The sequence below is a fragment of the Triturus cristatus genome, chromosome 8 (genome assembly GCF_964204655.1).
Source record: "Triturus cristatus chromosome 8, aTriCri1.1, whole genome shotgun sequence".
Lineage (NCBI taxonomy): Eukaryota > Metazoa > Chordata > Amphibia > Caudata > Salamandridae > Triturus > Triturus cristatus.
This window is the reverse complement of record NC_140591.1, coordinates 80,621,267-81,774,699: the sequence shown is the minus strand read 5'-3', so window position 1 is coordinate 81,774,699 and position 1,153,433 is coordinate 80,621,267. Positions and strand designations below refer to the sequence as shown.

The following is a 1,153,433-nucleotide window of genomic DNA, read 5'->3' as shown; positions in this document are numbered from 1 at the left end:
TGCTTCAAGTCATGAAACTTGTCCATTTTGTTTGACCATATTGTTTTGGGGAAGAGGACAAGTTTTTCTTTTCCTCGCTCTCTTGTTGTTCTTATTTATTTATTTACCTGTTGTGTCCACAACACTTCCCAGTAATCCCAAGACAGGGAAGCCATTTCGAGTCCCCAAGAAGTGGAAAGGCACCCCTCCACAATCTCCGACCCACACTGTGTTTCACGGCAGCATGACTCCAACTCCATGTGCCACTACACCACTGTGATGGTGACCATGGCAGGGTACAGTTGCACACATTACCTGTGCTGCTTCTCGTGGACTCACTCTGCACATTGGACTGGCCACTGGCCTTGTTGTTCACTGCTGTTTGAGTCTTGCCTGTGCAGCCTCTCGTGTAACTACTCTGCCCTTTGTGCTGGCCACTGGCCTTGTTGTTCACTGCTTGTTGCCCTTTGCCTGTGCTGCTTCTCATGGACTTACTTTGCTCAATGGACTGGCCACTGGCCTTGTTGTTCACTGCTGTTTGTCCCTTGCCTCTGCAACTTCTCATGTAACTACTCTGCCCTTTGTGCTGGCCACTGGCCTTGTTGTTCACTGTGGTTTGCCCCTTGCCTGTGCAGCTTCTTATGGACTCACTCTGCATATTGAACTGGCTACTGACCTTGTTGTTCACTGCTGTTTGCCCCTTGCCTGTACAGCTTCTGGTGGACACACTCTGCACATTGGACTGGCCACTGGCCTGGTTGTTCACTGCTGTTTGCCCCTTGCCTGTGCAGCTTCTCATGGACTCACGCTGCACATTGGACTGGTCACTGGCCTCGTTGTTCACTACTGTTTGCCCCTTGCCTGTGCAGCTTCTCATGGACTCACTCTGCACTTTGTGCTGGCCACTGGCCGTGTTGTTCACTGCTGTTTGCCCCTTACTTGTGCAGCTTCTTATGTAACTACTCTGCACTTTGTGCTGGCCACTGGTCTTGTTATTCACTGCTGTTTGCCCCTTGCCTGTGCAGCTTCTCATGTAACTACTCTGCACTGTGTGCTGGCCACTGGCCTTGCTGTTGTCTAATATTGGTGCATATCTGTGCAATATGTGAATAAAGACAGTTGCTCCTGTTGTCTGTTTTGTCAGTGTCCCTACTGATTAAAGTTTTTTCTGTGTGTGTATGGTTTACTGTGCCACATGCTCTGTATGCCACTTAAACATTGCCAATGGCTTGTCTCACTTTTTGTAGTTTTTACAGGGGTGACAGGGACTTCAGTGCTTCCTGACTCTGATGCTTTTGGGTGCAATGATGGTGGTTTTAGTTGAAATACTGTTGTCATTATCATACTTTGTTCATGTTAGCTATATTGTACACGTCAGGTTTGGAGGCACTGCCAGCAGAGAGTAGGATTCTATCCACAGGATTGCAGGCAGCCTGGCCAGGGTCATCATGTATGTGTGATCTCACTTTATGTGTTCCTCAGCGGTGTAGGTGTATAGTCATCTTGTGATGGTCAGTCAACCTAGTCACATGGGTTGCTTTCAATATGTGTACTTGGGTGGTCAAGAAGTGTGCAGTGTGAAGGGGGTGAATTTGTCGGGAGTGTTGAGCTGTGTGTGCGCTTGCAATGTCAACTACACACGTGTCACCTAGGAGTAGAGTGCCTTTTTGTGTGATTGTTCATCCCTGTGATTGTGTGCACATGTGTGTTGTATGTTGTGCACTGTGCAGTGTGTTGGTGTATCCTTACAGTTCTGGCTGACTCCTACTTGTTGTTATGGGCAATTGTGAGTATGCAGAGTATGTGACTGGCAAGTCAGTGTTGTGTTTTGTTGATCATCCCTGTGTTTTGATGCTGTTTGTGGTCACTGTGCATACCTGCTCAGCCACACTGACATTGTGGGTGTGTTTTCTCATACATTGCTGTCACATGGGGCTTTACTGCCTCCAGTATGGGATGTGGTGTCATACCATCCCCTATCTGTGCTTCAGATGCCTAGCCATTGTGAGTCTGCACTCCGTCTATTTGTGTATGGTACACTCCTGTCCTGTCCACTACTGACGTACATACCACTTCACTTTCATTTCAGCTGTCCCCTTGGGTTGCCTGTGTGTGTGCCTCCACATCACTTCATTTGTGACACTGTGCTCTGTGGTGCAGATCTTTACACAGGAGCAATGTGCCACTCAGGACATTTCCCCACATTGTTATATGCGATTCTCTTGTCCTGTGTATCAGTCATGCTTGTTCATATACAGTTCAACTGTTTGTGCTGCACAGTCCTCTGGTCAGGTTGTTTCCACTTTGGTGTCCCAGACTTGTGCATCTGTGGTTGTTGGGTTAGGTGTATGTGTGTTTGCTGAGGTACTGCTTCACTTCCTGAGTGTGATGTTGTCAGTGTGCTGTTTTGATTGTTGTTGTGGGTGTTCATGGTGTGTCACTCATATCTGTGTGGGACTGGTATGTTTGGTGTGCACACACTGCTTGGTGTGCATGCAGTGCTGTGGGTGTATGTTGTCTTGTCCTTGCCTGGTGTGCATCCCCTGATGTCCTGCTGTGTTTGCAATGTGATTTATTGTCATGTGCATCTGTTGTAGGTTTGATTTGACTGTGTGCAGTAATTGGGCTGTGTTGTCTCTTGCAGCTGACAGATGCTCTGTGTGTGGTGTTCTATTTGCATGTCAGTGTGTGTGTTTTGTTGGTGTGGTGTGTTTCGTTCAGATGTGTGTTGCCAGTGTGGTGTGCCTTACTTGTGTGTCTGTCACATGAACATAGGTCTATTCTAGTTCTCCTGCTTGTGTTAGGTGTGTCCTTGGTGTTTTCTCCTCTCATATCTGAGCTGTCTCTTGTCATTCTTGTGCATGCACAGGCATGTGGTACACTATGACTCCATGTTGACTTGATGGGTGGTGTGGTATGTATGTCTGTTTGCATTGTAGGCCCAGTTCTCCCAGTTTGTGTCCATGATTGTTTAGTGATGGTGCACTTCTTGTCTGTGTTGTGGTATGCTGTCTGTGCATTGTTCCTGATTGATGTGGCTGTGCACTCCTGTTCTGTCTGTGCTCCCATTCCCTTTTTCCACAGTTTGGCTGCACAGGTCATGTCTGGTCTTGTTGTGGTTCTGTGTGTGTTTTTGTTGAGTTATGTGTTTAGCTGTTGTTTTTGTGCAGACATTGGTTCTGGCATCCCTGTGTGTGTGTGTGTGTGTGATGTTTGTGGACACCTCTCAGGGAGTGTGATTGTTTGTAATGACTGGACATTATTGACACCCTTCTGTGTGTCTGACACTGGTGCTGTGTGCTGCAGGTGTGATGAAGGGTATATGTGTAGATTCCTACATGTATTTGACAGTCATGGAGTGTGTCAATGGGCCCTGTGTGTTGTGCTGCTGACATACTCCTGTCAAGTAGTTGTATACATATGTGTGGCTGTTCACTGTTTGACTTCAGGGCCTTCCTTTCATCCCTGTGCCTATACATGGGTTGCCTTGCTGTCTCCCTGAGTTGTTGCACTGAGGTGACTGTGGTTTGACTTCACTCACTGTGCCAGCCCTGTGTGATCTGATGGGCTGAGGGTGTTCATATGTGTTTCTTGTCTTGCATGTGATGTACACTTGCTTGGTAGTTAGCTCCTTGGCCTTCAATTTGTGGGCACCTCACTTTAGCTTTCCTATATGTTTTACTCCATTGCTGCTGGGATGTGGTCTGTGTATGTGGCTGTGTGTCAGTGTGGGTTATGTCTGTGTGACTTGGCAGGCTGTGTGTCCAGTGGAGTGTTGTTCATTATCTGTGTGTGTGTTCATTTTGTGCTTGGACTCAGTTTTCTTGCCAGGTGTGTGGTGTTGTTGTGGTGTGTAGGTTGCCCTGGCCCTGTGCTTCTGTGCTGTGTGTTCCTCTGCAGTCACACCTGCTGAGGCTCTCTCCCTAGTTGTTTGGTGTGTGCAGGGTGTGGCTTCACCTAGCTTGTTTTTGTACATGGGGAGCACAGGAGGGGCAAATGGCATGTCACTTCATGTTTGAGGGGTGGGGCTAGCGTGTGGAGGGTGAAGGTGTGGCCCTATGATCTTTGTTCACTGCCCATGCCTGGCGCAGGCCCTGCTTTCTGCATTGTGCGCATGTTTTCCCACGTCTTCACCGCTGCAGTGACGTGACCGGGACATTACATCCATATCGCGGTAGATGGGTGACCTGGATGCGGAGGGGTGATTTGGTGACAGGTAGAACATATGTGGGTACACTTGTGTGGATGTGTTTCTGTCCCCACCAGGGTGTCTGGTGTGGACAGGAACCCTATATCAGCCCATGAGTTGTGTGCTGTGATTGTGTGCGGAGTTGTGTTATTGCGTACCTGCGGCGGCGTCCGCGGCGGTCCATGAGTTGCTGGTAATGTATTAGAAACAGCACCGCAAAGACGTGTAGAGCTTGTTCAATTGCGGTCGGGACCGGGTGGAAGGGCCCGGGACTCTGGTTTCGCGCTCTGCTGTCGAGCTTCCACCGTCTCTGGTTGGGCGGTTTCTCCGCTGCGGTGCGACTGGCTATTTGGGGCATCCTGATTTGTACAGTGGCCGGGACGTCATTCCTCATGGTGGTGAGTCTCATTGGCTCCCATCGCCGCGGTGGCGGGCGTAATTTGATGGCGGTTTGCGTCGCACCGCGGCGGATGGAAAATGGGCTATGTTTGGCCATACTAATATGGCAGCCGTGAGGACCGCTGCCGGCGTGCAGAAAAAAAGCATTTTCCGCCACCGCCAGCACCGCCGTGGTGCCTCCGCCCACCATGCTAATATACCCCTTAGTTTGGCCATCACACTGTGCATCTGTTAGTTGCTGGAGTCATGTAAGGCGTGGCTGGAAGTAAATCGCAGTGCATATGCACTTTTTAGCGCTAACAATGGTAAGCACCGGCAGGACCTGGGCCAATTAAAGCTGTTGTTATTAAAAACTAAGTTAGAGCATTTTTTGTTTCTTTTTCTGTTGATGTTGTCAGGATTTGTTTTCCGTTTTGCCAGCGGACATGGGCAGAGATGCTGGAGTCATGTAAGCTGTGGCTGGAAGTAAATCGCAGTGCATATTCACTTTTTAGAGCTAACGATTGTGAGCACCGGCAGGACCCAGGCCAATTAAAACGGGTGTTATTAAAAAATATGTTAGAGCCTTTTTAGTTTCCTTTTCTGTTGACGTTGTCGGGGTTTGTTTTCCGTTTTGCCAGCGGACATGGGCAGAGATGCTGGAGTCATGTAAGGTGTGGCTGGAAGTAAATCGCAGTGGAAATGCACTTTTTTCGGCACCAGCTTTTTACAGCTAACGATGGTGAGCACAGTCAGGACCCGGGCCAATTAAAGCTGGTGTTATTAAAAAATACGTTAGATCATTTTTAGTTTCTTTTTCTGTTGCCGTTGTCAGGGTTTTTTTTCTGTTTTGCCAGCGGACATGGGCAGAGATGCTGGAGTCATGTAAGGTGTGGCTGGAAGTAAATCGTAGTGCATATGCATTTGTTTCGGCACCAGTTTTTTAGAGCTAACGATGGTGAGCACCGGCAGGACCCTGGCCAATTAAAGCTGGTGTTATTAAAAAATAAGTTGGAGCATTTTTTGTTTCTCAGAGACTTGGAGGAAGACTAGCGTATTTTGCACAGCCCCTGGGCACCAGGACCTGCACAGCGCACTTTGCACTCGGTCCCTTGCGGAGCCCTCATTTGCCCGGGCGAAGACCGGGCCAAGACGGGCCCGTCTTAGCCCGTCATAGCCAGGAGTAGGCTGGGCTGGGCCATAGACATTGGTTCTCCACCCATCGCTAAATCAATTTTTTACACACAAGTGCCCGTTGCCCTTTAGGTTATTATTTGTCTGATTGCGTGTATGTTAGAAGTTTCTGCTTTGATGTGGTTTTGAGGTGCACGTCCAACTGATTGTTGTTAGTCACACTTGTATCGTATTATCTACGTAAATACATTTAAATACACTTGGTCTGGCACCGTTATTCATTCAACTGTGACTCCCCTTAATGGTATCCTCTTCCTGCATTGCCTGATTTACTGCCCCTTCGCTTTTCTCCATTTATTTTGCTATAATGGTGAAAAGAAAAGCCTTAAGTTCACAGTCTAAGAAGCAGACGAAAGCAGGGGAGGGACCATGTGTTTCTATTTTAAACTGTCTAATGGGTGCTATGGGAGCCTTGGAGGAGCAAATCGTGTCTGTCGAAGAAGCCATCTCCCGTGATAACACGGTTGCCACAGCTTGCTCGGGGGACCCATCTTCAAATCAAAATAAGCAACCAATAGACAACCCTATTGCTGTCAGTAACGGGTGTGTCTTAGATATCTCAGATCATATCTCTTTTACCGATCAGGATGCTGAGTTTCAGCCACCCACTAAACAACCAAAAAATCTGATTTCAACTTTAGACATGATGGCAGAACCAACATCTAGGGCCAAGGTTACCTTACAGAAATCTGGTAATAAGGGAACTTACAAACCCCCCCCCCCCAAACCGAAAAAAGCGACCCGTGGTGCGGTGTCAACCCCCACTCATGTTTTAACCCAGACTAATGTACTGGCAATACAGACCAAGATAGAGGCAATGGACATCTTCCTCAGAGACTCCCTAAGTAACATTATTACAAGGCTTGGCGCGATCGAAGAGATATTATTTAAACATTCGAAACCTTCGACAACTACCGAAGCGCCATCACCTATCCCTAGTGCTCTTAAAACTAGGACAAATAAGGATCTGGTTAAGCCCACATTAAATCCAAGGAGTACCCAGTCGAATCCTAGACATCTTGACGACCATGCACCACCACCTCAGGGTGGTACCACAAGTTATTTACACTCTAGGCAAACTGCGGCGGATTGTTACATCGATGATGGTAACCGATATAATGTAACTCCAGCTGTAAACCCAGTGCACGTATCAACTGCCTCTTTTTTGGATTTACCACCTGCTGCTACGCCATATACAGTAATATTAACTAATGTCCCAAAACTGAGAGACGACCTGCATGAACCTTGGCAGGTGTTAAGAAACAAGTCTTTAGCTTGGCTGGGATCTAGGGTAGGCGAAACTGATAGGTTGTTTACGGAGTTTAAAATGGTAAGAAGGGGGAGCTGGGTGGGAAGAGACACCAAAGTTTTCCCTGGTGTCTGCGTGGTTTTGAATTACAAGACACCCCAATTTGTTCGCTGGATATTGGGTAGAATGGATTATCACTCATTGGCCCCAGGCAACATTGGTGTGGTTCCTCTGGGCTTTTTTTATAAGCCTGGCGCCCCGGAAACAAGAGTCTTAACTAAAGATTATGGCTATAAATATTTCATACAAACACATAACCGTTTTGAGCATCTACCTTCCTTAGAAGAAGTAGATTGACGCAGTATATCGGTCAAGCCAGGGGGCAATTTGGCTCAAGATCCTGGGGAAGTGCCATTTACTATGAATAATGAAACTTGTATGGCACAACCTGTAAACAATTTTATGCGAATTGGTGCTCATAATGCGACCAGGGCGAAAAGAAGCTGTAAGGCTTGTATTAGGCCTTCTCTCCCTGTTGGTATTGGTAGATTTAGTCCTGATCTTATGACCCCCAAAATCCCTCCTAAGGATAATAATACGACCTTGGGTTTGGGGTTCACTATTGTTCCCCAAATCCCCCTGTTTTCATTGTTACCTTCAACAACCTTGGGAACTGGGTGCGGGGGGAACAAGTCAAGAACAAGCCCCGAGGGACTTCAAATTGCTTATTGGAATGTCGCAGGATTAAAATCGAAGTTGCTAAATGACATATGGTTGGATTTTATACGGAATTTTGATATCCTTTGTTTACAGGAAACCTGGTTAGTGGAGACTGCTCATCTGGCAGGATATAGAACATTCTTCACTCCAGCAGTTCCGTCTCCCAGTGGTAGAGCGAAGGGAGGCCTTTGTATTTACATCTCAAACCTTGTGAACTATGACAAATGTAATTTTTTTGATGACCTTTATTATCAAGTCATTGGTTTAACTTGCGACCCACATGTGAAGTTGATTATTGTCAATTTTTATAACAATGTTCCACAGCCTCTGTTTGCAAGTATTCTGAAATCTTTATTAGACAGATTAGAGTGGTTCCAGGATTCAACGGACAAGTACGTAGTTATATTTTGGGGGGGAGATTTTAATTGTTCTTTATGTGAACACATAGGTAAAGGGATATGTGGTCTAACGTATGACAATAACGACGAAGATTGCCTTCCGCATTTTGCGCATACGACTCAAGGGGATCTACTTAATGATATATTATTAACATATGACATGGGTTTTTGTAATATGTTAACAACTCCCATGACAGTTTTCTCCCCAACTTTTAACGGTCGTGGTGCCTCGTCCATAATAGATTGTATTCTGATGCATAACAGGCACTCTTCTAGAGTTATGAAGTTTCACACACATGACTTAGCTTTAAGTGATCACTTTCCACTAAGCATAAGTCTGATGATGCAATGTCAAACCATTAGAACGAGGGGCAGAAACATTAATGATATCAATAACATCAAACTTAGTAGGCAGAATGGTTACGCATTAAGATGGAAACGTGTGAACCATGAAGAACTCTTGAGTAAAATAGTCAGAGACTGCTATAGCAACATTAAGTATTGTTTAAAAGAAGAGGGCGATCGTAGTGATATTGTGAAGAATTTTTCAATAATTGCAGCAACCATTAAGACGGCCCTCTTTGTTGAAACCAATAAAAGTAAACCTATGAAGCTTGGATGGTTTGACCACTCGTGTACTCAAGCTCACTCAAAGTTGAAGCATGTGCTCCATGCCGAAATTAAAAATTCACTTAACATCAGTAATGCCAGAAGGGAGTACAAAATTGCACTGAAAAACAGGAAATACGAGCTAAAAAAGTTAATGTGGCTAGCACTGCAGGAGGCAACCTTGTTGAAAGATTCGGCAGCCTTTTGGAAGGCTGTTAATGCTCCCTTCTTAATTAACTCGGACAGAGCTAATATAGAGATTACAATATCTGAACATGACTGGATTAGTCATTATACACATCTCTATGATTGCCCCATTGTTGCCTCGGATCCTTTAGGGCCATCAGTAACTGAGCCATTGCCCCAGGGACTAGAAACTCAAAAGCACTTGGTCTTTGAGCTTCAGGATGTAAATGAGGCCATAATGGCTAGTCAATGGGGCAAGGCACCAGGCCCGGATGGCATCCCTGCTGATCTTTTAAAATCTAATCTTGAACTATGGGGACCACTTTTAACTTCACTTTTTAATGCATCTACTGAGTATAGTCTTCCTCCAACCTGGCTAGTCTCTATTTTAGTTCCCATTTTTAAGAAAGGAGATAGAGCTAACCCGCATGCTGTCGCCCCATCTCCTTGTTAGATTCCTCTATGAAAATTGCCGGTAGAGTTATTTTAAACAGGTTACAAGATTGGGCAGAGGACTTGGGAATAATATGTGACATCCAATATGGATTTCGCAAGGGAATGGGGACTGTGGACCAGAGTATTAATTTAAACCTTTTAATCAATAAATATACAGTGGCAAAAAGGGGTAACTTATACCTAACTTTCGTTGATTTATCATCAGCCTTCGATTGCGTTGTACACGCAAAGTTATGGAAAATTCTAGAAGAGCTTGGTGTGGACACTGTTTTAGTTTATTTTCTTAGACAGCTTTATGCAGGGGCCAAGGCTAGGGTAAGGTATGGGGTAGAGGGCCAATGTACCGCTGATTTTAAGATAGGAAAAGGAGTGAGACAGGGCTGTGTTCTCGCTCCCTTCCTTTTTAACCTATATATTAATGGCCTAGAAAAACATCTAGTACAAAACTGTAGCGACCTACCCCAAATAGACTCAAGAACCATCCCGGCACTACTTTACGCTGACGATGCCATGCTAATGGCTCGTACCCCTCTTGCCCTGCAACGAGTAATTTCTTCATTTGAGAAATATATGTCCAACTTGGGGCTCACTATCAATGTCTCTAAAACTTTTGCTATGACTAGTGGCAGTAGCAATAGCAAGGGTTTAAAGACAATGTTTGTTTATGATAAGCCTATAGAACATACCAAATAGTTTGCTTATTTGGCCATTTTATTTGATAATAAATTAAGTTGGCAACAAGCCGTAAAAGCCAGGAGGGTCCTGTTTGCTAGAACTGTGACTGCCCTTCATAATTTCAGTAAGAAATTGGGTAGGAGGCCCCCGTCTGAGCTGTTAAAAATTTACAACGCAAAATGTGTTTCTGTTGCCACCTACGGAGCAGGTGTTTGGGGGATTGTTGATGTTACCTCCCTGCAGACGGTGGAAAATAAATGTTTACGGTTCTCACTGGCAGTCCCAGATTCCATCTCAACTTACATATGTCATGTAGAATTGGGAATTGGTTATCTAGAAGACACTATTAAAATACAACCAGTACTCGAATGGCATAGGATTTGGACCTCGGAAAATCTGGCCTTGAATCGCACTATTATTATAGATCTTTTAAAGCTGTAAGGGGCGTCAAGGATTAGATGGCTAACATATATTAAATCCTTTCTTTGTAATCTGGACCACTGTGAGTTTTATGATGACCCTACCTCCTTGTCCTTGATTGCGAGAAAGGACTTGAAAAAACTGTGCTTGGACTATTTAAATGATCGCAGACTGGCAACAGAACTGAAGAAAATTTCTGTTCAGGCACATCAGTTGATTTCCACTCATCTTTCAATCCAACCGTATATAACAACTGTTGTTGGAGATTTAGGTTATTAAGTTTTCCTGATCGGAACGATTGGTCTAAATCTTTATGTAATTGTCCGTGTGATGATATATTGACTCAATCTACACTACATGTTGTATTTTTATGTAAATTCTACACCATTCCCAGAAAAAGATGGATTCTGCCAGTTTTGAAATCCTTTGGTTTTAGGCATTGTCGACCTGCACTTTTAGCCCTGCAAATGTTAGACTCAGCCTACGTCGTAGCTTCTGTTAATGCATTCTTAAAATTCATTTTTAAATCAAGGAATCAATTGTTAATGTAGCTATGTTTATTGTCTTTTTATGCACTGTGTATTTTTGCTTTTATGATTAATGATTTTAATCGAATAAAGCTGTATTGATTGATTGATAGTTTCTTTTTCTGTTGACGTTGTCGGGGTTTGTTTTCCGTTTTGCCAGAGGACATGGGCAGGGGTGCTGTAGTCATGTAAGGTGTGGCTGAAAGTAAATGGCAATGCATATGCACTTTTTAGAGCTAACGATGGTGAGCACCGGCAGGACCCGGGCCAATTAAAGCTGGTGTTACTAAAAAATGAGTTAGAGCATTTTTAGTTTCCTTCTCTGTTGACGTCGTCGGGGTTTGTTTTCCGTTTTGCCAGCGGACATGGGCAGAGATGCCGTTGTCACGTAAGGTGTGGCTGGAAGTAAATCGCAGTGCATATGCAGTTGTTTTGGCACCAGCCTTTTAGAGCTAACAATGGTGAGCACAGGCATGACCCGGCCCAATTAAAGCCCTGTTCGTTGGTGTGATTTATACAACTATACCAAACAGTCAAACTTAAAAATTATATTTTAAAAAACACAGAGAATTTTATTTACTAATATTAAGCATTGCATGTTATAAAAAAAAAACTGTGGATCATTTATTTTTTCCTTTTTGTTGTTGTTGGGGTTTGTTTTCCGTTTTGCTACCACTGCTCTTTAATACTTTCACTGCTCTTTAATACTTTTTATATACTAAACTCCAATATACGGCGAGACCTATTGGCACTACCAATGCTTGTTTTGTTAATGGTTTAAAGTGACCTGGACTGCCACTGAGTCGCCTCGCCTATAAAACTATAAGGCCAGGGCAGGAGCTCTCTATGGGTGTGGAGCTGAAGAGGCCTGCGTGGGGTTCCTTAGCTTACCGGTCAAACTCGCGCGCCCGCAATCCTCTGCTCATGACGTCACATATTACATCACTCATGACATGGTCAGTGGCATCACTCATGACATCACTGATGACATCATCCTTGTGATAGAGTGGCGATCGCGCGAGTTATAGTTATCTCAACTAACTATAACGGGGGAATTTAATTGGTTTTTTACGAGTGAAATATCCACCTAACTATAACATGTGTGAAACCTATGGTTTTTTAAGTGAATTTGCAAGGTTTTTTAAATGGTAATTCCTAACTATAACGTGTGTGAAACCTATGGTTTTTTCAAATCCCAATTAATCTTCTGTGGGAACACAATTTTCTGAACCAATACAAAACATGCTTCTAAAAATGTAAACATACAGCCTAGTTTTATCTGTAAAATGGTTTGAATCAGCCAATGAGTTCTTTTTATTAAAAAAAAATATGTATGCCTCCATTTTACAACTGTCTTTCATTTCATATTGCCATTCTACTGAAAGACACCTCCTGAGTGCATCCAGATCTCCTTGGAAGATGTTCACAGTGTGGATTGTAGGTCACAGCTATGTCTTCTGGAGTGAAAAGTATGCAGAAAAAAGAGGTATGGTGAGAGACCTTGCTTTGCCAAATGTAGACATTAAATGGATTGGTCAGAGAGGGTTAAAGTGGCACCAATTAATGCCTTTGGTGAAATCTTTTCTACACCTCCAACAGCCTAACCCTATTATTGTGCACTGTGGTGGAAATGACCTAGGCACTTTAACTGGGGTAGGTCTGGAAATGCTTGTTAAGGACACCTTTGTGCAATTGATGTTGCTTTTTCCACAATCTGCCTTTGTATATTCTAATATATGCCAAAGGCAAAAGTGGAACTGGTCCACCCAATTTTGTCCACAGATTGACAAAGCAAGAAAGCACGTCAACAAATCTATTTCTGCTTTCCTCAGAGACTATGGTATGGGTTCTATATACCACAACAACTTGCGTTACAACATGCAAGGCATTTATAGAGGAGACGGTGTACATTTCACAGATGAAGGCAACAGAGTCTTCCTCTTGAACTTTAGACTCTGCATCGGTACTTACTTGTAGGTACCACAAAAAAAAACACTTCATAAACACAACGGCTCTTTTTAGAGCCCCCTAATATCTAAACACTTAAATTTGATTTTTAATTCTATTTTTTTTAATGATTTTTTTCTGCCGTGCGCGTACGGTAAGCTTACAGTACGCGCACCCCGCGATTTGAAAAAATAAAAATAAAATGTATTTTTCATACTTTTGGGTCCTTCTTGGACCCCCTGACAAACGCTAGGGGGTCTGCAACTCTCTTCGTTGCCCCCTTTTCACGTTCTCCACCTTTGTTTATCATTGTGAGACACACAAAATGGCGGCCAACACTTCCTGATTTCGACCGATTCGAATGTTTACAGTCATGTAACCACCAATCAGAATTAAGCTCGCGCACGGCAGCGTGCGCGTACGGTAAGCTTACCGTACGCGCTCGGAGCGCGCCTATAGATATATATATTGATTTAAATGCTATTTTCTCAGGAAATACTGAACAGATTTACACCTGACCTGCAAAAGGCACATCCCTGACCTGAGGACTACCTCTCTGCCAAATTTCAAGTAATTCTGTTCAGCCGTTCGGGCTGTAGCTTGGACTAAAGGTCCTATGGAAAAATGCATGGGGAAAACGTGTTTTGGGACCCCCCCTTTTTCTCAGCCCCCGCTTGACGAATCCCCTCAAGACTTTCAGGGAAGGAGCGGAGCGCCCCAGCTATTTTGAAAATTTCGCGAGGATTCGTCAATCGGCGCCAAAGTTATTCAAAATAGAATGTTGCGGATTTCCTATGGAAACACGATCCTAACTATAACTATCTACTGGCGACCGCCAGTAGATAATATATATATGTAAGGGGTTTCACTTTCCCGATAAATACTTAAATTTTCATTGTACAGGTATGTGTGGTAAAGGCATATGCATGGTAAAGACTTGCGTGGTAATGGCAATGCTTGATAAAGACTTGCGCTGTAAAGTCAATTTGTGGTAAAGGCATTGTGTGGTCAAGGCTGTGTGGTAATGGTAATGCGTGGTAAAGACTGCGTGGTAAATGTTGTTTCCCTCAAAATATCAGCAGGGATTTTCCTGAAAGGTGTGTATACTGCCTGAAATTTACACATTTAGTAACGCATATTGTATCAAAAAGAATGTAAGCATTAACCATCCAATGAGAATGCATAGAACAATAAAACTATATTTTTAGTAAAAAAAGTCAATAAAAAAACAAAGCCATTAAGTCGTGCTAACCCTGACACTAATGTGTTTCTCTATTTAGGAAGTGATGATCCATCTATGTATCCGCCTTGTGAGGAAAGCACCCTTGTTCCAGAAAGTCGATAACAATATTTTAAATGATGTGATCAAGAATCTTCAGTGTGAAATGTTTCAGGCCGGAGATATTGTTTTTTTGGAAGGGTCATTTGGAAACAAGATGTATTTCATTGAATATGGAGAGGTCCAGGTGGAAACAGATTTCTTCAAAAAGAAGCTGATGGATGGAGATTACTTTGGAGGTTTCTTTCTTTTTATTTTGCACATTGTTTGCAGTATGTCTTTTTAAATATATATTCTTCTTTGGTTTGTAGAAAATGTGTTAAAGATTGTGGAGCCGACTGACAAATGTTTGGTTATCTTAAATCTGTGCATTTGGTGTAATATACCTTTGTGTTGTGTACATTACACACACTTCAAGTACAAATTAAATTCCAAATCTAAACCACAGATTTGTGAATCACACATAACGTACATCACACTAAATTTTTTATAATGGCGATACCTAGCTCATTGTGCTTCTAGAGCTAACAGCTGCCTTTGATACAATCAGCCATGACCAACTTAGCACAACTCTTAAACATTGCTTGACAATACAAGGTAAACATTTGAATTGGATATCATCCTATATGTCAAGCAGACACCAACTGGCAGAAATCAGAGATCAGAAGGGACATTGCAAATGTGGGTCCCATGCTCACTTTGCCACTGGATTCAAGCTAGCCTGGCTGAAGAGGGGTGTTACTCCAAAACTGGTCGCAGGATGCTTGTTTCCGGTCCAGGGAAGACCTGGCTTGGCAGTTCAGGCTGGACTGTTCCTATGAGGAACAGGGCAAGAATGATTTACATATGGCTGGGTCAGCACTGGTGTGGCAAAGTGAGCTAAAGAATGATGATGGATTCAACCCAGATCTGTGACTGGGGGTGAGTGTCTGAAAGGTTTCAGCGCTCCATCCATCCTCTCCTTGTGTTTGCCTTGGTAGCCCTTTGTTGGTAGGGTATGCCTTGACGTAGGTCCCTTGCTTACTTTGCTACTGGATTCAAGCTAACCTGGCTGATGAGGGGTGTTACCCCAAAAACGGTCTCAAGAAGCTTGTTTTCAGTCTAGGGAAGACCTGGCTTGGCAGTTCGAGCTGGACTGTTCCCTTGAGGAACAGGGCAAGACTGATTTGCATATGGCTGGGTCGGAACTGGGCTGGCGAAGTGAACTAAAGAACGATGATGGATTCAACCCAGATCTGTGACTGGGGGTGAGTGTCTGAAATGATCAGCGCCCCATTCATCATCTCCTTGTGTTTGCTTTGTTTGCCCTAAATTGGCACGGTATACTCAGATGTGGGTCCCTTGTTTACTTTGCCACTGGATTCAAGCTAGCCTGGCTGATGAGGGGTGTTAACTCGAAATAAGTCCCAGGATGCTTGTTTCTGGTCCAGGGAAGAACTGGCTTGGTAGTTTGGGCTGGACTGTTCCCATGAGGAACAGGGAAAGACTGATTTGCATATGGCCGGGTCTCAACTGGGGTGGCGAAGTGTGCTAAAGCACGATGATGGATTCAACCCACATCTGTAACTGGGAGTGTCTGAAAAGTTTCAGTGCTCCAGCCATCATTTCCTTGTGTTTGCTTATCGTTCAGACTCCACCAAAGACCAATCTTTGGTCCCACACTATTCATTCTCTACATGGAGCCATTAAGTCTCGTCCTGGAAAGTTTTGATGCCTTGATCCAGCAATATGCCAAAAATACCCAACTGTTTCCAAAAACGACTTCAATTGAAGACATTAACATCCTAAAAAGATGTCTCTCCCTTTGCCGCTCCTGGATGCTGATGAACCTTTTTTCTCCGTAAATCTCAAAAATCATAATTCTTCCTGTTTTCATTTCTTTTCACTACTCAACTCTCTAAATCTAGGTGGGTTCTTCCCATTGACCACTCCCTCAGCTATATCATTTGGGTTCATCTTGATTCGGCTTTTACATTTATCCCACATATCAACAAAGTGGCTAAATCTGCAAATGTTCACCTGAATTCTATAAAGAAATCCAATCCCTTATTCCATTTGAACATTTCAAAACCCTTGTACATTGACTAGTAGTTTCCAAACTGGACTTTTAAGACGCCAGCCTGGCTGAGGTGGACCAAATCATACATCGTCCCGTCAAAACGATCCTTCACTTGGTGAATAGACTAGTAAACTCGACAAAAACTTACTCCATCCTTAAAGACCTACATTGGCTCCTGATCCCAACCAGAACACTATTCAAGTTGTGCTGCATAGTACACTACTCCAACCACAAGCAGAATCCACCTTACCCCGCTAACCTATTGACTAACTCTGGTTGTTCAAGCAGATTGCGAAGTTGAGACTCTTTCCTCCTGAAGATGCCTTTGTTAAGACCACCTCAGCCCACAAACATTCTTTTTCTGATACTGCGACCTCAGTGTCTTTTGTACAACCTGATATGGGAAAGCTTTTCTCCCTGACTACCTTCAGGATGCATCTAAAGACCCACCTTTTCTAACGATTACTGCGTTATTTTCCATACTTCACAGCAACGGTGCTAAATCTTATCTAGTCCTACTTCCTGAATCTACAAATCTACTTTATCACTACCTTTGTTTAAGTGATTTTGCCACTCCAGTTTTTGCCCACCTAACAATTTTTGTCACAGAAACCATTCAATTTGTTTTCTTTTTTACATCTCTTTGCACCTAATGTATTTCCTTCACGTATTGTGAAATGTTTTATTGTAACTGCTCATATATCCATTATGATGTAAAGTGTACCAATAACTCTTTGTCCTGGTGTGTCATAAAAAATGTCAAATACTAATAATGAGAATGGAAGCATGTTTACATTCAAAGTAAATTAGGCTTTAGCGTCATATAAGCTGGGAGAAAGTTTTGGAAATGTATCACTCTAGGTATGTGTAGGAAAGTAGGATCTGATTTCATGGTCACCCCCACTTTTTGCTGGTGTCATTACGTTTTCCTTACTAGTCTGACTGGGATCCTGCTAATCAGGACCCCAGTTTAGGTGCTTCTTCCCTAAAGAGGAATTGTTGAGTACCTAGGTACCCTCCAGATTGGCTACTGGTGTACCCTTATAAGTACCTACTATTTGGTGCGAAGGTACCCAGGGCATAGGTACAGCAGGGGTCTCCCAAGGGCTGCAGCGTGTATTATGCAACCCATGAGAGACCACTTAAATTGTGACTCCAGGTCTGCCATTGTGGCCTGTGTAAGTTGGTGCTAGTACCACTTATGAAAGATATAGGTTTCCCTATATCTGAGGTCACTACACTGAAAACCTATAAGTCACCCCTAGGGCATGCCTTGTAATCTTGAAGGCAGGGTGCTGGGTCCTAAGTGTGAGGGTGCCCCTGCATGAGCAGGGCACCCCTACAACCTGCGGATTCCATTCTCCTGGGTTGTAAGTGCAACAGCCATTAAGACACATAGAGTAGCCATGCATCATTACGCTGTGACCATCTTTAAACTGTTTGTAACGAGCCCTGTCATGTTTGGTATCAAACCTGTTAAAATCATACCCCCACACTGTAAACTTTGTGTGAGGTATGATTCCATGCACTGTAAAGCTCCTCCAGGAGGCCCTCAGTGCTCCCGGTACCAGTCTTCCTGAACTGACAGCAAGCTTGGGCTGCTGCCGGCCAAAGACATATTTCTGCACTCTTGCTGCTGAGCCAAGCTTGAGCAGGGAAAGGCAGAACAAAAGGTATTCTGTCACAGGGTGCTGTTACCACCTCCCAGACAGGATTTAGTGTATTGTGACAGGGTGGGGGCACTTGCCAGCGCCTCTGAGACTGTTTGAAGGGCACATTTTGTGCCCTCCCTGTATACACCATATCAAACCAGTTCAGGGAGCCGTTGGCTCCTGCCCTGGATCGAAACTGGACAAAGGACATGGGAGTATCCTCCCCACTGTCCAGCCCCTCCTCTGGGATTGACCCTGAATCGTCCCAACCCTTTCCTAAGGTTACTTAAGGGCTTACCTGTGGGTGGATCCCTAGATTCTTCGTGGGACAAGATTCAGATCTCATACCACTTTAACTTTGACTGTCTGGACACTCTGGACTTCGCTGGGCTTCACTTTGGGAACCGAGACTGCACTGGGGAAGATTCATGTTACTCCTGGTCTTGTCGTCCTGCTGATCTTTTGCAATATCTGTGCCCGTGCTCAATACAGATTCTTCACCAGGCCTGTGGACATCCAAGTCACCTGAAGGAATCTCCCTTGGAGTAAAGGAGTCACTCCCCTGTATCTGCAGGTACCGCAAAGCAGCTGACCAGTCTGTTGATCCTGGGCTCCCACAGACTCCGAAAGGCACAGCAACATGGGTGGTGGTTCTGCAACTCCCTCGAGGCCTGCACTGTCTTCATACCGAGTTCGAAGCCAGTATCCCTTGTCGGATCTGCTGTAACAGAACCCCTGTGCACCGCGTCGACTTGCTGTTGCCAAGGCTTGTTGACTCTCTCCTCCAGAGATCTTCGGGCTCCAGGAAGCTACAACCTCAGACAACTCCTTCAGCTGAGATCTTTGCCCTCATCACTTCCTCTACACCTTGGTCCTTCTTCATTGGTGAGCTGCTTGAGGTCCTCTTGCAACTACTGTGCCTTCAGCCCGGGTGTCCTCTTGAAGGTCTTCTTCAGCTTCAGTGGGCTCCTCTGCTTTCTCGGGTCCTGCTCTCACTTACCTGCTGGTGGTGAGTCACTTGGACCTTTCTGGTCCCAAAACTGCACCTTGGCCCTCGACATCCAACGTGGGACAGCTTGTGAACGGCTCCTAGTCTTCTACAGTGTCGCCTGGTCCACACAGCTGCAACTTCAAGGGCACCGTCAACCTTTCCTGCATCTCTGACATCGGTGGGCACTCGTCTTCTGTGTCTCCTGGTCACTCCTGTGTAGCATAGACTGTCCCCTCTTTCCTGAAGTCCTCCATTGTGGTCTACAGCAGTTACCGACGTCACTTGACACCTTTGTACCCAGCTTCCCTGGTGTAGGTATCCTGGTTTCTGGGGTATCCACGGGTTAGGTGACTCTCCAACCTTCCATCTTCCATGGGGTTTCTTCAGGGTCCGCTGGGAAGGTTCCTTCTTCTTTATGCCTGCAACCACAACTTACCTATTGACTAACATTGAGCACACAGTCATGTTCCCACTCTGCACACAACCTCCGTGGTTTTCCTAGAAACTCACCTTGGGTGGTTCCTTGTCTCTTGTACGTCTTCTGAGACCATTCTAGAATTGAGTCGTGGTTCGCATGTCACTATTTCGTATATAGTTTGGCCCCTGTGTATTTGTGCTACTTATGTGCTCTATTTCCTAGGTATTGTGTCTATTGTGTTTCTATCTCCAGGTAGGAGATAGTACAAATGTGTTAGTGAGTGTTTGCAATAAAATACATATTTTTATAACTACACTGTGTGATTCTTTTTCACGTAACCATACCATAAGATTAGGTGCTGGTAAAACAAGCTGGGGTACACTCCTTCTTGACTAAGCCTGAAAACTGCTCTCCACAGCTACCACTTAAAGAGCTTTCTATGGTTGTCTAAGACCACGAAAATCACCACAATGGTTGTCTGTATTAGTGCAGGGTGGTGCACTTACATAAGTGAGCACGATATACTTACCCCAGCCTCTCACAGTATGAGGACCTGGAAATATCAGTCAAGATGCTAGTTTCCTTTGCCATGAAGAGCACATTTTTGCCTTTCATGACAACTCAGCCAGAAGAGTGGGAAGCCAATTATCCAGTATTGGGGTATCTTTCATAGATTCATATGTTTGAATCATTCCCCGTCGTCAAGCTGTGAGTCCCACGGTAACATAATCAAGCATTATTTAAATATTGCCATTGGCTATAATGGCCCTGAGCCATGTTCTAAATAGCCTATGTCCTTTCTAAAAAAGGATCAAATGTTGAATGTGGCCAATCGGCTGCTAGTACCCTGTTTAACTCTCCCAGCAGAGGCAGTTTCCCTCAGATTTTCACTGCACGTCGTGTGAAGGGAGTCTAGCTGAATTCTACACAGTTCCTTCTTCAAACTTCTAGAATTTATTCCTGGATATCTTTTCTTCAGCATGTCTGATAAAAAAGGCCTTTTCCACCCATGTAAGACTTGTGGCAAGAAAAGGGTTTGTAGGAGAGTAGGATCTGCTCTTATGTTGCGCCCACTTTTTTCTGATGTTAACACTGGTTTCTGGCTATAGTCTGGCTGGGTCCCTGCTAATCAGGGCCCCAGTCTCTCTGTTCTCTCTAAATGACTTGGTGTTCATATTAGATGCACTAGTGATTGGATACTGTGGTACCTTATGAGCCCCTAGTATATGGTACCTTAGGTACCAAGGGCATGGGTACTTCACAGGCCTACCAGGGGCTGAAGCATGTATTATGCCACCCCTGGGAAGCACTCACAATCGGACACCACAGGCCTGCTACTGCAGCCTGGGTGAGGTAGTGTTAGCACTCCTCACTGAGGTATAGGTTCCCTATATCTCACCATACACACACATATAAACCTATCAGTCACCCCTAAGGCAGGCCCTATCAATCCTGAGGGCAGGGTGCTTGGTTTACAATGTGAGGGGGTGCCTCTGCATGAGCAGGACCCCTCTGCAGCTGGCAGAGTCCATTCTCTGTGGCTGTTTGTGAATGCGGTTAAACCATATACTCTTAAGTGCATTATAACCTCCCGGTAAATGCTAACTTTGGAATGACTGCATCAAAACATGTCGTGATTGGTGTCAAACAACTTGGAATCATACCCCCACACCAGTAACTGGTGTGGCAGTATTATCCCACCCTTCTAGAGGGGGCAACATGTACCCACTGTGGACACACGGTAGAAATCTGAAAGAGCCCTGGCATCACAAAATGGAAACTCGCAGTGGAGGAGGCCCAACAATAGGCATCCTGTCACAGGGAGGTGTCACTACCTTCCAGACAGGATTTAGTGTATTGGGGCTGGGTGGGTGCACTCCTAGAGTGCTTTGAAGTTCTGCACTGGGGGAGCAGTAGGCTCCTCTGTGCATATGCCAGCTCAAACCGGTTCAGGGGCTACCTGTCCCTGCTCTGGTGTGAAACTGGGCAAAGGGAAGTGGGTGTAACCTCCCCCTACCCTGACCCTCCCAGAGGAGTGGTCATAGAGCTAGTCCCTCCCCTACCTTTAGTATAAGATAGGGAAACGTTGCCATTGCAAATCAGATATCCCTGGACGACGCTCTACAAGAAGAATCCTGGCCCTTCGACGTTCCACTACCTTTGGAAGACTGAAGAATCTCCCTTGCAGTCAAGGAGTGACTCCCCTGCTTGGCACGCACCAAACATGGTCGCAAACTTTCCCGCTCCCGCTGGAGTCCGAAGTCCCTGCAGCCCCGGAAGTGGATTTCCTGACTTCTTGACGGCCATTGTGAGTCCCCAGCAAAGCTGTGGCGAGTGGACCCCACGCGTGACGAGGAACAGCAATACCCCGGTACTGTGCACTATTGTCCAGTGCAACCCTTTCACAACGTGCTACGAACTTGTGCATTGGACCATTTGTGGCCCAAGCCTTCAGCAGGTTGTGCACCGAAAATCAGAGGCCTACCCCATCCCGAGTGACCGTGGGCTCCTGTAAAGCATTTCCTCACGAGGCGTCTTCGCGATCCCTTGCCCGTTGACTTGTGGGTCCCCCGAAGACTTTCTTATCAAACCAAAGGGCTTCCCTGGTTGCTCCAGGCCTGCTCTCACTCACCCTCGCTGGGTGAGTCCCTCAGACCTTGCTGGTCTGCACCGCTGACTTTATTCATTTTCCGCGAGACGTGCTGTTGCCAAGGCTTTTTGGCTCCAATCCGGCTGCCGACACCTCAGTAAACTGCAGACATCGTGGGACACTCCGAATCCAGCTCCTGGTCATCGTCGATGGCTCCTGGACCTCGTGGGTAGAGAGTCAAAATATCCTTGATCACCTGAAATCACCCGACTTCCGTGGGCATCCATCTTCCTGGCCCCGGGTCACTGGCAAGTGACTGTGAACACTGTCCCTTCTGCTTTCAGGTCATCTTCATCTTGAATCCAACCTTGGATTCCACTGGACACTTCTACAGTCTTCGCAAGCAGCAAATCTTCATCGGCTTCCATAGAAAACGACGACGCGACCCAACACCAAAAGACACCTATGCACCCGGCTTCTCTGGGTGAGGTAACTCGTGCACTCCGGTGCCCTAGTGTGTGTTGGCCCTCGAATTACTTACCTTGTAAGTGGCTTGCTTTTAGACTTCCTCGAAGTACCCTAAAACTTTAAAAATCCAACCGCGACTTGCTCCATTGAAATCAATAGGGAACCCGTGGCTGTGTTCTCACACTGCACGCGTCTCCCGTGGGTCTTTTACTTACCTGCCTTGGGTGGATTAGTGAAGCCCCAGCGATTCTACAGGCCCTAGGCCTTGTCCCCTTGCAAGTCGACTTTCCTAAACCTCTTTTTTAGTATATGGTCTGGTACGCCCCTAGGGCCCCAGCCATATTTGTGCTTAACTTATTGTGAAACATTGATATTTGAATGTGTTCCTGACTTCTAATCTAATAAAGAGATTAGTAGAGTGTGTCTAGAAATAAATACATATATATTTGATATATATACCTGTGTGGTGTCCTTTTATTTGGTAATTCAAGAGATTATAAGGTAAGACAAGCTGCTTTACATTTCTCTGAGACTTAGCCTGAAGGCTGCTCTCCACAGCTACCACTAGGATAGCTTTCTTTAAAAGGTTGTCTTAAACCTATCTACCATAAGAGTCGAATTGGACTGGTGCAAGTTGCCACTATAACTAGTGACCAGCATATGCCAGGCCAACTTCTCACAGGGTTCATGTGGACGATCCTCACAAGGGAAAACCAAAGGAAATGATGGACGGAGTGTTGAACATTGCAAGCACTCACCCCCAGTCAACTGATCTGGGTTTAATCAATCACCGTTCTTTAGCCCACTCTGCCACCCCAGTTCAGACATGGCCATATGCAAATCAGTCTAACCCTGTGCCTCATGGGAACAGTCCAGCCCGAACTGCCAAGCCATGTCTTCCCTGGACCGGAAACCAGCTTCCTAGGACCGGTTTCTGGCATTTCAGCCGTCTTCAGCCAGGCTTGCTTGAATCCAGTGGCAAAGTGAGCAAGGGACTCACGTCTGAGCATACCCTGCCAACATATGGCAAACAAAGAAAAACCAAAGGAAATGATGGACGGAGTGTTGAACATTGCAAGCACTCACCCCCAGTCAACTGATCTGGGTTTAATCCATCATCGTTCTTTAGCCCACTCTGCCACCCCAGTTCAGACATGGCCATATGCAAATCAGTCTGACCCTGTGCCTCATGGGAACAGTTCAGCCCGAACTGCCAAGCCATGTCTTCCCTGGACCGGAAACAAGCTTCCTAGGACCGGTTTCTGGCATTTCAGCCGTCTTCAGCCAGGCTTGCTTGAATCCAGTGGCAAAGTGAGCAAGGGACTCACGTCTGAGCATACCCTGCCAACTTATGGCGAACAAAGAAAAACCAAAGGAAATGATGGACGGAGTGTTGAACATTGCAAGCACTCACCCCCAGTCAACTGATCTGGGTTTAATCCATCACCGTTCTTTAGCCCACTCTGCCACCCCAGTTCAGACATGGCCATATGCAAATCAGTCTGACCCTGTGCCTCATGGGAACAGTCCAGCCCGAACTGCCAAGCCATGTCTTCCCTGGACCGGAAACAAGCTTCCTAGGACCGGTTTCTGGCATTTCAGCCGTCTTCAGCAAGGCTTGCTTGAATCCAGTGGCAAAGTGAGCAAGGGACTCACGTCTGAGCATACCCTGCCAACTTATGGCGAACAAAGAAAAACCAAAGGAAATGATGGAAGGAGTGTTGAACATTGCAAGCACTCACCCCCAGTCAACTGATCTGGGTTTAATCCATCACCGTTCTTTAGCCCACTCTGCCACCCCAGTTCAGACATGGCCATATGCAAATCAGTCTGACCCTGTGCCTCATGGGAACAGTTCAGCCCGAACTGCCAAGCCATGTCTTCCCTGGACCGGAAACAAGCTTCCTAGGACTGGTTTCTGGCATTTCAGCCAGGCTTGCTTGAATCCAGTGGCAAAGTGAGAAAGGGACTCACGGCTGAGCATACCCTGCCAACTTATGGCGAACAAAGAAAAACCAAAGGAAATGATGGACGGAGTGTTGAACATTGCAAGCACTCACCCCCAGTCAACTGATCTGGGTTTAATCCATCACCGTTCTTTAGCCCACTCTGCCACCCCAGTTCAGACATGGCCATATGCAAATCAGTCTGACCCTGTGCCTCATGGGAACAGTCCAGCCCGAACTGCCAAGCCATGTCTTCCCTGGACCGGAAACAAGCTTCCTAGGACCGGTTTCTGGCATTTCAGCCGTCTTCAGCCAGGCTTGCTTGAATCCAGTGGCAAAGTGAGCAAGGGACTCACGTCTGAGCATACCCTGCCAACTTATGGCGAACAAAGAAAAACCAAAGGAAATGATGGACGGAGTGTTGAACATTGCAAGCATTCACCCCCAGTCAACTAATCTGGGTTTAATCCATCACCGTTCTTTAGCCCACTCTGCCACCCCAGTTCAGACATGGCCATATGCAAATCAGTCTGACCCTGTGCCTCATGGGAACAGTCCAGCCCGAACTGCCAAGCCATGTCTTCCCTGGACCGGAAACAAGCTTCCTAGGACCGGTTTCTGGCATTTCAGCCGTCTTCAGCCAGGCTTGCTTAAATCCAGTGGCAAAGTGAGCAAGGGACTCACGTCTGGGCATACCCTGCCAACATATGGCAAACAAAGAAAAACCAAAGGAAATGATGGACGGAGTGTTGAACATTGCAAGCACTCACCCCCAGTCAACTGATCTGGGTTTAATCCATCATCGTTCTTTAGCCCACTCTGCCACCCCAGTTCAGACATGGCCATATGCAAATCAGTCTGACCCTGTGCCTCATGGGAACAGTCCAGCCCGAACTGCCAAGCCATGTCTTCCCTGGACCGGAAACAAGCTTCCTAGGACCGGTTTCTGGCATTTCAGCCGTCTTCAGCCAGGCTTGCTTGAATCCAGTGGCAAAGTGAGCAAGGGACTCACGTCTGAGCATACCCTGCCAACTTATGGCGAACAAAGAAAAATCAAAGGAAATGATGGACGGAGTGTTGAACATTGCAAGCACTCACCCCCAGTCAACTGATCTGGGTTTAATCCATCACCGTTCTTTATCCAACTCTGCCACACCAGTTGAGACATGGCCATATGCAAATCTGTCTGACCCTGTGCCTCATGGGAACAGTCCAGCCCGAACTGCCAAGCCATGTCTTCCCTGGACCGGAAACAAGCTTCCTAGGACCGGTTTCTGGCATTTCAGCCGTCTTCAGCCAGGCTTGCTTGAATCCAGTGGCAAAGTGAGCAAGGGACTCACGTCTGAGCATACCCTGCTAACTTATGGCGAACAAAGAAAAACCAAAGGAAATGATGGACGGAGTGTTGAACATTGCAAGCACTCACCCCCAGTCAACTGATCTGGGTTTAATCCATCACCGTTCTTTAGCCCACTCTGCCACCCCAGTTCAGACATGGCCATATGCAAATCAGTCTGACCCTGTGCCTCATGGGAACAGTCCAGCCCGAACTGCCAAGCCATGTCTTCCCTGGACCGTAAACAAGCTTCCTAGGACCGGTTTCTGGCATTTCAGCCGTCTTCAGCCAGGCTTGCTTGAATCCAGTGGCAAAGTGAGCAAGGGACTCACGTCTGAGCATACCCTGCCAACTTATGGCGAACAAAGAAAAACCAAAGGAAATGATGGAAGGAGTGTTGAACATTGCAAGCACTCACCTCCAGTCAACTGATCTGGGTTTAATCCATCACCGTTCTTTAGCCCACTCTGCCACCCCAGTTCAGACATGGCCATATGCAAATCAGTCTGACCCTGTGCCTCATGGGAACAGTTCAGCCCGAACTGCCAAGCCATGTCTTCCCTGGACCGGAAACAAGCTTCCTAGGACTGGTTTCTGGCATTTCAGCCAGGCTTGCTTGAATCCAGTGGCAAAGTGAGAAAGGGACTCACGTCTGAGCATACCCTGCCAACTTATGGCGAACAAAGAAAAACCAAAGGAAATGATGGACGGAGTGTTGAACATTGCAAGCACTCACCCCCAGTCAACTGATCTGGATTTAATCCATCACCGTTCTTTAGCCCACTCTGCCACCCCAGTTCAGACATGGCCATATGAAAATCAGTCTGACCCTGTGCCTCATGGGAACAGTCCAGCCCGAACTGCCAAGCCATGTCTTCCCTGGACCGGAAACAAGCTTCCTAGGACCGGTTTCTGGCATTTCAGCCGTCTTCAGCCAGGCTTGCTTGAATCCAGTGGCAAAGTGAGCAAGGGACTCACGCCTGAGCATACCCTGCCAACTTATGGCGAACAAAGAAAAACCAAAGGAAATGATGGACGGAGTGTTGAACATTGCAAGCATTCACCCCCAGTCAACTAATCTGGGTTTAATCCATCACCGTTCTTTAGCCCACTCTGCCACCCCAGTTCAGACATGGCCATATGCAAATCAGTCTGACCCTGTGCCTCATGGGAACAGTCCAGCCCGAACTGCCAAGCCATGTCTTCCCTGGACCGGAAACAAGCTTCCTAGGACCGGTTTCTGGCATTTCAGCCGTCTTCAGCCAGGCTTGCTTGAATCCAGTGGCAAAGTGAGCAAGGGACTCACGTCTGAGCATACCCTGCCAACATATGGCGAACAAAGAAAAACCAAAGGAAATGATGGACGGAGTGTTGAACATTGCAAGCACTCACCCCCAGTCAACTGATCTGGGTTTAATCCATCATCGTTCTTTAGCCCACTCTGCCACCCCAGTTCAGACATGGCCATATGCAAATCAGTCTGACCCTGTGCCTCATGGGAACAGTCCAGCCCGAACTGCCAAGCCATGTCTTCCCTGGACCGGAAACAAGCTTCCTAGGACCGGTTTCTGGCATTTCAGCCGTCTTCAGCCAGGCTTGCCTGAATCCAGTGGCAAAGTGAGCAAGGGACTCACGTCTGAGCATACCCTGCCAACTTATGGCGAACAAAGAAAAACCAAAGGAAATGATGGACGGAGTGTTGAACATTGCAAGCACTCACCCCCAGTCAACTGATCTGGGTTTAATCCATCACCGTTCTTTAGCCCACTCTGCCACCCCAGTTCAGACATGGCCATATGCAAATCAGTCTGACCCTGTGCCTCATGGGAACAGTCCAGCCCGAACTGCCAAGCCATGTCTTCCCTGGACCGGAAACAAGCTTCCTAGGACCGGTTTCTGGCATTTCAGCCGTCTTCAGCCAGGCTTGCTTGAATCCAGTGGCAAAGTGAGCAAGGGACTCACGTCTGAGCATACCCTGCCAACTTATGGCGAACAAAGAAAAACCAAAGGAAATGATGGACGGAGTGTTGAACATTGCAAGCACTCACCCCCAGTCAACTGATCTGGGTTTAATCCATCACCGTTCTTTAGCCCACTCTGCCACCCCAGTTCAGACATGGCCATATGCAAATCAGTCTGACCCTGTGCCTCATGGGAACAGTTCAGCCCGAACTGCCAAGCCATGTCTTCCCTGGACCGGAAACAAGCTTCCTAGGACTGGTTTCTGGCATTTCAGCCAGGCTTGCTTGAATCCAGTGGCAAAGTGAGAAAGGGACTCACGTCTGAGCATACCCTGCCAACTTATGGCGAACAAAGAAAAACCAAAGGAAATGATGGACGGAGTGTTGAACATTGCAAGCACTCACCCCCAGTCAACTGATCTGGGTTTAATCCATCACCGTTCTTTAGCCCACTCTGCCACCCCAGTTCAGACATGGCCATATGCAAATCAGTCTGACCCTGTGCCTCATGGGAGCAGTCCAGCCCGAACTGCCAAGCCATGTCTTCCCTGGACCGGAAACAAGCTTCCTAGGACCGGTTTCTGGCATTTCAGCCGTCTTCAGCCAGGCTTGCTTGAATCCAGTGGCAAAGTGAGCAAGGGACTCACGTCTGAGCATACCCTGCCAACTTATGGCGAACAAAGAAAAACCAAAGGAAATGATGGACGGAGTGTTGAACATTGCAAGCACTCACCCCCAGTCAACTGATCTGGGTTTAATCCATCACCGTTCTTTAGCCCACTCTGCCACCCCAGTTCAGACATGGCCATATGCAAATCAGTCTGACCCTGTGCCTCATGGGAACAGTCCAGCCCGAACTGCCAAGCCATGTCTTCCCTGGACCGGAAACAAGCTTCCTAGGATCGGTTTCTGGCATTTCAGCCGTCTTCAGCCAGGCTTGCTTGAATCCAGTGGCAAAGTGAGCAAGGGACTCACGTCTGAGCATACCCTGCCAACATATGGCGAACAAAGAAAAACCAAAGGAAATGATGGACGGAGTGTTGAACATTGCAAGCACTCACCCCCAGTCAACTGATCTGGGTTTAATCCATCACCGTTCCTTAGCCCACTCTGCCACCCCAGTTCAGACATGGCCATATGCAAATCAGTCTGACCCTGTGCCTCATGGGAACAGTTCAGCCCGAACTGCCAAGCCATGTCTTCCCTGGACCGGAAACAAGCTTCCTAGGACCGGTTTCTGGCATTTCAGCCGTCTTCAGCCAGGCTTGCTTGAATCCAGTGGCAAAGTGAGCAAGGGACTCACGTCTGAGCATACCCTGCCAACTTATGGCGAACAAAGAAAAACCAAAGGAAATGATGGACGGAATGTTGAACATTGCAAGCACTCACCCCCAGTCAACTGATCTGGGTTTAATCCATCACCGTTCTTTAGCCCACTCTGCCACCCCAGTTCAGACATGGCCATATGCAAATCAGTCTGACCTTTTGCCTCATGACAACAGTTCAGCCCGAACTGCCAAGCCATGTCTTCCCTGGACCGGAAACAAGCTTCCTAGGACTGGTTTCTGGCATTTCAGCCAGGCTTGCTTGAATCCAGTGGCAAAGTGAGAAAGGGACTCACGTCTGAGCATACCCTGCCAACTTATGGCGAACAAAGAAAAACCAAAGGAAATGATGGACGGAGTGTTGAACATTGCAAGCACTCACCCCCAGTCAACTAATCTGGGTTTAATCCATCACCGTTCTTTAGCCCACTCTGCCACCCGAGTTCAGACATGGCCATATGCAAATCAGTCTGACCCTGTGCCTCATGGGAACAGTCCAGCCCGAACTGCCAAGCCATGTCTTCCCTGGACCGGAAACAAGCTTCCTAGGACCGGTTTCTGGCATTTCAGCCGTCTTCAGCCAGGCTTGCTTGAATCCAGTGGCAAAGTGAGCAAGGGACTCACGTCTGAGCATACCCGGCCAACTTATGGCGAACAAAGAAAAACCAAAGGAAATGATGGACGGAGTGTTGAACATTGCAAGCACTCACCCCCAGTCAACTGATCTGGGTTTAATCCATCACCGTTCTTTAGCCCACTCTGCCACCCCAGTTCAGACATGGCCATATGCAAATCAGTCAGACCCTGTGCCTCATGGGAACAGTTCAGCCCGAACTGCCAAGCCATGTCTTCCCTGGACCGGAAACAAGCTTCCTAGGACTGGTTTCTGGCATTTCAGCCAGGCTTGCTTGAATCCAGTGGCAAAGTGAGAAAGGGACTCACTTCTGAGCATACCCTGCCAACTTATGGCGAACAAAGAAAAACCAAAGGAAATGATGGACGGAGTGTTGAACATTGCAAGCACTCACCCCCAGTCAACTGATCTGGGTTTAATCCATCACCGTTCTTTAGCCCACTCTGCCACCCCAGTTCAGACATGGCCATATGCAAATCAGTCTGACCCTGTGCCTCATGGGAGCAGTCCAGCCCGAACTGCCAAGCCATGTCTTCCCTGGACCGGAAACAAGCTTCCTAGGACCGGTTTCTGGCATTTCAGCCGTCTTCAGCCAGGCTTGCTTGAATCCAGTGGCAAAGTGAGCAAGGGACTCACGTCTGAGCATACCCTGCCAACTTATGGCGAACAAAGAAAAACCAAAGGAAATGATGGACGGAGTGTTGAACATTGCAAGCACTCACCCCCAGTCAACTGATCTGGGTTTAATCCATCACCGTTCTTTAGCCCACTCTGCCACCCCAGTTCAGACATGGCCATATGCAAATCAGTCTGACCCTGTGCCTCATGGGAACAGTCCAGCCCGAACTGCCAAGCCATGTCTTCCCTGGACCGGAAACAAGCTTCCTAGGATCGGTTTCTGGCATTTCAGCCGTCTTCAGCCAGGCTTGCTTGAATCCAGTGGCAAAGTGAGCAAGGGACTCACGTCTGAGCATACCCTGCCAACATATGGCGAACAAAGAAAAACCAAAGGAAATGATGGACGGAGTGTTGAACATTGCAAGCACTCACCCCCAGTCAACTGATCTGGGTTTAATCCATCACCGTTCCTTAGCCCAGTCTGCCACCCCAGTTCAGACATGGCCATATGCAAATCAGTCTGACCCTGTGCCTCATGGGAACAGTTCAGCCCGAACTGCCAAGCCATGTCTTCCCTGGACCGGAAACAAGCTTCCTAGGACCGGTTTCTGGCATTTCAGCCGTCTTCAGCCAGGCTTGCTTGAATCCAGTGGCAAAGTGAGCAAGGGACTCACGTCTGAGCATGCCCTGCCAACTTATGGCGAACAAAGAAAAACCAAAGGAAATGATGGACGGAGTGTTGAACATTGCAAGCACTCACCCCCAGTCAACTGATCTGGGTTTAATCCATCACCGTTCTTTAGCCCACTCTGCCACCCCAGTTCAGACATGGCCATATGCAAATCAGTCTGACCTTTTGCCTCATGAGAACAGTTCAGCCCGAACTGCCAAGCCATGTCTTCCCTGGACCGGAAACAAGCTTCCTAGGACTGGTTTCTGGCATTTCAGCCAGGCTTGCTTGAATCCAGTGGCAAAGTGAGAAAGGGACTCACGTCTGAGCATACCCTGCCAACTTATGGCGAACAAAGAAAAACCAAAGGAAATGATGGACGGAGTGTTGAACATTGCAAGCACTCACCCCCAGTCAACTAATCTGGGTTTAATCCATCACCGTTCTTTAGCCCACTCTGCCACCCCAGTTCAGACATGGCCATATGCAAATCAGTCTGACCCTGTGCCTCATGGGAACAGTCCAGCCCGAACTGCCAAGCCATGTCTTCCCTGGACCGGAAACAAGCTTCCTAGGACCGGTTTCTGGCATTTCAGCCGTCTTCAGCCAGGCTTGCTTGAATCCAGTGGCAAAGTGAGCAAGGGACTCACGTCTAAGCATACCCTGCCAACATATGGCAAACAAAGAAAAACCAAAGGAAATGATGGACGGAGTGTTGAACATTGCAAGCACTCACCCCCAGTCAACTGATCTGGGTTTAATCCATCACCGTTCTTTAGCCCACTCTGCCACCCCAGTTCAGACATGGCCATATGCAAATCAGTCTGACCCTGTGCCTCATGGGAACAGTCCAGCCCGAACTGCCAAGCCATGTCTTCCCTGGACCGGAAACAAGCTTCCTAGGACCGGTTTCTGGCATTTCAGCCGTCTTCAGCCAGGCTTGCTTGAATCCAGTGGCAAAGTGAGCAAGGGACTCACGTCTGAGCATACCCTGCCAACTTATGGCGAACAAAGAAAAACCAATGGAAATGATGGACGGAGTGTTGAACATTGCAAGCACTCACCCCCAGTCAACTGATCTGGGTTTAATCCATCACCGTTCTTTAGCTCACTCTGCCACCCCAGTTCAGACATGGCCATATGCAAATCAGTCTGACCCTGTGCCTCATGGGATTAGTCCAGCCCGAACTGCCAAGCCATGTCTTTCCTGGACCGGAAACAAGCTTCCTAGGACCGGTTTCTGGCATTTCAGCCGTCTTCAGCCAGGCTTGCTTGAATCCAGTGGCAAAGTGAGCAAGGGACTCACGTCTGAGCATACCCTGCCAACTTATGGCGAACAAAGAAAAACCAAAGGAAATAATGGACGGAGTGTTGAACATTGCAAGCACTCACCCCGAGTCAACTGATCTGGGTTTAATCCATCACCGTTCTTTAGCCCAATCTGCCACCCCAGTTCAGACATGGCCATATGCAAATCAGTCTGACCCTGTGCCTCATGAGAACAGTCCAGCCCGAACTGCCAAGCCATGTCTTCCCTGGATCCTCACAAGGCCCACATTTATTGCTTTCACCCCATCCATGGGTGCAACATCTGTCACACTTTCTCTTCTAAGACTCTGTGGGATAAAGAGGGGAGGCTGCTTTTGAGGCTCCAGTCCACTAAGAAACCGAAATCATCTGAAGAGGACAGTGATGGATCATCAAGGCCTCAAAACAGAGCCATACCCCATGATGACACCTCTGGAGAGGGCAGGAAACATCTCAAACCCTCCCAGGAGAGCAAGAGCACTAAAAAGGAGAAACATCGTAAAGTCACCTCAGCCTACGTCACCAGTTCTCTTCACTCCTGTGAGAAAGGAAAAGGAACATCATAGACCCTGTTCCTCAGATTCTGAAAGGCACAGAGACAATAAATCCTTGTCGACATTATCGACAAGGAAAACCCCTAGATTGTCGACGATGACAAGTACCATTGTCACATCGTCGGCTGCGTCGACAGCAGAAACGACGCCAGCAGTGGCCATCCCCGGCCCTATACCATCGATGAGAATCTCGCTGGCACCATCATCGTCAACGTCGCTCCCTTTGACGTCCATCCAGTGGACGAAGGCTCGGTCGGTGAAGTCGATGAAGGCACAGTTGACAAGCATTCCTTCAACAAGCATCCCTTCGACGGCTACACGGTTGACGGCAACACTGTCGTTGACGGCACCATCAACGACTTACATTCCATCATCGGTGGTTATGATACCATCGACTCCACCATCGATGATGGGAAACATTACTAGGGTGACAAAGACATTTCTGCATCTGGATGTTTCTGCATTAAGCAAGATTTCCCATTGCCTCCTTCGCACCTGTTGGACCTGCAAGATTCGGGTGATGAGGACGAGGAAGGAGCATATGGAGTTGCTCATAGTCCATCTGAAATGCATGTAAAATGCAAAGAGGAAGAGGACAATGGAGATGAGCAGCAATACTATTTGCCATATCTGGCCCCACTGCACCATTTAAAAAAAAATAATTTTAACGGAGTTTTATATAGCGCAAACTTGACCCGGTATCGGGTATCAGAGCGCGTTACATAGCACCAGTTGTGTTACATGAGGACACATTCAATTTTGTTAGGCATGGGGAGATTAAGTGATTTGCCCAGAATCACAGGATGTTCAGCGTCATTGCGAGACTCGAACCCGGTTCCCCAGATTCAAGGCCGGCCGCCCTAGCCGTTAGGCCAACTCCCCTCCCCCATTACCAAATTTATGGCTCTCCTCCCGATCCCCACCCTAGAGAGATGGCAAATCTACCACTATCTCTAATTCAAGACCTTCAGACTATGCTGTTCGACTATAGACAGAGGTTTCCACCCCAATATGTCCAAAGAGAGCCACCACCCCCACAGCAGCAGCCCCGAAGAACCCCGGCTTTACCATGACCAGTGACACCAGCATTACTGCATCCTCCATTACAGGCACCTGATCAGGACACCCCTTCCTCCTCGAATGAGGAGAGAGAAGAGGGAGAGATCCCAGATCTTCACCCACCTTCAGATCCCTGGGATAATTACATCATTCAAACCCTCTCGCCTCTGTCACACCATCCAGCAGACTTGCCTCCAGAGGATACCGGGGGAAAGCAGGGGATCTGCAATTTAATATGGAGTGCTTCCACCAGATTACAGCTTCCCATTGCTGTAAAACATGCAGATTGTTTCCTGTAGGATTTCAAGGAGGAGGGTAGAAAATCCATCAGGACAATCCCAATAATTGATTATGTTTGGCAGATGAAAATTATGAAAACTCCGGCCATGATATCACCAGTGCTCCCTTGCATAGACAAAACATACAGGGCCAGAGGATTCCTCTTCTTGCCTGACGTATCACCCAAGGCTAGATTTCATCATTTCACAGGCGGCGCAAAGAAGATCGACCAGATCTCAACTCCCCCCTGATAAGAAGGGACTTAGACTGGATATTTTGAAGAAGCGTTTTTCCACCATGGCTGCAGTTACCATCAGGGTGGCCAACGCTTTGGCTATCATCAGCTGGTACGATCGTCAGATGTGGTCTGACATGGCCTCCATGCTAGACCTCATCCCTGAAGATAGGAAGCAAGAGGCTAGGAAAATCCTCTTGGAAGGAGAGTGAGCAGCTTTTGAGACCATCAACTGTGCTATGGATATAGCAAACTCAGGTTTCCGCTAGCTTGCAAGTGAGGCAGTGTTGAGGCGCATGGATTGGTTGAAAGCCACTACCTTTAGACCTGAAGTCCATGCCAAGATCCTGGATATGGCGTTTGATAAGTACTCTTTGTTTGGCAAACATATTGATGAGGCACAGTTATCCAAAAAGCTGACACTGATACAGCAAAGTCTTTCGGCACCCTCCAGTACAGAAAGATGCCTTTTAGAAGAGCAAAAGGACGTGGTTGCACCTCATACAGAGAAAGTTATCAGAAGGCACAACAATATCAACCCTATTGTAGGAAAGTATGATCTGCTTTCATGGTTACCCCCACTTTTTGCTGGTGTTATTCTGTGTTATTACTAGTCTGACTGGGATCCTACTGGCCCCCCTAAATTTGACAATGGTAAGTACTTTGGTACCTCTACAATTGGCTACTGGTGTACACTAGTATATGGTAGGGCATAGGTACACCAGGGGTCTGCAATTGGCTGCAGCATGTATTATGCCACCCATGAGATACCACTCAAACTGTGACTACAGGCCTGCCATTGCAGCCTGTGGGAGTGGGTGCTTGCACCCCTCACCACGGATGTAAGTTTTCTTATATCTGAGGTCACTACACTTAAAATATGTAAGTAACCGCTATGGCAATCTCTTCAGCCCTGAGGGCAGGGTGCTTGGTAACACAAGTCAGGGCACCCCTACAACCCCCTGAGTCGATCCTCCAGTCTTTGTAAGTGTGGGCAGCCATCTAAATCATATAGTTGACATCAAGTCATTTACGAGATGTCTCACTATATATTGGCTGCATCAAAACCGGTCAGGTTTGGTATCAAACATGTTGGAATCCTACCCCAACACCGATTCCAGTGTTGGATGTAGGATCTCATGTACTGGGGGGCTCCCCTAGGGTGCCCTCCTTATATTCCTGGTACCGGTCTTTCAGAGTCTAACAGCAAGCTAGTGCTGCTAACGACCACAGACAGGTTTCTGCCCTCCTGCTGCTGAGCTGAGCTCGAGCAGAGAAAGGCAGAACACTAGGTTTCCTGTCACAGGAAGGAGTGACCACCTCCCAGTCAGGACTTAGTGTATTGGGCTGGGGTGGGGGCGCTTGCCAGCACCACCAGACTGCTTTGAAGGGCACATTTGGTGCCCTCCTTGCATAGTTCATTTTGAGCCAGTTCAGCGTCCCCTTGGCTCCCGCTCTGGTGCAAAACAGGACAAAGGGCATGGGAGTATCCTCCCCTCTGTCTAATCCCTCCCCTGGGAGGGATCCCTGAATTGTTCCAGCCCTTTCCCTAGGGTAAATAACGGCTTACCTGTGGGTAGCTCTTGAGATTTGTCGTGGTACAAGATTCAAACCCGAAACAACTTCAACTTTGACCATCTGTGCACCTGGACTTCGCCTGGAACCGAGAATGCATCAAGGAAGACTTGTGCTGCTCCTGGTCTTTCTGTTCTGCAAGCCTTCTTCGTCATTTGTGCCTTTGCTCCTTCCAGGTTCCTTTCCAGGCCTGTGGGCATCAAGGACACCTGAAGTACAAACGAAGCTGACCGGTCTGCTGCTTCTGACGTCCCGCGGACTCTGAAAGGCTCAGCAACAAAGGTGGTGGTTCTGCAACGCATCAACAGGGGGGAACCAAGGGCAATGAAGGTCCAGCACACGTTCCCCAATTTATGAACTATAAACCACGAAGTGAGCTGCTCCTAACAATGGGAAAGAAGAAGGGAGTAGATCCTAAAAGGAGCAAGGGTCCTCACACACCTGTAAGGTGTCATTCTTCAACATAGGGTAGCTCCTCGTTGGGCTGGTGCTGCAATGCCCAGTGGGCCCCGCAGGGGAATCTTTGCCGGAATCTTTTTGTCCTTGGTCTTGGCCATCGATGAAGTGGGATATGTGGCATACATACAAGGTGAGTATGGTGTGTGAAATGTGTGGATTAAAAAGAACTATGGGGCATATCAACAAGGGCTTTATCTCTGCTTTTTTGGCTTTAAAAGCCAAAAAAGCAGAGATAAAACTAGCGCCCTATCAACAACAGGGTGCTAACACGCAAATTTGCATGTTAGCACCCTTTTACTCTACGCTTCCCCTTGCATCTCTAATGAGATGCAAAGGGGGCGTTCCAGAGTAAAATAATAGGAGAAATGTCGCTAAGCGACATTTCTCCTATTATCAAGAATGTCGCTAACCCTGTTAGAGACAAAAAAAGCAGCGCTAACCGCGGTTAACGCTGCTTTTTTACGTCTGCTAATTTTCAGACTTAGCCATGATATCCTATGGAAGGAGGATATCATGGCTAAGTTTGCCTGTCCCTATCAACAAGGTAACGTGTGATTATCGCTGGGTTTCCAGGGATAATCTCACGTTAGTCTGTTAGCGTGTAGATTTTTATCGCTATTGAGATAAGCGTTGCTAATAGCACGCTATCTCAGCGATAAAAATTCACGCTAGCCGGCGATAATTATCCTCACGCTAAAAGCGCTGAGCGATAATTATCGCTGGTTGTTGTTGATATGCCCCTATGGGAGCCCGCTGAAACAACTTTAATCGGCGGGTTCCATGTCATGATTAAAAACAGTAGTACTTGAACGTAGAGATCCTAGTAGTCTTGTCAAGTTTTTGAGTGAGGATAACATTCAACATGTTTCCTGCCATTGGATGTCAAAATGATTGTGAAATTTCTTCAGAACCCAGAAACTTGATACTCAAACAGGGTTGGTTCACATCTATATATAAGAATAGGTAACCATACCCTCACCAAATACACCAACTGCAGCGAGTATCCTCTTCAGTAGGGACCTGCACAAGAAATGGGGACAAAAAATTAACAGGAGGGGAAAAAGGAGGGGAGGAAATAATAGGGTGGGGTTCATTCAGAACAATAGTGGAAAATGTGTAAAGATGTCGTCTACACCGTTCCCTGTTGGTAGTTAGCTGGTGGAGCAACTCTCAACCCTCTAATCTTGCTGTGTCTACAATACGGAAACTTATACAATTATCCAGGAATTATATCAACATGGGTGTTTGTCATAATCTCTCATTTCTCATAAGTTTATAGATGGAAAATGCAACATCAAGTCACCCATAGGTGAGGTGTGGTCTTGATATTCAAGTGCTAAAATCCCCAATAGTGTCACAACCATGTCCTCTCTTATGTAACATGCTGGTCCCATACTGCTTCATATACATTTGATCCCCTGGGTGAGGCACATCCATTGTGAGTGGGGTGTGCCGCCAGATTCAGTATATCAGGTGTGATTCAGTATATCAGGTGTGATTCAGTATATCAGGTGTGATCATCAAGATGACCCTGAGACATGGCCAGGTAGTTCTTCAGTATTGAATCTTTCATAGATTCACTTGCTTGACTCTTTCCAGTCGTCATGTTGGGAGTCCCACGGTAACATAAGAAAATACAGTAATACAACATCACCATAGACCTCCATAGAACGAAAAAACTCACTTAAATAGCTTTTCAGCCTCATTTTAAAACATCCAAACTTCAGCCTATCACAGCTGAGAGCTCAGAGTTCCCTTCCCCACAGAGCCACCATACCTCAGATTTCTTACTGCATGTTGTGTTATAGGGAGGCTCCCTGAGCTCTCTCAGTTACAGTATATTCTTCTCAACTTTTGACCTCCAGTTTCAACTTTAGCAACTCTCAAGGTATTTCTTGGACTTTATACGTTTGACCTTCCTGCTTTTGAGATGCCAGAGCCTAAAAAAGGACTGTAAGACCTGTGGGAAGTGTAGGCTTTTCTCTGAAGACCCCAACAAACAGTGCCTATATTGCCTCTACCCTGACCACAAACCCAGGGAATGCAAGAATTGCCGCACTTTTTCAGCTAAAACCCTCAAAGATAGCGAGGGTAGGCTGTTACTCTGGCTACAGAAGAGAGAGGCTGCTTCAGATTCGGAATCTTAACCTGAGGAAAAGGCCCATTCTTCCTCAAAGAAAAGAAAGGAGGGCAGTCCCTCTTCACGTCATGGTGACTCTAAGAGATCTAAGTCCCAGGACAAATCTAAGCCTAAACACCACAAGAAACCTCAGTCAGAGGCTTCAAAACCCTCTTTAAACCCTCTTCAGCTCCTGCTTCTCTAACTCCTCTTAGAGACCAATCTTCTCAACCGTCGACGGCGTCGTCTTCGAAGATTTCACTCTCCTCAAGAAAACCAGAGGTTCCTGCACCATCGCAGGCTTCGTCAGCAATGACTACGACGTTGACGGCAGCAACGGCAACCGGAGCGTTGACGACGGTAACTACGTCGTCATCAATGAGGCCTTCACTGTTGACGTGAATTTCACCGTCGACCACAGGTTCATCGACGGTTCCATTATCGACATACCGACAGACGAAGGCCGTCTATGCACCGTTGACGGTAACACAGACGTTTGCATCAATGGTTGCACAGTCGTCAAGCCCGGCGACGGACCGTCGACGTAGGGAAAAATCACTCTCCTTCAGCCCAGGCAAATTCAGGATCTCTCCAAAATATCTCCTTTACTTCCTGCTTGCCTTCTGGACTCAAGAGTCAGAGGATGAAGGTATGTTTGGCCCTGCATGCAGTGCATCACACTCAAGGGTCAAGTGCCAAGATTCTGATGATGAGGACATTGAGGGCAATGATTCATCTTCTTATCTGGCAGGGGAATTTCCTTTTGCAGAAAGAGACACATCCGTCATGCAGAGGCCGGATTCCTTCCAGGAACGTTATCCACATGATGACAGAGAGGAGGAGCGCCATCAGTTCAGGGAACCATCAATGAACGTTCCAGTGTCTCTGGTGTCCGATCTCCATCACATGCCTACTGACTATTACAGGAGTTTTCCGGACTCAAATGCTCCTCAGAGGCCTTTACCTCCCCAAGAGGTACCCACTAATCTTCCGGGCCAAAGTACTCCCAAATCCACAAGGAAGAAGACCCTTCCTCCTCCTATAGTCATCACAGATGACACTCAGGTTGCTCAGGTAGAAGAAGGTGAGATACATACAGACACTGATGCCCATGATGTATGATATGACTACATAGCCCCTATGCTACCATCTCCTAAGCTCCTGCTGATATCGGGGGATTTCATGATCTTCTAGAGCATGCTTCCAAACATTTTCATTTGCCAATGCCAACTAAACAGTCTAAGTGTTTTCTATATGATTTTAAACCAGGCACTCAACATTCAGTGAGAGCAATTCCTGTAATTGACTTTCTATGGCAAGAAGGGCTAAAACTAATGAAAACACCTACCTCCGTTCCAGCTGTTATTCAAAAACTAGACAAAAAATACAAGGCCCCTGATGACTCGCCTGCATGCCTCATTGGTCACCCGAGGCCGGATCCTGTGATCATGCAAGCAGCACAGAGAACCGCCAAGAATCCAGCATCTCCCTGCACTGCCCCACCGGACAAGGAGGGTTGTCGCCTCAACAATATTGGCAAGAGGTTCTCGGCTCTGGCAGATACCTCCGTTAGAGCCTCTAATGCCATGGCCATTTTGGGGAGATATGCCCGGTAGATGTGGTCAGACATCTCTACTCTGTTGGAGTATCTCCCGGAGAATAAAAAGAAAGAGGCAAAAGATATTCTTTTGGAGGGAGACAGAGTGTCTTTGGAGCTCACTTAGATAGCTATAGACGTTTCATCCACTGAATTTCGACAGATGACAGGAACGGAGGTTCTGCGCCGCCAGGGATGGCTGAAAGCATCCACCTTTCGTCCAGAGGTCCAAGCCCGTCTGCAATTTCAGCAGCGTTACCAGCCATATCTGCAGAGTTTCTACCAGCCATGTAACCAGTCCTTCCAGTCCAACCCCGCTCAGTCTTATTCAACACCGCCAGGACGCAAGAGACAGCAATCTGCTGGAAAGTCCCAAGACTTCAATATGAGACAATGAAGCTCATCAGGCCCCTGCTACCATAGTCCCACACCACAATCACGTCTTCTCCTCATCCTTTCAGAAATGGAATTCCATTTCTTCAGACAGATGAGTTCTACACATTTTCCAACATGACCACATGCTAGAATTAATTCAGCATCCTCCAAATGTTCCACTGTGCAAAGTTCTGCTCCATCAACTTCCAGATCTCAAGAAGGAAATAAATTTGCTTCTTCTCAAGCATTCCATAGAGCAGTGGTTCCCAAACTTTTGACTCCTGAGGACCCCCATTGAGTCACCAGTGGAAGCCAGGGACCCCCAAGCAATTTGTCGGATTTAAATTTCAAACATTAAAACAGTAATTCGAAAAAAATAAACAGGTGTGTGCACACAAAACAAATACTCGAATTACTAAGGATTTTAGGGGCATACTTACAAGTCCCTATCGCCATGGGAATGTCACTTTTTGCGATGTTCCTGTGGCGACAGGAGCTTCGCCTTATTTACAAGGCAGCGTTAAGCCACTTATTGTGGGTTAACGCTGCCTTGTAAATACCATTGTAGGATGTCAGAGCACTTTACATCACACACATATAGAGATAATGAATCATACGTGTAAATCAGTGTATAGAAAATGTTACATAAGGCTAAGGGGACTACAAGGTGTAGGATTCACATGTCATTCATACTGGTAGGCATTTTTAAAGAGTGCTTGGTCTGGAGAAGCACAAACTCAGGATTCAGGACATAACACAGTGGTTAGCATTGACTTTAACAAGAAAAATGTATTTCCACTCTAATAAACCTTTTTAGCAGCATCAGGATAATGATAGACTGGGAATAAACATACGTTACTAACTTTTACCATGCAGTTTGCAAGCAGCTGTTTGATGACAGTTTAAAGGACACTGTGCTAGGTTCCGATTGTCCCTTATGAATTGCACAGTGACAAAAGAATCTCTGTGACAAAATCAGTAACCCACTGACCTACGCACATAAAATACTGTTTTTTAAAAAGCATTGTACACGTTCTTTGCAGTAGGTATATTAACCCTCTGTGTTACATCAGATAAGTCAAAGCTGCCACTGGACAAAACTCTCATCTCTCTCCAGCAGGTACATTAATCACTGGCATTTTCTTGACACTTTTATAGATGCTGGAAAACTGCTAATTTTACAATGAACTTTGCAGTGCTTTTAAAACTGCTGCCTGCAGACCCCCTGGGAATGTGCCATGGACCCCTGGGGGTCCTCGGACCCCAGTTTGGGAAACATTGCCATAGAGGAAGTACCCCTCAACCAGCAAAACCGGGGGTTTTATTCCAACTTCTTCCTCATCAAAAAGAAAAATGGGAAATGGAGGCAGGTCATGGACCTCAGAATGCTGAACAAGTTAATCAAGAGTCAATCTTTCAGGATGCTCTCTCTTCAGGAGATTCTTCTTCTCATGGAAAAGGGGTATTTTCTGGCTTCTCTCGATCTCCTCTACGCCTGTTTTCATATTCCCATTCACACTCAACATCAGAAATTTCTCAGGTTCAAGGTAGCAGGGCGCCATTACCAATTCAAAGTGCTCCATTTGGTTAAAGTCCGCTCCCAGGTTGTTCACAAAGTGCATGGCACCGATAGCAGCCTTCTTAAGACGTTCAGATCACCAGGTATTCCCTTTTCAAGCGGCAGAAATTTCAACGAGAGCCTGTCGGATTCTCTTCCAGTCTCTAGGTCTTCACATCAATGGGTAAAAAACGTCCATTATCCCAGCCAAATCATTGGTCTTTCCGGATGCACATCTCGACACAGAGCTGGGCAAAGCCTTTCCCATTCAGGAAAGAATAATGTGGATTATGGATAAGACAAAGCTTCTTTCAAGAAGTCATCGTCCTCAACTGAACAGTGAGGCAGTACAAGTCCATGCTGGGGATGATGCCCTCTTGTGTCATGCTTATTCCCAATTGCTGACTTCGCATGCGACCGCTGCAAGAATAGTTCGATGCGCAGTGGGTTCCGTCTCAAGGCTCATTCAATGACAAGGTTTGCATTTCAGCATCAATGACGGCCGCTGTTGCCTGGTGGATGGTAAAGGACAACCTGTCACAAGGTCTCTCTTTCATTCATTCTGTACCACAACTGGTGATGACCTTGGATGCGTTGATTGACGGACGGGGGGCTCACCTTTAAGAATTACAAGTTCATGGCAAGAGATCTAAACAGGAATCGGAGTGTCATATAAATATTCTGAAGCAGTGTTTTTAGGTCTAAAGGCCTTCCTACCTCGGCTCAAAGGTGTGTCAGTGTTCCTCAGGACAGCCAACAATGTTTTACCTCTGAAAGCAACACAGGGCACGATCTTGAGCGGTTTCCCTTCTTGCTCATCAGACATGGGAATGGCTCCTTGTCAACCACATCTCCTTGCTAGTGGAGCACATGCCAAGGATTCACAAGAAGGCTGACTCTCTCAGCAGGGCTTCCAAACCGTGCCACGAATGGGAACTCAACTACCACCATTTGAAGAAGGTTTTTCAATCCTGGGGTTTACCAACATTAGATCTGTTCACTACGTTCCTCAACAAAAAGTGTCCTCTTTTTGCATTAAATTTCATGGGGAGATGCCCTCCAGTTTTCTTTGACTGGGATGTTCGTCTTCATATTTCCCCCCGTTTCCACTCATTCCTGGGGTAATTCAAAAAATGAAGCAAGAGCCTTGTCGGATCATTCTCATTGCTCCAGGTTGGGCAAGACAGTTTTGGTACACCAAGCTGTATCCCCTATCAAAATGTGCTCTGATTCTCTTCCCTCCATAGGAGGATCTTATCTACATGAACCAGGGCCAAGTGGTTCATCCACAAATTCCCTCTCTTCATTTGTCGGCTTGGCTCCTCCCCACGCTGAATTTGGGGATTTGAGACTTTCCAAGGCGTGTACTAAGATACTACAGAAGTCTCGAGCTCCGTCTATGTTGAAATGTTACACAGCTAAATGGAAGAGATTCTGTGCTTGGTGTATCTCGCAAGCATTGCATCCATTCTCTTCATCTCCGGAGCAGGTGTTACCTAATCTCTTGCACTTAGCAAAATCAGGACTTTCTCACTTTTCCATAAGAGTTCACCTTTCTTCAATTTCTAGGTATAGAAGACGTTCAAATCAAACTTCTCTGTGGTCTAACTGACTCGTCAAAGAATTTATGAAGTGACTTTTTAGAGCTTTTCTGCCTGTTAAGCCTCCTACACTTTTGTGGCAATTAAACACCGCTCTGTCACAACTGATTCGTCCTCCCTTTGAGCCAATACACAAATGCAGATTAAAGTTCCTCTCCTGGAAAGTGGCTTTCCTTTTGGCCACTACCTCAGCCAGACGTATCAGTGAAATCCAAGCTTTCACTATAAGAGGAACCGTATCTGCAGTTTTTGCCAGACAGTGTTATCCATAGCACTAAACCTTCTTTTATACCTAAGATGCCTTCAACTTACTACCTCAATGAACCGATTATTTTACCAACGTTCTTTCCTAATCCATCCTCAGCAGTGGAAGGGGCGTTGCATTCTCTAGACATTAAACGATGTTTAAAGTTTTATCTGCAGAGAACAGAGACCGTCTGTAAATCCACTCAGTTACTAATCTCTTTCTCGGCACCCAGGAAAGAACAGGCCTTGACTTCGGCCAGCATTGCTCGTTGGGTCACCTCCACGATTTCCTTCTGTCTTGAAAAAGCTGGCCGTCGGAAGCACTCAGAGAGATAAATCTGGTTCCCTTCTAGCTTGGTTGGCTAACCCAGCAAAATGGTGAGGTTTGTTATAATCAGCAAGGCATCAATGAGTTCGTTCTTGAATATTATACCGAACTTTACAGGAGTAGACTGGCCGCCTACGAGGAAAAGTTAGATAGGTTTGTGGGGGATGTGGAGCTGCCAGTGCTGGAAGAGAGCGGACACCCTAGGTTGGGATATAGAAATCAGAGGAGCCATTAAAACCATGGTATTTAGCATACACTGACTTGTTAGCCCCCAGACTAGTGAAGCTCTACAACGACTCAAAGAGTGTGGGTCACCTGCCTGAGTCGGCCCGAGAGGCAATCATTATCCTACTTCTCAAATCTGGAAAACCGCCATGGGATAGGTCGATGTATCGCCCCTTATCCATGCTTAGCCTTGACTACAAGGTCCTGAGTCGCATCCTAGCCACCCGTCTTCTCCCTTACATGACAACACTAATACACCAAGACCAGTCCGGCTTAGTTCCCACCAGAAACACGGCCTCCATCATTCAGCGTGTTCTGCGGGTATTGGACGCAGCTACCTATAGGAAAGATGAGGCGACAGTTTTTGCGGTGGAAATAGAAAAGGCATTTAATAGCCTCGAGTGGCCCTATTTGTTTTGCGTGATGCTGAGATTTGGGTTGGGGGATCATTTTGTGGACTGGACAGCGCTTCTATATAAAAATTCCACTGCTAGAGTTAAAACGGGTGGGCTACTATCTGACACCTGCAGTATAGGTCGGGGGACAAGACAGGGGTGCCTACTTTCCCCCTCTTGTTCACCCTGGCCGTAAAACCGCTTGCAGTTAAAGCCAGAAAGGGGCAACACTATCGGGCCTTAATGTTCAAGGGCAGATACATCACATTGCGCTCTATGCGGACAACTTGCTGATGTTCCTGGCAGACTCGAAGGGAAGCATTTAACGGAGCGAAATAACTATTATATGATCTGGGCAGAGTAGCGGGGCTCAAGGTAAACTGGGCGAAGTCTTGTCTTTCACCAACAAAGGAGAATATAAGTGATCCATGAGATTCGGAAGGAGTGAGGTGGGAAGACAGGTGCTTGACATATCTAGGCACGCAAATATACCACACCCAAGGAGACCTGCTGGACGGTAATGTAGGTAGAGCCAATAGAGGAGCCAAAAGCAACTTTGAGTTCTAGAGGTCTCTACCATTGTCAGTAGCTGGTCGGGTAGCCTTACTTAAGATGTTTACTCTCCCAAGATTATTGTACTACTTTGGGTCGTTACCAGTCTGGATACTGGCAAAATACTTTGTTCAGTTGAGGACGATGATTTCAGGATTTCTGTGGGGCACTAGCAGACGGAGAGTAGTGTTGGGAATACTCATGATACCGAGGTTGGAAGGGGGCTGGCAGTGCCTGACTTTGAGGCCTACTATCTGGCGGCGCAGTTGCAGTGGCTCACGAAGTGGGTGGTGGCTCATCTCAGGGGCACAGGTGAAATACGGGGTGATTCCTCGACCTTAAGATCCCTATCTCAAATAATTTTAAGCCTTCCCGCTCGAACCCATTCTATTTCGTCAGAGCTAGATACATTACGGAAGTGCTGGAATAGGAGCATGAGATGAGCAACGCTTAAACACCTGTATGCCCCAGCTATCCCACTTATTCTATGTGAGGCCTTACCCCATGGGGGCAGCTGGCAGGGGATGGAGGCGTGGTGGGAGCGATGATTGTCTACGATGGGAGATTTGTGCGAAGAAGGTGCCATGATTCCCTTTAATGATCTGCAAGAACGGTATGATTTGCCTGGAGGAGACTTCCTATTACATTCTGCCCTAACTGCGACAATACGAAAACACTGGGGGAAGGGTCTTACTGAGTCACAACTGTCATTGGCCTGTGAATATGTGGTAATGGCGGCAGGTACCTTCAAAGCGGTCACGTGCTTATATAGGCGCCTGACGCAGGAAATGGTAGCGCCCCTGCCTGAGCTGCGATTAAAGTGGAAAGAGGATCTGGGAGTGGCTATTCCTGATAAAAACCTGGAGAGGTATAGTTGAAAGGGCATGGAAGAGCTCTAGAAATGTCAGATTTCAGTTGGTACTCTTTTATATATTACATAGAGCATATCTCATCCCGGAGATGATCAATAAATACTTCGATACTCAGACAGCAGCATGCCTTGCTGCCATAGGGAGGGCGCAGGATTCAGGCATATGTTCTGGGACTGTCCGCAACTGGGTATCTTTTGGGAGGAGGTTACCACGCTACTGGCTGACATTACTGATAGAGAAATTGAGACCTCTCGGGGACTCTGTCTATTACACTGGTTCCCTCACACAGCTAAGAACAAAATAACAAGTACATTTCTGGATCTGGGCTTACTATTGGCCAAAAGGGACATCACTTCACACTGGAAAGCAAAACAGGGTCCCAGTGTAGCTAGATGGGAAAAATAATTTGTTAAGTGGGCAGAATGTAAAGGAATGGTTAGAATGCAAATAGCAAAGAGAGTGGGGAGTGAGAGGGTGCTGGAGGCAGCGAGAGAATGGGAATCATTGGTGGTGTTACTTCGAGCCCCGGAGGATAGAGATGCTGAGGACTCGATAGAGGAGGCCCCTGCTGCAGAGGCCTAGACTATATACCCCAGACCACGGCTACGAGCTACAGAGCTAGTTGGAATTCATGACATGCTGCTGACTACCTGAATGTGGGTCCCCGGAGTACTGATGCGAGCGCCTAGAAAACGTGTCTAGAAACAGCCACGGTCTAGATATTAGCACTTTGACTATCAGTGACACGCCTGGTAGGAGGGTAGGGAGGGGGTTAGTTGTGAAGGGGAGGATACAGTTCTGGATTTTCAAGACTAATCGAAGCACACGCAGAGCATGCAGAATTGTATAATGTTGTTGTGCTCTGAGGAGAGGTGGGAGGGGTTCAATCTACCTACTAACTAGTTCATCTACTCTACTGAATTAACAACGTAAGCGGACTTGTTAACTAAAAATCTCCTGATCAATGATAACTGTGATGTATAGTTGGTGCATCCACCCATTGTAAAACTCAATAAAGTTTGTTTACAAAAAAAAGTGAAACAGCTGGCCATCAGGAAAGTTGGGCCTACCTTCGCCCTGTTTGTGTGAGCATCTCTCACGGACATTTGCAGGGCGGCAACGAAGCATTACTGCCTTGATGGTTGGAAAAAGGCAGATATCGCTGCTGGACAAGCTACACTCCGACGTCTCTTTGCTTAAGGTAGGCGGATTTTAGCCTTTTATGTTCTTTTACATGCTGTTTGTAAATTTGTATGCTTATTATTCTCTTCTTGGTTTCTGATGCCACAAGATTATGTCATGGTGGGATGGTTCGCCTGCCCACCACCTTTCTTTTTCTGATTCAAGCATGTGAATCTATAAAAATAATCAATACTGGAGAAAAAACTGTTTACTTACCTGTTCATTGTGGTTCTCCAGTATTGATATATTTTATAGATTTAAATGCGATCCTCCCTCCTCCCCAATGAGCTCAGAGTTTTTGTATACCTATACACTTGTGCTCGAAATCTGAGGTATGGTGGCTCTGTGGGGGAAGGGAACTCTGAGGTCTTAGCTGTGATTGGCTGAAGTTTGGATGTTTTAAAATGAGGCTGAAAAGTTACTTAAGTGAGTTTTTCTGTTCTATGTAGGACTGTGGTGATGTTGTATTACTGCTATTTCTCATGTTACCGTGGGACTCCCACCATGACGACGGGGAAGATTCAACTATGTGAATCTATCAAAGATATCAATACTGGAGAACCACAGTGTACAGGTAAGTAACTTGTTTTAAAAGTATCGCACCATCCCCCACAGCACAGTGCCCTTAATAATGCCCAGCATACAAATCGATATACATCCAGAGTGATTAGGTTGGCCCAGGATTGTGGAGGCACCTACCCGCAGCAGTAGAGAGAAGGAGCCAGAAAGCTCTGGAGTCACGGGATGCTCAGTGGCGTTGTGTCTGACTCCTGAAACGAACAAAGGGAGAATGCGCTATTATAGAGCAGCGCAGCTTCAGGTAAGCAAAAGTGTAGGGGAAGGTATCAGGCGTATACTCACTTCCGTTAGGTACACTGAGGGCGACTAACCGACACTCCGTAATTCTGGAGCGGTGTGAGGTCCATGAGGCTTCCAGTGGTTAAAAATGGTTCTGAGTACTGGGTTAGAGGACAACCTCTTCTAGTCAGATGCTAGAGCATTGACTGCAATGGTGCTGGCTGGGAGGAACGTAAAGCGGGCGCCATATTGGAACAAGCAGTACCAGAAATTATAAATATAAGCTCCAAGTGAGTATGGGGCCACAAAATTGGGTAAAATAAACTACCGCTGGTTCGTGACAAATACTGGGGAACTTGAAATGGACAAATAGAAAAATGGAGTAGGGGAGATTTGGCCATGATAATGATCAATATGCTGAATCCCAGTGCTACCTTATAAGGTGAGGCGCAAAGTGTCTTCTCTGTATCAATGTGGGCTCAATGGGGCATCAGGCAGGTGCCTTAATGGAAATGGTAGGAATCCTGGTGATGGTGCCCAAGACTAGAGAGGCGCCTCACAGCACTGGGTCAACACAGCTGGAAGGTCCAGACAGTGATGCCAATTAGGTACAGCTCGACAGTCAGAGCAGAGTGTTCTGACGGAGGACTGTCGATCTGATAGGAGCAGGGGGAGTGACCATTATGGTTACCAGTATGATATTGGCTATGGTCCAGTGTGGCATCTAGGAAGGAAAAAGGCACCGAAACAGGCACCAAATAGGTTTTAAGGGGCAATAATGATATAACATAACACTCTAACTAAGGATAGATAAGTAAACAGTGTAGGAATCTGCTGTTTTTCTAGGTCTCGCCTGACCCAGCGCATGCGCTGGTCTGGCAAGTCTTTTTGAGAGGGCTCCAAAAAGTGCTACCAGGCCAGCCTAGAGGTACAGTGCATGTGCGCCGCGCTTGACGAGGTTGCTTTCACTTTCGCAGCCGCTTTGATGTTTGATCGCGATCACTTTCGCGGCCGCACGCCCGCTTGTTTGTAATGCGTCACCCCTTTCGCATCTCCCAGCCTAATCGGGTATCTGGATTGGGATATAACATTCTCAAGTCCACCTTACTCTCATCAAATGTTCGGGGTCCCGCTACACCTAATAAGTCCATTGCTACCCCTTCTGTTCCTACCCTGCATTTACTCACTTCATCAAGGGTGTAAGGCTGCCTCTTTGCCACTCGCTGCCCTCCGATGTATCTTGGCATGCATTGCGGCTGCCATTATATTCCCTGGGTCTCCGTGCCTTTCTTCACCTCGTGATCCCTCTCAAACTCATATGGAAGCTGGTGTGAAAACCATATTGCATCCTAGTTTAACCCCGCTGCCATATTGGATTTCGCGGGCCATACTGAACTCAAAATAAAATAGAATATTACTAGTGATTTTACAATTGTTCAGTCCACACAAGTCCTACATCCGAAGGGCTCAACGATCCACTCTACCTCCTAATCCTCATAATCAGAGTCCAGCCCACATTTTAAAGCAAAAATTCACAGCACACCTAATGCTCACAGATCCTTATGGGTCATAATGCAGTCTCTCATGGCGTTCCACACCACTGCTATCCCTTGTGACGGTATTCAACAGAGGCTAATGAAATACAATTCAACTGGTGCCACAATATATATATATATATATATATATATCTCAACGCTCCAGAGGTTACCACACAGTAGGAAAGCACTCGGACAACAGGTAGGTTCACCTCTTAAACCTTTAATCTTTGGTACAGGCGGGTTCAGCAAGCAAGTAAAATAAAGCAGTTCCAACGCGTCGCCTTACGCGTTTCGAAAATCTCTTCATCAGAGGCTTTGGCGTGGATAGCGTGCAGTTGCGGACACTCCCCCATTGTTATGCTCGCATCCACATGTGATGCATTATGGGAAAGACAGTCCTCTTATTTCACCGTAAATCGTTGCACTTGTATTTTCTGCTGTCCTTAAAGGCTCTGCATGAGCCCCTCACCTGCCGGTCCGTCTTAATCCTCTGCCCGCTGTCCCACAACAGGACATGTATATCCAAGTCCCAAGTGGCCCCCAGTTATCGTGGGGTGGTGCCTTCCCTAAGGCGACGCGTTGGAACTGCTTTATTTTACTTGCTTGCTGAACCCGCCTGTACCAAAGATTAAAGGTTTAAGAGGTGAACCTACCTGTTGTCCGAGTGCTTCCCTACTGTGTGGTAACCTCTGGAGCGTTGATCTATAAGCGGCAGCCCAGCCGCTGGGAAGGCACCACCCCACGATAATTGGGGGCCACTTGGGACTTGGATATACCTGTCCTGTTGTGGGACAGCGGGCTGAGGATTAAGACGGACCGGCAGGTGAGGGGCTCATGCAGAGCCTTTAAGGACAGCAGAAAATACAAGTGCAACGATTTACGGTGAAATAAGAGGACTGTCTTTCCCATAATGCATCATATGTGGATGCGAGCATAACAATGGGGGAGTGTCCGCAACTGCACGCTATCCACGCCAAAGCCTCTGATGAAGAGATTTTCGAAACGCGTAAGGCGACGCGTTGGAACTGCTTTATTTTACTTGCTTGCTGAACCCGCCTGTACCAAAGATTAAAGGTTTAAGAGGTGAACCTACCTGTTGTCCGAGTGCTTCCCTACTGTGTGGTAACCTCTGGAGCGTTGATCTATAAGCGGCAGCCCAGCCGCTGGGAAGGCACCACCCCACGATAATTGGGGGCCACTTGGGACTTGGATATACCTGTCCTGTTGTGGGACAGCGGGCTGAGGATTAAGAAGGACCGGCAGGTGAGGGGCTCATGCAGAGCCTTTAAGGACAGCAGAAAATACAAGTGCAACGATTTACGGTGAAATAAGAGGACTGTCTTTCCCATAATGCATCATATGTGGATGCGAGCATAACAATGGGGGAGTGTCCGCAACTGCACGCTATCCACGCCAAAGCCTCTGATGAAGAGATTTTTGAAACGCGTAAGGCGACGCGTTGGAACTGCTTTATTTTACTTGCTTGCTGAACCCGCCTGTACCAAAGATTAAAGGTTTAAGAGGTGAACCTACCTGTTGTCCGAGTGCTTCCCTACTGTGTGGTAACCTCTGGAGCGTTGATCTATAAGCGTCAGCCCAGCCGCTGGGAAGGCACCACCCCACGATAATTGGGGGCCACTTGGGACTTGGATATACCTGTCCTGTTGTGGGACAGCGGGCTGAGGATTAAGACGGACCGGCAGGTGAGGGGCTCATGCAGAGCCTTTAAGGACAGCAGAAAATACAAGTGCAACGATTTACGGTGAAATAAGAGGACTGTCTTTCCCATAATGCATCATATGTGGATGCGAGCATAACAATGGGGGAGTGTCCGCAACTGCACGCTATCCACGCCAAAGCCTCTGATGAAGAGATTTTCGAAACGCGTAAGGCGACGCGTTGGAACTGCTTTATTTTACTTGCTTGCTGAACCCGCCTGTACCAAAGATTAAAGGTTTAAGAGGTGAACCTACCTGTTGTCCGAGTGCTTCCCTACTGTGTGGTAACCTCTGGAGCGTTGATCTATAAGCGGCAGCCCAGCCGCTGGGAAGGCACCACCCCACGATAATTGGGGGCCACTTGGGACTTGGATATACCTGTCCTGTTGTGGGACAGCGGGCTGAGGATTAAGACGGACCGGCAGGTGAGGGGCTCATGCAGAGCCTTTAAGGACAGCAGAAAATACAAGTGCAACGATTTACGGTGAAATAAGAGGACTGTCTTTCCCATAATGCATCATATGTGGATGCGAGCATAACAATGGGGGAGTGTCCGCAACTGCACGCTATCCACGCCAAAGCCTCTGATGAAGAGATTTTCGAAACGCGTAAGGCGACGCGTTGGAACTGCTTTATTTTACTTGCTTGCTGAACCCGCCTGTACCAAAGATTAAAGGTTTAAGAGGTGAACCTACCTGTTGTCCGAGTGCTTCCCTACTGTGTGGTAACCTCTGGAGCGTTGATCTATAAGCGTCAGCCCAGCCGCTGGGAAGGCACCACCCCACGATAATTGGGGGCCACTTGGGACTTGGATATACCTGTCCTGTTGTGGGACAGCGGGCTGAGGATTAAGACGGACCGGCAGGTGAGGGGCTCATGCAGAGCCTTTAAGGACAGCAGAAAATACAAGTGCAACGATTTACGGTGAAATAAGAGGACTGTCTTTCCCATAATGCATCATATGTGGATGCGAGCATAACAATGGGGGAGTGTCCGCAACTGCACGCTATCCACGCCAAAGCCTCTGATGAAGAGATTTTCGAAACGCGTAAGGCGACGCGTTGGAACTGCTTTATTTTACTTGCTTGCTGAACCCGCCTGTACCAAAGATTAAAGGTTTAAGAGGTGAACCTACCTATTGTCCGAGTGCTTCCCTACTGTGTGGTAACCTCTGGAGCGTTGATCTATAAGCGGCAGCCCAGCCGCTGGGAAGGCACCACCCCACGATAATTGGGGGCCACTTGGGACTTGGATATACCTGTCCTGTTGTGGGACAGCGGGCTGAGGATTAAGACGGACCGGCAGGTGAGGGGCTCATGCAGAGCCTTTAAGGACAGCAGAAAATACAAGTGCAACGATTTACGGTGAAATAAGAGGACTGTCTTTCCCATAATGCATCATATGTGGATGCGAGCATAACAATGGGGGAGTGTCCGCAACTGCACGCTATCCACGCCAAAGCCTCTGATGAAGAGATTTTCGAAACGCGTAAGGCGACGCGTTGGAACTGCTTTATTTTACTTGCTTGCTGAACCCGCCTGTACCAAAGATTAAAGGTTTAAGAGGTGAACCTACCTGTTGTCCGAGTGCTTCCCTACTGTGTGGTAACCTCTGGAGCGTTGATCTATAAGCGGCAGCCCAGCCGCTGGGAAGGCACCACCCCACGATAATTGGGGGCCACTTGGGACTTGGATATACCTGTCCTGTTGTGGGACAGCGGGCTGAAGATTAAGACGGGCCGGCAGGTGAGGGGCTCATGCAGAGCCTTTAAGGACAGCAGAAAATACAAGTGCAACGATTTACGGTGAATTAAGAGGACTGTCTTTCCCATAATGCATCATATGTGGATGCGAGCATAACAATGGGGGAGTGTCCGCAACTGCACGCTATCCACGCCAAAGCCTCTGATGAAGAGATTTTCGAAACGCGTAAGGCGACGCGTTGGAACTGCTTTATTTTACTTGCTTGCTGAACCCGCCTGTACCAAAGATTAAAGGTTTAAGAGGTGAACCTACCTGTTGTCCGAGTGCTTCCCTACTGTGTGGTAACCTCTGGAGCGTTGATCTATAAGCGGCAGCCCAGCCGCTGGGAAGGCACCACCCCACGATAATTGGGGGCCACTTGGGACTTGGATATACCTGTCCTGTTGTGGGACAGCGGGCTGAGGATTAAGACGGACCGGCAGGTGAGGGGCTCATGCAGAGCCTTTAAGGACAGCAGAAAATACAAGTGCAACGATTTACGGTGAAATAAGAGGACGGTCTTTCCCATAATGCATCATATGTGGATGCGAGCATAACAATGGGGGAGTGTCCGCAACTGCACGCTATCCACGGCAAAGCCTCTGATGAAGAGATTTTCGAAACGCGTAAGGCGACGCGTTGGAACTGCTTTATTTTACTTGCTTGCTGAACCCGCCTGTACCAAATATTAAAGGTTTAAGAGGTGAACCTACCTGTTGTCCGAGTGCTTCCCTACTGTGTGGTAACCTCTGGAGCGTTGATCTATAAGCGGCAGCCCAGCCGCTGGGAAGGCACCACCCCACGATAATTGGGGGCCACTTGGGACTTGGATATACCTGTCCTGTTGTGGGACAGCGGGCTGAGGATTAAGACGGACCGGCAGGTGAGGGGCTCATGCAGAGCCTTTAAGGACAGCAGAAAATACAAGTGCAACGATTTACGGTGAAATAAGAGGACTGTCTTTCCCATAATGCATCATATGTGGATGCGAGCATAACAATGGGGGAGTGTCCGCAACTGCACGCTATCCACGCCAAAGCCTCTGATGAAGAGATTTTCGAAACGCGTAAGGCGACGCGTTGGAACTGCTTTATTTTACTTGCTTGCTGAACCCGCCTGTACCAAAGATTAAAGGTTTAAGAGGTGAACCTACCTGTTGTCCGAGTGCTTCCCTACTGTGTGGTAACCTCTGGAGCGTTGATCTATAAGCGGCAGCCCAGCCGCTGGGAAGGCACCACCCCACGATAATTGGGGGCCACTTGGGACTTGGATATACCTGTCCTGTTGTGGGACAGCGGGCTGAGGATTAAGAAGGACCGGCAGGTGAGGGGCTCATGCAGAGCCTTTAAGGACAGCAGAAAATACAAGTGCAACGATTTACGGTGAAATAAGAGGACTGTCTTTCCCATAATGCATCATATGTGGATGCGAGCATAACAATGGGGGAGTGTCCGCAACTGCACGCTATCCACGCCAAAGCCTCTGATGAAGAGATTTTCGAAACGCGTAAGGCGACGCGTTGGAACTGCTTTATTTTACTTGCTTGCTGAACCCGCCTGTACCAAAGATTAAAGGTTTAAGAGGTGAACCTACCTGTTGTCCGAGTGCTTCCCTACTGTGTGGTAACCTCTGGAGCGTTGATCTATAAGCGGCAGCCCAGCCGCTGGGAAGGCAACACCCCACGATAATTGGGGGCCACTTGGGACTTGGATATACCTGTCCTGTTGTGGGACAGCGGGCTGAGGATTAAGACGGACCGGCAGGTGAGGGGCTCATGCAGAGCCTTTAAGGACAGCAGAAAATACAAGTGCAACGATTTACGGTGAAATAAGAGGACTGTCTTTCCCATAATGCATCATATGTGGATGCGAGCATAACAATGGGGGAGTGTCCGCAACTGCACGCTATCCACGCCAAAGCCTCTGATGAAGAGATTTTCGAAACGCGTAAGGCGACGCGTTGGAACTGCTTTATTTTACTTGCTTGCTGAACCCGCCTGTACCAAAGATTAAAGGTTTAAGAGGTGAACCTACCTGTTGTCCGAGTGCTTCCCTACTGTGTGGTAACCTCTGGAGCGTTGATCTATAAGCGGCAGCCCAGCCGCTGGGAAGGCACCACCCCACGATAATTGGGGGCCACTTGGGACTTGGATATACCTGTCCTGTTGTGGGACAGCGGGCTGAGGATTAAGACGGACCGGCAGGTGAGGGGCTCATGCAGAGCCTTTAAGGACAGCAGAAAATACAAGTGCAACGATTTACTGTGAAATAAGAGGACTGTCTTTCCCATAATGCATCATATGTGGATGCGAGCATAACAATGGGGGAGTGTCCGCAACTGCACGCTATCCACGCCAAAGCCTCTGATGAAGAGATTTTCGAAACGCGTAAGGCGACGCGTTGGAACTGCTTTATTTTACTTGCTTGCTGAACCCGCCTGTACCAAAGATTAAAGGTTTAAGAGGGGAACCTACCTGTTGTCCGAGTGCTTCCCTACTGTGTGGTAACCTCTGGAGCGTTGATCTATAAGCGGCAGCCCAGCCGCTGGGAAGGCACCACCCCACGATAATTGGGGGCCACTTGGGACTTGGATATACCTGTCCTGTTGTGGGACATCGGGCTGAGGATTAAGACGGACCGGCAGGTGAGGGGCTCATGCAGAGCCTTTAAGGACAGCAGAAAATACAAGTGCAACGATTTACGGTGAAATAAGAGGACTGTCTTTCCCATAATGCATCATATGTGGATGCGAGCATAACAATGGGGGAGTGTCCGCAACTGCACGCTATCCACGCCAAAGCCTCTGATGAAGAGATTTTCGAAACGCGTAAGGCGACGCGTTGGAACTGCTTTATTTTACTTGCTTGCTGAACCCGCCTGTACCAAAGATTAAAGGTTTAAGAGGTGAACCTACCTGTTGTCCGAGTGCTTCCCTACTGTGTGGTAACCTCTGGAGCGTTGATCTATAAGCGGCAGCCCAGCCGCTGGGAAGGCACCACCCCACGATAATTGGGGGCCACTTGGGACTTGGATATACCTGTCCTGTTGTGGGACAGCGGGCTGAGGATTAAGACGGACCGGCAGGTGAGGGGCTCATGCAGAGCCTTTAAGGACAGCAGAAAATACAAGTGCAACGATTTACGGTGAAATAAGAGGACTGTCTTTCCCATAATGCATCATATGTGGATGCGAGCATAACAATGGGGGAGTGTCCGAAACTGCACGCTATCCACGCCAAAGCCTCTGATGAAGAGATTTTCGAAACGCGTAAGGCGACGCGTTGGAACTGCTTTATTTTACTTGCTTGCTGAACCCGCCTGTACCAAAGATTAAAGGTTTAAGAGGTGAACCTACCTGTTGTCCGAGTGCTTCCCTACTGTGTGGTAACCTCTGGAGCGTTGATCTATAAGCGGCAGCCCAGCCGCTGGGAAGGCACCACCCCACGATAATTGGGGGCCACTTGGGACTTGGATATACCTGTCCTGTTGTGGGACAGCGGGCTGAGGATTAAGACGGACCGGCAGGTGAGGGGCTCATGCAGAGCCTTTTAGGACAGCAGAAAATACAAGTGCAACGATTTACGGTGAAATAAGAGGACTGTCTTTCCCATAATGCATCATATGTGGATGCGAGCATAACAATGGGGGAGTGTCCGCAACTGCACGCTATCCACGCCAAAGCCTCTGATGAAGAGATTTTCGAAACGCGTAAGGCGACGCGTTGGAACTGCTTTATTTTACTTGCTTGCTGAACCCGCCTGTACCAAAGATTAAAGGTTTAAGAGGTGAACCTACCTGTTGTCCGAGTGCTTCCCTACTGTGTGGTAACCTCTGGAGCGTTGATATATATATATATATATATATGTGTGTATATATATATCAACCAATCCCCCAGAACAGCTCCAAAGGATGACGACGCCTTGTCCTGGCTCAGACTAGTTTATTATGTAGTCAGCCGGTTGTACGCGTTTCGCCTGACCTGCAGGCTTGATCACCAACAATCAGTACAAACTTAGATTCGTCATTTACATATTTTTTCTTTCGTGCTCGTGACTGGTCACGTGATGTGACTACAGATGTAGTGTGTTAGAAAACAGACTCATAGTTTATCGGGGGAAGTAACCATTATGTTTTAGCCTTGTTGGAATTCAATCGTGAATGTGAATCATGATATGCTCAGTAAAATTAAATTCAAATCAACGGCCTGGCAAATATATTAGCTGGTCCCAAAATCATCAGTGCAATTGTATGCAAGTGCGTAATTCATTCAAACATGTGATAATTATATCACTCATTGATTGACTCGAATTAAATTCGGGCATATAAATAAGTTCTCCCACAATGTAATATTACATGCAAGTGCATGACATTCCCTCTTACATCGTTCACTGAATCGGGACTATACAGTTGAGATACACTGCCGTTGTATTATTCTCAAAACCCAAATGGGTTTTTCTTAACCTTGCATAAATAACTATCTAGCAGCCCGCTTACTCTAGCAGGCAGTTTCCACTATCAAACCCAAGTGGGTAAAAATTACATTTTCAAAGCAAATGTCACAATTCTCCCTTCACTACTTCTCACAAGTGAAATAAACAGTGCACAAACTTAACCATATTACAAAAACAGCTCATACTTAAAAATAATAAAGGGGGGGGGGGAAATTGGCTGCTATGCTCTTGTATATCTATACATTACTCAGGTGCTTACAAATGTGTTATTAGATCTTCCTCCATGTTAAGCCCTGAGGGGGTCCGTGTGTTGAGTGCAAGAATATGGCATGACTCAAGTTTTCTCAACTTTCTCTCTCGGTCACCCCCTCTAATGTTTGGCAGTATGCTGTCAATGACAAGATACGAAAGGCCTGTCTCTTTCTTCCCGTGATGGGATTCAAAATGGCGGGCTACGGGGTAGGACTTATCCCCATTTCTAATAGCCCTCAGGTGTTGCAACACTCTCTTATGAACTGGATGGATAGTACTGCCCACGTACTGCAAACCACAAGGGCATTGCAGCACGTATACAGGATAGTCCGTCGTACATGAGTAGCGTCCTACAATCTTCTTGGATCTTTTAGAGAGTCCTAGGGTATAGGAGGTGGTATTTTTGCCATGGCTACAGGCTTTACATTTGTTACATTTCGTAAAGCCTATTCTTCTTGTTAACCAAGCACTGCCTGTTGGACCTTGTTTTTTAGATGTTATCATATTAGATACCAGCATCTGCTTGAAAGATCTAGCCTTTCTAAAAGTCAGTGCTGGTTTTTTCTGTACAAGTTTACCCAATAAGGGATCATTCCGAATTAGATGCCAGTGTTTGGAGAGGATACTCCTAATTTGTCTGTGGCTTTGGTTGTAGGATGTGATCATCCGAATCTGGTTGCTTTGGATTTTTTGTCGGTTGGTTTTACTACGACTTTCATTAAAAAGAATGTCTTCTCTGGTTCTCTTTCTGGCTCTTGTTATTGCATGGTCAATAACTTCATCTGCATACCCTCTGGCCTTAAAGCGATTATGCATCTGTGAAAGCTCCTGTTCGATTACTCCCTCTTCACTACAATTCCGAATTGTTCTTAAACTTTCCCCGTAGGGGATGCTTCTGATCAGACTGTAGGGATGAAAACTCTTTGCATGTAGCAAAGTATTGCTTGAAGTGGGTTTCCTAAACAGTTTAGTATGTACTTTCTCATCTTTGATGTAAATAGTGAGATCAAGGAAATTAACTGCAGTTTTACTGATTGTACTTGTAAAACTTAAGTTTAGATCATTGATTTGCAGTTTGTCAATAAAGTTTTGTGCTGTGAGTTCCGACCCTTTCCAAATAACGAAAAGGTCGTCGATGTATCGACTCCAAAGCAGCACGTTTTCATCCCATTCTCTTTGATGGACGACTCTGACCACCTGCTCCTCCCACCAGCCCATATGCAAATTCGCATAGCTGGGGGCGAAGCAGGTGCCCATCGCCGTACCGCAGAGCTGGTGGTACAGTTGATCGTTGAAGAGAAAAAAGTTGTTTTTCAAGCAGGTCGAGATCATAGAGAGTAGCATTTGAGTATGTGACCATAATTTGATTGGGCGGCTGCCCAAAAAGTGTTTCATAGCTTTAAGGCCATCATCATGCCTAATGCTGGTATAAAGCGTGGCCACATCTATTGTGACCAGTAGAAGATCATCTTCCCATGGGAGATGATAGATTTTTTTTCAGGAAATCTCCCGTGTCTTGAATAAAGGCTGGGAGAGTTCGCACAAGGGGGCAGTAGGGGTCAGGTGCAGTGGTGGCTCCAGGCGTCGGGTTTCTTTGTCCTCAGCAGGCTTGGAGTCTTTCTTGGCTGTTTCTTTTGAACAGAGCTGCTGTTCACAGGAGATCCAGTCTTTGTTGAAGGCAGTCAGTCCTTCAAGGGTTCTGGAGGTCGCTGACTGCAGGACAGGGCGACTTCTGGCACGGGATGTCTTGAAACTGCAGAAGGGCCGGTAGGGCTGGGGCCAAGTCAGTTGTTCTCTGCAGTCTCCTCTGCTGGGCATCTTCTTTTGTCCTTCGTAGGTTGTGGTAATCTGTCTTCTTGGTTCAGGGCTGCTGACCTTAGGGTGACCACACCCTTGGTGTGCTCACCTAACGTGAGGCAGTGGGCACAATACCTAATCCAGATTGGGGAGTCCTGAGCAACCGCAATAACTGCCCCACAGGCAGGTTTTCTCGTAGAGCCTTTGGGTGAAAACTTTCAAATGATAGCAAGTCTGTTTGTGATGCACAACTGTCACCAATTCCCCCCATACAGTATCATGTTTAAATCCAAACAAGCATTGGCATAGGAAATAGGTCTCGCCTTTGGGACCCTATAAGTGTTTAGCCATGCAACTGTTGCATAACTAAACATTTATAAGGTCCCAAAAGCGAGACCTATTGGCTATGCCAATGCTTGTTATAAAGTGGTTTTGACATAACTCTCTAACCACAACTGACAATTTAACAGTGGAAGTGACTGCTGTCTTATAAAAAAGGAAACATTAGTGTGCCACTATTGCTGTAATCATCATAGTATTGGTCCTAATCAAAAGTAACATCACAGGTAGGATAGTGGGTGCATATGGGTATAGAATGTGGATTCACAATCTCATCTCATCAGACGACACAGACTACGCGGCTTGGCTACTCGTAGAAGTGCGGTGGCTCTTCATTAATCGGACATAGTATTTCAGTTGCTATTACAAACTTTGTTTTAAAACATTTTTAACAGTGCTATCTCCTACCTGTATTGCGTTATTTTGCACATTGCCTGTTCCTTCCCCGGTGTTAGTTTCAGCCCCAGGCACCCCGGTCCGTCACGGCAAGTGCCGGTTGAACGGAGGGTGCAGAGGAGGCGAGAGCGGACACACTTCCGGGCTGGGGGCATTTCCGCCGCTGAGCTGTCTAGTTGCTCAGCGCCCCTCACTTTAAAACGGTGGTCATAGCAAGCGCGAGTCAGACGACACAGACTACGCGGCTTGGCTACTCGTAGAAGTGCAGTGGCTCTTCATTAATCGGACATAGTATTTCAGCTGCTATTACAAACTTTGTTTTAAAACATTTTTAACAGTGCTTTCTCCTACCTGTATTGCGTTATTTTGCACATTGCCTGTTCCTTCCCCGGTGTTAGTTTCAGCCCCAGGCACCCCAGTCCGTCACGGCAAGTGCCGGTTGAACGGAGGGTGCAGAGGAGGCGAGAGCGGACACACTTCCGGGCTGGGGGCATTTCCGGCGCTGAGCGGTCTAGTTGCTCAGCGCCCCTCACTTTAAAACGGTGGTCATAGCAAGCGCGAGTCAGACGACACAGACTACGCGGCTTGGCTACTCGTAGAAGTGCGGTGGCTCTTCATTAATCGGACATAGTATTTCAGCTGCTATTACGAACTTTGTTTTAAAAATTTTTTAACAGTGCTATCTCCTACCTGTATTGCGTTATTTTGCACATTGCCTGTTCCTTCCCCGGTGTTAGTTTCAGCCCCAGGCACCCCGGTCCGTCACGGCAAGTGCCGGTTGAACGGAGGGTGCAGAGGAGGCGAGAGCGGACACCCTTCCGGGCTGGGGGCATTTCCGGCGCTGAGCGGTCTAGTTGCTCAACGCCCCTTGTCTATTTCAACTCAATGGCCCACCGAGCGCACAGCGGACGCGCGCAGCGGGCGCGCCACCAGCGCGCCGAAGGCGCGCTAAAGGCAAGCCCGTCTGCGCCCGTCCGCGCCTCGACCGAGCCCAGGGCCACCACACATACTCAAATACCATCAGTCCCCAGGAGCACAAGTTACACTAGTGGGTAATTGTTTCGTCTCAGACCCAAACCCCGCTGTCACACTTTAGCTGCAATAAAAGAAACCAAGCAATGCCCTAGATGTTTACTCACCTTCGATTATTCACACAGTAGAAGAGCAACACCGCTCTATAACCGCCCCATTAATCAAACTTATCAAACGTTTAATGCCGGGTTAATCAACGCACGTTCCTTAGTCAAACACAACACAGAAACGGCCACTCTAATAGAAATTCAAAAACTAGACCTTATTTTCATCACTGAGAGTTGGGCTGATGACGCCTCAGATACAGACTTATCACTAGCAATCCCAGAGGGATACTCTATCACGAGGTCAGACAGGAAGGGGAAACGGGGTGGTGGCCTAGCCATTATCTCTAGGAACGAACTAAGGACCATGGGCTCAGACCAGGGCAGTAATTCTGACTGCGAAACTCTCTTCTTCCAGATTAAAATCACTACAAACTACACATTTAAGGGCCTTCTGATTTATAGGCCACCTAAGGCGAGAACACCTCTGACACAACTACTCAGCGCATTCTTGGAATCTAGTGTGAAAGGCTCTGATTTCTCCATTTTGGGAGACTTTAACCTACATCTGGAGAAAAGTGCGGATTCAGGTACAGTTACACTGAGTGAGGCGATGGCTAACTTAGCTATGGTTCAGATTGTTAATCAAAGCACCCATACTGCAGGGCATACTCTCGACGGGATTTTCACCTCTAATCCAGACATTAACCTTTCAGACATCCTACCGGTCCCTTGGTCGGACCATAAGGTTATACTATTTACTATTAATGTCAGAAAAAACCCCAACTTAGTCGCTCACCCCACCAGAAGTACATCATATTATGACTGGAGCAGGCTAGACTCCATTAAACTAAACAACCAGCTTACTCTCACCACTCCTGAGCTGACACCTGATAGCAACACTGCTACCTGTCAAATCTCAAGCTGGATAAAGGAAGCCATTAAGGTACTAGTTCCTCTAAAAAAAAAAAACACTTCTAGGAGAAGAACACCTACCCAACCCTGGTTCTCGGACCTACTTAAGTCACTCAAACAACACTGCAGAAGGGCAGAGAGGAGATGGAGGACCAATTATGATCCTCAACTTAAAGCCGAATACAAAACCTCTCTGGCCGTCTACAAAAAATCAATACTAGAAGAAAAAAGTTAACATTTTGTTAAAAAAATAGACTAGGCAAGGAACTCGAATAAAGAACTATTTGCTACTGTTAAAAAACTGACTAAAATTGACAGTGACAAACAGGTAACAGTTATCTCTGATTTCTGTGACACTCTGGGCCAATGTTTCGTAGATAAAGTGACCGCAGTGTACGAATCCTTCAAATCGTCCGATAAGGTCCCTCTCACACAGTTACACACAGTGCCCAAAGTTGTTGCACACCCACTAGAGCAGGTCCCATTTTTTCATTTTGTCCCACCTTCTGTGGAACAAATCCTTCATGTAATGTAATGTAATGTTGTAGACTTGTAAAGCGCACAGCTACCCCAGCAACGGGGCGTCCCGGCGCTGTAGACCGCTGGGGAACCCGTCTTGGCTATCCCTGTGAGATGGTCCCTTTCTGGGTAACTCCAAGGTGAAACCAGGCATCCCCGGCGTCTGTGGGGGGCCGTTGTAGAGATGAGGCAAGCTTAATGTCCAGAGTTGCCGAGTGTGTTCCTGGTTAGAGTAGGTACCGAGGCAAGAATTATCGAGTCCGTTTTTTGACCCTGGTCCACGACCCTGCCGCGTCGGGAATTGAACCCTGGTCCCTGGCCGATTCTCAGCTTTCGGGTCTGCCGCCTCTAACTAGTGAGCCACACCTCTCCACTCCACTTCATACAATTAAGATGACTAAATCCGGGAGTCTAACGGACCCCTGCCCCCGAAGGTTATGCATCTCTTTCTGGAGTTAGCGAGCGAGCAACTATTCATTCTTTTCTCTCACATAGTACAATCCAGCCACTTCCCTGATACATGGAAAACCACTTCTGTATTGCCTCTTTTAAAAAACCCAAATCTGGATCCACAGATTCCTGCGAACTATAGACCCATTGCAAGAATTCCTTTTGCTGCTAAGGTTCTTGAGAAACTATTGAATAAGCAACTGTCCTTGTACCTCTCGGACACTCACGCCCTAGACCACTCGCAATTTGGCTTCCGAGAAGGACATGGGACGGAAACAGCACTGATCTCGGCAGTCGAGGAACTTAGGATGATCCTAGACGCCGGCGGGAAGGCCGCCTTGATTCTATTGGATCTCTCGGCGGCCTTCGACACGGTAAATCATTTTACACTGCTCACGCGTCTAGAGGAAGCCAGAGTGGATTCACCGGCCCGATCTCTGTTTGCTTCCTATCTGTCCAACAGAACATTTACGGTGGAGCTTGGGGAAGCAAAATCACGACCTTTCAGCTCGCCATGTGGTGTACCCCAGGGGTCTTCTCTAAGCCCCACTCTTTTTAATTTGTATGTTAAGCCCCTCGCTGCTATCATCAGGAACTGTGGTTTTACACCTGTCTCATATGCTGATGACACCCAAATAGTGGTGTCAATTAAAAATAATAATATCGGTGAAACAGCAGAAAAATTTCACAATTGCATGAGTCAAGTCAACCAATGGATGCAGAATAATTGTCTAAAGCTAAACGGAGACAAAAGTGAAGTTATGCTGCTGGGCACCGATATTGATACCTGGTCTCCTGAATGGTGGCCGCCCAATCTAAGCCACTGCCCACAACCAGTAAATAAAGAGAAAAATCTGGGTTTTATTCTAGACAACAAATTAACGTTTGAAGCCCAGTCCAACAAATTGCCATCAACTATGTGGTACATTTTGAAAATAATTAGGAAGCTCCTGCGTTACATCCCATTTGATTCTCGTAAAACGGTGGTAACAGCTCTTGCCTTATCCAGGCTGGACTACGGAAATGCTCTGTATGCAGGGATGCAGGCTCAACATCTAGCCAAACTACAACGCCTGCAGAACACAGCAGCAAGACTGATTCTTGATATTCCCAGGTCCGAGCCGTTTACACATAAATTAAGATCCCTACACTGGCTTCCAATAGACAAAAGAATAAAGTTCAAATCTGTCTGCCTGGCCTTTAAGGCCCTGCACGGGAGTGGACCTCAGTTTCTAAAAACTCATCTAAAATTATATGAGCCTTCCCGGAATCTTCGCTCTAGCCAAGCAAAACTAATTCAGATCCCAAGATTCAAACAGGTTAGGTGGGGAGGGAGAAGTTTTCTTTTACACTCGGCAAGGACCTGGAATCTTCTCCCAACCTCAATCAAAAACATTCCCTCTATCCTGTCATTCAGGAAAGAGTTAAAAACCTGGATGTTTACTTCCATTTAGACCTAGCCAAGATACTCTCCGGTAGTTCTTGTTTCTGTTACAGCACCATGACGCCTATGGGCGTGCGTGCGCTCTATACATTTTTAATCAAATCAAATCAAATCTCACTCCAGGGAATGTCATCGCTAAGTAGAATATGATTTCTGGACCTACAGCGCACATACACAGTATAATATAAATACACCCTGTCAAATTCAATGTGAGAAAATTTATATTTTATATTAATTTTGGAGTACATTAAATTTCTGTACAATTTAAAAAAGAACATTGAGAGGATGATGCCCTCTTCAATCAAGAAATACATGATATTTACACTTTTATAATCCTATTCTCTATTATGCATCCTGACACTGTGCTATAAATCTGTTTCCTGTCACAATGTCAACAATAAATATTGTCTATAGAATTAATTAGACATTCAGCACAGAGAAATTATATACAGATTCTTATTTCATTCATTCATTTCTAGCATGGCTCTGGAGAATTTAAATCATATGTGCGTTTCAGCTGTGTGCCTTCATCAGGAAGCCATGTACATTGACCATGAAAACCTCATCATATGTACTGAGTGCTTTGGCCTCAGGGTTGGTTAGACTTTATCAACACAATACTGACGTAGTACAGTGCATGCTCTAAAAGAGATGAGCAAGAGAATGGTTTCTGGCTAATCATCCGTCATCAGCCAGGCTAGCTTGAATCCAGTGGCAAAGTGAGCAAGAGACCCACGTCTGGGCATACCCTGCCAACTTAGGACGAACAAAGCAAAACCACTTTGGTTTTGCTATGTATTGTTTTTGGCATGAACACGTGATCATGTATATGCAATTCTTAGTGTTGCAATTCATGTGAGATGTTTGAGACCATGTGCTGGTGGAGCTCAATTGGATTTCTTTGGAAGGTTTTGTCATGTCGCACACACTACATCACCCATATGGGTAGTGTCCCTTGACCGGTGGGAGGCCCCAAAGTGTGTTGTTTTCAGTCCTGTTGACTCTTTCCGGTTTTGTGTGAACAATGTTGTCTCTCAAGTTTGTGGTGCGGCTAAAGGCAAAGTGTGGTATTGCAGGGGGCTAGACTTCCTGTGTGTAATAAGGGCCAATGTTTATTAATGATTTTTTTTTAGCTGGGTAGAGTTGGGAGTGAAGGATGTCATATATGTGAGAACATTATTTGCTGCTCGGTTCATTGTTTCCAGGAGAGCATCCCCATTATTATTCCTGTCTCTTTTGTACGCTTGCTCCACCACCTTAATAGGGTATCTACAGTTGACCAAATTGTTAGTTAGGGAAATTACCTGTTCTCTGTAGTCTTGGATCGTGCTACAGTTGCGGCAGAGCCGTAAAAACTGTTGAAATGGTACGTTATCCCTGAGGTAATTTGGGGGTGACTGTCATATCTGAGGAGGCTGTTACAGTCAGTAGGTTTTCTATAGGAGGTAGTGTGTGGTTTGTCCTCCTTGGTGGATATCAGTAGATTTAGGAACGGGATATGGGACTCTGAGATACTGCTAGTAAACCTCAAAAAAGGGTTCAAAGTATTCTCCCAATCACAGAATTGTTTACAGGTGTCCAGATTGCCTTTCCATAGGACGAGGATATTGTTGATGTAACGTCGCCAAATGATAATGTTGGCAGAGAAAGGGTTCTCATCTGTGAGGATACACAGACCCTCAAAATGTGCCATATACAAACAGGCAAGACTCATGGCAAAGGTACTGCCCATCGATGTCCCCTGTTTCTGATGGTATAGTTGTTCTTGGAATTGAAAATGTTTTCCTTTCGTGCTAGTGTGGCGCATTCTATAATAAAACTCACAGTAGTAGGAGGTGTCCAAGTCTCAGTGTGCATTGTCCTTTCAATTACCTCTAGAGTAGCGTCCTGTGTGATGTTGGTATAGAGGGCTTCTACATCTAAGGTCACTAATAGATCAATAGACACATCCTCCTCAAGGCTTTGTAGTAGGTTAAGTACGTCCTTAGTGTCTTGCAGAAAAGAGGGCGTCTTAGATACCAGTGGTCGCAGTAAGTGGTCACAGAACTGTGAGCGGTTCCAACAAGGATCCTGTGCCTGATACTATTGGCCTTCCTGGTGGAGGTAACAAATCTGTGTGTATTTTGGGCAAGATGTAAAAACAAGGGACCTTAGGGTGCTCTTGGATCAAGAATTCCCCTTCCTTCTTGCTGATCCAGCCCCGGGTCTCCGCAAAGAAGGCCAGTGACCCAATTTGGGTTTTGGGCCTTTTATTAGGGTCAACTGTGATGGGTGTGTAGTATGAGGTGTTAGCTAGTTGGCATAAGCAATCTGTCACATATTCATCAGTATTCATGATGATGATGATGATGATGATGATGGCTCCACCCTTATCTGCTGGGTTTATGGTAATGGAGGTATCATTTCCCAGGATTTTTATGACCGTCTGGACATATTGTTGAAGCATGTTTTATGGGGGAGATTATTGATTCCCTTCAGAATGGCTTGCTCGAATGTCAACACTTTGTTGGGAACCATACCAGAGGATGGCGTAAATGTGGACGGGTTATGTAGACCTGAGTCCGTCAACTCCATGTTTGGTTTGTCTTGGATGAATGCACGTAGACATATCTTCCTGAAAAAGCAGTGTAATTCTTGTGTGGTGTGGAATCAGTCATTACTTGGAGTCAGGACAAAGCCCAGACCTTTCTCTAGGAGCTTGATTTCTGTCGGAGTTAGTGATCTCGCTGAGAGATTAACTATCAGTTTTTCTTTGTCTGACTCCGTATTTGCTGTGATGTTTCTGCTGTTGACTCCTGCCATTGTACATATTTGGTTTGGTAACATTTTCCTTTTACTCTCCCTCTGCCCCAGCCTCTGCCTTAAAAAGGTTGGTAGAAGGGTTGTGGCAATGCTTGTGGGGTTCCTTGTTGGAACATCTGGTAATGGGGGTGCCATCCGATTGGGGGACCTTGGTACGCGAGTAACCCATATCCCATTAGTGGAGGCGGTGGTTGTGATTGGTGGGCCTGGCGGGAGTCACTGCTGCCTCTGATTCCGTGGCTGGAATTGCTGCTTAATGACGAGTTCCATCGGCGTGAGGTGTTACTCTTGTCAGAAGATAGGGATTCATCTCCTCGCACAAAATCTTCTTGTAATTACGGATAGATTTTTTCTTTTTCAAACTTCTTAATGTCCTTTTGCAACTTGCTGACTTTCTGTTTCAATAAGTGTTCTTTGTTCTCACTGATCTCGTTATTCATTTCTGATAGTTTGCCTAAAAATAGAGATTTGAACACTGCTTTTAAGCGCGCTTTCTGCCATGTTTATTTTGATGATAAGGGTGTCAGCCAGTCTTTTGGCAGTATTTATTATCAGTATCAGCCAGTCCCTGGTGCATTTCCATGCTTCCAGGGACCAGTCTTACTTGAAAATGGGGCCCTCGAGGAAGATGCATGGCATGTTAGTTACTATCAGGCCACTGGGGGCTATGTTAGCCTGTAAGTATTCTGTCAGTATTATCCTGTGTAAGGTTACTTTAATGAGTTGTCTTTTTAGAGACTGTAGAGATGTCCAGTTGTCATTATCGCTGCCAATTGCAGCTGACCCGTTGGCTCCTAGGAGGGTTGGTTCCTTCAAAATCTCATTGACCATTGCATCATCAAAAGCAAGACGAGGATGTCCGTAAATGTTGGTATGGATTGGAGGGTAACCAACTGAAGGGAATGGAGGTCGGGTGTGGAAATTAGCCTTTTTAGGGTCCCACCGGTGCAGGGCTTCACCCTTATCTGTCCACGGGTCCTTAAACCAACAAAGAAGAGATTGGCACTGAAGCTGGAATTCAAAGAACAAGTTTATTCACTCCTGAGTGAGACCACATCCATACAACACCCTCAAGTGTTCTAGGAGGTAATGGCTTGAATACACAGACCATGGGCCTTTTATACTGAGTTTTCTGCACTGGTAAGCATGTAGTTACAAATAGAAGGTACAGGCCTACACAAGAATAACTACCGTCAAATGGGAAATCACTTAGTCAGCAAAGTGGTAGGGAAGCAGGAGTGCTTATGGCAGCACTAAGAGATTGACAGTTGAGTCTGAGACCAGGTGTTCTGGCAGCTACAAACTCTTTAGCATGCAAATTGCTTTCAGCTGAGTCAGGAATTTAACTAAAATAGACAGCACAGGTAGGGAAAAAGATGAGCAGCAGAGGATGAAAGAATTACATAGCTGACAAAATGGATGCCACAAACAAGATGGCTTCAGCTTATGCTAACAGATTATCTGCGATTTCCACAGACGGCCCTTTTAGCATTAGCTGAAGACATTCGCTATGCAGTAGAAGAAACATGAAAGTTATCACCTATATCTATTAACATCAGTTTTCTTATTTCTTGGTCAGTTACTACTCGGGCATTTACATTCTGGACATTTCGTTTAGCTGGTATACATGAGGTACAGGTAGAAGCACAAAGAATTGGGCCACATTGCATACAGAGGCAGCAGGAAAAAAGGATCGCAGCAAATATACACAGAACCGACAATAACTTCCAGCCCCAAGCAGTAAACATAGTTCTTATCCATCCAGTCAAAGTCCATGTTCCTGAATCCTGATGGATTTCAGTGGGTATTTTGTACAGCTTAGAAATTGCCTCAAAAACTGAAGGGGCGTGGTCAGGGATATACATGCAGCAACTGCTCCCGATGATGCGGCATGCTCCACCACAGTCCGCAAGGACAACGTCGAGGACCATCCTGTTTTTGAGCACCACAATTCTCGCAATTTGTAGCTCTTCTGTGATGTTTCCAAGTGCCATTGCAACACGTGTCAAGCGCCTGATCTTTCTGCTGTTTAAGGCCGCACCAACAAAGAAGAACAGTCCCAAATTAAAGTCAACATATTGCTGCAGTGCAGTATCAGTCTTATCCACCTCATCATGATTTACTGTTCTCTTTGATCGGCACTTAGAAATGTCATTTGTACAGTTTAAAGTCTTTGTGGTAGGAAGCAGGTGCTAAGAACACAGGTGGTAGCAAAAAGGACACAAAACATGTACCCGACCAACTAATAGGTAGAAGGTAATATCCCTTATTCCCACAAATGAAATAGGTGTTGTGTGATGACAAAAAACTGCTATTGTTCACTCCAGTAATATTTAACACTAGAGTACAATCACTTTTCCCCACAGGAATACTGCCAATACTGTTCACACAAAGGTCTGCTCGAGCTCCAGTAACAGCTATAACAGGAGGTCCATTACCCTTGGCAGTTCGAGTATTAGGGAAAACATAGTGTGTGGAGGAATTTCCTCAGCGATACTCCTCCATTTCCCATACAGTTCATTTAGCTTGTGGATCTCCTTCCTCATTAGGGTAGAAAGCTCTGTTTAGTTGGGTATTAAGTCTTCCTACACCAAAGTCAGTGATGTTAGCAACATGAGTAACTCACAACAATGCAAACCAGGCTCTGCAGGAGCCGTTGTGTGAGAAGGACAAGGGAATAAAAGGCGTTCCTCCCTTCTTTTGATGAGCTGCCATCATTCCACATACCCAGCAGTTGGTAGTGTTCGTAGCGTTGTGGGTGTGGTGCAACATTTGAATAAACGTATGGTTGAGATAGGACAGATAGGATATAGGACAGTCTGTGCTTCTTCTCATGAAAAGGAAGGGTGAAGTAATGGTGCTCAATGGGGACAGGAGTAGTAGCAGTCAGTAAATTTCGAGCAGGGGCTATATCCTCTACAACCCATGTTATCGTAGCAATGATGATAACAACAGAAGGGAGTCCAGTAATGAACATAGTCTTTCAATCGATGACTCTTGCGGCAGTTGATTTCTTCTCCGTAGGCATGTTTATCTTGATGTTGAACAACAAAGCAGATGGGGCCCTAAGGTCCTGGGCAGCCATTGGTTTCTTCACCAAGGTTGAGATGGGTGTCACTAAAGAGTCCCCCCCCTTTGCTACTCAGACTTTCACTAACCCAGGACAGCTCAAACAGTTTTTTTCAACAATGAAGTGTCTTTCTTCCGGGGTTGCAGCTTGTATCGAGATGTACCAGGAATTGTGTGGTCCGGGAAGACTTCCTCAGATCCTTCAGATGATGCAGCTTGGCCTCTCTCGGTGTCCAGGATATTGTGGTGATCTTTCAGCACGGCAGGTTCCACCAAGGCGGACGGTACCCTCTTGCAGTGGGTAGAATGGACCCAGTTCTTCCGATTGGTCACTCGGACTGCAGTTCTGGTCGCTAGAAGAACTTGCTCGGGTCCCTGCCACCGAGGTTCCAGGCTGCTCGACCTCTGGAACACAATCACCATCACCTGGTCACCGGGCCGTAGATCATGGCCATCACCTTGAGACCTGTCAGGAAGAGCTTCTCTGACCTGTTGATCAATAGAAAGCAAACTGTCAGTCAGCTGTGACAAATAGTCACTCATCAACACATGGGGAACATCATGGATAGGGCATGGCTTTGAGACCCCCCAAATATTCATGGGTCTGCCAAAAACAATCTCATTAGGTGTAAGGCCAGATCGAGTATGGGGTATCAATCTAATGGAGAGCAATGCTAAGGACAGGCCATTTTTCACTCTAATCTAACAGGCACCAAAGACACAGCACCTGTACCATAAACTCTAGTCCTTCCCTAACTCCTGTGTTGCCCTGCTGGTGCACTGCCCTTTCGTTGGGCCGCAGATTGTACCTAGTGTGTCCAGGCACCTCCTTATCGGAAAACAAAGGTCCAGACTTGCATTCACTTGGGGACCGGGTCTCAGAGGCCTGACACACAGAAACTGGAGTATCTGAAGCAACCCTTGTTTCAGAGGGGGTCCCCATAGGCAAAACCTCCTTGCTCTTGTTATCGGTCTGTGCCTCTCTTAGCTAGGCATAAAAAAAAAGGAATAAAGCAAGGAATCAGCTCTCCGTGCTGATTTGTGATACCGTCTTTCACCCAAGAATTATCCGACAGTGATAGGGGTACACGTTTCTTCCAGCCTTCCACCATCACCGCTGTTATAGTGGCCGGCAACACCTGTGTTGGGTCCCTTCAACTCGGCTCTAAATTAGACTTGCGCTTAGTCCCCTGGTTGGATCTGATATCCTGGACCCTCTGGCAATGGTTGTAGGGCAGCAGATATCAGTTAGTGAACAGAACAGAAATCTTTAGACATAACATACAAATAATCAATCAAAAGTGGATATTCAATTTCAGAAACGCCCCAATATTATTCTTCTGAAGAGCCTAAAAACTTTCCTTGCATAAGAACAACCATGTTTTGCGCTTATGACCATGCTCTCATATTATAGGTGTAGCGGGAAACTCTAAAACTGTGAATGTAACAGAGATCCATATTACATGAATAACTGATAAATTAAACATAACCTAGTAGGTACATGAATTTTCCAGCAGAACTTGTTTGTGGCAGACAACAAAACAAGCAAAGAACATTTTGTTCTTAAAAATGTGTGCTAAGGGCATATGGGCATCTTTTCTAGCATTGGGAACAATATGCATCATACTTTTCACGATCCGGTCCATGTAATATCATATTCAGGGGAGCAACCTATTCACCAGCTCTAGCAAGGGCTGTCAGCTCGATTACATAGACTAACTTATGAGGGACTCGTGATGCCTCTGCGACTTATGTAGTGCTGTAATAACATAAACCATAATGGTGTTGCCACCTGGTAATTTGGAACAAAAACCACCAACATATAGTTCCCCTTAAAGGTCAAATAAGGGAACATCAGTATATTCCTCCCATCCTTTCATCATTATCCAATTCCAATTTCATCAGTTTACAGAAAGGAGGGGTAGTAACATGGCGTATTTATTTATTTATTCATTTTGTTAATTCTAACAATTTGTTCAAACAGTATTGCTTAATAGTCAATTTAGACGTGCACTGGTGAGGTGCTTTGTCTCTATTTATTCAAGAACATATTCACAGCATCCTGTGAAATTAATGACTAAAGCGAGCCCAACTGATTGTCTCATGGCCGTTCCTAGACAGCTCAGGCAGGCGAGAGAGAGAGTACATAACAACAAGCTGCCCTGCATACTTTCCACGCAGAATAGCTCACAATAATACACATAATAGGCACATAAACCAAGAAAAATGACACAATAATACATTTACCAAGCACAAAAACCAAAAAAACAGTGTGTTACTTAATTTTGCTTACCCTTAATTTGCCCAGGAGCTAGTCTCCTACCCCCCTTCGACAATAGGTAACCTAAGCAGGTGACCTCCTGTCGACAATACTTACCCCCTTTGGCAGCTGGGCACAAACAGACTTGTGGGAGGTAAATAGGTAGGGGAAACCACACCAAGGAGGCCATGTCCAATACTATTGGACTGTACCACTTGCTGTACATGCACATTGAGCTAACTAGAAAACATTAATCCAATGACCAACTACCAATTCCTTTAGCTATTGTGCTGTTTAACATGATGGCGCATTAATACAAACTTTATTTTATTGCCTCCTCATCTGGCCCTGGCACAGCAACCTTAAATAGAAACCATTATTCGATATGCATGGCAGAGCTACTCTATGTGTCAGAAGCTGCACATGGCCCACAGATGCTGCTGCCCCTCCTTCTCCCTTATGGCTTCACAGAACCTGCCTGGTCTTTTGCCAAAAATAATAAGCAGTGCCTCCCCTCTCTCTCTCTACGCCCTTGCCCCATCCTTCGGAATGTCTTCCAAGGTCGAAGTGTCAGAGCAAGCCTGCCAGAAACAAACCCTCCTCTTTCATAGAGGGGGAAAGCACATTCCTACATGAACTTTTTAAAATATGTGTCTTTTTAAGCACAGAAATAAACAGCACTATTTAATTTAAACACGCATTCTTCTTTACATTTTTCAAAAGTTGCACTTTTCCTATGTCAAAACAAATGTACATTGTTACTAGTATTTCTGATCAAACCATATTTTTGCTTATGTATTATTATTTATTCATTCTTCAAAATTTTAAGTGTAATTCTTCCAATGGCATCTGCAGAACACAATGACGACAACAAACCAAATTGAGCTCATTCCAGACATTTTCAAGAAGGGGCCACACACTCATAACACACATCACAGCTTGCTGAGGCAAGCCATCCTTACACAAGAAGCACAGTCGCTACTCACTCAAACAAGTACTTCACAAGCATCACCACCGGTGTCAGTCCACAAACCTCATAGACACTCAAACACACAATCAATCCACAAATCAACACCAGGACAAAAATAAAAGGCAGTCTAGGGGTAGGGTTTTTAGGTTCAGGAAGACTGGTGCTCAGACTAGTGTGCGTTGTGTAGATTGTGTACAGATTAAGCACGGTGCTGCCAGGTCGGGGCAATTACCCAATAACCCCCGTAAGTGTGTGAGTCAAGGAACCCACACTGAACAGATAACATCAAAACAACCAGCCGACACGTGTTTCGTCACAGGGAAGTTGACCTGTGACTCTTCAGGGCTGAATGGTGTATGTAGATGAGGAGCAAAAGGTCCCACAGAGCCGGTGATAATTCCAACCCGGCCCGGGGTGCGAGTTGAGCTTGACGGTGAGCCGATGTGCGGAGTGCAGGAGGCACTCGGGTGAGTGATGGGCACGTTACTGGTATGATATGATGGCGCTAAGTAGTAGGCTCTGTGGTGTGGTCACCAGGAACAGACTATGAAAGGTCTGGAAAAGTGATGCGGTTTCGCCGGAGCAGAGTGCTGCGTTGCGAATTGGTATAAAAAGGCCCACGGGTACAGTGTTCCACAACCTCCTTTGCTCTGATTACCGACAGGCGCACCCGCCCTTCGGTCTTCCCACCATATAGGATGGTGATCCCGTCAAAACGCACTGGCTTTTGAACTTGCCGCCACGGCACCGCCGTCAAGCATCTTACACTTGACGAACCCTCCCACACTGTACCTAGGCCTATTTATACCAATTTGCAACGCAGCACTCTGCCCCGGCGAAACCGCATCACTTTTACAGACCTTTGATAGTCTGTTCCTGGTGACCACACCACTGCACCTACTACTTAGCGCCATCATATCATACCAGTAACGTGCCCATCACTCACCCGAGTGCCTCCTGCACTCCGCACATCGGCTCACCGTCAAGCTCAACTCGCACCCCAGGCCGGGTTGGAATTATCACCGGCTCTGTGGGACATTTTACTCCTCATCTACATACACCATTCAGCCCTGAAGAGTCACAGGTCAACTTCCCTGTGACGAAACACGTGTCGGCTGGTTGTTTTGATGTTATTCTGTGTCTACCTAATTAAATGACTTGAACATTATACTGGTGTCGACCACAGCAACTTTGATCCTAAAAGAACTCTAATACTGTTGTTTTACCTTCACCACGTGTGCCCGGGACTGTGCAAACAAAAGGCAGCCCACAGACTGCACTCAAACCAAACCATTTGTAAATAATATTTACAAACAAAAGAGCTCTCAAAAGCAGTCCAGAGACTGCACCAAGACAAGTAAACAGCCCAAAGACTGTTCCATGTTCAAGAAAACAGGCTCTAGCCCCAGACCTTTTCCAAAATATGCCGAATTACCAGTTGGTCTGGCAGAGTGTTCACAAACACTGTGTGTCTTTACCAAATCATACTTATTCCAGAAGGCATGCCTATTACAGGGGTCTTCAGACCCACCCAAAACAAGATAGGGTAAAACCCCAAGCCTTTGCAAGAAGAGACCGAATTACCAATTGGCCTGGCGGAACACTCAAGAGCGCTCCGTATCACCACTTACAAATTTTACTAAATGCAGGCATGTTCTTCCAAGTATACCCATCAAAACAAATATCATAAGGAGAAAAATCCCCACATTACCTGCCTTTATTTATTGCAATAAATAAACAAACAATCAAAACCAGAATCTTGGCCAAGCAAATCCAAAATCAAGAGTGCCGCTTCAGCGACCTTATCAAACAAAAATCTCCAGCCTCCAACTGCCAATCTCTTGGTTGACCTAATGGTCACTGCAAAAACGTGCGCCAAAGGAAATCTCAGTCGGGACCAGCCACCACCTGGAGGGTCAAATCGGGAAAACCTGAAAAGTCACTTTGGTATGCAAAGACAAGGGTCTCCTCATGCAGGGTACCTTCTCAGCAATATTCCATTCCTCCATCAAGACCACTCCTTCAGGTGGCCGCGTCTCCGATGAGCCCCACGAGTCGGGCTCCAAACTGTGGAAATGAGCCTTTTTAGGAGCCCACTGGTGCAGGGGTTCACCCTTATCTGTCCACGGGTCCTTAAACCAACAAAGAAGAGATTTGCACTGAAGCTGGAATTCAAAGAACAAGTTTATTCACTCATGAGTGAGACCACGTCCATACAACACCCTCAAGTGTTCCAGGAGGTAGTGGCTTGAATACACAGACCATGGGCATTTTGTACTAAGTTTTCTGCACTGGTAAGCATGTAGTTACAAATAGAAGGTACAGGCCTACACAAGAATAACTACCAACAAACATGGTCAATTGGGAAATAACTTAGTCAGCAAAGTGGGAGGGGGAGCAGGAGTGCTTATGGCAGCACTAAGAGATTGACAGTTGAGTCTGAGACCAGGTGTTCTGGCAGCTACAAACTCTTTAGCATGCAAATTGCTTTTAGCTGAGTCAGAAGTTTAACTAAAATAGACAGCACAGGCAGGGAAAAAGACGAGCAGCAGGGGAAGGAAGAATTGCATAGCTGACAAAATGGATGCCACAAACAAGATGGCTTCAGCATATGCTAACAGGTTAGCTGCGATTTCCACACGGGAATGGGAGGAGGAGAGAAACACTGAAGAAAACAAGACTACAAGGCCAAGGTCCTAGTGGTCCGGGGCGCTCACTGGCTGCCTATAGATAGGGCCCCACAGCTATGTAGCCATGCTCAATGTAACGCATCAACAGGAAGGGGACCAAGGGCAATGAAGGTCCAGCACACAAGCCCCAGTATATGAACTATAAACCACGAGGTGTGCTGTTCCTAACAGTGGGAAAGAAGAAATGGGTGAGTAGCTCCTATAAGGAGCTAGGACCCTCACCCCCCCCCCAAAAGGTGTCTTGCTTCATCATAGGGCAGCTCCTCCTTGGGCCGGCGCTGCAATGCCCAACGGGGCTCTTTGCCAGAGAATGTTTTGTCCGTGGTCTTGGCTGTCGATGAAGAGGATGTGTGTGGGATGTGTGGTATATAAATAGAGTAGGGTGAATATGTGGATTAAAAAGAACTATGGGAGCCTGCTGAACTTTAATTGGGGGTTCCATGTTATGATTAAAAACAGTAGTACTTGAACGTAGAGACCCTAGTATTCTCGCCAGGTTTTTAAGTTAGATTAACGGTCAACATGTTTCATGCCATTGGATGTCAAAATGATCGTGGCATTTCTTCAGAATGCAGAAACCCTACTTGTTACTGAAACTGGGGTGGTTCACATCTATGTATAAGAATAGGTAACCATACCCTCACCAAATACACCAACCACAGCCAGGTTCCTCTACAGTAGGGACCTGCATATGATATGTGGACAAAAAACAAAAAGGAGGGGAGAAGGGAGGGAAGGGAAATTAAAGGGGGTGAGGGTTCATTCAGAACAATAGTGGAAAAGGTGTAAAAATGTTGTCTACACCGTTCCCTGTCGGTGGTGAGTGATTAGCTGGCGGAGAAACTCTCACTCCTCTAATCTTGTTGTGCCTACAATACGGAAACTTATACAATTATCCAGGAATTATATCAACATGGGTGTTTGTCTTAATCTCTCATTCCTCATAAAGTGATAGATGGACAATGCAACATCAGGTCACCCATAGGTGAGGTGTGATCTTGATATTCAAGTGCTAAAATCCCCACAGTTCTGTGACCACTTCCTGCGACCACTGGTATCTAAGATGCCCTCTTTTCTGCAAGACACTATGGATGTACTTAACCTACTACAAAGCCTTGAGGAGGATGTGCTATTGATCTATTAATGACCTTAGATGTGGAAGCCCTCTATACCAACATCCCACAGGACGCTACTCCTAAGTAATTGAACAGACACTGATCACTGAGACCTGAACATCTCCCACTCCTGAGAGGTTTATTATAGAATGCGCCACACTAGCACGAAAGAAAAAACAAATTCAATTCCAAGAGCAACTATACCATCAGAAACAGGGCACATCGATGGGCAGTACCTTTGCCCCGAATCTTGCCCGTTTGTATATGGCGCATTTTGAGGCTCTGTATATTCTCACAGATGAGAACCCTTTCTCTGCCAACATTATCATTGGGCGATGTTACATCGACTATATCCTCGTCCTGTGTAAAGGTAATCTGGGCACCTGAAAACAATTCTGCAATTGGGTGAATACTCTGAACCCTTTTTTGAGGTTTACTAGTAGTATCTCAGGGTCCCATATCCCGTTCCTAGATCTACTGATATTCATCAAGGAGGGCAAACCACACACTACCACTTATAGAAAAGCTACTGACTGTAACAGCCTCATCAGATATGACAGCCACCACCCAAAACATCTCAGGGTCAGCTTACCGTTTGGACAGTTTTTATGTCTACGCCTCAACTGTAGCACGATCCAAGACTACAAAGAACAGGCAATTACCCTGACTACCAATTTTGTCAACCATAGATAACCTACTAAGGTGGTGGAGCAAGCGTACAAAAGTGCCAGGAATAATAATAGGGAGGCTCTCCTGGGAACAAGGAACCAAGCAGAAAATAATCTTCTCACATGTCTAACATTCTTCACTCCCAACTCTACCTAGATTAAAAAGATGATAAAAAAACATTGCCATATTACACACAGGAAGTCTAGCCCAAGCAATACCACGCTTTGCTTTTAGGCGCACCACAAACTTTAGAGACAACATTGTTCACATGGACCGAAAAGCACTAACAGGACAGAAAACAGACTTTGGGGCCTCCCACCGGTCAAAGGACACTACCCATGTAGGTCATGTAGTGTGTGCCACATGACATAATCTTCCAAAGAAATCAAATTGAGCTCCACCAGCACATGGTCCCAAACATCTCACACAAATTGCAACACTAAGAATTGCATAAACATGATCACGTGTCCATGCCCAAAACAATACATAGGCATGACCAGCAGACATGTTAAGACGCGAATAACTGACCACCGCAGTAACATCAGATGCAAAAAGGATACTACCAAGATGAGCTCTCATTATAGAGAGAAGGGCCACTCACCAGACAACCTGAGTTGGACAATCCTAGAAGCCCACATACAAATAGGGCAAGCTGATTTGTTCCACAGACAACAACACTGAGTTTTCTGCCATTCGATGAATTTGACAGGCCTTACTTATGACATTCCCTGGAGTGAGATGAGATTGTGAATCCACATTCTATACCTACATGCACCCACTATCCTACCTGTGATGTTACTTTTGATTAAGTTCAACAAAATGATGATTACAGCAATAGTGGCACACTAATGTTACCTTTTTTATTAGACAGCAGTCGCTTACACTGTTAAATTGCCAGTTGTGGTTAGAGAGTTATGTCAAAACCACTATAAAAAACAAGAGGATTCCCACACTGTTTACTTATATATCCTCGGCTGGAATGTTATGTTATATCATTATTGCCCCCTTAAAACCTGTTTAGTGCCTTTTTCTGTCCTAGACGCCATGCTGGACCATAGCCAATATCATACTGGTAACCATAACGGCCACTCCCCCTGTGCCTATCAGATCTACAGGCCTCCGTCAGAACACTCTGCTCTGACTTGGTATCACTGTCTGGACCTTGCAGCAGTGTTGAGCCAGTGCTGTGAGGCGCCTTTCTAGCCTTGGGCCTTGGGCACCGTCACTAGTATTCCTACCGTTTCCATTAAGGCGCGCGCGTAAAAGAACAATTGATGGACAGAATGCAGAGCAATGTCATACCTTCACCATAGTACAGAGATCTGGGCCTAAATCCATAGTTTTGTTGCTCACCATGCCATTTCAGTTTGGACCCAGCCATATGCAAATCAGTCTTGACCCTGCGCCCAGTGGGAACAGTCCAGCCCGAACTGCCAGGCCACGTCCTCCCTGGACTGGAAACAAGCATCCTAGGACCAGTTTCGGGCTTTCAGCCCTCATCAGCCAGGATAGCTTGACTCCAGTGGCATGGAGAGCATGGGACCCACGTCTGGGCATACCCGTCCCACTCGGGGTGACAAATGCAAAAAGAACAATTGATGGACAGAATGCAGAACAATGTCATACATTCACCCCAGTACAAAGATCTGGGCCTAAATCCATCGTTGTTTTGCTCACCATGCCATTCCAGGCTGTTCCCATGAGGCACAGGGTCAAGACTGATTTGCATATGGCCAGGTCTAAACTGGGGTGGCATGGTGATCAAAAGAATGATGAATTTAACCCAGATCTCTTGACTGGGGGTGAATGTTGTGATTTATTCTGCATTCCGTCCATCAATTGTGTATCTTTTGCTCATTGTATAAGTTAGCACTGGGAACCGGCATATTGATCAGTATCATGGCCAAATCCCCCCCTCCATTTTTCCATTTGTCCATTTCAAGTTACCCAAAATTTGTCATGAACCAAAGGTAGTTTATTTTACCCAATTGTGTGGCCCCATACTCACTTGGGGCTTATATGTATTTTAATAATTTCTCCAAACACCGTATTAGTTTTTCTGGTATCCCCTGTTCCAATATGGAACCCGCTTTCCGTTCCTCTGAGCCATCGCGTTCTACGCTCTAGCATCTGACTGGAAGAGGTTGTCCTCTACCCCAGCACTCGGAACCATTTTTAACCTCTGGAAGCCTCCTGGACCTCACTCTGCACTGGAATAACGGAGGGTAGGTCAGTTGTACTCAGCGTACCGAATGGACGTGAGTATACACATGATACCTTACCCAGCACTTTTGCTTGCCTTAAGCTACGCTGTTCTATGATAGCAGGTTCTCCATTTGTTTGTTTCAGGAGTCGGACGCAACGCCACTGAGCGTCCTGTGAGTCCGGATCTTTCTGGCTCCTTCTCTCTATTGCTGCGGGTAAGTGCCTCCACAATCCTGGGCCACACTAATCACTCTGGATGTATAGCCTTTAGTATGCTGGGGATTATTAGGGGCACTGTGCTGTGGGGGGTGGGGCGCGAATGTTCTACCTGGCCATGTCTCAGGGTCATCTTGAGGATCACACCTGATATACTGAATCACACCTGATATACTGTACCTGGCGGCACACCCCACTCGCAATGGACGTGCCTCACCCATGGGATCGAATGAATATGAAGCAGTTTGGGACCAGCATGTTACATAAGACGGAAAATGGTTGTGACACTATTGGGGGGTTTAGTACTTGAATATCAAGACCACACCTCACCTATGGGTGAATTGATGCTATATTGTCCATCTACCACCTTATAAATAAATATATCTGTAAAACGCAAACTACTCACCCTTACGGGTCTCAAGGTGCTGGGGGCCATCATGGAAATTAAGTGAGCTATTGCCCTGAGTCACATGGTGCTGAGCTGCTGCCAGAGCCGGGGATCGAACCATGAACCATGTGTTCTGAAGTCAGCTTCCCTGGCCGCTGCACCACACCTCTCCAGAAAGTGACCTTATGAGTAATGGGAGATTAAGACAAACATTCATGTTGTTATAATTCCTGGATAATTTTATAAGTTTCCTATTGTAGACACAGCAAGATTAGAGGGTTTAGAATTGCTCCACTAGCTACCCGCTCACCACCGACAGGGAATGGTGTAGACAACATCTTTACACCTTTTCCACTATTGTTCTGAATGAACCCCTCTCCCCCCTTTTGTTTCCTCCCCTCCTTTTCGATTTTTGTCCCCATTTCTTATGCAGTTCCCTACTGAAGAGGAGAGGAAACTGAAGGAGATGACGGACAGAGCGCTGAAACTTTTCAGACACTCACCCCCAGTCACAGATCTGGGAGGAATTCATCATTGTTCTTTAGCTCACTTCGCCATCTCAGTTCGGACCCAGTTATATGCAAATCAGTCTTGACCCTGTGCCTAATGGGAACAGTCCAGCCCGAACTGCCAAACCAGGTCTTTCCTGGACCAGAAAAAAAGCATCCTGGGACCCGCTTCAGGGTAACACCCCTCATCAGCCAGGCTAGCTTGAGTCCAGTGGCCAAGTGAGCAAGGGACCCACGTCCGGGCATATAGCTGGGTCTGAACTGGGGTGGCGAAGTGAGCTAAAGAACGATGATGGATTCAACTCAGATCTGTGACTGGGGGTGAGTGTCTGAAAAGTTTCAGCGCTCCGTCTATCATCTGCTTGTGTTTGCCCTACTGAAAAGTAACCTGGCTGCAGTTGGTGTATTTTGGGAGGGTATGGTCACCTATTCTTATGCATAGATGTGAACCACCCCTGTTTGAGTTTCTAGGTCCTGAAGAAATGCCACAATCATTTTAACATCCAATGGCATGAAATATGTTGACCAATATCCTCACTTAAAACCTTGACCAGACTACTAGGATCTCTACTTTCAAGTACTACTGTTTTTAACCATGACATGGAACCTGCCAATTAAAATTGGTTCAGCGGGCTCCCATAGTTATTTTTAATCCACACATTTCCCACACCCTACACACCACACATCCCACACACACCCTCATCATCGACGGCCAAGACCACGGACAAAAAGATTTCTAGCAAAGAGTCCCCCTGCAGGGCCTGTTGTGTATTGCAGCGCCGGCCCAACAAGGAGCTGCCCTATGATAAAGCATGACACCGTTTGGGGTGTGAGTGGGCACTTGATCCTTATCGGAGCTACTCCCCCCTTCTTCTATCCCACTGTTAGGAACAGCACACCTCGTGGTTATAAGTGGTGCTGCAACTCCATCAAGGCCTGACCTGTCCTCACAGCAAGATGACAGCAGTATCCCTCATCGGAACCGCTGCAACGGAACCCATGTGTATTGAATTGACTTGCAGTTGCCAAGGCTTGTTGGCTCCGTACTCCAGAGATCTTCGGACTACAAGAAGCTCCAGCCTCCAACATCTCTATCTGCCAAGATCGTCATCCTCACCACTTCCTCTGCACCGTGGGCCAGCATCTTTCGTGAGCTGCTCGAGGTCTTCTTGTGATTCATATGCCTTCGGCCTTTGGGTCCTCTTGGGCTTCAGTGGGCTCTCCTGCTTGCTCAGGGCCTGCTCTGACTCTCCTGCAATTGGAGAGTCCCTTGGACCTTGCTGGTCCCAAAGTTGCTCCTTTTTTTGTTTACCACATCTGTTGCTGCTGCCAAGGCTTGTTGGTACTCCCGCCGGACACTGAACCTCTGGTTCTTGACTTCCGATGGGGGAGAGTGTGTGAACGGCTCCTGGTCTGTCACAGCATTGTCTGGTCCTCCCCGCTGCGACAACAAGGTCACTGTCACTACTCCTGCATCTTCCGTCATCATTGGTCATTGGTCTTTCGTGCCTCCTAGTCTCTACCGAGTAGCATAGACTCTGTCCCCTCTGTTTGCAGGTACTTCTCTTCGGGAATCCATCCTTGTATTCCACCGCACTCTTCCACCTCCCTCGCGGCAACTTTCCTGAATACCTCCATTGTGGTCTACGGCGGTTTTCCGACGTCACTTCGCACCTATTCACCCGGCTTCCCTGTTGTAGGTATCATAGTTCCTAGGGTATACACAGGTGGGTTGACTCTCTAACCTTCTGTCTTCCACAGGGTTTCATCGGGGTCTACTGGGAAGGGTCCTTTTTCTTCAAAACTACAACCGCAACTTCCCCGTAGACTTGCATTGAGTATGCGGCTGTGTTTCTACTCTACACACAGCCTTTTTTGGGTTCCTGGGTACTTACCTCGGGTAGTTCCTTGTGTTCCCAGCTCTTCTGAGTCTTCTGGTCCAATTCCAGATTTAGGTTGCAGTTCGTATTCCACTTTTTCAGTATATGGTTTGGTCTCCCCTTGGAGACCTCTGTGTAATTGTGCTTACTTACCTCTTTACAATTGAAGTATTGTGTCTTTTGTGTTGATATCTCTGGGTAGAAGAAATACCAATGTGTTAGTGAGTGTGTATTATAAATATACCTATTTTTATAACTATACTGTGTGGTTCGTTTTCATTTAACCTACAGTATATGATTAGTTCTGGTAAAACAAGCTTCTTAACACTCCTTCTGGACTAAGCCTGAAGGCTACTCTCCACAGTTACCACCTAGAGAGTGTTCTATGGTTGTCTGAGAACACTAAAATCACCATAAGGGTTGTCTGGATTAGTGAAAGGTGCTTCAGTTAAATAAATGTGCACCATATACTAAGCTAGCCTGCTACACCTATCCACCACAATACAGGCAAATCTACCAACCTGCCACTTACTGTCAGTCTTCAATGGCTGGTTTATCTCGTTAGGGGGCCTTCAAAAGAACACCAACCCAGGGCAGAGATAACGGAAGGAAACAATGGCAAAAAACTGGGTACCAGCTTCCCCACCATTTCTTCTCTCGTGGTTGCGAAGATCTCCAGTTTCTTTCAGCAATGCGAGAACATAACAACGGACCAATGGGTACTGGATCGGATTGCCTTTGGCCATATTCTAGAGTTCATGAAGAGACCTTCAACTACTTCACCCAAGGGAGCCTGCCCCCTCATCTTCACTTATTGCACAAGGAGGCAAAAATCATGCTCTCAAAAAGAGCGATCGAGGAATTTCCAACTCTGCAATGGGGGTCAGTGTTTCTATTCCCATTTTTTCTTAATAATGAAGAATACAGTGGAGTGGTGACCAATAGTGGCTCTCAGAAAGCTAAACAAGCGACCAGAACCACAAATGCTTGTCTTCAACTGTCCAACAAGTTGGGATTGACAGTGAACCTCAAAAAGTCTTCATTTATTCCCAGTCAGATAACACCATTTCCGTGAGCCAGGTTGGATACAGTCCAATGCAAAGCCTTTCTATCAGAAGAATGCCAGATCCGTCTACGACAGTTGGCTATGGCCATCTAAAAAAGACTGTCAGTTTCAGTAAGGAGGTACGAATCGCTCCTAGGAAAGTGCTCATCAGCAATAGACACTTTTTGTCGTTAGCCTGGCTCAAGATGAGACCTCTCAAGGAGGCACTTAAGAAACAGTGGCTGCAAACGTCAGAATCCTTCCAAGACATCCTTCGGGTCACCCCAGCCATGAAAATAGCAACACAATGGTGGTACCACAGACCAAACCTTTCAAAAGGACTCACTTTCCTGCTAGGGATTCCAGACTACATCCTGACAATAGATGCCTCCATGGAAGGCTGGGGAAGACACTTGCTGGACCTCCAAATTCAAGGCAAATGGTCCAACTGTCAAAACATAAAGCACATCAACAGCCTGGAGCTGAAGGCTATATTCCTCTCTGTTCAGGCCTTTCTACGAAGGATAGCAAGAGTCTCCGTGCTGGTCCATATGGACAATAAGACCAGCATGTTCTACATAAACAAACATGGGGGAACCAAATCTCTCACGCTTTCGAAGGAAGCTCAAGAACTATAAAACTGGACAACAGCGCATGGAATTTCTCTCAGGGCCGAGCACATTCCAGGCTTGCACAACACGCTAGCAGATGCTCTCAGCAGAGCTACAGACAATTGCCACGAATGGGAACCAGCCCAAGACCTATTTGCTACAGACATCAACGCCAAATGCCAGTCCTTTGCCAGCCGATTCCCCCTCCCGGGGTCTCAGTGCAGTGCCCATTAGATGCGATGGTCAGAGATATATGCCTAAGCCTTTCCTCCATACCATTAATCCCTACAGTATTGACTAAAATGTGAGTTGCCGCCTGATACTCACAGCGCCCAGGTGGCTCAGGCAACACTGGTTCCTGGAACTCCTTCATATTTCAGAAACCAGGCCCATATGTCTGCAGCTGTCCCCCTCTCTCCTGACCAGGGACAACGAACAGGTGTGCCATCAGAATCCGGATTCTCTGCACTTGCATGCCTGCCTCCTGAATTCCTGGAATTTAGGGACATGAACATCTCGCAAGAATGTAGAGACATCCTGGCAAAATCTAGAGCGGAAACTACCAACAAAACGTACACGCTGGAATGGAAAAGGTTCTGTTTTTTGTGCCAACGAAATGGCCTGCATCCATTTCAAGCATGCCAGCAACAAATGTTACCAAATCTCCTCTCTTTGGCAAAATCTGGTTTAGCTTTGGCCTCAGTCAATGTGCATCTAGCCTCCATCTCTCGTTATAGAAGAGCTTCCAGCGCCCCCTCTCTTTGTGCCTCAACTTTGGTAAAGCAATTTATGAAGGGTCTTTTCCACACTTTTACTCCAGTGCGATCACTTCCCCCGGAATGGAATCTTAACTTGGTCCTGGTCCAACTAATGAAACGACCATTCAAACCAATTCATAAAGCTGAGTTGAAGTTCCTCACATGGAAAGTCATTTTTCTACCGGCCAGAAGGGTGAGTAAAATTCAATCTTTAACCATCAAGAAGCCTTTTTTACTGTTCAAGAAAGATGCTGTGATTCTAAGGACTATTCCTATATTTATTCTTAAAGTACCGTCTCAGTTCCACCTTAAGGAGACGGTCATACTCCGTTCCTTCTTCCCATAACTATCAACTCCTGCAGAGCAAGCATTGCATTTGCTTGTGTTAAGCGATGCCTTAAATTCTACCTTCAGTGAACGAAGGACATTCGGCAAACCAATCAATTAATGGTGGCCTACGGCCAAGGCAGAGATGGGACTGGGATAACGAAACCCACTATCGCAAGATGGATTTCTGCATCGATACAGTTCTGTCACGTCAAGGCTAACAAGCCTTTAGAGAGAAGAACGAAAGCCCACTCCACCAGAGCAGTAGCCACGTCAGCTGCCCTCTTCGCTAGAGTGATTCTGGTAAAGATTTGTTGTGCTTCAACCTGGTAGAGCACTCAACCTTCATGCAGGACTTCTGCCTGTAAACTGCAGAAAATGCAGATGCAGCTGTGGGCGAGGTGGTGCTTCGTCACCTCTTCCATCAAGGGAAGCTTCTTTCTAACTCTTAGTAAGAGCCTTTTGTTCCATGGTGATTACATATGCTTACAAGTCCATGATTATGTAAGATATAACTGAATAGTTTGAATTATGTATTATGCTGTTTTTTAAGGCCTCTTGCTGCTACTCTGTACATAAGAAAGCGAGTATATGAGAAATAAGTTTAAAAAAAATTCATAGTAATATGTTCTGTTGATTTGTTGTCTTACATCCTTATATGCAACAGTAATAAAAAAAATTAAAAAGGGGGACACATAGACATCTTTAAGTGTATCTATTGAATTGCGACAAATGTTTGCCGTCAGTACACTTTAGATGTCTCCCACCATCCACAACAGACAAGATAATACTGGATGTTACTGCTTGCTATTCTGATTCAAGCATGTGAATCTATGAAAGACACCCCAATACTTGATCCAAAAAAAATAAGTTACTTACCTGTAACTATGGTTATCCAGTATTGGTATCTTTCATAGATTCACATGCAACCCATCCTCCTCCCCATAGAGTTTTTTTCTATATTGTTTGATGAGATGCTCACTTCTCACTTCTGCCTGGAAAATTAGAGGAAAAGTGTCTCTAGTGGGAGAGTTCTAGAGGGTGCTAGCAGCTGATTGGCTGCATTCAACATTCGGCCCCTTTTTAAAAATGACATAGATAGGCTATTTAATACATGGCTCAGGGCCATTATAGTCAATGGCATTATTTACATACTGCTTGATTATGTTACTGTGGGACTCCCATCTCAACGACAGGGAATGATACAAGCATGTGAATCTATGAAAGATACCAATACTAGATAACCGTACTTGCAGGTAAGTAACTTATTTTCTTCTCCTGCTATCAACTCAGGTCAAAACATCAATGATTACTGAGACATTATATGAGTGTGCACAGCCAAGATATACAAGTATGTATATACAATAACTTCCAAGTCAGCACCTTCATGCCTTCAAAACAAATATGAGGTTCCCAAAAAATGTACTATTCCTGCACATGTATTCACAGCCTGATTCTGTAAGTGTCATGGCATTTAATAAAGGGCTTTGTTGGCTTTCTCTACTGTGGTTCCACAGGAAAAGTCACAATCTTTGGGGAACATCAATGGTTTGACCTGCTGTGACACAGTGCTCTAGAATGCATGCAAAGATTTGTCATGAAGAAAGGAACCTGGCTCAAGAAGCCTTTTGGGAAAGAGTTCCTACTTTCAAACCAAGTCATCTGAACTACCACAGACCATTTGAAATTTTCATCCAATGGCTAGTCACAGACTACTTTCCTAAGAACATCTTCATTGCTTAGGCCAACTGTCTGCAAACCAATATTGCAGAATACCGTTTTAACCACTCTCACCCTCTTCTCCTCTGCTTCTTTGTTTGGTTCTCCAGTATTTGACATTTAATTGCTTCATATGCTTGAATCATTCCTGTCATCATAATGGGAGTCCCACTGTAACTTTAAGACAGCAGTGCAGTTTCATACCGAGCTTGAAGGGATATAAACATTTTCACTTTGTTAGCGCAGTCACACCTCATTAGAAAAGATCCAAACTCCAGCCAAATAAACACAAGCCCCCCAAGAGGCATATGCAGTGGCAGCTGACACGGATCGGGGGTGGCGGGGTGGGGGATGGGAGGGTGACAGAGTGGGGAGGAGAGGTGGTAAGTAGAAAAGATAATTCACTTACTTCTTCGGCCAGCCGCATCCCTCCTCCGCTTCCCTTCCAACCAGTGCGTGGCGGAAGCAGGAAACACACAGGCTCCCCCAAAGCCAATCATTAGGCAGCAATGCAGCGTTTTGATTCGTCTGAGCGCCGTGGTTCGGCGCACAGACAGGCTGTGGGAGTCTGTGCATGTTCCTCACCAGGCTGTGTATTACAGCCTGATGGGGAACATGCAAAATGCGCATGACTGTTTGGTCATCTCGAGACGGCCGGCCAAACCGCCATTTGCACTTAAGTGCTCACCACTACTCCGCCTGCTCTATGAGCAGCCTAGCCCCACCCCGTAAAACTGCTTCAGCAGGAAAAAAAATGAAATGATAACAACAGCGTCTTGTTATCACTTTATTTTTCCTTTTTTGCACTGCTGAAAGCAGTGGGGCGATGCTCCTCCACCTTTACGGAGGAGCCGCTTCTGCCAAGAGGCCACCATTCCCCAGATTTCTTTTTTTTTGTATTCTTTTTTGCAACACCATCAGTTAAATACATACAAATATATAGATACATGAGGAAATTCAACCAAGAGTAAATAAATTATAGAGGGAAAGATATAATTTCATATCTCACTGTAATAAAACTGCAATTATTATCGTTCAATATACACGATATTACCAACGATTCATACCAATTCTCAACCAGTATTGCTATCGTTTTTCCAGTTATAAATCGAGGCCCAGATACATTTTCCTACTTGTTTGCCATATATCCCCTTTCAAGATTAAAAATAGATAGAAGCTGTGCTAGCCATTGCTGTAAGGTGGAGGGAGCCGTGTCCAACCAGGCAGAGGAAATACAGATTCTTACCAGTGCCATAGACAGGAAGATGTTGATGTGCCCCTGACTGTCCTTCACTAGTGACTCCCTACTACATTAATTCCGTTGTAATCTTCGGGGAGTAAGTTAGAAAATATTCTAAATCCTTATTCAGGGTTGCTATGGTTGGACAGGTTGAAAACATATTAATAATATCAGCTTCTGTACTGCGACAACAGGGGCAGAGGACCCCTGATAAGCCCACCCTCACCCCCCATTGGGCAATCTTGGCCAGTGTATGATAAAGAGAAAAGATTGTTTTATAGTGTTGCGCCTGTAACCCGACCAAGCACAAAATTGAGTGCTTCTCTAGATCATGGAGCATCAGCTGGTTCAGCCCTCCATATATTTGACTAATAGTGCATTACTCATGATTCCTGATAGCCTCCATTATAGGGTCTTGACTAAATCCCCTTAAAGCCTTTTCTTCTTGGATAAAAACTCTGCACTTGCAAATATTTAAAAAAATCTTTCCAATCAACCCTAAAATTCAGCTGAACGTCCTCAAATTACATTATTCCGTCTACGTCAAGGAGATCCCTGATCTTCCCCACTGCAAGATCCTCCTATCGCGACATAACGCCATTGTGAAATATTTCCGTAATACTAGGTTCCTGAAAAACGGAGTTTAAAAATTCATCCTCCTTAACCCTAGTTTCTTCCTTATGGCCATCCATATGCGGTATGCTGCTGAGAGGGTTTTGAATCTAACCTTTTGTAATAGCTAGGTTCGTTATATTTCAAGAGCCAGTTATGATCCTCATTTCCTAATAATAATTTATTTATATCAGGGGAACCGTCGCTACTCCATTGATCCGTGACCTTCCCCCCAAGTAAGCCCCGCATAAACTGAAGTGCTGCGGCCCAGTAATACATTCTTAGATCCAGGACAGCCCCTCTCTCCCTAGATAATGTCATAAATCTCAGGGCCCTCCTGGTCTTCTCTCATACCCATATACATTTATGAACCATCTCTTCCATTCCCTTGAACCAATGTTTTTCAATCTCCAGGGGTATTTCTCTAAAGTAATAAAGAATTTTTGGGAGAAAATTCATTTTAATATTTTAATAATATTACACCGACCCACAATTGTGAGATGCAGATTGCTCATCCTATTGAAACCTTTCTTCCCTTTCTGGATAACTGGGGTAAGGTTTAATTTGCTCTAGCTCTGATGATATATTTACCCCTAGATAAACCACCAATTGTGTCACCCGAGAATCAAGTAAATAGACCCTACTGTTTATAACAATCTGCGTTTTATCATGATTATGTGAATAACCAGACACTCTCCTGAAGTCCCAGGCCTCTTTCTCAATTTCTGTTAAGGCTACATGAGGGTCTGATGTTACGACTGCAAGATCATCAGCATACCCCAAAATGTTGGTATCAAGTACTTGAAACCGGATAGGTTGAATTCTCAAGTTAGCATTGATTTTCCAAATCAGGGGATCTATATAGAATGAAAATAGGAGAGGAGAGCAAGGACAGCCTTGTTGTGTTCCCTCTATAATCCAGATGGGTTCAACTTGGCCTCCCATTAAATGAAGCTGTGCCAGGGGGGCTTTGTACATTACATGTGCAGCATTGATAAAGCCCTTATCTATCAATACACGCTTGAGAGTGGCCCACAGATACTCCCAGGAGACCCTATCAAACGCCTTTTCGGCATCAAGCAGGATCAATGCCACAGGGTCTCCAGACATTGAGGCAGCGTCAACTAATGTGACCACTTTACGGATGTGGTCAGTGCTTCCTCTACCTGGAATAAAGCCATGCTGCCTAGGGGAGATCACCTTACCTATAATAAGACTTAATCCCTTAGCTAACACCTTTGAAAAAATCTTAGCATCAATATTCATAAGTGTTATGGGTCTGTAGAACCCAGTCTTATATGTAAGCTTCCCCTTCTTCGAAAAGATAACAAGACTGGCCCAGGACCAAGACTGGGGAAGTCACCCCCTTCTGAGCCTGACAAAGCGTGTAAATCAAGTGGGCTCCAGAGTTGAAAGAAAAACTTTATAAAATTCTAGTGGTATCTGATCGGGACCCGCAGCCTTTCCAGAGGGAAAGTCTTTCAGAGCCTTATGTATTTCTTCGCTTGTGAATGGAACATCAAGGGATTCTGCATCTTTCTGGGAAAACTGTTCAGGTTGAATAGAACCTAAATAATCCTTAATCTCTTCCCTGAACGCCACTCCTCCCCATATAGGTTCTCATAGAATTTGCTGAATTCCTCTTGTATATCGGTAGAACCGGAGATTGGTTTTTCCTTGTCGTTTTTGATCTCCACTATTTCCCCTCATTATTATTTTAATCATACTAGAAACACCACAGATAATGGATTACCTTGGTGTTTTGAAGTTTTTTATCTTAAGACTCTTCCAGGAGAATTATCCTATTTGCTCCCTGAAACATTGTCGAACCCATCCTGGTTTTTAGGGACCAGGAGAAGACCCGATGATGAAACATGACACAAATAGGGTGTGTGAGAGGCAGCCTAACAATACCATGTTTGTTTTTCAAATGACGTGGGTTTAGCTTCACTTCATCTACACTGTCTTTTCCGCAGTACTCACAGGGAGAATAGCTAACTGCATAGGCTACCTTGTTGTGGAAACTGTTGTAGAGGGAGGACGCATCCAATGCTCCCATCTCTCATCGCCTTCGGATCACTATCCAGGGCTTTCCAACTTGGGTATAAACACGATCATATGGTGAGTCATGGCTTTGTACAGATGTTCCACACAAGCACAGTACCTTCTGACTGTATCCTTCCCATAATACTAAGATTTCCAGAAAATTCTCCTAAGAAATCTTCAAAGACAGGGTAATGTCTACTACTGTTTTGGCCTCAAAGATGCATGGCAAAAACAAATACCCTTAAGCACATCTGAAAGACCTAAAATAGGTTCTGGAGAGCATTCAGAAGAAGCTTCATATTTGTCAAAGTAACCTGCTCAAAAGGTTCCAAAGAAGGTGGAGAATCTTCAAAGACAGAGAAATGTCTACTATTGTTTTGGCTTCAAAGATGCCAGGCAAAAGAAACCCCCATAGGCACACCTCAAAGACCTAAATAGATTGTGGAGAGCATTCAGAAGAAGCTTCATATTTGTCAAATTAACGTGCTCAAAAGGTTCCAAAGAAGGTGGAGAAGAAATTAGCCAAAGATTGAAGTCCCTTTCCTGATTTAGTATGTGTCACCAATACCAATGACAGGTGTGTTAACGTTAAGAACACTGATGACAGCATCAATTATGAAAAGGCTATCATCAACATCTCCAGTGTTCGCGTTTCCACGTCTCCTGTAGGTGTCAATGAAGAGAAGTAAAGAATCACCAACTTGTTGATGAGTCCCCAAACATCACCTGCTGTTGGTGGCCCTCCATCAATGATCTTAGCACCATTGGAGAGATAAAGGAAAAACCCCAGCACGTCTTCCTATATAAAAACCTATATTTCATACAAAGATGCTTGGGTATGTATTTAATCACTCTAGAAGCTCAACCATAAGTCCCGAGAAGTGTCTTACATCAAACAAGATATTTGAGGGGTCGTCTCACCCACAACTTCTCGTGACATGCTTCATCATATGCGTCCCCACTCACTGAAGTAGGACAGTGTCATTTCAGTGGACTCAACCGTGAAGGCAGTTCTTGGGCAATGCACAACACTCCCCTCTGATAAGCATAAGCTGCTCAACCACGCTACCACAAATAGAGCACTTTGGATTATCAAAGTAGGCCCTGTAAACCAATAAGGGCCGTCTGGACATTTTGGATGGTGTACCTACATTGGTACACTACATAAAAAGCCAGCTTCCTACTGCACACATCATAGATGGACGTAAGGCTATTTGCCGTAAACACGCTCAAAGCTAATCGGTTTCTCAATAGTCTTAGCATCATAGGAGAAAAAGAGGAAAACCCAAGCAAGTTCTCCTTTATAAACCTATAGTTCACACAAAGATGCTTGTGTATGTATTTATTCACTGTAGAAGCTCAACATTAGGTCCCTAAAAGTATCCTACATTAAACAAGAAATCTGAGGTGTCACCTCACCCATCTTCTCATAGTATGCTTCATCACAAGCGTCCCACACTGAAGTAGGGCAGTTCCACTTCAGTGCACTCAACCCGGAAGGGAGTTCTTGGATATTAAATTATACAGGAAAATGCAGTGGTCCACACATAATTTAAAAATATCTAAGGGTATATCCAAAGCTTCCTTTTATTCCATGGTACCCTTGATATATTTAAAAAAAATTATAAGTAGTGAAAAATGGTTATGTGGTGACAACAATGAGTCAACTATCCATATTTACTGTCAACGTGTTTCAACCAAATTATATTGCTTGTAAGGTCAACGGTCTTTGTCAGGGCTGTGGAACTCCTTGCCTAGCTAGTGTGCATAACTCATGCAGAAAACTGTGAGACATAAGGATCTCATACCTGTCTACTGTTGTTCAACGTGAGCTTCCTGTGATTCAAAGATATAACATACACATAAAGTTACCACCTCTCTCATCAGAATAGAAAGATTCAGCAAAAAAGATGCATCCCCCGATTAAAAAATATACTCAACCCACTAGACACTGCAATCACTAAATAAATGGTTTAAGTGTTGTACATACATATTAGCTTTATGAAAACACTTGTTGTGTCATCTCATGCAGGTGCTTCTAATCTCTACACCTCTGTGACTTACCCATTTTGGAAAAGCCCAAAGCTTTATAGTCCTGATATGAGGAGTCTTCCCTGTTGTAACACACTGAGGAGAGTAATGACAATTAGCAAATCATCCTCATTATGGTAATTGTATGTGATCAATTCAGTCTAAAAACTGAATTTCTCCTAATTGCCCCTCCCAACCAAACAGCCACCATCCTTGAATGGATTAAGCCCATTACAGCACTCGATGGTCAACCTATCATCATTGACTCAGCTAAATCACTAGGAATAACCTTGGACAATAAGTTAAATATGCAGAAGCACATCAGCGCTGCAACCAAAGGAGCTAATTTCCAGATTAACACCTTGAGAAAACTGAAACCCTTCATACCGGCCAGTGACTTTAAACAGGCAGTTAAATCTCTAGTAATTCCCAAAGTGGATTATAGAAGTATTGCTCTCTGCGGCCTACCCAGATCAACGACCGCCCCTTTAAGAGCCACAATCAATACAGCCGCTAGGCTCATCACAGGCTCCAAAAGAAACAGCCACATCTCCCCTGACCTTCGTGCCCTCAACTGGCTTCCTTTTGAGGCCAGAATTCATTTGAAAATCGCCCGCATGACACATAAGGCCTTACATCACAAAACACTGAGATACCTAGCGGAGAAATTGGTACTATCAGGTGGTAACAGATCCACTAGGAGCTCCAACAATCTTCTACTTAAACCACAACGGTTCTCCAAGAAGAAAACATACTACCGCTCCTTCTCAGGAATGGCTCCCAGGATTTGGAATGCCTTGCCCCAAGAAACAAGACTTAATCCATCCGCAGCTTTTTTTAAAAAAGAAGTGAAATCTATTCTTCTAGCCAAATTCACTTGACTCATTGATATTCCCCTGTAAATACGTGCTATTTGTATATCCTCACCTTTACTGTATTCACCTATTTCACAATACCTATACGTTTTTTATGTTGATATCTCTGTACTGTAAAGCGCTCTGATACCTGCAAGGGTCTTGTTCGCGCTATATAAAACTGCTAAAATAAAAAATAAATAAATCAATTAGTTCATGCATACCATTGAAACCTCATTTAAAAAAATAGAATAAAAAACAATACTCTCCAAATTAGGAAGTCTAAAATGATGCCATGATTATACCTTCGATACACAAAAATGCGAGCTGGGAGTCAATACTAGCGCCTCATCTTATGGACCAATCAGTCATGTTTTCCCCATTATCATATTGTCGAAGGCGTCGGTCATGCTCACATACAGGTCAACTTTGAAATGCATGCAAACGGACAAGGACAACATACAGTCCCATAGGGTGCACATTTGCTCGTATGGACCTGGTGTTTTATGTGCTAATAGCTCCCTTATAACATTACGATTTGTAGCAACCAACAGGGATATCTGACCTACTCTGGTCTTTTTTAAGTGATCTGTCCAATAAAGTCGTTTATGCTTAAGGGACCTTGTCACTGCTGGTGTATATCTATGTCTGATGAGGTAGTTCCTTTCAGGTGAGGTCCCTATAGAATCTATTGATATGGCATAATGTCCATGTCCATTAAATAAAAAATATTTACAAATTGTGCACTCACTTTATCAAGGAGTGGTGTCATCTTGTTCACCTAAACATTTCCTACCACCGTAGAGCAGATACCGTAATACTGGCAACATCTGTGTTTTGAAGGCGGTTGGGCTGGCTGCCCGTAAAGCCTCTGCGTGCGGCCAGACATCATGGGAAATGTAATCCCAACACGTGCTTGGGAGCGGAGAGCTGCTTACGGCTGCTTCCTAAGGTCACCTGACCCAAGCGATTCCCACATATCTGAGTGCTTATCAGAAACGAACATATACTAGGATTATTTTTTTATCCTAATAGTGTAATGGGAAATGTTTTCTTGGGGCTATTCATTGTTTGTTTATTTTATGAGGGGTTCCAGGTCATCGCAGAAAGTGTAAAAGGAATATAATCCTACTTGGGGAGTTAAGTTAGTTTGCCTAACTTCCTGGGTTCCTATGACCATCGAGACTCTTAAACATTCAGGTGCATGAAGTCATAGGTAAAAGGAAGGTACATCACGTGACCTCGGTCACCTGACTAAGGGCTTATCTGCATGGCAGTTGCTTCGCGCAGCGGGCGCGCCAAAGGCAAGCCCGTCTGCGCCCGTCCACGCCCGACCGGGGCCAGGGGCCATAAACCCTGGTCCTCACCCTTTGCACCCTCTGGAAAAACGAACATTTACTTCAGAGCAACTGTTAGCCCTTCGTACTAATATTATGCCTGACTGCGCTCGCTGCTTAGCGATGAACGATACTACGGATACCTGTCCTGGATGCAATTTTTCTTTCACCAACTGCTCTTCACGCAGGAACACTACGACAGCCTTCTCATTCCTTAGTGTGAATTGTCGCTCGCTCCCAAAACATAAACTTGACATCTTTGACCTCCTCTATGATGTCAAGCCCGATGCCTTATTCCTCACTGAGACCTGGCTCCATGAGAGCTCAGGTCCAGACATCGCAGCAGCCTTACCTCCCAGCTATGTTATTACTAGGAAAGATAGGTTGATTTCTTCCGGCGGCGGCATTGCCATTATTCATAAAAATATTTTTAAATGTAAATTTGACACGGTAGACATTCCTCAATGTGAAGCCGCCTTATTCAAGTTAACCCTTAACCCCCACTTCACTTTCTCTGGCCTCCTTATATATCGTCCACCCGGCCCGCCTAACTCTTGGGCCACATCTTTTCCGGACTACCTTACCCCTCTGATCATGAATGCTAATAACTTCTCAATGCTCGGCGATTTTAATTTACATTTAGACAATCTTGCTAATCCCACTTGCAGCAATTTTATTTCCGATCTTGCCGCTATGAACATCTTTTTATATAACTCGGGACCTACTCATAAAGCTGGTCATCTCCTTGACCCCATCTTTTCCAACCTTCCCAGTCTTCATTGTGACCCAGCATTACCCATTCATTGGTCTGACCACTTCCTATCTTCATTCACTATCCCAATTCCCCTTGCATCCACATCTCTATCTCATTCTCTAAAGACTTCCAAAAGAGATTGGAAAAAACTTGACCTGAAGGCCTTTAATGACGCCCTACGCTTGAATAGTCCTCTACCTGATTCTAATGTTGAGTCTTTTTCCAATAATGTACATAACTGGCTTTTAACTGCCATTGATTCTTGCCTTCCTCCTACCCAGAAAAAATTCACCAACCACCGTCCTCCGGCGCCTTGGTTCAATGATGCTCTAAAAATCGAAAAATCAAAATGTAAATCCCTGGAACGTAAATGGAGGAGAGACTATTTGCCAGAACTTAAAACAGCATACATAAAATCAAAAAAACTTTATCACAAACTATGTAAATCCACCAAGGCTATGTTTGTCTCGAACTCTATCACCTCGGCTACTAATTGTTCCAAGACACTTTTCTGCATGGTCAAAAAGCTCGCCGGATCTGAAACCTAGGCTGATCCTCCCCCTCTGGGAAGTGACCAATGTGAGGATCTTGCTCACTTTTTTGAACAAAAAATTGAGAGGATCCACCTTGTTATTGCGAATTCCCATTCCGATAGCAGCCTTTCAACTACACCATTTCCTACTACTGCTCAGAACTCCCCGTATCTAGATATCCAGGAACAGCCTGCTGTTGGATCACCGGTTGTGCTTACTAAAATAGCTCCTCGTCTTGACACCTGGCCCCTTCTTAATATGGATTCTCTTAATTTAATTTTAAATAAAGTAAAATCCGGCTCACCTAACGACCCTCTACCTCCCTCTATTCTTAAACAGCTAGATTTTTCCCACATGCATATTGTTCTGAATGTTCTCAATGCATCTCTCTGCGAATCGGTAGTTCCAACTCTTTGGAAGCATGCTATGGTGACTCTCTTGTTGAAAAAGCCATCTGCTGACCCCCTCATTCTGTCCAACTACTGCCCTATTTCCCTTTTGCCAATTTTTTCCAAGATTTTAGAGAATCACATTCACTCTCATTTTTCCCATTTTGTTGAACAGAATAAAATCCTTCATCCTTCTCAATCCGGCTTCAGGCCCAACTTCTCCACGGAAACTACCCTCCTAGGCGTCACAGAGAAGATCCGCCACCATCTTGACTGTGGAGAAACCGTGGCGCTTGTTTTACTCGACCACAGCGCAGCGTTCGACACCATACTACATTCTACACTTATTAAAACTTTAAAATCCTTGGGCCTAGTACGCTCTGCTCTCGATTGGATCATTTCTTCCTGAATGGTCGCACTTTCCAGATTTTTTCAGCCACTCACAACTCCGACACTCACTTTTCCCCCCATGGGGTCCCTCAGGGCTCCATACTTAGCCCTCTGCTTTTCAATCTTTATGTAAGGCCTCTTGCAGACATAGCCGATCAAGCCGGCCTCACTCTCTTTTCTTACGTAGATGATTCACAAATTATCTTTTCCCTCTCTTCCTCTGATCCCCATTCAACATCTGACCTTCAACGTGGCCTGACTAATATCGCCGCATGGATGGCCAAACACCATCTTAAACTTAATGGTGATAAAACTGAGGTCCTAGTACTGGGTAAGGATAAAGACCTCTGGGGTCCCTCTCACTGGCCTACCGAGATGGGTACCCCCCGACACCCTCTAATCATGTACGAAACTTGGGCGTCTATATTGACGACTCTCTGTCTTGGCACCAACAGGCCGTCAGGGTCACAGCAACATGTTTTACCATCTTGAGATGGCTGCGTAAAATCATTTGGATGCTACCCTCTACCACTCAAAAAACAGTGATCCATGCCCTCATAACCTCAAGGCTGGACTACGGAAATATCCTGCTACTCGGTGCCAATAAGACTGTAACCCGCAAACTGCAGCTTATTCAAAACGCTGCAGTCAGACTTCTGTGTAAAATTCCTAGAAGCTTGCACATTTCCGGTTACATTCGTGATGTGCACTGGCTTAGAGTGGTTAGTCGCATAAAATTCAAAGCTTTGAGCTTTATGTTTAAGATAAGACAGGGCTTGGCGCCATCGCACTTGCGTACTCTTGTCAGCCCTTACATTCCTACACGTCACCTTCGCTCTTCTACGCTTGAGAAATTTACGATCCCTCGTTTTAGACTTGCCAGGATGGGTGGCAGGGCCTTTTCCTACCTCGGCCCCTCCCTCTGGAACTCCTTGCCACTTACCATTCGCAAAGAAACCAACTACTCTTGCTTCCGTAGATCCATAAAGACCTGGCTATTCAACTAATAATTGCTCCCGTGTACTTCATCAGTCTGTTTCACTGCCGCCCTGGCGCCGGGAAACCCTTTTTGGGTAGCTGTTGCGCCTTATAAATTTAACTATAAATAAATAAATAAAATAAATATGTGGCGACATTTTTCGAATTGAGGGCACTTAGATAGAGGAATGTATCATTTGATCAATATTTTTAAACAGTCCTTTCAAAATAAAGAGCAATGTGGACAACTATATCCCCGCCCCTAACAAGAATTGTACCCAGAGGTATTCGTGTTACCTTTCATATAAATACAATACTTTTGAGAGTGATAGAATTGTTTCTGTCACTTTGACAATTGTTTTTTAACATAACTCTGTGGCTGTTATAGAACACATTTTTTGTCAGACGTTATTTATCATAGTTATGACCACCATTATTCTAAGGAGGTTGGTAAACATTCAGAGTTCAATTGAGTCCATTTGACTTGATTGTTGAAACCTCTGGTTTATGTGCCCAGTCATTATATCCACATCTGTTGAATATTTAGGAGTTTCTTTTAGTTTAAGAAGCTTTATTGAAACATAACATATCAGTGACATACAATAAAGGCCTAGAGAATAACAATATGAAAAATAACATGTAAGCAAAGTATAGTAGGCAGTAAATTTAGAGAAGAAAGCTACTTTTTATTTTTTTAGGTATTTAGGGAAGAGGAAAGGAAGCGAAAGAAAAAGATGGGGTATAAAATATCTTTATAATCAAAAATACTGAAATAACATCAATCAAAACTCAAAACTATGCTCATAAGAAATTTAAAGTGTAAAGAACAAATAACTGTAGTGTATAAACATTGGCAAGTAATAAGAGAAGAGGAAAGATAATAAAAAAGAGGAAGGAATTCAAGGGGGTTGGAAATTTTCAGAACGTTGATGAGAAACGTTATTGATTGAAACAATATTTAAATAAGCAGTTAATGGCATCCAAAAAACATCTCTATTAACATGCGGATTACATTGGGAGGTAAAAGCCATATCTAACCTATGATATTGACATACAGTATTCCACCATGACCTAGTTGAAAGTTTAGTTAAACATTTTCAATTCATTGTAATTTGTTGAAATGCTAGAGCCAACATAAGATCAAACAACCCTTTTCCATAGGAAGGTAAAGGAATGGATTCTGAGAGACTTCCCATAAAGAGAAGAACATTGGATAATGTTGCGTGGAACTGAACAATTTTAGATAAACGAACCCAGATTTGTGCCCAAAAAAGAAAGAACAGGAGGACATGAAAAAAGGAGATGTGAGAGATCCGCTGACAGGAAGTCACAGGACCAACATTTCTTATTATCAATGTTGGTGAAAGTAGCTATTGAGACAGGGGTGAAGTATAATCTATGATAGAGAAAAAACATAGATTGAGTGGTGGAAGCGGATCTTGAAATCCTCAGCGACCAAGCCCAAATCTTATTCCATATATCAGTGCTCCATGGAAACCTTAGTCCGATTCCCAAGCAAGTTCCAATTTAGTCTTCTCTCTTTCTAGATTTGTGGAGTAAAAGAATTTGTAGATTGAGGAAGCTTTTGGGATTAATGTAAAGATTTTAAGAAGTGAGTCCTGAGTGGTGGGAACTTCATCAGAAGGGAGGGGATAACAAATGTTTAAAATTGATTCCATAAGTATGGAAAATTTATGCAAAAAAAGATCGAGGACACTTAAATTTAGCTTGAAAGTCAGGAAAAGAACAGGGAGAAGTGCCATCAAATAAATCGTTAACCCAAGAGATACCCTTTGCTCTCCACGAAGCCCAGTATATAGGTCTATTATTGATAGTTATGAGACGATTATCTGAAAAGAGGTGCCCCCTATAGTTTCGATTCTAGATCTGGGAGACGGAGAAAGTCAACAAGAATATAGCAGAATGCTCCCACGCGACCTATAGTAATTTAATTGTGGCTATCACAAGCTCTATAGGGCTCCCTATACTGTAGAAATCAGGATCTACTGTCAGCTTTTCATTTGAACATTTTATTCGAAACACATTTTTTTCTATTTAAGTCTTTTATTCAAGTCATATTTGTCTTTTCAATTCATATAGATATTTTTTTTAAATTATAATGCAAATTTTTTAGATAGTAAATATAACACATGAAAATACATCATTTTTATAATTGAAGTGAAAAAATCAAAACTATTACATATATACATTAAAAACCTGACAAATATGTGAACCACACATTTACCAGTTCAAATGACAATGCACATGGATAACATTATACCACTACATTATTTCTGCCCTACCCCTCTTAAAAGAGAAACAAACATTTCTATAAAGAGATCAAATTCTGACGGATACGAGAGAGAAAAGGTTCAAGAGAAAGAACAAACAAAAGGGGGGATAATGGGTAACCTTCCCTCACACCTCTATGAAGTGGGAATTGCTGCAAAATGTGACCATTAACAATAGTAGAAGCAGAGGGGGTAGAATAAAGAAGAGAGATAAGAGAAATACATTTAGTACCAAAACAATGCTATCTAAGAGATTTAAACAAATAGGACCAATCTACCCTATCAAAAGCTTTTCTGCATCAATGGAGATCGCCGCGAGCGGAAAAGATAGAGAAGGAGCTTAATTGAGAACATTGAAAAATAGACAAGAGTTATCAGAGGTTAGTCTACCTTTAACAAATCCATATTGTTCGGGGCCTATTAAATGAGGGAGGAAGGATTCAAGGCGTAATGCTAAAAGTTTAGCAAAGATTTTATAATCAACATTTATCAAGGAGATGGGGCGGTAATTTTTGCAGAATTTGGGGTCTTTGCCTTCCTTATGAATAAGACAGATAGATGCTTCCAGAAAAGTGCCACTTGCTGCACCAGTAGAACAAAAATGTTGGAAAAGGTAAAAAAAGTTTTGGTAATAATAGATTGGAAAAATGAAGATAAAATTCTACAGAAAAACCATCTAGCCCAGGGGATTTATTCTTCTTCAGAGAATTTAAAGAGGAGGAGATTTCTTGTAATAAAAGATCTATGTCAAGAGAGGTGAACTCAAGAACAGAAGAAGGAGGGGAGGGGATAGTACTGAGATAATCATCGATAAGTGTATCTATTGGGGGTGACTCAGGAGTGTATAGGGCAGTATACAATTTTGTAAATTCGGCTGATATGTCTTTATCTTTAAAAAGATGTTTACCATCAGTAGATTGAATAGATTCGATTAATGTTCTTTCTTTTCTAGATTTTAAATAATTAGCACAAAGTGAGCCAACCATAATACCTGGCACTGCTAGGAAGCATGGTGAAGGAAGCTCTATCAGTAGAGATTTTAATAAAGTCCATCTTAGCACGATTAAGTTGTTGTAGAGTGGAGTCTGATGAGGAAGCATAAAACTTGCGCTCTAAGAGTTTGATAGAAGTTAATAATGCTTTATACTTATTAGAAGTCTGCTTCTTTTTCTTAGAAATGAAGTCAATAATAAAGCCTTGAGCAGCTGCTTTTAAACTGTCCCACACCGAAACAGGAGATATAGAGGTATCTTCATTAAAAGAAAAAAATTCTTCAGCAAAAGAGGTGATGGAAGAAGAAAAAGCAGGATCTTATAAAAGATAGTTATTAAATCTCCACCTAGACATTTTAGAGTGGGAAGGAAGTAAATCGAAGTCCGCGACTACAGGAGCATGATCTGAAATCAAAATGGTCTCAATCGAGGAGGAAACAAGGTTTTGGGCCAAGGATTTAGAAAGAAATATGTAATCAATGCGAGATAGGGAACCATGTGGAGGGGAAAAAAGGAAAATTCTGATTGATCTGGGTTGCATAACCTCCAGGCATCAACCAGTTGAGTCTGTGTAATAGTATTAAGAAATTGTTTGTGGGTTTTATGAGGGATAAAACGTATCTGGGATTTGTGATCAATAAAAGGGTCTGTTGAGTATGGTTTGGGGGGTGACTTTGCTGCCCGAAGCCAAGAGATGCCTGTTGAACATCTGGGAGCCCACGGACTTAAATGTGAAAGGGAGGCTCTGGGTTGCACTCGGGCAGATGATTGCCAAGCGCAACATAGCGCAGGTATGGGGGGCCGCTGCACCACCGACACTGAGGAAATGAAAAGAGGACATGGATTGGTGTATGGCGAGAGAGAAAACAGTTTATGTAACTCGGGGGTGTCCTAAGAAATGGATAGCAATTTGGACTAAATGGAAAGTATATCGGGGAGGGCTGTGCGAGCCTCCTATTATCCCATCCCTTGATGAACACTGCACGGTATGAAACCCACTGCATGTACTGTAGATGTAAATATTGATAGCGGAAGCACTATACCGCTGCCTGTAAAGAAATTGTTCCTTGGAACTGTACGAAAGGCATAACTGTATTGCATGACCATTTTTCTTGTTCAATAAAAAGAGTTTAAAAAAAAATAAATAAAAGGGTCTGCGACTTAATTACAATCACCTCCAAGTATAAAAAAATCATCCTTATTTTGAAAAGATTTGTCTATAATTGTAGGCCAAAAGGAGGTATCAGGTTGAGTTGGGCCGTAGAGGTTAAACACAGTAACAGGGATGTTATTAATTAATAGTTTGACTAGAATCCACCTTCCTTCAGAGTCAGTATCTTGTGCAGCAACAGTGCACTTCAATTTTTTGTGACATAGAATTACAACTCCATTCTTTTTTGTATTGGTAGGGGAGATCAATACTGAGCCAACCCAATTGTGTTTAAGTTTAAGAGCTTCAACCTCAGATAAGTGAGTTTCCTGTAACAAAACTAAATCAGGATTATATGAGGCTAAATGTGAAAGGATTCTCTGCCTCTTTATAGGATTATTGAAACCTTTTACATTCCATGTAATAACTCTAAATGGAAAAGATTAACATTGTAGAAACAACAGTGTAATTTTAAGAAAATATACAATTGAAAATAAAATATAGAATGAGCAAATGAACATTTGGAAGAAATAGAGGACAGTAATAAGATGAGATAGTTAGGAATAAAGAAATAGAGTGAGAAAGGTGGAGAATTCAGAGGAAAAAAGACAGTAACAGATTTCTTCCAGCATCATTAAAAGAAGAAACAAAATATAGTTAGAGAGAAGAAGACAGGATATGAAGAAGAGAGAGTCAGGTATAGGAAGAAAAAAGAAGAGTATAAGGAAGAAGGGAAAAGGAAAAAGAAGAGAGGATAGCAAAAAGAGAAGACAGTACATATCCAAAAGGACGACTGAAAAAACATACCTGAGGGGACAAAGAACGAAAGAGAAACTGGGGCATGAACGACACATGGAAAAAATGAGATACCTGAACACGAGGGGTCCGGACCACATCGGGACGGGGAAAAGAAGGGAAACGAAACCATGATATGAAACGTGGACGGGCGGACCTAAAGAGGGGAATAAAGGAAAAACAAGAATGATAAGCATCAAATACATAAGACAAAGAAATTGCACGCTATATTAAATCTGAGAAAAATAGAAAGGAAAAGACCTGCATCACATTAAGACTAAATAAAAATAAATAAAAAAAGAGCAACGAAGAGGCAGCTGATGGACCCTGGGACAGATCAACATTGTGTGTTACATAACCAGAAAGGATTCCAAAAATTTAACTAAACCAACAGGATAAGTCATGTCATAAACACTTCAAATGTAATTGAAAAAATACCATTACAGTTAAAGAAATGTAATCTAATCAGCCATTAGAGGGGCCAGCAGTGTCCATGTTGTTTGCAGTTTGAGATTGGAGAAACTTTTTGAGCTCCGCTGGATCTTCAAAAGACCAAGTTCGATTTTGAAAAGTCACCTTAAATATGCAGGGATGGAAAAGACCATATCTGGCTCCAAGAGACCGAAGAGGCGGACGAAGACTTAGGAATTCCTTCTTCCTAGTTGCTGTGGCGTTGGAGACATCTTGGGAGAGAAATACCGTCTGACCAAGCCAAGTAATTTGACGTTTGGCTCTAGCTGCAGAGAGGACTGAAAGAAAATCCGTGAATTTTAAAAACAGGATGATGACTCCTCTTGGTTTAGCTGGAGACATAGAAAGTGAAGGACGGGGACCAAGCCTGTGCGCCCTCTGGATGTTGAGGGAAGTGGTAGAAGGCATGTTCAAGAGCTTCGGCAAGAAGGTTGTAAAAAAGGAGACAGGGTCGTCACCCTCCAAAGTTTCAGGCAGACCATAAATGCGTAAATTATTCCTCCTATTTCGGTTTTCCAAATATTCAGTATGTTGTTTTAAATTACAAACTTCTTTTTCTAAAGAAGAAAGTCTCTGGGAATCACCTTGAACCACCGAAAGTTGCTGTTCTACTGAAGATACTCTGGTTTCTATTGTAGACCATTTCTCCTCCAGGAATTGCATCTTGTTATTTGTTTCCTCCACAAACGGGCATAAGGCGCAAATTTCCTCCAACAGCAATTCCATAGAGATGGGAGAATACGCCGTGTCTGCAGAAGGAGAGCCTTGCTTCAGACGTTTAGAAGCTGAAGATGGAGGAGATGATTTAGAAGATGACTGTGACGAGGACAAGCGATGAGGCACATCCTCTACGTGTGAAAACAAATTTTGGCTTGCACAATAAATTCATATATAAGAGTCACCAAAGTGGTACGTAGGTCATTGAACGAGTTAACAATAGTGTTGGTATACAGGCTTTCATATGAGAGGTGAACGTTGGATGACCTCTAGGAGTGAGTAGAATATTGACCACACTTGTTATACAATGGGAGGTATAATGTGGTTTAGCTTATAGTTGGAAGGAACTTGACTGAAAACCACCAAATAATGATGCAAGCAGAATTGTATCAGGGAATGAAGAACAGCAGATTTCTGTCAGAATAGTTATAAAATACCATAATTTCTGTGGAAGGATGAAAGATATCTTGAAGAAAACGCAGCGTTTTATACCTTTTAGTAGAGCAGCTGACAGAGCATTGAGGTTAGAATGGAGGGTGCTCTGAGGTAACTCTAACAGCAGAGTAAATTCCACTTAACGCTGTGTTTAATATGACTTGGTGTATTTATTCATCAGAAAAAATGGTTGCAGATACGAGGGCAATAAGTTAATGGCAATGCGCTGTGATGAGGAGAAAATGCGGGCCTTTCATAGTCGAAGCTGTGGAGGAGCCGACAAATACCTAAGATGGCGGACGCTTTTGCAGGAAAGCCGTTCGCGGCTATAAATAATGAAAGCGCGATGCGCTTGAAACGGAAAGCTGCTCACCGGGGTCCGCACATCCTCCGATGCCACAAACTGATGTTTCCAAGAGAAAAGGGTGCGAAATAACGCACCCATGGATCCACCGAAATCCCGACGATACCGAGCCTTCCCCTCCGGCGGCCATCTTCCCCAGCGCCGAAACATTTAGGAGTTTCTTAATCCTCTGTGCAAGTCATGGTGACACTTTTTCAATGACTGCCCATGCTATACTGTTTTCAGAGTGACTCTCAACCACATAGTGCTGCATCAGTTGTATGTTTGTCCATTTGCACTGTATTGTGCTCCTATGTTCATTGATCCTAGTTCTCTCCTTCCTGGTTGCCATCAGCAACAGCATCAAGTATATATACACCTGCGGTGACAGGATCCCTTAAGCATTACAAACTTTATTGGACTGATCACTTTAAAAAACAAGCATTTGCAATGCAATAGGTCTCGCATTTATGCGAGTTTGAGCTATTGACATTGCAAATGACAATGCCTTTTATTTATGTTTTAAAAACAAAAATAAAAGGCATTGTCATTTGCAATGTCAATAGCTCAAACTCGCGTAAATGCGAGACCTATTGCATTGCAAATGCTTGTGACTATTGGGCTGACTATCGGGCTAGGCGCAGCTGGTAGACCTGCCAGCTCCAGTAGTCCTCCGCCACTGCTGTGGTGACTGACCTTAAGCTGTCATTGCGTGTCACCAGGCACGTCACTGCAGACGGCGCGGCAAAAGCCCACACAGACCTCGTCACACACGGCATGTCTTATTTCAAGGGCACCCACCGCTCCTCAACCCCTGATGACCTGACAGGGTACAGGTGCTGCTGGCAGCAGCAAAACGCCGACTTAAGGTCTTCCAGGGACTGCGAGCATATCAAGTTTAAGTCTCCCAAGCGTTCCATTGCAAATCAGAATTTCTCTTCGTTACTCTTTTCTCGTGTTCTGAAAGCATTCCATTCTCCCCAGTGTTGGCCCTCACCCCGCTTCTCCCTGCATGTTGTGGCAGGTCAACTAATGTTCAAGTCCTCTGACGTGCTTGTGCGTTCTGGAGGGCGCCCTCCTGGCCTGCATTATTTTGGTGCGTGTTGAGAGATGTAAAGCCGCAAAGCACTCGAGTTTTTCTTGGCCGCAGCTTACAGTTCTGAGTGGCTCGACCTCTGTCTCGCATAATATAAGCACACAATTACCAGGCACCGCTTGAGATAATGAGATGACGATTCCCAGATTTTGCGAGGGAGGGGAGGGATGACTGCGCTATACAAGCATTTGCAATGCAATAGGTCTCTCATTTATGCAAGTTTAAGCTATTGGTATTGTAAATGGCTTTGTGTTTCATTTATGTTTCAAAAACCAAAACATAAATAAAAGGCATTGTGATTTACAATGCCAATTGCTCAAACTAGGGTAATTGCGAGACCTTTTGCATTGCAAATGCTTGTTTCCGTTTCAAATTATGCCAGCAGTAGCATAATACACAAAGATATTTCTTTCGGATGTATGATGTAACAACGCGTACCATTACAACGCGGTATGTTACATCGTGGTTTTAACAACGCAAGTCGTTACATCGACTTGCGTTGGAGGGCGCTGGACATAGGAATAGTGTGAATTACTATTCCAACTCCAGTCTACGTACAGTAGGGAAGGTGTTGGAAAGTAATTCACACAATTCCTTATCCTACAGCGCCCTCCAGTGCAAGTCGGTGTAACGACTTGCGTTGTTAAAACCACGATGTAACCATACCGCGTTGTAATGGTTGCGTGGTAAAGGATGTTTCCCATTTCTTTCACGAAGGAAGGGTGCAGGACCAGGGACACCTAGTAACAGCCTGTGGTACTGCGCCCATTTCTTCGTGAAAGGAATTTCTTTGCGTATTATTATTATTTTTTTTAGGATTAGCGGTTATGATCAAATACGTTTAGATAATCCAGGGAAGAAAAGGAAACCGCAAACATAGGGAGCAGATGGATCGCTTGTGTGATCAGAGATCCCAACATGCAGACAACGGGAAATAATCGTAAAATAATGGAACTCCAGAGGTTAATTAGTGGAGAGAAAGACATGCTCCCTCAGTGGAGATGAATCCTAAATGAAGTATTGTGTAAATGTGAGCGATTGGCGTTGCAGATGCTAATTAGTTGTTTTCCATTTCAAAGTATGCCAGCAGTACGCAAAGAAATTTCTTTCACGAAGGAAAGGGTGCAGGACCAGGGACACCTAGGGACAGCCTGTGGTACTGCACCCTTTTCTTCGTGAAAATAATTTCTTTGTTTATGCTAATACTGGCATACTTTGAAATGAAATAAAAATTAGCATTTGCAATGTCAATAGCTGGTTTCCATTTCAAAGTATGCCAGCAGTACGCAATGACATTTCTTTGGCGAAGGAAAGGGTGCAGGACCAGGGACACCTAGGGACAGCCTGTGGTACTGCGCCCATTTCTTCGTGAAAGGAATTTCTTTGCGTATTATTATTTTTTTTTTTAGGATTAGCGGTTATGATCAAATACATTTAGATAATCCAGGGAAGAAAAGGAAACCGCAAACATAAGGAGCAGATGGATGGCTTGTGTGATCAGAGATCCCAACATGCAGACAACGGGAAATAATCGTAAAATAATGGAACTCCAGAGGTTAATTAGTGGAGAGAAAGACATGCTCCCTCGGTGGAGATGAATCCTAAATGAAGCATTGTGTAAATGTGAGCGATTGGCGTTGCAGATGCTAATTAGTTGTTATCCATTTCAAAGTATGCCAGCAGTACGCAAAGAAATTTCTTTCACGAAGGAAAGGGTGCAAGACCAGGGACACCTAGGGACAGCCTGTGGTACTGCACCCTTTTCTTCGTGAAAATAATTTCTTTGTTTATGCTAATACCTGCATACTTTGAAATGAAATAAAAATTAGCATTTGCAATGTCAATAGCTGGTTTCCATTTCAAAGTATGCCACCAGTACGCAAAGAAATGTCTTTCACGAAGGAAAGGGTGCAGGACCAGGGACACCTAGGGACAGCCTGTGGTACTGCACCCTTTTCTTCGTGAAAATAATTTCTTTGTTTATGCTAATACTGGCATACTTTGAAATGAAATAAAAATTTGCATTTGCAATGTAAATAGCTGGCTATTTTGAATAATACGAGAGGTTTTGCACTGTAAATCCTCTGAGCAGCCTCCTGTGTGGCTTCAGCAGTGAATATGTAATTGCGGCAGGAAGCAAAGAACAAACCTGCAGTTTGCCCAATATAAGTTAAAAGGTAGGACAAAGTGAAAGGAAACACGCATCCACGAGGTAAGAATCTAAGGCAGGCTCAATGGAAGTGAAGTATCTTCTGATACAAAGAAACAGTAGGCTGCAAAGACAAGCAGCCGGAACGAGGCAGAGTAGGCACCCCTCCCCCAACCAGATGGCACACTGCAGGCAATTAAGTGCGAGCAGAAGCGGAAGAAAACTGAAGTTAGGCGCCGCTGCCTCGGGACTACACGGAAGTGACAATAGGGCCAACAGCCAACAGAAATCAAGAAAACAACAGCAATGCTAAACATAAACCAATCACGAGGGGCAGGAGAAATTACACGGAGGTGAAGCCAATATATAAATTACTTTAAGTCTCGCTGAGACAGCGCATGCAGCGCATGCGCTGCCACACGCGAGACCTAAAGAACGGAAGTAGGTTGGATATCCTAGTTGGTTGCGTCAACTTAAAATGTTATAAGGGAGCTAATACCACATGAAATGGCAGGTCCATACAGGGAACTGTGTACCCTACGGGACTGTATGTTGTCTTTATCTGTTTGTGTGTATTTTAATGTTGTACTGTCTGTGAACATGACTGACGCCTTCCATAGTACAATAATGGGCCAACCTTGACAGATGGGTCAAGGCTAAGCATATATTAGAAAATAAAATGAGATGTCAGTACTGATTCCCAGCTCGCATTTTTGTGCATCGAAGGTATATTGATGGCATCATTTTAAACTCCTTAATTTGGAGAGTATTACTTTTGATTCTGTTTTTGCAATGAGGATTATTACAGTATGCATGAACGAATTGAACTGAATGAGTCACATGCACTTACCATAACAAGAACGATTTGCCAATTGTCATTACTCTCCTCAGTGTGTGAATACAGGGGCTGCTCCCGCTATCCAGACCATGAAGCCTTGGGCTTTTCCATATTGGGTAAGTCACGGAGATGTAGAGATTAGAAGCAGATGATGACACAAGTGTTTTCATAAAGCTAATATGTATGCACAACACTTACACCATTTAGTTATCAGTTGCAGTTCCAATAAAACACTCTGAACTTGAATCAAAGAAACAGCGCCCTTTGTCATTTATGCATTTGCTTGGCCTTCAGGCGCACCGGCCAGGAAAAGAAAAAAGGGGAGTTTTCACACCTCCGTTTTATCTCTGTGAAGCCTGGGAACGACGAGCATGCCCCTTGAGAGTCTGGGGGCTGGAGGTAGAAATGCTGCATGTGCGCACGTGCCAAGCATACAGGGAAAATAGATGGTGTAGTACTCCTACGGAAAGGAGCTGTGGAGTTAGTACCAGAGCAGCAATTGAGCCAAGAATGCTACAGCCATTACTTCCTTGTTCCGAAAAAGGATAGTGGTCTGCATCCGATCCAGTTTTTCAAAGAATTGAACTTATTCCTTGAAAAGGAAAAGTTCAAAATGCTGACCCTAGCTCACCTGTTGCTGGCGATGAAAGCTGGAGACTGGATGGTGTCAGTCGACCTAAAGGGAACGTTCTTCCACAAATTGATCCAGCGGTCATATTGGAGGTATCTGTGTTTTGTAGTGGGTCGTAGGCACTGCAAGTTTGTCGTGTTGCCGTTTGGGTTACCTACAGCACATTGAGTTTTTACAATGGTGATGGCAGTGGTTGTAGCCCATCTCTGAAGATAGAGCATACCATTTTTTCCATACCTGGACTACTGGCTAATCAAAGCCGGATTGCTGGAGGTGGTATCTTGTCATCTGCAAGTATTTCTACTAAATGACCTTCGATTCCTAGGTTTGATGAATTCTTGCACTGCAGTAGAAGTGTTTTGTGGGAGTAAGAGGCTAACCTGAATTGCTGGATGGTCTTCGCTCTTCATCCTGCTGTGGCGGTGGTATTGAGGGATGATTTTACCTCACCTGGAGGATGTGAAGATCAGAGACCTCTGGTCTCCGGAAGAACATGTTCTCCATTTAAACCTGTTGAAACTGCTTAGAATTTGGCTGGTGCTCAAGGCCTTCCTTCCCTCTATTCAAGGTCGATCTGTCCACATCTTGATGGACAACACAGCAGCAATGTGGTATGTCAACAAGCAAGGGGATGCAAAGGCTCACCTCTTTTGCCTGGAAGTGTTGGGACTGGGCTCTTGTGCACACTACCAAGGGATCTGGATCACTTCCAGTCATCTAGCGGTGTCTCTGAATTTCAGAGCTTACCTTGTTAGCTGGCGCTGTCTTGTTGACTATGAGGCGCATCTTCTATCTTCAAGACAGTGTTTTACCTCAGCCAGGTGAGTGAGTTGCAAGCCCTCAGTTCTTGTCCACCCTTCACCTCTTATCTATTCTGACAAATTGGTGTTTGGAACCAAGGCTGCTTTCTTGCTGAACGTGGTGACTCCCTTTCAGCTCAATCTATCACTCTACCATCCTTTTATCCCTCACCCCATCTCACAAAGGAGGAGGCGTGAGTGCAGGGCCGTTTCTACCATTAGGCAGGACTAGGCGGCCGCCTAGGGCGGCACAAGGGGGAGGGCGGCAAAATACAAGTTCTTTTATATCTAAAGAGGTGCTGCTATAATGCACCATTTACAGCGGCAGAGGCAGCGCGGTCCTCCTGACAGGCTTGGGGGCTCTGGCTCAGCTGCTAGAGCTCGGCCTGTAAAGTGGTACAAAGTAATTAATATACGTCACAGTCATAGTTGTTTCAGAAACAATAGGCGGGTCGTCGTGGCAGTTCTTCAGGGGCAGGTCTCAGGGCTCACAAACAGAGACTGCCAATCAGAGCCTGTCCCACACTACGATCAGAGCCAAGGCCGCGAGACCGTAGAGGCTTCCTCCCAGCCACGGCCGTCATGCCCCAGAACTGATACCCGGAGGGGGTGCTGATGATATCGCTGCCTGCGGCCCCCAGCGCGTGACCCTGCACTGCATACGAGGTGAGACGGCCCGGGAGAAGCCCCGGGTGGTGGCGAACTGGTGACTAGGGCCGCGGGGCTGATTATATTGCACCGCTTGCTTGCGGGCATTGGCTGAGCCGCTCAGAGACTCCTGCCTCGGGGCTCCTGGACTGAAGCAGGGGCCACTGCCCCAACTCTGTGAGGGGGGAAAAGGGGCAAAGCAACTGGTACGCACGGCAGCGGGGATAAGGTGGAGCATGGAGGCCACACTCTGCTTGGTCTCGTGACCAATAACCTGCGTGCCTGGATTGCAAAGCCGAGAGAGTAAGCAATGCAACGCATCTTGCCCCTCCGCGGTATCAGGGTCCAATACTGGCCATTCCTGTGATGGATTCGACCCGCCTCAAACCACCTGGCTCAATGCTACTGGCGGCGCACACTGGCCTGCTGCCTGGCAATGAATATGGCATTGGCAATGCAGCACCACATGCTAACATCCCATATCCTGCCACCGAAGGACCTAGCTGAAACAGTGTGTCTAGTGTGTTGTCCAGCTGAGAGCTCAGTGCCGAGCCAGAATTTCCACGCTGTGACTCGGGCGCCCAATGCCCATTGGGCTCAAAGGGCTTCAGCCCCCTCCCACCGCTGTTGTGTGTGGCAGCCCGGGCTGAGACATCTTCCTGGGCACACACACAGCTGCACCCAAATACTTCACAGGTCTTTAAAAGACCATTTGCTTGCTAACAAGGCTTTGTTGTTTATTCACCCCTTCTTAGAGCCCCTACATCTCCACTATACCTATTGCTGGAAGAATTAGCCTCCCCCGAATCTTTTATTAGCCCCCCCCCCCGAAATTTGGCTCTAGTTGCACCTCTGCTGTGACTCCATGCAGCCACCACGAGGCCCGCTAATTGCTGTGGCGCAGGTTCGCTTGCTGACCCACCTCCGAAAGAAGTAAGTGTGCCCTCAGAGCCCAGTATCTAGTTGCACTTGCTACTTGTAATGGGTGCTATAAAATTGGGTACATTCTGAGCTGCCTGCCGTGCCTCTGTAGTCTGAGAAGTGTGCAGTCACGCAGTCTTTCTCTGCTCAGTTTGAGCAGTGACGCGTTAGCGCTCCTTAGTGTAGTGTAACTGAGTCTGGGTAGGGTGCCTGTGCAGTTGACTAGTGCCTGCAATTCGCCTAGATATAGCGTCGTGTTCGGAGCCACACGCTAGACAAAACAATGATATCTCCAGCACCGGCCGTCCTGCCCAGCTTAACAGTATGATCAAGTTACAAGGGCACTACGTTAATGCCCTTACATTTCTGGTAATTTGCAACAATTTTAAGATCCTCTTAGAGTTTCTCGTTGCTCACATGGGTTTAATTTCTGATATTTATGTTTTCCTCGTTTTAATTGCTTGATTTTGCTCACGAGAATGTGTCACCCATAGTCGTTAAAATGTCACTCATAATTAGCCTGAAATTATGAAAATGTCACACATGGCAATCTGAAACCTTGGCAGCTTTGCCCGGCGCTTGACAGCTGAGGACCTATAAGGTGTGACATTGCATTTCAGTGCGGGGATGCAAACCACCACATTGAAATGCGTTAGACTAACGCCTGATGCGTGATTCTTGACAGGGCTGAGTGCATTCATTCTTCTAGCACGGATGACAGGGGGAGAGAGTGATCAGGCCTGAGAGTGATGGTAGTAAAAGGGAGGGGTCGGCATTTTTCAATTCTTGCCTAGGGCAGCAAAACACCTAGAAACGGCCCTGCGTGAGTGCACTGTTGTATCCTAGATGGGTGGTCAACTACTACCTGGATCATACCAAGAACAGACAACTGGATGATTAGCTCATCTTGGGCTTCTGTGGTGCTAAAATAGGCAAAGCATTCAGAAAAAGACCTTGTCCAGGTGGATCACTCTCTGCATTAAGTCATGTTATGCTTTTGCCAAGAAGGAACCTCCAGAAGGGATCAGGGTCCATTCCACCAGAGCCAAATCAACCACATCACTACACTCATTCGTCAAGCATTACGAATTGGATTAGAAAGTGTGTGGGGAGCGGACTCTACTAGATCCATTCTGAAGGATTCCCTCAATTAACAATCCATCAATCCTCTGCCTGGCCAGGGTAATGCTTTGGAATCTATTCTACAGGTGAGGAACATATAGGTAGAAGTATCTATCAGAAGAAAAAGTTACCTACTTGCAGTACCTATCTTTCTGGTGGATACTCAATCTTGTAGATTCCTTATTGACCTGCCCAAGTGTTAAAGGGAGAGCTAGTAGTATCCCAAATCTGTTCTGGTACTGCACCACTTTGTTTTTGTCAGTCTGTCCACTCGCCTCAAAGGCTGGTAAAATTAAATCGAAACTGCTGTTGCTGTTCCGGTGTTGGCGCTGTATTGACATCTACTGCCACTTCTGGCATTGACACAGAACCAGCAGCCCTACTGGCGATGTGAGAGTTTTAACGTTTCCAGATTCCGTCTGACGCCTTGGATTATTCTGCAGGGGAGGAATCTTCAGGTCCAGCTTCTTGGCAGCTCTGGTGAAAGAACTCCAACAAATGAAATAGACTATTATACTGGGTTCCATAGCCAGAAGTTCAATTGAGGCTTCAGCAGCTATCTGTTCCACAGTTACCTCCACATCCATTACGTAAACAGTTCCACCAGTACCGCAAAAACAGTTACTGATGATGCCTCAACAAAAGGTACTCCTCAAGGCACTCCCTTTGCCAACCTCACATATACATGAATATTGCCATTCTTTGAATGAAGGAGACACTAAGAAAGAAGATTCCGGAAGAGGGTGAAATATAAGAGGATGTTCTCAACTTGTCAGAAGCAGAACTCGATGACGACTTTGTACCAACCACCAATCATTCCATTCCACCAACTTCTGACTCACCCTCATATGGCATTGTGGTATTCCATTTCCTGCAAGAAATAGCAATGATGTGATTTTGCTGACTTCTTATCAGCAAATAGACAGGATATTTTCTGTAGGACTCTGGTGATACACATCGAAAATCATCAAACCCATTCAATTACATATCGTATATTGAGCACAACTTTTTGCTGCTGCTATACTGAGTAGGGATAAGAATTACACCTACAATAGATCTTGCACCACAGTTACAATAACTATTCCTCAAATTCAGCGTTAAGGCAATCCTTGTTATTTAGGTCTACAGATAGCGCCTTCAAGTGTCCCCCGTTTTTCCCTACCATGCACCATTAAATCAAGATAGAGTGAAGGTGGTGTACTTGATTGGTTGCCTTATTGGACCTAGTCTGGCCTGGTTAACACCTCTAATAACTACTTGATTTCTGTATTTAGAAGCATAGGATACCTTCCTACCTGCATTAAGGAAGATGTTTGATGTTCTGCTGAGGAAGCATTGTACAATAGTCAGCAAGGTAGAATGGCTGTATTTACCTATGTGATTCGATTTTGTCAATTAGTAGCTGAAACTACTTGAGTTGAAGAAAATAAAAATGTTTTTTGGGGTGAAAATGTTTAAGAAGAGATTAAGCATTATACTTCACTTTAGTGTCTCGTTTATTTCGTCCTGCTAAATGAACACAGTTTACAGGATAGAAGGAAGAAAAGAAGTCCTGAGGGAGTTATTCTAACTTTGTCAGAGTTACTTTATTTTATTGACCAGATGTCCTGGTGGACCAATTGCCTCAATAAAAACCTGTGCAAATAGGAATGGCTAGGGTCCTTTCACTAAGAGCAAAGAGGAACATTGGTAAACCGCGGGGTTTCGCTTCTGTTATTGTGATGCTGGACATTTAGGGCCACATGTACAAACTGTTGAATTTGCAATTACCTATTTGCGATTGTTAGTGAATCACAAGTAAGGTATTGCAAATCGGCATGTACATATAATCATCATAACTTTATTTTTGATCACAGAGATATTAAAAAGTATACCGCAACCTAATCCAAAATACATACGTTTGCCGACAACAGAATTATTTAAACTACTATAAATATGACAATTTAAATAGAAAAGCACTAAAATACCACATCAAAGATAGAGCTGTATATAAAAATACATAGCCAAGTAAAATATATTGTTAAATACTGCATACTAAAAATATTGCACAGGGCACTTTAAGCATCTATTCCATACTGCGCTTTGAGCGTCTGATCCATAAAGCTTGAAAATATTTTGCTAGGCTGAAAACAACTACCCTCCTAGTGTCTGTGCTCAGTATTCTTAACACCTCCAGATAATGGCCATGTCCAATGAACCTACACAATGGGGTGATGCACTTGGCCCTTAGGTTCTCATAATGTGGACAGAAGAATAGCAAATGGACTAAGAATTCAGGGATTCTTTTACAGGCCAGGCATATAATATCCTGTGGTGCATAGCTACTCCCCTTGCAACAAAACAGTTTTGTAGGGAGAGTCTTATAGCGAAATTGAAGGAACAGTTTCTGTGCACGTGGTGGAACAATTTCATCAACTGTGGTCTCAAAAAGGGGGAAGGGTTTGAAGGCTGCAAACTCTTGTGTTGATGTACCCATTTTGTTTGACACATTCTTCACCATAATGAACTCCCAATAAATAACCTTTACCCTACTCTTTGAGATCAAACATAACTTCTCCAGATTTTCCCAATATTCCTCCATCCCCAGTGACCTCAGTAGTTCCCTGAGGGAACAGAACCAGGGAATTTGGTTAATCCTAGACTGTATCATGAGATCCCTAACTGCCACTCGGTAGGGGGCAAGCTCCTCAGTTGACCCTAGGCGGTGCCAGACTAGTAAGTGCTTATAATCTATCTTATGCACTATTTTCTTTTGGACCAGGTCTAGAAAAATGGGGGTCAACGGGGTATTAGAAGGCAGATTAAGGAGGGATCTTATTAAACGGTGTCTAGTCTAGTCACTGAAAGACAATCAATATTCCCACTCCCCCATAATTTGGCACAATACGTGGCTGATCCTAGGACTTTTATGTTATAAATTTCTAACGCTGGAGTTACTTTCCTAGACACTGTGCTTCTGTGGATCATGGATATTTTGGCTGTCTGATGGATTAGAGACATGTGAGATTTCTCTATATGGGGAATCCAACACAAATTTGGGGTTCAAACGAGTCCCCAGATTGGTATTAGGAATGTCTCTGATTGGTTGGCGTGTACATTGTGGTCCACCTTGGATTTGCAGCACCTGACATCGAGTAAATCCACAGCCCAGTCCGTCCAATGAAGCTCAATTCATTGGTCCTGATTCACAAAGGTTTACTACTGTTTTGGTATTCACAAACTACAAGGGTCATTTTACTAGATATTTTATGACCGTGGAGGCTCAACACTCGAGGCTGAGACTCTGCAGTCGGGTTGGCGATGTCCAAAAATGTCCAAAGATAAAAAGATAGGGCAGGCAGAGGCATAAGACTCTGCACATAGTGCCTGATTCAGAAACTGCATTTTGTAGTACGTGGGTCCCGGGCCATTGGATTCAAGCTAGCCTGGCTGATGAGGGGTGATGCCCCAAACCCAGTCCCAGGATGCTTGTTTCCGGTCCAGGGAGGACCTGGCTTGGCAGTTTGGGCTGGATTGTTCCCATGAGGAACAGGGTCAAGACTGATTTGCATATGGCTGGTTCTAAACTGGGGTGGCATGGTGAGCAAAAGAACTATGGATTTAACCCACATCTCTTGACTGGGGGTGAATGTTTGATTTGCTTTGCTTTCCGTCCATCCTCTGTGTGTCTTTTGCAAGCCTTAAGCCTCTGCCTGTACTACCTTTTTATGTGCGGAGTTCTCTGCCCAGACTGCAGATTCTACATACACATAAGTATGGATTCTAGTAGTAAATGAGTGAGGGACACAGGGGAGTGGGTGGGAAAAGGGGCAAACTCAGTACAATGACGATTAGGAAGGTGTAAGGAGGTGTCTAGGGAGGGGCTTGGAGGGGTATAGAGAGGCATGTCACCCACCTAAAAAAGAGTTACGGCATTACAAAATACACACTGCACTTATATTGTCACTTCTAGGCAAAATAAAAACATGTAGTAAGTCGAGCCCCTTACATGGTGATATGCTAGAACTGCAAAAACATCATATATGGAATAGTGAAGGCATGTTTTTTGTTGTAAAGGTTAATATCTAAATATTAGTCTTAATATTAGTCTTAAAAGTGATTATAATCACTCTAATAATTATGTATATTGTGCATATTGTTTTAATAGAGCCAGGATACCCTTGTGGGTGATTGTGCTCTTTACAAATACAGATAACAATAGATGTTCACAGATATAATGCAATAAAATACATGGTAATGTAATTTTGCATTTCCATTTATAAAAAATAATATATATAGATATATTTATTTTTTAACAAAACTCTTGTTGCACAATTAATACTGAGTAACATTTTCTGTACTTTGTTGTCCTTTGTAATCTGTTCAAAAGAGCTGAATTCAGATCTCATATATCTAACATTGTTTAAAACACTTCCCACACATCTGGGAAATAAATTACAGATTTTTTCAAGTCCCTCACCCATCTCCAGCATCTCGTTACACCAATAGCCAATCACAGCCAGGCTAAATACAAAAGAAAAAGGGAACACACACAAACAAACACGTTCCCTGCTTTCACTATGATGCTTAATGTGTTTGTGGGATTGGCCATTCTTTTGTGCAGAAATTATACGAGGAGAAGGAGAAAAAGAAAGAGAGATAATAGGTAAAGTATTAATATCTTTGGGATGTCAATCAAGATGTGATTTCCAGATTCCACTTCCCACCTGATGTAATCTTGGACATGGTTTCTGAGTGGAAGCATGAGCTGGATTTAGATACAAGCTGTTATACTAGCCGATGTGAAGGTACTAGGTGCTGTCCATTAATTTGCCACTGAATCTTTCTAGAGGGTGTTCTGTGACATTGTAGGCATGTCAGAAGCAAGCCAGCCCCGATGCTTGCATCAGGTCCTGAGATGCATTAACTGAAGACTGCATCTCTACATAGGCATGACATAGTCATTGGGGAGAGGAGTTGGCCTAACTAGCTGTTAGCTAGGACGGTCGACCTCGAATTTGGGGAACCGAGTTTGAGTCTCTGCAATGACGATGAACAGTCTGTGATTCTGGGCAAATCACTTAATCTCCCTGTGCCTAACAAAAATCAATGTGTCCTCATGTAACGCAACTGGTGCTATGTAAAGCGCTCTGATACCCGATACCTTCGGGTCAAGTTCGTGCTATATAAAACCCTGTAAATTAAAAACATTTTTAAAAAATAGTCACTGGTGAAAAGGCAAATAGTTGCTACGGATTTTATGCATTTTCCCACTTATCCTTTGTGCTAGGTACTATTGATTGCACCTATGTGGCACTTCAGTCAACTCACCAAACATGCAGTCAACATGTAGGTTGTCAATGATGCCAGGGGCAGCATAACCGATGTGTTTGTGGTGTTTCCTGCCAGCACACACAATAGCTTCCTTTTCTAGTGTCTCACCTCTTGCACACTGTTTGGTTGCTGGTACATCTGGTGGCCTGGGTCATCTTGGTAAGTACTCACTCCACATACGAGGCTGGTCTTAATAGGTGTGGGTAACTTCTCCACAATAATACACAATTACTACACCTCAAGCAACATACATGACCCAGGCGCACACTGCATGTAGGTAGACATACATAATGCAGTCCAAATACTACAGAGTCTATTTAAATATAATTTAAAAAACAGGTGACGCTGGTTTTGCTCTCCTCATCTCACCCCTTACAGATGTCCTACCACAGTATCTCAGTGGAGATACGATAGGCCATACATTTGTACACTAGCCGTTATAGAATGCACTTTTGGTCGCCTTATGTCGTAATTGAGATGTCTTGACCATATAGGGGCGAGGGCGCTGGTGTAAACCCCTGCAGTTGTGTGCAAGATAACTGTAGCATGTTGTGTGTTTGCGACAAGGCCTACACATACCTCTGAATCCTCATTAACATTCAAATCCGGAGAACCAAGGTGTTATCCTGAACAGAGGGCAGGATATACGGGTGCATGATCGACTGGCCAACTCTTTTTTTCTCTTGAGCTGTTAGTTGGGTTACAACTTTAATGTGGTTGGACAGTCATCATCATCATCTTTATTCAGCAAATGCCACAAAAGAACACAAAATATATACAATTCATAAAATACAGCAATTCATTTTCACAATTTAGGCCATTAAAAATATAATTTATATGAAATTTACTGTTAATATTTATCATAAAATAAAAATGATCATATGACCCATAATGTTTCTCGATCCCAATAGTAACTGCTCGGGATGATGGACGGTGACCCATGCCAGGGAGGGCTCCTGGAACGCACTTAAGTTGGTAGAACTGGGACAGACCACCCCTGCCAATCATATGTTACGGGAGTAGGGCTTACCATCGGAAGACTAGGGGTAGGGGGCACACTGACAAGGGTGGAGGGGGAGGATGGGAGGGGAGGGGGGGCCCACACGGGAAGAGTATTTATGTCATTGTATAATTGTGTAGTCGTCTCATATGATACTCTCTTGTGACCTGTTGGTACCCTCGGGGGCCCTGGGGGGTTGTGTTGTTGAGAAAACAATAAAAAATGTTTTTACAAAAAAAAAAAAAAAAACATGTTTGTCGAGTGCTTAAAAATTGCAAATGAGCTATCCAATCCCATATTGTCTGGTATTTGTTGTGCGTAGGATAGGCACTAAAATATTCTGCCCTGGGACAGAATATAAAGTGCTAAATAATTGAAAGTGCACGGTGCTTTGATTAGAAACCATATAACATGGACACTTTGGGAGTGAATATGACCAGATTCTTTGTTCAGGAAAAGCAACTTCAACGTGCAAGATATCCAGGTGTAAGCGAGTGAAGAGGCACCTATAGGTAGAATTGGATATCACATCCAAGTAAGGTTGCTTCCCAGAAGTGGTTGAAACAGCTGTGTAATTTAACACTGACTTCGTAGAATGCTTCATGTTTCACTCGTTAAAACACCACCTATTTGAAGAAATGTAATGTGTTCTTTACAATATACATCTATATTAGAAGGATTCAAGAAGAGGTCTGGCCTTCCCAATATAAAACTTGTTTTTTCTCATGTACACTACCCAATGGATTAATTTGCTATTATGTATTTTTATACAATAACATGTGATCACGACAGCTTCTGGCTAGCTCCTTATATTGGTCCATAGCAGCAAATGAGCTGGGCCGGCTGTGTCTTCCAGAAACGTTAGGCCTAGCTCTGCGTGACCGATACAGGCAGCTGCACTGTGAGAGACAGATAGATGTCTACAAATAAAACCATTTTTTCTATCTTTTTCAGAGGTGCTGGATTGCTATAGCCTCAAATACCTGCCCCGTGGGGCCCCCACTGGCAGGCATTTGGTCAGATATATGAATCATTTCTCACACTGGTTTGATCCTTAACATAAAGGAGAATCGAAAAACGGCCTCAGTTGGACAGCCTGATGTCAATAATGATTGGAGGACATTTAACACACTGTATATAAGTTTCATCCTGAGATAACTCAGTTACCCTTGTATAATGGGTGTAACTTAAATGTTGTGCTAAAACGTCCCTTTTGTTAACCATAACTTATTTGTTTATCCCTAACAATTTCATGTTTGTTATGTTACACTTCATCCTAGCTTACATCACATGTATCATATGTCCTATACTTTCCTACTGTTTTACAGATACTCACATTTCTTACTGTGTATATACATGAGCGGTATCTCCCTACCCCATGTGGATCTCTGCTCAGGACATGGTGTAGAGACTCCGCAGTCGGGGTGGAGAACTCTGCCTACTAAAAAAAACAGGAAATGACACACAGGAAGAGAAGGTTGGCAATTTTTAATGTATTCTGAGCTGGCATCACCTCAGAGAAGCATCCTCCTCCATCCTGCAGCTCCTTGAACCAATCTTGCTCCCAGCATGGCTGAGGGACTTGAGGAGAAGGCCCTTCTTTTTACTGAGACTAAATTAAACATCATCAGTGTTGCGAAGAAACCTACTGGGGACTATACTGCGAGGATTTTAGGACGAGTGATTAGTCATTGAATATGACAATGGGTACCAGTGGGTATGATTGTACTAGATATGCAGCTCAGGTGGGTGTTTGAAGGCAGTATTGATTGCTGACTGTAATGTGTTTCGCATGCTCTTAAATGTTAATAAACATATTCTAAAAAAAAAAAAAAAAATCAGTGTTGCGAAGAATCCTCAACTATATGGATGACCAGATACCCAGATGAGTAATGCAGATAGGGACTAAATATGGAGGGACATCGCCACCATCTAAAGTGCAGTTGGTGTGTACAACCAGCAGGGGAAAGGTGTGTCATAATAACTGGGAGAACATGCCTCGCTGGGCCCTTATTTAGGCCTAGGACATTATGGGTGTGTTTTCCCAGCCACATACACCCAACTCCTGCATGACCCTCTGTACCGGAGGGTTCCCGTAGCTGCCTGGTTGACCAACCATCCTCAGCTGAAAGAGGTTGACCAGCAGATAGACGGTAAGTTCATGAATCTTATCATTTGTCAACTAGTTTGACGTGAGTTGTGAGAGAGATGTCCAGTCATTTTCTGTATTTGACCTTTAACATAACCTATGTCATAGCTGCCAAGTTTCCTAGCTCCATGTATTACTAATTTGTGCAGTTTTGCTTTTTTTCTAAGAATTCTGGGACTTGTAGTCCTTAATCAATAATGGGAACAATCAGATTACAAGTGCAAGTTTAATTAATGGGACTGGCATAACTAATCACACAAGGACGTTTTAAACTTTGAAGCTATGCAGCCTTATTTTCGTTACCATGTTTTATGTTATTATGAACGTTTGTGTTGTTACTATGTCCTAACTAGCATGTTTTTTGTTTGTTGTGTTTGTCTTGACTACTAACTGTCCTTTGTAATATCACAAAGGCTGACGTGTAATTTTACCTTAACTTCATACAATACATACATATCCATAGTTTAGTAAGTGCACACATTTAATGAAGCATGTGATGTACTTTATTCAACAACTTATATACAGCAGTACCTAGTCGTTTTCTATGCTTTGTAGTGTGCTACCAACATTAACTTTTTATTGTAAGGAAGAGAGCGCCCTGTACCCACTGTTTCCCCTGATACCCCTCGTGATGTCTCTTCCCATGTAGTGTCTTGTCCTGCACCGGCTAGCCAAATATTGTCCACAACTGAGGAGGACTTAAATATCACTGTAAAAACTGAGAGTAAGGGCGACCAGTGAATTTGTCCTCCAAGCCCAGACTCTTGCTTAAAGACTAGATGTGGCTGGGGTTTTCGCATTATTATTTTAATTGAGCGTGAACTCTTAGGTTTGTACTATGTTTTGACTTTGGGCAGATTTGATTGCCTCTAGGTATCTAGACTGATTCCCCTGACGGTTCCTGACTTTTTAATTTCTTTTGCCCAACTAACTCCAAGTTACCTTTCCCATTCTGCCTGAAGAGTTTATGTGTTCCTTTCTCCCACTTGTTATGACAATGTTTTTTAACAAAGTTGTACATGTGATGTTTTTTCCCATTTTCTGAAAGATATATATAAAGAGTTGTCATTTTTTTTTTTTAACTCTGTTTTTTATCGGGCATAATGTTTGCTGCATTCAATGTGGTTAGCCTTGGTATTTAGCATATGCTTTCAATATGCTGGATTGTAAATACAATTCTTAGGGGCTTATTGCGAGTTTGGCGGTCCGACTGCCTCAGAACAGCGTCTGTGTGGTTCACGCCACCGCTGTGCCAGTGATCTACCACCTGCCTTATTACGAGTTGTGCTGTTTGAAACACCGACTGCAGCTACTGTGGTCTATCCAGCCGGACCCTAGCAGTCTTAAATGTCAGTGGTGCAGCCAATGATTCCGCCAGGTTTGTGGTCCACCCACTGATTGTATTACGACTACATAGTTATACTTGCGGTGCTCAACAAACGGCGGTTACCCAACAACGGTTGACACCATGTAGTAAGAGACACAAAACACAACACAACAGCGACCATTGGATGGATTTGAAAACTACACACCTGATGTGCTTTGGCAAGTGGACACGCCTGCAAAACACGCTATAAAACACACCCCATCCCTGACCACAATCTTTTGCTTCCAAACTGCAGCACAGAAAGACAGCCAGCCATTTAATGCACGTTTTTAGATAAGGCTACCCTTTTTTCAGCTTCACATTTAGCACTCTCTCCCACCTGGAATGTTCTTTTTTTTGTGCACTTTTTTCGCTTTGTCACTTGTTTGTTCTTCATCCACATACTCATTCACATTTTTGTCTTGTTCGCAATGCCTGAAAAATAAGGCTAGCTTCACTTTGCAAGAGTTGAAAGTCATGGTGGATGAAATCATTACAGTAGGGCCACACATTTTGGGTCCCAAGTCCAGCATATTCCTCCCAGTAGGAAAATAGAAATGTGGGACAGGATAGCCAACAGAGTGAATGCTGTTGGTAACACCCTGCGCACTCATGGAGACATTAGGAAGAGACTCAACGACCTCAGGCTGAAGGTCTGTACCAAGTACAACAGCCACCACCTAGAGGCACAGAGGTCTGGGGGTGGCCCTCCCAGTGCACCATTACAACTCTTACCCTGAAAGTAGAAGCTGTTGGCCATGCTGCACACTGAGGGCTTGTCAGGAATAGAGGAGGGAATGGCCTATAGTAAGTTAAACTTCAATAATATCACTAAGTCCTGTTTGCTCTCAACTCTGCTCTTCTTAATCTGTTCTCAATCTACTTTCCTAACATGCAATACTCAAAGTATCGGATATCTTTGTTTGTCTATGGCAGTGTGTATTGTTGCATATAAAAGCACATGTATCCAACTCCAGGACATGTCACATGCTGTAGTGCTGACTGTAAATGCATTTCCATTACAATATCCATAAAGGACTTATGGTGTGTGTTACAATGTATATGTATCCCAAATGCATGTTGCCAACAGCTATGAAATACTGCTCATTTGTCAAGTGTTGGTAAAGTGACATTGAAGGGACTACAACTACCATGAGGCCCTGTGACTAGAATTCTAACCAATCTGCTACACTCCTTTTGACCCATCTCACTTGTCTCCCATATTACAACTGATGTTAACTTATCATACTGGTTACCACTCAAAAAGCTACCATTTCTACCACGAGGCACTGTAACTGGAACTCTAACCAAGATGCTACACTCCTTTTGCCCCTTCTTACTTATCTCCCATGTTACAAATTATGCTAACTGTTCATGCAGTTTACCATTACTCAAGTGTTGCCAAAGTGACACTGAAGTGACTACAACTACCATGAGGCCTTGTCACTTCAACTCTAACCAAGATGCTACACGCCTTTTGCCCCTTCTCCCTTATCCCCCATGTTACTACTGATGTTAACTGTTCTTGCAGATCACCATTTCTCAAGTGTTTTCACAGTGGCATTGAAGTGACTATAACTACCATGAGGCCTTGTCACTCCTACTCTAACCAAGATGTTGCACTACTTTTGCCCCTTTCACTTGTTTCCCATGTTACTACTGATATTAACTGTTCATGCAGGTTACCATTACTCAGGTGTTGCCAAAGTGACATTGAAGTGACTACATCTACCATCAGGCCTTGTCATTCCAACTCTAGCCAAGATTCTACACTCCTTTTGCCCCTTCTCACTTTTCGCCCATGTTATAACTGATGTTAACTCATCGTGCAGGCTACCACTTGTCAAGTGTTGCTAAAGTCACACTGAAAAGCTACCACTATTACCATGAGGCACTGTGACTGGAAATATAACCAAGCTGCTACACTCCCTCTGCCTCCTTCTCACTTGTCTCCCATGTTACAACTGATCTTAACTCATCATGGACTGTGCAATGTACAGACAATGCTCTACTCAGATATACTTATGAATACAGCTTAAAGGTGTCCTGGACCCATCAACTCAAGCTAATGATGGCATCAGTGACACCATAACAACGGTGTACCTCTAATTATGTGAGCTATGAAGGGAACTCTGCTGATCTGCAGTGTCAGGTGACCCCTGACACTGCACTTCCCACACGATGAATACATAACCAAGCTGGGTGTTTCCCTGTATTAGACACAATTGATCATAGGAATGGACAAATACACATTATGTTTGTGGCAGAGTTTCGGAGTTGCCAGGTCTATCCCTAAAGCCAAAATGCCACATATCTGGACAGCTAATAAGCTGATGAAATCGACTACATCTATTGAACATCTACAAATGTCTAGTAACCAACTTCAACTCCATGCAAATAGATAACAATACTAATCTCTAACTATTTTGTTCCATTTGAGGTCACCAGGTACCTTGACACAAACAACGTCGATGAAGATACTTCACCTCCAACATTAACAATGTTCTCTATCTCTCAACAGGGCCACCACTGCACCTGCATAGAGTTTGGAAACCAAACAGAATTCCTCTCCCCCACAGGACGAAGCCTTCAGTGATGACAACACTACCAAAGAGGTGTATGTGGATGATGGTCCTGGCCCATCTAGTCAGCCTGGACAGACGTCAACTGTGGGGCTCACTGTGCCCACTACAACACATCCGTCCACCGCTGAAACAACACAGCCAGCCACTGCCTCCCAACTTGTGCACCTAGCACAGTCAGTACTAATGTGTCAATCCCTGTCCTGGATTTGTTCGATGACTAACACCCCCAGTCACAGAGGGACCAGGATCCAGCATGAGTGTGAAATCTGTGTCAAGGGCCGTGGGGGTAGGTGACATTGGAGGATTTCTGTGGGCCCACAGAGTGGAAGCACTGAGGCCACGGTCAACCATGCTGCCATGAATGAATGAATGAAGCAACACTTTGAGAGCTCATAGCTACCCGGAGGCATCCCAGTGCTGAAGCGGTAAAGCTGAAGCCTTAAAAATCACTAAGGAAAGAGCCATGTTTTCAGCAGCTTACGAAAGGCCATGTGATTGGGTTCCTTTCGTAAATAAAGAGGGACGGAGTTCCATAATTTGGTGGTGTTGTACGAGAATAGTCGGCCACCGCTTCTCGCCCTTTTAATTCTGGGGTACAACGTCCAAGTATAGCCCGTCAGAGTGCAGTGCCCTATTCGCTCGATCGGGCTGGACCAACGATGAAATGATCGCAGGTCCTTTTCCTCCTATCATCTTATGGGAAAGGCATAAGGTAGACTCTCTCCCGTACTGGGAGCCAATGAAGGGATTTCATGGCCGATTTTGCAGACTGCTGGTTCAGTGTCCCCATGAGAATCCTTGCGGCACAATTCTGCACTATTTAGAGCTTGACGAGGACCGAGTTTGTAGCCCCAAGGTATAGGGTATTCCTGTACTCCAGGCATTGAAGAATAAGAGCCTGGACCATAAGTTGTCTTGCCTGGAAGGCACTTTACGAAGCATCCTTATGATGCCAAAGCAGGAGGCCACAACCTTCCTGGCCTGGACTTTGAAGCTAAGGTCTTGGTCCAGCCAAAACCCCAAGCTCTTTCTCTCTGGCTTAGGGGCAGGAGCGGGGCCCATTCAGGCTGGCCACAAGGTATCTGCTATAAAAAGAGAAGGGTTGCCAAGGAGCATGAGCTCAGTCTTGTCACCATTCAGTTTTAGATGTGAGTGTCTCATCTATTTGGCTATTTCTTCAAGGCAGGGGCAAAGACAAATGGAGGCCTTGCCTGGGTGATTCAATGCAACGACCAGTTGGGATATCGTCGGCATAGGTCAAAATATGTACTCCAAAGGGAAGGACGATGTCCGCAAGAGGAGCCATATAAACATTAAAAAGTGTAGGACTCAGGGACGATCCCTGGGGTACCCCACAGTGGAGAGGCAGAGATTTCGAGATAGCATCACCCTCAAATATCTGGAAAGATCTTTCCTCCAGGAAAGATTGCAGCCAAGTTAGGGCTACTCCGGACACCCCCAGATTTCTGAGTCGTTGGACCAGGATACGGTGATTAACCATATCAAAAGCTGCGCTGAGATCTAAAAGAATGACAGCAGAGGAACCTCCTGCATCAAGGATCTTTCTGGCATCTTCCACGACTGCCAGCAGAGCTGTTTCCGTACCTTGGCTCGGGCGAAAGCCGGTATGAAAAGAGTGGAGAAGGTTATGAGATCATAGGTACATGGAGAGCGCTGAATTGACATGCTTCTCCACTATTTTGCAGATCCCTGGGAGGAGTGAGATGGGTCGGTAGTTACCAAGACAATCTGGGTCCAAACTAGGTTTTCTCAGGAGGGATTTCATCATGGCTTTTTTCCACACGGGGGGACCACACCTGCGGATAACAAGAAGTTGACTAAGTCGAAGATAGTTGGACCAACTGATTCAGCCACCTGTTTCAGGATCTTGGGGGGGCAGAATCTCTAGGCGACACGCTCTTGACAAGTGCTAATGTGGCTTGGATTGCCTTGAGGTCCAGAATGGGAAAGGCCTCTAGGGAATGTTCCCTGCTACAGAGACTAATATCCTCTGATTGAAGAGTAGTATGACTGTCATCAGTGGCGAAAGACATATAGATCATTTGAATTTTATTATAAAAGTAGTCGACAAATTAATTGCAGCGTTGACCCGTTGCCTCAGGTGCATCAGGAGGAGAAGGGGCTTTTATTCATTTTTTCACTATGCGAAATGTTTCGCTGGGAGAGTTAGCTGCCAGAAAGATTTTTCCCTCATAGTACGAGGCCTGAGCCCTTTTAATTTCAATCTTGTATACTTTAATAGCACCCCTATATTCCCTTTTCGTGCTGGGGAAGAAATCTTTTCTCCAGATTCTTTCAATTTGTTTGCAAATCTACTTTAACTCTCGGAGTGTAGGGGAATACCAGGCCATACTATTGGGCCCTTTGTGTATCTGGATAATTTTCTTCGGAAGGACCTGGTCTAGTGCCCCCTCGATCCAATTGTTAAACACTTTGTTGGCCACAATCGGATCGGTCTCAGGGGGCGTCTTAGATCTTTCCAATACCGACACCCACTTTCGACCAACTGCGTGATGTTATTTGCGTTGGCCGTATTAAAGGGGTGACACATGTGGGGTACCAGAGAAAAAGAATCAGAAAATGGTCAGACCACGGAATTGGAATTGGTTCCTGACCGGTTAGATCCTCCAGGTTAGATAAAATAGGGTCTAGGAGGTGTCCTTTCAGATGTGTTGCATGTGATACCATCTGAATAAGCTGGAAGGCCGCAAGATCCTGAGATAACTCAGTGGCAGCCGTAGATGCGGATTCATCGAAACGAACATTGAAGTTGCCCAGCAGGGTTAAGTTCGAGACAGTACTTGCAAGTTTAGCAACTATCTCAGGTAGAGATTTACACAACTGGCCCATAGGTCCAGGGGGCCGATATATTAAAATGCCCGAAAGGGAAAGCGTTACGCCATCACCCAGGTCCTGGGAGTATACCAGGACTACCAAAGTGTCATGGACAGGTATTGGCCGAAATCCGGGGAAATGAAGGAGCCGCACAGAGACACATACCAGGTGGTTGCTGACATCTACACTGAGGTGGTCGGCATCCGCACCGAGGTGGTCTCCCTGCCTGGGCTGCTGCTGGACATTAACATCCCCCTCCGCAGGGCTTTGCCACCTACATCCACCCCTTCCTGTGGACCAGGGACATCCCCAACATAAACATCTGCTGCATATGCAGGAATCAAGGCCCTTCCAGAGGACGACACTCCTGCAAGTGCCCCTGTCGCAGCAGCTTGAGATCCCCGCTTTGGCAAAAAGATAAGGAGACATCCATCGAAAAACCACAGAGCTCAGGATGGCAAGACATCCACCACCAAGAGTAAGAAACTGTCCTCCTGTATGTGCTACACATTCACTTGTTGGACCTTGGACTCAGGAGCATTTGTACTCTATTACTGTGGTTTCATCCACCATGACTGAAGACTTGGCTTATTGTTTGCACTGTTTCATTTTATGTTGATTATTTGGCCTTGTTCACTTCGTTAAAAACAAACTTCACCAAAGCATTGTCAATGGTAATATACTACCATGTGAACTTTGCAATGTCAAAACTAGGGATTTCTGTAAGCATGGATATGCTGATTGTAAATAATGTTCAACTCAGGATCACTACCATGTCACAACAACAAATACATACAAGTGCCTGGGCTGAGAACATCTTTATTCCATTGTTCTAATCATAGGCTGACATGATGTCAGAAGACACACAATTGATGGACGGAATGCAGAACAAATCAAAACATTCACCCCCAGTCAATAGAGCTGGGTTAAATCCATCATTCTTTTGTTTGCTCACCATGCCACCCCAGTTTAGACATGATGTCAGAAACATAGAAAATAAGACATGACTCTGTCATTCTGGGTCAGTGATTACATCATCATGTGCAGACTTTCACAACATGGAAGGAGGGGATACATCTGACAATATCCTTCCACGCTAGGCAACAATCAATTGGGTCTACATCATCAGCTGGAGCCATATTGCCTACCTCACAAAAGGAATCCTATATCAAATAAACAGACACATGTCAGTACAACAGTTTCTGATCATAGGGTAATTTCAATCCAATGTTGCTTGCATCTGGTGGAATGTCACAAAGAAATGTCAGTGATGTGCTACAAGCACTTTGAGCTGCAATGAGGAGACACATCAACAGCTACATACAATTCACAGACAAGGAGTAACTAGCCATGGTGAAGGTAGGATAGCATGAATTGGGCCCAACACAACATTGCGCTGGATGACATGATGGCACACATATTGCGTTATAATCAATGCACCTCAAGGAACAAGTCCAATGAGAGCCATGTAACTTCCATCCTATTGCTGTGCAAGCTTTCTTGGTACCAGCTTTGTACATCTAAATTCTGAAACAGACATTCCCAGGATCAATCCAAGTCCAGTTAGTATATCAGAATAGCATCATATACCCACTAATGTCACAACTCTGAAATGTCCAAATGAAGACAACATGGCGATGGTACTTAAAACAGACCAACACGGAGAGATTAGGTAATAAAACATACATTTGGCACAGATCACATTGTCAGCTTCTGGAAACAACATTTACAGCTGAACAAAGCTACACCTATAAAACAAACACCTCTCCCAAGATTTTGTCAGACCTATATATTCCTAGTAAGTAGCAATAACATCCTCTGCACAACATCACTACAAGGGTTGCAATACTTGTCAAAGTCATCACATCTCACACCATACTTATACTCAGTAGAAATAGTTCTGGATGAGATCCTGATGTAAGTCAGCTCCTTCCTCTTCATCACGATGATTATGTTCATTTGCAATTCCAGGGTCCCCATCCAGGGGGTCCTCATGGCCTGCATCCTCTGCGATAGAAGGGATGTTCCGTCGCAATGCAATGTTGTATGCAGCAGACAAACAGTGATCGTACACACCTTCCCAGGCTGAGTAGAGGAGGGCTCCCCCAGTCCGGTCCAAACATCTGAATCTGGCTTTTAGAAGCCGAAAAGCCCGTTCCACTGGCCGCCGTGTCATTCCATTATCCTCATTAAAGTGGACTTCCCATGGCGTTGTACGATTTCTCAACAGTGCCAACAACCATGGCTGGTTCAGATCTGCAGAGTCTCCTAGATGGAAGATAGACAGAAGGGCAACATTTAGTTACACACTTTTAGATCATACTTCCTGAAATGTCACACCCAAAGTTGGGACAGATCACACTTACCTACAACCCAGGCCCTCTCCGGTAGTAGTTGTGACATCAACTGGGGTATGGTACTATTCCTCAGTATGAAGGCATCATGGGCAGCTTCTAGGGAACCAGGCACAGACATTTGAATCCACTAGGCCAGCGGTGTCAAACACAAGGCCCGCGGGCCGAATCCGGCCCGCCAGACCTCGTTATGTGGCCCGTGTAGGCGCCGCCGGCCACCAGCCTTTTATTCTCGCTTTTTATTGTAGAACACAAACTTGTAATTATTGTAATATACTACAGCCATCTGATACTAACAAACGCTTTTTATAAGCTAAACAAGAAACCAAAAGCATGTGTAAGCAATGAACCCCCGACGGGAGCTGCAGTGCCTCATATTTAACTCCAGTGATAAAAGTAACTAAAGGGGAAAAAAATGTGATCCATGCTCCGGACGGAGTACTTTTTAACATGGTGAATTCCTTCCAATGTTTTGACAGGGCCGTCTGACCGCCTTTGTATATTAGCTCAGTCACCCAAAAACACCGGCGAGGTGCATGCGCTATGACACTGTTTAAAAACTCTATTAGCTGTGTAATTAAAAACAGCTGCAATCTGATCAGGTGGGGCTCACTGTTACAAAATGTAGGAAGCCATTAGCAGGAAATGTTGTGGTTCGGGCAGACATCAAATCAGTTAAAAGAGATTGGATTTCACTGGTTTTATACACTTATTCCATTACTATAATGTAGTGCTCCGTTCAGCGACTTAGTGGCGTGCAGGTCCAGGAACACTTTTAAAGCAGAAGTGACATCTTTGTGGAGTAAATGGCAAAGCCGCCGCAAAAATTTTACACCGGTGCTTCGCCGAGAGCTGCATTTAGATTACACCCAGACTAGTGTAATACGAAAGCTCTTCGTCCTGCAGGCACTAAAGGACTGTCACTGCAGAGTTAACTTTTGCTGTTTGACGTCATGACATCTCCCTGAAGTGTGCGAGAGATGCGATCATTTCAGCCGGTGCTGCTCAGTGGGAGAGGAGTGGGTGGAGTGACGCGAGCTCCAGTGACTCGTGCGGCGATCACCCTCGCAGGAGCAGCACTTTCCCTTTGACCCCCCTCCCTCCCTCCCTCCCTCCCTCCCTCCCTCCCGCTCCGTGGCAGCCCATCTCCCTCCCTCTCCCGCTCCTCAGGCCGGCCGCCATGTTACTGGGGATAATGTAACTGCAGCTCCGAGGGGGACCTGCTGTCGCTGTCCTTCCTGCGGAGCTGGGAGCGCACCACGCACCGGAGAGAGGAGTGAAAGGAGGAGGGGCAGGAGGCGGGCAGGAAGGTGCCGCAGCCCTGGGAGCAGCGAGTGCAGCACGCGTCCCTCTGCCCTGCAGGGCCCCAGCCGGCGCTGACTCTGCCCCTTTGCTCCGCAGGCTCCTGGTCGCTGGTCTCGGCTTCTGCAGCCCAGGCAGCCACAGTGTGTCACTGTTTGTGTGGATTGTTGTTTAGCTTCTTGGCGCTGGCCGCGGGCGGACAAGCGGACTCCTCCAGCGGCGCTGTCAGGGAAGGCTGCGCTGAGATTTCCCCGGGCTGCCACTGAACTAGATCAGATGAGCTGACTGCCCCGTCCGCCCGCGCAGCGCCTTCCCGCGCCCCAGGTGCTGGCTCGGCTGAGCTTTCCCTTTTCATTTCCTGGATTGCGAGCTGTGATTGCCCCGCACGCAGGATCCCGAGGAGGAGGAACTTATGTGACCCCCGGCCCGGAGCTTGGATAACGCAGGTAAGCTCTCCCTCCTCCCCCGTGTCCCCTTGTTTCAGGAAATAGAGGGGTGCTGTCCTGTTCCTCACCCTGAGGGTTAGTGTTTGGGTTGCCTTCACTCCATTTATTTTTTAAACTGATTGCTTTTCTGATTGCTATTGTAAACTCAGTTAGCAAACGTATCTTGGTGTAGCTTGAAAAAGTCGCATGAGCCACTATTTAAAAGAGTTTTTTCGCAACAACTTCTTACTGTGAGGCCTTTGTACTGCCTCTTTTTTGGTTAAGTCTACCTATGGACAGTTTTCAGTGCATGCGCGGCCGCCTCTTCAGCGCATTGCGCGGCAGCCTCCAAGCCAGAGAACGTCTGCCTTCTAGCGCCTTCTAGCGCCGCCGGCCGTTCTACACAGGAAACCTCCACTTTACATGCATTGAGGAAACCTCCACTTGTTTTTATATTGAGCGCATGCCATCCTGTGATGTGACAGATCCAACGGCTGCCTGAACCCTTCTCTCCTGTACTGTAAGTACATATGATGTATGTGGGGGCGAGGGGGGGTCTGCTTATTATTCTGCTTAAAAGTCTGAGCGGTAAACTTTGGATATACTGACCACTTCCGTGTTACTTTAAAGAGTGGACACATACTCCTACAGATACAACCGGCCCTTTGAGGGTGACCAAACTGCTGATGCGGCCCCCGATGAATTTGAGTTTGACACCTCTGCACTAGGCAGACAACTTGCAGGTTGATAGAATATTTGTGCTTCCTGTTCCCGTACACTTGCTCCCTGTCGTGTGGTGGTACTAAGCCAATATGGGTGCCATCGAAAGACCCAATCACATGTGGGATGTGTCCAAATCCATAGAAATACATCTTCACCGTGGCTAAAACCTCACGTTTGGGGAACTGAATGTAGCTGCCCACGTGTCTCAACATTGCTGTAAACACTTCAGTGAGGACCCAACAGAACATCGGTTGTGACATTCCACCAGTAATAGCAACAGTGAATTGAAATGAGCCTGAGCACAAAAATAAATTAAAAAACTGCCATGAGTTTTACTAGTGGAGGTATTGATGTAGGATTATTTAGGGGAGGTAGGAGGTCAGGCTCCAACTGATGACAAAGATCCACAATTGTTTGCCTATTTAAGTGGGACTTTGTGATCATCGTGTGTAAGTCTGGAAATTGGTTGTACACAGGTGGCTGGCGTCTCCTCCTTCTCCCTGGGTACCTATGGAAGGAGTAACACCAAAATGTATTTTGATCACAATGTGCAGATTAACATATGTGAAGAGTAAGGCAAAAAGTCAAGTGTTTCAACATCAATGCTTCAAGGAGCAGTATGCATTTTACATTATCATTGTCAAATCTTAAATATCCACCTGTCCTCCCCAAGGTGACCTTCACAGGTCTGTAACAGAACTGTGCACATCATCAAATCAGATAATATTAAATTTCCATTATAGTCAGGGTAGCCGAACATGTAGTGTGAAAATGATGCCAACCACAGTGTACAATATGCAGAGCACATTTGGCCTTTGTACATTTTTCCCAACCACTAACATGGCGGCTGCCTGACCTCGCTAAAAGAACATGTGGAACGTTGGCCACCGGCGGAAGGCGACCGCGCGGTAGGCGGTTGCATGTATGGTAGTCACAGCCATAATCTAACATTGGGGTTAGAGACTGTCGCAGCCCAATGGCTGTGATCACCAATGTTGATGACCATGTACGCGGTGGTTGGAAAATAGCTCACTTGCCTCTTGACACTGCTGCTATGGAGACCTCCTCCATTGTAGCTGCTCTTTATAACTACCGGGAGCAAACATGGCACGAACTACAGGGGATAGAGCCCCTCTGTTCACTCCAGAGGAGCTGGAGACCATGGTAGATGAGATCCTTCACCTGTGTTCTCAGCTCCATGGCTCACCAGAGGGACACGTAACTATTTAAAAAACAGTTAATTACAATGTTCAACTTCTTCCTTTCTAGTCCTCTAGGCTACAATGCAGCTCTGAGTACAGTAGCTACAATGAGTTCTGAAGTAACTTCATGGTATATGTGAATTGTTAAGTATGGGTTCACACCCTGAGCCATTTCTGTATACTGTTGGAAGCATTTGAGCGTTAGCCAAGGGTACCATTCCACTTATCGCTCAGCCCATATCAACTTTGCAAAACAGTTGTCTGGGAGGTAGCTATTCCTCACAGACCCCTTCAGAATGCAAAACAATCATATGTTCACAAATGGAATGGCCAGGAGTTTGACATTTCTGTATTGAATTGGATGGAAGTGTGATGTTCATGTGGAAAAAGTAGCCTCAACCTGCAGAAAGCAAGGCCTGACATTGATATGTTGGCATTCTGGGCCATGGCCCAGCCTGGCCAGAGTAACTGTGACAGGAGAACTGATGCAGAGTAATGTCCTTGTAGGCCTTGCTGATCCCTGGATGTTCCCAGAAACAGTGATCTATCCCACTAGTAGCCCTAATAGCTGGTATGTGAATAATATGAGGCACAGTGACTGAGGTCAACCCCTGACCTGATACTTCTTTCTACTGAAACACAGTGTCAATGTGTGTCTGTCAGCGATGGCTGTCCCTTTACTAACACAGGTCTGTAGACACTTTTCTAATAGTGTTGGTTCCACTGTGCAGGCTTATTGCACATCTGAGACATGAAAAGTATAGCTAGTGGGTTACGTTTGAAGAGATTAAGAAATGTGATTCATCAGCTTGGATACAATATTCCCTATCACACAACACATGCAATAATATGTTGATTGTCATCCCTATAACAGTGCCTCGTGTGGCAAAAGGGGAGTCAGTTCATGGTTGTACATACCACATAAACTTATGTTGACTTTCTATGATACTCAAATAAGTAGTCCACATGTCCACACAGCCCCCACAGAGGTGGCTCTGAGTGTCTTACATACCAGCCCTTACCTTGTAACCTTAGTCTTAGAATGTTGTGCATACTATGCTTCTTGCTACTATGGACCATATGCATCAATGAAATGGAGCTGGCATGAAAGGCGCCTGGACAGTCATGCACATGTAGTTTACCCTTCAGAAGGTCCAAATGGTGTGTTGTGTGTCATGGTATCCCACATCACATTCCATGTAGGATGGGCTTCACCTATATGATGTTGGTGGGGTGGCTCAGCCAGTGTCGGTCATGAGCAGGGCTGAGATTAGTGATCAGATGACCACAAAAGTGTGTGTATCCATGCTTAATTTGTGCTTAGCATATGACATGAACACATGTAATATGTTGACCATTGAAGAAGGCTTGTGCTACATGGCAACGTGATGAGTATAGAGCTGACAGTTGTCCTCAACATTCCAGTTAAAATCTGTTTCTACATCTAGTGCATCCATATATATCTAGGCCCATCAGAAGAAGGTCATTTGGAAAGCCATCACCGGAAAGGTGCGGACCTTGAAGGTTTGCAACCGATGTAGTGTTCACTGCAGAAAGAGGTCCTGTGTGGCTGGACCTGGAAGATCACAGAGGTCCAGCTGGGGAAGTCCTCCCAACAGGGAAGGGGTGCACACTGGACCCTGACCCCCCTAATTGCCCGCATACTGGCAGTGGCCTACCCGGACCTTGATGGGCAGTTGAGGGCCTAACAGCAGCAACAAGGGGTGAGTCATGGCCAGAGTCATACTTGTTACACTGCCTGAGTGTAGTGATTAATCGTCTCATGTTCTCAGTAAATCTGGGTGACAATTGTATCACACAGACAACTGGTCATGCTTGTGTGAGGATTGATGTACCCTCACTACTTCCTCTCATGTGATGGTGGGCCTATTACATGTGACATGACATGAAGGTCTGAATACAAGCAGGGACAGTACAACAGTTCCCATTGGTAAGTACTATGAAATGAGTGTGCAAACATCACTAGTGCCATCAGCATTGGTGCCTACATGTTGGCCAGTTTGCATTTGGAAGTTGATGGTTCATCTGTAAGAGTGTGCCTAAACACTCATTCACTGACCGGTGATATGCATGAGGGAGTGAGATTTAGAACTGTGAGAGTCCTATGTGATTGTCTACACTAATTCTCACGTGGCAATCTGAGTATGCAATACCAAAGAGTGGTGTGATGTGCCTGCCCATTGTGACTCTAGTGATCCTACATCTTCATGTCATGGATGTTCACAGACACCCAAAACCTGCAAAGGTGTATTGACTTGTGGATATACAATCTATAGTGCAAAAAGGATAAGGCCTTTTGCTGGCGTGAGCGCTTTGCAATGGGCTATTCAAAAGCCATTCACTGTTTTTAAACAAGTTGCTTGGCGAGAGTCATAGCACTTGAAAAACGTTGTCTTCATCAAATCAATTTATTTTCAAAATGTTGCTTATTTTCAATGTTTTCAAATCAAAATGAAATGCTTATCACACTGGGAAAGGTCATCCAGTTAATTATCATCACAGCAATTCAACATTATACCCAATGCATTTCGGGTCCCGCAGAACCCTTCTTCAGGGGTATGTCTTAGGGTTGATACAACTAAAAAGAACACAAAGAGGCAATTAAATCACTGGTCCTCATAATCAATTCAGCATAAAGTGATGCGTGAGTCTATAAACGAAACGCAGTCATATGTAGCGCTACTACCACAGTGCTAAGAAAAATAATTACATGCTCGTCTTGTTAGAAAACAACCAAAGAAACGATAAAATCATCAGTGAGTGGCCATATTCACTTGTCGAAAACATGAAAAAGTGTACGTTATACCAAAGAAACTCCCTGGTCTACGTTCAAAATATTAAAAAAACTTAACACCGTGAAATTGACTCGCTACATAAAAGAAACGTGACTGAATAGTAAAGCAAAAGCCGCACCCGTGTGAAAATGAATCAAAAGCAAAGTGCAAAAATTTAACCCGTCAAGCTGACAAACAAGATACAAGTTGACTCCCGAAAGGATCCGTGAACGTACCCGGTAAGAAACTGCTAACGTTTCTGGCGGAACACACGTCAGATGGGAGCTGGCGTGTTTGCGTCAGACAAGAGATGGTTTAAGTAGTGGAAAGAAAAGACGGATTTACACAATGAGTGAAACATCAAAGACATAGAAACAGTCTGAATAACGCAAAGTAGTGTTACATTGCAAGCATTAATAAAGTTGTGAAAAACATTTACATGAGAAAGCACAAAATTTATAAAAAACAATTAAATTCAATCCGGTCATTAAGACCCAGGGGTTGCAGTGACTGCAGTTTTTTAGTCCAATGAAATTCTGCACGTGCGAGAGATTTTTGAGGATCAACATCAAACCTTGGTCTTTGTGCCTCCAATATGGTGAAACGAAGCTGAGAAATGTTATGCTTAGCTTCTACCCAATGCAGACAGAAACAATTCTCTTCATTATGATAGTTTCCATCAACCCACACTCAAGAAGCATTTACCTTTTTCACAGTTCATCCGATTAAAAAGAATGACTTCTGATCCACAGGACACAATTTCAATCACCAATCAATTTTGTGATCATTTTCTAAAACGTGGGTACCCATCTCAGATCTTGGAGGATGCTAAACGTAGACTGGATAACACAAATCGTAATAGCCTATTACAACGCACAAGTAAAAAACAAGATAAACCTCTGGTTTGTGTTCTAAAGCATTCTACTCAAGCCGACAACCTTAAATCCATCATCATGAAACATTGGAATATTATTCGCACTGAACCTGATTTACATGCTCTATTTCCTCAGAGACCGATCTTTGCCATGCAACGATCTAAAAACTTGAAAGAATTGCTCACCCAAGCTTCTGATATTCCCGAATTTTTTTTTAAAGGCATGCAAAAATGTCAGAACTGTGTTCACTGTAACAACGTAGTAATTGGTGATTGTTTTATCCATCCAACTAAAGGCCATAAAATCAAATTAAGGCATTCAAGCACTTGCGATACTTCAAACGTCATCTACGCACTTAAATGCCCTTGCGGCAAAATTTATGTTGGAAGGACTGAACGCAAAGTTAAAATACGAATAGGTGAGCACAAAAGCAATATTCGGATGAAGAACGAGAAATCTACAGTGGCAATGCATTGGGTAGAAGCTAAGCATAACATTTCTCAGCTTCGTTTCACCATATTGGAGGCACAAAGACCAAGGTTTGATGTTGATCCTCAAAAATTTCTCGCACGTGCAGAATTTCATTGGACTAAAAAACTGCAGTCACTGCAACCCCTGGGTCTTAATGACCGGATTGAATTTAATTGTTTTTTATAAATTTTGTGCTTTCTCATGTAAATGTTTTTCACAACTTTATTAATGCTTGCAATGTAACACTACTTTGCGTTATTCAGACTGTTTCTATGTCTTTGATGTTTCACTCATTGTGTAAATCCGTCTTTTCTTTCCACTACTTAAACCATCTCTTGTCTGACGCAAACACGCCAGCTCCCATCTGACGTGTGTTCCCCCAGACACGTTAGCAGTTTCTTACCGGGTACGTTCATGGATCCTTTCGGGAGTCAACTTGTATCTTGTTTGTCAGCTTGACGGGTTAAATTTTTGCACTTTGCTTTCGATTCATTTTCACACGGGTGCGGCTTTTGCTTTACTATTCAGTCACGTTTCTTTTCTGTAGCGAGTCAATTTCACGGTGTTAAGTTTTTTAAATAATTTGAACGTAGACCAGGGAGTTTCTTTGGTATCACGTACACTTTTTCATGTTTTCGACAAGTGAATATGGCCACTCACTGATGATTTTATTGTTTCTTTGGTTGTTTTCTAACAAGACGAGCATGTAATTATTTTTCTTAGCACTGTGGTAGTAGCGCTACATATGACTGCGTTTCGTTTATAGACTCAGGCATCACTTTATGCTGAATTGATTATGAGGACTAGTGATTTAATTGCCTCTTTGTGTTCTTTTTAGTTGTATCAACCCTAAGACATACCCCTGAAGAAGGGTTCTGCGGGACCCGAAATGCATTGGGTATAATGTTGAATTGCTGTGATGATAATTAACTGGATGACCTTTCCCAGTGTGATAAGCATTTCATTTTGATTTGAAAACATTGAAAATAAGCAACATTTTGAAAATAAATTGATTTGATGAAGACAACGTTTTTCAAGTGCTATGACTCTCGCAAAGCAACTTGTTTAAAAACAGTGAATGGCTTTTGAATAGCCCATTGCAAAGCGCTCACGCCAGCAGAAGGCCTTGTCCTTTTTGCACTACAGTTTGGACGTTTTCCGTGAGGCGCCATTGGACAGGCGTCATGGCGTTTTGAGCACAATCTCATAAAAATTACTTTTTATTTAACATTCACAAACGTGTGCACGTTGGCATTTGTTTTGTTTTTGATATACAATCTATGACTGGTGTCATCACCTGTACCAAGCAATATTGGCCATTTTCATATTGCTATAATGGAGTGTTGTGTTGTGTGAGTTTCAGAGTATCTATCCCCCAAATGTTAGGATCTCTATGTTTTCTGGGAACTTTATATGTTAAATGTAATACCCAGCTAAATTACATGTGTAGAAATTTCGATTTTGTTTACAGGTAGTGGTCAAATGATGTAATTTGGAGTCCAAAGTGTCACCAGTGTGCAATGAGCATTTGCATGTGACATGTCTGCCACTACAGTTACTGATAGTACATTGGTGTTCAACTTGACCTTCATGACATCATGATGTGTTATGAGGAATAGGTATATCTGTTGGACTCTAGGCCTTGTGTGAGCATTGTGTAAATCATAGCATTGTATCCATCCCATTTGGTTGTTTCTCTTTACAATGGTATATAACAAGTGTCAAAGTATGCAAGTTGATCAACTATCCGAGTACGGACATAAGGATGGAGTGTAGAGAATTCCATCCATGCACTTGGGCCGCTACTATGCCCTAGCCTTTCAGGGTTCTCTGATTGAGGCATAGCTATCCTACAGTGAGTGTTTCCATTGTGCCCTTAATATGGTTCTCACACTGATTCTATATACTCCCAATGACTGACATTGCCTTTTCATGTGGGTGATGTGTGAAAGTCTAATACAAAGTTGTAGCAGAGAAGGTGTGTGTGACTTTACTGACACATCTATACAGACATTTCTTAAAATCAAAACAGAACTTGGGATGTATGCCATCATGTGTGTGTCACATTCACTATCGCATCTTGGTTAGTTACATTCACAAGGCCTCATGGTAGTTGTAGTCACTTCAATGTCACTTTACCAACACTTGACAAATGATAACCTGCATCATGAGTGGAGATCAGTAGTGACGTGGTAGACAGGTGAGAAGAGTCAAAAGGAGTGTAGCTTCATGATCAGAGTACCAATCACAAGGTCTAATGGTAGTTGTTGTCTCTTCAATGTCACTTTACCAAAACATGACAAATTATCACCTGAATGATAAGTTAACATCAGTTGTAACATGGGAGACAAGTGAGAAGGGGCAAAAGGAGGGTACAATCTTGGTTAGAGTAGGAGTGACAAGGCCTCATGGTAGTTGCAGTCACTTCAATGGCACTTTACCAACACTTGACAAAGGATAACCTGCATTAAAAGTGAAGATCAGTAGTGACATGGGAGATAAGTGAGAAGGGGCAACAATTATGTGTGATAGAGATTAATAGGTGGGATCTTGTTGAGGAGGTGGAACGCAAAATAATGGACACATCACTATCACTGTATATACTTTGTAAATACATATCGATTTGTGTAAAGTGTACCTGTGAGGTACCAGTCTTTTGGCCTAGGAGGCCATCCTACAGATATTTTTTGGATGATTGATAAGAAACAATGCCAGGCATAGTCCCTACATATGTGTAAATTGCTTTGAGACACCAACTCTCTTGCCTGGTCCAGTGTGGCACAACGTTTAGCTGAGGAGTGTATGGTAACTGGTGGTTGTATGACTTACTGCCGATTTTATCCACGACGGACTGGGTTTTGAAGGTGGTCAAGGAGGTAGAACAGGGGCAGGACGTGCGCGATGGGCTCCATGATGCTAGAAGATAAATAAAGTGACTAGAGGTGTGTTTTAGCTTTATATCCCTCCCTTTCTGCTGTCTTAGATGTGGTGGTTAGACCGCCACGGCCACGCTGGTTGTGAAGCAACTCGTAATGGGGCAGGCGTATTTCACAGGTGGTCTGAGTCTCCCACAGCCTCATAGGCCTGCTCCGTAGCAGTCTTCGCAAAGCCAATTTGAGTAACTTGTAAATATGGCGGTCGGAATGCCGAGCTCACCAGGGTCAGACCGCCACCACTGATACAGAAGTCCACGGACCGCCAAGCTCATAATAAGGCTGTTGGTGTTCCGAATGTACTAAGCAGGAAAATCAAAATGGGAATATAGCTTATGCAACCAGAGAAAACATTACAAACGTAATCAAAGTCAAAATAGGTTTGCCAAAGTAAAAATTAAAAGGTTTAATTTGCTTCGAGGGGGTCACCTCCTAGTACTCCACCTATTCAATTGTGGGGAGTGAAGCTGTTTGTGACTGGGAGCGCATGCTGGGTGTTTGGGCATGTGGCAGAGCAAGTGGGTTAGGTAATTGAGTTGAAGAGACAGGTGGCTGTGCTTGTTGGGCAGGCCACTGTACTGGTAGGGCAGGTGGTTGTGCTGGTGGGGCAGATGGCTGTGCTGGTGGTACAGGTGGCTGTGCTGGTGGGGTAGGTGACTGTGTTAGTGGGACAGGTTGCTGTGCTTATCAGACAGTTGACTGTTTTGGTGGGACAGGTAGTTTTGCTGGTGGGGCAGGTGGCTGTGCTGGTGGTGGAAGTGGCTGTGCTGGCGGGGGAGGTGGCTGTGTAGATTTCTCTGTTATGTTGTCAGTGTTAATAGACTTTGCACACTTTCAACATTCTCTTCATCATCGTCAATGCAAAGGCATGGTATCTTGCACTCTCTTCCCTATAAAGTCATAGCCGATCCTGGTGCACCCCAGGCATGGGTCTGCCTGTCAGTCCTGAGGGAGTCCTTGAAGTGAGCCTGAAATATCAGACTTAGTAGACACTATTGCACGAATATCGTGCCGCACATCACTCTGTTATTAAAATTAATTTAGCCTCCCAGTGGCCCACATAAGCCCATTCAACATCTCCACCTGCAAGCGATGCCTTCTGATACGAACAGCAGGTCAACCAGCACGGAGATGGGTGGCACCTGGAAGGTTGTGGGGAGGAGATTTATACAAGGGGGGTACCTGTTTCTCACTAAGGATGGTCTCTCCTTCAGATGATGGAAAGTAGGCCTGAGATTCACCTTCATGGAAGGATTGTGTTGGATGTTATTGGTATGTGTAGGTGATGGTTGTGTAGCCCTCGGTACCCTCTGTGGTTGGGTGAATGCTATCCTCCAAAGTGAAGCTGGAGGAACACTGCTGCCCGCATGTGAAGTGGCCTTCAGTCTTTAGGGCACTGAGACAACAATGCCCTCTTCGTCGTCCCTGTCCTACTCTGTGACCAACTCCTACTGATCTTCATCCTCCCAATCATCTTCTTCTTGAGCACTGCTTGCTGAAGATATTGCTGTTTGGAGAAAGGAGCAGATTCTCTCCTCTGATCGACTACTGTCCTCCGCATGTAAATGGTTCAGCATCATCGGCCTACTCAGTGTCCACAGTACCTTAAAGAAGCAAACTGTAACAGATAAACTGCATCACATTGAAGTTTACATACTAACACACAACAGAATAAAGTAATACATCTTCACCTGTGTATAAAGTTACATTTTTTATGGGTTTAGTCCTACGTTAAGACAGAGAGTAGCAGGGATGAGATAATTAAACATGTCTGGCAGATTTACAAGAAAGTGACGCATCTGTAAAGATGCGTCACTTTCCCTGTGCCACCATGCAAAACCCTTGCGTCACCATGGATGCGCCGTATTTACAATACGGCGCACCATGGCGCAAGGATTGACAGATGCGTCAGAAATCCTGACGCATCTGTTGACGGCAAAGTCACGCATTGCTGGAGTTGTGTCGCAAGCATGGCGCAACTCCAGCAATGCGTGTTGCGGCCTATTCCCAATACACTGTGTCACTCCTTACGCCTGCTTCAATCAGGCGTAAGGTTTTGACGCAGTGGCGTCCTAAAAGTCACGCAGTGAAATCTTGTAGATTTCACTGCGTCACTTTTACGAGGCTTTCCTGCATGGGAACGCCTACCCTGCATACATTATACCTGAAGCAGGTATAATGTCACGCAGGGCTTTACAATGTGACGTATCTCCCTAGATGCGTCGCGTTGTAAATGGGCCGCAACTTTTACGCCGCCGATGCGTCACAAAAGTGATGCAACAACAGCGCAAAAGTGATGCAAGGGGCTTGTAAACCTGCCCCGTCATATGCAACTCAAACTCACCAACTTCAGAGACAGTTCTGTGTGGTTTAGAGATCCCCAATGAGGTCAGCTGCTTAACCTGGGTCCTAGAGGTTGGACTGGAGAAAGACTGCATTGATACAGCAGCTTAAAAATCAAGTTGTACGTTTATTAACTTTACCATATAGTAATAGGTCGCCAAGAATACAAAAGCAAATACCTGTATTCACAATTTGCTAAAGAGCATGAGTAACGATTTTTTAAGTCATTTTTTTATTGGTTTCAGTGAAGCAAAATCAATAACAGAAAGAATAGCCATCCGTAACCTCTTCACTTATAGGTACAAGAATACAGGTCATGCCACACATAAACACCGGAACAATACACCCATATTGAACCCCCGTCACTTCAGAAAGGATCACCATCATCAATCAGAATCAGTGGGCGAGTAAAACACCTGGGTGCCCGCTGGATCCACATATTTCAATAGGAGCTCTGCCCAGACTCCAGGTCTTCTTCCACCCTTTCATCAATTCTACATTGTTCAAATGCACCTCCTCAGCTACTGCCCATTCAGCCACATCCATGTCCCAGCGCTCCACTCTAGCGCCAACCTGACCCATCCAGGTGATCACAACTTGTCTCTTTGCCAGAAGCAACAACAAATGTAGAAATGTAAACTTCATTTTCCGGCCTTTCGGCTTTCAGACATCCCCCTGTATGCAAACAATCGGAGCCACTGAAACCAGCATTCCCACCACAGTAGCCACTCCTGCCACAACCAACGTCCAGAATGGATGCACCACTGGGCAGCTCCATGCCAGATGTACGAAAGACACCACATGAGCCTGGCATCTTGGGCAGCCATGGGACTTACTGAGATCCATTTTGTGTAGCAGTACCGATGTCACATATGTGTGATGCAGGTAACTAAAGTAGGTGCGTTTAAACTGGGCATTACCGGTAATAGTTAGCACTAATGCACAACTTTTCTTTCATTGTGCATCTTCCAAAGTGGTCCCCAAGTCACTATCACAAGCTGGCCAAGCTTGATGAGGGAGGCGCGGACAATGAACCGTCAAGGCCCTGTAGAAATAGAAGCTCAGGTGGTGGCTTCCACCCAACCCCAACAGAGCCCAGGAAGTGAGTGATGTGGCAGGAGCCGCAGGAAGGTGGGCCATATATCGCTGACTATGGCTGTTATACCGGCATGCAGGAGGAACTGCCCAGGCCCCACTCTGTAACAATCCCTGCCGCATTAAAAGAAAGGAACTCCCAGTTGGGGTTTAAGTCTCATAGGTTCTCGCAGTCACCACCCCGTGAAGCAGTCACGTCCACTGAGTCAGCAAAGGCTCAGAATGCTGGAAGATCCCAAGAAGTAAATTCCCTAGCAAAAGGAGCCCTCCCCAGTACCATCTTGACAGTTCTCTCCCACAGGGATGCCATGTGCCTGATAAGGTATGGCACCTGAGTCACATCCAACCCCCATGACATCAGCAGCTGCGGGAGAGACAAAACACGTGCCCCATCCGGTAGAAGCGATTTTTCCCAGTTACACCCATCAGTGAGCCAGTGTGCAGAATGCTGAATCTTGGAGGCCAAATAATAGGACTCCAGGCTGGGTACCTATAGACTTACTTCCCTCCAGCAAGAAGAGAAATAAAAAACGTCTTTGCTAACCTACTACTGCCCCCCGTCCTTCTCAGTATAGCGAGGAGGGAGTGTAGTCTCCAGAAGACTGCACAGGGAAGGGTATCACATGAGTGCTGCATGGCATACAGGCAACGTGGTAAAAACAGCATTTTAGCAACTGCCACTCCGCCCACATTTATTATGCATGCATTTTTGTGGTGTGTGGGCAATCATTACCCCTAGATAGTGGTCGGTCTCCCAGCTCAGAGGCAGTTTCGGGAGGGTGTTTGGCGCTTGAAAACCCAATGTGCCAAGGGAGAACATAGGCAATTTTTTATGATTCTTTTTAAGGCCTGACAGGTCCTCAAAGTCATTTAAGTGGTGCAATAGGAGAGGGTGCGACCTCCAGGGGGTGAGGGGGCAAGAGGTAAAAAAGGGTGTCATACGCATGAAGGGACACCTGATGATTAACCACCCCCACCCCAATTCCCCAGACGGACATGACCTGGAGAATCTTGATGGCCAGGGTTTCTAATACTATAGTGAAGAGAAGGGGGAATAAAGGGCAACCACGATGGGTGCTCCTACCCACCATCTCTGGGCATGAACACAGTCGTAACACACCAGAAACTCTGACTGGGGGGTCCAAGGATATAGATATTTAGAGACCTGCAAGAAGTTATACCCCTATAGAAATACACTCTGAACACAATTAACTTCTTGGGTCTGATACAGCTTGAAAGCAATGGAACAAAGAAAATGAAAGGAGTGACAAATGTGTCTCTTTAACTAAAGTCTAATAGGGGGAGAAATCCCTTCTTAGGACAAATGCCCTCCCTCACCAAAGGTGACATGCTTCATCATTTGGGCTTTCTCCTCCCAGTGGGAAAACCTAGTCCCACTGAGGGCTACAACCACCTCTCTAAGAGGAGGGAGCTCTGGGATGTTTTGTTGTTAAACCTCAGATATGGATGCTAAAATCCCAAAAGCGAGCAGTATAGTGATGCGAAGGTGCAGCGCAATAAATGAGTGAAAAAGTTTGAATCTAAAACTGCCTAGTGCAGATGAAAAGAAAACTTTATTGACTCATCTATACTGGCAGAGTTAAAACGCAGTGCTATGCAGTATGTATTAAAACTGCTAGGATGAAAAGAAGGTCGACATGTTTCAGCCATTAACCATCTGACAAGTATGTCTGGCTTTCTTCAGGACCAATAAACAAAGCTGCTGCTGTGAAGTGAAAAAACATATGTGTAAATCCTTAATACAAAACCAGTAATCCAAGTGCAGATTCGGTATCACTGGAATTTGTCTAAACAAAAAGAGACACAGAAAGACACAATTATTCTATTTTCATAGATTTTTCAAATGCTTTCTTTACTATAGGAGGATGACTCTCTATTCATTCCTCAGATGCAAGTCCATTAAGGTACTCTAAAGTATATTAACTCACCCAATTTGTAGGACAAGTGAGCCCACCTCAACCTGGTCACAACTCAGGGAAGGAAGCCCCGCTCTGAAATCACAAGCAAGCATCCAACATATAGTAAGCTAGTTTTGCTATGCTATTTCCAAATGTGTAAACAAAGATGTCTGAAAACAACTAACAAAAATGGACTTAAAGGTAAAAACGATAAAAGGTGGTACTCTTTCCTAGATAGATACTCTCATAATATTATCAGAGAGTTCTACTCAGGCTGTGTTCATTTCAAAATAATGCATGACTTCTTCTATAGAGGCTTTATTGCACTACAGCTGGCAGGCAACATTATGGTATTCTTACCAGAAAAATGCACTAATGATTACATGCGTCTTCCTACTAAGATAGTCCGGTATCTCATTGTGCCCCAACCACCTAGCTCTAACAAAGGTAGCCCAAAGCTATTGATACGTGTTATGCCGTACACTGTTGTTTTAATGGCACAAAATTAACGAAGAGATCATATCAGCCACTTCTTTGGAAAAGCAAAGCGGCAGTGCTTTTCAACAATAAGATATGAAACTACATGCATCGCACCCATTTCCAGATCTCTACAATAACTAATCTGGTTTTTGGAAATGCAAAAGGCAAGTTTGTCCCATCCGTAAAGTTAAATATAACGAGGGCTACGGAGATATCACACATTCCCAAATGTTTATAAGCAGCCAACATCCAAGGCTCCAACACTACTAGCTTGTTATACAAAGCACCATGATTTCGAAATAAATTGAAAGTCCTGCGAAAACTAAGCGTTGGCTCACTCTCCCAGCTCTCTAACATGAAAGTACAAGTGTCCATGAAAATATAAACCAAGTGACTTCATGTAGTTTATAATGAACTAACTACTGTTAAACAAACGTAATAACGATGTCAGTTCATCTTAATGATCCAACCTACTCACCTCTCTGTCGGTACTCCGTTGTAGTACAAAATTGTGACCGGAGGTACCGACGTGGGCGGCTGGAGTTCTTAAATATCAGAAGGAGTTAACTGCGCGGGAAGTAAGAGGACCCCCAGAGGTATCCCACTGAATCGCCTGTTAGGCTACCGCGCATGTGCAGCGGCTGAGTGTTCTATCTTGCGCATGCTCACTTAGTTTCTGTCTCTTCAAATTAGCTTTATTGAGCTAAACAGTTGTTTACAGTTGTTACAGTTTGTATGCTTATTCAGCAACCATGGTTTTGTAGTGCCAATATCCACCTCTGTCATGTGCATAGTCTGTGGGCACGCCGCGCAAGAACCGCACGGGTAATGCCCCACCACTGGTGGTAAACCCCATACTGATGTTTGATCAGAACTTTTCTGGTTCATTCTGGGCCCGGTATGCACGATCTGATCTTTAATGTTGGAACTCCTTTTGAAAGCAAAAAGAGGGGGGGTCAAGGGTTCCGCACCGATATTCAGAATTTTCCAATGTTTTAAGATACTCCTCTTGATTTTATTGGAGTAACTGCAAAAAGTATTGACACATGTCAGTCTATTAAGTTCTTCTTTGGGACCAGCCACTTCGATCAGAGCTTCCCTATTGTCATTTGCAGCTCGTTTGAGCGACCTACGAATTGTATTCTGTGGGTAGTTCTTCTCTTTGAGCTGAGCACTCAATATCTTAGCATGTTCGTTGTATTTTTCCATTGTGGAACAATTTCTCCTTATCCTGAGGAATTGCCCAAAGGGCAGGTTCTCTCGCAAGGCCTTCGGATGGAAACTATCATACGATAATAATGAGTTTCGAGCGGTAGGCTTCCTGTAGAGTTCTGTACCTAGACCTCCTCTTTCGGGAAAAATACGGATATCCAAAAAAGATAGACTAATGTTTGAATATTCCAACGTGAATTGCAGAGAGTGATTCTTCGTATTCAACGAAGTATGGAAAGATTCGATGGTTTCAGGAGTGCCCCTCCAAATGACAAAAACATTGTTGATGTATCTCCTCCAAGTACGTATATGTCCTATATACGGGTTGTCTTCTTGTAAAACGATGGTCTGTTCAAAGGCATGTACATATAGATTAGCCAGCCTGGGGGAAAAAATACTGCCCATAGATGTACCGGACGTCTGTAAATATATGTAATCTTCGAACTTGAAAATGTTTTCTTTCATCGCTAGCCGTGCACACATCATTATGAAATGAACTGGAGTTATACTTTCAACAGGTTTGGATGCCAGTAGAGACGCTATGGTGGAAAGGGTCTCATCCTGTGGTATTGACGTGTATAGAGACTCCACATCTAGAGAGACCAAGTAGTCCTGTTCATGATCAAAAGTAGTCTCATTTAAGAGACGCAATAGATGCTTGGTGTCTTGGAGGTAAGTCGGCATCTCCAGCACTAGAGGTTGTAGGAAATAATCAACAAAAGTAGATAAAGGCTCCAACAAAGTGCCTATCCCCGAAATAATGGGTCTCCCTGGAGCCGGTAGCTGTCCTTTATGTACTTTAGGCAGCACATAAAAATATGGTACAACTGGATGGGATGCTACCAAAAATGCTTCTTCATGATCTGTAATCCATCCTTTCTCCTTTACTTCTTCCACCATCATTTTGATTTCTCTTGTCAGACGTTTAGTCGGGTCCATTTTAAGTGGTCTGTACGCATCCCTGTTGCTGAGCTGTCTTTGACATTCAGCTCTGTAAGTAGTGCTATCAAGGATGACGATGGCACCCCCTTATCTGCCGCTTTTATGACAATGGTCTCATCGTCGGCCAGTTGTTGCAACGCACGTTGTTCTTGCTTTGGTAAATTATGATATTGCCTGATATCATGTTTGAACAAATAATCCACATCTTGCAGAACCGCTATTTCAAATGTTGCGATTTCTGTAGGTACCATATGCGATGGAGGATTAAAAGTAGAGCGTGGTCTAAGGCCTGTGTTTTTCATATCTTCAGACTGATCAATTGCGTCTTTGCCTTCAAAAAAAGCTCGCAGACGTATTTTGCGGTAAAAACTCGCCAACTCCTGTCTGATTAAAAAGGCATCACCTATGCAGGTTGGAACAAAGCCTAAGCCTTTCATCAATGCAGATGTCTCAATGGGAGTGAGGAGACGATTACTAAGATTCATGATTAAGTCGCATCTTTGCTGGTCCCTGGTTGTACTGGTGGTTGGACCATACTGCGTAATGTCCTGGATGCCACTGGTGTGTCCCAGTGTACTGAAACCTGGTTTCTTCTGCGACCCCTCGATCTTCTTGGGCCAAACCCTAAAAAAGGCTGCGGAGGGATCATATTGTTGAATGGTTGGAAGGGGTACATAGGAGGTTGGAATGGTGGTTGAGGATAACTGAATGGGCCCGAAGGCCACCATTGTGGCTGTCCCTGACTGTATTGACCACCACCCCGTTGTCCTCTGCTTCTTCCATAATTGCCTCTTGGTCTGCGGTCTTCAAGTGAGGCCAAGTCTGAATCTATAGACAAATCATCACTTGACGAGGTAGAATAATTAGAACCATATCTCTTACCCTTTTGGTTGAACTGCGGGGGCACAAAGGTGTCACTCGTGTATGGGTACACCTTTTCAAACGCAAACTTCTCGAGATCCTTCTTAAAGTTAGATATTTTTGTAGCCAATACTGAATCTTTGAAATCTTTGTTGTTCTTGTTTGTTTCCTCTGCCTGTTTTTTGTAGACAGAGTTCACCAGAACCGACTTTATCTGTGTCTCTAGTGTTTGTATTTCAACCAATATTGTATTGGCAATGCGTTTGGCAGTGCTAATTATTAAAATGAGCCAATCCCTGATGCATCGCCATGCGATCAGAGACCAATCTTTTAGAAACTGTTTGTCCTCCAAGAACAAACGTGGTGTATTGGTAACAATGAGGCCTGTTGGTGCACAATTGGCTCTCAAGTATTCCGTCATGATCACACCATGTATATATGTTCGTGAATGTGAGCGTTTAAGCACCAAGAGTTTGACCCAATCGTCAGTAGGTGTAGAGCAAACATTAGGTGGAATTCCTAAATTTGCTAGGTGTCAATAGAATGTCTCGTGCTACTGCCTCATCAAAAGCTAAACCCAAGAGTTCTGTCATTGTTCTGATGTTTCAATATCTCTAATAAAGTAACCACTCTGTTAGTTGTGTCCAAGACAACTGCACTAAACACATCAGAAAAAACAAACTAAGAAAAATAGTGCACCTGTGTGGTGGCCTATGAAAATAAGACCCGCGGCCGTAGCCGTTCAAAACTCGTAATACACCAGAAACTCTGAAGGGGGGGTCCAAGGGTATAGATATTTAGAGACCTGCAAGAAGTTATACCCCTATAGAAATACACTCTGAACACAATTAACTTCTTGGGTCTGATACAGCTTGAAAGCAATGGAACAAAGAAAAAGAAAGGAGTGACAAATGTGTCTCTTTAACTAAAGTCTAATGGGGGAGAAATCCCTTCTTAGGACAAATGCCCTCACTCACCAAAGGTGACATGCTTCATCATTTGGGCTTTCTCCTCCCAGTGGGAAAACCTAGTCCCACTGAGGGCTACAACCACCTCTCTAAGAGGTGGGAGCTCTGGGATGTTTTGTTGTTAAACCTCATATATGGATGCTAAAACCCCAAAAGCGAGCTGTATAGTGATGCGAGGGTGCAGCGCAATAAATGAGTGAAAAAGTGTGAATCTAAAACTGCCTAGTGCAGATGAAAAGAAAACTTTATTGACTCATCTATACTGGCAGAGTTAAAACACAGTGCTATGCAGTATATATTAAAACTGCTAGAATGAAAAGAAGGTCGACATGTTTCAGCCATTAACCATCTGACCAGTATGTCTGGCTTTCTTCAGGACCAATAAACAAAGCTGCTGCTGTGAAGTGAAAAAATATATGTGTAAATCCTTAATACAAAACCAGTAATCCAACTACAGATTCGGAATTACTGGAACTTGTCTAAAAAAAAGAGACACAGAAAGACACAATTATTCTATTTTCATAGATTTTTCAAATGCTTTCTTTACTATTTTATTCTACTATTTTTGTTAGTTGTTTTTAGACATCTTTGTTTACACATTTGGAAATAGCATAGCAAAACTGGCTTACTATATGTTGGATGCTTGCTTGTGATTTCAGAGCGGGGCTTCCTTCCCTGAGTTGTGACCAGGTTGAGGTGGGCTCACTTGGGTGAGTTAATATACTTTGGAGTACCTTAATGGACTTGCATCTGAGTAATCCTCCTATAGTAAAGAAAGCATTTGAAAAATCTATGAAAATAGAATAATTGTGTCTTTCTGTGTCTCTTTTTGTTTAGACAAGTTCTAGTGATACCGAATCTGCACTTGGATTGCTGGTTTTGTATTAAGGATTTACACATATATTTTTTCACTTCACAGCAGCAGCTTTGTTTATTGGTCCTGAAGAAAGCCAGACATACTTGTCAGATGGTTAATGGCTGAAACATGTCGACCTTCTTTTCATTCTAGCAGTTTTAATATATACTGCATAGCACTGCGTTTTAACTCAGCCAGTTTAGATGAGTCAATAAAGTTTTCTTTTCATCTGCACTAGGCAGTTTTAGAGTCACACTTTTTCACTCATTTATTGCGCTGCACCCTCGCATCACTATACTGCTCGCTTTTGGGATTTTAGCATCCATATCTGAGGTTTAACAACAAAACATCCCAGAGCTCCCACCTCTTAGAGAGGTGGTTGTAGCCTTCAGTGGGACTAGGTTTTCCCACTGGGAGGAGAAAGCCCAAATGATGAAGCATGCCACCTTTGGTGAGTGAGGGCATTTGTCCTAAGAAGGGACCCCCTATTAGACTTTAGTTAAAGAGACACATTTGTCACTCCTTTCTTTTTCTTTGTTCCATTGCTTTCAAGCTGTATCAGACCCAAGAAGTTAATTGTGTTCAGCATGAACACAGTCGACCAACTTTTTACCCTCGCCAATGGATCAGCGTGTAGGATGCGCGCCCAGACACAAAACCCCATCTTCTCCAACAGCCACATGAGGATTTGCCAGTCAAGCTGAATGCTTTGGCAATGTCGATGGAGACAACCTCCAACTCCTCATCCCTGCCCTCCACCCCATACAGAACATGCATCAGGCACTGTAAATTCATTATGGTGCTACGCCCAGGTTTAAACCCACATTGGTCATCATCGATTAACCACAATATAACCGGACGCAATTTAAGGTGCAGCGCCTTACATAGCACCTTTGTGTCTGTATTAATCATCGGGTGTGGGCGATAGGCAAATGGGTTCGGCGCATCAGAGCCAGGTTTCAATACCATAGAAATGCAGCTGTCCCTAGGGTGACCAGATTCTCAAAACAAAAAACGGGGACAGTTCATAGACATAGCAGTAGGACTACAGTTGACATAAAAGTAGGACTATTTGACAGCTGTCATAGACATGGAAAAGGGACTAAAATGACAGCTGCCTCCACAGACACAGATGAAGAATTACAGACAAAACATATGTGGGACATAGACTTAGCCGAGAGAGACGTTGAGGTTTCAGTGATCGTCACCCTGGTGACCCGCTAATTGCACGGTGTGATAGCCTTACTTGGTGACACTCATGGCTCCCTGTGGATTGCAAAGTATGACTCACTGCACAGCCTGGACAACACGGCCTGGAGGTGCGGATTGAGCATCAAACCCGAATTGCCCATACAGTGGCTCGCGGCCTGAGCCTGCCAGTGCCTGCAGCCTGGCCAGCCTTGGCAGAGTGTGTTACAGTCCAAGTAAGTTTAAGTTTTAAGCCTGGGTGCCAATGCGCGATCAAGCAGCTGCAGCGCCTGCGGTGTTACTCAAAACGGTGATGCAAGTCTGGCGCCTCGTGAAGTGTGTTTTATGTTGTTGGAGCCTCTCTGACATAGATTCCCTGTTGGGCCGGATCACTCACAAACGTCAGAGAGGGCCCCGAGTCCTGATATTCTCTTGACTTCAGTTTGCTGGGAAGGAGGGGGGCACCGCAAAGACTGGCAACCTTTATGTTGATTTTTCTGCTGGCCCATCCAACAACAGTAGCCACCAGAGTGTTGTTCGGGTCTCGCACATCTTTTTTGGGCTGGGTCCCACCTTGGAGAGAGGCACAGGGTCACTCATGTGACATCAGAGGGTGGCCTCGAGTCCTGATGTTCTCCTGACTTAAGTTTGCAGGGAAGGAGGGGGGCCACCACAAAGGCTGGCAATCTTTATGTTGTTTCTCTGCTGGCCTATCCAACAACCGTAGCTACCAGAGTGTTGTTAGCAGAGCCTCGCACATCCTGTTTGGGCTGGGTCCCACCTTGGAGAGAGGCCCTGGACTGAGTGATGCTCTCTGGGCAGCATCATTAATTATGAGGGAGGAACCAGGGGGTCCAGTATAAGTCAGCAAAGGCTGAAGGTACAAGTCTAAAAAAACAAACAACCACAAACATTTTTAAAAAACAGCTCCTGACTCAGTGTGCAGAGAGAGCCTTGATTTAATATGTTGTAACGTTGTTTCCTGATATTTGTTCAATTCTAAGTATATTTACTTAGACATGAGTATAAATGAAAGTTGTTTAACCATTATTCCTTATGCTTTGTAGCAGCTCAAGTAGAGTTTCTAGTTGCTCAAATGGGTGTCATATCTGATATTTATAAGTTTCCCTCGTTTTAATATCTTGATTTTGCTCGCAGGAAAGTGCCACTCATAGTTGTTAAAATGTCACTCATAATTACTCTGAAATTATGAAAATGTCACACATAGAAATCTGAAACCTTGGCAGCTATACATGTAACACTACACCTACAACAAGCCAGGACTATTCGCGTTGTCAGTTGTTCTTAGCTGCATAAGATAAATTAGCAACAAACTTGGGCTTCGTTGTACATAACATTGAAAATGCTTCAGTTCTGGGATAATGAGACTGTGAAAGAACTATAACGGGTCTCTTTGAAGGCAGTGAAGGGTGGTATTGCTGCAGCAGTAAGATTATTTTTTTCATCCAGAGGGCAAAAATGGACATCCCAATAGAGACCCGTCTCAGCACCTGTGCTAAGTAAGCAGAGAAATGTCCCAGTTTTTAAATAGTGTTTCAGTGCGAGACACTATTTAGAAACCGAAACATTTCTCCGTTTAACCCGGGCACAGCACAAAAACGGGGATATTTCTGTAATTAGGAGCAAAGTGTCGGGACACGGGGACACTGCTCCGAAAACAGGGACTGTCCGGGGAAAACCGGGACGTCTGGTCACCCAAGCTGTCCAGCATGGACGGAGGTAGCATTCCAGTGTCAGTTGCTTCTTGGTACACCTTTAGCAGTTGCTTTGTGAGTATGGTGGTGTAGGCCTGGTAAAATTCGGCAGAAAAGTCATCCCCACCCGGGGCCTTCCCCCTAGGCAGATAGGCAAGCGCTGCCTGGATTACTCCAGGGTAAGCAATGCACCCATATCTCCGGCTGTGGCCTCCCCTAGTCATGGGATTGGCAGGGTAGCTAAAAAGCCAGCACGTCGTACCTGGTCAGGTGGCTGAGTATTTCCATATACTTGTTCCAGGTGGGTTTTAAGGATATCCAAAATACCACTCGGCATCTAAACCTCGCACCCCTGTGAGGACGTGGTATGAAGTATAAGATGACAGGCCGCCTCTTGGCGTAGTATCCAGGCCAGGATTCGCCAGGATATGTTCCCCTCTATATGAAGTAGTTGCCGGTAAGATTTCAAGGTATATTTCTCCAGCCTATCCCACACAGTCACCACCTGTCTTTTGACCAACACTTCCCGTCTGCGGCCCTCCACATCATCCGGAGAGAGTTCTTGAATAAGCGCCAAGTCTCTTTACCTCTGCAGAAGCTCAGTCTGTTACATGTGTCGCACTCCACAGGAAAGGCCTATGCAGTGCCCTGTATCGCAGCTTTCATTGCCTCCCACTCCAACCTCCGGCTAGGCACAGTGGACCAATTAAGGTCAAAATAGTCTGTCAGACCCTCCCTAGTGGCTCTCTGCCCACTGCATTCTTCAATAGCTCTGAAGGGAACCTTCAAGTAAAAGGTAAGCAGACACCCCCCTTACCCCCCAATCAGTCAGACAGCATATAGGGGCATGATCAGAGAGAAAGCAGGACAAATACGTCATCTCCAAGACTTTAGGGCACAGCACGACTGTCAACAAGATGTGGCTGACTCTGCTGAAGGTACCATGGGGCAGATTTACAAGCCCCTTCCTCCACTTTTGCGTCACTTTTAACATGGGAAAAGTGAAGCATATATTTTTCCGAGGTGTGGTGTGAATCTGTGCCGTGTCTATCAAGGGTACCATCCATCATGCAATTAAAATCCCCAGCTCATAACACCCGAGAGTCCAGAGCAGGGGAAATAACATCCCGCAGGGTCACATAAAAGGACACATCATCAACAATGGGACCATATGTATTGGCCATAGCAATCTCCACCCCATCGTACCTGCCCTAAAGCAACAAATAACATCCCTCTATATCCACCTCCATGTAGGCCAAAGCGAAAGGTACCCCAGGCACAATCCAAATTAAAAAAGATGGGTAGTTGGCATAATACACCTTGCCCCAATACTTCCTGGCCAACTTCACAGCCTCTGCATTTGTAAGATGGGTCAATACCAAAGGGGATGATGAACGGAGCGTTTGAGCAAATCAAACACTCACCCCCAGTCAACTGGTCTGGGTTTAATCCATCATCATTCTTTAGCTCACTCCACCACCCCAGTTCAGACATGGCCATATGCAAATCAGTCTGACCCTGTGCCTCATGGGAACAGTCCAGCCCGAACTGCCAAGGCATGTCATCCCTGGACCGGAAACAAGCATCCTGGGACCGGTTTCGGGTTCATAACCCTCATCAGCCAGGCTATCTTGAATCCAGTGGCAAAGTGAGCAAGGGACCCACGTCTGGGCATACCCTTCCAACTTAGGGCGAACAAAGCGATACCAAAGGGAATGATAGACGGAGCGTTTGAGCAAATCGAACACTCACCCCCAGTCAACTGATCTGGGTTTAATCCATCATCATTCTTTAGCTCACTCCACCACCCCAGTTCAGACATGGCCATATGCAAATCAGTCTGACCCTGTGTCTCATGGGAACAGTCCAGCCCGAACTGCCAAGCCATGAGAACAGTCCAGCCCGAACTGCCAAGCCATGACTTCCCTGGACCAGAAACAAGCATCCTGGGACCGGTTTCTGGCTAATCAGCCGTCATCAGCCAGGCTAGCTTGAATCCAGTGGCAAAGTGAGCAAGGGACCCAAGTCTGGGCATACCCTGCCAACTTAGGGCGAACAAAGCAAAACAAAAGGGATTGATGGACGGAGTGTTGAACAATGCAAGCACTCACCCCCAGTCAACTGATCTGGGTTTAATCCATCATCATTCTTTAGCTCACTCCGCCACCCCAGTTCAGACATGGCCATATGCAAATCAGTCTGACCCAGACTCAGTTATTGACTACATCTTTATTAGCTTAGCATTGGGTGATAGGATTCACGGTTATTCGCCGGTTTGGTCACATTTTAGTGACCATAATCCAGTGGCCCTCAGTGTCTCGGACCTGATCATAAAGCCTGAGATAGCTAAAAATAGAAAGGACAAATCTGATATCCGTCCAACAGATTAGGCCCGTAGGATTAGATGGAATAGAGTCATACCGGGTGACTTTCATACTAAATTAAAAAGTGAGGTAGGATTAGAGATGGACATTTGTTTGAATTTGGAAGCAGACGATGCGGAGATTTTAGAGGTTTACTCAAAAATTTGTACCCAGGTCTCATTAGACCTTAGATGTACAGGGTTAGCCAAGGATCCTGCTGAAAAGGGGTGGTTCGATCATAACTGTTCGTCAGCCAATAAAAAGTTGAGGGCCGCCCTGAATTGTAAGCCAGTGAATCGGGCCTCAGTGGCCTTATTAAGGAAAAATTATAACCAAGCTCTGGAAACCAGAAGAAGGCAGATACGCGAGGATGCCTGGGAAGATGCTTAATGTTTTTCAATAGCTATGTATGGAGCGGACCTGTGGGGGTGGAAAAATGTAAAGGCTTTGCAAGTAGCAGAGGATAAGTTCTTGAAATCTATTTTATCCCTTCCCCAGTCAACACCTGGATATATTGTTCACCAGGAGTGCGGGGTAGATTATTTTACAGATCGTATAGCTTTAGCCCCGCTATTAAAATGGAGTTCATTATGGTTAAACCCTGAATTAGAGTTGAATCACGAGATTCTCAGGGATTGTTTAGCCCTTGAGCATGGTAACACTATTCCCTGGTTGAACTATGTCAAAAAATTAACTATAGAAATGGGTCGCCCAGAACTGTTTAATCACCCAAAAAAACTTATTAAAAGGGGATGTGAAATGGGTGAAAGACACATTTAAACAGTTGGCATATCTAGCAAGGGAGGAAATGGAATTATGTAAACCAACAGTAAGGGCTCACCAGTTGCTAATCACCTCCAGTGGTTTAGAACCCTATCTGAGAATTGTTAACAATATGAATCATAGATATTTGTTAACCAAGTTTAGATTGAATAAATTCCATCTCCTGCTTACTGATCGCCCAGGGTGGACGAAGGGAATGGATCTGGAGATTTGTTCCTGTGATAGTTTTTCTATTAAAGATACTGTGCATTTTATTTTATTTTGTAAACATCTACGCCCCATTCGTAAAAAGTTCATCATTCCTCTTATTAAAGATAGAGGTTTTAAACAAGTTAAACCTGCTCTTTTGTATTTACAGCTGTTGCAAAATTCTTGGGTGATTTTTAATATAGCAATTTTTTTATCAATATCACTGAGACTGAGGAAAAATATTAATTGGTTACAGAGTACATAGTGGGATATTATGAACTCTGACCAAGTCCCTTGCTTCTCTTTTTAAATATGTTTGTATATGTCCCTCATGTATATGTGGTCTACAGTTTTAACCAATGTTTTTAATAGGGTATGTATTGTAGGGATTCCTGACTCTTGGTCTGAATCTGTCATCATACCCATTTTTAAGAAAGGGAATAGAGGGGATACCCGGAATAGTAGTTGAAATTAGGGTGACCAAGCCACCCTTCGCCCTCCCCATATTCGATGGAACCGCCGGCATAAAATAACTGGAATATCCATCCAATGTCAGGATATTCCCTGAATCCCAAGTTTCTTGTAAGCCTATGATGTCACCCAGCCCTACAAAATCCCTCCAAACTGGATCATCTATTTTATGTTTAAGGCCTGCAATATTCCACGTTACCAGCTTTACAGATGTTCCCCTAACCCCTAAAACACACCCATCTACAGGGGAGACTTTTCTTACCAAAGTGCCTCGAATACAGGTACTAACCGGGGTAGCTGGGAAAGAAATATCTTCTTGACTCCACAGTCATTCAATATCCCCCAGACTTGAGAGAGTATCAAATCTGTTAGAGACTGGGACAGTGAATTCGTAAGGACCTCTCCCTTTAAATAGGTCACTGCTCACTGGCCTGATATTATGTGGGGGGTAGAAGAATCCCAAAGGGAGTACATTTACATACTCATTTAGGATTCTAGCTGACCCAAGCTGCCTCAAAACATTATCCACCAGCCTGGGGGATCTAAAGCTTATGACGACACAATTGCCATCTAAGCTTTTCTTAGTCCTACCCACCCACGGCACCCTTCTGATCATCAACAAATTATTATACAAGTGCTGTCCCATAACCGTTTTGTTGGATAAAAAATGGAGGGCCTTAATTTTTAATGAAGTCCAATGTTCATAATGTCCGCCCTCAATTTTGGGAACATTAGCAAGTATTATAGCATAGGGACAAGCCTCTGCAGGTAAATGTAGTGAGGATTCTTTCTCATGGGGCGGTACTAAGGAACTTGATCTTTCCACTGGGCTCCGGGGACCCTGTTTCTCACCCTGGGTGACTCCATTGATTCTTGGCACTGAAGATGGAACACTGGGTCCACCCCCCTGGTGATCAACTAAGGATACAGGTTGTTGGAGTGGGGTGATTATAGAGTCCAATAAGTTATTAACGGAGGCTGTAGCAACATTTAGTGAATGAACTGCTGAGGTACATGGCCCCATCTTAAAGTCCTTCATATTCAAATGTGTTTCGATAGACTTAAGACGTTCTTCTATTAATTCCAACTTAGCCATTAGGGGCGAAGTAAATGACCTAAGACGTGTCTACAAAATTTTAACAAAGTCCAGCATACTTCCCTCACTACTCTGTTCAATAACTGGATTCATACAATCATAACTACCCTCCCCACAATTCTCAATAGCTATGGGTGGAATTATAACTTCTTTTTGACCCAACCCAGATGCGGACTTACTATTTCTTGGCTGTTTAGCCTGTTGCCGGCTACCATGAAGAGTGTTTTTAGCCTTCCTTTTCATTGGGGCGATTTTACTGCGATTAGTTAATATACGAGGTCCAGCCCTCAAAAGCCTGGTACATGTAGCCACAGGGGAAGGAACTATACTGGTTTCGAGTGGGGGGGCAGGAGAAATTGTAGAACTATCAACTACTACTGACCCATTAGAAATCATATGAGGGTGCAACCGATCCAATGGGACGTCAATAGGGGCAGTTAAGGACGGAGAAACCAAATGGTTAATAGGATACAGGGACAATCTGCGCTCAACTAGATCAATCTCTCTGGTAACAGCCGTTTCTAACTGTTTCAGATAGCCATCAAGTGTCCCCATACCCATTGCCCTCATGCCTGTTTTGCTCTTAACTTTCGCCATACTGAACAGTTAATATAGACCAGCTAGTGTCTTACTCTCACGAACACACGCAAACACAAAGGTCAAAATATCTCTCACCACCCTACCGTGCAGAGCCAATAGGCAAAGTATGATCACGAAATAACAAGGGAGTGTCCCAGCCCAGCCTCCTCTGGCCTCTGAGGGCCTAAGAGGACCCGCCCTTTGCCTGGGCTTTGCCCGGCGCTGCCCGCGCGCGTCCCGCATCGCGGAGGAAGCCTGCTCGTATTTGGCGCCTCCGGGCGCGGAAGTGGGTGTGTGTAGGGGCGGGAACACTGCCGGGGATTCTGGGTGTTGAAGTCTGCTCCCTCCGCTCAGCGACCGCAAGAAACACCAGTAGCGGCAGCGGGAGGGAGCGGCAAGCCCAGCAACTAGCGCTCGCCTCACAAGTCCCACCAACAACCCAAATGTCACGACAAAGGTCCCAAGTAGGAACTAACACTGGTGCAAAAGTCAAAGAAGGCTCCCGCTCCACCGAGGGAGCCTGCTCGTATTTGGCGCCTCCGGGCGCGGAAGTGGGTGTGTGTAGGGGCGGGAACACTGCCGGGGATTCTGGGTGTTGAAGTCTGCTCCCTTCACTCTGCGATCGCAAGAAACACCAGTAGCGGCAGCGGGAGGGAAATATACATGTGTGAGAAAATCTTTTCAAAAGCGGAAACGCATGATTTTTTTTAATGATAAAAAGATGCTGTGCGCATGCACATAGGCGATTCCTCCACGCTACCTAAACGTGCACATGCTAATTGCCCTGACACTGTGTATCGTGATTTGCTAAGAATACCACGGTGGGGCATGCACGACTCACGAAGACAATTACACATGTACATTGAACTTACATCAGCAAGTGGATTGTTTTGCGAGCAAGGGAGTAGACAGAGAATTAAAACACCCCTCACTTTTAACCAAAGCTCTTATGGCATGATGCAAGTCACTGTGACCCTCCCCATAGGAGTTCTCTTGTCTCTTCCACCCAAGCATCTATCCTTTCATCCTTCCAGCTACCCACTAATATCCACCTTTTCACCTTTACATTCTGTCATCCATTCATTCTTTCATCTATCAGTCAGTCTTTCACCATTTTGTCTGCCCACTCACCCATCTCCAAACCTCCCCATCCATCTCCAAACCTATCCATCCTTTCTTTAAACCCTCCATCCACCCTTTCACTCATTCATCCATCCTTCCACCCCATCCATCCACCCACCCATCCAACCTTTCACTCATACATCCCCTTTCACTAATTCATTCATCCACCCTTCGCTCAGCCTTTTACTCTTCCATTCCTCCATCCATCCTTTCACTCATTCACCCATCCTTTCATTCATCCATCCATCTTTACCTTATCAATCCATTTACCCTTTCACACATCCATCCATTCTTTCACTCACTCATCCATCCATGCTTTGACCATATGTCAATCCATTCACCCTCCCTTTCATTTGCCCTTCCATTCTTTTACCCATGAATTCATCCTCCCTTTCACCCAACCATCGACTCTTTCACCGAGCCCTTTTTACAGCCATCCTTTCACTCATCCATCTTTACATCAATCCCTTCACCCATCCATCCAACCATCCATCCTTTCACTCATCCACCCTTTAACTCTGTCCATACATCCACCCATTCACTCAATTCATCCATCCATCCTCCCTTTCACTCATCTATGGACTCTTTCACTCATCCACACTAACAGCCATCCTTTCACTCATCGCGCTTTACTCCAATCCTTTCACTCATCCATCCATCCACTCATCCACCCTTTCACTCTGTCCATACATCCACCCATTCACGCTAGCCATCAATCCATCCATCCGCCCATCTTCACCTTGACTCATCCATCCATCCTTCAACTCATCAATTCTTACATTCATCCACTTTCATGCAGTCCATCCATCCATGCATTCTTCTATCCTCCCATTTACTGATCCATCCATTCCATCACTCATCGATCAGTCCTTCCACTCATCCACCCTTCTACTCCATTTATCCATCCACCAGTTCATCTGTTCAGCTATCTCTCCATCCTCTCTTTCTCTCATCCATCCATCCTTAATTTCATTCATCTATCCATTCGCTCATTCGCCCACTCTGTCACGCAACATATCCATCCATCCTCCTTCACTCATTCATCCATTCTTTCCCTCATCTAGCCATAAATCCATCCTTTCACTCATTCATCCATCTTATTTTAAAAACTTTTATACAGCGCGAACGTGACCCTAGTGGGTATCAGAGCACTTTACATATGAGTTGAGGAATCCATAGGTAGATAATTGTGGGAGAACAACAATGATATAACAGCCGGGAAAAAATGACAACAAAATGACATAAAGAGGCAGGCAATGGGACAATACAATTGCCAAGTAGGCCATCAATCAGCGGTACGTGATAGGACACAAAAGGACAAAAGTTTCTAGCTCAGCGCGGAGTTCATCAGTGTAGTTTTCACTTCCCTTTTGAAGACGAATATAGAAGGAATCAGTCTGGTTTCCGGAGGAAGGTAGTTCCAGATTCTCGGGGCAATACCTGAGAATGTACGATTGTAGAAATCCATCCATCTCCCATCTACGCTTTCACTCACCCTAATCCACCCTTTCACTCACACATTCATCCATCCCTTCAATATGCCACCCATGCACCCTCCCTTTGGTTAATGTTAATTATGAGCCTTTGTCTGCCGAGTTGCAGAAAGAGGAGGCCCATCAAGAACCCCCGCTGTTGCTGCAAAAGAGGGGGATTCACAACACCCCACTTTGCAAATGTGAATTCACTCTCTGTATTTCCAAAATGTGAACGTGAACTTATACATCTGTGTACATTAGATGGGTCTAAATCTGCTTCAATGGATGGCAAGTGAATGTTCCCTGTTGGGGGTGCCCCGGAAAGTCTATGTATACCCACAAACTTGTGAGTTTGTTGGCATTCACATTTTTAGGTCTCGCGCCTAGCGTTGCACTGCATAGCAGTGCTCGTGCAGCGAGAGTCCTTTTGTCCGGGGTTCAGAAATGGACCCTGGAATCGTACACGCTAGTGCTTGTGTTTTTTGTTTTGTCTTCTATTATTCGGCTTTTAGTGGCTGGATTTTTTAGACAGAGTACGCAATAGGCCAAAGGAGGGCGCATCGCTCCACCCACGGCCTATTGGTGTCTGTTACGCGCACTAAAGCCTATCTGGTTTCAATTATCGTGCCCAAACACGGGCGCGATAATTGAAACCATATGGCTGTCTGTGGCGCGCGCACCATTGGCGGCTGTCTCTGCTTCCAAAAGCGATTGCTTTCGGTTTCGCGATCGCTTTACTTGTGGCTTTGCTTTCAGTTTTGCGATCACTTTACTTGTGGCTTTGCGGCTGCAATACAGTTTGTTGCCTAATTGGGAGGAATGCGTGGCTAATCTTTACGCGGTTACAAGGTAAAATAAATGAAGGCGGATACAAGGCAAAGTAAATGAAAATATGCGGCAAATATTTACTTCGTTACAAGGTAAACAATGCGTGCCTAATAATTGCACTTTACTTCTCTTTTTCTAATGTCGCGTCAGGCTTACTGAAATAATTGACTGTATCTGCTTAGTTACAAAACAAGGACTCGGGGCTAAGTCATACTTTCTGACTGGACTGAAAACGTGGGATTTTGGATAGAGTTCTTTTTCTTTCCGTTACCCGATTCCCTTAAGTTGTGTGTGGTTGTGTGTGTGTGTGTGTGTTTGTGTGGGTGGCTGTGTGTGTGTGGTTGTGTGTGTGTGGTTGTGTGGGTGGCTGTGTGTGTGTGGGTGGCTGTGTGTGTGTGGTTGTGTGTGTGTGTGGTTGTGTGTGTGTGGTTGTGCCACATTATAACACAACACATAATTACACAGTACTCAATGCGACATAAATACACACCTTTCACTCAAGTTCGTGCTATATAAAAAAAACAACAAAAAAAACAATTGCAATGCAATAGGTCTCACATTACTGAATCTTTGAGCTGCTATTGGTGTTGCATTATTATTAGCAATGCCAACAGCTCAAACTTTAATAATGCGAGACCTATTGCATTGAAAATGCTTGTTTGACAGGAAGACAGTGCAGATGCACAAGTGCCAAGGACACTGATCGGCATTTGGGAATGCCCAGAAAAAGCTGTGCTGTCACATTTTGTAGGATCTTTTTCTGTAAATTGAGGGCATTACAATAATCTATTCTTGAAAGGACAAGAGAGGAGGTCACTGATTTCTGAAAATATTTAGGAATAAAACGAAATGTTTTCCTAAGTTTAATAGTGTGAAATGAAGTGGATGCGGTGGAGTTTATATGGCCCAAAAATGAAAGCTGGCTGTCAAATATTACTCCTACATTTTTAGCTTTAGAGGTAAAGTTCTGAAGTGTACATAACTTCAATGGGCACTGGGGCGGTAGTTATTTAAATTAGAGTTGTTTAACTTTGGCTTCTTGAGGAGGGGGAGGATTGATACCAGTTTCCAGTCAAGGGGTAAATAATAGGAGCTAAGTATCTGATTAAAAATATTCATGAGATTTGTGAGTGTAAAGATGTACACCATTGTACTCCAACTCCCCATCCTAAAATCCCACCCCACCGCTCAAAACAGGCAATGATCCATTGACAACTATGAAAAATTGAGTAAATATCTCCAGTGAAACATTGGTGTTACAAATAGCCAGGCACTCCCAGAAGGATGCCTTGCCCCCTGAAAGGGAGGTCGACCCCAGATGTGCAGGAAAGCAGCTCCCACCATGCAGTCGCCGGGGCAGGACCCAACATCTGACCACGACACACAGGGAGAGCAATCCCTCCCCCGGATCAACTGCCACTCCGTGCAATTAAAGAGCATTTCACAAGTAAGTATGCAATTAAGTAACCCTCCCATCCCTAATGAACAGCAATGCATAGGCCACCGCAGATCTGAGCACTACAAGTGTTCCCTTGTGGTGGTGGTACAGTGTCAGCAACAATGTCACTCTCGTGCGAGGGGCTGTCCAAGACCCTCCAATCCTGTGAAGGGTCAACCTGATGCTCCTCTGATATTCGCAGGAGCCCCAACACTGCAGCCACCATGGTGCCCTCATCTTGTATCAACATGAGGCCTGTAAACCCCCACCACATACACCCCTCCCCCCCTCTTCAGCAGACTTGGACTCACCCATGGAACAGAGACGGAACATGTGCCCCCCTGCATGCACCCCCAGGCCCAGGAGCAGCAGGGGCCTCTGACATCGTTTTCATGGCGGGCTCACTGCCATGAAATGGGAGGAGGACAGGCAACTCAGGGGGCACTAACAGGCGGCACAAGTTTTGGGGGCGGCGGCCGCCCCCCCTGCCCCCGCTCGTACCTGTGGCCGTAAGAATCGAACCCCCCCCCCACTCTTCGATTAGGCTGCCGCAGGCGGCTTACGCAGTGGCCACCATTGGCGGCTTAAGGCCTAGCTACGCCACCTACTCATAATTGGGCCCTAAATGCCATGAGCTGTTACGATATTAGACACATAGGAAGAACATTTCTAAAGCACATGCTTACCTTATGGGGTATCTTGGCACCGAATAACGTGTTTATTTATTCCCAATTCAATGGCACTCGTTCTATCGATCTTAGACGAATGAAAAGCCAAGTAGACCTACCATAAAGCAAATCTGAGATATAAATTCCTGGAAAAAAGGATGCATTAGTTATAGGTCTGATGACTCCAATGTTTATGATTTCAGAGAGAATACCCTTGGTAGAGAAATAGTATAACAATTTTTTTTTCTCACTACACTGAATGAATGTGATTCAATTATTTGCTACCAATGAAAGCTTAATGCAACAAAGGAAGTACACCGGATAGTAGTGATAACAAGTGGCAGAGGTAAGTCCTTAAGCTGTCGGAGAAACACAGGAGTGGGCCCTTAGTTGCTGCAATGGTCTAGGCACTACGTTCTCTTAATGAAAGTGTGTACATTTATGGGAAGAGGCTGCCTTTCTTACACTTGTTTACTGATCCCAACTTGTTGTCTATCTTTATTGATTCTAGAAATTGCCCTGCTGAAAAGGGTTGCACGGACAGCAACTGTAAGGGCTCTCACCCTGTGCAATTTGTTCTCGCTGTGCACTGAGAGGTTTGAGGAGGTGTGTGAAGCATACCCAGAAATGAAGAAAATAATTGCAGAAACTGCTGCTGGTCGTTTGGAAACGCTCCACGGTGAGAAAAAGATTAATACCTTTGAGTATAATTCCGTAGAAAACGATGTAGCTATTTCTAAAACTCTTAATACTAGGAATTAATTATAGGGCCCACTCTTTCTTAAATTCTGAAATAATATTTTCATTTATGTTTAAAACATTTTTATTTTGTGTAGATTGAAACAATAGAAAGCATAAAATATGTGCAGAGTTATCATTTCACAACTATGGTGGACCAAGGGCAAAACGTATCATATAAATCAAGCAATATATTTCTATACTAAAGCTTTCATTCCATGTTTGCCGTATTTTTAGATATTTCTTCATGCACCCAGTACCTCCTTTAAAAATTCTCAGGGTACATACACCAATTCGTTCCCGATGCCACATCTCTTCTATCTTCACTCCTAGGTATTGTACCAAGGTCTACAGCATCAGATTGATGCTGGGCAGTTCTATGTCTCTCTGAATGCCTAATGTCACCATACAAAGGATTACAAGTATCTCATCTGATAGGTCTGCATAGATAATGGCACCCACTTATTGCCAACAGCCCTGCCTCTGTTTACAATCCTAGTATTGTATTGCATCTCTTTACAACCGCAGATAATGTGAAGGATGCCAGTTCTCTTCTACATATGATACAGGTGCCGATCAGCGCCAGCACCTGCACCTTGCACTTTACTCTGGGCACTACATCCCCCATCGCCCAAAGTGCCAGGAGGCGTCAACGCATTTGTCTTTGCGCCGGAGGCTCATAAAAGCAACCTTGGGCTCCCGCTGCGCAGCAGTCCGTACCGGTCAGCGCCAGCACCTTGCACTTTACTCTGGGGACTACATCCCCCATCGCCCATAGTGCCAGGAGGCGCAAAAAGGCAGCCTCGGGCTTCCACGACATGGAAGCCCTTACTGGTCAGCGCCATCACCAGCACCTTTACTCTGGGGACTATATCCCCATAGCGCCAGGAGGCACCAACATGTTTCTCTTTGCGCCGGAGGCGCATAAATGCAACCTCGGGTTCCTGCGGCTGGGGACTGTTGTGTCCTGCTGGACACAGTCTAGTGTTTCTGCCAGCCACTCCCCCGAGGGCTGGCCCACACACACACCCCCTCACCCATCCAACACGGACGTCACCAGTCAGGTGACCCCGCTAATAAAAAGGGCCGGAGTGCACGTGCTCGAGGCTAGTCACCAATACAGTATTCCGGCGTCCGTGTGGTCCTTCCAACAACATGTGGGCCTAGGGCGCAGAGCATAACACTGGCGACGAGCGGGATTTCCCCGCGTGTGCAGCCTCCGTTTACACGGTGTGTTGTAAGGGTAATGTGTACTGCCCGTGTCAAGGGCACCCCCTGCAGAAGCTGAGCAGATCGCCGGGAGACCCGCGGGGCATGTGCAGAGCTCCGGGGTGAAGAAGATAAGCGGGAGCCCACCCCGCATGTAAGCTGCCTCAAAACCTGCCGGGCGTGAGGTGTGCCCGTGAGTTAAAGGCAGTGCAGCGAGAGAAAACACCCCTGCCTCACCAGCGTCACTGCAGAGGGCGACGATACCGCACCTACACGCTGGCTCTCCATTGCCGGCAGGAAAGGACAATGCACCAGTCACTGCGGCGCAAGAGGTATGATTTTCTTCCCTCTGCCTACTGAGGTGCCTGTCATTTTTCGCTGCCTGGCGCCATCTGCCGCGGAGTGCAAGGAGGAAGCGGCGCCCTCCCCAAGATGAGTGGCGAAACCCAGAGTGAGTGTGGTCCAAGCAAGAGCGTTTCCCCAGTGAGGAGCACGATCAGCGTAGATGTTCGCTGCCCGTCGTGTCTGCCGATCCCATGCGGAGGAAAAGAGAGACACTAATTTCCCTGCCGCGTGTGGTCATGTTGTCTGGACACATGCAGTCAATGTAAGGCCTGGTGTGCCCAGCCTCAAAAACAAAAATAAACTTACCGGCACGGCTGAGCAGCGACCACCAATCGACAGCATTCCCTTCTGCCTGCCCCAACGATGCCCCTGTGGGCAGAATGAAGTGCAGCAACAACGAAGTCATCGAGGTTCCATGGAAAGGGAAAACGGCCGCCGGCCGCAATAACATGCCCTGCAGCGCCACCTAGTGACCATTCCGCGTTACCGCACCCGCTAAGGAGGGAAAAGATAGAACACAGTACTTGACCAGGACGCACTGCTGGGTCACACAGATGCTGCAAAGGGAGACGCAGCCCATGGTCATTTTGCGAGGTGAAAGGAAAAAAAAAAAAAAAGTGAAATAAAGTGCTGCAGAGGAGAACCTGCACAGGGGAAGACAAAGTGGAATGAGAGGATGCCAGCCCCACCAATACGGCTTCCATACATAATACCACCTCACTTGAGGCAGAGGCTATGAGGAACAGCGAGCATAGGTGCTGAGAGCCTCACAAGCCCCTGGTGACCGACTAGTGCCACTGCTGCACTGGAACAGTGGTTTTACAACAATAGCACATCTCGTTTTGCAAAGCAGACTGCACTAGAGGCTGAAGCAGCAACAGCAAAGTACTAGTCAAAGGGGAAACACACCCTCACTGGGCCTTCCTAACGGTTGTAGAGGGGAAGAGACTGAGTCGTTACAGAGAGAGCCTAGATGCAAGGGATAGAGACAATGCATCCCTTAATGAATGGCACAGCACCAAGCAAGTGTGCAGCAACACAGGAACAGCTGCTACAGTTCTATGAGAAGAAAAGACAGCCAAGGAACCTATCCCAGCAGTGAAGAGGAAACTGACCGGATTAGGAAACAATAAAGCTAATGAAGACACAGCGCGCAGAAGAAACCCCCCAGGCTGGTGGAGAGAAGAAGAGACCCCCAGGCCAGTGGACAGAGTAAGAGTCCCCCAGGCCGGTGGAGAGAAGAAGAGTCCCCCAGGCCGGTGGAGAGAAGAAGAGTCCCCCAGGCCGGTGGAGAGAAGAAGAGACCCCGAGGCCGGTGGAGAGAGTGAGAGACCCCCAGGCTGGTGGAGAGAGAAGAAGAGACCTCCCAGGCCGGTGGAGAGAAGAAGAGACCCCCAGGCCGGTGGAGAGAAGAAGAGACCCCCAGGCCGGTGGAGAGAGAAGAGACCCCAGGCCGGTGGAGAGAGAAGAGACCCCAGGCCGGTGGAGAGAAGGAGAGACCCCCCAGGCCGGTGGAGAGAGAAGAGACCCCAGGCCGGTGGAGAGAAGAAGAGACCCCCAGGCCGGTGGAGAGAAGAAGAGACCCCCAGGCCGGTGGAGAGAGAAGAGACCCCAGGCCGGTGGAGAGAGAAGAGACCCCAGGCCGGTGGAGAGAGAAGAGACCCCAGGCCGGTGGAGAGAAGGAGAGACCCCCCAGGCCGGTGGAGAGAGAAGAGACCCCAGGCCGGTGGAGAGAGAAGAGGCCCCAAGCCGGTGGAGAGAGAAGAGTCCCCCAGGCCGGTAGAGAGAGAGAGACCCCGACCAGGAGGGAGAGAGACACCCTGATGCCACTACCAATGTCTTCAGTCAGAGAATTACTTACCCTGGAAAGCTGAAAGTGTAGTGAACCGAGAGAAGAAGCCACGCAACAGTGACAAGCTCTAATGAGAAATGCGAGCTTTGTGGCAAGTGATCACTACAGCGAAGAAAAGCAAGTATACAGCGCCACTGCTGCCAGAGCAGAGCCAAGGAAAAGAGGAGACGGAAGGGCGATTACCCGCCATCTACAAAGCACCAAGGAAATCCCCAGAAGGGAGAGGGGCCCTGTGTGGCCCGAAAGCAGGAGGAAGAGAGATTGTAATCACCCCACCTGCCCCTACGTCGCCCAGCAGTGGGCCACAGATTATTCAGAGAGTGCCCCCAATACTGCCTTACGACTGTGGTGTGCAACAGTCCGTTGCAGGCAGGAGGAGAGTCCAGCACTCCGAGTGGCGCGTCACCACTACTGACGCAAGAAAAGGGAGGTACTTACCTCCCACAGCAACCCTAAATTACAGCCGTAATATACGGATCCCTCAAAGCACGCCTACTTTCACTACCGTCCCTGAAATTGGCGGACGCACCTTTGAAGACGCCCCGTCCTCTCTGACAGGACTGGACCGGTGAGAGTTTGGTGGCGGGAGCAAATGCAAAGCTCAGAGAACAAGACGGAGTGAGTAGGAGATCCGTACCAGTTTGCCTGGCCTTCTCGCCACATCTTCAGAAAAGCTACGGAGTGGAGAAATATAGGACGGTAACGGTCCTATTACAAGAAAGCAGACGACAACTGGCGCGCAGTGGAAGTCAACAAAGGGACGCCGTTCACCAGAGTGCACCTTCTAACACACGCCAGCCACTGGGGTGTGGGGACGTCATTTTTCTCAGTGACCGTCAGCCACCTGTCGCCGGCTGCGTAAAGAAAAGGGCATCCCTGTTCTACTTACACAAATGCCTAATCAGAAGAGCTGCACCAAGTGTCCGACGAGTATCATGACTGCAAAAATCCACCAGTCATCCCTACTCACTGCCAGTCATCACTAAATGTTTTGCGAGTCGTCTCATGGCATCCACTCCATCATCTGTCATGTGCATCACTACCATCCTTGCGGCTGCGTAAAGAAAAGGGCATCCCTGTTCTACTTACACAAATGCCTAATCAGAAGAGCTGCACCAAGTGTTCGACGAGTATCATGACTGCAAAAATTCACCAGTCATCCCTACTCACTGCCAGTCATCACTAAATTTTTTGCGAGTCGTCTCATGGCATCCACTCCATCATCTGTCATGTGCATCACTACCATCCTTGGAGCATCAAGTGCAATAACTGGAGTCCTACACCACTTGCCAGAACAAGCGATGATCCGAAAATACAGTCACCATCTGTTTAACCGGCGCATGTCCTGATCCTGGTAGCGAGAGCATGTTTCTGACCAAGACACATCCACCCCTGAAGTTTGCACGAGTGGCGACACGGTGGCTCCACAGTCAGGGCCCATATGCAGTCCCGGGGCAACTCATCCAAGGGGCCTCCCAGAGCGTGAGAGATGGACTTTACTGTGCCCCACCAATGGATTCCAGGAAGTAGCCAGGCCATCCAACCGAGAATTTCAACAGGTCACAGAATGCCAAGACTGTCTTCAATGGATCAAGCGACACAATCGTCCGGTGTGTTACAATGGACTCATCTATACGCTCCTGATGCACCCATGTTTGAACAAAAGGACACGAATTGCATCACAGCAAGAGTACGCTGGACCGATGAACATCACGTAGGTGGACCATCCCTCAACTGAAGCGAAGCTGAAAGGTCCGGATATCATCATCACCGTGTTCGTCCCCAGATATACCTGGTTAAAGTATGGACATGTGCCAAGACGTCCGGGTGCTCCCAGCTGCACCTGTCCACCGCTGTCTTGCGAGCTACATCTCTGAACTGTGAGACTTCTTTTATTTTAGTTGTTTTCTCATTCCTTCCCATAGGTTGAACTTTTGTTTGTTATTTTTCGTTTTATTAAAATTTGGGAGGAATGTTGTGTCCTGCTGGACACAGTCTAGTGTTTCTGCCAGCCACTCCCCCGAGGGCTGGCCCACACACACACCCCCTCACCCATCCAACACGGACGTCACCAGTCAGGTGACCCCGCTAATAAAAAGGGCCGGAGTGCACGTGCTCGAGGCTAGTCACCAATACAGTATTCCGGCGTCCGTGTGGTCCTTCCAACAACATGTGGGCCTAGGGCCCAGAGCATAACAGGGACGAAAGCGGGCGTGCCCGGGCCGTGAACAAGCGAAGCCCGGGCCAAGGGCGGGCCCATCTGCGCCCGTCAGAGCCAGGAGGAGGCTGGGCTGGGCCCATCTTCTTTGTCTTGCTATTTTTGCTCCTGACTTTCGGCCTGTGGTGGTGCAATCTTGCCTTGCGAAGCAACGTGACGCCATAAGGTAACCCTATTATTTTACCCAATCTGTGCATACATAAGGCAAATTGTACCATAGGGAAACGGAGGCCTATGCCTGCCACAAAAACAACGGACACTACTCTAGATGGTTTCCTTTAAAAGGCGGTAGGGGCCATTAGTAAAGAAATTGAACGTGCTGAACGGAGACTCTCATTAGCACCAGTCCCTGAACCACCAATCCCTGATCTATGTGCCTCTGTTCCTGTTAACACCAATCTCCAGTTGGACATTCCTGAAATAATTATTGGCCATAGGCCCCAACCTCCAATCTCGCCCCCTGTTATAGTTTTGAGTCAGGGTGAACCATGTTCTACTTGGTACGAAGCTGAGCCTACCACCTGCTCAACTGTGGAGCAGATTGGACCACAGACTGTACCAGGCGGAAAGAGGATACAAACTGAGATGGCAGGGGTCGCACATAAATTAATAGGCCAGTCGCCAAGGACTAAGAGAACTAAACAAACTCATACATTAGGAAATGCGTGTTATTCTTGTGTAGGAGGTGGAAGAAGCATTGCAAAGGATGGGTTTGATACCCCAATTGGAAAATTTAGTAAACTAGTACAGGCGGTTTTGGCACCTATTCTATCTAGAGTGGGCAGTGTAGAGGAACAACTAGCCCGAGTTCTCCAGGAGTTAGTGGAAAATTTGTCATTAAAAAAAAAGTAGGCTGATAGGGTAATTCAATTAAGTGGCATAGTTGAAGGGCAGGGTGTTGTTCTTTCTGGTGCCCCTTCGGTTGGAGTGTCCCCTGTAATGCCACATCTATTTTAAATAATCTGACTCCCTTTCAAGATCCCACCCATAATATCGTAAATATTAACCCCCTGGTCATGATACCAAGGGATTTTGCGTCCCAGGGGAATGCCCTTGTGAATAGTCGAAACTTGGGACACTGGGTTTTGAATCAAACAAGATCTGACCCGGTGGGTGGGGGCTGACCTCCCCTTGGAGCTTCAATCGTAAACAATGGGCCACAAGGTTCATCAAGTGGGCAGGGGCTCAAAACATACTAAATTTCCCCCCCATCCTTAAAGTACACCTTACACCTTGATCCTTAAAGGAGTTCCCGCATTGTCCCCTGGCCAACAACAAGCTGTCAAAGTCTCATCAACAAATCAGCTTATTGGTATTCCAAAAAAACTCCCTCTCATTTAAACTGGTTTGAATATATTATCATGGCCAGGCGGGTGAGCTGGGTGGGTTCCACGACCAAAAGCATTCGTGCTGAATTTTAATGATGCTGAGTGTGTGCATATTGCTCTAAAACATCTCAGGTTCACCTGGCGAACTGATAAAGGCCTGCCCATTGGGTTTTTTCTATCCCCCATACCAGATTTCTACTGTAAGACAGCGGCCTGCACAACTAGGTCAAAATATATACCCCCCCCCCCCCCCCACTGCTCTTTTTTACCCACCCTAACCGCTTTAATGCCCTTTCAGGTTTGACTGAAATCGACTGACTGACCATACGATTTGGCCAGCCAGCCGATAAGAGAAATAGGGGTTTTCAACATATCCACCCACGGAGAGGTCCATATGAAGATGTATCTGGCCACATAAAACTCCTAGAATCCTCAGGCACGAATTCGTATAACTCCATCACTGTAAATGAGGACAAGAGTAACCCTGCAAACCGCTTCCAGCTGCCAAAATCAATCATCGCGGGTTATCACAAAGGGGAGGGTGTTCGGCCAAATAGCTCCTTTTTTTTTTTTTTTTTGTCCTCATACGCCATTATACAGATCCAGAGCTACTTTGTTTAATCTCTGCGGCCCCACAGTTCATTAGCACCAACAGAAGAACTCAGATCTTAATGGTTTGCTCTTTACACAGAACCTCTCGTACTGGTCAGTTCCTTGCCTTTATATGATAACCAACACACTGACCCGAGTGGTAAAGTAATTCTATGTAAGTGCATAATCATTGGACATATATAGTTCTAATTTAGAGATTGTCCAGCCACTCTATGCATGGTACCCAGAAGGCTTTCTTCTTGCTGTTTTTCCTAGATGCAGTATCTAATTTCATTACATACTTAACAGAATTTAGCCAGTCTAAAAATGTCGGAGTATTACTTTTACTCCAGCATTTACATATTTCTCGTCGAGCCAGTAAAATGAGAAAAAAGCATAATTTGTTGTTGTCTAAAGATAAATTTGCATAGTTCTCAAAAATGCCAAAGAATATTAAATAAAAGCTGACCTGAATGTCAAACCCAAATATGCCTTCCATACCTCTTATTACTGGATCCCAGAATCGATGTAATCTAGTGCAGCTTAAAAACATTTGCTCATCATTAGCTTTCTCCTGCCGGCATTTAGGGCAGCACGGAATAGCTCCCTTGGCAAAGCTTGAAAGGGGACCAGTATACTCTGTGAAGAAAGAAGAGGTGATTTCTTCTTAAGTTTGCAGTTGGAACTGTGGAGTATAATAAATCAAAGGATACTTGCCATATTGCTTCTGCATCGGAGCCCGGCAAGCACTCGCCCCACAGCTGTGATGGAAGGGAGAAGGCACCATCAGACAATTCAACCTGAAGCCAGTAGAGATTTGCCACTTCCCTCTTATTTCGTTGTCTTGTCCGTAAAGCAGTCTCTAAGTCATTTGTGTAGCCCACCTCCATAGCAGTTGCTTGTAACCAACTTTTTATTTGTAAGTATTTAAATTTAGATAGCTGGTTGTCCGTGATTGAATTGAGATGCTCCCAGGATAACAAAGAGCCATCAGGAATAAGATTAACCCAACTGTCAATCCCGGCATCTTTTAGCGGTGATACTAATGCATCCTTAGTCCATTCAGGTGAGCCTGGTGATTCCCAAATAGGTGCCATGGCAGAATAGTAACTGATTTTTAGGAGCTTCCTGATTTTAAACCAGGTATGTGCTAAGTCTTTTAAAGATTTCAGCCGTACCTTCTTGAAGAAACGTGGATCTCCAAATTTGTATATATAAGCGTTTTCAGCTCCTTTTAAACCTTGCAACATTTCCCTATACATATGCCATATATCTGAACTATTGGGCTCCGACAAAAGCATTTTACCAGCTCTGATCAAAAAAATCCATGCATATAAAATTATATCCGGTACACACAATCCTCCCTTATTTTTTCTTCTCCGAAGTTTTTTTCCAGGAGACCCTTATGCCCTTAGAGGCCCATATGAAAGAATTGATTTTTGCCTGGATTTTCCTCAACATTTTTTCATTGAAAGCTAATGGTATATTTTGGAATATAAATATCAGTTTTGGTAAGAGCATCATTTTCACTAAGTTGATTCTTCCAATTAATGATAGAGGTAAGTATGACCAACTTTTCATAGAGTCAACTAGTTCTTTATCTACTTTGCGTAGGTTGATATCAGGTATATCATTGATGTCCTGTGCAATTTTAATACCTAAGTATCTTATCTCTTTTTTCAACAAATGGGGACCGGCATTTAAATTCCAGGCCATACACTCAGTTTTGGAATGATTGATCTCATAACCTGATATATTGCCAAATTGATATGCTAGGTTATATATAATAGGAATAGTTTTCACCAGATTAGAAGTGTATACCATAATATCATCGGCATAAAGTGACACTTTTTTTTCCCAGTTACCACAACTGAAGGGGAAAATATCTTGGTGTCTCCTGATCCTTTCAGCAAAAGGCTAAGGCTCTATATAAAGATTAAAAAGCATTGGAGAAAGGGGGCAACCTTGCCTAGTTCCTCTTTGAACTGGGATAGTAGGGGAAAGGTTACCATTTATGAGTATCTTAACTGTGGGAGCTTGGTAGATAGGTGAAATTACTCTACAAAATTTCTCCCCTAAATTACATTTGCCCAATACTTGACCTAAGTAGAGCCAATTAACCCGGTCGAACGCTTTAGTTGCATCCAATGTAATAATTGCCAAAGGTCTTTTATGTAGTGTAGCAAGATCTATAGCGCCTATCAGGTTATAGGTAAGGTCTTGAATACCTCTCCCCTTAACAAAACCCTTTTGATCCTGATGTAACAGGTCTTTCATAACCCCATTTAATCTCTCTGCTAAAATCTTTACAAAAATTTTATAATCTAGGTTAAGCAGGGAGATTGGTCTATAAGAGTCACATTGGCTTGGTGATTTGGACGGTTTTAAAATCAAAGCAACTATTGCTTCGTCCCATGAAAGACGCATATTCCCACCCTTATCAAAGATGTGAGAAAAAAGTTTATCCAGAACAGGAATCAGGACCTCAGCTAGTGATTTATAAAGCTCGGCCGGTAGACCGTCCGGACCAGGTGCTTTACTTTTCTTCCCTGCTTCTATTGTTTTTCTGATTTCAAACTGACTAATAGAATTATATTTATTTTTAAAGGTTTCTGCACTGATTTTTTTCCCTCCTCACCCACGCACACAAAGCCCTACACGACCAAGGCCCGAGCTACCTCAACAGCCGAGTCAACTTCCACGCTCCCAAACGCCACCTCCGTTCAGCCAACCACGCCCTCGCCGCCGTCCCCCGCATCCGAAGAGCGACTACAGGAGGAAGGTCCTTCTCCTACCTGGCCGCCAAGACCTGGAACTCCCTCCCTACCGACCTGCGCCTGACCCAAGACCACCTCTCCTTCAGGAAGAAGCTGAAGACCTGGCTGTTCGAGCAGTAGCGGCACCCCCCCCCTCCCCCCAGCGCCTTGAGACCCTACGGGTATGTAGCGCGCTTTACAAGTGTCACTGATTGATTGATTGATTGATTGAATGGGAAACAATCAAGCCAGGATCGTACTGTTTCTTCCTGTGGATTTAGGTCTTCTTTATACACCTTTTCAAAATGCTTTAAAAAGCTCCTTCCATTTCTGCCGGAGCTTGACAGAGTTTACCAGTTAAACTGCAAACTACCTCCCCTATATTACTTCTAGCTAGATCTTGTCTTGTTTTCCAAGCTAAAAGCTTGCCACAACCTTCCCCATATTCAAAGTGGGCCAATTTGCTAGCCTCCCATCTCTTCTGTAACCTGGCATCCAAAACCGCTGCAAGTTCCATTTTAAGGGATAGTATTTTATCACTAATGATCCCTTCTGTTCTATCCCCTTGATCTATAAGTTCAAGCTCTAATGTTTGAATATTCTCCTCTATCTCTTCTAGCTCTATTTTATATTTCTTTTGTCTATCAAACTGTATAGAAGTAATGCATCCTCTTAGGAATGCCTTATAGGCATCCCACACAATCTCTATGGACGTACTAGCAATGTTGACTTCAAAATAATTCTTCGTTTCTTCCAGCAGCCTTGCTATAATTTTTTCCTCTGATAAAATAGATCTATCCAACGTCCATCTTTTGTTCTTTAAATTATTTTGGAGTTTCAAAATTAATAAAACCGCAGCATGATCAGATAGATGACCCGGTTGATGTTTTATTTCTGTTACTAGCCCCTTAAGTTCCGTGCTTATTAGAAAAAAATCTAACCTTGATCTATGACCATGTTTTTTATTATGAAAAGTATAACCTTTCCTGTCTTCTTTTCTTTCCCTCCAAATGTCCGTCCAACCTAGCTGTTTCATTGTGTTTTTTAATAATTTTACAATTCAACGAAGATCTACTATTTAAAGATCTATCCATCACAGGATCAAGAACTAGGTTGAAATCTCCTGCCAGAATTAGAGGGTCTCGAAATAATAGAAGTTCAGCATATAAAGCTCTTAAAGGAGTTGGATCGTCCAAATTAGGTCATAATAACCTGCTACCGTAAATTTGTAAGTGTGAAACCTTACTCTTGCTATAGCCCATCTACCCATCTTATCGGTTTTAGTGCCTTCAATTGATAGCGCTGGATTTTTTTTTATAAGTATGGCTACCCCCTTCGTTGTAGTCTGCTGAGTGGTGCAGTTAACCTCTTTAATCCAAGTTTTAGCTTTGCACAGGCTTCTCATCTCTTCTTCATTTAAATGTGTTTCTTGAAGGATAAAAATTTGTTCGGGATTGTCTCTTAAATATTGAAATATTCTCTCCCTCCTATGCTTTACCCTTAGCCCTTTTAAATTCCATGTAAGAATCCTCAAATATGATGCATGATCAACTGTGGGCTGTATCATTGCTTATATGGTGCAAAAAGTACTTCTTTTTAAGCTCTAATTGGCGATTAGGAAATTTTTTTTGTTTTGTTTTTTTCCCCTATGCTCCCCACCTAGTGTGCACCCCCATCCCCTCCCACCACCTATGAAAGTGCTTCCCCTGGAGAACCCCAACTAATTCCCTTATGGCCCTACCCTGGCCTTTAAGGCTCATCTCACGTCAGTCGGAGTGACAAAGTGATAAGCATAGCTAAAATATAACTTTTACTTAGACTAGCTCCTAAAATTTTGGCCATTATTTTGATTTTAAGAGACTCCCATTAGCTCCTTAAATGATAAGAAAGATAAGAGGTAAAAGCTTAAATAGATAATTCTATCCCCTTGTTAGCCTCTAGCTCCGCCTTTTTGCGTGGTAATATCCTGAAGAAAAGTCTCCGCCTCCTCTACCCGTCTGAAAACATGCATTCTATTATTATACATTACTTTTAATGTAGCTGGGAATTTAAGTTGCACTGACGCTCCTTGTTGTTTGAAAGGATCTAGTAGTTTTTCCCAGCTCCCATTGTTTAGATGAAGTTATTGACGAGACATCAGACCGAATCTGGAACGAAAACCCTTCTGCACTCAACATATTTAGTTTTAGGGCTTTGTTCAATATTTCATCTTTTATGTTATAAGTCAAAAAGTGGATCAGAATTTTCCTCGGTCTAGACTTATTCGGAGTTAATCTGTAGGGGTCCCTATGTACCCTTTGAATATCTGCGAGTAGAACTTGCTCTGAGTAATCAATATCTATGGTCTGCTTAATTAGCTTGACAACATAATCTTTAATGTTGTCCCCCTCAACCCCTTCAGGTATCTTAAGCAGGCGGAGATTATTCCTCCGTTAAGCGTTTTCGATAGATTCTAATTTGTCCTGGATGCCAATTTCTCGCTCCTTTAGATTAGTAAAATCCTTTGCGTTATCGTCTGTTCTTGATGTTAACTCGGCCACTGTCGTCTCCAGTGCAGCAGTTCTTGCAGTTAACATATCAAACTTATCTTCCATTTTCTCGCAAAAGACTTTTATTTCCGCCTGGTTATTCTCAGATATCTGGAACCTATTTCTCATTTCATCAGTTAAAGCCTGTAAAAGGTCAAAGGCTGTTTGATGCGGGGGCAGAGAAGAGCACTTTGCAGATTCATTTGAATTTTCAGAATTATCTTGCTCTGAAACTGCTTGGGGGACGGGGGAAGAGGGCTCAACTGTTAGTAGATTTAATTCAAAATCAGGATTATATACAGCTGCCATTTTAGAACCTCCTTGGTGCTTCTCTGTTGAAAGGTCTGCTAGTGGTTGAAATTTATTAGGGCTCAATATACCCTCCGAATACTGAAACATGAGAACATGGCGGCCGGCAGCTAGCAGGTCGTGGAGGCTCTCGCAGTTGGAGTGAAAGTTTTTTTTTCCGTACAAGGACCGTAGAATGTCAGAATTTTCATTGATGTAATATTGACGAGCGGACTATTCAACTTTAATACTCTTGGCCACTATATATTTTAAACTTTCACCCATAATCGTCGGAAAAGCAAGGAGGGGATACGGAATAGCAGGAGCAAAAAAACCAAAAAAAAACGAGAAACTTCACCTCTGTTTTCAGCGTCCCCGGTCTTCCGAGGTGGTTCTCAATAGCCACGAAAATCCAGCCTGGCTCAGCTGCACGGGCTCTGGAAGGGATTCGGTCCCAGCTGGAGGAGGTACGAGGACGGCGGTTCTTTTCCCTCGGTTCGGCTCAGGGTTTTGCTCGAGCCGGTGCTTCCGAGCACTGCACTTTCTGTTTCTCCCCGATGATTGCGGGTCGAGGTACTTGCTGACCGAGGATTGACATTCCCTTTCTGCGGCGCGGAGGGGGTGAAGTGGAGGAACTGGCGGAGGGTGATGTTTGCTCTCCCGATGCAGCTCTGATGGAGGTGCAGACGGGAGAGCCTGGAGAAAGTCAGGTCACGGGCAGCTCAGGGAGTGGGCGTAGGGCGGCGGCGGTGTGTCTGTCCGAGACCAGTAGGGGCAAAGGAGGCATTTCGGAAGTTACTCCAAAGTCAAGAATTGAAGTAAGTGTCACAGGAATAAATAAGAGTGGGTTAGGCCTATTAGATAGTGCTTTACCAAGAAACAAAAGGACAACGTACATCTGTCAATACACTGTCTCGATACCCCTTAAGAAGTGTGAAAAGGAAGCCAATTCTTGAGTCTGCGGAAAACGTGAATGCTCTGAGCAGCAAGATTGTTACATCTCAGGGTTCAAAAGGTCCAGCAAAAACTAAATTTAAAGGGAAAAAGAGGGCACTAACTCAAGACCACAAGAGAAAATTCAATTTGATACCCTCCCTAAAAAACTATTTCAAGTCAGTACCTAATATACTGACATTAAAACCATCGGATAATATGTCTGCTAACAGTGTTAATAGCTTCAGTAATCGCACTTGAGGTGAGAGACTTTTCAATTCTACATTCTTCTCTAAAAGAGACAAAAGCCTCTTTGACCCTTCCTTTTGTCTGAGGGCCTATGTCTTCGGTGAGTCAAAAAGGGCTCTCGGAACCAAAGTGTAGAAAACCTTTTTTACGTATTCCACCCATGGAATGGCATTTATGTTATCTAGTTTTAAACAGTCCCTCAGAACTTACCTAGAAAAACTGGCCCAGTCAGTGCGCAATAATTTTACCCATAATATTAAAGGGGCTATACAAGTATGGTCTTCAGGACCCCAGTCAGACTAGTTAAAAACACAAACTGCCAGCAGCAAAAAGTGGGGGTAACCATGAAAGCAGATCCTACTTTCCTACTGTATGTTTTCTTATGTGAACGACAACCCCTGTGAGAGTGAAATGGCGTGAGGATATGTCCAAAGCTCTGCCATTGGAAAGGCATTTGCTAAAAATTAAACACACCATAGTGAGTTTAACAGACAGCATTTTAAGCAAAACATTTTTGGGCCAGAAAACAAATATTTGAAGGACAAAATTGTCACACCACAATTGAAAGAGTTTTGGAAGCAGTGCATTGCAACATGTTACTCCCTTTGCAAGGATTGTAAGTCTTCTGTCCTCATCGATTCAAGCTAATTTTCTGTAACCTCACCACTATCGAGCTCTCCAGGGATTGAAGATCTGCCATCATTGAAATGGTACAAAAGGGGGTGGTGATGGACTGAACTGGGGTGGCAGAGTGGGCTAAAGAACGGTGATGGATCAAACCCAGATCTGTGGACTGGGTGTGAGTGTTTGATTGGTTCTGATGCTCCGTCCATCACCACCCCCTTTTGTACCGCTTTGTTTGCCATAAGTTGGCAGGGTATGCTCAGACGTGAGTCCCTTGCTCACTTTGCCACTGGATTCAAGCAAGCCTGGCTGAAGACGGCTGAAATGCCAGAAACCGGTCCTAGGAAGCTTGTTTCCAGTCCAGGGAAGGCATGGCTTGGCAGTTCGGGCTGGACTGTTCCCATGAGGCACAGGGTCAGACTGATTTGCATATGGCCATGTCTGAACTGGGGTGGCAGAGTGGGCTAAAGAACGGTGATGGATAAAACCCAGATCTGTGGACTGGGTGTGAGTGTTTGATTGGTTCTGATGCTCAGTCCATCACCACCCCCTTTTGTACCGCTTTGTTCGCCATATGTTGGCAGGGTATGCTCAGACGTGAGTCCCTTGCTCACTTTGCCACTGGATTCAAGCAAGCCTGGCTGAAGACGGCTGAAATGCCAGAAACCGGTCCTAGGAAACTTGTTTCCGGTCCAGGGAAGGCATGGCTTGGCAGTTCGGGCTGGACTGTTCCCATGAGGCACAGGGTCAGACTGATTTGCATATGGCCATGTCTGAACTGGGGTGGCAGAGTGGGCTAAAGAACGGTGATGGATCAAACCCAGATCTGTGGACTGGGTGTGAGTGGTTGATTGGTTCTGATGCTCCGTCCATCATCACCCCCTTTTGTACCGCATCATTGAAATGGCCTCACTTTTTCCGAGCAGTAAGTTTAGATCATGAGTCTCGCTTGGAACTCCAAGGGTGGATAGATCAATAGATACCTGGAACAGCAGAACAATTTTTACTACGGACAATGTTAGGCCTTGTCCAAAGAGGCAAAAGTGGTGACATATTTACTGAGTTCTTTGATGAAAGAATCACCAAACAAAAGTCCATCCGCCTTAACTCTGGGATCCAGGGTTACCAAATTTACTAGTTTGAGATCCAATTTCAAAAGAAGACCCTCCCTCCGTTCATAAGTAATGGCTGAACTGGCATTTCACAATAAACAAAAGGTTCTTTGAGTCCACATGAACAGTTCCTCTGTGTCAATAGTAATATTATCCAATCTGGCTAATTCTGCTAAGTCTAATTTGTGGGATAATGGTCCTAACATGTCCAACAACTTATCCTGGCAGCTAGACCCCATGCCTTATTTTTAGAGCTGTCAGCCCTAGGGTGGTCTTTTCCAAACATCCTGCCTGCTTGCCACCTTTTTTTGCTGATTCTTTTTGTTGGCCTTAGGGCTCTGGGCACTTTACCACTGGTGACCAGTGCTAAAGTGCATTTGCTTCTCCCCTAAACATGGTAACATTGGTGTATACACAATTGGCATATTTAATTTACTTGTAAGTCCCTTTCCAAGTAGTATACTATATACCGAGGACCTGTAAATTAAATGTTGCTAGTGGGCCTACAGCACTGATTGTGCCACCCACACATAGCCCTTTAAACATGTCTCAGGCCTGCCACTGCAGTGCCTGTGTGTGCAATTTCACTGTCACTTCGACTTGGCATTTAAAACCCTTTGCCATGCCCTAAACTCCCCTTATTGTACACATAAGGCACGTTAAGGGTAGGGCCTAGATAGCCCATAGGGCTGGGCACTGAGTAAGTATAAGGTAGTGCAACAGTGAAAACAAAGTAAGTCCCTAACCAATTTTATACATGTTTGGATCATGAGTTTCACACGTAACCTTGTATTATAACAATGGTTATATAATAGACAGTACAAGTAGTCAAATAAGAAAAGTACTTACAAACAAGGGATAAACTAAAAGTGACAGGTATATAAAAAATATTTTATTAAAATTACATCTGGGTTAAAAACATTTCCTATGCTTAATACATTGTTAATGATAAACATCACAAGAAAACTAAAAGTCGACGCAGCGTTTCGGTGAGATGTGTCTTTCACCTTCTTCAGGACAAAGTTTTCTAAGTGATAAGAAACAGTTTATTATTGTCACTTTAAACATAAAGTGCCTCATCAATCATCAAACAAGTATCTCCAGGACTAAAATATAAACAAATATACATATGACTACAGTTATTTATTATTCTGCAGTTCATAAAACCAGGTTGAAAACTATGCTTAACAACATGATCCGCAAAGATATCTTGCATTTAGTTATACAAGTTTATCACTATTTTTCAACAAATGATCCAAACAAATATATGGCAATATCAAATGTCATGACCTACCAAAAACACGGGGTATTATTTGCATTGAATTTGCTCAAAACCAGAAGGAGAAATATTCTTCTGTGGTGTTTTCATTGATAATGAACCCTAAAATAAGGTAAAAAAATAAGAGTTTGTCAATGGTAAAGACATGATGTCTGGCTCGTTGCAACCAAACAAACTTATTGCAAATCTTGGTATTGATAACCACTTAATGCGAGTTGTGTTCGTTGGTGCCACCGATAACTAATCACTCGGCATGCATATTAAAACATGAATCTAGGTAAAAGAATATGAGAAATCCTGATTAGATACCTAATGCGGTATATGTTTCCAGTAGGTATACCCTATACATAATTGGGCTTACAATATCTGAGCAATTACATTCATAGAGCAAACAGATGTGCCGTGATTAAATCTACAATTTTATGATGATCTGGGTAAATCTCAGTTTTCACTAATTGGTGAAGCAATGCTGCATTAGAAAAAGACATAGTTGATTGCTAGGCATCTTCATCTGGGTCACATGTATTTAGTTTATCACCGTAAATGACTATAAACTCGTCATAATTACCTGATGCAGTTGCTCTGAGAATGATGCAACAGGCGGAATTAAAATCTGTAATAAAAGAGACACCGTTTTACTCATATGTGTCATCAGGTGTTCAAAACTGCCTATCTAGTATAGATTGAAAGGCTTCCACAAAACTTAGCCATTAACGTTATTTCCGTTTTTATTGAAAAAAAATTGATTTATATTAATGGTGTAAGTTGAATGACTAGGGTAGTATCCCTCAATATACCAGTATTCTAAACGACTCCTACTTTTTGTAAATACAGTTATTTTTGCCTTCCTCGTTGCCAACGATATGAAATACGTCAGTAAAGTGCTCGAGTTTAAGCCCCAAATTTAGGATCTTCATCTCCTACTGGACTCTCTGTCTAAATGCATATATTGTACTATAAAAGAAAAAAAGAGAGAGAGGCCGGTGTGTACGATGCCGTCCTTTTGTATGAAACCAGTATACTCTCCAACTGCCTCACACGAATGAATAAAGCGTACCAGTTACGGTCCAACCAAAACATTTAAACGCAGCCTACATCTTACGTTAACGGCCATTATCCTAAAAGCTATTTCTATCAGCGCTTACATTTTAAAAGTGTTTCGGCCTCCCTGCTACCAACGAACAACTTCTGGGTCGGGATACACTTTTGTGTCGACCCGGAAGGTCGTTTATGTACTTTTTCTGACGAACCATGTGGTCCACGTTTGAAACAAATAAAACCAATAAAAAAAATTACATTCTATCGACTACTCTTCTCGTTTTAAACAAAACGGAAGATCGAATGTTATTTATTTATTTCGTAGTCTCTCAGGAAATCTATGAGTATAACTATAGGAACAAAATAATTAAAAATATTTGGGAACCGTGTATAATAGTAAACACGGCGGCCATGTTGGAAAGGCAAAATCAAAAACCTCAATCACCATCTTAGCCCATTTAATTTCCATCACTTTCTCATTTCTAATATTATTCATATCGTATTTGCCTAAATTTCTTCCTATCTTCAAATGTATTGAGCCGAAATTATCATCATAGTCACGAGGCTCTTATGACTAACAACTATATTGAGTAAATAGTCATGGAAAGTTCCTAGATTAAATACAAATATTAACTTTTTCTTAAGCGCCACACAAAAAATACCGCTTAAATTAGATTTTGAGATGTAAATATATATCTTTAGGGACGTTATTTCTTATTTTGACTTTTTGCATGGTAAGCTCTTAATACTCACTGCATTAACACAACTTTGCTAAGAAGTCATGTATAGATTACAGTCTATGTCCAGTGGATGAACAACACACCCAACAGATTCCATATGCAGGGGTGGTTTTTTACAAACAATGGCTCTGCTAAGAAGCTGTGGTTCCTCCCTCTTTTTCTTGATAAGTAAAAGGTAGGACATGTACTTTTAAGTTTTGCATGTTCTGGTAGTGAAAAATACCTAAATTATTTGTTCACTACTGTGAGGCCTACTCCTCTCATAGGTTGGCATTGGGAATTCCTTATTACACCTTGAAGTTTTAATTCCTCATTAGAAAGGCGTGGCATTTATCTCCCCGGTCCCGGGCACTGAGTCCACCTAATCCCAGTCTTGACCTTTTTCCCCCCCTTGCTACTCCTATGGATTGGTAGGGTCCCCCCCGCTAGGGGAGCACATGCTGCTGTTTCCGATTGTGGGTTGCCTTGTGGATTTGTTCTTTTGTTGTTATTTATATTAAAATGAAACCGTTATGTGTGCCCGGATGGTGTGGCTACCACCGCTTCTAACTCCTGTGCATTTCCCTTTGCCGCGGCATGTGCGCTATTGTTTGCATCACATGCTCCTCTTGCTTGCTAGCGGCCGGCCTGAAGGTTGTAGGCCCATCTCTGTATATTTTTTGAATTTTGTAATAAACGGTTTCAAAAAAAAAAAAAGAAAGGCGTGGCAATGTCAATTTTCATAGCTTTGGAATGGTAATGATAAATCCTCTTTACTGGTAAAGTTAACATGTCTCTACTCTTAAAGCTCTGTGTGCCTGCAGCCTGTCTCCAATACATGTCTGGGCTGGGTGACAGCTACACTTTGTGCATTCCCTCTAGATCGCCACAAACACAGGAAGGTTAGTTTTGTCTGAGTAGGAAGGGAGGGAGGGACTGACACTTACAGCTGAATAGGCAGTGTTCTCCAGTATTGAATCTTTCATAGATTGACATGCTTGAATCTTCCCCATCGTGATAGTGGGAGTCCCACGGTACATAAATAAGCTGTACTACTGCCTAATCACACGTCATGTGTGAGGGAGTCTCTCTAAGCTCTATTCACTTCTCTGTTGGTGAACTTTTGACCCTGCTCTGTTCCTCTCTGGAACAACTCTGCGGAATTCAGTTTAAGGTATTGTGTTTTATCTTCATCTACACTTCCTTTTTAAGATGTCAGAGGGATCTAAGAAAATACTTTTTAGACCTTGCATGTCTTGTGGGAAGGCAAGGCTATTTTCGGAAGATCCTCACAAAGACTGTCTTTACTGACTGTATCCCAAGCATACTGTTAGAGATTGTAAATATTGCAGAATCTTCTCTGACAAAACTCTAAAGGACAGAGAAGCCAGATTATTGTTATGGTTCCAAAGGAAGAAGACCAGATCAGAATCTGGTTCTGATGAGGAGGAAGGTCCCAGTCACGCAACACCTGACCGAAAGCGTAAAAATGAGGGCTCTACCTCATAAAAGGAGGACTCTAAAAAATTGAAGGATGTAAAACCATCTACTATAGAGAAGGCAGCCCATGAAGAGCCATCTTAAAGTTCTGCCCAAAAGAAACCTTCCACTTCTTCTGCACCTGTGCCTATAACTTAGCAGACAACGAAAAAGGCTCAGTCAACGGACCCGTTGTCGAGAGCAGCATCCAGATCACCGTCGATGGCCATCTCCAGTGCTGTGTCCATGACGACCGCACCAATGACGACACGAAAACAGTGACGACAGTCACCTTCTCGATGGCCTAGTGGACAGTATCGACAACGGCATCCACATCAACGCCCTCGTCTATGAGCTCAAAGACAGCAACCTCGTCAACGGTCACTTCACCGATAAGGGTGTCCAAGTCTCCAAGGAGGATTGCAGTCTCAACGACAATCTAAATAAAATGTCTTTCTTTGTCGAAGACGACAGCGCAGAAAAATGGCAATCTGCTAAAAAATCTCCAGATCTTACATTTCTAAGCAAGGTGACCCTCTATCTTATCTTCTAGATACAGAGGAGTCGGGAGATGAGAGGTTGTTTGGACCAGCTTACAGCCCTTTGCAGTTAAGGGTAAAATGTCAGACACTAATAATGAGGAGGAGGATCCTGTCCAGGATACCTTGGAATACATGGAAGGAGATTATTCTTTCACGGCTGGTCATCAGCCGCAACATTATGATTCTTTTCAGAAACGTTATCCATATGAGACATATGGGGAACAACAAGATCTAAGAGGCAATGCCATGTTAGTGCCAACTTCTTTGGTTATGGATCTGAGGCATATGCTGAATGACTATTATAAACGTTTCCCGGGCACTTATGCTCCAGTTCCTCGCACTCCAGGACGCCCTGGGATACAGGTTCCATCATCACTACCTGTTACTCCTCTGCCACCACTGGCTTAGGAAGAAAGACCAGCCCCTCATAGTATTACCACATGGGATGATTACATTGAAAGTGATCCAGATGATCAACCGAAGGAAGGGGAGCTCATTCAAGACCCAGGCATGGTTGGTCAGGAATGGTGTGCCAAGCCTTTCCCAGGAAGTTCTCATCCAAGGGGCTATATCGGAGGATTCCACAAGTTGCTAGAAAGAACATGTAAGAGATTTAACCCACCGCTCCCATACGATGCAGACCTAATGTTTCCTTTGCGATTGTAAGGACTCTACCAGAAAGTCTGACCGATCCATCCCCATAGTCAGTTACATCTGGGAGGAGGGGGTTGAAGCTGATGAAAAACCCAGCTTCGGTCACGGCTGTGTTGCAGAGAATGGGAAAGAAGTATAAAGCCCCTGATTCTGCTCCTGCGTGTTTAATTGGGAATCCTCGACTGGATTCGGTGATTATGCAGACAGCACAAAGGCACTCCAGGAATCTGTCAGCCCCTTTCTTGGCTCCTCCTGATAGGGGAGGAAAAAGGCTAGATAATATTGGAAACCGCTTTGCAGAAATGGCGGCTACAACCATCGAGGCTTCCAATGCCTTAGCCATTCTGGGGCGGTATGACCACCAAATCTGGTCAGATCTAGCACCTCTTCCGGACCATCTCTCTGAAGAAAAGAAAGAGGAGGTGAAAGTCATTTTGCAGGAAGGTGCCCGAGCATCTTCTGATGTAATAGATACAGCTATGGACTTGTTTTCCATTGCATTCCGACAGATGGAAGGAGCCTCTGTTCTCCGCAGACAGGGCTGGTTGATAGATATGTCATTCCGTCCTGAGATTCAATCGAGATCCTAGACATGACCTTCGATAAGGAGAATCTGTTAGAGAAACATGTAGATGGCGCTTTACTGGGGATTAAAGAGAACAATGAGATGGAACGTTCCCTAGGTACTCTCCAGCAGTGACGTTATATTCCTTTTGTGGGGGAAGAGGTCAAATCCAGCAGACACCTTCCTTCCAATCATATCGATATCAGCCCTGTTCTCAACAGAGCTATAGACCGCAGTTTTGAGCTTCCAACATGCCATACACCCGGCAATTGGCTCAACGCTGTCCTTCAGCAAGAGGAAAATTATAAGACACCTCCAGACATCAGTGACATTTTTCATCCACCAGCCACCTCCTATCATCACCAGCCTCATGAGATCCATTATCTGTCTGCATTTTACCATCAATGGAACAACATAACGAAGGACAAATGAGTATTGGACATTATACATCGAGGTCACACCCTGGAGTTTGTCCAAAAGCCACCGTGTCATCCACCTCACAAGAGAGCGCATCAACATCTTACTCTCTTAAAACAAGAGATTTAGGTGCACATGCATCAACATTCAGAAAAGCGATTCCTTATTAGCGATAAATAAGGAATCGTTATTAAGGAATCGCTTTTCAGAATGCATCAACAGATTCGCTAAAAAATAGCGATTCTTTAAAAATTGCTATTATTTACCGAATACACATTTGCGAGTAGTGAAAACACCGAATAGCAATTACCGAAATCGGTATTCGCGAATTCGCAAATACCGAAATCGGTATTAGCGAAATCGGTAATAGCGATTTCAAAATAAAACGGGTCGCTCGGGAACGTTCTGATGACATCACCACCAGGAAGTACAGCTGCCCCACCCTCATTCACTCGCCAGAGGAGCACACAGGAGGAGCAACAGGAGCAAGCCTGATCCCACAGATTGACCAGTGACAGGACTTCCACCCCACCCTCACCAGGATGGAGAAAGAAGCACTATCCAGCGCAGAAGCTGCACGCAAGAGGAAACGCAAGTTTTCCGACCGGGAGCTGGAGCACCTGATCGAGGGGGTGAGCAGCAAACACGATCGGCTGTTCTGGAAGCTGTCCCTAAAGGTGCCAGAGTCTGAGAAGCGGCGCATATGGCTGCGCATCCGAGAGAAGGTAAATGCAGTTGGAGTGACGCCCCGCAGCATTGACGATCTTAAAAAGCGGTGGTACGACCTGAGGAAGCGTGCAAAGGAAGGATTGCGGAGAGGCTCCGGGAGGCATCCAGAACGGGAGGCGGACCTTCCACAGTGCAAGCTAACACCGCCCTGGAGGAGCTGGTGGAAGGGACCATCGAGCCTGAGGCCGTCGTGGGAGTAACCCAGATGGATACCTCCGGCGCAGCCATGAGTGCCCAAGGTAAGATGCATGCCTGTGACCATACCCAGCATTGCGTAAATCCATTCCCAAGCCCTCAGCACGATCAGAGTGTGCATGCAGCTTTGCCCCACACAACTTTACTCATAACACTAGTGCATCATGGGAGTTGTAGTCAAGTCAGCCCGGTGTGCATGCACAGGAAAAAATAGATTTAAAAATCACCACATCAGTAGAAGCTGGAAATAGACTGTTTATTTAGTGGATCACAGAGGGACATGTATGTTTACAATACTACGTAGGTGTAACTATCCCACTAACCATGCACTGTTTCACACACAGATGCATCTCCTGGGGATTCCGACGACAGCGGCCGGCTGATCATTTCGGAGACACCAGCCGATTCGGATATGGATACAGCGCAAGATACGCATTCACCACCTCCACTAGCAACCACACCACCACCACCACCACCACCACCACCACCAGCACCAGCAACACCTGCTGCCGCAACAACTGCAACTAAAGAGCGGAGGCGCAGGTCACAAGTTCCACCCATGCAGGTGATGGAAACATGCCAAACACCTGCTACACCATCGGGTCAAAGTCTGCGGATCATCCCACCGCCTGCTGCACCACCAGCACGTGTCAGACCCCCACAGCGCCGCAGGTCTCTGCGCAGTTCACAATCCTCAGGCGACGTTGCAATCTCCCCAAATGGTGGCATTGAGGAAAGGATGCTGCGTGTGCAGCGCCTGCAGGGGAGACACATGGCTACAATCAGCTCTAACACAGTGCGCCTTGCCAAAGATATGCGTGCCATGACTGCGGCAGTGAGGGACATGACCACTGTGGTGGCAGAGGGCAATTGGTACCTGAGGGAGGACATACATGAGCTCACCCGTGCCATGAGGGAAGGCCATGAGAGCGAGAGGAGGAGGCACCGGCAGAACTTGGTCAGGTCCGCAGCCTCTACAAAGGCCATCACCAGGATGAGCAACAGCACCGCAGTGTTGGCACGCCGCTCGGTGTCACTGCAGGTGGACCTTGGACACTTTTGCGGGGATGTAGCCAGGGCTCTAGGACAGGTCACCGCTGCAGTAGAACACCTGCAGAGCGGCACATTCAGTGCTAGCGCATTGGGAGGGGAGGACGGCAGTGAGGCTGCCTCAAGTGTGAGCAGTGTTTTGGTAGCAGAGGCCAGCACCAGGCGGCGCAGTTCCCGTTGCTCCACAGGGACAGGCCGTGGTGAGGTGGAGGAGACACCTGAGAGGAGGCTTGGCGTTCGTGGCAAGCGCCACTAGACTAACTGACAGTCATACTTGACCGTGGTGGGGCAACCATGGTCCTCCCCTATTTGACGCTGCACAGCCGTGACAAAAACGGCCATTTGTTGTAACAGTTTATTTGGGGATATATTATTTTATTGCTTGTTTGGTCGCACATGCCTCAGTGCTCCTGTGCATTAAACAGTAGCACCACCAATAATTTGTCATCTTTCATTCTTACCTGGTTCAGAAATGATGTTGCATGATGTATGTCTGCCTCCTATGGCCCTCTGCTGTGTTAGGGACGTGTGCCTGTCGGTGTTGGGCGGGTGGTTGGTCATCCCGGTAGTCGTTAATCCTGTCCACCTCTATGGGTATCCCCATTCTGGTCGCAATGTTGTGCAGCATAGCACATACAGCTACAATCCTGCAGTAGGTATCAGGTTTGTATAGCAAGGCACCGCCAGTCTTATGTAGGATTCTAAAGCGACTCTTCAGAATCCCAAAGGTCCTCTCGATGACATTCCTTGTGCTTATGTGGGCCGCGTTGTATCGTTGCTCCTGTGGTGTTGCTGGATTGAGGTAGGGGGTGAGTATATATTCCCGCAGGGCGTATGCACTGTCACCTACAAGATAGAAGCAAAGACTTAGCAACGGTGATGTTCATACATGTGTGGTGCTCATGTGTGGAAGAGGTATGTGTACGTACCAAGCAGGAGTCCCTCTCCAAATTCTCCGTTGAGTAGACGCCTGTGGATGCCACTGTGTCGGAATATGTAGGAGTTGTGTGTGCTCCCCGGAAATTGTGCCACTAGGTCCGTGATGATGTGCTTGGCATCGCACACAACCTGCACGTTGATTGAGTGGTAGGACTTGCGGTTCCGGAATATGTACTCATTGGCAGAGGGTGGACAGATGGGGATATGCGTACAGTCGATGCATCCAATGACATGGGGGAAATGGGCCACCTGGTAGAATGCCTGTTTGTTGCGGTCCAACTGCTGTGGGGTTGTGGGGAAGCTGATGTGGGTGTGTATCATTGTCAGCATGGCATCTATGAATTTCTGGAAGAAGCGTGAGAGTGCGCTTTGCGATACGCCTCCGGCTACGGCGATTACCCCCTGAAAACTTCCTGAGGCCAGTAGGTGCAGGCTGCATAGGACCTGGACGTGCGCAGGGATTGCATTGGTCCGATGTGTCTGGTGCTGCAGGAGTGGTTCGAGGTCTGCAATGAGGCACATGATCATGGCACGATTCAGTCGATACTTGTCATACACCTCGTCCTCATTCTGTCCCAGCAAGGTGATGCGCACTCTGAATACTCTCTCCTGTACCCTTCTCCTGCGCTGTCCTGCTGCATTGATTCGCATCCTCCTTGCAAGCACGTAGAGGGCTGCCATTTTGTGCTAGCCAACAGGGTCTCCTGGGCCACATTTAAGGGTTTGCTGATTGGTACGATCTGTTGCACATGTGAAAAAATGTTTATGTCTTTCTCTTTTTTTTTTTGTTACTTTACCTCCAGGTTCTGATTCCCCTTAATCTGCTCATGCTAAATAGCGAATTTTGGGATTTTCGGTATTTGCGAGTTTTGTTGCATTGAGTAGCGATTCGTTATTAGCCATTGGCACTTGCCGGGAGCAATTTGTGATTTCTGTGATTGCGACTTCGGTAATTTGCGATTCGGTATTTTTGCGGATTGGTTATTTGAGATTAGTTATTTTTCCGGTATTTTTTTAGCGAATCTTTATTTTCTCACGATTTGGGTTGATGCATTGGGATTCGGTTTTTGACACTCGCTAACGGGTGATTTTACCGATTCGGTATTTTACCAACTGGATTTTTGCTTGATGCATGTGCCAGTTTGACTCTTCTGTTGAAGGGGGCAATAGTGGGACTCCCACCATGATGACGAGGAAGATTCAAGCATGTGAATCTATGAAAGATTTAAATACTGGAAAACCAGTGTACAGGTAAGTAACTTGTTTTTTCTGTCCCCACGCAAAGGACTGATTACCTCCACAGGTAGTCTGGAGCCAGGACTGGAAAGAAAGGGCTTCTGTGCACTTCAAAGACCATTCTTTGAAGTTACCCCCACTTCATAGGCATGATTGGGTATAAGTACTGGGTCGCTGACCCCACCAAATCAGACACTTCTAGACCTGTAACTGAACTCTGTTGGAAGGACATGCTGTGCTGCATCAAGGACTGTGACTCTACTAGACTGCTGCTCTGGAAGAACTGCTTTTTTGCAGTACTACCCTGCCCCTGCTGGCTGCTGCTCTCTGACCCTCCTGTGGCAGAGCTGGGCTCTGTCTTGCAGCTGAAGTGATCTCCATGGGCTTGTTGGCTTGCCTCATGTTGTTTGAGACTCAGGGCTATCAAACTCTCTACCGCTGCTCTTGTGCCTAGTTCATTGGAACCAGATACTTACACCAGAGAAATCAACGTATCTCCAGTCTGTGTGCAGCAGAACCGGCACATTAACTCTGTTCTGGGAGTAGAATCGGTGCATCTCTCTCAGAACCAATGCATCACCTTGAAAACCCAATGCATCGGTACCGGCATCACTGCCGCAGTGTGGAAAGATCTACGCATCCCCTCGTCTGCACGGAGAAACCCAGCACATCACTTTCAGAACCAGCGCCTTTCGATGCTTCGACTATGAAACCGACACAATTCCACCACTGTGGGAAGAAAATCAATGATCACCTCGACTTCAGGCCTGACATTGACGCATCGCTCATCTACACCCGCATCTTTCTATTGCGACCCAGGATCAAGGTACTCTGTTCACCGGGCCTGCAAGGCTCTTGTACCCGGCCAATGCAACATCACGGTTGGCTTGAACTGTTGACTTTGTCCCGATCCAGCACGACCAGATAACCCGCATAGGCACTTATTGCTTCTAGGCACTAGAAAGACCTTTATTCTTTAAAAATTCTTATCTCGACTTCTATTTATTGGATTTTTGTCTTTAGTGTTTTTGGTCGTTCTAATTATAAAATTATAATATATTTTTCTAACCTGGTGTTGAATCTTTTTGATGTTTTCATTGAGTTACTGTGTGTTGCTTTGCACAAATACTTTACACATTGCCTCTTAAGCTTAGCCTGACTGCTCTGTGCCAAGCTACCAGAGAGTGAGCGCAGGTTAACTTTTAGTGTGTATCTTACTTACCCTGACTAAGATTGTGGGTCCTGCTTGGACAGAGTCAATACCTCTGCCAACCAGAAACCCAATTTCTAACATTGGTTATGAGCGGTGAGGAATGCACTTGTGTTTGTGCAGTACCATACAGTAGCTTAGTGTACACTACCACTCTATACCTAAGACCAATTCAAACCCTTCTCAATTCTCTCTAAATGGCTTTTTTGTTGTTGCTTAAACCATGTCTGTATCAGGAGAAGAAGCAGCTGCAAAGATGGATTTTGAGCTAACCCAGTTGATGACCTACACTGTGGCCCAGCTCAAGGAGTTTTGTAAAAAGGTTGACTTGTCCACTAAAAGCTTCACCGGGAAGGTGGAGCTGCAGAAGGCCTGTAATGCAGGGGCTAGGATCACAGAAGAGGAGGAACAAGAGATTGAGGAGGATGATGAGCTGATCCTAAATACTAAAGTGGATCTGGGACTGCCTGTGGAGGGGACTTATGACTTGCCAGGAGCAGTTGATTTTCCTAGAGTAGGAAGTAGTGTCTCATTGAAGAAACTGTCCCCAGAGGAGCTGGGGAACAGGGGGAGGAGAGAAAGCTCAAATTGGAGCTTACTGAGTTGGAGAAGGAGCAGGCTCTGGCCGAGAGGAGGCTAGCTCTGGAGGAGAAGAAATTTGCACATGAGCTATGTAGGAAAGTTAGATCTGCTTTCATGGTTATCCCCACTTTTTGCTTGGTATCAGTATGTTTTTGATTAGTCTGACTGGGATCCTGTTAAGCAGGAACCCAGTCACTGTGCTTTTACCCTAAATTGACCATTGTGAGTACTTCCGTACACCCACAATTGGCTACTGGTGTACCCTTGTAAGTCCCTGTCATGTTATAAGGTTTTATTGAGTGCACATATCACCCAGAGGGGCCTCAAAGCGCTGTAGCAAAAACAAATGAAGAAGATTGATGGCTGACAGGGGGAGGAAAAGCAATTAAAAGAGACAGGTTTTAAGCTTCTTTCAGAACTTTTTAACGATCGGTGATCATACGAAGCTGTGTTGGAAGCTCATTCGAGAAAAGGGGAGCTAAATGATAAAATAATCTGCCACCATTCCTGGTGGTGCGGACCCTGAAAAGGGATAAGTAGATGTTTTGTTCCTGACCTAAGATTCCTGTTAGGTAAATATCAGTTAATTTTCTTGGCCAGGTAGCCTGGTCCATTTCCATACATGGTGTTATGTACCAGGCAGATAATCTTGAAACAAATGCGTTTCCTGATAGGGTTACCAGTGTAGCGTTTTTAAGCTGAGTGCAGACGGAGACCGCGATGGTAGATTTAATATCAGTCTGGCGGCAGTGTTCTACAATACCTTAAGTCTGGTGAATAACTCTTCATTGATGGAGGCCATCAGTGTATTTCCATAGTCAAGAAGACTGATTATTAAACCTGAACGGGTGGATTCTTTGATTCTACTTGAGTCCATTGGAAGATTTTCCAAAGACTTCACATTATGCCACAACAGGTGCCCTAGTATACAATACTGAGGTACCCAGGGCATAGGTACACCAGGGGTCTCCCATGGGCTGCAGCATGTATTTTGCCACCCATGGGGGCCCACTTAAACTGTGACTATAGGCCTGCCATTGCAGCCTGTGTGAGTTGGTGCTAGCTCCTCTCAAGACAGATATAAGTTTCCTTATATCTGAGGTCACTGCACTTAAAATCTATAAATCATCCCTATGGCAGGCTCTTCTGTCTTGAGGGCAGGGTGATTAGTTATAAGTGTGTGGGTGCCCTTGCATGAGCAAGACACCCCCACAAAACCCAGAGTCGATTCTCAAGGCTTTGAGCGCCCTTTTAATACATAGAGTGAACATCTGTCCATTACGAGATGTCTAACTATACAGTGGCTGCACCAAACCCAGGCATCTTTGGTATTAAACATGTTGGAATCAAACCCAACACTGATTCTAATGTTGGAAGTATGATGCCATGAACTGGGGGGCTTCCTTGGGGTATCCCCCCGTGCCACCAGTAACAGCCTTTCAGGGTCTGACAGCAAGCTAGTGCTGCTGCCGACCACAGGCATGATTCTGCCCTCCTGCTGCTGAGCCAAGCTCGAGCAGGGGAAGGTAGAAGAATCGGTTTCCTGTCGCAGGGAGGCGTGACCACCTCCCAGACAGGACTTAGTGTATTATGCTGGGGTGGGGGCCTTGCCAGTGCCACCAGACTACTTTGAAGGGCACATTTTGTACCCCCCTTGCATACTCCCATACTCCAGTTGGAGCCAGTTCAGGGAGCCCTTGGCTCCTACTCTGGCTCGAAATTCAACAAAAGACATGAGAGTGTTCTCCTCTCTGTCCAGCCCCTCCTCTGGGGGGGCCCATGAGGCGATCCAACCTTTTCCCTAGGGTACTTAAGGGTTTACCTGAGGGTGGTTCTGTAGATTCATAGTGGGACAAAACTCAAGCCTGAAACCTGGTAACACTTCAACTGTCTGGACACTTGTACTGTGCTGGATTTGGCCTGGAACCGGGACTGCATCAAGGAAGAATCCCTCTGCTCCTGGTCTCACTGTTCTGCAAATCTTCTTCGTCGTCTGTGTCTGTGCTTCTTCCAGGATCTTCAACAGACCTGTGGGCATCAAGGCCACCCAGAGTACTCTCCTTTGGAGTGAAGGAGTCACTACCCTGCATCTGCAGGCACCGCAATGAAGTTGACCGGTCTGCTGCGCCTGACATCCCATGGACTTCAAAAGTCTCAGCAACACAGGTGGTGGTTCTGCAACCTCCTTGTGGTCTGACCTGTCCTCTCTGCAATTTTGAGGCCAGTTTCCCTTGTTGGAACTGCTGGGACCATACCCCTGTGCACTGCGTTGACTTGCCGTTGCCGAGGCTTGTTGGCTTTGCACTCTAGAGATCTTTACTCTACAAGAAGCTCCAGCATCTCTTTCTGCAAAGTACAGCATCCTCACCGCATCCTCTGCACCATGGGCCTTCCTTTTTGGTGAGCTGCTCGAGGTCCTCTTGTGAGGGTCTTCCTGAGGGTCTTCTTCTACTCCAGTGGGCTCCTGTGCTTGCTCAGGGCCTGCTCTGACTCTCCTGCTTGTGGTGAGTCCCTTGGACCTTGCTGGTTCCAACGTTTTCTCTTCTTCGTTCTCCACACCAGTTGTAGCTACCAAGGCTTGTTGGTGCTCCCACCGGACACCGAACCCCAGTCCGTGGCTTCCGACGTGGGGCAGCTCATGCATGGCTCCTGGTTTTCCTCAGCGTTGCTTGGTCCTCACAGCTGCAGCGACCTGGTCACTGTCAACACTTCTCAACCGTCCAACATCAGTGGGCATTGCTCTTGCGTGCCTCCTGGTCACCTCCGAGTGACATAGACTCTGTCCCCTCTGCTTACAGGTTCTCCTCATCAAGAATCCATCCTTGGATTCCACCAGACTCTTGCACAGTCTTCTCCATCAGCATCTTCTTTGAAGTCCTACATTGTGGTCTACAGCGGTTTCCAACATCACTTCCCACCTATGCACCTGGCTTCCCTGGTGTAGGTATCCTGGTTCCTGGAATATCCATGGGTGGGGTGGCTCTCCAACCTTCTGGTTTCCTCAGAGTCCACTGGTAAGGGTCCTTCTTCTTAAAAACTGCAACCACAACTTCCCTGTTGACTTCTATTGGGCACGCAGCTGTGTTTCCACTCTGCACACAGCATCTGTGGGATTCCTGTGTACTTACCTTGGGAGATTCCTTGTGTCCCCAGCTACTCCCACTCTCCTGGCCCAAGTTCTGACTTCAGTCGCATTTCACATTCCACTTTTTTGGTATATGGTTTGGTCTCCCCCGGAGATCAATGTATTTTGTGCATACTCACCTATTTGCAATTGAAGTACTTTTGTGTATTTGCGAAGATATCTGCGGGTAGGAGATATTCCAATGTGTTAGTGAGTGTTGTGTAATAAATAGATATATTTTTATATATACACTGTGTGGTTCTTTTTCGTTTAACCTACACTACATCATTAAACTGGTAAAACAAGATTCTTAACACTCCTTCAAGTTAAGCCTAAATGCTGCTCTCCACAGCTACCACTTTGAGAGCTTTCTTTAGTTATCAAAGACCCCTAAAATTACCATAAGGGTGCCTGGATCAGCAAAAAGTGCATCACTTAAACAAGTGTGCACCATATATTAAGCCAGTCTCGTACATTGGTGTACATCAGTTGGGATTTAAGCCTGCACTTTTTTACCAGCTAAACTAGGTGTAGTTAGATGAGAAACCATCACTAGAGTAGGCACATATAAAAGACTTTTTGTAACTAGTAAGCTTTACTGAACTTTTTGGATTCGCAGTTAAGGGTCTAGTACAACACTTTCCACAATCTTTGGGAGTTTAGTTTTCGCTATGGTAGGTAGGTAGGTGCCACACCACACTACACCTAGTTACCATGCTTTAGTTGGGGAGCGCAGTGGGTCCCAGCCCTCTAGGCACAGTGGTCTGAGGTTCCAGGAACTCAGGATCCTGAGTGCATCTAGAAAGCTAAAGACAGGTAGTAACCCTAACAAAGAGCAACTCATAGAAATTCTCCTGCAGTATGATTATCGGAATCATGAAACGCCTGAAGGACAGGATGACTTGGGGATGAGTGGAGGCCGTAAGGGGGCATGGGTGGCTCACCCCAATGACACCATTCTGAGCCTGGCCAGGAGGAGGCTGATGACTCCACATTGGTGAACTCTGATCCCCCATGGAATAGGACAGATGGTACAGGAGTCCCTAGAAGTAGGTCCCCCTTTATTCCTCCTGGGAACGTGAAAAGAAGGAGCAGTTGTACCTTGATAAGGAGACCCTGGACGTTCAGAGAGCTGGTTAAGAATTTGGGACTAGGGTCCCATGGTGGCATATGTAGGATCAGGGAGTCTTCCTTTGATACTAGCAACCTGAGCAGTATAGTCTTTCTTTACCAGGAGGGGTATTATATCCATAAATGGATCACTGCTTTAGAGAGGGTCTGTAAAGGTAAGAAGGCCGCTCAAGGCCAGTGGGCAGCTATCCTGTGGCTCTCCTTTGCTAGCAAATGTAGAGACAGACTTCTCACTGTCAGGGAGGAAGATGCTGACAACTACTCAGAGTGCCCTCATAGATGGGTTTTGTTTAACCACTGAACAGTATGGGGTAAGTTTAGAGACACACAGAAGGCACACACCCAAGACTGGGTTGATTTTGTAGACAGTGCTATTAAGGCTCTGGAAGGATGGCTTCATAGAAGTAATGTGCATGACTAGGAGGGACTGCACAATTTATTGATGAGGGAGCATATCCTCAATAATTGTTAACATCAGCAACTGCACCAGTACCTGTTGGACTTTGATCTGACCTCTCCTCGAGAATTGGGAAAGAAGGCATACAAATGGGTCCAAACCATGGTCAAGCAGAAAAACCATGGTGGTGGTGGTGACCAGATGAAGCAAGATTCTTCTAAGGCCCAAGAAAAGGGTGGGGATAAAGGTAAAGACAAAAAGAAGTCTTCACAAGGTCCCCAAACATCTTCCTCTGTGGGTGGGTCTCAAACCTCCTCTTCTTCAGGCAAGAAGCCTTGGTGTTATCTCTGCAAAGAAAAAGGCCATAGGGCAAAGAAAGTCAATTGCCCTAAGTCTAACACCAAGGAGACTACTACTACTGCTCCTAAGGAAACTAGCACCAGTAAAAGTAGTAGTAGCGCCCCCCTAGAGATTAGTAGGGTTAACCTTGGGTTCTGAAGTGGGTTCTGGCCTAGTCAGAACACCCACGCAGGCTGTTCTTGTCTGTGAAAGTGGCATGGAACTTGTCACTTTACTTGTAAGTGCCACTAACTTAGGTAAATACAGACCGCATCCCCTGATTAATGGTCAAGAAGCTGTGGCTTACAAGGATACATGGGCCTGTGTCACAATAGTGACGGAAAAACTTGTGTCTCCGCGCACATCATTCTTGGTCAAATTTACCAAGTGACCAATGCAAGCAATGTCAGGACTGATCATTCCTCGGAAGTTGTAAATCTCAGCTGGGGAGGGGTATCTGGCCCTAAAGAGTTGTGGTTTCCTAGGACCTACTTGTGGACTGCCTGTTTGGCAACGATTAAGAAACTTCAGCTTGGTCTGAAGTGGAGTTCAAGACACATACAAAGATGATGGGAATCTCTGCCCGTGCCTTTGCTGCTACCAGGGCTCAGGTCAAACAGGCAGTGAGGGAGCTCTAGATTCTGGAAGAATGGACCAGCCATCTCCCAAGAGAAGGAGCAGGAAGGGTAAAGGTTTTTCCTACCAGTGACAATCAGTCTCCTGAGGGAGATGACCTCAGCCCCTTGTCCGACTGTAGTACTAACGTCATGTCAAGTTACACCACTGCTATGTGGAAAGAGTGTGGTGTAAACTACAGATTTACCATACCCTACCATCCACAGTGCAATGGGCTTATTGAAAGGTTGAACAAGACCCTAAAGGGTATGCTCATGGGACTCCCAGAAAAGCTGAGGCGAAAATGGGATGTTGTACTACCCTGCCTTCTCTTTACCTATACAGAGGTTCCTCAGAAGGGGGTGGGCTACAGCCTGTTTGAATTTCTGTTTGGACATCCAGTTAGGGGTCCATTGTGTTTGGTTAAGGAGGGATGTGAGCAGCTATGAGGAAAGCCAGCAAAAACCTTGAGGCCAGCCAGGAGCTTCAGAAAGCTTGGCATGACCAAGAGGCGGTACTGACTGTTTACCAGCCAGGATAGAAAGTGTGGGTGTTGGAGTCTGTGGCCTCAGCAGCTCTCCAGGACAAGTGGAGTGGCCTCTACACTATCCTTGAGAAAAAAGGTGAGGTCACCTACTTGGTTGACCAAAGCATTCCAAAATGTCTTCACAGAGTACTTCATGTGAACTGCCAAATGCTTTTTATTGACAGGGCTGACATACGCTTGCTCATGGCAACTGAGGAGGGACAGGAGGAAGAGAGCTCCTTGATCTCCTTTCTCAGGGTCCTGTTGATGGGTCAGTTGATGGAATAGCCTTGGCAGGCAGCCTTACTGACCAGCAGAAAGATCATTGTAGACAGGTTCTCAATCAGATTCCCAACTTATTTTCTCTGACTCCCAGTTAAACCACCTGGAGAACCCATGAAGTGGACACAGGTGACAGTCTGTCTGTCAAGAGTAAAATCTACAGACCGCCTGACAATTTCAGAGATTGCTTCAGGACAGAGGTCCAAAAGATGCTAAAGTTCGGGGTCATTGAACCTTTGATTAGCCCTTGGGCTAGTGTTGTATTCTTTGGGCCAAAACCTAAAGCTCACACCAAGGATGGTAAGAGAGAGATGAGGTTTTGTGTAGACTATAGAGGTCTCAGTGTAGTCACTAGGACTGACGCCCATCCAATTCCCAGCGCAGATGAGCTGATTGATCGACCCTTGACCCTGTCACTAGGCAGGTCGCTCCCCTCACCTCCACTCAGACCCCCTGTGTGCCCTGAGACTGCTGCTGCTGCCGCTCACATTGGTTGTGTCCCGCTTCATTCGCCTGCATTCCGATCTGCTGTATTAACTACAGTCTTTTTTCCTCTGTATTTTCTGTGTCCCTGCCCGTCTCCAGCACTGTTATCCTTCCCCCTTGTGCCCCCATTTTGCCCAGTGTCCCCTTTTGCCTTCTGTGACCGCTGCCCGCTCCCCCCTCTGTATCTCCCGCCGCTGCGTCCCCTGCGGCCCCGCCCCCCTGCTTCCCATTCGCCGCCCCGCTCCCGCCTCCCATGTGCTCCTCCCTCCCTCAGCCCCACATATGGAGGCCGCGCAGCGGTAGAGAGAGCGACCCTTGACCCTGTCACCAGGCAGGTCGCTCCCCTCACCGCCACGCAGACCCCCCTGTGTGCCCTGAGACCGCTGCTGCTGCCGCTCGCATTGGTTGCGTCCCGCTTCGTTCGCCTGCATACCGATCTGCTGTATTAACTACTGTCTTTTTTCCTCTGTATTTTCTGTGTCCCTGACCGTCTCCAGCACTGTTATCCTTCCCCCTTGTGCCCCCATTTTGCCCAGTGTCCCCTTTTGCATTCTGTGACCCCCGCCCGCTCCCACTCCGTATCTCCCACCGCTGCGTCCCCGCCCCCCTGCTTCCCATTCACCGCCCCGCTCCCGCCTCCCAGCTGCTCCTCCCTCCCTCAGCCCCACATATGGAGGCCGCGCAGCGGTAGAGAGCGACCTTTGACCCTGTCACCAGTCAGGTCGTTCCCCTCACCGCCACGCAGACCCCCTGTGTGCCCTGAGACCGCTGCTGCTGCCGCTCGCATTGGTTGTGTCCCGCTTCGTTCGCCTGCATTTCGATCTGCTGTATTAACTACTGTCTTTTTTCCTCTGTATTTTCTGTGTCCCTGACCGTCTCCAGCACTGTTATCCTACCCCTTGCGCCCCCATTTTGCCTAGTGTCCCGTTTTGCATTCTGTGATCCCCGCCCGTTCCCCCCTCAGTATCACCCACCGCTGCGGCCCCGCCCCCCTGCTTCCCATTCGCCGCCCCGCTCTCGCCTCCCAGCTGCTCTTCCCTCCCTCAGCCCCACATATGGAGGCCGCGCAGCGGTAGAGAGAGCGACCCTTGACCCTGTCACCAGGTAGGTCGCTCCCCTCACCACCTCGCAGACCCCCTGTGTGCCCTGAGACCGCTGCTGCTGCCGCTCGCATTGGTTGTGTCCCGCTTCGTTCGCCTGCATTCCGATCTGCTGTATTAACTACTGTCTTTTTTCCTCTGTATTTTCTGTGTCCCTGACCGTCTCCAGCACTGTTATCCTTCCCCCTTGTGCCCCCATTTTGCCCAGTGTCCCCTTTTGCATTCTGTGACCCCCGCCCACTCCCCCCTCCGTATCTCCCGCCGCTGCGTCTCCTGCGGCCCCACCCCCCTGCTTCCCATTCGCCGCCCTGCTCCCGCCTCCCAGCTGCTCCTCCCTCCCTCAGCCCCACATAGCGCCTAAAGCAAGCCCGTCTGTGCCCGTCCGTGCCTGGACCGCACCCAGCGCCAGGACCCCTGACCCCCGCGAACACTACGACGCCCGCCTCCACTACGACTCCAGCACCCTCCACGCACTCAACGCCAGACGATCACGCACCTGCTGCCTGGCCGCCCCAAAGCGCACCCAAGGACCCTTCTCCTGCCGGAACTGCAGCTTCACCAGCATCCGGACCTCCAACCCACCCACCGAAGAACCCAACTTCCTCAGATGCATCTTGCTCAACACCCGCTCCGCCCGCAAACACACGATCGAACTCTGGGACATACTCGACACCAACGCCCCAGACGTCGCCTTCTTGACGGAGACCTGGCTGAACCCCTCCTCGGCACCCGACCTCGCCATAGCCATCCCGGAAGGCTATAAGATCACCCGCAAGGACTGCACCAACGGAGTAGGAAGAGGAATCGCCATCGTCCACAGGAACACTCTCAAAGTCTCAACCAACACAGACGGCACCCTCAGCACCGCCGAACACCTGCACTTCCAGATCCACACCAACCCCAACACCACCCTGTGAGAAGTTGGCCTGATGTATGATGTCACTAATTCTAGTGTACACCTTATATCAGTCCAAATACCCTTATGGTGATTGGTTGTAAAGTCAACCTTATAGACCAGCTATCCTAGTGGTAGCATGGACAAGAGCAGTCTTAGGCTAAACTCTGAATGGCATGTGAAGCCAGCTGTGATACCATATATAATCCCTTGAATACCAAATGAAAGGACACCACAACAGATATATATATAAAATAAAGTGTATTTATTCTAGTCAAACCCTCAGCACTCTTTATGAGATTAGAGGTAAGTACAACACAGTCTTATTTAAGCATACATTAAGTCACACAGGTAAGTAATACAGTTAGGCCCTAGGGGCCACGCAAACCATATACTAAGTAAGTGGTATAAGAACCACTGTCACGGAAATAGAATAGGCCTAGGCCTAGGGAATCGCTGGGGCTACACTACACTAGCGTTAGTTAGGAAGTGGGAGGCCCACGGGATTCGTGTGCAGAGTGGAAACACTCACGCGTAATGCGTAAAAGTCAATAGCAATAGTACAGTTTAGAAAACAGTAGATTTAGGACACTTCCGGAGTAGCTAGGAAGTTGAGACTTGAAAACTAGACACTAGGATAGTCACTATCCTGATGAGCACCGGAGTACCCAAGTTACCTAGCCCACAGGCTGCGGGTGCATAGGGGTGAAGATGCGTCGTTTTCGTCGTCGACTCCTATGGATGCCTGAAGAAAGATGCTGACAGGCAGTCAGTGAAGAGTGTCCGGTGGATCCCAAGGCTGGGATCAAGAAGAGAGGAAACCTGCAAGCAGAAGGGACAGAGTCAAGGTCACTAGCCAGTGACCACGTGGAACCAGGAAGGAACCAGGCGATGTCGTGAAGATTGCAGGTGAAGGTGAAGCTTGTCGCTGCAGCCAGGAGGACCAGGAAGCGTCCAGGACGTCCAGGACCAGGAGGCGAGCTGTCCCACGAAGGCTCTTGCTGTCGGCGGCGTCGAAGTTGGACTAGGACTCACCAAGCCTTGGCAAGCGGAACCCACGAAGAACGGAGGACTTGCTTCTGGTGCAGACCAGGAAGGTCTGGGGTGCTTCTTCTTTGCAGAGAAGCGGGAGCCAGTCTGGAGGAGCCAAACCAGCGCAGAAGATTTCAGGGAGCGTCGTCACAAAGGCCACCAGCCAGCGGGCAAGCAACCGGACAGACGCGGCAAGCAGGACTCGTGGAGTGTGGGGGGCTGATCTTCGGCGCAGATGGTGCTTGGGGTTGGGGCTTCTCAATCCCCGGTGCACAACTTCGAGGGTGCCTCAGAAGCTGCGCTTTAAGTTACTAGCCACTTTTTCCAGGTAGCCGGTCCCACGTCGCTCGTCGCCTCCACGGATCTCAGCTTTGCTGTGGATCAGGGTCGGAGAAGTCTGGAAGTCAAGGCTCTGGTCGGGCTCTGCAGTCAGTTCCTCGTAGAACATGGGCAAAGCAAAGGGTAGTCTCTTGATGGTGCCTGTTTGCACAGGGTAGCCACTCCTTGGCTACAAGGGAGATTCTTCAGTCTTCTTCTTTCGTCGAATGTCGAAGGTCCAGAGTTTCTGTTCAAGTTTGCAGGTTCAGGATAATCTAAAGTCTTGAGGCCCAACTCCCACTCTTATACTAATCTGGGGGGCTGGGATACCTGCTAGGTCACGCCTTATGGGTGGGACCTGGGAGGGGGTGGTTACACCCACTTACCTTTGTCCAGTTTCGCGCCAGAGCTGGGGCTGGAGTGCCCCAGCGCCGGTTTGAACTGGACTATGCAAGGAACACCTTGTGTGTCCCAGGCATGTCTCATTCCTTTCAGCCCACCCTGCCCCAATACACTAAAGGCTGTCTGGGGAGATGCTAGCACCTCCCCAAGCAGGAAACCTATTGTCCAGGCCTCCCTGGCTGGGATCACTCCCAGCTGCAGGAGGTCACCTAAAGTACATAGTATTAATTTAGAGAGAGAACAGCCGGGCTGTGGGTCTGATTAGCAGGCCCACAGCCACATCTAAGTCGAAAACCAGTAAAGCAAAAGCAAAAAGTGGGGGTGAACATAGAAAGCAGACCCTACTCTCCTACACAACCCCCCCCCCCCCAAACTTAGGGACATTAAACTAACCTTGACCAGTTGAGTCTTCATGTTCTAAGTGGAAATATCTGGAGAGTCCATCTGCATTGGCATGGTCAGTCCCAGGTCTATGTTCCACTGTGAAGTCCATCCCCTGTAGGGAAATGGACCACCTAAGAAGTTTGGGATTTTCACCCTTCATCTGATTTAGCCACAAGAGGGGCTTATGGTCTGTCTGAATCTTGAAGTGAGTGCCAAACAAGTATGGCCTCAGCTTCTTCAGGGCCCAAACCACAGCAAAGGCCTCCCTCTCAATAGCTGACCAACGTTTCTCTCTAGGGGTCAGCCTTCTACTTATAAAAGCAATGGGCTGGTCTTGACCATCTACATTCAGTTGTGAAAGAACAGCTCCCACACCTAACTCAGAAGCATCTGTCTGGACAATGAACTCTTTGGAGTAGTCTGGACTTTTCAGAATAGGTGCACTGCACATGGCCTGCTTCAGGTCATCAAATGCTTTTTGACAGCTTACTGTCCACTGAACTTTCTTTGGCATCTTCTTGGAGGTCAAGTCATTAAGTGGTGTCACTATGGACCCATAGTTCTTAACAAACTTTCTGTAGTACCCAGTCAGGCCCAAGAAAGCTCTGACCTGAGTCTGGGTAGTTGGAGGAGCCCAGTCCTTTATGGTCTGGATCTTGCTCTCCAGTGGTTGAACCTGACCCCCACCAACTAGGTGGCCCAGGTATACAACCTTGCTCTGCCCTATCTGGCACTTAGTGGCCTTGATAGTGAGGCCTGCCTTTTGCAGGGCCTCTAAAACATTCCTCAGGTGGACCAGGTGATCCTCCCAGGTGGAGCTAAAGACAGCAATATCATCAAGATAAGCTGCACAATAATCATCCAACCCAGTAAGGACTTGATTCACCAACCTTTGGAAAGTGGCAGGTGCATTCTTCAAACCAAAGGGCATTACCACAAATTGATAATGTCCTCCTGGGGTCGAGAAAGCAGTTTTGGCCTTTGCACTCTCAGCTAGTCTGATTTGCCAGTAGCCTGCTGTCAGGTCAAATGTGCTCAAAAACTTAGCAGCTGCCAGTCTGTCAATGAGCTCATCTGCCCTAGGTATTGGGTGGGCATCTGTCCTAGTGACAGCATTGAGACCTCTGTAGTCCACGCAAAACCTCATCTCTCTCTTACCATCTTGGGTGTGAGGTTTTGGCACAAGAACTACAGGACTAGCCCAAGGGCTCTCTGAAGGTTCAATGACTCCCAGCTCCAACATCTTTTGTACCTCAACTTTTATGCAGTCCCTGACATGGTCAGGTTGCCTGTAGATTTTACTCTTCACAGGCAGACTGTCACCAGTGTCCACCTCATGGGTGCACCAGTTTGTCTGACTTGGGGTCAGAGAGAACATATGTCTGTAGGATTGCAGAACTTGTCTGCAGTCCTGTTGCTGATGGACAGTGAGGCTGTCAGAAAAGACCACACCATCAACTGAGCCATCATCAGGGTTCTGAGTCAACAGGTCTGGGAGAGGGTCACTCTCTTCCTCCTGCCCCTCATCTGTAGCCATGAGTAGCCCCATGTCTGCCCTGTCAACATATGCCTTCAATCTGTTGACATGAAGCACCCTGTGGGGGCTTCTGGGAGTCCCAAGGTCCACCAAGTAGGTGACTTCTCCCTTTTTCTCAACAATAGTGTGGGGTCCAGACCATTTGTCTTGGAGTGCTGCTGGGGCCACTGGCTCCAACACCCACACTTTCTGTCCTGGCTGGTAAACAGTCAGTACAGCCTTTTGGTCATGCCAAGCTTTTTGGAGTTCTTGGCTTGCCTCAAGGTTTTTAGAAGCCTTCTTCATATACTCTGCCAACCTGGAGCGGAGACCAAGTACATAATCCACTATGTCTAGTTTGGGTTGTCTGAGAGGTCTCTCCCATCCTTCCTTCACCAAACACAGGGGTCCTCTTACAGGATGCCCAAACAAAAGCTCAAAAGGGCTGTAGCCAACCCCCTTTTGTGGGACCTCTCTGTAAGCAAACAGAAGGCAGGGTAAAAGGATGTCCATCTTCGCCTAAGCTTGTCTGGTAATCCTTTTATCATTCCCTTTAGGGTCTTGTTGAATCTCTCAACAAGCCCATTGCACTGTGGGTGATAGGGTGTGGTGAACTTGTAGTTAACACCACACTCCTTCCACATTGCAGTCAAATATCCTGACATGAAGTTGGCACCTCTGTCAGAAATGACCTCCTTTGGAAAGCCCACTCTGGAGAATACTCCAAGCAGGGCCCTTGCCACAACAGGAGCTGTTGTGGTCCTCAGGGGAATTGCTTCTGGGTACCTGGTGGCATGGTCCACTATCACCAGTATGAATCTGTGCCCAGATGCTGTTTGTGGGTCCATTGGTCCTACAATATCTATGCCCACTCTTTCAAAGGGGACCCCCACCACAGGTAGTGGTATGAGGGGGGCCTTTGTGGTGCCACCTGATTTGCCACTGGCTTGGCAGGTGACACAGGAGCGACAAAACTCCTTAGTATCTTCTGACATATGGGGCCAGTGAAAGTGAGGGGCAAGCCTGTCCCAAGTCTTGTTCTGGCCTAGATGTCCTGCAAGGGGAATATCATGGGCCAAGGTAAGAAGGAAGCCTCTGAACTTCAGTGGTATGACCAACCTCCTGGATGCACCAGGCTTGGGGTCTCTAGCCTCTGAATACAGTAGCCCTTCATCCCAATACACTCTATGGGTACCTTGAGCATTCCCTGCAGCCTCAGCAGCAGCCAGCTGTCTGAGGGGTTCAAGAGAGGGGCAGTCTAATTGAGCCTGCCTCAGATCTGCCCTTGAAGGTCCCCCTGTCCCAAGAAACTCAACCTGATCAGGTTCAAGTTCTTCTAGGACAGTTCCTTCAGGGCTCTCAGAATCATCCTCCTGGGAGGGCTGATCCACCACCTGAGGCAGGGGGGAAGGCACAGCCTTTACCCTACTGCTCTTTCTCTTGGGTTGTGACTGGTCCATAGTTTCAGGATCCAGCACTTGTTCAGTGGTGCACTTTTTGGCCTGTGACCTGGTCACAGCAAGGACATGTGCATCTATCCCCAGCATTTCTGCATGGGTCCTATACTCCACTTCAGACCAAACTGAAGTTTCAAGATCATTGCCCAGTAAACACTCTACAGGAAGGTCTGAACTAACAACAACTTTCTTGAGGCCAGTTACCCCTCCCCAGGAGAAGTTAACAATAGCCACACTATGGGAGGTAGTGGCATTGCTAGCGTTGGTCACTAGGTAATTCTCACCTAGTATGATCTGTCCAGGGTCCACAAAAGCAGGTGTCACCATTGTGACACTAGCTCCAGTGTCCCTGTAGGCCTGAGCCATTCTTTGGTTGATAAAAGGTGTCTGTCTGTACTTGCCCAGGTTACTGGGGCCTACAGTAGAGGACAAAGCTAAGTCCCCATCACAGATCAGAACAGCCTGAGTAGGTACTCTGACTAGGCCAGAATCCTCCTCAGTTCCCAGGGTTAACCCTACTACACCCTTTTGCTGGGAACCACCACTTACAGCTGAACTAGGGGGTACAGTTGCCTTAGGGGCAATGGTGGCTGGGGGCTTATCCTTTTTGGTGCACTCACTAAACCAATGTGAGTTGGACTTACAATAGTTGCACCATGGTTTCTTTTGGCCATCTTTCTTTTTATCCTTTTTGGGACCACCCTCCCCCTGAGCCTTTTGGGGGCCTGGTGAAGACTTCTGGTCTTTTTGTTTCTGATCATTACCCTTCTGGTCTGCCTTTTTCTGATCACCGCCCTGGTTCTGGTTTTTCTGCTTAACTCTAGTCCTGACCCATCTATCTGCCTTCTTTCCCAATTCTTGGGGAGAAGTCAGATCAGAATCAATCAGGTGTTGATGCAATAGCTGGTTTTGACAGTTGTTAAGTATTTGCTCTCTCATGATCAAATTATACAATCCTGTATAGTCCTTAACCTTACTTCCCATTAGCCAGCCTTCCAGAGCCTTAGTGGCACAATGTACAAAGTCAGTCCAGTCCTGAGTCTGTGTCTTCTGGGTATCCCTGAACAACAACCTGTATTGTTCAGTGGTTAGGCCAAACCCATCAATCAAAGCACTCTTCAGGACAGTGTAATTATCTGCATCCTCATCACTAACTGTGAGGAGCTTGTCTCTGCCTTTCTCAGAGAAGGAGAGCCACAAGATAGCTGCCCACTGACTTTGGGGTACCTGCTGTACTTTGCAAGCTCTCTCCAAAGCAGTTATCCATTTGTGGATGTCATCCCCACACTTGTAGGGAGGGACAATCTTGCTCAGGTTTCTATTATCATAGTGCCTGTCTCTATCCTTAGGGATATTGCTGCCACCAGTGGGTTCTGACCCACTCAACTTTTGTTCTCTAGCCAGAGCAAGCTTCTCCTTGGCAAGGGCAAGTTCTTCCCTCTGAATCCTCAGATTAGCTTCCCTCATTCTGGCTTCATGCTCCTTTCTCTCAGGGGAAGTCATTCCCCTGTGGGAGGAAGCATTAGAGATGTTAGAGACATGGGAGTGGATGGATTCCCTTGAAGGGGATCTGTCCCTCCTGCTTCTCTGTGTAAGCCTACTTGGGGGTCTGTATGGGGGGACCCCATGCAAACTCCCATGTAAGCTTAGGTTAGCCTGGCTAAGTCTTCCTACTTGGGCCTGGCTGTCTACCTCTTCATCTGAAGTCCCATCTGACTCCTCTGTGGTGGGTAGACCCTCCTCTGTACCTAGGGTACCTGCCTGAGATGCCCTAAGAGTATCATACTCCTCTAGGAGTTGTCTTAACAGAAGGAGGGTAGGGTTTGCACCCTGTTTTATTCCTCTGGAGGTACACAAGTGTCTCATCTCCTGGAATGTTAAGGTATCATATCTAGAGGGGGTCTTTTGCAGACCTGCCCCTCCTGAGAGAGCATCTACTTGATCTCCTCTCAGAGACATGATCTAGTGAGGCTGTGGTGTGTGCACCTACCTACACTAGTTGTTTCTACTAAACCTCTCTAGTAGTTGTAGTCAGGGTGTGTTACTCCCTTCAACCTACAACTACTAAGTCCAGTAGGACTTAAGTATTATAATCTATGTTATATGTACCTAGACAATATCTGTGTGATCTTTCAATTTAGTATCTCAAGATTACAATGGTATTACAACAGCAAGCTCAGATCCCAACCGCTGCTCACCAATGTGAGAAGTTGGCCTGATGTATGATGTCACTAATTCTAGTGTACACCTTATATCAGTCCAAATACCCTTATGGTGATTGGTTGTAAAGTCAACCTTATAGACCAGCTATCCTAGTGGTAGCATGGACAAGAGCAGTCTTAGGCTAAACTCTGAATGGCATGTGAAGCCAGCTGTGATACAATATATAATCCCTTGAATACCAAATGAAAAGACACCACAACAGATATATATATAAAATAAAGTGTATTTATTCTAGTCAAACCCTCAGCACTCTTTATGAGATTAGAGGTAAGGACAACACAGTCTTATTTAAGCATACATTAAGTCACACAGGTAAGTAAGTTACCTAGGGGCCACGCAAACCATATACTAAGTAAGTGGTATAAGAACCACTGTCACGGAAATAGAATAGGCCTAGGCCTAGGGAATCGCTGGAGCTACACTACACTAGCGTTAGTTAGGAAGTGGGAGGCCCACGGGATTCGTGTGCAGAGTGGAAACACTCACGCGTAATGCGTAAAAGTCAATAGCAATAGTACAGTTTAGAAAACGGTAGATTTAGGACACTTCCGGAGTAGCTAGGAAGTTGAGACTTGAAAACTAGACACTAGGATAGTCACTATCCTGATGAGCACCGGAGTACCCAAGTTACCTAGCCCACAGGCTGCGGGTGCATAGGGGTGAAGATGCGTCATTTTCGTCGTCGACTCCTATGGATGCCTGAAGAAAGATGCTGACAGGCAGTCAGTGAAGAGTGTCCGGTGGATCCCAAGGCTGGGATCAAGAAGAGAGGAAACCTGCAAGCAGAAGGGACAGAGTCAAGGTCACTAGCCAGTGACCACGTGGAACCAGGAAGGAACCAGGCGATGTCGTGAAGATTGCAGGTGAAGGTGAAGCTTGTCGCTGCAGGCAGGAGGACCAGGAAGCGTCGAGGACGTCCAGGACCAGGAGGCGAGCTGTCCCACGAAGGCTCTTGCTGTCGGCGGCGTCGAAGTTGGACTAGGACTCACCAAGCCTTGGCAAGCGGAACCCACGAAGAACGGAGGACTTGCTTCTGGTGCAGACCAGGAAGGTCTGGGGTGCTTCTTCTTTGCAGAGAAGCGGGAGCCAGTCTGGAGGAGCCAAACCAGCGCAGAAGATTTCAGGGAGCGTCGTCACAAAGGCCACCAGCCAGCGGGCAAGCAACCGGACAGACGCGGCAAGCAGGACTCGTGGAGTGTGGGGGGCTGATCTTCGGCGCAGATGGTGCTTGGGGTTGGGGCTTCTCAATCCCCGGTGCACAACTTTGAGGGTGCCTCAGAAGCTGCGCTTTAAGTTACTAGCCACTTATTCCAGGTAGCCGGTCCCACGTCGCTCGTCGCCTCCACGGATCTCAGCTTTGCTGTGGATGTGGATCAGGGTCGGAGAAGTCTGGAAGTCAAGGCTCTGGTCGGGCTCTGCAGTCAGTTCCTCGTAGAACATGGGCAAAGCAAAGGGTAGTCTCTTGATGGTGCCTGTTTGCACAGGGTAGCCACTCCTTGGCTACAAGGGAGATTCTTCAGTCTTCTTCTTTCGTCGAATGTCGAAGGTCCAGAGTTTCTGTTCAAGTTTGCAGGTTCAGGATAATCTAAAGTCTTGAGGCCCAACTCCCACTCTTATACTAATCTGGGGGGCTGGGATACCTGCTAGGTCACGCCTTATGGGTGGGACCTGGGAGGGGGTGGTTACACCCACTTACCTTTGTCCAGTTTCGCGCCAGAGCTGGGGCTGGAGTGCCCCAGCGCCGGTTTGAACTGGACTATGCAAGGAACACCTTGTGTGCCCCAGGCATGTCTCATTCCTTTCAGCCCACCCTGCCCCAATACACTAAAGGCTGTCTGGGGAGGTGCTAGCACCTCCCCAAGCAGGAAACCTATTGTCCAGGCCTCCCTGGCTGGGATCACTCCCAGCTGCAGGAGGTCAGACTTGTGTCGTGGCAGCAGCATCCATTTTGTGATGCTGAGGCTTTGGTCAGAGGCTAACAGTTGAAGTATGATTTTAACATGTCTTTCCCTCTAGAAGGGGGGAATAATATTCTCATGTCCAGAAATGGCATGGGGGTATTATAGACACCTTACACGACATGTTTCGATAAAGCCAAACCATAGTTACCATAACCGTCTAAGATTATAAGGCACTTTAAGAGTATATGGTAGGCTATATCATAGAACAGCTATAAGGACAAGGTTCCGAAAGCTGCAGACAGGCTCAGCTCATGCTAGAGCACCATCTCACATGTTACCAAGCACTCTGCCTCCAGGATTGTTAAGGCCTGCCATAGGAGTGACTGATAGGTACACATGTGTCTATATGTAAGTTAGGTATAGGAATACTACACCTAAGCAAGGGGTGATTACACGACCTTGCCCCAGCTGAGTGATCAGCCAGTTGTGTCAAAATGGAAGGCCAGGCCAGGGGTGGCATAATACATGCTGCAGCCCCTGGTAGGCCTAGGGTACACCTATGCCCTGGGTACCTAGGGTACACTGTACAGGGGCCAATAAGGTGATCCTATCCAAATGGGTTATGCACCTAAAGTACATAGTATTAATTTAGAGAGAGAACAGCCGGGCTGTGGGTCTGATTAGCAGGCCCACAGCCACATCTAAGTCGAAAACCAGTAAAGCAAAAGCAAAAAGTGGGGGTGAACATAGAAAGCAGACCCTACTCTCCTACACACCCTCAGAGGCACCCTCGTCTAAAGACCCCCAGACCCCGACCGCAGTTCAGCGACTCCATCGCCGACTTCATCAGCACACACGCCCTCGCCTCCACGGACTACATCCTCCTCTGGGACCTGAACTTCCACCTCGAGAACAACAACGACTCCAACTCTTCCACCCTGATCGACAACCTCGGACTCAGACAACTCGTCACAACACCCACCCACTCCGCCGGCCACACGCTTGACCCCATCTTGTCAGCAAGCACCCATGTCTCCTTCAGCCACACCACCGAACTCCACTGGACCGACCACCGCTGCATCCACTTCACCTACCTGAAATCCACCACACACCACCACACCCATAAGATGCCTCGTCGCTACTGGATAGCAAGGTCACCGAGGACCAACTAACCACCGCCCTCAGCCCACCCGCAGACCCAACCGACCCCGCAGCCTCAGACAGTGGATCGACGACTGCGCCAACACCTTCGCCCCGCTCTGGAAACCCCCCAACAGCCACACCAGCAAGAGAGCCAGCTGGTTCACGAAGACCTCCAGGCCTCCAGGCGAACCTGCCGAAAACTCAAAAAGAACTGGACCCGTAAACAAACACTGGAAAGCTACACAGCTCACATGAACGCCACCCGCAGACACCACCACCTCATCAGATCCGCTAAAAGGACCTCCTTCAAAGACCGCCTAGACAACAACGCACACAACTGCAAAGAGCTCTTCAGCATCGTGAACTCTCCAACCCCAGCACCAACACCAACGACATCCCACCGTCTCAAGACCTGTGTGACTCGCTGGCCACCTTCTTTCATCGCAAGATCGCAGACATCCACGACACCTTCAACGCCGTCACCACTCCAGCAACCGCTGAGACCCCCGCTCCCACAACCACCGCCCGCACCAACCGCCTGCTGGCCTGGACCAACATCAACGATGACGACACCATCAAGATCATGAAAACCGTCCACTCCGGATCCCCGGAAGACCCCTGCCCACACCACATCTTCAACAAAGCCAGCAGCACCATCGCACCCCACCTCCGAAAACCATCAACATCTCCTTCGAGACAGCGACTTTCTCGGAGAGCTGGAAGCACGCAGAGATCAACGCCTTACTCAAGAAACCCAAGGCGGACCCCAAAGACCTCAAGAACTTCCGACCCATCCCTGCTCCCGTTCCCGGCGAAGGTCATCAAAAAGGCCGCCAACAAACAACTGACCAGCTTCCTCGAAGAAAACAACATCCTGAACCCGTCCCAGTCCGGGTCCTGCAGCAATCACAGCACCAAAACTGCCCTCATCGCCGCCACCGACGACATCAGGACCCTGCTTGACAACGGAGAAACCACGGCCCTCATCCTCCTGGACCTGTCATCCACCTTCGACACGGTCTGCCACCGCACACTAAGAACACGCCTCCACGACGCCGGAATCCAAGAGAAGGCCTTGGACTGGACCACCTCCTTCCTCTCCGGCAGAACTCGGAGCGTCTTCCTCCCCCCCCTTCCACTCTGAAGCCACCAAGATCATCTGCAGCGTCCCCCAAGGCTCATCCCTCAGCCCAACGCTATTCAACGTCTACATGGCACCGCTCACCCAAGTAGCATGACGACACGACCTCGACATCATCTCCTACGCCAACGACACCCAGCTGATCCTCTCCCTCACCAAAGACCCCCACACCGCCAAAACCAACCTCCACGAAGGAATGCAGGCCATCGCCGACTGGATGAGAAACAGGCGACTGAAGCTGAACTCGGACAAGACGGAGGTCCGCATCCTCGGATCCACCCCCTCGGTCTGGGACGACTCCTGGTGGCCGACTGCACTAGGAGCACCCCCTACACCCACCGACCACGCACGCAACCTAGGGGTCATCCTCGACTCCACCCACTCCATAACGAAGCAGGTCAACGCAGTCTCCTCCTCCTGCTTCAACACCCTCCGCATGCTTCGCAGGATCTTCAAGTGGATCCCCACCGAAACGAGAAGGACGGTCACCCAGGCCCTCGTCAGCAGTAGACTGGACTACGTCAATGCACTCTACGCAGGAGCCCCGGCCAAACTCCTGAAACGGCTCCAATGCATCCAGAACGCCTCCGCCCGCCTGATCCTCGACATCCCTCGCCGCAGCCACATCACACCCCACCTGAGAGACCTGCACTGGCTCCCCATCAACAAGGGGATAACCTTCAAGCTCCTCACCCACGCACACAAGGCACTCCACAACACCGGAGCAGCGTACCTCAACAGCCGACTCAGCCTCTACACCCCCACCCGCCAGCTTCGCTCCGCAGACCGCGCCCTCGCCACCCTCCCCGCATCCAAAGAGTGACAGCAGGCGGCAGATCGTTCTCCCACCTCGCCACCAAGACATGGAACACCCTCCCCATCCGCCTGCGGCAGACCGAAGACCTCCTAACCTTCAGGAGACTTCTCAAGACCTGGCTCTTCGAACAGTAGCAGCGCACCCCCCCCTCATGCCTTGAGACCCTCATGGGTATGTAGTGCGCTTTATAAATACTATGATTGATTGATTAATACTCTGGCCTCTGCCAAGTATCACAGTACATTTGACCCGACTGCTGGTTACTGGCAAATCAGACTCTCTGAGGATGCCAAACAAAAAAGAGCATCTTCAACCCCTAGTGGGCATTATCAATTTATTGTGATGCCTTTTGGCTTGAAGAATGCACCTGCCACATTTCAGAGGTTGGTGAACAAAGTCTGAACAAGTCTGGAAGGCTATAGTGCAGCATATCTAGATGATATAGCTGTCTTTAGCTCCACCTGAGAGGATCACGTGATCCACCTCCGGAATGTTCTGTAGGCCCTGCAAAAGGCAGGCCTCGCTATTAAAGCCACAAAGTGCCACATAGGGCAGAGTAAGGTTGTGTACTTGGGCTACCTTGTTGGTGGAGGCCAAGTTCAGTCATTGGAGAGCAAATTCGAGACCATAAATAACTGGGTTGCTCCCAAAACCCAGACCCCGATTAGAGCTTTCTTGGGCCTGACTGAGTACTACAGGAGGTTTGGTAAGGGCTGTGGATCCATAGTGACACATCTTAATGATCTCACCTCCAAAAGAAAAGAATGCCTAAGGAAGTTCAGTGGACAGTTAGCTGTCAGAAGGCATCTTGATGACCTGAAGCAGGCAATGTACTCGGCTCCTATTGTGCAAAGTCCTGATTACTCCAAAACCTTCATTGTCCAGACAGATGCTTCAGAAATAGGGGTAGGTGCAGCTCTATCACAACTTAATGCACATGGCCAGTGCCAACCAGTAGCTTTTATAAGCAGAAAGTTGACCCCCAGGGAGAAACGTTGGTTAGCTATTGAGAACGAGGCTTTTGTTGGGGTCACAGGCTTGTAGAAGTTGAGGCCATACCTGTTTGGTACTCACTTCAATGTTCACACAGACCATTATCCCCTCTAATGGCTTAAACAAATGAGTGTGAAACCCCCAACTTTTGAGGTGGTCCATTTACCTACAGGGGCTAGACCTTTCTGTGGAACATAGACCTGGGAATAACCATTCCAAAGCAGATGGACTCTCCAGATATTTCATCTTTGAAAATGAAGACTCAACTGGGCAAGGTTAGTCTCATCTCCTCTCATTGGGGGGGGCGGGGGGGGGGGGGGTTGTGTAGGAAAAAAGGATCTACCTTCATGGTTACCCCCACGTTTTTCTTGGTGTCAGTATGTTTTTGACTATAGTGACTGGTATCCTGCTAATCAACCCCAGTCACTGTGCTTCCTTCTTCAATTGACCATTGTAGCTACTTCTTGTACATCCACAATTGGCTACTGGTGTGGCCTTGTAAGTCCCTAGTATATGGTACTGAGGTACCCAGGGCATAGGTACATCAGCCCGCTTAAACTGTGACTACAGGCCTGCCATAGCAGCCTATGTGAGTTGGTGCTTGCACCTCTCACGACAGATATATATTTCCTTATATCTGAGGTTGGGGCATTTAAAACCTATAAGTCACCCCTATGACAGGCTCTTCAGTCCTAAGGGTAGGGTGCTTGGTTATAAGTGTGAGGGCGCCCATGCATCAGCAAAACACCCCTACAAACCCCAAAGATGGTTCTCCAGGTTTTGTAAGTGTGGTCAGCATTTGTTTTTTTTTCATCAACAAGTTTTACTCGGTTATTCATTTGAAAGTTGGGCAACAGCCCTACAATGATCTGTAGGAGAAAAAAGATTGACAAGTTCCGACATTTTGATCATTTTCCAACACCTGCCAAACATGCAGGTGGTACAACTTAAACAAACTGCAGACAGCACTAGATATCAGGACATGAGTATATGATATATTAACATAGTGATCTATTATCATACAGTGCTGGATAGTCCGGTCAATGAGCATTGGGAATACGGGCTAACTTATAAGGGGTCTATATAGTAGCTGCACCAAACCCAGTTATGTTTGTTATCAAACATGTTGGAATCAAACCCAACACCAATACCAGTGTAGGAAGTATGATCCCATGTAATGGGGCTCCCTTTGGGTACCCCTCTGTACTATCGGTAGCAGCTTTTCAGGGTCTGACAGCAAGCTAGGGCTGCTGCTGACCACAGACACAATTCTACCCTCCTACTGCTGATCCAAGCTGGACCAGGGAAATGTAGAGCAATAGGTTTTCCTGTTGCAGTGAGGAGTGAACACCTCCCATACACGATTTAGAGTATTGGGCTGGGGCTAGGGGCGCTTGCCCGCACCACCAAACCACTTTTGGTGCCCTCCATGCATACTCCAGTTTGAGCCAGTTCAGGGACCCCTTGACTCCCGCTCTGGTGGAAACTGGACAAAGGACTTGGGAGTATTCTCCCCTCTGTCCAGCCCCTCCTCTGGGATGGACCCCTGAGTCGACCCAACCCTTTCCCTAGGGTACTTAAGGGCTTACCTGTGGGTGGTTCCTTAGACTTGTCAGAGGACAAGAATTAAGCCTGAAACCACGTCACTCTCCGACCATCTACACACTTGGACTTTGCCTGGAACCAGGACTGCATCAAGAAAGACTCCTGCTGCTCCTGGTCTCACTGTTCTGCAAGCAGTACTCATTGTGTGTGTCTGTACTTCTTCCAGGATCTTCAACAGACCTGTGGGCATCAAGGACACCCAAAGTAATCTCCTTAGAGTGAAGGAGTCAGCCCCTTGCATCTGCAGGCACCACAATAAAGCTGACCGGTTTGCTGTTCCTAATGTCCCACGGACTTCAAAAGGTTCAGCAACACAGGTGGTAGTTCTTCAACTCCTTTGAGACCTAACCTGTCCTCTCTGCAATTCTGAGGCCAGTGTACCTCGTCAGAACTGCTGGGACCAAACTCCTGTACACCACGTCCCCTGCCATTGCTAAGGCTTGTTGGCTCTGCACTCCAGAGATCTTTGGGCTACAAGAATCTCAAACTCAAGCATATTTTCCTGCCAAGTATAGCACCCTCACCATATCCTCTGCACCACGGGCCTTCCTTGTTGGTGAGCTACTCGAGGTTCTCTTGCTACTCTTGTGCCTTCAACCTGTGGGTCCTCTTGAGGGTCTTCTGTTCCCCTGCTTGCTCAGGACCTGCTCTGACTCTCCTGCTTGTGGTGAGTCCCTTGGACCTGTTTGGTCCTAACGTTGCCCCTTCTTCGTTCTCCAGGCCAGTTACAGCTACCAAGGCTTGTTGGTGCTCATGCCAGACACCGACTCCCTGGTCAACGACATCCAATATAGGACAGCTCGTACATGCTCCTGGTCTTCCTCATCATTGCCTGGTCCTCACAGCTACAGCAACAAGATCACGGTCAACACTTCTGAACCGTCCAACATCGGTGGGTATTGCTCTTCCGCGCCTCCTGGTCATCTCCAAGTGGCAAAGACTCTGTCCCTTCTGCTTGCAGGTTCTTCATTTCAACAATCCACTCTTGGGTTTCACCGGACTCTTGCACAGTCCTCCCCAGCTGCATCTTTCCTGAAGTCCTCTATTGTGGTCTACGACTGTATTTGATGTTACTTCCCACCTATGCACCCGGCTTCCCTGGTTTAGGTACCCTGGTTCCTGGGGTATCCACGGGTTGGGTGACTCTCCAACCTTCTGTCTTCCAATGGGTTTCTTCAGGTTCCATTTGTAAGGGTTCTTCTTCTTAAAAACTGCAATCACAACTTTCCTGTTGACTTCTATTGGGCACATGACTGTGTTTCCACTCTACACACAGCCTCCGTGGGGTTCCTGGGTACCAAAATAGCTCACAAGGGAAAGAGTCTCATTCCCAAAATGGCCACCAGAAGAAGAATTACCCTGACAAGAGTCATCAGCCAAGACCTCCCAAGTACTACGAGTGTTTTGATTATGGGCACTAAGTGCCCAAAAAGAACACCACCTTCCAGTGGGGGAAAAGCCCCTGGGGTTGTGAGCAATGTTCCCCCTATTTCTTTTCCTCTATGTGCGGTAATAAAGGTGCTTTGTGCACTAGATAAGTAACAACTTAATATGCAAACATGTGCGGTGTGCAAGCTATAAAAATCAGTGGCACAGTAAGGGTGCCATTGGCTCTAATGCAAACCAGAGAGAAATTAACCTTCCTCCTCCCCCTATACCTCTGGGTTGGTATTAAAGACACCCATTACTGGGGTGTAGATGGCTCCTTGCATGTGTGCCACTACATCTTTTGCCCTATCATTCTACCTATGATTCGTCTCTATCTGCTATATCCATGCTACTCTTATCTCCTCCTCACACCTTTTCTTAACCCTGGCTACTTCCACTCGATCTCCTAGCTTGGCCTTATCTCCTTTCTCCCTTTTTAGGTTGAGCTTCGAGAGACCTGTTATATCTCTTCTGTGGGGTTTGGCAAACCCACCTATTGCCATTGGTTACTATCTGTGGCATTCAGAAATGCTGGCTTGCGATTGGTGCATTTGTGTAAATGCCCCTCCTTTGCATGCTTAGTTCCATCCCTGGCGATTTCACCTAGAGAACCTTTTGTTCGCCCATCACACAATACAGCGTGTGATGGCCCCTCCTCCTTGTTTTTTTTTCAATTACGTCTCAAATGCTTTTTTTTTAACCTGCGCTTTCAGTTTCATGGTGAGCACGCGGTTTTTTATGCATCTGTTTTTCTCTGATATCTGCCTTCAATGTTTTAGTTTTTTCTCATGCTGTCTATTTCTCTGCTGATCCTATTTCCCTGCTCTGTGTCTGGTTTCTGTGTATTTTGTCGATTTCGCCCTGTACTCTGCCCATGTCTCATCCGGGCTGTTTCTTTCCTTGGAACCCGACTGGCTCTTGTATCCTAAATCCCCCTCTCCACATAGGTCTCCCTTTCCAAGACATCTGCCTGTGTAACCCCCTTCCTAGTCTCTCCTCAGCTAGTGCTCTCTCTTCCCGCCCCTGCTTACCTCATCTTCGCATGTACCCTTCTTTTCAACCCCTAGTTTGCGTCTCTTCTTCGCCTTGCTTTCTGTCCTTTGTCTCGCGTCCTTCCAGACAATCTGTTGTTTTAGGGTATACTGCTTCAAATCCTGCCCGCCAGACTGTAGGTGAACGTCAGTATGGATTGTGGTGGACAAGCCAGCTCTGGCTCTTCTCAAGTGAGGTCACAGGACCCTTGAGAAGAGCCAGCTCTAGGGCGGTGCCACCGGTGTAACCTCACCGGGTGCTGACTTTGGGTGGAGGCATTATGTGTGCAAGTATATTATGGTTTTAAAAGTGCTTGTTGCCTCCTTCCTGGCCTCCAGCAATTTTCGGCAACAATAAAAATGTCATGATGACTCTGGTGATTAATGTTCTTCCTAGAGAGAAATCGTAATTTTGTCTAGTGGAAGTTTTGATTCATGGAAAGGTAGCTCAGAGGGTCAGTGGGCTACTTCTTTTGTCAAAGAGATCTTTTGTTACTTGCAGTTTATATGTTAAAATCCTAACATAGAACAGTGAACTATTAACTGTCATCTAAGAGCCTCATACAAACTGCAAGGTATAAATTAGAGCGCTATATTTTTCCCCCAGTCTTTGATTATCCTAATGTTGCAAAAAGTGTTTTTTTGTACAGAAGTCAATTCTGATTATTAAAGAGAACCCCCAACCATGGTATTACGTTTTAAATTCTGACTTTGTGTTTCTCCAGACCAATCACTATTAAACATACAACCTACTAGTATGGTTGTCATGTGACTCCTACACGTTGTAGTTCTTAGTCTTATGTAACATTTTCTATACAGTGATCTACACACATATTGATTGTCTCTTTGTGATGTAAAGTGCTCTGACACCCTACAATGGTATGAGTGGTGCTGTAAATCAAATTAAATGCATCTGATAGAGAGTGTGGGTATGGAGACTTGAGGGGCACTGTTAAAGGGTGGTAGTGAGGGAATCCATGGAAGAGGTGGTCATTGGAGGGCACTAACAAACATTAATGCACAGGGCACCACCAGTGCTAAGGCTGGCCCTGTCCTTGAGGCCAGTCTGCCTCACCCATAGGTACCTCCATTGACCTTGTTTCAGCAGTAGTAGCTGCAACTCACCAGTGATTGGCAATGCAGGATTTGCACACACACCAAACTAAGTTCACAAACCTCAGTCTCTCTGCTTCATTCACAAGCACTTTTAACATGTGTTGCCTACTGTGGGGCCACTGGAATAAATTATGCAGCAAAGGAGGACAAAGTTATGCCGCAGTGTTGACTAAATTATGCATTAAAAAAGGCTGCAGCTGCTGTAGAAAGTGACCATCTTGTACTGTACCACATCAGAATCCATGACATCTCTGCACGAGTCCGAATATATAACACGCTAATAAGACCTGACTGATTGTATGCAATGACCATCAGGTTTGATTGTGTTAATAAAAAAAAAATTAAAAAAAAAAAAAAGGCTGGAAAGATTTTGCATTATTAGTACCAGTGTAACATACAAATGCAGCAGTGAGACAGGTGATCAGTCAACCTTTGCAATAAGCCATCCACTTCGCAGCAACACAAATCACGTTTTTTATTAACTTTTGATACCTTTGAGCTATAAACAACAGAGCCTGAATAGCGAAGAACGGCAGAGAGCGGCTGGGACGTAGAGCGGATCACCCCCTGCTGTACTGAGCGGAGCAAGTTCCCCGCCGTACATAACTCCACGGACACGGCTGAGGTGAGGAACGCTTTCCGCCGAAGCGGACATGAGCGATTGAGACGCCCCTCCCCCATCGCCGAACATGGCGGCTTTGCGAGACGGGCCCCGCTTCTAGATTGCGGCCCGGGACGTCCGCGGCTGCCAGGAGCTTGACGGCATCAAGCCATAGAAACCGCACGCAGAGGCGTATAGCGGGGACGGAGCGGGAAAGTAGATTGGTGGACTCTATGTCCGACCTCAAGGCTGATTGATTGTCCCCAGCGAAGACCCCAATGAGGCACGGCTCCCTGTGTAGGGACATGACTGTCAAGAGTGGTTTCTGAGCCACAGGGGGAGTGGGCCCAGGCACGATCCAAGGGCTGGCAGGGGGTTCGAGATCGGCACTCAGCGGTTGTGCGCTGACGTTGTTGGCCCGTCGGGGTATCGGACGCACTAGGATCACGAAGCGCTGAGGGTAGGCGCGCCGGACTGCCGCGGAGCAGCAGCCCCCCGAGGTACATTACTGGCTTCTCCGAGTTTGTCGGGCTGGGTCTTCCTCAACGTTGTCGTGGAGACGAGGTGAGCCCACACTGCAGGCAACACTGAACTGTGTAGCGAGAGGCCCTTGACCCGCGGGGCGCTCACTGGAATATGGGTGGATGTGACCGCTGCCCACACCCGGAACGGGATGTAATGACCAGTAGACGGCCATCTTGCTACGAGAGTGGAGCATACGGACTGCAAATAAATTGATCCCCGAGCGTGGAGGCCGTGTTTAGAAGAAGACACTGAGACCATTGTGCACAGGGCGGGCTCAGGGACCTTTTCTCACGTGGTGGATGGACATTGGAACCGGCACGTCCCCCAGAGGTGACCCTGATCTGGCGCTCAAGCAGGGCAAGATGGCCGCTAGGGGCCCTGAACCGCAACTGAATCATGGGCACAACCAGGCGACGGTGCCGGCCGCGGATGGCAGGGCCCATAATGACTCGGAAGGCTCGGCACAGGAACGTCGCTTGAATAAACGGCTGGATGGAATACTGGAGGCGATAACCACGACCAAGGAGGCCTTGCATCAAGACAGCGCAGGTCGCCACTGGACTGGGCCTCTTGAGGCCGGATCATGCTAAACTTACAGATAGAGTGAAGGACAATGAGTTACTGCTTCAAGAGCTCAAACCGGCAGTAGTGACTGCAGAACACAAACTCGCTGATATCCTTGGCCGCCTGGCGACACTGGAGAAACGGGCAGAGGATGCCGAAAGTCGAAATAGGAGGAACAACGTGAGGGTAGTGGGCCTGCTGGAAAACATTGAAGGGGATGATGCGGTGGCCTATATGGAGAACTGGTTTACAACGATCGTGGCCCCGGAGGGTCTCTTCCCCCTTTTTCTCCCTGGAACGAGCGCACAGGGTCCCGGCCCGCCCGCCCATGCAGGGCCGCCCTCCCAGACCAATGGTGGTCGGACTATTGCATTACAGGGACAGAGATCTATTGATACAGAGGGCGCGCTCGGTGGGCCCCTTTCAGGTGGAGAATAGCTCAGTCACGGTGTTCCCCGATTATACACAGGAGGTCCAGAAAAACAGGGCTTCTTTTCTGGCTGTGAAAAAAGAACTGAGGGACGAGGGCATACAATATTCCTTGCTCTTTCCGGCAAAGTTACGAGTGATCTTGGATGGAACGACCCAATTCTTTCAGACCCCTGATGAGGTGTGGTCGTGGCTTGAGTTGTATCGTGCTGGCACGGACCGCAAAGGGAAATGTGAGAAGGAGAGACAGAAGCCGGTCCAGGTGCGAAAATCTCAACGCATCCGCAAACGTAATAAACTCAAGAGAGCGGTGCGGGACGCCCAGATGGCGGAAGACAGAAAGGGAGCGCTGGCTGCAACGGCGATCATCACGGGCTCACAACAGGAGAGGATATCGGTGGGCTCGGACTCTGGAGAGGATGGGGAAAGTCTGGCGGAGACATCTCAGATGTTGATAGTTCTGGGGGGCCGGCGGTCACCACACAGACAGCCGATGGCCTATTTAACGAATGACACTGGGAGTGAGGCCATATTCACAACTCCTGGTCTAGCTGAATATCATGGTGCTCTGTGGACTAGCAGGTACTGTGTTGAGACACCACATGGGATCATGGGCTCGGGGCGGGGGCCGGGCCTGCTCCGGGTCGGCTCTGAATCACCCTCTCGTTGCCCTTAAGGCCTTCTGTAGTGACGACTACAGAGTAGGGGACTGTGTGGAGTGTTGCAGGTTTGGATGGGGGCTGATATTGCATTATTGGGTCCTGTTCTGGGGAGAGGGGTGGGGGGAGTTTGTTGGGGTGTTTTGGTTGGGGGGTTACACTGCGATGCTGTGGGTGTCCAATTGACACTGGTGAAATTGTTGGGTAATGGCTGCAATGGGGACATTACCTAATTTGAAATGCCTCACATGGAATGTCCGTGGACTTCGAACTATGACAAGAAGATATAAGGTACACGCCCATCTGGTGAGGCGAGGCATCCAAATTGCACTACTACAAGAAACTCATTTGACCAAGCAGGAATACACTGCACTGCAGAAGAGGTGGCATGGCCAGGTGTTTGGCACCACGTACTCAGCGTTTGCCAGGGGGGTGTTGGTGTGGGTGAGAGCGGGGGTCCCATTCCAGGCCACGAACCAGCTAGTGGACCCTGAAGGCCGATTTGTGGCGGTGGAGGGGAGGCTATATGGTCAGGACGTGGTCTTGTGCAGTATATATGCTCCTAATATGGACCAGGCCCGCTTCTTTGCTAGCCTGACAGGCTCACTGGCACACTTCCTGGCGGGCCCTATCTTAATAGGAGGGGACTTCAACTCAATCACTGATGTTGCACTGGATAGGTCGCATCCACCATTGGCCGACTCCCCAGTGCGTCGGTTAGCAGCACACAGGGCAGACTGGCAAGAGAGGTGGGGCCTTATAGATGTATGGAGGGAGCAACATCCTGGAGTCAGGGACTATTTCTTCTTTTCAGCTTTACATGCGCTGCATGTTAGGATAGACTCCATTCTGTGTAGCGGACCCCTGGCTCCCATGATGGCCCACACGGAGTGTCTAACTAGAACTATCTCAGACCATAACCCATTGCTGCTGACGGTGCAGTGGCAGCGGCCGAGGTCAGCGGTCCCAACATGGAGGCTGCGGCCTGATACATTAGAAGACCTGGTGTTTAGTGATAAGGTCCTTCAGGGCATTGAGCACTACTTTAGGGAGAATGAGAGCTCAACTACCACGAGATCAATAGAATGGGATGCAATGAAGGTGGTGGCCAGGGGCATCTGTATGGGCAGATTTTCGAATGAACGGACGACGGTCCTGGCTGATCTGGGGAAGGCGGAATGTGTGCTGCGGGATTAAGAGCGGCGCAGGCCCGAGCGACCAGACTTACAGAACAAGCTGCTTGAGGCGAAGGAGTTAGTTGCGACTGAAACAGAGCGACTGCGGTGTTTTGATTATAAGTTGTATGTCACCAGAGTGCATGCGGAAAGTGACAAGGTAGGAACACTACTGGCTAAGCTAGCTAACCCAGAACCTAGAGGTTGCCCGGTCATGAGCATTAGAACAGAGACAGGGGAGGTAGTCTACTCGCAGACTGCGGTTTTGAAGCGATTCCAGTCGTATTATACAGGCCTGTATGAGAGCCAATTGGGGGTGGATGTCTCTACAATAGCCGACTATCTGGAGACTATTCATCTCCCAATGTTGGATGTCGTGACCGCGAAAGAACTGGGCGGACCCATAACGCTATCAGAGATTCGGATGGCCATCAAGCAGATGGCTAGAAACAAAACTCCAGGGGTAGATGGTCTACCGATTGAATTTTATGTGCAGTATATTGATGTTTTGGCGCCCAGGTTCCTGGTGGTCTACGCTGAAGCCATGACACTTGGGCGTCTACCCCAGTCGATGAGGGAAGCATTAGTGGTGCCGCTGCTGAAACCTGGCAGGGAGGCCTCCGATGTGACGTCGTATAGACCATTGTCTATGTTGACGGTAGATTATAAAATACTGAGTCGTATCCTAGCCACTAGATTACTGCCACACATGACCATGCTGGTTCATGAGGACCAAGCCGGGTTTATTCCCACCAGGAGCACATCTATAAACATTCGCCGCCTGGTTCGCATAATAGACAGCGCTTGGAACCTTGATCAGAAACCAGCAGTATTATCGGTGGATATCGAAAAGGCTTTCGACAGCCTGGAATGGGGGTACCTCGATGAGCTGCTAGAGAAGTTCGGTCTGGGAGATGGCTTTGGGCGTTGGACGAGGGTCCTCTACTCCTCTGCCACTGCCAGGGTACGATTGGGATCTGTTATATCCTCAGATTATCCGGTGTGCAGGGGGACGAGGCAAGGTTGCTCGCTATCTCCCCTGTTGTTTGCCTTAGCGATGGAACCTTTGGCGGCACAGGCGAGGACAGGGACGATGTACAATGGGATTGGCTGTGGTGAGGAGACTCATCATATATCATTGTACGCTGATGATCTCCTGCTGTACCTAGAAAATACCGAAGAAGCTCTGGTAGGGGCTGTGGGGATGCTGTCGGGCTTTGGCAGGCTATCGGGCCTCAAGGTAAACTGGAATAAAACTTGTGTTTTCCCGCTGCGGGCGGATACGCCGTATCCCCCTCCCACAGTAGATGTGGTCTGGGAGGATACATGCTTCACCTATCTGGGGGTCCGAATCTACCACAACATCGCAAACCTGTTTAGAAGGTAATATAGGGCGTTGTTTAAGGGCCCTGAAAGGGTGCATGACCTTCTGGGCCTCCCTCCCATTGTCGGTGCAGGGCCGAGTTGCATTGTTAAAGATGGTGGCTCTGCCTCGGCTGCTCTATTACTTCCGTACCCTGCCAATTTGGATCCCACAGCGGATCTTCAAAGACCTGAGGACGTTGATTATTGGCTTCCTTTGGGGGAGCGGACGGCGTAGGGTGGCCTTGACTACTCTGATGCGGCCCAAAATCGAGGGAGGGTTGGCGGTCCCTGATTTTGAACTATATTACCTGGCGGCACAACTACAAGTTTTAACGCAGAACGTTGCTAAAGTGTTTAGAGGGGGACCGGTATCCAGAGACACATTTTATCTTACATAGTCATGCAACAGAAACTGGATCTGAGAGGCTTATCCATAGAGGAGAGAACTCTTCGGCTGTGCTGGCACAGGAGCATGAAGAGAGCGAAAGCAGCACGACCGTATGCACCGGAGATCCCTCTGGGGATGCTGACGGCATTGCCGCATGGAGGCGACTGGTCCCCGTTGGCGGAGTGGGAAGAGTTGGGGCTGCAGATGGTAGGGGACCTCTATGTCGACGGGGTGCTTGCCCCCTTCGGGGTGTTGCAGGATCAGTTTGGCCTCCCGGATGGGAGTTACCTCCTGCATGCGGCGGTGATTGCAGCGATACAAAAGCATTGGAGGGACGGGCTGGTGGAACCTACCACAACCATGGCCTGCCAGTACGTGGTGATGGCAGCGGGAACGATTAAGGCGGTGACCTGCCTCCACTCTAGAATGCTACATGAGGGAATGGAGCCGCTCACAGCATTGAAGGAGAAATGGGAGGAAAGCATAGGCAAACCCATTCTGGACACGGTCTGGAGCCATATTCTGCGAAGGACGTGGAAGGGTAGCAGGAATGCCCGTTTTCAGCAGGTACATTTCTTCATCCTACATAGGGCCTATGTGACCCCGGGAAAGATTGGACGATACTTTAAGGTGCAGGATGCGGCATGCCCAAGATGCTTAGCGCTTGGGGCCGAGCTAGACCATCTACTGTGGCGGTGCCCGAAGCTAGGGACGTATTGGGCTGAGGTAGGAGAGCTTCTGAACGCAGTCACTGACCGGGAGGTAGAGTTCGACATGGCGACATGTCTACTGCTCTGGTTCCCTCATACGGCAAGGACGAAAGTAACGAGCAAATTCATTGACCTAGGTCTCATGTTGGCCCAGAGAGAGATTACATGGCACTGGAAATCCAGGGAGGGCCCATCAGTTAGGAGATGGATAAATGAGCTGTTGAAATGGTCTAGATGTGAAAGTGTGCTCAGAAGGCGACAGGCTGCCAAGGCGGGTAACGAGAAGGGCTTGGAGTTGGCGAGGGCTTGGGAGATGATAGTACAGGCTCTGCAAGACTACCTGCGGGAGTGCGAAGAACACGAACATTCGAAGGGCGGGGTTCCATGAGGCTTGGGAGACCAAATGCAAAACCCGATTAATGGCAAACTTTAGCGTCAGAACCCACAATTATAACCCACATCAGCAGCAGTTGGGGGGTGGGAAGGGTGGAGGGAGTTAATGGGGTATTGCCGTAGTGATCAGAAGAGCGCCTGCAGAAAGGATCTATGACTGATGACTACAGGGGAACGGGGTTCCAGAGCAGCGCTCCTTGGGTACATATAATGTGATTACCGATAGGCCTTAGGAACTGCCACCACGGGAGGGCACTAGTGTGGACCTGATGTTGTGGACACGAACAATACTGGTGCCAACCACTCTGAGTGGCTGACTATACTTGGCGGCGTTTTTGGGGAGGGAGTTTGATGGGTATAAAAGCAGATACTATATTATGCTGTTGACCTGACATCTCTATGAGGTGTTCACCATGATACTCTGAGTCACTGTACTGGTACGCCGCCCGGCCCCCGGGATGTGGGCTGAATGGCTGTGTGCATTTTTATAACGACGGATGTGCTTTGAGATGACATGCGTGTACAGGCTGACTTAATGGATGCCTTGTTTATAACTCTGCAATAAAAACATGTTTCAAAAAAAATAAAATGAGGCAAATATGGCAGAGCCACAATTATATAAAAATCATTTACAAACTAGGATATTTTGGCATTCATGTTTGAACTGCTGTTGTGGAAAAAGGGAGTAGTGCTGATGACAGAAACTCCATGGCTCGGAGACAAATGGCTTGTGCTTCCACATTTTATGGTATTTGGGACATTCTGTGATTAGAAGCATATCCCACTTTGTGAATGTGTTTTCATGTCAATAACTCATTATAACCTTAAATAATCATGTGTATCCATTGGTTGATTAAACTGGGCAGTGAAGTGCCAAACAAATATTAACATTCGGATGTTTGCGCATTCTGGCCACACGTCTGGCTCCCGCCCTCTGATTCTCCGCCCACAATTCCCCTACTTTTTTTCCCCCACTTTGACCACTGCCCATACTCTGCCTTTCCCAGCTCGTCACATTTACCCTCCCTCTCCCACACTATGTCGACCATATTTCTGTTCTTCCTACTTTTCTCCTTTCCTATCCAGTACCTTTTCTTACTTTCCAATCCCTGTTCTTATCTTTCCTCCTTTACTGTACTCTCCAATCTTCCTTTCCAATGTGTCTTTCCTATTTACTTGTTCATTTTCTTTCTGTCTCTCCTCTTCCTTTATTTTCTCTGCGTCATATGCTAGTCTCACCCCTTCATTCTTTCCCTCCTTAATATATCACCTCCAAAGCTGCCCTTCTCCTCCCAACCTCATTGTATCCTCCTCTATTTCTTTCCACCTTTTTATTTATTTTCATTTCTTCTGGCTTTTTGCCTCATCCATCAACTTCCACACCATCTCCTTGTCTTCTTTTCTACCTCATGATAAGCTCCTGTACAAACCCATTGACTAAATGTTTGGCCTCTGCTCCGCAATAGCCTCTGTTATGAGTTTTACCAGTGCCTGTCTGGGACAAGTTTCACTCTCTGTGGCAATGACCCTTCCCCAACCCCTGCCAGAGGAAGAGACCAGACAGAGCTAAACCCAGGGAGACACTTCAAAAGAATTCTTGTCAAAATCAGGGCAGAACTTTTACTGGGTTGCTTGTGTACTGGTTCAGAGAGGACTAGTCCGGTAAGTCCGGGTTCCGGGCCTTCCACAGCACCAAAACGGCACTACTGGAGATAGTCGATAACATCAGACTCTCCCTTGACGCCAGACAGCCCGCCATCTTAGTCTTACTAGACCTATCGGCGGCTTTCGACACAATCTCCCACAGCATCCTCTTGGGCCACCTGTGGGAGCTTCGTGTGGAGGGCCGAGCGCTAAACTGGCTCAGGAGCTACCTTACAGACCGCACATCCAAAGTCCAAGTAGGAGCTTTCACCTCCAGTAGCCAACCCATTGACAAGGGTGTTCCCCAGGGTTCCATACTAAGCCCTACTCTTTTCAATCTGTATCTATCTCCATTAGCTAAAATAATCAAAGCATACAACTTTGATACAGTGTCGTATGCTGACGACGCCCAACTGCTAATCACTCTCAGAGCAGATTCCACCTCCACTAAACTCAAATTTAAAACAGTGCATGGCAGACATCAATGACTGGATGAAAAATAATCACCTCCAACTGAACGCTGGTAAAACAGAGATTTTACTCTTCTGCAAGGCACAACAATTGTGGACCGATGACTGGTGGCCAGCCATTTTGGGCCCATGCCCTTCACCTAAAACGGCAGAACGTAATCTTGGAGTGATAATAGACAACAAACTCTCAATGTCGGATCACATCAACCATGTAGTACACACATGCTAAGGGCTAATGAGTAGCCTTAAAAAAATCTTTAAATGGATCCCATTGTCCTCACGCATGCCTCTAGTGCAGGGATTATTTATAAGCCGTCTCGACTATGGCAATGCCCAGGCCTTGCAGAACACAACAGCCAGACTGGTCCTCAAACTCCCCCCTCGCTCGCCTTTGGCCCCCAGTCTGAAGACCCTGCACTGGCTTCCAATCAGAAAGCGGATCACCTTTAAAATATGCTGTCTGATACACAAAACTCTAAACATAAAGGGACCTCAATATCTTGCACAGAAACTAATAAAATATCAACCAACAAGAACCCTTTGATCGGCAAGCAAACAACTTCTAACCACACCAAAGATCTGTACCATCAGGAATGGGTGCAGATCATTCTCCAAAATCGCCCCAACGATATGGAATACGATACCCTTACACCTCCGTACGGAAACCGACCAGAAGAAATTCCGAAGATCCCTCAAAACTCTGCTGTTCTGAGTCCCGGACAGCTTTGCTTTCTCTGCTCTCCCGGTTTCTGCACATGCTAGCGTTATATCTATGGGTGATATATACACTTAACAAATGACCAATAACAATAACCTGGCCTGGCAGTTTGGGCAGGACTGCTCCTATTGGAGTAGACCTTTGCATATGGTTGGGTCCAAACTGCGTTGGCCAGGTAGATGAAAACAATCAATTGTTTGGAATGCTACCCCGAGTGATTGCCAATGGTTATATCTACTGCAAGCATTCTGCCATCACCTTTTGTGAGACTTTTGTAATGCACTAAGTGGCCAAAGGTATGCGCATACGTGAGCCCCTTGCTCACGGTGCCACTGAAACCAAACTACACCCAACTGAAGGGTCCCAATCAGGGCAAAACCAGTCTTAGGTTTCTTGCATTCTGGCTCATGAATGACCTGGCCTGGTAGTTCAGAGTGGACTGTTCCTGTTTGAGCAGGTTTAAGAATGATTTGCATATGGCTGGGTCCAAACTGAGGTGGCATGGTGGGCAAATGCTACCCTGAGTGACTTCCAGTGGTTAGACATTGTAAACCTTCCTCCCATCACCTTCTGTGTCTCTGTTGGTAAATAAACTTCAGCCAGTGCAGAGAAGACTGGGCCTCTCTAATGTCTGGGCCGTGGTGCCTTTGCACTGACCCCAGTAACAACAGCCATGGCCTTGACTAAAATCACAAGTTAACATCACAGGTGGCACTTGTCTAACCTCCTAGATAATCCTCAAAAGGTAATGGGGCAGGCAGCCTTGGCCAGGCCACGTGCCACCACCCTTGCTACCACTAGCAGGCCTGCATCTGTACCTAACCACTTGTGACGGTATAGAACCGGAAAACTGATGGGGTTGTTTGGTCCCCTTGAATTTATATGCAAAAACAACAATTGATGGACAGAATGCAGAACAATGTCATACATTCACCCCAGTACAGAGATCTGGGCCTAAATCCATCGTTTTTTTGCTCACCATGCCATTCCAGTTTGAACCCAGCCATATGCAAATCAGTCTTGACCCTGTGCCCCATGGGAACAGTCCAGCCCGAACTGCCAAGGCAGGTCCTCCCTGGACTGGAAACAAGCATCCTAGGACCGGTTTCGGGCTTTCAGCCCTCGTCAGCCAGGATAGCTTGATTCCAGTGGCATGGAGAGCAAGGGACTCACGTCTGAGCATACCCCTCCCACTCGCTTAATACTCTGGACAAGGCTGTGAGTTATTCTTATTTGCCTTGTGATTCTGGACACCCTTTTGGACTGCATGGTTGATAAGGATGTTGGATGCAGTGCATCCTATATGGGAGATGTTGGGTGAGTGGCATGAAGTTTAAAGACATGATTCAAACATGCTTTTATGAACATCGCTGCAGGTAAATATGAGGTGCCGCAGAGAGTGAAAATGTACCTACCAGTTTGATAAAAACACTAATGTGAATTTAGTTTACTTGGTATAGCTGCATTTTTAGTCACCTCTGAAATGTTAGTTGTTTGTAAATTTTATGATTTAACACTCTGCAAGAACCATAACTAAATGATAGCTGTTGGAGCAAGTTTAGACCTTCTTTACAATACGGAACATGTCTACAGAAATTTGGAATGCTCAATGCAAACCATGTTTAGGTCTCTCCTAAGGAGCGCGCATGCGTTGCATAGGAGAGAGACCTTTAGCCATCGGCACAGCTTTGGAGGCAAAAACATGCACGCGTTGCATTGCTTGCAATGGCAACGCGTGCACGTCGGGCGATTCCCTTGCGGGAGCCATATGGTGGCGCCATATGGTCGCAATCATCGCGCCTTGCTGCATGCTCCTGCAAGGGAATCGCGCAGGCCCACTCCTGCCGCGCGCTTGTTTAACGTGGGCCTGCTAAAAGTAGCTGCGCCGCACAATCACAACCCCTATTCTAAATTGTGGGTACCTGCAGCAGAGTCTTGCCACGGCCTCGACCAGCTGCCAACACTGCCCGACCCTTGATTGACTCGACCAACATTTTGTACAAGTTAGATCAAAAAATGCCTGGAACTAGCAAACAGGCGTATTACAGGTCGGGCAGTATTTTACACACACCACTGAGTCCACAGCCAATAAATACTTGGAATTCTGTACTGTGCACTATGATTGGCTAAGTTTCAGCCCATGCTCCAAGCCATAGCTACTCTACTTAATACGAGTCCCTCCCATCCCTTGACAACTACAAAAGACAGCCATTGCGATTCATTGTCTAGTGGCCCTGAAGCACTAAAACAACTGCAACTATTATTTTGTTAAAGAAGCCAATCCCGGTTGTAAGGTTTAATTCACGGACTGCCCTTGTAAGTAGCAGACACGTGGTCACCTTAATGTTAGGGTGTTTGTGTCTCACCCTTCCTTAGATTATACTTTGTAAAACAGGTGCTCACTGCATCCAGATATGGGGAGGGCAGGGGGGAGGGTGTCACTGGGTTACTACTCCGCAAAGACTAGCGATACAGCACGTCAGAAATGCTCAGGCACTCAGTACTTTTGAGCCATTTTGAAAAGTTTATATAAAAGGGTTATAAGTGCTTAAATTATGTTATTGCTTAATATGCAACATTATGCAACATTTATGTGCCGATTACTTTTGATTAATTTTGTTGATGCATTCCTTCCTTCACATCATGTATCTGATATTGCCTTCGTTATTTCGTATAAAACTGTCCTCTTACGATTTTTCATCATATTCTGTTTGCTTTGTTTCCAGTTCTAAAGTGCGCTGCCACCGCAGCTTTGGTTTAAATGATTCTATATCAAACAACATAAAATAAAGACTGCAGGTGCCCTAGCCCAGTCTGCAACTCAGCTGAGCTTCTTTTAAAAGAAACGAGTACTTCAGCCAGTACAGCACTGTTGCTTGTCTGTATTAATAGCTCTGCTTTAACATCCCTGTTTGCCCCCGTTATTCCTCATTTATGGTTAGTGCTTCTGTAAGCCTCTGTCTCTCTAGAAATTCGAGCAGAGATAGCAAATCTTCACGTAATTCATTGTTAAGTCTTATAGAAAAAAACAGAAAGACAATAACGTTTATTTCTCAACCCTGTACAGCCGACTTCACCCATCCACCTCTAGCTCCAATGGTATAAGAAGCAGTATACGATTTAAGGCTAAGGGCTTCCCAGACATGACTGACAAGGAGTGTACAGGGGTGGCGTATGTGTAGAGGGAGTAAATTGTGATCTTATTGAGACGGTGTATTTTGTTTGTGGCGTTAGTTTAACACCCAATCCGCCCTTGCAGATGATTGGGTATGCCAGCAGTGACTCGACATATTTGGAGGCTTCCATTGGACATCGAAGTTCAGTCACCCATGTTAATGTGTGCCATCAGAAGTATGAATGTGTATATTCCTCTGTTGTGTGATTGTTAATGTCCAAGTTGCAGATTAATATTCTTGGTATTTGGTAGGTGAGGCTAGATGACAACCACATAAATGTATACATTTTATACATCGGTAGACATGCCCATGGCCTTACAGAACAATGTATGTCTTATGGCACTTTGTGAAAGCAAGAGTTGTTGGGTGCCATAATAGCTAGTTGTTGGCATATTTAGGCTTAGTCGCATGTATGTTAGTTCTGTCTTAATGCTTTCAATTTTTTCATAGCGTTTGGCGTGTCCTTGGAAAGATTGCTGTTGGTAGCACAATGATCATCAACTACAGGGAATATCTGTGGTGTGGAAGATGTGTGGACCTTGTCCTGTTTAACATATACTTTTGGAAGTGACTTGTGTGGATCATGAAAAAGGATGCATGCTGTAGTCAGTGCAACAATACACAACTGTGTGGCACATCTGTGCTGTTTCTGATGTTTGCTGTGTTCTGTCTACCATATGCAGGATGTTATACATCTGGCATGTAATTAAAAATAACTTCTTCAGTGAGTACGGCCATACATTACTACACGGCGCATCTGCTTTAAGTAGGCTACTTGTGCAGCGTTTTGTCTAATATGTCCTGTTGGGATACTTTGTGTTTCCCAGCCATTAGTTGTACTCTAAGCTTGTAGAGGGAGAGTTACAGAGCTCAAAATTTCTCCTTGCCCACTTGGAGTAGTTAGAAAGATCTATTGAAGTTTAGTGTTTTGAACTCTTTACTCAATTAAAGTGGTGAGTAAATTAATTTACCAGTTATAGATTACCTATGAATTTTTAGAAATTCTAGCAGGCCTGGAACCTTTGACACATGTCAAAAATTTCCTTTACACTTTTTTTGATGTAGCACAAAGAAGAAGCCTGGGTTAAGTACTGTATCCTAAATGCCACACTGGATTTATGATAGTAGATGTCACACTGCCACCTTTCAACTCTGCACGTCATTTCATGCGCAGAATACCCCTATAGGTTATTGCAAGCACAGGAACACCATACCAGGCAAGGCGGAAGCCCTCCTCAGCTTTGGAACTCGGTGGTGTCTTATAATCTTTTGGTTCTACCCTGCCCACAGGTATTGTTACAAATATAAATTTTACTCTCAAAGAAAACAAGGCCTATTGGAGATCTGATGGGCCTACTAACTTAATATTAAGTAACTCGAAATGAAGATCTTATAGCAGTGGATACATTTACAAAGACCTGGTATATCTGGATTTTGTCATATGTATGTGGACCAAACCAGTTCAGATTCCTGGGAAGCGTATGTGATGAAATGGGTGTAATCCACAGGGAGCGGTTCAGTTGTTATTAGACAATGTTTTAGAGGGCTTCCCAGATTATTCTATTGTCAAGCAAGCACGTATCAGATCTACCAAAGAAATGACCTACAAGCTTCAAAGCAAGATGCAGGTGATATTTTGTAGGGACTGAGCAAGACCCACCGGTATGTAATAACAAGCATTGGCATAGCCAATAGGTCTCGCCTTTGGGACCTTATAAGTGTTTAGTTATCCAGCACAATATCCTTGGTGCAACAACATTGACTGTTGCATGGCTAAACACTTATAAGGTCCCAAATGCGAGACCTATTGGCTATGCCAATGCTTGTTTTCTCATGCTTTAGAGTCCCCTTCTCTTTGGCATCTTAAATACCTCTGCATTGGTAATTTGGTAACCTTACATTAGCTTGCAATAACAACACAAATCATCCTCATAATATTGACAAGTACCAGTCTAGAGATTCTGATCCAGATTTATTAACGCTTTGCGCTGAGTTTGCATCAGAAAAGTAACACAAACCCAGCACAATGTTGTGGTGGGATTTACTTTCCAATGCAAATCATGATGTGTGTAGGAAAGTTTCCCACAGTAACGCAAAGTAGCACTATGCCCTTGATTGTGCTACTTTGAATCAAAGGGGTGTGCCATGGCTGTTCCCATGCAATCACCCATGGGTTTTAAGGGAATTCCCGATCTAATAACATTTATAGATGGGGATTTGAGCCAGAAAAGTATGTCTCCTCAAGGCAGGTGTAACAGTGGAGCAACTTTTAAAAGTCTCTATATTTCTCAAACTTTGCAAGTTTGATGCACTGTACAGCACACACACAGTGGGAAACGTCTTAAAGGATATTTTTACAACTGGGAAGACCTCCTTCCAGTACAAAACCTACGCTTGACAGAACACTAATGTCTTAGTACTAAGGTCAGAGCCCCTGGAATTATAAGATTGTGCGCCTGTGGCAATTCCACATAAATATAGATTTGCCACAGGTGCCACATAATCCATCATCTGCTATATAATTTTCCATTTTAACCCCAACAAATCGTTTCTAGCTTGAATGGATAAAATGTTACTAAAACCGGGATTACCTGTATTGTTGCAAAGTGGAAGACCCTTCGCAAAGGTTGACTGGTCACCTTTCTGTTGTTTATTGTTGTATTTAGGTGTTAAATTAGTACTAATGAGGTGAAACCTTTGCTCAGATAGTGTTCGCATGTGTAAAATGTCAAAATAATAAAGTAATACTATAACAAAATGTGCAGCATTACACCGCATAACTTGCCTTTCCTTGCTGCATAATTAAACTCTGCTGCATAATTTGGTCCTCTCCTGCATTATAATTCCTGTAGCCCTGACAATGGTGCAAGAAAGAGGTGTGTGAACCAACAAATTCATAGGGACAGCTGAGCCAAGGGTCGGCTCTGGCTCTTAAGCTGTCGTACACGAGCCAAGCCTTAAAAATATGTGACATGTCAATCATGCAGCACAGATTCCGTAAACAAGGAAGCACATCATTTTATTACATCAGGTTGCATGTGAAGTATTTATTGAAAGAAAGAGTTTTTAAACATGAACTGAGAATTTCCTAGCCCCCCCCCACCCGAACCCACCACATGAAAATGCTCTTAGTGATCCAAAAGGCAAGTCAGGGTTCATATAATCCCTAATGTGACCAAGGTTATAATTATGGATGGAGAAACTTTATATGCTATTAAATCAAACACAAGAGTTGCTTTGTACAGTGCAAAGCTTGAATTTGTGCATTCGAAGGTAACCACATTTGAGATGGTGAACAAAAAAGTATTTCCACTAAATAAAAAGTATTTGCTTGCTCTTTAAGGTGAAAGTTACATTTTTTTACAGTTTTCTGAGCAACCTCAACCAGAAAGTATTGGAGTGCTTTACTTGAGCATCAAGAATGGAACCTGTTTCCCCAGTTCCAAAGTCAGCAGCATTGCCCATAATGCCACGTCCATACTCTCTTGTGGAAATGTTCTTTTTAATGAGCACACCAGTGCAGGGGTCACCCTTCTCTGTCCATGGGTCCGTAGACCAACAAAATAGAGAGATTGGCACTGAAGCTGGAATTCAAATAACAAGTTTATTAATCACTCATGAGTGGGACTACGTCGACACAGCACTCTCAAGTGCTGCCTGAGGTAGTACATGGAATACATAGACCATGGTGCTTATATACAGAGTTTGTTGCAGAGTAAGCATGTAGTTACAAATAGAAGGTTCAAGCATGCACAGGAATAGTTACAGCCAGACATGAGCAGATGAGTAATCACTTAGTCAGCAAAGTGGGAGGCGGAACAGAACTGCTTACAGTTGCAAAACACAGTTAACAGTTATATCTTTAGCCAGGTGCATTCTAGCAGCTACAGACCTTTTCTTAGCACATACATTGCTTTGGCTCAGTACAGAAGGAGTTAACTAAAGCTGATGACTCAAGCAGAATAGAAAGGCAAACAACAGTTAAGACGGAAGAATTACATAGCTAACAAAATGGATGCCACAAACAAGATGGCTTCAGCTTATGCTAACGGGAATTATTTCCGATTTCCACAGACGGCCCTTTTAGCATCAGCTGACGACATCTTCCTATGTTTTCAAAGGAATACGAAAAATATCACTAACGTCAATTTGCATTAATTCACTAATTTCTTGATCACTTGCTAGTCGGGCATTTACATTCTTAACATTTTGTTTAGTCGGTATACATGAGGTACAAATAGAAACACATAAGGAACAAAGCATTGGGCCACCTTGAATACATAGGCAACAAGTGTCAACTGAGCATTTAATCCTCCTACATCAGCATAAGTAATATTAGCAACTTCAGAAGCCCACAACAATGCAAACCAGTCTCTGCAGGAGCCATTATGTGAAAACGGCAAGGGAATAAAAGACGTTCCTCCCTTTTTCTGATGAGCTGGCATCATTCCACATACCCAGCAGTTGGTAATGTTCGTAGCATTGTGTGTATGGTGCAACATCTGAATGAAAGTGTTATTGAGGTAGGACATTCTGTGCTTCTGCTCATGATAAGGAAGAGTAAAGTAGTGGTGTTCAATAGGGACAGGAGTAGTAGCAGGCAGTAGATTTTGGACAGGGGCTACTTCCTCTACAATCCTTGTTATTATGGCAACAATAACAACAGTCAAAGTAAGTCCAGTAACAATTTTTGTTCTTTTGATACAAACTCTTGCAGCAGTTGGTTTCTTCTCCTTAGGTATAGTCATTTCGTCGACAAACAAAACATATGGTGCCCTAAGGTCCTGGGCAGGCGTTGATTTCTTCACTAACATTGAGACGAATAGTCACCAAAAGACTACCCCCCTTTAAAGTCAGTCTTTAACCACCCAGGACAGTGGCTCAAACAGTCTTTTTCAGCAACGAAGTGTCTTTCTTCCTGGGTCGCAGTAGATATCGAGATGTACCAGGAATCGTGTGGTCCGGGAAGAGTTCCTCAGATCCTTCAGGTGATGTGGCTTGTCTTTTCTCGGTGACCAGAAGATCGAAGTGATCTGCCAACGCAGCTGGGCTCACTAGGTCTTGCAACACTTTTCGACAGTGTGTCGCGTGGACCCAGTTCTTCCGGTTCGTCACTCGAACGGAAGTCCTGGTAGCCAGTAGTACCTGCTCTGGTCCTCGCCACCTCGGTGTTAGGGAGCTGGCTCTCTGGAAGGACTTTACGAGCACAAAGTCACCAGGGCGCAAGCAGTGGCCCTCACCTTGCGACCTGTCTGGGAGAGTCTCCCGAACCTGTTGATAAATAGAAGACAAACTGTCAGTCAACGGAGACAAATAGTCATTCATCAATACATAGGGTACATCATGTATAGGGCGTGGCTTAGGAACCCCCCAAATAATCATTGGCCTTCCAAAAACCACCTCATACAGTGTGAGGCCAGATCGTGCATGTGGTATCGATCTAATGGATAACAATGCTAAGGGCACTGCATCAGGCCATTTCAAAGATGTGGAAGCCTGTATCTTGGCCAATTTTAATTTCAGAGTGGAGTTGTAACATTCAAGTAGTCCTGCTGATTGTGGGTGAAAAGCAGCATGAAACTTCTGCTTGATTCCCAATCCTTTCATGAGATACTCAACAACTTGCCCAATAAAATGGGGTCCGTTGTTACTCCACAAAATTCGCCTAACACGAATCGGGGGGAAAAAAACTCCTTTAGGAGCACCTTTGCGGTTCAAGCAGCAAGATGGCGGCCAGTCCTCTGGCCGAGTGAGCCGGTACTAGCGTTCTCTCCCCCCATCAGGAGCTGCTAACCCTTATGCTCCATAGCGCGGGGCCCCAGCCGGCGGTGGAAGTTCTTACCTGTAACCGCTGACGGATAATGCTTTGGCGGCTCTCTTGTTCACGCCGCAACCTCCATTACCGGATTTCGGCAACACGGCACTTTCCTGGAAGCAGCTTGTTCGCGCTCCACTTCGCTCAGCGACCTCAGCCTTGTCGGCCCGGTCAGTCTCCTGTCGGCCGAGCGATACCTCCGAAAAACCAATCAAAGATCCTTCCTCGGGCCGCAGCGAAGTCCATTGTAGTAACTCTGGCGTCAGCTCCAGCCCAGCCAACACCGCCAGTAGCACTGCCAGCTGCAGACGGTTCCAAAAAGACCCAGGCACCTACAATAGCCAGTAAAACGTCTAAGCCGGTTTTGGTCCCGGTACCGGCAATGTTTAAACCGCAGGTGAGCTCTACCGGTAAGGGCACTCAGAGCCCTGCTGTTGGGAGATCCTCTCGTCTTCCTCCTGCTCCCCTCACGGCCTTTACAGATTCTGCACCTGCAGCTTGTAAGACAAATGCTGTTTCTCCGTCTCCTTCTTCTGTTGCAATGTTTAAAAATATTGATGGGGGCACATCTTTAGCCATAACTCTACAAACTGAGGTGGAGCAGCCTGTTGACAATCTGATGGGGGTGGCTCCATGTACTGAGGCTGCTCTGGATCTGGGCTCACCATCAAGGGGGACGCTGGGAGATGTAGTCTCATTAGGCCTCGCACTCAGTTCCCAAATGGCAGCATCCCATGCCCCTCACACTGAATTGCTGCAGACTCCTGTACCCTCCGTAGGCGCTGATGTTGACACAGATGGAGATAACTTTTTTTCTCTGTCTGAACATAATCAATCAATCAATCAATCTATTTGTAAAGCGCGCTACTCACCCAGAGGGTCTCAAGGCGCTAGGAGAAGGGGGGACCGCTACTGCTCGAATAGCCAGGTCTTGAGGTGCTTCCTGAAGGATAGGTGATCTTGGGTAAGACGGAGGTGGATGGGGAGGGAGTTCCATGTCTTGGCTGCCAGGTAGGAGAAGGATCTTCCTCCCATGGTGGCTCTTCGAATGCGTGGAACAGCGGCGAGGGCGTGGCTGGATGAACGTAGCTGGCGGGTGGGAGTGTAGAAGGTCAGGCGGTTGTTGAGGTACCTGGGGCCCAGGTCATGGAGGGCTTTGTGTGCGTGGGTGAGGAGTCGGAACGTGATTCTCTTGCTGACGGGGAGCCAGTGCAGGTCTTTCAGGTGTCCGGAGATGTGGCTGTGACGGGGGATGTCCAGGATGAGTCGTGCGGAGGCGTTCTGGATGCGTTGGAGTCTTTTCTGTAGTTTGACTGTGGTCCCGGTGTAGAGGGTGTTACCGTAGTCCAAACGGCTGGTGACGAGTGCCTGGGTGACCGTTTTCCTGGTTTCGGTGGGGATCCATCGGAAGATCTTTCGGAGCATGCGTAGGATGTTGAAGCATGATGATGAGACGGCGTTGACTTGTCTGGTCATTGAAAGGGAGGAGTCCAGGATGAAGCCCAGGTTGCGTGCGTGGTCTGTTGGTTTGGGTGCGCTGCCCAGGGCGGGGGGCCACCAGGAGTCGTCCCAAGCAGAGGGAGATGGTCCAAGGATGAGGACTTCCGTCTTGTCTGAGTTCAGTTTCAGGCGGCTGTTCATCATCCACTCGGCTACGTCTTTCATCCCTTCGTGGAGGTTGGTTCTGGCGGTGGCTGGGTCGTTGGTGAGGGAGAGGATCAGCTGGGTGTCATCGGCGTAGGAGATGATGTTGAGGTTGTGTTGGCGTGCGATGGCTGCGAGGGGGCTCATGTAGACGTTGAAGAGGGTGGGGCTGAGTGATGATCCTTGTGGTACGCCGCAGATGACTCCGGTGGCCTCGGATCTGAACGGGGGGAGGCGGACTCTCTGGGTTCTTCCGGCGAGGAATGAAATGATCCAATCTAGGGGCTTCTCTTGGATTCCGATGTTTCTGAGGCGCTGTACTAGGGTGTGGTGGCAGACCGTGTCGAATGCTGCGGAGAGGTCTAGGAGGATGAGGGCCGCTGTTTCCCCGTTGTCGAGCAGGGCTCGGATGTCGTCAGTGGCTGCGGTGAGGGCGGTCTTGGTGCTGTGGTTGGCTCGGAAGCCGGATTGCGAGGGATCCGTTTGTCTCGAGGAAGGCGGCGAGCTGTCTGTTGACGGTCTTCTCAATGACTTTGGCAGGAAACGGGAGGAGCGAGAAGGGGCGGTAGTTCTTGAGGTCGGTGGGGTCTGCGATGGTTTCTTCAGGAGGGCGCTGAGTTCGGCATGCTTCCAGCTCTCCGGGAAGGTGGCGGTGTTGAAGGAGCAGTTAATGATGTCCCGGAGTTGGGGTGCGATGACGGAGTTGGCCTTGTTGAAGACGTGGTGAGGGCATGGATCGGATGGTGATCCGGAGTGGATGGTGTTCATCGTGTGGGTGGTGTTTTCGGTGCTGACTGGGGTCCAGGCGGGGAGGGTGGTGGTGGGGGGCGTCTGTTCGGTGGTTGGGTGCGTGGTCTGTGCGCCGAAGCTGTTGTGTATGTCGGCTATCTTGCGGTGAAAGAACGAGGCGAGTGAGTCGCAGATGTCTTGTGAGGGAGTGATGTCGTTGTTTCCGGCGCTGGGATGGAGAGCTCTTTGACGATGCTGAAGAGTTCCTTGCTGTTGTGTGCGTTGTTGTCTAGTCTAGCAGAGGTCTTGTGAGGGAGTGATGTCGTTGTTTCCGGCGCTGGGGTTGGAGAGCTCTTTGACGATGCTGAAGAGTTCCTTGCTGTTGTGTGCGTTGTTGTCTAGTCGTTCCTTGAATGCTGTCCTCTTGGTGGTGTGGATCAGCTCTTCGGTTGAGGACAATGGGTTGGACAAAGACTGGACTGATGACGAGGGCAGTGATATGGGAGACTGGCGAACCAACGATGCCTTGAATTCTATTGCCATCCCTAGAGGTCTCCCCACAGTCCGTAATGCATCTCAAGATCCTGGCTCAAATATTGGTTCGTTGGCCTGGGACTATTCATTTTCCGCTCAGTCAGTACCCCATGGCACTTCTCAAGACCTAGCGCCCCATGCTCTGGAACCTAATACTGGCTCGCCTCCTGGTGAAATGACACTGGCTATAATCTATCAAACAATAATGGCCCACCGAGCGGAGACGTGTCAGGAAGTAATTGAGACCTGTTCTGATATTGCATCTAGGGTCACGGAGGCAGAAACTCGGATTTCTACGCTTGAAGATGATCTAGTGACTCAAAAGTCCACCATAGATGCAATCCAGTCACAGAGGGTTGACATTCAAGGAAAACTGGTCGACATGGAGAACCGGGCACGGAGGAACAACTTAAGAATTTTGGTGGTTCCCGAGGGCACGGAAGGATCGGACACCCGTCAGTTTGTGATTGACTTATTCACAGAAGCGTTTCCAGAGGTGAAGGAATGGGACTGGCGGTTGGAGATCCAACGTGCCCATCGTTTCCCCTTCAAAGCAAAGCAGCGTTTGGGTCAAACAGACAACAGACCCCGTGCCATTTTAATCTGCCTACACAATTTTTTAGCTAGAGAAAGGATCTATGTTCTAGCCAGGCCTGATAGGCAAAGGTCTGGAAAAGGCTGTCAGTTTTTTGTTAGGCCGGACTTTTGTCCAGTCACGGTAGAGCGGAGGTGGCAGCTCCGCCAGCTTATTGCCCCTTTTCAGGGGGCGCAAGTCTTTTTGCTTTTTCCATCTAAACTTAAAATTATCCATCAAGGCCAGACTAGATTTTTTGAGTCTGAAATTCAGGCAAAAGCATTTTTGGATTCATTGTAATAAATGTAACTGTATGTAATTATATGTTCATAACGATATATTTTTTCCTCTTTTCTCTTTAGCTATTAGAAGGGTTAATGCTCTCTTAAGGGATGTATTCCAGTTCTTTTTTTTTTGCTAGAAAGTTTATTAGGTCTCTGGAGGGCATATCTCCTTTTTTTTTTGGGTATATTTTTGTGAAATTAGCAGCGACTCTTGGGGGGGGGTCCCTGCTCATACCAGCTTCTCCATCACTGGGACTACGGTCCCTGCCTTGCTTGGGGGGTGGTGCGGGCATGGGGGGGTCATGCAGGGGTGGGGGGTGGGGTTGGGGCGCATTCAAAAACATAAGCTTGAAAAATATTCTTTTTATCATGGTAATCATGGATTAAATCAGAGAATTATCATAATTGTGATGTTTATTCTTAAAATCCTCAATGGCATCGGGTAAAATATCTATTGCTTCATGGAATGTTTGTGGCCTGGATAATGGGAAGAAGCGAGCCTTATTTACACAGGTTATCCAAGCTCTTCACTTAGAGGTACTGTGTCTGCAGGAAACTCACTGGAATAATAGAGAATGTCTTAAAATTCCTGGGTTTGACCTAATAGTATGTTCTCACCAGACCTCTATGATAAGGGGGGTGGCTATTTTATTGAAACGTGGGGTAGGCTCATGCTTAAGAACCAGCCAAGATACCGGGGGGAGATGGGCAATTGCGGAGCTCCTGATTAACGGCTCATCCCTGACGGTTTGCACGGTGTATAGTTCAAATCTGGATGACCCTGTACTCTTAGATTATTTAAACGTAGAATTGGCCTTATGGCCCCAGCCTATTTGTCTCTGTGGGGACTTTAATATTAATTTATCAGCCAATTTCAACATAGTGGCAGACTTACGTGGGCCAAAAGCCTAGAGTTTATAGAGCTTTGCAAGCCCTCGTGCAAGAACATTTCATGATTGAGTTATGGTTTCATCATTGTAAGGATATAGATGGCTCTACATATTTCTCTGCTCCCCATAAGAAAATGGTCCGTTTGGATTATATCTTTGTGTCAGATCAACTGGCAGATACTACATCAATTGCTATTTCTCCCAGAATTATTTCCGACCACAATCTTTTGATTATTAATTGTACTGTAATGGGTGCTGTAAGAATCCCTAGACCTTGGACCTTTGAGAGAAAACTGTTACTTGAACCAACTTATTTAGACCATTTGAGACCTTGGGTAATTGAATTTCTGAACATTAATAATATAGTAATATAGTTTGGGACTCACTTAAGGCCGCAGTCCGCGGTGAGACCAAGGTGCCGATTACGATCCTGTAAAAACCGGGTACGAACCGTCGGACGGAGCATATTCTCCATCCGACGCGTACCCGGTCGTAACAATATACAAACATGGAAGTACTATTTCCGTACGAATCGTACAAAACCCCGACCGACCGACGAAAATAAACATACAAATGTGATCCGGGAAAGCGCCGACGTGACGTCGGGACGCACGCAGCCTGCCATTCACGAACCAGGAAGTACGATTCGCACCGACGTCATCCCGCAAGGAGAATATTTTCCGGCAGCCAAAAACTGCCGGGAAACCAGGACGACGCGAACAAGGAGTACCTGCACGCGACGGACAGACATGGACCTGAACCTACGTGTCATCCCGGCCCTCAAAGCAGTCGACCTCCTCTACAGGTTACGACGCAGACGCCACAGAAGGTCAGAACAACAAAGGGAGGGGGGAAAGGGGGGGGGGAGGGCAGGAGCAGGGGCAGGCCACAGAACCCCCACCAAAGTCACACAGCACACATGCCCTGGACATACCTGACCCCCAGGCCCTGGTCACCACGAGGGGGTGGGGCGTGTCCAGCAAAGCCAGCGTCCGCCACAACGGAAGTGGTTGACGACGCGAACCGGCAACACAACAATACAGGTACGTCCCGTACCCACGCCTTAAGAGCGTGGGTACGAGTCGTACCACCCCCACACCTACGTCACCCCAACAATGGCGGGACGGCTGTACCCACGTGGCAAAGGCATGGGTACGGCCCGCACAAGCATTCCACAGCGTGGGTACGGATATATACGGACCGTACCCCCACCCCCGTATGCATAGAGCGTACCCCCACCCCAACAGTGTATGTACGACCCGTACCCCCACCCCGTATGCATAGAGCGTACCCCCACCCCAACCGTGTATGTAAGACCCGTACCCTCACCCGCGTATGCATCGAGCATACCCCCCATGCCAACAATGTACGTACGGACCGTACCCCCACCCCGTATGCATGGAGCGTACCCCCACCCCAACCGTGTATGTACGACCCGTACCCTCACCCGCGTATGCATGGAGCGTACCTCCACCCCAACCGTGTATGTACGACCCGTACCCTCACCCACGTATGCATGGAGCGTACCCCCACCCCAACCGTGTATGTACGACCCGTACCCTCACCCGCGTACGTATGGAGCGTACCCCCCATGCCAACAGTGTACGTACGGACCGTACCCCCACCCCGTATGCATGGAGCATACCCCCACCCCAACCGTGTATGTACGACCCGTACCCTCACCCGCGTACGTATGGAGCGTACCCCCCATGCCAACAGTGTACGTACGGACCGTACCCCCACCCCGTATGCATGGAGCATACCCCCACCCCAACCGTGTATGTACGACCCGTACCCTCACCCGCGTATGCATGGAGCGTACCTCCGCCCCAACAGTGTATGTACGACCCGTACCCTCACCCGCGTACGTATGGAGCGTACCCCCATGCCAACAGTGTACGTACGGACCGTACTCCCACCCCGTATGCATGGAGCGTACCCCCACCCCAACCGTGTATGTACGACCCGTACCCTCACCCGCGTATGTATGGATCGTACCCCCACCCCAACCGTGTATGTACGACCCGTACCCTCACCCGCGTATGCATGGAGCGTACCCCCACCCCAACCCTGTATGTACGACCCTTACCCTCACCCGCGTATGCATGGAGCGTACCCCCACCCCAACCCTGTATGTACGACCCGTACCCTCACCCGTGTATGCATGGAGCGTACCCCCACCCCAACCGTGTATGTACGACCCGTACCCTCACCCGCGTATGCATGGAGCGTACCCCCACCCCAACCCTGTATGTACGACCCTTACCCTCACCCGCGTATGTATGGAGCGTACCCCCACCCCAACCGTGTATGTACGACCCGTACCCTCACCCGCGTACGTATGGAGCGTACCCCCACCCCAACAGTGTATGTACGACCCGTACCCTCACCTGCATATGTATGGAGCGTACCCCCACCCCAACAGTGTATGTACGACCTGTACCCCCACCCCAACCGTGTATGTACGACCCTTACCCTCACCCGCGTATGTATGGAGTGTACCCCCACCCCAACCGTGTATGTACGACCCGTACCCTCACCCGCGTATGCATGGAGCGTACCCCCACCCCCCTGTATGTACGACCCGTACCCTCACCCGCGTATGCATGGAGCGTACCCCCACCCCAACCGTGTATGTACGACCCGTACCCTCACCCGCGTCTGCATGGAGCGTACCCACACCCGTGTATGTCCTAAGCATACATATCCTGAAATAGGAGGGTTGGGTGCAGAGTCCTCCCAGCAGTGCCCAGTCATAAGCGGGGTGTGTGCAGAGTCCTCCCAGCAGTGCCCAGACACAGGAGGGGTGGGTGCCTGACACTCCCAGCAGTGCCCAGACACAGAAGGGGTGGGTGCCTAACACTCCCAGCAGTGCCCAGACACAGGAGGGGTGTGTGCAGAGGCCACCCAGCAGTGCCCAGACACAGGAGGAGTGGGTGCAGAGTCCTCCCAGCAGTGCCCAGACACAGGAGGGGTGTGTGCAGAGTCCTCCCAGCAGTGCCCAGACACAGGAGGGGTGGGTGCAGAGTCCTCCCAGCAGTGCCCAGGCAGAGGAGGGGTGTGTGCAGAGGCCTCCCAGCAGTGCCCAGACACAGGAGGGGTGGGTGCAGAGTCCTCCCAGCAGTGCCCAGACACAGGAGGGGTGGGTGCCTAACACTCCCAGCAGTGCCCAGACACAGGAGGGGTGTGTGCAGAGTCCTCCCAGCAGTGCCCAGACACAGGAGGGGTGGGTGCCTAACACTCCCAGCAGTGCCCAGACACAGGAGGGGTGTGTGCAGAGTCCTCCCAGCAGTGACCAGACACAGGAGGGGTGGGTGCCTAACACTCCCAGCAGTGCCCAGACACAGGAGGGGTGGGTGCAGAGTCCTCCCAGCAGTGCCCAGACACAGGAGGGGTGGGTGCCTAACACTCACAGCAGTGCCCCTGCAAAGAAAAGGATGCAGTACCCACAGATCCAATGCCCACAAATGTCAGTCAGGTGCACAAAGATCCTGCAGTACATGTACCACATGTGTGCGAGGCTGGGAGTATACACATGCATAGCGCCGAAAAGAAAACATGTCCACATGAAGCCATGACAACAGTCTACATACACAAGTACAGTGACCACCAAGGACGCCACGAATGATGCAGGTGGAGACATCGCTCAGCATGCATGGCCCAAGTCTAACGAGTCCGTCACACACCCAGCCAATGTAGACACAGCTCAGCACCACATATTGGAAAGACCCTGCAGGGAAGATGTCAGGTTACACAGAGGAAGGAACACACCTTGGGACGATGTCACCATGCAGTATCTGCTTACATGAACAAAGTTATGTAGCCAACAGCTTGTGATGGCACACAGATACCAGGATCCACCCTATGACCAGCACAAGACTACAATTCCCACACACCCAACACATAATCACCACCCAAAATAATGGGGCCGGTCCACCAACAGCAATACCAGACAGACAGTAGTGTACTAAGGAAAAAGAAATTGCTTTATTCAGCATCCAAAAATCTGTTTGTCCCTTGAAAGTTCAAAATGTACAATGCCCATAGGGCAATCCAAAGTTCAAATCCAGGTGGGGGACACAGTGGGACGCGTGTCCCCTAGCTTGCCTGCACAGTCAAACTCCTTCGTCTTCCAGAGGGGGGAGGGCATCATGTGGGGGGGAAGGACCAGGCACCGCAGGGACATGAGGGCGAAGGGTAGGCGTCGTGGGTGCAGGGACGGAGGACTCCACCACAGGGGGTGGGGCAGGGCCAAAGGCGGAGGCCAGGATGGCGCTGCACACCTTAGCAAGGTCCTCCAGCGACTCCCCTGCACCCGAAGGAACCACAGGCCCCAAGGAGGAGGGGGGGTCAGAGGGATGGGTCGCAGCGCCACTGGGGGAGGGTGTGGACAGGGGGGGGACTCAACCACCCTGACCGGGGACTCCCTTGACCGCTTGCGGGGTGGTGTCACTGTGGGGCTCAGGGACAGAGCGGCCATGAAGGAGTCTTTGCCGGATATGTGGCCAGGAGAGCTGAGAGGAGGGGATTTGGAGGGAGTGGATTTGGTGGAATGCGGACTCCCACTCTGGCTGCGTGTCTTACGTTTGCCCCCGACCCAGTGGGTGTGCCTACTTCACCCTGTGTGTGCGTGCCAGGAGGTGTGCGTTTGACCTTCCCTGCTGGTGTGGTTCCTGTGTCTGTTGTGGTGGGTGCATGCTGACGTCTGGGTGTACGTGGGACAGGCATGGGAGTGGGAAGTGTGGATGGGTCAGGGGTAGGGGGTTGGACAAAGCGCTGCAGGAGACCCACTGCTGCAGTCAGTGTCGAGTCAATGGACCTCAGCAAGTTGCGTTGGTCAGCCTGCGATGAGAAAATGCCCTCCAAGTATGCCTCCATGTTGTTCAGCACTTGGCTGTGGCCATGGGGGACATTAAGCATCGCAGCCTGACCAACCTGCAACTGCCGCTGGATGTCCACAGACTCGGCATTGGCGGCAGCAGTGGAGACAGGGGCAGGGGGTGCGATGCCTGGCAGGAAGGAGACATGCGGTGACTGGGCACGCTGGGAAGGGACACGAGCAAGTGGGAGGCGGCTGATGGCAATAGAGGGGGCGGGGAGAGATGTTGTGCCGCTGTCGGCTGCTGGTGCAGCCTCCGCCCACTCGGAGAGATCATCCTCGGACCCGTCAGCTTCATATTCTGTGGTGGCAGTGGACAGGTCCTCGGCCTCACTCTCCTCCGCCTCAGTTCCACTCGATGTGCCAGGCACGATGTCACCGCTGGCACTGGTGCTCGGTCCCTCCGCTCCGTCTGTGCTGATGTCTCCCTCCGTGTCCCCCGACGATGCTGTGGGCAAGGTGAAGAGACAGCAATTAATCATACACCTGTATACATATGTCACATGAGTCCAATCTACATAGGTTACAGTGCATAGCCTGAGAAGAAAGATGAGTAACATCTACAAAACAAGGTACATATGTAGGGCATGCAACGCACAGTTGGTTGACCCACCATGCCACTGAAAAACTATGGAGAGAATGACACAATAGCAAATGACATGAAATGGATTTTGACAGAGGAGCCAGGCCCTGGGGACAATCCAGCACTGCATCTGCACCACACAGCGTCGCCGAAAATAGGGATGAGCAGGGACCATATCCATGAACTTGAGGCACATGCTGCATAGGTAATACTGAAAACATGCCCACCATGACTGGCTCACTGCACCTTGAGTGTATGTCCAGACAAACATCACACACTGGCCAGACCTAGCAAGGAGATATCAGGTTTTGACATGTAGGCTTTGCCCGCACCAACCACCCCCTACATGAGACAATTAGTTGAGACACAGGAAGCACTTACATCTCTTAGTCTGGGTGAAATACACATGGGCTGCATAAATGCAAGATTGGACACTATATACCCAAGGTGCGCCTGTCCAAATAATCATGTACAAATGGTCATCATCGGATGATTGTAACAAGACACACAGGCACTGGCCACCGTGAGTATGAACAAGGAAAATCAGGTCAGGCTGTACAGTGGACACTTGTACTACATTTTACGTCAATATACATGGTGCCAGGGGACAATGGCACAGAGCACAACCTATGCTGTGGACACTGAGAGTGTCCACATTTTGTGATGACACACATGACACCTATGAAAATATGCCCCAGGGGACAGTAGTGGCCACACAACTCCATGGTCCTGAATGGGAATGACTGCAACACACGCCACCATCCCTGCACCATGCGTATCGCACACTCATGCACATCATGTCACAGGCCACAACATAGGACATGCGTGCTGTAAGGCATGACACTTGAGAGACTAACTCCCATGTCTGGAACCCACAAGTACTGAACTGGACAGGGCACAGGCAAGGTCCCAAAACCTGTTACACACCACCCCCACACATGATGCTACAGGCATTGTTCACGTGGATAAAGTGCCAACCTAGATAACCTTGTGAAGGAGTGACTACACAGAGACCAGGGAACACATTGCAAGGAGGGGAAGGGAGGCAGGAGAGCACCGCTATACTGTGGGTAACAGGATCTGCACAGCACCTTTAAACCCTGGCAGTGTATCCATGCAACTGTGCACTTACAAATGCTGGTGACACACAACAAACACACATGTACCTACCCCCTTCCTGCTGCTGCTTCTCTTGTAAGCGCCTGTCCAAGTCTGGAAAGACCACCGCCAGCACACGCTTGTGGATGTGGGTCAGACGGCGGCGCCCGCGGTTCTTATGGGTCTCAGGTGAGTCCCCCAGCAGGACCCGTGCGATCCTCCGCGTCCAGCACCGGATATCCTGCCAGCGTTTTCTCACCTGGGCCAGGCGCCGCTTGCGACCCTCCGTCCTCCTCACGGCACTGACGGCGTTCATCCAGATCTGCTTTTTGGCAGAGGCGCCTACCTGTGAGGATGAACAAGTGACACTACATCAATACACCTGGCACATGTCACAGAGACACATATTAGAACAAATTTGCTGTTTACAACAAGGCATAGTATGCATCCAACGCATTGCACCTTTGTCATAGGGACATGATCCTCTGGGGAAGGGCAAAAGCAGTACGTGCCATTGAAAGTACACAGGTGGAATGAGGGCAACGACACAATCAATGATCCAGGCTCACACTGTGCATCACAAGCTACACCAGGATTATGTGCAGTACCTCTAAGCAGTCACATGCCACAGGCCACTGACGCTACCTCAGCAGAGTACACAGACACACACAGGCACAGGACATTCACCTGCCATTGCCAAATGCAGCGACAAACCTCACTCTGCACATGTGCCACTAGACGGGGGGGCTCACAGGTGTGGGGCTGGCTCTGCACGTCAGACACACAGCACTGCTCCCTGCTCACATCAGATGGGCAGGGTATATCCATCCCTCATGCAGCCCGGGTGCTACACTCCACAAATGCACCCACCCACATGACAGGGGACTTACACACACACCCATGTCCAGGGTACGAACACATCATGTGGACACTCTCAGCACAGGTGCACAGAACTAACACACATCTGTGGGTACAGTCAACTGTCACACTGGGCTGACCACATAATCAAATGAGGACTGTAGAGGCTACATTCCCAGGAGGACAAGACAGGCAGAATGTGGCATGCACCATGCAGTGATAGTCACAGTAACACAATGCAAGTGAGGACGGCAGACATGCACCACAGCATGCTCTGGCTGGGAGACATCAGGCATTCCCCCCCCTGGGACCCCCACTACAGTACATAGCATGTGTGTCACACCTGGACACAATGCCAGAAGTCACAGTCACAAAAAAGGGACACAGTCTGTGCTATTAGACTCTGCACTCATCTGATACCCTGGTCGCCCATACAGCAGGGGGTACTGTGGGAGGATCACATCCAGCAATGCCAGGTTCTCCTCCAGGGTGAAAGGCTGTGCCCTCTCCACAGACCTTGACATGGTTCCAGGGAATCAGGAGCAGCAGCTGGGTCGTAGAATCCAAAGATGTGCAGGCAAGTGCTCCCTCATGGGACCTGGCTGCCTTATATCTGCCTTGCTGGCCTGTTTCATGCACAGGAGTACAGAGTGATTGGTCACTCACATTTGCATCCTATGTTTCCTCCAATCCCTTCAAACCTAGCACAGTCAGTGGGTTTTTATTGTTTTTTTTCATGAGCATGATGTCAACTCCAGAACCACATTGCAACAAAGTAGATTCATTCAAACTGACTTCTGCTGTGCACCTTCCGGAAAAAAATCAAACTTTAAACTTGGTCTCCATGACAACCAGCATGCATGTAGGCCTTTATACTTGTCCCTCATGTGTCCCCTATGTAATTTGGAGTTTCACACACAGGTACGGTGCGTACCGGGGCCCTAGGGCACCCCAAATGCATAGCAACGGCCCGTACAGGCGTGTGTACGGTCCGTATCACTATGGGTATGCATACGCGAGCACACCCATAGTGATAGTGAGCGTACAGGCGTGTGTACGGTCTGTATCACTATGGGTGTTCTCGCGTATGCGTACCCATAGTGATAGTGAGCGTACAGGCGTGTGTACGGTCCGTATCACTATGGGTACGCATACGCGAGCACACCCATAGTGATAGTGAGCGTACAGGCGTGTGTACGGTCCGTATCACTATGGGTGTTCTCGCGTATGCGTACCCATAGTGATAGTGAGCGTACAGGCATGTGTACGGTCCGTATCACTATGGGTACGCATACGCGAGCACACCCATAGTGATAGTGAGCGTACAGGCGTGTGTATGGTCCATATCACTATGGGTACGCATACGCGAGCACACCCATAGTGATATGGACCGTACACACGTCTGTACGCTCACTATCACTATGGGTGTGCTCGCGTATGCGTACCCATAGTGATACGGACCGTACACACGCCTGTACGCTCACTATCACTATGGGTGTGCTCGCGTATGCGTACCCATAGTGATACGGACCGTACACGCGTGCGTACGCTCACTATCACTATGGGTACGCATACGGCAGCACTCCCATAGTGATAGGGAACGTACACAGGCCCTCTGAGCGAATGTACGGTGCCTTTCACACATCACAGTGGTGACAGGCAGCACACAGGAAGGAATAGAGCTGACATACTTGTCCATGGATGGACATCAAGGCATTGTCTGGGCAGTACTACATGTGTGGGGCACAGGTGTGAAAGGCTGTGATGTGGCACATTACTCCTGAGTCGAGAAGGCAACAGATGTATGATGAGATGTGTACAGATGTTATGTGTGACGGTGCAATGTGTGCCAGGCATGCCCTTAACTCCTTTGACATGTGTGCATGTCGTACTGCACACTTGGGATGAGCGTCACTGGCATGGCGCAGTCAACAACACACGCAAGTGTCCCCTGATGCCCGCTACAGGGGTTACCACACCAGACATGTGACTACCCATGGTGCACGATGTGTCTATGTCATGTATGTGTGGGGTGTTCCCATTAGCTTGATGTTGGTGCTCCTTCAAAAGCATCAGCTGTTGCAGCAACCAACATGTGTCTGTATGTAGATGGACATGGCACACTGTTACGCACACCAGGCCACATGTGGTATCGGATGTGAGGTGCGTATGTATGCATGGGACACAGAGTAGCGTAACAAGGACATGTCTGCATCCTCTCAATGAATGTGTGGTGAGTCATTACATGTACACCTTATTGGCAAGGTGTGTGGCTGTCCTAGTGTAATGTCATGTGACCTGTGGCTCTAGTCTTCCGCTACCTGTCTCTGAAATCGACATCCTACTACTGCTGATGTGTTGATGTATGTCACTCCTGTGTTGCGTCTGGCTGTTCACTTACACTGGGACACAGCTAATCCCATGCCATGGCATGTGGAAGTTCACAATCTCCGTGTGTAGCTGGGTCTTGGTAGGAGTGTCACCTGGCAGCCATACTTGTCCAGGGCATGTGGCACATACCTGACTCCGTATGTAGCATATGTGTATTGACAGATTAACATGTGCTCAGTACAAATAAATTGTTGTTGTAGTGCACTCACTCTTCCTTGTCACTTCCAAATTACTGCAGAGCGCCGCCTCTTCCCCGACCAATTCCGGACTTGGCTGACATGCGGGAGAATGACTGTATACGGTGCTACCGCTTCCCCCAACCGTTGATTGAGGAGTTGATGGCAAGGCTGGCACCACACCTGCAACCGCTGCACAGGTATCCTACGGCACTGACACCCAAGCTGAAGGTAATGGCAGCCCTACATTTTCTTGCCACGGGTACCTTTCAATATACCATAGCTCATGTTGGTGGCATGTCCCAGAGCATGTTCAGCCGTGTGCTGCATGATTTCTTAGAGGCCATGTTGCTTCACCTGGATGAGTTCATCCATTTCCCAACTCCTGAACTGTTGACTGGGGTCAAGCGTGGATGCTATGCCCTGGGAGGGATGCCCCATGTCATTGGGTCCATAGATGGGACACATGTGACTTTGGTACCACCACAGGCACAGGAGGTAGCGTACAGGAATCGCAAGCACTACCACTCCATCAATGCCCTTGTGGTGTGTCTGTCCAACATGGTGATTTCACATGTCTGTGCTCGTTTTCCAGGATCAGCACACGATGCCTACATCATGAGGCGTAGCAGGGTGCCTGAAATGATGACGCAGATGCGCAACGAACGAGCATGTGTTGTTGGCGGGTACACTCTGTCTGTCCTGTATTTTGCGTAGACTTCCAGCACGACCGCTTCTCCTGTCCTACTTATGTCCATGTGGTTTCCATGTAGGGGACGCTGGCTATCCCAACATGCCATGGCTGATCACACCTCTCCGCAACCCCATCACGCCGGCCCAGCTCCGCTACAACACCGCCCATGGCCGGACAAGGCGAGTGATAGAGAGGACATTTGGCCTCCTGAAGAGCCGATTCAGATGCTTCCACAAGACCGGCGGCGCCCTCCCATATGCCCCGGCGAAGGTCTGCAAAATCTTCATGGTCTGCTGCATGCTGCACAACATGGCAGTTGAGAAAGCTGTGCCACTCATCCTGGATCAAGATGATCAGGACCATCCACCGGTGGAGGACGAAGGGCTTGGCAATGGGGCTAGTGATGTGGAGGATGTGGTTCCGCAAGAGGACATCCGGAGTCGGCTCATACGCGACTTCTTTGCTAAGTGGTGAGTACCAGTGTCTGTGTGTGCACGCATTGGTCCCCGTGTGGCATGTGTTGCGATGTGTGTGTCCATCTGCATGTATGCCACGTGAGTCAGAGGTGTGTGTGGATGTGTCACTGGAGTGATGGTGCCAGTGATGAGTGTATTTCCCCAGTCATAATTGTGACCTAGCATGTTGTCATCCTTACATGTGTCGAGTACATGCACATGCAAGTGGCTGTGCTTTTTGTGGCTGACTTCTTGTGTGTCTCTCATCCCCAGGTACTTGCGCATGCCGTCTGCTGGTTGCATTGTTGTGGCACTGCTATTCCTCATGGACACGTCATCGTGTGCTGACTCAGCGTTACACGCACGGACAAGTTTGGAATTCTCCTTAGGGTAAGGGATGCATCAGGGGTGTATTGGGTGTGGCAGTTGTTTACGATGTGTGCACACTGCCCCTGTCGATGTTTGGTTCCTCTGCAGACATGTCGCATCACCATGGGACACATTACATGTAGCTGGGTACACCTGACTAGATGCTCAGACTTGTTGACAGTCATCTGTGATGGGATAGTGGATTGTGATGATGGCATCAATGTGTGTAACACTGCCCTCGGACACATACGGTTTGCATTGGCTTGACATGGTGTGGGACTTCCACATCAGAGGATCAATGGTGTATGGCAGCCTCTCCGTGAGCATCAGGGGGTGTTCAGCTGTTAGCCGACACTTGTGTGCCAGTTCCATGGCTATCACGCATTTGTGCTGCAGAAGGGGGGTTCCATTGTTGGACCCACATGTTACTCCACATGACCTGTTTATGTGTACTCCGAGTTGCCTCTGCATTCCCGAATACATGAATTATAAAGGTGTCCCTATGCCTCCAAGGTGCCTATTCTCAGTCAATGCTGGTGTGTTGCCACAGTGCATCCGGCATGTCTGGCATGGTTTTCCGTGATAGTGGCTATGTGTCTATGTGTCGAGTAGCAAGATGCAAGCTGTTTGTGTGGGATTAAACTGTGTATTGTGCATGATGTCCATGACTGTGTGGGTATTGTGACATGTGCCATCCCCATGCATCCAACGTTGGCCAGGCCACCATTCTCTGCATCCACCTGACTCAAGCTTGCAGGGCATGGTTCTGCCACCTGTCCACACATACCTGGGTGCCCCCCAGGACACTCCACATGATCCCTGACCTCTGCGCATGGCTGTCGCTGTACTCAATATGTCTGTCGGCACGGTTGTGCGGCCACCCCCTCAGCTGGTTGGGCCCATCACGGGTGTGTATGGTGCTCCATGTCTGTCTTCCCTAATACATTGTGACCCATGTGTGTCATGTGCCAGACTCAGGCCCCAGGGTGTGGATGGTTGAAGTCAAATGAGAACTCGGGCATGGTTAGACTTTACAAGACACATGTAAGGTAATAATGCAAAATGTAGGCATCATCTCTTTATCGTGTAACTTTTTATTTTGGTTGGGGTACGGGGGGGGTATGACATGAGGGGCTTTCCGGGTGTGTGGAATCCAAAGTTCACTAGGGGAGTTGGTGTCCTTGCCATTGGAAATCCTCAGAGTCCATTACACAGTCTTTGTCAACATTGGTCAGACAGTGACCAGCAAGTCCATGTGGCAGAGAATGTCTTTTGCTGCTGTGCTGCTGTTGGTCCAGTGGGCCAGGTGCCAGGCCAGGTGTCCTGGGAGATGGTGCTGTTGCGCTGACCCTCACGGTCTTTTCCGTGGACGACCCGCCCTCCTGCGGGGACCCTCAGAAGCAGGCCGTGACGATGTTTGGGATGCTCCGTCGGATGTCTCCTCCTCCTCCTCATCCCTCCCTGTGGGTGGTGATGTTCTAAGCCTGGTGGCACAGGGAGGGTTGCCCATGTTGTCGGCTATCCGGCGAAGTGTACGGTGAATTCCCGTGAACACCATCACGAGCTCAGCCTGTCTGTCCTCCATCCGCCCTTGGTGTCGCAGTAGACAGGCATGTTGCTCCGCATGTTGCTGGGTCTGCTGGGTCTTGATCTCCTCGAGGATGGACACAACCTGGGCCATGCCCGTGGTGTCCTGCCGGTATGTGTCCAGGATGTTTCTGACATGGGAATATACCGGTTCCGCAGCCAACTGGTCAGGCTCGCGCCTCCGCCGTCCTCCACTCCCACCACCCCTGCCCACTTGCACCTGGCGTGAACTTGTGGGCACATCGGGTCTCCGGGACCCCTGAGGGGTGCCATTGGCGTTGTCGCCTGCCTCCTCCTGGGTGCCCGGTACACCGTGTCCCTCCTGGCCAGCCTGGCTGCATTGTGGTGGTGGGGCAGGGATCCTGGGTGTCTCCTGGGATGTGGCAGGAGTGGGGGTGGTGGTTGGCCCAGTTGTACCTGACGCAGGTGCTGCAGGTGGTTGAACACCAGAGGGGCCAGGTTGGTCGGGGTCGTCCACAGAGTGGTGAGAGTCGTCGCTGCCGGTGGGTCCGTCATCCTGCCGAGCCGGGTCCTGTGAGTCTTCCCCCCCAGTGTTGGGGGGTGATCCACGACGTTGACCTGTGTGTGAGAGAGACAATGTTAATTTTGTTCCATGCTACATCCATGTTTCATTCGTTTCTAAGTTGGCACATTTCCTCTGGGAATTTGGATATGTCTTGCATTCCACTCACAGTGCACTTGTGCATGGGTATGTCCCTTGGCCACAGCTTTTGCGACTTTACCTATGTGTGGCACAGTCTTACTTGCTGCGTCAATTGTGACTGCAGTCAGCAGTGGAGTGGGCAGGTGTGGCGAGCCATGCATTGGCGCCTTCTGTGTTGCACTGTACGTGGGCACATGGAGTTGTTCCACTCACTTATATAATGCAGGTAGCTGGCGTTGTGCTCGTGCACAGGTTGAGACATGGCCCAGTGTTTTACCATGGAGAAGAGAGGGGGATTCAGGCACTGGCCACCCTTGTCTACATGCACGCAGTCCACCTGCTGGCGAGCAGACATTCCCACACCCCCCAAGGCTGAATTGGTCTCCCTGTGTGTCCCTTTCTCACTCCCTCTCTGTCCCCCTCTCCCTCCCTCTGTGTGTCACCCTCTGTCACCTCAGCCCAGCTTCCTAGGCACACACTTTTTGCAGTTCTTTGAATGGCCCTTGGCTTGTTGATGTGAGTTTGTTTCTGATCTCCAGGCACCCATTGGGTGTAGTGTCTGTGTCTGCGCTGCTGCTGTGGTGGTGTGTGCTGCCACTCTTTCACAGTGTTGGCTGTTCATTAGCTGCTGTCATGTGCAAAAACGTGCCGTCACCCCCATGTCTTAATGCAAGGCATCCGCCATTTGCTGGCAAGTCTTTCCTGTGTGGGGACACACTGTTTGTCTGGCTGTGACCTAGGCCATATGGGCAGAGGGCATTGTTGTCTGCTTCTGAGTTGCACTATGTGATTTTTGGGGCCCACACTCCCGCCATCCGGCTTACCGTGTCTTGTGTTGGTGTTTTCTGTGGCCTGTGACTTGGCATTGTCCAGCTGGGTTCATGGGGCATGGTGGCGCTAGTGGCATGTGCGTGTTCATGGAGTGTGGTTGAGTCGTGCGATAGCTTGGGGTGGTTGCGTGCCTGATTGTGAGTTTGGTTGTGGATGACGTTCCCCCCATGTGAGGTGAGTTGTTTGTGTACTCACCCGGGTCTCGGAGTCCTTCTAATCCGTCCACTGACACCACCGGCAGTATGGCCATCACCCTCTCCTCCCAGGGATGGTATTGTACGGGTCTGCAGGGCGGCCCTCCTCCAGTGATGTTGGCCTGGTTGTGGTCGTCGGTCATTTTGGCTCGGACCCTCCTCCGCAGATCGTACCACCTGGCTTGGCATTCATGCCTGGTCCTTCTGGTGGACGCAACAGCATTCACAGCATCGACAATCCTCTGCCACATGGCTGTTTTTTCGGAAATGCTGGTCTGTCTGACCAATGTTCCAAAGAGGTGTGGCTCGACTCTGAGGATTTCGTCGACAAGGACCTCCAACTCTCGGCTAGTGAACTTTGGATTCTTGTTAGTGGGCATGGTGAGGGGTGTGGGTGTGGATGGTTGTGGGGAGTGTGGGTGTGGATGGTTGTGGGTGTGTGGGTGTGGTTGTGCAGGTGTGTGTGCGAATGTGATGAGGGGGTGTTTGTGTAGGTGGGTGTGTGAAGGTGTGCAAGTGTAAGTTGTAGTAAAGGTTCAAGTATGGTGCTGTAGGTTGTCTGTGGGGTCTGGCAGCAGTGAGTCTGTTGCAAAGGCTCATGGTTTGTGTCTGTGGGCCCTTTTTATTGGTCCATTGATGGGTGTGGCTGTGTTTGAACTTTGGGTGGGTGTGTTATAAGGAGTGGTTGTGTTCTGGGCCTCTGTTTGGGATTTTGGCAGTTGCAGGTCAGTGAATGTGTTGTTTTTGTGCTTGTTGGACATGTTTTGTGGCTTTGTGCCATTCGAATGGTGTATTCTTGTGTTGTTTTGCTTTGTCCTGGTTGTGTACGTGCGTTTTTAGCGTGTGTACGGTGTGTACTTCGGGAATTTTGTTGTACAGTGCTGTCCGTGTGTCTGGCTTGGTACGACTCGTACATGCACGATGTTGGGTGAAGGTGCTGGTGTTGGGGCCTGGGGTGCGCTCCGTACTTAGAATGTTGGGGTGGGGGTATGCTCCATGCATACGCGGGTGAGGGTACGGGTCGTACATACAGGGTTGGGGTGGGGGTACGCTCCATACATACGTGGGTGAGGGTACGGGTCGTACATACACGGTTGGGGTGGGGGTACGGGTCGTACATACACGGTTGGGGTGGGGGTACGCTCCATGCATACGCGGGTGAGGGTACGGGTCGTACATACACGGTTGGGGTGGGGGTACGGTCCGTACATACACGGTTGGGGTGGGGGTACGCTCCATACGTACGCAGGTGAGGGTACGGGTCGTACATACACTGTTGGGGTGGGGGTATGCTCCATACATATGCGGGTGAGGGTACGGGTCGTACATACACGGTTGGGGTGGGGGTACGCTCCATACATACGCGGGTGATGGTACGGGTCGTACATACACGGTTGGGGTGGGGGTACGGGTCGTACATACACGGTTGGGGTGGGGGTACGCTCCATGCATACGCGGGTGAGGGTACGGGTCGTACATACACGGTTGGGGTGGGGGTACGGTTCGTACATACACGGTTGGGGTGGGGGTACGGTCCGTACATACACGGTTGGGGTGGGGGTACGCTCCATACGTACGCAGGTGAGGGTACGGGTTGTACATACACTGTTGGGGTGGGGGTATGCTCCATACGTACGCGGGTGAGGGTACGGGTCGTACATACATGGTTGGGGTGGGGGTACGCTCCATACATACGCGGGTGAGGGTAATGGTCGTACATACACGGTGGGGGTACGAGTCGTACATACACTGTTGGGGTGGGGGTACGCTCCATACGTACGCAGGTGAGGGTACGGGTCGTACATACATGGTTGGGGTGGGGGTACGCTCCATGCATACGCGGGTGAGGGTACAGGTCGTACATACACTGTTGGGGTGGGGGTACGCTCCATACATTCACGGGTGGGGGTACGTCTCGTACATACACGGGTGTACATACACGGGTGGGGATTCGACTCGTACATAGGAGGGCTGGGGGGAGTGTTGGGCGCGTATGCGGGCACAAGTCTCCATGGTTGCTATGGGAGTTCGGTGCGGACGGTGTTTTTTCCATACGGTTGTAACATCGGACGCACGGGATGGATCGTACTTGCGCGGTCGGACTTCACTTTTCACATTTGCACGGTAAATCGTCCGGGGACGTGTCGGACACATTTTCCGACCCGAGGACGTGTGGGGAGTTATTCCCAATGCGAATCGTATGGACTTTTTCCCATGCGAATCGTACTTGGCAGTTTGTACGGCACTTGTACGATTCGTACGGTAAAAAGACCGGATACGAGTCGTACGGGGAAATTTTTTACAGGATCGTAATCGGCACCCAAATGTTTCTCATTCTTTCGTCAGAAGCAAATCCAGGAACAAATTAAGGCTCGGATTGATGAATTACGTTGTGCAGAGGTCCAGCTTACAAGCACGATTAGGGATGGTGGTGATATACTTCCCCTTCAGTTGCAGGTTGCACGAATCAAAGCCTCCCTGCTTGAGTTCTTTGGCCAGGATCTTGCGGCCAAATACCTGCAGTACCGCTCGACGATGTTCGAGTATGGTGAAAAATCCGTCCGGGTCCTTGCCAAGCGCTTCAGCAGCGAGGTTTAGCTAACCGTATTACTAGGATTCAGGACCCTCTGGGGGTTATTCGTGACAGTTTTCTCTGAATTTTATCGCTCTTTATATATTGAGGAAGTCACCGCTCACACTGTAGATTTTGAATTTAGAGCTTTTATTGATGAACTTAATACATTAAAAATTTCGGAGCATCAAAATGCGGTTCTTGCCGCGCCCATTGTGTGGGATGAAGTAGAAATAGCATTAAACTCATTGGCCAGCGGCAAGGCAGCAGGTCCTGATTCTATCCCTTTGGAATTTTACAGCACATTCCGGTCGGAGATTCAGGAGGACCTTTTAATAACCCTCAGAGACGCCCAGCTTGGTAGGATTCCAGACTCCTGGCGTATCACAACTATCATTTTGTTTAAAAAAAAAAGGCAAACCTGAGCTGGATCCCGCCTCATTTCGTCCGATCTCATTGATCAATACGGACAGCAAAATCTTTTCAAAAATCCTGGCGGCTAGACTAGCATCGGTGATATCCCCATTAGTTTCCATCTGGCAACACGGATTCATTCCCGGAAGGGACACGGCGGACCATGTCCGCTGTGTTGTAGCTCTTCTGGATTGGGCCCAAGCCACGCTATCTCCCCTTGGAGCAATCCTGTTGGACGCCGAAAAGGCGTGCGACAGGGTTGCTTGGGGTTTTTTGTGGAAGGTTCTCCATTGGAAGGGGTTTCATACATGCTTTACAATCACTTTATATCGCCCCTCAAGCAACTTTGTCAATTTCAGGGTTGTTCTCAAGGCCGTTTGATATTAACAGGGGCATTAGACAGGGCTGCCCCTGTTCGCCCCTGTTATTTGCTCTCTATATCGATCCTTTCATAAATAAAATAGAGCTTTCTTGTAATATTTTGTCTGTTAAGATCAATGCGGTCGACTTTAAAGCTTTGGCATACGCCGATGATATTATTGTCTTAACCAGCAATGTGTCATCTTCATTTTTGGCTATCAAGAACCTGGCGGAACATTTTGGCCGACTTTCAGGGTACAAACTTAATGTTCAGAAAACCCAGGTTATCCAATCGTCCGCTATGGGTGTGTCGGAGGCACCAGTCGTGCAAAATGCAATGTATTTGGGGGTTAAAATCACGGCTGCAGTAGAGCAGCTACCTGAAATGAATATTTTACCTATTATAGATATTGCTAACTCTACTCTGCGTAGGCTGGATAATCTACATCTTTCTTTATTTGGTAGGAGGAATGTATTAAAGATGTTGATTTTGCCAACATTTTTGTACATTTTTAGGACTATCCCCCTGGAATTTGCTCAATCTAGTCTTAATAGTGCAGAAAGATGTTGTAATAGGTTTTTGTGGAATTATCGTCTTCCCCGTAAGGCTGCTAAATGTATGCATTTACCATTGGACAGGGGTGGGTGGTCTGTCCCTAATCTGTTGCTGTATAATTGGGCCGCTTTACTGCAACATCTGGCTTTCCCACTTTTTGGCTTGCGAGCCTCACTCCCACCATCATGTAGTCCCTCTATCTTTGAGATCGGCTTAGGAGAAGAGGCTAAGGGGTCTCTTTTGTCGGTCTTAGAACCCAGTTACTATAAAAAAAACTAAGTTTAAGGTCATTTCAGCTATGCATTCAGTCTGGAGGAAGGTGCGTCGGAAATGGTTAATCCCCAATATTAACTTTTATACACCCTTGGCTGCCGCTAGGCTATTACCCTCCATTTTTCAAGACTCTGTTACAATTAGGTGGAGATCCCATGGTATTTTTATATTGGGGGACTTAGTTTATGAGGGCAATATGGCCTCTTTTGCATTTCTAAAAGATAAGTATGGATTGGATTCACATGAATTCTTCAAGTATTTGCAGATATAGACCATCTTCTCCATAATACCCCTACCGCGCTTACTAAAAATACACTCATGGATCTGATTTTGAGGAAGGCTCGAATAGGGGCCCTCTATCAAAATTTATTATCGGGTCTTCCCGATGATCTCTCCTCTCAGAATGCGAAATTAGAAGTTAAGCTAGGTAAGGTTGGTATAGATATTATTCAGGCATTGGACCTTTCTAATGCTGTGTTAATCTCCGGGAGCTTACGTTCCCAAAGCTATATGGCTTTGTTCGATTTGTACTTTACTCCCGCCAAAATATCTAAATGGGGAGGCAGTGGTGTTCAGGGCTGTCCAAGATGTGGCCTGCCGGCAGCCAATGATGTACGCATGTTTTTTTCTTGTGTTAAATTACACGTATTTCTTCAAGATGTCCAATCATTTATTAATAGCTCCCTTAACATACAGGTGGTATTTTCTTCCGAGTTAGTAATAACGGGGTATGAAACTGACTTATGCTTTGACAGAACATCTTACGAAGAACATCTTACGAGTCTGCTTTTCTCTGCATTGCAATGTCTCTAATTCGATTGTGTATAACTTCTGAATGGATTAACCCGGTACCTCCTACCTTCGTGAATTGGAGAGCAAGAATTCTTGCTCTCCACAACTTGGAATCAGCTGTGTTCTTAAGAGGGGGTAAGAGGCGGCGTGAGAAGGGGTTGAAAATATGGGCTCCCTTTATGCATTGGTTGAATAATTAACTTTTTTTTTGTATTCTCCCCCTCTCATGGTATCTTCCGATATGTGTGATTTACCTGACCTTGTGTTCTTGCTTATTTCATTATGATTCTCATGTTAAACTACATAATGTATTTACTTTCTGTATTGATTGCCATGATTAATTACTTGCCATTTTGTTTTCTATTATGTTATCAAGCTGACTAATAAAAAAAAAAAAGGAGCAGCTTTGCTGTCGTAAGAGCTGTATTATCTTTCGTAGCATATGCCTCCACCCATTTACTAAAGGCACAAACGCCTACCAAGACATACTTCAGGTTGTTACAGCGCTCAAGCTGGATGTAATCCATTTGCAGGACCTCAAAAGGTGCAGTAGGTATTGCAAACCCTCCTGTTGGAGTTCGTGTTTCCTTTCCAGGATTATACTGGAGACAGATCAGACAGGAATGGACTATTTTCTTAGCCATACCGACAATCTCTGGATGATCCCAAACTTGCATAAGTTGCTTTGCTATTAAGGATGCTCCAACAAGTGCCGGCCCATGTGCCATGTGAATCATAGGGTGTAAATAGGCTGTGGGTAACTTCCATGTTGTCATTTCTTTATTCTTCCAACAGCCCTCATCATCCAATGCTCCCTCCTTGGACCATTGGTCTAATTCATCAACAGAGGCAGATTGTTGCATGTCCAGCACCTCTTTCCTGGCATCATGCCAGCGTTCAGCCTGCAATTTACCTACATACATAGATGTGGTACTTCGCTGCATTGCGTTTTCTCAAGCTATATAATCCACAAAGGCATTGCCTGCTCCTATTTTATCGGTCACTTTCTTGTGTGCGCTACATTTACCAATTACCACTTTCTTATGATAAGTCAAGGCAGGAAGGAGATTATGTACTAATTCCCCATGCACTATTTGTGTCCCATGTGAAGTAAGAAAGCCTCTTTCTTTCCAAAGCTGCCCGAAGTTATGAGCCACGCTGAAGGCTTATTGGCTATCAGTGTAAATGTTAATAAGCAACTCTGTACTAAGCTCACATGCTCTTGTCCGTGCTATCAACTCGGCTACTTCAGCTGACTTCTGTGGGATACGAGCTGTCTCAACTACTGTCTGAAGTGTTGTAATTGCATATGCAGCAGATTGAGTGCCATCAGGCAATTTCAGGCAGGATCCATCAACCCTCAATTCCCCATCAAAACTAGAAAGAGGTGTATCTTGTAGGTCAATACGACCCTTTGTGTGTTCTTCAGTAAGGGATATACAATCATGTAGCTCTTGTCACTGAGGCTGGGTAGATGGAAGTGGCAATAATGTAGCAGGATTCAGAGTCAAACATCTTTTCAACGTGCTATGAGGGGCCAAAAGTGTCAATTCATATCCTGTCAAGCGAGCACTAGTCAGATGCAGTGTCTATGTTTGATTTAGCAAGGCATCGACTGAATGAGGTACTAACACAAACAATCTATGTGACAAGACTATTCCCTCACTCTGACGTATGGACACAGCCGCTGCCGCTCGAAAACAACCAGACAGCGCGGGGGCAACTGGATCAAGGACAGCTGAAAAATATGCACAAGGACGTTGTTTATCACCTTCCCTCTCATGTACATGGAGTGTGAAAGTCTTAGTGTAGTCTGGAGTTCCTAATACAGGTGCAGAACAAAGAGCTTGACGTAGCTGTTGAAAAGCATTCTGACATTCAGTAGTCCATGGGAGGGACATCGGAGTGTTTTTAGTCAAAAGGGCCAACAAGGGTTTAATAATGTACGAGAAGCTAGGGATCCACTGTCTACAAAAAGAAGTAAGGCCAATCAATGCACGGACATCCTTCTGAGTGCAGGGCACAGGAGTATCTAAAAGGGTCTGAATGGGGTCTGGTGTAAGTGCACCTCCTTCTTTAGACAGGAGGTGACCTAAATAGGTAACCTGCTGTCTACAAAATTGCAATTTCTTCCGAGAGACTTTGTGATGATGAGAGGCAAGGAATGACAATAATGACAGCGTACCTTCTTTACACTGGTCAGGGGTATTGGCAGCCAACAAGATGTCATCGACATATTGAATAAAAGCCGCCACTTTCGGTACAGGAAAAGAATCAAGCTGCGTTTTCAATGCCTGACTATAAATGCTAGGACTCTCTGTATACCCTTGTGGAGCTCTACAGAATCTGAATGATCTCTTTTTCAAAGTGAAGCCGAATAAATAACGGCTGTCAGGATGAACAGGTATGGATAAAAATGCATTTTTCAAATCCATGACACTAAATGTAGTGGCAGTAAAGGAACCATAGTAAGAAGTGTCTTGATGTCAGAGACTACCGGCTATTGGGCCACTACGATATTGTTAACCTCTCGTAAATCAATAATGAATTTGTAAATTTCAGTGTCAGTGTCTCGTTTCAAAATAGGAAGGATAGGGCTATTACAAATGTTACAAGGGACTTCTTCCACAACCCCCACCTTGATCAAATCCTGAACAATGTGCGTCAATGCTTCTTCGCCTTCCCGAGATATTTTATATTGGGGCAATCGAGGCAATGAAGCACCTTCCTTCACTTGAATATGCACTGGTGGAATAACCATTTGTCCCACATCGGTATCTGATGTAGCCCATAAAGTACTAGGTAACGATGCCAAAGCGATATCTTCTTTAATGAGACAAGACCTGTCAACCATTGGATAGTTATCATTTAAGATAACACGCACACCTTCTGGGGAACAATGTATTGTAGCACGAAAATATTTAAGCATATCGATACCCACAATGTTATCCGGCGTGGTAGGGGAAAGCAAAATTGGACATGCTGGAGTGAATTTATCAAGCAGGGACGGCTTTAGCGCTGGCGGCGCCCTGTGCGACAATGTTTGTTGGCGCCCCCCCCCAATGTCCACCTCCACCACGGATTCTCTCACTAGCACCCTTTAACAGTCTCCATAACCACACTCTCTCAGATGCATTGAATTAGTTATATAGCACCACTCATACCAGTGTAGGATGTCAGAGCACTTTGCATCACACACACATTACACAGAGACAATCAATCATACGTGTTTTAAATCAAAGTATAGGAAATGTTTACATAAGCCAAAGGACTAAAAGTGTAGGAGTCACATGTCATCCATACTGGTAGGCAGTATAGTTTAAGAGTGCTTGGTGTGGAGAAGCACACACTCGAAAAAGAAACAGCATAGTTGGGAGTTTTCTTTAATAATAAGAATCGATTTCTAGTCAAATTATCCCTTTATGCAACATCAATGTTCTAATGTATGCTTTGCAGTGTGTATGCCGGTCTATGATGAAAGTTAATAGCTCACTGTTGAATATTAGGACTTTAAGTTATAAATTGCAAGTAACAAAAGGATGTCTCTTTTAAAAGCAGTAACCTGCTGATCTGTTCACATTATATGCACTCTGTAATCAACTTGGTACACGTTCTTTGCAGCAGGCACATTAACCCTCTGCACTAACTTCACAGAGGTCAAAACCTCAACTATACAAAACGCTGATCTCTCTCCAGGAAGATAATTAATCACACGAGTTATCTTGACATTTTTGTGAGGCCGGGTAATTGCCGGAGGAAAGAAACGCTGCAGCAGGTGCTTCAAAAACATAATAAACTTGCAAACAGGGCGCCCCCAGGAAGCCAGCACCCGGTGCAGTGGCACCGGCGCACCGCTCTAAAGCCGGCCCTGTTATCAAGACTAAATGCAAGTGGCTGTGACAGTGGGCTAGATGTAGGTGTCCCATCGAATCCTATAGATGTTATCATTGCACCAGACAGTGGATCCCTAGGAACCAATTTTTTAGACAGAGCACTACGAGTAGCTCCTGTATCAACCAGAAACCGATCAGTAGAGCCCACGACATTTGCATCAGCATAAGGACCTTTCTGATCTACTGGAACCTCAACCGGTTCCTTACCCCATCCTAGACATTCCTATGCATAATCAGAATCCGCAAGACCAGTGGCCGAATAATCAGACATTTGGTATTGATTTTGTCTGTCAAAGGTATTAGAATAATTTGGTCCGTGTTCAACTGCCTCTAACCTGGGATGAGTTCCTATTCCTCCCCTTTGTCCTGAATTCCCTGGGCATCCTCTCATACTTCCTCTACCCCGTTGATACTGCTGACCTTGCAAAAGGGGACACTCAGAACGCCAATGTCCAATCTCTTTACAATAAGCACACTGATCAGAAGACAAAGTTGATCGAGAGAAAGGGGTACACCAGGTGTATATACTGCACGTCCGCCCCTTCCACCACCTCTAAATGGTGGACCATATACTTGAGCCAACATAACTTTCGTCTTTAAATCCTTAACCTTCTTATCCTCTTTGCCTTTTGCTTCCAATTCCTGATGCTCATAACACTGGACCCGCTCATAATACTGGGCCAAAGTCAAAAGGGAGACTGGGGAAGACGTAGGACTGCCCACTGAAGTCATGGAATATCTCTTCAAATCGTGTAAAGAAATCAGAAACTGACTCATCCGTTTCCTGTTTACAAGACTCTAACGTTGTCCAATCTATTTTCTTAGGGGTATGAGAGTTTTTAACTTAGTTACAATAGCTTTGGGAAGATCTAATATCTTCTGTTGTGGTTTCTGCGCAGGCTCTCTAGCCGCATCTATTTCTTCTAAATGTACCCAAGTATCACCATATGCTACATTATCATCTATTTTCCGAATTGTTCTCCACATATCAGGGGGCAAAATAAGTCCAAAAAACATATTGATATCTGGCAAGGTCATAGTGCAGGAGCTAATGGCTCCTTCCACTTCCTCATAGAAAGTGGCCGGATTTTTACGCGGGTCGGGCAAAGCAGCCTTAAGAGCCATAACATCTGCTCTACTCCAAGGAGTATAGACCCAATTATAGACAAAATATCCCATTGCATCATCTGAAGTTTTATCTTCATTTGTTCACGCACCCTTCGGAGGAACATACAGAGGTGCAGCTTCACGCATCTGTTTCACAGTAACTACAGTATCACTAGGGTCATTATCTGTCCCCGAAATGTCTTCTTTTTGCACTGGGGTCTAAACTGTTTGTGCGGTTGTAACTTTACCAGCTGATTTTTGCTCCGCTTTTAAACATAGTGTATCATGTCTTATTTTAACCACTCGCCTAATTAAATCAGGTATATTTGAAAAAAGGAAAGTTCCATCATTTAATTGTTTATAATCAGAATTGATATCAGTGGGCTCTAATTTGTAGAAATGTTCCTAAAGCGAAGTATTACTTCCCAAGTAAACTTCTCTGCAAAATATAACTGCTCTAAATCCTTCCACTGCTGAATCATCGCTAAAAGGTCTGGGGCAGAAGTAGTCCCATGAGCTTCTTTGCGAGCAGTGGATCTAATGGTGGCTTTTTCGTCAACAGTCAAAGTAGAGCGAGTCTGCCGCCCATCTTGCTTATCTATGTCTTTATCGTCTGAAGATAAATGTTCTTCTTCAGAAAGATCATTCTCAGGGGCAGAAGGAAATTTATACGGGGTGGAGGTCGATCTAACAAGATGAAATCATCCTGAGGTTTACTAAGTATGGGATAAATGGGGCGCCTAATAGGGTACTGGCCAGTTACCTCTAAACGACGCTCCCTCTCCTCTTTTTCTTTTATTGCTTTCATCTCTTTATTTTTTAATTCCAATGATTTTTGATATATCGTTTTTCTGCTATAGCTTCTTCTTTCCTCACTCTCCCTTGCACTTCTTTCTCCCACATTCGTACACAATCAAACATATCTTGTCGACTTTCTTTCTTGAACAAATACTGCTCTACATATTGAATCTTTTTAAAATCAAATGACCCATTCACAGGCCATCATAAATCGGGATCCTTTTTCGTATATTTGTTCCACAGTGTACTATACTTTACGGAAGAAATACCATATTTAATAAACATATGTCTATTAGATGTCCCCTCTGGGGGAGCTGGCTAACTTCTTTCTAAATCCATTTTGGTACCACCAAGACAACAACACAGCCTACGGAGTGTGCTGGAAACAGGCATGCTACCAAGTTTTTGTAAAATATTACTTTTCAAAATATTCAAAAGTAGAGAAAAATCTCCACATTACCTGCCTTTATTTTTTTGCAAAAAATAAATCAAACAAACAAAACCAGAATCTTGGCCAAGCAAACAAGAGTGCCGCCTCAGCGACCTTACCAAACAAGAGTCTCCAACCTCCAACTGCCAATCTCTTGGTTGACCTAATAGTCACTGCAAAAATAACGCCAAAGGATACCTCAGTCGGGACCGGCCAACACCTGGAGGGTCGAATCGAGAAAACTGGAAAAATCACTTCGGCTGCAAAGACAAGTGTCTCCTCATGCAGGATGTCTCCTCAGCAAAATTCCACTCTTCTGTCAAGACCACTCCTTTGGACGGCCGTGTCTCCGATGAGGACCCACGTTCGGGTGCCAAACTGTGGAAATGTGCTTTTTTAATGAGCAATGGGTCACCCTTCTCTGTCCACTGGTCCGTAGACCAACAAAATAGAGATTGGCACTGAAGCTGGAATTCAAATAACAAGTGTATTAATCACTCATGAGTGGGACCACGTCCACACAGCACTCTCAATTGCTGCCTGAGGTAGTACACGGAATACAAAGACCATGGTGCTTATATACAGAGTTTGTTGCAGTGTAAGCATGTAGTTACAAATAGAAGGTACAAGCATACACAGGAATAGTTACAGCCAGACATGGGCAGATGGGTAATCACTTAGTCAGCAAAGTGGGAGGGGGAACAGAACTGCTTACAGTTGCAAAACACAGTTGACAGTTATATCTTTAGCTAGGTGCATTCTATCAGCTACAGGCCTTTTCTTAGCACATACATTGCTTTGGCTCAGTACAGAACTAGTTAACTAAAGCTGATGACTCAAGCAGAATAGAAAGGCAAGTAACAGTGAAGATGGAAGAATTACATAGCTAACAAAATGGAAAATAGATGGCTTCAGCTTATGCTAACGGAAATTATTTCCGATTTCCACAGAGTAAAAAACACATTCATGAGTGTTTTGTCACACTGCCTGATATGGGCCTCTTAAAAGAAGCAGCCTCTATATCATTTATTTGATTTAGTAGGCCTCCTGGTTCACCGACAGCCACTAAAAGTGAAGTTTTCTCTTTAGTTATGTGTTTTGGTCCTCCAGGGGAGAGCGCTCTCCCAGAGAGTGTCTGGGCACTGTAAGAAGCAAAGCTGCATGTGTGTTAATGCACACAGCCTAGTGGGAACTTAGGTGGTGAGTGTAGTGCTGGGGAAGGAGTTTGTCCCAGTAAATGGGGGACGGGGGGAGTTCAGTGAAGTTACCCTAGTGTCCCTGGGTGACATTGAGATGGTCCCTAAAATCTATGTGCCTTCAAATACTATAAAGTATTGGCAATTGGTGACCATCAATGGGCAAGGTGTTGAGGCTCTGAGTGGCACAGGTGCTAGTATGACTTTAGTAAGGATTCGGCTGATATCCCCAGAGCAGTTGATACCCGATGCATTCCATCAGGACGTGGTGGCTGACAACAGAGAGGGTCAGTATCCAGTGCCCTTGTTTCATTATAGTTGGGGGGTTTCATGTCTTCTGAGAGTTGCAGTGAGCCCTGCCATGCCTGTGGACTGTTAGCTGACCTTGAGCACACAACATGGGAGGAAGTGGAGCTCAAGGCTCACCTGGAGATGTAAGGGTTACCAGAGTGGAATTTGCAAAACCACACGGTCCAGGGCTGCCCAGGATGGGAGTAAAAAATTGCTGGAGTCTGGAAAAATGCCCTAGCCAGCTCTCAAGAAGGGGAAAAGCAGAGGGGGTGGGAAACCTGCCCCTAAATGTCAGTCCCAGTGAGGTGAATGGGCACCTTCGGTGGCTGTCCAGGAGCCCACTGAGGTGGGCATTGCCCTCCTTGGTGACCTGCCAGAGCTTGCTGGATGGCTTGTGGAAGGAAGACTCGCCAAGGAAGAGTTCTGTAGGGTATAGAGGGAAGACCCTACCCTTAAGGGCATGAGGCAACATGCCAAAGCCCAAGCAGCAGGTGATGCCTCTTGAAATCATCACATTTACTGGGGGGACAATCTAATTTACAGTGAACCTAAGGCTCCTATGCATGGGACAGCAAGAGTTCTGGTTACCCCAATGCTACAGGGCCTTCCTGCTGGAGCTGGTTCACAAAATTCCCCTGGCAGAACACCTGGGTCAAGATAAGACCTTTGCAAGGTCGGTCAGCAACTTTATTTTTATAATCAATTTTATTAGGTTTTAAAGAGAACAAGAAATTCATTGGCAGTAAATCAGACACATTATTCACGCACACTGCAATCACTAAGGAATGACAAGGACTCATAAAACATTCAAGGGATGGGTATACCACCAGCTTATAAACCACCATGTACAAGAAGGACACAAAATCCTCAGACCCGCAGTAAGTTGAACCATTTGCACCAGATTCTGCAAAAAAGTTCAGGGCATCCCCGGGCTTCGAAAAGAGGCTCCTCCTGGGTGCCGCACCAGTCTACTCCCGTTCTCCATCTCCGTACTGTAGGGGATTTAGCTTGAGACCAGAGTGCCGCAATTGTTCGTTTTGCCACCGCCAATGCCGTCCCCAAGAAACTTTTATCAGCCTGGGATCCATCAAAGCCGTCGAACTCCACCAGGAGCAGGGCCAGCGGTTCATGGGGTACCTCCCACCCAAGGGCCTGTGTGAGCACAAGCTCCAACTCAAAATGGCGCAAGGGCGGTACATTGCCACACCATGTGGTAAAAGTCAGCTCAAGCCTGCTGGCAGCACGTGCAGGACGGGGAGGGATGCAGGTGGGCGCTGTACAGGCACGCGGGGTGAGGTATGCCGCATGGAGATAGTAGAGTTGGACGAGACGCAGCTTGGAAGAGGTCGTCAGCGTTTTGGGGGCCATAAGGGCGTCCCTCCAATCCGCGTCCTCCAGGGGACCCAGCCACCCCTCCCAGCGAGCGCAAAGTGGGTCTAGGGCCACGGGGGCGTTATTCACGAGGGAGTGGTAGATCCGCGACACCCCTCCCTCTACCCAGGTTCCCCATCATCACTTGGGCCTCCAGGGGGCTGGATTCCGGGAAGGATGCGGTGGAAGGGACGTAGACCTGAAGGGCATGCCTCAATTGTAGATACTTATAGAATTGGGAGGAGTGGAGAGTGTATCGGTGCTGTAGGTCTGCAAAGGATCTGACATGGTCCCCCACCCAAACGTCTCCCAAAAGCGAAATCCCTATGAGGTCCCACCTGCGAAAGTCCTGGAGAGAGGAGACCTCCGCCAGCCATGTCCCATTCCACAGAGGTGTTTGCCTGGTAAGTTTCTGGTCCCATTTTACATATCGTAGCGCAGCACGCCAGGCCACCAGCACCGCCCTGGTGACGGGGAAAAGAGCACCGGGCTCCCATACAGATGGACCTGGAGCTGCAAAAAATCTAGCGTCCTAAGTTCCACTCTGTACGCCGGATCGTACCAGCCGCCCGTGAGCCAATCGTGGATCACGATAAGCCGTTTGGCCAGGTAATAAAGGTGAAGATTAGTCACCTCCATTCCCCCGTCATGGGGGGGGTATGCGGCAGCACGCCAGGGACATTTGCGGCCTCTTTCCTCCCCACAGAAAGCGGGTAAGGACCCCGTCCAGTTCCCAGAACCAACTCCCTGGGAGATACAAGGTAACATTTTGTAGTATGTATAGGAAGCGGGTGAGGACCATCATTTTGGAGAGGGCACTTCTGCCAAGAGGGTTGAGTGACAGAGACAGTCCAACACTGTCTTGCCAATCTCAGGAGAGTGGTGTGGGGTACTTGTGTGAGACACTTAAAGGGTAGCTTGGTTAACACATGTGTGAGGCTCTGTGATTCGATTGTTGGAGAGCAAATTTTAAGTCCCTGTTTTCCAGAGCTATGCCAACAGCCGGTGGAGTGTGAGTTCTCTGACCCCAGGGAGCTTGCACTGGAGGCTGACCTTTTGGTGGATTCCAGAGGGTCTGAATTAGCTTTTTGGATTGATCCTGAAGGGGGTGGCTCAGGTTTTCCCCAACCCAGTGAGGTAGGGGAGGTTTGTGGTAGCCCAGATAGGTCCTGGAGTAGTGGGTGGGGTGTAGGGTCCCATATACTGTCTCAGAGGAGCAGGAGTGGGCTGTGTCCCAAGGTGCCTGAAACCCAGTCCCCGGGCCTGGTTGGTTCCATGAGTGAACACCAGGAAGGGAGCCTAGTCTGTACCGAGAGGCCATCCCCTGAGAGGGATCCCAAACTATCAGGTGGACTGGGGGGGGACTGCTGTAGTAAGCATTTCAGCAGTTCTGGTGTCTGGCTGCACCGCTCCAGTGGGGAGGGTGCATGAGTCCAGAGAAAAGGGTGAGGGGGACACTGTTCCCAATGGAAGGACCAGTGGGTCAGGGGTTGCCAGCTCTGAGATCAGAGCACTGCTGGACTGACCCTGGTGAGGCTACTTCTGGCCTGGGGGGTCTTCATGCTCTGTCAAGTGGACAGGAGGCTGGAAACCTGTGCCAGGCAGACTCTCGTACAACTCATGGGGGGATTGGTGTACTCCCCCGGAAGTCCTGGGTTGCCAGCGACAGGTCCAGCCTAAGGGTACATACCCTGGGTTGGAGGACAAGGTTCAGGGTGTCCCCCCTGATCTGGAGGAAGGGGCAACTGCTAGCAGTGCCCCTACCAAGTTGTCTTCTGGGGTTACCGCTCCAGGTCTGAGGGTGCAGAGCCCCAGGGAGGAAGAATCAATCAATCAATCATCGCATTTATATAGCGCGCTACTCACCCAGAGGGTCTCAAGGCGCTGGGGGAGGGGGGTCCGCTACTGCTCGAACAGCCAGGTCTTGAGTTGCTTCCTGAAGGCGAGGTGGTCCTGGGTCAGGCGGAGGTGGGTGGGGAGGGAGTTCCATTCTTGGCGGCGAGGTAGGAGAAGGACCGTCCCCCTGTGGTGGCTCTTCGGATGCGGGGGACGGCGGCGAGGGCGTGGCTAGTCGATCGAAGCTGGTGTTTGGGAGCGTAGAAGTTGAGGCGGCTGTTGAGGGTGTGGGAGAACCCACCCCAGTCTCTTGTCCAGCCACAGGGTACAGACCCTGGACTGGTGGGCCAGTGTCAGGATGCCATTCCTGACTTGGCAGGAGGGAGAGTAAAGAAAGGGTGCCAGGTACATGGGGCTAAAACCCCCCACTTTCTGACGCCACAGAGATTAGAGAGGCCTGAAAGGCATGAGGCCTGGCTCTCATCACTGACAGTTGTCAGTGGCCAATGTGGCTTGCTGTCCTGGTGGACAGAGTTGCCCCTGGGAAGGGGACAGGAGTCACACCCCAGGGGTGGACTGGGCCACACCACTGTGTTGGCCATGTGGGTACTGTCTGCCTGTTGGGACACATCTGTGAGCAAAGTAGGTTTAGGTACTGCACAGATGAGATCCACAGGTGAGGAGAAGGGTTCCCCATGGGTTAGCTTAGTGGACGCTGAGAGTATGAATAGAGGGATCCAACTAGGTTCAGGAAGACATAGAACAGGAATAGGCACCTACTGTTGCGGGCCAGGTTCCATGTTCTGTCACCCCAAGCAGGGAAGCCCCTCGAGGTAATGATTGGTCTACTCTGGCTTTAGGCTGAAAGGGGGTTGTGTTGGACCTGGTCCTTTTTGCAGGGTTATCCCCAGACTTTTTGCTTCTTCCTCCTATTTTTTTCCTGACCTGTTGTTGGTGGTTTTAGGACTCTGGGCACTTTACCTATGCTAATCACTGCTAAAGTGCATATGCTCTCTGTGTAAATTGTGAACATGATTGGTTCTCCCTGATTGGCATATTTGATTTACTGGTCAGTCCCTCATAAAGTGCACTGGGTGTGCTGGGGCTGGTAAATCAAATACTACTTGTGGGCCTGCCGCACTGATTGTGCCACCCAAATGAGGAGCCCTGAAAAAATGTCTCAGGCCTGCCACTGCAGAGCCTGTGTGCAGTTTTGTAACTGCCATGTCGACTTGGTAAGTGCACCCACTTGCCAGGCCCTAACCGCCCCTTTTTAGGTCGAGCCTAGCGTAAGACTGCGCACATGTGCAGTCTCACTGGCGAGATTTAATGATTTAGGGTCAGTGTCAGTATAGGGGTTTAAGCCCCGCCCCTCTTTCCCATTGGCTGGCGTCACCGTTTATGCTAAACGGCGGCCAGCCATTGGGAAAGAGCACTTACTGACTTACAGTTTTCTATATTTGAGCCGTCCCACTTGGACTGGCTCACTTGACTTACTGTCGTCGCAAAAGGTTTCTTATCTTTATGGGGTCATGTGTTTGAAACACATGGCCCCATAAAGAAAAGAAATCACCGCCGGGTGCTTCATCTGCTGTAAGGTCCTACGTCACCGCAAGCCGCGCTGGGATTGGCCCAGCGTCGCAGGTTGCCTAGCAGGCAGCGGACGGGGGGCTCGTCTCTTGTTCACCAGGAACCCTGGTATATTGCCACCAATTTGGCACATATTGCAGTTTTCACAACTTAAAAGAGACGGAGGCAGGTTTGTATGTGTTCCAAGGCACGACAAGTTAGCAGCTCTAATCAGAAGGCAATTTAGTTCACTTGCACTGAAGCTATGTTTAACCATTGCATGTAATTTAGTCACATAGAGCTTTGTTGTCTGTTTCTGTGTGGATGAGCCCTATCAATTAATTCCTTCAGCGCCTCTTAGCTGATATAAAATTGTCCTTCTGTTTCCAAAACCTGATCATCCTACCGCCTTACAAATGGATCAAGGCGCTTATTAGAACAAGCATTTGCAATGCAATCGGTCTCGCATTTGTGAGTTTGAGCTGTTGGCATTGTATATGGCAATGCCTTTTATTAATGTGTTTTGAAAGCCTGCAAGGAGCGCGTAAACACGCACTTTGTACTTATAGTTGTTGCTTACCAGTACCAAGGCTGGCAGTAACTGCGCCTCTTCTACTTCTCGTAAGCAATGACTACAAGCACAAAGTGCGTGTTTAGGTACCGCTTGCAGGTTTTCAAAACACATTAAGAAAAGGTATTGTCATTGGAAAAAGCTAAACCAAACAAAACCCCTATGTTTCAACTACAAAGCAGGCTAGAGAGGAGTCAGCTGAGGAGGCAAAGAGGGGAGCAACACAGTAGTAGTTGGCGTCCCGGTTGGCAGGGGGTGGTGATAAGGGATAAGAAAGCATTGGCAGGATAAGGGGAGCCCATCCAGGAAGATGGGGGCAACCAAAATGGTGGACAGGAGACAGGGAGGAGCCACAGCAGAATTCAGTGCTCCTGTGAATTATTGTAGGGGAGCGACAAATATTTGAGTGCCTCTCTGTGAATTATCGGTTACCTCATCCAGACATATCACACAATAAAAATAAACCAGACAAATTGGTGTTGCAAATGCTTGTTAGCAGTGATACAAGGTCTAAAAATAAAAAAATGATATTGTTGTGAATAAACAGAATAGACTTCAATGAAAGTAAAGTAAACTACTTAGCTCGGCCCCAGCACGATTTCCTTGGCAATGAGAGACCGCTCCTTACCAAAGACTATACGCCAGGCTTTTAAGAACCGCGTGGGGCAATACATCAAGTGCTGGCTACTGGTTTGCATAACCCCACAGAGACACAGCATAAAGTTGCACATAGAGGAGCTATTATTATGTTAGCATTTCGGTGTTGTTATGCAGACAGGAGCACTAAAATGCATTCATTACTCGAACCCCTGATGCTTTGTAGGGCAATAGTTCATGTTACAGAGGGATTAAGATGGGTCCAAAGTGAGTTGGGGGTCAGATCTACATTTTCTGAATAGCCTACTCTGTTCTTTTAGTTATATGTTTTGGTCTAGCTTGCCCCCTCTTACATGTCCTACAAATCTTTCACCTTCGTCTGCCACATACTATGTTAACTCAAGACACCATTGTGCAGTCAGTCATCCACATTCATTTACCCATTCATTCTTCATCCACAAGTCTAAGTACAACTCATTCACACTCTCAAGTATCCATTCATCCATGCACTCACCCACCCTTTCATGCATCCATGCACTCGCACACATGCATACCTCATCTACTTTGGCAGTCACTCAACTTTCCATTTCACCATCCATCCATGAACTCTCTCCTCTATTCATCTATGCGCACCAATTAATACATTCACAGAAACGTTTGCACGCCACCCCCAAAGATGCTCACATGTAAACCTTGCGAATCAATAAAAAAAAAACTTTGATTTAAATGGCAGGCTAATATGGTGTTTGTTAATACTTCCATTATTTTAATTGTTAATTTGAATATCACCACCATCAATCCCCCTTTGGGCTTGTATTGAAGCGCAGCTGTGCTTTTTGTTTAGGCAAAGACCTGTTGTCGGCATCTAGCATGTCCTATTTTGGAAAGCGGCGACTATGCAGAATACGCTCCACTTGGTCACGGCCATAATTTTTGCCAAAGTTTTTACAGGATTTAATAGCACGGAGAGCAGGGGTAGGAGACAAAGCCTAAAACCAACCGACCGACCCTTCTCTCGGAGAGGGGCATCCTGGCAACAAAGAAAGCTTTTCAGGAAAGAAGCTCAAAGTACTATTGCATCCGATCTGTGAACGACTTCTTTTTAATCAATCCGGGCGCCTAAGCAGCCCCTCAATGTACAAGATGGAATACAGATATCAGTGAGAGCATTTTAGACATTTAACTGTTTTTATACGAGCGCTCCAGTTGCTTCAAGCCGAGTATACGCCAAATATGAAACGAGAGAAGAAATGGCCGAACACTGTGCATGCATCAGGATGGTAACCCGAGGACAGCCAATTAAAGGCACCGCCCCCAGCCAGCTCCACACTGTCTGCCAGGTTCAGAATTGATCGCGTGGTACACTTGGCTTGATAACAATCATTCCTGACCATGCGGCGCCTACAGAGTTTGTTGCAGTGTCTTACTAAACAAGTATTCGCCACCCGCCACCCGCTCCCGGACTCGTATCTACAAAGCGCGGCTGGAAGCTTTTACCTGGGGGCTGCTCTAGCGGCTGACGCCTCCCTCCAGGCGGAACTCCGATGGGAGTTCTCCTCCTCCTCCTGCGGCGTGGCTTCTGCAGAGACGAGACTTCCTTCCTCTGTGTCTCGATGACGTGGCTACGAGAGTCCCGGTTGCTAGGCAACCCTCACTGCAACTCGGCTCTTCTGCGATCACGGACCCGGCCTCGGGCAGGCAGCTCGAGTAGCGGTGGTGATTTAAAAGTGAACACGAATCAGTCCTGGAGATCAGGGGCCGATGGTGATAAAATACCGGCCCTCAGTACTTCACTTCGGCCATGGGCCGGCGGCGGTGATGCACGCAGCGCTCTCGGTGCTCCTGGAGAGTTCATAGGCGTGTAAGCCAGGCAGGTTGCACGACGGCACCAGCGACGTCCTGGGGGGCACATAATTACCCCCAGAGACAGCAGCAGAGCATGGAGGCATGAGGGGGCGGCGAGATTCATCAGACTGTGGGAGGAGGGTTAGGGAGGGATGGAAAGAAAGTAGTCTGCAGTGAAGGGGCCAGTAGCCATGGAAGGATACAAATGACTGACACGGCTGTCATGGGCGGGACTAACAAGCTTAAAGCGAATCGGAAGGCAGCATTTGTAACCTAAGCCAATAAAGAAGATGGGCTGGAGAGTGGGCGGAGCTTCCAGGAAGCTTCCACACTATAGTGTATACTGCATGCCTCGCAAAGCGATGGCAGCACATTCGTGCTGCAACGCTAGGCGAGACCTAAAAAAAGGGCAATTAATGACATTGTGAGGAGAGAGAAAGTTGTGAGCCTTCCATCTTTCTCCACACAGATCTGAACTGGCGTATAATAAAATTCTAAAACCTTCTAGTTACTTACAAAGGGTGACTAGCCTTCCATGCAGATGATCGTGGCCGATCGTGCGAAGCAATGACGCAGCATTACTATAAACTCTTCAATGAAGGCCAGCGCCAACTTGGCTTTGTAGTTCGCTAATCAGGAATTGTAAAAAGCGCCCTGACTTCTGGCGGCAGGAAGCCGTTTTATATTTATAGTACAGTAACACGCCCCATTGTCCGGGCTCCTCTGCCCGACTTCATTACTATTACCATGAGAAAGAGGCGTGGCGTTCCCCGCTTCCTCTCGCCTCTCATACCCCCTCCCTCCCCCCCCCCGTTCCACCCTACCTCCCCAAACCCCAGCCTGCCTCCGTCTTGAATTTCACTTTGCTTCCCCGACACCTTGCTCCTCTCCCAGACGGATTAATTGCTGGGGCCTCAAATAAACGTTCCCTTCTTATCCCCGCACCTAGGAAAATGTTCTGTTTTGGGGGACTTACCGCATCCTTGAGTTTGTACTCCTCAGTTGTCATCATCTGCATGTCGGCGAGGCGTGAATAATGCAACTGTGGGGATAAGCAGAAAGTGCTATTAGGAAGGGAGGAACACTGTCAGGAAACAATCGACACTGACAGAAAGGAATCGAAGTTTAGTCAGCCCGGTATTTATTTCAAAGCGCACAGATACAGAAATAAAGGAAACGTCGACTCAATTCAAAGTGCACAGCTGCGTCTAATAAAACGGATACAGGGTAAAAAGACAACATATCTTAAATCCGCACAGCTGTGCCAAATAAAATGGATGCATGGTAAAAAGACAACACATCCTAAACAGCGATAAACATTTGCGCCTTAAATGTTCCGCATTATGTTGTATTTCAATTCATTGTCTTGTATTTGGCAGAGATCCAACACGGATAACTGGACGCACGGCTGTAGGAGAAATCCACATTGCCCCAGAGACTGGAGGTGAGTGGCAGAGTCTCGAACAGTGGGACGGGGAGTGGATGAAAAGAGACGCGGTGGTGTTGACACCTGCTCTGAGCACAGGAAAAGAAAGGCCACAAGCCGCCATCATACTTCAAACTGAAAGACAAGGATCTATTAAAACAGCTGGGTTGTGTATTGAGGCCCAGACAGACCACAGCCCCAATTTGAACTTTGGGTGTTCTACTCTCAAACCATTCATAACCAGAGACACTCCTCTGCTGGGGTTCTCTCTCCCTAAAGGAGAGCGGTATAGGAACCTATTTGTAATTTTTGTGCTCAAAAATGATAAGTCTGAACGGCATTATGTTGTGATTTAGCTGTATTTTTTAAAATTTTTATATGGCGCAAGCTTTGCCTAAGGGCACGAGAGCGCTTTATATGAGCACCAGATCACATTACATACAGCTAGATATACTGTTTTTAAGGCACTGTGAGAAAAAAATTAAGTAATTCGCAAAGAATTACAGGATGTTGAGCTGACGCCGGTCTGCAACCTGGTCCCCCAATTCCAACAGCATTGAAAATGCAATAGGTCTCGCCTTTCATTAAATTAAAGCCATTTGCTTTGCTATACAATACCATTAGGAAAGCAAATGGCTTTAACTTAATCAAAGGCGAGACCTATTGCATTTTCAATGCTTGTTGTACATATGGGACACCCCTATGGTAGGCCCAAGGTACCCCCCTGGGCAGGGTGCAGTGTATGTGAAAGGTAGGACATGTACTGATGTGTGTAACGTCCTGATAGTGAAATACTGCCAATTTTGTTTTTTCACTATTAAAAGGCTAACTTGCCTCATAGGACAGAATGGGGAATGTTTTGTAACATTTTACAAGCATATCTTCCCATAGGGATAAGATGGAAAAATAACGTTTAGGCTCTTTGAACTCAGAATTTAATAACACATAATTTACTAAAGATGGTTTTTAAATTGTGTGTTTGCAAATGCCCCTTTTAGAAAGCAGGCATTTTCTTGTTTAACCATTCTGTGCGCCTCTGCCTGTTTGTGTATTGACTGTTTGGTTTTTGAGTGACAGGGGCTGAGGAGGTGCATTCTCTCAGACAGCCACCAAGGAGGGGGTGTTGATGTGTGTCCTGCCTTTCCTGAATGAGTCAGAGCTGGGCTGAATATACCTGGGTTACATTCAGAGTAGAAGGGAGGAGGGGGAGGAGTTATCACTAGCACCTGAATAGGCCGGGTCTGCATTTAGACTGGTGGGAGGAGATTTCCTTTGCACCTGAATAGGGCCTCTCTGCCTTACACAATGCCGGGCCGCTGCACCAGAGTGGAAAGAAATGGTTTGGAATGGGCTCAGAAACCCTTGCACAAAGAGAACAAAGACATTTTGGGTTATAGGTATCAGACCCAAAACCCCTGAACTTTCGACTACTTCTGGAATCAAGAGGAACCTTTGCCAAGGAGAAGAGCTGGAGAATCTGAGGAGAAGTACTGCACTTGCTGTATGTCTGGGGTTGGCCTGCAGTTGCTGTTTCTGCCAAGGAAAGAAGAAGGACTTAGCTGTGTGCTGTGTACCCTGCTTGAGGAAAGTCTCCAAGGGCTTGAATAGAGCTTGCCTCCTGTTTTGAAGTCTCAGGAACACAAAGACTTCCCCCAGCTCTCCTGAACTTCCTTGCCGGGAGTTCTGACCTGCCAGGAGTGCCTGTGACTGTTTGGAGCCTCTGGAGGTTGTTTCTGCTGCTGAGAGCTGGAAAGCAATGCAACACCAAGAAAATCGACGCATCGCTCTTCATGCGACAGTTTTTCCGAAGCAACGCCGTGGTGCGAGAAGAATCTCCCCACACCGCCACGCCGCTGCTGAAACTGATGCAGCGCCTGTCGCCGCTACGAGGGATTGAGGCTGAAGAAATCGACACAGCGCCGCTGGCCGCATCGTTCGCCCACACATCCCGGATTTCCACGCATCGTCCCTGTCCGGAAAGTCTTCCCCAACGCATCACACGTGGATCAGAATCGATGCAGCGCTTCCCCCTACAGACCGGACCTGACGCACCACTGCCCTGTGTCCAGTGGAACTGTCGCTTCGCATCCACGAAGGTCTCAGGAATGGACGTATTTTTGTTATTCAACGCTTTTGATCGCTGCGGCTGTTTGGCTTGGTGAATTTTGTCACAACATCAGGTACTTTGCAAGAAATCACGCATCCCATAGTTGTCTATGGACTCAGTGGATAAACCTTTAGAAAGTAATTTGTCTTAATACTTGTATGTTGGATTTGTGTTGTTTTGGTCTTGTTAAGTTTAGATGAAGATACTTCTATTTTCTAAACTGGTGTGGTGTCCATTTGTGATTTTATCACTGTGTTACTGTGAGTGTTGGTACAAATACTTTACACATTGCCTTTGGGATAAGCCTGTCTGCTTGTGTCAAGCTACCAAGGTTGTGAGCAGGGGTTATCTAGAGCGTGCATCCCCTTACCCTGACTAGAGCAAGGGTCCCTATTTGGACAAAGGTACCTACCTCTGCCAACTAGAGACTCCTATTTCTAACACCTATCTTAGGGGTGACTTATAGGTTTAGAATTCAAAATGGTTTATTGAGTTTTCATAATAAACAATAACAAAGACAATACAAAAAATAGTATTGAAAAAATACCCAATACAATGGAGAGATAATGAGAACAGCATTAAATTACAATAGGCAAAAACAGTAGATATAATAAATCCTGGAAAAACAAAAAAGAGGGAGAGAGATTGAGAGCATCTACAAATATATTATAATATTGATGAAATAAAGCTAATATAATGTGAACATTGGATTATTATTGGAGGGCTATGCGAGATCCCGCCTCCACGTAGCCTCGGTGTTTGCTGCCCCGCCCCGTACCTGGAAACGTGGCTCTGAAGCACTGATGGCGGTTTGTGGTCTCGGCGTGTCTTTGCTTTTGCCGATTTTGGCTGGCGTTTTCCTTTAGTGTTTAAAGCTCGGAGCTTTGGAGTGCTGGGAGCTGGAGCCTGCTGCCTGTCTGGGGCTCGTCTGTCAAGGCTGTCGAGGCTTCATCTGAGGCTTCATCTGATGCCTGCAGTGGACGGAGCAACTCGAGTAGCTGGTGTTGCTTCTTCATTTACCAGTCCAGCTGCTGACGGCCCTACTGGGGGCTATCGCTGTATTGCTGGGTTCCATTGGAGGACTGAAGAAACAGGTAATTTGGTTGATTACAGCCAATTACAGGCAAATTATCAAAATTGGCTGTGTATAAGGGGGGGGGGAGGAAACCTCCACGTCAGTGCCGGACATAAGGATTGACTGAAAGGGAGTGGAAGGGAGTGGAGAGGAGCGGAGGCTGTTGTTTTTTTTTTTTCAACTCCAGAAAGGAAGAAAGGAAAAAAAAAATTAAAACCATGGGGAGACATAATAGAAATCCTGCTACCCCGTCTCAGCTAGGTTCTAACCCACCCTTGAAATCAAGAACTCGCAATACGCAATTGAAAATAAATCAGGGTATTTCAATAGCTGAGCAGGAGCGAGTTCAGAAAAATCGAAGAGGGTCTACCCCCATAGCTGATTGTTCAAGCTCTGGGGAGGAACTTACAGATCAAGGTGAAGCTGAAGGTGAGCAAGGATGGGTCGCAGGGAAAATTAGACAATGTTTCCCAGATTTCGACGAGCTCAATTACAACAGTTACAGAAAGCAGCACTGTTGGAACAGTTTGCGCTAGCAAGAGCCAAATGAATCAGGACAAAAGTCTTTTAACGGAAAATCAAGAGGACCCGTGTATAGACCCGTGTATAAACCCTTCCAGTCTATCGGCAGGCAAGAACAAGGAGTATTTGATCTTTCATCAAATTAAACCTTCTCAACCTTTAATACAGTCTCTACCTTCACCGCCGCAACAGTCTCCCAAGCTGGACACTCAAAGCGTGAGGACTCCCCAAGTTGATCAATCCCAGCCTCCCTCTCCTTTGCTAACCCTTTCTCGTGTACCTCCTCTGCTCTTCCGCCCAATGGGGCATTCCTCCCCTCCCGTTTTACCATTGGAGTTGGATAAACGTCCTAATCAAGTAGTTTTGGAACCAACAGGACCCGCACCAGGACCTGGGACTGGATCAACAAAAGGGTCAACAACAGAATCTGGATTCAGTTTCCAGTGCGATATAAAAAGCATGCTCAATTTAATTCTTGAGGAGATCAGAGAAATTAAAGTTACCCAGGCAACTGAAATTGCAGCATTGCATGCACGATTATCCAAAATTGAAGAGGTGGTAGGGGCTATGCCGATTCGACTACAGGAAGCTGAGTCTCGAATTTCCCAGCTAGAAGATCAGATGACCTCGAATCATCAACAGGTCTCAGAGGATAAAAAATTAAAGAACGCTTTGGAACTGAAACTGGAAGAATTGGAAAATCATGCTCATCGGACTCATCTTCGCCTGGTACGTGTTCCGGAGGGATGTGAGGGATCCCAACCAGTTCAATGGGTGCAGGCCTTCATAAAAAATACAGTTCTTCCTGAGTTCAATGGGGACCTTACGATCACCCGTGCTCATAGAGTTCCAGCTCAGCCCTTCCCTAACTCAAAACTTCCTAGAACTATGTTAGTGAATTTTTCAGATTATCGTATAAAAGAGCAAATATTGACCAGGGCTATTCAAAAAAAGCAATTTTCTTCATCTGAGGTCCCCCTTTGCTGTATTTTTTCAGATATGAGTGCTTCAGCGGCACGACGCCGAAAGAAGTTTGTTAAACTCCTTTATCTATTCAAGGCACAGGGGGCACAAGCAGCTATCGGCCAGCAGTCGAAACTGCGAGTCGTGGTCCATAGGAAGTTTCACTTGTTCTCAAATCTGGATGAAGCTCAGTAGATGCTGCAGCGAATCATGAAGGACAAGGAATTGGAATCAACAGCTTTTCATATTGTTATGAGCTGTCCTTTTCATTTTGTTATGTTTTATCTGGATGTTCTTTTTTTTTTCTTTTTTTCTTTCTTTCTAGGGAGGGGCGGGCAGCAGATCACTTTATGGTGCAATATCAGGGCACCCGCTATGCAGGGCTCCCAGGTGGGGCCAGCAGAGGGTAGGGCGGGCAATTCCCCTACTGCTAAGGGCCACGGGGTTCTTGGGGAGGGTTGGGTTTGGGTTGTGACACAGGGAAAGGGTGGTGGTGTAAAAAAAATGAATGAGCAGTATAGTTTATATATAGAAAGTAAGCTAAAAGAGAAAGGGAGAAGCAATAACCAGAATTTTGTTAAACAATATAATTTGAAAATGGGTATGTTTACTGGTGTAATTTTGAATAGTAAGCTGAAAAATGGGTACTAATGCTCGAATTTTTTCCGTTAATGTAAATGGTATTTCAAATAAGAAAAAGTATGGTGGTTTGATAAGATGGTTGGCAGCCTTTTCTCCCCAAATTTTATTTTTGCAAGAGACCCATCTCAAAACTAATCAACCCAAACTGTTTATTCCAAGATATTTTTCTAGGGTCTATTTTGCTTCAGCTCAGGCAGCAATTCGAGGGGTGGCTATCTATCTTGGACAAGGTTTAAATTGTAAAATTGTTCAAGTTGATAGAGATCCTTATGGTAGATGGATCTGGATGCAGGTAAAGATGGAGGGTAATTTGGTCAATTATTATGCACCCGTTGTGGATGACTCTGTGGCGCTCAAAAGTATTAATGATAGAGCAAGAACGGCGCTAGGCCCTATCATTTTAGGAGGAGATTTCAATTTTATTCAGGATCTGCAATTAGATATATCTAACAAGACTAAAAGGCAGATGAAACCTGGGACTAAGAAGTTGATAGATCTTATTAAACAGGATCATCAATTGGTGGATCCTTGGAGAAGGGCTCATGGTGCAGCAAAACAGTTTACTTATTACTCCAGCCAATTTAGGTCAGCTTCCCGTATTGATTTCTTTCTAGTATCACGCTCTCTGAGCTGCTCAAATACAGAGATCATGGCTAATTCTTTCTCAGACCATTCTTTAATAAAAATAGAAATTGATTTTGGATTGGGGGCTAGAGAGAAATCCAGGTGGCAGATTGATCGACTTCTCTTAACCAACCAACAGTGGGTAGGGGATATGAAGGAATGGATTGGGAATTTTTTTGAAATTAACAGAGGAACAGCGAGTTTTTTTTCAGTTTGGGGGGCGTTTAAAGCAGCAATTAGAGGACAAATGATAGCTTTTATGGCTGCGCAAGTTAGAGAGCGTAAAGCTCGAATTGAAGAACTCCAGAAAGCAGTGGAGATGGCTTTGATAAATAAAAGGAGAGGCTGCTCTATTAGGGGTCAGGTAACCGGAGAGGAACTTAACAGGGCCAAACGGGAATTGAGGGAATTTTTCATCATGGAAGAGATATCCACTACTAAAGCATATCAGCAAAAAACTTATGAAGAAAGCCAGATGGTAGGGAAATTACTGGCATGGTCAAGTAGGGTTAAACAAGAAGCGGCAGTAATTAATGAAGTGCTAATTCCTGGAACCCAGAATCTAGTTTCGGGACAAGATAATATTTCTAAAATCTTTATAGATCATTATAAAGACCTTTACTCAACTGACTACCAGGTAGCTAATCATGCTATACAGTTTTATTTTGAAGATCTAGCTCTCCCTCAACATTCAACAGGTCAAAAAGAGGCCTTAGTGGCCGACTTTTCGGTAGAAGAAATTTCCAGTGCTTTAACTTCGATGCCTGGAGGTAAGGCTTGCGGGAATGATGGTTTGCCGACCAAATTTTATAAAGTTTTCTCGGCACAATTACTTCCTTTTATGCTTGAGCTTTTTCACTTTGTTAGTGCAGGAGGGGAAATTCCAATAGCCTTTAAGGAATCATCAATAGTTAGCTTCGTTAAAAAGGGTAAAAATCCTAGGGAAGTTGGCTCTTGTAGGCCAATTAGTCTCCTAAATGTAGATTATAAAATGTTGATGAAAATGTGGGCAAATCGATTTACATCTATGGCTCAGTATGCAATTCACAAGGATCAATCGGGCTTTATAGCAGGCAGATCAATGTCTTCAAATACAAGTTTTCTTATTCAAGCAATTGACTATTTTAATACTCATCGAACTCCTGCAATAATAATGATGGTTTGTGAGAAGTTGGCCTGGCATATGCTGGTCACTAGTTATAGTGGCCACCTTGCACCAGTACAATTCGACTCTTATGGTAGATAGGTTTAAAACAACCTTTTAAAGAAAGCTATCCTAGTGGTAGCTGTGGAGAGCAGCCTTCAGGCTAAGTCTCTGAGGAATGTAAAGCAGCTTGTTTTACCTTATAATCTCTTGAATTACCAAATGAAAGGACACCACACAGGTATATATATCAAATATATATGTGTTTATTTCTAGACACACTCTACTAATCTCTTTATGAGATAAGAAGCCAGGTATACATTCAAATGTCAACAGTTCTCAATAAATTAAGCACAAATATGGCTGGAGCCCTAGGGGCGTACCAGACTATATACAAATAAAATGGATTAACAAAGTCGACTTGCAAAATGACAAGGCCTAGGGCCTGTGGAATCGCTGGGGCTTCACTACTGCAGTGTTAGCAGGTAAGTAACAAGCCCACGGGAGACGCGTGCAGTGTCTAAACACAGCCGCGGGTTTCCTATTGGTTTCAATGGAGCAAGTCGCGGTTTGTATTTTAAAGTTTTAAGGCACTTCGAGGAAGTCAACAAGCAAGCCTCTTACAAGGTAAGTATTTCGAGGGCCAACACACACTTGGGCACCGGAGTGCACGAGTTACCTCACCCAGGGAAGCCGGGTGCATAGGTGTCTTTTGGTGTCGGGTCGAGATGCTGTTTTCAATGGAGACGAATGAAGACTTGCTGCTTGTGACGACTGGAGAGGTGTCCACTGAAATCCGAAGGTGGATTGAAGATGAAGAGGACCTGAAAATTGAAGGGACAGTGTTCAAGGTCACTTGCCAGTGACCGGTGGCCAGCAAGATGGATGACCACAGATGTCGCGTTGATTCAGGTCGTCGATGGTGTTTTGACTCTTCGCTCACGAGGTCCAGGAGGGATCGACGATGACCAGCAGCTGTATTCGGATAGTCCCACGACGTCTGCAGCTGATGACGGTGTCGGCAACCGGATTGGAGCCAACAAGCCTTGGCAACTGTAGGTCTTGTTTAGACTGAAGATAGTCGATGATGCAGACCAGCAAGGTCTGATGGACTTACCCAGCAAGGGTAAGTGAGGGCAGGCCTGGAGCAACCAGGAGAGCCCTTTGAGTAGATGAAAAAGTCTTCGGGGGACTCACTAGCCAACGGGCAAGTGATCGCGAAGACGCCACCTCAGGAAATGCTTCACAGGAGCCCCCGGTCACTCAGGACGAGGTAGGCAGCTGATTTTTGATGCAAGACCTGCTGGGGGCTTGGGCCACAAATGGTCCAATGCACAACTTCGTAGGACGTTGTGTAGGGTTTGCACTTGACAATAGTGCACGGTCCCCGGGTATTGCTGTTCCTCGTCACTCGTGGGGTCCACTCGCCACAGCTTCACTGGGGACTCACAGGGGCCGTCGAGAAGTCAGGAAATCTACTTCTGGGGCAGCAGGGACTTCGAACTCCGGCGGGAGCGGGAAAGTTTGCAACCGTTGATTCAAGTTACTGGTGCCTGCCAAGCAGGGGAGTCACTCCTTGACTCCAAGAGAGATTCTTCTGTCTTCCAGAGGCAGTGGAACGTCGAAGGGCCAGGATTCTTCTTTGTAGAGCGTCGTCCAGGGTTATCTGAATTGCATTGGCAATGCTTGCTATCTTATAGTGAAGATAGGGGAGGGACTAGCTCTATGACCACTCCTCTAGGAGGGTCAGGGTAGGGGGTGGTTACACCCACTTCCCTTTGTCCAGTTTCGCGCCAGAGCAGGGGCAGGTAGCCCCTGAACCGGTTTGAGCTGGCATATGCACAGAGGAGCCTACTGCTCCCCCAGTGCAGGACTTCAAAGCCCTCTAAGAGTGCACCCACCCAGCTCCAATAAACTAAATCCTGTCTGGAAGGTGGTGACACCTCCCTGTGACAGGATGCCTTTTGTTGGGCTTCCTCCACTGCGAGTTTTGGTCAGCAGCAGAAGGGCAGCCCAGTGTCTGTGCTGGTGGCATCCATTTTGTGATGCCAGGGCTCTTTTAGATTTCTACCGTTTAGTACAGTGGGTACATGTCATCCCCTCTAGAAGGGTGGGATCATACTCCCACACCAGTTACTGGTGTGGGGGTATGATTCCAAGTTGTTTGACACCAAACAGGACATGTTTTGATGCAGTCATCCCAAAGTTAGCATTTACCGCGAGGTTATATTGCACTTAAGAGTATATGGTTTAACCGCATCCACAAACAGCAGCAGAGAATAGACTCTGCCAGCTGCAGAGGGGTCCTGCTCATGCAGTAGCCCCCCCTCACATTGTAAACCAAGCACCCTGCCCTCAGGGTTGATAGGGCCTGCAATAGGGGTGGCTGATAGGTTTATATGTGTGTGTATGGTGAGATATAGGAACCTATACCTCTGTGAGGAGTGCTAACACTACCTCACACAGGCTGCAGTAGCAGGCCTGTGGTGTCAGATTGAGAATGCTTCCCAGGGGTGGCATAATACATGCTGCAGCCCCTGGTAGGCCTGTGAAGTACCAATGCCCTAGGTACCTAAGGTACCATATACTAGGGGCTCATAAGGTACCACAGTATCCAATCACTAGTGCATCTAATATGCACACCAAGTTGTTTAGAGAGATCAGTGAGACTGGGGCCCTAATTAGCAGGGACCCAGCCAGACTATAGCCAGAAACCAGTGTATACATCAGAAAAAAAGTGGGGGCAACATAAGTGCAGATCCTACTCTCCTACATGGTTGACGCCGAAAAGGCATTTGACCTTGTGAATTGGGGAGCACTATTTTATGGTCTTGAAAAATTTGGTTTTCCAGATCGAATAATTACCATGCTTCGGAATATTTATCAAGGAGCCCAGGCCCAGATTAGGATAAATTCTAAATCTATAGGTCTAATAGATATAAAACGTGGGACCCGACCAGGGTGTCCCCTATCTCCTGTTTTGTTTACTTTCTTTATAGAGCCTTTAGCAGTAAAGATTAGGGAGAACTTAGATATAACAACTCCTATAGGGGGGATGTCCAAAATTAAATTATTTGCTGATGATGTGATCCTCTACCTTAAACCAGAAAAGCATAATGTTGATCAAATCTTGAAGGAGTTTGCTCAGTTTGAAGCAATTGGAGGATACAAAATTAACCACACAAAAACTGAAGTATTGGCACTTAGCGTTTGTTGTAATTTTCTTCCGGATATTTAGAAACAACAAGCATGCTCCCCTGAACCGATCTGCTATTTAGGAGTCTATGTATCAAACCGATATGCGGATCTTTATAAGCTAAACTATGAAGCTACATTGAGTAAGATCAAAGATTTATTGGGTAAATGGGGCTTCCTCCCTCTTTCCTTGATAGGACAGGTTGCCCTGATCAAGATGTCAGTACTACCGCTGTTAATTTTTCTTTTTTCCAATGTCCCGATTAAAGTTAGCGCAGCATATTTTAGAGAATTGGATAAACTTTTTCGGCAGTTTATTTGGAATAAAAAAGCTTCAAGAGTAAAACTATCAATTTTGCAGCTAGATAAAAGTTGGGGGGGGGGGTTGGCACTTCCCCATATTCGAACTTATTATAAGGCAGCATTTATGGATATTCTAGTTGGTCTGCTTGATAATAGGGTTCTTTGGATGGTTTTTTTATGAGGAAAATGGCTGATGCAGCAGGGACTCAGCTTCCGGTGTTTTTAAAAACAGCAAAATTGCCTAAAAAAGTAAGATATAAGACGCTACAAGAATTCTCTTCTAGACTTCGGTTGTTTTCTTTGCAAAAAGCAAAATCGACGGGATTTGAATATTTGGGGTTGTCAGAGGCTAGAAGTTTGGGCCTTTTTATTCATAGTAGTCATATTAAACTTTGGGAGTTAAAAGGTTTTAAAGAGTTAGGTCATTTTCTGTTAGGAGGCAGATGCATGACCTGGGAGGAGGTGCAGCCCAGATGTGGCACGCAGAATAGGCTCCTTTTTTTTGTTTCCTTCAGGTTAGATCCGGGATAAATAAATATGCACCCATTAGGTAATACAGGCACCCCTTTAGTTCTTGCGTCCGTGTTCAGAATTAAACTGAGAGGCATAGGAAATTGGTATAGAGTTTTTCAAAATCAAGGGGAGCCTTTGATTGTTACTGACTTCTTAGAAAAAACAAAAAATGAATTGGCCTGCAATCTCTCAATTAGAGAATGGCAAGCGATTTCGCAGAATGGCAACAAGCTACTCAGGGCTGCCAACTTTAAAAGGATGGCTTTTCTGTCTCGATGGTCGGCTTATTATACACCACAGGCCCTCCATAAAATCTATCCGGATGTGGAAAATACCTGTTTTCGATGTCAGCAAGCCGGTGAGGGCGGTTGGCTACATATTGCCTGTACATGTCCTAGTTTGAGGCAGTTTTGGCTGGAATTATGTGCTGGGCTTAGCCGTACTATCAGAACCATTGTTCAACCAGAACCGGAGGCAACATTATTTGGTTTATTAAAACAAAGATCAAATTAGGTGTTAACAAAAGGGGGTGAAATGTTTATATCAATTTCCTTCTTGGTGGCACGTTCATTGATCTTGCAGAATTGGAAAACAATCAAGACCCCAACTCTTATTGAATGGTATAAAAAAATGAAACGTGTGAGAACCTTTGAAGAAGCATATGCCAAAAGGGTGACAGCGACTAAGAAATTTGAGTTAATCTGGAAACTTTTTGATCAAATGGAAGGACATCTTCAGGGACAATTTGGTGTTGAATAATTATTTGGATTATGTTTATGATCAGTAAGAAGGTCCAGGGGTAAGGATCATTTCTGATTTTCTTTTATGAATCATACTCCCGGGTCATCAATGGTATTTTCATTTCCTTTTCTATGAGAATGGAAGTATATATCTGCACTTGCATTTGCACTTTACTTGATCATCTAAATTACACTGTCAAATGATATTTTTTTTACCTTAACTCTATTTTTTGTTTGCATTTTTTAGTACTAGAGAATGCTTGCACTTTAGTTTTGCTTCCTTTTCGGAGCATATATTTGTACTAGCACTGGCATTTTGTCTAATTGTTTAAATTATGCTGCTCAATGATATTCTCAGGGTTCTGAGTTTAACTGCATCTGCACTTTAAGTACTAGAGAAGGATGAAGATGATTACTCCTCTATAATTTAAAATGATGTATTAATTATATCATAATATATATCGATGTTAAGGGATGCTGACTTTAATGTATGTTGTTTTATTCTGCTCAATAAAAACAGATTAAAAAAAAACATTGGATTATTATTATAGCAATAAATAACTTTAAATAAATGCATATTTAAGAAGATAAATAGATATCAACAGGTTTCCAAAAAGAGTGATAAGAATTAGAATTATGATTAATACCATTCAAAGATAACTGAGCTCCTCTTCTAGTAAAAATAACCCATGACCACCAATCGTGAACAGATAATAATGAAACATCTTTTCAACATGTTGTAATGGATTTTAAAGCTGCTGATAGCAAAAAATTGAAAAGTTCACCTTCTAGATCTCTTACTTTCTGTGAAAGAACAGATTTGCATATTAACAGTTTGAATGAAACATCATCATGAACATTAAATATCTTTTTATAATATCCCAAACTTCTGTCCAAAATTTAAAAACCAAAGGGCAATCATAGAGTATATGTTGTAGTGATCCAGTATGTAAATTACGGTGCCAACAAGTTGAAGACGGAAGAAGTTTAGCTTGAAATAAACGTAATGTAGTCCATAAACAGTTATATAAAATATATGAGTTAGTTTGATAAAGTTAAATGGGTAACCAACCAAAAATACTGTTAAGCCAAATAACTTTCCAAGTATCAATAGAAAAAGAGGTTGAAAGTTAATTATTCCAAAATGTTGAGATCACATTAATGTTGGTTCCTTGAGAGATGGACATTTTTTTTAATATAAAATAGAAACACCATGAGGAGGAGTGGAAACAGTTTGAATATAAATTGATAAGTCTGATTTAACATTAGAAGTAATAGTATTAGGAAATGAATCTAGAATAGAATTACATAATAGTTCATATTTGAGAAAATCAGAGGAAGGTAAAATACATTTTGTTTGTAAAGCTTCAAATGATAAAAAAGCATTTTATAATAAACATCCTTAAGGTAAAAAATGCCAGCTTTAATCCATGACTACCAAAATCTAACATTTCTATTACGTTTTATGACAGGGTTATACCATAATGACATATCTTCGGTAGTAGATATAGGTGATTGAAAAATGTAATCAAAATCATTTAAAATTAGTTTAGTGGACTTTAAAATAACGGATTTATGAAAAATTGAGATTTATTAAATATAGCAAAGTAGGTAGTGGAAAAGGTTCTGTTAATTTTTTTTCAATAAGCCATGTAGGGTGATTACTCAAAAAAGAACGGTTAAACCAAAGAGAGCTTTGTTTTAAAATAAAAGCTTTGTGATGAAAAAAGTCTGGTAATCCAAACCCTCATTACATTTGGGTATTTTTAATTTTTTGTAACTGATACAAGATGACTTATTATTCCAAAGAAATTCGGAGAGGAGTTTATCTACAGCTTTATAAAACTTTAAAGGAAATTGAGTGGGAATCATGGCAAGGGTATAAAAAAAAATAGGTGCAATAGTCATTGTTATACCTCACCACGAAAGATGAAGTGAAGACCATTTGGATATTTTATCTTTATTGTAATTTAAGATGGAGTCACAGTTGAGCGATATTGTTGATTTCATGGATGAAGAGAACTCAATACCAAGCTATTTCAATGTATCTTTTTGCCAAATGATTTCATTCATGGGTAGCATATCAGGAGTACAATAAATATTTAAAAGGAAGAATTCAGTTTTAGTAGTATTTAACTTATATCCACAAACTGTGGAATAAAACGAAATAATTTCTAGTAAGCAAGGGAATGAGGATAAAGGGTCACTAATAAATAAAAGTACATCATCAGCATATGCTCAAGTTTTAATAATAACTTCCTTGATAGTGATACCCGTAATATCATCATTTTATAGAAACAAGTAAGGGTTCAATACCAAGAAGAAACAAAAGCGGGGAAAGGGGAGATCCTTGTCTGGTACCTATGAAAAGAGAGAATTGATTTGAAATCTGGCCATTAATAAATAAAGGAGCAGTAGGAGTTGAGTATAGAGCAGAAATCATACGGATAAACATGTCACCAAAATTAAATGATGATAAAGTAAGAAATAAAAATTGCCAGGGAATTTTATCAAAAGCTTTTTCAGCGTCTAATGCGAGAATTCCTGATGGTAGAGATAAATGGATCTTTGTTCAACAACAAAATTCTAGTATTATTGGCAGAATATCTATTCTTCATAAAACCAGATTGATCTGGATGAATAATAGAATCTATCACAGAGGATAATCTAGAAGCAAGTATTTTGGCATACAGTTTGCAGTCTTGGTTTATTAAAGAGATAGGACGATAGTTTTATACAAGTGTAGGGTCTTTATTAGGTTTGGGAAATACAATAATTAAAGCTTCAGTAAAAGAGCCCGTAGCAATTCCTGTAGAACCAAAAATGGGAAAAAGTTAAAATAAATGAGGAATAAGCTGTAGTTGAAATTCTTTATAAAACTCAGCGGGAATACCATTGCGACCAGGGGATTTATTTTGTTGAAGAGATTTTATGGCTAATAAAATTTCATCTTGAGTAATAGACGAATATAGTTCAACTTTATCTGTTTGGGAAATCTAGGTTAAACCACATCATGTTAAAAAAGAATCAATTGAAGAGGCATCGTCAACGTTAGGTTTGTTATATAGAGTAGTATAAAAATCTAGAAATTCATTGACAATATCATTTTGAGATAAAGCAATTTTACCGTTAGAGCCATGAATTTAATTTATTTGTGTTTTATCTTTTTTAATGCGTAAATAATTAGTTAAAAGTCTTCCAGATCTGTTAGCATTAAAACCAAATTTGGCTTTGGAATTTGAAAGCTGAATACCAGCTCTTCTGCTAAGGATTGAGTTAAACTCATATCTAAGTTTTTGTAATTGAATCTGTATTGAGGATCATTAGACGTAATAAAAAGTCTCTCATATATTGCGATTTGTTTATCCAAAGTTTTAATATTTGCAATAAAAGTTTTATTTTCATGGGCCTTTAGAGAAATAGTAGCACCTCTAATATAAGCTTTAAAGGCGTCCCATCTATTCACCATAGATGTAAAGCCTTCTATATTAAAAAGAAAGTAATCAGAAATAGCTCTTAAAAGTTTAGGCTTATTTTGTTCATTAAGAACAATACTAGTATTCATTCGCCATCTGGATTGCTTTGAAACATTAGAATTCAATTTCAAAACAAAAGAAATTAAGGCATGATCCGAAATATCAATATTACCAATAATAGGAGAGACAACAGAGTTAATTAGTTATTTGGAAATTAATAGATAATCAAGCCTAGAATGAGAATTGTGCGGGTTAGAAAAAAATGTAAACATTTTTTCTGTGGGAAAGTGTAATAGCCAAATATCAACTAGCTTTGTAGGGTGAAGAAATTATTTAAAAGCAAAAAAAGCTTTAGAAGGTCGAAATTTAGTAAGAGATAATCTATCTAATTAGGGATCAGATATACTATTAAAATCTCGTCCAACTATGAGAGGAACTTTACCCAACTTGAGCACTTCAGTTGCCAGAGTGGACCAAAAAATAGGATCATCAGCAGTAGGGCCATAAACATTTAGTAAAAACATAACCGAATCATGAACTTTAATTTTAGCTATAACATATCTTCCATCTGTATCTGAAAATGTACTCAAAATTTGACAATGTAGACTTTTTGCAAAAAGGATAGCAACACCATTTATTTTGCCATTTGCAGGAGAAGAGACAGTACTATCAACCCATTTTGTTTTCATATAATCTAAGATTTTGTCATCCATATGTGTTTCTTGTATAAAACAAATATCTGCTTTACAACTACCCAAATAATCTAAAATTTTCGAACGTTTAACAGGATGACGTAACCCCTTGACATTTAAAGAGACTATCTTTATATTATGAACACTAGCCATAGTAAAAAAGAAAGAAAAGGAAGATCAAGAAGAGGAGAAAAAGGTAAAGAAAGAGTGGGAAAAATAGTAGCTCCAAAAGAGGTGAAAAAGAGAGAGTAGTTAAAGGCGAAAACCAAACAAATCAAAGAAAAAACGACAAACATTGAACATTAATAACAGAAATGAAACGCACACACACTTTACAAGCATGACCGAAACCTTTGGAGCCCTATGTTAATGTAAACCAAAAAATTGTCAGAAATATGCGTAAAACTGATATTCAGGTAGCAGAGTCATGAGTATCCATTGAGTGCTGCGAATGTCGATCCAGGAACAATGTTAAATCTTCAGGTCAGTGGAAGGATTTAGAGAAATTATCTTTCCAAATGCGCATTGTTGATGGGTCAAAAAGACCATATTTAAATCCAAGACTTCTAAGCTGAGGACGAAGAGCAGTAAATTCCTTGCGAATTGAAACAGTATCTTTAGCTAAGTCTTGGTGGATAACATTTTTGTTTCCATTGACCATCAAAGACGGAATTTATTGTGCTGCTTTTCGTATCAAAACCAAATGATGATGACGAAGAACTTTAAAAATCATTTGTCGAGGCTTTGTGTGGTGAGGATTATGATGCGATGGAATCCTATGCTCCTTATCATTTTCAAATTTTTCTGTATTAATCTGTAATTGGAACCTTCAACATCCTCTGGTAAGTTGAAAATGTGCAAATTATATTGTCAGTTACGATTTTCTTAATCAAGAAGAAGGGTAGACATAGGAGAGATTTTTGCCACAAGTGGAGTAAAAGCATCGATTTTAACTTTATTGTCTTGTATTTTAATTGAATTATCAGAAATTTTCATTGACATATTAGCCATGACTTTGTGCAAATTTTTAATTTCTGACGCAATTGTATATGTATTAGCACGAAGTGCCTGAATTTCATCAAGAATTAACGTCAAAAAAAGTTCACTAGACTCTACCACTTTAGATTTAACTGGAGATGGCGAAGCCTGTTATTTCCTTTTATTATGTGGTAATTGCGCATTTTTATTTTCCATTTTTCTTTACTAAAAATTAATGATGCAGAGTAATGCAGAAGTATGGAAAAGGAGATTATTGTTGACAAACAATGCTTGAAAAACGGCTGGTGCAGCAGCTAAAACAGACTGTGGGAATGGTTAGGCCAATGCCAGGCCCTCTCTTGAAAGTTACTCCGCCCCCCTAACAGACAAGAGGGCAGTACCTCAATGCAGAGCTGGGCGAAGGAGCAGGAGGGATAAAAAAGTAACTTCCGTCAAAATAAATTCCTGGAAAAGTCACACAGCAACAGGTAAGGGCTTCGGAAGACAGCTACATCATTTTGAGGCTGGTTCTGACACAAAATTCGGCTTAATAAGGCTAAAAACGGGCTTAAAAAAACAAAGCTTACCGGGCGGCAGCCATCTTGTTTTGCGCGCACGCGCGAGTCCCTGGTGACTTATAGGTTTAAGTGTAGTGACCTCATATATAAGGAAACTTATATTTGTGGTGAGTGGTGCTAGCACCAGCTCACACAGGCAGCAATGGATGCATACTATTTAGTGGCTTAAAGGAGGGCCGTACAGTGGAATAACATAGAATGGAGTGGCATACAGTGGAGTGGCATACAGTGGAATAGCTTAGAGTGGAGAGGTTTAGGGTGGAATAACGTTAAGTATTAATAGCATCCAGGGTAGTGACCGAGTGGAGTGGAGCAGTGTACGAATATAAAACAAATATAAAACACCAAAAGTTAGAAGGTGAATTGCACGTGAATAAAGCTCGAAATCAACAATAATATTACATGAATCAGCAAAAGTGAAATGAAAGAGATACATGCACTCCCGCGGTTTCAAAACGTCTCCTTATGTGACAAATGGTTTAATACAGAAGAACGTAAAACAACAGTGAACCAAGGTATTCAGTCATAACAACTTAAACGAGAACAGAGCCCGCCTCATGGCAAAAAAATGTTGGGACCCCCTTGTGTCCCACTTGACCAATCACCGCAAAACTTTGTATCATCCGTCAATGTAAAAGGAAAAATAGATCTGCAAAGTTTTGTAGAGATTCGTAAATCAGGTGCAAATTTATTAATGGGGTAAAATCAGAGGAATTTCTGTCTCTGGTAACCTTAACTATAACTCCTGCTGCATGCGGGGAACTGGCTGGCGCTGTGGGAAATTTGGGGCTCCCACTGCAGCCCACAAGTGTATGGTGGGTGCCCTGGGTGGGCACCAGGAGACCCACCTTTAAGTAATAAGTGCCCCAGGGGATGAGGTCCCCTGGGCTGAAAACAGCACAGGGAGTGGGGCCACACGGCCCCACTCCCCTTTATTTTTATTAATGACCCTGGGGGATAGGGTCCCCTGGAGCCGTAGAAGGCTCAATGAGGAGTCCACGCCATCCCCTCCCCCTTTAATTGGAAAAAAACAGCCCTGGGGGTTTCTGTCCCCAGGGCCTATTAAGTCTCGAGGATGGGGGCCAGGCAGCCTCAAGATGCTATCAAAGAATAAAAGCATAAGGCAACTGTAGGATTCTAAAAGTATGATGTCAGGTTCTGTAATGGAATGTAGAGGGCATTTGTTCTGGTTAGCATCATTTGGCTGGGGCAACTGAACAGGACAGGCTGCGCTACCACTGCAGTTTAAAACATGAAATAAACATATTGTTTTCTACTCATGACTCCATTGAATATTACTACAAACAGATTGGCTACGAGCGTTACCTCAGAGACTGTACAGCTAAGGATCCCACAATGGTAGATGTTAGAGAAACTTTCTCTCGGTTTCCGTGTCTACTGGCTTCTAGCCTACAGAGGAACTTGACTTGTTGTAGACGAACCTGTGTGGTATCCTGTCCATGTTCCTTCAACTCCCTTCGAGTCAGCCAGTATTTGCCACCATTGGTCCAAGGAAAACGTGTGAACAGGTATTCAGTGGTCAGTGCGCATGTGTTACCTCAATTTTGGCAACACTGTCACAGAGACTAGCACGCAAAGCTCGTGTCACTCGCGCAAGTGTGCTGCTATCTTTGAAGCATGGGAAGTGTTTAGCAGGGCATGAAACACCGCCATCTTTGGAGTACTGCAATATGCTAGGCGGAGGCAGCGTTGCATGTTTTCTTACAACAAACAGGCAAGTAAGCTCATGTTAGACCTGCAAGCGTGCCACCATCTTTAAACAATTAGAGACAGCTGGAATTACATGGTGTTGCTACTGCCATCTTGTGAGCTGTATTCTTGCTTTTGATGTGTAAGCTGATGTACTTATTCTGGCAGTGTCTTGGCAGTGTCGAAAGCATGAAAGTTTGGCTTAAACTTCACCGTGATGTGCACACCTGACGGTATCTGTGTTTCTGGTGACACTCTTTATTTTGCATATCTGATAGAGACTTCTAGCTGCAGATTCCTTACCTTTGAATTTCCCAGGCATCAGGCAGGATCCAGAAACTTTTGCTCGAGCAATACCCCTAGCACGTGCCATCGGGTGGCTTCATTTGGCTCTGCGTGACGTCGGTAGCGTTGGTTATGACATTTAGGTCATCTATATAGGCACCACCCAGGCGTGTGGATGTCAGTTCTTTTCTTTCGGCACCAGTGTAGCGCTGATCTAGGAAGAGCTAGCGCTCTGTCACTTTTTGACAGATCTTTTTTTAACTTTTCGACAACTTTGAAATTTTTTCCAACTTCATGTGTGAGGATGTCTTCGAGGAAGACAGGGTTCAAGCCGTGCAGTGCCTGTCACCTTTTGATGTCTGTTACCGACGCCCACCTCATCTGTCTCTGTTGTCTTGAGCGTGAACACGATTCAATGTCATGCTCGGACTGTCTTGCTATGGCTCTGAAGGCCTTGAGGAGTGGGCTATGAAGCTCCTCGCGCCCCGGCAGTCGACACCATCCAGCAAGACTCCGCGGAGTTCTCGTTCCTGATTGAAGAAGAGGAGGTCGGGGGACTGCTCCTGGAGCCCAAAGTCCCCTTCATCCAACAGAGAGGCGGGGGGTTAGCTCTTTTTTATAAAATAGACTTAGAATGCACCCTATTGAAGGCTTCGCTACCTAATAGCGAGGGCGGTTTTTTCACAATAAAAGTAGGACCCAAAAACATCATCAACGGGCTACTTATATACCGCCCGCCCGGAGGGGTAGCCCAGTTCGGCGACCACCTCATAGAACTGATTACCCTGCCGGCACTTCGATATAAAAAAATTCCCATTCTAGGTGACCTAAACCTCCACTTCGATATTAGGGAGGCACAAGATGTGGCAGAAGCATTGAAAGCCCTAGAGCTTAACCTACAATCCAAATCCCCCACGCACCAATTAGGCCATCTTCTCGATCCCATCTTTGCCAATTGGGAGGGTGTCAAGGTCTCCCCCCCGATCAGAACTATTTGGTCAGATCACTTCATCATCTCGTTTGAAATAGAAAGTACTTCTTCAGAATCCAGATTTAACAAACCCCTACCCCAGAAACGTAGAGACTGGAAAAAAATTCAATCAGGAGACATTTAAACTTGCCCTACTTGAAAAATCCCCACCCCCTAGCAATACCTTACAGGAGGCGTGGAATAGCTATGAAAGATGGGTGTCCAACGCGTTAGACACGGTAGCACCCTGGACACACAAACCGCCCGCAAGACATACCAAAACTGCCCCCTGGTTCTCCGAGGAACTCAAAATAGCCAAAGCTAAATGCAAAAACTTGGAAAGACAATGGAGGAAAAATTACAACCAAAAAAGTAAGTGACTTTACAGAACAGAATTAAATAAATATCATAAACTTATAAGAACAGTGAAAGGCGCCCACTTTAAGGGTAGAATAGAATCCGCCGACAACCCCACCAGAGAACTCTTCACTATCTACAAAGAGCTAACAGTTCCAACCAGACTCGAAGCGCAAGACACCTACTCTAGCGAGTTATGTGACTCTATAGCTGATCATTTTGTTGGCAAGGTTGATAAAATCTATGCCACTTTTACAGACAACATTGATCCCTCTAGCAAACATGCGGAAGTCAGAGACAACTCCACCATTAAACCCTGTCTGACATGTTTCAAAGTACCTGAGAGACAGGAACTGCTGAATATTGTTTACAGCATACAATCTGGCTCCCCCTGTGACGTGTGCCCCCCAAACGCTGTAAGGGAGTCTTGGAAAGCATGATTGATCAGATTACTCATATCGTCACCCTCTCTTTCCAAGAATGCCATGTGCTTGATGCATGGAAAACAGCCCAGGTCATCCCTTTGAAAAAAAAAAACAATACCCACATCTCCCAACTTCAAAATCTTCGTCCCATTTCCCTTCTTCCTTTTTGCTCGAAAATAATCGAAAAAGTGGTCAACGGGCAACTCATGACATATCTAGAGGAGGAATTCCTTCTCCACCCCACCCAATCGGGGTTCAGAGACGGCTACTCTACGGAGTCAGCCGTCCTCTATACCACCGAATGCCTCAGACAGATGGTGGATGAAGGACAGACAGCAGTGTTGGTTTTACTAGATCTAAGTGCAGCTTTTGACACCGTGCTGCACACAACTCTGCTGTCTCGCCTCTCCGACATGGGAGTGGAGGGATCCACCCTTGCCTGGATAAAATCTTTCCATGGGCCATGGGGTTCCACAGGGCTCCAGCTTGAGCCCTACCTTGTTCAACCTCTATATGGAACCTCTGGCCCATATAGTCGAAGCTTTCGGGGTGGATATTGTCACCTATGCTGACGATACCCAACTGATGATCAAGCTCACGCTTGAACACACGGAAGATGCCACTAACTTCTCCAAATGCCTGTCATCAGTGGCAACATGGATGAATAACAACTGCCTGCGCCTAACTGGCAATAAAACGGAACTTCTAGTCGTTGGAAAATCCCCAAATGCCTGGTCGCACATGTGGTGGCCCGCGGAACTAGGAAATGTTCCCATTCCCGTCGAATCTGTCAGAAACCTCGGAGTAATGATCGACTCTGATCTCTCTTTCAGGTCTCAGGTTAGCAAAGTTACGGGTAAGTGCTTCAGCACATTAAAAACCCTCCAAAAAGTCCTTGACCTGCTCCCCATCAACGCCAGAAAAACACTCGTCCATGCCTTAGTCACACCCCATCTTGACTACGGCAACATTTTGCTCTTAGGTTTAAGTAAAAAAGGCTTGCACCGACTTCAGTGCGTTCAAAACGCTGCTGCTCGCCTGGTACTTAACCTGCCCCGTAGAGCATCTGGGAAGAATGCTCTAATAAAGCTCCACTGGCTACCGGTCAAGGAACGCATTAAATTCAAAGCCCTATGCTTCACGCACCGCATCGCCCATGGCAAAGGCCCAAGATACTTGCAAAAGCTCCTCACTATTCACCGCCCCACCCGGAATTTGAGGTCGTCCTTGAGCGATGCTGTTTAAACTCCCCCGCACTCGCAGAGCCAGAATGGGAGGATGTTCTTTCAGGAACCTGGATCCCAGGCACTGGAATGAACTACCGCTTGACCTCCGTATGGAATCTTCAGAAACCAGATTCCGTGCCAAACTTAAAACTCACCTGTTCCCACCCAACTAATTTCCTCTCTTCCCCCTGACCTCTACTTCGCTCTCTCTAACTCGCTGCCTCTTGTGATATAGCAACAATCCAGTGCGGGGACACACTATTTTTAGTGCAGCCAGGCGCTTTAGAAATGGCTTTATTATTATTATTATTATCCCACTCTTGGTTTTCAGGACACTCGAGGACAAGGCACAAGAAAAAGAAGTCAAAGCGGACTCCATCTTCGCCTCGACTGTTGTCCATCGGCGATCAAGGTAAGAAGCAGTGAAGCTCTAAGCATGGTTCTACGGAGCCGGAGCCAGGGTCAACTTCGCGCCTCCTTCGCTTTCCGGGAGCTGGAGTGACCCCCTGTAGGAGGCTGGCTTAGTATATGGTGCATACTTATTTAGGTGAAGCACACTGCACTAATCCAGATAAGCCTTATGGTGAGTTTAGTGGTCTTAGACAACCATAGAAATCTCTCAAAGTGGTAGCTATGGAGAGCAGCCTTCAGGCTTAGTCCAAAAGGTGTGTAACGCAGCTTGTTTTACCAATACTAATCATATAGTGTAGGTTAAGTGAAAAAGAACCACACAGTGTAGTTATAAAAATATGTATTTGTTATAAACACTCACTAACACATTGCAATATCTCCTACCCGTCGATATAATCACAATACACACAATATTTCAACAATAGAACAGGTAAGTAGCACAAATACACAGTGGTCTCCAGGGGGAGACCAACCATATACTAATCAAGAGGAATGCGAACAGTGACTGAAGTCATGACTGGACCCAAAAGACTAAGAAGAGCCAAGGACCCACCCAAGGTAAGTACCTACGGAGGCCATGTGCAGAGGGGAAACACGACCGCGTGCTCAATACAAGTCAATGGGGAAGTCGCTGTTGCAGTTTTCAAGAAGGACCCTTCCCAGAGGACCCTGAAGTAACCCCAGAACCAGGAACCAGGATACCTACACTAAGGAAGCCGGGTACATAGGTGTGAAGTGATGTCGGAAACCGCCGACAATGGAGGAGTTCAGTGAAGATGCCACTGGCGAGGAAGGTGAAAGAGTCCGGTGGAATCCAAGGGTGGATTCTTGATGAGGAGTACCTGCAACCAGAGAAGAGAGAGTCTATGCCACTCGGGGGTGACCAGGAGGCACGGACAATCAATGACCACTGAATACGGAAGATGCAGGAGAGATGATGGTGCCCTTTTCGCTGCAGCTGTGAGGATCAGGCAAAGCTGTGGATGACCATGAGACATTCACAAGCTGTCCCATGTTGAAAGTCGAGAGTGAGGGAGCCTGTGTCCGGTGGGAGCACCAACAAGCCTTGGCCGCAACAACAGACAAGGAAAGCAAAGAAGGTGCAGTGTGCAGACCAGCAAGGTCCAAGGCACTCACCAAGCGCTGGAGAGTCAAAGCAGAACCCGAGCAGGGGGGCCCACTGGAGCCAAAGAAGACCTTCAAGAGGACCCACAGGCCGAAGGCACCTGAGTCGCAGAAGGACTTCAAGCAGCTCACCAAGAATGAAGGTCCCCAGTGAAGAGGATATGATGAGGACAAAGACCTTGGTAGTAAGAGATGCTGGAGGCTGGAGCTTCTTGGAGCCCGAAGATCTCTGGAGGAGAGAGTCAATAAGCCTTGGCAACGGCAGGTCAACGCAGTGCACAGGGATACTGCTTCCACGTTTCCGATGAGGGATACTGACTTCAAACTTGCTGAGAAGACAGTGCAGGCCTCAAGGGAGTTTCAGAACCACCAGCTGTGTTGCTGAGACGTTTGGAGTCTGTGGGACGACAGGAGCAGCAGACAGGTCAGCTTGGTTGCGGTGCCTGCAGATGCAGGGGAGTGACTTCTTCACTCCAAGGGAGATTCCTTCTGGTGTTTTGGATGTCCACAGGCCTGGAGAAGAACCTGTATGGAGCACAGGCACAGACAACGCAGAAGACTGGCAGGACGACGAGACCAGGAGCAGCAGGAGTCCTTCCAGATGCAGTCTTGGTTCCCAAAGCGAAGTCCTATGAAATCCAAAGTGGTAAGACTGTTGAAGATAAAGTGGTTTTAGATCTGATTCTTGTCCCTCAACGAATCTGAAGAGCCCCTAAGTATGCTAGGGAAAGGGTTGGGACAATTCAGGGATCCCTCCCAGAGCAGGGGCTGGACAGAGGAGAAGATACTTCCAGGTCCTTTGTCCAGTCTTGCACCAGAGTGGGAGCCAACGGCTCGCTGAACTGGTTCCAACTGGAGTATGCAGGGAGGGCACCAAATGTGCCCCTCAAAGCAGTCTGGTGGCGCTGGCAAACACCCCTACCCCAGCCCAATACACTAAGGCCTGCACCTCCCTATGACAGGAAACCTATTGTTCTACCTTCCCCTGCTCGAGTCTGGCTCAGCAGCAGGAGGGCAGAATCGTGTCTGTGGTCGGCAGCAGCACTATCTGGCTGTTAGTGTCTGAAAGGTTGGTACCGGGAATGCAGGGGGGGGATTTCCAGTGTCGGAAGGCCTTGTTTGACATCCCAGTTTCTATCAATGATCTTGGCACTTTCTCTACTTCCTACCTGGATGAACTCTGCATACTGTTCGGGAAGATACAGTCTGGATTCCCTTTTGATTTGGCTCCCCCAACAATCCTGGTTCAGTGAACAGAATCTATTCCACCCAGGCTGAGCAAACTTTTCAATGTCTCTTTAACAACTGGTAAAATTCCTACCAATTGGAAGCATGCTATTGTGAAACCTCTCCTCAAAAAAACTTCACTAGATCCAATGCTTCCAGAAAACTTCTGGCCCATCTAGCTGCTCCCCTTTTTTCCTAAAATCACAAAGAAACACGTTAATGCCCAGCTGATAAGCTTTATGAGTATACTCTATGAATCACAACCAGGTTTTTGTGCCCAATTCAGCACGGAATTGAACGTACAACTGGCCTAGACTCTGCACTGACCAAGGCCAAACGGCTGCTCTAGTAATGCTGGACCTTAGTTTAGTGCAGTGTTTGATATCGGATCCCATGGCCTCTTGCTGGAGCATCTTAAATCTTACTGCATCAGGAGCCTAGCCCTAACATGGCCAGCCTCTTTCCCCCAGGACTGAACATATCAAGTGGTTCAGCCGCCATTTGCTTCAGAAGTCTCAGGGGGTGCCCCAAGGTTTTATATTAATCCCTACCCTGTTTAATCTCTATATGTACCCCCTGGCTGATGTCTTCAAACTACACAATGTTATCATAGTGTCATATGCAGAAGACACACAGCTCATTGTCACCCTCTCTCAGGAGAAGGAGGGGGCTACACCTCAAGTTAGATACTGTCTGAGGGACCTTGCAGAATGGATGAACACCGGCTGCCTCAAGCTGAATGCGTATGAAACGGAGGTGCTTCTTGTTAGGAAACAACCTTACGTCTTGTCATCAGCCTGGTGGCCCAACAAACTTGACCCTATTCCAGACACAAACCCAAAGTTAAAAACTTGGGTTTCCTGTTTGACTCCAAACTCACCTTTGACATCTAAGTATCCTGCGTGGCTGGGAAGTGCTTTAGCACCCTTAAGACACAGGCCAAAATCTTGGACCTTCTTCCTTTACCCACCAGGAAAACAGTTGTTCAGGCTTTGGTCATGTCCAAGCTGGACTATTGTAATATACTTTAAATCGGATCCTCATTAGGCTGATTAAACAAACTCCCCGAGTCCAAAATGCTACGGCCAGCCCAGGAAGATCTTCACTGGCTGCCGGTAAGGAAAAAAATCTCCTTTAAAACTATGAGTTTCTGCCACAGGATTTTCAATGGCAAGGGCCCTTCTTACCTTTTCCCTTTAATGAAATCCTACCCACCCAGCAGAAGACTTAGATGCACGGACGCCACTCTAGCAACAGTGCCCATCATAAAAAAAGCTTGTTCGGTTGGTTTTTATTTTGGCTTTCAGGCCTCTAAGTTATGGAATACTCTGCCCCTCTATTTGAGACAAGAACGTATTGAGAAAATCTTCAGGAAGAAACCTAACACCTGGCTGTTTAGGCTTGCCGAACTCATGATTCTTTGTTCTGGCCATTTTTAGCCCTCCTTTCTGTTCTGGGTTTTTCTTCCCCTTCTCTTCATTTTCTGATCACTTAGGCATCTCAACAGAATAATCCTAGTGCTGAGACGCTATGTCGGCAGCATTCATACGCTTACATTTTTTTTTAACATAACACAGGCTTTCCTTAGGCTGAATTGATGTTATCCGTGGTCCAGGTTTCTGTAATTAATAAAATATTTAGATTCAAATCAGTGAGAAGATCTCTTCTCTCATGTAAATGTTTTACCAGCAAGTCTGCATTGATTAGCACACACTGCAATAACAGGCCGCATATGGTTGCAATAGCAAGTCCATCCAACTGGACAACATTATCAGTGGATTAAACTACTGCCTGTTCTATGATCAAGGTATTCAGTTCTCTGGAGGACCATAGTTAAGGACCTAGAGTAGAATGAGAGTCCGAAGACCCTTATTGAATGATAGAATGAGGGAAGTCACTTAAACCCATAAATCTAAGTAATCTTCACCTTTTTCTTTTTTTACAAACGTGTCGCTAGCATATATTATATATGAATGTGGGATCCCGCTTGTTGGCCCCAGTGTGTAGATGTAAAATCCAATAGCATGGCTGGCACTGTACTTTTAAGGAGCGTGAAAAGTGTTGTCTTGGATAAGATCAACGTCCCCACTATGCGCTCCTGCTTGAATGTAAACAATTAGTTTCTTTGCTTAAAAGAATGTTAATGTAGTCATCAAAATTAGTAGTACAAGTTTTCATTTATTTCATTTCATTGTATTTTAAAGAATTAGTATTCATCGTGTTAAATCATCACACCCTGAGCTTTATATTCCAAGCAAATCCCAATGCATTTCGGGACAAGCCCTTCGTCAGGGGCCTTCGTCAGGGGAAAGAATCCTGCAATGTAATGAATAACGAAAGTTCAAATATTTGTTGAACCAAGATAACAGCCATTCTTAAAGTTAAGAAACCAGGGGGCATATCATCAACGAGGCGATAAAAAGTTATCGCCGCTTTTGCCTCCGTTTTCGGACGAAAAGCAGCGATAATTTTATCGCCTAATCAGCAAGGTCACGCTATCGCATGAAACCTTGCATTAGCGCCTGTATTCTGAACGCACAGCTTTGCATCTCTAATGAGATGCAAAGTGGGCGTTCCTGCCCTGACATAACTGGAAAAATGTTACTAAGCGACATTTCTACAATTATCAATGGGCACGCTAACCTGCAGAGAGACAAGCAAAGTAGCGATAACCTCTGTTATCGTTACTTTCCTTACGCCTGCTTTAAGACTGACTTAGCCATGATATCCTATGTAAGGTGGATATCATGGCTAAGTATGCCTTGCCCTATCATCAAGCTATCGCCAACCTTTGTGAGATTATCGCTGGATTTCCAGCGATAATCTCACATTTGGCAGTTAGCGCTTGGAATTTTATCGCTTTTGAGATAAGCGTTGCTAATAACACGCTATCTCAGCGATAAAATTCCACGTTACCCGGCGATAATTATCCTAGCGCTAAGTACGCTTAGCGATATGCTGGGCCTTGATGATATGCCCCCAAGTGACTACCGTTTTTAAAGGTATTAAAAACCGGGAAGAAGCCAAGTGTTAGTTAATTAAATTAATGTGAAAGTCACCCAAATATTCCTAGTAAGAGCGACGTAGCCAAATATTATAGTTACGCCAAAGTAAAGAAACTCAAGAAATGACAGTGAAAACCGCCAAAAAATACTAAACAACAAGTAAACACAATTAGAATGCAATGAACATGCTGACAGATGGCAATACAAGTGAATCAAAATGCTTTGTGCATTCTGACTCAAAAGACTGAATGTGAGCTGAAGATAGAGTGTTAAAAAATCAAAGAACTGTCACGTCAACAAAAGGAAACTGGGCTTTAGCACATAACTTACCGTTAATAGAAGGTGAATTCATTTGTGAAGTTTAATGCTCCGCGACTGATAAACGCACGGTTACAGGTCCTACTATTTAAAACATGTACAAAGTCAGTAAATAAAAAAATGACTATTGCGGAAGTGGCAGTGAGTATAGAAGTTATAGAGAGCACCATATTTAATGTGTTAAATGGTCACGCAAAGCTAATCATTTCTCAACAGACTGTAAATCATTAAAAAACGTTAATGGAGGGTGAATTTATTAGTACAATTTAGTGCTCTCGACACGGATTTACACGCAGTTACGGGCCCTACAATTTAAAACGAGTGCGGTTAGTTAATGAAAAATGAGAGCGGTCAGTAAAAGAAGAAAGGACTATAGTTGGAAGGACAGTGAATATCGAAGCTATAGTAAGCGCCATGTTGAATATGGAGTTAAGCATTTCTCAACAGACTATAAATCATTAAAACAAATGTATAAATGGATTTCTGAAAAATGAATGAAAAAATTATCGAGGTTCTTCAACCTCAAAGCAATGGAAAAGAAAAGTCATCCAATCCCATAGAAGTTAAATTCGGTAATGAACATGACAATCATAGCTAACATAAAAAAGAATCAACAGCATGGTGATCTCATGTAGAAAAAATCAAAGATAACAACTCAAGTCAAGGCATTTATTGAAGCTTTTTGCGATACATGACTCCAATTTATTGATCCAAAATGTTTCACGTTGGAGTAAAAATTTCTTATTATCTCTCCCTTCTTGGATCAATACAATTTCCAAAACCAGAAACCTCAGTTGACTAACATTGTGCTTGTGATTAGTAAAATGTACAGCGACCTGTGATCTTTCATTGTGATTCCGAATGTTACTTTTATGTTCAGTTGGTTGAATTTTGATTTTACGTTCAGTTTTGCCCACGTAGACGAGTCCACACGGACACTTCAACATGTAGATTACATTTTTGGAGTCGCAAGTGGCTGTGATGTGAAGCTTGATAGTCGTTCTGGGTGTTGCATTGTATTACCTTTAATAATAATATTACAATGTCCACAATTGTAACATGGTGTAGTACCTTTATAATTAAGATTGATTTCTGATTTTACCAGTCTGCTTAAACATTCCTCAAGGTTTTTAGTTCTTTGATAAGCAAAAAGTGGTGGATGATTAAAAATCCCTTTGTAACATAGGCCAATGGTTAAGAACAGCGCTCTTTATGAGGGGACTCCGGGTAGAACATTTTGAAACAAACATAGATCTTTTTGTGTTATTAGGGTCTTTTTGACTTGCCAATAGTAAATTTATATCTTTAGATTTAGCTCGCTCGATGGCTGTGTCCAAGAGGCTATCAGGGTACCCTCTTTGTTTGAACTAATTTGTTACAGTTTCTATTGTAGTATTCTTCATTGGTTGATACGCTTTTAATTTGGAGTAGTTGAGAATAGGGGAGATGTCATTTTAAATCTTTTTGATGACAACTATTGTAATGTAAAAGGTTATTTCTGTCTGTGGACTTCGTAAATACGTTAGTTTCAAGATTCTTGCCTTTTATAGTGATTTCAACATCCAGAAAAGAATTCTGATGTTTTCTCATGTTGTTGGTTAAACAAATACATGAGTCGACGTCATTCAAATTATGAATTACAGAAACGAGTTGGGATTCTTGACCTTTCCATATCAAAAATATGTCATCAATATACCTCATAAACGTGATCGGATTGTTAGACCTTTCTGAATGTTCTAAAATGTTATCTGGTTCAAAACGATGCATAAACAAATTTGTGTAGCGAGGTGCTGCACAATTCCCCAGAGAGGTACCGTAAAGTTGTAGATAGAATTCATTTTTCTATATGAATGTAGTATTTGTAAAGGAAATATTTTAAGGTCTTCGTTCATTCCATCATTTAACAAAAAGGATTCAACGGCGTGTAATCCTTTATCGTGGGGGTTTGAGCTATACAACGATCGTACATCAATGGTACAAAGTATGGGAACTGTGTGTTTATCAAATTCAATGGACTTAATTTTGTTGAGTAAATCAGTAGTATCTTTCAAATAAGTCGACATACATTGAACTATGGGTTGCAGATGCTTATCTATGTATCTTCCAATTGGTTCATGTATAGAGTTTCTTGTAAAAACAGTGGGTTGAAACAGTGGGTTCTGTACATCTTTATTGACTTTAGGTAGTATATATACATACAGTGTACTTGGATGTTCCTGGATAAGATATTGTTTATTGCCTTCTGAAAAGGTGCCCATAGAAAATGCCCTGTCCAAAATGATTATCAAGATCTTCAAGAATTCTCCTGTAGGATATGTACTCAATTTCAAATACGTAGAGGTGTCATTCACGTGGTCATCAACATTCTTTATGTAGAATTCAATATCTAAAATGACTATTGCTCCACCTTTGTCTGCTTTGCGCACATCATAGTAGAAGTGTTCGCAATTTGAAAGATGGCTCCACGTTCCTTCTCTGTTAAGTTTGAAATCTTCGGTTTTCTTTTTAGAAAATCTCATTCAACTCTTTTTGAACCACGATTTCAAAGGAATCCAAACCTTTATGACTCATTGGTGCAATAAATGTGCTTTTATTTTTCAAACCCAAAAGTGTTCCTTCATTTTTCTTAGAGCGAACTTCCATGATGTTTTCAAAGAAATGTCTGAGTCTTAAATTTCTCATACATTTATAGAAACTGATTTAAATTTCAAACTCATTGGAGTGATGAGTAGGGACAAATGAGGTGTCTTTTTGTAAACTCTTGGTTTGAAAAGAGGTCAATTTGCATTTAGAAATGTTAATAATTAGGTTCGACTTTGGTCGACTTTGGAATGGGTACTCCCTTTGTTTTTGTGGCCTTGTCCCCTCCGGGTTCGATGACCGTGTCTTGACCTCTCCTTAAAAAAGGAACATCAGAGGTAGACGAAACAAAAGTGATAGACAAACTCAAATTGAAAGTAAATGATTCTTGATTCAAATTTTACGTGTGTGTCTAACTTTGCCGACTGATTCATTTGAAGTAGAGCTTTCTCCATCAGTGAATCTGGTTGAAAAAGGGTTTTGTTGACGCCTCCTAGTATAGGTTTTGGCCCAACTATAGACTTCACCCAATTTGTAATCAATTGTGTGGCGCTTAAATTTGCAAATTTTTCTCTCATTAATTTCCTTTATGTATAGATCCAGCTGTTTATTTATGTCAGCAAGAGTTGTGTCCCATTCATCTTTAGACATGTTCGATAATTTTCACTTTAACTGACATTTGTTTATTGTGTTCATCTAATAATTTGGATAGCTCTTCAACAATCAACAAAATTAAGTCAAGGGTGCATTTATTTAATATTGCATACCGTGGTTCGGTGAATTTCGCATTGTTTTTGCATAAGGTGGATTTCAATTAAATTCGTACGCCCCTTGGGATCTGTTTCTCTTTATGATATTTAATAAAGGTGCTTGCATGCATACGTTGATTAGCTTCTCTCTTGGTGATGTACAATAGTTGCTTAATATTGCTTTGAATAGTTCCTGTGCTGGTCGTGGTTGTGTCAGTTTCTTGGATCAGAGAATATATCCATTGGGCTTCATCTGTAGAAAAGCCAAAGGTGTCGGCTCTATTGTCGGTTATATTTGAAATCTCTTCGTAGTTCTATTCATTCATTTAAGGAGCGCGGACAGGCGCAGACTAACTTGCATTTGGGGCGCCTTGGGAAGTAGTAGCCATCATTTGAAAGCAAAACTACATATCTCACAATGCTCTATGACTAGGCAGTAAACGAAACAGAAGCAAAACTTTCACTTAGTCTATAAATAGAGGTATTTCACATATCCGGCCTCTCTGGTCTTGCTGCTTTAAAGATAAGAGCATTCTTTGGCGCACCCATTTTACCCAACAGATCCCTTGTTATTCTGTGCGATTATTACTTACTGCATCTCTGGAGAACTAAGAGAACAGAAGCTAGCACTACGCCAAAAAGAAAGGAGATGGAGGCTAAATTACGCTCTTGAAGATAAGCTCCTCTATTCAGAGGTGCAGAAAGAATATTAAAAAGCCATTAGTGCAACAAAAGCTTTCCACTTTTCCACTAGAATGTTTAATTTCCGTAATAAATTGAAGGAAATTTTCTCAATCGTGAACGAGTTATCTAATGCCGATAGAGTTTCACCTACATCCATCCCTACTCAGGATCTTTGCGACACTCTGAATAACTTTTTTCTGGATAAAATTTCCATGATCAAAGCCAGAATTCCACTCTCTGACTCCGAGTCTTCCTCTGTCACATCTACTAACGCTCTATCGCTGGATCATTTTCCGGCCATTAGCACTCAGGCTTTTCTGGACTTATTGTCCAAAGTAATATCTGGTTCCCACATGGACTGATGCCCCCCGCACATTCTAAAAGAAACTTTCTCTGCCCTGCCAAAGTCTGCTATTTCCCTTTTGAATGAGTCGCTTTCACAGGGCGGCGTCCATAAAGCATTTAAAGATGCTATTGTGGTCCATCTCTTAAAGAAACCTGGAGCAGACTCATTAAATTCTTCAAATTACCGCCCTATATCCCTGCTCCCTTACTTAGCCAAAACCTTGGAAGCCCACGTGGCTAAATGCCTGTCTAATTTTATGGAGCACTCCGGCTACGTAGATCCACATAAGGCGGGATTTCGCCCCACCCATTCTACGGAGTCAGTGATACTGGCAGTTCTGGACGATTTGCGTGGAAAAGCGATAGAGGTATCCCAGAGGCACTGATGCTGCTGGATCTATCTGCCGCATTTGACACGGTCGACCACAGGATACTGAGGGACCGTGTCAGACAGGCTAGCATTAAGGGCCCAGCTTTTAGCTGGATTGAATCCTTTCTAGAGGGTCGTACTCAAGCAGTACGCTTGGCCACATTTACAGCACCCAAGCTAACTACGACATGTGGGGTCCCATAGGGCTCCTCATTATCCCCCCATCAGTTTAATCTTTACCTTCTCCCTCTGATTCAGTCTTTGAAGGAAAGGAATGTGACTACATTCAGTTATGCCGACGACCTACAGCTTACATTTACCATTGATAACTCCCCCAATTCAGTTATCGACTTCCAGGAACCAATGCTTTACATCCGCCACTGGATGGATCGTAATCATCTGAAACTCAACCCAGGCAAGACCGAATTGGTGCTAACAGGGAGGAGCCAGATCTTTTGGGGCCCACACTATTGGCTAGCAGAATTCGGCTCTCCCCCTGAGCCCTCCACCTCTGTAAAAAGCCTTGGGGTTATTATAGATAACGATTTATCACTAAAATCCCAGGTAGGCGCAGTGGTATCAACTTGCTTTTTTCAGTTACGAAAGATCCGAAAGATCAGCCATCTGCTCACGCATGCAGCGCAGATACAGGTGGTGATAGCTATGGTACTATCACACCTGGATTACGCCAACTCGATCTACCTGGGGATGCCACTCTTCTGACCAAACGGCTCCAGATGGTGCAGAACCAGGCAGCAAGATTGATCCACCAGCAACCCTGGTGGCAATCTGCTAGACCTTGTCTAAAAAAATTGCATTGGCTTCCCATTCCTCAACAGGCTGCCTTCAAGACAGGTTACCTAGTTTTTAAATCGTTACACAGCCAGAGCCCCAAATTCCTTACCAACCTGTTATCCAGGTATACTCCCTATCGTAACCTCCGCTCAAAGCATCTCCAGTTATTAACTATTCCTGCTTTCCAACGGAAACGGCAAGGAGGCTGTCGATTCGCATATCTGGCCTCACAACTGTGGAACTCGTTTCTCCTAGAGATCCGGTCATGCACGGAACTACTGAGATTTAGAAAGTTGCTCAAAACATGGCAATTTGAGCAAGCACACAACTAATCCTTTCCCCCCGGTTCTGACCAGTCCCAGATGAGCACCATGAAACCTCTTGGTGTACACATGCTTTATAAGTTCCTTATAACATTAACATAACATCTCTGAGGTTGCGCTGATGTTGCCTTAGCCGCTTTGAGGTCCATGTGGGCGTCTAAATACATTATTTCTACTTCCTTGCAGTTCCGTGACTTAGTCAGCATGTCCTGGTAAACCTGATAATTGGTAGTTCTGGGCCTGGCTATAATTGCATCGAGATGCTCTTCTAATCACAGCCCAGCAAGGTTTTCTTTTCTTTGTATTTCTTTTCTGTGTTGTTCTGTAAACTAAGACTCTGGCTTAGCTCTACAAGTGAACTTAGTTAAAAGCTCAAGCGATTGAATGTGAAAAGACAGGTTGTACCCTCACACAACCCCACTCAATACATAGTTGATGTGGTGTAAGTGCTTTCTTGTTTACTAACAGCCTCTAAACAAGGATTCAGGGATCCAGTGGTACTTTGAAAAGCTAGATTTTGTTCTTTATATTATCGTACACAAATCCTGCACTAGAAAAATACACTTTATTCTTAAAAGTGTTTCTTTCAACAGGCTCATCCTGTGAATTAGTATATGTAAATTAACCACACAGAATATTACTAAAACATCACTAATGCATGTTGCGAACAACGAAAGCAATACAAACATTTCTGCCATGGTGGAAATATCATCTAGCAACCTAACACCCTAAAGCCTACTTCTATGTGCTACAAGAGCATAGAGTGGCTTAAGTTGCATCTACAGTGTCTTAGGGAGAATCAACGCACTGCATACTTGTTTACATTAAGAGGCTGCAATTATCAGCAATCCGGGGAGAGTGTTCCCTCAAAAGGAAAACACACATCAGCCTCAGCTCCTCTCTTAACAGACTTGACTCTGCATCAGCTTTCAATGCAGAACAGGATGCTGCAGCATTACGGCAGTTTGGCAGTCTCTGTCAAGATCTTCTGTCAGTATCAATCTGGGGCAAAGAACGTCTCCTGCCTTGTTAACACTTGGCAGTTCTTTTATACTGTGGCTGTTCTGATATGGGGAATTTCTGACATAACCATAGGAAATTCTTACATAACCTGTGTGCATCAATATGCTAGCCTTAGATGCATTCTTTTCAACAAATAAGGTAAAATCATGTCAATTGAGACTACATTGCTTATGGTATTATTATTATCTGACCTTGAAATAGAGTTAAGAAGACACTTGTCCCAGAATGATGTTGTATCAGGTGTCTTATCAATGTCATTGTCTGAATGACTTAACTCTTACACATGTTCTTTGAAAGATAATGGCAGACCGTTGATCAGGCAAAAATAGAGAAAATGGAGTCTTGGCCTGCTGAATTTAGAGTCTGGTCTTAGGAACTTTATGTCATCATTACGTCTGAATATGATCAATTTATAGAGAAATCGATGCTCTCAAAACAGTGAGATATAAAACTCTATTTCTAACACATAGGTGTCGAATCCGATTCCATCTGTAAAACGTACCGACCGACACGGACCAGGAACGGAGACCGACTGACACGGACCGGCGCCGTACAACCCACTCGCACGGAACACGAGCCGAACGACCGAACCATACGAAAATCAGTGATTCGCCCGTAAAATGACCGGGAATCCTACCCACCGACACGCACCAGGAATTGATGCGACCGAAACGTAAGCGCGATGCACGAGCCGCTCAGTACGATGCAAAACGTGTGAATTGAGACCAACTCGCACGGAGCACGATCATGAAAACCGAGACGCACAGCAAATAGTGACTAGCAAACAACAGACCCCTCTGCGTCTGACACGTACGACAACATCGAAAACAGCAGAATGTCGGTGTGACAGACTCGGGTTACCCCGCGCGAGCCACTGGCAGCTTCTGATACGGTCAAACGAACGTCTCCATCATGCACAACAAAAGCAAAGGAAAAGTCACAAAAAAGCCCAAAAAACAAATGACAAAGCCAATAAATATAGGGAAAAAAAAGGAACAAAGACACACCCACAACTCCACCTATATAATGGCAAGAAATCCCTACCATAATCCTTTGCAAACTACAGGCATAGGACAGCAGACACCAACACCACATTGCAGAGACACACCACAACACACAACAACCTCACCATTTGTATCCCTTAAAAACTAAATCACATATTCACTGACAAACTCACACCCACCACACTCAAATACACCCCCATATCAATCCCCACAACCACCCAGCACCATGCCCCCAAGAAGAATCCAAAGTTCACAGATAGTGAGTTGGAAGTCATGATTGACGAAATACTCAGGGTAGAGCCACAGCTGTTTGGCACATTGGTCCAACAGACCCCCATGTCACAGAAAACCAAGATGTGGGAGAGGATTGTCGACAAGATCAACACACAAGCACCTTGTTTGCGCACAAAGGACGAGATACAGATCAGGTATTATGATGTGCGCAGGTGGCTCAAGAAGCTCATCGACAGGGAACACACCCTGAGCAGGTAGAGTGGCGGTGGCCCACCTGCTAAACCAACGCACTTCAGGTCCTGGGAGGAGAAGGTGCGGGCCATCCTACCACCGGAGAGCATACATGGATTAACAGGAATACCAGAGCCTGGTGAGTACACAACCAATTCACTCCAAATTGTGTGGCAACACACATATAGCACTGTCAAGGGAACTGTGAAACAAATTACCACCAGCAATGCCATAGCAATGGAAAGCAACTATCCTTTGATGTGTATATCAGTTACACAAACACAATACCTGCCATCCCACAGTAATATGCAACTACGTCCTAACATGTACAAACCTGAAGACCAATACTGCAAGGCATGACCATAAATAACCAACAAACACTGTCATCCATTTTTGCCGCCACTGTCACATCACCTCACAGGAAAGCTGAATCAAAATGAAGGAAGGTTGGGCTGCTGGGAATGTGCATGTAGCAGAAAGCATGATGGGAGTTGCAGTCACAGCCACCAGTCCCCCACCCACATGTCCCTGCAAGCTCACACTGAACCATGCTCACCTCACAGGGAGTGCAAAAGTACTGCCAAGATGGCTGACACTATGCCCTGCTGTGGGGAGCACAAGGCCTTGCTGGGTCGTGGCCTCTAACTGACAATAGGACACCAATGCCAGACATCCTGAAAGATGACTACTACTCCCTGACAATGGATGCATGGTGGGAGGTCTGGACTGGGGGAGAAGGACTGCCAGCTCTGACTACAACTACCAGCAGGCACTTGCACACACCCCTCCCCCCTTAACACAAACTACACCCAACCCACCTGGTCTAATGCATCCCCTCAGAATCCATTTGAATATCCCACAAAGATTGACCACACTGTGTTCTGCTGTTTGAAGGACATGAGCTTTTCAGAACTTGAGTGCAAACAAACAACAGGACGCCACTGCCTACCAAACTGTCAGCACAGGCACACCACCACATAGGTAAAAAGATTCACAGGAAGGAAGCTCAGGTATTGTGGGAAGGTGGGTGGAGCCAAAAGCATGATGGGAGTTGCAGTCACAGCCACCAGTCCCCCACCCACATGTCCCTGCAAGCTCACTCTGAACCATGCTCACCTCACAGGGAGTGCAAAAGTACTGCCAAGATGGCTGACACTAGGCTCTCCTGTCAGGAGCACAAGGCCATGCTGGGCCTTGGCCTCTAACTGACAACAGGACACCAATGCCAGACATCCTGAACGTAAATTGTGACTCCCTGCAATGGAAGCATGACACATGGGGGATTTGCTGGCCTTTGTGGGTGAAGGAGGTCCGGCAATGACTCCAAATGCCATCAATGCCGCCTCAAAGCACACCCCAGCCAGAACAAAGTGCACCCTTGGGACCAGTCATCCAAAAGTAAATGTCTTGGCAAGATGGATGACACATGGTCATGATGTATGAATTGTCTGCAAGTCACACCTATGCACTGGCCAACTCAAACACATCTACACTCACAGCCATTGGAACTGTAGGTATCCTCCCACTCTCTGGAGATGCAGTGTCCCTGTGGTGTCCCCTGACCTGGCTGTGAAGGTATGTCTTGTAGATGACAATTGGGGAGATGTAGACTTAGTACATAGCAACAAGTACACACAATATCACCTATACATCATTGACAGTGGACACCTGACAGTGACTAGAATGGACACACACATAGCTGACACTGTAGCATGGTGTCATTCAAAAAATGTGCAGTTGTGAGCTGCATTTCAATCCCACATCGGTCTGCGATGTATGCATCATTCATACAACACATCATTCACTGTCATGGAGACCCCAAACACAATGACTAACCTGGACTGCATCTGAGGAGGCATGCAACTCACAGCAGCTGAACTGTAACGGACACACCTCTGCCCATCACTGTAATGAGCATTGAAAAGCAAGAGAGCTTCTGTGCCCAATCCCTCTCACTGTGGAGGAATTTGACAAGATAGAAGGCATTAGCACATACAAAACTCAACACAGACAACAAATTAGTATCTCACATTGGATCTCAGGCATACTCTACTGCAACCATGTTACACAGACACACCAATGTGACGCACAGAGGAAAGAAAAGAATCACACAACACATACCCCAAGCTCGCCACATACCTCAATTGTAATTGTACATATGTCATTGTTAAAGCACAAATGTGGACAGGAATAATAGAGCAGTGTCAGGAATGTGATGGAACCTGAGTGGCAATGGGCATCTACAGACAATTGATCAATACATGAGCTGGTTATGCACACAGCTCGACGTGCATATCGAAATGCTCCAGGTTGCCATTACAAACTGCTCCAACAATATCAACCTCTGTCTGTCACAACTTAGGACAATGCAATGTACAGACTCTCATAATGATGTTTAGTGTCAAATGTCATGTGTGTGAAACATTGAGGTCTGTAGAAACATAACATACATTGTGTGTCTCCTCCAAACACAGGGGATGCTGGGGACACAGCAGGTCCTGAGGAACAGTCCCAGTCCCAGACTCTGGCGGACTCTGAGCTCGCCATTGTGGATCACTCTCCGTCCTCTTTGGACGACGACCTTGGCCGACCTGACACCTCCGGCGTGAGCCATCTTGCAGCCCCAGCAGCAGTAACATCAGCACCCCCCCCAACCTCTCCTGCCACATCGGACACCAGACAGAGTCCCCATGCCGACACAGACAGGCCCAGGCCCCAGAACAACCACGGAACAGGTACACAGGGCCCCCCGGAAGCAAGGGACAACACCACCGGCGCAAACACTCAAGGGGGCCCAGTGTCGGCTGGGCCGCCACAGCAGGTCCTGCCCATGTGGGTCAGGGCTGTGGGAGGGTGGGCAGGCAGAGGACACAGCCTGCCGAGGGGCTGGACTGCATGTTATGTTATGTTATGGTATGTTAAGTTAAAATAATTTTATAATGCGCACAGCTACCTAAAAAGGGTTTCCCGGCGCAGGATTAGGGTCAGAGGAGGAGGAAAGTCAAAGGTTTATTGATTATATAACCACGTTTCTTTACGAATCGTTATGGGAAGAAAGTTCCATAAAAGAGGGCCGAGATAGGAGAAGGAACGACCACCTATTCGTGCAAGCTTGATCCTAGGGACCACAAATTTTTCCTGAGTGGTGGATCGTAACAGGCGAGAAGGTTGATAGGGACGGACTAACTTTTGCAGGTAGTGGGGAGCAGTACCTGTCTTAATCTTGAACATATAGTTCAGAGCTTTAAATTTAGTCCGGTTTTCCACTCTAAGCCAATGAATCTCTCAAGGCAATAACGGTGGAAGTCATTCTAGGAAGTTTGCAAAGCAGTCTAGCGGCCGAATTCTGAACCACCTGAAGCTTGCGGACTTGAGAGGAGGGCACAGGGTGAGGACCCATTACGGTGGGCCAATGTCCGGGGCCCCATAGGACCTCGGTTTTTTCGCCGTTGAGCTTGAGAAGATTACTTTGTATCCAAGATGCAATCTTACTCAAGCCAGTTTGAAGAGTAGAGGGGCCTGCCTGCTTATCTGCTGAAAGGGAAAAAATGATTTGGGTGTCGTCGGCGTACGAAAAAAGAGACAGCCCAGCCTCTTCTGCAATTGTTGCCAAAGGTTGCACATAAATATTGAACAGAAGAGGACTAAGAATGGACCCCTGAGGCACACCATAAGGTGAAGAATGGATTTTTGAGGTGGCTCTAGAGGAAAAGACTTGAAAAGTCCATCCAGATAGAAAAGAGGACAACCAATCAAGTAACATGCCAGACACCCCGAGAGACTGCAAATATTTTATTAACACGGTATTGGAGACCGTGTCAAAAGCAGCACTCAAGTCCAACAAAACAAGGGCTGCCGTGTTACCTTTGTCCAAGTGTTGCCGCAACAATTCAGTAACCCCGAGAAGAGTCGTTTCAGTCGAAAAGCCTGCATGAAAGCCAGACTGGGAAGAATGCAAAAAATTTGAAGATTCGACAAACTCAGTAAGCTGTAAATTAACGTGTTTCTCTAGAATCTTGGAAAAAATAGCAAGTAAAGAGATGGGCCTAAAATTAGAGAGCTGAGAAGAATCAGCATTGACCTTTTTCAGGAGAGGTAGGACCATAGCATGTTTCCAGTCAAGTGGAACCATGGCCTCTTGGAGCGATGCATTAAGAAGCCTCATAATAATTTTCAACAATGGCAACCCAAATTGTTGAAGTCCAGAAGCCGGAAGAAGCATGATGAGCCACACCTGGAACGCATCATAGAAGCGTACCAGGACAGCACCGGAGGGTTTGGACAGGTCGTGGGGATCCTCAAGGAACTCAAAGAACAGCAGGCTGCCCATCATGCCCACTTGGACTCCCACATGGCCCAGGTGGAGTCCAAGTGGGACAAATTGGATGAACTAACAGCGGTGCATAGGGACATACTGACATGCCTCCGCCAGATCAGCACCAATCTGACCACACCTCCCTGTGCGCCCACAACATCTGTTGCCACAACATCCGCAACAGCCACAGGGAGGGAGGAGGTCTCTGGCGGAGAGTCCTTGGCACCGCAGCAGCCTGCACATGAGGGTCTCCCGAGAAAGAAGAGGGGTCGTCCGAAGAAGGGCAGTTGAGACGCTGATGGCCATGCATATCCCCCAGGCACCCAACACCTGCTCCTGTTAACGTCCTTTGTGTGCAAACCAGTTGACCTTGTTGACCTACATCCAAATCACCCACTTGACATGGACCAAATGACTGTGGATTCTACTCTGGACATTTCAACTACCAAGACTACCAACTCACCTGTGAAAACTTTGGATTAACATCACATTGTACAGCACTGCAAATTCCGTTCACCATCCTTACACGTGTTTGGAAATAAATTCACAGTCACACAATACTTGCCTCTGTCGTGATTCCTACTTGCTTTGTGCAATGGTGATGATGAGCTGCTAAGGAACACTGTGCATACAAACTAATGCAGCAATGCGAACACCGTAATGTGAGTCATGTGAATGTGACACATATGAGGGAGACACACCACTAGGGCAACACAACACATACTCACCGGGTCCCCTAACTCCTCGTCAACACTGATGTCAACAGGAAACACAGTGGAATGCACACACACAACACCCATCCTTGATCATTGGCAAGCAGCTCACAGGTACAGGATGCGAATTACTGTTGGATGTGTGGACACACACGGAGCACATCACAAAGTGAAGGGCAGGTTTATTAATTTAAATAGTCACATTGTGAGAATTCCACAACTGATGCACGTTAACCTCACGTGACAGTGATCAGAAAATTAAACATGTTGTGAACGATGAAAGTCCAGGGGTGTGTGGCACATCATTGGTTGGGACAACGAGTACTTGCACTCTGGAACAAGGATCTGTGTCTTGGGGTTCGGAAACACAGATTTACAGCAAACAACAACAATATACATGCCCAAAACAAAACACTAACTACCCAGACACATCTTAACAATCAGGTAAACACTGTTTGGTAGTACAGACTACCAGAAAGGACACATTACAGCAAGCATCCTGACAAGTAGCATAAAGCCACACTCAATCAGAACCGGTGCCCCACCAATATTGGTCATGCTGACACAATACTTTGACAACTCATACCTGTATACTGACATTCATGAGAAGAAGTTCTGGATCAGCTGGCTCCGAACATCACCATCACCCTCATCATCACTGGCATTATGCCCCAGGCCAGGATCCTCCATGGCTGGCGGAGGTTGGTCATCGTCATCCTGGATGAGAGGCAACCGCTTCCGCACTGCCAGGATGTGTAGCATGCAGCACACAATGATGATCCTGCACACCTTCGCAGGTGCATATGGGAGGGCCCCTCCTGTCTTGTCCAGGCAACGGAATCTGCTTTTCAGGAGGCCAAATGTCCGCTCAATCACTCTACTGGTCCGACCACGTGCCTCATTGTAGCGCATCTCCGCTGGTGTCACAGGGTTTCTGAGGGGTGTCAGCAACCATGGCATGTTGGGGTATCCGTAGTCACCTACAGAGAGACAATTGCACATTAGTTGAGAGTGAAAATAGGGTGCGAATCAACTTTAGCAAACGCACACAATGCTAAGCAGTCAGTACACACCGACAAGCCAGGAACACTGGTACTGCATCTGTGCCATCATCGTTGGGATGCGACTACTCCTCATTATGTAGGCGTCGTGCGCTGAGCCCGGGAACCTTGCACACACACGGGAAATGGTCATGTCCGCCAAACAAACCACAAGAGCATTTATAGAGTGGAAATGCTTCCTGTTCCGGTACGTCTGCTCATGTGCCTGCGGTGGTACCAAAGCCACATGTGTCCCATCGATGGAGCCAATGACATGTGGCATCTTGCCCAGGGCATAGAAGTCCCCCTTGATGTCAGCTAGTTGTTGTGCTTTGGGGAAATGGATGTACTGGTCGAGGAAATGCAACATTGCCCCCAATACATCCCAAAGCACACGGCTGAACATAGTCTGGGACATCCCACCAGCAGTAGCAACTGTGTGCTGGAAAGTACCGGTGGCAAAAAAGTGTAGGGCTGTCATCACTTTCACCTTGGGGTCAGCGCTGTAGGGTATGTCCGGCCAGGTTGCAGATGTGGGGCCAACTGCTCCGCCAAATCTTCCATCAGTGGCCTGGTGAAGCGGTACCGTCGCACGCAGTCACGTTCAAACATGGTTTCCAGGTCCGGGAACGGCCTGTGGACACTTGGTCTCCTGCAGTACATAGGAGAGCAAAGACAGTTTGTCATTCCCCCTATCTATGTGCCAGTGTACATGACAAATAGCACATGATACCACATTATAGGACACAAGAACATGATGTGTGTGCTGTTGGGTATGGACACACATATCAGATACATGCCCATCATCTGACATCTCAGCTCTACAGGGCCACACAGCAAGGTCCCTATTGTGCTGTGAGCAATCAATGGGCTCCGTTACAGTACATCAGTACGAGTGTCACATACCAGACATACACCACAGTGACTAGTGAGGACAGATGTCTACCCCACATCACAGGTTCCTAACAGACACACACAGGGACCGTGTGTCGCAAGATGGACACCATCATGATGTGGCGTCCCATATGCACAACAAAATGCACACATGACACACACATAAGGTGCCCCCTGATTTCATGCCAGCTCACACATGGATGTCTGTGACAAACAGACGCAACATCAACTCACATTGACAATAGACAGGGATGTTGTAAACGTTTGACATTGAGCACATTAAATCTGAGTCATCTCTGCATGGAAATGCACACATACTGTGGATGAACATCACATATGTGGCACTGTGACACCCTGTGGGGCACCTACCATTCCACTGAAGAGTCAGGGTGTATGTCACACGACATACACAATGTACACCAGGAACTGTGTACATGCCTCATGCACTGAAATGTACTGTTGTCAAACACAGTGGGTATGTGTCCAGCCAACAAATGTATCTGTCCCCATGACAACCTGCCCTGCCTGGGAGTGGGTGCCACAAAGTGAAACATACAAAATCACATGTTTACCCACATACACACACAGGTAATGCAGCCTGACATGCACTTTGAGTTACTGTGTCACAGTCTGTATTGTTGTTGTGCCCATGGGTCAATGGCAAGCTATGATGTGTTGCACGCCTTAAACAGTTACTTCTATGGTGACTAACGCGGGTGACCAATGTGAAAGACGCGTTGGACTCCTAGGGAAGGAGCTGCACACACGCCTTGCATGAACGCCTTGCACAATGTCTTCAATGGGAACTGACGCGGGTGGACGAAGCCGCACGCACGACTTGCACGCACGCCTTGCACAATGTCTTCAATGGGAGCTGACGCGGGTGGACAGAGCCGCACGCATGACTTGCACGCACGCCTTGCACAATGTCTTCAATGGGAACTGACGCGGGTGGACAGAGCCGCACGCACGACTTGCACGCACGCCTTGCACAATGTCTTCAATGGGAACTGACGCGGGTGGACGGAGCCGCACGCACAACTTGCACGCACGCCTTGCACTATGTCTTCAATGGAAACTGACACGGGTGGACGGAGCCGCACGCACGACTTGCACGCACGCCTTGCACTATGTCTTCATTGGGAACTGACGCGGGTGGACGCAGCCGCACGCACGCCTTGCACAATGTCTTCAATGTGGACTGACGCGGGTGGACGGAGCCGCACACACGACTTGCACGCACGCCATGCACAATGTCTTCAATAGGAACAGACGCGGATTTGAGGCTGGTACAAATCGGTTTCTTGAAAATCCGTTGGCTGCCTGCAACAATGTTTCAGACTCGTCATTGCAATGCTTTTGAATATTTCAAACAATGTGGAAGGCGTGTACGAGGTGTACAATGCGATAGATTGGCCAGATTCATAGGATGCAAACATGTTGGACCTATCGCTTTTGACACATGGGACTGAATCTGCCTCTGCAGCACAGATATAAGTATGTCTGTTCACCTGGGAGCTCACTTGCCTGCACTACATGATCAAGATTGACATCTCTGCTACCACAGCTGCTGACTCTGCATCCTCTGGCTCCAAGAATGGCACATACTGTGGAGTGGGCCCCAGCCTTCACAGAGGAGGAGAACAAGGCCCTGTTGGACAGCCTCCTTCCACAGTACATATATCAACAAAATGGGGTGACCCTGTGTCCCTAGGAACCTAGGTATTTGATATATAAAGAACAATGGTTCCCAGTGTTTCGTGAGGACTCCGTTTTACCAGAATACAATCATTTTTTGATCTTCTGTGCAATTCATATCACAGTTGACATCATGCTAGAATAAACCAAACACCTGCAATCAATTGCCTTGACCGCCCTTGAAATTCTAGGGCGGCCTCTCCTCCTCCACAGTCCTGATGAAGACCCGCTTGTGACACTCCACCAAGCGCCCATAGGGTTGAAACGTCGACGATCTATTTTGGCACAGATTGCAGGACATAGTCGCTATCAACTATAGAATTTGTTCAACTTACTTGTCACTGCTTCTTGAATTTGGCCCTCCAAAACAAACCGCATCCCCCCACTACCACCTCACTGCACTGTGTATCTATATCACCACTGAGCACCACTATCTCACCATTGTGTATCACTGTATAAATTTTGAAGTGCAAAAATTCTGCAATGTATTTTTGTTTTATGTAATTTGGTTCGCATAACGAATGCTATCAATTCTGATACATAAATTAATGAAAAACCCTTTTTCTGTGTTCTTGTTCCTTCCCCCATTTGCTTAAGAAATGTTCTGGTTTTCAGAAATGTATCATATGTTATGCTGAAGTAACTACGGCTAACTACAATACGCATCCTTCCACAGTACAGCAAGCTGTATGGGACACCAGGGCAGCAGGTGAGTGTGCACTCCACATCCTTTATTCATTGTGTATGTTGTCTGACTGCCACCAATGAAATTGTGTTCAACAGTGTCTATCATGCTCACTGAGTAGTTTATACCCCCAGGGTGTGTAGGTCCCCGTAGTGGACAGGTACTATGCATGAAAAGTGCATTTTCACACAGTTGTAATACTCAGGCAATTTTTTGCCTGTTGAAAATTCAGGACAACTGTCAATCACCATATCTGCACTACCTGTGTCCATCATATACCCTTGCGAGAAAGACATGTATATCCAACTGTGTGATGCACAAACATGTGGCATGTGTAGTAAAGTACTTTTTCTACCCTTGTCATCCTCACAGCTGATGCCCACCAGAAGCAGGAGATCTGGCTGACCATTGCCCAGGCTGTTCGTTCTGTGGGGGGCTACAGACACCGCATCCGCAATTGCCAGAAGAGGTGGCAGGACCTGTGTGGCTGGACCCGCAGGATTGCCAGAGTCCAGCTGAAGCTGTCGCCTCCTCGCAGAAGGGACGGACGACGGACACTGACCCCCCACATGCTCAGGATTCTGGCGGTGGTCTTCCCGGACCTGGATGGGCAGTTAAAGGCCAGACAGCAGCAAGGAGGGGGTAAGTGCATGCAATCTCTGTGTCCAATGTCTCACATGCTCTTTGCACTCCCACATCCTGGTTACACTTCCACAGATCTCCTGTCTGCTTGTACAGGATACACAGGTGTGCCCCTTTCAGTCTGTGACTTGTGTAACTTGAGTTGTGTGTCCCTGCTGTTGTACAAAATTAACGTTGTGAACAGCATCTGCGACCGGTGCATTGTTTTGTCTTCATGAGTGAGGCACATGATTTCCATGTGTCTGCACATTGCCAGAAAAAAAGACATGTACTTTATGGGCATCAGAAAAATGTACATCATGTGTTTCACACATGCATGTACACATGCCTGGTGTCAAGGGTAATCCCATGTTGCACATGTTCCTGGACAGGTATGCCTACTCCGGATAAGAAGTACACTCTGTTCCTCTACTCCTGTGTGTCAGCCTAACATTAGTGCATTGTGAAGTGTGCTATATGGTGTCTGCATCGGTGTCATTGTGAGGAGGCCTAGCCTCTTAGACTCCTGTGGTGTTGGTCATTTTGGTTTGTGCAGCTAGCTGGGGTGTGGCCAATGGATCATCACAATGGGTTCATGTATAGCTGTGGAATCACTTGACAGTGCATAATGTTGTATTGTGCATCACAGTGCAGGCAGTCTCAATTCATTCTCATCATGCTGTGATGTCATCATGCTTACAGATTGGTGCTTGCAGTCAGTCATCTGTTGCATTTGTATTACGTGTGATCATCAGATGCCTGAAGATGTGGTTAGTATTGGGTATACCTGTGCACTTGACATCTGCAGGGCTTCAATTCTCATACATGTTAATGGTTGTGACACAGTGCAGAGTGTTTAATTTTGGATGCACTGCCCCTGAGACTGAAGCCAGTGCTGGCTGCTTAGCCATACTGGGCCGTAGCATGGTATCCCACTTGCTGATGTGTATCCCGCAGTGATGTCCGTTGTACAGCATGCACTCTATTGTGGGATTGACCATCAAGACGTGCACATCATGGTGTCTTGTGAGTGAAGCATATCCATTTTACTGACAATGATTTTGGCCATCCCTTCTCATGACACATGTACTGAGTCAGTGGCAGGACATGGCATGTGTTAGTCCTGGCAGATTTAAATCACGAGTCCTGCAGTTCTGAGATATGTCTATGTGGTGCTTGTGTACACATATGAGAAGTGGCATACAACATGTCCCAGACAGATGGGTCCATGGAGGGGCAGGATATGAGGGGCATGGTACCTTGACTGGCAGACTGACAGGTGTCATTTCCCAAAAATGTCTCCACTTTTCGCAATATCTGGCACTTGATGCCAAGGCGTACTCTGTGATGTGCTGTACTGACTGTGATGTGTCAGGTGAAACAGGTGACTGATGTGGATCTGTTTATCCCTATTGATTGCAGATACATCTACGGCTACTGGAGGAGACAGCTCCACGGACCAACAGGAGCCGCAAAGCCAGACTGGGTCAGCTTCAGAGGATTTTGAGGGACCCAGTGGTACAGAGGGTGAGGGGAGCCACGCAGAGGAGACCTCAGCTACAAACACCTCTGCTGAGGAACACAGCATCTCCAGTGAGGACTCCCCTGTGGAGGCGGGTGTCAGCAGACCCCAGACAACACCTAGCGAGTCTGTCACCACCACCACCATCTCCACCCTCCCATCTGCTGCCATCCCAGATGTCCGTGGAGGCCCCCGTGTGAGGGGACATGTCTTCTTTGGTCCAGGCACCACACCCCCTGCCGCTGTCTACCCTGCTGCCCTGAGTGTGGAGTCTGTGGACTTACTGAAGCAGCTCCATGTAGGGCAGACAGCGATGCTGAGTGTCCTCCATTCCCACACCACTCTGTTGACTCAACTGGTGTCCTTCATGGAGGCATTTCATCCAACATGTCTGCCCTACATCGGACCATTCAGTCCATGGCATCCACACAGACTGCATCAGTGTCCCTCCTCCAACAGTCCTTCACCCCTCCTACCTCTGCCACACCCACAGTCCCCACTACCCTACCTGTCCAACGCACACACACCAGCACCGGCACGCACCACAACAGACCCAGGGAAGCGCACAATCACACAAGTCAAAATCAAAATCCACAGGCACGCACACTCCAGGGACTGATGGCACACACACAGGGGATGGGTCACAGATGCACAAACAGGCATCCACGTGCACTCCACAGACCTCAGATGCCTCTCCCTCCAAAAGCACTTCCCCTGCCTCACCTGCAACCCCCCCCCCTTCCAAGCAGCTCTTCCTCTGTGACCTTGGTCTCTTCCCCACCGATTCATCTGCTCAGACGCACAAGGGGAAGAGGAAGTCACCACACACCGGGGGGAGTTCCCCTGCCACGCAGACACCCTCCCCCAGGCGCCCGGACATTGAGGCCCCCATCTGCAAGTCCCCACGGAGCAGGAAGAGCTAGACCCCCCCCCCAATCCCGCAGCTCAAAGTCACAGTCTCCATCCTGCAGCCCCCAGGCCACCACTCCACATGTCCCCCGCCACACCCTGCCCCTGGTTCCCCCACACACCGATACCGCATCCCCAAAATGCTTAGGCCATCCCCTCCTGCCACATGCACTTCCACCCCCACCTCACATGCTCAGCCTGTTTCCTGCCACTGATGTGGGGACCGTATCCCCCCTCTGTCCTGCCAACCTCACCTGAGCCCCATGACACTCCCTTGGAGTTTTGCTCTGCAGTGGAGGCTCCGTCCCAACCATCTGACCTGCCCACTGCAGTGTTGCCGGTAACAATCCTGTCTGACTTGGGCCCTGCATTGGTGTCAGCACACACCCCATTGGGCTTTGGGCCCTGCTGTGGTGACGGCGCCCACTGTGTCAGACACCTCCGCTGCAGTTTCCAGTGACACTCCTGCACCCACCAGCCCTCCCTTGCCCCATTCTGCTGTCCCCTGATCTGGTTACTGCAGTGCCTGGCCTGCCCCTGTGGATGCCCCTCCAAGGGGAGATGTCCCCTGCCCGTAGCAGTGCAGGCAAGCAATGGTTGAAGACTTGTCACATCTCACCCTGTGAGGACTCCAGAAATGGACTGGCCATTGGCCTTTTGACATTGTGGTCTAAACGGTTTCAAAGAGTTATGTCCCCAATAAAGTCAATTGTTGTTATCCAGTGTTGTTGCATCAAATGTACATGATGTTGATGATGAGTGTCATGGACTTGCTGCTGTACAGGCGTTACAAAGGTATAACAGAATGATCTTTTGATGGGATGTACTCCATGTGGTCCATGTAAATCTGTGTACTTTTCAGATATGTATCCATGACATCCTCAGCTGCAATTTCAGGGTGTGATGTTGGCTACATGTTGTGGACCGGATTTTCTCTTTGGGGTTGCTACTTCGCATCTTTAGCATACACTGTTGCACATAGGTTGTGCTTACATTTGGGCACATGGAAAGATTCCCTGACTTGGACAATCTCCACTGGACAGGCATGTTTGTGCATCCATGATACACAAGTCATCTGTGTCATCAGTCCAACTTGGGCTTCATGTGTATTGCATATGTGCAGATGATTGAGGGAGGACTCCCGTACACAAGCTTCTGTGACCATAGCTTTTCTTGAGTTGTAATAGTTGGATCACTGGGCAAGTGTTGTGCTGGCATGACAGAAGCCTGCACAGACAAAATTTGGCACAGGAGTGCAATCTCCTCATGGCATTGTGTCATTCCATGACATTGCCTGGGCACATGGTGTGTGTTGTGTGAGCATGTCTGTGTGTGTTCACTTCACGTTTTTGGACGCAGCCTGTGTTCCAGATAGATGTACCTGTTTTGTGGACTTGCTGACTTGGCCTGTGTTTATCTAACTTCTTTGCCCTGCCTTTTCTGGGATGTAGGTGCATGATAAACTACTGGTAATTAGGCTGTCATCCTTGGCTGTTTCAGTAGTAAATTCCAGGGATGTTGTCCAACGCACGTGGGACACATTCTGGATTACCATTGGCACTTATGTGTTACGAACATCATGTTGTTTTCCCTATGTGGTATCTGTCATTGACAAGCTTACTTGTGTGTGTGTGTGACTACTCCCTATCATCAGGGTCATTGCTGCTATGTTGGAAGGTGTGGACATTTGTGCGTTGTGGCTCTCCTTTGGATCAACATTGGTGTAGGTGTGTGGCAGGGTTCCAAATGAATTATGTAGTTTTCACGTAATGTCAATGTGCCCCTTGCTGTGCAGTGTGGCAGACCTTCACAGGTGTTGTTGTCAGGCCATGTGTGAGGATTTGTGGATACCTTGGATCCCCCCACCACTCCTGGGATTGTCATGTATGCATGAGCAATATCACCAGTCCCTGTGTGCCTAGCTGATGCACATTGTTGCCGATCAAGGTGTGTGGTGTTGATGGTGGCAAAATGGGAGTTGTTTCATGTTTAGGCCCATAACTACATTTTGCCCATTGTTTGCAGGCCATGGCCAGTGATTTGTGTTTATGGAGGTGTGATGTGAGTTTGTGGTCCCGGACACATGACCCAGTACGCACATCTGACTGTGCTACGCAGTATGGGGAAAACCTAGCTTTATCATAACAGTGGGATTGGCGTACAGGCTAATGTCACCACAAATTATAGTACTAGAGGGTAGTGTTTGTTGGGTCTGTCTCTTGCTGTGTTGGTTGCTGTTCCACCCACCTTGTGTCACATGAATCTTTTGTGATCCCGCTTACCTGACAATGCCTGTTTGCCCCCCAAAGGTGTGCCCAGTCAAAAACGTACTTTTGTATGGCACTGTGAACACGTGTGTCATTGTAGTTCAGCCCACCGTCATGCGTTGTGCACTAGCCTGGGGACACTGCAACACACACACGTGTTGTATATGATATGCAGTGTGTGGCTGCCTGTCTGTGTTTGTGCATCTGCGCCTCTGCATTGGTGTGGCTTTACCATTCCATTGGGGGGATGTTGTTTGTGGGATTGTCCCTAGTGTCCATGCGTCTTGTAGGTCATCATCCTGCACATTGATCATGTTTGGTATGTCCCATTGCTGCCATGGTATGTGACTTTGTCACCTAACATCGACAGTCTCCACAGGATTCCGCAGTTTGTGTGTCTGTTTGTAGAGATATGTATGTATGCATCATGATGCTCACTTTTCACTTAGTCTAATTGCATACTGTTGGCATTGTCAGGTGTCATGGCCAACGCTTGTCTGCAAATGCCAGAGAAAGTTCTTGTGATACACAGCATTCTTTGCCTCTCATATCTATGTTTATAAGTGACACAAGCACCACATTGCCACTACATTGGTTGTGGTGTTGGGTGCAGTAGTCACAAATGCTGGTCTGGTGATGCTGCTCTTGTTATGCCACACTCACCTTTTGGTCACTGTAGTGATGGGGGTTTGGTACCCCATTACCACAATGATCTGACAATGCTGTTTTTTTGGACCCCACACTCACCTTTTGCTGACTGTAGTGATGTGGGGATTAGACCCCATTACCACAATGATCCTAGAAATCGTGTTTTTGTAACCCCACAACAACCTTTTGGGCAGACATGTGATGTGAGTCACATTGTATGTTCACTTTCGGGATCTGGGTTGTGGCCATTTTGCACACACAAACATATGATCTTGCCAAGATGTTAGGGGGATGGTTTGCATGGTCAACCTATGAGTGGGGAGGGGAGTGGTGCAGCACATCCAGCCCCCTATGAGTTGTGGGTAGTGGTGCAGGACATACAGCCCCCTATGAGTGGGGAGTGGAGTGGTGCAGGGCATACAGCCCCCTATGAGTGGGGAGGGGAGTGATGCAGGGCATAATCCCCCTATGGGTTGTGGGTAGTGGTGCAGGATATACAGCCCCCATTGAGTGGGTAGGGGAGTGATGCAGGACACCCAGCCCCCTATGAGTTGTGGGTAGTAGTGCAGGACATACAGCCCCCTATGAGTTGTGGGTAGTAGTGCAGGACATACAGCCCCCTATGAGTGGGGAGGGGAGTGGTGCAGGACATACAGCCCCCTATGAGTAGGGAGGGGAGTGGTGCAGGACATCCAGCCCCCTATGAGTTGTGGGTAGTGGTGCAGGACATACAGCCCCCTATGAGTGGGGAGGGGAGTGGTGCAGGGCATAATCCCTCTATGAGTTGTGGGTAGTGGTGCAGGACATACAGCCCCCTATGAGTGGGGAGTGGAGTGGTGCAGGGCATACAGCTCCCTATGAGTGGGGAGGGTAGTGGTGCAGGACATACAGCCCCGTATGAGTGGGGAGTGGTGCAGGGCATACAGCCCCCTATGAGTTGTGGGTAGTGGTGCAGAACATACAGCCCCCTATGAGTGGGGAGGGGAGTTGTGCAGGGCACACAGCCCCCTATGAGTTGTGGGTATGGGTGCAGGACATACAGCCCCCTATGAGTGGGGAGGGTAGTGGTGCAGGACATACAGCCCCCTATGAGTGGGGAGGGGAGTGGTGCAGGGCATCCAGCCCCCTATGAGTTGTGGGTAGTGGTGCAGGACATACAGCCCCCTATGAGTGGGGAGTGGAGTGGTGCAGGGCATACAGCCCCCTATGAGTGGGGAGGGGAGTGGTGCAGGGCATAATCCCCCTATGGGTTGTGGGTAGTGGTGCAGGACATACAGCCCCCATTGAGTGGGTAGGGGAGGGGTGCAGGACACCCAGCCCCCTATGAGTTGTGGGTAGTGGTGCAGGACATACAGCCCCCTATGAGATGTGGGTAGTAGTGCAGGACATACAGCCCCCTATGAGTGGGGAGGGGAGTGGTGCAGGACATACAGCCCCCTATGAGTGGGGAGGGGAGTGGTGCAGGACATCCAGCCCCCTATGAGTTCTGGGTAGTGGTGCAGGACATACAGCCCCCTATGAGTGGGGAGGGGAGTGGTGCAGGGCATAATCCCTCTATGAGTTGTGGGTAGTGGTGCAGGACATACAGCCCCCTATGAGTGGGGAGGGTAGTGGTGCGGGACATACAGCCCCCTATGAGTGGGGAGTGGTGCAGGGCATACAGCCCCCTATGAGTTGTGGGTAGTGGTGCAGGACATACAGCCCCCTATGAGTGGGGAGGGGAGTTGTGTAGGGCACACAGCCCCCTATGAGTTGTGGGTAGTGGTGCAGGACATACAGCCCCCTATGAGTGGGGAGGGTAGTGATACAGGACATACAGCCCCCTATGAGTGGGGAGGGGAGTGGTGCAGGGCATAATCCGCCTATGAGTTGTGGGTAGTGGTGCAGGACATACAGCCCCCTATGAGTGGGGAGGGGAGTGGTGATGGGCACCCCCCCAGGTGTGGTGACTGCTGGTAGTGGGGACCATGCTACCCCTGTGGTTTTGCTGTTGCTGGTGGAAGGGATTTCACCCCCCCCATGTGTGTGTAGCATTTCGCGTATGATCCGGTCATAGATGTACAGTACTAGGTTGAAATGCGCAATGGAATTCATCGTTGGTTCATCTCTTACCTGATGCTCGTTGCTCCGTCTCGTACACGTTGAGAATTGGTTCATCTCACAGCTGTGGATCGTGTTGTGGTGCGAATTGGACCTGATATGCAGCTCTCCCGGATGCTGTGACGTGCTGCTAGTGGCGACCCGTCCGGCGCGGATTTGTGCATCGTACTTGTCGGGACGGAAACTGCTGTGAGAACTGCTTCCGAGCGACTCGAATCGGCGTTCGGAGGTACGTCTCGTATGGGAAATGCTGCTGGAATCGCAGCCTAAGTGTCGCACGGAATTGTGTCAGTTATGCGCATCGTACTTCATCGCCCGGACGGACCGGCTCCCGGGACGAGTCGGTCGCAAGGTAAGGCTACGGACAGCTCTCGGAGGGCTGTCCAACCCAGATCGGAATCGACCCCATAATTTCAGAAGTTTTGCTATACACATATAAGACATAAAATTAATGTGTGTAAATGTAACATAATAAAATATAGTATAAACTTGCAAGAATGAATGTAGTAAGGTATGCATGAATGCTTTTCCTAAGCCGTGCATATTTCAAGCAAAGATTCAAAACCTTATAGTATATATAGAACATTATGCGGGTTTAATACGCTTTATTCGGCCGTTTGTGATAAAAGCACATAGAATACAAAGGTGCAGGACATTATCATGTAAACATATTATGCATTATGTAGGAGAGATGCTTTTTAGTGCTTAAACAGATCAGTCCTGATACTGAAAATGCCAAATCAAAAAAGACTTTAAAAAGACAAAAAAATTAAATAATTTGTTGAAATTCTTTTGCTTCACAACACAATCTTTGTAGTAGGTACAAGCTCGTGTGCACGTTTCTTGACAAATCGGGAGCTGCTTTTAGTCCTTTTCAGGGGGGATAATTTGACAACTTTAGACTCACACAAAGCATACAAGTGGTCCTGGAGAAAACCGGTCAAGGTGTGCTTGTTGTCATTAGTTCTCCAAGTAGAAGGACCAGGAAGAGGTTGCAATTCCAAAGCACTCAGTGATGTACTTCATTTGAGGTTTGTAATACAACAATGATCATTTGAGGTTTGAAATACAACAATGATCCTATCCAGTCCTCAGGAATCTCGTCAAAAAGTGTTACTGGTGGGAATGAGCCTTCTTAATTAGCATCTTGCAATATGGACAAATGCATTGCTGTACATTGTCTCTGGTGTAAAAGTAATGGTTGCAGGAGCATTTTTGCATCTAGGAAAGACATAAAGGCTGCTCCAGGTGTAGATCCAAGATGATTTTAGCTGAAATAGTCATACACTAGAAAACAGGTTTCACTTGTATAGAATCCATTTTACGAAAAGACAGCATCCAGTTTTCACTAAGGGCCCAATTCACAAAGAGACTTGCGTGTTAGTAAAGTTATGAGTCTGGAGTCTCCACACTCATCACAGAGTCTCGGCACTCGCGGCAGAATCTCCGCACTCGAGGTGGAAGCTCCGTACTGCATACTCTCCACCTTGAGTGCTGAAACTCCACATTTGTAATTTTACCACACATTAGTCCTTTTGTGTATCGATCCTAAGTTCAGAATGCCAAGCATGTCCCAGATAGCATGTTAGGGTTTTGCTGTATTTCTATTCAGCTGGATATGTTATCAATTTCTTTGTCAGATCAACAGTGAAATAATGATGGTGTCAGTCCAAACACAGCTTTAAATCCAGTAGACCACATCCAATGTTTCCTAAAATGTACACAATATCAGTTGTCATTGATGCATTAAAGACCCTATAGATAATATCAGCAAAGTGAGTCTGGTATTGCGCCTGTTACATCCTATGAATTTTCAAAGCAGTTCTGGCTGTTTGCAAGTTCTAAGCTTCTGCTGCAGAAGTCAAAGGGACTTTGTTTTTTAGTAACACAGCAACTATGGGCCTGATTTTACAAAGGTAAACTTACACCCTTTTAGATCATTAACAGAACTGTATTTAATAGCATGTTTACGACTGCAGAGACTCCATTCTCAGGGTGGAGAACTCCACACATAGAAAAATAGGCATGTCCTATCTTTCTATGCATGGAGTTCTCCGCCCCAGCAGTGGAGTCACTGCCGTATTAAACTTACTATTAAAATTAAAGATTTATATTTCTGACAGTCATGAAAATGAAAAGTTGTAACAGGCAGGTAAATAATGCCTTGTATTAGCCATGAAACAGGTGGATTATCATTAACTGAAAGTCATGTTTCTATAATTTGTTCAATACTCAACAAAGTTTATGTGGATGATTCTTTTTAGCCATTGTTTTCTGTGTCAGTGTTAGATCATAAGGTTAAAAAAAAAACTGTTTCATTCAGAAGTTGCCAGGGCACATAACCTATTAGAAGAGTTTGTAGGTCCCATGTACTCTAAAGGGAGCCTGGCCATGTTGGAACAGACTTAAGTCTCCTTTAGGAAGATCTAAGGCTGAGGACATGATGTTATTTATTGAATACACTCTTTTAGAAAGCATGTGCATAGCATTGCCAATAACTTTGAAAACTTTTTGCAGGCTTTCTTTATCTATCTGTTAAATTCTTTCTGCAGCTTCTTCTTCTGAGTATTTGTTCATCTGAGTATCATTTATTATAAACTACATTTATTACTGTTGCTACACATCACTTCTTATAGTGGGGCATTGCCCAAGAGGAAATCTGAAAAACCCACGCTGTTTTTAATTAAAAGCAAATGTTGCTTCACAGCCAAAAGGCTAGAGTGTGCTAACCAATGTTGACACAGCTTGCCCACACTATATGTGGTAATGACTACAGGAATGTGGGTGTTATGTTGCAGATCAGGGTGAAAGGGAAAGAAAATGATGCATGCAGGTATTGGAATCATGGGGGCATAAGGCTAAACCTTCTGGAGAGAATTGAGAGTAATTATAGGCTCCATTCTGAACATATAATTTATTTCATAATCTGAAATGTTCATTTGTGATTACCAATTAATGAACAAGGTTAAATTACCTTTTGGTATAAAGGGTTCCAAATCCCAGACAGGTAGTCTTCTGGATAGCTTTATAAAGAAAGATAATTTCTTTCAATATAATGCATGCTCAAAATAAGGCTTCTTTGCCTTGAATCTGCCAAAATGTTGTTCACCAAATGTATTTCTCATCAATATTTTCTTTCCACTACTCATATCTGTGTATTGCCAAATTCTGATTACATTTGTCTGAATAGATCAGTTTATTGGTAGTGATTATATTTATCTGGAGTTGCGGACATTGTGAAAAATAAAAAGCTGAGGGATGTCACCTGTTCCTACTCTGAAAACATGTTTCCACTGTCTATATTTGTATGTTTCTGTATAATAACTGGTTCTATGTATGTGATAGTGTGCAGAATGATGAAAATAATACATTTCGTTATAATATATTGCATTCAAATATGGGTCTTCATTGTATAATAGAGCATAAGCCTGTAAATCAGACATCAACTGTTTTACAGTCTCTGTATCCCAATCATCTGAAATAGAACCAGGAATTCATAGAACCGTCAACACAAATGATAATTGTCCCATAATTTGATAAAGAACCTTTTTACAAGCTAAGCCCTTGGGCACAGAATAAGCTGTGATGTTTGCAGCAGAGCGTTCTCATTGAACTTTGTTGGATGAGAGATGTGGTGAAAGTTCCCAAACCACATGTGTGGAACAATTTTTAGGAATCTAATGTCCTTTCAATACCAGTAGCACAACGATCATCGTTGTTACCCACGTGATGAAAAGAGATACTTCTGTAGGTATCCAAACATAGGACCAAGCTGGCATCAAGTACCTTTCACAAAACCGATGTTAGAGTGATGGAAAGTCCTCTGTGTAGAATTCAGATTTGTTGTCATAGATAGATGTTTCTCAAAAAGGCATAATCTCAATAGATGTTGACTCGTGGTAATTCATACTAAACCATGGCTTTATGTTGAACATTTGCAACTGCAATGATTGCAGCATTAGATTAATCTGTGAAATCCATTACTCTGTTTAAATTTGGAGACACAGTATGTTCAAATACCTCGTCTACATACTCAAGCTAGTGATGTTATTGTTGTCTTTTAGCGGTAATTCATTTAGAGTAAGGAGAGGCTAAGAGGTTCTACTCTGTTTCTTCTTGGTGTTCAGGATGATGTGCTGTACATACTTGGCCACATACTGCTTCTTCACATGGTTCATGGACACCTGTTGGTTTCTCTTTCAACCAGACAAAACAGGCGGGATCACAGGTTATTTGCTTTTTACGCCGAGAATGGAAACCAGTGATCTGTAGGATAGTTAAAAGGCCTGCTTGTCATGGATCTTATCTTGGTTTAGATCCCTTACTTTAGGGACCCACTCTTCAGCAGCTGTTATAACCTTCTCTTGACTAGTGGCGGCTTCGGAATGCTTCACATTAGACAACTTGCCTCTGACCTTTTGGACACTCTATAAGGTATTCAAAGGTTGTTCAAGGACACATTTTTCTCAACGCCACTTTCCCACTCTTATCTAAGTCAGGTACGTACATTAGCACTCCAACAAGGACCTCATATGAAGTGGTTTTTCCCAATACTACTCTAGGCAAGGTATTTAATGCTCTTTGGACTCCATAATGAATATGCTACCAACTAAGACCTGAACTTGGTACACTAGCAATCAAGGCTTGTTTGAACATGCCAGTAGCACGCTCAACTAATCCGTTAGACTGTGTTGGAAATGCATTGCTGAATTGCAGGCAAACTCCCAGAACTGACATAGCATCCCTGTAAGCGAATGCAAGACCATTGTCTGAATTAAATAAACAAGTTGCTCCCATGACACTAAAAATCCTTGACAACTGCTTGAGCACTTGCATTTCTGTGTGGCCACGGGAATCAGAATCAACAACATGAATAAATTGCTACCAATATATATTTATACTGGTGAACAAAGTTTATTGGGCCTATATGGTCCAAATATATCACCCAAAATGGGATATTGGTGACTGTGAGGGGAGGCTACAAAGTCTTCTAACAGTAGAAGCATTGAGTTGTTGACAAACATCTCATTGTCTAACATAATCAGTAGCATTGCTCTAGCGTTTCCACAGTTATATTAATCCCAGCATGGGAAGATGCCTATCCCCTGTGTGCTTTTCTGATTACATTTCATTTGGACAGCTTATTAGGACTTATCATGTCTCCTGGTATAGTAGCCACAGGAATTTTATCTGAATCAATGATGTAGGAATACTTAGGAGGAAAGCCAGCTGGAGGCATGCCACCCTTCACGGTTGCTTGTATTCTCTTAACATACCTGTGTTGAGATTTTGTTAGGACTGCTATTACAGCCCTGGCAGCTAAGTTGGCCGCAGTGTCCCATTCGGCATGAAACCCATCAAACCTATGGCCCAAAGTGTGCGTCACATGGCACAATGGAAGCTTATCTTCTAAGACCGCTACCTTCCCCAGAACTGCATATTCTTAATAGGTTTCCCTTTTCATTCAGTGGATCCATTTAGGTGCTAGTGTTTCAAATCTACATTGTGCCCTGCACACAGAAGGATGACTCAGACACTATTATTGTGAGAACTGACTGGTCAGTCATTGGTAGTGCTGGAGGAATGCTTCTTTTTCTTGTAGTTAGAAGGCTTTGAGCATGCACAATAGAGCTTCTGGTGTTGTAATAAAATGCAGATTCTCCTAGGTTAAGAGTGAAGGAAAGTCCTAAGACGGAGGCAAGCATCCCAGTGTTTATTTTGGTTCCCCACCCCCCATGTACGGAAATCTCATCTCTCTTGTTTTGTTTTCTTTCTTAGTTCCAGTTTCATCTATGCCTGCAACATCCTAATCGATCTAAAGGACAACCTGCTGAGAGGGGTGTTGGAGGTGCAAGATGTGGACATTAGATTGGTCACAGAGCATTGCAAAGGATGACGTTCTTCTGTCTCTTCTGGGGTTTCTCTTGTTGTTTATATTCTTTCATTTTATTCATGGACTATGACTTGCTAGCATCAAGAAGAGATGCCGGAGATGTAAAGGAGTTTCTATTTATGAACTATGTATTTCTTTTATTTCATTTTCCTGTCTAGTCAGGTAACTTAGCAGGATACGTATTTTTGCTTTTAAATGGTGGTTACTGTGAAATAAAGCAGCAAGGAAAGTTTGCATGATATTCACCTAGCATCTTTGATAAAATCATGACTTTCCTTCACTGTTAAGCTAGGATAATCTGCATTAAACCAAGGTTAAATGTTTTCCAGAGCTCTTTTAATGTTTACTTTTCTTGTATATTGTAAAGGCTGTCTCTGTCTAGAATCCATGCTAATCATCTAACCAGTTGCCCTCTTTCAAGGGGTAACAGAAAACGGAACGTGGTAGGGAAATTCTGCGCAGGGAAGTGACAATCAGTAACAATAAATGTCCTTCTAAATGCTACTGCTCCAGGTTTACCTTACAACAACCACCTCATGTCGTAATTGTAGGCAATGCCTACCAAAGCAATATAAATGATAGGTAATCTGAGCAAGAGCATATAAATAAAAGTAACAAATAAAGTCCAATTATCAATCTTGCATATATTCTTCTTGATTTATTTCAAGCTTGTCAGATTTTTCCAATTATTTTCCAACGTCTCAAACAAATGTCTTCAAGCCACAGAACTTGCCAAAACGTGTTTTGTCCAACTGACTATTAGTCATGGTCTTCATCAGGGCTAGAGACAAGATAAAATAACGCATTTGAGTTAAACAATCCTAATGCCACTCATTGCGTACTTCTAGTGTACGTACCTTACTCCCATAAGTGCACTAACAAAGCTTAATAGTGTACAATATAAGGAGACCACGTTTATCTGCATAGAATGAAATAAAAAGTGGGACAACATTGAGTAAGAATTTCTTTTCCATTAATTTCCTCTTGATATGTACCCCTATGCGGGTTTCAGATTGTCTTTTTAAATATGGAGCAATTATATTCGTCTGGTATTTATAATTGCACCAGACTAGCATGGACCAATATGCTATTTTCATATTATTTGTATGACAACAGTAGGTTGTCTGTCTCAACACGAGATATTTAGAACGTCGCTAATAATAATTCTTCTTTAATACTGTTTGACTTTACTTTAGTCACATCAATTTAGCATACTAATAAGGTTAGGTTTACCATCCTTTTTATAACGTGTTGGCAGATGAGTAACCTCTTTCGTTTGTAGACTTAGTCTGGTGTCCTTTAATCTTATAGGATCACAGAGTTTTTTCTTCAACCTTTACTTCGATATAGAGTTTTGAAGTATCGGTAAGTGTCAGCTATTTAAGCTCTATTACTATTGAGGTGCAAAGGTATGTTCGTGTATCTATCATTGAGCACTTCCTGATCATCTTTTGGGCAACTGCATGGTGTAATTTGTGTTCCCTCTACACAAGATTAGTATTCTTTCTTGATTTATTTACTTTTTTACACTGAGCACTTTGTTGGTTTCTAATTTTTTATCTCCTTTTTAACTCTTATGGTGACGGACGATAATTTGTGTTTGTCTTAAGGACACAAATAATTTCTTTATGTTGTCCCACTTTTTATTTCATTCTATGTAGATAAACGTGGTCTCCTTATATTGTTCACTATTATGCTTTGTTAGTGCACTTATGGGAGTAAAGTACGTACACTATAAGTACGCCATGAGTGGCATTAGGATTGCTTAACTCAATTGCGTTATTTTATCTTGTCTCTAGCCCTGATGAAGTCCATGACTAATAGTCAGTTGGACGAAACACGTGTTGGCAAGTTCTGTGGCTTGAAGACATTTGTTTGAGACGCTGGAAAATAATTGGAAAAATCTGACAAGCTTGAAATAAATCAAGAAGAATATATGCAAGATTGATATTTGGACTTTATTTGTTACTTTGATTTATATGCTTTTGCTCTTTCAAGGGGTATCAAGCTTTTCCTCATCTGAATTCCCATCCAAACATATAGCAAAACCCTGATGTTTGACTTCCACAAGCGGCCTAAAGATGTCTTCTCTCTTAACAGAATACATACTGTCAGCCTTCACCGCGGGTGTCCTAGAGCTGCCTTAGTAAGGCATGGGTAATGGCTCTTCTAAGTACTTTTATCCCTCTTCTGTCACTTATGTATACCATGAATGCTTCAAGAAAGTTCTGTTTGTAACTGTTATAAAATGTTTTTAAATTTCGAAAATATGTCATCCTGTATTTAGTAGCACACCAATTAATTTTTAATTTTCTATTTGTTCTCTTTTACAGATTCTGAGATAGAAAAGCAAACACTGAGTAAATAAAGAAGAAATTCTAATGCCAATATACACGCCATTTGGCAGTGATCTTAAATGCTATAAACGCTCAGATGAACCATACCAGTGCTTGTAAAGAGGCACTTCACAACCTCTGTGTAAATAGTTATTCTCTTCTTGCAATTTAACTGTTTAAGACAGATGCTCATAGATAGTTTAGAATTAAGCATATTTCTGGAGCAGTCTACAAGTCAATACGGTGCTGAAAGATAATGTGTAAAGAGTTCAGTATCTGGAGAGTTAAATATATTTAAGTCTGAAAACAAGACACTGTACGCCTTCAGTAGTATTGAGCAATTCAAATGATAGCAGCAGGCTGTCGCGAGTTTTGGTCTAGCGCAATCCTAAAAGTATAACACAAAGCGAATGCTAAAATGGGCTCTGTTAAGAATAGGTCTAGGCTTATGGATCCATAGAATAGTAAAATCTAGTCAGAAAGACAAATAAATGTGCACATAGTTACCACTAAAAATCACATGCGCATTTGCTTTGTACATATCCATTGTAGACGCCTGGAAGCCTCACTGGATTTTACTATTTGGTGAGTGGAAGAACTCTGACCTTATTAAGATAAAGGCATGGTCTCTTGATTTTACAGAGGAGGAGTCATTTGTAAAATTAGCTCTAAGAAAAGAAAGTTGATATGGTTGAGTGCATGATTGTTTATTATAAAGACTTCAGTATTTGGATGTGAAATCTGTGGGTTATTAGTTACATTTTTGATATTTGGTGTTTCACTTATAACCCTGCATGGAAATTCGATTAATATTGATGTGCTAGAATCTTTTGTTTACTACACTTTCAAGCCTTGCTGCAATTTAATTCTGAACTATTATACTCATCTGAAAATCTGTTGAATTGTCTTTTTATTTTCCTTATTAAAAAAGTGGCTGAATCACTAAACCAGTTCTTTATATGTATTCATTTAATGTTAGTTATACTAGTATTATGCTCACACGCATCATCTTAAAACTCGCTTTGTATTCTTGCAAATATGTCACTATTTTCCTCAGTGCAAAACACATATAATATTGATTCTCTAAAAAAAACAAAGGTTAAAGTGACATTATAGTTAGGTGCTAAAATGAGACACGAACTTAGGTTAAACAAAATTATAGCAGTAGTTTAGTCAATTAACTAGAACTTATGCCTCCATCATGCACTGCTTATGATCTCATGTGTTACCTTGGGGACCATTGTACTTATCAGTAATTTGAACAATATTGTTCTTTAAATATAATGAGTGATGTTATCAATGTCATAGGTTTTAACATGTCATGAGCGATGTAATGCGTGAGGTCATAAGCAGTGCATGATAGGGCCACAAGTTATAGTTAATTGACTAAACTGTAACTGAGGTATTTCAATTGTGTTTGTATTTTTTATTTTTCAAACCATGAAAAAACCTATACCGTCACTTTAACCTTTGTTTGTTTCATTAAATTTCTGTTTTCATTTTCTAAATTGGCCCTGTGCCCATCTCTCTGCAAGCAGCCAACCCCTGCAGCGCAAGGCTATAGGCCTAGCAGGGGTTGTCTGAAGAGCCTTGCCTCACGGTCCGGCCCTTTGCAGGCATCCAACCCATGCTGTGTGTGAGGTTGGCTGCAGGGTCTTAAGGCAAGGCCCTGTACCCATCCCCCAGCAGGCAGCCAACACCCACTGCACACAGCCTTTGGCCATACGCAGCAGGTGTTGGTCACTGGGACTGCACTCAATGCTCGGTGGGCATCCTTGTGCAGGTGCCCAACCACTGCTGCGCACAAAGATCAGACATAAAATCGACATCTGTTTCCTGCAGGAAACTCCCTTAGCCAAAGTCCTCTTCCCAGCCAGGTGACTTATTCCTTGACTTACTCTTAACTATGCGGGGGGGGGCAGCATTCTCATATGGAATGGTCATGTGTGGAAAACAGCTAACTGCGCAAGTGTTAAGGATAGACGCTATGTCATATTGGCAGGCACACTACATAATCATCCTGTAACATTGGCTGCCATCTACCGGCCTAACACTGATGACCCTGATTTCTTCGCTAAGATATGGCATCTGATTGCCGACTCCGGCCCCCAAACGATGCTATGGGGTGGCGACTTTAACGTCCCTCAAGACGACTCACTTGACAGAGCCGGCAGCTCCCGATGCCCCCACCCGCATGCGGCTAAAACCATTCATACACTGATTGCTGATAATCACCTTATACATATTTGGCGATCCACGCACTGTGTGGCTCGCGCCGGTACTTGCCTATCAATGCAACACAAGGTTTGGTCCAGAAACGACTACTGGCGAATTATCAGAGAGGTGCAGCAGTGGATATCGTCCATTACCCATCTACTTTACACGCTTTCTGATCATGCCCCAGTACAATTGACTATTTAATTGCCTATCACTCTCTCTTGTGCATTCTCCTGGCAGCTACCTTCGGGCACCTTGCGCAACGCTGTTTGCAGGGAAGAGGTTGGTACAGCCATTTTAGAGTATTTTGAGCTGAATACTGATTCGGTCAGTTTACCCTCCACTTTATGGGACACATTTAAAGTCATTATAAGGGGCATATGTATTTCCAAGCAGAATGGTATCCTCAGAGATATCTGGGGCATGCTCACGAGACTAGAGGCTGAAATTGCAGCGCTGGAGTCAAACTTCAGCCACTCTACTGATCCGGTCACGATGGCTGGTATCCGAAGCAAGATGTCTGAGTAACAGGAAGAGGCACTTCGTGAGACTAGTTACCTGGACAAGGAGCCTCAAGCTATTGGGAGGTAGACCGCCCCGGCAGAACTCTTGCTCGCCTGCTTCAAAAACTGCACGCCATGGCCCATGTAACTGAGTTATTAGATATGGAGGGCTGCGCTTGCTCCTCTCCCACTGACCCCCATGCAGATGAGGGCAACATTCTTTGCTCACCTCTACTCTACCACCCCAACAGCGGACGCTGCTGCCCTCGTATCTGAGACGTATCTGGATGCTGTGCAATTGGTCTGGCTATCTGATACCCATCCGGAGTTCTTGAACTCCCACATCACTATTGATGAAATACACCAGGCTATCGCCAGCACGCCCCCTGACAAAGCCCCGGGCATCGACGGGCTGCCTCCAGTCTTCTACAAGGAATACTCCCAGATCCTTCCCCCTAAACTCCTGGATATGTATCAGGATGCACTGGAGATGGGACAACTCCCCCCATCCTTACGGGAGGCCGTAATAGTTACCATCCTAAAACCTGATAAACCACCCAATCAATGTGACTCTCACCTCTATTTATCCTTGATAAACATAGACAATAAAATATATGCAAAAATAGTAGCAAACCGCCTGCGGTTATTACTGCCCATAATGGTACTACCCAACCAATCCGGCTTTATCTCAGGTAGATCAACGTACCACAACCTGCGCTCCCTCTTTGCAGTACTGCACCAATAAACATGCGCAGACCTTGGCCGCAGTCACTCTGTTGGACGCCACAAGTGTTTTATACGCTGGAATGGTATACCTCTTTCCCCTGCTACAGAGACTGGGCCTTGGCGCCAGGTTCCTCGCACAAATTTGGCTTCGGTATACCCTGCCCACCATGTAAGTGCATCTTAATGGGCTCATTTCAAACCCAATTTCAGTCACTAGGGGCACAAGATAAGTTTTCCCGTTGTCCCCCTTATCTTTTGCCATCACAATGGAACCCCTCACTGCTCACCTGCTTCAATAACATGCGGACAGGGTCTTGGGGTTCACGTCCCGGGGCCTTGTTGTACCTTTATATGCAGACAATAGCACTATATATGAGGCACCCACAGGTTAATCTGTCCCCTCTATTTTGCGAGGTAGGGATATTTTGTGGCCACTCAGATATATAGGTAAATTGGGCCATGTCTGTGCTCTTCACTTTAACTCTCTCCTCTGAATATTCACTGCAATAGACTTCCAGTCCAATCAAATATCTAGGTATTTGGATCAGCAGAGAACCTGAGGAGCTGTAGCGAGCCAACTACAGCCGGGCCGTGAACTGATTGGGGAATCGCATTCCAATATGGTCAAAATTGCCCCTGTCGATGGCAGGTCGCATTGCAACAGCAAAAATGGTTGTGTTGCCCAAATTCCTCTATTTATTCGTGAACATCCCAATCCCACTCACTGTCAGCATCTTCAGGCACCTGTGATCCAATTTAATATCCCTGGGGTGGGTGGATCGACAGCCTCGTGCCACAAATGAATTGCTCACCCTACCACAATCACAGGGTGGCATGGGTGCCACAGACCTACATCTATACGCATTGTGTGCTCAGGCTCACTTCCTGCATTACTGGATTTACCCCATGCCATTCCAACCCCACGTTGCAATTGAATTAGACAGAGCCACCCCCTGGCCTCTCACCACAGCCCTGTTCCTCCCTTCCAAGCTGCCTGGAGCGTAGATCGACACAACGCAGTGTGTACGCTGGGCATGGGCCGCACTCATGGGATGTGTGGGCTGTTCAAATCATATGCCCCCTCTATCCCATGGCCAAACACCCTTTATTGCCACCCTTGCAGGACAGAGGCGCAACTAGCCGTGCAGGTAGGTTAGGCATTTATGCATTTGCAGATATTTATCCTTCCAACCACTTTCTTGCTCCTCCGAGAGCCACTGACACTACTTCCGTTGCAATCTTAGATACCTTCTTGTATTTTCAGCTGTCGGCCACGTGACGCGCTCTTCATCATACCTTTCCCACACTCCCACAGACAATGATGGTCATGGACCAAATATATGCAACTTAATCGCAGCGAAAGCTGACAACGCGTCTTTATTGCATCATGCAACTATCCGCTCTAGCGACCAACCCAAGGGCGCGAGAGGAATGGAGCGTAGACCTCACCAACCCCCTGACTGAGGCTCAATGGCCATGACTGACACACAATAGACCTACTGTTGTACTCAGCTTGAAATGTTATCCCCTAATTACTGACTCCGTCTTATCCATTTCAAATATTTACATCTAATGTATATCGCACACCAATGCAACTGTTATGGATGGAGCTTCCATCCGATTGTCACTATCAACGCTGCCACACACCACACACAGACTTTCTACATCTGGCTTGGCATTGCCCGGTGGTTGCTGCTTTTTGGACAGAGGTCTTCTGCACGATTGCGGAAGTCATCAACACGACAATCTCCCTCTCCCCACTCACTGGCCTACTTGGCTATGTAAGGGATGCACCACGCAAGGTTCGCAGACTGATTGCCTTGATGGCCCTTTTTGCAAAGCGTAGAAGTGCAATTCATTGGGTTGGGACATGGGCTCCTACATCTCAAAACTGGGGTACAGACATTACATATTGTCACAAGCAGCTTTCTGCATACTGGGAGTTGACAACTCCTAGAGCTCGCCCCCGTGATATCTGGAAACTCTTCACTTCCTTTCTCCTTTGCAGAGATGTGATCCCGGACACGGGAACTGGACAAATCACACTTACGCAATAAGGTAGTCCAATACACATTATGCAACTATTTACTGCTCTGTCTGATTGGAATACAGATGATCATTTCATATTTATGTGTACCTGGCAATATGATCAAAAAGACGTTATCGGCTGGTTAACTTATGTACACAAGCTGGAATTGTAACCTGCGAGGCTCCTTATCTTATTTTTTTTTTGTTTGAATTTTTTTATTAGGGTTTTGCATACAACATTCAGTAATGTGCATCAGATATATCATTGACGAACCACTTTTTACATCATTGTGAAGTATCATTTCTGTTTACAAAGGGTGATTGTATTAGGTGCCTAGTCTCTGGAACATCTTGACACTGCTACAATCGTACGTCTACTACTGGTTTGTTCCACTAGGCTGTAGTGTGCCCTATTGCGACTGTACCGGTGTGTCACGTATTAGCTGGGGTTAGCTCGTTCTCCCTGTTTCTATCTGTGTAGCTCTTCCCTTATGACATATGTAATCATCTATTTCGTTTAACCAGTGCATCGGTTTTTGAACTGCCGATGGAATTAACTATGAACTGTGGGGAGGAGAGGAAAAGCGGTGAAAAAGGAAGGAAAAACTAAAAAGGGGGGAGAGAAATTAATAAGAGGAACATGAGGGGGGGAGAAGATGTAGGGTGGACAAGGTTAAGCTGTCCTGGTGGGCGGTGTATCGACTGAGTGCAGGTACGTTGAAGTTGTCCTGAGGTGATCTGGGGAGAGGGCGGGCCGCTGGAGCGAGGCTCCTTATCTTATAATGTGCATCACTGCCAGTACTGTAATTATGCTTACCATGCATTGTCAGTCAATGTTGATCACTATGTCAATTGTTACTGTACGGCCAGCTGTTTATAAAATAAAAAAATAAAAAAGCATGTAGTGTAGGTTAATTGAAAAAGAACCACAGAGTGTATATAGAAAAATATGTCTATTTATTACAAAACACAAACTAACACATAGCTCCAACCCAGGGATATGAACACAAATACACAATAATACTTCAATTGCAATCAGGTAAGTAAGCACAAAATACAATGGTTTCAAGGGGGAGGCCAAACCATATACTAAAATAGTGGAATGCAAATTGCGACCAAAGTCAGGACTTGGACTAGGAGACTCAGCGGAGCTGGGGACACAAGGAACCACTTAAGAACTCAGTAACCCCACGGAGGCTGTGTGCAGAGTTGACACACAGCTTTGTGTTCAATAGAAATCCACAGGAAAATCGTGGATACAACTTTTAAGAAGAAAGAGCCTTCCCGGTGGACCCTGAAGAAACCCTGTGGAAGACAGAAGGTTCGAGAGTCACCCCGTCCGTGGATAACCCAGGAACCAAGATACCTACACCAGGGAAACCGGGTGCATAGCTGCAAATTGACATCGGAAAATGCCATAGACCACAATAGAGTACTTCAGAAAAGATGCCGCTGGAGAAGACTGTGTAAGAGTCCGGTGGATTCTTGAAGAGGAGAATTTTAAAGCCGAGGGGACAGAGTCTATGCCACTCGGAGGTGACCAAGAGGCATGGAAGATCAATGCCCACTGATGTCCGACAGTTCAGAAGTGTTGACGGTGACAACCAGGCGATGCTGATGAAGACCAGGACCTGTGCACAAGCTGTCCCACATCGGAAGTCAAGAACCAGGGGTCAGTGTCTCGCAGGAGCACCACCAACCCTTGGTAGATGCAACTGGCATGGAGAACAAAGAAGGAGCATCGTTGAGACCAGCTAGGTCCAAGGGACTCACCACTAGCAGGATAGTCAGAGCAGACCTCGAGCAAGCAGGGGAGTCCACTGGAGCAGAGGAAGACCCTCAAGAGGACCCACAAGCTGAAGGCATAGGAGTCGCAAGAGGACCTCGAGCAGCTCACCAAGAAGAAGGCCCACGGTGCAGAGGATGCTGTGCTTGGCAGGAAGCAAATGCTGGAGGCTTGAGCTTCTTGCAGTCTGAAAAGCTCTTGAGATCAGAGCCAACAAGCGTTGGCAACGGCAAGTTGATGCGGTGTACATGGTTTTGGTCCCAGTAGTTCCGACAAGGGATACTGGCCTTAAAAGTGCAGAGAGGACATGTCAGGCCTTAAGGGAGTTGCAGAACCACACATGTGTTGCTGAGTGTTTCGTAGTCCGTGGTACATCAGGAGCAGCTGACCGGTCAGCTTTTCTGTGGTGCCTGCAGATGCAGGGGAGTGACTCCTTCCCTCCAAGGGAGATTACTTCGGGTGACCTTGATGCCCACAGGTCTGTTGAAGATCCTGGAAGAAGCACAGAAACAGATGACAAAGAAGACTTGCAGAACACCTAGACAAGGAGCAGCAGGAGTCTTGGTTCCAAGCGAAGTCCATGTGTCCAGACGGAAGAAGAGTGACATGGTTTCAGTCTTGAGTCTTGTCCCACAATGAATCTGAGGAACACCTACAGGTAAGTCCCTAAGTACCCTAAGGGAGGGGTGGGAACAACTCAAGGGCCCCTTGCCGAAGAGCTGCTGGACTGTGGGGAAGATACTCCTATGTCCATTGTCCAGTTTCGCGCCAGAGTGGAAGCCAAGGGCTTCCCAGAACTGGTTCAAACTGAAATACGCAAATGTGCCCTTCAAAGCAGTATGGTGGCGCAGGCAAGTCCCCCCACCCCAGTCCAATACACTAAGGGGCATATTCTCAAGGACTCATCGCAGAGTTATCAGCACTTTATTGCAGCCAAAGTGGCAATAAATTTATCGCCCTATTCACGAGCTGGTGCTAACAGCCCACATCACCAGTTTTCCTGCGATAGCAGCCACAGAAAATATCGCCACGAATGACACCGGCAACTAACGCTAAGGAGATGCAGAGTAGGCGTTCCCGTGCAAAAACCCGCGACAACACCACTTCGCAACATTCTCAACGACCAGCCAGATCTGCGATAAGATCACAAAACAGGCGATAAGGCGCGTTAGCAGCAGGGATTTAACACCTGCTCCTACCTGGTGTAAAGTCGGACGACAACCTGCACCATAAAAGGGAGCTCAGCCCAGAGCCACACCAGAAGATCAACAGATGACCTGGAGCTACTGATCATGCAGCTCGGAGCCCCAGGAGGGCCACAACACCCACCGCCACCACCCCAAAGCCCGCCAGCTCCCCCTTCCCCCCCGAACCACCTGTGCCCCCCGGACTACCACAGAGGCAGCTCAGATAAAAACAGCGAACCTTCAGAAAACACACCAGCCTCACAGACCTAACACCAGAGAATGTCATTGCCCACTACAGGCTCAAAAGGACAACCATCCTCCGCATCCTGACCATCATTGCCCACAGGCTGATGATACCAACACAGCGGACAACCAACATCCCACCTCAGACAAAGCTGCTGGCTGTGCTGCACATGTTGGCCTCTGGGACATTCCAACCAACAACCGCCAGAGTCGGAGGAGTCTCACAGCCAGCCCTATCCAAGTTCCTCGCACCTGTCCTGGATGCCATCATCAGCTTGGTACCCCTGTACCTTTGCTTCCCCCATACTGCGCAGGAACAGCTGGAGACCAAGCAAGGCTTATACACCATAGCAGGCTTCCCGCACGTGTTGGGGGCAATTGACTACACACATGTACTACTTGTGCCCACTACACACAATTACCGCAACAGAAAGCACACGCATTCCATCCATGTGCAGGCATAAGTGGACCACCGGGGACTCTTCACCAATGTCTTCGCCAACTACCAGGCAGTGTGCATGATTCCTTCATCTTCCGACAGTCCATCATCAAGCAGCGCTTTGAGGCTGGCACCTACGCAAATGCATTGCTTGTTGGTAAGTACCAAATGAACACACTTCACACCTCAACTCCACAATCATGCAACTCACTACTCTGGGAATGCACACGTCACATACAACATGCCAAACAACATGCCCACCTACCACACACGACAGCACAATTTACTGTGGTAACCCTATTTAGCCATGTACACAAGCCATCAACAGCATGGCACCTCAGCCACACAACAGCAGAATGTGTGGAGAGGTGGGAACCAGGCATGTGCGAAGGAGGCAAGTGACACACGAATGAGAAGGTACACAATGACAAGTGTGGCGTGGATGTGCTGGACAGACTGCAGTATGCAGACCACAGACATGCCCATGTCGACATTCACTGCTGGTGTCTGGAATGTAGTGAACAGTGGGCGCAACCATGTTACCCCAGACAGTGGGGAAGATTGCAGAAATGTAGCTTGTAACGTCCCCCCCTGTAAGTGTGAGCGGAGTGGTCTGGCCCGGCGTACGCAAGGCCAGCATAGGGGTGTGAATTAAAAGCCCGTTGCTCTGGGCGTGGTTCTCTTCCGCAATGGCCAATATGTCTGCCAGCGCGGCGCCTCACAGCCCACCATGAGGCCGACGCCATGAGCGGCGGTGCCGGCGATCATTTGCGCCTGCTGCACCCCAGGCCCCCAGACACATCTTGGCCGCCCCTGCGCAACCAGGCCACACCGCTCACCTGCCGACACCGGCGTATGTCAAACAGGGCCCACCACATGCCTGTGCAAGCTCCAAGCCCGAGGCCCGCAACCTTGGCAGCGTCCTCAGACCATCACGGTCTACGCGACACAGGCACCCAGCACTCCTTTTTCGTTGACGTACTCCACCGGCCTGCACTGCGGTTAAGTAGGTCACACATTTGGCACTGAGTCTTGATTATGCAATAGCAGAGTACACACTTTATGGCTGAGTTGATATCACTGTACTCCCTTCGATGTTGTGCCACCAACTCTGTGCATAGCATCCGAACAACACCTGTCTGTGGTCCCTTGCTGACTACTGCCTTCGGCCCACACTGCGGTCAAGTAGGCCACACATTTGGAACTGAGTCCTGATTTAATTGTGGCAGAGTTCATATCCTTGTACGCAAGGAGAGGAGTAAGACACGGTTCAGTCCGGAGAAAAAAAGGATCATCGTTACGGAGGTGATCGAACAGTGCCAACAACTGCTCTGGTGCCACTAACTCTGTGCATCGCAAGCCAACGACACGTGGCTGTGGGCCCTTGCTGACCGCTGCCTCCGGCCTACACTGAGGTCCAGTAGGTCACACATATGGAACTGAGGCTTGATTTCATGATGTCCGAGGTCATATATTAATGGCAGCCTTTATTTCACTGTACTCCCTTCGATCTGGTGCCAGCAACTCTGTGTATAGCATCCCAATGACACCTGTCTGTGGGCCCATGCGGACCACTGCCTCCGGCCTACACTGTGGTCAAGTTGGCCAAAAATTTGTATCTGAGCCTTGATTTATTTAGGGCAGAGTTCATAGTGCACAGGCCTCATCGCAGACTGCTTCCCCTTCCAGCTCTGGCGTCACTAACTCTGTGTCCTGAAATTCATGGACACTCTCTGGTTGGACTTTGGTGGCGTCTGAGTATATGGCCTGGGGGTTGTCTTCATCATCATGTAGCTGATATTGACTTGGTGTTAAGAACGAGTCTGTAGCATTCACCACCATATTGCCTGTTTCTGCTTGGTTCTGCCCTCTGCATCATGCCCTGGAAGAACACCTTCCACTGTCACCCGGAACACTTCGCGACATTCACCTTGGACATCGATGAGGACCCGCTCAGATCCCGTGGCCCTACCTCAGTGCACCGTAAGTCACCGTCCCATGGCGGTGTGCCTGTACCGGCCGTAGTGCCTCCGGGGCCACTAACTGTGCCGCTCAAGTCAGGGACACTTGCTGTTTGAACTTTGAACTTCTGATTGTCTGATCACTGTTGTAGTTCTTGCCAGCACCAACCACTTCCTGAGGGCTGGCTGACACTCACCCCACACCCATCCAGCACAGGCGTCACTGGACATGTGACCCTGGCAATAAAAGGGTTCGGGCGCATGTGCCAGTAGCCAGTTAAACAAACTATATAAGTGTGTCCGTGTGCTCATTATGTATGCATGAGGGCCCGGGCCCTACCACATTACATTGTGCTGTGTCCAGCGGATAAAATCATGTCCCCAAAGGCAGCGGGGTAGACCTGGGACATGTAGCTGCGTTGTACTCCCCTGTACGTGTATGCGGAGATGGACTGGCGTACGGCAGTCCAGAGTAGGGGTGTGGTTCAACAACCCGTTGCTCTGGGTGTGTAAAGTATTGGACTTGCCAAGGAAGTAAACAATGCGTGTGTCTCTGTTGTAGTGTCGGCGCTACCTGCCCAGCAATGGCCAATGTTGCAATGTAGCATGCCCATGGAGTGCGGGCTCGGGCGAAGCAGTAAATGAGGGAGCGCAAGCGTTCGGGGTCAGGGATCACATATGCCAACTTCTGTGTGTGTCGCTATTACCGCAGCATGAGCCAAAGGTCTACCCCCAACCGCATTGTGGGTTCAGCCAGCCATGAACTCCATATCTGTGTCCGCCCTAGCCTCACCATAGGCGTACACTCATGTGGCCGTCCACCTTCAACACACAACATCACAGTGTCGTTCTCAGGCTTGTGGACATGTACAGACAGGCAGGGCAATGATGTGTCATAGGAGTGCAAGTGGTGCAACCGCACAGCGCACACTAGTATATAGGCTCGGGGAGAGGGAGGAGCAGCAGTGAGGCTATGTAATACGTAGTGATGCCGCTCATTTGCTATAAGCAGTACATGTCAAACCGGATTCACTAAGTCACACATATCACACACCAATGAACTAGTGAGCCTGCCAACACATCATGCGGAACCAACTATTGACTCATGTCTCTCTGCACTGTCACAGGTGACCAGGCATATGCACTCTTCCCTTGGATGATGACACCCCTCCGAGCCCCGAACACACATGCCCAGAGGCAGTACAATGCGGCCCACAAACGCACCAGGGGCATCGTGGAACGCACATTTAGCGTGTTGAAGTCACGTTTCAGGTGCCTGGACATCACAGGTGGAAGGCTCCTGGACAGCCCAGACATCGTGTGCAAGATGATCATTGCATGTTGTGTGTTGCACAACATATGTGTACGCACCAATGCCCCATGGATACAAGTGCCAGATGCACCGGACAATGATGATGAAGATGAGACAGATGGACCACACCCCACTGCAGCCGCAGCAGGAATAGCTTGTAGGAACATCATCATTGCCAATTTCTTCACATGAGCACGTCACATTGTCAGAGTCCCTAGCAATCATGGGACAGTCATCAAAATGACAACAGGCACAGCGTGTGCAAACAAATTCATTCCAACACACATTCCCTGAGCGCATGTCACTCCTCTGTACAGGCATGTCACTCTGACAAGTGTAAGTGCAACATGTAGTGCTAACAGTCTCATTATTTGTAACCCTGGGAAAAGCACTACGCTACGCTCGCGTAGTTTGTGAAGTTTGCGCTACTTCGCACTACGCGAATTGAACGTAGCACAGTGCAAACACGCGTAGCGTAGCGTTGTGCAGCGGTCATTTTTTGCTTGCTCGCGGTCCTCCATGTCAAGTTGGCGACCGCGAGCAAGGAAAATGACATCCCGGCGAGACTTTTTCCTCGTTCGCGATCAGCAACATCAGGTTGCCGATCGCGAGCGTGGAAAATAAACCTCCCGGCGAGATTCTCAACGCGGGGAGGTCAGGTTTCTCATTGCGTGTGGTCACGTATGCTCGCGACCACTCGCGATGAGAAACTACCAGTCCGCATTGAGAAAGCTGCCACTCGAGTAAAAATCTACTCGAGCGGCAGAAAACTACAACTCGCACTGTGCAAGTTGCCGTTTTCAATGATTGCACAGTCCCGAATGCTTGTCCGCACTGTGCAATCATTGAAAACGGCATCTTGCACAGTGCGAAGAGGGTACTACGCAGTTCGCGAAGTGCTACGCGTAGCTCGCGTAGTGCGAAGTGCACTTTGCGTAGCTTCGTGTAGTAGCGCTACTTCGCGTACTACGCCCAGGGTTAATTATTTGAAAATAGATGGCGGGTGTGTCACCTCTGTACAGAGAGGCTGTTTGGGGTGTCACGTTTCCGTAATGCCATTTCTGTTAGTACGGAATCCCACTCATCAGCGTTTCACATGTGTACCGAATGATTACACATGGGCTGTCATTTGTGTCCTACAGTTGACAACACGCGTTCTTTTGGTGTCAGATGTGTACCACCATGATGCAGGGATGCACCCTGTGACTAAAGTACCACGACATGAGCAACAAGGAATGAGGGGGAATCACTGCCCCTACATTCGTCCAGGCTTTCATACTTGATTTGTCAGACATTGACCCTGCCGCGTCTACGTAGCCGGAGGAGAACGTCTGCACTACATTACCCAGAAGGTCTTCTGGGTAGGACCAAACACATTTAATCACGCACAACGCAAGGAGCGTCGTACGTGATTCTAGCAGGGTTCTTTTTCCTGGTATCAGAACGGCTGCTCTGAACCACATTGCTGGGAGCAGCCTTGTGGATTTGTCCGCGTCCTCCGTTCAGACGCGGGGCTACAACCCTGTGGATTGGTGTCCGGGCTCGTTGGGAGCCGCAGTGAGCGTTACGCTCGGCGGAGCGTGAACGCTCCATTTCCCGCTAGCGACCGCAGTGGGATTACTCGGGGCATCCGCCCCTCGTTTACCGCCATCCTTCAGTCTCCTTTGGTTCAGCGGCAACGGGGAGAAGAGGCGATCCGGCCATAGGAAGAAGCGCTGGAAGTCTGGGTAGGATCCCACTCGCTGCGTGAACTCGGCGCTGTTTACAGGCAGAGTCCGGTAAGCTTCCTGGGCTCCTGGAGGGGAGGTCTGACTCGAAGACCTTCTTACTCCTATTTATGTTACTTTCCCGGAATGACAAGACTATGAAGCTGGGACAGCTGATCATTCCTGGAATCTATTTTGTGGCCATTACATATACGTTGAGTACCGTTTGCATTTCTCAGGGAACAGAGACCTCCAGCGTTTCCTTTGTCCTCCTTGAGTGTCTTGTGCATTCTGTTCTGGTGCTAGAGTTGGCCTTATCATTTGGATTAAAGGGTGTGTGGCAGAGGGTATGTATGGAGAGCGATGGCGCCTACCTACCGTTAGGGTTTTGATGTTGGCAGTGTGTGTGATATCTCATTGTGCTTGCCTTATAGGTGTATGTGTCTTCCCTTCGGAGAGAGAACTATCTACCGGAGAAAGAGAGGAAGGGTCCACCTCAGGGGAAGTCTTGGTTATGGTATGTCTGGTACACTAGTGAGACTTATATGAGAGTAGAAAGAGAGTTATGCAGTATTAATCCTTTGTTTATGTTGTTACAGGTCTCCCTTTTCCACCGCTGTTCCTACCCTAAACCCATCCCTCGCTTGATTGCCTTTATACTCAGTATATATATAAACAGTCAGAATGTGGGGACGTCAGGAGGTGGACCTCCCTGAGCATCGTCCTGATCCTGAGGAGCTTGGTAGTCGTGACATGATTAATCATAGACATGACACATCTGTGTGGATTAGTTTGTATTATTCACGTTCAGTGTAGTGTTGAAGCTGTCTTAGTCTTGGGCCATGCAGACACCACTTTACAATGTTGCCCCATGGATTGCCAGCCGATGTCCTTTGGGATTGACAAGTTACTCGGAAGGGGAAGAGTCCAGCACGCAGGCTGATAGCTTTTTCATTGATTTGCAAAGAATATATGTCAGTCCACGTCGAGGTGCAAGGTTAGTTTCACTGAGCGTATCTGGGGTCATTGGAAGGGGTTAATCCAGGGTATGATGCAGAAGGCAGAACCAAGCAGAAACAAGCCATGTGGCAGAAGTTGGTGCTACTGCCTCCTTCTTACCACTAAGGCAGATTCATTCTCATCTTCGTCCTTTGAGGTTTCATGAGCCTCACATGTGGGTGGTGGGGTTTAGTCTGCAACAGTGTGTGACATTGACACATCAGGGGCTGGTGATGTGGATGTAGGAGTAGCAGCAGCATTCATCTGCACACTGTCTTGTGGCATCACTCCCATGATGAGGATATGAAGGGCCTGGGAGATCCCATCAACAGCTTTCTCGTGTGCAGCTGTGGTAGCCATTCTTTGCGCCTGCATCCGCTCCATGTTCTCCATGACCCTCCTCATGTTTCCCAAGTCACGGATGACATCACTGTGGCCACTCTGACTGGACAGTTGTTGTTGTCTCTGAGTCATGACTCCAGCGACGACAGCCATGGATTGTTGGAGGGCATGGGGCAGACTGTGGGTGTCCGTTGGGGAGTGTAAGTGGTCCATGATGGGACTTAGAAACCCAGGCATGGCATCTAGTTTGGCTGCCATGAGTCCGACCCCACCCGTACCTGGTCAGCTAGGTCCTTCGGGCGGTGTAACACACGGCGTTGGAATGCCATGTGTTCTTAGGTGAGGTGCTGGGAGCCAGACGTGGTGGTGGGTGCTTCCTACTGTGTGGTCTGTGCAGTGGGTGGGCTCACCTCGATTGTGCTGGGCTGCACTGCTACTGGAGGTGGGGTTTGGAGGTTGTCCATGAACCGTTGGATTTCGTCATAGTCGTTGTCCTGGGGGTCGTCTATGACATCACTGACGTGATGTGGAGTCTGCTCTAAAGGAGGTGTTGATTGTCCCTCTGCAATGTAATGGGAAGATGCAGTTTCACAGTGTGTTCCATGTATGTTTACGCATTGGCGAAGTTTACATACAGACTGCATGACAATGTACATTGTGGCTGTTTGTGAGGTGATGCCTTTTTGATGCGGCACAGTGGACATTTGTACTACATCACGGATGTGAGGTTGTACTCGTACATTGTCGCCTCACATTTTTTTTTCTCTGCTTTTCTGGTGCATTTTCCTGCATGACACGTGGGAATTCCAGGGCTGTCGCTGGTTATCGCTTGATTATGTTTCTCGGTTTGAGACATCGCCGCTTATTTTGCGTTCGTGTTTCGCGTTTTTAAGGCGTTGCATTATTTTTAACGCGTCATTTGACGCATTATCGTGGGACTATCGCATGGTACCGCACGGCTGTGAAGACTATGTTAACACGGCATTGTTTTCCCTCGATAGACTGCGATATGCAAAGTTGCGTTAGGCTAATTTTGCGATATTTATCACACGTTCTTGAGAATATCCCCCTAAGTCCTGTCTGGGAGATGGTCATATCTCCCTGTGACAGGAAACATATTGTAATACCTTCCCCTGCTCGAGCATGGCTCAGCAGCAGGAGGGTAGAATCGTGTCTGGTCAGCAGCAGCACTAGCTTGCTGTCAGACCCTGAAAGGCTGTTACCGGTAGTACAGGGGGGAACCCCAAGGGAGCCCCCCAGTACATGGGATATTACTTCCAACACTGGAATCAGTGACCGAGTTCAGTGCAGGCAATATATAGTTAGACATCTGGTAATGACAGATGTCGACTATATGTATCAAAAGGGCTGACAGCACTTACAAAGCCTGGAGAATTGACTGTGGGGTTTGTAGGGGTGCCCTGCTCATGCAGGGGCACCCTCACACCTATAACCAAGCACCCTGCCCTCGGGACTGAAGAGCCTGCCATAGGGCTGACATAGATGTTATGTGTAGTGACCTCAGATACAAGGAAACATATCTGTCATGAGAGGTGCAAGCGCCAACTCACTCGGGCTGCAATGGCAGGCCTGTAGTCACAGTTTGAGTGGTGTCCCATGGGTGGGACAATACAAGCTGCAGCTCATGGTAGAACCCTTGTGTACCTATGCCCTGGGTACCTTAGTACCACATACTGGGGACTTGCAAGGGCACACAATTAGCCAAATGTGGATGGACAACAGTACTTACCATAATCAATTTAGGGAGAAAGCATAGTGACGGGGGTCCTGATGATTAGCAAGATCCCAGTTAGACTAGTCAAAAACATATTGACAACAAGCAAAATGTGAAAGCAGATCCTACTTTCCTATACACATTATGCCTCTAATTACTAAAACCCCATACCTCCCTTCACATCTTTATGGTTTCATATTTGCATTAACATCTCAGTGGTCATTAATTCATCCTGCTGTTCAGGAAAGATGTTTAATTCAATTGCTCCTATTCCAACAAAATAGCGTTCAGGAGTGCCTCACTTTTATGTTGAATACAAAATGTCAGCACTCTAGTTGTTTTTTACAACTCCGTGGTAAAGATGCAGTTGATCACAAGGGAGTTAACTGCCTGGTGGGTGGTTCGGCTGTTATTGAGAAAACAAAAAAGACAAATTGTAAGTAATGCTCCATGCAAACAATTGTTTTAAATTACTGGGTGGCACAGTAACAGTACATTGCTGGTCCCCTGGGGCCATTGGAATTTATTTGATGTGATTATGATTAGGAGAGTCACAAGGCCAATTGTATGTTTTACCCATACATGTTGCCAAACATAAAAAAGCATTGACTGTGTGGTAAAAAAGTATTAATAGGCAGAAAATGACATCACAGGATTACAAAAAACTGTGATTTGATTGTTCTTTCTTCTAAAGGCTTTTCAAGTAACTATAAACAGAGTCAGACACTTGGAGTTGAAAAATAAATCTGATTGATGAGTACAACATTATGCACTGTTTGGGGTACAAGTTGTGTGTGGTGCTAAAATAATGAAGCCATTCTCATTGCTAGCCAGCAGCTGTGCTAGTTTGCTACAGTCTGCAGCTGAAGGTGAAAATTATCAATTTTTAATTCCAATGGCCCTGCTCTTTGCCAAATGCATTTAATTTCTCTTTCTACCCTGTCTCCAAAGAGTCAGATGAATAATAAATATGATACTACGTCAGTCACACACCTCATGTATGAAATGAGGATATTAATTTATTATCATGGATGCCGTAAGTAGACGTTGAGGAAAATGAATCTAATGGATTGCACTACAAGTAAAGGAACGGAGGATATAGATTTTATTGGGCACATTCGTCACTGTGTATCTCATTTGCCAAAAATGACATAAAATCATGCATTTACTCCCACTTTACTCTGTGGCCTCGCCCGCCACCACGTATTTCCAACAAATTCATTTGCTGGGCAGTAACCAAGGAAAGGAAACTTGATTTTCTCTACTGCAGGGGGAAGGGTAGAGGGACAAGATTAGTAGGGTAGAGCTTTTTTATATATAATAGAGGGGCTACTACACTGATCATCGATGCATCATCTTTGGCTTATTCATTCACAGTTTAATTCAAAAAGGAAAAATCTGAACAAGTGTAAATTAGTTCTGTTATGGGAAACCATAATATATGTTCTGAAATCACTTTGCATGGGTATTGCATGATTAAATGTGGCACATGCCAAGAATGGATTTTCCAATTTGGTAGGCTTGGATGGAAGAACTTTAAAAAATAAAGGAGTGAAATACTAATAGGTGACTAGGTGGGCGAAGGGACAACACACCTAGTGTGTTCGGTTTCCAATGCATTGAAAACATTATAAATGCCACATTAACTGAAGCAGACGCACATTACACAACATACACTGCAGTCACAAATTGATTGCCCCATACTGCGCTTCAGTCATAGTTGGCAAAGATGCCATGGGCGGGGAGGGGGGATGATGAATGATGGGAAGGATAGATCTGGCTCACTTAACAAATACAGCGAGTCAAGGAAGTAGAACAAAGAATAAAAATAAATACATAACCCCCACTTAGAAGAACCATAGCTTTGAATGATAGTGATAACCCACATAAACCAAGTAAGCAAAGTAGGTGAGCAGCAGCACGATCCTCATGAGAAGAAGAGCTTTCCTGCTTATTCATCCAAACAATACAAATATACATGAACCTTTAATTCTAATTCAACCTTAGCCACCACGATTAAGCTATACTTTCTTCCATCTCTTCTTTCACCAACATTTCCAATACATTATCTACTCATTCAATACATAGCTACCCTTTCTTCAAACCCGCCTTTCGCCTATCCACCGTGCAACCTTTCACCCACCCACCCTTTCACTCCTATACCATTTCCTTTCTTTTAAGTTACCTTCCGTTTTTTTCATGTCTCCCTTAAGTCAGCAAAGCTCATTATGTGAGATTTTGCTGCATTGCAGATAGAAGAGGCCATGATAATAACTCAACCACTGCTTTGGCTGGTAAAACTGGGAGGGGGGTTCACATCATGGTTGTTTTTTATGACAATGAGCGACACTAAGGCCATAGCTAGTGAGCATAGTAATTGCAAGAAAGTATGTGACTTACCAGTGCCAGTCCCTGCTGCCCCTTATCCCCCTCCAACTGAGCCATCGCCATCTCGTCCTGCAGTGGCACTGGAGCCGGCATCACCGATGTTCTCTGTGGCTAGAATAAAACATTACACATAATTTAGATCCCAGATACGCAACCCCAAATACAACAGCAATGCAGCACTACAGCTCAGTTAGCACGTCAGTATCTTCCAAATATCACTCTGGACATCTGATTGGTTGGTTCACAAAGTTAGACAAGCCAACCGTGGAATAATGGTCAATGGAAGACGTATTGTGTTGGATGGCAAATGCAATGAAAGTGGTACCTCATACTTTTTTTCCAGCCTTGCTGCCCTGTCATGGGAAACTGTTGGTATACTGTAACTATAAATGAACGGGTTTGCAGCACACTACATTGGGGGTGGGTTCCATGATAACCATGGCCACTGTCTCCTGATCTGAACTGTGTTAGAGCTAGGCATAAGCAGGAAAAGGAAAGCCTTCTGAACAAACATACATGGTGATTTTTGATTTTATTTATAATACTAGCTTACTTGGGCCTGTTATCTGAATCTTCATGAATCACAATGGATATCACCAACATTCCAGAGACCGATACCCCGAGATTCTACGGTTCTACCCTAAGAAGTCCGCAACAATCATAAAAGGACTTACTGGGATCAGCAGAGCCCTCAGCAGCAGTGCTGGTGGTCAGCGCTAGCTGACCAGTTTGTTCCGACCCTCCGAATCGTCCTCTATGTGCCTATGTGCTGATAAAAAGAAGTTAACAGATAGATAAAAATAGATTTGTGATTCTGTTAATAATCTCCACAGAATGTTTTATGAAAAGCAAACACAGTTGCTAAAACAGATCACCTTTAGTACTACTAGTTTCGACTTGAGTCTATCGACTGTCGTTAAATCCATATTCCAAATCTCCTTAACAAAAACTATATTTGGAACTAATGTATTGCATTGAATGATCTTTGATTCTATCTATTCCCATTTCTCAACACCCATGATTAGCCAACTCAGTCTCCCTTTTTTGCAATGCATAGTGCATACTTCACATCATCACTGTGAATTCAATTAAATAACCTGGAACTGTACGAGCTACATAAACAAAGTCACAGATAGAACGTACTACTCAGTGATTCATTATAGTGACAGAAGAACAGTCTGTAATGGGTTTTTAATTAATCAGCTAAAGTGAGCATCTGATGAAAGCGATTAGGTAGCGGCACGTACCTAGCAGAAACTAGAAACAGGATCACACAATAGTGTGAGCAGCCTGCTATTCAATTTTTTTTGTAGCATTGTAAAACACAAACACTACAAATAATTAATACTCACCGAGCCCCTGAATCTCGACACCTAGCAGGTCGAGCAGGTCCTGTTTGTGGTTGAGACTGTCCACCCAACGGTGCTTCAGCTGCAGGGCAGTGCACCAAACATGGCTGGTGTGCCGCATGCACAAGCGCACCATCCCTCAGCACCGCTGACGCTCGCGAAGGGTGTACCCGCTACCGGGCCTGCCACCTGCTGCCAGCATAGAGAGAGGTGGACCTGCACAAAAAAACTAGTGGTGCCACCTCCTCCTCTCCAAAGATCGCCCAGGGCTGCACACCTGGGAGGCGGTGCCGCCCGCACTGAATTTGCCCCACTGCAATGGCACTTGGTGGGGAAATATTAACTAAGATGGAAAAGGAAAGGAAAGAAGAAAGAAATAGGGAAAGAAGGTGAAATAAAATAAGTCACAAAAACACAACAGAAAATTACACAAAAATATATACTACACAAACACACACTATTATAAAAACAATTAAATTAGGGGTAGAAATGTAATAAAGGAGGATGATTACAAAGATTGAGTACAGATTAAAATTTAGGTCCGGCACTATAACAGAGAGCTGGCCGAGCCTATTCGGAGCGCCTGGTACTGTATGCGTGCAATTTAGAAACTAAGCACACTTCAGGACCGCGTACTGTCTTTCATGCGTGATTTTGGAACAAGCAAACCACTCTGCGTTCCCAACGCAACGCAAACGGGCGCGCCGGCAAACTGCACCCAAAAATGTAACTCTGTACACAACACAAGAGATTTTTAGCAACTCTGCAAAATCCTGCGTAGTAGGTTTCCGTGAACTCCGCCCACCCCTAGGAAAAACCCAATCACCTCAATCGAAAGAGAAGAAAATACAAAATTGTTCGCTTTCTTATATTGGTTCTTCTATGAATAATACTGATAATATTTGTTTGTTCTATAGATTTCCATGTGAACTTAATTGTTTATGATTATTCTGTATTGGATACTGGCACCTGTTAAATGTTCATTGATCAGCACTGTGCCACAAATATTATTCTTGAAAAAGTTAAGAAGAATCCTGAAGTGATTTGAACTGTTGGTGGCACATCATTAACTCCAGGTCTGATGACAGAGAGGCCTCTTTCCCATTGCAGGCCATACTTGGAGAGAAGGCTGAAGGGTTATCTTTATACATTAATGTATCTTACAATTATGCAGTAATTTATGGAATTCTTTAGCTAAGGAGTCATAATCTTTTTTAACTAAGAAACATGTCAGTTGGCCTTCTTGAACAAGATGTTTGTTATCACAGTTTTGCCATAATCATTGTTATGCCTCAGACAGTTATTGGTCACCCAGTGACGAGATAAAGGTCTCCACATCCACTTAAATAATGGGTAATCTTTCCTCAAGGCCACTCAAGCAAAATGCTTTTTTTCTCAGTTTTGCTAAAGTCTGTTCATTTCCCTGTCATAGGGTGTATGATTGCACCATTCCAAACTAACCTGCGCTATTGTGCTGTTTTTTACTTATTCCTCAACAAAGATGGAGATAAAGGAGGCTTATTGGCAAGAAAATTTGCAAAATGGTTTCATTGTGCAATTTTGTTTTGGTACCAAAGAAATATCTTTGAAATTGTATTCAGAGGTTTGAAACAGAAAATGGAACATCAGCATCACGTGAAATGGTATAATCAATGATTAAGTAACATCATTTGCCGTGCAAACACAAGAAGTGTGAATTTGAGAATGCAACAGCTGAGTATTTTGCATTTAGATTGAATGTTTATGGTTGTTCCGTGGATCAAAAGAAGGTGTAGGCAATTTGGGATTGGTCTTCACCTACCAATGTTAAAAAAACTCAAAGTTTTCTTGGATTTGTCAATTTGTATTATCAATGACCAATGTATTACAAGTTGTGTGGCTATAGCCTGTCTTTTGAAAAAGGAAAATATGAAGAGAGTCATTTGATAGATGATCAAACTTAAAGGGCTTTTAATACACTCAGACAGGTGTTCAGTTAAGCACCAATCTGATGCCATTCTGATGTTGTAAAGAAGTTTAATGTGGAGATGTGCGCCTCTGGAACAGTAGTAGGGGCAGTATTTTTTCAAGACAATGATGGAGAAAAACACCCTGTACTGTATTTAGCTCATGTTATATCAGAGTCTAAATAGAAACACTGGGCCCAAATCACAGAACTAACTTAAGACAAAATCCTAAACTTACTACTTTTGGTATTCACAGAAGTTAGGATTTTGTCTTAAGTTTGTCTTAAGACTGTCTTAAGTCTGTCTTAAGTTTGTCTTAAGTTTGTCTTAAGTCTGTCTTAAGTCTGTCTTAAGTTTGTCTTAAGACAAACTTAAGACAAAATCCTAACTTCTGTGAATACCAAAAGTAGTAAGTTTAGGATTTTGTCTTAAGTTAGTTCTGTGAATCGGCCCCACTCAGCTCTTGAAGAATAACTTTTAGCCATGAAGATGGCTTGTACTAAATGGTGATGTCTTCTCATGAACACTACACAACCATTTGTAAATCCAACTGATCATCGTTACCCGCAATGTCTGTAAAATCTTCATTGCAGGATTAGTTGTCAAGCTAGATGGGCATTGCTTGCACAGTATGATTTTACTAACACTTATATTCCTGTTTTGTTAAAGAAAATGGGGCATGCTCTTTCTTTTGTTAATCCTTAGACATCACTTACTTGTGATCAGCCTATAATTACCACACACAGAGCATCTTTCAGCTGCAAAAGACAACACAGCCCAAACACTGCACACAGCCACATCAAATACACAACAGATGCGCATGCCAATAAATCACATTGCAAACACAGCAGGACATTGGGGGATGCACACCAGGAAAGGACAAGACAACATACACCCATAGCACTGCATGCACACCAAGCAGTGTGTGCACACCAAGCATACCAGTCCCACACAGATGAGTGACACACCATGAACACCCACAACAACAATCAAAAAAGCACACTGACAACATCCTACTCAGGAAGTGAAGCAGTACCTCAGCAAGCACACATACACCTAACCCAATACCCACAGATGCACAAGTCTGGGACACCAAAATGGAAACAAGCTGACCAGAGGACTGTGCAGCACAAACAGTTGAACTGCATATGAACAACCATGACTGCTAAACAGTCCAAGAGAATCACATATTACCATGTGGGAAAATGTCCTGAGTGGCACATTGTTCCTGTACAAAGATCTGCACCACAAAGCACAGTGTCAAAAATGAAGTGATGGGGAGGCACACACACAGGCAACCCAAGGGGACAGCTGACATGAAAGTGAAGTTGTGTGTACGTCAGTAGTGGACATAGCAGGAGTGTACCATACACAAATCGATAGAGTGCAGACTCACAATGGCTAGGCATCTGAAGCACAGATAGGGGATGGTATGACACCACATCCCACATGCCATACTGGAGGCAATAAAGCCCCATGTGACAGCAATGGATGAGAAACCACACCCACAATGGCAGTGTGGATGAGCAGGTATGCACAGTGACCACAAACAGCATCAAGACACATGGATGATCAACAAAACACAACACTGACTTACCAGTCACATACTCTACATACTCACAATTGCCAATAACAACAAGTAGGAGTCAGCCAGAACCGCAAAGACACACCAACACACTGCACAGTGCATAACATACAACACACATGTGCACACAATCACAATCACAGGGCTGAACAATCACACAAACAGGCACTCTACTCCTGGGTGACATGTGTGTAGTTGACATTGCTGGAGCACACACATATCAATACTCCCGACAAATTCACCCACTGCACACTTCTTGACCACCTAAGTGCACACATTGAAAGTAACCCATGTGACTAGGATGACTGACCCTCAGAAGATTACTAGACACCTACAATGCTGAGGAACACATAAAGTAAGATCACACATACATGATGACCCTGGCCAGCCTGCCTGCAATCCTGTGGATAGAATCCCACTCTCTGCTGGCAGTGCCTCCAAGCCTGACATGTGTACAATATAGCTAACATGAACAAAGTATGACAATGAGAACAGTATTTCAAATAAAACCACCATCATTGCACCCACAAGCGTCAAAGTCAGGAAGAACTGAAGTTCCTGTCACCCCTGTAAAAACTGGAAAAAGTGAGACAAGCCATTGGCAATGTTTAAAGGGCGTACAGAGCACATGGCACAGTAAACCGTACACACACAAACCAACTTTAATCAGTAGGGACACTGACAAAACAGACAACAGGAGCAACTGTCTTTATTCACATATTGCACAGATAGGCACCAATATTAGACAACAGCAAGGACAGTGGCCAGCACAAAGTGCAGAGTAGTTATATGAGAAGCTGCACAGGCAAGGGGCAAACAGCAGTGATCAACCAGGCCAGTGTCCAGTCCAAAGGGCAGAGAGAGTCCATGAGAAGCTGCACAGACAAGGGGCAACCAGCAGCGAACAACAAGGCCAGTGGCCAGTCCAAAGGGCAGAGTGAGTCCATGAGAAGCTGCACAGGCAAGGGGCAAACAGCAGTGAACAACAAGGCCAGTGACCAGTCCAATGTGCAGAGTGAGTCCATGAGAAGCTGCACAGGCAAGGGGCAAACAGCAGTGAACAACAGGGCCAGTGGCCAGTCCAATGTGCAAAGTGAGTCCATGAGAAGCTGCACAGGCAAGGGGCAAACAGCAGTGAATAACAAGGCCAGTGGCCAGTCCAATGTGCAGAGTGAGTCCATGAGAATTTGCACAGGGACTGTGTGTGACTGTACCCTGCCATGGTCAGCAACATAGTCAGGGGGGTAAGAATGGACAGTACAGGCACCACTGTGGGAGAGACAGGTGTGTGAGGGTGACTACCACTCAGACTTGGCTGTCAGTCGGACTGGGAGCTGGCTGTATTTTGGGAACAGTTGGAGGCCTTGGCCGGGGAGAGAGAGGCCCAGCTGAGGAACAGGCATCAGTGGCTTGTGAAGCCGGAGGGCTGCTTGGAGCAGGTGGTGTAGTGGCACGTGGAGGTGGAGTCATGCTGCCATGAGACACAGTGTAGGTGGGAGATTGTGGAGGGGTGCCTTTCCCACTTCTTGGGGACTCGAAATGGTTTTCCTGTCTTGGGATTAATGGGAAGTGGTGTGGACACAACAGGCACACTCACCACCAAAGCTGCTTCAGGAGCAGACGGTGGCCCTCCCTCTGGGGACATGCTGGATCCAGCTGTTCACTTGGCATGGCCTTGCCTTTGCCCCTCCATCCCCTGTTTACCACGTGTACCCCCTACAGTGCCCTCCTTTCCCTGCTTTACTGGGCTTTGTATGGGAGTCGAGATTGTGGGTGAATCTGCCTTGGAGCTCTTCTTATGTGTACTCTTAGCAGGCACCACCTTCTCAGTGGGCACGGAAACTGTCTGCTTGTCTTTGCAAGACGCTTTTGGGACAGGAGAGCTATTGTCCCCTGACGAGCTATTGTCTCTGCGCTCTGGGGTACTTTAGTTTTCTGTGGGGATGGTGTCTGCGCCCTGGCCCGCTTGGGCTGCTGCTGCTGTGTGCTGCGTGTGTTGTATCTTGACCTTGAGGTCGGTTGTGCGTGGTCGCTAAGGTCAGATTTGGCCACTGGCAGGCAGGTGGGAAAAAGGGACTGGAGCTGGACTCCGAGATTGTGCCAGTTGAAGGGCTGCCGTCACTGCGGAGGACAAAGACTGGACAGTCCGGTGTAGCCCACCCACCTCTGAATGTATGCCCTCCATGAAAGCAACCACCTGTGCCAACTTTTTGTCGTGGTCTATGAAGGCATTGAGGAGAGCTGTCTGGCCCCCAGACAGCTGGCGCAAAAGGTCCACAGACTCAGCACTGATGGCAGCAGGGGGGACAGGGGCAGTGGCAGCGGTGCCTGGGATGAAGGACACTCTTCCCTTCTTACTGGTGAGAACACGGGCAGCACGAGTGGAAGTAGCTGGGAGCGTGGGCAATGTACGCTGTGTGATGGTAGAGGAGGCAGAGTCCCCGTTCCCTGTGCCCACCAACATGGATGCGTCACCGCTGGCGTCAGATGACGTAGAGCTTTGCGTCTCTAGCTGTGATTCCTCCAGCAGACTCCTGTCCCCCTCCGAGGCGCTGGTCACATCTGTGTCACTGTGCTCGTGTGCAGCTGATGTGCTTGATGCCTCACCACTGGTGTCCCTCCCCTGTTCTTCCGTGCCCACGGGAGATGTTGCATGAGAGAGATGTAGGGTCAGTTTATTATTGGCATCAACAGAACAAACATCTGCAAGCAAACCATCACTGAAGACGATGAAATCTACATGTTGCACACCACCCTGTGCAATAACATTGTGCAACCTCAATTTTTTACTCGAACAGTGCGTGTCAACAAGCAAACCAGGCATAGATGAGCCATGTGATGACCACACAGCACAATATCCTGCCAGTGGCTCCGTTCAACCAGACACACAAATAGATCTGAGCACACGTAGGGCCCTGATGGGGGCAAGGATGAACCCCACATGTTGCCACTGTCATATCTGGATGGAGCAGAAGGGGACAACACAGATACAGACTCCAACATAGCAGTCCACAATGGCCATGAGCGCATGCCATTCACCATGTTGTACTTTGGAGCACAACTACTGTTGCACCTTGGCGTCAGATGTCTAAGCCTCACAAATCTGAGGTCAGGGAATGCACGCATTGATGAAAGCACACTCAGAACAGGCACACTGTCGTTCCCTTCTATTTGATTTACCAGACTACCCCAATGCAGACGATACCTGAAGCCCACGACACAGAATGCTATGTAAATGCCCAGTAATCAAATTACATTAGGAAGTACAGGTACGGGAAATGCATAACAGCTGCACCCAGCACAGAGGCCACTTACAAGCCACTGCATCACACTAACAACATCACATAGCCCAGCGCTGGCCCAGGCTGTGTACACATGCAGCCACTCACAGCCAAAGTCACCCTTCCCAGAATACTCACCCCTAACTTGCTGTTGATGCTCCTTCAAACATGCATCCAGCTCAGGCTGTGTCACGGCCAAGATGCGGGCCATTAGTGGTGTCATGCTGCGCCGCGCCATCCTGCCAGTCCGAGGGATTAGCCCCAGTGTCATCTCGGCCACGTTCTTGCTCAGCCGGGAGATGAGACAGAGACAAGAATGCATCTCACATTGTACAGCAGCATGGGAGAACCACACGTAAATGCATGCAGGTGTGAGGGTGGACACAGTACCTGCCCATCTCATACACATGCAGGATGCCAGCACATAAAGCCATGTGTAGTCTGCCCACATCTACAGTCCATTTTTAAATAGAGCAAGACATACATTACATATCAACATATGTTTTGGGGTAGACTCACTGTGTCCAACACTGCGCAGCCCTCAATGTCCTTGCCCTGTGAATGGCTCACTGTGTCATGGATGTCACATTGAGGGACATGATCTCACAAACACACACCCTTCTCACAAGGCCTGTTGTGTGCAATCTACAGGGCTGAGAAGGCTCATTGATGGAGAGTAAGGAAAATAAGACACATGTCACACTCTGTACATTCAGTGATGTGTCCTTGTCAGATTGGGCGGTGACTGTGCAGGCCAGGTGGGCTCACACTGAGAAGGACAACAGGGACCCACACATCCATTCACACAAGCAATCACTGTCCTGTCTCCTGCATTACCAACTTGCTGCGTCACTGTATGGCTGAAAAGACAATGCATGTCCCTCAAATCTTGAGGTGCAGGCAGGGAAACCTGTGACATAGGCTACACACCCCTTCCCCCTGGAGAAAGCATGTTAGGAAGTGCATGACAAAACCCCACACTCTCAGGCACATACTGCAGCAGCTCAACTTCATGCGTGCCCCCCCTGCATTCTCACTCACACTTTTGAAGATTTACCATGACATTTGGGGCACCATATAGCCTTGGATACTGTGTGAGCACCTCGTCCACCAGGACCTCCAGCTCCTCGCTGGTGAAGGAACTGGCCGGGATCTTCTCAGTCCTCGCCATCACTGTGGCCAGGTGACAGCAGCTGCAACAGTTGGTGTTGAGGGGTGGCAGGCAGCAGTCCCTGGAGGCAGAAGCAGTTGGTGTTGAGGGGTGTCAGGCAGCAGTCCCTGGAGGCAGAAACTATTGGTGTTGAGGGGTGGCAGGCAGCAGTCCCTGGTAGCAGCAGCAGCAGGTGAGGGGTCTCAGGCAGCAGGCACTGGAAGCTGTGGAAATGTGAGGCTCTCTCCCACACATATATAGCCCCCTGGGGTAGTTTCTGTGGTTCTTAAGCTGCTGCAATTGGTGTTCCAGGTCAGCCTTTTCCAAATGCATCCAATGACTGGCTCCGCGGTGGCGGAGCACGCCTATCGCGATTTTCAAAAATGCATTAGGCTACCGTGATTGCGGTTCCCATTGGCTGTAAGGGCATGGTCCATGGCGCGGACACACCGCAGGGGCCAGGTGGTGGCTAACGCGATTTGGGTGCCACACTTTGCTATGAGTGACCGTGATTTGGCTGGGGGAGCATGTCAACCGCCATATTGCAAGACTCATATGCCTATCAGTACCGCGAGTGTAGCTTTGGCATTGGCGGTGACACACCGCAGGGGCCAGGTGGAGGCTAACGCAATTTGGGTGCCATACTTTGCTGTGAGTGACCGTGATTTGGCTGGCGGAGCATGCCAACCACCATATTGCAAGACTCATATGCCTATCAGTACCGCGAGTGTGGCTTTGGCATTGGCGGTGAGACACCGCTGGTGCCAGGTGGTAGCTAACGCGATTTGGGTGCCATGCTTTGCTATGAGTGACCGTGATTTGGATGGTGGAGCACGTTGTTTGACATCACCTATGGACACATCATGCTGTGTCAATGGCCAATTGCCAGTTATCAACAGTGCACAGTGGCCACATGATTAATGGCACATCATTGTGCACACAATGCCATATTAACATTTAGACCATTGCTGACTACACATGCCATGTTTGTATATGTGATTTAGTATATTGGCATGTACTCCGAACAGAGTTGTGATGGACTTTCCAATGGGTACATATGTCAATGTGTGAAAGGGCAGAGAAAATCCCAGTGATGTATGTGTTAATGAACAGTGTGCATATTAGACTGTCTACTTTTCTTGGCTCAGGCACACACTTGCTGTTTGCGCACAGACTGTGCTCATTGTGTTGTCGATGTGCGCCCTGTGCAACTTACGGCTGAAGGTGTGGCAGGTACAGCAGCTAGGTATGAGACAGTAGTATTGCAGTTTCACACATATGCTGTTTGAAATTCTCTCGGGCTGATCTTGCTAGATGTGGCCATATCCCTTTGTGCATTCTCATAGTCAGATATTGTTTTGTAGGTACTTGCTGTGTGAAAGGGGACAAGTGTACGAGTAGTATAGCTGAAGGTGTCCCTACATGTAAGGTGGTCTACAACTCGACTGTGTTGACAGTCATTGTTGGCGTTGTGTCAGTCAAAATGTAAGATGTGGTACACATCTCATGGTGTATTGCATTGACATGTGTCCCCTTTCGACTGCAGCCAATGCTGTGTCATTTTAAAATTAAGAAGATGATCTTGTGCATGACACAAACGTGCCAGCACTTAGTGCTACTGTGAAGAGCCCTGTGATTGTGCCACTAATAACAAACTACGCTGAATCAAGTTGTTATCAAAAAAGCAATGCAAATGTTTGTCAATAACGTATAGCAAAATCCAGAATGTTTTGTGGCTTCTCCTAGTACTGCAACTTACTGATAGCACCAACTCCGGACATCCTTTTCCACTCACTACAAAAACAATCTTTATTAGAATGTTAAAATAGGCTTATCCTAGCCCTTGAAAGGCAAATTAAAAAAAACAATCCTGATCTGGATTGACAGAGTAGTAAAACTGTGGCTGGCCAGGGGCCGAGGTGGGAGCTCTCTGCGCTCTTCTTGTCACAAACGAGGCTCCCATGATGGAGCTTGCCGCAGACATATGAATAGCTCGACACTGATCCGACGCAAAGTGTCTGCGCTTCTATGCAGCTTGTGGTTGAAAACTGTTTAAACTCTGGTAGATGTTTAGTTTTTGGTGCAAAGTAGCTTGAAGTGCAGTATTGTCTCCTGGCCATCCATTTTACAATCACAAATATCGGAGTGAACATGATTGTTGGCAAATTTGGCAAGCTCCAATTCAACAGGTAAAATGCCTAGGCAGAATTTAAAGTATTAAGTGCGGATGCGTCAGGGCTGATGTCGTTCAAGTATTGTTAGATAGCCAGAGTCAGCTGTGTGTGTAAATAATCAGTACGGACTCTTGTGCCTTAAGATTTGTATTTAAAAACGTTTCTTTGACCAAAGCAGCAGTGGCACTGATGAAAAGAGCTGGATCAGCCCAGAGATCTGCACAACTGAGAGGCATATTTACAAAAGAAGTGACAGGGTTGGCACGGAATTAGTTTTGTTGGCTTAACAAGGAGCTCCACCACATCTGAAATGCAGGGTTGCACCTTATTTACAAGAATACTGTGCAGCCCTGTGTTCCCCCTGCGCTGGGGCTAAATTTAGCAGCCTAGCGCCAACGCAGGCACCTTGGTACCATAGTGCAAGGGTGCCTGCGTTGTAGGATAAGATTGTTTATGTGCACATAACCAATCTGAAATGGCGTTTTGTAACTTCTATGTGTGCTGCTTTGTGCAGCACACATAGAAGTTGCAAATCATCATTTATTTAATGATTGTGTATGTGAGGAAGGGACACCTTCCTGCATATAAACAATCAAAGGAGTGTTGCTGTTGCTGTGTTTGCTGCATAACGAAGCACACATAGAAACAGCTAAAACAAGGAGAAATAAAGCATTTCTCCTCGTTGCACCAGGGTAAGACCAGGTTTTCCCTAGTCTTAATTTTGGTGCTGCCCCATATTTACCCCACCTTTGTAACTATGGGCCAGCGTCAAAATCAGTGGGTGTTATGGAGGAACGCCCGCCACAACGCTCATTGCCCGCCCCTTTCACGCTAGGTATAACGCTGCCTTGTAAATAAGGCAAAGCTCCTCTCGCCACCACAACGCCGAGAAAAGTGACATTCCTTTTCGATAGTGGCTTGTAAATATCCCCTTGACTCCCTTTAAGCAGCTTCTTACACAGTTTGACCAAGGATTAAGAGGGATTCTTCCTGAAGCTGACACTTCGAGTTTGCTCTCAAATATGATCTTCCCATGATGATTTCGGTTTAAACGTAGCCAGTATAGGACCGGGCAAGAGCTATGGTGCTGGAGGTGGGGGCCACACCCAATTCCAAGAATAAAGGGAGAAGAGGTTGTCTGTCTTATTAGAGGTGTTTGCTATTAACATACCCCTATAACTCCGCACCGTAGATTGCCTCTGCCACTGCTTTTTAATTATATACTTAGAGATCCTGTGTTTAACCCTCAAAATGGCATGGCGGACCGCAGCAGAGTAGTAGCTGCCTTATCAACATGATCTCACCAGGACAGTCTGCTATTAAAATAGATAGTGATATTTCCTGACAGTTTCGAGCACTTGACCATCAATTGTTGGTGATTTTACCAAATGTAGGGATGTCCCCATTGGCATTATTTTTGTTGGTTGTGTGTTGACTTTTGAAGTTACCTAGCCTCCTGTGCAGCTCATTTCGTGTACAGGATATCATTACAGCGTTGTCTGGAAACAGGAGGATAACTACTTTTTATTACACAGCTTTGGACTGTCTGTGTGCACTTGAGGAAAAAATCTTCATACTCATTCAGGAAGAGGGAAAACAGTAATGGGGCAAGAAAACATCTCTGGCAAACCCCTGAAAAGATGTCAAAATAAGGGAGTGCATCCTCCTCTATTTCCAAAGCAAACACAGAAGCGTATCCGACCATGTAAGATTTTGACCGCTTATAGAAGATGCTGGTCGACTCCTAGTTCTTTGAGTGTTTTCCACAGTTTTTTCTGTTTACCAGGTCAAAGGCAGATTTGAGGTTGATGAAGGACAGATATAGTGGGGTCTTAAGCACTTTTATGTACTTAACACTGTGAGAAAGTGCCCTCTTTTTGCATGGTTGCCCCCACTTTTTGCTGAACTGCTGATGTGCTTTGACTGAGTGTGCCCTGGGCTCTTGCAAATCAGGTACCCAGGGCCTATGTTATTTCCCTAAAACTGCATTGAAACCCAAACCCAATTGGCATCTCTGGCCACAGGTCAGCCCCTGGTAAATGGTACCAGGGATACCCAGGGCACTGTGACCAGGGAAGGCCTCTAAGGGCTGCAGCACTTATTGTGCCACCCTTAGAGGTCCTGTACCTTTACACTCACACACTTCCTTTGCAGGCTGCGTGTCTTGGTGCAGAACAAAGTGAAGAGTTCACATGGCACACATCCCTGTGTGCCATGCCTACAACCCACTGCCCTGGCATAGATCAGTCACCCCTCTAGCTGGGTGCCCTATACCAGTGGTGAGGGTACAGGTGCATGAACCCTGTACCCCTACAGTGACTAAGTACATTCTTAAGACATTGCAAGTGCAGTGCTGCCATGGTGCTGGGAGTTTGTCATTACGAACTCCCCACTGAAAACTGAGAAGTTTGGTAAGAACATTACTGATGCCAGTGTGGTATTTAATGAAAAATGTACACAGAGGGCATCTTAGAGATGCCCCCTGAAAACAACCTACCAACAGTGTCCAGGCTAAGTGGCTGCTTTCGGCTGCCACCACCAGACACGTTTCTGGACCCCTGGGTAGAAAGCCTGCTGCTCTCGGGGGCCTGAAACAATGCATATCCTGGGACGAGGTTCCAAGCCTCCTCCCCCAGGATGGGCAGGGTCCATGAAGGGGAAGCTTCGAAGGCTTGCCGACTTTGTGAGCTTTCCCAGGCCACTTGCTGCTTCCAGCAACTGGGAAAAATAAGTGAGGACGAGAGATGTGCCCACCTCTGCCAACTCCAGGTGGGGGAGGCATGGTGGAGGCATGGTGAAGCACAACTCTCAGTCCCCACCATCTTGCAGATGGTGGGACCCAGCTAACCAGAGTGAGGCATATGCCCTCCTCCCAAGGAAGGGACCCATTGGTCCCAACCTTTACTTACCTGTGATGCCCCTAAATCTAGTATTTAGGGGGCTCTCCGGACCACCTTTCAGACAAGAAACCAGAAGAAGAAAAGAAAAACAACCGAACAGCCGTGCTGAAGAGGAGGACACCCACTGACTTGGCCCCAGCCCTAGCGGCCTGTCCCCACCTCGAACCTGTAGATGCGAAACTCCAGTGTGTCCTGCAGCCAGAAGCCTCAAGAACCCTGAGAACACTGGATTTGTTCACCAACAGACTCCAGCTCCGGCAGGATACGTGAGTCTGCACCACTCTGCACTCGACTCCCACGGCCCGAGTTCGAGAGGAGGTCTTGCCAGCGATCCTGACCCGAGATCCGGTGACCCCTGACCTGCCTCAAGCCTCCAGCCAATGCCTGTAGCCTCAAACCGGAAGGTCCCCCCAACCGCGACCAGGAGCTGGTAAGAAGATCCAACCCTAAAAGGCACCCCTGAACCCGACACCCCAGGGCCTTGGGTGTCCCAACCGACGGTGCCTAACCAACCTCCAACATCCCAACTTACCTCTCCAAGTGATGTCGTACCCAGAAGACCTTCGTCCCTGATCCTGCAGTGTGTTTGCAAACCGGAGATTCCCCATTGAAAGGTACAGGGCACCTGACGCCAAAATAGCACTCTGCACCCGGGCGCCCCAGTGCCGCTGTGGGTGCACCTTTTGTGCTGGCTTGAACCCCCATTTGCCCTGAGCTTAAGTCCAAGAGCTTCGCTCCCACAACCCAGTGGCCAGTCATAAGCAGCCACCAACCGGAGGCCCCCAATCCTCAATTGCATGACATTGGGCCTCAGCACCCTGCACCTGGCCACCCTAGTGCTGCTGAGGGTGTATCAAGAATGCATCCTTGACCCTGGAGGACCCCTGAGTCTACCCCCAGAAACACAACTCCCACAACCGAATACTTACCTTAGAACCGGAAACCCCAAGTGTGGAGTTGGAAAATATAAGAAACCCTTTAAAACTGTAACTAAATAACAAAAACGGTTTTACTTATCTGTTCACAGGAAATGTCCCAGTGCAGTATCCAGGTATACTGCACTGTGTAAGAAAAGTAATCTGTAAAGTAATCTACTTGACATTCTACTAAAAAGCGAATACAAAGTATATGTACAGTGTTTCAAAAGCATTGCATTACTAGTAGCTCTATTGCAATAACATTAAAGTGCATATACAATTGCAATTAAAACTGTTTACAAACTGCATTACTAGTGTAAAGTATTTATTGCTTACCTGTGCCTGGCTTGCTTGGTTCTAGAAAATAAAATAAATAAAATAATATTTTTATACAAAACCAATTGGTCTGAAGTTCAGTCTTTGAGTGTGTGGTATCATTTGCTGATTGAATGTGTACAAAAAATGCTTAACACTACCCTCTGATACAACCTTACCTCTCGCACACACCACCACAAATAGAGAGTGAGGTGCTATCTACTTTTACCTCTGCCTACCTTTGGGGTTCCACTGGCCTCTGTGCACACTATACCTCACTTTGGTATGGTATATACAAAGTCAGCTTCCTACAAACACACACCATGTATCGTTTTACAGCTTGATCAATAGTACTGATACCCTTAAATCTACCAGGACCATATGTTTATCTGCAGCCTGATTAAAAGGACAGTTCTGAAGATTTTCCCAGTACTGTCACAAAGCGATATTGGCCTGTAGTCGCTTGGTAGCAGCTGGTTTCGGGTTTTGTGGCCTGGAATTATGAATGAGGATCACCATGAATGAGGGATATTGCTATTTCCCAAGGCAGCGTTGAATATCTTAACCAGGGCTATAACCAGGTCTTGCAGTCAGAGCAGAACATGTTGACTGGCAGACAATCGGGGTCTGGTGCCTTATTGGACTTCTGTTCCAGAATTCCTCTTTCTACTGCTGGTTGCAAAATGAGTAAATGCCCCATTGGCGGTAGTTTCTTGCGTTCAGCTCGTGGTGTCACATTATTACCACTGAAGTACATGCTCTTGTAGTGATCTCCCCAGGTCTGTGCTAGAATGTGATAGTCCTGGGATCCTCGGACATTCCAGAATATTCAGGCAATTACCCCCCAGAAATATGAACTATTTTCCCCCTCCACTGTCTTGATCAAGTCTTGCCACACTTCTTGCAGATGGTTCTATTTCTCCCCTCTCAATAGGACTTTGTATTCTCTGCTTGTAGCCCTGAATGCCTGCTCGTTTCCTGGAGAGGAATGCTAGTCCTTGCATACACTTGTCTGCATGTGCTTGGAAGCTCTGCACTCCGTCATTCAGCCTTTGTGGGGTTTCCTGCTCTTGCTGCTTGGTGTCCATGGTGCAGATCAGTAGTGCGCGAGTTTGCTGTCATTTGTCAAAGCTGCCCGGGCTCTGGGGTCTCAGAGCTACATCCATATCCAGCTCCCAGTGCTCCTTTGGGAAAAGATTACAACCAATCAAACGTGTTCTCCTGCTACTCCGAAAGGAAGGGCTGCGGGATTGTCTGATGTAATTCCACCCTTTAAAAAGCTCAGATGCAGTTCATTGAGAAATATGTCCCTTTCCTGCGCCCACTGAGAGGGAGCAGCCCACCCTGGTCTGGTGAGGGGGGCCCCAGCTTTCCTCATCGTCGCTTATTGGGTTTTCCCTTAGAACTTCTAGTAGGCAGACATTGAAGTCACCACAGACACGTAGGGTGTGCTCGCCACTGGTAGGTGCCTTGTTCCTTGTGTCACAGACAGTTCCTGTTCGGGCTGGTAACTGGTCCTCCAGTGTGTTGCATCTGCTTGGACTCAAGGACGCATTCAAGACATCCAGTAAAATACTTGTCCTTTCTGGAGCGATCTAACATGCAGCGAGCAAACTGGGGATGTGGTTGAAGACATTTCTGCTGCTGTGCAGTCCCATCACATGGAGGCTATCTATATTACTGCGGGTCCGCTGCAGGATGATTGGTGTGTAGAACTTTACATCGCTACAGCCGCCCTTTCTTGCTGCCTCAATTACGGCATGGGGCCGGGCACTGAGATTTACCAACTTTTATGTCCCGCTGTGATGTCCTGGAAAGTGCAGGGATGTTCAGCTGGCATGCATTTTCTAAGGGATGTTCAGCTGGCGTGCACGGTCTAAGGGATGATCAGCTGGCGTGCCCAATCTAAGGGATGTTTCAGCTGGCTTGCACAATCTAAGGGATGTTCAGCTAGCGTGCACGATCTAAGGGATGTTCAGCTGGTGTGCACGATCTAAGGGATGTTCAGCTGGCGTGCACGATCTAAGGGATGTTCAGCTGGCGTGCACGGTCTAAGGGATGTTCAGCTGGCGTGCACGATCTAAGGGATGTTCAGATGGCGTGCACGAATTACCGGGGCTGGGTTAGCTGGATCTGGGAATAGGTCGCTAAAGAGTGACCAGGTTTGTGGGTGGAATGGCTTCCTGCTAGTAGGGACATATGGCCCAGGAATAGATGATTCAGATTCCTCTGGCAAATGTTTCAATCACTATTTGCTGACCTATATCACTGCTCCGCCAAAGGCCAAGTAAAAATGGACCTCATCTTTCACACGGAAAGGCCCGACCAGTGGAATTCCATCCTTAGAGCACAACTCCACATTACCAAAACCATCAGTACTCCCCATTGCTGCAAACTATCATTCTCTATCCCTGATTGCAAGGCACGCTGTGGGAACACCTTTGTGACCATCTACTCCAACGGCACAGTCTTGATTCAAGCTAACAATGGTAACCTTGAGTCATTTGATCTCCTCTTTCCCTCTCTGAGGGCTTCCGCCATCCACACACAGCCTCCCCTCCCATCGTTCCCCCTCTACCTGGACAACCAGTCCCCCCAGCAGAACATCCACACTATTCTGGCACCCACTCTCACTAACCCATACGCTCCTCCTCGAACCACCTCCTACACCTCTACCATCCAGAACAAGGCGCCCCCTCCTGCACTGGTCCGTCCCCTCGAACTCCCCCCGGTGCATAACCCACTTCAAGCATTACCGGTTGCCCTCAATACTCACTCTAAGTCTCCCAATCACCCTCCCATACCCACCTGCAAAAGAAAACAACTACCACAACATGACCTTACCCACCCCGCGCCTAACCCCATCACCCTAACCGACAACACTACAACTTCCAAAAGTAAGCAAAACATTGTCAGATCCTCGCATGTCCGAGAAGACCCCACCCAGAATCCACCCACTCCCCCCCCAAGAAGAGTCGGAGCGCCGGCTCTCCCTGATTGAAAGCCAAGTGGTTATTATAATACAGGGTCTGAACGACATCCTAAGCAACCTAGCTACTTTCCATAAGCCCACCTTAAACCCCCACTCTACTCCTATCATCTCCAACCACACTCACCAAAGGCTCCCCAAGGCTCCGCAATCCAGCTGGACCACATCCCCCCTCTCGAACCTTATTCCAAGACCTAATAGAACAATGGAAGCCATGTCTTCTGATGAAGCGACTGAGCTGGCCCCCTCGTACACCACCCCCTCTACGCACATCCCCCAATCCTCGATTCAGGTAATCACTGGATTCCGAAGTGATCACTCCATCCCGAAACCCACTAGACCCCCATCCTCCCTCATCAACATCCCTACTGCCCCCCTAACAAAGGAACCAAAAAAAGAGACACCCCTGAACAACTGCATGCTCATAAACTGCAGATCAGCCACTAAACATGCCACAGAGCTAGCTGAATCCATCCTCAACCATGACATTGATATAGCCTTCATCACAGAGACCTGGCTAAATGACACCTCTCCTCCAATCATGGATATGCTCGTACCCCCGGGCTTCTCTATCATCAACAAAGATAGAAGAGACCAAAAAGGTGGGGGTCTAGCAATCATTCACAACAACAATCTGTCCGTGACTGAAATCGACACTTTCAACTACAACTCCTTTGAGTGCCTAACCGCCAACATTAACACCAGCAACAATAAACCGCTACACTGTCATCTCCTATACCATCCTCCAGGAAAAACCTTCATGTTCACGGAACACCTCTCAGACCTGGTTGTCCACTGCTCTCTCCGAGATAGCAACAACCTAATTCTGGGCGACCTCAACCTGCACTGGAATGATAAAAACAGCGCACCAATCCAAAACTTGAACGAGCTATTACATAGCAACGATCTTACCCAGCACTGCTCAGAAGAGACCCACAACAAAGGAGCAATCCTGGATGCCATCATTGCCCAACACTCTCACATAAGTTTAGGCGAAGAGATAGATAAATTATCTCTTCCCTAGAGTAATATTTTTTTCTCCAACAAAACCTGTATTACTTTATTTTATGACCAAGTCAACGGCGATTCCAATGAAAACCAAAAGTATATAAATTAACTTTTTTGTAAGTGTAAGGATATTTATTTTATACCACACTCTTTTGAAATTCTTTTGAAATTCTTTTGTTTTTAGACATATATATACAAACAAATACAATATTTACAATACTTACATATAGCAAAACCACTGAACATATACATATCAACAAATCATTCAAAACACAAAACATAATCCAGCGAGTGTCCGTTATAAGGCATTTTAGGTTTATTTCGCAAATTATGCATTACTTCACTTAATTTCTTTATATTCACTGTCGGTGATATGTCAGATCGGGTAATAATGTTGTCACACACCTTGGTTGTTTTATTTAAAACTCTTCGGTTTTTTGTATGGGCCGCCACTTCAGTTTTGAACTTTTGTAATATAATTGTAATATAGTGTATTTTAATATTGTTCCGTTTGTTCCTGTGTATATAATGTATATAGAAATAAGATGGATATTAATAGGGACAATTGATTTGTTCTTATAGGTTGAAAATTATTTGTTCGGATGCCCTAGTCCTGATGAGGCCGAAAGAGTTATTTGGCTGAAACGCGTCGACACTTATTTTGAAGACACTCGCTGGATTATGTTTTGTGTTTTGAATGATTTGTGAAAGAGCACTCAAAATAATTAGGAGATTGTAAACGATAAAATCTCGTAGTGCCTTTGTAGAAGTGATCTTCGATATATAGGAAGGCTGTTTCAAAAAAAGCCCATAAGCATCCTGGTATAAACAAAGGGCGTTTGTTGATATGTATATGTTCAGTGGTTTTGCTATATGTAAGTATTGTAAATATTGTATTTGTTTGTATATATATGTCTAAAAACAAAAGAATTTCAAAAGAATTTCAAAAGAGTGTGGTATAAAATAAATATCCTTACACTTACAAAAAAGTTAATTTATATACTTTTGGTTTTCATTGGAATCGCCGTTGACTTGGTCATAAAATAAAGTAATACAGGTTTTGTTGGAGAAAAAAAATATTACTCTAGGGAAGAGATAATTTATCTATCTCTTCGCCTAAACTTATGTGAGAGTATCAGTCCCGAGGCATTATCTTTTTCTATATATCATTTATATACCCAGATGCCGGAGGGTTATTTGGGTTTCCCCCCTTTGTGAAGAGGTTTATATTTACACCTAGTTAGGTGTGAGGGTACTGAAAAAAAAGAGAGATACATCCTTTGAGAGTATTTGATTAAAAGAAACATTAAAGATATGAGTCAATTGGCTTTTCCAATTTTATAAATATTTTGGTATTACATACACAGGAACAGGAATATATTAGCTATAGACATTCATTGATATGACAGAACCCCTATTAGTAAGTTATACGGAAGAAGAAATAAGTGCCTTATGCAAAATTCCTTCGTTACTAAGTGGAGATCAAACAGTCACACAGGTTTTGAATATAGATAAAGTTGAGAGATTGAAACAATTGAAAAAGAAAAACATTAGAACTCAACTCCATGCACAAGTGTTGTTGGAACATTTAAAAAACAACACTATCCCAGTGGGACTCCAAGTGAGAAATATTCCGGTAATCTTTATCACTGATAAGGCTTATTTGGGTAAATTTGGTGGAGTAGGTACAAAATGTTCCAGAGATTGGATGGCATTATCAATAGAAACTGCCCTCAGACTGAATGAAGAAGAACTCAAAGAAATTCAGCTATTAGAACAAGAAATCTTGGGAGATACCACCATAAAAGATTCTAAATCTTTGTTGGAATCAGTCGAAAAAACAATAGCGGATTTCAAAATTCATACCACAAATCAAAAAACCACAAAAGTGGCTAGAGACATAAAAAACTTTAAATTGGAAGAGATTTACCCTTATTTAAAAGAAGATTTTTATCAGAACAATAATCCCAGTTCTTTAAATTTGCAATACAGGGGTAGATCACGAAATAAATTCATTACTTTTTCAGACACTTCCTCAGATTCTGACCAAGGGTCCTACAATAATTATCATCCAAACCCACAATATCCTAGATCCCAACCTTTTTTTGGCAGAGGCCGGTATCGAGGCAGAGGAGGAGGAACAAGATGGAGAGGTTACAATACACAAGTTGGCCAATATCATCAACAAGGCCAATATCAGACCCCAGAACAATATCAAAACCAAGATTCAGAGACTTTCAGAACCAGGAAGAAAACATACAGACGTTGAATATAAACAACATACAAAAGCAAGATAGATTAGAGACTATACCTATATATAATCTATCAAAGTACATGCCCACTCAAACGGAACTGTTGGTTTTAAATAAAGGGTTATCATTTGTTCCCACAGCCTTACAAAATCCTGTAGACACTAAAACTGAGATTTTACACTTTTTGAGAAAGGTTAGGCTTCAAGCTTTCTTCTTAGAAAAAGAAAAAAATGAACAGCTAAATATTAGTGGCCTAAAAAATAAATCTAAGTTTATTCCAGAAAGCATTCTTCTGCCTACAGAAATTTTGATCTTCGAGGAACAAATCCTAAGAGAACTTGATGTATTACAAAATAAGAAAGTTTTTTTTCAATGCCAATTGCAGTAAACAGGAAATCCAAGCCCTTAAGGATTTAGCCAATAATCCTACAATAATAATTAAGCCGGCTGACAAAGGGGGAGGAATCGTCCTTTGGGATACAGATAAATATGACCATGAAGTTATTCGTCAATTGTCGAATCCTATGCATTACAGATTACTGGAAACTAACCCTACACTCGAGTTAAAATCAGAGATCTTTGAGATTACCAAAGATGGTTTAGAAGGTGGATGGTTGTGTAAGAACGAATTTGATTTTCTCAATAGTGATAAAACTAAGGTACCGAGTATATATGTTTTACCAAAGGTGCACAAAACATTGATAGATCCACCAGGTAGACCTATTGTGTCTGCATGTGGTTCTATTCTAGAACCATTGGCCAAATATATTGATACCTTTCTAATTCCTTTGGTGAAAAAGACTCCATCCTATGTGAGAGATACAATGGATTTGATATCGAAGGTAGAAGGACTACCTTATAACAGAGAAAAACAACTTCTAGTGTCCTTCGATATCGAATCCCTGTATACCAACATTCCACAAGATGAGGCATTGGCTGTCATGGAATATAAACTAGATGAAAGAGATCGCCCCCATCAAGTTCCTACCAAATTCATAATAGCTTTAGCTACTTTATGCCTAAAAAACAATTTTTTTAATTTTAAGGAAAATTTGTACCTGCAAGTATCAGGAGTCGCAATGGGCTGCAGTTTCTCACCTGAAATAGCTAATTTAGTTATGGCTGAATTCGAAAAAAGATGGATATATAGTGACACCAACCCATTTTTAACCAACATTGGGTTTTGGTGTCGCTATATAGATGATATTTTTATGATTTGGGATGGAGACGATACATGCCTGTCAGATTTTCACAACTGGTTAAACTCAAGAACAGCTGAATTTAACTTCACTAAAAGTGCTGACCATGATAAAATAAACTTTCTGGATGTTTTTATCCAACAGGAGAATGAAGTATTGGGGGTTTGTCTATACACAAAACCGACAGACCGTAACACTCTTTTGCACTTTACAAGCAGTCACCCACGTACTTTAAAAGAAAATTTGCCGTATGGGCAATTTCTCCGTGTTAGAAGAAATTGTACAAACAAAAAAGACTTTTTCACTAATGCAGAGACATTGAAAGACAAATTAATAACACGAGGGTACCCAAAAAAATTAGTGAAAGGTGCACTTAAAAGAGCGTGGTACACCCCAAGGGAAGTCTTACTAGTTCCAAAAGCAAAAGATAAAACTACCCCATTGACATGTGTGTTAACTTTTGATCCAAAAGCTAATAAAGTCAAGAAAATTGTCCAAAAAAACTGGAAAATAATTGAGACTTTGGGAATTTCGAAACCTTTGTTTGCCTTCAAAAAAGGTAAAAATATCCGACAACAACTCGTGAGGGCTACAAGACAGACAGAAATACCAAGAAAAGATCTGCGGAACCTCCTGAAATTACCACCTGTATTTGGCCACTTCCGATGCCAAAACTGCTTGGCATGTAATCTAACAGAAGACTCCAAACAGTTGGAGATTAATGGCCTTACGCACTACCAAAAGACATTTTCCAATTGCAATTCAAAAAATGCAATTTATTGCATAAAGTGCCCTTGTAATAAATATTACATAGGCCAGACAACACAGCATGTAAAGAAACTTATATTGCAACATAAATCAAGAATTAAATGTAAAGTTCAGGGGGCCCCATTGGTACAACATTTTCAGAATCATCAGCATTCAGAGAATGACTTAAAATGGTCAGTAATGTGTTTAGTCGGTAATTTTGAAAAAACTGAGTTACAAACAAAACTTAACAGATTAGAGGCCAGACTAATAGCGAAATATCATACCACAACGCTAGGCCTTAATGATAAAGATGAGATCTGGGCTCTGTTACAATAATGGAGCTGTTTAAATGGTTTACATGTTCTTCAGACGATGTTTCTTGCAATAGTTGGTTCGTACTAACCTACAATAATGTATTATGGATGGCTAGAATGTAAGGAGTGGCGGTAACATACTGGGTTATAAGGTGACCTTTTTATATTTATTTTTATTTTTATTTTTATTTTATTTTCAATCCTATTTAAATAGGTATAAAATGAGTATAAGAAAGAAGTACTTGTAGCCCTAATTTTAGCGCATTCGATATTATTTAGCCAATGGCCTTTCCGGGAGTCTACATCAAAATCAGCCCCATTTTTCATTTAAATTGAATACAGGAGGACCTAATTAGGTCTCTCCTATATGGCGGTAATAGCATGTGTTAATAATTGGTTTGTATTCTGGTGAATTTTGAAAAATATAGAAATTTCCTTGATCATACTTTTGGTATTTATTTTTTTTGTTATTCACGTTTTTCCGTGTGTATACACTTGCTGTCCTCTGTTGTAGTCAAATAGTAGTCCTTTTACTACGTTTATGGTTTGTAATGTCTTAGTCTTCCTTCGTAGTTAAGAAAGTGGTCCCTCTATTATGTTTACGGCCTTTTCTGCAGTGTTTAAATAGACTTCCGCATCACGTGATTGCGGACGCGATCCTTGCAAACTGGAGAGAGAGATGGAACGTTAGAAGTTGGTCCCGTGTATAAACTTGGAGGTAAGGAGACGGGCGACTCGGCACACGTTAAAATAGACCTGTTTGTTTCATTAAGGCTAAAGAGAATCGGTACCTAGATTTATGTTTTTCTTTGGATTTATTGACAGAGGTGATAGTTACGCGACCTCCAGCAGTGCTAAAACTTTGCATGTGCACAACAAATGCGGAAAATAAGAACCGTGTAATAAGTTGTTTCGGAATGGTTGAATAATAATTTACAAGGTATGTACTACATATTTTCAACGACATGCATGTTCTACTTAACGCAATAGGTGTAACTCACGGTGTTAATTATATTTGGGGATTCCCGTTCTAAGTAACGATGTTACCGGTTTACTTTGAGACTATACAGATTCCGATACAATGGTAAACGGACTTGTGAGATTGTGATTAGAAAGTAGATATATCTATTATAGGTAGATGGATTTGCCTTTGAGATAATTTTTGGCTTTGATTGCTTTTAGCCCGCCAAGATATACAAAAATAATTTATAGAAAAAAGAAAAAAGGAAAAGACGACCGTTTGTCCCATGAGACTCTAATTGGACAATAGGTAATATGCAGTTTCCGTTATAAGGCATTTTAGGTTTATTTAGCAAATTATGCATTACTTCACTTAATTTCTTTATATTCACTGTCGGTGATATGTCAGATCGGGTAATAAGGTTGTCACACACCTTGGGTGTTTTATTTAAAACTCTTCGGTTTTTTGTATGGGCCGCCACTTCAGTTTTGAACTTTTGTAATATAATTGTAATATAGTGTATTTTAATATTGTTCCGTTTGTTCCCGTGTATATAATGTATATAGAAATAAGATGGATATTAATAGGGACAATTGATTTGTTCTTATAGGTTGAAAATTATTTGTTCGGATGCCCTAGTCCTGATGAGGCCGAAAGAGTTATTTGGCTGAAACGCGTCGACAGGACACTTATTTTGAAGACACTCGCTGGATTATGTTTTGTGTTTTGAATGATTTGTGAAAGAGCACTCAAAATAATTAGGAGATTGTAAACGATAAAATCTCGTAGTGCCTTTGTAGAAGTGATCTTCGATATATAGGAATGCTGTTTCAAAAAAAGCCCATAAGCATCCTGGTATAAACAAAGGGCGTTTGTTGATATGTATATGTTCAGTGGTTTTGCTATATGTAAGTATTGTAAATATTGTATTTGTTTGTATATATATGTCTAAAAACAAAAGAATTTCAAAAGAATTTCAAAAGAGTGTGGTATAAAATAAATATCCTTACACTTACAAAAAAGTTAATTTATATACTTTTGGTTTTCATTGGAATCGCCGTTGACTTGGTCATAAAATAAAGTAATACAGGTTTTGTTGGAGAAAAAAATATTACTCTTCGCCTAAACTTATGTGAGAGTATCAGTCCCGAGGCATTATCTTTTTCTATATATCATTTATATACCCAGATGCCGGAGGGTTATTTGGGTTTCCCCCCTTTGTGAAGAGGATCATTGCCCAACACGACGCAATCACAATAGACCACATCCTACCGGTCGACTGGTCAGACCACCACTTAATCCTATTCCGCATCTCGCAACCGATCATGTCCCAACCTCCCATCGAAGACCCCCCCACATGGACAAGAAACCTAACACAGATCAACATGGCCGAATTAGAAGAAAAAATAACCACCCTCCTCCCCATCTCCCAGGACGGTCTCTCAACAACAGAACTCACATCCCACTACACCACAACTATGTCCTCCATCCTAGACCAACTAGCCCCCCTGAAGCTAAAAAAATCCAGGAACATCCACTCCAGATCCTGGTTCAACAAGGACATTAACGACGAAAGGAGGCAGCTTAGAGCGACAGAACGTCTATGGAGAAAGAATCCCTCTTCTAGCCTCTGCGAGAAACTCAAAACAGCAAGAAGAAAGTACAAAAATCATATAAATACTGAAAAAAACAACTTTTTCTGCACCGCTCTTGACAGTGCGAAAAACAGACCAAAAGAACTCTTTAACATCACCAAACAACAAACTTCTAAATCCTCTACATCCCCAGCCCAGGCCTCCAAAGACCTATGTGACAACTTCACAAACTTCTTCAACGAAAAAATCAACAAGATCGAACTATCACTCGACATCATCCTCTATCCCGCCTCCAAAAACTCAGCCCCAGCAATCGAAACCACCCCTAGTTCGCGCCCCACAAAAGCCTGGAGATCCTTCGACCCCGTTCCTGAAACTGAGATTCTCAAATTAATCTCCTCCTCCAAGCCCTCATCACACATCCTCGACCCTGTACCCTCCAAAATGACCAAAAAGCTGAAACTCTCCCTTGCACCACTATGGTGTGAAATCATAAACAGCTCCTTAAAATCCGGCATCATACCAGACTGTCTCAAAGTCGGCCAAGTCACACCACTACTCAAAAAGCCAGGCCTAGACACCAACGACCTGAACAACTTCAGACCGGTTTCCAATCTCCCCTTCCTAGCCAAAATCCTCGAAAAATGCGTTCTGCGTCAACTGAATCAGCACATCGACCATATCAACCTGCTAGACCACCACCAACCAGGCTTCAGAAAGGCTGTAGCACTGAAACCGCGATCCTTAACATCGTCGATGACATCCTTAAGTCCCTTGACACTGACCAATGCTGCCTACTCATCCTCCTAGACCTTTCGGCAGCCTTTGACACGGTGGATCACAATCTTCTCATCAAGGCTCTCAAAGACCGAGTGGGTGCAGACGAGGTGGTCCTTCAATGGTTCTCCTCCTTCTTTCACAGTCGCTCCCAAAGGATAAAAATCAAATCCTTTACGTCCGACCTACTCCCCGTCAACAGAGGTGCCCCCCAAGGTTCAGTATTCTCCCCTCAACTGTTCAACATATACATGGAACCCCTCACAACCATTCTGAAAAAAGCCAACATCCCCTTCCACCTATATGCAGACGACACCCAGATCTACTTGGAAACCTCCTCCATCAACGACATTCTAAGACTCAACAACATTCTTAAAGAAATTCAACAATGGCTATCAACAAACCACCTCAAACTCAATCAAGAAAAAAACAAAATCCTCCTCATCTCCAACAAAGATGAAAACCCGCAAATCGTAGAGTGGCTGAAAGCAATCGATGCTCTCAACGGTAATCTCACCCTGGCTAACTCGGTAAAATCACTAGGAATCACCCTCGACCAGAAACTAACCATGACCAAACACATCAAGACCTCTGCGAAGAGTGCCTTCCTCAATCTGAAGCTTCTCAACAAAATTAAACCCTTCATCCCGCCCATGGACCTCAAACAAGCCACCCAATCACTGGTGTTATCTAGACTGGACTATGGGAACGCAGTTCTCTCCGGTACAGCTCTCTCCCACCTAGCGCCACTCAAAACAACTCTCAATCGTGCTGCCAGAATGGTCACCGGAGTAAAACAATATGACCACTTATCTCCCGCACTCGGAGGACTAAAATGGCTCCCAGTGGAAATGCATGCCAGCTTTAGAACTGCCTGCCTTACACACAAAGCCCTGCACACAGGGAAACCGGAATACCTGGCCTCCAAGCTCAAGAAAGCCGGCCAGTCAAGAAACCTCAGGAGCTCCAACACCCTCTTACTTATCCCTTTGAAAACACGCAAGCAAAAAACTGCGGCACGTTCCTACGCAGGAAACGCACCCAAAATCTGGAATTCCATCCCGGTTGATATAAGGACTATTCCCTCCTTCATAAAATTCAAAAGACTCCTAAAAGACCTATACCTAAACCGTGCCTTCCCGAACTGAAATCCTAAACACAAAAGCCTGCACTCTGCAGCCACCAGGCAAATGCTCCATCACTCCCTACCTCATCCCCTTCCCCTAACGCCCTCCTCATCCTTCAACTCTCGGAGGAAGACCTAGCCCAAGACTTTGTTCACGCATCAAGACTACCTCGGAACCTCTCTACCTCAATGCTCCACTCGGACGCTCAGCGCACTGGAACTTTTGAATACTTTTGTTTACTTTTGTCTCTTTTGTGTGATTTTTCTCCTATATGCTGTGAAGCGCTCCGATTCCTTCGGGTCTTGCTAGCGCTATATAAAACCTCTTAAATAAATAAATAAAATAAATAAATAAAAATGTACAGGAGATAGAGCGGAAGCTCTTGCTGAAGGGTGTAGTTCGTCTGGGCCTGGGTGGATGGGATCCTGGAGTTTGTCAGGGGTGGATCCTACAGTTCCTTGGTCCAGCTTGCCTGAAGTGGTTGCTACTTGCACAGCAATGCTGTTTGGGTGCGCCACCTGGGGAGGGGTGGATGGTTACACTACTTCCCTCCCCATTTATTACATGCTTTCAGGTTGTTTTGATTTTCATAACTTTCCTTTTCCTCCTACAGGTCCCTTTTGGTTGCAATGCATTCGCCACCTCTACATCTGCCACCATAGGGGGCTTGTAGATAGTTAGAGTTGGCTTTCTAAATATAGGGTATAGTCGCTTCTCCTCTTCATAAGCTTCTGTTGATTCTGTGAAAAGGTCTCTTAGGTTATAGATCTCCTCTGTATCCATTGTTCTATCTTTTGTCTGTGTTATCACCCTCCTTTTTACTTTCTTTTCCTTCAATCAGGCTTCTTTGTTGCCCTCCTTGTAGTCTGTCACTTTCGTGCACTAGGCTGACTCGCTGACTGCAACTTTGTGCCCGACAGGCCCCAACAACAGTCTCCTTAGGTTTTTGGTCTTCTCTACTTCGGTTGATGGTTTAGTTGATGGGTTTTTTCCACCTGGATACTAGTTTTGCATATTAAGACATTCTGCAGTTCTCAGCTGTAAGGAAAAGCCTCTTTTTGTATGGTCACCCCCTATGTTTTTCGACTGATGCTGTAAGTTTTTCAACTCTTGAGAGTGTAGAGGCCGGCTGATCAGACCTCAGTGCTAGTGCCCTGACCCAAAAGTGTATGTCAAATAGGCTGTACCCAACTGGAAATGGATAACTTACCTGTAGGTCCCTAGTATATGGTGCCCTGGCACCATGTGCATATATGTTATCAAGGTACCCCAGGGCTTGCAGCACTGTATGTGCCATCCTAGAGGCCCCTGATCAAACAGAGTCCCCAAGTCTGCCACTGCAGACCGGTAGACCAGTTGTGCACTGCTAGCCATTAAAAGCAATAGCAGAGCCACTCCTTCCCTTGCAAGTCACCCCTCTGGCAAGCCTACAAAGTCCTAAGGCAGGGTGCAATATATGAACCGGGCATGACATGTAGTTTACATGTCCTGATAGTAAACACGAGAAAACACAATTTTTACTGTGGAAAGACTTGGTCGCTCAATTGGCAAGCACAGGATTGCACGCTGACCCCTCAGCTGTGTTAACTCTTGAACGTTACAACCAAAATGGGCACTCCAAAGTATCAAACAACCTGTTATATTAAGCCCAGCATGTAAGTCGAAATTAATGTAACTTGTTGCAGTGTCTTTAAAATGCCTGTGCCTTCCTTGGCATACATGGAGCCTGTTCCATGAGATAGTTTAGTTTTCTGCTCTGCTGAAGAAATGTGCCAACAATTCACAGGAAGGAGAACAATGATGGATTGCAGTCTACAGAGATGTTACCTCTCTTCTGCAGAACGCCACTTAGGTGTTAACCCCAAAAAGCAGACTTCAAAAGGGAAGCTGTCTTTGAAGGGAAGATGTGTCACTCTAAGGAGGAGGGTTACCCTACTGTTTAAATAGACAGGCTGGCATGGGGAGCAGAGGGGGCAAACCAGTTGCAAAGCAGGTGTCCCCAGAGGCATGTAGCCCTGAGGTAGCCACACCCTAGGGTTAGGCTAGTGAGGTATGAACACCAAGAGAGGGGTCTCACCATCTTGAGAGTGGGCAGAATGGCTCATCCTGGATAGCCAGATGCCACACTCCACAGGAAGTGATCATCAGGTGGGAGGGAACCTGGTAATTCAATAGCTACCAACCACATCCTGCCCTGAGGACATTTCCTGAGCATAATAGGGGCACCTCTAGAACCCAGACCTCAGATCTCAACTGACTTGGAAGAAGGACCAAAGAGTGACTACCCTACTGCACCAAAGGGCCAGCAAAGAGAGGTTGCCCTGTTGAAGACCACATCTGTTGCATCTAGTGGCTCGCAAAGACAGGGGCTGTGCCTGCCATGTCTTGCTCAAAGGAAAGGTTGTCTCCAGAGGCCAGTCAAGACAAGAAAACTCCAAGGGCCAGCAGACTAGACGCCTGTACTCAGCACAGAGGACACAACAGCTGTAAAAGCCTGCTGAAGCAAGTTTGCAGCCCAAAGTATTCAAGCCACGACCACTGCCATAGTGCAGTGCTAAAGACCAAGACTTGATGCACAGAATTGCACCCGAGTTCGCTGAGCACAGGAGTGCTAATGGAGAGTGGCTGGAACCTTCAGAAGGTGACTTGTCGACCCGGGAAGGATTGGTTTGTGACCACCACATCAGGCTACTGGTAATCCAGTGGCAACTGGACTTCAGCCAGATCGGAGAGGACTACATGGGACGTCGACACTGCAACCAGGACCCCCTCACCATCTTTGTGGGCCAAGCAATCATTACAGGAATTCCCCCGTTGACTGTGTCACATCCACAGCATCCATAGAGCATCCTTAGAGCATCGTCAGTCTCCTTCATCCCTTGCACCAGGACCACTCCATAGGAATCCACTGCAAAGTGCCTGGAACTGATGGAGGATTGCTTCTTATATGGAGGTAACAGTTTCTACGAACCTTGCTGCTCCCCCTGACTAGCTCCATGCCGGAGTAATTTTCCCCTGACACTTCTAACTGACCGTCTTGACACTTTTCTTTGTTTTCCTTGAAAAGGCTCCTTAGCATTAAATTTGATGAATTTATCAAGGCTTGCTCACTGTTGAATGAAACCACTTTGATTTATTATTACTTGTGAAATCCATGTCTCTGGAACCCTATGGTGGATCTTTTTAGTTCTGGTGTCTATATTATTATAAAAATACAGTAAATAAATTGGTGTTGGATTTCTTGAGTGTTGTGTCAATTTCTTCAATTGTTTTGGTGCTTGTGATGTTTAAATGTTTTACACGTGTTCCTCTATTTAGGCCTTGCTGCTCAGTGCCACAGCTACCCAGGATTTAGCTGAGGATTTGGCAAACCAAACGTAAGGGTCATAAAGGGGTTGGTAAGTGTGTTACATGTTGAGGTTACACAACCACACTATATGATACACTCCATTTCCTCACATTGGTGCCTTGCGGTGGGATCCAAAACTTGTGGTTAGCAGTACCATATATTTGTTGAAGTCAAGACCTCTATGAATGTGCATCGGTAGACACCTAGAAGAGAAGTTCTTGCTCCCCCACCCCAAAAAAATGTTTTTTCTGTGGACAATATTGAACTCTAGAGTACTGTCTTTAGAGAGTGCAAAACCTTTCCCAAGGGGTGGAGGAGAGTTCAAAACACTTGGTAAAGTTCCTACAAAGTTCAAGTAATAGTTTTTGAACAAAGCCCAGAAGCTACTCTTTGACATGGAACACAACTTTGCAAATCTGTCCTTTTACAAGAGGGATGACCTGGGGCATTTTGTGCAGAAAGAACCATCATAATGGGAGCTATAGCCAAGAGACATTCTATGATTAAGGCCCTGAGAGCCTGGGAGGAGGTGCATTGAGTACCTCCATGCCTGGAGAAGGAATTACTCCAATGTGGTGGGGATGAAGAGGAGTTTTAAGACAATCACAACCTGTTGAGTGGAGCCAGTGGGGCAGGCAGCAACCTACACCCACCCGTGTAAAACCCAGTAGGGTCCACATGGCCCACAGTCTGGCTGGCTCTGAACATAGCCAGAGGTCCATACAGGAGAGCACAGCAGCCCTGGACTTGGAGGAGAAGGACCTAGCTCTGCCTAAGAAAGATTGGCCCTAGAGGAAAGGAGGGCCAGGCTGGGATAGGAGCCCTGAGATGATGGGAGTAGCAGAACTTGAGATGCTGATGGGAGTGTCTCTTGTATAAGGTTTCCTAAAGTGGTTGTCCCTCGTTATGTCCCAAGGGATGATATTGATAAATGGCTGGCCTCATATGAGAGTGCTCTCAAGAGGAGGAAGGTAGGTACACCACACTGGGGAATACTTCTGTGGGAGTTAGCACCAGGGGTTGGTATAGATAGGCTGCTTCCATTAGAGGATGGGTTAGCTGAGTCCTGATCCCACACGAAGGCAGCCCTTGTTGAGTTTTTTTGGGTTAACTCCTGAAGAGAGTAGGCAGAAGCTTATATCCCTTCAGGCAGACACTACACAAATGTGAGTAGACTTCATTGTCACCTCGGTTAAAGCACTGGATAATTGGATTAAAGGCAACAAAGTGGACACATTTGAAGGGTTCTACATTCTGATGGCTAAAGAGCACATTGTAACAAATTGTTATTCAGAGATGTTTCAAAAGCATCTGGTGGACTCTACACTGTCTAATCTGAGGGAACTGGGCAAGACAGCTGATGAGTGGGTAAAAACCAGGAACACTTGGTGGTGACCAGAAGAATAGTGGTCAAGCCCCCTCTCAGGAGAAATACGGGGTAAAGTATAAAAAGAAAGAGAGCCTTAAAAGTCCCTGAAAGTAGCCCAAAGGAGGGGAGACCCAAGGCGCATCCCATTTAAAGGGTAAGGGGTATCAGGGAAAGACGTTTGACCCGATGAAGCCAGGGGGAGCTTTGGCTGTAACCAGTCAAGGCACAAGAGAAGAGATGTAGTGTACATCAAAATGGCACCCTCTGGTGACCAGTCCAAAGGGTTGGCTAGTGTAAGTATTGGTTGGGAAGTTGTCCTTAGAGATTACAAATGGCACACAGAGGCCACCTTAGTGTCCCTGGGTGGGGTGAACATTGTACCTTTGGCCTACTTGTTTCCTAGCATGGAGAAGTTTAGGCAGCGGCCAAACATCAATGAGGTGGAGGTGAAGGCTCGAAGGGATACAGGTGCCAGTATAACCATGGTTATGGTTAAACTGGATTCCCCAGCCCAGAACCTACCTGAGGAAGTGCACAAGATTGTCAACGCTGACAATGTCACAAAGTCACGCTCTATGGCTGTGGCTCACTTTGAGTGGGGAGGAGTTACTGCCCAAAGAAGGTAGCTGTGCCCCCTGCCATCCCAGAAGAGGATTTACTGGCAATGACTTAGAGAGTTCTGCTTGGGCAGAAGTAGAAAGGAGGCCTCATGCAGCCATGCTGGGTCTCCCAGAATGGGTGTGTGTTACTACAAGAGCACAGAAGGCCCTGCAAGGAAGTCAAGGGATCCTGGAGCCTGTAACTATGGACCAGGTTCCTAAAACCAAGAGGAGGCATGCGAAGGCCTCTAAAGGTCCACAGGCCCAGAATGAGCCCAACTCCCATGGGAATGCCTGACGGCTGAAGAGGAGCTAACTCCTGGACAGTGGTGTAAGGAAACCTTTGGGGGCACCCTGCAAGAAATGGAGATGGCCCCAGACCATAATGCCCATACCGTCTCAGTCACCAACCACTCTGTAGAAGTACTTCACCTTTGCTGACTGCATCCACATGACATCAGCAGTAGTTTCTGTAATACATTTAGCAGCAAAGACAACAAACATTGGCAATGCCAATCACTCTTGCTTACACAGGAGCTATTGGCTTTGCCAATGTGTTTAGCCATGTTGTACTCTACACTCTGGTAACGGAGGTCAGAGGACCTTCTGAAGTGGAAGGGTGGGGAGATCGCTTTGTACACCAAAGGATGCGGGATACGCAATCCCCGGGATTTACACAATAAACAATGAGGTAACCCTTTGCCTAAAGAGGAAACAACAAGGGGGGATGCCTACGTGCCCCGACTGTACACCACCTCAGTGACAGGTGGGGAGAAGAGAAATAACATTATTTTTATGTGTAACCCTCACCCACTCTAGTAGTGGCATGCTTCTTCATAGGTTTCACCCTGACCCCTATAAGTCAGGGTGGGCTCGACCGTGTTCTAGGGAGCTCTTTATATATTAATGTGTCAGGGGACGTAATGGCCCTTTGACATGCAATATAATTTTTGTTATGAAGTGATTTAATCCCCACTTTTTTATATCTCATGGGAATTGTCCCCCGTTTAAAAACAGATGATTACAAAAAAACACGGATTGCCGTAATATAATTTACATTTCCCACCTCTCATGGGACATGCCACTGCATCCCATATTTGTGGACTTCTATAAGTTTAAAACGTAAGCATGATATCCACTTGAAGAAATACAGAGTATAGTGACTACAATACCCATGATCCTCTGGTGATGTCATGTGCATGAACACCGGAGGACTCTAAGACGGCTTCCCTCTAATCCTCTTGGACCTTCACAGACACGTTTGTTAAGGCGTCCATGACCACAACAGCTCCCACCTGGTCACAGACTCCTAGGTCCAATTACGGGCAAACTTGCAGCACTAATAGTGAATCCCCTCCACTAATGAGTCCCACCTACACCAGTCCTGGGGGATAATTACCCTCCCGGCCCCATTGGCTGTTCATACCCCAGTGCCTTCACTTCCCCCACACTGCGCAGGAACAGCAGGAGACCAAGCAAGGCTTCTACGCCATAGCTGGATTCCCGGCAGTGTTGGGGGCAATAGACTGCACACATATCCCACTTGTGCCTCCTGTGGATACTGCACACCACTACCGCAACAGAAAGCAATCAATCAATCAATCAATCATGAAATTTATATCGCGCACTACTCACCCGGAAGGGTCTCAAGGCGCTTGGGGGAGGGAGGCTGCTACTGCTCGAACAGCCAGGTCTTGAGCTGTCTCCTGAAGGCGAGGTGGTCCCGGGTCAGTCGCAGGTGGACGGGCAGGGAGTTCCATGTCTTCGCCGCCAGGTAGGAGAAGGATCTTCCTCCGGCGGTGGTTCTCTGGATGCGAGGGACGACGGCGAGGGCGAGGGCGAGGTTCGCGGATCGTAGTTGGCGGGTGGGCGTGTAGAAGGTCAGTCGGTCGTTGAGGTATCTTGGGCCCAGGTCGTGGAGAGGGATTTGTGTGCGTGGGTGAGGAGTCTAAATGTGATCCTCTTGTTGACAGGGAGCCAGTGCAGGTCTCTTAGGTGGCTCGAGATGTGGCTGCGCCGGGGGACGTCCAGGATGAGTCGGGCGGAGGCGTTCTGGATACGTTGAAGTCTTTTCTGGAGCTTGGCTGTTGTACCGGCGTAGAGGGTGTTTCCGTAGTCTAGTCTGCTGGTGACGAGGGCCTGGGTGACCGTCTTCCTGGTCTCGGTCGGGATCCATCGGAAGATCTTGCGGAGCATGCGAAGGTTGTGGAAGCAAGCTGAGGAGACGACGTTGACTTGTCTGGTCATCGATAGGGAGGAGTCCAGGATGACGCCCAAGTTGCGTGCGTGGTCCGTTGGTTTGGGTGCGGTGCCTAGTGCCGGGGGCCACCAGGAGTCGTCCCATGCGCAGGGCGACGGTCCCAGGATGAGGACTTCTGTCTTGTCCGTGTTCAACTTCAGGCGGCTGATGTTCATCCATTCGGCGACGTCTTTCATCCCTTCGTGTAGGCTGGCTTTGGCGGTGTCGGGGTCTCTGGTGAGGGAGAGAATCAGCTGGGTGTCATCGGCGTAGGAGATGATGTTGAGGTTGTGTAGGCGTGCGATGGCAGCGAGGGGTTTCATGTAGATGTTGAAGAGAGTGGGGCTGAGCGATGATCCTTGCGGGACGCCGCAGATGACTTCGGTGGCCTCAGAGCGGAACGGAGGGAGGCGTACTCTCTGTGTTCTGCCGGAGAGGTAGGAGATGATCCATTCCAGGGCCTTCCCTTGGATGCCGGTGTCGTTGAGGCGTTGGACTAGGGTGCGGTGGCAGACAGTGTCAAATGCTGCGGAGAGGTCTAGGAGGATGAGTGCCGTTGTTTCGCCGTTGTCGAGCACGGCTCGGATGTCGTCGGTGGCTGCGATGAGGGCGGTCTCAGTGCTGTGGTTGGCTCTGAATCCGGACTGCGATGGGTCGAGGGATCCGTTCGTCTCGAGGAAGGCGGCCAGTTGCTTGTTGACGATCTTCTCGATGACCTTGGCAGGGAAGGGAAGGAGCGAGATGGGGCGGAAGTTCTTGAGGTCGGTCGGGTCCGCTGTTAGTTTCTTCAGCAGTGCGCTGAGCTCGGCGTGCTTCCAGCTCTCCGGGAAGGTGGCTGTGTCAAAGGAGGTGTTGATGATGTCTCGGAGGTGGGGTGCGATGGTAGAGGCGGCCTTGTTGAAGACATGGTGGGGGAACGGGTCGGTCGGAGATCCGGAGTGGATGGTGTTCATCATGCGTGTCATGTCTTCGGGGGTCACCTCGGTCCATGTCTGGAGGGTGGCGGCGGGGTGTGTAGGTTCGACCGATGGGTGTGGGGGTGGAACGCCGAAGCTGTTGTGGATGTCGGCGATCTTGCGGTGGAAGTAAGAGGCGAGGGAGTCGCAGAGGTCCTGCGAGGGAGTGATGTCGTTGTTGCCGGTGCTGGGGTTGGAGAACTCCTTGACGATGTTGAAGAGCACCTTGCTGTCATGGGCGTTCTTGTCCAGTCGTTCCTTCAGAGATTTCTTCTTGGTGGTGCGGATGAGCTGGTGGTGTCTGCGGGTGGCGAGTTTGATGGCGGTAATGTTGACGGTGGTTTTGTCGAGGAGCCAGGCCTTCTCGAGGGTGCGGCAGGCCTTCTTGGAGTCCTTGAGTTCGTCGGTGAACCAGGGGGCCTTCTTGCTTCTGGGTCTGGTGAGTGGGTTCTTCATTGGGGCGAGGTCATCGGCACAGGAGGTCAGCCACTGCGTGAGGTCGAAGGCAGCTGTGTTAGGGTCCGTTGTCCTGACTGGTGGGTTCTGGCTGAGGGAGGTGGTGAGCTGGTCGACGGTTATCTTGCTCCAGTTTCTGTGGGGAACCTGCTTCGGGTGGTGGTGGATCGTGTTCTTTTTGAAGCTGAAGTGGACGCAGCTGTGGTCAGTCCAGTGAAGTCCGGTGGAGTGGCTGAAGGTGATGTGCTTGCTGGATGAGAAGAGGGGGTCGAGCGTGTGGCCGGCGTAGTGGGTGGGGGTGTTGACCAGTTGCTGGAGTCCGAGGTTGGCGAGGTTGTCCAGCAGGGCGGTGGTGTTGCGGTCGTTGTTGTTCTCCAGGTGGAAGTTGAGGTCCCCGAGGAGGATGTAGTCGGCAGAGGGGAGGCCGTGAGGGCTGATGAAGTCCGTGATGTCTTCGCAGAACTGTGTGCGCGAAGAGGAAACAACAAGGGGGGATGCCTACGTGCCCCGACTGTACACCACCTCAGTGACAGGTGGGGAGAAGAGAAATAACATTATTTTTATGTGTAACCCTCACCCACTCTAGTAGTGGCATGCTTCTTCATAGGTTTCACCCTGACCCCTATAAGTCAGGGTGGGCTCGACCGTGTTCTAGGGAGCTCTTTATATATTAATGTGTCAGGGGACGTAATGGCCCTTTGACATGCAATATAATTTTTGTTATGAAGTGATTTAATCCCCACTTTTTTATATCTCATGGGAATTGTCCCCCGTTTAAAAACAGATGATTACAAAAAAACACGGATTGCCGTAATATAATTTACATTTCCCACCTCTCATGGGACATGCCACTGCATCCCATATTTGTGGACTTCTATAAGTTTAAAACGTAAGCATGATATCCACTTGAAGAAATACAGAGTATAGTGACTACAATACCCATGATCCTCTGGTGATGTCATGTGCATGAACACCGGAGGACTCTAAGACGGCTTCCCTCTAATCCTCTTGGACCTTCACAGACACGTTTGTTAAGGCGTCCATGACCACAACAGCTCCCACCTGGTCACAGACTCCTAGGTCCAATTACGGGCAAACTTGCAGCACTAATAGTGAATCCCCTCCACTAATGAGTCCCACCTACACCAGTCCTGGGGGATAATTACCCTCCCGGCCCCATTGGCTGTTCATACCCCAGTGCCTTCACTTCCCCCACACTGCGCAGGAACAGCAGGAGACCAAGCAAGGCTTCTACGCCATAGCTGGATTCCCGGCAGTGTTGGGGGCAATAGACTGCACACATATCCCACTTGTGCCTCCTGTGGATACTGCACACCACTACCGCAACAGAAAGCAATCAATCAATCAATCAATCATGAAATTTATATCGCGCACTACTCACCCGGAAGGGTCTCAAGGCGCTTGGGGGAGGGAGGCTGCTACTGCTCGAACAGCCAGGTCTTGAGCTGTCTCCTGAAGGCGAGGTGGTCCCGGGTCAGTCGCAGGTGGACGGGCAGGGAGTTCCATGTCTTCGCCGCCAGGTAGGAGAAGGATCTTCCTCCGGCGGTGGTTCTCTGGATGCGAGGGACGACGGCGAGGGCGAGGGCGAGGTTCGCGGATCGTAGTTGGCGGGTGGGCGTGTAGAAGGTCAGTCGGTCGTTGAGGTATCTTGGGCCCAGGTCGTGGAGAGGGATTTGTGTGCGTGGGTGAGGAGTCTAAATGTGATCCTCTTGTTGACAGGGAGCCAGTGCAGGTCTCTTAGGTGGCTCGAGATGTGGCTGCGCCGGGGGACGTCCAGGATGAGTCGGGCGGAGGCGTTCTGGATACGTTGAAGTCTTTTCTGGAGCTTGGCTGTTGTACCGGCGTAGAGGGTGTTTCCGTAGTCTAGTCTGCTGGTGACGAGGGCCTGGGTGACCGTCTTCCTGGTCTCGGTCGGGATCCATCGGAAGATCTTGCGGAGCATGCGAAGGTTGCGGAAGCAAGCTGAGGAGACGACGTTGACTTGTCTGGTCATCGATAGGGAGGAGTCCAGGATGACGCCCAAGTTGCGTGCGTGGTCCGTTGGTTTGGGTGCGGTGCCTAGTGCCGGGGGCCACCAGGAGTCGTCCCATGCGCAGGGCGACGGTCCCAGGATGAGGACTTCTGTCTTGTCCGTGTTCAACTTCAGGCGGCTGATGTTCATCCATTCGGCGACGTCTTTCATCCCTTCGTGTAGGCTGGCTTTGGCGGTGTCGGGGTCTCTGGTGAGGGAGAGAATCAGCTGGGTGTCATCGGCGTAGGAGATGATGTTGAGGTTGTGTAGGCGTGCGATGGCAGCGAGGGGTTTCATGTAGATGTTGAAGAGAGTGGGGCTGAGCGATGATCCTTGCGGGACGCCGCAGATGACTTCGGTGGCCTCAGAGCGGAACGGAGGGAGGCGTACTCTCTGTGTTCTGCCGGAGAGGTAGGAGATGATCCATTCCAGGGCCTTCCCTTGGATGCCGGTGTCGTTGAGGCGTTGGACTAGGGTGCGGTGGCAGACAGTGTCAAATGCTGCGGAGAGGTCTAGGAGGATGAGTGCCGTTGTTTCGCCGTTGTCGAGCACGGCTCGGATGTCGTCGGTGGCTGCGATGAGGGCGGTCTCAGTGCTGTGGTTGGCTCTGAATCCGGACTGCGATGGGTCGAGGGATCCGTTCGTCTCGAGGAAGGCGGCCAGTTGCTTGTTGACGATCTTCTCGATGACCTTGGCAGGGAAGGGAAGGAGCGAGATGGGGCGGAAGTTCTTGAGGTCGGTCGGGTCCGCTGTTAGTTTCTTCAGCAGTGCGCTGAGCTCGGCGTGCTTCCAGCTCTCCGGGAAGGTGGCTGTGTCAAAGGAGGTGTTGATGATGTCTCGGAGGTGGGGTGCGATGGTAGAGGCGGCCTTGTTGAAGACATGGTGGGGGAACGGGTCGGTCGGAGATCCGGAGTGGATGGTGTTCATCATGCGTGTCATGTCTTCGGGGGTCACCTCGGTCCATGTCTGGAGGGTGGCGGCGGGGTGTGTAGGTTCGACCGATGGGTGTGGGGGTGGAACGCCGAAGCTGTTGTGGATGTCGGCGATCTTGCGGTGGAAGTAAGAGGCGAGGGAGTCGCAGAGGTCCTGCGAGGGAGTGATGTCGTTGTTGCCGGTGCTGGGGTTGGAGAACTCCTTGACGATGTTGAAGAGCACCTTGCTGTCATGGGCGTTCTTGTCCAGTCGTTCCTTCAGAGATTTCTTCTTGGTGGTGCGGATGAGCTGGTGGTGTCTGCGGGTGGCGAGTTTGATGGCGGTAATGTTGACGGTGGTTTTGTCGAGGAGCCAGGCCTTCTCGAGGGTGCGGCAGGCCTTCTTGGAGTCCTTGAGTTCGTCGGTGAACCAGGGGGCCTTCTTGCTTCTGGGTCTGGTGAGTGGGTTCTTCATTGGGGCGAGGTCATCGGCACAGGAGGTCAGCCACTGCGTGAGGTCGAAGGCAGCTGTGTTAGGGTCCGTTGTCCTGACTGGTGGGTTCTGGCTGAGGGAGGTGGTGAGCTGGTCGACGGTTATCTTGCTCCAGTTTCTGTGGGGAACCTGCTTCGGGTGGTGGTGGATCGTGTTCTTTTTGAAGCTGAAGTGGACGCAGCTGTGGTCAGTCCAGTGAAGTCCGGTGGAGTGGCTGAAGGTGATGTGCTTGCTGGATGAGAAGAGGGGGTCGAGCGTGTGGCCGGCGTAGTGGGTGGGGGTGTTGACCAGTTGCTGGAGTCCGAGGTTGGCGAGGTTGTCCAGCAGGGCGGTGGTGTTGCGGTCGTTGTTGTTCTCCAGGTGGAAGTTGAGGTCCCCGAGGAGGATGTAGTCGGCAGAGGGGAGGCCGTGAGGGCTGATGAAGTCCGTGATGTCTTCGCAGAACTGTGTGCGCGGTCCAGGGGGTCTGTAGATGAGGGTGCCTCTGAGGGTGGTCTTGGGGTCGGTGTGAATCTGGAAGTGCAGGTATTCGGCGGCGTTGAATGTGTCGATGGAGTCAGTCGAGATGCGGATGGTGCTTTTGTGAACGATGGCGATGCCCCCTCCGGTCTGGTTGACGCGATCCTTCCTGATGATCTTGTAGCCGTCCGGGATGGCTATGGCGATGTCGGGGGCTGAGGAGGCGTTCATCCAGGTTTCCGTGAGGAAGGCGATGTCTGGAGATGCGGTGTCGAGGAGGTTCCAGAGTTCCACGGCGGGTCTGTGGACGGAGCGGGTGTTGAGCAGGATGCAATTGAGGTGGTTGCTGTTGTCCGTCCTGATGGGTGCGGTGCCGGGTCGGAGGCAGGAGAAGTTGCAGGATCGGCAGGCGAAGGGTCCATGGGTGCGTCGCGGGGATGCTCGGTAGCACCCGGGGGCTCGGGCGGTGTTGAGTGCGATGAGTGTGGCGTTATCGTAGGTCCTGTGGGGGGGCTGGCGGACGCGGGGCCAGGGGGTCTGGCGCTGGGTGCGGTCCAGGCGCGGACGGGCGCAGACGGGCTTACCTTTGGCGCACCTTCGGCGCACATAGGGCGCACCCGCTGCGCGCGTCCACTGCGCGCGTCCGCTGCGCGGTCGCTCAGGGGGCGTCATAAGTAGGAGCCGGGAGGGAGGGTCAGCCGGGAGGCGGGAGGCGGGAGGACCAATGGGCGAGGAGGGGTGGCGGGGCTACGGGGCAGCAGCGGGAAAGCAAGGAAGTGACCGGGGCAGCGGGGCCGGTGAGCAAGTGAGGAGCGGGGGCAGAGGCGGCAGGCTGCGGGCGGAAGGCGGACTTTAGGAAGAAGCGGAGGGCAGCGGCGAAAAAGAGGTGAGCGGTAATCTGCAGCGGCAGCGGTCAGGCAGCAGGTAAGGCAGTAGGCAGGCGAGCGGCAGAGCAACGTGGAAGGAGCGACCGTCTGTGGGGGCACAGGGGGTCACAGTGAGTAGCCCGACAGGGACCCCTTAAGTAGGAGCCGGGAGGGAGGGTCAGCCGGGAGGCGGGAGGACCAATGGGCGAGGAGGGGAGGCGGGGCTACGGGTCAGCAGCGGGAAAGCAAGGAAGTGACCGGGGCAGCGGGGCCGGTGAGCAAGTGAGGAGCGGGGGCAGAGGCGGCAGGCTGCGGGCGGAAGGCGGAAGGCGGACTTTAGGAAGAAGCGGAGGGCAGCGGCGAAAAAGAGGTGAGCGGTAATCTGCAGCGGCAGCGGTCAGGCAGCAGGTAAGGCAGTAGGCAGGCGAGCGGCAGAGCAACGTGGAAGGAGCGACCGCCTGTGGGGGCACACGCATTCCATCAATGTGCAGGCAATAGTGGACTACCGGGGGAATCTTCACCAATGTCGTTGCAAACTACCCCGGCAGTGTGCACGATTCCTACATCTTCCGACAGTCCATCATCAACCAGAGCTTCCAGGATGGCACATATGGAACAGGACTGCTCGTTTGTAAGTGCCAAATCAACACACCACACACCTCAAAGCCACCATCACACAACGCACAACTGTGGGAATGCACACATGACCAAACCACATACAACAAGTCAATCAACATGATCATATACCAGACACGACAACACTACTCCATGGTGATCCTGGGCTACCCCTGCACACAATGCAGCTATATCATGGCACCACAGCCACAGGCACCACAGCCACACAACAGCTGAACGTGTGGAGATGCGGAATGCAGCCATGTGCGAACGATGCAAATGACCCATGAACGGGAATGTACACAACGACAAGTGAGGCATGGATGTGCAGGACAGAAATGGGTATGCAAGCCACAGATATGTCCATGCAGACCACAACTGCTGGTGACTGGACAGTAGTGAACAGTAGATACAACCATGTCACCCCAGGCCGTGGGTCAGATAGCGGAAATGTCGCTCGCTGCTTCCCCCCCTGTGTGCGTGAGCGTAGTGGGTTGGCCCTGAGTACGCCAGGGCTGCGCAGGGGTGTGGACAAAAACCCTGTGGCGCAGAGCGTGGTTCTCACCCGGAATGGCCAATGTCACTGACAGGGCGGCGCTTCGCAGTCCGCCACGAGGTCGACGCCGTGAGCAGCGGGGCCTGCAAACCCGTGCGCCTGCTGCACCCCAGGATGCTGATACCCAGACCAGGCCTGCCCGCCCCAGCGCACCAAGGCGGCAATGCTTACCTGCTGACACCGTTGTGTGTCAAAGAGGGCCCACCACGTGTCGGTGCAAGCTTCAAGCCCCAGTCCCGCGACCTCTGCAGCCTCCGCAGCCCATCGCTGGCCCACAGGACGCTGGCCCACAGTATTCCTTTCTCATCGACATATTCCACCGGCGTTCTCTTCGTCTCAGTAGGTCACACATGTGGAACTCTGTCCTTAGTCCTGAATGGCAGTGACCACAAGTCCGTGGCAGTGGCCACAGCACCAGACTCCCTTTGATCGGTGAGGCATAATTCCATATCGCAGGCCTGCGACACGTGGTGCCACTAACCCTGTTCAACGCAAGCCGGCGACACGTGGTGCCACTAACCCTGTTCAACGTAAGCCGGCGACACATGGTGCCACTAACCCTGTTCAACGAAAGCCAGCGACACGTAGTGCCACTAACCCTGTGCGCCGTGAGTGACCGTCAGCCTCCGGCGGAACATCGTAGGTGTCTGAGCCTGTGGCCTGGGGGTTGTCATCAGCAACGAGCAGGTACGGATTTGGTGTCTGGCATGAGTCTGTGGCATTCATATCCACCATGTTGCCGGACACCGCTGGCATGTGCCCTCTGCATCATGCCCTGGGGGTAGACCTCCCATTCTCCCCTGAGACACTCCACGGAAGGCACCTATGATACATATGAGACCCTGCTCTGCCGCATGACCCTACCCCATTCTCCCGCATGTTAGTGTCCCGTGGTGGTGGGCCTGTGTCAGCCGTTGTGCATCCGGGGCCACTAACCCTGTGCGATTCAAGTCATCCCCCCTTGTTGTTCTGACATTGCATTTCTGAGTGCCTGATGACTGTTGGAGTTGTTGCCAGCACCAGCTACTCCCTGAGGGCTGGCTTACACTCACCACACACACAGCCAGCACAGGCGTCACTGGATTAGTAGGCCTGCCATCACATCCTGCCGAACCAAGTATTGACTCTTTTCTCCCTGCACAGGTGATCAAGGATATGCACTTTGCCCTTGGATGATGACACCCCTCCAAGACCCGAAAACACACGCCCAGAGGCAGTACAATGCGGCCCACGTATGCACCAGGGGCATCGTTGAACGCACATTTGGCGTATTGAAGTCAAGTTTCAGGTGCCTGGATGGCACAAGTAGAAAGCTCCTGTACAGCCCAGACATCGTGTGCAAGATGATCGTTGCATGTTGTGTGTTGCACAACATCTGTTTACGCACCAATGCCCCAGGGATCCCAGTTCCAGAAGTACAGGACGATGATGGTGATGATGGGGCAGGTGGCCCACATCCCACTGCAGCTGCAGCAGGAATTGCCCATCACTCCTTGGTGTTTGTGTGTGTGCTGACGTGTTCCCGTGGGATCAGGGATATGATCCTGAGTCATTGTGGGTGTGCAGTGTGTTCTGCTCAGTTGTGAATGTGTGCCATTGTGCCCATCTCCCCCCGTCCACCCACTCCCTGGTTGGTGCGCACCCTGTTGATGTGGTGTCGGGTCATGCTGGACAGTGTCCGGATCTCCGACTCCTGTCACCGTTTCCGACAGGTGACTGTGGCCACCATCTTCTCCATGTCATTCAGCTGTCCCCCCTCTTCCGGGGTGCGGTGCTGCTTTGGTGTTGGCAGCGTGTTTCTGCTTGGTTTTGCCATTCACATCAGTCCAGAGCCTCTTGTGCTCTTCCATTGTCCTCCTCTGCCATGCAACGGCATTCACATGGTCCGAGGTGGTGTGCCATATTTGCATCTTTGTTGCCAATGACACGTTGGAGGTGACGTACAGTTGGTGGTGGTGTTCTGGCTCATCCATGGCGATGATCAGGTTTTCCTGGCGACTGTACCCCGTCTTCCTTTTCCTCTTCTCATTGCCCTTCCACAGGCCCTGTATTCCTGGGTGTTCCTCCGTGGGGATTGTGGGGTTGAAGTTGTCCTCTGCAGTCGGTCAGGGTGCATCCGTGGTACTCTGCAAATGATGTCGTTTTTAGTGGCATTTTCCGTCTGCTGTTCTTGTGCTTTTTCCCGCCTTACGCGTGGGTATTGCTGGCCTCTCGCTGGTTGTCAATGTTTTCTTATCGCGTTTGGGCACATCGCGTCTTTTTACGCATTGGGGTTTGTGTTTTTATCTCCGTTGCGGTGGTTGTATCACGGACATTGGCCGCTTTTCCGGTGGACTATTGCATGGTACCGCCGTGTTGTGAATTCCACGTTGACACGGGGTTATTTTCCTGCGATAGGCTGCGATGTGTAAAGTTGCGTTAACATTTTTTAGAGATGTTTAGCACACGTTCCTGTGAATATACCCCTCAGTCTCACGGCACAATCTGTACCACAAGCCGGGCATGCGGACCACAGTAGGTACTAAGGATGGTAGGGACCCTTGACAAAGTAAATAATCATGGGACTCTGATGCCTTGCGAAGTTTGCCTTAACCTTTGCCTGTTGTCCTCGAGGCATGCACAATCCTGACACTCTTTTACTGTATATATATATATATATATATATATATATATATATATATATATATATATGCACACAGAAACTTCTAATAGAAGGACTCGCACTCGGAAGGATAAACTCAAAGTTTTAATTAACACTCGTAACGCGTTTCGTCAGTGAAACTGACTTGATCACACGAAGTGCAACAAGAAACAGGAAGTATTTATCTGACTGTTGAAACAGACGACAGGCACAAATAGTTTGGCAAGTGATGTCAGTAACTACGGCGGCCATTACTAAATGTCTAAATACAATGTAAAGATATGAGACCTGCCATAGTTCATGGTTACACTTTGTCCAGAGTTATTCCGTACACATCTAAATCCAACAAAATATGTAACACAAATAGTGTGTCATTCATTATTGGCCAGAGTGGGTACTAACACATATGATGGTCAAGATGCTGGTAATGTGTCTTTGTTTCATATTCGTACAGTCTAGTGCTCCTATCAAAAGGCCCGTGAAATGTTGGCATTATGCAACCAAATAAAGAGTTTACACAAAACTGCCAAATGCAAGTGTCGAATTGTTACTAGTAAAATACAAATAGTGTGTAGACATGTAAATCACCATAATCGATAATTTTCAAATACATGATTGCCGCGGACACAATGCAAGAACATTGTTAATAATACAAGTTCCATAAAGTATATGCGTGTACATCTGTAGCATCGATTAGAAGTCGGCATAGTGCCTATAAGAGCCACAGTTCTGGAGAACCAAAATATCAACATAAATAAACACAGTAATTACTGGAGTGTTGAGTCACAAGCCACCTGCGTCGGATAATTGTTTAAAAAACAACAGCCTATTAAGACTTCCATTTCATTCAAAATAGTGCCCAAAACATTATCAAAAAATGTAAAAAATACAAAAGGATATATAAATCTTATCTGTGTTCAAGGAACCGGGAAGAAAAGGGTAGGGTAACCGGTGCGGATGAAAATGGTCCGGTAAGATGGCGACCCTTCCTTTCCTCCTGTGCACAGAAAAAGAAAAAGGAAATAAAGTAATATAGTAAATGTTGTAAAACACATAATTAAAATGCACATGATTCTACTATTCCATCATAGTATTCACATTGGCTAAAATTCATTCTTAACTTTATCAACCAGCAAAAAAGGCATATAGGACCATAGTTAGTGGCCTAATAGACACAGGTATACAGATTTGGAATCAGAAAGAACACAGAATTAGTCATCATGTAGATGTTCACTAAGTTCCTCGTCGAGATTGTGGCCTTTGGGGAACTTAGTCTCAAGTACAATTATCCATTTGGACTCGCGTTTGCGGAGTAATAAGGTTCTATTTCCGCCCCTTGGGCCAAGGTGGACTTGTTCTAGGACAAAGTAGCTCAACAGAGAGCTGTTAGACAAGTGGAAGAGGTCGAAATGTCTTGCAATGGGATAAGTACTGTCTTTCTTGTTGATGGCACGCATATGTTCCAATACTCTTTTCTTTGCCATACACGTTGTACTCCCAACATACCATAACTTACATGGACATATCAATACATACACACAAAAGGAGGTACTGCAGGTAAGGAATTGATTGATCGTTTGTCCTGGGATATTCACAGTTTTGGTCATGTGGCTATTTCGGCAGGCTTTGCAGTGACCGCAAGGATAGAAACCCGCAAGGTTATGTGTGTTTTTATTGGTTCTAGATGTAATGTCGTTATGAACCAGCAAGTCCTTTAGACTGCGACCCTTTCTGTATGTTATTCTCGGTCTACTTTCAACTGTATGACCAATAATGGGATCACTTTTCAATATATTCCAGTTATCTGTCAGTATTTTTTGTATTTGTCCAGAGTTGCCACTAAAAGTGAGTATAACTCTGCTGCTGCCTTCTGAGGTGTTGTCAGTGATATCAGCGTCAGTAAGTAAGGTTTGAGCATGGTCAATAGAGTTGACCTTGGAGATGGCTTTCTGAAGGACCCATTTAGGATAACCTCTGTCTACGAATCTCTTGATCATGGTTTCCTTTTCTGTTTGAAATGCACTGCCGGTACTGCAGTTTCTTCTTGCCCTCAGCAGCTCACCATATGGAATGCTCCATTTAAGGGGCTCAGGGTGGCTGCTGAGAGCATGAAGGAGAGTGTTTCCTGCTGTGGTTTTGCGAAACAGACTAGTTTCTAGTTTGTCTCCTTGGGGTTTAATCAGTAGGTCTAAGAATTCAATTGAGTGTTGGCTCATGTTACTGGTGAGAGTAATATTGCGATCATTGATGTTCAGTTTCTCTATAAAAGTAATAGCCATTTGTTCAGTATCAGATTAAAAAAAAGGTCATCTACGTAACGCAACCAAATTTTTACTTTACTGAAAAAAGGAAGGAGTATGTGTTCTTTTCTGATGTCCTCCTCCCATTTCCCCATAAAAAGATTAGCAAAACTTGGGGCAAAACAAGTCCCCATTGCTGTACCCAGTGTCTGTTTGTAGATGACGCCATCAAACATGAAGATATTGTTAGTAAGGCATAAATGCATCATATCTAACACCATGTTGGTGTGTTCAAGAAATTCTATCGGTCTCTTGCTAAGATAGTGTCTACATGCCTGTAAGCCTTGTGTGTGGTCGATGATAGTATACAAGGAATTGACGTCAAGAGTCATCATGAGATCCGTAGGTTCCCACTTGATGTTATTGATTTTGATTAAAAAATCTTTACTGTCTTTGACATGCGAGGGGAGTTGAGTGACATATTCGCACAAAAAGTGATCTACATATTTGGAAACATTTTCCAAAGTGCTCCCAATAGAGGATACAATTGGTCTTCCTGGTGGTACTAGCGTGTTTTTATGGACTTTGGGTAGAAGATATAAAATAGGTAGCTTGGGATAATCGCGTTTCAGGTAGCAATATTCTTCCCATGTAATGTACCCTTGTTCTTCCCAATATTTAAGTTTTGCCCATGTGTCAAAAATGCTGGCATTGTACATGTCGGTGTTGGTTTGCATGTAAAACTTGGTATCACTTAGTTGTCTATGGGCTTCCTCCATGTACATGTGTTTGGCCCACAGAACGATATTGCCCCCTTTATCAGCGGGGCGTACTACAATGTTGGAATCATCAGCTAGTGACTGTAGAAATTTCTTTTGTTCAATGGATAGATTGAAACGTATGTCTTTTATTCTATTTGACTGATGTTTGAGTTTCAAGAAAGACAGTACTTATCCCATTGCAAGACATTTCGACCTCTTCCACTTGTCTAACAGCTCTCTGTTGAGCTACTTTGTCCTAGAACAAGTCCACCTTGGCCCAAGGGGCGGAAATAGAACCTTATTACTCTGCAAACGCGAGTCCAAATGGATAATTGTACTTGAGACTAAGTTCCCCAAAGGCCACAATCTCGACGAGGAACTTAGTGTACATCTACATGATGACTAATTCTGTGTTCTTTCTGATTCCAAATCTGTATACCTGTGTCTATTAGGCCACTAACTATGGTCCTATATGTCCTTTTTGCTGGTTGATAAAGTTAAGAATGAATTTTAGCCAATGTGAATACTATGATGGAATAGTAGAATCATGTGCATTTTAATTATGTGTTTTACAACATTTACTATATTACTTTATTTCCTTTTTCTTTTTCTGTGCACAGGAGGAAAGGAAGGGTCGCCATCTTACCGGACCATTTTCATCCGCACCGGTTACCCTACCCTTTTCTTCCCGGTTCCTTGAACACAGATAAGATTTATATATCCTTTTGTATTTTTTACATTTTTTGATAATGTTTTGGGCACTATTTTGAATGAAATGGAAGTCTTAATAGGCTGTTGTTTTTTAAACAATTATCCGACGCAGGTGGCTTGTGACTCAAGACTCCAGTAATTACTGTGTTTATTTATGTTGATATTTTGGTTCTCCAGAACTGTGGCTCTTATAGGCACTATGCCGACTTCTAATCGATGCTACAGATGTACACGCATATACTTTATGGAACTTGTATTATTAACAATGTTCTTGCATTGTGTCCGCGGCAATCATGTATTTGAAAATTATCGATTATGGTGATTTACATGTCTACACACTATTTGTATTTTACTAGTAACAATTCGACACTTGCATTTGGCAGTTTTGTATAAACTCTTTATTTGGTTGCATAATGCCAACATTTCACGGGCCTTTTGCTAGGAGCACTAGACTGTACGAATATGAAACAAAGACACATTACCAGCATCTTGACCATCATATGTGTTAGTACCCACTCTGGCCAATAATGAATGACACACTATTTGTGTTACATATTTTGTTGGATTTAGATGTGTACGGAATAACTCTGGACAAAGTGTAACCATGAACTATGGCAGGTCTCATATCTTTACATTGTATTTAGACATTTAGTAATGGCCGCCGTAGTTACTGACATCACTTGCCAAACTATTTGTGCCTGTCGTCTGTTTCAACAGTCAGATAAATACTTCCTGTTTCTTGTTGCACTTCGTGTGATCAAGTCAGTTTCACTGACGAAACGCGTTACGAGTGTTAATTAAAACTTTGAGTTTATCCTTCCGAGTGCGAGTTCTTCTATTAGAAGTTTCTGTGTGCATATTGACTGCCGGGAGACCTGCCCGGTATTTACTCGCCACCTGCCTACAGAACACGGATTTCAGGAATCTGGGTCATTTGTGTGCAATATATATATATATATATATATATATATATATATATATATATTCACTTAAAAAACCATAGGTTTCACACAGGTTATAGTTAGGTGGACATTTCACTCGTAAAAAACCAATGAAATTCCCCCGTTTATAGTTAGTTCAGATAACTATAACTCACGCGCCCGCAATCCACTGCTCATGACGTCACATATTACATCACTCATGACATGGTCAGTGGCATCACTCATGACATCACTGATGACATCACCCTTGTGATTGAGTGGCGGTCGCGCGAGTTATAGTTATCTGAACTAACTATAACGGGGGAATTTCATTGGTTTTTTACGAGTGAAATGTCCACCTAACTATAACCTGTGTGAAAGCTATGGTTTTTTAAGTGAATTTGCAAGGTTTTTTAAATGCTAATTCCTAACTATAACGTGTGTGAAACCTATAGTTTTTTAAGTGAATTTGTACGGTTTTTTAAATGCTAAGTTATGTATTTATTAATATATATATTTTTTTAAGGTATTTCACCGTGCGAGCACCGTGCGCGCGCGTTGGGCGCACCGTGCGCGCACCGTGCGCGCACCCCGCGATTTTTATAAAAAAATATAAAATGTTTATTTCACCCTTGGGGGTCCTTCTGTGACCCCCTGACAAAGGCTAGGGGGTCAGGAACTCTCTTCCCTGCCCCCTTTTCACATTTTCCACCTTTTTTCCCCCTTTCCTTTTCAGTGCGAGAGACAAAATGGCGGCCGACACTTCCTGATTTCGACCGATTCGAATGTTGACTGACATCTAACAACCAATCAGAATTTCGCTCGCGCACGTATAGATATTTATATGCTTTTAAATGCTATTTTCTCAGGAAATACTGAACAGATTGACACCAGACCTGCAAAAGGCACTTCCCTGACCTGAGGACTACCTCTCTGCCAAATTTCAATTAACTTAAGACAGACTTAAGACAGACTTAAGATAGACTTAAGACAGACTTAAGACAAACTTAAGACAAAATACTAACTTCTGTGAATACCAAAAGTAGTAAGTTTAGGATTTTGTCTTAAGTCAGTTCTGTGAATCGGGCCCCAGGATTTTGTCTTCAGTTAGTTCTGTGAATCGTGGCCCATGTATTGTTTTACAGCTTGATCAACAGTACCGATACCCTTACAAAACCCTGCCTATGCATCTATCAGGACCATATATGTATCTGCCCAGGCTTGCAGCCTGATTCAAAGGACAGATCTGAAGATTTTCCCAGTACTGTCTCGATGAGATATTGGCCTGTAGTTGCTTGGTAGCAGCTGGTTTGCGGATTTGTTGCCTGGAATCTTGAATGAGGATCACCATGAATGAGGGATATTGCTATTTTCCAAGGCAGCGTTGAATATCTTAACCAGGGCTATAACCAGGTCTTGCAGTCGGAGCAGAACATGTTGACTGGCAGACGATCGGGGTCTGGTGCCTTATTGGACTTCTGTTCCAGAATTCCTCTTTCTACTTCTGGTCGCAAAATGAGTAAATGCCCCACTGGTGATAGTTTCTTGCGTTCAGCTCGTGGTGGCACATGATTGCCACTGAAGTACATGCTCTTGTAGTGATCTCCCCAGGTCTGTGCTAGAATGTGATCCTCGGCCATTCCCGAATATTCAGGCAATTACCCCCCAGAAATATGAACTATTTTCCCCCTCCACTGTCTTGAGCAAGTCTTGCCACACTTCTTGCAGATGGTTCTATTTCTCCCCTCTCAATAGGACTTTGTATTCTCTGCTTGTAGCCCTGAATGCCTGCTCGTTTCCTGGAGAGGAATGCTAGTCCTTGCATACACTTGTCTGCATGTGCTTGACAGCTCTGCACTCTGTCATTCAGCCTTTGTGGGGTTTCCTGCTCTTGCTGCTTGGTGTTCATGGTGCAGACCAGTAGTGCACAAGTTTGCTGTCATTTGTCAAAGCTGCCCGGGCTCTGGGGTCTCAGAGCTACGTCCATATCCAGCTCCCAGTGCTCCTTTGGGAAAAGATTACAACCAATCAAAAGTGTTCTCCTGCTACTCCGAAAGGAAGGGCTGCGGGATTGTCTGATGTAGTTCCACCCTTTAAAAAGCTCAGACGCAGTTCCTTGAGAAATGTGTCCCTTTCCTGCGCCCACTGAGAGGGAGCAGCCCACCCTGGTCTGGTGAGGGGGCCCCCAGCTTTCCTCATCGTCGCTTATTGGGTTTTCCCTTAGAACTTCTAGTAGGCAGACATTGAAGTCACCACAGACACGTAAGGTGTGCTCGCCACTGGTAGGCGCCTTGTTCCTTGTGTCACAGACAGTTCCTGTTCGGGCTGGTAACTGGTCCTCCAGTGTGTTGCATCTGCTTGGACTCAAGGACGCATTCAAGACATCCAGTGCAATACTTGTCCTTTCCGGAGCGATCTAACATGCAGCGAGCAAACTGGGGCTGTGGTTGAAGACATATCCACTGCTGTGCAGTCCCGTCTCATTGAGATCCCTGTACATAGGCCCCTTTTACTCATCCTCTACTTGACTTGCTGCCCTCAATAACAAACCCCACATAATCTGGGGGTGTTAATGTGGCAATGCTAGTGTTCACAGCCCTGGTCTCCTGGGAACAGCATCTCCTTCACACTCACACATTCCATCCAGTCAATAGCCTCCAGTTTCCATTGTGGTCCACGACAGGATGGTAATCCCTTGACCTCGCCTTGGGCGATTCCACTGCTCGTGGTCTTACAAATGTACCCAAGAGTCAGGGCATTGCTTCTGTTAAAATCGTGAGGTCGTGATTGGGCAGCTCGAGGCCAGGGTGGTTTGGGGCTACTGATGACTGCTAGCAACCAAAGCCAGTTTCCTTCGCCTGCTTCAAATTCAGGCATTCTTTCCTGTGTAATGTCGACTGTCCTATCAGTGGTATTTCCCCACATTGTGACTACCATGTTTCTTGCATCATTTTGTGTACCTAGCAGAAGTTTGGGATTACCTTCTGGCCTTCTCGAAAGGCCCTGTGCCTTTTGATCCCTGCAACAAGCGGTTCACTTTGTTGGACGTGCTGTGTGACCGATGGTTCGGCCCTTCTATGTGAGAGCATGTCTATGCCCATCACATGGCGGCTATCTATATTACTGCGGATCCGCTGTAGGATGATTGGTGTGTAGAACTCTACATCGCTACAGGCACCCATTCTTGCTGCCTCAATCACGGCATGGGGCCGGGCACCAGGATTTACTAGCTCTATGTCCCGCTGTGATGTCATGGAAAGTGCATGGATGTTCAGCTGGCGTGCACGATGTAAGGGATGTTCAGCTGGCGTGCACGATCTAAGGGATGTTCAGCTAGCATGCACGATCTGGATGTTCAGCTAGCATGCACGGTCTAAGGGATGTTCAGCTAGCTTGCACGGACTAAGGGATGTTCAGCTAGCGTGCACGACCTAAGGGCTGTTCAGCTTGCGTGCACGATCTAAGGGATGTTCAGCTGGCGTGCACAATCGAAGAGATGTTCAGCTGACGTGCACGATCTAAGGGATGTTCAGCTGGCATGCACGATCTAAGGGATGTTCAGCTAGTGTGCACGGACTAAGGGATGTTCAGCTAGCGTGCACGATCTGAGGGATGTTCCGCTGGCGTGCACAATCTAAGGGATGTTCAGCTGGCGTGCACGATCTAAGGGATGTTCAGCAGGCATGCATGATCTAAGGGATGTTCAGCTGGTGTGCACGATCTAAGGGATGCTGAACTGGCGTGCACGATATACGAATAGGCTGTACCAAATTGGAAATGGATATCTTACCTCTAAGTCCCTAGTATATTTTGCCCTGGTACCATGTGCATGTACATTATAGAGGTAGCCCAGGGCTTGCAGCACTGTATGTACCACTCTAGAGGCCCCCAAACAAATGGAGCCCCACAGTCTGCCACTGCAGACTGGCAGACAAGTCATGCACTGCTAGCCATTAAAATCAATAGCAGAGTGAGTACTTCCCTTGTAAGTTACCCCTCTGGCAGGCTTACAAAGTCCTAAAGCAGGGTGCAATATATGAACCGGGCAGCACATGTAGTTTACATGTCCTGACAGTAAACACGGGAAAACACAATTTTTACTGTGGAAAGACTTGGCCACTCAATTGGCAAGCACAGGATCACACACTGACCCCTCAGCTGTGCTAACTCTTGAACATTACAACAAAAATGGGCGCTCCAAAGTATCAAACAACCTGTTATATTAAGCACAGCTTGTGTCTCAAGTCGAAATTAATGTAACTTGCTGCAGTGTGCAGCTTTTACAAAGCTGTCACTTTGTTGTCTTTAAAATTCCTGTGCCTTCCTGGGCACACGTCGACCCTGTTCCATGGGATAGTTTCGTTTTCTGACCTCCTGAAGAGATGTGCCAACAACTCTCAGGAAGGAGAACAATGATGGATTGCAGTCTACGGAGTTGTTACCGCTCTCCTGTAGAAAGCCACTTAGGTGTTAACCCCAAAAAGCAGACTTCAAAGGGGCAGCCTTCTTTGAAGGGAATATGTGTCACACTAGGGAGGAGGGTTGCCCCACTGTTTAAGTAGACAGGCTGGCATGGGGAGCAGAGGGGGCAAACTAGTTGCCAAACAGGTGTCCCCAGAGGCAGGTAACCCTGAGGTAGCCACACCCTAGGTGTAGGCTAGTGAGGTCTGAACACCAAGAGAGGGGTCTCACCATCTTGGTAGTGGGCAGAATGGCTCATCCTGGATAGCCAGATGCCACACTCCACAGGAAGTGGTTTCCAGGTGGGAGGGAACCTGGTAATTCAATAGCTAACAACCACATCCTGCCCTGAGGACATTTTCTGAGCATAATAGGAGCACCCCTGTATCCAAGACCTCAGATGTCAACTTACTTGGAAGAAGTACCAAAGAATGACTACCCTACTGCACCAAAGGGCCAGCAAAGAGAGGTTGCACAGTTGAAGACCACATATTTTGCATCTGGTGGCTCGCAAAGACAGGGGCTGTGCTTGCCATGTCTTTCTCAAGGAAAAGTTGTCTCAAGAGGCCAGTCAAGACAAGAGCACTCCAAGGGCCAGCAGACTGGACTCCTGTATTCAGCACAGTGGACACAACAGCTGTAGAAGCCTGCTGAAGCAAGTTGGCAGCCCAGAGTATTCAAGCCACGACTACTGCCGTAGTGCAGTGCTAAAGACCAAGACTTGATGCACAGAGTTGCACCCGAGTCGGCTGGGCACAAGAGTGCTATTGGAGAGTGGCTGGGACCTTCAGAAGGTGAGTTGTCAACCCAGGAAGAAATGGCCTGTGACCGCGTCATCCGGCGACTGGTAATCCAGTGGCGACTGGACTTCAGTCAGATTGGAGAGGACTACATGGAATGTCGACACTGCAACTGGACCCCCTTGCCATCTTTGTGGACCAAGCAATCATTGCAGGAAGTCCCCCGTCGACTGCGTCGCATCCACAGCATCCTTAGAGCATCTTCAGCATCCTTCATCCCTTGCATCAGGACCACTCCATAGGAATCCATTGCAACGCGGATAAAGTGCTTGGAACTGATGAAGGACTGCTTCTCCTGCGGAAGTAACAGTTTCTAAGGACCTTGCTTGTCCCCCTGACTAGCTCCCTGCCGGAGTTGGTCATCCCAGGTACTTCTAACTGACCGTCTTGACACTTTTTTACGTTTTCCTTGAAAAAGTTTCGAAGCAACAAATTTGATGAATTTATCAAGGCTTGCTCGCTGTTGAATGAAACCGCTTTGATTTATTATTACTTGTGAAATCCATGTATCTGGAACCCTCTGGTGGATCTTTTTCATTCTGGTGTCTATATTCTTATAAAAATACAGTCTATTTTTATAAATCGGTGTTGGATTTCTTGAGTGTTATGTCAATTTCTTCTTCAATTGTTTTGGTGCTCGTGCTGTTTAAATGTTTTACATGTGTTCTTCTATTTGGGCCTTGCTTCTCAGTGCCACAGCTACACAGGATTTAGCTGAGGCTTTGGCAAACAAAACCTATGGGTCGTAAAGGGGTTGGTAAGTGTGTTACATGGTGAGGTTACAAAACCACACTATATAATACACTCCATTTCCTCACATTGGTGCCTTATGGTGGGATCTAGAACTTGTGTTTAGCATTACCATCAAGTCAAGACCTCTGAGAATGTGCATTGGTAGACACCTAGAAGAGAAGTTCTTGCGCCCCCACCCCAAAAAAAAGTATTTTCTGTGGCCAATATTGAACTCTAGAGGACTGTTTTCAAAGAGTGCAAATTTTTTCCGAGGAGAGTTCAAAACATTTGGCAAAGTTCCTACAAAGTTCAAGTAAATGTTTTTTAACAGAGTCCAGGAGCTACTTTTTGACAAAGAGACATGGAGCACGACTTTTCAAATCTGTCCTTTTACAAGAGGGTTGACCTGGGCATTTTGTGCAGAAAGGAACATCATCATGGGAGCTAAAGCCAAGAAACCTGCTATGATTAAGGCCCTAAGAGCCTTGGACAAAGCCCATAGAGTACCTCCATGCCTGGAGAAGGAATTACCCCAAGGTAGTGGGGATGACGAGATGTTTTTTGACAATCACAACCTGTTGAGTGGCACCAGTGGGGCAGGCAGCAACCTACCCCCCACCCATGGAAGGCCCAGAAGGGTCCACTGGGCACACAGTCAGGCTGGCTCTGAACATAGCCAGAGTTCCATACAGCAGAGCACAGCAGCCCTGAACTTGGAGGAGAAGGACCTAATTCTGGCTGAGAGAAGATTGGCCCTAGAGGAAAGGATGGCCAGGCTGGGCTAGGAGCCCAGAGATGATGGGAGCAGCAGAACTGGAGTGGCTGATGGGAGTGTCTCTGGTATAAAGTTTCATAAAATGGTTGCCCCTAGTTATGTCCCAGGGGATGATATTGATAAATGGCTGGCCTCATATGAGAGTGCTCTCAAGAGAAGGAAGGTAGGTATACAACACTGGGGAATACTTCTGTGAGAGTTAGCCCCAGGGGTTGGTAGAGATAGGCTGCTTCCAATAGAGGGTGAGTTAGCTGAGTCCTGATCCCACACAAAGGCAGCCCTTGTTGAGTTTTTTGGGTTAACTCCAGAAGAGAGTAGGCAGAAGCATATATCCCTTCAGAAAGACACTACACAAATGTGAGAAGACTTTAATGGCACCTCAGTTAAGGCACTGGATAATTGGATTAAAGGCACTACATTCTGCTAGCTACACTGTCTAGTCTTAGGGAACTGGGCAAGACAGATGGTGAGTGGGTAAGAACCTGGAAAACTTTGTGGTGACCAGAAGAAAGACGAGAGAAAGGATTAAAAGAAAGAGAGCCTTAAAAACTCCCCAAAAGTAGCCGGGGGTGGGGGGGGCGAGGCACATCCCATTCAAAGGGGAAGGGGCATCAGTGAAAGACGTTTGACTCTCTGAAGGCAGGGGGGAGCTTTGACTGTAAGCAGCCAAGGCACAAGAGAAGAGATGTAGTGCGTATCAAAATGGTACCCTCTGGTGACCAGTCCAAAGGGTTGGCTAGTGTAGGGACTGGTTGGGAAGTTGCCCATAAAGATTTCATATGGCACACCGAGGCCACCTTAGTGTCCCTCGGTGGGGAGAACATTGAACCTTTGGCCTACTAGTCTCTTAGCATGGAGAATTGTAGGCAGCGGCCAAACATCAATGAGGTGGAGGTGAAGTCTCGAAGGGATACAGGTGCCAGTATAACCATGGTTATGGCTAAACGGGTTTCTCCACACCAGATCCTACCTGAGGAAGTGCACAAGATTGTCAACGCTGACATAGTCACACCCTATGGCTGTGGTTCACTTTGAGTGGGGAGGAGTTACTGGCCCAAAGAAGGTAGCTGTGTCCCCTGCCATCCCAGTAGAGGATTTACTGGCAATGACTTAGAGAGTTCTGCTTGGGCAGAAGTAGAAAGGAGGCCCCATGTAGCCATGCAGCCATGCTGGGTCTCCCAGAATGGGTGTGTGTTACTACCAGAGCACAGAAGACCCTGAAAGGAAGTCAAGGGATCCTGGAGCCTGTAACTATAAACCAGGTTCCTAAAACCAAGAGGAGGCATGCGAAGGCTGGCCGCCCAGCCTCTAAAGGTCCACAGGACCAGAATGAGCCCAACTCCCCAGGAGAATGCCTGGCGACTGAAGAGGAACTGACTCTTGGACAGTGGTGTAATAAAACCTTTCAGGCACCCTGCAAGAAATGGAGAGCCCCCCCCCATAATGCCCATACCTTCTCAGTCGCCAACCACTCTGTAGAAGTACTTCACCTTTGCTGACTGCATCCACATGACATCAGAAGTAGTTTCCGTGATACATTTAGCAGCAAAGACAACAAACATTGGCAATGCCAATCACTCTCGTTTATGCAAGAGCTATTGGCTTTGCCAATGTGTTTAGTCATGTTGTACTCTACACTCTGGTAAGGGAGGTCAGGGGACCTTCCGAACTGGAAGGGTAGGGAGATCGTTTTGTAAACCAAAGGATGTTGGATACGTAATCCCTGGGATTTACACAACAAACAATAAGGTAACCCTTTTACTAAAGAAGAAACAAGGGGGAATGCCTACGTGCCCCGACTGTACAAAAAAGAAAAATAATCCTTTTTATGTGTAACCCTCACCCACTCTAGTAGTGGCATGCTTCATCATAGGTTTCACTCTGACCCCTATAAGTCAGGGTGGGCTCGACTGTGTTCTAGAGAGCTCTTTATATATTAATGTGTCAGGGGACGTAATAGCCCTTTGAGATGCAATATAATAATTTTTTTATTAATCCATGATTGTTATGATACATTGCAGTTTTACAATCAATGGTTTAAAACAAAACTGAAGAAAAAAAGATTGCAACATAGTATTAAAAGCAAGTTGATATAGATATAGAACAGCCTATAAGAACAACACACTGAGTAAAAAAAAAATGGTTAGCAAGTTAGTCGCTTACAGTACATACAATATTGTTGCAGAACTAAAGTGCAAAGTGCAGGGTGTAAAAGCAATTCATTAAGATGCCGGTGTTTAAGTTTGCAAAACAGCATACCACTCATCCATATAGGACAGCACCGACCCCCAAATTTCCGAACCTAATTTCCTCTTTCGAGCACTTTTTAACGCATTACCTACTGGCGGTCGCCAGTAGGTAGTTATTGTTAGGACCAAGTTTCCATAGGAAGAGCATTTTTTGTTTTGCTTATAACTTTGGCGTCGTTTGATGAATCTTCATGAAATTTTCCAAACTAATTCTTTGTTCATATCAGCTCCTATGTGGGAAGTTTGGGGGTGATTCGTCAGGGAGGGCTGAGAAAAAAGGGGGGTCCCAAAACATGTTTTCTCCATTTTAATTTCCGTAGGAAACGTTAGCCAAGGCTACAGGTCGAACGGGTGAACGGAACTACCCCATATTTGGCAAGGAGAAGAAAGCACGCTTTTGTTTATTTGGTGTAAATCCGTTCAGTAGTTTTTGAGAAATATCGAAATTTACAGATATCGATATTTGGGAATTCTGCCATCTGATTGGCTAAGGCGTTACGAGCACAAGCTTGCTGCTTATTGGCTGTGAGCGCTGCGAGCGGTTGCAACTAGGAAGTGTTTGCCGTCATTTTGTGATTCCGTCGAAGCGAGTCAGGTGAAAAAAGGGCGAAAAAAGTGGGAAAGAGGAGGGTAGGAGCACTGTAACCTCTGTGGGGTGTTTAGGGTGTGCTATAGACGGGGTGTGAAGCGAAGTCTTCACCCGTAGCGGTGTGAAAGTGCTGGGCTACGGAAATTAAGTGAGGTATTGCCTAGAGTCTGATGCTGCTAAGGTGAGCTGGTGCGGGAGTCGGGGATTAAAGCGTGAGCCCAAATTGTGTGTCTTATGCTGTGAAGTCATGTGCCGTGGCCGCTGCACTACACCTGTGGAGTAGTGTCAGCATGTGTTTATACCTACTAGGATGAACTACTGACCCACACTGGTCTGAAAGTCCTGGGTACGGAAAATATGTGAGGTATTGTGTACAGTGTCATGGTGTTAGGCTGAGCTTCTGCCTGACTCGGGGATGAAAGCGTGAGTCCAAACAGTGTGTCATATGCTGTGAAGTCATGTGCTCTGGCCGCTGTGCCATATCTGTCCAAGTAGTGTCAGTATGTAGTTATACCTACTCGGAGGAACTTTTGTTTCGAACATTGTAACTTGTGTATGGTGCTTAGGGGGTGTTATACAGGGAGTGCGAAGATAAATTTGCGTTGATCAAAACAATTTGGTATTCGTAAAGTGCAAACTACTCACTTCTACGGGTCTGATGGTGCTGGGGGCGCAAGCTGAGCTGCTGACAGACTCGGGGTAAAGCCGGTCAACTACTGACCCCTACTGGTCTGAAAGTGCTGGGTACGGAAATTAAGAGAGGTATTGCCTAGAGTGTCATGCTGCTAAATTGAGCTGCTGCTGGACTCGGGTGTGAAACCGTGAGCCTGTGTTTGCTGTGCTGTGAAGTCATGTGCTCTGGGCGCTGTGCCACACTTGTCCAACTTGTATATGGTGCTTAGGTGGTGTTGTATAGGGAGTGCGAAGGTAAATCAATACGGTATTTGTAAAGCGCAAACTACTCACCCCTATGGGGGAGTAGAGGTGGTGATCAAAGCAAGAGCTCTGTGCTGCAAAGTTAGATGGTCTGGCCACTGCATCACAGCTGTGTGGAGAATACATTTTGGCAAGGGTCCGGGAGTTGCCGTTACCTGGCCCTAAAATAGCGGGCCTAAGTTGTCAGTTATAGGGTGGCTCTAAAAAGAGGTCTTGTGTTGATTAGTTGGAGCTACATATAAGTGCGAATGCACAGCTTCAAGTTATTCAGGAAAACTCGATTTCCGTGATCTGTGAAGTGTACTCCATCACTTCTGTAGATATCAGCCATATCAAAACGTATGTTGTTGTTGTAGATGGACCCTATTTTGTGGTCTCTGAGGTATGCAGACACAGCTTTGTTGAGTTTCTTCCTAGATTTTTCAATCTGAGGACAAAATTGTTTTGACCATTTCCACTTCTGTCTTTGGCATATATTGGAATATACAAAGACAGATTGAGGGAAAAGTAACATAAATTGTCCAAACCTACCCCAGTCAATGGGCCTAGGTCGTTTCCACCACATGCACAATCATGTTGTCAGGGTGTTGGAGATGCAAACAGGTTTTGACCAAAGGCAACAATTGGTGCCACTTCAATCCTCTCTGTGCAAACCATTTAATGTCCACATTTTGTAAACCTAGGTCTAAGTCAATATGTCTCTGTTCTACATACCTCTTGCACCAGAAAATATAGCTATGTCCTACGATCCACACTAGCATTTTGAAGGTATGGCTGGAAGGTATGGAAAAATTTCTGTAGCTCATGCAGTTCCTTGGTAGAATAAGAGATATGTTTAACCCCTTCAGCGCTGCGCAGATTACCGCGCCGTGCTGAAGGTTCGTTGCGCAGGCGGGGCCGTGACGGAGCGGTTCCGTCATCCTCACAGCGCGACCGATGCGCATGACGGAACCGCTCCGTCATGCGCATCGAAAGGGTTAAAGATGGGGAACTACTTTTTATTGCCATACAAAACGATACGTGATTGGGAGACGTAAAGCATTCTTTTTTAAAAGTAGGGTGCCCATTCGTTTTGTGGAAAAGCATCTTTGTGATTGGTTAAGAAAAAGCAGTTTCAACGTGGAGCACATATCATAGGATAAAAGTTGTCAACTCATGCTGCTGGACCCCATGGACCGCAAGGCCATCTCATTCACATACAAAAAACTTATCAATAACCGCCCTGATCCAATGCGGAAGCTGAAAGGGGATTGGGAAACGGACCTGGGCATTTTAGAAGAGGAGGATTGGCGTGACGCATTGGCCTCCCCTAGGGAAGTAGCTATTCCCATGCGGCTCCGGCTAATCCAGTTGAAGATCCTCCATAGAGTCTACTTTGACGCTAAGCTCTTGCACCGGCTGGGTAGGCGTCCGGACACGCTCTGTCTGCGACATTGTAATGTAGTTGGCACCTTTTTTCACATCATATGGGAATGCCCACACATACCACACTATTGGGATGCAGTCACCCGTCAAATGTTGAGATCGTGTGATAAATCGCTACAAAAATCCCCCCGGCTCTGCCTACTAAACATCTGGCCGGCAACTGACCTCTCCCTGGCTGAACAGGCATGGGTTGCTATGGGCTTTGCTATCACAAAGCGCAACATTGCACAGAAGTGGGGGGTTGATGGGGTCCCGTTGGTACGAGATTGGGCAAAGGATATGGACGCGGCCATGATCGCTGAAAAAACGGTATACAAGGGGCGGGGCTGCCCTGGGAAGTGGGACCACCGGTGGGGGAAGTGGAACAGATACCGTGGCGGGATTTGTGTCTCCCGTACGATAGAGCTGCGGCGCGAGCGGTTGAGGAGGTTGGACCAGTTAGCTTCTGAGGCTGTGGCCTCACCCACTCCAGAGTGGAAATTTACCCCACATAATCTAATCAAGTCTTTGCGGTTTCTGTCCAGGCGTCCTCCCCTAGTAATGTGCCCCGGGGACAGTGGGCTAGAGGCCAGAGGGTCTGCAGAGTTTGACAATGTGTGGGGAAATGTATGTAATGTAGAGCGCTGGCCATATTGCGTGGGAGTTGAATTCAAAATGATGATTCATGTAATGAGCCGACATTTTGTTTGTGATAATAAAAATTGTTTAAATAAAAAAAACGTTGTCAACTCAACCACACCTGCTACTTGCATTTGGAAGGCACTGTTCGAACTTAAAACAATCGTGAACTTTTAACCTGCACGTGCTGTTAAATGTTCGTTAAAATGTTGCAAAAAAATATGGTTACGTTTAAAAAGATTGATGAGCTTTTAGCCTGCACGTGTTGTAGAATGTTCTAAAAAGTGTGTTGATAGAATACGTTGCACTTCTGACTTCTATGTGTTGTTGAAAAATAAAAAAAACTGTTTATATGGAAAATTGAAAAGAAACCAAGAAAGAGAAGTTTTGAAACCTAAAAGAATCAAGGAACGATTCTAATTTGTTCTTTACATGTATTTATGTGTGGCGCAACAAAATTATAGAGAGAACAGCACCAGGAAGAGGAAGAAGCAGGGAGTGGTGGGACGGGCGGAGATGGGCAGAATGGCAGACATGCACAATTAAGTATAGCACAAGGATAGACAAACAATGGCCAAAATAAAACACACCAACATAGAAGTGAAAACCACGCTGCATTCATAGAGGATGTGTACAAAGGCGGGTCGTTGGTGTTGTGGGATGTCTGCGACCGTGGTCATCATGGATGAGATGCCCAGCACGTGGCACATGGGCGAGTTCACTGTTACGTTGCAAACAGCTGCTCCTCCCTCCCACGATCTCCCACACTTTTGTACGGTGCGCTGTTGTATCTCGTGCTCTCGTACGGCACACCATTGTAATGCCTATTTGCACATGTGCTGCTGCATTCAAACTACACCATCACAGTGCCGTTTGGAGGTGGTGCATGCCACTTTACAACATTGACTGCTGCGGCCCTTGTGGCAGGCCACACCAGAACACAGAGACCCACTTACCGCACTTCCTGTACACGAAGATGTCCGAGACACCCCGTTCCCGTTGTCGAATAGGCACACCCCTGCACTGACCTGTGTACTCCGGACCAGCACACACCGGTTGTGCATGCAGGAGGATGCGTGCGTAGCTACATGTCCAGGCTCACTGCCAACGCTGAGGTGATAGCACACTGTGATGTTGCAGGGCTGGTGCCGATCATGCTAACACAATGACCAGAGGGACACACTTTCTCAGATGCGGGTTTGGGGGGTATCCCTGTATCATGCTCATTTATTCTATGGCACCTGTGGGTGTTCTGGTGTGGCTCTTGGCTGTGTTTGTCAGGCGCTGAGCATGGGCGCCTACCGAGAACCTGGAAGGACAAGAACTACATCCCCCAGAAACCCGGCTGCTGGAAAGGGCGGGGCCGCTGCCTTAAATCACGGCAACGCGACCAAGCCGGCGCGCGTAACACTGTTCGTTTGTTTAGGAGCCGTGTGGACTCTCGGCTTAGCTTGTGGAAGCTTCGCGTCAACCGTGTCTGGTGTGACATCTTCGGGGAGGCGGTCTCTACGCTCAATAGGGCGCTGACTTAAGCGCCGCCGAACTTTGCCCTGGTTTGCTCCACGCGGCTACGGGAACACGGAGGAGCCCTTTTTCGCCAACTGGATTAGGTGTGACGATTTTCAAGGAGGCTGCTTCCGGACTCAAGGTGGCGTTGACGTAAGCGCCACCGGTCGTTGCCATTTCTGAGTCCCGCGTCAGCGGAAGAGATGAAGAGGAGGTCTGTTCTGGGAAGCGCCCGGAGTGGGGGAAGGATTAGACACCCGCACTTCAAAGGAGTCTGGTCTTCAGCGCTACTCAGGCACGAGTACCAATACGGAGAGAACAGAAAACAGAGCAGGCAGGACTGCCGAGCAGGTACTGTGTTATCCTTTTTGTTCAGGACTCATTGCCTCAAGGGGAACAGTGCTTCATGGAACCTTTGGTTTAGTTCTGATGTTTTCGTGACTTTGGGGTGAGGAAAGACTTACGTTTTGAGCCGCATTTAATTTGCCACGTCCTGCTAAGTCTGCAGTTCAAGCCGCTTACAAGGAACTCTTGCTTTCTAAAAACCCTGCGTTTCTGTTATGACTGAAAGGAGCATCAGGGTATGTATCTGTGCGTGTGCTTAATCTTGGTCTGGTAGGGGAATGAATGGAAGGTCTGATTTGTTTTTGCTTTATTGTAACAGGGTACGCTGTGCCAATAATGGAGAGACGCATCTCTTTGTGGACCTACAGAAACACAGCGGAGTGCTAAGAGAGGGCTACAGGTAATAGGCGGTTGTAGTGAGACCTTATGAGCGTAGCAGTCTTGTTATACTTGTGGTAACCTTGCATTCTTTTGTTACAGGTATCCTCATCCCCGCTGCTCCCTCCCTAATTCCTTTCCCTCGCCTGATTGCCCTAGTACTCTGTGTTGGTTTAGTCCAGAGTCGGGCACGTCTGGAGGTTGACCCCTTTGTGCATCGCCCGGATCTTAAGGAGTCGCAATGGAACCTAACAGTGTTCTCTTTCATGGTGCAGGTAGTCGTCGTGCTTAACACCATAAGAAAGCAGGTGTAAAATCCCTGGTTCTAACGTGGCTTATTTCCGGAATTTGTTTCGCATTGCAGTTGGTGTGAAAGTTGTGATGTGATTTTTTTTCGTGTGCTGGACAATATACAAACTGGGCAGTGTATCTCGTCAAGATCCAGCACCTGATGCCCGATTACCAATCAATATAAATACAATGAGGTTTCGTAAATGATTTTGTGTGTACACTGTGAGTGCAGCCACTACGTCAGTGCAATTCAATACAGGATTTTAGTATTTAGAATAAATCGCAAAGGTGCACCTCGTGTCTTTATGCACGGGAACGGTTAGTCTGCATTTCATTATCAGCACTTTAATGGAAGTAAAGTTGAGATAAATCTAACACACTATTCAGAAGTTGGTGGAAACTACAGACATCACCAGTATTCCCGCGATAAGTCCTCCAAAATTCAAGACCATGGTGGACTTCATCAAATAACAGTAATAAGAACAAGAAAGAGTTACACAGCAGTTAAGAAAACAACCAGAAACAGTATAAAAAAAAGTCAAACTTTATTTTTTTATTAACATATATCAACGATAAAGTAATAAACAAAATGTACCAAAAAAAATACAAAATAACAAGGTGGAACACTGCTGTGGGGACCATGGATGTGGACGACAGAGCCTGGAAAATAAAGCACAAAATAAGGACGTGTGTAATGGGCATATCAAAGGAGAGAGACATAGAGAAAAAGAGAAGGAAAAAAAAGCCAGAGAAAAAAAGAGAGGGAAGGAAAGAAAGGGAGTGAGAAAGGGAGAAGGAAGAGAGAGTTAGAGAGATAGAAGGAAAAGAAGGAAGAGAGAGAGAGAGGGGGGGGAGAGAGAGAGAGAGAGAGAGAGAGAGAGAGAGAGAGAGAGAGAGAGAGAGACACTGCAGCCCCTGCGCATCCATGAGCAAATAATTACCTGGTGCCACCGGAGTGTGCAGCAGTGGGCACTCCACGTGCCCGTCAAAACTCCGCGCATCCCAGATATGTCGCTGAGTCCTGAATGGCGGAGACCACATCAGGTGCTTGGCGGATCGCACAGATGTCGCTGAGTCCTGAGTCATGAATGGGGGAGACCACATCATCTTCTCCATGGCCCGGCAGATCTCACACATGTCGGTGAGTCCTGAGTCATCAATGGCGGAGAGCACATCAGCTTTTGGGGCCGCTAAGCCTGTGGAAGTTAAGTTCGTGCCACGTGGTGGTAGGCCCCTGATGGCCATATGAGCTTTGGGTGGCACTAACCCTGTGTATGTGAAGTCCGCGCCAAGGTTTGGTAGGACCCCGAGGGCTATACAGATTAGGGTGCGAGTAACCTTCTGCGCAAGTTTTGAAAGACTCTTTATGGTTGAGACACGTGGAGTGTCTAGCATCTAATCAGCACCGGCAATAAAGGATGTGACGTTGTCGATCTATTATATTTGTGTGGTCACACGACCTGTGACGCATGTGCCGGATGGGTGTGGTGTGTGTGCAAACCTGCCCTCAGGGAGTGGCCGTGAGATGTTGAGAACTAGACCACTGACCTGCACACCAACAGCAAGTACGCCTGCGACAGGTAGGTATGTGGGGCCATCGTCGGAACATAATCTGAGTGGCGTGGCGTACGATGGAACAGGGCAGGGATAGCTACAATGGTGCGGACGGCTCGTAGTACTGCGTCTGTGAGTGGAGTGGACGGGCCGCAGCTGTCCCTCTGCGAGCCTGGTTGCAAACTGTTCATAACTCACACTACATAAGTATTGAAAAATCATTTTGTGATTCAGTCCGTCAGCTGGCATTTGTCCGAGGTATTTGTGAAAACATATCGGAGTTATTTCTGCGAATGATACCCCTTTGATGCTGCCTCTCCCCACATCAGCAGGTAACGCACCCTCTTCCCACATTACCATCATACCCCCAACAAACTTCTTGGGCCCGGAAGTGTCCCTGTGCGGGTGGACAAAGAAGAGTCTTAGACATGTATAGATTTACATATAAATCAAATTATTTAAAGAAAAGAACAATAAATAAGACTGAAGGGAGTCTGGTGCTGTGGGCGCTGCCACGAAGTTGGGGTGACTGCCATTCAGGATTCAGGACACTGTTACACATGTGTGATCGGTTTGTGTTAAAGAGGGTTAGTGGGACTACGTGTCGCCGGCCTTGCATATCAAAATATGCCTCACAAATCGAAGGGAGTGTGGTGCTTTTGTCGCTGCCAGGGACTTGGGTTGAGTGCCATTCAGGACTCAGGAAACAGTTACACATGTGGGATCGACTTGTGTTGAACAGGGTTAGTGGTAGTACATCTACATTCCTAGTTTGAATTTTATAATGAGTACGTCGGCAATAAATATAAACATAGTTGGGATTTTCACCAGAAACTACTTTAGACTTTGTTATTTCTTTTTCAAACTTCACAACAGTATTATCTTCCATTTGTTGGTCAACACCTAGACATATCCAACTGTTATTTTCTGTACAGTTCTCTTGACTAGCAAAGAAGCGTAAGTCTATATCATCACAAATGTGTTATATAACATTTATATTAAAACTCAATGTTGTGCCTCAGGACAACCTAGACTTATCCAAATGGTTCCTGTTGACTTTGAATATAAACTTGCAGATGTCTATCGATCCGAACATTGGTAGGATCCAATTTCTCAAGGTGAAAGTATCTTCAAACTGAAGCTGGTCATTTTTTTCCTAAGTGTCTTCTCCTGTGAAATTTCTTCACACATTTCTTTCAATTCCGTCTTCTCAGAGTTGCTAATATATGACATGACATAGTGGGAAACAGCAATTGAGTTATGTGCATCATATTGTATGTTCATATTTGCATTTCGCATCTTCAAAATCTCCGTATTGTAATAATTATTGTACTTCGATGCTTCTGTTCTTTTTAAATTATAAGTATTTTTGGGTGATTTTCGAGTGATGGTATATCTCATTGCTGACATAAAACTATTCACTCTTCCTTTGGAAATTACTGGACGTGGAAAGGGAAATCGACAGTTTGTGTAAAATGTATCTTTTGTATTATCTTTTCGTCGGCAATACTTTCCACATTGATGACTTCGAAATGCAAATACGCCACACTAATCGAAGAGAGTCTGGTGCTGTGGTCGCTGGAAAGTTGGGGTCACTGGCATTCAGGACTCAGGACATAGTTCCACATGTGGGATCGACTTGTGTTGAAGACGGTTAGTAGTACCATTTGTCGCCGGTCGCCCACAGTGTAGGGCAGAGGTAGCGGTGAGCTAGGGTCCACAGCCACGTGCATACGTTGGTGACCCAAACAAACTTGCGTAGTACAGGTTCAGTGGCACCACGTGTCGCCGGTCTTCCATGTGGAAATACCCCTCGGTGATCAATGGGAGTCTGGTGCTGTGGTCACTGCCATTGAGGACTCAAGACACAGTTACACATGTGGGATCAGCTTGTGTTGAAGACGGTTAGTGGTATCATTTGTCGCCAGTCGCCCACAATGTAGGGCAGAGGTAGCGGTGAGCTAGGGTCCACAGCCACGTGCATATGTTGGTGGCCCCACCGGCCTGCGTAGTGCAGGTTCAGTGGCACCACGTGTCACTGGCCTTCCATATAGAAATACCCCTCACTGATCAAAGGGAGTCTGGTGCTGTGGTCGCTGCCATTCAGGACTCAGGACACAGTTACACATGTGGGATCGGCTTGTGTTGAACAGGGTTAGTTGGCACCACGTGTTGCCGGTCTTCCACAGTGTAGGCCGGAGGAAGCGGTTAGCAAAGGCCCACAGGCAGGTGACGTTGACTTGAGCTGCACAGATTGGGAACATTTGGTCTTCTTAACCCATTATAGTCTCTTACACAATTTGCGTCGCTACTAATGTTGAATTGTGAAGCATGTAACTCCAGTGTAGGGCAGAGGCAGCGGTCAGGATGGGTGCACAGCCACGTGGCGTTGAGTTGAGCTGCACAGTTAGTGGCACCTGGAGTACTCAGCATGTGCGCACCCTGCGATGAGACGTGGTCCCGGCGGGCCGCCCTGGAAGCAATGTGTTTTGTCTAAAGAATTCTGCATTGATAAGGCCACGTGGTGATGACTTATGGTGCAATGAGCTAGTAGTACCTGAAGCACACAGCGTGTGCGCACCCTGCGATGATCCGTGGTCTGGGTGGGCCGCACTGGAAGCAACGTGTCTTGCGAACTGGACTGCGATATCTGCAATCGCCCCTACATCTGAATTGTGAGCCGTGCTGTCTGTAGTGTAGATCGCAGGCAGTAGTCGGTACAGACATAAGTCTGCGGTGCTGTGCCGCTGGGTTTGCAGGGGCCCTGTGTCGAGGAGGCCCGCGGTTATGGTGGCTGCCACGTGCCAGGGTGAGGGCTGCCGTTCTGACAGACTTGTTGGAATTCTCACAAGTGAACCACGCCTAGGGCCTGGTCTATTTATTCATACTCCTACGCTGGAGTGGCGTACGTTGGAGCAGCCCACTCCACTTCCACTTCCGGGGGGGACAACACAGCTACATGACCGAGATCTTCCCCACTGCCTGAGGTAACATGGTTGCGTCCACTGTGCACTACACTACAAGTATCAATAGTATATCTCCACATGGGGAGGTTTGTGCTTTGCATAGTGAGGTTTGTGCAGCACATGAGCGTTACACTTGGCATTGTGTGCTTTATCAGTGAAGGGTGACGTGCCTCCTTCATATATAGTTGGTTGCTCCTCTCCCAACATTCAGCTATTGTGTGGCTGAGGAGCATGGCGTTTTGGGAAGGTCCGTTGTTCTGTTTTGTAATGCCTTGGTGGTAGTAGGGGGGATGATCCGGGGGGAGGTTCTGGTGGTGGTGGGGCTGGGCGTTGCGGCGTTGTTGGGTGTCGGAGCTGCATGATCAGTAGCTGTATCACGTGTTGGTCTTTAGATGTGGCTGTGAGTTGGGTCGAAATAGATACTCAACCTCCTTACACCAGTTAAAGGTTGATGTTAATTTGTTACTGCTAACTCGGCTTATCGCCTGCTTTTTGGATCGCATTGCAGATTTGGCTAGTCGTTGAAAATATGGGAAAGTAGTCTTTTCATGTTTTGTTTGCACGGGAACGCCAACTGTGCATTTCATTAGCGTTAGATGTGGCTCTTGTTTGTGGCTATTTTGTTGGTGTAAGGTATTGATGGAAGAGTGGTGAGATTTGCAGTTTTCACCAAGTTGAACATGGGATTATAATGAAAAAACACAGAAAAAAAGATAGGTTTAATGAACGTTATAAATAGAAATTAACATTTTAAAAACCTTTGAAATTCACTGAAAAACCATAGGTTTCAGGCACATTATAGTTAGAAATTAGCATTTAAAAAACCTTTGAAATTCACTGAAAAAACCATAGGTTTCAGGCACGTTATAGTTAGAAATGAGCATTTAAAAAACCTTAGAAATTCACTGAAAAAAACATAGGTTTCAGGGACGTTATAGTTAGAAATTAGCATTTAAAAAAACCTTAGAAACTCACTGAAAAAAACATAGGTTTCAGGGACGTTATAAACCAGAGAAATTCGCCTGTTATAGTTAGTTGAGCTAACTATAACTCACGCCCCCGCAATGCACTGCTGATGACGTCACATATTACATCACTCATGACATGGTCAGTAACATCACTGATGACATCACTGATGACATCTCAAATGACATCAATGATTACATCACTGATGACATCATCCACGTGAAAATCAGATGCACCTGATCAGACCCTAATATAACACTTGATGCACCCAGTCTAAAATACAGACTATAATTTTCGAAACCGTGAACACACCAATATCAGTTAGTGCATATCCACTCTCTAATTTGTAGGTCTACACACATACATTCATTCACCTATACACTCACTCGTACATACAGTCAGCCATCAATACAGCATTATCATATCCAGCCACATATCTATACAGACACTCAGACACTGCCTCTCATTCTTAGAGTTATTCACACACCTAGTCAGTAATGGAAATAATCCATAACACTTTCATTCACTCACCTGTACAGTTATACACATACCACGTCACTTATTTAAACATATACTAACACATACTTACACTGTAATACAATAACTAATACAAGGACACACTGATCCATAAAGGCACTCTCACAATCACTCATTCACACATGCAGTCCAACACTCATATATACTGCCTTTCACATATGGAGTTACTCACATGTACCACTGAGGCATCCATTCACTCACCGAGACACTCATACATACACTCACTCAGCCATACAGACCTTCAAAGATACAGATTTGAACACATACACCTAGTGAATTAGCCACTCACACATCTATGCAGAGAGTCACACCCCCCACCCACCCACGTAGAACTCAGGTACTCAGACAAGCAATGAAAAGCTCATATAGATCCTCATTTAGTTGCTAACCAAACCATGGAACTGCTTACACATCAACTAACAACCTCAACTGTGTGAATGTCTATATCATTAAGCAAGACACAATTAATTAGTCACTTATACAGTTAGTCACACACCTACTTAATCATCCATCCTGAGTCCTATACACTCATTCATTCTTCAATACACCTTGGCATATATATATTTATAAAACATATTTAAACTTTATTGAAACACACATTCACTGGATGATGTCATCAGTGATGTCATCAGTGATGTCATTTGAGATGTCATCAGTGATGTCATCAGTGATGTCACTGACCATGTCATGAGTGAGGTAATATGTGACGTCATCAGCAGTGCATTGCGGGGGCGCGAGTTATAGTTAGCTCAACTAACTATAACAGGCGAATTTCTCTGGTTTTATATGAGTCAAATGTCCAACTAACTATAACGTCCCTGAAACCTATGGTTTTTTCAGTGAATTTCTAAGGTTTTTTTAAATGCTAATTCCTAACTTTAACATCCCTGAAACCTATGTTTTTTTCAGTGAATAAAAAACTATGTTCTAGATTAAAGATGGTAAGAAATCTTGCCCTCCATAGTTCAAACGTCGGAGCATCTTTCTGCAGCCATATCGAGGCAACACATAACCCAGCTATGGCTGTAGCCACAAAAATCAAATATCGGTATCTGTAAGCCAGCTGGTCGCATCCATCACTCTCTACTACCCCCAATAACACATGAGCTGCAGACAATTTTATTGGGCCCCCCAACATTTCCGCTAAAAAAAATTCTAAGTGCTCCAAAAAGTTCCTTAAGTGTCCACCTGAGAAAACAATTTGCACAATATCCGCATCCTCAGTTTCACAGCGAAAACACTTGCCATCATTTATTCCACTCAACTTTAACAACCTGGCTGGGGTATAATAGAGGTTGAACACGGTCTTATAGTGTTGTGCACGGAGATTAGCAGACATCAATAACCTCCCCGCTAGTTCAATAGAATATTCCACCCACGTACCTCGACACCCAAGCCTGTTGTCCCACTTAGTGTTGTGTCTGCCTAAATCCCCACCCTTAGGGGTCTATTAGGATGTCGGGCGGTGGCACCACCGCGGTACGGAAACATTCATTTTTCCGCCCGCGAGCAGTGGTTCTCATGTCCGCCATATTAGTGTGGCCAAACAGCCCATTTCCTGTCCGTCGTGGTGCGACGTGCACCGCCATCAAAGTGCGCCCACCACTGCGGTGGTGGGAGCCAATGGAGACTCACCACCGTGGGGAATGACTTCTGCCCCGCTCCACAAATTAGGATGCCCCAAACAAGCAGACTCACCGCAGTGGAGAAACCGCCCAACCAGAGATGCCGGAAGCTCGACAGCGGAGCGAGAAACCAGAGTCCCGGTCCACACCACCCGGTCCAGACCGCCATGGATCCAGCTCTACACGTTTTTCCGGTGCTGTACCTGCTACATCACCAGCAACTCATGGACCGTCGCGGACGCCGCCACAGGTATGCAATAACACAAACACAACACATGGGCTGACACAGGGTCCAAATCCACATCAGACACCCTGGTGGGGACAGGAACACATCCACAAGGGCAACCACACATGACCCACCTCCCACCAAGTCACCCCTCCGTATCGTGGACACACATGTTCCGCGACCATGCAGCAATGTCCCGGTCACGTCTCCGCAGCGGTGAACACAAGGGAATACATGCACACTATGCAGAAGGCAGGGCCAGCGCCAGGCATGGGCAGGGCACAAAGAGGACAGGGCCACACCTCCACCCACCACACACTAGTACACCCCCTGAAGGCACATGCCATGTGCCCCTCCTGTGCACCCCCATGCACAACAACAAGCCAGGTGAATACACACCCTGCACCACACAACAAACAACCAGGAAGACAGCCACTGCAGGAGTGGCAAAAGAGGAACACACAGCACAGTAGCACAGGGCCAGGGAAACACACACACCACAACAACCCCACACTCAGGGCAACAAAATTGAGTACAAGCACCAGATGAACACATACAAGGAACAAACATCCAAATGGACACACAGCCTACCAAGTCACACATACATACCCCATACTGACACACAGACACATACACACACCACATGCCAACAGCAATGGAGCACAACAAATAGGAAAGCCAAAGTGGGGTGCACACAAATGGAGGGCCATGGAGACAAACAACAAGTATGTGTACATCACATGCAAGACAAGGAACAGAGAACAACACCCTGAGACCATCAAAGCACACATGGCTGGCACAGTCAGTGAAGTTAAACCACAGACATCACAGTGCAACAACACAGGGAGACTGCAAGGCAAACCATGTATAGGCACAAGGATGAAAGGAAGGCCATGAAGTCAAACAGTGAACAGCCACAAATGTATACAACTACTTCACAGGAATACACCAGCAGCACAACACACAGAGCCCAGTGACACACTCCATGACTGCCAAACACCAGTAGGAATCTACACACATACCCCCTCACACCAGCAGCACACAACACCAGTGTCAAACACACTGAAGGTTGGCAATACTTGCCAGTCAATACACACACAAACAATCACACACCTTGGGGGTAGCCACAAACATCACACACACACAGGGATGCCAGAACAAATGTCTGCACAAAAACAACAGACAAACACATTACCCAACAGAAACACACACAGAACCACAACAAGAACAGACATGCCCTGTGCAGCTAAACTGTGGAAAGGCAATGGGCGCACAGACACAACAGGAGTGCACAACCTCATCACTCAGAAACAATGCACAGACAACATACCACAACACACACAAGAAGTGCACCATCACAGAACAACACAGCCACATCAAACAAACAACAGGTGCACAGTCAGAAAAATCACATAGAAAACAAAGCCGAACATCAGGGGATGCACACCAGGCAATGACAAGGCAACATACACACACAGCACTGCATGCACAACAAGCAGTGTGCACACCAAGCATACCAGCCACACACAGACATCAGTGACATAACATCAACCCACACAACACCAATCAGCACAGCGCAAAGACAACAGCACAGCCAGGAAGTGAAGCAATACCACAGCCAACACACATACATCCAACACAACACCAACAGATGCACAAGACTGGGACAGAAAGGTGGAAACAACTTGACCAGAGGACTAGGCAGCACACACAGTTGAAATGCATAGGAGCAACCATGACTGCCAAACAGCACAAAATATCACATACAACCCATTGATGAAATGCCCTGAGTGACACATTGATCCTGGCCAAAGAACTGCACCACAAAGCACAGTGTCACAAATGAAGTGATGGGGAGGCACACACACATGTAAACCAAGTGGACTGCTGACAGCATAGTGAAGTGTACTGCATGTCAATAGGGGACGACATGGCAGGAGTGTACCATACACAAATAGAGGGAGTGTAGACCCACAATGGGTAGGCATCTGAAGCACAGATAGGGGATGGTATGACAACACACACAGCATGCCATACTGGAGGTAAGAAGGCACCATGTGACAGCAATGCAGGAGAAAACACAACCACAATGGCAGTGTGGAGCAGCAGGTCTGCACAGTCACCACAAACAGTAACAAGACACATGGATGATCAACAAAACACAACACTGACTTGCCAGCCATACACTCTGCATACTCACAAGTGACAAAAACAACAAGTAGGACTCAGACAGAACTGCAAGGACACACCAACACACTGCACAGTGCACAACATACAACTCACACATGTGCATACAACCACATCCACAGGGCTGAACAATCAAAACAACAGGCATACAACTCCTGGGTGACACATGTGTGTAGTTGACAATGCAGGGGCATGCACACATCAACACTCCCGACAAACTCACCCCCTTCACACTGCACACTTCCTGACCATCCAAGAGCACACATGGAAAGAAAGCCATGGGACTAGGTTGACTGGCCATCATAAGATGACCACACACATACACCACTGGGCACACATACATGATGACCCTGGCCAGCCTGCCTGCAATACTGTGGATAGAATCCCACTCTGTGCTGGCAGTGACCTTCAACCTGACAAGTGTACAATATAGCCAACATGAACAAATTAAGAAAATGACAACTGCTTTCCATTGAAAATGGACATCATTGCCCCCACAAGTATCTGGGTCGGGCAGAACTGAAGACCCTGTCACCCCTGTAAAAAATAGAGTAAGTGAGCCAAAACATTGACTATGTTGAAGTGGCACAGTAACCCATATACACACAGCAAAATAACTTTATTCAGTAAGGACACTGACAAAATAGACAACAGGAGCAACTGTCTTTATTCACATATTGCACAGATAGGCACCATGAGAAGAGAAGAGCAAGGCACAAAATGTAGAGCATGGCTATGTGAAGCTGCACAGGCAAGGGCAAAACAGCAGTGAACAACAACGCCAGTGGCTAGAGCTAAGTGCAGAGTATGTCCATGAGAAGCTGACCAGGCAAGGGCAAAACAGCAGGAAACAACAAGGCCAGTGGCCAGGGCTAAGTGCAGAGTATGTTCATGAGAAGCTGCACAGGCAAGGGCAAAACAGCAGTGAACAACAAGGCCAGTGGCCAGGGCAAAGTGCAGAGTATGTCCATGAGAGGCTGCACAGGCAAGGGAAAAACAGCAAGGCCAGTGGCCAGTCCAGGGTGCAGAGTATATCCATGAGAAGCTGCACAGGCAAGAGCAAAACAGCAGTGAACAACAAGGCCAGTGGCCAGGGCTAAGTGCAGAGTGTGTCCATGAGAAGCTGCACAGGCAAGGACAAAACAGCAGTGAACAACAAGGCCAGTGGCCAGGGCTAAGTGCAGAGTATGCCCATGAGAAGCTGCACAGGCAAGGGCAAAACAGCAGTGAACAACAAGGCCAGTGGCCAGGGCTAAGTGCAGAGTATGCCCATGAGAAGCTGCACAGGCAACGGCAAAACAGCAGTGAACAACAAGGCCAGTGGCCAGGGCTAAGTGCAGAGTATGTACATGAGAAGCTGCACAGGGAATACTTGAACACAGCAAAAAGAAACAAGGCCAGTGGCAAAAACGAAGTGCAGAGTATGTCCCGGTGAGGCTGCACAGGGAATGTGTGCGACTGTACCTTTCCATATTCAGCAACACAGTCAGGGGGTAACAATGTGCAGTACAGGCCCACCTGTGTGAGTGACAGGTGTGTGAGGGTGACTACCACTCAGACTTGGCTGTCAGGCGGACTGGGAGCTGGCTGTGTCTCGGGGACTGTCGGGGCACTTGAACGGGGAGAGAGTGGACCAGCTGAGGTAGAGCTATCACTGGCTTGGTAAGCCAGAGGGCTCCTTCGACCAGGTGGTGTAGTGGCACGTGAAGGCGGTCTCATGCAGACGGGAGACACGGTGTGGCTGGGAGATTGTGGAGGGGTGCCTTTCCACTTCTTGGGGATCCTAAATGGCTTGCCTGACTTTGGATCAATGGGAAGTGGTGTGGACACAACAGGAACACTCACCACCAAAGCTGCATCAGGGACAGACGCTGGCACCCCCTCTGGTGATGTGCTGGATCCTGCGGAACGCTTTGCCTGGCTTCGCCTCTGCCCCCCCTTTACCTGTTTACTAGATGTCACCCCTACAGTGCCCTCCTTCCCCTGCTTCACTGGGCTTGGAATGGAGTCGAGGTGGTGGGTGAATCTGCCTTGGAGCCCTTCCTAGGTGTACCCTTGGCATGCACCACCTCCTCGATGGGCACAGAAACTGTATGCTTCCCTTTGCGATATGCTTTAGGGACAGGAGAGTCCTTGGATGGGGATGCCTCTGAGGCATGTGTGCCTGAGGTCTGCTGCTTTGCTTTTTGTCCCCTGATGTCGCTTGATGGGCTTTTCTCTCTGGGCTCTGGGGTGGCTTTGGTCTTCTGTGGGGAAGGTATCTTGGCCCGGGACCGCTTGGGTAGCTGCTGCTGTGTGCTTCGTGTGCTGTATCGTGACTTTGATGTATGTGGACCATGGTCACTGTCGTCAGACGTGGACAATGCCAAGGGGGTGGACAAAGGGACCGGAGCTGGACTGTGAGTATGTGCCTGTTGAAGGGCTGACATCACTGTGGAGGACAAAGCCTGGACAGTCCGGTGCAGCCCACCCACGTCTGAATGTATGCCCTCCATGAAAGCAACCACCTGTGCCAATTTTTTGTTGTGGTCTATGAAGGCATTGAGGAGAGCTGTCTGACCTACACACAGCTGGGGCAAAAGGTCCACAGACTCAGCACTGATGGCAGTAGGGGGGACAGGGGAAGCGGTGCCAGGGGTTAAGGACACTCTTCCCCTCTTACTTAGGCGGACACAGGCAGCACCAGATGAAGTGGCTGGGAGGGTGGGCACTGGCCGCTGTTTGGTGGAAGATGATGCAGAGTTCCCGTTCCCTGTGCCCGCTGTAGGAGAGTAGGATCTGCCTCACATGGGTACCCCCACTTTTTGCTGGTGTTTCACAGTTTTTCGACCTTAGTCTGGCTGTGGCCCTGCTAATCAGGACCACAGCCTAGCTGCTTCCTCTCTAAAATGGTTTGCATGTACATTAGGTACATATCTAATTGGATTCTGGAGTGCCTTATAAGCTCCTAGTATATGGTATACTATGTACCTAGGCCATAGGTACCTCAGAGGCCTCCCAGGGGCTGAAGCATGTATTATGCCACCCCTGGGAAGCACTCCAAAATGGCACCATAGGTCTGCTACTGCAGCCTGGGTAAGGGTGTGCTTGCACCCCTTATCGTGGTATAGGCTACCTATATCCACATATACATACAGACACATATAATCCTATAAACCACTCCTATGGCAGGCCTTGACAATCCTGAAGGCAGAGTGCTTGGTTTTATGTGAGAGGGTGCCCAAGCATGAGCTAAGCCCCTCTGCAGCTTTCGGAAATACTTCCTTATGGCTGTTCTGTGATACTTCTTAAGTGCATTATAACCTTGCGGTAAATGCTAACTTTGGGATGGCTGCATCAAAACATGTCGTGTTTGGTGTCAAACGCTTTGGAATACTACCCACTCCCCGCCAATTCTGGCGGCGGGGGTAGCATTCCACCCTTCTAGAGGGAGAGACATGTTCACACTGGCTAAACCCGGTAGGACTTTCCTGAGCCCTGGCATCACAAAATGGATGCCTCTGCCACAGACACGGGTCTGGCCTCCTGCTGCTGACCGAAACTCCGGCAGGGGAGGCCTGGACAATAGGTTTCCTGTCGCACCTCCCCAGACAGGCAGATGTGTATTGGGGCTGGGCGGGAGCACTCTCTGGTGCTTTGAAGTCCTGCACTGGGGGCACAGTTGGTGTCCCTGTGCATAGTCCAGTTCAAACCGGTTGCAGGGGCTACCTGCCCCTGCTCTGGCGCAAAACTGGACAAAGGAAATGGGTGTAACCACCCCTCTTTCCAAGCCCACCCATAGGTGGGGCCTTAGAGTTAGTCCATACCCTAAACTTACTATAAGTATAGGAATCCAGTCCCTAGGACTTTAGATTACCCTGGACGAAACTCTGCAACATATATCCTGGACCTTCGACGTTCTACTTTAACTAGAAGACTGCAGAAATCTCCCTTGGCAGGCACCAAAGAAGCAACTGACCGGTCTGCATCGCTGAATCTCCTGCCGGACGCCGAAGTCTTTGCATCACCAGAGGTGGATTTCTAGACTTCCACAAGGCTACCCTGAGTCCACAGCAAAGCTGAGGCCCATGGCTATCGAGGGTGACGTGGAACCGTGACCCCTGGACACCGTGAACTTTTGCAGCAACACTATCTTCCTGGTCCTCCTCGAAGTTGTGCTTTGGACTCTGAGTAGCCCCAGCCTTGAGTACCTCCTGCACCAAAGATTGCTGGCCTCCACTCCACGAGTGACCCGCGGGCCAGCTTCAAGTGCGACTGCTCGAGGCTCCTTCGCGATCACTAGTCCGTTGGCTAGCCGGTCCCCGCGAAGGCTACTCCTTTTCTAATTGGGCTTACCTGGTTGCTCCAGACATGCCCTGACTTACCCTTGCTGAGTGAGTCCCTCAGACCTTGCTGGTCTGCACCGCAGTCCTTTCTCTGAATTCCAGTGACTTGCCGTTGCCAACGCTTGTTGGGTCCATTCTGGTCGCCGACACCGCAGCTCTCGACAGACTTTGTGGGACAGCTCGAATCCGGCTCGTGGACTTCATCGACGCCTCCTGGACCTCGTGGCTGAAGAGTCAAGACACCCATCAACTCACCTGAAGCACCCGACATCTGTGGGCATTGGTCCATCCTGCCCTTGGTCACTGGCTAGTGACCCAGACTCTGTCCCCTCTGCTTTCAGGTTCCTTCCATCCCAGATCCAGGCTTGGATCTCTTCGGACACTTTCTTCACGGCAGCAGCAGTTCTTTGCAAGCTTCCATTGAAATCGACGACGCGACCTGACACCAAAAGACACCTATGCACCCGGCTTCCCTGGGTTAGGTAACTCAAGTACTCTGGTGCTCCCGTGGGTGCTAGCCCTAGAACTTCTAAGTCCAAAAGGGTTTGGTCCTGACTCGATTAGAAGTGTCCCATATCTTTAAATTTCCAACCGCGACATTGCCCATAGAAGATAACGGGAACCCGTGGTTGTGTTTACACACTACATGCAGTCCCCGTGGGTCCCCTGTGTCACTACCTTGGGTGGTTCCTTGGGGTCCCAGCGATTCTACAGGCTCTAGGCCTTGTGTCTAGTTCAGTCGTGGTTCTTATACCACTTTTTAGGTCTCGCTGAGCCCAGCGCATGCGCTGGCTCGAAGAGACATTTTGTAAGTGGGATTTTCAAAGTGCTGATGGCTGGCCTAACGCTTGAGTTCACGCGATCGTGCACGCGCACAGCCGGCCGCCAGCAGCACTTTGAAAACTTGTGCTTCATCGCGCCCTTATTTAACTTACTTCGCTCTATTGTAAATCGCTCGCACACCTCTGGGTAAAGTTCGCGTTATATAAAAATGCATAAATAAATAAAATACCTATGACACGCTTGCTACGACAATGTGTGTATTTTACCCCCTTTCCCTTGCACTAATTTTTCCCTCCTTTCCTTTACTTCAAATGGCTCCTCGTTCGTTTTATGCTTCATTATTTGTGATTCTGGCTTTCTTTAAAACGGAAGCCATCAGGTCTTCATTTACAGAAGCAAAGCATGCTGTGTCAGTCACTCAATCGGGGAAGTTGAACACTGCTTGCACAGTAGCCAAGTGCTCTCAGCCAATCAGAGACAAGGTACAAAAGAAGACAAAACAACTAGACCGTGCTTCAAAAACAGCAGTTAGTCTTTCTTCAGTTTTCATGGCGTTGACACCGGCTTCACTGACTGTCATGGCGGCCCCCATGCAGTGTTGCTGCTGTGCTGGGATGTTACTGTGGCTTTCGCAGAGAGGAGGTAGCACCTTCACCCCTCGATACAGAGGAGTGAAGCGTGTCTCTGTATTAACAAGTCGGGCCAGAGGCTCGCAGAGCGAGACTAGAACCACACGAGAAGTGACTTCGCAGGTTGACTTGAGGGACAGGTAAGAAATAAGCGATGCAACACTCTTGGAATCGAAATATGCTTTGCTGGCAATGGCAACCCGTATTGGTAAATGCATTCGGTTTTGCCTATGTGATAAACATTTTTTTGGGCAGGTTTTAAGTTCGTGAGGAGATGTGCAATATAATAATCTCAGTAAAAGTGTTATGAATTGTTTTTTGGGAAAGGCAATATATTGTGCAGTATCTGCTGGTTATCTAGATAAAGCGGCCCTGGACCTTGGGGTGATGTTGTGCAGGGCATGTTTAGCCACTGTCTGGAGTATAAAGGGAATTGGACGGCGATGTGAAGTGGTGAATTCCGCCGCACCACATTGAGAGTATTCTTCAACATAATAGCATTTCAACATTCTTTGGCAAGTAAAATAAATGCTAGTGAGGACATATTAATTTTAAATATATTGCATGTGTTGAGTGGTGGGAGTTAAACAATGACTGCAATTAAAATAGCATGCGAAAAAACAAATGGTGAAAGCTACGAAAATAAAGCTGGACATGGCTTATAAAATACTGATGTGCTTTGAACAAACAGATCTCCTTTGCCTGCCTGCAGCTGCAGGGCTTTTAAATCACAGAGTCAAAAAACAGCAAATTAAGTGAACTAGTAAATACCTACATTCCAAAGTTGGGCATCACAACTGGGCAATTCCATTGATAGAGATGTGGAAGTTGATGTTTGGTATTTTCCACCGTCTCTTATCAATGCAAAGAAAATGTGAGTGAGAGTAGCAGTGAAGAACAGAATAATGATTTTTTTTTTTACCTGACTAATCCTGAGAAGTGGAATGTGATTATTTGATATGAATTGTAATAGACACCACTTAATGTTACTTCAGACGTGTTCACTCAGTGATGTAATATATACAAAAGGTATCGGTCCTCAAGGAGCTGCTTTTGCATGCCTACAGTGTCTCAAATACATGCACTGAGGGCACAGAAATATACCAACCCATGATGCACTTTTGAGCAGTTGCAATCTGCATTAAAATATGACTTTGTTCCTGATTGTGTGTGGATGTGTCCCTGTTTATGAATGTGAGTTTATTTTCCTGTGTTCGTTCCCCGTTTGTGTCTACGTGTTCTTGTGTCCATTCCTGTGTGTCTGTCCTTGTGTGTGCTTATTTATACGTTCCACTACCCCCTGCTTGCTTCCTTGTTTTTGTGTGTGCCAGTTTCTGTGTCTGTGTGCATTCTTGTGCTTCTGTTTGTGTGATGACGTGAACTTTCTTTTGCTCTGCGTGTGTCTCATATGTGTTGTTGCATTTTTCATCAGAAACTTGGCAAAATTCACAGGGTCCGTTCCTTTAAACCTTTTCCACACACAAATCTGGGAAAATTGCAAAATGTGCTCTCAGGATCCCTAGCCACAAAGTCAGAATCTGCAGAGGTTTCGGTACAGAGATATACTCTGCGGCTGCACAGTATTAACTACATGTTTGAAATTCTGCCAGTAGTGACACTGAGTGCACGAGAAGTGCCGGTTCCCAGCGGCACTTTTGCTGGTATTCACCTATATGTGCTATGTCTTTCCCACTCTCCCGCGCAGTATTGAGTTCACTCCAATCACAAGTGGGGCAGGAACAAATCTCACACCTATTGAAAGTAGGTCTGAGAAAAATAAGTCTTACCATGTAAATTGTGTTCTATTTAAGAAAAAAAGGAGATTTAACTTAAGGCTACACTATAGATTTTCCTTGATGACGTTTCACGATAGCAGTGTTGTGGACTATGTGCATCTAACAGGCAGTCTGTGACAATCACACATTTACTGGGCGTGTGCATGGGGATTCTGGATAGAGTGTAAGGAGGGGGACATCTGCATAAGTTGCAAATGTATGACTAGGTCTGCGGAGGCTTCAGACAGTGCTGCGTTGTTCAAGTTATCACGACTGATACCCCTCCTATATGACTCCCGGTGGCTCACACCCGCAGAAAGGAAACCATCAGACTAGAGACGAACGAGTGTAACAAAAAAACAAGCATTGGCATAGCCAATGGGTCCCGCCTTTGCGACCTTATAAGTGTTTAGCCATGCAACAGTTGATGTTGTTGCACCAAGTATATTGTGCTGCATAACTAAATACTTATAAGGTCCCAAAAGCGAGACCTATTGGCTATGCCAATGCTTGTTTGGTATATGGTTTGGTACGCCCCTAGGGCCCAAACCTGTATTTGTGCTATTACAGATGATTGCTATCTTGTAACTTAAGTACTTCGAACTCCAGTCTCATAAAGAGACTAGAGGGGGGTGTGTTAACCTAAATACATATATTTTAAATATATACCTGGTGTGGTTGTCCTTTCATTTGATCTTTCAAGAGATTATAGACTGGTAAAACAAGCTGCTTTACATTCCTTCAAGACTTAGCCTGAAGGCTGCTCTCCATAGCTACCACTAGGATAGCTTTCAATAAAGGTTGTCTTTAACCTATCACCATAAGGGGTTGTTTGGACTGATACAAGGTGCCCACTAGAACTAGTGGACAGCATATATCAGGCCACCTTCTCACATTGGTGTGCAGCGTGTGAGATTCCAGCTTGCTATTGTTTTACCAGATAATCTAAATTGAATTGATCAACTGAAAATCACTAAAGGTACCTGAGGTACATATAATATCAAGTTTAGCTACAGTAAGTTCTACTAAATGTAGTGTTGTGTTTTAAGGGGTAGCCCACCCTTTCTACAACTCAAGAGAGTTTAGTAGGCCACACTAGTGTAGGTAGTGCAATACACCACACCACATTAGTAATGTCTAACCAGCCAGGAACCAGGGGGTCCCTACCAGGAACCAGTGAGCTCCTTCCCTATAAATATGAGGATCTATTCTTTGCTCAGCTAAGGGCCATATGTTCCATTAGGAAGCTGAAAACAGGCAAAAGTCCATCCACCCAGCATCTCATTAAGATAGTGAAACTGGATGATATCACAGGACCTCTTGGGCCTGATGATGTAGACAGTGTGGGTGGGGCAGCACCTGAGGATGGGTCTAGGGGTGGAAACTCCCCTGACCTTAACTCTAATGCTGACGAGGACACGGTCCGATACCTAGGGATATGGGTCGATAGGTCCGAGGCAGGGTTTTATCGGAGCAATATGGGGAGGATAATCCGTGGGTTGCAGGGTAGTATTACCTTTTGGAACTCTCTTAACCTCTCCCTGATGGGTAAGATTGCACTCATAAAGATGGTAGTCCTGCCCCGATGTCTCTATACCATGCAAGGCTCCTTCTTTGAAATTCCGCACCGGGTATTCCGGTAACTCGATTCACTGCTGGTCCAACTATTATGGAATGGGAAGCGATGCACGGTTAGTTTAGAAGTCCTGAAATGTAGTTGGTGTGAAGGGGTTTGGAGATCCCAGACTTGGAACTTTACTACTTTGCATCGCAATTGCAACATGCCATAGCCTGGTTGGACGCGGATCCCTCTTGGGAGAGGTCCCTGCTGGCAGGTACGTACGGGGACCGACAGCTCGGGGCATTGTTGTGGCGGGCCGGGGGGCTTACGGCACCCGGTCCGCCTCTGGTGCGGCTTGGGGCTGCAATTTGGAATCGAGTGGTTCGTAAAATCATTCAGGACAGACCTTTTGCCCCGGAGGCGGACCTCTGGCAGCTGCCGCCCTTTGCTCAGATTGACCAGGTAATGTCGACAGAGGCATGGCAGACGGGGGGCTGCCTGATGTTGTCAGACCTCTACCCAGACGGTAAATTTATCACTTTTCAGGAGGCAGTGACTGCCTTTGAGTTGGGGGCAGGGCAGTTTCTGCAATATGCAAAAATAGCGGCAACGGCACGACAATTATGGCCTACATTTCCGGAGGCCCCGGGGCACACCCAAACCCTGGTCACTATGATTGCCATGGCGGTGGTTTATATAAATGGCTCCCTTGAGCTTTGAGCTGACGAGCTCCTGGATGACGCACCTGCGTGCCTGTGCGGGCACTGAGGCCCTTGATGGTTGTTTGGCGGCCCTCTCTTCCACCCCTAACTATTTTCTCTACTGAGGAGGGAAGTTATCCCGAAACCCGAGCCATGTCTCGGGCGATATTTTGAAACCCGGGACATGTATCGGGTCTAGAGATTATTCGTCTAACAAGTAATTACTTGCACCCACTGGGGTGAACCACTCAAAAACTTCATGTACCAGCTTCCCATGGGGCAACCCGGAGGAGGAGCTAGCGGTGTGCGCTCCATTGCGGTGGTTTATATAAATGGCTCCCTTGAGCTTTGAGCTGACGAGCTCCTGGACGACGCACCTGCGTGCCTGTGCGGGCACTGAGGCCCTTGACGGTTGTTTGGCGGCCCTCTCTTCCACCCCTAACTATTTTCTCTACTGAGGAGGGAAGTTATCCCGAAACCCGAGCCATGTCTCGGGCGATATTTTGAAACCCGGGACATGTATCGGGTCTAAGATTATTCGTCTAACAAGTAATTACTTGCACCCACTGGGGTGAACCACTCAAAAACTTCATGTACCAGCTTCCCATGGGGCAACCCGGAGGAGGAGCTAGCGGTGTGCGCTCCATTGCGGTGGTTTATATAAATGGATCCCTTGAGCTTTGAGCTGACGAGCTCCTGGACGACGCACCTGCGTGCCTGTGCGGGCTCTGAGGCCCTTGACGGTTGTTTGGCGGCCCTCTCTTCCACCCCTAACTATTTTCTCTACTGAGGAGGGAAGTTATCCGAAACCCGAGCCATGTCTCGGGCGATATTTTGAAACCCGGGACATGTATCGGGTCTAGAGATTATTCGTCTAACAAGTAATTACTTGCACCCACTGGGGTGAACCACTCAAAAACTTCATGTACCAGCTTCCCATGGGGCAACCCTGAGGAGGAGCTAGCGGTGTGCGCTCCATTGCGGTGGTTTATATAAATGGCTCCCTTGAGCTTTGAGCTGACGAGCTCCTGGACGAAGCACCTGCGTGCCTGTGCGGGCAATGAGGCCCTTGACGGTTGTTTGGCGGCCCTCTCTTCCACCCCTAACTATTTTCTCTACTGAGGAGGGAAGTTATCCGAAACCCGAGCCATGTCTCGGGCGATATTTTGAAACCCGGGACATGTATCGGGTCTAGAGATTATTCGTCTAACAAGTAATTACTTGCACCCACTGGGGTGAACCACTCAAAAACTTCATGTAACAGCTTCCCATGGGGCAACCCGGAGGAGGAGCTAGCGGTGTGCGCTCCATTGCGGTGGTTTATATAAATGGCTCCCTTGAGCTGACGAGCTGACGAGCTCCTGGACGACGCACCTGCGTGCCTGTGCGGGCACTGAGGCCCTTGACGGTTGTTTGGCGGCCCTCTCTTCCACCCCTAACTATTTTCTCTACTGAGGAGGGAAGTTATCCCGAAACCCGAGCCATGTCTCGGGCGATATTTTGAAACCCGGGACTTGGATCGGGTCTAGAGATTATTCGTCTAACAAGTAATTACTTGCACCCACTGGGGTGAACCACTCAAAAACTTCATGTACCAGCTTCCCATGGGGCAACCCGGAGGAGGAGCTAGCGGTGTGCGCTCCATTGCGGTGGTTTATATAAATGGCTCCCTTGAGCTTTGAGCTGACGAGCTCCTGGACGACGCACCTGCGTGCCTGTGCGGGCACTGAGGCCCTTGACGGTTGTTTGGCGGCCCTCTCTTCCACCCCTAACTATTTTCTCTACTGAGGAGGGAAGTTATCCCGAAACCCGAGCCATGTCTCGGGCGATATTTTGAAACCCGGGACATGTATCGGGTCTAGAGATTATTCGTCTAACAAGTAATTACTTGCACCCACTGGGGTGAACCACTCAAAAACTTCATGTACCAGCTTCCCATGGGGCAACCCGGAGGAGGAGCTAGCGGTGTGCGCTCCATTGCGATGGTTTATATAAATGGCTCCCTTGAGCTTTGAGCTGACGAGCTCCTGGACGAAGCACCTGCGTGCCTGTGCGGGCAATGAGGCCCTTGACGGTTGTTTGGCGGCCCTCTCTTCCACCCCTAACTATTTTCTCTACTGAGGAGGGAAGTTATCCCGAAACCCGAGCCATGTCTCGGGCGATATTTTGAAACCCGGGACATGTATCGGGTCTAGAGATTATTCGTCTAACAAGTAATTACTTGCACCCACTGGGGTGAACCACTCAAAAACTTCATGTACCAGCTTCCCATGGGGCAACCCGGAGGAGGAGCTAGCGGTGTGCGCTCCATTGCGGTGGTTTATATAAATGGCTCCCTTGAGCTTTGAGCTGACGAGCTCCTGGACGACGCACCTGCATGCCTGTGCGGGCACTGAGGCCCTTGACGGTTGTTTGCCGGCCCTCTCTTCCACCCCTAACTATTTTCTCTACTGAGGAGGGAAGTTATCCCGAAACCCGAGCCATGTCTCGGGCGACATTTTGAAACCCGGGACATGTATCGGGTCTAGAGATTATTTGTCTAACAAGTAATTACTTGCACCCACTGGGGTGAACCACTCAAAAACTTCATGTACCAGCTTCCCATGGGGCAACCCGGAGGAGGAGCTAGCGGTGTGCGCTCCATTGCGGTGGTTTATATAAATGGCTCCCTTGAGCTTTGAGCTGACGAGCTTCTGGACGACGCACCTGCGTGCCTGTGCGGGCACTGAGGCCCTTGACGGTTGTTTGGCGGCCCTCTCTTCCACCCCTAACTATTTTCTCTACTGAGGAGGGAAGTTATCCCGAAACCCGAGCCATGTCTCGGGCGATATTTTGAAACGCGGGACTTGTATCGGGTCTAGAGATTATTCGTCTAACAAGTAATTACTTGCACCCACTGGGGTGAACCACTCAAAAACTTCATGTACCAGCTTCCCATGGGGCAACCCGGAGAAGGAGCTAGCGGTGTGCGCTCCATTGCGGTGGTTTATATAAATGGCTCCCTTGAGCTTTGAGCTGACGAGCTCCTGGACGACGCACCTGCGTGCCTGTGCGGGCACTGAGGCCCTTGACGGTTGTTTGGCGGCCCTCTCTTCCACCCCTAACTATTTTCTCTACTGAGGAGGGAAGTTATCCCGAAACCCGAGCCATGTCTCGGGCGATATTTTGAAACACGGGACATGTATCGGGTCTAGAGATTATTCGTCTAACAAGTAATTACTTGCACCCACTGGGGTGAACCACTCAAAAACTTCATGTACCAGCTTCCCATGGGGCAACCCGGAGGAGGAGCTAGCGGTGTGCGCTCCATTGCGATGGTTTATATAAATGGCTCCCTTGAGCTTTGAGCTGACGAGCTCCTGGACGACGCACCTGCGTGCCTGTGCGGGCACTGAGGCCCTTGACGGTTGTTTGGCGGCCCTCTCTTCCACCCCTAACTATTTTCTCTACTGAGGAGGGAAGTTATCCCGAAACCCGAGCCATGTCTCGGGCGATATTTTGAAACCCGGGACATGTATCGGGTCTAGAGATTATTCGTCTAACAAGTAATTACTTGCACCCACTGGGGTGAACCACTCAAAAACTTCATGTACCAGCTTTCGATGGGGCAACCCGGAGGAGGAGCTAGCAGTGTGCGCTCCATTGCGGTGGTTTATATAAATGGCTCCCTTGAGCTTTGAGCTGACGAGCTCCTGGACGACGCACCTGCGTGCCTGTGCGGGCACTGAGGCCCTTGACGGTTGTTTGGCGGCCCTCTCTTCCACCCCTAACTATTTTCTCTACTGAGGAGGGAAGTTATCCCGAAACCCGAGCCATGTCTCGGGCGATATTTTGAAACCCGGAACATGTATCGGCTCTAGAGATTATTCGTCCAACAAGTAATTACTTGCACCCACTGGGGTGAACCACTCAAAAACTTCATGTACCAGCTTCCCATGGGGCAACCCGGAGGAGGAGCTAGCGGTGTGCGCTCCATTGCGGTGGTTTATATAAATGGCTCCCTTGAGCTTTGAGCTGACGAGCTCCTGGACGACGCACCTGCGTGCCTGTGCGGGCACTGAGGCCCTTGACGGTTGTTTGGTGGCCCTCTCTTCCACCCCTAACTATTTTCTCTACTGAGGAGGGAAGTTATCCCGAAACCCGAGTCATGTCTCGGGCGATATTTTGAAACCCGGGACATGTATCGGGTCCAGAGATTATTCGTCTTACAAGTAATTACTTGCACCCACTGGGGTGAACCACTCAAAAACTTCATGTACCAGCTTCCCATGGGGCAACCCGGCGGAGGAGCTAGCGGTGTGCGCTCCATTGCGGTGGTTTATATAAAGGGCGAAAATGTGTTACTCACCTCTATAGGGCGTTAAGGGACGATAAAAAGAACGGACCCCTAAATATAGAAGAAAAATACCAGCAGGTGTGTCCACAGTAGGTTATGTCGCGAGACTGGGAAAAGTTACACGAGAGTGTGCGGAAGGTGTCAGTGAGCAATCGCTTTAAGCAAATCCAGTACAACATAATACATATGACGTACCTCTCCCCTAGAAGGTTGCACGCCATTGATGGCTCCAGAGACCCCCAATGCCCCAGATTTTGCTATGATCCGGCAGATTTTCTGCATATGGTTTAGACGTGCCCATCGATCCAGACGTATTGGGGGGCGGTTCTTGGTGATCTGACCCTGATAACCGGATGGACTATTGCATTGGATCCCCGCGCGTGTCTACTAGGCTTGATTCCGCGGGACCCGAAACGCAAGATAAGCAGGCGGTTCCTGATCCTGGGGCTAGTTATAGCTAAGAGGCGTATAGCAATTCACTGGTTAACACAGCAAGGACCGCTATTGGCAAAATGGAGGTCAGATTTACGGGAGTGGGCCCTAGCCGAGGAGGGGCACATACGGAGCACCAGGAGGGATGCCAAACTGCCTGAGGTGTTACTGGCATGGGGAGCAATGATGCAGGAGATAGCGGGACCGGCCTCCCAAGTCACCATATCCAGTGCAGCTGAGATGTCCTTCGTAGAGGGGGGGACCCCAGGACAGGGGAGGGAGACAGAAGGTGGCCCCACATGAGTACTTCGATATATGGATGTCGAGTTACTTTGACCCGGCAGAGGGGGGGGAGGGCACGAAGGGGGGATGTTGGGATGGGGGGAGGGGATGGGAAGCGGGGGGGGAATTTCCTACAGTTGGATTTGATAATGCATATAAAACGAGGCACCGGAAGATAATGTTGAAGATAATGGACTTTCCACGGTGGTGAATGTAGATTTGTTGGTTTGGAGGTGAGCTGCCGGGTTGGAGAAAACCTAATAACGAAATTAATAAAAAAAATACCACACATGAAATGGGCAGGAGCAATGGCGGTGCTACGGACACTGCAACAAACCGAAAACATAAATGTTACACTTGCTGGACTAGGTCACTGGTAACTCACAGCTATTTGTCTCACTGCTTAATATTTCTGTGCTTCTTTGTTGAATCAGTCGGTATTGATATGTTATGATGTATAATAATGACTGCGGAAGTTGTAATATTAAGAAAACCAATAAAATATGTTTAAAAGAAAATAACTCTAATGCTGACGAGACTGGTGACAATGATCAGACTCTGGTGAACATAGACCTCCAGGATGAGGATGAGGAGGATGACAATAATGCCACTTCTTTTATTCCTCCAGGTAGGCCTGACAACAGGGCTAGTATGGATAGATCTCTGTCAAGGGGATCTATCCAGTCTAACTCCTCTATAGGGACCTCTGTCTCTTCTCACAGAGGGAGGGAAACCTCCCAGGAGAGGAGAGAGAGACTGCTGAAGTATGAGCAAGACAAGTTCAACCTCAGAAAGCAGCAGATGGACTTAGATAGGGAAGCCCTGGAGCTCTACAGAACTAGTAAAAAGGAGGGACTAGAGTCCCTTGGTGGCAGCAATTTCCCTAGAGATAGGGAGAGGTCTTATGACCATAGAAATCTAAGTAAGATTGTCCCTCCCTACCAGAGTGGGGATGACATCCACAAATGGATAACTGCCTTGAAGAGGGCCTGTAAAGTACAGAAGGTCCCTCAAGGTCAGTGGGCAGCAATCTTATGGCTCTCCTTTGCAGACAAAGGTAGAGACAAGCTCCTCACTGTAAGAGAAGAGGATGCTGATGACTACAAAGTCTTGAAAAGTGCACTGATAGATGGGTTTGGCCTAACCACTGAACAATACAGGTTGAAGTTCAGAGACACCCAAAAGGCACAAAAACAGGACTGGGTTGACTTTGTTGACTGTGCTGCTAAGGCTCTGGAAGGTTGGTTATTGGGCAGTAAAGTGTGTGACATCAAAGGATTGTACAATCTGATAATGAGGGAGCAGCTTCTTAATAACTGTCAAAATCAGCTGTTGCACCAGTACCTGGTAGACTCGGATGTGACCTCTCCCCAAGAATTGGGAAAGAAGGTAGACAAATGGGTCAGAACCAGGGTGAGGGAGAAGATACAGAACCAAGGTGGTGACCCAAAGAAGCAAGATTCCCAAAACTCTGACCAGGGTGGGGACAAGGGTAAAGACCAGAAGTCTTCTCAAGGGCCCCAAAAATCTTCTTCAGGTGGGGATTCACAGTCAGGAAAGGGTAAAGGCCAAAAGAAACCTTGGTGCAAAATCTGTAAACAGATAACCAAATAAAATACTCCAGCCTCCACCAATGCCCCTAAGGCACCTGCTCCCCTTAGTACAGTTACAATTGGTGGTGGGAATACACAGAATAAGGGTGTAGTAGGGTTGACCCTGGCTTCTGAGATAGACTCTGGCCCAGTCAGAGTACCAACTCAGGCTGTGCTTGTCAGCGATGGGGGCATGGATATGTCCCCCTTTGTGGGTCCCAGTAACGTGGGCAAATACAGACAGCAGCCTTTAATTAATGGAGTAGAAGCTTGGGCATTCAGGGAGACAGGAGCAAGTGTCACCATGAAGACAAAAGATCTTGTGGATCCTGGGCAGATTATACTTGGTGAAATGTACCAAGTGACCAATGCTAGCAATGTCAGAACAGACCATTCTCTGGCAGTTGTTAACTTCTCCTGGGGAGGGGTAACTGGCCTTAGGAAGGTTGTGGTAAGTGCAGACCTACCAGTACAGTGCTTGCTTGGCAATGATCTAGAGGCTTCAGCTTGGGCTGAAGTGGAGCTCAGGACACATGCAGAAATGTTAGGGATCCCTGCACATGTCTTTGCTGTGACCAGGTCACAGGCTAAAATGTCTAAAACTGGACAGGCCCTGGATTCTGGAATAATGGACCAGGTGCTTAACAAGAAGAGGAGCAGTAGGGTTAAGGCAGAGCCTCCCCACCTGTCTCAGGATACTGATCAGTCTCCTCAAGGAGATGATCTTGAGCCTGAAGAAGGAACTGTCCCAGAGGAGCTTGAACCTGATCAGGTTGAGTTCTTGGGGACAGGGGGCCCTTCCAGGTCTGATCTGAGCCAGGAGCAGAAAACCTGCCCCTCTCTTGAAACCCTCAGACAGCAAGCTGCTGATGAGGCTGCTGGGAATGCTAGTGGCACCCATAAAGTTTATTGGGATGATGGACTCCTATATTCAGAGAGTAGAGACCCCAAACCTGGTGCATCCAGGAGGTTGGTTATACCTCCGAGGTTTAGGGGTTTCCCAGTGACACTAGCCCATGATATTCCCCTAGCAGGACACTTAGGCCAGAACAAGACTTGGGACAGAATTGTTCCTCACTTTCACTGGCCCCACATGTCTGAAGACACAAAGGAGTTTTGTCGCTCCTGTGTAACCTGCCAAGCCAGTGGCAAAGCAGGTGGCACTACAAAGGCCCCCCTGATACCACTACCTGTGGTGGGGGTGCCCTTTGAAAGGGTAGGGATTGACATTGTTGGTCCCATGGATCCGCAAACAGCATCTGGGCACAGATTTATACTGGTGGTAGTGGATCATGCCACCAGGTATCCAGAAGCAATTCCCCTAAGGACCACTACAGCACCTGTAGTGGCAAGGGCTCTCTTGAGTGTGTTCTCAAGAGTAGGCTTTCCTAAGGAGGTAGTATCTGACAGGGTGCAAACTTCATGTCTAGTTACTTGACTGCTATGTGGAAGGAGTGTGGAGTGAACTACAAATTCACCACACCCTATCACCCACAATGCAATGGTTTAGTTGAGAGATTCAACAAAACCTTAAAGGGCATGATTAAAGGACTCCCAGAGAAGCTTAGGCGAAAATGGGACCTGCTCTTGCCCTGCCTTTTATTTGCATACAGGGAGGTGCCTCAAAAGGGGGTTGGCTACAGCCCATTTGAACTTTTGTTTGGTCACCCTGTCAGGGGTCCATTGTGTTTGGTGAAGGAAGGATGGGAGTTAACTCTCAAGCCCCCAAAGTAAGACATAGTGGACTATGTACTTGGTCTCTGCTCCAGGATGGCTGAGTACATGAAAAAGGCAAACAAAAACCTTGAGGCTAGCCAGGAACTGCAAAAAGCCTGGCATGACCAAAAGGCTGTACTGACTTTACCAGCCAGGACAGAAAGTGTGGGTGTTGGAGCCTGTGGCCCCAGCAGCTCTCCAGGACAAATGGAGTGGACCCCACACTATTGTTGAACAGAAGGGAGAGGTTGCTTATTTGGTAGACCTAGGAACTCCCAGGAGTCCCCACAGGGTTCTCCATGTCAACAGGCTAAAGCCATATGTGAACAGGGCTGACATGGGCTTGCTCATGGCTACTGATGAGGGACAGGAGGAAGAGAATGACCCACTCCCTGACCTCCTCTCACAGAACCCTGATGATGGGTCAGTTGATAGTGTAGCCTTGGCAGGCAGCCTCACTGCCCAGCAACAAACTGATTGCAGACAGGTGCTCAATCAGTTCAGACACATGTTCTCACGGACTCCAAGTCAGACTACCTGGTGCACTCATGAATTGGACACTGGAGACAGTCTGCCTATTAAAAATAAGATTTATAGGCAACCTGACCATGTCAGGGACTGTATCAGGACAGAAGTCCAGAAAATGTTGGATTTAGGTGTTATTGACCCCTCAGATAGCCCTTGGGCTAGTCCAGTGGTCCTTGTGCCAAAACCTCACACCAGTGGTGGAAAAAGAGAGATGAGGTTTTGTGTGGACTACAGGGGTCTCAATGCAGTCACTAGGACTGATGCCCATCCAATACCAAGGGCAGATGAGCTTATAGATACTTTGGCCTCAGCCAAGTACCTTAGCACATTTGACTTGACAGCTGGCTACTGGCAGATCAGCCTAGCTGATGATGCAAAGCCAAAGACAGCATTTTCAACCCCTAGTGGGCACTATCAATTTGTGGTAATGCCCTTTGGTCTGAAAAATGCCCCTGCCACTTTCCAAAGGTTAGTGAATACAGTTCTCACAGGTCTGGAAGCCTTTAGTGCAGCATATCTAGATGATATTGCTGTCTTTAGCTCCACCTGGGAGGATCACCTGGTCCACCTAAGGAATGTTGTGGAGGCCCTGCAAAAAGCAGGCCTAACTATCAAGGCTACTAAGTGCCAGATAGGGCAGAGTCAGGTTGTGTACCTGGGCCACCTTGTAGGTGGAGGCCAGGTTCAACCATTGCAGAGCAAATTCCAGACCATAAGGGACTGGGTTGCTCCAACTACCCAGACTCAGGTGAGAGCCTTCTTAGGCCTGACTGGGTACTATAGGAGATTTGTCAAAGGGTATGGATCAATAGTGACACCCTTGAATGACTTAACCTCTAAAAAGATGCCCAAAAAGGTTCAGTGGACAGGTAGCTGTCAAAAGGCATTTGATGACCTGAAGTAGGCCATTTGCACTGCTCCCATTCTGCAGTGTCCTGACTACTCCAAGAAGTTCATTGTTCAAACAGATGCATCTGAATTGGGGGTATGGGCTGTACTGTCACAATTGAATGAAGAAGGTCAGGATCAGCCAGTAGCTTTCATAAGCAGAAGGCTGACCCCTAGAGAGAAACGTTGGTCAGCCATTGAGAGGGAGGCCTTTGCTGTGGTTTGGGCTCTGAAGAAGTTGAGGCCATACTTGTTTGGTACTCACTTCCTTGTTCAGACAGACCATAAGCCCCTCTTATGGCTAAAACAAATGAAGGGTGAAAACCCCAAACTGCTTAGGTGGTCCATTTCCCTACAGGGGATGGACTTTACAGTGGAACATAGACCTGGGAGTAACCATGCCAATGCAGATGGTATTTTCACTTAGAACATGAAGACTCAACTGGTCAAGGTTAGTTTAATGTCCCTGCATTTGGGGGGGGGGGGGCGATGTAGGACAGTAGGATCTGCTTCACATGGGTACCCCCACTTTTTGCTGGTGTTTCACTGTTTTTCTACCTTACTCTGCCTGTGGCCCTGCTAATCAGGACCACAGCCTAGCTGCTTACTCTCTAAAATGGTTTGCATGTACATTAGGTACATATCTAATTGGATTCTGGAGTGCTTTATAAGCCCCTAGTATATGGTATACTATGTACCTAGGGCATAGGTACCTCAGAGGCCTACCAGGGGCTGAAGCATGTTTTATGACACCCCTGGGAAGCACTCCAAAATGGCACCACAGGTCTGCTACCGCAGCCTGGGTAAGGGTGTGCTTGCACCTCTTATCGTGGTATAGGCTACCTATATTCACATATATATACAGACACATATAAACCTAGAAGCCACTCCTATGGCAGGCCTTGACAATCCTGAAGGCAGAGTGCTTGGTTTTATGTGAGAGGGTGCCCAAGCATGAGCTGAGTCCCTCTTTAGCTTTCGGAAATACTTCCTTATGGCTGTTCTGTGATACAGCCATACCATATACTCTTAAGTGCATTATAATCTCGCGGTAAATGCTAACTTTGGGATGGCTGCATCAAAACATGTCGTGTTTGGTGTCAAACGCATTGGAATACTACCCCCCCCCCCCGCCAATTCTGGCGGCGGGGGTAGCATTCCACCCTTCTAGAGGGAGAGACATGTTCACACTGGCTAAACCTGGTAGGAATTTCCTGAGCCCTGGGGTCACAAAATGGATGCCTCTGCCTCCTGCTGCTGACCGAAACTCCGGCAGAGGAGGTCTGGACAATAGGTTTCCTGTCGCAGGGAGGTGTGTATTGGGGCTGGGTGGGAACACTCCCTGGTGCTTTGAAGTCCTGCACTAGGGGCACAATTGGTGTCCTTGTGCATAGTCCAGTTCAAACTGGTTGCAGGGGCTACCTGCCCCTGCTCTGGTGCGAAACTTGACAAAGGAAATGGGTGTAACCACCCCTCTTTCCAAGCCCACCCATAGGTGGGGCCTTAGAGTTAGTCCATCCCCTAAACTTACTATAAGTATAGGAATCCAGTCCCTAGGACTTTAGATTACCCTGGACGAAACTCTGCAACATATATCCTGGACCTTCGACGTTCTATTTTAACTAGAAGACTGAAGAAATCTCCCTTGGGGTCAAGGAGTGACTCCCCTGCTTGGCAGGCACCAAAGAAGCAACTGACCGGTCTGCATCGCTGAAGCTCCCGCCGGACGCTGAAGTCTTTGCATCACCAGAGGGGGATTTCCAGACTTCCACGAGGCTACCCTGAGTCCACAGCAAAGCTGAGGCCCGTGGCTATCGTGGATGACGTGGAACCGTGACCCCTGGACACCGTGAGCTTTTGCAGCAACACTATCTTCCTGGTCCTCCTCGAAGTTGTGCTTTGGGCTCCGAGTAGCCCCAGCCTTGAGCACCTCCTGCACCGAAGATTGTTGGCCTCCACTCCATGAGTGACCCTTGGGCCAGCTTCAAGTGCGACCGCTCGAGGCTCCTTCGCGATCACTAGCCCATTGGCTAGCAGGTCCCCACGAAGGCAACTCCTTTTCTAATTGGGCTTACCTGGTTGCTCCAGACGTGCCCTTACTTACCCTCACTGGGTGAGTTCCTCAGACCTTGCTGGTCTGCACCGCAGTCCTTTCTCTGAGTTACAATGACTTGCCGTTGCCAAGGCTTGTTGGGTCCATTCTGGTCGCCGACACTGCAGCACTCGACAAACTTTGTGGGTCAGCTCGAATCCGGCTTGTGGACTTCGTTGACGCCTCCTGGACCTCGTGGCTGAAGAGTCAAGACACCCATCAACTCACCTGAAGCACCCAACATCTGTGGGCATTGGTCCATCCTGTCCTTGGTCACTGGCTAGTGACCCAGACTCTGTCCCCTCTGCTTTCAGGTTCCTTCCATCCCAGATCCAGGCTTGGATCTCTTCGGACACTTCTCCTCTTCACGGCAGCAGCAGTTCTTTGCAGGCTTCCATTGAAATCGACGACGCAACCCAACACCAAAAGACACCTATGCACCCGGCTTCCCTGGGTGAGGTAAATTGAGTACTCCGGTGCTCCCGTGGGTGCTAGCCTTAGAACTTCTTAAGTCCAAAAGGGTTTGGTCCTGACTCGATTAGTGTCCCTAATCTTTAAATTTCCAACCGCGACATTGCCCATACAAGATAACGGGAACCCGCGGTTGCATACAGTCCCCTTGGGTCCCCTGTGTCACTATCTTGGGTGGTTTCTTGGGGTCCCAGCGATTCTACAGGCTCTAGGCCTTGTGTCTAGTTCAGTCGTGGTTCTTATACCACTTTTTTAGTATATGGTTTGGTACGCCCCTATTGCCCAAACGTGTATTTGTGCTATTACTGATGATTGCTATCTTGTAACTTAAGTACTTCGAACTCCAGTCTCATAAAGAGACTAGAGGGGTGTGTGTTAACCTAAATACACATATTATTGGTTTTCTTTTCATTTGATCATTCAAGAGATTATAGACTGGTAAAACAAGCTGCTTTACATTCCTTCAAGACTTAGCCTGAAGGCTGCTCTCCATAGCTACCACTAGGATAGCTTTCAATAAAGGTTGTCTTTAACCTATCACCATAAGGGGTTGTTTGGACTGATACAAGGTGACCACTAGAACTAGTGGACAGCATATATCAGGCCATCTTCTCACACCCACCAACATGGATGCATCTCCGCTGGCATCAGATGATGTGGTACTTTGCGTCACAGGCTGGGATTCCTCCAGCAGACTCCTGTCCCCCTCTGAGGCGCTGGTGATATCTGTGTCACTGGGCTCCTGTCCAGCTGTTGTGCTTGTTTCACCCCCAGTGGTGTCCGTCTCCTGTCCCTCCGTGACCACAGGAGATGCTGCATGAGAGAGAGAGATGTAGGGTCAGGTCAGTGGCAGCAACAGAACAAACATATGCAAGCAATGCATAACAAAAGATGACTAAATCTACATGTTGCACACCACCCTGTGCAATCACATTGTGCTAACTCACTATATTGGCTCAAACAGTGCGTGGGAACTGGAAATTCAGGCATAAGTGAGTCATGCGATGACCTCACAGCTCAACACCCTGCTAGTGGCTCCGTTCAACCAGACACACAACTAGCTCTGAGCACACCTAGGGACATGATGGGGGCACATTACTTGTTGCCACTGACAGATCTGGATGGAACAGGAGGGGCCAACACAGACACAGACTACAACATGACATTCCACAATGGCCATGAGCCCATGCCACCCACCATGTTGTACTTTGGGGCCCAAAGACTGGTGCACATTGTTGTCAGATGTCTAGGTCTCTCAAATCTGGGTTCATGCAATGGACGCATTGATGAATGCACAGTCAGATCAGGCACACTGCCGTTCCCTCCCATGGGATTCCCCAGACTACCCCAATGCAGAAGAAACCTGAAGAGCACGACTCAGAATGCAATGGGAATGCACAGCATTCAAATTACCTTTGTAAGTACAGGTAGGGCAAATGCGTAACACCGGCACACAGCCCAGCAGCCACTTACATGCCACTGCATCACACTACTAACATCACATAGGCCAGCGCTGGCACAGGCTCTGTACACATGCAGCCCCTCCCAGCCAAATTCACACTCCCGAATGCTCACCCCTGGCTTGCTGCTGATGCTCTTTCAAACGTGCATCCAGCTCAGGCTCTGTCACTGCCAAGATGCGGCCCATTAGTGGTGTCATGCTGCGCCGTGCCAAACGCCCAGTGCGAGGAAGCAGCCCCAAGGTCATCTCCGCCACGTTCTTTGCCAGCCAGCTGATGTCGCCCCACCTCTTGTGGCAGTGGGTGTGCCATCGGTTTGAGACCCCCAGAGCTCGCACCTTGGCTGCAATGGCCCTCCACACAGCCTTACGCTGGTGTACCTTGAGCTGCAGGCATGGGAGACAAGAGGGGGAAATGATCAGTGACACAGTATTATGTACCGACATCTATCAATATAGCAGCAAGATACAGACTCATCACAAATCCAACGATATGTCTAACAGAGACTAGAATACAACTCACATGGTACATCCGCATGGGAAAAGCTGATGTAAATACATGCAGGTGTTAGGGGGAACACAGTCCCTGCACATCTCACACACATGCAGGATGCCAGCACTGAAACCCCTATGTAGCCTGCCCACATCTCCAGTCCATTGTTGGGTTGAGCAACACATACATCACATGGTGAGCAGTCTATATATCGACTTTTTAATATCGAGGGACATAAATATCGAGTCAAAAATATCGAATGTCCAAAATATCGAAATAGCTAATATCGATGTGAAAAATATCGTTTTTTTTTTTTTACTTATATGTCGATGTAAGTAATATCGTTAGTAATAATATCGACATGTGAAAATATCGTCATTGTGTGTTTAGTAAATATTTTGAAGTTGTTTGTATAAATAGTTAAAATGTATATAATATGAGAAATATTTATATTGTTTTAGGGGCGGGATGTTGAGTTATAGGGGATAAGGGTGGGGAGTGTTTTAAAAAAGTTAATTTATTTTTTTAATATATTGTAAAATTTAATTAGTAAATTTTATTTAAAATGTGAAATGTATATTTAATTTTAGGAGCGGGATGTTGGTTTATAGGGGATAAGGGTGGGAAGTGTATTAAAAATGTTTATATATTGTTTAATTTAAAAAAAAAAAAAATTTAGAAATAGTAAATTAAATGTAGAATTTTAAAAATTATTTTAGGAGCGGGATGTTGGTTTATAGGGGATAAGGGTGGGAAGTGTTTTAAAAATGTTTATATATTTGTAAATTTTTAAAAATAAATATTTAGAAATTGTAAATTAAATTTAGAATTTAAAAAAAAAAATTAGGAGCTGGATGTTGGTTTATAGGGGATAAGGGTGGGAAGTGTTTTAAAAATGTTTATATATTTGTAAATTTTTAAAAATAAATATTTAGAAATTGTAAATTAAATTTAGAATTTAAAAAAAAAATTTAGGAGCGGGATGTTGGTTTATAGGGGATAAGGGTGGGAAGTGTATTAAAAATGTTTATATATTGTTTGAATTTTTTTTTAAATTATTTAGAAATTGTAAATTAAAATTAGAATTTTAAAAATAATTTTAGGAGCGGGATGTTGGTTTATAGGGGATAAGGGTGGGAAGTGTTTTAAAAATGTTTATATATTTGTAAATTTTTAAACTAAATTTTTAGAAATTGTAAATTAAATTTAGAATTATAAAAATAATTTTAGGAGCGGGATGTTGGTTTATAGGGGATAAGGGTGGGAAGTGTATTAAAAATGTTTATATATTTGAATTTTTTTAAAATTTATTTAGAAATTGTAAATTAAATTTAGAATTTTAGAAATAATTTTAGGAGCGGGATGTTGGTTTATAGGGGATAAGGGTGGGAAGTGTTTTAAAAATGTTTATATATTGTTTAATTTAAAAAAAAATGTAATTTAGAAATTGTAAATTAAATGTAGAATTTTAAATAAAATTTTAGGAACGGGATGTTGGTTTATAGGGGATAAGGGTGGGAAGTGTTTTAAAAATGTTTATATATTGTTTAACATTTTTTTAAATTTATTTAGAAATTGTAAATTAAATTTAGAATTTTAGAAAAATTGTTAGGAGCGGGATGTTGGTTTATAGGGGATAAGGGTGGGAAGTTTTTTAAAAATGTTTATATATTTGTTAATTTAAAAAAAAAAAATTTAGAAAATGTAAAATAAATTAAGAATTTTACTAATAATTTTAGGAGTGGGATGTTGGTTAATAGGGGATAAGGGTGGGAAGTGTTTTAAAAATGTTTATATATTTGTTAATTTTTAAAAAAAAAAATTTAGAAATTGTAACTTTAATTTAGAATGTTACAAATAATTTTAGGAGCGGAATGTTGGGTTATAGGGGATAAGGGTGGGAAGTTAATTTAAAATGTTTATATATTTTTTAATTAAAAAATAAAAATAGTTAGAAAATTTAAATATATTTTAGATTTTAACAAATCCCATAATTAAATATAGATTTCAGTCAGAATATTAAATTAATTAAGTTCACTGTCCAGCACTTATCTTATTGAATTATAGACTGGAGTAGGAATAGTAAATTAATTAAGTTCATTGTCCAGCACTTACTGTAATTTAATATAGTTTGGAGTGAGAATAGTAAATTAATTTTGTTCAGTGTCCAGCACTTATCTTAATTAAATATAGATTGGAGTGGGAATAGTAAATAAATTAAGTTAACTGTCCAGCATCTACTCTAATGTAATATAGGTTGGAGTGAGAATAGTAAATTAATTAAGTTCAGTGTCCAGCATTTATCTTAATTAAATATAGACTGGAGTGGGAATAGTAAATTAATTCAGTTCAGTGTCCAGCACATACTCTAATTAAATATATGTTGGAGTGAGAATACTTGGGTGCCGATCACGATCCGGTAAAAACCGGGTACGAACCGTCGGACGGAGCATATTCTCCGTCCGACGCGTACCCGGTCGTCAATTTCTACAAACAAGGAATTACGAATCGCACGGGTACACCATGACCGTACGATTCGTAAAAAAGTCCGACCGAACAAAAAAACACCTACCAATGCGATCCGGGAAAGTGCCGACCTGACGTCGGGACGCTCGCAGCCAGCCATTCACGACCCAGGAATCACGATTCGCACCGACGTCACCCCGCACGGTGAATATTTTGCGGCAGCCAAAAACTGCCGGGAAATCAGGACGACGCGAACAAGGACCACCAGTACGCGACGGACAGACGACGACGCGAACAAGGAGGACCAGTACGTGACGGACACACAGGACGACGCCACCAAGGAGGACCCGTACGCGACAGGACGACGCGATTGGAGTACCAGTACGCGACGGACAGACATGGACCCGAACCTACGAGTCATCCCTGCCCTCATAGCAGTCCACCTGCTCTACAGGCACCGACGCAGACGCCGCAGAAGGTCAGAATAACTAAGGGAGGGGGGAAAGTGGGGTGGGGTGGGGGTGGCACGACCAGGGCAGACCACAAAACAACCACATAAGTCACACATGGCCTGGACATACCTGACTCCCATGCCCTTGTCACCACGAGGGGGTGGGGGTGTGTCCTGATAAGCCAGCGACCGCCACAACGGAAGTCCGTCACCACGCAAACCGGCAACACAACCAGACAGGTACGTCCCGTACCCACGCCTCAAGAGCGTGGGTACGAGTCGTACCACGCCCACACACACGTCACCCCAACAATGGCGGGACGGATCGTACCCACGTGGCAAAGGCCTGGGTACGGCCCGCACAAGCATCACATAGCGTGGGGACGGATATGTACGGACCCTACCCCCACCCGCGTATGCATGGAGCGTACCCCCACCCCAACAGTGTAAGTACGACTCGAACCCTCACCCGCGGACGTACGGACCGTACCCCCCATGCCAACAGTGGAAGTACGACCCGTACCCCCACCCGCGTATGCATGGAGCGTACCCCCCATGCCAACAGTGTAAGTACGACCCGTACCCTCACCTGCGTATGCATGGAGCGTAACCCCCATGCCAACAGTGTAAGTACGACCCGTACCCCCACCCGCGTATGCATGGAGCGTGCCCCCACCCCATCAGTGTAAGTACGACTCGAACCCTCACCCGCGGACGTACGGACCATACCCCCACCCCCACCAGTGTAAGTACGAGCCGTACCCCCACCCGCGTATGCAAGGAGCGTACCCCCCACCCCAACAGTGTAAGTACGACTCGAACCCTCACCCGCGGACGTACGGACCGTACCCCCACCCCCACCAGTGTAAGTACGACCCGTACCCCCACCCGCGTATGCAAGGAGCGTACCCCCCACCCCAACAGTGTAAGTACGACTCGAACCCTCACCCGCGGACGTACGGACCGTACCCCCACCCCCACCAGTGTAAGTACGACCCGTACCCCCACCCGCGTATGCAAGGAGCGTACCCCCCACCCCAACAGTGTAAGTACGACTCGAACCCTCACCCGCGGACGTACGGACCGTACCCCCACCCCCACCAGTGTAAGTACGACCCGTACCCCCACCCGCGTATGCATGGAGCGTACCCCCCATGCCAACAGTGTAAGTACGACCCGTACCCCCACCCGCGTATGCATGGAGCGTGCCCCCCACCCCATCAGTGTAAGTACGACTCGAACCCTCACCCGCGGACGTACGGACCATACCCCCACCCCCACCAGTGTAAGTACGAGCCGTACCCCCACCCGCGTATGCAAGGAGCGTACCCCCCACCCCCACCAGTGTAAGTACGACCCGTACCCCCACCCGCGTATGCATGGAGCGTACCCCCCATGCCAACAGTGTAAGTACGACCCGTACCCTCACCTCGAATGCATGGAGCGCACCCACACCGTGTATGTTCCAAGCGTACATATCCAGAAATTGGAGGTGTGTGTGCAGAGTCCTCCCAGCAGTGCCCAGAGACAGGAGGGTGTGTGCAGAGTCCTCCCAGCAGTGCCCTGAGACAGGAGGGGTGGGTGCAGAGTCCTCCCAGCAGTGTCCAGACCCAGGAGGGGTGTGTGCAGAGTCCCCCCAGCAGTGTCCAGACCCAGGAGGGGTGTGTGCAGAGTCCTCCCAGCAGTGCCCAGAGACAGGAGGGGTGGGTGTGGAGTCCTCCCAGCAGTGCCCTGAGACAGGAGGGGTGGGTGCGGAGTCCTCCCAGCAGTGCCCTGAGACAGGAGGGGTGGGTGTGGAGTCCTCCCAGCAGTGTCCAGACCCAGGAGGGGTGTGTGCAGAGTCCTCCCAGCAGTGCCCTGAGACAGGAGGGGTGGGTGCAGAGTCCTCCCAGCAGTGTCCAGACCCAGGAGGGGTGTGTGCAGAGTCCCCCCAGCAGTGTCCAGACCCAGGAGGGGTGTGTGCAGAGTCCCCCCAGCAGTGTCCAGACCCAGGAGGGGTGTGTGCAGAGTCCTCCCAGCAGTGCCCAGAGACAGGAGGGGTGGGTGTGGAGTCCTCCCAGCAGTGCCCTGAGACAGGAGGGGTGGGTGCAGAGTCCTCCCAGCAGTGCCCTGAGACAGGAGGGGTGGGTGTGGAGTCCTCCCAGCAGTGTCCAGACCCAGGAGGGGTGTGTGCAGAGTCCTCCCAGCAGTGCCCTGAGACAGGAGGGGTGGGTGCAGAGTCCTCCCAGCAGTGTCCAGACCCAGGAGGGGTGTGTGCAGAGTCCCCCCAGCAGTGTCCAGACCCAGGAGGGGTGTGTGCAGAGTCCTCCCAGCAGTGCCCAGAGACAGGAGGTGTGTGTGCAGAGCCCTCCCAGCAGTGCCCTGAGACAGGAGGGGTGGGTGCAGAGTCCTCCCAGCAGTGCCCTGAGACAGGAGGGGTGGGTGTGGAGTCCTCCCAGCAGTGCCCTGAGACAGGAGGGGTGGGTGCAGAGTCCTCCCAGCAGTGCCCTGAGACAGGAGGGGTGGGTGTGGAGTCCTCCCAGCAGTGTCCAGACCCAGGAGGGGTGTGTGCAGAGTCCTCCCAGCAGTGCCCTGAGACAGGAGGGGTGGGTGCAGAGTCCTCCCAGCAGTGTCCAGACCCAGGAGGGGTGTGTGCAGAGTCCCCCCAGTAGTGTCCAGACCCAGGAGGGGTGTGTGCAGAGTCCTCCCAGCAGTGCCCAGAGACAGGAGGTGTGTGTGCAGAGCCCTCCCAGCAGTGCCCTGAGACAGGAGGGGTGGGTGCCCATCACTCCCAGCAGTGCCCTGATACAGGAGGGGTGTAACACATGTGTGTGAGGCCAGAATTATCCACATGCATACTGGCTACAAGGGAACATGTCCCCATGAACTCATGTCAACAGACTCCACACACAAGTACAGTGATCACCAAGGATGCCACGATTGTCGCAGGTGGAGACATGGCCCTGCATGCATGGCCAAAGTAGAACTGCCCCGTCACACACACAGCTCATGTAGACACAGCTCTGCGCTAAACATTGGGAACACCCTGCAGGGAAGAAAGCTGGGTACACAGAGGAAGGAATACACCCTGGGACAAGTGCACCATGCAGTAACTGCTTACATGAACAAAGAAAGTTAGCCAACACCTTGTGATGGCACACAGATCACAGGGTCCCACCAATGAGCAGTACACTACTACACATCCCACACACCCAAACCCTTACACACCACCCAAAACCATGTAGCAGCCCCACCAACACCAATACCAGCATAGCAGTAGTGTGATAATGAAAACAAAATTAAGCTTTATTCAGCATGAGCACAATGTCCGTGGATCGCAGGCAGTTCAATCTTCACAAAGCCCATAGGGCAGTCAATGATTCTCAGCTGGATGGGGGACACAGTGGGATGCGTGTCCCCTACATTGCCTGCACAGTCAAATGGCATCGTCTTCCACACTGGTGAGGGCATCAGGGGGGGGGGAAGCAACAGGCACCGCAGGGACATCAGGGCAAAGGGGCGGCGTTGTGGGTGCAGGGATGGAGGACTCCACCACAGGGGGTGGGTCAGTGCCAAAGGCGGAGGCCAGGATGGCACTACACACCTTTGCAAGGTCCTCCAGGGAGTCCCCTGCACCCGAAGGGACCTCAGGCCCCAAGGAGGGGGGGGGTCAGAGGGATGGGTCGCAGCGCCACCGGGGGAGGGTGGAGACAGGGGGGGAGACTCAACCACCCTGACCGGGGACCTCCTTGACCGCTTGCGTGGTGGTGTAACTGTGGGGCTCAGGGACAGAGCGGCCATGAAGGTGTCCTTGGGGGAGATGTGGCCAGGAGAGCTGAGGGGAGGGGATTTGGAGGGAGTGGACTGGGTGGAATGCGGACTCCCACTATGGCTGCGTGTCACACGTTTGCCCCCCGACCCAGTGGGTGTGCCTACCTCACCCTGTGTGTGCGTGTCAGGAGGAGTGCGGTGGACCTTCCCTGCTGGTGTGGTGCCCGTGTCCGTTGATGTGGGTGCATGCCGACGTCTGGGTGTACGTGGGACAGGCATGGGAGTGGGAAGTGTGGATGGGGCAGGGGTAGGTGGGGGGAGTTCGCGCTGCAGGAGACCCACTGCTGCAGTCAGTGTGGAGTCGATGGACCTCAGCAAGTTGCGTTGGTCAGCCTGCGATGAATGAATGCCCTCCAAGAAAGCCTCCATGTTGGTGAGGGTTTTGCCGTGGGCATGGAGGACATTAAGGATCGCAGCCTGACCAACCTGCAGTTGCCGCTGGATGTCCACAGACTCTGCATTGGCGGCAGCAGTGGAGACAGGGGCAGGGGGTGCGGTGCCTGGCAGGAAGGAGACATGCTGTGACCGGGCACGCTGGGAAGGGACACGAGCAAGTGGGAGGCGGCTGGTGGAAACTGAGGGGGCGGTGCGAGGTGTTGTTCCGCTGTCAGCTGCTGGTGCAGCCTCCGCCCACTCGGAGACATCATCCCCGGACCTGTCAGCTTCGTAGTCTGATGTGCCAGTCGACAGGTCCTCGGCCACACTCTCCTCCGCCTCTGTACCACTCGATGTGCCAGACCCGATGTCACGGCTGGCACTGGTGCTCGGTCCCTCCGCCTGGTCTGTGTCCATGTCTCCCTCTGTGTCCCCCGACGATGCTGTGGGCAGGGTGGAGAGACAGAAATAATCAGACATCTGTACACATCTGTCACATGAGTCCAATCCACATAGGTAACATTGCATGGCCTGAAAAGGAAGATCCCTAACATCTACTGAACAGGGTACCGATGTAGGGCATGAAACACACAGTTGGTTGAGCCACCATGCCACTGAAATACCATGGAGAGCATGAGACAATAGCTAAACACAGGAAAAGGAGTCTGACATAGCACCCAGGCCCTGGGGACAATCCAGCACTGCATCTGCACCACACAGCGTTGGCGAAAATACCGATGACCAGGGACCATATCCATGAACTTGAGACACATGCTGCATAGGTAATGCTGAAAACATGCACAACATGACTCTGTCACTGCACATTGCGTGTGTGTCCAGACACATCACACACTGCCCAGACCCAGCAAGTGGTAATCAGGATTTAACACATAGGCATTGCCCGCCCCAACAAGACCCTACACGAGGCAAATTGTTGAGACACAGGTGGCACCAACATCTCATAGTCTGGGTGATACACACAGGGGCAGGCAAAAAGCGAGATTGAACGCCAAACAGCCAAGGTGCGCCTGTACAAATAATGTGGTACCAGTGCCCATCCTCAGATGAGTATAGCAAGACACACAGGCACTGGCAACTGTGAGTATGAAGAAGGACAATCAGGTCAGGCTGCACAGTGGACACCTGTACAAAATAGCACGTCTATATACATGGTGACAGGGGACAATGGCAGAGAGCACAACTTACGCTGTAGACACTGACAGTGGCCACGTTTATGATGACACATACACCACTGAGGAAAAGGTGCCCCAGGGGACAGTAGTGGGCACGCAACTACATGCTACTGAATGGTAATGACTGCAACACACGTCACCATCCCTGCACTATGTGTATCGCACACTCATGCACATCATGTCACAGGCCACTACATGGGACATGCGCGCTGTAAGGCATGACACATGAGAGACCAACTCCCATGTCTGGAGTCAGCATCAGTGCCAACTGATATGGAACCCACATGCAGTGAACTTGACAGTGCACAGGCAATGTCCCACAACCTGTTACACACCACCCCCACACATGATGCTACAGACATTTTTCCCGTGGACAAAGCGCCAGCCTACATTACCCTGTGGAGGAGTGACTACACACAGACCAGGGAACACATTGCAAGGAGGGGAAGGGTGGCAGGGGCACAGCGCTATACTGGGGCAAACAGGATCTGCACAGCACCTTTAAACCCTGCCAGTGAATTCATGCTACTGTGCCCTTACAAATGCCGGTGACACACAACAAACACACATGTACCTACCCCCTTCCGGCTGCTGCATCGCCTGTAAGCGCCTCTCCAGGTCTGGAAAGACCACCGGCAGCACACGCCTGTGGAGGTGGCTCAGACGGCGGCGGCCGCGGTTCTTGTGGCTCTCAGGTGAGTCCCCCAGCAGGAGCCGTGCAATCCTCCGCGTCCAGCACCGGATATCCTGCCAGCGTTTCCTCACCTGGGGCAGGCTCCGCCTCCGACCATCCACACGCCTCACGGCACTGACGGCGGTCAGCCAGATCTGCTCCTTGGCAGTGGCGCCTACCTGTGAGGTAGAACAAGTGACACCACATCAATACACCAGCCACATGTCACAGAGAGACATATGGGTACAAATTAGCTGGTTACAACAAGGCATGTCATGCAGCCAACGCATTGCACCTTTGTCATAGGGACATCATCCCCTGGTGAGGGGAAAAAGCACTACGTGCCACAGTGGGTACACAGGTGGAATGATGGCAATGTCACAATCAATGATCAAGGCTCACACTGTGCATCACACCCACCCCTCCTGTCTCAGGGCACTGCTGTTAGTGATAGGCACACACCCCTCCTGTCTCAGGGCACTGCTGGGAGCACACTGTACCCACCCCTCCTGTCTCAGGGCACTGCTGGGAGCACTCTGTACCCACCCCTCCTGTCTCAGGGCACTGCTGTTAGTGATAGGCCCCCACCCCTCCTGTCTCAGGGCACTGCTGGGAGCACACTGTACCCACCCCTCCTGTCTCAGGGCACTGCTGTTAGTGATAGGCACACACCCCTCCTGTCTCAGGGCACTGCTGGGAGCACACTGTACCCACCCCTCCTGTCTCAGGGCACTGCTGGGAGCACTCTGTACCCACCCCTCCTGTCTCAGGGCACTGCTGTTAGTGATAGGCCCCCACCCCTCCTGTCTCAGGGCACTGCTGGGAGCACACTGTACCCACCCCTCCTGTCTCAGGGCACTGCTGTTAGTGATAGGCACACACCCCTCCTGTCTCAGGGCACTGCTGGGAGCACACAGTACCCACCCCTCCTGTCTCAGGGCACTGCTGGGAGCACTCTGTACCCACCCCTCCTGTCTCAGGGCACTGCTGTGAGTGATAGGCCCCCACCCCTCCTGTCTCAGGGCACTGCTGGGAGACATCAGGCACCCCCCCCTGGGACCCCCCCGACAGTACATGGCATGTGTGTTACACCTGGACGCAATGGCAGAAGTCACAGTCACAACATAGGGACAGTCTGTGGCAGTGGCCTATGCACTCACCTGATACCCTGGTCGCCCATACAGCGTGGGGTACTGTGGGAGGATCACATCCAGCAGAGCCATGTTCTCCTCCAGGGTGAATGGCTGTGTCCTCTCCACAGCCCTTGACATGGTTCCAGGGAATCAGTAGCAGCAGCTGGGTCGACGAATGCAAAGATGTGCAGGCAAGTGCTCCCTCATGGGACCTGGCTGCCTTATATGTGCCCTTCTGCCCAGTCTCATGCACAGGAGTACAGAGAGATTGGTCACTCACATTTGCATCCTATGTTTCCACCAATCCCTACAAACCTAGCAGTCTGTGTGTTCTCTATCGGTTTCATTCTCCTGCATGATGTCAGCCCCACAAACACATTGCAACAAAGTAGACAAATTCCAACTGACTTCTGCTGTGCACCTTCCAGAACAATTTCGAATTTTGAACTTGGTCTCCATGACAACCAGCATGCATGTAGGCCTTAATACTTGTCCCCTATGTAATTTGGAGCATCACACACAGGTACGGTGCGTGTGGGGGCCCTAGGGCACCCCAAATGCATGGCAACGGCCCGTACATGCATGCCTACCCTCTCCATCACTATGGGTCTGCACGCGTATGCGTACCCGTAGTGGTACGGACCGTACACTCGCATCTACGCTCACTATCACTATGGGTCTGCACGCGTATGCGTACCCGTAGTGGTACGGACCGTACACTCGCATCTACGCTCACTATCACTATGGGTCTGCACGCGTATGCGTACCCGTAGTGGTACGGACCGTACACTCGCATCTACGCTCACTATCACTATGGGTCTGCACGCGTATGCGTACTCGTAGTGGTACGGACCGTACACTCACATTTACGCTCTCCATCACTATGGGTCTGCACGCGTATGCGTACCCGTAGTGGCACGGACCGTACACTCGCATCTACGCTCGCCATCACGATGGGTACACATACGGCAGCACTCCCACAGTGATTTGGGAACATGCACAGGCCCTCTCAGCAGCAGTACGGTGGATTTTACACATCACTGTGGTGATAGGCGACACACATGTAGGAATAGGGCGGACATACTTGTCCATGGATGGACATACTTGTCCAGGAATGGACATCAAGGCATCGTCTGTGCATTACCACATGTGTGGGGCACAGGTGTCACAGGCTGTGATGTGGAACATGCCTCCTGAGTGGAGATGGCACCAGATGTATGATGAGATGTGTACATGTGTACTGTGTGAGGGTGCAATGTGTGCCAGGCATGCCCTTGACTCCTTTGACATGTGTGCATGTGGGACTGCGCACTTGGGGTGAGCGTCACTGGCATGGCACCGACACCAACACACGGAAGTGTCCCATGATGCCAGGTACAGGGGTCATGACACATGACTTATCACTACCCACAGTGCACAATGTGACTATGCCATATATGTGTCCGGGATTTACATCAGGTTGATGTTGTAGCACCCTCAAAAGCTGCAGCCGTTGCAGCAACCAACATGTGGCTGTGTGTAGATTGTCATTGCACACTGTTCCCAACACCATGCCACATGTGTTCTCGGATGTGAGGTGCACATGTATGCAAGGGACACGGAGTAGCGTGACAAGGCCATGTCAGCAAACTCACAAGGAATGTGTGGTGAGTCATGACATGTGCACCTTCATGGCAAGGTGTGTGGGCTGGACTAGTGTAATGTCATGTGACCTGTGGCTCAAGTGTTCCGCTGCCAGTCTCTGCAATCGGCATCACACTTCTGCTGATGTGTGGGTGTATGTCACTCCTGTCTTGCGTCGGGCAGTGCACTTGCACTGGGACACAGCTATTTCCATGGCGTGGCATGGGGAGGTTCTCAATCACCGTGTGTAGCTGGGTCTTTGAAGGAGTGTCACCTTGCATCCATACGTGTCCTGGGCATGTAGCACATGCCTGACTCCCTATGTGGCATGTGTGTATTGCCAGATTTACATGTGCTCAGTAGACATGAGTTGTTCTCGTAGTGCACTCACTCTTCCTTGTCACTTCCAAATTACTGCAGAGCGCCTCCTGTTGCCCGAAGAATTCCAGACTTGGCCACCATGCAGGAGAATGACAGGATCCGGCTCTACCGCTTCACCCAACCGTTGATTCTGGAGCTGACGGCGAGACTGGCACCACACCTGCAACCGCAGCACAGGTATCCTACGGCACTGACACCCCAGCTGAAGGTAATGGCTGCCCTACATTTCCTTGCCACGGGTACCTTCCAAAATACCATAGCTCATGTTGGTGGCATGTCCCAGAGCATGTTCAGCGGTGTGCTGCATGATTTCTTGGAGGCCATGTTGATTCACCTGGATGACTTCATCAAGTTCCCAACCCCTGAACAGATGACTGAGGTCAAGCGTGGTTTCTATGCCCTGGGAGGGATGCCCCATGTCATTGGGTCCATAGATGGGACACATGTAGGTTTGGTACCACCACACGCACGGGAGGTGGCGTACCGCAATTGGAAGCACTACCACTCCATCAATGCCCTTGTGGTGTGTCTGTCCAACATGGTGATTTCACATGTCTGTGCTCGTTTCCCAGGATCAGCACACGATGCCTACATCATGAGGCGTAGCGGGATGCCTGATATGATGATGCAGCTGCGCAACGAACGAGCATGTGTTGTTGGTGGGTACAGTCTGTCTGTCCTGTATTCTGTTTGGCCGAGCAGCACTACCGCTTCGCCAGTTCTAACGATATCCATGTGCTTTCCATTTAGGGGACGCTGGCTATCCCAACATGCCTTGGCTGCTGACACCTCTCCGCAACCCCATCACGCCGGCCCAGCTCCGCTACAACACCGCCCATGGCCGGACAAGGCGAGTGATAGAGAGGACGTTTGGCATGCTGAAGAGCCGATTCCGGTGCCTCCACAAGACCGGCGGCGCACTCCCATATGCCCCGGCAAAGGTTTGCAAGATCTTCATGGTCTGCTGCATGCTGCACAACATGGCAGTTGAAAGAGCTGTGCCACTCATCCTGAATCAACATGACGAGGACCATCCACCCGTGGAGGACGAAGGGCTTGGCAATGGGGCTAGTGATGTGGAGGATGTGGAGCCGCAAGAGGACATCCGGACTCGGCTCATACGCGACTTCTTTGCTTAGTGGTGAGTACCAGTGTCTGAGTGTGCATGCCTTGGTCCCCGTGTGGCATGTGTTGTGATGCGTGTCTCCACCTGCATGTATGGCACGTGAGTCAGAGGTGTGCGTGGGTGTGTCACTGGAGTGATGGTGGCAGTGATGGTAGTATTTCCCCACTCATAATTGTGACCTAGCATTTTTTCATCCATACATGTGTCGAGTCAATGCACATGCAAGTGGCTGTGCTCTGTGTGGCTGACTTCTTGTGTGTCTCTCTTCCCCAGGTACCTGCGCATGCCGTCTTCTGGTTGCATTGTTGTGGCACTGCTATTCCTCATGGACATGGCATCGTGGGCTGACTCAGCGTTACAGGCACGGACACGTTTGGAAGTCTCCATGGGGTAAGGGATGCATCTGGGGTGTATTGGGTGTGGCAGTTGTTCACGATGTGTGCACACTGGCCAGGTCGGTGTTTGGTTCCTCTGCAGACATGTGGCATCCCCATGGGACACAACATGCAGCTGGGTACACCTGAATAGATGGGCTGCCTGGTTGTCAGTCATCAGTGATGGGATAGTGGATTGTGATGAAGGCATCAATGTGTGTGACACTGCCCTCGGACACATACGGTTAACATTGTCTTGACATGGCGTGGGACTTCCACATCAGCGGATGTATGGTGTATGGCAGTCTCTCCGTGAGCAGCTGTGGGTATTTAGCTGTTAGCCGACACTTGTGTGCCAGTTCCATGGCTATCACGCATTTGTGCTGCAGAAGGGGGGTGCCAGTGTTTGAGCCACATGTTACTCCACATGATGTGTTCATGTGTACTTCAAGTTGCCTCTGCAATCCCAAAAACATGACTATTAAAGGTGTCCCTATGCCTCCAAGGTGCCTCTGCTCAGTCAATGCTGGTGTGTTGGCACGGTGCATCCTGCATGTCTGGCATGGTATTCCCAGATTGTGGCTATATGTCAATGTGTCGAGTGGCAAGATGCAAGCTGTGTGTGTGTGCTGAGACTGTGTATTGGGCATGATGTCCATGACTGTGTGGGTAGTGTGACATGTGCCATCCCCATGCATCCAACGTTGTCCAGGCCCCCATTCTCTGCATCCACCGGACTCAAGCTTGCAGGACATGGTTCTGCCACCTGTCTACACGTACCTGGGTGCCCCCCAGGACACGGGCCAGGTTCCCTGACCTCTGCGCATGACTGTTGCTGTACTCAATGTGTCTGTCAGCACGGTTGTTCGGCCACCCCCTCAGCTGGTTCTGACCATCACGGGTGTGTATGGTGCTCCATGTCTGTCTTGCCTAATAAACTGTGACCCATGTGTCCTGTGCCAGACTCAGGCCCCAGGGTGTGGATGGTTGAAGTGAACAGATGACTCAGGCATGTTTAGACTGTACAAGACACATGTTAGGTAATAATGCTACCAGCAGGCATCTACTCTTAATAGTGTGATTTATTAGGGGGGGGGGGGGGACAAAGTGGGGGGCTTTCCGGGATTAGGGAATCCAAAGTTCAGTAGGGGAGTTGGTGTCCTTGCCATTGGAAATCCTCAGAGTCCATGCCACAGTCTTTGTCAACATTGGTCAGCCAGTGACCAGCAGGGCCATGTGGCAGAGAATGTCTCTTGATGCTGTGATGCTGTTGCTCCAGTGGGCCAGGTGCCAGGCCAGGTGTCCTGGGAGATGGTGATGTAGCAGCCACCCTCACGGTCCTTTCCGTGGACGACCCGGCTTCCTGCGGGGAACCTCAGCAGCAGGCCGTGACGACGTCTGGGATGCTCCGTCGGATGTTTCCTCCTCCTCCTCATGATCCCTCCCTGTGGGTGGTGATGTTCTCCGCCTTCTGGCACAGGGAGGGTCGGCCATGGTGTCGGCCATCCGACGGAGTTCAGCGTGAATCCCCTGGGACGCCGTCACTTGCTCAGCCTGTCTGTCCTCCATCCTCCGTTGGTGTAGCTGTAGACAGGCTATTAGCTCTGCATGTTGCTGGGCCTGCTGGACCTTGATCCCCTCGAGGACGGACACAACCTGGGCCATGCCCGTGGTGTCCTGCCGGTATGAGTCCAGGATGTTATGGACATGTGAAAATACCGGATCCCCAGCCAACTGGTCAGGCTCGCGCCTCCGCCGTCCTCCACTCCCACCACCCCTGCCCACTTGCGTCTGGCCTGCACTTGTGGGCACATCGGGTCTCCGGGACCCCTGAGGGGTGGCATTGGCGTTGTCGCCTGCCTCCTCCTGGGTGCCCGGGACACCGTGTCCCTCCTGGCGAGCCTGGCTGCATTGTGGTGTTGGGGCAGGGATCCTGGGTGTCTCCTGGGATGTGGCAGGAGTGGGGGTGGTGGTTGGCACGGTTGTACCTGACGCAGGTGCTGCAGGTGGTTGGACACCAGAGGGGCCAGGTCGGTCGGGGTCGTCCGCAGAGTGGTGAGAGTGGTCGCTGCCGGTGGGATCGGTCTCCTGCAGATCCGGGTCCTGTGAGTGTTCCCCCCCAGTGTTGGGGGGTGCAGCACGACGTTGACCTGTGTGTGAGAGAGAAAATGTTAATTTTGATCCATGCAACATCCATGTTTCATCCGTTACAAAGTTGGCACATTTCCTCTTGGAATTAGGATCTGTCTTGCATTCCACTCACAGTGCACTTGTGCATGTGTGTGTCCCTTGGGCACCAATTTGGCCCCTTTAACTATGTGTGGCACAGTCTTACTTGCTGCGTCAAGTGTGACTGCAGTCAGCAGTGGAGTGTGCATGTGTGCCGAGCTATGCATTTGCGCCTTCCTTGTAGCACTGTACATGTGCACATGGAGTGGATCCACACACTCATATGATGCAGGTGGCTGTCCTTGTGCTCGTGTACAGGTTGTGACATGGCCCTGCGTTTTGCCATGATGAAGAGGGGGGGTTCTGGCACTGGCCACCCTTGTCTACATGCACGCAGTCCACCTGCTGACGAGCAGACATTCCCACACACCACAGGACTGATTTGCTCTCCCTGTGTCTCCCTCCTTCTCTGTCCCCCTCTCCCTCCCTCTCTGTCCCCCTCTCCCTCCCTCTGTGTCCCCCTCTCCCTCCCTCTGTGTCCCCCTCTCCCTCCCTCTGTGTCCCCCTCTCCCTCCCTCTGTGTGTCAGCCTCCTCCCTCTGTCCATCTTCCTGTGTCTCCCTCCCTCTGTGTCCCCCTCTCCCTCCCTCTGTGTGTCAGCCTCCTCCCTCTGTCCATCTTCCTGTGTCTCCCTCCCTCTCTGTCCCCCTCTCCCTCCCTCTGTGTGTCAGCCTCCTCCCTCTGTCCATCTTCCTGTGTCTCCCTCCCTCTCTGTCCCCCTCTCCCTCCCTCTCTGTCCCCCTCTCCCTCCCTCTCTGTCCCCCTCTCCCTCCCTCCGTGTGTCACCCTCTGTCACCTTGGCCCAGCTTCCTGGGCACACACTGTTAGCAGATCTTTGAGTGGCCCTTGGCCTGTTGATGTGAGTTTGTTTCTGATCTCCAGGCACCCATTTTGTCTGCTGTGTGTCTGTGCGCTGCTGCTGTGGTGGTGTGTGCTGCCACTCTTTCACACTGTTGGCTGTTCATTAGCTGCTGGCATGTGCAAAACAGTGCCTTCACCCCCATGTGTTGATGCAAGGCATCCGCCATTTGCTGGCAAGTCATTTCTGTGTTGGGACACAGTGTTTGTCTGGCTGTGACCTAGGCCATATGGGCAGAGGGCATTGTTGTCTGCTTTGGAGTCGCACTATGTGATTCTTGGTGCCCAGCCTCCCGCCATCCGGGTTACCGTGTCATGTGTTGTTGTCTTCTGTGGCCTGTGACTTGACATTGTCCAGCTGGGTGCATGGGGCATGGTGGCAGCAGTGGCATGTGCCTGCTCATGGAGTGTGGTTGAGTAATGCGATGGCTTGTGGTGGTTGAGTGGCTGTTATTAATTTTGGTTGTGGTTGCAGTTCCCCCCATGTGAGGTGCGTTGTTTGTGTACTCACCCGGGTCTCGGAGTCCTTCTACTCCTTCAACTGCCTCCACCGGCAGTATGGCCATCACCCTCTCCTCCCAGGGATGGTACTGTACGGGTCTGCGGGAGGGCCCTCCTCCGGTGGCGTTGGCCTGGTCGTGTTCCTCCTGTCTCTTGGCTCTGACCCTCCTCCGCAGATCGTACCACCTGTTCTGGCAATCCTGCTTGGTCCTCCTGGTGTCCGCAACAGCATTCACAGCATCGACGATGGTCTGCCACATGGCTGTTTTGGCTGCCTGGCTGGTGCTTCTGACCAATGTTCCAAAGATCTGTGGCTCGACTCTGAGGATTTGATCAACAAGGACCTCCAACTCTCGGTGACTGAACTTTGGATTCTTGGTAGTGGGCATGGTGAGGGGTGTGGGTGGGGATGGTGTGGGTGTGGGGGGTGTGTGGATGTTGGGGGGGTGTGGATGGTTGTGTGTGTGTGTGAATGTGATGAGAGGGTGTTTGTGAGGGTGGTCGTGTGAAGGTGTGCAAGTGTAAGATGTGGTGTCGCTTGTAGTCTGGTTCTGTGGTGTCTGGCAGCAGTGGGTCTGTTGCAAAGGCTAATGGTTTGTGTGTGTGGGCCCTTTTTATTGGTCCATGGGTGGGTGTGGCAGTGTTTGAATTTTGGGTGGGTGTGTTATAAGGAGTGGTGGTGTATTGGGCCTCTGTTTGTTTTTGACAGTTGCAGGTCAGTGATTGTGTTATTTTAGTGGTTGTTGGCCATGTTTAGTGGCTGTGTGCCTTTCGAATGGTGTATTGTTGAGTTGTTTTGTTTTGTCCTTGTTGTGTACGTGCGTTTTGACCGTGTGTACGGTGTGTACATGGGCCATTTGGTTGTACGATTTGGTCCTTGTGTGTGGCTTTGTACGACTCGTACATGCGGTTGTGATGTTGGGGCATGGGGTGCGCTCCGTACTTAGGAGGTTGTGTTGGGGGTGCGCCAGGAACGTACTGGGGTGGGGGTACGACTGGAACGTACTGGGGTGTACATAGACGGTGGTACGACACGTACAGGGGTGGGGGGGTGTACATAGACGGTGTTACGACACGTACAGGGGTGGGGGGGTGTACATTGACGGTGGTACGACACGTACTGGGGTGGGGGTAGGACTGGAACGTACTGGGGTGTACATAGACGGTGGTACGACACGTACAGGGGTGGGGGGGTGTACATAGACGGTGGTACGACACGTACAGGGGTGGGGGGGTGTACATTGACGGTGGTACGACACGTACTGGGGTGGGGGTAGGACTGGAACGTACTGGGGTGTACATAGACGGTGGTACGACACGTACAGGGGTGGGGGGGTGTACATAGACGGTGGTACGACACGTACAGGGGTGGGGGGGTGTACATTGACGGTGGTACGACACGTACTGGGGTGGGGGTACGACTGGAACGTACTGGGGTGTACATAGACGGTGGTACGACACGTACAGGGGTGGGGGGGTGTACATAGACGGTGGTACGACACGTACAGGGGTGGGGGGGTGTACATTGACGGTGGTACGACACGTACTGGGGTGGGGGGGTGTACATTGACGGTGGTACGACACGTACAGGGGTGGGGGGGTGTACATTGACGGTGTTACGACACGTACTGGGGTGGGGGGGTGTACATTGACGGTGGTACGACACGTACTGGGGTGGGGGTACGACTGGAACGTACTGGGGTGTACATAGACGGTGGTACGACACGTACAGGGGTGGGGGGGTGTACATAGACGGTGGTACGACACGTACAGGGGTGGGGGGGTGTACATTGACGGTGGTACGACACGTACTGGGGTGGGGGTACGACTGGAACGTACTGGGGTGTACATAGACGGTGGTACGACACGTACAGGGGGGGGGGGGTGTACATAGACGGTGGTACGACACGTACAGGGGTGGGGGGGTGTACATTGACGGTGGTACGACACGTACTGGGGTGGGGGTACGACTGGAACGTACTGGGGTGTACATAGACGGTGGTACGACACTTACAGGGGTGGGGGGGTGTACATAGACGGTGGTACGACACGTACAGGGGTGGGGGGGTGTACATAGACGGTGGTACGACACGTACAGGGGTGGGGGGGTGTACATAGACGGTGGTACGACACGTACAGGGGTGGGGGGGTGTACATTGACGGTGGTACGACACGTACTGGGGTGGGGGGGTGTACATTGACGGTGGTACGACACGTACAGGGGTGGGGGGGTGTACATAGACGGTGGTACGACACGTACAGGGGTGGGGGGGTGTACATTGACGGTGGTACGACACGTACTGGGGTGGGGGGGTGTACATTGACGGTGGTACGACACGTACAGGGGTGGGGGGTGTACATTGACGGTGGTACGACACGTACAGGGGTGGGGGGGTGTACATTGACGGTGGTACGACACGTACAGGGGTGGGGGGTGTACATAGACGGTGGTACGACACGTACAGGGGTGGGGGGGTGTACATTGACGGTGGTACGACACGTACTGGGGTGGGGGTACGACTGGAACGTACTGGGGTGTACATAGACGGTGGTACGACACGTACAGGGGTGGGGGGGTGTACATTGACGGTGGTACGACACGTACAGGGGTGGGGGGGTGTACATTGACGGTGGTACGACACGTACAGGGGTGGGGGGGTGTACATAGACGGTGGTACGACACGTACAGGGGTGGGGGGGTGTACATTGACGGTGGTACGACACGTACTGGGGTGGGGGTACGACTGGAACGTACTGGGGTGTACATAGACGGTGGTACGACACGTACAGGGGTGGGGGGGTGTACATTGACGGTGGTACGACACGTACAGGGGTGGGGGGGTGCACATTGACGGTGGTACGACACGTACTGGGGTGGGGGGGTGTACATTGACGGTGGTACGACACGTACAGGGGTGGGGGGGTGTACATTGACGGTGGTACGACACGTACTGGGGTGGGGGTACGACTGGAACGTACTGGGGTGTACATAGACGGGTGGGGGTATACATATACGGGGGGTACGTGTCGGACGTACGGGGGCTGGGGGGAGTGTTGGGCGCGTATGCGGGCACATGTCTCCATGGTTGCTATTGGTGTTCGGTGCGGACGGTGTTTTTTCCATACGGTTGTAGGCTCGGACGCACGGGATGGATCGTGATTCCTCGGTCGGACTTGGATTTTTACGTTTGTAAGGTAAATCGTCCGAGGACGTGTCGGACACATTTTCCGACCCGAGGACGTGTGGGGAATGATTCCCGATGCGGTTCGTATGGACTTTTTACCATGCGAATCGTGATTGCCAGTTTGTACGGCACTTGTCCGATTCGTACGGTAAAAAGACCGGATACGAGTCGCACGGGGATTTTTTCTACCGGATCGTAATCGGCACCTAAATTTATTACGTTTAGTGTCCAGCACTTATCTTAATTTAATATAGACTGGAGTGGGAATAGTACATTATTTTAGTTCAGTGTCCAGCACCTACCCTAATTTAATATAGGTTGGAGTGAGAATAGTAAATTAATTAAGTTCAGTGTCCAGCACTTATCTTAGTTAAATATAGACTGGAGTGGGAATAGTAAATTAATTAAGTTCATTGTCCAGCACCTACTGTAATTTAATATAGTTTGGAGCGAGAATAGTAAATTAATTAAGTTCAGTGTCCAGCACTTATCTTAATTAAATATAGATTGGAGTGGGAATAGTAAATTAATTCAGTTCAGTGTCCAGCACATACTATAATTAAATATAGGTTGGAGTGAGAATAGGAAATTAATTAAGTTCAGTGTCCAGCACTTATTTTAATTTTATATAGACTGGAGTGGGAATAGTAAATTAATTTAGTTCAGTGTCCAGCACCTACCCTAATTTAATATAGGTTGGAGTGAGATTAGTAAATTAATTAAGTTCAGTGTCCAGCACTTATCTTAATTAAATATAGAGTGGAGTGGGAATAGTAAATTAATTAAGTTCATTGTCCAGCACCTACTGTAATTTAATATAGTTTGGAGTGAGAATAGTAAATTAATTAAGTTCTGTGTCCAGCACTTATCTTTATTAAATATAGATTGGAGTGGGAATAGTAAATTAATTCAGTTCAGTGTCCAGCACATACTCTAATTAAATATAGGTTGGAGTGAGAATAGTAAATTAATTAAGTTCAGTGTCCAGCACTTATTTTAATTTAATATAGACTGGAGTGGGAATAGTAAATTAATTTAGTTCAGTGTCCAGCACCTACCCTAATTTAATATAGGTTGGAGTGAGAATAGTAAATTAATTAAGTTCAGTGTCCAGCACTTATCTTAATTAAATATAGAGTGGAGTGGGAATAGTAAATTAATTAAGTTCATTGTCCAGCACCTACTGTAATTTAATATAGTTTGGAGTGAGAATAGTAAATTAATTAAGTTCAGTGTCCAGCACTTATTTTAATTTAATATAGAATGGAGTGGGAATAGTAAATAATTTAGTTCAGTGTCCAGCACCTACCCTAATTTAATATAGGTTGGAGTGAGAATAGTAAATTAATTAAGTTCTGTGTCCAGCACTTATCTTAATTAAATATAGAGTGGAGTGGGAATAGTAAATTAATTCAGTTCATTGTCCAGCACGTACTGTAATTTAATATAGTTTGGAGTGGGAATAGTAAATTAATTAAGTTCAGTGTCCAGCACTTATCTTAATTAAATATAGATTGTAGTGGGAATAGTAAATTAATTCTGTTCAGTGTCCAGCACATACTCTAATTAAATATAGGTTGGAGTGAGAATAGTAAATTAATTAAGTTCAGTGTCCAGCACATACTCTAATTAAATATAGGTTGGAGTGAGAATAGTAAATTAATTATGTTCAGTGTCCAGCACTTATCTTAATTAAATATAGACTAGAGTGGGAATAGTAAATTATTTAAGTTCAGTGTCCAGCATCTACCCTAATTAAATATAGATTGGACTGAGAATAGTAAATTAATTAAGTTCAGTATGTAGTGGGAGTAGTATGTTAATTAAGTTTGGTAAATAGCAAATATTAGAAATAATTATAGAGTTGAATAGGAATAGTTAAATTAATTGGGTATAATTTACAAAAAAACTGTAGATTTTTGTTTTGGTTGGATACAAGATAGAAGTTATATCAGAATGCAAATTCCAATTTTTTTTTATTAAATAGTAGAAAGGAAAATAATATTTATTTTATAGTTGTTGGAATGTATATTCATTAGAGAGAAAATTTTGTTTATTATTACGCATATTCTAATAATTAAATCATTGAAATAAACATGTAATAAAGTAATTAATATTTAATATTTGTATTATAGTTATAATTTTTTTATAATGGATATATATTTGTTTAATGTATATTTTGGACATGAATATATGAACACACAAAATAAATAAAAATTAAAAAATCAGATTTTTATAGCTGTATAATATTTATAAATTTATATTGTGTACTCTGAAATTTTTTAGATTTTATTTGGATATATAAGAAATTGTATGTTTTGAAATATATGACTAATATATTTTAATTATTAATATTTATATTATATATTTAAGATTGAAATTGTTAACATTTTAGAATATGTATTTTTTTAATTATTTTTTTGGTATGTTGTAGATACAATATATTAATTATATCATGTTCATCTATTTATTTTGTTAATATATACTGTTTTATTGATATATTAATACAATTATTTTATTTATTATATTTATTTTTATACGTTAAAGAATTTTCACGTAGAGACAAAAATTAGGTATTCTTTTTGAGTATTGTATTCTAATGTTTTACTAATTTTTAAAGTAATGTGTAATGTTAAATAAATAGTTAGGCCATTTATTGGTATTTTTTAGTTGTTATGTTTGTTTGGGTCTTTTATTTTGTAACCGCTCGCTGTTGTTTTGGGTTATTTTGGTCGAATCCAGGTCGCGGTCCGGAGCTGTTTCGCGTTTGAGAAGGTAAGAGTTATTTTGTTTATTATTAAATAGTTTTAAGTGTTTTGTGGAAGTAGTAATGTTGTAATAAGTGTGTATTGATTGATGTTTTAGAAGTTAGGGTGTTAGTAATAGTTTGTATACGGTTTTAAGTCCTAAAAAATAAGTGGGGGGACGCTCGAGTTAGGTTGTGTCAACGGAAGTGACGTCACAACAGGAATTGTCACGAAATTTGCTGGTCTCCGTCTGAAATGCGTGAATACATACAAGATACAAGTAGAAGTATAATACTTTAATAAGTGGCAGTCACTCAAAACACAAGAACACACTATACACAGGACCCATTCCTCGGATTACACGGTTATTACAGACTCGGGCCGTAGGCAGTACGGGCAGCTGTCGGGGTCTCTAGAAGTGACATCCTCGGCGTGTTGATAGCGCAGCTCCTTGAAGGCTTGGCGCCTCGGCTTGGCTCTGAGAAAGGCTGGCAAGGGGAGGGCGCGAGGTGGAAGGGGAGATTATTCTGAGCTTCGGGTGCATTTGAAAGGCATTCATTCGCACGTAGGTGCAGACTCGGATACCGGCTACATCTTTTGGGCAGGGGGGACGGCGTCCACCCGGTAACAACCCAGTAAAATAAGTGGGGGGACGCCGTCCACCCGCGTGGTACCCCGACTCGAGCCGTAAAACCTACAAAAGAGAAACAAACATTCCCACCCACCCACAAACACACAAAACGCACCTAAAAACATCACTAAAAACGTTATTCAAACACTATAAAACTTTAACTCACCGAAATAACAAAACACTAACAAAGCCACAAACACGGAACCCAACGTAAATTATAAAACTTTTATTGTTCGGGTTTCCAGGAGCGGTTATTTACCTTTTTAATATTTTTCGGATTTTTTATGGTTAATGGATAGTCGTTTTTTTCCGTAGACGTTGTTTTCGATAAACAGTTGTATTTTGACATTTTATTGGGATTTATTTTTTGGATACCTATGGATTTTGAACTCCCTGGATTTATTTGGAAGGAATGTTATTATCCCATTGGAGCAACTACACAGGTAAGTTCATTTAAAATTTTTATTGTTGGTGGCCAAACCTTATATATTTAATATTGTTGTTGTGTACTTGGTTTGTTTAATTATGTTGTCTAAATATATGTCCATATAATTGATGTATATATTTTAGACCACATAATTAAATATGTGATATAATAAAGTGGTTTATTTATGTTGTGATAGTTGTTTTAGTAGAATTGTGGGTTAATATTTAGGAAAGGGTTTAGAAGAGAGTTTGAGCTATTATATTTAAGTACTCAAGTCCTCTTGTGGATGGGTATAGCTGTACCTGTTGTTGTAGGTAATTATACATTTGAGTAGTTTGTCTAGACTGTTTTGGTTTTAATTGTAGGACAGATTGTTGCATTCTTAATTCTTGGAAACTTTGTTCCTTTTGTATGGCAATTAGTAGTTTTTGTAGTGTTGGAGTTGTTCTCCCAGTAGAAGTTAGGAATGCATTATGCCAGCCCTCGACGGCGTTGTTAGTTTTGGCTTGTTGGTTGAGTGTACTTACATATACATTCCACCAAGGTATTTGGAACTTGGGCTGACGTCTATGGCCTGATCTGTGTAGTCTCCCCACCCAGGTATCCTCAAAATAATCTAAGAGGGGAGATAACTTTACTTCATTTTGTTTGTAGAATGGACTTTCTAATAAAAGATTGTAATGTTCTGCAACATCTGTGGTTGGTACATAAGCTAGGGCTGTTAGAAGTTTTATTTGATGTGCAAAACTTATGTTAGTGGCATATTCTACACTTAGGTGCCGATTACGATCCGGTAAAAAATATCCCCGTGCGACTCGTATCCGGTCTTTTTACCGTACGAATAGTACAAGTGCCGTACGAACTGGCAATCACGATTCGCATGGTAAAAAGTCCATACGAACCGCATTGGGAATCATTCCCCACACGTCCTCGGGTCGGAAAATGTGTCCGACACGTCCTCGTACGATTTACCGTACAAATGTGAAAGGTGAAGTCCGACCGAGGAATCACGATCCATCCCGTGCGTCCGAGGTTACAACCGTATGGAAAAAACACCGTCCGCACCGAACTCCCATAGCAACCATGGAGACGTGCCCGCATACGCGCCGACCCCCCCCAGCCCCCGTACGTACGCGCCGACCCCCCCCAACCCCCGTACGTACGCGCCGACCCCCCCCCAGCCCCCGTACGTACGCGCCGAACCCCCCTGTATGTACACCCATGTACGTTCGAGTCGTACCCCCCCGTGTACGTTCGAGTCGAACCCCCCCGTGTACGTTCGAGTCGAACCCCCCGTGTACGTTCGAGTCGTACCCCCCCGTGTACGTTCGAGTCGAACCCCCCGTGTACATTCGAGTCGAACCCCCCGTGTACGTTCGAGTCGTACCCCCCGTGTACGTTCGAGTCGAACCCCCCCGTGTACGTTCGAGTCGTACCCCCGTGTACGTTCGAGTCGAACCCCCGTGTACGTTCGAGTCGAACCCCCCCGTGTACGTTCGAGTCGAACCCCCCGTGTATGTACACCCGTGTACGTTCGAGTCGTACCCCCACCCGTGTATGTACGGTGCGTACCCCCAGCGCGTAGCTGGGGGTACGACTCGAACGTACACGGGTGTACATACACGGGGGGGTTTGACTCGAACGTACACGGGGGGGTTCGACTCGAACGTACACGGGGGGGTTCGACTCGAACGTACACGGGGGGTTCGACTCGAACGTACACGGGGGGGTTCGACTCGAACGTACACGGGGGTTCGACTCGAACGTACACGGGGGGGTACGACTCGAACGTACACGGGTGTACATACACGGGGGGTTCGACTCGAACGTACACGGGGGGGTACGACTCGAACGTACACGGGGGGTTCGACTCGAACGTACACGGGGGGTTCGACTCGAACGTACACGGGGGGGTACGACTCGAACATACACGGGTGTACATACACGGGGGGTTCGACTCGAATGTACACGGGGGTACGACTCGAACGTACACGGGGGGGTTCGACTCGAACGTACACGGGGGGTACGACTCGAACGTACACGGGTGTACATACACGGGGGTTCGACTCGAACGTACACGGGGGGTACGACTCGAACGTACACGGGTGTACATACACGGGGGTTTCGACTCGAACGTACACGGGGGGGTTTGACTCGAACGTACACGGGGGGTTCGACTCGAACGTACACGGGGGGGTTCGACACGTACACGGGTGTACATCCACGGGGGTTCGGCGCGTATGTACGGGGGCTGGGGGGGGTCGGCGCGTACGTACGGGGGCTGGGGGGGGTCGGCGCGTACGTACGGGGGCGGGGGGGGTACGGTGCGTACCGGGCCACCTACTCTGGTCGATTCGCGCCGTACTTCGCTTTTCCGGCACTTTTTGGGTGCCGTGAAAATATTGCCGTCCGGACTGCTGTCGGTTCGAATCGTAATTCCTGGGTCGTGAAACGCTGCCTGAAAGCGTCCCGACGTCACGTCGCAGCATTCCCGGATCACATTCGTATGTATATTTTCGTCGGTCGGTGTTTTTTACGATTCGTACGGAAATGGTGTTTCCGTGCGAATCGTAATTCCATGTTTGTAAAGTTTTACGACCGGGTACGAGTCGGACGGGGAAAACGCTTCGACCGACGGTTCGTACCCAGTTTTTACCGGATCGTAATCGGCACCTTAGTGAAGATTTTTGTAAATGTCTCCATATACATTGGTTTAGATGGAAGTAACATCCTTGGATAGCTGTATGGGGGTACAGTTTTAGAATGGAATTTATCATGGCTTGCTCAAAGTCTATGATAATTCTTTGAGGGTAAAAATCATTTGATTCTTGTTTTAGTTTTCCTAGCATTTCATTATATGTTGTGTTTTGTTTGTTAGGTAATAGTGCATAAATTAAAGGTATGGAAGTGTTGTGATATTGACCGTGTATTGTGTAAAGCTGGTAGAATGGTTTTGGGCATATTGTAAAGGTGCCATCCATCATCCATGTTTGGCATTGTTGCTGTTTAGTTATATTGTTTGCAGTAGCAAACATTATGATTCTTTTTTCTGGGCTTTTGTTATCAAAAAAAATAAAAGGTTCATTATTGTGGGTGATACTTAATTCTGGTGGAATGATGATCTCTTGAAAAGTTTTAGGGGATGGTATAGTTGTCGTGGTTGCTTTTTTGGTCCTAGCAATAGTTCTTTTTATAGAAGCAATTGATGGTAATTGGCCTCTTGCTTCTTTGGGCACTCTAGGTAATAGTTCTTTTAGGATTACACTTGTAGCAGTTTGTGAACCTGTGCTTAATTCTTTGATATTTTCAAGAGTTGATCTGACTTCTATTTCAGAGAGATTGGGTGGATGGTTATGCTCTCTTGTATATAGTACAGTTGTTTCTCTTGTTGTTGCTCGTCCGTAGCATTTGTTAGAATAATATTTAGTACACTTCCAGTTCACTTTTCGGTCCGTCTGCTTTTCTTGGGTGTATGTGTAACCCATGTAACACAATAGGAATTTTCCTTTCTGCGAAGTTATAAATTGGGCTTCTTCTGTCATCGTGATGTGTTACAAATCTGGAAAAAATGTATATTAAAATATATGCAATAGTACTTTATATATTTAAATGAAAATAGCAAAAAAGCATTTTTTTTATATATACTTACCAAGTGTTTTTGGTTGTATTTGAATGAATGTGTTGTTTGTAGCCAAAATGTTGTTTAGTTGATGTAGTCTCTGAAAGTTAAAGAACATTTATTGTTGTGGTTGGTTTAGTTTTTTAAGTGGGGTGGTACTGCTGTTTGGTATAGACTATATTTTTATTGTAGAAACGTATTTTATTGTTTTACAAATTAACAACTCAAAAAACATTCCCCCGCCTTCACCTGTCCCGGAAGTACCACACATTTATCATCAAGACCAATTATTCAGGAGAATGAACAACCTTTCAACCCAGTTCTCTACCCCCCCCCTCCCCCACCACATGTCAATGTACCCCCGTCCCCTACCCCTATTACTATGTGCCCCTCCTGCTTAATAAATAAGATGCAGTAGCCTAACCTCTCCCTAAGCAAACAGAGCCTACCCTCATGCCCAGTGGTATAGACTATAGGGTGCCGATCACGATCCGGTAAAAAATGTCCCCGAACGACTCGTATCGGGTCTTTTTACCGTACGAATCGTACAAGTGCCGTACGAACTGGCAATCACGATTCGCATGGTAAAAAGTCCATACGAACCGCACTGGGAATATTTCCCCACACGTCCTCGGGTCGGAAAATGTGTCCGACACGTCCTCGTACGATTCACCGTACAAACGTGAAAGGTGAACTCCGACCGGGGAATCACGATCCATCCCGGGCGTCCGAATGTACAACCGTATGGTGAAAAGACCGTCCGCACCGAACTCCCATAACAACCATGGAGACGTCCAAACAGGTGCCCGGTACGTGCCGTACCCCCCCCCCAGCCCCCGTAGGTACGCGCCGACCCCCCCCCAGCCCCCGTAGGTACGCGCCGACCCCCCCCAGCCCCCGTAGGTACGCGCCGACCCCCCTGTGTGTACACCCGTGTACGGTGCGTACCCCCCGTGTACGCTCGAGTCGTACCCCCCCGTGTACGCTCGAGTCGAACCCCCCCGTGTACGCTCGAGTCGTACCCCCCCGTGTACGCTCGAGTCGAACCCCCCCGTGTACGCTCGAGTCGGACCCCCCCGTGTACGCTCGAGTCGAACCCCCCCGTGTACGCTCGAGTCGAACCCCCCCGTGTATGTACGGTGCGTACCCCCCCGTGTACGCTTGAGTCGTACCCCCCCGTGTACGCTCGAGTCGAACCCCCCCGTGTACGCTCGAGTCGAACCCCCCCGTGTACGCTCGAGTCGGACCCCCCCGTGTACGCTCGAGTCGAACCCCCCCGTGTACGCTCGAGTCGTACCCCCACCCGTGTATGTACGGTGCGTACCCCCCCGTGTACGCTCGAGTCGTACCCCCCCGTGTATGTACGGTGCGTACCCCCCCGTGTACGCTCGAGTCGGACCCCCCCGTGTACGCTCGAGTCGAACCCCCCCGTGTACGCTCGAGTCGAACCCCCCCGTGTACGCTCGAGTCGGACCCCCCCGTGTACGCTCGAGTCGAACCCCCCCGTGTACGCTCGAGTCGTACCCCCACCCGTGTATGTACGGTGCGTACCCCCCCGTGTACGCTCGAGTCGTACCCCCCCGTGTACGCTCGAGTCGAACCCCCCCGTGTACGCTCGAGTCGGACCCCCCCGTGTACGCTCGAGTCGAACCCCCCCGTGTACGCTCGAGTCGAACCCCCCCGTGTACGCTCGAGTCGTACCCCCACCCGTGTATGTACGGTGCGTACCCCCAGCGCGTACACGGGGGGGTTCGACTCGAGCGTACACGGGGGGGTCCGACTCGAGCGTACACGGGGGGGTCCGACTCGAGCGTACATGGGGGGGTACGCACCGTACACGGGTGTACACACAGGGGGGGTCGGCGCGTACCTACGGGGGCTGGGGGGGGGTCGGCGCGTACCTACGGGGGCTGGGGGGGGTCGGCGCGTACCTACGGGGGCTGGGGGGGGGTCGGCGCGTACCTACGGGGGCTGGGGGGGGGTCGGCGCATACCTACGGGGGCTGGGGGGGGGTCGGCGCGTACCTACGGGGGCTGGGGGGGGGTCGGCGCGTACCGGGCCACCTACTCTGGTCGATTCGCGCCGTACTTCGCTTTTGCGGCACTTTTTGGGTGCCGTGAAAATATTGCCGTCCGGACTGCTGTCGGTTCGATTCGTAATTCCTGGTTCGTGAAACGCTGCCTGAAAGCGTCCCGACGTCACGTCGCAGCATTCCCGGATCACATTCGTATGTATATTTTCGTCGGTCGGTGTTTTTTACGATTCGTACGGAAATGGTGTTTCCGTGCGAATCGTAATTCCATGTTTGTAAAGTTTTACGACCGGGTACGAGTCGGACGGGGCATTCGCTCCGACCGACGGTTCGTACGCGGTTTTTAACGGATCGTAATCGGCACCTAGGTGTTAATTTATACAGGTTTTAAAAAATTTAAAAAAGAGAACATGGATTTGTTTAGGGGTTTAGGATGTTCTGGGGTTTGAGTAGGATTTAATTAATATTTTATAAAGTATTTTGATAGTATACTTACTTTTTAGTGAGTCTTTTCTGGGAATCTTCAATATTTTCTTTAGCTGTTTGGAGTAATATCTGTAGTGGAAACATAAAGAGATGGAATATATAAGTTAGTTATTTATTTGAGTAAAGATAAATTAGTGTTTTAGTTTAATTTGGCAGTTTAGTTAGAAAAGAATATTTACTTACGTTTTTAGAATAGTAGTAGGATGTAGGTTTCTTCTGTTTAGTAGAGTTTCTTCTTCGTTCAATGCTTTGGTTTAAGGCACAGTAGAAGACTTGTTTTAATTGGTTTATATAGTGGTTTCAAATTGTTTCTTGAATGTTATTGGTTGTTTTCTGTATGTGGCCTTTCTATTGGATGGTTTGAATTTTTTTTAGTTAATTGGTTTCCTTTTATGGAAAATGCTAAGTAAGAGTATATTTAGTTTTAAAGGAGGAGAGTTTTAAATCATTATATATAAAAAGATTGTTTATAATGTGTAGTAATTTTATTTAAATGTGTTCGAAATGCCAATGTGATAATTATTTCAGTGTTTTTTTATTATGTTGTTAAATATTGAGATCGCTATAAATGTTATGTTTATGTAGAATCTCATTAGAAAATGTATGTTTTGGGAAAATATTGTCTTTATGTTGTTGAAAGTATTGGTTTTATTAGTATTCGAATTGTCGATATATTTTAAAAAAACGATATTTTTGATGTCTATATTTTGGTTATCGATATTTGTGACATGTGTCATATTTATTAACTCATGTCGATATTTAGTATTGCGATATTAATGTGTGCGATATTTGTGTGATCGATATAATTGTATTACGATATTGTAGTGTCGATATTAGTGTAGTTTTTTAAATAAGTATACAAAGTCGATATTTTTGATGTCGATATATTTGATGCGATATTTGTGTAGTTCGATAATGTGTCTGTCGATAATATGTCAGAGATCCACATCACATATCAACCTGTGTTTGGGGGTAGACTCACTGTGTACAAGACTGCGCAGCCCTCAATGTCCTTGCCCTGTGAATAGATAACTGTGTCATGGATGTCACATTGAGGGACATGATCTCACAAATCCAAAATCCTCATCACAAGGCCGGTCATGTGCAATATACAGTGCTGAGATGGCCCATAGCTGCAGTGCAATGAGATAAGACTGATGTAAAACTCTGTAATTGAAGTGATGTGTCCTTGTCTTTATGGGCGGGGACTGTGCAGGCCAGCTGGGCTCACACTGAGATGGACATCAGGAGCACACACAGCCATTCAGCCAAGCAATCACTGTCCTGACTCCTGCATGAACAACCTTCTGCCTCACTGTATGGCTGACAACACAACACAGGTCACTTACATGTGCAGGCAGGGAAACCTGTGGCATTGAGTACACACACCTTCCCACTGGAGACAGCATATTAGGCAGTGCATGACACAACCCCACACTCTCAGGCACATACTACATCAACTCAACTACATGTTTGCCCCCCCCACCCTTCCCTCCACTGTTGAGGACTTACCACGACATTTGGGGCACCATATAGCCGTGGGTACTGTGTGAGCTCCTCGTCCACCAAGACCTTCAGCTCCTTGCTCGTGAATGGACTGGCACAGATCTTCTCTGTACTTGCCATCACTGTGGACATGAGACAACAGCAGCGGAATTGGGTGGTGAGGGGTCTCTGGCAGCAGTCCCTGGAGGCAGCAGCAGGTGAGGGGTCTCTGGCAGCAGATCCCTGGAGGCAGCAGCAGGTGAGGGGTCTCTGGCAGCAGTCCCCAGAGGCAGCAGCAGGTGAGGGGTCTCTGGCAGCAGGCTCTGGGAGCAGTGGAAATGTGAGGCTCCCTCCCACATATATATAGCCCCCCGGGGTAGTTTCAAAGGTGCCAAGCTGCAGCAATTGGTGGTCCAGGTCTGCCTCTTTCAAATGCATCCAATGACCGCCTCCACGGTGGTGGAGCACGCCTACCGAGATTTTCAAAATTGTATCATGCCACCGCAATCAAGGTTCCCATTGACTGTAAGGGCATGCTTCATGGCGGTGACACACCGCTGGGGCCCGGTGTGTGCTACTACGATTGTGCATCTTTCAAATGCATCCAATGACCGCCTCTGCGGTGGCGGAGCACGCCTACCGCGATTTTCAAAATTGCATCATGCCACCGCAATCAAGGTTCCCATTGGCTGTAAGGGCATGCTCCATGGCGTTGACACACCGCTGGGGTCAGGCGGTAGCTACCGTGATTTGGGTGGCGGGGCATGCCCACCGCCATTTGGGCATGTCTCCATGCCTATCTCTACCGCACTTGTGTGAATGGGGGTGCTGGTGACACACCGCTGGGGCCAGACGGTAGCTATTGTGATATGGGTGTCATACATTGACACGAGGCACCGCGATTTTGGCAGCGGAGCATGCCAACTGCCATTTGGGCATGTCTTCATGCCTATCACTACCGCACTTGTGTGAATGGGGGGTGCTGGTGACACAACACTGGGGCCAGGTAGTAGCTACTGCGATATGGGTGCCATACAATGGCATTGGCCATCTGGCAAACATCAACAGTGCACAGTGCCCACATGGTCAATGGCACATTATTGTGCACACAATGCCAATGTTCCATTTACTCCACTGGTGACTACACATGCCATGTTTGTGTATGTGATTTCGTTGATTGACCTGTACTCCCTCACATGTCACTTTGATGGTCGTGTAGGCAGGACAGTGTTGTTCTGGACTCTACAATGTGTACACATGTCAATGTGTTGAGGTGCACTGACAATCACAGCAATGTTCGTCTCAATGAATGATGATCTTTATTTCCTTTCCTTTTATGTCTGATCATGCACACAATCGTAATTTCTGCTCTGACTGTGGTAATTGTGTTGTGGATGTGTGTAGGTTCAAATGACGCATGAAGGTGTGTCAGGTACAGCAGCTAGGTATGAGACAGTGGGGTTGATTTGTTACACATATGCTGGATGCTATACTCCCAGGCGTGCCCATGTGAAATGTGGCCATATCCCTATGCGCATTCACATTGACCAAAGTGGTGTTTGAGGTACTTGTTTTGTGTAAGTTGACAGGTGTGCCATTTGTGTAGCTGAAGGTGTCCCTACATGTAAGCTGGTCTGTAACTCAATTTTGATGGCAGTCATTGTTGTGTTGTCGTTGTGTCATCCAGAACGTAAGATGCTGGGCCCATCTCATGATGTATTGCATTGGCATGTGTCCACTTTCATCTCGACTAGGAGGAGGCCAAATCTGATTTGTCACTTGACAGTGCTGGAGGATATGGAGGATGTGGCGATCATCTGGAAATGCCGTCTGGATAGAGCCACCCTAAAATCCCTTTGTGATATGTTGGAGCCCCACCTTCAGCCTCGCAGGACATATCCAACAGCTTTCTCCCCAACTTATAAGGTGATGGCGGCCCTGCATTTTTTTGCCACTGGATCGTTCCAGCAGACAGTGGCCAGCGCTGATGGGATGTCACAACCAATGATCAGCATGGTGCTGTATTATGTTCTGTCCGCCATGTTGAAATACAAGGACAGATATATCCATTTCCCCAGGGGTCCAGAATTGGCAGCTGTGAAGGGAGACTTCTATCCCCTTGGACACATCCCCCATGTTGTTGGGGCCATTGATTGAACCCATGTCGGGCTTGTGCCACCACAGGCAAGTGAGCACATTTACAGGAATCTCAAACATTACCACTCCATAAATGTGCAAGTGGTGTGCCAGGCAGATATGATCATCTCCCACGTGTGTGCCAAATTCCCAGGCTCAGCCAATGACTCCTACATCCTGCGGAACAGCATTGTACCCCAGCTGATGGATAATCTGCTTCCCGAGCGTGCACGGATTGTGGGTGAGTATGCCTAGTCATATGGCGTGCTGGGTGTGTGACCTGCTGCCCTCTGCCTCAGCGACATTGCAATTTCTATTTGTGTTTGTCATACCTAGGTGACTCTGCATATCCCAACCGTCCCTGGTTGCTGAGCCCACTCTGGAATCCCAGGACCCCGGCTGAAGTCCGCTACAATGAGGCCCATGGGAGGACACACCGTGTGGTGAAGCGTACTTTTGGTTTGCTCAAGTCACGTTTCCGCTGCCTGGACAAGACCGGAGGTGTACTGGCATTCTCGCCCGGGAAAGTGTGTCAGATTGTAGTGGCATGCTGCATGCTCCACAACCTAGCCATTCGCAAGGAGATTCCCCTGCTCCTGGATGATGATGAGGACCCAAGGCCCCCGCCTGCAAACCAACCTGTGTCCAGTGATGAGGACAGTGGAGAGGAGGAAGGTGTTGCTTCAACAGCTCATCACCCGCTACTTCACTTGAAGGTGGGTGACAATGCACAACATACCCATTGTCTGATGATATTGCTGTTGTCGTGAAGGGGTAGGTGAGAATTGTAACAGCAGCAAGTTGTAGACTCACCGGTGGTTGGCAATGTTTCTGGGACAGGTCATTTAGGAACATCTATAGGATGTGTATGTTGACACTTGTTGCCCATTGCGACGTGTGCTTGTTGGCTTATCTTGATGGTAGGTGTTGTGTAATGTCTGTGATGCCACACCCAGACCAGTGAATGTTGTTCTGTTGTGTTTCCCTAGGTGCCTTCACCTTCTCCTTGCCTACATACAGTCCATACTCCTGGTACATTGTGATGATGTTGAAGACTATATATCCTGCAATAAAGATGGAGCAGACACAACATGTGTGTAAGGATTTTTTATTTACAATGATGACATGTGAGGGGGGGTGTACATTGCCATTGAGGTGGTGGTGGAGCAGTGAGTTGACAGTTATGGTAAACGAGATAATCGAGTAGTCACCACATTGATGTGGTGACCCGGTCCAACAGACAGATGCCATTCACAAGGCAGTGTGGGGAAGGACAGTCCAAGTCAATGCAGTGGTGAAGAGCGTTGCCATCAGGGCTGGCTCCGTTACTGGCGTTTGGCAGGTGCTTTGCCTCCAGATACTCCCAGGGTTTTCTTAGGACGGCCCCTTCATCGCTTGGTGGGGGGGGGGCCTGCTTCAGGGCCAGTGGGATCTCAGGACTCACCCCTCTCTGTGGGCGCAGGGGAGGATGGTGAACTGTCATCCTGCAGCCCACCAGAGAGAGGTGGAGGTGTTGGTTGTGGCGCAAGCCTGTTCCTCAGTACAGCCACTTGCTGGCCCAAGAGGTCCACAATTTGCCCCATGCGGGTGTCAATGGACCTCATCAGCAGAATGAGTTCGAGTAACAGTTCGTCCGACCGGCCCGTTCGTCCCTGGGCCTGTTCATATGCGCCAAGGACTCTGGTGATGTACTCCAGGGATTGGGTCCCAGTCTCTTGGTGTCTGTGGGTGACCCTGCCCCTCCCACCTACTCTGCTGCTACGGACCTCTTGCCTCACCACTGTGGGCACCCGCATCCTCTCCCTGCCCTCCTCAGTCGGTGGTGTGGGGTGGTCATCCTCTGGAACAGGGAGGGTGTTGCAGGCAGCACTGGTGGTGGTGGTGGCAGTGGACGAACCTGGCCGTAACAGCAGGGGTCTGCAGTGACATTGTTATTGCAGCAGATATGGTGGGGGGACGATGGGGTCCTGGGACCTGTTGCTCCCTGGCACACCAGATGGGCCGGCTTCGAGCTCATCATCCAGAGAATCCTGGGAGTCAACATCCAAGAGTCCATGTACCGGGGGGTAGACTGGCTCTGCAGGTTGCTGGTGTTGTCCTCTGCAGTGAGTTCTTGGTCACCTGTGGGTCAGATAGGAAAGGTCATTGTAGTGCACCCCACAAGCTTTGTGTTAGCTGTGTGTCATTCACTGTTTGTACACTACACAATTGACTGATCAGCACATTGTTTTCTATGTGCACTACTGTGCCTCCTGACATGATGTAGTGGTACATGCATTACTTGTCCATGGTGTGAGGTGTCAATGCATACCATGCGCCACATGCATAATATATGATTACAGGGACTATTTGCCATCTAGGGACTGGCACAACATGTTTTATTTTATTGAGGACTCTTTGTTGATTTGTCTGACCTGTCAGAAGTCACATCTGGCCATGGACTGGCCATTGTCATCTCCTGCATACCTTTTTCCTGTCATGTGCATATCTTGATTTGTACCACCAGACATGCTTTCTTATTTTTCGAATGGTCCCTGTTGCTCTGGCCCCATGGCACTGCACATGTCAATAGGTGATGTGCTTGATTGTACCCAGACTTTCTTCTACATGTGCATTGGTGTGTCACACTTTGGTAGCTGTGACATTTTCCTTAGCTTACCTGTGTGCACACTGTGCGTGGCAATGGGGTCGGTGTGCATATTTGTGCACCATTTATTTTGTGACGAATGTGTGGGTGCACGTAATGGCTACTTACCTGTTATGTGCTCACATTTGGCTTCGTTATGTGACACATCTGTGTATGCGTGGTGGAGGCTTACATCCTGCTCAGTGGTGCCACAAGACAGAATAATATGTCTACCTACCTGTTAGTTTGTTTGAGGTGGGCCATTAGATGCCACATGCATCTGGGTGGAATGGAGAGCTCCATCTTGCTGTACTGGGGGACAAGGGTGCATGGTGGGAGTAGTGGTACAGGCCTCCCACCCACAGACACCCTCCCAGGGAAGATGGCTACCTACCTGTTAGGTGGAGGTGAACAATGCAATGGATAGCACATGCTTCTGGGTGGGAGTGAGTGCTCCATCCTGCTGAGGTGTGGGGCAGGGGGCATGGTGGTAGTACAGGCCTCCCACCCCCAGACACCCTCCCAGGGAATATGGCTACCTACCTGTAAGTTTGTTTGGTGTACTGCGATGGCTTCCAACTGCTTCAGGGTGGGGGAGTACTCCATCCTGCTGAGGTGTGGGCCAGGGTGCATGGAGGGAGTAGTGGTACAGGCCTCCCACCCACAAACACCCTGGCAGTGAAGATGGCTACCTACCTGTTAGTTTGATGAGGGTAATGTAATAGCTGACACATGCTTCATGGTGGGGTGGAAGGAGGGATCCATCTTGCTAGGCTGTGGGACAGGGTGCATGGTAGGAGTAGTGGTCCAGGCCTCCCACCCACAAACACCCTCCCAGGGAAGATGGCTACCTACCTGTAAGTTTGTTTGGTGTACTGCGATGGCTTCCAACTGCTTCTGGGTGGGGGAGTGCTCCATCCTGCAGAGGTGTGGGCCAGGGTGCATGGTGGAAGTAGTGGTACAGGCCTCTCCCACCCACAAACACCGTCACTGTGAAGATGGCTACCTACCTGTAAGTTAGTTTGGTGTCCCACAATGGCTTCCAACTGCTTCTGGGTTGTGGAGTGCTCCATCCTGCTGAGGTGTGGGCCAGGGTGCATGGTGGAAGTAGTGGTACAGGCCTCTCCCACCCACAAACACCCTCACTGTGAAGATGGCTACCTACCTGTAAGTTAGTTTGGTGTACCGCAATGGCTTCCAACTGCTTCTGGGTTGGGGAGTGCTCCATCCTGCTGAGGTGTGGGCCAGGGGGTATGGTGGGAGTAGTGGTACAGGCCTCCCACCCACAAACACCCTCACTGTGAAGATGGCTACCTACCTGTTAGTTTGATGAGGGTAATGTAATGGCTGACACATGCTTCTGGGTTGGGTGGGGGATCCATCTTGCTAGGCTTTGGGACAGGGTGCATGGTGGGAGTAGTGGTACAGGCCTCCCACCCACATACACCCTCGCAGTGAAGATGGCTACCTACCTGTTAGTTTGATGAGGGTAATGTAATGGCTGACATGTGCTTCATGGTGGGGTGGGAGGAGGGATCCATCTTGCTAGGCTGTGGGACAGGGTGCATGGTTGGAGTAGTGATACAGGCCTCCCACCCACAAACACCCTCCCAGGGAGGATGGCTACCGACCTGTAAGTTTGTTTTGTGTACTGTGATGGCTTCCAACTGCTTCTGGGTGGGGGAGTGCTCCATCCTGCTGAGGTGTGGGCCAGGGTGCATGGTGGGAGTAGTGTTACAGGCCTCCCACTCACAAACACCCTCACTGTAAAGATGGCTACCTACCTGTTAGTTTGATGAGGGTAATGTAATGACTGACACATGCTTCTGGGTGGGTTGGGGGAGGGCTCCATCTTGCTGATGCAGTGGGACAAGGGGGCCTGATGGGAGTTGTAGTGCTATTTGCCTGTACACATGCCCCATGGTAATGTTGGTAACTACGTTTGGGGTGAATGGGAGTGAGTGAACGTTGGATCTGTGAGACATGTTTTTGTGAGTGTGTGTGCAGATGTATGGAATTTGTCCTAGGTGGTGTAGCTTTGTAGTTGTGCAAGACAGTACATATCAGTGTGGTGGTAGTCATTTGTTTGTACTTACCAGCCTCCACTCACCCGGGTACTCCTGTGAGGCTCTCTGGATGCAGTATAGAAAGCACCTTCTCCTCCCATGGTGTGAATGGTTTTGGTGGAATGGGAGCGCCACCGCCAGTCCTCTCAGCCAGCTCACAGTTCTTGCTTCTCCTCTCTTTGACAACCCTCTTCAGATCATGCCACTGCTTCATGATCTCCTTTTTGGATCACGGGTTGGTCCCTAATGCATTGACCCTTTGGACTATCCATGCCCACATTTGTGTCCTTGTGGCTAATGGTGTCTGTTGGACCAGGCTACCAAACAGTTGTGGTTCCACTCTGACTATCTCATTTACCATGACTGTCAACTCACTCTCTGTGAATTTGGGCATTTTATGTGTTGACATGGTGTGTGGTGTGCAAAGTGGTTGTGGGTGCAGGGATGTGAGTGGTGGGTGTAGCTGTGATGTGTATGGTGTGTGATGTGCAGGGGAATTAGTGGTGCAGGTGTTTTAGTGATGGTGGTGGTGGTGGTGATGTGTGTGCTGTATTATTTTGCCTCTCCTCTCTGATCTGGTGAATGCCCTTCTCTTCTGGAGTGTTGCAAAGGATTGTGGTCAGGGAAGGGGCTGGTTGTATACTCAGCTATGTGGGTGTGTCCAAATGGGGTATTGCTGTCAGGTGTGTTGTGTGTGTTGTCCTGGGAATTGTATTTTTCTTTTTGCCATGTGGTTCAATCAATCAATCAATCAATCACGACATTTGTAGAGCGCACTACTCACCCGAGCGGATCTCAAGGCGCTGGGGGGGGGTCATTGGGGTGTGTTCTTGTTTATTTGGGGGGCATGGCTAGTTTGCTGTGTGCACTTTTTGCCTTATTGGGGGATTTTTGCTTCCTCCGCCAAATTTTTCACGGATCATCCGCAGCGGTGGCTATGCTGCAGCTCTTCCGCTGGCTCTCTCATTCATCCCAGTGTGCGACCGCGGCAGTTGGAAACAGCGTAACATACCGCAGGACCATGGGGGATATCCTAATTTCCCGTGCGGTGTCACCGCTATGCTTGCGCTGGGTTGGTGCTTTTCCGACCGCCACAGACGGATTTTGGCCATCTCCGCCCGCTTTTGGGCGGATGATCCTAATTTGGTCGCGGTTTTTCCACGGTGCCGGCGGGCAGTTGTTTTCCGCTTCCATGGTGGTCGGGGTGGTCTTCCGTCCGCCGTCCTAATCGGCCCCTAAGTATCTAATAGTAGATTATATAGCGATCCAATGCGGGCATTTTTCCTTACAGCTTCAACTACAGGATTCAGATCAACTTTCCATTGGCTTTTACATAGGTAATCACAGATTTATAAATATTTAAAAAATTCGGATCTAGGAAGATGAAATTTCTCAGCTAGCATCTCAAAGGACATCAAACCCCCGTTGACATTTAAGTCACTAATACATTGAATACCTCTGATCTGCCATCTATCAATAGTCCTATCCCAAAATATAGGGGGCAAGAGTGTTGTAGCTGTAAAAGGGGTATATTGGGAAACCTTCTCGAGTCTGTAACATTTTCGCACTGCTTTCCACACCTAATTTTTGTTATGAAGTGATTTAATCCCCACTTTTTTATACCTCATGGGAATTGTTCCCCGTTTAAATACAGATGATTGCAAAATAGCACAGTTTGCTGTAATATAATTTACATTTCCCACCTCTCATGGGACATGCCACTGCATCCCATATTTGTGGACTTCTATAAGTTTAAAACGTAAGCATGATATCCACTTGAGAAAATACAGAGCATAGTGACTGAAACACCCATGATCCTCTAGTGATGTCATGTGCATGAACACCAGAGGACTCTGTAAGACAGCTCTCGCCTATTACTCTTGGACCGTCATAGACACGTTCGTTGGGGCATCAGTGACCACAACAGCTCCCACCTGGTCACGGACTCCTAGGTGAAATTAGGACAAACTTGCAGCACTATTGGTGAATCGCCTCCACTAACGAGTCTCACCTACACCAGCCCCGGGGGATAATTACCCTCGCAGCCCCATTGGCTGTTCCCCTCAAATAATGAAATCCAGCCCTGCCGGCCTTGGAGCATAAATACACTCAGTCTCACGGCACAATCTGTACCAAGAGCCGGGCGTGCGGACCACAGGATGGTAGGGACGCTTGACAAAGTAAGTAATCACAGGACTCTGATGTACTGCCCAGAAACTCTTTGAAAAGTTTGCATTAACCTTTGCCCGTTGTACTTAAGGCATGTACAATCCTGATACTCTTTTACTGGATATATATATATTTTTTATTTTCTTGGTGCTGAGACTTTTGGCATTTCTCCTCCCCTCTACTCATTTACTACAGGGCCAACCTCCCTCTGTGCCCTGAGAGAGTTGAATAAACCCAATACTAGGGTAAGTGTTTAGAGCCCACCGCATGCCACTTCAGATGTATGCCTCCCACGGCCCACTTAGTTCTTGAGCACAACCACTAAGCATTGAGTATGGATGTGTTCTAGACTAGTCTCAATACTGAGAAACATATGTATCAAACATTGCATGCACCAGAAAGTGGAATGCAATACTGATGTGAAACACTGCATGCACCAAAAATATAAAGCTTATGTGACTCTGGCACCATTATTTGGATTGCAGTGACTATTGCGTCTAAGTATGCGAGTTGAAATGCACATCAGGGTGTTTGTGCACATTAAATAAATTGACTTTGCCACTAATGTATTGCATGTGGTATAGTTGTGGCACACATGCACCCCCCCTTATTGTTTCCTCCTTAGGCAGACGGATACCTTATTGTTTATGGCAGCCATGTACCCCAGCATGGCTAAAATGTAGTGGCTGTGGAGTGGAGTGGCATTAATTAGAATGGACTACAGGGTCATGGAGGGAGCAGAGTGTAGCAGAGTAGAGTGGAAGGGCATAAAGTAGAGGGGCGTAGAGTGGAGTAGAGTGTCATAGAATAGAGTGTTTATTTTCTCTCAGAAAGGTGACAACCATACTTACCTCTGCCAGTTTGTTCTGTGCTGCCTCTTCCCTTCTCAGAGGAGAAGTGATCTGTGGCGGACGCTCTCACTGAGAGGCCCCACTGACTGTTGTAAGGTGCCTACCATGCTGGGACTGAGGAGAAACAAATACATAGTTATTTTGTTTCTCTTCAATTCTGGGTCAGCACAACTCAGCTCTGTGCATGCTGCACACTGCAGCTTATGCAGCTTATTAGAGAGATGCACAGACAAACTATGGGGTCCCTCTTCATGTACAGAAGACTGCAGGCCCCCCGCAACACAGGGACTGTGAGGGTACCCATTACACCCCTGGAAGCTTGACAGGCCTGGCAGAATTCCAAGGAGCAGGGGGTCCCTCTAGGGAGCACCTGAACAATTGAGAAAGGACCTGTCTCACTCTAAAAGAACTGCAACAGTTCACTGTTAAAGAGGCATAAAGGGATACCAGTGCTACCCATAAGAAATACTGGGAGGAGGGGCTCCTGTACAGTGAGCCAAGGCATCCCAAACCAGGGGCAGCCATGAGACTGATGGTCCCTCAACAGCACAGGGAATTCCTCCTTAACCTAGTCCACTAAATCTCTTTTGGCTTGGCACCTGGGAAAGACCAAGACCTAGGAAAGGCTGGTCAGTCACTTCTACTGGCCCCAGATTTCTGAGCAGTTCAAGGAGTTTTGAACCTCTTGTGTAACCTGCCAAGCCATGGGCAAGGTAGGAGGCAAACCAGCGGCTCCCTTGATACCCCTACTAGTGGGACCCCCTTTAAGAGGGTGGGTATAGGCATTGTTGGTCCCCTACATCCACCCACAGCCTCTTGGAACATCCTGGTCTTAGTGGACGATGCCAATAGGTATCCTGAGACAAATCCCACTTAGAAGAGTCACTGCCCCTGAAGTGGTGGAGCCCTCCTTGGAATCTTCACCAGGGAGGTTATCTCAGGTGGTGGCACAAATTTAATGTCCGCCTATCTAAAGGCAATGTGGGATGAATGTGGTGTGACTTACAGGTTCATCACCCCACATCATCCCCAAGGAAATGATTTAGTTGAGAGGTTCAACAAAACCATAAAAAGCGTGATCATGGGTTTGCCTGATTAACTCAGAAAGAGATGGGACATTCTCTTCCCATGTCTATTGTTCTCCTACTGGGAAGTCCCTAAAAAAGGAGTTGGCTTTAGTCCCTTTGAGCTACTCTTTGGACACACCTGCGAGAGGTTCACCGAATTTGATTAAGGAAGGGTGGGAGAGACCTTTCAAGGAACCTAAGCAGGACATAGTGGACTATGTGCTTGGCCTTCACTCCAAGGTGGTCATGAAGAAGGCAAACAACAATTCGGTGGCAGTCCAGGAGCTTGTCAAGCATTGGTATGAAAAAAGTCCTTCATGCTGAAATACCAGCCAGAACAGTTGGTGTGGGTCTTAGAGTTTGTAGCACCCTGGGCCTTACAGGACAAATGGACTGGGCCTTATCCCAACTTAGAGAAGAAGGGGGAAGTCACCTACTTGGTGGACTTGGGTACGCCCATGAACCTTCACAAGATGATCCATGTAAACAAACTTAAACAACACCACGAGAGGGCAGACATCACAATGGTGATGATAACAGATGGGGCAAGGAAGAAAAGAGGGACCCTCTCCCAGAACTCCTATCTACTGATGTACAAGGTGGAACTTTGGCAGGAGTAGTTCTGTCCCCCAACTGACAGACCAGCAGCAAAGAGCCTCCTCACAGTGACTTTGGAAGCAAGTTTCCTAAGCACTCCTTCAGGTATATATTCCGCTTTCAAAAACTGTGATTAAAGGCAGTATGCAGCTTCAGGTTGCTCCTCACCCAGTCCTGATGAAGACCAACATTGATGTTTCATAGTAACCATGACTTTTCAGGGTCAAAACGTCGACAAATGCCTGTACTGAATCCACAGTTCTGTGGCAGATAACCTTTTGCCCTTTTAATATGAGACTTGCAAATCATATTATTCCAGACAAGCTGATCACATTAATTTGTAGCATTTACTTTGTGAATTCAAATTTGTGTTGTTGTACTCAGTCACATTTTCATTTGATGCACCACATGAGCACCTTCACTTTGCGCCGATGGAGCAGCCTCAATCACTATTCATGTAAATATTCTAAGCCATTATTATTTGAAATTATGAAAAATTGTACTTCAAACAGACCCATGTTTGTTTTTGTTGGTTTACTGAAAGAATATTGATGCTCAAAATATCGATGTAAAAAATATCGAAAAACAAATATAGCATGCAAAAATATTGACTCCCTATACTTAAACAGGTAAGTACTAAAATATCGAATCACAAATATCGAAGTTAAAAATATAGCTGTAAAAAATATCGATTCAAAAATGTAAATAAAATAAAAGAATATATATTAAATATATAAAATATTAATATTATCTAACACAATAAATTACATTTAATATACATTTTAACTAAATATAACAAATAAACGTAATTAAAAAAAACTATAAACACAGAAACATAATGATTTATACACATACATATATTTACTTTAAAATAATTTATTAATTATTATCTTTATTTAATTTTTAAACTTTTAAATTATACAAAAATAAAATATATACATATATCAATAATTTAAAACAAAAAAAAATTATATAATTCATTAAAACATTAAAGTATTACAAATAATTAAAATGCACATTTCGCAACACAATAAATACAACAGTAGGGAAAATGTTGGATAGCGAAATAAGGAAATTTACTATTCCAACTCTAGTGAGTGCAACAGTATGGAAAGTGTTGGATAGCGGAGGGGTAAAAATTACTATTCCCACTCCAAAGTGTGCAAGAGTAGGGAAAGTGTTGGTTAGCGGAGGGGTAACATTTACTATTCCCACTCCAGTGAGTGCAAACGAAGGGTAAATGTTGGATAGCGGAACAATAAAATGTACTATTCCAACTCCAGTGAGTGCAACAGTAGGGAAAGTGTTGGATAGCGGAGGGGCAAAAATTACTATTCCCACTCCAAAGAGTGCAACAGTAAGGAAAGTGTTAGACTGAGGAGGGGTAAAAATTACTATTCCTACTCAAGTGATTGCAACAGTAGGGGAAGTGCTGGATAGCGAAGGGATAAAAATTACTATTCCCAATACAAAGAGTGCAACAGTAGGGAAAGTGCTGGATAGCGGAGGGGTAAAAATTACTATTCCCACTCTAGTGAGTGCAACAGTAGGGAAAGTGCTGGATAGCGGAGGGGTAAAAATTACTATTGCCACTCTAGTGAGTGCAACAGTAGGCAAAGTTCTGGATAGCGAGGGGTAAAAACTACTATTCCCACTCCAGTGAGTACAACAGTAGGGAAAGTGCTGGAGAGCGGAGGGGTAAAAATTACAATTTTCAATCCAGTGAGTGCAACAGTAGGGAAAGTTCTGGATAGCGAAGGGGTAAAAATTACTATTCCCACTACAAATAATGCAACAGTAGGGAAAGTGTTGGATAGCAGAGGGGTAACAATCACTATTCCCACTATAGTGAGTGCAACAGTAGGGAAAGTGCTGGATAGCGGAGGGGTAAAATTACTGTTTCCACTCCAGTGAGTGCAACAGTAGGGAAAGCGCTAGATAGCGGAGGGGTAAAATTTACTTTTCCCACTCCAGTGAGTGCAACAGTAGGGATTGTTCTGGATAGCGATGGGTAAAAATTACTATTCCCACTCCAGTGAGTGCAACAGTAGGGAAAGTATTGGATAGCTGAAGGGTACAAATTACTATTCCCACTCCAGTGAGTGCAATAGTAGGGAAAGTATTGGGTAGCGGAGGGGTAAAAATCACTATGCCCACTCCAATGAGTGCAACAGTAGGGAACTTGCTGGATAGCGGAGGGGTAAAAATTACTACTCCCACTCCAGTGAGTGCTACAGCAGGGAAAGTGCTGGATAGCGGAGGAGTAAAAATTACTATTCCCACTCCAATGAGTGCTACAGTAGGGAAAATGTTGGATAGCGGAGAGGTACAAAATAATATTCCCACTTCAGTGAGTGCAACATTAGGTAAAGTGCTGGATGGCGGAAAGGTAAAAATTATTATTCCCCCTCCATTGATTGCAACAGTAGGGAAAATACTGGATAGCGAAGGGGTAAAAATTACTATTCCCACCCCAAAGAGTTCAACAGTAGGGAAAGTGCTGTATAGCGGAAGAGTAAAAATTAATATTTCAAACCTAGTGAGTGCAACAGTAGGGAAAGTGTTGGATAGCAGAGAAACAAAAATTGCTAATAACATTCAAACAATTGAAAACAATTAAATAAGCTTTAAAATAAACAATATTTAAAAAAATACAATTAAATATATTAAACATATAAATGGAACATATATTATAATATTAATTACATATAACAAAAAGGTACAAGTATTATATAAAATGAATCAATAAATAGATTTCTAAACAATATTTACTTAAAATGAGCAAATAGGAACAAACAAACAAATTATTTAAAACATTAATGTATTTATTTTAGTTCCTACCCTAACACCACACCAATAAAAAAAGACTTCACCATTTTTATTTACATTTATTTCTATAATTAACATAATTAATAATGAATTACAAAAATATTTTTAACAAAAAAAGTTAATAAACATTGAGTGCACATTCTTTACCACCGTAATATCCACAACACATACCTAAAATTAATTACACAATTACCATAATTAATTACTAATTAATTTAAATTAACAACTAATTAATAATTCAATGACAAATAAATTGCTTCCCACCCATCCCACCATTTACACCTATAAACACCACAACATACACCTAAAATGTATTACACAATTACCATAATTAATTAATAATTAACAACTAATTAATCATTTATCAATAAAAAATAAATTACTTCCCACCATTTACACCTATAAACAGCACAACACACACCTAAACTTTACTACACAAATAACATCATTAATTACTAATCAATTAAAATGAATTAACAACTAATTATTAAATAATTAATACATTAATTTACACATTTAACACTATAACATCACAATTAAACAAATATTTATAAATGAAAATGATACAATAAATGTAATATAATCAAATTACTTCCCACCCTATTCCCATATAAACCAACAACCCGGAAATAAAAATGCAAATTTCAAATAAAAAGATAATAATAACTACTTAAAATAATCAATACATTTTATATAATTAAATTTTTCCCACCCTATTCCCCTATAAACCCACAACCCGCTACGGAAATAAAAACGCAAAATTCAAATTAAAACAAATTAATAACTACAACATTTTTAACACATATAATAAAAATACAAACAATTCTTATACAAAAAAATCAAACATCACACACATATAAAATATATACTAGCATACATAACATTAATTAAAAAAAATCGATATTTCTAACAACTATATTTTTGCAAACGATATTAAACACTTTGATATTTTTTAAATCAATATTACTTACCTAAATCGATATTCTTGACCTCGAGAATTTGTCTGTCAATATTCCTGACTCACGATATTTTTGACACGATATTTGTGCAATTCGATATTTTTTACTCGATATTCTGTCTCTGCACCATTTTTGTTATCTTGTACCCAATTCTGACGAGATTTATACCTCACATATACAGTTACTAAACAATTACATACTAATTCGTTGCTCTGCTCCAATGGAACCAATCACCTTTTTGTATCATTCATAAATGAACAGCACAGATATCCACTTATTTACACAGAAGAGACTGCAGGCTCCCATCACATAGTGCTGAGGGCTACACACATGTAGCCTTTGCGCGGTCACAAAATCAGAACAGACTGTTAGTAACCACAAAAATACTTTACTTTTCTGTATGTAGAAACCACATATAGTGAAATTTGGGTTTGCGACCAAAGTCCAAATCGGTATTTGGAAGGGCATGTTTAGGGTGACCACAGCGGTCCCACCAAGCATATTGTGGCCTCAAGACCGCCGCGCCACCACCAGGGATCTCTGATCCCTGGCGGTCGTGATGGTGTGATGGCGGTCTGACCGCCCTAGTTGTAATAGGGTGGTCGAAAGACTGCCAGTGCCGTGCCCAGAGAGTCAGGTGGTCCGTGGACCACTAGACTCATAATCAGCCCCAAAAACGAACTAATAACTTAGCTGCACTCATTCAAAGTGATATTTTTCCTTTCAATTGTTTAACAAACACGGTTCAAAAACAGAGCCAGATAAGTTTCGGCCTCACACAGCCATGTTCATAGGATCAAGGCCGTGCAACCGAATCCCATCAGATCCTGTATTTGAACTGTGTTTGTTATGACGCAAAAAAACAGTGATATTTGCCACTTATGGTGGTTATCAATACCCACAACACTAGCAAAAACCTTTATGTTGTCGCCCTTTCATTGTTTCTGTGCTGTTAGGAAATTTGTATTTTGAGCATGACAGGTGACCTTTGTTTTGCAGTTTTATATGACGCAAACTCGATCCAAAAGTATTGGAGTGCTTTACATGAACACCAGTTTCATTACAGAAGGGAGATTAAGTGATTTGCCTTGAATCACTGGATGTTGAGCCAACGACAATGTCCTAACCCCAGCTCCAAAGTTGGCTGCTATGGGAACATGAGCTATAGTCTGTGTCGTGTGTGTTGGTAAGCATGACTGGTGAGTTTCAGTGGTCTTCTGCTTTTGCCAGAACCATAACTCAGTTTTTAACAATGCATTTTTCAGTGAATGTGTGCGTAGAAAGAGAGGATAATTAATGGTAAATTGTATATTAAGCTATTAGGTAGAGGTTTGCAAAGAAGTTAAATGGATTGTTACACACCATTTTTAAACTTTAATGTTTTGCAAAGTGCAATTCTGCCAAATGATTTTTTTAAAACACGAAAAGACACAAAGGAGCCACGTATGGTGGCAGGAACATTTCTGCTGTTGCACATGGCCAAAAGCATACTGCAGTCCATCTGCATCTTAAAGTTCTGATAAGCAGTGTCCCACCCCCATCCACAAAGCTGGAAGCACAGCAAGGTAGTAAAGTATGAAGATACTTGGCTGGTGGTTATTGTGATAAAATGTCAAAGGTAGACTCATGATGGCACCTTCAATATCAAGGTGCCCGGGTACGAACCGTTGGACAGAGCGTTTTCTCCGTCCGACTCGTACCCGGGAAAAACACCTCACAAACCCGCTAGTACGATTCGTACAGAAACACCATTTCCGTAGGAATCGTAAAAAACACCGACTGGCAAAAAAATACATACAAATCGGATCCGGGTCACCGCGGACGTGACGTCCGGACGAAGTCAGGCAGCGATTTTCGAACCAGCAAGTACGATCCGTTCCCACGTCACTCCGCACGGATTATATTTTACGGCAGCCAACAACTGCTGGGAAATCAGGACGACGCGCAGAAGGAGCACCTGTACGCGACGGACAGCCATGGACCCCAACCTACGTGTCATCCCGGCCCTCATAGCAGTCCACCTGGTGTACAGGAACCGAAGCAGACGCTGCAGAAGGTCAGAACTACACCCAGGGGCAAAAGGAGGGGCAGGGGCAGGGAACATTACCCCCACCCAAGTTAAAAATCATACATGCCCTGTACATACCTGACCCCCAGGGCCTGGTCACTTCGGGGGGCGGGGGCGTATCCACCAAGGCCTGCGTCCGCCACAACGGAAGTCGACATGGACGCGAACCGGCAACACAACAATTGTGGTACGCACCGTACCCACGCCTTAAGAGCGTGGGTACGGGTCGTACCACGCCCGCCCCTACGTCACCCCAACAATGGCGGTAGGGCCCGTACCCATGCCTATGGGACGTGGGTACGGGCCGTACCGCCATTGTTGGGGTGACGTAGGGATGGGCGTGGTACGGCCTGTACCCATGCCTTTGGGACGTGGGTACGGGCCGCACCGCCATTGTTGGGGTGACGTAGGGGTACGGCCTGTACCGCCATTGTTGGGGTGCCGTAGGGGTATGGCCCGTACCCACGCCTTGAGAGCGTGGATACGGGTCGTACCGCGCCCACCCCTACGTCACCCCAACAATTGCGGTACGGCCCGTACCCACGTCCCATAGGCATGGGTACGGGCCGTACCGCAATTGTTGGGGTGCCGTAGGGGTACGGCCCGTACCCACGCCTTGAGAGCGTGGGTACGGTTCATACCACGCCCACCCCTACGTCACCCCAACAATGGCGGTACGGCCCGTACCCATGCCTATGGGACGTGGGTACGGGCTGTACCGCCATTGTTGGGGTGACGTAGGGGTACGGCCCGTACCCACGCCTTAAAAATGTGGGTACGGGTCGAACCACGCCCACCCCTACGTCGCCCCAACAATGGCGGTACGGCCCGTACCCACATCCCAAAGGCATGGGTACGGGCCGTACCGCCATTGTTGGGGTGACGTACGGGTGGGCGTGGTACGACCCGTACCCATGCCTTTGGGACGTGGGTACGGGCCGTACCGCCATTGTTGGGGTGCCGTAGGGGTACGGCCCGTACCCACGCCTCAAGAGCGTGGGTACGGTTCGTACCATGCCAGTGGACAGACAAATAGGGGTGTGTGGCCATCAGCCCCAGCAGTGCCCAGACACAGGAGGGGTGGGTGCCTATCACTCCCAGCAGTGCCCAGACACAGGAGGGGTGGGTGCCTATCACTCCCAGCAGTGCCCAGACATAGGAGGGGTGGGTGCCTATCACTCCCAGCAGTGCCCAGACACAGGAGGGGTGTGTGCAGAGTCCTCCCAGCAGTGCCCAGACACAGGAGGGGTGGGTGCAGAGTCCTCCCAGCGGTGCCCAGACACAGGAGGGGTGGGTGCCTATCACTCCCAGCAGTGCCCAGACACAGGAGGGGTGGGTGCAGAGTCCTCCCAGCAGTGACCAGACACAGGAGGGGTGGGTGCAGAGTCCTCCGAGCAGTGCCCAGACACAGGAGGGGTGGGTGCAGAGTCCTCCCAGCGGTGCCCAGACACAGGAGGGGTGGGTGCCTATCACTCCCAGCAGTGCCCAGACACAGGAGGGGTGGGTGCAGAGTCCTCCCAGCAGTGACCAGACACAGGAGGGGTGGGTGCAGAGTCCTCCGAGCAGTGCCCAGACACAGGAGGGGTGGGTGCAGAGTCCTCCCAGCAGTGCCCAGACACAGGAGGGGTGGGTGCAGAGTCCTCCCAGCAGTGCCCAGACACAGGAGGGGTGGATGCAGAGTCCTCCCAGCAGTGCCCAGACACAAGAGGGGTGGGTGCCTATCACTCCCAGCAGTGCCCAGACACAGGAGGGGTGGGTGCAGAGTCCTCCCAGCAGTGCCCAGACACAGGAGGGGTGGGTGCCTATCACTCCCAGCAGTGCCCAGACACAGGAGGGGTGGGTGCAGAGTCCTCCCAGCAGTGCCCAGACACAGGAGAGGTGGGTGCCTATCACTCCCAGCAGTGCCCAGACACAGGAGGGGTGGGTGCAGAGTCCTCCCAGCAGTGCCCAGACACAGGAGGGGTGGGTGCAGAGTCCTCCCAGCAGTGCCCAGACACAGGAGGGGTGGGTGCCTATCACTCCCAGCAGTGCCCAGACACAGGAGGGGTGGGTGCCTATCACTCCCAGCAGTGCCCAGACACAGGAGGGGTGGGTGCAGAGTCCTCCCACCAGTGCCCAGACACAGGAGGGGTGGGTGCAGAGTCCTCCCAGCAGTGCCCAGACACAGGAGGGGTGGGTGCAGAGTCCTCCCAGCAGTGCCCAGACACAGGAGGAGTGGGTGCCTATCACTCCCAGCAGTGCCCAGACACAGGAGGGGTGGGTGCAGAGTCCTCCCAGCAGTGCCCAGACACAGGAGGGGTGGGTGCAGAGTCCTCCCAGCAGTGCCCAGACACAGGAGGGGTGGGTGCCTATCACTCGCAGCAGTGCCCAGACACAGGTGGGTGCAGAGTCCTCCCAGCAGTGCTCAGACACAGGAGGGGTGGGTGCAGAGTCTTCCCAGCAGTGCCCCGACACAGGAGGGGTGGGTGCCTATCACTCCCAGTAGTGCCCAGACACAGGAGGGGTGGGTGCAGAGTCCTCCCAGCAGTGCCCAGACACAGGAGGGGTGGGTGCAGAGTCCTCCCAGCAGTGCCCAGACACAGGAGGGGTGGGTGCAGAGTCCTCCCAGCAGTGGACAGAGACATGGTGGTGTGTGCACCATCCTACAATTAGCAAAACTCCATGGGTGCATGAAGGCATACACAAAGTGCGACTATATTGAGAGTGGCATGCCAACACATCACTGACAGCAGTGTCCTACTCCCATGAGGGTGGATGTCTATCCCCCACTGCATGACACACCACATGTGGGTGTGATGACAAATGACACATGCTTACCCACCCCTGGCGCTGGCAGCACAATACACACACTGAGAGCATGCAACAAGTCTGTATATTCATGTGCCACCCTACTAAACTAAGAGACCCAAAGGGAACACACACTGTCACGCACATTCCAGGACTGATAGGAATGTACAGGTGCTGGGGCAGCCAACAAGTTGTTGCCTCCCATGGAAGAAAAAGGGTGGAGTACCCACAGATACAATGACCACAATTGTCAGACAGGTGCCCAAAGACCCTGCAGAACACGTAACACATGTGTGCGAGGCTGGGAGTACACACATGCATAGTGCGGAAAAGGGAACATGTCCACATGAAGTCATGTCAATATACTTCATACACAAGTACAGTGACCACCAAGGATGCCACAAATGATGCAGGTGGAGACATTGCTGAGCATGCATGGCCAAAGTTGAAGGGATCCGTCACACACCCAGGAAATGTAGACAGAGCTCAGCACAACAATTGGGAAACACCCTGCAGGGAAGATGTCAGGGTCCACAGAGGTAGGAACACACCTTGGGACAATGTCAACATACAGTAAGAGCTTACATGACCAAATATTATTTGCAGATACCTTGTGATGGCACACAGATACCAGGGTCCACCCCATGAGCAGCACACTACAACATTTACCAGACACCTAACACATTATCACCACCCCAAATCATGGAGCAGCACCACCAACAGCAAGACCAGTAAAACATTTGTGTGCAAATGAAAAACAAAATGCTTTATTCAGCATAAAAAATAATAGCAAAAGAAATGTCCACTATATACAGGGCCCATAGGCCAGGCCATGTGCGAAGTCCTGGTGGGGGACACTTTGGGACGCGTCTCCCCTAGCTTGCCTGCACAGTTCAATCTACCATATCATCCACAGAAGGGGGGGCATCATGTGGGGGGGAAGGACCAGACACCGCAGGGACAGGAGGGGCAAGGGTAGGTGTTGTGGGTGCAGGGACGGACAACTCCACCACAGGGGGTGGGGCAGCGCCAAAGGTGGTGGTTAGCCAGGGCGCTGCACACAGTTGCAAGATCTTCCAGTGTCTCTCCTGCACCCGAATGAACCACAGGCCCCAAGGAGGGGGGGGGAGGTCGAAGGGATGGGTTGCAGCGCTACTGGGGGAGGGTGTGGACAGGGGGGGACTCAACTACCCTGGCCGGGCACTGCCTCCACCGCTTGCGGGGTGGTGCCACACTGGGGCTGAGGGACACACTGGCCACAAAGGACTCCTTATCTGACAGTTGGCCAGGAGAGCTAAGGGGAGTGGTTTTGGAAGAAGTGGGTCTTGAGGACTGCGGAACCCACTGTGGCTGCGTGTCTGCCATTTGCCCCCCGACCCAGTGGGTGTGCCTACTTTCCCCTGTGTGTGCGTGACTGGAGGAGTGCGCTTGGCCTTCCCTGGTGGTGTGCTGCCTGTGTCTGGTGGGGTGCGTGCATGGGGACGTCTGGGTGTGCGTGGGACAGGCATGGGAGTGGGAAGTGTGGATGGTTCAGGGGTAGGGGGGGGACGGAGCGCTGCTGGAGATCCACTGCTGCAGTCAGTGACGAGTCTATGGACTTCAGCAACATCCGTTGATCAGACATTGCTGCTGACATGCCCTCCATGTACGACACCATCTGTGTCAGCAGTCTGGTGTGGCCATGGAGGACATTAAGCAGTGATGTCTGACCAACCTGCAACTGCCGCAGAATGTCCACAGACTCGGCATTGATGGCAGCAGGGGAGACAGGGGCAGGGGTTGCGGTGCCTGGCACGATGGAGACATGTTGTCGCCTAGCACGGAGGGAAGGGACCCGAGCAAGTGGGAGGCCGGTGATGGGAATGGAGGGGGCGGCGACAGATGGAGTGCTGCTTTCAGCTCTGGGAGCAGCCTCCGCCCCCTCTGGGAGCTCAGCCTCGGACCCATCAGCGTCATAGTCGGTGGTGGGACTGGACAGGTCCTCCGCCTCACTCCCCTCGGCCTCCGTGCCACTCACTGCGCCAGACTCCCTATCACTGGTGGCACCGGTGCTCGATCCCTCCTCAAGGTCCGTGACAGTGTCTCCCTCGGTTTCCCCCGACGATGCTGTGGGCAAGGTGAAGAGACAGGAAAAATCAGACACCTGTATACATATGACACATGATTCAAAACTACATAGGTCACAGTGCATAGCATGAAAAACAACATGAGTAACATCTACAATACTACGCACATATGTAGGCCCTGCACCACACAGTTGGTTGACCCACCATGCCACTGGGAAACAATGGAGAGCATGACACAACAGCAAATAACTTGATATCAAATTAGACAGAGGAGCCAGTCTCTGGGGACAGTCGAGCACAGCATCTGGACCACACACCGTTGCCAAAAAAGGGATGAGCAGGAACCATGTCTCCTAACTTGTGGCACATGCTGCTTAGTAAATACATTAAACCATGCCCAACATGACTGGGTCACTGCATGTTGAGTATATGTTCAGACAAGCATCACACACAGGCCAGACCTGGCAAGGAGACATAAGGTTTGGACATGTAGGCCTTTCCCGCACTAACCCCCCCCTACCTGAGACAATGTGATTGAGACAGAGGAAGTACTTACACCTCCTACTCGGGGATTACAAACATGCCCTTCAATAAATACTGAGTGTACACAAAGTACTCCTCGTGAGCCTGTCCACACATATAATTCACAAACAAGCATCATCAGATAGTTGTACCAAGACACACAGGCACTGGCCACTGTGAGTATGCACAAGCCAAATTGGGTCACCCTGTACAGTGGACACATGTAGCACACTTCACGGAAAGACAAATTAGGCCAGGGTACAATGCCACAGAGCCCAACCTATGCCGAAGACACTGAGAATGTCCACATTGTTGGATGACACACATGATACCTAGGAAAAGGTGCCCCAGGGGACTGCAGTGGCCACACTCCTCCATGGTCCTGTATGGATATGACAGCAACAGAAGCGACCGTCCCTGCACTATGCACATCTCCAATTCATGCACATCATGTCTGAGGGCACAACATTGGTCCTACATGCTGTAAGGCAGTACACTTGTAAGACACACTCCTATGTCGGGACTCAGCATCAGTGGCAACTAACATGGACCCCACAATGACTGAACTGGCCAGGGCACAGGCAAGGTCCCAACACATGTCACACACCACCCCCACACATGACGCTGCAAGCATTGGGCACGCGGATTAACTGGCAGCCTAGATAACCTTGTGCAAGAGTGACTACACACAGACCAGTGTACACATGTCAAGGAGGGGAAGGGAGGAAGAAAAGCACGGGTAGACTTTGGGGAACAGGATATGCACTGCACATATGAACCCTGGATGTGTATCCATGCGACTGGGCACTTCCAACAGCTGGTGACACACAACAAAAACACTTTTACCTACCCCCTTCCTGCTGCTGATTCTCCTGTAAGCGCCTATCCATCTCTGGGAAGACCACCGCCAGGACACGCTTCATTATGTGGGTGAGGCGGCGGCGCCCACAGTTCTTATGACCCTCTGGTGAGTCCCCCAGCAGGACCCGGGCGATCCTCCTGGTCCAGCACCGGATATCCTGCCAGCGTTTCCTCACCTGGGCCAGGCGCCGCTTTCATCCCTCCACCGACCTCACGGCCCTGACGGCCTCCTTCCAGATCTCCCCCTTGGCATAGGCTCCTACCTGTGAGGATGACAAAGTGAGACAACATCAAAACACCTGCTACATATCACAGAGACACACATTTGAACAATTTGGCTGGTGTGAACAGGGCATAGTGTGCAGCCAACTCATTGCACCTTTGTCATAGGGACATCATCCTCTGGGGAAGGCCAAATGCACTACGTAGCATTGAAAGTACACAGGTGGAATGAGGGGTGCGACACAATCAATGATCATGGCTCACACTGTGCATCACAAGCTACACCAGGATTATGTGCAGCACCTCAAAGCAGTCACATGCCCCAGGCCACTGATGCAACCTCAGCAGAGTACACAGACACACACAGGCACAGGACAATCACCTGCCATTGGCAACTGCGGGTACAAACCTCACTCTGCACATGTGCCACTTGACTGGGGGGTGTCACAGGTGTTGGGCTAGCCCAGCACGTCAGACACACAGCACTGCTCCCTGCTCACATCAGATGGGTAGGGTATATGCATCCCTCATGCATCTGGGCTGCAACACTCCACATAGACACTCACCCACATGACAGGGGACTTACACACACACCAATGTCCAGGGGACGAACACATCATTTGGAGACTCTCACCACAGGTACACTCAACTCACACACATCTGTGGGTACAGTCACCTGTCACACTAGGGGGGACTCAGAATCACATCAGGACTGGAGAAACAACATTCCCAAGAGGATTAGCCAGGCTGAATGTGGCATGCACCATGCAGTGATTGTCACAGTAAGCAATATGCAAGTGAGGAGTGCAGACATGCACTACATCATGCTCTGCATGGGAGACATGAGCCATTCCCCCCCCTGGGACCCACTCTAAAGAACATTGCATGTCTGTCACACCTGGACACAATGCCAGAAGTGGCAGTCACAAAAAAGGGGCACAGTCTAAGCTAGTGGAGTCAGCACTCACCTGCTCCCCTGGTCTCCCATACAGGCTGGGGTACTGTGGGAGGACGACATCCAGCAATGCCACATTCTCCTCCAGGGTGATTGGCTGGGCCCCCTCCACAGACCTGGACATGGTGCCAGAGGAATCACAAGCAGCAGCAGTGGTGTGGAATGAAAGGTTGTGCAGGCAAGTGCTGTTGCAGGGATTCTGCTTATGCACAGAACTATGCGCAGGAAACCAGGACCTCAGAGAATTGTGGTGTACCAGAAACTCCCCTCAGAACTAAGAACCCCTATCCGACTAGCTTAGTGTCACATTCGTTATCCGAGATTTGGCTCGGCGGTCCCAATGTATAGACAACCCAGAACAAGCGACTTAGATACTCTCAGGAGTGGTGGGAACCCAAAATACCCGTTGGTAGCTATATATCAGTCCACAACATAATAACAAAGACACAGTAAAAGTTTAAAGAGTTTATTTTATAAACCTCGCGTCCTAAGATGCAGTACTTTGGCTAACACAAGCAGACAAATGGTTAGGATTAGCACCATCAGCATTGTTACAATACCATAGAAAATGAAAGGAGCAATCATAATAATAATGACCGTGGAACACAACCACCCTCCTTTCTCTAGCAACTAATAAGGTATTATTAGACTAATAGAAGGGCTCTTAGACTTGCATGGGGGACCCCATACCTTATAGATCAGCGTAGTGGAATCACATCACAGGATCAGCTAGGCTCTCTCCTGCAACAGCTCTTCGTTTCGAATGTAACAGAAAACATGCTGCTCTGTAATATTAAAGGGCTCGTCTTTCAGGTATTGGCAGCTGTATGTATGTTATGGCTAAAAAGTGGTACGATCAACCTGAACACAACAACCTGCCCCGTCTAGTGACCCAGACTCGTTCCTTACACGGTGTACAGACCAAGGTCACTGCTCGCTGTTAAGGATGTTAAACAACAGACGGTTCTCATGTGAAGCAAAGTCGAGTCAGCAGTTCTCGAATGAATAACATGTAACAACAGTGTCGCGTGCAAAAGCAGCAGAAGCAGCAAGCTGGCTTTCTAACAGCCATCGAGGTTATGCTAACTTAGCGTTGTACATAGGGCATGGTTAACCCACACTACAGTGCTCTCTCATGGGACCTGGCTGCCTTATATTGGCCTTGCTGGCCTGTTTCAGATACAGGAGTACAGAGTGATTGGTCAGTCTCATTTGCATCCTACGTTTCCTCCAATCCCTTTAAACCTTCCCCAGTGAGGGCCTTTGCATGATTCAAAAATTGAGCATGATGTCAAGTCAACAACCACTTGGCAACATTGTATATTGTCTCCAACCGACTTTTGCTGCCCACCTGATGAATAATTTGAACTGGAAACTCGGTCTCCATGACAACCAGCATGCATTTAGGCCCTTATACTTATCCCCCATGTGTCCCCTATGTAATTTCACTATACACACACAGGTACGGTGCGTTCCACGACCCTAGGGCACCACTACTCCAGTGATACGGTCCGTACACGCGTGTTGGGTCCGTATCACTATGGTAGTGTTGCCGTAGGCGTACGCCATGGTGATACGGTCCGTACAAGCGTGTGTAGGGTCCGTATCACTATGGTAGTGTTGCCGTAGGCGTACGCCATAGGGATACGGTCCGTACACGCGTGTGTAGGGGCCATACCACTATGGCGTACGCGTACCGCTACACTACCATAGTGATACGGACCCTACACACGCGTGTACGGACCGTATCACCATGGCGTACGCCTACGGCTACACTACCATAGTGATACGGACTCTACACACGCGTGTACGGACCGTTTCACCATGGCGTACGCCTACGGCTACACTACCATAGTGATACGGTCCGTACACACGTGTGTAGGGGCCGTACCACTATAGCGTACGCGTACGGCTACACTACCATAGTGATACGGACCCTACACACGCGTGTACGGACTGTAACACCATGGCATACGCCTACGGCTACACTCCCATAGTGATACGGACCCTACACACGCGTGTACGGACCGTTTCACCATGGCGTACGCCTACGGCTACACTACCATAGTGATACGGTCCGTACACGCGTGTGTAGGGGCCGTACCACTATGGCGTATGCGTACAGCTACACTACCATAGTGATACGGACCCTACACACGCGTGTACGGACCGTATCACCATGGCGTACGCCTACGGCTACACTACCATAGTGATACGGACCCTACACATGCCCTCAGAGCGTGTGTACGGTGCGTTTCACACCTTACACTGGTGACAGGCGGCACACAGAAAGGAATTGAGCTGTCATACTTGGCTAAGGCTGGACATCAAGTCATTGTCAGGGCAGTCCTACATGTCTCGGGCCTAGGTGTGTCAGGCTGTGATGTGGCACATATCTCCTCATGTTTGAACCCAATAGATGTGTGATGAGCTGTGTACACATGTCATGTGTGATGGTGCACTATGTGCCACACATCCCCTTCACACCTTTGACATGTGTGCATGTAGTACAGACTTGTTGAGCAATGCGTCACTGGCATGGCACAGTTGCCAACACCCGCAACTGTCCCCTGATGCCAGGTACACGGATTATTGCACCTGACATGTGACTACCGGCGCTGCACGATGTAAGTATGTCATGTGTGTGTCATGTGTTCCCATAAGCTTCCTGTTGGTGTGCCGTCAAATGCATCTGCAGTTGCTGCATCCAACATGTGCCTGTGTGTAGATGGGCATGGCACATTATTGTGCACACCAGGACACATGTGGAATCAGACGTAACATGTGTATGTATGCATCGAACATGGACTTGTGAGACAAGGACATATCTGCGTAGTATCAATGTATGTGTGATCAGTCTTGACATGTACCCCTTCATGGCAAGGTGTGTGGTCTGTCCTTTTCTCAGGGACATGTGACCTGTGCCTCTAGTGTTCCGCAACCTGTCTGTATGATAAACATCCTTCTTCTGCACATATGTGGATGTCTGTCACTCCTGTAATGCATCTGCCTGTTCACTTACACTGGCCCACAGATAGTTTCATGCCATGTCATGTTGAGCTTGAGAATCCACGTTTGTAGCTGGCTCTTGGTAGGAGTGTCACCTGCCTGGCATACGTGTCCAGGATATATTGCACAGACCTGACTCTGTATGTAGCATATGTGTATTGGCTGTTTAACATGTGCTCAGTACATTGACATCGTTGTTGTACTGTACTCACTCTTCGTTGTCCCTTCCAAATTACTGCAGGGCTCCGCCTCTCCCCCGACCAATGCCAGACTTGGCTGCCCTGAGGGAACGTGACTGCATAAGCCGCTACCGCTTGATAGCGAACTTGACCGCAAGGCTGGCACCACACCTCCAACCGCTACACAGGTATCCTACTGCACTGACACCCATGATGAAGGTGATGGCAGCCCTACATTTCTTTGCCACGGGTACGTTTCAATATACCATAGCTCATATTAGTGGCATGTCCCAGACCATGTTCAGCCGTGTCCTGCATGATTTTTTTAGAGGCCATGTTGGTTCACCTGGATGAGTTTATTCATTTCCCAACTCCTGAGCAGTTGACAGGTGTCAAGGGTGAGTTCTATGCCCTGGGAGGGATGCCCCATGTCATTGGGTCTATTGATGGGACACATGTGGCTTTGGTACCACCACAGGCACAGGAGGTAGCCTTTCGTAATCGCAAACATTACCACTCCATTAATGCCCTTGTGGTGTGTCTTGCTAACATGGTGATTTCCCATGTCTGTGCTCGTTTTGCAGGATCAGCACACGATGCCTACATCATGAGGCGTAACAGGGTGCCTGAAATGATGCTGCAGCTGCGCAACGAACGAGCATGTCTTGTTGGTGGGTATACTCTGTTAGTCCTGTATTTTGCGTCATCTTTCTGTCTTACTGCTTCTCCTGACCCACTTCTGTCCATGATGTTTCCATGTAGAGGACTCTGGCTATCCCAACATGCCATGGCTGATCACGCTTCTCCGCAACCCCAGAGCGGCTGCCGATCACCGGTACAACAATGCCCATGGGCAGATCAGGCGAGTGATAGAGAGGACCTTTGGCCTCCTGAAGGTGCCTCCACAAGACCGGCGGCGCACTCCCATATGCACCGGTGAAGGTCTGCAAAATCTTCATCGTGTGCTGCATGCTGCACAACATGGAAGTGGAGAAAGCTGTGCCACTCATCCTGGATCCGGATGAGCAGGAACATCCACCCGTGGAGGATGAGGGGCTTGGTGACGAGGCAAGTGATGTTGAGGAGGAGGAGGAAGAGGACATCCGGAGTCGGCTCATATGCAACTTCTTTGCTTAGTGATGAGTTGCAGTGTCTGAGTGTGCACGCATTGAGCCTTGTGTGGCATGTGTTGCAATGTGTGGGTCCATCTGCATGTATGGCAAGTGAGTCAGAGGTGTGTTTGGATGTATCACTCGAGTGATGGTGTAATAAGAGAATGTCTTTCCTGAGACACTATTTTCACCTAGCATGTTGACAACCTAATACGTGTCGAGTACATGCCCATGCATGCAGATGTGCTCCTTTTGGCTCACTTCTTGTGTGTCTCTCATCCCCAGGTATTTGCGCATGCTGTCTGCTGGTGGCATTGTTGTGCTCCTGCTATTCCTCATGAATACAGCAACGTGTGCTGAATCAGCGTAACATGCACGGACATGTCGAGAATTCACCTTAGGGTAAGGGATACAGCACGGCTTTTTGGGTGTGCTATTTGTTTTGAATGTGTGTGCACTGCTTCTGTTCATGTTTGGTTACTTTGCATACATGTAGAATCACCATGGGGTACATGACATGGAGCTGGATTCACCTGAATTGATAGTCACACTTGGTGACAGTCATCTGTAATGTGATTGTGGATTGTGATGAAGGCATCAATGTGTGTAACACTGCCCTCGGAAACATACAGGATGCACCCGGTTGACATAGTGTGGGACACCCCCATTAGAGGCTCAATGGTGAATAGCAGCCTCTCCGTGAGCAGCACGGGGTGTTTACCTCAAACCCGTCACTTGTGTGCCAGTTCTATGGATTTCCTGCATCTGTGGTGCAAAGAGGGGTGCCAGTGTAGGTCCCACATGTTCATCCACATGACCTGTGCATCTGTTAAGATAGATGCATTTGCCTTCCGGCAAACATGTTATGTTATGTTATGTTATTTTTAATTTATTGAGCGCACAGCTACTCGGAAGTGTCCCGGCGCTAACAACAAACAAGGCGGCCAAGCAGCAGATGTCCATTAAAATAGCAATGTCTTCAGGGATTTTCGAAACAGGTACGGATCACAGATAGCCCTCAAAGCCAAGGGAAGAGAGTTCCACGCAAGGCAGGCTCTGCGGGCAAACGAATTGCCCCCCATACGTACAAGCTTAAATTTGGCGGTCTCCATAAGCAGTAAAGCAGATGACCTCAACTTTCTCCTAGGAATGTAGAAGGAGAATCTGTCCTGCAGATACTTAGGGCCCAAACCATAAAGGGCCTGTTGAACAATGGAGAGCATTTTGAATTTAAGACGAGATTCCACGGGGAGCCAGTGAAGTGTCCGAAGATGGGCCCGAGCACTTTGCCAGGGGGACAGACCGCCCAGGAGTCTGGCTGCCGAGTTTTGGACCACCTGCAGTTTCGAAAGCAGGTAGCCCGGGCAACCTACCAGGAGGGCATTAGCATAATCAAGGCGGGAGAGAAGCAAGGCACGTACCACCGTCTCTCTGTCCCTAGCTGGAAGCAAGGGTAGAAACTTCCTAAGGCTCTTCAGAAGCCCAAAGCAGGTGCCGGCAAGTTTATTTATGTGCGAGGCAAAGTTCAGATTTTCATCGAACCATACGCCAAGATTTTTGACAGCTCCATTGATTGCCGGAGGACAAGGAAAGCCGGAAGGCCAGAGTCTCGCTCTGAACTCAGAAGGAAAAGAGCCAAAAAGCAGGACCTCCGACTTTGCCTCGTTACATTTCAACTGTGCATTGGCCAGCCACTGAAAGACGGAAGATAGACATTGATGAGGTCTAACCACAGAATCGTCCACCTTATTCCATGTGAACAGTAACTGGGTATCATCCGCGTAGGCCATCACTTTAGCCCCCAGAGACTCCGCCAGAAAAACAAGCGGAGTCAAATAGATGTTAAAAAGCAGAGGGCTAAGTGATGACCCCTGCGGTACCCCCGTGGTAACCCTCAAAGGGACCGAAGCACAAGGAGGAATCCAAACCTGCTGCATCCTACCCTCCAAAAAAGAGCTGATCCAAAGCAGAGCATTCCCAGAGACTCCGACGTCAGAGAGGCGGTCGAGGAGCAGAGCATGAGGCACCGTGTCGAACGCCGCCGAGAGATCAAGCAGTATCAAAGCTGCTCTCCCACCGGCGTCCAAGCACTCTCGAATGGATTCCAAAACCTCCAGCAACGCGGATTCGGTACTGTAGGAGGCACGGAAGCCAGACTGCGCCGGATGAAGGACGCCTGCCACCTCGACAAAATTGGTCAGTTGGAACGTGACCGCCTTCTCGCAGACTTTAGCCAGACTAGGCAAAAGCGAGATAGGTCGGTAATTTCCGGGGAGCAGCGGATCAAGGGATGGCTTTTTAAGCAGTGGCAGAATTAAAGCATGTTTCCATGCCCTGGGAACATGTGCTTTCCTAAGTGATTGGTTGACCAAGTAATTAACCTCAGAGTTTACGGTATCTGCCACGTCCGAGAGTAATCTGGCCGCGCATGGATCATTTGGCGAGCCAGACTTGAGGGCTCTGAGAATTTTGAGGGAGTTGGACAAGTCAATCGGACAGAACTCAGAGAAGACCCTGGTCGAAGAAGCCCTGGGCAGGAAGGGAATTTGTTCAGGACTAGTCGACTTCATTGAAGGTCGAAATGTCTCCTGAATGCTAATAATTTTGTCCTTGAAGAAAGATGCCAGAGTGTTACACCAGGCTTCCGAAACAGGGGCCACAGCTACCTGGGCATTAGGAGCCAAAAAACTCTGCACTATAGAAAAGATCTCTTTAGTGTTGTTATTTGCACGTTCAATACGTGCAGCATAGTAAAGGCCCTTGGCCTCCCTAATCGCTCTGTGATAGAGTTTTTGTTTGGATCTAAGAAGCATTTTGTCATGGTGAAGATATCCGCCGATACGCCAAGACCTCTCTGCTACTTTGCAGGTATGCTTAAGGCTCCTCAACAAAGGAGTGAACCATGGCTTAGAAGGAGCCTCTCTTCTCAGCTTAACCGGCCCCGCTATCGACCCCGACGCCACAGCACCTGAAATCCACTCATCAAATTGAGTGACGTTGACTTCTATATCAGTGCCAAAGGTGGGCCGAGAAGCATCAAGTGCGAGACTGAGCTGAGAAGAAACCACCTTCTTTGAAAGGGGCGAGCGTTTACTGAAGGCAGATTTACAAGAATCTTGTAATGCCCAGGAAAAAAAAATAGGGAAATGATCCGACCAGGCCAATGGACGTGGCTTTATGACCGAGGTAGGGAAATTAGTAGCAATCATATCAAGAGTGTGCCCGGCCTGATGAGTTGGGAACAGGACCATTTGAGAAAGGTTAACAAGATGAAGTGCGGCAGAAAAAGCAACAGAATCTGCCTCTTCGCTACAGTCAAGGTGGATATTAACGTCCCCAAGGAGAACAAACTAACATGACTAATAAAGGTGTCCCTCAGCCTCCATCTCTGTCAATGCAGGTCTCTTGCCACTGTGCATGCGCCACGTCTGGCATAGTTATCACAGATTGTGCATATGAGTCTATGTGTAGAGTAGCAAGATGCAAGCTGTTTGTCAGGGATTATGATATGTATTGTGCATGATGTACATGGCTGTGTAGGTATTTTGGCATCTCAGTCCCCACAACGGCCACTTTGCTGCATGTGCATCCATTGTCTGTGTGTGTGCCATGTTGAACCAAACACTCCTTCCTTATCATACACCTTTTGCAGTAGTCCTTTCTGACATGCTTGTGTTTGTGTGCAACTTGTGGCATGGTTTTCAAGACATGGCGCATGCTGCTGCAGGCCCTGCAGCAAGGGCATACAGAGTTTCTATATTTGGCCTCACACACACGCCTCTAAGACACACCCCCCTTCCTCCCTCCACCCATTCATTTTGGTACAATCTGCTTGTGTGTGACACAGTTGCGGTGGCAAAGGCTGGACCGTCTGCACATACTACGTGCACATTGCACGTGCCTCATGTCCTTGCACGTGCCACATCACGCTACACCATGATGTTGAGGCCACCCACCAAGCAATGTCCATCCAATACATCTGTTGCATGCACTCAGGCATGCACTCATCGCCCACACAACACCTTTGCATAATGAGTGTGCAACTCCAACTGCCTACACAGCGCTGGCACGCCTTCCAGGCCCTGTCACACCAACCAGGTCATGTTCCTCCTACTGCCCACCGGCTCTGTACCCCAACATGGCCATGTGAGTGGTGCTCCAGGCCTCTGCATGTAGTATGGTGTCGTTGTGGGACACATGGCACAGGTATCATGTCTCAGCGTGTCAGTCTACAATGTGTCCAGGATCCCCCTCTACACCATGACATGCGCACTGCATCTCATCATCATCTGGTGTCCCATTGACAGGCAGGTGCTCCTCACCCTCCCCAAAGACGCAGTCCTGGCCAGTTCTCATATTGAATAATGCATGGTATCCATTGGCAGATGGCTGAACGTTGGCCACCTGATGCTGGACTTGTACACTACTGAGGTGTTCATCTGCTGATTGTCCCCTTACAGCTGGGTCAACTGCTTGTGTCACACCCGCAAGGGCCCTGCACAGGCACACAGTGTCCACGCACACGAGCTGGTGTGCATCATGGATTGCTTGCTCATATGTGCTATGCTGATCACCAGCATCTGTACCTCAGGCTATAGCACACTCTACATTATGCACAAGATCCACAGTTCGATCCCCCTCAAGGCAAGCCAGACCATCCCCCAGGTCAACTACAACATCCGTGTCTAATCCTACCCTGCACTCTACGGAGAAGTACGTTACAACTCCCATGAGACTTGTCCACATCCAGGGTGCATCTGCACAGCTCTGCTTCAACATCCGGCGACCCAGCCACATCACCGTCCAACAGAGATAGCTGCAATGGATCACTGTCAGCTGCAGGATGACCTTCACAATCCACGTCCACACTCAGGATGCAGCCCATGACCACGCCCCCAACACAACCTTGTGGCACTGTCATCCAAGACCCCATTGTGCCATCTCCATGCATCCAACCTTGGCCTAGCCACCATTCTCCACATCCACCTGACTCCTGCATGCAGGACATAGTTCTCCCACCTGGCTACACATACCTGGGACTCCCACCCCAGGACACTCCACATGATCCCTGACCTCTGCGCATGACTGTTGCTCTTCGAAATAGGTCTGTCCGCACAGTTGTGCAGGCACCCCCTCAGCTGGTTGGGCCCATCACGGGTGAGTATGGTGCTCCATGTCTGTATTGGATGATACATTGTGACCCATGTGTGTCCTGTGCCAGACTCAGACCCCAGGGTATGCATGGTTGGAGTTACTTCAAAACTCAGGCATGGTTTGACTTTCCAACACACACATGTAATGGAATAATGCAAAATGACGGCATCATCTCGTGATTTCTATGATTTTTATTAGTGGTGGGGTACGTGTTTGGGGGAATGTAAAGTGGTGCTCGCCGGGTGTCTGTAATCCAAAGTTCACAGGGGGAGTTGGGATCCTTGCCATTGGAAGTCATCAGTGTCCATGCCACAGTCTTTGTCAACATGGGTCAGAAAGTGACCAGCAAGTCCATGTGGCAGAGAATGTAATTGGATGAGGTGCTGCTGTTGCGCCAGAGGGCCAGGTGCCAGGCCAGGTGACCTGGGAGATGGTGATGGTCCGCTGACTCTCACGGTCTTTTGCGTGGACGACCCACCTTCCGCCGGGGACCCTCAGAAGCAGGCCGTGACGATGTCTGTGATGCTCCATCGGACAAATCCTCCTCCTCCTGATCCCTCCCTGTGGCTGGTGGTGATCTACGCCTGGTGGCACAGGGAGGGTTGCCCATGTTTTCGGCAATCCAACGGAGTACACGGGTCATGTCCGTTTGCACTGCCACAAGCTCAGCCAGTCTTGCCTCCATCCGTCCTTGGTGTTGCTGTTGACTGGCATATTGCTCGGCCTGCAGGTTCTAAATCTCATTGAGGGCCTCCATGGCCTGGCTGATGCCCCTGGTGTCACGCCGGTATGTGTCCAGGATGTTGCGGACGTGTGACATAACCGGTTCCTCAGCTGTCTGGTCAGGTTCGCGCCTCCGCCGTCCTCCACTCCCACCACCCCTGCCCACTTGAGCCTGGCCTGCCGTTGTGGGCACATCGGGTCTCCGGGACCCCTGAGGGATGGCATTTGCGGGGTCGCCTGCCTCCTCCTGGGTGCCCGGGGTACCTTGTCCCTCCTGGTCAGACTGGCTGCGTTGTGTGCGAGCAGGGCTCCTGTGTGTATCCTAGGATGTGGCAGGAATGGGGGTGGTGGTTGGCACAGTTGTACCTGACGCAGGTGCTGCAGGTGCTTGGGCACCAGAGGGGCCAGGTTGGTCGGGGTCATCCACGTTGTGGTGAGAGTTGTCGCTGCCGGTGGGATCATCGTCACGCCAAGCCTGGTCCTGTGATTCTTCCCCCCCAGTGTTGGGGGGAGATCGACGACGTTGCCCTGTGTGTGAGAGAGAGACAATGTTAATGGTGTTTCATGCGACATCCATGTTTCATACATACTCAAGTTGGCACAGTTCCTCTGGGTAGTTGGATATGTCTAGCATTCCTCTCATAGTGCACTTGTGGATGGGTATGTTGCGGGGGACAGATTGGTATGTACTCCTGGTTATTTGGCCAGTCTCATGAGTGTTGGGATGCTTATTTGGCAATGGATTGGTCATGTTGTGTCACATATCCATTGTGGGAGTGCCAATTTGCGTTGCCTGCCCCGGGGGTGTGTGCTTGTGTAAGGGGGGGGGGTGTGACCGGGCATGCTGTTGGGTGTGGTGTGATTTGTCATTGGGTCCACCAGGTGATGTGTCTATCCCCTCATGGTGCATGCTGGCATGACAGTGAATGTGAGTTCCTGTGGTTGGTAGGTGGCATGTGGAGTTGGTGTTTGAGTGTACAGTGGTCACAGGATTGCCTTGTGCTGTCTACAGCGGGGCCAAGTGTCATCTACCTTGTCTGTACTTGGCAAGTCCCTGTGCATTGTGCATGGTGCATGGGTATGTCCCTTGGCCACAGCTTTCAACACTTGTCCTATGTGTGACACACTCTTTGTTGTTGCATCATTTTTTAACGCAGTGAGCAGTGTAGCAAGCGTGCTTACTTAGCGAGCGATGCAAAACCGGCTGACGTGTTGCACTGTACGTGGGCAAATGGTGCTTTTTCATATCTTTTGGAGAATGCATGTAGGTAACTTATGCATTTGTGACTGGGTTCTAACAAACACAGTGAGTGGGTATACTGGGTGTAAGGTTAGGTTTGTGCCTGCAGCAAGGATCTACTCGTGCACAGTTTGACACATGGCCCAGTGATTTCCTAACGAAAACGGGGTGTTTCATGCACTGCCAGACCTTGTCAACATGCACACAGTCCACCTGCTGACGAGCGGACATGCCCATACCACCCAAGGGTGATTTAGTCTCCCTCTGTCTCCCTCTCTCCCTCCCTCTGTCACCCTCCTCCCTCTGTCTGTCTTCCTCTGTCGGCCTCTGTCGCCCTCTGTCTCCCTCCCTCTCTCTCCCTCTCTCTCCGTCTGTCTGTCACCCTCTGTCACCTCAGCCCAGCTTCCTGGGCACACACACTTTGCAGGTCTTTCACAGGCCATTGGCTTGTTAATGTGGATTTGTTTAGAATCTCCCGGCCCCCATTGGGAAGAGTGTCTCTGAGTCTGCGCTGCTGCGGCGGTGTGTGCTGACACTCTTTCACAGTGATGCGTCTTCATTAGCTGCTGTTATGTGCAAATTGACCCTTCATACCCATGTCATCCTGCAACGCGGCCACCATTTGCAGGCGACACAGTACAGTGTCGGGACACACTGTTTGTATAGCTCTGCCCTAGGCCATATGGGCTGAGGGCATTAGTGTCTGCTTCTGAGTTGCACAATGTTTTTTTGGAGGCCCACCCTCCCGGCATCACGGACATCCTGTCCTGTGTTGGTGTTTTGTGTGGCCTGTGACTTGGCATGGCCTTGCTTGGTGCATGGGGCATGTAGCCGCTAGTGGCATGTGCGTGTTTTTGGAGTGTGGTTGTGTCCGGTGATGGCTTTGGGGTAGTTGCCTGCATAATTGGGAGTTGGGTTGTTGATGCGGTTCCCCCATGTGAGGTGGGTTGTTTGTGTACTCACCAGGCTTGGCGACTCCTTCTACTCCGTGTACTCCCACCGGCGGCAGCGTGCGCATCACCTTCTCCTCCCAGGGATGGTAGTGTACCGGTCTGCGGGGCGGGCCACCTCCAGTGATGTTCCCCTGGTTGTATTCATCAGACATTTTGCGGCGGACCGTCCTCCGCAGATCGTACCACCTGGCTTGGCATTCATGCCTAGTCCTTCAAATGGCTGCAACAGCATTCACCCTGTCGACGATCCCCTGCCACATGGCTGATTTTTCGTCTATGCTGGTCTGTCTGACCAATGTTCCAAAGAGCTGTGGCTCGACTCTGATGATTTTGTTGACAAGGATCTCCAGCTCCGCTGTTGTGAACTTTGGATTCTTGTCTGTGGGCATGGTGTGGGGTGTGGGTCCATTTGTGGGTGTGGCTGTGTTTGAACTTTGGGTGGGTGTGCTATAAGGAGTGGTTGTGTTTTGGGCCTCTGTTTACCGGTTTGGCAGTTGCAGGTCAGTGTATTGGATGTATTTGGGCTTGTTGGACGTGTTTTGTGGTGTTGTGCGATTCGAATTGACTCTCCCTGTGGTGTTTTGCAGTGTCCTGGTTCTGTACGTGTGTTTTTCGCGTCTGTACGGTGCGTACATCGGCCATATTGTTGTACAGGGCTCACATTTGCTATGGCTTGGTACGACTCGTACATGCGCAATGCTGGGTGAGGGTGCTGGTGTAGGGGCCTGGGGTAGGGTGCGTACAGGCACGGGCAGGGTGTAGGGGCCTGTGGGTGCATGCCGTACATAAGGGAACCGAGGGTACAGCGCGTACATACGGGGGGGGCTGAGGGTACGGTGCGTACATACTGGGTGCTGGGGGTATGGTGTGTGCCCCCACCCCCATATGGACGGTGCGTACCCCCACCTCCGTATGGACGGTGCGTACCCCTAGCCCCCGTATGTAAGCACCGTCCCCCAGCACATACCCCCAGCCCCCCGTATGTACGCGCAGTACCCCCAGCCCCACCCCCCGTATGTACGCGCCATACCCCCAGCCCCCGTATGTGCGTGCCGTACCCCCAGCCCCCCATATGGACGATATGTACCCCCACCCCGTAGGTATGGAGCGTACCCCCGTCCCCGTAGGTACGGTGTGGACCCCCACCCCCCCCGTAGGTATGGACCATACCCCCAGCCCCCCCGTATGTACGCGCCATACCCCCAGCCCCCCCTATGGATGGTACGTACCCCCACCCCATAGGTATGGAGCGTACCCCCGCCCCCGTAGATACGGTGCGGACCCCCACCCCCCGTAGGTATGGAGCGTACCCCAAGCCCCCCCTGTATGTACGCGCCGTACCCCCAGCCCCCGTATGGACGGTGCGTACCCCCACCCCGTAGGTATGGAGTGTACCCCCACCCCTGTAGGTATGGTGCGGACCCCCAGCGCTACGCGCTGGAGGTCCGCACGAGCCCGACCGAGCCCATCAGATTGGCTCGGTTGGAAAGGAATCCGAACAGCACATTCCGATGCGGTCGAAGCCCTCCCTGCCGACATCGGAATCGGGCCCTTTGTTTTTTAAGCACTGCGCATTCATCTTCGTAGCAGAGTAGAAAAGATGCATTGGCCCTGGTGCAAAGAAGGAAAATGGGCCCTTTGATTGCTGTTGAGATAGTAAAATACTGCAATCATCAGTATTTGTAATGTTTCCTAACCTCCCCCCAAGACAAGGGGGGGGCCGCAATCCACCGGCTGGCAGAGATGAAGCATCCTAATATGGCGGACGGTGCCTGGTAGGCACCGCCACCATTCTGTGAATGCTTTCCGGGTCCGCTAGCCAATCAGAATGATTGTCTGTGGCGGACCATTGGCAGACGCAATTCCCGCCCGCCAGTGGCAGATTCACCGCTATCGTAATGAGCCCCTAAGTGAGCACGATTGACTCAGCGAAAAGTACTGTACTGGTTCCACGGTCCCTGACTCAAAGAGACAAGTCAGGGAGACCTTAGATCAAATTGAGTACCAAGGTGTGATTGAAAACTGCACCTCTTCCATGAATAATCCTTTGTTTCCCGTAATGAAACCCAACAATTCATAGTCTAGTTTTAGACTACAGGCATGCACATGCACACAAACATTTGCAGTACAAAATGCACACAGTGACGCATTAGTGAATAACATTGTGCAGAAAAAATACAAAACAACACTAGATATCTCGAATGGTTCCTTCTGCCAAAATATAGCACCTGGAAGCAGATATTTGACAGCATTCTCGGCCCTTGGCACTCAACAGCAATGCCCCAAGGGTATAAGAATAACCCAGGGTTGTTCTCAGCAAGAGTAACAGAGTTACTTCAAAATTGTGATGAGGAGGAATTGTCCTATGTAGATGATATTTATCTGACGGATTCACCAATGTGGTCTACAAATGTAACGTTAAAAGATCAAAAATTGCCCACTACAATGTCTTATTTTTGGGATATGACCTATCAAGTGAACGGAAAAACAAGGCAGATTTTTTCGAAAAATGAGCACTGCTCCAACTTTCAGAGACTCTGAATGGTTTACAATCCATTTCAGGATTCCTAAATCAAAACATACATTTTAGATTATGCAGAAAGGGTTAAACCTTTCTACGACCTAATCAGACCTGATTTTTCAGTTCAACATTGGACATAGGAACACACAGATATTCTCTGTTCCGTACAAGCTGACATGATAGCTTACAAACACTTACACACATGTGTCAAACCACTAATTTGGTGATCCGTGTAGTCGTGGGTCAATCAGAGGACACTTACATCACCTTGAATGAGGGCCAAACTGTACCCATAGCGTACAAATCCCATTTGTATACGAACGTTGAAATGCATTTTGCATCAACGGAAAAGATATGACAGCAGTACAAACTGCTGTAGTGAGAGAAAGCACTACAAAATATGGATCGGGAATACCCCACACTCGTGTGTGATTCGTTTTATTGTGTGCGTGTGCAGTCATACAATGAATATCTTCACTATTGCAACCAGAATGGGTTTAGAGATTACAAAGGTTGCTCAAAAAAGCACAAGCTGCTTTGGGAACAGGTGGCAAAGCTGAAAGAATGCTTGCCACGGGTTCATGTAATTCACACATTAAGGCATCAGCGTGTTGGCGTTCAGGTTGAAGCCACCAAAGTGACAGTGCGAACTGCGTCCATTGCTGCCATCACTCGTTCCAGCACCAGGATAGACGGAGCAACTATGATAGCTGTAAACACCACGCGCAAAAGCTCAGCCTTGCCAAAAGGTTTTCCACTCAAGTACTCCTACAAGTTAGATGTGCAAAGCATTCCGTATGCTCGAATTCCAGGAGTGGGGGATAGAATAAACCAAACATGGATCGCAGATTATGATTAATTCTAGCTGCACACGAGGGTCTGGGTTCAGCACAAGCAGGTATCGCTGTGACTATTTCACTACTAAGGCAGTATTATTGGTTGCCAGGTCTTGCTCAAGTTCAAGTTCAAGTTCAGTAATTTGTATAGCGCACTACTCACCCAGAGGCTCTCAAGGCGCTTGAGGGAGGGTGGGTGCATTACTTATCGAATAGCCAGGTTTTTAGTTGCTTTCTGAAGGAGAGGTGGTTCTGTGTAAGTCGGAGGTGAGTGGGGAGCGAATTCCAGGTTTTGGCCGCTAAGTAGGAGAAGGATCTTCCTCCCATGGTGGATCTGTGGATGCGCGGAATTGCGGCGAGGGTTTGATTGGATGATCGTAGTTGGCGGGTGGGTGTGTAGAAGGACAGTCGTGTGTTGAGGCATTCGGGTCCTAGGTCGTAGAGGGCCTTGTGTGCGTGGGTGAGGAGACGGAACGTTATTCTCTTGTTGACGGGGAGCCAGTGGAGATCCTTCAGGTGACCGGAAATGTGAGCATGACGGGGAATGTCCAGTATGAGTTTGGCTGAGGCGTTTTGGATGCGTTGGAGTTTTTTCTGTAGTTTGGCTGTGGTCCCGGCGTAAAGGGTATTTCCATAATCCAGTCGGCTGGTGACCAGTGCGTGGGTGACTGTCTTTCTTGTTTCGGTGGGGATCCAGCGAAAGATTTTTTTGAGCATGCGTAGGATGTTGAAGCATGAAGATGAGACGGCGTTGACTTGTCTGGTCATCGAGAGGGAGGAGTCTAGGATGAAGCCCAGGTTACGTGCGTGATCTGTAGGTATGGGTGCTGTACCCAGGGCCGGTGGCCACCATGAGTCGTCCCAGGCAGAGGGGGATGATCCTAAGATGAGGACTTCCGTTTTGTCCGAGTTAAGTTTTAAATGGCTGTTCTTCATCCATTCGGCTACTTCTTTCATTCCTTCGTGTAGATTGGTTTTGGCGGTGTTTGGGTCTTTGGTGAGGGAGAGGATCAGCTGGGTGTCGTCTGCATAGGAGATGATGTTGAGGTTGTGTTGGCGCGCGATGGATGCGAGGGGACTCATGAATACGTTGAAGAGGGTGGGGCTGAGTGAAGATCCTTGTGGTACACCACAGATGACTTCGGTGGCCTCTGATTTGAATGGGGGGAGGCGGACTCTCTGGGTTCTTCCGGCGAGGAACGAGATGATCCAATCCAAAGCTTTTCCTTGTATTCCGACGTTGTTGAGGCGTTGTATGAGTGTGCTATGACATACTGTGTCGAAGGCGGCGGAGAGGTCGAGTAGGATGAGGGCAACTGTTTCTCCGTTGTCCAGTAGCGTTCAGATGTCGTCTGTAGCTGCGATGAGGGCGGTTTCGGTGCTGTGTTTGGCTCGGAAGCCGGACTGTGAAGGGTCGAGGGAATTGTTGGATTCAAGGAAGGCGGCGAGCTGACTATTGACGGCTTTCTCAATGACTTTGGCAGGGAATGGGAGGAGTGAGATGGGGCGGTAGTTCTTAAGTTCAGAGGGGTCTGCTGTGGGTTTCTTCAGAAGGGCGCTGAGTTCGGCATGTTTCCAGCTTTCCGGGAAGGTAGCGGAGTTGAAGGAACAGTTGATGACATCGCGGAGATGGGGTGCGATGATGGAGTCTGCTTTGTTGAAGATGTGGTGGGGACATGGGTCGGTTGGCGATCCTGAGTGAATGGAGTTCATCAGGCGGATGGTGTCTTCAGTGGTGATTGGGTTCCAGGCGAAAAGGTTGTGACAGTGCTGTTTTGGTTCGGAGGTGGGTGGAGTGGGCTGTTCATCGGACTGGTTTTCAAAGCTGTTATGTATGTCGGCAATTTTGTTGTGGAAGAAAGAGGATAAAGAGTCGCAGAGGTCTTGGGAGGGAGTGATGTCGTTGGTGCCGGCGGTGTGGTTGGTAAATTCTTTGACGATGTTGAATAGTTCCTTGCTGTTGTGGGCTTTGTCCTTAAGTGCGACATCTGTCAGCAGATGAAAAAGGTTTCACAGTAGCATGCCTACCTCAAACACCACTACTTATATCAGACATACCCCTTGCATGTGTCTATTTGGATCACTGCGGCCCCTTACAATCTGACGTGGCTTACAATTACATCTTGGTGGCAGTGAATTCATGCTCTAGATTCCTGTGGGTTTGGCCTCAGCGCTCGGCTGACGCCCAAACTGTTATAAAGGATTTGCGAGTATTCAAAGAGACATACGCAATTGGCAAATTACATTCCTACTGTGGCCCTGCGTTTAGCTTACTAGCTTACAAAGAAGCCATGGGAAGTTTGGGTGTAGCATTGTGGTACTCCTCCCTGTTTCATTCCACGGGAAATTTGATCGTGGGGAGGAAAAACCGGGACTTAAAGCAATCCTTAACAGCTAGGGTATTAGGCTCGGGTGGTAGTTCAGTAAATCACCTATATGGGCACTTAACAACATGCCAAGAAAATCCCTGTGGGACCGTACCCCATATGAAGTCCTGTTTAAGATAGGAATGTGGGTACCAGACCTCAATTATGACAGCACAGTGGCGATTGAAAAATAATTTGACATCAATTATTGTTTGACTGTTTTACCGGAACTCAATGAATTCCGGGCATTACAAAGCAACATCCAAGTAAAACGAACCACCACTGGAGAAGCGAAAGCTGTTCTGGTAAGACCTGCCTCAGTCCTGAAAGTTGGGGACCTGCTCAGAGAAAAGATAGTGGACAAAAAAGAATTCGGGCCATCTTACAGAGCACCTGTACCTGTCCTGGCTGTCGAAGGAACAAGAACAGTTCTTCTTCCGCCCCTTGCTGGCTGAAAAGGCAAGAGATTCGTCTCAATTGATCTGATCAAACCACACTATGTGGCAGATACTCAACAGTAGGTTGCGTGGGCTCGTGGGTAGCCACCGATATCCTCTCACTACCATACAGGAAGTTCAGATGGAAAGATTAATAACCTTTGAAGACTCCACTCTGCAAAGTGAAGGAGTTACTAACAATAGAATGCAACTTGTACCTGTTGAAACTGAACAACAACAAATTACAAATGATACACAGATCTCAATTCGGCCAAATACTGACGTATATGTGAATATGTATCGATTCTGCCATCTGCCAGTTCCACAAAACAAGCTGAGCTACCAAAGATAGATTGGACTGCGTCTGGCTACTTCATTAATTTTGAAGATTTCTCATCGGATCCACGTGAACCCAAGTTCCCGCCACAGCCAGTTCCCAACAAACAACGAACTTGTGATTTCTACCTTTGGCTGAAAAAGACTTACTTTGTTTTTCCTGGATACTGCTCTGGATTGCAATTGGTCTGTTGTTCCTAGTCCTTTGGATTGGTATAGTGACTGTCTTTTTCTTGCTCCTGAATGGACATTACCTCCCTGAATGCTCTGCAGGGCAACACGCAAACTTGGTCCTGAAACAGCATGCATCATCAAACCGTGGACAGAGGGACCTGTCCTTAGTGAACATTACAGCGGTTCTAGTTCCTGAAGTAATAGTTTGGGACCAAGTTTCCTATGATGTGTATGGTTCTACTGAACTTTTAAGAATACCTCATTTATTCAAAATTTCTCTTAGTGATATCATCACCTCCAGTACTCTCTCTGATGATTAGGACATTGAAACTGTACATACTATTTAGAACATTCCCTTGCATTTTCAAACGATGAATTGTGTGATGATACATCTAATTTTGGTGACATGTTCTGTTACCAAAAAAATGGTCACCATTTTTTGCAAAAAGCAAGTATCCCACGTAATGTTTTCAATTACCGTCAATGGGAACATTGCTCAACACATCCAAAAAGTACTTCAACAACATTTGCACGGAGGTTTGTTTATTTTTCTAGGTTTAACACTTTAGACCCGGCCTCTTATTACTATAGGCTTGCACCTACATATGCAAAGAAAAACATGCAGACTAACACTATGCTGATATACTCTGCTTTCTTTATTTCCCAACTGTCTTTACAGAGTTTCGACTTTTCGAGAAACACTATAGACACAAAATCTGTCTGGGGGACTAAAGATTGGCAGGTTCAGGGAATTGAGGCCCTATTTAGAGCATGCCTCATACCACATCAAATCATGTTCCTAAACAGGACTGTGCAACAGACTTCCTGTCTTGGGCTAGCCAAGATCAAGGATTTGAACACACACCAGATTCCCTCACTTACATACTTTGAGAGTTGGCAAAACTATACACTACACAGTGAGGATACATTAGATGCCATGCTACACAATGGTTCTTACAGTTCATTAGATTCCAATGGTAAGGGATGGTTTGTTTGGCCTATCGACACAAATAGGTGTCAGTCAAGATTCAGGGGTACCACCAAAGGGTTTCGTATCCATAGGCCTGTTCAGCACTATGTACAATCAGAACACTCGGTGTGGTGACATCTTACTGTGTTGGGAAGTTATGCCTAGAGTCGTCAAGACCTCGACACAGTCCTAAGTGAAACAACACTTATCCCTTCTCTAGTATGACATGGATCTTAGAGATTGTTTCTTAGGTTCCCAGAAGGCACGTGAAAAGTGCTTTTTTTATGCTATTTACAATGAACTATGGAAAATCTCTCAACAGGAGGCTGCTGAAAGTCTTTGAGAAATAGATAGGGTTAACCATGAAAAGGCTTTGGCTGTGGTCCAAAATGGCATGACCACACTATCATCCAGAATGTATTCACTGTGCAACATTGTTTCTTCTGCAGTAGATATGTTGGAACAGGATTTGTCTATTCAACAACATGGAACAATCGCAATTGTGGTCCATCCTATTATTAAGCTGGACGCTACAATCATCGCGTTCTAGCCACGTGCCCTGGCATTACATCAACAGCACGACTCTGTTTTCTGTCTACAATTTAATGGAAAGACAGATGGTTTTGGCACGCAGAGATGCAAAATATACAATGTTGCACATTGAAAAATTGGACCAATTACCTTTCACTGTGGCTGAGTCACCTTCCACAGAATGGTTAATCCATGGCTATATTACACTGCCAGTCACAGCATTCTAATTTCAGTACTGTCTCAAATACCATCAGGGAGGCAGATACAAAACGCTAGTAGAAGGGCACATACATGAGTACTAGGATTTACCATACAGATTCAGATGCAGGTATGGGGGCACTGAAGTTTTTCTCAGCGGTTCAAACTGCGAAAGTGCTTTAAGTGGGTCCTTAGTTTGCAAGTACATTTTGCTTCACGGCCTGTAATGCTTCAGTTGCAAACTTGTCCTGTTACTTGAAGTGTTCACTGGCTGCTGTGATTTATCAGGTGTTCGAGCTGCTCTTGAACAGGAGTTATTTGATGTTGAATGATCAAGGCTGTTGTGGTATGGTACCGGGCATCGCATATCTGGTCACAGTACGTTCCAGGGTTACTTGTTGTATGCAAGCATTGTTTCCACCTGCCCACAGTTAGGGAGGCAATGCCTTGGCCTTCATTAAATATTCCCTTTATAAAGTTTGATTTTCTGAGCAGCCTGAAAACCATGCTGTTTCAGAAAGATGTGTCCTTAACCTCAGCCCGAGAGACTTTTGATCTCCAGGTTGCAAGGTCTTCATCTGAGATACAGACACTAGTCCGTACGAACTTCCCGCTCAATTCCAGGGAAATGGTTCACCGTATCTTTAATATATCTGATATGAGGGGGATCGTGCACCAATTTAAACGTATAGGTTCTGGACTGTTGAGCACCTTTCAGATAATCTTCGGAGTCATTTCAGCATTCATACACTCCGTATTGGGAAGCATTTTTGCAGGGCTTCTGATGGTCCTACTACTTGTAGTGGGCATCCTGGTTTTAGTTTTCCTGCTTCACAATGGACGGCCCAGTTCATGGCCCAGTTCATCGAGAGATGGAAAAAGCAATGCTGGTGCGATGATTTCGTGAACGCATGGTGCTTCATCTGGGAACACCTCTGCTTCGGGAGCTAAGCGAGCATTGTTTCCTATCTTTCAGACCAGTCTGGTTTGACTACATCTTGCCTGTGTACCACTGCCTATTCTGTGGATAAGAATGCATGTTGGAGGTGTGTCTGACCCTTCCATCGGTTGCGCCACCCGACACAGACGTACTACTGGACCCCGTAAAGGCCCACGTGTATCAGTGTCTTCAGCGTATTCTCATGATGATGAAGGCATTGTTACAACCTCCATGGGATGCTTCAGCTTCTGGCGGAACGGACGACGGCTCTACAACAGGCTCACAGGTGTCGAGTGCTTCCTCAGCGGCTGCTGTGGGAACCGGAGAAGATACCTTTGCTCCATTGGCCTGATGCAAGAGGTGTTACAGGGACCGTCGTCTGCGAATACGAGCAAACAGTGATGTTGCGTCTCCCACACAGGACACATAAACATTTGGCTCTCGTGTGATCGGAACAATTCGGCCTTTTTCCAAAACAAGCCAAATTGGAATGAGAAACATTGGGTTTTTTCTTTTTCTTCTGCTCTCACTAAGCAGCATGGCTTTCGATGTGCTCAGTCAGTCTAATCATAGATTGATTATTTAGTGAACTTATAGAGCTTTTGAATTTTAATAGCATCCTTTCTACATATAACATGATTTTAGATGTTTTAGACACTGGTTTTATGATAATGTTTTAATGCTTTTTTAGCAGGCAGATTTTAGCATTAGTTGACCTTGTCGACCTTCAGATGAGGAGTCGGTGTTATGTTTCCTAACCTAGGCCTATGTAGCTAAGCAACCTTTTACCTACATTTGCCCTACCTTGCTTTGCATAACGGTTTTAGCAATGACATTCTACCCAGTTATGTGCTGAATAAATGTTGATTGGTTTCCTTAAAACTAGCCTCATTTATTATGCATGAGGATTCTTAGCATCATATCTTAATCCCTTGCACATGATTTACATAACAGGATAAATATACTCTGTATAAAAGTCATAACTATCTTCATCCTAGGGTGAGAGTGCTACTTTGCATGATTATAATTATTGATTTATCATCTACATAATCGTACGCAAAACATATTGATTGTGGTAGAGCCCCCGAGGCTACCTTTTTGGTATAAAAGAACCACACCTTCACTAGGTAACTAGAGGAGACGCTTCTATGCTGACACTGACACGGAGTACCCTGCACACTGAGGCTTCAACATGCAGCTGTCTGACATCCCTTGCGGGGTGTCCAACTCGTGACCAAGATGGGGATCTTCATTATCTCTCATCAGGTAATGGGGGTGGCTCTTTCCTAAGGGATTCTTGGCTTCACACCCACATACATGCTAGGTACATTGAGGTACACTTAGGTAGGGTGCGCACAGTAGGAGTATGCTAAGATTACTGTCTTAATATTAGCCTGCATATATTCGTTGCTTAGCACCATGGTAGAAATGTATCTACTGTTTACTCTGTTGGTCCTTCTAATCTCTTCACTTCACGCTTCCAGATGGTCCCATCCACATACTATATAAAAGTGGCATCTAACCATGTACCAAGCATTTCACCAGGTATTCTCTACATTGAGAATTTTACCAGTAAAATTACCTGGATCCAAGGATGGATTAGCCATAAAGCTAACACCTGACAACTTGTTCAAGGATAAATTGGTATTTGGAAACCACACGTTTTTACTGGTGAAATGCTTTTTTTTTGTTAACTTTATTTATGAATTTTCACATAGGAACAAAATGGACATGAGCGACCACTGCTACAGGTCACACACAGATTATCACGGTATCAAGGATGTACAAGTAAGTCTTGTATATTAACACCAACAAAAAAATAATTATCTTCTGATAACAAAGAGAATATAAAAAAGAGTCCCATAGTCACCTCCAATCCCACAGTGTCGGGTATCTCCCCCCATCCAACTGATGATCATCTCTCCTGTCCTGTCTTAAACATGAGAGCAGGGGCTGTGCAAAGAGGTCATTAGCACTAAAGCATTCGCTATAGCTCAAATCAATCATATTGAAACCCATCAGATTGTTTACCCCACCCCAGTCGGGACTATACCTTGCTCCAGTTGTGTAGCGGCAGGCTGCCTGTATGACTCAGTGTAGGCCCTGAATGGACCCCAGATGTCCCTGGGGCGAGATGTGGAGGGTAGAGTGGTGGCGTATATCTCGCTATTTGTGTTACATGATGCCAAACTGCTCATCGAGCTCTGTAATGTGGGGACTGACCTGCGGCCCCAATGAATTGCAATCTCCCTTTTGGCTAGTAGCAGACTTAGGGCCGCAAATTTCCGCACCTTTTTGGGAAAGTTAACCACATAGCCCAGCAGTGCCACCTACGGGATGGGAGTCAGAGGCAGATTGATCATTTTGCCCAGTGTCTTATGAACTGTCTCCCAATACGGCTGCAGAAGTGAGCAGGTCCCTGTAAGGTGTGCAAAATCAGCGTGAGGGGCCATGCATTTGCGAGAGGTGTGAGGCCTGGATTGGTTTAGTCTGTGGGCCGGGGTAATGTACATTCTGCGCAAGAATTTGAAATGCAGTAATTTGTGTCTACTATTTAGGGAGACCTATTTTGTTACCTTGCAGCATGTAGCCCATTGGTCCTCTGTGATTGAGCGGCTAAGATCGTTTTCCCAGTCCTTACGGAGCCTGGCTTTATACAGTTCAGAGATGAGATTAACTCCTTGTTCACTGTCAATGACCAGGGACAGGGGAATAAATCATTCAGGTTCGAGCGGAAAACCAGGAAGCATAGCGCAGAGCGCATCCGATTCAGCGCAAAGTTATCCATAAATGTGGCTTCGGGGAAGCGGCTACTATCTTGCACTGAGAAGGCTTGGCCATCGGGATACAGATCCCCCAGTTTTGTAATATGAAATTTAGTTAACGTGGGCTGCACGACTTTTTCCCCTGTAATTGGTAACTAACGGGCATTGGGGAGCATAAGGGAGGTGGAGTACAGCATGGCAGTGCCGGTAATACGTCTCAGCTTTTCCCATGCCCAACTGGTGGTGGACAGTTTAAATGTCATGTGGGTCTCTAGGAATGCCCTTTGGTAACACCATGGTTAATTTCTCAGGGAAGACAAGGTCAGATTCCGGATGAAGGAACGGAATCCTGGCATCAGGATGGTACCAAGCGTAAGCGTAGCTACATTGGGCTACAAGATAGTATAAATGGAGGTCCGGCACTCCGTATCCCCCTCTCTCATAAGGAAGTGTAAGTACCTGCCACAAGTATGTTTGCCCCCCCATACTAATTAATTAAGGAGGGACCTTAAAGTCAGGAAAAAATTATTAGGGCGGAGTATCGGGATGTTATTAAAAAGATATAAAAACTTGGGAAGGACCACCATTTTAAGGATCGCCACTTTGCCCGCGATGGACAACAGCAGTTTCAGCCAGCGCTCTATCTGTGCTTCGAGGGAGCTGATTGCTCGCCCGTAGTTGAGGCGTATAATCAAAGCTGTATCCAAGTGGATGTGGATGCCTAAGTATTTTTTTTTTTTAACATTTTATTGAAAAAGTACACATCGAGTCAAGTCGTTCAACATTATGACAAATACAGTTGTGTTGACATAACCCACAAGGCAACCTCATTATGCATAGTACATGTATCATATTGATCATTAAATCCATCACACCAACTTATAGGTTTGCATTTCCCCCCCTACAGAGGTGGTGCCACATAATGAACATATTACCAATTTTAGTCACTCAAGTCCGGATCTGAGTCCTCCGGTGGGGGGGCACAAATGTTGCCCCTAAAAGTGTTCCATTTTCCCCAGACACGCTGCTATTTTCGGGAGCAGCCCCTATTAATAAAGACCGCCATTTCTGCGACCATGGCACCCTCTAGGTTGCAACACCACTGCTGGTGAGACGGGATCGACGATGCCCCCCAATATCACGCAATATTCCTCTTTGCAAGTATGAAACTGAGGGTTGCCCAGGCTTGCTCTGCATGGTTAAGATCTGTGGGATCCCACACATTAAGCAGACATCTCCGTGGTTCGGGGGGGACGTCGTACCCAGCTACCCGGGAGACCGTGGCCATAACCGCCCTCCAGTATTGAGTAATGCAGGGACATTCCCATATGGTGTGATAGAAAGTACCCTGGAGACCACAACCCCTCAAGCAGAGAGGTGTATCCGCCCTCCCTATTTTATGTAGTGTGGGTCTTGTGTAGTACGTTCTGTGCAGTATTTTAAGTTGCACAAGCTTTAGTCTGGATGGGGTCGCCACCTCCCGCGGGGACGCCAATGCCTCCTGCCAGTCCTGTTCGTCCATTTCCCCCACCTCTGCCTCCCATTTCTCCTTTAGGTTAGTTGTGGGATCCTTCTGGTTGTTAACCAGCTTCCGATATGTTAGTGAAATAGCCTTTTTGGTTAGTTGGTCCGACAGCAAACGATCCTCAAGTGGAGAGGACTCAGGTAGGTCAGTTCCCTTAGGTATGGCCTTCATCAGTGCATGCTGTATTTGCAGAAACCGATACTGTTCCGTCCCCACCAGTTGGTATGTCGCCTGCAGCTGCACGAAAGGGACCTCCTCGCCCTTTTTCCATAGGTCGCCGACCCTGGAAATGCCTATGAAGTCCCATCTCGCGAATCCTTTACTCTTACGCTGCCTGCCAAACCTGGGGGAATCCCACAGTGGCATATGTTTAGTGATCACCCCTTCCCATCTCAGCGCCCGTTGCGCCGTGTACCATATTTGCACGGTGTGAGCCGTGGGACCGACCAGTTTGTTTTTTGGGGGATTTATCGTACAGGGCGCTAAGAATTCCATCCGTACCCAAAATGTGTCTGTCCATGCGTAAAGCTGGTTCGTCCTGTGGGGCGTGTAGCCATTGATTAATTACAATGAGCTGAGAGGCCCAATAATATAATCGAACGTTAGGCAGAGCAATTCCGCCATCATACCAGCTCTGCATAAACTTGCACAGAGCTATATGGTGCGGCTTACCCTCCCACAGGAGGTGGCCCACCTCTGCCTTAATGGACTTAAAATAAGAGTTCGGGACCGGAAAGGGTGTATTTTGTAGAGCATATGGAAAACGAGGGAGAGCCTTCATTTTAAATAACGCAGCCCTCCCCAGTAGCGTCAATGGGAGAGCGTGCCAGCTTTTGACATCGCTCCGTAGCCTCCTCAGGGGCGGGAGCAGATTGCGCTCAATGAATTTCTCAGGACTAGGCGTAATATTGATACCGAGATATTTAAAACCCTCCTCAGCGTTCTGCAGCGTCACTCCCCTGGGCAATCGTGGTGGAGGGCCTTTTAGAATATATAACACTGATTTCGCCCAGTTGATTGAATAGCCGGAGACCCTACCATAGGATTCACAAATGTCGAGTACGCAGTTAATGGACCGTCCCGGTTGCGTCATTTATGTTGTCTGCGTACATAGAGATATGGTTTTCCCATTCCTCTGTCCACTTCAGTCCTTTTATCACGGGGTCTCTCTGAATCCACACCACTAGGGGCTCTAATACTAAGGCAAACAGTAGTGGGGAGAGAGGGCAACCCTGTCTAGTCCTCTGTCCCAGCACAAAGTCCTCTGATAATCTCCCATTGACCGCCACCTGTGCTAATGGCTGTGTTTAGAGTAGCTGTATCCAAGCACAGAATTTAGGCCCAAAACCAAAGTGTCGGAGTACTGCAAAAAGAAACGGCCATTCTACTCTGTCAAAGGCCATACTTGCATCCAGGGAGAGGATGACTGCCTCCTCCTGGATAGAGGGCCCACTAGCCAATATGCGGTGTAGTCGTCTTAGATTCATCGCCGTGTTCCTACCAGGCATGAAGCAGGATTGGTCTGGGTGTATAAGTGTTGCTAAGTGGGGCTGCAGTCTTGCCGCCAGAGCCTTCGCCAATATTTTCGCTTCCGCATTCAGGAGAGAAATCGGTCGGTATGAGGTACATTCCTGGGGGGGGGGGTTTGCCCAGTTTTAGTATCGTTATCAGTGTCGCCACCCTTTGATCACGTGGCATTACCCTCTCTTTTAAACTGGCTTGATACATTCTAAGTAAATGTGGCACCACCGTATCCGCCTCCCGCTTGAACAGCTCCACTGGGACACCATTTGGCCCTACTGCCTTCCCTGACTGGAGGCCCTTAACGGCTGCAGCAACCTCCTCTGTCGTAAGGTCAGCCTCTAGTATTTGTACATCTTGTGGTGTCAGTCTTGGAAGTTGTAAGTCTTTTAGGAACACTAGGTTCTCCTCAATAGTTGTCGTCGCTACGGGCGTATACACTTTTTCATAATGATTTGCAAAAGCCGCTACAATTTTGTTAGGGTCTGTCACCGTCTCCCCAGTGGGCAGTCTCAGCTGCACCACCCAGCGGCTGGAACTCTCTTTTTCATCTAGCCATGCCAGCAGTTTTCCTGCTTTGTCCCCTACTTCATAGATTGTGTGTTGTGTTTTCACCATGCGTGCCCTAGCCACCTCCCATACGTGATCTCTGTAGGCTTGTTTAGCGAGGTGGAGTGCATGGGTATTTGTGTCATTAAGAGTCTTGGGCGTGATGCCTAAGTATTTAACGGAGTCCGTGCACCATTCCAGAGGGAATTCGCATTCTTATTGCTTGGTGGTGGGAGTCAAGAGGAAGATCACCGATTTATGCCAATTAATGCCAAGGCCTTAATGTTGACCGAATCTGATTATTTCTCGCATGAGGGGGTTCTAAATTGGCATGTGGCTCTCTCACGTACAGAACAGTGTCATCTGCATAGAGCGAGACAAGGAGGGGGCCAGTGTTGAATTGAAGGCCGCGCTGTAGATGCCTTTCCTGAAAATGACGAATTAAAGGGTCCATAGCTAGGATGAATAATAGAGGCGATAAAGGGCAGTCCTGTCTTGTACCTCGGGAGAGGGAGAATGGTTGAGAGAGTGTAGCGTTCAGCCAAAGTCGCGCTACAGGGCGGCAAAAGAGCAAGGAGGTGGTGGCAATGAAACCCATGGGCATTCCCATACGGCGCATGACTGATAAAAAAAAGGGCAACTTTAAGGAGTCAAATGCCTTTTCTGTGTCAAGTAGAATGGGTGCAGCTGGGATATCGGGACTGATTCTATGAAGCACTGAGAAGAGAGTCCGGAGCTTAAGCGATGTAGATCTGTGGGGGACAAAACCGGATTGGGCAGGGGAGATAATGAATTCCATCAATTGGGACAACCTCATAGCGATGACCTTAGCCAGGATTTTATAATCCAAATTTAATAATGACAAGGGCCAGTAGGATCTGCAGAGTTGCGGATCTTTGCCCGGTTTGGGGAGGAGAATGATGACGGCCTCACGCAGAGTGGGAGGGAGGATCTGTTTCTCTGGTGCCTCCGCGTTTACTTCAATAAGTTGCGGTGCCAAGAGATCTTTATATGTATTGTAGAAATCCCCCGTGAAGCCATCTAACCTGGGGGCGGAGGAGGATCGAAAGGCTTCGATTGCTCTGAGTATGTCAGCCTCGGAGATTGGTTCCGCTAAAAAATCTTGCATGTGCTTCTCAAGGTATACTAATGCAACTTCAGATAAATAATCTTCTTGGGCCGTAGGGTCGTGGCCTATTTTGGAAGTGTAGAGGGCCTTGAAGTAGTCAAGAAATTAGTCTCGAATACCCGACGTGGTGGCGAGTGTTGGTTAGTAGAAGAGCAAATGTATGTGATGTAGACCTTACTGTATGGGGGTCGCAGCATCTGGGCCAAAACACGGCCAGGTCTTTCCCCCTCACCGTACCGCCTAGCGGTTTGGTACTTGCCCAGAAAAATAATTTCACGGTCCGCGGCCTCTCTGTAGTCGGAGAGGAGGGCTAGACGTCGCCTCATTAACTCCGGATCAGGAGCGCGCCCGATGGCAATGTCTAGCTCTGCCAGGCTGCGTTCCATGCAGGATAGCGTGTTGCGCAGGTCCTTGAGGACTCCGACATGTTTGGCGATGCATACGCCTCTGATATACGCCTTGAACCCCTCCCATAGGACTGCCCATGTGTCTACGGAGCCAGTATTAATAGCGAAGTAGTCTTCTATAGCTTCCAGCACTTCATTGTTGAACCGGTCATCCAGAAGGGCGCTGTTTGGGAAGCGCCATTGTCGCTCAAAACCTTCCGGCCAAGGGACATTAAGATGAAGCAGAATGGGGGAGTGGTCGGAGTATGTTCCTGGAAGTGTCGTGAGAGAATGAAACCAACTGGAGATGCCCGGGGAAAGCAACCAGTAATCTATACTGGTCCAGGTGGTGTATTAGCCGGCATAGTGCGTGTATTCCGTGTTGGTGGGGTTGCACTTGCGCCAAATGTCCAATAAGGGAAGATGCTCACAGATGTCGAGTAGGGCCCGGCGTGCGCGAGGTTTGGAGTCTGGGGAGGCGGAGGTGCTATCCAGTGCTGGGTCAGGAAATAGATTGAAATCTCCCCCCACTAGAAAAAACATGGGACTCAATTTCATGACCTGAGTGTATGGAGAATGAAAAGAAATCTGGGGAGTCCATGTTCGGGGTATAAACGCATACTAAAGCAATCTTGTGTCCCATTAACGACCCTGCCGCAATGGTGTAACGGCCCTCGCCGTCGGTCACTATTGAGCTTGGGCTGAAGGGAAGTCGTTTGTGTATGAGAATGGTTGTGCCCCTGGCATAATTGCTATAATTGGCAAAATACCTATACGCTCCCCAGCTGGTAGCAAAGTGTGTGGAGTCAGACTTGGATAAGTGTGTTTCCTGTAGGAAAGCAATATCAATGTGATGGCGCAATAAATAATGGAGGATGTGTCTTTTCTTACGGATATCATTAAGGCCTCAAACATTACAGGACATTAAGGAGAGACTAGAGGGACCCTGTATATTGCCTAACTGGGCCATCTAGGAGGTGTGAAATGTATGAAAGATGAGGATGGTCTCGAGTGAACATTATCCGTAACAGTGAACAGTCTCATGAAAATCCAACAACATGCAAATGATCTCAATAGTCCCCCCCCTCCTCCCGCCCCCCACCCAACCTTACTACCAAGGAAGCAAGGCCTACCCCAAACTAGCAATAGTGTACGAAATACCAATCGACTTAACAGTGGAATGATGCAAACCCAGAAACAGTACATCCATATCCGTAAAACCAAACCAAGGTGTACACCAAAGGGGGGGTGGCAACGCCACGCCAGTTACCGAGTTACTGAAAACATGTCGCAAATATGAAAGTCATTATCCCAAAACAGTGATATAGCAATGGAGAGAGAATTGCTGGATGTACTCAGCCTGACCCAGTTCCCAAGAAAAGTTCCATACTGGCATCGGACCCACTGTGGGGTGGGGACGATCGAACACCATCTGCGGCTGCCTGATTGTTCCGTCTGTAGGTATGGAAAAATTCCTGGACTTCCGTTGGGCTGTCGAATATGCGGGCCTTACCGTTTACATCCACCCTCATTCTAGCGGGGTAAAACATGCCATATTTTAAACCAAGGTTCTTGAGGGTGGATTTGACTCCGGTGTACTTGCGGCGGGCCACCTGTACCATTATAGTGAAGTCAGGATACAACGATATCTTGGAGCCCTGCCAGATGGTGTCATCACGTTCTCTCGCAAGGAGCAGTGCAGTATTGCGGTTCCGATAGTTAAAGATTCGCGCAATTAAGGGTCTTGGAGGGCACCCCGGGTGGGGCCGAGGCCACAGGGAGCGGTGTGCACGCTCAATCACAAATCCCGGGCTGAAGGAGTCTCTCCCAAACAAGTCGGCCAACAGAGATTCTACAACGGTGTCCAGACGGCCAGTGGCAGTAGATTCCAGGACGCCCAAAAGGCGAATGTTGTTGCGCCTACTGCGCACTTCAAGGTTTTCATTCTTAATAGCTACGTCCTGAACAATACGTTCCTCTCGCTCAAATCTTTTAAGGGATTGGGCAGTACCTTCTTCAATGTCCGAGAAGGGAGCCTCTGCGACATCTAGGTGTCGATCATGAACCTGAATTTCAGCCCACATGTCAGCAAGACTCCTCCCAATCCGGCTTCAGAAAAAGCCACCGTACGGAAACCGCCCTCCTTGCGGCAAAAGACGACATCTGTACCTTACTGGACAAAGGAGAAACAGCAGCCCTCATCCTCCTCGACCTCTCAGCGGCGTTCAACACAGTCTCTCACTGCACCCTAATGCGCAGACTCCATGACGCAGGGATCCAAGACAAGGCCCTCGACTGGATCCGCTCCTTCCTCTCCGGCAGAACGCAGCGGGTCAGACTCCCCCTTTCCTCTCGGACCCTACACCTACCGAGTCTCCCAGGGGTCCTTCCTCAGTCCTACACTCTTTAACGTTTACATGGCTCCGCTCGCCCCCATTGTCAGAACCTATGGACTCAACATTGTGTCATATGCAGATGACACCAAACTCATCCTCTCCCTAGCCAACGAACCCAACACCGCCAGACACAACTTTCGAGAATGCATGGAAGCCGTCACCATATGGATGAAAAACAGCTGCCTACAACTAAACACCAACAAAACGGAAGTACTCATCATGGGCCCAAACCCAGACGCCTGGAACGACACCTGGGGGCCCCCCGCCCTCGGAAGCCCACCCACCCCCACAACCTGGGAACCATCCTGGACTCAGAGCTCAAAATGGACCGCCAGATCAACTCCGTCTCCTCCTCCTGCTTCCACTCCCTTGCTGTGGCTTCTCCTCCGCTGCCAGCTGCCTCTGAACACTCCGCTGCTCCACCTCAGCAGCTGCGACCGAGAACACCCTGGTCCTCAAGTGTAAGGCAACCCACCCACCAGTCAATCCTGGATTGACAACGGCGGCAAGGGAGTGGAAAACAACCAGGGACTGTCAATGTGACAGGACTGACGTCCCCAAGAGAGGAAGGAGTTCCAGAACCGAACCACCAAGTTGCCGGGCTGCAGCAAATCCTCTGTTTGTCACGTGACTCTCACTTCATTTACTAATTAAGCCTGTATACTGAACAGAAGATGGCTCTAAAGGGGGTGTGTCTGACAACACAGCACTAAGGGCGTTCACAATTCACATAATTTGCTTTTGGCAAAATGAAAGGAAATTATGTAAAATGTAAATCTGTCATTTTGTAATACATTTTTGCGTGAAATGTCGAAATTCTAGTCAAATTTTGGCACGAGGCCCCATTTCGTGTTTAGCAAAAGTCAAATCTCTTATTCAAATGTTTGTTCCACTTCAGCACTAACCAGTCAGATTGTATGACAGTGTGTTGAAGTACTGACCTGTAAATTGCTCCTTTTGACAATAGCTTGTTTACCCCATCGTATATCAGGCTCATTTCCTGATCTGAGAAATGTAAGGGTCTTGCTCGGAAGTGTTGGACTGGGGAGCTGTAGAACTCTATGTGGAACCCCATATAGAAGTCTGAGGAAATCTCCCTCCATTTGTCCACAAACCAGTATAGCCCCCCCCCCCACCTCTCGAGGGGAAGAAAGGATAATCCTTACCAGAGAAGCCCCCTGTGGTTTTACTTCCAACTCTACATCCTCTATTGTCTCTGCCCGTTCCTTTATAGGATAGGAAGGTGCCTGCCTGGCACTTTTCATGCCATCCATAGTTCTATTTTCTCTGTTCCCTATAGGAGCCGCCTTTGTGATCAGGATGGCCAGAGGAGCAGGCCCCTGCCTTGTCCGGCAAAAACCTTGCCAGGGAAGATCTTCTTGATTGATGTCTACACCTTGTCTAAGGCAGAGAAGGTGGCAAAGACTTTTCCAAGCTCTTTCACAAATGGGTCCCCGACGAGGTTACCCTGGGCAATGTCCCCTGCCTCGGACATTGCCAAATCACCCAGTTGTGCATCTATCTTTATCAGCACAGATGGGGGTCAATCTGAAGGGAGAGCACAGTTCGCATTCCCTCAGAAGCATATCACCCTTTGCGTCAAGCCAGCCACAATCTCTGTAGACATAGGGAGAGATGTCTTTGATTGTTTCACCATCTCAATAACCTTGGTGAGAACGCCTACCATGTCAAGGAGTTTGTCCTTACAGGCCCTCAACGACCTATCGATCCCTTTTTAGGGTCCCTCATATACTTTCCGAAGAAACTGCAGATTTTTGGATCGATCTCCAAGGTGGCTGTAAACTTCCCCTTCACTGAAGGTCAGACGCATTTCACCCTCAAACAAGCCCTCACCTCCTTTCCCAAGAGTTGCCTAATCTTGTTAACGACCTACTCTTTCACTTTTTTGTCAGGGGTCCACTCTATAGACCTGGGGTGGAATAGACCCTCAGGTTCAAACATTTTGGTCTGATCTAGATACCCCTCCTGCGAACCTGTTGCATTTGTATCCAGGCCACATGGCCTGCTGCAGGCCGGCTCTTCCGGGTGACAATGTCACTGTTCTCCCCAGGATAGTCTTCCTCCCAGTAGGGTGCATTTTTAAGCATGTGCACACTCTTACTAAAGACTTTGCGAAGTCTGTTGAAGCCTCCCAGGTGCTCCGTGTCTCGCTCATCAGCCTTCTTTGCCTGTTTGTTAGACTGCCCATTGGGACCTGCCATTACATTCCTGCTGTCTTCCCCAAAAGACCCTGAGCAAATGCTTCGCTAATTTGTTTATTTGAGTCTGTAAAGGAAAAAGAGCTCTTGCTATGTCTACCTTTTCCGACAGGCGCTGCCTCTCAGTGGACCATTCCTCCTCCCCCTCCTGACCTTGGGAGTACTTGTGATCCTGGAAAGACTCCATTAATGAGGGTAAGAGAACCACTGGATAATATGCAACCTCATCAGAAAAATATATGCGCCCTTTTAAATATATATTTGCCCCCTCGCCAGTGCTGTGAAATTAAGAATAAATATTATTGATTATCTTGTGTATGTAACTAGAGCACCAGGTGGGAGGATTATAAGGAATCCCTTGAGGGAAATCCTTAAAGGAAAACCCCTATAGGAGATTCCTTTCTGCGTGCCGTGCTCCTGGGGTGCTCATAGGGCTTCCCAGTCGAGAAGCAGGAGGTGCCAGAGTTGTGGATCGCGCAAAACAGGGCCACCTAGGGCACCCGCCTGGTATAGAGAGGCCCGCTTGAGCGAGGTGGCCTACTGCACGTAGCTAAGACTCAATAACAAAGCATTTTAGTGATATTTAATTAAAGGGGAAAAAACGCCTTTAGCATACACAATAGGATAAGAGCTAAGAAAATAAATAACGACTCAGCTGACCAGCAGTGAATAAAGAGGAACAGGAAGGGAAGTCACAGAGTTATATACTGGGACCCTTGTTATGATTGGAGGACTGCTGCTAATGGTTACTCATTCCCAGAGGGTGCTGGGATGTATAGTGAATTGACTTCACTGTTTATAATAAATGTTGAACTTTAAAACGACTGCTATTTAATAAAATAAAGAACGTTATGCATAATCGTCGCCTCAGGACCTGACATAGAATAAGAACTCTTTACAAGAGAGCGGGATGTAAGTTCTGGTTAACAAACATCATAGAAAAAATGTTTGATGAAACGTTATGTATTTTACTGTACGTAGCCTTATATAGCACAAACGCAAACTAATGGCATTAGTATACGGGAGAACAGCCATAGGTTGTTGAATGAAGTATTCAAGTAAGTTATTTGGATCCATGTCTGTGAAGACGCATCGTGTCTGTTCGTATTCGTGCTCAGCTCACTCGCCCACTTGCTCCTTTTTCTTCTATTTCTGTTCCGAGGTCTCCTCGGGAACTGGTCACTCTGCAGACGGTGGGCTCCTGGACGTTTAACTCCATCTAACACCTTCATGCTCACTTTAAGATGGCGGCAAGTCTTCCGCATCACGTGACTTCTTCCGTGGTTACCGTTGCTGTGGTGATTGTGTACCGCGGCCATTACCATTCTGCAGCCCTGGAGTCCAGTGATAGCCTGACGGGGCAGTGACTTCGAGCCGGGGCAGTGACTTCGAGCCGGGGCTGCGACAGAGCCGTCATGTCTGTGACCCACACCGTACAGCAACATGGAGGCGGAGGGTACCGGCCAACTAGGCCCTACGACTTCCTTTATGGTGAGAGAGGGAAGCCGCCGGGGGGTGGTTTGATTATAAAAGGGCGGGGCGGGGTGGGGCGGGGCGTGGCGCGAGACACGCCTTTCCTAAACTCTGTACTGACTACTGATAGATATTGATATTCCCTCCCTCCCCTGCACACGGAGGTTCATGGAAATGTGCCCGGTAGAGATGTCGATGCAGAGTTCTTAAACTTCTAACATTTCAATGAGTAACCAGAACGTGTCATTTGATTTTGGGCTAGACGAAAATTCGATTAAGCTTGTGTAGTTGGCGCATAAATTCTGAAATTTTGTGTCACGCTTATTTTTCTAAAAGCCCGAAACTAAGCCACATTGTATAATTAAGATTGCGTTGGGGTAACATCCTGGGACATATTTACCAACTTTTCCATAGCTACCAAGTTTACCAGGTCCATGCGTAACTAGTTGGCCTAGTCCAGTTTTTTTCCCCCTCAAAATTCTGGGGCTTGTAGTCCTGGTTGTAGACTGGCTCAAACATGACTACAAATCCCAGAATTCTAATAAAAAAAATCAAGACTAGCTAGTCACGCATGGACTCAGGAAATTTTGCAGACAGGGACATGGGTCTGTCCTGTAGCTGACGGATAAGATGCAAGCAAATGAGAGTAGCAATGAAGGCAACCAATGGTGCACAATGGGTGGGCACTAACCCCCATAAGGTAACAAGAAGTCTCACAAGAGATTCTTAAGCGAGACCTAAAACTATGCTCAAACACTTTGGCAACTTTGTACACGGAGTGTACAGTGCAGCACACTTGCAAAGTTGATCAATTATGGAGTTTTAAACCTTGCTGCACAGTTACGTCTGTCTCTAGGAGAAATGAGATTTTGGAGCAAATCCTTGTTTTTGGTTGTTAGTAGATAGGGATTTGCATAAAAAACTATGGGTAGTTGTATGGAAGCACCCATGTAGCACCAATGGAGTACCCTCTTGGTCCAGTGTGGCACATAACAATACTTTGCGTTACTTTGGCCATCCAAAGCATATTCTGATTGACTTGGAAAGTAAAAGCCACCAACCATTGCAGAGAGAGAGGTAGAGAGAGAGAGAGGTAGAGGTAGAGAGGTCGAGAGGTAGAGAGAGAGAGGTAGAGAGAGGTAGATAGAGGGAGAGAGGTAGAGAGAGCGAGGTAGAGAAAGAGAGAGAGAGAGAGAGGTAGAGGGGTAGAGAGCGAGAGGTAGAGAGAGCGAGGTAGGGAGTGAATTAGAGAGCGGTAGAGAGGTAGAGAGAGAGGTAGAGAGGGAGAGGTAGAGAGCGGTAGAGAGAGGTAGAGAGGGAGAGGTAGAGAGAGGTAGAGAGAGAGGTAGAGAGGTAGAGCGAGGTAGAGAGAGAAGTAGAGAGAAGTAGAGAGAGAGGTAGAGAGAGAGGTGGAGAGGTAGAGAGGTAAAGTGGGGTAGAGAGGTAGAGAGGAGTAGAGGTAGAGAGAGGTAGAGAGAGGTAGAGCGGTAGAGAGGTAGAGAGAGGTAAAGAGGTAGAGAGAGGTAGAGAGAGAGAGGTAGAGAGGTGTAGAGAGGTAGAACGAGGTAGAGAGGTAGAGAGAGGTAGAGCGAGGTAGAGTGAGGTAGAGCGGTAGAGAGAGGTAGAGAGGTAGAGAGAGAGAGAGAGAGAGGTAGAGCGAGGTAGAGAGGTAGAGCGAGGTAGAGAGAGGTAAAGTGAGGTAGAGAGAGGTAGAGAGAGAGGTAGAGAGATGTGGAGGGAGAGAGAGAGGGAGAGAGGTAGAGAGATAGAGAGAGGTAGAGGTAGAGAGGTAGAGGTATAGAGAGAGGTAGAGAGAGAGAGGTAGAGAGAGCGAGGTAGAGAGAGGTAGAGAGGTAGAGAGAGAGGTAGAGAGAGGGAGGTAGAGAGAGAGGTAGAGAGGTAGAGAGAGAGGTAGAGAGAGAGGTAGAGAGAGAGGTGTAGAGAGAGGTAGAGAGAAGTAGAGAGAGGTAGAGAGGTAGAGAGAGAGGTGGAGAGGTAGAGAGGTAAAAAGGTGTAGAGAGGTAGAGAGAGAGAGAGGTAGAGAGGTAGAGAGAGGTAGAGAGAGAGGAAGAGAGGCAGGGAGAGGAAGAGAGGTAGAGGTATAGAGAGGTAGAGAGAGGTAGAGAGAGGTAGAGAGAGAGGTAGAGAGGTTGAGAGAGAGGTAGAGAGAGAGGTAGAGAGAGAGAGAGGTAGAGAAAGAGGTAGAGAGAGAGGTTGTGAGGTAGAGAGTTAGAGAGAGAGAGGTAGAAGTAGAGAGAGAGAGGTAGAAGTAGAGAGGTAGAGAGAGAGAGGTAGAGAGGTAGAGGTAGATAGAGAGGTAGAGGTAGAGAGGTAGAGGTAGAGAGAGAGAGGTAGAGAGAGAGGTAGAGAGAGGTAGAGAGAGAGGTCGTGAGGTAGAGAGAGAGAGGGAGAGAGAGGTAGAGAGAGAGGTAGAGAGAGGGAGGTAGAGAGAGAGGTAGAGAGAGGTACAGAGAGAGGTACAGAGATAGAGAGAGAGAGGTAGAGAGAGAGGTAGAGAGAGAGAGGTAGAGAGGTAGAGAGAGGTAGAGAGAAATAGAGAGGTGGAGAGGTAGAGAGGTAAAGGGGTGTACAGTGGTAGAGAGGTAGAGAGAGGTAGAGAGGTATAGAGAGGTAGAACGAGGTAGAGAGGTACAACGAGGTAGAGAGAGGTAGAGCGAGGTAGAGTGAGGTAGAGCGGTAGAGAGAGGTAGAGAGAGGCAGGGAGAGGAAGAGAGGTAGAGGTAGAGATGTATAGAGAGGTAGAGAGAGAGAGGTAGAGAGAGAGAGGTAGAGAGAGAGGTAGAGAGAGAAGGTAGAGAGAGAGGTCGTGAGGTAGAAAGGTAGAGGGAGAGAGGTAGAGGTAGAGAGAGAGAGGTAGAGAGAGGTAGACAGAGAGGTAGAAAGAGGTAGAGAGAGAGGTAGAGAGAGAGGTAGGTACAGAGAGAGGTACAGAGGTAGAGAGAGAGAGGTAGAGAGAGAGGTAGAGAGAGGCAGAGAGGTAGAGGGAGAGGTAGAGAGGTAGAGGAATAGGTAGATAGGTACAGAGAGGTAGAGAGAGAGAGGTAGAGAGGTACAGAGAGAGGTAGAGGTAGAGAGAGAGAGGTAGGGAGAGATAGGTAGAGAGAGGTAGAGAGAGAGGTAGAGCGAGAGAGGTAGAGAGAGAGCTAGATGTAGAGAGGTAGAGAGAGGGAGAGAGAGAGGGAGAGAGAGAGGTAGAGAGGTAGAGGTAGAGAGGTAGAGGGAGAGGTAGAGAGGTAGAGCAGTTCATCAAAATGCTCAGGTGCCAGGATCAGGTTGTCAAATTGTTCACAAATTGAGCTAAACACACTGATTCGAATGTGTGGCATTTCAGCAAATCGGCCAGGTATAATGAGGGGATTAAGGCCAACATACAGATTGGCAAGAAAATAAGCAACACGAGTTGGATGTTAGATGATTTAAAAGAAATGAATGCTGGTGAGGTGAGAGAATTGGAAGCCTTCGGAAACATGAGTGGTGCTGGAAACATTAATGATTCCCATGACCTCAGAAATGCAAGTGGCTTGAATAGCTCGGTGATTTCAGTAGCAGCGAGTGTGTACACAGACTGAGGTAGAGACAGGTAGAGAGGTAGAGAGAGGTATAGAGAGGTAGAGCGAGGTAGAGAGATGTAGAGCGGTAGAGAGAGGTAGAGCGGTAGTGAGAGGTACAGAAAGAGGTAGAGAGAGAGGTACAGAAAGAGGTAGAGAGAGAGGTACAGAAAGAGGTAGAGATGTGGAGAGAGAGAGGTAGAGGTAGAGAGAGAGGTAGAGAGAGAGGTAGAGAGAGAGGTAGAGAGGTAAAGAGAGAGAGGTAGAGAGAGAGGTCCAGAGAGAGGTACAGAGAGAGGTACAGAGGTAGAGAGAGAGAGGTAGAGAGAGAGAGGTAGAGAGAGAGAGGTAAGAGGGAGAGGTATAGAGGGAGAGGTAGAGAGGTCCAGAGAGGTAGAGAGAGAGGTAGAGAGGTAGAGAGAGAGGTAGAGAGAGGTAGAGGTAGAGAGAGGTAGAGATAGATAGGTAGAGAGAGGTAGAGAGAGTGTAGAGAGGTAGAGAGAGAGGTAGAGAGAGAGAGGTAGAGCGAGGTAGAGAGGTAGAGCGAGGTAGAGAGAGGTAGAGTGAGGTAGAGAGAGGTAGAGAGGTAAAGAGAGGTAGAGAGAGAGGTAAAGAGAGGTAGAGAGAGAGGGAGAGAGAGAGGGAGAGAGGTAGAGAGATAGAGAGAGGTAGAGGTAGAGAGGTAGAGGTATAGAGAGAGGTAGAGGTAGAGAGAGAGAGGTAGAGAGAGAGGTAGAGAGGTTGAGAGAGAGGTAGAGAGAGAGGTAGAGAGGTAGAGAGAGAGGTAGATAGAGGGAGAGAGGTAGAGAGAGCGAGGTAGAGAGAGGTAGAGAGAGAGGTAGAGAGAGGTAGAGGTAGAGAGAGGTAGAGATAGATAGGTAGAGAGAGGTAGAGAGAGTGTAGAGAGGTAGAGAGAGAGGTAGAGAGAGAGAGGTAGAGCGAGGTAGAGAGGTAGAGCGAGGTAGAGAGAGGTAGAGTGAGGTAGAGAGAGGTAGAGAGGTAAAGAGAGGTAGAGAGAGAGGTAAAGAGAGGTAGAGAGAGAGGGAGAGAGAGAGGGAGAGAGGTAGAGAGATAGAGAGAGGTAGAGGTAGAGAGGTAGAGGTATAGAGAGAGGTAGAGGTAGAGAGAGAGAGGTAGAGAGAGAGGTAGAGAGGTTGAGAGAGAGGTAGAGAGAGAGGTAGAGAGGTAGAGAGAGAGGTAGATAGAGGGAGAGAGGTAGAGAGAGCGAGGTAGAGAGAGGTAGAGAGAGAGGTAGAGAGAGGTAGAGGTAGAGAGAGGTAGAGATAGATAGGTAGAGAGAGGTAGAGAGAGTGTAGAGAGGTAGAGAGAGAGGTAGAGAGAGAGAGGTAGAGCGAGGTAGAGAGGTAGAGCGAGGTAGAGAGAGGTAGAGTGAGGTAGAGAGAGGTAGAGAGGTAAAGAGAGGTAGAGAGAGAGGTAAAGAGAGGTAGAGAGAGAGGGAGAGAGAGAGGGAGAGAGGTAGAGAGATAGAGAGAGGTAGAGGTAGAGAGGTAGAGGTATAGAGAGAGGTAGAGGTAGAGAGAGAGAGGTAGAGAGAGAGGTAGAGAGGTTGAGAGAGAGGTAGAGAGAGAGGTAGAGAGGTAGAGAGAGAGGTAGATAGAGGGAGAGAGGTAGAGAGAGCGAGGTAGAGAGAGGTAGAGAGAGAGGTAGAGAGAGGGAGGTAGAGAGAGAGGTACAGAGGTAGAGAGAGAGGTAGAGAGAGAGGTGTAGAGAGAGGTAGAGAGAAGTAGAGAGAGGTAGAGAGGTAGAGAGAGAGGTAGAGAGGTAAAGAGGTGTAGAGAGGTAGAGAGGTAGAGAGAAAGCGGTAGAGAGAGGTAGAGAGGTAGAGAGAGAGGAAGAGAGGCAGGGAGAGGAAGAGAGGTAGAGGTATAGAGAGGTATAGAGAGGTAGAGAGAGGTAGAGAGAGAGGTAGATGTAGAGAGGTAGAGAGAGGGAGAGAGAGAGGTAGAGAGGTAGAGGTAGAGAGGTAGAGGGAGAGGTAGAGCAGTTCATCAAAATGCTCAGGTGCCAGGATCAGGTTGTCAAATTGTTCACAAATTCAGCTAAACACACTGATGCGAATGTGTGGCATTTCAGCAAATCGGCCAGGTATAATGAGGGGATTAAGGCCAACATACAGATTGGCAAGAAAAATAAGCAACACGAGTTGGATGTTAGATGATTTAAAAGAAATGAATGCTGGTGAGGTGAGAGAATTGGAAGCCTTCGGAAACATGAGTGGTGCTGGAAACATTAATGATTCCCATGACCTCAGAAATGCAAGTGGCTTGAATAGCTCGGGTGATTTCAGTAGCAGCGAGTGTGTACACAGACTGAGGTAGAGACAGGTAGAGAGGTAGAGAGAGGTATAGAGAGGTAGAGCGAGGTAGAGAGATGTAGAGCGGTAGAGAGAGGTAGAGCGGTAGAGAGAGGTACAGAAAGAGGTAGAGAGAGAGGTACAGAAAGAGGTAGAGAGAGAGGGTAGAGAGAGAGGTAGAGAGGTAGAGAGAGAGGTAGCGAGGTAGAGGTAGAGATGTAGAGAGAGAGGTAGAGGTAGAGAGAGAGGTAGAGAGAGAGGTAGAGAGAGAGGTAGAGAGGTAAAGAGAGAGAGAGAGGTAGAGAGAGAGGTCCAGAGAGAGGTACAGAGAGAGGTACAGAGAGAGAGAGGTAGAGAGAGAGAGGTAGAGGGAGAGGTATAGAGGGAGAGGTAGAGAGGTACAGAGAGATAGAGAGAGAGGTAGAGAGAGAGGTAGAGAGGTACAGAGAGAGGTAGAGAGAGGTAGAGGTAGAGAGAGGTAGAGATAGATAGGTAGAGAGAGGTAGAGAGAGTGTAGAGAGGTAGAGAGAGAGGTAGAGAGAGAGAGAGAGAGGTAGAGAGAGGTAGAGAGGGAGGGCGAGAGGTAGAGAGAGAGGTAGAGAGAGAGGTAGCAGTAGAGAGGTAGAGGGAGAGGTAGAGAGGTAGAGCAGTTCATCAAAATGCTCAGGTTGTCAAATTGTTCACAAATTCAGCTAAACACACTGATACAAATGTGTGGCATTTCAGCAGATTGGCCAGGTATAATGAGGGGATTAAGGCCAACATACAGATTGGCAAGAAAAAGAAGTAACACAAGTTGGATGTTAGATGATTTAAAAGAAATGAATGCTGGTGAGGTGAGAGAATTGGAAGCCTTCGGAAACATGAGTGGTGCTGGAAACATTAATGATTCCCATGACCTCAGAAATGCAAGTGGCTTGAATAGCTCAGGTGATTTCAGCAGCAGCGAGTGTGTTCACAGACTGAGGTTAGAAGTTAGTGCCCCTGAATGATCTTCCCCAGGTTTCCATACACACTCCCTCTAGCATCACATCACCTGATAGAATTTCCATTCACCATTACAAGATAGCAGCTGCGCTGCATAATACACGTAGGCGTAGCCTGCCGCTTCCTAAAATAAACCCTTCTTAATTTCAGCTCTTTCCGGCTAGTCGCACGGCCATCATTCAATAAGTGATTTTATTGATCTAAATAAAGGCTTACCTAAATTGGGCTGTAGTATGTAAGAAAAAGGACTAAAGGTTTAGATTACTCTACAGTGTGTTTATGAACATGGAAAACTATACTTTAAATGCGAATCGTACTTTACATTGAAACGCAAAGTTTTAAGGTTTTCGTCACACAAGTGAATCTACAGTACGTTCTTATTCAGCCAGAATAAATGGCTCTTTTAAAATTTGGATTCTCGTGTGCATCTGGATGCAAAATTACGTTGCAAAACTCTTGTGGGGAAAATGGTGACATCACTCAGGGACAAACCCGGTACATGTGTCCTAGACATGGGTCATGCCAGTATGTTTACTTCGGAGTGTGGTAGACGCGGACCTGAAGTGTCCGCTCAGCCGGAGCCTCGTGTGACACCCGGTGCCACGAGGTGAGCGGACTGAGGTGACCTGGGAACAGGGAGGGAGGGGGAGAGAGAGAGAGAGAGAGCGAGAGACAGAAAGAGAAAGAGAGCGGGAGAGACTGAGAGAAAGAGAGAGAGAGAGAGAAAGCAAGCAAGCAAGAGGAGGAGAGAGAGAGCGAGCAAGAGAGAGAGCCCGGGAGTGGTGCATGGGTGCGCACGCAGTCGGCTCATTTTCAAGCACTGCACTCGTGCTTGCATGGTGGATGCCGCCACAAGCACGAGTGTGTGCTTGAAAATGACCAGAGAGACGGCTAAAGGTCCTCCTAAGCAGCGCATGCGCACTGCGTAGGCGAGACCTAAAAAGCGTGCTACGGTTACCATATTGGTCAGCTACATAGGGCTGTTAAGTAGTCATTCCACATTCAAAGCAACATAATGTTTTTTTTATTTAGATAAGGTGCAAGTGCATTAAAACAGCGGTCCGAGGTTACCACATTGGTCAGCTACATAAGAAAGCAACATGATAGTCCTCCTTTAAAGCAGCACAGAAATTCAATAAAGTGCAGGTGCATTGAGACAGGCATTTTTGCAGAAAAATAATGTGGTGGGTCCAGTTCAACAAGTAAATTAGCTAGCTGAGAACATCTGATAAATGTGCTTCATTGGAAACAACACACAAATTAAGCACAGTGCCATTACCTTGGATGTGTTCCATCTAGTAAGCTTGCGGCAGAATAGCAATGTGATATTCCTCATTACCAATGGAGACGAGTTCTTTTAAAATTTAAATACTAAAATAAAGCAGCCTTTAAGAGCGGCATGGTAGTCCCCAGGGCTAGCACCCTCGAGATCACAGCTTTCAAGGGACTAGTTAATTGTAGTTTACTCTCAACCATTAGGTCAGGGGGTATACATTGACCTGCTTTGTTGACATTCCACCGACTAAACATGTTGGATGCAGTAATAACAAACCTGGCCAACAAGATGTTCAGTGCTGTGTTGTCTGGATGTAATGAGGCGATGACAGGTGCAAACTCTCAGATTGTTCCACTCTCTTCGCAGTTTAGCCCTGTGTTCATTCAGCAGTGCTGGGCAAAGGCATACAACAAGTTCGAATGAGTCTTTGCAGCTGCCACAGCCCCTACAGATTGTATTCTCACTTAGATGACGCCAACTGGCTATATGTTTAAGGAAGGGCCACTCCCCTCGTCTAAGGGCCATAAATCTTATCTTTCAATGGATGACGTATGTTCAGGGAAAGATATTATGCTGGAGTGGCTGGCTGATACCTGCTGATAAGTGTCCAGGCATGACTGCTTTTTTGCTGGTTGTGCCCTGTCCGAATGAAATGACCAGAGGCGAATGCACTTTCTTATGCTCATTTTGAAGTGATGGTGGATTGGGTTACTAACCCAAAGGTCTCTAGCATTCAGGAGCTGCAGACAGTCTTCTAAATAATTACTATATGCTTGGCCTGGCCGGTTGTGACGGATTTCGGACCATAGCAGTGCCTACAGGCTACCGACCCTGGTCCTTCGTAACTTGTGGCACAGGTTGAGATAGGCACCGGCACCTGCCGCTCATTGATCAGGGAGGCCAAGTTGAAGCCTGACCTGGTGGGAAGAGATGAAGATTTTGTTAGTCAAAGGACTTGCTTGTAGATCTTGACAACAAGTTTATTCAGCAGGCTGTTGTCTCTACCTAACATGATTTCCTGGCTATAGGTTAAAGAGGGTGGGGATTTTGGCCCTCATAACTGCTATAATTGGAGACAGACCTGGGCCCAGTAACTGTTTCTCTAGTTTCAATGCATCACCTGAAAAGTCATGGCTTTTGCTTTTACTTCTTCTCTTTGTTTCACGAAACAGTATCTGGTGTCAATGTGCACCCTAGGTACTTGTAGGAATGTTTTGTCGCGATTCTGTTGTTGGTGTAGGACAATTCTTCTCCCTGATGTTTTTTCAGCCTGTATATTACAACCTTGGTTTTAGTCATATTCACCTCTAATTTGTTGACAGTTGTATAGATGTACAGCTGATCAAGTAGCCTTTGAAGACTTATCCTTGTACAACTGAACAGGGCCAGATCATCAGCGTGCAGCAGATTACTTATCCAGGTGCGCCTATTTTTGGGGAGTGTCTATTGATGACATCAAGTGACTTTGGTAAGTCAGCAATGAATAAGCTAAAAAGCAGGGGGGTTAGCACACACCGTTGCTCTACTCCTTGTCATTGTCATTATTTCTCTGCAAATGTGGGCTCCGTCACCCAATTTAATACATATCCATGTGTCAGAGTGTAGCTGGATTATGGCTTCCAAGCTGTTCTGGGGTATTCCCAATGTCTGTAACTTAGCCCACAAGGATCCTCTCGGAACTCGATCAAACGCTGCCTTGAAGTTAACAAAGCAACAATGTATTAAATATTTTGAGGCTGTTGCTTTATCTATCAGAACAGATATTGCCATGAGGTTTTTAAGTGTCCCTGATTTAGCAACAAACCCTGTTTGGTTGAGGGGAATTAACGGATTTTGTTCCAACCATAGCAATAGATATTCGAGGCTGGCGTGTTATTTGGTATCATTGTTGAGAAGGGCTATCAACCTGTAGTTTTTTGGGTCTGATCTTGTGCCTACTTTATAAATCAGATGTATTATAGCACCTCGCCATGAGTCTGGTATCTGCGAGGGTATTTGGCAGTAATCAAAAAGAGTGGTACACTGCTCAGCCCAGAATGGGATGTCTTGTTTGTATAATGCCTGTGGCAAACCGTTGGGCCCAGGCGCCCCATCCAATCTTCATTTTGTTATGGCATGCACTATTCTGGAAGTGAAAGCGGTCTGGTCCCTGGCGTTATGATGCTAAAGGTCTCAGTGTCGAGGGGAGGCTCCAATGTCTATTATGGCTATCTTCCTCCTCTGGGACATTCGGAATCGAGGGAACCAAATCTTGACGAGAGGTTCTGATCCCGGTTGGGGGTGCTGTTTATACCTTATTATCAATGGAGCTAGCTTTCTCCTCAGTTGCTTCAAAATTAATGGGTAAAAAAGATAGCCATTATGCTTCCGATGCTTTCACACTGTTCAAGACTTACACATGCAGATGCAACTGTTTTCAAGCATTCAGGCAATGCACCCAAAACAGGGTTAAGAGTTGCCGAAAAACAGGCAATCGGTCTGCGATTGCTTCCATGCATCTGTGTCAACACTGAAAGAGCACATTTTTCTCTTTCACTCAAACAATACAAATCATTTATAGTAATAGGACATTCCCAGTGCTAGTGCCCTACAAAGGCATTCTCAGAGCACGTTGAAAGCTGTCATACAACTGTCGTCCCAAGGTACCGGATCAGACACATCTTTGTGTGTCAACCCGTGGAGAGGTTTTGCTGTCAAGGGAAAATTTCGGAATCCATTGCCAACAGTATCCTACTATTCCTAACAACATGCTGACTTCCTTTTGGGTAGTTGGTGGATTCAAGTTAAGAATCCTGCAATTCTTTCTTGTCAAACATTTGTCGCTCCTTTCTCAATGTAATGTCCTAAGTGCAAGACTTCTGTTTTGCAAAATTGTACATTTGTTGCGGATACTTTCATGTCCGTTATCTGCCAAGTGATTCAGAAGTGCAATAGTATCAATCCTGCAAGTTTCTTTTGTATTTGACGCCACCAGTAGGTCGTCAATAAATTGCACTAGCACAGAATGATTTGGCATTTGCAGAGACTCAAGATTATTTTTAATTATCTGGTGAAAGATTGAGGGGCTTTTAATATATCCTGTCGGACTCCGCAACATGCCAAAACACGACTGCCGAAATGGAAAGCAAACAGATACTGGCTATCCTTATGCGATGGCATTGAGAAAAATGCCTGACATAGGTCAATAACGGAAAACCATTCGGCTTCACATGGAATTTGGAACAATATAACAGCTGGATTCTGACCCATTGGATAACATGGAACAACAATCTAGTTAACCCTACGCAAATCCTGCACAATACTATACTTGCCATTTGGCTTCTGTAAGCCCATAGTAGGAGAGCATGGACTTTCCATTACCTCCTTTAAGATCCTTTGCTCAATCATTGAGTCAATCTCAAAAGTAATTCCGGCACTAGTATCCAGAGTAAAATTGTATTGTGGGATTCTGCATTTGGTTTAATCGTGATTTGGACTGGCTCCACACCTTTAATTAGTCCGATATCTTTAGCTGCAAAGTCCCAGACTTCAGGTAACACAGCGTCTCTCAATTCAATGGGCAAATCCTCGCTTGTCAAGAGAGAACACATTTCCACATCGATTTTCTGTTGAGCCAGTTTAAAAACAACATCATCGTCATTTGTGTAAAATTCAATATCTTTTGGTGTGCAGTAAATGGAAAAATTTAACTTACACAGTAATTCACGTCCAAGCAGATTCACTAAACTTGTATCACACACCACAAATCGAGGTCGATCCTCAAAGGATCTTATTTTAACTGAGACAGGTTCTAAAATTGAGGTGGACAACTTTTTATCCTTGACTCCTACAACTTGGATACTTTCTTCCGAGAGGGGTAGGTTGGGAACCTCTGCTGTTCTCGAAAGAGCGGGTAGCACCAGTGTCGACAAGGAATGAGACATGATTCCCATCAACTTCTCCATCCACTTAGGGGCCACTGTGGTCTACCTCTAAGGTAGCACCAAGCACACAGTCCTCCTCCCCCTCAGGCACTGTGAGGCTGATGGGTCCTGGTCAAAATCGTCTAATTGAATCAAATACTGGTGTGATACATTCTGGTTCTGGAAAGAGTTTCTTTTTGACTGTTGATTTGAATTTACATTATACCTTTGCACATGGACATTCTGTTAAGGCATCGGAGTATGTGGCATTTGCATTGCCAGAGATACATTAAGATTTTGCATTCTCTGACCTTGTGCCTGTTGGGTCTGTGTCATGTTATTTCTTTGAAACTGGGTATATTCTACATTATGCATCTGATTCCCTACATTATTCACAAATGACTTACACTTGCGTTTCCAAGGTCCAAATTTTCCACAAGCATGACATGGATTAAATTTCTTCAAAAGCGACACATCAACACCAGTTCTTGGATCTACTGGGTTACCATGACCTCTGTCTTGTGGCTGAAAATTCTGTTGCTGTAAAGCATTTACACCCTGCATCATGGGAACTTAACTATATCCTCATTGTACAGGAGAGATGTTAACAAAACCCGTCTGATTCTGACTTTTTTGCATTGTTCTTATCTGAGCTACCATCAACTTTTCCTTAAGCTTCTTGTGTTTCATCTCAGTCTCATACCCACAATATTTTGCATAATGCGAAATCTCATCTGATTTTTTTATTTTTCCAACAAAGTAATTGCTGTTGAATCATGTTAGAAAAATCAGGTATCAACCCATGCACAAATCTGTAAACAAAATGTCCCATAACTTTTTCTGCAATATTGTCCAAACCACTCGATTGTTTGAAAGCCTGTAACAGTGTCTCATAGTAGGATGTAGTGTCTCCTTTGTTCCTGAGTTCTTCTGTATATCTGTTGCAAACCAATCTCTTTAGGGGAATCTTTAGTCTTCAAGTGATTTATCACCTGCTGGTATTTCTTTAATTCTACTAGAGATGGTGCTCCTGTTCCAGGATCCCTCTCTGGTTCTGTCTCATGCCAATCCACAGTATCTTTACACTCCTCCCACAAATCAACTGGTACCACAATATCAAACAGAGTATTCAAATCAATCCACAAAACTTCTGAACATTTTCACAAATCTTTCAATCTGTCTGTACCATTCCACTGGACTTTTCTCTCAATTTCAGGAAATATCAGGTCTTGTCTATGGAACATGAACATAACCTCCACCAGGTACTTCTCTCTTCGGTGGCACCCATATTTCTCCTTAATTTCTGTCTAAGGCATCAGGTAATGATTGTACCCTAACTCTTTTTATTTATTACTTTTTTGACCATCTGACTTCCCATTTTTCTCTCTCACTCCATTTCTTAATCAATGTCATCAGTTCTTTTGTCTGCAACTTCATTCCAGGAGCTCTCAAATTCATAAAGTCTTTGTAATTAAAGTCTAACCTGTATGATCTTTGTAAAAGCTTTGACTTTTGAATATATACATCATACTTTTAAGGCAATTCGATCAATTTCTCATGTGTTAATTCGCTCGTCGAGTAATGTCTTTGCAGAGAAACAAAAGTCCCTCCTCCCAGTATGTATCTAATCGTGAAGGACTAATTGTTCCCAAAATCCTTTCTTCCAATTCTACTTTTAGCCCACTCACATCATTTGGCTTTATTTTTTTCCTGAAATAGATTTTGACTCAAACTTGAACTTGGAAATGAAATCGAAGCTGGAGTTGGTAAAGAAACTGGAGTTTATACTGGAACTGGATCTAAACTCGAGATTGGAGCGGAAACTGAAGCATTTTCAACATTTTGCTTATTTATCAGAAAACTATATTCTTTAAGCCCTTTTCATATTCTTGAGGCATAAATCCTGATTGCTCTCTTGGAATATTTAAATGAAATCCCCCATCACTCAAATTTACACTCGTGCCAGGTTGCATATTTAATGCAGATGTATCTGGAACTGTTCTTCCCATTGTCATGGTCATGTCATGTCAGGTCATGTCATTGTATGTAATTTCAGGAGTTCCACTCAATCTAGGGCAATAAAATGGCAGAATCCTCTGAAACATTCTGCTCATCTGGTCACATTGAGTGTGATTTGGAATGAAACCTACATTTCTAGCTTCTGTAGCAGAATTGGAACCATAGGTATCTGAAGCAATGATCTCGTCATAAATTCTACTGGATTAGCTTATGCTATATTCACTCCAGTAGGTACAACCAAACTGTGAACAGTATTTACCTGTAACCCAGATTTGTAAAGAGTTACAACAGGTCCAATAGAACGGGAACTGTTAAATGATCTGGAGCATTTGAATCAATTGGATTAATTGGAGCCATAAATTCTGTCCTTCCTTTTGCAAGAGTAACAAGTGTGTGTTCTTTAGGCATGTCATGAATTAAAGGTACATTTGGAATCTCAGCTGTACTAGCATTTTTCAAACCTTAACTCTGAATCTCATTGTAAGGTCGTTTAAAAGTATATAATCTATGCCACTCTCTTCTTTTTGTTCCCATGTCATTCTTTTCTGTCTCTATTTTTTTCTTTTTGTTTCTTCTCTTTCCTTTGTTATCTCCTCCGACTTCTAACACAGGATATCATCTTGTACCAAGTACAATGTCTGCACTCCACCTTTTCTGTTATGCATAATGATCTATAGTTCTGCTATATCTCCCTTGATACTTCTTTCTCTGATGTGCCATGCGTTCCAATGTACTTAATGCTTCAAACACAGTAGGTCTAGGAGGTTTTTTATTCCATACATCTGCGTCCTTAAATTCTCAATAATTCTCAAATTGAATTTCCCATAACGAAGAAACTGTAAACCCTCATCTTCTTCGGTAAGTCCGTTCCAAAACTCAAGCCACAAATATGGAAGTAATCCCTTGTCCATTATGATAGTGTGCTCTGGCGTAACCTCAGGTGGTGCTTCTACCTTTGCTATAACAGATATAGCCTAATTTGTGTTAACCATCCTCTGTAATGCTTTAAAAAATGTCAATTAAATTCTGTATTTACAAATGTTTTCCGTAAAATACAGGAAAATAATTTCTCCCACAATTCACTTGTTCGTCTATCTCAATCAATAACAGTGCGCCCTTTATGATGTAGTCAACCAATCCCAGTGCGCTCTCACATCAACTGATTAATCACAGTACAGCACACGTCAATTTCCCTCTTTTACAGTTTTCTCCAGCACATCTTCTCTAAGCAAAATCACAATACAAAGCAAGCAACAAATAAAACTGTCTGCTCCACTAAAGGAAATGCACTCTCACAAGGAAGCTAACCTTTCTACAATCACTTGCTTCAATGAGATCTCACCCAGTGGGATTTCACCCTAAATGATACACTTATTCCCGGTGCACCTGAGACCAATTGTACCAACCGTGTACTGCTAACACACAAAGAGACCAAGAGGCTGTCGATGAAGTCTCACAACAACACCACAAAACAGCAGACAACTTACTCAGTGTCTTTTACACTGAAACAACCCTTAAGTAATATCTTGAGATCTAAGGCCACAATGGACCGTTTACAACTTCAGCTTCTTTGCATCAAGTGCCACTTCACTCCGCTCAACAATACACAGCCCTTTCAAAAACCTCAATCTTAGCAAAAGCAAATCACATCCCTAATAATATTCACACTGCTTCACTGCTACAAGTTGATTTCATCAGGATGAATACTCAATCAGCACTCCATCAGTCCTTCTCTTTGCCGAACAAAAATGTGGGGCTTTTTGGTTTGGACTTGGACAATAATTTTCACTGTCTTTATTAGCAACCTAAAACCTTAGTTCTCTAGGCAGAACCATAGCTTCGCTACCAAAGATTTGATCAAGCGTAAGCGGTATAAATATTTCAAGTTTAACTTTTAATTCACTACTTACTCATTCATCCCTCTAACTGTACTGAGCCCGCTACAGCTAGATGGATTACGACATTACCTTCACCACAGAGGCGAATGGTCCTCTGATGGATCTTTCTCCACCGATAGGAGGGGTGGGAATTAAGATGTCCAAAACCACAACTTTAGGCACCCAATGAGGACCATTAATTGGTGACCAACTCACAAATTTGAAATCAGGTTCAAATACACTACTCTCAGGCCCATACTGTAAAAATAAAGTATTGCAATGGGGATACTCAATCTCCTTAAGAAATTAAGTCTAAGTGGACTGATACAGACTAGAAGCTCTGCTACTGCAACACAGAATAGAAGAAGCAGAACTTGATGGTCTGAAAAAATTGGGGGATTCTTTTAAATAGATATTGTATTAATGTTCCAAAATTGATACAGATAAGCAATTTCTTAAACATCTCAGTCAAGAATATTAAAGCATGTAGTACTAGACAACACATTTAGTCAAAAGTTCAAATCCAAGGAGGATGTTTTAAAACAACATCAGATACGAGGTTACAGACTGCTGCCACCATTAAAGGCAGAAGAATAGTTCAATCTTTTTAACAACATCTAAAGATTTAATGCAAAGGGGTAAGATAATCAAATTCAAAGTCCTGTAAGGGCGAGTCCAAGAGTATAGGTAAAAAGAAAAAAAATGAAACAAAAATCGATTCTTTCGTATTCCAGATCAACTGCATAAATGCAGCAGCATCAGCAAAAAGGCAGTTCAAAATAGGGAAAATTAGGGTGTTGCAATAAAAGGAGAAAATCCAAAGTGTGATGAGTTGTGTCCAACAGAAAGGAAAATAGCATTACGTTGTCAAAGAGGGAAAAAAATGTATGATGTTGACATTATCACTTTGTATCTCAAATTGTGAATATGTGTGTTGTAAAAAAAATACTATACAGTGTGCTGTTCCAGTGGCATATTGATCATCATATCCTGGTTTCTGTGCTAATGTTTCCAATGTATATGATATAGATAATACTGTTCTAAGTACAACATTTTTATAGCTTTTGCTTGACAGCACTAAAGATTTATTGGCATTAGGTGTGCAATGGTCTTGTATCAAAAAAACCTCTCTGCAAGGCCTTCCACTGGAGGCTTGAAGGTAAGTTTGAGGTAGTTCTAAAGTCTGAAATAAAACTTAAAATAAAAAATACACCACAAAAAATACACCAGCATTCTACCCAACAAGCTCTCATCCCACTTTCAGGTGAGCACCCACACACCATCCTAGTGTCCATTCAAATATTGTTTGATTCGTTTTTGTGCTAAAGTATTATTCTTCTTAAAGTGAATGTCTTGTCATGAAGAGTATCTTGGTCATGAATCTGAGGGCTCTAACATTACCTTGCAGATCCTTTACACACCTTGTCAGGTGAAATGGACCACGCTCGGGCCAATGTCCGTGCACAACTCAGTTATGGCAGGATGGTAAGTCTCCTCTCTCTTATGAAGTACTTTATACACAGTGTCTTGTCAAATAGACACACCTCAACGATGTGACAAATTGGTGCATTTTATTTATTTATTGATTTGCTGATTGTACTTTAACACCAGATATGTTGCCTTGTGCATACTGGAGAAGACTTTGTTATGCACACTTTGTGCACATGCATGTTACTGTGGCAATGTGCTTTATCATTTGTGGTTAGTTAGTGTAAGGGTTTGTGCTGGGTTTTAACGAAAGGATAGTTAATTGAAAGGGAAATGGTGCAAATACTTGTTGTGAGTACTCGGAATATGAATTTATGATAGTGAGCGGTTTAAAATCAGTTTGTCGTGCTTTAATAGGTTAGTGTAGTAGTCCAATCTCGATGTTCAATCACATGCTTGTTAGCAAACTTTGGTTTTCAGGAGTATTCTAATTTCACGATAGGAGCAAATAAATTTATGATATTTTTGCCCCTGTATTCATAGTGTACATCAAAACTGTTTGTGCTGCTTCAGTTTCTTTGGCAGATGGCCTATGCGTTGACTAACTTAAAGCTTCTCAATGGCAACAAGTGTGTTGCTAACATATTCATGTAGCCATGATTCTTGTGCCAGGACACTATGGCCATAAAACATCAGATTTTTTATTTAACTTTGGCCCGACTAGTAGCCAATAAAGCTCTTATGTGATAAGTCTGGTTAGATCTTGTTGCTTCCAAATGAGGAGCAACCTAGCCTCCTTTTCTGAGCTCATTGTTGTCTGTCAAACAGACCTACACAAACCATGTTGCTGTATTCTAGTCATGCATGACCAGTGCTCTGATCTGATCCATTTGAATGTCTGTTTAAAGAAGATTTGCAGAGTGGGTGGTAGGACAGGAATGTACACCTGTGTGAGTGCACAACTGCTTATGAAACTAGTATCCTGACTTTTAGTTTGGCCTTGGCATCATGCTCATGTAGCATATGCGCAGAGGGTAATGCAAGGTCCAGAACCAGTTCTGTGACCTGGAGGGCTGTACCAAGAATGCCCTCGTAATTAGCTTTGACTGCTGTCCATGCCCTGGGTGTATTCTTGTAAAGAAGTGTTGCAGCTGATTGTATTTTATGAATCAGTAGTATGACCAGACATTTTCTCTGTGTCATGAAGAGCAGAGCCTACTGACTCGTCTTGAGTAGAGTTCCACTGTTATGTGAGACCAAAAACCTTGCACTGACATTCTGAGTATGGTTCAAGTGTGTGTATTTGCAGCGTGTGTGTAGCACCTGTATGATCATGGGACTCAGTGGGGTTTGCGAGTCTGAGTGCTGGTGCCACTGGAATTCATTTTGGCTGGCCCTGGCATTGCATGGAACAATATACTGAACGAGGACAGCTTCCCAAGATTATTTAATTATAGTGCCTGCATTCCTGCGGCTGGAGGATGGAGTCCCAGACATTGGAGTGAGGGATGATAAAGACAGGGATTCGCTTTGATATTCAAGGAGTACCTTGTTCTCAAAGGGCTGCTGATTAGTACTTCTTGACGACTGTCATTTGGTAGGTGGTAGGGTTGTGGAATGAGACTGCAGTTTGTGTTGTTCAAGGTTAGGACTTTTCTAGGTAGGCTTCTCCTTATGTCTTTCCCTGATCACTGCTTCAGAAAGGCTTATGACAGTCATGTGCAAAAATACCAAACCTCATTATGCCCCTGTTTTGGATACTTCTACTTGGTGCCAGCCACATTGCTCCCTGCTTTGTGGGCCATCAACCAGTCTGCCGTACAGCCAGAAAATGATATTTGAAAGAGAATGAACCCAGAACCAGTTCTGAAGCCTCAGACAGTTGATCCACATCAAATGTTTATTAAAGTGGCATCCAAACCACCCCACTTTGTTCCAGTTGCAAGTTCTTCTTCACCAAGGAAGGGAATGCTCCACAGAGTACTCGAAGTCCTGCTGGGTGATCAGGGCTGGGTGTGCATTTGTCAATGCATTGAAAACTATCACCCTCAGTCAAGTCACCTATGACATCTCCAATTCAAACCGCTGAACACACCCATAGTGGCGGTGACAGAGTACACTGTCTTCACAGAAATAAGTTTGACAGCAAGGCCAGGAGAGTAGTGAATCACTGCTAAGCATGCCAGCGACGTTACCCTTGGCAAGTGCACGTGTGGAAGAGCAGTGGCTCTGATTCAGTGAGACACTATGTAAGCACCACTTTCTGCAGTTCACACTTACCCATGCTTCATAACTGTCTTATTTCAAATCCAGTACTAGATACTTCTCTTCACTGACCTGCTGTTCCTGGTGACTCTTTTTTTTTTGTAATTCTTTTTATTAACAGTAGGAATCGAGTTCACAAGGCAAGAATACAATACGGACAGGTTGCTTATTTGGACATGGTTCTCATACATTTTAAAATACACAATATGTTGGTTACAGGTGATTTGTGCAATGACTATAATGATTCATCTTGAGCTGGTAATAATGGCGGGGTGCATATATTCCCTCTATATTCATTCCACTCATTCCAAATGCGGGACCACTTTTTAGGACATCCCCTGGCTACATAAACATATTTTTCCCGAAGCATGCACCAGTCCATGTCTTTCTTCCACGCACACACTGCTGGCGCCTGCGACGCCCCCCATTTCTGAGCTATGTTACGTTTCGCTATCATCAGCCCCAATGTAACCCAGGTTATGCGTGTGTTGTTTAGGTCAGTGGGCTCCCACACATTCAGGAGACATCTCTTAGCCTCCAATGGGAAAGTATGGTTTAACACTTCGCCCAAAACCTCATGTATTTTCTTCCAGTACCTCTGGACCAGGGGGCATTCCCATAGTATGTGTAGGAAGGTGCCTTCGTTTCCACAGCCCCTTCTACACTTGCCATCAGGTGCTCTACCCATTCGTACCATCCCAGGTTCCGTGATATAGAAATTTTGAGTTGTATCAGCCTCAACTTTGCTGCAATGGCTACCTCCCGTGGTGAAGATACCGCTGCCACCCAATCCTCATCGTCTAGTATTCTGCCATCCCCATCCCACTTCTCTCGCAGTCTCATCAGAGGGTCTCCAGAGTGGTTAACTAACTTTTTATATGTGAGCGAGATGGCCTTTGCTGGTAGATAGCCATCCAGGAGTCTGTCTTCAAGGGGTGTGGCTTCAGGTGGGGTCTCCCCTTTTGGAGACATGAGTCTAAGGCGTGGCGGACTTGAAGGTATCTGAAGTATTCTGTAGGAGCAAGATCAAACTCTTGTTGCAAGGTGGAAAATGACTTGACCTCGCCCTTTACCCACAGGTCGCCCACTTTTGAGATGCCTATGAGGTCCCATTTGTCAAAACCTTAAGTGGACCAGAGGTTCCCAAGCTGTTCCGAATGCCATAGTGGCGTAGCCAGGGTTATCTTATGTTCCCACCCCATGCTTCTGGTGGCTGCCCTCCAGACCTGCCCCGATTGTTTGGTTGGTCCGGTCAGTTGACGTCTCCCGGTGTTTGAATAGAGGGCTCGGTTGTAGTTCCCGCCAGGCAGTAGCCATCGATCCATCGCGTAGCCCGGGTCGCCTGCTTGTCTATTGGTGCCATGATTAATGGCTGTCAAATGTGCTGCCCAATAGTATTTCTTAAGATCAGGGAGGGCGATCCCCCCGTCATACCAGGTGAGGTTCAGTTTGGGCAATGCTATACGTGGTTTCCCATTCCATAGGAGGCGGCGTTGTAGGGTTCTCAATCTCTTTGAAATAGCTGGTGGGAACCAGATCTAGCGAGTTTTGTAGGACGTAGAGGAACCAGGGCAGGGACATCATCTTGAACAGGGAGGCTCTGCCCAGCAGCAAAAGCGGGAGTTTCATCCAGCGCTCGGAGTCTCTCTTCAGTCTCTGCAGGGGAGGGAGCAGGTTTTGAGCGAATCTGTCTACAGAGTTAGTGGTTATGTAAATACCGAGGTATTTGAAACCCTGTGTGGTGATCTGTATCGTGCAGCCCCCAGGGAGGCCTGTGAAGGGTCCCCTGAGGACATACAATACTGATTTGAGCCAATTTATGGTATACCCGAGTATCTGCCGAAGATGGCAAAGATATCAAGCACTGCTGTTAGCGAGGCTTTCGAGGAGGCTAGAAACAACAAAATGTCGTCCGCATACAGTGAGATGCGGTCCTCCCAGGATTCAGTCCACCTAAGACCACGGATAACCGGATCCTTCCTTATCCAAGATGCCAGGGGTTCCAAGGTTAAGGCGAATAGGAGGGGGGAGAGTGGGCATCCCTGCCTCGTACCCCTACCCAGCTCAAACACTTCTGATTTTTTATTGTTTACCACTATCTGAGCTAATGGCTTCGAGTAGAGGAGTCGCACCCATCGGATGAATTTGGGCCCAAAACCCATTTTCTCAAGAACTGCAAATGGGTATTGCCATTCAAGCCTGTCGAACGCCATAGAGGCGTCCACTCTGTGTATTCTGCACAGGTTTAGCGCCGTGTTCCGCTGAGGCATGAAGCCGGATTGATCCGGATGTACAAGGTTATTGATGACCATAATTAGTCGATTAGCGAGTAGTTTGGCTAGGATCTTTGGCTCGGCGTTCAATAAGGAGATCGGTCTATAGGAGGAGCAATCGGTCCGGCTTTTACCTTCTTTGTGGATCATCACTAAGGTCGCGATTCTTTGATCCTGAGGTAGGTCCCGATGCCTTCCCCGAGTTGAGTCCTCTGAATGCCAGTGCCACCTCATCTGGTGTGAGGGCCCCCTCCAGATACTCAAGCTCTGACTCTGAAAGTTTGGGCAATGTTATGTCGCTGAGAAGGTCGATAGATTCTTGTGTCGTGTAGGGGTTCTGGGAAACATAGACGTGCTGGAAGTGGTGGGCAAATGTGTTTGCAATGTCCTGGGGGTCTGTGATTATGTGAGCTTCTTTATCGATTAGTTCCGGTACTAATCTATTTGCTAGTTTTTGTTTGTCTAGCCATGCGATTAACTTACCAGCTTTATCCCCTTGATCATAGATTCTACCCAGCGTTTCCCTTCCCAGTTCTTTGGCCCTATCTGTCACTAGGGCCTTATAGTTATCTTGTTTTAACAGTAAAGCATGTAGGGTATCTGGGTTAGGTCACTCCGCCATCTCCTTTTCTAGACGGAGGATATCCATTTCTAGCGCTTCCTCCTCCTTGACCTTTTCTTTCCTCACCCCCGCTGTTTGGGAGAGGGCTTGGCCCCTGACCACAGTCTTAAAGGCTTCCCATAGTATTTGATGTGAGCTCACCGATCCCTCATTTTCTAGAAAGTAGTGTTCGATGGTGACACGAACTGCTTTGTGGACTACCGGGTTGCGAAGATACCAGGGGTTGATGGGGGCCACCCTTCCCACTCTGTGATGGCCCACCACTAGGTGCATCCACAGCGGGGAATGATCAGATATACCTCTCGCCATGTGCCTGACCTCTCTTACGTATTGCAATTGGTCAGGAGGGACTAATATGTAGTCTATTCTGTATTGGGTGTTGTGGGCACCCGATTAGAAGGTGTATTGGGAGGTGCCTGGGTGAAATGAACGCCATGTATCCTGCAACCCCAAAGCCCCCAGAAAATTTGGTAACCAACTGTTGGATGGGTGAAGTTGTCTTGGCGGGCTTCTGTCGCATGCACCATCAACTAATGCGTTCAGGTCCCCTCCCACTATTAAGAGTCCCTCTGGGATCGTCATCAGGACGGATCCCAGGTCCTTAAAGGCTAAGTCCTGGAGGGCTGGCGGTACAGAAACCGACATGAGAGTCAGTACTTTCTCTTCCCATTGGGCTGAGATGCCCACATATCGCCCCCCGGCATCCACCCATGTAGATTTGACTGTTAGGGGAAAGGAGTTCCTCAGTAATATTCCTGTTCCTCTCGATCCCGAGGTAAAGCCAGAGTGTGCTACCAAACTGTATCCCCACCTATTAAGAGCTTTGCAGGAATTCCCCACCAGATGCGTCTCCTGTAGGAGTATCGCGCCAGGGGTGTGTCTCTTAATATACTGTAGCACCACAGTCCTCTTAACTTTGTCCCCCAGCCCATTAACATTCCAGCTCATCAACTTGAACCCTTTATCCCATTGCATATTAATTGACATTCACGTATCACCTATGTGTCTGCGTCGCCGGATCATGATGCCTTGACGATTCCTAGAAAACATAAAACTAAACTTAAACCCCTCCCAACTTCTCCCCTCCCTGCTCCCCTGCACTCTGGGCCAAAACTGCCCATGATTACAACTATGCAGAGTGCCTGTCGCCCGATAAATTAGACTAAATGAAGAAAATTGGGGGTATGCTCTCCTCTAACTCTCCCCTCCCTCCCAGTAATGATTGTAAAAGAAACACCCGGTGACAATCGGCTACCTAGTAGTACAGTATGTCCCGTATCTCGTGTACAACATATCTGAGAGATAATCTGAATAGGGGGCTCAGCCGGCATCCAGAAAACCCCAAAGTCAGTTGGTAGAACCGCGGTGCCTCCTATTCTCAGTGGGAGCCGTGGTCCACTGGGTTTCTCCATCCGTCCAGCCACTCGGCGGCATCCTCCGGAGTCTCAAAGAACCTGGTCTTTCCCCCGGCCTCCACCCTAAGCCGCGCCGGGAACAACATGGCGTACTTGAGGCCTTTGTCTCTCAGACGTTTTTTGACCCCCAGGAATGATCTACACTGTTTTTGAACTACTTGGGTAAAGTCCGGAAAGAAGCTGATTTCCGAGTTTTCCAGTCGTATTGGTGGTGCTACTCTGGCTGTTTGCAATATTAGGTCCCTGTCCCTATAGTTCAGGAGTCTGGCCAGTATGGGGCGGGGGGGGGGCCAGCGTTGGTCTTCCCCCCGGCACCCGATGGGCTCTCTCAACAACGAAGATGTAAGACAGGCCTTTGGGTTGGAGGTGCTTGGTAATCAGGCTTTCAACAAAGAGGTCCATTGCTTGTCCCTCTCACCGTTCCGGAACACCAAGGATGCGCACGTTATTGCGCCTAGTGCGGCCTTCGTAATCATCCAGCTTTCCTTCTGCAAATTTCTGAAATGCTTGGAGTTCACGTATCTCTATCTGAAGCTGGTTGGTATCGTCTACAAGGGTTGCCGTAGTGATCTCCAATTGCTGGACTTTCTCCCTGTTCGTGGCCAAATCTGCCCTGATTAACATGACTTCCGAGGAGATCGCGTCCATTCTCTGCTCCAGTGATGTGCGGATCCCTCCGATGGCGTCCAGCACATCCTTTAAGGTGTGTTCTGGGGTTCCTGCTGCTGGGTCCTCTCCCGCTTTAGGTGGTTGATGCGCGGCCATGGCCGACCTGGGACAGGTGTATTTGTCCAATTTATTACTCTGGGTGGTCTTTGGGCCCCTTGAGCCTGACATGGCTATCATACGGGTAGCTGCCCCTGGGTGTGGGGGAGGTGTACTTCGATTCCCCGGTGCTGATGAGTCCACCTGCACGATCCTCTCCAGGGCTTTGGTGCACCCCCCGCTGTGTCTTGAGGTCTTTCAGTGGACATTTTCCTTCCCGGCTTCCTTAGGGTGCCCGGGAGCAGCACACTGGCCCGAGCGGTAGTCCGGTAGCGGCTGTGTGATGGATACGTGGCCTAGGACAATACCACTCCGTCAGGGGGCCCCAGCCGCCACTTGTACAGGAGGTCGCAGGAGATTGCCCACACCGGGGGGGGGGCTCGCATCAAAGGGCCAAGTTCTTGATCAGGGCTTTCGCACTCTGCCCTTCATCTGCTGCTCTGCTGCCCCCCCGGTTGAGCCACCGCTTTCACCGGTGGGTCTGCGCTATTGCTCCCTGTGGGTAGTCTTTTGGGGCTCTCTGGGGTCGCGCTCCCTCTGACTGCGCTTCCCTGCACCACCCGGCCCTCAGCGCACAGCGCCGGCTGAGTCCGCCATGCTGCTCGAGTTGCGTCTGCCTCCTCCGGAGCTCCGGCCACCTCACACGGGCCAACTGTCCCCGGGGCCCCCGGGCGCCAAACAGCCACCTCCACTCCCCACAGATTGCACACATGCAGGGCTCACCTCGTCTCTAATGATGGGCCCAGGTGAGTCTGGCTGCTTCTTCGGGTTTCCCCCAGGGGTCTCTGAGGTTTCCTGCCGTGATAGAGGCTGGGGGCCTAATGCCCCGAACGTAACCAGAAGAGAAGGGGGGGCAGGTGAAGGGGGGGGCCCCGGTATTGTAGATGGGCCACCCCCGCAATGTGCCCGTTCCCGCCCACGGATGTTTCCCGGTAGCCGCCGCCGGCTGAGGCTCGCTCAGCGAAGCGTCCGCCCGGGTTACTCAAGCACTTCAGGTCCCGGCTCTACTCACGCTGCAGGCCGCCACTCAGCGTGCTCTTATCTCCGGCTCCACAGGTCCGATTCTGCTGGACGAGGGCTCGATCGGTTACGCCGAGCCTTCGGCGGCCGTCGCTGACACAGGGATGCGGATTAGTGGGTCGGATGTATGCGGGGGAGAGGGTGAGTGTCGGAGAGTCGCTAACACGCGGCCATTTTGCTTTGCCGCTAGGCCACTCCCCCCGTTCCTGGTTACTCTTGCTTTCAGTCCATTCCCTTCGCCATTCAGTTCAGTGTATCCTGCACCTACCCTCACTGCTATTTCCATGCTTCTACCACTTTTTTTCTTTTTTTCTTTTATAGCCCTTTCTGTTGTTTCTTTCCCTCTGGAAATTGTGTTCAGGTTGGAGTTCAGGTCATCTGGTCTTCTTCAGCTCAGAATTATGGTTATCATTCTTCCTGGCTCTTTGCTCCAGTTTGACCGCTCGTCATGGCATAGTTAAGAAACTGCAGCATACTATTTTTGTCCTCATTCACATGTCGACACGGAGTTTCTTGTGGATATTTATGGTAAAACTTGCTTCAATATTGAACGTTTCTGCCTCAAATCTCTTTGGTTCTAGACAGTATGGCATCCAGTTTTCCAGAGGTAAGAGGACAATCAACTGAAGTCTTTACCATTTGCTGCATAAGCTAAAGGTCTTCTAAGCACTACTTGGCCCTAAAGAAACAGAGGCTGTCCAGGAGCAGAAGGAGACTTCCCTTGGAAGGTGAAGCTGGTGTTGACCTGTGCTGTGAGGGATCTCCTGTTCTCTCACTGCAGCTCCTGCAGTGGAAAGTGTTTAGTAATCCACCCAAAAAGGCTTCACTTGCTGCACGGTTCCCCTGCTGCACTAGAGGACTTGGTATTCATGCTGCCCAACTCCCCAGAAAATGCTGGGGTGGACCCGATGTTGCCGCCAAAGCCAAAGCTGATGTAGGCTTGGAGACCGGTATGGTTCAAAGAAGCACAACCCCCATGTAAACTCATCCTGAAGTCCACAATTGTACGATGGGCACCTGTTGGAGCTCAAACTGGAGGCGGCATATTCAGGCCAGGACATCTGATGAGCAGACGTGCCTTGCTGCTTCCGCACTAGAGCTCCAGTCCCAAGTGAACCGCCCCATGCTCTAGTGTCAGCTGAGGCATTGCTGAGAGCTCTACGTGACGAGTGGGAACAATGACTTTTGTTTAAATGATCCCTTTAATTTGGACACAAACTCTTGAACTGAGCTGTGAACTACTTCAATCATATAGAGTCATAGTGATCTGCACTCGTGTCTGATCTCTGTCTATTACTGGGATCGAAGATCTATAGACAGTGTAACAACTTCTAGAATATAAATATAAAGAGGGCATCATGGCGGGTGGGCCACTTTACAAGCACTTCAGTTGTATTTTCAATTTTGCATCTGAGCCCTATTGAATTGTTTTGTTTTATGTTTAGCTGTTATATTAAATCACTTTGTTTTAATAAGAAAACTACTGAATGGGACACTTACTTATTGTCTCTGTTGGTTGACTGTTCAGGTCTGAGCTCTTGCCCCCCACACTACCTCCTGAGAAGCCTACCCTGAGGGTCAGGTGTGGAAAGGCGGGTACTAGGCCCAGTTTGCGGTGCCATGGTAGAACAGACCACAGGACACGAGTAGCATATGTCCACATTCACTGCAGCTCCTGTCTGACCTGTGTCTCCATGATGGGTTCTGACAGGGGTATTTGAATGTTAATCCATTGGGCCACTGCATTAACTTGCATTCGTCATCTCTTAAGTGGCATCTGGATTTGACAATGTGCGACGGAGTGCATATTAGTTGAAGTAACAATAGTGAGACATTGCTTGACTTTTATACTCAGAACACATGGACTATTGTGTCTCGGATCACTTGCCCAAACAGTGGGTTTATGGACAGTCTAGAGCGAAAATACCCGCTTAAAGGCTGGGATCAGAGAGATAAAGGCCCTGTCGTACAACAAAGGTGTAGGGGAAGTTGCAAGTGTCAGTGTGAGTAGTTTCAATAGTTTATTTTGAATAACCTTGTTGTAAGCAAATGAAACAAAAAATACCCATGTGTATTAGAATGTGCATTGCTATGAATAAACATTTGATTAAATACAATTTTCTCATCCAGAAACCTTTCCCTTAACTTCTCCTACAACCTAAAAGCAACTCAAACCATATTGTCATGTGTTACCATTAACACAACCCAGTGACCTACTGCTCACTCTCACACTGCATTAAAACCTGTTTGCTTTCCATTGTTTGCATCTATTTCCCTTCTCACTGTTTTTTCACTAAATGCATTTTTAAATCATTTAATCACTGCATGTAATTCTAATCAAATTATTCTAACTGACTACTGGTTAATGTCTGTAACCTTTTACTTGGGACAGAAACATGCTCTACAGGAGTTTAAGATGGTAGTGAATAGTGGCAGGTGTTGCTGTTAGATATGAGATTAAGGCAATACTACAAAAAGGGTCGCTGCTCAGAGGAAGATATCTAGGTTGGTAAAAGAGTTTTTGAAAAATGATGCACACAAGAATTAATAATGGATACAGAAGTAACAGTAGCGTCTCTAGAAATTAATTTGAGGGGGTGCACAAATAAAACTGCTTGGGCTATCTACAAAGGACATACATTGATATATGCACATGTATATGTGTATATATATATATATTCACTGAAAAAACCATAGGTTTCACACACGTTATAGTTAGGAATTAGCATTTAAAAAACCTTGCAAATTCACTTAAAAAACCATAGGTTTCACACAAGTTATAGTTAGCTGTACATTTCACTCGTAAAAAACCAATGAAATTCCACGTTATAGTTAGATCAGGTCACTATAACTCGCGCGCCCCAATGCACTGCTGATGACGTCACATATTACATCACTTATGACATGGTCAGTGACATCACTCATGACATCAATGATGACATCTGAAATGACACATTGTGCATTGCGGTCGCGCAAGTTATAGTTACCTGATCTAACTATAACGTGGAATTTCATTGGTTTTTTACGAGTGAAATGTACAGCTAACTATAACTTGTGTGAAACCTATGGTTTTTTAAGTGAATTTGCAAGGTTTTTTAAATGCTAATTCCTAACTATAACGTGTGTGAAACCTATGGTTTTTTCAGTGAATTTGTACGGTTTTTTAAATGCTAAGTTATGTATTTATTTTTAATTTTTGCGCTGTGGGCACTCGGTGCGTTTTGCGCACCTAGCGCCCACGTTGCGCATTTCGTACCGTGCACGCCTCGCCTTTTTTTACAAAATATCAATTGTTTTTTTCTCCCTTGGGGGTCCTTAGATTTATATATTAAATGTGATTGTTAATTCTTTTTTATTTTTTTATTTTTTTTTACCGTACGCGTACGGTAAGCTTACCGTACGCGCACTCCGCGATTTTTTTATAAAATTATTACATTTATTTTTCATACTTTTTGGTCCTTCGTGAACCCCCTGACGAACGCTAGGGGGTCTGCAACTCTCTTCGTTGCCCCCTTTTCATGTTATCAACCTTTGTTTTGCAGTGCGAGAGACAGAAAATGGCGGCCGATACTTCCTGGTTTCGACCGATTCGAATGTTTACTTTGATCTAACAACCAATCAGAATCGCGCTCGCGCACGGCACCGTACGCGTACGGTAAGCTTACCGTAAGCGCTCGGAGCGCGCCCACAGATATATATATTGATTTAAATGCTATTTTCTCAGGAAATACTGAACAGATTTACACGAGACCTTCAAAAGGCACATCCCTGACCTGAGGGCTACCTCTCTGCCAAATTTCACATAATTCTGTTCAGCCGTTCGGGCTGTAGCTCGGACTAAAGGTCCTATGGGAAAATGCATGGGGAAAACGCGTTTTGGGACCCCCCTTTTTTCTCAGCCCCCGCTTGACGAACCCCCTCGAGACTTTCAGGGTAGGAGCGGAGCGTAGCGCCCCATTAGTTTTGAAAAATTCGCGAGGATTCGTCAACCGGCGCCAAAGTTATTCCAAATAGAATGTTGCGGATTTCCTATGGAAACACGGTCCTAACTATAACTATCTACTGGCGACCGCCAGTAGATAATATATATATATATATATATATATATATATATATATATATATATATATATTTGCTTGAAATGTCTAAATCTGACTTTGTATATGTGTATTTAGATCTAGATCTATACTTACAAAGTCAGATTTAAACATTTTAAGCAAGCAACACTGCTTTGCAAACTAAACATTTGTCGGCAACAGTGGTGGGTCACTATAAGGAGGTAGAACAAATAGAGCTGGGGAACCGGCCCCACCTGGCCCCCCCCTTAGGATGCCAGTAAGAGAGAACATCAGTAAATTAGATGTATAAGAGTTTACATGTATTTGTGAATAAACAGTAACAATCTACAGGTCATCCTGAAGGCAAGAACGCGGGCAAATGGTTAATCAAAACTATCAAGTGTAGTTATATCATATGTTCAAATAAGGCCCAGAACAATTGGTCAGGTGAACAGAAGCCTGTTTCCCTAATAGGGTTAAAACTTCCTTCACAGTAGCTAGGGAATTGTACATTCTATGTCAAGGCCAGAAGCTCAGATTATGTAAATTGAAAGTTTACTGATTACCAATGATGCCCCCTCATCACTGGCTTAATGTAGAGTTTCGTAAAAGTTGAGTCTGAAGACCAATCTGTCGTTTTTAGGATGTCTTCTAAACAACTTCCTAGGGAAAAGGCTTTAGATGCAATGACCCTCTGACAGAATGTGCACCAAAATAGAAGAACCTATTCCTGCTTCCTGCATAACCTACCAGACCCATATCGCTATGGTGAGGGAATAAATTGGTTTATAAGGCTTCTTAATTGCAATCGAGAGTTCTCTTGTATTTGGAGATCTTATCCCATCCCTCATGGCTTTGTAAACCATAATGCACCTTGCCATACAGAGTTGGGTTCTCTGGGACAGTTGGGCATAGAACAACTCTAGAATGAGACTTGGTGTTTCTAGGCATCATAATTAAGACTAATTTCCAGAGTGAATATCCTGGCGGACAATCCATGTGTCTCACATCTGATGCTCTTTTGCAGGATTTAGGGCAAAGTAACATTGTCAACTTCCCTGATAATTCTTTCCTCAATAGCTACTGATTAGCTTGCCAGGATCCCAGAAGTCATAGATCCAAGTTCACGTCTTATAAACTTGAGTGTGTCGGTTCTAGAGGTAGTGATAATCATACTCCCCTGAAGAGTCTACATACCAGCGGGTGTTTACAAACCAGTACCCTGTTAAGGAGAAAATAACCCTCCAAAATCGCCGACTTGCAAGCATCGATAGTGTGGTAAGCTAATCCCCTGTCCGCTAAGTCTGACACAAAAAACAAACAGTATGTGTACTACATCTGTCCAGGTGGGAATCCATCCCACACTCCAACTGGACCATCTTTGCCAAGCTGAGCTATATCGTTTGGTCGTAGGTTTAGACCATTCCTTCTTGATGAGACTTGAAGATTGTTCCTAATGTCCTGTGATATCCTAGTGTCTTTGGTACCCTTCCATACCATCAGTCAGAGTGTTCCTTCCTGTACTAATGGATGTAAGCATCACTCAAAATGTTCTGAATCTGGGGAAGCAGGATTGGAGAGTCTGAAGAAAGTTCCAGAGAGACTAGGAAACCAAGATTCCAATCTTTAAACCGGAGTCACCACAACCAGGATCTTCTTCTGTCTCTTGACCTGCACTGTAGGTCTCATAATCATCGAGGACGTAGGTATAGCACATCAGACTCCTGTCCTGTAGGAACGCATCCATAGCCTGTGCCAGTGGGTCCGGCCTCTAGCTGAAGAAGCGAGGGAGTTGATGTACCAGTGATACCTTGGATCAAAGAGATCTATGTGGCACAGTCCCCACGTGTTCATGATTCCCTAGAGCAATTCCGGATCTAACTTCCAAAAGCTGAACTTCCTCAGATATCTGGAGTTCCAGCCTGCTATAAGGTCGAGCCTCCCCAGTTAGTATTCCACTGTGACGATGCCCTTTTACCAAGGCAAAATTGACATAAGTTCTAAGCTAGTTCTGCTAAGGTTTTCCATCTGGTCCCCCTAAGACAGTTTATCTACTGTACCGCCATCACATTGTTCATCTTCAGTAGGATGGAGCATAAGACCTTGTCTTTTATCAAGCATCTCACTGTTAACAAACCCTGCGTGAGTTCCAGGAAGTTGATGTGTCATTTATTTTCTTCTTCTGGCCACAGTTCTTCTGTGTTGCTATCTCCACATCAGGCTCCCCACCCCAAATGGCTTGCGTCAGATTCTATGACTAGATCTGGTGCAGAACCAAAAATGGCTTTGCCGTTACATGCTCCCGTGTAGTCTACTGAATTTCCATCCTGGCCTCTTCTTTGAAGGTTATTTCCGCTTTGTAGGTCAAACCTTTCCTGGTATGTGATGCCTTGAGTCTTTTTCAGTGCTCTGTAAAGATTCAAACACAAATCTCTTATCCTTGACGATGAACCCCAAACCTTCAAGCAGTGACCGTGTCTCATTCAACTTGCTCTTCAAGCAGTCAAAATCTTGGTTCATCAGCAATGTCGTGCAGATAGACCATGACGGTGGTGTCCTGGATCTCTCAGACTACCCAAGCCTGAGAGAGTTAATGGATGGAATTCATAGGTTTTCAGTGAAGATTGGCTACTACCATTGTCAATATGGCAATTACCATTAATCATGCATTTCACATAGGGATGATTCAGATCAATTGGAGTTAACCTGTTTACAGGGCAATTGGTACCTCTCAGGCTGTCCTAGTAGTTGGGATATTGATTTTGGGATATTTGGGTGTAATCTGGCTGGTTATCTTCGGTGGTTTCATCTGCAGTCAATTTAAGGCAATCTTGTTTCCTGTGTCCCAGTTGTCCACTACTGAAACATGAACCAGCTTCAGGGGCTGCTTCATCTTATCCCCTTTCTGTAGTTCCTTCTTGATTACCCTTGGTCTAAATTTGGTTCCTCACTCCCCTTTCACCATCTATTGAAATTATTGCATCTGTAGGGACATCAGTATAGTGTCTTGAATTCCTTTTTTCTTTATTGTACTGCTAGGCAGTGATTGGTGACAGTAACCAACTCAGCCAGACTCTTTGTTTGCTGACCAATACAGATGGTGTGCAATTGTTCTGCAGTATCTTCAGTAGCCATCTTTCAACAAAAGCAGCATCAACTACCTCCTGAGTCTGCTTCACAGGCCAACAAATACCAGAATACGTTTCAAACACATCCTTAATTCGATCCAGACATTCTACAGGAGATTCTCCTTTGTTTTGCTTACAATTCGTGATATTTGTCCAGTCAGCCTTTACTGGGTATACGGCCACTTGCTACGTGGGGTTCCTAGTTATTCCTGTTCGCTCACTTTGTGGAAAAACCGTGAGGTTTTTCGTAAAACCCTCACCCACCTGGGTTACCCCTTGGTGGCATGCTTCATCATAGGGTCGTTCCCGTTCCCCTGCGGAACGAGGCATGCTGCGACCAGACGGACTACGCAGGAGCACTGGTAGAAAAGACTATGTGAGGCAGAATGTTCTGCTGGGGAAGAGTGAGGTAGAGGAAGTTTATGATTAAAAATACCTGGCTAGTGGGTGATGCTACTTTTATTGTTACCCCCAGTCGGTATGATTAAAAACAGGGGAAAAAATAGGACTTTATGGGATATTAATGAGCCCAAATCCTAACGGTCTACATGTTTCCAGCCTACCCCGACAGCTATTTATTTATTTATCCATTTATAGAGCGCGTGGTTACACCACCGGTGTGTCCCCGCACTAAAACAGACACTCTGAAAGGAGGCAGAGGGCATTCTTGCATATCACACCTGCTGTTAAAAATAACCATGTCTTCAATTGTTTGCGAAATCTGTTTTCGCATGGTTCTGTTCTTAGGCCCATCGGTAAAGTATTCCTTGTTTTAGCTGCGAGGTATCTGAATGAGTGTGTCCCCATTCTTTCTTTAAATATTCTTGGCACAGTCACCAATGCCCTACCCTTGGATCTTAGGTTCCGGCATGGTGTGTATTGTGTTAACAATGGTTGTAGGTCCCGTGGGCCTTTTTTTTATAGAATTCGGTGACAATGGCACATTGCCTTGAACGAAATTCTTTTCTCCACCGGCAGCCAGCGCAGTTCCGCTAGGGCTTTCTTTGTAGAGGCTCTTCTCGCGAGGCTTAGTACCAAGCGAGCTGCTGCGCTTTGCATCGTCTGTAATTTGGTCAGCCCTTTTTTTGAGGGACCTAGATATAGTACGTTGTCATAGTCTATTTGGGAGTTTACCACAGCATGTAATATAGTTTTCCTAGCACTAGACAGTAGGAGGTCAAGGATCTCAGGATTTTCTTGGTCCCGTAGCATTTACCCGCTACTTTCCGAATTTGGCTGTCGAATGCCAGTTCCGAGTCAAACCACACTGCGAGATTTTTCACTTCTGATTTCGGGGTAGGTATTTGGCCCAGCGTCTCAGGCCAGCAAGTTGATGTCCAAATGGTTCAGGTTTTGCTCACAATTATCACCTATGTTTTGTTCCCATTGAGTTTCAGTTGAGTGTCGTCAGCATATGACACAATGGACACCTTTTGCTCTTCCACTCGCTCAGCCAATGGTCCCACGTACAAATTAAATAGTGCGGGGCTCAAAATTGATCCCTGTGGGACACCCTGGGTCAGGGAGATGCTCTTAGATAGGTATGACTGTTGTGCGACTTGGAAGCTTCGCGTGGATAGAAACGATGTCATCCAGCGCAGTGCGTTTCCCCTGACACCACATGCCTCTAGTCTATGGAGGAGCAGCCTATGGGAAACGGTATCAAAAGCCGCGCTGGGATCCAGCAGGATCATTGCAACCATCTGCCCTTCATCAGCATATTGTCTCATTGTTTCCGTGGCCAGGAGTAGTGCTGACTCCGCAGAGTGTGCAGCTCTAAAACCTGATTGTGAGGGGTGCAATAGGTCATTCTTGTTAATATGGTCCACTAGTTGTCCATTTGTTACTTTCTCAGCGATCTTCGCAGTAAACGGTAGTAACTAAATGGGGCGTAGATTTTCTAATACTGATTGATCTATTGACGGTTTCTTTTTTAATGGCCGAACTATCGCTTGTTTGCATTTTATGGGAACTTCTCCCGCCTGAAAGGAGCGTGTGATGAGCTCAGAGATATATGGCATAATAAGGTTCGCTCCCTGCATTAATATCTTAGGGCGGGCAGGATCTAGCGGGGAGCCTGATTTAAACCTTAAATTCATCAAGGGTCTCTCCTGCAAATGTAGTATCTAGTCTACATGCTGCGCTTCCACTGGGAAAGCGATATATATTTTTGCCACTTTGTCTGCGAAGTATTCAGCCACTATTTTGCAGCTCTCCATAGAGGAGATTGCATCATTATTTGGATTTTCGCGTGCATTAAGAGACTTCAGTATGGAGAACGTTTATTTTGAGGAGTTACTGGCCCTTTCAATCTTTTCCGTGTAAAAGTCACATTTTATTTTCTTGATTAGTGCATGATACTTTATTTACTTCCCATTTATAGTTCTCTTTGACCTTGCTACAGTAGTCTTTACACCATGTGCGTTTGTGCTGCTTCCCAGGGATGTCAATACGTCACTATGGCGGCGGGTACGGTTAAGGCCATCACTTGTCTGTATAGACGGTTGTCCACGGAGAGGCTGGCACCCTTGGAAGTCTTGCGGGTTAAATGGGAGGGGGATCTTGGCAGGCCCATTCCTGAGACGACTTGGGCACAGCTCTTACGGCGGGCCTGGAAGGGCACGCGCAATGCTAGATTCCAGTTGATCCAATTTTACACCCTTCATAGGGCTTACCTCACTCCGGTCAAAATTCTCCGGTATTTTGGAGGCTCTCAGTCGCCATGTACGCGATGCGGCGTAGAAGGGGCTGATTTTGGTCACATGTTCTGGTCCTGCCGGGGCCTGGGCTCGTACTGGGCGGATGTGGTGGCGTGTCTGAATCAGGTGACTGACCGTGAGTTGGAGGTGGAGATGGGGACTTGCCTTTTGTTGTGGTTTCCGCACACCCCCCGCACCAAGGTCACAAGCAAGTTTTGCGATTTGGGGTTGATACTAGCGAAGCGGGAGCTCACTCTGCATTGGAAGGCCAAGCCCGGCCCGAGTTTTCGGAGATGGAGGGGGAGTTTCCTGGCCTGGGCGGGAAGCGAAGGGACGCTTCGGCTTCAGATGGCCAGGCGGACCGCTAATGAGAAGGCGCTGGATGTGGCGAGGGCGATGGGGGGTGTTGGTGGAAGAGCTGCACTCCTGGGAGACGAGGAATGTGGAGGATGTGGAGGATGGGGATTCTGTAGACGTGGATGGGGGAGTGGAACCTGGGACGGGGTCGGTGGGGGCCACGGGGGAGTACATGCAGGACGGGGTCACTTAGTTACACTCATGGAGGTCTTGCTATCTGCACTCTACCTGGGCAGCGGTTGAGGAGCGCAGGTGGGAACAGGGCTGCGGAGGGAGGTCACGGCGGGGCCCTCTCTATCGGGCTGAATACTAGCAGGGGTTTGCCCGTTTGCCCGGAGCTGGGACGTCTCAGGCCATAAGGCCAGATGGAAGGTAGCTGCTGAGGACTTACTGCGGGCACACTGACTGGGGGGGGGGGGTGGGGTGGGGGTAGAGGGGGCTGTGGGTGGGGGATGTAGGGTAGGAATGCAGTGGAACTGATTTCTCCTGATGTGTATTTTGAGGGGAGATTCTTCGTCTGCTGGTCATGTGTGTAATGTTGGTCTACAGGACCCTGGGTGTGAAAAATTAATAAAATCTTTTACCAAAAAAAAAATGTGCGTTTGTGCTGCTTACACTCTTTTTTGGCTCTCATCAGTGCTTCATTAAACCATGGCGCCGATGCTTTATGTCTCCTGGAGTTCCTAGTGCTCCATGGTGCTATCTCATCTAAAGCATCCGTTATCCATGTCTCAAGTTGGCTATTGGCTAAGTTTAAATCTTTTTCTGATATAAGGTTGTTTTTCATCAATGCCTGTGAGAACGAATTGGGATTAAATCTAGTCCATTTCCTACTCGTGACTTTCTGTACCGGTTTCCTGCCATCTGTCTGTGAGAGGGCACGGTAAAAGGGACTAAGTGATGGTCTGACCAGGGGATTGGCATGGTATCCCCAGCTCAGTCTCCATCGAGTTGGAAAAGAGGGTCTAAAATATGCCCCCCTTGCTGCGTTGACGTTTCCACTTTTTGCGCTAAGTTCAGTGTCATAAGGTCCTTGCACATGGATTGCCCTTTCAGGTTCTGCTTATTATCAAAATGTATGTTCAAGTCGCCCGGGATAAAGACATTTTTATACCGGAGGGCTGGGTGGACTACTTTCTCCTCCAGACTCGCCATAAATTGGGCTGCTGGACCTGGTGGGTGGTAGATTAGAAAACCCGCTATGGTATTATCTTCTGAAAGTGTAAATAGGAACGCCTTAGAGTTTTCTAAATTTGCTTCCTTAACGTTGCACTTAATTTAGGATTTATAAATGATTGCTATTCTTCAGGACCTAGTGTTCTCTAATGTTGTACCTAGTTCCACTCCTATAGCTGGTCTACTAAAACCAACTGTGATACAGTGCTGCAATCGCACAATAATACTCACGTGCTTTCCAAATGTATACCACCTGGTAAACCTACTGCGATTATTTTATCACTGTTAAAGCATAGGCTCCATGGTTCACCCGGCAGGAAGTTCTGCTTTTAGTCACACACTCGTCAAAGCCTGAACTTCTCTTGATTACCTACAAGTTGATCCACTCGGGAACAAGATGCGGAATAGCATACAGTCCGCAGAGAAGTGTCTGAGATTGGAGACAAGGTAGACACCCTAGAAAACCACGAAAAGTCTCGGTTTGAGGAAATTGAACAGCTTCAGCAAGAAATTGTACGTCTTATGGAGCAGCAAATTGACCTACAGGCACACACTGAGGACCTTGAAAATAGGTTGCGACGCAACAACATAATGATCAGGGTGGCTCCCAGTGCTGAGGAGAGGCGGTCAATATCCGAGAATATGTGATGGCCCTCTTCACCCAGATCCTCGCGGACATGCAGGCCACAGATGCCTGCCTAGATAGGGTGCATAGGGTGGGCTTTGAACGATCTACGAATTCACCAGACCCGGACATATTGACTTACGTGCATAACTTTTTCCTGAAGGAGCGTATTCTAAACACAGCCAGAAACACAAACCCGAAACTGTTTCGTGGCCATCCGCAGCAATTATTTCAGATTCTCTCCACTATAACGCTCCAGTAAAAGCCAGGAGTTTCGTCCCGTAACAACCTTCGTCTGCGACAAAAACATCTTGTATTCCTGTGGTCACCCCTTCCAACTTGTCTTCTCGTGGGAGAGGAAACTTCATCAACTCCACTCTTTTACAGAAGCTTGTAACCTGTTGAAGATCAAGGGATCTGATGGCTCTGATCCTCAAATGTCCACAACAGCGCAAAATCCCCACAGACGCTCCCAGTGGGCTCATGAAATCAGACCCTGCCACAATAGCCCACGAGTGGAGAGCAGTGCTGGAGTGGATGGCTGAGGATCCAGTGTCTCAGGACAAGTCTTAAAACATAAGGATAGTAACTATGTTTCTCACTCTGGGCATTGAAGGCTCAGGCAAGGTCTGGAGAGGGGAGGGGGAGGGGGACCTGTTCTACTAAGACCAGCCAGCCATAGACCCAAACTCTCTCCCTTTCTCTGGACTGGCATTGTTATCTACTGGTGCCTTTCCTTTCCCATGGACATTGACTGTGTTTCTTCTTTACCGTGTTAATTCTGTTATGTTTGATTTTGGGGTTGTTTCGAGGGTACCCATGCACACAGCTTGCACGCTACACAATGAGATAATTCCACACCTGGTCCCCCTCACCTACATGGCTCGCGCCACATGCAGCAGCAGGCCTGGTTTCCGGGACACTATGCGGATACACATGCACCTAACCGATGCCAGTTGGCTCCCTGAAAGTGTTCACTCTAAATGTGAAAGGGCTTAACAACCCTGTCAAGAGGCGTCCTCTCATATCTGGAGCATTTTCAGGCGGATATCTACCTCCTCCAGGAGACACACTTGACCCCAGGAGATTTGCACCAGCTGAAATCCAGAGCCTTTCAGCACCAATTCTTCTTCTCTACAGGCCTTAAAGTGGCTGGGGTAGCGATCTTGCTCTCACAAACCTTCCGGGGGAGAGTTGGGCCCAAATTAGCGGAGATCAGGGTTTGTCTTCTTGTGTATTGCGTACAGTTAGGCTGTTGTGGGTTCTCTTTACGCCCCGAATGAGGGACGAGAACAGTTCATACAGACAGCTATAGAAGAGTCTCTCACTACACAGGACCACCTTGTTTTAATTGGAGGCAACCTTAACCTCGTATTTCACAACTACTTCAACCACTCGGCCCACAGAGAGGGGGGATTGGGAGCACTTTTGGTGGAGGGTGTCGGTTGGATCTAAAGGTGGGCCTGAAAGACTTATGGAGGGAGCGTCACCCCTAAACCCAGGACTATACTTTTTACTGCACATAGGTCTTATGCCTGTCTCGATCACCTTCTAAGCTCCAGGGAATTACAGCAATTGGTCACCTCGGTGGAAATTGAACCCAGATTCCTTTCAGATCATATCTGTGGTTGGTGTCTGGGTGCATGTCCCACAGGCCAGGGCCCCCCCTAGACATTGGTGATTGAGGGCAACACTCCTCCAGCACCCAGGGGTTGTGAGCCAGATCAGAACAGCTATTACTGATTATTTTAGAATCGAATATATAACCCTGATATGGCTGCCTCAATGGTATGGGATGCCCTAAAGGCGGTCATCCGGTGCGAGGTCATGGCAATATCGGCCGCAGAGAACAAATGAAAGAGGGGCAAACGAGAGGTACTGCAGCGGCAGGTGCACGAACTAGAGCACATCCATCACTGCACGGGGCTCCAAGTGTGTGGCAACAGTTAGAGGACGCTAGGAAGTAGCTGGCGTGCTTAGATTTAGACAGAGCTGAGTCCTCCCTACTGCGGTTAAAACACTCCTTTTATGTGGGGGGAACAAGTGCAGGTGGTTGCTGGCAAATAAGCTCAGAGCAAGCTACAGGGAGTGGACTCTGATAAAAGACGAAGGGGTGCTTATTGAAGGGGATTGCCTGACCTAATCTTCTACCAAGATCTCTATTCTGAGCAGCATCTCCCCTCTGGCAAACCTGCCCATTACCTTTAGAACACATAACCCGCTTGACCGGGGAGCAGGGGGCGTCACTCGATTGCCCGATACTCATAGAGGAAGTCATTGCGTCATCTCCAAGCAGACGACTTTCAAGTTTCCAGGGCCCGATGGTTTCCCAGTGTATTTCTATAAGATCTTCTGCGCTGAGATAACTCCCATCCTTACAAGGCTTTTTAACTCCATCACTGCCCGGCCTCAGTTCTGCCTTCGATGCTAGAGGCCACTGTTGTCATCTCTAAGCCTGGTAAGGATAGTCGATGTTGTGCGAATTTCAGACCCATTTCATTGCTAAACATTGATGCCAAACTGTTCACTGGCATCTTAGCGGCCCGACTCAATACCTTTATGCAGGGGCTGGTGGCTCCGGACCAGATGGGCTTCCTTTCCTAGAGACAATGAGCTGACAATACTAAATGACTCATACACATTATCAACAAGACCAATGGAGTCAAACGTGACACAATGCTACTCTCGGTCGATGGGGGGGAATCCCGGTGTGGGGATTCCCCCCCACACTGCACCAGAGCCAAGCGGGAGCTTACCCCGCATTTGCGCTATTTTGAGAGCGCATCCGGTGCTCCTCTGAGCGGGAGCCCACCCTGCATTTATGTGCCTTGGAGCGGGTGCCCACCCCGCACTGGTGTTTGTTTGAGAGCAGGTGCCCACCCCGCCTCTGCGTGCTCTTTTGCAGCGGGAGCCCACCCCGCTTTAATGCGACTATAACGTGGGAGCCCACCCCGCATTGCCGAAGCATGATGGTGTGCACGAGAAGAGCGGGAGCCCACCCCGGTCTCCTGACAGTGAATTATGCGGCAGCTACCCCGCATGGATGATTTGTTGTGGCGGGAGCCCACCCCGCACTTTCAAATTTGCTCGAAGAAGCGGGCCGCCGCCGAGATGAGCAGCGGCCCGTAAGCCAGGCAAGAGCCACCTGACTGTGGACGGAGCCAAGGGAAGCCCAGGAAGTGTCCCGGCGATGCGAGAAGAGGTAGCGTCGTGACCAGGAAACCGGCAAACCTGCGCCGGTCTTCGCGGGGCTCCCGTGAGGAAAGGGAGAGCCCCGCGTGTGGTCTCAGAGTAGGAGCCTCCAGGGTTCCGGTGGCTGCAAGAGAGAGCGAGACCAATCTGAAGAGGCCCCGGGAACGCAGCCTATCGAGGCCCATTGTGGTGCCTGAGGCCCGGCGGTGAAGTTGAAGAGATGTCCCCGGAGCGACCCTATCGGGGCACATTGTCGGTGCCCGGAGATTGTCCTGCAGAGTCCCCCCAGAGAGCCCGGTGAGTGTGGCTCAGTTGTAACTCTGTTGGGGGGGAGGGGCACGTCGGGGCACATTGTCGGTGCCCGCCCTCCGTGGCCACTCTGAGGGCACGGTGAGTGTCCGCGTGGCTTTCACAGCTGCCTTGCCTGACAGTGGACAACTGTAACATTTGGGGGCACTTTTGGTTGTATAGAGTCACGGAGTGGGGCTCAGGTGGCACAGTAGTGGCAGTGCCTCTTTTTGTTTCTTAGCTGCACCGCAAGTATGGGCAGCTGCAACGTGGGCATATTCTTTGTGGTGGAGTCCCAGAGGGGCTCACAAGGCACAGTGGTGGCCGTGCCCTTTCCAGCTGCCCTGCGAGAGCGCAGGCAGCTGCAACGCTGGGGGCATTTTGTTTGGCATAAAGAGAAAGGCGTGAGATGCAGTCCTTGGCCCCAGCGCTTTGCGCACTTTGGCTTTTGCTGCTGTGGCTGCCAGGGGGCCCATTGCGAGGTCCCTCTTAGAGCCCTGACATTTCTGGACAGAGGGCATGTGAGCCCAGAGGAAGGCCAGTTGGCCTGGGGTCAGTTTAGAGTGTTGGTAGGGCGCAAGGCCCGATTGTGTTACCAATGCATAATGTGTTTATGCCCAGTTTTCAGGCCTACTATGTTTGCCTAACAGGTTCAGACAAGATGCAATGTTACCAGTCATGACTGGTTGTTTTACTGGAATGTGATGTGATGTATGTCCAGTGTTTAGACATAATGTGTTTAGGCCTAATGTGATGTTGCGTTATGTGATTTATGCTTGTGATGCCTATGACATAATGTGTTTATGTTTAGGATGTTTAGGCATACCGTGTTTATGCTGGTGATACCTAATGTGTAATGTGTTTATGCTTATGAGGTTATTACATAATGTGTTTATGCTGGTGAGGCCTAATGCGTAATATGTTTATGCTAATGAGGTTTGGGTCTAATGTGGTTATGCCTAATGTCATGCTATGATAGTTTAGGATGGTGTCTAATGCTAATGTGATAATGCTTAGGTCATTATGGTACCAGTAGTTACTGGTTGTGTTTTACATTTACTTACCTGTTCTGATGGTTCTGACCGTGGGCCGATTGGCCTGGTCCTGTATATAATCCCCTGTGAATATTGCCTAGTGCCAGTTGGCACAGTGTAAATGTGTGATTATGTTTCTAATGTGTTAATGAGAATACAAAGGCTATTTTCTGATATAACCTTGTGTGAAGTTACTTTTGTGGTGTGCCTAGTGTGTTGCTGCTGTGTGTGGGTGTTGCGCAAACGCTTTACACATTGCCTCTGGGATAAGCCTGACTGCTCGTGCCAAGCTACCAAGGGGGTGAACAGGGGTTATCTTCAGCGTGTAACTCCCTTTCCATGACTAGAGTGGTGGTTTCTGCCTGGCTTAGGCGCAAGCCCTAGCCAACCAGGAATCTCATTTCTAACTGCCACTTATTAGTACCTGACTGCCGTTAGACTCCATAGGCGGAACCCAGCCTGCAGTGATGAATGAAGGCGACACTGTGGGGCTAAAGTCACTCTTACTCACATTCTATGGGAATGTCCTAAGTTGAGCTCATTCTGGGATTCCGTGTCAAGTGATATCGACACCCATCTTCTGACTCAAATTCCCCCTACACCATCAGTAAAGCACTGGGCCGGCATACCAGATCATTCTGGCTCTGTGGGGCACAGAAACAACACCGACACACCTGGGGGGGCTTCACAACCTCTGGAACGTTCTAGGCATGGAAAAGTTAATACTTACCCTGTCAGCTCAAGATGACGCATATAGATCCCCATGGCAACCATGCATAGCCCTACTATCCCAGGAATTTCGGGAACTGACATGCCCCCACTACTTGTTATTAGGGGTGGGGGTGGGGGTGGGGGAAGGGGTGCAATTGTTAGTAAAATATCACACTTCCTGGCCGAAGTACAATTGCTGGCAATTTCAGTGCCCTGCTTAGCTATTTTTTCTTCTGTCTATGTGAATTGCTGTAACAATAAACACATGTAAACCATAAATCAGGCCTTTAGTCTTTATTATGAACTGCAGTGTCTATTCGGGTGTACATTTCCTGATTCTGGAATTTCTTTTCTGATGAGATTAGGCCTTTTTTGTCAATGAAAATTTGCTTACTTGCCTGCAAACCCTTGTTGACGGCTGTGAGGATATAGGTATATTATATAGTGTGGTTGTGTGACCTTGCCCTGTAATACACTTACCAACTCCTTAGGTCCAGTAGGTTTCGTTCATGAAACCCTCAGCTCAACCTTGGGTAGCTATGGTACTGAGCAGCAAGACTTACACAGAGGAGCTAGTGTAAACCATTTAAACCGACACAGCACTCAAGAAATCCAACTCCAATTTATAAAAATAGAATGCATTTTAACGAAAAAGATCCACCAATGGGTTCAGGATATATGGATTGTACAAGTAATAATAAATAATAGCATTTCTACTCAACCACGATCAAGCGGTGGGTAGAAGTACATGGGGCGACCAACTCCGGCAGGGAGCTAGTTAGGGGGACTAGCAAGGTCCTTGGAAACAATTACCTCCACAAAAGAAGCTGTCTACAAGCATTTCCCAGCACATTATCCTCGGTGCAATAGATTCTTATGAAGTGTTCCTGATGCAAAGGAAGAAGGATGCTCTGGATGCAGTACGGTCGATCGGGTCTTCCTGCAGGGATTCATTGTTCCATGAAGATGATGAGGGGGTCCTGGTTGCAGGGTTGACGTCCCACAAAGCCCTCTCTGTTCTGGCCGAAGTCCAGTCACCACTGGACGTTCAGTCATCCAGTGTTGTGTTCAAAGGCCAATCCTTCCTGGGTTGATAACTCTCTTTTTGAGTGTCTCAGCAGCCCTCCGACAGCACTCTCTGGTACTCGGGTGCATCTCTGTGCATCGGGTCTTGTTCCTTGTTGCCGCATGGCGGTGGTGGTAGAGGCTTGAAGACTTTGTGCTACCAACTTGCCCCAGAAGGCTTCTTCTGCTGTTTTGTCCCTGTGCTGCGAACAGGAGGCCAGTCAGTTGGGTCGTCGACTCTAGACATGGCTTCTCCTTTGAGCAGGACACGGCAGGTACAGTACTTTTCTTCACTAGCCAGCAGGTGCAGTCCTCTTCAGCGCAGCCTCTCTTTGCTGATGCCTCAGTGCAGCAAGACAGTCTTCCTTTGGCTTTTCTTTCAGTTGGTTGAGATCTGAGCTCTGGGTGCCAGGGATACCCCGTTTTCTTCAGAAATGGCCCTAAGGGTAGGATGCAGTTGGTAGCCAATAAGTTACCAGGTTCCCTTCCTCCTTAGGACCACTTCCTCGGAAGTGTGGGATCTGGCTATCCCAGGACGCACCATTCTACCAACTCCCAACATGGCGAGGCCCCTCTCTTGACACTCAGAGCTCTTAAGCCCACTCCTAGAGGTATGGCTATCAAGAGGTTGCACGCCCATGGAAAAACCAGTTTGAGAACTGGCTTCTCCTCTTCTGTCATTAGTGCCAGCCTGTCTTCCTAAACAATAGAGCAGGCCCTCTCCCAAGTGTTACCTATTTTCCCTTCAAAGGCGGCTTCTCCTTTCAAGCTCACCTTTTAGGCTAACATACTTGTGGCATCCTACAGGAGGGAGGTACTACCTCTTTTCCATGCACGCCCCTATTGTGTCCTTTCCTGGGAGTAATTAGCATGTCTCCCCAGAAGGGCAGAAAACTGTGTGCAGGACAAACACAGTGTCCATCAGTAAACGGGCCACTTCTACCTTAGGCAACTGAAGTGGTAACTTCCAAAGTTGCAATTTGCCCACCATTATATCGAATTTAATGCACTGATTATTTTGATACCAAACAGTTCCATCCTTAGTAGTCATATTCAGAATTTAGCTTGGCTGGGGTGCCAGCCTGTAACTCTGTACTTGCCAATGTGGCTAATAGCCTTTACACAGTCAAAACAACAACTAGGGTTTTTACTGCTGGAATATGTAAAAGTACAGGTTCCACTTTTTAACATACAGCACCCTGCATTAGGGCTCATTAGCCACAGAGGTGACTTACATATATTAACAAGCATTGGTAAATGCATTAGGTTTCACCTATTTATTTATTTGAAAAGTTTTATATAGCGCTGGCTAGACATGGATGTATCGGAGCGCTTCACATGAGATAGGACATTGCATTAGAACATTGTTACATAGTTACATCAGTTACAGTTACAGTTACCAGTAAATGCTTAAGAAAAACATGAGCTAACACAATAATACAATAAATTAGCGCATAGCATATCCAAGACACACGTCATATGGGGAATGGAAGGTAGTGGGGGAAAAGTAAACATGGGAAAGGAAAGCAGACAGAGTCAGATGGATTTGAAGGGGGAAAGTACTCCAGGGGGAATAAAGCAGTCAAAGTAGTCAAAGAGAGGACAGATAAAACCATGAAGAACCGTGAAAAACAATGTCCGGCTGGGTAGTTGACGACCGATGGGGTGACCCAGAGCCAGACTCCGCTATAGCTGCATAGGACAGCTCCACCGGGCAGTGGCCAAAGGTACTCGGGCTCTGCGGTGAGTACAAACAGTTTTAGTTTCAGCCCGTGGGGCATCATCGAAGGTGCACATGCATCAACAAATCCAATAGCGATTCCTTAATAGCGATAAATAAGGAATCGTTATTAAGGACTCGCTTTTCAGAATGCATCAACAGTTTCGGCAAAAATTAGCGATTCCTTAAAAATCGCTAATATTTACCGATTCAACAATAGCGAGTATAGCAAACACCGAATTAGCTAATAGCGATATCGGTATTACCGAAATCGCTAATACCGATTCCAGTAATAGCGAAATCGGTATTAGCGAAATCGGTAATAGCGATTTCGCAAAAAACGGGTCACTCTGGGAACGGTCTAATGACATCACAACCAGGAAGTACAGCAGTCCCACCCTCATTCACTCGGCAGAGGAGCAAACAGGAGCAGGAACTGGAGACAGCCTGAGCCGAGTGAATCACCACTGACAGGACTACCACCCTACCCAACCAGGATGGAGAAAGATGCACCAGCCAGCGCAGAATCTGCGAGAAAGAGAAAGCGCAAGTTCTCCGAACGGGAACTGGAGCACCTGATCGAGGGGGTGAGCAGCAAACACGTCGCATATGGCTGCGCATCAGAGAGAGGGTCAATGTGGTAGGAGTGACACCCCGCAGCATCGACGATTTAAAAAAGAGGTGGTACGACCTCAGGAAGCGGGCCAAGGAGAGGATCGCTGAAAGGCTCCGGGAGGCATCTAGAACAGGAGGGGGACTATCAACAGTGCCAGAAAACACTGCCCTGGAGGAGCTGGTAGAAGGGACCATCGAGCCAGAGGCCGTCGTGGGAGTCACACAGATGGACACCTCCGGCACAGCCACAAGTGCCCAAGGTAAGATGCATGGCTGTGCCCATACTCAGCATTGCGTACAACCATTCCCAAACCCCCAGCACGATCACAGTGTGCATGCAGAATTGCCCCACACATCTTCACTCATAACAATAGTGCATCATGGGAGTCGTAGTCATGTCAGGCCGGTGTGCATGTACAGGAAGAAAAAATATACTTTTGTCAAAACATCTGTAGAAGCTAGAAATAGACTTTAATTCAGTGAATCATAGAAGGACATGTATGTAGGAAAATACACCTTAGTAGTAACAATCCCACTAACCATGCACTGTTTCACACACAGATGCATCTCCTGGCGATTCCGACGACAGCGGCCGGCTAATCATATCAGAGACACCAGCCGATTCTGACGTCGATACTCAGGCAGAGCCGCATTCACCACCTCCACCACCACCACCACCACCTCCTGCTGATGCGCCAACTGCAACGAGACAACGGAGACGCAGGTCACAAGTCCCACCCATGCAGGTGATGGATGCATGTCAGACACCTGCAACACCATCGGGCCAAAGTCCAACATTCGTCCCACCGCCTGCAGCACCACCAGCACGTGTCCGACTCCCACTGCGCCGCAGGTCTCTGCGCAGTACACCAACTGTAGGCGAAGATGCAAGCTCCCAAAATGGTGGCATTGAAGAACAGATGCTGCGTGTCCAGCGCCTGCAGGGGAGACACATGGCTACCATCAGCAGTCACATAGCGTGCCTAGCAAAAGAAATGCGCACCCTGACTGCGGCAGTGAGGGACATGACCACTGTGGTGGGGGAGGACATCCAGGAACTCACCCGTGCCATGAGAGCAGGGCATGACAGCGAGAGAAGGAGACACCGGCAGAACTTGCTCCGGTCCGCAGCCTCTACGAAGGCCATCACTAGGCTGTGCAACAGCACAGCTGTTTTATCACGCCGCTCGGTGTCACTGCAGGTGGACCTGGGCCATTATTGCGGTGATGTTGCCAAGGCCCTAGGCCAGGTGACCGCTGCAGTGGAACACCTGCAGAGCGGTACTTTCAGTGCTAGCGCATTGGGAGGGGAGGACGGCAGTGAGGCTGCCTCAAGTGTGAGCAGTGTTTCCGTGGCGGAGGCCAGCACCAGGAGGCGCAGTTCGCGCTGCTCCACTGCCACAGGCCACAGGGGCAGGCCGTGGTGAGGTAGAGGAGACACCTGAAAGGAGGCTGGGCGTTCGTGGCAAGCGCCACTATACAAACTGAAAGCCATCCATGACCATGGTGGGGTAACCAGGGTCCTCTCCTATTTGACACTTGCACACCCGTGACTACAACGGGCATGTTTTGTTACACTTGTTTTGGGGAGCTCTTATTTTCTATCATGTGTGCCCGCACATACCTCAGTGCTCCTGTGCATTAAACAGTAGCACCACAAATGCAATCGTCATGGTTCATTCTTATCTGGATCAGAAATGATGTTGCGTGATGTATGTCCGCCTCCTTTGCCCCTCAGCTGTGTTAGGGATGTGTGCCTGTCGGTGTTGTGCGGGTGGTTGGTCATCCCGGTAGTCGTCATTCCTGTCCACCTCTATGGGTATCCCCTTCTTGTTGCGATGTCGTGCAGCATGGCACATATAGCTACAATCCTGCAGCAGGTGTCAGGTTTGTATTGCATGGCACCGCCAGTCTTATGTAAGATTCTAAAGCGACTCTTCAGAATCCCAAAGGTCCTCTCTATTACATTCCTGGTGCTTATGTGGGCCGCGTTGTATTGTTGCTCCTGTGGTGTTGCTGGATTGATGTAGGGGGTGAGTATATATTCCCGCAGGGCGCATGCACTGTCACCTGAAAGATGGAAGCAAAGGCTTAGCAACCAAGCAGGAGTCCCTCTCCAAATTCTCCGTTGAGTAGGCGCCTGTGGATGCCACTGTGCCTGAATATGTAGGAGTCGTGTGTGCTCCCCGGAAATTGTGCCACTAGGTCCGTGATGATGTGCTTGGCATCGCACACAACCTGCACGTTGATTGAGTGGTATGACTTCCGGTTACGGAACATGTACTCATTGGCAGAGGGTGGACAGATGGGGACATGCGTGCAGTCGATGCATCCAATGACATGGGGGAAATGGGCCACCTGGTAGAATGCCTGTTTGTTGCGGTCCAACTGCTGTGGGGTTATGGGGAAGCTGATGTGGGTGTGTATCATTGTCAGCATGGCATCAATGAATTTGTGGAAGAAGCGTGAGAGTGCGCTTTGCGATACGCTTCCGGCTACGGCGATGACCCCCTGGAAACTTCCTGAGGCCAGTAGGTGCAGGCTGCATAGGACCTGGAAGTGCGCAGGAATTGCATTGGTCCGATGTGTCTGGTGCTGCAGTAGTGGTTCGAGGTCTGCAATTAGGCGCATGATCATGGCACGATTCAGTCGATACTTGTCGTACACCTCATCCTCATTCTGTCCTAGCAATGTGATACGCACTCTGAAGACTCTCTCCTGGACCCTTCTCCTGCGCTGTCCTGCTGCATTGATTCGCATCCTCCTTGCTAGCACGTAGAGGGCTGCCATTTTGTGCAAGCCAACAGGGTCTCCAGGGCCAATTTGAAGGGCTTACTGATTGGTACCATCTGTGGCACATGTATTTTTTTTTTCTGCTTTTTTTATTTTTTTGTAACTTTACCTCCAGGTTCTGATTCCCCTTAATCTGCTCATGCTAAATAGCAATTTTTGGGATTTTCGGTATTTGCGATTTTTGATGCATTGAGTAGCGATTCGTTATTAGCCATTGGCACTTGCCGGTAGCTATTAGTGATTTCGGTGATAGCGAGTTCGGTATTTAGCGATTATTTATTTTAGCGGGTTGGTTATTAGCGATTCTTTATTTTTCCGGGTAATTATTTTGCGATTCTTTATTTTGTCCCGATTAGTGTTGCTGCATTGGGATTCGGTTTTTGACACTCGCTAACGGCTGATTTTACCGATTCGGTATTTTACCGACTGGATTTTTCCTTGATGCATGTGCCAGATAGTTCCTTAGAAGGCATCAGTCCCGGTGTTACCGGGCGGCACCGTCCGCCTCGTCCTCTATCTCATGTTGTGTTGTTTGCTGGAGAAAACAGAGGTCGGCGGCATCACGGTGCACTTCTTTCGGCAACGGGTGTGTTCTCAGCTCCCCAGGTGCCATCTTAGTATATTCATTGGCAGGGACGTCACGGCTCATTTCTGAGCGATGTATGTGATTAATAATAAGCTGTTTTTTGTTGTAAGTTGTTACTTGCTGAGTAGTTGTACAATAGAAGTAACAGCTAGTCTGTTAAAATGTTATGACTTGTTTATGAACAAAAGGCAATATATTCTGCTGTTACTAGTGGTATAGTGCGGGTAAGTAAAAGCAACATTTTTAGAAATAAAAGACTGAAATAATAGAATTAATTGATGTAAAGCTGATGATGATGCACTATTGAAGATGGGCTCTCACATGCACCATGCAGAATCACTGGCGATGCACAACTGAAGATGGGCAGTTTAATGCACCAGGCAGCATCACTGACGATATATAGCTAGTTGCACAAGGTAAGAACTTCTGAAGTTTGTCAGTGTTCTGTACCAGTTCTGCACCAGGCAGCATTATTATTGTGCACAGGTTACATCTCCAGGTAGTCACAATTGGGGTTCGGAAGTTCTGTATAGCAGAAAGCATGACTAAGGTTGCACAGCTCACGGGTCCTGGAAAGCACAACAGAGGGCTGGCACTGCCCTGCACCAGGAAGCATAACTAAGAGTGCACAGCTCACTGCTTCAACTGCACAACTGAGGAAGTCAATACACAAAGAGAGAAACTATATCTCAATGCACAAAGAAAGCAGGAATGGGGGTGAAGACAGGAAGTTTAAGTGCCTCGTTCGCTCCCAGCATCCCTCCCACTCCTCTTCCCCATCACAATCGGGACAGAGCTTTATGCACTGAAAAGGAATTTTTGGAATCACCAAACTCACAATCACGAATATCTTTGCCCCAAAGCATGTTGGATTTCCCTGCCAGCCCTAGACTGTGGAAGGGAAGCCAGGGAAAACAGATACAAAAAGATCTGAAGAAAGGGGGGGTGGGGAGACAAAAAAGCCAGCGATGAAGGGGCAAGGCAAAAATAGAACAAGCATTTGCAATGCAATAGGTTTCGCATTTAGTAGAGTTCCGAAACTGCGAGACCTATTGCATTGCAAATGCTTGTTTTTTGTAGTGATGGCTTAATATATATAATATATATATATATATATATATATATATATATATATATATATATATATATGCAGAAAATAATCCCCAACCGAATCTGATCAAGGAAAAAGCAAAACGCGTTCCCTGTTTGTCCATAGCCTGATGTAACCTACGCCATAAATGAGAAAACCCCCACGATGACGAGTGCTTTTTCCTTGATCAGATTCGGTTGGGGATTATTTTCTGCACATGTGTGGCGCTAGCGGTAGCACCTCTTTTAAAGCACCACCAGTGATCTGGTAGCACGCCAGCATTACCGCAATCTGGATTCTGAATATATATATATATATATATATATATATATATATATATATATATATATATAACAACGAGAGACCTCTGAGCCCAGAAGTCAAGTTGAACACGCACTCAAACGGAATCCTTCTCTTTTTTAAAGTTTGCTTTAATCCATATTCTTAAGCAACACAAAGTTATGGCCAACTCGTTTCGGTTCGCAACTCGAACCTTGGTCACGGGTAACAACTGGGCATGACCAGACATCATTTATTTTCATTATTGCAATTACTTCCTGTTACTAAGATTGCAAAGCATCCTGGTCATTGTAGTGCATTGATTTAACACATGTACAAGTTGTTAAGAATTCAAATAAAAATAAAATTCAAAACGAAGAACAAAGGGGGAAGGTGATCATTGATAATAACAATTATAACACTCTATCCCAATTAATGAATTTATAGTCTGAATTTGAAAATTCAAAAATCATGTGGAAGCTCAAACGCGTGACCGCCAAATTGCGGTGATTTGACAATGAATCAATTTTGCCACCCTCTAGTGGGTGTAATGTTAGCTGTCTAGACAAGATGGAACGAGGGGCGACAATCCATGCATTTAAACACCCTCATTTGTGTGTAAAACATCACGATACTTAGTGTGTCCCGTCCTGTGGATAATGATCTGAGCAGGCACTTGAACACAAAACTTAAGGCAATGAGGCTAAATAGGAAAAAGCATTAACAACCCTCTAGTGGGTGTTGGCGATGAAGCGCTTTGTTCATGCCTATGTTGCCTTGTTGACAGGCCATAACATGTTGGGGTTTGTCAATTCTAATAAGCCTAGTGTCAAGATAAAGGTGAACATAAGTGACTTTTTTTGACAGATCATACATCTTAATTATTTAAAGGCAAAGCTGATATACAAAAAATTCAAAAAATTATTATTCTCTGTGCTGAAGTTATAAGTGTACAAAAAGTTCCTCATCCTGGTTTAAACCATAGGGGGTCAAAGTTCTGAAAGAAACGATGTGCTTAGATTGCTTTTGACGAAGAAGTTTTTCACGATTGCCTCCTCGTTCTAGGTTTGGTACTTGTTCAATTGCGTAGAATCTAAGCAGTTCCCATTTGCTTTCATGCATTTTTTCCATGTGCTTGGCGATGGCATTAGAGCAATCCAAATTGACAGTGGCTCTAATGTGTTCTAAAATTCGTTTTTTTATTTCACAAATTGTGCTGCCTATGTATTTCAAATTACACGGGCATTCCACTATATACACCACGTATTTGCTTTTGCAGGAGATGTGTTGTTTGATTTTCCATTTAACACCTTTTCTGACTTCAACTACCTTTTTTGAAATTGCAATTTTACAGGCTTTGCAGTTTTTACATGGCCAGAAGCCTTTAATGTTCGACCATGATCTCTGTGGTTTTGACTTGAAGTGACTACGAGTTAATTTGTCACCCAGATTAGGTGCTCTCCTGTATGTAACGTTGGGATGGTCTCCAATAAGATCTGAAATGGTGGTGTCTAATTTCAGAATACCCCAATGTTTTTGGAGTATGTGGATCAGATCACTGGTTTCAGTGGAATAGGTGGTTATAAGACGAATTTTCGTGAAATCTTCTTTGTTGTCTCTTTGTTTGTTCTTTAGCAATTCAGTTTGATTTCTCAATTTTGCCTTCATTAGACTTTTCTTGATTATTTTACCCAGGTACTTTCTTTTTTCAAATCTGATTTTCACAAAAGGGTACCACAGGATTCATATATATATATATATATATATATATATATATATATATATATATATATATATATATATATATATATATATATATATATTACCTACTGGCGGTCGCCAGTAGGTAGTTATAGTTAGGACCCCTTTTCCATAGGAAATCCGCAACATTCTATTTTGAATAACTTTGGCGCCGGTCGACGAATCCTCGCGAATTTCTCAAAATAGGTGGGGCGCTACGCTCCGCTCCTACCCTGAAAGTCTCGGGGGGATTCGTCAAGCGGGGGCTGAGATAAAAGGGGGGTCCCAAAACGCGTTTTTCCCATGCATTTTTCCATAGGACCTTTAGACAGGGCTACAGCCCGAACGGCTGAACAGAATTACTAGAAATTTGGCAGAGAGGTAGTCCTCAGGTCAAGGAAGTGCCTTTTGTAGGTTTGGTGTAAATCTGTTCAGTAGATTCTGAGAAAATAGCCTTTAAATCAATATATATATCTGAGCCAGCTTACGGTACGCTTACCGTAAGCTTACTGTACGCGTACGGTGGCGTGCGCGATTCTGATTGGCTCTTAGATCTTAGTAAACATTCGAAACAGCCGAAACCAGAAAGCGGCGGCCACCATTTTCTCTCTCGCACTGAGAGCTAGGTTGTTAAATAAAACCAATAAACATATAAAGGGGCTGTTTAGACAGCTCCTACACACATAGCCGTGTTGAGGGAGTCCCCAAAGACCCCCCAAGGCCAAAAATGCAATTTTTATTTTTTCGCTAATTTCGCCGATTACGCTTACCGTACGCGTACGGTAAAAAATGTTTAAAAAAAAACACTATCCACACTCTCCCCACCCCCTGTGCTTTTGGTGGCCGCAGGCCACCAAATGCGCAGTGCTTAATGGAGGTGTGGAAAACCACAATATTTTAAACAAAAATAATAAAAGAAAAAATTAACAACACTCTCTCCACCCCGTGTGCAAATGGTGCCCGAAGGGCACCATTTGTGCATGGCTTATAAAAATTACGAAAAATTAAAATATTACCTTTCAAAACGAAGTGCATCATATGTCCTCCATGTGCGCACGGTGCGCGAAGAGCATCGTGCGTACATGGCCCATCTGCCCACCGTGCGTGCACGGCACTAACTGCGTAAAGTGGGCGCGCGGTGCGCGAAGCGCACCGCGTGCTTACTGTGCGCGCACGGTGCGCGAAGCGCACCGTGCGCGCACGGAACGAACTGCGTTAAGTCGGCGCGCACGCCACGAATGGCGTAAAGTAACTTAGCATTTAAAAAACCGTACAAATTCACTGAAAAAACCATAGGTTTCACACACGTTATAGTTAGGAATTAGCATTTAAAAAACCTTGCAAATTCACTGAAAAAACCATAGGTTTCACACATGTTATAGTTAGCGGAAATTTTACTGATAAAAAACCAGTGAAATTCCCCCGTTATAGTTAGTGTAGGCAACTATAACTCACGCGACCGCAATCTTCTGCTGATGACATATGTGTCTTTATGAAAAAAAAATATTTGAAATATATGTATAGCTAAAAATGTATGGAAGAATACATGGGCAAATAAGTGTCTAAATACAGTATTAGCATCAGCAGAGGATTGCGGTCGCGTGAGTTATAGTTGCCTACACTAACTATAACGGGGGAATTTCACTGGTTTTTTATCAGTAAAATTTCCGCTAACTATAACATGTGTGAAACCTATGGTTTTTTCAGTGTATATATACGTATACATATATATATATATATATATATATATATATATATATATATATATATATAGTCTATAGTCTAATTGGTTTGCTTGTGAGGATGTCGTCATGTCTGTATGTTTGATATTCTTTGGTGTGATATTTAGATGTCACCAAGGATAGACAGATAAAAAAGGCAGTAGAACAAATCCTAGTTCTTGGAAGCAACAAGCATTGCTGTTGGTCTACCAGAAGGTCGCAGTTGTTGTGGGTGTGGGGTTTGGAAGCACTAAAAACTAGTGAGTCGGCCAAGCCACATCACAACCTTTGTCTAGAAATGAAAACATGCCAACACACATCCACATCCTGAAAGCTACAACTGCCAAGCCTCCCCGATGTGTCCCACGTGTTGAGATCTGCAGGTCAACAGAAACGACCTCTGTGGTCAGTGACGTCAGCCTGCTTCAGCCCCCAGTTCTGTGAGGGGGGAGCGCAGCCGCCCCCGAAGCACCACTCGTTTTAACTCCTTTGTCACTGTTCCCAATTCGCAGAATTTGATGCCTTACACGGTTGTACCAGGAGCAGCCCTTCGGGGAAAGAAATCCAGCAGGTGGAGTGTGAAGAATGCTGTGTTTACTTTCAGAGGCAATTTCAGAGAAAACTTTGATTTCTGTGCGGTCCCAGTTTGCCGTGCAAAGTGCAAACTCTCTTTATAAACCCCTTATATACTTGATTAAGTACAGTTAATATTTGCATTAAAGATATTTTTTTACTTTTAAATTTATTAATATGGGCGTTTTATCACTTAGTTGACATATATTCGAATTGTGCCAAGTGTTTGGTTCTGGTTGTGCTCAGAGAAGCCTTGAGCTCAACTGCAGCTTCTGCACAGGGCTGAGGCTTAACTAAATGGTACCATTAGTGGAAGGAATCTTTAGGCCGTTCTAACTTACCTAATTTTGGCCTCGTGATGACAGTTTGTGCCCTCGGTCATGTTGGACCCCTATGTTTTTAACTTCTCCTTGGGTTTATCTGACAACGACATGGCTTTACTGGACCTCCTCTTGACGGTGGCAGTAAAAGTGATCTTGTTAGAATGGAAAGCGCTCTACAACGTTTCTTTTCACACATCGTAGGCAGGTACCACTTACCTTAGTGGCAGCACAAAATGTTTTCGGTATCTGTCAGGTGCAGTGAAAAAAGATTGGTCGGTGTGACAGGTCTCAGAAGCAGGCTGTACTGCGTTTTCAGAAATCAGACGGACTTAGGAGGGAAACAAGCCAGCGAGTGGTGCGCGTGCCACAGCGAGCGATCTGTTTTCAATTATCGCGCCCGTCTCTGGGCACGATAATTGAAAACAGATGTCGGCGAGCGGGTAATAGACACCAATAGGCCATTGGCGGAGGAACGCGACCGCCTTTGGCCTATTGCGTGCTGTCTTTCCAAAAAAGACGACCGCAAACGCCAATCCCGTGGACCAAACGGAATCGCACACGCACAAGCGTATGCAATTCCAGGGTCCGTTTTGGAACCCTCCACAAAAGGGCTCACGCCTGCTCGAGCAGTGCTGCGCACTGCATCGCTAGGGGCGAGCCCTAAAAACTAACAAGCTAACCACCAAGCAGCTATTTGTAATAGGCTGTGGAAAACAATGTACGGGGGTCAGATTCAATTTAGAAAACGTTCCAGAAACTAAGCAGAAACATACAAGCCAGCTAAACAAAGGCACACTGAGGGAAAATAAAGCTATGGTGCTGCCTGACGCAAACAAGCTATAGCAAATGAGTAGGGTAAACAAACAAACCAAGAGCACGCCAACTGTATCGAGAAGGGGAGGGGAGGGTTTTCCCGGCATCTAGGTCATGGCCCCTGGATTTATTTTTCTGCCCAACTCTGGCTATCAAGGTGCTCGGTAAACTCTCCCCGCCCACCAGTCAGAAGCAAGACCCCCACCTCTGAGCCAGCTAGCCTAACTCTTGGCAGCACCCGGTCCTTTTTGGTGAGCCACCCGTGTCAGCTCTGTGAGGGTAGTACCAGTGCTGAGTGCACGTGCAGCACAAGTCTCACTTTCAGGAACTGACTGGGACACGACGGAGTAAATCTGCCCACATGTGAGGAAATCCCCACCCGTGTCAGCTCTGTGAGGGTAGTACCAGTGCTGAGTGCACGTGCAGCACAAGTCTCACTTTCAGGAACTGACTGGGACACGACGGAGTAATTCTGCCCACATGTGAGGAAATCCCCACCCGTGTCAGCTCTGTGAGGGTAGTACCAGTGCTGAGTGCACGTGCAGCACAAGTCTCACTTTCCGGAACTGACTGGGACACGACGGAGTAATTCTGCCCACATGTGAGGAAATCCCCACCCGTGTCAGCTCTGTGAGGGTAGTACCAGTGCTGAGTGCACGTGCAGCACAAGTCTCACTTTCAGGAACTGACTGGGACACGACGGAGTAATTCTGCCCACATGTGAGGAAATCCAAGGCCAGCGGGCATGGAAGAGCCGGGTGTAGAAAGGAGCAGGCCCAGTGTGGCGACAGTAACATTGTAGGACTTGAGAGCTCAGGAAGAACCGCGTCTGCAGACATGCCAACTTTAACGAGTCAAACAGAAATCCCTTAAACTAATTAAAGACAGCGGATCGGATGGCAACAACTTTTGAACAGTAATGCCAGCACTTTAAAATTAAAAGAAGCACAGCGCAAGCGCTTTATAGGCAAAACCTTACAAAAAAATAGTTCCACCACAGTGGACGAAAACAGTACTTGGTCATCTGGAAACTGATATGAGAAGCACAGGAACAAGCACTGGTAAGTGCAGGAAACAGTATGCCACAGCCAATAGAAATGGAGGAAAACCAAGTGGCAAGCACAGGAACCAATAAAAAGCAAGGCAAGCAATGAGTTGGGGTATAAACCCCTTTTAAGATTAATATTAAATAAAGTAGATTTCACAAGCACAGAGCAATCGTTGTGCAGGCACAACCTAAAAAAGGAGGTTTGGGCTTTGCTATTAATTTAAATGGCAAGGTCAGATTAGCAGTTTTAAACTGCACTTCCAGTCTTGCAGGGGCAGTCTGGGAGACATGTTTTACCTAGTTGTACTCATGGGGGCACAACTAGTCCTAGGGTCCACATGAGACACCTTAACTTACGGACCCTAGCTGCCCCTGGTACCTTGTGCTAGAGATTTAAAAGGACGTCGGGTTATGCAAATTGGGTACATGCCAATTAAACATATTTCATTTTAAGGGTCAGAGCACATGCACATAGTCCTTTTTAGCAGAGCTCTGGCTATTTCAGACCCATTTTACCAGTAAAGTATCTAGCAGTCAAAATGTGGGCAAAAAGTGTGTGTGTGGGAGGTAACCTGCAAAAAGCCTGTTTCTTGCATTGTTGTTAGTGCGTGCTTTACAAATTATGTCACTCACTGTAGATACAGTCAGCTCTGAGCTAATTCTTCTGCAGCACCCACGTTTTGTGAGAGGTAAAGCATTGTCTCTGAAGCTTATTGCACAAGTTCGATGACACAAAATGTTTAACTTTCTGCACTGAAAATCCGTCTTTTAAAGGAAGAACAAGGTCTTGGCTATTACGCCCCTAAATGACATTTACTAGACAGTGATATCTAGAAGTTTGTCAACTATTTCAGAAAAGCTTTTGCTTGTATTTGGGTCTTTCCTTCTCCTACTGCAACTGCAGTTCTCAGCATGAAGGATTTCAGAAGGCCAGTTTCTGCTTTAAATGGGAATCCGGCCTATTGCAACGTAGTCCTATACATCATTCACAGCCTTCTGTCCAGGAAGTGGCTCACAGCTCTGCACTCTGTGGCTGCTTTCAGCTTTATACAGTATTCCACATCAAACAATAACATTTTATTTACTTATAAAAGGATAAAACAAACCTGCGAATGGTTAAATGCTGCTCCCATTTCTAACACTGCACACAGCTACATTGTCTGGTGCTATAGCAGAATCAATACAGTCGTTTGGTCATTGAGTTTTCATACACCTGATGACGTAATTTCATTTTTCCTTGTGCCTTTTGGCCTAAAAAAATACCGAAATGTTTGCAGAGCCCACTCCTTCCCTCCCCCACAATCAACTAGGATACTCAGTCGCCGTGCAGCTCTAATATGAACTGTAAGAAACTTCCCTCCTAAGAAAGTCACGTATAAACATGAATAAACCCTAGAAATGTATAAAAACAATGTGCATAGATGTTTCGAGCAAGTGCTGGGATCTGTGTGACGTGTGGGAATTTAACGGGGCTTATGGTAAATGGAAGCCATAGCAAGAAGGAGTGACTGAGTCTTGCCTATAACCAAATACCTTTGTTAGCCATTATGCAAGGGGCACACTCCAATTGCTCTCCTTGTGCCTCCATTTAGGGAGAAGTACAATAGTGGCTTTTTGAGGTCTGTAAGGATGGGTTGATTATCTCTGTCCGAAGTATGTGAGAAAAAAAAGGAGTATTGCACTAATTTGAGATTATTTTAAACTTTGATGCTGATCATTTTCATTGATCATTTCTATTTTTTGTGTTTTTTATTGCCAACCCCCCCAGAGAAAAGTTCCAGATTTTCCAGCCATGTTTAGTAACCTCCCCCATCATCCACGCTACAGTCTGTGTCTTGAACTAAAAAACCCTCCACCACAGTCCGTTGATCGACGATGGAGAGGCCATGCTGCACAATACCGGTTAGTGTAAATTTAGTGCTTAGCTGTGTTGATTTGTCTATCGGCGATTTAGGTAATGTTGATTACATAGATGAACCAATGGAAAAGCTTGGACTAAAATGTTTATGCATCCTTATGCATCAGTGGCATGTTCATTATATGCATTGCAACCAAAGACCTGATTCTCCTTTATTCGTGCATGGAAGTTGACTTGTTCATACAAATTGCTTCCTTTGCGGGTGCAAAACTATGTCTGAAATTTCCATTCACAAAAAGTGGCCGCAGATTGTGCACTGAATTTTTGCGAATGGAAAATGAATTTGCGCACCGACCAATGTAATAATAGATCAGTCCACAAAAATCTATATTGTAATGGGTTGCAGTTTGACCAACCTCATTGATGTTCATGAAGTATGTCGCAAATTGTGACTCAATGCAATTTGATGCCATCACAGGGATTCTGGCCTTCTGCGCTCAGTAAACCACTAGGTCTGTGATCCCATTTAAATAAAGCACCTTTAAAAAAAAAATTATAATTAACTGCAGCACGTTTTCCTGAACGGAAATGGGGCTGCATTTAAAAAAAAAAAATTACATTTTTTTTACGTTTGTTTATGAATTGGCTGTTGTGTCCCCTTAAATCCTTCCCTTTTGGGAACGTGTTTCCACCCTAAACCAGGAGTCAGTAACTTTTCAGTGTTTTAGCCACTGGATTTCAGGCGCAAAACATTGATACTTAACATAACAAATCTCTGTTTCGAAGGGACGCCCTAAACACGTCCATTCCAAAAAGCAATTTGTTCTGCATTTTTAAATCCTTTTTGCAATTTCGTAACCATTTGCCGAATCGCAAAATGGGTATTAGAAAATAACAAAAAGTAACTTTTGAGTCGCAATCCCTTGAATTGTGAGAATTTCAGGCCTGGTGACTGCAAAATGACTTTGTACATCTGGCCCTATATTTCAAATTAAGAAAAAAAAAATTTTCACTCCAAAAATGTATTTACTCACCTAAAGATGTTCATGTCTGTATATTTATGAGCATGGGTGGGGAGTGGGCATTCCATGGTGGGAATGATTTGCAAGTCCATAAACATTGATAAACGTACACGTGTCTGCATAGTCACAAAGCTCTCCAGCCCCTTGCCACCTTGGAAGATGTTAACGATGTGCTCCTATCAAAGGCAGAAGTAAAACCCTTACAAGGGTGCACAGGGAGGGAAACAAACAAAGCATTGGTGGGAGTGGATGGGAAAGGATTTTGCCACAGGGGAACATGTTTTCCCAATGCACAGCTGTTTAACAAGTACTGTTGTGCTTGTAGAATCTCATATGTATCGTGGCGATTGCCAATTCATAAAGGATTACCAGTAGTATGCCTGCACACATGTCACTGTCACATGTGTACAGACATGTTCTCAAGTGAAGCCTGGGAAATTAGTCTGAATACCAAAAAGAAAGACATTTAGATCCTGTAATAATTTACTAATTTCTTTGTGAATTAAACTCCGTGTATTTGGGTGTATGAAACCGCAGAAAAGTTTCAGACTTCATAGAAGAACTAGTGACCCATTTACAAAAGGGAAACTGTCCCAATTGGATTGGGGTACAGGCAATCATCCAGAAGACCAGTCCTGCTCCCCGCCATAAGTTCCCATTTAGGAACCTTTTTGTTTGTTTGTTTATTGTTTAAGAAATCAACGCTGGTTCCCTTAAAGAACAGCAGCTGCTCTAAAATAAAAAAAAAATGCCTCTGACTGGATATACGACATGCAACCTATTAGTACATAGGTTGCGTCACAAAATTACAGACTTGTTGTACAAAGTTAGTGCACAGTTTGCAACCCCTTTTTGCAGCCAGTCTCTCCGTACATGTAGTCCACTTTCATTATCTGCATGTTGTTCATGGAGGGCTTCTGGAGAATGAACAGTTCTAGCCAGCCCTCTCTAGGCTTAAATGTCATGTCTGAGAAATGTTACCAAAAAAAAGAAATTATGTTGGGAAAACTTTTATCTAGTGGGTTTCTTGCCCCTTCTGCACCGGAATCCAACTGAGAATTTGTTTTCTGACGATTCTTAAGACTTGACCGGTATTAAAAGGCGCTCTTGGCTTCTTTATGAGAAAAAATTGCTGTCAAAAACTATTACAGGGATTGCAAGGGTTCTCGTGGCCTTGGCTTCTGCAATGCTTTCATGCACCTCCACCATTCTGATTCCTTCAACCAGACATTTATGAGTGCACACTGATGCAAGTAGCTCCTAGTGCAAAGTCACACTTTCTCAGCACAGCCTCTTCTTGTACTAAACCACCAATTGATCCCAGAGATGGCGGTGGTGGTAACACACGAAGTGCTCTTACATTGGTACCAATTCATCACAGGCTTTGAGGACACTGGAGCAAATCAGACTTCTAAAGCCAAACCTCCCCATCCGGTAGGAAGAAAGAAAAGTCTCTAGTTAAATCCCTTTTTTCAGATGTTGAGCCAGTCTTACTTGAATGTCTCAGTCCAGCAGCATCATCAATGATGGTTTTTAGGTATTGACTGTTTAATAGATTGACATATCTGAATCAGACAACATCCCCGATAGCATTTCAAAACAGTCGTAAATAGTAATCACATGCATTCATTTAATATATTAGTGTATTTTTAATAACCCATTACTTTGATTGTGACTGGCTAAAATGTAGCCATTTAGTTGGTTGAACAATAAGCTCCTTTCATTCCTCTAGATGTTTTCGTAGTTCAGGTTTCTGCTCTGTTCTTTGTGAGGTAGCAACAGAAAATATTCCTAATTTGGACAACTCCAGCGCTCATCTACTGTTTTTTGCACATATCTCTTGGCATGACTGAGTTGGGTTAATTTGATGATTTTAATATATTTATAGCAACAGCCAACAGTTCCCATTTTTGCTTCATGCTTTGCGTTCAGCTGCGCTCTACTGAAACCATTCGTTCAGGATTTCACAGATCCATGAACGTTCCAATCTCCTTTGCAGTGTGCATGGGCCGTAACATTGTCGAAAATGGACTACATAATTTGTCCCCCTCTGATGAACTCTGAAGGAAGGGGTCCTGACCCACTTCTCCTCGCCTGAATGGTATGTTCAGCTTTGATGTGGATTTGAAATGGTGTCTCAGTCGGAAGGCGGAACATAGTCAGTTAGCAGACGTGTTTTTTTCCTGGTTTTTCCCCCGCTTTGTTTCAGATTGACTTAGACCAGGCACTGGTACAGCGAGTTACGACCTCACTTCCTCAAGAGATCTTGCCCCTGGGTCTGCCTGGGTATTCTTTATTCTTGCCCAGCGTTTTGAATGTTCCAGTGCCACTGTGAGCATCGCGGTGGGGGGTGCTTCTGTTTTGTTACCCGCAGTTGATAAGAATGAGTCTTTCTCCAGGTGTGCATACAGCTGGCGTTCGCTGTGTTTCGTGTTTTGTCAGCGTTGAAGGGACCAGGGAGGTGCTTTTCTGTTTTAGGCCAATGAGTCCTCAAGCCTTTAATCCAAGCTGCCTTCACTCCTCTAAATCTTGTAAATAGCTGGTTACCCAGTGCTTTGTTGTTTGATACTGGGCATGTGGGGGTTCAATTCCCTTGTGGCATACAATGGCTTTGTCTCCCTGGGGAGATTCCTCTTCTGAACGATCCTGGTCTGCACCCCTCTGAATGAGCACCACTGTTGATGGACATGGGCCCTTCATTTGTCCCCTGTCTTTCTCCACTAGTGTAGGAGTAGTTCCTGGCCATCACTAAGTGCTCATCTGACTCCAGGGGGTGATTCCTGCTTGTTGGGCGCTTGCCACTTCACTAGAACCTGGCTGTACAGGTCACCATGGACTAGTATGGGGCATCTTGTCTGCACCGTGTGTCCTCCTCCACTCCACTCTGCTCTGGGCCCCTTTTTTATTCATGACTTCATACGACCGTCTGTGCTGTCAATGGGTTGACACTAGCGGATCATGTCTGTCTGTGCCCCGGTTGATGGGTCCAAGACAGTGAGTTCAGCAGGTTGTGATTGGAAAACTGGGATCTCGCACTCACTCCACCGCCATCTTGGCCACTTCCACCCAACTGTTTTTAATGACACGTTTAGTTAATTAGGCAGCATATGTGAGTCATTTGGAAACAAATTGCAGCCATATTGGAATTTATTATACCTGACATGTTAAAAACAAGACCTTGTTCTCTGCTGTGGGCATGGTACACAATGTATGCTGCTTCTGTGCCACAATTTGGATCGGTTGCCTGAATGGCACTATGTTTTTTTGATATCTGATAATTTGATTGGAATTCAAGGTTAAGCGTTTCAGACAGCAGTGCCACCTGGCGCGCTGCTGGCAGAAACCTTAACAGTTCTTCCACCTCCTGAGTTGGCATGGGAAACAGGATGGTGAATGGGGCATTCACCAATCTCTAAAGAAGTCCCCAAGCCTTTATCTTTCTAAGGACAAAGAAATATGTGAGCTTTATTTTAGCCTCACCTGTTTTTTAAAGCAGTTAGAAAGTGGGTTAAATTCTGTTGAAAGCAGTAAATGAAAACTGTGAAGTTACTAATTATTATTAAGTTATCCAAACGTATTAAACAAAAGGATTAAGATTGTTTTAGCAATAAGCTTCTGTACATTTTGATGAGCAGCTCCTTTTAGCTCCTCTGTGCACACTGGGTCTTAATTGGGTGCTGGTATTGTGATTTTGCTTTTACAGAAGACATATTTTGAGCATAAGTAGCTGAACAGCGATTTGAAGTCGGTTTAAATGGCAATTGAGTGAATGTACATTACGCTTTATAAAATGCAATGTTAAAACCAAAAAAGCACTTTGTTACACAAATTTATTGTAACTAATTTCTTTTTACATCTGTAGATCTCAAGGTTGTTCCCCAGATGTAACTGGACGGTACCGTTACAAATATTTTGAACGGTAGGTGTATGAAAAGTGGCCGGCATGTAAAATTGGCCGCAGGAACAGTTATTTTGTTTATTTACTTTTTTGTTTTCTGTATACTCCTGAATATTCTGGATTTGGGAATAAGGAGCGTTACCATGGTTAGAATGTGTTCTTGCTACCAGAGGTATGGAGTACAGATGTGACCTTTCAATAAGAGCCAGTCTAGGGCGAGACCATGACTTGTGTATGATGTGTGTACCAGAAAGCTTTCCATACGTTGACACACAGTAGGTGTTGTGGCTGAGAACATAGGCTTCTCTGGATAGTAGCAGGAATTGGTTCACTTACCAATTGCATTTCGTTCATTCATTAGCCATTACCATAATTCATATTATGTCCATTGTCACACGGTAAAAAGCACACATTTGCTAATGCTTCTCTTCAACAACCTTTTCACAAGTTTTAAGTCAGTAGTCAGTAGTTTGTTTGATTTAAGTTGATAGAGCACACTGATGTAGATAGAATGTATAGATGTTCATAATGCACTTTACATTGGCTCATTCGGCCTAGAGCAGTGTTCTTCTGTTGGTCAACACTACCCTTAGCTTCCCTTTGCCCCTGGTTCTCCGCTCTGGTGGTACGGGGTAGGGCTACCGAGATCACCAACACTACACACAGTTGTGCCATTCCACAATGTGCCAGGACAGCTTTAGGCTGAAAGTGATCTTGATGCCTTCTAACTGTGATTAATGGCGACGAGGATAGGTAATGCTTTCAACTAGATTCAGCGCCTTTTCTCTGTGGGGCTGGGATTCGAACCTTTGTTCCAACACCAGCAGCTGTAGCCACTAGGCCACATCTCCTGGACTGACATGAGCATAAGTCTCGAAGTGATTTCTTCTGGTTTCACAGTAATCTACAATACCTGCACCTTTTGCTCCTGCCCAGAAAGTGCTGACCGCCGTCCTCGGTTCTTACTGGGCACCACCTTTGGGTATACGCACACTACCCAGAGGGCACGGGGCACACTACTGCACACCAGTGTCTGCAAGACACAGGCATACACTGTCCCCAGGGGACATTGGCTTTAGAGTGTGCCCTTTGACCATTCCTTAACACATTTTTCCAGTACCAAATGGGCATTGTTCTTTTGCGTCATTGTTTGCATTCTTGCAGACAACTCATTGTGCCCAGGACCACACCACCAGTACCGCCGGGGTATGTTAGTTTAGGTTAAGTTCTTACTAAGTGCAACTTACACCCTGAGTGTCTTGACGTTGGGACAAAACAAAGTAATCTAACAGCATTCTATCAGAGATAAAAGTGAAAGGAACAGGAAGCTGCATGGTTGAGGGAAAAGCAAAGTCTTCCACATTTGCAGAGGTCTGAATACTGCTGGAGATGGAGAGGGGGGTGTATTATATTCAGTCACTGCGGCCACAGAAAAAGCTCTTCCACCTAAAGTTTTTAACTGAAATTTCAGTATCTCAAGAAGAGATTGGCCCCAAGATCTAGGCAGCCATTTATGGTTTACCAGTTGAAGCGCTGGTGCAGCAGAGAAAGGCTGGGAGCTTAAATCGCTTTGTGAGTGAAATCCAGAAATGTGGACATGATTCGTTCTTTCACGTGTAGCCTAAGAGCGGCTAGAGCTGGGAAATGTGAGCCCTTAACTTTGGACCCGGAGCAATACTGAGCTGCATAATTCTGGGTTATCTGGAGTCTGCTAATCAGATGATCTGATTGATCAAGGTAAACGGAGTTGCAACAGTCCAAATGTGCAAAAATATTAGGATTGAACATTTTCAATTTATGTCAGAATAAAAAGAGATGCATAATGCGTAGTGCCATATGCGAACTGAGATCACAACCCACAAAAGTACACATACATTAATGTTGACGTTTACTACACAGCAGAGGGGGGAACAACCTTTACAACGCAACTTTTACAACGCACTACACTTACAACGCATTTTTTACAACGCACAATCCATTACAACGCATGACATTACAACGCATGACACTACAACGCATTTTTAAAAACTACCTTTACAACGCATTCCATTACAACGCATACTACCATTACAACGCATACCATTACAACGCATAATATTACACTACGCTATCCAACACTTACCCTACTGTTGCACCCCCTGGAGTTAGAATAGTAATTTTTACCCCTATACTATCCAACACTTTCCCTACTGTTGCACCCCCTGGAGTTAGAATAGTAATTTTTACCCCTATACTATCCAACACTTACCCTACTGTTGCACCCCCTGGAGTTAGAATAGTAATTTTAACCCCTATACTATCCAACACTTTCCCTACTGTTGCACCCCCTGGAGTTAGAATAGTAATTTTTACCCCTATACTATCCAACACTTTCCCTACTGTTGCACCCCCTGGAGTTAGAAAAGTAATTTTTACCCCTATACTATCTAATACTTACCTTAAATGCAATTTAATATTATGCGTTGTAATGGTATGCGTTGTAATGGTAGTATGCGTTGTAATGGAATGCGTTGTAAAGGTAGTTTTTAAAAATGCGTTGTAGTGTCATGCGTTGTAATGTCATGCGTTGTAATGGATTGTGCGTTGTAAGTGCATGCGTTGTAAAAGTGTGCGTTGTAACGACATACATCCCAGCAGAGGGCATACAGCCTGTGTTTTATCCCAGTTTTGCCTTCAATAAGCACAAACACGTGCTGCCCCTTCAATAATCTGCATGCACCCTCAACTGATGGGGCACAGTATAATTCATAACTGAGGGCACACCGTGGCGGCCCCATTAAACGTAAAATCTGCCTATGTGCCTAGAGGCTGCTGCAGTGAAAATAGAGGTGCTGCAGGGGAACAGACGTGAAAAGGGAGAAGTAGAAGCTGCCGCACTACAACCAGCTATTGGTAATATGACCAAAACAGGATCCACTCTAAGATCAGCTCTGTATCTGCACAACATTGTGCATCACAACAGATATATTCTTATTGACTTGAAACTGAGAGCAATTGACAGCAGCCTCAAAGCACACTGGGGAAAGCGGACCCCAAACTGGACAAGCTTGCTTTCAAATAAAGAACGGATGTAAGAACCAAAATGTGTCCACCATTCCCCTAGCAGATCCAAACGCAGGGGAGATTGCATTGGATGCTATCTCAGATATTAAGGGATTAATACTTTTTGAAATGAGTTCAAGCCGTTGGGCCATAATTGAAAAGGAGACCACCTCACTCTCCAAATGGACCAAATGAAAGAACCTAAACAATCATAGTCCCCAGGCAGAGGTGACCCACAAAGCTGTATGGTAAAAGGGGTTCAAGAGTTGTGACAGAAGGAGGAGAAAAGCGAGGACAGCACAGGGTGCATTGTGAGGAGCAGGTTTGGGATTGTAGCCAGTTGTTAGGGCAATATGCCACATGAAGAAGACCTTTAGCCTATGTGCAGCAGTTCAACTTCACTCGCTCTTGTTGACCGACCCATTACGGCAATGTTAGCAGCAGTGCAGTGGTGAGCCACCTGCTTTGTTACTTGAGTCAAACATACCTCAAAAGAGACCATACAAGGGGTGATTAGGTTGTCAGCCTGAACATTAAGACATAGGGTGTTTTGAGCTTCCAGCTGGCACAGGGTGGGGTTTGCTCCCTGGTAGGGAGGAGTGGAGCATGGAAGGTATCTGGGTGGTGGACAGAGAGGGAGGTGAAACGCTTGTGGGGGAGGTCGAGGTAATTTCTCTGAAGGGCAAGTCCAGTTAAATTGAACCTATGTAGGGTAAAGGGCGCTCACCTGCATCTCTGTGCTTCTGTTGTGGAACCCTCCTACTGGCAGCGAGTCACCCATTCAGGAGTCTGCATCTCAGTGTTCTCTCCAGCGGAACCTCCTTGTTGTTGGAAGGCGCATGAATTCTTGTGGCCCCAGATCCAGTAATTAACTGTTAGATTCCTCGACCTGTGGTAAATAAAATAAATATTACCGGACTGAATTTCATGCGGAATCTTAAATTAAAGTAAATAGCTCAAAATAACAAGAGGCAGAATCCGTGGTATAAGAGGTTTTCTAATGGGCTTTATTCCATTCAAAATGGCCGACTCGAGTGGCGGCCTTCAGGTTCCGTCACCACGAGGGTTCAGGAAGTGAAGTACAATAACTTATTAACAGACATACATTTTTATAATAAGTGCATTACAATGAAACGAATGTAGAAGGCGTAACATTTGATAAGAAAAATGACGTAACAGTGACATAATCAAAACTAGGCGTAATAAGGAATAAAAGAAACATAATTGGCTTGCATTATCAGACATAGGTGGATCTATAAGATAATACTTGGCATAGATGCGCGCGCAGCAGCATGACGTGTAATTGACGTGTAACTAGGGGGTGAAGGGGACTTGACATTTAGCTCTACATGTGGAGACGAGAAGTCTGGGGTCAAGTCATCCTAATCCCAAATCATATCTAACATCCTATGTTTAAAGAACTATGTTATCCACAAGGAAGAGACTCTCGGACAGAATCTATTCTATACTGACTATGTGCGTGTACAAGCGTCTAAGTGTCTATATGAGATGCGAGGGGCAGAAAACTTTCCATAGCAACAGGGCTATGAATCACTTGCATGAAGACAGAGAAGCCTGGCCTTTTGCTTGGTAACTGGAGGAATGTTTACTTAAACTACTAGGCAAGAATGCATCGGCTGAAGAGCAAAATAGATAATTCGAAGGTGAAATACAACTTCTTGGCAGACAGGCGAAAACTGGCCGAGGCAGGCACCGTTAGCTGCACAGAGAGTAGGACAAAGTTCATGGATACAGATGCGAGCTCAAGCTGAAGCTGTCAGAGACAGAGAGCAGGGAAAGGCTTTGAGGACAGAATCGGGCCTACTCGCCTGAACTGTAAAAATGGAGTAACTTGGCCATATAAAGTCGGTGGTCTTTTATACTTAGGAATCGAATATCCAGCCCATTGATGGCGGATCTGACAGAGAACATGTTGACGGTAGACACACATATGTTTGCGTCTTAGAAACTGGAACTGGAGGGAACATACATGTACTTGTAACATGCATATAGAACCGTTGGGGTCCAAGATAGGGGACATAACTGACCAGGAAAATCCACATTTCCACATTCCCTCCTTGTCCCCTTCTTGCCCTTCACGAGACATCAATCTTCATCATTCCATCGATTTGCTCATGGAGCATCATTTCTTCTTCCTTCTTCTTCCGGGATCTTGAGCGAAAACCTTGATGTGGAATACACGATGTGGCACACAGACCACAAATCGCTGGTCCACATTGCAAACATATGCAACAACTGAAAAGCATAAGAAGGCCAATACCTAGGAAGGATAGAACTCTCCATCCCCAGGCTGATATCACACTCCAAAACCACCCGGACCACGTCCAAGTGCCTGGATTCTCGTGTATCTGGCTTACAATCTTATGAAGGCGTGTTATAGCTTTATATACAGATGGCGAATTTTCTGGTATGAAAATGCAGCAGCTGGATCCGATGACCCTGCAAGCTCCGCCCCTATCGGCCAGGATGACGTCAAGGACAAGACGATTCTGGAGAACAACAATTCTCATCACTGATTGTTCCTCTGTCAGATTGCCTAGGGCGGCTATAGTCTCGTTTACTACAGCTTCAAGAGTCTTGGTGAGTCTGCGTATCAGCTTACTATTTGATATTGTACCTATATAGGGAAAGATACCTTTATTGAAATCTACATACTTGTCCCATGCCGTCTCAGTATAATCGACAACTGGGAGATCTCTTCGCTCTCTATTGTGTACTAAATGAACATTTCGATAATAATCAGGAGGAGCTAGGAAAACAGGTGGCAGAAGGAATGCTATGTAACAGGTACCATCCCAATCTAGAGGCAGACGCATATATGCCGTCTGACCACATATAAAGTAAGAATGGCGAGAAGCTCTAAATGAAGATTTGCCTTGATCACTATATTCTACTGTAGTAACGCATTGGCTATGGCCCATATGTATGGAACCAACTTTTCTCACACATAATTCACCCTTTACTGGAAATACTGACATAGTGGGCAGAATTAGTTCAACTTCGGATTTGACATTCAAAATCATAAGATTAGGCGTAAAATTACCTAATTTATACACTTCATTTTCTAAATCAGTTCCTGTTCTACTGGGGTGACCCTCCTTATTAGGGTGACAGACTTTGAATAAAACTAGATTTAGATTTCCCCATATCCAATGTTGTTGATAAACTGCTGTGTCTGGGTCTATGGAATTTAATAAACTAAACCATGCTCCACAGGAGCCATTGCGTGTAAATGGATGTGGAAAGAAAGGCAGAACTCCTTTGTTATTCTGATAGGGAGGGAGTCGGCCACACACCCAACAATTGGTCACATTACTAGTCTGATGGGAATGATGTAACATACTAATGAATGTGTTATTGCGCAGCGCAAGTCTATAGGACAACTCATGTGGCGGTAGGTCACTAAAAGAATGTTCATCAGTTATATTGAAAACACGTTTAGAAACAGGATGATATATGTGCAAAATCATACTCGTAATAATTACTAAAATACTCAATAAAAACAAAATTAATAATGTCACAATACAGTGGTTACGCAGTAATTTACAATAAGCATGTCGTTTCATTATGATTCTGGACTCTGCATCATTCAGACCTAAGGGATACATGTCGGGACAGATTCAACCGCTTCACCTTGGAGAGGACTTAAACAATCAAATCGTCCGACAGTTTAGATCTGGACCTGAGTTTCTGTTTATAGCACTGAGAGTCATTTTGTTCAACAAAAGGAAGTTTTGAATCAGTCTGTGAGGGAGTGCAGGGCACAGTGTCTATATCTGAAGGTAGTCCATGAAATTTTTTTATATGGGTGGAATGCACCCATCCTTTCCGTCCTTCGATCTTCACAGCTGTTCTGGTCGTCAGCAGGACCTGCTTAGGCAACTTCCACCTAGGATCCAATTGGCTTTTCCTATCAAAATTCCGAACCAGGACAAAGTCCCCGGGGACCACGTCATGGGGTTTCACCTCAGTGTTGTCAGGAAAAGCTGCGACCACCTGTGAACGAGAAGATTGTAGTGCAGACATCAAGGAAGCCAGGTAATCTGTCAGCATATTACAGTCAACATCAGTTATTTTACGGGGTATAGGCGTCCCCCACATATTCGGTGGTCTACCAAAGATCACCTCATACGGGGATAGCCCTGTTCGAGAGTGTGCTACCATTCTCATGTAGAATAGCGCAACTGGTAAGGCTACTATCCAGTCCACACCTTTTTCCTGACATATTTTGGACAATCTGATTTTTAAAAGTTGATTATGTCGTTCCACGAGACCTGCTGCCTCGGGGTGTCGGACACAGTGGAATTTCCACTGATATCCCAACAAAAGTGAGACATGTTTCATTAATTCGGATGAGAAAGGCTGGCCGTTATCTGAATATACAACACGTGGTAAACCGTACCGTGGGAAGAATTCTCGAACTAGCTGCTTGGCAGTAGTCGGGGCAGTGTAATCTGATACGGGATACGCCTCTGTCCAACGGGAGAGAGCGCAGACAACTACGAGGACATATTTGAATCCTCGACAACGTTCCATCTGAATATAATCCATCTGGAGGACTTCAAAAGGATGGTCAGGAGGCTGAAATCCACCCTGCTCTACGGGAACACTCTTTCCTGGATTAAACTGACAACATATCATACAGGTACGAACTTTTTGTTTAGCTGCTGCTCGTAAATGTTTGTTGAACCAAATGTGCTGAATGCTGTCTAGCATAGCCTTCTCTCCTAAATGTGCTGGACTGTGAACTGTAGCTATAATGGCTTGAACCATGGAATCAGGGAGAAACCATACAGATTTCTCTTTCGTCATCCATCCTTGATCTGTCTGGATCCCTCCTAGTTCAGTCCACTTCTTTATTTCTTCTGCTGTGGCATGTGTCTGTATGTCAATTACATCAAGTGTGGGATCCTTAATTGTCATACACTGTGTTGGTGTCTGAACTATTGGCTTTGTCATGTCGGATGTGCAATTCTGAGCAGTCTGTTTGGCTGTTCTGTCAGCTAAATCATTGCCTTGAGAAATGATATCAGTAACCTTCGTGTGTGCTTTACATTTCATAATTGATATTGCAGTCGGTAAATGAATCGCGTCTAACAGAGCATGAATGAGGGACCCGTGTTGAATATGTGTTCCATGAGAAGTTAAATAACCCCTCTCCCGCCAAAGCACTCCGAAGTCATGTACGACTCCAAATGCATAACGTGAATCAGTATATATGTTGACTTTCTTGTCCGTGGCTTGAATACAGGCTTGTGTTAGAGCAACAAGTTCTGCTGCTTGGGCTGACAAAGTATCTATACAATTTGTCTCAATAACTTCAGTGTCTGTTGTGACTGCATATGCGGCAACTAAATTTCCTGTACTTGTCCTCATACACGAACCATCTACATATAACGTCAGGTCTGGATCTAGCAATGGAACGTCTGTCAAGTCTTGTCTAGGTTTCGTCTTTATTTCAATGATTTCAACACAATCATGAGCTAGTGGGTCTGTTCCAATTACAGGTAATAGTGTAGCAGGATTCAATGTATTACACCGTCGGATCTCTATGTGTGGTTGAAACAATGTCAGTTCATAACCAGTAAGTCTTGCTATGGTCAAGTGTTGTGTTTGTGTTCGGTTCACAAGAACCTCTACTGCATGTGGTACTTGTACTGTCAATGGGTGTCCTAATACTATGGCATCGCTTTGTCTAATTGCTAAAGCTGTCGCTGCCACTGATTTCAGGCATGCAGGCAAAGCCTGAGCTACGGGATCTAATGTACTGGAAAAATAAGCACATGGCTTGCGTGATCCTGCTTGATCCTGAGTGAGTACTGATAAGGCAGTACCTTCGCGTTCTGTAACAAAGAGTGTAAAATGTTTGCTATAACATGGTGTTGCTAAAACAGGTGCTTGACATAAAGCTTCCTTTAGGCTTTCAAAAGCTTGTGAATGTTCCTGAGTCCAAGGGAGAACAGTCGATGTGGCTGCCTCCTGTGTGGTTAACTGAATGAGTGGTTTTGCTAGAAATGCGTACTGAGGGATCCACTGTCTACAATATGAAGTGAGGCCTATAAAAGCCCGCACCTCCTTTTGTGTCTGGGGTATTGACATGTTAGCAATTAACTGGATGCGATCTGGTGTAAGCTGCCTTCCCTCCTTGGACAGCGAGTGACCAAGATAAATAACTCGCTGAACACAGAATTGCAGCTTAGAAGGGGACACCTTGTGCCCCTTGTCGGCTAGGAAATGTAAAACTGTCAGAGAAGCTTTTTCACATTCTGGCTCGCTTCTCGCGGTGATCAGCAGATCATCGACATATTGAAGCAGTGCTGTATTGACTGGCATGTGGATACTGTCAAGTTCTCGTTTCAGTGCTTGGCTGTAGATGCTGGGGCTTTCTGTAAATCCTTGGGGAGCGCGTGAGAATTTAAAGCTGCGCCCATTTAAACTGAATCCGAACAAGTATTGGCTTTCCGGATCTATTGGGACGCTGAAAAAGGCATTCTTGAGATCAATTACAGTAAAGAATGTTGCTTCGGAATCAATTGCTGTCAATAACGATGATATATCAGGGACCACAGGGAATTGTGGTACAATACACTTGTTTAGTTCACGCAAATCAATAACCAATCGGTACACTGGTGGAGCAGTAGGATCAGTTCGTTTAAGAATCGGAATTATCGGTGAATTACATACATTGGAGTCTGTTTCTACAACTACTCCCTGGGCAATTAGCTCATCAATGATTTTCAGCAAAGCCACTACAGCATCATGCGGTAACTTGTATTGTCGCATTCGTGGTAGTACCACTCCTGCTTTCAGTGTGACTCGATAGGGTGTAATGTTCATGCAGCCAACATCCGTAGGGCCTTGTGCCCATAGATGTACTGGTAAAGTCTGTAGTCGGGAATCCATGTCTCTGGATACATAGTGACCTTTAAAATCACGTAAAAACAACCTTACTCCTTCCGGAGAACAACATATTATGGCTCCTAGTGCTTTCAGAGTTTTAATTCCTAACAGATTTTCTGGGCATGATTTAGTAAGCAATAAATCTGTAGTTCGTGTCAAAGGTCCTATCGTAAGCGGTAGAGGCTTTGATACTTCATTAACAATAGGTTTTCCTGAAAAACCAAGGGAAACATTTTGAGAGCCTGAGAGGGGTGCCCCTGGAACTTCACTACGTTTTATAGTTGTTCGACTTGCCCCTGTATCGAGTAAGAATTTTCTATCTTGACCTAATAATTCACTATGTACATAAGGTCCTTCTTGATCTACAGGAATCTCGATAAGTGGTAAGTCAACTTCCCTCTCTAGGCTGGTTCATGCGTAACGCTGGTATTCAGGGTATTCATACTGTGCAGTCTGATACAGTTGTCGTGTTGCGGTTTGTGTGGCAGTAGCAGGCAACGGTGGTGCAGCTGGCACAAACTGTATGGGTTGCTGTGAGGCTGGCATGGACTGTTGCTGAACTGGCACGGACTGTCCATGCAGCATAGCTCCTTGTTCATTCTGATCTTGTCTAACTAATCGTGGTCTCTCCTTTGTAATGCCTGTAGCTATATTACGTTTCAGGACTGGACAATCGTGTACATGATGGCCCAGTTGTTTACAGTAATTGCAGGTTCCTTTTACAGGAACTGCAGAATCACCAGAATGTGTCACACTCTTTTTGTGACCATCTGCTGGTACTGTCTGAGAAACTAGCATTTTCATTTTTGTATCCTTCATGCGTCTATGCTCGTGTTCTTGTTCATCCCTAATTCTATTGTGATGATACTGTAACATTTGTAGCATTTGCGACGGAGTGTTACTTTGCCAGGTACTCTCGAATTTCAATATTCTATTCTTTACTGGAGGTAATGCATTTTCCACTAATTTTGTCACAAATAAATGTGGATATGAGTCACTACTTGCTTTTATACCACTATTTATACCAAAACATTTTTCAAATCGAGCATAATAATCGCTTGTGTCTTCATCTTGCTTTTGTTTGCAGGCTGTGATTGCACCCCAATCTTCCTTTTTTGTAGTTAATAAACGTGGCAGTACCTGTACTAGTAAACCTGGTAATAGTTTAACTTTATCCCCGAGCCCCGAACCTGCAGTTCGGCCCCTTTCTTCCTCTGCTAATGCTGTCCAGTCTATCTTTTGGTCTCCCACTTCCCACTCTTTTTCTTTCAGTTTTTCATAAATGCCAGCAGGCAAAAGCACCTTTAATATCGTCATAATATCAGGAAAGGTGTACTCTCCCATCAGTAACATGTCTTTAATTTCTCGGTGGAAACCCGCTGGGTCTTTATCATGGCTAGGTACTACTTTCTTCATTTCTAATAATTCCATTTTTGATATGGGTGTGTAAACAAATACACGGTGAAACTCATTGTCTTCGCCTTTTATTGGGTGCACTTCTCGTAAAGGATTTTGTCTATCCATATAGTACGGCGTTCTTTCTCTATGGGGCAGCGAGAGAGAATCCGGACTTACAAAAAGGACATACTGTTTACGTGACACTAATATCTCTTTAATTAACTTGTTACTAGAACCTCTCCATCTGTTCGTGAGTAGTTCCGTTAATATATCAGGTAAAGGACCAGGATCAGCATGTTGGCTCTTATATAATATGAGGAGTTGCTGAATCATATAGATTCCAGCTAAACGTTGTTCATCTGTACTGAGATTGAGAAACGTGTGTGCTACGGTCTCATCACCATATTTTTCAGGACTAACGATCCAGTGAACGGCTGATCTGGCTAATTCTTGCTCATCCATGGAATCGAGGAGGTGGTAACCCCTTCGTTCTCGTAGTATTTTATCTGCGGCTTGAAACGAATGTTCAGGAGACTTCAGATTTATTACAGGCGTTGGATACGTTCTGCTATTATTTGGACATACAGAATGTATGGGATCAGAAAAACATCTAGTATTTTCACAGGATCTTCCTCTGCCTACATAGGCTATGGTCTCTGACTGTCTTGCAGAGTCCCCTGATTCGGACACTTCATCTTGCTCAAACTCGTCTGTTCCCAATCTTTCTGCATGAATACGTTCTATTTCTTTACGGATTTTTCGGCACATGGCTATTATACAATTTTGCTTATCGTGTCTCCCTTCTGATATATTCTGACTCCATCTTGTAAGAGTAAGCATTACGTTCATGTCTACCCCCGGACGATCTTGATTTCTGATCACACAGTTTATGAGGAAACGTAACAGTTCCCCCTGTATTTCTACTTTCTGGAATTCCATAGCTCTGTTAATACATCCTGGATCTCGTCCTGTTTGAACAAAATGATATATGTTATCCAGATGCGTAGTCATCCCTGGTAACCTTGCTAAATACTCTGCGGCTCGCCTAATACGTAATGATGCCAGGACCATTTCATCCTCTTTACCAACCACCGGGTCATATCTACAATTTACAAGGAGTTCCTTAAGCGCACGTTCACTTACGAACTTAGGTGTACGTGAATGTGCTGACTCTTGAAAGACAAGTTTATTTATTCTAGGTGGTGTAAAAGTACTGCTAGCACCTCCCGTGGCCCCATCTGGGGCGTCGGGTGTGAAAGGGTTCGTTGAACGTGACACAGCAACTATGGGTGTCGATACCCCTGTAGAGTCGACTGCGGAAACAGATGCGGAAACAGATGTGCTTGCCGAAACTTGCGTCGGGACTTGCTGTTGCACGGGGACAGATACCTGATCCTGACGTTGAACCCCTCCGCCAGACGGTCTATGTGGTGTGGCGTTAGCATACTCGGGGGCTGCATCATCTAGATATGAGGAAAGGAAAACGTCTTCTGCGGTTCTGGGACGCCCTTTTGGATGTACCTTAATTGGAAATAATGGGGGTGGCAAGTGTTTTGGTATCTCTGGAGCAGCCTTAGGTAATCCTTCGGCTAGAAGGGGATACATACCATTCATAAGAGCATTACTTTGTCTATTTACTTGTTCTGATTTCACTCGGATACCTTCCTCAATTAATAGATTTTCTTGAACTTTATTTGAACTTTCTTTACTCCTCTCTTCTTGTCTACGTGCTTTTTCTGTTCGTCTATGAGATTCTTTACGCCATAACTCGATAGCGTCTTTCTGTGACTGTCTGACCTTTCTTTTCCATAACTCTTCCTCCACTTTCATGATGCACTCTGCATCCCAGGTTCCCGCTATGGGCCACCTTTGACTTTCCGGTAATCCCTTGGTATAATCTACCCATAGATCAAGAAACAATATGGCATCTATGCCATGTTTATGGTACATGAAATGTCCTGGAGTGTCTCTAGGAGGAATAGGAACTGCTTCTTCAAGCACCCCTTTTCTGGTGGTAATCTGTCTTAACTTCGAGAAGAGCGGCATATTAACAACTGATCTGATACTTACTCTTGAACTTACTTAATACGAGAAACACAATAATGAACAGTGAACAATGAACAGTCATTCATACCACAATATGCAAGACATTTTCTGAATACTTTAAACATTAAACATTAAACATTTAATAATGGTCGACAATGATGACAGTCTGCTTAACTAATCACCACGCTGAATTCTTGACAATAACTGAATACTTCGGAATACTTGATATACTGCTAAACAGTACATATACACTGCTAAACAGTGCAGACCGGATTTGTGTACCCAAATCCGTCTTGACCGGCACAACCTATGTGCACGTCAACATGCCTCCCCGGCGATGGTACTCACCGAGTAGCTCCTTGAAACGGAAGGCCTCAGAGAATGGACAGGACTCGATAACTGCGGACATCGGACCCTCTGGACGTCGGAATTTCGGAAAACCTGGTGGGCCTCTGTATACCTCGGATCTTGCTCTCTCAGCTAGGCTCTGGTCGGGATACTTCGCACTTCTCACCGCCTCGTCTGGGTTGATCGCAGCCTCAGTCGCCCCCGCTTGACCGGAGGGAGCTTACAGGAAATCCTGCTGGTACGCGTTTATGGTCCGTCCAGCTGTGGCAGGAGACCGGGCCTGCAACGCACCGCCGGCGCGTGAGATGAGAAAGTGTCCCTGTTCGGGCGCCATTATGTGGTAAATAAAATAAATATTACCGGACTGAATTTCATGCGGAATCTTAAATTAAAGTAAATAGCTCAAAATAACAAGAGGCAGAATCCGTGGTATAAGAGGTTTTCTAATGGGCTTTATTCCATTCAAAATGGCCGACTCGAGTGGCGGCCTTCAGGTTCCGTCACCACGAGGGTTCAGGAAGTGAAGTACAATAACTTATTAACAGACATACATTTTTATAATAAGTGCATTACAATGAAACGAATGTAGAAGGCGTAACATTTGATAAGAAAAATGACGTAACAGTGACATAATCAAAACTAGGCGTAATAAGGAATAAAAGAAACATAATTGGCTTGCATTATCAGACATAGGTGGATCTATAAGATAATACTTGGCATAGATGCGCGCGCAGCAGCATGACGTGTAATTGACGTGTAACTAGGGGGTGAAGGGGACTTGACATTTAGCTCTACATGTGGAGACGAGAAGTCTGGGGTCAAGTCATCCTAATCCCAAATCATATCTAACATCCTATGTTTAAAGAACTATGTTATCCACAAGGAAGAGACTCTCGGACAGAATCTATTCTATACTGACTATGTGCGTGTACAAGCGTCTAAGTGTCTATATGAGATGCGAGGGGCAGAAAACTTTCCATAGCAACAGGGCTATGAATCACTTGCATGAAGACAGAGAAGCCTGGCCTTTTGCTTGGTAACTGGAGGAATGTTTACTTAAACTACTAGGCAAGAATGCATCGGCTGAAGAGCAAAATAGATAATTCGAAGGTGAAATACAACTTCTTGGCAGACAGGCGAAAACTGGCCGAGGCAGGCACCGTTAGCTGCACAGAGAGTAGGACAAAGTTCATGGATACAGATGCGAGCTCAAGCTGAAGCTGTCAGAGACAGAGAGCAGGGAAAGGCTTTGAGGACAGAATCGGGCCTACTCGCCTGAACTGTAAAAATGGAGTAACTTGGCCATATAAAGTCGGTGGTCTTTTATACTTAGGAATCGAATATCCAGCCCATTGATGGCGGATCTGACAGAGAACATGTTGACGGTAGACACACATATGTTTGCGTCTTAGAAACTGGAACTGGAGGGAACATACATGTACTTGTAACATGCATATAGAACCGTTGGGGTCCAAGATAGGGGACATAACTGACCAGGAAAATCCACATTTCCACAGACCATTCCAGTAAATTGGTGAGACGTGCTTAATGGGTTCTGAGCACCTGTGGCCATAAACTCTGCTCTTACTCACTGCAATGACAGGCAAGAGACCCGGTGTACCCATAATGTATGGCACAGCATCTTTCAGCAGTTTAAAATGTTTGCTTTTAATAATCAAGTTATGTTACAAAATGCTACATAAATAAACCTTATCTTTAAAATGGTCACTACTGGTCGCAGGAGTATGTAAACTTAGATTGTCACCACTTTGCTTCCAAGAGGGTTCCACTTTCTTACATCTGAACGACTGTTCATACAGCATTTAAAACTGACTACTCAGTTAACAGTAGTAAACCAGCCTCTCAAATGGAGGCAGTACCTCTCCGCGTTCAAAAATATGAGCGTACCATGTTCTCATCCTTTAACCAAAGCAATATTATTCCCTCTTTGAACTTTGAGACAAAATGAAAAGGCGTCCAGTACATTCTTTCACTTCCCTTTATTCGGTTTTTGCATCAAACCATAAAAGTCAGATAAAACAATATGTACAAAAAGGTCTCTTGGTAAACAGATCTACTTAATGACATCAAATGCTATACATAAAACCAATACATATATATAAAGGGAAAGTATAATTTATCTTTAAAAGGAGATAAGTGCCGCGCAGTATGACTACGTGAGGCAGGGGAAGGGAAGAGGGCGAATATTTGTGAAATGCACCATGCACTGTGTCATCTGTCCCGGTTGTCTCATTTTGAATAACATATTGTACTGACACTGCAGTGAAGCTTGTGTATGTTCAATAAAAAGAGTTTAAAAAAAAAATAAGGAGATAAAACAACGTCCCTACATGGACTAGATTTAACCTAACAATACATACCCGGGCACGTTTCAACCAACCCTTGTAAACCCCTGACGGTTAATCGCAACAGGCTCTGTGCCTGACAGCTGCTTTTATAAAGTTGAGGACATAAAAGACGGTATTGCCAGGTAACATTTGTAAAAAGGTGAAGATAGGTCACACCTGTCTGAACTCCAACTTTTTAAAAATGGGGACAATAAAAGTTTTCTGGGGTACCTCATAATAATTACAAAACATTATAAAATGGAGCATGTCCTGTGAAGACCTACCGTCGCAGCCACGGGACTCTAGGCTCCGACCCCTACTACACCCATGTGGCTGCGCCAGCAGGAGGTGAAAGGGATCAAAACAGAACCTAGTCAATAAAAAACGACTGTAAACACTTAGAGGCCCCAGAAGATATGGTTTGGCGGATTGCACAGCTTTCAGGATGACGAATCTACATACACTAGGCTTCCTCAGCTCCCGATCTTCCATGTCTAAGGTCCTCTGTCTAAAGAAGGACTACCTTGCCCACCCCAAATCTTTCCTGTTCACTGATTCTGGGTTGGAAAATAAGTCAGTTCTTCCCAAGCTCAAGAAACAGTCTTTTATATAATTAAACCAGCGGTTGTGGTGAGCATGGTCAAGGGCCATACAATCCTTCAGGATCAATTTGTTTAAAGTTATTCCCTGACTCAGCCAGATCTGTAACCACAGAAACAGGGGGCGAAAGGCCAGCAGGTCAGAAAGGTAGGACACCCCCAGCTCTTCATGGACCGCAAGGGTTGAGGTTTCCTGAGGCACACATAGAAGGCATTTCAAAAAGATATTTTCAACCACTTGGCGTTCCTCCTGGGTGGTATAACCCCAGATTTCACTACCATAGGAAACTTTTGCGATACACTTTGCCCAATTAATCTGCAGGAGAGCCCCGGTCAGTCTCCTACCTAGTCTTGAGGCAAAGATTAAAATGGTTGTGTTGGTGTGCACTAAATCTCCTTTCTTTCTTTGTTTTAATGGCCCCCATTTCATCTTGTCATCTAACAGGACCTCCAGATAGTAAAATATATCTGTGCGTGGAACCTGAGCGGATCCAACCATGAAGTGATAATGCGTTCTTGTGCGTGATCCCACCTGCATTACATCACTCTCTTGTGATCCGGGCCATAAGGACAGCATCATCTGCATACAATAAAATGGATTCACTTGGGGATAGTCCACCTTAGACTCCACTAAAACCTTCTCCAGTTTATTGACATATAAATCAAACAAAAAAGGGGCCAAGATACACCCCTGCGGACTCCTCTTTTTATAGAAACCTTCAAGTCATGAGTGTATCGAACCTCAGCCTGGGTGTCTCTCTGTTGGTCCTGCAGGAAATGAACAATATCACCATCCACCCCAATGGACAACATGGTCTGCCAGAGCTATGTTCTATTTACGTGATCAAACACGGATGACAGATCCATGAAGGCCACGTAGATGGTGACGGGACAGGCAACCATTTCTTGTTAAGAATCATAAATAAGTGTAAACACAGGTCCACGGTCATACTGGGAATCAGCTAGAATGTCATTATCTTCTGCTCAGCAGATCAGCCTATCTAAAAGAATACGACCAACCACCTTGACCGTCAAGTCCAACAGGGAGATTGGCCTATAGCAATGGGTGCTATATCTATTACCCCTTTTAAATACTGGTATTATAGTAGATGAGGCCCAGGAACCAGGTGGCCGGTTTTTACTGCAGCATTGATGACAGCTGTAGGGGATGGTGCCCAAAGATTGAAATCTGATTCATTAAGATCCGATGGAATTCCATCTGGTCCTGGCACTTTATTGCTAGACCCTGAAAAATGAGACCGAGAAGCAGGAAAATATACAATCAATACTAAATCTAATCATTACATAAATGAATCATTGATAAACTCGAAAATTCTGTGATTCTTCTTTTATTGAGTACATCCAGTTATATTCACATTTCTTACATACCGAAAGTGTACTACTGTATGGTGTAGTGCATCAAACATTCAAATCCTCCTATATACAATAACAATACAAAACAGGGGGGAGGAGCCTAGCGCGCAACCAAGATGGCCGCGTAGGTGCGAGGCTCCCGAGGACCTCCGCGACCTCCTACGTTTATCCTGTCTTCATCCTGCATCGGTTGAGGGGACTGTGTCGGTGAGCCTGAGCCGAGGTGGTACCCGTTTCCCGTTCTCGAATCGGACCTCGGGTGCCGGAGTGAGCACCGATTGAAGTTTGCGGCCTCCTTCGCTCCTGACCCCGGACTCGCGTTTGGGGGCGACCCGGTGGCAAAGTGAACAACAACGGCGGGCTGGGCCTGGCGAGTCGCGTACCCCGCACTTTCACTTTCACTTTCGCGCCCCCTTGCCGTCTTTGCAAGTGGGATCGCGGCGCTCTTTGTGTTGGGGTGGCCTCGCTGGGTGACCCAGCCTGCCTGCCCGCTGTGGCCCGCTCCGCCGTCCTGGGGTGACCCCCCAGAGCCCGTGGCCTTGATTGCTTGCCTTTTACTGCGTGGCTGGTGAGGGGGTGAGACCCGCGACGATGGCCACGAAACAAGATGGCGATCGGTTGAAGGCCAAGTCGACCCGGCGTGGCGCCGCACATCAGGCCAACATCATGGACCGCTACACCCTCCCGAAAGGATCTCCCGGTGGACCACACAAGTCCTCTGAGTGCCCTCCGGATGCCCCGGATTTGCCCACAGAGTTGACTCTGCAAGACGTCATGGGCGCCATTGCTGAGATGAAGGCCTCGGTGGGCCAGCGGTTTGACACCTTAGCCCATAAAATCGACGCGGTCCTAGTGGATGTCAACCTGGTGAGGGCTGATCTCTCCAAGACCAACGACCGGGTCGATTCTTTGGCCCACACCGCGTCGGGCCTCACGACTGAGGTGGCGGCCCTCCAAACGGAGGTGCACCGACTTCGTCAGGCGAGTGTGCTTATGGATCGGCGCCTGGAAGATTCCGAGAGTCGGGCCCGGAGGAATAACATCCGCATCATCGGAGTACCCGAGGGACGGGAGGAAGCGGCGGCGGATTTTTTTGTAGAGGACCTGATCGTTACCCATCTCCAGCCTCGGGGACTGAGTACATTCTTTGCCGTGGAGAGGGCCCACAGAGTTCCCGGGGGAAGGCCGAAGGTCGGAGCCCCTCCGCGGCCTCTCATTGCCCGGATTTTTAACTTTCGGGACAGGGACGCGATCTTGCAAGCCTCCAGACTGCAAGGGCCGATTAAGCTAGAAAATATGGAGGTGAACTTTTATCCCGATTTCACTCAAGCGGTCCAGAAACAGAGACTGAGTTTCCTGGGTGTTAAGCGCCGGCTCCGGGACATGAACTTAAAATACGCCATGCTCTTCCCGGCCAAGCTGCGGGTAGAGGTGGATGGTCGCACGCACTTTTTTGATCGTCCCGAAGCGGCCGGGGACTGGCTGGACACTCTGTCTGGGGGTAGTGCTCGAGATGGTGGGGGGGGGCGGCGGGAGGAGACGGCCCACTGGATCGGGACTGAGGGGTTGATATTGGACCTCACTCTGGACGGCTATGTTGCCACTTTCGACCAAAGCTTCTGTCTTTGTTCTTTCCCCTCCCTTGGAGGTTGTGTGGGGTCTAGAAGGGGTACTCTTTCCTCCTCTAGGGGGTCTAGCTAGTTTCACTATATAGGGGCGACAGGCACACTGCAAGTTGGGGGGGCTGTCTGGGCTCATGCAGGGGTGCAGGGAGGGGGGAGTTTTGTTGGGGTGGGTGGGTTGGGGTGGGGTGTTGTTCGTTTCTACCACAAGGCAAAAGTATCGTTGTATCATTTCTAAAGTGCTCTCTGGGGGACGAGTGATGGCTTCTGTTTATGATGGGGGGTAGGGGACTGAGTTTGTTGTCCTGGAATGTTAATGGATTGGGGGACAGGATAAAACGAGGTGTGGTCCTGCAGTTCTTGAAGCGAATTTCGCCCGATATAGTTTTTCTGCAGGAGACACACCTCATTGGCAACTCCTTTTGTGCCATGAATAGACGGGGCTACCGCCTTGTGGCCCATTCGGGATTCACGTCTGGTTCAAGGGGTGTGGGCATTATGGTTAAGAACTCGCTCCCGTTGGAGATTGATGAGGTGCACCATGACGACAGGGGACGTTACACGGTTTTGGTGGGTAGAATGGAGGGCAGAGTGGTCGTTTTTGTGTCTGTCTATGTCCCGCCGGGGCTGCAGACGACCACCTTTGCGGATCTGGGGCGCCTCCTCCTTGGCCTTCCGGAGGGGATTCTAGTGGTGGGGGGGGATTTTAATGCTGTGGTTTCCGGAACTGTGGATCGTCACCCCCCTAGGGATCTCCCCCGTGCCCAGGCATGGTTGTCTGGCCTCTTGGATACCTTGGGGCTGGTGGATTGTTGGCGTTTGAAACATCCCACGCAGCTGCAGTACACCTTCCATTCAGGGGCTAATGGTAGTCTCTCACGGCTAGATTATGTCCTGGTTCCGGCGGCGCACGTTGGGAGGATAGGGGAGGTGCGCCATTTGGCACGGGGTATTTCGGACCACTCCCCACTCTTGTTGCACTTTGATATTCCGAGGGGAGAGGGTAGGGTGGTCCCGATTAACCCCTGGTACCTGCGTGACCCCACCATTCGCGCAGAGCTGGTTAAATCCCTTAAGCGCTACTTTGACGAGAATGTGGGGTCTGTGTCATCGGCGATCTCATTGTGGGAGGCGTTCAAGACGGTACTCAGGGGAGAGGCCTTGTCCCTTATTTCCCATTCCCGGAGGCGCGAGCGGGAGGAGGTGACTCGTGTTGAAGCGGAGATAACCGAGTTGGAGGGTGATCTAGAATGTGGGGTGACGGATGACAAATTACATGTTCTCCGACTCAAGCAATCGGCTTATAAGGCCCTCGTCACGGAGGCGGCCAGGGGCCTCAGTAGAGAGCAACAGGGGAGACTGTATGATGTGGGTGATAAGGCTGGTAAATTGATTGCATGGTTGGACAAAAAGGAGAGAGCGAGTCGAGTTGTCCCGTTGATTGAGAAACAGAATGGTGTGTGTGTCACTGAACCAGAAGAAATTGTCTCCTGCTTTGCAGACTATTTCCGTGGGGTGTATTCCCCGGTGTCCTCCCGCTCTGAAGAGGATTCCCACGCCCTGCTCAGGGATATCGCGCTGCCTTCCCTTTCGGAGGAGGACAGAGTGTCGTTGGACGCTGCTCCAACTTCCGAAGAAATTGCCCTCGCCATACGATCGGTCGCTTCCGGCAAGGCCATGGGCCCTAATGGTCTCCCCATCGAGTTGTATAAATTGCGACCGGACACGCTGGCACCGCATCTCCGTGCTATGTTCCTCGCGGCCCACTCGGCGGGTTCCCTCCCGCTAGACCAGCGTCTAGCTACTATCGTGGTTATCCATAAGGAGGGGAGGCCACGGGACCGGGTCACATCCTATCGGCCTATTTCGTTATTGAATGCAGAGCCCAAAATCCTCGCCAAGGTGTTGGCCAATCGGCTGGTCGGCGTAGTGTGTGACTTGATTCACCAGGATCAGTCCGGCTTCATCCCTCATCGCAATACAGCGCTTAACCTGCGGCGTTTGCATGGGGTGCTCGCACGTGTCCCGTTCATGCGAGAGCCGGACATTTTGGCGTCCTTGGACGCCACTATGGCGTTTGACACGCTTGAATGGCCCTATATTTGGGCGACGCTCGCGAAGTTTGGGTTTGGCCCAGGATTCATCAGTTGGGTAAAATTGTTGTACTCTGGCCCGCTGGCGCAGGTCGTGGTGAACGGTAGAGTGTCGGCTTCGTTCGAGCTGGGCAGGGGTACGCGGCAGGTCTGCCCGTTATCGCCGCTCCTTTTCGCGCTCGCTTTGGAGCCCCTGGCGGAGTGGCTGCGGTGGGAACCTTCTATTCGTGGTCTCCGCTGGACCCCCGAGTATGAGGACCGCGTATCTCTATACGCTGACGATATTCTCCTGTACCTGGCTTCCCCACGTAAATCACTGATAGTGCTGGTTGATGTACTGCATTCATTTGGACATAACTCCGGCCTTGTCATCAACTGGGCTAAATCGTGCGTCTATGTTCTCTCTGGGGAGGACCCTATCCTTCCGCGGGGCTGTCCTATCCAGATCGCCCCGCGGGGATTCCGGTACCTGGGTGTCTTCATTACCCTGGACGCGGAGGCCCGATATAGTCAGAACTTGCTTCCCCCCCTCCAGCGCCTGAAGGAAGATGTTGCGCGTTGGAGGCGCTTGCCGCTCTCGCCGCTCGGCCGGGCGGCATTGTTTAAGATGATGTCGCTGCCGCGTTTCCTGTACGCTCTGCAGAACACTATGGATGTCGTCCCGGCGCGCTACTTTCGCGAGGTGGAGAGTTTGCAGCGCCGACTGTTCTGGGAGGGTAGACCGCGTATCGCCCTGGCGAAGCTGACGCTCCCGTGGTATGACGGGGGGATCGCCCTCCCGGATATCAAACGGTATTATTGGGCCTCCCAGCTGGCTGCGATTAATCACGGCCTGTACGGGCCCGCTCTAAACCCGGCCTTTGAAATGGATAAGATTTTACTGCCGGGTGGTGATTATAACCGAGCGCTATACTCCGGCTCGCTTGACGCACGTCTGACGGGCCCCACGCGTGTCATGGTACGAGTGTGGCACGCGGCTAATGTGGCGATGGCGTGGAAAGGTCGTTTGACCCGGGCGTCGCCACTATACGCATCTGAGCAGTTGGGCTCCCGGTGGACCTCGAAGGGCTTTGAAAAGTGGGACATGATAGGCATCAGCAGGGTGGGTGATCTCTGGACTAGGGGGGGATTCAAAACGTTCGAGATGCTACGGACAGAATTCCAGTTGCAGGACAGGGAGTACTTTCGGTATATGCAGATCCATCATGCGCTATGCTCCGTATTCTCGGACGTTGCCTCCATCCCGGAGTATTCCCCTCTGGAGGATAGAGTGCTAGATGGACATGTACCGGACAGCACGATTTCATTGATCTATAAAAAACTTATCAATGACCGCTCGGGACTGCTGACTAACCTTCGTGAGGCATGGGTGGCCGATGGATTGGAGCTGGATGACGAGGACTGGGTATCGGCGGTGGCCTCCCCGAAAGAGGTGGCCATACCGGCCCGCCTTCGCTTCGTCCAGCTCAAGGTACTCCATAGGGTCTATGTCACGGGGCCAAGGCTACTGCGTATGGGATATGCTGTAGACGGGTTGTGTAAGCGTGGGTGTGGTTCTTTGGGGACCTTTTTCCATATTTTGTGGGAATGCCCGGAGGTGGAGCGATTCTGGCGTGGTGTGCATGAGGTCCTGCGGGTGGTTACGCGTGTGTCGCTGCTGCCCGAAGCGAGGAGATGCCTGTTGAATGTGTGGGAGCCAACCGACTACTCGGTGCCACAGACGCGGTGGGTGACTCTGGGATATATGGTGGCCAAACGCGACATTGCTCAACTGTGGGGTTCCCAGAGGTCGCCGACTGTCTCGGCATGGAAGGATAACATGGATTGGTGCATGTTTCGGGAAAAGGTGGTGTATGTTGCGAGAGGTAAGCCTGGGACATGGGTGAACGTATGGGGCCCCTGGAACGCCTACCACGGGGGAATCTGTACCCCGCCGTTATTGCCCGATCCGTCACCGGCCCCATCCCCTTAGCCAGTTTATCTCCCCGGTCCCGGGCACTGAGTCCACCTAATCCCAGTCTTGACCTTTTTCCCCCCCTTGCTACTCCTATGGATTGGTAGGGTCCCCCCCGCTAGGGGAGCACATGCTGCTGTTTCCGATTGTGGGTTGCCTTGTGGATTTGTTCTTTTGTTGTTATTTATATTAAAATGAAACCGTTATGTGTGCCCGGATGGTGTGGCTACCACCGCTTCTAACTCCTGTGCATTTCCCTTTGCCGCGGCATGCGCGCTATTGTTTGCATCACATGCTCCTCTTGCTTGCTAGCGGCCGGCCTGAAGGTTGTAGGCCCATCTCTGTATATTTTTTTAATTTTGTAATAAACGGTTTCAAAAAAAACAAAACAAAAAAAAAAAAACAATACAAAACAGTGCAAAACATTATAAATAGTGTCTTACAAAAATCACCACAAAAACACTCCTATCTTCTAAACAAATATATATTGAGGGCTGTGCATAAAATTCCTGCACAATCACTGTGAATGATAGTCTCGTGGGTCCGTATGTATATACAAAATGTGAATCCTTTCGTTGGTATTAGGACAGCATACAGTGTACTTAAAACATCTTTTAAAACACCTCAAGAGACTTCATGAACGAGGTGTCGACGCGCTTTGCCTTTTTCGTTTAAGCATCTTAAGGACAAAATCAAACACAGAGCACAATATGTGTCTCGAACCACTGTATGGCCAACCAAACACAGAAATCTGCAACCTCTCAGGGTAACTGATAAATTCTGAAATCAAGGATCGTTTCCAGGTGAAGTGAGTCCATGGTAAACCATCTTTGAATGGAGGCCAGGCGCGCAGGCTCCGCTTGTAAGCTTCGCTGCCAATAAGGAATACTTAGTCACCTTCTCACGAAGAGGTCACACACGTCAGCTTCGGATACCGGCTTCCCGTGGGGTGATTACAGGTAGGAAGGCAAGGTCAAATTACTTCCACACACCCGTTGGACAGACTTGTTAGCCGTCAGCTGCCCCCCTACGGAGAACATGTGAATATAACTAGATGTGAGTTTTAGCAATGATTAATTTATGTAATCATTAGAGTTAGTATTGATTGTATTTTTTCTTGCTTCTCAGACTCATTTTTCAGGATTTAATATGCCCTTGAGAAGTGAGGTTTTTATGGCCTCCCCCGTTTTCTTTTTTTCTGCTTTATTGCGAGACAGCCCAACAATACCCTTCCTAACCTCTTCTACTGAAAAGACCAAGGCGGATTTCCATGCAACTAAACTGGCAGGTGTGTTCCTGTGGGGGGGGGGGCACTGAAGCATGTCCTCAAAATAGTACACCCATTTATCCTCCGTTATATGGTCCCCCAGGGTATTTCCTGCATCCTCAGCTAAAATGGGACTGTTTATGATGCTCCAGAACTTCGACCTACTCTTTAGGGTGCTTACCTCGATTAGCGATTCCTGGAATGACTCTGGGATTATCTGAGCCCATTTAAGTCTTCTGCCCCCATCCATAGCTTTCAATAACCCCCTCTTCTCTGCCCCCTTAGGTGGCAGTAACAGGGGCCAGCTAACTTGAGCATTAGAGGATTATGATCGCTGTATATGCTGGCCTCAATAGAAAAATCCGAGATAAAAGAGAGGGATTGGCACAAGGATTACATCCATAAATGAACCACTTCCCCTACCCAAGAAAGAGGGGATAAGATCCTTTCTGCAAGGTGCCAGTTTACACATGGCCAAGGTTAAGTCAAATTCATTTACTAGGGCACTAAGGGAATCACCCTGAGGGATGTGCTCCAAATGGATGCCCTTCACTCGTGGGCAACCCAGGTCAATAAGGCCAGTTATCCTTAGATCCCCACAAAGATGGGTATTAAAATCTCCAGCAAACATTAGATTGTTGTAAACTGCAGTGAACTGATTCCTTAAAAAGGAACCCAACAAAGATATGTTACAGACATCTGGAGAAGAAGAAGTGGCATTTTAAAAATTTAAAAGCCCCAATTTACAAGACCCTTTACTCAGCAACAATGATTGCAAACAGGGGTTATCTGTGGGCAACACGGACACTCTACATTCTGTTGCTAGAGAATCATAAATCACTAGACCACCCTTGGATCTTCCTGAGCTTGAGGGAATAGCAGGTACAAAAAAAGGACTGGTAACCCTGCAAGGGGAAGCTATTTTCGTTTGCCCACGTTTTCTGTAAACAGATCACATTAAACTTTTTTATTAATAAAATCAATGCAGAGTTGAGAAACTTGTTTGCCAGGCCAGCAATATTCCAAGATATTTAGTTACAGTTCTTTTCATCCAAGGGGCTACGGCCTTGCCAGGAGCGATCATGTCCATGGAACGCAGAGCTGCAAAGCTATTAGAAAGCATTCAAAGAGATGGGTGCAGTCATCTGTCCATCATGCGGTGCCTGTTTGGTGTAGATTGTGTTGTTCTAACCGGTAGGCACAGGTTTATAAAAGAAAAATAGGGGAAGGGGGATCAAGTGTGGGCCAAAGATGGTTCTAAAGGTAGTTGAAGCTAGAATCCTTTCCGCGACATGAGGTCTATTAAAGTTGATGATGACACAATCTCCTTTACGAGTTTTTTTAGACCTCCTTACCCAATTAACCCTATGCACCATGTTGATATATTTTCCCACCCTTAGGCCCAAGGTGGTATTACAGGTCAACCAATGTATGACTTTGTTCTTTAATTGAGAGCAATCTTCCGTGACACCCGTTGAAAGTGCTGGCACGTTCCCCAAAACCACAACGTACGGTGTCGATTTGGGTGGAAGGTGGAAGGTTACTAGGTTCTGGTTTGAGTTCCCCTCCCCACCATTAGATGTTTCCCCCACATTAAAATGTCTTGAGATAGGTTGTTCCGTGGAAGGGACCCCTCCTACTGGCCCTGCTGATGGGCCCATATGATTTTGTGGGGGCTGCAGAGGTTGCGTGCACCACGAGGGATAAGTGGCACTCCCCATTGAGGGATTTTGTAGTAGTGGCTGCTCCCTGTGTCTTATATGTTGAACGTCCAGGTTGGGGGCCTAGGTGATGAGACAGCCAGCAGAAGCATTGGGTTCCACGTGAGGTACCTGCTCCCTTGATAAAGTACATTGATTGAGGTTGAAAAGTCCCAGTTCTATAGAGGTAAGGCGCTGCATAAGTGGATCTCGTTTTGTCTCTACTATAGCCCATAACGTGCCTAAAAAGGATTCCAGCGCGGCCACCATATTCGCCTTTACAAAGGCTTGCTCGTTGCCCTCCCATCCGGGATTGAGGGAAAGGCAGCTGGTGGCTTAACAGGGATGCCACTGACATGCTCCTGGGAGAGAAGTGGATTGGCCACAAAGGTGCGAGTAGACAGTACAAAGGGGTGAAAGGGGTATGATTGGCCAGCCAAGATCTTGCTTTGGCGATATAGAGGACAATCTTGGAACAGATTCAGAGATCGCCAGCATTCTAGAGGGACTTAAAAGAAGTTGATTACGGGGGAGCGAAAGAGACGCCAGGTCGCCAGCTCAGTCTCCTTCTAAGGACCCCAGCCGCCCTTTGCGAGAAAGAGTCCATGGTAACTACCGTGCTTGTAGAGACCTATGTGGACAATGTAGCCACTTTACGTTTCCCCATTACTGCCCCAAGCTAGGACAAAGTCCACTCAAAGCTACGATATTACGATGAAATCAGTGGGCGTGCTGCTGGCTAAGATAGCTAAGAGTAACCTTGGGCGTAGTTTGCGTAGTAGCACTACACGTAGCTACGCAAAGTGCACTTTGAACTACTTGGGTAGTGCGTAGCTGTTAGCACTGTGTGCTTGTCTGCTCTGAGCAATAATTGCAAACGGCTTTTTGCACAGGGCAAGTGATGATAAAATGAGTAACTCTGTCTTTATATGCTAAAATGCATATAGTCATTTCACAAAAGTGAAAATGATAACTTAGCAAGCAGTGAGAGAGGTGATGATTTTGGTATCCTCCCTAACCTACGGAGAGAATCAAGCAGATGCCTTGAAAACAACAAGCATTGGCATAGCCAATAGGTCTCGCTTTTGGGACCTTCTAAGTATTTAGTTATGCAGCACAATATCCTTGGTGCAACCACATCAACTGTTGTGTGGCTAAACACTTATAAGGTCCCAAAGGTGAGACCTATTGACTATGCCAATGCTTGGTGTGGTTGTGTGTGTGTGTGTGTGTGTGGTTGTGTGTGTGTGTGGTTGTGTGTGTGTGGTTGTGTGTGTGTGTGTGTGTGTGGTTGTGTGTGTATGTGTGGTTGTGTGTGTGGTTGTGGGTGTAGTTGTGGGTGCGGTTGTGGGTACGGGTGTGGATGAGTGGTTGGGTGTGGTTGTGTGTGTGGTTGTGTGTGTGGTTGTGTATAGTTGTGTGTGGTTGTGTGTGGTTGTGGGTGTGGTTGTGTGGTTGGGGTTGTGTGGGTGTGGTTGTGGGTGTGGTTGTGTGTGTGTGGTTGTGTGTGTGTGGTTGTGTGTGGTTGTGTGTGTGGTTGTTTGTGTGGTTGTGTGTGTGTGTGGTTGTCTGTGTGTGTGTGTGGTTGTCTGTGTGGTTGTGGTTGTGTGTGTGGTTGTGTGTGTGTGGTTGTGTGTGTGTGTTGATGTGGTTGGGTGTGTGTGTGTGGTTGTGTGTGTGGTTGTTTGTGTGGTTGTGTGTGGTTGTGTGTGTGTGGTTATGTGTGTTTGTTTGTGGTTGTGTGTGGTTGTGTGTGGTTGGGCGTGGTTGTGTTTGGGGGTGTAGTTGTGTGTGTGGGGTTGTGTGTGTGGTTGTGTGTGTGTGCTTGTGTGTGTGGTTGTGTGTTTGGTTATGTGCTTGTGTGTGTGTGGTTGCGGTTGTGGTTGTGTGTGTGACAGTAATACTAAAAGCATCTCAAAATAAAGGAACTCAAACATCGAGCTTGTGGAAAGAGAAAGCACGTTGTAAGTCAAACGGGCGCAGCAAAGCATTAACACAACAACAAAACAAACAAGATGACTTAGCAAAGAGTGAGTGCTGATGATGGATACACACAGCCCATTACCTTAAGAGTTCGATTGCAGCCAATGTGCATTTAAACCTGCCCCCTCCTTGTGAGTTGCACCCCATATTTCATGAGTTGTAACTGCTGCACCCACCATAGCGCTTTAAGATCTAAATCGCTACATAGGTCTAATCGATTAAATAGTCGCCAACATGCTGTGCTGTGCCAAAAGTTTCCAGCTTCCTCATCATGTCCTCATGAAAGCGCCAATGGAAGGACTCCCTGAATGGTGCAACGGACATGAAGCAGCCGTGCAATCAGAAATAAACACTGTGAATGTTGTCCAGTTTCACAGTAACATTTCCTTAATGTTCTTTAAGTCACAAAACAGTAATACTAAAAGCATCTCAAAATAAAGGAACACAAACATTGAGTTTGTGGAAAGAGAAAGCACATTGTAAGTCAAACGGGCGCAGCAAAGCATTAACACAACAACATGTTCTTTGATGTTTGATGTTTGATGTTCTTTGAACAAGAACATCAAAGGGGCGCCGCGAAAGTGATCGCGGGCGAAAGTGAAAGTGATCGCAGGCGCTTAATGAGCATGACGAGGTTTGCCAGCCTCTGCTCCTAAGCGCGCGCCCTCACACATGCACTGTAGCTCTAGGCTGGCCATGGTAGCATTTTTTGAGCCCTCACAAAAAGTCTCGCCAGACCAGCGCATGCGCTGGGTCAGGTGAGACCTAAGAAGCACATCTTCTTGAAAGGGTTTCAATGCTTTTGCATTTGACTCGTGAGGGACATCTAGTAACGACTAGTTGAATTGCAGCTCTTTGTAGAATTATTTTGATATTGGACACTATAATATTCACTGCCCACTAATCTCGTCCCATAATGCTTTGCAGAGCCTTTGGTTGGGATTGTATTTTTGCCCATAACTGTGTTTGGGGTGGTCCTAGGAGGAAGGGACCACCACTGAATCGTTCACCAGCATGATATGCTCTTTGTGTTCAAGGCATCTGCTTGGTCCTCCCCCTAGGTTAGGGGGGACCCCAAAATCATCACTTCGCTCATTGCCTAATATTTTAATTCACAGTTCACTTTTGTGAATTGGGTATATGCTTTTTAGCATGTAAAATTGCTTTATCAAAGCATTTGTGGGTATTGTTAATATCGCTGCTACGCTACGTGCTGTAGCAGTTATTGCACTGTGCTATGTGCAATTTGCGTTGTGCGTAGTAGTGCAAACTACGCATGGTCCGTGAGCGAAGCGTAGTACTACGCCCAGGGTTAGCTAAGAGACGAAAGGTCAAAAACCACTGTCACAGTGTAACAGTGTGGGTTGACCCTGTACCTCCCGCTTCAAAAAGTCACAAAGTACATGTAGGGAAGGATGCACCACTTTTCCCTACATGCTCCTCATACGTCGTGTGCTCACCCAAGGCTATTTGAGTGTTTCAGCTTGGTGCAATGTCACAGTAATGCTGCAGCCCCTAATGGTTGGGTGATCGGTGAAAAGTGAGGCCAAGAGGGTGGGCACAGCCCAGCCTCCTCCGACCTCAGATGGGCATGGATGTGCCCGCCCTTTGGCCCGGGCTTTTCCCGGGCACGTTCCCCTCTGTGGTAGGTCAACAGCGCCATTCAGCCCGCAGCGCAGGGGAAACTCTTCCTCCTTACACAGAGTCCTGGGACTATGAGTCCCCTCGCCACAAGAAGTCACCACCAGTGTATGCTTCATGTCCCGGGTGGTCCACAGCGCCTGTCAGTGCGCGGCATGGGGGAAACTCCTCCTCCTAATCCTCCTTGCACAGAGTCATGGGACTAGGAGTCCCCTCGCCACAAGAAGTCACCACCAGTGTTTGCTTCACGTCATCCAGTGCTTTCAATCAGTGTCTCTTTCACATTTTACCTTAGTGGTGCAAACTACACTACAAGATAATATTACAAAAAAAAAACTTTACTGGGGAGATTCTTGAGATGAAGGCAAGAGAACATTGAGAAAGGACTTGTTTTCAAAATAAACATGGCAGATCAGAAAAGCATAGAGACATTTGAGATTTTGGTTGAAATATTTTGTGACATTGGAAAAATGACGCAAAACCAGATAACACCCTCTCCTGTGCTTGCATTGCTGGATTGAATCAAGGGAATCCCCTCCTTGTCAGGAGACTTACTGTACTGGGACTATTCATGGCTAAATGCAGAGTGAAGAATGTGATGCGGTGTTGGAAAGGCCCTCTACCACAGGTTAAAGGATGGCTCCAAGACTTAATATTCTATAAAGATGCCTGAGATACCTAAACTTCACTGGCTCTTGGCCCAGCCATATTCAGTCCCCGTTCCTACAATATCTTGCACCCCATTCCCAAGAAGAACATATAAACCATGTAGAATCTGTATAGCATGATGCATGTGTAATATGTTTAGCATAACTTGGCGATAACTGCTGTGTGACTAAGAAACACTTTGGTAGTAACTGTACATTAGATTTGCCTCCATCTGCTTGCTATATCCTATACTGTTTTACATGAACTTATAACTGATGCCACACTTGTAATTTTGAGAAAGAAGAAATTAATTAAAGAGAATTTTGTTGATTTAATGTTCCCCATTATTTACTTTATGGCTTGTTTGTCTGTAATTTACCTCAGCTGCATCAATTCATTGATGTTGTGTTTTTTTTCAGCCCCTTGATCCCCTTTGTTCAACAAATTCCACCACATATCCTTCTTGAGATGGGCAGGTGAGTAGAATTAATGGACAGATATGTTATAGAAAATATGAACTAGATGTTAGGACTAAGGGCCTGATTTAGAGTTTGTCAGACAGTTACCCGGTCACAAAGGTGGAGGATATCTCTGCCGCCTTATTTCCAGTGCCATAGGATATAATGCACTTGTAATAAGGCTGACGTGATATCAGTAAGGTTTTGACAGATAATCATCCCCCAAACGCTAAATCAGCCCCTTAGTTTCTCAGTGCTACGTCTGTGGTTTTATCTGTTATTTTTCTTCTACTCTCATCTTCTTAGGACCGCCATGGAATGCATCCTTGCCTTCCTTGCTGGCATCATCAATGAAACGCAGATCTGAACTGTCAATGGTGTCTTTAATTTGTAAAAAAGAAATAGGTGCAAGGTCCCAAAGTTTTGCTTTGGTGTCCGGCACTGCTGAATGTCGGTGTTGCCGAATACCACGATTGCCTAGTCTTTATGCCACCTCATGCCTCTCTTCATCCACCACCCTGCAGTTCCTGTCTCTTTTGCTCATATTTGCAAGTTCTTTTTGATCCCTGTCTTCTCCCTTTGTCCCTGTTTCTCTCACTCCACCTACTTTCTGTTTTCTCCCTTTTTGACTCTTGCTGATGGTCAAAGTTTGTTGATCAAAAATAAGTCCTGGACTCCAGAAACAAGTTTTGGTCTCCAACACCTGAAACCACTGGCACACATCAAGCTCTGGTTTCTAATGTTGTAGTACAAAGTCTTACATTTAGAAAGAGATAGGCTTTGGTGTCAATATAATGCTTCTAAATCTCCTATTGTTCGGCCTCGTGGCATGTGTGTTGTTTTTAAAAGAAAGTGAAACATAAACGGTTGATTCAGAAAGGTTTTTGTCTGTAAGAGTGGCTAACTTCTTAATATCCACAAGCAAGGTTCCCATCCTCAAGAAAAAAATGTTTGTAAATAGGGGCGAACATGGTGATGACATTTTTCCATTTTCCATTAAAAGAATAGCTCAACCCAGCCACTTAATATAAAGTCCTGAGGAGAGGGGCTGACATGTGTAGTTAGAAAGAAAATCAAAAGGAGAGAGAGAAGAGATGCCATTCACACTGGGCTTTTGAAAAGAAGAGACTTCTATGGAAGTCAAGGGGATCTGACTTCAATAGCCAACAGAGCAGCATGACGCCACAGAGCAGGAAAAGAGCAATTTGATAGCAAGGCTGTAGGAAATTGGAAACAGCAACCACTTCCAAAAAAAGCAGAAATATACAGTAGAATAGAAGAAAATGACAAAGGATTGGGTATAGAGAAGACTGACAGCAGTAAGAAGGAAAATAAAAAAAAAGGATAAACGAGATGTAAGACTCTAATACAGTGGTTCCCAAACTTTGTGGAACCACTGCCCACTTTTTAGAACAACAAACGTTTGGCCCTGTAGGAAAAAGCTTTATAAAAGCTGCTCTTTATATAGTATACCAAAAAGAGGTATACTGTGCAAAGAGTGCAGGTATCCTTTATTAGTGGACAGGGGCTTGCTCTAGCAATCCCAAGGTGCTCTCTTAGGGGGCAGTGTGGTCAAGCAGCCCTAGGCTTATCAGAGAAGAGTGTTAGAGATCTGCAGCATACACACAGTAAATAAATGATGAACACGACTCAATAGGGAGATCCACACCAATTTATAAAACTAACACGTATCTTTATATACATTAGGGTACCGAGATCTTCAAAATCAGGTATGTATGTTTTGAGTTCAAAATATTTACAGTTTTAAGAGGCCGACACTTTTTTTTTTTCTTTTTTTTTTATTGAGCATTTTACAATAGAACAAATACAACCAACAAACCTGCCAGTTAACATCATCAGGGTGTTACAAACAGTATGCTGTTAGGTGTCCTACAGAAAGGAACGGATTGCAACAGTCAACATGTCAATATCAATAGGAATCACAAGCCATTAGACTGGATACAGGAGCTCGGAGGGTCCCAACATTGTCCCGTGGTGCATAAAGAGAACAGCCATGAAAGAGGACATGTGTAGCGATCAAGGACACGCCCGCCCTACAGGTAAGGCCCTCGTGATGGGAGAAGAAAGGACTGCGACGTATCCCCTCCACCACCCACCTCCCCGGGATCATTCACTCAAACTATCTCCTTCTGATTCCCTATTATGATGTTCCCGAGCCCAACTCACAAACGGATCCCAGATGTCTCGGGGCCTGGATGCAGCCGGCAGCAACTCCCAGAACGTGGTTAGCTGCGTATGCCCATACGTTACATCCGCCAGCCAGCCCCTCACTGTGGGTACCCGCCTCCTACCCCAATGGATCGCCACCCGTCGCTTAGCAAACAGCAGAAGCAGTGCATGCAGCTTGCGCGATGGTGGCGGAGTGTCTCTGACATATCCTAGTAGTCCAAGCAGAGGGGAAGGGGCGTCCGAGCGGCCCACAATCTGGTTAACTAATACAAAAACCTCCAGACTCGGGCAGGACCCTGCTATATGCAGAAAAGAGGCTAGGGCAGACCCACAGCGCCAACATTCATCCGTCTCTCTCAGCCCCATTCTTTTTAGGCTGATGGGGGTTCTGTAGAACCGATGCAGGTATTTAAAATGTATGAGACGCAACTTGTAGTTTGGCGAAAGCTCAGTAAGCTGCCCACAGCAGAACTCCCACTGTTCCTCAGTTATCTCAGGTTGGAGCTCCTCATTCCAACACAGCATAGATTTAGGCGCCCCCACCAGTGCCATGTTTTGCATATGGCGATAAATACGAGTTACCAACTTACGGGGGGATGGGGAACCCACCACAGCCTCTAAGGCCGTAAAGACTGGCGGCGTGTTGGGGAACTCTCCAGATAGTGTCCGGCATGCCGCACGTAGTTTGTGATACAGAAATAATTCAGAAAATGGCACCACACCCCCCTCCTCCGGCACCGGAGGAGGCATGAACTTACCATCGGGAAATAGGTCCGCAAAGGTGCGAAGATGCAGCTTGTCAATTAGGTGGCCGGCTATCCCATCAGCAACACAGGGCAGCATTGGGTTGTGCAACAGAGGGAGCGATGGGGCATACAACAATGGGACCTTCGCCCTCCTGCGCAATTCCTCCCACACCCATTGCAGCGTCCCAGCTGTGTCTACATCTGCTCCGGGGCGCCGCGCCTTGGCACATATCGCCACACCCAGTGGGAGGGGCGCCACCGCATCCCGTTCCACTGCCACGTCGGGCTGAAAAGGGGTAGGGTCCAAAAATGTAGGAACTGAGCCTGCGCACAAAGGGCATAGAGCTTCATGTCTGGAGCACCCAGGCCCCCCTGACGCAAGGGTAGCACTAGCGTGTCCCACGCCACCCTGGCCTGTCCTCCTGCCCACACCAGCGCCACCAGAGAGGACCGCAGAGCGGCAAAGAAGTGTGACGTAAGCGGTATAGGTATATTGGCGAATAAATAAAGGAATTTGGGTAGCACCATCATTTTTGTCAATGCAATCCGCCCAGTCAGCGACAGGGGCAGGGAAGCCCATAGTTTCACTTTCTCGCTCAGCCACATCATTGCCCTGCCAAAGTTCAGGTTCCAGATCTCCTGAAGGTTCCGGCTAATCCAGATCCCCAAATATTTAACCTCCTCCGCCTCCCAGCGCAGGGGGTATTCGGAGGACACCTCAGCAGTGCCCTCCGTGAGGGGAAAGATTACCGATTTAGACCAATTGATGGATATGCCCGCGAGGCCCTCAAAGCGGACAAACTCCCGCAAGACGGGATCCAAGTTGTCCGCAGGATTGATAAGCTAAAGGGTCACATCGTCCGCGTAGAGCGATATGAGAAGATTCCTAGAGCTGAAGCCTATACCTCTTGCTGTATGATGTTGTCTAATCCTGGCTGCCAGCGGCTCCATAGCTATGGCAAACAGCAGCGGGGAGAGAGGACACCCCTGCCTAGTACCACGCAAGACAGGGAATGGTTCAGACACCAGTCCATTGACCCGCACTCTGGCTTTAGCCAAAGTGTAGAGCAAGCGGATTTTCTTAAGCAACAGTGCGCTGAAACCCATCCTTTCCAATATAAGGAATAAATAGGGCCATTCGAGAGTATCAAAGGCCTTAGTGGCATCTAAAAACACCACGGCAGCCCTGACCGCAGGGTGCAGGTAATGCAGTGCGGCGAAGATCGTTCGCAGATTGTGGGAGGTCGCCCTTCCCGGTATAAAACCGGATTGGTCCGGAAGTGCTATCAACGGCAACATTGGCTGCACCCGGTTCGCGAGCAGCTTAGCCAGGATCTTTACATCAACATTAATCAAAGATAAGGGCCGATAGGAGTTAAGATCGTCAGCCGGTTTATCCGGCTTCAGCAATGTGATGATCAGCGCCTCACGCATGGTAGCAGGCAACACCCCCTTTTCTAAGGCCTTCTCATACACTGCTAACACGCCTTATAGAAAGCTGTTGTCAGGCCATCAGGTCCCGGCGCCTTGTCAGGCGGCAAACTCTTGATAACCTGTGCCACGTCTCCGATGTCTATCGGGAGGTCCATATATTCTCTGTGTTTATTATTGAACCACACCAACGCAATGGAGTCCAGGAAGGATGCAAGCCCCTCCGGACACGCATCCTGGGTGTTGGTATATAATCGAGAGTAAAACTCGGAGAATGCTCCTACAATGTCCCCCTTATCATGAAGTAGCTCGCCAGCCGTCGAGCGCAGTTCATGAATATAGGTCGCGGTACGCGGTGGCCTGATCATATTTGCCAAGGCCTTCCCCGGTCTCCCCCCCTCGCCATAACGCCGAGCTTCAGCATATTTCCCTAAAAATGTAACCTCCCGCATCGCCTCCTCGTCGTACTCCAATAGTTTGGTTTTCAGCAGCCCCGCCACCTCTGACCCTCCAGTCTCAAAGAAAGTGCGTACGAGTCGTTTTATATCGGCTTCCAGCGTTGCCAGGGTGCCCCGTATCGCCTTCAGCACCCCTGCCTATCGGGCTATACATTGGCCTCTAATAACAGCCTTGAAGGCCTCCCACAGAGTCGCCTCCTCGTCCACCGAACCCACATTACGCTCAAAGTAGTCAGTGATATCAGTCCTTATCTCTTCTTTGAACGCATCATCAAGTAATGCGTGAGGCGGGAGCCGCCACGAAAACGCCGGGAAAGGATCGCCAGGGATCCGTTATCTCAACATGCAGGGTGCATGGTCAGACAACGAGCGGGGCATGTGCCCTACCTGCACCGTCCACAGTGCGACATCCCGCGACACCAGCCAGAAGTCTAGACGGGACCACGCGCCGCCATGAGCAGATATACAGGTACCCTCCCTCAGGCCCCCATGCCTCCCCCGCCACACATCAACCAGCGCACCATCCATCAGTATTTCTCGCAGCGCGGAACTCACCAACGGATTCAGAGTGCGAGCCACCCCCTTCCGGTCCGCTCTGTCATCAAGTACGGCATTGAAATCACCTCCCCATATAATCGTACCGCATCCAGTGGCTTTCACCTGCCCCCAAAGCTTATGGAAGAAATCAGGGGAGTCTGCATTCGGTCCATATACAGCCACAAATACCACTTACACGTCGCACACAATGCCCTGAACCAAAACATATCTACCTTCTGGGTCACATTGGACAGAGCCCTCCTGCCAATCCAGCCCACGACGTATTAATATCGCCACCCCCCGGGCATAATTAGAGTAGATAGCTGAATAAACGTGACCCCATCTGGTGTGACGCAGTCTTTGGGCGGGGGCGGTGTTCAAATGCGTTTCCTGCAATAGGCAGACATCCACACAGTGTCGCACCAGATATGCGTGTACCAACCTAGCCTTCCTATGGTCGTTGAGCCCCCGAACATTCCAGGTAAGACAATTCAAAGTTTTATCTACTCTTGGCATTCCTCACACACATTAGGTAAAGTGCAGTAGGACATGTTGACATGGACCAGGCCGTACGCTCAGGACACCATGCAGATAGCATACAATAAAAGCTGGCAGTGAACAACAAAACAAAAAACTCCAACCATCCACCCCCCACCCACTCCAACCCCCCAACCGGGTCGTAGAATAACCATCCCCATACTATCCCCAAAGCGGCATTATATAAACAAGGGAACATTCCCGAGGGGGTGTGGCTATGCCGGCTTCTCCCCCGTGTGGAACAGGGTGGCCGGAAGTTCTGCAGGGGATCCTAGCCAGTCAAAAACCTAATAATTGAAATCTACCCATGGTAGCAGATGGCAACAAATGAACCCTGAGCATCACAAGCGCCCCACCGCTGACAGCGGATGGGAGTCCATAGTTAAACAGGAACCATTCCCCTCAGGATATAATAGATGGGACCTTCGTCTATTCATTGTCGCTGAGCCTGCTATCCGCTGCCACCGCCGAACTCTTAGATCGCTGCCCGGATTTGCGTCCCACATGTTTGGCGAATTTCATCGCCTCCTTGGCATCAGTGAATATATGGGCAGACTCCTCAAAAGACACCTTCAACTTAGCCGGGTAGAGGAGCGAGTACGGAATCTGCGCCTGCAGGAGGAGCCGCTTTGCCGGCAGAAACTCCCGGCGGCAGCCTGGACAGCCGGGGTGAAGTCAGGGTAGAAGGCGATCGTATTGCCCTTGTGCGTGATGGTACCTCTTTCCCTCGCCATTTTAAGGATCTGGTCACGGTCTTGGTAGTTCAAGAGTCTCGCAATTATGGGCCGGGGCGGCGCTCCAACTGGGGGCCTCTGACCCAGCGACCTATGTGCCCTCTCCACCGCAAAAACCGCCGAGAGATCAGGATCAAACAGTTCGCGGAGGAGTTCGGTGACATAGGTCTCCATTTTCGATATAGCAGTGGTCTCCGGGACCCCGTGACGCGTAGATTGTTGCGCCGGGACCGCGCTTCCAAGTCCTCATTCTTAGCGCAAATTATTCCCAACAATTTGTCCATATGGAGGAGCTGGCCTTTTGTTTCCACTTGGAACTCATGAAACTCCGAGTGGCGAGCCTCAAGCGTGTCCAGCCTCGTCTCGTGCGTCGCCACTTGCGTTTTCACAGAGTCTAACTGACTGGTGAGGGTGTCCAGTTTAGTGTCAATATTGCGGAGGCTAGAGCGCATCTCGAGCATCAATGTGCGTAAGTCTTCGCCATGATCGTCCGCGGCCAGGTCGCGCTCCTCCACCACCTGGGGCTCCTGCTCCGCCTCCCCCTGGCGCGTGGATCGCTTATGATCAAAGTTCAGCTTCGGCTGCCTCGAGTCGTGTTTACCCATGGCGAAGAGAGCCCCACCGGGTCTCGCCGCGGATCACCGGCAACAGGACCCCAGCCGAAAATCTACAGCACCTCCTCTCCGGCTCTGGCGCTCTTGTTTATGGGCCCTAAAGTGGAAGCTGGAGGCACAAGCAACGACCACCCAGCAAGACCCCTGGCAGCCACACGCACAATCCCTCAAGCTCGTCGCCAGTACCTCCTCTGGGGTGCCCCAGACCAGCTCCTCACGGTGGACCAAAACTGCATCCACGATACAAGCAGCCGGCCGCCGAGTCCTCCTCAAGCGCAGGGGGGGGGGCGTTGGAGTCCCTCCGTGCGCCCCCGTGTCTACCAGCCAGCAGCTCGCAGCCGCACAAACCTCCTCCTGTGCCTCGGTGTCTGCGCTCTGGTTCCCAGCAGCCTCTCCTCCGTTGCGTCGGAGCCCGCCACTTGCGGTTCCCGGGCAGAGCAGGCATCCGCCACCACTTCCGTAGCTCCAGCCGTCTCCCGCCGGGCACTCACAGCCGTCGCGGGACCCCGCGCCAACACCTCGCCTCTCACCGGTTGATGCACCGCCCCACTTCGGCTCCGGGTATCGACCTCAAAATGGCGGCCGCCTCCACCAGGATCTGCCTCTCAGGCACTCGTCGCGGGGCAATCACTCACAACTCGCAGACCCCCAAGCTCGCCAGGCGCAGTTTAAATCTTCTCACCAGTAGCTGCAATCCAGGGCCCCCACTTGTCTGGCTGCGTTCACGGCGGCGAGCGGCGCCCCGGGTCCGAGCCGCCACCCGACCGCACGGCACCTCTTGGCTCCTCACAACTTCAGCTCCCGGTCTGCTCCCTCACATCAGCGCTCTCAGGCTCCAGCAATCGGCGCAGGCAACAGTGCAGGGACTCCCAGGCGGTACGACGCCGCTCCAGCACAGGCCTCGCTGCCAACGCCCGCCCCGGGCTCGAGTCACGGCTCACCCCCAGACGAGTTCCAGCAGGCGCCTCCGCCGGGTCCGCCCACAGGCTCTGCGGGTCCCGATCTCCTCCAGGGCGATGAAAGGCGGGAAGATCGTGCCTCCGCCGATGCAGCTCCGCCACCTGCACGTTTTCTGCCGGTTTTGGCAGCGTTGGCTCACCCCGGTGTGTAAGATAAGTTTAGGATTTCAATCCGGCCGGCGGAGCTCACTCAGAGAGCGGCCATCTCGCTGCACAGCAGGCCACGCCCCCAAGAGAGGCCGACACTTAGTGCAATTTCTGAAGTGGTAATGTTATCCTATGGAGGAAAGGCAAATACTGCATACAGGTACTTTACAGGACCAATATTCCAAACTAAAAGTGTGTATGGGCCAGGGTCCAAGGCAGCATCAACAGGTCACCTCGGGCATAACTGGGGCAGCCAGGTGCAGAGGTGCAATACAGTGTTGGGTGCCCCGTTGAAGTCAATGGGGATCGGTCTGGTCAAAAAGAGACTGCAAGCAGGTACTGGGGGACCAGTCCAGCTGAACCAACAAGGGGGTTCAGGTCGCACGATGCTTGGGGACGTGTGGACACCTTTGGTCCTCTTCTCCTCAGACCGGGCGGCCGGGTGAAGAGGTGTCCTGAGGCATTGTTTTTTTGTCACTGGAAACACTCGCTCAAAGATGCTGCAGGTGGCGGAAAGTCAATAGTTTACAAACCTAAGGTGGGCTCAGTGTCTGGAGAGTCTGGGGACCATGCTGGCACCGTTCGACCACTTCACCTCAGGCTAGGGGGCATGGGTGCAGTAGTGCTTTCCGGTGTCGGGTTTTGTCAGTCCGGAGTCCTCACAGTTCTTCTGGGACAAGATGTCTTTGGCGCAATTGTTGAGGACAGTAGCCAGGCCAGCAGGGATGGCTCCCAGTCAGTTGCTGGTCTTCTGTTCTTGCTTTTGCGACTCTTCAGTGCCCGTCGTCTTCTGTCAGGTTGGCAGGATCTGATTTCCTGGTGCCAGGGGCTCACCTAAATGCTAGATTCAGGGTTGTTAGGGTTATTTATGGTAGTAGGCAATGGGCTACTTACCCCTGTGGTCACCACGCACCCTATATGATCACTTCCGGTGGTAGGTGGGCATAACCCTCTCCCAGAGTTTCTAATTCTGCCATCACAAAGATGGCAGACTTTTACAATCTGTGTCAACATCAGGTAGCCCACCTTAGGGGTGGAACTAGCCTGAGGGTGAACAAGTCTCTCTGACTACTAATGTTCCTGCCTGTCCAGGCGCCAAATGGCCCCTGGTAAGGGCATTGGAATCACCTCTGAGGAAAGCCTGATTTGCATACCAAAGGCAGTGGGCTCTTTGAATCTCCCTGCCTTTGAATGCTAATGTACAGGTCATCCTGATGTAGAGGGTGTACAACAACCTCTGTAGGGGCAGGCTTTGTTCATAACCTCCTGAGAGTGTAGGCCTCAACCCTGGGGGTCAGACACTCGTATGTGGTGGCAGGCCTGTCAGAACCAGTCAGCCAGTACACTAGAAGTTAGTAGGTTTTCAAGGGGCACCTCTAAGTTGCCCTCTGGGTGTATGTATTAATAAATCTATCTCTGTAATCAGTGTGGGTATATCAATACAAGATGTTCGATACCAAACATCTTTGGTTTCAGTGAAGCCATCATGTAGCTGGGGAACTCGTTTTAACCAGTGTCTAGCACTTGTACTTAAAATGGCTTCCCTGGTCACTTGCAATGGAAGTAATTGAACTGGCCAGCACAGGGGCATATCTGCTCATGAAGATATGTCCACACGTAGTATAGTGCACCTTGCCTGAAGTCTGTAAGGCCTGCTGTACGGGGGACTTACTTATACTGCATGCAGTGTCTGCAGGCATGGCACACAGAAATGTGTCGTATATGCGAGTGTCTCTTCACTCTATAACTGATTGCACAGCGTAAACAAAGTATCTCACGTTGTCAATGAGCAAACATACAATATACATAAATTAAACAATAATGCATTTCTCTTTAAACAGATATTTGAGCCTTTATATTTATACTATACTCGATGTCACAAAAATAAATTTAACGCAAACATCACATTGTCCGTATATCAAACTCAATTGCAAGCATCCAATATAATAACATTGCCCAATGCATTTCGGGATCATCAAATCCCTTCTTCAGGGGCCTCTGTAAAAAAGAATTAAAAATAATTGCATTGAAACAAACTAGTATCCGTGTTTAACATACAGGGATAACTGGTGTAACACCAAGGATGCACATAGACATGGCAACGATGTGAATGAAGAAAGAAAAATCTGTGAAAAAAGTGACTTCACCTTAAGTGCCCCAATGATAACGTGATATCTTGATTGAAAAAACATGAACAAAAATCAATGACAGAGAGACCATCAAACAAGCGAAACCCAAGAACCTTTTACCAAATGCAGAAAAAAGTGCTCAAAACTCAACAAAAACAGATGGTGTATTCGAAGGGTTCACACCTCTGCTGATGGTAGAAAAACTCAGAACTTACTGGATGACTAGACTCATATAACAAGCAAATGTAAGAATGTCCTGAAATAGCAATCTGGAGAGTGTAGGCAAGATACCGTCAGTATAAACTGATAGAATGATATGGTAAACCATACAATGAATATAGTAGTAGTAGTAGTAAAGCTTTATTTCGATATAGAAACATATCATAAAAGCAAAACATGACAGCATAAAAACAATGGTCGAAACAAAGCAATTTACAATTCGTATTACCATTAAAAACATTTCATATTTACACGAGATAATCTTAAAATTTATGAGAAATGAAAAAGGGACACTTTACTGTATCATCAGTTGTTTAGCAGATCTTATGCGCCAAGCCCAGCCTAGGAATTTGGCCAAACAAATGGCAAAAAAGGGTCTTGTATCTGAGAGCAGTATTCTTATAGCTTCCAGATGTGAGCGAGTTCCCAGGCTCCTACAAAGAGGCTTCAACCACCTCCGTCTAGGGGCCATATAGACTCGACACTCAAATAGAAAGTGTGCGACAGATTCGATTTTTAGCTCGCAGAATGGGCAATAGGGTACAGTTTGCAGTGGTGGTTTCCAGGTAGAGGTAAACTGACATAAAGGTAAGACCCCAACCCTGAATTTAAAATATAAAGCCCTATCATGTGAACTGTGAATCAAGTCCAAATATGGTTCTCTGGAGGGGATATCTTTAACCATCAAGAAGTTGGCAACAGATCTTGGGTGATTTGATTTACCAAGTCTCTCGTTATCCACCCAAGACCAGTAAGCCTTCTTCAGTTCTTGTTTAGGAGGTGCTGTTTTATTTTCCCACGCAGCTCCCAGACCGAGCTTGTATAATGCCCTCTTGACCTCTCTGAGCCAGGCGATCTTATGCCAGCCAGGTAAGGACAGTACATCTTTTAGGGCGTCTGCATAGCTGTGGAGTTCGGGGACGTTCCAAATTCTAGACCATAATAGTAAGGGGCGTAATTTAGCTTGCTCGCAGATTGGACGAGTACCTGCGTCCAGCAAGAGGGGGATTGTGGGGGTGCTCTGGGGTAGCCTCATCAGATCTTTGTGAAATTTATTTTCTAGGTGGGCCAAAGTATCCACTCTCTGGGTACCCCAAAGTTCTGCGCCATACAGTGCTGCACTCACAACCCTACCCCTATAAATATCAAGAAGTGCCCCAATAGGTTTTATGGAGGAAGCACGCTGCTCTTTAAGTAAAGCACCAACAACCCTCTTATGGGTTAGAAACACTTTTTGGTGATGGGCCTTCCAGCTCATACTATCACAAAGACGTATGCCTAGATAGTCAAATTCTTTGACCCGTTCTAATGTGACAGAGTCTAGAGTGGGGGGCTTAACAGATTTCTTAGGGGGGTTGAGGACAAGAAATTTAGTCTTGCCAATATTTATGGCCAGTCCCTTGGTGTCACAGAAGGCCTTGAAGCTGGAAAGTAATAACTGTATGCCTGCAGGTGATTTCGAAATCAGGAGGGTGTCGTCCGCAAACAGGAGCGTCGGGATTTTCCTTCCAGCCAGGGATGGTGCATCTGCAGGATGTTGAAGAAGGTGCTCCACCACTCCATTGACGTAAAGCGAAAACAGAGTGGGGGCAAGCACACACCCCTGGCGGACGCCCCTGTCTACTGGAATACACGGGGTTTTTTCTCCCTGGGCACCCCATCTGATTTGGGCAAAGGTGTTTTCATGGAATTTTATCAGCAAGGCCAACAAATAGGGAGGTAGACCTAACTCGTCAAGGACCTTCCACAATAATGCTCTTGGAACCAGGTCGAAGGCTGTTTTTAAGTCTATGAAGACTAAGTATAAGCTGCCCCCTCCTAGCACCACTACCTTCCAATAGAGCATTAAAAAGCGGAATGTCTGCTCGACGGTGCCTGTCCCTGATCTAAAACCCGCTTGGAAATCAGACAATATCTGATTTTCATCCACCCACTCCAGAATCCTGCCCAATACCACTTTCCCCGCTACCTTTTGCGTCGAATCCAGCAAACTGATGGGGCGGTAATTGGCTGGGTCTTCCCTGCTACCCTTCTTGAAAATGGGGACTACTTCAGCGCCCCTCCAAGAGTCAGGGAAAGACCCCCCCAACATAACCTCATTAAGAAGAGCAGCAATTAGTCTGCTCCAAAATGGGGGATTATTTTTTATCAAGTCGCCCGGGATCCCATCAGGTCCTGCCGCTTTGTTAGAAACAATACACCTGATTGCCTTCTCTACTTCCAAGGTGGTAAATAGGACTTCATTTGGTGGGAGATCTGTGGAACTGAGCCTTGGGAGCGGGTCTGGTTGCGGAGGCCCTGTCTGAGCCGAATACAATTTCGAAAAGTGGGCAAACCAGGCAACGCCAGGGATATTACAAGTCAGTTGTTGATCAATGGGCTTGACTCTTGATCTTAGCAAGTCCCAGAACCCCTTAGCATCTTTCCTTGTGCTCGCCTCCGTTAGGTCACACCAAAAGTTGAAATCATATGTCCGCTTGGCCTCAGTCACAGTTTTCCTATAAAGTTTCCTTGCAGACCTGATGGTAGCTTGGTCTTTTCCTTTTACTGCAGCAACAAGATCACCCTTAGCAAGTCGACACTTGGCTGTGAACCACTTTTCACTTGTTCTCAGGGCCCCCTTTGAAGCAGTTCTGGAGCTGGGTTTGTGAATGGTGGACAGCCCACTTAGTGCCGTTACAGTCTCCGTAAATAACGATAAAAACATCTTGCTATCGCTATTCGTGCTATCAAGCCTAGATTCAGCCTCTAGTAAGATGGTTTCAGCTTGTGACATCCTAGCCTCATCCGCTGAGACTCTTGCCCATTTAAGACGTCTGCCACAGTTTGAGGGAAGAATCTCAAGTGAAGCTTTCCATAACTGATTAGTGGTTTCTTGAGACCCAGTTTGCCAGGGGACAGAAATGGTTAAAGCGAGAGGGTTGTGGTCGCTGTCACAGGTCTCTATAACCTCCATGTCTTGATGATATGGCCAGAGGTTATAGTTGAGCATAACAAAGTCAATTCTGGATGAGTGGCCCGTCCTATTGTATGTATGGGCACCCATGGGATCTGATTTAGAACGCCCATTCGTTGCTCTCAAGTTATGCTCCATGCAAAGAGCATTTATATCGATCGCCTTTTGTGTCCATTTAGGGATCGGTTCGAGGTTCAAAATAGGGATGCCCCTCCTGTTATCCTCCTCGTTGGTATCCAGAATATCTTCTTTGGCTAAAGGCTCAAAACAGCAATTAAAATCGCCTGCCAGCAGGACGAGAGAGTCGGCGTCACAGGCAGACAGGTAGTTGCTTAAGCCTAAAGAGTTTAGAGATCCTCCGTTCCTAATGCCCCTTAAGTAGAGATTAAATAGTTCTAGTTTACTTCCCCCTTTGTAGTGCACTGTTAGCCATTGAAGGTCAGGTGTTTCGGTGGTCCTTTGAGAAACACTGAGGTCTAGTGCTATGTTGATCCAGATGAGAAGACCACCGGATGGGCGTCCTTTAGAACCTTGGTGACATACAGCCGGAACATAGAAGGTCGAAAACCCCACTCTATGTCTAGGTTCCTGGCACCATGTTTCCTGTAGCAAGCAAATGTCATAGGGTGCCAGGAAGGTGTTCCATTCCGGGTTATCAAAGTTACGTGCAAGGCCAGCCACATTCCAGCTTAAGACCCTCAGTGAAGAATCGCCTGGGGAGGCAACTCTAACAGGCAGGTCGAGCTCCATTGGATTAGATTGTACTGGAGGAGGGGGGATCGAACAGGGGCTGTCTGGCCTCGTTTCCACTCTTTTGCAATCTAAAATGGCCATTTTGATCGGTTCCATGGCCCGGGGCAAGAGAGTCAGAAGCCCGGCTTGGCTAGTTGGAGGGCCGTTGGTTGGATTTCCAATTATGTCTATAACATGTGGAGACAATGCTTTTTCTAGTTGTGGGCATGCTGGGAACATAGAAAGTCAATCGACCTCCTCCAGGCCTCCAAATCTATTGTAGGTTGAAAGGCCATTCCAGTGTAAAAGAGTATTCTTTTGCCTCATGGGATGGGTGTTCCATGGGTGGTGCTGCACCAAGGACCAGTTATCCGCTTGGGTATGCAATTGGCGTGGGGGGTAAAAATAGGATAGCGGCCTTGGTATGACTAAAGAATCTTCACTAGTTGGCCAGGAACAGATATGGTGCGCCGTATGTGGGTCTTCAAAAGTTACAACTACACAGTCCCCTTGCTTAGATTTCTTGGTTGGGCCCACCCAGGGTATTCTACGGACCATCATTACTCGGCTTCTTTTGCCATTGGGAATCGGTCTGTTGACGTTAAGCCAGTGCATAGTTTTATTTTTCAATGACCAGTAGTTTTCGTGTTGGTCAGTGCCAATCACAGGGACGCCTGTCAACACGACCACATAGTCATTGGCCTCTGGTGGAAGGTCTATATAGCCTCCTCCAAAATTTTCTTTTGGACGAGGACCCTGGGTTTCGGCAGGCTGGGGTCTGGCGGATGCTACCAGGTTTGGATTTACTATTCCAGGCTTAGAGTTCCGTGTGGGAATCTGCGGTTTGGTAGCCTGAGGTTTAGCGGTTATGGAAACTTGATCCACAGCCACAGTCCTCGGCTTAGGAACAGGCCTTACAGCAACAGGTACTGGTGGGGGGTGCTGCTCAGCTTGCAAAACAGGGGCTGGCGAAAGTGGGTCAGATAAGGACACGCCCTGGTTTTCGAGACTTCTCAGGCCAAGAGTGGCCAGAGCAATAATGCTCTTCTCCATCTCGAGTAGATTGTTTTCTATCCTAGACAATCTTAAGTCGAGTGGTGAGAGAAGTTTTTTTAATGTTTCCCAGACTTGATCTATAAATTCCTTATCATTCCTTCCCTGGTCTTGTACCTGCGCCCCCTCGTCTACTGGGGTGGTGTTGGCTGGACCCTCTCCCATACTTTGGCATACTGACTGTGTGCTCGAGGAACCCTCAGGTAAAGCATTACATGCCTGAGTGTTGGTCATTGTGAGCTGGCGGGAGACTGCGACCTTTGCCTTTATACGAGAGTAGGCTGAGCGTGATTGGCGTTTTCTTTTGGGTTGTGCACCACTAACACGGGAAGTAGTTGGGAATACTTGGGAAAGGGGATTAAGGGTGGGGGTCTGGGCGTGAGAAGGTGCAGCGAAACTTAGCTCTTCTGTAATGCGAGATTGTTCTAAGGGCGGAGTGAGGGTGGAAGTAATCGGGGGCTGGTGTAAATCAACCTGGGTGGTAATACTATTTGGGCGGGCAGGGCGTGCTGGAGTGACAGCAGAGGCTATATGTCCTAGGGATGATTTTTTCGAGAGGGCAATTACCTCGGACAGCCTACGTGCAGCTACCAATTCTAGGGATACCCGGGTTTGAAGTTTAGATATTTCTTCATCGATGGCTATATTTGTGCGGGTGATGAAGTCGTCCATAGGGCCACAGATTTGTGAACCACCTTTGGAGGCTTTGCTACGTGTCATCCTAGTACTCATGGTGCTTGCGATAAGATCAGGGTCGTCACTCGACTTACTAACTAGGGGGCTTCAGTTTAAGCTAACCTGTCTCAGCACGATGATACAATAACAAGCAGGTTAGGAGCAATAAAGGGGGTGGGCCAGGGCCGTCCTCTGCCGTCCTCGAACGGCCTCAAACGGCCCGCTCTTAGCCCGGTCTTCGCCCCGGCCGTTGCCCCGCGCGCGTCCCGCGTGCGCGTTGTCCACACAAGCTATGAAGGAAAAAACAAGAGGAAGGGGCGGGAAGAGGACCAGCTGCGGCCGATCCACGCCGCTAGGAATGCTGGTCCTCGCAGTCCCGCCTCTACCCCTGTTGACCAGATGACAGCTTGCAAGGGGCGCGTTGGTGCTCAAAGCACGTGAAGGGAGGCAGAAAGGATGTTCCCCAGAGAGAGTCTAAGCCTACGAGCGGCACCCGCGAAGCGGGGGCCGCGAGGCGTGGCGAAGTGGCCAGACAGCAACAGCACAGGAACAGCGCTTCTTTGCAGGAAGGGTCCCAAGGCTCACTCACTCCACACAGATTTTAAAGAGGAGGAGGAGGGGGCGGGAAGAGGACCAGCTGCGGCCGATCCACGCCGCTAGGAATGCTGGTCCTCGCAGTCCCGCCTCTACCCCTGTTGACCAGATGACAGCTTGCAAGGGGCGCGTTGGTGCTCAAAGCACGTGAAGGGAGGCAGAAAGGATGTTCCCCAGAGAGAGTCTAAGCCTACGAGCGGCACCCGCGAAGCGGGGGCCGCGAGGCGTGGCGAAGTGGCCAGACAGCAACAGCACAGGAACAGCGCTTCTTTGCAGGAAGGGTCCCAAGGCTCACTCACTCCACACAGATTTTAAAGAGGAGGAGGAGGGGGCGGGAAGAGGACCAGCTGCGGCCGATCCACGCCGCTAGGAATGCTGGTCCTCGCAGTCCCGCCTCTACCCCTGTTGACCAGATGACAGCTTGCAAGGGGCGCGTTGGTGCTCAAAGCACGTGAAGGGAGGCAGAAAGGATGTTCCCCAGAGAGAGTCTAAGCCTACGAGCGGCTCCCGCGAAGCGGGGGCCGCGAGGCGTGGCGAAGTGGCCAGACAGCAACAGCACAGGAACAGCGCTTCTTTGCAGGAAGGGTCCCAAGGCTCACTCACTCCACACAGATTTTAAAGAGGAGGAGGAGGGGGCGGGAAGAGGACCAGCTGCGGCCGATCCACGCCGCTAGGAATGCTGGTCCTCGCAGTCCCGCCTCTACCCCTGTTGACCAGATGACAGCTTGCAAGGGGCGCGTTGGTGCTCAAAGCACGTGAAGGGAGGCAGAAAGGATGTTCCCCAGAGAGAGTCTAAGCCTACGAGCGGCACCCGCGAAGCGGGGGCCGCGAGGCGTGGCGAAGTGGCCAGACAGCAACAGCACAGGAACAGCGCTTCTTTGCAGGAAGGGTCCCAAGGCTCACTCACTCCACACAGATTTTAAAGAGGAGGAGGAGGGGGCGGGAAGAGGACCAGCTGCGGCCGATCCACGCCGCTAGGAATGCTGGTCCTCGCAGTCCCGCCTCTACCCCTGTTGACCAGATGACAGCTTGCAAGGGGCGCGTTGGTGCTCAAAGCACGTGAAGGGAGGCAGAAAGGATGTTCCCCAGAGAGAGTCTAAGCCTACGAGCGGCTCCCGCGAAGCGGGGGCCGCGAGGCGTGGCGAAGTGGCCAGACAGCAACAGCACAGGAACAGCGCTTCTTTGCAGGAAGGGTCCCAAGGCTCACTCACTCCACACAGATTTTAAAGAGGAGGAGGAGGGGGCGGGAAGAGGACCAGCTGCGGCCGATCCATGCCGCTAGGAATGCTGGTCCTCGCAGTCCCGCCTCTACCCCTGTTGACCAGATGACAGCTTGCAAGGGGCGCGTTGGTGCTCAAAGCACGTGAAGGGAGGCAGAAAGGATGTTCCCCAGAGAGAGTCTAAGCCTACGAGCGACTCCCGCGAAGCGGGGGCCGCGAGGCGTGGCGAAGTGGCCAGACAGCAACAGCACAGGAACAGCGCTTCTTTGCAGGAAGGGTCCCAAGGCTCACTCACTCCACACAGATTTTAAAGAGGAGGAGGAGGGGGCGGGAAGAGGACCAGCTGCGGCCGATCCACGCCGCTAGGAATGCTGGTCCTCGCAGTCCCGCCTCTACCCCTGTTGACCAGATGACAGCTTGCAAGGGGCGCGTTGGTGCTCAAAGCACGTGAAGGGAGGCAGAAAGGATGTTCCCCAGAGAGAGTCTAAGCCTACGAGCGGCTCCCGCGAAGCGGGGGCCGCGAGGCGTGGCGAAGTGGCCAGACAGCAACAGCACAGGAACAGCGCTTCTTTGCAGGAAGGGTCCCAAGGCTCACTCACTCCACACAGATTTTAAAGAGGAGGAGGAGGGGGCGGGAAGAGGACCAGCTGCGGCCGATCCACGCCGCTAGGAATGCTGGTCCTCGCAGTCCCGCCTCTACCCCTGTTGACCAGATGACAGCTTGCAAGGGGCGCGTTGGTGCTCAAAGCACGTGAAGGGAGGCAGAAAGGATGTTCCCCAGAGAGAGTCTAAGCCTACGAGCGGCCCCCGCGAAGCGGGGGCCGCGAGGCGTGGCGAAGTGGCCAGACAGCAACAGCACAGGAACAGCGCTTCTTTGCAGGAAGGGTCCCAAGGCTCACTCACTCCACACAGATTTTAAAGAGGAGGAGGAGGGGGCGGGAAGAGGACCAGCTGCGGCCGATCCACGCCGCTAGGAATGCTGGTCCTCGCAGTCCCGCCTCTACCCCTGTTGACCAGATGACAGCTTGCAAGGGGCGCGTTGGTGCTCAAAGCACGTGAAGGGAGGCAGAAAGGATGTTCCCCAGAGAGAGTCTAAGCCTACGAGCGGCACCCGCGAAGCGGGGGCCGCGAGGCGTGGCGAAGTGGCCAGACAGCAACAGCACAGGAACAGCGCTTCTTTGCAGGAAGGGTCCCAAGGCTCACTCACTCCACACAGGTTTTAAAGAGGAGGAGGAGGGGGCGGGAAGAGGACCAGCTGCGGCCGATCCACGCCGCTAGGAATGCTGGTCCTCGCAGTCCCGCCTCTACCCCTGTTGACCAGATGACAGCTTGCAAGGGGCGCGTTGGTGCTCAAAGCACGTGAAGGGAGGCAGAAAGGATGTTCCCCAGAGAGAGTCTAAGCCTACGAGCGGCACCCGCGAAGCGGGGGCCGCGAGGCGTGGCGAAGTGGCCAGACAGCAACAGCACAGGAACAGCGCTTCTTTGCAGGAAGGGTCCCAAGGCTCACTCACTCCACACAGATTTTAAAGAGGAGGAGGAGGGGGCGGGAAGAGGACCAGCTGCGGCCGATCCACGCCGCTAGGAATGCTGGTCCTCGCAGTCCCGCCTCTACCCCTGTTGACCAGATGACAGCTTGCAAGGGGCGCGTTGGTGCTCAGAGCACGTGAAGGGAGGCAGAAAGGATGTTCCCCAGAGAGAGTCTAAGCCTACGAGCGGCGCCCGCGAAGCGGGGGCCGCGAGGCGTGGCGAAGTGGCCAGACAGCAACAGCACAGGAACAGCGCTTCTTTGCAGGAAGGGTCCCAAGGCTCACTCACTCCACACAGATTTTAAAGAGGAGGAGGAGGGGGCGGGAAGAGGACCAGCTGCGGCCGATCCACGCCGCTAGGAATGCTGGTCCTCGCAGTCCCGCCTCTACCCCTGTTGACCAGATGACAGCTTGCAAGGGGCGCGTTGGTGCTCAAAGCACGTGAAGGGAGGCAGAAAGGATGTTCCCCAGAGAGAGTCTAAGCCTACGAGCGGCGCCCGCGAAGCGGGGGCCGCGAGGCGTGGCGAAGTGGCCAGACAGCAACAGCACAGGAACAGCGCTTCTTTGCAGGAAGGGTCCCAAGGCTCACTCACTCCACACAGATTTTAAAGAGGAGGAGGAGGGGGCGGGAAGAGGACCAGCTGCGGCCGATCCACGCCGCTAGGAATGCTGGTCCTCGCAGTCCCGCCTCTACCCCTGTTGACCAGATGACAGCTTGCAAGGGGCGCGTTGGTGCTCAAAGCACGTGAAGGGAGGCAGAAAGGATGTTCCCCAGATAGAGTCTAAGCCTACGAGCGGCCCCCGCGAAGCGGGGGCCGCGAGGCGTGGCGAAGTGGCCAGACAGCAACAGCACAGGAACAGCGCTTCTTTGCAGGAAGGGTCCCAAGGCTCACTCACTCCACACAGATTTTAAAGAGGAGGAGGAGGGGGCGGGAAGAGGACCAGCTGCGGCCGATCCACGCCGCTAGGAATGCTGGTCCTCGCAGTCCCGCCTCTACCCCTGTTGACCAGATGACAGCTTGCAAGGGGCGCGTTGGTGCTCAAAGCACGTGAAGGGAGGCAGAAAGGATGTTCCCCAGAGAGAGTCTAAGCCTACGAGCGGCACCCGCGAAGCGGGGGCCGCGAGGCGTGGCGAAGTGGCCAGACAGCAACAGCACAGGAACAGCGCTTCTTTGCAGGAAGGGTCCCCCTCTATGAATATAGACCGCTATGCAGTATATGCCATTACCTCTCTGTATGTGGACGCAAGAAAATGTACTGAAATACGTGTGAAATACGTGTGGTCACTTGCTCTTCAGACCTTATCCCTTGCAAATTGCTGCCAACCTCAAGGTAGTGTAAAGGATCTTCCTACATTAAAACAATGATTCAACATCAATTCACTGTGTGGATTCCCATTACACATTGAAAAAAACGTAAAGTGCCGAACATTACCTCATGTGGCGTCTCCCACGCTGAATCGGGGATAAAGCCCTCGTGCCCTGTTGAATTTGAAGATGTGTAGGTGCCGGGATGCCCCTTGCGCACAGGGAATTACTACAAAAAACCACGTCAGCTTATTAATCATGCACACAATTACCCGCACCACATCCACTGTCTGTCGGCTGTAGATCCACTTACCAAACTAAAACTACAGAGCGTCCTTCGACTGACGTACTCGTTTCTACGAACAAACGGAAGACTGGAATCCCGCTGTGAATTAAAACTGCCGATAAACAACGAAAATGGACTAAGCTATCAACCCGATGGAGCGCCATATTAGAATGGACACTGTTCTCTGTGGAAACCAATGGGAATCTATCTCCCTGAGTGCCCGGGGATCTATGGTTAGGGAAGTTCGTCTAGTTGACTGCCCCACTGTCATCTTGGCAAAAAGTGATCCGAGATTCCCCGTACAAGGCAGCGGGCCTAATTTCGGAGAGATCTTGGGTATGCTTGAACATGAAATCTATACGGGACTGGCAATAGTGGGCTCCAGAATGAAATGTGAATTGTGTAACCTTGGGGTTAAGTTGTTGCCAAATATCCGCCAGGCGAGAGACGATAGGAAGTCAGCAAGTGCTGATCCAGAGGCCGGGTCTTTTTCGCGAGAGTAGACGGTCCAATGTACCATTGATTGTGAGATTAAAGTCTCCTCCAACTATCAAGGTACCTAGTGGTAGCTCAAACATAAGTTTGCTAAGGTCTTGCAGTGTGGAATGCTGCAGCCCGGGGGGAACATAGACCGAAAGTACATTAATTGTTCTGCCTTTCCAGGAGCCAGACACCACAGGGAATCTGCCTTGATCATCTGTCCAGGTTCTCTTAACTATGTACAGGCAGTTTTTCCACAGGAGCCCCTCTGTCCCGTGGGAGCCTGAAGTAAACCCAGAGTGTGCGATCAGCTGGTAACCTCATTTACCAAGTGCTTTACAAGTGTTACCTATCAGGTGGGTTTCTTGTAATAAGGCCAAATCTGGTGCCTGCCTCTTAAGGTACTGAAGGACTATTCCTCGCTTGAGTTTAGTCCCCAACACGTTCACGTTCCATGTTAGGAACTTAAGTTCTGCCATTGACCCCATCGGTGATAAGATATCTGTGAAGTGTGTGTCAGCCTCGGAGTGTTTTGCGATTGTACATACTGCAACGGAGGAGGATCCAGTCCCCCCTTATGAGAGTCATATGTCCACTGCAGCCTTATGCTAACGTGCCATTGAGGTGTGAAACTAAAACTACAAACCAAAATATACCCCCCCTTTCACAACTCCCTCCACCCCCCTCCCTGCCTCCCTGCATAACGAAGTCCATTAACCCGCTTCCCCAACCTTGCAGAGTGCCCGTCACCCTCCCAACCCTGAACTGGGGAAACCCGCTCCACCCATCCCTTCCCTCGAAAACTTACAAATTAGGAAACTATAGGAGCTAGTAAATTGTGAAGTATACTTAACACAGTCCCGGCAAGCGAGATCTCAGGTCCTTACAGTGGCCCAGTTCTATCTATAATTGTTACTGGGTATCAACAGAAATAAGCGGGTATCGACATCCAAATTGGGCCAGCCCTCCCGCTCGGCAATATAACAGTCCCTTCGGTCCGTCAGGCAAGCATCCAGTGCGTGGGTCCAACCAAAGGCCTCTCAGATGCTCAAGGGTAACATCACGCTGTGGGATTCTTCTTTTCCTTGGGCGAATCCCCTCCCTAGTCCATAGTGTCAGCTCTCATCGATATTGTCGCTCACGTCGTCCGTTCTCTCCTGCCTTCCACCATCCGTCGAGCCAGTCCATCGCCTCTGAAGGATCTGTGAAGAACAAATTCTTGCCCTCTGACTCCACACGTAGCAGCATTGCATACTTTATGTCCCGTTCCCTGAGCGCCCTCTACACCTCCAATAAAGAATGCCTCTGTTCTTGGACTTTTGCAGTGAAATCGGGGAAGAAGGTGATTGTGCTGTTCTCAAACTTGAAAGGGGGGGCCTGGCGAGCCATCTGAAGTATATGGTCACGATCACGAAAGTTGAACACTCTCGCCAGTAGGGGTCGCGGGGGCGCCCCCGACTTGGGACTACCCCCTGGTACACGGTGAGCCCTCTCAATGGAGAAGTAGTTGGATAGATTTTTAGGCTGTAGGTGCTTTATCACCAAGTCCTCCATGAAGAGGTCCGCTGCCGGCCCCTCGGCTCTCTTCGCCACCCCTTATTTCACCGCGACATCCCCTCATAATCATCTAGCTGAGTCGTCAGGATCTCTGTTTTTTGTTGCAGTTCAGTAATCTGCTTCCCCAGGGTGGAAACATCTGTGTCAAGTTCCTGTGTAACATCCTCCATCTCCTTCACCCAGGCATCCATTTTGCGGAGGTCCCCTCTGAAGAGGTAGATATCAGTTTCCACTGAGTCTATTCGGGTCTCAAGTGAAGTGCGGGCTCCCTGTATGGCAGCCATAGTGTCTTGCAGTGAGGGTGGTTCTCATTCCCCCTCCTTCTGTTGGGCCTCGGGATCTGGGCCCTGGGTTGACTGTCCCACCTCTTGTGTCTTAAGTGAAGCAAATTTGTCTATTTTCTGTTGATGTCGTCATCTTGCGATTGCGGCCACGGAAACTATGACTAGGGGGTACTCACTGCCTCCTACCGTAGTGGGCACCACGTGGCCTGTCGGGTTTCCCCCTTTGCCGCACCACAGCCACTAGTTAGAGGACTGCCGGAGGTGTATGCTGCTGCTTCGTCTTGATCCTTCCCTTTCGCAAAGTTGCCGGACGGAGGGTGTAGCCACGTGTTCCTCAGGTCCCAGGGCCTCAGACACGCCGATCACAGGACTCCGGAGCCAATTATTGGACTCTTAACCCCTAAAACTGTAAGTCCAGAGTGATCGTAGGACCCAGTGGCTAACAGTGTGACATCTCCCGGCTTCGCAGCCTGAAGTGAACACCTGAGTGGTTGCAGGGCTGCCCTGCCCCAGGGTGTCTACTCCGCCCCTCCGGTCTCCTGGGGAGAGCAAGGCTCCTGCCTGCAGCTGGCGACCACGGTGTGTTTTAGTCAAGGATTTTGCATAGAGGTACTCAGGAGGTAGTGCGCTCGGGCCCCGTCTTTGACAGTGGGCCGTCCGCCCGCACACGTGCTATGCATCTGCACGGGCACGCTGCTTCACGACAGGGGACGATGTTGCACAAGCCCGTGGCTGCACTGCCGTGCGGCTGCACCAGGCCGCTTCAGCACCGACCGCACTCCTCAGCCGTATTCATTCCCGGGATGGGCCGAGTGACTTCCAGCCCCCTTCATGGGCTTGCGTACCGGTATTTATCTCCCGTAGTCGGATAAGAGGCAGTATATTGTAGGGATTGGTGTCACGGGTGTCGGAGCCGCGTTAACAAGCCGCCATCTTCTTCTGTTACCGGTCACGCCCCCCTGTCTTGATTTTTTTTATTCCATCGCACTTCAGTATTGCAAAAAAATGTGCTTAATTTTTGCTTTCTTGATTGCAGACATATTCAGAAATATGGGTACGGTTCATTTACAAGTATTATAATTTTTTGGCGTGTTATAAAAGAATGACAAGATTATTATTTTCCACTCTTCCTTCAACAGTTGCTCATTGTGAAAAAAAGTCTAGTACGGGAGAACGCAACTGTGTCGTTTACTCTCTCAGTCTCCATGTGTGAAAAATATAAAAGAATGACACCCTATAGCCTTTCCTCTGACACTCCTTGCACCCCCGGCAAGATTGTCACATAGTTCACTTTACAAACTCCTCTCACTTTTCAGTCAGAAAAAGAAAAGTAAACACCAATCTAAGCAGCAATTTGTCAGGAGACAGCCTGAAATTTAACCTTAGTGTCTGAAACACAGCAAAAGGAACACAATTAAAGGCCTCTTTATTTATTGTTCTTTTGTGACCCACCAGAAATCACCTGGCGACCCTCCAGTGGGTTGCAACATGTAGTTTGGAAAACACTGCTCTAATGGATATGAAGAATAAAGGAAAATGACAGCAAGGATTGAGAAGATTGCCTGACTGGCTTAATGTATCTAAAAGAGAGTTAGCCATTCATCCTTTTATAATGAATTGTCTTTAAATTGTTTTATTGAAACACCATAAAATTCATGTAAACAAAAAGTGCATTAACTGACTACTATTGAGTTATTTCTTACCAGAGTCGTAATATTGTTAGCTTCTTGCTCAAATTTACTGTGTAGTGTTTGTTGCTAGTGCTAAATCCAAAAATTACAGGTATCCAAACATCTCTATCCTGAATCATTCACAGTGTGCCTTTCAAGATATTCCGTCACCTTTCTGACAGTGATGGGGTGGTTTAGGCTCTGCACGTCCCCCACGTTAAAGCTAAAGAGTTGGGCCTCCTCAGAGGTATGAGCTTTTTCACTGGTTTCTGTACCAGTAGGTATTGGCAGTCGGTGGTCCGTCCTTCTAGTCATTAGCATACATCTCACCACTGTAGGGGGCAGTCATCGTATATAGCAGTGGCCTAATCAAAACCATGGTATCCCATCCCTTCCATACTGAAAACTCTTAAACTGACGTCGCACATCCCTACTACACATACCACCCAAAAACACATCACCTTACAGGAGTTTGCTTAATGGCCTCTCCGTTGCACTAAACGCAATAAGTGCAATAGTTGCATGCTCTCTCAGTAAATCACCAATATTAGAATTATTAATGCTTTGATGTGGGAATCACTGCGCAACTGGTGCTCTGCCCATTTGTAGGTTTCATTCTAATCCCAAATACATTAAGCACGTGTTGAAGGGTAACAGGTCAGCCATGACACAACTAATATCCTGGCAAAGACAACTTGGGCACAGCATCATAGCTGCGACCCAGGGCACCCCATTAGGTTAGTCTAAGGTTAAGTCCTTCAAGGTTCATTATTGCTTAGGTTTAGCCTACTCTGCACTCATTGTTGACTACCAGCGCTACTGTAAGGGCCACTAATTCACTTTTCTAGAGTGTGATATTCAGTAAGCTTCAGTGCATGATCTGATGCGCTAAAGAGCTGGACTTGTCCCTTAAATTTCACCCAAAAGTTTGAGGATATTGTCATGGTATACTAAATAAACTTTCTGCATCGTAGGATCTTCATTGATAATCATAAACCTTGAATAATTCTGTGCTGCCTGCACAGACCCGAGAACTGAGAATCCAGGAAATAGATTTGTTTAGTGTTGATAACTGAAAGTAATTTTCCATACATTTACAGTGTAGACTGTCAGAGATGTATTTTGCTGGAGAATGCTGGCAAGACTTGCGGGAGGAATGTAATAAAAAAGCAAACAACACTTTGTCATAGGAAAAGGTCTGTGCTTGGTAGATACAACATGAAAGGAAAAAACAGCCTGATAGGCTAAGACTGGTAAGTTCAAACCCTGACCTGTACCTTTAAGAACCTTAGAGAGACCCTATATCATAGTGCACTGCAGTGGCAGTTTGCCTGTGAGAGTCAGTACTTTTCTGGCCCATTCAGGCAGGATCTCAGAACACCCCAGGTGTTTTCTTCTTTGGAAAAACTTATCTCAGCAATTTAAAACCAACTTTGCTCGCCATTTTAACACTCCTATTGTCGAGTAAGACCCTTTCCCCAAATTTTCGGAAGAGAATTTTTGTCAAAATGCCTGCTCTCTTTACGAAGTGCCCTTCCTAGAAAGCTGTCTCTGATGCCCACAAGGTTTGTGTGGTATGTTTATCTCCTCAACACCTCACAATTGGATGTGATATTTGCATCAACGTAAGGAATTGCGATTCCTAAATAGCAATTTTTAAGGAATCGACTTTTAGGAATCGTAATTCCTTATGCATGTAGGAATCGCAAAATAAATTGTTATTCCTACACATTACCTAATAGCGATTCACAAATTGCGAATCGCTATTAGGTAATGTCATTCCATTCATTCCTATGGGCCTATAGGCCCATAGGAATGAATGTGAATGCATTAGCAAATGGCGATTACCAAATTGGTAATTGCAAATTGTGAATGCAATTGCAAGGGTGCCAGGGGCCTAAGGCCGCCCTGATGCACCCCCGTAAAAGGTAAGTGTGCACATGTGGTGCACACACATGCCCTAAGGGTAACTTACATGTCACTTTGAAAAAGGCACATTTGTGCATTTTTCAGAGAATTTGAAATTACCGTCAACTTTAAGTTGATGGTAATTAGTGCTTCTTAAATGCAAAGTCGCATTTAGGAAAGGCTTGATGTATCTCAATTTGCAGTTCCCTAAATGCATTCGCAATTTAGGTAATCGCAATAAGTTGCGATTACCTATATTGCAAATGCGAAAAGGTACATGCATCGGAAAAGGCCTTTTTCCTGTCGTAAAAGGTCCGATTCTGCGAATCGGCCCGTTTGTGACCCGGAAAAAGCTTAATGCATGTGGCCCTTAAAGATAAGGAAGGTATCAGGCTGCTTGACTGGATGGAAGACTTGAAAGTGGACTAGAAAAAGAAGAAAAGCAAAAGTTTGGAGACCTCTTTCTCACACTACTGTCCTGAAAAACGGCGAAAAGCAGGTACAGACTCACACAAGAGGAGATTTCATTCTGAACCCCCCCCCCCCCCCCCCCCTTGACACCAGTACCATTGATTGCATCACCGCTATACGCTGACGTCGAGAGGCCTGGTCTTATCCTGCTCTCCTTCTAAAGAAAGCTCAACATCGAAGAAACTCCTACATCATCATAACTGTTCAACGTCAAGATAGGTTGACAAGACCTTCCTCAATGCCGAAGACATTTTGAAAGAAGCTAAGCGTCCTTCCACAAGGGTATGCTATGTTTTTAAGTGGGGACGCTTCTGCGTATGGTGTTGTGTGAAGAATATGATCCTGTCACAGTACAGGAAAATATAATTCTACCTCATTTATTGCATCTCGCTAAGTCAGGCCTTCAACTGTCCTCTATCAGGGTTCACTTAGCAGCTATTGCTCCATATCGAAAATCACCAAAACAGCTGTCCTTTTGCAAGATCCCAGTTTTTAAAGGTTTTCTAGAAGGACTCAAAAAGGTTTTTCCACCACACACAGATTGTTCACCTTCTTGGGAATTGAATCTGGTGTTGTCTACATTGATGGATGGGTCTTCCTTCCGAACCAATCCATAAAGTAATGCTGCAACACTTAGCATAGAAAACAGCTTGTTTAATTGCAATTACTTCAACTCATAGAGTCAGAAAATTGCAGGCTGTATCCTCTGTAGAACCCTTCACGGTATTCCATCACAATGGGGTTGTCTTACATACGCGCCCCTCTTTCTTGCCTAAAGTAGTATCAGAGTTACATCCCAACCAATCTATCACCCTTCCTACCTTTTTTCCAAATCCAACTTCCGCAGCAGAGAGAGCATTTTATTCTCTTGATCTTAAGAGTCGTTCGCTTCTATTTAGACATAACAAGATCTATTAGGAAGTCTCCCACATGTTAATAAATCATGGGTCTATGACAGGGATCTCCAACGATTAGCTTGGGAGCTACTGGTAGCTCGCCAGTACCCTCAAAGTTGCTCTCAGAGGTGAGCTCAATCCCAGTATCTCCTTCAGAGAGTCAATGCAGAGACTCTAAGCATATTAAAAAAGGCAACACTTCTCATCTGAAAATCTTTAGCCAACCAGCCTACGGCAGGGACTCATATTAACATTCAAACACGCACTGTGTCAGCCTATTGAGTCTGCCACATGGTCACCTTTATCCAGTCTCGTACTAAGTCACAAGGTGATTAGCCATGTGGTAGCCTCCTGCGTTTATCAATTTCACCATGTGTGTGAAACGTGGGCCATAAATGAAGAGTGGCAGTGGTAGCCGGAGCAGTAATCAGGGCTGACCCACTAAAGTGTGGGACTGCAGGAGTCAGAGTGAAAATGTTTCAGTTGGGTGCATGAGCAGCCAAGGGCTGAGGAAAGCTATGATCATGAGCAGAGAAAATGAAGAGCCTCATCTGCATTCATCAATGTGTGCGTCCATTATAAACACTGTTGCTTCCTGTAAGCTACACCTGGTGTCAAGGACTACCAAATGGGTATGCTAGCCCCCATCATATGGGTTTTGTCTGTGGCACAATTGTGTCAGTTCATGGCATAATAGTGCGAATGACATAAGTATCGCCATCCTTTACTATTTGGGGTATTCGTGGTCTAGTTATGGTACACTGGCAGCCATCCGTGACATATTAAGAGCATTACTGCACTATATTTAGTTGTCCCTGATATAATTGTGGCTGCCCCTTGCATAATAATGACCATGACCAATAATATGGTGGCCATCCTGGTCCTTATGGTGTCCAGACTTGGTAAAAGTTATACTGGTGGGCATTATTGGCATTATACAGTCGTCCTCGGTGCTATGGTGCCATGGATTATGACTGTAACACCTGAGCATTTGAAGCATTCTGTCCATATGAGGCATTTGTACAGGTGAGTGCCCAATTAAAATGACTAGCTGATGTTTGGGGACTATGTATTTCTTAAAAATGAAAAAACGTGTATTTTAAAGGCATTTTTCTCAAACAAGGGTTTTCTTCAGGAAAATTTAGTTTGTTTGCCCAAAATGGAAAGTGGTGATAGAAAAATCTGTGTATTTTCAGAAATTGATATGCTGATGAAGACAAAAGGTTGCAATTCCAAAACACATTTAAAGTTGATATTTAAAAGATATGTCAAGCTGAATTGAGGAGACTTATTGCTGTGGTTATGTCCTTTGTGCCACAAGGCATGTGAAGATTTGAATGTTACTTTATCAGTCAGGTGGGGGCATTTAATATTGATAAATGTTTCCCTAGCATTTCTTCTGGTACTATCACCTGGAATACTTGGGTGGCACTACGATAATCCTGCTTAGGGTGGTCATAGTGTAATGTTTACATGTGCTGTCAATATTTTACAGTGATAAAATTTGCTAGTAGCTCAACAGGACTTTCCTTGAGCTGAAGTAGCTCTCAATACAGAAAAGGTTGGAGACCCCTGGTCTATGAGAAAAGGTCTACTGACCTCCAAGCAATCCATAGGTAGGTGGATATTTTTTTGCATTACCATTGCAAGGCAGCCACTTTGAGGTCTCTACACACATTTGCAAAACGTTACTGTTTAGAATCGGATACAAAAGCTGACTATGTTTGGACAAGAGACTTTAAGAAACCTTTTTAAATAGTTACTCTTGTGCTTCTGGGTCAACACTACATATTCCTGATAACAGCCTCAAATACAAAACTTTACGGTCTCACAGGGTATACATATCTGAATACCGCTTCAGAGTTTTTTTTCATAGCTTGCTATTCTATTCAAGGTTCATGACTATCAATGAAGATCCTACGATGCAGAAGGAAAAGTTACATACCTGTATACATTGTTCTGAGTCGTAGGAATCTTCATTGAAGTCATAAAAACCTTTCCTGGCTGTCGGGCAGTATTGTTATTCTGTGCTTCGCATAAAAAAGAGCTGCCTCTCCCAGGCAAATAGGGGATAGGATCTCTCTAAGGTCCTTAAAGGTACAGGTCAGGTTTTGAACTTACTAGTGTTAGCCTAAAAGGCTGTTTTTTCCTTTCATGCTGTCTCTACCAAGCACAACCCCTTTCCTATGACAGTGTTGTAAGCTTTTTTCATTACATTCCTCCTGCAAGTATTGTTAGCATTCTCCAGGAAAACACATCTCTGACAGTCTACACTGTAAATGTATGGAAAATGACTTTTAGTGATCAACACTATACAGATCTTTTTCCTGGATTCTCAATATATATTGAAGAAGCTGTTGTGGGGTCTGCTCAGGCGGCACAGAATTATTCAAGGTATATGACTTCAATGAAGATTCCTACGATGCAGAACGATGTCTACAGGTATGTAACATTTCCATTCTTGTAACAACCTCAATTACACTAATAATTCCCATGCAGCATGGAAAACTGAGGTACGGAACCCTCCTACTGTAGCTTGCCTGTCTAATTTTCAAACCTTGGACTAGTTTCCCGGTACTAAAAGTTGAGGAGCTATGCTCTACGGTCTGCTAGGGTGGGCCACTAGGTCAGTTGTTTATTGGCACATTCCACCGTAAATTGCTTGGATGAAGAGCCCTCCTTGAATTATTATGCAAGTAGATGTTGTACATATTCTTTCATAATCCTGCTTTGACCAAGAGCTCAAATATTCTCCCCTTTGGAGAGTACCTCTCTATCCTCAAACTTCGCCTGACGTTGCAACATTTGCAATTCTCAATGCGCAAGCTGTCATGCCCCTGCATGCTCAAGGTATAAAATGTGCTTCTCTGATTGGCCAATCTTGTAATCGTGCTATCACATTTTACCTGTGAATTTTCTACCTTATAGGTTAGTTCATCCAGTTTCGTACATGCGCCTCTGATCTGAATTTTATTTAAGAGAACATTGCCTGGTTATCTACTGCAGCATCCTGTGACACTGGATCTTCAGTCCTGTCAGTCTCATTCCTTTTTCTATAGTAAGGGTGTCGCCGGTCCGTGCACCCTTTCAATGAGCTTGGCTTGTTATTTATTAAATTTGCCCTTTGTTATGGGGGATGCCGTCCTGCACACATAGTTGCAGGATGGATGCTTATAATGAGGCACACACAGCTCAGAGCTGTTTCTATGACCAATATTATGGATCACATCTGCAGGTGTCAGTGTATAATGAAATTGCCAAAGGCTCCCTAAATGATGTACTTTGATTAAATTCTTTTCCCAGTAATACATGTAGCTAACAATTAAAATATATAACGGTGGGCATACGAATGGTGTAGAGGAGGCTGTCCAGAGCAGCTGTCCAACACAGCACAAATTGCAGGCTTCAGTGCTGCATGGGCCCTTACTCAGTGAGCATCTCACTTACCGTATTGTGGTAACTCTTACAGCAAATTCCACCTGAGAGCTGCAGGGCTGTCTCTCTGAACACAAGGCCTCATGTACAAAAGTGTTTAGCGGTTGCAAAGCCTTGGCCTTGCAAAACCATAGTGTTTACAGCTACAAATGTATCAGAGCCCTTTAATAAGTGATAAAAGTCTACCCAGTTCATAGAATGGCTTAGGAGAGGACATGAAGAGGGTTCCCCCTTCCTATTTGGGAGCCACAATGGAATGCATCAGTGTTTGACAACACTGGAAAGGGAGTGATACCTTATTGACAAAGTGGAAAGTGTACCAATTGCACAGCTTCCCTTTTGGGACTTTTGTCAGGCAGCCAAGAAACAAGGAACCAGTTTTTCAGGGGACCACTGTATGCGCCCTCAAGTGCATTCCCAAAGTAGCACCTGCCCTTTTAGTGAACAAGGGCTAGTATTAAAAAAATTCTATCTGTTTGGGAAAACAAATACATGGCTGGTGGTTTCCTGTCCTGAATAGGTCACCATCCCTACATTTGCAGCAATTCATGGGGCGTCACAAATGTTCAGTAATTAGGTCATTTTGAAACACTTGGTGAATGGACATTTTGTGACTTAACCTATTAGTTCATAGATCACTTTGTAAAATGATGGGCGGGTCACAAAATGTAATTTGCACTCATTATTTATGACCTATCTGTAAGTACATGAGGCTTGTATTGTGCACTCTGATCTGATGATATAACCTCTAACTCAGGTGATCCAGTTTTGAGATATAACACGTTGTGTTAGTCGTGTGCACCGTTCTCATCCAAGAATGGCCTCAGTTAGTGACAACAACCCAGCAGATACCTCACTCTGCTCAAGACCTCCTTCTGATGCCGTTAAGTCCACCAACAGTCATATCAATCATTCTCCTAGGCGCAGCATTCAAGTTCATCAACATTTGTCCTTTTGTGTGGCTCACTTGTTGGGACTGATCTCTGGTGAATTCCAAAAGAGAGGCGGAGGTTCGTAGTTGCAAGGGGAGGTCATTCCATGTCTTCTATGAGAAAGGAGAAGGAACATCCTCCGCTTCTCCTTCAGTGGATGCAGGCGAGCGAGAGGGACATGGAGTGTAGCTTTCTGGAAGGTTGGTGGAAGCTCAGGTGGTGGTTGATGTAGGCGGGTCCCTGGTTGTATTATGCCTTGTATGTGTGGATTGTCAGCTTGAATTGGCATCTCTTCTGTATGGGGAGCCAGTAGAGTTTTCTGAGGTGGGTAATGATGTGGGTCCGTCGAGGGAGGTTGTGAATGAGTTCTGTATGGTCTGAAGTCTCTGTAGAAGGTGTGTGGCAAACCCTGCATAGAATGGAGTTGCAAACCTAGTAACGTGTTTAAGTGACAGTGACAGTGTGCACAAAACCCACATATGGGCATACAATTCTGTTATAAATGGGGGTCTCTAGTTGGCAGGTTTGCACCCTGTCCAATTAGGGACCCGTCCTTCTAGTAAGGATAAGGCAGTGATAGAGTGACCCGAATAGGGATTCAAACTAGCAACGTGCGTACCCTTCTCGGGGTCCCAGAAGAGAAAGGGGTGACGGCTAAATGACATAGGTGCCCGACACCTACAATGCCGTGGACTTAAGAGAATCTGTGGCTTCAGGTACTTACCTGTCCATCTGGGCGACTGGAAAATGAAGAGATACGAGGGCTTTCTGTGTAAAACAGAGGTAACGTGGAGATAGCCCAAACTTGCCGATTTCCTAGGGTGATTCTAACAGAGTAGATAAAAAAAAGACGTATGTAATACTAGCAGGGGATCACATAGACCACTCAGGTATTAGGGCTTGGCCGGCTTTTGAAAGTACTGTTAGGATATCAATTAAGAAAGTAGAGCACGCCATTGCCAGGCAGCCCCATAATAAAGCACCTGGTTTGGATAAAGTGCCCGGTGATCTTTTCCACTCCCAACCTAGAATCTGGGCACCCTATTTAGCTGCACTGTTTAATGCAGTGTTACTGGGAACCAATATCCCAGACACATGGGCCGGGGCCGAAATTGTCCCTATTTTTAAAAAAGGTTCCCCCTTAGCTCCTTCAAACTACAGACCGATAAGCCTCCTGGATACCTCACAGAAACTTATGGGTCGGATTATCCTGGATAGAATACTAGGATGGGTAGAAGAAAACAAAATATTAACCACCTTTCAAGCTGGGTTTAGAGCTGGGATTTCGACCCTAGACCAGCTTTTTAGATTACAGGTTTTGTTCTGGAAGACGGTAACACTGGAGGGTGGTAGCTTATACCTGGTATTCGTAGATCTACGGGCCGCCTTTGATCTTGTGCCCAGGGAAAATCTATGGAGGGTATTGGAAGACCTAAAGCTCCCACCATACCTACTTGAAGTTTTAAAGCGTTTCCATAAAGGGAACTATGCCCGGGTACGCTGTGGGAAGAACGGCGATGTATCGGACCCTTTCCCCGTTACCAGAGGAGTACGCCAGGGTTGCGCCCTGGCGCCCACGCTCTTCAGCCTTTATATAAATGGCTTGGTTGGTGACCTGGATGCGGTCAGAAATAACGATGTCCCTCGGCTGTCATCTGGGCGGGTGCTTGCTCTGATGTTCGCGGATGACACTTTGCTGTTATCGCGAACATCAACAGGCATCCAGAGGGTCTTGGATGGTTTTGTAACATTCTGCGCTTTGAGGGGACTCGAGATCAACTTAGATAAGACGAAGTATATGATCTTCGGCCCACCAAAACGCACCCGTCCCTGCCCATCTCTGAATGGCATCCCGCTTGAAAGGGTTAGAACTTTTGTTTACCTGGGTGTTACCCTGACCGAAGATTTCAGCTGGGGCCCCCAGGTGGTCAAATCTGCCCTAAGGCTTACGCAGATAGCGGGTGGCATTAATAAGTTCCACAGGAAAACACAATTCAAACCAGTCTCTCCAGCCCTCGAAATGTATAGGGTTCAAGCTAGACCTGCCGCTACATACGGCGCAGAACTTTGGGGCCATACTCGTGTACTATCCCTTTCAAAGGCCGAACATACATTCGCTAGAAACCTGCTAGGGCTTCCCCAGAGTACACCTCTCATACCTATGAGACTAGACCTAGACCTGGAACCTATCTCTGAACTCTTATCAAACCGACCCCTTCTGTATTGGAGAAGGCTATGGACAGTGCCCGAGCTCAATGACTATAGAGCTGAATTCTCAGCAATTTGGGACCAATTGAAGGCTAAAAACATACCTTGGCTATCTCATATCAAAGCCTCAACATATCAGATAGGCCTGCCACAACTCTGGGAGACTCCAGGGGTAAGCTGTATAGCAGTACAGAAAAAGGAGTTGCTAGCCTTACTTAGACAGCATAAACTAGCTTTGTTATACCGCTCACAGTCTGTGGGTAGGTTGACCACAGACTTCTTGCAAGTTAAGCTGGTACCCAGCAGGGAGGAGTTTTTAGACCTGATTCAGCCCCCTATTGCAAAAAAGTTATATATTCAGTTAAGGTATGGTTGCCTTCCAATTGGGGAACTGACCTGCAAATGGGCAGGGAGAGGTGAGGGAGTTTGCCCTGGTTGCAACGAATCTAAAGAAGATCTAGCCCACATTTTATTTTTCTGTCCCGCTTACAAGGAAATACGTAGATCTTGGCTTGTGCCACTATGCAGAAATTTGGGTTTAAAACATTGTGCGCAAGCATGCAGGATATTACGTTATGATACCTCACCTCCTATTGTGTTCACTGTTTCCCGTTTTTTACATAGTATGTGGCGAAGGAGGTCCGCCCTCACTAATTAAATATAAAATTGCTAGTTTTTAATAATGATGCGTAAATTTCATCTTTGATAACTGCTGTTTAATAACTTTTTACCTTGTATGTATAATTATTTATGTTTTATCTTGTATGTAAATATTTTATCTGTGCTTTTATGGTCATCGACCGAAATAAAGCTAAAAAAAAAAAAAAAAAATACTAGCAGGTACCTTTCCCACCCAGCTTTGTGGGATAGACCAAGAGATAGACCAAGAGATTTCCTCATGTTTTTTATACGATTTCAAAAGTCAACCACAGAAACAGGTTCGGGCGATACCTATAATTGATTTCATCTCGCAGGAGGGTTTGAAAGTCATGAAGACCCCTGCCTCCATTTCTGCAGTCCTGCCGTGCTTGGATAAAAAGTACAAGGCACCAGACAATTCACCAGCCTGTTTAATTGGTCAACCAAAGGCGGATTTGGTTATTTTGCAGGTGGCTCAACGTCGTGTCAGGAATCCTTCCTCTCCTTTGTCGGTTCCTCCGGATCGAGAGGGCAGACGCCTTGATGCCATTGGGAAAAAAAAATCCACCATGGCGGCAACTACTGTCCGGGCGGCTAATTCCCTTGCCATTCTAGGCCGCTATGATAGGCAAATGTGGTCGGACATTTCTCCTTTTATCGATCTGTTGCCTGAGGACCGAAGCTTTAAAGATTCTCCAGGAGGGTGAGAGGATCTCTGCCGAGATCATTGACTGCACAGTGGATGTCTCTTCCATGGGTTTTCACCAACTGGCAGGAGCAGCAGTCCTCCGAAGACAGGGCTGGTTAGGAGCTACTTCCTTTCGCCAAGAAGTGCAAACAAAAATTATCGATATGCCTTTTGACGGCGAATCACTTTTCAGGCAGCACATAGGTGACGCCCTCCAAGCAATTGAAAAAGATACGGACACCGCACGTGCTCTTGGCACTTTCAATTTAAGAAACAGCCTTTTCGTGGTGCGAGGGGTCGTGGTTCCTCCTATTCCTTTCGAGGAGGTTACAATCAGAACAGGCAGTACCAGTCTTATCAGGGACAACGTTACTGTTCCTCACAGCAACAGCAGACGTATCGTCAGCTGCCTCCTATAAGCAGTACAGAGGAAAATCTTCCTACAGAGGCAGAGATTCCTCAAAAAAGCAGTGACAGCTGCCATCACTACAGATCGTTGGGTTTTGGACAAAGTGTCCAGAGGATACACCCTAGAATTTGTAAAATTTCTCCCAATTTCTCCTCCCAGAGGTCCTCTTCCTACCCATCTGAAAGAACTCTTATGCCAAATCAACGTCATGTTACAAAAAGGAGCGATCAAAGTGGTTCCAAACTTACAAAGGGGTGCAGGTTTCTATTCGAGACTCTTCCTCATCAAGAGAAAATCGGGGGATTGGCAACCCATCCTGAACCTTCGTTCCCTCAACAAGTTCCTCAAAAAGCCAATCATTTCAGATGTTGTCGCTCCAAGAAGTACTTCAATTTCTATCTCAAGGAGATTACATGAGAACACTGGACCTTCAAGATGCCTATTTTCATGTCCGAATCTTACCCAGACACAGAAACTTCCTGCGCTTTAGAGTGGCTGGCAGAGACTTCCAATTCAAAGTCCTCCCCTTCGGCCTTCGCTCTGCGCCCTGAGTGTTCACCAAGGTTTTGGCACCGGTGGCGGTAAAACCTTCGTCAAGTGGGCGTCCGAATATTTCCCTACCTCAACGACTGCCTTATAAAGGCGCAGTCGTTTACAGTTGCAACGAGACACACTCAAACATGCCGGTCTCTGTTTCAGTCACTGGGCCTGTTCATAAATCTGGAGAAGTCGCACTTCACCCCCTCTCAAGTTGGTACTTTCTTGGGAGCCATGATAAATACTCAGACAGCAAAGGCGTATGTATCAAACGAAAGGCAACAACGAATTTCCAAACTGGCATCTCTTCTACGTGCAAGAAAGTCTGTTTCTGTTCGACAGTTCAAGTCGCTTCTGGGAATGCTATCTTCCTGCATCCCTCTAATTCCCAACTGTCATCTCAAAATGAGGCCCTTACAGGAGGAAATCGACAAACAGTGGAAACGGGTCTCAGGGTCTTTCGACGATGTAATCGTCATCACATCTCGGATGCACAAGGTGTTGCTATGGTGGACTCACAGGACAAACATCTCAGCAGGCCGCTTCTTTGTAGCGGACGATTCAAGTTTCATCCTTACAATAGACGCTTGCCTCAACGGATGGGGGCGCATCTTCAAGGGTCTCACAGTCAAGGGAAAATGGGATGCTCAGCAACGAACTTGGCATATAAACTTTTTGGAACTACTGGCGATATTCCTGGCGCTAAAATCTTTTCGCACCCTTCTTCAAGGTGCTTCAGTGTTGATCCGGACGGACAACACGACAAGCATGCATTATGTGAATAAATAAGGAGGAACAGGTCCACTTTGCTGTCCCTACAAGCCCAGCAGATTTGGAACTGGGCGATTCAACATCAAATAACTTTAACAGCAGTTCATGTTCCAGGAGTGTCCAACATTCTAGCGGACTCCCTGAGCAGGTCAATCTCGTCCAACCATGAGTGGGAACTTCATCAGCTAACGCTGGACAACATCTTTCAGCTGTGTGGACGGCCTAATCTGGATCTATTTGCGACCAGTCGGAACCGCAAATGGCTATTTTACGCAAGCTGGCTTCCCTAACCAGGATCGTACAGGAATGCTTTTTTGATGAACTGGTCAAAAATGTATGCTTACGCTTTTCCACCGATTCCTCTAGTCCCAAGGGTGCTTCGGAAGATGCGGAGGGAGCCATGTCACATTCTTCTCATAGCCCCCACATGGCCTCACCAGATTTGGTTTTCAGAGCTGCTCCTTCTGTCAGAGGGCGATCCTTTCTAGGACCCTTACCCCCACTGCACCCACCGGCAGGAACAAAAGATCCCCGCTAAAGAGCCCCAATTTTGGGTGCCCGTCAGGTATTGCAGCGCCGACCTGACGAGGGGCAGGCTCAAATGATGAAGCTTGACACCTAGCTTGCTGGGTGTGTGAGAGCCCTAGTTCCAACAAGGGAATCTCCCTTTCTTCCCACCTGCTTATCTTACAGCAGGGCCCACTTGGTACCCCTTACACGTGACAGTACTTTTTCCTATCTTCTCTAGAGGAACTCTGTACCTTTTCTTGTACACAACCTTGACGGGGTATGTACATTGGACCTCATTAAACTTACCCCTTTGTCCCCACGTTTGTTGAAAGGTTTAACACCATCCCACTTAGCGTGACACACTTAAGTATACAAAAATGTTTTTAAAAGTTAATATTACGGTACGGCTTAAGGAGAGAGGAAATAAAATCAGAAATCAATGAACAAAGAACATAGCAGCGGCAATTGAAACTGATAATTAAAATTGCACATGGTTGAAGAAGAGAGGCAACTAACAGTAAGATTGAATTAAAGTAAACCAACAATGAAGAAAGGAGGAAATGATAGTGAATGGGAGAGATGAATGTGTCAGTGATGATCAAAGAAAATATCTTTTTGCTGTAAGAGAAGAAAGCAGTGTCAGGAAAACAAAAATGGCTGTAAGAAGTGAAGAGATGTACAGCTCTCTTGCCTCAGTCTATTCCCTGCAATGTGAAAGTTCAATGTTTCTTCTACAACTTTATTTCTGATATAAAACAAACCTCATGCAGATTAAAAAGAATAGTAGACAGTGTTGTAGATGTTTAAGAAAGACTATACCATAGTTATATCCAAGTGGTGCTGTATCTTGACCAAACAATTTGGAGTGCACAGGTTATTAATATTCAACATCTTACAACAGCAGCTAGTTGGACTGTCAGCATGAAGAAGCCATACTAGTGCTCATAGACTGCTTAGTGGACAGAAGAGTAGACCATTAAAAAACAAGCATATGGTGCCAGAAGAATGAAGCTGACCCTACATCTCTGGGGTTCAGAACACAAGAATTCGGGGGGCTAGGGGGCATCATCAGCAGATAGGACATTTTACATACTACCACCCTCTCCAATGACCTTTATGAACTGTATGCATATATGTTGTATTTGTATAGCGCAAACCTAGCCATACGCAGAAGAGAAGTGGATTGGGGCCCCAAACTGAGGTCCTCATCTTAGAGAGTCTGTTTCCTGAGGAGCAGCTTCTTTTTAGGTCTCGCCTGACCCAGCGCATGCGCTGGTCTGGCGAGACTTATTTAGAGGGCTCCAAAAAGTGCTACCAGGCCAGCCTAGAGCTACAGTGCATGTGTGCGGTCGCGCGCGCCGCGCTTGACCGCGATTACTTACACTTTCGCGGCCGCTTGACCGCTTTGATGTTTGATCGCGATCACTTTCGCTTGTTTGTTTTTTGTTGCAGTTTTATAGAAAGCGATCTCGACCGATTTATATGAGCATTGGTTTCACTGCACACGGTAACATTCATTTTTTTGTCAGCTTGTCCATGACTCTTCTCCCCCATTTCCCGTGCTTTGCCCAACACCATCTCACCCATCCCACTTGCCCACCCCACCACCCTCCGAGGTCGAGACCTCTTTCAGCTTTGTATTTATTCCCCCCCCCCCCCCCCCATTTTTTGTTTCAGCAGCGGCTTCTGCCTTATAGCTTTGCGGCCCGGCCCTCTAATTTGCATACATTTACAATGTATTGTATTGGTAGCACTGTAAACCATCCCTGATTAATTGACCTCGTTCTGTTCAGAATTCCATCGTAAGCAAAAGCGAGGCTCTGTAAGGCGCATGTCTGGGCTTACCTTTTTACAGCTCTTAGTTATCATAACAGAGGGACTGCAGCAGAGTGAATACTAGTGTCACAGGAGTTTCGGTTTTAGATGACACTGAATATGGAAGCCCCGCGTGATGCCATCATCCTTCACGGCCTTGTGAAATTTCCTTGTTTGCATCAGTCTGTCATCAATTGCAACCACGCTGCTTAGTGACTTACATTGACTCTCTCGTGGACTAATGCCTGAGTTATAAAGCTTTAAGTGGAAGGATTACATATTCTAATGTAGTAGGCAATAAAGTAAGAAAATAAAGGCTTATGTTTATTTCATACAGGTAGAGAATGTGGCCTTATGGCCAGACCTGCCGACTTTGAAACCGGGGACCGAGGTTCTAGTCTGAGGCGTGGCCTCAACAGCCTTTGATTCTGGGCAAATCACGTAATCTACCAGTGTCAGAAACTCTACATAATTTAACTGGTGCTCATTTAAAGCGCTACAATATATACGGTCAAGTTTACGCTTTAAAGAAGTACAATTATTTCTAGATGAAGCTCATGCAAATTCTGTTAATGTGATTCCACCTGTTGTATTTGCGATTGAACTCCCTCTCTTTTTGGTGTTCTATAATACTTGCTTTACTATTACAGTGTTGCCTTTCCTGGTGATAGCTTTGCACATTCTCCTTTCTGTAGCGCAGCAGACGTTGCACTCGCTGTCCAATGTTCTTGGTGCACTTAATGGCTCTGTACACAGTGACTCTCGACCATGGCTCTTAACAAATCTCGCTGAACAGTCTCCCCGTGCCAAAGCTGTTTGCTTTGTCTACTAGATCAGATATGAAACATTTTGTCAACCTATGTTTTCTTGTCGTCCCCAGGCTCCAGAGTGGGGCGTCCCTGGGTCTCGTCTGTCACAGAAACCAGTGCTGGTTTCTCTGACATTTTAGCCAGTAGACTGAATGGGTAAACTGTATAAATGTATTCAGTATCCTATATTGCAAACGAGGCCACAAAGGCAACATAGCGTTACTAAAGAGATGCATCTGCTGGAGAGAGAAATTGGGTGCAGTTGAAACACATTTGTAGTTAGGCATATAGTACGTTTGAATATCAATGGAGAGTGGATCACAGGTCCTGAAAGAACCAGGGTTAATAGCAGCAGTACTAAGTACTGTTAAGAAACCCTCAATCACGTGTTAGTTCTCAGGTGGAATTTTAGCGGTATGTTCGATTATCCGCTACTTGCTTGACAACGTGACAGTATCATCATCGGGTTAATGAATGCTTCCTCCACCCGGAGGTAATTCCTCTGTTTTTTTCAGTTGTGATCAGAGAACCGTGTTAGGTGTGTAGTGAAGTGCTATATAGTGAGTGAAAAGGAATTTAAAAGACTCGAAAGGACCAGTTTGTAATTTTAATGAAACTGGATTCGAGTTAGATTAAAAACTACTTATCGTGCACAGAGTAGACTATTTAGGGTCTAGTGCACTAAAAAATGTGTCCAGAAAATAGGTCGACATGTTTCAGCCTTATCTCATGCCCCGAAGGGTCATATAGGCTTTCATCAGGACCCTAGTGTATGTGTAGGAGACTCTATAATTGGAAGGGATCTCCCTCGTGAAATGGGTGAGTACCGTTGTTTCACCAGTCGGTCTGAGTTCAATTTGAACCTGTTTCTTAATTGTTCGATTGGAGGGTTACATCTGATGGTGTAAGCTGTGCCCGCTCTTTTCGGCGGCAAAATGTGACTTGTTCTGTCACTGCTTCTCTCCACCCGGTGTGGAAGAAGCATTCATTAACCCGATGATGATGCTGTCACGTTGTCAAGCAAGTAGCGGATAATCGAACATACAGCTAAAATTCCACCTGTGAACTAACACGTGATTGAGGGTTTCTTAACAGTACTTAGTACTGCTGCTATTAACCCTGGTTCTTTCAGGACCTGTGATCCACTCTCCATTGATAATTAAACGTCTAAGACAAAGAAGCTGAGTGGGTCATACCCCTTCTTTCTCCCTCCTTTTGATTTATTTATATAGTACGTTTGGCCACTGGTGCTACTGTGCAGATAAATGCCTTTCTACTTCCAAATGGGAGAGAGAGACCAGCTCATATTTCCTCGCTCAGTGCAATTCATGATGCATGTTTTTGCCACACCACTTAGAAAATTCACCAGCTGCCACTGGTCTGTTTCCCCTCGACAAAAGCAGTGTCTTTATTATTCTTTATAGAACTAGCTCTCATTTTGAGGGATGTGATTGTTTGCAGTCTGTCTTTAGTTAGAGGAGTAACCACCTCACCCGCTCTACAAATGCCACCTGTCTAGCTGCTGCTGCAGCCAGGTTTGGGTGTTATCAGTAAAATAAAATATTTGCCTCATATCACACAATTTACTTACGCTCGGAAGCTGTGATTAATCCAGATTTTTTGTTTTGGTTTCACTTTCTGCCTCCTGATCCATCCACTTTATTAGCTTGCTTTTTGTTTAGATGTTGTCAAACATGCTGATTGTAAACATCAAATCGCTCATGCATACCCACAACCACTCGACTGCAGAAAAAAAACATAAGTAGGAAACATTGCCATTTACATCGCCAGTAGCTCTAACTTTCACCAGTGCGAGACCTATTGCATTGCAAATGCTTGTTAATAATCATCATTCAACTGTCCCAATGTTGTTCGAGTGACAGAGCTTGATGCACCCAACTCTGCAAGAAACACCTTACTGTAGTCCGCAAGATTGAGCACAAAGGCTATACAAAGGGCATTCTTCATAGTTTGAAATACTTTCTAATATTCAGAGGTTAAATTAATTAACCTGGATTGCTTTATTTATGTCCATTCAGTAAGGTGCAACCATGCTTCTGTAACCATGACAAGCTTTCTGTATTATCAAGTGAAACCAGGCACTCCATTTTTCTAGGTTGAGTTGTCGTAGGCTTACTCCCAGTCTACAATTAACTAGATTTTTGCTTGGAGATACTGTATATATCTGTCTCTACGTTGGACGATGGTATGCTTATTTAAAAGAAAAATGCCTCTTCGCAAAAATTACTTTAAAATAAAATCCTCTACGCGAACTCAGCATATTAAGTTGCTTAAATTGTGTTTATTACTTACTAAAATACAAATTCTCCTAGTGTGATCACAGAAACTATGTCTTTTATATTCAATTATATTTGGCTCCCAAGATCAACATGTTCAACAATCATAGGGGGTTCAAATGCTTGTAGTTCTGCTTTCTTCCTGATTACCCACCCATCTACTCTGCTCTCTCTCTCTGCGTTTTGGAGCAATTTAGCTGGCATGTTTCGACTGGGCAGATCTGAGATGCATGCTGTAAAGATTTGTATGATGGGCATATAGGTACTTTACTTGTCTGACTTTTTTCTTTGTCCCAGGCATGATCAGCGTGATGGAACTAAGGCCTTAGTACCACTAGTACAAGAGTCACTGCAGTGAATGGCTTATGCATATTCCTTCAAAAACTAATGGTTGATGCCATACACTGATATATAACCAAATGACTAAACAAAGTGGTCTTTGATATATTTCAGGTCCGACCCCTATAACAGCCTGGACACTGGTGAAGAACGGCCTCTCACTCCTCCTGTGCGCACAGTCGGCATCCAGACCGATTATCGTGACAGTGAAGCTCAGACTGATCCATATACACCTGAATATTTTGTACGTCCTGGATCAGTCCCCGAACTGCTAACACTTGCCAATCTCACTTGGGGTGAGTCATTGATGGATAATTATTTTAATATAAGTGATTCAAAGGCTTTGCTCTTCCCCATGTCATATTTGTCTATTAGGGTACTGTTGCATTTTACATGTGCTTACTTCTGTTGTGTACTGTGTGCACAATACAGTGCTATTATTTGTATAGATAGCTACTGTGTTGTATTCTGATTGAATAGTTTGGCCACAGGGTAAGTAAAATGAATTTCACCAAATAAATGCATCCTCCTACTCCAACATGGGGAGTAATTCCAACACCTAAATAGGGATGACATATCATTGAAATTATCATCAATATTCTCCTATTATTTGAAGACTTGTAAGGTTTAGGGCCTTCTAGTTCCATTTTGTTTTCACAGTAGAAGCAAAAGCCAAATATGTGATATCTAGTATTCTGCACTTTTTAGTTGTGGTATTTGTTAGTCTTATAGTGTTTCCCGCAGTTACTTTAATGGTTTTCTGACACAATATTGTGATACAGAAATATCATGTCTAAAATCTCGATCACAAAAATATTGTGTTCAAGGCATGTGTGCTGCAGATACACATGCTTTGAATACTCCTGCCATCTAGTTTTTCTTCGAAGAAGTCTTTCCTAGTCATGAGGTAAGGTTACTCCTGCTTTCGGTGTTAGTGCGCATGGTCACCCAATCCATTGTTAGATTTTTTTTCTTTCGCCATCATGTTCGGATGTATAATTGCTGCCCTCCGGTTCGAAACAGTTTTTCGGGTTCTCGACACGCAATCCTCTCTACCTCAGCGGTATTGTTTCCGCACGCGTTCCCACTTCTACGCGTATCGTTTCAACATCGAAATCGACCTTCTATCGGAAAGCTTCGTGGACGTCCTTCGAGGCCATGTTAGCTCTCCGTCAATAGATCGGACTTTGTTTAAATTATATCCTCTGTTCCACGTGAGGTATGTGCGCACCGACTCACACAAAGTGTGCAACTTGTGCTTGTCACCGGAGCACAAAGAAGAAAATTGTGATGCTTGCAGATTGTTTCGATCAAAGACGACTTCGCGATTGTCGGGCTCGACGTCGGGAAATGCAGCGTCAAAGCATCAAGGACACGCTGGACATCTTAAGTGAAGACTCTGGCCAAGAAGATATCGAGGCATCAGTGGCAGAGGAGGAGGAAGCCTTCTCCGAACAAGATTCAGGCTCAGAACTCGAGATCGACCTCAATGCCGAAGAACTGCCCCAGGGTCAAGGTGACGTAAGTACCGAAGACCCCTTGCCCCCACAAACAATCTTGAAAAAACATAAGGCTTTGGCACCACCTCTGCCTTCTGGCCAAAGTCGTCACCGAGACGACGTTTCAGACACCCCGCCCTCAGGCCCAGGACCAAAACCACCAGTCAAGCTTTCCAGCTCGGTATTGAGTCGATTACAACCCTCCACGGAGCCGGAAGCCTCTTGTTCCAAGCATAAGCCCTGCTCGGAGCCGAAATCCCCTGCACCAAAAGCCAAGCAACCTTTGTAGCCAAAACCTTCCACGCACTAAAAACACCGGCACCGAAACATAAAGATACCCCTGCATCCGAAAGGGGACATTATTCCATTAACACCTGATCCAAAGCAAAAAATACTACATATTAACCCTGATACTGGTCATATTTATATGAAACCACCTCAGAAACACAAGCTTCAAGAAGAGGGCATTTCTTACAAAATCCCCTTGAAGAAAAAAACTATGGCTACAAGTCTTTTTCATTTTCCATCACCGCCACCTCCAGCACCTCCGTCACCACCTGAGAATCCTTTGCAGATCACACCTCAAGATTCTCCTCAATCTCATCATGACGATGATGATGCAGATGATGGGGGAATAAATATTCCAATACATCCATGGACAGATTACACAGTGGATCCCCCAGGTGACACTGATGCAGACTTGTACCCAACCAAACCTTCTGATGGATACATCTGCCAGTGGATTCCTCACCTTGTGAATATCCCCTGCGCCAGCATTCCACGGAACTTTTCTTCCCCAGCATTCCACGTCGACGTGGGCGACGTCACAATACATCGGCTCCGCACGCGACTCCGTACGACGTCATCGGAGCCATAAGAAGCCCACGTCGGCGTGATGACGTCAGTTCCCTTTTTTCCGCGCCGTCGACGCGCAACGGTTTTTTCCCAGTGCTCTCTAGATACTTTGTAATCTAGTGGTGTATTTTTGTTAAAATCGGTATGTCTTCGACGAGGAAGTCGGGCTTTAAGCCCTGTAGGGAGTGCGGAGGCCTGATGTCCATGACGGATCCGCATCAGAACTGTTTATGGTGTCTCTCCTCTGATCATGACGTGGATGAGTGCGGGTGCTGTAGGAGCATGAATCCTAAAGCGCTGAAGGAGAGGAAGACCAAACTCTTCATGAAGAAGATCGGTGAGGAGAAGAGAGGGAGGAAAAAGGAGAAGTCCAGGCGAGAGTCTTCGACTTCGAGGTCGTCGAAGTCGAAGAAGCACCATAAGAAGAGGAAGCATTCTTCTCGGCGTCGGTCCTCGAAGTCTAAGAGATCGAGGTCGGCTTCGCCTCGTCGACGTCAGAGCAAGGTCTTGTCTCCTTCGCCTTCTCCTGATAAGTCTTCGAAGTCTCCCTCTCCGAAGCGGACTCCAGCTCGTTCCCCGACGCCGTCGCCGGCGCTGTCCAAGGCTTCGACTCCGGGTCGGGTGGAATCTGATGTGGAGCAGGAGCAGGAAGAGTCTGTTCCAGTGCCTGGTGACTCCGCGGCTCCGGTGGAGGATTCTGAGGAGCCGACGCCGGTGGCTCCACAGGAGGATACAGGGGCAGTTCCTTATCCCCAATTCCCGGCTCCAGGTACGGATCCTTCGGGATTTCTGAATGCCATGTATGGCATTTTTCAGAGAGCATCCTTCCCATCCGGAGCACCAGCAGGTCCCGTGGGTCCGATGGCGTTTTCTCTGGGAGTGCCGCAGCAATACGCTCAGGCTCCTTTTCTGCCTTTTATGCCGATGGCGCCTTCTTGGCAGTTTCCGGCGCCGGTTGGGAATCCGGCTCGACCTCGGATGGATGGTCAATCTTCGGAGCCTTCTTTGACGCCGAGGCCGACTCCATCGATGCCGCATCCGGCGCCGCCGACTCCACCTGTAGCGCCTCCGACGCCGGTGCCTTTGGCTCCACCGACGCCGCGTACGACGTCGACGACGCCGGCTCCCCGGATCCGATCGAGGCGGGAGGCCCAAAGGGTTTTGGAGGAGGAAAGATATCGGGCTGAGGTGGAAGAAGGTGAAGTCGACTCTTCTTCGGATGAGTTTGGAGGTATAGAGGTAGCAAGTGGTTTGGATACCACCCCGGAGTGGGAGCATGCTTCTACAAGGTCTTCTCCACCACAGGAATTGGCGCCCTACCATGTTGTGATCAAGAAGGCCGCGGAGTTGTTAGATCTGCAGCTGCCCTCTGTGGAATACAAGTCCAATCTGCTTACAGAGGTGTTGCACTCCCCGACGTCGGCTTCGGAGCCTTTGTTACCTTTCAATGAGGCTCTCTTGGAACCAGTGTTGGAGGTGTGGAAGAAGCCTCTATCAGCTCCAGCAGTTTGCAGGCAGGTGGCAAGGAGATACAGGGTTGCGCCAGGAGACCCGGATTTTTTATCCACGCATCCTTCTCCGGAGAGCCTAGTGGTGCAGGCTTCATGTTCTAGACATGCTTCGGGTGCTTTCCCCCAATCTCCTGCTGATAGGGAGTCAAAGAAAGTTGATCAGGCGGCCAAAAAGACTTTCTCCTCAGGAAGTATGGCGTTGAAGTCATCAAATGCTACATGCTTGCTGGGGCGTTATGTTCATGCCCTGATGGACTCTATAAAAACTTTGGCCCCTAAGTTACCTGAGGGGGATAAGTCGTCCTTCATGGAGGTTGTGGCGGACACTCAGGCAGCTGCCAGGCAGGTGATCCAGTCTGGGCTGGATACGGCGGACTCTGTGGCGAGGATTATGGGGTCGTCCATTGCCGCAAGGAGACAAGCTTGGCTCCGTTCCTCAGGGTTTTCTGCAGATGTCCAGGCCACGCTGGTGGATCTGCCCTTTGATGGACAAAAGTTGTTTGGGGAGAAGGCAGATTCTGCCCTTCAACGTTTTAAGGACAGTAGGTTGACGGCGAAGTCCTTGGGTCTGCAGGTTCCTGCTAGAGGTTCAACTTTCCGTAAGGCTAGGGGATTCGGAAGGTCATCCTTTCGCTCCTTCCGACAGCCACAACAGCAGCAGCAACAACAGCAGCAGAATCCCCTCTATCGCTCCTATAGAGGGAAGCAAAGGGGTCAGAGAGGTTCTGGTCGCAACCCCTCTTCTTCCTCCTCCTCCTCTGCTCCAAATGAGGCTTCAGGGAAGCAGCCCTAGATCCTCCATCCCGGATCATGTAAGACCTGTGGGGGGTCGGGTGTCCTACTTTCTACGGGGTTGGAAATCTGTTACAACCGACCTTTGGGTTTTGAACCTCGTAGAGACTGGGTACGCCCTTCCCTTTCGGGAGTTTCCTCCCCCTTACCCTCCTTGCCAAGGTTATTGCTCGGAGGACCACCTGCTTCTCCTGCAGAAAGAAGTTCAAGCTTTGTTTCAGAAGGGCGCAATAGAGGTGGTTCCGGAGCAGGAAAGGGGTCAGGGATGCTACTCCCGGTATTTCCTGATCCCCAAGAAGGACGGCAGATTCTGGACCTCAGAATCTTGAATTTTTACCTGAAACAGGAGAAGTTCAAGATGCTGACCCTTGCGCAGGTTCTTCAAGCGTTGCAGCAAGGAGACTGGATGGTGTCGCTCGACTTGCAGGACGCGTACTTCCATGTCCCAATCCTGAAGTCGCACAGGAAGTATCTCCGTTTTACGGTTGGGTCGCAACATTATCAGTTTGCGGTCCTCCCGTTTGGTCTTACTACTGCACCTCGAGTCTTCACAAAGGTGATGGCAGTGGTGGCTGCTCATTTCAGGAGGTCGGGGATTCCGGTTTTCCCCTACCTGGACGACTGGCTTCTGAAGGCAGAGTCCCCAGAGATGGTGCAGCGTCATCTGCAGGTGACAACTCAGCTGTTATTCGACTTGGGTTTTTCGATCAATGTGCCCAAATCTCACCTGGTGCCCTCTCAACGCAACCTGTTTATAGGGGCAGTACTGGACACTACTGTGTGTCGAGCATTCCCTCCTCCTCAAAGGATTCTCGACATTCAGGAGATGGTCCCTTTATTCCACAGTGGAGCGGTTGTTCCAGTTCTGAAGGTCCTTCGCATGCTCGGTCTGTTCGCTTCCTGCATTCTGTTGGTCAACCATGCACGCTGGCACATGAGGGCGCTCCAGTGGTGCCTCCGCAAGCAGTGGTATCAGAACAACGGGGATCTCGGGGAGTCGATCAAGATCTCCGGAGAAGCTGCAGCGGATCTGTCTTGGTGGAGCGTGGAGGGCAATCTGTCCCAAGGAAAGCCTTTCCATCTACCTCCATCGGTGGCCACAGTGATAACGGATGCCTCCACCCTAGGGTGGGGAGCTCATCTGGGGGATCTGGAGATCAAGGGTCTTTGGTCTCCAGAGGAGAGGTTGTTTCATATCAACCTTCTGGAGTTGCGGGCGATTCGTTTGGCACTCAAGGCCTTTCTCCCTTCCCTTCGCGGTCAGTCAGTTCAAGTCCTGACGGACAACACGACCGCGATGTGGTATATAAACAAACAGGGAGGAGTAGGGTCTCTTTGTCTCTGCAGAGAGGCCTTACGACTATGGTCCTGGGCTCAGGACCATCAGATTTGTCTGATGGCAAATCATCTGGCCGGGGTGCTGAACGTGCGTGCGGACAGTCTCAGTCGGCAGTTCTCCGCCGACCACGAGTGGAGGCTCCATCCGGAGGTGGTTCGTCGCGTCTTTCGGACGTGGGGGACTCCTCGGGTGGACCTGTTTGCCACCCGAGAGAACGCGCACTGCCCGTCATTCTGCAGTCTCCAATATCCGATGCAGGGGGCGTTGGGGGACGCGTTTCAGTTGAGTTGGGGCTCACGACTCCTTTACGCGTTTCCTCCCATACCCTTGATTCCTCGGGTTCTGAGGAAGATTCGCCAAGACCGGGCCCAAGTCATTTTGGTCGCCCCGGACTGGCCAAGAAGGGTGTGGTACACAGATCTTCTCCACCTCTCCTCGTGCCCTCCGCTCCGTCTCCCTCTGAGGGCAGACCTCCTCTCGCAGTCGGAGGGGCAGGTTCTACACCCCCACCTCCAGAGCTTACACCTTCATGCCTGGAGATTGAACGGGGCAACCTGAGTTCCTTCTCTCTCCCACCTGATGTGGTGGACGTTATTTTATCGGCCAGGCGACACTCCACCAAGTTCATATACTCCTACAGGTGGTCTAAGTTTGTAAAGTGGTGTGGAGAGAGGTCCATTGACCCTTTAAAGGCTCATCTTTCTGATGTGCTTCAGTTTGCTCTTTCCTTGGCTCAGCAGGGCTGTGCTGTGGCCACGGTCAAGGGCTACCTTTCGGCCTTATCGGCATTTCTGTGCCTTCCAGATCAACCTTCGTTGTTTAAATCTCCGGTTGTTCTGAGGTTCATCAAGGGCCTTACAAACATGTTTCCTCCTACTCCATTTGTAATGCCTCAGTGGGACCTTAATCTTGTCTTAACCTTTTTAATGGGGTCCCCATTTGAGCCTCTTCATAATTGTCCTTTGAGGCTGTTGTCCTTTAAGGTGGTTTTTCTTGTAGCCATAACCTCGGCAAGGAGGGTGAGTGAGCTTCAAGCTCTTAGTTCCAAACCTCCTTTTCTTACCTTACATGCTGAAAGGATGGTTCTCAGGACCAGGGCTGCTTTCCTGCCAAAAGTTGTTACTCCTTTCCATTTGGGGCAGTCTATTACCCTCCCTGTTTTTTATCCACCCCCTCATCCTTCCAAAGAAGAAGAAAGACTCCATGGCCTTGACCCGAAGAGGGCTATGAGTTTTTATTTGGACAGGACCAAGGACTTTCGTATTGATGACCAGCTTTTTATTGGCTACGTTGGTCGTTCTAAAGGTAAAGCGGTGCACAAGCGCACGCTGTCAAGATGGATTATACTGACCATCAAGATCTGCTACGCCTTGGCTGGTAAGACTCCTCCTGAGGGTATTCGTGCTCACTCTACTAGAGCTAAGTCTTCAACATCTGCTCTGGCCCGGGGTGTTCCTGTGGCAGATATTTGTAAGGCCGCGACTTGGGCCTCCCTCCATACTTTCGCAAAGCATTATTGCTTGGACTCTGAGATGAGGAGGGAGGGCCACTTCGCGCGCTCTGTCTTGCAAGACTTTCTGGTATAGAAAGGTGGACACCCTCCTCCGGGAGTGGGGACTGCTGTGGGAATCTATTCACAAGGTGAGGAATCCACTGGCAGATGTATCCATCAGAAGAACAAGTTACTTACCTTCGGTAACGCTTTTTCTGGTGGATACAGTATCTGCCTGTGGATTCCTCACCAACCCACCCGCCTCCCCGTTGTCCACCTTTTGTATACCATGAAATAGGTCTTGTTTGAGATGCTTGTATATTCTCTTGTACATTTGTAGGAAATGCTTGTTTGATTAGCATTCCTTTGTTTAGTATGCTATGTATATGTATTGGGATTCTATATACTGTGTATACTTGGAGTTGTCGTTGGTTCACCTGTTCGCCTCGAAGGCACGGAAAAAATGGGTGGAACTGACGTCATCACGCCGACGTGGGCTTCTTATGGCTCCGATGACGTCGTACGGAGTCGCGTGCGGAGCCGATGTATTGTGACGTCGCCCACGTCGACGTGGAATGCTGGGGAAGAAAAGTTCCGTGGAATGCTGGCGCAGGGGATATTCACAAGGTGAGGAATCCACAGGCAGATACTGTATCCACCAGAAAAAGCGTTACCGAAGGTAAGTAACTTGTTCATCTCTTCCGGAAGACAATGTATCATACCATGAACTCATTGCCAGGGCTGCACATTACCATGGGGTAGAGCTCCACAAAGAATCACTCGAAGAAGATTTCTTGTTTGAGACACTAGCATCCATACATAGGTCATCACAATCACTCCCAATGCTTAAAGGCATGATGCGGCATGCTGACGAAATTTTTAAAGACCCAGTCAGAGCCCGCATCTTAACCTAGAGTGGACAAAAAATATCAAGCCTCTCAAACCAGACCCCAACTTTATCAAAGGACAGTTGGCTTTAGATTCCCTAGTGGTAACATAAGCGAGTAAATTCTCAAACTTCAGGGGATGCTCCTCCACCAGATAAGGAGTTCAAACTAATTGATGCCTCTGGCAAGCGCATAGCTGCTCAGGCAGCAAATCAATGGCACATTGCAAATACATAAGGCTAAGTATGACAGGGCACAATGGTACAAAATGGAGCAACTTATCCAATACTTCCCAGATGAGCATACGGCTAAAGACCAGAACTTGGTAAATGAGGGAAAGATAATTTCTAACTCCTCTATTCGATGTGCTCTAGATGCTGCAGACACCGCAGCTAGGGAAATTAACACTATCATCATGCTCAGGAGACACGCTTGTAAACAAGAGGTCCAACACTCGATCCTTAACACTCCCTTTGATAAGGAACACCTAGTTGGCCTAACATTGACCAGGCGTTAGAAAAGATGAAAAAGGACACTGAAGTTTCTAAATCTATGGGAGCACTTCAAACTGCATCCAACAGAGGTTCTTTTCGTCGCTCCTTCTACAGAGGAGGGTAACAAACAACATCCCCAGATCAAAATACTTCCACTTACAAAGGTAATAACCAGTCCTCTCCCTCCAGAGGTCTTTTTCAAGGAGTTTATAGAAGCAACAACTTCAAGGGTAGGGGTAAGGACAACATAGCTCGTAACTCCCCTTCCCCCAACAAACAGTGACTTACCCATGCTTCCCCCCTGATTATACCACACCTGTCGGGGGAAGACGTCACCAATTTCTCCCCATTCGGCAGTCTATAACATCAGACAAATGGGTTCTTGGAATTATCCAACATGGTTAATGCCTGGAGCTTACCAGCAACCCCCCAAACATTCCACGACGATCTCACAAGTTATCTCCAGAACACATACACTTGCTAAAACAAGAGGTCCAGTCCCTCTTACTAAAAGGGGCAATAGAGCGAGTTCCCATACAGTTCCAAGGCTAAGGGGTTTACTCTCTGTATTTTCTCATCCCCAAAAAGGATGATTCCCTAAGACCTATTTTAGATCTGAGAGAACTAAACCACTACATACTGTCAGAGCATTTTCACTTGGTGACACTTCAACAGGTGCTCCCACATTTACAAAGAGCAGACTTTATGTCTACTCTAGATTTAAAAGACGCATATTTTTATGCTCCAATTTATCCGGCTCATCACAAATACCTGAGATTTGTGATAGCAGGCAAGCATTACCAGTTTAAGGCACTTTCCTTTGGAGTGACTACAGCGCCCAGAGTTTCTACCAAATGCCTGCCAGTGCTTGCTGCTCATCTCAGAAGAAAACACATTTACATCTTCCCCTATGTAGACAACTGGCTCATCAAAGCCAGCACTTACCAGAGCTGTCTGCAACACACACAGATCACAATAGATCTACTTCATCGACTGGGTTTCACCGTCAATGCACAAAAATCTCACCTGCATCCATCACAAATACAGCCTTATCTAGGAGCTACTCTAGACACAGTCAAAGCTTTAGCCTCTCCCAATGTAGCCAGATACACAATATCCAAGCTCTCATTCTACAGTTTCAACCCAACCAAGCATTAGCAGCCAGAGGGTTCATGCAATTTCTGTGAATGATGGCGTCCTGCATCGCAATTGTACCCCATGAGAGGCTTCACAAGCACCCCCAACAAGAATGCTTAGCACATCAGTGGAATCAATCACAGGGCCTATTGACCAATCTAGTGTTGTTAGATGGCCGCACCCATCGCTCTCTGCAGTGGTATAACACACAAAACTTATCAGCAGGCCGGCCTTTCACCGACTCTGTTCCACAAATCGTGCTCACAGCAGACGCAGTTCTAACAGGTTGGAGGCTTATCTCAAACATTACGGAATACAAGGCATGTGGAGCAACAAGCACATGCCTCTACACATCAACTATCGAGTGCTCTTAGCTGTTTTCCTGGCACTAAAAGCTTTTCAGACTCAGTTCATAGCCAAAACAGCCCTAGTGCGAACGGACAATATGACAGCAATGTATAATGAGCAGAAGCAAGGCTGGACACACTTTCTCCAGCCGTCAACACTCGCTCAAGCCATTTGGAATTGGGCGAACCATGACAAGATTTATCTTCTGGCAGAACATTTCCCAGGAGTAAACAATCAAATTGCCGATCTCCTCAGCAGGAGAAGACAACAAATTTACGAGTGGGAATTTCAGTCCCAAGTTCTCCTTCCTTACTTCCGACAGTGGGATTTTCCACAAATAGACCTATTTTCCACAGCCGAAAACGACAAAATGCCCAAACTTCGTCTCAAGGTACCCACACCCGCTATCAAAGGGCAATGCCCTATGGATGAACTGGTTAGGGACATTTGCCTGCGCTTTTCCGGCTCTCCCGCTCATCACGTGGGTGGTTCGAAAACTCAGGCAAACATCTCTCACACCAATTCTGGTAGCTCCCACATGGGCTCGTCAACCATGGAACACCGCCCTCTTGGAGTTGTCACTAGTTACACATCAGGACCTACACGTAAACTCCAGTCTCCTCACACAGAGCCATGGAGAAATCAGACATCCAAATCCCAAAGAGCTGAATTTAGCGATATGACTCTTGAAGTCATAGAGTTTGGTTATTTAAATTTACCACCTGACTGTATGAATATTCTATAAAAGAAGCAAGAAAGCCTACCACCAGGGCTTGCTATGCCACAAAATTGAAAAGATTTGCTGTATATTGCAATAACAACAAAATCAATTCTTTGTATGCTTCTATACAAAACATTATTTGTTACTTGTTACATTTGCAACTAACAGGTCTGGCCTACACGTCTATTTGTTTGCACCTTGCAGCAGTTGCTGCGTACTTACAAAATAGATAACATTTGTCACTATTCAGAGTCCCAGTAATCAAGGCCTTCATGGAAGGCCTAAAAAGGGTAATACCACCAAGGATTCCCCCTGCCCCAGTATGGAATCTCAACATTGTCCCTTTACAGTTCCACTCATGGAAGGTTGCATTCCTCATTGCTATCACATCACTGAGGAGAGTTTGTGAGCTACAGGCATTAACGTTAGAAGAACCTTTATTTCAGCTACATAAAGATAGGATAGTTCTCCGTACCAACCCAAAATTCCGTCCCAAAGTGGTTTCTGCTTTTGATATAAACCAATCGGTTGAATTACCAGTTTTTTTTTACTCAATCTGATTCAGTGGCAGAACGCGCTCTTCACACGCTTGATGTTAAAAGAGCTTTGCTATACTACATAGATAGAACCAAAGGCTTTTGCAAAACAAAGCAACTGTTTGTTGTATTTGCTCCACCCCACAAGGGCAATCCTATTTCAGATGGATTGTGAAATGCATTCAAACTTGCTATATTAAAGCTAAAAGAACTTTAACCATACCCCCTAGAGCGTATTTCACTCGCAAAATAGGGGCGTCAGTGGTCTTTTTAGGCAACATCCCTCTGGCTGACATATGCAGGGCAGCTACATGGTCTACACCACACACATTTACCAAACACTATTGTGTAGATGTGTTAGCATGTCAACAGGCTAATGTTGGCCAAGCAGTACTAAAAACACTATTCCAAACAACTGCAACATCTACAGGTTAGGCACTGCTTTGGTAGTATGCTGCTTTATAGTCTATGCAAGGCATGTGTATCTACAGCACACATGCCTCGAACGAATAATGTTGCTTAAACAGTAAGAGTAGAGCTGTAGATTCACATGCGCCCACCCGCCTCCCTGGGTACCTGTAGTTGTTACAGTTCTTAATTATACTTTCATACGCATGGACATCTCTATACTACACTTACTTACTCCTTTCTCACCCTCTTGCGGTAAAACAATCTAACAATGACCATGCGCACTATCACCAAAAGGAGGAGTCACCTTACCTTGTGACTAGGAAAGACTCCTTCGAAGAAAAACTAAATGGCAGCAGTATGCAAAGCATGTGAATCTACAGCTCTAGATGCCAGGAACAGATGCTTACTGGATAAGTAACATTATCCTTATATATACTTATAATGGTAATGACAAACATATTGAAATAGAAAAAAATGCATTTTTTTTACTATATATGTAATTTAATTAAATACAACTTAAATATTTTAACATAATATAATGTAAATTAAATATGTTAAATAATATTTAAAAAATATATATAAATATTTACTTATGTAAACAAACACACATATATCTCTCAAAGTGTGTATGTTTATATACACATATATGTAATGTAAAACAATTTAAAAATATTAATTTTCACTTATATTATACATTATTTGTTTTTGAAGTTACCAATATATATATATATATGTGTGTGTATATATATATATATATATCCACAAAACTCCAATCGTCACTCGTTAACGTAGGGAATGGAAAATAGGACCACGATTCAGTGCAGATTTAAATTTTATTCTGTTCCAGCAAACACTGCAGCATGACGTGTTTCGACCCCGGAGGGTCTTGATCACATGACACGCTCTATGGTACATGGTTGGTTTATATACCTTATTTTGTCAGCATTTGTTTTCCTTTTTTCCGCTTTTTTCTTCTCTTAACGGGACAAGTGCCTAAAGAATGTGTACAAGGGGTTGCATAGACATGGAAGACAGAGTATAAAGCTTCACCGTATTTGTTTAGCGTTGTCGGTTACATGTTCAGGTGTAAATACCCAATCAATAACAATTAATAATTAAACATTAACAATTAATAATTAATTAAAAACAGGGTTAGTAAAAATACAATGTTTCATACAACACAAAACCAGTTTTAAAAGACATAGTTAAAGCCTATATGTAACTATGAATTGTATAAAAGGGACTATCCTTGATGTTTTTTTTCCCCCCGCTTTTTTCGCTTTTTACTGCTTTTAAAGTGACAAGTGCCTAAAGAATGTGTATAAGGGGTTGCATAGACATGGAAGACAGAGTATAAAGCTTCACCGTATTTGTTCAGCATTGTCGGTTACATGTTCAGGTCTAAATACCCAATCAATAACAATTAATAATTAAACATTAACAATTAATTGAAAACAGGGTTAGTAAAAATACAATGTTTCATACAATACAAAATCAGTTTTAAAAGACATAGTTAAAACCTATATGTAACTATGAATTGTATTAAAGGGACTATCCTTGATGTTTTCCGAGTTGTAAAATAATGGTTTAAATACCCAACTCTAGCATAAACAACCGCAAAGTGCCAATGCTGCATACAGTACTGTTTTAAAGTAAACAAAGTTGACTTTCAATCTCCACCAAGGGATTCTGAAGGGTCTTTGTTGTTAATGGTTTTTGTACCGCGCACAGCTGCCCCAGCAAAGGGGCGTTGTAGCACTTACATATCATTTATATAAATATTAAATAAATATTGTATAAAATGTAATAACCATGATGTTTACCAGGTTAAAAACTGTATAACGGTTTAAATATCTATACAAATAAACTGTTTTTTTTTAAAGATTCCCAATTTAATTATGCATAAAAAGTAAACAATATATAAAAAGATGTACATGCATTTATATATATATAAATATTACATTAAAAACACATGCTTAATAATATTTAAACAATATTAATAAAAAATGAACCTATATAAATAATAAATATAATATTCCCACTCTACTTTATACAACAGTAGCGAAAGCGTTAAAATCAGGAGAGGTAAAATGTACTATTCCCACTCCAGTCTGTGCAACAGTAGGTGAAGTGTTGAACTCAGGGGGGGTAAAATGTATTGTTCCCACTCTAGTCGATGCAACAGTAGGGACAGCGTTAGACTCAGGACGGGTAAAAGTCGGTTCAACAGTAGAGCGAGAATAGTCCCCTTCAAACAAATATTATATTTTTACAACTATATTCAATAACAAAAAATACAAATATTTAAATTTTTAAAGTCTAAATTTGATCAAAAATTTAATAAATTACATAAGTATTACAATTTTAATAATTATCAATTAAAACAAATAATAGTAATTAAAATACTGCTCTATATTCTCACAAACATAGCCAACAATTAAAAGCAATATAAATAAACAAAGTATAACATATTAAACATATTAAATAATAAGAAAACAATTCTTAAAACATAATAAAATATTGTGTAACTTCTGATTATGTAAATAACTTCCCACTGTATTCCTCTACAAAATAAACAACACACACCTAAAATATAACCGAACAAATATAATTTTGCAATAATTATCAATTAAATAATTAATAATAAAGTAATCATTAGAAACAATATAATTATAAAATTAAACAAATTATTTACCAATTAAACAATAATAAATAACTAATAATGAATTATAATGATTTAACTTCCCAGCAATGCACCTGAATTATAATTTAAAAAAATCTTATTTACACAATTTAGGTAATTAATTATTAATTAAATAATAATTACAATTAATTAATTAATTATATTGAATTTACTTCCAACCCTGTATCCCTACAAATCCCACAACCTACACCTAAAACTTAACTTAAAAAATTAATTAAACAATTTACATAATTATCAAATAAATAATTAATAATTACAAATTAATTATTAATTAAAATTAATTTACTTCCCACCCTGTACCCCTACAAACCCTCACAACCTGCACCTAAAACATAACCTAAAAATTAATTAATGACACAATTTACATAATTATCAATGTATTAATAACAAAATAATTATCAATTATACTTACTTTACTTCAAAACTCATAACCTGCAGCTAAAACATAACTGAAAAAATTAATTAATTACACAATTTACATAATTATCAGTTAAATAATAAAAAATTAAATAATAATTCATTATAATGAATTTACTTCCCACCTTGAACCCCTACAATGGCAATGTGGTCCAGCAGTTATGGTGGATGCAGGTGTAAAGTTTTTGAAGTGATTGAGGTCAATTTTATGTTTCTCTAATAGCAAAATTATCTGTGCCATTTTGAGTGGAGTGGGGATTATCCCTTCTTCGAGTGTACTTAACCAATATTACTGGAATCAGATTTTTGGCATAGGATGGGGCCTTTGTGGATGCTGTGATCTTTAATATGTGGTGGACATTAAGGTGCCGATTCCGATCCGTTAAAAATATTCCCCGTATGAATCGTATCCAGATTTGTTTACGTACGAATCGTACAAGTCTCGTACAAACTGGCAAGTACGATTCGTATGTTAAAAAATCCATACGAATCGCATTGGGAAAATTCCCCAACACGTCCTCGGGTTGGAAAAAGTGTCCGGAGAGTTTAACGTACGATTCGGGAAACTGAAGTCCGAGCGCGCAAGTACGATCCGTCCCGTCCGTCCGAATGCACAACCGTATGGAAAAAACACCGTACGGAGCGAACTCCCATAGCAACCATGGAGACGTCCAAACATGTGCCCGCATACGTGCCGAACACGGTCGGTCCAGCTACTGACGCACCGGCGTTCCGACCACCATATCACAACTTTGGTGGTCAGACTGCCATTGCACTGCCGCAGCTGCCAGGATACCTCCGTTTCCTGGCGGTGGCGCGGCGGTCTGGGTCTCAGTAATATGCTGGTGGTGCTGCTGCGACACCGCCATGTATAGTTCGAGTTTCAGGACCACCAGCGGTGTCATAGAGGTCTTTACTCCATGAAAAGGCTGGGTGATGCTATTACTATTTGCATGGCGATGCATGCAGCAGGGCACAACATGTGCCCCACTGTGTGTATGCACCCCAGTTCCTTCATGGCATGGACTTTGCATTCAATGCCATGTGTAGGAGAGTAGGGTCTGCTATCCTATGGTCACCCCAAATTTTTGCTTTTTGCTTCACTGGTTTTTGACATATTGAGGCTGTGGGCCTGCTAATCAGACCCCAAGCCTGCTGTTCTCTCTACTAAATTGACGCTATGCACTTTAGGTGCATAACCAATTGGAACTGGATCACCCTGTGAGCCCCTGTACCAGTGTACACTAGGTACCCAGGGCATTGGTGTATCTAAGGCCTACCAGGGGCTGAAGCATGTTCTATGCCACCCCTGGCCTGGCCTAACAATTTGACACAACTGGCTGATCACTCAGCTGGGGTAAGTTGGTGTAACCACCTCTTACTTAGGTGTGGTATACCTATACCTAACCTTAAATGGGACACATGTTAACCTATAAGTCACTCCTATGGCAGGCCTTAACAATCCTGAAGGCAGAGTGCTTGGTTCCATGTGAGATGTTGCTCTGGCATGAGCTGAGCCTGTCTGCAGTGGTCGGAACAACTTCCTTCTACCGTTTCCAGATATCGCCATACCATATACTCTTAAGTGCATTATGAACCTTGCGGTTAAATGCTATCTTTGGTTTGGCTTTATCAAAACATGTCGAGTAAGGTGTCATACGAATTGGAATACTAACCCCTCACCAATTCTGGCGACGGGGTTAGCATTCCACCCTTCTAGAGGGACACGACATGTACAGAACCTGAAACCCGGGTAAAATCAGACATAGCCTCAGCTCCACAAAATGGACGCTGCCACCACAGACACAAGTCTGCCCTCCTGCTGCTGGGAGTCCTTCCAGCTTGGGAGACGTGGACAAAGGGTTTCCTGCCAGGGGAGGTGCGAGCACCACCCCAGACAGGATTTTGTGTATTGGTCAGGTAGGGCTTGAATAGAATCAGACATGCCTGAGGCTCACAAGGAGCCTCGGTGCATATGCCAGTTCAAACCGGTCCTGGGGCACAGGAGGGACCTAACAGGTAGTCCGGCCCCTAGAATCCGCTTAAAGGTAGGAGCTGTGTCCTAAGACTTCAGACATCCTGGAATCAACTTAACACTAAGAAGAAGACGGGAACTTCGACGTTCTGCTGCACAGAAGTCTGAAGGAATTCTCCCCTATGGTCAGGGAGTGACCATCTTGCTAACGCAAGCACCAACCAGTGAATCGACGTCTGCTATGCCGCCGCCTCCTGCCGGAGCCCGAGCCCATAGACCGACAAGAACTGGACCTCCAGACCTCTCACCGCCCGATCCACAGTCCCTGCAAAGAAGGAACCCGTGGAGGCACCGAGACACGTGGAGCCAGCCATCTTGAAAGACACTCGACAAGCTGCAAGCGCGACAACAGAGGCTCCCTCCGAGTTGTGCTTTGGGTCCTGAGAAGCCCAACATCCGAGCAGCATCTGCACCAAAGGTGAGCTCTCCAGCATCTCCACGATCTGCGTGGGGCCCCTATGCACTTTGCGACTCGACACGCCTGCCCGGTCCCTGGCCCGTTGGCTAGTGGCCATCTTGGCGACCATCTTGAAAAACTACGACGCTGGTCTGGTTGCTCCAGACTGGCCCCTGCTGCCCTCCAAAGGAGCAGCCCCTCTGACCTTGCTGGTCAGAACTACAAGTTTTCTTCGATTCCTGCGACTCCTGCTTTTGCCAAGGCTTGTTCGCTTCTTCTGAGTCGCCGACACCGCCGACAGCGAGAGCCTGCGTGGGACAGTTCGTGAACCGACTCCTGGACGTCGTCGACCTTCAGGGACCACGTGGCTGCAGAGACAAGCTACACCTCTTCTCCTGTTTGCACCCGACAACACCTGGTACCTACCTGGTGCCACGCCGGTCACTGGCTAGTGACTGTGAACAATGTCCCCTCTGCTTACAGGTCTTCTACACTTCCGATCCACCCTTGGATCCACCGCATCTCTTCTGGACCGACCGCCTGCAGCATCTTTGTCGTCAGGCTCCATTGAACATATAGACGAAACCTGACGCACTTCGAGCCCTATGCACCCGCTTCCTGTGGGTGAGGTAAAGCTGGCACTCCGGTGCCCAAGTGTAGAGTAACATCTCTAATGTCTAGGTTTGAAGTCTTGATTTCGTAGTCCAACCAGAAGACCCTTCTAGCAGTAACTTTTTTTTTTTTTAATTCTTTTTATTTGCATTTTGAACAACAAAAACAATAAAATTCACTGCAGTATTCATAGGATATTGCATTGACGATTCAGCTCCCAACCAACAGATCAACATCCATAGGATGGACAGATGCCAGCCCATTAGTGCTTGGTAAAATTCGCCTGGCCCATACGTCTCCGACCCACCCCCGTCCCGTGCAAGTACCACATCATAATTGTCAACCTCCGTGTCTCATGCTCTATCTGGTTGCTGTCTTCGCCCAGTCACCTTTAGTAAGCAGCCCTGTGTTAGAGTGCTTGAAGCGTTGTTTGCGCCAACCAGCGTGTGAAGGGTTCCCATATGTCCCTCGGTCGTGAGCGCACCGGTAAGAGCTCCCAGTATAAAGCAAGCTGTGTCTGGCAGTATACAGCGCTTTTAATCCATTCCCTAACGCTAGGTGACGTAACTGCTCCCCAGTGTATCGCGACCTGCCTTTTGGCAAGCAAGCAGAGCATGGCCGGTAGCTTACGGTGTTTAGGTTTGATCATGGGTAAGATGCCCAATAGTGTAGTCTGCGGAGTGCATGGGATCAGTAGGCCAGTGATTGTACAAATTATCTCCATCACACTAGCCCAGAAGGAGGCCACTGAGGGACAGTCCCATGCCATATGCAAAAAGGTAGCTTCGCGCACATTGCAGCGCCAACAATTGTCTGTGTCCCTTAAGCCCATGCGGTGCAGCCGGCTAGGGGTGCGATATGTCATATGTATGTATTTGAAATGTATCAGCCGGAGCCTATAATTGGGGGATAAGGTCTCAAGAAGTCTACAGCACATGTCCCAGTGATCATCAGTGATTTCGGCTCCCAATTCCGCAACCCACATGCCGCGCGCCGCGGGGACAACGACGGGATGGCTATTTTGCATGCGCACGTACAAGCGGGAGATTAGTTTACGCCCCGAGTCTACAGTTAGCACATTTTCCAGGGCCAGCAAATCCGGCGGCGGTGCCGGAAACGTAGGAAACAGCTTTTGACATGTGTGGCGCAGCTGGTAGTAAAGCAGCGTGTCCAGCATTGTCGGGCCCTCCGCACCACACATCTGTTCCGGCGTGATGAAGGTATCGCCTGGGAAGAGGTCCCCTCCCGTGTGAAGGCCGCGTGAAGCCGCTTGCTCCCCTGTTTTCATGTGTTGCAGCGGGGGCCACATGGGATTACTGCGCAGGGGTATCGATTTAGTGTAAAGGAGGTCCAATTTGGCACGACGTGGCAGCCCATCCCAGGCCCACCTAAGCGCATGTACCGGGTCTATTTCTGTACATCTCCTCTTGTGTGGAGTGTACAGGGCCGCGGCGAGCGTCAACGGGGCCGCCCTATCCGCCTCTATCACCACATGCGGCTGAAACGGCGTGGGGTGTGCCCAGTAGTGCAAGAACTGCGCCTGTGCGCAGTAGGCATACAGCGCGAAATCCGGCGCCGCCATGCCACCCTGTCGCTGTGGGAGAGTAAGGGTCTCCCAGGCCACCCTCGGCTGCCTTCCACCCCATGCCAGTTCTATCATCTGTTAGCGCACTTGGTGCAGATAACGTGCAGTCAGTGGCAGTGGGATGTTGACAAATAAGTATAGGAGCTTAGGCAGGATAACCATTTTGGCCACAGCTATTCTGCCCGCCAATGATAGGGGCAAGTGCTTCCAACGGCTGACTTTTTCCTCTATCCAGCTCTGCACCCGCCCATAATTTTCTGCCCATATTTGCTGCATGTCTGTGCTTATCCATATCCCCAGGTATCGCACTGGTCCGGTCGCCCACTTCAGCGGGCAGTCCGGAGTAAAATGAGATGTCCCGGACGTCAGAGGCAAAATAACCGACTTCTCCCAGTTTATGGTCACTCCCGACAGCAAGCCATAGTTTATCAACTCTCTCGTCATGGGGGAGAGATTTTCCTGTGGGTCTACCACATATAGTGTAATATCATCTGCATACATAGAGACGGTCAGTGCCCGTGACGAAAAGCCGATGCCTCTAGCCGCATGATGCTGTCTAATACGGGCTGCCAGGGGTTCGGTTGCGATAGCAAATAGCAGGGGTGACAGGGGGCAACCCTGCCTCGTTCCCCTTCCAATGACAAAAGGCGCAGAGATAAGCCCATTGACTCTCACCCGGGCAGTGATGGTAGTGTAGAGCAATCGGATATAGCTAATAAAAGCCTCACTCACCCCCATACGTTGCAGCAGAGGAAACAGGAACCCCCACTCCAGGGAATCGAACGCTTTTGTGGCGTCCAGCAGCACCGCTGCGGCCCGTACGTGTGGGGCCAAATAGTGCAGAACCCCAAAGAGGGTTCGAAGGTTGTGAAACGTGGAGCGGCCTGGTACAAAGCCCGACTGGTCCGGGCGGATCATGAGGGGCAGCACCGGCTGTAACCGCACCGCCAGCATCTTAGCAAAATTTTTCGCATCAGTGTTAATTAGAGATAATGGCCTATAGGAGTCGCACTTCTGAGCATCTTTATCCGGCTTTAAGAGAGCAATGATGATAGCCTCTCTCATCGACTCAGGGAGTATACACGCTTCTACCGCCTCAGCGTACACTTCTAATTGTCTGGGGGCCAGGATATCCGCGTATTCCTTATAAAACTGCGCTGGCAGGCCATCAGGCCCCGGCGCTTTTCCAGCTGCCAAGGACCCTATTGCTTCCTTGACATCCTCTACCGCGAAGGGACGATCAAAATAACCTTTCTGGTGTGCATTGAACCAGATCAGCTGTATCGTGTCAAAGTAACTAGACAGGTCTTCCAACGGAGGTGCTCCCCGGGAACGGTACAGGTCTTTATAAAAAGTCCGAAACGCATCTAGGATGTCTCGAGGTGTGTATGCATGGTCTCCCTGCGGGGTTTCGACTGAGGTGATATATGAGGCAGGTCTTTGCGATCGTAGCATGTGGGCAAGCGTTTTGCCCGGACGATCTCCTTCCCCATACCGGCGGGCTGTCGCATGTGTATGCAAAATTTTTAGCTCCCTATCCGCCTCGGCCTGGTAGGCCGTGAGTTTGGTGCGTGTTTCTGCCAACACTGTTGCCGAGGGGTCCGAGCAGTACTGCACCTCCAAGGCATGTAGGCAGTCTTCCAGCCCCTTGAGCGTATGTCTGATGTCCTTCAATACTCTGGCCTGCCCCGCGATGCAGTGACCTCTGATCACTACCTTGAACGCATCCCACAGGGTGCCCACCGACGTCACAGAGTTCGCGTTCAGCTCAAAATAGTCGAGAATGTGTTGGTGTACGTCCTCGCGAAATACCTGGTCCATCAGGGCCTGCGCCGGCAGACGCCACGTGAACGGTGTAACATATGGTTTGGGGACCTGCAGTACCAGTTCAACTGGGGAGTGGTCGGATAGGGTGCGCGCTCTGTGATGTACCCCAGACATATATCTAAAAAAGGGGGAAGGAGAGGTTTTAACGGTTAGGTTCACCCTCCAATTGTATACATAAATAAATAAATAGCCTGAACCTTCAGGTTATAGGAACCTAACCTAGGGGTGTCAGGAAGGCACTTGTTTCCCGAAAAAACACCCAAGGAAAAGAAAGGGGCAGAACAATTCCTTTCTTGAGTCCCCTCACTCACCAGGGTTTCCCCATGGTGACATGCTTCATCATTGGGGTCCTCTCAGTCCTCTACGGACTGAGGCGTGCTGCAACTTGCGGATTACGTAGGAGCACTGAACAAAACTATGTGTGGTGCAAGTGTCGTGGTATGGAGTGGTTTAAAGTGAATTAAAATAATCAACTAGTGGGCCAAATATATTTTATTCTTGCTCCTAGCTAATTGGTTAAAAAAGTGGGTAATATGCTAGAATAAACTACTTTAATGGGTAAGTGTACCTAGCATATGGTCGACTAGTTTCGAGCTTCCCTAGCTCTTCCTCAGGACTACACTGGGACCAGCCCAGTGCAAGTACCACTCCTAGAAGACCTGATTCCGGTGCAAAGATAAGTGAAAAAACACACAAACGCTGCGCCTAATAAGCATGCGTTAAGGAAGATACATACGTAATGTACGTCTAGTAAAAATCTGTAGGATAAAAAACAGACGTTAAAGGGGAAAAGGCAGAATATGCTTATTTTCATAGAATAAAATGGTGGTTACACTATACACCTGTGTTGCAATATTCATTCGTGACGTATTCTTATTGTGCCACTATGTTGTTCTCCAGTCAGTACATCTTTCATGCTGGCGTTTCGCTATATCGTGAATAAAGGTGTTTGTGAATGCAAACAGTGCACATATAATAAAACAAACAAAAAACAAAAAACATGCGTCTGACATGACAAACTACACACAAGACTGACAGTAGTACGATAATACATACATCTTAAAAGGCAAAAATGTGCCTCATGATCGACTGAGTGGGTGTGGACACTCGTACACCTAGAGAGAAAGTACAAGCGATATGGTAAAGTATCAGGAGCGCCGTCTTGTTGGTAGACCTAGCGCGAGTGGAAAAAATACGATGGAAAACCATCTCCGTTAGTGATAGAAACGGGGCTTCCCTCCGCGATGTAGTTACTCACTTGTACTTTTCAAGCCACCCTCCGGAATCACCTACTGGAGACCTGCCTCGCCGACCGCATACTGTGTGGTTGCGAGCCGGGAGCCGAAATATCTACCTGGGTGGGGATTTGAAAGGAAAGAAGGACTTGCCGATTGCGGTCCTCTTACATGGCCGCCATCTTGGAACAGGCAAAATTCTTAATACAAGCGGAAGAATGGAGAAAGTGAACTCCGTAATAAACAAAAATACTAGAGAGTCATTTGACATCGGCGCCAACCCACACAAAATAAAGGAATGGGCTATGGAGCCAGTGGGCGTTGTGTCTTTAACCTTAGACAGAAGAGAAGGTGATGCGGGACTAGTTCAGCCATCTTAGATCGGGGAGAGAGTATCTGATGGTACAATACTTTCTTTCAAATGAGTAGTTGTCCTCAATGTTACATTTTGTTGAAAAACAGGACCGGTTGACCCATTGGTACTTCAATAAGTGATTAATACAAAACCCAAAGTATATTTGTAACTTGGGAAAAATTAGGACAAAATAAGAAAATTAGGAAAAAGTGGAGAAACATGGTCTGCGTTACAGTAGAGAGTATCTCAGTTAAATAATGTCATATGAAAAAAGGGGGCACATACTCAGAAGGGTATTTGCACATCTCTCATCCCAGGAAAAATAGCCAGCTTAAATTTTCACTATGTTCGTGGGAGGAATGTATTCTGGGTAACACATTGCCAGGTGGTTCTAGCCATTAATAAAACAAATGCGGGAAAGAAACACTTAGTTTTAGGTGAAATGGCCCCATGGTATATCATCATTCAGGCCGAGGTCATCTGATCGCAGTTTAAAGACCCAACGTTGTTCTTTTTCATGAAGAATTTTTTCACTGTTGGGATAGTTGCTGATATGTTCAAGAATGACCCAACTAAAGTCATTTGGTGTGTGTTGTTGTTCCAAAAAATGTGTGGTCATTTTGGTATTGTTATGTTTACATCTGAAATTACTGCGGTGTTCAACCATTCTCGTGTTCACTTTTCTTGTGGTCATCCCCACATAATGGAGATTACACACGCAAGTAATGAGGTATATTACCCCGGTAGTGTTGCAATTCGTGAAAGATCGAAGATTCCACGTTACGCCATTGTTGCAGGTGACAATTTTAGTTGCAGTGGTTAGGTGACATACGCTACAGTTGCCACACGGGTAGTGTCCATCTGGGAGTGGGTGGAATAGGCGTACTGGACCTACAGTCTTTGTTGGGTTAGGTCTGGTATGTACCAAATAGTTCCTTAAGTTTTTCGCTTTTTTATGACTGACCATAGGTTGTTGCAAGTTCAAACCTCCACTATTCAGGATTCGCCAATGTTTCTTAATTATCTTGGTCACTTGATCTGATGCGGTATTGAAAGTTGTGATGCAGATTTGTCGTTTGTCTTTTTTGTCAGCTATTTTTTCAGGTTTAGGTTCTAGCAGAGCGTCACGGTTATTGTTGGATGCTCGTTTTTGTGCCTTGGACACAAGATGTAGTGGGTAATGCCGTTGTACCAACTTTTTGGATAGATCTTTGGCTTGCCTTTTGTAATCCTCTCTTGTGGTGCAATTGCGTCTTAGGCGCAAGAATTGCCCGAAGGGGAGATTATCTTTGAGGCTTCTTGGGTGGAAACTTTCGTACACCAGGAGGCAGTTTCTTGCCGTGGGTTTAAAATGTGTGGTCGTGATCAGGCGGCCCTCGTGTGCTGATATGTTAAGGTCAAGAAAAACCAACTTAGAGCTACTCATGGTGAAGGTGAATTTAAAAAAAGGATCTTGTTGGTTAAGCCAGAGTAGGAAAAATTCAAAACCTGTTTCGTCGCCTTCCCAAATAAGGAGCACATCGTCGATATATCTCTTCCATAACTTGATCTTATGAATGTGTGGGTTGTTGTTATGGAGGATCTTGTGTCGTTCCAGATGATGTACGTAGCGCCCTGCCAGGCTCGGCGCAAAGGTGCTTCCCATGCTCGTACCGTGCGTTTGTTTGTACAATGAGTCATTAAATTGGAAGAAATTTTCGGTTAGAGCTAGGCGACAGCATTCTAGAACCACGTGTCTGGGCGTGTGGTAAGCCCAATTGTTTTCAAAGAGTACTTCCTCAAGGATATCCAGTGTGTCCTTATGTGGTAAACTGGTGTACAAGCTTTCCACATCGAGGCTGATTAGGATGCTGGTTGTGGGGTTGAAATCTAGATTTTGGATCAGACACAGAACAGCTTTTGTGTCTTGTAAATATGTGTCAGTCGCTTGGACTAAGGGTCTTAGGAAGGCGTCGGCAAATTTAGACAAAGGTTCCAAAATTGAACCAATCCCTGATACTATAGGTCTGCCCGGTGGTTTGACCATAGACTTATGTATCTTAGGGATAGTGTAGAAATAAGGAATGACCGGTTTCTTGTTTTCTAGAAAGTCTGCTTCTTTCTTACTTATCCAGTCATTAATGAGAGATTCTTCGACCAAGTTCGCAATCTCTATCCTTAGCCGTTCAGTTGGATCAGTTGGTATAGCTAGATAGTTCCTTCTGTCGTCCAACAGTCTGAGACACTCAGTTAGGTAATCAGATGTGTTTTGTAGGACTATAGCTCCACCTTTATCGGCTGGTTTGATCGTGAGCGTTTTTTCTTTAGAGAGTTGGTGAATCGCCTCTTGTTCAATTTTACTTGTATTGTGAAAAACTCTTATAGATTTCGGGTCCAACTCCCTAACTTCCTTCATTACCGCTTTTTCAAATGCTAGTAACTCAATAGGGAGGGTATTAGGTGGTGGTGTGAAGTTCGATTTTTTGTGTAGTCCAGTGTCCGTCTTAGATGTAATGTCTTGTTCTTTGTCTTTGAAAAATACTTCCAACTTGATTCTGCGTATGAATTCTTTCAATTCGCAGATCAGTTTGAATTTATCCAACGTTGCTGTAGGTACAAAACCTAATCCTTTTTCCAACACATTTTTCTGAATTGGTGTCAAGGATAGGTTGGATAGGTTGACTATGAGGCTTGGTTGTTGCTCGTCGAGGGCAAATTCGGTGGGCCCATGCTCCGTGTGTGGCTCCTCACTGATTCCAGTGGCTGAGCCCATTGTACTTGCTGACCACGTTTGTTTTTTCCTCTTGGGGGATTCTTTCCTCTTCCTAAAAAAGACTGGTTTTGTTCTTGGTTCTGAGGTTCCCAATAAGGGTAGGGTTGTGGTGGGTATGGTTGCTGAAATGGTGGAGGTCCATAGAAGAATTGTGGGGGTGGAGGGCCATAAGGTGGACTAATAGTCAGAAATGAACCCTTCATTTTTCAAAATGATAAACTATTTAAGAAAGACTGGTCTCTAATATCTTGGCACTGCACCAGAGATTGGTTAGTGCTAATTATTAAAACAGCTACACGTTTGTCTTAAGAAATGAAAATTGGGATCCATGATCTTGAGATTCGTCTAAAAACCTATCAAACTACAGCTGAGTTAAAAAAACGATTGGAAGAACTTAACAAAAGTATGGCTGAATTTGAAATTGGCTTGAAAGATGCCAAGTATATCAAACTAAAAAAAGACCAAAAGAATTTTTCACAAGAGAAAATGTACCCCTATACGAGAGATGACTATACTCCATCTAACCGCAACCCGGGTTACAACACTGACAGCGATGGCTCAGATACAGGCTCTGACTTTTCAGATCCTGGTGGTAATTACAACTCCACCACCCGAAACAGACGACCAAGAGGAGGGCGTCCTAGGAACAGGGGTGGAGCAAGGTTCGGCTGGTCCCCATTCCAAAACGCCCCACCTTATGGCCCTCCACCCCCACAATTCTTCTATGGACCTCCACCATTTCAGCAACCATACCCACCACAACCCTACCCTTATTGGGAACCTCAGAACCAAGAACAAAACCAGTCTTTTTTAGGAAGAGGAAAGAATCCCCCAAGAGGAAAAAACAAACGTGGTCAGCAAGTACAATGGGCTCAGCCACTGGAATCAGTGAGGAGCCACACGCGGAGCATGGGCCCACCGAATTTGCCCTCGACGAGCAACAACCAAGCCTCATAGTCAACCTATCCAACCTATCCTTGACACCAATTCAGAAAAATGTGTTGGAAAAAGGATTAGGTTTTGTACCTACAGCAACGTTGGATAAATTCAAACTGATCTGCGAATTGAAAGAATTCATACGCAGAATCAAGTTGGAAGTATTTTTCAAAGACAAAGAACAAGACCTTACATCTAAGACGGACACTGGACTACACAAAAAATCGAACTTCACACCACCACCTAATACCCTCCCTATTGAGTTACTAGCATTTGAAAAAGCGGTAATGAAGGAAGTTAGGGAGTTGGACCCGAAATCTATAAGAGTTTTTCACAATACAAGTAAAATTGAACAAGAGGCGATTCACCAACTCTCTAAAGAAAAAACGCTCACGATCAAACCAGCCGATAAAGGTGGAGCTATAGTCCTACAAAACACATCTGATTACCTAACTGAGTGTCTCAGACTGTTGGACGACAGAAGGAACTATCTAGCTATACCAACTGATCCAACTGAACGGCTAAGGATAGAGATTGCGAACTTGGTCGAAGAATCTCTCATTAATGACTGGATAAGTAAGAAAGAAGCAGACTTTCTAGAAAACAAGAAACCGGCCATTCCTTATTTCTACACTATCCCTAAGATACATAAGTCTATGGTCAAACCACCGGGCAGACCTATAGTATCAGGGATTGGTTCAATTTTGGAACCTTTGTCTAAATTTGCCGACGCCTTCCTAAGACCCTTAGTCCAAGCGACTGACACATATTTACAAGACACAAAAGCTGTTCTGTGTCTGATCCAAAATCTAGATTTCAACCCCACAACCAGCATCCTAATCAGCCTTGATGTGGAAAGCTTGTACACCAGTTTACCACATAAGGACACACTGGATATCCTTGAGGAAGTACTCTTTGAAAACAATTGGGCTTACCACACGCCCAGACACGTGGTTCTAGAATGCTGTCGCCTAGCTCTAACCGAAAATTTCTTCCAATTTAATGACTCATTGTACAAACAAACGCACGGTACGAGCATGGGAAGCACCTTTGCGCCGAGCCTGGCAGGGCTCTACGTACATCATCTGGAACGACACAAGATCCTCCATAACAACAACCCACACATTCATAAGATCAAGTTATGGAAGAGATGTATCGACGATGTGCTCCTTATTTGGGAAGGCGACGAAACAGGTTTTGAATTTTTCCTACTCTGGCTTAACCAACAAGATCCTTTTTTAAAATTCACCTTCACCATGAGTAGATCTAAGTTGGTTTTTCTTGACCTTAACATATCAGCACACGAGGGCCGCCTGATCACGACCACACATTTTAAACCCACGGCAAGAAACTGCCTCCTGGTGTACGAAAGTTTCCACCCAAGAAGCCTCAAAGATAATCTCCCCTTCGGGCAATTCTTGCGCCTAAGACGCAATTGCACCACAAGAGAGGATTACAAAAGGCAAGCCAAAGATCTATCCAAAAAGTTGGTACAACGGCATTACCCACTACATCTTGTGTCCAAAGCACAAAAACGAGCATCCAACAATAACCGTGACGCTCTGCTAGAACCTAAACCTGAAAAAATAGCTGACAAAAAAGACAAACGACAAATCTGCATCACAACTTTCAATACCGCATCAGATCAAGTGACCAAGATAATTAAGAAACATTGGCGAATCCTGAATAGTGGAGGTTTGAACTTGCAACAACCTATGTTCAGTCATAAAAAAGCGAAAAACTTAAGGAACTATTTGGTACATACCAGACCTAACCCAACAAAGACTGTAGGTCCAGTACGCCTACTCCACCCACTCCCAGAGGGACACTACCCGTGTGGCAACTGTAGCGTATGTCACCTAACCACTGCAACTAAAATTGTCACCTGCAACAATGGCGTAACGTGGAATCTTCGATCTTTCACGAATTGCAACACTACCGGGGTAATATACCTCATTACTTGCGTGTGTAATCTCCATTATGTGGGGATGACCACAAGAAAAGTGAACACGAGAATGGTTGAACACCGCAGTAATTTCAGATGTAAACATAACAATACCAAAATGACCACACATTTTTTGGAACAACAACACACACCAAATTACTTTAGTTGGGTCATTCTTGAACATATCAGCAACTATCCCAACAGTGAAAAAATTCTTCATGAAAAAGAACAACGTTGGGTCTTTAAACTGCGATCAGATGACCTCGGCCTGAATGATGATATACCATGGGGCCATTTCACCTAAAACTAAGTGTTTCTTTCCAGCATTTGTTTTATTAATGGCTAGAACCACCTGGCAATGTGTTACCCAGAATACATTCCTCCCACGAACATAGTGAAAATTTAAGCTGGCGATTTTTCCTGGGATGAGAGATGTGCAAATACCCTTCTGAGTATGTGCCCCCTTTTTTCATATGACATTATTTAACTGAGATACTCTCTACTGTAACGCAGACCACGTTTCTCCACTTTTTCCTAATTTTCCTAATTTTTCCCAAGTTACAAATATACTTTGGGTTTTGTATTAATCACTTATTGAAGTACCAATGGGTCAACCGGTCCTGTTTTTCAACAAAATGTAACATTGAGGACGACTACTCATTTGAAAGAAAGTATTGTACCATCAGATACTCTCTCCCCGATCTAAGATGGCTGAACTAGTCCCGCATCACCTTCTCTTCTGTCTAAGGTTAAAGACACAACGCCCACTGGCTCCATAGCCCATTCCTTTATTTTGTGTGGGTTGGCGCCGATGTCAAATGACTCTCTAGTATTTTTGTTTATTACGGAGTTCACTTTCTCCATTCTTCCGCTTGTATTAAGAATTTTGCCTGTTCCAAGATGGCGGCCACGTAAGAGGACCGCAATCGGCAAGTCCTTCTTTCCTTTCAAATCCCCACCCAGGTAGATATTTCGGCTCCCGGCTCGCAACCACACAGTATGCGGTCGGCGAGGCAGGTCTCCAGTAGGTGATTCCGGAGGGTGGCTTGAAAAGTACAAGTGAGTAACTACATCGCGGAGGGAAGCCCCGTTTCTATCACTAACGGAGATGGTTTTCCATCGTATTTTTTCCACTCGCGCTAGGTCTACCAACAAGACGGCGCTCCTGATACTTTACCATATCGCTTGTACTTTCTCTCTAGGTGTACGAGTGTCCACACCCCCTCAGTCGATCATGAGGCACAGTTTTGCCTTTCAAGATGTATGTATTATCGTACTACTGTCAGTCTTGTGTGTAGTTTGTCATGTCAGACGCATGTTTTTTGTTTTTTGTTTGTTTTATTATATGTGCACTGTGTGCATTCACAAACACCTTTATTCACGGTATAGCGAAACGCCAGCATGAAAGATGTACTGACTGGAGAACAACATAGTGGCACAATAAGAATACGTCACGAATGAATATTGCAACACAGGTGTATAGTGTAACCACCATTTTATTCTATGAAAATAAGCATATTCTGCCTTTTCCCCTTTAACGTCTGTTTTTTATCCTACAGATTTTTACTAGACGTACATTACGTATGTATCTTCCTTAACGCATGCTTATTAGGCGCAGCGTTTGTGTGTTTTTTCACTTATCTTTGCACCAGAATCAGGTCTTCTAGGAGTGGTACTTGCACTGGGCTGGTCCCAGTGTAGTCCTGAGGAAGAGCTAGGGAAGCTCGAAACTAGTCGACCATATGCTAGGTACACTTACCCATTAAAGTAGTTTATTCTAGCATATTACCCACTTTTTTAACCAATTAGCTAGGAGCAAGAATAAAATATATTTGGCCCACTAGTTGATTATTTTAATTCACTTTAAACCACTCCATACCACGACACTTGCACCACACATAGTTTTGTTCAGTGCTCCTACGTAATCCGCAAGTTGCAGCACGCATCAGTCCGTAGAGGACTGAGAGGACCCCAATGATGAAGCATGTCACCGTGGGGAAACCCTGGTGAGTGAGGGGACTCAAGAAAGGAATTGTTCTGCCCCTTTCTTTTCCTTGGGTGTTTTTTCGGGAAACAAGTGCCTTCCTGACACCCCTAGGTTAGGTTCCTATAACCTGAAGGTTCAGGCTATTTATTTATTTATGTATACAATTGGAGGGTGAACCTAACCGTTAAAACCTCTCCTTCCCCCTTTTTTTGATATATGTTCATTACAGCACGTAGCTGTGGGAATCTTAATCTTTATTACAGAATCCTAGTCTGACATCCAATACCACACACCAAATTTACACGGTTCACAACCATGGCTGAAGTCACTGGTCTCACCTATTCACAAGAAGAGGTAGACAGAATCATAGCGTCTATGCTACCTCTAGCTGGGACCAGCACCAGAGATACCACCGAAGCAAGTCAATGCTGGGACGAACTAACAGAATTAAAACGTGAACAGATAAAAACACTAATACATGGTGACAGAGTATGTGAGAGCCAACATTGCACCGCGTGGACTAATAGTCAGAAATGAACCCTTCATTTTTTAAAATGATAAACTATTTAAGAAAGACTGGTCTCTAATATCTTGGCACTGCACCAGAGATTGGTTAGTGCTAATTATTAAAACAGCTACACGTTTGTCTGAAGAAATGAAAATTGGGATCCATGATCTTGAGATTCGTCTAAAAACCTATCAAACTACAGCTGAGTTAAAAAAATGATTGGAAGAACTTAACAAAAGTATGGCTGAATTTGAAATTGGCTTGAAAGATGCCAAGTATATCAAACTAAAAAAAGACCAAAAGAATTTTTCACAAGAGAAAATGTACCCCTATACGAGAGATGACTATACTCCATCTAACCGCAACCCGGGTTACAACACTGACAGCGATGGCTCAGATACAGGCTCTGACTTTTTAGATCCTGGTGGTAATTACAACTCCACCACCCGAAACAGACGACCAAGAGGAGGGCGTCCTAGGAACAGGGGTGGAGCAAGGTTCGGCTGGTCCCCATTCCAAAACGCCCCACCTTATGGCCCTCCACCCCCACAATTCTTCTATGGACCTCCACCATTTCAGCAACCATACCCACCACAACCCTACCCTTATTGGGAACCTCAGAACCAAGAACAAAACCAGTCTTTTTTAGGAAGAGGAAAGAATCCCCCAAGAGGAAAAAACAAACGTGGTCAGCAAGTACAATGGGCTCAGCCACTGGAATCAGTGAGGAGCCACACACGGAGCATGGGCCCACCGAATTTGCCCTCGACGAGCAACAACCAAGCCTCATAGTCAACCTATCCAACCTATCCTTGACACCAATTCAGAAAAATGTGTTGGAAAAAGGATTAGGTTTTGTACCTACAGCAACGTTGGATAAATTCAAACTGATCTGCGAATTGAAAGAATTCATACGCAGAATCAAGTTGGAAGTATTTTTCAAAGACAAAGAACAAGACCTTACATCTAAGACGGACACTGGACTACACAAAAAATCGAACTTCACACCACCACCTAATACCCTCCCTATTGAGTTACTAGCATTTGAAAAAGCGGTAATGAAGGAAGTTAGGGAGTTGGACCCGAAATCTATAAGAGTTTTTCACAATACAAGTAAAATTGAACAAGAGGCGATTCACCAACTCTCTAAAGAAAAAACGCTCACGATCAAACCAGCCGATAAAGGTGGAGCTATAGTCCTACAAAACACATCTGATTACCTAACTGAGTGTCTCAGACTGTTGGACGACAGAAGGAACTATCTAGCTATACCAACTGATCCAACTGAACGGCTAAGGATAGAGATTGCGAACTTGGTCGAAGAATCTCTCATTAATGACTGGATAAGTAAGAAAGAAGCAGACTTTCTAGAAAACAAGAAACCGGTCATTCCTTATTTCTACACTATCCCTAAGATACATAAGTCTATGGTCAAACCACCGGGCAGACCTATAGTATCAGGGATTGGTTCAATTTTGGAACCTTTGTCTAAATTTGCCGACGCCTTCCTAAGACCCTTAGTCCAAGCGACTGACACATATTTACAAGACACAAAAGCTGTTCTGTGTCTGATCCAAAATCTAGATTTCAACCCCACAACCAGCATCCTAATCAGCCTTGATGTGGAAAGCTTGTACACCAGTTTACCACATAAGGACACACTGGATATCCTTGAGGAAGTACTCTTTGAAAACAATTGGGCTTACCACACGCCCAGACACGTGGTTCTAGAATGCTGTCGCCTAGCTCTAACCGAAAATTTCTTCCAATTTAATGACTCATTGTACAAACAAACGCACGGTACGAGCATGGGAAGCACCTTTGCGCCGAGCCTGGCAGGGCTCTACGTACATCATCTGGAACGACACAAGATCCTCCATAACAACAACCCACACATTCATAAGATCAAGTTATGAAAGAGATATATCGACGATGTGCTCCTTATTTGGGAAGGCGACGAAACAGGTTTTGAATTTTTCCTACTCTGGCTTAACCAACAAGATCCTTTTTTAAAATTCACCTTCACCATGAGTAGATCTAAGTTGGTTTTTCTTGACCTTAACATATCAGCACACGAGGGCCGCCTGATCACGACCACACATTTTAAACCCACGGCAAGAAACTGCCTCCTGGTGTACGAAAGTTTCCACCCAAGAAGCCTCAAAGATAATCTCCCCTTCGGGCAATTCTTGCGCCTAAGACGCAATTGCACCACAAGAGAGGATTACAAAAGGCAAGCCAAAGATCTATCCAAAAAGTTGGTACAACGGCATTACCCACTACATCTTGTGTCCAAAGCACAAAAACGAGCATCCAACAATAACCGTGACGCTCTGCTAGAACCTAAACCTGAAAAAATAGCTGACATAAAAGACAAACGACAAATCTGCATCACAACTTTCAATACCGCATCAGATCAAGTGACCAAGATAATTAAGAAACATTGGCGAATCCTGAATAGTGGAGGTTTGAACTTGCAACAACCTATGTTCAGTCATAAAAAAGCGAAAAACTTAAGGAACTATTTGGTACATACCAGACCTAACCCAACAAAGACTGTAGGTCCAGTACGCCTACTCCACCCACTCCCAGAGGGACACTACCCGTGTGGCAACTGTAGCGTATGTCACCTAACCACTGCAACTAAAATTGTCACCTGCAACAATGGCGTAACGTGGAATCTTCGATCTTTCACGAATTGCAACACTACCGGGGTAATATACCTCATTACTTGCGTGTGTAATCTCCATTATGTGGGGATGACCACAAGAAAAGTGAACACGAGAATGGTTGAACACCGCAGTAATTTCAGATGTAAACATAACAATACCAAAATGACCACACATTTTTTGGAACAACAACACACACCAAATGACTTTAGTTGGGTCATTCTTGAACACATCAGCAACTATCCCAACAGCGAAAAAAATCTTCATGAAAAAGAACAACGTTGGGTCTTTAAACTGCGATCAGATGACCTCGGCCTGAATGATGATATACCATGGGGCCAGTTCACCTAAAACTAAGTGTTTCTTTCCAGCATTTGTTTTATTAATGGCTAGAACCACCTGGCAATGTGTTACCCAGAATACATTCCTCCCACGAACATAGTGAAAATTTAAGCTGGCTATTTTTCCTGGGATGAGAGATGGGCAAATACCCTTCTGAGTATGTGCCCCCTTTTTTCATATGACATTATTTAACTGAGATACTCTCTATGTAACGCAGACCACGTTTCTCCACTTTTTCCTAATTTTCCTATTTTTTCCTAATTTTTCCCAAGTTACAAATATACTTTGGGTTTTGTATTAATCACTTATTGAAGTACCAATGGGTCATCCGGTCCTGTTTTTCAACAAAATGTAACATTGAGGACGACTACTCATTTGAAAGAAAGTATTGTACCATCAGATACTCTCTCCCCGATCTAAGATGGCTGAACTAGTCCCGCATCACCTTCTCTTCTGTCTAAGGTTAAAGACACAACGCCCACTGGCTCCATAGCCCATTCCTTTATTTTGTGTGGGTTGGCGCCGATGTCAAATGACTCTCTAGTATTTTTGTTTATTACGGAGTTCACTTTCTCCATTCTTCCGCTTGTATTAAGAATTTTGCCTGTTCCAAGATGGCGGCCACGTAAGAGGACCGCAATCAGCAAGTCCTTCTTTCCTTTCAAATCCCCACCCAGGTAGATATTTCGGCTCCCGGCTCGCAACCACACAGTATGCGGTCGGCGAGGCAGGTCTCCAGTAGGTGATTCCGGAGGGTGGCTTGAAAAGTACAAGTGAGTAACTACATCGCGGAGGGAAGCCCCGTTTCTATCACTAACGGAGATGGTTTTCCATCGTATTTTTTCCACTCGCGCTAGGTCTACCAACAAGACGGCGCTCCTGATACTTTACCATATCGCTTGTACTTTCTCTCTAGGTGTACGAGTGTCCACACCCCCTCAGTCGATCATGAGGCACAGTTTTGCCTTTTAAGATGTATGTATTATCGTTCTACTGTCAGTCTTGTGTGTAGTTTGTCATGTCAGACGCATGTTTTTTGTTTTTTGTTTGTTTTATTATATGTGCACTGTGTGCATTCACAAACACCTTTATTCACGATATAGCGAAACGCCAGCATGAAAGATGTACTGACTGGAGAACAACATAGTGGCACAATAAGAATACGTCACGAATGAATATTGCAACACAGGTGTATAGTGTAACCACCATTTTATTCTATGAAAATAAGCATATTCTGCCTTTTCCCCTTTAACGTCTGTTTTTTATCCTACAGATTTTTACTAGACGTACATTACGTATGTATCTTCCTTAACGCATGCTTATTAGGCGCAGCGTTTGTGTGTTTTTTCACTTATCTTTGCACCGGAATCAGGTCTTCTAGGAGTGGTACTTGCACTGGGCTGGTCCCAGTGTAGTCCTGAGGAAGAGCTAGGGAAGCTCGAAACTAGTCGACCATATGCTAGGTACACTTACCCATTAAAGTAGTTTATTCTAGCATATTACCCACTTTTTTAACCAATTAGCTAGGAGCAAGAATAAAATATATTTGGCCCACTAGTTGATTATTTTAATTCACTTTAAACCACTCCATACCACGACACTTGCACCACACATAGTTTTGTTCAGTGCTCCTACGTAATCCGCAAGTTGCAGCATGCCTTAGTCCGTAGAGGACTGAGAGGACCCCAATGATGAAGCATGTCACCGTGGGGAAACCCTGGTGAGTGAGGGGACTCAAGAAAGGAATTGTTCTGCCCCTTTCTTTTCCTTGGGTGTTTTTTCGGGAAACAAGTGCCTTCCTGACACCCCTAGGTTAGGTTCCTATAACCTGAAGGTTCAGGCTATTTATTTATTTATGTACCCCAGACACCCATGCATGAACCTGCGGGGTTAAGAGCCAAAAGTCCAATCTGGACCAGGCCCCCCTGTGCGGGGTGAAGCAGGTACCTTCCCTTACCGCAGGGTGTAACACTCGCCACGAGTCCAACAGATTATAGTCCTCCATTAGGCTACGGAGAAGACCCGCCGCGTGTGGGTGATGTGTGCGAGCAGCCCCCTCTCTGTCAAGCTCCAGTGAAAGCACTGCATTAAAATCTCCGCCCCAAATGTATGCCCCCTCGCCCATCGATTGCGCCTGATGCCAGTCGTGCCGGAAAAAATCCGGATTATCCGCGTTGGGGCCATAAGTGTTGATAAGTGTTAGCGGCATATGAAATAGTTTCCCCAGCAGTATGATGTATCGCCCCTCTGGGTCGGCCTGTACCTTAAATGTTTGCCAGGGCAGGCCCCTTCGAATCAGTACAGCCACTCCACGGGAGTAGCTAGAGCAGCCGGAGGTGTGTATTTCGCCCCATCTGGCATTCCGGAGTCTCTACCCAGCTACCTTCGTCAAATGTGTGTTCTGTAAGAAACATATGTCGATATGGTGTCTTGTCAAGTGCGCGTGGGTCAAGCGTATCTTGCGGTGATCATTGAGACCGCGAATATTCCATGTCAGGCAACGCATCGCGGTCAGGGAAATGTATAGGGATGTATCTTACGCAGCGGGGTGGCTAACCGCGGCACCAGGGGTGGGGCACGTGTTAAGGGCCCTCGTGTAGTGTGTCTCGCACCTACCAGCCTTAGAGCGTCGGCTGGCAATAGCGCTGTATCATCATTTAGTTGTGTAGGAAAATGCTGCAGTGAAACAATACAAACCAGTAATAAACATACCCCCCCACCTCCCACTCCAACCCCCCAATCAGGTTGAGATCCATAGCCCCCCCCAAACCAACCCAACAATAACGTTCCTGCATCAGTATCATGGGAATTATCCCTGTGAGGGCGTAGGGTCACCGGCACTCTTCCCCATCGTAAAAAGACAGGGTGGCCGAACAAGTACGCCTTCCGTGTTCGCAATCTGTCTAAATATAGCAGGTCAGATCCTGCACCCTCCCCGTATATGACTGGTGCTTCGACTAGGATCAGAAATAGGTTCTGCACCTTGTACAATTACCCCCGCCAGCCCTACCCTGCATCACCAGTATGCTCCAGTCCCCAGGACAACAAAAGTCATTGAAATGTCATATACTCATAAGTCGAGCTGCCTGGTGCCCCTCCGCGCCGCAGGCGAGCATATTCCTCAAAATGGTGCGCTGCTCTATTCAATGTCACTCAGCTGGCCCGCCGGGGGTGTCCCTCGATCGTCGCGTCTCTCACGCTGCGCCCTCTCTGTTTGTCGTGCAAATTTTAGCCCTTCCGTGGCCTCCGTGAAGATCATCGGTTTCCCCTTGTGCTGAATCTTCAACTTGGCGGGGTATAGCATGGCGTATTTAGTGCCCACTTTTTGGAAGATCTTTTTAGCCGGTAGGAATTCACGCCTTGCAGCCTGTACAGCTTGTGTAAAGTCAGGATACAGAGAGATGGCCATGTTTTGGAAAGTGAGCTCACCTTTTTCACGGGACAGCCTCAAGATTGTGTCTCTGTAATTTAGAATGCGGGCAAGGATCGGGCGCGGCGGTGCCCCCGGCACCGGACACGGGCCCAGCGTTCGGTGTGCGCGCTCGACCAGGAACATGGCCGATAGGTCCGCTCCAAACAAGTCTCGGAACATCCCCTCCACGAACTGCTCCATAGTACCAATGTTTGTGGATTCCGCAATCCCAATAATGCGAACGTTATTTCTGCGGGAGCGGGCTTCCAAATCTTCATTTCAGCCCCCCTTTTAGCAGTAACTTTTGAACTTTTACGCACCCATTGAAAACCTATGGGAGCCCGCGTGTAACTTTCCTCACTGCACACGCGACCCGTGGACCTCCTGGTCACTAACTGAAGTTAGCTCCTTGTAGGCCCAGCGATTCTAGAGGCCCTAGGCCTTCTACCTTTCCTAGTCGTGGTACTTATACCACTATTTTAGTATATGGTTTGAGCGGCCACCAGGGCCTATCCATATAAAGTGCAACTTCTGTATATTGTGATACTTTCTTGTTTAACGATTTGTGCTCCTGTGCTCATAAGGAGTCTAGGGGATACTTTGAGTAATAAATACATATATATTTTGAATATATATCTGTGTGGTGTCCTTTCATTGGTATAAAAGGGGGTTACATATGGTAAAACAGCTTGCTTCACATGCCTAAACGAGTTTAGCCTGAAAGACTGCTTAGCCTACGCTACCACTAGGGCAGCTGGTCCGAAAAGGTTGACTTACAACCACACCATAAGGGTTGCTTGGCATGGTACAAGGTGGTCACTTTTACTAGTGAACATCATATACCAGGCCAACTTCTCACATTGGTGAGCAGCGGTTGGGATTTGAGCTTGCTGTTGTTTTACCTCTGTAATCTCTTTGTTACCAATTGAAAGATCATACAGGTACCTTTAGGTACATATAAAACAAGTTAGTTATATACTTAAGTTCTACTGAACTTTGTTGTAGAGCAAAGGGAGTAGCACACCCTGACTACAACTACTAGATAGGTTTAGTAGGAAAACCCAAGTGTAGGTAGTTGCAACACATCCACCCACACGCAATGGCTGGGGCAGAGGGGTCCAACGTACCCATCTCTGTCGAGAGTAACCCCCAGAGGGCACCATCCATCTTTGCTACCCTAAACCAGAATGAGCTCAGGCAGTTGGCTAATATCAGGGGCCTTAAACAGCCCAGGAACCCTACCTCTGCTGAACTCAGAGAACTCTTGCAAGCTGATGAAGATCAGAGAGCTCTCAAGAAAGCCTCCCAGTTAGGCCCCTTAGGGACTGGAACAGGAGGCCCTCCTTCTGAAGATGCCACTGAAGCACCCCTTCCTAACAGTCGCCCCTTAGTTGAGAATCAGACTACAGATGATGAGGATCAGCATAGGGACAAGGATGACAAGGGGGATGAGTCTAATAGTAGCAGTAATTCTGATGGGAGAAATAGCCCAGTGCCAAGTGTTATACTTGGCTCAGCTAACTTAAGACTATTTGGGAATGACAATGGGTTGCCCCCATTGAATCTCCCTAGTGGACTTAACCAGGGGTTTGGGAGACAGAGGAATCACTCAGGTGACTCTAATGCCTCTCATGCCTCTAGAGGCTCTCAGGGTCACTCCAGAAGAAGGATGACCAGCCCTCAGAGGAGGGAGCATGAGGCCAGAATGCAGGAAGCCCAGCTGAGGATCAGGAACCAGGAGCTAGAAGTGGCCCTGATGGAAGAGAAACTGAGCAAGGCTAGGCAACCTAGAGAGAGTGGGTCTATACCCACTGGTGGCAGCATTGTCCCGAGGGACAAAGATAGGGTCTTTGATAATAGGAACCTGTCCAAGGTTGTGCCCCCCTACAAAAGTGGGCATGATATCCACAAGTGGATGACTGCTCTTGAGAGAGCCTGCAAAGTGCAGCAGGTTCCTGAAGACCAGTGGGCAGCAATCGTATGGCTCTCCTTTGAAGGTAGAGGCAGAGATAGACTCCTCACTGTTAGAGAGGAGGATGTCAGAAACTACAGAGCCCTGAAGAGTGTCCTGGTTGATGGGTTAGGCTTAACCACTGAACAGTACAGGTTAATGTTCAGAGATACCCAGAAGACACAGACTCAGGACTGGTCTGAATACATCGAATGTGCCACTAAGGCTTTGGAGGGTTGGTTGCTGGGAAGTAAGGTTTCAGATTATACAGGATTGTACAATTTGATGATGAGAGAACAAATTTTAAATAATTGTCAAAACCAGCAACTGCATCAACACTTGGTTGAATCGGATCTGACCTCTCTCCAAGAATTGGGAAAGAAGGCAGACAAATGGGTCAGAACCAGGGTTAAGCAAAAGAACCAGAACCAGGGCCAAGGGGGTGATCAGAAGAAAACAGACCAAAAGGGTGGTGATCAGAAATCCAAAGACCAGAAGTCTTCAACAGGGCCCCAAACTAATACTAATGAGGGTGGGTCCCAACAATCTAAAGGAAAGAAGAAAGAAGGTCCAAAGAAACCCTGGTGCAAATCTTGCAAGAATACAACTCACTGGACTAGTGATTGTTAGAAGGGTGGAGCCCCCAACACTTTTGCCCCTAAGGCACCTGCTCCCAGTAGTACTGTTAGCAGTGTTGGTCCCCAGACAAAGGGTGTAGTGGGAATCACTATGGGAACTGAAGGAGATTCTGACTTAGAACCCTTACACAGGCAGTCTTGATCTGTGATGGGGACATGGATTTGTCCCTGACTGTGAGCCCCAGTAACCTGGGCAAGTACAGACAGACTCCATTGATAAATACAAAAGTGGCTCAAGCCTACAGGGACACATGTGCCAGTGTCACTATGGTGACACCAGGCTTTGTGGATCCAGGACAGTACATACCAGGTGAGAATTACCGGGTGACCAATGCCAGCAATACCACTACTTCCCATAGTGTGGCTATTGTTAACTTCTCATGGGGAGGGGTAACTGGCCTCAAAAGGTTTGTGGTTAGTGCAGACCTCCCAGTAGAATGTTTGTTGGGCAATGACCTAGAGAGTTCTCTATGGTCAGAAGTGGAGTACAGGACACATGCAGAGATGTTAGGTATATCACCACATGTCTTTGCTGTGACCAGGTCACGGGCCAAAAAGTGCCTTACTGAACCACAGGTCTTGGATCCTGGAACAATGGACCAAGCACCTACCAAGAAGAAGAACAGGAGGCTTAAGGCTGTGCCTTCCCCCGTGCCTCCAAGTGAGGATCAGTCTTCCCAGGAGGATGATCTTGAGAACCCTGAAGGAACTGTCCCTGAAGAGCTTGAACCTGACCAGGTTGAGTTTCTGGGGACAGGGGGACCTTCCAGGGCTGACTTGGGGCAGGCTCAGTTATCCTGTCCATCTCTTGAACCCCTCAGACAGCTGGCTGCTGCTGAGGCTGCTGGGAATGCTCAAGGTACCCATAAAGTGTATTGGGATGATGGGCTCCTTTATTCAGAGGCTAGAGACCCAAAACCTGGTGCAACCAGGAGGTTGGTTATACCTCTGCAATTTAGGGGCTTCCTTCTTACCTTGGCCCATGATATTCCTCTAGCAGGACACTTAGGCCAGAACAAGACTTGGGACAGGCTTGTCCTTCACTTTCACTGGCCTCACATGAATGAAGATACCAAGGAGTTTTGTCGCCAAGCCAGTGGCAAATCAGGTGGCACAACAAAGGCCCCCCTAATACCACTACCTGTGGTGGGGGTTCCCTTTGAAAGAGTGGGAATAGATATAGTGGGTCCCATGGATCCCCCCACTGCATCTGGGCACAGATTTATACTGGTGGTAGTGGATCATGCCACCAGGTATCCAGAGGCAATTCCCCTTAGGACCACAACAGCTCCTGTTGTGGCCAGGGCCTTACTGGGAGTATTCTCCAGAGTGGGGTTTCCTCAGGAGGTAGTTTCTGACAGAGGTACCAACTTCATGTCAGGATACTTGACAGCTATGTGGAAGGAATGTTGTGTCAACTACAAGTTCACCACTCCTTATCACCCACAATGCAATGGGCTTGTTGAGAGATTCAACAAGACCCTAAAGGGTATGATCAAAGGATTACCTGAAAAGCTCAGGCGAAGATGGGACATCCTTCTACCCTGCCTTCTGTTTGCTTACAGAGAGGTCCCACAAAAAGGAGTTGGCTACAGCCCCTTTGAATTGTTGTTTGGGCACCCTGTAAGAGGCCCCCTATGTCTGGTGAGGGAAGGATGGGAGTTACCTCTCAAAAAGCCTAAGCAAGACATAGTGGACTATGTACTTGGTCTCCGCTCCAGGATGGCTGAGTACATGGAGAAGGCATCCAAAAACCTTGAGGCAAGCCAGGCCTTACAGAAAGCTTGGCATGACCAAAAGGCTGTCTTGGTTGAGTTTCAGCCAGGGCAGAAGGTATGGGTGTTGGAGCCAGTGGCCCCAGCAGCACTCCAAGACAAATGGTCTGGACCCCATACAATCCTGGAAAAGAAGGGAGAGGTTACCTACTTGGTGGACCTAGGCACTCCCAGGAGTCCCCACAGGGTACTCCATGTTAACAGGTTAAAAGCATATGTTGACAGGGCAGACATGGGCTTGCTCATGGCTACAGATGAGGGACAGGAGGAAGAGAGTGACCCTCTCCCAGACCTGTTGTCTCAGAACCCTGAAGATGGTTCAGTTGAAGGAGTGACCCTGGGAGGCAACCTCACTGAGCATCAACAGATTGAATGTAGACAAGTTCTACAATCATTTCAGCATATGTTCTCACTGATACCTAGTCAAACTGATTGGTGTACCCATGTGGTGGACACTGGTGGCAGTCTTCCTGTGAAGAACAAACTTTACAGGTAACCTGACCATGTCAGGGACTGTATAAAGGCTGAGGTACACAAAATGCTGGAACTGGGTGTCATTGAGCCCTCAGAGAGCCCCTGGGCTAGCCCAGTGGTTCTGGTCCCCAAACCTCACACCAAATATGGCAAGAGAGAGATGAGGTTCTGTGTGGATTACAGAGGACTCAATGCTGTCACTAGGACAGACGCACATCCTATTCCAAGGGCAGATGAGCTCATAGATAAACTGGCTTCTGCTAAGTTTTTTAGCACATTTGATTTGACAGCTGGCTATTGGCAAATCAGGTTAGCTGAGGAGTCTAAGGCCAAAACAGCATTTTCAACCCCAGGAGGACACTACCAATTTTTGGTGATGCCCTTTGGTCTGAAGAATGCACCTGCCACCTTCCAAAGGTTGGTGAATCAAGTCCTTACTGGGTTGGATGACTTTTGTGCAGCATATCTTGATGACATTGCTGTCTTTAGCTCCACCTGGGAGGATCACCTGATCCACCTGAAGAAGGTACTTGAGGCTCTGCAAAAGGCAGGCCTCACTATCAAGGCTACTAAGTGCCAGATAGGGCAGAGTAAGGTTGTGTACTTGGGCCACCTTGTAGGTGGAGGTCAAGTTCAACCACTGGAGAGTAAGATACAATCCATCAAGGACTGGTCTCCTCCAACCACCCAGACTCAAGTCCGAGCTTTCTTGGGCTTGACTGGGTACTACAGGAAGTTTGTTAAGAACTATGGGTCCATTGTGACTCCTCTTAATGATCTGACATCCAAAAAGATGCCCAAAAAGGTTCAGTGGACAGTTAGCTGTCAAAAGGCATTTGATGACCTGAAGAAGGCCATGTGCTCTGCACCTATCCTGAAAAGTCCTGACTACTCCAAAGAGTTTATTGTCCAAACAGATGCTTCTGAGTTGGGTGTGAGAGCTGTGCTGTCACAACTTAATGTAGATGGTCAAGACCAACCCATTTCTTTTATTAGCAGAAGGTTGACCCCCAGAGAGAAGAATTGGTCAGCTATTGAGAGGGAGGCCTTTGCTGTGGTGTGGGCCCTGAAGAAGCTGAGGCCATACTTGTTTGGCACTCACTTCAAGATTCAGACCGACCATAAGCCCCTCTTGTGGCTAAATCAGATGAAGGGTGAAAACCCCAAACTGCTTAGGTGGTCCATTTCCCTACAAGGGATGGACTTTACAGTGGAGCACCGGCCAGGTACAGACCATGGGAATGCAGATGGTCTCTCCAGGTACTTCCACTTAGGACATGAAGACGAGACTGGTCAAGGCTAGTTTAATGTCCCTGCGTTTGGGGGGGGGGGGGTTGTGTAGGAGAGTAGGGTCTGCAATCCTATGGTCACCCCAAATTTTTGCTTTTTGCTTCACTGGTTTTTGACATATTGAGGCTGTGGGCCTGCTAATCAGACCCCCAGCCTGCTGTTCTCTCTACTAAATTGACACTATGCACTTTAGGTGCATAACCAATTGGAACTGGATCACCCTGTGAGCCCCTGTACCAGTGTACACTAGGTACCCAGGGCATTGGTGTATCCAAGGCCTACCAGGGGCTGAAGCATGTACTATGCCACCCCTGGCCTGGCCTAACAATTTGACACAACTGGCTGATCACTTAGCTGGGGTAAGTTGGTGTAACCACCTCTTACTTAGGTGTAGTATACCTATACCTAACCTTAAATTGGACACATGTTAACCTATAAGTCACTCCTATGGCAGGCCTTAACAATCCTGTAGGCAGAGTGCTTGGTTCCATGTGAGATGGTGCTCTGGCATGAGCTGAGCCTGTCTGCAGTGGTCGGAACAACTTCCTTCCACCATTTCCAGATATCGCCATACCATATACTCTTAAGTGCATTATGAACCTCGCGGTTAAATGCTATCTTTGGTTTGGCTTTATCAAAACATGTCGAGTAAGGTGTCATACGAATTGGAATACTAACCCCTCGCCAATTCTGGCGACGGGGTTAGCATTCCACCCTTCTAGAGGGACACGACATGTACAGAACCTGAAACCCGGGTAAAATCAGACATAGCCTCAGCTCCTCAAAATGGACGCTGCCACCACAGACACAAGTCTGCCCTCCTGCTGCTGGGAGTCCTTCCAGCTTGGGAGACGTGGACAAAGGGTTCTCTTCCAGGGGATCCTCATCAATAGTCATAAGCACTGAATATTCCCGCCCATGTGCGGGGACCCCGGAAATAATAAAATTATATATGTAAAAAACATACATATATACAGCTCTGTATATGTATAAACATATATCATTTTTTCCAAGCAAATGCAGCTCCCATAAAAGGCTAGGCAATGTAAAAATATATACATCCAATAACACACATATATCTATATATATGTATAAAGGTATAACAATACACCCAAATCTCTTTTTTTTTTTTTTTTTTTTTTTTAATGAGGTAAACACTCATGAGAAAGCAAAAAATAAAGAGAACAAACTGTGGAAAAACACAGATGTATAACACATTGCCAGCCTGCAGGCTGCATTGCAATACAATACCATAGAGACTAAAAAGCCCTGTACAGGTAAAAACTGGCACCGTGCCCTTAAGGCAGCCCTGACTTCCATATCCCATCATGCCTCAGGGGTGACAGTTAGGTCAGTTGTTCTTTCCGGCTCCTTCAGTCAGGACCCTGGAATTCAGCTCTCTTCTTTTTTGACTCTTTAGTCAAAAATTATAACAACTTTAAGATTTTTTTTGGACTTCTTCTTACAATTTCTGTGAGGAAGTCAGTATCCTGTGTTTTTCTGACTGATTTTTCAACCATTTTGTCAGAAAAATGCCTTCTTTATTTGTTCCATGCCCATCTTGTGGAAAAAAGAAGGCTGCGTCAGACACACATGAGGTGTGTATCATCTGTCTGCCGGACTCTCACTCTCCAGCAACATGTCGTCATTGTGAAGACCTTTCCAAAAGGACTTTAAAGGAGAGGGAGAGGATTAGGCTGTATGGCCTAGCAGAACGGTCGACGTCGAAGCAGTTGGTCCCTGTTTGCTCTCCATCGACGTCGGGCTCGGCGTCGAAGACTCCAGCGGCGGGATCGTCGCTGAGAGGTGAGGAGTCAAGGGGAAGTCATGCTGCAAAGAGAAAATCGACGTCGACTTTATATTCAGCGTCGAAGAGGATGCGTTCGACGTCGACGGCGTCTAAAAGCTCGGCGTCGAGGACTCGGCGCCATAGTTCAACGTCGAAGAAGCATCTGTCGACGTCGAGAGAAGATCGATCGACGTCTGCACAGAGATATCGTTCGTCGTCGAAAGAAAGACATCGTTCGACGTCGAGGTCGGCGAGACATCATTCGACGTCGCGAGAAGAACGTAGACGATCTCCACAGTCGACGTCGAGACCAAGATCGCCGTCAAGATCAAGATCGCCGTCGAGGAAACATCGTTCGACGGCGAGGAGGCTTTCGACGTCGTCGGAGCTTTCGACGTCGAGACAGAAGTCTCCGTCAGGAGTGACGTCGAGGCAGACGCCTCCGTCAGGGCCGACGTCGAGGCAGGAGCCTCCGTCGGAGTCGACGTCGAGGCAGGAGCCTCCGTCGGAGTCGACGTCGAGGCAGAGGCCTCCGTCGGAGTCGACGTCGAGGCAGAGGCCTCCGTCGGAGTCGACGTTGAGGCAGGTGCCTCCGTCCTCACAGGTCTCCAAAGCTTTGGTGAGGTACATGAAGCCTCCGTCGAAGGTAATCTCGACGTCGAGACAGGAAGCTCGGAGCCTCGAAGATTCGAGTCAAAGATCTCCGGTGATAGGCTTATCACCGTCGAGGCAGCCCTCTGTTGAGGGTACGCAGGAGGTTTCACATGTTCGCCTCACAATTCGACCAGTCTCAAGGCGAAAATCTCCTCATAGACTGATATATACAGCTCCGGAGTCACCGCGTATCATTTCTATCTCGCCTTCAGGATCAGAGGGCTCAGGTTCAAGGTCAGCATCACCAGAGCTTGTACATCAATCTCCAGTTCCTGCAAGAGAAAGTTCGCAGGAGGAGGACAATGCTGTGCCTCAAAGTCCCGTAAGGGAGATGCCTCAGGACCCTGCTATGACAGACACAATAAAGGCATCGCTAACAAGAATAAGGGGCGTGGTATTCCCAGCGACACCGATCAGACCAAGATCTCGAGAAAGAGAATCCCGAAGTCACTCTCGAGCACCAAGAAGGCGATCCAGGTCTGCCTCCCTCAGAAGAGAGTCGACCAGATCAGAGAGAAGGCGCCGTAGGACCCCTTCTACCTCCCCTTCTTCCAGATCATCCAAAAGGGATTATTCACCGACACTCTCGGAGACGCCACCCTCTCGGGTATCTCCGGTAGATGACATTTCTACATTTCAAGAAGTGTTGTGTAGAGGAGCTACAAAATTAAGTATCCCTATGCCGGTTCAGGAGACCACCACATCCATAATTTTTGAAACTCTTCATGAGCGCACAGTGACACGCCCGTTGTTGCCATTAGTCCCCGGTTTGCTACAACCGGTAATGGATATCTTTCTCACGCCAGCAACCACCAAAACGGCGCCGGCGAGAATTCTAAAAAAGTACCGTCCAGCTCCGGAGGATCCGCTATTCCTTAGAACAGATCCTCCACCGGACTCTGTCATCACCGCCGCTGCCAGAAAGACGCATGCAGTAGCTGGCTCTTCAACGGTGCCACCAGATAAGGACAGTAAAACGCAAGACTCCTGGGGGAGGAAAGTTTGCGGCTCAGCATCCTCAAGCTTGAAGGTGGCAAGTGCCTCGGCTCTTCTGGGGCGCTATGATAGGTCACTATGGGACTCTCTTCAGAGGTTCGTTGAAAAAGTTCCATCAGAGGACAGACGGGACTTTGAAGAGATTTTGCATGAGGGGAGTCTAGTCTCTAACCAGATCATAAGTGCAGCGGCGGATGGGGCAACACTGGCAGCGCATGAATATGCACATGGAGTCACAGCCAGAAGATCATCCTGGCTTAGATTGACGGCCCTGAAACCGGAAGCGCAGGCAAGAATTTTAAATCTGCCTTTCTCCGGTAGTTCTCTTTTTGGGTCCCATGCAGACGAGGAAATGGCCCGAATGAAAGCAGAGCTGGAGACCATGAAAGCAGTCGGGCTTGAAAAGAGGAAAGAGTTTCGACGCCGCAAGGGAAATGACAGGCGCAATTACCAACAGAGGGTTCAAACCCCTCATTGGCAAAAGAACCAGGACCAGCAAGGTCAAAAGAAACAGCAATACCAGTCCCGCAAGCCATCCAGGGGACGAGGTAACAACAGGCAGTCTAATGCTGGAAACAAAGCACCGGGGAAGCAATGAGAAACCGCTTCCTCCGATGCTGTCCACCGCTCCGGTGGGAGGAAGTGTTGCGCATCATCTTCCAGAGTGGCAGACAATCACAAAGGACAAGTGGGTACTCAATATACTGCGTCATGGGTACTCGCTTCGTTTCAAAAGTCACCCCCCATCGATTCCTCCTGTCAAGTCATCCCAGCATCTAAAGCAGCTCAGAGAGGAGGTAGCGACGCTACTACTCAAATCTGCAATAGAGAAAGTGCCCATAAACCAGAGAGGAAAGGGAGTTTACTCCAGATATTTTCTCATCCAAAAGAGGAGTGTGAAGGCGGAGTTCAGACCCATTTTAGACCTACGGATACTGAACAAGCACATAAGAAAGGAAAAATTTCGCATGCTGGCGCTCCACCAAATATATCCTCTTCTCCGGATGGGCGATTGGATGTGTTCACTGGACCTTCAGGATGCATATTTCCATATTCCCATCCTAAGGAATCATCGAAAATTTCTCAGGTTTGTGGTAGGCAACGCTCACTATCAGTTCAAAGTCCTCCCATTTGGCCTGAAGTCAGCTCCTCGAGTATTCACAAAATGCGTGGCAGTAGTAGCGGCTGCTCTGAGGCGCGCAGGAGTCTTCGTCTATCCCTACCTAGACGACTGGCTAATAAAGGGCTCATCGCCACAGAATGTGCGGACACAGCTGTCGCTATGCCTGAACTTATGTCGCAGGTTGGGTCTCAGAGTGAATGTCAAAAAGTCCAATTTTTCACCAACGCAGAGAATACACTACCTGGGTGCAACTATAGACTCCGTAGTAGGAAAAGTGTTTCCTTCGGAGGAAAGACAGTCATCCATTATGCTAAAAGGCAGACAGATTATGACCAGCAATCTGTCGTCGGCAAGGCAAATCTCATCTCTGCTAGGGGCCATGGCATCCTGCATCTTCCTAGTGCCCAATGCCAGGCTAAGGATGCGTCCTCTCCAGCAAGATCTCGAGGACAAATGGGATCAAAGGAACTCTCTGTGGGAAGAAAAGGTTTGCCTCTCCTCTGCAGCCAAACAGTCAATCAAGTGGTGGCTGAAGCCAAGGAATCTGCAAGTGGGGATTCTTTTCCATCAAGAGCCCCCAACTCAGACCTTAATCACCGACGCATCCCTTCAGGGATGGGGTGCGCATTTTGGGACTCTGCAAACTCAAGGACGGTGGTCCAGCAGCGAACAGTTGTACCACATCAACATGCTGGAGCTCAGGGCGGTCCACCTAGCCCTCAAAGCGTTCCTACCTGCGATAACGACGAGTACCATTCTAGTACAGACGGACAATACCACCACAATGTACTACCTGAACAAGCAGGGGGGTACTCGATCCAGAACGCTCTCGCTGGAAGCTCAGTCCCTGTGGCACTGGATCCTAGCAAGGAACATCTCATTGAAAGCGGTGCACCTACCAGGAGAACTCAACGTGCAAGCAGACTTGCTCAGTCGGCATTTTCAAGAGCCAGAGGACTGGGTAATCAACGACGAAGTGTTAGAAGACATCTTCGGGGAATGGGGGCGCCCGCAAGTGGACCTCTTCGCGGACGAGCAAAACACAAAATGCCGAGGCTTCGCCTCAAGATACCATCGACCAGGATCCCTAGGGAATGCCCTTTTGATCAATTGGTCAATGACATTTGTGTACGCTTTTCCGCCTCTCCCACTAATTCCCAAGGTGGTGACCAAGCTACAGAATTCATCTGCCAAGATGATACTCATAGCACCGGACTGGCCGAGGCAGTGGTGGTACACGGATCTCCTACACATGTCGATCCGCCCCCACAAGCGGCTGCCGTGCAGGCCGGACTTGTTATCCAAGATGCAGGGGAAGATTTACCATCCCAGCCTTCCCTCGCTGAGCTTAACAGCATGGCTCCTGAAGTCCTCCAGTATGGCCATCTGAACCTCCCTCAAGAGTGTATGTCCATACTGAAGGAAGCCAGGAGGCCTTCGACAAGACACTCCTACTTCTGTAAGTGGAAAAGATTTTATATATGGTGTGCTCAGCATCATTATGATCCCACTAAATGCCAGGAGGATGTAATTTTGCCCTATCTTCTACATTTAGCAAGGGCAGGGTTGAAATTTTCTTCCATAAAGGTTCACCTAGCAGCCATAACAGCATACAGGCGTTCGCCTTCACAGCAGTCATTTTTTAAAGTGCAGGTAGTGAAGGATTTCTTGCAAGGACTCAAGAAAGTCTATCCCCCTGTTAGACCTCCCTCTCCTTCCTGGGAGCTAAACTTGGTTCTGTCGAAGCTCATGGGTTCACCTTTTGAGCCTATTCATAAGGCTACCCTACAGCACCTCACATGGAAGACAGCATTTTTAATAGCCATCACTTCAGCACGGAGGGTCAGTGAGATACAGGCCCTCTGTTCTAAAGAACCCTACACTGTTTTTCATCTAAATAGGGTGGTGATGAGAACTCACCCTTCGTTCCTACCCAAGGTGGTATCGGAGTTTCATGTAAACCAAGCCATCTCCTTACCAACCTTTTTTCCCAACCCCTCCTCTCCGGCAGAGAGGGCGTTGCATTCTCTGGATGTCAGAAGGGTCCTAAAATTCTACCTAGATAGGACTAAGAATATCAGGAAATCTGACCAATTGTTTGTGAACTATGGGATTGTCCGTATGGGCTTTGCTGCATCCAAACGTTCCATTGCTAGGTGGATTGTTTCTAGTATTACTTTGGCCTACCAACTGGCTCAGAAACCATTGGGGGCGCGCCCTAAAGCGCATTCGACAAGAGGAAAAGCGGCTACCGCGGCTTTTCTCAATAATGTCCCACTCTCCGAGATCTGCAAGGCAGCCACTTGGAGATCTGTCCACACTTTTACCAGGCATTATTGTCTGGATTCGGACACCAGGGCAGACACTCAAGTAGGACAAGCCTCCTTGAGGAATCTGTTCCAAACATAATCATTTTCATGATTCTTTTTCTCCATGGGTGATACAACCTTAGTTTCATTTGCCTGCTGGTGGAAGGGGAGCTTGCTACTCTATTCAGTGCTTATGACTATTGATGAGGATCCCCTGGAAGAGAAGGGTAAGTTACTTACCTGTAATTCTAGTTCTCTTCCAGGGGTATCCTCATCAAAGTCATAAGCAACCCACCCACCTCCCCAGGCAAATGAGAAGAGGTGTATTATTCATTATGGAAAAGGTATATCTTTGTGTTTAGGACTACGGTCCCGCAAAGAACAACTGACCTAACTGTCACCCCTGAGGCATGATGGGATATGGAAGTCAGGGCTGCCTTAAGGGCACGGTGCCAGTTTTTACCTGTACAGGGCTTTTTAGTCTCTATGGTATTGTATTGCAATGCAGCCTGCAGGCTGGCAATGTGTTATACATCTGTGTTTTTCCACAGTTTGTTCTCTTTATTTTTTGCTTTCTCATGAGTGTTTACCTCATTAAAAAAAAAAAAAAAAAAAAAAAAGAGATTTGGGTGTATTGTTATACCTTTATACATATATATAGATATATGTGTGTTATTGGATGTATATATTTTTACATTGCCTAGCCTTTTATGGGAGCTGCATTTGCTTGGAAAAAATGATATATGTTTATACATATACAGAGCTGTATATATGTATGTTTTTTACATATATAATTTTATTATTTCCGGGGTCCCCGCACATGGGCGGGAATATTCAGTGCTTATGACTTTGATGAGGATACCCCTGGAAGAGAACTAGAATTACAGGTAAGTAACTTACCCTTTCCTGCCAGGGGAGGTGCGAGCACCATCCCAGACAGGATTTTGTGTATTGGTCAGGTAGGGCTTGAATAGAATCAGACATGCCTGAGGCTCACAAGGAGCCTCGGTGCATATGCCAGTTCAAACCGGTCCTGGGGCACACCAGCCCCGGACCTGGGGCGAGCTGGACAAAGGATTGGGGGTGTAACCACCCCCCTTCCTGGTCCCACCCTTAGGGAGGGACCTAGCAGGTAGTCCGGCCCCTAGAATCCGCTTAAAGGTAGGAGCTGTGTCCTAAGACTTCAGACATCCTGGAATCAACTTAACACTAAGAAGAAGACGGGAACTTCGACGTTCTGCTGCACAGAAGACTGAAGGAATTCTCCCCTATGGTCAGGGAGTGACCATCTTGCTAACGCAAGCACCAACCAGCGAATCGACGTCTGCTTTGCCTCCCCCTCGCGCCGGAGCCCGAGCCCAGAGACCGACAAGAACTGGACCTCCAGACCTCTCACCGCCCGATCCACAGTCCCTGCAAAGAAGGAACCCATGGAGGCACCGAGACACGTGGAGCCAGCCATCTTGAAAGACACTCGACAAGCTGCAAGCGCGACAACAGAGGCTCCCTCCGAGTTGTGCTTTGGGTCCTGAGAAGCCCAACATCCGAGCAGCATCTGCACCAAAGGTGAGCCCTCCAGCATCTCCACGATCTGCGTGGGGCCCCTCTGCACTTTGCGACTCGACGCGCCTGCCCGGTCCCTGGCCCGTTGGCTAGTGGCCATCTTGCCGACCATCTTGAAAAACTACGACGCTGGTCTGGTTGCTCCAGACTGGCCCCTGCTGCCCTCCAAAGGAGGAGCCCCTCTGACCTTGCTGGTCAGAACTACATGCTTTCTTCGATTCCTGCGACTCCTGCTTTTGCCAAGGCTTGTTTGCTTCTTCTGAGTCGCCGACACCGCCGACAGCGAGAGCCTGCGTGGGACAGCTTGTGAACAGACTCCTGGACGTCGTCAACCTTCAGGGACCACGTGGCTGCAGAGACAAGCTACCCCTCTTCACCTGTTTGCACCCGACAACGCCTGGTACCTACCTGGTGCCACGCCGGTCACTGGCTAGTGACTGTGAACACTGTCCCCTCTGCTTACAGGTCTTCTACACTTCCGATCCACCCTTGGATCCACCGCATCTCTTCTGGACCGACCGCCTGCAGCATCTTTGTCGTCAGGCTCCATTGAACAGATAGACGAAACCCGACGCACTTCGAGCCCTATGCACCCGCTTCCTGTGGGTGAGGTAAAGCTGGCACTCCGGTGCCCAAGTGTAGAGTAACATCTCTAATGTCTAGGTTTGAAGTCTTGATTTCGTAGTCCAACCTGAAGACCCTTCTAGCAGTAACTTTTGAACTTTTACGCACCCATTGAAAACCTATGGGAGCCCGCGTGTAACTTTCCTCACTGCACACGCGACCCGTGGACCTCCTGGTCACTAACTGAAGTTAGCTCCTTGTAGGCCCAGTGATTCTAGAGGCCCTAGGCCTTCTACCTTTCCTAGTCGTGGTACTTATACCACTATTTTAGTATATGGTTTGAGCGGCCACCAGGGCCTATCCATATAAAGTGCAACTTCTGTATATTGTGATACTTTCTTGTTTAACGATTTGTGCTCCTATACTCATAAAGAGTCTAGGGGATACTTTGAGTAATAAATACATATATATTTTGAATATATATCTGTGTGGTGTCCTTTCATCGGTATAAAAGGGGGTTACATATGGTAAAACAGATTGCTTCACATGCCTAAACGAGTTTAGCCTGAAAGACTGCTTAGCCTACGCTACCACTAGGGCAGCTGGTCCGAAAAGGTTGACTTACAACCACACCATAAGGGTTGCTTGGCATGGTACAAGGTGGTCACTTTAACTAGTGAACATCATATACCAGGCCAACTTCTCACACAATGCCTGAACTTTTTTTCTCATTCCTATTACAGTGTCAGTTTTCAGATGCACTGCTGTCGGACCGCCGAAAAAAGCCCACCAGGCATGAAGAAACTCGTAATCTGGCGGGCGGTGGGCACTCAGGTTTGGCGATGCGGGAGTTGGCTGCCAGGGTGGCGGTCTGTTCTCCCACCGCCAGACTCGTAATCAGGTCCTAAGAGTTTAGTATCAGCGCAATCACCTATGCTATTGAACGGAGTCCTCTATCTATTGATGGCTCCTTTGTGTTTTTTTAGCAGTTATTTTTTGTGTGATTGATAAGACCTACATGTAGTAATGTTTGCTGGTTCAGAAATAGAAGATGAAAAATGCCTTGTGTGGCAAAAAAGTGTATTCTTAGTTCAACAAGAGCCACTCCCTATTGGTGAAGCAGGTAAATAAAAGATGTGATAGGAATTCAAAATACATCTGCCCCTCAAGCCAGAGAGACCCACAGCTGCTGCATTTGATGCTGTTGATCACCACATTCATCTTTCATGTCTACAGCTAAATCTAGGAATCGCCAGCTGTGCTTTGTCCTTGACCTCTTATCCTTGGCATTTAAATCATTTGCACAGTCACTTATCTCATGTATTTTAAGTACATCCACTTTGTCATGGAGTTGTGGAAATATGGATTTTTCTGGTCAGTTATGTCCCCTATCTTGGACCCCAACGGTTCTATGTGCATGTTACAAGTACATGTATGTTCCCTCCAGTTCCAGTTATGAAGACGCAAATACATGTGCGTCCACCGTTAACATGTCCTCTGTCAGATCCGCCATGAATAGGCCGGATATTCCATTCCTAAGTATGAAAGGCCACCGGCTTTATATGGTTCACTTATGCCATTTTACAGTCCAGGCAAGTAGGCCCTGATTCTGTCATCAAACTTTTCTTGCTTTCTGCCTCTGAAGCTCCAGTCTGAGCCTGCATCTGTGACCATGAACTTTGTCTCATTCTCTGCGCGGCTCACGAAGCCTGACATCAGCCTGCTGTCTGCCAAAAACTGTATTTCACCTTCGAAGTTATCTGCTCCGTTCCCTGCCCGATGCATTCCTGTCTAGTAGTTTAAGTAAACATTCTTCCAGCTACCGAGCAAAGGCCCGGCTTCTCCGTCTTCATGCAAGTAATTCATAGCCCTGTTATTATGGAAGATTCCGCCCTCGCATCTAGTATAGACACTTAGACGCTTGTACACGCACTAACAGTCAGTATAGTCAGTATAGAATAAGATTCTACTCGAAGAAACCTCTCTTTTGGATAACATAGTTCTTTAAACATAGGATGTTAGATATGATTTGGGATTAGGTTGACTTGACCCTCCAGACTTCTGTCGCCACATGTAGAGCTAAATGTCAAGTCCCCTTCACCCCCTAGTTGCACGTCAATTACACGTCATGCTGCTGCGCGCGCATATCTGCCAAGTATTGCTGCTGACATTGCGAAATTCTTTCATGTAACCACCCTCTTATGACATCACATCTGATGACGTTCTTTAAATCACTCCCAGTTACGCCTATTTTTGCTACGTACGAATATATTATCACCACTATCAATTGTTACGCCTCTTGTATTTGCTTCACTGTAATGCCTATTGTATAAAAGTAATTGATTGTCAATAATGTATGTACTTCACTTCCTGAACCTTCGTGGTGATGGAACCTGGAGCAACCGATTATAATCAACCACTGGAATAAAGCCCATTCCGAACCTCTAATACCACGGATTCTGCCTCTTATTTACTGAGCTATTTTATTATGTTTCTGTATCAAATTAAGTCCCGGTAATTAAATTATTTACCACATGAATGGCGCCCGAACAGGGACACTTTCTCATCTCACGCGCCGGTGGTGCGTTGCAGGTCCGGTCTCCTGCCACAGCTGGACGGACAATAACGCGTACCAGCAGGATTTCCTGTATCTCCCTCCGGTCAAGCGGGGGCGACTGAGGCTGCGATCAACACCCAGACGAGGCGGTGAGAAGTGCGAAGTATCCCGACCAGAGCCTAGCTGAGAGAGCAAGATCCGAGGTATACAGAGGCCCACCAGTTTCGGAAGTCCCAAGTCGAGTCCAGTGTCCGAAGTGTTCGAGTCGAGTCCAGTCCGGTTCAAGTTCAGTTCAGTTTCCGAGGCCTTCCGTTTTCGAGCTACCCGGTGAGTACCATTACTGGGGAGGCGTTCTGGCGTGCACATAAGTTGTGCCGGTCCAGACGGGTTTGGGTACACAAATCCGGTCTGCACTGTTCCAGCAGTGTATCTGTACTGTTTAGCAGTATATCTAGTATATCAAGTATATAAATTCAGAATAATTCAGTTCAAGTCGAGTATTATGTTTAGTGATTAAGTTTTCCTTAGATCGTCATCATCATTGTTGCTCAGTTAAATGTTAAATGTTAAATGTTTTTAGTACGTTCTGCATATTGTGGTATGAATGACTGTTCATTATTGTGATTACTGTATTAAGTTTGTTCAAGATCAAGTATCAGATCAGTTCTCAATATGCCGCTCTTTTCGAAATTAAGACAGATCACAACTAGAAAAGGGGTACTCGAAGAAGCCGTTCCTATTCCTCCTAGGGACACTCCAGGGTACTTCATGTATCATAAACATGGCTTAGATGCTATATTATTTCTTGATTTATGGGTAGACTACACTAAGGAATTACCAGAAAGTCAGAGGTGGCCCGCGGCTGGGACCTGGGATGCAGAGTGCATCGTGAAAGTAGAGGAAGAATTATGGAAAAAGAAAGCTAGACAATCACAGAAAGACGCCATTGAATTATGGCGTAAAGAATCGTATAGACGTACAGAAAAAGCACGTAGACAGGAAGAGAAGAGTAAAGAGAATTCAAATGAAGTCCGAGAAAATCTATTAATTGAAGAAGGTGCACGAGTGAAATCAGAACAAGTAGACAGACAAAGACATGCCCTTATGAATGGTATGTATCCCCTTCTGGCAGAAGGATTACCTAAGGCTACTCCGGAGATACCAAAAGACTTACCAACCCCATTATTTCCAATAAAGGTACATCCCAAGGGGCATCCTAGAACCGCAGAAGATGTTTTTCTTTCCTCATATTTAGATGACGCAGCTCCCGAGTATGCTAATCCCGCCCCACATAGACCGCCTGCCAGGGAGGTTCAACGCCAAGATCCAGTACCCGTATCCCTACAGCAACAAGTTCTGACACAAGTTCCGGCAAGCACATCTGTTTCTGCATCTGTTCCTACAGCTACTTCTATAGCTGTATCCACACCTATAGTTGCTGTATCACGTTCAACGAATCCTTTCACACCCGATACCCCAGACGGGGCTACCGGAGGTGCTACCAATATCTTTTCTACGCCACCCAGAATAAATAAACTTACTTTTCAAGAATCTGCACATTCACGTACCCCCAAACTCATAAATGCCCGTACGCTTAAGGAACTTCTTATAGATTGTAGATATGACCCTGTGCCCGGAAAAGAGGACGAAATGACCCTGGCATCATTACGTATCAGACGAGCCGCGGTGTATTTAGGGAAGTTACCAGGAATGACTGCGCATCTAGATAATATATACCATTTTGTCCAAACAGGGCGAGATTCTGAATGTATTAACAGAGCTATGGAATACCAGAAAGTGGAGATACAGGGGGAACTGTTACGTTTCCTTATAAATTGTGTGATCAGAAATCAAGACCGACCGGGGGTAGACCCGGAAGCAATGCAAATTCTTACCAGATGGAGCCAGAATATATCAGAAGGGAGACATGATAAGCAAAACTGTATAATAGCCATGTGCCGAAAGATCCGTAAAGAAATAGAACGCCTACACGAAGAAAGATTAGCGGTAGACCAGTTCGAACAAAGCGAGGAAGAAGGATCAGGACTGCCCACAGGACAGTCAGAAACTATAGCCTATGTAGGTAGAGGAAGATCTTGTAATAGTACTAGATGTCTTACTGACCCGATACGTCCGATATGTCTAGAAAATAACAGGAATTTCCAAACACCAATAATAAATATAAGGTCTAACGAGCATTCATTCCAAGCAGCTGACAAATTACTCCGAGAACGAAGGGGTTATCATTTTCTCGATTCTATGGATGAACAAGAATTAGCCAGGTCAGCTGTCCATTGGGTTGACAGTCCCGGGAAGTATAGTGATGATACAATAACACACACATTTTTGAATCTCACCCCAGATGAACAGCGTTTAGCTGGGATTTATATGATCCAACAACTTCTTATACTATATAAAAGCCAACATTCAGATCCTGGTCCCTTACCTGATATATTGACTGAATTACTCACGAATAGATGGAGAGGTTCAGGTACTAAGCTAATTAAAGAAATACTAGAATCAAGAAAGCAGTACATTCTTTTTGTATGCCCAGAACATGTCTCATTGCCCATCAAGGAAAGAACCACGTATTACATGGACAGACAGAATCCCTTACGAGAAGTGCACCCAATAAAAGGCGAGGACAATGAGTTTAAACGCGTATTCGTATATACGCCCATATCGAAAATAGAATTGTTAGAAATGAAGAAAGTGGTACCCAGTCATGACAAAGACCCAGCGGGTTTCCACCGAGAAATTAAAGACATGTTACTCATGGGAGAGTATACCTATCCCGACATTATGACCATATTAAAGGTATTGATGCCTGCTGGCATTTATGAAAAACTCAAGGAAAAAGAGTGGGAGGTGGGAGACCAAAAGATAGATTGGACAGCATTAGAAAATGAAGAAAAGGCCCGAGGTCCAGGTTCGGGGCTTGGGGACAAAACTAAAGCACTGCCAGGTTTACTAGTACAGGTACTGCCACGTTTATTAACCACGAAAAAGGAAGACTGGGGTGCAATTTCAGCCTGTAAACAAAAGCAAGATGAAGACACTAGTGATTTCTATGCACGATTTGAAAAATGTTTTGGTATAAATAGTGGCATAAAAGCAAGTAGCGAATCATACCCACATCTGTTTGTGACAAAATTAGTTGAAAATTCCTTGCCCCAAGTGAAGAATAGAGTATTAAAATTCGAGAGTACCTGGCAAGGTAACACTCCATCACAAATGTTACAAATGTTACAGTATCATCACAATAGAATTAGAGAGGAACAAGATCATGAACAAAGACGCATGAAAGACACGAAAATGAAAATGCTAGTCTCCCAGACAGTTCCAGCTGAAGGACATAAAAAGGGTACGACACATTCCGGTGATTCAGCAGGACCTGTAAAAGGGACATGCAACTATTGTAAACAACTAGGTCATTATGTACACGATTGTCCAGTCCTGAAGCGTAATATCGCCACAGGTATTACAAAAGAAAGACCACGGCCACTTAGACAGGATCAGAATGAACAAGGAGCCTTACAGCATGCACAGTCCATGCCAGCTCCACAACAGTCTATACAGTTTGTGCCAGCCGCACCAGCGTTGCCTGCTGCTGCCACACAAACCACGACACGACAGCTGTACCAGACCGCACAGTATGACTACCCTGATTATCAACGATACGCATGAACCAGCCTAGAGAGGGAAGTTGACTTACCCCTTATCGAGATCCCTGTAGATCAAGAAGGACCTTATGTACACAGTGAATTATTAGGCCAAGACAGAAAATTTTTACTCGATACAGGGGCAAGTCGAACAACTATAAAACGTAGTGAAGTTCCAGGGGCACCCCTCTCAGGCTCACAGAATATTTCCCTTGGTTTTTCAGGAAAACCTATTGTTAATGAAGTGTCACAACCTCTTCCACTTACGATAGGACCTTTGACCCGAACTACAGATTTATTGCTTACTAAATCATGTCCAGAAAACCTGTTAGGAATAAAAACACTGAAAGCTCTAGGAGCTATAATATGTTGTTCTCCGGAAGGAGTAAGATTGTTTTTACGTGATTTTAAAGGTCATTATGTGTCTAGAGACATGGATCCCCGATTGCAGACTTTACCTACACATCTATGGGCACAAGGCCCTACTGATGTTGGTTGCATGAATATTACACCATATCGAGTTACACTAAAGGCAGGAGTGGTACTACCACGAATGCGACAATACAAGTTACCACCAGATGCTGTAGTGGCTTTACTACAAATCATTGACGAGCTCATTGCCCAAGGAGTGGTTGTAGAAACAGACTCCAATGTATGTAATTCACCGATAATTCCGATTCTCAAACGAACAGATCCGAAGGCCCCGCCAGTATATCGATTGGTTATTGATTTGCGCGAATTAAACAAATGCATAGTGCCACAATTCCCTGTGGTCCCTGATATCTCGTCATTACTGACAGCTATTGATTCCGAAGCAACATTCTTTACTGTAATTGATCTCAAGAATGCTTTTTTCAGCGTCCCAATAGATCCGGAAAGCCAATATTTGTTCGGATTTAGTTTAAATGGACGTAGCTTCAAATTCTCACGCGCACCTCAAGGATTTACAGAAAGCCCCAGCATCTATAGCCAAGCACTGAAACGAGAACTCGACAGTATCCACATGCCAGTTAACACTGCCTTGCTTCAATATGTCGATGATCTGCTGATCACCGCTAGAAGCGAACCCGAATGTGAGAAAGCATCACTGACAGTTTTACGATTTCTAGCCGAAAAGGGGCACAAGGTGTCCCCTTCTAAGCTGCAATTCTGTGTCCAGCGAGTTGTTTATCTTGGACACTCGCTGTCCAAGGAGGGGAGGCAGCTTACACCCGACCGCATTCAGTTAATAGCTAACATGCCAATACCCAAGACACAAAAGGAGGTACGGGCTTTTATAGGCCTCACTTCATATTGTAGGCAGTGGATCCCTCAGTATGCATTTCTAGCAAAACCACTCATTCAGTTGACAACACAGGAGGCAGCCACATCGACTGTTCTCCCTTGGACTCAGGAACATACACAAGCTTTTGAAAGCTTAAAGAAAGCTCTATGCCAAGCACCTGTTTTAGCAACACCATGTTACAGTAAACAGTTTACACTCTTTGTTACAGAACGAGAAGGTACTGCCTTGTCAGTACTCACACAGGAACAAGCAGGAGCACACAAACCATGTGCTTATTTTTCTAGTACATTAGATCCCGTAGCTCAGGCTCTGCCTGCGTGCCTGAAATCAGTGGCAGCGACAGCTTTAGCAATCAGACAAAGCGATGCCATAGTGTTAGGACATCCATTGACAGTACAAGTACCACATGCAGTGGAGGTTCTTGTGAATCGAACGCAAACACAACATTTGACTATAGCAAGACTTACAGGGTACGAACTAACACTGTTTCAGCCACATATAGAAATCAGACGCTGTAACACATTGAATCCTGCCACACTTTTACCTGTAATCGGAACAGACCCACTAGCCCATGACTGTATTGATGTTATTACAATTACGACGAAACCCAGACAAGACTTGACCGATGTCCCATTGTCAGACCCAGACCTGACGTTGTATGTAGATGGTTCATGTATGAGAAAAGGTACAGGAGAACTAGTGGCCGCTTACGCAGTCACAACAGATACTGAAATCATTGAAACAAATTGCATAAATACCTTGTCAGCTCAAGCAGCAGAGCTCGTCGCTCTGACACAAGCCTGTATTCAAGCCACAAATAAAAAAGTCAACATATACACTGATTCACGTTATGCATTCGGAGTTGTACATGACTTCGGCGTGCTGTGGCGAGAGAGAGGTTATTTAACTTCTCACGGTACCCACATTCAGCACGGACCCCTCATTCATGCCTTATTAGAGGCAATACATCTACCCACTGCAATATCAATTATGAAATGTAAAGCTCATACGAAAGTTACTGATATCATTTCTCAAGGCAATGATTTAGCTGACAGAACAGCTAAACAGACTGCTCAAACTCAAACATCCGACATGACAAAGACAATAGTCCCGACGGCAACACATTGTATGACGGTTAAAGATCCTACTCTTGACGTAATTGATATACAGACACATGCTACACCAGACGAAATAAAGAAATGGACTGAATTAGGAGGGATCCAAACCGATCAAGGATGGATGATGAAGGAAAAGTCTGTGTGGTTCCTTCCTGATTCAATGGTCCAAGTTATAATTAACACTGTACATAGTCCAGCACATCTAGGAGAAAAAGCTATGCTAGATAGCATTCAACACATTTGGTTCAATAAACATTTACGAGCAGCAGCCAAACAAAAAGTTCGTACCTGTATGATCTGTTGCCAGTTCAACCCAGGAAAAAGCGTTCCCGTAGAACAGGATGGATTTCAGCCTCCTGATCATCCTTTTGAAGTCCTCCAGATGGATTATATCCAGATGGAACGATGTAGAGGATTCAAATATGTTCTCGTAGTTGTGTGTGCTCTTTCCCGTTGGACGGAGGCATACCCGGTTTCAGATTACACTGCCCCGACTACTGCCAAACAGTTGGTTCGAGAATTCTTCCCACGATACGGTTTACCACGTGTTGTTCACTCAGATAACGGCCAGCCGTTCTCGTCCGAATTAATGAAACACGTTTCACTTTTGTTAGGCTATCAGTGGAAATTCCACTGTGTCCGACACCCCGAAGCAGCAGGTCTCGTAGAAAGACATAATCAGATCCTGAAAATAAGATTGTCCAAAATCTGCAGAGAGAAAGGTGTCGACTGGGTAGTAGCATTACCAGTTGCACTCTTTTACATGAGAATGGTAGCACACTCTCGAACAGGGCTATCCCCGTATGAAGTGATCTTCGGCAGACCACCAAATATGTGGGGGACGCCCATACCACGCAAAATAACTGATATTGACTGTAATATGCTGACAGATTACTTGGCTTCCTTGATGTCTGCACTACAATCTTGTCGTTCACAGGTAGCTGCAGCTTTTCCTGACAACACTGAGGTGAAACCCCATGACGTAGTTCCGGGAGACTTGGTCCTCGTGAGGAACTTTGATCGAAAGACTCAGCTGGAACCTAGGTGGAAGTTGCCTCAGCTGGTGTTGCTCACCACAAGGACAGCCGTGAAGATCGAGGGCAGAAAAGGCTGGATTCATTCAAGTCATATCAAGAAATTTCATGGACTACCAGCAGATGTGAATACCACACCTCGTGTGTCTTCACCCATTGACTCAAAACTTCCTTTTGTGGAAAAAAGTAATTCCGAACATTATAAACTAAAGCTCAGGCCCAATCAGTCGAGCAATTTGATTGTTTAAGTCCTCTCCAAGGTGAAGCGGTTGAATTGTCTCTGACATGTATCCCTTGGACCTGAATAGAGAAAACACCCGAAAAATGTTGAAACGACAGGCGTACTGTAAATCACTGCGTAGTCATTGCATAGTGACATTAATAATTTTGTTTTTCTTAAGTCTTTTAATAATTACTGCAAGTATATTGTTGCACATATATTATCCTATTTCTAGACATGTTTACAATGTTACTGCCGAACATTCTTTTAGTGAATTACCTCCGCTTGAGTTGTCTTATAGATTTGCGCTGCGCAATAACACGTTTATTAATATGTTACACCATTCCCATCAGGTTAGCAATGCTACAAATTGTTGGATATGTGGCCGACTCCCTCCCTATCAGAATTATAAAGGAATTCTACCTCTCTTTCCATACCCGTTCACACACAACGGCTCCTGTGGAGCATGGTTTAGCTTAATCAATTCCCTAGATTCGAATTCTGCAGTTTATCAAGATAACTGGGTATGGGGAAATTTGAACTTAGTTTTGCTTAAAGTCTGCCACCCTAACAAGGAGGGACTTCCCCAGAGAACAGGAACTGATCTAGAAAATGAAGTGTATGGATTAGGTAATTTTACGCTTAATCTCATGATCCTAAATGTCGAATCCGAAGCTACTCCAATTTTGCCCGCTATGTCAATATTTCCAGTAAAAGGTGAATTATGTGTAAGAAAGAATGGTTCCATACATATGGGCCATAGTAGATGCACCACTGTAGTAGAATTTAGTGATCAAGGCAAGTCTACATTTAGAGCTTCCCGCCATTCCTATTTCATATGTGGTCAGACGGCATATGTACGTTTGCCTCTAGATTGGGATGGTACCTGCTACATTGGATTTCTTTTGCCACCTGTTTTTCTAGCTCCTCCTGATTATCACAGAAATACTCATTTAGTATATACTAGAGTAAGGAGAGATCTCCCAATAGTCGATTACACCGAAACAGCATGGGAAAAATACACAGATTTCAATAAAGGTCTCTTTCCCTATATAGGTACAGTTACTAATAGTAAGCTGATATGTAGATTAACCAGAACCCTTGAAGCAGTAGTGAACGAAACTATTTCCGCCTTAGGCAATTTAACAGAAGAACAGTCTGCTATGCGGATTGTTGTGCTTCAAAATCGTCTTGTCCTTGACGTCATCTTGGCCGATAGGGGCGGAGCTTGTAGGGTCATCGGATCAAGTTGTTGCATTTTCATACCAGAAAATTCGCCATCTGTATATAAAGCCATAACTCGCCTTCATAAGATTGTAAGCCAGATACACCAGAATCCAGGCACCTGGACTTGGTCCGGTTGGTTTTGGAGTGTATTATCTACCTTTGGATGGAAGGTCCTATCTTTCCTAGGTATTGGCTTTCTCATACTATTCAGTTGCTGTCTATGCCTACAATGTGGACCAGCGATTTGTGGTCTGTGTGCCACATCGTGTGTCCCATCACCAAGATTTCATTCGTCCCAGAAGAAAAAAGAAGAACAAATGATGCTATATGAACAGATCAACGGATTGATGAAGATTGATATCTCTTGACGGGCAAGTAGGGGACAAGGAGGGAATGTGGAAATATGGATTTTTCTGGTCAGTTATGTCCCCTATCTTGGACCCCAACGGTTCTATGTGCATGTTACAAGTACATGTATGTTCCCTCCAGTTCCAGTTATGAAGACGCAAATACATGTGCGTCCACCGTTAACATGTCCTCTGTCAGATCCGCCATGAATAGGCCGGATATTCCATTCCTAAGTATGAAAGGCCACCGGCTTTATATGGTTCACTTATGCCATTTTACAGTCCAGGCAAGTAGGCCCTGATTCTGTCATCAAACTTTTCTTGCTTTCTGCCTCTGAAGCTCCAGTCTGAGCCTGCATCTGTGACCATGAACTTTGTCTCATTCTCTGCGCGGCTCACGAAGCCTGACATCAGCCTGCTGTCTGCCAAAAACTGTATTTCACCTTCGAAGTTATCTGCTCCGTTCCCTGCCCGATGCATTCCTGTCTAGTAGTTTAAGTAAACATTCTTCCAGCTACCGAGCAAAGGCCCGGCTTCTCCGTCTTCATGCAAGTAATTCATAGCCCTGTTATTATGGAAGATTCCGCCCTCGCATCTAGTATAGACACTTAGACGCTTGTACACGCACTAACAGTCAGTATAGTCAGTATAGAATAAGATTCTACTCGAAGAAACCTCTCTTTTGGATAACATAGTTCTTTAAACATAGGATGTTAGATATGATTTGGGATTAGGTTGACTTGACCCTCCAGACTTCTGTCGCCACATGTAGAGCTAAATGTCAAGTCCCCTTCACCCCCTAGTTGCACGTCAATTACACGTCATGCTGCTGCGCGCGCATATCTGCCAAGTATTTCTGCTGACATTGCGAAATTCTTTCATGTAACCACCCTCTTATGACATCACATCTGATGACGTTCTTTAAATCACTCCCAGTTACGCCTATTTTTGCTACGTACGAATATATTATCACCACTATCAATTGTTACGCCTCTTGTATTTGCTTCACTGTAATGCCTATTGTATAAAAGTAATTGATTGTCAATAATGTATGTACTTCACTTCCTGAACCTTCGTGGTGATGGAACCTGGAGCAACCGATTATAATCAACCACTGGAATAAAGCCCATTCCGAACCTCTAATACCACGGATTCTGCCTCTTATTTACTGAGCTATTTTATTATGTTTCTGTATCAAATTAAGTCCCGGTAATTAAATTATTTACCACAGAGTAAACCCTGCATTAACTCTAAACTTTTACGTTTTGCCTTGATTATGTTGAAACATGGATATTCGCAAATAAGCAGCCATGTTAAATAGATTAGAATCAGAAATCTTCCCAACTGGCATTCAAGTGAATCCACCTTCTCCTTTCAAGTAGCCCAGTCACAAGGAAGAGTACAAATCTACTACTGTACAGTAGAGAAAATGTGGTACCAACTCAGACAACAGTCTTTCTTTCACCACTCAAGCCAATTGGCTGATGTCAGAGAAGTAGTCCAACTCCTTCCTTTGAGTAAAAGAAAACAATTATCCAGGCTAACATTTGTCTAGACTGGATTAGTCCAAGTCCAAATGTATGGGTTTTAAATTACAACTAAGGCAAACTCAGGCTGTCACAATTTTTTGTCAGCCAGCATTTCACTATCAAGTAATCTCCATTAAAGGATTTATAGTCTTTCCCCAATCGGAGGGAGTGCAAGCTAATTACCTGTAACACTGGTTCTCCATTCGTTCAAGGACATTTTTCAGAGCATGAGTTTCCTGTTGGTGTCCATGCTCTAGTGCAATACTGCAAAGTTGGAAGAGGTCTAAGGCACCGTTTGGATCTTTAAGGGTTCAAGGTTTTTTCAATGTGTTTTTAGCATTTTGCTCTTTTTTTATCAATTAGGGATTTTAAAACATTAGCTTTTCACTAGAAAGGTTTTTGGAGATATCTCTGATGATATGAGAGAGATTGCTGAGATTGTGTTTCGTCACCCTTGTAAACTATCATGCTTAGGCCCTCATATAGAGGTGGGCGGTAATGGGACATCAGATGAAGATTGTGGGATATCCTCTCTATTTAGAGAGCTGCAGTTTTCAGTCTGCTCAATGGGGAGAATGGTGTTTGAGTGGTCGGTAATTAAGGAAAGCCCCTTCAACTTAATCCTGCCAGCAAAACTTCTGCCCATGAATGTCAGGGAAACCATGTCCACACCCGAGGAAAACCTCCCTTCATGAGTGGAACATTGGTTATGTGTGTCACTTGTGGAACATTGGTAATGTAAATCACACAGATGAGGAACACGTTAAGTGTCATGATTGCCTTACTTCTTGTCCGATCCAAAGCAGAATAGAGTCAGAGGGAAAGATAAACTGTAAACAACCCCCTTAATCTTTACTAAAAGGGGAATCCTTGTGATCCATTAGCTTGAGTCATTTTGTATTTCACCACTTTTCGCTAAGGAGTAAGTCTGGAATTCTTACTAAAGATGGTCTATTTAGGGCCAGTGGGGCACAGTAGGTAACACATTTACCATATTTCTGTGATATAAATGGCTAAAGAGGTGTAACACAATATAAGCTATAACTGGCAAGGAAGTTCATTTAGTGTTTGTTAGCCTTGATCAGCAGTCCTTCTGCTGGAACTCCACTGTTTCTAGCTGCTGTCCACTCCCCCACCACACTCAACATGTGTGGTTTGGGGTTTCAAGAGACAAATAGGTTTCTTAAATGCTGAGAAAAGGCCAGCTCAGCCGACTGGGTTGCAAAGACTGGATTTGGGAAATAGTGGTGCCAGCCTTTGGTTCCTTGAAAGATTTATCCCCAAATAACCTATGAATGCTGCATCTATCTGAGGATAAAGGGTGGGGAAGGAGGTTGTCCTTTACATGAATTAAGACAAATGCTTACAAGAGCATTGTAGATTTATAGTAGACCTTTTCTGAATCACAAATATTTTTTGACCAATAAAGGCAGAGGGCTTCCCGCTGGACTGGCAGAAGTGGAGATGATTGAGCGGGCACGGGAGAAGCGTGCATGGGAAGCAACGCTGCCTTCTCTTCAGGATATGTCACAACTGGAGAAGAGAAGGAAAATGATGGATGAGCAAGAGAGGAAAGAGTGGGCTTTCCGGGAACAGGAAATAGGAAAGTAAGTGCAACATGCTCACCTATGACTGTCTAACTGCTCTGTTCCTTTGGGTGAGTTTTTATAAAGGAGGAGTACTCCGATAGTAACACACAAATGCTGTAATAACCCTACTGCACAGCCTTACAAAAAGGATTACCATATGGTAATGGAGTAACATCCACACATTTTACTTTATTATTTCAGTGGCAGCAACATGCCTCAGATCTCAATTCAGCTCAAGCCTCTTTACTTGTAACAGTGGCACTAATGTATGATAACTTGATTACGGCACAACTATAAATGTTACTGTTAGATTAACATGAGTGAATGTTGCGGTTAATCCAACCATAAAATAAAGAATACATACCATTAGGTTCAAAAATATAAAATCAGTCTCAAGACTTATATTAGGAAATTATATTTTTATTGGGGGATTATACTACTTGCTAGGCCTAAGCAACAATGTGCTGATACATGTATCTATGTGATAGAAGCACCTAGAGATACATAGCATGGCCTGTATCCCATGGCAAAACATATTTAAAATTCATATGTAGAGTCACCAAACCGCTTTGTGAACTATCAAGTGTTGAACAGGTCGTGCAAACAGTGCACATGTGTTCAGTGAAAGAAGAGTGTTTTAGGTATCTTTAAAAAAAACACAAAGTCCAGCTGCCTGCATATGACAGGTGTGAAGTACTTTATTTAAAGATTTTTTATAGCTCTGGGCACCACATTGCCCCCTTCAGAACACTAGCTTACATAATTAAAAGAGCAAACAAGCAGAAGAGTGTTAAAATCCAGTTGGAAGAACTGGTCCTATATATGGAATATGTCTGCCTCTTTTATTTGATATGTATTTACTAGTCCCCTTGTAAATACAGCCCACCAGATTCTCCTTGGCCCTTAGCAAGCACTGGTTTGAATCAAATTACCAGCTTTGCTGTGACCCACACATGTTCCTCAACTTACCTGGAGACAATGCCTTTTGGGCAACAATGCCACCCTGGCAGAGACTGTCAGGAATACATCTTATTTGAATGAGTTACTAGAACACCTTAGCTGAATTATGCACATACATGAAATCCACCACATAACTTTAAAAGACTTTATTAATATGTCAAAGCCTGGTTTTAATGCTGAATATATGAAAAATCATAATTGCAAATATAAGCATTATGGTGAGCAAAATCAGAGGAGTAAATTTCCCTGCTGCCTCTGTGGCTCCTGGTGGACCTCCACCCCTCAGGGCCCCCCAACTCTTCGGGGGGCCACATTCAGCCCAAACCCAAGATATTGGAGACTTGGGGTACAATTTTCACATTCCGCTGCGGGGCATACATTTTTGTTATGCCACTGAGCAACATGAACATGTAAATAATATGAACATTATCAGCAATTTGTATATGGAATCTTTGATGCAATCGCTTTCTTACTACTTCTTACTAGTGTCCACATTAACAAAAAATCCTGCCAACAGTGGTTTCCTAAATGGCACACGATCATATCTGCTCATTGTTCATATTTTTCCAGTCTGTCGCCTGTCTGCAGGTAAAGCCAGTCTTTGTCTCTTTTTTGTCTATGTTGATGCAACCTGTTTGTCATAGATGCTCCTGGGAGGGCTGAAGCTTCTTTTTCACACAGATTTTATATAATATTTCTCAGTATTATTTTCAGAAAAATTAGCCTTAACGTATGAATTCCCTTGTATATTCATCTAAAGCTACTATGTTTCTCTCCTAATAATCCACCTCATGAATACTTAGCATATGAACTATTGTATCCAACTATAAGAAAACATTGTTAAACTATGAATATATAGAAATAAAACAGAAAATAGTAACTGTGTAAAAAACATATGTAAATGATAATGAGCTCACAAATAAATGTACGGTATGAGGAGGCTCTGAAGCTGAAATAAGACAAGGCATACGAAGGGCATGCAGACCTTTTAGCTGGCTCTTTTTGTGTTTGCAATCTACTTCAGGATCAGGGTAAAGTGGAAGAGGCTCGGAGGAGATGAGTTTATCATCCTGGTGGACCAATACATAGTAATCCATGATATCCCACTATATTACATTGTTCAAAAAGTGTTGAAAAGCATCTGTGTTCCAGAAAAGGAAAGCATTTTCCTTTGAGTAGCTTCATTGTGAGGATGGTGATAATAGCCTTGTAACTAAGGGCTGAAGCAGTTCAGAGTGATTTGAAAATGGAGCAAAAATCATCTGAGAAGGGAACTTACAAGTTTGCAAAATATAGTAGAATTTAAAGAAGAATGTAGGTTCTCCATATCCAAGCTCTAAAACAATTTTATGGCAACCCAAGTTTCAGATTTAAGAGATAAATGGGGGGAGTAGTATTGGTAGAATCCTTAGGGATGATGTTGGGTATTGAAATGCTACACTGCTGCCAATGAGACCCAACCAATCTCTTAACATGTTTTGGGGCAGCTCCCCATTATGTCTGAGTTTTTGTATTGTCTATTGGTGGTTGTATGTGATAGTTTTCTGAAAGGAGGGACGTGTGATGCATAAAGGGAGGGCAAAGAAGCTGTTCTTTTGACTTTGTTACTGTGAGAATGGTCCCCAAAAGTAAAAGGATAATTGATGTTTAATAAAGGTGAACCCCCACAAACATAAGCGGACAATCTAAGTACCTGAGATGTGATCTCGCTGGCACCTCCCTTGAAAATAAAGATGGTAGCTATGCCCAAATTTGGAATAAATGAACAGATTAGGACACTCCTACAAGCAGAGCTTGGAGAAAATTGGGGTGCACCTAAAAGTTCCAGCTCCGTGTAAAGAAAAGTCGGCTAGACATGCAGTCACTGAAAATGTTTGATCCACCTGCTGGCTCCAACAAATGAGGCAGCACCGTGACCCTAATGGGAAGCAGTAACTAGTAGAGCGCTCATCTGATGATGAGGCTTTGCTTAGGAGATGGGCTGTTGTGCTGTTCCATCTCTATCCTTACCTTCATAGACAAGATCTCTCAGCATTGCATGGAGGGGCGCTTCACTGATTGTCCCTCTCTGCTGCTTCTCTTGATCTGTACTGGCCCCTGCTGGTGGTCGCAGCATGATAGGGTTCCCTGCTTTGAGTACCCAGCTCTGTGGCATTGTGGATTCCCACCTGGTACTAACAATGGAAACAGATTCAATAGCACCCATAGCAATAGGGTGGTTTTCCTGGATCGTATGATAACTGTAAAGGTGTAAAGGCCCAGACCATGAGGAATCACACTGACCCTAAAAGTAGTAAGAGACTGCCCCCACCTGCATCCCTCGCATTTTGGGGGACATACACCAAAAATAGGTGGAAGGATTAATGGGGGATCCTGCAGTTGCTGGACCCCCACCTTTGTAATTGCCAATCTGAGTGCTTAAGGGTGCCACACAAAACCTATGTCTGTTAGTTTGTAAATCCCAACTATTCAGAAAGCTGTGCATATTGGAGGGATTAGCCCTTTCTTAGACCTGGTCCTCTCTGAAGGGTCACCCCAGATTTTTGCTTTCTTCTGCCTTTTGTTAGTTGAACCTGTTTTTTTGTTTGCTTTTAGGACTATGTGTACTGTGTTCCTGCTAATCAGTTGTAAAGTGCTTCTGCCCTGTTCCCTAAAACATTGCAAAATTGTCTTATACCTGATGGTAGATATAAATAGTGGGTACAATATGTACCCAGGGTCTGTCAATTAAATGCTGCTAGCGGGCTGCACACTCATTGTGCCACCCATTAAACTAGCCCTTTAAAACATGTCTCTGGTCTGTCTCTGCAGCCTATAATGCAGTTTTAAACTACCATTTCGATTTGGAAAAATAAACCTTTTGCCAAGCCTAACAGTTCATCTTTAATACTTATAAGTCACCCCTATGAAATGCCCTACCCACCCATTGGGCCATGTTTTTCCCCACTTTCCAGTTTGAATTGCGCGTTTGTTGGGCAACATAAACATAGTGATGGTGCCAGACTGATTCCATGCACCACTCGCAGGATATGTCGTCTTAGAGACCAGCTAGCCTACATTGCCACCAGATGCACCACTAAACCTAGACAGGTAGCAAATGGTTTTGGCAACCACAGAACATGACAACTCTGAACCCCTCTCAGGGCTCGTGGTAACAGATTTAAAACCTTTTCATGCAGCTCACATCGTGTTCTGTTACTCTCAGCGAAATACACAAGGAATATACAATGAGGCGTTTTCAATCTTTTTTGAACCAGCGTGATTCTTGTATAGAATATATGTGCTGCTATGATCAATAGACAGACGCAGATAAAAATGATTAGCAATATAAGGATGGTGAACAGAACGAAAAGCTCCACCATCTTACTAAGACAATGTATATATGCATTCCCCAACCTAGGTGCCTGAGGTGTGTGTATGTGTTCTGCCAAGGACCACGATGATCTAACCCCATTACCTGATGGTAAAGAATTTAAGTCCCAACTTGGTCACAAATTGGACATCCCATCCAGAGGCATCAACAAGTAGCTGGGCTGAAGGTTCAGCACGTAGTGACCTCACAATGACAGCAAAGGGCTCCTCTGCCTAATCCTGGAAATGCTTGTTATTCATAATGAAAAGCATCCATGTTTCTGAGCCAAGACCTTAGGCAGGCCAACATTGTTATGATTCCATTGATAGCTCTGTCGCCTTGTGGATGAAAATAAATAATGACATTTGCAAAATATGTGTCAAGGCCTTGCACGTGATGTTCAAGGAGTTATGATAATGTTCTCATTTTATTTTTCAGAGTATTATATAGCGCGAACTAGAACCGAGACATCGGGTATCAGAGTGCTTTAAATAAGCACCAGTTTCGTTAAAGATGGACACATTCATTTTGATTAGGCATGGGAAGATTAAGTGATTTGCCCAGAATCACAGGATGTTGAGTGACCTGGCAGAGACTCAAACCGGTTCCCCAGCTCCGTGGTCGAGCGCTCTAACCGTAAGGCTACATTTAAGTGGAATCTGTGAGCCGGGTGGTTTTTGAGAAGAGAAACAAACCTGCCATTGTCTCACACGCAAATGTGTGTCAAAAGTCATCGTGTGAAAGAGAAGGCAACTTAGGAACCGTGTACATGGTAAAAAATGACAGCGTTTTTCCCCAGGTCTATCTAATATACATGACAAATGAAAAGGGTGCATGGTATTTAAAAAGAGGGACATGTGGGTTTAGGTTTTACATGGCCTTGCAGTCAAAAACTCTTAAAGTCATTTTGCACTGTTATAAGACTATCACTCCCTTGGACTAACTCTGGGTTGCCTTATTACTCTTAATAAGTGAAAATGCCACTTTTACAAAGTTGTGATTTTGCATCGCAAACCAACCGTGCCTTCGTGTCAGGGTCACATGACTGTGAATGGTTCTCCTATTGTGGGTTGTGCATTGGTTCCAGACATGGAAACTAAGAAGGTCTAGATGTGATGGTAGACGATCTTCCTGAAAGAATGGCTAGGGAAGAGTTGTGCCCTGCCATGATTACACACCCAAGGTCCCTGCCTGCAGCACACAGAAAGAAACCTTAAACCAAGCTTGCATTTGCATTTGTCATACTAGAGAGTTTGGAACCAGGACCAGGGGAAGGCCAGGGAATTCCCCCACAGAAAGTCTGGCACCACGTATAAAAAAGCACCACCTGGACCTGCTTGAGCCCTGCTGCTGGCCTCTGCTGTAGTGAGTCCTGATCCCCCAAGAAGTGACCCCCCCCCCCCGGTCCCAAACCCTTGGCCAGCATCAAAGTGGACTCCTCCAGAAGAAAAGGTGAAGATTCAGAGGTTTTGGGCTCCTCATGACCATGAAGTGACCTCTTCATACTGAGCATCGACTGCCTATGATGACCGCCAACACAAAACTCCAGCATCACCTACTCTCCCTGCCAACAGTGACTGTCTGCAACAACCGCGAACGCGAGGCTCCTGCGGGACCTACACTTTGCACCGACATTGTCAGCTCGCGTCGACTGCCAACACAAAGTTCCTGTGGCCACTGGCTCTTCTCGCTACAGCAGTGACCATCTGCGATGCCCAAACTTTTCCTCATGCCAACCATGACCTCCTTGTGGCCTTCGCCATCGCGAATAGCTGTTTTTTGCGCGGACTTGAGAAAGTAACAGTTCAGCGGTACGAACCTGGTTCCTGTATCCAACCCACTCTCCATTGCAGTCAGCCTGGACGTGCGACTTTTCCCTGGTATAGTGTGACTGGTGTCACTTTAATGATGAAAAAATACTATTTTTCTGAATTGGTTTGGGATTTTTCTTGTGTTTTGTTTTCATGTTATTACTGTTTTGGTAGTGCATAAATACACAGGTTTATTTAGTGGCTTATGTGGTTTACCCTGACAAGAATTGTATTTACTATTTGAGTGGGGCTTCCATCCCTCTCACCTTATAACCAGATTTCTCACAATCTCTCCACTTTCCAACGCTTTGATGCTACCTCAGGAGGTATGGAGTCAACTATCCTCTAGCTGATTGAAGTCACTCAGTGACCAGATGAAGCATCAAAATGCCTTGTAACCGAAAGATCGAAACTGGGGGGTGCTAGAAGAGATCAATAACATGGCGGTAAGAAACAAAAAGCTCCTTTTTACCAAAGAAGCTTTGAAAACTTGCCTAGCCCGGCTTACAAGATTAATGGATGAGGACCTCTATGGTCTAATGGGACATCCTAAATAATTCTTAGGAGCAATCACAACAGTGAAATCTATTCTTGGGTTGACGAGGAAAAGATAATGTAATATCAAGTGAAGATACAAAACCTGGAGGTTTCTGTGAAACTAAAAGTGATTTGAAGACTTAAAAAACAAGACGAGCATTACAAATATGAGAAGAGCCTGTAACTTAGAAGAAAAGGCAGAACCAAGGTTCAGCTCCTCCAGTTACTCTTTGCTCACTTATTGAATCTTAACAAGAAAACAAAAGTGGGGCTGGAATGAGTCCATCAAGTGGAACCAAGACTTACCAGCAAAGATTAAAAATCAAGGGGCATAGTGACGAAAATCTCTTCATACAATTAGGAATATATCAGAGATATGATGAAATAATGAGCACCAATTTTTTAAAATAGTGCTCGCATCCTCTTTGATGTTGCTTAGGGCAAACCTTTTTTTTTATAAAGAAAGGCTTTGAAACAAGTGATGGCCACTCTAAGTGAAAATAAGACTCAAGGTGCTTCATATGTGGATGAAGGAGAGTGACCATACCATACTGGAGGATAAAGTATCTGATCCTGTAAATCTATTTCATCCAAAGTGCCCATTCACACAGTGGAAGAGGACTGAACTGGATGGAGACCGTCCGAGGTCTGGTAATGACTTGGAAGAAGGTTAGGCAGCAAGCTCATGCTGTGGTAGATCAGTGATGTGGCATGACATTGAAAGACAAGAAGCTGCTAATCAACTGGACCACATGAAGCCTTACAAGGACCCAGTGGGCACTGGAATGGAGACTGAAAGCAGATTCAAGGTGATACCTTGGGGAAGGTGGGAAGCAGAGGGTTCATGGGATTTCAGTCAGGGTGGGAGTGATTATAGCCCCTGTTCACAATGACACTACATTAAAAAGACGTACCTTACAACACAGTCAAATGTCAAATTCCTAGCACTCAATTTATAGACCTAAGCTCTTCTGCTAAATATAAATGAATATGAGTATATGTAAGAATGGCTAGGGCAGATGTGATTTCTTTATAGATACGTCTAGTCTCAAACCTGTATACTTTCCTATTTAGATGCACTCTAAAGATGGCGCCAAGGATTAATATTATGCTTGTAGTTATTAATTTTGCATTGTAGTATCCTCACTGATAGTCATAAATGGAGATCCTGGAACACATCTTCTATTTAATTTTCTGACAGAACTTGCAACTGGACACTGAGTGGAAAGATGGTAGACAGTCCACCCACAGAATAAAGGTCTGTGGCAGTCTTCTTCCTGCCACACGGAAGGCACTTCACAAATAGTGAAGGCGTTGAAAGTGGACAATCTTCAGAAATGATGAAAATGTTTTGAAGAGACATTTAAAACATTCAAGGAGATAACTTTCCTGAAGGGTTCTAGGATCCAGTCAGCATGAATCGGAATTTGATTTTTAATGAATCTGTGAGTCAAACCGCCTGTACAAGGCATGCTGAGAGATGGACGCTGCTAGCTCCTTTAAGAATCAGTGTGTCCTTTTTGACCTCTTGCTCTCTTATCCTACAAGCACCCCTTTCTTAATTTTTTTCTCTACAGTAATGTGGAAGTTTAAGATTCCATACTGTATGTTTGTATGTATATGTTATTTCTGCAGCGCAGACCTAGCCAAAAGGCAGTGGAGTGCGGAACATGGTTGAAGGCATGCTTAAAGTTAGCAGTAATAGGAGAGGAAGCTGAGCTGTGGATGGTTAATGCTATGTTAATTTAATTTGATACCGTGCACGAATTACCCCTAGAGGGGTATCTCAGCACAGGCTGCGAAATGCAGGCAAAAATGTAACGCAAAATTAAAACTGCAGTGTCATAAACAGTTTTCTAAATTTTATATGGTCTGTACACATTCAGATGTTGTGTGTCAAATCGTTCCAGTAGGAGGGAGCCAGGTAAGAGAACGACTTTCCTCCACATCTTGACCGTCGAATACGAGGGATGATAAGTAAGGTTTTATCTGAGGATCTCAGGTTCCTGACTGGGCAATAGTGTCTGAGCTTCTGGTTTAGATAGCTAAGACCTTTCCCAATTAAAGATGTGTGGTTAAGACAACAGATTTTAAAGATTATTCTTGTCCTGTCTAGCAGCCAGTATAAGGTTCTCAACAAAAGTGTGGATGCAGAACCAGGAGGGAGGTTGCAAATGAGATGGGCTGCTGTGTTTTGAACACCCTGTAGTTTAGACAGTATTGTCTCTTCAGCAGAAGCTAGCAATGTGATGCCATAGTCTAATCTGCTGATAATGAATGCCTGGACTATGGTTTTCCTGGCCGAAAGAGGGAGGAAAAGAAGAGCCTGCAGCAGGTGCATCATATGGAAGCAGGTGCCGGTTGTTGATTAAACCTGCTCTTGTATAGTTAGTTCCTAGTTCTGAAGGCCACCAGTCAAAGGACCAGAGCTGTAGGGCCTTACCAAACAGGTTAATCTCATTTTATGCTGCATTCAACTGAAAGCAGTGATTGGTCATCCAAGCTGCAATTGCTTTCCTCCCTTTGGAGAAAAGTTCTATGGATTTGACCAGGTCTTTGTCAATGGAGATGACCATGTGTCATCGGCATAGGACAGAATTTCAAATCCAAACGGTTCACGATCTTGGCAAGGGGTGCCACATATACGTTAAATAGAGTAGGACTTAAACATGAGCCCTGAGGCATATGTGATGCATTTTGATGTAGTGTTCTTTAAAAAGATGAGTCTTCAATGCTTTCCTTCATTGCAGCAGCATTGCGGCTGTCCTGATGGATATGGAGATGTTGCTTCAAATTCTAGGTGCATAGATGCACACAGTTGTCTTTTTTATTTTTATCACTTTTTGGCCTGCAGTCTTATGATGTCCTGTCTGTGGGTGTGCCGAGAACCACCAGAAATGGTGAGCCTGTCTGTAAGATAAGCGCAGTTGCTGGCTGTGATGGCTTTGTAAATGGCACTGTTGGTTTTGAGTATGGGATGGTGTGGCAAGGAGAGCCAATGGAGTTCCATCATAATGGGGGAGAAGAAATCATATTTCTTCAGGCCCTGAATGAAATGTGCTGCTGCGTGTAGGATGCCCCTAAGGTGTGCCAGTGCGGGGTCTGGTCATGGAGTAGAGCATTACCACCATCCATTGTGAGGGACTCCATTTTTCAGCAAGATACTGCATTGTGGGTTTCAAAGTGGCTGTCTGATTGTGGAAAAATATAGTAAATGGCACCAGATTTATTTTATGAAGGTGACATTTACATTGGCCATATATTTTTGTTATATACACTTCTGTTGGATTACATATCTATAAAGTTATTACAGCAGTCTTCCCTGTTTGCTGAAAGAACTAATTTTATGTTTATGGCTTCAGTAAGGATTTCTAACTAAGTAAGATTTTCTTTTCCCACATGGAGCTCTGAGTTTTAAGGGGATAGGTATATTTATGGGAGTAGCCGCTACCTAAACATTTAGTGGGAACATATGATGCTGAAGCAGGCCAAACTTTATAAACTCATCTAAAAACCAGATCAGGTTTTCACTAAAGGAATAAGGATAATAGCAGCTTTTGTGGAGGAGGGCAATAATTAAATTGGGGGCTTCAAATATTCGCTGGATGTACAGATGGGTCACTTCAAAATTACTGCAGTTAACCTTAAAGACCACACATTGATGCTTCTTAAAGATCATAAGGCTTTGTCTATTCTCGGGTAGATCAGTGACAGTCTGGGTCCTGGAAGCAACCCTGCTGGTAGTCCTGTAGAACTTTCTACAAATTCCAGTTTGTTGAATTATCAGTTAGTTTTCGTCCTTCTTGAACTCTCTGTTATGGTTTTACGTCTTGCTCACAGGGGCCACTTAGTTTTCCAGGACTTCATTGCTAGGAAAAGCCCCGGGGCCAAGACGCCATTATAGAGCCACCCAACCCCAGAACCTACACTGCTTTTAAGAGCACCATCTCTCTTTATTTCTGCAGAATCACCCCTCGACTTCCTTCCCCTTTAGGTTTGGTTTAGTTTACATTGATAAAACAATGGCAAAAAGAGAAAAGTTTCTCTATGTTCATACAAATCACAATATCAATTCTATTATTTTAAAAACCCTGTCAATATTTGTTTAATCAATCAATTGTGATATTCATTGATGCTGCTAAGTTGGTTGCAGTTTTGCACAGTATGCACTTTCCCTCTTATTTGGTTTATTTGTTTCTAAAATGTTAGTGCCTATGATCTGCATGTCACAATATTGATTTGAACATGTTTCAGAATGGCATCAGCAGAATATCCATTCTCTGTTGTGGCTGAATTAAACAAATAAAACTAAAGTTGAGAGCACTCTGACCATTGTCCCCTATCTTTCCAATGCATGCAATTTTCTCTTTAGCTCAGCTAACAGGCTAAGGCAGCAGAAACATTTGGTCTTTATCCATAGTGTGCCAAGTACTCCAGGCTCTTTATGTGTTCTAAAAGACTAGTCTTATCTAAACAGTAGGCAAAGCCTGTTACTTTTATGATTGCCTGCAGGAGATTATTCCATAATCCTGCTGCTTTTAATTCCAGCATTTTACCCCATATGCTATTTGGACCTTTCATCTCTAATAGTCCAGTCCCTCATTTTGCCCTATTTTGAAGATCAGATTGAATGCTCAAGATTTTCACCTCCACCTCACATATATGAATAAGCTTCATTTTGAAGACCGTGTTCAGAGCTCAACTTTTCAACTGTTGGACTTTGCCCTTTCTGGAGGGTCATCCTCAAACCTTTTGCTTTCACCCCTCCCATTTCTGCCGAATTAGGACTATGTGAACTCCTAACCAGTGTTTAAATGCTTATAAGCTCTCCTTAAAACATGGTAGAATTGGCTTATATCCAATTTGCACATTGAATTTACCTGTAAGCCCTACTAGTGGGCTTGTAGCACTGATTGTGTCACCTACTTAAGTAGCCCTGCATGCAGTTCTAAACAGCCAGTTTAACCTGGCAAAATATTCTTTCCTTTTTAATACATATAAGTCACCTCTAGGGTAGGCTCTGAATAGCCCAGATGGCAGGGTGCAGTGTATTGACATTTTTTAACGTGTATGTTTAAATTTGACATTTCCTGGTGGTGAACAACTCTAAAGGACTGTAATTTAAAACCCTCTTTAATGGTAAAGTCAGATTTTAAGTCACAGTTCTGAAAATGCCACTTTTAGAAAGTTGTCATTTTCTTGTTTGAACCATTTGGTGCCTGAAGCCTGTTCCTGGGTCACGTGGCTAGGTGTAGATGGCAGTTGGTCTTTGTGTAGTGCTCCCAGACTCTGAGACAAAGGGAAGCTAGCTGTTGGCAAAATGGGCCACGCTGATGTAATGAGGTGGAGGAGCTGTCACCTATCACACTTGTACATCATTAAGCACACTCACAAAAGGTTTGTGTTGGACTTGGCATCCTGATAGTGAATTACTGCCAATTTCGTTTTTCACTATTGCACGGCTACCTGTACCCATTGGACAGAATGGGGAGTTTGTTTATAACATCTTATAAACAAAACTGGCCCTGGGAACACGGTAGGGAATTAAAATGTTGTATGCCTGAACTCAGAATCTAAAAGTGCTTCTTTTAGTGAAGGTGATTTTTACATTCTTTGTTTGAAAATACTACTTTTAGAATGTAGTTATTTTCTTGCTTAGACATCCAGTGTTCCTCTGCTGGGTTCGTGGATTGACTGTCAGGCTTTGGGATGACAGGGGCAGGGGAGGACCAGTGGCTCCAGAGCGTCTATATTGGCTGAATAGACCTGGGCTGCATTTAGAGTATGGGGGGATTTCCTTTCACCTGAATGGGCCTGGTCTGCCTCTGACAATGCTGTCACCACCTCCTGTCAGGAAACTGCACCAGAGAGGACGGAACTGGTTCTGGGTGGGCACAGACACTATCTGCCCCGGGGAACAAAGGATTTTGGGCTATAAAAAGGGGGGCCCAAACCCCTAAACTTTAGAACTCTTTTGGAACCAAGAAGATTGCCAAGAAGAAGAGCTAGGGAAGCTGTGGGGAGAGACTACAAATTTGCTATGTGCTTTGCTCTGTTTGCCTGCATTGGCTGCTTCTGTCTTGGGCAGTGAAAGGATAGGGCTGAACTTTCTGCAACTTCCTTTATGTGAGTTTCTCCAAGGGCTTGAGGTAGAGCTAGCCCCCTGTTCAAGAAGTCCCAGGAACAGCAAATATTTCAATTTCTTCTGCCATCAGCACTGGGGAATGTGTGTTTTGTGCTGCAACAGAAGAAAAGCAACCAGACACCGCTGGCGACTCTGTGTCCTTAGGGCACCGTAGAGGGCACCGCTGCAACGCCGCACCACAACCCTGGTCTCACCGACGATGCCACCTCAAGCTGCCACTGAGCCGCTGCTTGCACTGCGACCTGTGGGCACCGCACTCTGCACCGCCTCGCTTCACACCATTGCCTTGGTATCCCCGACGAAGCCGCTCCACGCTGACATAGACTCCGCTGCTAGCATCGTGGTTCGAGGGCACCGCTCATAAGCTACACAAAGCACCATCCTCATCCCGCACCGCAGCCTTGGTATACCAATGCCGGTGTCATCTTCTCCAGTTCATCAGCCGATGCCAGCACTTCAGCAACGCTGCTTGCACAGTAACCTGCCAGCATCGCGGCATGCACCGCATCACTTCGCACCACAGCCCTGGTCTCACCGACGCCGCTGGACAACCATCACCGAGCCGCTGCCTGCATCGCGACCTGAGGGCACCGTACCGCTTCACTTCGCACCGCAGCACCCGACACCTGCCGACGCCGGTGCTCCTGACTTAAGCCCAAGGAGTTCGATCTGGACGTGTGTAACTTCAATGGCCCGACGACTCCCGCACCGACCTCCGGAACCGACGCTTGCGGACGCCATTCTTTCGGAGCTCAACAAGTGGTCATCGACGTCCTGCATTTCTAAAGGTACTGTTTTGCAGGTCTTCCAGACACTGTAGCTGGTCAGCCAGAACTGTTTGGATTTGTTGTTCATGATGCCGTGATAGCCCCGGACAGAGCTATCGACTTCAAGGAACTTTAGTTCAAGTTTATTTTGATAACTAAACTAAGTACTGTATTGTGGATTGTTATCAGTTTTGGTTTTGTCTTGAGTATATAAAAATGTTAGATATTTTTCTAAACTGGTGTGGTGCCCTTTTATAGTGCTTACACTCTATTACTGTTGGTTATGTGCAAATGCTTTACACACTGCCTCTAAGATAAGCCTGACTGCTCGTGTCAAGCTAACAAGAGGGTGAGCAGAGGTTATTTTAAGAGTATAACTCCCTTATCCTGACTGGGAGGAAGGATCCCTACTTGGACAAGGTGGACAAGGTACAAACCATTGCCAACTAGAGACCGCCATTTCTAACAGTTTGTGACCACACTTTTGTGTCCCTATACAAGCTGCGGCCAGGGCAGGGAAGAAGTGGATGCCTGACACCTCCGGAGGGGGGGGGGTGGCCTCCAGAACCTTCTCCAACTTCCAAGTGGGCATGAGATACAACTCTTCAGTATGCTTCTGGACTGTGAAAGACTCAGAAGAAGGACTGCTGTGCCCCTTTGCTGCAAGAAGGACTGCCACTCTGCTGACTTGCTGCCCTTTGCCTTAGTTAGAAGGACTGGACCCACATCTTAAACCCAGGAATGCCGAGTGACTCCAAGGGCTAGTTAACCGGTCTCTTGATCAAAAGCCTCAGGGACTGAGCAAGCTTCCTCCATCCTGAACCCAGCACCTGGACTCTGCAGATGTGAGTCCTTCCCTCCCAAGTGGTGCCACCCCAGTCCTGGACCCTTGGGAGTGAGCCTGATGGTGCTCTGCCAAGTCAAATGTGGTGCTTCCAAAACAGATGCCTCGTGACACATTGCCTCAGAAAAACTCCGCATTGGAGCTGCTGCACAGTGCATCACCAAACTCTGCATTGGAACCTGTGTGTGACACATCCCCGGTGCAGGACACAGCCTCTAAGGAACCTCCGCTGTGGGATGCATCCTTAAAGCAGATATTCACATCGCAATCCCCTCACCAATGGCATTCTTGAAGACATAGAAGTACCTCAATTTCTTACATCATTCTTTACACGATTATCTAACAGTGCATTTTCTTGGGATTGGGAAACTGTGTTCCTTGTAGCTCACACTGGCTGCCACCCAAGTTGTGTGATTTGGGATCCATTCCAAACTACCCAAATTGTTGTTTAGTGCATCCTGAAAAACGTTATTAAAATGGTCAAAAAATATGGAATGGAAACAAAAACAAGACAGGAAATTCATAACACAATGTTCTGATAATTCAGATGAGCTATAGAAGTTTATATAGTCTTTTTTTTACCTTAGCAGATACAGTCATACTGTGCTAAGTGATATCGTGCTGATGCAGTACACAGGTGATGTAAATAAGTGAAGCAAGTATACATCATCACAAAAAATGGGGAGAAAAACAATCAAATATGTTTTGGCCTTTGAGTTACATGAAAGTATGCCTACATTAAATATATCCTCTGTAAATGTTAATCAAATCTTGATACAGCCCAAAAATATATTGATGTTAACAGTTCGACCCAAAGAAAATAACCTAAAGAATGTCTTTTTCAGGACTAGTGTCAATAGACATTTAATAGCATCCAATCTACAGATGGTAACAAAAGATGTTGAGGACCGAATAATTTAATCCTGGAACAAATAAACAAGGGGAATGTAAACGTAACAAAACAAAAGGAAATAGGTATGCATTCACTAGAGCCCTTACACCTGGAAAAACTTCCCAACTTTGACTCATGCACTGTTCTGAGGAAGAATCGGGAGCTCTGTACACATAATTACATAATTATTATAATACCTAGATCCCTACGAATAACAGGTTACCCCCTTTTCTGATTATTCTAATCTCCATATCATCTATCAGAGAGGTATCAGTCCCTCACCCAGGCCTGACAGAGTTTCAAAGATGGACAGATGTTTCTATATGACTAGACAATTGCTGTTTGCACACTTTTTCCAGCACCCTCGTTAGAAAAATGGCTAGTTGCAATTGGACAGACACATGCCTGGTGATTTGGTACAGTGAAGATTTCTTCAAGAGTGGCCTGATCCAAGCATGTTGTACGTAGGCTGGGACACATTGATCTGCAACGTCTTTTTTATCACAGGCCCATATCAGGGACAACCTCCGTCACTGAGCATCACAAAAGTGCCAGAGTCCACTGCAAAACCAGGAGAGGACAAGGCGGGAAAAACGCCAGGCAGCGGTAAGAGCATTGTTTAATAATTAACATACCCTCAGCCCCGTTGTCAAAACAACAAATGAAAGTACTCAACAAAGGCATTTCATTTGTGCCCACTTCTACCACTGCAATACTTGACACAGAGATAGCCCTCTATAAATTTATGCGTAAATTACTTCTCAGACATTATTTCGCCAATGTTGTGGAGGGGACTAGTGATCCCCAAGAGGATGCTGTTACCTTGTTTAAACCCAAAAGTAAGTACCATGCACCGGTGTCACATAACATATTAGACACTTTTGAGAACACAGTAAGTAAGACATGATCTATCTAAATTGAACTACAAAAAATTGAAGAGCACCAATTTGACCGAATTTGACAAAAGGACTATCCGTTCAATAGCCAATAACTCCACACTGACTTTAAAACCCGCTAATAAAGGAGGTGTATTAGTTGTCATGGACACCACATACTATGTTCAAAAAGTCAACGAGCATGTTCTGGATGACACTACGTATTTGGCACTCAATAGTGATCCCACCATCAAATTACAAGGCATTTTACAACATATTCTCAATGAGGCAGAAGAGATGGGGCATATAGACGCTCAACTCAAATCATTTCTCATTACTGATAATCCACGTAGACCCAGGATTTACATGATTCCTAAAATACATAAAAATCCAACCAACCCTCCAGTTCGACCAATAGTTTCCGGTTGCGGTTCTATTTTTGACCCACTAGGGAGGTATTTAGATCATCATCTGCAAAAATGTGTCCAGGACTGGTGTACGTATACTAGAGATACAACCGATGTTCTGAACAAACGCCAAAACATACAACCGTACATTCAAGCTCACTGGACATTCTGTACAATCGATGTCACTGCTCTGTATACATCTATAGCACATTCTGAAGGACTGGAAGCTGCGGAATGGTCATTATTGAAAATGCAGGAAGCAGAAACAGACAAGGTGTTCTTGCTGAAACTCTTATATTTTTCTCTACATAATAGCTACTTTAAGTGGCAAGGCGATTTCTCTGGCCAATTAACTGGAACATCAATGGGCTTTTCTGGAGCGCCGGCGTACGCCAATATCTTCATGGCGAAATTTGAACATGGCTTTATTTTAAATGACAACAACTGGGCAACGGGTATCTCACAATACTGCAGATACATAGATGACACATTTTTGATCTGGACTCGACCTGAAAAGGACTTGGAACAATTGATAAAACAATTAAATACCAGGAATCTCAGAATCCAATTCACGCACACCCTCAATAAACTCAATTCAATTCAATTCAATCAAGCTTTATTGCGGTTTGATTTACCATAAAAGCACATAAAAATAAAACAATCAATACAGTGGGTCAGACAATTCAATTCATGCATGTAATCACAATTTTATAGATGATTATTAGACGTATTCTTAAAAAGTTTAAAACATTTAAATACTATCCAGAATTCAAAAATTGTTAAAACGATGATCATTATAAAAAATAATAAAGTGCAATCTTTTCTCTCATTATCCAGTAGACTTAATGCTGATATATAGCAATGTTATTTATCAGGTTCCTTCGAATTGTCCACATAGAGAGCAAATATTTGGCTACTGCAGAAACAATCACTGCGTTGGTATCAGTTTTTAGTATCCTTAAGAAAACCAAATATTGCTTTACACCCAGATTTTTACACAGCTGAATTATCCATTTCCTCCAAATGCTAGCATATGCTGAACAGAAAAGGATAACATGTACAGGAGTTTCTTCCTCCGTTCGACAACCTGGGCAAGGACGTGCCGGACCCCCTTTCCACCTATCAATATTATAGTAAAAAGGCATGGTGCCATATCTAAATTGCAAATAGAGCTTCTTTGCTAAAGTAGGTTGTATTGCATCAATCTCAGGCTCAAAGCTATAAAAGTACTTAACTTCCAAAAAGATATCAGTTAAGCTTGAAGTTTTTACTGAGCAAAAGAGATTCCTTAAGTTAGATTCTTTTACAACACTTGTCATGGTTTTCTTAGAAATAGCTGGGCAGGAAACCTCGGGATTTAGCCACAGTTCCTCGAGCCCAGTCGATGTAAGTGACTGTCTTCGATAAGCCCGTTGAGGAAGAGAGAAAACAGGGACGGGGCAAGCACACAGCCCTGTCTAACGCCTTTCTCAATCGGGAATGGTCCAGTTAGCTGACCTTGCCTATCAAAACGAACTCTAGCGAAAGTGCCTTCATGTAAGATCTTAAACTGATGGCATAAGTATGGCGGAACCCCCATTGTTAGTAAAATAGTCCATAACTGGTTCCGGTCCACCATATCAAATGCGGACTTTAAGTCGACGAATGTGAGATATAGACTACCCCCTTCCAGGACCACATGCTTCCAGTGAAGGACTTGCAACCGGAATAGTTGGTCAATTGTTGATGTTTTGGCCCTAAATCCCGCCTGGAGCGGCGTCAGAATGTTGTTGTCGTTGGACCAAGCCTGTAATCGTTCTAACAGGAGCCTGGCATAGATTTTTTGGGTCACATCAATAAGGCTAATAGGCCTATAATTAGAGGGTTGAAGCGGAGAACCCTTCTTATGAATTGGAATTATCTCCGCGCGCAGCCAAGTGCTTGGGAGTGGTAGCCCCTGCAATAACGTGTTAAATAATACCTGTAGGTATGGGCCCCAGACTATCGGTTCTTCTCTATATAAATCACCTGAGATACTATCAAGTCCCGGTGCTTTGTTTGGCTGAATACTTGAAATGGCCGACTGGACTTCCACCAACGTGAATGGTTGCACTGACCACATAGGATTCGGAGCCAATAGGCTCGGAGGGGCTTCACTTATAAGTGTAGGAGAAAGGGAATAAAGATCTTTAAAATAAGAAGACCCATGCTTCTTCGGATACGTTTGGAGCAATTGTAGACCTACCTTCTGATTTTCCAGTGTGGACAAGGTTCCAAAAAGACCTTGGGTCCTTAGCCACAAGTGCGGATGTAATAGCGGACCAACGATCTGCCTCCCATTCTAATTTTGCGATTTTTAGCATTTTCTTATATGCTTGTCTGACTTCTGTAACACAAAATCTATTGCCTTGGCTTAAGGCCAACTGTAATGCAGCTTTCGCGTCCCTACAGCACCTATTAAACCATGGGTTCTCACCATTACGAGGTTTAGGCTTAGCAAAACCTTTCTTATGGAAAGTGTTCTTTAGTATTGCGACCATTTCACTATGGATACCTATAATTTCACCCATATCAATATCCGAGGAATTGGTAAGGGTGGGATTTGCCCTTTCGAGCAGGGGGATTACATCTCAATATATTTTTGCCATGGATTCACTGGACGATTTCACAGCCGCCCATCGGATTCTTCTCCCACCTTGCACTATTCTTAGATCACTACTTGGGGTGCTCATCGTAGCACTGTCCTCCATGATTAGTTGGAAGTCCATCTCAATTATCAGGGGATTATGGTCACTTTCAATGCGAAGAGGAACGCTAAAATCCAAAATTTTAGGCCACAGAGCCAAACTAGCCAGAAAATAATCTTTCACAGATGCATGCCCCATGCCACTGTAAGTATACTGGGCTGGTGTATCACTCTGGAATCGACTGTTACAGGCTCTGATAGAGAACGTATAGGTGAGGGAAGTCAACTGAAGGACTAAAGCTGTCCAATTTTTTACAGGATAGGCATTAGGGGGTGGAACTGACCAGATTTCATCTTCTTCCATTGTGTTCGGAGGGACCCCTTGTAATGGTTCAAAATGGCAATTGAAGTCTCCTCCGATCAACAAGGCAACATCACCCCCAAGCGAGTGCAATAGGGTGGTTAGTTTGTCTAAGGTATTGGATGTTCCACCCGATCACACTGGCCGTGAATATATGTTGATCAAAGCCAGTTTTGGTGTTTCTTTGTGAGACATCAGGATGCACGTGAGATCAGGACTACTTGTTTCTAGCCTTTTCAGCGTGAATCCAAGATGGACACCCACCCATATACACAACCCCCCTGATGGTCTGCCTCTCGGGCCTTTTACTGCAGATTCCGCAAAGGTTACATAACCCAATCTATGGGTGGGACCTACTGCCCATGTTTCCTGGAATAAGCAGATCCCATGAGAATCCACGAATGTACACCAATCCGGGATATCTAAGTTAGATGTGAGGCTTCTATATTCCAAGATAAAAAATTTAAGGTCCCTTTTGTCGTTGCCTGCTTATTTCCCAAACTTCCCTCATGGCCAAACCCGGCAAGACCGTGCACCCCAGGACTGGCTGGATGCCGATCCAAGTGCGCGCGGACAGTCCGGTGTTGCGGCACGGGAATAAAATTATCAATCACAGGGGGAGGTGGACCGTCCCCTGACTCCCCTAAGGTTGCATAAAGCTTTTCCTTGGGCATCATTCTTGCTTCAGTAGGGGGTAAAAAATGAATTGCGGTGTTTGCCACCCCCAAGTAATCCCTCCTGATAATCTTCTGACCTTCTTCCCTTTTGTTAACATCTGTTCGATGGACCAATGGGGGACTGGGGGGGCATGTGAAGTCAATCCACTTGATCCAGCAGACTGTATCTATTGCTTATTGGAAAGCCCAACACTTCACCCCTGATCTGTCCACCCCTGCTTCTGTCTACATAATGCCAGGAGTCCTCTTGCTGGAACCATGGGTCGTGGCTCCTATAATTGAGGGCATGGTGAGCATGATCTGTTTGATAAAAATAGTCTAACCTCAAAGATTTAATCATTGTATTAGGGCTTGTCTGTTGCCTACTGCATACATAATCAACTGCCCTGTAATCCTCAAAATTGATAATTACACAGTCCCCACCCACATTTTTTAGATTGCAACCCACCCACCCCACCCTTCTAACAAACAGAATTTTACTTTGAATGGATCTAGGCAAGGGTCTATGGGTGTTCAACCAATGCATTGTCTTGTTTTTGAGTTCCTCGTACGATTCATGTTTGGTGTTCATCAACTTTGGGACCCCAGTTAAGATAACCACATATGGAGCACAATCCGGGGGTAGGTTGATGCATGGTAAGTCTAGAGAAGCGTCATTTTCCCCAGATTGGTTTGGGGACTCCTTTCCTGGAGTTTCAATATTTACAGAGTTTGCCAGTTGCAAGGGCTGTGCCTTTTTCACAACTGTTGGGTTATTTTTTGGGCCGGTTATACTAGAGCCCAGAATTGGCCCCTGTATAGTAGACGGTGTGGGTTGATCATTTGCGATAATGTGTGTTAACTTATGTTGGGACTGCGAAACATTCGCTGGTGTAACCAGAGCTTTGACTTGGGCTTGGGTAGCAAAAAGATAATTTCTAAGACCCATGTTTTCCACGAGCAGTGCCTCCATTTTTTCCAGTCTATCATCTAAATATTTCAGTTTTTGCTCCACAGGCTGGATGAGAGAAGATAGAACCATACTTAGTTTCCCCACCAATAAATCTAGGTCGAGAGAGCATGTGGATATGGAGTCTGTGCCATTCTTAGCAGGTCTGTCTATAGGAGTCACAGAGGGGCGAATCTCAGGTTGATCTATGATGAGGGGTTCCGGTTGGGTATTAGATTTAGACTATTTAGGTTTTCTACTCCGAAGTGAGGCACCAGCCTTCTTCCTTTTCGGGATAGCACCCTCTTTGCATCTTGTCTTGTTCTGATTATTTTTACTCGCTTCGGTTTGGGCAGGTATTGTATTTGTGGACTGTCCACATAATAGTTGGGTTGACCCATCCACCTGGTCTCGTGAATTATTTCCAGTAGGATATAAGTTAGTGGGGAACTCTTCAATAGCTGTATTTAGCTGGGGAGGATTAGGTGAACATGCTTGTGCAACGGGGCCCAGGGAGGATCTCCTTAAGAAGACCGGGTCCTGGGACAAACGACGTTGCGTCATTACAATTTCGCGTTCCAACACCGAAGATGCTCTCGTGATGAATTGATCTAGAGTCCCAGCTACAAGCCCTATTGGTGCCGGTTTCACACCCCTTCTGGCAGCCATAATGTTCAGGTGTTAGTATTAGGAACTAGTTTTATGTAGTACTCACGGTTCCCACTAGATGTCAGGGGGCAGGCCCAGCCCGGCCTCATCCGGCCTCTGACGGCCACAGACAGTCCGCCCTTTGTCCGGGCTTCGTCCCGCGACGCGGAGGTAGCCTCTCCCTTTTCTGCGCCTCCGGGCGCAAGATTAGCGTCAGTTGGCCGCTAAGCAACCTGGGAGCTGTAGTCTCCCCCTGCAGTGGCCGCGCGATGGTTTGAAGCGGCGGTAGGGGAGGCACACAGCGTCAGGACCCCAGGAGCGGCTGGAAAACAGGTACGCCCAGGAATGAGCAGCAGGTCCCCCTGATTCAGTAAGGCAGCTCTAGAAAGACATGTATATCATTGACTGTGGTTTGGGCCTGTTTGGGCCTGTTTAGCTGGTTTGGCTGAAGAGTTTGAAATTATTATGTATGCACAAGTATAATGGGGGTACTATTGTTGGGCGTCAGTGATAAATGAAATGTTATTCTTTTGTTATTTTGACGAGGATGTCGATGATGTCAATGAGCTTGACCATGCGCTCAGAGCCTGACTTTTACTCTATCCACGCCAAATGAGGATGTTGTGTTGTGAGGATGTTGTGGCCGGGAGATGCAGCAAGAAAACGTCCTCCTTGCGTCCTCCTTGCATCCTCCTTGAGTCCTCCAAGCATCCTCCCTGCTCACGCTCTGTGCACTGTACTAAGAAGCAAGCAAGCAAGCCCGCAGCTCCTCAAACCCAAGAGCCCAGAGCCCGAGCCTGAGATTGGTTTTCAGAGGGCACCGGAGCGACAAATGTCCTGAGGGGACCTAAACACGTGTCTAGAGAGGCGTCAGTGCACCAACCATCCCTGGCCCAGGAGACCGTTGTACGCACTTAAACCCACGTCAGGCAGACGTGTAATGAGGTGCAAAAAAGAGGCCAAGTAGCCCTCCGAGCTCCCGCTGTCTCTATATGGCCAAGGGGGGTGCCAGAACCGCTTTCCTCAGTGCTTATGTCATGGTTGTACTGTGCCCGGCCTCCGCTATCTCCACATTGTCAACCACGAGTGTAGTTCAAAGACTGCACCAGTCCCCACACTCCTGTGCAGCTCCCGCTCTTTCCGCTAGTCCCTCTGTGCTGCGGAGGGAGAGTCTAGACCCCTGGGGTGTTTTTAAACTCACCTCTTGTGAGTCGACGAGCGCGCAGCAGGTTTCGATCCTCTGATCACCCTCAACGACGCCAGCACAGCAGCTTCGGCAGGCCGAGGGCCTCTCCTGCAATGTGCGCAGCTCCCGTAGTGCTCCCGTACTGCGGCTCACTGCCGGGGAGGCCGGGGGTGCAAGCGTTCACTCCGAACAGTAACGGGCTGGTCTGCCAACAGTGCTGCTTGCCCAGCAACCCCCAGCACTGGCTGGAATTCTGGCGCACGTATCGTCGGCGTGTCCGCTACGCAGTGCTGCCGGTCTCAACCGAGCCAGCCCAGGCCTCTGTGGCAGCCCGGCAGCTTCCACGGCGTTCACAGTCGCTCTCGACTAGACTCTCCTCTGCTCCTCTCGCTCCTCTCAATAAACAACAGATCAATTATTTGGATGTCTTAGTGTCTAAAGATCCAACTGGTATTGGTTTAAAAACTGAGGTTTACACTAATCCAACTGACAGGAATAGCATGCTTCATTACTCAAGTTTCCACCCAAAGAACCTTATTTCCAATTTACCTTTGTCTCAATTCCTTCGAATTACACGGATTTGTTGGGAACCAAACACAGCGATAACCAACAGAGATTTGAAAAAAGGGGTTACCCGGAGGACATTCTGCAGAAAAGCATGACCAGGATATTAAGCAAAGAATGGACGTCTCTATTAGAAAAGTCCACTCGTACAAAGAAAGACACACCGACATTTGTGTCTAAATACTCCACATGTTCCAATCAAATCAAGAGGATACTTAACAACATATGGGAACTTCTTCAGAATGAACCAAATTTTAAGGGCATTTTTAATACTAAACCAACATTTTCCTACACAAAAGGGAGAAATCTACAAGAAATTGTTGACAGCTTTGGAAACCCGTCCAGCAACTAAGAACGATAAGGGCACAGTCAAGTGTTTTAACTGCATTCATTGCAATAATATAATAGTAGGAGATACACTCACACATCCTGTTTCAGGTAAAAACATTAAACTAAGACAAACCTCAGACTGTAACACAACCAATGTTATTTACTGTCTGAAATGCCCATGCGGGAAGGCCTACGTAGGCAAAACTGAATGGAAATTTAAACTCAGACTAACAGAACATAAAATTACAATTCGTACTGAAAACAACATTTCTAGCGTAGCCGTTCATTGGCAGGAAGCAAAACACACAATTACCCAGTTAAGAGCACAAATTGTTGAAGTAGTGACACCACTTGAGGGTGTTGAGACAAGCAAGAGATTACTATAACGCGAGGTATTTTGGATACATTTCCTGGAAACTTTAGCCCTGAAAGCGTTAAATGACAGAATGGAGATGAGCTGCTTTTTATGAAGTACACTGGTTAACACAATGTATTCACTGCAATCAAATTTTGTAATTTACTGATTCTATACCAGAGCCCCAACACAATCTTTCTCTTGATACTTTTCTCTTTCACACCTTGGCCATTATGTGTTTTTCCTTTCATACTGATTATTTTTTGGTTTCGTTTTTCATTCCGATTTATTGACACAATATTTACAAGTTGCAAGACTTATTATTGGCCGCATATTTTTGATCATTTTCAGCAGACGCATTAGCATCTCCTTTATTCACAATCCATTGGTTCATCTCGGTTTATCATCTTTTTCCGTACATTCTCCACGCCCATTGACTTTGCTTTGAACACGCTTTATATTGCTTACTTTTCTGATCCGGCAATTTATAATTATTCCATCACCATAAGGTTGGTTTCCACATCCTTATTTTGACTCTCGCCAGCATCCCGCTTTAGTTTTTCCTCCATCTTTATTATGACGTAATCCATCGTCAGTTGCGTTTCTCTTTCTTTCACGTTTTTCACGTTTTTGCATGTATTTACGCCGAATGTCATATGGTTGAGCACACACAGCTATCACGGACGTGATACACACCACTCTACACCGGAACAGTAAGATTTTTTATCTGTTTGAGTCCGATTCACGTATTTTCTTCTGGTATATTGTCTGTTTAGAGGTGTTACGTTTCGAATGCCTTTTATTTCTCAGTTCGGAGACTGAGCAGTACTGATATACCTGGAACTGTTTCATCGGCTTTGGGGTGAGTTTTGGGGGCTTTGGGGTTGTTGTCATCATACACAAACACTATTTGACCTTTACATTATTGTTTTCATCCGTTACATAAGGATTGCATTGACATTCTTAAGGTACGCTTACTAGTTTCTTTTTCACGCATTCCACGGTGATACATACATACTGCTCTTTTTCTAAAAAGTATCTTTACTTCCAAAGGACAGAGGTACATTTCTCAATACAGGTATGCTTTCTATTGATTGTGTAATTAGCATGTCTTTTAGTACCCTTGTTTCCACTCACAGCGGTGATGTACACGCAGGTTACAGATCATTTTTCACGTCTGCCCATAGTCTTTTCCGTCTTCACCACTCCACGTAGAACTCTCATCACGGTAACTTGTTTTGTTTCCTTCTGATCTTTCTTCTCTCCTTTTTTCACTTCATTACTTTGTTTATGTTTCATGCAACTACCACACGTTTCAAGGCTCATCTAACACCATGCATAAAATGTGTAGGTATGTTCTTCACCTGTTGGGCTATATGACTCTCTTCAAGCATAATTATGGCTAGGTACGATGTATGTATAATTTGAGATACGTTTTAATTTCAGAATTTCAGAGTCCCGAAATGCATCGGGCTTCGCATTAAGACTATAATTATCCATCATTGCAAAGATTGTATTGTCATGCATACAGTTTTACTTGGACTGTAAAATTACAACAGTAATTTCTTTTTTTCTGTTAAATATTCAATATATCACACAAGATGATGTGTTATATACAATTTATCCATGAATAATAATTTGGTCAAGACATAAATACTGAGTGTTTTCATGTTTATATTGGTTTATGTTGTATTGAATGATAAAAGAATTAGAGCAGTCAATTCTAAGTGAACAGTGCTCACTGTAAGACTAGCGGAATTATTTATAACCTCACTGATGATTTGATATTGATTTGACCATCACTTCACTAACATTTCTGAGCCATGGGATCCTAGAGTCAGGTTCTTGCTCATAATGAATCTTTCTATCACTAGTGATATAAACTAGACAGTAAAGAGCACCCCACTTTTATCGCTGATGGGCACAAGAAGAAAAGAAAATCATGCTTTTCTAAACTGATTAGGTTTCACTCTGAACGTGTAGATTGACAAACTCCTGAGAGGCAATTGACTGTTGATATCTTATGGCATAGATATGTAACTGGCATGTGTATTAAAGGATTAAATGGAATGGAATGTTTTATATACTTATAACAGATTTTTTTGTTAATTTTAGTTTTCATACTATTCTTTCTCTTCTTAATTACTGGAAGATTACAGGAGGCGCGATTGGAGGTCTTAAAGAAACTTTTGAAGCAGCGTGAGGATACACAACGGGAAATAGATGTCAAACGCTTGGATGACCGTTGGTGCAAACTTCAGCGAGCAAAGGACGAGCGTGTGAAACAAATTAAGAATGAGCATATTAAAGGTATTTCAGGAGGAACACAAATGCTCATAAGGAGAGCACATATGGGTTAGTAGTTGTAATTAGTTATAGAAGAGCAGAGAAGCAGTCAAGGAAAAGACCAAACAGGAGTCTTGTGTAACTCCAGGAAAGAAGAACTAGACCTTCAACACAGAAGAAAGTGTCCATCAACAATGAAACATCTAAGTGCTAAGAGTAGACACAGATTGCATGCGGAGCTATAAGAGCAAGAGGGGATTAAGTAGATTTAATTGTATTCAAGTTAAATAACGGTGATTAGGGGAGAAGCAGGCATGACCTACCTTTCAGTTAGATGAGGTATTAAAGTGATATAGTTGTCAGAAGTTATGACTGAAAGCAGTAAGATTCAGGTATACAATTGGGAGGGGTCATTAATATGAAATCAGTGATCTGTTGACAGCCTTGCCTTGAGGATTAAGTGACTGGAAAAACTGCCAAGAAGGTTTAATGCTCTGTGAAAAATGATTCGGCCTGATTCGTGAAGCTTTTCCTGTGAGTATTTGTGATTTACTCATAATTCACAAAGCTTTATCTTACTTTTGGAAATACATGAGTAAATCACACCTCGGTCTCTAGTAAAGCACACCTGCTAACAGGGAGTGCTTTATAAATCGGGCTTGGAAATTCGGATGGACTTCACACCCAAGAGAAGATGGTGGGGATTACTCATAAAAAAGGTTTTGTTAATCAGGGCGAATGTCTTTCCAGTTAGTATCCTAAATAGATCATATTACCACTTTAAAAGCATATCTGGTATACCCACATATTAGGTGAGAGGACAAAACTATCCATCTAAGTAAATACAGGAGACAATACTAGATATGCCAGCCTATCCCAGTAGTGGTCTGATTTTAATATCATGTTACTACAGGTGAGTCATTTTCTCTGGGTCTTCTAGTTATGAGTTTATTCATGTGGTGAGAACTGTTGTTTACCACTGGTATCCCAGAGCTTCAGATAATATTGCACTTCATGGCGATGATTAAGTTACTCCCTTTGTACACTATCTCTCCCGGGATAGTCAGACAGGAAGTGAGGGCTTGACTCAAGGACGTATTTCAGGATTTGGAACTGAGAAACAGAATGGCACAAGTAATGCGTTCTGAGAATCCAGTGTCCAATTAATACAATGTTGTTTTAAAAACGTTGACATCCGGGGCAAAGCTGGTCATGCCCACCAGAGAAAACTAGCTTGTAAGGCTATGACGCTGATCCAACCTCATGTGGGTAATCAGAGGCTAGAATACGTCTGTTTAAGGAAAGCTCCAACAGTATGAAGCGTTTGTGACCATGAGGTGCATTCATGAAGTTGGTGGTTGTCCTCAGTGGCAATGAGAACTCAGAGTAGTGCCACTCAGATCCATTCAGAGTTTTAACTGGCACTAACACACCTCCAATGTAGGAGATATAACTTCCATCCCGGTGTAACTTGGTGAGGTTTGTACCTGTGACATGACATAATTGCGCAAACCCTTTGAGGCGGTTACAAACACCAACAGGAAGGTAGTGGGTGGCGAACCAGGGCTGATTGTGAATCGCCTGTCTTGAGTGCTGAGACTATGGCATATAGGAGAGGAAAACAAAAATGTGGGAAAACGCCTATCAATGAACAAGAAATAAAAGTAGCAAGATCCATACAATTCTGAGAGCTTGTGATGCACAATAGTGTTCCTTCTGCTGCTACCCATCCTGCCCTAATTTGCCCGATTCCTATTGAGCTTGGTCTGCTTTATTCTGGTGGAGACTGTGCCCTGAAAATCGTGCTTCCTTCTCATCACCACCGGTGAGTCATCTGTTCATCACAGAATCCAGCCTTCCCTTATTCATGTATTTGGGCTTGGAGTTTGTTTTCCTCATGCTGAAAGGGAAAGAGAATTTTTTTTCTCATTACTCTGGGTGAGCTCAAATCTTGCCTGTATATATGGCTAGGGAGACAACAGTAAGATCCCTTCCCCACACCTTCACCAGTGACCCCTGCAAAAATCTTATACAGTAACTGTTTGTGAAAAAGCTTGCTTATTTGGGGAATGTAGGCAAAAGAGGCAGTTTCCCAAGATCTGTTTGAAGCACCCTTTCAATGTTATCAAATATTGCAGACTTTACCTTATCTGTAGTTGAAAATTGCTTCTACTTCTAACTCAGGGTCACCCTCTCTAAATTTTGTGAGCTAGAGAACTGAACTTTGTCCATCCCGCTGGTTTTACCCTGGAGACATGAAAAACTAGAGGGATTTTCCTCTCATTTGACGAGATGAGTTTTAGTGCACATAACCCTACTCTGTGTTCAATATTGAAGGAACCTGTGAATCGTAGACAGGTCATAGGATAACCCCTTGGAATAACTAGATGTGCTGTGAGCAACCAGGTATTATCTTCAAGTAAAAAGAAGCAAGCTTTTTATGTCTATCCACAAATGTTTTATTACTAACTGTAGTTTATAAAAGACTGCAAATCTTAATGGCTGTATGAAGGGGATATCTTACAAGAAAAAAGATGGTGGCTAGACTCTTGGTTGGTATCGATAAATGCAGTAAAACTGTGAGAACCTCAGGGATGCATGCAAAGGAATTCAGGGCAACTATGCAGAAACACCACAGATATTGTTCAAGTGTGATGAATTCTTTCTCTTTGGTTATCAGTTTGATGATAGTAGATGTAAAACTTAAAACCGGAAGTTCATGGAAGGGGCAGCAATGCATTCCAGTATTTTGAGACAATTCGTGTACTCCAGTCTGGAACAACAATTTCCAGAATTCTATGAAAGCCAACGATTTCCTTTAAAAAGTACTTTGCTAGATCGGTAGGTAGTTTTCCATGGGAACACATTGTGTTCATTTCGAATGATGGTTTCTAACTATCAACATCTCCTTGTGGTTCTGAAAGCAAGGATTTCAATATGAAGTCAGTTCGTGTTAAGGATTGCTTGAATGTGGGCCAATGCACAAGAGTCATACACCTTTTTTGTGGTCTGATTTGGCCTAAGTGCACCTCACACAAGTCTGGATATGTGTTTTCATCACCTGATTCATGGTAGAACACCAAAATAGCAGCTGAACTAAATCCCAAGTTTTCTTTACTCTAGGACTCCTAGCCATCAGAATCATGTACCACCAAGAATTTTATTCTGCATTTCTACATCTGGCTCAAGTATTAGGTTCTGTGAATCAGAAGGATATTGACCATCCTATGATTATTGAGGGATTCAAAACTGCAACATGAATTGACTGAAGACTAATCCATTTGTTCTCCAAAGCTGAAGTAGGCCCATCCTGAATCTGTCTATGTATTGCTTGAATGGTGGGCAAATATTTCATCTTTATCTTTTCCTCAGGTTCAGATTTAGATGGCAAATCAGCTTTCCCCTGTAGTCTTCCACAACCACATGCTACGGTGTAATTAACATGGAAAAGCGGAAAGACCATCCTGATCATTAGCGCATTTCATAGATATGAAAAAACACCGTTTTTTTAATCAATCTATACCTTGCCGCCAGTACTTTAATGCATTTTTAATGGCTAGTGATTCATGGTCATAGATTGTGTAATTCTTCTCTGGGGATGGTAGTGTTTGTGAGTTACAGGCAATTGAATGCATTACATTCATCTCGGCATGCTTTTGAGTATTGAGTCATGATACAGCCTGTATAGCAACAAAGGAAGCATTTTGTTATCCGAAAACAAGCCCATTGCAATGTGAATATCTCAGGATTGGAGGGGTTATAAATGCCTGCTTAGAAAAGAAAACACTTTGTCATGTTCTAATGACTCTGCAAAGGAGTTTCAATTATTTACTAATATGGATCACATTTTGCTAAAAACCCTTAAAATGTTTGTTAAAATTTGAAAATCCTAAAATTGCCAGTGTTGAAATGGCTAGAACCTTTTCAGGATCCATCTGAACTTTGCAATCTGAAATAATGAGTCCATAATAATGGGCTATTGATTATGAATCCCTACAACGCTGAGTTTGCTTTAGTCCACAGGGGGACAGTATTCCTCATCTGTTTTGGTATAAAAATATAGATGATATCGCTGAAGAGAAAGTGGCAAAGGAATCCCCTTTTAAAGATTTTTTTCCCCAAGTATGATTTAAAGACTGCATCCTCCTTCACTGTCAAAGGATAGGTTCCCAAGAGCGCTGTCTCTGCCTAGGGAAGTAAGTTAATTGAACAATCGTACACTCTATGAAGGGGGTAATTCTTCAGCTCACTTCTTGCTGAACCCATTCTGAAATTGCTCATTGCTTAGATAGGATGAACAGTTGTTATTTGACTATTTGAACAACAGAACAAGGGAGAAGTTGATGGATATTCAGCTGAGGTCCAGGACAGTTGTGTTCTTGGCAATATCCTGACAACAGCAACATATAGCCTTCTTTCAAGTGAGTGTAAGAATGACAAATCCTCAACTAAGATGTCTCCAGGACTAATGGGGAACTTTGAGTTAGATGTCATAACAAATACTAGTTACTCCACATCTGCTCCTTCCATTCCCATTACAGATGGCTGGGTTTCCCAATAAATGTCTCCCATGGATGGTCTTCTGCCATCAGTGCCATGGATGGCCTTCACCAATGTCTTTTCTTGTAAAGGTATTTTATTTTAATTGACAATATTAGTACTCAGTGAAACATTCAGAGGCTCCACTGTCCACTAACGCTGTGATAGATATATAAGTCTCACTGGTGCTATAACACTGACCTGTAGATAGAAATGGGGTTTGTTTGTTGTAAACTCTGAATGGTAAAGACGTCCATCTGGGGTTTGAGGGTGTATTTATTTTCCTGTAATGCTAGACAATTTCATACAAAGGGACTCTTCTGTGGACATTGCAGACAAAGGTCTTCTTTCTGTCATCATATTCTTCTCTTCTCTGGTTAATGTCTTCTTCATAGATCCAATTTGCATGGGATAGTCTTAGTTCTTCTCTGTTTAAAGGAATTTAGAACATGCAACCAAAGAAGGATAATGGCGGGTCCATCTTCTTTTAGTTCTTTCATTCTTCTATAAAGAGACCTAAAGATAACAGTGGAACCTTCTCACGTCTTGTCGGTGGAAGTCTTGCTACTGCTTTTTTTGCCGATCGTGACCATCGTATTGCGACCTTGATTGTTCCACCTTATTCGACTTTTTGGAAAATACTTGTTACCTTATATTCAGGTCATCTGGACATAGATTGCAGGTCCAGTAATAATACTTTTACTAATATATACATTCATCATATGAATTTGATGATTCCACCGAGATCTAGACGTGTATTTGACTCCTTGAATATTTGACTGTATTCCTCATCAATAACTAGACGGTGGAGAATTTGGACGCTATACCTATGAGTCGAGAGGTGTAGAATTTAGATTTATTCGTGGCTTACAACTGGACGGCCTCGTAACTCTTGCTTAGTTATTTTGCTGGATGGGAATATGACCTTGGGAACATCATCTCACTTATATCCTCCTTTACTTATGGAGGCATTTTGACTTTCGCATCCAGGGCCCTGAAGAAGTCCTGTACCAGGACGAAACGCGTCGGCTGTGTTGTGTATCTATTTCTATGTAACAAGAAAATGGAATAAAGAGATAAAATGAAGGAATTTTCTTCTTTTTGTCGACTGGATTTGGACTCTATAATTGTTCCTACTGACCTGTTTGTTGTGGTGTGGTGCACCCGTGCTTTTGTTTCAAATTCTTTCATTCTTCTGTTGGTCTTTGATCAAAAGAGTGAGCTCAATCCACCAATGTACAACTAGTTCCAAAGTGCCTTTCAGTTCCTCTTGTTAGTCTGTTATGGAGGCAGCTGCTGACAAAAATTCTGTACAACGAACCTCAGCTCATAGTTGTTGGAAATTATAATTGATTAGGTCTGTAGATTCCTGTTTCAACGTTAGTTATGCTATATGAGCTATTTGTTTGGTTTGTCTTTAATTGTTACTTTTGAAGATTGTTCTATCAAAGTATTGAAAATGTTAAGCAAAGGACTATTACCATTTATTAAAGGTGTAGCCCACATTAAGTCACCCTTGTTAAGGTATGAGGGGAAAAACTAAAGTTTTCCCAGAATCTTGTACAAAGGTTTGTGATGAGCTTAAAAAAATGCAGGTGGCATTGGGCCATGAAAGATTTCAAATTGTGGATCCCATGTGTACTTTTCGGAAAATGCCAATCCTCAGAAAGGCATCAATGGGTGAATGTCAGGGGTTGCTACCCCTGAAGTACTAATATCGGATCTAGCATCTAAGCTACCAGGAGAAGCGGGTGGACTTTACATGCTGTTGGTCTCTCTGACAGGGGTGTAGCTGCACGAGGGTGTTATGGAGTGTTACACTCCCTTAATTAATGTATTTTCTGATAAATAGTTGGGTACAGGTGCTTCCAGATGGGTATGATAAGGTGTTTGTCAGATTTCACCAGGGATTTTTCACATACACATGCAGACAAAAACACACACGCTCTGCCTCTCTGTTATCAAAGTCTTCAAAAATGTTGGGTATTTTACAAAATAGTGTGTTTTCCCTTACTTGGTACACCTACCAATCCTCATTCCTCTCCCCTTACATTTTGTCTTTATCCCCTTTCAGGGTCACTGCTAGTTGTGTAATGTATTATAACATTATATGCCAGCATGATTGTTGAAAAATCAGAAACTCACACCACCCCAAAAAACTGACCAAGCTACACCCCTACTCTTTGAATACTGAATTGAATTAACTTGTTGAGCATGAACAACTGTTCTTTACTGCCTAACTCCAGATCGTCTTGGATCTGGGTGACTCCCTCTGCCATTGCTCTTAGAGTCCGTATCCACGGAGGGAAAATAAGTCAGCTTGATAACTGTCAGAATTGGTAAGGCCTGGTGTGATTGACCTCTGATGTTAATCAACAATTGCATGAAAAGACCAGAGGTTATCATTATGCATATTACTTTTATTGCCACCTCCTTGCAGCACTTCAAAGTATTACATCACTTAACATCTAAACTCTAGAACCTAGAATGTCCAACAATATATAAACCTCATCACAGCAGCCATCTTCCTCTTTTATTTGCTGCTCCTTGCAAGATAAGTATGCTGTTGTGTGTTTCAGTTTGGATGATGATATGAATTAGAGTTAAATTGTAATGAATTAATGTATTTAATTTAATATTATAAATGGTTTGTATAAGGGTTTTAGCGGAATTTAGCTGAATAAGAATGTTGAGTTAAAGGGTTTTAGTTAGGTGTTTGTCCCCAATTTATGGGTATATTGTGGTTCGTTGGACAGGTAAATTCATAGGTACCATTTTAAAAGAGGTTGCAAAGTTAGATTATAAAACAAAAAAGTGAGGACCAATACCGTTATTCAGATGCGCTGCGAGCACGCAAATATTTATCAGCTCGCGGCGTGGTTCAAACGTTCTCTCCAAGCCGCGTTGTTAGGAGTGTCTCGTGGTGTCCCTCAAGGGAACTGGTAGGCTTAGATGCGTCATCACGCATACGTGCATGGGGACGCATCGCGCTATCTTGAGAGGAAGCTAGAGTGCTGACCGATGCTCTGTGGATTGGCACAGGCATCAGGTGGTGTCAGTTTAAACTGCCATTTTTGGGGATATGGACAAGGATAAGGTGGATAAGGAAAAGAAAGGAGAAGGGTTTAATTAAGGATCCACAGAGTGGGGACATGTTTAGTCCAGAGTTAATAAGGCACACAAGGAGCGCAGACTGTTTGCCATTGCCGCACGTTGCAGAGTTTGTAACGCTATGGATAAGAAGACCATTAGAAAAAGAGGCCAGAGCAGTCATGAGAGCAGAATGTTCACGACCTGTAGTTGAGGGTAAATGTTGCATGACTCCAGATCTTGACCCTGATTTATAAGTTTTTTATTTAAAATGGGGCGTGACCCTAGGAAAGGTCTGGCGAGAGCACTCAAACAGTGTCAGGATAGATTGTTGGATGTTTTGGGGCCTTTGGCTAGAATTCTAGACATGGCGGAAGAGGCAAAAATGAAGGGTGTGCAAGTGGACAATGACCTGTTAAGAGGATTAGCTCAAAGGCCTGTTTGTTTGCTAGGTAATGCAAACACTGCATTGTCTTCAGAGAGGCGCAAAGCTATCCTGATGAGGATGAGTCCAAAGTTGGGGGACTTTACGAGAAAGGAACCAACAGAGGACCCTAAAGGATATCTATTTGGAGAAGGTTTGGTGAAAGTTGTATGGATGTATGTGTCTACTTTCACCAGTCTGGATAAGGCACAAACATCCTTGAAAAGAGTCTTCGGTAGAGGTGTTTTTGACCAGGCAGGGGCAAGGGCCCGTTTCCCTGTCCTGTCTTTCTCAAGGGCTCAGTACCAATCAAATGGGCGAGCTGCTTTCAGGGTTTTCCAGTCTGCGACTGGATTTTATCCCCAAAGAGGAAGAGCGGGCAGGATGGGTCAAGCAAGGGGTCGAGCGCAGTTTGCACAAGAATCCCAGGGTAAGTATAAAGACTGTTTTTGGTCCTTCTCTTAGCGTGGTGGGGGAAGGTTGAGATGGTTTGTGGAAAATTAAGAGAAAATAACAAAGGACAGTTGGGTTATGTTGGGTTATTCACACTGTGAAAGGTTATGTGGTGGAGTTAAAGGTAATGCCAAGTCAACTGAAGGAGCCTAGTCAATTGGTTTTCAAAAAAGAACTACAAGAAATAGTAGGGGTAGAGGTTTTGGAGATGTTGCAGAAAGGGCCATAGAAAAGGTGGCAGAGGAAGATCTAGGTTTTGTAAGCACAATTTCTTTTTGTGGAAAAGATAGGTGAAAAGATAGAGGTCGGTGATAAATTTGAGAAGGTTAAATCAATATGTGGTTTACTGGCATTTGGAGATGAAGGGTATCCATCTTTTGAGGGATATCCTGCAAGCAGACGATTGGTTGGTGAAGTTAGATCTGAAAGATGCTTACTTCACTATTCCGATAGCGGAAGTAAGTCGCAAGTTTCTTCAGTTCAGATGGATGGGACAGCTGTATCAGTTTACGTCCCTTCCATTTGGTCTGGCTTCAGCACCCTGGTGTTTCACAAAGGTGTTGAGGCCTGTGGCAAAGTTTCTCAGAGAAAGAGGAGTGCCGATGATTATGTATTTAGACAACATCTTGATAATGTCTCAGTGTAAGGAAGAGTTGAGGAGGCAGTTACTACTGACTATTCATCTATTGGAAGGTTTGGGATTTATAATGAACAGAGAGAAGTTCGTTTTAGTCCCAAGTCAGTGTTTGGAGTTTTTAGGTTTTGTGGTAAACACTGTGGAGAAGACTTTGAGTTTGCCAGAGAAAAAGGTGAAGAAAATAAGATCAGAAGTGAAAGGGTTGCTGAGAAAGGAAAGAGTCATCATAAGATCTTTGGGATGAGTGATTGGTTTGGTTTCCTCCTCTATTCAGGCTGTGTTTCCAGGGCCACCTCATGACAGAGCTTTGCAGAGAGTGAAGGCAGAGGATGATTGAGGTTTTGTAAGTACAATTTTTTTAGTGGAAAAGAAAGGGAAAGGATGGATGCCGGTGATAAATTTGAGAAGGTTAAATCAATATGTGGTTTACAGGCATTTCGAGATGGAGGGTATCCATCTTTTGAGGGATAATCTGCAAGCAGACAGTTGGTTGGTGAAGTTAGATCTGAAAGATGCTTACTTCACTATTCCGATAGCGGAAGTAAGTCGCAAGTTTCTTCAGTTCAGATGGATGGGACCGCTGTATCAGTTTACGTCCCTTCCATTTGGTCTGGCTTCAGCACCCTGGTCTTTCACAAGGTGTTGAGGCCTGTGGCAAAGTTTCTCAGAGAAAGAGGAGTGCCGATGATTATGTATTTAGATGACATCTTGATAATGTCTCAGTGTCAGGAAGAGTTGAGGAGGCAGTTACTACTGCCTATTCATCTATTGGAAGGTTTGGGATTTATAGTGAACAGAGAGAAGTACATTTTAGTCTCAAGTCAGTGTTTGGAGTCTTTAGGTTTTGTGGTAAACACTGTGGAGAAGGCTTTGAGTTTTCCAGGGAAAAAGGTGAAGAAAATAAGATCAGAAGTGAAAGGGTTGCTGAGAAAGGAAAGAGTCATCCTAAAATCTTTGGCAAGAGTGATTGGTTTGCTTTCCTCCTCTATTCAGGCTGTGTTTCCAGGGCCACTTCATTACAGAGCTTTGCAGAGAGTGATGGCAGAGGCTCTCAGGAAGGGTTTCTGGTATGCAGATCAGGTCGTTATTTCTGCAGAGGCTCAAGAGGAGTTAGTTTGGTGGTTGAAGAATCTGGAGGCATGGAATGGCCGAGCAATTTTTGGGATATGCCCAGATTTTGTGTTGGAGACTGATGCGAGCTTCTTTGGCTGGGGAGCATGTTTGGAGAATCAGGAGAGAGGTGGAAAATGGTCCTTGGAGGAGAGGTCGGAGTATATAAATGGTTTGGAAATGAGGGCAGGTCTTTATGCCTTGAGGAATTATGGGGAAAAATGGAGGCGTTTCCATTTTTTTTAAAAAAATGGACAATATTACAGCGGTACGATACATAAATCGCTTAGGTGGAAGCAGGTCGAGAAATCTGACTCAATGGTCCTAGGAGATTTGGAGTTTTTGTTTGGAAGAGAAAATTGGTTTGCAAGCAGAGTATTTGCCTGGTCAGAGCAATGTTATAGCAGACTGGAATTCGAGATATCTCAGAGACAGCAGCGATTGGAAGCTGAATGTTCTTTACTTCAGAAGAATTTTACAGGTTTGGGGTCCTCTGGAGGTGGATCTTTTTGCATCAAGGTTGACTTTCCAGTTGCGACGTTATTACAGTTGTTGGCCGGATCCATTGGCAGAGGAGGTGGATGCATTCCAGCAGGATTGAGGAAAGTTCTGGCAAATGCTTTTCCCCCATTCACATTGATTCAGAGGGTGTTGTTGATGGTTAGGAGGCAGAGATGTCAACTGGTGTTGGTGACGCGGTTTTGGGCTGGACAGGCATGGTTTCCAGGTCTTTTGGAGATGGCAATAAAAGAACCTTTTTTTATTCCGAATACAGAAGGCGTGCTTGTCGGGAAGGAAGGAGTTTTTCATCCTTTGGTTGTAGAAGGGTCTCTGAGCCTTCTTGTTCGGAGGATTTCAGGAGAGGAGAACAGTTCGGAGATCTTTCGGAGCAGGCTCAGGAGTTGCTCGGGGAATCTTGGGCACCAGGAACAAGAAAGAGATATTTGGGAGCATGGAGGAAATGGGTTGATTGGTGCTTGGAAAGGAGTTTGGATCCCGTGGAGGCATCTGCCATAGAATTCTCTAATTGTTTATCTTCTTTGTTTGAAAAGGGTCTGAGTTACAGGTCAATCAATTGTTATTGGTCTGCAGTTGCTGCAGGACATAGTTTAGTAGGTGATTGTTCAATTGGTAGAGAACCGTTGGTTTGCAGGTGATGAAAGGCGTAAAGTTGAGGAGACCCCCTAAACCAAAATATGGTGGTTTGTGGGATGTTAATAAGCTTTTGAGTTTGTTTGAAGGTTGGCCAGATAATAGGTATTTGAGTCTAAAACAGTTATCTGGAAAGCTAGCAAGTCTTTTGTGTCTTATTTCTCTCAGGAGTGTTTCTGATGTAAGAGCATTGGATATTTGTAACACGTGTTTTAATCCAGACGGGGTGATTTTTACAATTACAAAGAGGACAAAATGCATGTCATCTACTTTTTATCCTAGATTTGAGGAGCATCCTAAGTTGTGTGTGGTTAGATGCTTGAGAGAGTATGAGGGTTAAGTTGAGTGAATTCAGAAAGCATGGGGATGATCAGCTGTTGATTTCTTATGTGAGACCCTTCAGGCGGGTATATATTGCTACTATTGCTAGATGGGTGAGATTTTGTATGTTTGAAGCAGGTGTGAGTCTGAAGGAATATGGTGCACATTCAGTGAGGGGTGCAATGGCAAGTAAGGTTTTCTTGTCTGGTGGTCGTTTGGAGGAAATTTAGTGTGCAGAAGATTGGTCAAATGCTGATGTGTTTGCAAAGTTTTATTTGAGACCTATGGGTCATGTTCCGTCTGCGGTTTTATCACAGCTTTGAACATGCATAATGATAGCCTTGTCATCAAATGTTGATTCTCCAAGGTTGTGTAGAGAGAATCTGGATTTCATTAAAGACGCGGAGGCTAGCATTATACCTCCCATCCTCCAGTTTTAATTATAGGAGGGGGTGTGGAGTGGTTGTAATTTACAATTTTAATTTAGATTTTTCATGGGTTTGTTAGCAGGAAGAATGGTTTATTTATGGAATTTTGTGTTTTTTCAGATGTTCAGTAAAGGAGGAATTGAAGATGTTTGTGTTCATGAGAAGGAGTTGATGTTTGCATCCGGAGCAGCTTAAAAGAGGAAGATGGCTGCTGTGATGGGATTTATATATTGTTGGACATTCTGAGTTCTAGAGTTTAGATGCTAGGTGATGTAATACTTTGAAGTGCTGCAAGGAGGTGGCAATAAAAGTAATGCTAGCCTCAGCATATTTAATGAAATCCAGATTCTCTCTACACAACCTTGGAGAATCTACATTCTTCATATGGAGCATATTGATGAACGAGAAGAATATGACCACCCGCTACTTAATTCGACATTGGGAAAACTAGATAAGGGAGAAGAAAAAGAGAAACTGCAGCAAATGTCATCTGAATCTTTGGATGGAAACTTGCCATCTACTTGTACCAAACATGTAGGAGGAGGATAAAAAAAAACGAGTGGTTATGCATACTACTCTCTTCGATGATAGTACAAAAACTAGAATGATTCCCTGCTGCATGTGCAGTCCATGGAGTACTTATCATAATGGTACAGTCCATTGAAATGTGTCCGTGAGTACTTCTGGTCTTATGATGAGCGGCCCCCACTAATGGCCTATCAGGGGCTACCTTTTTTCCTGGAAATCCACTGGTGAACCAAAATGGGCAGTTTCATGCCTGCATTGCAGCTTCTGATGTGCATGAAAGGTGTGAAAATGTATGAGAACAGAGGGAAAAACATAGCATGATAAGCTTACTTTGAGAGGCGCTAAAAAGCGTCTTGTCATTTTATGAGTTAAGGAACTTCTCCTACACTTGATGGACTGTATGGACGGTTACCTCACAGAATCTGTGGGTTTTTTTCCAACTGTTGTGAGTAGGATCTCACAGCACATGTGAGGTTTCACATTCCTGTTTTTTTACTACAAATTGATAGCAAAAATGTGCTTTTTAATTTTAACTCAACGTCATTAACATCATTCTGTTGAGTGAAGTGATTTGTTGCTATTTTCTGCAGTGGAATTTTCACCCTAGAAAAGCCTTCTATTTTTGAGCCCTTCCCCCTTTGTAGGAGGAAAAATGTTGTTTCTGACTCCATATATACAAAAGAGATCAGCACCCACTATGTATAATTTTTTACAAATATGATCTGTTCTGATCAAACAAAATTAATAAATTGCAACACTGGTTTTGAACACTATTCAATTAGCAGGGTTTACTTCTGGATTTCCCAGGTTCATTAAAGTTGCTTCAGACATGTTGTGTGTTTAAAATTCTTTATTGATGGTATACAAAAATATTCTCATCAACGTAGCCAGCGCGTTTCGTTTCCATTCGCAAGACTTCTTCAGGGCTTTGTCCTTTTAGAGAAGTGTTTCACACAACATCTGCTTATATTGATTTGTTCAGAAAGATCCTTGATTATTGTAATAGAGGTCTTTGTTTTGAGATGGGAAAGTTCAGTACCAGAGAATTTACATTTTTTTAGCCCATGTCGGCATTTGAATCAAATCAGTAATATTCAGTGTATGTGCACCACCTCTGGGTTTAAAGTCCAACCAAAACTCCAACCTGTCTCATACTCCGTCAAAAACTGACATCTGCAAACAAACATCCAAAAGGACTTTGATAGACCAGGAGGGCATCAGAATTAGAGGAATGATGTAGGACATGAGAGTGGAGGAAGAAAGGAAGAAAAGGCTGAAGAAGTCATCTTCTCACTCTTCATCTGAAAAACAGACTGCTTGTGAAAATGGACTCCAACAGAGGAAATTCCAGAGATAAAAGCTCTTCAGGAAAACATTGACAACATAATTCTTGACGTTGTTCGAGGCCAGCATCTAAGGTATTGTCATAAATGTCGAGAGCATCAGCTCTGATCTTTTCTCTGTCTAAGGTAGGTTTGACATTGATTTCTCACGACATCATGGAGAATGCACCAAACCCCGGCAGCCTGAAAGCCCTTCACTGTCAATGGCAAAGACTATCCACCATCCGTTGACAAAGGCTACTCATGTGCAAGTCAACAAAACCTCTGAGGATTTTGACTCTTAACCTCTTCGCTGCGGCGCAAATTCCGCCGCAGCGCTGCCGCAGTGCTGGACATTCCAGTCGTGGGCGTGGTCATGACATCACCCGGCCGTCGTCCGCACACGCCCATCATGTCTCATGACGGCCGGGAGACGTCATGAGCATGGAAGAGGCTAAACTGACTTTGATAGCCACATTGGTAGAATTCCAATAACTGACATTGAACATAGATCATCGATCAATGTTGCACCTCTAAGTGTCGGAAATAAAACACAATTGGACCCGTAAAAGTTTTCATCATTATCGATGTTGAAAAGACTAAGAATTCCACTATCACTTAAAGTGTCATTATCTATGATGACTACTACATTGATTACATCTTTGGCCTCAACATTACCATTACATTCTCCAAGACTGGTATGACCTTATCCAGTTCGGCTGGGTCTGAACTGGGGTGGCGAAGTGAGCTAAAGAACGATGATGGATTCATCCCAGATCTAATATTGACTGGGAGTGAGTGTCTAAAACATGTTAGCGCTCTGTTCATCATCCCCTTGTATTTGCTTTGTTCACCATAGGTTGGAAGGGTATGCCCAGATGTGAGTCCCTTGCTCACTTTGCCACTGGATTCAAGCTGATGAGGGGTGTTACCCCAAAACCGGTTCCAGGATGCTTGTTTCCTGTCCAGGGAAAGCCTGCCTTGGCGGTTGAGGCTGTGCTGTTACCACGAGGAACAGGGTCAAGACTGATTTGCATATGGCTGGGTGTGAACTGGGGTGGGGAAGTGAGCTAAAGAACAATGATGAATTCAACCCAGATCTAATATTGACTGGGGCTGAGTGTCTGAAAAGTTTCAGCGCTCCATCCATCATCTTCTTGTGTTTGCTTTGCTTGTCCTAAGTTGGCCGGGTATGCCCAGACATGGGTGCCTCGCTCACTGCCACTGGATTCAAGCTATCCTGGCTGATGAGGGCTGTTACCCCATAACCGGTCTCAGGATGCTTGTTTCCGGTCCAGGGAAGTCCTGGCTTGGAAGTTCTGATTGGACTGTTCCCATGAGGAACAGGGTCAAGACTGATTTTCATATAGTTGGGTCTGAAATGGGGTAGCGAAGTGAGCTAAAGAACGATGATGGATTCAACCCAGATCTAATATTGACTGGGAGTGAGTGTCTGAAAGTTTCAGCGCTTCGTCCATCATCTGCTTGTGTTTGCTTTGTTCACCCCTGGTACCTAGGGCATTGAGATTGAAGAGGGTCCGATAGGGCAGCAGCACGAATTGTGCCACCCTAGGAACCCCTCACCAAGAGCATTTACACTGCCATTGCAGGCTGCTTGTCTTGGTGCAGACAAAACCAAAGAGTCGACAAGGCACATATCATTGTGTGCCAGACCTACAGACACTGCATGAGCTATAGGTAAGACATCACTACAGCAGGTCTTAGAGCCCTTAGGTAGGGTGCAGTATACCCCATGTGTGAACATATCTGCATGAGTAGATATGACCCTATAATATCTAAGTCCATTCTTGGAGATTGTGTGCAGGGATGCCTTAGAGAGTACATGGGCTGGACACTCATCATTACGAGTTCCACAGCTCCATGATGGCTTCACTGTACCTTCAGATGTTTGGTATCAAACATCCCGCCTTAATAAACCCGCACTGATGGCAGTGCTGGATTTATTAATAAATGCACACAGAGGGCACCTTAAAGGTGCCCCCTGAAAATCTACTAACTACTAGTGAGTTACTGACTGGTTCTGGCCTGCCTGCCACAACTAGGCATGGCTCTGGCCTCCTGGTGTAAGAACTTTCACTCTCAGAGACCAGGAACAATGCTTGCTCTGAGCGTTGGTGTTAACACCTCCTCCAAGCATGACTTGCCGTCTAGGGCAGAAAGCCTCAAAGGCCATGCCACCTTTGAGATGGAACTCAGGCCTCTCCTGTTAAAGGGAGATGTAATTCCCCTGTCTTGACCCCACTTTCAGCTGGAAGACAAGCAGGAAAATTAGTTCAATTAAGTGGTGTGCCCACATTCAGCCAGCACCACCCCTCAGGTGGAGCAGGTAATGTGGACCCCAGATTTCAGATTCCTCCATTTTGAGTTCGAGTGAATTAGCCTATCAGGGTCAGGGTTACACCCACTTTGCACAAAAAGTGGTCATTTAGAGGGTGTAGATGACCTAAATGTAAGTAGTCCATTGGCTACTACATGTCACTCCCCAGAACTTCAGCTTACTGCCGACCTAAGAAGAAGAAGGATCGAAGAGCCGCAAAAGCAGAGAAGAGGAGAAGCAGCTGACTTGACACCAACTCCACTGGCTTGTCTGCATCCCTCATCGAGAACTGCACCTAAGTCGACTTGTCCTGCAGCTGTAACTCCAAAAGCCTTAGAGGACTGCCTGCCTTCAAAAAAAGAACCAAGAGACTCCTGTGGAGTAGTATGCTCCCCTGCATCCTGCAGGCACCCAAGAACCACTGCAAGGCCTCCAGACTCCCAAAATCCAGACATCAGAAAGCACCACTGCACTCCAAGCCCAAGTTGAAGGGACCAAACTGTGCCAGCATGGTCTCACAGTCCAGCAGAGACAAAGCCCACCTTGGACTTGCCCACTGTGGACTTCCTGATGCCGCTGCAGGCTCTTTGTGCAGGGCCTACTTAATCGCTCCCAGTGACAAAAACCCTATGCCTAAGGACACCTCTGCTCCTGTTGCCCCTGGGCCCGGGTGAAGAGAACCGAAGGTGCCCCCACATCCCTGGACATCGCAAGAATTGAGCCTCCTTGCATGTTCAGCTTACCTGCTCCCCCAGTCCAAGCCTGCTGCGTCTTTGTGAATGGACTGATCCTCCATTGAAGTGAATGGGGCACACTGTAATGCACCACTCCACCCAGACGCCCCAGAGCCTCCCTTAGTGAGCTGCTGATGCTGCCTTGGACCTTGCCTCATACTCAGCTTAAGTCCAGATGTTTGGTCCCATTAAGTAGTTGCAAAGTACCTGTATGCTGTGTGTTTTTTTCTGCATAGCTTAACATTACCCGGAAGACTTTCAATTCTGATTTGAAATATCGAAATCACTCAAAATTTCCCGAGGCTGAAAACCACACCTCTACACCTGGACGCCCCAGGGCCTCTTGAGGTGACCAATCGGTGCTGCCTTGAACTTTTCCCCGTACTCACCTCAAGTCCTGGGGAAGAGTCCCATAAGTCATTCTTAAGTGACTGTATGCAGCATATGTTTTCTCCATAACTTTACTTCTCTGTGAAGTGCTTTAATCACAATTGAAAATGGTCAAATTGCTGTTTACTTCAAACCTGCTATTTTAAACAGTACTTACCATTCAACAAAGTTCTTGGTTTTACAAAATATATATAAAGAATTGTTATTTTTCTAATTTGGTCTCGGATTTTTTTCTTTGAGTGTGTGTCTCATTTATTGCCTCTGTAAGTTCAACAAATGTTTAGCACTTCTCTCTGATAAGCCTAACTGCTCACCCACACTAGCACAAAATAGAGCGTTAGTGTTATCTATTTTGCCTCTTTCAACCAATAAGGGAACCACTGCACTCTCTACACAGTTTACTTCATTTCAGTGCACTCTGCAGAGAGCCAGCCTCCTGCAGACATCAATACCCGTGTCTGGCCTATGTGAGAAGGGGGTTTCAGTGCCTACTATCTTGACCGGAACTGAGCCAAATCCATCTTGACCCCGATCGAGGTCATGGTCCGACTCTACCCCAGGCTATCTGGCTCTTGTACATCTTGATTTTACATTGTGCCAGCTCTAGCCTGGACCATCCACGGAGGCTCCATCATGTTTTTGATTCTGATTCAGACCAGAGTGTACCTCCTGGAATGTGCAATTGTGTTGATAGGGATGAGTTATCCCCTCATTATGTTGATGATAGTTTATGTAGAGACCTACAGGAGGCCATGGGGCTTGATAGTTTCCTGATACAGGTTTGAGTCCACTCTTGTACCCCAACACAACCTTTGCTGCTGTAATTCAACATACTGCTGAGATTGTGGGCCTACAACTGGCTTCTGTGGAAGTTAAAACAAATGTCCTTTAGGACGTTCTTCTGCCTGACCTGCATCCTCTGAGCTCTTATGAAGAAGGAAGGAGCCCTCCATCCTATTTTAGATCTTCACCCTTTGAATGCCTTCCTGCAGAAGGACAGATTAAAAATGCTCACACTAGCCCAGGCTCTCTGCTCTAAATAGGGGTGACTGGATGACAGGTTTGTACCGCACTGCATTCCCACAGATGTTACCTGTGGTTCAAAGTAGGCAAGGAGCATTTTCATTATGCCTTGCTTCCCTTCTTCCTTACCAGTGCCCCTTTTGTGTTCACAAAAATGATGGCAGTGATCGCCACCCATTTTCGGAGGTCAGGGATATTTATCTTTCCCTACTTCATTGACTGGCTATTGAAAGCAGATTTGCCAGTCAGTGTTAGACCACCTCCAGATGATAGCAAACCTTCTGGCACAAACTGGTGCAGAGGACCCCGGCAGCCTAAGTGTTGTACAATCCATGACTCTTTCAGCGTCACCTCACTCCTGGAAAGAGGAGGACAGACTTTGTCAGCTGGGCTTCAAAAGGGCTGAAAGCTTTTTCTTCGATTGCACCAAAGACCATCAGGTAGACGATCAGCTTTTAGTGGGGTGCTCTGGGACAGAGAAAGGAAAGGCTGTGAAGCAAAGGCTCTGTCAAAAAGCAACCTCTGGATGGTCTGAGAGCCTAATCCACCAGGGCTAAGCTTCCAATCAATGCTTTGGCATGCTGTGTGGCTGTCCTGACATCTGTTAGGCAGCGATGTGGGAGTCGATGCATATGTTCACTAAGGACTATTGCCTTGACAGCCAGGTCCGATGGGAAAAGCATTTTGTTCATTCAAGTCCTACATGACTTTATGGTCTGAGCCCACTCCACATACCTTTCACCTTTAGGAGGTACTGCTTTGGTATCTATACTAAAGGTTAGGAATCCGTGGCATCAGAAGAACAAGGTACTTACCTTTGGTACATGCTTTCTGGCGGATACTGTAATCTACCACAGATTCATCACTGCCCTCCCTCCTCCCTGTTCTGTGGAGTAGTCTCTTTTCACCATCTAAATTGTCCCATTTTAGAAATTTGCAAACTGGTACCAACAATTACGAAAGCACGGACCGAGTCAAGCAAGACTCTAATGTCAGGCTGAGCCAGCCAAGATGATGGACATGTATGGCTGCTTGCAGCTCTGCGACCCAGCCTGATCATCGAGTTGGAGGGGCCACCAAACAGAGCCATCGTGCTAAGCACCACCGACAGTGCCAGCAGCCAACCATCCGCAAGCTCCGAGAACCTGCCGCCGCGGATCACGAGGCGATCCCCACAAGAGCTCCCTGCCATCATGGCAGCGCCCAGCATAATAGGAGACATCTAACTGCCGCAGACCAAAGCAGCCACCTTGCTTCACTCATCCCATGCCAATTCTGCCAGGAGATACCCACTGGTGCTGAAGATGAGGGCTGGGCCAGTGGTGTGTGCCCTCTCACAGCGACATTGTTGCCGTGCGGCAGCGGCCACGGAAGCCTCCTCGCACTGTCGAGCGGGGAGACGGAGGAGTGGCACGACCGGACACAAGGTCGCGGCTGGGGGTGATCTGTGGCTCCGGTGCATCCGGTACTCCTGGCGAGGTGGCACACCACTGACGAACATGACAGGATGCTGGGACCGGAGAGACTGGCTTGTGTATTGTGAGGCAGCCTCGGGAGCAAGGGCCCAGCCAAGAAGGGCGGCGCCCCCTGCCTAGAAGCCGTCCAGTAGCTAAAGAACCAGAATACCATCGGCACAGTGCATCTCCACCCTAAGTGACAGCGGGCACGGAAAAGCCTGGTGAGCTGCGGCAGGATGGGTGCCTGACCTCCAAGTGCGAGTTAAGTATACGCAGGAAGCTAATGCATGGGACAGGGCCACCTCCATCTACTTCACCACAAGGCCAGAAGCACACACGCAAGCAAAGCTAAGGCCACAACCTCTCCATAGATCCCTACAAGGACAAATCAACCGGGGAAAACTGTTGCATGAACTACATGGGAGGTGCCCGCTCCTACCCCTGAAGCGACAGTGCCAACAACCCTCTCCACAGGGATCAAGTGTAACTGTTCACCTCCGAACGGGATCCCATGCCATTATCCTCCAGTAATGACAGCTGGGCTCCAACCACCCATCGTGGCCCAGTAACTCACAGGAGCAAGAGCTACGGCAGGAGCGCATCCAAACTCAACATATATCCGATGTGTGAGCAGAGGACCAGTACATGAGACAAGGTGGCCTCCGCCTGCCTCAACAACGATCAGAACCACACGCGGGAGGGGTGACGAGCAGAAACAAAGGCCCCCAACTCCCATACTGGTACTCGCTAGGATCCCCCACTAGGGGGAAGAGACTGTGTGATATACTTCCCATGGATGGCACCCACCTTTATTTCTGCTGAGACAACAAAACAATCCTCCCCAGAGAACGCATGCACGGCCCTCAGCCCCAGCAGGGGTCCCCCACCGAGACCCCTCGACTGCACTGGCAGGGCCTCCACAAACCCATCGTAGCATAGTACATTACAAGGGCAAGAGGGACTAAATAACAACGCACCCCACTCGGCACCATAATCAAAGTGCAGCATTACGAGACAAGGCCCCAGGTGGTGATGACAAAACAGAGCCTCAGACAATCAGGAGACCCAGACCCAGAATCTTGCCTATATAAAAACCTGTCCCCCAACAAAGAACATGTGAACATGCTCCCTCGTGGACCCAAGGCTGACTCTGCACCAGAAAGAGGCACGGAGTCCACAAACTACAAAGCTCGCCCCCTGAAAGAAAACATTACCAAGCGAATATCATATGCCACAGTGACAAGGCACATCCAGCCCAGTAAAACTATGGGGAGATTATGCTCTAACACCGGGCCAGAGGGATTCACCCCCAATACAGATTCATCCTCAGATGACCAAAAGCCAACAAGAAGACACAGAAATGCCATCCATCCTTTCCAAGTCTGATAAGTTAGTCAAGGTACTAGCTGCCATCGAACATTCCAGGGTCACCATGGAAGATAAATTCGAGGCCCTGGCCACGGATCTCAATCTGCTGCACGATGACCATCGCAAATTAGCTGACAAGGGCGTGGATGTTGACAAAACTCTACCCTACAACCTTTGGCAAAATTGCAATAAGATTCTATGCGATAATTACGAGACCGAGGAGCAACCCTAGAAGAGCAGACGACCTTGAAGGACACTCGGGGAGATGCAACATTTGAGTCCTCGGCCTACCTGAAGGAATTGAGGGATCGAACCCCATTAGTTATGTAGAGACATGGCTTTTCTCTATTACACCTGCCTTCTTCTCGGTGAAGAGAGCGCACAGGGTGCCAGCCTGCCCCCTACCCCCAGGTTCCCCTCCCTTGCCTGCTACTTGCGAAGCTCCTCCACTACCGGGACAGAGATGCAGTGCTCCGCCCATTTAGACAACATGGGCCCATCCAAGTCGAAGATAAACACATCATACTCTTCACCAACTACTCACTGGCAGTACAACATCATCAATCCTCATTACTGGAAGTAAAGCGTTGTCTTCGCCAAATAGGAATCCAATACTCGCTGTTATTCACAGCGCGCCTCAAGATAATGCAGGGTGAGACCACTGCATTCTTCACAGTCCCTGCTGAAGGATGTGAGCGGGTGGAGCAACATCACCACTGCTCCTCACACCCGACCTCAAAGCTTAATAAACAATCGCAAACACTCAAAAATAGACGCCGCCGCGGCAAGAAAACCACGCTACGCTCCAAATTCCTGCTCCGGAATTCTGTCACATGATCCCCCTATTTGGAGCAGATCATTGCGGAAATGCAGAAAGGCCCTACTAGCGGCAGTGGATTTAGGACCAACCACAGTGGCCACAGCTGATGAGAGGGGTTCACACATCTTCACTCCAGAAGAGGAGGGTAGTAATATGAACACATACCAAACAGAATCTGTCACTCCACCCTTAGTGACTCCGTAAACTGTGGACCCACTCATTCGGAATTGCGGTCCCACTACACATTCTGCCACCACTACGCCACTGTCTGGGACAAAACGTACCATAAATAGCACGAGGTAACGCAGCTTCAGGCCTCACCACCTACACGGATCCTACAAAGGCCACACGCTCATCAGCTGAAGCGTAGAACAGGTCCATTCCCACAATACACTATAGCATTAGTATCATGCTCAGTTTGGACGTACCGCAAGTTGCGGTAGGTCCCACACATTGGGAATACTCCCCACCCCAGTTCATAACCTATAGCTGATACCCTTCTATACACTGAGCACGATTACCGTGCCGTAGACCCTGGCAGGTCACCACAATTGGGAAACATGAGAAGCTCACCCAGCCCCCCTCTTCCCACCACCCCCTTGCCACTACACTCATGCCCTATCATGACACGCACCAGTGATATCAATATCCTCACTCTAAATGTGTGGGGCATGCACACAGCACGTAAGAGAAATGCTGTATACTCATATTAAAAGGCAGCAAGCACAGATAGCAGAACTAGACAAACTGCGCAAGCGCTGGCGCAGAACATTCTGTGCAACCACATACTCAGCATACACACAAGGGGTGCTGATCTGGCTCCGACCAGGGGTCCCATTTCAGGAAACGCACATTGCAGTAGATGGGAAGGGACGCTATCCCCTCATGGAGGGATTCCTAGATGGCCAACCAATCCTTATAGGCAGAATTTATGCACCAAACTCTGAATAAGGGAAATTATTAAATTCCTTTTCAAGCGTTCTCGCCCAGTTTACCACATCGCCAATATACCTGTGTAATGGATCTCTCCATTGACAGGTCACACATGCCACATTCGACGTCTCTAGCCATTGCACATACGAAACGATTTAACACATGAGCTCACCACTGGTCACTAGCGGATGCCTGGCGCAGCAGACACCCGACAGCTAAATTCTACTCCTTCCACTCCATTCCCCACAACCTTCGGTTACACTTAGATCGATTCTTATGTTCTCCCCCAATTGTTCCCATGATCCAGTACTATAGGGCGGGTCCTCTCCGATCATGATGCGCACATAATCACCCTAGCCTGGCTGTCTCCTCCACCCGCAGTCTCCACTTGGTGCCTACCACACGAATGCCTAGAGGATCTAGTATTTCGGCATAAACAAGTTAAAATATTCAGACTACTTAATTGAAAATGCCAATACAGCAACTACAAGAATGCTAGACTGGGATGCATTTAAAGTTGTCATAAGGGGGGCATGTATCCGGCAAATCTTGAGGATTTGCAGGATGCTAGAGCGACGTATACTGGAGGAGGAATGCGCCCTGACTCAGGCAGCAGATAGGGACGATGCTTCACGGACTCAGGTAGCGGGTGCTATATACGCCTGAGTGTTAGCAGCTCTAAGACGATACAACTTAAGAGCATATGCTGCCAGGGTACAGAGAGATGGAGACAGGGCCGAACACTGCTGGCATTGCTAATCTGGCAAAACACAGACTCACGACCCATAACTGAAATAATCATCCCCGCTGGAACAAGATCCGCTCCCAAGCACACTTCACCCAAGCATTTTGTCACAGAGGGATACACAGCTCCCAGAAACGCAGATCCTATGATAATAGACCGTTTCCTTGCCACCCACCTATTGCATCACATGACACCACCCGACAGGACTGCCCTCAATGCGGTAATCACATCTGCAGACGTGACAGAGGCGATACAGGCCCTGGCTAGAAACAAGGCCCCGGGTCTTGATGGCCTACCACTGGAATATTATCAAACTTTCTCCACGCCCCTGGTACTGCGGTTAGTAGACATGTATGAGGCGGCGTTGGATGGTAGGGAACTCCCAAATCTCTCCGAGAATCAGTGATCTTTCCTAAAGCTAGACCGTGACCCACGTCGACTAGGATCCTACCGTCTGATCGCACTGCTATCTGCAGACTATAAGATCCTTGGGTAGATACTTGCAGATCGCTATGCTTTAATCCTTCCAACACTGGTACACCCAAATCAATATGGGTTTATCCCAGGCAGATGTACCTCCCAAAATATCCAACGGCTGTTCATGGTTCAGGTGCGGGACCGCTACCCCCGTGCTGTGTGCCTGGTCCATGGCCTGGTCCATGGTGTAGGCCTTCGACACCCTATCGTGGCCATATCTCTTTGCTGTGTTCCAACATATAGGAATGGGCCCAATATTCGAGCATACAAAAGGTTTATTTACACGAACCCCACATCCAGAGTCCGACGAGGCCGTCACATAATACCCTCATTTGCTGTATCTAGGGGCATGCGACAGGACTGTCCACTCTCCCCCCTGCTCTTCACCCTGGTCATGGAGCTATTGGCGGTTTGTCTTCAGGAGATGGGTAGGGAATGGGGTATTCCACTGGCGGGTGTCACGCATAGTGTATCCTTATATGCAGACGATCTACTACTTTATGTATGCGACACCACAATGGATCTAACACCCATATCCACCACCCTGGCAGACTTTGTGGCAGTGGCAGGCCTAAAAGTTAACTGCACAAAGTCCACTATATACTAACTTACTCCCAACCTCCCTCCACAGGTGATATGTGTTGGAGTCGTCAGTCTTACCTTGAGTACCCATGCCTCCAGCTACCTAGGCATACGACTCTACCACACCCCACAAGACAGATATGATGGTAATCATCGAAAAGCGCTGATGGGTATTTGCACCTCTATAGGCTTCTGGAAGACCCTCACATTAATCCCCTTAGGCAAAATCGTGTTAGCCAAAATTGTCTTGGTCCCACATCTTCTTTACCATTTTGCAAACCTTCTGGTACCCCCCCTTCCCTCCCCCGTTCTTTCTTTCAAGAACGGGACACACTCCTAAGTACCCTAATATGGAGCAGCGGGCGCCAATGAGTCGCCCTGACCAAAATGCAACTGCCAGTAGACAAGGGTGGACTGGGAGCCCCATCATTCGAGGCAACTCCAGCGGGTTGGAGAGCGGGACACACCTTGGGAGAGACTAGTAAAGACACGGGGCCACTACCACTTCCAGTGATCCGATGTTTGTTCTTACCAGGCTCCCAACCAACATCGACCTACTCGCTACAGGTGACAATGGCATGCTCCTGCATGACACGTATCAACCGGTTATCACGAGAGGCTCTGCTATATACCCCTCCGCTACCCCTTGCGGGACTACCTTGGGGCCACAAGCGATACACATCACGAGCCCTCCACATCTGGGCAGATCACTCGATCTTAAAGGTAGGATCCCTCTTCACAGACAGTCCTTCCATTTGATGATCGAGTGGAAGTGACTATTCCTTCTCCACAGTGAACTGGTGCAGGAGTGCCGCCGTACATGGCGTATAACCAACAGTGAACCAGCGACTCACCCAGTCCTCCACTCTATACCTCAAATGGGCCCTAGGCAACACATAATTACATGGATCTTTAGGGCCATACGATTCCCTTATGGCAGTATCACTCACCCCACTATGTCACAAATGGGAAGAGGAGTTCCAAAGACTGCTGCATGACAGGGAGGTATCCCGCAACCCCCGGTTTAAAAATATAAACAAATTCTTTTTACACCACACATATTTAACGCCTGAGTATCTCCAACGCTACTACCCCCAACTCCCAGTTCTCATGCCCCCGCTGCCAAGCCCCTAGCACAACTTTCCTCCACATGTTCTGGAGCTGTCCAGGGTTGCAACCCCACTGGAACACAATTCACAACACAGTACGAAAGGTAACAGGGCTCAATGACATACTACATGGGACGCCTGCGTGCTCAGTATATTACTACACCGCAAAGTCAAAACACGATTTATATCCCTGACTCTCCTGCTAGCAAAACGTGGAATCGCCATGCACTGGCGAGCACCGGCAGGACCTCCGTTAGCAGCCTGAGCAGTCACGGTCACCAAATGGGGAACTTCTGAGGAAGACGCCCTCTGACATGAAGAGGTCGGGGAATGCGCAAACTACATATCTCCAGGCAATGGGCAACTCTCCTACAGGACTTCAAGCATGTCACCGAAATACTGCATCCTCCCTGCTATTGCAACGAGCATCGCAAACGGTAACTGATGCCTCCACCCCGCAAACGCACACAGAACCTCCCCACACCAGAACAATACACAGAGCTTCCATAAGCAACCACCATAAGCCCCTCTGAAACCCAGCGGAAGCCAGCCTCATCTATACACATTCCCCGCGAACACAAACATAGCTTAAATATTCCCGCCCACCCATCCACATCACCCTTTCTCCATATCACCCTCAGTGTATCCCCATGTTAATAACGCAATTCCCAGTTCAATAAGAGTTACTTCCCCCCTTACAACCCATTCCCTTCATATACATCCTAAGGAAATGCCACCATACATAATAGAACATGCTACCCGCAAAATAACCCAGTATCAACAGGATACTTGTTCGTAATGAGACTTTCCACATGCCAGCTGAAACAATATATGTATGTCTCTGCACTCAGCTCAATCAGCAATGATGTATTTTTCTTCCGTTCATATTAATCTACCTACTTTCCTAATCCTTATTCAGTTTCAGAATGTGCCCTCTATTTACTAGATATTAGAAGAACTCTTCGCTTTTACCTAGACAAAACATGAGAAAAATGAAGCAGCTTTTTGTTAGCTATGGCCAGATCACACAGGGTACAGCCACATCCAAGCAATCAGTTGTTATACGGATAGTGTAGCCTGTATCATGTTATGCTATCAGCTACTACGCAGACCTCTGCCAGGGTGGAGGAAAAGCAGCTACAACAGTTTGGAACAGAAATATACCAGTTGCTGACATAAGGCAGCAACTTGTACATTGATCTGCACATTCGCGAGACACTATTTAATAGATCCAAATATGTATTTTTGTTTATGTACAACTGCAGCTTTTGTCCAAGACCTTTTGTCCAACCCATTGACTTAAAGTCTGGTCTGGCATATGCTGTCTCCTACTCCCAACATTGTTAAGGCTATGGAATTAGGTTCCTAACCAACCAAGCAGAAGCTAGAGCCAGGCCACCATAGTGCTTAAAGCTACCTTTATGATAATTACATTAGTTTTAGCTCTTGCTTTCCATCCTTCACCACAGCCATCTAGCCATCCTCTTGTATACATTTGTACGAAAAATATTTGGAAACTAGACTGGGACTGTTGGTTATGCATGGTTAAGGTATATGGTCTGCATAAAATGATAAGACACCTGCAGTTTGTTTCCTTGAAACTAATGAATAAGCGTCCTTTGGGAGATGCTTTTTCTGGTGCTGCTTGTGTATCAGGCATCACCAATCAGTTGTGAAGAAGGGAGCGGCAGAACTAAGAGTACTGGAATCACAGTGAATGCCATTATTACTTGCAGTGTACACTACATACTGGATTGCCTATTTATTAATGTTTTTTTAGTACATGCTCAAGTAAATTGTAATTATCTTATTGAACTCCGAGCGATGAAAACATGTGTCAGCTCTGTTGGTATACAAAGTTGTGATGACCTGCATATTTCAAGTCATTTTATGGCACATTAGTCGTCAAAACTTCATTTATGTTTCAGAAATCAGAAAGTTGACACGCACGATGAAGAATATTGAGGGGAAGCTGGAGCGTCGAGACATCATTCATGACTATAGCAGCTATGACTCCCAGGTCTATGCGCCTCTCACCCGGATCGGCTATTTTCCAGATCGCAATTCTGAACGATACGTTGTGAAAAACCCCTTTCTCAGCTCTTATGAAGGTATGGATATCCTGCTTGTATGTAGAAACCAATGGGAGTAAATATTGAGATATGAATAACATTTAAGTAAACTGACATTTCTGACTGTGATTATTATCTTCCTCTGTTCCCAGGATTGTTGGAGTTGGAGGCAAACCTACCTGACTTTGTCACCCAGCCCCGAATCAAGACTCCCAAACGTAATCTCACCACCAAGGATGGGTTCCTTAAGCGAGCAGCCAGGCTGGATTTAGAACTAGAACAAGTCCATAAGGTAATGCAGTAGGACTCTACAATGGTAATACATTCTGTATGTACTTGGAATGTCCCAAGTAAATATAACTTCCACTCACAACATATGTAAAGAAATTCCGAATTAACTTGTCTTGTTCTATCATATTGTCTTTGACCCCTCAAGTGCCATTTAAGGCCTCAGATCCAGTTTGAAGACCTTTGCATCTTACACTGGTGTAGGCTGGGTAACCCTAATGCTGATCAGTATCTATTTATAACAGAAGTGCTGCAGATAGATGGGGATGAATTGATACATTTTCATCTTCTATTACTTTTCTCATCACTATTTCCCATTCTGGAACCAGGATCTTTTTTTTTTTAAAGAATCTGTTTATTGGCATTTTCAATGAACTACAGACAATACACCAATAAAAGAAAACACAAGACCAGCAAGCCGGCCAGTTATACACCAATGAGAAACACTCCCTCCAACTCACCCCAACCATAAACATCGCCCAGACAGTCAGCTCCATACACTGCTCAGATATACCGGGCCCAGAGTCAGCCTCCCCTTGCACGAACTTCCTCGCTAGGTTCAGGCACTCCTACTTTTTCCCAACCGTGTGTGAAATCAGTTGTCTCCAGACCACAGCCTTGTAGGCCCCTTAACAACTCTGAGGACACCGATCCCTTGTTCTTTTTCAAATAACTAGTAGTCGCGACAACCAAATGTTTCCTGGTGCCCCAGTCCATTATTTCCCATGTATCAGGTCACCAACCCCCCTCTTGGCCCCCTATGCTCCGGCATGTCGCTATGATCAGGGAATGGTCTGAGTTACCTCTCAGCAAGCAATGCGCATCCGCCTTCTAACCAGTTTGATTCTGCAGGACCAAAAGATAGTACAGCCTGGAAAGTAACTTCATAGCGTTAGCTGCGTAAGAGAACTGTCTCTAGTTGGGATGCTGCACCCACCACAAGTCAGCCAGACCCATGGACCCCAGGAGCGTAGCCAGGCGTGTATCCACCCTAGGTGTCTGGCGGGCATGTGTTATCCTGTCCCTGTCCCACTGCGCCGCCAAATTGAGGTCCCGCCTAAAATCATGAGGATTTCTGGTGCAGCCACCAACCAGTCTCCCATTCAGGCCATGCCCTCAGTCTTCAGGCATGGCAGAAGGTACCATGAAATTATGGTGAGAGGGAGCCCACCCCAGGTACCGCAGGTAGCTGCTCTACAACTATCCAGGGATGCCCATGTCCTCACCACTTTGAACGGGAAGCAGAATCCCAACCTCTCTGGAACACCGCTAGAACCCTGCATGGACCACCAACATATAAGGCTTTCTGGTAAAGAAACTACACCTATTGCCTACCAAGTGGGTCTTCTGCAGCAGAACTACATCTGGGGCATGCCTGGATGTGAATTGTGTAACCACACCCCTCTTGATGCTGCTACCAAGACCATTAACATTCCAGGAGAGGACCCACAGGCCACCAGAAGCTGAACCACGGGGGCCAGGCTCCACTAACCCTTGCACCATGCTTGTAGCCATGCAAGACCTGCCCACCCACAGTGTCGCCACTATAGCCGCTGTCTGACTTTAATACAACCCCAACCCCCAACAAAAAACACCTCTGCCCCACATCCTCACACAGTGAGCTTGAAACTACCCACTCCCCCAAGGGTTGAGGTCCCTGTTACAAGCCCCCCTTCCCCCAAAGTACCCGCTGATCCAGCCTTTCCAGGAAGCTCAGAACTGGGGAGACTGGAGGCAGGCCATGACCCACAGAACACATTGTCTGATCACACAATCAGGTTGGCAGTCATGCTCCTCCGGTTCACCTACATGCCAAAAGACTCCCCATCAATTGTATCATTGTATTGAAGCCCATAAGACTTTCTTATCTACATCCAACGCCGACCACGGGTTGCCCACAGATCAGGCATGGCCTCCCTGGAACTCCAATACCAACACTGTCAATATGTTGTGTAATCCGGATATATGTTAAACAAACCTCTGTCCAACAGCCAAGGTCCATGAGCCTTAGCCACCTACAAGATATGATCCTGGTTCCAAAAATCAGTAGCTGCACCACAGTTCCCTCAGGGTGCGAGAGGACCTGGGAAAAGAGGCCTGCCCAGCACCCTGTGGGCCCTTTTCACAGTAAGCAGTTTTGATAGTCTCCCCTCCAGTACCACTGAGCTAGAGGGGAGACCTGGTTCAACTGACTCTCCGCCCACTCCAGGATCACCACCATCTGGATGGTATTACAGCAGGGGCGACCCTCTCAAGTCATCCAGTTTTGCCTCTATGGCCGCATTATCCACCATCAGCTTCTCGAGGCGGAGCAGGGCTCCCCCGACCAGTGGCAAAATCTGCGTGTTCTGCTGCCCCAACCCTCTACGGCAATTTCCTATGGTCGGCCCGCAGCAGCCACACCTCCTGAGTGACTGTGTCATTTTTTAGTTTGAGAGGTATTGGTATCCTAGATCGTCACCAAGATAGTTGCGGTATAGGCCCTCTATCTAGGCTCTTGTCCGAGGCCTCAAATGCCAACAAGGCCTCCGACACTGCACAATCCATCCTGCTCCCCCACAAGGGCTGCCTACAGCTGGCGTGCGGTACAAAAGGGGGTGGTAATGGACGGAGCATCAGAACCAATCAAACACTCACACCCAGTCAACAGATCTGGGTTTGATCCATCACCGTTCTTTAGCCCACTCTGCCTCCCCAGTTCAGACATGGCCATATGCAAATCAGTCTGACCCTGTGCCTCATGGGAACAGTCCAGCCCGAACTGCCAAGCCATGCCTTCCCTGGACCAGAAACAAGCTTCCTAGGACCGGTTTCTGGCATTTCAGCCGTCTTCAGCCAGGCTTGCTTGAATCCAGTGGCAAAGTGAGCGAGGGACTCACGTCTGAGCATACCCTGCCAACTTATGGCGAACAAAGCGGTACAAAAGGGGGTGGTAATGGACGGAGCATCAGAACCAATCAAACACTCACACCCAGTCAACAGATCTGGGTTTGATCCATCACCGTTCTTTAGCCCACTCTGCCACCCCAGTTCAGACATGGCCATATGCAAATCAGTCTGACCCTGTGCCTCATGGGAACAGTCCAGCCCGAACTGCCAAGCCATGCCTTCCCTGGACCAGAAACAAGCTTCCTAGGACCGGTTTCTGGCATTTCAGCCGTCTTCAGCCAGGCTTGCTTGAATCCAGTGGCAAAGTGAGCAAGGGACTCACGTCTGAGCATACCCTGCCAACTTATGGCGAACAAAGCGGTACAAAAGGGGGTGGTAATGGACGGAGCATCAGAACCAATCAAACACTCACACCCAGTCAACAGATCTGGGTTTGATCCATCACCGTTCTTTAGCCCACTCTGCCACCCCAGTTCAGACATGGCCATATGCAAATCAGTCTGACCCTGTGCCTCATGGGAACAGTCCAGCCCGAACTGCCAAGCCATGCCTTCCCTGGACCAGAAACAAGCTTCCTAGGACCGGTTTCTGGCATTTCAGCCGTCTTCTGCCAGGCTTGCTTGAATCCAGTGGCAAAGTGAGCAAGGGACTCACGTCTGAGCATACCCTGCCAACTTATGGCGAACAAAGCGGTACAAAAGGGGGTGGTAATGGACGGAGCATCAGAACCAATCAAACACTCACACCCAGTCAACAGATCTGGGTTTGATCCATCACCGTTCTTTAGCCCACTCTGCCACCCCAGTTCAGACATGGCCATATGCAAATCAGTCTGACCCTGTGCCTCATGGGAACAGTCCAGCCCGAACTGCCAAGCCATGCCTTCCCTGGACCAGAAACAAGCTTCCTAGGACCGGTTTCTGGCATTTCAGCCGTCTTCAGCCAGGCTTGCTTGAATCCAGTGGCAAGGTGAGCAAGGGACTCACGTCTGAGCATACCCTGCCAACTTATGGCGAACAAAGCGGTACAAAAGGGGGTGGTAATGGACGGAGCATCAGAACCAATCAAACACTCACACCCAGTCAACAGATCTGGGTTTGATCCATCACCTTTCTTTAGCCCACTCTGCCACCCCAGTTCAGACATGGCCATATGCAAATCAGTCTGACCCTGTGCCTCATGGGAACAGTCCAGCCCGAACTGCCAAGCCATGCCCCACCATTTCTCTCTACAGGCCGCAACCAACTCCCCGACCACAGCTCCTGAGGAGGCACCGTAGAGAAGCGCACCAGTCCCAGGAGAAGCGCTTCATCCACCGACAGAAAGGCACATGCACCCCCCACACACACACACACTCTGCTCACCGGCAGCCCAGAAATCAGTAGCAGCCGGACCCCTGGTCACTTGGGTGGGCCGTACCGCTCCATGCTCTTTGGCCACTTTGCGTAGTCTCCACTGGGCGCTGAGGGACACATCAAGCCCAGGTGGCCACCCCGTTGCAATACAGGGCCTCTTCTGTGTTTTCCCGTACGGCCCTCAGAACCTCTCTGATGCCCTCAAAGGGTCGACAGCCTTGTACCCCCATCTCAGGCAATGCGCCTTCCTCCGCACAGCTGCAATCCTGCTGGCCCCAGCAGTACACTAGCTCCACTAGCCTCCAACCACAGGCGGCTGCCTCATCACTTCTGCAGGCCTCCTTCCTTGCCACTGCTCCACAGCCCACTGCCCCTGGTCACGACAAGTGCCAATCCATCTGCTGCACACCCCGGGCCCAAAAAAGGTCCCCCAATGGGGAATTGCAGCTCCGTTGGGCCTGCTGGCTCCCTCAAGAGGCCAGCAGACTCAGGCCCCAGGCTCCGGCAACACACCTTCTCCTTCGCTGCCACACCTCCACTGGCCACAGATTCAAGCCACACAGTCACTCCTCCTGCTTCCGGACCCAGACAGCCGTAACTTTACAGCTGCGGCCCACCTTCTATGGCGCTACTTCTCAGCCTGCCGCCATCTTGGTGTGGCAGGAGCCAATCCGACCCCGGGCGGGAAAGACAGCTCCACTGGTTACGCCTGGTCAAAGGACAGTACGCTAGAGGATACACAACCATTGTTTTGGATACAGATGTACCTCTCAGCAGTGTGGCTATGTTACCCATACGTTGGATCACATAATAAGAGAAAAAGTGGACACCTCACAATATAATGCAACAACAAGGAGAATAGTGTACTATGGACTTTCAAGAAAGTATACGAATGATGCCGATAGGATGAATTATTAAAAAGTCTGTGAATGTAATGCAAGACACTCTTTTGATATTGTTGCCAATATTTAAGGCGTTATGATGGTTGTCATTGTAAAGTATTGTTTTGAGCTAAATAACATGGCGTGTCCAGTACAACAATAGTATTGTGATTATAAGCTTATTTTGCTAATTTATCCCTAGAGAGAACCCTTTTAAAGTATCATGTTAAGCCCAGGTTCTGTAAGGGTCATACAAGCTACCCCTTTTGGTTGGTAGCTAGCAATCTGGTTTAGGCCTGTCTGTGGCCTTTGATGCAGTGGTTCAACTAAAAAGCTTCATGGCACTGGCAAATTCATAGGAAGCCTGGTGGTTCTATTCAGATGTAATGCTATGAAAAATGGAAATTGGAAGCCGGGGGCGACAATGGAGGCAATCACAATATGAAAACCCAGCTCGAACAGCAGTACAAAATCTACAAAAAGCCATCAAGAAAGCTAAAGGACCTCACAGCTTGAATCATATCTCAAATGCAACATGTCTGTCTTTTCAAATTATCTATGAATCTAATTATTTTGGAGTTTTTAAGATATCTATGAATTTCTTAACTCGGACTGAGTCTCAACTTGTACCAGCCTCTCTAAGGAACTCTGCAACTGTCTCTCAGATCATTTAATTGAAAAATCGAAAAACATTAATTCTCTTGCTAGTCATGCACAATCATTCTTCCCAACTCACACAAATTGGTCACTGTTTCTTCAACTTGCTTGCAATAACGGAAATGATTGAACAAATTAAAAACATCAACCTTGCTGGCTCATCCAACGACCCTAGCCTCTCCTCATGTATTTATAATGCATACTCCAAGCATAAACTGCTGCCATACCGGCCAAAGCCATCATTAATTACTTTCATCCCAAAATTTACCTTGTAACCTAAAAATATCTTAGGTCAAATTCATGCTAAGAAAAACAAGGGCTTGACCAGTGAGATCCATCAAATACAGATATGTATCCAACCCACTATTTCTGGACAAACGTATCGGAAAACTGTTTTTTCTCAGATCAAATCGTTCCTTAACTGAAACAACCTCTTCTCTGACACACAAACATAATTCTGACCTGGAAGTGGCACAGAATGTGTAAAGTGCTTTTTAAAATATTCTAAAAACATAGCAGTGACTTCTGCTACTTGACCTCTCATCAGCAACAGCAACTGCTACTTTGAAGAGTAAATGACTCTGGAATCAGGGCACTGCTCTTAATTGAATCCAGTCCTTTTTCGCAGACAGAGATTGGACTGTAACTCTTCCTCAATCCTGTCCGGTACCGTTTACCCCTCAGATGGGCTCAACAATCTCTCATCTTCTTTTCAATGTACACTTTCCCCACTCCTGGGACATATTAGTTATTTCACTCTTACTCATGACAACTAAGCTGATAGGGCGCAGATCAACCTAACCTAAAAAAGTCTTTGTACCAGGGTTCCTCAGACCAGGACTATGCTTTTGAGAGACAGAGCACTGGATGGTACAGAACCATTTGAAACTGAACTATTCATAAACTGAGGTCCTCCAACCACTACTCCCAACTCAAGATATTTAAGTGGCAAAAGCTTCCTTTTACAACTTGAAAATACTATGCCATATCTTTCCTCCCTTAGATCTCCCTACAGGTTCCAAGCCTCAATAACTAGTGCTGTCAAGTATGTTGGGCCTCCCCAAGGGCAAAAAGTGCTTTTGTCCAATCTGAAAACCTCTTATAAAACATCAGAGGCTATGGTGGCATCCACCGTGTACTCCCTCGCGAAACTGAAAACAATGATCCAAGAATTAGAGACCGACTTATAAGGACTTGGAAGCAAAACCTATGTTTTTAAAACTAGTTTAAGAAAGGCTTCCAGCACTCAGAAACATTGAGGGGGGTCCGGAATCATGCAGCAGAAGCTATCATGCAGCTGGAGAATAGGACAGTGCTTATAAATAGCCTAATAGGGAAAGAAACTTGAAGTGCCAGTGAAGACAAGTAGCACAGCTCTCAAAATGTTTATGGTACAGATTTTGCTGAGATTTTTATACCAAGAAAATCTAGAGGCTGCTGGGTTCCTGCAGATGTGTTCATATTGCCAAAAGGAACAGACAAGAACACAACCCATGTAAGCATCTAGATTGATGCCCCTCCATGACGGCAGAATCGGCCACAAAACAGTGGCTTATCTGGCTGAAAAACCAACCATCTTCAGTGTCATACAATGTTGCCAGACTAAAAACCAAGCATTCAGGCCTTCTCTATATGTGTACCTAAGGCATGAATACTTCTCCCCCTACCACCTCGCAAGGCTTGCACTATTGCTAAAGCATTTCAGAAAGAAATGAGGGGACCACAAGTGCAATACAGCCTCATTGACCCTTGATAAGGGGACCCTGGCTCCTCTCAACTGAGGCCCATCAGGCAGAAACTTGCCAACCCCCCCTTTCCTCACAACTGTATTATTCACCTCCTCTCTCTCCATGGACCCTCATGCACTATTGCTATGCGCAGATATGTATTACTTCCCTGCTTGATTTGTGCTACACTTAGACTGTCTCAGTAGTATGATTGAATTGTATGGTCGCCAACAAAGAGAGGAATTGGTGAAGGCAGCCAGGGTACTAATCAAGCAGTGTTTTAAAGGCAACTAATCACAAATTTCTAATTTTACTATTTCTACTTAACGTAAAACTTACGCAAAGTTTAACTATATCTACAGGGCATGGTAATAAATGGTTATTAAGGCATTTGGTATCCTGCACAGTTACTGAAAGCCCAGTAATTTGCGGTAGAGGCTTGACGTGAATATGATAACCGTGCTAGTAGAGAGTTGATGTTTCAAGTTACCACTGTTTTGAATTTCATGTATGCTCCATCCTGTTGCTTCAACGAGAGCAGTATATCCTTCTTGCAATAATGTAATGTATATAAGTGATGTAGATTACATTTTTGGTGCATTCTTTGAAGGGTGTATGTGGTAAAGGTGTTGGTCCGTGCTAAAGGGAGGTTAAATGTTATTTTCTCTGGCGACGCAGATCAGCTCCTGAAAGTCTTATGCATTGAATGCTTTGAATTTCCTAATAAAAATGTTGAGCTAAAGAAAATGAATAAAATGTCTAGTAAAAGTGTAACTGAAAATGCACTGTAGACCTTAACACCAATGTAAAGACATAGGGCCACATTTAGACGTCTGCAGGTATTCTGCTGCCACGGCACTCCTCTGAAGGCAATGACGGTTTGCTGAGCAGCTGCAATATTTCATGTGGCCACTCAGCAAACATTTTTGTTTTACAAAAACAAACTCACAATGCAAGAGTTTTTGTCTGCTGTTCATAGTTTGAGCTTTTCCCGAGCAGTGTTTAATTTGATTGTTAAGAAAATATATAAGAATGGATATGATTTGAGATATGTGAAACATCTGTGGCTGTTGGGAATGATTTAAGCTGAGAACTTCTTTCTAAAGTTCTGAAAAATCAGCAGTGGACATGTTGCTACTCAAGAAGGCAAACCTATCTCACATAGAAAAATCGGGATTGAGAAGAAAATTTGTTGAGTCCGAACGAAATCTGAACTCTGTTCACTCTATTCTCTGAACGATTGTTAACTTCTTCACATGGGGCCATATGTATCAAGCCTCTTTCCCATTTGCAAACGGGCAGATTCTCAGAATCGGCCCGTTTGCGAATTTGAAAAAGCCTTTTGGGATGTATCATCCCAAAAGGCCATCACAACATAGAGAATTGCTAAATTTGGAAGCACCAGAAATTTGCTATTTGTCCTTAAGGAATTGCAAATGACCACCAACTTCAAGTTGGTAGTAATTTGCGATTTTCTTCAAAAAAGCACTTTTTTTGATTTTTTTAAAGTGCCATATGTCGCCCATACATGCCCTTAGGGCATGTATGTGAGAAAAATGTGCACACATGCATATTTCAGGGGTGCAACAGGGTGTCCTTTTGGCACCCTTGCAACCCTGAAATTGCATTCTCAATTTGCAATTCTCTATTGGGCCTCCTAGCCCATAGGAATGAATGGGAAGGTATTCCTTATTTGCGACTCTAAATTTGCGATTCGCAACTAAGGAATATGTAGGATTCGCAACATTTTTAGCAAATCCTACATACATTGCATTTTGCAATTCTCTAATTGCAATTCACTAAAAATCGCAATTTGAGAATCGTAAAACTCTTTTTTGATACATATGGCCCATGATCTTTTGTCCTCCTCTATATCTTCTGTACTTCTTAGCTGTTTGTCATTTATTTCGTGCATACTGTCTAGGATAACTTGCTTTTGTTAATAAGTAACTAGGTAATCTGTGTTGACTCAATAGATCTGTGAAGTCATTAATTTTGTAATATTAAAACTCTTACTATCAGATTGTACAGTATCATTATGTTATTTTTTATATGTAAAGTTTAAGAGATTTGTTATTTTTGAAAATAGGTTTTTTAGTATGTACTAGAACCAAAGACTGTCAGAAAGTACTTATGCTGGAAGCATGCGGGTCAGAGTAATGTCACATTTGTGGTATAACAACTTAACCATATAAATGATTCCCACGGATTCATTGTATGTACATTTATCTTGTATCAAAATGTTGATATCGTGAAAATCAGGCATGGCGTCAGCCCTCAAAGATCAACAAGGACAATAATTTCAGCTATTTTTTTCATCAATTATACAACTTTTAGTACATCTTTATTAGGTTCCCTGTTTGGGATGTTATACCAATAATCAACATAATATGGTTAAAATCCCACTTACAGTATGTTAACCCTTCACTGTATGTGGGTCCTTACAGGCAGCATATCATGCCTGTTGTTTGCCACTAAGTTGTATTACACAACCTTAACAAGATGGTGATTCTTGTGACTCTGTAACAAATTAGAAAATATGTTTACTTTAAATATGAGTCCGTCCATGATCTCTCCCACATTTGTTGGTATGGGTCTCTTTCGAGAAAGGAAAAACCTTTAACCTGTTTTGCAAAATAGAGCATGCAATACATATTCGTACTAATCCCCAGAGGGGATATGTTTGGCTTGGTACTTATCAGAACTTCAAAAAAACCTGTTGGTGAGATCTTTGAGATAGATAAATATTTTGTTCTGTGACCACTTCAAGTAGCTCATGCCCCACCAAAATACAAGATGTCCTATTTAATGGACGTTTTTTAAAGGTGGGAATGGTCACAATTAGTAATGGTTGTCTATTGTTCTTCTAGGCACTTGTGGAGAAAAGGACAAAATGTAAAGAGGAAGAAAAGCCACTCCGTTTCCTTCATAAGATTGAAAAGCCTGCACCTCGGCCAATCACCCCCAAAGTGGAGGAACCTCCTGAGGTGAGAAAATTAATCCAAATTAATTGATGGTCTGTCTGAAATATTCTTAGGGCTTTTAGGTTTTAGAATAACATTCTTGGTTAATGTTCATGGTAAGAATTACTTGTACATATAGTTCTACTATGATCTTCCCTATCTGCATGGCTTTGCTCTCATACATTTTTACATTTTTTGTGGGGATCATCAGAATGAAGTCGCAGCTTTCCACAAGATTCACAGTGTCTGAATAGAGATCTCTTAGAAGTAGACATGTTCAGAGAACAAAATCTGAAGCAACCTGAAGAAAAAGTTGAAGTACTGAGCAGAGGTCAGGGAGACTCCCTTCACACGACGTGCAGTAGAAAATCTGAGAGCCTGGAGTCTCTGTGGAGACGGTTCTAGAGGGTGCTGTCGCCTGATTGGCTGGAGTTTGGACCATATCTAATGACTAGAATAAGCTATTAAAGTGAATGGTTTTCTCTATTAACTTTAAGGTTAGAGTAATTACTTATTGCTCTATTGCTATTACTTACTGGTCTATTGCTATTCTATGTACTGTGAGACTCCCACTTCAACTCCGGGGAATGATTTAAGCATGTGAATCTATGAAAGACACCAATACTGGAGAACCACAGTTTACAGGTAAGTAACTTATTTTCTTCTAGTTTAAGGAGTATGTCCCGCCACAGTGGAGGCATATGTTTCCACCCCCGTCATGTCCCTCCCCAGTGCACCCTCAGGGTCACGTCGTAAGCAGAAAACCATTTATCAATGTCATCTGCCACCACATAATTGGGCACCAGATCTTTGGGTATGTGGAGCATCTCATCTCCTTCAGGCAGTGAGTGTATGCTGCCTCCACTACTGATTGATTCTGTTTCTCTAACTTTAACATCCAGTTTTCTGAGGCTCCTTTCATGAATCATTTTCTTTCTCCTCTAGAGCCAATTTTCTCTCCTCCATTTTGAGTTGGGCCATCTGTAGACGGAACTCCCTCTCTGCCTTCTTGTCCGCCAGCTCCTCTGGGGGACAGTCTTTGTGAGGAAACACTGCTTCCTGCTCTGGCAGGGAGTTCCAATTCAGGAGATGGGTCCTCCTCCTGCACTGAAGGCTGTGTTTGAGGGATGATATCCAGGTCCCGGTTCTGCTAATCCATATCATCCTTATCATGCTGCTCCTACGCTGCTGTTAATGACTGGTGAACGACCCACCCAGCTTTCTGCAGCTCCAACAGCTTGGTGCCCTTCTTGGTAGGGAGTTCCCTCTCCTTACAGAACTTTTTAAGCTCTCCCACAGTGTAAAAGTTGACCAGCTCGAATCCCATTGCTGCAGGTATGGTCACAGACAGTCAGATGGTAGTAATGAGAGTAGATTTGAAAAAAAGCAAAAATAGCCAATCAAGGAGAATTTAAAATACTCGAAATGGTCTCAAATTGTTTATATGGGATGGTAGTGTAACCCAAAATTACTGTGTTGCAATGCACAAACACAAGTCCAATCCTCACTGTTGAACACCAGTGCATGGAATTGAGTTACTGTTTGATGGGGGTAAAAACCTACTCAAGCAGAAACCAAAATCTTTTTCACAAGCAAACCCCCAATTAACCTGTGCTCAAACCTCTGGTAGCTTGGCACAGAGCAGTCAGGCTTAACTTAGGGGCAATGTGTAAAGTATTTATGCAGCACTTCAAACCATAGTAAACTGAACAGACAACACAAGAAAAATCCCATACCAATTCAGATAGAGGAAAATGTAATGAATAAATCAAGACCAATCAGTAGAACCGGAGATGTGTAATTTTAACTGACACTGTGTGTGTTTACTGTACCATGATTTTGAACGCTCGTTGATCCTATTTTTCTTTTTGGGAATGAGAGTATTGAGGGGGGTGTAAAGATAGTTACATGGGAAGAGGAGTTGATGATACTTAGTTACCTCCAAGGGAGCCTTCAATGCACATGGCTAACACATACGCATTGATAATATTGGGAATATTAGAGCCCACCCGCCACCCGGCCTGACGGCCTGACGACCTGACACCTCCTCCTAAAGTATCCAAGGATGTAAGAAACCGTGGAATTACCATGGACTCCAAGCTATCAATGAATGCCCAACTGGACAAATAAGCAAGATCAAGCTTCCTTACTATAAAAACTCAGCGACACATCTTCGCCCACCTGGAATTTCCACATAGGGTCCAGGCTACTATCTGTCTTGTACTATCTAAACGTTATTACGTCAATGGCCTCTACCACTGATCACCTGTATCAACTATGAAAAGACTACAACTGATTCAGAACTCTGCTGCCAGATTACTCCTACAACTCCAGCCACAATCCCACATCTCCCCTGGCTTGAAGACCCTATATTGGTTACCAGTTGCCATAAGATCCAAATTCAAGCTGCTTTGTGTCACCTACAAATCAATACATGGAACAGAACCCCTTTTTATCAGGAATAAAATCACCAAATATACTCAACAAAGGAACCACAGTTCCAGATTGGCACCTCGATTCAAAGTCCCACCATACAAGAAAGAACCATAGGGGGCACATCCTTCTCTGTTCAAGCAGCCAAACGATGGACCTCCTTACCCCCTAAAATAAGATCGATGGATAACTATCTTATCTTCAAAAGACTACTCAAAAGTTGGCTCTTTCTTACGTAACCACCATACTCAAATACAAATGTGAAGCATATTCCTGTGTATATAAGCATTTAATTTGATTATATGCATGTATATCTTTGTATAAATATGTATAATAATTAGGTTTTTAAATGCGTATATATTCTTTAGGTCTGCTTAACAAATATACATATTACTTATGGCTGAAATATATGTACATTCTATGCTTAATATATATAGGTCACTGCATAGTTTTTCATATGTTATTTGATTAAATGCTTATGGTTCAATAATTATCTGTCATAATATGTAAATGTTATCATTACTATTTATCTGTGATTGTTTCACTATTAAATACTGAAAAAATATATAATTAAAAAAAACACAAATAAATTAGCTTAAAGTACAGTTGAAAGTCTGAGTTTATTAAACACACCTTACATATTGATATATTACCTTTCGAATACATTATACCATCCATGTACTACTATATCTATATATAAAACTGTTTAAATAAATAAATAAATACATTTATTACTTTACTCCTACTGTAAAAAAAAGAAATGGAGTCTCTCCAATGCACTACCATATGTTTCACCTTATACCTCTCTCAATACATCCTCTACCTCCACTCTCTGACTCATCCCAAACCTCATTCTACTAGTATGATCCCCAAATAAGCATTTCTAGACTCTCCCCTGCTCTATTCCTCCTTGCATCACACCAATCCTCATTCTACTGCTACTAAAATTTCCCATATAACCCTTTCTACATTGTTTTGTCAGGTTTGCCTCCTTATCGAAGACCTCATTTGCTACTATGATCTCCCTAATACCTTTCTAGAGACTCTTCCCTCCTCCATCTTTCCTTTAGTCATCCCAAACCTTCTACTACTATGATCCCCCAATAAAGACTTTGTAGATTCTTCGCTCCTCTATCCCTCCTTTATCCTTTCAATCCAACTAACAAACTCACATGTCTACTGCTCAAATTAATTCATATTTCCCTATACTAAATTGGTTCCGAGTAGCGTGCTACTAGCGGAACAGTGCTTTGATGCCTCATCAAGGGTAGTAAGCGCTATATAAATACAATTACAATTGTGAAAAAATTGCAATATTTGCACTGGTGCAACCCAGGTGCAAACTAGTGCAGTCTATCAAAGGAATCCCTTTTATGGTTTACACAAGCACAACAAGACCGTTCTCCAGCAATGTTCTGGATTGTGCTTTGACCACCTCCTCTACTACGGTGTAAGGGATGCTCAAAGTTCTTGCAGTGCAAAGGGACTGTTTGTGTAAAGCCACAATAATAATGGCATGACAATTTAGTAAATGCTGTGATGAAGGCCTACCTTGCTGCCTCTGACCATATCTTTCTCTTAAACCTTCAAATATGTATGTCGAGTTAATAATGTATGTTTCATCGTTTGTCTAAAGCATGAATTAGGTCAGATGTATGATCTACTGCTGATATGTTTCTTCGAATCTTCATCTACTAGTTATTCTTCATGCCCACCCGGTTTATCATATCTATATATATATATATATATATATATATATATATATATATATATATATATATATATATATATATATATTATCTACTGGCGGTCGCCAGTAGATAGTTATAGTTAGGACCGAGTTCCCATAGGAAATCTGAAAATTCTATTTTGAATAACTTTGGCGCCGGTTGACTTATCTTTCTGAAATTTTCAAAACTAATGGGGCTCTCCGCTCAGCTCCTACCCTGAAAGTCTCGGGGTGATTCGTCAAGCGGGGGCTGAGAAAAAAGGGGGGTCACAAAACGTGTTTTCCCCATGCATTTTCCCATAGGACCTTTACTCGAAGGTACAGCCCGAACAGCTGAACAGAATTACTTGAAATTTGGCAAAGAGGTAGTCCTCAGGTCAGGCATGTGCCTTTTGCATATATGGTGTAAATCCGTTCAGTAGTTCCTGAGAAAATCAAAAGTAAAATCATATATATATCTGGGCGGAGCCTAACCACACATCTCATCGTGAGATCTGATTGGCTGTCAGCACTTCATTCAAGAAGTGTTGGCAGCCATCTTGGGACCAATATACATGATAGCACCTCATTAAAAGCCATGCAGTTAATAGAAGGTTTTAAGACTTTAGTTACATTATAAATCATTTGTTGATGGTACCATACTCATTTTAGGAATTGTGGTGTGTTCTAAGGTGATTTTACCATGTGAAAAAGCCTTCTGCTGTGATATCATGAATCATGTTTGAGAGAAAACTATTTTCTCATGCTTTTCCCACAGAGGTTTGGAAGGTGATCTATAAGCTAAACTGAGAGCATATTTTCTGTAAATTCACATTATCTTTCTCAGTCATGGGAGAATGAAGTCTGACATTCTCAGTAAAACATGTACATCCAACAAGGGCAGAGACTGTCAGTTGATTCCTTTGTGTTCTACTGCAGCTTCCCAGAGTGTTCTAAATAACAACTAGAGCGCTAACAGTCCTACTTATGACAAAAGTATGGCACACCTGAAGCCATCTTGGTTGGAATAAAGTGGTTACTCTTAAAACATTTAATTTAAAAAGGAACAAAATGAGGGGGTTCATTTTGCCATAGAAAGTATGATTAGTGCTGCAGAAAGAAAAATTAGGGCACATTTTGAGTGACTTCTCAAATCCTCTTCTATTTCATTAAAAAATCCTGTCATGCAGACTGAAACATGCACTTTCAATACCAGCAGCAGACTTCCCTGGTGAGCAGTAGCTTTACTACAGTGATCTAATAAGCAACTAGAGTGCTAACATTCAGAATTTATGGCAAATGTGTGACACATCTGAATTCCTTCTTGATGGAATCAAAGTAAAAAACTGAAAGTTTTTCCTACTTAGGAGACTGTAGTAAATGAGGAAATTAGGAAACATCATAACAAATAAGTCTCCCAAAATGGCCACCAGAGACAAAAGAGCCCAAATGTAGCCCAAATATCACCGAGATGTAGCCCAAGTATAGCCCAATGACAGAATGTCCCAGAGTGTTCTAACGAACAACTAGAGTGCTAACAGTCTTACTTATGACAAAAGTGTGGCACACCTGAAGCCATCTTGATTGGAATAAAGTGGTAACACTTAAAACATTTAATTTACAAAGGAACAAACTGAGGGGGTTCATTTTGCCATAGCAATTATGATTAGTGCTGCAGAAAGAAAAATTAGGGCACATTTTGACTTCTCAAATCCTCTTCTATTTCATAAAAAAATTCTGACATGCAGACTGAAACATGCACTTTGAATACCAGCAGCAGACTTCCCTGGTGAGCAGTAGCTTTACTACAGTGATTGCTTACATTCAGAATTTATGGCAAATGTGTGACACATCTGCATGCCTTCTTGATGGAACCAAACTAAAAAACTGAAAGTATTTCCTACTGAGGAGACTGCAGTAAATGAGGAAATTAGTAAACTTCATAACAAATAAATCTCCCAAGATGGCCACCAGAGACAAAAGAGGCCAAACGTAGCCCAAATATCACCCAGATGTAGCCCAAGTATAGCCCAATGACAGAATGTCCCAGAGTGTTCTAACGAACAACTAGAGCGCTAACAGTCTTACTTATCACAAAAGTATGGCACACCTGAAGCCATCTTGATTAGAATAAAGTGGTAACACTTAAAATATTTAATTTACAATGGAACAAAATGAGGGGGTTCATTTTCCCATAGAAATTATGAATAGTTCTGCAGAAAGAAAAATTAGGGCACATTTTGACTTCTCAAATTCTCTTCTATTTCATAAAAATATAAAATAAATAAAACACCGGCATCGCGCCGGAGGCCACGCCCCCTCCAAGCAGCACTCTGCAAACGCACCCCCTGGCCAGTTGTAAGTTGGGGAATTAATTCCCCTTCAATACTGAGGGTCCCTGAGGGCCAACTACCCCAACAGGTATCTCCAGTATGCGCCAGGGAGCTGCGTTGCAGACAGGTGTTCTGAGGCCACGCCCCTTTTTACACCTCTATGCAACGCAGCTCTGTGGCGCTTACTGGAGGTACCTAGTGGGCTAGTTTGACCCTAGGGACCCTTAGGATTCAAGGGGTCTTAATCTCTCAACTTAGAACGGCCACAGGGCGCGTTTACACAGTGGTGAAGGGAGGGGACGGGGCCTGAGGTGACATGTGCAAACACGCCCTGTGGCATGTTTTAAGTTGGGGAAATAATTCCCCTTCAATCCTGAGGGCCCCTGGGGACTAACTAGCCCACCAGGTGCTTCCAGTAAGCGCCACTGAGCTGCGTTGCAGAGAGGTGGTCCAGGCCGTGCCTCTTTTTACACCTCTCTGCAATGCAGCTCTGTGGCGCTTACTGGAGGTACCTAGTGGTCTAGTTGGACCCTAGGGACCCTCAGGATTCAAGGGGAGTTAATCTCCCAACTTAAAACGGCCACAGGGCGTGTTTACACAGTGGGGAAGTGAGGGGACGGGGCCTGAGGTGACGTGTGCAAACACGCCCTGTGGCGCGTTTTAAGAGGTAGTTTTAATCACCTGCCCTATTATATACTAGGGGCTTACAGAGGAGATCATGCTGATCACAGGGGGACCCCAACGCATAGTGTTCCCTAGTGTATGTAGGTGTTTTCACTGTATTCTGAGTGTCTTTTACCATAGCACTGGCTCTAGGACTGGTTAGTTAGACTCAGTTAACACCAGTATCCATCTGAAAAAGTTGAGGGTACAGGATGATTTTGCAACAAGGCTTCTTTCTGTTTTTCTGTTTGTTCTTTCTGCAGGTTATCCTTCTTCCTGCACTTTTCTTCGTCTTTGAGGACTTCTGTTGCTTATTTCTGCATTTCTTTTTTTTCTTTCTGTGCGTTTTTTCTTCTTTCTTCACATGTCCTACCTCTGTAGCCATAGTTAGAAATTAGCATTTAAAAAACCTTTGAAATTCACTGAAAAAAACATAGGTTTCAGGCACGTTATAGTTAGGAATTAGCATTTAAAAAACCTTAGAAATTCACTGAAAAAACCATAGGTTTCAGGGGCGTTATAGTTAGCTGGACTTTTCACTCGTACAAAACCATTGAAATTCCCCCGTTATAGTTAGTTCAGCTAACAATAACTCACGCGCCCGCAATGCACTGCTGATGACGTCACATATTACATCACTCATGACATGGTCAGTGACATCACTCATGACATCACTGATGACATCTCAAATGACATCACTGATGACATCATCCAGTGAATGTGTGTTTTTCTGAAAATTACATATGTTTTATATATGTATATCTCAAGGTCGATGGAAGAATAAATGGGTATATAAGTGTCTAAATGGATGATTTGTTTTTGAAAAATAGATTGTATAACTGACTGATTAAGTGTATCTTAGTGAATACATGGCTTAGTGAGTAATGTTTAAATATGTAAATATCTGTATCAGTCTCTCACTTTGTGTATAAGTGGCTGCATGGGTTGGTGAGTAGCTACATGAGTGTCTATATAGGTTATTAGTTGGTTTTTTGAGTATCAGGATGAGTGTCTGAGTGTCTGTATGGTTCGGTGGGGGGTATTACGTAGTGCATAAGTGCATGAATGAGTGACTCACTGTTTGTATGTGTTGAAGACAGCATGTGTGCAGGACTGTATGTGTGGATGAGTGTGTGCATGGGTGTGTTAGTGAGTGAATGACTGTCTCAATAGTGTCTTTATGAGTAACTACATATGTTTTAAACTAGTATATGTGACTATTGGTGTATATAAGTGAGTATATGTGAGAGTGAGAGATTGAAAGAGTTCCTGTATGAATAAGTATGTGTTTCTATAAGAGATTGTTTAAAAGACTAAGTAGGTGTAAGTTTCTGTAGAAGTAAGTGTGGTGGTGTGTGTATAACTGTATATGCAAGTAAATGGATGTTTGATTCTTTATTAGCATGAGTGACTATGTGTGTGAGTAACTCTATGGATGAGTGGCATTGTGTAACAGGATGTATAGGTGTATGAGTACATATGATGATGAGTGAGTACATGTATGAGTGACTGTATAGGACTGTTGGTGAATGAGTGGATGTGTATGTGGATCTTAGAATTACTGAATAGGTTGTTGTAACTGATATTGGTATGTCCATTGTTTTGAAAATTTTAGTTTATATTTTTGAATGTGTGTATCAAAGGTTATATTAGGGGGAGAGGAGGTCTGCCACTCTATCACAAAGATGATGTCATCAGTGATGTCATTTGAGATGTCATCAGTGATGTCATGAGTGATGTCACTGACCATGTCATGAGTGATGTAATATGTGACGTCATCAGCAGTGCATTGCGGGCGCGCGAGTTATAGTTAGCTGAACTAACTATAACGGGGGAATTTCAATGGTTTTGTACGAGTGAAAAGTCCAGCTAACTATAACGCCCCTGAAACCTATGGTTTTTTCAGTGAATATATATATATATATATATATATATATATATGAATTTATTTGATCTTGTTGCACCCTTCTTCTACATCGATATCTGTTAAGCCCAACTGCTGACAAAGTAAATCATTAAACTACATCTCAGAAAAAGATTTATTCTGAATAGGAATGTGTAATTTGTTACAAACCCTAACTATGTTCCAAGCTAGGAACGCTCTGTGCTGTTGTACTTTCATCTTTGAGGAATGTTCACATTCTTGCAATCAAAATTCTTGTCCACTTTCTTCTACTGGAGGGTGTTTTTCTAATCCCTGGACAAATCCGGATTTAAGTTTGTTTGCACTTTCAAAAGACATGCCTTGAAAGATAAGAGGTAAAAGAGGACAATGCAAATTTCCCTTAGAAACAACGATTCAGTGATTCCTATTTCCCATTCTGGGCGTACTTCTCATTTGGAACCTATGTTCCTGGTCAATTGTCGAACTACTTTTGAAATGCACTAGAAATCGCTACTAGTGTGACTATACATCAGGCTCCTTAGGTGCAGCATTGCGTATAGGGCTTTGATTTTCAGGATGAATTGACTGCATGGTTGGTAAGGTTGCGTCAGAGTTTGCTAATAAGAAACATTGGAGGAAGCCAAACTGTTCTTTGATGGGTTTACTTGATTTTGGTTGGTAATCGGTGTGTGGACGATGATCCGCTGGTGGAGTGGTCTCATCAGTCATGCGGTAGTGTCAATCCAGTGGCATTATTCGAGAGTCAGCCCGGTTAAAGGTTCAAGTACTAAGAAACCTTATGGTGTGCATGCACTCTATAAATCATCCAAAAAAGAAATATGAGGGGAAGTGTGTATTTGAAGTAGCTTGGAGATAGAGGGGTAGTGATGTGCAGATACGTGAATATTACTTTACTTAAATCACTACATTTCTCACAAAAATTGATTAATTAATAAATAAATACAAACATTTTGTTTGAGCAGAAAAATGTAGTTGAGGGGAAAATTATAATCTTGTTCCTATCGTAGGATCCTGGAAAACAGGAAAACAGAAAGGAATGGGACATACATATCAACAGAACTCAAACTATTGCATGGTAAATTCAATAATTTTAGTAGTCAGTAGTGGTTCTAAATTTCAGACTCAAAGCAAATAAACCGGGATGACTGATGCCGTCACATCTTGTGCAAGTCCATTACTAGCTTCCAAAGCACAAGTACTAGGTAACATGAGTTTCAACACTAACTAGTCCAACTTGTAGTGGTACTTGAATGAAATCTAAAATACACTCAGAAAGGTATAGGTTGCTGCTGTGATGTGCTCAGGATGCTATTATAGGAGCCGGGGTTCATGTTATATGTCTGTAGAAACATGAGGGAGAGCGTGACAAAGGGAATGTCTCCGTTCTGGGATGTTGGCCGCCTGTAAGGATGTCAAATATTAAATGGTTAAGTGGTAAGTACATTCTTGTAATTTATGCATTGTAGTAGGTGCTTCAGCTATATTGATTAATGATGGAGCTGTCCCTATTGGAGAATATTCTGTCTTTTACATAGTGAATTTCCTTTATTTTTACACCTTTGTTTCTGCTCGGGAAGCATTTTGAAGAACCAAAAAGAAAAACTCAAGGGTGGTGGGGAGGGGAAACTGCTACATTACCCTCTCTGGGTTTATTGCTCAGAATCCAGAACTGGTAACACTGCTCAGGATGCAGGTCGCTTTCAAGTAGACCATGAACCTAAAATGTTTTTGTGAGAGGGATGAATCCAAATATTTTCTGTTTGTTTTGATAGGGTGTCGAAGAACGAGAATTGGCAATTATCTATTTGCAAAAATTAATTCGTGGCAGAGCTGTTCAGAATATGGTGAGTACATGCCTTCTTCTCTGTACTGTTGTTTAATCGGTAAACCAGCATTATTACTTTTTTATTTTGTATAGATGTCTCTGCTGTTAGGTTTGCTCTTTTTTTGCATCTTTTTTTAAACTGCGGACAATTTGTAGCGTGGTCACAACTCCTTACCTATTGAACTGAACTTGAGCAACTTACCACTTTCATAACACAAATAGCAAATCACATCCACATCATTATACCGTGCAGACTGTCCCAAGAAGCACTTCTGTTTACTATTGCGACAGATTTTGAATCTACGAAGGTCTACCTTGGAACAATGTTTTTTATGTAGATAGAAGTGGCCTGATGAAGGAAGAGGAAGAGTTTTAGCAAAACCTAGGTGTTTTCCTAGCCAGCGCTCAGTCATGGTAATGCCCCTAATTATTTACAAAGGTTACTGGGCAGTTGATCGAAATATTACAATCTCAATACAACTGCAGTGCTTTCACTTTGCTTGCAAGTAGACAATCTGTGGGGCCATGGAAGATCGCAACAAACTAGTTTTCCCATGCTGGTTCTGATACAGATTTTCCTCATCTTCTTTGGTAGTTTGTTTGGGCGGAGTTGCTCTTCAAATCCATTCACTGTATCTAGAATTCTCATGTCAAATGTCCAAATATACAAATATCTATCCCAAACCCAGATTGGTCCCTGTCGGTTTCAGAAAATACTGTAGTCTGGAGGTAGCCTGGATCTTTTGTCCTGGTAACCAAGCAGACCTCTGCTGTGCTCTTTCATTATTGCTTAGTCATCAGCAGTGAAACACAGGCTGGAGATTTTTGAAGGAGACAATAAGTCTATTCATGAAAGCTATTGAAATATTCAAGTTGAAGAGGCTCTGCTTAAATTTGCTTGGTAACTTTGCCACACAACACGCAAAAAGCGGGCAGGGACCGGACCTAAGGATGTGCAGGGCAACCCGATAATCCCGTGTACCCAGTTGCCGGCAAAGTGGTTTTAGCCACTTGGCCCTCGGGATGTTATAAGCCGTGCAAGCAAACAAAACATGGGCAACACTTTCTAACAGGGCCCTCCAACATGGGCAGGCCTTTGATGTTTGATTGCGTGAGTGCTATTTTGCTGGAGTCTCATAGACTGGAGTGTACCGAACCTGAAGTGGATGTAAAGCGTCCTGTCCAGTGGGGCATGAATATTATCTAAAAAGGGTTCCAAGTGGCTATTCTGCTTGTGGAGATAAAATTCTGCTGTTAATCTACCTAGAGTCGGTTTGCAGGTTTCTTGACGATCCACCCATTCCCAGTAAAGACGTTTTAACTCTTCTTTTGTGAGTGGTTCCTACCTATCCCAGTGCGCTTGAAGCCCCAAAACTGACAGCATTTTCCTAACATTGGAGATCCAGCCTATTTTACAGCCAGTGTCTGTCTGTATCACCTCAGAAAGGGCTTCAGCATAGGGGAGGAGCTCTAAGGTTCGTCTGATTCGATCCCAAAAGAGGAGCTGGCAGATCCTTGCTATGTCGCCTATCGATCGCCTGTCCATGTCAAGCATTAGGGGGGTGAGGGAAACATATTGGGGCAACGTCACCAGGTTCCTGAGAAACTTGTGCTCAGATCTACAGAGGTCATGAGCCTTGTCAAATCTCCATAACTCTGCTCCGTACAATGCTGTGCTAAGCGTTTTTGCATCATAAACCTGGAGGGCTGGGGCTACCGGTCTGCTGTGTGAGAGGCTATGTTCCTTCCCAAGTGCTCCAGCTACTCGTTTATGCCCCATCAACTTCTTTGCTAGGTGGGGCTTCCATGACAGTTTGTCGAACACTAATATAGTCGAAGGTGCCCACCCTTTCCAGAGGCATCCCACCTAGCTAAGGGTTGCTTTTGTAGGACTTAGGGGGGTTGAAGCCCATGAATTTGGTTTTTAAGGTGTTAATAACCAACACCTGGTCATCGCAAAAGAGATGGAACCTGTTGAGTAGACGCTGCAACCCTTCAGGGGTCTTGGACATCAGCAAGGTGTCATCAGCGAACAAGAGGGTCGGTACCCTGTCACCCCCCCCCAGGGTTGGTGCATCTGCTGGATCTTCTTGCAGAAAGCTGACCACCCGTTCATGTAAAGAGAGAATAGGGTGAGAGCCAAGACGCAACCCTGGCGCACTCCCCTGTTGACTGGGATGCGCTCTGTCAATTGTCCCTGCGCCCCCCATCTAACCTGGGCATACTTTCCTTCATGGAGCCAGACCAGCAGGTTGAGAATAAATGGGGGGATGCCTATATCTTTAGGTGACAGCCTCAATTTGCTCCTGGGACCAGGTCAAAGACAGTCTTTAGGTCGATAAATGCCAGGTAAAGACTGCCCTTGCCGATCACCACTACTTTCCAGTAGATAAGTAACAAGCGAAACACCTATTCAATTGTTTCTGTCCTTGGCCTAAAGCTGGCCTGATACTGTGAAAGGATGGCAACATTGTCTGCCCATAGCTGAATCCTCTGCAGGAGGGCTCTGCCAAAGACCTTCTGCAGAGCATCGATCAGGCTAATGGGCCTGTAGTTTGAGCGGTCATCTCTGGCGCAATTTTTTATAAATCGGGACCACCTCTGCGCCCTTCTAGGACCCGGGGACAGGAGCCCCGTTGGCTATGGCATTTGCCAAAAGAAGAATATAACATGCCCAGTTCAGGGTGTCTGCAAGAAATAAATCAATTGGCAAGCCTTCTGGTCCTGCTGCTTTGGAAGGCACTACTCTTCCTATTGCGGCCTCTATCTCGGCCAGGTCGAAAAGCTCATCATCGTTATAGGGCCCAAAGGGAGCGTTGAAAGGTTTCATAGTTAGGCAGAAGAGATTGTGATCACTTTCTGTGGTGGTGCCCACGCTCATGTCGATCAAATCACCCCAGAGCCGCACATCAAGGAAATTATAGTCGATGCGGAATGGGCAGCTAGCTCTATTGTACGTGTTTACGCCCTGCCTTTCTGATGGCGTTCTACCGTTGGCTGCTCTCAAACAGAACTCTACAGTGAAGGCGTTAAGTTGGAGCGCCGACTGCGTCCATCTTTTAACTGGTAGTAGATTTAATGGGGGAACAGCCCATTTAGTGTCATCGTCCTCAATTCCTAGTAGGTCATCCTTATCCAGCGGCTCAAAAATGCGGTTGAAATCTCCTGCCACCACTGCTCTAGCGTGGGGCGAGCAGATAGCTATGCTCTCTTCCAGTGCTGCAATGATAGGTGAGGATCTACCCCCTTTGGTCCCCCTCATGTAAACATTAAACAGATTGATCGTGACTCACCCTCCACCCCCCCCCCCCCCCCCAATACTAATCCCAAGAATATCAGGGTTGGAACTAGTGAGGCAGGTAGTTCGACAGCCCAGGGCAATGCTCACCCAGGTAATCATTCCCCTGACGGGGGCCATCTTCCTATGGTTGTTGCTGGTGAGCAGAAGCAGACAAACCCTGGTTTATGTAGGGAGACCAGGCTCCAGGTCTTCTGGAAAATACAGATGTTGAAACCCTCAATTAGATCATTCCAATGGGGGTTGACATTTTACTGCTTAACCCAGCCACATTCCACGATATTATCCCCAGCTGTTGGTGGTTTGCAAGACCGTGTACATCATTACGAGTAGGAATGCAGTAGTCGGGTGGGGCATGTACAGGGGGATGGGTATTTAAAGATACTGAAGGATCTTCTCCCACTTCCTCGCAGATGCTAGTAGAGGGGCGGCTTGTTCCTAGTTCCCCCGGAGGTGTCTTCCTTTGGTTGGAGCGTGAGCTGCAAGGCCAGGGTGCTGGTAGGGCTAGTCATGCTAGCCGTGCAGTTAGGGGGGGATGGTGTCTAAACTAAGATGCCGCAGGACTTCGCTCTGTAGTCAACCGTTGGCCTCTAGTGAGGAGCGAACCGATAGACGAGTAAGTAAGTGGAGTGCATGTTGCCTACCCAGGTCGCAGATTGGAAAGCGCTTGAACTGAATGGAGGAGGCTTCAGGGGGATAGGTTCGAAACTCTAAGGCAATGAGGTTATGTGCCAGGTCAGCCCTTTTAAGGGTGAGCTCGATACAGTTAAATGGCTGACCAAGAGAAGTAAATCTCCAGGCCCTAATGATGTTGTCTCGAATTATTGAGCGACAGCCCCTGACGTGGTGGATCCAATGGATCACTTTGTTGGTCAGAGAATCTTCGCCCTCGTAGCCCTTCGCTTTATCGAATTTGGGGACATTGACCATGTAGATTTTCGGGACATTTGATGGGTGTGTAGTGGCCGAATAGATCGGCTGATGTTGGCTGCGGGAGGGTGGTTGTTGGCCCTGGGGCAAAAAAGTGAATCTAGCACTATTAGGAAGTTCCTGCGTTGCTACTATATTGTAAGGAATATTTTGGGGGTTGTTAGGATTATTATTTCGGTTGACAATAGATTTAAGTAACACATGATTAGGTAGGCAGGGAGGCCTAAATACAAATTGTTCACATAGTCAAGTTTGGCTCTGACCAGTGCATGGACGATTGTCTTACGAGAGTCCACCGGCATTAGAGGTAGCATCCTCCACGTGACTTCAATACTGCAAAACATGAGGCAAAAAATTGCTTGATTTGGAGTTGAATTTCACTCCAAAGTTTCTAACAGTAGGGGGAGCACCCAGTTCTATCAGCCACCAGTTGATAGGATCTGGAGATGTCTTGGTGCCAAAGAAAAGGATTTCGAATTTTTCAGAATTAAGGTTGAGGTAGCTTTCACTCATCCATTCGACTACTGTCCTCAGTCACAGTTTAAAAGAATTCAACTTCACTTCACAGGCAAGGCCTACTGAAAGCCAAGGAGGAGCGGAGTGTAATCTGCATAGGAGACCACTTACATGCCCCATGCCTCCATGAGTTTAGCCAGCGGTTCAAGATAGATATTAAAAAGGACGGGGCTAAGCGCAGAACCCTGAGGTACTGCGCAAACAAGTAGTTTAAAGGAGGAGGTGAAAGAGGAGGAAGACTGCCTGTGAGCTATCCTCAATAAACGACTTTAGCCACTGCAGGGCCTGATCTCTAATGCTGGTTCCCTTGAGTCCTTCAAGTAGGATGGAGTGGGAAACAGTATTGAATGCTGAAGATAGATCAATGCAAAAAGAACAAATGATGGACCTAAATCTATCATTTTGTGTGCTCACCACGTCATTCCGGTTTGGATCCAGCATAATGCAAATCAGTCTTCACCCTGCCAGCCCTAACCCTCAGGCCAGGTCCTCCCCGGACTGGAACCAAGCATCCAAGGCCAGTTTTGGGGTATCACCCCCTGAGCATACCTATACCACTTAGAGTGACAAATGCAAAAAGAACAAATGATGGACGGAATGCTGAACAATGTCAAACACTTACCCCCAGTACAGAGATCGGGGCCTAAATCCATCGTTTTGTGCTTACCATGCCATTCCAGTTTGGACCCAGCCATATGCAAATCAGTCTTGACCCTGCTGCCCATGGGAACAATCCAGTCCGAACTGCCAGGCCAGGTCCTCCCCGTACCGGAACCAAGCATCCTAGGACAGGTTTTGGGTTATCACCCCTCATCGGCCAGTACCGTTCGATTCCGGTGGCATGGTGAGCACAGGACTCACGTTTGGGCATACCCGTCCCACAGAGAACGGCAAATGCAAAAAGAACAAATGATGTACGGAATGCTGAACAATGCCAAACACTCAACCCCAGTACAGAGTTCTGGTCCTAAATCCATCTTTTTTTTCGGCTCACCACGCCATTCCAGTTAAGACTCAGCCATATGAAAATCAGTCTTGACCCTGCTCCCCATATTAACAGTCCAGCCCAAACTGCAAGGTCAGGTCCTCCCGGACCGGAACTAAGCATCCTAGGACCAGTTTTGGGATATCACTCCTCGACAGCGTGGATAGTTTGACTCCGGTGGCATGGTGAGCACGGGACCCACACCAGAGCATACCTATCCCACTTAGGGTGACAAATGCAAAAAGAACAAATGATGGACGGAATGGTGAAAAATGTCAAACACTCACCCCCAGTATAGAGATCTGGGCCTAAATTGATCGTTTTCTTGCTCACCATGGCATTCCAGTTTGTAATAAAGCCATATGCAAATCTGTCTTGACCTCGCTCCCCATGGGAACAGTCCATCCCGGTGTTGAATGCCAAAAATAGATCAGATAGCGTTACCATGACAAGTGAATTTGAATCAAGGTTTTCCTTTATGAATTCCAAAACTTCAAGAAGGCCAGACTCTGTACTGTAATCCCACGTGGAAGCCCGACTGTGTGTCATGCAGCAAAAGGATGGATTCATGAAAGTGAGATAGCTGCCTTTTCACATGTTTCTCCAAGAGTTTAGCTATCATGGGCAGGAGAGAGATGGATCTAAAGTTACTAAATACTTTAGGATCAGAGGAGGGTTTTAGTAACAGAGGGATTAACATGGCTAGTTACCAACATTTGGGGACAACAGCCATGTCCAGAGAGTCATTCAGGACTTTGTTTGAAAGAGGGTTTACAACATGAGAGGCATATTTTAAAATGTAAGGAAAACAGTTGTCTAAAGGAGAACCTAATTTACATTTCTCAAGTTCTGTCGCTGATTCCTCTACAAAATGTGGTTACGTTTTGGAAGTAAGGGGCCAGAATGAGAAAGAGGTTCCCCCTCCTGATCCTGCTGAGACTGCATGGAGATTTGCTCATAAGTAGCCTGATTTTCTTAAAAAAGAAATTGGAGAGATTTTCACAGAGCTCCATCAAGGGGTAAAGAACATTCTTAATTGCCATAGGAGAGAGAAAGGAGTTGACAATTAAAAAAAATCCTTAAGTTTATTAGAGGCTTCAAAAATGAAGGTAACAAGGAAAGATTTTTTGGCTATCTGAATAATACGTTTTCAGGGCTGCCTGATAAGGTTCTTCGGCCTCCTTGTCATAATAGCATGTCCATCTCCGCTCTAGTTTTTTGCATAGGAATTTCTCTACCTTGGAGGTGGTGGCTTTTTTTGGGACGACAAGAGTATCCAGGACATTGACCCTCTAGCTAATGAGGCACGCCAAGTCCTGATCTAGGGTTCCTCCCAAATTAAAGGCAGTAGACTGTAATGTCTCCTTAAACTGAGCATCCGGGAATTTATGTCAATGTCTTTAGTTTTTAGTAGACAGACTTTGTGAGCAGCAAGGCCTAGTGGATATAATATTAAAGGGGATCAGAAAATGATCTGACCAAGCACGTTTAAGTGCAGGTTTGACCAGGACGGAAGTGGGGTTTGCGAAAATGAGGTCAAGAGTGTGACCTGCTTTATGTGTGGGCTCCCGTACCGTCAAGAATAAAGCCTTCCATTGAGGAGAGGAATTTCTGATCAAGTTTGTTATTTGGGTTGTCCACGTGCAAATTAAAATCACCTTGTACCATGAAATTGGTGTGGAGAAGAAACAGTTAACCTAGTACATCAGACCGTAAATGCAGCGACTTGTGTACTAAAGCACTCCATATCCATAAATCAATATTATTGTTGTCATACACAGGACAGGACAGGATTGTTAACACCAAACGGGAGTCACTATTAAAGCCAAAACACAAATCACAGAAAACCAAGCAACGTCTAGCATTGATTACCAGATGTTGTGCGCAGAGTTAGAATCTATACAAAATACTCAACAAACATTGGTATATTTTGAGATTAGATCCAGCACTTAAGAAATATTTGTCCAAAAAACCTATGGTCACATACAGCAAAGGAACAACTCTCAGGAATTTACTCTGTCTGAGCTATATTACATGCACTACACAGGATGTTTCGGGCTTTCAATTGCCGAAGAAACCTAATGGTTTTGTCAAATGCACAAGATGCAATGTGTGCCAATATGCGATGGACAAAACAACATGGTTTCAATACAAAACTAAATGCAAAATCATATATATCAGTTTATTAACTGTAATACAAAATATGTAGTTTACTGTATTGTATTTGCATTACAGCAAATCTATATAGGAAGCACTATTAGACCTCTGAAGGAACGAATACAGGAACACATCAGGGCCATAAGAAACAATAATTCCAATTATCCCTTGGCAAACCACTACAATACCATGCACAGGGGATCTGAAGTAATGAAAATCAGATTTTATGGATTAGCCCACGTAGCCAACCACCCAAGGGGTGGGGATAGAACCCTGTCTCTCAGAATGGAGGAAACCAAGTGGATTATGAAGCTTAGACCAGTGGAAAAGGGACTCAATATTGATAAGGAATTACATGTATTCCTGAGGGATTGACTTTGACACTGATCATTATCCAATGCAGTTGTATTAAACTGTATCTCTGTATGGCTCCAAATTATGATTGCTTCTTCTGCATATAGTTAAAATTTGTCACTGCGAACTGTCTCAATATCTCATAAATACAGCAATGAATTCCAGTTACAATAACACTACAAGATGGACTCACTCTTTTACAACGTGAGAATTGCTTATGGTGCACTATCTCATCTCAGATGTATTGCAATGACTCTGTTTAACATTGTTGTATAATGGGAACCAACTGTTCTTTGAAAGGTCACTTATTCCAACTACTCTGTGGCCTTCTATTTGGGGATGTTCTCCTTTTTAGAACCTTCGGTTACCTGTTCTCCATTTCTAGATACTCTTCTTCTTTCCTTTCAACCATTTACATTGACAGATACTTACAGTACTCTTTAACTCTTTTTTTTCTTACAAATAAGAATAGGTCTTTGTGTGGATCCCCATTCACCTAAATATACCTTTTCTGACAATACCGTAACATTTTGCCTACTTTTCACCTGTGAGATATGGACTATTTCAATTACAGTCCCCTCACTAATTTCTTACCTCTCTCATACACCCTATTGTGGACTTTTTTACAGGTGATTTACATTTTCAGTGCGGTGCACATTTACCCAGCTGTACAGTTTATTTGAACTTTGCTGCTATAAACAATATGCTTGTTAACACAGTGCAGAGTTTAATGCTATATTAAATATACATTAAATCTCTACCTTGTTAACTGAATACAACCGTTTGTCTTTTTGTAGGGACACCACGACCCTGGAATGGGGTCACAGCATGCACACATGTGGACTTCTCTTGGGACTATAATGTTCACACAGTGCAGAGTCTAATACTATATTAAATATACAATAAATCTTTTCTTGGAGGGACGCCACCCACCCTGGGATGGGGTCACAGCACGCACGAGTGCGGACTTCTCTTGGGACTATAACGTGCACACATTGCAGAGCCTAATACGATATTAAATATACATTAATCGCCTGGAGGGTGTGTTTTTGAACCGAGTTACATAGGACAACATTATGAAATCTCTCTTCTCTCATGCTTTAAAATAAGATTTATACATGAGTGTGTCTCTTTTGTTCGTTTCCTTTGTCTTAGGAGACTTATCAAGGTGCTCCTTGACGGAACTACTCTCTAATCATTTCTAGATATGTTACAGACATCTTCAGGTGGGCTTAGCATTGCGCTTTGGATATAAATTATTTTATTAATATTTGTAGTGTGGCTCCCTTAATAGATTTTGATCTCTCATAGGGCCAAACAGGTCAATATCGAGCTAAGACCAGCACGATTTCCTCTTATACTTTGGATCACTGTAGAAATTCTTGAAGAAGACAATCTAGCATTACTTCTGGGAACATTTTGAAATCACGTGACAGTTTTTTTGCTGTGAGTGGAAAACTAGAATATCACATACCCAGATTGCTAGTTGCTAATATGAAACCCGATTTTGAATTTTCTAACTATATTATGCCTGTCATATGTCTCTTCAGACCTGAGTGACCTTACACAGACGGGCCGCAAGATCCCATTACAGTATGGAATATCGGAACACGCGTTGCTGACCTGGATTATCACACCGCTTCAGACTTTACGAGTGGAGTACTAGGTCCGATTTCTTTTTTATTATTCCCAACCGTCTGATTACAACTGATGGGCTGAAGACAATCATTAATTTTTTTGTTTATTATTTACACTTTTTCTGACTAGTCAAGGAACATCTCCTTTGCCAGGCCTGGTGACCCATGGGACCGTGACAACAAACTCTTATTAAGTCAAGTCAAGTATTTCTTTATTCGGTTTTTAACAGATAGAAAACCATAAAAGCAATCACAAAAAACATTTACAATTCATAACAATTTTAAAACGAAATACTGACAATTTATAAAAATACAAATATAAAAATACTATTTCCAATTTTCCTTATGAAAAACCGTAAAAATCGCTTAATTGCTTCACCATGTTATATTTCTAGTGTCAGCAAAAGTTCATTGCTAATATGTACAATATAGTAGCGAGATAACACTATCGCTTTGCTCAGATAGGTTACCCTAGAGTGGGCACATTTACAAATTTAGTCGATGTCGGAAGATGCATTTCAGAAATGTAACTATGCACTTCGACATCCACTCCTCACCCAATGATTGTAACAATAACATAGCCGGACGGCATTGTCTTATTCCAACATGTTTTAATAGCGGGAGTAGCCAGATCTTTCTATGCTCTCTGTAGAATTTACAGAAGAAAAAGGTATGAATAGTGGTCTGAATTGAGATCTCGTCACACGGGCACATTGATGGTACTGTAGCCCATTTGTTCCTTTCCGGAAAAGCAACCAGACGATGGAAAATATTCAACCTAAATCTTATTAAGAGAAATCTCTCAAAAGTGGTAAGATCATAGGTTAAGTATGGCTGAATTGATAAGGTTGTTTGGACAGCAACACAATGTTGCACAGATGGTTTAAAGGCTTCTTTCGTTAATCGAATTTCTTCTAAATGGGCAAGTGAAAGCGCCTGTAATGCCTTTCTAGATAGTGACCGGATTGTAGCGGGGGCCAAATAGTATTTTTCCAATCCCAAATCAAGTAAGAACCCTTTAATATAAGCCAACCATCCAATTTTAAGTGAGTGATCTAAAGCCATACAATCTGCAATAATTTGCTGGGTGAATGTATTTTTATCCCCGGACCATATACGATGCCAAAGAAGAAGTGGCTGAATTTTTACTAGGTCCGTTAAATATGGGATTCCCAGTTCTGTGTGGCATGCAAAGGTAGATGTGCTTTTGGGCACCGCTAAGAGGAAGTGGAAGAATGCATTTTCTGCCATTTGTAAGTTTTTGATATTTGCATACCCCCACACTCCTGCTCCGTATAATGCTACTGACTGACACTTAGCTCTGTATATCTTTATGAGCTCTGCTGGTGGTCTTCTGCCCAATTTTTTCGAGAAGTTCACAAGAGCCATAGTAGTTCTTACTAGATGAAATTTTCTAGACTCTATTGCGGGGGACCAATTTAACTTGTGGTCAATAGTAATGCCCAAATAGGGATATTGTGCTGTTACATCCAACTTCTCATTATATAGAAATATACTCTTTGACCTTAGTTTCGCCAAACCTACACTCATAACAAAAGTCTTTTTGATGTTGATGCGTAGATTCAGCTCTCCCATAAAATGGGAATACCTGTTAAGGGCCTTCTGAAGTTCTAGGGGGGTGCGTGCCAATATCACGGCGTCATCCGCATAGAACAACGCCGGAATCGGACGGTTGTTAACTTGGGGAAGGTCCTGGCTCCCGTTCAACATGGCCTGCTCCAGGCCGTTGGTGTAAAGCGTGAAGAGAAAGGGAGCCAGGACAAATCCCTGTCTCACACCCCTCTCCACTTTGAACGGCGCCGATAACTCCCCATTTGCCCCGTACCTCACCCTCGCTGATGCATTTGTGTACATTTCACGCAGAAAATTTACTATAGGTAGTTCCACCCCCATATCCAACAGTACTGACCACAATTTAGCATGGCAAACGCAGTCAAAAGCAGCGGACAGATCCACGTAAACCATGTGGACACTGCCTGCTTTTGCACATACGTATTTCTCCAGGAGCAGCGTTAGATTCAGGGCCTGTTCAACTGTCCCCCGACCCTCACGGAATTCAAACTGGATATCCGAAAGTATCCCGCCGTCCTCCGCCCACTGATGGAGACGCTCTAAGATGATCCTACCTGCAACTTTACCCAGAGAATCCAACAAGGAGATTGGACGGTAGCACGATGCCTCCTGGCGATCCCCCTTTTTAAAAATTGGGCCCAAAATTGATTTTGACCATGAGTCCAGTAATCCCACCTCACAGGCTGCCCTAAGTACCCTTGTAAGTAGTGGTGCCCAAAGCTCTTCATTTGACTTAAATAAGTCTATCGGGACACAGTTGGGGCCTGGGGCTTTACCGTTTTTACTGGTTTTAATGGCTCGTTGAACTTCGCCGATGTCAATATCTATTTCTTGTGGATAGGTGGTATTGGATGAAAGAGCAGTTGAGTCTGCGCTTATGTCTACTCGGCCCTCTCCGACTATTTTTGAGAAGTAAGCTACCCAGGTCAATTAATCGATTGCCACCTTAATGGATAGTTGATTCTTTTGTTCTAACAGAAATGGGGATTTTACCACAGCCCAAAACGCAGAGCTATCTTTGAGTAAACAGCTTTTGTGCATTTGGTCCCATAGGGCCTGTTTGAGTTCTAACTTCCTATCCTTTAAAGCTTTGTTATATTCCCGCCTCAAATTTGCTATTTCATGGGGCTCCCTATTTGGGTTTTGTAAGGCAACTTTCAATTTAGAATGCGCCACAGTACAACAGTGGTTAAACCATCCCACTTTCTTCTTTTGGGTGTTATGTATTTTTACAAACAGTTGTGCTTTTATTGCTTCTGTAACCTCCTCAAAGTTGCTTATTACTTCTTTACTGTTTACTGACAGATCTAGGCATTTAAGGATCGAGCTGTGAGCCATTTGAATGACTTTTCTTATCATTTTTTGTGGATCAATGTTTCCCCATTTCAGTGAGAAACCATTAAGTCTATCCAAGTGTAAAGTATTTTGCCTCAGTGCACTTTGTATAGTTTGGGTACTGTCCTCTCGCAAAAGATGGATTTTAATGGTTTGGGCACAATGGTCACTTTGTGTGGTGACGAGGGTTTGGAAGTTGGTAACTCGGTTCCCTGAGAAATTAGAAATCAAAATAAAATCTATGGTAGTTTGGCAGCCTCTTCCAATGTAAGTTGGATCTAACCTCTGAGTCAGAGCGTTAGTTTTATTTACAATTTTTAAATCCAGATTGAGCAAGGATTCATTTAGGCAGTTTCCAGTACTTGAGTGGGAGAAATGGACCAATGGTTCTTCATTCTCGTCCATTAGCCCACACAAGTTGTGGTGACAGAATTCACAGGGATGTTGATTAAAATCGCCCCCCCATAAGATAGTGGCCCCTTTTGCAAAATCCCTAGTCAAAGTCGATAATTGGGAATACAACTGTCGCATAACAGTTTGAAAATCCCTATCTGACAAATTGTTGTAAAAATTCACTAATAGGACGGGCTCGTCTTTACTAAAATGGAGGAGCAAGACTTGATAATTTGTTTCCAAAGCTAGTGAAATAATGGCCAAGCCCCCTATGGTATTTGAAATAAATACTATCAACCCACCTTTTGCTCTACCTGAAGTTGAGTGTATTGCAGGGGAAAAAAAGGTTTTATTACCTACCAGATGAATTTCGGTTGTTAACCAGGTCTCCTGGAGAGATATAATATTAAATTTCTCCAGGAGACTTATCCCCGTATCGTTTTCTAATTTCCAGCGTAATCCTGCAATATTCCAAAATAGGAATTCGATCGAGGAGTCTATCTTGGGTGGGGAAGTTTCCACTAACTCCAAAGGTTGTTGCGTTGAGAACTCTTCAGTTGATTCCACAACATCTTCTAAACCATGCGTGTTAATGCCCAATGATGGCTTTACTGTCAAGGTAGATTGATTTTTTACTTCATTGTGGCTAATCGATCTATTTAAAATAGGTTTCGGGGTTTCGGACTGTTTATCGGGGTTTGAATTAACTTTTAGAGTTGGTAAAGTTTCTGTGCATCTTAAAACATAATTCTCCCCGAGAGAAATGGTTAAATGTTGGAACATCGAAGCCAAGGCCATTTAGACAAAGGTTTTCCCTCCTGCACCCGTAAAGGACACTAGATCTTGAGGGGTGGGCCAGAAGGGATTGTGGGTAAAAGTAGTTAAGATCATGGGTAGAAATTTCTTCCCCTCTTTTCTCAGAGTACCAGTCAACGATATGTTTAGTTGCCCTACGGTCCCTAAAATTTATTATGACTACGTCCCCGCTAATGTCTTTTGGTCTACATCCTACCAACCCTAACCTTCTAACATGAAGAATTTCTCCGTTTATGTTAGGGGGCAGTGGCCTGTTGTTCCTCAGCCAAAATATGACTTTATTTTTAAGTCCCTGTTGGCCCTCAGTCTTTCCCACTGGTAGTTCCGGGACCCCAGTTAAGACCACTAAGGGTGGGCGTAATTCGCGAAGTAGCACTTCGCGAAGCTACGCAAAGTGAAGTTCGCACTACGCGAGCTACGCGTAGCACTTCGCGAACTGCGAAGTAACATGTTCGCACTGTGCAAGATGTTGTTTTCAATGATTGCACAGTGCGGACAAGCAACCGGCACTGTGCAATCATTGAAAATGGCATCTTGCACAGTGCGAACTGTAGTTTTCTGCTGCTCGAGTAGATTTTTCCTCGAGCTGCAGCTTTCTCAACGCGAACTGGTAGTTTCTCATCGCGAGCGGTCGCGAGCATACGCGACCCCTCGCAATGAGAAACCTGACCTTCTCGCGTTGGGAATCTCGCCGGGAGGTTTATTTTCCATGCTCGCGATCGCGAACAAGGAAAAAGTCTCGCCAGGATGTCATTTTGCTTGCTCGCGGTCGCCAACTTGACGTTGAGGACCGCGAGCAAGCAAAAAATGACCGCAGCACTACGCAACACTACGCTACGCGTGTTCGCACTGTGCTACGTGCATTTCGCGTAGTGCCAAGTAGCGCGAACTTCGCAAACTACGCGAGCGTAGCGTAGTGCTTCGCCCAGGCCTAAAGACCACGACGTAGGGTACCGCTTCTGGTGGTGAGTCAATTTTTTGCTGATGTGACATATGAAGTTCAGCGGCAAGGGGCTTCCTAGCTGCACTAGTCTGAGTATTGTGTGTCATATAAATTGGCTGCTCCGCTTTATCGTCCCTGTTCGTCATTTGTGGGTCAGTATGGGAAAACTTCTTGAGGGCATTGAGCTTAGACTTATCTTTTAGTGTTGCCTGGGTCTCCGAGCTCACTTCCTGAAGTCTAGAGTGACTTTTATCTATTATCGGGGAAACTACAGTTTTCTTAACTTGTGTTGTTGACATGATATTACAAGATGTTTTCGCCGCTATTTTTGGGCCATTTAGTATCATGTGATCTTGTTGGTGGGGCCTGGCCTTAACAAATTCATTAAGTAGATCTGTATTGATTGTGGTTGCTTTTTCTATGCTCGACAATTGGTCAGTCATTCTTTTAATTCGCTCTATTAATGGTAATATTAGCGATTTAACTAATTTCTCCATTGTGCCCACTAAATCGTTAGTAAGGGTGGTAGGTTGAATGTGATTATCTTGTGTTCCCTTTCCCACAGTATTCTCTATATTCTTTAAGATGTTCCTAGCTAATTTAGGCGTTTTTGTGTGTTTACGAGCCTGATGTGTCCCCCCACTTTTCCTTTTACCTATTATTTGCCATGGGGCAGTTGTATTGCTGTGCATTTCCTTGTACGTGGAATCCTTAGAGGAAATAGTAGTAATTAGCTCCTCTGGGGTAGAATCTAAAGTCATGTCAGAAGATGTATCATTCATATGTGATGGCGTTAGGGAGGTTCGATCTTGAAGTTGACGTGGGATACTGGTGTCAGCCTCTTGGGAGTTGTCAAGGATCTGGGCCGTTGGAGTTATTGCTGACTGTATTTTACCTAGGGATGAACGTTTACTATGCGAAAGTTCGAAAGATAAACGCCTTTCCGTGTTTTCGATCTCACGTTCGAGCACGGAGGCAGCCTTTGTAATAAAAAGATCAATAGTGCCTTGAACCGAGCCGCCCACCAGAGATTTCCTAGTTTTACTACGTCGACCAGTCATGCTCCTAAGAGAGTTAATAAAGTTACAAAAAATGTTTTCCGGTGTAAATGATTGCTAAAATTAACACTATGGTATGGCACTGAGTAGTTCTGGCATGGACATAAACCTTTAATCAAACTGCTAACAAAAGTCTTACTTCGCGTGTCTAGAAGTCAATGACAATGCCTCAGACGGCCCCGCCCTTGTCCCGGGGCGAGGGAGCAGGCTGTCCTTTAAGCGCCTCCTGGCGCTAGGGTGGCGGCCTGGCCCAGGGGATCCTGGGTGATGTAGTTTAGGAGACCAGAGGAGCCAAGCCCAGCCGGTCCCTCAATCCCGAGTTGTTCGTTGGATGGATGGGGGGGGCAACCAAGCCCGTCCACAGACACGGCAGCAGGAAACCAAGTGAGGGCAGGAAAACACCAGTGGAGGACAGACAACCTGGAGTTAGTCCGGAATTGATCCGGGCGCGGGGACTAGCACATGCACAGGCGCCGGTGCAGGTGCAGGCGCAGACACGTGCTCTTTCCGGGTACAAAGATCAGCACAGATTGCGAGGGACTCTGGGCAGCTCCCGTTTCTTGCCCACTCGCTCAACACAGCTGCTTCGGCACTGAGACACAGAGTTCAGGGCAGGGCAGGGCAGTATTTCAAACTTTCAGGGCACAGGTCGCGGGTACCTCCTGTCACGCTGCCCACTCGCTATGCTTACCTGCTCCTCACCCGCTCAGTCTCGATTCAGGGTACAGGTCAAGGATTCACGATTCACGGTCAAGGTCGTGGGTACCTCCAGGCACTCGCTTCCGCTCCTTGCGGGATTTTAACATCAGGGCACAGGTCGTAGGTAGGTAGGTACCTCCACGCACGCTCACTCCGCCTGCTCCTTGCTCCTCATCCGCTCAGTTGCAACCTGCAATCTGCTCAACGCCGCCCAACCTGCTTACGGCTTCGGCTTTCGGCTTTGGGTTTCAATCGTTCAAGCCGCTCAAACCACACAGCAGGCAGGCAGGCTTCACCAACGCTCCAAAGTTCCGACACGGCTCTCGGACGATCCTGAACCGGAACCGGAAGTCCCTGGACTAGGAGGTGAAGCCAGTCCTCTTATTACTTACGTCAGTTCTCTTATCATATTATGTTCAAATCTTGTCCAGAGACTATTCGTCTTTATTTTATTATTTGGTGCTTGGCATTCTAACTCTTCACGTTCTTCACATGTTTAATCCTTCTATCATTTTTTACCTTTCGTATTAGGGTAGTCACATGTCATTCGTCTTGGGGAAATACCCTCTTCTCCTGTTTTGATGCACTTTCAATGCATGCTTGCACTTTGGACAATCTATCTTCACGTTGTGGTTTTATCATTTGGTTCCTTGTAATTGTCTTGCTGGAGTAGGTTCATATCACGGTATAGTAAATAAATCACTACATAGAGAACTGTATGAATATTTTTGTAAAAACAACGTTATTAGTCACAAAATATTTCTATATATATATATGTATATATATATATACTTGTACATGTGTATATATATATATATATATATATATATGTATATATATACATATATATATACACATGTATATATTTATATATACATGTGTGAGATTACAGCCTTGAAGAAGTCACTTGTATTACAAAACACGTGGCTGCATCTTGGACCACAATACAAATCTTTGCAACAAATCTGTGATTCTTGTCCTATGATGTTGGGATTTTTTGTCAATACTGTGTATTACAACAATAACATTGATTTATGAATATTGAGTGCTTTGGTACAAAAGTTTCTATTGTTAACAGAGGTGTTTTTTCACCAATGTATTTGATGCATTTTTGGTAGTATGGTGTATCTGTAACTATTAGCACCTCAACAGAATTTCTCCTTGTACTAATCCTTTGAAAACTATATGGGCACATGCCAAACAGTGGTGCGGCCTAAGAAAACCACCACTACCCATTCTTAGTCTAGTAAATGCAGCAAGTTGGCCGATGTGTCCGGGGTCCAGTAATTGAGTACCCCAGATAGGTCAAAGGAGGAGGCCAGAATAATAGTAAAAGATAGTCCTTCAATATGTTGGTGTTCGTTAGTTTGGAGACAGAGCAGGAGTAAGAGGAGCAATGCATCATTGCCGCCACTCCCCTTTTTTTATCCACCCGATCAATGTGTTTGATTAGGAGGGAATAGCTAGGGCAATATCAGCAATTAGGTTAAAAATATCAAGGGCATGTTTTGGTACAGAATGGCAATTGGTATGACAATCTGAAAAAGAATTGCAAATGAGGGTAAAGCCACAGAATTAATCATGGAAGTGGCCCCACCGGAGGGGCCAGGGGAGGGATTCTGTCCCCTGCCACATGTCAAGCTATGTTTTAAGCTAGGTTTGCTGGAATAATTAGGGCAAAACCCATAAAGTGGACACATGCTCCCCATAGCATACTGCGAAATGGGTTTTCTTATAATAAAATGAAAATGCCGTCCAAGAGGGGTTGAAGGAATGCACGGATAGTAGCCATCTGGAGGGGATTGAATTAACCCAGACAGTATGGGGCCCGATTCACAGAACTAACTTAAGACAAAATCCTAAACTTACTACCATTTTGGTATTCACAGAAGGCACTTACTCATTTTGGTATTCACAGAAGGCACTTACTCATTTCGGTATTCACAGAAGTTAGGACTCCTAACTTTAGGACTCCTAAATGCCTTCTGTGACTACCGAAAGCCTTAAAATTAGGATTTTTCTCAGTTTAGTCGTAGTATAGTTAGGACTCCTAACTTTAGGACTCCTAAATGCCTTCTGTGAATACCGAAATTCTTAAAATTAGGATTTTTCTCAATTTAGTAGTCCTAAGTTTAGATTTAGGACTACTAAATTGAGAAAAATCCTAATTTTAAGAATTTCGGTATTCACAGAAGGCATTTAGGAGTCCTAAAGTTAGGAGTCCTAACTATACTACTACTAAACTGCGAAAAATCCTAATTTTAAGACTTTCGGTATTCACAGAAGGCATTTAGGAGTCCTAAAGTTAGGACTCCTAACTTCTGTGAATACCGAAATGAGTAAGTGCCTTCTGTGAATACCAAAATGAGTAAGTGCCTTCTGTGAATACCAAAATGGTAGTAAGTTTAGGATTTTGTCTTAAGTTAGTTCTGTGAATCGGGCCCTATGTGTTACAGGCAAAAACTATTCGCTTTGTCAATGCTTGTTCTTCACCTGATTGGGCAAGCATTTCGAGTGCCTGACTTTGTAGTGCTTATACACTAAAGACCCTGGAGCAGTTTGCTAACATACTTCCTGTTTCTCTGCATGCCCAATCTGCACTTGGACTCAGCAGCAGTCTTCTTTCGTGTTTTTCACCCTAGTGTGCTTTTTGCACTTTGCTCAACAAACATTGGTATATTTTGAGATTAGATCCAGCAACTTTGCAAGTTAGTGGACAGTATTTATGAGCACCTGATCAGTACTCCTCATTCTACTGAGCTCCTATAGTTTCTGCTTGAGGCTACATTCTGTACTGCTTTCCTGCATGCACTCATCCCTGCTCCTCTTTAGTATTTAAAGCTATGCAGTTATATGTGAATTAGACCACATTACAAATGTAATTCTTTAATGCATAAAAATCTGCGTAAGTGCACAATAATGCAAAACATACTTGTCCCTATGTATTTACTGTTTGCTCAATGAGACTATAAGATGGCCTTCAATAACCTTTTCTTTTGAGAACAAAAATATTCCTAATGCATTCTCTGAGGCATGAGAGGCAGAATATTTTGAGGACTTGCTACAGTCGGGTGAAAATAAAATTTGTTGTCTGAATTAAAATGTTGTATTTATATGTTCAGGGAAGATAACTTGGGCTGCATTCCAGTAATTTCTTTACCAGTGCACCACTCCAGACATTGGTTTTATGGAAATCAGAGTTGGCCCAATTCCAGTGGAAACAGTCCAACCTGAACTGCTAGATCATATCCTCTCTAAATAGGAACAAAAGCAACCACAGACCGAGTTTGTCCATCTTGGACACCACTAGTGAGGTGCAGCTTGTTTCCTGTGTCACAGCGAGCATGGGACCCACATCTGTGCACACCTATCAAACTTAAGCAATCACACTTAAATATGAAGGTGAATGGTGTAATCTATTTAAAAGCCTCAGCCACTGGTAATTGTTTGAGCCACATTCCAATTTTGGATGCCACTCCAGAATAGAACAACCAGTCCCAGCTGTTAGGCCTCATACATTCAGAAAGGAAATACAAGTAAACTACTAGTGATTGTAGGAGATTGGGTTTTTGATTGAGGGGGGTGGTTGAAGAGGATGAATACCCTTCTCAAGCAACAATCACAATCCTTCTCAGGGCGAACCACAAAACTCACTAAATTAAACCTGTGCTTACCCCTCTGGTAGCTTTGCACAAACGCAATCAGGCTTAACTTAGAGGTACTGTATTAAGTATTTATGCAGCAAACTGACAGTAATAAAGTGAAAAATCCCACACCAATTAATAAAAATAGAGAACATTTGAATTAATAAAATGACATAAAAATGAATTAAATTCAACCAGTCAAACTGAAATTATGAATTTTTTAAGATTTTAGTGCAAAATAGTATCTAAAAGATCAAAGTGCCAACCGGGCACCTAGTCACGTGAGACCAATATAAAGTTGAAAGTTTTTGCCAATTGTGATGGAGCACAGTTCACATACAAGAACTGGATTGAGCCTGGCCTCGGCTTACCTTCGGACTCAGAAGAATTTTTTAAGAGGAATGTCTGAAAATGTAAAGTTCCAGCGGGGCAAGGCACCAAATGATCAGAAAAGATAAATTACAACTTTCTAAAAGTGGCATTTTCAGAATTGTGACAAATTCCAACTTTACGATTAAAGAGAATTATTTTATTACAATTCTTTTGCGACCAAACATGGCATTGCTACCTGTTCCCAGTAAAATCTTAGCACTTATTACATGTAATAAGGTAACCCATGTTATCCTATGGGAGAGGTAGGCCTCACAGTAGTAAAAAACGAATTTGGGAGTTTTTTACTACCAAGACAAATAAAACTTAGAAGTACATGGCTGACTTTTTAAATACACGGCACCCTGCCCTTCTGGCTGTTTAGGGCCTTCATTAAGGGTGATTTACATATATTAAAAGGGAGGTTAGGCCTAACAAATGGTTTATTATGCCAGGGCGACTGGGAAGTTTAAAACTGCACACAAGCTCCAATGGCAGACTAATACATCTTCAAAAGAGCTACTTAAGTGGGTGGCACAATAAATGGGACAGGCCTACTAATAGCATTTAAATTACAGGCCCTGGGTACATGTAGTACCACACATTACTAGGGACTTAAAACTAAATTAAATGTGCGCATTGGGTGCTGTCCAATATAACAATGTTTTATGGAGATAGTACAAGCACTTTATCACTGTTTAACAGTGACAATGTGCACCAAGTCCTAATGCCAACAAAAACTAAATTAAGTAAACAAGGGTGAAGGCAGCATGCTTTGGAGCCTTTCATTCTATTTGGCGATCTCAACTTCCAACTTGTAGACCACACCAACCAAAACACTAACAACCTACTGGAAGACATTAACATACCGAATACCTACTCAACCTGACCCTTACCAACTTTTTCAGGATCACAGTGGACCAGCGAACCCTCCTCACCTAAACAGACCACTACCTCATTTGTTTTGACCTACTCCTGCCCCACCACTACGGAATCGCACCCTCTAAAACCACCCAAGGTAGCTGGAACAGGATCACTGACTAAATATGGTCTTCAGAGTTCCAACCCCGCCGCCGACAAGACCAAGACTGCAACCTCTCCCTGTCCATCACCTTTTTCAAAGCCTGGATCACCTCCTGTGCAGACTTGCTAGCCCTAATTAAGAACATGACTAACCCCAGGTCCAGAACTCGAGCCAGCTTGTGCGCAGAAGAACTACAGCTCTCCAAATGCCACAGCAAGCAACCAGAAAGCTGATGGAGACACACACACGATGTACATGCCAGAACCTCCGCCTCCTTCATATCTTTCTTCTACTTCTAACACCTGCAACTTAGATCAACCAACTGATCAGTGCAGACTGAACCTACTGAACAACGCTCCAACAAGGCCAAAGAACTTTACATCCCCCTCTGCCACCCCCATAACCGTCATCCCATCTTGGGAGCACTGCACTCAGCTCTCCCACTACTTAGTGATAAAATCAGGACTAGTTACAGCAACTTCCCTCCAACCGGACCTATTCACCCTCACTGCCCCCCAACCGGATGAGACAAACACCTTAAATACTATGATCACATGCTGGCTCGCCATCACCTCAAAAGAGACTGCCAACACCATGCGCTCCATCCACTCAGAAGCCCCACAGGATCCATACCCTTGCATCATCTTCACCAAAGGACTTGACCCCATCTGACCTGCACTCACCATGCTTCCTCTGCTGAAAAAACCCTCAGTCGACCTGAAGTCTCTGCCTAACTGCTGAACAATCTCCTTAGTTCCATACCCAGCCAGGCTACTGAACACAACTTGTAAGCAAATGACTGACTTGACTGCCTCAACATCATCCACCTCCTGGACCCCTCTCAATGTGGATTTAGATCACAGAATCACAGCACCAAGACCGCCCTCATCACTGTCATTGAAGACATGCACATGATCATGGACACTAGAGACATAGCGGCACTCATCCTGCTCAACCTCTTAGCCACTTTTGACACCATAACCCATCCAACACCTCTACGAAACAAGCACAAGAGGACTCACCATCCATTGCATCAGCTACTTCCTCACTGTATTCATTCATTTTATCATCCTGGCGCAGCACACTTCTGCTGCCGCCAAACTACCCTGTAGAGTCCTTCAAAAATGCTCACTCACTCCCGCACTTTTTAACGTCTACATGGTACCACTGGCCAACATCGTTTACTTTACACTCAAAAAATCAGCATCATCTCATATACAACACCCAGCTCATTCGCTCTCTTTCTAATGACCATTCAAACTTCTAGATGAAATTCAACACCTGAATTTCTGAAGTCGCCATCTGGACAAAGACTAACTGTCTTAATCTCAACTCTAGCAAGGCAGAAGTGGTTATCAATAAGAACACCTTGCTGTGGACCCCACCCTAGTGACTAGCTGAACTGGAGTCAATACCCAACCCTTCGAACCAAGCCAGGAACCTCTGGACAGTGGTAGACAACCAACTCTCAGTGACCAGCCAGATCAACATGGTAGCCTACTGCTGCTTTCTCACCCACAAACACCTCCGAAAAATCTTCATATGGCTCCTACTTAAGACCCAGAGAACGGTCATACAAGCCCTGGTTTCTAGTAAACTAGACTACGGCAACTATGTATGTCTCTCCACTGCTCCACTATTGCAAGACTCACTCTTAAACTCCCACCCTGCACTCACATCTCCACACATCTCATAGACCTCTGGCTTCTAGTTAACAAACATGCATTCTTCAAACTTCTCAAAAACACATACAAGGCTGTACATGATCTAGGCCCCACTTACCTGAACAGTCACATTCAATTATATCCTCTACCAGAAACCTCAGCTAGGCCAAGCCTCCTGCTCACCCACATCGCCCGCATCCAAAGAGCTAGAGCCTGCTGTCTCTCTTTCTCGTTCCTAGCGCACAAAGACTGGAACAACCTCTGCTTGCACATCAGAGCAACAACAGCATTTGTTTAAGTAGTGCATCTACCTCCAAAAAAAGCACCCAAACTTCAGTCTATGAGATTGAAGTGCTGAGCTCTCCTGTTCCCCCAGAGAGCACCATAGCTCAGCATTCTATAGCATGTCATGTGTGAGGAAGTCCCAGAAAAGAACTCTTCTCTAACCTGGCCATATCCTGATATTTTCCTGGTACTCCCTGGATTTGAACCAGCCATATTCTCAGCCTTCAGTGCACTGTAATTTGTTTGCAGTATTTTGTGGTAAATTTCCATTTTCTTTGCCAAAGGGACCCTACCTTCTCACCGGTTGTCATCGTCACTGACCAGGAGAACAGATCTCTCTAAATGCTGCTCAAGCGGAGTACAGAAGAAAATATACACAGATGATCCACATAAGCAGTCTATTTACTGTCTTAATCCAGCTGACACAGCCTCACGCTGTGACTTTTGTAAACCTTTTCCTTCCAAGGCTTAGATGAATAGGCAAACAAAGCAGTTTGGCTCCCTACCTTCTGGATCTCCATCAGAGGAGATGATCCTTTGAAATGTGTTCCACCAAGTACTTCCATGGTGGCACAGAAAAGGAAATGTAAAGTTTCCAGAGTCAGCCATAATACCTAAAACACCTTCAGCCACCTCCTCAAAGGAAAGAAACTGTAGTTTCCTCAGGTAAACATCCCAGAAAGGGCAAAGGTCAATTTGTGCAAAAAAGTACACTTAAATCCATTTCACTTGAAGTGCTGGCAGATTTGACGTCCTCGCCATCGATGACACAGTCCTCCTCATCGAAGAAGAAGACAACATCATCAACCATCCTGTTGACATCTCCATTAAAGCCTCTGATAAAGACCTTGACAATGGCAATGAAGAGTTAGATTTTGATTTAGAAATTCTAGCTGATGGTAACAGCACCTAGAACCCCAAGACTATTGTCAACAACTGGACCAAGAATGTGTCCCATCCTATCATTGATGACCTCGTAGAGGGCTAGCCTCTCTCTACCCTCAACAGCAAGACCAGCATTGATGCCTGCTCTCACGACTACAACCTCATCAATGACATACATTTACATTTCAGACTCCTCTTCACCACATAAAGTGTTGCCACATCTACCAACTCAGATTTCAGAATCTCAAATTGAGGCGAATGTCAGTGACCAGGAGAATGCTTTGTTTGTGCATATAGTCCTACTCAATTGGAGGTGCATTATGTGCCTGAGTTTGAGGAGGAGGCTGAAGGGAGACAGCCTGTGAATAGATAACTTCGGCCATAGATGAGAGTATGATTATCAGCCTTAGGTATTTGCTGCTGGTTTCCCCCCTTTTTGTCTTTCTGGATGTTATTATAAGGCGCCTGATGTCCTGCAAGTGCCGGTTGTGTTCATGCTAGCAACACAACAGATGAATGCTTCTCAGAAATTACAACTATCAGCTGTTCCACCTCCTGCACCACACATGCCACCTCCAGCTATTTCACCACTGATACCTCCTGCACTGTTGAAGACACCTACACAGAGGTTTTTCATACCACCTGTCCCACTGTCACCTAAGGTCATGTGCAAGCAACATTACTCCAGTATTGGAATTTTCAAAGATTCCCATGTTTGAATCATTCCCCGTCGTCGATATGGGAGTCCCTGGTATATATAAAATAGCAATAGAAACCATTACAAAAGAAGAAACCAGGTCAAGGCTGTTAGACCTGTCAGCCCTTTGGGTGGTCCCTCCTCATCATTATTTATTTTGTCCCACTTTTGCCTCAAACCCTGTTGTAATTTTTCAATTTTTGGGAACCACCAGACTTTTTAGTGTTGATGCAGTGTCAGGGAGCCATTTTCCCTACCCCTGGAACTTCTGTCTGAGGGCCTGAGACACAAAATGGTGGCCACCTATTGTCACCCGTGACATCACCAGAACACACTAGAGGTTTCTAGAACCTTCTGCAACATTCTAGAACCCTGGGATAGAGGGAGGCAGTTTAGAATGTTGGGAAGCCATCTCAGGTTGACAGTTGGCAGTTGGCAGTTGGCACTTGACTAGAGAGGAAGGAGGAAGGAGTGAGGCAGCAGGGGTGGAAACCAGAGCTTGGAGTGGGGTCCAGAAACCCACCCTTGATGCTAGTCCCTACTGACCAAGCCCAGCCTAGAGCCCTGTGTGGGACCAAGACCAGAAAAATCATCTTAAGGACCTAAATATTGTGAAGAGGCCTTAAAGAAGACGACCAGCAAGTTCCTGACCTGTACAGCAGTGTCCTCCTGGAGTCCTGACGTCGAGAAGCCTGGAGACCTGGAGCCCGAGGTGGAGAAGCGGCGCTGACGGAAAGCAGACGTCGTACCCGGAGCCGCCACAGGTCGATAGAGGGCGCCGACGGAGGTCGTGGAGAGTCACCGGAGGTCGAGTAGGAAGTCACCTGAGGTCGAGGTGAGGCGTCGACGGGGGAGTGAAGTCCGCCCTCCGGAGTCGCCGGAAACCAAGGTGAAGCGCGCAGGAGGTCGGGAGTGGAGGTCGCACTCCGGTGCCGCCTGAGGTCGAGGTGAAGCGCGCAGGAGGTCGGGAGTGGAGATCGCACTCCGGAGTCGCCGGAACCCGAGGTGGAGCCGACGGAGGTCGGGAGTGGAGGTCGCACTCCGGAGACACCCGGAAGCGGGGAGACCGTGACCCTGTGACGCCGGAACACGACATCGAGCCAAGGCCGCCCAGCGACATCGATCCGGAGCCGCCTCACAGCACCGACCCGGCGTCAAGTAAAGCAGATCGACGCGACATCGAACCGAGGCCGCCCAGCGACATCGAACCGGAACCGCCAGACGGCATCGACACGGCGTCAAGTGGAACAGATCGACGCGACATCGAACCGGAGCGGTCCAGCGACGTCGACCCGGCGCCGAGCGGAGCCGATCATCGTGAAAAGGGCAGTAAGTGGTAGAAAGGGCATCTGAGGCCCTGTGGAGCCCTAAAAGACCATTCTAGGGGCTAGAGGGGTGTTAGAACCAGCCTGGGAGTGCCAGGGGTGAACTGATACTGGTGCAGTGACCTCTGTGAGGGGTTGTGTATTGTGGGGGAGCCAGATCCATAGGTTACCCTTATTCTACCTCAGTTCAGGCCCAGCCTTGACCAATCTAGGTGGGACACCCCCCATGTCATCCAAAGGACCACAAGCTGTACTTGGGCATAGTAAAACCAGACTACCTCATAAATGTGATCTGATTTGCAATTGTTATTGATTGCTTATATTATTGATTGAAGGTGTTGTATTTATTGTCTGACAGTATTTATTTGCCCTCTGTATTTATTGCACCAATATTTATTCCTTGCTTATTTATGACCTGATCCTATTTATTGAAACCCCACTGTGGTATTATTTATTTGACCTGCTATTTTCAAGGAAATCTTATTGTATTGTATTGTGTTTATTTTATGAAACCTGCAACTAAGAGAAAAAGATAAAGACAAACTACTTTCTTCCATAATTTTTACGGTGTAGTGGCGTTTTTGGAACGGATGAACGCATGGTTATTGTGAGGGTGTGACGTACGCTTAGCACGGTGCCTGACCCCCGACCGCTCGAGCCAAGCTACCATTGTGCTGGGAACCTGGTGACTGCTAACCCGGTTGCCCGGTTTCCAACATAAAATTGGTGTTCAGTGGTGGGATAGAGCTGTGCTTGCGTCCACTCGACAATAACTGTGGGTAGTCCATAGGCCTACACCGGGAGTTTTCTCCAAGCGGACTTCCTAATTTTGAGTTTTGTTTTTTTTTCAAATTTACTTCTGGTGGTGGGAGGAGGTATTATAAAAGGTACCCCCCTGCATAGCTTCTGTAAGCAACTGTCTTCTATCCTGAGTGGGCAAAATGGAGTTTGTACTAGAGGATGTGGAAACTTACACTGTGGCCCAACTCAGAGAGTTTTGTGAGCGAGAGGGGGTGTTTTGTCCCCAAGGTGCAAAGAAGGGTGAACTCCAGACCAGCTTGAGGGCTTGGGGGAGGCACGGCGAGAAAGTAAGGTTGAGAAGGAGGACAGGGATGGAGAGCCTGACAGCGAGGGGGCTGGTTTGTACCAACCTGAGGTGGGGGACCTAGTAGAGGGGACCAGAACACCTTCAAGGAAGGGCAGCAGTGTCTCTAGCCACGGCTTATTAGAAGCAGAATTCACTGACCGGAGGGAGAAAAGACAGCTCACATGGGAATTGGCAAAGCTGGAGAAAGAAAAGGAGGAACGGAGGATGGCTCACGAGTTGAGGCTCAGGGAGATAGATCTCCAGATCCTACGGGTTGGGGCACACCCTGTTCCTAATGGTGGCAGCGAAGAAAGAGAAATCACCAGGGAATCCAAACCCTATTTGCCAAAAGACATAGTAGCTAGCTATAGTGCGGGTGATGATATCGCCAAGTGGCTAGCGGCCTATGAGATCTCATTAAGAGTCCATGGGGTTCCAGAGAAGTATTGGGGAGGGGGATTGTATAAATACATGCCTCCAGCTGGTAGGGATACATTATTGGCCCTGGAGCAGGATGAGCAGACCCACTACCCCACCATGAAAGTGGCGCTCGTGAGGAAGTTTGGACTAACACCCGAGAAGTATAGACAGAAGTTCCGGGGTAGCCACAAACTGGGCACACAGAATTGGGTGGATTTCCTGGACTATGCAAAGAAGGCATTAGAGGGTTGGATACAAGGCAGTGAGGTGAGGGACTACGAGGGGTTGTTTGATTTGATGTTGAAGGAACACCTGCTCGAAAAATGTTTCCCTGAACTGCGTCAACACCTGGTGGATAGCAAGCTGACCAATCCCCGGAAGCTTGCTGAGGAGGCGGACATTTGGGCTAGTACCCGGGTGTCCACAAGGGGGACTGGAGGGGACTCTCAAAAGACCGGACAGGGCGCCCCCCAGAAGAAAGAGGGAGGGGAAAAGAAAACGGAGTTCTCTAAAGGCCCCCAAAATAGTTCCCAAGGGAAGGGAACAGGATTCACCCCTAGGGCTAACCCACCCAGAAACCCTAATCCTGGCCAGAGTCAGCAGCCAAGGGTTGTCCATTGCTACGAGTGCGGTGGTGTCGGACACTATAAGGGAGATGTGAAGTGCCCGAAAAGACCACCCCCTCCCATCGGAGGAAAGGCCCCCGGAGTAGCTAGTGTAGTGCTCGGGGAGGAGATGCCCTTAGATAAGGGAAGGGAGTGGGTGGGTGTCACTTTAGTGTCCCTGGGAGAACGGGAGATGGTTCCTAAGATCCAGGTGCCCGCAAATACCACAAAGTATGGGCAGTGGGTCACCATCAACGGCCAAAGAGGGGAGGCTCTGAGAGACACAGGAGCCAGTATGACTATGGTACGTAGCCAACTGGTGTCTCCAGAGCAGGTGATTCCCCATGTACTCCACCCCGCCGCGATGGCTGACGGCAGAATGGGCCATTATCCGGTGGCCGAGGTTCCATTTGAATGGGAAGGGGTTGCAGGGTTACTTCGAGTTGCCGTAAGCCCTGCCGTGCCAGTCGATTGTCTGCTGGGGAATGACATGGAGCATAATGCTTGGAAGGAGGTGGAATACCGGACTCATGCTGAGATGCTGGGTACACCTGACTGGGCCTGTGTCAGCACAAGGTCTGCGACTACCCGGAGGGGGAGTTCATTTAGGCGGGAGCCTGGAACCAAGGCACCGCCAGCTGCCAATCAAGGGAAGAACCGAGGATAGGAGAAGCCTGCCTCGGCATCCGCGCCCCGTGTGACGGATAGGCCACCGGAGGTGGTGGACCAGGAGTCCGCGGAGGGGGATGTTACTGAACTGGAGGACCTACCCATCCCGGCCGAGTGGCACGTGGAGGGAGGGCCGACCAGGGAGGAATTCTGCAAGGGCCAGAAGGAGTGTCCTACCCTTGAGGGACTGAGGCAACAGGCCAAAGCCCAGGCAGCAGGGAACGTTGAGGGGAACTATAATATTTACTGGGAGGATGGCCTCCTCTACAGTGAACCCAAGGCACCCATGCACGGATCGTCACGGGCCTTGGTTGTCCCTCAACGTTACCGAGCCTTCCTTCTGGAGTTGGCTCATGAAATCCCCTTGGCAGGACACCTGGGGAAAGACAAGACCTTTGCCCGTCTTGTCCCACACTTTTATTGGCCTCAAATGAAAGTGTCGTCCGACACCTACTGCCGGACGTGTGTGTCTTGTCAAGCCAGTGGGAAAACAGGGGTGAAGCTGAAAGCTCCCCTGGAACCACTTCCTGTCGTTAGCACCCCCTTTGAAAGGGTGGGCATCGACATTGTGGGTCCGTTAGATCCGCCTACTACAGCTGGTCACAGGTTTATCCTGGTTCTGGTGGATCATGCCACACGGTACCCAGAGGCCATACCTCTGAGGACCATTACTGCACCTGTTGTGGCTAGGGCCCTGATGGGAATCTTTACCCGAGTGGGTTTTCCCAAGGAAGTTGTGTCCGACAGGGGGACCAACTTCATGTCAGCATACATGCGGGCGATGTGGAAGGAGTGTGGAGTGACCTACCGGTTCACCACTCCTTATCACCCCCAGACTAATGGTCTGGTGGAGAGGTTCAATAAGACCTTGAAAGGCATGATCAGAAGTCTGCCTGAAAGCCTGCGGAGGAAATGGGACGTCCTCCTACCCTGTCTACTGTTTTCTTACAGGGAAGTGCCACAGAAGGGAGTGGGCTTCAGCCCCTTCGAGCTTTTGTATGGGCACCCTGTGCGTGGACCTCTCAGCCTGGTGAGAGACGGATGGGAGAGAACTCCCAGAAAGCTTCCCCAGGACGTGGTGAGCTACATGCTGGCCTTCCGGAGCCAAATGGCTAAGTTGTGGAAGCAAGCTTCTGACAACTTGGAAGCCAGCCAAGCAGTGATGAAGGCGTGGTATGACCACAATGCTCACCCGGTGGAGTTGGAGCCTGGCCAGAAGGTGTGGGTGATCGAACCAGGAGAGCTTAGCGCCCTCCAGGATCGCTGGTCAGGACCCTTTGAGGTGTTGGAGAAGAAGGGTAAGGCTACCTACTTGGTGGACCTGAAGACCCCTCGTCAGCCCCTACGGGTGCTGCATGCCAACCGCCTCAAACCCCACCATGCGAGGCCCGAAGTCATATTGTTAATGGTGACTGACGGAGCAAAGGACGTGTAAAGCGAGCCTCTCCCCGACTTATTTGCGTCTCAAGAGAAGGATGGGTCGGTGGAGGGAGTGATTCTCTCCCCATCCCTAACTCCTGAACAGCAGGAGGACTGCCGCCAGGTCCTGGGGCAGTACTCTTCGTTGTTCTCCCTTGTTCCGGGTAGGACTCACCTGTGCGTCCATGACGTGGACACAGGAGACAGCCCACCTGTGAAGTCAAAGATCTACCGGATGACAGACAAGGCGAAGGCCAGCATTTACAGCGAAGTCACTAAGATGCTGGAGCTAGGAGTAATTGAACCTTCTAGCAGCCCCTGGTCCAGTCCGGTGGTACTAGTACCGAAAGCGGTACCACCGGGTGCCCAACCGGAACTGAGGTTCTGTGTGGACTACCGGGGACTGAACTCAGTAACCAAGACTGATGCTCATCCGATCCCGAGAGCGGATGAACTGATTGACCGGCTGGGAGCTGCCCAATATTTGAGTACCTTTGACCTTACTTCTGGGTACTGGCAGATCTCTCTGACTGATGGAGCTAAGGAAAGGTCAGCCTTCTCCACGCCCAAGGGCCACTACCAGTTCTGCGTGATGCCCTTTGGGCTCAAGAACGCACCTGCCACGTTTCAGCGTCTGGTGAACCAGATCCTCGCCGGAATGGAGAGTTTCTCTGCTGCTTATCTGGACGACATTGCCGTCTTCAGTAGCAGCTGGGAGGATCACTTGCGTCACCTGCAAGCTGTTCCCCAGGCCCTGAAACACGCTGGTTTAACGATCAAGGCCTGTAAATGCCAGATCGGGCAGGGGTCGGTAGTGTACCTTGGACACTTGGTGGGTAGGGGAGCGGTGCAACCCCTCCAGGCGAAAATCGAGGCAATCATGGCCTGGGAACCCCCCAAGACTCAGACTGAGGTCCGAGCTTTTCTGGGCCTCACAGGATATTACCGCCGCTTCGTGAAGGGGTACGGTACCATTGTGGCCCCCCTCACGGAGCTTACGTCCAAGAAACAACCTCGACGGGTAGTCTGGACGGAGGCTTGCCAGCAGGCCTTTGTGAGCCTGAAGCAAGCCATGTGCAAGGCCCCGGTCTTACGGGCCCCAGATTTTTCCAAGGAGTTCATTGTCCAGACGGATGCATCGGAACATGGCATTGGGGCAGTGTTATCGCAACTCAATGAAGAGGGTCTGGATCAACCCGTGGTCTTCCTATCCCGGAGACTACTTCCCAGGGAACAGAAGTGGAGTGCAATAGAGCGTGAAGCCTTTGCAGTGGTATGGGCTCTGAAGAAGCTGCGGCCATACCTGTTTGGCTCGCACTTCCTAGTTCAGACCGACCACAGACCCCTTCGGTGGCTGATGCAGATGAAGGGGGAGAATCCCAAGCTGCTAAGGTGGTCTATCTCCCTACAGGGAATAGACTTTCAGGTGGAACATCGGCCTGGAGTGGACCACGCCAATGCAGACGGTCTCTCAAGGTATTTCCGCCTTAGTGATGAGAACTCCCAAGGGGTTGGGTAGCTCTCCCCACTTTCAGCTGGGGGGGACGCGTGTTAGACCTGTCAGCCCTTTGGGTGGTCCCTCCTCATCATTATTTATTTTGTCCCACTTTTGCCTCAAACCCTGTTGTAATTTTTCCTTTTTGGGAACCACCAGACTTTTTAGTGTTGATGCAGTGTCAGGGAGCCATTTTCCCTACCCCTGGAACTTCTGTCTGAGGGCCTGAGACACAAAATGGTGGCCACCTATTGTCACCTGTGACATCACCAGAACACACTAGAGGTTTCTAGAACCTTCTGCAACATTCTAGAACCCTGGGATAGAGGGAGGCAGTTTAGAATGTTGGGAAGCCATCTCAGGTTGACAGTTGGCAGTTGGCAGTTGGCACTTGACTAGAGAGGAAGGAGGAAGGAGTGAGGCAGCAGGGGTGGAAACCAGTGCTTGGAGTGGGGTCCAGAAACCCACCCTTGATGCTAGTCCCTACTGACCAAGCCCAGCCTAGAGCCCTGTGTGGGACCAAGACCAGAAAAATCATCTTAAGGACCTAAATATTGTGAAGAGGCCTTAAAGAAGACGACCAGCAAGTTCCTGACCTGTACAGCAGTGTCCTCCTGGAGTCCTGACGTCGAGAAGCCTGGAGACCTGGAGCCCGAGGTGGAGAAGCGGCGCTGACGGAAAGCAGACGTCGTACCCGGAGCCGCCAGAGGTCGATAGAGGGCGCCGACGGAGGTCGTGGAGAGTCACCGGAGGTCGAGTAGGAAGTCACCTGAGGTTGAGGTGAGGCGTCGACGGGGGAGTGAAGTCCGCCCTCCGGAGTCGCCAGAAACCAAGGTGAAGCGCGCAGGAGGTCGGGAGTGAAGGTCGCACTCCGGAGCCACCTGAGGTCGAGGTGAAGCGCGCAGGAGGTCGGGAGTGGAGATCGCACTCCGGAGTCGCCGGAACCCGAGGTGGAGCCGACGGAGGTCGGGAGTGGAGGTCGCACTCCGGAGACACCCGAAAGCGGGGAGACCGTGACCCTATGACGCTGGAACACGACATCGAGCCAAGGCCGCCCAGCGACATCGATCCGGAGCCTCCTCACGGCACCGACCCGGCGTCAAGTAAAGCAGATCGACGCGACATCGAACCGAGGCCGCCCAGCGACATCGAACCGGAACCGCCAGACGGCATCGACACAGCGTCAAGTGGAACAGATCGACGCGACATCGAACCGGAGCCGTCCAGCGACGTCGACCCGGCGCCGAGCGGAGCCGATCATCGTGAAAAGGGCAGTAAGTGGTAGAAAGGGCATCTGAGGCCCTGTGGAGCCCTAAAAGACCATTCTAGGGGCTAGAGGGGTGTTAGAACCAGCCTGGGAGTGCCAGGGGTGAACTGAGACTGGTGCAGTGACCTCTGTGAGGGGTTGTGTATTGTGGGGGAGCCAGATCCATAGGTTACCCTTATTCTACCTCAGTTCAGGCCCAGCCTTGACCAATCTAGGTGGGACACCCCCCATGTCATCCAAATGACCACAAGCTGTACTTGGGCATAGTAAAACCAGACTACCTCATAAATGTGATCTGATTTGCAATTGTTATTGATTGTTTATATTATTTATTGAAGGTGTTGTATTTATTGTCTGACAGTATTTATTTGCCCTCTGTATTTATTGCACCTATATTTATTCCTTGCTTATTTATGACCTGATCCTATTTATTGAAACCCCACTGTGGTATTATTTATTTGACCTGCTATTTTCAAGGAAATCTTATTGTATTGTATTGTGTTTATTTTATGAAACCTGCAACTAAGAGAAAAAGATAAAGACAAACTACTTTCTTTCATAATTTTTACGGTGTAGTGTCGTTTTTGGAACGGATGAACGCATGGTTATTGTGAGGGTGTGACGTACGCTTAGCACGGTGCCTGACCCCCGACCGCTCGAGCCAAGCTACCATTGTGCTGGGAACCTGGTGACTGCTAACCCGGTTGCCCGGTTTCCAACAAAGGCCCATTCTCGTTTTGTAACATATCCACCTTTTTGTAAAAGTGACCAAAAAAGATGAACAACCAATCAGAATAGCCTCACCCTCTAGACCATTCCTGAGAGAACCTCAGACCCTCAGATTTTCTACCGCAGGTTGTGCAAGGGAGTCTTCACTGAGCTCAGCTCAGTTTTTTCCTGTTAACCTTACTTCTACAGTTGTTCCCCTGTTTTTTCTTCAAGACCTGCTTGGACTTCGTCAAGATGTCTGATACGGAGAAAAAAGCCCTCTTTAAAGCTTGTGCAACTTGTGCTAAGAAGAGGCTATATGTGGAGGACAAGCACAAGGACTGTTTTTACTGTATGTACCCAGACCATAAGGCAGCAGACTGTAAAATATGCCGCACTTTTTCAACAAAGACTTTGCGAGACTGGGAGGGGCGTCTTTTGACCTGGCTCCAGAAGCTCAAGTCAAGGAAGGAACCAGTCTCCAGTGACAGTGATGAGGCATCCTCTGCTACATCTTCCAGGAGGTCTGCAAAAAGGGGTAGGTCTTTTCCTTCACCATCTGAAGACCGTCCCAGTAAGGCCTTGAAAAAGACCTCTCATAGGTCTGAAAGGCGTAGTCCTGGCGAATCTCCTCACCGAGGTGTAAAGGAGAGGGAAGAACTGTCAGCAGGAGTGATATCTGAGAGGAAATCCAGCTCTGTTCCTCCATCTTCTCCTCCAGCGGCTCCAAAAGCCTTCAAAAAACCCTCATCTGTCTCCTCTGATAGCAAATCTGTGAAGAAAGTTCACTCGTCGACTACATTGTCAACGGCTCCATCAACGAAGACGTACAGTCGAAGTCTTCTTCTCCTACAATTCTGGCTCTGCCGACGCGCTCGTCGACAGTAATTTCCTCGTCTCCGGCGACGGCGCTACAAGGTTCCGCGTCGACGACTTCGACGCCGGTGGTGGCTTTGTCGTCGACGATGGTGTCGACGAGGATGATGACGACAATGGTGACGATGGCAACCACGTCTACCACAACAACGGCGGCATTTTCTGCTTCGGTGACGACGACGACATCGACGACGTCCATTTTTTCGCCGACGACTCTCACATCGTTGTCGACGAAGCAAAAAATTGCCATTACTATCAGGAAGCGCCAGATTACACCTGAAATGACATCCCCCAGGAGGGTGACTCCTCTACCTCCTGCACTCCTCCTCAAAGAAGAGGAATCTAAAGAGGATGAAGGACCCTATGGCTATGCGGATAGCCCTTCTCAATTGCACGTCAAGTGCCAGGACACAGACTCTGATGGGGAATACGTGGAGGAACAGCAATATGATCCTCCCTTAGATTACCAGGAGGACTACCAACAGGGGATGGTCTCTATGCCTTCCTTCCTACTAACGGACTTGCAGTGTAGGCCTTTTGACTATAGACGGAGATTCCCAACACAATCTCCGGCTCCAGTTACAGCTGTTCCGCCTGCAGTGCCTTCTACCCCTCAATTGCCACCGCCTCAACCACTGCCCGTGGCTCAGGATGCGCCACCGATCGTCCCTCTCATTCAGGATGATACCTCTGATGAGGACCTGGGCAACGTCACTATACCACATCCAGATGCAGAATGGGGTGACTATGTGATTCCAGATCCGGCTTCTCCTTCACCAGCGCCTGTTGACTCTCTCCCTGGAGACATAGGGTGTTTCCATAATTTGATGGAAATGGCCGCAAAGAGGTTTGAACTGCCCATGCCCACGGTGCAGTCTGAATGTTTCCTTAATGACTTTAAGAAGCCTTACAAAAAATCAGTTTGGTCCATTCCTATAGTTGGTCACGTCTGGGATGAGGGTTTGAAAGTGATGCGGAATCCAGCCACAGTGATTCCGGTTCTGCCTCGCCTTGAGAAGAAATATAAGGCTCCTGACGATAGCCCGGCCTGCCTGGTCAGTCAGCCTAAACCGGACTCTGTCATCTCTCAGGCTGCCCAAAGAAAGTCCAGAAATCCTTCTGCTCCCCTCCAGGTAAAGAGGGCAGACGCCTTGATAACGCAGGCAAGAGGTTTTCTTCCATGTCCAGCCTGTTGGTCAGGGCTGCGAACGCCTTAGCGATTCTTGGTCTCTACGATCGCCAGATGTGGTGCGACCTTTCCCCCTATCTGGATCAATTGCCGGAATATGCGAAAGTGAAAGCAAAGAAGATTCTTCAAGAGGGAGAGAAAACCTCTTCTGAAGTCATTGACTGTGCAATGGACATGGCAACGACTGCGTTCCGCTCCCTTGCGGGCGCTGCTGTCCTTTGTCGCCAAGGCTGACTGCGGGCTACATGGTTCCGTCCTGAGGTCCAAAGCAAAATCTTGGATCTTCCCTTTGATGGGGAGGTGCTCTTTGGAAAACATATTGATGATGCGCTCCAGGATATTAAAAAAGACAAGGAAACAGCAAAATCCTTAGGGACTCTGCAGTACCGCAAGGTCCCCTTCCGTGGCGCCAAAGGTAGAGGCAATGCTACCAATAGAGGAGGATACCAGCAACAACGGTATTCTTCATATGGATCAAACTCTCAATCTTACCGGCCGAATTATAACCAGCGGCAAAATCAATCATCCTCTTTCTCTAGATCTAACAACAGAGGAAGACAAGGACACCAGGGGAGGGACTCCTCTAAGGGTCAATAGCATCTTGCTGGCTCTTACTACTGTCCTTTCTCCTCCTGTAACACCCGTGGGAGTCAGAATTTCAAATTACTTCTACAACTGGCAGCAAATAACATCGGATCGTTGGGTTCTGAACATCATTCAATGTGGCCATACTCTGGAATTTGTCCATGCACCACCTTCCAAGCCCCCTCGCACCACTGTGTCAAAACATCTCCGTCTTCTACGTCTAGAAGTCCATCAAATGCTCCTGAAAGGGGCGATAGAGCCGGTTCCTCTCTCTCAGCGGGGAGAGGGTTTCTACTCCCGGTTCTTCCTGGTTCGGAAGACTTTAGAAAAGTGGCGCCCTATTCTAGATCTGAGGGAGCTCAACACCTATCTCATCAAACAATCATTTCAAATGGTTTCTCTGCAGGACATCCTTCGTCTTCTCAACTCGGGATTATATGGCCACATTGGATCTAGAGGACGCATACTTTCATGTACCCAACCATCCAGCCCACAGGAGGTTCCTTCGCTCCACAGTAGCCAAGAGCCACTTTCAGTTCAAAGTCCTGCCTTTTGGGCTCAGATCTGCTTCGCGGATCTTTACAAAAGTATTAGCTCCCGTGGCAGCTTTTCTATGAAAGCAAAAGCATCAGGTTTTCCCTTACCTAGACGACTGGGTGCTGAAGGCCTCTACCAAGCACCCGGCAGAGGAATCAGTCGCGGTGTGCACATGCCTTTTTGCCAATCTCGGTCTGACTCTCAACACAGAAAAGTCCATTCTCTATCCATCCAGAACAGCCCGATTCCTGGGAGACACTCTGGACACGTCCCTCAACAAAGTCTTTCCAACCCTGGAGAGGCAAGAACAGCTGATGGCCATGGCCCGTCTACTGTTAAAAAGACAGTCACTTTCAGTTCGCCTCTACAAGTCCCTCCTAGGGTCCATTTCCTCCTGTATTCCTTTAATTCCTCACTGCAGGTTGCGGATGTGCCCTCTCCAGGAGGAACTGGACTTGCAGTGGCGCCAAGTTGACTGATCCTTCGAAGACAAGATCTTCATTACCGTGTCCATGAGGGACGCTGCATCATGGTGGACGAACGAGAAAAACATTTCTCAGGGCCCCTCCTTCAGGATCACCCCAGCTCCTCAGATAATAACTACAGACGCCTCTCTGGAGGGCTGGGGAGGGGTCTTGCAAGACCTTCATGTAAGCAGCCGTTGGCTACCCCAACATCGTCTTCTACATATCAATCTGGTGGAGCTCAGAGCGTTCTTCCGTGGACACAGCAGTCTGCAGTTCTAGTACATACAGACAATACGACGGCCATGCATTACATAAACAAGGCAGGCAGCACCAGATCTCGTCTTTTGTCACAAGAAGCCCAGACAATTTGGGAACGGGCGATCCAGCAGGGGATATCGCTCAAAGCAGAGCACCTTCCAGGTGTTCTCAACGAGACGGCGAACACGTTGAGCAGACTGAAATCAGTCAGCCACGAATGGAAACTAGACCAGTCCACTCTGGAAGAGGTTTTTTGCCTATGGGGCAGGCCTTCCATAGACCTCTTTGCTACGCCGGAGGACAAGAAATGCCGATTTTACGCAAGAAGGCTTCACCATCCGGGATCATTGGGTAATGCGCTTTCGATGGCCTGGTCAGGCGCATTTGTTTATGCTTTTCCCCCCATTCCGCTGATCCCCAGGCTTCTCAGGAAGCTCAAGGCGGAACCTTGCAAGATGATTTTGATAGCTGTCTGCGTGGCCTTGACAGTTTTGATTCACAGAGCTGCATCTCCTCTCCCTGGACCTTCCACTTCCGTTGCAGCCGATTCCTTCGCTGCTGACAATGTCCCAGGGCCAGGTCTGGCACCCGGATCCTTAATCCCTACAGTTGTCGGCATGCCTCCTGAGCACCGAGAGTTTCTTGGTTTGACCCTTTCAGCAGAATATAGTGATGTACTTTCTCAGGCACGAGCCCCAAGTACCAACAAGACATACCGGATAAAGTGGAAGAGTTTCTGCACTTGGTGCCAACAAGAGGGTATCCATCCTCTTTCTTCTGAACTCCATGAAGTTCTTCCTTACATTCTTTCATTAGCAAAATCAGGGCTAGCTCGCTCACTCATCCATCAAGGTTCATCTTGCCGCCATCTCTCGCTTCAGACTCACATCTTCTGGTCCTTCCCTCTGGTCGGCTAGGATAATTAAGCAGTTTCTCAAGGGCCTTTTCAGAGTCTTCTCTCAAGTCAAGCCTCCGCCTCCTCTTTGGCACCTTAACTTGGTTCTCACCCAGCTCATGAAGCATCCCTTTGAACCTGTTCACCGGGCGGATTTGAAATTCCTCTCCTGGAAGGTGGCTCTTCTGCTGGCCTTGACTTCGGCTAGGAGAGTAGGTGAATTGCTGGCTTTCACCATTCAGGAACCTTTTCTCCAATTTAAAAGGGGACAGTGATACTCTGTACCAACCCAAAGTTCATACAGAAAGTGCCTTCAGACTTTCATTTGAATGAACCGTTCATACTCAAATCATTTTTCCCTCAGCCTACTACTCCGGCAGAAAAGGCACTCCACTCGCTGGACATTCAGAGGTGCTTAAAGTTCTATCTTCAACGTACTAAGTACTTCAGGAAGTCTTCTCAACTATTTGTATCTTTCAGCGTCCCTCTTAAGGGTTTTCCCCTTTCCAAGCTGGGGATTGTTCGTTGGATTACCAGCGGTATCCAGTATTGACACAGAGCAGCGGGCAAGCCCCTTGAGGGTCGGTCCATGCTCACTCCACAAGGGCGATTTCTTCTTTGACAGCCCTCTTTGCCGGAGTTCCTATCCGGGTGATCTGCAGGGCAGCAACCTGGAGCAGTACTCATACGTTTACAAGACATGACTGCCTGGATTCTTTAACGCAGAGTGACACAGCAGTGGGCCAGGCAGTTCTGAGGAACCTCTTTCATTGAGTGGTGAGCTTTCTCTTTCTACCATCCTTCTGTTTTTTCTACATATCCTCTTTGCACATTTTGAAGTCTGTTTACTTGTTCTGCATTGTTTTTCCTTATGTGTACAAATGTGTTTATTTTCCATTGACTTTGATGTTAATGCTTATTCAATTGGTTGAATAAGGAATCACAGTTCAAAAAATGTGCTCATAACTGCTAGCTACTCTGATTCAAGCATGGGAATCTATGAAAGTGCCAATACTGGAGTAAGAAAACAAGTTACTTACCTGTAACTTTGGTTCTCCAGTATTGGAAACTTTCATAGATTCCCATGCGACCCACCCTCCTCCCCTGGGAAAGCTCGGCCTTCAGCAGATTGAGTTATGTTTTTACACTATGGCTCGAAAATCAGAGGGTTTGAGGTTCTCTCAGGAAGGTTCTAGAGGGTGAGGCTGTTCTGATTGGTTTTTCATCTTTTTTGGTCTCTTTTACAAAAAGAGGTGGATATGTTACAAAACGAGAATGGGCCTAGGCCTGGTTTCTTCTTTTGAAATGGTTTCTATTGCTATTTTATATATACACTGGGGACTCCCATCTCGACCACGGGGAATGATTCAAGCATGGGAATCTATGAAAGTTTCCAATACTGGCGAACCAAAGTTACAGGTGAGTAACTTGTTTTCTTCTGATTCCATCCAGTTATCAGATATGGAGGAAGAGGGTGAACTCCGAGAAGGAGCCCTAGAAGTCTATGTACAGGGTTTGGAACATTACATCTTGCCTTAGGAGGGAATTAAATCACGGCTGCAACCTGGCTTCCCACTAGACGACATAGCACACTTTTATGCACTGATGGAAAGGGCAGCTAAGACATTCAATCTCCCTTTGGTGTTAGTGGAAAAGCAGTGTTTTCTCTATGGCATCAGAGAACAACTATCGAAGGCCACAAAGTTGATTGCAATATTAGACTCTGTAGGTTCGGAGGGCCCGAAACTAATGAATACACCATCTGTGACTCTAGCAGGGGTGCCCTCCTTATAGAGAAAATATAGGGCCCCTGATTCAACTCCAGCCTGTCTAATAACCCATCTGAGACCAGATTCTATCATTGTGGCAGTGGCACAAAGAAATCTAAGAACCCTGTCATGCATGCTTGTGCACATCCTGGCAGAGACAGTCAGTGGATAGACAACATAGGCCATACAGTTATCTATGTGGCACAACAGTGATCAGAGCTGCAAATACCTTGCTATCCTAGGCTGCTATGACCTCATGTACATCATGTGACATGATATCTCGCTATTAATCAATCTCATTCTGAAGGGCAGAAAAGAAGAGGCTATGGCAAAAGTGTAGGAAGGGGCCAATAACTCAGCTGCCATTATTGATGCAGCAATGGACGTTTCCAATGCAAGCTCTTGCCAGCAGGCAGGAGCTGCTGCATTTAGAAAAAAAGATAGCTACGCTCCACAGCCTTCAGCCCAGATGTCAAGCTCAAATCTTGGACATGCCTATTGATAGATTGAAATTATTTGGAAAACATGCTCTGCAGGAGATAAAAACGGACACAAACACTGCATGGTCCCTTGGGCCTTTAGGGACACCCTCTGAAAGTACAAAAGAGCTTCCTCTTGAAGTAAAGATTTTGAATTGAAGTACCAGTTCCTGGCTCTAGAGGTCTTTTCCTTATGATAACTTATGGGACACTGGTGCAGAGTTCTATCCAAAGACATTGCCATGGGCTTTGCTTTTACAGGGCAGGGAATGGGGACAGTACTCGTGGCCTGGCTTCTCTTTTGCAAAACGACACCTGACACAGCATGGGGAACAGCTGCCAGATGTTATTTCTAAGCAGCGACCTTGGGCCAGCAGGATGTTAATGTTTATTCTCCCCACAAAATTAAATGTCTAAGGTGCAGGCCCTATGGACATCAGTATGCAGGTGGTATGTACGTGGACCTGAGGGGAAGCCTCCATTTTTCGGCAACGTAAACTGTGTCTCCATGGAGCAACACTCCTGTCACACATGATCTCTCAGTCATACAGCACATGCGTTAACATCCCATACACAAACCACACACGCTTCAGGATCCCAGTTATAGAGGACAAAAATGTAAGCATGGAGGTTTAGGAGTCTTTACCCCTCCAGGGGTTAAGGTACAAACCATTTGCTCTGAAATAGTGTCTCCAAGCCCTTATTTGTGGGCACAGTAGCCACCCTCTAGTACATGTGGGGATACACTTTTGGTACAACATCTGTCCTTTAGAACCTGCTGATGTTAAGAAATGGCAGAAAAAGATATGGCACACCCCAGTAGACACAGAAATTGCAGTGCAGGCCAGAATAAGTCAAGTAGAGGCAGGGTGGAAACAGCTTTCCAAGCTGTGCTTGGGCTTTCATTGCTGCAAGGTGTCTTTCAGAATATAAGAAATATTCAGCGGGGCGTGGCCGACGCGTCAAGATGGCGGACGCATTCTAAGAGTGCTCAGGACCCCTCCGTCATCCGCCTGGCATCCGCCCGGTACTAGCTGCTGCTTACCTTTTATGCATCCCCACTGAGCTTCCCAGCGCCGCAAGGTCTCTCTGGATCCTTCTTGTGGGCGGCCCGGTGATCTCGCTGTGAAGGGCTGCTGCCTGCTCCACCCTGCCTGGCGTCCTCAAAATGGCGGCTCCGGCGGATTCTCCTCTTTAGGCTCGGCGCCTGAATGAAGCACTGGAGCTGGGAGGCGTGTGATATCACCCCATCGATATTCAAATAAGAACATTGCCGGGGGTGCTGTGGTTGCCTGGACAGATCTCCTACTGGCGTGGTGGTGGTCGTAGATCCGGTGACGGCCCCATCGACTCCCGCGGTAACACAGGAGGCGGAGTGCGGCAGCCGCCGGGTGCGTCCCGGCGTTCAGATCTCGGGGATCGGCCTGTGGCTCTGGAGGGCCTATCCTCGAGTCTCCTCGGGAGGACCTGCGGTGGGAGCGGATGGTGGCGCCTCGACTGCCGGTGCCGGGCAGTGGTGTGGGGAATGGGCTCCCCCCCAGTCGTTTTCGGTGCTCTCCCCCCACCGGCGCTGACGGCGCGGTCCACCATGCCTGCAGGGTGAGGCCTTCCCTGGTGGAGGCGGGAGGCCCGGACATCGCCCCGCGCCGGATCCTGTGGAGGTGTAGCTCTGTGCTTCCCTGAGGCCCTCCGGGGCTGTGGTCCCCTTCCTCTGGCCGGACCCGCTCCCAGCCTGCCGTGCCGGATGATGGAGGCGTCCGAGCCTCGGGGTCATCGTAGGCCTTGCGGGGCCCTTCCGGAGACCTGCTAGGGCTGCGGGCGTTCATCCACTCGTCTGCCCTGGTCCCCGCCGGGCCAGATTCGTGGAGGGGCCAGCGCCTGGTGTCATCTGCAGCCTTGGACCGCCGGTGAGTGGGGTGGGAGGCCTCGGCCACTGTGTCGGGTGGCAGGCGATGGGGAGGCATAGGTGTTCTTCCTCCCCCTCCCCCCCTCCGCACCCCGCGCATCTTCTCTAGGGGCGCTCCCCCGTGCCTGAGGGGGGCTCTGTCTTCAGCTGCTTCGCCATACCTTCCCTCCTGACTCGGATTGGTGTTGGAGCGGGGACCCCTTCTTGCTGCGGGCCTTCTAGAGGTACTGGTGCCTGGTGGGGGCCTTGTGCCCCGGACTGTGGGGGGGCGGTGATCGGCCACTGTGTCGGGTGGCGGGCGGAGTGATGGTTCTGCTGCTCCGGGCACCCCCCTGTAACGCGCTTTGCCCCAGGTGGTGCCCCTGTGCCTGTTGGCCGTGGGAGGCCTTGGACCTGCCTTGCCTCTCTCCCATTGGGCTCCAAGCACCCACCGCTGTCGCTCTGGGCTGGCCGGGGCGTCCAGTCCGTGGGGGCATCTGGTTTGGCTTGTGTCTCTGGAGGCTGCCTGCCGGTGTGTGGGGCTGGGTTCAGCCATCATAGTCAGGTGGCAGGTGGGGTGGTGGTGGCACCACCCCGCCCCCCCTCTCTTCTTGCTGCCTCCCTTGCCTTCTGGTGCCACGGTTCCCTAGGAGGGGCCTCTTCGTGTTTGCTGGCTGGGGGTGCGTTGGCCCCTTGTGTCTCCGGCCCAGCGTTCTCCGTCTTGGGTCGGAGTTCTTCCTGCAGTTGGTGTCTCCACGCCATTCCGGCTGTCTCGGGCTGCGGCTCTGTGTGAGGGGTCGGCTCGGACATACCGGAGAGCACCCAGACCTGAGTACCGACGGTCTGGGTGCCGATCTCCTGCTCCTGCTGGACTTCCGGCCGTGCCTTCTCTCCTGACCTGCACCGATGACTCTCTCCACTGGTGACGATGGGTACAGTCCGTAACAGGCAGGCGGTTGCCCAGCCAACCCAAACCACGATGGACCGGTATACTACCAGCGACCGGGGCCCTGGAGAGGGGACTCCTGCTGGGGGTGACCTGGACACCATCCTACAGGCCATTGGAGCTTCCCAGGCCTCAGTCGAGAGCAAGATTGGTGAGGTACAGGTTGACGTGGCCCTCATTCGTCAAGATCTCCGGAACACCACGGCCTGGATTACGGAAGCTGAGTCGCGTATTTCCACAGTGGAGGATGACATAGCCCAGCTTAAGACCAAAGTGGCTCAGCTTCAGAACCGGACTTCCGAGCTCCACCGCCAGGCTGAGGATGCAGAAAACAGATCACGGAAGAACAACCTGCGCCTGGTTGGATTTCCGGACGGGGCCGAACAGGGCCGGGCGGATACATTCATGGAGACCTGGGTGCGATCCTGGATGCCCAAGGACCTCCTCTCTCCTTGGTTTGCGGTTGAGCACGCCCACCGCTCTCTCGCTCCTCGTCCCCCGCCCGGGGCCCCGCCGCGACCCAATAATCATGAGGATCTTCAATTTTCGAGACCGGGACGCTATCCTCAAGGCGGCGAAGTTGCAGGGGCCACTGCTCTTTCAAAATAACAAAATTATGGTGTTCCCTGACAATACCGGTGGGGTGCAGGCCCAACGGCGCACCTATGACAATGTTAAACGAAAACTTCGTGACCTGGGTCTCCGGTATGGTCTCCTCTTCCCGGCCCGCCTCCGGGTCGTCTTCCAGGATAAGAACTTCTTCTTCGATACCCCCCAAGAGGCCTGAACCCGGCTTATGGAGGAGCACCCGCTTCAGGCGCATCCGGCCCTCCTTCCCGGTGGCGGTGGCCCACGGCACTCCCAACCTCCTCCTCCTAAACCTCAGAGACGCCGCAATCGCTCCCGCAAGAAGAACGGCCGGCAGGGAGAGGTCTCGCTATCCCCGGTGACGAGATCTCAGATGCGCCCCCCTCCTACACCTTCTCGGACCCCTGATCCTCTTAGCCTGACTGGGTCATCGGGGGGGTTGGGCTCAATTTCGATCCAATCGGCGCAGCTGCGGCCCTCCCTGTCGGATTCGAACTTATCACGGAGCCCCGTGCTTCATGGATCTGTCAACGGTGATGCGGATTGACTCCGGTGGCCCAGCTGAGTGGGGTCCAAATTTGTTCCTAATTGTTCCTTGCAGCTGTTAACCCTGATGTATCTGTATATATGGTGGGGTCCACCTTTGCCAAGACACTGCTTGACTTGCTGGTTTGTAGGGTACCCTGAGTACTTTGTGCTTGCTCTTGGGGCCCGCCCTGATACGCTCACGTCCTGCTAAGCGTTTTAGCTTAATATTTTGAGTCTTGTATTGTTGTTTTAGGTGCTGTTTCAGGGCGACAGATGCTTCATGTTTGGAAGTGTAGGGTGGGGGTAGTTGGGGGGCAAGGGGGGGTAGTCCGTTGTCTCCCGCAGGTTTGTTGTTTTCAGCTGCTCACAAGCCGCTTATGTTGTTTGTTTTTCTTGATCGCTTACTAAGCATACACGCTACCGACATTGACGAGAGCTTTGGTAGACCACGTGGACCTTACTCTCAGGCCCCGCATGCAGTGGGGGGTGGGGGAGGGAGCGTGGGTGGAGGGACACCATGTTGTGGCCTAAATGTTTATTGTTTTCGGCCGCCTACGGGCCGCCATCCCTGGTCCCTTATGGCGCTTCCCCGAGTACTTGGGAGTCCGGTGGGGACACGGGCCTCGCTCGGCCGGGTGGTTCTCCCCCCCCCCCCATGCTCCACCCTGGGCTCGTCCACTCCAGTGGAGCCCGGTCTCCCTCCGCGCAGCCCTCTACTCACAATGTCCACCCCAAGGATGTCCGTCCTGGGTAGACCCCTCCACATCCTATCCTGGAACGTCAATGGCCTCTTAGACCGCATTAAGTGCACTGCTGTCCTCCGTAGCACCCACTGTCAGGGCCCTGATATCCTATTCCTGAAAGAGACGCACCTGATGGGCACCCACTGCACCTTCCTCGCCCACTATGGGTTCGATAGGGTTTGGCATTCAGGCTTCTCGCGGGGCTCCAGGGGGGTGGCTATACTGATCCGCAAAGGTCTTCCCTTTACCTTGACACGGGCTGAGACAGATACACAAGGCCGCTATGTGGCCCTGTCCGGCAAGATCGAGGGGCACCTTATTAATCTCCTGAGTGTATATGTTCCACCCGCCACGCTGCCATCCACCCTCCGACACCTTACAAGTGTTTTTTCCTCCTTCCCACCTGGGTTGGCGGTTGTCGGGGGCGATTTTAACGCTGTCATGCACCCACCACGCGACTCATCCGGTGCTCCCTCTGCGTTCCGCCTCTCCTCCGCTAAGCGACTCTCTGATTGGTCAACTGCCCTGGGTCTCTGCGACGCTTGGAGGGTGTGGAATCCTCGCCGGGAACAATACACCCACACCGCGGCTGCCCATCGCACCCACTCTCGTATTGATCTGTTCTTGGTGCTGGTGTAGTGGGCAAAAGAACGATGGATTTAACCCAGATCTCTTGACTGGGGGAGAATGTATGCATTGTCAGCATTCCGTCCATCATTTGTTTGTTGTAATGCTTTTCGCCCTAAGTGGGATGGGTATTCCCAGACGTGGGACCCGTGCTCACTACGCCACTGGAGTCAAGCTATCCTGGCGGATGACGGCTGATAGCCAGAAACCGGTCCTGGGATGCTTGATTCCGGTCCAGGGAAGACATGGCTTGGCAGTTCGGGCTGGACTGTTCCCATGAGGCACAGGGTCAAGACTGATTTGCATATGGCCATGTCTAAACTGGGGTGGTGTAGTGGGCAAAAGAACAATGGATTTAACCCAGATCTCTTGACTGGGGGAGAATGTATGCATTGTCAGCATTCCGTCCATCATTTGTTTGTTGTAATGCTTTTCGCCCTAAGTGGGATGGGTATTCCCAGACGTGGGACCCGTGCTCACTACGCCACTGGAGTCAAGCTATCCTGGCTGATGACGGCTGATAGCCAGAAACCGGTCCTGGGATGCTTGATTCCGGTCCAGGGAAGACATGGCTTGGCAGTTCGGGCTGGACTGTTCCCATGAGGCACAGGGTCAAGACTGATTTGCATATGGCCATGTCTAAACTGGGGTGGTGTAGTGGGCAAAAGAACGATGGATTTAACCCAGATCGCTTGACTGGGGGAGAATGTATGCATTGTCAGCATTCCGTCCATCATTTGTTTGTTGTAATGCTTTTCGCCCTAAGTGGGATGGGTATTCCCAGACGTGGGACCCGTGCTCACTACGCCACTGGAGTCAAGCTATCCTGGCTGATGACGGCTGATAGCCAGAAACCGGTCCTGGGATGCTTGATTCCGGTCCAGGGAAGACATGGCTTGGCAGTTCGGGCTGGACTGTTCCCATGAGGCACAGGGTCAAGACTGATTTGCATATGGCCATGTCTAAACTGGGGTGGTGTAGTGGGCAAAAGAACGATGGATTTAACCCAGATCTCTTGACTGGGGGAGAATGTATGCATTGTCAGCATTCCGTCCATCATTTGTTTGTTGTAATGCTTTTCGCCCTAAGTGGGATGGGTATTCCCAGACGTGGGACCCGTGCTCACTACGCCACTGGAGTCAAGCTATCCTGGCTGATGACGGCTGATAGCCAGAAACCGGTCCTGGGATGCTTGATTCCGGTCCAGGGAAGACATGGCTTGGCAGTTCGGGCTGGACTGTTCCCATGAGGCACAGGGTCAAGACTGATTTGCATATGGCCATGTCTAAACTGGGGTGGTGTAGTGGGCAAAAGAACGATGGATTTAACCCAGATCTCTTGACTGGGGGAGAATGTATGCATTGTCAGCATTCCGTCCATCATTTGTTTGTTGTAATGCTTTTCGCCCTAAGTGGGATGGGTATTCCCAGACGTGGGACCCGTGCTCACTACGCCACTGGAGTCAAGCTATCCTGGCTGATGACGGCTGATAGCCAGAAACCGGTCCTGGGATGCTTGATTCCGGTCCAGGGAAGACATGGCTTGGCAGTTCGGGCTGGACTGTTCCCATGAGGCACAGGGTCAAGACTGATTTGCATATGGCCATGTCTAAACTGGGGTGGTGTAGTGGGCAAAAGAACGATGGATTTAACCCAGATCTCTTGACTGGGGGAGAATGTATGCATTGTCAGCATTCCGTCCATCCTTTGTTTGTTGTAATGCTTTTCGCCCTAAGTGGGATGGGTATTCCCAGACGTGGGACCCGTGCTCACTACGCCACTGGAGTCAAGCTATCCTGGCTGATGACGGCTGATAGCCAGAAACCGGTCCTGGGATGCTTGATTCCGGTCCAGGGAAGACATGGCTTGGCAGTTCGGGCTGGACTGTTCCCATGAGGCACAGGGTCAAGACTGATTTGCATATGGCCATGTCTAAACTGGGGTGGTGTAGTGGGCAAAAGAACGATGGATTTAACCCAGATCTCTTGACTGGGGGAGAATGTATGCATTGGCAGCATTCCGTCCATCATTTGTTTGTTGTAATGCTTTTCGCCCTAAGTGGGATGGGTATTCCCAGACGTGGGACCCGTGCTCACTACGCCACTGGAGTCAAGCTATCCTGGCTGATGACGGCTGATAGCCAGAAACCGGTCCTGGGATGCTTGATTCCGGTCCAGGGAAGACATGGCTTGGCAGTTCGGGCTGGACTGTTCCCATGAGGCACAGGGTCAAGACTGATTTGCATATGGCCATGTCTAAACTGGGGTGGTGTAGTGGGCAAAAGAACGATGGATTTAACCCAGATCTCTTGACTGGGGGAGAATGTATGCATTGTCAGCATTCCGTCCATCATTTGTTTGTTGTAATGCTTTTCGCCCTAAGTGGGATGGGTATTCCCAGACGTGGGACCCGTGCTCACTACGCCACTGGAGTCAAGCTATCCTGGCTGATGACGGCTGATAGCCAGAAACCGGTCCTGGGATGCTTGATTCCGGTCCAGGGAAGACATGGCTTGGCAGTTCGGGCTGGACTGTTCCCATGAGGCACAGGGTCAAGACTGATTTGCATATGGCCATGTCTAAACTGGGGTGGTGTAGTGGGCAAAAGAACGATGGATTTAACCCAGATCTCTTGACTGGGGGAGAATGTATGCATTGTCAGCATTCCGTCCATCATTTGTTTGTTGTAATGCTAGCCACCGACTGCCAATTGGTGTCGTGGTCGGATATTCTACCGCGTGGCATCTCGGATCACTCCCTGGTCTCCCTTCGTCTCGGGACTCAACTTGGGGGCGTTCATAAGACCTGGCGTATGAACGCTTGGTTTTTGCAGGACAAGGACTTCGTCGAGGCCCTCGAACAGGAGCTGCGACAATACTTCCGGATTAACACAGGCTCGGTCGCCTCGCCGGCCACGTTGTGGGAGACTGGCAAGGCGACAATGCGGGGGGGGTGGCTAGAGGCTTGGTTCATGCACGTCGCGCGGCTCATGCCCCCCGCCTAGTGCAGCTGGAGGCCCGTGCGGCACTGATGGAGGCGGCCCAGGCCGCTGCTGATACTCCTGACTCCTCCCGGCAGCTTGCTCTAATACAAGAAGAAATTAGTCAGGTTTCCTTGGATTCAGCCAAAATGCTTTGGCGTTCATCGGTGGCACGCGTATATGGCTGGGGCGACAAAAACTGCAAATTGCTCCATAACTTAATTTCGTACCCCAAGGCGGACCACGTCATCCTGGAGGTCTGCGATGCAGCCGGCCGTCACCATTTCACCTCGAGGGCCATTGCTCAGGCCTTTGCAGGGTACTACGCCAAGCTGTATGTGGCTGGGCCTCCTACGGACTCTCTGGCAGCGGTGCTGTCGGAGACCGGAACCCGGCTGTCCCACCTCCCCCAGGACGTCTCCGAGACCCTAGATCTTCCCCTTTTCCCGGAGGAGATCCATGGGTCCATTTCAATCCTACACTCTGGCAGGACGCCAGGGCCAGATGGGTACCCGCAAGAATATTACGCAACATACCGAGACCTCCTGGTCCCCCACTTGAAGGCGCTGTTCCAGCACGTGGTGGACACGGGATCCTTTCCCCCCGAGACAGACGTGGCCACCATAGTGGTTCTCCTGAAGACACGATTGCCCTCCCTTGCCTGTGCGGACTATCGCCCCATTTCCCTCATCAATACCGAGGTAAAACTCTTCGCTACCGTCCTGGCTCAGTGGGTCCGTTCCCATTTACACACCCTGGTCTACCCGGATCAGAGTGGTGTCATGCCCGCACGAGGCACTCGGCACTGCATACGTCGCCTCCATCTCGCTCTTGCGCACCGCCACCTCCTCCCCCCGTACCTGGCCCTGCTTCTCCTTGATTTCGAGAAAGCGTTCGATACAGTCGCTTGGGGATATTTGGAGGACGTGTTAGAGTTGATGGGGTTCGGCCTTCCGTTCCGGCGACTCGTCCGAGTCCTTTACTCCAGTCCCACGGCGAGGGTCCTGATCAACGGGGTGCTCTCGGAGACATTTCCCATCCGGAGGGGCACTCGCCAGGGATGCCCACTCTCACCACTCTTGTTTGCGCTGGCGATGGAGTCCTTGGCATCTCTTGTACGCCAAGACTCTGGTATCTGTGGGTGGGCTTGGGACCCTTATCGGGTCGACAAGATCGCTCTCTACGCGGACGATGTTCTCCTCTTTCTGGCGGAGCCGGAGAGTTCTGGCCCGCGTTGTCTGGCGGTCCTCTCCGCATTTGAGCGGGTCTTGGGCCTGCGGCTCAATCCGGCGAAATCCACCCTGGTGCCCCTCCATCCATCACGGGACTGCTTTGATTGGCAGACGAGTATCCCTCCTCCCGGAACTGGAATGGGCTTTAAATTTTACGCCTCTGATTAACAAGACAAAAGCGGACCTTCGGAAGTGGCAGTCCCTCCCGCTCAATCGCTTGGGCAGGAGTGCCCTCGTTAAAATGATGGTACTTCCCCGGTTCTTATATATTTTACAAAACGTCTCCCTTCAGCTTCCGGGGAGCTAGTTCCGTGAACTTGACGGTATCCTTACCCGGTTTCTCTGGGTGGGTGGGAGACCACCTATGTCACTGGCACATTGCCGTATATCTCTCTATGACGGGGTATGGGAGTCACCAATCTCCACCTGTACTACCTAGCCACGAGACTCCTAGTGATCCATGATTGGTGCGCGGGCGGCTGGTCCGACCCGGCGTACCAGGTGAAACTTCGCTCGATGGAGTTCCCTCAACTCCAGGCTTACTTATATGGCGCTCCTATACCCCGAGTTCTCCCCTCGGTCACCAGGACAGTTTTCCTGGCTTGGCGCATGGCGTTGCGCCACACGAAGTGGGACCGGAAACTCACTAGACAGACGCCTCTGTGGTGTGGTACGTGGCTGTGGGAGACCTCGTCTCTTTCGGACTTTAACCGCTGGGACAGCATTGGGATCTCGCTGGGTGGGGACCATATCAGATCCTTTGAGGACTTGCAGCAGCGCTTCTCCCTCCACCCCTCCCAAATATACAAATACTTGCAACTTAGACATGCGCTATGCGTACACATTCCGTCTCCCATCTCTCTCACTGAATTCAGCCCTTTAGAAGCCCAAGTGATGATGGAGAATTTGGGCAGAGGTGGGGTGTCTCGGATCTACCGCTTTTTGGTGAATAACGGTCCCGCTTCACTAGACTCCCTGCGTGGCCATTGGGAGGGGTGGTTGGGCCCCTTGGAGGACGTGGACTGGAGGGACGCCCTTATGGCTCCTAAAACGTTGACGACCTCCTCTAAACTGAGGTTAGTCCAACTCTATTACTTGCACGTGGCGTACCTCACCCCTGCGCGTCTCTTCAGTGCCCGCCTGCAGTCCTCCCCCAATTGCGCACGATACGATCATGCTCCTGCAGACTTCTACCACATGGTCTGGCTATGTCCGGTCCTGGTGGCGTTTTGGGCAGGGGTGGAGCTGGAACTTACACTGACCCTGGGGTGGGAAGTCCCACATGACCCGGTGCGTTTGCTTCTGGGGGTGTTTGATGGCCTAGACGGTTCCCGAGCAGATAAGCGCTTTCTCGGCACGGCGGTGGCGAAGCGGGACATTACGGCACTCTGGTCCCAGGCCAGGCCTCCTAGTGTCAGGCGGTGGAAACGGGGGGTGGACTGGTGTGGGACCCAAGAGGAATTCTTCTTTTTAGCCCGTGGTGTCCTGAACTTTTCCAGAAGGTGTGGGGCAAATGGTTCAACCTAGTTCCCTAAGAGGGTTGCGGATGTGTAGGCGTCATGTCCCTTACGGGCATTACTTTACCCTGCTGTATGCCTTATGCTCCTTTGTCCCTAGTTGTGTGGCTGTCGACTCTCATCTTAATGTATTTGATTCTGCTACCAATGTACTGTTATGGTGTGATTTTAACTCTATAAAATTGATTATAAAAAAAAAAAGAAATATTCAGCAGAAAGGGTTTATTAAAAGTAGAAGCCACTTTACAGCAACAACCAACAAGGTTTCTGATTGACACTGTTTTTTTCAATTTCTTAATTCATGTTCACTGCAGTATGCCTTTCTGTACTCGGTTCACTTGCAATGCCTATTTCTTGTGAGAAGAATGTAGCATCGAACACTAGGCACCTGTGTAGCATCATGAACATACAGTATCATCATTTTTATTAGCTCAATTCTGTGCTTTTTTTTTAGCTTTCTGAGCCCAGTGTGTACACTGGGGAGTTCCAAAACATGGAGAATCTGTAGGAAAAATTGAGTTAATCGGAACATTGTTACTTCTACCAACAAGAAGGCTTTCAAACCTCTTTCATATTAAATGAGGGCTCATTCCACAAAATCACAGGCAGTCACTGGTGTTGCCAGAAACAGCCCCATACATGAGATCTTCATGGATACTATGTTTGTGTACAGTTATAAGACCCCAGTAAGTTGGGTTTTGATGGCAAGTGTAGCATAGCAGTTCTATAAAATGTCTCTGCTGAGATGTCAAGATTGCCATCACCCAAGCAGACTTTGCACCTAAACTAAATTCATGTAGGGTGGCCCTGCATAGACAGTCTTGAGAAGAAAATTGACACATTACAGGGGAAAGAAATGTACCTTCTGAATTGTGGCATTTAGAAGTTACTTTTCCTCTTCATATCTGATGCCATTTTGGACTGTGAAAGTAAATTTATAGGGCACCTTTTCTATGATATGATGCTTAGGGTGGATGGAACCAAGTCGACTCACAGTTATAGAATCATTGAGGGATACTGTAAATAGGCAATGGCCGCATAACACTTTTCAACAGCAGAGTTTACAGTCTTCCGTAGAGTCCAATATTTTTCATGACTTTCTAGTGTTGGTTATGTTGTCTCACTTATATTTCAATAGATGTATGAGGGTAAAGAGAAGCGTCTGGAGCTGATCCAGGAAATGCGTGCCACACATGCTCTCCAGGAAGACAAGCAGCTCTTGAAGAAAGCTGAGAAGCAGGCAACACTGGCTTTACAGCGCCAGAGGGACTTGCGTGATCACAAGGTATGACGACTAAAGTAGGACTTACATGAATATTTCCTCCATTGTTCGTGGACCCGGAATACTTCTTTTCCATAGTACATTAGCAAAACTCTTAATTGGAGGTATCCATTTCAAAGTAAGTATATAATATGTCACCATTCATAATGTGAAGCAGGAAAGCTTTTACTGCATTTCTCTCACTGGAATAGTCAATTTAGGAAACACCAAAAGGTTGGTTGAAAATGTTAGCTCCCAGCTTTAAAACATATGCAACACTGTATGTCAGTAGTGCAATGTGAAGAAAAAGAACACCTGCCATATTACACATTTACTGGGGTTAAGATGAGGACTTCGCTCATTTAAGGGTGCAGCTGCTTCCCTATCCCAGAATGCTCTGCATTGACACTTTGCCTCACAGCCTCGGTTCTTTTTAAATGGAAAAGTATCCAAAGTACCGAAGGAAACCCTGGTATTCAGGGAGGATGGCTGGTTGTTGATATCTTCAGTGATACCTACGACACAGAACTGAAATTAAAAGTAAGTTCCATTCCCTTCAGCATTTTAGAATTCTCACTGATAGTCATAAACACAGAACAGAATAACAAGCATATCCCTGATAACACAGACCAGTGATCCCCAGTAAACATTTAAGAGTGCAGACTGATCAAGTTATAGTCTTAATCAAAGAGAGTCTTTACAACAGCCTGGCCACTTATTGTCCTAATCAAAGCAATAATGTTTATTGAATATGTGGTCCGATCTCCATGTAGCCACCAGCAGCGCTTCTCAACGTCTTGCAGAGTGTACATTTGATTTACCAGGCAAAGGCTTGTTGGTTACAACATGGCATGCAGGACAATATTCACTTAGATAAGATTTGTTTAATGGACCTCATCCCGGTATGGAGACGCCCATTATTTACAAATAAATGCATTGATTTGTGTATGTCTTTGGTTTTCTCTAAATACAGTTTTAACACTGTTCTAACATCTAATGGTTGTAGTAATCAGTCTGCTGGGGTGGCAAGATTACTAAAACGAGAGGTACATAGACTGGTTGGTATGAAAGTCAGAGACAACTTTAGGCAACACATGTAGGTGCATTCTTAACACTACCCTGTTGTTTTTTTTTTATACATTATATGCTTTATCTGTCTAGCTTGTCTTTGGAGGCATTACACCCTTCAAATCCAGTGTTACGATTCAAGTCTCTTCTAACCTGTTCCAGTCCTCATCTTCTGCCTTGTCCTTCTCTTTACATGCTTTCAGGTACTCCTTTGGGTATATTAAAGCCTCCTACAGAATTAGCTTGTTCTTTCAGAGTACAAGTTCTCCCTGTTAGTTTATTCTACTGTCGATCTCAGCAGGGTCCCTGATAAGTCATCCTCTATCCTACCTTTGAGGGAAATGCCCTATTGGCCCTTCAGGGTCCTCCTGGACATCTTCTGGCAAAATCGGCTTTTCTCTACTGTGTGAGAGTTAGAAAAGCAGCCCACATAAATGGCATAAGGGTAGTTATCTACACTTTCCTCCAACGGCCAGAACACGAATAGGAGTGAATTGGAAAAAATGGTTACTTCTTAAAGGAACAGTCTCTCTTTTTAGCTTTTCAATGTTGCTGCCTATCTTGCTGTATTTTCTTTATTTCCTACATTCAAGTTTCAAGTTTCAAGTTTCAAAAGACCTTTATTCGAATTTGTTAAAATTCATAAAAGTACCGACACATCAAAGAACATATACATACACATAATACAAAACAGTTAAATAATTTACATTTCATAGTAACAAAGCAATTCATACAGAGGATAGACAGTAAATTCCATTAACTTATAAGGTTTTAGCAGTAGTATTTTTTGACTGAATCTGATTACAAGGACTTTCCATAGTCTTGCGTGCACGTATGGCTAGTCTTAGAAAAGTGCTAGTGCGAAATGTCAGTTCATCATTGTCCAGGGTGAGCAGCAGCATGTAGGATTCCTGAAGTGTAAGAGGTCTGAGCTTTCTAAAATATGGGGTTAAAAGCCATTTGGTATATCTCACATAATATTTACAGAAAAACAGAAAGTGCAAATCATCTTGAGTACTTGTACCGTCACAGGGGCAGGGGGTAAGGACAGTATGGTGTTGATACCCCAGAGGAAAAGAGAGCAGAAATTTAACAGTTCCTGCCCTTAGACGAAACAGTAGAGATCGTTCCCAATTTGACATAGGCAGTGATAGGTAGGGTGGCATGATTTGCATACAGAGACCATTACCAATGTATTTTTTGACCCCTGATTTCTGTAGTTCAATTCCAAGCCGTTCATTACGATAAAGTGCATAGAGTGCCTTTTGAACCTCATGTTTGTCCTTTGGTTCAATAGCCGTTGGCTCAGTAAACAAAATACCTCTTCCTATTTCATTAAATATTTTAAAAACTTCTTTAAACCAGGGGATCTGTATGCCATTATCACTATTGAGGCAGTCCCTAATGATGTTTTGCGTAAGGGCAGCAGCCTCATTCCTCCAGATTCTGATCCAGAAGAGTGCTGGTCTTGCTTTAATAAAGTCGTTTATGAATGGGAGGTTAAGTTCGTTATGACAGATGAAATTGGAAGAGGAAATTGGTGCTCCCAGCAGTTTCCTGCAAAAACGGTTTTCCTCTCTTTGAATACCAATGCTGCTGGCCGATCCCCAAACTTCGGCTCCATACGTAGCAACAGGGGAACACTGTAATTTAAAAATTTGAACAATAGCTTTAGTGGCGCCGATTTTCTTAGGGCGTGGGAGACTCAGGACGGAGTTGTTGGCTTTCGAGAACTTGCTCGTGGCGTGGGCCACATGCCCACTCCAGGAGCCGTTCGCAGCGAAAACCAACCCCAGATAAGGGAACTTATGGACAGATTCGAGTTTATCTGTTCCAATTTGAATAGTGCCGAGTTTCCTTTTGCCCGGCCCACAAGGCATAATAAAAGACTTTTTAAAATTAACTTTTAAATCCAGTCCCTCCATAAAATTTACAAAACTATGTACAAGCAGACGTAAGGCGTTTGGTGTACGTGCCAAAAGGACAGCGTCGTCTGCATATAAAAGTACGGGCAAGGGATTTCCTAAAATGATTGGGACATCGGGGGTAGCTTTCTTTAAACAGTTGGACAGGCCATTAATATAAATGATAAACAGCAGGGGTGCTAAAACGCACCCCTGTCTCACCCCCCTCCCTATCTTAATGGCTCCCGATACCTCTCCGCCCATACCAATACGTACCCGAGCTTTCAAGTCAGTATGGAGATAGGCTAAGAATCTAACAAGAGTGGCATCGAGACCATTTGACAGGAGAGTTAACCATAGCTTGGATCTATTCACAAGATCGAATGCGGATGAAAGATCCATAAAAGCTAGGTAAACGGGGGATGAGCGAGCAATGCAGTATTTATCTATTATCAATTTTAAGTTTAGGCATTGCTCGACTGTTCCTACCCCACTCCTAAACCCCATCTGGCAGGGGTCTAAAAAGTCAGAATCAGACGCCCATACCAGTACCCTATTATAAATTATTCGTCCTAGTATTTTTAAAGTATTGTCCAGGAGGGAGATGGGACGATAATTTACTGGGTCAGATCTGTCTCCCTTTTTGTAAATGGGGACAATAATACTAGTAGCCCAGGTGGCAGGCATGGCTACATGTGGAAGACTATTAAAAATATTTAAAAGTATTGGTGTCCAAAGATCAACGTTAAATTTAAGGATATCTATAGGGAGGCCGTCTGGCCCGGGCGCCTTGTTGCCTAGGCTCTCTTTGATAGCTTTCCTGACTTCTAAGTCCGAAATCTCTAAGCCTGCTGTTTGGTTCAGGTTAGGGAGAGGTTGCTCATCAGAGGGGGCAGCATAAATATTAGAAAAATGGGTCTCCCAGGCTGTACTGGTTATGTTGCAACTAATTTTAGTAAGCTCTTTGCCCATTTCCCTCGTTCTCCTAACTGCCGTCCAAAATGGGCCGCTGCCACCCAGATTGGCGCTGATAACCAGCTTATCCCAGTGATCGGAGAGCAAATTTGCCTTCCTTTTCGATGTTTTATCTTTATAGTTTTTCCTGGCGGCTCGAACAGCGTCCTTACACCTGGGATTGGCAGAGAGGGCCTTTCTTAACTCTCTATTGGCCACGGAGCAAGATGTATCAAACCACCGTGGCTCTTTATGGTCAGTAGAGAGTGGGACTGACAGGAGAGTTTTTATATTGGTGCATAAAGCTTCAAAATCAGTAATCAGTTCTTCATTATTTGTACTGGGGGAGGAGAGACATTTCAATAGATCCGGATATTCCTCCTGAATCGTATCTATAATGGCCCCACAATCAATTCCTCTCCATTTAAGGCGAAGGCCATCAATTGAGGGTGTGATATCCCTAGCTCCATTTAAATTCATAAAAATCGGACTGGGTGCGAGGTTAAAAATAGCAAACAAAGGATTATGATCGCTGAAGGACGTTTGCACCACAGAAGATTTGATTAAACAGTCCGTTAACACAGGTGATGTAAAAATGTAATCGATAATTGAACCGTTATCCCTGCCCTTAAACGTAGGGGCATAGGGAAAATTCATATCATACCCTACACTCATTACATCAACAAGATTAAAATCCGAGAGTATGCTAATCAGTTCCAAACCCCTGCGGTCATTACAGTGATCAAAGTTAGTGGATCCATAGTTATCTATAAGTTTCACATTAAAATCTCCCCCGATCAGAATACTAGTCTTAATATCTACTGACATGGAACAATCAATTATATTTAAAACCTTAGATAAAGCAACAAAATTTTTGTTCGGTACACCATTAAAATCATTATTGTAAAAATTAATTAAATAAATTGTGGTCTTTGATTTCAATTTATATTCCAGAATTTGAATGTTGGAATTAGCAAGGTTATCTGACTTCAAAACATTAATTGTACCGCCTGCCAAAATTCTAATCCCCGTAAAGAGTCCACCCACCGCTCGGCCAAAACTAGGTTTTAGAGATGTCAGGCTGAAACAGTGGTAGCCTTCGATATACAGGTTATCAACAGCCCAAGTCTCTTGGAACATGAGTATGTCTATGTCCTTAATTAGTTCGGTCCAGGCAGGGTCAGAGAGCTTGGATTCTAAACCTGCAACATTCCAGCTTAGGATTGATAGGCCGTGTTTGAAACCCTGGTTGATAAATGTGCACCTAGTATTCCCATTATCATAGATAGTTGATTCGTTTGAAATGGCCGGAGTGCTATCCGACAATATGATTTCTGGAACTACTGTTTTAGCATGGAGTGATGCAAGTGAATTTATGATTGTGGCATCCTCTTGGTTACAAGTTTTTGCATTCTTGCATGATTCATTATTAAGGGGTATGCTCAGTCAATCCTGTTCGTCTAATGATGATAGATAGTCGAACCGATTGAAAGTTGGGATATTGTACATTGGCCTGACTTGTGTCGTCTGAGCAAACTGGAATGGGTTAGGGATTGGGTAAGACCTATCCCTGTGATTGCTCTGACGCATAGTTGGGGCTTGAAAATGTTGTGGATGGTTGGGGGTAAGAATTGGCATTAGAGGTTGTGGATGCCAATTGGGGTTGTTGGAAAAGGCGGCATTTAGGTTCTGGTTTTGGGCAAAAAAGGGTGATTTGACCCTTGCACCAAAATTCATCTCTTGGTATGAGTTAATGGGGAAATTGTTGGGAGGGTTAACCGTGGCTTGTTCTGGAGGTATCAGGTGTCGATAAAAATATCCTAAGGGAAGGAGCGTGGTGTTAAATTCCCATGGCGATGGTAAAGGGGCGTTGGCTAGTGTTTTCTCTGCCCAATGTGGTTTTCTAAAACTAATAATGACACAGTCGCCCTCAAATTTTTTCCTAAGGGGTCCAATCCAACCCACCCGCTGTGTGTTAATAATCTCCCTTGCACCATCAATCGGGTAATTGCAGTTAGTAATTAGCCAGTGCAGGGTTTTATTTTTGAGTGATATGGGATTTTCATCCTGATCCTCTCTTAGTTTAGTAACATTTACTAACACTAATACATATGCACCGCATTCCGGAGGAAGATTGATGCGGGCCGGAACTTGTCTGGGCGGTTTTGGGATGGGTTGGGTCAAGATAGGATTGCTTGTAGAAATTGAAGGGTGACCTGTGGTGCTCGCAGTTGAGAGTGTGGTATTCGCGGTGGTATTGATGCCAGGATCCTTTCTTTTATCTGTGGATTTGCTATTAGTGTGTGGTGTTGCTGTTTTTTGTTTAGTAATTGGGCCATTGGCCAGCGCAACAGGTACAACTTTATCTGCATTATTTGGGGCGGCTGGGGGTACTTGTAAGATAGTTGTTTTGGGGCCTACTATATTGGTGGGGTTACTATTTTTTGTACTGGTTGCAGGACCTCCCTTTAGGAAAATCTTAAGAGGGTTGCTCAATTCATCTAGCTGTTTTTCTAATCGAGCAAGCCTATTTTCGATTGGGGATAGATAAATGCTTAATAAATCCCCCAGTCTTTCCAACAGGGGGTCATATGCCTTGTCTATATTTCCGTTAGTGTTCGTTGTTCTGCCCTGCTGAACAGTTTCACTATCATCCCTCTGGGGTATTACCGTAACCTTAGTCGCGTTATGATTATTGTCAGGGACAAAGTTGGTATTTTTCCCAGGTTTCCTTTGTGCCCGGCCATATTTCCTGATCGTAGTTACCCGGGGCTTGGGTACGTGTAACTTCAGTTTTTGAACTGCCCCCTCACGCCTACCTCTAGCATGCCTGGTGTTATCAGCAGATTGTACTTTGGGAGAGGGGTTAATTAGTAAGTCAGGCGTTTTTTCCAGGTCTGTGCTAGTGTCGGTATCTGTGTCTAACAGGGGAATTGAGGCTGAGAGGTTAACCTCGCTAGGAATGGTGTGTATGTCAGCACAAACATCAAGTAGGGGTCTGATGTTATTAGGCATAATTTGTGCAGGTGTAGTGGCGGTAGCAATGAGGCCAAGCGAAGAACGTTTGGCATGCGCCAAGTCTTGTGATACCCTGCGTTCTAGTAGGTTTATGCCCTGGTTGATGGCATCATTGGCCTTAGAAATAAAAAGGTCAATGGGGCCAGTCACAGCGGCAGCAGTTTTGCTGCGGGTGCCTCTTGGGGCCATGCTGACAAATAATAACCCCTGTTCTGCGATTTGGGTTGTTACGCAGGACTACAGATACAAGTATCAATGACACATAGCAACATTATAGTTATAAGGCAGATAGTCCCGGAAATGATAGCAGTACCCACAGTTCCCAAATGAGGAATGGCCAGTGAACCAATGAACAGTACCTTCAAGTTGTAACGAATAGGTGAATAAAAGGAGGTGGCCCCGTCCCGTCCTCCTCGTGCCTCTGAGGGCCTCAGAGGGCCCGCCCTTGTCCCGGGCTTCTCCCGGCGCTGCCCGCGCGCGTCCCGCGTCGCGCACAGTGTTGGGAGTTTATTATTAGGAGGAGGAGGGGCTAACTGGCCACAGGTGCTCCTGGCTCACCGATTAGCGCTGGGCTGCTGGGAGTGGTAGTCCGTGTTCTTCCAGGTACACGGAGGGTGGCGGGGAACAGGTTGGCTTTTCTTCCCGTTTTCGACCCCCAGAAGTACGCCCTCAGTCCACGGGCAGCACAGGTTCCCCACTGCAGGCAGGACAGGAAAGGAAAAGCGCCGGCAAGAAAGCCTCACGCAGCGGCACCCGCGCCAGCGGGTGCGGCAAGTTGTGATGTACTGCGAGGCTAACTGGCCACAGGTGCTCCTGGCTCACCGATTAGCGCTGGGCTGCTGGGAGTGGTAGTCCGTGTTCTTCCAGGTACACGGAGGGTGGCGGGGAACAGGTTGGCTTTTCTTCCCGTTTTCGACCCCCAGAAGTACGCCCTCAGTCCACGGGCAGCACAGGTTCCCCACTGCAGGCAGGACAGGAAAGGAAAAGCGCCGGCAAGAAAGCCTCACGCAGCGGCACCCGCGCCAGCGGGTGCGGCAAGTTGTGATGTACTGCGAGGCTAACTGGCCACAGGTGCTCCTGGCTCACCGATTAGCGCTGGGCTGCTGGGAGTGGTAGTCCGTGTTCTTCCAGGTACACGGAGGGTGGCGGGGAACAGGTTGGCTTTTCTTCCCGTTTTCGACCCCCAGAAGTACGCCCTCAGTCCACGGGCAGCACAGGTTCCCCACTGCAGGCAGGACAGGAAAGGAAAAGCGCCGGCAAGAAAGCCTCACGCAGCGGCACCCGCGCCAGCGGGTGCGGCAAGTTGTGATGTACTGCGAGGCTAACTGGCCACAGGTGCTCCTGGCTCACCGATTAGCGCTGGGCTGCTGGGAGTGGTAGTCCGTGTTCTTCCAGGTACACGGAGGGTGGCGGGGAACAGGTTGGCTTTTCTTCCCGTTTTCGACCCCCAGAAGTACGCCCTCAGTCCACGGGCAGCACAGGTTCCCCACTGCAGGCAGGACAGGAAAGGAAAAGCGCCGGCAAGAAAGCCTCACGCAGCGGCACCCCTACATGTTTTTCAAGGTAATATAAAAGCAGTGAGTTGTCTGTATTATGCAAATTATTGTTTGAGGTTTTAACCTGTCTTTTAATAAATGTAGTAGAACCTAGCTTTTAAAGATCAAATAATTCGACTTGAGATAAGCCAAAGTTATTTTTCAATAATTTTCTATCTATTTATTTTTCTATAATCTTCTATCTATCTATCTATCTATCTATCTATCTATCTATCTATCTATCTATCTATCTATCTATCTATCTATCTATCTATCTATCTATCTATCTATCTATCTATCTATCTATCTATCTATCTATCTATCTATCTATCTATCTATGTTAACTATAACTTGTGCACTGATGTGGCTGGGCCCTGCATCCAACCCTTCGCCTGCGTCCTACCTTCTACTGTGCGCAGCATAGGGTTGGCCTCCATGCTCAGCCTGCCCCAAGGGACTCCCACCCCACTTTTTCTTACAACAAATTTTATTGCAGTTTTGTGATACATCAAGCCTTAACCATCCACATACATATGTAAAACGATAATTGACAAACGTCTGCTGATAACGGTCAATCAATCAGTCAATCAATCAGGTAATGGTAAGCGCGCTATTCACCTGTGAGGTTCTCAAGGCCGCAGATCTGTTTAGCCGAAGAGCCAGGTCTTGAGGGTCTTCCTGAAGGTGTTCAGGGAGGGGGCGCGTCTGATGTTTGCTGGTAGCTCGTTCCAGGTCTTGGCTGGAATGTGAGAGAAGGATCTTAGGCCTGCTCTGGCTCTGTGGCTGCGCGGGATTTTGGCCAGTGCGAGGTTGGAAGATCGGAGGTTTCTTTTGGGTACGTGGAAGTTGATTCTGTTGTTGAGGTATTTGGGTCCATTGTTGTGTAGGCATTTGTAGGCGTGAGTGAGGATTTTGAAAGTGACTCTTTTCTCCACAGGGAGCCAGTGGAGACTTCGTAGGTGTTGACTGATGTGTTCATGCCGGGGGATGCAGAGGACGAGTCTGGCGGCGGTGTTCTGTATTGTCTGGAGTTTGCAGAGTAGGGACTGCCGGCGTCCACCAGGTGCTGTCCCATGCAGAAGGGGTGGTACGGAGGACGACGACCGCCCTCGGAAGCCCACCTACCCCCTCAGACCACGCCAAGAACCTCGGCATCGTACTCGACTCATCACTCACCGTGAACCGACAGGTTAACGCCGTCACCTCCAGCTGCTTTAACACCCTCAGCATCCTCCGCAAGACCTTCAAGTGGATCCCTCCTGATTCAAGGAAGACAGCCACCCACGCACTCATCACCAGCAGACTGGACTATGGAAACGCACTCTACGCCGGCATCAACAAGTCCCTACTCCGCAAACTCCAGACAATACAGAAAATCACTGCCAGACCCGTCCTCGGCATCCCCTGACACAAACACATCAGCCAACACCTACGAAGTCTCCACTGACTCCCCGTGGAGAAAAGAGTCGGTGATGTAAAAACAGGCACAGACATTCCCAGACCACCTCCCCGAGTCCCCAATGTCCCCAACAATACCCCTAATCAGATATCTTAGTGTTTCCCGATTCACAGCATTAAGGCACACCCTCATAGGATCGTATTTCATTGTCAATGTGGGCTGTGGCAGTTTTTACAGGCGCCAAGACTATACCACGATAATCAGCTCAGTGCCCCCATATCTAGGGGTGTTTATGGGGGCATCCTCTTGTGTGGAAAACGGCAACCTCTAGCCCCATACAGTGATCCATTGCTCTCCTCCACACCCCCATCAATGGCGGTGTAACTGCCTTCCACAGTTTGACACCATCCCTTTTGGCTAGGGTCAGTGCCAGGAATAATAAATGTCTCTTGTCCCGGTTCCCACCTATCCCTTCTGTACAATGCACAAGTATCAATTTAGGGTCAAATGGGATCTCCCAAGAGAGGACTTCTGCAAAACAGGATGCCACCCCGCACCAAAAGTGGTCCAGTGACGCACAGCTCCACACAGTATGTAAAAAAGTTCCTTCCGCCACTCCACACCTAAGATACAGGGGAGAAGCAATGACGTGTGTGTGTAAAACACAATTAATGTACATAGTACTTTGAACAACGCCGCTTTCCGACCTCTTTGTTTAGATATGATATTCCAGCTGCAGCGCCTGGTGAGACTGAACAGCTTTACAAGATCTTAATAATTGCAAGTGGGCGAAGAGATACGAATCCCCTGCGTAGTGTACAATACACTTGAAGACGGGTGTAGAAAGGCTGACTTCAAAAATGCCAAGCGAGACTTGCTATTTGTGGACAGTCTGATCAAAGATATGGTGAGTCTGTGCCCCGCTACTAATTCTCACCGATGCAACCCGTAATAGTTTACAGAAGGGTCCTGAGATATGCGGTATGGATTGAGAGTGTGCTACCAAGTTATTATATATAAAAACACGAAGTTACATAAAATCAACCACTACATATCCCAGAATGCCTTGGACAATATATTAAGGCATGATAAGCAGAACTGCTAATGAGCATTGCCACTTGAGAAAGACTTACTGTCAAAACGCGTTGTGAATTCAGATGCTGCTTCAATAAAGAAACCGGCTAATATACTTCACCAACCAAAAACGCTGCATATATATATATATGCAGCCTATAGCAAAAGGCTGTAAATGCAGAAATTACATTGCGTTTTTGTTTAAAAACATCCAACAATTTTCCAACGCCCTTCTATGAAAACAGAAAAAGAGACTATAAAATCGCAACCTTTATTCGGAAAATGAAAATGCAAGGGAATGAGAGGCATTGTTTGCTAATAGTCTGCATTTAAAGTATAACTGAGAAAACTGATGCCATTCCTTTAAGACCTCACAGGACCCCCTGTATCCCATCATGCCCCACAGGTTACAGTCAGGTCAGTTCTTTTTTCCAGCTACTACTGTTGGGATCCTGGAGCACTAAGCTCTGCTGTTTTTTTGATGTTTTGTCATAAAATTCTCTTTGAAAACTCAAGTTTTTGGTTTCATTCGACAGATTTTAGTACCTAGAAGACAGTTTTTCTGACAGAAAGATAGAATTTTTTCTGTCAAGTCATGTCTTCAGTCTTTGTGAAGTGCCCTTCTTGTGGCAAAAAGAAGGTGCAGATCGATCCAGATTCAGTCTGAATTACCTGTATCCCTGATTCTCATCTTCTAAAGACATGCCATCATTGTCAGAAGCTGTCCAGAAGTGCTCTGAAGGACAGAGAGAAGATTTGGCTGCATGGCCTACAGGGGAGAGGAAAGACAGGATCTTCAGAGGCCTAGGGGGTCTCAATCCTCCTCCAAAGAGCCCTCCTCTCATACAAATACAGCCCATTGAGGATGATCTCATGAAACACATGAGAAACGGCAACCCCAATCACTGCGAGAGTTAGGACATCGAAATTGGATGAAATACCCGTGTGTTCGCCATCAACGTCGACGTCTGCGTGTAGAGTGGCTTCGGAACAGACGCGCCACTTGCCGTTAGGACAACCATCGCACTTGAGACTTCCTTCTACATCCAAGCCTCATTGTTACTCGATGTTGAGATAGATCTTCACCTCTGTCGAAGCGATCATTGGCAACAAGATCGACGTCGAGCTACCACCTAGCCTCCCAACTCCCCGTGGCTCATAACTGGTTCAACAGAGGGTGGTCTGACCCTGCCTATAGGCTAGAGCTCAGTCGCATGGGCTTCCCTACTCTGCAGGCACTGTTATAAGGAGCCCCAATCCCCACCCAGATGCCGACGGTTACACAAGTGGTACTCCTAGCTTGGTGTGCCGCCCTACACCACATACAATGGAATGCTAAACTTACACAACAAACCCCTTTATGGCATGGCACCTGGCTGAGGGAGGTGGCTTTGATCGCCGGCTTTCGGACCTGGGGCTCAATTGGGATCTCTCAACTTGGGAATGTGTGAGCGGGGACCCACATGCGCTCCTTTGCCGACCTATAAATGTGCTTTGCCCTCGCAAACTTCCAATTCTATAAATACCTTCAGGTCCAACACGTCCTTCATACTCACATATGCGACCCTGACCCCCCATCAGAGTTCAACCCACTTGAAGCGAAAATCCTCATGGGACATGGCGGTGCCTCACAAATTTACCGTACCCTCATAATAAACTCCCCCAACACACTCTGTCCTCTACGGACCCAGTGGGAGGGCCTGGTCGGAGCGCTGGAGGATGCGGACTGGCGTGAAGCCCTGAAGAAACGTGAAAATTCACAGTCGGCGTTAAAAACATGGTCTAAAAGAGTACTGACAGCAACAAGCAAGTGAAAGTCATCAGAGGTGTAGTGTTTGCCATCTGAGTCAGTGAACCAAGGTCTCCTTCACCAGTTGGACCTGCTCCTGGTACACCTGTAAATGTCTCCCAGGTTGGCTTAAAAAACAAACACAAGTGGTTCGAGCCTGTACCTCAGAATCCTGACTCATACTTTTCGCGAATGTACTCTCCATCCAGGATTACCTGCGTACGACATCACCAAAACGTACTCCTCCAGACTCCCCATCCACACTTCTGGAGAGACATGTGATTGCGCCGAAGTCCTCACGGCGATCCAGGACCCCGCAGAGGAGTAGATCAAGTTCAAAGTCAGCTAGAAACAGGTCTACTTCCAGATCTCGGCCATCCCATCATTCCAGATCCAGCCATAGGAGGCGTAGAACACCCTCGTTGTCTAGTACTTCTCAATCCTCCGTGAGGGATTATTCCCCAACAATACCAGACACACCGCCTACAAGGAATTCTTCTGTAAATGACTAGACCACATTCAACGAGGTGTTGATTAGAGGTGCATCAAAACTGAACATTGTTATTCCAGCATCTACAACATCGTCTTCGGTCATCTTCGAGACTCTGCATCACAGAGCGGTATCAATGCCACTGCTACCTCTAGTCCCAGGGCTTCTAGAGCTGTCAATGCAACTCTTCCTGACTCTATCTTTTCTCTAAGAGAAACGCCATCATGGATTCTTCAAAATTATATGGCTCTGGGCCAGGACCTGTCGTTTCTACGCGCTGATCCCCCACCAGATTCAGTCTTCATAGCCGCTGCTCTTAAGACGCACACTATGTCCTCATCATCATCAGTCCCTTCAGATAAGGACATCAAACAGGTAGACACCATAGGGAAGAAAATGTGCAGGACATCCGCTTCCTTTATGAAAGTACCCAGCAGTTACCTGAGGAAGACAGGAAAAACTTTCAGGGAATCCTGCATGAAGGTGGATTAGTATCCAAAAAGGAATTAGTGCAGCTGCGGATGCGTCAGATCTGGGTGCGCATGGATATTCCCATGGCATCTGCGCCAGAAGGTCTTCCTGGCTTAGTCTCATGGACCTAAAACCAGAGGCTCAGCACATAATTATAAATCTGCCTTTTACGGGAAATTCATTATTTGGCACTCATGCAGATGATGAAATGGCCAAAATGAAAACTGAGGTAAATACTTTAGTTTAGTCTGGAAAAACAGAGTGCTGAAAAAGGTACAAACCTTATGATAGACGTTACTATCAACAGAGGGTTCAATCCCCTCGGTGAACTTCACAACATCAACAGGTCCAGACCAGCTTGTGGAAGAGGAGATCAACGACAAACGGCATCCTCTACTAAACCACTGGCTAAGCAATGAGGTCTCACTTCCCCTTTCTTCGTTACACGCTCTGGTGGGTGAAAGTATCATCAAACACCTGGATGAGTAGCGCTCCATCATAAGATACGAGTGGGTCCTAAATATTGTTCAAAAGAGTTACTCACTTCGTTTCAAGTCTCCTCCTCCCGCTATTCTACCTACAAAATAATCATGTCATCAGCGAGACCGCCTACAAAATGGTTGCCAGGCTGCTCCAAAAGGAGGCCATAGAAAGTCCCTTATTCCCAAAAGGGACTAGGAATATACTCTTGCTATTTCTTGGTGAGGAAGAAAGGTCCCAAACAAGACTTTCTACCCATTTTGGACTTGAGTCCTGAAAAATGTATATGAAAGTAAAGTTCAGGATGCTAGCTCTTCACAAGATCTAACCACAACTACATCAGGGGGACTGGATGTGTTTGTGCGATCTCCAGGATGCATACTTCCACATCCCGATCGCCACATAACACCAAAAGTTCCTATGCTTCCAAGTGGCTTCCAAACACTACCAATAAAAAGTGTTCCCATTTGGTCTTAAAATCTGCATCTCACACTTTCTCAAAATGCATGGCCGCGGTACAGCACTCTTTAGGAGGAGAATATTTGTCTAACTTTACTTAGACGACTGGCTTATAAAAAGTTACTCCCAGTCACAGACGGAAGAACATTACCAAATCTGCATCAAGGCTTTGCAAAATCTAGGTCTCCAGATCAGCTTCAAAACATCCGTCCAAAAGCCAGTCCAAATACTGCATTATCTGGGTGCTGGTCTAGACACAAGAGCTGCAAGAGTGTATCCGACAGAGGAGAGACTAACCTCAATCATTCTGAACAGTTGCGGCCGCCACAATAAAGAGGTGGTGCAGCTGGTGGAGGGTGCGCGTGGGGGGGGGGTTATATTAAATTCAATTCATTTAAAGTAAAGGCTTACCTGGAGCTGCTTCCCGCGTTGCTCTCGGTCTGTCCTTCCTGGTCCCAACCAAGCACTGGGGCCACGTCACGGACTTCTTGCAATCCCTGCACTACTCTCATGTGAGAGCAGTGCGGGGATTAGTCTGAGCAGGCAGGGAAGATGCCCTGCTCAGACCAGGAAGTCTGTGGGGTTTCTCTAGCCCAGCTGCTCAATGCAACTGGGCTGGAGAAAACCTAAGTGCGCATGTGTGTTTTGCTCGGCCTGAGACGACTGGCTAAAACACATATGCACACTTTGGGAGTGGAGTGCAGGTTGCACTCCTCATCCCAATGCTCCGCCCCTCCATCACCAGCTGGCTCAGAGGTTCAAAATGAAAACTAAAACAATTACATTGTTTTATTTTTCATTTACTAGCTCCGAGCCAGGCAGTGGGGAAACGCTACACACTAAACATCCATCTACCAGAGGAGTGGCATCTCTTCCTGACTCGATAGCCTTTTGCATTTTAATTTTTCCCCACGCAAGGTTGCATATGGAATGTCTGCAACAAACTGTAGAAGGTCAATGGAATCAGTTTTCAAACCATTGGGAGGACAAACTGAATCTTTCACAAGCTGCGATCCAATCGCTGCCATGGTGATCTCAACAGCAGAACCTTCTGGTGGGAGTCCCCTTTCACCTCCCACGATCACACTGATAATGGATGCCTCCCTCCAGAAATGAGTGTGGGTTACATGGGCTACATGCAAACTCAGGGTGTGGGGTCGGGCAGGGAACAGCAATGTAGGAGGCTGGCTCAGTATATAGTGTCCAACTATGGTGAGGCACTGTGCACTGAGTCCAGGCAACCCTCAGTGATAGTGTTTACGGTCCCTGAAAACCAAAGCTCTCAAAGGGTAGCTGTGGAGAGCAGCTAAGGCTTATCCAGGAGTGGTGTAAAGCATGTACCACTATAGTCGGTCAGTAAGCTTTTCACACAAGAATGAACCACAGCAGGTGAGTAGAAAAATACTTTATATTTATTACTACACTCTAGACAGTAACTTGGTATATTTCCTACCCAGAGATATCACTTAAATACAAGGAATACTTAGAAAAGAGGTAAGTAGCATAGAAAAACACATGGGACCCTCCAGGAGAAAACCATATACTAAAATAGTGGAATGCAAAGTGGTTACCAAAACGGGACTAGTACCCAAGGTTGGAGGACTCCGGGGAAGCAAGTAACCACTCAAGGTGAGTAGCCAGGGACCCCAAAATGCCCAGGTGCAGAGGCGTTACACTGGGCCAGATGTCCATAGGACAACACAAGGTAAGTCGCGGTTGGAAAATTAGTTCTAGGACTCTTCCCAAAGGACCCCAAAGGAACCACTTGGATCAAGGTAGGTTGGAGAGTCACCCCACTTGTGGATACGCAGAAGATATGGATACCTGCACCAGGGAGCCTGGGTGCATGGGGTGAAGTGGTGTAGGAAACCTCATTAGACGCCAATGGAGGGTCGTGGAAGTTCAGCACCTACAGCGTCTCATGGACTATACCAGTGGAACCAGGACAAAGAATCCAGATGAGAAGAACCTGAAAGCAGAAGGACCGGAGTCCAAACCACCAGGAGGTGACTAGAAGGCGCACAAGCACAATGCCAGCCCTGGTTGAAGGTACTTACTGTAGCACGGTGAAGAAGAGACAGCAGCTGTGGAGACCAGGTGACATTGCAGAAGCCCAGGAGCCTTTCACGAGCTGTCCCAAGCCGGTCGACAAGTGCAGGAAGGTCAGTGGCCGGCAGTGGCACCAACAAGCCTTGGTAAACTCAAACAACGGTACACAGGAGAAGATGCTTTGTTGCAGACCAGCAAAGTCTGTGGGACTAACCCAGCAGGGGTAAGTCAGGGCTGGCCTCAGCAAGCAGGAGAGCCAGCAGGAATCGCTGGAGCCCCCTCATGGACCCTTTGGCAGCAGGCACAGGAGGTCACAAGGAAGCCCCAGCATCACACAGGTGATGAAGGCCCACGAGACAGAGGATGCAGTCAGGACAATGTGCTTGGAGCTGTGCAGTGCTGAGGCAGGGGCTACTTGGAGCTTGAATATCTTTAATGGAAGGAGCCAACAAGCCCTGGTAACGTCAAACAGACGGGGTGCACAGGTAGGCTGTCTACGTCGGCTAGAGAAAGATTACAGTCTCCCAACTTGCAGGAAAGACTGGCCAGTCCTATAGAGAGCCAAAACTCCACCACATGTGTGCAGAGCCGGGCGGTGTCCATGGGTCACCAGGATTAGCAACAGATCGTCAACATTGAGGAAAAGTGACTCTTTAAAGGAGATTCTTCAGGCTGGGATGCAGGCTGAGTCCTTGGTGACTCAGAGGACGCACAGCAACGGAGTTTCAGATCTTTGGAGAGGCACACGCACGAAGATGCAGCAAGATCCTTCTCACTGGGAGCAGTCTTGTTGTGGTTCCTGGCTTAAAGAACAGCAGGATTCCAGTGTCCACCAGCAGAAGAGTCTTTGAACAATCTTCAGCAACAGGCAGTCGGTTCCAGAAGTTGTTGTCAGGATGAATCTAAGGACCCACCCTCAGGGGAGCCCTTAAGTTACCCTAAAAAGGGGAAGGACCTCTTATCTGGTGACCCACCTATCAAAGGGGGTGAGGGACGATACTCAGCTGTCCTAGCCAGTCACATGCTGGGCCAAGATTCAACATGGCAGAATCAAGTGGCGACCTCAAGGAGCTCTAGGAACCTCCCTAGGGAGGAGCTGGACAGGGGGTTGGTCACTCCCCTGTCTTAGTGTAGTTTCGCACCAGAGCAGGAGCCAAGGACACCTGAAATGGGAAAAACTGGTTTATGAATGGAGGTCACCAAATGTGCCCTCCAATGCAGTCTGGTGGCGCTCGGAAGCACTCCACTCTACCTAATTCTAAAAGAGAGATGGTCACACCTCTCCTCCACAGGAAATCCTTTGTTCAGTTTCTTCTGCCCAAGGGAAGCTCATCAGCAGGGGGGGCAGAACACTGTCTAGGTTCGGCAGCAGCTCGTGCTGACACTTAGACCCTGGAATGCTACACAAGTAGGTACTGGGGAGTCTTCTAAGGAGCCCGCACTACATAGTATCATTCAAGTAGCACTGGAATCGGTGTAGTTGCATGAGTCTAACATGTTTGATACCAAAGATGACCTGGTTCAGGAGCCATTATGTAGTCCGACATCAGGACTTGCCAGTGTCCATTACTTAACTTATATGTGCTGTCCCTCACTTACAAATCCCAGAAAATGGAGTCCGGGGTTTGTCGGTGCACCTCTACTCGTTCAGGGGTATCCACGCACTTAGAACTGGGCACCATGTCCTTGGACTGAAGGGCCTAGCTTAGGGGTGACTTATAGGTTTTAAGGGCAGTGAACCGGATATAAGAGAAACCTTCTATCTGAAGTGAAAGGTGCATGCACCCTGTCATGCAGACTGCAGTGGCAGCTATGTAGACAGTTTGCATGGGCTCTTATGGATAGCACGATACATGCTGCAGCCCATAGGAGACCCCTGGAGTACCAATGCCCTGGATACCTCAGTACCATATACAAGGGACTTATAATGGTACCTCACTATGTCAATTGTGGGGTGTACAAAGTACTAACCAGACAATTTAGAGGAGATAGCACTGTCACTGGGGTCCTGGTTAGCAGGATCTCAGTGAGTTACAGTCAAAAACACACACTGACACCAGGCAAAAAGTGGGCATATCTATGCCAGAAAGATCCTACTTTCCTACATAGCCTCCTCTCAAATGAAAGCAGATAAGACTAACCTTGCCCAGTTGAGTCTTCATTTTCTAAGTGGAAATATCTGGAAAGCCCATCTGCTTTGGCATGGTTACTCCCAGGTCTATATTCCACTGAAAAGTCCATCCCTGGTAGGAAAGTGGACCACCTCAAAAGTTTGGGGTTTTCACCCTTCATCTGTTTTAGCCATAAGAGGGGCTTATGGTCTGTCTGAACAGTGAAGTGAGTGCCAAACAGGTATGGCCTCAACTTCTTCAAGACCACATCAAAGGCCTCCCTCTCAATAGCTGACCAACATTTCTCTATTGGGGTCAACCTTCTACTGATAAAAGCTACTGGTTAGTCCTGGCCCTCTTCATTGACTTGTGGGGGGCATTTTGCTGAACCTGCTGAACTCACCTGAAGCTCTGCTCAACTCCTGGCATCACTCCTGGGTCGGTGACGCTGTGGTCTCCCCCGCCGCCATCACCTTCGCTGGCCGCTGTGGGGGGGGACTACAGCCCCCAGAGTCTTTGGCGGCACTTCCTGGTCCCGCCTACCAGCGCGCCCGCAGGCGCTTAAATTTGAGAGGCTCCCTCCGCGTTGCGGGACGCGCGCGGGCGGCGCCGGGCTAAGCCCGGGCAAAGGGTGGGCCGTCTGTGGCCGTCAGGGGCCAAGGGAGGCCGGGCGGGGCCGATTCCCGAAACAAGATTGTCAATTGCAGCTTCGTATTCACAAGAGGACTGGCGAGACAAGTCGAGGGAGGGGGCTCGAGGGCTACCCACTGTTTGGCACATTGAGCCCCAGATACAGGTATTCAAACTTCCAGTAGGGGGCCTGTCAAGGTGCATTGCTATTTGTGTTTCAGGCTGTTAACTTGGGTTGATAGCGCTGGTTAGTACTCATTGTAACTTTTCTCTGGGTTAGTCCCAAGTGTCTTCTGGAGATTTGGTAGGCCAAGGAAGTAGATACACGACAATATAAGTTTGTGAGCCTGAAGTTGTGATATGGGGAAAACCAAAAAAACTCCAATTAGATCAGGGGGTGGTGTAAAGGGAACTCTGGATGCATTTATTACACGAGCCGAATCCCTGTTGACCCACGAAATACAGCTAACAGAGCGTAGGCTGTCCCTTGATTCCCTTCTGGCACATAAACGTTCGTCGCTGGGGACAATAGCTGAGTGTGTCACGCCAGGGGCAAGCACCCTAGCAAGTCAGGGACTCCCTGTCCATAGCGTAACCCAGTGCGTTACCACGGCACAAGTCCATACTAACACGCCAGTACGTGGGGAACAAGAGCCACTGATTTTGGAGGGGTCTGTAAACACCATTCACCAACATGAACTCTCCCCTGTGAGATTGGAGGGAAATCTGGTGATAGAAACATCGGTCACTGGGGCAAAGGCAGACCAAGAGCAGGAGGGTATTACACCTGGAGGGGAGAGGGAGCCCAATGCATTAATAAGGAGGGAAAGGGAAGTGGTTACCCGCTCAAAAAAAGCGTTATTGGTGCCAGTTTCTCCCCTAGAAACTGCTGCCTCAGAGGTCACAAGGACCACGGTTATCTCACAAAGTAGCGGGACCAACATAAATAGAATAGATAATAAAGCGAAAAGAGGTGGGCCTAGAAAAGAACCCAAAGTTGTTAAGGACGGGAGAAACAGGTCAGCCTGCCAACACCGTGAAATTCGCTCTCCTGTAAATGGGGCGGAATGGTCATGGGAGATAATGAAAACATTAGAGGCCAATTTGGAAGCCCTTTTTCTTAAACATTTGGCTCCCATAGTGGAACATATAAAGAAAATAGAGGAGAAAGTTAGTAGGCTTCTAGAACAGAATAGTGGTGAACCCCCAGTGCCCCCACTGAGTTCGAGACATGAAGGGTTAGGGATCGTACCTTGCCCTGTCAGTCCCTGTGAAAACAGAAGTAGGTTGGCAGGAAATAAGCGGAGTGTTGATCCCACTTCCAGTAAGGATAAAGGCACTCCCTCTATTATTGTGCCCCATAGACTACAACATGAGGGTAGTAAAAAAGGGCTCGTAGCAGCCAACAGCTCCCTAGATGATCAGGTGCATTGTACACCGGGGCTGCAGACGTTGGATTTACCCCCAGCTTCTTGTCCCTACACGATAGTCTTAGCGGGGGTTCCAGCCCATAACCAGGATAGAGAAGAGTCCACAAGCTCCCTGATAAATAAGGTTAATCATTGGTTGTACAACAATGTGAAGGAGTTTAAGCTACAGAGTAGCCACATCCTTATGGCAAGGAGGGTAGCCTGGGTTGATCCCTCTGAGAAAAAGTTTGCAGGAGACTGCGTTATTGTTAATTTCAGACACCCGGAGCTGGTAAAAGAATTGCTTATTTCCAGTTACGGGGTTTTTGACAGAGGGACTACTCAAAAGAGTCAGGCCAAGTGACACGCAGAAGAGGGGAAATTCCCAACACAAGGGCCAACAGACTGGGTTCAGTATCAAACAGGTTCATTCCATTGTTTGATGCGGCAGTGATGGATGAACTAGACTGACTGGCCCAAGGCGCGAACAGGGAGATTCCCCCTCTTCCAGCTAGCCCAATGCTAAGGGATACTGTGGGCCCCATGGGAAATCCTCTTTCATCCGATATCCACCCAAATGAGGTTTTGCTTAACCCCCCAGACAAGAGTATTGTATTGGCAATGAGTTGTCCAGTAGGACTTTCTCCTCAAACACAGGCAATCCCAGTTAGGAGAGAGATAAATCACGAGGCTGAGGAACTTAGGGTGGTATCGTGGAACATCGCAGGGATCTCAACCAAATTAAACATCAAGGAATGGTTGGACTTGTGTCAAAAATTCCACATTATCTGCCTACAGGAAACGTGGGAGACGGACAGTAGTGCCCCGCACCTAGAGGGGTATAAAATGTTTTTTGTTCCCGCCCGAAAATCTACAATGGGAAGAGCTAAAGGGGGTTTAATAATGTATGTGTCTCTCTCCCTACAAGGGTCCTGGGACGTCCTGGGTTGGAGCTCGGACAATATGCAGGGTATCAGTTATTGCAAGAAGGGCTTAAAATTTGTTTTGATAAACTTCTATAATGCGGGCCAATCAATGCAGAGGTTGAACAAGCTCAAGGACAGATTGGCAGACTTGTACGCCAGGGGAAATAGCCCCCCAAATTTGATTTTAGTGGGCGATTTTAACTGTCACCAATGCCCGTACTTGAAATGGGGAGGGGGAAAATGGGACTCTTGTCCATCTATAAAGGATTGGCACTTAGAGCACACAATGGAAGGCAGCGAACTAAGTAAGATCCCGGGCATATATGATTTAGCCCCCACGATGGACTTAATCAAGCCCAGGAACTTTAATACCATTAATCCTTCTTTTAAAGGCAGGGGCAGGGATACAATTATTGATTTTATCTTTGTTTCACATTGTTTTAAATGTAAGATCATAGATTTTAGTATAGAAATCAGTATTTTTAGTGATCATAACCCTTTGGTGTTGTCCCTGAGAGATTTGGATTTACCTACGCAGTCAAGGATTAGGATGACGAGGGGAACACTGGAAGCAATTGACCAGGGCAGGCGTATACGTTGGACCAACATAGATGGGGAAGCATTTTATAAAAAACTCATTGCATCCTCAGAAAGTGGGATATGAAAGTGCTTAAACCAGGAAGTTGAGGGTAAAGAACTGATAAGTGCTTTTGAAAGTATGGCAAGGGACATTGACAGGTTACTGAGGGCCAAATCATCGCCTATGCCTAATCTCTCACCAAAATGGTTCGACAAAGCATGCTCCAGAGCCCAAAAAGAATTGAAACGGGCACTCAAAACGGTACCTAAGGATAGGAGCAGGATAGTGGAATGCAGAGCTCAATAAAAACTGGCCATAAAAAAGAGGAAATACACTATCCATTACGAGGCCTGGGAGAATTTGAGGGAGGCAGCTGAGAAGAGAGATATGTCGAGATTTTGGAAGGTGATTAATGACCCCAGTTTCCAGGCACCGAACAATGAGAAGGTGGCTTGCAATGTCCTGCCTGAAGCATGGGTCTCTCATTTTAAGAATCTGTATAATCATGGCAGCCCCACTGCCCGACAAATTACAGATGTGGGCTTTTTACCAAGCTCTTGGTCGCAGTTTACAGTGGGTGAGATTAAAGATGGAATACACGCCCTGACACGGAATAAGGCCCCAGGACCGGATGGGATCCCCCCCGACTAATTTTTGTCCCAGGTCGACCTGTGGGCACCTATACTCACGAGAGTTTTTAACACGGCAGTTGAAATGGGAATGCCCAGGTCTTGGTCAACTGCTAGCATTGTTCCCCTATTTAAAAAGGGCAACAAGTGCGACCCTCAATGTTATCGCCCGATCTCACTAATTGACGTGTCAGCAAAGGTTCTAGGGAAGGTAATCCTAAACCGCCTAATGGACTGGGCAGAGGAAAATTAAATCATTACCGATACCCAGTACGGTTTTAGAATGGGCCGTTCCACCTCGGACCAATGCCTTAACCTTTACAACCTGGTGGCAAAGTACACCGTGGCAGGCGAGGGGACAGTCTTTCTAGCCTTCATGGACCTGACAGCAGCTTTTGACCGGGTTAACCGGGAAAAGTTGTGGGAGATTTTAGAGCTGTTAGGGGTCGATTCAGGTTTGATATTCATTTTAAAAACATTACATATGAACACAACAGCCCAGGTCAGATACAGTAATGAGGGGAATCTTACTGACCATTTCTCATGTACTAGGTGTGTGAGACAAGGTTGCATCCTGGCGCCCTTTTTATTTACGCTATATATAAATGGTTTGGACAAAGCACTTGGAGAGCTGGGGGTAGATTGTCCTAGAGTGGCCAATAGAAGCATACCTGTCCTCTTATACGCGGACGACGCAGTACTCCTGTCACGCACAGGGAGGGGACTGCAGTCTCTTATTGATGGCTTCTGTGGGTTCATGGCAAATTTAGACCTATCTCCCAATTTAACAAAATCATACGTCATGGAAGCAGGAAAAAGACCAACGAGGAATTTTATTTTTAAAATTGGGGGTCACAAATTAGAGAAGGTCGAGGTCTTCAATTATCTAGGGATAATTTTCGACAAACACCTCAATTTTAATACACTAATCTCAGAAAAATGTAAACAACAGTCGAGTACAATGGGCTCAATTATGAATCGAGCTACGAGATTAGGCCGCTGGTCACTGAATGAAATATTGAATTTATATAACTCAATCTGTTGCTCCAAAATTATGTACGGGAGTGAGGTTTGGGGATTCAGAAACACTTCCATGATACAACTGGAGGAAAACTAGTTTCTTAGAATGATTCTGCAAGTCCCTCAAAGTATTCCGGCCCACACTGTTCACGAGGAGCTAGGGCTCCCTTACATTACTGATAGACTAAGCATTAAACCAATAATGTGTTGGATTAAAATTTGGACCAACCCTGAGGCTAGTCTAAGTAGAAAAATAATCAAAGATTGTATTAATAGGGACAAAGGACATAGGATACCGTGGCTTAAATATGTGAAGGACACGTTGAAGTGGCTGGGCTTTGCTAGTTGTTTTGATGAGCCCACGTCCCTGACGCCCCAGTTAAAAGTAGTTATAAAAGCCGAATACCTCAGGCGTCTAGCCTGCGCCCGGGAAGACAGTGAAATACTGAAAGGGTCAGTGCGATCACACATATTAACGAAATCTGTTGCAGGTTTAGAACCTTACCTGGCGCAGATATATAATAAAAATGATAGATTTTTAATGACCAGATTCAGACTGGATCTTTTACATCACATCTTAGCTGTCCCCGCAGGGTTCACAAGAGACATTGGATCAAAGGGTCCTTGCGGCTTCGATCTGGGATCTCCGCAGGATACCCTCCATTTTGTATTCTTTTGTCCATTATATGAATACCCGCGGGCAGTTTTCTTAAAAACCATCCTAAGAGTGAATAAATTTACCCAAGTTAGGGTAGCACTCTTATACCTGAAACTCTCCTCGGAACCCCTTACCTTGTTTTGCACCGTGAACTTTTTAAGACTAGCTGCAAAATTAAGGAAGTCTAGACGTGAGGTGTAAGCAACTTCGCTTGTTGGGCACAGAGGGTTGGGTTCTATGATTAAAGTTCCCTCTTAAAACTTGTATATATTCTGCACACAACAGTAGACATTACCGAGGATGTATGTAAATTATGAATTGTATGGTACAGTGTATTTGGGATGTTTTATGATGTTTTAATATGTTATAGCTTATTTTATAAAGTATTGTTTTAAACTGGCTATGATCATGCATTTTAAATAATTTTACTGTGTTGGTATCTCGTACCTTATAGCTGTTAGCACCCTGCACTTTAAAATTCTATGAATTCGCAGCCTTTTTATAAGTCCTCGTGTAACCCTGTTATTAAGGCCCCGGACAGACCCTGTAGAAATGACTTATTTTAATTATTTTAAGATCATTTGCTCATATTATTGTATTTTTAAATGTGTAAATGTATTGTTCTTTTCTTGGATGTTTCAATATCCGAATAAAGATATTTTGATGATGACTTGTGACAACACTGCTCCTATTCCTATCTCAGAGGCATCTGTCTAGACAATTAATTGTTTAGAATAGTCTGGACTCTGTAGGATGGGAGATGAGGACTTACCCTTTTTCAGGTCATCGAAGGTCTCTTGACAGTGAACTGTCCAATTCACCTTCTGAAGCATCGTTTTAGAGTTGAGGTCATTAAAGGGAGTCACAATGGACCCATACCCCTTAACATATTTTCTGTAGAAGAAAGAAAGAAGGCCAAGAAAACTCTGACCTGAGTCTGGTTAGTGGGAGCAACCCAATTCACAATGGTTTGGACTTCTTTTACTAGGTGGGCCAAGTGTACAACCTTACTCTGCCCTATCTGGCACTTACTGGCCTTGATAGTGAGGCTTGCCTTCTGTAGGGCCTCAAGTACATTTTCTGAAGTGGACCAGATGATCCTGCCAGGTGGAGCTAAAGACAGCTATATCGTTCAGATATACTGAACTAAAATGTTCCAGACCTGACAGAATTTTATTCACCAGCCTCTGAAATGTGGCAAGTGCATTCTTCAAATGAAAGGGCATTACAGTAAACTGTAAGTGTCCTCCAGGGGTTGAAAATGCTGGGCCCGATTCACAAAAGTAATCTGAGACAAAATCCTAACTTTACGACTTTCGGTATTCACAAAGGGCAATTAGGAGTAGTAGTTAGGATTTTTTCTCAGTTAAACTTAAGTTTTGGTCTTAAGTTAAACTTAAGACAAAAACTTAAGTTTAACTGTATGCCCTTTATGAATACCGAAAGTCGTAACGTTAGGATTTTGTCTCAAATAACTTTTGTGAATCGGGCCCGCTGTCTTAGGTTTTGCATCCTCAGTGAGCCTGATCTGTCAATAGCCTGCAGTCAGATCAAAGGTGCTGAGATTCTTGGCAGAAGCCATAATCATCTGCCCTAGGGATAGGATGAGAATCTTAGTGACTGCATTGTGGCTTCTAGTCTGTACACAACCTCATCCCTCTCTTTCCGCCCTGGGAATGAAGTTTTGGCACAAGGACTACTGCACTAGCCCAAGGGCTGTCTGAAGGCTCAATGACCCCTAACTCCAACATCTTTTGGATCTCTGTCAGGATGCAATCACTGACATGGTCCGGCTGCCTGTAGATGTTACTCTTCACAGGCAGACTGTCACCTGTGTCCTCCTCATGTGCACACCAGGTAGCCTGAATGGGTGTCAAGGAAAAGAGTTCAGGGAACTGACTGAGAACCTGTCTGAAGTCAGCTTGTTATTCAGTGAGGCTGTTTGCAAAGACCACTCCATCAACTGTACCATCAACAGGGTAGTATGAGAGGAGATCAGGGAGAGGGTCACTCTCTTCCTCCTGTCCCTCATCAGTATCCATGAGCAGGCTCATGTCAGCCCTGTCAAGTAAGGATTTAGGCGGTTCACATGAAACACCCTTTGAGGTCTTCTAGCAGTATCTAGGTCCCACCATGTAGGTGATCTCACATTTATTTTCCAGGATGGTATGGGGGCCACTCCACTTGTCTTGGAGGTATCTTGAGGCCACAGGTTCCAAGTCCCATACTTTCTGCCCTGGCTGGTAAACAGTCAGAACAATCTTTTGCTCATGCCATAACTTCTGAAGTTCTTGGCTGGCCTCAAGGTTTTTGCTAGCCTTTTTCATGGACTCAGCAAACACAAGACGATGATGAACGGAGCGCTGAAACTTTTCAGACACTCACCCCCAGTCACAGATCTGGGTTGAATCTATCATCATTCTTTAGCTCACTTTGCCACCTCAGTTCAGACCCAGCTATAAACAAACCAGTCTTGACCCTGTGCCTCATGGGAACAGTCCAGCCCGAGCTGCCAAGCCAAGTCTTCCCTGAACCGGAAACAAGCATCCTGGGACCGGTTTCTGGGTAACACCCTTTGTCAGCCAGGCTAGCTTGAATCCAGTGGCAAAGTGAGCAAGGGACCCACATCTTTTATATTAACCGGGAGGTGTCCCTGAGGAAAGCTCAACCGAAGAAGTTGAAGATATGGAAAAGGGACTTTAGACATATCAATGTAGCTGAACTAGCAACCCAATGTAAATCTGCCCTTTCCTCTCAAGCTGACACGTCAGAGGTTCATTTACTCACAGACTTTTACAACTCTACCATCTCAAGTATCATGCATTCCATTGCACCACTCCAACAAAAAAATGCTTCAACAAAAATCTCCAAACCGTGGTTCAATGACAACCTAAATTCTGAGCGACGCCACCTAAGGGCAATTGAATGATCCTGGAGATCCAAGCCATCCTCGGATCTGCTAAAAGTCCTTCGAACAGTAAGGAGTACTTATAACAAACAAATCAAGAGCGCCAACTATTTGAGATCCCAACTCAATCATGCCTCTAATCGCCCCATAAAACGTTTTGAAATTGTTAAACAACAATCGGTGGAAGCTCCCAATCGCCCTGATCCAGATCTCAGCCCACCCTCAAGTGAAGCTCTGGCTGCTATCTTTACTGAGAAATCAAGATTTATCAATATCGAACTGGTTCTAAGAAGGCTTCTTTGTCATCCTATTGGTTTGCGCACCCTCCGGCCCTCTTAGATCAGCTTGAACCAACTAGTCGGAATACCAAGAACGATGCCTCATGGGGCACCTTTACTCCCTTCACTGAAAGTGACATTAACAAGATTCTTTAGAGTATCAACCCATCCAATCATTTTAGCGACCCGTTACCACCTTCCGTCTTCAAAGAAATCAAGGAGGTCTTCATCCCCCTTTGGACAAAGATTATCAATACTTCGCTGACTCAAGGTATGATACCTGAGCTCAGGTTTCACCTATACTAAAAAAATCGAATGCTGATAGTACCAACCTTAACAACTTCCGCCCTATCTCCAACATCACTACTCTGGCCAAACTCCTTGAAAAATGCTTACAATCACAACTTTGCGCTCACATTGAGAATTTCCAACACCTAGACCAACACCAATCTGTCTTTGGAGTGGACACAGCACTGAATCGGCTCTCATTCACGTTATGGATGACATTTTAAAAATGCTCGACCAAATGAATCTTGCCTCCTAATCCTCCTTGACCTCTCCTCAGCGTTCGACACTGTAAATCACAACAAGCACAGGATGAGCCTCTCTGGTCTGGTATTGCAATGGTTCTTGTCCTTCCTCCATCACAGATCCCAAAGAATAAAGGTGAACCACTCTCTATCCCAGACCATGCCAGTTTCCCTGGGGGTCCCACAAGGGTCCGCCTTATCTCCCATACTCTTCAACTTATTCTTGGAAGCACTAGCTAATGCACTAAATTCAATGAACATTCTCCTCCATATGTATGCCGATGACATGCAACTCTACCTGAAAATCTCCTCCCACTGATATCCCCTGCAGCAGCTTGCTGCCTAAGGCTCTCAAGAGAGGGGATGGATTTCTGCTCCAGACTCAATTCCTCCCTGGTGGGTTCACCTGCTCCCGGCAGCTCTGCCAGGTCAGGCCCAAACTCCTCTGGGGCAGTTCCCTCACAAGGGGCAAGATCATCTTCCTTAGAAGACAGATCCTCACATGAATCGTGGTGGAAGGATAACTTTTTGCCCTTCTTACTTCTGTTGTCGGTAGCAGTCTGGGCCATTATTCCAGGCTCCACTGCTCTTTGATCTCCCTGCTTCTTAGCCTGTGCTCTAGTCATCATAAGCACTGCCTCAGAGATCCCAAGTATGGCTGCACAAGTCCTCAACTCAACTTCAGCCCATGCTGGCATTTCCAAATCATTGCCCAGTAGACATTCTACATGAATGTTAGAAGATACCACAGCCTTTTTATGGCCAGTAAACCTCCCCACCCCCAGCTGAGATTGATCATTGCCATAGGGTGGCTATTAGTGATAGCGTCTGTAAGTATTTCTCTGATTACACCCGTTTTTCAGTCACCATGGTGACACTGGCATCTGTGTCCCTGTAAGTTATTGCCTCCATACCATTTATGAGGGATAACTGCCTGTATTTCCTCATATTATAGGTCAGACAGCCAAAGTGGCAAGATCAATGCCACTCTCTGATATTGGGACAGCCTCAGTGACTTCTCTGACTAGGCCAGTGCCCACTGTAGTTCCCAAAGTGAACCTTGTGGAGGTTTACTCCTACTAGTGCTATTGTTAGGGGCACTAGGGGAAGTAGTAGCAGTCTTGGTGCCTTTCATAGGACAGTTGGAATCATTGAGCCTCTGGCCTTTTGCTTACAATCAAAGCACCAAGGATATTTGTTACGAGTGGAAGAGGAGGATTGTTAACCACCCCCAGAGGAAGATATTTGTGGACCTATGGAAGACTCTTTTTGTTTTCTTCAGGCTTCTCCCCATCTTTCTCTTGGGTTTTAGATGTATCTTTCTTTTTCTGGTCAGCCCCACCATGAGACTTATTGCTCACCCTGGTGCGAACCCATTTGTCTGCCTTCGTTCCCAATTCTTGGGAAGAGGTCAGATCAGAGTCGACCAGGTATTGGTGCAGTTTTTCAGACACACAGTTATTAAGGCCATTGACAAATGGGGAGAAAGAATATGAGAGCGAAGATGGAGCCAGAAAATGGGAAGCCTGTGGGCGGACTGAAGCCCACAAAGTATATACAAAAAGAATGCAAAAAGAACAATTGATGGACAGAAAGCAGAACAATGGCATACATTCACCCCAGTACAGAGATCTGGGCCTAAATCCATAGTTGTTTTGCTCACCGTGCCATTCCAGTTTGAGTCCAGCCATATGCAAATCAGTCTTGACCAGTCTTTTGCTTTCTCGCCCTAAGTGCGCCAGGTATGCCCAGACGTGGGTCCTGGGCTCACTGTGCCACTGGCATCAAGCTATCCTGGCCGGAGAGGGGTGAAACCCAGAAACCTGTCCTAGGATGCTTGTTTCCGGTCCAAGGAGGACCTGGCTTGGCAGTTCGGGCTAGACTGTTCCCATGAGGCACAGGGTCAAGACTGATTTGTATATGGCCAGGTCTAAACTGGGGTGGCATGGTGAGCAAAAGAATGATGGATTTAACCCAGATCTCTTGACTGGGGGTGAATGTTTTGATTTGTTCTGCATTCCGTCCATCAATTTTGTGTCTTTTGCTTTCTCACCCTAAGTGCGCCAAGTATGCCCAGACATGGGTACTGGGCTCACTGTGCCACTAGAATCAAGTTATCCTGGCTGAAGAGGGGTGAAACCCCGAAACCGATCCTAGGATGCTTGTTTCCGGTCCAGGGAGGACTTGGCTCGGCAGTTCGGGCCGGACTGTTCTCATGAGCCACAGGGTCAAGACTGATTTGCATATGGCCAGGTCTAAACTGGGGTGGCATGGTGAGCAAAAGAATGATGGATTTAACCCAGATCTCTTGACTGGGGGTGAATGTTTTAATTTGTTCTGCATTCCGTCCATCAATTGTGTGCCTTTCACAAAGTATATACAGCATGTCTTGAAGAGACAGCGCTAGCTCTGTCTAGCCGAGACCTAAAATGAAAGGGACTAGTGCCCTCAATCGTGTTCAATAGTGGAAGCCACCCTTCTGAAAAGGCAGCAATTCTTTACTTGCTAATTACTGACCTCTGGTCAGATGATGCCTGCCACTAGCCTTGGTTGGTACCAAGGTGACAGACATTACTAAGGATGTTTTACTGTTCTCAGTGCTTAAGAGGATCAGAGCTTTGCATTTCCAGGGAGACACAGATGTGCATGTAATTAAGGCCTGGTGTTGCGCCATCACCATTTTCGGCAAGCACATAATCTATACTCTTTTCTGGATTACTGGAATACATGAAATGAGCCACACAGGTAGGCGCGATTCAATATGTTCCTGTAAGACCTGGGGTCACCGGGCCCTAAGGGGGTAACGTGACTCGAGCGGGTGGGCACCCGAAGGCTTAAGTGTAAAGCGACCATACAACACACACATCCCCTGAAGCAGGAAACGCACACAATAATGGACGCCACACAGTAGGTTCAATGAAAATCAATCAAGTTTATCTAAGCAGTTAGATGCAAATGCAGTTCATCAGATGGCAATGGGCATTACTTGAGTACATTAGCGTTAGATTCACCAGCATTTCATTATGATGCAATAGGCAACACCTGTATACCTTAGCGTCAGATTCAAGAGCGCTTCATCATAGTTCCATTGGCAATACCTGGCGAACTTGGGGGAGCGGTAAACACAGCGGTTAACCAGCGTGCTGCGCCCCTCCCACCACTAGCGTTTCAATCCGCCGTGGGCACCTTGCACGGTATCTCGTAATTATCAGCGCTTCGACATAGGATTGGGAAACGTAGCGCCCCACCTGGGAAACTAATAGCGTTTCAGGGCACAACTTGCGGGCTTACCGCTACACATGACACCGCTGGCACTTCAGAGCAAAACTGGAGATCACAGCGCTACACGGAATAAACAGGCATTAAGCACCTCGGAGCAGAACTTGAGAACACAGCGCTACTCGTAATAATCAAGCATTAAGCGCTTCAGAGCAGAACTTAAGAACACAGCGCTACTCGTAATAATCAAGCATTAAGCACTTCAGAGCAGAACTTAAGAACACAGCGCTACTCGTAATAATCAAGCATTAAGCACTTCAGCGCAGAACTTGAGAACACAGCGCTACTCGTAATAATCAGGCCTTAAGCACTTCAGCGCAGAACTTGAGAACACAGCGCTACTCGTAATAATCAGGCCTTAAGCACATGGCCCCTGGTACGCGGCAGTCTAGAAGCAAGGGGGCAATCCCACGGAGGGGAACCAGAGTCTCGGTTGGGCACCGGGAAGCGGTCGCAAGTAGTGCGGTGCCGCTCCCGATCGTTAGGGGGCGCACCGGGTCCTCCTCAGACCTCCCGGGGAGCAGGGGGGTGAGTCCCAGGCCTCAGCACGGCCACGCTACCTCCCAGCCCCCGGGGGTTACCTTGATCTCGGCGTCCTCCACAGGCAGACACTCTGGGGATCCTCACTGTTCCGGCCCCGCAGTCAGAGCGCTCAGCGGCGGGGGCGGCGACGCGCAGTCCGCCCTCGTCACGTGGGTGCAGGAGCCGGCTTCACGGCCTTCCACGACTCGCGCAGCAGCTGCGACGGCATGAGCGGGGCCCCGGGCTTCTCCGCGGGCCCCGATTCGATGAGGGGCAGACTTCGGGCTCCTGGGCCGCGGCGGTGAGTGCGCCTCTGGTCCCCGCGCCAGTAGGGGGTGACAAATTAAGCAGGGGCGACGGCGGGCTCAGCGCCCGATGTGGGACTGACTCGGGGGGGATCCCAGGCAAGGTCGGGGAGCGCAGGGGTCACAGCGCTAGCACCTGGTTGATCCCCCAGCAGTCCAGCAGTCACTTTCAGCTTAGGTTTAAATAGGGAGCTTCAGCATTAGGTTTCAGCATTCAGTTTCAGCAGGAAGTTCCAGCGTTTAGTTTCAGCATTCAGTTTCAGCATGAAGTTCTAGCGTTTAGTTTCAGCATTCAGTTTCAGCATGAAGTTCCAGCAATCTTACTGGCGCAGATGTCTCTGGCGCCCTTAGGGGTTCTGTTTTTTGGGGGTAGGGATTGAGTTGGTGACTAGTTCCCTCCTAGTCAGGTTTGGCAGAAGGCCCCTGGGTTCTCCTACCGCCGGGCTAGATCAGTGGGCTGTACAGGATCCCTCACTCACTTAAAAGGCAGTACCTAAGTCCTGTCACTTTCAGAGGCATAAGTCCCTGGCTAGGCCCTACCGCCTAAAACTCCTGCGTGGATTCTCCAGGTCTGCTTTACCCCAACTGGCCAACTGACTAGAAAATGTTCCCTCCCTCTGTTAAGTAGCCCTAGGTCAGGTGACCTCTGTCCAAGGAGGCAAAAGTAAAAACCCCACCTCCCTTCTAGAAGGTTCCAGCACATTCCAGGAGCTTCCCCATTCTACCTATGGGACAAAAAAGGCCGGCTGGTGTCGCAACATTGTTGTGGGGTTCCAGCCAGCTCCTGGCAGCTAGGGTGCTACTAGAAAAAATGAGGCACGATCAAACATAGAGGGGGAGACCACCCTAGGGCTGACAGGTCTAACAGTTCCAGTTTCAAAAAAAGATTTGACCGGGCCTAGGCAGAACGATAATGCTTTGGTAAGTGCAATTTCAGATCTAAGAGCTCCCAACATTTACCGGGAAAAAAACTTAAACTGATGACTTTAGCGTAGATTGTTGAGGGAATGAGCCAGAGTATTGGATGAACGGTGTTCATGAACTTGCAAGATATCTCTCTCCATATTCCAGTTCTCAATGCTTCCCTTGCTTTGCTAGAGGAGTGCCATTTGCTTGATTGAGGATCATCACAGGAATGATTTGGGTTGTACCGAAGACGTGATTGTGAAGCACTAAAGGCATAATTGAGCAGTACCCCACTAGTAATATTAAGAAGAACCACTGGCATAATCTAGCAGCTGCCTGAAGTATTTGTGCAACCAGCCGTATACCTGAGTAACAAGGTTGGCATAATTTAGGAGGTCCTTGACCTTACTATCAGCACCAAGGAACTTTTAATGCAGAGCTCAAAAACATTTTACAGGCACCATAGTTAAATGTTTTGCATATCTCTGAAATGTGAAATCTTGAGTAGCTTCTTTTATCTGGTATCTTTTGCTGCCTTTCTTGAGTTCTTCCTAATCAACTAGGAAACACAATACTGTATTCACTTCAACTTGGAGAAATGTTACCATTTACTTCAAAAGGTTGATATTTAACCAAAGTTTATTGTTAAAAGCAGCAACTTCACAGAAAGTGTTGTGATAAAATGTCCATTCCTTATACAAATGTACTTGACACCTGTACAAATTTGTTTCTCTCAAGCTGTCGGTGTTGGATGATCACTTGTCTGAGCTAGAAGGAGGAGCCCTCTCGGACATGTTTGATTTCCTCTCCAAAGAGCTGGTGCGGCTACAGCAAGAGCGAAAGATCCATGCCTTTGCAATGCTGGCTGAAAGGCAGCGGCGCATACGGGAAGCAGAGGAGAGTGGGCGTCGCCAAGTGGAACAAAGGCGACGACGAGAAGAGGATGAAATTTTTAAGCAGGTTAGTGTATCATAAAGCAGCACTAGCCAATGGCAGGTTTCCTGGCTTCCAGTGCCTGGGGCATGCATTTCAATGGACATCAGACAAAATTTAAAATTTAAGATTAAGTGCCATGCCCTGAACTGAAGGATGCCTATACTCTGTGATTGCTTTAATATCTTCATCGAATTATAAGAGTAAAATTTGCAACAAGATACATCACCAGATTTAGGCCTGCATCAGACACACATCACTACAATGGTGTATTTGCTTCGACATTAGAGGAAGCAATCATATTGTACTAACAAACATTGCATCCACCTTGCCCCACCTTAATCCTCTTTTGGAGTAGAAGTAACCTCCATCATAGCCAACCTCCTCCCTGATAAGCCACATGATGAATCCACAGAACCTAGGTCCCCCTTTGCACATAGCTTACTTTCAATGACAATATCTTATAGCTACACCTTGAATGTAATTGCTGCTATACAGTGTAAGGCTAATATAGACCAGTCCTTCTCCTCAATACACAATATGATGAATCCTTATACCCTAGACTAGTTAAGGTTTCCCACTCCTGTGGTGTAGTTCACATCAAAATGATGTATGATTACTCCGTGAGTTGTCAATGAACCTTAAAATAGACCAGTCTTAATTGTTAAAAATGTTTGCAATGTACACATTCCAGAATTCGTTGTCATGTCTATTTTCTCCTTATTATATTGTGAATTACCAATTTAAAGTAAGAGTTGTACCACAGTTTCATGGTGTACCAAAACTGTATATTTTGTACCACAGTGTTCTGTCCTTCAAAATGGACAATGTGTTGTCAAGTGCCTTCTGCATTTCTTCTTTTTGTGATCATTGTCCATCGTAGTTGCCCTTGGTGTGCACATTGTCAGTCATGGGTGGATGATTGGGTTTCTGATGAAGTGTCAGACCAGGGATAAAACATCTGTAGAGTGTATTTTATAGTCCAGTGTTTATTCATTGCATCTGTGTTTGTTCTGGGTTTTACAGTTTCCCCACTAATTTGCATTTATTTATTAGCAGTTTCTTATCACATGAACAATGGCCATGAGGTGTGGGAGTGCTGTACAACAGTAGCAAAACAATATATACAGAAGAACAGCAATAAATGCTATACCTCAAATTTGCAAATTAAACAGTAGATCTCATACAGGGCAAAAATGTCAGTAGTTTTACATAGTAATGTACAAATTAAGCAAAACATGCTGTGTTACGGTCAGGGTACCTATATCACATACAGCTAGCGAAATACCCATATATATATAACGGTTTCAGTGTTGCTTCAGAAAGAAGATTATAGCCTCATAAATACAGGATGTGTCAAACAATTTACATCAGAAATTGATGTGCAATAGTAGGTGTTTCTGTCTCTTGAAGCTTCCATGGCATAGGATTGTCCTGATCTCATACAAATTACGTTCCAGATCTTGGAAGCACTCCCTGTGAAAGACTGAAATATAGTTTGTGTTTCTTGAAGATGTGTCTTTCGAAAAGAGGAGTGTTGGAGCTCCATAAGGATTTAAAGCCTTGTAAAGTCACCAACTTTTGTGATAAATCAGGGCCCTGTGTGGAAGGCTTTATGAACAAATTGAATTGTTCTGAAACCTGTATGGGAGCAGCATGTGAAATCTCCTCAAGTGGTGTTAGATGTAACTCAAGAAGAGAACGATTGGAGGAAAACAATAATTTAATTCCATGACCATGGATACAGATTTGTTTTGTACTGATGATGAGAGGGTTTTGGATTAAGGCCTATCCAAATCCCTATATAGTGTGAGCTTCAAAGGTTGAAACTTAAAAAATACTCAAACTTTACAATAGGGTTTTGAGAATTTTGCAATTTTGTTTGTTTCATTTCCATAAAAGGGCATCAAAAAACAAAGTGATGGATGGAAGGCTTGATTTCACTCCGCCACTGGCAATTGCTCAGGCCGCATCCCAATCCATTATTTTTCACCTACCATTCCACCTAAGTTTGGACCCAGCCATACGCAAAACAGTCTTGGCCCTGCTCAGATGGGAATAGTCCTGCCTGAACTGCCAGGCCAAGTCCTCTCTGAACTGGAACACAAGCAACCTCCTACAATTGGGAAAGAAACTGAAAACTCAACTCAAGTAATGCTTCCTCATACAGGCTCACCACTTCCATTACCTCTTTACTCTAGGGTCCTGCTGTAAGGTGGCCATGTCTGCCTTCATATATTCTCTGGAGCCTTACCCTCTCCATCCAAACCACAGGGCTTTCTTGCAGGCAATTACCACTCAGATAAGCCTCTGTCACAAGCCGGAAGACAGTGGGACATGAGTAGGTATATCACTGACATGACACCCTTGGCATAAATAAAGAGGCAAATAGTGAGTAACGCTTATGGCACTAATACGTGCTGGACTCATGAGAAGTAAGACCACCTGATTATATGTGTTTGTTGTCCTTGCATTGACACAGACAGTATGGACATGATTACACATTAGAGCTTAATGGTGTGTTTTCCGAACGTCCTGATGAAAGCCTAGGATCCTAAGAGGCCAATAGAAGAGGCTGAAACATGTCGACAAGAGAGGTTTTAGGCCGCTAATCTCCCTATGGACAGCTACAATTTATCATTTTTAACCTTGTCCGAGATTCCCTATAATAAAGGGATACTGGGGTTATCTCACACAATTTGTATCTTTTTACTCCCCGTTCCACAATATCACAAAGTACTCCCTGAAAAATGGAGGAGCCCATCATGGTTTTTAGGGGCCAGGATGAAACCCAATAATGAAGCATGACACTAATAAAGTGTGTGAGGGTCTAACAAAAAACTAAGCAGCTGTTCTTGAATAAATAACAAGGTTAAACTATGGGTGCAGGATATACTAGTGTGTGTAGTTCTGACTTTTGAGGGAGAATATTTCCTTCTCCCTGCTGGACCATTAAAGATTGTTCTCGCTCCGCTCACACCAGCATCATATATTACTATGACCCTGTAAGTGTGCCACCATTTCAAAAAGACTCCCACAGAGTGGGATCTAGAGAAAGAAAGTCCAGCAGCAGAGAAAGGAAAAGACACCACTCTCTATGTCCTAGCACATCAGTGCTGAGTCTTAAGTCGCCACTGCAGAGGGTCTCAGTCTTAACATGTTCAGCGTCTCAGAAGGACTCAGTGGCGACTCAACATCAAAACCCCCAATATTCCAAGTCACCGATGTCAAAACATTCAAGATCAACAGTGGCAAAATCTCCTTTGCCTTAAGCCATGACACTTCATGCCAGATCGAAATCAACCCGTTTGCCACCACACAACAGAGACCCAAGAAAAACGTTCATGTAGTCACTATCAAAGTCAGCACATTCCCCATTGGTGTCAAAACTGGTCAAGAATTGAATTGCTTAAGTCGCCACTGCAGAGGGTCTCAGTCTTAACATGTTCAGCGTCTCAGAAGGACTCAGTGGCGACTCAACATCAAAACCCTCAATATTCCAAGTCATCGATGTCAAAACATTCAAGATCAACAGTGGCAAAATCTCCTTTGCCTTAAGCCATGACACTTCATGCCAGATCGAAATCAACCCGTTTGCCACCACCCAACAGAGACCCAAGAAAACGTTGACGTAGTCACTATCAAAGTCAGCACATTCCCCATTGGTGTCAAAACTGGTCAAGAATTGAATTGAACTTTCATTTTATTGGCTACACGTATCTTCTTCAAGGCACAGCTAAAGATGCCAAATTGACATTTCTGGGGTCAGTACTCTTAAGACAACACACAAAAGAATAGATGCTTAGAAAGAAAAATTAAACAGAGACCTTAAAGGCTGCTGGTCTGAAAGTGCAAAAAAACATCCATACATCAATATAGAACCAAAAATAGGTGGTACATCTATCAGACGGTTCAATGCTTGAGATGGTTTGATTGAGCAAACTTAAAGGGAACAATACCAGAGGCAGTGCTAGAAACAGATGATCATTTATCCTAAAACATCCCATTCAAAAGGGAGGAATTTGCCTGGCAAGTGACAGTGATAACTTAACACCCCTCCTACAGTTACCCACTCCTCTCAGAGGAGATGTGATGTCCTTGAGATGGTTTGATTGAGCAAACTTAAAGGGAACAATACCAGAGGCAGTGCTAGAAACAGATGATCATTTATCCTAAAACATCCCATTCAAAAGGGAGGAATTTGCCTGGCAAGTGACAGTGATAACTTAACACCCCTCCTACAGTTACCCACTCCTCTCAGAGGAGATGTGATGTCCTGCTTGGAAGAGTGGAAATTGTGGAGTGGACATATGGGTTCTAAACACCATCCAAAGAGGATACTCCGTTAATTTCAGGGCTTCTCCACTGCCTGTTCCACCGAAACCGAAGTCAAAACCTCTGCTGTCCTTAATAAAAGATGAAACTCGTCTCTTACTAAAAAGTGGGCAATAGAGAAAGCACCATCAAACCAAAAGGACAAAGGAAATGAATCAAGATATTGCCTGATCTTAAAAAGAAGCCAGACAAAACAATATTGACAGTATTTTAGATCTTCAGTTTGTCAACAATTTTTTCAGCAATAAAGTATTCAGAATTCCCTCCATCAAATCTATCTGCACGTAAAGAAATACATCTGCCTTTGTGTCATAGATCTTCAAAATGCTGATAGTCACATCCAAACAGTTCAACATCAAAGGAAATAGAAAAAAATCCGATTGGCCGCACTCTGCTCGTCCTACCAGCATGTTACCCCAAGGAACTGTGGTCCATGTAGTGGCAACGGCGATTACGCCTGTGCCAAAAGTGTTCGAAGAAAGTAAGTGTCGCATTAGCCATCCCTGGACACGTGTTTTGAGGTAGTTGCCTGTTGTCAGCAGGGAGTAGGTGAGTGTGTGGGGTTGCCGCGTAGACTGCCAAAAAAGTATTATTAGGTAAAGTACCACTCATGGCGCGCAGGTGCTGGTCCGGGGCTCGTCAGCCCAATGGCTCAAGGGAGCCGTAATACAAAAAATCCGATTGGCCGCACTCCGCTCGTCCTACCAGCATGTTACCCCAAGGAACTGTGGTCCATGTAGTGGCGACGGCGATTACGCCTGTGCCAAAAGGGTTCGAAGAAAGTAAGTGTCGCATTAGCCATCCCTGGACACGTGTTTCGAGGTAGTTGCCTCTCGTCAGCAGGGAGTAGGTGAGTGTGTGGGGTTGCCGCGTAGACTGCCAAAAAAGTATTATCAGGTAAAGTACCACTCATGGCGCGCAGGTGCTGAACCGGGCCTCATCGGCACAATGGCTCAAGGGAGCCTTAATACAAAAAATCCGATTGGCCGCACTCCGCTCGTCCTACCAGCATGTTACCCCAAGGAACTGTGGTCCATGTAGTGGCGACGGCGATTACGCCTGTGCCAAAAGTGTTCGAAGAAAGTAAGTGTCGCATTAGCCATCCCTGGACACGTGTTTCGAGGTAGTTGCCTCTCGTCAGCAGGGAGTAGGTGAGTGTGTGGGGTTGCCGCGTAGACTGCCAAAAAAGTATTATCAGGTAAAGTACCACTCTTGCCGCGTAGACTGCCAAAAAAGTATTATCAGGTAAAGTACCACTCATGGCGCGCAGGTGCTGGTCCGGGGCTCGTCAGCCCAATGGCTCAAGGGAGCCTTAATACAAAAAATCCGATTGGCCACACTCCGCTCGTCTTACCAGCATGTTACCCCAAGGAACTGTGGTCCATGTAGTGGCGACGGCGATTACGCCTGTGCCAAAGTGTTCGAAGAAAGTAAGTGTCGCATTAGCCATCCCTGGACACGTGTTTCGAGGTAGTTGCCTCTCGTCAGCAGGGAGTAGGTGAGTGTGTGGGGTTGCCGCGTAGACTGCCAAAAAAGTATTATCAGGTAAAGTACCACTCATGGCGCGCAGGTGCTGGTCCGGGGCTCGTCAGCCCAATGGCTCAAGGGAGCCTTAATACAAAAAATCCGACTGGCTGCACTCCGCTCGTTCTACCAGAGTGTTACCCCAAGGAACTGTGGTCCATGTAGTGGCGACGGCGATTACGCCTGTGCCAAAAGTGTTCGAAGGAAGTAAGTGTCGCATTAGCCATCCCTGGACACGTGTTTCGAGGTAGTTGCCTCTCGTCAGCAGGGAGTAGGTGAGTGTGTGGGGTTGCCACGTAGACTGCCAAAAAAGTATTATCAGGTAAAGTACCACTCATGGCGCGCAGGTGCTGGTCCTGGGTTCGTCAGCCCAATGGCACAAGGGAGCCTTAATACAAAAAATCCGATTGGCCGCACTCCGCTCGTCCTACCAGCATGTTACCCCAAGGAACTGTGGTCCATGTAGTGGCGACGGCGATTACGCCTGTGCCAAAAGTGTTCGAAGAAAGTAAGTGTCGCATTAGCCATCCCTGGACACGTGTTTCGAGGTAGTTGCCTCTCGTCAGCAGGGAGTAGGTGAGTGTGTGGGGTTGCCGCGTAGACTGCCAAAAAAGTATTATCAGGTAAAGTACCACTCATGGCGCGCAGGTGCTGGTCCGGGGCTCGTCAGCCCAATGGCTCAAGGGAGCCTTAATACAAAAAATCCGACTGGCCGCACTCCGCTCGTCCTACCAGCATGTTACCCCAAGGAACTGTGGTCCATTTAGTGGCGACGGCGATTACGCCTGTGCCAAAAGTGTTCGAAGGAAGTAAGTGTCGCATTAGCCATCCCTGGACACGTGGTTCGAGGTAGTTGCCTCTCGTCAGCAGGGAGTAGGTGAGTGTGTGGGGTTGCCGCGTAGACTGCCAAAAAAGTATTATCAGGTAAAGTACCACTCATGGCGCGCAGGTGCTGGTCCGGGGCTCGTCAGCCCAATGGCTCAAGGGAGCCTTAATACAAAAAATCCGATTGGCCGCACTCCGCTCGTCCTACCAGCATGTTACCCCAAGGAACTGTGGTCCATGTAGTGGCGACGGCGATTACGCCTGTGCCAAAAGTGTTCGAAGAAAGTAAGTGTCGCATTAGCCATCCCTGGACACGTGTTTCGAGGTAGTTGCCTCTCGTCAGCAGGGAGTAGGTGAGTGTGTGTGGTTGCCGCGTAGACTGCCAAAAAAGTATTATCAGGTAAAGTACCACTCATGGCGCGCAGGTGCTGGTCCGGGGCTCGTCAGCCCAATGGCTCAAGGGAGCCTTAATACAAAAAATCCGATTGGCCACACTCCGCTCGTCCTACCAGAATGTTACCCCAAGGAACTGTGGTCCATGTAGTGGCGACGGCGATTACGCCTGTGCCAAAAGTGTTCGAAGAAAGTAAGTGTCGCATTAGCCAGCCCTGGACACGTGTTTCGAGGTAGTTGCCTCTCGTCAGCAGGGAGTAGGTGAGTGTGTGGGGTTGCCGCGTAGACTGCCAAAAAAGTATTATCAGGTAAAGTACCACTCATGGCGCACAGGTGCTGGTCCGGGGCTCGTCAGCCCAATGGCTCAAGGGGGCCTTAATACAAAAAATCCGATTGGCCGCACTCCGCTCGTCCTACCAGCATGTTACCCCAAGGAACTGTGGTCCATGTAGTGGCGACGGCGATTACGCCTGTGCCAAAAGTGTTCGAAGAAAGTAAGTGTCGCATTAGCCATCCCTGGACATGTGTTTCGAGGTAGTTGCCTCTCGTCAGCAGGGAGTAGGTGAGTCTGTGGGGTTGCCGCGTAGACTGCCAAAAAAGTATTATCAGGTAAAGTACCACTCATGGCGCGCAGGTGCTGGTCCGGGGCTCGTCAGCCCAATGGCTCAAGGGAGGCTTAATACACAAAATCCGATTGGCCGCACTCCGCTCGTCCTACCAGCATGTTACCCCAAGGAACTGTGGTCCATGTAGTGGCGACGGCGATTACGCCTGTGCCAAAAGTGTTCGAAGAAAGTAAGTGTTGCATTAGCCAGCCCTGGACACGTGTTTCGAGGTAGTTGCCTCTCGTCAGCAGGGAGTAGGTGAGTGTGTGGGGTTGCCGCGTAGACTGCCAAAAAAGTATTATCAGGTAAAGTACCACTCATGGCGCGCAGGTGCTGGTCCAGGGCTCGTCAGCCCAATGGCTCAATGGAGCCTTAATACAAAAAATCTGATTGGCCGCACTCCGCTCGTCCTACCAGCATGTTACCCCAAGGAACTGTGGTCCATGTAGTGGCGACGGCGAGTACAATAATTATCAGTATGTCCCCACAACCATTTCGAAATGCATGACAGTCACAATTTAAGAAGACAGAAGATATTTGTTTCTCCTGATATCAATGATTAGCTAATAAAAGTGGATTCTCGGTCAGAAGCAGCACAGAATTTCAAATCCACAGCTACTACTATCCAAGCTGTGTCTCCAGATCAACATGAATAAATACACATCATAACCAGTACAGTGTTTACTGTATCTAGGAGCAAAGATAGACACTTTGAACAAAAGTGTGTAACCTTCGGAGGGGAGAGTATGTCCTATTCAAAAACAATGTATGGACCTGAGACATATCAACAGTCTTACCGCTCACTAAGTTGGCTCACTCCTGGGATCCAAGGCATCTTGCATATACATAGTATCAAACGCAAAGCTGCTCATGAAACCTCTCCAACAGTGCCTCATGGATCAGTGGTCTCAGAAAAGACAGAATTAGAAAGATACCTTACATTTCACAACACCTGTACTGGACTCTCTGGCATGGTGGTGCAAAAGTTGGAAATTGCTAGTCGGAGTTCCCTTTCAAAAGAAACCCCCTGTGTGGATCATAGTCACAGATGCCTCCCTGTCAAGGTAGGGTGCTCACATGCAACAGCTGACAACCCAAGGTCTATGGATAGACAGAGACAAGACTTATCACTTCAGTCTCCTAGAACTGAAGGCTGTATCCTTAGCACTCAAAGATTTCCTTATGTCTCTCTCATAGAAGGGTATAATGATTCAATCAGACAACACCACCACCATGCATTTTACAAACAAGCTGGGAGGAACAAGATCAACACAGTTATCTTTACAGGTTTAAGCCATGTGTCATTTGGCTCTGGACAGAGCTCTATCACTGATAGTGAAACATGTCACAGGGTTACAGAATCAAGAGGCAGATTTCCTCAGTAGACATCACGAGGAAAATCGTGAATGGCTACTAAAACAACAAAGTAGGAGAGGATATTTTTGCAGAATGGGGTACTCCATCTATAGACCTATTTGCCATGGCACAAAACAAAAACATGCCAAGACTTTGCACTTAGGGAGCCAGAACTTAAATCAGTGAACAATGCCCTTTTGATCAATTGGTCAATACTATTTGTCTAATATTTTCTGCCGATTCCACTCATATCAGCAGTAATAATAAAACTGCGGCGATCGGAGACAAACATTATTCTAATAGCACCAGATTGGCAGAGAAAATGGTGGTACCCTGACCGTCTTAAACTGTCTCTATTACACCACAACAAATTACTGGGCAGACCAAATCTTTGACCAAATTTCAGGGCCATATCCACCATCCAAGACTTCAGCCGCTTACTCGGCTGCTTGGTTACCTGTCTGCTCTGTGCCATAGCTACTAGGGGTTGAGCTCATAATAATTTATTGACTTTGAGGATTCATCCAGATAATGGTAGTCACGTAACTCAAATAATAATCTAAATTCTCACAGTCAGTACTGTTTTTAAAGAGTTGCATGCATTAAGCAAACCACTGCTGTAAGACAAGAAATAAGAATGAGATGAACTACCTGTTACAGCCACGTCTAGATGAATTGGAATTTGTGAACTTGGCATAAGTCATGAATCTAAACTCATAACATTGAATCAGCTGAGTTAGTGGAGTGACATAAATGTTGAACAGTGTAATTCTAAAGAACAAGCCTTGGGGACCCCAGGCAAGGTAGATTAGGGTCTTGAGACACGCCGAGTGATGTACACAGATTAAAACATGTCAGGCAATTAAGAGGCAGTCACAGCCAGCATACCACCCCTCACTCTCACAGCAAAGAACCTGTAAATTAGAGTTTTGTGCCAATGGCTGACAAATTTAAGAGAATCTGAACCCTCTCGGACACCTATATGTCTTAAATTATCTAAAGTAGCAGTCAGTGTTGATTCAGTGCTGTACAATAAATAGTAAATTAACTGATTAGAGTGCCAAATGATTCCAGGGAGCTAGTTACCTGAAAATTGATTTTGTTTCTAGAATTTTGATGGGGAGCTGGAGAAGTGATATTATGACAATAGATACTAGAAACTACTGGGTCAGCTGTAGATTTTTTGTAAAGAGGGCGGACAACATTTTTCCAGATTGAAAGGATGGTAACAGTGGAAAGAGAAAGGTTACACAGATCTTGAAAAGTCAATCTGATGACATAAGCTACAATATGTTTCACAGTGGAGTCCATGGCTAGCAAAAAGAAAGCAGATAAAGGGTTCCTCCTAGTCATTGAAGAGGAAGGTAAAGAAGTTGTGCACTTAGAGATGATTTTGTTCTTCAAGAATTGAGCTAGATTTTTACAGTGATTGAGAGGTTTCAATCGACATTTGACAGCACATTGGGTTGCCTAGTGAATTAAAAGTTTTAGAAATCTCTATTACTGGCAAATGATTTAATCCAAGAGGCATAACTCTGGCAGTGCAAAGTTGTATTTTATATCTAAGTAACCTCTGTACCAGGCTCTGTTAGCTTGTTGGCAGCGATATTTTAAATCACGCAAGTCTTGGGAGAATCAAGTGGCTGAAGACTTTTGATGTGGTCATTCAAAAGACTGCATAGGCATCAGGTGTTTAGTGACTGAAATCTAGAAATTAGTCATTTTTGCTGCTTTGGACATTGAGAAATGAAGAGAGGCCCTACTTTTCGGATGGAAGTCTCTAATTCAGGAGGGCTGAGTTTAGCCCGGCTCTTTTGGCCAGAGAGAGGTGTTGTCTTAGGTTGAAAGGGAGGCGGGAGGGGCCAGGTAAAAGGACATGTTAAAGTAATTGTATTATGTAGTGGCAGTGAATTGTGATTCTCCAGTATTGGGGTGTCTTTCATAGATTCACATGCTTGAATATTCCCCGTCGTCGAAGTGGGAGTCCCACGGTACATAACATAGCAATGTAGTAATAACATAAGCCTAATAGGCATAAAAGAAAGTAAAACCATAGAGTTTTTATGGATAGACAACTTGTCACATCTATAACATATTACTGTCATTATGTTTTAGTCCAAAATCCAGCCAATCAGGCGTCCGCACCCTCTAGAACCCTCTCCCCAGAGGCTCAGGCCCTCAGATTTTCTACCGCACTTCGTGTGATGGGAGTCTTCCTGAGCTTGCTCAGTTTTTCTTCTCATATCTCCTCAGAAGATTACCTCTATGATGTCTACATCCAAGAAATCCCTCTTCAGACCTTGTGGAAGTTTTGGTAAACTGAGGCTTCATTCTGAAGACCCTCACAAAAAATGTATTTATTGCTTATATCCTGAACATCAGGTAAAGGATTGTAAAATTTGTAGAAACTTTTCTCAGAAAACTTTAAAGGACAGAGAAGGGCGTCTCCTTCTGTGGCTACAGAAGTTGAAGAGTTCAGAAAATCCTCTTTCAGATGTGGAGAGTGTGTCTTCAATCAAAACTGCTCCCTCCTTGAAGAGAACAAGTGACTCTCAGAAGGTTTCTCCAAGACCTAAAGTGGTGAAGAAACATCATGTTGATAAGCCCACTACCCAACCTTCAACTTCAAAAGGGGTGATTTCCCCCCCCCCCCAAGAGTCTATCTGAATCCTTTACGCCCCGAGATCTGATTCTCAGGCGTCAAAGACTCCATCTGCGCAGTTTTTACCTCAGAAACTGCCTCTCTCGTCGACGAGCTCATCAACGCTTCCTCCGTCGACGAGAGCTGCCGTCGCCGCATCTACGTCGACGACTTCGACTTCTATGTCTATGAAGCCGGTTATGATCCTGTCGTCGGCGTCTTCACCATCGACGTTGGTATCTGTTAAGGTGAGACCCAATTCGTCTACAGTGCCTTTAACTTTGTCGACGACGGCAATCAAACATAGAAAAAAGCATACGTCGTCGGCGGTGGCTTCGTCGTCGGCGGTGGCTTCGTCGTCGACGGTGGCTTTGTCGTCGACGGGGGCTTTGTCGTCGACGGGGCTTTGTCGTCGACGGGGGCTTCGTCGTCGACGGTGGCTTCATCGTCGACGGTGGCTTTGTCGTCGACGGTGGCTTCGTCATCGACGGTAGCTTCGTCGTCGACGGTGGCTCATCGACGACTTTCATCGTCAGCAACAACGGCTACGACTCCATCTCAAGATCTGATACCACTAAGGGCTTCAAACTCTTTGCTTCAACGGCGACATTCCTCTTTGGATACCCTACTGCCAATAAAAGCTCCTTCTCAGCCTCCGGAGGTGCTATTTTCATCTGACGATGAGGAATCCGAGGATGATAGATTTTGGGCTGCTCGCAGTCCCTCTGAACTTCTAATAAAGTGTCAGGAATCTGATGAGGATGATGACGACTTTACAAGAGGACGATTTCTCTACTTGTGACACACACCCGGCTCCAGAACTTCCTATGGCACAACTGCCGTTAAGTCTTATTTCCAACCTTCAATATATGTTGGATGATTACAACCGCCGTTTTCCGAGTTCTGTGCAGACTTCTCCAACGCCGCAGATACCTCCACAGCCTTTTTCAAATAAGGAAACAGTGGTCACACCTACGTCGGCGACAAGAGTTCAACATCTTGCAGTTCCTCAAATCATAGAGGAAGACGTTGTCGACGAGCAGGATGATGACGGTGACAAAGAAGAAGGTGAGCTGGATGACGGTTCCCTTCTTTCTGAATGGTACAACTATCAAATACAAACGCCATCTCCTGCTGAGCCAGCTCCTTTGGATTCTCCACCGGTCGACTTTGGTGGTTTTCATTTGCTTATGGAAAGAGCAGCTAAAAGATTCCACCTTCCTATGACCACCAGGGAGGAGGATTGTTTCCTATATGATTTTAAGGATCAACCTCAAAAACAGGTCCGTTGCATTCCAATTATCGATTTTATCTGGCAAGAAGGCCTCAAGCTGATGCAAACTCCTAACTCCATTCCAGCTATCCTTCCTAGGATAGATACAAAATACAAAGCCCCTCCAAATTCTCCTGCTTTTCTAATTTTGCAAACAAAGCCTGATTCCATCATTACTCAGGCAGCTCAGCGTCGATCCAGAAACCCATCGTCTCCTTTGTCTGCACCACCAGATTGAGAAGGTCGACGCCTGGATGGTATAGGAAAGAAATTTTCAACTATGGCTGCGACTACAGTACGTGCGGCCAATTCTTTAGCGATCCGGGGCCGTTACGACCGCCAAATGTGGTCAGACATTTCATCCCTTATAGACCTTATCCCTGAAACATCTAGGCCAGAGGCATTAAAAATTCTCTAAGAGGGGGAAAGAATGTCCTCGGAAATTATTGATTGCACTATTGATGTATCCTCTACTGGCTTCCGTCTTTTGGCTGGTGCAGCAGTCCTCAGGCGTCAGGGCTGGTTACGGGCCACGTCTTTCCGTCAGGAGGTACAGACAAAAATACTGGACATGCCTTACGACGGTGAATCATTGTTTGGCCAGCATATAGACGATGCCCTTCAAACAATTAAAAAGGACACTGACACTGCTCCTGCTCTTGGGTCTTTGCAATTCAAAAAGCAACCTTTTCGAGGCGCAAGAGGTCGTGGTTTCTCTTCTTCCTTTCGAGGAAATTCAAATCAGTACAGACAAAGTCAAAACCGCTACTCCTCCCAGAATCAACAGTCATATAGGCAACAGCATTCTTCCACCTACAGGCAATACAGGGGAAAATCCTCTTATAGAGGAAAGGATTCCTCCAAGAAACAATGACTCTCACCACACACCGTCGCCAAATCCTCCCACTTTTTCAAAACTTGGAGGTCGAATCTCCCACTCCTACTCCAAATGGTCACAAATTACTACCGATCAATGGGTTCTAGATATTGTGCGCAGGGGACACGCATTGGAATTAGTAAAGATTCCTCCCAATACTCCACCAAGAGGTCCCCCTCCTGCTCACCTAAAAGAACTCTTGAATCAGCTGAAAATTTTATTAAGAAAGGGCGCGATCGAAGTGGTGCCAAAACTACAGAAGGGCAAGGGGTTCTATTCAAGGTTCGTCCTCATACAGAAAAAGTCGGGAGAATGGCGTACAATTTTGGATCTACGTGCTCTGAACAAATACATCAAGACACAAACTTTGTGCATGTTGTCCCTTCAAGAAGCACTCCCTTTTCTATCCCAATGAGAGTTTATGACAACTTTAGATCTTCAAGATGCTTAATTTCATCTTCCCATACTGCCGAGGCACAGAACATTTCTCAGATTCAGAGTGGCCGGAAAGGACTTCCAATTCAAGGTTCTGCCATTCGGCCTTCGTTCCGCTTCCCGAGTGTTTACAAAGGTCCTTGCACCGGTGGCAGCTTACCTTCGTCTACAAGGAGTGCAAATCTTTCTATACTTAGACGACTGCCTACTGAAGGCAAAGTAGTTCGAACTGGCATCCAAGCAAACTCTTTTATGCAGGTCCCTCTTCCAATCTCTGGGCCTCACATTAAACATGGAAAAATCTCAGTTTCTCCCGGCTCAAAACAGACTGTTCTTGGGAGCCATTCTAGATACCAGGCAAGAGAAAGCTTTTGTGTCGCACGAAAGACGTCAACGTCTTCGCAATCTAGCGACTTCTATCCATCTAAAAGAGTTTGTTTCTGTCCGACAGTTGAAATCTTTCCTAGGGATGTTGTCCTCGTGCATTCCTCTAGTCCCTCACTGCCGCCTGAAAATGAGACCTGTCCAGGAGGAATTGGACAAACAATGGTCTCAAGTCTCAGGAACTTTCAACGACTTAGTCAGAGTCACACATCGACTAAAAAGAGCTCTTTTATGGTGGACTCACAAAGAAAATATCTCCTCAGGACGTCCGTTTGTGACGGACACTCCACTATTCACCCTCACGACCGATGCATCTCTCGAGGGTTGGGGCGCCCACTTACAAGGACTGACTGTGAAAGGCAAGTGGTCCGAAAAACAAAAGACAAGACAAATCAACCTTTTAGAGTTACTGGCCATTTTTCTGGCTCTGAAAGCTTTCCGAACCATCATTCAAGGAAGCTCGGTGTTGATCCGTACGGACAACACAACGTGCATGCACTACATCAACAAACAGGGAGGCACAAGGTCCGTCTTGTTGTCCCTTCAGGCTCAACAAATTTGGAATTGGGCGATTCAACATCACATTGTCCTCACAGCAGTTCATGTTCCGGGAGCGTCGAACAATCTTGCGGATTCCCTAAGCAGATCGTCCACGACCAATCACGAATGGGAATTGCACCAACCCATTCTGGATCACATTTTACAACTATGGGGTCCCCCAAATCTGGATCTGTTCGCAACATATCTGAACCGCAAATGCCTGCCCTACGCAAGTTGGCTTCCCCAACCAAGGTCATGCGGGAATGCCTTTTTGATGAACTGGTTAAAAATATATGCTTACGCTTTTCCACCAATACCTCTAGTCCCCAAGGTTCTGCGGAAAATGAGGAAAGAACCCTGTCACATTATTCTGATAGCCCCCCGGTGGCCTCGACAAATCTGGTTCACGGAACAACTGCTCCTGTCGCAGTGCGACCCGATCATTCTTCGCCCTCTTCCAAATCTTTTGACCACGGAACACGGCCAAATTTGTCATCCCGATCCTGCATCTCTACGTTTAGCGGCTTGGAACCTGAGCACTATGAATTTGTAAATTTGGACATTCCTTTAGATTGCAGAGAAGTCTTCGCTAAGGCTAGAGCACCTTCAACGGTGAAAACATATAAACTCAAATGGAAAAGATTCTGTCTTTGGTGCAATGAAGCTCAAGTACATCCTATACATTCCAAGCCAAAACAACTTTTGCCTTTCTTTTTGCATCTAGCGAAATCAGGCCTCTCATTCTCTACCCTTAAGGTTTTCCTAGCAGCAATCTCACGATTCCGACAAGATGGCTCTAACTCACTTTACTCGTCAAGAGTAATTCAACAATTTTTTAAGGGTCTTTTTCGAATGTTTCCCCTGATGAGTCGGCCACCTCCACCTTGGCATCTAAACATTGTATTGGCACAGCTCATGAAACCACCATTTGAGCCAATCCATAAGGTCAGTCTCAAATATGTTACTTGGAAGTTTTCTCTACTCCTGGCTCTTACTTCCTCCCGCCGGGTTAGTGACTTGCAGGCATTTACTACTAAACCACCTTTTCTTCAATTTACTAAAGACTCTGTCCTGCTCCGCACCAATCCGGCCTTTATCCCCAAGGTGCCATCGGACTTCCACCTCAATGAGCCGGTTGTTTTAAAAACATTTTTTCCAAATCCTCAAACTCCCGCAGAGAAAACGCTTCATTCTTTGGATGTCAAGAGATGTCTCAAATTTTACCTTCAGAGAACAGCTACTATTCGTAAGAATGACCAACTCTTTGTGGCTTACGGGCAGATGCGACAGGGTCATCCGGTCACCAAACAAACCATAGCACGCTGGGTATCTTCTACTATTGCCTTTTGACATCAACAGGCGGGAAAACCGCTTACATCAAACGTTCTAGCGTATTCCACCAGGAAGGTTTCTTCTTCTACTGCGCTATTTGCTGGGGTGCCTCTTCAATACATCTGCAGAGCTGCAACACGGTCCAGCAGACACACCTTTACGAGACACTACTGTCTGGATGCTGCAGACAACACGGACACGGCCGTGGGACAGGCAGTCCTTCGTAATCTTTTTAAATAAGGTGAGCCTCTGATGCTTCCCTCCTCCTGTATACAAGGTACATTTATTATTTATTTATGTATATATTATATTTGATATGCCTATATTCTTTTCCACTTGGTATTGCTATTGCTTTGATTCTTATGTACCTTGTATTATTCTAATATCACTGCTCACTACTCTTATTCAAGCATGTGAATCTATGAAAGACACCCCAATATTATGTAGTGGCAGTGAATTGTGATTTCTCGTGTCAGTTTTGCTCCACTGTGGGAATAAACTGTAATTTGACCTTTGCACTATGCTAATAAACGTGTTAACGACTTAATAATAGTAGAGTTGATCTTAATACTTTTTTATTGGGCTACATATATTTTTCATAGTCTCCATATATTTATTTATCTAGGTCGAGGAAGATGTGGGTGGAACTATTAACAGATGGACTAAGCTATAGGGCCTGATTATGATCTTTGCGGATGGGATACTCTGCCACAAATGTGATGGCTATCCTGTCCGCCATATTAAGAGTTCCAAAGGACATCATTAAATTGTAATTTGGCGGACAGGATATCCGTCACGTTTGTGACTGAGTAACCCTGTCTGCCAAGATTGTAATCAGGCCCATAGAAATGTATAAGCAGTGAACCTAAAAAACAGCATAGCATACAACATGTATGGAGATACTCCGAGATCAACGTGCTTCGAACTACGGCTCACAGTTGTCCAGCTGCTATGTTCATAATGTAAAAAGAAAAGTGCCAACTGTGAGATACCTTCTCTTCGTTGGCCTGTAATATTTGCTGGATCACAAAACAATGGGGCAGCTGACAGCTAATCAGTCCTTATTTTTGGGGTTTATTTTTCTTATTTTAAGACAAGAGGGAGGATATTAATGCTCCCTTGACAATAGGGGTGAGAGTAATAAGCATCTCTGCACCCTTAGGCAGGGCCTGTAGGAAATACCCCGGTCCACTTAGTGAATTTAGTGGGAGGGGAGTAGGGTTACTACATTAATCCTGTCCTGCCCTTGGGCAAGACAGGAAAGTGGGGGGAAAATTCACCCCTTCCTAACCCTTATGCAGTGCCTTGGAGGTAGTAAGTAAGCTGTCCCACCTAGGACAAGGTGGAAGGCTAGCCTGTGGCTCGCCGATGCTATGGAGCGTTGGATTTCCCTGGCCTGGGGGTACTTAAAGCAAATCCACACCGGTACTTGCCAGGCCAGTTACTTTTTTGTATAACTCAATTTTATCATTTTTGCAAATGAAGCACATAATAGGGATGCATGACAGAACCCCCCATGCATTTACCACGCATGCCTTTACATCACAGTCACTACCCTGACTGTGACATTACCATGCATTCCTTTGCCCTGCAAGTCGTTACAACGACTTGCCTTAGTGGTGTGTTGGACCTTGGAATAGTATAATTTACTATTCCAACTTTGGTCTACGTGACAGTAGGGAAGGTGTTGGACTAAAAATCCAACACCAGTCCAATAACGCGCCTTCTAAAGCAAGTCGACTTGTGGAGTAAAGGAACACGTGGTAATGTCATATTTGGGGCAGTGGCTACATTGTAAAGGCAGGTCGTAGATCTGACTACGTGGTAAAGGATGTTTCCCACATAATACAGACCCTTTTAGTACAATAGTGATTGTTGCACAAGGAAACAGTACATTTATGAGTGCAGCTTCATCTTACATTATTCCCAAGCCAGTAGTATGCCCAGCACTTCCCCAGATCCTAGCATACTTTTGTGGACATCACTGTGCCTGATAAATCGGTTGCTCCATTTTGGCATACCAGTCTATGCCCGGCCACCATTCAGCTAGGGTAGATGGGGGGGCTTCTATCTACGGGAATGTCTCTCTTAGCAATCAGTATGGCTACCCCCACCATTATCCGTTCGGTGCGGGGGCTACCCAAGTCCTCCAGGATTCCAAAAAAGCCAACTCTCAGTGTTAAGTCTACCACTTTGCCCAAGACCTGGGATAGTTGTAGAGTTTTGTGAAACTGTGAGTCGGCTAAGGAGAAATGTTGTTGCACGTGTTAAAAGGAGCAAAGATGTCCACCATGCTGTGGCTTGGTTCAGAAGATGACCAGGAATAGGGCTGTCGTAGAGCAACCCCATGGTGTTATCCAAACCTACTTAGGGACCTCGAATCTGGGGAACCGAGTTCGAGTCTCGGCAATAACGCTGAACATCTTGTGATTCTGGGCAAATCACTTAATCTCCCCGTGCCTAACAAAAATGAATGTGTCCTCACGTAACGCAACTGGTGCTATGTAAAGCGCTCTGATACCCAATACCTTTGGGTCAAGTTCACGCTATATAAAACTTTGTAAAATAAAACAAAATAAAAAAATACCCGTGTGAGTTCTAGATGGTAGGCCAGATCATTCCACCCTCAGGTCAGCAAATTATTTAACTTGGTATTGTTTGGTCGAATATGCACTATAATTGCTGTGCTTATGGCTTTCACTTGTAATGATGTGTCCCTCGAGGTTGGTGCTAAGTGCCCAAGAGGGACAAAGTTATTAAGAGTGCAAAATGGTATTTCCTATGGATTGATGTGTCAATTTTAACATGTGAGTTGTGACTGTAATCTACTGCGTTCATATGTTGAAGGCTTTCTTTCAATTAGATGCAGATCTTGTATGTTCACATGTGGGAACAAAAATGAATTGGATGTCAGGAAATACGTAATGAAACAATATTGATGGTTTATAGGCCTGAAAAAATTGCACTGTAATTTATAGTTTAAACATATAAAGCACTGAAGATGTATCCGCCTGGATATCCTTAATGGTGATTCGCAGTGTTATGCAAATCAAGATTGATTATAACCTTATTCTGTAGAATCCAATAGGATATTCTGTTTTTGCTGATACCCATTCCCTGACCCAGTGTCTTACCTTCTTTAGGTCGTAAGAGTGCACCAGAGCACAGTCGACACGTATCTGGAGGACATTATCCTGAGTGCCACAGACAGCACGGCTGATGAACAGGCTCGAGAAGAAATTCAGAAGATGGCTGAGGAGATCAATGACATTGCTTATGAAATGGAGACTCGGTATGTGTACAGAAATAGGGTATCCCATTGATTTGCTCATTCAGCCCCTGAATCCATGGGGCTTTAATTTTAAGTAATTTGAAGTCCTGTACAGCCAGGCTTTGGGAATGAGGTAAGGTAATCCAGAAAAGAGTGATCTTTTGCAGTGACAAGAACACTTGGCAATTTTCTTATGCCAGTAACACAGTACATAGAGGCAGATTATGGGGTGAACTCCATGAAAGGGTAAATTTTATCCAAGCCTTTACAAAAAGACAAGTTTATGGGTAAGATACAGTTGGGGGATAAGAAGACGACCTCTTCAGTGTTACAAAAGGAGATTATAATGTATAACTTAACAAAAGTATTGAAAAACTGTTTTTGCAGAAAGTAAAGTGTGATGTGCCTAATGTAAGTGATCTTAGAATAGACATATATTGTTGTTTGGCGATAATGGGGTCCTTCTGGGAAAGAATGGTAAAGCGCATGTAAAACATATTACTACCCACAATGGAAACTGGAATCAGTAATCACAATTAGTATACTTCCTTTTAAATCAGTAACCACCAGTATGGATCTATTACACCTAGTTTGAGGTGCTGTAAAAGTAATACGTTGGAAACATTCTGAGGGTGCCTCGGCCTTCGTGACCTTTCAGCAGCTCCTTTATCCCTCAGCATGGCCTGTGCACGTATCCAGATCCTTCCTGTACCCCACATCTGTGATTGGATTTTCTTAGTTTTTTTTTTGGTTTAGCTCATTATCTCTGTTTAGCACTTTATCCATTGCCTGGTCTGCTGTGACCTGTACACTGTCCGTTGGTGGGGGTAAGGAATTCATAATGACACCTGTGAGGTTTTAAAGGCCTTCTGAAGTGTATGATGAATTAATATATCACCAGCCAGTTGGAAATGTTACTCTGCTTTTTATGCTGCTACCGCCAAATTCTTCTCCAGCAGTTTGTTCTATCACATCACACAACAATGCCTATCAGCATATGCTGCTTAGCAATTACACTAGGTAAAAGCATAGAGTTCACATAAGAGTTTTTAAAATTAAACTATAGGGAGTTTTCCAAACAGTTGTTCATCCTTGCTAGGAAATAGGCAAGGGCATTATTATTAAAATAACTGCTTTTCCATCTTGTTAAATTGTGATGCTGGCCTTGGAGACTGCCCACAATTCCAAGTTAAGTCTCTTTGTGTAAGCTCCTGTCCCTTTGTAGAGCACCCAGGAGGTTCCTGCAGATTAAGTGGTCACTCTGTGTTAAACGGAAAACCAAGGAGGTCCATCTGGGTCCTCTGGACCTGAAGTTGCCTCTGAATGATTGACTGTTTCCTCTTACAATAATAAGTAGCGTGAACAGTCTTGGTTCCCATGCAGGGGATCTTCATTTATAGTCTTAAGCAGTGAACTGTTGTGTGGGACCTAGAAGCACTTTCACAGAATACGTGCATTTTACTTTTTTTCTCCAAAAAGTCACATTTTCACTGCAAAACTTTTTTTTTAAACAGACTAATGCAGGAAAGAAGTCACTTTAAAATCAGCAAATGGCAGTATTTAAAGAAAGTGGCCAGAAAACTATAAACCGTTTCAATGGAGGAGTGAGAGAAAACAATGGTGTAAAAAGAGAACAATGTAGTTAAATAGACTGTAGCCTACAGAGGCTGGAAAACTGGCTCTGCCTATTTAAGAAAGGTCACCCGTCTAATATCCTTTCATGCCCTACCAATGGCAGTTAGGTCATTTCTTTTTACCTGTCCTGGTGATACGATCCTGGAGCACAGCGTCTAACCTTTTTCCTTTTTTCTCTCTGGAAACCTTTCAAACCCTTCAAAAACTAACTTTACGTCTTTAGGGGGAGAGTATTTGTTTTCAGTTTTCTGACAGAAATTAAACATTTTTTCCTTCACAAAATGCCATCCTATGGGAGATGTAGACCCTCACCATGTGTACAATATTTGTTTTTCCAATTCTCATCTTCCAGAAGTCTGTCCATTCTGTTAAAAAATGCCCAAGAGGACTTTATAGAACAGAGAAAAGATGAACCTGTCACCTGCTCAGCTTTCAAAATGCCTTCTCTATGCTCCAGGCGCATCCATCCCAAGTTTCTACTTTGCCTGCTTCTCCAGTGGCCCTGACATCACCATAGCCTATAGATCCATTCCCATATTGTCTTATACCCCCTACCGCTGCGATAGGGTTATATTCTAGGATATCATCAACACCTAGGAAAGGATCTTGCTTTTTGATAAAGCATTCAAGAAGTCCACACTCTCTGTGTCGTCATCATTCCAGATTAATACATTCAAGGCCTTCATAAACCCCTCCCCGCTGGTCCTGCCCAACGTTCCATACAAAAGTGTCAGTTTTAAAGGTTTGAGAGTATTTTCCAGCCTTTACTGAGTCCCCTCCTGCTACAGTTTCACCAATTGACGACATAACAGCATTTAATAAGGCACTCGTCAGAGGACATAGGAAGCTAAGTATTCCAGTCTTGACAACTCAACCCAGTACATCTGTCAAGTTTCCAAGTGAAGACAGATGGAATATCCAGGAAGTACTTCACAAGTGGTTTCAGTACAGGTGATCAGGCTCTTCTGATGTGGCTGACAACGGTGGTCACAGGATAGTTTTATGTTATTCTTCTTGGGTATGCTTTACTAGATTGAATCCAGAGGCTCAACCAAGAATTTTAAATCTACCTTTCTCTGGTAACACTCCTTTTGGGCCCCACGTGGGTGATGGAATGCAGTGTATGTAGGAAACTTGCGAGGCATTGGGTTTGGAGAAGAAGAGTACCCAAATATCAGAGTATTCATTGCCCTCAATGGCCACAGCGGTGCCATCAGGCATTCCAAAAGGCGCACCTATTCCAGAACAGTCTGCATCAAGGCTGCACACTGCTGCTTGCTGGCGCTAGCTATCTGCTTCTCAAAAGTACAGCAACATAACATAATGAAAGATTAACCATGCTTCTCTGAGCAGGCTGCAGACACTGAATTGTGACCAGATATGTGAGCTGCAGGCCATTTGGTAAGCTCCTAATTAAAGATTTTGGTGATTATGTAGACACTGACATGGTCTAGAAAAGAAGGAATTCCATCATTGTCTTTATTTTATTCACCATAATGTCTATATCTACAATTACACTTATTCATATACTCTGCTCTAAAACCAAGCTTTAATATAGTAATAAAGCCTTTTTAAATTATAGCGTGCAATTCTTGTGTGTTTGCATTCTTCAATAAATAATATGTATTCCTGACGGTCTCTTGTAGGATTGGTTGCTACCTGATACACAATATTGTTGACCCCAGCCTGTCTGTTTCTGCTGCTCAAGTTGGTAAATAGGTTGAAACCTATGCTTGTCTAAGAGTCAAGGTGTATCTACTGAGCCATATTTACAGACGGACCTGTACAAACATATCAGTCATACTGCTAAAGACAACACAGGCCGTCTGATTTCATCCTTGGTGGGGGTCATTGGCAATATGGCCTGAATGCCCAACTGCAGATGAAACCTGTGGAACAGTGGCTGGAAGATCAGGGGTGCTATATTCAGGCAATCGCGGATACAGTCTGACTCTCTCACTGGCTGAAATTCAATCTCTTTTTCTGGTGCAACCAAGAATAATCTTATGAAAGAGTTCCCCTTTCATCAAGGCATTTCAACTGTAACTATTGGGATAGTGTCTTATGTTCTGGTTTGGGGAGCTCTCATAAGTATTCTTCAAACACAAGGAAAATGGTCAGAGAAAGAGAAGATCTATTGTATCATCCTGCTAGAGTGGCTCTCAAGTCTTTTCTTCCAAGCATCAAGACGAATTCTGGTGGTACAGACTGGCAACACAGTATACGTATTATCTCAACGCAGATTAGGGAGGGTTAAAATCCAGAATTCTCTCAAAGCACAAATTATATGAAAATGCCTGATTGAGAGGAACTTGAAAATCCCCATAGTCTACCTTCCTTGTGCCAAAAATGTGAAAGCGAACTCTCTCAGCAGGGCATTTTATAAAAATCACAAATGGGTACTGTAGGAAAGTGCCAATTTTGACATGGTTAGCCCCTACTTTTAGCCTGAAACATGATGTTATTTTGACTGAAAGTGCACTGGGTCCCTGCCAACCGGCTCCCCAGTGTCAGAGCTCTTTCCCAAAACGGTACAACAATTGGCACATCTTCAGCAATCCCTGAAAGTCCCTAGTAAATGGTACCCCTGGTACCTAGGGCATTGGGACTGAAGAGGTTCCACTAGGGCTGCAGCACAAATTGTGCCACCCTTGGTACCCCCCACCAAGATCAATCAAACTGGCATTGCAGACTGTGTGTCTTGGTGCAGAGAATACTGAAGATTCGACATGGCACACATTAAAAAAAGAAGAAAAAAGACATGGCACACATCCCTGTGTGCCATGTCCACAGACTCCACATGAGATATAGGTTAATCACCCCTACTGCAGGAGTTATTGCCCTAAGGCAGGATGCACTATACCACATGTGTGGTCAGTCTTATCTACCTGAGCAGATACGACCCTACAATATCTAAGTCCATTCTTAAATATTGTAAGTGCCCAGGGAAACCACAGACAGTACATGGGCTGGACACCCATCGTTATGAGTTCCAAAGCACCATGATGACTTCAGTCTACCCTGGAATGTTTGGTACCAAACATCTCATCTTAATAAATCCACTCCAATGCCAGTGTTGGATTTATTAATAAATTTATTTTATTTATTATTTATTTTTTCAATTTGTAGGGCGCAACAGCTACCCAAAAAGGGTTTCCCGGCGCCTAGAAACAGCTAGTTAGATGACAGGAGAAAGGGTATTGGCTATTGAGAATTATTGTTCAAATAGCCAGGTCTTGACATGCTTTCTAAACTTGGCATAATTTTCCTCCTTTCGGATGAAGGGAGGGAGCGTGTTCCAGAGGGATGGTCCCAGATGGGCGAAAGATCTGCCCCCTACTCTCGCCCGTTTGAATCTTGGCACACAGAAAAAGGCTGCCGACTGCGACCGAAGGTTACGCTTGGGAGTGTAGGGGTGGGCTAGGGCTAAAAGATATTTGGGAGCCGTACCCGCTTTAATTCTGAACATAAAGTTCAGAGCTTTAAAGCGGATTCTGTTTTCAACCCTAAGCCAGTGGAGTTCCCGACGGTGAAACGAAACTCCAGAGTTTTTAGGAATATTACACAAAAGACGAACTGCTGCATTTTGTACCAATTGTAGTCGGCCGACTACTGGTTTATTGGCGCCCAGATACAAGATGTTGCCGTAGTCAAGCCTCGATGTTATGAGAGCATTGACTACGGTCTTCTGCGTGGAAAGAGGCAGTATCCAGAGGATTTTCCTCAGCCATTTGACTATGGTGAGGCATAGACCAGTAACTTTACTGGCCTGTAGGTTCATGGAAAGGGAGTTGTCCAAAATAAATCCCAGATTCCGAGCATGGGTCACCGGGGTAGGAAGAGCTCCCATCTGGTCAGGCCAATGTAAGGGATTCCACAGATCTTGATGTTTTCCCAAAACCAGAATCTCTGTCTTGTCCCCATTAAGTTTTAATTGGTTTCTCGTCATCCAATTCAGGATGTTTAGGAGTCCTGCTTTGAGTAGAGAGGGGGAGTTAGGACAGGATTCGGATAGGGAGAAAATGATTTGGGAGTCGTCGGTATAGCTCATAAGAGTGAGACCAGATTGTTCAACAAGGTCGGCCAGGGGTCTGAGGTATAAATTAAAAAACAGAGGACTAAGAATAGACCCCTGAGGCACTCCATGGGGTGCCAACAGGGTATCCGAAGAGGCTCGTGAAGAGGCAATTTGGAAGGTTCGATTTGCCAGGAAGGACCGGATCCAATCCAATGCGTTTCCGCGTACACGATTTTTGTGCAATTCCCTGATGAGAGTTTCGTGGGAAATAGTGTCGAAGGCCGCGCTCAAATCTAATAGCACGAGCGCGACCGTCTGACCTTGATCAAGGAGCTTACGAATGTGCTCTGTGACTCCAAGCAGGGCGGTTTCTGTGGAGAAACCAGCCCTGAAACCCGACTGTGAGGGGTGCAGAAGAGAATTTTCTTCAGCAAAAGTAGATAAAACAGAATGCACGTGCCTCTCCAAACATTTGGAGAACGCAGGGAGCAGGGATATAGGTCTGTAATTAGCAAGGATTTCCGGGTTTGCAGTAGGTTTTTTTAGAAGAGGCGTGACCATGGCATGTTTCCATAGGGCTGGAACAACGGCAAAGTCAAAGGAGGAGTTCAGAAGGTTTGTAATAATTTCCAAGGAGCTCTCACCAAGTTGTTTAATGATTTTGATTGGAATAGGGTCCCTGGGGGAACCGGATTTGATGGTCTTAAGAATCACTTTCAAATTGTCTACTGAGAGAGTAGGCCAGGATTCCAGTATGTTAGCACAAAAGGGAGTCAATTCAGAGTCAGAGGAAGAGGATGGTTCTTTATTGTTAGCATTGATGTCTAGGATGATTTTATCAATTTTTTCAGTAAAAAAGCATGCTAACGCCTGGCATTGTTGAGTGTTTAGTGGAGGTGCTGCGGCTGTGGTGTGAGCACCAGCCAATTCTTTAACTTTGTTGAATAAGGTTTTAGGCATATTAGTGGCTTCCATGATGGTTTTTGAGATGAATGCAGCTCTTGCTTTAGCACAGGCCGTGTGATAAAGATTTCTGGCTTCATGATAGCTTTTCTTAGCGTCAGGGGCGTAGTTTTTGCGCCATTTGCGTTCAAGCGCTTTACATTTAGATTTTTCGTTTTTTAGGCTATCATTAAACCATGGAGCCGGATGGCGGTGTCTGCTCCCTTTAATGCGAGAGGAGGGCAAGCATTTATTAGCGGCATCGCTAAGCCACTTTTGTGCTGCAGCCGCTAGGCTATCCATGTTTGGGCTATTACTCGGAGGGTTGTCTTGTAAAGTTGAATTTAACAATTCTAAGTTTACTAATTTCCAATTTTTCCTAGATATGTCTGGGAAATCATATTGCAAACTAAGGGAGGATGGAAGAGTGATGCCGAATTTTATTAGGTGATGGTCTGACCAGCATATAGGCATAGTGGCGAGACATTTTAGATGTTGGAGATTATAGGGTCCAACAAGTGGCCAGCTATGTGAGTAGGGCTAAAGTTGATCAGGGACAGATTTAGAGCCTTCAAGTCATCAAGTAAGTTAGTGCAAGAAGGGATAGTGAGGTCCTCTAGATGCAAGTTAAAATCGCCCAGCAGGGAAAAATTACTTAGAGTAATATAGTGAGGGGTAATAAGATTGGCGAAATTTGATACCCATTGAGAAGGGTGTTCTGGGGGACGATAAATCAAAAGGCCCGACATCGTGAAATTCGGGTTCAAGGAAATTTTGAAAAGGCCCGCTTCACAGTCTGGAATACCTATTGGTTCAAGAGTACATTTTATATCTCTATTAAAAATAATTGCTATTCCGCCACCTAGCTGTTTGTTCCTGTCTATTCTGGCAATGGCGTAATTGTCAGGGAGGGCGGTAGCAACATCCGGTCCGGCGCTATCGTGCAGCCAAGTCTCAGTTAGAAAGAGGGCACTGGGGTTGTTTTCAGCTAAGAGGTTAAAAATGTCATATTTATGTTTCGGTAGTGACCGACAGTTAATACTGTAAAACACATAATTTAAAGGCTCGTTTTTGCGCAGTAATTTGCGTTTTCTGTGTCTTCTGGAAGTGTCTGGATGGGGTTGACATATTGAGGTAGTCAGTTTGCAGTTAGCGCAAGAGCGTATTCCGGTTTTATGAAGGTTACCTATTGTGCACCTAGGATTGGGGGTAGGGCGAAGCACTTTTAATTCTGACGACGATCTTACCCACCTAGATTGTGCAGGGGGAGAGGTGGCCTCTGCCCCGTGCCCCGTCCTGACACGGACGGGCACAGACGGGCTAGTCTTAGGCGTGTCTTCGGCGTGCCGCGGGTGTGCCCGCTGCGCTCGTCCGCTGCGCTCCCGAGAGGTGAGCATATTAATAAGGAGGAGGGGGGGCGTGGCTACTTGGGAGGGGCGTGGCCCCGAGTCACGTGGGTGGTGACGTTTACAAAGAAGAGATATTGATCTTTCCACAGACAGTGCTCGCCCAGTTAAACGTTATTAAAACAACATAAAACAGTGCAGGTGAGTACAAGTTTTAAAAAGTTGAAGAACAACACCCCCGGCTTCCGCCTCAGGGGTAACTAACAGGTCAACACCGGCTGCAACTCAGCGCGGCGATTTAAGCCCTCCGGGAGGGGGCGTGGCTACTTGGGAGGGGCGTGGCCCGAGTCACGTGGGTGGTGATGTTTACAAAGAAGAGATATTGATCTTTCCACAGACAGCGCTCGCCCAGTTAAACGTTATTAAAACAACATAAAACAGTGCAGGTGAGTACAAGTTTTAAAAAGTTGAAGAGCAACACCCCCGGCTTCCGCCTCAGGGGTAACTAACAGGTCAACACCGGCTGCAACTCAGCGCGGCGATTTAAGCCCTCCGGGAGGGGGCGTGGCTACTTGGGAGGGGCGTGGCCCCGAGTCACGTGGGTGGTGACGTTTACAAAGAAGAGATATTGATCTTCCCACAGACAGCGCTCGCCCAGTTAAACGTCACCAAAACAACATATAACAGTGCAGGTGAGTACAAGTTTTAAAAAGTTGAAGAGCAACACCCCCGGCTTCCGCCTCAGGGGTAACTAACAGGTCAACACCGGCTGCAACTCAGCGCGGAGATTTAAGCCCTCCGGGAGGGGGCGTGGCTACTTGGGAGGGGCGTGGCCCGAGTCACGTGGGTGGTGACGTTTACAAAGAAGAGATATTGATCTTCCCACAGACAGCGCTCGCCCAGTTAAACGTCACCAAAACAACATAAAACAGTGCAGGTGAGTACAAGTTTTAAAAAGTTGAAGAGCAACACCCCCGGCTTCCGCCTCAGGGGTAACTAACAGGTTAACACCGGCTGCAACTCAGCGCGGCGATTTAAGCCCTCCGGGAGGGGGCGTGGCTACTTGGGAGGGGCGTGGCCCCGAGTCACGTGGGTGGTGACGTTTACAAAGAAGAGATATTGATCTTTCCACAGACAGCGCTCGACCAGTTAAACGTTATTAAAACAACATAAAACAGTGCAGGTGAGTACAAGTTTTAAAAAGTTGAAGAGCAACACCCCCGGCTTCCGCCTCAGGGGTAACTAACAGGTCAACACCGGCTGCAACTCAGCGCGGCGATTTAAGCCCTCCGGGAGGGGGCGTGGCTACTTGGGAGGGGCGTGGCCCCGAGTCACGTGGGTGGTGACGTTTACAAAGAAGAGATATTGATCTTTCCACAGACAGCGCTCGCCCAGTTAAACGTTATTAAAACAACATAAAACAGTGCAGGTGAGTACAAGTTTTAAAAAGTTGAAGAGCAACACCCCCGGCTTCCGCCTCAGGGGTAACTAACAGGTCAACCTGTTAGTTACATATAGGGCACCTTAGAGGTGCCCCCTGAAAAGCTAACAAGCACTGGTGTGGTCTCTGACTAGTCATAGCCAGCCTGCCGACACCAAACATGTTTCTGACTTCATGGGGTGAGAGCCTTCATTCTCAGAGGCCATGAACAATGCCTGCTCTGGGCGTAATGGCATTCCAAGGTGGGAAAATTCAGAGGCGATGTCGCCTTTGAAATGCAACCCAGGCATCTCCAGATAGTGATGGACGGCAACCCTCCTGTCCTGCTCCACATTTGGCAGAGGGAAAGGTGGGAAAATTAGTTAGATTAAGAGGTGTGCCCACATTCAGCCAGCACCACCCCAAGGTGGGGCAGGCGATGTGGACCCCCCTTTTCCAATCCTCCATCTTGAGATGGAAGGAATTAGCCTATCATGTTCAGGGTTGTGCCCCTTCCCACAAGAAGTGGTCACCTAGAGGGTGTAGTCACCCTAAGGGTAGGTAGCCCATTTGCTACTACCTGGTACTCCCCTTAAAGCCCCTAAATTTAGTAGTTAGGTGGCACCCCTGGACCGTGAGCTTCAGATTCAATGGACCTAACAAGACAATGGGCAAAGAAGAGCTGCTGACCCGAGAACAGAGTACCCGTTGCAGAATTGTGGTGCAAAACCCTGCCTGCTGCCTCAAAGAACTGAACCATCATGATGTGCTGTCTCGTCCTGCTACTGTGAGGTCTTCAAGAACCCCAGAGCACCTCCAGCTCTTTGCCAATCAACAGAAATCTCCCTTGGAGTACAGGAGCTACACCCCTGCAGTCTGCAGACACCAAACCCGCAGAGCCTGGTTTATGGACTTGCCGCTCCCCGGCGACCCCAACACAGCAACCGAACCAGAAGAGGTATACCAGCTCCGGATGGTCAGATGTGTCTCCTACCAGGTGTGAAGACACCAGGACCTACTGGAGCCGTGCCATACCAATACCCGGGGTACCGGACCCCCAGCAACCTACACCGAGACAAAGAGTCCAATCTGGATTCCAACTGACCAAGAAGCAAATACCCATCAAGAGGCATCGGAACCCCAGAGACCCCCTTTGTGAGTGGCCCAGCTGTCCGGAAATCACCCCTGCAACCTGCTTGCCCCTGAACACGAGGACCGCATTGACTCACAGAGCCATCTGACATACCTGCTCTGCACTCAGCCCGCTGGGTACCAATAAGCCAGCGTTGCTACAGTGGTCCTAAGGCCCTTGCAACCTGATCCCTCATTTGGGGTCCCCCGGATGTACCTGCAAGTCCCCTTGTGCAGCCTGTTTAGTGGTGGCCCCCTTCTTCGTAGTGCACCAGCTACCAACAACCTCAGCACCCTGCTCCCGGCCGAATCCGTGACCCTCCCGACGATCTACTGGTGGAACATCGGATCTTCGCATGCTGCTACCCTAAATCTTGAGGTTGAACCGCTAGAACCGACTGTACAGTTTTATATACATTTATGTGTTTTTCTCCATAGACTTATATTGTGCGTAATTGCGCACAACAGTGAGCTCTTTTCCGAACTTTGAAATATCATAACCAAAAAAGTACTTACCTATGAACAAAGTTCTTGGTCTTAAAAATTATATAAAATTCAGTGTCAGGTTTGCAAATTGGTCTCTGTTTTATTCTTGAGTGTGTGTCTCATTTATTGCCTCTTTGAGTACCACAAATGCTTAGCACTACCCTCTGATAAGCCTAACCGCTCGCCCAAACAACCACAAATAGAGTGTTAGTATAATCTACTTTTGCCTCTGTATACCAATGGGAGACTAACTGGACTCTCTGCCCAATGTACTTCATTTTAGTGCACTATATTGAGAACCAACTTCCTACAGGTACTTCTTTTGTAAGTGTGTTTTTCCCCAGGTGGATTTGTTCACAAATGCCCAAATGATACATCTAGGTTTTATCAGCCGAGCATCCTGGGGTATTCCCTTTTGGTAAGCTGCTTGAAGACCTTTGTGTGCACAATTTCTACATACCCCTTATTCCATCAGTCATCATCAAGCTAACAAGCGACAAGGTTTGACTGATACTGATTCCATTGGAATGGATACATCAATAGTAGTTCTCCAACAATCGGCATCTTTCGGAGTGCTCACACAAGTGGCAGTCATGGAGACTAGATCTCTTGTTCACGTTCAAAGACTAGATCCTGCAACACATCCTCCATCGTTGAACTTGCCAGCTTGACTCCTGAACTCTTGCAATATCTCAAATCTTCCACAAGATTGAATAGACATTTGAGAGGAAGCTAGGCATCCATTCACCTGGACATCCTATGCTTTTAAATGGAGGAGATACTACATCTGGTACATCCAGAAGAACATTGACCCAACCAGACGCCAGAAAGAAGAAGCACACCCATATTTTCCCTACTTGGCATAAGCTGAAGTTCTCTTTGATAAAAGTGTACCTTGAAGCCATTATTACCACTTTTTCAATGTCCCCTTAGTGAGTGATTTTCTAGAAGGCAATGGTTATCCTGGTGTCTTGCCTTCCTCGCCCTAACAATACTACCACCCCCACACGATGGCCCAAACACGACGAGGCAGAAGACATAAAACACAACAGCACCTAGAAAGGGGTTTCACTTTACAAAATGCAAAGACTCTCTTTTTAGAATAAGGTTTGGGGTTTTACTTATGCAATGCTTTCTAACAGAAAGGATTTCCCAGATATCAAATGAGTAACATTCAAATGTATATAGAGATATATATCAGAAACAAAATCAGAAGAGGGACAAGGAGCAAATTTGAAAGAGGTCCTGAACCAATGCTCCTAAAAGTAGTACATGATTACAATAAATGGTTTCAGTTCCTTCAAAGAAGAGAGGGAATTACAGCAGGCAGGTAAGCTGTAAATGATAGGGAATGTCTCCATAGGGGGGACTCAACGAAGATATACCTTGGGTCGATTTATCCCGTTAGTTGAACATCAAGAGATTACCTAACTGTTATATTTCACACTATGATCAACTACATGACTGCATCCTGGCCACCTATTTATCGGGAGCCCGAGTAACACGAATCAACACTACTAAGTCAGTTATCCCTCCATGCGATGTTAGGTGGTTCATACAGCACTTTCGACTACATGTTCCAATAAGTTAATGTTATTATTAGCAGTCCTTTTCACACCCTTATATTCATTATAAGTATCCCCCCTTTTTTCACTGCCACCCCCCCCCCCACTCCCCCCCCCCATTTTTTTTGCAAAGCGATGAGCATACGATGTTATGCAATGGTTCAGCAATCACTGCAGTGTAGTAGATGCCTAGATTGGCAGTTGGTTCTGGGCTTGTGGTATATAGGACAGGTTCCTTTCGTTTATTTAAGACCATATCGAGCACTCGAGAGTTCGGGAGCTTATCCGTTTTTTTATTATCAAACACACAGCTTTCTCATCACTGTGTCCACCAGGATCACGGGCAGCTCGCATTATCTCTATCAGTAGCCTCGGACGTCCATGACTGTGTACTTAAGATAAAAATATATGCAATATATACATTATATATTTTATTATACCCTTTTTCTGAGAGGGGTACCAATTTCACCTTTTCCACCATGCCCCTGTTTCACACCTGGGGGCAGCACCTCCGTTTATATATTACGACATAGTATCCCATCTATCCCTATCCCTGGGACCATTCCAATATGGCCGCGTCAGTTGCCACCCTAAGGTTATCTCCTTCGAATTCCCCATCTTTAGACGCTACGACATGACGTCACTTTCCACAGCCCGCTCTCGACCCGGCAGCATTATTTAATCCGACTGGTTCCGCTTAGCTAGCGTTACCGGCAGTACAGCTGTACGGGTAGGTTTCCCGCGACGTAAGGCCAGATTCCAAGTAAGTACCACCTCCATCTGCCCTTACAACAAGCACCGCGATTTCGGGACTGCTAATCCGTGGCTATGTTTATCGTCCTGTTTATCTGTAGCCTTACTCCGCGGTACTTGCTGACGGAGCCCATCGTCTACTAAGAGAGGGTAGGCGTGTTATTTCATTGTATGTCTAATTTAACTTGAAGTGTGTGTATTCCAACGTATGCCTTGTCACCTTTTACAGGGCATGATATGTATACCATGGGATTCCCCCTACATCCCCACTAACACCGAGTTGCGCAACAGCCACTGTTTCCCTCACGTTAAGGTCTTCTAGCCTGCCTTCTCGCCTTGCAGGGATTCTGATCCGCACTATCGCTCACAGTGGGAGCCAATTATGACACCTAACCTGTCTAGATATTTATACCCTCTGTGTTTACAATTGTCACCCCCACCTGCACCAATTTGCCTGAGGTTTTTAGCGAGTTACGATCACATTTTTGCCACACTGTCACTTTATATGGCTTAGGCTGGAACCTATTATTAATACCGCGTGTTCCTCCTTTGCGCTGGGTTACTCTCAGCAGTGTTTTTGACTTAGCATGAACATAATGACACACTCCTGGTTGTTGTATGTTTCATGCACATGGCACTTGGGCACACACTGTGCGCGAGTGTTTCCCTCTCTGCCAAACGTGTACCATATACTTTTGATATGTTACTGTGTTCTCCCCCCTTTTTTCCATGTTCCCGTCCTCCTCCCCTCCCCCCCTTTTTGTCTCCTATTAGGCTGTGAACAGGATTAACGTATAAGAACGGGTCCCAGACACTATTTGTCAAGCATACCTGACCTAGGTAACATATGGGATTACGGGTTGTCTTTTCCCGAATTCCATTTCTCCGTTTTCTTTATGGTCCTGATGAAGCGCTCCGGGATCCACTAGGGACCATTCTATAGCGCGAAACATGTTGACCTTTTTCTAAATCACCCCAGTTACACACTACACGGGTTGAGAGAAGTGGGATTCTATTTGGTCTTGTTTCCCCTCTCCGATTAGCACTACCGTGCATCTCCATCCCCGTGGACTTTTTATTCTGAACCAGGGATCCTCTGATTAAAGAAACTAGGGTTCCTGTCTCATTTTAATCTGCACTCACTAGCACTCCTCAACCCACACACCCTCATACACAAATGCGGCAACTCCTAAAAGATCTCCGCTAGAGAGCCCCTAATCAAGGGCCCGTGAGGGACTGCAGCGCCACCCCCACGAGGAGCAATCTTGCCCAATGATGATGCTATACACCCGCAAGGGTGTGTGAGGGCACAACGTACCACACAAAGGAGTACTCTCTCCCCACTTTGCACACTCACTTACCCTATGGAGACATTCCCTATCATTTACAGCTTACCTGCCTGCTGTAATTCCCTCTCTTCTTTGAAGGAACTGAAACCATTTATTGTAATCATGTACTACTTTTAGGAGCATTGGTTCAGGACCTCTTTCTAATTTGCTCCTTGTCCCTCTTCTGATTTTGTTTCTGATATTTAGTACGGCTGCTGGCCTTGGGACATTTGTATCCTCTCCTTCTTCCTTTACTTACTCCCTTCACCTCTCACAATACACACGTGGCTCGTAACCAGTGGGTGACCCTGACTGTAGAGCTCATCAATAAACACCTAGCTGACACTATGGACAACCCAGGTCTCAGTTCTGATGACGATATGGTAGCCGAGATTCTGAGGGCCCCATCATTATTAGCAGAAGATGGGAGTGCACCGTCTGGCAGCGGCAATGACGATTGGAGGTCGCTCCAAACCTTACGGAAATTACAGATAAAAGCAACCCTACACGGAACCATTATGACAGAATATCTGAGAGCAAACATCGCTCCCAATGGTCTTCTGATAACTCTGGCACCAAGGATTTTCCTGGAGGATCTGACGTTTCGCCGTGAATGGTCGAGAATATCCTGGAAATGCACACGTGATTGGCTGATACTGATTATTAACACAGCAAAGCGTTTATCAGATGACTTACTCATTCAAATCAACCTATCTGAGAATAGACTGAAGACCGGGATTTCCATCACAGCATTTAAATCGAAACTTTATGAAATCAATCTGGAAATGAATGAACATAAAGAATATCTTACTAAACAAAAGATCAGTCAGTTGCAAAAAGATGTCAAGCGGTTCGATAAGGAGAAAATCTATCCGTATACCAAAGACGATTATGTATTTTCCAACATAGACACCTCTTCGGATGACGTAAGCAGCCGCAGCTCCGGAAGGTCAGATTCCACAGGCAGTGAATCCAACTATGACACCAGACAACAAAGACCAAGAGGTGGATACAGGCACCAACCACCTCCACCGCCTTTGTTCCACGGTTTCCCTACCCATCATTTCCAGACACCTATGTATCAGGGACCATGGATGGGTCTCCAACCTATATGGAATGGTCCAATGGGACAAATTCCGATACCTAACTATCACCAGTATCAGAACCCACCTTTTCTCAACAGAGGGAGGGGCAGAGGAAGAGGCAAAAGAAGAGGAGGAACCAAGACCGTCCACTGGCAGGACCCGGAACCGATGGTCCTACGAAGCAAGACAGCAAGACCTTAGTGGTGAACCTATCCTCCAGACCTATGACTGAAGGTGAGAACAGACTGTTGGAAAAAGGTCTAGGATTTGTCCCAACACCCAAGGGAGATGACTTTATCTTACATCAAGAACTCCATCAATTTTTCCGGAAAATCCGCCTAAGAGCATTCTTTCAAGACAAACCCCAGACCCCACCTAGCGGCTCAGGTCTCAAGAATAAATCTAGATTTACCCCTACCTCAGCTATGACTCCAAACAAGGTATTGACTTTTGAACAAGCCGTTTTGAAAGAGGTGAATAACATCACTACCAATCGTCCGTTTGACAATCTTTCTAAAGATGAAAGATCACTCCTCAAACACCTGACAGAGGATGGAACCATCACTTTAAAACCTGCGGACAAAGGAGGGGCCATTGTCATCCAAGATAAGAATATCTATGATGATGAATGCACACGACAATTATCTAACACCAGGTACTACGAACCCATCAATGAAGACCCTACCATACGTCTCTCAACCATGATACAACATTTGACATCGGAAGCAGAGGCAGAGGGATGGATCACCAAGGATGAGGCTTCATTCCTTCTGAACAAGAAGCCACGTACACCGTACTTTTACTGCCTCCCTAAAATTCATAAGGGGATCCCCCCCCCCCCCCGCCAGGTAGACCCATCGTGTCCGGGATTGAATCCCTACTGGAACCCTTGAGTAAATTTTGCGATGTGTTCCTACGCCCCCTGGTGACGAAGACTCCTACGTACCTGAGAGACACCACAGAAGTGCTCAACCTTATAGATCAATTTGACGCACCAGAGTCCATAACCCTGTTGGTCACCTTAGACGTGGAATCACTATATACAAACATTCCCCAAGATGCCACACTTGCAGTCCTTGACAAGGCCCTTCGAAACATTAATCCATGGCCCTCTACAACTCCGATTACTTTCATCTGTGATTGTGCAACGATAGCACTGAAAGAGAACTATTTTGCTTTTGAGGACAATCTCTACCATCAAATACAGGGCACCAGTATGGGGAGCACCTTTGCGCCGAGTCTGGCCTGCCTGTACATGGCGAACTTTGAAGAAGAATACATCTTGACGGATGCCAACCCATACACCAACAACATCTTATTATGGCGAAGGTACATCGACGATATTATCATCTTTTGGAAAGGGGATGAAGAGACATGCCGTACATTCTTCACGTGAATCAACACCCTTAATCCATACCTACAATTTGTGGGCACCTTGTCATCCGAATCCATTCCATTCCTTGACCTTCTGATATCCCTGAAAGAAGGCTCTCTCATGACCACCAACTACAAGAAGCCTACGGATAGGAACAGTCTTCTCCTATTCCAAAGTCACCACCCGAAGTCCTTAAGAAATAACTTACCGGTGGGGCAGTTCCTCCGCCTACGTCGTAACTGTAACACCATCATGGAATTTGAGAAAGAGGCGGAGACTTTAACTGAGAATTTGATAAAGAGAGAGTATCCCAAAAGAATCGTGAAGCTGGCCCGCAAACGAGCTAGGAATAATCACAGAGAAGCTCTACTAGAAATCAAAGAGAAAACCACCACAGACATACTAACCTGCGTAACATCTTTCACCCCCAATTCCAATAAGATCCAGAGAATCATTAAAAAACATTGGAAGATCCTTGAGATGGGGGAGTTTCAACCAGGACCGAAACCTCTCTTTGCCTTCAAGAGAACACAGAATTTGAGGGACATGCTGGTTCATACACGCCCCAAGAACATCATCAAAACACAACCAACACTAAGGAATCTACCACCGGTAGTAGGTCATTACCCATGTGGTTCATGTACAGTATGTCCACTGACAAGCATCACCAAGGAACTTGATCTAGGACTCTCCAGACCCTGGAAGCAGATACACCATACCAATTGTAACACAAAAAATTGCGTGTACATGATCACCTGTCCCTGTGGGGCACGATACATTTGCATGACAGTCAGATCAGTAAAGACCCGGATTGGGGAACATAAAAGTACAATCCGGTGCAAACGCACGGCCACGAGATTACAAAGTCATTTTATGGAAATGAATCATTCCCCAGAAAGCTTACGATGGATTATCATCCAATCCAACCCACACTGGTCAGCCTCCACATTGTTTAGACAGGAACAACGGTGGGTGTTCAAACTTAGAAGCAATAAAGGGGGACTCAACGAAGATATAACTTGGGTCGATTTATCCCGTGAGTTGAACATCATGAGATTACCTAACTGTTATATTTCACACTATGATCAACTACATGACTGCATCCTGGCCACCTATTTATCTGGAGCCCGAGTAACACGAATCAACACTACTAAGTCAGTTATCCCTCCATGCGATGTTAGGTGGTTCATACAGCACTTTCGACTACATGTTCCAATAAGTTAATGTTATTATTAGCAGTCCTTTTCGCACCCTTATATTCATTATAAGTATCCCCCCTTTTTTCACTGCCATCCCCCTCCATTTTTTTGCAAAGCGATGAGCATACGATGTTATGCAATGGTTCAGCAATCACTGCAGTGTAGTAGATGCCTAGATTGGCAGTTGGTTCTGGGCTTGTGGTATATAGGACAGGTTCCTTTCGTTTATTTAAGACCATATCGAGCACTCGAGAGTTCGGGAGCTTATCCGATTTGTCATTATCAAACACACAGCTTTCTCATCACTGTGTCCACCAGGATCACGAGCAGCTCGCATTATCTCTATCAGTAGCCTCGGACGTCCATGACTGTGTACTTAAGATAAAAATATATGCAATATATATATTATATATTTTATTATACCCTTTTTCTGAGAGGGGTACCAATTTCACCTTTTCCACCATGCCCCTGTTTCACACCTGGGGGCAGCACCTCCGTTTATATATTACGACATAGTATCCCATCTATCCCTATCCCTGGGACCATTCCAATATGGCCGCGTCAGTTGCCACCCTAAGGTTATCTCCTTCGAATTCCCCATCTTTAGACGCTACGACATGAAGTCACTTTCCATGGCCCGCTCTCGACCGGCAGCATTATTTAATCCGACTGGTTCCGCTTAGCTAGCGTTACCGGCAGTACAGCTGTACGGGTAGGTTTCCCGCGACGTAAGGCCAGATTCCAAGTAATTACCACCTCCATCTGCCCTTACAACTCCGGCAAGCACCGCGATTTCGGGACTGCTAATCCGTGGCTATGTTTATCGTCCTGTTTATCTGTAGCCTTACTCCGCGGTACTTGCTGACGGAGCCCATCGTCTACTAAGAGAGGGTAGGCGTGTTATTTCATTGTATGTCTAATTTAACTTGAAGTGTGTGTATTCCAACGTATGCCTTGTCACCTTTTACAGGGCATGATATGTATACCATGGGATTCCCCCTACATCCCCACTAACCCCGAGTTGCGCAACAGCCACTGTTTCCCTCACGTTAAGGTCTTCTAGCCCGCCTTCTCGCCTTGCAGGGATTCTGATCCGCACTATCGCTCACAGTGGGAACCAATTATGACACCTAACCTGTCTAGATATTTATACCCTCTGTGTTTACAATTGTCAGCCCCACCTGCACCAATTTGCCTGAGGTTTTTAGCGAGTTACGATCACATTTTTGCCACACTGTCACTTTATATGGCTTAGGCTGGAACCTATTATTAATACCGCGTGTTCCTCCTTTGCGCTGGGTTACTCTCAGCACTGTTTTTGACTTAGCATGAACATAATGACACACTCCTGGTTGTTGTATGTTTCATGCACATGGCACTTGGGCACACACTGTGCGCAAGTGTTTCCCTCTCTGCCAAACGTGTACCATATACTGTGTTCTCCCCACTTTTTTCCATGTTCCCGTCCTCCCCCCCCCATTTTTTGTCTCCTATTAGGCTGTGAACAGGATTAACGTATAAGAACGGGTCCCAGACACTATTTGTCAAGCATACCTGACCTAGGTAACATATGGGATTACGGGTTGTCTTTTCCTGAATTCCATTTCTCAGTTTTCTTTATGGTCCTGATGAAGCGCTCCGGGATCCACTAGGGACCGTTCTATAGCGCGAAACATGTTGACCTTTTTCTAAATCACCCCAGTTACACACTACACGGGTTGAGAGAAGTGGGATTCTATTTGGTCTTGTTTCCCCTCTCCAATTAGCACTACCGTGCATCTCCATCCCCATGGACTTTTTATTCTGAACCAGGGATCCTCTGATTAAAGAAACTAGGGTTCCTGTCTCATTTTAACCTGCACTCACTAGCACTCCCCAACCCACACACCCTCATACACAAATGCGGCAACTCCTAAAAGATCTCCGCTAGAGAGCCCCTAATCAAGGGCCCGTGAGGGACTGCAGCGCCACCCCCACGAGGAGCAATCTTGCCCAATGATGATGCTATACACCCGCAAGGGTGTGTGAGGGCACAACGTACCACACAAAGGAGTACTCTCTCCCCACTTTGCACACTCACTTACCCTATGGAGACATTCCCTATCATTTACAGCTTACCTGCCTGCTGTGATTCCCTCTCTTCTTTGAAGGAACTGAAACCATTTATTGTAATCATATAGAGATAGATATACATTTACATGCAAGCAATAATAGCACACTTGGCAAATGCTACAGTTAAATGCATGAAAAATAGTAACGAATAAACAAACAGCAAATAATACTGGACGTCATGCAAGAAATCAGAAAGATCTATACACTAAATACATCAAATGATTACTTTTGATGTGCACTCTGACTCACTCACACATCACAAAGAAAACACCTCAAATGATCATAGCCACTGATCACACATCACAATGGCAATAATCAAAACTCAAACACTTCACCTGGTGCAAACACTGCATCTTAGCCCACCCAGACCGGAGGATTTAACAATCGGGGATAAGAGCTTCAGCAACCAGGGTTCCGCTGTACTGGAGTAAATGCGTCTGTCCCCATTCGGATTCCAAAATCCTGGTGTCTAAGTCAACAACCCTCAGCTTTATAGTCTCAAAACACACTAGAAGGTTCAAGAGTCTTTCCCTCTGCGCCAAGGAAACTTACTGGAACTGGCCACATTCCAGGCAAGCATTCCAGGGCAAAAGGAGTTCCCACATTCCCTCTACATTCTCACGTGTTCCAGCCTACATCTTAACGAAGCTTACAAAAGCCTTCCAGGGTACATTAAACAATCTTTCACAAAACAACCTTGAATGTGATTAACCCAAACAACTTGCAAACACTTTGGGGGCCTGTCTGTGTGCGTGCAGAAAAGCTCAAGCAAGGCAGAGTCAGAATTCAGTATGACATGAGGACATGTCAAAGCCAATCGTAAAAACTTCATAATACTTCCCAATGTACAACACAATGCCCATTTGTGCATCACTGCCTATAGCATCACATACTTCATCTCTCAATGTACAACACAATGCATATTTGTGCACCACTGCCCATAACACTGCAATTAGAGATGAAAAAGTACATTCCACACGTCTCTCTCTCTCTCATTCTTTCAAATGTACGTACTACACGTTCTGTTCTTGGCAAGCTGTTCTACTCTGTGACAGCTCCTACTGCAAGATTACAACAAAGAAACCTTCAATAGAAACGGCATATGCAGGAGGTCGTACATTCAGGCTAGGGTCAAAAGACAATTAAAATAATGGTAGTCAAAGGTCATCACGGGGTGTCAGACCATAAGAGTGCCTCTAGCACTACACATGGAAAGCCGCTTTCCTATTAGCCTTCAATTTAGGCCAAAGGGTTAGTGAAATTCAGGCTCTATGCTGTAGGCAACCATATAAGAGTGTCCATAAAAATAAAGTTGTCATGAGAAATCCTCCAAGTTTACTCCCTAAAGTAGTGTCAGACTTCCATGTGAATCAAACTGCTTTCCTTCCAACCCTTTTCCAGAACTCCTTTTATTCAACAGACAGGACTGTAAAAATGTTTAATGTTAAAAGGCATTATCATATTGACTGAGAATCCGATGCAGATAGTTGCTTAGTTGTTTTCCGAGTTTTCCTCAAAGAGAATTTTCCTTACAGTCATAAGCAACCATTTCTTCTCCCCAGAGAAGAGATAAAGACACTTTACTACTACTCTCTCTGAGTCCCTGATTCCTGCGATGAAAAATGTGACCTAACTGTTAGTGTATTTGCCAGATTTCCAGTACTGAGACTATCTTTTGTGGGAGTGTTAGCATACTGGGATTGCAGCTTGAGAGACCTTCCCAAAACCTCCAAGTTATCCAGTTTTTCGTAAATTGCTTGCTTTTGACCACCAGATTAAATCTTCAAATGACTCCCCGTCAACTCCAGATGAACCGTCACTCAAGCTCTAGTCACTAGCCAACTGGACTATAGCAACGCACTCAACGTAGGAATCACCACTCACCTCCTGGAGAGACAGCAGACCATAAAGAATTCAGTGGCCAGACTCATCCTCGACCTCCCCAGACGGTCCCACATCACACCCCACCTCAAGAAACTCCACTGTCTCCCCATTCAGAAGAGGTGTGAATTCAAGATGTTGATCCACACCTACAAAGTCCTTCACAATCAAGGAGCAGCATACATTAACCACTGCGTTAACTTCCACCAGCCCTTTAGACACCTGCTCTCCGCCTCTCTCGCACACTCCCGCATCTGCCAAAGTAACAATGGAGGGCGCTTCTTCTCCTACCTCTCTGCTAAATCCTGGAACGACCTCCCACTTCACCTCCAGACCTCATGCTCTCTTCTGGAATTCAGGAAAGGACTCAAGACCTTCGTTCAACTAAACACATCCAAAGCAGCAAGGCTGTCAGCGCTTGAATACCCTCCCGGGCGATTAGCTACATAAATCCTGATTGATTGATTGAGATACTTCCTCGCAGTTTCCTTGATGCCCGGGTACTCATGCCAAGAGTTGTGAGATTGCTAGTAGAAAGATGGGCCAGCTTGATGGGCATTGCATCAAGTTTTGCCGTATGTATTCAATACAGCGATTATGGTTGTCTCTGAATTTATTAGAAAATATTAAATATTCAGAATGATGTGCTTGCCGTTTGATGATTCACCCTTACATAGGGAACAATGAGGGGTGGGAACTACAACACATGCTACCGATATTTTGTATATATTGTATTTGATGTGTACCCTGCAATGTGAAGGAATTGTATTTAGTACCATGTACTGTAACAATATGTCATTAACAATAGCTGCTTGCTTCCAATTTTCAATAAAAAGAACTAGAAAAAAAAACTCGAGGAAGCATTGTTTTTTTGCCTTGGGCCCAACATGCAAACTGGCAGGGCTTCCAGCACTGCACATGAACACGCTTTGCTCATGTTGGTGCAGGAGAGAGTGGACAGGGGCTGTGCGTGCCCATGCACAAACCTCATGCTCACACGCCATAGTGTGATAGAGCTCACTGCGGATTCCATCCCAGCAAATCTCCTCCTCCACCCTCGACAAGCCTGACATCAGCAGAACATGCCTTTCCTGCAAAAGAGGTGACTGAGCACAGACGTTGTGTGACTGCATCAGAGGAAGACAGTTCAGACAGGCCCCTCACACATAAGTGATGGGCCCCCCACGTGGCTCCCAAGATGAGGTAGGACGCCCCGGTGACACCTGGTCCTTCCCTCCTCCTGACTATGCAGCTCCTAACTCCATGGAAGGTCTAGAAATGAAATTAGACTACTTACCAAGAGATGTGCTCTGAGTGAGTGGATCCAACAGGTACCCCCTCAGTTGGACACTGTGCAAAAATAATTGTTTAATGTCCTAATATCCAAATGGATAGTTTAAAGCTACTCAATCAACATCAGTCACAAACATGTACTGAATGAACTACAAGACATGACACTTTAGAAGAACCAAATAACCAGAGAGCTTTGTGTCTGACCCAGGTGCACCATTGGGGCAGACATCCCATGTTTTCATTGTTGCCAATGTTAAGACATGTGAAAGAATGTGCCAGTGAGTTAGCATGGTGAGTGTACTCTGTGTGGTGGGGAGGGGGGGGGGGGTGCACCCTATGATGAGCTGATGGAAGTATCTTTATCTTTTTAAAGAGTGGGATATTCAGGTGAAGCTCCCTGTCCCTATGGACACACCATCGTCCACCAATGAGGACAAAAATCAGTTCGCTTATACCTTGAAATCTATGACTTGCATACAATGTCAAGGTGCACAACCTGAATTTTGTGCATCCCAAGAATGAGAAAATCTTCACCAATTGTGGAAAAAAAATCTAAGATGTACAGATTCATACATTTTAGAACTGTCTTGGTGTTAATATTTCTTTTTGCTCTGAAAATTGTATCTTTCTTCATTTAAAACATGTCATCTTTAACATAAAGAGCAGTTTGGATATCCATAAACTGCTTTTTTCGCAAATCGTTCACTTGCCCTAAAACGTTTGCCAACTTCATGAGTGCTTTAAATGAATGTTAAAAAATTGTAAAATATTTTTTTTAATGTTTGAAAGGAAAAATGTACCAAAGTCAATGAGACATTGCGGTCTTGGTTAAAACGTGGTTATCTTTCTGCGACCCTATTGCATTTAGACTTTTAAAATCGTTCTAAGTTTTTGATGTCCTGATATATAACAAAATGTTGTGCCATTTCTTGTTGAATATTCAGTAAAACTCGTCTGCAGTCAGAGGAGATCGTGGCAGAGCTGGTCTACAGTTTCCTCATCCCCGAAGTGCAGAAAAGGTCACTGAAGGAGAGGGGTGAGTATTTGAACATAGTGTGTCAAAATGTCACAATAGAATGTGTTCCTCCCCTGTACTGTTTACAGGTTCCCCTAAGCTTGGGTGTGGGTAATGTTAGTGAGGTGCCCTGGGTGTGTTTGAAAGCAGAGCTGTATTTGTCACTACCTCGTCTACGGTTTCCTCAGTCCCTACTGTGCAAGAATTGCCCAGGGTGTGGCTTACACTAGAGCTGTGCGAAAACTCCTAAACCTCGTGGCTGAAAGAACATGAATATTCCTCGTACCCACAAAGAACATGAATATTCCTCGTACCCACAAAGAACATGAATTCCTCGTACTCACAAAGAACATGAATATCCTCGTACCCACAAAGAACATGAATATTCCTCGTACCCACAAAGAACATGAATATTCCTCGTACCCACAAAGAACATGAATATTCCTCGTACCCACAAAGAACATGAATTCCTCGTACCCACAAAGAACATGAATATTCCTCGTACCCACAAAGAACATGAATATTCCTCATACCGACAAAGAACATGAATATTCCTCGTACCCACAAAGAACATGAATATTCCTCGTACCCACAAAGAACATGAATATTCCTCGTACCCACAAAGAACATGAATATTCCTCGTACCCACAAAGAACATGAATTCCTCGTACCCACAAAGAACATGAATATTCCTCGTACCCACAAAGAACATGAATATTCCTCGTACCCACAAAGAACATGAATATTCCTCGTACCCACAAAGAACATGAATTCCTCGTACCCACAAAGAACATGAATATTCCTCGTACCCACAAAGAACATGAATTCCTCGTACCCACAAAGAACATGAATATTCCTCGTACCCACAAAGAACATGAATATTCCTCGTACCCACAAAGAACATGAATATTCCTCGTACCCACAAAGAACATGAATATTCCTCGTACCCACAAAGAACATGAATTCCTCGTACCCATAAAGAACATGAATATTCCTCGTACCCACAAAGAACATGAATATTCCTCGTACCCACAAAGAACATGAATTCCTCGTACCCACAAAGAACATGAATATTCCTCGTACCCACAAAGAACATGAATTCCTCGTACCCACAAAGAACATGAATATTCCTCGTACCCACAAAGAACATGAATATTCCTCGTACCCACAAAGAACATGAATATTCCTCATACCCACAAAGAACATGAATATTCCTCGTACCCACAAAGAACATGAATATTCCTCATACCGACAAAGAACATGAATATTCCTCGTACCCACAAAGAACATGAATATTCCTCATACCCACAAAGAACATGAATATTCCTGGTACCCACAAAGAACATGAATATTCCTCATACCCACAAAGAACATGAATATTCCTGGTACCCACAAAGAACATGAATATTCCTCATACCCACAAAGAACATGAATATTCCTCATACCCACACTTTTTACAGACCTCATCTTCCTCTCTATTGCCTCGATCTACCTGTACAAACCAAAGTAGCAATGACATCACACTATAGTGATTCTGATTGTGGAATTGATTTCCTCATGTTTAGGTCCAGCATTCGAGACCTCTTGTATATACGTTAGTATATACTTATATGTGTATGTACTTTGTGGGCTCTGGAGATTAGCCCTAGGACTTGTCTGCTTCCGCTTAGGGACTTTTTTTCTATTCAACTGCCTCTATTTAACTGTCTTAATACAAAACGACCAGCAAAGGTCAGTAAAATACCAGGATTGCTTTCTGCTGAGCACTTTCTGTTTTTTAATTTTTCTGGCAACTGCCTCTATTCAACTTAGAAAACGACCAGCAGAGGTCGGTAAAATACAAGAATCACTCTAGCATTTTCTAGATTCCAGTCCATAGAAATTGTCTTCCATGAGCACCCATAGACAATTATATTTTTTTCAAATCTTGTATTTTCAGTGATATGACCACCAAAGGCCCTGATTTTATATTAAAAACAGAGCTTTGGACTATACCATTCCGTGCTGAAAGGCAATATTCCTCTCCATGTGTTCCCATACCCGGCGTGGTACGCAGTTTGGTGCTTATTTTCCATCCATGTTAAAGAACAGTAGATGTTTCAGCAACCAGGCTAATGTTTGTGAGAAGTTGGCCTGATATATAATGTCACTAGTTCTAGTGTACACCTTGTATCAGTCCAACAAGCCTTGGCAAAGGCAACCCACGCGGAATGGGAAATTCGCTTCAGGTGCAGACCAGGAAGGTCTGAGGTGCTTCTCTTTCACAGGGAAGCAAGGGCCAGTCTGGAGGAGCCAAACCAGCGGTGGAAATTCAAGGGTTCGTCGTCACTGAGGCTACTAGCCAACGGGCAAGCAACCGGACAGACGCGTCGAGCAGGAAAATGCAGAAGGGCCCCACGCAGAACTCGTGAAGTGTGGAGGGCTGATCTTCAGTGCAGATGGTGCTCGGGGTTGGGGCTTCTCAATCCCCAGAGCACAACTTCGAGGATGCCTCGTCGCCTCCACGGATCTCAGCTTGGCTGTGGATGTGGATCAGGGTCGGAGAACTCTGGAGGTCAAGGCGCTGGTCGGGCTCTGCAGTCGGTTCCTCGTAGAACTTGGGCAAAGCAAATGGCAGATCGCTTGTTGGTGCCTGTTTGCACAGGGTGGAAACAAAAAACCGGATGATGCGAAGGAATAGATCAAACAAAAATCATTTTCAAAATATGAAGGACACCATAAATTATTCCTTCACAACAAAATTATTTATATGCAGAAATCAATCATCTGTCAATCTTATCATTGTTTGGACACAGTAATGTTTGGAAAAACTTTTTTATCAATATACCGAATACAATTTCACACATTCATTTTACATATAATTGAATGAACATCCGTCATCAGCTTTTTGGCTGAAACGCGTCGACTTTTGTTAAACATCAAGAGCCCCGGACAAATTCAAATTAGTGGTTCATTGGAGAGATACATAGGGCCTCATGTAGGTGGCATACACTTTACCGATTCTAAAATACCGAATCATACCGATTCGGTATTTAGGAATCTGTAAAGTGTATGTAGGTAATAATTCGGTAAATGTTACCGAATCGGAGTAAGTCGGTAATTACCGAATCGGTATTTACCGATTCGGTAATGAGGCATACCTTCCCATTGATTGAATCAATGGGAAGGTATGCCTCATTACCGAATCGGTAAATACCGATTCGGTAATGGGGGGAGCACATTCAAGGGTGGCAGGGTGTCACATTGACACCCTGTTGCACCCCTGATTCGTCCATGTGTGCACATGTGGCGCACATACATGCCCTAGGGGCATGTATGTCTGCCACATTGCACACCTCACAGTGCACAAAAATGCATTTTCACACATATTCGTCATTTACCACCAACTATTAGTTGGTGGTAAATAACGAATCCCCACACCCACCACACAGTCCCCCTACATCTCATTTCTGTATTCGGTATTTACCGAATCGGTAAAATTACCGATTCTGTAATTTTACCGATTCGGTAAATTACCGAATACAGAAATTAGCCCCCTACATGTCAAAAGCCTAAATACCGGTCGGTAACGGTATAATTACCGAAAATCGGCCGTTACCGACCGGTATTCGGCTACGTACATGAGGCCCATAGTACTTATAAGTTGTGTCAGGGGTGTAATCATTTTTACCCCCGCAGTACTATCTAATGGGGCGACTTTGAAATAATGGAATGCTCATGATAATAGACACAACATCCATTAGTTGTGTAGGGGCATAAGGAATGGACGTATAGTCCATAGTTGTATATGTCTGTATTTTTTCTTCTCTTTTGTTTTGAATAATGGACGGATGTTCATTCAATTATATGTAAAATGAATGTGTGAAATTGTATTCGGTATATTGATAAAAAAGTTTTTCCAAACATTACTGTGTCCAAACAATGAAAAGATTGACAGATGATTGATTTCTGCATATAAATAATTTTGTTGTGAAGGAATAATTTATGGTGTCCTTCATATTTTGAAAATGATTTTTGTTTGATCTATTCCTTCGCATCATCCTGTTTTTTGTTTCTAGTACGTTACCCAGATGCTGTTGGATTATTGGGTGCCCCCTTATTATACATAATGTTTGCACAGGGTGACCACTCCTTGGCCACAAGGGAGATTCTTCAGTCTTCTTGTCGTCGAATGTGGAAGGTCCAGAGTTTCGTGTCTAGCTTCAGTTCAGGATAATCCAAAATCCGAGGGACTCAGCTCCCACTCTTATACTAATCTGGGGGGCTGGGTTACCTGCTAGGTCCCTCCTATGGGTGGGACCAGGGAGGGGGGTGGACCCCCTTCCCTTTGTCCAGTTTCGCGCCAGGACTGGGGCTGGAGTGCCCCAGCACCGGTTTGAACCGGACTATGCATGGGACACCTTGTGTGCCCCAGGCAGTGTCTCGTTTCTTTCATCCCTCCCTGCCCCAATACACTAAGCCCTGTCTAGGGTGGTGCTAGCACCTCCCAAGGCAGGAAACCTATTGTCCAAGCCTCCCTCGCTGGAAGGACTCCCAGCAGCAGGAGGTCAGACTTGTGTCCGTGGCAGCAGCATCCATTTTGTGATGCTGGGGCTCTGGTTAACCTTAACCGGGTAGTAGGACTTCAACATGTCTTCTCCCTCTAGAAGGGGGGAATACTAGCCTCATCGCCAGAAATGGTGTGGGGGTAGTATTCCAAAGTGTTAGACACCTTACACGACATGTTTTGATAAAGTCAAACCATAGTTACCATAACCGCGAGGATTATAAGGCACTTTAAGAGTATATGGTAGGCGATATCATAGAACAGCAATAAGGACATGGTTCCGACAGCTGCAGACAGGCTCTGCTCATGCTAGAGCACCATCTCACATGTTACCAAGCACTCTGCCTCCAGGATTGTTAAGGCCTGCCATAGGAGTGGCTGAAAGGTTACCCATGTGTCTATATATAAGGTAGGTATAGGAATACTATACCTAAGCAAGGGGTGATTACACGACCTTGCCCCAGCTGAGGGATCAGCCAGTTGTGTCAGAATGGAAGGCCAGGCCAGGGGTGGCATAATACATGCTGCAGCCCCTGGTAGGCCTAGGGTACACCTATGCCCTGCGTACCTAAGGTACACTGTACAGGGGCCAATAAGGTGATCCTATCCAAATGGGTTATGCACCTAAAGTACATAGTATCAATTTAGAGAGAGAACAGCAGGGCTGTGGGTCTGGTTAGCAGGTCCACAGCCACATCTAAGTCGAAAACCAGTAAAGCAAAAGCAAAAAGTGGGGGTGAACATAGAAAGCAGACCCTACTCTCCTACACAACCCCCCCCCCAAACTTAGGGACATTAAGCTAACCTTGACCAGTTGAGTCTTCATGTTCTAAGTGGAAATATCTGGAGAGTCCATCTGCATTGGCATGGTCAGTCACAGGTCTATATTCCACTGTGAAGTCCATCCCCTGTAGGGAAATGGACCACCTAAGAAGTTTTGGATTTTCACCCTTCATCTGATTTAGCCACAAGAGGGGCTTATGGTCTGTCTGAATCTTGAAGTGAGTGCCAAACAATTATGGCCTCAGCTTCTTCAGGGCCCAAACCACAGCAAAGGCCTCCCTCTCAATAGCTGACCAACGTTTCTCTCTAGGGGTCAGCCTTCTACTTATAAAAGCAATGGACTGGTCTTGACCATCTATATTCAGTTGTGAAAGAACAGCTCCCACACCTAACTCAGAAGCATCTGTTTGGACAATGAATTCTTTGGAGTAATCTGGACTTTTCAGAATAGGTGCAGTGCACATGGCCTGCTTCAGGTCATCAAATGCCTTCTGACAGCTTACTGTCCACTGAACTTTCTTTGGCATTTTCTTGGAGGTCAAGTCATTAAGTGGTGTCACAATGGACCCATAGTTCTTAACAAACTTTCTGTAGTACCCAGACAGGCCCAAGAAAGCTCTGACCTGTGTCTGGGTAATTGGAGGAGTCCAGTCCTTTATGGTCTGGATCTTGCTCTCCAGTGGTTGAACCTGACCCCCACCTACTAGGTGGCCCAGGTACACAACCTTGCTCTGCCCTATCTGGCACTTATTGGCCTTGATAGTGAGGCCTGCCTTTTGCCGGGCCTCTAAAACATTCCTCAGGTAGACCAGGTGATCCTCCCAGGTGGAGCTAAAGACAGCAATATCATCACGATAAGCTGCACAGTAGTCATCCAGGCCTGTAAGGACTTGATTCACCAACCTTTGGAAAGTGGCAGGCGCATTCTTCAAGCCAAAGGGCATTAGCGCAAATTGATAATGTCCTCCTGGGGTTGAGAAAGCAGTTTTGGCCTTTGCACTCTCAGCTAGTCTGATTTGCCAGTAGCCTGCTGTCAGGTCAAATGTACTCAGAAACTTGGCAGCTGCCAATCTGTCAATGAGCTTATCTGCCCTAGGTATTGGGTGGGCATCTGTCCTAGTGACAGCATTGAGACCTCTGTAATCTACGCAAAACCTCATCTCTCTCTTACCATCTTGGGTGTGTGGTTTTGGCACAAGAACTACACGACTAGCCCAAGGGCTCTCTGAAGGTTCAATGACTCCCAGCTCCAACATCTTTTGTTCCTCAATCTTTATGCAGTCCCTGACATGGTCAGGTTTTCTGTAGATTTTACTCTTCACAGGCAGACTGTCACCAGTGTCCACCTCATGGGTGCACCAGTTTGTCTGACTTGGGGTCAGTGAGAACATATGTCTATAGGCCTGTAGAACTTGTCTGCAGTCCTGTTGCTGATGGTTAGTGAGGCTGTCAGAAAAGACCACACCATCAACTGAACCATCATCAGGGTTCTGAGTCAGCAGGTCTGGGAGAGGGTCACTCTCTTCCTCCTGCCCCTCATCTGTAGCCACGAGCAAACCCATGTCTGCCCTGTCAACATATGCCTTTAACCTGTTGACATGAAGCACCCTGTGGGGGCTTCTGGGAGTCCCAAGGTCCACCAAGTAGGTGACTTCTCCCTTCTGTTCAACAATAGTGTGGGGTCCAGACCATTTGTCCTGGAGTGCTGCTGGGGCCACTGGCTCCAACACCCACACGTTCTGTCCTGGCTGGTACACAGTCAGCACAGCCTTTTGGTCATGCCAAGCTTTTTGGAGTTCCTGGCTTGCCTCAAGGTTTTTAGAAGCCTTCTTCATGTACTCTGCCATCCTTGAGCGGAGGCCAAGCACATAACCCACTATATCAAGCTTGGGTTGTCTGAGAGGTCTCTCCCATCCTTCCCTTACTAGACATAGGGGTCCCCTCACAGGATGCCCAAACAAAAGTTCAAAAGGGCTGTAGCCAACCCCCTTTTGTGGGACCTCTCTGTAAGCAAACAGAAGGCAGGGTAAAAGGATGTCCCATCTTCGCCTAAGCCTATCTGGTAAACCTTTTATCATCCCTTTTAGGGTCTTGTTGAACCTTTCCACAAGCCCATTGCATTGTGGGTGCTAGGGGGGAGTGAATTTGTAGTTAACACCACACTCCTTCCACATTGCACTCAAATATCCTGAAATGAAGTTGGCACCTCTGTCAGAGACAACCTCCTTTGGAAACCCCACTCTGGAGAACACTCCAAGTAGGGCCCTTGCCACAACAGGAGCTGTTGTGGTCCTCAGGGGTATAGCTTCTGGGTACCTGGTGGCATGGTCCACTATCACCAGTATGAATCTGTGCCCAGATGCTGTTTGGGGGTCCATTGGTCCAACAATGTCTATCCCCACTCTCTCAAAGGGAACCCCCACCACTGGTAGTGGTATTAGGGGGGCCTTTGTGGTGCCACCTGATTTGCCACTGGCTTGGCAGGTGACACAGGAGCGACAAAACTCATTGGTATCTTCTGACATGTGAGGCCAGTGAAAGTGAGGGACAAGTCTGTCCCAAGTCTTATTCTGGCCTAAGTGTCCTGCAAGGGGAATATCATGGGCCAAGGTAAGAAGGAAGCCTCTGAAACTCAATGGTATGACCAACCTCCTGGACGCACCAGGCTTGGGGTCTCTAGCCTCTGAGTACAGCAGCCCTTTATCCCAATACACTTTATGGGTACCTTGAGAATTCCCTGCAGCCTCAGCAGCAGCCTGCTGTCTGAGGGGTTCAAGAGAAGGACAGTCTAATTGTGCCTGCCTCAGATCTGCCCTTGAAGGTCCCCCTGTCCCAAGAAACTCAACCTGGTCAGGTTCCAGTTCTTCTAGGACAGTTCCTTCAGGGCTCTCAGAATCCTCCTCCTGTGAGGGCTGATTCTCTACCTGAGGCAGGGGGGAAGGCACAGCCTTAACCCTACTGCTCTTTCTCTTGGGTTGTGTCTGGTCCATTGTCCCAGGATCCAGCACTTGTTCAGTGTTGCATTTTTTTGCCTGTGACCTAGTCACAGCAAGGACATGTGCATCTATTCCCAGCATTTCTGCATGGGTCCTATACTCCACTTCAGCCCAAACTGAGGTTTCAAGGTCATTTCCCAACAGACACTCTACAGGAAGGTCTGAACTTACCACAACTTTCTTGAGGCCAGTTACCCCTCCCCAGGAGAAGTTCACAATTGCCACACTATGGGAGGTAGTGGCATTGCTAGCGTTGGTCACTAGGTAATTCTCACCTAGCATGATCTGTCCAGGGTCACAAAGGCAGGAGTCACCATTGTGACACTAGCACCTGTGTCCCTGTAGGCCTGAGCCATCCTATGGTTGATTAAAGGAGTCTGTCTGTACTTTCCCAGGTTACTGGGGCTCACAGTAGAGGACAAAGCTATGTCCCCATCACAGATCAGAACAGCCTGAGTTGGTATTCTGACTAGGCCAGAATCCACTTCAGTTCCCAGGGTTAACCCTATTACACCCTTTTGCTGGGAACCACCACTTACAGCTGGACTAGGGGGTAAAGTTGCCTTAGGGGCAATGGTGGTTGGGGGCTTGTCCTTTTTGGTGCATTCACTATACCAATGGGAATTGGACTTACAATAGTTACACCAAGGTTTCTTTTGGCCGTCTTTCTTTTTATCCTTTTTGGGACCACCCTCCCCCTGAGCCTTTTGGGGGCCTGGTGAAGACTTCTGGTCTTTTGCTTTCTGCTCATTACCCTTCTGGTCTGCCTTTTTCTGATCACCGCCCTGGTTCTGGTTTTTCTGCTTAACTCTAGTCCTGACCCACCTATCTGCCTTCTTTCCCAATTCTTGGGGAGAAGTTAGGTCAGAGTCAATCAAGTGTTGATGCAGTAGCTGGTTTTGACAGTTTTTAAGGATTTGTTCTCTCATGATCAAATTATACAATCCTGTATAGTCCTTAACATTACTACCCAATAACCAGCCTTCCAAAGCCTTAGTGGCACAATCTACAAAGTCAGTCCAGTCCTGAGTCTGTGTCTTCTGGGTATCCCTGAACAACAACCTGTATTGTTCAGTGGTTAGGCCAAACCCATCGTTCAGAGCACTCTTCAGGACAGTGTAATTGTCAGCATCCTCATCACTAACTGTGAGGAGCTTGTCTCTACCTTTCTCAGAGAAGGAGTGCCACAAGATAGCTGCCCACTGACTTTGGGGTACCTGCTGTACTTTGCAAGCCCTCTCCAAAGCAGTTATCCATTTGTGGATGTCATCCACACACTTGTAGGGAGGGACAATCTTGCTCAGGTTTCTATTGTCATAGGTCCTGTCTCTATCCTTAGAGATAGTGCTGCCATCAGTGGGTCCTAACCCACTTAACATTTGCTCTCTGGCCAGAGCAAGTCTCTCTTTGGCAAGGGCAAGTTCTTCCCTTTCAATTCTCAGATTGACTTCCCTCATTCTGGCCTTATGCTCTTTTCTCTGTGGAGAAGTCATTCCCCTGTGAGAAGAGGCATTGGAGCTATTAGAGACATGGGAGTGGATAGATTCCCTGGAAGGGGATCTTCCTCTCCTACTTCTCTGGTTAAGTCCATTCGAGGGTCTGAATGGGGGGGACCCTATTCTGACTCCCATGTAGGCTTAAGTTAGCCTGGCTAAGTCTCCTAACTTGGACCTGGCTGTCTACCTCATGTCCTGAAGTCCCTTCTGACTCATCTTGATCAGTGTGGTGAGGGGAGTCTTCTGTAGAGGGCAGACCCTCATTTGTACCTAAGGTACCATCCTGGGAGGCTCTCTGAGCATCATACTCTTCTAAGATCTCCACTAGATAAATGAGGGTAGGGTTGGAACCCTGTTTTAACTTTGGAGGTACACAATTGCCTCATCTCCTGAAAAGTTAGGGTATCATATCTAGAGGGTATCATTCTAGGATATCCCCCTCCTGAGAGAGAATCATCTTGATCTCCTCTCAGAGACATGATCTAGTGAGGGTGTGGTGTGTGCACCTACCTACACTATTTGTATCTACTAAAACCTCTCTAGTAGTTGTAGTCAGGGTGTGCTAGGCCCTTCAACCTACAACAACTAAGTTCAGTAGAACTTAAGTATTCTAAGATTTTGTTTTATATGTACCTTACAGTACCTAATGTGATCTTTCAATTTGATATCTCAAGATTATAATGGTATCACAACAGCAAGCTCAGATCCCAACCGCTGCTCACCAATGTGAGAAGTTGGCCTGATATATGATGTCACTGGTTCTAGTGTACACCTTGTATCAGTCCAAACAACCCTTATGGTGATTGGTTGTAAAGTCAACCTTATAGACCAGCTATCCTAGTGGTAGCATGGACAAGAGCAGTCTTAGGCTAAACTCTGTATGGCATGTGAAGACAGCTGTTATACCATTATAATCCCTTGAATACCAAATGAAAGGACACCACACCAGGTATATATAACATTAGAATGTATTTATTCTAACATAAACCCTCAGCACTCTTTATGAGTTCAGAGGTCTAAGTACAAACAATTTCTTAAGTAGCATACGTTAAGTTACACAGGAAAATACAGTTAGGCCCAGGGGCCACGCAAACCATATACTAAGAAAGTGGTATAAGTACCACGTCACGTACAGGGAGTAGGCCTAGGGCCTAGGGAATCGCTGGGGCTACACTACCCTACCAATAGTTAGGAAGTGGGAGGCCCACGGGAAGCGTGTGCAGTGTGGAAACACACACGTGGGTTACATTAAAGTCAATCGGAATGTAACAGTTAGAAATAGGAAGAATAAGGACACTTCCGAAGTAACTAGGAGGAAGCAACTAAAGACTTAGACACTTGGATAGTCAATATCCACTGGAGCCCCGGAGTACTCACGTTACCTCACCCACAGGAGACGGGTGCATAGGTGTGAAGATGTGTCGGGTGTCGTCGCTGGATCCTATGGATGCCTGAAGAACAGATGCTGGCAGGCGGCCAGGAGGAAGATGTCCGGTGGATCCAAGGATGGATCTTGAAGGAAGAACACCTGCAATCAGAGGGGACAAAGTCTGGGTCACTAGCCAGTGACCGTGTGGAACCAGGAAGGAACCAGGCGATGTTGTGCAGAACACAGGTGATGTCTTGAAGCTTGTCTCTGCAGCTGCGTGGACCAGGAGGCGTCGAGGATGACCAGAACCAGGGTACGAGCTTTCCCACGAAGGATCTTACTGATGGCGGAGTCGACGTCCCGATCGGAGTCAACAAGCCTTGGCAAAGGCAACCCATGCGGAATGGGAAATTCGCTTCAGGTGCAGACCAGGAAGGTCTGAGGTGCTTCTCTTTCACAGGGAAGCAAGGGCCAGTCTGGAGGAGCCAAACCAGTGGTGGAAAGTCAAGGCTTCGTCATAACTGAGGCTACTAGCCAACGGGCAAGCAACCGGACAGACGCGTCGAGCAGGAAAATGCAGAAGGGCCCCACGCAGAACTCGTGGAGTGTGGAGGGCTGATCTTCGGTGCAGATGGTGCTCGGGGTTGGGGCTTCTCAATCCCCAGAGCACAACTTCGAGGATGCCTCAGAAGCTGCGCTGGAAGCTACTCGCCAATTTTCCCAGGTAGCCGGTCCCACGTCTCTCGTCGCCTCCACGGATCTCAGCTTAGCTGTGGATCAGGGTCGGAGAAGTCTGGAGGTCAAGGCGCTGGTCGGGCTCTGCAGTCGGTTCCTCGTAGAACTTGGGCAAAGCAAACGGCAGATCGCTTGTTGGTGCCTGTTTGCACAGGGTGGCCACTCCTTGGCCACAAGGGAGATTCTTCAGTTTTCTTGTCGTCGAATGTGGAAGGTCCAGAGTTTCGTGTCTAGTTTCAGTTCAGGATAATCCAAAGTCCTAGGGACTCAGCTCCCACTCTTATACTAATCTGGGGGGCTGGGTCACCTGCTAGGTCCCTCCTATGGGTGGGACCAGGGAGGGGGGTGGTTACACCCCCTTCCCTTTGTCCAGATTCGCGCCAGGACTAGGGCTGGAGTGCCCCAGCACCGGTTTGAACCGGACTATGCATGGGACACCTTGTGTGCCCCAGGCAGTGTCTCGTTTCTTTCATCCCTCCCTGCCCCGATACACTAAGCCCTGTCTAGGGTGGTGCTAGCACCTCCCAAGGCAGGAAACCTATTGTCCAAGCCTCCCTCGCTGGAAGGACTCCCAGCAGCAGGAGGTCAGACTTGTGTCCGTGGCAGCAGCATCCATTTTGTGATGCTGGGGCTCTGGTTAACTTTAACCGGGTAGTAGGACTTCAACATGTCTTCTCCCTCTAGAAGGGGGGAATACTATTCTCATCGCCAGAAATGGTGTGGGGGTAGTATTCCAAAGTGTTAGACACCTTACACGACATGTTTTGCTAAAGCCAAACCATAGTTACTATAACCGCGAGGATTATAAGGCACTTTAAGAGTATATGGTAGGCGATATCATAGAACAGCTATAAGGACATGGTTCCGACAGCTGCAGACAGGCTCAGCTCATGCTAGAGCACCATCTCACATGTTACCAAGCACTCTGCCTCCAGGATTGTTAAGGCCTGCCATAGGAGTGGCTGAAAGATTACCCATGTGTCTATATATAAGGTAGGTATAGGAATACTATACCTAAGCAATGGGTGATTACACGACCTTGCCCCAGCTGAGTGATCAGCCAGTTGTGTCATGATGGGAGGCCAGCCAGGGGTGGCATAATACATGCTGCAGCCCCTGGTAGGTCTAGGGTACACCCATGCCCTGGGTACCTAAGGTACACTGTACAGGGCCCTATAAGGTGATCCTTACCAATTGGGTTATGTACCTAAAGTACATAGTATGAATTTAGAGAGAGAACAGCTGGGCTGTGGGTCTGATTAGCAGGCCCACAGCCACATCCAAGTCGAAAACCAGTGAAGCAAAAAGTGGGGGTGACCATAGGAAGCAGACCCTACTCTCCTACAATGTGCTGCATAGCTAAATACATATAAGGTCCCAAAGGCGAGACCGATTGCATTGCAAATGCTTGTTCTGTGCGTGGGGCCGGTCACTATGCTGTCTTCTCTTCTACTCTGTTTAGCATATATCGCTGTAGCTTCATGTGTGATCCGTGGCACAGTGCCTGGCATAGAGGAGCGTTGAGCCTGTTCTTGTTGGAGCCTAAAAATGAAATAAAAGATATGTAGAGTTCTATTATATACAATAATATCTCGGATGCAGTTTTTTTTCTTACTTTTGCTTTAGAAGTTCCATCTGTTTTTCTAGGAGAGAGGGAGAACATAGTGTTATAAGCTGTGTTTGTTTGTCCCTAGTGTCACGGTTTTCTTATATGAGAAGGATGACCTTATGCAAAGGAGGTAATTAGCTAGCACCTCAGCTAAATGGGAATTTGTAAGTGTCTAGGGCCCTAATTACAAGTTTGTCAAAAAGGGTGGGTATTTATTACACATGGTTAATGCCATTATCACACAACTCTTTAATCCAATCCCTGTTAAACAAATGTTTACAGAGGAATCAGAATTTAGCCTTGGACTTCTAATGAGGGCCCAGGTGGGTTGTTTTCAAGGGCGTCATGTTGCATAGACCACCACAGAGGTGAGGCGGAAGGAATGATCCAGGCACTAGATAATAGTTTTTGTTCTTTTTTTCTCAGGTTAGGGGTGAGCCATACAGATATATTTTTAGTATTTTGTATTTTTCTGTTTACTGGGGTAGAGCGCTGGATAAAGCGGCCACCACAGTTTATAGTTTTTACAACAAACCTTCTGAGCATTTGACCATAAGTGCAACTTAAAATATTACAGAATATTGTCAGTACAGAATTTCTCAATATCAAAGGCTTGAAAACCTTCTAATACACAAATTTGTTGCTGAAGAGGTTAGTCTGTGAGATTCAATCACTTCCTTTTCTGAAGAGATGATCTTGATAATCGCCAAGCCAGGTAAGGATCCTGAGCACTGGTCCTTTTGTAGGCTGACGGTATTAGTTCATGTGGACACAATAATAAGATTTTAGCTGCACAATTGGATCTGCTCCTCCCATAGTAGATCCAAGCCAGTTAGGTTTTGTCTGTAACAGACAGTCCTGTGACCAATGCAGAGTACCTATTATACCTTATGAAAACTGCATTGGCCAGCTACAATACCAGGAACATCTCACACCTTCTACATAATGTTGAAAGACTGTTGAGGCCAGTTGAGATGATCTTGATACACAGAAACGGCTTTTGAGCAAATAGCGCGGTCTTTCCTTGAAAAGGTGTTTAGTAAGGCAGGCTGCGTGTCCGTTATGCATCTCCTAAAGCCTTGTTACCAGTGAATTGCAAGCTCGCCCCGAATATATTCCTGAAAAGCCGCATGAAACATGGATGCCCAGTTACCCACTTCCCTTTGTCATGCTGATGGAACTAGTGGGGGCCGATAAGGAAATTAATATTTGGAGGAGAGGAACATATGATCAACCTGTTTGCTGATAACATGTTATTATTAAATGATCCTAAAACCTAATTTCCAGCAGTACGTCAGGAGCTTAAGAGCTTATCCAGTGTCTTTACAATTAACTTAGGTATATTTGAGGCGCTTGATCTTTTTCTCTTGCTGAGGGAAAAATAAAAGATAGATGACTTAGTAAGCCTGTCTTTCGACAGTGAAGGACCTAGAGTTAATGTTGATTAGAGAAATTGGATAAGTGTTGAAAGCCAGCTATCCTAAACTGTAAAAAGAAGCCCCCTCTGAACTGAGCAGGTGGACAGAACATTACATCTCCTGGTTGAGCAGAACAGTTGTAGTTGAAATTGTGATGCTCCTGAAACTGTTATAATTCTCAGTTGAAGTCCTGTTTATTTAGGAGAGACGCAAAACTGGAATGAACAAAGAGCTGCTCATGATGCCAACGAGGCTTGGCATACCAAGAGATGAAACAAAATTACTAGCTCAAACAGTGAGGGATGAGTGAGGCGTTGGATAGGGACATCGTCCGAGAAATATTCCTTCTTATGGAGCTGACAATTGCCAGACAACTATTGTAGGGTTGTAGGGTGCTATAGATAGTACAGAATTGTAGCTTCAACATTCATGATTGAAGTCTGGCACATTCTTACCTATTTATGTGAATCTGAGCTCTAGACAGCATTAGACAGAACACATTTCAAAGCCTGGAGAAAGCTATTTGAGTTATGTCAGGAGTCACAATAATGGAAGATCTCCAAGTTAAGCTTGGAAGGCATTGTAATGAGGGGTATGAGGTGTACCCCTCCCAGAATATGGGACATTGTAAATTTACTGAAAACAACTACAGCTCCTTAATGAGGTAAATATTGGGGTTGCAAATATATGGGGAAAAGAACTGCTTAAGAGTGAGATGATAAAGAACCTGTCACATATTGCATTGTTCATAGAAGAGAGTGGGATCAAGTACCTTTGGTGACTGTGAAAAAAAATTTTGAGAAGTTCTAAGGCAATAATAAGTTACTGGCCCCAATTAGAGTTACTGGGGGGCTTTCGCTTCTGGTGTCCTGCGCCTCCATACTCTGGACCTGTAGGCTGAAGAAAAAGTATCCCTTTTAGAACTTCTCTAAGGGCAATACGTTAGGGCTGACTCAAGGTGATACTCTTGGCTAGAAGCTCCGAGCTCAACAACACACAAAATAAAACGCAATAAACCATTGTCTACTCAGTACTTTTTTTAATACTCCAAACAAAATTATGAATATTTACAGGTGGAATTACAAATTGTAACCTCTCCTAAAGGGCCCTCACAAAAGTACATGGGTGTAATTAAATGCCCTAAAGAAATGCCACAGAAGGGTTACTTTCCACCCTAAATGTAGTCTGGTCCTGTTACACCAGTGGACCCTAATCCTAGAAACATAATACTCCTTCATAGGCCTAAGCCTATGGGGGAAAATATGACTTTTCACCATTTAAAAGTCATACCTAGTGACTTGTTTGCTATCGGTGCCTTGCCCTTCCAAGTCTCCCACCTTCTCCCTCCCGATAGATTTAGTGCCACAAAATTTCTTCCTGCACTGTAAGGCGATGAGGTGACACTAACATAATTTGGTTACCTACCACCCTGCAAATGTGGTCCCTCTGGAGCACCCACTTTACAATATACACATTCCCCCCTGCTGCTGGGGGCACATTCTAACATCCGCAACCACCCTGATACTTTCTTTTATGTTTTTATTGGAGCCAGTTGGAGTTTTCATGCACCTTTAAGCACTTCACTCTTTTCTGTGCTCCTCCTCTCCAGGTGCATTCACTACACTCCCTGGGCAGTCTGGTACTGCTAGTCAGGCTCCATTTCCCCCGCATATTTTACAAAATAAGCAACTGTGTAGTATCCTGTAGTAGCTGTGTAGATGCGAGTGCAGGCAGAGAGGGCTCCTACACAGCTCGGAGAGGCTAGTGTACTCCTTTACTCTCAAAAACCCCTTACACAGAGCTGAGGCGAAAGGTCTGGGGCTCTCTTGAGATGGAGTTGCTCTTCTCTGGCACCTCAGACTGGGGGCTAGCAGTACGGTTCACCTAGCTACTGGGAAGTTAAGAAACCAGAACTACCTGAACTACAAGAGTATCTCAGGCAGCACAGGTCAATGATACCAGGGATTTCTTAATAGCAGTAGTTGTTCAGACACCTAGGGCATACAAAGCAAATCCGAGAAATCCATGCTCAAGTCGCAACTTGATTTGGGAATATCTCTCCCCTCTGGACTGTTTCCAGTAGGGTTGATAGCGTTCATCTCTCTTTGATGGGCTTCAGCTGCTACTACACCCCTTCAGTGGCCTCCTGACTCCAGAGACGGCCCCTCCATTATGGCGGAGGAGTTTGGCCCCCCTGCTGAAAGCCAGCAGAGGCAAAGGAGTCAGGACAAAGATAAAATGATATTAAAACATTTGTATTATCATTTTATTTTTAGCCCTGCAGGCTGGGAGGGAGGGGTGGGGCCTCCCTTCCTGACACTGCAGCTGCAGCACTAGGGAGGAGGGGGGAGTGGTCGGCACTGCCAAGTGCTCATGACCGTTTGGTCATCTCCAGGGCCGGCCAAACCGCCATCCACACTTAGCCTTTCTCCACCTAGCTGCATTGTGCAGCTGGTTGGAGAAACCAACAAAGGCTCCCACTCTATGTCTGAGCGCTGAACCAAGGCGCTCAGACCAATCCCAGCTCTGCTCACATGCTGGGAATAGCATTCCCAGCATGTGAGCAGCGCTGGGATTGGGAGCTGGGAGCCTGCGCAGTGTGCAGCAGGATCCTGGCAAGAAAGTAAGGATCGGGAGCAAGGTGGCGGCCGTCGGTAAATTTTCTTTTTTTTATTTATACTTGTCTGTTTGTTGTGTTTACCTCCCCTGCCTCACCACTTCATACTACGATTGGCCGCAACTGCCTGACACCCCACAATATTTGGGTCTTTTCAGAAGCCTGCTGGAAGCCTGTTGCACTATTACCTTCTCACGCTTAGCAACAGCTTAATGGCAGTGACCCATATATGGCCTCCTGCCTAGTGCTGGTGATCTTCTGACCTGATATCCTAGCAGCAGTCCTTAGGTCCTCCATAGCAGAACATTCTCCTTGCCACCTAGGCCTGTCGTTACTTGACTATACACAACAACAAGAGTTTTTAGTGCCCATTCCTGAGACATCATATTCAGGAACATTCCAACAGAAGGGCTTCTCTTTCAGGGCCACTGTTAGACCGGTTAGACGTAGGATAGTCGTCCCCAAAATCTTTGCCTAAATCTTCAATTTTTGCTGATTTCATTTTTTGTTGGCCTTAGGACTCTGCACTTTTCCACTGCCAACCAGTGCTTGTGCTCTCTCCATTAAACATGGTAAAATTAGCTTTCATCCAGTTGGCACCTTTAATTTACTTGAAAGTACCTAGTACAGTAGAACTATATGTACCCAGGGCCTGTAAATTAAATGCTACTAGTGGGCTTGCAACACTTATTGTGCCACCCACTTAAGTAGCCCTTTAAACATGCCATTTCGGCCTTGTACAATGAACCTTTTGCCAGGCCTAAACCTTCTTTTTTAATACATATAAGTTGCCTCTAGGGTAGGCCCTAAATAGCCCATAGGGCAGGGTGCAGTGTATTTAAAACGTTGAACATTATTTACAATTTTTACATGTCCTGGTAGTGAAAAACTCTTAAATTCATGAACAGATGGTCCTGCTTAGGAGCCGCACTGCATGAACTTCATTCCACATTCTTCGCATCAGCAGACACTTCTTAGTTGTCCTCCTACTCACGCTGGTCCGTACCCTGTTATATAAGCCACTGATGTTTCATCTCCAATCCCCTGTTTTGTTGTAATGTCGTGGACACTTCCTTGCCATGTGATTATAGACTACATGTTTGAGCACTGCTGTTAGTCATATGAATCAGGTGATCCACGGGGGCGTGGCTTGACGTCGATGTAGCTGGAAGCGGACCTCGGAGCTCCTCCGTGGCCTCCCTCCGCTGTCATTACTCCTGTGAGTCTAGGGGGACCCCACACCCCCAATCCAGCTGGGGAATACCTGGTGCCTTGCCTGGAGTCCTTCCCAACGCCGTGACTGCCTGGTTAGCGGAGCAGGGTGAGAATATTGTTCCAGCATCGGCGCTGACTGCAGCGACCTAAAATGGCGGCCGCGACCTAGAGAAGGCATCGCCGTGCACTGCAGCGACTGGTGAGCCGGGAGGCGCCGCTGTGGAGTGGCGGGGGGGGTCTTGCCTCTGACCCTGGTGTGATATTTTAACTTAACGTGATTGTAGAACGCTTCTGCTGCAGAGGCTCAAGTACGTTGTATTGTTTTATCTGAGGGTGTTTGTGCTGAGTTATCCTTTTAACTTGGGGGCAATCGGATAGGAACTGTGCTTTTCTGTGTTCACTCACACGCACTATAAAAATATTAAAAGCTCAATCACTCGCCTTTTGCGAGACTTCTCACCTCAGGGACACTTTCCGGACGCCATTGTGGTTAGCGCTCTAGCAGCCTGCACTATTTAAATGCAGGAGACGCAGGCGCGCAGCGCGCGCGCGCAGCGGGCGCGCCGGCGGCGCGCCAGAGGCGCGCCAGAGGCAAGCCCGTCTGCGCCCGTACGCGCCTCGGTCGCGCCTTGCGCCAGGAATGCTGACCAGAATTGCGGTGACAGGCTCTGCTACTCCAAAGATATCCTCCTTAAACTAGGTAACAGGCCACAGAAGGAACAACGACAGGCATTGTCTTGTGGTTTAATCAACAGCAGGTCTCTTATCAAACACCATCAAGATATTTATAACCTGCTGGATGATTTAGACCTCGACCTGCTGTTCCTAACTGAGACCTGGATTCATGTGAATTCCTCAGCAGAACTCGGGCTAGCATGTCCCGCTGGATATAAGATCCTCCAGAAACCTCGTGCAACAGGGAGAGGGGGAGGAGTAGGGCTAATCTTCAAGGAACAGTGGGATTGCGTTATACTACCTATTGAAGCCATAACAGGTTATGAAATTATGGGCTTCTCTATACAGGAGACCAAGGGGAGAGTGCTGTCGGGTATGGTTTGCTATAGACCCCCGGGTCTGGACGCTAACCATCAGGCGCTATTGGACATTATTGTTGCTTTGGCTTCCACACACTCCAGAATGTTGCTCTTGGGAGACTTTAATCTTTGGGAAACGGGGAGCTCTGGAAATCACTTACAAGCCCTGAGTCATACTTGCGAGAACTGTGGCCTCCACCAGCTTGTCCAACAACCTACACATGTAGGTGGCCACACACTTGACCTAGTATTCGCTAAACCCTCTGAAACTGAAGTAATCAGTATTGCCCCACTAAATTGGACTGACCACTATCTAATACAGTTTAGGATACGTACACAAGAGGACAAACTGGCTGGGAACAAACAAGCCCACTTTAGATGGGGAAGAGACTGGGCTAAACTTTCCAAGAGAGGAGCATCCTCCATTTTCCCAAGATCTAATCTGTTTGACCCAAAAGTCTCACCGGAAGAAAACTATACTAGATATAGTAAATCCATCACTATAGTGTTGGAAGGCCACATACCTGAAAAAAAACTGATAATGCGTAGTACTCCATCAGCCCCCTGGTTTAGCGAGGAGTTAAAAGCACTACGCTTAGTACGCAGACAGACCGAAAGAAGCTGGCGTAGACAGTACCTGGAAGCAGATAGAATAGCCTTAAAAATTGTACAACTCCAATACAAGGTAGCTATTAGGAAAGCTAAGGCGAAATTCTATGCTAACTCCATTCTGCAGGCACCCAACGGAACTAGGGCACTCTTCAACATCGTTAGAGACCTTAGTAACCCGGGTTGCCTGGCCAGTACTGTCCAGCCATCACAAAACTTGTGCAATGAAATTGCTACATTTTTTATTGAGAAGGTCAACAACATCGTGGGTGGGTTCAATCAGAACGATATAGAGCCCTCCCAGATTAGTGTAGATACCAGGAGAGACACTGCACTGAGCCATTTTAACCCCCCTACGGAGGATTCTTTCAATGAGATAGCGCGGGAGATATCATCAGGTTCACCCTTGGCCCCCCTTCCTCATAAGATCTGGAAGGAGCTCGGACCCGTTCTATTCTCAGATTTGTGGCAGATCTGTTGTCAATCCCTGAGCGAAGGTACTGTACCAAGCAGGTGGAAGCAGGCAATGGTCACCCCACTATTGAAAAAACCCTCTCTTGATCCATCACTGCCAGCCAATTTCCGCCCTATCTCCCTTTTGCCATTTCCAATCAAAATCTTGGAAAAACTAGTCAGCAAATCCTTGTCAAATTTTTTGGAAGAACATCTGATTTTGGACAGGGACCAGTTTGGCTTCCGGCCTGGGTACGGGACGGAAACTGCATTGATTACCGTTTTGGACAAACTTCGAATGCGTGCCGACAGTGGCTGCTCCTCCATGTTGGTGCTACTGGACATGTCGGCAGCATTCGACACGGTTAATCACTCAGTGCTGTTGGCAAGGTTAGAAGATATGGGGGTGACAGGTCGCGCCTTGGAATGGCTACGGTCATATTTGACGGATCGTCAACAGGCAGTGACCCTGACGTCTTTTGTATCCTCCTGGACTCCGGTTCGCCATGGAGTACCCCAGGGCTCAGCTATCAGCCCCATACTCTTTAATGCCTATCTGAGACTCCTGATCCCTTTAATAAAATCTTACGGGATTGAAGTGGTCAACTATGCTGATGACATTCAGCTAATGTTCTCCTTGGAAGGAGAGCATGCTGTGCCCATGACTTCTTTCCAGGCATGCATGCGAAAAGTCTCAGACTGGCTGAGAGCCAACTCACTACAGCTGAATGCCGGGAAAACAGAGTTACTGCATTGCTGTGCAGCTAGACTACCTAAACATCCTCTGGGTGAGTTCCGGCTTCTACCGGAAGACGCCCCGACATTGGCAGTAAAAACAGTCCGTAACCTGGGGGTTATAATGGACAAAGATCTCCAGTTGCAATCCCAGGCGAACAAGACCATAGGTACCTGTTATTGCCTTATTAAGAGCTCTGCGTCAAATTCTCCCACTTCTCCCTAATGAGACCAGATCTCTGGTAGTTCAGAGTGTGATCCTAAGCAGGCTGGACTATTGCAATTCACTGTACCTGGGCGCCCCCCTGTATACTATACAGGGATTGCAAAGAATACAGTCCGCCGCAGCCAAATTGGCCCTGGGGAGACAACGTGACTCTTCAACAACATTGGCACTGAGGGACCTTCATTGGCTCCCGGTCAATAAAAGGATCGAGTTTAAATCACTGATCATGGTGTACAGAGCCCTTCACAATATTGGTCCGCCCCCTCCGTGTGATTGATTCTCATGGTATGAACCAAAGAGACTTCTTCGGTCCACTAGCCAAAGTCTGGCAGTGGTCGCCAGAGTAAAACACACCAAGACGGGAGGCAGGGCATTCAGCACGGCGGCAGCCCGCCTCTGGAACCAGATCCCCCAAGAACTACGACAAGCCAAATCATTGCTGAATTTCAGAAAAAATCTTAAGACGTGGCTTTTTGGTAGAGAATAGAGTGCAACAATCTTGGCCCATCGGCTCTCGTTCTTACTGTTCCAGGTTTTTTACAGTCTCTCAGCGCCAGGATACCCGTTGGGTGGCAGACAGCGCTATAAAAGAATTTATACAATACAATACAAGTGGCGGCGGCCTTAGCGGCAGAGAGGAGCACAGGGAGAGCGGAGACCCGCGATTGCCATGCTGGCCTGACCCTAATCTGGCAGCTGGACTCTGACATCTCGGACTGGACTCATTATGGCGAAGGTAGGCGGGAGCCTGCGGAGCGGGCTCGCTGTCGGAGCTGTGCGCTGTTGCTGACTCCTGTGGGGACCTGAGGCGCTTGTGGCCCCCTGTGGAAATACTGGACACTGGCGGCGGGGTGTGACTGCCCCCCCCGCTGTATGGACGACGCTGAGGGATGGCAGAACCAGGTCGCGAGTTATCTGGCATTGGACTCGTCTGAGGCATCTTCCCTCCTCCCCCTGACTGTGTTGGTGGACGGCCGTGCGTGAAGGTGGGCTGATTGGTGTGGGCGCCAGCCGCGGGGGCTGCCTGTCCTGCTGGTGGGGGCGAGCTGCAGACGTGCGGCTGGAGGTCCTGTCTGTTCCTGCAGAGTTGCCTAGGCGAGAATATAGTTCCTGCATCGGAGCTAGCCGCAGTGACCTAAAATGGCGGCCTCGACCTAGGGAAGACATCGCCGTGCATTGCAGAGACTGGTGAGCCGGGAGGCGCGCCGTGGAGTAGCGGGGGGTCCTGCCTTTGACCCTGGTGTGGCGGCGGGCGGAGGCCTTGGCGGCAGAGAGGGGCGCAGGGAGAGCGGTGACCCGCATCCTGCCATACTGGCCTGACCCTGAGATGGTGGCTGGATGCTGATATTGCAGACCGGACTGACTGCGACTAAGGTAGGCCGGAGCCTGGCCTTGGGATCCTGCGATGCCGGCTCGCTGTTGGAGCTGCGCGCTGCTGACTGACTCCTGTGGTGGCCTGGGGTACTTGTGGCCCTCCCCCCGGACTGTATTGGTGGACCGGCCCTGCGTGAGGTGGGGCTGATTGGTGTGGGCTCCATCCGCGGGGGGTGCCTGCCCTGATGGTGGGGGTGAGCTGCGGACGTGCGGCTGGAGGCCCTGTCCTGGCTGTTCCTGCGGGGTCGCTTGACCTGTGGTGACCACCTGCGGGCGGGTGGGGCTCCCGTGGGGTGAGTCCGTGTGGCGGCTGGGGCCTGGGGCTGCCTGTGTGTGTTGCTGGATGCCCGAGATCCACTACTGCATCAAGGGGGACGTGTGGAGGTGCGGGGAGCCGGAGAGCCTGCACGTGTCACTGACTGGCCCCCGGGTTGCATTCTGTGGGTGATGCCATCATCGCCCGGCCCCCTAACGGGGGCCGCAGAGGGACGGAGGCTGACCCCCGGACGCTATTGGCTGTTCAACCCCGAGGCTGAGGACGGCGGTCTAGAGTGCAGATTTCCACGGGGGCGTTCTTTGCCCGGGCTATCCTGCTGGGCAATTTAGCGACATCACTTGGGCGCCGGCGGGACTGGCGGTGGTTTGTGGATTGTGGTGTTTGGCGTGGCCTAGGAGAGACGACTGAGATGGGCTGTACATTGAGGAGAAGGAGGTTCACTGCCCTCCAGGTGGAAGATGGGGGGCATCAGTCTGACGAAGAGGAAGTCGAGTCGCGACGCTCTGGAACGGAGGTTCCTGGCGGCCCTACTCTGGTGGACATAATGCAGGCCATCACTGCATCCTGAGAGGCCCTCGAAACCAAGATAGACACTATTGGGGTGGATCTCGCGTTGCTCAAGGACTATCATAAGAAGCTGAAGGGTGAAAGCGACTGAGAAGACTTTGGAGGAGGTACCAGATAGGGTGACCACTTTGCAACACTCCCTGAAGGAGATGGAGGGCAGGGTCCGAGTCCTGGAACTCCGGCCGGAAGACAGCGAAGGGCGCTCTCGCAGAAATAATATCCGCTTAGTGGGGATTCCAGAACGTGCAGAAGGGGATGATGCTGTCGGCTACTTGGAGGGCTGGCTCCCCTCGGAGGTGGCCCCGGAGGGACGAGCTCCATTTTTTGCCCTTGAAAGAGCCCACAGGGTCCCGGCTAGACCTCCTAAACCGGGAGCGCCCCCGAGGCCGATGGTGGCACGTTTGCTGCACTACTGAGACAGAGACCACCTCCTGCAGCGAGCTCGAGAGAAGCAATATTTGCAAATCGACAACTCCAGGGTGATGCTTTTCTCGGACTACACCAGGGAAGTTCAGTGGCAACGTGCTTCCTTCGTTGCTCTCAAGTGGAAATTGCGACAACTCCATATTACTTATGCAATGCTCTTCCAGGCACGGCTGCTGGTGGTGGATGGTTCCAGCACACTCTTTTTCACTACTCCACAGGATGCGTGGCGCTCACCAGGCAGGTGAGATCGAGGCGGACTTTGCCAGCGAACAATGCAGAGCGTAGATCCCCTGAGGCTACAAGTCCGTTGCGGGCTCTCACACCACTAGACCGTCGGATGGAACGAGACAGAGCTGTACAGGCAGTGCTGGCGATCAGCCAGGGTGAAACTAGTCCTGCTTCTGCGTCTTCCAGCCGAGCGCTGGAGGGTACTGGCTCATCTCCGGCTGGAAGCACAAATGGAGACTCTGGGAATGAATTACCGGAGATCACGCCACAGGCGGTGGATTTATTCGGCTGAAGCTGGAATTTGATGGCGGGGGGAGACACCCTTGGGATACAGCCCAGGTTTAATTGTTGGGTGGGTCTGCCTTGAGGGGAGAGGAAAGTTGGCACCAATGGCTCACTGTTACAGGGGTCCCCAGGGGGCTCTTGCGGGCTCATTGACACTGGGCGGGGGGAGTGCCGGGGTGGCTTTGGGTCCCATGGGGTCAGCACGCTTCTCACTACCCATTTTGGCACCATTGATGGTTCATTCAGTTTGGATGGGGGCTAGTTTCAGGGTACCTATCCTGGGGAGTGGGAGTTGGGGGAGTTGGGGTGCAGGGAGGGGGGGAGAGGGAGGGACCAAGCATGTCGCCATGGGGGGTAGGGGTAGTAACATTCTCTTCACTGCGTCATGGCTACCACCGTAGGTCTTAAATGCCTGTCTTGGAACATTAGGGGGATGCATACCATGACTCGCCGTCACAAAATACATGCTTACCTTAGGAGGCGTGGGATGCAGAGCGCACTGTTACAGGAAACGAACTTGAATAAACAGGAGGGCTTGGCCTTGCAGCGAAGGTTGAGGGGACAGGTGTTCTGTACCACATATTCGGCTTATGCACGAGGCGCACTGGTCTGGGTCCGGGCGGGGGTACCGTTTCAGAGCACTGGGCAGGTGATTGACCCTGACGGACCCTTTGTTGTGGTGGCGGGGCATTTTGACGGCAGGGACATTGTGCTGGGGAGTATACACGCCCCCAACACAGATCAGGCTTCCATTTTGCGCACCTCTCAGGGAAGTTGGCTCCCTTATTGACTGGTTCAGTCCTCCTGGGTGGAGACTTCAATTGCATCACAGATGTCTCCCTAGACCGGTCCCATCCCCCGCTTGCGGATTCCCCGATCCATAGGCTAGCTGCGGTGCGGCGGGATTGGCAGTACCAGTGGGGGTTGACGGATACTTGGAGGGCGCACCACCCGTTTGACAGTAACTATTCTTATTTTTCATCGTTGCACAACCTGCATGTGCGGTTAGATTCGATCCTTAGCTCCCCGGATGTCCACGGGGGGATGGCGCACAGTGAGTATTTAGCTAGGACAGCGTCTGATCATAATCCACTCTTGACAATTCTGCACTGGCTGCGGGATCGCCCTGCCATCCCCACTTGGCGGCTCCGACCTGACACTCTAGAGGACCAAGTGTTCTGTGCTAATATTGGGTCGGCCATGGATGACTACTTTAAGGTGAACACTAATACGGCATCTTCGCTGATGGTCGAATGAGATGCCTTTAAGTCGGTAATCAGGGGGCGCTGCATAGGGGAGGTAGTTGGAGTGCCCAAAGGGCTGCTGCAGGAGGTGCTTAAGGCAGAACAGAAGGTGCGCGATTCAGAGAGGGAGCACCAGGAGCGTCTGGACCGCCAGGAGGGGTTGCTTGAAGCTCGAGAAGAACTGGCAGTGCAAAGCGAGAGGTTGCGATGGTTTGATTTTAAGGCTTACACGGTTAAGGTGCATGTGGAGCGTGATAAGGCCGGGCATTACTGACCTGGTTGGCCAATCCGGCGCGCCCGGGGGGACAATGATAATGGAATTGAGAGACCAGGGGGATGAGGTGCTGTACTCCCAAAAGGGTATCAACGACTGTTTCCTACAATATTATACTCAATTATGGCTGGGACCTGGACTTCCGGGTGACGAGGAGCTTCTGTCGCGGGCTGAGCTGCCTCATCTTGGGGCTGAGGATGCCGAGGCTCTTGGTCGAGATATTGAGGCGGGTGAAGTCCGCAGCGCCATAAAACATATGGCCAGAAACAAAACGCCAGGCTTCCCATCGAATTTTAAGCGACCTACGCAGACGTTTTGACTCCCTGTTTGGTGGCGCTCTACAATAAGGTGCGGCAGGAGGGTGCCCTCCCTACCTCCACCCGTGAGGCCCTCATCGTCCCCCTGCTCAAGCCGGGCAAGCCTGCCTGGGATCGCTCCTCGTACAGGCCTTTAGCGATGCTTAATCTTGACTGCAAGATTTTAAGCCGAATTCTGGCTAGTCGTTTGATGCCCCATATGACGGTCCTGATTCATACGGATCAGGCTGGATTTATTCCTTCTAGGAATACCGCGATGAATGTGCGCCGCCTTCTGCGTATTTTGGGGTCCGACTCTGATGTCATGGATGTCATGGAAGAGGCCTGCATTTTTGCGGTCGATATCGAAAAGGCCTTTGATAGCCTGGAGTGAACCTATCTTTTTAACGTCCTGCGGGAATTCGGTTTGGGTGACTGTTTTGTACAATGGACGAAGCAGCTCTACAGTGCTTCCACTGCCAGAGTGAGGACGTGGGGCCTGATTTCTGCTTGCTGGACAGTTGCTCGGGGGACGAGGCAGGGGTGCCCGTTGTCCCCTTTATTATTTGCCCTGGCGATGGAGCCCATTGCTGCCCACGCTCGGGTGGGGCAGTATTTCCCGGGACTTCTGGTGGAGGGACGAATGCAGCATATAGCACTATATGCGGACGATCTCCTCATGTTCCTGCCGGACACAGGAGACGCATTACGGGGTGCGAGGGCCCTGCTGGAGACCTTGGGGAGGGTGGCGGGACTCCGGGTGAATTGGACAAAGTCGTGCTTGTTTCCTGTTAGGCCTGACAGGGTAGACCGTCCGAGGGCAGGAGATGTTCCGTGGGAAAGCCAATGTTTGCCGTACTTGGGGACTTTAATCTATCATGATCCAGGAGACCTTTTGGAAGGTAACGTGGGGCGGGCGGTGAGCGGAGCGAGGGCCTGCTTTGCTTTTTGGGGGACTCTTCCCCTTTCAGTTGCGGGCAGGGTTGCATTGGTGAAGATGGTCATACTGCCCCGGTTCCTCTATTATTTTGGAACGCTTCCTGTTTGGATCCCGGGAAAACTTTTTGCTCAGATTAACACTTTCATTACGGGATTTATTTGGGGAGCTGATAGGCGTAGGATAGCTCTGAGCACTCTCCAGAGGCCCAGGGAGGAGGGAGGCCTCGTGTTGCCAGACTTGGAGGCCTATTATCATGCTGCGCAGATTCAATGGTTTACGAAGTGGGTGGCGGGTCATATTCGTCAACCGTAGGAACAGGATGGGTCGGATCCGAGCTGGCGTCACTTGTCCTGTGTGCTGCTACGGGCCCCGTTGCGAGGTGCCTTACTGCAGCCGGATTTACGCGCGGTGAGCAAGTGCTGGGCACGTCTGGCCAGAAGGGCACACGTCAAGACTCCGTATGCGCCCGAGATCCCGTTGCGGATGTGTGAGGTGTTACCCCATGGGGGGGATTGGAGTAAGTTACTGGCCTGGGAGGAGGCAGGGGTTACGGTGATCGGTGACCTCTATGAAGACGGTAACCTTCTCCCTTTTAATGACCTTAGGGAGCGACATGATCTCCCGCGAGGGGATTTTCTCTTCCACGCAGCCTTGACAGCGGCTATCAGACGGCACTGGGGAAGGGGACTCTTGGAGCCAGATACGTCTCTTGCTTTCCAATATGTGGTGATGGCCGCGGGTACCTTTAAGGCAGTGACCTGTCTCTATCGCCGAATCACCCGCGATGTGAGACAGCCACTGACGGCGTTGTGCCTCAAATGGGAGGCGGATCTGGGGGGAGCCCATTGCAGACAAACCATGGGAGATGATCGTAGATCGGCCATGGAAATGTTCTCGGAATGCACGCTTTCAGCTCATTCAGTTCTATGTTTTACATAGGGCCCACCTCACACCTGGTAAAATTGCTGAATACTTTGGGGTGGAGACCACTTGTCCCCGGTGCGCCGAGGTTGGGGCGAGTTTTCTCCACATGTTTTGGGAATGCCCGTGGGTGGGAGACTTCCGGAGAGGGGTGATGGCTGTTCTGCTAGCTGTGACGGAGAGGGAGGTAGCTGTGACTCCAGGGGTCAGCTTGTTACATTGGTTCCCCCACACTGCGAAAACTAAGGTTACCAGCAGGTTCATTGACCTAGGGTTGGTGTTGGCTAAGAGAGATCTTGCTTCCCACTGGAAAACGAGGCAGGGGCCTAGTCTAGTGCGCTGGAATAAAGAGCTGGTGAAATGGGCAGAAAGCGAGGGGAACTATAGGCTCTGTTTGGCTCAGCGTAATGGGAGTGAGAAATCATTGGAAATGGCCTGGGCATGGGTAGCACTCCTGGAACTGGTCAAGCATCTGGCTTTGGAGGAGGAGGATACCCTTGATGGGAGGGATGTGGAACGGGCCCCTTGAATGACCTTGCCCACCTGTGGGAGTGCAATATGCACTTCGCCCCCCGCGAGTATGATAGGAGGCTTCCCCTTGTGTCTCTGATCCCCGCGCCGCCCGATCTCTGAGGTAGGGATACTGATAGGTGGTGTGCGAGATTTGTTTGCCTTCTGGGTGCTGCAGTATCTGGCGACATGCTTGGGTGGGTGGTTGGGAGGGGGGATGATGTTGGGGGTGTTTTGGGTATGGGAGGGGAGGGAGGGGATCAGGAGTTCTTCTTGCAGCTTTGCCTCATGGGACTGGGTCAAACATGCTGATGGACTGCGCTGCATCACGAGTACTGGGTAGGAGCTGAGCATGACTTTGTGCCCTGCTTGTCATGTTAGCTATAGTACTGTATGTTGATTTGCTCACTTGTGCATCCTGAAGATCACAGATTTGACTGTCTGTTTACTAAAACTCAATAAAAATCTGTTTTAAAAAAATGAATCAAGTGATTCACGATGTCTACTGATCTTCCATTGATTTTTCACTACTGCAAGACCTACCTCTCCCATAGGATAACATTGGGTTAACTTATTACATCTAATAAGTGATAACATTTAATGGTGCACAGGTGGGAATATCAAGTTTGGTGTCTAAAGAATTGTAATTTAAAACTCTCTTTATTAGTAAAGTCGGATTTTAAGTCACAAATCTGAAATTCACACTATTAAGAAAGTTTCCATTTTCTTGTCCCATCAATTTAGTGCCTTCAGCCTGTGTATCCTGGGTCTCTTGACCAGGTGTAGCTGACAGTTGGTCTTTATGTATTGCTCCCAGACACTAAGAAAAAGGGGAAACAGGTGTTGGCAAGATGGGCCATCTCTGTCTTGAGGAGGGGGGAGGTGTCACCTACTACATTTGCACAGCACAAATGCTCTGCGCTGCACACTCACAAAGGGGTTTGACAGTAGTCTTTTGTGTCCCCAGACAAGCGGGGGCCAGGGCAAGGCGGCAGGAAATGCCAAGCACCGCTGGGGGGGAAAATCTCTAGAAACTTCAAAGTGGGCACCAGTTATAAATAATGGACTCTCAGACCAAACTCTGCAGTACACCTCTGGACCTATAGAAGGACTACTACTCTGTTGCTCTGCTGTGCTCTGCTGTCTGAGTAAGAAGGACTGTACTTGCATCTTAAACCCAGGACAACCCAGTGCTAGTTGGCTTGCCTCCTGATCAGAGCCTCTGGGACAGAAAAAGCTCAAACCACCTTGAACCCAGCACCTGGACTCTACCTGCAGTGATTCTTTCCCCCCTAAGTGGTGCCACCCCAGTCCTGGACTCTTTAAAGTGGGCCCAGAGGTACTCTGCCAGCCCAGCTGTTGGCCTGTGAGTACAACCAGCACAGCGCAACACATTTCCTCACAGCTGCATTGGAACCACGGCTGCACGATGCATCTTCAGCCCAAGCCTTTGCATCACAAGCCCCTCAATCGATGACATCCTTGACGATTACTCAGCCTGCGCTCCATCGTGGTCAGCCTGAACTTGTGACTTTGTCCCGGTCCAGTGCAAACACATAACCACAGTTGGCCCTATGTGTTTTAGGCACTTATTTCACTTAAATCTTTCAAATTGCATATCTCCGGTGGGTTTTTCTGGTTTTCTGTTTTCACTTTATTACTGTTTGAAGTGTTGCATAAGTACTTTACACATTGCCTCTAAGTTAAGCCTGACTGATTTGTGCCAAGCTACCAGAGGGTTAGGCACTTGTTAATTTGGTGTTTGCTTGTGTTTCACAAGAATTGTGGTTGTGCCTTGAGTAGGGTTTTATCCCCCCAACTCCGCCCAAATAGTAACCCATTTTCCCACAGTTACCATCAAGTTCACCCTCCACTGGCCCTGGGAAGGCACCAGGAAGTAGTGTGACCAGCCCTGGAGAGAGACACAAAGTCTATATTACAAGCCAGGAGTTGGTTGCTGCTGGCTAGACTCTTGACAGGAGTTCATCAGCTATGGCCTTCCTTTCTCTGTTCGGGTATGCTCCTTTTCCATTTCTTATCCTGCGCAGGGACTTAAAAAGGGAGGTAAAGTTTCCTGAGATTGGTGGGACACCCACCCAATCTAGTAGTGCCGTGAGGAAATCAGTTGTATTATGTGGCGTAGTTGTGCGACCTCTCCGTGTCATATACTTACCAACTCCTTTAGGACCAGTAGGTTTTGTTTATTTAAACCCTCTAGTTTAACCCTGGGTAGTTTTGGCTTAGAGCATCAAGGCTTACACAACCTTTTAAACAGCTCCAAAACTATTGAAGAAGAAATTAACTAGACCCTCAAGAAATCCGGCACCAACTTATAAAGATAGACTATTTTTGTAATCTATTTGTAGACAGCACAACAACAACAAAATCCACAAGAGGGTTCTGGAGATATTAAATTTAGAAAGTATTGGTAAATATGCACTTTTTCACTTACCCTCGAACAAGCATTGGGAAATGAAATGAATTTGACACTTGAACACTTTCAAGAAAAACTTCAGGTAAGTATCAATAAGGTTACTTAGAGTTGCATTTGTTAGGGAGCAAATCATGGTGACCAACACAGTCCACAGAAACAGTTACCTTAGTGAGTTCAAGGCACTTTAATCCCTTTCCTATATGTTTCTATGGAGTGGTCCTGATGCAAGGGATACAGGATGCTGAAGATGCTCAAGGATGATGTAGATGTGATGTAATCAACAGGAGTCTTCCTGCTGCTACTCCTCTGTCCACTGATTTGATGAGGCGATCCTGGGCATACAGGTCGACATCCCTCAAAATCCTCTCAGTCCTGTCAGAAGTCCAGTCGCCAGTGGGCTACCAGTCGCCTAGTATTGCGGTAATAGCAGTTTCCTTCCTTAGACGATAACTCTACTTCTGGGCAACCAAACTGCACTCCAATGACTTCCTCGGGCTCAGTGAACTCAGGTGCAACTTTGTGCATTGGGTTCTGGTGTCTGGTATCTGGTGCTGCACAGCGACAAAAGACAGCGGCTTGGAGATCTGGGCTACCAACTCGCCCCAGCAGGCTTCCTTAGCTGTTGTGGCCCTGTGCTGCAAACAGGTCAGTCAAGTGACCCTTGGAGTCTCATGCTTCAGCTGAGCTAAGAAGACTACTACTTCACAGGCAGGACACAGCAGGCACAATCCTTCTCCTTTGCTAGCCACCAACTTCAGCAAGTGCAATCCACGCCAGTGCAGTGTCTCTTCACTTGTTCCAGAGTACAGCCTTCTTCGGACCTTCTTCCACTCCTAATGAGTTCTGAGTTTATTTATTTATGCCCAGAAATTACCATCATACTATAGAGTGCGGTTGGTAGTCGAATGGCTACCAGGTTCTCTCCCACCTGATGACCACTTCCTGTGAAGTGTGGCATCTGGCTATCCCAAGATGCACATTCTTCAAACATGGCAGGACAACACTTTTGGTGTGTGAACTCCCTAACCCAATCCAGAGGTGTGGCTACCAAGGGGACTACACGCCCCTAGAAAATGGTTTGACTACAGGTTTCCCTTCTCCTTCGCGGGTGCCAGCTAGTCTACCTAAACAACAGGGCTGCCCCTCTACCAAGTGTTCCCCATTTGCTCTTCAAAAGCGGCTTCAGCTTTGAAGCTCGTATTTTAGGCCAACACTATGTGGCTTCCTGCAGCAGGGTGGTAACACCTATCTCCAGTGCAGGCCTCTTATGTCTCCTTTCCTAGGAGTCCTTAGCATCTCAGGAGATTTAACATGTTACATTAATTTCACTTGGAGAAACCAGTGGGGCTCAATCTCAGTCGTTGTTTGATACCTTGGAGAATCAACTTTGGCAGCACCGTTCAGGAGTTAGCACACCTGAGGGGTTAAGCATGTAACCGTGTACTCGCCAATGGGGCGACCAGGTCTTACCACAGTAAAAACATCAGTTTAGCATTTTTACTGTCGGACCATAAAAAATACATGTTATTCCTGTGAAATATGTTGCATCCTGCCTTAGGGCTCGATGGGCCTGCCACAGGTGTGACTTAGACACATTTCCGGGGGAGGCATGGCTTGGACACTGTGGGCAGTGGTGAGGCTGGCTAGCAGGTGTAAACTGCTTGTCCAGTATGCAGTGGTGGACTGGGGGGTTGGCTTTACATGGGTCACATCAAATGTCACAAACAGTGCTGCAATCCCTGGAGTGACCCTCTAACATACATGCCCTGGGTACCATAAACTATGGGCTTAAAAGTAAGTTAGCTTATGCCAATCTGGTGTAAGTCAATTCAGAATACACAGTTTAGGGTCAGGGCACTGTCAATGAGGTCTGATTAGCAGGCCTTAGTGCAACCTCAAAGTCGAAAAACCAGCAACAAATGCCTAAAACTTTGGGGTGACCACACGAAAATAGGTATTTCCTTACATGCCGCTTCATGTTTCCATCCTCTAATATAACTAAATGGAACCAGCCCACAGACTGTGCTGAGTTCTAGATAGGATTAAAAATAGCAGTTCAATCCAAAGTTGAGGCACAACCACCTCTGAACCAATCTTGGCCCACCCTGGCATTCTGTTATCTCCTAAACTTTTCAAAGGGATCCATTCCTGGGAAGCAGAAACATAAGTCTGACCCTTTTATTGTCACGTCCTGGGAGCACCCCTCCCCTGTATTAGCAAGCAGTTGCAGAATGATGGCTAAGTAGATTTGAAACCCAACCCCTCCTCCAGTAAGCGTTGCTTAATACTTCTGGAATTGATCAGTTGATCCTGGAGATTTTTTTTCTGTCTGCCAGTGCAGCAGAGTAATTAATTTCTCCAGCCAGGTAACTGATGGGCTGAATCTCTTCAGAGAAACATATCTACTTATAGAATATGGTAAGAAGTCCAGATGTTTCAAAAGGACTGGCATGACTCGCCGGTGGCAGGGTGGGAGGTCGCGCGGGGAGGTGGGGGTAATTAAAAAAAATATATATATATATATATATTAAAACTTACCTCCGGTCCTGCGTCGCTTCTTCTCTCTCTGCTTCTCACAGGAAGCAGGTAGCCTCCCTTACCTCCCCTAAGCCAATCACAACACTGCAATGGCAGTGTTGTGATTGGCTGGGACGTCTACCGCACAGGCGTCTATGGGGAGGCCGGTTTCTCCATGCAGGCTGCATGCAGCCTACATGGAGAAAACGGGAGAGCGCCTATGACAGGTTTGGTCGGCCTGGGACCGAACAAACAGTCAGCGCCCACAACAGTGGGCAAGCCACTCCTCCGCTGCCTAGAGCAGGGCCGTTTAACCAAACCCTTCTGCTTTCTCGTAGTGCGAGAAGCAGAAACATAAAATGGTATTCAGAATACTATTTTATGTTTCTGCCTACTGCGAGAAAGCAGTGGTGTGACGCTCCTCCGCCTTCGTGGAGGAGCCTCCCTTGCCTAATAGTTAGCATCGGGGCTCAACAATTTATATACAGTGCAGCACTATTGACCCTTATATCATGTTTGAATCACAGTTACAGTCTGATCACAATTTAACATACCTTTTACCCAGGAGGAATGATGCAGTTCCTACAAGTCTCGATTTAAATCATAACAGTTTAGTCTGGGACCCCATCTGTCACAGTGCTACCTTTGAACAGACAAGAGTCTTTCTTGCGTAGCCTGCATAAATGCATGCATGTGCACGGGGGGCGTGGCTAAACTGGCAATGAAGCAGGACATGCTCGATTAGAGCTCCGTTGCAGGCTCCCGGTTCTGGCCTCAGTAATCCGACACTACCGCACTGTAGAGGCTGTGGTTAGCTGGCACGACGCCCGGACATGGCCTAAAGCTCCGGAGGAAATCTGGGAGCAATAGGCGACCTCGCTCCGCATCGCGACTCCTGGCCCTGCATGACACCGGGAGGGCCTGCGGCGAGTTGGTGGTGCGGTTCACGCGGGCTCGGCTCCGCCCACGGGGCCTCAACGAGTGGAGCACTCGTCCTGGTAAAGGTGCCGGAGCGCAGGGATCGCGCAGCCCTGCACGGACGACGGCCACTTGCATTCTGAAATCCCGCAAAGTTGGACCGGAGCACTTAAAAGTCAGCTCCCGGGTCGCACGCCCCTCGCGTCTCGGCAATACCGACAGCTGTCCTCGCGGCTGGGACGTGAGTCGCGGATTACCCCTGCATCGGGGCTCCGGTGCCGGAAGAGTGGACGCCTGCGGAGGAGGTGAGGGCATGCATGTTCGGGCGGAGATGTCGGGGTTCTGAGGCTGCGTGGGACACACGAAACACAGCGGATCCTTCTCGCCTGATTCTGAGGTGCACTGCAGGCAGTGAGTGGGGTGGCCCGGAATTGGCAGCTGCACAGTGATCATTGGGCGCCCCCCCCTCCTCACACATAACTTCTGGCTCTGCTGCTGCTGACCCCTGCTGTGGGGGGCCCCTGGTCCATAACTGCTGGGTCCGTCCCCCATATCTCCACATGAGCACCTGAGGACCGTCTGCGCGGCGGGGCTGGTCTTCCCTGTTTAGGCGACCGTGGTCATGTCCTGGCCCCCGCGGTGCACTCTGCCTCCTCACAGAGCTGGATGACCAGTTATAGAATTGCAGAGGCTGTCCCGGATGACCTGTGCCTGGGTCCTGCTTCCTGGGCTGCGGAGGCGGCTGCGCCTTGGGTGGAGTGAGGTGGTGGAGGCTGATGGGGAGGCCTACCTCGCTGTATGCAGTGGCCCATCGGTCTGTGGGACAGCAGCCCAGGTGAGGCTGGATCAGACCGTAACCATCGACAGGAGAGCGTGAAGGAGGCAGAGATGCCCATGAACACAAACATCCAGATATGCCGCCACCCTGCCTCATTCCCCCCTGAAACAACCACGAGCAGAAGCTGGGAACTCTTGCATTGAAGCTGTAAGTCACTTTTCCCACCCTCTTATTGCCTGGTGAAAATCAGCCTCAGACTGTTCCTCGCAGCCTATAACTTCTCTTCTGAAGTCGGAACTGTTTGGGGACTCTGAGGGGCGCACAGGTGATAGGGACCTCAGCTCAGTTCACCGCTGTTAACTACAGATGCACTACAGGTGGACAGCAATATAATCACCACTACCTGGGCCGCACATAATAACGAGACGAGGAACTAGGAGAAGGGAGGAAACAAAACAGGCCTCACGCACTAACTCTCTCGACTCATCGTTCACTGCGCCAGGTCTTGCAGGCCTGAAATTGTGGGGAACGATGATTAAGTTGACGCCCGGGCCTGATCTTGCACGGTACACGTGCTAAGGTAGGAGCAGGAGGTACCCTAGCACCACCCCTGGCATCAAAAACGAAAACGAGTAAGATGGCGGTGCAGACCCACATTGATCCAACCTCCAGTAAACTAGATGCGGTACTTGCAGCAGTGGAAAAACTGGGAGAGACACTTAACCAAATTCGTACTTCACTTGAAAATAAAATAGATAAGGTAGCAATTGATCTTACCCACCTGCGTGCTGGCCATAGTAAATTGACAGACCGCACTGCCACCTTGGAAGCCACTATCGCTGACATCACCCCTATAGTAGCAGCGGGGGACAATCATGTACGAAACCTGCTCAACAGAGTAGAATTCCTAGAGGACAGGGTCGAGGATGCTGAAGGGCTGGAGAGACGGAACAATGTTTGCGCGGTAGGCCTGCCAGAGAAGGAGGAAGGAAGAGATCCCATTGCGTACACTGAGACTTGGCTCCGTTCTCTGTTGCCCGAGGGAGCCCTCTCGCCTCACTTTGTGGTGGAACGAGCGCATAGGGTGCCTACACGACCTCTACCCACGGGCTCCAACCCAAGACCGTTTCTAATCCGCCTGCTCAACTATAGGGACAGAGACGCTGTGCTACAAGAAACCAGGAAACTACAAGACATCCACGTTGGCAATCATAGTGTAATGTTCTTCCTGGATTACACGATACAGGTCCAGAAACAGAGACTCTCTTACATGGCAGTTAAAAAGCGCCTTCGCCAACACAGTCTTAAATATTCTCTACTGTATCCCGCTCGGCTGCGAGTCGTCGCACAAGGGAAAACGCACTTCTTCGATACCCCAGAGTTGGCAGAAGACTGGATGGACACATATGCCCCTGCAGACTCTGGAGCAGACACTGTTCGCACGCAAACTCAGGCACGGGCGGCCCATCTCGTCGCCGCAGGCTGGTACGGAAACAGCAACGAGCCTCACAGCGTGTACGACTGACCAAGACCAGGTGCTCAGCGGGCAGCACGAGGCCCTTCGGGCGGCAGCTGGCATCAGCGGGTCTGCAGTGGAAGCGGGCGCCTTCGCTCTCAGCCAGCAGGAACAGGCCAGTGATGATGACCTTTCTGATGACCTACAGACTTCACAGGATTCATATGAACTGCCAGCCGTCACCCCGCAGACATCTGGCGACATCATTTGAGGTCCAACCTGCAGTCCTCCACTACAAGATGTGGAGCTTGAGGACAGTTCGGGCAAGCAAGTATACCATGTCACTCTCTGCATCACTCAGAGAGATAACTATTGGTGACCATACTCTGGCCGCTTCGCGTCTGGAGCAGGGAACCTAACAAACTGATAGGCTTAGAACTGTTGTTGCAAGTTAATGATAGCAAATATGTCCTTCATAAATATCTGAAATTATCCTCATAATGTAGAGGTGAAACCTCGACCTCTGCCCCTTGAACGTTGGCCATAACCGGGGAGCCTCTTGAGACAGCGCTGCGAAACTTGATTGATTCTATTTTATAGCATAGTGCGCAGACCAACCCCTTAGTCATTGTTTAAATGTTGTTGCTATGCAAAGTTTGGACGATTGCTTGTTGCATATTCGCCCTTTTGGTATTATCTTTATATGTAATTTTGTTTGGAACGCCATCTGTAGTATGTTGGGACATAAAATTCAGATACTTTGCAACTGTAAAGCCAATAATGTTGTGCCTTCCATTAACGGTAATGTTTAGCTTATCTGTGACATATTCACTTTCTTCTCTGCTGCTGTTATTAGGTATATATTATGACATCAGTTAAAGTAGGAACATGGAACGTGAGAGGAATACATACCCCGTCACGCCGTTATCTCATTTACTCCTACCTCAGGAGACATCGTATACAAATTGCTCTCCTCCAGGAGACGCACTTACCTAAAACGGAATTAACACATCTACACCGTCGCTGGCGGGGACAATTATATGCCACAGGTTATTCCATTCGCACAAGGGGTTTTAATATGGGTTAGACCAGGGCTCCACTTTAAGGTCACTGACACGAAAATTGATGAGGAGGGTAGATACGTAGTGGTGAAGGGTATACTGGATGGCAGGCCACTTGTGATCGCATCGCTCTATGCGCCAAACACAGAACAGGGTTTTTTTCTGGATAACATTTCACAGATACTAGCACCTTGGCATAACACCCCACTGATACTAGGCGGTGACTACAACAGTGTATTGGATCTTACATTGGATCGCTCGTTCCCCCCCCTTACAGGCACAAACGTATCTACTGCCATGCGAGCACTGAACAATTGGGCGACTCAATGGCACTTGGTGGATGCATTGAGACACAGAAACCCAACTGATAAGATATATTCTTATTATTCGGGAGCACACAAACTACATGTGCGCCTCGATCGTTTTATGATCTCGAACATCCTGCAGCCAAATGTCACTGCGGCACACTATCTAGGGCGGACACACTCGGACCACAACCCCCACACACTAGATCTAGAGTGGGAACATATTAGGCCGCCAGTCCCAACCTGGAGGTTACAACCTCACATACTTTTAGACGCACCTTTTCGTAGCTCATTGGCTACCGCCGCCGCTCAATACTTTGACGAGAATACCGGCACGGCCTCCACACCGCAATTAGAATGGGATGCATTTAAAGTAGTAATGAGGGGTACCCAAGCAGGAATGCGCAGACAGCTTGAAAGAGAGCTAACCGGCATAGAGCGGAGGTTACCCGTAGGCGAGTGTAGTGCAGCCGGGGAACCTGAAGGATCTCTAGCAGCTGATACGGAAGAGCATTCTCGGTTGCTGGACAGGCTGCGCTGTCTGAACTATGCAGCTCACTCTGCGAGGACACACCATCAGAGTGATAAACCGGGCAAACTACTCTTGTGGTTGATTCGTAAAGAAGTGGCAGCCTCGCCAGTCACATCAATACGAACACCGCAGGGCGCCACACTGTGCTCTCAGACTGACATTCACGAGGCATTCACATCCCATTACAGCACATTGTATAAATCCCAGCTGCAAGCCACACCCACAGATATCCAGTCTTATCTTGCGGAGCTGACATTACCGCAGCCTACTCCAGGACAAAGTGAGGAGCTTGGTGAACCCATCTCACAAGAAGAGATTAGAAAAAGTATATTTTCCTTGTCCAATTGCAAGTCACCAGGCCCAGACGGCTTACCTGTAGAATTTTATAAGGCATACCCAGACATCCTGATACCTCCATTATTAAACCTATATGGAGCTGCCATTGAGGACTCTGCCCTCACAGCCACGCAAAATGAAGCGACGCTTGTCTCCCTACTTAAGCCAAATAGAGATCCAGAATCTCTTGACTCTTATCGTCCATTGGCGCTTCTTAACACAGACTATAAAATATTTGCGTCTGTGCTGGCCAAGCGCATTGCCCCGATAGTTAGAACATTAATCCATCCCGATCAAAACTGATTTGTCCCCACTAGAAGCACATCCCTAAATATACGCCGGTTATTAAAAATACAAAAATACGCTACGGACAATTGGCCGCAATCTGGTTGCCTGGTGCTTGACCTAGAGAAGGCCTTTGATTCACTGGAATGGCCTTATCTCGCAGCAGTACTGCATAAATATGATTTAGGGGAAGGATATGTACAGATGGTGCGACTGCTATATCAACACCCCACAGTCCGGGTAAAAACGGGAAAGCTGCTTTCAGATGCACTACGCATAAAACGGGGGACACGACAGGGGTGCCCACTGTCCCCATTGCTTTTTTCTCTTGCAATGGAACCCCTAGCGGTAATTCTTCGAGAAAGTGGTGCGAATTGGGGCATACCCCTGGGTGACGGATTACACACAGTCTCCCTATATGCGGATGATCTATTATTGTACATAAGGGATTTACAGAACTTACCTCCAAGCATAGCCAACAATTTCCGAAAATTTGAGAAAATGTCCGGGCTTCGGGTAAACTGGACAAAGTCTGGAGTGTACTCGTTCAGTAATAATATGACAGAAACAGATATAATAATCAATGGGACTACCCTGACCTGGTATCCAACCACTTTCCGATATCTGGGAATCCACATATACAGATCCCCTATTGATGTACTCAACGGCAATCTAATGAGAACCATCGCTGCCATTAAAGCGCAGGTACATTTCTGGAAAACCCTTCCATTGAGCGTAATGGGCCGCATTACCCTAACCAAGATGATAATATTGCCAAGGCTGTTATACCATTTTTCGAATCTCCCTATATATGTCCCGGTCAAGATACTTAGGAATTTGGAAAGTATTTTCCGTGACTTGATTTGGAATAAAGGAAGACCTAGAATAGCATTGTGGAAGATGTATGCGCCAACGACCAAAGGCGGACTGGCAGTTCCGAACATGGAGCTTTGCTACCTTACCTCCCAATTGCAGTGGGTAGCAAAGTGGCTGAGTGGCAGGAATCTAGATGACACTGCTACCGCCTCACTGCCGTGGACACAATCTCAATTATGCCACCTATTCCACCCCCTTACACGATCCCCCCGCCCACCTCAAATGTATATTGAATTAGCACATAGGTGTTATCGCAGGAGCCTTCAGCTGACTCGAGACACACCTCCCTATGCTCCATTGATACCACTCGCAGGAACTCCTAGAGGCAGAGGAAAAGTGTCTGAAACTGAATTGGCGACTTGGCATGAGGCAGGGCTGGAGGCAGTGGGAGATCTATATGCAGAGGGCACTCTTTTAACTTTTGACACATTAGCTATGGAGAATAATATCCCTACCGGTCAATTCCTCATACATGCTTCTATATTGCGAACTCTGACAACGGCCTGGGGGGATATGACGACTGAGCCTTTAACACATCAACTCATACAGTATTTGCACATCATGGGTGAGGGATCTCACGTGGTTCGTTGGCTGGTGTGGGCTCTCCTTGAGCACACATTGAGGCCACTGACGAGTCTCCGCGCGCGATGGGCTGAGGACAGGGGACAACCATGGACAGATAAGGAATGGGACATGATACTCGCTGGCCCTACGTATATACCGCGTAGTTCGAGATTCAAGCTCATACAGACATACATATTACACAGGGCGTATCTTTCCCCTGACAAGATGAATAAATACTTCAATATCGCTACCTCTTCCTGCCCAAGGTGCCAACTGTCTGACGCTGATCTATTACATATGCTGTGGTCCTGTACCTCACTTCAGCCATACTGGCAGGCAGTTGCAGAGACCTTAACGAAATGCACCAAAGCGCCGCTGCAGTGTACATGGGAACTTTGCATATTGGGTCTAAGTCAGCGGACAAAAAAAAATAAAGTAACATCCAGATTTAGGGATCTAGGATTAATAACGGCAAAGCGCCTAATCACGAAGAGATGGAAACACAGAGACCCCCCAACGCATACAAGTTGGGCGAAGTCCCTTGCTGTGTGGGCACAGGCTGGGAGAACCACCTTACATAGAGAGGAAACTGCAGGACTGCGCCAGTATCCAATGGCGCAGTCCTGGGACGTTATTCTTAAAGCGCTCAGGCATCCCAATGTCGCGGACAGTCCTACATCTTCACAACTGGCCAGTGACATTGCTGAAGCTGCAGGTAACTAGACACCCCCCCCCCCTTCGCCACAAATGCTCTAACGAAACGCCCTTTTCCCTCCAGGTAAATTATGTAGTCAGTCACCCCCCGTGTCACCCCAAGAGCGCTTGCCATGTCACGACTCTCTTAAGTTCATACACAAACACAAACCCAACACAGGCTTCAACAAACTTGGACGCATGAATCCCACCCTGCCTGCATTGTGTCCTAGATGGCGATCGTTTAGCGTTTCATATTTTGTAGATGATTTTCTTTTCTTTCCTCCTTTCTTTTTTTCTTTTTTTTTGGGCATTGTTGAGATATGTTGCCTCTCGGCCTCAACACCGCTACAGATCATTGGACCATTGCGTATCGCAGCAATATCCAAATACAGATTCCTGTGAACATAACATCCCGATGGCACCCTTTTTTTAAGTTGGGAGTTGCATTCACGATGTAAATATGCAAAGTAGTGGTATTCACTGCAATCAGTGACGGCAGGTAACGAGTAAGAGCCACGAAACATATGTCTTAACATGAGGATGCGGTTGCAAGTAATGTTTCAGAACATATTGGCTTGTATGCTATTGAAATGCAAGGTGACCATGCTCCCAGACATATTGACATTTTATTGTGCTCATATGTGATTCATGTTTGTATGTCACAAAAATGTAATAAAACAGATTGGGAAAAAAAAATGCATGCATGTGCACATGTGTCTAAGCAACGTCGCTAGAGTCCTTTTTCCCAGCTGCACACAGAAGCTGACTTTTTTTAAAAGGCGGGCACTGGAAGTTACAATCGAAAACCATTTTACCAGGAGCTTTACAGTGGAAAATACTGCATTGGCCTCAGCAGCTCTCCAAAGATCCAGAAGCAAAGTCATTGGGGATTTTCATTTGTAATATGCAACAAAGAAATCTTTTCTAGCCTCTCGTCTGTGTACATTACATGTATTCGTATAAACTAGGACATTCAATTGCATAGCCCAACAGGTTAAATAAAAAAATAAAAATCCTATACCATGGAAATCATTTGATATTGCTCAGTACCTGATGAGCCACTTGAGGTGGGCATGGAATGAAGTACAAAGGGGGTGTAGAAAATGGGATATATCAGGGCAGATTCTTTCAAAAAAAGAATTGCCTTCTCCATGTAGCATTTACACCCTATTGGCTGTTTATGATCCAGTCACGGTCTTCAAATGCTCTGAAGATAGTCCTATGAACACAGTCCATATTTCCTGCTTTGGAATATATTTTTCAAAATGGGTGCTCTACCCTAAGCCAAAACTGAATGAATTAACCGTTGAAATTATAACCTAAAACTGGGGACAAAGAAATACTCCTTGGACAGCTGGTCAGGTGATCCCTCAGCTCAGATAAAATGCCCCTTTATCCATGTTCTGACTACAGCTCTGCTCACATTAGCATTAGATCACCACAGCATTGACACCTATGGGGCAGTGGATGTTTTTTTTATTAAACATGATTGGAGTGTTCATCCAAAGGAGTACTCTTCTGAGTGTACTGCCTGTTTGCCACTTTTCTTCCAATATAGCAATACCCCTATTTTTATTAATGCATATTCGCTAAGGTGTGTCTGCTCATACTTTTGCAACTGAATTATGAAGTATTTGCCCTGTTTTTCCTTTTTCATTCATAAAGACCATAAACTTTGGTGTTTGATGCAACACAAAGAGAACATGTTTTCCAAGAGGTATATCTGATTAGTTTATAGAACAACCGTCACTCTTCCCATCACTACAGATTATTTTTATTTACTTTATCCTACAGAAACTGTGATTATCTCGGATGATTTCAGATGTCATTGTGCTCTGATGTTTTAATGGATTTGTATTATGATTTACCCTTTACTGTTTATGTATTAGAGGAGAACAATGCAAGCATGACATGGAACGTAATAACCATGCATAGTGCTAGTACTTCAACCTTGACAGAGATGTAATCAGACTTACCATGTCTCTGTTACAGTACAGAGTTTTTCTTAGTTTTTACAAAGCTACAACATTGCACTCTACAATGCACTCTTTCGTTTTTTTGTCTCCAACAGTAAGACTTTCCCAAAGGAAGCACACTGTAGCCGCCCACCGTGTCATCCATGAGGGGACAGAGACAGTGATGAGTGAAAATTCAAAAGTCAACCAACAGGAGGAGATTGAAGCAGTTACTCCAGAAGACGCTGGACCGGAATGTGATCCATAATGTATGTTGGACGACGTATTTCATGCATTCGCCACACAGTGCCCGAGGACGTTGTGAGTGTTTTCAGTGTCCAGAATGGACAAAAGGCTAAGGGTCTGATTTAGAGTTTGACAGGCAGAGTATCCCATCAGAAACCCTGGTGGATGACCTGTCTGCTGTATCACAAGGCATTTATAGTCTATGTCACGATAAATACTGCACCCTGTCTGCCAAACTCTACATAAGGCTCTACGTTCCTCGTCTCTAGGCATTTATAGTCTATGTCACGATAAATACTGCACCCTGTCTGCCAAACTCTACATAAGGCTCTACGTTCCTCGTCTCTAGGCATTTGTAGACTATGGCAGGATAAATACTGCACCCTGTCTGCCAAACTCTACATAAGGCTCTACGTTCCTCGTCTCTTTGGAAAACATTCTCCAGTGGTTGAGATTATACATTATACATGAACTGACACCTCCCTGAATGGAGACATCCTTTATATAGTAAGGGATTTGATGTACAGACTTGCTACCGGATAGTTGGTTTTATTAGCAAGTAAACTGCTTCAATAGCATTTTAGTTTGGTGATGTAGCACATGATCTTTAACGTGCTCTTGTGATCCAAAGGTTTTAGTGTGTGTGCACAACCATTATTAGTTGGTGTTTGGAGAGATTGCAATATGATCCATGAACAGTGGGCCTTCATATTTACTAATTAAATTGAGTAGTTTAAGGGAAAATATTAATTCATTTTAAGCATGCATTGGATGTGACCAGCAGTTCTCAGTGGCTGACCCACACAAATCCTCAGTTTTGTGCCTGGAGAAATGGCATCCAGTTATTCCTTGCGTTATCTGATAGAGATTTCTAGTCACAAATTCCTTACCTTTGAACAGTCCTCAGGTGTCAGATTAGATCTGGAAAATCTTGAGACGTACCTCTGAGCGCTGGTAGGTGGCATTGATCAGGTCACCGGCGAATGACATGCAGTGCCTATATAGGTGCCACCCGCTGACATCAGTTCTTTTCTTTCCGTGCCATCCTCGCAGATTTGGAGAGAGTACCTCAGTCCAATTTTTGGACTATTTGTTTTGTATATTTTGTCAACCTTTTTTGAGCTTTTTTCTCAGTGTGCAAATAGGGATGACCCCTAAAATCCTGTGGGGTTTAAACACTGTGGTTCCTGTTCCAGGCAGATGTCTGTGACAGACCTCCTGCCTGGTTTGCCTGGAACCGGGCCACAACTCCAAAACCTGCCCGACTGTCGCACGATGAATCCCAAGGTGATTCAGGACCTTGCGCTGACCTCCTTGGACTCTGTGAAGCTGCAGGTCCCGGTCTCATGGAAAGTCCCAGCTCATCATTGCACTCAAAGTCATCAGGTAAGTCCCATAAACAAATCAAAAAATTCACGCTTTTTTGCATTTGGGCACAATGTGTTCTACTCAACCTTGAAAAAGTCTCTGTGACGAAACACATGTCGGCTGCTGTTAGTTATTGGATGCCACGCTTAATCCACACAAACTATTAAAAACATTGGGAAGAATAAATATGACTAACGCATATTTGAACTTTTGAGTACTTTATTACTGCTCGTACGTTTTGACTACATGACTTATTTGTGTGCTTCTGTACCATTCCCCAGAAATCTTGACAGAGATGCTTCAGCCTCTCTGCCCTTTTAATGAATCTCTCAAGGATGTCCTGCTCAGGGCATGGGCTAAGCCCTTTACAGGGGCTCCTGTGCACAGGGCAATTTTCCTCCACCATCGCTCGCTTTCTGGGGACTGAACCGCCCTCACCCAGCAGCCCACCCAGAGAGCCTGGTTGCCCAGGCCTCCATGTCCCAAACCAACCCTCCCACTCCACAGAATAGGAAATCCAAGAAGTTGGACACCGGCAAGAGGATGTTCTCTTCCACCAGTCTTGCTTTGTGATCGGTGAACACTGCGTGCTTCATGGGCTGATATACCCACACAGTTTGAGATTCAGCTGCACAAGTGCTGTCCATGTTCTCAGAGAAGGCAGAGCAATCCTAACCCAGGCTATTACCAATGGCAGGAATGCAGCAAAGTGCACAATAGGCTGCAGACTAGATACGACCGGCTCACTGGGCTGGGCCATTGCATCATCAGTGGCACTGTGTCGCCATGCCTGGTTGAAGTCCACCAGCTTTTCAGGGATGTCCAGGCACCCCTTATGGACATGCCCTTCAACAGCACCCACCTTTCGGTGAGAAGGCAGACTCGGCTCTTGTTGAACTTTAAGGACAGCAGAGCCACTGCTCAGTTGTTTGGCCTCTCCACAGCCCCGTTTCAGCCCCATTCTAGCCCCTCTCTGCCTTTCCCCCCTCTGGTGCTATGGTAAAGGCTACCAACCACTTCCTTTTATGTCCAGCCGCCACAGACTCTCCAACTCTTTCATGGCCACGGATGCGGTTCCCAAAAACCCTTTGGGACTTAAGACCAACAAACAACCAATACTGCCATGCCCCCGGCAGCTGCAGCCTAAAAACCCTTTTACTTTGCACTTTCACCATCACGGGCAACTGGTTGGTGGCAGAGTCAGGAACCAACTGCCCCAATGGCAGTCCATAACCTCGAACAAATGAGCGCTTTAACTTGTGCAGCAGGTTTAAACCCTACTATTCATAGAAACCTCACCATCCGCATGCCCTTTCCATGTCGTGTCAGGAAGTACACGAGATCAGGAAGGTGCTTTCTTCTGTAGCACTTGTTCGGCAAAAAAAAAAAATTATTTAAGTGTATTTTGTTCAATTTCTCTGTCCCCTCCAGAGAAATCCACCAACCCTGGGTACCTTTAGAATCCTCAGGATTTTGGAAAAAAGACGCAAAATTAGCATGGATACCTTGTGTGGACAAATAATTATGGGGGCCTAAGGGTGAACAACCACAAATAGCCAGAAAAAGGCTAGCACGAGGGGGAGGATTAGCAGTGAAAGGTTTAAAATAAAGCATTTTATTCCAAAAAAAGAGAGTTTGAATCTTTAACACTCTCCAGAACATATAATGCAGCCATAGAACCAACCCCTCACTACAGCTGAAGAGCATACAGCTCCAGCTCATAGTAATAGCAAGCTCTCCTTGTGTCATGCATTTAATGACCCAAGAAATATAGTTTGTAAAAAACAAAAATTGTAAATGGGGGTTCTCTGCTCCTTGCCGCACCTCACCACACTTTTGTAACATGGCAGTGCCCCAGGACCAGATTTGGGCACAACAACACAGAAACAAATTTGTAAATAAGCACTTGAGCGTTTATTATGGGGCACTCCTGGCCAGGAGCAGTGAATAATAAATGAGCGGCTCCTGCTGCTTATTCATTATCCATTTTTTAATTTGTTTGTTTATTTTTTGGGTGTCCCATCCAGGACACCTATAGTTTATGTAACGTTGGGGGCCATAAAGGGAGCCCCAAGGCCATTATGATCCCTACCAGCTCTCCAGCCAGCACCCATCTTTAAGCCGGCGATATTAATATTTGTTTATCCATGGGTGCTCTGCAGCAGTCTGGGTCACCTACAACATTTTTAAATGTTGAAGTCTGCAAAGGAGGAACCCCACGGCCCGCATCCTCTGGAGGCTCCGCAGTCAGAAGCCATCCTGATCTCAGGCAGGAGCCTGCTCTTTTGTTTTTTCTCCTACCCGGTGGGAGCAGCTTTTGTGTTTGCTTCCACCAGGTGTAAGCAAAGCTGCGTTCACTGCCTGGGAAAGTGCGGGTAAGGAACTAGGTTTGTATTTCCTGCCCACACTCTCCCGGACAGGGAACAAGACAGTGTCCTGGAAGATGGGGTACCCGGAACACTGCTTCTCTTTGGGCCCCAGGGATGGGGTATTTGGGGCTGCTATGTGGCTCAGGGAGGGGGACACCACAAAATAAATACATCGACCCCAGGGGATGGGGTCCCTGGGGTCTTTAAATGGCTTTGGGAGGGGAGCCACAGGTTGCCCTGCCCAAGTTAATGACATCGGCCCTGAGGAGTGGGGTCACCAGGGCCTTCAAAAGGTTTGAGGAGCAGGCTGAATGCCCCCTCCCCACAAAAATGAATTTGGCCACAGGGACTGGGGTTGCCGTGGACATGAAATGGCTCGGGGATGAAAACCGCACACCCCCTTCCCAATACAAACATCACTGGCCCCAGGAGATGGGGACCTGTAGTGCCTCAGGGAGGGGGGCCACACGTTCCCCTCTCCTCCAAAAATTAAATGCGTTGGCCCTGGTCCACCCTGGGCACTTCTATTTAAAAGAGGCTGGAGCAGATACATGGATTTAAAAAAAAAAATACATTTGTGGTCTCAAAGGGGTCCCCTCTAGGACCCCCTTACCAGGTCTAGGGGGTCAGGGTATCCATACCCTGACACCCATATGTTTTTTCTAATTGTTTATTTAGGACAGAAGACTAAGTTCCAGAGTCCTAAAATGGCGAAACATCGTTGTTGATGTTGACAGCAGCTAATCGGATCTCATTATTATTATTTTTTTTTTTTGTAAACTTTATTTTCAGTTTCTATATTATAAACAATAACACACAACTGGCATCAAATCAGTGTATGCAAGCAGATCGACGACCTTTTTAGCTGCACTTAGGACTACAGGCGGCATCAGGGAGGGAAAGGACTCATGGGGAAAGGAAACTATAACACACAATTATAGCACTAAGAGGAAGGAACCGGGCAAGGCACTGATGCAGGCGGTGAACATCACTAGGGTCGACCCTCTTGTTCCCCGTCCGACCCAGACCCAACGGGCGTGCCCAACCCACTGCCCTCACTGTCTGTTGTGCCCTGTGGGGAGGGCTCCTCTTCTGCCAGCCCAGACGCACACATAATGCGCCAGGCCATTAAGTCGTCCTGTAGATTCTCATCCCTCTGAGTGAGTTGCATGTGGGTTTCCTCTGCCAGGGACCCTTCTCGGACATCTCTAAGCCAAGTGGGTACCTCCGGGGCCCTCTGCCCCATCCAAGTTATCGCCACCCTGCGCCTGGCTAGTACCAACATTAATTGTAGGAATTTATACGAGTGTTTCTTTTTCTTGGGTTTCCGGACTAATGCAAGCAGACAATGCAGGGTTTCGAGCGCCATCCGAAAGGCCTGTAGCTGCAACTATTCGCTCCACCACCCCCACCCAGAATTGTTTGATCAAAGGGCAGTCCCATGCTAAGTGTAGGAAGCCCGCTTTCTCCGCGCCACATCTAGGGCATCCATCTCCCCTATCCCCAGAGATACGCTTCAGGGATAGGGTTAGGTAGGTGCGTTGCATGAAACCGTACGCATGAGGGAGCCTATGCGTGCCCATTGTCTCTGTTCCAGCAGAATGTCGAGATCCGCCTCCCAGGCAGCCCGGGATGGTGGCACCGGGGAAGGGGGTTGAATCCTGTTTCATGGCCTTGTACAGGAGAGAAATCAGTTTACGCCCCTTGCCGCAGGAAAGGAGGATGTCCAAGGTGTGGGTCAGTGGCGGAGCGTCTGGGTACTGGGACCAGGTGACCTTCACCACATCCTGGAGTCCCCGGTAGTGTAGGAATTGTCCCCGTCCACGGCCAAAAGTCTCTTCCGCCTGCTCGTAGGTAAGGAAGGTCTCATTAGGGTAAAGGTCAGCCAGAACTTCGCAACCTCCCTCCCTCCAAGATTGAAAGGACATATATTGCCCCATGTCGATAAAGGGGGCCAGTATCCAGATCGGGATCTCCCTGTGAAAGGGTGCCCTCCGTAAGACCTTCTCAACAAACCGCTGCCATATACCGGCCGTGTGTCGCACAACTTAGGGAAGGGACGTGTCCGCCCCCCTACCCTGCATCAGGGCGACCTGTAGTGTCTGGATGTCTACCCTACCAGAGAGGAGGCGTGTCTCCCAATTGTCTGTGTCTGTAAACCAACGGGCCGCATGTTGTAACTGGGCCGCGTAGTAATATAGGTCGAAGCGTGGAGCTTCGAGGCCCCCCTCCTCGTAGCTGCGGACAACGATGTGAAGAGCTACCCTACTGTGTCGGCCCGCCCATAGCAGGGACATGAGTAACGTATTGAGAGTGCTGAAAACTCGTGGGGGGAGCGGACATAGCGAGTTCTGGAGGACATATAAAGTCCTAGGGAGCATTACCATCTTGGCGACGGCCCATCAACGAGAGTGGTAGAGAATTCCAAAAAGACACTGACCGCTGTAAGGACGTGATTATCCGATCCACATTCCGGGCTAGCACCTGATTGTCCGTCGGCACCACCTGCATTCCAAGGTAACGGAACCCTTCCTGTTCCCAGCGCAGGCCAAGGTCTGGTAGGTCTCCCAAGGACACCGAATCCAGCCCCGCCAATGGAAAGATCAGTGACTTACTGCGGTTAAGTCGTAATCCAGAAACCTCCCCAAACCGGTCTAAGTGTTGCAGCAGTATCGGCAGTGCATACCGGGGAGAGGCCAAATAGAACAAAGCATCGTCCGCATATAGGGAGATAACATTGCACATGTCCCCCACCCTGATACCCCACTGTTCCATATCTGTCCGAACCCGGACAGCGAAGGGCTCTATGGCTAGGGCGAATAGTAACGGCGAGAGGGGACCGTGCGCCCCCAAGATTCACCCTGGCACTGGGGGCCGTATACAAAATGCGAATCCAGCGACAAAAATTGGGACCTAGTCCCACAACACGGAGGACCTCGAGGAGGTAACCTCAATCGACTGTGTCGAACGCCTTGGCGAGGTCAATAGACACCAACACCATTTGCTCCTCCCGACCATGCACCTCATGCAGAATGTGATTCAACTGCAGCAAATTCATAGCCGTGTTGCGCCCCGGTATGAAACCGCACTGGCCGTCTTGGACCAAGTGAGTCATGTACGGCGCCAAGCGTGAGCCCAGGAGCTTGCACAAGATCTTAACGTCCGTGTTGATCATCGTGATTGGTCGATACGATGAAGGCTCGTGGGCGTCCCCTCCCGGCTTCAAGATCATGCATATTTCCTCCAGCGTCATGATCGGCGGGAGAATCCCGCACTCGAAGCCTCAAGATAAACCTGCAATAGGAGTCGGGGAAGCGTACCCTCGAATGCCTGATAAAACTCAGGAGGGAATCCGTCACTACCCGGGGACTTGGCTTTCGGCAGGCACTGCAGAGCGGAGCGTACCTCGCCCAGCGTTAGAGCTTTGTCCAGGTCCTCCTGCGCTGACTTGGGGATAGATTGCAGGGTCAGGTCCCGAAGGTAAGGGATATAAGAGGCCTCGGAAATGGCGGGGTCCACGGCATACACCCGCTGGAGATGAGACTTAGGGACCCGCAGCAGTCCCACTTCAGAGTGGACCAAGCCCCCCGCAGGCTCCCGTAAGGCCACAATCCCTTCCGGGGCTCTTTCCTGTCGAAGAATCCAGGCAAAAAGTCAACCCGACTTATGCCCTTCCCTATGGAGACGCTGCCTGTATTGTGTGAGGGTATATTTATTGAGTCTATCCAGAATATCATGGATGCGTGTCCGAGTGTCATGTTCCCCCTCCCTCGCCATAGTGTCAGGGGCCTCAGAGGTCTGTAGCTCCAAGAGGCGGCTTTCCGCCCCCTGCAGCTCCTGTTGGAGCTGCTTCCGAACCCCGTAGGTGAGGCTCATGCACGCCCCCCTCACCACCGCCTTTAGGGCGACCCATTTCGTGGCTAGTGAGAGATCCCTTTCACCCCAGTTAAGGTCACCGTAGTCAGTTATGGCAGTTTCTAGGTGATGCCTCCCCACCTGGTCCTCAAAAATTTCTGTTGGTAACCTCCAAGTCCGTGGGCGACACAACCAGGCCCCCCAGCTCACCACACACGCCACAGGGGAGTGATCAGAGAGGAATCGTGCCTGATGCGTCACCTCAAGGGACATGGTGGCCTCTGGATTTGCAAGTATGACCCTGTCCAAGCGACTATGTGTATTGTGAGTGGAGGAAAAACAGGTGTACACCTTCTGAGTCGGGTGTCTCTGGCACCAGACATCCTGGGCTCCTATGTTCCCCATGACCTCCCGGAGTTTCGCTGTCATTCGTGGTTTCGTGCCAGCACGGGGTGGGAACCTGTCAAGAATGGGGTCGAGGACACAATTAAAGTCCCCCAACCAAAGTAGCGGTACCTCCAGCTCTGAGACCAGGACCTCCTGCAGGGACTGAAAAAAATCTGGGTCATCTGTGTTCGGTGCATAAGTGTTCAGTATAGCGACATCCCTCCCATCCAGTTTAGCTCTAAGGAGCAGGTACCTCACATAGATGTCAGCTTCCACATAATGGACGGCAAACGGGACCCCGGGGGCCACCCAGACCAGGACCCCCCTGGCATATGTGGAGAACGAAGAGTGGAAAACCTGCCCTGCCATTTTTTCCCCAATTTCTGAGCCCCTTCGTCCGTGAGGTGAGTTTCTTGGAGGCATGCTATCGAGACCTTATGCCTGCGAAGGGAGGACAGGACCCTATATCTGTTGGTGCATGTACCCAGCCCTCTCACGTTCCAACTCAGAAATGTATGCCCCATGTGAGGTGAAGAGACCGGTCCCGCCGTATCCCGCGTCCCATGTAGCCACCCCGATCCCGTGCCCGAAATGCAATACATACGATGCCTAAAAAACCCAACAACCCCCCCCAAGAACACCCTCCCACGAGCAATTTACTGACAACAACAAAATATGCAGCAATGCCCTTCCCATGCTGGTGCCAGGACGTACACAGCCAACCCATGAGCCCAAACGGGCTGAACTACCCAACAAGTGGAGAAGCGAGCCCCCCTCTCCTAAGTCCAGCTCCCGACACAAGCCAGCCGCCCCAAGTCATTATGCAGAGTCTCGGCCCATCTGAGTAAGTGTCCGGGGAACTGCCAAGGAAGAGCAACCGGCATCCCCCACTAATGGTGACAGTGGCAGTCCAGGGACCGCAGGCAAGGCCCCTAAATCCCAGCGAGGGGGGAGGGCAGGCGGCTAGGCATCGGCTCCCCCGCCCCAGCAGTGGGAAATAAAAAAAAAACAAAGGATATCAACTTCCTGAAGGCAGAACTGAGGAGGCTGCAGGTCGGATCTCATTATTAGATCTGTTGTTTCTGTAGTACTACAGCATCTCTATATATACATACATTTTCACCTTTAATTTCTCAAAAACAGACTTATACCAAATAACAACATTATGCTTTCTAGATCTAGCTTTCTGCCAAATTTTGTGTAATTCTATCCAGCCATTTTTTGTATATCACTGTTCAATTCTCCTATGGACAATTACAAACAGCATTGGAAATTTGTGTACAACCTCAAGCGAGGGTGATCCATTTTAGTAGGCTGTACTCATGTAATAACTCTATGGGGCAGGGCAATGTAGGCCTTTCAGCCGAGTGTGACTCAGTTAACTAAAGTGCCCTTGAATTCCACTTAAACGAAACTATAGATGCTATTAACTCATGCCTTGCCTCCAGAGCTCCGGGTCCGGATAGGATCCCTAATGATCTTCAAAAGGCGAACCGATAAGTGTGCGGCCCATTAATATCTTGTCAAAAGCCATACTTTCTGGTATGAGATCCCTGGGGGATTGGACTAACCCTCGGAATTACAGGCCCATTAATCCTGATTGACTCCTTGCAACAGATTTTTTGCAAACAGGTACTCGTACACCTCCAGGACTGGATCATGGAAGACGATATCCTGTCTGACTTGTAGGCGGGCTTTAGATACAATATCAGTATCATCGATCAGGTTTTCTGCTTTACTTGTATTTTGTTTGAAAGGCGGTAGTAATTAACAGGCAAACTCTTTGTTGCTTTACGGACTGCTTATGATTTAGTGCTGAGGGGGGAAACTTTGGATGGTATTAGAAGTAATGTAAATGTTAATTTGATACTTGTATAGCGCACTACTCACCTGCAAGGGTCTCAAGGCGCTTATACGAATACCGCTGTGGAACCCATCCTGGCTTTTTCCTGTGAGGCTTCCACTCCTGGGCACCCCCAAGGTGGAGGCCAGGCATCCTTAGCGTTGTGGGGGCCGTTGTGGAGATTAAGCAAGCTATTGCCCAGAGTTGCAGAGTGGGACTCCATGATTGGAATAGGCACCGAGGCGAGAATTATCAGGTCCGTGGAATTTTTGAGCCCAAGACCCGCCGAGGCGGGGAATTGAACCCTGGTCCCGGGCTAGACCTCTGCATCAGGGTCTGCCGCTCTAATCATTGAGCCACACTTCTCCACGCATCCCTGCAAACTTATTGGACATCTGTCTTATTGGACATCTAGGTGTGATTGCATGCGGACAATCTTGCCCAAGTAAGATGGGGTGATGATGGGCAACTGCTTGAACCCATCATGGTAAACGGGGAGTTAGGCAGGGTGCTTTCTCGGCCCACCATGTTTTCATGAAGAGATCTTTGTCACAGCCAACAAAGACCTCTTCAGGTCGAAACGCGTTCCCGCAAATAAATCATTTGACCTTGGATTTACTGTGTGCGGTTTTGCACTTCCTTTCACAGGGGGAGGCGTACCTGTTTTGCTATATATATATATATATATATATATATATATATATATATATATATATATATATATATATATATATATATATATATATATGCAGTGAACAAGGCGGCTGTTCCCGCCGAAACGCGTCTGTGCCACATTTGGAAATAAATCCTTCTTTGCTGAATCTACTCACGGTGTCGGTGCCTGTTTGTTGGACGCTGTCAGGATCGAAACATATATATACATATATATATATATTTTTTTTTCAATGAAAAAAACATAGGTTTCAGGGGCGTTATAGTTAGCTGGACATTTCACTCGTACAAAACCCTAGAAATTCCCCTGTTATAGTTAGTTCAGCTAACTATAACTTGCGCGCCCGCAATGCACGGCTGATGATGTCACATATTACATCACTCATGACATGGTCAGTGACATCACTGATGGCATCTCAAATGACATCATCCAGTGAATGTGTGTTTTTCTGAAAATTAAATATGTTTTATATATGTATATCTCAAGGTCGATGGAAGAATAAATGGGTATATAAGTGTCTAAATGGATGATTTTATTTTTCTAAAATTGATTGTATAACGGACTGATCAAGTGTATCTTAGTGAATACACGGGTTAGTGAGTAATGTTTAAATATGTAAATATCTGTATCAGTCTCTAACTTTCTGTATAAGTGACTGTATGGGTTGGTGAGTGTCTATATGGGAACAGAGGAGCAGAAAGAAGCCTTGTTGCAAAATCATCCTGCACCCTCAACTTTTTCAGATGGGTACTGGTGGTAACTGAGTCTGACTAACCAGTCCTACTGCCAGTGCTATGTTAAAAGACACTTAGAATACAGTGAAAACACCTACATACACTAGGGAACACTATGCGTTGCGGTACCCCTGTGATTACCATGGCCTCCTTTGTAAGACCCGAGTACATAATAGGGCAGGGGGATTAAAACTACAACTTAAAACGCGCCACAGGGCGCTTTTGCACACTGGTGAAGGGAGGAGGGGGCTGAGCTGACGTGTGCAAACACGCACTCTGGCCGTTTTAAATTGTGAGATTAAGTCCCCTTAAATCCTGAGGGTCCCTGGGGTCCAACTAGCCCACTAGGTACCTCCAGTAAGCGCCACAGAGCTGTGTTGCAGAGAGGTGTAAAAAGGGGCATGGCCTGGACCACCTCTCTGCAACGCAGCGCAGTGGCGCTTACTGGAAGCACCTGGTGGGCCAGTTAGCCCCCAGGGGCCCTCAGGATTGAAGGGGAATTATTTCCCTAACTTAAAATACGTCACAGGGCGTGTTTGCACACGTCACCTCAGGCCCCGTCCCCTCCCTTCTCCACTGTGTAAACACTCCCTGTGTCTGTTTTAAGTTGGGAGATTTAGTCCCCTTGAATCCTGAGGGTCCCTAGGGTCAAACTAGCCCACTAGGTACCTCCAGTAAACGCCGTTGCAGAGAGGTGTAAAAAGGGGCACGTCCTGGACCACCTCTCTGCAACGCAGCGCAGTGGCGCTTACTGGAAGCACCTGGTGGACTAGTTGGCCCCCAAGGGCCCTCAGGATTGAAGGGGAATTATTTCCCCAACTTAAAACGCGCCACAGGGTGTGTTTGCACACAGCACCTCAGGCCCCCCCTCCCTTCACCACTGTGTAAACGCGCCCAGTACTGTTTTAATTTGGGAGATTAAGTCCCCTTGAATCCTGAGGGTCCGTAGGGCCTAACTAGCCTACCAGATACCTCCAGTAAGCACCACAGAGCTTCGTTGCAGAGAGGTGCAAAAAGGGACGCGGCCTGGACCACCTCTCTGCAACGCAGCGCAATGGCGCTTACTGGAAGCACCTAGTGGGCTAGTTGGCCCCCAGGGGCTCTCAGGATCGAAGGGGAATTATTTCCCCAACTTAAAAAACACGCCACAGGGCGTGTTTGCACATGTCACCTCAGGCCACGTCCCCGCCCTTCACCACTTTGTAAACGCGCCCTATGGCCGTTTTAAGTTGGGAGATTAAGTCCCCTTGAATTCTGAGGGTCCCTAGGGTCAAACTAGCGCACTAGGTACCTCCAGTAAGCACCACAGAGCTGCGTTGCAGAGAGGTGTAAAAAGGGGTGTGGCCCCTGAACACCTCTCTGCAACGCAGCTCCCTGGCGCAAATTGGAGGTACCTGGAGGACTATTTGGCCCTCAGTGACCCTCACTATTGAAGGGGAATTAATTCCCCAACTTACAACTCGCCAGGGGGCGCGTTTGCACAATGGTGAAGGAAGGGGGTGGGGCCTGAGGTGACATGTCTGCAAACACGCTCTGTGGCGCGTTGTAAGTTGGGGAATTAATTCCTCTTCAATCCTGAGGTTCCCTGGGGGCCAACTAGCCCACCAGGTACCTCCAGTATGCGCCAGGGAGCTGCGTTGCAGAGAGGTGTTCTGAGGCCACACCCCTTTTTACAACACTCTGCAACGCAGCTCTGTGGCACTTACTGGAGGTACCTGGTGGGCTAGTTGGCCCCCAGGGACCCACAGGATTGAAGATGAATTAATTCCCAACTTAAAACGCACCACAGGGTGTGTTTGCACACATGTCAACTCAGGCCCCGCCCCCTCCCTTCACCACTGTGCAAACGCATTCTGTGGCGCGTTTAAAGTTGGGGGATTAACTCCTCATGAATCCTGAGGGTCCCTGGGGTGCAACTAGCCCACCAGGTACCTCCATTAAGCGCCACAGAGCTGCGTTGCAGAGAGTTGTAAAAAGGGGCATGGCCTCAGAACACCTCTCTGCAACGCAGCTCCCTGGCGCATACTGGAGGTTCCTGGTGGGCTAGTTGGCCCCCAGGGACCCCTTGTATTCAAGGGGAATTATTTCCCCAACTGCAAATGCGCCAGGGGGCGCGTTTACAGAGTGCTGCAAGGAGGGGGCGTGGCCTCCGGCGCGATGCCGGTCTTTTTTTTTTTTTTTAAGAAGGGGGGCTGTGTGGCCCCCATTCTTTTCCTAATATTATTGGCCCTGGGGCCCCATCCCCCAGGGCATGGCCATTTATTTTTTTCAATATCTATTTGGAGGGGGGGCTGCGCTTCGTTTTTTTTTTCTTCGGCTGGATCCGCGGATCCTCCGCGGATTTTGCCGTTTAAAAAAACTGTTTTAAAAATGTTGGTACCCTCTAAGCAGGCCTAGGGGGTCAAAGTGTTTCTACCCTGCCCCCTTTTTGTGTTTTGCGCATTTGTTTTACTGATTTCTTGTGCCTCGGTTCTACTGAGGCACAAGATGGCTGCCAACACTTCCTGGTTTGGAGTGTTGATAGCCAATTAGCATGCAGCTCGTGATTGGGAGGGTCCGCGGATCCTCGCGGCCATAGATATATATGTGTTTTTACTTTTGATGTTCTCAGCAACTACTGAACGGATTTACACCATTTTAAAAAACGGGTTCCACCTGAACCAAGGGCTACCTTTTTGTCAAATTTGGTGTAATTACGTTCAGTAGTTCGGGCTGTAGCCATGTCTAAAGTTTCCTATTGGAAATTGCTTGGGGAAAACACGTTTTGGGACCCCCCTTTTTTCTCGGCCCCCGCTTGTCGAATCACCCCAAAACTTTCAAGATAGGAGCGGACCGGAGCGCCCCACGAGTTTTGAAAATTTCGCGAAGATTCGTCAACCGGCGCCAAAGGTATTGGGAATAGAATGTTGCGAATTTCCTATGGAAAATAGGTCCTAACTATAACTATCTACTGGCGACCACCAGTATATTATATATATATATATACATATATATATATATATCCATCTGAGAAGAAAGCCTAAGGTGGAGACGCCACACAACAGTAGGTTGAACAGCCTTTAATGTGAGGAAACTGGTTGCGAAAGTGACAGTCCTTTCTCACTTCATGTAGAGCCCAACGCATTTCGAGCAGTCCTGTGCTCTTGTTCACGGGCGGAAAATGCGGCAAACATCCCGGCAATGAAAGGAACCCATGATAAGTTATAGCAAGTCCCGCCCAAGTGGGCGTGTGCATCAAGCATGAGGGTGCTTGATGTTCCTTTCAATAATATCACAGTGGATGCCATGGTGTGCCCTAATATTAAAACAAAGTGTTCCCCCAGTGGGTCGAGTACAGACTGCCAAATTCCATCAAACAGTCCGTAAAACTTCACTCACACTGGCCCTTCTGTTCCACGGTGCTCGAAACTTCAAAGCATCCGGACCGCACCACTCGCGGCAGGGCGTCTCCGCGACCTAGGCTAGGCCGCTAAATATCCATCAAAGAAGAAAGCCTAATGTGGAGACGCCACACAACAGTAGGTTGAACGTCCTTTAATGTGAGGAAACTGGTTGCGAAAGTGACAGTCTTTTCTCACTTCATGTAGAGCCCAACACGTTTCGAGCACTCCTGTGCTCTTGTTCACGGGCGGAAAATGCGGCAAACACCTATGGTTTTTTCAGTGAATATATATATATATATATATATATAGATATATATAGATATATATATATATATATATAGATATATATGTAAATATAAGTACCACAGTTTCCACTTGAACTGCTGAGCTCTTGCAGGAGGGTGCTCGGGCGTGATCGTGGCCTTACAACAAATTTAGAACTCACAGTTCAAAAATGAACAATCCAGAGCACTCCAATGGGTTCGCCATCAGCGATTTAATAATTTGCCAAACAGGCGCGTTTTGGCAACATTGCCTTTGTCAATGTTGGCTAAAATGAAGGCTGACAAGTTCAAGTCTTTTAAATGCATCCTGAATGCTCCTGGAGAATGACATGTGGCAACTGAAGGAGGACTGCAACAATCATCATAAAATAATAAATTTTCCTATGGCCATTCCAGCGTATAAATCACACATTTGTTGCTCCAGTACTCGTAAAACATGAACTCGTAAATCTGTAAAGTAAAGAAACAAGTGTTTAAATACGCAATTCACCTAAAATAGGTACGAGTCATGTTAAGTTGGTACGGTGGTGGCCAAAGCTAAGCAGTTCTCCCACAAATTACACCCCAGTGGGCTGCCACCTTTTATTCCACAGGAGTCCATGTACTTCATAATATAAATAACTATCTATCTATCTATATATATTCTCTCCCCCTCGCACTGAGTATGATTAATTTTTGCACATAAAGTTCCTCATCCTGATTTAAACCTTTTGGGGTAAGAGTTCTCATTGATAGTATATACTTTGATTCTTTTTGTCTTAAGAGTTTTTCCCGATTGCCACTTCTTTCTAATGCTGGTATTTGTTCAATAGCATAATAGTGTAGATCATCCCAGTTGCAAGTCATAAACAGTGTGAAACAATGATTTCAGCATCCAAAATATGCAACACGTAGTGTAAAAGCAACAATGAAGCTTCAACTTTAAGCAGAAAATAAGAAAAGTAGAATGGAAAGAACTCAGCTCACTAGCGGGCTATAAAATGGAATGAAGCACATTAAAAACAATAAAGGAAGGATGAAGGCGTATACAAGGAACTGGGATGGATGGAAAATAACATGTCTGAAAAATTTAAAAATAATAATTTTGCAAAACATTTTATATTTATATTTAAATGACATTCGCACATAAGTACCCTGGCACTTTAACTAGAGGTTGTTACACCCTGTAGAAATGACACACTGTTACTTTATTATCTCCATGACTACATGTTCCAGCATGCAATGGGGCACAACAGGAAATTAAATGAGTACTGGAAATAAATAATGCCCAAGGAAAAATGTTGCACATCCCGTGATCAAGGTCCGAGGTGAAGACCGAAACACGCTGGGTATTGTAATTGTTCTTGCATAAATAAAGTAAAATTGTGGCAGATTCCCTGTCAGTGCTTTCCTAATTAATCATACTCAGTGCAAGGAGGATAGAATAATAACCACCTTGCCCTGCCAGTGGACACGCACCATCCATATGGAGAGTGCTGTATCCGTCCTTAGAGACCGAAATATCATGGATATATATATATATATATATATATATATATATATACACATACACTGTAAATAAATGTAAATAAATGTGGACGTGTTTTTAAAATTGCACGCTTACTGATGGCCAGATCTATTGGTCTAGCCAATGCTTGTGTAAAAAAAGTTTTAAAACTATATAGGCATTCCTCCATTATGTATTTATTAAGTAAAAGATAGTTAGTTACATTGACAATGGTGGGTTGTGTTGACCATGTATTACATTTTAGAATGGTGTATTATAAGAGCAAAATGTAAAATGACAATACTACTTTATATCAACATATTACATATTTAATTTTCAAGAAATTAACAAAGTGTATGTTTTTTCTTTCAGCTCTCTGGATTATACAGCTGGATTATTCATTCAGTGTGCCGGTAGAGTTGAAAATGCATCAGGAAACCGAAATGTCTTATTTTTGTATATGAAGCAAAATAGATCTATATGTAATATTATTTTAAGAAATAAAAACTGAAATATTGGTGGTACTGTATGAATTGCTGTGAAGCACTACTGACTATAAAAGAAACTATTACTTTAGTCATGCAAGTCTTCTTGAACTTTCTGAGGAAGTTCTGGTGGCAGAGTGAGGCTGTGGTGGAGGAACTCTATATTCCTGACATACTGTTAATGATATCACCAGATAAAGTTGTAATACACAGGAGGGCACTACTGTTCCAAGGTACAGAGGAGAAGGAGGAAACATAAGCAACAATTAATAATAGGATTTTCACTGGTGGCCCGGTGAACGGTTACAGAATTTGTGCAGCACTCTTAGAATCTGAGGTACACAAGATCGGAGGCTCATATGTCATGGAGTGAGGAAAATAAATATTGACTGGAAAGTTCTTGTGGATGGTGGGCAGGGATCGATTCTGAATTATGTTATACAGATTTGAAGAGCCTCCATATTACCCTGGCAGGTATCCTGGCACTTGAGAAGGAGAAAGATCTGGACCTTTATGAAGTGTTTTAGTGGAAGAGCCATGTTTCAGTATGTTTCATGATTCGAGGAGCGAGCTGACAGCTCTGATGTGGTAAAGGAGCTTATTCCAGGCTTTGTGGGCAACATAGGAGAATCAGTGACCTCCGCCTTTCGCTCACCTGTTGCGGTAGTCTGGACCTCGGTTGTGTAAAGTTTTGTAGATGTGTGTGAGGAGTTTAAATAGAGAGCACTTATGGGTTTGTAGCCAGTAGAGGTCTTTGAGGTGGTTGGCTATATGAGCGCAGTGTGGTAGATTGAGTGGGAGTCTGGCAGCTGTGTTCTTTACTACTTGGAGTATTTTTGTAAGCTGGGCTATGGTGACTACATAGAGGGTGTTGCTATAGTCGAGCCTGCTGGTTACAAGGTTTTGCGTTACAAATCTGCAGGTGTCTAAAAGGAGCCATTTGATCAGTTTTAGGGAATAGAACCAGGTAGACGTGACCACAGTGACATGGTTGGACATAGAAATGTGTCTGTTGATCACAATGAACAGGTTCCTGTGGCATTGGAGGGGTAAGGACTTAGTCCTAGCTCAGAGGTCCACCAGGCTGAGACCAGGGAGATGTGTCTCTGCAAAATAATATCACTTTGGGTTTTTCGTTTTTGAGTTTAAGGCAGTCTACTATCTGGGACTTTCAACTGCTGAAGTTCCCTTGGGTGGTAAGAGTGTTTTGTGTTAGGGTGAGGTTGAAGTGTGTGTTGTCAGCCTAGGCGATAATGCGAAACGGAGGGGATGGTGCTTGCGGGGGTGAGCATGTAGACGTTGAACAGGGTGGAGCTCATGAAGCAGCCTTGGGGAACGCAGCTGATCAGATTGGTGGTGTCAGACATGTAAGGGGCTAGATTGACCAATTGGGTGCATCAGGAAATGAAGGACCTTAGGCATAGTCGCCCCAGGCCACAAATTCTGGCCTTGTGGGGACTTTGGATGAGGATGGGGTAGGAGACAGTGTTGAATGTTGCTGATAGGTCTATTAGAATGAGGGCTGGTGTGTCACCTTTGTCCATGAAGAGGCAGATGTCGTATGTGGCTAGGATGAGGGCTGTCTTGGTGCTGTGATTGGGTCTGCAGCTCGATTGTGAAGGGTCTAGGTCGTGGTTATGTTGAGGTGGTTGGACAGATGGGTGTTGATGTGCTTCTCCAGGACTTCGGCTGGGTAAGGAACGAGTAAGATTGGCCTCTAGTTGGCTATGATCAGGAGGTCTGCTGTAGGTTTTTTGAGGAGTGATTGGTTGGTAGCATATTAATTGGAGTAGGTTTAGAGAGAGATAGGTTGAAGATTGGTGTGAGAACTGTGCAGATGGGGTCGAGAACTTTGGTGAAGATGTAGTGTAAAAGTAAAAAAGTAGGGAGATAACCCTATGATTTACACAGGGACGGGGTATACCAGTAAACTAGAAAGACTCAAAATCCCTGTAGTGTAGTATCTAAAAGGACAGATCCCTCTCTCAGCACAAGGACTAGTATAGTATTCTTTCTTGTTGAAATATCAATTCCCCTAACACTATCTATATCTAAAACAAATTATAATTCACCACAATTTCCAGTATCACAGTAAGGATGTCACAGCACTTTTCATCACACACACATTACACAGAGACGATCAAACATATATGTGAAGCCAAAGGACTAAAACTATAGGAATCACATGTCATCCATACTGGTAGGCCGTATAGTTTAGGAGTGCTTGGTGTAGAGAAGCACAAACTCAGAATCGAAAAAAAAAAAAACAGCATAGTTGGGAGTTTCTTTAATAATAAGAATCGATTTCTACCCAAATTAACCCCTTTTGCAACATTAATATGTGCTCTAATGTATACTTTGCAGTGTGTATGCAGTTCTATGATGAAAGTTAATACCTCACTGTTCTATATTAGGACTTTAAGCTTTTAATTGCAAGTAACAAAAGGATGTCTTTTAAAAGCAGTAACCTGCTGATCTATTTACATTATATGCACTCTGTAATCTATATGGTACATGTTCTTTGCAGCAGGCATATTAATCCTCTACACTTCCTTCACATAAGTCAAAACATCAACTATACAAAACTCCAATCCTTCTCCAGGAAGAACATTAATCACAGGAGCTAACTTGACATTTTTGTGAGGCCTGGTGATTACCGGAGGAAAGGAATTCGGCAGCAGGTGCTTTAAAAACATAATAAACGTTCAAACACTGTTCCCCCTGGAAGCCAGCTCCCCGTGCGGTGGCACCGGTCACACCACGCTAGAGCCAACTATGCCTCCAACCTCACCTGCCACTCCTGACCCTCCCTCACCCGTGTTCCACTTATTGTTGGTACAACTCCCCGTCAACCAAACAACAGCCCTCTTCCCTCCTCCCACCCGCAATGTGGAGAAGTCATCACTCTGCCCGGTCTTCATGAGAGACGCCAAGCAGAGGTGAGAGGCACCATGCCCGGTGCTGCTACCAGCTCCTTATAGGGCCTGGGAGTAATTCAGGGCAATCCTGTGCCCTCCTGTAAGCAAGGAGCTGGTGATAGGACTTATAGCAGAGGCCGGTGCATCTTGCTGGTGGCTTTGGCATTAGGTGTGGCTTGCGGGGGCTGGGGAGGCTAAGGGGGTGGATGAGAAGAGAGATTCAGAGGGACACCAGCCCCTACTTAAATACAGGCCTGTGGCATGGCAGCCCTGAGGCTAGCAGCCTTTAGCCAGGAAAGGTGGTCCGCAGTGAGCCAAGTGACCAGCACCCCTAAGGCACACAAAGCCCTGAGCCTCTCAGGCAGTGTCAAACGCCAGTAAAGAACCACAGACCCAGGCTCAGCAGGCTGAGAAAAAAGGCTGATTCTGTTTTGGGACGCTTGAAAGCAGCTTAACAAGTTTACATAAACTTGAGCCAGTAGACTTAGCTTCTTGCACAGAATAGTATTGTCTCTTCAAAATAAAACAGCCACGTTCAAAAATAACTTCGTACCGCCAGTCGCGTGAAAATCCAAAGTACATAAAAATTGTCTTTAAGGGAGAGATTCCCGAAATTAGTAGTCTGTCAACGTGTTCGTCAAGGCAAGTAAGTAACATCCATTATAGTAGAAACGAAGCGTCCGAGCGGCCTGGCGGCATCAATTCCGTGTGTAGGTGTGTCTGGACACACCTACATACGAAGTTATTTTTGAACGTGGCTGTTTTATTTTGAAGAGACAATACTATTCTGTGCAGTCCGACTGACCCTGTATTGACCCTACCGGGTTGGAATTATCACCGGTAGTGGGCATCTACTGCTAGTTTGGCATTAGCTTCAGCCCTGAAGATTCGTGGTTCACACTTCCCACGATGAAACACGTGTCGGCTGGTTATGCTCATTAAACGGAAATTTCTAATCATTTATGAATGTTTTCTTTGTTGCATTGCTCTTACCTGTATCGACCAGTGACTATATAATTGTATGTGTGCACAGGACCGGTCTTTTGCTCAGTTTGAGGTCAAAATTTCTTTGGCCTTTACAATTTGAGGGGTTTAGGGGTTTCCCCTCCCTGTTTTGCACCATACAGATATTGTAACTCAATATACCTACGTTTATCAGCAGAGCGCCACTACTTCCCAACATTTGAATACCCTGTTCTTTGAATTTTGCCAGACTTAGCTTCTTGCGTCTGGCTTCTGCAGCTCGGTAGTTCCACTAGCAGTACTGGAAATGCAGAAATTATTAGCTGGGTCTCACTTACCATCAACGAAAGCCCTCGCAACTTGTGTAATACCCAGGTCAGCCCTTTCACAGCTCAAGGAGGTGCAATGGTGATGGAGGTCTCACACATTACCAAGGGCAACAATCTTGCTTCTTATCTACCTCAAGTGCATATAAGCCCCTTTGACTTCTTCCTCCATGATCATCCTCGCACTGTGGGGAGTTGGATCCATTTTGTCCCTACCTGTCTGAAAGGCCATTACATGGGATCACTGGGTGTTGCAGATATTTTTCAAAGGTTACACTCTATTCTTCACATTCTGTCACCAGTGCCCTCCAACCTGCAAAATGCCCCACCTGCTTTCATACTGTATGTACGCCATGCGACCTTTATTCTGCAGGAGCATCAATCCTTTTTGGCAAACGGGGCCAAAGAGGGGGTCACAGAGGTGGAAAAAACGCAAGGGTGTTACTGCTACTCCTACTATTTGTTGGACCCTTAAAAGGGTGAAGCGCTTCATCCTTTTAACGCCTTCTTGTTTGAGAAAAGATTGAGAATGCTGACTTTAACCCAGATCCTCTCTGCCATGTATCTGGGGGATTGAAGGGAGTCTTTGGAATTGCAGGACACCTACATTCATGTGTCAGTCATGCAGTCTCACAGACGCTACGTTCGGTTCATGGGGTTTTGGAAGCATTTTCAGTACATAGTTATGTCATTACACCTCACCTTGCCCTTTGGGTGCCTGCGAAGCTGATGACTGTTACACTGCTCCATTTTTGCAGACCTCCAAATAGGTCACCCAGCAGGGTGTGAGGTACTAGTAAGGAATCACAGGCCCTGAACACTGCAGTGTCAACCATTGATAGGAAACCACATGCACTTCTGGAAGCCAAAATAAGCAATCAGATCAGCCAATGAAGTCACATAAATGTATTAACTAGAACACATTCAAAAGTGCTCTCTGTTTATATTTGCTGTTTGAAGTATGTACAAAGGGTTCGCTAAAAATACCGGCTTTAGGTGATCTTACTTTATTTTTGTACCGGCTTGGACATTAAAATACAGGTGGCAAACCGGTCAAGTGGCAATGCTAAGTGAAAACAATGTAAATATATACAAAACATAAAAGTATTAGCTTATTAGGCTTATAGTCAGTGAAGCTGGGCGTGGAAGATTTCTCGGAAAAATGTGTGAGTTGCTAAGCCTTTAGTAGCTCACAACTATTTTCACTGATCAGAAGTAGCTCTCACTACAGAAAAGGTTGGAGACCCCTGTTGTACACATACATGCCCTTGGGGCATGTGTGTGTGCAACATGTTTTTAAATTTAAATTTCAGGGGTGCATCAGAGTGTCCTTTTGGCACCCTTGCACCCTTGAAATTGCATGCGCAATTTGCGAGTAGCTATTCGGTACTCTCAAATTGTGCATGCAATTCCCATTGATTCCTATGGGCCTCTAGGCAATGAATTGGAAGCAATTCCTTATTTGCGATTCGCAATTTGCGAGTCGCAAATAAGGAATGTGAGGAATCGCAATTTGTTTTGCACTTCCTACATGCATAGGGAATTGCGATTTCTAAATTGCGATTTCTTAAAAATCGCAATTCCTAACTGATGCATGTGGCTCAATGTATTTTACCTATGTGTTTTCTGTTTTGAGTGGAGCGAATGTGTGTGGTGTCAAGTGGACATATGTGGTTTGGATTGGAATTTTAGTTGTGGAATTGTGTTGTGTGGATTGGATCTGTGTAGTGAAATAATTTGGCATAGTGTGCAGTGTAATTATATGGATAGTAATTATGTGGTACTGAGTGTACTGGAACTATGTGGAGTTGGATTGTGTGTCATGGAGTGGGATTGTGTATCTTGGAGTGAGATTATCTGGAATGGTATTTTGTGTTGTGGAGTGGTATGTATTGGTGTATACTTATGTGGTGTGCTGTTAAGTATTGTAGCATGGTGTGGAATTTTGTTGTGTAGAATGGAGGTATGTGGTGTGTTGTGTAATTGTGTTGTTGGTTTGAATTATGCAGTTTGTTGTTGAATTATGTGGTGTGGAATGGAAATGTGTAGAGTTGAATTGTGTGACATGGAAGTGTGCACTGTTGAATGGAAATTATTTTGAGTGGTATTATGAGGCATGGTGTGAAATGTAGTTATGTGGAATGTTGCTACGTGGCATAGACTGGATTTATGTGGAGTGTATTTATGCAATATGGAGTAGAGCATAATTATGTGGAGGTTAATTATGAGGTGCTGAGTGGTATTATGTAGAGTGTAATTATGTTGTATTATGAATTGTGTGGGGATGAAATGTGGAATTGTGTGATGTGTAGAATTATGTGGCATGGTGTGGTGTATAATTGTGCACAGTGTAATTATGCAGCATGTTGCAGAGTTGTATTTTGTGGAGGGTAATCATGTGTTTTGGAGTTGAGTGTAAATATGTTGTGTGAAGTATAATTAAATAGGTTGAAGTGGAATTATGTGTAGTTGAAATGTGTTGTGTGGAGTTTAATTATGTGGTTTGGAGTGGTATTAAGTTGTGTGGAATGTTATGTGATGTGGAATTATGTGGCATGGAGTGAAGTAGAAATATGTGTTTTTTAATTTTTAGGATTGTAATTATGTCGTATGGAATGCTGTAGGGTTAAATTAGTTATAGTTGAATGGTGCGGCATAGAATTATGAGATGTTCAAATGTGCTGTGTGTGGCAGAATTAGGTGGCGTGGATTTGGACAAGCTGTGCACGCTAAGGCTTTTATGTCATGGGGTATAAAGTTGACGATTGTCTATTTTTCTTTGTAAAAATAATATGGTCTGTTTCTTTACCTTCCGGTACATTTCTGAACAATTTGTTAAGCTAAATTGTATTGTTGCATTGTGTGCGCATGCAGGGAAGAACGAGTGTCTGGCAGACATGCAAAAAATCATCCTACGTCTCAGTATAAACTTCCACACTTCTAAGCAGTAATTCCGGTCCTAGAATGAGTAACCTGTTTGCTTTACAACGACAGTTAGTAAATCAAGTAAGTGCTTTGCTAGCCTGTTTAAGTAGCACAGGTTTTAAAGGGACTTGTTTACGTGCAAGGTATTGCTTTTCCCAGTTCACGGAAGGGATAAAAAACATCTCCAGATAATAATAGGGTTGATAGGATGGTGAGATAGCAGAATATTCATATGTGTGGATCTGGTAAGGACTGCGGGCAGCAAGTGCATGATACGCTATTTGCATAGGAAAATACTATATAGTTTTTTTCATTATCCTCCATTAGTTATTAGTAAGAAAGGGGGAAGAGAAGAGTTCACCTACAGCATTCGGTTAGTCTTAGGGAGACAAAGAATGCTGTGGTCTATGGTAGATGCCGCCTAGAAGGCATTGGTATATGTATAAGGAGCTGCCAATGAAAGGAAGTGGAAATGCGCTTTAGAGGTTACCAGTATTGATGGCTACTGTGCGGTTGCAGACTTCGCTGGGCTGACAGTGGGTGGGGAAATGCTACGTTGTCACTGTTGGTTTAATTACATGAATCTCTGGTGTTTGTCCTTGGTGTACATGCTGACTGGTGCTACATATGGGATCAGGTTTGCCTTTGACAAGAGGTATGGTTTAGTGGGGTTCATAGTGTAAATTAATGTTGGCGTGAGGAAACAAAAGACGGACCCTTTGTACATTTAATATTATTGTGTGCATCATGCAGAGGATGAAAACTAGCAGGAACATCTTTGATGCCGTAGAGGTAAGCAGGAAGAACGGTTTTGGGGTGGTCAGTTGAAGAGATTGTTTAACGTGTTTTAAACTACCACAGTGGCATTGGGGAGGGCAGCAGCTGAAAGGCTGTTTTTACTGGTATGCAGCGGTTAGATAGGGACCGGCCATCAGTCTTTCTGTCGGTGGTGGACAGGGGAGCAGTGGGAGGCGGTCACGGGTTCGCAGTGACATCCGAGCGGTGGTTTTAAAGGTGGGCGGAAAAGCATAACTGCGGGTTTAGTAGGGGTGAGAGTAGAGTGTAATGGATGCGTTAGTAGAAGGCACGAAGGCAGTGGTCTGTGTTTGGAGGTGGTTAACTGAGCGGGCTTTGCTTGGAGGTGGGTCATCAAGTAGGAGGATGTGTTTGGTGGGCCGGCTGGAGGCAGTGTTATGTAACTTTGCTGGACGGTGCAGCAGCAGTATTTACTGATGTATGTAAATCTCCCAATGAGAAGGCGGATGTGACCAATGGAGGAACCAGAATGCTTTTTTTATGGCTGGGGTGAGCCCCTGCAGTATGGCGGTTCGCTGGCCTGAGAGCTCCTAACTGGCGCTGAGAATGGGGGGCCCCCTCCTTGAACTTTGCAGGGGGGGGGGCCCTCAAGTTTCATTACGCCACGGCTTGGTCCTAACCCCCAAAGCTCACCCTTGTGAGTCGAGTACTTACCTCCAAAACCAATAACCATTTTTCTCCTATAGGAACCCATGTTATTAGATTTTGAGCGTAAAATTGTTCCAAGTGTGGATCTGCTAATGTATGGAGAAAAGTGAACTCAATTGCAAAGTATAAAAAGTCATACTTACTTTGTATGTAGAGATCCTAAGGTGTGGTATCTAGGCATACTACCCCCAGTACTCAAAGTAATCCAAAGTAACTCAAAAGTAATCTGAATATACATACTGTATGATACAAATTTCATTTGAAAGTGATACAAACCTGTAACAATTGTGTAATTTCAAGCACAACTGCATTACCTTGAACAGTCTTGCATTTTGAAAGTATATATTACTCACCTGTGCCAAGTCCTGCTTGGTTTTAAAATAAAACCTAGGTATATCTTTTTTAAATTTACCTAAATTGGCCTGGAGACTGCCTCTGAGTGTGTGTATCAGTCCTTGATTGAGTGAATACAGTAAATGCTTAACATACCCTCTGGATAAGCCGAACAGCTCGCCCACACTACCACAAAGAGAGCTGTTAGTGCTTATCGAATGTAGCCTCTACTATACACCTGGGGACACCCTGGACTCTGCACACTATACCTCATTTTGGTATAGTATATACAGAGTCAGCTTCCTACACACATATAGATGTGTTGGCCACCATGGATCATATAATTGACCAGATATCTTATGGAATGGATATTGTTAATTCTTCCTCCTATTTTGCCCTATACCCATGAATTCTGGTCAATATAGCTATATATAGTTGAACCCCTTATATAACAGTGAGACCCGTTTTTTTCACCCCTTTCAAAAGACAGATCTCTCGAACCATCTAACCTCTAAGGTGTCCCTTCCTGCACAAAAACAATCTCCCCACGATGCAAGCATCGATTGTGTGCCAGCGCAGGGGAAAGCACAGAGATGCGACATATTGTTGTAAATATGTTACATCCCTGTGCTTTGAAAGTGACTCAGTGTGGCGTAGCCAAATGGCTTGCGGAATGCACTGAATCACTTTTATTGTAAATATGGCCCTTAGTGCGCTCAGCCAGGTAGAGACCATGTATTTCATTGGATCCATAGTCCATCGCAAGTTATGTCACCTAAATATTTTGTCTCCTGCTAAGTCGATTAGAGGTCCAGCCTTTGATTGCTCAGCTGAGTTTTGTCAAGCTATCCCCGCAGACAACCCACGATTGACTGTGTTAGTGCTATTAATGATGAAACACATTATAGGTTTTGCATCGCTCTGCGAAAATGTACAATGAGATTATTCAAACAATGCAAAGCCGCCCTGTGTTCCCTGCTAATTCTAGTGCGATGCAAGGCGGCGCAAGCCGCTGCCTTGCGTTACACTGCATGGTGAGGGCGTTACATGGGTGGAGCGTGGGTGTCCCCACGCATTGACCCAGGTATTCTGATGAATTCCCAGATTTACAAAAAGTGGTAGACCTGGGAATTCATCAGAATTGTACGCCTCCCCACCAGGGGCACAATGAGGAGAAATATCCTTATTTCTCACTGTTTTTACCTCTTCCTAAGTGTGCTGCATTCTAGTGCCCCTTCCTGCACAAAAACAATCCTGCTTACAACGGGGTGCGTGCGCTGGCGATAGGCAGCACATTGTGTGTCAGCGCCGAGAAAAGACAGGAATGTAAAGCACAGCGCATTCCTCCTTATCACACAACGCAGCAAGGTGACATACTGCGCTGATTGGTTTCTAAATCACTATGCCCCCTCTGTGGCTATGGATTGAAGCAGAGAGATTGCTCCCACGAGGGAGGACTAGCTGAGAGATTTAGCTATATGAAACGATAGGCTTGAAACTTACATAACTCTACAGCCACCTGGCTGTAGCCTGAAAAACATATAGGCTTCTTACAGGGAGTACCAAAGTAGAGGGGGTATGGGCACACAAAAAGGTGCCATACATGAGACTTCATGACCAGCTGGGGAATATACTGATCTATTTTGTTGCTGTCCCAACTATATAAGGTGCAAGGGTTAGTTGCTTTGGGCTACAGATCCCTAAGAGCCCACACTACCACCTTCTGAGGCTGACGCCTCTTGATTTCCACGTTAGAGCCTGACATACATATGAGAAGTGTGCCACCTTCTGGTAGGTTGCAAGAATTGTCAACATTTCACTTAAAGATCTATGAATAATTGTCATACAGAATCCTTGACAACTGTCAACATCTTGGGCCGTATTATGATCCCGGTTTCTGAGCAGTGCCAGTGAAATGCACTTGGAAAACCTCTGTGTTAATGATTTTTCAAGTTAATATATGTGCCGAAGATGCCAAAAGAAGCGCCCAGAACCCCCAGAAGATGCATCATGAGACGGGCTCTGATGGCTTTGTGCTGCAGGATGTGACGCTGCACGTGCGCAAAGATCGAGTCACTGACTCGAAATGGCCAATCACAGCACTTGAGACACACTTCATTTGCACTTTCTTTTAAAAAAAGAAAAAGTAAAATGTCCAGTATCGTTTTGTAACTCACACTAATCCCAGATTGAATCAAACTCATATCTTATGTTACTTTATGTGGAAACTTACTAACAGCAGTTCGAAAAGCCACCTCAGAGTTGTTAAAGGGCGCACCGTTTTTGGATGAAGGCCATTTGGTACCTTAAGGAACTGACAATTACTCCAGTATGAAGACATCTGCAGTCACAGTGAATCCCAAAACATACCAACTACAGTGTGAACGTGAAGCAACTTCAAGATACCGTGAGAAAAGTGCAATGCCAAAGCTGCAGCTAAAACATTTTACTTTGGTGTAGGAGACATACCAGTAGATGTGAGCTTATCACATTATTGAGTTCGAAGTTCGCATCAGATGCCTGCTCTGACAGCCGGAGGAAGCTCCGACACCTTGGTCCTATCACAGGCGGCTCCTCCGCCCTGGCGGAGCAGCGTCGCCCCCCAAAATCGGCGGGAGAGGAGAAAAGAAATGACACGTTTTCTTTTTCCTTTTCTGCTGAGTCTTGGGGGTGGGGCCAGGGTGGGGGGGGGTCACTGCTAGGGCGAGGTCGGCGGATCGGAGATTTCTTTTTGGGTGCGTGGAAACAGACTCTATCGTTGAGGTATTTGGGTCCGATGTTGTGGAGGGATTTGTAGGTGTGGGTGAGAAGCTTTTAGGTTACTCTCTTCTCGACGGGGAGCCATTGTAGGTCTCGGAGGTGCTGAGTCATGCATTCGTGCCATGGGGTCCGGAGGACGAGTCTGGCCGCGGCATTCTGGATGGTTTGGAGTTTGTGTAGAAGGGTCCTGTTGATGCCGGCGTAGAGGACGTTTCCGTAGTCCAGTCTGCTGGTTATGAGTGCGTGGGTGACGGTTTTTTTGTGTTCAGGGGGGATCCATTTGAAGGTCTTGCGGAGGATGCGGAGGCAGTTGAAGCTGGTGGATGTGACTGCGTTGATCTGGCGGATGATGGTGAGGGAGGAGTCCAGGATGATGCCGAGGTTCCGAGCGTGGTCTGTCGGGGTGGGGGACTCCCGTGGGCGGAGGGCCACCAAGTGTCGTCCCAGGTGGAGGTCGAGGATACTAGGATGAGGACCTCTGTTTTCTCCGTGTTGAGCTTCAGGCAGCTGTTCGTCATCCAGTCCGCGACGTCCCTAATTCCTTCCTGGAAGCTGAGGCTGGTGTCTTTGGGATCCTTTGTGAGGGAGAGGATGAGCTGGGTGTCATCGGTGTAAGATACTATGTTGAGCCCATGCTGTCTGACGATGGGGACGAGGGGGGCCATGTAGATGTTGAAGAGCGTGGGGCTGAGCAATGATACTTGTGGTACTCCGCAGTTGATCTCTGTGGGTTCGGAGGTGAAAGGGGGGAGTCTGACCCTCTGGTTTGTGCCAAAGAGAAAGGATCGGATCCAGTTAAGGGCTGTCCCTTGTATCCTGGTGTCGTGCAGTCTGTCTGCGAGGGTGTGGTGTGAAACGGTGTCGAAGGCTGCGGAGAGGTCAAGTAGGATGAGGGCTGCGGTATGTCCCTGGTCGAGTAGCATGCGGATATCGTCAGTGGCGGCGAGGAGGGCGGTCTCGGTGCTGTGGTTACTGCGGAATCCGGACTGGGAGGCGTCTAGGATGGAGTGCTCTTCGAGGCTCCCAGTCTGTACTGGAGCGCTAATCAAGAGCGCTCAGGCCATCATGTCACTTTTTTTTTTACTGGTGGGAGAATGTAAGCACGACCTCTGGAGTACTTCCAGTTTTCTCCCTGAAATGAATTGGGATGAAGCCGATGAAGTAGATTAAAAAATGTGTCTTTTTCTCTCCTACAACAACCCTTTCCCTTCTTCTAGCTGTGGTTATCTGTTCCTCTCAGAGATGCCCATAAGAAAGTGGGGGCATGGAAACCATGAAAGAAAAATAATGATGCTAATTAAAATTGCAAACAAGTTCAAAACAAAATACATGGAGACGTGATATTACATTTATTTCAATGTACCACGTACAAAGCCCAGGCGCATCAGAGCACTTCACATAACTTGGGAAATAATAATATGCAAGCGAGAGTAAGAAGTAATAATAAATACAGCAGAATAAAAGCCAGAATGTGTAAGAATACAAATAAACACTCTTATGACAAATTATATACAAATCAACTCATATAGACAACAAAGAAGAATGTAAGAGTGTTTCTCTCAGGGGAGATAAAACCATTACAAACCAGAAGGTGGGGCTGGGCTTATCGATCGGATGAGCGCTTCCTAATCTAGTTACTGTTCCCTGTCGGCCATTCTGGCTACTAGCTAGCTGCTCTATTCAAATAATCGAAAATCAGACCTGCTTTTCTGTGAGGTGAGTGGGCAGGGGGTGGCATGCTGTGCAGCAACGCATTGAGAAGGGTGTCTCTTGTGTATGGCCCAGATATACTCTTAATGAGCTGATTTCATTGAGGTCTGTGGATTGTGGTGGGAGGGCGTAAAGAGAGGTGAAGGGGAAGAGGAAATAGTGAGAGAGAAGTGTGCATGAGAGAGATAGGGACGAACAAGGGGGTACAGAAGAAGTGCACACATGTTCATAGCTACTCTACAAATCACAGATCTGTGAATCTTTCAAATCAGTGTGAGATTTTTAAATTGGTGTGACACATTACCTTAGGATTGTGTTCAGTGTATGCTTTATTTGTGCATGTTGAGACCACGACTAGTGTGTGCTGTGAGCTTGTCTAGTGTGTACCTGTGGAGGGCTTGCCTCATCTGTGCAGCGGATCATGGATCAAGCAACCGTCCCAGTGCCCTGTACTGCTTCGGCAAATACCCGGTAAAGGTGCTTGTGCAATGTGATGCTTAGAGAGCATTACTCAGGCTAATAGGCCCTTAGTTCCTTCTCTTTAAGACCCATGGGATGCTCCGAGCCATAGGCAAAGCACCACCAAAAACCTTGCACAGCTAGAGTGAAGCACAGCCCAATAGCAAGACTGGATTAGAAACAATCAGGCTTCAAGGCCTCCAGAAATGGTCTACGACGGATTTACCATGGAGGACGAGTGGAAGGGCGTTTTTGTTATTTTATATGACAGAGGTTTGTACAGTGCTGTATTTTCATTGTTGTGGCATACTGCAGGAATATGGCAACAAACTGCAGATTGGAAGTGCACTGAGATGTGGCCATGACTCCTGGGTATGACAACAGCTTCACTCGCTATCTCTGACTTAAACTAGAAAGAATTGCACAAAACTAGTTTGCTAGTGCTAGCTAGTCCGTTATACAGCAATAGTTAGTAGTGGCCACCATATGCTGGCTCCTAAGCACCCTATCAATCAAAAAAAGCGGGCCAATGCGCGGATGTACAACTGGCATGCCGTGAAGCATGAAGGCGTGGCAAAAAGGCAATCCGAACTGCGCCCGTTCGTGCCTGGACATGACAAACTTGTGCCCCCCCCCCAAGCAGCCCCTGTATTTATGCTGGCTGCTGATCCTGCACTTTGTTCGTAACATACTCGTATTCTTTTCCTGTGAAGAAACACCGCGCCGGAATTTACCAGCCCTGGCCTAGTAGTGTGGAAACATACATTATTCAAAACCTGTTTCCATACACTAGGCCAGGGCTTGTAAATTCCAGTGCGGTGTTTCTTCACAGGAGTAGAGTACGAGTACGTCACGAACAGTAGCCAGCATAAATACAGGGGCTGCTTGGGGGTCACAAGTTTGTCATGTCCCCCTTCTTTGCAGTAAGGAAGCAAGGAGTATTGCAACCGACCTGTGTGAATTGTGAAGAAGAGGGTCCTAAGAGGCACAGCACAACACGGGCAGCAACAACGCTCGAGGCTCGACAGACTGCAGTGCGCAGGTAAGCAGAGGCTACGTGAAAGCACGTCGTAAGTGCGTATGGCGGCCCTGTGCTCTTGGGCCAAACCATGATTCGGGATTACACAGATGGCATTTGTAACTCCCCCGTGTGTTGCGCTGCGTCTGGGTAGTTTAAATAAGATTGCTGCCTTTAAGCTGACCGCTGACAGGAAAGACGCATCATTTGTTAATTGTCACACAACTACAATGGTTAGATTAGAGAAGCTTCCTCAGCACACGTTATCTTTCCCACATCGTGTGCGGCGCCCCTGGCTACTCTTAACTTCGCACCGGGGTGCAGCGGTGCACAGTTTGGGAACTACTGCAGTAGAGGAAACCGGGGCATCTGTATGTCAACCATATCAGAGACATGCTCCATACCTGCACCCATACCCACACCAATGAAGGGCACTCCCACACCATATTCATAAAGGTGGCATCTGGGTGGGCGCAGCGCGGACAAACCGGGGCTACACCGGGAAACAGTTTGTGTAGCTGGTGTGGTGTAAGATAAGTTTGATGCAGGTAACTGAATTGTGTAAACTTCAGGATGGCGTTTTGAGAAACGTGGTTCACTTGTTCCAACGCCACCCACCATTGTTTAATGGACAATGCTGCCCTCAGGCACTCCTCCCGCTGAGGTTTGCTACGTATTGTACATTCCGCATCAGCAGCTTAGTGTAGAGCATCGTGTCCGCCGACCTGTTCGGGCCATGCATGAGGGAGCACTGAAGCCCATGATGGAGCCCCGGTCCTCCTGCCCAACTGATGAGGTATATCTAATTGCTAGGATAAGCATTGCAGGCCAGGAAAAGACCAGCTTCTAGTGTTATACGTCCTGCATATCCTGAAAGGGGCCCAAAGAGCCCTCATTGTATAGACCACTTTGTCAGGACACCCCATCTTCCTGCCACGGAGCCGGATCACATGCCTCAAGGAGGGCTCTCATCACAGGAGTGCCCCAAAGTGGCAATTTATTTATTTATTTTGAAGGTTTTATATAGCGCAGACAAGACCCTTGCGAGTATCAGAGCGCTTGACAAGCAGATATAGTAAACAGAACCCATATTACTGACAGAATAGCAAAATAGTTATGATCTGAACATTTCAAACAGCAGAATAACAATGTATGGGCATAGATCATGTGAACTTAGACAGGAGAATAGATTTCACTTCTTTTTTGAACGATACAATAGAGGGATTCTGCCTGGTTTCAGGAGGTAGTGCATTCCAAATCCTAGGAGCAATCCCAGAGAAGGCCTGGTTGTATGTTTTCTTCTTAGAAAATCGTTGTGGTTTTAGTAAAAACTTATTAGCGCTTCTGGAGGATCTATTACCACAAGATAGTACCAGTTCCTGTGTCAGGTAGCTCAGAGTGTTGTGGTGAATAGCCGTGTGCGTCATGCATGCGATTTTTCAGTTGAACTCTGGCTTCAAAGGGTAACAAATTGAGGGCTCTAAGGTCCGGGGAGATGTGGCAGTTTCTTTTGGAACCAGTGATGAGTCTAGCAGCTGAGTTGATTAAGGCTCTTAGCGGGGCCGTCGTCGATCTGGGGAGCCCACAAATGGCATCCCTCCAATATTCAATTCTGGGGAGTACTAGAGCTTGAACTGCAAGTTTGAGGTCATTTGCGGGAAGGAAGGGTTTGAATTTTCTAAGGATATTCATTTGAAAGTTTGTTTCCTTTGTTGCGCTACTAATGTGTTTCTGCATGGTAAGGTTTTTGTCGAGAATAACTCCCAGTGATTTCGCGGAGTCAATAATAAGAGGTTGGCAATTGAGTGCTGTGATGTGTTTCAGCCAGTCACGGATGATGGTTGCTTGATTGGGGGGAGTGATGAGGAGGAATTCTGTTATGATGGTGTTTAGTTTCAGGTGGTTTTCAGCTAGCCAGGTCTGAGTTTTTTGAAGCGTCACATTGAGGGATTTGATATCCTCTGGTGAGTGGATTTTTAGGTAAATGTGTGTATTGTGGGGCGTATGGCATCACTTTGCACCTGGGCTAGACATATCTTTTCCAGCAGAGCTGATCTACTTTCGCCAATCTGCCCATAACACTAGACAGGCCCCAAGGGGACAGTAGCCAGTCTAACACACAGTGTCACCCAATTTTGCCTGAATTAAACTACTTTCTCCCAATATGTCGCCTGACAACCACCGCATGGACCACTGCAATTACACCGCTGCAATAAAGCTCAATGTCTGGTGCCCCCAGCCAATCCTCCAGCAGTGGCCGCTGTGGATCGACACCGGTTTCCGCATGTGCTCTAGATCAGGCCAGACACCAACCCCCCCAGATCTTTAAAGAAGCATCTGGCCGGCATTGCTGGAATTGCCACAAAAAAGTATAGGAGTTGAGGAAGAACGATCATCTTAGCAATGGATGCCAGGCCCATGGGTGAGAGGTGCAGGTGCCTCCAAAAGACCAAGTACTGGCGCATCAATGTTACAGCCCCGCTATGGTTGCCATCCAAGAGATCTCTGTCGGTGTGGTATGTATTCACACCAAGATAATAGAAGTTTTCAAAGCAGCAAGGTAGCTGTTTGGGCCCATCACATTGCCAAAAAGTTCCAACAAGTCATTTAAGGCCGACAGTGTGCGTATGTGAGCTTGCATATACAATAGTACATCATCCATGTAAAGGGAGACAGTGTGCCAGGCCACACCTACCAATATGCCCCAGTAGGGTCCCTTGGCTCATAATAATGTGGCAGGGGTCTCCATAGCCAATGTAAACATTATGGGCAACAGGGAGCATTCTTGCCAAGGACCTCTCCCAATAGCAAATGGGAGTGATATTTGATGCCCCATCCATACCCTGGCTCGCGCTTCCATGAAGAGCAGTCTAACCCACCCGAGAAACTCAGGACCCATCCCTAGGCCATCCAATACTAGTAATAAAAATGACCACCAAAGGGTTTCAAATGTCTTCTCAGAATCTAAGGAGACTTCCACGGGGTCTTCTCGGAGGCACCCATAATGTGACACAACCGGCATGTGTTGAAGTAAGTCACTCGCTGGGGAATAAATCCACATTGATCCGAGTGCACCAACGAGCGGAGCAAAGGGAGCAGCCTATTGGCAAGTACCTTGCTTAAAATGTTATAATCAATGTTTAACATTGATAGGGGGCGGTGAGAGCCCACATCGAGAGGGTCTCTGCCCAGCTTAGGTAGGACTGCTATGAGGGCCTCTCATAGAGAACCCAGTAAAGTACCCTGTTGATGAGCTTCCCGAAAGACCAAGTAGCTTGGGGGAAGCAAGGGTGGCCCTATCCATTGCACAATATTATACAGGAAACCTGTCTGCCCCAGGGACCTTTTTCGAGCCATTTATTGGATCACCACCTGGATCTCCTCTATTTGCAAAGTTTTCTCTAGCTCCAGTAACTGCAGTGGCATCAGGCGAGGATGGGTGCTCATGCCTCAACCACTGTTCCCGATTCAATTTTAGTGCTCCTCAGGCGCGCTTCCAACGCCGATACACTGCAGAGTAAGGAAGATCTCTTTCCCTAGGATGTCTTAATATAATGGCCCGCATGACCACCTTCATGGCATTCCATTGTAGCCCCCGGGTTCTCACGACCCCTCATTCTTGGCAAAGTTTGTACACTGTGCCGAGAAGGGCCTCTGTCAGCAGCCGCCATGTTGGTATTGGCATCAGAAACCCCCAATGGAAAGCAAGACTCGAGCCGGCTATGGTCCGACAGGGTTCATCCTAAATACTCAGGTGCAGATTTACAAGCCGCTTGCATCACTTTTACGCTGCCGTTGTATGCAGGGTAGACGTTCCCACGCAGGAAAGCCTCGTAAAAGTGGCGCAGTGAAATCTACAAGATTTCACTACGTGACTTTTAGGACGCCAATGCATCAAAACATTATGCCTGCTTGAGGCAGGTGTACGGAGTGATGCAGTGTATTAGGAATAGGCAGCAACACACATTGCTGTAGTTGTGTCGTGCTTGCGACACCACTCCAGCAATGCATGACTTTCCTGCCAACAAATGCATCAGAATTTCTGACGCATCTGTCAATCCATGCGCCATAGTGCTCCAGCATCACATGTCGGCCATCAGTGTCTTATCACCACCCTACACTTCACAAAGGGCACCCCCGCCGGCAGGTGATCCCAAGGAGTCCCCTCCGATGACACTGATCTGGGGGCCACCCGCTCCAACTCCTGGTCTGTGTCTAGGGTCAGGGCCTGAATTATGTCGGTGCAATGACTGGAGACTGCTGCTACCTCCAGCGCCCATTCTTGAGCGGCCTGCTCCTCAGTGGGGCGGGATCACGGTATGCACGGGCGGCAGCAGCACTTGGACCTTCCATCAGACCGGGCCAACAACTCATCAGCAGGAGCATCCGGCGGTACTTGCACCCCCTTGGTGCACAGTCACACCCAGGTCTCATCCGGTGACAAGAAAAAATGAGCTAAGTCAGCATCCACAACTCAGAACTTGGTAGGAAATAGCAATACATACAATAAACTCAGGGTGCATAGCTGAGCCTTGACCATCCCAAGGGTCTTGCAAAGTCTCTGCACCTATGCCGGGTAGACTGGACAAGCCATGTTGGGGTTGAAGTTGGAGGTCCAGGGGCCCTTTGCCTGGAACATCTGTAGCAGTAGATCTGTGTCCCTGAAGTTGAGTAGGCGCATTATGGCCAGACATGGCAGAGCCCCTGGGGGTGGAGGGCGACCAGAGATCCTATATGCCCTCTCTATAGAGAAGAATTTTGGAATCCGGTTGGCTAGACCCATTGTCGTCAGCCAGTCCCCTAAGAACAGTTCAACATTCAGACCCTGGGACCCTTTAAGAAAGTCCAGGAAACTAATATTCTTGTGCCGTGAGCCCCCCTTGGCGTCCTACGCCCTCAATTTCAAGTCCCACACCTCAGTCTGCAATGTTTTCAGTTGGTCCTGCATGACTACCAAAGAGGGTCTGATCGAGGTCAGGGAGGACTTTGTCCAGTCCCTCCCGCTCAGCGGGTTTTGCATGGTCAGTCTGCAGCAACCCAGTCTCAACTTCTTTCACCCCAAGGTGGGACTCCATAGCACTTTTGGAGCTCTGTACAGTGTACAACACCTCATCAAACATCCCAGTATGTTTTTCTAAGGTGCATTCCAATTGTCTAATCGGATCCACTGGTGCAGGAGTGGCCACCAACATGCCTATGATGGATTTCTGGGGTGGGGTTTAGGAACCCTCGGCCGAACCATGCCCCAGCAGCTGCTGCCTGCGATGCCACGGGTAGAGTGATCGAATCCTTAGCAAAGGCGGAAGACAATAATGGCACAGATCAACCAGATAATAGATGGGTGGAATACCATAGTAGATGACCCAGCAAGCCTTAGTATGCAGGCCACAGGGGGCAGTAGTGGGGGCACTCTACAAAGGGGGGGTGTACCCCCTAGAGCCCAAGAGTTATGGAGAGCTTCTGAAATGTGTCCCTGCAATGCCACTGTGTAGCTAGCGGCCATCTACAGGTCCCCTGGGTTCAGCCTGCACAGCCAGATATATTCTGTCATCCAAAGAGGTCCATGCGGGAGAAGGGAACCGGCATATGATGGACTTCGCAAGCGGGCCCTCACCCCCACGTCGTGTTGCTTCTTCGTTCTCTGGAGCACCCGCGGGCCCTGGTTGCCTCAGGCAGCAAGTAGGAGGGGAGAGCCCTTGCCAGTAATTGGGTGTCTCAACGAACCTCCGTATAACAGGATAGAAATGGATGGGTCCAGATCAGAGCGAAGCCTTACAGCAATGCACCTGCTCCTGGTGCCTTCTTGGCCACGCCCCCCATGAATGTGCATGCATCATCTGGAAACCAACCAAACCGCTTACAAAGGGTACTGCAACGCACACTCATAGAAAACACTACTGCAAAGCACACTCATAGAAAACACCGGAGGAGGGAATTTAAAATAATACCTCACAGTATATAATGTTAAACAAATACATTTGTGTCATTTTTAAAATCACATATATGTGTGTGTGCGTATATATTTTTAAGTGTAAAATGTTATATTAAATTTAAAATAATTATTAATTAAACTAATAATATTTAAATAAAACTTTTAACAATAATTCAAAATTAATTAACAAATGCATTTTCTGAAAATTCAATAAACAAGAATTAAATATAAAAATGCTAGGGGGATTTTTCGAAAAGTGTTTTAAATAATATTTGTAAATTAATATATTTTACTTGTTTATTGCGGCATTAAACATTTAATTTGATAAGTTAATGTGCTGTAACCTTTTTGTTGTACATTTAAAATAATTTTCAGTTAATATGCATTTTTATTTTACATTATTTTTACATATTTTTAATATTAATATATATATATATATATATTTTTTTTTTTTGCCTGTTCTTTACCATAGGAGGTCACCACCCAGGGGGCAGTGACCGCCTCCTGTGTGTGAAAAGTTACAAGTAGTAACTTTACAATCGCAAAACCTGCATTTAGGAGGCTCCACCAAGGGGCGAAGAAATGTATCTTGTGTTTGTAATTTGAGCATTCCGTGACAGGGTTTATGTGGTGCATTCAAGTGCAGCATTCCATGACAATGAGTTAATTTGGTTGGTGCTTCCAACTCATATGATGTAATCGTGTATAGTATTCAATAATGGCTGTTAAAGGCCTTCTGCTCCAACAGCCCAACCCTGGCCTTTCTCTTTCTCCTGTTCAATTTCGAAGATTCTACCTTGAACCGGTGGAATGTTCCTGATGCCTGGGTCATTAAGGCTCTCACTGTCGTTACCACGACGGTTTTAAGTTTAACCACTGGTACAGCCCTCGACAGTGGGACTTAAGGCCATATTAAACCCAGCTCGTTTCATAACACCTCATGCTGACAGCCCAGCTGTGAGACAAGATCGTAGGAGAGGATATGAAGCGTTATCTGTAAACGAGTGAATAAATGGCCTTGGTTTGATAGTGCTTTGAGTTTCATACACTAGGGGGCGATATTGCACAAAAACTCATTTCGCACAATATGTTGTATATTTTTTTGCTGAGTGGTTCTAACTAGCTATACTGCAGTATTCTTTTATGTCTGTAGCACTGCTTACTTTTTGCAGGTGGTTGTCCCCCTCCCCCCCCCCCATTTTTGGGGACCGGGTTTACTTTTCATCATCTGACTTTGACGTTAGCAAGGGCGAGAAAATGGAGAAGGAAGGAGGAAGAGAGACATAAGAAAAGAGTTACAAAGGGAGAAAGTAGGAATGCGAGAATTTGCACAAGTGGGAACAAGAGTAAGGAAATGAAGTCTGGCGGAAGTGAGAGGCGGGACCACGGCCAGGCAGGGCTGTTCTCAGCCCCTGAATATGGCAGCGCTGGCGGGGGGGGGGGGGGGGTGATGCTTTGTCACCTGCACTCATATATTTGTTCGTTTTACAAACGAGACACTGCTCTGAGGTGATCTGACTCTGACAGCAGTGGAGTGGGCTTTTCCTGAACTGTTTCCAGCTCACTGTTTCTGTGACTCTGCCTGGAATGCAGTTCTTCCAGTATATTCTAAGAGGCAGAAAAAGGGGCAGGCAGCTCGCACTCTCGTCTTCCAAAACAAGGGGGTGTGTTCTGGGCCTGGTACTGCTCCCTCTATGTATTCTAGATGGCCCACCTAGTATCTATAATAAGCCATATTTATCAAAGGGTTGCGTTGCTTTTGCACCACACAACAGGGTGCAAGCGCGGCACTACCCTTAAGTGCGATTTATCAAGCCATGCACGGCCACTTTGCATGTCCCTGAGTGGCTTGATAAATCCAGACTCCGTGCTGCGTTACTCTGCCCAGGGAGGCGTTCCATGGGTGACGTGTGGGTGTTCCCACACATCAACCCATGGATTTTAACACATTCCCAGATTTACCTTAAGTGGTAGAACTGGGAATGTGTCGAAACTGCTATGCCGGGGGTTCCCAAACTGTGCGCTGCGGCGCCCTGGTGCGCCATTAAGAGTAGCCAGGGGCACCGTGCACGATGTGGGAAAGATAGCATGTGGCCATGTGCTGAGGAAGCTTGGAATCCTGTTGTGAGAATGTGGGCCCCTAGAAAATTATGCATCTTTTGACACCCTACCTTTCAGCCTGAAGCCTGCAAGTGAAGCTTATTACAATCGAAACAACAAAACAGGGGGGACTGACAAATGCCTCCTGCATAATCCCGAAACATGGTTTGGCTCAAGAGCGCACAGCTGCCATACGCTGGTACGTGCATTCACGTAGTAGCCTCAGGATAGGCAGCAATGATTGACGAGCGTTATTGCTGCCCGTGTTCTGCCGCACCTCTGGGGAACCTCTTCACTACAAGTAGGTAAGAGGGCTGACACTGCTCGCTCATTGGCTCATTTATTTTCACATGTCGAGTTTGAAAGGGTGCGAAAATGAATGGTTACTGTTTGAAAATGTGCAGTGGTCTGCAGTTTGGCCAAACAGGACAGCATCCTTAATGAACACAGCGGCTCGCAGAAAAAATTACCCAAACAAGTACATATGTATGACATTTCTGGTGCAGTAAAGCTTCCGGGGCAACAAGAGTCATGTAGGGGGGCAAAAAAAGACTCATAACATTTTCATCGAGATAAAGATTGCGGACTGTTGTTCCTGCACTTAGTTCGTGTGAAGAAACGCACACTGGATTAGTGCCAATATCGGCAACTGTAGTCACATAACACACATAATACATCAATAAACCACACAACACTTTTATAAGTGGAGAAATATTGCTGCAGGTTTATTAGCATAACCAATATGCAAACATGGTGGGTTATCTTACGGGCGATCCGATCCCAGGGCAGGCCAACCCCTATGCCGCCTGCCCGTCTGATAAGCCTAAATTACACCGTGGCAGTCGCCAATTGGTGCACACCAAATCTTAGGAGGGGCCACCCCTACCATCCGTGGACCACCAGTCCACTCGCTTACTCACGCCCCCCCCCCCCCGAAAGAGGTGGGCGGAGCGTCTTATGGCAGCCCCCGGTTGCTCAGACCCACAACCGCCCGTAGGACTAACGGGGCGCCGTAGTTCTTCCAGGGGACAGCGCTAAACATCCCTGGGTATCCTGGCTTAGCACAACGCTGTGCTGATGCATGAAGTACCCCTTGGTATCTGCAGACTCTGGATCGCCCTGTAACTCCTCCTGCAACACAAAATAACAGGTTAGAAAACCTAACCCCCCCTCACTCCTTGTACCTCCGGCTGCCGGGTGAGCGGAGGGGTGGGTAAGGCGAGATGTCGAGGGACAAGTGGGCGAACATCGCGGGGGGACAACCTAAATACCCTTGTCCCCTCCCCCTTTCCCGGAAGTGGGTCAACCGGACGTCCTCCCTGGCCGTGGCCCAGGGACTAGACCGGTGCCTCCCGTGCCTTCCTGTGGCACTAAGGCGGCCGCCCTTTTAGGGGGGGCTGCTGCGCAACCCCCCCGGGCAGCCTTGCATTTATAAGCCAGAAATTTCAGTGGGCAACCTCGCTGTGGAAATAGGCCGCATTGCAGCCTGGATTAATTGCCCGGCCCCAGTGTGACCCTCTGCCAAAGCCGGACAAGAAGCATGTCATAAAACTGAAATAACCTGTTACCTTTTCAGCCTTAGTGAAAGCCGTTTCTCATTCTTCCCTCTGTATATTTCTCCAGGTTAGTGACAATTGGAGACTGTAGTCACCAGTTCCAAAACGAGACTGCTCCTCTGTGCTAATCTTCAATCAAAGAAAATTATTTTTTAATCCCTCTTCATTGCTTATGGAAGGCTGAACTTCAAAGCTTTATTTTATATCTCAAAACTCTGTGACGTTTGAAGCTGCTAGATGTTCAATAAATTATTCGGAGAGATTGTGCTACTCATGTCAATATATACTTATTGATCTTTCTTGTTAGCCATGCAGCATAACAGATGAACATATTGCATTCACATTCATTTACATTAAAATAGTTGCAAAAAGTAGTAGTTCTCTTGTGACAGTCTTATAGCTCAACGCTTTCTTGGTGCAGGTATGGTGTACAAGAGGCCTCTCAAATTAAATGAGTATCAGTACCTTATCTGGAACTGGTACTACCATATTTCTTATACTAGCTAGCGCTTCCTTACTACCTCAAATGAGACATCGCAGCGTTGATTTAAGTTCAGCTCAGACTGCAGCAACCTGGGCATCGGAGAGGCTCCTACATCACCCCAGACTGGGCCACGTGTGTTTTATTTCTGGGAAGAAGAGTGCGCAGAGGGATGAGAAATACAGAAACTAAAAGTGGCACCAAGACTTTCAGTCTGAGAAAACAAGGGCATGCAGCAGGTGGAAGAAGGAATACACAAAGTGTGAAAGAATCAAAGGGGAAGAGAAGGAAAGCAGGACATGTAGGCAGAGAGAGGGAAGCAAAAGAATGTCTGAAGAGGAAATGCAGCAACAAGAGGTGGAGAAACAATAGAAGATGCTTTTAGCAGGCTTTTTTCATGATTGAAAGTTTCACAAAGCATCATTGCCTGACCATAAAACAGATACAGCAGAGGTTGCAGCAATGCAAGCTTCCTTCAATGCACGGAACAGGCACGCATGTAGGCCCTTTTTTTTTTTGGAGCTTTTAGTAGTGCATTCTTGGGCTTGTAGTTTGTCTTTTTTACATACCTTCATCGGCTTCATCCCAATTAATTTCAGGGAGTAAACTGGAAGTACTCCAGAGGTTGGGCTTACATCCCCCCACCGGTAAAAAATGGCAGGGAGCCACAGCCAACTGCCAATAAGGTCAAGGGAGCCACAGGTCAAAAAAGTTAAGGAACCACTGTGCTATGCCTTCCCAGGTGAGTCATAACAAAGAGAAATATGTTTATTTCTCCTCTTACTTTCCTCTTTCCGTGTGTGATGCATGCTGCAGCACATACAGAGAGAGGAACATGCCTCAGGGGATTGTTTTTGGTCAGGAAGGTGCCACTTCCTTCATGAAAATAATCCTGCTACCAAGACAGGCACCCCTGTGCCATGGTGCAAGAGTGCCTGCGTTGGTGCTAGGCAGCACATTGTGCACCAGTGCTGGGAAAAAGCAGAGATGCACTGTATTATGTTGAATAAAGCGCATTCCTGCCCTACCTTGCTGCGCTGGGTCACCTAATGATGAAGATGCTCAAATAGATCCCTTAACACCCGGACAGGGCTCGAGTCGGGGTACCACGCGGGTGGACGGCGTCCCCCCACTTACTTTACCGAGAGCTCGATAACTGGAGCAAATGGAGCCACACATTCACTCTTTGGCCTCTATGGGGCGAGATTGGAGCTCATTCAGAACGCTGCTCATGCGCTGGCTTCTCTCATGCAATCGCATCTAATGGGTGAGTGAGGGGAGGCAACGAGTCTGATGGTGCAAACCACCTTTCGTGACGTCACTTCCTGCCGTGACGTCAGCGTCCCCCCACTTCTGTTTTTTAGGACTTGTGCCCTGCACCCGGACCAAAAGAGGGATGCAACTTTAAAGCGTGCATTTTACAACTTGTTTTTAAAAATTTCTTTTAATGAAAAGAAACACCAGGTAAACATGTGTTTTGTGATATATAATAGATTCCACTGGGCTACAAATTGAATTCATGATACAATTCTGCATCTGGAAAGTACTAGCCATAAGGAAAGGTTGAAACCCAATTATCCAATGGCTGCTGGTGGATGGTAAAAGTGGTGGGTTGAAAAGTAACAGCCCAAAGTAGAACATGCGAACGAGCACACTGAGCGAGCAGGAACTGAAAGGAGAGTGTGCAGAGTGGGTAATGATGCATTTTACAGCAACGTCATAGGAAATTAAACATAAGGGGTTCAAATGGCGTATTTTACAGCCAAAACATTCCTTAGCCATAATCCCCGATTTGTCTTTTTCCAAAATGCCCCACAAACCCAAAGTCAAGCCCAGCCCAACCCAAAGAAGCACACGGTGTGTTTCCTACCTGTAGAGCCAGCCCTGCGCATGCACATTACGTTGGTCTCCATTCATAGAGAAGATGGCGCAGTTGAGCCCCGCCCCCAGCCCTTTAACTGCATGGTGCTCAGTAGTCTGCTGACCCCGCCCAGGGCCATAGCTGATGGCGCCCTGAGATAAGCATATTAAGTGGCACTCAGATCAGCCACGCCCACCAGTCTGACGTCACACCTCTGCCTTGTGCCTCCGGGGAGAGGCCGTTGTCGCCCAGCACATGTACAGAACCACCCTCCACCCGAGTAAAAAAACACTGTCCCAAACAAGTCCATGACTGAGAAGCCAGCTCTACCCTTAGAGCTGCTAATACTGCTCAGTGTTCCTTCTCCGACGCTGGTAGGACTGCGCCTCTCTCGCCGTTGAATGCCACCCGCCCCTGACTTTCCCTGATTACTGTTTTGAGAAATGTAATTCCGCGTACATATGGTTAAATAGAAGGGAGTCACTGACATTTGATGCTTTATCTAAGGAACTGCAGAATTGCAGACGTCCACCCTTCCCCCACGGGGGGGAGGGGGGGGGGGCAGAAAGTCCATTAGACACCAAGGAATCAAAATGTAAAAAAGAAATGAGGTGGGGGTTATTCACCCTGGCATCAGTTCCTGCTCCCAGCCACCCAAAGGGCACATCAGTCTATCTACCCCACCAGGGGCAGATTAAGGGTGTTTATCCTGAATCTGCTGTGCCGAGAAGGACCAAAATTGCTCCTCAGACATTAGAGGAGGTAAAAAGTGCCACAGGCTATAAAGCACTTCGAATATGGCAGATGAGACATCCACCACTTTTGTGACAGAGCATCCCGTCCTCCAAACTCTAAATATATCCCTTAATGTTCAATGCAAGGTGTGAGGACCATTTAAAGGGGTTACTGCCCTCTGGAGCAAGAAGGCACTTGTGGTCACCAGCCAGATTCTCTCCTCAAGGAATGCCTGTGCCAAACAGAGCATGGGGAAGCGTAATGGGTCAGTAACATGTCCACTCAACCATTAACCTTTTCACTCACTTAATGTGTTTGTTGTGTTCCAGTCAATATTGTATCAGTTTTATACCAGTCCGTCAACAGAATGTGTTACTTTTAGTTGTAATTAGTACAGAGGGTAGAATAACTGTCAGCGTCACTTCATGTATGCAGACAATATTTCACCCACTGTTTAAGGAAAGGGATAAGTGTTAAACAGTGTTTTTTCCGCCAATGAGAGGTCTACCAAAAACACATACTATTGAAACTATGCAATTGGAAGCGCTTATAGACAACATAAGAGATTTACATAAGTGTTAAAGTGATCGCTATGCATTTATTTGATAGCAAATTATATGCTTCAAGTGCCAATTCCTTTGCTTTTACCATAGTCTAGTACCTGGACTATAAAAGTACAAATACTTATGTTTATCGTTGTATCACATGGACACTATGCAGTGTACATAGTGCACACACTTCCACTTGTACGTATTGTTGACAGTACATTGGTGAGCCATGAAAAGTTAGCAGCTTTTTTTCTGCAAAAAAAAGGTTTGTCTTTAAATTGTTTATTTACCATCTTGCATGCCTTCCTGATGCATTTATTTTACCAGAGACATACAGTGTCCGGTAGCATCTCCAAGCCATGCGTGACACCTTCTCTCAATCCTGACTCTTCAGCTACTTCAGTGTCTTGCAGTTGTGATATTTCCATTCCAACTCTCTGCCTGCAAATCCCAACCTGAAAAGGGCTGACGGACAAATAGTCTGTAGTGCCTCCAAGGGCCCTATTGCACATAGAGATTGAGTAAGGGACTGACCCAATATACCCTTGAGGGCTTGGGCAGATAAAATTGAAAAGGTAAACTTGCCAACAAGGGATTTCGTTTAAGATGTAAAAATTATTTTAGGATTTCAAAGAACTTAATCTATTGATGTATTGAAATGAATTAACACCACTGTGAAATTAAGGCATAATAAGTGAACTACAACAGTGCACATTGTGATGTATGATCGATATCAGCAATTCAATCACTTTGTCGATTTCGACAAATAGTGTAGCTATGACCATATCAATAAATATAGAGGACAGTCACTGTATAACACTTCCTTTTCGCTCTATTATACAGCTACACAACTACAGGAAGATTAATTCTCATCCTAAAATCGACAGACAGTCGAAATTTTCAAAGACTATCTGGTAGGATATTATTTTGATTCAGTCTCTTTGCAATCTTAATGAATTACCGTTTAGAAAAAATACTACGTTTCTAATTTTGTTCTATTTCAGTACGACAGAAAATATTTTCACGATTTTAATTAAAGTTACGTGAGAACACTAAAAAGATTCAGAAAGTAAGCTCATTCTGTTTTAAGACATTGTTCATTCCAAAATGTAATTCTTTTCTATTAATTAATAACAATTACTGTGCTAACAATAGTAGTTGTACAGAGTCTGGGTTGGCTAGACAATCACATGTATAGTTCCTTCTCTCACACACGGGTTGGATTTTAGAGTTTAGATTATGTACTTAAGTCTGACAGCACAAAATATGTTTTCATGGTTGTAACTGTTTGTGTTATGTTCATTTAGGAGTCTTGTTTATGCAATTATTGTCCTGAAGATGGTCTGACGGATTGACATCTCCCAAGACCGAAACGTCGACTATACCATCTACTTCCAGTATATTTGTTATGCACAGTAGACTATCTGCTCAACAATGAGTTGTGTCCCTGTCTAAACCAAGTTGGAATAGATGTTTTTTGATGAAATGTGGATTTAATATCGTTCCCTGCTCTCATGAAATATTGCTCAAACTTGTGTTTCCATCTGTACTCCTTTTTATCCTTGATGAATATATAAAGATTCTGGTGTTTCAATCACAGAGAAATTCCCGTGTGTGTTGTTGTTTATGATTGATTGTCGGACATTCTATTGCACATAGGGCACACTTTTCCTGTTTGCCACATCGCACCTTTAAATAGGTGCAGCATGCACGAACAGGGAAATTGCAACCTATTGCAGTGAATGCGCTGCCCTCAGGGCGACCATGAACTTCTGATGCCCTGGGGGCAAGCATTCAAAGCTTGCTTCAAAGCTAGTAAATGTTTCACTGTGCAAGCAACAACTCGCCTGCACATTTAAGAGTGATTAGAGATCCCTGTGTGGGCAGGTGTAGTGAGTGACTGCACCCGCCTGCAAGGATATATCTGGGGGGTCCATGGGACCAACTTTCACCCCTCTGGAGGGCTGCCATAAGGGGGTGCACTACCAGTGTGCCTTCTGAAAGCCATTTTGCCTATGCACTCGCATTCATAATACGGTACGGACACAGTGGTCAATCAATCAATCAGGGGTTGTATAGCGCGCTACTCACCCGTGAGGGTCTCAAGGCGCAAGGGGTGTGGGGAGGCGGCTCCAGATCAGTCGAAAAGCCAGGTCTTAAGGTCCTTCCTGAACGGTCGGGGAACGTCTGATGTTCACAGGGAGCTCGTTCAAGGTCTTGGCTGCAATGTAGGAGAAAGCTCTCCCGCCTGTTCTGTTTCTACGGATGCGGGGGACCTCTGCCAGGGCGAGGTCGGCGGAGAGGAGGTTCCTCTTGGGGATACTCTCTCGTTGAGGTATTTGGGTCCGATGTTGTTGAGGGATTTGTAGGCGTGGGTGAGGAGTTTGAAGGTGACCCTCTACTTGACAGGGAGCCAGTGAAGGCCTTGTAGGTGTTGGGTCATGTGTTTGTGACGCGGTGTCCAGAGGACGAGTCTGGCTGCGGCGTTAATGTAATCAGCATTTATAGAGCGCACTGTGACCCTACGGGTATCCTGACTCTTAAACATGTGAGACCAGCTAAGCTCTAAGTAAATTGGAGGGCACAGAATCAGTAGAACTAAAAAACCACGACCAAAGACTTATGCCCTAGGAAAGAGCCAAGTCTTCAACTTCTTTCTAAACGGCAGCAGGTTTTCCATCTGCCTAAGTTCGGCTGGGAGTTTGTTCCAAGTTGAAGCTGCTGCAATACTGAAGGCCCTTCCCCCTGATCTGACTCTTCTAAACCTGGACCCTATCACCAGTTTAGCTGAGGAGGAACGAAGGTTACGCAAGGGGACACACCATTCAAATCTGCTCTGTAATGGCTTGGGCCCAAGGCCATGCAGAGCCTTGAAAGCCATGCATAGCGACTTGAACTGTATCCTCTGCATAACTGGGAGCCAGTGGAGCTCAGAGAGGGCCTGAGATGCCGATGATTGACGTGGTCTCATTAGAGCTAGCTTGGCCGCCATCGACTGGAATCTCTGGAGTCTCCCTATCAGATGTTTCGGAGACTCCAACAACAATGCGTTGCAGTAATCCAGTTGACTCAGAATGATACTCCCTACTACCAATGATCTGGTCTGTGTGGGGAGCAGTGGGAGGATCCTTCGGAGCACTCTAATCAGAGCAAAACAGCTACCAACTGTTTTATTTACTTGAGACTCTAAACTCAAATTACATTCAAAGCTGACTCCTAAATTGCGTACTGCCTTGGCGGGAATCAGTGGATCTGTCACTGGGAGTGGCCAAAACCCAGTCGGTAGTGGGAGGGGAACCTTCCCGGCTGAGCAACACAGGATCTCAATTTTTTCACCATTAAATTGTAAATAGTTGTTTCGTACTCATAATGTGGTATCTTGCAAACAGTGATGAAATTTTTCCAGCGAGAGTGACTGGTGGCCTTCTAGTGACAGAATCAATTAAGTGTCATCAGCATAATTCACAAGACTAATGTTATGTGATTTGATGACAGCAACCAGAGGCCTCATATAGATATTAAATAGAATTGGACTGATAGCAGACCCCTGTGGCACTCCATGCTGGACATTCATGAACTGTGATTGATACAGGGGAAGAGCAACCGCCTGTTGCCTATCAGAAAGATAGGATTGAAGCCACTCCAGAGCCAGCCCTCCTACTTCTGCTCCCACGAGCCTGGCCAGTAGTACCTCATGATTGATCGTATCAAATGTGGTGGATAGGTCCAGCAAAATCAAAATTGCTGATTGTCCCCTGTCCGCCTGCATTCGAAGATCGTCCAATACGGTCACTAAGGCAGTCTCTGTCCCATGTCCTGGGCGAAAGCCAACCTGCACATCCTCCAGCTTCTCGTTGGCTTCAAGAAACTGGGAGAGTGCTCTACTGACCAGTCGTTCTGTGATCTTCACTGGATAGGGCAGCAAGGAGATGGGCCTATAGTTCTTTGGACATGCTGGATCTAGCAAAGCTTTTTTCAAAAGAGGTGTAATTATTGCTTTTTTCCAGCATGTAGGCCCTATTCCACTCTCACTCACCGGAAGGAGCTCTGTTCCTAAAGCTTTCCATATTTTATGGGGTAGCGGATCCAATTGAGAGCCTGAGGAAACACTAAGGGCTAATTTAGTAAAATATTCCTCTGATGGTATGTCAAAATGATCACTACATACCCGTGACGGTTTCAAGGTGCTGGGGGGGGGGGGGTGCTGCTGCTATTGGTCGGAGAGCCAGGTCTTGAGTTGTCTCCTGAAGGTCAGCAGGTCTTCTGTTTGTCGCAGGTAGAGGGAGGGGGAGGGTGTTCCATGTCCTGGCTGCGCGATGGGAGAAGGATCTGCCCCCGGAAGTAGTTCTCCGGATGCGTGGGATCGTGGCCAGGGCGTGGTCAGTGGAGCGGTGTTTCCTGTTGGGTACGTAGAAGGAGAGTCGACTTTTGAGATAGGCTGGGCCGGTTTTGTGGAGTGCCTTGTGTGCGTGGATCAGGAGCTTGAAGGAGATTCTTTTGTCGACGGGGAGCCAGTGCAGGTTCCTCAGGTGGGGGGTGATGTGGTCGCGGCGTGGGACGTCGAGGATCAGGCGTGCAGAGGCGTTCTGGATTCTCTGTAGTCTGTTGATGAGCTTGGACGAGGCTCCGGCGTAGAGGGCGTTTCCGTAGTCGAGTCTGCTGCTGACTAGGGCCTGGGTGACTGTTTTCCTCGTGTTTGTCGGGATCCATCTGTAGATCTTGCGGAGCATGCGGAGGGTGTTGAAACAGGTGGAGGAGACTGCGTTGACTTGTTTGGTCATGGAGAGTTTCGAGTCGAGGATGACTACCAGGTTGCGTGCGTGGTCGGTGGGGGCCGGGGGGGACCCCAGTGACATGGGCCACCAAGAGTCGTCCCATGCAGAGGGGTTGGACCCGAGAATGAGGATTTTCATCTTGTCTGTGTTCAGTTTGAGGCGGCTGTCCTCCATCCAGTCTGCGACGGCCTTTATTCCCTGGTGGAGGTTGGATTTGGCGGTGAGGGGGTCATTGGTGAGGGAGATGATCAGCTGGGTGTCGTCGGCGTAGGAGATTATGTTGAGGTCGTGCTGTCAGGCGATGCGTGCTAGTGGTGCCATGTAGACATTGAACAGCGTCGGGCTGAGGGAGATCCTTGAGGGACGCCGCAGATGATCTCAGAGGCATCGGATCGGAACGGGGGGGCGGACTCTCTGAGTTCTGCCAGAGAGGAAGCAGGTGGTCCAGTCCAGGGCCTTGTCTCGGATCCCTGCGTCATTGAGGCGCGTGCGTAGTGTGTGGTGGCAGACGGTGTCGAAGGCGGCGGAGAGGTCCAGGAGGATGAGGGCCGCCGTCTCGCCGTTGTCTAGTAGGCTCCTGATGTCGTCTGTGGCGGCAATGAGGGCGGTCTCGGTGCTGTGGTTGCTGCGGAATCCTGATTGGGACGGGTCCAGGATGTTGTTGTCTTCGAGGTGACGGGTGAGCTGGGTGTTTGCTATCTTCTCGATGACCTTTGCTGGGAACGGAAGCAGGGAGATGGGTCGGAAGTTCTTGAGGTTGCTCGGATCCGCCTTGGGTTTCTTCAGTAGGGCGTTGATCTCTGCATGCTTCCAGTGCTCAGGGAAGGTGGCGGTCTCGAAGGAGAGGTTGATGATTTTGTGCAGGTGGGGTGCGATGGAATTGCTGGCTTTGTTGAAGATGTGGTGCGGGAGCGAGTCGGATGGGGATCCGGAGTGGATAGTTCCCATGGTATTGATTGTGTCCTCGATGCTCACGTTGGCCCAGGTTGTCAGGGTGTCCTGGGCGGAGGGGTGCGGTGGGGTCGGCAGGAGTCTTCCGGGGTCTGAAGCTGTTATGGATGTCGGTGATTTTCCGGTGAAAGAAGGTGGCGAGGGAGTCGCACAGGGCTTGCGATGGTGGGATGTCGTTGGAGCTGGGGTTGGAGAGTTCCTTCACCATGGAAGAGCTCCTTGCTGTTGTGTGCGTTGTTGTCAAGGCGGTCTGTGAAGGAGGTCCTTTTGGCGGTCCTGATGAGGTGGTGGTGGTGGTTGCGGATGGCATCTTTGTGGGCAGCGCAGCTGTCTGGCGTCTTGTCGCTGTGCCATATGTTTTCCAGTTTCCGGCAGGTGCGTTTTGAGTCGAGGAGTTGCGGGGTGAACCAGCTGACTCTTCTGCTGGTGGGATTTTTCAGCGGGGCGACGGTGTTGGTGCAGTCGTTCATCCAGCGTTCGAGGGTGAGTGCACCCTCATTGGGGTTGGTGGGGTTCATTGGAGGGTTGAGTGCGAGGCTTGTCTGTAGTTGTTCTTGGGTGACTTTGCCCCAGCAGCGGCGGGGGGTCCGTGGTGTGCTGTGGTGTGTGAGGGGTTGTCAGAAGGAAAAGTGGATGCAGCGGTGGTCTGTCCAGGTGAGTCCGGAGGCGTGGCTGAAGGTGACGTGAGGGCTTGAGGAGCAGATGGCATCTAGCGTGTGGCCGGCGCTGTGGGTCGGCGTCATGATGAGCTGTTTCAGTCCGAGGTTGGCGAGGTTGTCGATCAGGGTGGAGGAGTTGCTGTCGTTGTTGTTTTCCAGGTGGTAGTTCAGGTCTCCAAGGAGGATGTAGTCGGTGGAGGTCAGCGCGTGCGTGCTGATGAGGTCGGCGATGGAGTCGCAGAATTGAGGCCGGGGTCCTGGCGATCTGTAGACGAGGGTGCCTCTTAGGGTGGTCTTGGGGTCTGTATGGATCTGGAAGTGCATGTGTTCGGCGGTGCTGAGGGTGTCGTTGGTGTTTGTTGAGACCCTGATGGTGTTTTTGTGGACGATGGAGATTCCTCCTCCGGCCCTGTTGGTGCGGTCTCTGCGGGTGATCTTGTACCCGTCTGGGATGGCTATGGCGATGTCTGGCGAGGAGGTTTCGTTCATCCAGGTCTCGGTCAGGAAGGCGCGATGTCCGGTGATGTGGTGACGAGTAGGTCCCAGAGTTTGACGGCGTGTTTGTGTGTGGAGCGGTTGTTGATCAGGATGCATCTAAGCTGGTTGGGTTCCGTCGTGGCAGGCGTCTTGGCGTTTTCGCGGCAGGAGAAGCTGCAGTTTTGGCAGGTGAAGGGGCTGTGGGTGCGCCACAGGGTGGCCTTGCAACAGGTGTGGGACCTTCCTGGGTTGAGAGCGACGAGGGTGTTGGCATCGTAGTAGAGGCGGCGGTCCTCGTGGCTGCTGCGGGGTCCAGGGGTACTGGCGATGGGCGCGGTCCAGGCATGGACGGGCGCAGACAGGCTTGCCTTAGGCGCGCCAGCGGCGCGGCCGCGTAGCGGCTGCCATATATGGGGAGGGAGGAGCAGCTGGGAGGCGAAAGGCGAGGTACGGGTGGAGCGAATGGTGCGGAGGGGGCAGGGCCGTAGGGGAGGCAGCCGCAGGGATGGGGGAGAGGAGACCGGCGCGGGGCACGGACTCGAGGAGGGGGCACAGAATTACAAAAGCACAAAATCAGAGGGGCACACAATTACAGAGCACAAAATCAGAGGGGCACAGAATTACAAGAGCACACAATCAGAGGGGCACATAGGTCAGTGGTACAGAATGGAACGGGGCACAGAGGTTGGTGAGGGGTACGGAAATCGGAAGGGGGCACGGAAGCAAGCGGCGAGCGGGGGCACTGAAGAAGGAGTGGGCAGACAGGCAACGCAAGCAACAGGCGAAACGGAACGAACCTTAGGCCACCACTGGACACCAGGAATGAGGTGCAGGTGGAAGCCTGCGGGTGGTGGAGGGCCTCGAAATCACCGGCGGCAGCAGAGCCAGCGGGGGTGACGACGGAGCTGCAGCGGGGGGGGGGGAGCGACCTATCAGGAAGGTCAAGGGTCGCTCTCAAGTCTACCAGAGGTCTCTGCCATTTCCTACTCTTGTTTCTGAGTGGCTAGGTACCCCTGAGACTTTCCATTTTGATCCTCCTTCGTGGGCATTGTTCCCACTTGTAGCCCCTTAATGATTTTGCTAATGTTTTCCTCAAAAAAGGTGGCCAAACCATCACAGAGATCTTGTGTGGGGGGAAATCTCCTTTTTTGTGCAGGCAGGGTTAGTGACATCATTCACTATTTTAAAAATACTCCTAACGCTATTAGGAGATTTCAGAATAAAGTCAGCAAAGTACTCAGCTTTTGCCATAGTTATTTCTTTTTTATAGCTAGTTATTGTTTCTCTCCAAGCATTTTTATCCTCATCTCTATATGCTCTTCTCCATTTCCGCTCTGCCTGTTTACATTTCTTTTTTAAAAGTCTCAAATTATCATCATACCAGGAAGCAGAAGGTCTACCGCTTTTTTTGATGTCTTTTAAGGGTGCTAACTGGTCAAGCCTCATACTTATTTGTTGTTTGCCTGCATCAAAAGTCCTATTCACAAAAAGCGATGGCGTTGCCTTTCGTACAAGTCCCCTCCAATCCCTATCTTTAAAATTCTTAATTTCGTTAGGGTTGCCTGTTTTCATTCTCGGGTTAACGATCCCCAATTGGACTAAATGGTGGTCGGACCAGTCTACTAGCAATACTGTCCCTGTGAAGACCTCGGGCTTCTTAGAACAGAGCTGGCCAATATCCGCGGGAGCGAAGAAAGAGCCTTTCCTCTCCCCAGAGACAACTCACCCCTTGCCTATTAAACTAGCAAGAACAGGGAGTAATATCTGAGGAGCGAAGAGACAGGAATGAGCCACCAGGATGTTTCTAACTTGTTCTTGAGGAAAGCAGGATAAGATGAAAAATGAACCTGTAGCAAGAAAAATAAACAGATACAAGGGATAAGTTATGACAAGTGATTATCTATTATGTGTGCTTCTCTTATCGTAAAAAGAACCCTTGTGTACTTTCACACACACCTACACAGAATTTAAATGCCAGAAGGTTCTAAGGAGATCCGTAATGGTAGCCGTCACGAACTGAATCCAAGGGCGTTATTTTACTCTTATTTTCTCGATAGTAAGCGCCCAGCTTGTTAAACAAAAGGTATAACTGACATCCGGACTACCATCCAAGAGATAAACAGATTTGTGCACCTGACTCTAGTAGAAAAAGTCTTGTATATTACCATGTCCATGAGTGCACTTACTTGAGTTCAGACAGGCAAACAAAAGGCAGCACGTACCAGAGCGTCTCTTCTCTCCTTTGTCAGAAATCACAATCCTTCAAGTAGCAGTAGTTTATCGTTTTTGAAAATAGAGCGCAACAGCGCGTTCCCCAAATTGCTGCTTTAAAATGAGAAAGAAGGTTTAGCGCGTTCCTAGCGCTGTTAAAGATGTCTTGCTATTAGTTTCATAGCGTGGCCCAGTGCTGCTAAAATAAAGAAAAGAAATGTCCTCGAGATGAAAAAATCCCAAGGTTCAGGTGGGAGCAGTTAACCACTAATGCGTCCTCGCGCTAGTGTAGCGAAAGTAAATGTGGTTTACAATCAGCGCATTCTTGCGCTATGGCCGTGAGATCAAACAAGTTTACACATCAGAGCTACCTCGCGCTACGGCATACAGGGGAGGGTCGCAGGGAAAGATGAAACAGCGCGTCCTTGCGCTTACAGACAAAGAGTTCAAGGCGGTCTCTGAACTTTTAAACCTGCCACAAACAGGAATTCCTCAATGTATTTCACGGAGGAGTCTTGACGGGAGAAAGGCTCAGAACAATCCCAGGATAGGGCGTGGCTCAAACACCAGAAAGCAAAGCCAAGCACCTGGGAGCAGCCCCTGTACGCTTATAAGCTGTTCAAGTCAGCTGATAAATTCCCAGTGCAGTGTGGGAAGGTACACAAGTAATCTACCATCCTGGTGCATTATGGGACAGGTAGTTCAAGAAGTTCAACAGTAACGATAAGAGATATTCCTACTTTCTAACAGTCCCCATCTCTATCAGGTCTTTATTTGCAAAAATTAGATCCAATACATGCCCGCACCTGTGCGTGGGCTCCAAAACCCACTGTGTCAGGTTCATGTCTTCACATGTTTGGATAAGACTTTTGTATCCTGAATCCAAGCTCCCATTAGGCCACAAATTAAAATCTCCTACAATGAGTAATCTTGTGGGTTAACGCCATATTACTGAGGACGTCTGCCAGCGCACCCTGCTGTTGAGAGCAGGCTACTCCAGGTGGTCTGTAACAGACTATGCCAGTCATTACATGTCCCTTAGGGTCCAGTAATGCAAATCCCAATAATTCAGAGCCACTCACCTCGTCAATATCTACTGAGATAAAATCCCATTTTTCTTTAAAAATAATTCCAACCCCTCCTCCTTTCCCAGTCTGCTGAGGTTTGTGTAGTGCCTTGTAGCCCGGTGGGCAACTTAACCCTAGCTCCAGATCTGACCCAGGGTGTGTCCATGTCTCAGTCATAAAAAGGACATCCATGTTGTGGGTATCCAGCAATAATTGGACCTCCACGCCATGTTTATACAGGGATCTGACATTAAATAGGCCACACATGAGCTTATCCTCTTTCCCTAGCTTTACTTGCAACCTGGGAGAAGTAGCCCCCTCCATCCCCACTCCTGTTAAATTGATGTATTGATTAGTGACTCCATGGTTGTGCCACCCACAGAAGCAGCTTGTAAAGTGTGTCTCAGGTCTGCCATTGCAGAGCTTATGTGCAGTCTGGTACTGCCATGCTGACTGACCAAGTGCACCCACTTGCCAGTCCCTAAACCTTCCCTTATCTTCATATCAGACACCCCTATGGTAGGCCCACGGGCAGGGTGCATTGTAAGTATAAGGTAGGACATGCCCTGGTGTGTGCGGCATGTCCTAATAGTGACTTACAGCCATTTTCGTTTTTCACTATTGCAAGGCTACCTGTTCCCCATAGGCCAGAATTGGCAGTTTGATTATTACATCTTATAATCCTAACTGACTCAGGGAACATGGTAGAAATTCGAGTTTAGTATGCCTGAACTCAGAATGATAAAATACATATTTTAGTGAAGTTGGTTTTAACATTCTGTGTTTGAAAATACCACTTTTAGAAAGTAGGTATTTTCTTGCTTAACTGTCCAAGCCTGCCTCTGCTAGGTTGTGTATTGTGTGTCTGGTTCTGTGAGTGACAGGGGCTGGGAATTCCAGGGGAGAGGGTGAGTCAGCACAGGGCTGAATAGGAAGATCTGCATGTAGATAGGTGGGAGCAGTTGCACCTGGGACCTGAATAGGGCTGTGCCTTCCCTCCACAATGCTTGCTCCACCTCCTGTGGTGTGTCTGACGTCCCTGCCATGCACTCTGAAAGGAAAAATTGAGTCAGGTAAACAAAGTACTCCAGGACTGACCAGAACTGGTTTGGACTAGGCAAAGGTCTCTCTGCCTTCAGAGAACAAAGAGAAAAGTAGTATAAATATGGGGACCCAAACCCTAAGACTTCTGGAATAACAATAAGAAACCTCTGCCAAGATAAAGAACCAAAGGAAGCTGTAGGAGTGGACGGTCCCCCTGCCAGTATGCTGTGATGCTGGGTTGGCCTACAGTGGTGTCTTCAGTGCCAAGGAGAGGAGAAGGAACTTTTGTGTGTACTTCATCATCTTGCAGAATATTTCTCCAAGAGCTTGAACTTGTGTTTGCCTCCTGCTGAAGTCTCAGGGACAAAAGACTTCACCACCAGCTCCCCCCTGAATTTCCTTGCTGGGAATTCTATCTGCAGAAGCCTGCGTGTCGCTGGGAGCTAGAAGCGCGACGCAACGAGAAGAAGCATGTCGCTGCCGCAGCTGTAGTCATCGCATCGCCGGAGAAGCGTGCCTTCGCCGCAGCTGTCTGCTGTCGCATCACCGGAGAAGCGCGTCGCAACCGTGAGGGTCGCCATCACATCTTCGGAGAAGCGTGTCGCAGGGCCTGTCGCGGCTCCAAAGTACAGAGTCGCCGCAAGGCTGCCAGGGCGTGCCGCATCGTCTCACCATCGTAGCATCAAGGGCGCCATCTTATCGCATCGCACCGGATTATTGCATCGCATTGAGGCGCCATCTTGCCGAATCGCAACCGGGCTGCAGCACAAGAATCTACGCATCAACTCCTCTCCGGTAAGGATCAAGACACATCCCCTACTCTGCGCAAGCATTGAGGCACGACGCATCGTCTCCCCTGAAGCAAGGAACCAATGCATCTCCAACGCTGCAAGCCTTTTGTTTATTTTGCTATACGCATCCAGGTACTTTTGTGAGAACTGTGTCGCATTTACCATCAACTTGAACTAAGTTAATTCTACCATCTTTAAGTCAATTTTGAGTACAGTATTGTGGATTTTTGTCGTTTGTGGTCTTGTGTTAAGTCTATATAAAGAATACTTATTGTTATAAAACCTGTGTGGTGTCCATCTGTAGTGTTTTCACTGTATAACTGTATGTGTTCACAAATGCTTAACATACTGCCTCTGAGATAAGCTTGTCTGCTCGTCCCAAGCTACCAAGGGGGTGAGCAGGGGTTATCCAGTAGTGTAATCCCCTTTCCCTGACTTAGAATCAAGGGTCCCTATTTGGTCAAAGGTACCTACCTCTGCCAACTAGAGACCCCCAATTCTAATAGCATTCCTGTGGTTGTTCTGTGCTTCTGTGGTTTTCTGGTTTCGCCAGGTTTTCTCATGGCACCTGCAGGATCGTCTGGATTCTTGTAATTCTCTTATGAACCAGGCGGCCTTCAGAGGGTGTTGTTTGGCGGAGTGGCGGAGGGGAGCGAGCTTGTCGGCAGGAGATCCAGCGGTGAAATTCTATGGCTGCGGCGTTGGTGTCGGTCGAGGCGCTCGGGGGGTTTTGGAGGAGGGCGATGTTGAGGTGTTCCTCTACGACCTTGCTCCAGTTTTGTTGTGACTGGTGAGGGGCGGGCTTGGGTGCGGTGGTGGTGTTGAAGGTGAAATGGACACAGTGGTGGTCTGTCCAGAGGGGCTCGGTGGTATGGCTGAAGCGGATGTTTGCCCCTCCTGTGAAGATGGGGTCGAGTGTGTGTCCAGCTCTGTGGGTGGGCGTGTTGACCAGCTATTTCAGCCCGAGGTTGTTGATGAGAGTGGTGGAGTCGGGGTCGTTGACGTTGTCAAGATAGAAGTTCAGGTCTCCGAGTAGAATGTAGTCCATGGAGGTGATGGCTTGGGGTACGACGAGCTCGGCGATGGTAGTTGCGGGCTGGGTGCAAGGTCCTGGCGGCCTGTAGATGAGGGTTGGTCAGGATCTGAAAGTGGAGGTGTTCAGTGTTGGAGTGAGGGTCCCTAGTGCTGGATGTGGAGAGTGGGAGGGGGGTCTTGTGTGCGATTGCGAGTCCTCCTCCTGGGCGGTGGGGGCGGTCCTTTCTCTGGATCTTGGAGCCGTAAGGGATGGCAGTGGCGATGTCGGGCCGGATGAGGCGTTGGTCCAGGTTTCCTTGAAGAAGGCGACATCGGGTGAGAGGGTGTCGATCAGGTCCCAGATTTCTACGGCATGTCGATGGAGGGAGCGCACGTTGAGGAGGATGCAAGTCAGGGTTTCAGTGGTGCGTGCATCAGGCGGGCCTTCGGCGGTTGTGGGAGCTTTGTCGATGGTGAAGGATCTGCGGCAGGGTCTGCATGAGAACTGTCCATGGGTGGTGTTCGGCGAGGATCTTGCGCAGTTGGCGTGTCTTCCGGGATTGAGTGCGTGGAGGGTGGTAGAGGCGTAGCGGTGGGGTCGCGGACAGGCACAGACAGGCTTGCCTTAGGCCCTCCCGCTGCGAGCGTCCGCTGCGCGACCACACAGCGATCACCATTAAGTAGGGGAGGGGGGCGGGAGCAGAGTTAGGGAGGCGGGAGTGGGGCTGAGTCGGGGGGCGGGGCCGCAGGGCAGCAGCGGCGGGAAGAATATGGCCAAGTACAGCGGGGAAAAAGAAAACACAGTAAATACAGTACACAGAAGCAAACAATGAGGAAAAGCAAATAAGGAGCGAAAACAAAGGGGAAATACCACTTAAAACGAAACGGACTGCAGGCAAAAGGTGAAACTGAGGCGCAGGGACGGGCTGCCCGCTCGGACCCTGCTCGAAGAAGGGCTCAGTGCTGGAGCGGTGCGGCTGTAAGGCAGAGCTGCTGGGGAGAGTGCTGGCCTTGGACCAAAGATCAAGGTTTCACACGAGGTGAGGTTCAGGGACAGCTGAGAGGTAGCCAGGACTTCTGGGGTGCGGTTCAGGGACAGCATGGCCACCCGGGGTGAGGTGCGGAGGCAGCTGAGAGGCAGCCAGGGCTCCCGGGGTGAAGTTCAGGGGCAGTCAGGGTCCCGGGGTGAGGTGCAGAGGCAGCCAAGACTCCAGGGATGAGGTTCAGAGGCAGCTGAGGGGCAGAAGTTCAGGGGCAACCGGGGCTCCTGAGGTGAGGCTCAGGGGCAGCTGAGAGGATGCCAGGGACCCCCGTATCTCCAGCGCTCAAGTCGCCGGGGACAGATGGTGCCAGCATTCCCTGGGTTTTAGTTTAAACCGGAGAGTGCGTCCATAGTGGTAAAGAGATCTCCTCATCTGACTGGGGCCATGACTCTTCGCAAATGAAGGAACACCCTCTTGAGATAGCATTGGCACTATATGGGCGCTAGCACTATCTGTATTACAGAAGGGGCCGCACAAGCATCTGCTGGCATTTCTATAATGTGCCCCGGGGGCACACAAAGCGGGCGCACATGGCCGCTGCTCTCCCGGTGCACCTTCTGTAATACTGCCTCAAGTGTCAAAAATAACACAGAGCTAAGTGGCAGATTTGCATCAATTATTCACCTACATTGATGCTAGTCGCAAGGTAGATGACAGGGAGTCACGCAGCAGGATTAAGAAACACACCCTCACTAACTAGAGAAGCTGATCTGTATTTCACACAGAGCTGGGAGCGGCTGACAGCGGTCATCAACAGTGGGTCAGATTTACAGATTTTTCATGCAGTGCAGCAAACAAATATGCTGTTCTGCTTCATGCAATGGGGAAACACAGAACAGAGCTGAATCTGCTAAGTTTGCTGTTGGGGTTACTCCATCTGCTAGCGCACTAACAGGCTGCCTTGCACGATGCACAGCCTCACAACATGGTGCAGAAGTGAGTGTGTGATTTCTAGCACAGGCCTAGTATTGGAAGTATACCCTTCCAGTACATATTCCTATGCCAAGGCAAATTCAGACCAATCTGACAAATTGCACGTGTGCTGTGAACTGCAGCACAAATGCAGAGCATATGTTTTTATGGAGTAATAATTACATTTCCCCTTGTTAATGCCTGCCTCAAAGAGGCATTTGTTTTTGATGCAAAGCCCAGTCTGGAGATCTTAGTAGATTGGGCTTTTCTTTGAAACTTATTGGTATTTGTGCTGATACGCCCTAGAACTGGCCCTTTGACGCAAAGCGACACAAAGGTGTGTTTGAGCTAAGAAAAGGGTACCTTTCCAGTACAAAACATCTTTGCTTCAAAATGGCTTTGAGCTGGTGCAACACCTTGTAAAATATGGGCCAGAGTCTCAAACTGATTCACTCCTGGCGGTAGCCTGCATGGTCATGAAGTCATACAATAAAGGTTTCACACATTTGTGTCACTGCAACGGAGCCTTTGAGCGAAACACGTGCTGCTAATGTGTGGGCCCGATTAGTGATTTGATATCTGTGCAAAGAGTACAGTTTCCACACTGTATAGTGACCCTGGCATTACCAAGCAAATCATTCGCTGCACAATAAGCTGAAAGAGGTGCAGATAGGAAACAAGCGATGGAAAAGCCAATAAGTTTGACTTTTAATCAGTGCATAATAATTGATAAGTGGCTTTTTATGTTAGGTTGTTGTGATGGACAAATCAGTTGATTGTGGGGATTGGAAGTGAGTAAATGCACTGGACAAAGGTGAGTGCTAAAGTTCAATCCACGCACCATTAATTGCAAATGAAACTTTGAACATTTCTGGACACCACAGTACTAAGAACACAAGCACTGTTGAATCTTTTTTGAAACTTATATGGTCAGATTTATCAGAGTATTTTGTTGCCCTTGCGTCATGCATGGTGTCGCAAGGGCAACGCAATTCTAAAGTCAGATTTACCAAGCAATGCAAGGCCACCTTGCATGGTCCTCGATAGCATGGTAAATCTGGAGTGACGCAAGGCAGCGCAATTCGCTGCCGTGATTTACTCTGCCCTGGAAAGGTGTTCAATAGGTGAAGCTTTGGTGTTCCCACTCATGCACTCACAGATCTGGGTGCATTCTCAGATTTACCAAGATTGGTAAACCTGGGAATGCATCAAAATGCTGTGCTTTCCCAGAGGAGGCCCAACTGGGAGAAATATATATTTCTCTTTGTCGTTTCTTCTTTACCGGTGTACTGAAGTTGAATAAGTTACGACTTTGGTGTAACTCCTACAACGGCCGCTTTCCCACCTGCAGGCGATATGGGTGAACGTGGTTTAAATGCATCATCGATGAAAGTGAAAGACAGGTTATTGTAACCCTAAAAAAATGCTATTCAATGTGTAAATGACATAGAAGTATTGCTTTTGGAATACTAATAATCCTATAAAGGCATCAAGGGCACAGTGATTACAATAACAAACCTTATTTCATTATTCATTATTCACAGTATGACACACACACACTGCACTAAGAAGAACTAACACTTTTAGGTAAATAGTATTTATTACAATAGGAATAATCTGTTTCTCTGTAAATCTAACGCAATTACACGGAATATTATAAAGACTGCAAGCAGACACTTTATAAGTAACGAGAATAAAATGAACATTTCTAGCATTTTTATTTTTAAATAGGACTCTGCTATATCAGTTTCAGGCAAGATGTAGCATCTGTGAGGTTTGCTGGCAGTAGTTGAGACCGTCTCTGGAAGAATCTTGGGCGACAACCTGGGCGAAGGTCCTCTCCTGACAAGTCGTCAAATGGTAGTCCTAATATATTCAAGTCCCGATTTAGATTTTGGCGGACGGGTTACTCCATCACAATGGTGACGGATATCCCACCCGCGGAAATATAAATCCCATAATATCCCATGGGATTTATATTTCAGCAAACGGGATATCCATAACCATTGTAAAGGAGTAACCTGCCTGCCGAAATCTAAAATTCTTATCAAAAATTTTAATTTCTGACATGTTTAGGAATGCCTAATATATTCTGTGCATCAAGGTGTGCATCACAGACATTTCCTTGTGAACATATAAGGTAAAAGGACGTCAATGCAGACTACATTATTTTGATTATATGTCTGTGTTCTTTTTAAACCTTGACATGGTGAAGAATAGACATTTGACCCGTACAAATGTTGCATAAAGTATTGTATCTGTGGCATTAATCAAATTACTTGCCACTTTCACAGTTCTTCCAAAGATAAGGTCAGATGACATCTGCTTCAAAGGGCAGAGATGACAATGTTTCAACATAAATCGGGAAAGATGGTGACCTCCATTGATGGGAAGATGGCGACCTCCATTAGCCCAGATGGGGTTAGGGCATTTCTAAGATGGACTCGGACCTAAGGGACTTTTTGTCATCCGGGGGTTGTACGTCTTAGAGTGATGTCATAGGGGCATATCTAAAAAATAGGAATTCATCCAGTCTACATGGAAATCCATGCTCCCTAATTCCAGAGGTCTAAAATACCTAGAGCCGAAAATATACACCTAATCAAACTATGTATATAAAATATAATAACAAGCAAATCATGCAATATTAAACATAGAAATGAAGCCCAAAACGAAGGCAAGCAACACATATATGTAAATGTCAAAAATGATACATATAATAAATATAGCGAAGCACAAATATTTTCAAGCCTTGTGTTGTTTCTAGATATGAAGAACCAGAACCTTTTGGGCCTGGCGGCGCAGGGTACGCCTTAATCTCCTGGATTCACCTGCTCAGCTACACAGAGACACGGGACACTCTGTTAGGCGTTAGAAGATCAGATTTATTAGCTGCAGCTAGTACAGTTATCCAAAAAGTACACAAGGTAGGTTCTCAGGAGACTGCCACTTCACTCTGTGGCGCACAATCTTTTATACCATATAGATAACATATACATTAACCAAATATACACCCAGAACATACAAGAAAGAGCCAATACGGAAAGTTGGAAAACAGGACAGAACCAATAGAAGAGATTGGAAAACAAAGTGAAGAAACCTCTCCTCCAACTATGTTTGTCACCCTTCCCTCAAACTAATTTATTAACGGATTCGTAACTAACTTGCAGGTGGCGAGATACGTTTGTGTGTGTTGGAGGACAGTTGTGAAACGAGAGAATGCTAGCAGAGGACAGTGAAGGCCAGACGATAAGATAAAGTCAGAAAAGAATAGTGTGAACCAACAGATAGTTGAGACGGGGATTAGAAAACCAGACGGGGATTAGTGTACTCGGCCAGTCCTAACACCAGCTTTGCAAATAGAGGCAGAAAGGCTGTTTTTAACACGAAGCTGCAGAAAAAGCAGAATAAACTTTGTTCGCCGTGCTGCCTGAGTGATGGCAACACAAAATGGCGGCGGAGCACAAAATGGCGGGTCGATTCGATCGCGATCGGAAATCGAAGTTCCTCAGATAGCCAAGCATGTCCCATGTAGCATGCTAGAGTCTCTCTGCAGTATTGTTCAGCTGGATACATGTACTCCATGTTGTTGATTTTGTTGTCGTAACAGGAAGAAGATGAGGATACCACAGCTGATTATCAGTATGATGGTAGGAAATCCTCCTAAATGGCTGGAAAACAAAGAATGAAAAAATTACAGAATCAGTCCAAATACTGCTGCTTTAAATCCAGTCACCAGACCAGATCCAATGTTGAAAAAAAGATGTGCAGCACCAGTTGTCAGAGACAAATTAAATATTGTAAATAAGGAAAGTTGGAAAACAGGACAGAACCAATAGGAGAGATTGGAAAACAAAGTGTCAGATGACTCGAAGAAACCTCTCCTCCAACTATGTTTGTCACCCCTCCCTCAAACTAATTCATTAACGGATTCGTAACTAACTTGCAGGTGGCGAGATATGTTTGTGTGTGTTGGAGGACAGTTGTGAAACGAGAGAATGCTAGCAGAGGACAGTGAAGGCCAGACGATAAGATAAAGTCAGAAAAGAATAGTGTGAACCAACAGATAGTTGAGACGGGGATTAGAAAACCAGACGGGGATTAGTGTACTCGGCCAGTCCTAACACCAGCTTTGCAAATAGAGGCAGAAAGGCTGTTTTTAACACGAAGCTGCAGAAAAAGCAGAATAGACTTTGTTCGCCGTGCTGCCTGAGTGATGGCAACACAAAATGGCGGCGGGGCACAAAATGGCGGGTCGATTCGATCGCGATCGGAATTCGAAGTTCCTCAGACCCTTCTTTTGCCAGAACTCAGGCAAGATAAACTCATGTTAATCTGAGTCAATGTCGATAGCCATGAGGTCATCGAGCTGTTGCTGTAACATCATTCTTATGTTTTCTGTTACTTGTGGTTTGGGTTTAGGGATGCACATAGTAGCACAAAGGTCACAGATGGGACCACAGTGCATACAAAGACAACAAGAGAAAATAATGGTCAAAATTATTCCAAGGAATGTCAATGCTTTCCAACCCCATTTGGACAGTAGTCCCCAAAACCACTCCGTAAAAGACCAATCTCCTTCGTCCTGGTGAATCGACTCCGAGATTATGTGCAACTTGGAGATAGCTTGGTATACTGTCAGAGCGTCATTAGGTATGAAAATACAGCAACTTGACCCGATCAATTTGCACACTCTATCACGATCTGCAAGAACAAAATCTAAGGCAACTCGATTTTGTAAGGTCATAAGACGGTCCGCCTGTAGTTCTGCCGTGATATTACTTAAGGCTCCTACAGTGATGTCTATGGTGGTTTCTACGACACGAACCAGTTGCCTTATATTTCTGCTGTTAGCCATTGGACCCCAGAAGGGAAGAAATCCATTGAGGAAATCTCCTCCCTCTTGTCCTGCGCTATCTTTCGAATCAATAATCCCTCTGCCGTATCTGTTTCGATGATGATTTGCGGAAGCGGTGTATGTAGGGGGAAGAAGGAAAGCTATATAGCAAGTAGCGGAGAAACCCGTTGGTAACCATGTGTAAGCTCTATTATAACAGATGAAATAAGTGCCTTGAGACGGCACTAGAGGAGGCAAGTTTTGAGAGGAATAAATGTACGTGTGGGAACAGTTATTTCTTTGTATGGTGTCAGAAGAGCGATCGTTAATTTGCAGACAGAAATTTCCCTGATGAGGAATAGTCCAAATCGGTGAAGACTTTCCTTTCTCAACTTTATCACTAAGGCTAGTGACATATTGGGTGACGTTCCAGTTAGTGTACGCCTTTCTTTCGTCAATGGAGATCTTACTATTTTCCATGATTTTAGCCATAGCTACCATTCCCTTAATCAACGAACTACGACTAAAATCCGGATCACTAACACGTGAACCAATGGATCGTCTGAATTTGCTTTGATAGGCATTGGAGAAGATGACAAAATAAGCCCAAGCAGAACCCTCATAAGAAAACGGGAGAACTAAATATGGCATTCCTTTCTCTGTGGTATGTGGCATAAGTCCACACACCCAACAGTCAGTCGTATTGACCAGTAACTGGTGTTGATGTAACAACTGGACAAAGGAATTGTTATAATATTCAGTTCTTCTAATGAATTCATGTTGAGGAAGGGTATGAAAGAGATGTGGAGAGACAGTAGAAGAAGACGAAGAGGAAGAAGGAGAGACAACTTTTTGCTGCAGAGCATAAATAATCCAACCTATAAACGCCAAAGCAATACACAATAATATAATAATACATAAGGTTATATTGAAACGACTGTACATTAATTTACAGGATTCTTTCTTCATTTCATCCTTTCTCTCTCTTTTGCTTTGTGTAGTTTCCATCTTTCTAATGGATGCTCACGGCAATCTTCCTCGATCACTCAATTATGATTATCTGCCGTCCTATGACACTGCAAGTCCTGCAGGCCTATTGCCACTACTCAGGTCACAATTAAGACTCCTACCGTGACCCTGCAACCGGGATAGAATTCTACACAGGGGAGAGAAATCTTAAGAGCTCTTTGTTCTAGGTCTTAGATTATAGTGTTCTTTTCCAGGCGTGGTTTGATCTTGGAACAATGTTCATGGATTTGTCGTATCCAAGCGACGATGTGATGGTATTGCTTCCTGCAGAATGTCGTCGTCCTCTTTCTCAGACAGTGTCCCATTTAGGTGTGCATCACTAAAGGGCACGAATCGTGGAACCTTCTCACTTTCTGAGTCACCAACACCTCTACGAACCCACTGATCGAAAGGTAGAGACAAAGGCACTTTCTTACAATGCACACCGTGAATTCAATTTTTCTTTCCTTCGACTTTAACTGCTGTTCTTGTGGTCAATAGTACCAACTGAGGCTCCCTCCACCTGAGCTCCAAATTTCTCGTCCTTTGGAAATTCTTGGTGCAGACCCAGTCACCTGGTCGGATGGAATGACCTGGGCCTGTGGAGGCCTCTGGCAGAGCACTCTGAACCTGTTGATGGAGAACACGCAATTTAGTCGTAAGATCATGCAGGTAGTCAATCAACATTGGATATGGCAAGTCTGAGTATTTCTTAGGGCGCGGGACTCCCCATACATTAGCCGGGCGCCCAAAAACCACTTCGTAAGGGCTAAGTCCCAAACGAGAGTGTACTGCAGTTCTGGTGGACAGAAGAGCCAATGGTAAAGCATCGGGCCAATTGAGTCCTATACTAGCCTGAACCTTTGCTAGTTTTAACTTTAAGGTTCCGTTGTAGCATTCTACTAAACCCGCTGACTGTGGATGATTTGCCGCATGGAACTTTTGCTTGATACCAAGACCCGCACAAACTTTTTGCATGACTTGGCCAACAAATTCGCTCCCATTGTCACTCCAGACAATGCGCGGCAAACCAAACCTGGGGAAAAATTCTTTTAGTAGAACTTTAGCTGTTGATAAGGCTGTGTTGTCCTTTAGAGGGTATGCTTCTATCCATCTTGAAAAGGCGCATACTACCACCAGAACGTATTTAAGGTTGTTGCATCGCTCCATATGAATATAATCGATTTGCAACACCTCAAATGGATATGTTGGAGGAGCAGAATGACCCGCTGGAGTTGGGGTACCCTTTCCCGGGTTGTACATTAAACAAACAATACAATGTTTCACTATATTGTCTGCGCATTTTGGGATTTGTTCATTTTGCCACACTGAAGCCAGAAGTTTGCATATACCTTTTGCACTTAAGTGAGCTGGACCATGTGCCATAGTAACCACTGGGAGTACATAGGCATCTGGTAACAGCCAACGTTGGTGTACAGATAATTCCACCCAACAACCCATCTCATCCAACATTCCTGTACTTTCTCTCCACTTGCTCAACTCTTTCTCTGAAGCCTCTTTCTGAATCGCTCTTACACTTTCCACTGTATCCTCATACATTCCTCTCTCTAACCCAATTTGCAGGACCCGCCACATACATTCGACTTGTTGCATCTCTCGCTGTCTTTTTCGCTACTTCATCTGCAAATGCATTTCCTCGACCAACATCATCTGTAATCTTTTTGTGTGCACTACACTTCACAATCGCTATTTGGGTGGGTAAGGCAAGTGATTCAAGAAGATCAGTCACTAACTGACCATGTTGTATTTTGGTGCCATGTGAAGTGAGAAATCCCCTTTCCTTCCAAAGACGCCCAAAATTAAACGCTACACCAAAGGCATATTGGCTGTCGGTGTACACGTTCACTCTTTTTCCTTTTGACAACACACATGTTCTCGTTAATGCTATCAATTCTGCTGCTTGAGCTGAATTATGTCTAATACATGCTGTTTCCACGACAGTATGTAAAGTAGTTACAGCATAGGCTGAAACTGTATCACCATTTGGCATTTTAAATTAAGAACCGTCTACCCATAGAGTTCCATCCGGATTCTCTAGCGGTGTGTCTTTCAAGTTAATTCTTCCTTTTGTCTCTTCCTCAGTACGGAAGAAACAATCATGTTGCTCCTCAACACTTTTCTCATCTGGAAGGGGCAACAGAGTAGCTGGATTTAGGGTATTACATCGTTTGATGTGTACGTGACTAGCCAAAAGCGTCAGCTCGTATCCAGTTAGACGAGCACTCATAAGATGCTGCGTTTTCGTTCTGTTTAACAAAGTATCCACTGCATGTGGTACCATGACAATAAGAGTGTTATCTAACACTATTCCAGCAGACTGCCGAATAGAAATTGCTGCAGCTGCTGTCGCTTTGAGGCAACTAGGCAATGCTTTAGCTACAGGATCTAATGTAGCCGAAAAATAGGCACATGGCCGCTGTTTGTCTCCAAAGTGCTGTGTTAAAACTGACAACGCACAACCTTCTCTCTCGTGAACATAGAGCGTAAAAGGCTTACTGTAATCGGGAGTACCCAATACAGGAGCTGAACACAGAGCAGTACGTAAGTCGGTAAAACTCTTTTGGCACTCATCAGTCCAAGGAAGGGGCTGAGGCGTATCTTTTAAAGTGAGTGTCAACAAAGGCTTGGCCATCAGAGAGAAGTTAGGGATCCACTGCCTACAATAAGAAGTAATACCCAGAAAGGCACGTACCTCCCTTTGTGTGGATGGCACAGACATTTGCATAATCGCCTGAATTCGTTCTGGCGTTAATCGTCGTCCCTCCTTTGATAGGAGATGACCCAAGTAGGTAACCTCTCGACAGACATATTGTAATTTGGAAGGTGAAACCTCATGATTCAGATTGAACAAATGGCGTAATAATGCAACAGTGACATTTTTGCAAATATCTTCTGAATCAGCAGCGACTAACAAGTCATCCATGTATTGGATAAGAGCTGCACCAGACGGCAAATGAAAAGTATCAAGATGACATTTTAAGGCTTGACTGTAAATGGAGGGACTTTCACAATAGCCCTGAGGTGCGCGCTTAAACCGAAGCTTCGGCCTCCAAGAGAGAAGCCAAAAATGTTCCTACTCTCTTCTGCAATGGGAATACTAAAGAAGGCATTATTTAGATCGATAACAGAGAACCAAGTCGCTGTGGAAGGTATCATTGTCAATAGAGCAGTGATATCTGGAACAACAGGAAATTGTGGTACAACAATTTTATTTACCTCCCGCAGATCAATTACGAAACGATATACAGGTGGCTGAGAAGGATCAGTGCGTTTAAGAACAGGAAGAATAGGACTATTGCATGTGTTACCTCTTGTTTCCTCAACCACACCCTTCTGAATCAAATCATGAATGATTTCAAAAAGCGCTTTCTCACCTTCAGTAGAAATTCTATACTGCGGGATGCGCGGTAATTCAACATTGGGCTTGAGAGTGACAACATAAGGTGGAATCTCAAGACAACCCACAACGTTCGGACCCGTGGCCCAAAGTGTTGTCGGAAGGGAAAGCAATTCAGGTGGAAACTGATCTTTAGACAAATACATCGGAGAAGTCAATTTCTGTCCTAAAGTAAGATGTACACCAGAAGGAGAACAATATATTGTAGCATGCATTCATTTTAATAGGTCCAAACCCAACAGATTCTCACCGCAACCATTCGTCAAAAGAAGTGGAGCTTCCAAATCATAAGGGCCAATTGAAATAGGCAAATGGCAAGAAACTGGATTGCGAACAGGGGCGCCAGAAAATCCTACAGAAACATTCGTTAAGCCAGACAAAGGTGCCCCAGGGAGTTTAGAATGAATGATTGAACTTCTCATCGCCCCAGTATCTAGAAGAAATGGCTCTAAAACACCCATTGTAGTGACGTTAACATAAGGTCCATTCTGATCTTCTGGAACCGACACAACTCCCTTACTTTGTCCATGGCTGTCCTAGTTGGCATGAAGACTTTCATTTCCGTTTTCAATATAATGATCTTCATTTTAATACTGTGTAGACCTAACATTTTGCTGGTCAAAGTAGTTCATGGAATTGGGAGAAGGAAGGGCACGCTGTTCTTGAGTCAACACACCCCGACCTCTACCTCTGTTTGCTGACTGGAGGCCAGCACGACCTCGTGGAGCAGATAATGCTCCATTGCGCTGCAATAAAACCGGACAATTATTCTTAAAATTACCTTCCTCTCTACAATAGGCACATTGATTAGGTCCTAACAAAGGTCGCGGAATGTATGGCTCATGTTTTTGATACAACCTCTGAACCTGCGGAGGCTGTTGTAACTGAGGCTGAGCATAACGGGGAGGATAAGCTTGTTGCAAGAGAACCTCTGTTTTTAGTTCTTTCGTCTTTTTCTTTTGCTTTTCTTTTTCTTCTTTATCCCTGTTTTCATAATATTGTGCAGTAGCCAATATCTGGGCAGAAGAAGAAACAGCCCATGAACTTTCTGAATCTTTCAATTTGTGTGACAGCTCGGGAAGCAAATTAAATACGAATTTGTCCACAAATAATCGCTGTCCACCCTCTGTAGCCATATCTTGACCACTGTGATCAATAAATGTCTCCTCGAAACAAGTGAAGAAATCAGAGACACTTTCATCTTTCTTTTGTTTGCATGCTGCTAGTTTATCCCAGTTAACTCTCAATGCAGGCATCATAGTTTTCATTAATGTAATAATCCTACCAGGGAGTTCTGAAATCAAAGCGTCAGGCTTTGCACCACCCACTTGGTCTCTATCTGTGGCAGTTATAACATCCCAAGTAGCACCTAATTCCTGCACGTGATTCTCCTTACGAATCTTAGCCCATATTGTCTGTAGAACTACATTTCCCATTAACATGTCAATATCAGCTAGATTCATGATGCAAGCATCAACTGTCTGTGATAATTCTTTATAATAACCTCCAGTGTTCTTACGAGGATCCGGTAGAGTCTGTTTAAGGGCCAAAACTTCAGATCTCTTCCAAGGGACATGTACCCATATACGCTGAAAATGAGCAGGAATAAGTGGTACGTTACCTGCTGCTGGAACCTCTTCCTTCCATACTGGAGGAACCTCTCTCATGGGATAATTTTTCAGTGTCAGTCTAACCGACGGATCAGAATCAAGGAAAGCCTGAGAGGACAATAAGGATCTATAAGAAATAAGTGTCCTTACAGCTTTCTCAACCTTAGAACCCACAACAAGTCCTTTATCAAAATCAGCCTGAACATCTAACAGATCTTGTGGGATTGGACTCGAATTCACATCTTCCCATTCTTTAATGAGTGTATCACACATTGCATTGAAAACATATCTTTGCATAGGCGCATTCCACTGTGAAAAAGTAGACATAATATCAAGCACACTGTATTGAGGACCCTTTTTGATCCATTTATGTGCCAGGGAGTCCAACCTTTCTCGTTCTTCAAAATCTGGGAACTGACTACGAGACTGTCTTCGAGCAAAAGCCGGAGACACATTTAAAGCTCCAAAGAAAGGAGATAAAATACCAGTGACAGTGTCTGTGAGACGCTTACGCACAGACGGAGAATTGGACATAAGAATTGGAGACAAAGTATTAGGAGAACTGACAGGAGGAGTACCGATAATTGTAGGAGGAGCAGAAGGCAAAGGAGATCTAAGATCAGGAGATGAGGGCAAAGAAGTTGAAGTTAATGATAAAACTGGCAGAGGCGGTAATACTGGAGGAGGCAAATGCGGAAGAGCCGGAAAAGGCGGAGGTACCGCTGGCAGCTGAACAGGCTGTAACAATTGGGGTGCATTGGCACTTTGTGCATAGGGCGGAGGCAACCTCAATAAATGGGACATTAGGGGATCTTCTTCTAAATCTTTCTTGTTTTCAGAAGGGGAGACAGGCAACACCGGATAGCATTTATCTATCGCCATGCGATGCTGTGTCTCTGAAATTTCAGTCGCATTATCAATTTCATCATCTTTGAATTGTTGGGCAGCCTGTATAATTGTCATACCCTGTGCTTTTCTATCTCGTTTTGCTTGCTTAATTTCTTTCTGTTTGGCTTCCTTACGCCAAAGGCGGAAAGAGTCAAACATTGCAGGCCGGGCTTTTCTTTTGAATAGAACTGCTTCTAAATTGTCTAACACATCAGGATCAAAACTACCATTTTCAGGCCATTTTAAAACACCATCTTTCTTCGTGTATCGGGTCCATGCCTCGTTAAAGGCAATGGGGCCAATCCATGTTTCGAATAGAGCTCATATGTGGGAGTTCCAACCGAAGGAATCGGACAAGAGTCCTCAAGTCGGGAATCCCTATTACAGCCAAAACAACAAAATTTTCCAAACTTAGTCAGACCAGGCATCTCGTGATTTCACCGGACTGTTCACAAACTTCAAGGGGGTAAAACTCAGTTTACGCAGCACAAATGCACTTACCCTCGGCTTCGGCTATTGCAATAGTCGAATCTAAGGACCACAAATACTAAGAAAACAAAGGACAAAAATTGTGGGCGCGACCCACGAAGATACTTAACTAAGGACGTCTTCTTACACCAACAGAGGCCCGTCTATCGTCTCGCCTTACCATACATCATCAAAGGAAGGGCCAAGGCAGGGCGGAAGTCAGGGCAGCGGTCGTCAGTAGCCGTCAGGAAGGAGTCAGGAAGGAGTAACCGCGCTGCAAAGGACCACTTTTGACATACAGGGGTCGCTTAACGTGGCTCGCGAACCCTCCGGAATTTTCTTGCGGGGTTCCTCACGACCTTCGGGCAGAACCGGTACCACTGAAGCCGCCCCGCGTTGGGCGCCAGTTGAAGAACCAGAACCTTTTGGGCCTGTCGGCGCAGGGTACGCCTTAATCTCCTGGATTCACCTGCTCAGCTACACAGAGACACGGGACACTCTGTTAGGCGTTAGAAGATCAGATTTATTAGCTGCAGCTAGTACAGTTATCCCAGAAGTACACAAGGTAGGTTCTCAGGAGACTGCCACTTCACTCTGTGGCGCACAATCTTTTATACCATATAGATAACATATACATTAACCAAATATACACCCAGAACATACAAGAAAGAGCCAATAAGGAAAGTTGGAAAACAGGACAGAACCAATAGGAGAGATTGGAAAACAAAGTGTCAGATGACTCGAAGAAACCTCTCCTCCAACTATGTTTGTCACCCCTCCCTCAAACTAATTCATTAACGGATTCGTAACTAACTTGCAGGTGGCGAGATACGTTTGTGTGTGTTGGAGGACAGTTGTGAAACGAGAGAATGCTAGCAGAGGACAGTGAAGGCCAGACAATAAGATAAAGTCAGAAAAGAATAGTGTGAACCAACAGATAGTTGAGACGGGGATTAGAAAACCAGACGGGGATGAGTGTACTCGGCCAGTCCTAACACCAGCTTTGCAAATAGAGGCAGAAAGGCTGTTTTTAACACGAAGCTCCAGAAAAAGCAGAATAAACTTTGTTCGCCGCGCTGCCTGAGTGATGGCAACACAAAATGGCGGCGGAGCACAAAATGGCGGGTCGAATCGATCGCGATCGGAAATCGAAGTTCCTCAGATAGCCAAGCATGTCCCATGTAGCATGCTAGAGTCTCTCTGCAATATTGTTCAGCTGGATACATGTACTCCATGTTGTTGATTTTGTTGTCGTAACAGGAAGAAGATGAGGATACCACAGCTGATTATCAGTATGATGGTAGGAAATCCTCCTAAATGGCTGGAAAACAAAGAATGAAAAAATTACAGAATCAGTCCAAATACTGCTGCTTTAAATCCAGTCACCAGACCAGATCCAATGTGCAGCACCAGTTGTCAGAGACAAATTAAATATTGTGCATACGACATCTGCAAAATGCGCCGGGTATTGTGTGTGTAGCAGCCTCTGAATTTCTGAAACAGGTCTGGCTGTTTGCAGAGTATAAACTATAACCACTGAAGTCAAAGGGGCTTCTTTTTGCAATAGAACAAACAATGGCTTGTTTAAATCACATTGATTTCATACTTATACTCATCGAAGGGAGGTTCCTAATGGTATTTTAAGTGGAGGATACAAGGTTCACAGCACTGTTTCTGAATCTATTATCAGGTATGGCTGGCTGGGTTCCAACCCACAGCAAGTAACATTTGTTTAAAATAAATGTGACCCGTTATTAAAAAGTTCATGATGTGCAGGAATGGATTCAATGGGAGAAACAGATAAAACACAACCCTGAAATTAAAGCGCTACACATTCCATGCAGTCATATCATGTAGTATGGTGTCACACAGAAGGGAGTGGCAACATGTTGCTTTTTGACGTGGTCGATGCACACCTGTCTTTTTCTCCTTGAGCCAGGCAGAGGAGGCAAAACAACAGTGCTGTTGCTTTTTATCCCAATACCAGTGATGGGTGGTCAGAAAGTTGGTCCAAAAGCTTTCTTGTTGTAGGTTTTTTGCCTAACTGGGGGGCATATTTACAAGGGCTTTATCTCCGCTTTTAAAACTATCGCCCTATTTACAAGAGGGTGCAAACATGCATAATCGCATGTTAGCATCCTTTTTCCCAGCTCCTCCCTTTGCATCTCTAATGCGATGCAAAGTGGGCGTCACTGGGCGTACCCCAGATGGACTACCTTGCAAATATCACTGATGTTCAAATTGCGATATTTACAAGGCAGCCCACAGGATTCTAGCAGATGTTAGATTTTGGCGAAAACTGAATTTTTCGCCAAAATCTAACGTCTGCTAAAATCCTGATTTACCTATGTTTGACATAGGGGGTAGATTATGCTGATACGACCACAGGGTCATATCAGCAAGGTTATCGTCGTTTTGCAGGGAAGATCACTGGAAAGCGATGTTCCCTGCAAAACGGCGTTAACCTCGCTATCTCTGGAAATTTTATCGCCCTGGAGAAACGCGTTGTTAATAACGCGCTACCAGGCCGATAAATTCCAGAGATAGCCTGCGATAAGAAATTTATCGCTAAGCACGGCCAGCGATAATTATCGCTGGCCGTTGATAATATGCTCCAATGTCCCCAAGCTTGGGAACCCACCAGTCAGCAGCAGGGATAACCTTCTCTTCACAATTGGCAGCTTTGAAGTGGTTTGTGTTATACCTCTTGTCTCTGACGTCTTTTACTCTGTAAAACATTCAAATGTAAAATGTATCTTTGTCTGCCACCGTCCCAGAATTATTTAAGCCAGGCAAATACATAGGAAATCATATAGAGTGTGTTCTCCCAATACTTGTCTTGGCAAGATTTTTTAATGATCTCTGAACTCCATCCAGATTATGGTACGAACTAAGACCTAAACTTAGCACCCTAGCAGTCGAAGCTTGTTAATCATGCCATTAGCCCTCTCTACAAAGCCCTTCGATTCAGCTTTGAACGAGTTGCAGAATTGCAGACAAACTCCCAGAGCAGACATTGAATCCCTGTAAGCCTTAGAGGCGAACGCAGGACCATTATCGGAATGGAATTAATTAACTGCCTCCACTGACACTGGGCACTGCAAATCTATTACTACTGCTGAAGGGCTTGCATTTCCCTGTGCCAAAACCATAGGAATTGAGAACATGAATCAATAGCCACCAATATGTACTTATATCAGTTAGCTGAATGGAGGGGACCAATGTGGTCCAAGTAAATCACCCGAAAGGGGATGTTTGAGATCGTGAGGGGAGTTGGCGAGGGTCTCTTGAATGTAGAGGATTTTGTCCATTGACAGATGCCATACTGCCTAACTTGGTTCTTAGTCATTTTATATAAACTATGTCACCAGTAGCATTGCTGTACCATGGCTATAATTGCGTTAATTCCTGCATGTGCAGAAGCCAACCCTTCATGAGCTTGTTTGATTAAATCTAATCTAGACAGACTATTAGGTATTATTCTGTCTCCTACTCATGGTATCATAACCACAGGAATATGATCTGAATTATGGGTGTAGGAATATTTGGGAGGAAAACCTGCAGGAGGTTTCCCAACTTGCTTGGTTGCTTTTCTAGCTGTTAACATATCTGTGCTGATCTTCTTTTGAGATCTGGTTAGGACTGCTACTCTGACAGTCTGAACTGCAGCCTTTGCAACTAGGTCAGCTGCCCATTCCCTTTAGCATGAACGCCATCACTCTGATGGCCCAAAGCGTGCCTCACATGGACCAATGGAAGTTGTAAGAGTGCTACCTTTCCCCAAAGCTGTTTATTCTTTATAGTTTTTCCCTTTGAATCCTTGAATCCATTCAGCCACCAATGCTGCAAATCGGCACTGTAACCTTGCACACAGAAGACTGAGTCAGACACAATAAGTGTGGGAAATGATTAATCAGCTTTCTGTAATGCAAGTAGCAGGGCATGTAATTCTGCACGTTGTGCAGTCCTGTCACCTAAGATTTTACTGTAGGATGAATTCAACATCCTTCACTACACCTTGTACTGCTGCGCAGGCTGTGGGGTATTTGTATTTTGTTCCTACCGCAGGTTTGGCAGAGCCATCTGTATAGAAGATGCTCTGGTAAGACTCAATTAGTAAAGTGGCTGGAGTCGGAGCAACATCTTGTTCATATTGGAGTTGTTCCACCAGGATGATGTCATAATAATCAAATATGTGTGACTAAAACACTGCTTTGATACTACATGGTATGTTCCCTTCAATTTGTATGTTTAGGTTGTAAGCCCTATCAGGAGGATTTAAATGTAGATCTAGAGTGCCTGTATAAAGTCATCAGTAGGATTCATATCCAGAAATTTTTGGAGCGTCTAATGTACGATCCTGTCCTGTCCTGTTTTGCAGGAGGACTTGCAGCTGGATCTGCATGTTTTTTGGAAAGACCTGCAACTTTCTTCTTTTTTACTGCGGTTTTACAATCCAATCCTTTCTCTTTCCTCTTTACGCTGATCTCACGTCCTGTTTCACTTTTCCTATTTTACTCCTCTTGTCTTTGATACTCAGATCGGCTCCCCTTTCAGTTCTTTTACCATCAGTGTCTTGAAAAGAACGTGAAGAGCGGCTATCAGAATAGTGATGCCTGTCAGATTTTTGGAACATTTTTTGCAGTCTCTTAAGTTAAAACCACTCCTGCCAGATTCCCCAGAAGCGGGTGATCCAGTCCATCATTTATGTTTGTTTTTCTGTTTTTTCTTCCTTTCCGTTGCAGATTCCTCCTTTTCCCTCAGTGCCATTTGTAGATTTCAAATGTGGCTTAACTGGTTGAGTATCCAAGGTATCTCTATCTACAGAGGTATAAACTTCTGTGATGACTTTTGGTCGCTCCCTTTCGCGTTCTTTAACCAAAGCTGCCTCCAGTCTCTGACATATAGCCAGAACTGAAGCCTCTCCCTTGATGTTGCTTAAGATGACAGAAGATACTGTAGAAAGTTTCTGTAGCACTTGGCCTTTATGGCTAAAGATCCCTAAAACTTTTTGCTTTCCTCCTAGAGCGTTTTCCTGACATAGAGTTGCCAATTTAGATGCTTTGGGTGCTTTGTCACTGCTGATCAGTGTCAAAGAACAAGTGTTCCCTGTGTAAAGTGTAATGGTAATTGGTTGGCCATGATTGGTATGTTTGCCTTACTAGTAAAGTCCCTACTGATGTGCACGGTGTGTGCAAGGGCTAGTAATGCAAAGGCGCAGAGAAGGGAACTCAGGCCTTCAGTGTAGGGCCTGCGCACAGTTTGCTAAGTTAGCATGTTGTCCTGTCAAGTGCAACCACTTGTCAGTCCTTACTTTCCATTTTGCATACACAGTGGGCACCCCTGTGGTAGGTCCCAGGTAACCCCTGGGCAGGGTGCAGTGTAAGTAAAAGGCTAGACATATACTGAGGTTGGCTACTATGTCCTGGCAGTGAAAAACTCTCCATTTCGTTTTTCACTGGTGAAAAGCCATTCTGCCCATAGGACAGAATGGGGGAGGCTGGGTATTGTGTTTGTTAGCCTAGTTTCTTATAAATTTAAAATAAAGAGGTGAAGTTTAGTATGTATGAACTCACAGTGTCATAACACATCTCTCTATGAAAGTGGTTTTGTCACTGTGTGTTCAGAAACCACTCTTTTAGAAAGTGGCTGAGTTTTGTGCTTTAAGCATTTCGGTGTATCTCTGCTGAATGTGGATTGAATGTCTGGATCTGAGAGGTGCGAGGAGCTGGGAGAGGTCTTGACCCAGGGATGGGGTTGAGATGGCACCAGACTGCCCTGCATCTGGAGAGTAGGGGGAGGAGGAGTCGGGAGGTGAAAAGGCTTGGGCTGGTGCTATAAACCAATTGACCCATCTCCTGCTGAGTGATTAAGGATCCAGACCCCCAGTTTCAGAGGGAGAAAGGTGACACTGGGAGGGAGACACCCAGAACTGATTTAGGCAGGGGTCAGGGACCCCTGAGCACAAACGAACTTCAAAGACATTTAGGGGTATAACTATGAGAGCTGAGGCCCCTGAATGTTGGCATAGAAATGGATTGAGACTGAAAAGGCTTAGACCCATTTTGTGGTCAAGAGGAAACTCTGCTAAGGAAGGAACAACTAGAGACTTCTGGGAAGGACCAACCCTTGCTTCGGGATCTGGGGCTGGTCTGCAGTTTGCTGTTTTAACCAAGGAAGAGGATGCTGTGTGCGCTGGGTCCCCCTGCTTGAAGAAGACTGTGCTTTGTGCTGTGTCTTGTAACCCCAAGGGCCCGAGGTGAGCTGACTCCCTGTTTGGAAACACAGGAACATAAAAAGTTACGGAGAAGTTTCAAGCGTCGCGGTGGGCGCGTGTTGTGGCAGCTTGAGACCCTTGCAAGGTGTGCCCTGTGATCTTGGACCCACGGAAGAAAAGTGAGACTCGGACGCGCTGGGTGCGTGTCGTGGTGCACAGGAGGCATTGGCGAGGAGCGCCTGGTCAATGTGCGCATTGAAGGTGAAGTGAGTCTCGGACACGCAGGGTGCGTGTCATGGTGCACCTCAGGCGTTGGTGAAGAGCGCCTGGTCATCGAGTGCACCGGAGAAAAAGTGAGTGTCGGACGCGCAGGGTGTGTGTCGTGGTGCACCGGAGACGCTGGTGAAGAGCACTTGGTCGTCAATTGCACCGGAGGAGAAGTGAGACTCGGACGCGCAGTGTTCGTGTTGTGGTGCAGCGCCGGCATTGGTGTGGAGTACCTGGTCAGCGTGTGCACTGGAGGAGAATTGGGGCTCGGACACTGTGAGCGTGTTGAGGTGCGGCTGGAGGCGTTGGTGAAGAGCGCCTGGATATCAAAGCACCGGAGTTGGAGTAAGTCTCAGTGAAGCAGTGTGCATGCTTTGGTGCAACCTGGGACTGTGGAGGTGATCGACTGACCATCGTGTGCACCGGAAGAAAGTGAGTCTCTGCAGCGCGGTGTGCGTGTCTTGGTGCCAACTGAGACCACAGGAAGGAGTGCCTGGTGAACGTGCAATTGGAGTCGGCGTAAAGACTCATCAGCGTTGTGTGTGTGGCTTCATGCCAGAAAAGACCCGGAGGGTTCTGTGGTGAACGTGCACCCGGAGTAACGTAATCCTAGGGGCATGGGGTACGTGTGCCCTGTGGCCGCCTAAGACCTTCCTAACAGCTGCGGGCCAGACCGGCAGCCCCGGAGAGCTGAGCTGCCAGGCCGAGCTGCTGAGGCCCATTGAGGAAGTTCTACACGGAAGGCCCAGTCCGTTAAAGGAGGAGAGGAGAGTGGGGTCGCGCCCTCAGGTATCGTGGATCAGTGCCTGGGCGGGTTGCGGGCTCGGAGGGATACTCTCTCGGCCTCTCAGTCCTTCTGGCGATGTGAGCCTTCGCTTCGGCTCAGAGTGGGGCCCGTACTGACCAAAGAGTGGCAGTACTGGGGCCAGAGGGAGAAGCTGTGCTTTATGACATCGTTGATCCGTGTGGGAGGACAACTGTTATCGAAGAGGCTGACTGTCGTAATACACATTGCCAATATTACTGCTAACGAACTGCCGGACTGTCTTATGACTCCTGACAGTATTTCTGCAAAACGAAGTACACAATTGTAGCGCTACGCATTGCATTATTTCTTCCTTTCACAGTACAGAATTGCAGCGGCCCGCATTGCATTATTTTTTCATTGCACAGTACATGATTGTAGCTACGCATTGCATTATTTCTTATTTGCAAAGTACATGATTGTAGCGGTACGCATTGCATTATTTCTCCCTTGCAAAGTACGTGATTGGGGTGTGACGCATTGCCTTATTCCTTCATTGCGCAGTACATGATTGTAGCGGTACACATTGCATTATTTCTCCCATTGCAAGGTACCGGGGTGTATCATTACGCATTGTATTATTTCTTCTTTGCCCTGCACAGGATTGTATTGTTACGCAGCGCACTATTGTTTGTTCATTGCAACATGTGTGATTCAAGCATTGCGACCAACATAGCATTGTGAAAGCATGGGCTGGGATTTGAACCTACCAGCCAACCGGATTACCCTTTATTATATGTTGGCTTTTGTATCATGTGGTCTGATCGTATATCTTTTGATATAAAGTTTATACTTGTTTTATCAAACTCGTGTGGAGTCCATTTGTGTTGTCGCCAGTGGGTTGCTGTGGGCGTGGTTGCACATACTATGCACTCATGCCTTAGAGATAGGCCTGGCTGCTCGTGCCAAGCTACTAAGGGGGTGAGCAGGGCTATCTCAAATGGTGTCCTTACTCGTTCAGTGGGAGTCCCGGGTCGCGCATTTGGTGACAGTAGTGCGGGACTGGGACTCCGGCTTCCAACAGTTTTCCATTAACGTCATCCCTAAATCCAGAGCTGGTGCAGCTCCTTGCTCATTTTGTACCTGTCTAAGTACATCAGGGAAGACTGCCAATGTAGGTGTACCATGTGTACTAGTGTAAATGCATGCAAAAATGTTTTCCCAGGTGTTACATTCCTCAACTGGAGACACATAGTATTACGTGTTTGATGAGGGGTAGTGTATGGATACACTGCTTTTATTTGATTGGTCTTGCAGGCAATCCAGAAAACTATTTAATCATGCTTCATGGGTGATTTTTTCATGATATCGTTAATAGTCTGTGGACTAATGGTCTGTATTTGTGCGGGAGCGACAGGCCCTGCTTTGAAAGATCCAGAGCTCTAAGTACATTTTACAAACTGTACAAGCCTCCTATATAAGACGACTGTGTAATTTAGCACCCCTACCACCTCAGTTTGAATTAAGTTGCCAGGTCAAAGAATGGGAATGTAGCCAGCTAAAATTGGCCATGTAGCTCCTTCGTTGCTCAGAGGCACCGAACTGACATTTCTGTGCATGTGTGGCAACTGACCACCAAACCAATTTTGGTGTTCTTGGTAAGTTAAGGGGATTTCCAATCTTGGTAAGCACTGCAGTGTGCTGGCAGATCTACTGCTGTGTATTCTTGAAATTACCCTGAGACAGCATCAATAGGTTTGAACTTCACCCATCCGTAAAACGTCTTAACAGTGTTTGCTAAATGTGCAACTGTTACAAAAGTAACTGCCCCCCCCCCCATGTAGACACCTGAGCTTTGAGATGCTAAGTAACTGCTTCCCTGCAATTGACCCCCTATCGCAATAGGTACCACCATAGTGAATGGAATCAATTAAAATCTTGGAATAAAAGAACTAGAAAACCCACACATTGGGAAATACTTGACAAACCCACGGAAATAGGTGCTCGCTTATCCCCGGTAGGAGGTAACTATGATTACTAGTGTCGTCACCGTAATGATGTTTTATGTGTGTTCTGTGGAAATGTAGAAAAAAACTACTCAAGGCGTAACCTTTGTGTAAGTTATGACTTTGGTGTAACTACACAAGGTTTGCTTTCCCACCCACAGGTGACCAGGGTGAACTTGGTTCGAATGCACCAGCGATAAATGTGAAAGACAGGTTATTGTAAACCTGTGAGATGCTATTCAATGTGTAATTGACATTGAAGTATTGCTTTTGGGTTACTAACAATCCCATAAAGGGAACAGTGGCACTGTGATAACAGTCACAAACCTTATTTCGTTATTCACAGTATCTCACTCACACAATCAATCAATCAATCAAGGAATTTGTAAAGCGCACTACTTACCTGTGAGGGTCTCAAGGCGCTGAAGGGAGGGGGGAACCTCTACTGCTCGAAGAGCCAGGTCTTGAGATGTCTTCTGAAGGTGAGCAGGTCCTGGGTCTGCCGTAGGTGGGTGGGGAGGGTGTTCCAGGTCTTGGCAGCGAGGTAGGAGAATGATCTGCCGCCGGTGGTCTTTCGTTGGATGCGGCGGACGGCCGCGAGGGCGAGGTTTGCTGAGCGGAGCTGGCGGGTGGGGGTGTAGAAGTTGAGTCTGTCATTCAGGTAGGCTGGTCCGGTGTTGTGGAGTGCTTTGTGTGCGTGGATGAGGAGTTTGAAGGTGATCCTCTTGTCGACGGGGAGCCAGTGCAGGTCTTTCAGGGGGGGGGTGATGTGGCTGCTTCGGGGTACGTCGAGGATCAGACGTGCGGAGGCGTTTTAGATACGTTGTAGTCGATGCAGGTGTTTGGCTGGGATTCCTGCATAGAGTGTGTTGCCGTAGTCCAGCCTGCTGCTGACGAGGGCCTGTGTAACAGTTCTTCTTGTTTCGGATGGGATCCACTTGTAGATCCTGCGGAGCATGCGGAGGGTGTTGTAGCAGGAGGAGGGGACGGCGTTGATCTGCTTCGACATGGAGAGGGAGGAGTCGAGGACGAATCCGAGGTTGCATGCGTGGTCTATAGGTGTGGGTGCCGTTCTCAGCGTTGTAGGCCACCACGAGTCGTCCCAGGCCGAGGGGGTGGATCCGAGGATGAGGACCTCCGTCTTGTCCGAGTTCAGTTTCAGACGGCTGCTCTGCATCCATTTGGCGACGGCCTTCATTCCCTTGTGGAGGTTCGTTTTGGCGGTGTGCGGGTCCTTGGTGAGGGAGAGGATGAGCTGGGTGTCGTTGGCGTAGGAGATGATGTTGAGGTTGTGCTGACGGGCTACTTGTGCGAGGGGGGCCATGTAGATGTTGAACAGAGTCGGGCTGAGAGATGATCCCTGGGGTACGCCGCAGATGATGTCGGTGGCTTCGGATAGGAAGGGTGGGAGTCGGACTCTCTGGGTTCTGCCAGAGAGGAAGGATGTGGTCCAGCTGAGGGCTTTCTCATGGATCCCTGCTTCTTGAAGGCGTGTTTTTAGGGTGCGATGGCAGACCGTGTCGAAGGCGGCCGAAAGGTCCAGGAGGATGAGGGCTGAAGTTTCGCCGTTGTCGAGTTGTTGCCTGATGTCATCTGTGGCGGCGTTCAGTGCTGTGGTTTTGTCTGAACCCGGACTGGGACGGGTCCAGGATGTTGTTGTCTTCGAGGTGGCGGGTTAGTTGCGCGTAGACGATTTTCTCGATGACCTTCGTCGGGAACGGGAGGAGGGAGATGGGTCGGAAGTTCTTGAGGTCCTTGGGGTCCGCCTTGGGCTTCTTGAGGAGGGCGTTGATTTCGGCGTGCTTCCAGCTGTCCGGAAATGTGGCTGTCTCGAAGGAGGCATTGATGACCTTCCGTAGTTGGGGTGCAATGGTTGCATCGGCTTTCTTGAACATGTGGTGAGGGCAAGGGTCTGACGGTGATCCAGAGTGGATGGAGTTCATGACCTTGCGTGTTTCTTCGTCGTTGACGTTGGTCCAGGAGGTCAGGTGGTTGGTCCAGGTGGTGTTCGCGGGGGAGGAGTCTGGCGCGGTCGGGTTGATCGGGATGTTGAAGCTGTTGTGGATGTCTGCTATCTTCTGGTGGAAGAAGGTTGCTAGAGCGTTGCACAGTTCTTGTGAAGGCGGGACGTCGTTGGTGTTGGCGTTGGAGAGTTCCTTCATGATGCTGAAGAGCTCTTTGCTGTTGTATGCGTTGTTGTCCAGTCTGTTTTTGAAGGAGGATCTTTTGGCCATTCTGATGAGGTGGTGGTGTCTACGAGTGGCGTCCTTGTGGGCTGCGTGGCTGTCAGGTGTGCGATCGTGGAGCCATTTCTTCTCCAGTTTCCGGCAGGCGCGTTTGGAGGTCTGTAGCTCGTCGGTGAACCAGGTGGCTTTCTTGCTGGCGTGGTTGATGGGGGGTTTCCTGAGTAGTGCGAGGGTGTTGGCGCAGTCTTCAATCCACTGTCTGAGGTTGTGGGCTGCTGTGTCTGGGTTGGTGGAGGCCGCAGGTGGGTTCTGGGCGAGGGTGGAGGTCAGTTGGTCTTTGGTGACTTTGCTCCAGCAGCGACGTGGGAGTTGTTGGGTGCGATGGTGCGGGGTTGGCTTCTTGAAGGTGAAGTGGATGCAGCGGTGGTCGGTCCAGTGGAGTTCAGTGGTGTGGTCGAAGGCGACGTGGATGCCAGTGGAGAAGATGGGGTCCAGCGTGTGGCCGGTGGCGTGGGTGGGTGTGGTGACGAGCTGTCTGAGGCCGAGGTTTGCCAGGTTGTCGATCAGGGTGATAGAGTTGGCATCGTTGTTGTTCTCGAGGTGGAAGTTCAGGTCCCCGAGGAGGATGTAGTCCGTGGAGGCGAGTGCGTGGGTGCTGGCGAGGTCGGCGATGGAGTCACTGAACGGCGCCCTGGGTCCCGGGGGTCTGTAGATGAGCGTTCCTCTGAGGGTGGTGTTGGGGTCGGTGTGGATTTGGAAGTGCAGGTGTTCGGCGGTCTTGAGGGTGTCCTCTGCGTGACTGGAGACCTTGAGGTTGGACTTGTGGACGATGGCTATTCCTCCTCCGTCAGGGATGGCTATTGCGATGTCGGGCGCCGAGGAGTCGTTCCACCAGGTCTCGGTCAGGAAGGCCACGTCGGGGGCAGCGGTGTTGAGCAGGTACACACACTGTACTTAGGAGAACGAACAATTTTGAAGTAAAAAGTATTTATTACTATAGGAATAATCTGTTCCTCAGTACGTCTAAAGAAATTACAACGAATAATATAAAAACAACAAGCAGACACATAATAAGTGATGAGAATAAAATGAACATTTCTAGTGCGTTTTAAAATGTCATTTAAAACTAGGCACCCTAATGCCTACTTCTAAGCGCTATTGTAAGAGAGCATGGAAAGCTGAGCAATTTGCAGTCTAGAGTTTCTTACGGAGAACAGACGCACTGCATACCTTGCTGACAGCAAAGACTGCCAATATCAATAGACGCAAAAAGACAGTGCCCTCCACGAACGGCAAACAATCGCTGCGCTAGCAGTCAGTCGGTCTTCCTCCAGGACTCGGCTTTATTATCTTCAGGCGAGATGTAGCATCTGCAAAGTGTGAAGTGTGCTGTCAGTAGGTGAGATCGTCTCTGACAGAATCTTGGGTGATGATCTGGGCGAAGTACATCTTCTGCCAAGTGAGAAAATGTTAGTCCTCATATACTAAATCTTATCAGAAATTTCAATTTAGGAATGTCTGACATAGATTATGTGCATCACGTGAGTCCCAGATGTGTCCTTATGACCATATAAGGTAAAAGGACGTCAATTCAGACTACGTTATTTTGGTTATATGTCTTTATGTGTTCTTATTACATGGTGAAGAATAGACATTTGACCCAGACAAATGTCGCATTAAGTATTGTATCAATGTCATTAATCGAATGACTTGACACTTTCACAGTTCTTAGAAAGATACGGTCAGGCGATATCTGTGTCTAAGGGCAGACATGCCAATGATACCTGCGTAAATCAGGAAAGATGGTGACTTCCATTGTTGGAAAGTGGGAAGATGTCGACCTCCATTAGCCCAGATGGGGTCAGGGCCTACATAAGACGGAGTCTGACCTTAGGGTCTTTACGTCTTAGCGGATTATGTTGGTGCAGGAAAGTGTTCCTTCCTGCACAAAAACAATCCTGCCTGCAACACAGGCACCCTTGCACCATAGCGCAAGTGTGTCAGTATTGGTGCTAGGCAGCAGATTGTGCGCCAGCACGGGCAGAGAGCATGAATGTGCCATATATTGTTAAATATGGGGCTTTCCAGCCCTCTCCCTTTCACACAGCCCAGCAAGTTGTCTTGTTGCGTTGCGTGAAAGATTGATAAATCTGACCCAGAGTGTTTAAAAGTATTTACAAATCAGTGTTTTCTGTTGGTTTAAAGGGGCAATTATCCTTTGCCGCAGAGAACATTTTCCGTTCAGGAAACAATTAAAAACCTTCCTTTTTCAGAATTAGGATACCACTTCAATGTTATAATGGTACACGGCTAGTGTCTGTTCTTTTGTTTATTGATGGTGCTAAAGGGCGCGGAGATAGTCCTCAGGGAGTCGATTCCAGCGCGGTACAAACATGCAAATAAATAAATAAAATAAATATTCTAAGAAAGAAAATCACATAATCAGTGTTAGACCTGGCACCATTGGCGTGGGTCTCCCCTGCATTTTTTGCTTTTGCCTCCTGTGTTTTTGCTGAATGTTGGACTCCATTTTGCTGGTCTAGATGCTTTGGGAACTTTGCTACTGCTGTTCAGTGCCAAAGTGCAAGTGCTCCCTTTGTAAATTACTGTTATGGATTGGTGATTCCATGATTGGCTATTTGATTTACTAGTCAGTCCCTAGGCAGTGCACCATGTGTGCCCAGGGCCTGTAAATCAAATGCTGCTAGCGGGCTGTAAAATGTAACTCTGGTCTGCCATTACAGAGCCTGTGTGCCGTCTGGGACTGCCATGTCGACTTGGCATGTGCATACACTTGCCAGTCCCTAAACCTTCCCTTTTCTACATATTAGTCACCCTTAAGGTAGACCCAAGGTACACCTGTAGGCAGGGTGCATTGTATGTGAAAGGTAGGACATGCCCTTATGTGAGTGGCATGTCCTGATAGTGAAGTATTAAGAATTTCGTTTTTCACTATTGCAAGGCTATCTGTTCCCATAGGACAGAATGGGGAGTTTGTTTATAACATCTTATAAACATAACTGGCCCTGGGAACAAGGTCGAAAAATAAAGTCTAGTATGCCTGAATTCAGAATGTTAAAGCGCATCTTTTAGTGGGGGTGATTTTTAGGTCTCGCCTGGCTATCGCGTAAGCGATCGCTCAGCGAGACTTATGTAGGGGCTTCAGAAAATGCTCCCAAAGGCTTCCCAGGCGGATCGGGTGGCGGTTACGCACACAACCACGCGCATTCCATTTGCCACCAGCTGCATCAGACTTGAAAGCAGCAGACTGCTTTAACCAGCGCGCGCTCGGCCTCACTTCCTGCATCCCCTCTTACAACAATTAACTTTCGTTATAACTCACACCCCATATGCTCGTTGCCTCCCACCCTTCCTTTGATGTCCGCTTTTCTTGTTGTTTACAAACCATGCCACACACTGCTGCACGCCACACACTGCTGCACGCCACACACTGCTGCACGCCGCACACTACCGCATGCCACACACTGCTGCGCACCCTGCTGCATTACATACTGCTGCATCACACACTGCTGCATTACACACTGCTGCACGCCGCACACTGCTGCATGCCTCACACTGCTACACAAAACACTGTTGCACGCCTCACACTGCCGCATGCCTCACACTGCTGCACGCCACACACTGCTGCACGCCACACACTGCTGCATACCTCACACTGCTGCACGCCTCACACTGCTGCATGCCGCACACTGCTGCACGCCTCACACTGCTGCATGCCGCACACTGCTGCACGCCGCACACTGCTGCATGCCGCACACTGCTGCACGCTGCACACTGCTACACGCCACACACTGCTGCACGCCACACACTGCTGTACGCCACACACTGCTGCATGCTTCTGCACACCACACACTGCTGCATGCCACACACTGCTGCACACAGCACACTGCTGCACGCCACACACTGCTGTACGCCGCACACTGCTACACGAAACACTGCTGCATGCCACACACAGCTGCACGCCACACACTGCTGCACGCCACACTCTGCTGCACGCCGCACAATGCTACACAAAACACTGCTGCACGACACACACTGCTGCACGGCACACACTGCTGCACGCCGCACACTGCTGCACGCCACACACTGCTGCATTACTCACTGCTGTATGCTGCACGACACTGCTACACGCCGCACACTGCTGCACGCCGCTGCATGCCACACAGTGCTGCATGCCTCACACTGCTACACGAAACACTGCTGCATGCCACACACTGCTGCACGCCGCACACTGCTGCACGCCACACACTGCTGCACGCCACACACTGCTGCACGCCTCACACTGCTGCACGCCACACACTGCTGCACGCCGCACACTGCTGCACGCCACACACTGCTGCACTCCACACACTGCTTTTATGCGAGTTTATGCTACTGACATTGTAAATGACAATGCATTTTATTTGTTTTAAAACCAAAACATAAATAAAAGGCATTGTAATTTTACAATGCCAATAGCTCAAACTCTTATAAATGCGAGACCTATTGCATTGCAAATGCTTGTTACATTCTGTGTTTGAAAATACCACTTTTAAAAAGCAGGTATTTCCTTGCCTGACCATCCAGTGTGCCTCTGCTAGATTTGTGTATTGTATGTCTGGCTTTTGGATGACAGGGGCTGGAGAGGGGAAGTGGCTCCAGAAGTCTATTGAGTCAAGGCTGGGCTGAATAGGCCTGGTCTGCATTTGGAATGGTGGAAGGGGTAGCACCTGCACATGAATAGGGCTGTGCCTGCCTCCACAATGATGGCGCTGCCCCCCTGTGATGTGTCTGGATCCAGGGCTCACACTGACAATGGAGGTTGTTGTGCACTTGCAAAGTGCCCCACAGAACTGGTTTTGGCTAGGTACAGACACTCTCTGCCTTCAGAGAACAAAGGATTTTTGGGTATAAAAAGAGGGGCGCAGACCCCAGACTTTTAGATCACTTCTGGGAAATCAAGAGGAACCTTTGCAAGGAGAAGAGCCGGATAAGCTGAGGATTAATACTGCCCCTGTGCTGTTTGGGGTTGGCCTGCAGTGGCTGCTTGCTGCCAAGGAAAGGAGAACAAGGACTTTGCTGTTTGCTTTGTTACCTGCTTGAAGAAATGATGTCCCTGGGCTTGAAACTGAGCTTTCCTCCGGTTCTGAAGTCTCAGGGACGCAAAGACTTCACCACCAGCTCCCCTGAATTTCCTTGCTGCGAATTCCAATCTGCAAAGAGGTGCCTTCTGCTGTTTAGAGCCTCTAGAGGCTGTTTAGAGCCTCTAGAGACTGTTTTTCACTGGGAGCTGGAAAATCGACGCAACATCAAAGAAGCGTGTTGCATCCGCACCTGTTTACGAGGCATCGCCGAAGAAACCGTTGCAGCGCCTGCCGCGGCTCGAGAAATCGCCACACAACGCATCGGGTGCAACGATCTCCAAAGTCCAAGATCACAGCATCGATCCCGACGCAAGCCTGCTGTGCGGCTGCACAAGACCAGGCATCGTGCCGGATCGATGCATTGCATCGAGGCACCAAGACTGTTGCATCGTTGGAGGACACAGTAAGAAACCGGCGCATCACCTCCCCACGCAGTAAAAAACCAATGCATCACCTCCTCTCTGGAAAGGAACCAATGCATCACCTCCCCTGCGCTGCAGTAAGGAACCGACGCATCACCTTCCCCGAAGCAAGGAACAAACGCATCACCTTCCCTGCGTGTAAGGAACCGACGCATCACCTTTCTTGTAGCCATTTTGTTTGCTTTGCGTGACGCATCTAAGGTACTTTCTGAGAAAAGTGTTGCATTTGCAACTTGCATTGAACTGAACTATTTCTACCATTTGAAAGATGTATTTTTAATACAGTATTGTGGATTTTGGTTGTTTGGTCTTGTTTTGGTTTAGATAAAGATTACTTATTTTCCCAGACTGGTGTGGTGTCCATTTGTAGTGTTTTCACTGTATTATTGAATGTGTTCACAAATGTTTTACACACTGCCTCTGAGATAAGCCTGTCTGCTCGTGCCAAGCTACCAAGGGGGTGAGCAGGGGTTATTTTAGAAGTGTATCCCCCTCACCCCGACTAGAAGCAAGGGTCCCTAATTGGACAAAGGTACCTACCTCTGCCAACTAGAGACTCCCATTTCTAACTATCAGGTATGACCTTGACCAACAGAAATTGTCAAGTTGGGAGCACTGCATCGGTTGTGTGAACGTGCCTTCGCAAACAAGGTGACTGTGAAAACGAGTCAAAAAAGCAAGGTCAATGGTATGGAGAGATATAGTGACAAGGCATAAACAATAAAAGAAAATGCATCTTAGATACATTTGGGTACAATAATGTCCAATATGATGCCACTGATGTCCAATAGGATTCCCACTTGAAATGATGCCATGCTAGGAACTGTGTAATATTGATGAAAAATCTCAAAAATTGGTAATGAAATAGCTTGTTAATCAAATACCATTAGCAGGATGCTAATGGTTGAACCAGGACTGGGTCACCACTGCCTCTCTGTATCTGGCAAAAAATACCAAAAGTCATTTTGATTTTCTGTGGAAGTCTGCCTCCTGCAAGTACTCTTTGTAATTCAAGAAGTGAACCTGCAGGACACAGCACAGCACATGAACAGAAAATGGCTGCAATGGTGACAAGTGACAAATGGAAATTAAACTTTTTTTTTTTAAACGTAAATTTTGGCACACCCAAAGAACAAATAGATAGATGACGTGCTATCTTCCCTTCCTCACTGCCCTCTAAAGAAGAAGCTGAACATTTCTTCAAAGGAGATTTGACATAAAGATTTTAGTCGAGATGATGTCATCAGAAACACGCAGGGAACACACTGAGCTTCTCCTCTTGAACAGTTTCTTATACCACAGGGCAAGGCACACTCCTTCCCTCTCTCATTAGTCAGACAAGCTTTTAGGCTCTGGGAAGACCCTCGGCTTCTCCAGAGGAGTGAAGACTTCAGGGATTGTCCCCTCGCCTTTGCTCTGGTCACACAGCAGTCCTTTGAGTACTCTAAGGAGCACACCCTTCCTTCGTCATGAAGAACACTGTGGCATTTGTACAAAACATTTTTTGTGGTCGGAAAAGGGCTGATTCGCAGAATTGGCCCGTTTACGACCACAAAAAAGCAATTTCTAATGTACATATACCAAACTGTGATTTAGTAACTTGCTACCAAATAGCAATTTGGCTTAGCATTTTGGTGTTTGGAAGAGGCATATTTAGGTCGGCCCTTCGAAAATACAGAATCGCAGTGTATGTATGAATGTTTCGCTGCCATCATATCACTGCAGCGGGATTTCCATTCTTTGTTGGACAGGACATCCGGCTGCACAAATTTGGTGGGTTTTAAGTGCTATAGGGCCGAAGACAACTCATTGACATCCATTGCACCACCTTCATAGTGTGATGGACTTCAATGGGTTGTTTACAGTACTGGTAAAGAAAATATTTCGGGTAAAAACACCAGATTTTTTTTCCCAAAATCAAAGTCAGGAAGCGATAGAAATGCTTCCCTTGAGTCCTGAGTATGATTTTTTTCTTGTTTTGTTGTATTGCGTAGCATGCAGTACGTGCTGATGCCACAAAAAAACAAAAGTGAAAGTAGACCATGCAAATGGAATCTCCAGTGATCCACAAATGTCCTACCACGGAGCGTTCCCATATTTATCCCATAAAAAATAGTACCCCACTTGCATGGCTGGGCTATCACCTGTGAAAGGAAAGACCTCAAACGCCACAAGGACACATCAAGATTTTGCGTGCAAATTGGCCAATTCTGGCCATGTGGGTAGCTGTAATATTTAGGCCCGGGCTGGGATGGTATGAAGGGATACCTACCAGGCCCAGACATTTCTGAAAACAACGCACCTAGGTTGGTTGCATGGATCCTAATGCCTTTCCTTACCCAGAATGCTCTGCAAAAAAGCTACATTTGGCTAAATCACAGATTTCTCTCTTAGTTCTGTGAAGGAATATTCCAGAATCTGTGAGGATCCATAAAATTCCAAACACTCAGCCTTCCCACAATGTTCCCAATAAACACTGTACACCAAATGTTCACCAAGTATAATGCATTAACTACATTAACTATGTAGGACATCTTAACAGCAATTTATTTGGTATGTTCATCAATTAGATAAAGATAAGGCAGAGTTTCAAAGTAGTCAATAAATTTAAAAACGTTGATTTATACTACACAGATCTGAGATTAAAATATTTAAAAAATCAGAAAATGTTAGTTGATGTTGTGTAGCGATGTCCAGAGAGCTCAATTATAATGAAAACACTTTCCGCCTCAGACGCCCTGATTATGGTTTCCACAATATTTGGTTTAAGGAGATAAATCCTCAGCGTGTTGATCCTGGGTGGGTTATCTAGATATTAAACTATTTTTGAAAGATAGCCAATTTTTGCAGCCCGTTGCGATATGGCAGGTTATTTTGGGTCATTTCAGAATCACACTACTGCCAATTAGGGTATTTGCAGCCCATGCAGCAGCCACATTAACCTAGCATACTATCTGGCTCCTGCAAACAAATAAAGATATCCAGAGCAGATACATTATCTCACCTAGAATGGCTGTAAGCTGGAGCAATGCCAATCAAATATAAGTTGTACCTGACCTGACTTGTGATGACTCTGCTCTACCCAGTAGGCTAGTGAAAGCACTGTGCCTTATTGGCATCTGGAGATTTTCTGATGGGACATTGTTTTTGAATTGCAGGCAGGCTTAGGTAGTAACAACCACTTATGTTTCAGGAATATGAAAGGTAATCACGGCTGCTCTGGACCACACAGCCCCATTGGGTTGGTCTAATAAAGCTGTCCACAGACAAAGAACTGCTCCCTGGTTCAGCGAGGTGCTGCGCTGTGCCAAAAGGGACTGCAAACGAGCAGAAAGACAATGGAGAATGGCTTATGATGATCGGATGAAAGAGGCTTACCTCACAAAACGACGAACCTATCATAATAAAATCCGTATAGAAAAAGCCACCTACTATGCAGATAAAATTCACGTGGCTGAAAACTCGGCTAGGGAATTGTTTAGCATATATAAATCCCTTTCCACCCCAATAACCGTTACTCGAGATGAAGATCACTCAGTAACAGCATGCAATCGCATTGCTAACTACTTCGGAGACAAAGTGCGCAAGATTTGCTCTGCTTTTCCCGACACGCCACCCTTAGCGGAAGAACCCGCAGATTTAGCAGGAGCTGAAGCTGACTCAGATCTGCTACTTCATTTCACCACTCCTCTATCGGAGGATCTCGTTAAAATCTGCAGATCCATCAGATCTGGCTCCCCACGCGATCCTGCTTCCCCAAAAAGGCTGAGTGACAGCATAGAGACACTGGAACCTTACATCAGGCATTTGCTAGATGTCTCCTTTCGATCCAGTTCTCTACCCGTGGACTGGAAACAGGCTGTGGTGCTTCCCCTCCGCAAGAAGCCTAACATTGGCTTCGATAAGCTGGATAACTTACGCCCCATCTCTCTCCTGCCTTATTTTTCGAAGGTAGCAGAGAAGGTGGCAAATAAGCAGCTAATGAAATATGTGGAGGACAGTAACCTTCTTCATCCGACTCAATTCGGGTTTCGGCCACGCCACTTCACCGAGTCTGCCCTTCTTAGGGCCTCCGAAACTCTCAGGCAGGGTGCTGACGAGGGTCAAACCATGGCTCTCATCCTTTTAGACCTTAGCGCGGCGTTCGACACTGTGGCACATTCCATCTTGCTACAGTGTCTGAGCAAAGGTGGGGTGAGAGGGGCAGCGTTGAAATGGATTTATTCATTTCTCGCAGGCCGAAGCTTCCAAGTGAGGCAGGGTGACTATTACTCTGAGCGAATTGCTCTGGACCAGGGGGTGCCGCAGGGCTCGTCCCTGAGCCCAACACTTTTTAATCTCTACGTAGCCCCGATTGCCTCCTTGGTAGAGAGCTACCGCCTCCGAATGGTTTCTTATGCCGACGACACGCAGTTGGTGATCTCCCTGTCGCGCGCACCCGATCTTTCGGCGGACATCTTCAGAGCCTGTATGCAAGACCTAGCTGCCTGGATGTCCGCAAACTGCCTTAAGCTTAACGGAAATAAGACCGAGGTGCTTGTCGTAGGGGGAGACCGATCGGCGTGGACGTCGGCATGGTGGCCTCCATGCCTTGGCTCAACACCTATCCCATGCCTGAAAGCAAAGAACTTGGGCATTTGGTTCGACTCCGACCTGACCTTCGGCCCTCAGATCAACCGGGTGGTCGGATCATGCTTTGGGACCCTCAAAAGTCTCAGGAAGGCATTGAAGTTTTTACCTGTAAAGGCCCGTCAAACCCTTGTGCATGCACTAGTCACCTCAAAGATGGACTATGGCAACCTCCTCTATCTAGGGACTCCGAAGAAGAATCTGAGCCGTTTACAGGTCCTACAGAATGCCGCTGCCAGGCTAGTACTTAGACTACCCAGAAGAGCCGCATCCTCGGTGGCCCTTCGGTCCTTGCACTGGCTCCCGATCAGAAGTAGGGTTGATTTCAAAGCACTCTGCATGTGCCATCGGATCATCAACGGGAGGTCTCCTCTCCCTTTGAAAGGACTGTCGACGCCTTATGAACCGTCCCGCTCCCTCAGATCCTCTGGCTCGGGACGCCTTGTTGTCCCCAAGGTGTCCAGAGCACGGATGGGCGGAAGATCCTTTAGGTACCTTGCAGCCGTCAGATGGAACACATTACCCTTAATATTGCGTCTCGAACCATCTGAACAAATCTTTAGAGCCAAGCTCAAAACTACACTATTCGAACAGTAAAGTATTCCACTTCTGTAGGTTCCAGTTAGCAGCCGCTCCTTAGCGCGGGGACACGCCGCTGTGCGTCACCAAGCGCTTTACAAAACTCCCTAAATAGAAATAGAAATAATGAAAGTTGCTGGCTTAAGAACAACATGCACAGTTGTGCAATCTTTTCGCACAGCAAATTTGTGTTTGACATACCATGTGTGAAAGGCGAGAAGGGAGTTTAGCTAATGCCCTTTGAATTCCTGGCCTATCAGCTGTGATTGCAAGCTAGTGTTGATACCACCTGTCATGTCAGCTCCTCATACACAACACTACGGCATCCCTCAGGGGTCTACTGCATCCCATCTGCTTTTCAAAATCTACCAAACCCCCTTACCAGACCTGATTAAATCATTCAACCTCACCTGTTACAACTATGTGGATGACACCCAAATCATTTTAAAAATGGATGGTCTGGAAAATCTCTACAATTTAAAACTTTATGACTTTCTTCAGGCCACAAACACATGGAGGAGGAATAACCGTCAAAAGCTAAATACCATAAAGGCAGAGATTATGACCTACGGACAAGGGCAAATATACCAGCCTCTCACCATATGATCTAAGGAACATGAGGCCCCTCCAACAATATCAAGAGTACTAAGAAAGCTTGGGGTAACCATAGATTCAGACCTATACTTGATAACACATCTCAATAACGTTACGAAGATCGCCTTCTACACAATGAAAACACTAAATTGCATCTTCTCATACCTTGGATACCAAAAAAAGCTGCAAGCCATTCTCGCACTCATAATCTTCAAGTTGACTATGTGAACAATCTATACCTTGACACACCTGCAGTCATTATACGCAAAATACTACTCATCCAAAATGTTGCTGAAAGACTTCTTCTCTGCCTTCAACCAAGAGCACAAATGACTCCAGTCTTGCAATCACTCTACTGGCTACCCATATATATAGAAGAGGAAAGTTCAAAGCACGTTGCATTGTCCACAGAGCCTTCCAAGGAAAAGGACCACTATGCCTACAAGTTAAATTTAGGAAAATGGTTTCCCTTGGACTATCCTATGTAAATAATATTGATTATTTGTCGCATCCACTCATGATGGTCTGTGTCACATAATCTCTAAACAACCTCACATCCACCACACATTCCCAAGAGGTACAATAGTAAGCCCAAGGTCACAACTAGAGTGTTTTAGAAAAAATAGATCTATTTATTAATAGTTATACAACAAAATACATTTAAAGATTAAAAACAGCATAAAACTGTGTTAAAAAAGACTTGATGTTTGACAACAACAAAAAAGTCTTGATGAATTATGATGTCGAGTTAAAAAACAAATCAACATATAGCGAACAAATGCAGGGTGATGTTCTTATATATTATCACCCAGTACATCAATGCCTAGCATAAAAAACACACAATAAAGGACCAACATTTGTTAACATAGAGAGTACACACAAAAGACAGTACATTTTGTCATTAGCAGGTTACATATCCATAAAGAACAATGTGAGGAACTGAAACCCGACACCATATGTTAATTGGTAGTCTATGATTCCTGCCTTTTAACGGATTGTGTTGTGTAGCGTCGACGCGTTTCGATGGAAGATATTATAACACCATCTTTGTCAAGACTGTATCTGTGACTCCCTCGGTCAAATGAATATTTGAAGAAACTTTGGCTTCCTAATCTGGTGACGGGTAGGGCCTTTCTATAATTTGGTCCCAATTATTTATAGAAAGAAGACTTGGGGAGTAAAAACCTCCATCCTCATTTATCGTGTCCTGTTGTTTACATACAGGAACTTGTCTTAATCACTATTCCAATGGGATGAAAAAGCGTTGAAGAACCGATACGAAGAAGGGACGTTTTAGCCGAGGCGATAGACCCAATTGAAGAAGGTTTGCCGGATCCTCGTACTAGAACAACCAGGGAATTGGGATTAATGTGGCAGGCTCCACCCAAGAGAGCATGATATTTTATCTGTAGTGTATGACCAGAACACAAGTGATTTTAACGACCTGGTTTCAAAAACGCTTTTTCGTCCCATCGGAATAGTGATTAAGACAAGTTCCTGTACGTAAACGACAGGACACAGAAGACATACTCCATGTTGTCGGCAATAATTATGAACATTAATTTAAAGTTCATCAATAAATGTTCAAACTGCATCTTTTCTAAAGAAATATAACAATACCAATATCTATCAGACATTAGTAAATCAGCGGATATACGGTTTGCCAATGCAACCTTTGTCTCAATGTCATGATTGCGCGCATCAATAAAGTTGTATATATACAAAACAATCACAGCTAGAACTGATTCATTGAATTATGAACCTAATATTTGACAACTAATGACATATCGCTTTCAGTAATCATTCCCGTCTTTGCAATAAGTCGATTTTGCAGTTTAAAAGTTTAAAACATTGTTTGTGCTTAATAACTGCATTATGTTCAATTTCCAAATGCCAAATGGCTAAATCGATTCCAGGACTCTTGAATCAATGTGGTAAGTCCCTAAATGACCAATGGATTGCAACCTTTATTCTATGAGTATGGCAACATGAATAGAGTGGGGGGGGGGTAGAGAGAAGAATCTACGAATCTTTGAGTCAAGACATATAATTGACCTAAACTCCAAAACTCCCAAAGGATTAAATAGGGGAGAGGAGCTTGTTACGCATATTAGCTGCTATTCCTCTAGATCTAATCAGTTAGTTTTAAGCAATCTTGTTTTTTTCATTAGTTTTCATTTTTTTTGTCACTCTATCACTTTTTAATGCAAGAGCCTTGAATGTAGATTGCCTCCATAATTTTGAGTCATAATATAGCGAAAAGGCAGTTATCTTGTAACCTCTCGCTAGGGTCTCAGCAAATATATTGACACCCACACAACATATTGAGGCTCTCTCCTTGGGCTCCAGCTATTCTTCACTTATGTTAGGGGACACTCACATCTGTCCCATTCACTATATGCACCACAAATAGGCCTTTACCTGAACCGAGAAAGTAGGAGGTATAGCCCTGACGGTGACACCTGTTGTTAACAGCAATAACATGTTATGATCTTTGCTGATCGCCTGAAAGAAAGAGGTACATTACCATTTCTCTCTATTCATGTTGCCGTGCATGTGGAAGGTAAGGCCGTCCTTAGTCCCCCTTCTCAGGCAAACATCTTTGCCTCCTCTCTCGACATGCTGGCGATAGTCTCCTTGTGGATGTATAGCGCCTGAGACGGCCTTACTTTCCATATGACTGCGAAGGCGTGGGGTCACCAGCCAAGAAGATTTGGAGCATCAACCGATGTTTAAGGAAAGTGCATCACCATGGGCTACTATAGAGGACTTCACTTACCAGAATGCAGCTGTGTGGTAAAAGGAACTTGAGGTGCCTACACCTGCAAGGTGAAGGAGGGGTCTATGATCACATGACTGGAATGGTCATAGGTAAAACAACGTTTGAAAAGATCCCCAGGAACAACGAGGCAATATCTGGAATGGGCACTGATGAAGCCATTGAAGGCGGAAACGCGTCTGCCCTGCGTTTCCAGAGACTTTTAATGCCAGCGTTTTAACAGAAGTAAAGCAGCTTTTAATGACCCCCGGAGCAGTGTCACACACTTTTCGTCAGGAGGAGAGAGCATGGTTGCAATATATATATATATATATATATTTATATATATATACCACCACTGCAGGTCCTAAATATATATACACTACGGCAGCTTCTTAATGTCTCACAATCACACTCACATATGGGATGATAGTAACATTGCCCATCCCAGCAGATCTCTCCATTTCTCTCTCCTTCCAACCATGCCACCTCAGTCACACAACTAGACACAAACTTTCTAATTGGACTACTCAGTGAAGTAACCAGCTAAGTTGACTATAATCAAAAGAAATACCTTAAAGAGACCTGCAAAGCAGTTCAAAACATGCAGTGAACTGAAAAACAATATCTTGTGCATCTGTGTCTCTCATGCCTCGTCCTCCAGCATACTGTTATGCATTGCGTCCCATAACACAATAACCACACCTTGCTGGTCATCAGGCAAGACAGGACCCCCATAGGATCACAAAGCAAAGAGAACACTCTTCCAACCACACACCCTATATGGCGTAGCTTGCTACCCATGTAGGTAAGCGCTTCAGGGCCCCACATAGGGATGGGAAAGCGAGTCAATACAACATAATAAATATATGGATCATTTGTGCATTATGAAGATTTGTTTTTAGCCTATTCAAATCTTTGTTTCCATCACACTTCAGAAATACAAAACAAAATGGGCCTCCTTTGTCCTTTCATAACTGCTGATAAATTTTGAAATATATGACCAGTTCATTTACAGGTATTTAAATTTTGTTGTGTATAAGAAAAACATTGACATCCTACATCTTTATTTCCGCGCTCCCTGTACCCCAGTGACACCAACACATTGTTCACTTTACAAAATTCTCTCACTTTGCAGTCAGAGAAAGAAAAGTAAGCATCTCCATGTTAAAAGAATAAGTAGCAATTTTTATCAGAAGACATAACCAGCTATTTGGCCTCTGTCTTTGAACCGTACAGCAAAGGCGACCCTCACCTTCTGAAAATCAGGGTGGATATTTTGAAGCAGAAGAAACAGATGGAAGTTCACTCCGCTCAGCCCCAGTGAGTTTGGGTCCAACGGAGAATATATTTTAAAAGAAGCTCCTGACATTTAAGAAGCATTCACTTTTTTGGTGCCTCTCTAGCTGAGCTCACACAGTTCCAGATGTATGCAGCTGTGAACAGGAAAGGCAATGTCACTCGAACAGTCTGACGGTCCAGACACCGAATGGCTGTCTCATGGGCTTGTCTAGAAAGTGAATGAGGTGGCAGCCAAGGCAATGGCTGAAGGGGGCTGACCCACCGCCTCTAGTAGGAGCTGAGACTAAATGTTATTGAAATGTCACAAGCCAAGGCCTGAAGGAGGCTGAGCCAGAGTCCACTAGATATATATTTTATATGATATTTTCATAGAAATAAAAAAAGTCTTCGCCTGCACCGAGCTAAAATGCAGGATTGCCGTCCTTCTCTTTTTCAATCAGTCATCTTTAGTTTCAAGCTCTACCTCTCAATGCAAGGAAGCATCTTGGACTTTCCAAAAGTGGATCTAAGGGCTTGATGTTAACTCACATCTGTAAATGACCTTCCCATTTTCGAATAAATAAAAGAATTGACATAGCCATACAATTGCTAGTTTTTTTTATTTTGCTTGTATTTCTTCTCAGCAGGCATATGCAATCACCCATCTGGGTGTTTCAGGGTTAAGATCAGTGCTTGAAAGTAGGGGGATCCTACCGGAACCCCCCTTCCAGCAGCTATTCTGGGCTGGATCCCAGGAAAACATGCTGAATTTGCCCTGCTGTCAGTTTCTGACACCAGGACACATTTCAGCAGCGCTTGCATGGTGTCTGCATTCCGCAACATGCAGGTAGGGAGAGGACCTTCCTATTAAAACTTGGATTAAACAAAGGCCTCATTTAAAGAGCCATCAGCCCTTCTTTTATTCAGATATCATCTTGGTGGGTAGCCATCTGAAGCCTAACACCTAGATGCCAATGCAATTCATGAAATCAATCACTACACAAGTGCTTAAGAGAAACTATGATTTGGAGACAGGCTTTTACCTTTGTTCAGCTCCCTACGATGGAGAACGCAAGATTTATCCGTCTGTACGAGCGAGCAAGTACATAAATATCGATTTAAGTGGCATTGTTTACTCCTCTTATAGCAAGCACCACTTATCCCAGTGTAGGGTGTCAGAAAGCTTTACATCACACACAGAGGCCCAATAAATCATACAAATGTCTAAATCAATGTACACGAAATGTTACATAAGACAATGAGGGTTATAAGGTATAGGAATCACACATCACCCATACTTGCGACGTTTTCTGTTAAAGAGCGTAGGGTCAGGAGAAAGGAGAAGTCAGGATATAAACCATAATGCAGTGATTGTGGTTGTCTGAGCTAATAAGAATTTATTCCTTCCCAAAGGTACCTTCTTTACACTCCTAGAATATGATCTGTTCGAGAAACAATAAGAATTTAAACCCGTGGTTTACAGTTTGCATGCAGCTCCTTGATGCCGGTAAGTAGATCATTGTGCTATAGTAGAAAACTTTCAACTTATGAACTGGAATTAACAAAATGATCTCGGTGTCAAAAGCCGCAGCACATGTACCTATCTAAATAAGATACAAATCTGTGACTGACGCTTTCCAGGAGGCCATTAACCCTCTATGGTAAGGTACATTTTATTATGCTTGATTAATTAAAACCATTGCATACATTTAGAATATGTCAAATAAAAGTATCTTGCTGAATTAAATAAAACATCATATACATTGAAAACATTTAAAAAGAAGTATCTTACTCCTAGGCAATAAAAAGGCAGTATTTCAAGACCCACGTTTTTGTCACCAATAACAATTTAAAGGGATAGGAGATGAACCATAAGCCTAGGATCCAGGTGTTGAAGTTTCTGCTCCATGCTCTATAGAGGTTGTTCCAGCTAGTGGCTATTCTTTTACAGGTTATTCCATAGCCAACCTAGGCAGGTTTTTCAGTCTTTTTTCAGTTATATCAAAAGATTTTGTGAGCCGGCAGTTTAGCTGTATTCTCTCCTGGTTAAAACACAATGCCGCCTGTCTACAAGACCTAACTCCATGCTACCTTATCATTGGTTTTAGTAGGGTTGTCCTTATGTAACTTAGGTTGTTACAGATGCAAATGCCATGAATCAAATCCTCCACACCACGACCACATAAACGACAAAGCCGGTCGCCTCCGCTTCTCCCCCAAGGAGGTAGAAACTGATTGATAGGGCCTACCCACAAACGGAGTTTTAGGAATTTTTCCTTAGTGGTGGATTTTATTCCCATTTTCAAATAAAGTTGGAGTTTAAGGGCTTTGTACGTGTTTAGTACTACCCAGCTGTGAGATTGTTTAGTTAGTGCTTTTTTATCCTATAAGGCAGATATTAAATTGGTAGCCTTTGCTACAGCTTTTTTTAATACAGGATGAGAGATTGAAGTATTCCAAAGGTCTGTCAGACCTAAAAGTTTAATGGATTCCTGCAAATACTCTCTGGCAGGCGATTTTTCCAGGCAAAGCAGCTCTGTCCACAGGTGATTGTTCAAGGATTCTTCCTCTACTCCTTTAATTTTATACCAGCATTTTACATATGTTCCCCTTCTTTCAATTGACTGTTTTTAAAGCCCAAACTCCAGTCGAATTTGGGCCAGGGATGTATATGTGGGGAGTTGGAAGATCGCTCAGTATGAGTTGGTGTGAGAAGTTGGCCTGGTATATGATGTTCACTAGTTAAAGTGACCACCTTGTACCATGCCAAGCAACCCTTATGGTGTGGTTGTAAGTCAACCTTTTCGGACTAGCTGCCCTAGTGGTAGCGTAGGCTAAGCAGTCTTTGAGGCTAAACTCGTTAAAGCGTGTTAAGCAGGCTGTTTTACCATATGTAACCCCCTTTTATACCAATGAAAGGACACCACACAGATATATATTCAAAATGTATATGTATTTATTATTCAAAGTATCCCCTAGACTCTTTATGAGCACAGGAGCACAAATCGTTAAACAAGAAAGTATTACAATATACAGAAGTTGCACTTTATATGGATGGGCCCTGGTGGCCACTCAAACCATATACTAAAATAGTGGTATAAGTACCACGAACAGGAAAGGGAAAAGGCCTAGGGCCTCTAGAATCGCTGGGCCTACAAGGAGCTAACTTCAGTTAGTGACCAGGAGGTCCACGGGTCGCGTGTGCAGTGAGGAAAGTTACACGCGTGCTCCCATAGGTTTTCAATGGGTGCGTAAAAGTTCAAAAGTTACTGCTAGAAGGGTCTTCTGGATGGACTACGAACTTAAGACTTAAAACACAGACACTAGAGATGTTTCTCTACACTTGGGCACCGGAGTGCCAGCTTTACCTCACCCACAGGAAGCGGGTGCATAAGTTTCGAAGTGCGTCGGGTTTCGTCTATCGATTCAATGGAGCCTGATGACAAAGATGCTGCAGGCGGTCGGTCCAGAAGAGCTGCGTTGGATCCAAGGGTGGATCGGAGTTGTAGAAGACCTGAAAGCAGAGGGGACAGTGTTCACAGTCACTTGCCAGTGACCGGCGTGGCACCAGGTAGGTACCAGGCGATGTCGGGTGCAAACAGGTGATGAGGTGTAGCTTGTCTCTGCAGCCACGTGGTCCCTGAAGATCAATGACGTCCAGGAGTCGAGTCACGAGCTGTCCCACGCAGGCTCTCACTGTCGGCGGTGTCGGCGACTCGAAAGAAGCAAACAAGCCTTGGCAAAGGCAGGAGTCGTGGAAAGTAAAGAAAGCTGATTGTTCTGACCAGCAAGGTCAGAGGGGCTGCTCTTTTGGAGAGCAGCTGGGGCCAGTCTGGAGCAACCAGACCAGCATCGTTGATTTCAAGTTAGGTCGCCAAAATGGCCACTAGCCAACGGGCCAGGGACCGGGCAGGCGCGTCGAGATGCAAAGTGCAGAGGGGCCCCACGCAGATCGTGGAGATGCTGGAGGGCTCACCTTTGGTGCAGATGCTGCTCGGGTGTTGGGCTTCTCAGGACCCAAAGCACAACTTGGATGGAGCCTCTGTTGTTGGGCTTGCAGCTTGTCGTCGGTCTTTCAAGATGGCTGGCTCCACGTGTCTCGGTGCCTCCACGGGTTCCTTCTTTTCAGGGACTGTGGATCGGGCGGTGAGAGGTCTGGAGGTCTAGGTCTTGTCGAGCTCTGGGCTCGGGCTCCGGCGGGAGGTGGCGGCAAAACAGACATCGAATAGCTGGTTGGTGCTTGCGTTAGCAAGATGGTCACTCCCTGACCATAGGGGAGATTTCCTTCTGTCCTCTGTGCAGCAGAGCGTCGAAGTTCCCGTCTTCTTCTTGTGGTTAAGTTGATTCCAGGATGTCTGAAGTCTTAGGACACAGCTCCTACCTTTAAGCGGATTCTAGGGGCCGGACTACCTGCTAGGTCCCTCCCTAAGGGTGGGACCAGGAAGGGGGGTGGTTACACCCCCAATCCTTTGTCCAGCTCGCTCCAGGTCCGGGGCTGGTGTGCCCCAGGACCGGTTTGAACTGGCATATGCACCGAGGCTCCTTGTGAGCCTCAGGCATGTCTGATTCCATTCAAGCCCTACCTGACCAATACACAAAATCCTGTCTGGGGTGGTGCACGCACCTCCCCTGGCAGTAAACCCTTTGTCCACGTCTCCCAAGCTGGAAGGACTCCCAGCAGCAGGAGGGCAGAATTGTGTCTGTGGTGGCAGCATCCATTTTGTGGAGCTGAGGCTATGTCTGATTTTACCCAGGTTTCAGGTACTGTACATGTCGTGTCCCTCTAGAAGGGTGGAATGCTAACCCCGTCGCCAGAATTGGTGAGGGGTTAGTATTCCAATTCGTACGACACCTTACTCGACATGTTTTGATAAAGCCAAACCAAAGATAGCATTTAACCGCGAGGTTCATAATGCACTTAAGAGTATATGGTATGACGATATCTGGAAACGGTAGAAGGAAGTTGTTCCGACCACTGCAGACAGGCTCAGCTCATGCCAGAGCACCATCTCACATGGAACCAAGCACTCTGCCTTCAGGATTGTTAAGGCCTGCCATAGGAGTGACTTATAGGTTACCAGGTGTCCCATTTAAGGTTAGGTATAGGTATACTACACCTAAGTAAGAGGTGGTTACACCAACTTACCCCAACTGAGTGATCAGCCAGTTGTGTCAAATTTGTTAGGCCAGGCCAGGGGTGGCACAATACATGCTTCAGCCCCTGGTAGGCCTTAGATACACCAATGCCCTGGGTACCTAGTGTACACTGGTACAGGGGCTCACAGGGTGATCCAATTCCAATTGGTTATGCACCTATAGTGCATAGTGTCAATTTAGTAGAGAGAACAGGAGGCTGGGGTCTGATTAGCAGGCCCACAGCCTCAATATGTCAAAAACCAGTGAAGCAAAAAGCAAAAATTTGGGGTGACCATAGGATAGCAGACCCTACTCTCCTACACAACCCCCCCCCCCAAACGCAGGGACATTAAACTAGCCTTGACCAGTCTCGTCTTCATGTCCTAAGTGGAAGTACCTGGAGAGACCATCTGCATTCCCATGGTCTGTACCTGGCCGGTGCTCCACTGTAATGTCCATCCCCTGTAGGGAAATGGACCACCTAAGCAGTTTGGGGTTTTCACCCTTCATCTGATTTAGCCACAAGAGGGGCTTATGGTCGGTCTGAATCTTGAAGTGAGTGCCAAACAAGTATGGCCTCAGCTTCTTCAGGGCCCACACCACAGCAAAGGCCTCCCTCTCAATAGCTGACCAATTCTTCTCTCTGGGGGTCAACCTTCTGCTAATAAAAGCAATGGGTTGGTCTTGACCATCTATATTAAGTTGTGACAGCACAGCTCCCACACCCAACTCAGAAGCATCTGTTTGGACAATAAACTTTTTGGAGTAGTCAGGACTTTTCAGGATAAGTGCAGAGCACAAGGCCTTCTTCAGGTCATCAAATGCCTTTTGACAGCTTACTGTCCACTGAACCTTTTTGGGCATCTTCTTGGATGTCAGATCATTAAGAGGAGTCACAATGGACCCATAGTTCTTAACAAACTTCCTGTAGTACCCAGTCAAGCCCAAGAAAGCTGGAACTTGAGTCTGGGTGGTTGGAGGAGACCAGTCCTTGATGGATTGTATCTTACTCTCCAGGGGTTGAACTTGGCCTCCACCTACAAGGTGGCCCAAATACACAACCTTACTCTGCCCTATCTGGCACTTAGTAGCCTTGATAGTGAGGCCTGCCTTTTGCAGAGCCTCAAGTACCTTCTTCAGGTAGATCAGGTGATCCTCCCAGGTGGAGCTAAAGACAGCAATGTCATCAAGATATGCTGCACAAAAGTCATCCAACCCAGTAAGGACTTGATTCACCAACCTTTGGAAGGTGGCAGGTGCATTCTTCAGACCAAAGGGCATCACCAAAAATTGATAATGCCCACCTGGGGTTGAGAATGCTGTTTTGGCCGTAGACTCCTCAGCTAACCTGATTTGCCAATAGCCAGCTGTCAAATCAAATGTGCTCAAAAACTTAGCAGAAGCCAGTTTATCTATGAGCTCATCTGCCCTTGGAATAGGATGTGCATCTGTCCTAGTGACAGCATTGAGTCCTCTGTAATCCACACAGAACCTCATCTCTCTCTTGCCATCTTTAGTGTGAGGTTTGGGGACCAGAACCCCTGGGCTAGCCCAGGGGCTCTCTGAGGGTTCAATGACACCCAAGTCCAGCATTTTGTGTACCTCAGCCTTTATACAGTCCCTGACGTGGTCAGGTTGTCTGTAAAGTTTGTTCTTTACAGGAAGACTGTCACCAGTGTCCACCACATGGGTACACCAGTCAGTTTGACTAGGTATCAATGAAAACATATGCTGAAATGATTGTAGAACCTGTCTACATTCAATCTGCTGATGCTCAGTGAGGTTGCCTCCAAGGGTCACTCCTTCAACTGAACCATCTTCAGGGTTCTGAGACAACAAGTCTGGGAGAGGGTCACTCTCTTCCTCCTGTCCCTCATCTGTAGCCATGAGCAAGCCCATGTCTGCCCTGTCAACATATGCTTTTAACCTGTTAACATGGAGTACCCTGTGGGGACTCCTGGGAGTTCCTAGGTCCACCAAGTAGGTAACCTCTCCCTTCTTTTCCAGGATTGTATGGGGTCCAGACCATTTGTCTTGGAGTGCTGCTGGGGCCACTCGCTCCAACACCCATACCTTCTGTCCTGGCTGAAACTCAACCAAGACAGCCTTTTGGTCATGCCAAGCTTTCTGTATGGCCTGGCTTGCCTCAAGGTTTTTGGATGCCTTCTCCATATACTCAGCCATCCTGGAGCGGAGACCAAGTACATAGTCCACTATGTCTTGTTTAGGCTTTTTGAGAGGTAACTCCCATCCTTCCTTCACTAAACACAGTGGGCCTCTTACAGGGTGCCCAAACAACAATTCAAACGGGCTGTAGCCAACTCCTTTTTGTGGGACCTCTCTGTAAGCAAACAGAAGGCAGGGTAGAAGGATGTCCCATCTTCGCCTGAGCTTTTCAGGTAATCCTTTGATCATACCCTTTAGGGTCTTGTTGAATCTCTCAACAAGCCCATTGCATTGTGGGTGATAAGGGGTGGTGAACTTGCAGTTGACACCACATTCCTTCCACATAGCTGTCAAGTATCCTGACATGAAGTTGGTACCTCTGTCAGAAACCACCTCCTTAGGAAACCCCACTCTGGAGAATACCCCCAGCAGGGCCCTCGCCACAACAGGTGCTGTAGTGGTCCTAAGGGGAATTGCCTCTGGATACCTGGTGGTATGATCCACTACCACCAGCATAAATCTGTGCCCAGATGCAGTGGAAGGATCTATGGGACCCACTATATCTATTCCCACTCTTTCAAAGGGAACCCCCACCACAGGTAGTGGTATTAGGGGGGCCTTTGTTGTGCCACCTGATTTGCCACTGGCTTGGCAGGTTACACAGAAGCGACAAAACTCCTTGGTATCTTCATTCATGTGAGGCCAGTGAAAGTGAGGGACAAGCCTGTCCCAAGTCTTGTTCTGGCCTAAGTGTCCTGCTAGAGGAATATCATGGGCCAAGGTAAGAAGGAAGCCCCTAAATTGCAGAGGTATAACCAACCTCCTGGTTGCACCATGTTTTGGGTCTCTAGCCTCTGAATAAAGGAGCCCATCATCCCAATACACTTTATGGGTACCTTGAGCATTCCCAGCAGCCTCAGCAGCAGCCAGCTGTCTGAGGGGTTCAAGAGATGGACAGGTTAACTGAGCCTGCCCCAAGTCAGCCCTGGAAGGTCCCCCTGTCCCCAGAAACTCAACCTGATCAGGTTCAAGCTCTTCAGGGACAGTTCCTTCCGGGTTCTCTAGATCATCTTCCTGGGAAGGCTGATCATCACTTGGAGGCAGGGGGGAAGGCACAGCCTTAACCCTCCTGTTCTTCTTCTTGGTAGGTGCTTGGTCCATTGTTCCAGGATCCAAGACCTGTGGTTCAGTAAGGCACTTTTTGGCCTGTGACCTGGTCACAGCAAGGACATGTGGTGATATACCTAACATCTCTGCATGTGTCCTGTACTCCACTTCTGACCATAGAGAACTCTCTAGGTCATTGCCCAACAAACATTCTACTGGGAGGTCTGCACTAACCACAACCCTTTTGAGGCCAGTTACCCCTCCCCATGAGAAGTTAACAATTGCCACACTATGTGAAGTAGTGGCATTGCTGGCATTGGTCACCAGGTAATTCTCACCTGGTATGTACTGTCCAGTGTCCACAAAGCCTGGTGTCACCATAGTGACACTGGCACATGTGTCCCTGTAGGCTTGAGCAACTTTTTCATTTATTAAAGGAGTCTGTCTGTACTTGCCAAGGTTACTGGGGCTCACAGTCAGGGACAAATCCATGTCCCCATCACAGATCAAGACTGCCTGTGTCAGGGTTCTGTCTAAGTCAGAATCTCCTTCAGTTCCCATAGTGATTCCCACTACACCCTTTGTCTGGGGACCAACACTGCTAACAGTAGTACTGGGAGCAGGTGCCTTAGGGGCAACAGTGTTGGGGGCTCCACCCTTCTTACAATCACTAGTCCAGTGAGTTGTATTCTTGCAAGATTTGCACCAGGGTTTCTTTGGACCTTCTTTCTTCTTCCCTTTAGGCTGGGACCCACCCTCGTTAGTACTAGTTTGGGGCCCTGTTGAAGACTTCTGGTCTTTAGATTTCTGATCTCCACCCTTTTGGTCTGTTTTCTTCTGATCACCCCCTTGGCCCTGGTTCTGGTTCTTTTGCTTAACCCTGGTTCTGACCCATTTGTCTGCCTTCTTTCCCAATTCTTGGGGAGAGGTCAGATCTGAGTCAACCAAGTGTTGATGCAGTTGCTGGTTTTGACAGTTATTTAAAATCTGTTCTATCATCATCAAATTGTACAATCCTGTATAATCAGATACCTTACTTCCCAGCAACCAACCCGCCAAAGCCTTAGTGGCACATTCAATGTATTCAGACCAGTCCTGAGTCTGTGTCTTCTGGGTATCTCTGAACATTAACCTGTACTGTTCAGTGGTTAAGCCTAACCCATCAACTAGGACACTCTTCAGGGCTCTGTAGTTTCTGACATCCTCCTCCCTAACAGTGAGGAGTCTATCTCTGCCTCTTCCTTCAAAGGAGAGCCATAAGATTGCTGCCCACTGGTCTTCAGGAACCTGCTGCACTTTGCAGGCTCTCTCAAGAGCAGTCATCCACTTGTGGATATCATCCCCACTTTTGTAGGGGGGCACAACCTTGGACAGGTTCCTATTATCAAAGACCCTATCTTTGTCCTTAGGGACAATGCTGCCACCAGTGGGTATAGACCCACTCTCTCTAGGTTGCCTAGCCTTGTTCAGTTTTTCTTCCATCAGGGCTACTTCTAGCTCCTGTCTCCTGATCCTCAGCTGAGCTTCCTTCATTCTGGCCTCATGCTCCCTCCTCTGAGGGCTGGTCAACCCCCTTCTGGAGCGACCTTGAGAGCCTCTAGAGGCATGAGAAGCATTGGACTCACCTGAGTGATTCCTCTGCCTCCCAAACCCTTGGTTAAGTCCACTAGGGAGATCCAATGGGATGATCCCATTGTTAGTCCCCAGTAGCCTTAAGTTAGCTGTGCCACGTATAACACTTGGCACTGGGCTAGTTCTCCCTTCATCCCCACTACCTTCTGTATCAGTACCCTTATCACTTTCATCCTCTGTAGTATGATTCTCATCTAAGGGGTGACTATTGGAAAGGGGTACCTCAGTAGCATCTTCAGAAGGGGGGCCTCCTGTTCCAGTCCCTAAGGGGCCTAACTGGGAGGCTTTCTTGAGAGCTCTCTGATCTTCATCAGCTTGTAAGAGTTCTCTGAGTTCAGCAGAGGTAGGGTTCTTGGGCTGTTTAAGGCCCCTGATATTTGCCAACTGCCTGAGCTCATTTTGATTTAGGGTAGCAAAGAGAGTTGGTGCCCTCTGGGGGTCACTCTCGACAGAGATGGGTACCTTGGACCCCTCTGCCCCCTCCATTGCTCTTAAGTGTGGGTGGATGTGTTGCAATCTACCTACACTTGGGTTTTCCTACTAAACCTATCTAGTAGTTGTAGTCAGGGTGTGCTACTCCCTTTGCTCTACAACAACTAAGTTCAGTAGAACTTAAGTATATCTAATCTTGTTTTATATGTACCTAAAGGTACCTGTATGATCTTTCAATTGGTAACAAAGAGATTACAGAGGTAAAACACAGCAGCTCAAATCCAACCGCTGCTCACCAATGTGAGAAGTTGGCCTGGTATATGATGTTCACTAGTTAAAGTGACCACCTTGTACCATGCCAAGCAACCCTTATGGTGTGGTTGTAAGTCAACCTTTTCGGACTAGCTTCCCTAGTGGTAGCGTAGGCTAAGCAGTCTTTGAGGCTAAACTCGTTAAAGCGTGTTAAGCAGGCTGTTTTACCATATGTAACCCCCTTTTATACCAATGAAAGGACACCACACAGATATATATTCAAAATATATATGTATTTATTACTCAAAGTATCCCCTAGACTCTTTATGAGCACAGGAGCACAAATCGTTAAACAAGAAAGTATTACAATATACAGAAGTTGCACTTTATATGGATGGGCCCTGGTGGCCACTCAAACCATATACTAAAATAGTGGTATAAGTACCACGAACAGGAAAGGGAAAAGGCCTAGGGCCTCTAGAATCGCTGGGCCTACAAGAAGCTAACTTCAGTTAGTGACCAGGAGGTCCATGGGTCGCGTGTGCAGTGAGGAAAGTTACACGTGTGCTCCCATAGGTTTTCAATGGGTGCGTAAAAGTTCAAAACTTACTGCTAGAAGGGTCTTCTGGATGGACTACGAACTTAAGACTTAAAACACAGACACTAGAGATGTTTCTCTACACTTGGGCACCGGAGTGCCAGCTTTACCTCACCCACAGGAAGCGGGTGCATAAGTCTCGAAGTGCATCGGGTTTCGTCTATCGATTCAATGGAGCCTGATGACAAAGATGCTGCAGGCGGTCGGTCCAGAAGAGCTGCGTTGGATCCAAGGGTGGATCGGAGTTGTAGAAGACCTGAAAGCAGAGGGGACAGTGTTCACAGTCACTAGCCAGTGACGGCGTGGCACCAGGTAGGTACCAGGCGATGTCGGGTGCAAACAGGTGATGAGGTGTAGCTTGTCTCTGCAGCCACGTGGTCCCTGAAGGTCAACGACATCCAGGAGTCGAGTCACGAGCTGTCCCATGCAGGCTCTCGCTGTTGGCGGTGTCGTCGACTCGAAAGAAGCAAACAAGCCTTGCCAAAGGCAGGAGTCGTGGAAAGTAAAGAAAGCTGATTGTTCTGACCAGCAAGGTCAGAGGGGCTGCTCTTTTGGAGAGCAGCTGGGGCCAGTCTGGAGCAACCAGACCAGCGTCGTTGATTTCAAGTTAGGTCGCCAAAATGGCCACTAGCCAACGGGCCAGGGACCGGGCAGGCGCGTCGAGATGCAAAGTGCAGAGGGGCCCCACGCAGATTGTGGAGATGCTGGAGGGCTCACCTTTGATGCAGATGCTGCTCGGGTGTAGGGCTTCTCAGGACCCAAAGCACAACTTGGAGGGAGCCTCTGTTGTCGTGCTTGCAGCTTGTCGTCGGTCTTTCAAGATGGCTGGCTCCACGTGTCTCGGTGCCTCCACGGGTTCCTTCTTTTCAGGGACTGTGGATCGGGCGGTGAGAGGTCTGGAGGTCCAGGTCTTGTTGGGCTTTGGGCTCGGGCTCCGGCGGGAGGCGGCGGCAAAGCAGACGTCGAATAGCTGGTTGGTGCTTGCGTTAGCAAGATGGTCACTCCCTGACCATAGGGGAGATTTCCTTCTGTCCTCTGTGCAGCAGAGCGTCGAAGTTCCCGTCTTCTTCTTGTGGTTAAGTTGATTCCAGGATGTCTGAAGTCTTAGGACACAGCTCCTACCTTTAAGCGGATTCTAGGGGCCGGACTACCTGCTAGGTCCCTCCCTAAGGGTGGGACCAGGAAGGGGGGTGGTTACACCCTCAATCCTTTGTCCAGCTCGCTCCAGGTCTGGGGCTGGTGTGCCCCAGGACCGGTTTGAACTGGCATATGCACCGAGGCTCCTTGTGAGCCTCAGGCATGTCTGATTCCATTCAAGCCCTACCTGACCAATACACAAAATCCTGTCTGGGGTGGTGCACGCACCTCCCCTGGCAGGAAACCCTTTGTCCACGTCTCCCAAGCTGGAAGGACTCCCAGCAGCAGGAGGGCAGACTTGTGTCTGTGGTGGCAGCATCCATTTTGTGGAGCTGAGGCTATGTCTGATTTTACCCGGGTTTCAGGTACTGTACATGTCGTGTCCCTCTAAAAGGGTGGAATGCTAACCCCGTCACCAGAATTGGTGAGGGGTTAGTATTCCAATTCGTATGACACCTTACTCGACATGTTTTGATAAAGCCAAACCAAAGATAGCATTTAACCGCGAGGTTCATAATGCACTTAAGAGTATATGGTATGACGATATCTGGAAACGGTAGAAGGAAGTTGTTCCGACCACTGCAGACAGGCTCAGCTCATGCCAGAGCACCATCTCACATGGAACCAAGCACTCTGCCTTCAGGATTGTTAAGGCCTGCCATAGGAGTGACTTATAGGTTACCAGGTGTCCCATTTAAGGTTAGGTATAGGTATACTAGACCTAAGTAAGAGGTGGTTACACCAACTTACCCCAGCTGAGTGATCAGCCAGTTGTGTCAAATTTGTAAGGGCCAGGCCAGGGGTGGCACAATACATGCTTCAGCCCCTGGTAGGCCTTAGATACACCAATGCCCTGGGTACCTAGTGTACACTGGTACAGGGGCTCACAGGGTGATCCAATTCCAATTGGTTATGCACCTATAGTGCATAGTGTCAATTTAGTAGAGAGAACAGCAGGCTGGGGGTCTGATTAGCAGGCCCACAGCCTCAATATGTCAAAAACCAGTGAAGCAAAAATGTGGGGTGACCATAGGATAGCAGACCCTACTCTCCTACAGTTGGCTATTATGTTTTCTAGGACTGTTGCATCGTTTCCTTTCATCGATTCACTCCCATATGTTATTGTGGGGTGGAGTTTAGCTCGCAAGACTCTTAGCAAGGGGTCCAACGTTAGGTCCGGCAACAACTTCTTTAAGGGTTTTATGGCTAAGTAAGTCATTGCCTCCTTTCTCCGCAGGGATTCAACGTGCGGTTTAAAGGAGTTATTTTGGTCTATAATGAGTCCCAGGTATTTGTAACTTGCTACTTGGTCTAGCGATAACCATCCAGGTGCCAATTAAAGTTTTTCTTCCTATGATAATTTATAACCATTGTTTTTGTTTTGTCATAATTTATTTTTAAAGCATTCCTTTGTGAAAAGCTGTGGGTCACGTTCAGGAGATGTTGAAGTCCAATTGGTGTCCTGCTTATCAAAACGAAGTCGTTGGCATATAACAAATTTGATAGTGACCTATTTCCTAGTTTCGGAGCATGAGCTTTACATCTGTCCAGTTCCCCTGGGATGTCCGCCAGAAAAAGGTTAAAATGCAACGGGGCCAGGACACACCCTTGTTTCAGCCCTTTTGAAGTGGGTATTTTTTTCGATATGTATGTCCCAGCATCAAGTTTTATTCTGATCCAGGTGTTAGTATACAGGGTCCTAAGTTGGTCTAAAAGAGGGAGGGGTATCCCCTAGCTGTCCAGTTTTTGCCAGAGTTTTGATCGATCTACATGGTCGAAGGCGGCTTTAAAATCTATAAAACAGAGGAATAGAGGGTATTTTCCCTGTTTCGCTGCGTCCATCAGCAAGGTTAAAGCCATTATATTTGTTGTCGTTCCTTGTCCTTGCCGAAACCCTGCTTGAGTTGAGGGTATTAAGCGATTCTCAGAAGCCCATGTGGCTAGATCGTTTGCGATAAGCCCCGCATAATATTTCGCCTCGATATCTATGGGCGCTATCAAGCGATGGTTTTTCGGCGCTGTCCTCTCGCCTTGCTTGTAGATTGGACTTATGATTGAGCCTCTCCTCTTGAGTCTGGAGTGATTAGGGTACCTGGCTCTAGTTTCCTCATAGCGAGAGCCTTGGGGGATTGTGAAGGTTGTTGGAGCTTGTCTGCAATAAATAAGGTGGCCGCTGCGTTTTCCTGTGATTCTTGTATTTGCTCGTTATCAGTAGCCCTTGATTGAGTTTCATGACAACCGCTATCTAGCTCCTCTTTTGTGTTTAACCCTCTAGCCTCTTCAATTTTTTCCTTTACTTCCAGATTTAGCTGAGTACTATTCAAGTCCCCGCTAAAATTCTCATTCATTTGGGAATGAAGAGATTCATTTGAATTAATTAATGCAACGGTTTGATTTGGTTGAGATTTGATTAAAGATTGTAAAGTTAAATCAAGACTTCTTGGTTGTAGAGGCATTTGCAGCCCTTTAATTTCGCCGGTTTTCGAAAATATTACAGTTCCTGGGTCTTTCAGGATGGAAAACTTTGTATATATCTTAGGCTTGAAGGAGCAGGGTGTTCTCCGCTGGTGAGATCCTCCTACACTCCTCTTGAGCGTCCAAGCCTAGTCCTAAATTACCTATGGGGTCTGTTTCTAATGCCGTTGGAGAAGTTCAATCCTGATTATCATAGTTTTCGTGATTTTTATGAGTTAAAGTGCTAAGAGGGAGATTTTTAGGGAGATTAGGGGTCTTGTTCACCTTCTGTGTATCGTTTATTCCTTCGTGCTTTCTGCGTTTTGGGGCAGATTTACAAGCCCCGTGCGACACATTTGCGCTGCCACTGAGTCACTTATGTAATGCAGCGGCGGCGTAAAGCAAGCGCCATGCTGTGACAGATTTACAACGTGACGCATCTAGGGAGATGCATCACGCCGTAAACCCCTACGCCACATTATACCTGTGTCAGGTATAATGTGGGCGTACTGTGGCAGTGTGGCCGTTCTGTCGCAAGAAAGCCTCAGAAAAGTGAATGAGTGAAATCTACAAGATTTCACTTAGTCACTTTTCCGACGCTGCTGAGTCAAAACCTTGCTCCTGCTTGAGGCAGGCGTAAGGCGTGGCGCAGAATGTTAAAGATAGGCCCGTTTGGAACAGTGCTGGAGTTGCGTCGCGCCCGCGTCACGACTCCAGTGCTGCGCCAACCTTACGCCGGCAGATACGACACGCATCTGCCTATCCTTACGCCACGGCGCGCCACATTGTAAATACGGTGCATCCGTGATGGCGCCAGGGTGGTTTTGCGTGTCACAAGTTTACTGGACACCTCCGCACAGAACATCTGTTTACAAAACCCTGACGCTCATCTCCCAGCCTCGCCATTTCCAGGCTGTCTCTGAGTTTTGTTGACATTCCGTTTCCTTCTTCCTCCCTGATGTCAAACCTGTTAAAAACATCTTTCTCTTTTTTTTTTTCATTTTCCGACTTGTTGGCTTATTGAATTTGAATTTTTTTTATCTGCATATGATCGGCAACAGCTGTGCGAGTTTACGAAGCTCTCAGCAGGATATGATCTAAACCGAAAAAGAAGGGTTTTGTATTCCACTTTGAATTTTGGACGCACCATTCACCATGTAATACAGATTTTCCTTTAAGAAAATTGTGCCCTCTGTTGTGTCTTCTTAAATGTATGCATGTTTCTTTAGCAAGTATAAAATATACAAAAGCTTACAATCGAATTGCTTTCACCACCAAGGTTTGGCTGCACATAGACTTTGATCATTAAACAAAAGAAACTCAATGACATATGTAAAGTCACGTCATCCGGTACTGCTTTCATAGTAGTGTCAAAACTTTTGTGTGATTTTTTTGTTGGCGATATAACACACGCATTGGCAAAGCCAAAAAGTCTCGCCTTTATACCCTGTTGGCTTAGCCAATAGTTTTAGCGATGCTGTTGAGCATCTGCACCGCAATGGTGTTCATGGTGGCTACAGTTAACAAGCATTGGCATAGCCAATAGGTCTCTCGCCTTTGGGACCTTATAAGTGTTTAGCTATGCAACAGTTGATGTTGTTGCACCAAGGATATTATGCTGCATAACTAAATACTTATAAGTTTCCAAAAGCGAGACATATTGGCTATGCCAATGCTTGTTTATTTTGAAAGGGAGTGTTGGCATCTAGGGTGTTGGCACGAAGGGCTCCAGGGAGTTCCCTGCGTGCAAATTGGGGACGTGGGGGGACGGCAGGTGCTGCCGGGAATAAAGTAGAGGGGACCCTACCTGGTGTCTCGCATCTTTTCAGGGAGAGTACACTTCCCAAGAGAGACGTAATACGTTTAATTGGAGGCTACCGGCACTTCTCAGAAACAAGCAGATACTCTGCACTGTCCGGAAGTCTTTTTGTTGGCTTGCTTGCACGTGCTCTTGAAATGACACATTTTTCCACGTCACAGTCACTTGGCAGACGAGCGCCTGTGTGTGGGGGCTGTAAACGCTGCATTTGGCAGTGCGTGTTTCACATGTGTGTGGGGTGAGACACAGCGCGTTGCCTGCAGCTTCTTCCTTCCTGCCTGGCGCAGTGACGTCTGCCTGGCAGGTCCCAACATGCTGAGGGTCCCTTCTAGATGGCGCCGCTTCTGCTGCAGACGTTTCTTCATGTATGACGACAGCTCATAGTCAGTCAGTTACTTCTTTATTCGGTCGAAAATGACCATAAAAGCACACCTAAAAAAGCATCCACATAACACCAGAATAAGGACATTGAAAAACAAGCATATCATGTTATAAGTGAAAACCAACAATTTTCAGGAACATAGTTAAAAGTAGTGGTGTCTGAATGCGATAGGGCGAGCTCCCCAAACCTAATCCATTCAACAAAAAGACTCAGACGTGGGCCCGCTATGTGAACACAAAAGGTTTGGGCCTCCTGGTCACTGAGAAACTGATGATCCAAAAAGCCGCGGAAAGGACATACATCGGAGCATCATAAGAGAAGCAACCATACTTAAAAATAAATTATTAAAAACAAGAGGATAAGAAGCAAGAGAGAAAAATTCTGAGGTAGAAGACCCAGCCAGTGAATCTAACAGTGTGATCGAGATCAAAAGGAGAGGGTTACTGTCATGATAATGGTTCCAGTTAATGTTATAATATTCGATACCGAGCAAGTAGCCACATTGGTATCGTAGATATCAGCCTTCTCAAGAGGCGTACCTATGTCTGACCTTTAACGCACAACAGATGCAGTAAATACCTGAATAGCAAACCGTCTGCGATTCTAGGCGCTGTAAGCAGTGCAAGTTTCCATTGTGTGCAAAGGATTTCAGGGGGCGCAAAATTGGATCCAGGAAGCATGATCTCGGAATGCTGTACACATGTGCAAAAAGCATGAAGTGAGTCGTGGATCGCTGTGAGATGGAATCGCAAGGGCCACAAGTGAGTGAGATGAGCCTGGAGCCCATGACGGGAAGGCTGCTAAAAAGTTCCCCGTGCTGAGTCTCAAGGGTAAGGTCGCATCTGTGTTCCAGGTTGACTACCCATGATAGAGATGGTTCCAGGCCTTCGGCCCATAGCGTGGGACGAAGTCTCTTGCTAAGACTCTATCTATTCTGGAATTATTTTGGGATGTAAAGAACATAGATGGTCCTGCCCCGTCTGCGGGGGCGTCATTACTGCCTGGTAACTTAATAAGATTAGGTCTACGAAGGTCCCGGAGCGCTCGCTTACCATAAGCAAGCCATGGCATTAAGGCCGGGTTATCTAATCTCAGGCAGTCCTTGGCGGGAAAACCTGGTCTCGGGTGAGGCACCTAGTTTAAATCACAGAGGCAAGGGGGCAATCCTCACTAGGTCTTCCAGGTAGGGGAGAACCAGTTCTAGATGTGCAATATAACTTGCCATGGGTTTGTGGATAGCTAGCAGCCTACACAAAAATTTATTTTCAAGGGACTGCAGAGTTCCCGGAGTAGCATGGCCCCAGAGTCCTGCACTGCATGCCCTGACTGCTTTTGTACAGTAGTATCATTTCTCTAATTGTCTTATTGCCGAACTTTGGGGCATATTTACTAGGACGGCGATAAATAAACGCAAAGCGCGCTTAGCGCTTGTTTATTTATCGCCGTCTATCGCAGGAATTTATCGCCCTGGTAACGCGTTATTAACAACGCGTTACTCCAGGGCGATAATATTCCAGGGAAATGGGCCAACATCGCTGGAAAACCAGCGATGTTGCACCCAAAACGGAGATAGCCTTGGTGATACGACCCTGTGGTCGTATCACCATAATCCACCTCCCATGTTCGCTACGCCGTAGTCAGGAATTTAACAGACGTTAAATTCCTGCGTTAAGGCATAGTTAACGGGATTTAAAATATCACTACCCCACGTTGATGATATCACGAAGCTGGGGTAGCGATATTTTCCCATGGTGTTTTGTTAGGCACGCCTCCTTTGCATCTCATTAGGCTTTGGGAGTTAAACTCTTCCTTTCCACATTGTGTCCAGTGTAACCAGTATCTTATGCTTTTTTGTATAAAGCAGACCGATTCAAAAAGTTAAATTTACATTGAGCCCCCACATCGTACATCAATCGACAGTGTACGATACATAGATGGCCTGTGGCCACTGACGTATTGGTCCCCCCTCAGCGCCCTGATGAAGGAATTTGTTGCGTGCATCACATTTCTGTCTCTCTTGTATTTTGTGTTGAGAATTTTGTATTATACATTATTTGTATATGTGTAATTTTGTGCTCACATGATTTTGTGTCCAATTTTTGCATCTGTTCTGTCCTTTTTTATGTCTTATCTCTTTCTTTATCTTGTTGATGTGTACATCGTACTTCACTGTTCCTCGTCTACCTTTTGGGGCCCTCTTTATGTTGAAGTATTTATGATATATTTTTATATATATTTGTGATGGTCAAAATTGAAGTTATAAAAAATGATGTGTATATTTTTGTTTGATAAATAATTGGCCTATGGGACTTGTATATGCCTGGATGTATTACCATGTTTAAAAAGTAATAAACTAGGGAGAAGTAGTTGTTGTTATTTAGTACTTAGTAATATCTGCTACATCGATGGAGTCGCTTAACTGTGAGAGTGAGAGAAGAAATGGAGGGTCTGGGGCTCATGGCTGTTCAAGCGACAGGTTGTCTGCATCAAACATTTTCGAGTAACGGCGTGCCCAAGTCTTTTGCAGGAATGTGGCATACCAAGCTCGAATTTGGGTGCTTTTAAAGCAGCGAGAACCTTTGTGGGTTGAAGGGTCTTTGGATGGTTTCTCTGTGGTCAGCATACACAATACTGAGGTACAGACCTCCACAAAGCTATCCAAGACTTTACCTGACTCTGCTTCGGCAGGCAAACAACACATAATGTCCTGATACTTATAGATTATTAGATCATTAAAAAACGTATTAGGGTCTATACTGTCACACTTCATGCGAAGATATTGTTAGATATGTTTGGAAGATACCGTGGAGGGGACCTGTTCCCGGACTTAGGGGCTGATTACGATGGCAGTGAACCCACCACCGACAGGCTGTCGGTGGTGGGTACACTGCCATCGTGAGGCCATTTCCTACCCACCAGATTTTGATGTTGGGCGATAGGCTGGTGAGCAGAAAGCCCGACCGCCACTAATCTGATGGGCTCCTTGAGCACTCGTGGAAGAGGCCCTGCACTTGTGGCGTAGGCCCCGCACTCGTGGAGGAGGCCCACACTCGTGGAGGAGGCCCTGCACTTGTTGGCTGAGGCCCACACTCATGGCAGAGGCATGGCACTCTTGGAGGAGGCCCCGCACTCGTGGAGGAAGCCCACACTCGTGGCAGAGGCTTGGTACTCATGGAGGAGGCCCTGCTCTCGCGGCAGAGGCCCCAAACTCGTGGAAAAGGCCCACACTCAAGGCTGAGGCCCTGCACTCGTGGCTGAGGCCTTGCACTTGTGGAGGCGGCTCACCCTCGTGGAGGAGACCCACACACGTGGCGGATGCTCCGCATTCGTGGAGGAGGCCCACACTCATGGCAGAGGCCGCACACTTGTGGAGGAGGCCCTGCAGTCGTGGAGGAGGCCCTGCTCTCGCGGCAGAGGCCCTACATTCATGGAGGGGGCCCACACTTGTGGCTGAGGCCCACACTCGTGGAGGAGGCCCACACATGTGGCGGAGGCCCTGCACTCAGGGATGAGGCCCACACTCATGGTGGAGGCCCTGCTCCCGCTGCAGAGGCCCCGCACATTGCAGTTTCTCATTGCGGAGGTCCCGCCAGGATTGTGAGATCCTCACCACAAATGTGGGACCTTCGCCATTAGTGCGGATGCCCTCAGAGTCACCAGTCAGAAGCAGCGTTGGAACAGCAGTAATGGCATCAGCAGCCGCTATCTATAAATTGGACATGTCGACTTCAGAGCTGTGTGCTGCAATCCTCATTAGACCAAATTTCACTCCTGGCTGGGAGAAGCAGTAGTGTAAAGAATCTCCAAATACTGATGGGGCAGTAGACCCGTGGAAAAAGGCCCGCGTCTTTAAAAGTGTGTATTGTTTTAGCCACGAAAAAAGCAGATTGTAGGAACACAAACTTTGTTCTTCTCTTATTCTTGTAACTATGTGAACACTAGGTACCAGCCACTGCTTTGCCTCAGAATACAGGAAACCATACCGGCATGTAAGCAACATCATAGCAGTCACTGAATATAAAGGTGTGCTTGGCAAATTTGTCTCCACTCGGTCCTCACCTGACTTTCCTGTTACCGTTTGCGCAGTCCAGGGACACATGTTCCAGAAATGTTCACCTGAGTGCCTTTGGAGTGATTGGCTGTCCAGGTGAAACTACAATGCAGGGCTATTTCAGTGCTTAATTTGTGCAGGTGTTTACATTTAATTCTCAACACCATCACATTTTTTTTTTTATAAAACCGTTTTTATTGCAGAACAATAATAGCAGCAGCATACATTCTTACTTTGCCAGCATCTCTGTTAACAATGCCACATGCCCCGTGGCCATTTGGCTAATCGTACACAGCTCATGAGCCCACATCCCGGAGGCCGGGCAGCGATGTTCAGGGTATCATTATACTGGACTGTCTGTTGAACTTTACTTTGTTGCCAACACAGTAAGGTGGCTACGTTCCGCTTTAGAGTTTTCCTCCTCCCCGTCCCCCGCCCCCCAACACTGCCCCTCCCCCATCCCAGTCTCCGTCCCCCTCCCTCCCCCCCCCGCTGCCCGTGCCCACGCCCGCGACTGCGACTGTTCCCGGCCCTTACATCTAGTCTGGGGTACAATTCAGAAGTCTCAACACCATCACATATGACAGTTCTCCACACAGTGGCGCTGTTCGTCTAATTTGAGGTGAGCACAACAACAGAGTGTTTAATAAAGCAAAAACATTCAAACAAATGAATAATACCTGCTGCGTAGGCCATTCTTACAGCTTTGGGTAGCCTGGAATAGTACAAATTGTCACAGTTGTAAGAGTGTGATGGTTAGAAGTTGTTTTTGTGCTGGTTTTGGCACTGCTGGCAGGCTGATAAGGGCCCTAACATTTACTTTTTTACAAATTAAGCACTGGCTATGTGATTTAAAGTAACCCCTGCAGCTGCCAGTGCATAGCAGCAGCATTTCTTCTGCAATCTACACTATAGAGAAGAATGCTAGCCAAAGACATGGAGCGAAGGGCGTAATTGCCATGTACTGTTTGCAGGAACATTATTACCCTCCCCTCTAGGGCTCAACACCACCACCTTAATTTGTGATAGGACACTACTCCCACAGAGAGCTGTGCTCTCCAAAGACCATGCCCGTATGTTGTGTCACTCTTTGGTCTCATCTTCAAGGACCTACACTGGTTGGTTGTGGGGCAGAGAGTTCAATTCGGAGCGATGTTCATTACACATACATCATGGTCACAAGTAGGGCTGAGCTGAGTCCCTGGGTGAAATACTGTCCTGCACTCTTAGCAGTGGCCCGGCGTTCCTGTATCGGGATTTTCAAGGAAGTAGGAACACCAGACCTGATTTTACTACCTGCGGAATCCCACTGGAAAAATCACTTGTAGAAAAGGAATGTAGCCTGGCCCCCACCCAGTCGTTAGACACGGTATAGGCTAATGCTAACCCCCCGCCCCCTCTGCCAGGTGACATTCTCCTCTACCCTCCCCCACTCTTCCTAGATCCACACAGATGACACCTACTTAAAGGCACATGTCTACATAAACACCTCTGAAGCAGGAATACTACTCAGGAATCCGTATGGTAATTCTGGGTCTGTGCAGTTATTCCCCATTCAAGGGTCTAATTCGTAACTGAAGGAATTCTGGCAGGTTTTGCTAATGCTGGTCACTGTGCACAGATTTCCTAAAAAGGGGGGCATAGTGTTGTTCATCACGGTTTCCCAGACGTGTTGGTTTCCAAATTCAAGGGATATCATCTCCTGGGCACCCTCTGCTCCTCAATTCAGTGGACGGTGTTCATGCCACAATCTTGCATGGCTATTTTGAGAGATTGCGCTTCTCAACCCCCCTCACCTGCCCCCTAATGTCTGGAAACATGACAGTTCACCTGATTCTAAATGAAGCGGGGGAACCGGAGTACTCCACCACATTGGTGGTGGAGTACGCTCTCCACCGAACTCAGGCATACAAGGACTATCGCAGCCCCATGATAATGATTTAATTACCAGGTTTGTAAAACTGTGCAATCGTTCAGCGGTTGCCACTATGCAGTTATATGCAAGTCAGAGTTACCATAGCCACAGAGTTTTTTGTTTTGCTAATAACTTTGGCACCATTTGCCGAATCTTCACAAAACTTTACAAAATAAAACTTCATTCAGCTCATCTCTTGGGGTAAGCCATCAAGCGGTGAGAAAAACGGGGTGTTTAAAACATTTTTACCCACACATTTTCCATGGGAAAATTTAGACAATGATACAGCCAAAACAGCTGAAGAGAATTACACCAAATGTGGCAGAAAGTAGAACTCTTTACCCAGAAAGCGTGCTTTTTTGGCAATTTGCTACAAGTCTGTTCTGTGATTTTTTAGAATTATGGTTCAAAATGTATAGATATCTTGACAGTTAATCCTGTGAGATTCCTGTGGGACTCCCATAGTAAGCAAATAAAAAAAGTAGAGCAGTCTGATTGGTTGTGATTGCTTTTTTTTTTCCACTCGGCCAGCTCTCTCCCACGGGACTCACCAGTCCGGCAAGAGTGAGCAATATGATTGGCTGGCTGCAACATGTGAGAACATGTTGCGGCCGACATTACAGGAGACAGAAAATCGGTCCCCATATGATGAAAATGTAAAAAAAAAAAAGATATTGGGAGCCAAAAACAAATGTGTTTTTGGTCTTTTCGAAATTCCACAGGACTCCCGCTGGAGCCAGCACAGCACCCCTTGTGCTCTCTTGGTACGCCCGCGGAAGTCCTGCGAGAGTCCTGTGGGACAATCAAACATTCTAAATAAGCATTGGCATAGCCAATAGGTCTCGCCTTTGGGACCTTATAGTGTTTAGTTATCCAGCACAATATCCTTGGTGCAACAACATCAACTGTTGCAAGGCTAAACACTTATAAGGTCCCAAAGGCGAGACCTATTGGCTATGCCAATGCTTGTTGTATGCTTCAGTGTGACACCCTTAGTGGGGGGGGATTATTCCCAGACATGGGTCTTGTGCACACTGTGCCATGGGTACCAAGATATACATGACTGATGAGCTATAATAAGGCCCAACCGGTCCTGGATTGCTTGTGTTTCAGTTGATAGACGACCTGTACTGGCAGGTCGGGCTGGACTGTTTCCATTGGAGCAGGGTCAAGGCTGATTTGCATATGGCTGGGTCCAAGCTGAGGTGGCACGGTGAGCAATAATGATGGATGGAATGTGGTCCTGAGTAAGTACCAGTGCCTGTTATTAATTCAAACTTTTCATCCATAGCTTTTTTGTATACTTTTTTGTATTGATCAGTGAAGTGGGCAAAAGAAAGGAATGACCACAAACATTCCATTATTTTAATAAATGTCACCTACTATTTTTGTAAAGTATATGTTTTTTTTTTGTTAAAAGATTTTTATTGATTTTTTCACACCCAAAGTCCTGTGGACCAACATTACACACGGCAGCATCATACTAGGAATCCCCCAGCAAAATACACATCAGGAGAAATCCATTCTGCTACGCACCTACCCTATATCCCCCACCCACTGCCCCCTCTACCCCCACCCCCCCCAGTCAGTGTGCCCGCAGCGACCCCTCATCAATCGCCGCCCATCGGGCCCTATGGCCTGAGATGTCCCAGCTCCGGATAAACGGGCAAAACCCCTGTCAGTGTTCTGCACGAGAGGAGGGGCCCCGCAGTGACCTCCCTCCGCAGCCCTATACCCACCCGTGCTCCTCATCAGCTGTCAAGGTAGAGTGCAGATATCGAGTCCTCCATGAGTGTAACTAAGTAACCCCGCCCTGCATGAACTCCCCCGAAGCCCCCGCCGACCCCGTCCCAGGTTCTACTCTCCCGTCCATGTCTACAGAATCCCCATCCTCCACATTCCTCGTCTCCCAGGAGCGCAGCTCTTCCACCAACACCCCCCACGACCTCGCCACGTCCAGCGCCTTATCATTAGCGGTCCGCCTGGCCATCTGAAGCCGAAGCGTCCCTTCGCTTCCCGCCCAGGCCAGGAAACTCCCCCTCCATCTCCGAAAACTCGGACCGGGCTTGGCCTTTCAATGCAGGGTGAGCTCCCGCTTCGCTAGTATCAGACCCAAATCGCAAAACTTGCTCGTGATTTTGGTACGGGGGGTATGCGGAAACCACAACAAAAGGCAAGTCCCCATCTCCGCCTCCAACTCACGCTCAGTCACCTGATTCAGACACGCCACCACATCTGCCCAGTACGAGCCCAGGCCCCGACAGGACCAGAACATGTGACCAAAATCAGCCCCCTCTACCCGCACCGCGGGCATGGCGACTGAGAGCCTCCAAAGTACCGCAGAATTTTGACCAGAGTGAGGTAAGCCCTATGAAGGGTGTAAAATTGGATCAACTGAAATCTAGCATTGCGCGTGCCCTTCCAGGCCCGCCGCAAAAGCTGCGCCCAAGTCGTCTCAGGAATGGGCCTGCCAAGATCCCCCTCCCATTTACCCCGCAAGACATCCAAGGGTGCCAGCCTCTCCGTGGACAGCCGTCTATAGAGACAAGTGATGGCCTTAACTGTACCCGCCGCCATAGTGACGTATTGACATCCCTGGGAAATTGGGGGTTCCGACAGCCCCATCTTCCATTGTTTCTGGATCCCACGGACCAAGGCAGCATGCAAAAGGTAGTCCCCCCTCGGTAGGTCATATGTCCCCTGCAGATCCTGGAACGACAACAAGACGCCATCTCCGTATAAGTCCCCAATCATGTGTACCCCACACTCCTCCCAGTGAGCCAGGGCCGACCAATCCCCGCCGTGCGGGAGGGCCGTGCACATACCCAGCGGTATCTCCGGGGCATACGGCCTAGCGAACCCCGCCCTTGTCTGACTACGGATCCAGCATAGCCAAAGCGTGCGTTCCTCAAGGGTAAGCTGATCCAATCTGAGCCTTTGCCGGAGCAAAATGAAGGACAACACATGGCGCGGGATGACCCTATCTTGCGGGCCCTCAGGGCCCCGAAACTCACGCGCCACGGCTTGCGCCAGCCACTGCAGCTGTGCCGCCAAATAGTACCATTCAAAATCTGGGGCCGCCAGCCCCCCCGCCTCCCGCGGCCTCATCAGTGTCGACAGCGCCACTCGTCGCCTCCCAGTTCCCCAAATGAAGCCTGTCATCAATGACCGAAGCGTCTTGAAAAAGGTGGCCGGAATCCAGACCGGCAAAGTACGGAAATAATAGAGCAGGCGCGGCAGCGCTATCATCTTCAACAGCGCCACCCGTCCAGCAACCGAGAGAGGAAGGGTGCACCAGAACGCCATGCTACCCCTGAGCCCCCTCAGCGCGCCCCCCACATTCCCCTCGAAAAGGTCATTGGGGGTGTGGAATATACGAACGCCCAGGTACGGCAAGCAGACAGGCTCCCACCGCAGGTCAGCCAGCTCCGAAGGCTGTTGCGTTCCTGGGGACAAAGGAAACAGGCAGGTCTTAGTCCAATTCACCCGCAACCCCGACAAGCGACCAAATTCCTCTAGCAAGGTCCTGGCACCCCGGAGGGAACCCCCCGTATCAGCCAGATATAACAGGAGGTCATCCGCATACAACGAGATGTGATGTAATTCCTCGCGCAACCAGACCCCCCCGTAATACCGCCCTTGCCGGGCGTGGGCCGCCAAGGGCTCCACAGCCAACGCGAACAACAGTGGGGAGAGAGAGCAACCCTGACGTGTGCCCCTCCCCACCAGGCACGCCGCCGAAATAGTACGTCCCGTACGGACCCTAGCCGTAGCGGAGCTATACAACAGCTCGGTCCAGCGCACAAAGTTATCACCTAGGCCAAACTCCCGCAAAACCCGGAACAAATACGGCCACTCCACACTGTCGAACGCCTTTTCAATGTCCACCGACAGCACCACGGCATCCGACCTCCCCTCCTCCTCATCCCCCATTATCCTCACCAACCGCCGAATGCACGTCGCAGTGTTCCTAGTCGGGATGAACCCCGATTGATCCGAATGAACCAGAGAGCGCATATGACCCAACAGTCGTGGGGCCAAGATCTTACTAAGAATCTTGTAATCAACCGAGAGCATAGAAAGCGGCCGGTATGCCGTCATGGAGGTAGGAACCCCGCCCTTCTTCAACAATGGGACTATGATCGCCTCTCTCATGGTGACCGGAAGCCGTCCCAGACCCCACGCCTCCCGATAAACCGCCTGGAGCCGCGGCGCCAGAGCGTCCAAATACGCAGCGTAGAACTCCACTGGAAGGCCGTCAGCCCCAGGAGTCTTCTTCCTTTGTAAAGTATATGTTGTATTCAATTCCTCATAATTTTTAAGTCAAGGGTGCCTGTCTCAGAGAAGTGACATTAGCTGCTTACATTCTGATGTGAGCTGAATTGAAAGCTTCTTGGGAGATTTATCTGAAATACTGACCATGACCAAACAAGAATGGAGCCTTTCACCCAGAAATCTTTCGCTGCACTTCCTAAAGAAAGGAAGGCATCCAGATGTTACGCTGGAATCCTACTTGGCATTACGTAATTTCAGAGAATGACGTGCTCTCTGAATGGCCAGTGAACCATTTGCAATGGGTGCTCCAGCATGTGCTCAAGCCTGGTAAATAAAGAGTATATGTATGTAGGCATCCGTATGTATTAATGTATGTATACATCTATGCATTTATGTCTGTGGTATCCGTTTAACAGGAACCTCGCTAAAGAGTTTCTCGGTGCTATCCAAGTTCAAATGTCAGCACAAGACTGAAGGGGCAGCTGGATTCTTGGAGCAGAAGCGAAGTGTTATTTCATCGTAATGTGGTGCCACTCACGTCATGAGCACTGAAAGAATGACCACAGAAAAAATAGTGTGTTGCTACAAGCCCAACAGATTCAGGGCTGCATAAACAATAATAATAACAATAATTATTATAAAACATGCTCCTATGGATAATAATAAAATACCGACACTGAGCACAGCACTATCGGATTTGATGAAAGCGTATCAAGAAACCAACCACACACCGTATTTGCAGAAATAGAAATAAGACATCATCAATTTAATTTTTAGGGGTAGACGTGGGGGGAACTGTTCCTTGAAACGCTGGTGAAAGAACATCATGGGAGCATTTTCTACAGCAGTAGCTTGGTTGCATTGCTTGCAAGGAAGGCGTGGAAAGATATTCTGCAGGAACGACATAACGGCATTGTGTGCAGGAATCACACAGCCTTTTCTGCAAGCTTGCCTTGTCGTCTTTACTGCCGACATGGTATCTTGTAAACCTATGGGCACCGGGTTCAGCCCAAGTAATATAAAACAAGTATTGGCCGCGCGGCCGTGAAAGAGACACGGCGAAAGTGAAAGTGATCGCGATCAAGCGCGGCGAGAGATGCGCTTAATGAGCATGATGAGGAAAGCCATAGGGCGCCTCTGCTCGTAAGCACGCCGGCGCGCGTAACCGCAAGCTGTAGGCCACAGTGGTAGTATTTTTTGAAGCCCTTACTAAAAGTCTCGCCAGAGCAGCACATGTGCTGGCTCAGGCGAGACCTAAAAAGACGGGTGGGTGTCTGTTACGGAATGGCTGAATGCCATGTATGGCAGGAGGTTGAGCACTCCTAGGGGAGTTGGAGCACCCAGTAACTGTAGGCAATGTTGGACGGAGCGGGGCTGGTGCATCACCTTTACTGCCCTTGTGGCTGACGGGAGAGGCCCATGGCTCCCATGTCCCCACTGACACCCATACAGGGTACCAGTGGGAGAGGCTTCAGTCGGGTGGGAGCAATCTATTGTTCTGCTCCTTTCTGGCTTTGAGACACTTTTCTTTCTTCTCCTGTCGGAGAGGATTAATATGCAGTGTCCCGGAGGATGGAGTCTTCTAGACACTGTAATTCTATGGCCTGGGAAATGAGGCCTCACACCCTCTCCCCAAAAGTGACATTGTCCCCTGCAGATGGGGTCCACGGCACCTTCAAATGGCTGGGGAGGATGGCCCCATGCTCCACTCCCCGTAAAAATGACATTGGCCCTGGAGGATGGTGTGTAAAGTGGACTGAGAGCGACCCCTCGTACAATAAAGGGAAAGGGGTACCAAATAACAAGTATCAACAAGGCAATCCCAATATTACCACTCAATGGTACAGTACTATTAAAATATCACACTAATATAACACAAGTTCCGGAAATATATCACATTTATTAAAAGGAGAATTTTAACAATAAAAAATCCTAAATCCATCAATACAGTACATATTAAAACAATCAATTTATATCAACATTCATTTTGTACATTTATAAAATTACACAACACAAACTGTTATGAGCCCGCATAACAGAAAAACAGACAGTAGACTTTGTCATCTGAAACACATCTAAAATGACCGTGATTTTACACCGTGATTTGGGATATATTTGAAACTGCTATCTCCAATCCTCTACGGCGGTCCCTTAGATTGTGTATATCTTTGGCGTCGACGCGTTTCGATGGTTTGAACTTTATAGGACCATCTTTATCAAGACAATTTTATAGGCTTAAGTTACTTCTGGCTTGATTTAGAACCTTTAGAAATTCAGCCTACTGCTATGTGCTCGCTTCCTGAAATAATTGTAGGCGGAAGGCTTACGTGCTGGTTTCCGTAATTTAACTTCAATTCCCAGAAGTACACAGACTTCAATTGCGATATCTGTAGATGCGCTTGTATAGTATACCGCAGCGTATTTCTTAGTAGCGTATTTCTTAGTAAAAAATCGAATTGTTTTATCAGAGACTGGGGTCCGTCTGTCATACCCTTTTAGCACGTCTCGTAATGGTTCCTTACGGCTCTCAACTAGTTCTGCCGGTATGGAGTCTTCTTGTGAGAACAGACGGAGCAAGAAGACTCCATACCGGCAGAACTAGTTGAGAGCCGTAAGGAACCATTACGAGACGTGCTAAAAGGGTATGACAGACGGACCCCAGTCTCTGATAAAACAATTCGATTTTTTACTAAGAAATACGCTACTAAGAAATACGCTGCGGTATACTATACAAGCGCATCTACAGATATCGCAATTGAAGTCTGTGTACTTCTGGGAATTGAAGTTAAATTACGGAAACCAGCACGTAAGCCTTCCGCCTACAATTATTTCAGGAAGCGAGCACATAGCAGTAGGCTGAATTTCTAAAGGTTCTAAATCAAGCCAGAAGTAACTTAAGCCTATAAAATTGTCTTGATAAAGATGGTCCTATAAAGTTCAAACCATCGAAACGCGTCGACGCCAAAGATATACACAATCTAAGGGACCGCCGTAGAGGATTGGAGATAGCAGTTTCAAATATATCCCAAATCACGGTGTAAAATCACGGTCATTTTAGATGTGTTTCAGATGACAAAGTCTACTGTCTGTTTTTCTGTTATGCGGGCTCATAACAGTTTGTGTTGTGTAATTTTATAAATGTACAAAATGAATGTTGATATAAATTGATTGTTTTAATATGTACTGTATTGATGGATTTAGGATTTTTTATTGTTAAAATTCTCCTTTTAATAAATGTGATATATTTCCGGAACTTGTGTTATATTAGTGTGATATTTTAATAGTACTGTACCATTGAGTGGTAATATTGGGATTGCCTTGTTGATACCTGGAGGATGGTGTCCCAGGGACCTTCATATGGCTGAGGGAGGGTGAGCTCATACCTCCTACCCCATAACAAGCATTGACATAGCCAATAGGTCTCGCTTTTGGGACCTTATAAGTATTTAGTTATGCAGCACAATATCCTTGGTGCAACAACATCAACTGTTGCATGGCTAAACACCTATAAGGTCCCAAAAGCGAGACCTATTGGCTATGCCAATGATTTTTATGCATTCCAATGCCCTTGGACCTTGTAACTCTTTCATTGCTTTGTTTATATGTATGTTTTTTAAGACTGGTCTAACGTTTTCTTTTATAAAGCGCTTTAATGGCCCCCCAGTTTCCGCTTCCCATCATGATTGTGTTATATACACCACTAATAAATAAATAAACGTAAATGGGGTTGTGCAGAGGCTTGGCATGCAAAGCATGCATTTAGCTGGATGGAGCCATAATCAGGAAGAGGGCACGTTGGTGTTAAAACGGCGTTTAGGTAGGGGTCACCCAAGCCGGAAGTGGCAAGGGCAGAGCGCACCAAGGTTTCATGTGTGGAGCGCACTGAGCACTAAAACGGAGGAGGCCTCCCACCATGGTGCCCTTCAAACTTGTTGGTCAAGGGCAAAAGACGGCTTTCTAATTAACGAATGGCAGGGAGGCAGATAAAGGTGGAGGGTCAAGGTTACATGGAGCTAGCCCCGCCAAAAGAGGCGCAGGTTGCAGAACCTCACAAATGCACGGGAACTTGAAGTCCAGTCAAGAGTGGATCAGTTTTATTGACGGGCTTTTAGAGAGGGAAAGACGAGACCATGGGTACCCACACATCTTGCAGCAGTATGTCACCATTGTAAGGCTAGATAGGGCACGGACCCCACGAAACGTTTTTATATAAGGGATGCAATAAAAGGCTGGGGGTGCATAAGGGCTTAGACAGAAGACTGCAGGTTGTCAACTGACTTCAAACGGCTAACAGCAGTGATGGCAGCCATGGGGATGTCATGAGACATTACTTATCCAGACAGCCTTTTCTGATACCCTTTAATTAGGCACGTAGTGTATCGGGGATCGTCCCACCAGAGAAGACAGCTGCTTAACCTTGGGGAACATACAACTAGATCAACGTTACTCGGTCTTTAAAATCCAGAAATGAAAGATGGTTCAAGCTGGCAAAGGCAAAGAGGTCAAGCTGAAATGTCTTGCAGTGAATGCGCACCGTGCCATGCTGATAAGCATAATCAAGCACAAGGGAGCGGGTGGGCGGTGAAGGCACCGAAGTTAGAAGCATTGGCCGCACGCGAGGAACAGAGCCCGGGAGTTGCTAAAACAAACGCGAGTGGTGCGCGCAAAAGGAGAGGCATAGCTGTTCACGTTGCGCGCGCTTGTGCGCGTGACAGCAAGTTGGTGGCCGGCAAAAGCCACCTGTGGGTAGCACTTTTTAACCCGGTTACTAAATGTCTCGCCAGAGCAGCACATGTGCTGGCTCAGTCGAGACCTAAAAATGACATTGATCCTCGGGAATGGAGTTCTCCGGGGGCCATCAAATGGCCACATTCCCTCAAAATTAAATGTTGCACCAACACTGGCCCACTCTGGGGGGCTTCAAAATGATAAAGGCGGGACTCCCCCACAAGGCTAAGGTGATATGGTATCCCTTCACTGCCCAATTATATCTTTTCTATTTTTAAACTCAGGACGGGGAGTAAATCCCCCAGTCCTGTAATGGCTACCTAGAACCTTTTTCCACATGTTGTAGGCAGCCAATAAGAGCACTTACACCTAATGGAGCAAGTTAGCCCAAGGGAAAAAAAAACCTGGCCAATCAGAATGCTCTATTTTTTGGGGTGTTAGGGACTCTCGCAATACTCCCTCTAACCCAACCATGCAAATATAGAAATATGTTGGTCCCTAATTTCTCAAAAAGTACTGAGCGGATTTCTACCAAATCACAACAAGCATTGGCATAGCCAATAGGTCTCGCCTTTGGGACCTTATAAGTGTTTAGCCATGCAACACTTGATGTTGTTGCACCAAGGATATTGTGATGGATAACTAAACACGTATAAGGTGCGAAAGGCGAGACCTATTGGCTATGCCAATGCTTATTTATTATTTTTGGAAAAAGGGACTTAAAGAGTTAAGCCAGCAACACATACTCAAAAATATTTAAGGTTGAAAAATGAACAACAGTGAAATTATTAATTCAAGGTAAAGACCATAATGCAAATTATCTATAAGAGAACATAAGAGCTTAAAATAAAAATACACATTATATACACAGAAACATTTTTTTTCACATCAGTCTTGTGCTGACATAGCCTTCTACGTCAGGTGCTTAGAAGCACATCAATAAAATACCCCAAACTAGAGCTTGATAAAATGAGTCATTTAGGGAACACACGAGTGCAAATGTAAAAGATAGCATCTCTCACAGCATTCAGTCACAGGCACAGCAGGGAACGAAAGGAAGCCTGTCGGATGATGCTGTATCCTCCGCACATTTTAGTTTAATGGAATAGTCCCTGGGGCTCAAATGAAATAGTAGATACTGGCATAAGGGGCCAGGTTGGATGCACCTTGACCCCATGGCTGGAATATAGGGTATTTGAGATACCCCTGATGTGTATATTATGTCAAAAAACAGTCTTTTTTTCACACACAATATTTTGGAATTCACTGCGACAGTCAGCATGCCCCCCGTGTAATGTCACCACAAATTCATGAATATAGGTGAAAAAATACATTCACAGACTCATTCAGACACTAATGCATTCACTCATAGAGGCACTCAGAGACTTATGCAGCCACTCACAGACCCACTCAGAGACTCATACACCCTCTCACAGTCCCACCCAGAGACCCACGCATGCACTCACAGACCTACTCAGAGACTCATGCACCCACTCATACTCCCACTCAGAGATGCATGTGCCCACTCACAGACCCACTCAGAAACTCACGCACCCACTAACAGACCCACTCAGGCACCCAGTCACAGACCCACTCAATCACTCACGTACTGGGTCACAGAACCCACTCAGACACTCCTGGATACATTCACAGACCCACGCGCCCACTGACAGATCTACTCAGACTCACACACCCAGTCAGAGACCCACTCAGACACTCATGCACCTAGACACAGACCCCACTCAGACACTCACACACCTACTCACAGACCCACTCACAGACTCATGCACTCACTAAGGCACTCATGAATCCCCTCGCAGACACACTCAGAGTCTCATGCACCCACTCACAGATCCACTCAAAGACTCATACATTTGCTCATGGACGCATTCAGATACTTATGCACACACTCACAGACCCAATCAGAGACTGACACACCCACTCACACACCCAGAGACTGATTATCCCACTCACACACTCGCTCAGAGACTCACATCCACTCACAGACTCACACAGAGACTTATGCACACACTCACACACCCACTCAGAGACTCATGCATCCATTCACAGAACACTCAAAGATTCACAGACCCACACACACTCATGCACCCACTCGGAGACTGATACACCCAGTCACAGTCCCACTAAGAGAACCACGCACCCACTCACAGACCCACTCAGAGACTCACACACCCAGTCACAGACCCACTCAGACACTCATACATCCAGTCACAGACCCCACTCAGGCACTCATACACCCACTCACAGACTGATACACCCACTCACGGTCCCACTCAGGGACCCACACACCCACTCACAGACCTACTCACAGACTCATGCACCCACTCACACACTCATGCAGCCACTCACACACCCCTTCAGAGATAACCACGCCCACTGACAGACCCACTCAGAGACTCACACACCCACTCACAGACCCACTCAGACACTCATGCACTCACTCACAGACCCACTCAGTCACAAACCCCACTCATACACTCATGCACCCACTGACAGACCCAGAGACTGATACACCCACTCGCAGTCTCACTTAGAGACTCATGCACTCACTCACAGACCCACTCAGTCACAAACCCCACTCAGACACTCATGCACCCACTCACAGACCCAGAGACTCATACACCCACTTACAGACCCATTCAGAGACTCAAAGTGAAAGTAATCGCGGTAAAGCGCAGTGCGCGCGCCCGCGCACATGCACTGTAGGTCTAGGCTGGTCTGGTGGCACTTTTTGAAGCCCTCTCAAAACGTCTTGCCAGAGCAGCACATGCGCTGGGTCAGGCGAGACCTAAAAAGGAGTAGATGAGTTCTCAATACACTCTATTAGTACTATTAGTAGGAATACATATTATAGTCCTTGTTTTAGGGAAGAAGTGTGTAAGGGATAAGTACTGTAATGATCAGATGGCTAACTCTTTTTTTTTAAATGTTACGATCTCGCAAGATGCTCGCTGGATCGTGAAAAGTAGAATGAAGTAGGTGATGTTTGAATACACTCTGCTATGCACACTTGTGACTCCATGACGGAATCTTACTGAGGGTGGTGTTTATGAGACTTTACTATTTATGCTCATTGGTTTGAGAAGAGTTGTGAGTAGAGTTAAGGCTCATCCAAACACCCTATTATGCCTACCCATCATCTGAGATGAAGGTATTAAAGGAGAGCCCAGTCCCTCCCACGTCTTACTACGTACATCTATCATAAAAGGGAGAGGTCTCAGCAGAGAGGACAGTCCCTCCTTACACCCTACTATGCAAACCTGTCATCTAAGAGAGAGATCTGAAAGGAGAGGCAGTCCCTCCTCCCACCCTACTACGCACACTTATCATTACAGAGAGAGGTCCCAGCAGAGAGGCCTGTTGTGTTCTGTATCATGTTTCCCAGCAACTGGGCTGCTTCTACTTCTGGAATCTGGATGGTGGGATTCTGAGAAGGAGAACTGGGGACTGTTAGACCTGACACATTGGCGTGAGTCTCCCTTCCATTTTTTCGCTGTGCCTCAGGTATTTTTGCTGGTGTTAGTTGCTCAGGGCACTGTGCCACTGCTGTCCAGTGCCACAGTGCAAGTGTTCCCTATTGTAAATTAATGTATAATTTGTGATTCCATGATTGGTTGGTTTGGTTTACTTGTCAGACCCTAGTACAGTGCACCAGGAGTGCCCAAGGCTTGTAAATCCAAATACTGCTGGTGGGCTTGCAGCACTGGTTGTGCCACCCACAGAAGCAGCCTGTAAAAGTGTGTCTAAGGCCTGCCATTGCAGAGTCTGCGTGCAGTCTGGTACTGTCATGCTGACTGGGCAAGTGCACCCACTTGCCAGTCCCTAAACCTTCCCTTTTCTTCATATCAGACACCCCTATGGTAGGCCCAAGGGCAGGGTGCATTGTAAGGATAAGGTAGGACCTGCTCTGGTGTGTAATAGTGAATTACAGCCATTTTCGTTTTTCACTATTGCAAGGCTACCTGTTCTCCATAGGCCTGAATGGGCAGTTTGGTTATTACATTTTATAATCCTAACTGACTCAGGGAACATTGTAGAAATTCGAATTTAGTATGCCTGAACTCAGGATGATAAAATACATATTTTAGTAAAGTTGGTTTTAACATTCTGTGTTTGAAAATGCCACTTTTAGAAAGTAGCCATTTTCTTGTCTAACCATTCAAACCTGCCTCTGCTAGGCTGTGTGTTTCCTTTGT

At 46.7% G+C, this 1,153,433-nt stretch overlaps 1 protein-coding gene and 1 long non-coding RNA gene across 3 annotated transcripts; one reads left to right on the top strand and one right to left on the bottom strand.

Annotated features, from left to right (window-relative positions):
- Positions 1 to 185,266: 185,266 nt before the first annotated feature.
- Positions 185,267 to 186,809, bottom strand: LOC146801383 (uncharacterized). The gene is made up of 4 exons (XR_014968050.1): positions 186,758 to 186,809; positions 186,181 to 186,225; positions 185,628 to 185,714; positions 185,267 to 185,360 (listed from the first exon to the last, which is right to left on the bottom strand). It is a non-coding gene; the product is annotated as an uncharacterized LOC146801383 (long non-coding RNA).
- Positions 186,810 to 448,083: 261,274 nt separating this feature from the next.
- On the top strand, positions 448,084 to 1,035,085 carry CFAP91 (cilia and flagella associated protein 91). 2 transcript variants are annotated; one of them, XM_085621057.1, is made up of 18 exons: positions 448,084 to 448,299; positions 576,065 to 576,141; positions 617,847 to 617,980; positions 622,821 to 622,877; positions 654,260 to 654,316; positions 698,118 to 698,299; positions 765,278 to 765,455; positions 791,894 to 792,051; positions 819,936 to 820,118; positions 820,232 to 820,371; positions 830,747 to 830,863; positions 841,655 to 841,726; positions 895,222 to 895,368; positions 929,464 to 929,685; positions 949,322 to 949,470; positions 973,963 to 974,054; positions 1,018,046 to 1,018,198; positions 1,034,930 to 1,035,085. In XM_085621057.1, the coding sequence occupies exons 2-17, from the start codon at positions 576,091 to 576,093 to the stop codon at positions 1,018,195 to 1,018,197; spliced, it is 2,091 nt and encodes a 696-aa protein (XP_085477183.1). In that variant the 5' UTR covers positions 448,084 to 448,299; positions 576,065 to 576,090; the 3' UTR covers position 1,018,198; positions 1,034,930 to 1,035,085. The 2 variants fall into 2 exon arrangements, with proteins under 2 accessions (XP_085477183.1, XP_085477182.1); XM_085621056.1 differs by lacking the exon at positions 448,084 to 448,299 and adding an exon at positions 558,539 to 558,730 and having other exon boundaries at positions 1,034,930 to 1,035,084.
- Positions 1,035,086 to 1,153,433: the final 118,348 nt, after the last annotated feature.

Bases quoted from the DNA above. Each gene is read 5' to 3' on its own strand.
- CFAP91 (XM_085621056.1), top strand. From the start codon at position 558,655: ATGTCTGTGACCCACACCGTACAGCAACATGGAGGCGGAGGGTACCGG. The intron at 622,878-654,259 runs GTAGGTGTATGA...GTTTTTTTTCAG, and splicing joins CGTTACAAATATTTTGAACG to CCCCTTGATCCCCTTTGTTC. The intron at 841,727-895,221 runs GTGAGTACATGC...ATATTTCAATAG, and splicing joins GCAGAGCTGTTCAGAATATG to ATGTATGAGGGTAAAGAGAA.